Genomic DNA, 1009210 nt, shown 5'->3' on the forward strand with positions numbered 1-1009210 from the left:
TTGAAGATGGCAATCGCCAGTGATGTCAGCAACTTGGAGCAGTTTGTTTATAACCATGACTCTGCCCTTGGTGTGGAGGGAGTTGCCATAGGAACCCAGCTGTGTGAGCAGGAAGCAGAGAGACAAAAGCTAACCTGCCCACTCCAGTTGTGTGGAGGCCAGAACACCACACAATTTCCACAGAAATTGTGAAGACGCCAGTGAAGTAAGCAATTTGAAGCAGTTTGTTTTTAACCGCTCTTCTCTGCCATATTTGAAATCTAATTCTTATTCTTATTATAGCCATATTTGCCACGCTAACTCCTCCCACAGTTTTTACACTACAAAGACAAGTAATATATCAAAACGTGCGCATTGATCCCGATCGGATTGCTATTACTTTGTAGAACGTTTCGCCGAATCGTTCAAGAAATATCGCGGTTTTTGCGGCAAAATTTTCCCATAGGAATGCATTGAGCAGCACAGCACAGCTAGAGTGTGCAAAGGAAAAATCAGAAAAATCAGAACATGATTTGTAAACTGCCATCACTCTGCCATTTTCAAGCCCACCTACACATATCTTATATCAAAACGTTCAGCTAACCCTGCTGTCACTAAAAATGTTCACGAATACCAGTAGTGTACCGCGCTCCAATATATTCTACCTTATGTGATATAATGAATTCATAAGTGTACCACCGATAATCAAATAATTACATCAATTAATTATACTTAAATATATGATTTGTGTAAATATATAAAATAAATTAATTTATCAATGTGAAAAAACAAAAACTATGAATGAAAAATATAAATAAAAAATAAAAAATATTTGCAGTGGGAATGACAGTTCCTTCTGTATAAATGAGATGGTGTTATTATTCAGTCTGGATAAAAATAAAAATAAAATTAAATTAAAATAAAAATAAAATTAAAAATTAAAATTAAAACAAAATAAAAATTAAAAATAAAATAAATATTAAATAAAAATTAAAATAAATAAAAAATATTTGCAGTGGGAATGACAGTTCCTTCTGTATAAATGAGATGGTATTATTATTCAGTCTGGATAAAAATAAAAATAAAATAAAAATTTAATTAAAATAAAAAAAAAATAAAATTTAAATTAAAATAAAATTAAAAATAAAATAAAAATAAAAATTAAAATAAAAATAAAATTAAAATTAAAAAAAAATTAAAATAAATAAAAAATATTTGCAGTGGGAATGACAGTTCCTTCTGTATAAATGAGATGGTATTATTATTCAGTCTGGATAAAAATAAAAATAAAATAAAAATTTAATTAAAATAAAAAAAAATAAAATTAAAATTAAAATAAAATTAAAAATAAAATAAAAATAAAAATTAAAATAAAAATAAAATTAAAATAAAAATTAACATAAAATTAAAATTAACATAAAATTAAAATAAAAATAAAATTAAAATTAAAATTAAAATAAAAATAAAAATAAAATTAAAAATAAAAATTAAAATAAAATTAAAAATAAAATTAAAATAAAATTAAAATTAAAATTAACATAAAATTAAAATTAACATAAAATTAAAATAAAAATAAAATTAAAATAAAATTAAAATTAAAATAAAATTAAAATTAAAATAAAATAAAAATAAAAATAAAATTAAAAATAAAATAAAATAAAATAAAATAATAAAAATTAAAATTAAAATAAAATTAAAATAAAAAAAAAATTAAAATAAAAATAAATAATTGATATCCCGGATAAGACACTATGTTTCTTTTCTTTAATATTTAATTAATACTAATTTTAGCACACAATTGAACTTGGCAAGTTTAAAAAGCCTGTTTAGAACACACATGCTGACATTCCTCTCAGAGTGAGTTGTCATAGCAACCCAGCTGTCTCAGCACAGTGAGCCTACTCCGCCCTCTCCAGGTGCAGCAACCAAAGGTCACTCAAGAGGCAGATGACTCACCAGGCTGGACTGTGAGCTTCAAAATACAAGCTGAAATGCATTTCTCACTATCAGGCTTGCAATGTGCACTGCTTACATTTCATCAATCATTTGGTAAAGGTTGCGGCAAGAACACTTTACACAATTTCCCCAGAAATTGTAGATTGTCTAGTTCTTATTCTTATTATTATAGCCAAATTTGCCACGCTAACTCCTCCCACAGTTTTTACACTACAAAGACAAGTAATATATCAAAACGTGCGGATTGTTCCCGATCGGATTGCTATTACTTTGTAGAACGTTTCGCCGAATCGTTCAAGAAATATCGCGGTTTTTGTGGCGAAATTTTCCCATAGGAATGAATGGTGCATCTAGAGTGGCAGCAGAGCACAGCTAGAGTGTGCAAAGGAAAAATCAGAACATGATTTGTAAACTGCCATCACTCTGCCATTTTCAAGCCCACCTACACATATCTTATATCAAAACGTTCAGCTAACCCTGCTGTCACTAAAAATGTTCACGGCTAGAACATACTCCTGATAGTTTTCAGAATATGACCATTTGTTTGGACCTCATCCCTCCCATTGACTTTCATTGAAACTCCACTTTAGACACAAGAAATTTTAAGGGACGTTTTTAAACTGCGACTGTGCCTTCATTTGTTATCTTTCAGAGACATACTATACATCAAACTGTAGGTCTTTTTCTTGTGATTGTCACAATATAAACCTTTTCACGGTAGCATTTATACTTTTAAAACTACAAGCGTTTGAAAATGGCAATCGCCAGTGAACTTGGCAAGTTTAAACAGCCTGTTTAGAGCACAGCTCCTCACACACCTGTGACTGACTGAGGTAACAGGTGCAAGCAAAGGTCACTCAGGGGGCAGCTGAGTCACATTAGAGTGAGAAAGCTGCAGTGTGAAAGGAAAAATCAGAACATGATTTGTAAACTGCCATAACTATGTCATTTTCAAGCCCACCTACACATATCTTATATCAAAACGTTCAGCTAACCCTGCTGTCACTAAAAATGTTCACGGCTAGGACATACTCCTGATAGTTTTCAGAATATGACCATGTGTTTGCACCTCACTCCTCCCATTGACTTTCATTGAAACTCCACTTTAGACACAAGAAATTTTAAGGGACGTTTTTAAACTGCGACTGTGCCTTCATTTTTAATATTGCAGAGACATACTATATATCAAAATTTAGGTCTGTTTCTTGTGATTGTCACAATATAAGCCTTTTCACGGTAGCATTTATACTTTTAAAACTACAACCGTTTGAAGATGGCAATCGCCAGTGATGTCAGCAACTTGGAGCAGTTTGTTTATAACCATGACTCTGCCCTTGGTGTGGAGGGAGTTGCCATAGGAACCCAGCTGTGTGAGCAGGAAGCAGAGAGACAAAAGCTAACCTGCCCACTCCAGTTGTGTGGAGGCCAGAACACCACACAATTTCCACAGAAATTGTGAAGACGCCAGTGAAGTAAGCAATTTGAAGCAGTTTGTTTTTAACCGCTCTTCTCTGCCATATTTGAAATCTAATTCTTATTCTTATTATAGCCATATTTGCCACGCTAACTCCTCCCACAGTTTTTACACTACAAAGACAAGTAATATATCAAAACGTGCGCATTGATCCCGATCGGATTGCTATTACTTTGTAGAACGTTTCGCCGAATCGTTCAAGAAATATCGCGGTTTTTGCGGCGAAATTTTCCCATAGGAATGCATTGAGCAGCACAGCACAGATAGAGTGTGCAAAGGAAAAATCAGAAAAATCAGAACATGATTTGTAAACTGCCATCACTCTTTCATTTTCAAGCCCACCTACACATATCTTATATCAAAACGTTCAGCTAACCCTGCTGTCACTAAAAATGTTCACGAATGCCAGTAGTGTACCGCGCTCCAATATATTCTACCTTATGTGATATAATGAATTCATAAGTGTACCACCGATAATCAAATAATTACATCAATTAATTATACTTAAATATATGATTTGTGTAAATATATAAAATAAATTAATTTATCAATGTGAAAAAACAAAAACTATGAATGAAAAATATAAATAAAAAATAAAAAATATTTGCAGTGGGAATGACAGTTCCTTCTGTATAAATGAGATGGTGTTATTATTCAGTCTGGATAAAAATAAAAATAAAATAAAATTAAAATAAAAATAAAATTAAAAATTAACATTAAAACAAAATAAAAATTAAAAATAAAATAAAAATTTAATTAAAATAAAAAAAAAATAAAATTAAAATTAAAATAAAATTAAAAATAAAATAAAAATAAAAATTAAAATAAAAATAAAATTAAAATTAAAAAAAAATTAAAATCAAAATAAAATTAACATAAAATTAAAATAAAAATAAAATTAAAATAAAAATTAAAATAAAATAAAAATAAAAATAAAATTAAAAATAAAATAAAATAAAATAAAATAATAAAAATTAAAATTAAAATAAAATTAAAATAAAATAAAAATTAAAATTAAAATAAAAATAAATAATTGATATCCCGGATAAGACACTATGTTTCTTTTCTTTAATATTTAATTAATACTAATTTTAGCACGCAATTGAACTTGGCAAGTTTAAAAAGCCTGTTTAGAACAGGCATGCTGACATTCCTCTCAGAGTGAGTTGTCATAGCAACCCAGCTGTCTCAGCACAGTGAGCCTGCTCCGCCCTCTCCAGGTGCAGCAACCAAAGGTCACTCAAGAGGCAGATGACTCACGAGGCTGGACTGTGAGCTTCAAAATACAAGCTGAAATGCATTTCTCACTATCAGGCTTGCAATGTGCACTGCTTACATTTCATCAATCATTTGGTAAAGGTTGCGGCAAGAACACTTTACACAATTTCCCCAGAAATTGTAGATTGTCTAGTTCTTATTTTTATTCCGTTTCTTATTATAGCCATATTTGCCACGCTAACTCCTCCCACAGTTTTTACACTACAAAGACAAGTAATATATCAAAACGTGCGGATTGTTCCCGATCGGATTGCTATTACTTTGTGGAACGTTTCGCCAAATCGTTCACGAAATATCGCGGTTTTTGTGGCGACATTTTCCCATAGGAATGCATTGAGCAACTAGAGTGAGAAGTGACAAATCTAGAGTGTAGAAGGAAAAATCAGGACATGATTTGTAAACTGCCATCACTCTGCCATTTTCAAGCCCACCTACACATATCTTATATCAAAACGTTCAGCTAACCCTGCTGTCACTAAAAATGTTCACGGCTAGGACATACTCCTGATAGTTTTCACAATATGACCATTTGTTTGGACCTCACCCCTCCCATTGACTTTCATTGAAACTCCACTTTAGACACAATAAATTTTAAGGGACGTTTTTAAACTGCGACTGTGCCTTCATTTTTAATATTGCAGAGACATACTATATACCAAAATTTAGGTCTGTTTCTTGTGATTGTCACAGTATAAACCTTTTCACGGTAGCATTTATACTTTTAAAACTACAAGCGTTTGAAGATGGCAATCGCCAGTGATGTCAGCAACTTGGAGCAGTTTGTTTATAACCATGACTCTGCCCTTGGTGTGGAGGGAGTTGCCATAGGAACCCAGCTGTGTGAGCAGGAAGCAGAGAGACAAAAGCTAACCTGCCCACTCCAGTGTGTGGAGGCCAGAACACCACACAATTTCCACAGAAATTGTGAAGACGCCAGTGAAGTGAGCAATTTTAAGCAGTTTGTTTTTACCGCTCTTCTCTGCCATATTTGAAATCTAATTTTGAATTCGGGACAGTTTTCCCGGCTTCTGGTTAAAGGTTGGGAAATAAGTTTTCTATAGTAGAGAGTATTTGAGGTGTTTCAACTAGCTACATTTCTGAAAAGAAATTAGAGCTGTGTGAATATCATCATGCCATCTAAAGGAAAGAGATCTAAAGCTGCAAAGATACGCTGGGCTAAACTTAACCTTTCAGACCCATGCTTTCGGGATCTGGAGCCCCACAGCAGCATAGTGGAAATGGAGGTTTGTGACATTCTGGATCCAGAACCCCACAGCAGCATAGTGGAAATGGAGGTTTGTGACATTCTGGATCCAGAGCCCCACAGCAGCATAGTGGAAATGGAGGTTTGTGACAGTGAATGTGCCCTCGAGGTATATAGTGAACCTGTGGTGTCATTCCCATGTTCAACTCAGTGTCAAGTTCAAGAGCACAGTGACAGTGTGATGGGCACTTCTGAAAACCATGGCATGCAAGAACCATGTGTACCAAGTGAGATATCTGTGCAGGCATCATTTCATCAGGGTCATCATGGCTATGGAAGGTTAAGGAACAAACAGTGTACATGCATGGCTCTGACATTTTTGGCATACCACAGTGAGCTTAATGATGTGAGGAAGGATGATCTTGATCAAATACTGAAGAAGGGCAATAGCTTGTATGGCACAACAATAAAACAGCTAAAAAGAAGAAATGTCTATCAGCACCAACACTTGACAATGGAAGAAGTGCCCCTCAGAGTCAACACTGACAAATATGAGTATAATGTTGTTAAATCTACAGTGTTATCGGGATGTGTGAGAGCCACGGTCGACAGTGACAACCAAGGTTGGTTTGTTGACCTCTCAACAAGACTTCAGTGCCTCAATGCAGATGTTACACATGCACTTTTTATAGTAACGCCATTTTGTATTGCATTGTTCAGAGACAAGTCTGGGAGATATGGACTGTTTGATTCTCATAGTCGAAATAAAGATGGACTTCCTGCCACTGGAAAAGGAAAAGCTGTTATGATCACTTTTACACATTTGAGTGATATGGGAGCAAGGATTTATAAGTTGTATGAATTGCTCCTTACAGACACCAGAGGCCCTATTGATGGACTGCAGTATGACTTCATGCCAGTCTCATTTCATTGTGCAAGACGTCTGGCAGATGGTTTGCTGTCCCCACCGGTGCAATCTGACAAACCACATAATGGAAAGCATGTGGAGAACAAAGTTACACAGATGACCAAAGATGCAACACACACTGGATTCCCAGCCAACAAGCATTCTACATGGTCACTTGATGCAAAATCCTCACAGGGCATATGGAAGGACAGTAAGGCATTTTCCAAATTAAATGTACAGCAGCGACAAAAACTGAACACAAGACACAGAAATGAAAGAAGGCGTGATTTCAAGGCTACAAAGATGTCTGTCACCAATAAGAAGAGGACTTACATCATCAGCCGATACAGAGCAGATGCTGATTTCAAGTTGAAACAGAAGGAATACATCACCAGAAAATATGCAACAGATGCATGTTTCAAGTTAAAGAAGAAGCAATACACAACCAGCAAATATGCGACAGATGCCAATTTTAACTTGAAGAAGAAGCAATACATCACCAGAAAATATGCAACAGATGCATGTTTCAAGTTAAAGCAGAAGCAATACACAACCAGCAAATATGCGACAGATGCCAATTTTAACTTGAAGAAGAAGCAATACATCACGAGAAAATATGCAACAGATGCATGTTTCAAGCTAAAGCAGAAGCAATACACAACCAGCAAATATGCGACAGATGCCAATTTTAACTTGAAGAAGAAGCAATACATCACCAGAAAATATGCAACAGATGCATGTTTCAAGTTAAAGCAGAAGCAATACACAACCAGCAAATATGCGACAGATGCCAATTTTAACTTGAAGAAGAAGCAATACATCACCAGAAAATATGCAACAGATGCATGTTTCAAGTTAAAGCAGAAGCAATACACAACCAGCAAATATGCGACAGATGCCAATTTTACCTTGAAGAAGAAGCAATACATCACCAGAAAATATCATAATGATCCTGCTTTCAGAAAACATCACTTGCAACAGTGCATTAGTTACATGAAAATGAAGCGTCACACTCAAGCAGATTTTCACATAATCCATAAGATGCAATGTGCCTTCAAAATAAGAATGAAATACAGACGATGGACTCGTGTCATGCAGGAATGCTGTCAACCAGTGGACAACAGCCTAATGCAGACAGCTATATCCACTTTCCATAAATGCATTAAAGCTGGGCCAACTTTTGTGTGCACGATGTGTCATCGTACCCTTTTCCCTAACCAAGTGAAACATTGCATTCACAGCAATTACAAGAAGAATCTACATATTGTTGCTGCCTGTTTGACAGGGAAATATGTCCATGTGTGCAACAATCACTGTCAAGGCCCTGAACAATGCACCATACCAGATGAAAGGACCAAAGAATGGATTTGTCACAACTGTGATTCACATTTAAAAGCAGGACACAAATCATCCATCGCTGTGGCTAACAACATGGAGCTGGCGCCCATTCCCCCAGAACTCTGCGATTTGAATGTGCTGGAAAGACAACTTTTGGCCAAAATACTGCCATTTGCCAAGATCATCACACTTCCCAAAGGTCGACAGGCAGCTATACATGGCGCTGTAGTGTGTGTGCCATCCGAGGTGGAAACCACGGTCAATACTCTACCAAGATCACACAGCACATCCCAGTTACACAGAGTGAAGCTGAAAAGACGTCTGACTTACAAAGGCCACCAGCTGTTTCACAATGTCAACATGAGAAATGTAGTAGTAGGTCTGTCAAAACTCATTGACACACACCCCGACTACAGGGACATTTCAATCAGAGTGGATGAGCCAATCGCTGATGATGATGCTGATAATGATGATGGGATGCAACTCGACAGTTGTGATGAAACTGAAATGATGGAGATACTTGAATGCATCGAAAATTGTGATCCATCAGAGGTACAGTCTGCAGGTTTACCGGCTGCTTCTGAGCAACAGGAAGGCCATAACCAACAACCTCCCAATGCAGAGGATGAGAAGGGTGCACTAAGACCTGGAATTGGACTAGACAGTTGTTTACAGCCATCTGACCTTGGAGAGGAAGCACTGACACATGGTGATGGAATATTCAGCATTGCACCTGCACAAGGAAACACACCTGTCAGCTTCTTTAAAGTTCCAAGGCTTGAGGCAATGGCTTTCCCTGTTCAGTTCCCTACTGGACAGAATACATTGGACCAGGCAAGACAAGTCAAACTGTCCCCGAGCATGTATTTCAATGCAAGGCTTTTTTGTGTTGATACTCGTTTTGCAAGAGACACAAGCTACCTCTTCTTTGCGCAGTTTGTCACAGAGACACACATGGCCAAAAGCAGCATGTCCATCCAGTTAAGAAAAGGAAAACCAAATACCAGGGATGGACGGAATTATCCAACAAGTTGCTACAGGACAAGCGTGAGGTTGAGAGGTTGGTGCGAAACCGAGATGCCACTAGGTTCATGCAACCACTGAGAGGGAGTCCAGCTTACTGGGATAAAAATCTGAAGAATTTGCTAGCCATGGTCAGACAATTGGGTAAGCCAACTTTTTTTCTTACCTTCTCTGCTGCAGAATTCAGATGGCCAGAGGTAATAACGGCAATAAAGGCGCAACAGGGTCAAAAGGTGGATTTTGCAGAGCTAGACTGGGCTGAAAAGTGTGACATTCTTCGAGGAAACCCAGTGACCACCATGCGCATGTTTGACAAACGGGTTGATGCTCTGATGCGAGAGCTGCTGTTGGGTCCTGCACAGCCAATCGGTGAAGTTATCGACTACTTTTACCGGGTTGAATTTCAGGCGAGAGGGAGCCCTCATATACATTGTCTCTGTTGGGTAGCAGGAGCTCCTATATTTGGACAACACAGTGATGACAAGGTGTGTGCCTTTATAGATCATAACATCTCATGCCAGCTGCCTGATGAAGGCAAACAGGCCTTACTTCACAGATTTGTAACAGAACTTCAAATGCACAGCAGATCTCATTCAAAATCGTGCAAGAAAGGTAACAGAGTATGCAGATTTGGATTTCCAAAGCCACCGGTTAGAAAAACGAGGATAACTTATCCGATGCCAGAAGAACAAGGAGATTGTGCAATGAAACCACAAGCAGCCAAAAACAAACTGAAACCAGTCTGGGATTTGCTTAATAACCCGAAAGTGCAGCTTGAAGACATGTCACAGCTACTGGCACAGTGTGATATGACTTTCAATCAGTACAACTCATACACTGAGGCATTGACCTCCTCAAGCGTTATTCTAATGAAGCGTGATGTCAAGGACTGCTGGGTGAACAACTACAATCCCCATTTGCTGATGGCCTGGAATGCCAACATGGACATCCAGTACATTCTTGATGAGTATGGTTGCATCATGTACATGTTGTCCTACATATCCAAACCAGAACGCGAGCTTAGTGACTATCTCAAAACAATAGTCAAAGAAATGAGCCCAGAAACAGAGACAGAACGAGAAGAAATGAAAGAAGTTCTTCAGGCTTATTCAAAACACAGAGAGGTCAGCGCCCAGGAGTCTGTGGCCCGTACGTGCAGCCTGAAAATGAAGTCTTGCTCACGTGAGGTTGTTTTTCTGCCAACTGCTGACAACACACTGAAAATGAGTCTCCCGCTCAGTGCGTTGCAGAACAAACCAGCCGATTCTCTTAATGTGTGGATGACGAGTTTTGTCGACAAATACAGAGCCAGACCCGAAACACCAGAGTTTGAGTCCATGTGTCTGGCAGACTTTGCATCCCATTACAGGGTTGTCTATGGCAAGCAAAAGGAAGATGGCAAGCAAAAGGAAGACGGCAAGCGTGTCAGCCTATTGAATGAAATGGGAATGATTCAAAAACGCACGAGAGGGAATCCTGCAATCATCAGGTACGCACGCTTCTCAGAGAAGAAGGACCCCGAGAACTACTACGGCAGACTGCTTAAACTCTACCTCCCCCACCGTTCAGAGTCATCACTGAAAACTGTAAGGTTGCCAACATACCAGGCGTTTTACCAAGGCGCCTGTGTAAGCTTACCAGGAGAAGAAGCAATCCGAGCAGTGTCTGCAATTGTTACCAGCAACCAAAAAAAGTTCGAACAACACAACAAAATTGTGGAACAAGTCTTGGATGACTTTGTAAAAAACGGCCCTGTTGAAGATGCTTGGAACACCTTTGCCCCAGAAGCCGAGTTGGATAGGTTGGAATGTATAGAGGAACGCAAAGAAGGGGAGCCACTTCATGAGAATGAACAAGATGATGTTCCGGAGTATACACGTCACAAACAAACAGGTGGAATTTCGCTTACTGTGAAGGCCCCACAAATGTGCCCTGATTTCCTTAGGAAAATGTACAGAAACCTTAACCGGACGCAAGCTCAGACATTCTACTCAGTTTGTGACTGGTGCACTAACCGCGTGAGTGGCCTAAATCCTGACCCATTCTATTACTTTGTCACTGGTGGCGCAGGGACAGGCAAATCACACCTGATAAAGTGCATCTATGCTGAGGCAACAAAGATACTCAGTAAACGTCCCAGACTACGTGAGGAAGCAGACATATCCATGCCCAGCGTTTTACTAACTGCATTTACAGGAACAGCAGCTTTCAACATTTCAGGCAACACTTTGCATTCTCTGCTGAAGTTGCCAAGAAGCTTGAAGCCACCCTACCAAGGACTTGGAAATCTCATAGATGAAGTGAGGGCACAGCTGTCAAATGCGGAGATCATTGTTATTGATGAGGTGTCAATGATTTCAAAGCCCCTGTTTGCCTACATCAACTGGAGATTACAGCAAATCAAAGGCAGTAAGAAACCTTTTGGTGGTATGTCAGTACTAGCAGGAGACTTTTACCAGGTCCCACCACTGGGAAAAAGTAAGCCACTCTGCGTGTTTGAGGAAAATAGCTATGACGTCTGGAAAGACTACTTTCAGATGATCACGCTGACAGAAATCATGCGACAGAAGGATGACATTTCATTTGCTGAGCTTTTGAATAGAATCAGAGTGAAGCAGACGACTGGCACCTTAAGCAATGATGACAAAGCTCTGCTTGCTCAGGCTTTGACAGATCCCACCCACTACCCTAATGATGTGCTGCACATCTTTGCCACCAACAAAGAGGTTCACAAACATAATGCCGCAACTGTGTCTGTTCTCCATTCAAACGTCACCAACATATATGCCGAAGATTACAAAAAAGACCCTAAAACAGGAGTGATGCAAAGGCAAGACCAACCCTTCAAAGGACACAAAGACAATCTGATTGACACACTGCAAGCAGCTGAAGGTGCCCGTATCATGATCACAAGAAACATTGATGTTGAAGACGGGCTTGTTAACGGGACATTTGGCAAGATTGCAAGAATAATCATCCAGACTGAGAATGGTGCTACTACGGTAAACAAGCTTGGCCTTGTGCTGGACAATCCAAATGCAGGACAGAGATACCGTAACAAGTCGTCTGGTGATGCTGACAACTTGGTGTACTTGGAAAGGGTAGAGGAAAACCTGAGACAGAAAGGAGTTGTTCGCAGGCAGTTCCCCCTGAAGTTGGCTTTTGCATGTACGATTCATAAGTGTCAGGGGATGTCGATACAGTCAGCAGTGGTCTCATTGAAACGGGTCTTCCAACCGGGAATGGCCTATGTTGCTCTGAGTAGAACGACTACACTGCAAGGACTGCACATAACCGACTTTGATGAGAAGAAGATCTTTGCTGATCCTGAAATCACAGCCTCCCTGGACTCAATGAAGAATGCATCACTGGAAAGTGTTATGCCCCTCTTAAAGTTTCTACAGACAACAGACAAACAGCAAACATTAACAATTATCCATCACAACACGGAAGGATTACCAGCTCACATTGAAGATATCAAATCTCACCACGAGTTGATACTTGGAGATGTTTTATGTTTCACTGAAACTCATCTCTCAGGCTCTTCTGTTGCTAAAAGTCTCAAGCTGGAGGGCTACAACCTGTTCAAACGCAACAGACACCTCTCGTACACAAACGTTCCTGACATTGCAAGTAAAAGTGGCGGAGGTGTCGCCATGTATGTCAGAAATCATTTCAAGGCCTTTGAAAAGCAGTATCATCACAATGTGACTGACTTGGAGTTCTTGGTTGTCAAACTGGAGTCCCCTGTACAAGCTTTGATCGCCACTGTTTACAGGCCACCGGATTACAGTATTGGCCAATTCCTTACTAACCTGCTGGGACTCTTGGAATCTTTGGAAAGAATGGATTGCCAACCTATAGTACTCTGTGGAGATTTCAATGAAGATTTTCTGTCCAGAGCAAAGAAGCCAATATCTGACTTTCTTCACTCAAGAGGATATACCCAACTGGTCTGGGCAGCCACCACAGAAAAAAACACACTGTTGGATCACATTTACATCTCCAGGGTGCAGCACTGTCTCCAGTCAGGAGTACTGCACAGTTATTACAGCTATCATGATCCTGTGTATTGTGTTTTGAGCAGTGGTTGTGAACATGCTTAGAGCCTGTTAATGTTTTTATAAATCTATGTTTTAATGTAACTGTGAAGCCCTTTGGGCAACAAAATTGCAATTAAATTTGCTATATAAATAAATAAAAGTTGAAATGCATTACTCACTCTATCAAGCTTGCCATGTGTACTTTTTAAATTTGATCAATCAATTGGGTAATGTAATGTTTACTATCTTTACTCACTCCAAACACTCCATAAAGTTACTCTGCCCAGTCCAACCTTTTTACACTTACTCCAGCCACTCCAACCACACAACAGTTACTCCGCCCACTCCACCCAGTTACTCCACCCACTCCACCCAGTTACTCCGCCCACTCCAATTGTAGACTACTGGTGGAGGCAAGAACACTTTACACAATTTCCCCAGAAATTGTAGATTTTCTAGTTCTTATTCTTATTAAGTGTTCTTGCATAGCAAGGAACACTTATTGTTATCTCACAAGTATATTCTTATTCTTATTCTTATTCTTATTATTATAGCCAAATTTGCCACGCTAACTCCTCCCACAGTTTTTACACTACAAAGACAAGTAATATATCAAAACGTGCGGATTGTTCCCGATCGGATTGCTATTACTTTGTGGAACGTTTCGCCGAATCGTTCAAGAAATATCGCGGTTTTTGTGGCGAAATTTTCCCATAGGAATGAATGGTGCATGTAGAGTGGGAGCAGAGCACAGCTAGAGTGTGCAAAGGAAAAATCAGAACATGATTTGTAAACTGCCATCACTCTGCCATTTTCAAGCCCACCTACACATATCTTATATCAAAACGTTCAGCTAACCCTGCTGTCACTAAAAATGTTCACGGCTAGGACATACTCCTGATAGTTTTCAGAATATGACCATTTGTTTGGACCTCACACCTCCCATTGACTTTCATTGAAACTCCACTTTAGACACAAGAAATTTTAAGGGACGTTTTTAAACTGCGACTGTGCCTTCATTTTTTATCTTTCAGAGACATACTATACATCAAAATTTAGGTCTGTTTCTTGTGATTGTCCCAATATAAGCCTTTTCATGGTAGCATTTATACTTTTAAAACTACAAGCGTTTGAAAATGGCAATCGCCAGTGAACTTGGCAAGTTTAAACAGCCTGTTTAGAGCAGACCTTCTCACACACCTGTGACTGACTGAGGTAACAGGTGCAAGCAAAGGTCACTCAGGGGGCAGCTGAGTCACATTAGAGTGATAAAGCTGCAGTGTGAAAGGAAAAATCAGAACATGATTTGTAAACTGCCATAACTATGTCATTTTCAAGCCCACCTACACATATCTTATATCAAAACGTTCAGCTAACCCTGCTGTCACTAAAAATGTTCACGGCTAAGACATACTACTGATAGTTTTCAGAATATGACCATGTGTTTTCACCTCACCCCTCCCATTGACTTTCATTGAAACTCCACTCTAGATACCTGACATTTTAAGGGACGTTTTTAAACTGCGACTGTGCCTTCATTTTTAATATTGCAGAGATATACTATATATCAAAATTTAGGTCTTTTTCTTGTGATTGTCACAATATAAACCTTTTCACGGTAGCATTTATACTTTTAAAACTACAAGCGTTTGAAAATGGCAATCGCCAGTGAACTTGGCAAGTTTAAACAGCCTGTTTAGAGCAGAGCTTCTCACACACCTGTGACTGACTGAGTCACAGGTGCAAGCAGAGGTCACTCAGGGGGCAGCTGAGTCACATTAGAGTGAGAAGTGAGAAAGCTGCAGTGTGAAAGGAAAAATCAGAACATGATTTGTAAACTGCCATAACTGTGTCATTTTCAAGCCCACCTACACATATCTTATATCAAAACGTTCAGCTAACCCTGCTGTCACTAAAAATGTTCACGAATGCCAGTAGTGTACCGCGCTCCAATATATTCTACCTTATGTGATATAATGAATTCATAAGTGTACCACCGATAATCAAATAATTACATCAATTAATTATACTTAAATATATGATTTGTGTTAATATATAAAATAAATTAATTTATCAATGTAAAAAAACAAAAACTATGAATGAAAAATATAAATAAAAAATAAAAAATATTTGCAGTGGGAATGACAGTTCCTTCTGTATAAATGAGATGGTAATATTATTCAGTCTGGATAAAAATAAAAATAAAAATAAAATTTAAAATAAAAATAAAATAAAATTAAAATTAAAATAAAATTAAAAATAAAAATAAAAATAAAATTAAAATTAAAAAAAAAAATTAAATAAAAATAAAATTAAAAAACATAAAATAAAAATAAAAATAAAATTAAAAATAAAATAAAATTAAAATAAAATTAAAATAAAATAAAATAAAAATAAAATTAAAAATAAAATAAAATTAAAATAAAATTAAAATAAAATTAAAATAAAATAAAATAAAAATAAAATTAAAAATAAAATAAAATTAAAATAAAATTAAAATAAAATTAAAATAAAATTAAAATAAAAATAAAATTAAATTAAAATAAAAAAAAAATTAAAATAAAAATAAAAATAAATAATTGATATCCCGGATAAGACACTATGTTTCTTTTCTTTAATATTTAATTAATACTAATTTTAGCACGCAATTGAACTTGGCAAGTTTAAAAAGCCTGTTTAGAACAGGCATGCTGACATTCCTCTCAGAGTGAGTTGTCATAGCAACCCAGCTGTCTCAGCACAGTGAGCCTACTCCGCCCTCTCCAGGTGCAGCAACCAAAGGTCACTCAAGAGGCAGATGACTCACGAGGCTGGACTGTGAGCTTCAAAATACAAGCTGAAATGCATTTCTCACTATCAGGCTTGCAGTGTGCACTGCTTACATTTCATCAATCATTTGGTAAAGGTTGCGGCAAGAACACTTTACACAATTTCCCCAGAAATTGTAGATTGTCTAGTTTTTATTCTTATTATTATAGCCAAATTTGCCACGCTAACTCCTCCCACAGTTTTTACACTACAAAGACAAGTAATATATCAAAATGTGCGGATTGTTCCCGATCGGATTGCTATTACTTTGTGGAACGTTTCGCCGAATCGTTCAAGAAATATCGCGGTTTTTGTGGCGAAATTTTCCCATAGGAATGAATGGTGCATCTAGAGTGGCAGCAGAGCACAGCTAGAGTGTGCAAAGGAAAAATCAGAACATGATTTGTAAACTGCCATCACTCTGCCATTTTCAAGCCCACCTACACATATCTTATATCAAAACGTTCAGCTAACCCTGCTGTCACTAAAAATGTTCACGGCTAGGACATACTCCTGATAGTTTTCAGAATATGACCATTTGTTTGCACATCACCCCTCCCATTGACTTTCATTGAAACTCCACTCTAGACACCAGACATTTTAAGGGACGTTTTTAAACTGCGACTGTGCCTTCATTTGTTATCTTTCAGAGACATACTATACATCAAACTGTAGGTCTTTTTCTTGTGATTGTCACAATATAAACCTTTTCACGGTAGCATTTATACTTTTAAAACTACAAGCGTTTGAAGATGGCAATCGCCAGTGAATTTGGCAAGTTTAAACAGCCTGTTTTCAGCAGAGCTTCTCACACACCTGTGACTGACTGAGGTAACAGGTGCAAGCAAAGGTCACTCAGGGGGCAGCTGAGTCACATTAGAGTGAGAAAGCTGCAGTGTGAAAGGAAAAATCAGAACATGATTTGTAAACTGCCATAACTATGTCATTATCAAGCCCACCTACACATATCTTATATCAAAACGTTCAGCTAACCCTGCTGTCACTAAAAATGTTCACGGCTAGGACATACTCCTGATAGTTTTCAGAATATGACCATTTGTTTGCACCTCACTCCTCCCATTGACTTTCATTGAAACTCCACTTTAGACACAAGAAATTTTAAGGGACGTTTTTAAACTGCGACTGTGCCTTCATTGTTAATATTGCAGAGACATACTATATATCAAAATTTAGGTCTGTTTCTTGTGATTGTCACAATATAAGCCTTTTCACGGTAGCATTTATACTTTTAAAACTACAACCGTTTGAAGATGGCAATCGCCAGTGATGTCAGCAACTTGGAGCAGTTTGTTTATAACCATGACTCTGCCCTTGGTGTGGAGGGAGTTGCCATAGGAACCCAGCTGTGTGAGCAGGAAGCAGAGAGACAAAAGCTAACCTGCCCACTCCAGTTGTGTGGAGGCCAGAACACCACACAATTTCCACAGAAATTGTGAAGACGCCAGTGAAGTAAGCAATTTGAAGCAGTTTGTTTTTAACCGCTCTTCTCTGCCATATTTGAAATCTAATTCTTATTCTTATTATAGCCATATTTGCCACGCTAACTCCTCCCACAGTTTTTACACTACAAAGACAAGTAATATATCAAAACGTGCGCATTGATCCCGATCGGATTGCTATTACTTTGTAGAACGTTTCGCCAAATCGTTCAAGAAATATCGCGGTTTTTGCGGCGAAATTTTCCCATAGGAACGCATTGAGCAGCACAGCACAGCTAGAGTGTGCAAAGGAAAAATCAGAAAAATCAGAACATGATTTGTAAACTGCCATCACTCTTTCATTTTCAAGCCCACCTACACATATCTTATATCAAAACGTTCACCTAACCCTGCTGTCACTAAAAATGTTCACGAATACCAGTAGTGTACCGCGCTCCAATATATTCTACCTTATGTGATATAATGAATTCATAAGTGTACCACCGATAATCAAATAATTACATCAATTAATTATACTTAAATATATGATTTGTGTAAATATATAAAATAAATTAATTTATCAATGTGAAAAAACAAAAACTATGAATGAAAAATATAAATAAAAAATAAAAAATATTTGCAGTGGGAATGACAGTTCCTTCTGTATAAATGAGATGGTGTTATTATTCAGTCTGGATAAAAATAAAAATAAAATAAAATTAAAATAAAAATAAAAATTAAAAATAAAATAAATATTAAATAAAAATTAAAATAAATAAAAAATATTTGCAGTGGGAATGACAGTTCCTTCTGTATAAATGAGATGGTATTATTATTCAGTCTGGATAAAAATAAAAATAAAATAAAAATTTAATTAAAATAAAAAAAAAATAAAATTAAAATTAAAATAAAATTAAAAATAAAATAAAAATTAAAATAAAAATAAAATTAAAATTAAAAAAAAATTAAAATAAATAAAAAATATTTGCAGTGGGAATGACAGTTCCTTCTGTATAAATGAGATGGTATTATTATTCAGTCTGGATAAAAATAAAAATAAAATAAAAATTAAATTAAAATAAAAAAAAATAAAATTAAAATTAAAATAAAATTAAAAATAAAAATAAAATTAAAATTAAAAAAAAAATAAAAATAAAATTAAAATAACATAAAATAAAAATAAAATTAAAATTAAAATAAAATTAAAAATAAAATAAAATTAAAATAAAATTAACATAAAATTAAAATTAAAATTAACATAAAATTAAAATTAACATAAAATTAAAATTAGCATAAAATTAAAATAAAAATAAAATTAAAATAAAAATAAAATTAAAATAAAAATAAAAATAAAATTAAAATTAACATAAAATTAAAATTAAATTAAAATAAAAATAAAATAAAAATTAAAATTAAAATAAAAAAAAAATTAAAATAAAAATAAAAATAAATAATTGATATCCCGGATAAGACACTATGTTTCTTTTCTTTAATATTTAATTAATACTAATTTTAGCACGCAATTGAACTTGGCAAGTTTAAAAAGCCTGTTTAGAACAGGCATGCTGACATTCCTCTCAGAGTGAGTTGTCATAGCAACCCAGCTGTCTCAGCACAGTGAGCCTACTCCACCCTCTCCAGGTGCAGCAACCAAAGGTCACTCAAGAGGCAGATGACTCACGAGGCTGGACTGTGAGCTTCAAAATACAAGCTGAAATGCATTTCTCACTATCAGGCTTGCAATGTGCACTGCTTACATTTCATCAATCATTTGGTAAAGGTTGCGGCAAGAACACTTTACACAATTTCCCCAGAAATTGTAGATTGTCTAGTTTTATTCTTATTCTTATTATTATAGCCAAATTTGCCACGCTAACTCCTCCCACAGTTTTTACACTACAAAGACAAGTAATATATCAAAACGTGCGGATTGTTCCCGATCGGATTGCTATTACTTTGTGGAACGTTTCGCCAAATCGTTCAAGAAATATCGCGGTTTTTGTGGCGAAATTTTCCCATAGGAATGAATGGTGCATCTAGAGTGGCAGCAGAGCACAGCTAGAGTGTGCAAAGGAAAAATCAGAACATGATTTGTAAACTGCCATAACTCGGCCATTTTCAAGCCCACCTACACTTATATCTTATATCAAAACGTTCAGCTAACCCTGCTGTCACTAAAAATGTTCACGGCTAGGACATACTCCTGATAGTTTCACAATATGACCATTTGTTTGGACCTCACCCCTCCCATTGACTTTCATTGAAACTCCACTTTAGACACAAGAAATTTTAAGGGACGTTTTTAAACTGCGACTGTGCCTTCATTTTTTTATCTTTCAGAGACATACTATACATCACAATTTAGGTCTGTTTCTTGTGATTGTCACAATATAAACCTTTTCACGGTAGCATTTATACTTTTAAAACTACAAGCGTTTGAAGATGGCAATCGCCAGTGAACTTGGCAAGTTTAAACAGCCTGTTTAGAGCAGAGCTTCTCACACACCTGTGACTGACTGAGGTAACAGGTGCAACCAAAGGTCACTCAGGGGGCAGCTGAGTCACATTAGAGTGAGAAAGCTACAGTGTGAAAGGAAAAATCAGAACATGATTTGTAAACTGTCATCACTCTTTCATTTTCAAGCCCACCTACACATATCTTATATCAAAACGTTCAGCTAACCCTGTTGTCACTAAAAATGTTCACGGCTAGGACATACTTCTGATAGTTTTCAGAATATGACCATGTGTTTGCAACTCACCCCTCCCATTGACTTTCATTGAAACTCCACTCTAGATACCTGACATTTTAAGGGACGTTTTTAAACTGCGACTGTGCCTTCATTTTTAATATTGCAGAGACATACTATATATCAAAATTTAGGTCTGTTTCTTGTGATTGTCACAATATAAACCTTTTCACAGTAGCATTTATACTTTTAAAACTACAAGCGTTTGAAGATGGCAATCGCCAGTGAATTTGGCAAGTTTAAACAGCCTGTTTAGAGCAGAGCTTGTCACACACCTGTGACTGACTGAGGTAACAGGTGCAAGCAAAGGTCACTCAGGGGGCAGCTGAGTCACATTAGAGTGAGAAAGCTACAGTGTGAAAGGAAAAATCAGAACATGATTTGTAAACTGCCATCACTCTGCCATTTTCAAGCCCACCTACACATATCTTATATCAAAACGTTCAGCTAACCCTGCTGTCACTAAAAATGTTCACGAATGCCAGTAGTGTACCGCGCTCCAATATATTCTACCTTATGTGATATAATGAATTCATAAGTGTACCACCGATAATCAAATAATTACATCAATTAATTATACTTAAATATATGATTTGTGTAAATATATAAAATAAATTAATTTATCAATGTGAAAAAACAAAAACTATGAATGAAAAATATAAATAAAAAATAAAAAATATTTGCAGTGGGAATGACAGTTCCTTCTGTATAAATGAGATGGTGTTATTATTCAGTCTGGATAAAATTAAAAATAAAATAAAAATAAAAATAAAATTAAAAATAAAATAAAAATAAAAATAAAATAAAAATAAAATAAAAATAAAATAAAAATAAAATAAAAATAAAAATAAAATAAAAATAAAAATAAACATAAAATTAAAATAAAAATAAAAATAAAAATAAAAATAAACATAAAAATAAAATTAAAATTAAAATTAAAATAAAATAGAAATAAACATAAACATAAAAATAAAATTAAAATTAAAAATAAAATTAAAATTAAAATAAAATTTAAATAAAAATAAACATAAACATTAAAAAAAAAAAATTAAAATTAAAATTAAAATAAACATAAAAATAAACACAAAATAAAAATAAAAATAAAAATAAAATTAAAATTAAAATAAAAATAAAATTAAAATAAAATTAAAATAAACAAACATAAACATAAAAATAAAAAAAAATTTAAATTAAAATAAACATAAACATAAAATAAAAATAAAATTAAAATTAAAATAAAAATAAATAATTGATATCCCCCGGATAAGACACTATGTTTCTTTTCCTTTCTCTGTATGTTCCATATATGGAGGACTAAGCCAAGCAGCCAGTGGAGAAAGTCTCACTGAGAAGGCTGTGCTGAGGAGAGGGGAGAGAGAGGTTCACGCAGTGGACACAGACTCATCACACTATCCAGACTGAATAATAACACCATCTCATTTATACAGAAGGAACTGTCATTCCCACTGCAAATATTTTTTATTTTTTATTTATATTTTTCATTCATAGTTTTTGTTTTTCACATTGATAAATTAATTTATTTTATATATTTACACAAATCATATTTAAGTATAATTAATTGATGTAATTATTTGATTATCGGTGGTACACTTATGAATTCATTATATCACATAAGGTAGAATATATTGGAGCGCGGTACACTACTGGCATTTATGATTAATATTTATACACCTAGAGAGGGTGCGATTAATACCTGGCGATCTAATATTTAATTAATACTAATTTTAGCACGCAATTAATTAATTAATTCGTAATTAATTTGTAATATTTTATTATTTATATATTTTTCACATATTTTTTTTATAATTTTTTATGTATGATATCAATTAACAATAGAGTTTATATATAGAAAGAAAACTCCTAGTGGCTCACAAGTAACTATCCAACTTTTTATAAAAATGTTCACGGCTAGGACATACTCCTGATAGTTTTCACAATATGACCATTTGTTTGCACCTCGCCCCTCCCATTGACTTTCATTGAAACTCCACTCTAGACACCAGAAATTTTAAGGAACGTTTTTAAACTGCGACTGTCCCTACCTTTTCGCAGTAGCATTTATACTTTTAAAACTACAAGCGTTTGAAGATGGCAATCACTAGTGAAGATGGCAAGTTTAAAAAGCCTGTTTAGAACAGGCATGCTGACATTCCTCTCAGAGTGAGTTGTCATAGCAACCCAGCTGTCTCAGCACAGTGAGCCTACTCCGCCCACTCCAGGTGCAGCAACCAAAGGTCACTCAAGAGGCAGATGACTCACCAGGCTGGACTGTGAGCTTCAAAATACAAGCTGAAATGCATTTCTCACTATCAGGCTTGCAATGTGCACTGCTTACATTTCATCAATCATTTGGTAAAGGTTGCGGCAAGAACACTTTACACAATTTCACCAGAAATTGTAGATTTTCTTGTTCTTATTAAGTGTTCTTGCATAGCAAGGAACACTTATTGTTATCTCACATATATATTCTTATTAAGTGTTCTTGCATAGCAAGGAACACTTATTGTTATCTCACAAATATATTCTTATTAAGTGTTCTTGCATAGCAAGGAACACTTATTGTTATCTCACATATATATTCTTATTCTTATTCCGTTTCTTATTATAGCCATATTTGCCACGCTAACTCCTCCCACAGTTTTTACACTACAAATACAAGTAATATATCAAAACGTGCGGATTGTTCCCGATCGGATTGCTATTACTTTGTGGAACGTTTCGCCGAATCGTTCAAGAAATATCGCGGTTTTTGCGGCAAAATTTTCCCATAGGAATGCATTGAGCAGCACAGCACAGCTAGAGTGTGCAAAGGAAAAATCAGAAAAATCAGAACATGATTTGTAAACTGCCATCACTCTTTCATTTTCAAGCCCACCTACACATATCTTATATCAAAACGTTCAGCTAACCCTGCTGTCACTAAAAATGTTCACGGCTAGGACATATTCCTGATAGTTTTCAGAATATGACCATTTGTTTGGACCTCATCCCTCCCATTGACTTTCATTGAAACTCCACTTTAGACACAAGAAATTTTAAGGGACGTTTTTAAACTGCGACTGTGCCTTCATTTGTTATCTTTCAGAGACATACTATACATCAAACTGTAGGTCTTTTTCTTGTGATTATCACAATATAAAGCTTTTCACGGTAGCATTTATACTTTTAAAACTACAAGCGTTTGAAGATGGCAATCGCCAGTGAATTTGGCAAGTTTAAATAGCCTGTTTAGAGCAGAGCCTGTCACACACCTGTGACTGACTGAGGTAACAGGTGCAAGCAAAGGTCACTCAGGGGGCAGCTGAGTCACATTAGAGTGAGAAAGCTACAGTGTGAAAGGAAAAATCAGAACATGATTTGTAAACTGCCATCACTCTGCCATTTTCAAGCCCACCTACACATATCTTATATCAAAACGTTCAGCTAACCCTGCTGTCACTAAAAATGTTCACGGCTAGGACATACTCCTGATAGTTTTCACAATATGACCATTTGTTTGCAAATAACCCCTCCCATTGACTTTCATTGAAAATCCACTCAGAGCCACCTGAAATGTTAAGGGACGTTTTTAAACTGCGACTGTGCCTTCATTTTTAATATTGCAGAGACATACTATACATCAAAATTTAGGTCTGTTTCTTGTGATTGTCACATTATAAACCTTTTCACGGTAGCATTTATACTTTTAAAACTACAAGCGTTTGAAGATGGCAATCGCCAGTGATGTCGGCAAGTTTGAGCACTGTGTTTATAACCATGACTCTGCCCTTGGTGTGGAGGGAGTTGCCATAGGAACCCAGCTGTGTGAGCAGGAAGCAGAGAGACAAAAGCTACTCCACCCACTCCAGTGCGTGGAGGCCAGAACACCACACAATTTCCACAGAAATTGTGAAGACGCCAGTGAAGTGAGCAATTTTAAGCAGTTTGTTTTTACCGCTCTTCTCTGCCATATTTGAAATCTAATTCTTATTCCGTTTCTTATTATAGCCATATTTGCCACGCTAACTCCTCCCACAGTTTTTACACTACAAATACAAGTAATATATCAAAACGTGCGGATTATTCCCGATCGGATTGCTGTTACTTTGTGGAACGTTTCGCCAAATCGTTCAAGAAATATCGCGGTTTTTGCGGCGAAATTTTCCCATAGGAATGCATTGAGCAGCAGAGCACAGCTAGAGTGTGCAAAGGAAAAATCAGAAAAATCAGAACATGATTTGTAAACTGCCATCACTCTTCCATTTTCAAGCCCACCTACACATATCTTATATCAAAACGTTCAGCTAACCCTGCTGTCACTAAAAATGTCCACGAATGCCAGTAGTGTACCGCGCTCCAATATATTCTACCTTATGTGATATAATGAATTCATAAGTGTACCACCGATAATCAAATAATTACATCAATTAAATATACTTAAATATATGATTTGTGTAAATATATAAAATAAATTAATTTATCAATGTGAAAAAACAAAAACTATGAATGAAAAATATAAATAAAAAATAAAAAATATTTGCAGTGGGAATGAGTTCCTTCTGTATAAATGAGATGGTGTTATTATTCAGTCTGGATAAAAATAAAAAAAAATTAAAATTAAAATAAAAAAATAAAATAAAATTAAAATAAAAATAAAATTAAAATTAAAATAAAAATAAAATTAAAAATAAAATAAAAATTAAATTAAAATTAAAATAAATAAAAAATATTTGCAGTGGGAATGACAGTTCCTTCTGTATAAATGAGATGGTATTATTATTCAGTCTGGATAAAAATAAAAATAAAATAAAAATTAAATTAAAATAAAAAAAAAATTAAATTAAAATTAAAATAAAATTAAAAATAAAATAAAAATAAAAATTAAAATAAAATTAAATTTAAAAAAAAAATAAAATAAAAATAAAATTAACATAAAATTAAAATAAAAATAAAATTAAAATAAAAATAAAAATAAAATTAAAATTAACATAAAATTAAAATAAAAATAAAAATAAAATTAAAATAAAATAAAAATAAAATTAAAAATAAAATAAAATAAAATAAAAATAAAATTAAAAATAAAATAAAATAAAATTAAAATTAAAATAAAAAAAAAATTAAAATAAAAATAAATAATTGATATCCCGGATAAGACACTATGTTTCTTTTCTTTAATATTTAATTAATACTAATTTTAGCACGCAATTGAACTTGGCAAGTTTAAAAAGCCTGTTTAGAACAGGCATGCTGACATTCCTCTCAGAGTGAGTTGTCATAGCAACCCAGCTGTCTCAGCACAGTGAGCCTACTCCGCCCTCTCCAGGTGCAGCAACCAAAGGTCACTCAAGAGGCAGATGACTCACGAGGCTGGACTGTGAGCTTCAAAATACAAGCTGAAATGCATTTCTCACTATCAGGCTTGCAATGTGCACTGCTTACATTTCATCAATCATTTGGTAAAGGTTGCGGCAAGAACACTTTACACAATTTCCCCAGAAATTGTAGATTGTCTTGTTCTTATTCCGTTTCTTATTATAGCCATATTTGCCACGCTAACTCCTCCCACAGTTTTTACACTACAAATACAAGTAATATATCAAAACGTGCGGATTGTTCCCGATCGGATTGCTATTACTTTGTGGAACGTTTCGCCGAATCGTTCAAGAAATATCGCGGTTTTTGCGGCGAAATTTTCCCATAGGAATGCATTGAGCAGCAGAGCACAGCTAGAGTGTGTAAAGGAAAAATCAGAAAAATCAGAACATGATTTGTAAACTGCCATCACTCTTTCATTTTCAAGCCCACCTACACATATCTTATATCAAAACGTTCAGCTAACCCTGCTGTCACTAAACATGTTCACAGCTAAGCCATATTCCTGATAGTTTTCAGAATATGACCATTTGTTTGGACCTCATCCCTCCCATTGACTTTCATTGAAACTCCACTTTAGACACAAGACATTTTAAGGGACGTTTTTAAACTGCGACTGTGCCTTCATTTTTTATCTTTCAGAGACATACTATACATCAAAATTTAGGTCTGTTTCTTGTGATTGTCACAGTATAAACCTTTTCACAGTAGCATTTATACTTTTAAAACTACAAGCGTTTGAAAATGGCAATAGCCAGTGAACTTGGCAAGTTTAAATAGCCTGTTTAGAGCAGAGCTGTCACACACCTGTGACTGACTGAGGTAACAGGTGCAAGCAAAGGTCACTCAGGGGGCAGCTGAGTCACATTAGAGTGAGAAAGCTGCAGTGTGGAAGGAAAAATCAGAACATGATTTGTAAACTGCCATAACTATGTCATTTTCAAGCCCACCTACACATATCTTATATCAAAACGTTCAGCTAACCCTGCTGTCACTAAAAATGTTCACGGCTCCTGATAGTTTTCAGAATATGACCATTTGTTTGCAAATAACCCCTCCCATTGACTTTCATTGAAACTTCACTCACAGCCACCTGAAATGTTAAGGGACGTTTTTAAACTGCGACTGTGCCTTCATTTTTAATATTGCAGAGACATACTATACATCAAAATTTAGGTCTGTTTCTTGTGATTGTCACAGTATAAACCTTTTCACGGTAGCATTTATACTTTTAAAACTACAAGCGTTTGAAGATGGCAATCGCCAGTGAATTTGGCAAGTTTGAGCACTGTGTTTAGAGCAGAGCTTGTCACACACCTGTGACTGACTGAGTCACAGGTGCACCAAAGGTCACTCAGGGGGCAGCTGAGTCACATTAGAGTGAGAAGTGAGAAAGCTGCAGTGTGGAAGGAAAAATCAGAACATGATTTGTAAACTGCCATCACTCTTTCATTTTCAAGCCCACTGTTAGGAATGGACTGGCCAGCAATGGTGGGACTCACCTGCCTTTTGATCTGCAGTACCAGGGCTGGCCAGCGGGTGCTCCCAGCAATCAGAGACTCAACCTTTCAGCCAGCTAACACCTGGAACTGATGATACTGGTGTATTTAAGGGATGGCCAGACTTGCAGACTCTGCCTTGGTGTTGTGTTTGTCCTGGGCCCTGTATCTGTCCTGCATCCTGTTTCTGTTCCTTTGCTGACTTCTCCTGCTCTGATCCTGGCTTGTGACCCTGACCATCCCTCTGTCTGACCCTCTGTACTACGCTGCTTGCTACCTGTTCTGATCCCTGGCTTGTGACCCGGACCATCCCTCTGCTTGACCCTCTGTACTATGCTGCTTGCTACCTGCTGAACCTGGCCTGTGACCCCGACCATTCTCCGCTTGCTCCCCCTGTACCTACCTGCCCAATTGATATTGACCCGGCCTGCCTGACGACGCTTGCTTGTATATACTGTTATCTGTGGGTGGTTTGGTTGGGTTTGTTTGCACTGTATTATGTTTAGTATTGCACTGCGTTTATGTTTGTATTGTTAGTGTTAATAAATTATATTGTTTATAACATATCTGAGGTCTGCGTTTCCCTGCTTCAGTCACACACCTCTGGTCATACCTGGGAGCCCTGACATTACACCAAGGCCAATCCTGACCAGAAGTGGCTGCACAGGGAAGCCATCTTGGCTTGTTGATGGGAAGGATGGATCTTGAGGAGGTTGAGTATTTATATCTGCTAGTGTTTGATGACAGGGAGTATGCTTATCAAACTCTGAAGGAGTATACCCGGGATGAACTGCTAGAATGTATACGGCTCGCTCATGTTCTAGTAGATCAGGGCACAGTGTTCTCTGAGGTGCAGCCATTGATTGAGGTTTGTGCAGAGTTGGTTTCATCTGGTTCCCCCGAATGCAGGGATGAATTTTTGCCACCATTTAGTGCAGACCAGGTAGAGTCCCTGGTGTGGTTATTAGAGGATGATGTGGGTTACTTTCTGGAGCGTTATTCCACATGTTCACCACAGACACTGAGAGATTGTATAAACGCAGTGCAGTCATTGACCAGACAGGCTTTGTGTAAGCTCAGCTTTGTTCAACCCCTACTGCAGACATGGACAGATTTGTTGCACCCAGCCTCAGTCAGCTTACAAAGACCCAGTCCTGCTTCTAACTCTTCTCCTGTATTCCCAACAGCTCCTCCAGTTACAGCCCAGTATACTTGGCTATCTACCGCATGTCAGTACCCTGTTCCCACTCGCTGCACCTATCCTGCCTTTAACCCTGTAAAAAAGCCCTCTGTAGCAACTGCTCCCTCTCCTGTTCCATCCTCCAGTTCTTCTCTGTCTCCAGCTGCTCCATTCGTTTGCAGACCTGCGTTTACTTGCAGTGCTCCAGTAGTTAAAACCAGAAAAAAGCGAAAATTCTTTCCAACCAATACCATCCTGCCAGTATCCAAACCGGTGAGCCTGCCTTCCGTGGTTCAGACTGATGCCTGTACGCAGCCTGATGCCTCTACTCGGCCTGAAGCCTCTACTCGGCCTGAAGCCTCTACGCGGCCTGAAGCCTCTCCTCGGCCTGAAGCCTCTCCTCGGCCTGAAGCCTCTCCTCGGCCTGATGCCTGTACTCGGCCTGATGCCTGTACTCGGCCTGATGCCTGTACGCGGCCTGATGCCTGTACGCGGCCTGATGCCTGTACGCGGCCTGATGCCTGTACGCGGCCTGAAGCCTCTACGCGGCCTGATGCCTCTCTTCAGCCTGAAGCCTCTACTCGGCCTGAAGCCTCTACTCGGCCTGAAGCCTCTACTCGGCCTGATGCCTCTACTCGGCCTGATGCCTCTACTCGGCCTGAAGCCTCTACTCGGCCTAATGCCTCTACCCAGCATGATGAACTGATCCAGCCTGACGATCCTATTAGGCCAGTTGACCCGATGCCCGCTGTTGATCCAGATGATCCGGTACCTGATCCGGTGCCCGCTGTCGTGCCAATTGACTCAGAGCCCGCTGTCGTACCTGGTGACTCGGTGCCCACTGCCTTGCCAGATGACGCGGTGCCCGCTGGCAAGCCAAATGACCTGATGCCTGGTGACCTAGTGTCCGCTGTCATACCTGATGACCCGATGCCCGCTGTCGAGCCAGACAATCCGGTACCTGATGACCCGGTGCCCACTGTCGTGCCTGTTGACTCGGAGACCACTGCCTTGCCAGATGACGCGGTGCCCGCTGTCGAGCCAAATGACCTGATGCCTGGTGACCCGATGCCCGCTGTCCAGCCAGACGATTCAATGTCTGCCCCGGTGCCCGCGGTCATGCCAGTTGACTCGGAGCCCACTGCCTTGCCAGATGACGCGGTGCTCGCTGTCGAGCCAAATGACTTGATGCCTGGTGACCCGATGCCCCCTGTCCAGTCAGACGATCCAATGTCTGACCCAGTGCCCGCGGTCATACCAGTTGACTCGGAGCCCACTGCCTTGCCAGATGACGCGGTGCTCGCTGTCGAGCCAAATGACTTGATGCCTGGTGACCCGATGCCCGCTGTCCGGTCAGACGATCCAGTGTCTGACCCAGTGCCCGCGGTCATACCAGTTGACTCGGAGCCCACTGCCTTGCCAGATGACGCGGTGCCCGCTGTCGAGCCAAATGACCTGATGCCTGGTGACCCGATGCCCGCTGTCCAGCCAGACCATCCAATGTCTGACCCAGTGCCTGCGGTCATACCAGTTGACTCGGAGCCCACTGTCGTGCCTGGTGTCTCGGTGCCCGCCGGTCCACCTGGGGGCCCGAGACCTGTTGCTCCGCTTGGGGGTCCAGCGCCCGCCGCTCCGCCTGGGGATCCGGCGCCCGCCGCCCCGCCTGGGGGCCCGAGACCTGTCGCTCCGCCTGAGGGCCCGAGACCTGTCGCTCCGCCTGGGGGTCCGGCACCTGCCACTCCGCTTGAGGGCCCGAGACCTGTCGCTCCTCCTGGGGGTCCGGCGCCCGCCGCTCCGCCTGAGGGCCCGAGACCTGTCGCTCCACCTGGGGGTCCGGCGCCCGCCGCTCCGCCTGAGGGCCCGAGACCTGTCGCTCCACCTGGGGGTCCGGCGCCCGCCGCTCTGCCTGAGGGCCCGAGACCTGTCGCTCCACCTGGGGGTCCAGCGCCCGCCGCTCCGCCTGAGGGCCCGAGACCTGTCGCTCCACCTGGGGGTCCGGAGCCCGCATCTCCGCCTGAGGGCCCGAGACCTGTCGCTCCACCTGGGGGTCCGGCGCCCGCCGCTCCGCCTGAGGGCCCGAGACCTGTCGCTCCATCTGGAGGTCCGGCGCCCGCCGCTCCGCCTGAGGGCCCGAGACCTGTCGCTCCGCCTGGGGGTCCGGCGCCCGCCGCTCCGCCTGGGGGCACGATGCCTGTCGCCCCGCCTGGGGGCACGATGCCTGTCGCCCCGCCTGGGGGCCCGATGCCTGTCGCCCCTCCTGGGGGCCCGATGCCTGTCGCCCCTCCTGGGGGCCCGGTGCCTGTCGCCCCTCCTGGGGGCCCGGTGCCTGTCGCCCCTCCTGGGGGCCCGGTGCCTGTCGCCCCTCCTGGGAGCCCGGTGCCTGTCGCCCCGCCTGGGGGCCCGGTGCCTGTCGCCCCGCCTGGGGGCCCGGTGCCTGTCGCCCCGCCGGGGGGCCCGGTGCCTGCCGCTCCGCCCGGGGGCCCGGTGCCTGCCGCCCCGCCCGGGGGCCCGGTGCCTGTCGCCCCGCCCGGGGGCCCGGTGCCTGTCGCCCCGCCCGGGGGCCCGGTGCCTGTCGCCCCGCCCGGGGGCCCGGTGCCTGCCGCCCCGCCCGGGGGCCCGGTGCCTGCCGCTCCGCCCGGGGGCCCGCTGCCTGCTGCTTCGCCTGGTAATCCGATGTGCCTCTGCCCGGAGTCCTGCCCGATGTGCCTCTGCCCGGAATCCTGCCCGATGTGCCTCTGCCCGGAATCCTGCCCGATGTGCCTCTGCCCGGAGTCCTGCCCGATGTGCCTCTGCCTGGAGTCCTGCCCGATGTGCCTCTGCCCGGTGTGCCTCTGCCCGGAGTCCTGCCCGATGTGCCTCTGCCCGGAGTCCTGACCGATGTGCCGCTGCCCGGAGTCCTGCCCGGTGTGCCAGTCTTTGATATCCCGCCAGTTGCCAGACCCGGGCGGTGGAACATTTTGCCCAGCTAGGACTGTTTGGAGCGTCCTGAGGCCGCTCCTTGAGGGGGGGTACTGTTAGGAATGGACTGGCCAGCAATGGTGGGACTCACCTGCCTTTTGATCTGCAGTACCAGGGCTGGCCAGCGGGTGCTCCCAGCAATCAGAGACTCAACCTTTCAGCCAGCTAACACCTGGAACTGATGATACTGGTGTATTTAAGGGATGGCCAGACTTGCAGACTCTGCCTTGGTGTTGTGTTTGTCCTGGGCCCTGTATCTGTCCTGCATCCTGTTTCTGTTCCTTTGCTGACTTCTCCTGCTCTGATCCTGGCTTGTGACCCTGACCATCCCTCTGTCTGACCCTCTGTACTACGCTGCTTGCTACCTGTTCTGATCCCTGGCTTGTGACCCGGACCATCCCTCTGCTTGACCCTCTGTACTATGCTGCTTGCTACCTGCTGAACCTGGCCTGTGACCCCGACCATTCTCCGCTTGCTCCCCCTGTACCTACCTGCCCAATTGATATTGACCCGGCCTGCCTGACGACGCTTGCTTGTATATACTGTTATCTGTGGGTGGTTTGGTTGGGTTTGTTTGCACTGTATTATGTTTAGTATTGCACTGCGTTTATGTTTGTATTGTTAGTGTTAATAAATTATATTGTTTATAACATATCTGAGGTCTGCGTTTCCCTGCTTCAGTCACACACCTCTGGTCATACCTGGGAGCCCTGACACCCACCTACACATATCTTATATCAAAACGTTCAGCTAACCCTGCTGTCACTAAAAATGTTCACGAATGCCAGTAGTGTACCGCGCTCCAATATATTCTACCTTATGTGATATAATGAATTCATAAGTGTACCACCGATAATCAAATAATTACATCAATTAATTATACTTAAATATATGATTTGTGTAAATATATAAAATAAATTAATTTATCAATGTGAAAAAACAAAAACTATGAATGAAAAATATAAATAAAAAATAAAAAATATTTGCAGTGGGAATGACAGTTCCTTCTGTATAAATGAGATGGTGTTATTATTCAGTCTGGATAAAAATAAAATAAAATTAAAATTAAAAAAAAAAAATAAAATAAAATTAAAATAAAAATAAAATTAAAATTAAAATAAATAAAAAATATTTGCAGTGGGAATGACAGTTCCTTCTGTATAAATGAGATGGTATTATTATTCAGTCTGGATAAAAATAAAAATTAAATTAAAATTAAAATAAAATTAAAAATAAAATAAAAATAAAAATTAAAATAAAAATAAAATTAAATTAAAAAAAAAAATTAAAATAAAATTAACATAAAAATAAAATTAAAAAAAAAATAAAAATAAAATTAAAATTAACATAAAATTAAAATAAAAATAAAAATTAAATTAAAAATAAAATTAAATTAAAATTAAAATAAAATTAAAATTAACATAAAATTAAAATAAAAATAAAATTAAAATAAAATAAAAATAAAATTAAAATTAACATAAAATTAAAATAAAAATAAAATGAAAAATAAAATGAAAAATAAAATAAAATAAAAATTAAAATTAAAATAAAAAAAAAATTAAAATAAAAATAAAAATAAATAATTGATATCCCGGATAAGACACTATGTTTCTTTTCTTTAATATTTAATTAATACTAATTTTAGCACGCAATTGAACTTGGCAAGTTTAAAAAGCCTGTTTAGAACAGGCATGCTGACATTCCTCTCAGAGTGAGTTGTCATAGCAACCCAGCTGTCTCAGCACAGTTAGCCTACTCCGCCCTCTCCAGGTGCAGCAACCAAAGGTCACTCAAGAGGCAGATGACTCACGAGGCTGGACTGTGAGCTTCAAAATACAAGCTGAAATGCATTTCTCACTATAAGGCTTGCAATGTGCACTGCTTACATTTCATCAATCATTTGGTAAAGGTTGCGGCAAGAACACTTTACACAATTTCCCCAGAAATTGTAGATTGTCTAGTTCTTATTTTTATTCTTATTCTTATTATTATAGCCAAATTTGCCACGCTAACTCCTCCCACAGTTTTTACACTAGAAAGACAAGTAATATATCAAAACGTGCGGATTGTTCCCGATCGGATTGCTATTACTTTGTGGAACGTTTCACCGAATCGTTCAAGAAATATCGCGGTTTTTGTGGCGAAATTTTCCCTCAGGAATGAATGGTGCATCTAGAGTGGCAGCAGAGCACAGCTAGAGTGTGCAAAGGAAAAATCAGAACATGATTTGTAAACTGCCATCACTCTTTCATTTTCAAGCCCACCTACACATATCTTATATCAAAACGTTCAGCTAACCCTGCTGTCACTAAAAATGTTCACGGCTAGGACATACTCCTGATAGTTTTCACAATATGACCATTTGTTTGGACCTCACCCCTCCCATTGACTTTCATTGAAACTCCACTTTAGACACAAGAAATTTTAAGGGACGTTTTTAAACTGCGACTGTGCCTTCATTTTTAATATTGCAGAGACATACTATATATCAAAATTTAGGTCTGTTTCTTGTGATTGTCACAGTATAAACCTTTTCACGGTAGCATTTATACTTTTAAAACTACAAGCGTTTGAAAATGGCAATCGCCAGTGAACTTGGCAAGTTTAAACAGCCTGTTTAGAGCAGAGCTTCTCACACACCTGTGACTGACTGAGGTAACAGGTGCAACCAAAGGTCACTCAGGGGGCATCTGAGTCACATTAGAGTGAGAAAGCTACAGTGTGAAAGGAAAAATCAGAACATGATTTGTAAACTGCCATAACTATGTCATTTTCAAGCCCACCTACACATATCTTATATCAAAACGTTCAGCTAACCCTGCTGTCACTAAAAATGTTCACAGCTAGGACATACTCCTGATAGTTTTCAGAATATGACCATTTGTTTGCACCTCAACCCTCCCATTGACTTTCATTGAAACTCCACTCTAGATACCTGACATTTTAAGGGACGTTTTTAAACTGCAACTGTGCCTTCATTTTTAATATTGCAGAGACATACTATATATCAAAATTTAGGTCTGTTTCTTGTGATTGTCACAATATAAACCTTTTCACGGTAGCATTTATACTTTTAAAACTACAAGCTTTTGAAGATGGCAATCGCCAGTGAATTTGGCAAGTTTGAGCACTGTGTTTAGAGCAGAGCTTGTCACACACCTGTGACTGACTGAGGTAACAGGTGCAACCAAAGGTCACTCAGGGGGCAGCTGAGTCACATTACAGTGAGAATTGAGAAAGCTACAGTGTGGAAGGAAAAATCAGAACATGAATTGTAAACTGCCATCACTGTGTCATTTTCAAGCCCACCTACACATATCTTATATCAAAACGTTCAGCTAACCCTGCTGTCACTAAAAATGTTCACGAATGCCAGTACTGTACCGCGCCCCAATATATTCTACCTTATGTGATATAATGAATTCATAGGTGTACCACCGATAATCAAATAATTACATCAATTCATTATACTTAAATATATGATTTGTGTAAATATATAAAATAAATTAATTTATCAATGTGAAAAAACAAAAACTATGAATGAAAAATATAAATAAAAAATAAAAAATATTTGCAGTGGGAATGACAGTTCCTTCTGTATAAATGAGATGGTGTTATTATTCAGTCTGGATAAAAATAAAATAAAATTAAAATTAAAATAAAAAAATAAAATTAAATTAAAATAAAAATAAAATTAAAAATTAAAATAAAAATAAAATTAAAAATAAAATAAAAATTAAATTAAAATTAAAATTAAAATAAATAAAAAATATTTGCAGTGGGAATGACAGTTCCTTCTGTATAAATGAGATGGTATTATTATTCAGTCTGGATAAAAATAAAAATAAAATAAAAATTAAATTAAAATAAAAAAAAATAAAATTAAAATTAAAATAAAATTAAAAATTAAAATTAAAATAAAAATAAAATTAACATAAAATTAAAATAAAAATAAAATTAAAATAACATAAAATAAAAATAAAAATAAAATTAAAATTAAAATAAAATAAAATTAAAATAAAATAAAATAAAATTAAAATAAAATTAAAATAAAATTAAAATTAACATAAAATTAAAATTAAAATAAAATTAAAATTAACATAAAATTAAAATTAACATAAAATTGAAATTAACATAAAATTAAAATTAACATAAATAATTGATATCCCGGATAAGACACTATGTTTCTTTTCTTTAATATTTAATTAATACTAATTTTAGCACGCAATTGAACTTGGCAAGTTTAAAAAGCCTGTTTAGAACAGGCATGCTGACATTCCTCTCAGAGTGAGTTGTCATAGCAACCCAGCTGTCTCAGCACAGTGAGCCTACTCCGCCCTCTCCAGGTGCAGCAACCAAAGGTCACTCAAGAGGCAGATGACTCACGAGGCTGGACTGTGAGCTTCAAAATACAAGCTGAAATGCATTTCTCACTATCAGGCTTGCAATGAGCCCTGCTTACATTTCATCAATCATTTGGTAAAGGTTGCGGCAAGAACACTTTACACAATTTCCCCAGAAATTGTAGATTGTCTAGTTCTTATTTTTATTCCGTTTCTTATTATAGCCATATTTGCCACGCTAACTCCTCCCACAGTTTTTACACTACAAAGACAAGTAATATATCAAAACGTGCGGATTGTTCCCGATCGGATTGCTATTACTTTGTGGAACGTTTCGCCGAATCGTTCAAGAAATATCGCGGTTTTTGTGGCGAAATTTTCCCATAGGAATGAATGGTGCATCTAGAGTGGCAGCAGAGCACAGCTAGAGTGTGCAAAGGAAAAATCAGAACATGATTTGTAAACTGCCATCACTCTGCCATTTTCAAACCCACCTACACATATCTTATATCAAAACGTTCAGCTAACCCTGCTGTCACTAAAAATGTTCACGGCTAGGACATACTCCTGATAGTTTTCAGAATATGACCATGTGTTTGCACCTCACCCCTCCCATTGACTTTCATTGAAACTCCACTCTAGATACCTGACATTTTAAGGGACGTTTTTAAACTGCGACTGTGCCTTCATTTTTAATATTGCAGAGACATACTATATATCAAAATTTAGGTCTTTTTCTTGTGATTGTCACAATATAAACCTTTTCACGGTAGCATTTATACTTTTAAAACTACAAGCGTTTGAAGATGGCAATCGCCAGTGAACTTGGCAAGTTTAAACAGCCTGTTTAGAACAGAGCTTCTCACACACCTGTGACTGACTGAGGCAACAGGTGCAACCAAAGGTCACTCAGGGGGCAGCTGAGTCACATTAGAGTGAGAAGTGAGAAAGCTGCAGTGTGGAAGGAAAAATCAGAACATGATTTGTAAACTGCCATCACTCTTTCATTTTCAAGCCCACCTACACATATCTTATATCAAAACGTTCAGCTAACCCTGCTGTCACTAAAAATGTTCATGAATGCCAGTAGTGTACCGCGCTCCAATATATTCTACCTTATGTGATATAATGAATTCATAAGTGTACCACCGATAATCAAATAATTACATCAATTAATTATACTTAAATATATGATTTGTGTAAATATATAAAATAAATTAATTTATCAATGTGAAAAAACAAAAACTATGAATGAAAAATATAATTAAAAAATAAAAAATATTTGCAGTGGGAATGACAGTTCCTTCTGTATAAATGAGATGGTGTTATTATTCAGTCTGGATAAAAATAAAAATAAAATAAAAATAAAATTAAAATAAAAATAAAAAAAAAATAAAATTGAAATAAAAATAAAATTAAAAATTAAAATTAAAATAAAAATAAAATTAAAAATAAAATAAAAATAAAATTAAAATTAAAATTAAAATAAATAAAAAATATTTGCAGTGGGAATGACAGTTCCTTCTGTATAAATGAGATGGTATTGTTATTCAGTCTGGATAAAAATAAAAATAAAATAAAAATTAAATTAAAATAAAAAAAAAATAAAATTAAAATTAAAATAAAATTAAAAATAAAAATTAAAATAAAAATAAAATTAAAATAAAAAAAAAAATAAAATAAAAATAAAATTAACATAAAATTAAAAAAAAAAAAAAATTAAAATAACATAAAATAAAAATAAAAATAAAATTAAAAATAAAATAAAATTAAAATAAAATAAAAATAAAATTAAAATTAACATAAAATAAAAATAAAATTAAAATAAAAATAAAATTAAAATAAAAATAAAATTAAAATTAACATAAAATTAAAATTAAATTAAAATAAAAATAAAAATAAAATTAAAAATAAAATAAAATAAAAATTAAAATTAAAATAAAAAAAAAATTAAAATAAAAATAAATAATTGATATCCCGGATAAGACACTATGTTTCTTTTCTTTAATATTTAATTAATACTAATTTTAGCACGCAATTGAACTTGGCAAGTTTAAAAAGCCTGTTTAGAACAGGCATGCTGACATTCCTCTCAGAGTGAGTTGTCATAGCAACCCAGCTGTCTCAGCACAGTGAGCCTACTCCGCCCTCTCCAGGTGCAGCAACCAAAGGTCACTCAAGAGGCAGATGACTCACGAGGCTGGACTGTGAGCTTCAAAATACAAGCTGAAATGCATTTCTCACTATCAGGCTTGCAATGTGCCCTGCTTACATTTCATCAATCATTTGGTAAAGGTTGCGGCAAGAACACTTTACACAATTTCCCCAGAAATTGTAGATTGTCTAGTTCTTATTTTTATTCCGTTTCTTATTATAGCCATATTTGCCACGCTAACTCCTCCCACAGTTTTTACACTACAAAGACAAGTAATATATCAAAACGTGCGGATTGTTCCCGATCGGATTGCTATTACTTTGTGGAACGTTTCGCCGAATCGTTCACGAAATATCGCGGTTTTTGTGGCGACATTTTCCCATAGGAATGCATTGAGCAACTAGAGTGAGAAGTGACAAATCTAGAGTGTAGAAGGAAAAATCAGAACATGATTTGTAAACTGCCATCACTCTGCCATTTTCAAGCCCACCTACACATATCTTATATCAAAACGTTCAGCTAACCCTGCTGTCACTAAAAATGTTCACGGCTAGGACATATTCCTGATAGTTTTCAGAATATGACCATTTGTTTGGACCTCATCCCTCCCATTGACTTTCATTGAAACTCCACTTTAGACACAAGAAATTTTAAGGGACGTTTTTAAACTGCGACTGTGCCTTCATTTTTTATCTTTCAGAGACATACTATACATCAAAATTTAGGTCTGTTTCTTGTGATTGTCACAATATAAACCTTTTCACGGTAGCATTTATACTTTTAAAACTACAAGCGTTTGAAAATGGCAATCGCCAGTGAACTTGGCAAGTTTAAATAGCCTGTTTAGAGCAGAGCACCTCACACACCTGTGACTGACTGAGGTAACAGGTGCAACCAAAGGTCACTCAGGGGGCAGCTGAGTCACATTAGAGTGAGAAAGCTGCAGTGTGAAAGGAAAAATCAGAACATGATTTGTAAACTGCCATAACTATGTCATTTTCAAGCCCACCTACACATATCTTATATCAAAACGTTCAGCTAACCCTGCTGTCACTAAAAATGTTCACGGCTAGGACATACTCCTGATAGTTTTCAGAATATGACCATTTGTTTGCACCTCATCCCTCCCATTGACTTTCATTGAAACTTCACTCACAGCCACCTGAAATGTTAAGGGACGTTTTTAAACTGCGACTGTGCCTTCATTTTTAACCGCTTGCCGCCCTGCCACTGTGTTTATACGTGTGCAGGGCGGCAGTGGAGCGCAAAACCACGTTTAAAAACGGGTTCCGCGCTCCCGACACTTTCGCGGGCAGAGGGCGCGCGCGCGCGCGCCCGCCGACCCGCGGGTGATCCGATTCGATCCAGGAGGGATCAATCATTAGATTTCAGCCAGTGATTTCTGGCTGAAATCGGATGATCGGTCCCTGTCCTATCCTGTCCTGTGTTGATATTTACACAGGGCAGGATATGATGTCATTCTTCTCTGCCTGGACACATTCCGTTCCAGACAGAGAAGAAGAGACATTTAAACGTGAGTAAAACACTACACTAACAGTTAGAACACACTCTAGGACACATTTAACCCCCTGATTGCCCCCCCCCAGTTAACCCTTCACTGCCCTGTCACCAGTGTACCTGATCAGTGAAGCGATTTTTATTGATCACTGTATCAGTGTCGCTGGCGACTTCCAATAGTGCTAGCGCCCCTCCCAGATAGCGCCAGTTTGTCCCCCAGTACACCAATAAAGCCATTTAACCCCTTAATTTCCCCCCCCACCCCCCCCGTTTACTCCTTAACTGCCCTCTCACCAGTGTCACTGATCAGTGAAGCGATTTTTACTGATCACTGTATCAGTGTCGCTGGCGACTTCCGATAGTGTTAGCGCCCCTCCCAGATAGCGCCAGATTGCCCACTAATACACCAGTAGTCCCGTCTAACCCCTTGATCGCCCCCCCCCCCTGAGTTGACCCCTTCACTGCCCTCTCACCAGTGTCACTGATCAGTGAACCAATTTTTACTGATCACTGTATCAGTGTCGCTGGCGACTTCCGTTAGTGTTAGCGCCCCTCCCAGATAGCGCCAGATTGCCCGCTAATACACCAGTAGTCCCGTCTAACCCCTTGATCGCCCCCCCCCTCCCCGAGTTGACCCCTTCACTGCCCTGTCACCAGTGTCACTGATCAGTGAACCAATTTTTACTGATCACTGTATCAGTGTCGCTGGCGACTTCCGTTAGTGTTAGCGCCCCTCCCAGATAGCGCCAGATTGCCCGCTAATACACCAGTGATCCCGTCTAACCCCTTGATCGCCCCCCCCCCTCCCCCCTGAGTTGACCCCTTCACTGCCCTGTCACCAGTGTCACTGCTCAGTGAACCAATTTTTACTGATCACTGTATCAGTGTCGCTAGCGACTTCCAATAGTGTTAGCGCCCCTCCCAGATAGCACCAGTTTGCCCGCTAGTACACAGATAATCACATTTGACCCCTTGATTGCCAGGAACACGCTTACTTGCACGCTAAACCTTCATTGCTAGTATAGTGTCTGATTGGATCAATATCTTTGATCAGATCAGCGCTATACCAGCATTCACATTACTTTAGTATCCCCAAAAACGCAGTGTTAGCGGGATCAGCCCCAACACCTGCCAGCACCTGCGTTTAGCCCCTACGCCCCCCCCTTCTCCCCCGGCAAGTGCAGTGTCAGTAGATAACTGTCACTTGATACATATTACACACAAAACCGCAGTGTTCACAGAATCAGGCCTGATATCTGTTAGCACTTGTCGGTAAATTTTTTGTAGCGGTTCAAGCAGTCCCTGACAGCCAGGCGCTCTTTTTCCCGTGAGTCGCACTAGGTACCTGTAAATTTAGTGGCCAAAATGTCTAAGCAAAGGTACACTAGTGAAGAGGCCTATAGGATTCTGAGCATGTCAAGTGAGAGCGAAGGGGAAGACTCACTGGCAGAATCAGGCTCAGAATACGAACCTATAGACAGCAGCGGCACCCTGACAGCTAGCTCAGGCGACGAGGAAGTGGTCCCTGCTAAGGTCAGGCGTACCCGATCCCATTCACAGGTTGCTGAGGTGGTACAAATGCATGATGACTCTCATATGCAGCAGAGTGCCAGTACTAGTGCCGCAGTATCTTTTGGTGAACTGGAGAGCACCAGCGGCCTAGTACGTCCTGGTCGTAGGCATACCAGCACTGCAGTATCACTTGGTGACGTGGCGAGTCCCATAAGTGCAGTACAAGCTGGTGCGGTGGCGAGCACAAGTAGTGTCCCGCGGCCACCAAGAATTCGCAGACAGGCCCGTAGAGCCCCTAGTGTCCTTCCGGATGTGCTTGCAAATCCCGATTGGCAGCCCACAAATTCTGCAGCACCCGTACTTCCCCCATTCACTGCCCAACCCGGAATTCAGGTGGAAACAGCAAATTTAAATACTCCCCTTAATTTTTTTGAGCTGTTTTTCACAGAAGATCTTTATGCATTGATTGTGGATCAAAGCAATTTATATGCACGCCAATTTATCGCCGCCAACCCAAATTCAAACCTTGCCAGACCATTCGCATGGAAACCCATTACGGTTTCCGAATTTAAAGTTTTTTTGGGCCTAACCCTCAACATGGGCATTAATGATAAAAATCAATTGCGGTTGTATTGGTCCACCGACCCTCTTGTTCACATGCCCGTGTTCTCTGCTGCCATGGCCAGGCATAGATATGAGAGTATAATGCGTTTTATGCACTTCTACGACAACTCACTCAGTCTTCCTCGGGGTGACCCTGAATTTGACCGGCTCCACAAAATTCGGCCCCTCGTAAATCACTTTAACCAAAAATTTGCAGATGTGTATACTCCCCAGAAAAACATCTGCATCGATGAGTCCCTCATTCAATATTCTGGCCGCCTTGTAATCAAACAATATCTCCCCAGCAAGCGTGCCAGATATGGGATCAAGATGTATAAGACCTGTGAGAGGGCAACAGGCTATACATGTAAGTTTCGGATTTACGAGGGAAAAGATAGTTACTTGGAGCCCCCCGGATGCCCAGACTACATGGGGAGCAGTGGCAAGATAGTTTGGGACTTGGCGTCATCCTATTTCCACATGGGGTACCACTTATACGTGGACAATTTTTATTCAAGCGTGCCACTATTTAGACATTTGTTCAATTTGGGAATTTGCACATGTGGCACTGTGCGATCTAATCGCCGAGGCTTCCCCCAACGGCTTGTAAATACCCGTCTTAAAAAGGGGGAAAAAGCCTGCTTGAGAAATGAAGAATTGCTCGCAGTGAAGTGGAAGGACAAACGGGATGTTTACCTCCTGTCTTCCATTCATGCAGATACGACCGTCCAAATTACCACGGCAACTGGTGTTGTTGAGAAGCCCCTCTGTGTCCACGATTATAACCTTAACATGGGAGGGGTGGACTTCAATGACCAGATGATGCAGCCGTATTTAGTTTCCCGAAAATCCAAACGCTGGTACATAAAAGTGTCAGTTTATTTATTTCAATTGGCTCTATATAATGCTTTTGTTCTCTATAAAGCAACTGGACATAGTGGATCATACCTAAATTTCCAGTTAGAGAACATCAGGGCCCTTTTGTATCCAGAAGGTGCTGTGCCCCAAATCCCTCTCCCAGATGCAGTTAGCCGTCTGCATGAGAGACATTTTCTCGATACCATTCCTGGTACCCCAACCCAAAGAAGACCCCAAAAAAGATGTCGTGTCTGCAGCAAACGTGGAATTAGGCGTGACAGCCGCTATTGTTGTCCCTCCTGTCCTGGCCAACCTGGCCTCTGCATCAAGCCCTGCTTCCGCCTCTACCATACACTAGTGAACTATTAGTATAGGGTACAGCACGGCACAGATCAGGGCACATTTACACAGGGTCTCAAAAGATGTTCGGTAGTCAGGAAACTGGCTATCGCATTTGGAGAGACCCTACCAGCTGTTTAAATGTTTGAAGTTTGGAAAAAAAAGTTAAAAAAAATAAAAAAAATAAATAAAAGTACAAATACCCCCCAAAAAAATAAAAAAATGTAAAAACCAAAAATAGTTATAGTTTTTTTTGTTGTTGTCATTTTTGCGATTGTTCGACTTTCACTGGTTTATTGTTGTTTTATTGTTAACCATTTCTGTTTGCAGGAATGCTTTCAGCTGCAGCGCTGACCTGTTTATTCTGACAGCAACAGGAACTTGCTCTCAGAATAGACATAAGTCAGCGTGAGCAGCGCTGTTGGATGAGATTTTTCATCCGCAGTTATAAAAAACAGAATATATGCCAAAGCATGGGGGCCTGGGGTGGCCTGTGGGTGGATGGCCCCTATGCTTCGGCATATATATTTTATATTTGTTGGCACATTTCATGTGTGCCCACCATTAGAAGTGGGTGGATTGAGGGAGGTTTCTAATGGTGGGCATACCACCACACACTTTTCCTTATAAAGTTGTTTTATTGAGTTTATGTTTTATTGTTAACCATTGTTGATTTTTTTGCAGGAACGTCAAACTGCAGCACTGACCTGTTTATTCTGACAGCAACAGGGTCTTGCTTTCAGAATAGACATAAGTAGGTGTGTGCAGTGCTGTCGGATGAGATTTTTCATCCGCAGTTAAAAAAAAGAAAATATATGCCAAAGCATGGGGGCCTGGGGTGGCCAGTGGGTGGATGGCCCCCATGCTTCGGCATATATATTTTATATTTGTTGGCACATTTCATATGTGCCCACCATTAGAAGTGGGTGGATTGAGGGAGGTTTCTAATGGTGGGCATACCACACACTTTTTCTGGCAGAGATTTCTTCTCTTTTTTTTCATTCAGCCCACAGGCTGCATAAAGAAAAAAAGAACATAGCATATACACCCAACAAGGACCAGTGACGTACTGGTACATCACTGGACTTTGAATGGTTATACCAGGGTGATGCCTGCAGCTGCAGGCATCATCCTGGTTTTATTTTTTTCAGCCGGAAATGGGCTTTCATGTAAAAGCATTCCTAGTGGTTAATTAGCTGCAGAATTGCCTTTACAAGCAGCGGGAGAAAATGGCCCCCCCTCCCCCTCCCTGAGATTTGCTTTCCAAAAAGGGGTCATTTGGGGGTGTTTGTTCTATCCTGGTATTTTAGCACCTCAAGAGATGTGATGGGCGGTCAGAAAGTAAAAGCTGTGTAAATTTCAAATTATCTATACCATAGTTTGTAGACGCTATAACTTTCACACAAAGCAATCAATATACACTTATTGGGATTTTTTTTACCAAAAACATGTAGCAGAATACATTTTGGCTGAAATTTATGACTAACTTTGAGTTTACGATATATTTTTTATAGCTGAAAGTAGAAAAAATTGTTTTTTTTTCAAGATTTTCGTGTTTTTTTGTTTATAGCGCCAAAAATAAAAAGCGCACAGGTGATCAAATACCACCAAAAGAAAGCTCTATTTGTGTGAAAAAAAGGACGTAAATTTCGATTGGGTACAGCATTGCATGACCGCGCAATTATCATTTGAATTAGTGCAGCGCTGTATAGCAAAAAAAGGCATAAATTACAGTATCTATACCATAGTTTGTAGACGCTATAACGTTCACACAAAGCAATCAATATACACTTATTGGGATTTTTTTTACCAAAAACATGTAGCAGAATACATTTTGGCTTAAATTTATGACTAACTTTGAGTTTACGATATATTTTTTATAGCTGAAAGTAGAAAAAATTGTTTTTTTTTCAAGATTTTCGTGTTTTTTTGTTTATAGCGCCAAAAATAAAAAGCGCACAGGTGATCAAATACCACCAAAAGAAAGCTCTATTTGTGTGAAAAAAAGGACGTAAATTTCGATTGGGTACAGCATTGCATGACCGCGCAATTATCATTTGAATTAGTGCAGCGCTGTATAGCAAAAAAAGGCATAAATTACAGTATCTATACCATAGTTTGTAGACGCTATAACGTTCACACAAAGCAATCAATATACACTTATTGGGATTTTTTTTACCAAAAACATGTAGCAGAATACATTTTGGCTGAAATTTATGACTAACTTTGAGTTTACGATATATTTTTTATAGCTGAAAGTAGAAAAAATTGTTTTTTTTTCAAGATTTTCGTGTTTTTTTGTTTATAGCGCCAAAAATAAAAAGCACACAGGTGATCAAATACCACCAAAAGAAAGCTCTATTTGTGTGAAAAAAAGGACGTAAATTTCGATTGGGTACAGCATTGCATGACCGCGCAATTATCATTTGAATTAGTGCAGCGCTGTATAGCAAAAAAAGGCATAAATTACAGTATCTATACCATAGTTTGTAGACGCTATAACGTTCACACAAAGCAATCAATATACACTTATTGGGATTTTTTTTACCAAAAACATGTAGCAGAATACATTTTGGCTGAAATTTATGACTAACTTTGAGTTTACGATATATTTTTTATAGCTGAAAGTAGAAAAAATTGTTTTTTTTTCAAGATTTTCGTGTTTTTTTGTCTATAGCGCCAAAAATAAAAAGCGCACAGGTGATCAAATACCACCAAAAGAAAGCTCTATTTGTGTGAAAAAAAGGACGTAAATTTCGATTGGTTACAGCATTGCATGACCGCGCAATTATCATTTGAATTAGTGCAGCGCTGTATAGCAAAAAAAGGCATAAATTACAGTATCTATACCATAGTTTGTAGACGCTATAACGTTCACACAAAGCAATCAATATACACTTCTTGGGATTTTTTTTACCAAAAACATGTAGCAGAATACATTTTGGCTTAAATTTATGACTAACTTTGAGTTTACGATATATTTTTTATAGCTGAAAGTAGAAAAAATTGGTTTTTTTTCAAGATTTTCGTGTTTTTTTTGTTTATAGCGCCGAAAATAAAAAGCGCACAGGTGATCAAATACCACCAAAAGAAAGCTCCATTTGTGTGAAGAAAAGGACGTAAATTTTGTTTGGGTACAGCATTGCATGACCGCGCAATTATCATTTGAATTAGTGCAGCGCCAAACAGCAAAAAAAGGCCTGGTCATTAAGGGGGGTAAATCCTCTGGGGCTCAAGTGGTTAATATTGCAGAGACATACTATACATCAAAATTTAGGTCTGTTTCTTGTGATTGTCACAGTATAAACCTTTTCACGGTAGCATTTATACTTTTAAAACTACAAGCGTTTGAAGATGGCAATCGCCAGTGAATTTGGCAAGTTTGAGCACTGTGTTTAGAGCAGAGCTGTCACACACCTGTGACTGACTGAGGTAACAGGTGCAACCAAAGGTCACTCAGGGGGCAGCTGAGTCACATTAGAGTGAGAAGTGAGAAAGCTGCAGTGTGGAAGGAAAAATCAGAACATGATTTGTAAACTGCCATCACTCTTTCATTTTCAAGCCCACCTACACATATCTTATATCAAAACGTTCAGCTAACCCTGCTGTCACTAAAAATGTTCACGAATGCCAGTAGTGTACCGCGCTCCAATATATTCTACCTTATGTGATATAATGAATTCATAAGTGTACCACCGATAATCAAATAATTACATCAATTAATTATACTTAAATATATGATTTGTGTAAATATATAAAATAAATTAATTTATCAATGTGAAAAAACAAAAACTATGAATGAAAACTATAAATAAAAAATAAAAAATATTTGCAGTGGGAATGACAGTTCCTTCTGTATAAATGAGATGGTGTTATTATTCAGTCTGGATAAAAATAAAATAAAATTAAAATTAAAATAAAAAAATAAAATAAAATTAAAATAAAAATAAAAATTAAAATTAAAATAAAAATAAAATGAAAAATAAAAATAAAAATTAAATTAAAATTAAAATTAAAATAAATAAAAAATATTTGCAGTGGGAATGACAGTTCCTTCTGTATAAATGAGATGGTATTGTTATTCAGTCTGGATAAAAATAAAAATAAAATAAAAATTAAATTAAAATAAAAAAAAAATAAAATTAAAATTAAAATAAAATTAAAAATAAAAATTAAAATTAAAATAAAAATAAAATTAACATAAAATTAAAAAAAAAATAAAATTAAAATAACATAAAATAAAAATAAAAATAAAATTAAAATAAAAATAAAAATAAAATTAAAAATAAAATAAAATTAAAATAAAATAAAATTAAAATTAACATAAAATTAAAATAAAAATAAAATAAAAATAAAATTAAAATTAACATAAAATTAAAATTAAATTAAAATAAAAATAAAAATTAAAAATAAAATAAAATAAAAATTAAAATTAAAATAAAAAAAAAATTAAAATAAAAATAAATAATTGATATCCCGGATAAGACACTATGTTTCTTTTCTTTAATATTTAATTAATACTAATTTTAGCACGCAATTGAACTTGGCAAGTTTAAAAAGCCTGTTTAGAACAGGCATGCTGACATTCCTCTCAGAGTGAGTTGTCATAGCAACCCAGCTGTCTCAGCACAGTGAGCCTACTCCGCCCTCTCCAGGTGCAGCAACCAAAGGTCACTCAAGAGGCAGATGACTCACGAGGCTGGACTGTGAGCTTCAAAATACAAGCTGAAATGCATTTCTCACTATCAGGCTTGCAATGTGCACTGCTTACATTTCATCAATCATTTGGTAAAGGTTGCGGCAAGAACACTTTACACAATTTCCCCAGAAATTGTAGATTGTCTAGTTCCGTTTCTTATTATAGCCATATTTGCCACGCTAACTCCTCCCACAGTTTTTACACTACAAAGACAAGTAATATATCAAAACGTGCGGATTGTTCCCGATCGGATTGCTATTACTTTGTGGAACGTTTCGCCAAATCGTTCACGAAATATCGCGGTTTTTGTGGCGACATTTTCCCATAGGAATGCATTGAGCAACTAGAGTGAGAAGTGACAAATCTAGAGTGTAGAAGGAAAAATCAGGACATGATTTGTAAACTGCCATCACTCTGCCATTTTCAAGCCCACCTACACATATCTTATATCAAAACGTTCAGCTAACCCTGCTGTCACTAAAAATGTTCACGGCTAGGACATACTCCTGATAGTTTTCACAATATGACCATTTGTTTGGACCTCACCCCTCCCATTGACTTTCATTGAAACTCCACTTTAGACACAATAAATTTTAAGGGACGTTTTTAAACTGCGACTGTGCCTTCATTTTTAATATTGCAGAGACATACTATATACCAAAATTTAGGTCTGTTTCTTGTGATTGTCACAGTATAAACCTTTTCACGGTAGCATTTATACTTTTAAAACTACAAGCGTTTGAAAATGGCAATCGCCAGTGAACTTGGCAAGTTTAAATAGCCTGTTTAGAGCAGAGCTTGTCGCACACCTGTGACTGACTGAGGTAACAGGTGCAAGCAAAGGTCACTCAGGGGGCAGCTGAGTCACATTAGAGTGAGAAAGCTACAGTGTGAAAGGAAAAATCAGAACATGATTTGTAAACTGCCATAACTATGTCATTTTCAAGCCCACCTACACATATCTTATATCAAAACGTTCAGCTAACCCTGCTGTCACTAAAAATGGTCACGGCTAGGACATACTCCTGATAGTTTTCAGAATATGACCATTTGTTTGCACCTCAACCCTCCCATTAACTTTCATTGAAATTCCACTCTAGATACCTGACATTTTAAGGGACGTTTTTAAACTGCGACTGTGCCTTCATTTTTAATATTGCAGAGACATACTATATATCAAAATTTAGGTCTGTTTCTTGTGATTGTCACAATATAAACCTTTTCACGGTAGCATTTATACTTTTAAAACTACAAGCGTTTGAAGATGGCAATCGCCAGTGATGTCAGCAACTTGGAGCAGTTTGTTTATAACCATGACTCTGCCCTTGGTGTGGAGGGAGTTGCCATAGGAACCCAGCTGTGTGAGCAGGAAGCAGAGAGACAAAAGCTAACCTGCCCACTCCAGTGTGTGGAGGCCAGAACACCACACAATTTCCACAGAAATTGTGAAGACGCCAGTGAAGTGAGCAATTTTAAGCAGTTTGTTTTTACCTCTCTTCTCTGCCATATTTGAAATCTAATTTTGAATTCGGGACAGTTTTCCCGGCTTCTGGTTAAAGGTTGGGAAATAAGTTTTCTATAGTAGAGAGTATTTGAGGTGTTTCAACTAGCTACATTTCTGAAAAGAAATTAGAGCTGTGTGAATATCATCATGCCATCTAAAGGAAAGAGATCTAAAGCTGCAAAGATACGCTGGGCAAAACTTAACCTTTCAGACCCATGCTTTCGGGATCTGGAGCCCCACAGCAGCATAGTGGAAATGGAGGTTTGTGACATTCTGGATCCAGAACCCCACAGCAGCATAGTGGAAATGGAGGTTTGTGACATTCTGGATCCAGAGCCCCACAGCAGCATAGTGGAAATGGAGGTTTGTGACAGTGAATGTGCCCTCGAGGTATATAGGGAACCTGTGGTGTCATTCCCATGTTCAACTCAGTGTCAAGTTCAAGAGCACAGTGACAGTGTGATGGGCACTTCTGAAAACCATGGCATGCAAGAACCATGTGTACCAAGTGAGATATCTGTGCAGGCATCATTTCATCAGGGTCATCATGGCTATGGAAGGTTAAGGAACAAACAGTGTACATGCATGGCTCTGACATTTTTGGCATACCACAGTGAGCTTAATGATGTGAGGAAGGATGATCTTGATCAAATACTGAAGAAGGGCAATAGCTTGTATGGCACAACAATAAAACAGCTAAAAAGAAGAAATGTCTATCAGCACCAACACTTGACAATGGAAGAAGTGCCCCTCAGAGTCAACACTGACAAATATGAGTATAATGTTGTTAAATCTACAGTGTTATCGGGATGTGTGAGAGCCACGGTCGACAGTGACAACCAAGGTTGGTTTGTTGACCTCTCAACAAGACTTCAGTGCCTCAATGCAGATGTTACACATGCACTTTTTATAGTAACGCCATTTTGTATTGCATTGTTCAGAGACAAGTCTGGGAGATATGGACTGTTTGATTCTCATAGTCGAAATAAAGATGGACTTCCTGCCACTGGAAAAGGAAAAGCTGTTATGATCACTTTTACACATTTGAGTGATATGGGAGCAAGGATTTATAAGTTGTATGAATTGCTCCTTACAGACACCAGAGGCCCTATTGATGGACTGCAGTATGACTTCATGCCAGTCTCATTTCATTGTGCAAGACGTCTGGCAGATGGTTTGCTGTCCCCACCGGTGCAATCTGACAAACCACATAATGGAAAGCATGTGGAGAACAAAGTTACACAGATGACCAAAGATGCAACACACACTGGATTCCCAGCCAACAAGCATTCTACATGGTCACTTGATGCAAAATCCTCACAGGGCATATGGAAGGACAGTAAGGCATTTTCCAAATTAAATGTACAGCAGCGACAAAAACTGAACACAAGACACAGAAATGAAAGAAGGCGTGATTTCAAGGCTACAAAGATGTCTGTCACCAATAAGAAGAGGACTTACATCATCAGCCGATACAGAGCAGATGCTGATTTCAAGTTGAAACAGAAGGAATACATCACCAGAAAATATGCAACAGATGCATGTTTCAAGTTAAAGAAGAAGCAATACACAACCAGCAAATATGCGACAGATGCCAATTTTAACTTGAAGAAGAAGCAACACATCAACAGAAAATATGCAACAGATGCATGTTTCAAGTTAAAGCAGAAGCAATACACAACCAGCAAATATGCGACAGATGCCAATTTTAACTTGAAGAAGAAGCAATACATCACGAGAAAATATGCAACAGATGCATGTTTCAAGCTAAAGCAGAAGCAATACACAACCAGCAAATATGCGACAGATGCCAATTTTAACTTGAAGAAGAAGCAATACATCACCAGAAAATATGCAACAGATGCATGTTTCAAGTTAAAGCAGAAGCAATACACAACCAGCAAATATGCGACAGATGCCAATTTTAACTTGAAGAAGAAGCAATACATCACCAGAAAATATGCAACAGATGCATGTTTCAAGTTAAAGCAGAAGCAATACACAACCAGCAAATATGCGACAGATGCCAATTTTACCTTGAAGAAGAAGCAATACATCACCAGAAAATATCATAATGATCCTGCTTTCAGAAAACATCACTTGCAACAGTGCATTAGTTACATGAAAATGAAGCGTCACACTCAAGCAGATTTTCACATAATCCATAAGATGCAATGTGCCTTCAAAATAAGAATGAAATACAGACGATGGACTCGTGTCATGCAGGAATGCTGTCAACCAGTGGACAACAGCCTAATGCAGACAGCTATATCCACTTTCCATAAATGCATTAAAGCTGGGCCAACTTTTGTGTGCACGATGTGTCATCGTACCCTTTTCCCTAACCAAGTGAAACATTGCATTCACAGCAATTACAAGAAGAATCTACATATTGTTGCTGCCTGTTTGACAGGGAAATATGTCCATGTGTGCAACAATCACTGTCAAGGCCCTGAACAATGCACCATACCAGATGAAAGGACCAAAGAATGGATTTGTCACAACTGTGATTCACATTTAAAAGCAGGACACAAATCATCCATCGCTGTGGCTAACAACATGGAGCTGGCGCCCATTCCCCCAGAACTCTGCGATTTGAATGTGCTGGAAAGACAACTTTTGGCCAAAATACTGCCATTTGCCAAGATCATCACACTTCCCAAAGGTCGACAGGCAGCTATACATGGCGCTGTAGTGTGTGTGCCATCCGAGGTGGAAACCACGGTCAATACTCTACCAAGATCACACAGCACATCCCAGTTACACAGAGTGAAGCTGAAAAGACGTCTGACTTACAAAGGCCACCAGCTGTTTCACAATGTCAACATGAGAAATGTAGTAGTAGGTCTGTCAAAACTCATTGACACACACCCCGACTACAGGGACATTTCAATCAGAGTGGATGAGCCAATCGCTGATGATGATGCTGATAATGATGATGGGATGCAACTCGACAGTTGTGATGAAACTGAAATGATGGAGATACTTGAATGCATCGAAAATTGTGATCCATCAGAGGTACAGTCTGCAGGTTTACCGGCTGCTTCTGAGCAACAGGAAGGCCATAACCAACAACCTCCCAATGCAGAGGATGAGAAGGGTGCACTAAGACCTGGAATTGGACTAGACAGTTGTTTACAGCCATCTGACCTTGGAGAGGAAGCACTGACACATGGTGATGGAATATTCAGCATTGCACCTGCACAAGGAAACACACCTGTCAGCTTCTTTAAAGTTCCAAGGCTTGAGGCAATGGCTTTCCCTGTTCAGTTCCCTACTGGACAGAATACATTGGACCAGGCAAGACAAGTCAAACTGTCCCCGAGCATGTATTTCAATGCAAGGCTTTTTTGTGTTGATACTCGTTTTGCAAGAGACACAAGCTACCTCTTCTTTGCGCAGTTTGTCACAGAGACACACATGGCCAAAAGCAGCATGTCCATCCAGTTAAGAAAAGGAAAACCAAATACCAGGGATGGACGGAAAATATCCAACAAGTTGCTACAGGACAAGCGTGAGGTTGAGAGGTTGGTGCGAAACCGAGATGCCACTAGGTTCATGCAACCACTGAGAGGGAGTCCAGCTTACTGGGATAAAAATCTGAAGAATTTGCTAGCCATGGTCAGACAATTGGGTAAGCCAACTTTTTTTCTTACCTTCTCTGCTGCAGAATTCAGATGGCCAGAGGTAATAACGGCAATAAAGGCGCAACAGGGTCAAAAGGTGGATTTTGCAGAGCTAGACTGGGCTGAAAAGTGTGACATTCTTCGAGGAAACCCAGTGACCACCATGCGCATGTTTGACAAACGGGTTGATGCTCTGATGCGAGAGCTGCTGTTGGGTCCTGCACAGCCAATCGGTGAAGTTATCGACTACTTTTACCGGGTTGAATTTCAGGCGAGAGGGAAATTCAACCCGATACATTGTCTCTGTTGGGTAGCAGGAGCTCCTATATTTGGACAACACAGTGATGACAAGGTGTGTGCCTTTATAGATCATAACATCTCATGCCAGCTGCCTGATGAAGGCAAACAGGCCTTACTTCACAGATTTGTAACAGAACTTCAAATGCACAGCAGATCTCATTCAAAATCGTGCAAGAAAGGTAACAGAGTATGCAGATTTGGATTTCCAAAGCCACCGGTTAGAAAAACGAGGATAACTTATCCGATGCCAGAAGAACAAGGAGATTGTGCAATGAAACCACAAGCAGCCAAAAACAAACTGAAACCAGTCTGGGATTTGCTTAATAACCCGAAAGTGCAGCTTGAAGACATGTCACAGCTACTGGCACAGTGTGATATGACTTTCAATCAGTACAACTCATACACTGAGGCATTGACCTCCTCAAGCGTTATTCTAATGAAGCGTGATGTCAAGGACTGCTGGGTGAACAACTACAATCCACATTTGCTGATGGCCTGGAATGCCAACATGGACATCCAGTACATTCTTGATGAGTATGGTTGCATCATGTACATGTTGTCCTACATATCCAAACCAGAACGCGAGCTTAGTGACTATCTCAAAACAATAGTCAAAGAAATGAGCCCAGAAACAGAGACAGAACGAGAAGAAATGAAAGAAGTTCTTCAGGCTTATTCAAAACACAGAGAGGTCAGCGCCCAGGAGTCTGTGGCCCGTACGTGCAGCCTGAAAATGAAGTCTTGCTCACGTGAGGTTGTTTTTCTGCCAACTGCTGACAACACACTGAAAATGAGTCTCCCGCTCAGTGCATTGCAGAACAAACAAGCCGATTCTCTTAATGTGTGGATGACGAGTTTTGTCGACAAATACAGAGCCAGACCCGAAACACCAGAGTTTGAGTCCATGTGTCTGGCAGACTTTGCATCCCATTACAGGGTTGTCTATGCCAAGCAAAAGGAAGATGGCAAGCAAAAGGAAGACGGCAAGCGTGTCAGCCTATTGAATGAAATGGGAATGATTCAAAAACGCACGAGAGGGAATCCTGCAATCATCAGGTACGCACGCTTCTCAGAGAAGAAGGACCCCGAGAACTACTACGGCAGACTGCTTAAACTCTACCTCCCCCACCGATCAGAGTCATCACTGAAAACTGTAAGGTTCCCAACATACCAGGAGTTTTACCAAGGCGCCTGTGTAAGCTTACCAGGAGAAGAAGCAATCCGAGCAGTGTCTGCAATTGTTACCAGCAACCAAAAGAAGTTCGAACAACACAACAAAATTGTGGAACAAGTCTTGGATGACTTTGTAAAAAACGGCCCTGTTGAAGATGCTTGGAACACCTTTGCCCCAGAAGCCGAGTTGGATAGGTTGGAATGTATAGAGGAACGCAAAGAAGGGGAGCCACTTCATGAGAATGAACAAGATGATGTTCCGGAGTATACACGTCACAAACAAACAGGTGGAATTTCGCTTACTGTGAAGGCCCCACAAATGTGCCCTGATTTCCTTAGGAAAATGTACAGAAACCTTAACCGGACGCAAGCTCAGACATTCTACTCAGTTTGTGACTGGTGCACTAACCGTGTGCGTGGCCTAAATCCTGACCCATTCTATTACTTTGTCACTGGTGGCGCAGGGACAGGCAAATCACACCTGATAAAATGCATCTATGCTGAGGCAACAAAGATACTCAGTAAACTTCCCAGACTACGTGAGGAAGCAGACATATCCATGCCCAGCGTTTTACTAACTGCATTTACAGGAACAGCAGCTTTCAACATTTCAGGCAACACTTTACATTCTCTGCTGAAGTTGCCAAGAAGCTTGAAGCCACCCTACCAAGGACTTGGAAATCTCATAGATGAAGTGAGGGCACAGCTGTCAAATGCGGAGATCATTGTTATTGATGAGGTGTCAATGATTTCAAAGCCCCTGTTTGCCTACATCAACTGGAGATTACAGCAAATCAAAGGCAGTAAGAAACCTTTTGGTGGTATGTCAGTACTAGCAGTAGGAGACTTTTACCAGGTCCCCCCACTGGGAAAAAGTAAGCCACTCTGCGTGTTTGAGGAAAATAACTATGACGTCTGGAAAGACTACTTTCAGATGATCACGCTGACAGAAATCATGCGACAGAAGGATGACATTTCATTTGCTGAGCTTTTGAATAGAATCAGAGTGAAGCAGACGACTGGCACCTTAAGCAATGATGACAAAGCTCTGCTTGCTCAGGCTTTGACAGATCCCACCCACTGCCCTAATGATGTGCTGCACATCTTTGCCACCAACAAAGAGGTTCACAAACATAATGCCGCAACTGTGTCTGTTCTCCATTCAAACGTCACCAACATATATGCCGATGATTACAAAAAAGACCCTAAAACAGGTGTGATGCAGAGGCAAGATCAACCCTTCAAAGGACACAAAGACAATCTGATTGACACACTGCAAGCAGCTGAAGGTGCCCGTATCATGATCACAAGAAACATTGATGTTGAAGATGGGCTTGTTAACGGGACATTTGGCAAGATTGCAAGAATAATCATCCAGACTGAGAATGGTGCTACTACGGTAAACAAGCTTGGCCTTGTGCTGGACAATCCAAATGCAGGAAAGAGATACCGTAACAAGTTGTCTGGTGATGCTGACAACTTGGTGTACTTGGAAAGGGTAGAGGAAAACCTGAGACAGAAAGGAGTTGTTCGCAGGCAGTTCCCCCTGAAGTTGGCTTTTGCATGTACGATTCATAAGTGTCAGGGGGATGTCGATACAGTCGGCAGTGGTCTCATTGAAACGGGTCTTCCAACCGGGAATGGCCTATGTTGCTCTGAGTAGAACGACTACACTGCAAGGACTGCACATAACCGACTTTGATGAGAAGAAGATCTTTGCTGATCCTGAAATCACAGCCTCCCTGGACTCAATGAAGAATGCATCACTGGAAAGTGTTATGCCCCTCTTAAAGTTTCTACAGACAACAGACAAACAGCAAACATTAACAATTATCCATCACAACACGGAAGGATTACCAGCTCACATTGAAGATATCAAATCTCACCACGAGTTGATACTTGGAGATGTTTTATGTTTCACTGAAACTCATCTCTCAGGCTCTTCTGTTGCTAAAAGTCTCCAGCTGGAGGGCTACAACCTGTTCAAACGCAACAGACACCTCTCGTACACAAACGTTCCTGACATTGCAAGTAAAAGTGGTGGAGGTGTCGCCATGTATGTCAGAAACCATTTCAAGGCCTTTGAAAAGCAGTATCATCACAATGTGACTGACTTGGAGTTCTTGGTTGTCAAACTGGAGTCCCCTGTACAAGCTTTGATCGCCACTGTTTACAGGCCACCGGATTACAGTATTGGTCAATTCCTTACTAACCTGCTGGGACTCTTGGAATCTTTGGAAAGAATGGATTGCCAACCTATAGTACTCTGTGGAGATTTCAATGAAGATTTTCTGTCCAGAGCAAAGAAGCCAATATCTGACCTTCTTCACTCAAGAGGATATACCCAACTGGTCTGGGCAGCCACCACAGAAAAAAACACACTGTTGGATCACATTTACATCTCCAGGGTGCAGCACTGTCTCCAGTCAGGAGTACTGCACAGTTATTACAGCTATCATGATCCTGTGTATTGTGTTTTGAGCAGTGGTTGTGAACATGCTTAGAGCCTGCATAAACGGGGCATGAGCGTTGCATGGAAACAGTGGTTGTGAATACTGATTATTAGAGATGAGCGAATCGAACCAGGCGAACCGGAATTCGAGTCGAATTTCAGGAAATATTCGATTCGCGTCGAATCCAAAATTTTGACTACTTCGGGTGCGCGAATCGAATATTTCCCGATCAGCCGGCAAAAGTGTCCCTGCAGTGAGCTCCGCTATTTCTGACAGTTCTCTGACAGAAGGAACACATGTTTAGCGGTTGAAACATTGTATCTATTAGTTTCCATTTAGGATACAGATGTTTCAACCGCTGTACGTGTGAAGAAGCTGTCAGAGAACTGTCAGAAATAGAGGAACTCTGCACATACACTTTTTTCCGGCTTGGAATTATTCTTATTTTCATCCTACTTCTTCTTCTTCTTCTTCTTCTTCATCCTCATCCTCATCCTCTTCTTCTTCTGAGGATGAGGATGAAGAAGAAGAAGAAGAAGAAGTAGGATGAAAATAAGAATAATTCCAAGCCGGCAAAAAGTGTATGTGCAGAGTTCCTCTATTCTGCAGATACACTTAGAGGAGCTCTGCAGATACACTTAGAGGAGCTCTGCACATACACTTTTTGCCGGCTTGGAATTAATCTTATTTTCATCCTACTTCTTCTTCTTCATCCTCATCCTCATCCTCAGAAGAAGAAGAAGAAGAGGATGAGGATGAAGAAGAAGAAGAAGAAGAAGAAGAAGAAGAAGAAGTAGGATGAAAATAAGAATAATTCCAAGCCGGCAAAAAGTGTATGTGCAGAGTTCCTCTATTCTGCAGATACACTTAGAGGAGCTCTGCAGATACACTTAGAGGAGCTCTGCACATACACTTTTTGCCGGCTTGGAATTAATCTTATTTTCATCCTACTTCTTCTTCTTCTTCTTCTTCATCCTCATCCTCAGAAGAAGAAGAAGAGGATGAGGATGAAGAAGAAGAAGAAGAAGTAGGATGAAAATAAGAATAATTCCAAGCCGGCAAAAAGTGTATGTGCAGAGCTCCTCTAAGTGTATCTGCAGAGCTCCTCTAAGTGTATCTGCAGAATAGAGGAACTCTGCACATACACTTTTTGCCGGAAACCGCTGTATGGAGTGAATGTCCCAGAACTGTCAGAAATAGACTATTTCTGACAGTTCTGGGACATTCCTTCCATACAGCGGTTGAAACATTGTATCTATTTGTTTCCATAAATGGATCCATTTATGGAAACAAATAGATACAATGTTTCAACCGCTGTATGGAGTGAGTGTCCCAGAACTGTTAGAAATAGTCTATTTCTGACAGTTCTATGACATTCCCTCCATACAGCGGTTGAAACCGCTTTATGGAGTGAATGTCCCAGAACTGTCAGAAATAGTCTATTTCTGACAGTTATGGGACATTCACTCCATACAGCGGTTTAAACATTGTATCTATTTTTTTCCATAAATGACATTCTGCAAATACACTTAGAGGAGCGCTGCAGATACACATTTTGCCGGCTTGGAATTAATCTTATTTTCATCCTACTTCTTCTTCTTCTTCTTCATCCTCATCCTTATAAGAAGAAGAAGAGGATGAGGATGAAGAAGAAGAAGAAGTAGGATGAAAATAAGAATAATTCCAAGCCGGCAAAAAGTGTATCTGCAGCGCTCCTCTAAGTGTATCTGCAGAATGTCATTTATGGAAAAAAATAGATACAATGTTTCAACCGCTGTATGGAGTGAATGTCCCATAACTGTCAGAAATACACTATTTCTGACAGTTCTGGGACATTCACTCCATACAGCGGTTGAAACCGCTGTATGGAGGGAATGTCCCAGAACTGTCAGAAATAGACTATTTATGACAGTTCTGGGACATTCCTTCCATACAGCGGTTGAAACATTGTATCTATTTGTTTCCATAAATGGATCCATTTATGGAAACAAATAGATACAATGTTTCAACCGCTGTATGGAGTGAGTGTCCCAGAACTGTTAGAAATAGTCTATTTCAGACAGTTCTATGACATTCCCTCCATACAGCGGTTGAAACCGCTGTATGGAGTGAATGTCCCATAACTGTCAGAAATAGACTATTTCTGACAGTTCTGGGACATTCACTCCATACAGCGGTTTCAAGCGCTGTATGGAGGGAATGTCATAGAACTGTCAGAAATAGACTATTTATGACAGTTCTGGGACATTCCTTCCATACAGCGGTTGAAACATTGTATCTATTTGTTTCCATAAATGGATCCATTTATGGAAACAAATAGATACAATGTTTCAACCGCTGTATGGAGTGAGTGTCCCAGAACTGTTAGAAATAGTCTATTTCAGACAGTTCTATGACATTCCCTCCATACAGCGGTTGAAACCGCTGTATGGAGTGAATGTCCCAGAACTGTCAGAAATAGACAGAAACTGTCACAGAACTGTCCTTCTTCTCATCCTTCTCCTTCTTCTCATCCTTATTCTCATCCTTCTCCTTCTTCTCATCCTTCTCCTTCTTCTCATCCTTCTCCTTCTTCTCATCCTTCTTCTCATCCTTCTTCTCATCCTTCTCCTTCTCCTTCTTCTCATCCTTCTTCTCATCCTTCTCCTTCTTCTCATCCTTTTCCTTCTCCTTCTTCTCATCCTTCTCCTTCTCCTTCTTCTCATCCTTCTCCTTCTCCATCTTCTCATCCTTCTCCTTCTTCTCATCCTTCTCCTTCTGCTTCTCCTTCTCCTTCTTCTCATCCTTCTTTTTCTTCTCATCCTTCTCCTTCTTCTCATCCTTCTCCTTCTCCTTCTTCTCATCCTTCTCCTTCTGCTCATCCTTCTCCTTCTTCTCATCCTTCTCCTTCTCCTTCTTCTCATCCTTCTCCTTCTCCTTCTTCTCATCCTTCTCCTTCTTCTCATCCTTCTCCTTCTCCATCTTCTCATCCTTCTCCTTCTCCTTCTTCTCATCCTTCTCCTTCTCCTTCTCCTTCTTCTCATCCTTCTCCTTCTCCTTCTTCTCATCCTTCTCCTTCTTCTTCTTATCCTTCTCCTTCTTCTCATCCTTCTCCTTCTCCTTCTCCTTCTTCTCATCCTTCTCCTTCTTCTCATCCTTCTCCTTCTTCTCATCCTTCTCCTTCTTCTCATCCTTCTCCTTCTCCTTCTTCTCATCCTTCTCCTTCTTCTCATCCTTCTCCTTCTTCTCATCCTTCTCCTTCTCCATCTTCTCATCCTTCTCCTTCTTCTCATCCTTCTCCTTCTTCTCATTCTTCTCCTTCTCCTTCTCCTTCTTCTCATCCTTCTCCTTCTTCTCATCCTTCTCCTTCTCCTTCTTCTTATCCTTCTCCTTCTTCTCATCCTTCTCCTTCTTCTCATCCTTCTCCTTCTTCTCATCCTTCTCCTTCTTCTCATCCTTCTCCTTCTCCTTCTTCTCATCCTTCTCCTTCTTCTCATCCTTCTCCTTCTTCTCATCCTTCTCCTTCTCCTTCTTCTCATCCTTCTCCTTCTTCTCATCCTTCTCCTTCTTCTCATCCTTCTCCTTCTCCTTCTCCTTCTCCTTCCTCATCTCCAAGGGCATTTAAATTAAAGGTACAGTGTTCTGCACTAATTTAAAGGCTCTCTGAAGCCTAGAAACCCTTTTTATAAGTCATCTTCGTAGCGGATAAATTCGCATCGAATCGAATTTCATACTGGAATTCGCCGAATCAGCCGAATCGAATTTTTCAATACTTCGCTCATCTCTACTGATTATCATCAAACTGTCATGGAAATTTTGTATTTACAGGTTGAACTTTAAATGTGTCATATATGAGTGTTATTCATAAGTCTCTCGTGTGGCTTAATTAAAGCTCTGAAGGCTGCAATTGGGCCATGCGCATGTACAATGTATGTATTCCAGTACTCAGCTCGGTAATGGATGAGATGGCAGATCTGCGCTTATAGACCGGCGTGTATACCACCACGGCATTCGATGCACATATCAGCAGCATAGTACCACATGGACTTCATAACGCAAGGCGCCAAGCGGTGTGAACTCTGTGTGTAGGCTCATGTATATCTTACAACCCATTACCGACCTGAAACTGTATCTGGATGGATGTGTTTTAATAAAGATCGTATCGGGCCCATCCAGGTACAGACTGGTGTTTCTAGGGAATGCTTGTACAGAGAATTTACATACCAATATGTCAGAGCCTGGGATCAAACCTGGTCCTTCTGCAGTGAGAGGCAATGTCTCTTCTCACTGAGCTATCTGGAATGCTGGACAGCTCCCTTGACAATTCTTGGATAATCCTGCCTTGTGCCTTGAAAACTCTTGAACCTTGAACTCCTTGCTCCTCCCATGAACTTCCTTATAAAAGCCATGTCCATGCACTTCCTCCTTGCCAGATTATTGTGCCTTTCCAGCCAATATCCCGCTACTGTTCCTGCTGCTGTCTACGCCTCCGCTACTGATCTTTGGCTTGTTCCTGACCACGATTTCGTCTCATCCTAACGTACTACGATTGATCTGCTACCATTTGTGACCGACCCTTGGCTTGTGACCGACTCTGCTTTCGTCTGATCCCTAACCTGTTGATCCACTATTGGTTCCCAGTCTGCTCATTCCCTGGTGGGGTGATCCTGAGATCTGCGACCTGGTATTAACACGCAGCCCAATCCATCTCCACCATTAGGAGCTCTGGTGAATACCGGTTAATACTTAGACCCCGCACCTCAGGTGAGCCTGCGTCATTCCCAGGGGGATCCGCTGGTGTACCTATCCTGCTGGTTCCAGGTAAGCCTTTTACTGCTATAGCAACTGGTCTCTGAACCTGACCTTACACCGTGACACAATAGGAGCTAGTAGGACAGGAAGTATGCTCTCCATAGAGGGCTCATGGGGGGAAGGGGAGGAAGTCTGCTGACCTCAGAGGGCTCATGAGGGTGGACCAGTGATAGATAATAGGAAAGGCTATGCTCCAATCGGAATGTACATCCTGTGTATAGGCACTCCCCATTGCATTGTTCTGTGGGAGGGGATTGACCTTATTCATGTGGGGGGGCGTGTGTCTGCTTGTAAATAAAAATCCGAGGCTGGAGTTGGACCCGGCTCTTGGTGCATTCGAACAGCAACCTGAGAGTGTCACCTGATCATTCTTGGGTAACGGAGCTCTATTCCCCACATTTCAACAGAGCTAACCCAGTTGGATGGGCAGGAATCGTGAAGTTTAGCTGCAGCCGTGGTAAGCGAGATTCGCACAGCTTTATGGGGGATTTCTGCGCATCCAACTGCGAGTACTCACGGTAAGGAGAAATTCGTTAAAAGCGAATTTCAAAGACAGTTTGGCGAGCCAGTGGATACTAACGCGAATTCTGCGATAGCTAACCGAGCACGAGGGGGGAATGAGCCATCATGAACTAGCAAAAAGTATGCCGGCACATTTCAGGTCTCTCTGCCATTAAGAGGATCGCTTTTTGCACGTTCGTGTGGCTGATTTTGCTCTCTGTTAGCTAACGTGATTTCCACTTAGCAAGGACCTAGTTGTCCTAAAATCTTGATTTGTGGGTGAAAGACAAGGGTTTTTCTCTGCTGAGAGCAGCAGAGGGGTGAGTTTGGTTGGCTGGATTTGGTCAAGTTTAAAAATCTTTCAACCAAAAATTAAACGGGTATATGTTTTAGTGGGTAAAAGTTGTTGCATAGTTTAGGTAAGTATTTGTGGGTTGTAGGTACTGGGGTGATTGCTCTACCCCCTCCACGTGAGGTAATTATTACAGTGCTGAAAGGTTTAGGTTAATTGTTAACTGTTGTAAGATCTTTGTGTGTATATAGTCTGTGCAATGTTTTGTCAGTACTACTGCTCCCAGCAAGCATGCAGCAGGGGGTCCTTTCTGTTACATGTGCATGTTAGTGTGATATGTTGGTGTTTTATGTCTGTTCTGTGATTGTGCCAAATTGTGTTGTATGTGTACTGTATATTGTTGTGTAATTGTCCAGTGTATGTTCTGTCCAAAAGTCTGTTTTATGTAAGAGGTTAGAGGCAATTTTGAGGCTAGTGTCTGCTGCCATGTGCTTCTCTGTGGGGGGCCATTTTCTTGACTAACCACATGTGCTACTTTGTTTGGTAACCAGTTGTGACTGCCATGCGGCTTCTCCACCATTCCTTTTTCCAAGTTTCGCTTTGAGTTTCAATGATCTCTATGCAATGTGTATGCAGCTTTCTATATGCATTTGACCCATATTGTGTTTTTAATCCACATTTTTTACAGTTTCATTTGTTTGCTTTTAGCTTTAAATTTGCGTATTGCCGGCCAATTTAAAGTGTGTTAAGCGAGTTTTTCCCTCACGTGTTCCACATTTAGTGAGCGCGTTGAAGTCTGGGTTTTTGCACATAGATTTCTTGTATAGTGATTATGTTTTTCTTGTGTTTTTCTTGTTAAAAGTAGTTCCTTATTGTAAAGCGGGTTTGTTTTAAAGCTGCTGCGTTGCGTGTTTCGCGTCCAGCAGACTTTTTGTGTAAACGCTTTTAGGCGGTTGCAGCGAAGATCGCAGGTGTAGTGCAGATCATTTAGCAGCGCTGGTAGGAGCGATTTTCGCGTCTGCAACGGGTTATTTTTGGTGCAGTTTTACGGTTTACCTCTGTGTAATTGTTTTACTGCGAAACGTACCGTGTTTTCCATAAGGTTCCACTTTGTCCTTTTTTTACGGTTTTTCTAGTTGAAAAGGGGTTTTTCTGTGTGTATTAGAGAAGTTTTTTCTTTACACGATCTTTCCTAAAGGTCAGTTAGCAGGTTTCCGGGCAACCAGTGACCCCTAAGTAACATCCAAGAACCCCTCCTTTTGGTTTGACTTGTGTTAGCTACTGTGTGCAGGGAGAGAAAAGCCACTTTCATCATTGTGCGGTGTGGCCTGCCAAACACAGTGGGTGATGAGAACCACATAAATTGCGCTGTGCGAGTGGGCGGTCCAGGGAAGTGTAACGCTTAGCCTGGTTACCACAAACACTTCGGGTGGTCAGGATCACATAAATTGCACTGTGGGAGTGGGAGGTGTGCTCTCAGTCTGACCGCCACTTGATGCGCTTCGGGTGATCGATAAGATTCACATAAATTACGCTGTGCTGGGAAAGTGGTGGAATCAGGCCTCTCGGTAGGATCCCACCGAGTGCTTCAGGGGGTAAACAGGTACCCGGATGCGGGATATATACCAGTGACTAGTCACGATGGGCAGTAGTCAGTCCATGAAGAGAGAGGGGGAACCAGCCTTCTTCAGGGTAAGGACAGCTGCACAACTGATGAAGGTGAGTTTGGGGGGGAAGTCTACAGAACCCCTCAAAAGGTGGAATAAATGGTCGAAGGGTACCAGATGGGAAATTCCCCGGGAAGGTACATTTGACGCATGGAGGTGGGAAACATTCATCTCTGAATTTGGACCACGGATGCAGGCGTCAGAACTAGAGATCGCACAGCTATGGCTTCACAGGTCAATCCGATTAGGGAAGCAGGGCATACATAAACTGGTGTCTGTCCGGAAGAACCAGGTGATGTATACCTGGCCTCCAGAGGGAATAAAACAGGAGGATCCAGTGTCAGAGGTGGAGGAAGCTCTTTCAGGGCTGACTCTACTAAGGCAGGCAGGATCAGGGTCTGCTGGGGTTCCCAAACAACCAACAGTGGCTGAGATAAGTATAACTGCACCTGTCTCTTCTGCTAGTGACATCACTCTTGGCGTTCCTTTCGTGTCTTCTATATCTATGCCTCAGCCTCTGCCTCTACCTCTCCCTTCTCCCTGCTTCACCCCAGCTCCTTCTGTTTCCAACTACGAAGTCTTCTCAACAACCGATTTGCAGACTATCTGCGAATTAAGGGGAATAGACACCCGGTTATTGCAGGGTGCTCTATAACCACTCATGAGGAGATGACTTCAGGGGGCAAAGAGTTTTGTGCACAGCTAAAGGCAAAGCTTCCAGAAATGTATGGTGCTACCTCTACTACGGACATGATGAAACTCACCCAGGGTCCTAATAAGGAAAGCGCCTGCTTCTGGCGCCGTCTCAAGCAGACAGCACTGGATGCGGATCTGGAAGGTGGACCTGATGCTCCAACTGAAGGGGTAAAGGTGACCGCGACGCACATTCTGTTGTGGGCCAAATTTTTGGAAGGCATCGATACCAAAATTCGGGAAAGGCTGGTTCTAGCCCGACCCGAATATAATGAGATGTCTATCCCTGCTATCCTTTCCACTCTTGCGGCAATAGAGAAGGAAATGGATAGGAGAAAACAGGACAAGGCCAAAGTTCTTATGTCCCAGACCCCACATGAAAAACCAAGGGATCTGGGTCACAGGAAGGATAGGCCCCCACCTAGGTGCTTCCAGTGCCACCAAACGGGGCACATAAGGAGGAGCTGTCCCTAATTACCTAAAGGTCGGTGGCAGTTCATTCCTGATGAGTCCTCCGCCCCTGTGACCACCATGGTAAGTAACTCCTATGAATCCTCATAGGAAGTTGACAAATCGGTGTCGGCCCCGGTCCATCTTTTTCTAGAGGAATTAAAACATCCCCTCCCTTGCCTCACCGACACCAGTGCAGCAAGAATGGTCTTGTAAAAACAGGACATCCAAGGCAAGGTACCCCTCTCAGGGGAAAGCCCTCTTAACCCCTACTAACCTCACTATCAAACGATGCACTATTCTTAACCCAGCTTCTCTTCTTCCTGTATTGGAAGATGAGAAGGGGGGGGAGGACAGCAATGACAGTGCTGAATTTTGCAACCCAACTAACAACACTAACACCTCTTCTGCTAACATGTCTTCTTTGTCCACTACTAACCTCTCTTCCAAAGGACACAACTGCATTTCTTTGGTGGAACTGGAGTCAGCGGCGATCAGCCCGGTGAAGGAAACGCCACTACCGGAAGCGAAAAATCTTTTTGTCGATGGGTCCAGGTACTACACCCAAGACGGTAAGCCACACACTGGTTGCTCTTTGAAAGCACATATGTCAGCTCAGGAAGCTGAGCTGTGGGCACTGGCCAGGGCATGTGAGTTGCGTGGCCCGTTACGTGTACCATGGCGAAGAAAATCCTGTCTGAGGTTGTGTGCCGCTGTGGTCTACCTGAAACCATCGAGTCCGATAGGGGGGTCACACTTCACTGAGCAGATCTTTACAGAGGTATGTAAAGCCCTTCACATCAACCATGGGCTACACACCCCGTATCACCCCGAGAGTAGCGGTAAGGTTGAACGTCTCAACGGAATCCTTAAAAACAGGATCTCCAAATCATAGCCAATACCCAAAAACCTTGGCCTGAGTGTCTCCCCATTGCCCTCTATTCCATCTGGAATGCCCCTTGGCTGTCACCCTGCGAGGTGTTGTTTGGGGGACCTCCCAAAACAGGGTTGTACTTTCCTCAACAGTTGTCATCTTCGCATTCACAGCTTACAGGTTACGTGCAATCTCTGCAATGGGAGCTGCAGAAGATACACCACCGGGTTCGTAAATCGCTCCCGGATCCAAATGCATTAACAGGTGTTCTTTCTATTGAGCTAGGTGATTGGGTCGTCCTAAAGAAACATCAAAGAACCGGACTCGAGCCACGGATCACCGGACCATACCAAGTCCAGCTGACGACACCTACCTCACTCAAGCTCGAGGGACGAGACAACTGGGTGCACGCAAGCCACTGCAAGAAGCTTTACAGCTACACCAGAGAATGAGGGGTGTCATTTTCCTTTTTCTTTTTGTTTGTATGTCTTACATGTGTGTGAACGGAGGAAAAGACGGCAGATACCCCAACCTTTTATTTAAAATGCATCTGCGTTTAGCCAGAACCGCCAACAAAACCAACTGTTGGGTATGCTCTAAGCCCCCACCCAGTCATCACATGTCCGCAATGGCCGCTGTTCATGCCCTATATGACATCCGTGTTGGCATGAAAAAGCAAGGGACCCCTGGTCAGCCCCCACGTAGACATTTGTCGGTAGAACTTAATGACACATTTTTAGCAGGTAACACCAGTTTCAGTACCAACATTAGCTCTAGCTCCTGTAGGGCCCTTGTCAGTCCATTATGGGTAACTGGACAGCTAGGCAGCACTCAGGTGTGGTTTAACATCAGCTTTGGCACAGGTAACAAGTTTGTTGGGACTATCACCTGTGAGGGATGACAAGGTCCAGGCCCATATGGACAAAGTTAGTGAACTACAGGGAAAAGCTAGAGCTATAGCTAGTGAGGGTTGGAATCCATTCAAGGGTTTGGGAGGATTGGGAGATTTCCTGTTCTCCATCGGATTTTGGTTGAAGGAAGTGGGAGTGTATGTCCTGATGCTTCTCTTTTTCCTCTGCCTTTTATATGCCGCGGTGAGATGTTCCTGTTGCCTCATCGACCGTGTAAACCAAGCTCGGGCAGACGACCACATCTCCATGCCTGCTCCTGGGATCCCACTCCAACCACTGATCGGAGGAAGGCCTCACCAACCAACCACCTTCTCTGCAGATTACGTCCTGGCTTCCCTCTAATTTATCTCCCTGAAGACCACATTCTCCAAGACCTCCAAGCAAGCTTCAAGCCTCATCATGGTTTGTGTCTGCGATTTGGAAAACTGTCTGGGTCGAGACCAGCCTTGTGTGGCCCCGTCTGCAGGGGCAATTTGAGAATCTGCTGCTGGATCTCCCCAGACCACCGTGGGATCACAAGCCTTATTCATACCACAAGTCTGTTTGTGGTTTTTGCAAGAGCCTTCCTGTAGTGAAGGTTCCAACGCTCTTGAGGATCATCGCTTCAATCAAGACTGTTTGCGTCGAGTCTGCGTCGGGTCTTGTTGTTTCAGGTACCCCGTGGAGCTTTATTCTCAGGGACAACTACAGGAACTCTGGTCTAAGACCAACTCTTTGAGGTTTTGAGACTACACCCATCAAGCTGAAGAAGATCAAGAAGGAACACGAGGAGAATATGATAAAACAGGAGGGAATGTCATGGAAATTTTGTATTTACAGGTTGAACTTTAAATGTGTCATATATGAGTGTTATTCATATGTGTCTCGTGTGGCTTAATTAAAGCTCTGAAGGCTGCAATTGGGCCATGCGCAAGTACAATGTATGTATTACAGTACTCAGCTCGGTAATGGATGAGATGGCAGATCTGCGCTTATAGACCGGCGTGTATACCACCACGGCATTCGATGCGAATGCCGCTGGCGGTAGGCCGCGGGCCTGTATCCACATATCAGCAGCATAGTACCACATGGACTTTATAACGCAAGGCGCCAAGCGGTGTGAACTCCGCGTGTAGGCTCATGTATATCTTACAACCCATTACTGACCTGAAACTGTATCTGGATGGATGTGTTTTAATAAAGATCGTATCGGGCCCATCCAGGTACAGACTGGTGTTTCTAGGGAATGCTTGTACAGAGAATGTACATACCAATAGGAGCTAGTAGGACAGGAAGTATGCTCTCCATAGAGGGCTCATGGGGGGAAGGGGAGGAAGTCTGCTGACCTCAGAGGGCTCATAAGGGAGGACCAGTGATAGATAATAGGAAAGGCTATGCTCCAATCGAAATGTACATCCTGTGTATAGGCACTCCCCATTGCATTGTTCTGTGGGAGGGGATTGACCTTATTCATGTAGGGGGCGTGTGTCTGCTTGTAAATAAAAATCTGAGGCTGGAGTTGGACCCTGCTCTTGGTGCATTCGAACAGCAACCTGAGAGTGTCGCCTGATCATTCTTGGGTAACGGAGCTCCATTCCCCACATCTCAACAGAGCTAACCCAGTTGGATGGGCAGGAATCATGTAGTTTAGCTGCAGCCGTGGTAAGCGAGATTCGCACAGCTTTATGGGGGATTTCTGTGCATCCAACTGCGAGTACTCACGGTAAGGAGAAATTTGTTAAAAGCGAATTTCCAAGACAAAACAGATAGCACACCTTCACCTCCATTCTACGTCAAGATGCTGAGACCCCCCAAATGCATGTGGTCATACCTTCATCTGCTAGACTTGATAATGCTGTTAATGTTTTTATAAACGTATGTTTTAATGTAACTGTGAAGCACTTTGGGCAACAAAATTGCAATTGAATTTGCTATATAAATAATTAAAAGTTGAAATGCATTACTCACTCTATCAAGCTTGTCATGTGCACTTTTTAAATTTGATCAATCAATGGGTAATGTAATGTTTACTATCTTTACTCACTCCAAACACTCCATAAAGTTACTCTACCCAGTCCAACCTTTTTACACTTACTCCAGACACTCCAACAACACAACAGTTACTCCGCCCACTCCACCCAGTTACTCCGCCCACTCCACCCAGTTACTCCGCCCACTCCAATTGTAGACTACTGGTGGAGGCAAGAACACTTTACACAATTTCACCAGAAATTGTAGATTTTCTAGTTAAGTGTTCTTGCATAGCAAGGAACACTTATTGTTATCTCACATATATATTCTTATTCTTATTAAGTGTTCTTGCATAGCAAGGAACACTTATTGTTATCTCACATATATATTCTTATTCTTATTAAGTGTTCTTGCATAGCAAGGAACACTTATTGTTATCTCACATATATATTCTTATTCTTATTAAGTGTTCTTGCATAGCAAGGAACACTTATTGTTATCTCACATATATATTCTTATTCTTATTAAGTGTTCTTGCATAGCAAGGAACACTTATTGTTATCTCACATATATATTCTTATTAAGTGTTCTTGCATAGCAAGGAACACTTATTGTTATCTCACATATATATTCTTATTCTTATTCTTATTATAGCCATATTTGCCACGCTAACTCCTCCCACAGTTTTTACACTACAAATACAAGTAATATATCAAAACGTGCGCATTGTTCCCGATCGGATTGCTATTACTTTGTGGAACGTTTCGCCGAATCGTTCAAGAAATATCGCGGTTTTTGCGGCGAAATTTTCCCATAGGAATGCATTGAGAAGCAGAGCACAGCTAGAGTGTGTAAAGGAAAAATCAGAAAAATCAGAACATGATTTGTAAACTGCCATCACTCTTTCATTTTCAAGCCCACCTACACATATCTTATATCAAAACGTTCAGCTAACCCTGCTGTCACTAAAAATGTTCACAGCTAAGCCATATTCCTGATAGTTTTCAGAATATGACCATTTGTTTGGACCTCATCCCTCCCATTGACTTTCATTGAAACTCCACTCTAGACACCAGACATTTTAAGGGACGTTTTTAAACTGCGACTGTGCCTTCATTTTTTATCTTTCAGAGACATACTATACATCAAACTGTAGGTCTTTTTCTTGTGATTGTCACAATATAAACATTTTCACGGTAGCATTTATACTTTTAAAACTACAAGCGTTTGAAAATGGCAATCGCCAGTGAACTTGGCAAGTTTAAATAGCCTGTTTAGAGCAGAACTTGTCACACACCTGTGACTGACTGAGGTAACAGGTGCAAGCAAAGGTCACTCAGGGGGCAGCTGAGTCACATTAGAGTGAGAAAGCTGCAGTGTGGAAGGAAAAATCAGAACATAATTTGTAAACTGCCATAACTATGTCATTTTCAAGCCCACCTACACATATCTTATATCAAAACGTTCAGCTAACCCTGCTGTCACTAAAAATGTTCACGGCTAGGACATACTCCTGATAGTTTTCAGAATATGACCATGTGTTTGCACCTCACCCCTCCCATTGACTTTCATTGAAACTCCACTCTAGATACCTGACATTTTAAGGGACGTTTTTAAACTGCGACTGTGCCTTCATTTTTAATATTGCAGAGACATACTATATATCAAAATTTAGGTCTTTTTCTTGTGATTGTCACAATATAAACCTTTTCACGGTAGCATTTATACTTTTAAAACTACAAGCGTTTGAAAATGGCAATCGCCAGTGAACTTGGCAAGTTTAAACAGCCTGTTTAGAACAGAGCTTCTCACACACCTGTGACTGACTGAGGCAACAGGTGCAACCAAAGGTCACTCAGGGGGCAGCTGAGTCACATTAGAGTGAGAAGTGAGAAAGCTGCAGTGTGGAAGGAAAAATCAGAACATGATTTGTAAACTGCCATCACTCTTTCATTTTCAAGCCCACCTACACATATCTTATATCAAAACGTTCAGCTAACCCTGCTGTCACTAAAAATGTTCACGAATGCCAGTAGTGTACCGCGCTCCAATATATTCTACCTTATGTGATATAATGAATTCATAAGTGTACCACCGATAATCAAATAATTACATCAATTAATTATACTTAAATATATGATTTGTGTAAATATATAAAATAAATTAATTTATCAATGTGAAAAAACAAAAACTATGAATGCAAAATATAAATAAAAAATAAAAAATATTTGCAGTGGGAATGACAGTTCCTTCTGTATAAATGAGATGGTGTTATTATTCAGTCTGGATAAAAATAAAATAAAATTAAAATTAAAATAAAAAAATTAAAATTAAAATAAAAAATTAAATAAAAATAAAATTAAAAATAAAATTAAATTAAAATAAAATAAAAATAAAATTAAAATTAACATAAAATTAAAATTAACATAAAATTAAAATAAAAATAAAATAAAAATAAAATTAAAATAAAAATAAAAATAAAATTATAAATAAAATAAAATAAAATAATAAAAATTAAAATTAAAATAAAATTAAAAAAAAAAAAATTAAAATAAAAATAAAAATAAATAATTGATATCCCGGATAAGACACTATGTTTCTTTTCTTTAATATTTAATTAATACTAATGAGTGAGAAGTGACAAATCTAGAGTGTAGAAGGAAAAATCAGAACATGATTTGTAAACTGCCATCACTCTGCCATTTTCAAGCCCACCTACACATATCTTATATCAAAACGTTCAGCTAACCCTGCTGTCACTAAAAATGTTCACGGCTAGGACATATTCCTGATAGTTTTCAGAATATGACCATTTGTTTGGACCTCATCCCTCCCATTGACTTTCATTGAAACTCCACTTTAGACACAAGAAATTTTAAGGGACGTTTTTAAACTGCGACTGTGCCTTCATTTTTTATCTTTCAGAGACATACTATACATCAAAATTTAGGTCTGTTTCTTGTGATTGTCACAATATAAACCTTTTCACGGTAGCATTTATACTTTTAAAACTACAAGCGTTTGAAAATGGAAATCGCCAGTGAACTTGGCAAGTTTAAATAGCCTGTTTAGAGCAGAGCACCTCACACACCTGTGACTGACTGAGGTAACAGGTGCAAGCAAAGGTCACTCAGGGGGCAGCTGAGTCACATTAGAGTGAGAAAGCTGCAGTGTGAAAGGAAAAATCAGAACATGATTTGTAAACTGCCATAACTATGTCATTTTCAAGCCCACCTACACATATCTTATATCAAAACGTTCAGCTAACCCTGCTGTCACTAAAAATGTTCACGGCTAGGACATACTCCTGATAGTTTTCAGAATATGACCATTTGTTTGCACCTCATCCCTCCCATTGACTTTCATTGAAACTTCACTCACAGCCACCTGAAATGTTAAGGGACGTTTTTAAACTGCGACTGTCCCTTCATTTTTAATATTGCAGAGACATACTATACATCAAACTTTAGGTCTGTTTCTTGTGATTGTCACAGTATAAACCTTTTCACGGTAGCATTTATACTTTTAAAACTACAAGCGTTTGAAGATGGCAATCGCCAGTGAATTTGGCAAGTTTGAGCACTGTGTTTAGAGCAGAGCTGTCACACACCTGTGACTGACTGAGGTAACAGGTGCAAGCAAAGGTCACTCAGGGGGCAGCTGAGTCACATTAGAGTGAGAAGTGAGAAAGCTGCAGTGTGGAAGGAAAAATCAGAACATGATTTGTAAACTGCCATCACTCTTTCATTTTCAAGCCCACCTACACATATCTTATATCAAAACGTTCAGCTAACCCTGCTGTCACTAAAAATGTTCACGAATGCCAGTAGTGTACCGCGCTCCAATATATTCTACCTTATGTGATATAATGAATTCATAAGTGTACCACCGATAATCAAATAATTACATCAATTAATTATACTTAAATATATGATTTGTGTAAATATATAAAATAAATTAATTTATCAATGTGAAAAAACAAAAACTATGAATGAAAAATATAAATAAAAAATAAAAAATATTTGCAGTGGGAATGACAGTTCCTTCTGTATAAATGAGATGGTGTTATTATTCAGTCTGGATAAAAATAAAATAAAATTAAAATTAAAATAAAAAAATTAATTTAAATTAAAATAAAAATAAAATTAAAAATTAAAATTAAAATAAAAATAAAATGAAAAATAAAATAAAAATTAAATTAAAATTAAAATTAAAATAAATAAAAAATATTTGCAGTGGGAATGACAGTTCCTTCTGTATAAATGAGATGGTATTGTTATTCAGTCTGGATAAAAATAAAAATAAAATAAAAATTAAATTAAAATAAAAAAAAATAAAATTAAAATTAAAATAAAATTAAAAATAAAAATTAAAATTAAAATAAAAATAAAATTAAAATAAAAAAAAAATTAAATAAAAATAATATTAACATAAAATTAAAAAAAAAAATAAAATTAAAATAACATAAAATAAAAATAAAAATAAAATTAAAATAAAAATAAAAATAAAAATAAAATTAAAAATAAAATTAAAAATAAAATTAAAATAAAAATAAAAATAAAAATAAAATTAAAAATAAAATTAAAATTAAAATAAAAATAAAATTAAAATTAACATAAAATTAAAATTAAATTAAAATAAAAATAAAAATAAAATTTAAAATAAAATAAAAATAAAAATTAAAATAAAATTAAAATAAAATTAAAATAAAATAAAAATAAAATTAAAATTAACATAAAATTAAAATAAAAATAAAATTAAAATAAAAATAAAATTAAAATTAACATAAAATTAAAATTAAATTAAAATAAAAATAAAAATAAAATTTAAAATAAAATAAAAATTAAAATTAAAATAAAAAAAAAATTAAAATAAAAATAAATAATTGATATCCCGGATAAGACACTATGTTTCTTTTCTTTAATATTTAATTAATACTAATTTTAGCACGCAATTGAACTTGGCAAGTTTAAAAAGCCTGTTTAGAACAGGCATGCTGACATTCCTCTCAGAGTGAGTTGTCATAGCAACCCAGCTGTCTCAGCACAGTGAGCCTACTCCGCCCTCTCCAGGTGCAGCAACCAAAGGTCACTCAAGAGGCAGATGACTCACGAGGCTGGACTGTGAGCTTCAAAATACAAGCTGAAATGCATTTCTCACTATCAGGCTTGCAATGTGCACTGCTTACATTTCATCAATCATTTGGTAAAGGTTGCGGCAAGAACACTTTACACAATTTCCCCAGAAATTGTAGATTGTCTAGTTAAGTGTTCTTGCATAGCAAGGAACACTTATTGTTATCTCACATATATATTCTTATTCTTATTCTTATTATAGCCATATTTGCCACGCTAACTCCTCCCACAGTTTTTACACTACAAAGACAAGTAATATATCAAAACGTGCGCATTGATCCCGATCGGATTGCTATTACTTTGTAGAACGTTTCGCCGAATCGTTCAAGAAATATCGCGGTTTTTGCGGCGAAATTTTCCCATAGGAATGCATTGAGCAGCACAGCACAGCTAGAGTGTGCAAAGGAAAAATCAGAAAAATCAGAACATGATTTGTAAACTGCCATCACTCTTTCATTTTCAAGCTCACCTACACATATCTTATATCAAAACGTTCAGCTAACCCTGCTGTCACTAAAAATGTTCACGGCTAAGCCATACTCCTGATAGTTTTCAGAATATGACCATTTGTTTGCACATCACCCCTCCCATTGACTTTCATTGAAACTCCACTCTAGACACCAGACATTTTAAGGGACGTTTTTAAACTGCGACTGTGCCTTCATTTTTAATATTGCAGAGACATACTATACATCAAAATTTAGGCCTTTTTCTTGTGATTGTCGCAATATAAACCTTTTCACGGTAGCATTTATACTTTTAAAACTACAAGCGTTTGAAAATGGCAATCGCCAGTGAACTTGGCAAGTTTAAACAGCCTGTTTAGAGCAGACCTTCTCACACACCTGTGACTGACTGAGGTAACAGGTGCAAGCAAAGGTCACTCAGGGGGCAGCTGAGTCACATTAGAGTGAGAAAGCTGCAGTGTGAAAGGAAAAATCAGAACATGATTTGTAAACTGCCATAACTATGTCATTTTCAAGCCCACCTACACATATCTTATATCAAAACGTTCAGCTAACCCTGCTGTCACTAAAAATGTTCACGGATGCCAGTAGTGTACCGCGCTCCAATATATTCTACCTTATGTGATATAATGAATTCATAAGTGTACCACCGATAATCAAATAATTACATCAATTAATTATACTTAAATATATGATTTGTGTAAATATATAAAATAAATTAATTTATCAATGTGAAAAAACAAAAACTATGAATGCAAAATATAAATAAAAAATAAAAAATATTTGCAGTGGGAATGACAGTTCCTTCTGTATAAATGAGATGGTGTTATTATTCAGTCTGGATAAAAATAAAAATAAAATAAAATTAAAATAAAAATAAAATTAAAAATTAAAATTAAAACAAAATAAAAATTAAAAATAAAATAAAAATAAAATAAAAATTAAAATAAATAAAAAATATTTGCAGTGGGAATGACAGTTCCTTCTGTATAAATGAGATGGTATTATTATTCAGTCTGGATAAAAATAAAAATAAAATAAAAATTTAATTAAAATTAAAAAAAAATAAAATTAAAATAAAATTAAAAATAAAAATAAAAATTAAAATAAAAATAAACTTAACATAAAATTAAAATTAAAATAAAATTAAAATAAAAATTAAAATAAAATTAAAATTAACATAAAATTAAAATAAAAATAAAATTAAAATAAAAATAAAAATAAAATTAAAAATAAAATAAAATTAAAATTAAAATAAAAATAAAATTAAAATTAACATAAAATTAAAATAAAAATAAAATTAAAATAAAATTAAAATTAAATAAAAATTAAAATAAATAAAAAATATTTGCAGTGGGAATGACAGTTCCTTCTGTATAAATGAGATGGTATTATTATTCAGTCTGGATAAAAATAAAAATAAAATAAAAATTTAATTAAAATAAAAAAAAAATAAAATTAAAATTAAAATAAAATTAAAAATAAAATAAAAATAAAAATTAAAATAAAAATAAAATTAAAATAAAAATTAAAATAAAATTAAAATTAACATAAAATTAAAATTAAAATAAAATTAAATTAAAATTAAAATTAACATAAAATTAAAATTAAAATAAAATAAAAATAAAATTAAAAATAAAATAAAATAAAATAATAAAAATTACAATTAAAATAAAATTAAAATAAAAAAAAAATTAAAATAAAAATAAATAATTGATATCCCGGATAAGACACTATGTTTCTTTTCTTTAATATTTAATTAATACTAATTTTAGCACGCAATTGAACTTGGCAAGTTTAAAAAGCCTGTTTAGAACAGGCATGCTGACATTCCTCTCAGAGTGAGTTGTCATAGCAACCCAGCTGTCTCAGCACAGTGAGCCTACTCCGCCCTCTCCAGGTGCAGCAACCAAAGGTCACTCAAGAGGCAGATGACTCACGAGGCTGGACTGTGAGCTTCAAAATACAAGCTGAAATGCATTTCTCACTATCAGGCTTGCAATGTGCACTGCTTACATTTCATCAATCATTTGGTAAAGGTTGCGGCAAGAACACTTTACACAATTTCCCCAGAAATTGTAGATTTTCTAGTTCTTATTTTTATTCAGTTTCTTATTATAGCCATATTTGCCACGCTAACTCCTCCCACAGTTTTTACACTACAAAGACAAGTAATATATCAAAACGTGCGGATTGTTCCCGATCGGATTGCTATTACTTTGTGGAACGTTTCGCCAAATCGTTCACGAAATATCGCGGTTTTTGTGGCGACATTTTCCCATAGGAATGCATTGAGCAACTAGAGTGAGAAGTGACAAATCTAGAGTGTAGAAGGAAAAATCAGGACATGATTTGTAAACTGCCATCACTCTGCCATTTTCAAGACCACCTACACATATCTTATATCAAAACGTTCAGCTAACCCTGCTGTCACTAAAAATGTTCACGGCTAGGACATACTCTTGATAGTTTTCAGAATATGACCATTTGTTTGCACATCACCCATCCCATTGACTTTCATTGAAACTCCACTGTAGACACCAGATATTTTAAGGGACGTTTTTAAACTGCGACTGTGCCTTCATTTTTTATCTTTCAGAGACATACTATACATCAAACTGTAGGTATTTTTCTTGTGTTTCTTGTATTTTTCTTGTGTTTTCTTTTCACGGTAGCTTTTATACTTTTAAAACTACAAGCGTTTGAAGATGGCAATCGCCAGTGAACTTGCCAAGTTTAAAAAGCCTGTTCAGAGCACAGCTAATCACATTCCTGACAGAGTGAGTTTCTATAGCAACCAAACATGACTCACACGCAGCTGAGTCACACAGGCTGGACTGTGAGATGGTAAATACAAGCTGAAATGCATTTCTCCCTCTGTCAGGCTTGCAATGTGCACTGCTTACATGTCATCATTACTTGGTAAAGGATGCGGCAAGAACACTTTAAACAATTTCCCCAGAAATTGTAGATTTTCTAGTTCTTATTTTTATTCCGTTTCTTATTATAGCCATATTTGCCATGCTAACTCCTCCCACAGTTTTTACACTACAAAGACAAGTAATATATCAAAACGTGCGGATTGTTCCCGATCGGATTGCTATTACTTTGTGGAACGTTTCGCCGAATCGTTCACGAAATATCGCGGTTTTTGTGGCGACATTTTCCCATAGGAATGCATTGAGCAACTAGAGTGAGAAGTGACAAATCTAGAGTGTAGAAGGAAAAATCAGAACATGATTTGTAAACTGCCATCACTCTGCCATTTTCAAGCCCACCTACACATATCTTATATCAAAACGTTCAGCTAACCCTGCTGTCACTAAAAATGTTCACGGCTAGGACATACTCCTAAAAGTTTTCACAATATGACCATTTGTTTGGACCTCACCCCTCCTATTGACTTTCATTGAAACTCCACTTTAGACACAAGAAATTTTAAGGGACGTTTTTAAACTGCGACTGTGCCTTCATTTTTTATCTTTCAGAGACATACTATACATCAAAATTTAGGTCTGTTTCTTGTGATTGTCACAATATAAACCTTTTCACAGTAGCATTTATACTTTTAAAACTACAAGCATTTGAAAATGGCAATCGCCAGTGAACTTGGCAAGTTTAAACAGCCTGTTTAGAGCAGAGCTTCTCACACACCTGTGACTGACTGAGGTAACAGGTGCAAGCAAAGGTCACTCAGGGGGCAGCTGAGTCACATTAGAGTGAGAAAGCTACAGTGTGAAAGGAAAAATCAGAACATGATTTGTAAACTGCCATAACTATGTCATTATCAAGTCCACCTACACATATCTTCCCTTAACTAAATAAAAATAAAAATAAAATTAAAAATTAAAATTAAAATAAAAATAAAATTAAAAATAAAATAAAAATAAAATTAAAATAAAAATAAAATTAAATTAAAATTAAAATAAAATTAAAATTAAAATAAAAATAAAATTAAAATAAAAATTAAAATTAAAATAAAAATAAAATTAACATAAAATTAAAATAAAAATAAAATTAAAATAACATAAAATAAAAATAAAAATAAAATTAAAATAAAATTAAAATTAACATAAAATTAAAATAAAAAAAAAAAAAATAAAAATAAAAATAAAATTAAAATTAACATAAAATTAAAAAAAAAATAAAATTAAAATTAAAATAAAAATAAAATTAAAATTAAAATAAAAAAAATTAAAAAAAAAAAAAAAAATTAAAATAAAAATAAAATTAAAAATAAAATAAAAATAAACATAGACATAAACATAAACATAAACATAAAAAAAAATTAAAATAAAAATAAATAATTGATATCCCGGATAAGACACTATGTTTCTTTTCCCTTCTCTGTATGTTCCATATATGGAGGACTAAGCCAAGCAGCCAGTGGAGAAAGTCTCACTGAGAAGGCTGTGCTGAGGAGAGAGGAGAGAGAGGTTCACGCAGTGGGCACAGACTCATCACACTATCCAGACTGAATAATAACACCATCTCATTTATACAGAAGGAACTGTCATTCCCACTGCAAATATTTTTTATTTATATTTTTCATTCATAGTTTTTGTTTTTTCACATTGATAAATTAATTTATTTTATATATTTACACAAATCATATATTTAAGTATAATTAATTGATGTAATTATTTGATTATCGGTGGTACACTTATGAATTCATTATATCACATAAGGTAGAATATATTGGAGCGCGGTACACTACTGGCATTTATGATTAATATTTATACACCTAGAGAGGGTGCGATTAGTACCTGGCAATCTAATATTTAATTAATACTAATTTTAGCACGCAATTAATTAATTAATTCGTAATATTTTATTATTTATATATTTTTCACATATATTTTTTTATAATTTTTTATGTATGATATCAATTAACAATAGAGTTTATATATAGAAAGAAAACTCCTAGTGGCTCACAAGTAACTATCCAACTTTTTATAAAAATGTTCACGGCTAGGACATACTCCTGATAGTTTTCACAATATGACCATTTGTTTGCACCTCACCCCTCCCATTGACTTTCATTGAAACTCCACTCTAGATACCTGACATTTTAAGGGACGTTTTTAAACTGCGACTGTGCCTTCATTTTTAATATTGCAGAGACATACTATACATCAAAATTTAGGTCTGTTTCTTGTGATTGTCACATTATAAACCTTTTCACGGTAGCATTTATACTTTTAAAACTACAAGCGTTTGAAGATGGCAATCGCCAGTGATGTCGGCAAGTTTGAGCACTGTGTTTATAACCATGACTCTGCCCTTGGTGTGGAGGGAGTTGCCATAGGAACCCAGCTGTGTGAGCAGGAAGCAGAGAGACAAAAGCTACTCCACCCACTCCAGTGCGTGGAGGCCAGAACACCACACAATTTCCACAGAAATTGTGAAGACGCCAGTGAAGTGAGCAATTTTAAGCAGTTTGTTTTTACCGCTCTTCTCTGCCATATTTGAAATCTAATTCTTATTCCGTTTCTTATTATAGCCATATTTGCCACGCTAACTCCTCCCACAGTTTTTACACTACAAATACAAGTAATATATCAAAACGTGCGGATTGTTCCCGATCGGATTGCTATTACTTTGTGGAACGTTTCGCCAAATCGTTCAAGAAATATCGCGGTTTTTGCGGTGAAATTTTCCCATAGGAATGCATTGAGCAGCAGAGCACAGCTAGAGTGTGCAAAGGAAAAATCAGAAAAATCAGAACATGATTTGTAAACTGCCATCACTCTTCCATTTTCAAGCCCACCTACACATATCTTATATCAAAACGTTCAGCTAACCCTGCTGTCACTAAAAATGCCCACGAATGCCAGTAGTGTACCGCGCTCCAATATATTCTACCTTATGTGATATAATGAATTCATAAGTGTACCACCGATAATCAAATAATTACATCAATTAAATATACTTAAATATATGATTTGTGTAAATATATAAAATAAATTAATTTATCAATGTGAAAAAACAAAAACTATGAATGAAAAATATAAATAAAAAATAAAAAATATTTGCAGTGGGAATGAGTTCCTTCTGTATAAATGAGATGGTGTTATTATTCAGTCTGGATAAAAATAAAAAAAAATTAAAATTAAAATAAAAATAAAATTAAAAATAAAATAAAAATTAAATTAAAATTAAAATAAATAAAAAATATTTGCAGTGGGAATGACAGTTCCTTCTGTATAAATGAGATGGTATTATTATTCAGTCTGGATAAAAATAAAAATAAAATAAAAATTAAATTAAAATAAAAAAAAAATTAAATTAAAATAAAATTAAAAATAAAATAAAAATTAAAATAAAATTAAATTTAAAAAAAAATAAAATAAAAATAAAATTAACATAAAATTAAAATAAAAATAAAATTAAAATAAAAATAAAAATAAAATTAAAATTAACATAAAATTAAAATAAAAATAAAAATAAAATTAAAATAAAATAAAAATAAAATTAAAATTAACATAAAATTAAAATAAAATTAAAATTAAAATAAAATTAAAAATTAAATAAAAATAAAAATTAAAATAAAAATAAAATTAAATTTAAAAAAAAAATAAAATAAAAATAAAATTAACATAAATTAAAATAAAAATAAAATTAAAATAAAAATAAAAATAAAATTAAAATTAACATAAAATTAAAATTAAAATAAAAATTAAAAATAAAATAAAATAAAATAAAAATTAAAATTAAAATAAAAAAAAAAATTAAAATAAAAATAAATAATTGATATCCCGGATAAGACACTATGTTTCTTTTCTTTAATATTTAATTAATACTAATTTTAGCACGCAATTGAACTTTGCAAGTTTAAAAAGCCTGTTTAGAACAGGCATGCTGACATTCCTCTCAGAGTGAGTTGTCATAGCAACCCAGCTGTCTCAGCACAGTGAGCCTACTCCGCCCACTCCAGGTGCAGCAACCAAAGGTCACTCAAGAGGCAGATGACTCACGAGGCTGGACTGTGAGCTTCAAAATACAAGCTGAAATGCATTTCTCACTATCAGGCTTGCAATGTGCACTGCTTACATTTCATCAATCATTTGGTAAAGGTTGCGGCAAGAACACTTTACACAATTTCCCCAGAAATTGTAGATTGTCTAGTTCTTATTTTTATTCCGTTTCTTATTATAGCCATATTTGCCACGCTAACTCCTCCCACAGTTTTTACACTACAAAGACAAGTAATATATCAAAACGTGCGGATTGTTCCCGATCGGATTGCTATTACTTTGTGGAACGTTTCGCCAAATCGTTCACGAAATATCGCGGTTTTTGTGGCGACATTTTCCCATAGGAATGCATTGAGCAACTAGAGTGAGAAGTGACAAATCTAGAGTGTAGAAGGAAAAATCAGGACATGATTTGTAAACTGCCATCACTCTGCCATTTTCAAGCCCACCTACACATATCTTATATCAAAACGTTCAGCTAACCCTGCTGTCACTAAAAATGTTCACGGCTAGGACATACTCCTGATAGTTTTCACAATATGACCATTTGTTTGGACCTCACCCCTCCCATTGACTTTCATTGAAACTCCACTTTAGACACAAGAAATTTTAAGGGACGTTTTTAAACTGCGACTGTGCCTTCATTTTTAATATTGCAGAGACATACTATATACCAAAATTTAGGTCTGTTTCTTGTGATTGTCACAGTATAAACCTTTTCATGGTAGCATTTATACTTTTAAAACTACAAGCGTTTGAAAATGGCAATCGCCAGTGAACTTGGCAAGTTTAAATAGCCTGTTTAGAGCAGAGCTGTCACACACCTGTGACTGACTGAGGTAACAGGTGCAAGCAAAGGTCACTCAGGGGGCAGCTGAGTCACATTAGAGTGAGAAAGCTACAGTGTGAAAGGAAAAATCAGAACATGATTTGTAAACTGCCATAACTATGTCATTTTCAAGCCCAGCTACACATATCTTATATCAAAACGTTCAGCTAACCCTGCTGTCACTAAAAATGTTCACGGCTAGGACATACTCCTGATAGTTTTCAGAATATGACCATTTGTTTGCACCTCAACCCTCCCATTGACTTTCATTACTACAAGCGTTTGAAGATGGCAATCGCCAGTGATGTCAGCAACTTGGAGCAGTTTGTTTATAACCATGACTCTGCCCTTGGTGTGGAGGGAGTTGCCATAGGAACCCAGCTGTGTGAGCAGGAAGCAGAGAGACAAAAGCTAACCTGCCCACTCCAGTGTGTGGAGGCCAGAACACCACACAATTTCCACAGAAATTGTGAAGACGCCAGTGAAGTGAGCAATTTTAAGCAGTTTGTTTTTACCGCTCTTCTCTGCCATATTTGAAATCTAATTTTGAATTCGGGACAGTTTTCCCGGCTTCTGGTTAAAGGTTGGGAAATAAGTTTTCTATAGTAGAGAGTATTTGAGGTGTTTCAACTAGCTACATTTCTGAAAAGAAATTAGAGCTGTGTGAATATCATCATGCCATCTAAAGGAAAGAGATCTAAAGCTGCAAAGATACGCTGGGCTAAACTTAACCTTTCAGACCCATGCTTTCGGGATCTGGAGCCCCACAGCAGCATAGTGGAAATGGAGGTTTGTGACATTCTGGATCCAGAACCCCACAGCAGCATAGTGGAAATGGAGGTTTGTGACATTCTGGATCCAGAGCCCCACAGCAGCATAGTGGAAATGGAGGTTTGTGACAGTGAATGTGCCCTCGAGGTATATAGTGAACCTGTGGTGTCATTCCCATGTTCAACTCAGTGTCAAGTTCAAGAGCACAGTGACAGTGTGATGGGCACTTCTGAAAACCATGGCATGCAAGAACCATGTGTACCAAGTGAGATATCTGTGCAGGCATCATTTCATCAGGGTCATCATGGCTATGGAAGGTTAAGGAACAAACAGTGTACATGCATGGCTCTGACATTTTTGGCATACCACAGTGAGCTTAATGATGTGAGGAAGGATGATCTTGATCAAATACTGAAGAAGGGCAATAGCTTGTATGGCACAACAATAAAACAGCTAAAAAGAAGAAATGTCTATCAGCACCAACACTTGACAATGGAAGAAGTGCCCCTCAGAGTCAACACTGACAAATATGAGTATAATGTTGTTAAATCTACAGTGTTATCGGGATGTGTGAGAGCCACGGTCGACAGTGACAACCAAGGTTGGTTTGTTGACCTCTCAACAAGACTTCAGTGCCTCAATGCAGATGTTACACATGCACTTTTTATAGTAACGCCATTTTGTATTGCATTGTTCAGAGACAAGTCTGGGAGATATGGACTGTTTGATTCTCATAGTCGAAATAAAGATGGACTTCCTGCCACTGGAAAAGGAAAAGCTGTTATGATCACTTTTACACATTTGAGTGATATGGGAGCAAGGATTTATAAGTTGTATGAATTGCTCCTTACAGACACCAGAGGCCCTATTGATGGACTGCAGTATGACTTCATGCCAGTCTCATTTCATTGTGCAAGACGTCTGGCAGATGGTTTGCTGTCCCCACCGGTGCAATCTGACAAACCACATAATGGAAAGCATGTGGAGAACAAAGTTACACAGATGACCAAAGAGGCAACACACACTGGATTCCCAGCCAACAAGCATTCTACATGGTCACTTGATGCAAAATCCTCACAGGGCATATGGAAGGACAGTAAGGCATTTTCCAAATTAAATGTACAGCAGCGACAAAAACTGAACACAAGACACAGAAATGAAAGAAGGCGTGATTTCAAGGCTACAAAGATGTCTGTCACCAATAAGAAGAGGACTTACATCATCAGCCGATACAGAGCAGATGCTGATTTCAAGTTGAAACAGAAGGAATACATCACCAGAAAATATGCAACAGATGCATGTTTCAAGTTAAAGAAGAAGCAATACACAACCAGCAAATATGCGACAGATGCCAATTTTAACTTGAAGAAGAAGCAACACATCAACAGAAAATATGCAACAGATGCATGTTTCAAGTTAAAGAAGAAGCAATACACAACCAGCAAATATGCGACAGATGCCAATTTTAACTTGAAGAAGAAGCAATACATCACCAGAAAATATGCAACAGATGCATGTTTCAAGTTAAAGCAGAAGCAATACACAACCAGCAAATATGCGACAGATGCCAATTTTAACTTGAAGAAGAAGCAATACATCACCAGAAAATATGCAACAGATGCATGTTTCAAGTTAAAGCAGAAGCAATACACAACCAGCAAATATGCGACAGATGCCAATTTTAACTTGAAGAAGAAGCAATACATCACCAGAAAATATCATAATGATCCTGCTTTCAGAAAACATCACTTGCAACAGTGCATGAGTTACATGAAAATGAAGCGTCACACTCAAGCAGATTTTCACATAATCTATAAGATGCAATGTGCCTTCAAAATAAGAATGAAATACAGACGATGGACTCATGTCATGCAGGAATGCTGTCAACCAGTGGACAACAGCCTAATGCAGACAGCTATATCCACTTTCCATAAATGCATTAAAGCTGGGCCAACTTTTGTGTGCACGATGTGTCATCGTACCCTTTTCCCTAACCAAGTGAAACATTGCATTCACAGCAATTACAAGAAGAATCTACATATTGTTGCTGCCTGTTTGACAGGGAAATATGTCCATGTGTGCAACAATCACTGTCAAGGCCCTGAACAATGCACCATACCAGATGAAAGGACCAAAGAATGGATTTGTCACAACTGTGATTCACATTTAAAAGCAGGACACAAATCATCCATCGCTGTGGCTAACAACATGGAGCTGGCGCCCATTCCCCCAGAACTCTGCGATTTGAATGTGCTGGAAAGACAACTTTTGGCCAAAATACTGCCATTTGCCAAGATCATCACACTTCCCAAAGGTCAACAGGCAGCTATACACGGCGCTGTACTGTGTGTGCCATCCGAGGTGGAAACCACGGTCAATACTCTACCAAGATCACACAGCACATCCCAGTTACACAGAGTGAAGCTGAAAAGACGTCTGACTTACAAAGGCCACCAGCTGTTTCACAATGTCAACATGAGAAATGTAGTAGTAGGTCTGTCAAAACTCATTGACACACACCCCGACTACAGTGACATTTCAATCAGAGTGGATGAGCCAATCGCTGATGATGATGCTGATAATGATGATGGCATGCAACTCGACAGTTGTGATGAAACTGAAATGATGGAGATACTTGAATGCATCAAAAATTGTGATCCATCAGAGGTACAGCCTGCATGTTTACCGGCTGCTTCTGAGCAACAGGAAGGCCATAACCAACAACCTCCCAATGCAGAGGATGAGAAGGATGCACTAAGACCTGGAATTGGACTAGACAGTTGTTTACAGCCATCTGACCTTGGAGAGGAAGCACTGACACATGGTGATGGAATATTCAGCATTGCACCTGCACAAGGAAACACACCTGTCAGCTTCTTTAAAGTTCCAAGGCTTGAGGCAATGGCTTTCCCTGTTCAGTTCTCTACTGGACAGAATACATTGGACCAGGCAAGACAAGTCAAACTGTCCCCGAGCATGTATTTCAATGCAAGGCTTTTTTGTGTTGATACTCGTTTTGCAAGAGACACAAGCTACCTCTTCTTTGCGCAGTTTGTCACAGAGACACACATGGCCAAAAGCAGCATGTCCATCCAGTTAAGAAAAGGAAAACCAAATACCAGGGATGGACGGAAAATATCCAACAAGTTGCTACAGGACAAGCGTGAGGTTGAGAGGTTGGTGCGAAACCGAGATGCCACTAGGTTCATGCAACCACTGAGAGGGAGTCCAGCTTACTGGGATAAAAATCTAAAGAATTTGCTAGCCATGGTCAGACAATTGGGTAAGCCAACTTTTTTTCTTACCTTCTCTGCTGCAGAATTCAGATGGCCAGAGGTAATAACGGCAATAAAGGCACAACAAGCTCAAAAGGTGGATTTTGCAGAGCTAGACTGGGCTGAAAAGTGTGACATTCTTCGAGGAAACCCAGTGACCACCATGCGCATGTTTGACAAACGGGTTGATGCTCTGATGCGAGAGCTGCTGTTGGGTCCTGCACAGCCAATCGGTGAAGTTATCGACTACTTTTACCGGGTTGAATTTCAGGCGAGAGGGAGCCCTCATATACATTGTCTCTGTTGGGTAGCAGGAGCTCCTATATTTGGACAACACAGTGATGACAAGGTGTGTGCCTTTATAGATTATAACATCTCATGCCAGCTGCCTGATGAAGGCAAACAGGCCTTACTTCACAGATTTGTAACAGAACTTCAAATGCACAGCAGATCTCATTCAAAATCATGCAAGAAAGGTAACAGAGTATGCAGATTTGGATTTCCAAAGCCACCGGTTAGAAAAACCAGGATAACTTATCCGATGCCAGAAGAACAAGGAGATTGTGCAATGAAACCACAAGCAGCCAAAAACAAACTGAAACTAGTCTGGGATTTGCTTAATAACCCGGAAGTGCAGCTTGAAGACATGTCACAGCTACTGGCACAGTGTGATATGACTTTAAATAAGTACAACTCATACATTGAGGCATTGACCTCCTCAAGCGTTATTCTAATGAAGCGTGATGTCAAGGACTGCTGGGTGAACAACTACAATCCACATTTGCTGATGGCCTGGAATGCCAACATGGACATCCAGTACATTCTTGATGAGTATGGTTGCATCATGTACATGTTGTCCTACATATCCAAACCAGAACGCGAGCTTAGTGACTATCTCAAAACAATAGTCAAAGAAATGAGCCCAGAAACAGAGACAGAACGAGAAGAAATGAAAGAAGTTCTTCAGGCTTATTCAAAACACAGAGAGGTCAGCGCCCAGGAGTCTGTGGCCCGTACGTGCAGCCTGAAAATGAAGTCTTGCTCACGTGAGGTTGTTTTTCTGCCAACTGCTGACAACACACTGAAAATGAGTCTCCCGCTCAGTGCGTTGCAGAACAAACCAGCCGATTCTCTTAATGTGTGGATGACGAGTTTTGTCGACAAATACAGAGCCAGACCCGAAACACCAGAGTTTGAGTCCATGTGTCTGGCAGACTTTGCATCCCATTACAGGGTTGTCTATGGCAAGCAAAAGGAAGATGGCAAGCAAAAGGAAGACGGCAAGCGTGTCAGCCTATTGAATGAAATGGGAATGATTCAAAAACGCACGAGAGGGAATCCTGCAATCATCAGGTACGCACGCTTCTCAGAGAAGAAGGGCCCCGAGAACTACTACGGCAGACTGCTTAAACTCTACCTCCCCCACCGATCAGAGTCATCACTGAAAACTGTAAGGTTGCCAACATACCAGGCGTTTTACCAAGGCGCCTGTGTAAGCTTACCAGGAGAAGAAGCAATCCGAGCAGTGTCTGCAATTGTTACCAGCAACCAAAAAAAGTTCGAACAACACAACAAAATTGTGGAACAAGTCTTGGATGACTTTGTAAAAAACGGCCCTGTTGAAGATGCTTGGAACACCTTTGCCCCAGAAGCCGAGTTGGATAGGTTGGAATGTATAGAGGAACGCAAAGAAGGGGAGCCACTTCATGAGAATGAACAAGATGATGTTCCGGAGTATACACGTCACAAACAAACAGGTGGAATTTCGCTTACTGTGAAGGCCCCACAAATGTGCCCTGATTTCCTTAGGAAAATGTACAGAAACCTTAACCGGACGCAAGCTCAGACATTCTACTCAGTTTGTGACTGGTGCACTAACCGCGTGAGTGGCCTAAATCCTGACCCATTCTATTACTTTGTCACTGGTGGCGCAGGGACAGGCAAATCACACCTGATAAAGTGCATCTATGCTGAGGCAACAAAGATACTCAGTAAACGTCCCAGACTACGTGAGGAAGCAGACATATCCATGCCCAGCGTTTTACTAACTGCATTTACAGGAACAGCAGCTTTCAACATTTCAGGCAACACTTTGCATTCTCTGCTGAAGTTGCCAAGAAGCTTGAAGCCACCCTACCAAGGACTTGGAAATCTCATAGATGAAGTGAGGGCACAGCTGTCAAATGCAGAGATCATTGTTATTGATGAGGTGTCAATGATTTCAAAGCCCCTGTTTGCCTACATCAACTGGAGATTACAGCAAATCAAAGGCAGTAAGAAACCTTTTGGTGGTATGTCAGTACTAGCAGTAGGAGACTTTTACCAGGTCCCACCACTGGGAAAAAGTAAGCCACTCTGCGTGTTTGAGGAAAATAGCTATGACGTCTGGAAAGACTACATTCAGATGATCACGCTGACAGAAATCATGCGACAGAAGGATGACATTTCATTTGCTGAGCTTTTGAATAGAATCAGAGTGAAGCAGACGACTGGCACCTTAAGCAATGATGACAAAGCTCTGCTTGCTCAGGCTTTGACAGATCCCACCCACTACCCTAATGATGTGCTGCACATCTTTGCCACCAACAAAGAGGTTCACAAACATAATGCCGCAACTGTGTCTGTTCTCCATTCAAACGTCACCAACATATATGCCGACGATTACAAAAAAGACCCTAAAACAGGAGTGATGCAAAGGCAAGACCAACCCTTCAAAGGACACAAAGACAATCTGATTGACACACTGCAAGCAGCTGAAGGTGCCCGTATCATGATCACAAGAAACATTGATGTTGAAGACGGGCTTGTTAACGGGACATTTGGCAAGATTGCAAGAATAATCATCCAGACTGAGAATGGTGCTACTACGGTAAACAAGCTTGGCCTTGTGCTGGACAATCCAAATGCAGGACAGAGATACCGTAACAAGTTGTCTGGTGATGCTGACAACTTGGTGTACTTGGAAAGGGTAGAGGAAAACCTGAGACAGAAAGGAGTTGTTCGCAGGCAGTTCCCCCTGAAGTTGGCTTTTGCATGTACGATTCATAAGTGTCAGGGGATGTCGATACAGTCAGCAGTGGTCTCATTGAAACGGGTCTTCCAACCGGGAATGGCCTATGTTGCTCTGAGTAGAACGACTACACTGCAAGGACTGCACATAACCGACTTTGATGAGAAGAAGATCTTTGCTGTTCCTGAAATCACAGCCTCCCTGGACTCAATGAAGAATGCATCACTGGAAAGTGTTATGCCCCTCTTAAAGTTTCTACAGACAACAGACAAACAGCAAACATTAACAATTATCCATCACAACACGGAAGGATTACCAGCTCACATTGAAGATATCAAATCTCACCACGAGTTGATACTTGGAGATGTTTTATGTTTCACTGAAACTCATCTCTCAGGCTCTTCTGTTGCTAAAAGTCTCAAGTTGGAGGGCTACAACCTGTTCAAACGCAACAGACACCTCTCGTACACAAACGTTCCTGACATTGCAAGTAAAAGTGGCGGAGGTGTCGCCATGTATGTCAGAAATCATTTCAAGGCCTTTGAAAAGCAGTATCATCACAATGTGACTGACTTGGAGTTCTTGGTTGTCAAACTGGAGTCCCCTGTACAAGCTTTGATCGCCACTGTTTACAGGCCACCGGATTACAGTATTGGCCAATTCCTTACTAACCTGCTGGGACTCTTGGAATCTTTGGAAAGAATGGATTGCCAACCTATAGTACTCTGTGGAGATTTCAATGAAGATTTTCTGTCCAGAGCAAAGAAGCCAATATCTGACCTTCTTCACTCAAGAGGATATACCCAACTGGTCTGGGCAGCCACCACAGAAAAAAACACACTGTTGGATCACATTTACATCTCCAGGGTGCAGCACTGTCTCCAGTCAGGAGTACTGCACAGTTATTACAGCTATCATGATCCTGTGTATTGTGTTTTGAGCAGTGGTTGTGAACATGCTTAGAGCATGTTAATGTTTTTATAAATCTATGTTTTAATGTAACTGTGAAGCCCTTTGGGCAACAAAATTGCAATTAAATTTGCTATATAAATAAATAAAAGTTGAAATGCATTACTCACTCTATCAAGCTTGCCATGTGTACTTTTTAAATTTGATCAATCAATTGGGTAATGTAATGTTTACTATCTTTACTCACTCCAAACACTCCATAAAGTTACTCTGCCCAGTCCAACCTTTTTACACTTACTCCAGCCACTCCAACCACACAACAGTTACTCCGCCCACTCCACCCAGTTACTCCACCCACTCCACCCAGTTACTCCGCCCACTCCAATTGTAGACTACTGGTGGAGGCAAGAACACTTTACACAATTTCCCCAGAAATTGTAGATTTTCTAGTTAATCATACAACTCACTCCCTCGTACTTAAATGTACAAAGGAGGGCTCATTTCTTTATTTTCAGTATTCTTAACTTTTTTATCACACACTAGTTTATAACAATACAAGCAAATAAGAGACATGTAGTCCAGCTGATTCACACATGACCATCAGAAAGGCTGCAGAGAACATCAGGGTTCCCTACATTCTTCTTTTGACCACCCATCAATCACTAGACCCATCTCCCTTTATCATTCACTGGTTATGAAACCCAGTAGCATGACACTCAGAGGCGACGAGCCCTGTAATAGTTCACTTGTCTCTTACAGGTATGGCTCTTCACCTTCTGCGTCCTTTTGCCGCTAGGCTCTTCCCAGTGGATGTTACAAAGCTTCCTTACTAACTTGCCTATAGATAGACAACATCCCATCCCTGTCCTTTACCGGGAAATATAGGTAGGCTAAACCCACCTGTATGTCGGAGGAATGCCTCCAACCGAGGCAGGTACTGTCAGGGATCTCCTCGATCCCCGCCGTGATGGTCCCGGCGCAGGCGCAGTGCGCCGCCCTGTGCAGGGACACGGGCACTAGGTCCGGGCCGGCCGCGGCGTTCGAGTTCGCGCATGTGCAGTAGAAGCCGCGGCCGCCCGCTGGGCACCAATGGCAGCGCAGGGCGGGATATTTAAATGGCCCTGAGCTGTCATTCAGTGCCTTCTGGTCTCCCCTGTATCCTGTACCTGTGAACCTGTGAACTGTAAGTTGCTGACCCGGATTGTGCTCTGACCTTGTTATATTCTCCTGCCCAGACCCTTGCTTTGCCTGACCTCTCTCTTGAATGCCCCCTATTGGATCTGACCTGCTGTTGCTGACTTGGCGTGTGACCCGACTATTCTCTGCCTTGTACCGTACCGTCCTCTCTGTTACCGACCCGGCTTGTCTGACTTTGCACCTGCTCAGCCATCCATCCATCCGTCCCTCCCAGTGGGGTCTTCAGACCTTCTCATATCAGGCTCCTCCCCGTGGGAGCCCTCGACGTATACCACTACCACTGATGGGTTTACCCAGTAGCCACGACCTGGTCTCGGGGTGCTCCAAGTCCATCCCCACCATCAGGGTCCCTGGTGAACAAGCACCCTGGGACTTAGATTCCGTGCTCTGGGAACGCCTATTCAGTGGAGTGCTAGTGGTACCGCCGGGTGGTCCCTTACAGTACCAGAAGGCCATGACGGAGCCTCGAGGAGGACCCTCCCCGCTGGAGGAAGTCTGCAGGCACCTGGCTACCCTGACACAAGCCGTAAACTTATTACAGGACAGATGTTTATAGATTTAAAATCGGTTCCAGGCCTGCACTATATCTGTCCCTGCACCAAAGGCCTCGGTCCCCGCACCCCCGCCCGTAGCGGCCCATGAGCCCGCTTCAGGGGCTCCCGCACCACTTCCTATGGCAGAACCCCGAGTACCCTTACCAGAGCGTTTTCACGGGGACCGCACACGCTTCAGGTCATTCCGTGACTCCTGCCTTCTCTATTTCGAGTTGCAACCTCGTACCTTTTTGACAGAATCAGTGAAGGTGGGGTTTGTCATCTCCCTCCTGCAGGGTGAACCCCAAGACTGGGCCCACCGACTGAGAGGGAACAACGACCCCCACCTAGGCTCAGTTAACGTTTTTTTTGATACAATGGCCATCTTATACGATGACCCACAGCAGGCAGCCTCGGCCGAAGCGACCTTGTACATGCTCCGGCAGGGCCGACGAGCGGCAGAGGAATACGCCTCCGATTTTAGGCGTTGGATGGGGGACACTCGCTGGAACGAGTTTGCTCTAGTGCATCAGTTCCGTATGGGCCTGTCAGAGGCCCTGAAAGACGAGCTTGCCCGGGTAGAAATGCCTGAGGCACTAGAAGACTTAATTGCACTAACCATCAAGATTGACCGTAGACTGCGGGAACGCAGGTTTGAGAGGCCCGGTCAGGGTCGTGGAAGTACCTGGGGGTCTTTCCAGGGTCCCAGCCAATCCACTAGGTCACATTTCCAGAACCCGCCGCCTGAAGATACTCCTGAACCCATGCAGCTAGACCTGGCACGACCTAAGTTATCTCCAGAGGAACGCCAGCGCAGACGCTCCCAGAACCTGTGCCTCTACTGTGGTGAAGCTGGTCACATAGTACGATCCTGCCCGCAGAAACTGAGTAAGTGCACCTCTTCTTCCTTGACTGTTGGCGATGTAAATTCTTCCCAATACTTAGTTGTGCCCCTCTCCTTTCAGCTTCCAGAAAGGACCGTGGAAGTGACAGCCATAATTGACTCGGGGGCATGCAGCTGTTTTTTAGATATTAACTTTGCTCACCAGCAGGGTATTCCCCTCCAACCAAAAGAAAAAGGGTTCAACATATTTTTGGCCGATGGGTCCCGGATAAGATCAGGGGTGGTTAACCAGGAGACCCCTTCCATTAGCACTACCATTGCCAGCCAACACCAGGAACTCCTCCGCCTGGATGCCATCGCATCACCCCTTTTCCCAGTCATTCTGGGGCTCCCGTGGCTACGGGCTCATAACTCCCAGATTGACTGGGGAACCAGGGTAGTCTCGTTTCCCTCCCCATACTGTCAGGAACACTGCCGCACTTCGGGCCCGGGGGTCCCCCAGGTCCTCGTGTGCTCGGAAGGGGATGCCGACTTAAGGCAGGTCATTCCTGCAGCCTATCATGGGTTCCTAGATGTTTTCAGTAAACGGGGAGCAGATACTCTACCCCCCCCCCACCGCCCGTATGACTGTCCTATTGACCTGTTACCTGGCTCAGAGATTCCTTTTGGGCGGATCTTCCCCCTCTCGGAGCTCGAATTGGGGGCCCTGAAGGAATACATTGAGGACAGCCTCCAGAAGGGATTCATCTGCCCCTCTACCTCTCCGGCAGGGGCGGGCATTTTCTTTGTAGAAAAAAAGGACAAGGCCTTGAGACCGTGTATTGATTACCGGGAGTTGAATAGAGTCACAATCAAAAATCGTTACCCCCTGCCATTGGTACCAGAGTTATTCCAGAGTTTAAAGGCTGCAGTGGTATTCACAAAGCTGGATCTAAGGGGAGCATACAATCTGGTTCGCATAAGGAAGGGGGATGAGTGGAAAACGGCGTTCCGCACCCGTTTTGGCCACTTTGAATATCTGGTCATGCCGTTCGGTCTGTGCAATGCACCGACCACTTTTCAACACTTTGTGAACGACATTTTTAGGGACTTCCTGGATGTCTTTGTTATCGTCTACTTAGATGATATTTTGATTTTTTCACCTTCTCTGGGGGAGCACAGAGTACATGTAGCAAGGGTATTGGGGCGGTTGCGGCAGCACGGGTTGTACGCCAAGGCTGACAAATGTTGCTTTGAATAATCCAGCATTACTTTCCTGGGTCTGATTATCTCCACCGCGGGGGTCGCGATGGACCCCCAGAAAGTCTCTGCAATATTGGATTGGCCTGAACCCACAGACAGGAAAGGCGTCCAACGGTTTGTCGGGTTCGCAAACTTTTACCGCAAGTTCATCAAGAACTTCTCGGGTCTGGTCTCCCCCATTACTCAGCTAACCAAGCTTGGACGTTGGTTCAGATGGACGCCAGAGGAGCAGGAAGCTTTTGAAGCTTTGAAGAAGCTATTCACCTCGGCACCCATCCTGGGCCACCCAGATGCCGCCCTACCCTACATCTTGGAGGTGGATGCATCAGAGAATGCAGTGGGTTCCATTCTATCCAGCGAAAGGGCACCAGGGAATTACTCCATCTGGTAGCATTCTTCTCCCGGAAACTCACCCCGGCGGAAAGGAACTACGATATCGGCGATCGTGAACTTCTGGCTATCAAGACAGCGTTACAGGAATGGAGGTACCTGCTGGAAGGTGCCTCACACCCAATCTTAATATTTACAGATCACAAGAATCTGGAGTACCTGAGGACCGCCAAACGCTTACGCCCACGACAGGCGAGATGGGCATTATTCTTCTCAAGATTTAATTTCCACATTACGTATAGGCCTGGATCTAAGAATACGAAGCCAGATGCATTATCACGCATGTACGAGGACGCCAAGGAGGTCCCAGTGCCCGACACTATCCTGTCTTCGGGAAACTTCTTGGCGCTCCAGACGGACCTTCGTTCCCAGATAATGGAGGCATCCACGGCCATATCCATCCCAGCCGGGGTGCCCCTCCAGAACAAGGGGGGACTCCTATGGAAGGAAGATCGGATTATGGTGCCAGAGGAAACCCGAACCCTGGTCTTAGGACATTGCCATGACCACCCGATGGCAGGGCACTTTGGCCCAGCCAAGACCCTAGAGCTCCTCCGACGCTCCTTCTGGTGGCCCGACATGGCTAAAGATTGCAAGCACTATGTAAAATCCTGCATCACCTGCCAGAGGAACAAACCATCAAGGAACAAAGCTTGGGGTCTACTGCGGCCTTTACCGATTCCCGAACAGCCTTGGCAGAAAATCTCAATGGATTTTATAGTCGAGCTTCCACCGTCACTAGACCACACAGCAATCCTTGTGGTCGTGGACCGTTTATCTAAGATGGCCCACTTCATTCCATTAAGGAAGACCCCGTCGGCAGCCGAAACTGCGTGAGTATTCATTCAAGAGATTGTAAGACTGCACGGGGTTCCTGAAGACATTGTCTCAGACCGAGGGGTTCAGTTTACCTCAAGATTTTGGAGGGCTCTGTGTAAAGCCCTGGACATCCAATTGTCCCTCTCTTCTGCATTCCACCCTCAGTCCAACGGACAGACCGAAAGAACCAACCAGACTCTGGAGCAATACCTGCGCTGCTATACATCCTTTGCTCAGGATGACTGGATACCATTTCTACCCTTGGCGGAATTCACGTACAACAACGCATGCCATTCAGCAACGGGGCAGTCCCCGTTCTTTTCCAATTATGGGTTTCACCCTATCTTCCTCCCGGACTTGGTCCCTGAATGCCCAGTTCCAGCAACACAGGATACATTGACATTCTTCTCCTCGAACAACAAGAAGCTACAGGAAGCCATCGTTCGGGCCCAAGAAGACTACAAGAAGGCATTTAACAAGAAACGAAGAGGAGATCTGGTGTTGCGGCCCGGAGAGAAGGTTTGGTTGTCTACATCCAACTTAAAGATGCTTTGCCCCTCAAAGAAATTGGGACCTAAATTTATAGGCCCCTTTTGCGTGAAGCGGATGGTCAATGAGGTGGCTTACGAACTTGTCCTCCCTGACACATTCAAGATCCACCCAGTCTTCCATGTGTCCCTGCTGAAGCCAGTGATCCCAGATGCCTTCCCTGAACAAGAATCTAGACCTCCGGAGGCCATAACGGTCGAAGGAGAAGAAGAATTTGAGGTAGAAACAATCCTGAAGTGCCGAAGGAGGGGGGGCCAGACCCAATTCCTAATCAAATGGAAGGGCTATGGCCCTGAGGACAATTCTTGGGAACCAGCCCATAATGTCCATGCACCCAGACTTGTCCAGAGGTTTTTTCGCGATCACCCGTGGTGGAGAGATCGGGTGGGCATCCGGAGGTTGCCCGTAGGGGGGGGGGCAATGTCATGGATCTCCTCGATCCCCGCCGTGATGGTCCCGGCGCAGGCGCAGTGTGCCGCCCTGTGCAGGGACACGGGCACTAGGTCCGGGCCGGCCGCGGCGTTCGAGTTCGCGCATGCGCAGTAGAAGACGCGGCCGCCCGCTGGGCACCAATAACAGCACAGGGCGGGATATTTAAATGGCCCTGAGCTGTCATTCAGTGCCTTCTGGTCTCCCCTGTATCCTGTACCTGTGAACCTGTGAACTGTAAGTTGCTGACCCGGATTGTGCTCTGACCTTGTTATATTCTCCTGCCCAGACCCTTGCTTTGCCTGACCTCTCTCTTGAATGCCCCCTATTGGATCTGACCTGCTGTTGCTGACTTGGCGTGTGACCCGACTATTCTCTGCCTTGTACCGTACCGTCCTCTCTGTTACCGACCCGGCTTGTCTGACTTTGCACCTGCTCAGCCATTCATCCATCCCTCCCAGTGGGTCTTCAGACCTCCTCATATCAGGCTCTTCCCCGTGGGAGCCCTTGACATATACCACTACCACTGACGGGTTTACCCAGTAGCCACGACCTGGTCTCGGGGTGCTCCAAGTCCATCCCCACCATCAGGGGCCCTGGTGAACAAGCACCCTGGGACTTAGATTCCGTGCTCTGGGAACGCCTATTCAGTGGAGTGCTAGTGGTACCGCCGGGTGGTCCCTTACAGGTACACAACAGAAGGATGCCGTCCTTATGCAATCACACCAGCAAGCACTCATCTTTATTTGCATTTTCACTCTCAAATTGCAAAGCTTCCACACGCTAGCTTGAAAGAACATCTTAAAATTTTTTATTTCCTTAGGTTACCCCTTCTTTCTCAGGCACATGATCACTACCTTATACAACTCCTGCAGGAAGATGTTATTACCCCCGCTGTTCAGGTGTACTCTGTCAAACCCAAACAGACTTCGGTCCTGTTCACTTCCTATGGCAAGTATGGCGTGTCCTCCAATCATATTCATTGCTCTGATACACTCCCCATTGAATACATGAGCTTTCTCAGTTCGCACTTTCCTCCACATGGGTCTGATAATAATTAATGACGTAACAATGTGGGTCTTAGGGAATCTTCTCCTTAGCCAATGCATATCCTCCATCATTCTCCTCACAAGGCCCCCCACTGGAGCTCGGCCATCTCTTAAATCATTACCCTCCAGGTGAATAATCACAGCATAGGGGTGTGGTTGATGTTGGAGTACTGCTCCATTAATGAGATCACGTAATCCTCCCCACCGTAACCCTGGCCTCCCTTCCCATTTTATTTTAACTCCTTCCTGATCACACCACAAGTTTTCTTGGTCTATCCATAGAGCCCTAGAATATGCTCTATTAACATATGAATGTCCGGCAAATCAAATAGTCTTTTCATTTCCTTGTGGTCTTTGAGGCCATAGGTTAGGATTCTGGCTCCATCCACCGGTAGTTGCTGGTAGATTCGTTGATGCAGGTTGCCTCCATTCCATACACATCTGGTAAGGCGCTGTGATTGGAGGTCCTTGGGCACCATCAGCCTGAGGATGTTCGATCTCCATTTCGTTATATTTAGGGTTGGCTCCTTCCCTTCTCATATTAGGGGACACTGGTGTCCGAAGAGGTGGTTTGAGGAGTGCACCGATTGACTGGTCAGGGCCTGGCTCATGGACGGGTGACAACTTAGGCATCTCAATTTCTTCTATACTGCTGTCCATTGTTCCTTTGAATGGGAGCAACAAACAAATCTGAGTTTTTCTTAAATTTCAATTGCTTATACACCCTTTTGCAAGCGCATATACTTAACTTATAACATAGGACTAAGCTTATCATCACTCACCTATTTTTGATAATCCTATCAAAAATGTCTTGAACAATGTACCAATCTCCTTAAACCAGTTCAAGGGGTTCAACCATGATATCCATGAAAACACTCCTTCACCCCACTCAGATAAATCTAAATTCTGATATTATGGACATCATCCTGCAATTCTTCTGCTGCAGCCAAGTGGGCATTTATGTCATAGGTTTTGTCAACCATATAGGTGCAGCACTCCTGTTTTATGGCTAAACACAATCCTCCTTGAGATGCGAAAAGAATGTCTAGACCCATATGGTTGGCAATTACCTGTCTTCTCATTTCTATTAATTCTTCTGCTTCATCCTTTAATGCTGCTAAAACATGACCCAGCATAATATTTGTTACATTTGCATAAATATTTATTCTAGTTACCATCCCCTGTCCCCACCCTGTCCAGGATGGAGCATAGGTCCATGCCTTAAATGCATCCCCAAATACTGATATGTTATATTTTTGTGCAATGTTAGGCATGGCGTCTGAAGCAGCTTCTATAGAATAGACCTAACTTTCTGTAGATCTCTTCTGTCTATGTCCTTTTTGTTCTTATAACAAAACAGACATATTCACTGGTCTTGTGGCATAAATCAGTTCTGCTATGACACAGGTACCATTAGCTTTTATGGGCAAACTCTTCCTTGCCTTCCGTCCATACACAAAATAATATGGGTTAGGTAGGACTCTTGCGCCAACGTTTTTCAATTCTGACATTGCTAACTCCTTTAACCACCTTCCGCCCGCCATATAGTACAATGACGGGTGCAAGGTGGTTCTCTCGTTCTGATAGGACGTCATATGACATCCTTCCATTCTCACCACGCATGCGTGGCTCAGGGAGCGTGCAGCGCGGCGATCGCCGGTGCGCTGTGTGCCTCGGACACAGCGGATGATGGAAAGAGCCGAAGATGTCAGCTCGGTCATGTGATCAGCTGTGTCCAATCACAACTGATCACATGTACACACAAAAATGCCGGTTATCACGCTGACAGCTCGAGAGGTGAGGAGAGTCGGTAATCGGCTTTCCGCAGAGGGGACATGTACACTGATCATCAGGGCACTGATGATCAGTGTGCCTGGATGATCAGTGTGGCCCCAGAAGTGCCACCTGTCAGTGTCCAGCAGTACCAGCAGTCAGTGCTCATCAGTGCCACGTGCCAGTGCCCATCAGTGCCACATCAATGCCACATATCAGTGCATACCACATACCAGTGCACATCAATGCCACATATCAGTGCTCATCTGAGCTGCCGTTCAATGTCACCCATCAGTGCCAGTCAGTGCCACCTATCAATGCCAATCAGTGCCACCTATCAGTGCTGCCAATCAGTGCTACCTATCAGTGCCAGTCAGTGCCGCCTATCAGTGCCAGTCAGTGCTGCCTATCAGTGCCAGTTAGTGCCACCTAACAGTGCCAGTCAGTGCTGCCTAACAGTGCCAGTCAGTGACGCCTAACAGTGCCAGTCAGTGCCACCTATCAGTGCCACCTATCAGCGCCATATATCAGTGTCATGTATCAGTGCTGCCTTACAGTGCCCATCAGTGATGCCTGTCAATGCCCATCAGTGCAACCTACCAGTGCCTCCTCATCAGTGCCCATCAGTGTCCATCAGTGCAGCCTATCAGTGCCCATCACTGCAGCCTCATTAGCGCACATCAGTGAAGGAGAAAAATCACTTATTTACAAAATAGTATAACAAAAACTAAGAAAAAACGTTTTGTTTTTTTTCAAAATTTTCAGTGGTTTTTGGTTTGTTTAAGAAAAAATAAAAATCCCAGAGGTGATTAATTACTACCAAAAGAAAGCTCTGTCTCAAAAAAATGATAAAAATTTCATATGGGTACAGTGTTGCATGACCGCGCAATTGTCATTCAAAGTGTGACAGCGCTGAAAGCTGGAAATTGGCCTGGGCAGGAAGGGGGTATAAGTGCCCTGTAGGCTAGTGGTTAAAGATCTATTGTATTTATTTACATCAGTATCTATATATGTTTCATTACACTCGTCTGGTAAATCCAAAGCCTTTAATGATTGCTTCAAGGTTTTATTAAAACAGTTGGAGGAATCATTCTTACACCGACACATAGTCTGATTCAATATACCATAACACCCGTTTATTACAACTTGGACCTCACCTGGCTCTTGGTAATAATCTGTGATACCTACCCTTATTGTTCCATTTAAAGTGATACCTATCCATTTTCCTGATATACCCTGGATCAGAAAATCTACTTCCATGACAGCCTTCCCTTGCTGTGCACTCAAACTATTTGTAGACAGATTTACTAACAAAGCATGATATAAATCAGGACTTGTCACTGCCATAGCAATTATGGGCTTGTGACGTACACTAGGGGGAATTATAGTACATATCCAACAGTCTGAGAGATTAAATTGGTTAGAGATCACCTCATGCATTTGAATCATCCTATTCAGAAAGGGTTGGCTTTCCACATTCATCAGGCCTAGGCCTAGTACCATCAGGACACCCTGCCATGCTCTCATCTTCCTTCTCCACAGATTACTTTATTCTGAAACTGAAAAGGGACACAAATAAATATTTTTCCTAAGCACCGCCTGCCAAGATTAGGGGCCCCCTCCGAGGCCTCATCCCTTAAGCTAGCCTGATTGCTCAGGTACCACGGCCTTATGCACGTGTTTGCAGTGTGATGCATGCACCCAAGCCTCCTTCCCCTCAAGCTTTACAGCTGTTGGGGTCACCAGTACCACTTGATGGGGTCCTGTCCACCTGGGCTCAAGATCTCTCCTCTGGTGCTTTTTAAGCATCACCCAGTCACCTGGTTGCAACTTATGTGTCCCTTCAAGATCATCTGGATCTGGAAGTGAGGCATAGATTTTATTATGCAAATGATTAAGGTGTTTCTGTAATCTTATTACATACTCTGTGAGTGTACCATAGGATTTGTTTGGTGCCTGTAGGTAATACAAACCTGTCTTTGGCACTGATCCAAAAAGTATCTCATAAGGAGATAACTTTCCCCTCTGTTTAGGAGTAGTTCTGAGGGAGAATAATGCAATTGGTAATCCTTGTAACCAATTCAATCCTCTCTCTGCCTTAATTTATCTCAGCTTTGCCTTTAACAACCCATTATATTTTTCTATTTTACCACTTGCAGCAGGGTTGTATGATGTATGCAAGCGTTGTTCAATGTTAAAAGTTGTCAGTATTTCTTTCATTACCTGACCTATGAAGTGTTTCCCTCTGTCACTATTGTCTCTGGGATTCCATACCTACATACCACTTCCTGTATCAGTTTCTTGGCTGTTGCTGTTGCCTTTCCTACTGGGAAAGCTTCCAGCCATCCTGGAAAAACGTCTACAACTGTTAAACAGAATTCCTACCTTTGGCAGCTGTATGTAATCTATCTGTACTCTCTTGGTATAACAGTATTGGGATATGACCAGACGGTGTCTGTACCTTTTTTCCTGGATTGAACTGTGCACAAATTAAACATGCTTGACAAACTTGTTTTGCCATTGTTTCAATACCTGGTGCATACCATGTTTTCAAAATTGTATCCACCATCCCTCCTTTGGCAACATGAGAGCGGAGGTGTGCCCAAGAGCATAAAGCAGGATACATAGAATGAGGGGCACACTGTCTCCCATCTTCAAGATGCCAAATACCTTTTTCATCCTGGATGCACTTGACTTTTTTCCATTTATTTATCTCTTTTTGAGAAGCTGCACTTTGCAGCTTTCCTAATGTTTCCTCATCAGGTGTGTCTTTCAAAAAACACACTTTGTCACTTTTCCTCTCACTCAAGGGAACCAGAGCAGCTTCTTTCGCAGCTTTATCTGCTCCTTGGTTTCCCATAGTGATGGGATCATCTCCTCTTGTGTGAGCTTTCACCTTTATTATAGCAACAGCAACTGGTAAGGTGACAGCTTCCAACAAGGCCATTACCTGAGCAGCATTTTTGATTGGCTTACCTTGAGAAGTTAAGTAATTCCTACTTTTTGCACAATGCTGTATAATCATGGACTACTCCAAACGCTTAAAAATTTTGGTATATCGATGTATTAAATTTATTTAAATACATCTATATTTATATTCACATCTGTGCTCCACAATATGTCTATATATTCTGTGATTGGACATCCATTTATTTTTTTACATCTGGAAGTCACCCACTTTCACATGGGAGCAACTGGAATAGGATATAATGTGATCTTTTCAGTAACTATATATGCATCATTTGTGCTGTATCCAAAATTGGCTCTGAGGAAGAAGGGATCCCCCCTCGAAACGCGTCAGTATTTTGGATAATCTTTTCGCACTTGGGACTTGTCTACTAGACCAGGCTGCTTCAAGTACACTGTGGATTGATGTGCATTCATTTTAATGTTGCCTGTGGGAGCACCGCTGCACTTGCATGAAATCTCTGCTTCCTTTTCTGCTTTCATCTGTATTTTCTTGTGTGCCGCTTCTGTGGCATCAGCTTCCATTTCTGTTTATTTTGGGCTGAATTTTAGAAGCTTCAGCATTGACACTGGGTTTAGTAATTTGCTGGCTGAGAATGGAAGATTTTAATTGTAGAGACTTGGTGGATCTTGAGGACTGTCTCATAGATGCAGAGAGATGAGATTTAGATTAATTTCATTGTGTGGTTCTCATTTCTGTCTTTGGATTTGTTAGTAGTAATCAACTGCCTCTATCTAGATTAAACTCACCAAATTCTTTTTAATTCTTCTGTGTGTAGGGGATACCAAATCCAGTAGATATGTGTGATTCATTTCATTCCAAATTGAAATTCGGACTAAAATTTCATTTTTCAGAGATGCAGATGTGTCTAAATTTCAGAATTACAATAGTAATGACAAAATAAACAATAAACTCCTGCCCTAACTCAATGTGATAATAAATAATACAGTTGCAAGAAAAAGTATGTGAACCCCTTGGGATTACGTGGAGCTTTGCATGAATTGGGCATAAAATGTGCTCTGAACGTCATCTAAGTCACAACAATAGAAGAACACAGTCTGCTGAATATAATACTACACAAACATTAGATGTTGCCATGGTTTAATTGCACATAACATGTAAACATTCACAATGCAGGGAGGAAAAAGTATGTGAACCTTTGGACTTAATAACTGGTTGACACTCCTTTGGCAGCAATAACCTCAACCAAATGTTTCCTGTAGTTACAGATCAGACCTGCACAACGATCTGGAGTAATTTTGGACCACTCCTCTTCACAAAACTGTTTCAGTGTAGCAATATTCTTGGGATGTCTGGTGTGAATCGCTCTCTTAAGGTCGTGCCACAGCATTTCAATCGGGTTGAGGCCAGGACTCTGACTGGGCCACTACAGAAGGCGTATTCTGTGCTGTTGCAGCCATTGTTTTGTTGAATTACTTGTATGCTTTGGGTCATTGTCCTGTTGCATCACCCATCCTCTGCGGAGCTTCAGTTGGCGGACAGATGGTCGTACGTTTTCATGCAAAATGTCTTGATAAACTCTGGAATTCATTTTCCCATCAATGACAACAATTCGTCCAGGCCCTGAGGCAGCAAAGCAGCTCCAAACCATGATGCTCCCTCCACCATGTTTTACAGTGGGGATGAGGTTTTGATGTTGGTGTGCTGTGCCTTTTTTTCTCCACACATAGTGTTGTGTGTTCTTCCCAAACAACTCAGTCTTGGTTTCATCTGTCCACAGTATATTTTGCCAGTAGTGCTGTGGAACATCCAGGTGCTCTTTTGCAAACTTCAAACGTGCTGCAATATTCTTTTTGGACAGCAATGGCTTCCTCCGTGGTGTCCTCCCATGTACTCCATTCTTGTTTAATGTTTTCCTTATTGTAGATGTGTCAAGAAAAATGTTAGCATGTGCCAGAGATTTCTGTAGGTCTTTAGCGGACACTCTGGGATTCTTTTTTACCTGATTCAGCATTCTGCGCTGTGCTCTTGCAGTCATTTTTACAGGACGACCACGCCTAGGGAGAGTAGCAATAGTGCTAAACTTTCTCCATTTGTAGACAGTCTGTATTACCGTGGACACATGAACATCAAGGCTTTTGGAGATACTTTTGTAACCCTTTCCAGCTTCATGCAAGTCAACAATTCTTGATCGTAGGTCTTCTGTGAGCTCTTTTCTGCGAGGCATGGTTCACATCAGACAGTGCTTCTTGAAACCAGTAAACCCAAAACAGGTGTGTGTTTTTTAAGGGCAGGACAGCTGTCAGCAACACATCCAATATCATCACACTGATTGGAGTCAAGGTTGGTTCACTCCTGGCTCCAATTAGCTTTGGGAGAAGTCATTAAGCTAGGGCCTCACATACTTTTTCCTCCCTGCACTGTGAATGTTTACATGTTATGTGCAATTAAACCATGGCAACATCTAATGTTTGTGTAGTATTATGTTCAGCAGACTGTGTTCTTCTATTGTTGTGACTTAGATGATGTTCAGAGCACATTTTATGCCCAATTCATGCAAAACTCCACATAATCCCAAGGGGTTCACATACTTTTTCTTGCAACTCTACCTTCTTGCCTCTAGCTCTATTACAGCAGATGTGTGCATCATATAACCTGTTAACCCCCACTATTCTTTCTTTTATATTCTCTAACACTCCAATGGACAGTAGACAGTGACAACATAACATATGACCACCAATCAGTACAGTTAGATTAAGGGGAGTAAAATGGGTACTCTTTGTCCCGAAAATGCTTCACTGATCAAGGAATTCTGATTTCTCAGAATGAAAGCAAAGGGCTTACCTCAGCCAGCTGATTATCAGAAATTCCCAGATCATCTCAGGCTCCTCTTCCTCATTTCGGATTCTCAGGGTCACCTGTAAATCCCCTCCAAGGCAAAGCTTGCCATCTGTTCTGGACATTAATATTGAGATTTTATAGATAAGCAACTCCATATCCATATTGTCTCATGGTTCCAAACACCTGCGCTGCCATTTGCGGCCTCAGCTGTCAATCTCTGGGTAACGGCCAGTGATTCCCCACCAGCTCCCGGCGATCTCCGAGTATTACTGACGGGGGAGAGCCCTGTATGTAAACAATACAGATCTCTCCCCTGTCAGCTCCTGCACACTGCTTTGCATGGCTCTCAATAGCAGAGCCATACAAACCAGTGTGCTTACAGAGTAAAGCACACACAGCCCACATAGTAAAACAGCATGCAGCACACAGTTAACCCTTTGATCGCCCCACATGTTAACCCCTTCCTGCCCAGTGCCATTAGTACAGTGTCAGTGCTTTTTATTAGCACTGATCACTGTATTGGTGTTACTGGGGATGTCAGTGACACCAAGTCTGTTCCCCCCACCAGTGTCAGAATGTCCGCTGCACTCCCGCTATAAGTCGCTGATCGCCGCCATTACTAGTAAAAAAAAGTTTTAAAATTTTCGATCTTTTTTTGTCTATAGCACAAAAAATAAAAACCGCACAGGCGATCAAATACCACCAAAATAAAGCTTTATTTGTGGGGGAAAAAAGACATAAATTTAATTTGCAAGCCAGCTTTGCATGACTGCGCAATTGTCAGTTAAAGTAATGCAGCACCGTATCACAAAAAATGGCCTGGTCAGGAAGGGGGGTAAATCCTCTGGAGGGAAAGTGGTTAAAGAAAGTTTATTACCATAAATAACACCCTTCCAACATCAACAAACCTTAAACAATGCAAAAGTGAAAAATAATTTGAGAGTGCAGCAAATCCAGAACAACCTAACAGACGCTATGTATTGTACAAACTGGAGAGAGTTCACGTGAACAAGGTTGGGACAGGAAACAAGGGGAACGTGGTACAGGGTACTGGATGCAGCAAACAGTATATTGGATACTGGGTGCTGGGTACAGGATACTGGAAGCAGGTCACAGGATATGAGGCACAGGACTGGGCAGGGACATGTAGTCAACAACTCACCCAAGCTGTGCTGCTCATCAAAGGAATGTGAGTGGGGCGCTGGTGCTCAAGCTGGTTTTTAGATCCAAGATACATGACAGAATAGCCGGAAACTCATATCCTTATCATATATGCTTTATTGGCACACAGTAGAGGATATGGAATCCATAAAAGCTGACACGTTTCAGCCGCAGCCTTTGTCAAAGCTTACATCAAAAAGACTTAAAATTCAGACTTACATAACATAACAGCCCACAAAATTAGGGGTGGTACATACTTAATTAAAATAATTGTTCAGTCTAAATGATTGCAGGTAAAAGTGAAGCAATAGGATTTCAGAGAAAAGGAAGAAAAAGAGAAAACTTCATCTAGTGATATTAGTGCTCCACCTCAAGCTCGAAAGAGCAGGGCCCTCCATCCCCTCATGTTTTGCATTGTATTGTTGTTGTTCTGTCACATGTTCTGTCCCCCTTTGTAATGTACAGCGCTGAGCGAACTATTGGCGCTTTATAAATACTGTATAATAATAATAATTAGATTGCATGTGCTCTTCCCTCTTACCTCTTTCCGTCTGCCTTCCTTTGTAATCTCTCCTCTCTCCAGCATGCTCTTGCTAACTCTCTTTGTTGCTATAATGCCCTCTCTTCTCAAACTCTCTCTTGTTTACCCCTCCTCCCCACCACACAACCTGTACATATCATCCTCACTTCTGCCCTCTCAATATCACTGCACTTATCTCCTGCTCTCTCTTGGTCCACATAATGTCACCGCTACAAAAGCACTGCGGCATTTGCCCTCATATAAATCTCGCTCCCACCTCACCTCCCTCACTCTCCTATTACTACTAACTTCTAGAGACATTGCCCCAAACCCTGGCCCTCCACCATCAAACTCCAACCCACAGAAGCAGCAGCCTCCCCTCTCTGGCCACAGCCACAACCCTCACTCTCTCATCTCAAATCCCCTGCTTCCACGCACCAACCCCTCCCTCCTATGTGCCCTCTGGAATGCCCGCTTAGCCTCTAACAAACTCTCTACTATCAATGACCTCTTCCTCTCCCACTTCCTCCACCTTCATGCTATTACTGAAACCTGGCTCCAGGATTCCAATTCTGTCTCCTCAGCTGGCGGCCTCCTCTGGACTCACTCGCCCAGGCCCAGAGGACGAAAAGGGGCAAAGTCGGACTTCTTCTTTCCCCACAAAGCACTTTCCAGGTTCTTCCTGCCCCTCCGTCTCTGTGCCTCCGCTCTTTTGAAGTGCACTGTATTTGTCTCTTTTCCCGTTTGTCTGAGGATCGCTGTCATCTACTGACCCCCGGGCCCAGTTTCATGCTTTCTCGATGACTTTTCAGCATGGCTACCATACTTTCTCTCCTCTGAGGTGCCTGCCATCATCCTCAGTAACTTTAACATCCCAGTCAATGTTCACACCCCTGCCACCTCTCAACTACTCAACCTGACTGTTGTCTTGGAAATTCGCTTTGAACGAATTTTTCCTTACCGTGAGTACTCACAGTTGGATGCGCAGAAATCCCCCATAAAGCTGTGCGAATCTCGCTGCAGCCGTATTACGCCTACAACTTCAGCTAAACGTCATGATTCCTGCGCCTCCAACTGGTTTAGCTCTTTTGAGATGTGGAGAGAAAAGGAGCTCCTGTTACCTAAAAATAATCGGGCGACACTCTCAGGTTGCTGTTGGAATTCACATAGCAACCGATCCAACCCCAGCCTCCGATTTTTATTTACAAGCAGACACACGCCCCCCACATGAATAAGGTCAATCCTCTCCCACAGAACAATGCATGGGGAATGCCTATACACAGGATGTACATTCCGATTGGAGCGTAGCCTTTCCTCTTATCTATCACCGGTCCTCCCCCCATGAGCCCTCTGAGGTCAGCAGACTTCCTGTCCTAGCTCCTAGTGCTATGTAAATTCTCTGTACAAGCATCCCTTAGATTAAACAGTGTCTGTATCTGAATGGGCCCGATACGATCTTTATTAAAACACATCCATCCAGATACAGTTTCAGGTTGGTAATGGCTTGTAAGATATACATGAGCCTACACGCGGAGTTCGCACTGCTAGGCGTCTTGCGGTACGGAGTCCATGTGGTACTATGCTGCTGATATGTGGATACAGGCCCGCGGCCTACCGCTGGCGGCATTCGCATCGAATGCCAGGGTGGTATACACACCGGTCTATAAGCGCAGATCTGCCATCTCATCCATTACCGAGCTGAGTACTGTAATACATACATTGTACATGCGCATGGCCCAATTGCAGCCTTCAGAGCTTTAATTAAGCCACACGAGAGACATATGAATAACACCAATATATGACACTGTAACGGAACCGGAACCCAGACCGCACTGAGTTTTTCCGTTATACCACAGCTTCCCCTGTCCGAACACCATCCACGAACCACACCCTTGAAATCCCTCAGGAAAAAGACAGCACCCAGCTCTTCTTAAACAGGAAGCCAACTCTACTTTATTTTACACAAACAACATGTTTTATACAGAGGGTGGGGAAAGACAACCAGGAACAGGAAATACATCATCACCCCTCCCCATCCCACCAAGACACAGAACAATGGGATGAAGCACATGGCAAAGGACATTGACCAATCCCCACACCAATACACAAACAGTACATCCCATAATAGTTGGCTGGCCAGCAAGGCACAGCACAATGGGGGATAGCACATGGCAAACAGACAATGGACAGCCATGTGGCCTAGACAAAGGACAATGCACAATACTGGGACATTCACATGTACACCCTGTACCCTTAAACAGGCACAGGGTGGGTTAAACATAATGATTTGGGGAGATGATACAGAGGCCCCCCCACCCCCAAAAGTCACTCCCGTCACAGACTCAATTAAAGTTCAACCAAAAATACAAAATTTCCATGACATTCCCTCCTGTTTTATCATATTCTCCTCGTGTCCCTTCTTGATCTTCTTCAGCTTGATGGGTGTAGTCTCAAAACCTCAAAGAGTTGGTCTTAGACCAGAGTTCCTGTAGTTGTCCCTGAGAATAAAGCTCCACGGGGTACCTGAAACAACAAGACCCGACGCAGACTCGACGCAAACAGGCTTGATTGAAGCAATGATCCTCAAGAGCGTTAGAACCTTCACTACAGGAAGGCTCTTGCAAAAACCACAAACAGACTTGTGGTATGAATAAGGCTTGTGATCCCATGGTGGTCTGGGGAGATCCAGCAGCAGATTCTCAAATTGCCCCTGCAGACGGGGCCACACAAGGCTGGTCTCGACCCAGACAGTTTTCCAAATCGCAGACACAAACCATGATGAGGCTTGAAGCTTGCTTGGAGGTCTTGGAGAATGTGGTCTTCAGGGAGATAAATTAGAGGGAAGCCAGGACGTAATCTGCAGAGAAGGTGGTTGGTTGGTGAGGTCTTCCTCCGATCAGTGGTTGGAGTGGGATCCCAGGAGCGGGCATGGAGATGTGGTCGTCTGCCCGAGCTTGGCTTACACGGTCGATGAGGCAACAGGACCATCTCACCGCGGCATATAAGAGGCAGAGGAAAAAGAGAAGCATCAGGACATACACTCCCACTTCCTTCAACCAAGATCCGATGGAGAACAGGAAATCTCCCAATCCTCCCAAACCCTTGAACGGATTCCAACCCTCACTAGCTATAGCTCTAGCTTTTCCCTGTAGTTCACTAACTTTGTCCATATGGGCCTGGACCTTGTCATCGGTGTCTTCTATCCAAGTACAACAATCCTCTCCGATGAACTCACAGAACCCCCCTTTGGTGGCTAAAAGGTAATCAAGGGCCATCTTCTCCTGAAGCACTAAAATTCCCATCTGCCGTTGTTCTTGGGCAATTTCTCTGACAGCCTCTACGGTCTCGTTAAACATACTATCCACGATGACAGAAACATTGTTCAGGCGCTTCATAAGTTCTATTCCCCAACCTGTCCATGAGGGGAACCAAGCCCATGCTTGGTCGCCCTCAGAGAACAGCTCCCTGCGAACTCTCCCTGCCATCCTTACCTTCTTGTGGACCATCAACTCTTCATGATCCATCACTACATAGGATGCGGGGACTAGCTTTATGAGGGCACACAAACCTTTTGCGTTCTGGGGAAATGTTCTATAGGCTGCCGAACCACACAGAAAATAGTATGGACCTGTCAGAGCAGAGCAGGAGGAGTTCCTCGTTCGGCCTCTTGCACTGAGCAACAGTTGCACAGACTGGGGGATTGCTCCCTCAGTCTGCACATCACATCCGTCCTTCCAACAAATGTGGTCTGGTCGGTCAGTGTGGTTACTCAGAAGGGAAGTCTGGTTAGTCAGATTGACATTTATACCTCCCTCACAGGTGGTAGTCCAAACAAACTTGTTACCTTTGCCAAAGCTGATGTTAAAGCACACCTGAGGGCTGCCTAGCTGTCCAGTTACCCATAATGGACTGACGAGGGCCCTACAGGAGCTAGAGCTAATGTTGGTGCTAAAACTGATGTTACCTGCTAAAAATGTGTCATTAAGATCTACAGACAAATGTCTACGTGGGGGCTGACCAGGGGTCCCTTGCTTTTTCATGCCGACGCAGATGTCATATAGGGCATGAACAGCGGCCATTGCGGACATGTGATGACTGGGTGGGGGCATAGAGCATACCCAACAGTAGGTTTTGTTGGCGGTTCTGGCTAAACGCAGATGCATTTTAAATAAAAGGTTGGGGTATCTGCCGTATTTTCCTCCGTTCACACACATGTAAGACATACAAACAAAAAGAAAAAGGAAAATGACACCCCTCATTCTCTGGTGTAGCTGAAAAGCTTCTTGCAGTGGCTTGTGTGCACCCAGTTGTCTCGTCCCTCGAGCTTGAGTGAGGTAGGTGTCGTCAGCTGGACTTGGTATGGTCCGGTGAATCGTGGCTCGAGTCCGGTTCTTTGATGTTTCTTTAGGATGACCTAATCACCTGGCTCAATAGAAAGAACACCCGTTATTGCATTTGGATCCAGGAGCGATTCGCGAACCCGGTGGTGTATCTTCTGCAGCTCCCGTTGCAGAGATTGCACGTAACCTATAAGCTGTGAATGCAAAGACGACAACTGTTGAGGAAAGAACAACCCTGTTTTGGGAGGTCCCCCAAACAACACCTCGTAGGGTGACAGCCCATGTGGTTGCCGAGGGGCATTCCGGATGGAATAGAGGGCAATGGGGAGACACTCAGGCCAAGGTTTTTGGGTATCGGCCATGATTTTGGAGATCCTGTTTTTAAGGATTCCGTTAAGACGTTCAACCTTACCGCTACTCTCGGGGTGATACGGGGTGTGTAGCCCTTGGTTGATGTGAAGGGCTATACATACCTCTGCAAAGATCTGTCCAGTGAAGTGTGACCCCCCCTATCGGACTCGATGGTTTCAGGTAGACCCCAGCGGCACACAACCTCAGACAGGATTTTCTTTGCTGTGGTACTAGCGTTGTCACACGTAACGGGCCACGCAACTCACATGCCCTGGCCAGTGCCCACAGCTCAGCTTCCTGAGCTGACATATGTGCGTTCAAAGAGCCCTTTTCCACAACCAGTGTGTGGCTTACCGTCTTGGGTGTAGTACCTGGACCCATTGACAAAAAGATTTTTTCGCTTCCGGTAGTGGCGCTTCCTTCACCGGGCTGATCGCCGCTGACTCCAGTTCCATCAAAGAAATGCAGTCGTGTCCTTTGGAAGAGAGGTTACTAGTGGCAAAGAAGACATGTTAGCAGAAGAGGTGTTAGTATCGTTAGTCGGGTTGTAAAATTCAGCACTGTCGTTGCTGTCCTCCCCCCGCTTCTCATCTTCCAACACAGGAAGAAGAGAAGCTGGGTTAAGAATAGTGCATCGTTTGATAGTGAGGTTAGTAGGGGTTAGGAGGGCTTTCCCCTGAGAGGGGTACCTTGCCTTGGATGTCCTGTTTTCGCAAGACCGTTCTTGCTGCACTGGTGTCGGTGAAGCAAGGGAGGGGATATTTTAATTCCTCTAGAAAAAGATGGACCTGGGCCGACACCGATTTGCCAACTTCCTATGAGAATTCATAGGAGTTACTTACCATGGTGGTGACTGGGGCGGAGGACTCATCAGGAATGAACTGCCACCGACCTTTAGGTAATTGGGGACAGCTCCTCTTCATGTGCCCCGTTTGGTCCAGATCCCTTGGTTTTTCGTGTGGGGTCTGGGACATAAGAACTTTGGCCTTGTCCTGTTTTCTTCTATCCATTTCCCTCTCTATTGCCGCAAGAGTGGAAAGGATAGCAGGGATAGACATCTAATTATATTCGGGTCGGGCCAGAACCAGCCTTTCCCGAATTTTAATATTGATGCCTTCCAAAAATTTGGCCCGCAACAGAATGTGCGTCGCGGTCACCTTTACCCCTTCAGTTGGAGCATCAGGCCCAACTTCCAGATCCGCATCCAGTGCCGTCTGCTTGAGACGGCACCAGAAGCAGGCGCTTTCCTCATCAGGACCCTGGGTGAGCTTCATCATGTCCGTAGTAGAGGTAGCACCATACATTTCTGGAAGCTTTGCCTTTAGCTGTGCACAAAACTCTTTACCCCCTGAAGTCATCTCATGAGTGGTTATAGAGCACCCTGTAATCACTGCACTGGCCACTTCCATGCCCACCTTTGCCCGCAGGATCTGCTCACAATCTGACCCGCTCATACCATAGCTGAACTGGTTTTGTCCAAACATTCGAGCAAATCCTCTCGGATTGACTCGATAGTCCAGGAGCTCAGCCAGAATAGTGTGGATCTCTGCCGGGGTGAAGGGGACATGCCAAACTACCCGTTCCCCTAAGGTCCGCTCCCCCTGTGCATTGGGAGGACCTTCAAATTGCTGCACCCTGACTGGATAGGCCTCGGTCCGGGAAGAGTGCAAGGGCTGGCCCAGCTTCATCAGTGGGCTTAGATTAACCACCTTGCTTACTGCACCTTCAGGTTTGAGGTCCCTCAGATCAGGGTATAGCTGGGGGGCAGGGGTCTGATCAGTGGTTCGTAGCACTTTGATGCAATCCGCCCTGTTTCTTAACCGGGTGTCTATTCCCCTTGATTCACAGATAGTTTGCAAATCGGTTGTTGAGAAGACTTCGTAGTTGGAAACAGAAGGAGCTGGGGTGAAGCAGGGAGAAGGGAGAGGTAGAGGCTGAGGCATAGATATAGAAGACACGAAAGGTACGTCAAGAGTGACGCCACTAGCAGAAGAGATAGGTGCAGTTATACTTCTCTCACCCACTGTTGGTTGTTCGGGAACCCCAGCAGACCCTGATCCTGCCTGCCTTAGTAGAGTCAGCCCTGAAAGAGCTTCCTCCACCTCTGACACTGGATCCTCCTGTTTTATTCCCTCTGGAGGCCAGATATACATCACCTGGTTCTTCCGGACAGACACCAGTTTATGTATGCCCTGCTTCCCTAATCAGATTGACCTGTGAAGCCATAGCTGTGCGATCTCTAGTTCTGACGCCTGCATCCGTGGTTCAAATTCAGAGATGAATTTTTCCCACCTCCATGCGTCAAATGTACCTTCCCGGGGAATTTCCCATCTGGTACCTTTCGACCATTTATTCCACCTTTTGAGGGGTTCTGTAGACTTCCCCCCCAAACTCACCTTCATCAGTTGTGCAGCTGTCCTTACCCTGAAGAGGGCTGGTTCCCCCTCTCTCTTCATGGACTGACTACTGCCCAATGTGACTAGTCACTGGTATATATCCCGCGTCCGGGTACCTGTTTACCCCCGGGAGCACTCGGTGGGATCCTACCGAGAGGCCTGATTTCCACCACTTTCCCAGCACAGCGTAATTTATGTGGTTCTCATCACCCACTGTGTTTGGCAGGCCACACCGCACAATGATGAAAGTGGCTTTTCTCTCCCTGCACACAGTAGCTAACACAAGTCAAAACAAAAAGAGGGGTTCTTGGATGGTACTTAGGGGTCACTGGTTGGCCGGAAACCTGCTAACTGACCTTTAGGAAAAATTGTGTAAAGAAAAAAACTTCCCTAATACACACAGAAAAAACCCTTTTCAACCTGAAAAACCGTTAAAAAGGACAAAGTGGATCCTTATGAAAAACACGGGACGTTTCGCAGGAAAACAATTACACAGAGGTAAACTGAAAAACTGCGCCAAAAATAACCCCGGTTGCTGACGCGAAAATCGCTCCTACCAGCACCGCTAAACTATCTGCACTACACCTGCGATCTTCACTGCAACCACCTAAAAGCGTTTACACAAAAAGTCTGCTGGACGCGAAACACGTGACGCAGCAGCTTAAAACAAACCCGCTTTACAATAAGGAACTACTTTTAACAAGAAAAACACAAGAAAAACATAATCACTATACAAGAAATCTATGTGCAAAAACCCAGACTTCACCGCGCTCACTAAATGTGGAACACGTGAGGGAAAAACTCGCTTAACACACTTTAAATTGGCTGGCAATACGCAAATTTAAAGCTAAAAGCAAACAAATTAAACTGTAAAAAATTTGGATTAAAAACACAATATGGGTCAAATGCATATAGAAAGCTGCATACACATTGCACAGAGATCATTGAAACTCAAAGCGAAACTTGTAAAAAGGAATGGTGGAGAAACCACATGGCAGTCACAAATGGTTGCCAAACAAAGGAGCACATGTGGTTAGTCAAGAAAATGGCCCCCCACAGAGAAGCACATGGCAGTCACTAGCCTCAAAATTGCCTCTAACCTCTTACATAAAACAGACTTTGACAAAACATACACTGGACAATTACACAACAATATACAGTACACACAACACAATTTGGCACAATCACAGAACAGACAGAAAACACCAACATATCACACTAACATGCACATGTAACAGAAAAGACCCACTGCTGCATGCTTGCTGGGAGCAGTAGTACAGACAAAACACTGCACAGACTACATACACACAAAGATCTTACAACAGTTAACAATTAACCTAAACCTTTCAGCACTGTAATAATTACCTCACGTGGAGGAGGTAAAGCAATTACCACAGTACCTACAACCCGCAAATACTTACCTAAACTATGCAAAAAGTTTTACCCGCTAAAACATATACCCGTTTAATTTTTGGTTGAAAGATTTCTAAACTTGACCAAATCCAGCCAACCAAACCCACCCCTCTGCTGCTCTTAGCAGAGAAAAACCCTTGTCTTTCTCCCACAAATCAAAATTTTGGGACAAAGGTCCTTGCTAAGCGGAATTCACGTTAGCTAACAGAGAGCGAAATCAGCCACACGAACGCGCAAAAAGTGATCCTCTTAACGGCAGAGAGACCTGAAATGTGCCGGCATACTTTTTGCTAGTTCATGATGGTTCATTCCCCCCTTGTGCTCGGTTAGCTATCGTAGAATTCGCGTTAGAATCCAATGGCTCGCCAAACTGTCTTGGAAATTCGCTTTGAACGAATTTTTCCTTACCGTGAGTACTCGCAGTTGGATGCGCAGAAATCCCCCATAAAGCTGTGCGAATCTCGCTGCAGCCGTATTACGCCTTCCACTTACCACAACTTCAGCTAAACATCATGATTCCTGCGCCTCCAACTGGTTTAGCTCTTTTGAGATGAGGAGAGAAAAGGAGCTCCTGTTACCTAAAAATAATTGGGCGACACTCTCAGGTTGCTGTTGGAATTCACATAGCGACCGATCCAACCCCAGCCTCCGATTTTTATTTACAAGCAGACACACGCCCCCCACATGAATACGGTCAATCCCCTCCCACAGAACAATGCATGGAGAATGCCTATACACAGGATGTACATTCCGATTGGAGCGTAGCCTTTCCTCTTATCTATCACTGGTCCTCCCCCCATGAGCCCTCTGAGGTCAGCAGACTTCCTGTCCTAGCTCCTAGTGCTATGTAAATTCTCTGTACAAGCATCCCTTAGATTAAACAGTGTCTGTATCTGAATGGGCCCGATACGATCTTTATTAAAACACATCCATCCAGATACAGTTTCAGGTTGGTAATGGCTTGTAAGATATACATGAGCCTACACGCGGAGTTCGCACTGCTTGGCGCCTTGCGGTACGGAGTCCATGTGGTACTATGCTGCTGATATGTGGATATAGGCCCGCGGCCTACCGCCGGCGGCATTCGCATCGAATGCCGTGGTGGTATACACACCGGTCTATAAGCGCAGATCAGCCATCTCATCCATTACCGAGCTGAGTACTGTAATACATACATTGTACATGTGCATGGCCCAATTGCAGCCTTCAGAGCTTTAATTAAGCCACACGAGAGACATATGAATAACACGAAAATATATGACACATTTAAAGTTCAACCAAAAATACAAAATTTCCATGACACTGTTAGGGATCCGGGTATGACCAGAAATGTGTGGACTGACACAGGCTCCAGGTATAGTATAAACAATACAATTTATTAAAGACTAAACAATACATAAACGCAGTGCAAGACAAAGCATAAACACAGTGCAACCAAACCTCCAACAGATAACAATAAGAACAATACTAAACGTAGTCGGGCAGGCCGGGTCGGTAGCAAACGGACAGGCAAGGTACAAGGAGCAGGCGGAAGCATAGTCAGGAATAGCCGAGGTCAGGACAGGCAGAGTTCATGCAGAGTCAGGATTAAAGCAGAATCAGGATCAGGCAGGAAGCAGACAGGATGCAGGTACAGGGGCTCATGGGAAACATACACCAAGGCCCTGATCACAGGCCTGGCCATTCCTTAAATACACCTGCTGTAATCAGCCTCAGGTGATGGCTCATTGCAGGAGTGAGCCTCTGGTTGCTGAGAGCACCCGCTGGCCAGCCCTGGTACTGCAGCCCACAAGGCAGGTGAGTCCCACCACCACTGGCAAGTCCATTCCTGACACTGACTTCCTCTTTTAACCTAACACAATGGTCACAATCCACCACCCACTCCAATGGCAACACCTTTGACCTTGTATTCACCCACCTATGCACTCCCTGTAACCTCTCTAACACCCCTTTTCCTCTCTCTGATCACAACTTCACACTCTCCCTGCCTCCTACCTCCCATGCCTCCAACCAGCAAACCGTTACCTGTAGAAACCTCCATCACCTCAGCCCTGACCTTCTCCACTCCACTACTGAGCGCCTCTATGATGAAATTGCACCCCTGTCCTGCCCAGAGCTGACCACATCTGCCTACAACAACTATCTATCATTCTCCCTGGACGCTCTTGCTCCTCTTTCTACACGCAGAACCAGGCCTCGCCTGTCACAACCCTGGCAAACAGATGACACCAGAAGTCTCAAAAGACGCAGCCGCAATCTTGAGCGAGCATGGCGTAAAAATAAATCCCTGGAAAACTTTACCCTCTACAAATCCGCTCTTCTCAAATACAATTCCAGCCTCCAGGCTGCTAAGCAAACCTACTATAACACTCTCATCAAGACACTCTGTTATGGACCGACCGGTGGTAGCCTCTAGCATTCCACAGACCGGGATTCCCCAGGGTGCGGAATCTAAGTCCCGAACTGCTTGTTCACCAGAGCCCCTGGTGGTGGGGATGGACTTGGAGCAAGCCGAAACCAGGTCGCGGCCCCTGGGTGCAACCAGCTGTGGTAGAAGCACTTGTCGGTGGTACGTAGCAGGTGAGAGCCTGATGTGAGGAGGCAGAGTGAGCGAAGTCAGACAGGCCAGGTCGGTAACGGTGGAGGCAGGACGGTACAAGCGGCAGGCAGAAGAATAAATGGGTCACGGTCCAGGTTCGGTAACAGGAGATCAAACGTACAGGATTAGACAGGAGAATAGTCAGACAAGCCAGGGATCAGAGCAGGAGACAGTCAACGAATCAGAGTCAGACAGGGTCGGGAACAAGGCAATCTCTCAGGACACAGGATACAGGAAAAGACCATACGGCAACTTGAGCATATTTAGTGTCTGTTTAAATAGGGCACCCTGCACTCTCATTGGTGCCAGGCGAGCGTCCGCGATCGCGAGTGCACATGCACGACCGCCGTTGCCGTCGCGGGCGCCCAGGTCCTAGTGCCCGCACGCTAGTGTGCCCCGGCATACCGCACATGCGCAGATTCACGTGCTGTGGTACAGCCCGGGGTCCCTGACACACTCTCATCCAATCCTCGTCATCTCTTCTCTACCCTTATCTCCTTACTCCACCCCCCACTGCCTCCACCCAACAACTTACTTACTGCACAGGAGATTGCCAGTCACTTCAAGAAGAAGATCAACACAATTTGTGATGAGATCTGCAGTGTCAAGCTTCCTCCTCTAACCAACATACCTGCCCCAACGCCAAACTCTACACTCTCCTCCTTCAACCCTGTTACCACCAAGGAAGTTACCGAACTCCTTTCCAAGGCCCACTTCACCACCTGTCCCCTGAATCCTGTCCCCTCACGACTGTTGCAGCCTCCTTCCTGCTCTATCCTAAACTCTCTAACCCACATCTTCAACCTCTCACTTTCCATGGGCACCTTTCCCTCCCCACTAAAACATGCACTGGTTACCCCCATCCTCAAAAACCCCTCGCTGGACCCCAGCTGTTTGAATAACATAAGACCCATCTCCCTGCTCCCATTTGCCTCCAAGCTTCTTGAGCGCCTTGTTCACAACCGTATGAACTGCTACCTCACCGACAACAACCTTCTTGATCGCCGACAGTCTGGCTTCCGCCCACAACATTCCACAGAAACTGCCCTACTAAAACTCACTAATGACCTACTAACTGCTAAAACCAACAGCCATTACTCCATACACATACTCCTTGACCTTTCCGCTGCCATTGAGACAGTCGACCACCCGCTCCTCCTCAGTAAACTCCACTCAGTCGGCCTCCGTGACTATGCTCTCTCCTGGTTCTCCTCTTACTTTTCTCAGCGCACTTTCAGTGTCACATACAACTCCTCCTCCTCCGCTCTGCTTCCTCTTTCTGTTGGGGTACCCCAAGGTTCTGTTCTTGGGCCCCTCCTTTTCTCTCTCTATACCTCCTCCCTGGGCCAACTGATAATTTCCCATGGCTTCCAATACCACCTCTATGCTGATGACACCCAGATCTATCTCTCCACTCCCCAGCTCACCCCCTCAATCTCCTCACGTATCACAAATCTACTAAACAACATATCAGCATGGATGTCACATCACTACTAGAGATGAGCGAATCGAACATGACGAAGTGGAATTCGTTCCGAAGATTTGGAAAAATTCTATTCGCGACGAATCCGAAGATTAGCAAACTTAGGATGCACGAATCGAATTTTCCCAAAAATTGCGGCGACATGTGTGGCCACGGAGAAAATGGACAGAGAAGATGGGGCGGGGATCTCTGGGAAGGCGCGCAGACAAGGCGCGCTGACCCATAATGCATTCATGACATGTGATCGCATTAGCCAATCAGCAGCCAGCCAGCACTATAAATGGCGGCCATCTTAGAATTCTCCATTAGCCTCCGGTCATTCAAGAGAGACAGACCTGTGTGTATTAAGGGACAGAGTTAGGGCCACAGAGACTTTAGGGCCACAGAATCGTTACTCAGGGACACAGAATCGTTACTCAAGGACACAGAATCGTTACTTAGGGCCACAGCTATCAAAGAATTGAAAATTTAAAGTGACATACACCCTTTTTTTTTTTGGTGGCTGTCGTGCACAGTTGGTGCTGCAGTTTGCCGATTGTGCAAAATAAACTGACTTTCTGCTTCACAACCACTATTGTACGTTCAAAGAGTTAAATCCATTTACACGCCGGCTGGCGGTAATATTTTTTGGGTGATTAGTGCATTCCAGTGACACAAATGTAAAGTTTCCAGCCAACGGCAAGCTGCAATTGACCGATTGTGCTAAATAAACTGACTTTCTGCTTCACAACCACTATTGTACGTTCAAAGAGTTAGATCCATTTACACGCCGGGTGGCGGTAATATTTTTTGGGTGATTAGTGCATTCCAGTGACATAAACGTACAGTTTCCAGCCAACGGCAAGCTGCAATTGACCGATTGTGCTAAATAAACTGACTTTCTGCTTCACAACCACTATTGTACGTTCAAAGAGTTAAATCCATTTACACGCCGGCTGGCGGTAATATTTTTAGGGTGATTAGTGCATTCCAGTGACACAAACGTACAGTTTCCAGCCAACGGCAAGCTGCAATTGACCGATTGTGTACAATAAACTGACTTTCTGCTTCACAACCACTATTGTACATTCAAAGAGTTAGATCCATTTACACGCCGGGTGGCGGTAATATTTTTTGGGTGATTAGTGCATTCCAGTGACATAAATGTACAGTTTCCAGCCAACGGCAAGCTGCAATTGACCGATTGGGCTAAATAAACTGACTTTCTGCTTCACAACCACTATTGTACGTTCAAAGAGTTAAATCCATATACACGCCGGGTGGCGGTAATATTTTTTGGGTGATTAGTGCATTCCAGTGACATAAACGTACAGTTTCCAGCCAACGGCAAGCTGCAATTGACCGATTGTGCTAAATAAACTGACTTTCTGCTTCACAACCACTATTGTACGTTCAAAGAGTTAAATCCATATACACGCCGGCTGGCGGTAATATTTTTTGGGTGATTAGTGCATTCCAGTGACATAAACTTACAGTTTCCAGCCAACGGCAAGCTGCAATTGACCGATTGTGCTAAATAAACTGACTTTCTGCTTCACAACCACTATTGTACGTTCAAAGAGTTAAATCCATTTACACGCCGGCTGGCGGTAATATTTTTTGGGTGATTAGTGCATTCCAGTGACAGAAACGTACAGTTTCCAGCCAACGGCAAGCTGCAATTGACCGATTGTGTACAATAAACTGACTTTCTGCTTCACAACCACTATTGTACGTTCAAAGAGTTAAATCCATTTAAACGCCGGCTGGCGGTAATATTTTTTGGGTGATTAGTGCATTCCAGTGACATAAACGTACAGTTTACAGCCAACGGCAAGCTGCAATTGACCGATTGTGTACAATAAACTGACTTTCTGCTTCACAACCACTATTGTACGTTCAAAGAGTTAAATCCATTTACACGCCGGCTGGCGGTAATATTTTTTGGGTGATTAGTGCATTCCAGTGACCTAAACGTACAGTTTCCAGCGAACGGCAAGCTGCAATTGACCGATTGTGCTAAATAAACTGACTTTCTGCTTCACAACCACTATTGTACGTTCAAAGAGTTAGATCCATTTACACGCCGGGTGGCGGTAATATTTTTTGGGTGATTAGTGCATTCCAGTGACATAAACGTACAGTTTCCAGCCAACGGCAAGCTGCAATTGACCGATTGGGCTAAATAAACTGACTTTCTGCTTCACAACCACTATTGTACGTTCAAAGAGTTAAATCCATATACACGCCGGGTGGCGGTAATATTTTTTGGGTGATTAGTGCATTCCAGTGACATAAACGTACAGTTTCCAGCCAACGGCAAGCTGCAATTGACCGATTGTGCTAAATAAACTGACTTTCTGCTTCACAACCACTATTGTACGTTCAAAGAGTTAAATCCATATACACGCCGGGTGGCGGTAATATTTTTTGGGTGATTAGTGCATTCCAGTGACATAAACTTACAGTTTCCAGCCAACGGCAAGCTGCAATTGACCGATTGTGCTAAATAAACTGACTTTCTGCTTCACAACCACTATTGTACGTTCAAAGAGTTAAATCCATTTACACGCCGGCTGGCGGTAATATTTTTTGGGTGATTAGTGCATTCCAGTGACAGAAACGTACAGTTTCCAGCCAACGGCAAGCTGCAATTGACCGATTGTGTACAATAAACTGACTTTCTGCTTCACAACCACTATTGTACGTTCAAAGAGTTAAATCCATTTACACGCCGGCTGGCGGTAATATTTTTTGGGTGATTAGTGCATTCCAGTGACATAAACGTACAGTTTACAGCCAACGGCAAGCTGCAATTGACCGATTGTGTACAATAAACTGACTTTCTGCTTCACAACCACTATTGTACGTTCAAAGAGTTAAATCCATTTACACGCCGGCTGGCGGTAATATTTTTTGGGTGATTAGTGCATTCCAGTGACATAAACGTACAGTTTCCAGCCAACGGCAAGCTGCAATTGACCGATTGTGCTAAATAAACTGACTTTCTGCTTCACAACCACTATTGTACGTTCAAAGAGTTAGATCCATTTACACGCCGGGTGGCGGTAATATTTTTTGGGTGATTAGTGCATTCCAGTGACATAAACGTACAGTTTCCAGCCAACGGCAAGCTGCAATTGACCGATTGGGCTAAATAAACTGACTTTCTGCTTCACAACCACTATTGTACGTTCAAAGAGTTAAATCCATATACACGCCGGGTGGCGGTAATATTTTTTGGGTGATTAGTGCATTCCAGTGACATAAACGTACAGTTTCCAGCCAACGGCAAGCTGCAATTGACCGATTGTGCTAAATAAACTGACTTTCTGCTTCACAACCACTATTGTACGTTCAAAGAGTTAAATCCATATACACGCCGGGTGGCGGTAATATTTTTTGGGTGATTAGTGCATTCCAGTGACATAAACTTACAGTTTCCAGCCAACGGCAAGCTGCAATTGACCGATTGTGCTAAATAAACTGACTTTCTGCTTCACAACCACTATTGTACGTTCAAAGAGTTAAATCCATTTACACGCCGGCTGGCGGTAATATTTTTTGGGTGATTAGTGCATTCCAGTGACAGAAACGTACAGTTTCCAGCCAACGGCAAGCTGCAATTGACCGATTGTGTACAATAAACTGACTTTCTGCTTCACAACCACTATTGTACGTTCAAAGAGTTAAATCCATTTACACGCCGGCTGGCGGTAATATTTTTTGGGTGATTAGTGCATTCCAGTGACATAAACGTACAGTTTACAGCCAACGGCAAGCTGCAATTGACCGATTGTGTACAATAAACTGACTTTCTGCTTCACAACCACTATTGTACGTTCAAAGAGTTAAATCCATTTACACGCCGGCTGGCGGTAATATTTTTTGGGTGATTAGTGCATTCCAGTGACCTAAACGTACAGTTTCCAGCGAACGGCAAGCTGCAATTGACCGATTGTGCTAAATAAACTGACTTTCTGCTTCACAACCACTATTGTACGTTCAAAGAGTTAAATCCATATACACGCCGGGTGGCGGTAATATTTTTTGGGTGATTAGTGCATTCCAGTGACATAAACGTACAGTTTCCAGCCAACGGCAAGCTGCAATTGACCGATTGTGCTAAATAAACTGACTTTCTGCTTCACAACCACTATTGTACGTTCAAAGAGTTAGATCCATTTACACGCCGGGTGGCGGTAATATTTTTTGGGTGATTAGTGCATTTCAGTGACATAAACGTACAGTTTCCAGCCAACGGCAAGCTGCAATTGACCGATTGTGCTAAATAAACTGACTTTCTGCTTCACAACCACTATTGTACGTTCAAAGAGTTAGATCCATTTACACGCCGGGTGGCGGTAATATTTTTTGGGTGATTAGTGCATTCCAGTGACATAAACGTACAGTTTCCAGCCAACGGCAAGCTGCAATTGACCGATTGTGCTAAATAAACGGACTTTCTGCTTCACAACCACTATTGTACGTTCAAAGAGTTAAATCCATTTACACGCCGGCTGGCGGTAATATTTTTTGGGTGATTAGTGCATTCCAGTGACATAAACGTACAGTTTACAGCCAACGGCAAGCTGCAATTGACCGATTGTGCTAAATAAACTGACTTTCTGCTTCATAACCACTATTGTACGTTCAAAGAGTTAAATCCATATACACGCCGGCTGGCGGTAATATTTTTTGGGTGATTAGTGCATTCCAGTGACATAAACGTACAGTTTCCAGCCAACGGCAAGCTGCAATTGACCGATTGTGCTAAATAAACTGACTTTCTGCTTCACAACCACTATTGTACATTCAAAGAGATAGATCCATTTACACGCCGGGTGGCGGTAATATTTTTTGGGTGATTAGTGCATTCCAGTGACATAAACGTACAGTTTCCAGCCAACGGCAAGCTGCAATTGACCGATTGTGCTAAATAAACTGACTTTCTGCTTCACAACCACTATTGTACGTTCAAAGAGTTAAATCCATTTACACGCCGGCTGACGGTAATATTTTTTCGGTGATTAGTGCATTCCAGTGACACAAACGTACAATTTCAAGCCAACGGCAAGCTGCAATTGACCGATTGTGCTAAATAAACTGACTTTCTGCTTCACAACCACTATTGTACGTTCAAAGAGTTAAATCCATATACACGCCGGGTGGCGGTAATATTTTTTGGGTGATTAGTGCATTCCAGTGACATAAACGTACAGTTTCCAGCCAACGGCAAGCTGCAATTGACCGATTGTGCTAAATAAACTGACTTTCTGCTTCACAACCACTATTGTACGTTCAAAGAGTTAAATCCATTTACACGCCGGCTGGCGGTAATATTTTTTGGGTGATTAGTGCATTCCAGTGACCTAAACGTACAGTTTCCAGCGAACGGCAAGCTGCAATTGACCGATTGTGCTAAATAAACTGACTTTCTGCTTCACAACCACTATTGTACGTTCAAAGAGTTAAATCCATATACACGCCGGGTGGCGGTAATATTTTTTGGGTGATTAGTGCATTCCAGTGACATAAACGTACAGTTTACAGCCAACGGCAAGCTGCAATTGACCGATTGTGCTAAATAAACTGACTTTCTGCTTCACAACCACTATTGCACGTTCAAAGAGATAGATCCATTTACACGCCGGGTGGCGGTAATATTTTTTGGGTGATTAATGCATTCCAGTGACATAAACGTACAGTTTCCAGCCAACGGCAAGCTGCAATTGACCGATTGTGCTAAATAAACTGACTTTCTGCTTCACAACCACTATTGTACGTTCAAAGAGTTAGATCCATTTACACGCCGGGTGGCGGTAATATTTTTTGGGTGATTAGTGCATTCCAGTGAAATAAACGTACAGTTTACAGCCAACGGCAAGCTGCAATTGACCGATTGTGTACAATAAACTGACTGTCTGCTTCACAACCACTATTGTACGTTCAAAGAGTTAAATCCATTTACACGCCGGCTGGCGGTAATATTTTTTGGGTGATTAGTGCATTCCAGTGACCTAAACGTACAGTTTCCAGCCAACGGCAAGCTGCAATTGACCGATTGTGCTAAATAAACTGACTTTCTGCTTCACAACCACTATTGTACGTTCAAAGAGTTAGATCCATTTACACGCTGGGTGGCGGTAATATTTTTTGGGTGATTAGTGCATTCCAGTGACATAAACGTACAGTTTCCAGCCAACGGCAAGCTGCAATTGACCGATTGTGCTAAATAAACTGACTTTCTGCTTCACAACCACTATTGTACGTTCAAAGAGTTAAATCCATTTACACGCCGGCTGGCGGTAATATTTTTTGGGTGATTAGTGCATTCCAGTGACATAAACGTACAGTTTCCAGCCAACGGCAAGCTGCAATTGACCGATTGTGCTAAATAAACTGACTTTCTGCTTCACAACCACTATTGTACGTTCAAAGAGTTAGATCCATTTACACGCCGGCTGGCGGTAATATTTTTTGGGTGATTAGTGCATTCCAGTGACAAACGTACAGTTTCCAGCCAACGGCAAGCTGCAATTGACCGATTGTGCTAAATAAACTGACTTTCTGCTTCACAACCACTATTGTACGTTCAAAGAGTTAAATCCATTTACACGCCGGCTGGCGGTAATATTTTTTGGGTGATTAGTGCATTCCAGTGACAGAAACGTACAGTTTCTAGCCAACGACAAGCTGCAATTGACCGATTGTGTACAATAAACTGACTTTCTGCTTCACAACCACTATTGTACGTTCAAAGAGTTAGATCCATTTACACGCCGGGTGGCGGTAATATTTTTTGGGTGATTAGTGCATTCCAGTGACATAAACGTACAGTTTCCAGCCAACGGCAAGCTGCAATTGACCGATTGTGCTAAATAAACTGACTTTCTGCTTCACAACCACTATTGTACGTTCAAAGAGTTAAATCCATATACACGCCGGGTGGCGGTAATATTTTTTGGGTGATTAGTGCATTCCAGTGACATAAACGTACAGTTTCCAGCCAACGGCAAGCTGCAATTGACTGATTGTGCTAAATAAACTGACTTTCTGCTTCACAACCACTATTGTACGTTCAAAGAGTTAAATCCATATACACGCCGGGTGGCGGTAATATTTTTTGGGTGATTAGTGCATTCCAGTGACATAAACTTACAGTTTCCAGCCAACGGCAAGCTGCAATTGACCGATTGTGCTAAATAAACTGACTTTCTGCTTCACAACCACTATTGTACGTTCAAAGAGTTAGATCCATTTACACGCCGGCTGGCGGTAATATTTTTTGGGTGATTAGTGCATTCCAGTGACCTAAACGTACAGTTTCCAGCGAACGGCAAGCTGCAATTGACCGATTGTGCTAAATAAACTGACTTTCTGCTTCACAACCACTATTGTACGTTCAAAGAGTTAAATCCATATACACGCCGGGTGGCGGTAATATTTTTTGGGTGATTAGTGCATTCCAGTGACATAAACGTACAGTTTCCAGCCAACGGCAAGCTGCAATTGACCGATTGTGCTAAATAAACTGACTTTCTGCTTCACAACCACTATTGTACGTTCAAAGAGTTAGATCCATTTACACGCCGGGTGGCGGTAATATTTTTTGGGTGATTAGTGCATTCCAGTGACATAAACGTACAGTTTCCAGCCAACGGCAAGCTGCAATTGACCGATTGTGCTAAATAAACTGACTTTCTGCTTCACAACCACTATTGTACGTTCAAAGAGTTAAATCCATTTACACGCCGGCTGACGGTAATATTTTTTCGGTGATTAGTGCATTCCAGTGACACAAACGTACAATTTCAAGCCAACGGCAAGCTGCAATTGACCGATTGTGCTAAATAAACTGACTTTCTGCTTCACAACCACTATTGTACGTTCAAAGAGTTAAATCCATATACACGCCGGGTGGCGGTAATATTTTTTGGGTGATTAGTGCATTCCAGTGACATAAACGTACAGTTTCCAGCCAACGGCAAGCTGCAATTGACCGATTGTGCTAAATAAACTGACTTTCTGCTTCACAACCACTATTGTACGTTCAAAGAGTTAAATCCATTTACACGCCGGCTGGCGGTAATATTTTTTGGGTGATTAGTGCATTCCAGTGACCTAAACGTACAGTTTCCAGCCAACGGCAAGCTGCAATTGACCGATTGTGCTAAATAAACTGACTTTCTGCTTCACAACCACTATTGTACGTTCAAAGAGTTAAATCCATATACACGCCGGGTGGCGGTAATATTTTTTGGGTGATTAGTGCATTCCAGTGACATAAACGTACAGTTTCCAGCCAACGGCAAGCTGCAATTGACCGATTGTGCTAAATAAACTGACTTTCTGCTTCACAACCACTATTGTACGTTCAAAGAGATAGATCCATTTACACGCCGGGTGGCGGTAATATTTTTTGGGTGATTAATGCATTCCAGTGACATAAACGTACAGTTTCCAGCCAACGGCAAGCTGCAATTGACCGATTGTGCTAAATAAACTGACTTTCTGCTTCACAACCACTATTGTACGTTCAAAGAGTTAGATCCATTTACACGCCGGGTGGCGGTAATATTTTTTGGGTGATTAGTGCATTCCAGTGAAATAAACGTACAGTTTACAGCCAACGGCAAGCTGCAATTGACCGATTGTGTACAATAAACTGACTGTCTGCTTCACAACCACTATTGTACGTTCAAAGAGTTAAATCCATTTACACGCCGGCTGGCGTTAATATTTTTTGGGTGATTAGTGCATTCCAGTGACCTAAACGTACAATTTCCAGCCAACGGCAAGCTGCAATTGACCGATTGTGCTAAATAAACTGACTTTCTGCTTCACAACCACTATTGTACGTTCAAAGAGTTAGATCCATTTACACGCTGGGTGGCGGTAATATTTTTTGGGTGATTAGTGCATTCCAGTGACATAAACGTACAGTTTCCAGCCAACGGCAAGCTGCAATTGACCGATTGTGCTAAATAAACTGACTTTCTGCTTCACAACCACTATTGTACGTTCAAAGAGTTAAATCCATTTACACGCCGGCTGGCGGTAATATTTTTTGGGTGATTAGTGCATTCCAGTGACATAAACGTACAGTTTCCAGCCAACGGCAAGCTGCAATTGACCGATTGTGCTAAATAAACTGACTTTCTGCTTCACAACCACTATTGTACGTTCAAAGAGTTAGATCCATTTACACGCCGGCTGGCGGTAATATTTTTTGGGTGATTAGTGCATTCCAGTGACAAACGTACAGTTTCCAGCCAACGGCAAGCTGCAATTGACCGATTGTGCTAAATAAACTGACTTTCTGCTTCACAACCACTATTGTACGTTCAAAGAGTTAAATCCATTTACACGCCGGCTGGCGGTAATATTTTTTGGGTGATTAGTGCATTCCAGTGACAGAAACGTACAGTTTCTAGCCAACGACAAGCTGCAATTGACCGATTGTGTACAATAAACTGACTTTCTGCTTCACAACCACTATTGTACGTTCAAAGAGTTAAATCCATTTACACGCCGGGTGGCGGTAATATTTTTTGGGTGATTAGTGCATTCCAGTGACATAAACGTACAGTTTCCAGCCAACGGCAAGCTGCAATTGACCGATTGTGCTAAATAAACTGACTTTCTGCTTCACAACCACTATTGTACGTTCAAAGAGTTAAATCCATATACACGCCGGGTGGCGGTAATATTTTTTGGGTGATTAGTGCATTCCAGTGACATAAACGTACAGTTTCCAGCCAACGGCAAGCTGCAATTGACTGATTGTGCTAAATAAACTGACTTTCTGCTTCACAACCACTATTGTACGTTCAAAGAGTTAAATCCATATACACGCCGGGTGGCGGTAATATTTTTTGGGTGATTAGTGCATTCCAGTGACATAAACTTACAGTTTCCAGCCAACGGCAAGCTGCAATTGACCGATTGTGCTAAATAAACTGACTTTCTGCTTCACAACCACTATTGTACGTTCAAAGAGTTAGATCCATTTACACGCCGGGTGGCGGTAATATTTTTTGGGTGATTAGTGCATTCCAGTGACCTAAACGTACAGTTTCCAGCGAACGGCAAGCTGCAATTGACCGATTGTGCTAAATAAACTGACTTTCTGCTTCACAACCACTATTGTACGTTCAAAGAGTTAAATCCATATACACGCCGGGTGGCGGTAATATTTTTTGGGTGATTAGTGCATTCCAGTGACATAAACGTACAGTTTCCAGCCAACGGCAAGCTGCAATTGACCGATTGTGCTAAATAAACTGACTTTCTGCTTCACAACCACTATTGTACGTTCAAAGAGTTAGATCCATTTACACGCCGGGTGGCGGTAATATTTTTTGGGTGATTAGTGCATTCCAGTGACATAAACGTACAGTTTCCAGCCAACGGCAAGCTGCAATTGACCGATTGTGCTAAATAAACTGACTTTCTGCTTCACAACCACTATTGTACGTTCAAAGAGTTAGATCCATTTACACGCCGGGTGGCGGTAATATTTTTTGGGTGATTAGTGCATTCCAGTGACATAAACGTACAGTTTCCAGCCAACGGCAAGCTGCAATTGACCGATTGTGCTAAATAAACTGACTTTCTGCTTCACAACCACTATTGTACGTTCAAAGAGTTAAATCCATTTACACGCCGGCTGGCGGTAATATTTTTTGGGTGATTAGTGCATTCCAGTGACATAAACGTACAGTTTCCAGCCAACGGCAAGCTGCAATTGACCGATTGTGCTAAATAAACTGACTTTCTGCTTCACAACCACTATTGTACGTTTAAAGAGTTAGATCCATTTACACGCCGGCTGGCGGTAATATTTTTTGGGTGATTAGTGCATTCCAGTGACAAACGTACAGTTTCCAGCCAACGGCAAGCTGCAATTGACCGATTGTGCTAAATAAACTGACTTTCTGCTTCACAACCACTATTGTACGTTCAAAGAGTTAAATCCATTTACACGCCAGCTGGCGGTAATATTTTTTGGGTGATTAGTGCATTCCAGTGACAGAAACGTACAGTTTCTAGCCAACGACAAGCTGCAATTGACCGATTGTGTACAATAAACTGACTTTCTGCTTCACAACCACTATTGTACGTTCAAAGAGTTAGATCCATTTACACGCCGGGTGGCGGTAATATTTTTTGGGTGATTAGTGCATTCCAGTGACATAAACGTACAGTTTCCAGCCAACGGCAAGCTGCAATTGACCGATTGTGCTAAATAAACTGACTTTCTGCTTCACAACCACTATTGTACGTTCAAAGAGTTAAATCCATATACACGCCGGGTGGCGGTAATATTTTTTGGGTGATTAGTGCATTCCAGTGACATAAACGTACAGTTTCCAGCCAACGGCAAGCTGCAATTGACTGATTGTGCTAAATAAACTGACTTTCTGCTTCACAACCACTATTGTACGTTCAAAGAGTTAAATCCATATACACGCCGGGTGGCGGTAATATTTTTTGGGTGATTAGTGCATTCCAGTGACATAAACTTACAGTTTCCAGCCAACGGCAAGCTGCAATTGACCGATTGTGCTAAATAAACTGACTTTCTGCTTCACAACCACTATTGTACGTTCAAAGAGTTAGATCCATTTACACGCCGGCTGGCGGTAATATTTTTTGGGTGATTAGTGCATTCCAGTGACATAAACGTACAGTTTCCAGCCAACGGCAAGCTGCAATTGACCGATTGTGCTAAATAAACTGACTTTCTGCTTCACAACCACTATTGTACGTTCAAAGAGTTAAATCCATATACACGCCGGGTGGCGGTAATATTTTTTGGGTGATTAGTGCATTCCAGTGACATAAACGTACAGTTTCCAGCCAACGGCAAGCTGCAATTGACCGATTGTGCTAAATAAACTGACTTTCTGCTTCACAACCACTATTGTACGTTCAAAGAGTTAGATCCATTTACACGCCGGGTGGCGGTAATATTTTTTGGGTGATTAGTGCATTCCAGTGACATAAACGTACAGTTTCCAGCCAACGGCAAGCTGCAATTGACCGATTGTGCTAAATAAACTGACTTTCTGCTTCACAACCACTATTGTACGTTCAAAGAGTTAAATCCATTTACACGCCGGCTGACGGTAATATTTTTTCGGTGATTAGTGCATTCCAGTGACACAAACGTACAATTTCAAGCCAACGGCAAGCTGCAATTGACCGATTGTGCTAAATAAACTGACTTTCTGCTTCACAACCACTATTGTACGTTCAAAGAGTTAAATCCATATACACGCCGGGTGGCGGTAATATTTTTTGGGTGATTAGTGCATTCCAGTGACATAAACGTACAGTTTCCAGCCAACGGCAAGCTGCAATTGACCGATTGTGCTAAATAAACTGACTTTCTGCTTCACAACCACTATTGTACGTTCAAAGAGTTAAATCCATTTACACGCCGGCTGGCGGTAATATTTTTTGGGTGATTAGTGCATTCCAGTGACCTAAACGTACAGTTTCCAGCCAACGGCAAGCTGCAATTGACCGATTGTGCTAAATAAACTGACTTTCTGCTTCACAACCACTATTGTACGTTCAAAGAGTTAAATCCATATACACGCCGGGTGGCGGTAATATTTTTTGGGTGATTAGTGCATTCCAGTGACATAAACGTACAGTTTCCAGCCAACGGCAAGCTGCAATTGACTGATTGTGCTAAATAAACTGACTTTCTGCTTCACAACCACTATTGTACGTTCAAAGAGTTAAATCCATATACACGCCGGGTGGCGGTAATATTTTTTGGGTGATTAGTGCATTCCAGTGACATAAACTTACAGTTTCCAGCCAACGGCAAGCTGCAATTGACCGATTGTGCTAAATAAACTGACTTTCTGCTTCACAACCACTATTGTACGTTCAAAGAGTTAGATCCATTTACACGCCGGCTGGCGGTAATATTTTTTGGGTGATTAGTGCATTCCAGTGACATAAACGTACAGTTTCCAGCCAACGGCAAGCTGCAATTGACCGATTGTGCTAAATAAACTGACTTTCTGCTTCACAACCACTATTGTACGTTCAAAGAGTTAAATCCATATACACGCCGGGTGGCGGTAATATTTTTTGGGTGATTAGTGCATTCCAGTGACATAAACGTACAGTTTCCAGCCAACGGCAAGCTGCAATTGACCGATTGTGCTAAATAAACTGACTTTCTGCTTCACAACCACTATTGTACGTTCAAAGAGTTAGATCCATTTACACGCCGGGTGGCGGTAATATTTTTTGGGTGATTAGTGCATTCCAGTGACATAAACGTACAGTTTCCAGCCAACGGCAAGCTGCAATTGACCGATTGTGCTAAATAAACTGACTTTCTGCTTCACAACCACTATTGTACGTTCAAAGAGTTAAATCCATTTACACGCCGGCTGACGGTAATATTTTTTCGGTGATTAGTGCATTCCAGTGACACAAACGTACAATTTCAAGCCAACGGCAAGCTGCAATTGACCGATTGTGCTAAATAAACTGACTTTCTGCTTCACAACCACTATTGTACGTTCAAAGAGTTAAATCCATATACACGCCGGGTGGCGGTAATATTTTTTGGGTGATTAGTGCATTCCAGTGACATAAACGTACAGTTTCCAGCCAACGGCAAGCTGCAATTGACCGATTGTGCTAAATAAACTGACTTTCTGCTTCACAACCACTATTGTACGTTCAAAGAGTTAAATCCATTTACACGCCGGCTGGCGGTAATATTTTTTGGGTGATTAGTGCATTCCAGTGACCTAAACGTACAGTTTCCAGCCAACGGCAAGCTGCAATTGACCGATTGTGCTAAATAAACTGACTTTCTGCTTCACAACCACTATTGTACGTTCAAAGAGTTAAATCCATATACACGCCGGGTGGCGGTAATATTTTTTGGGTGATTAGTGCATTCCAGTGACATAAACGTACAGTTTCCAGCCAACGGCAAGCTGCAATTGACCGATTGTGCTAAATAAACTGACTTTCTGCTTCACAACCACTATTGTACGTTCAAAGAGATAGATCCATTTACACGCCGGGTGGCGGTAATATTTTTTGGGTGATTAATGCATTCCAGTGACATAAACGTACAGTTTCCAGCCAACGGCAAGCTGCAATTGACCGATTGTGCTAAATAAACTGACTTTCTGCTTCACAACCACTATTGTACGTTCAAAGAGTTAGATCCATTTACACGCCGGGTGGCGGTAATATTTTTTGGGTGATTAGTGCATTCCAGTGAAATAAACGTACAGTTTACAGCCAACGGCAAGCTGCAATTGACCGATTGTGTACAATAAACTGACTGTCTGCTTCACAACCACTATTGTACGTTCAAAGAGTTAAATCCATTTACACGCCGGCTGGCGGTAATATTTTTTGGGTGATTAGTGCATTCCAGTGACCTAAACGTACAATTTCCAGCCAACGGCAAGCTGCAATTGACCGATTGTGCTAAATAAACTGACTTTCTGCTTCACAACCACTATTGTACGTTCAAAGAGTTAGATCCATTTACACGCTGGGTGGCGGTAATATTTTTTGGGTGATTAGTGCATTCCAGTGACATAAACGTACAGTTTCCAGCCAACGGCAAGCTGCAATTGACCGATTGTGCTAAATAAACTGACTTTCTGCTTCACAACCACTATTGTACGTTCAAAGAGTTAAATCCATTTACACGCCGGCTGGCGGTAATATTTTTTGGGTGATTAGTGCATTCCAGTGACATAAACGTACAGTTTCCAGCCAACGGCAAGCTGCAATTGACCGATTGTGCTAAATAAACTGACTTTCTGCTTCACAACCACTATTGTACGTTCAAAGAGTTAGATCCATTTACACGCCGGCTGGCGGTAATATTTTTTGGGTGATTAGTGCATTCCAGTGACAAACGTACAGTTTCCAGCCAACGGCAAGCTGCAATTGACCGATTGTGCTAAATAAACTGACTTTCTGCTTCACAACCACTATTGTACGTTCAAAGAGTTAAATCCATTTACACGCCGGCTGGCGGTAATATTTTTTGGGTGATTAGTGCATTCCAGTGACAGAAACGTACAGTTTCTAGCCAACGACAAGCTGCAATTGACCGATTGTGTACAATAAACTGACTTTCTGCTTCACAACCACTATTGTACGTTCAAAGAGTTAGATCCATTTACACGCCGGGTGGCGGTAATATTTTTTGGGTGATTAGTGCATTCCAGTGACATAAACGTACAGTTTCCAGCCAACGGCAAGCTGCAATTGACCGATTGTGCTAAATAAACTGACTTTCTGCTTCACAACCACTATTGTACGTTCAAAGAGTTAAATCCATATACACGCCGGGTGGCGGTAATATTTTTTGGGTGATTAGTGCATTCCAGTGACATAAACGTACAGTTTCCAGCCAACGGCAAGCTGCAATTGACTGATTGTGCTAAATAAACTGACTTTCTGCTTCACAACCACTATTGTACGTTCAAAGAGTTAAATCCATATACACGCCGGGTGGCGGTAATGTTTTTTGGGTGATTAGTGCATTCCAGTGACATAAACTTACAGTTTCCAGCCAACGGCAAGCTGCAATTGACCGATTGTGCTAAATAAACTGACTTTCTGCTTCACAACCACTATTGTACGTTCAAAGAGTTAGATCCATTTACACGCCGGCTGGCGGTAATATTTTTTGGGTGATTAGTGCATTCCAGTGACCTAAACGTACAGTTTCCAGCGAACGGCAAGCTGCAATTGACCGATTGTGCTAAATAAACTGACTTTCTGCTTCACAACCACTATTGTACGTTCAAAGAGTTAAATCCATATACACGCCGGGTGGCGGTAATATTTTTTGGGTGATTAGTGCATTCCAGTGACATAAACGTACAGTTTCCAGCCAACGGCAAGCTGCAATTGACCGATTGTGCTAAATAAACTGACTTTCTGCTTCACAACCACTATTGTACGTTCAAAGAGTTAGATCCATTTACACGCCGGGTGGCGGTAATATTTTTTGGGTGATTAGTGCATTCCAGTGACATAAACGTACAGTTTCCAGCCAACGGCAAGCTGCAATTGACCGATTGTGCTAAATAAACTGACTTTCTGCTTCACAACCACTATTGTACGTTCAAAGAGTTAGATCCATTTACACGCCGGGTGGCGGTAATATTTTTTGGGTGATTAGTGCATTCCAGTGACATAAACGTACAGTTTCCAGCCAACGGCAAGCTGCAATTGACCGATTGTGCTAAATAAACTGACTTTCTGCTTCACAACCACTATTGTACGTTCAAAGAGTTAAATCCATTTACACGCCGGCTGGCGGTAATATTTTTTGGGTGATTAGTGCATTCCAGTGACATAAACGTACAGTTTCCAGCCAACGGCAAGCTGCAATTGACCGATTGTGCTAAATAAACTGACTTTCTGCTTCACAACCACTATTGTACGTTCAAAGAGTTAGATCCATTTACACGCCGGCTGGCGGTAATATTTTTTGGGTGATTAGTGCATTCCAGTGACAAACGTACAGTTTCCAGCCAACGGCAAGCTGCAATTGACCGATTGTGCTAAATAAACTGACTTTCTGCTTCACAACCACTATTGTACGTTCAAAGAGTTAAATCCATTTACACGCCGGCTGGCGGTAATATTTTTTGGGTGATTAGTGCATTCCAGTGACAGAAACGTACAGTTTCTAGCCAACGACAAGCTGCAATTGACCGATTGTGTACAATAAACTGACTTTCTGCTTCACAACCACTATTGTACGTTCAAAGAGTTAGATCCATTTACACGCCGGGTGGCGGTAATATTTTTTGGGTGATTAGTGCATTCCAGTGACATAAACGTACAGTTTCCAGCCAACGGCAAGCTGCAATTGACCGATTGTGCTAAATAAACTGACTTTCTGCTTCACAACCACTATTGTACGTTCAAAGAGTTAAATCCATATACACGCCGGGTGGCGGTAATATTTTTTGGGTGATTAGTGCATTCCAGTGACATAAACGTACAGTTTCCAGCCAACGGCAAGCTGCAATTGACTGATTGTGCTAAATAAACTGACTTTCTGCTTCACAACCACTATTGTACGTTCAAAGAGTTAAATCCATATACACGCCGGGTGGCGGTAATATTTTTTGGGTGATTAGTGCATTCCAGTGACATAAACTTACAGTTTCCAGCCAACGGCAAGCTGCAATTGACCGATTGTGCTAAATAAACTGACTTTCTGCTTCACAACCACTATTGTACGTTCAAAGAGTTAGATCCATTTACACGCCGGCTGGCGGTAATATTTTTTGGGTGATTAGTGCATTCCAGTGACCTAAACGTACAGTTTCCAGCGAACGGCAAGCTGCAATTGACCGATTGTGCTAAATAAACTGACTTTCTGCTTCACAACCACTATTGTACGTTCAAAGAGTTAAATCCATATACACGCCGGGTGGCGGTAATATTTTTTGGGTGATTAGTGCATTCCAGTGACATAAACGTACAGTTTCCAGCCAACGGCAAGCTGCAATTGACCGATTGTGCTAAATAAACTGACTTTCTGCTTCACAACCACTATTGTACGTTCAAAGAGTTAGATCCATTTACACGCCGGGTGGCGGTAATATTTTTTGGGTGATTAGTGCATTCCAGTGACATAAACGTACAGTTTCCAGCCAACGGCAAGCTGCAATTGACCGATTGTGCTAAATAAACTGACTTTCTGCTTCACAACCACTATTGTACGTTCAAAGAGTTAGATCCATTTACACGCCGGGTGGCGGTAATATTTTTTGGGTGATTAGTGCATTCCAGTGACATAAACGTACAGTTTCCAGCCAACGGCAAGCTGCAATTGACCGATTGTGCTAAATAAACTGACTTTCTGCTTCACAACCACTATTGTACGTTCAAAGAGTTAAATCCATTTACACGCCGGCTGGCGGTAATATTTTTTGGGTGATTAGTGCATTCCAGTGACCTAAACGTACAGTTTCCAGCCAACGGCAAGCTGCAATTGACCGATTGTGCTAAATAAACTGACTTTCTGCTTCACAACCACTATTGTACGTTCAAAGAGTTAAATCCATATACACGCCGGGTGGCGGTAATATTTTTTGGGTGATTAGTGCATTCCAGTGACATAAACGTACAGTTTCCAGCCAACGGCAAGCTGCAATTGACCGATTGTGCTAAATAAACTGACTTTCTGCTTCACAACCACTATTGTACATTCAAAGAGTTAGATCCATTTACACGCCGGGTGGCGGTAATATTTTTTGGGTGATTAGTGCATTCCAGTGACATAAACGTACAGTTTCCAGCCAACGGCAAGCTGCAATTGACCGATTGTGCTAAATAAACTGACTTTCTGCTTCACAACCACTATTGTACGTTCAAAGAGTTAAATCCATTTACACGCCGGCTGGCGGTAATATTTTTTCGGTGATTAGTGCATTCCAGTGACACAAACGTACAGTTTCAAGCCAGCGGCAAGCTGCAATTGACCGATTGTGCTAAATAAACTGACTTTCTGCTTCACAACCACTATTGTACGTTCAAACAGTTAGATCCATTTACACGCCGGGTGGCAGTAATATTTTTTGGGTGATTAGTGCATTCCAGTGACATAAACGTACAGTTTCCAACCAACGGCAAGCTGCAATTGACAGATTCTGCTAAATAAACTGACTTTATGCTTCACAACCACTATTGTACGTTCAAAGAGTTAAATCCATTTACACGCCGGCTGGCGGTAATATTTTTTGGGTGATTAGTGCATTCCAGTGACCTAAACGTACAATTTCCAGCCAACGGCAAGCTGCAATTGACCGATTGTGCTAAATAAACTGACTTTCTGCTTCACAACCACTATTGTACGTTCAAAGAGTTTAATCCATATACACGCCGGGTGGCGGTAATATTTTTTGGGTGATTAGTGCATTCCAGTGACATAAACGTACAGTTTCCAGCCAACGGCAAGCTGCAATTGACCGATTGTGCTAAATAAACTGACTTTCTGCTTCACAACCACTATTGTACGTTCAAAGAGTTAGATCCATTTACACGCTGGGTGGCGGTAATATTTTTTGGGTGATTAGTGCATTCCAGTGACATAAACGTACAGTTTCCAGCCAACGGCAAGCTGCAATTGACCGATTGTGCTAAATAAACTGACTTTCTGCTTCACAACCACTATTGTACGTTCAAAGAGTTAAATCCATTTACACGCCGGCTGGCGGAAATATTTTTTGGGTGATTAGTGCATTCCAGTGACATAAACGTACACTTTCCAGCCAACGGCAAGCTGCAATTGACCGATCGTGCTAAATAAACTGACTTTCTGCTTCACAACCACTATTGTACGTTCAAAGAGTAAGATCCATTTACACGCCGGGTGGCGGTAATATTTTTTGGGTGATTAGTGCATTCCAGTGACATAAACGTACAGTTTACAGCCAACGGCAAGCTGCAATTGACCGATTGTGCTAAATAAACTGACTTTCTGCTTCACAACCACTATTGTACGTTCAAAGAGTTAAATCCATATACACGCCGGGTGGCGGTAATATTTTTTGGGTGATTAGTGCATTCCAGTGACATAAACGTACAGTTTCCAGCCAACGGCAAGCTGCAATTGACCGATTGTGCTAAATAAACTGACTTTCTGCTTCACAACCACTATTGTACGTTCAAAGAGTTAGATCCATTTACACGCCGGGTGGCGGTAATATTTTTTGGGTGATTAGTGCATTCCAGTGACATAAACGTACAGTTTCCAGCCAACGGCAAGCTGCAATTGACCGATTGTGCTAAATAAACTGACTTTCTGCTTCACAACCACTATTGTACGTTCAAAGAGTTAAATCCATATACACGCCGGGTGGCGGTAATATTTTTTGGGTGATTAGTGCATTCCAGTGACATAAACGTACAGTTTCCAGCCAACGGCAAGCTGCAATTGACCGATTGTGCTAAATAAACTGACTTTCTGCTTCACAACCACTATTGTACGTTCAAAGAGATAGATCCATTTACACGCCGGGTGGCGGTAATATTTTTTGGGTGATTAATGCATTCCAGTGACATAAACGTACAGTTTCCAGCCAACGGCAAGCTGCAATTGACCGATTGTGCTAAATAAACTGACTTTCTGCTTCACAACCACTATTGTACGTTCAAAGAGTTAGATCCATTTACACGCCGGGTGGCGGTAATATTTTTTGGGTGATTAGTGCATTCCAGTGAAATAAACGTACAGTTTACAGCCAACGGCAAGCTGCAATTGACCGATTGTGTACAATAAACTGACTGTCTGCTTCACAACCACTATTGTACGTTCAAAGAGTTAAATCCATTTACACGCCGGCTGGCGGTAATATTTTTTGGGTGATTAGTGCATTCCAGTGACCTTAAAGTACAATTTCCAGCCAACGGCAAGCTGCAATTGACCGATTGTGCTAAATAAACTGACTTTCTGCTTCACAACCACTATTGTACGTTCAAAGAGTTAAATCCATATACACGCCGGGTGGCGGTAATATTTTTTGGGTGATTAGTGCATTCCAGTGACATAAACGTACAGTTTCCAGCCAACGGCAAGCTGCAATTGACCGATTGTGCTAAATAAACTGACTTTCTGCTTCACAACCACTATTGTACGTTCAAAGAGTTAAATCTATTTACACGCCGGCTGGCGGTAATATTTTTTGGGTGATTAGTGCATTCCAGTGACATAAACGTACAGTTTACAGCCAACGGCAAGCTGCAATTGACCGATTGTGCTAAATAAACTGACTTTCTGCTTCATAACCACTATTGTACGTTCAAAGAGTTAAATCCATATACACGCCGGCTGGCGGTAATATTTTTTGGGTGATTAGTGCATTCCAGTGACATAAACGTACAGTTTCCAGCCAACGGCAAGCTGCAATTGACCGATTGTGCTAAATAAACTGACTTTCTGCTTCACAACCACTATTGTACATTCAAAGAGATAGATCCATTTACACGCCGGGTGGCGGTAATATTTTTTGGGTGATTAGTGCATTCCAGTGACATAAACGTACAGTTTCCAGCCAACGGCAAGCTGCAATTGACCGATTGTGCTAAATAAACTGACTTTCTGCTTCACAACCACTATTGTACGTTCAAAGAGTTAAATCCATTTACACGCCGGCTGACGGTAATATTTTTTCGGTGATTAGTGCATTCCAGTGACACAAACGTACAATTTCAAGCCAACGGCAAGCTGCAATTGACCGATTGTGCTAAATAAACTGACTTTCTGCTTCACAACCACTATTGTACGTTCAAACAGTTAGATCCATTTACACGCCGGGTGGCAGTAATATTTTTTGGGTGATTAGTGCATTCCAGTGACATAAACGTACAGTTTCCAGCCAACGGCAAGCTGCAATTGACCGATTGTGCTAAATAAACTGACTTTCTGCTTCACAACCACTATTGTACGTTCAAAGAGTTAAATCCATTTACACGCCGGCTGGCGGTAATATTTTTTGGGTGATTAGTGCATTCCAGTGACAGAAACGTACAGTTTCCAGCCAACGGCAAGCTGCAATTGACCGATTGTGCTAAATAAACTGACTTTCTGCTTCACAACCACTATTGTACGTTCAAAGAGTTAAATCCATATACACGCCGGGTGGCGGTAATATTTTTTGGGTGATTAGTGCATTCCAGTGACATAAACGTACAGTTTCCAGCCAACGGCAAGCTGCAATTGACCGATTGTGCTAAATAAACTGACTTTCTGCTTCACAACCACTATTGTACGTTCAAAGAGATAGATCCATTTACACGCCGGGTGGCGGTAATATTTTTTGGGTGATTAATGCATTCCAGTGACATAAACGTACAGTTTCCAGCCAACGGCAAGCTGCAATTGACCGATTGTGCTAAATAAACTGACTTTCTGCTTCACAACCACTATTGTACGTTCAAAGAGTTAGATCCATTTACACGCCGGGTGGCGGTAATATTTTTTGGGTGATTAGTGCATTCCAGTGAAATAAACGTACAGTTTACAGCCAACGGCAAGCTGCAATTGACCGATTGTGTACAATAAACTGACTGTCTGCTTCACAACCACTATTGTACGTTCAAAGAGTTAAATCCATTTACACGCCGGCTGGCGGTAATATTTTTTGGGTGATTAGTGCATTCCAGTGACCTTAAAGTACAATTTCCAGCCAACGGCAAGCTGCAATTGACCGATTGTGCTAAATAAACTGACTTTCTGCTTCACAACCACTATTGTACGTTCAAAGAGTTAAATCCATATACACGCCGGGTGGCGGTAATATTTTTTGGGTGATTAGTGCATTCCAGTGACATAAACGTACAGTTTCCAGCCAACGGCAAGCTGCAATTGACCGATTGTGCTAAATAAACTGACTTTCTGCTTCACAACCACTATTGTACGTTCAAAGAGTTAGATCCATTTACACGCCGGCTGGCGGTAATATTTTTTGGGTGATTAGTGCATTCCAGTGACAAACGTACAGTTTACAGCCAACGGCAAGCTGCAATTGACCGATTGTGCTAAATAAACTGACTTTCTGCTTCACAACCACTATTGTACGTTCAAAGAGTTAAATCCATTTACACGCCGGCTGGCGGTAATATTTTTTGGGTGATTAGTGCATTCCAGTGACAGAAACGTACAGTTTCTAGCCAACGACAAGCTGCAATTGACCGATTGTGTACAATAAACTGACTTTCTGCTTCACAACCACTATTGTACGTTCAAAGAGTTAGATCCATTTACACGCCGGGTGGCGGTAATATTTTTTGGGTGATTAGTGCATTCCAGTGACATAAACGTACAGTTTCCAGCCAACGGCAAGCTGCAATTGACCGATTGTGCTAAATAAACTGACTTTCTGCTTCACAACCACTATTGTACGTTCAAAGAGTTAAATCCATATACACGCCGGGTGGCGGTAATATTTTTTGGGTGATTAGTGCATTCCAGTGACATAAACGTACAGTTTCCAGCCAACGGCAAGCTGCAATTGACTGATTGTGCTAAATAAACTGACTTTCTGCTTCACAACCACTATTGTACGTTCAAAGAGTTAAATCCATATACACGCCGGGTGGCGGTAATATTTTTTGGGTGATTAGTGCATTCCAGTGACATAAACTTACAGTTTCCAGCCAACGGCAAGCTGCAATTGACCGATTGTGCTAAATAAACTGACTTTCTGCTTCACAACCACTATTGTACGTTCAAAGAGTTAAATCCATTTACACGCCGGCTGGCGGTAATATTTTTTGGGTGATTAGTGCATTCCAGTGACCTAAACGTACAGTTTCCAGCCAACGGCAAGCTGCAATTGACCGATTGTGCTAAATAAACTGACTTTCTGCTTCACAACCACTATTGTACGTTCAAAGAGTTAAATCCATATACACGCCGGGTGGCGGTAATATTTTTTGGGTGATTAGTGCATTCCAGTGACATAAACGTACAGTTTCCAGCCAACGGCAAGCTGCAATTGACCGATTGTGCTAAATAAACTGACTTTCTGCTTCACAACCACTATTGTACATTCAAAGAGTTAGATCCATTTACACGCCGGGTGGCGGTAATATTTTTTGGGTGATTAGTGCATTCCAGTGACATAAACGTACAGTTTCCAGCCAACGGCAAGCTGCAATTGACCGATTGTGCTAAATAAACTGACTTTCTGCTTCACAACCACTATTGTACGTTCAAAGAGTTAAATCCATTTACACGCCGGCTGGCGGTAATATTTTTTCGGTGATTAGTGCATTCCAGTGACACAAACGTACAGTTTCAAGCTAGCGGCAAGCTGCAATTGACCGATTGTGCTAAATAAACTGACTTTCTGCTTCACAACCACTATTGTACGTTCAAACAGTTAGATCCATTTACACGCCGGGTGGCAGTAATATTTTTTGGGTGATTAGTGCAATCCAGTGACATAAACGTACAGTTTCCAGCCAACGGCAAGCTGCAATTGACCGATTGTGCTAAATAAACTGACTTTCTGCTTCACAACCACTATTGTACGTTCAAAGAGTTAAATCCATTTACACGCCGGCTGGCGGTAATATTTTTTGGGTGATTAGTGCATTCCAGTGACCTAAACGTACAATTTCCAGCCAACGGCAAGCTGCAATTGACCGATTGTGCTAAATAAACTGACTTTCTGCTTCACAACCACTATTGTACGTTCAAAGAGTTTAATCCATATACACGCCGGGTGGCGGTAATATTTTTTGGGTGATTAGTGCATTCCAGTGACATAAACGTACAGTTTCCAGCCAACGGCAAGCTGCAATTGACCGATTGTGCTAAATAAACTGACTTTCTGCTTCACAACCACTATTGTACGTTCAAAGAGTTAGATCCATTTACACGCTGGGTGGCGGTAATATTTTTTGGGTGATTAGTGCATTCCAGTGACATAAACGTACAGTTTCCAGCCAACGGCAAGCTGCAATTGACCGATTGTGCTAAATAAACTGACTTTCTGCTTCACAACCACTATTGTACGTTCAAAGAGTTAAATCCATTTACATGCCGGCTGGCGGTAATATTTTTTGGGTGATTAGTGCATTCCAGTGACATAAACGTACACTTTCCAGCCAACGGCAAGCTGCAATTGACCGATCGTGCTAAATAAACTGACTTTCTGCTTCACAACCACTATTGTACGTTCAAAGAGTAAGATCCATTTACACGCCGGGTGGCGGTAATATTTTTTGGGTGATTAGTGCATTCCAGTGACATAAACGTACAGTTTACAGCCAACGGCAAGCTGCAATTGACCGATTGTGCTAAATAAACTGACTTTCTGCTTCACAACCACTATTGTACGTTCAAAGAGTTAAATCCATATACACGCCGGGTGGCGGTAATATTTTTTGGGTGATTAGTGCATTCCAGTGACATAAACGTACAGTTTCCAGCCAACGGCAAGCTGCAATTGACGATTGTGCTAAATAAACTGACTTTCTGCTTCACAACCACTATTGTACGTTCAAAGAGTTAGATCCATTTACACGCCGGGTGGCGGTAATATTTTTTGGGTGATTAGTGCATTCCAGTGACATAAACGTACAGTTTCCAGCCAACGGCAAGCTGCAATTGACCGATTGTGCTAAATAAACTGACTTTCTGCTTCACAACCACTATTGTACGTTCAAAGAGTTAAATCCATTTACACGCCGGCTGGCGGTAATATTTTTTGGGTGATTAGTGCATTCCAGTGACATAAACGTACAGTTTCCAGCCAACGGCAAGCTGCAATTGACCGATTGTGCTAAATAAACTGACTTTCTGCTTCACAACCACTATTGTACGTTCAAAGAATTAAATCCATTTACACGCCGGCTGGCGGTAATATTTTTTGGGTGATTAGTGCATTCCAGTGACAGAAACGTACAGTTTCCAGCCAACGGCAAGCTGCAATTGACCGATTGTGCTAAATAAACTGACTTTCTGCTTCACAACCACTATTGTACGTTCAAAGAGTTAAATCCATTTACACGCCGCCTGGCGGTAATATTTTTTGGGTGATTAGTGCATTCCAGTGACCTAAACGTACAGTTTCCAGCCAACGGCAAGCTGCAATTGACCGATTGTGCTAAATAAACTGACTTTCTGCTTCACAACCACTATTGTACGTTCAAAGAGTTAAATCCATATACACGCCGGGTGGCGGTAATATTTTTTGGGTGATTAGTGCATTCCAGTGACATAAACGTACAGTTTACAGCCAACGGCAAGCTGCAATTGACCGATTGTGCTAAATAAACTGACTTTCTGCTTCACAACCACTATTGTACGTTCAAAGAGTTAGATCCATTTACACGCCGGGTGGCGGTAATATTTTTTGGGTGATTAGTGCATTCCAGTGACATAAACGTACAGTTTCCAGCCAACGGCAAGCTGCAATTGACCGATTGTGCTAAATAAACTGACTTTCTGCTTCACAACCACTATTGTACGTTCAAACAGTTAGATCCATTTACACGCCGGGTGGCGGTAATATTTTTTGGGTGATTAGTGCATTCCAGTGACATAAACGTACAGTTTCCAGCCAACGGCAAGCTGCAATTGACCGATTGTGCTAAATAAACTGACTTTCTGCTTCACAACCACTATTGTACCTTCAAAGAGTTAAATCCATTTACACGCCGGCTGGCGGTAATATTTTTTGGGTGATTAGTGCATTCCAGTGACCTAAACGTACAGTTTCCAGCCAACGGCAAGCTGCAATTGACCGATTGTGCTAAATAAACTGACTTTCTGCTTCACAACCACTATTGTACGTTCAAAGAGTTAAATCCATATACACGCCGGGTGGCGGTAATATTTTTTGGGTGATTAGTGCATTCCAGTGAAATAAACGTACAGTTTCCAGCCAACGGCAAGCTGCAATTGACCGATTGTGCTAAATAAACTGACTTTCTGCTTCACAACCACTATTGTACATTCAAAGAGTTAGATCCATTTACACGCCGGGTGGCGGTAATATTTTTTGGGTGATTAGTGCATTCCAGTGACATAAACGTACAGTTTCCAGCCAACGGCAAGCTGCAATTGACCGATTGTGCTAAATAAACTGACTTTCTGCTTCACAACCACTATTGTACGTTCAAAGAGTTAAATCCATTTACACGCCGGCTGGCGGTAATATTTTTTCGGTGATTAGTGCATTCCAGTGACACAAACGTACAGTTTCAAGCCAGCGGCAAGCTGCAATTGACCGATTGTGCTAAATAAACTGACTTTCTGCTTCACAACCACTATTGTACGTTCAAACAGTTAGATCCATTTACACGCCGGGTGGCAGTAATATTTTTTGGGTGATTAGTGCATTCCAGTGACATAAACGTACAGTTTCCAGCCAACGGCAAGCTGCAATTGACCGATTGTGCTAAATAAACTGACTTTCTGCTTCACAACCACTATTGTACGTTCAAAGAGTTAAATCCATTTACACGCCGGCTGGCGGTAATATTTTTTGGGTGATTAGTGCATTCCAGTGACCTAAACGTACAATTTCCAGCCAACGGCAAGCTGCAATTGACCGATTGTGCTAAATAAACTGACTTTCTGCTTCACAACCACTATTGTACGTTCAAAGAGTTAAATCCATATACACGCCGGGTGGCGGTAATATTTTTTGGGTGATTAGTGCATTCCAGTGACATAAACGTACAGTTTCCAGCCAACGGCAAGCTGCAATTGACCGATTGTCCTAAATAAACTGACTTTCTGCTTCACAACCACTATTGTACGTTCAAAGAGTTAAATCCATTTACACGCCGGCTGGCGGTAATATTTTTTCGGTGATTAGTGCATTCCAGTGACACAAACGTACAGTTTCAAGCCAGCGGCAAGCTGCAATTGACCGATTGTGCTAAATAAACTGACTTTCTGCTTCACAACCACTATTGTACGTTCAAAGAGTTAAATCCATTTACACGCCGGCTGGCGGTAATATTTTTTCGGTGATTAGTGCATTCCAGTGACACAAACGTACAGTTTCAAGCCAGCGGCAAGCTGCAATTGACCGATTGTGCTAAATAAACTGACTTTCTGCTTCACAACCACTATTGTACGTTCAAACAGTTAGATCCATTTACACGCCGGGTGGCGGTAATATTTTTTGGGTGATTAGTGCATTCCAGTGACATAAACGTACAGTTTCCAGCCAACGGCAAGCTGCAATTGACCGATTGTGCTAAATAAACTGACTTTCTGCTTCACAACCACTATTGTACGTTCAAAGAGTTAAATCCATTTACACGCCGGCTGGCGGTAATATTTTTTCGGTGATTAGTGCATTCCAGTGACACAAACGTACAGTTTCAAGCCAGCGGCAAGCTGCAATTGACCGATTGTGCTAAATAAACTGACTTTCTGCTTCACAACCACTATTGTACGTTCAAAGAGATAGATCCATTTACACGCCGGGTGGCGGTAATATTTTTTGGGTGATTAATGCATTCCAGTGACATAAACGTACAGTTTCCAGCCAACGGCAAGCTGCAATTGACCGATTGTGCTAAATAAACTGACTTTCTGCTTCACAACCACTATTGTACGTTCAAAGAGTTAGATCCATTTACACGCCGGGTGGCGGTAATATTTTTTGGGTGATTAGTGCATTCCAGTGAAATAAACGTACAGTTTACAGCCAACGGCAAGCTGCAATTGACCGATTGTGTACAATAAACTGACTGTCTGCTTCACAACCACTATTGTACGTTCAAAGAGTTAAATCCATTTACACGCCGGCTGGCGGTAATATTTTTTGGGTGATTAGTGCATTCCAGTGACCTTAAAGTACAATTTCCAGCCAACGGCAAGCTGCAATTGACCGATTGTGCTAAATAAACTGACTTTCTGCTTCACAACCACTATTGTACGTTCAAAGAGTTAAATCCATATACACGCCGGGTGGCGGTAATATTTTTTGGGTGATTAGTGCATTCCAGTGACATAAACGTACAGTTTACAGCCAACGGCAAGCTGCAATTGACCGATTGTGCTAAATAAACTGACTTTCTGCTTCATAACCACTATTGTACGTTCAAAGAGTTAAATCCATATACACGCCGGCTGGCGGTAATATTTTTTGGGTGATTAGTGCATTCCAGTGACATAAACGTACAGTTTCCAGCCAACGGCAAGCTGCAATTGACCGATTGTGCTAAATAAACTGACTTTCTGCTTCACAACCACTATTGTACATTCAAAGAGATAGATCCATTTACACGCCGGGTGGCGGTAATATTTTTTGGGTGATTAGTGCATTCCAGTGACATAAACGTACAGTTTCCAGCCAACGGCAAGCTGCAATTGACCGATTGTGCTAAATAAACTGACTTTCTGCTTCACAACCACTATTGTACGTTCAAAGAGTTAAATCCATTTACACGCCGGCTGACGGTAATATTTTTTCGGTGATTAGTGCATTCCAGTGACACAAACGTACAATTTCAAGCCAACGGCAAGCTGCAATTGACCGATTGTGCTAAATAAACTGACTTTCTGCTTCACAACCACTATTGTACGTTCAAACAGTTAGATCCATTTACACGCCGGGTGGCAGTAATATTTTTTGGGTGATTAGTGCATTCCAGTGACATAAACGTACAGTTTCCAGCCAACGGCAAGCTGCAATTGACCGATTGTGCTAAATAAACTGACTTTCTGCTTCACAACCACTATTGTACGTTCAAAGAGTTAAATCCATTTACACGCCGGCTGGCGGTAATATTTTTTGGGTGATTAGTGCATTCCAGTGACAGAAACGTACAGTTTCCAGCCAACGGCAAGCTGCAATTGACCGATTGTGCTAAATAAACTGACTTTCTGCTTCACAACCACTATTGTACGTTCAAAGAGTTAAATCCATATACACGCCGGGTGGCGGTAATATTTTTTGGGTGATTAGTGCATTCCAGTGACATAAACGTACAGTTTCCAGCCAACGGCAAGCTGCAATTGACCGATTGTGCTAAATAAACTGACTTTCTGCTTCACAACCACTATTGTACGTTCAAAGAGATAGATCCATTTACACGCCGGGTGGCGGTAATATTTTTTGGGTGATTAATGCATTCCAGTGACATAAACGTACAGTTTCCAGCCAACGGCAAGCTGCAATTGACCGATTGTGCTAAATAAACTGACTTTCTGCTTCACAACCACTATTGTACGTTCAAAGAGTTAGATCCATTTACACGCCGGGTGGCGGTAATATTTTTTGGGTGATTAGTGCATTCCAGTGAAATAAACGTACAGTTTACAGCCAACGGCAAGCTGCAATTGACCGATTGTGTACAATAAACTGACTGTCTGCTTCACAACCACTATTGTACGTTCAAAGAGTTAAATCCATTTACACGCCGGCTGGCGGTAATATTTTTTGGGTGATTAGTGCATTCCAGTGACCTTAAAGTACAATTTCCAGCCAACGGCAAGCTGCAATTGACCGATTGTGCTAAATAAACTGACTTTCTGCTTCACAACCACTATTGTACGTTCAAAGAGTTAAATCCATATACACGCCGGGTGGCGGTAATATTTTTTGGGTGATTAGTGCATTCCAGTGACATAAACGTACAGTTTCCAGCCAACGGCAAGCTGCAATTGACCGATTGTGCTAAATAAACTGACTTTCTGCTTCACAACCACTATTGTACGTTCAAAGAGTTAGATCCATTTACACGCCGGCTGGCGGTAATATTTTTTGGGTGATTAGTGCATTCCAGTGACAAACGTACAGTTTACAGCCAACGGCAAGCTGCAATTGACCGATTGTGCTAAATAAACTGACTTTCTGCTTCACAACCACTATTGTACGTTCAAAGAGTTAAATCCATTTACACGCCGGCTGGCGGTAATATTTTTTGGGTGATTAGTGCATTCCAGTGACAGAAACGTACAGTTTCTAGCCAACGACAAGCTGCAATTGACCGATTGTGTACAATAAACTGACTTTCTGCTTCACAACCACTATTGTACGTTCAAAGAGTTAGATCCATTTACACGCCGGGTGGCGGTAATATTTTTTGGGTGATTAGTGCATTCCAGTGACATAAACGTACAGTTTCCAGCCAACGGCAAGCTGCAATTGACCGATTGTGCTAAATAAACTGACTTTCTGCTTCACAACCACTATTGTACGTTCAAAGAGTTAAATCCATATACACGCCGGGTGGCGGTAATATTTTTTGGGTGATTAGTGCATTCCAGTGACATAAACGTACAGTTTCCAGCCAACGGCAAGCTGCAATTGACTGATTGTGCTAAATAAACTGACTTTCTGCTTCACAACCACTATTGTACGTTCAAAGAGTTAAATCCATATACACGCCGGGTGGCGGTAATATTTTTTGGGTGATTAGTGCATTCCAGTGACATAAACTTACAGTTTCCAGCCAACGGCAAGCTGCAATTGACCGATTGTGCTAAATAAACTGACTTTCTGCTTCACAACCACTATTGTACGTTCAAAGAGTTAGATCCATTTACACGCCGGCTGGCGGTAATATTTTTTGGGTGATTAGTGCATTCCAGTGACCTAAACGTACAGTTTCCAGCGAACGGCAAGCTGCAATTGACCGATTGTGCTAAATAAACTGACTTTCTGCTTCACAACCACTATTGTACGTTCAAAGAGTTAAATCCATATACACGCCGGGTGGCGGTAATATTTTTTGGGTGATTAGTGCATTCCAGTGACATAAACGTACAGTTTCCAGCCAACTGCAAGCTGCAATTGACCGATTGTGCTAAATAAACTGACTTTCTGCTTCACAACCACTATTGTACGTTCAAAGAGTTAGATCCATTTACACGCCGGGTGGCGGTAATATTTTTTGGGTGATTAGTGCATTCCAGTGACATAAACGTACAGTTTCCAGCCAACGGCAAGCTGCAATTGACCGATTGTGCTAAATAAACTGACTTTCTGCTTCACAACCACTATTGTACGTTCAAAGAGTTAGATCCATTTACACGCCGGGTGGCGGTAATATTTTTTGGGTGATTAGTGCATTCCAGTGACATAAACGTACAGTTTCCAGCCAACGGCAAGCTGCAATTGACCGATTGTGCTAAATAAACTGACTTTCTGCTTCACAACCACTATTGTACGTTCAAAGAGTTAAATCCATTTACACGCCGGCTGGCGGTAATATTTTTTGGGTGATTAGTGCATTCCAGTGACCTAAACGTACAGTTTCCAGCCAACGGCAAGCTGCAATTGACCGATTGTGCTAAATAAACTGACTTTCTGCTTCACAACCACTATTGTATGTTCAAAGAGTTAAATCCATATACACGCCGGGTGGCGGTAATATTTTTTGGGTGATTAGTGCATTCCAGTGACATAAACGTACAGTTTCCAGCCAACGGCAAGCTGCAATTGACCGATTGTGCTAAATAAACTGACTTTCTGCTTCACAACCACTATTGTACATTCAAAGAGTTAGATCCATTTACACGCCGGGTGGCGGTAATATTTTTTGGGTGATTAGTGCATTCCAGTGACATAAACGTACAGTTTCCAGCCAACGGCAAGCTGCAATTGACCGATTGTGCTAAATAAACTGACTTTCTGCTTCACAACCACTATTGTACGTTCAAAGAGTTAAATCCATTTACACGCCGGCTGGCGGTAATATTTTTTCGGTGATTAGTGCATTCCAGTGACACAAACGTACAGTTTCAAGCTAGCGGCAAGCTGCAATTGACCGATTGTGCTAAATAAACTGACTTTCTGCTTCACAACCACTATTGTACGTTCAAACAGTTAGATCCATTTACACGCCGGGTGGCAGTAATATTTTTTGGGTGATTAGTGCATTCCAGTGACATAAACGTACAGTTTCCAGCCAACGGCAAGCTGCAATTGACCGATTCTGCTAAATAAACTGACTTTCTGCTTCACAACCACTATTGTACGTTCAAAGAGTTAAATCCATTTACACGCCGGCTGGCGGTAATATTTTTTGGGTGATTAGTGCATTCCAGTGACACAAACGTACAATTTCCAGCCAACGGCAAGCTGCAATTGACCGATTGTGCTAAATAAACTGACTTTCTGCTTCACAACCACTATTGTACGTTCAAAGAGTTTAATCCATATACACGCCGGGTGGCGGTAATATTTTTTGGGTGATTAGTGCATTCCAGTGACATAAACGTACACTTTCCAGCCAACGGCAAGCTGCAATTGACCGATTGTGCTAAATAAACTGACTTTCTGCTTCACAACCACTATTGTACGTTCAAAGAGTTAAATCCATTTACATGCCGGCTGGCGGTAATATTTTTTGGGTGATTAGTGCATTCCAGTGACATAAACGTACACTTTCCAGCCAACGGCAAGCTGCAATTGACCGATTGTGCTAAATAAACTGATTTTCTGCTTCACAACCACTATTGTACGTTCAAAGAGTTAAATCCATTTACACGCCGGCTGGCGGTAATATTTTTTGGGTGATTAGTGCATTCCAGTGACCTAAACGTACAGTTTCCAGCCAACGGCAAGCTGCAATTGACCGATTGTGCTAAATAAACTGACTTTCTGCTTCACAACCACTATTGTACGTTCAAAGAGTTAAATCCATATACACGCCGGGTGGCGGTAATATTTTTTGGGTGATTAGTGCATTCCAGTGACATAAACGTACAGTTTCCAGCCAACGGCAAGCTGCAATTGACCGATTGTGCTAAATAAACTGACTTTCTGCTTCACAACCACTATTGTACGTTCAAAGAGTTAGATCCATTTACACGCCGGGTGGCGGTAATATTTTTTGGGTGATTAGTGCATTCCAGTGACATAAACGTACAGTTTCCAGCCAACGGCAAGCTGCAATTGACCGATTGTGCTAAATAAACTGACTTTCTGCTTCACAACCACTATTGTACGTTCAAACAGTTAGATCCATTTACACGCCGGGTGGCGGTAATATTTTTTGGGTGATTAATGCATTCCAGTGACATAAACGTACAGTTTCCAGCCAACGGCAAGCTGCAATTGACCGATTGTGCTAAATAAACTGACTTTCTGCTTCACAACCACTATTGTACCTTCAAAGAGTTAAATCCATTTACACGCCGGCTGGCGGTAATATTTTTTGGGTGATTAGTGCATTCCAGTGACCTAAACGTACAGTTTCCAGCCAACGGCAAGCTGCAATTGACCGATTGTGCTAAATAAACTGACTTTCTGCTTCACAACCACTATTGTACGTTCAAAGAGTTAAATCCATATACACGCCGGGTGGCGGTAATATTTTTTGGGTGATTAGTGCATTCCAGTGAAATAAACGTACAGTTTCCAGCCAACGGCAAGCTGCAATTGACCGATTGTGCTAAATAAACTGACTTTCTGCTTCACAACCACTATTGTACATTCAAAGAGTTAGATCCATTTACACGCCGGGTGGCGGTAATATTTTTTGGGTGATTAGTGCATTCCAGTGACATAAACGTACAGTTTCCAGCCAACGGCAAGCTGCAATTGACCGATTGTGCTAAATAAACTGACTTTCTGCTTCACAACCACTATTGTACGTTCAAAGAGTTAAATCCATTTACACGCCGGCTGGCGGTAATATTTTTTCGGTGATTAGTGCATTCCAGTGACACAAACGTACAGTTTCAAGCCAGCGGCAAGCTGCAATTGACCGATTGTGCTAAATAAACTGACTTTCTGCTTCACAACCACTATTGTACGTTCAAACAGTTAGATCCATTTACACGCCGGGTGGCAGTAATATTTTTTGGGTGATTAGTGCATTCCAGTGACATAAACGTACAGTTTCCAGCCAACGGCAAGCTGCAATTGACCGATTGTGCTAAATAAACTGACTTTCTGCTTCACAACCACTATTGTACGTTCAAAGAGTTAAATCCATTTACACGCCGGCTGGCGGTAATATTTTTTGGGTGATTAGTGCATTCCAGTGACCTAAACGTACAATTTCCAGCCAACGGCAAGCTGCAATTGACCGATTGTGCTAAATAAACTGACTTTCTGCTTCACAACCACTATTGTACGTTCAAAGAGTTAAATCCATATACACGCCGGGTGGCGGTAATATTTTTTGGGTGATTAGTGCATTCCAGTGACATAAACGTACAGTTTCCAGCCAACGGCAAGCTGCAATTGACCGATTGTCCTAAATAAACTGACTTTCTGCTTCACAACCACTATTGTACGTTCAAAGAGTTAAATCCATTTACACGCCGGCTGGCGGTAATATTTTTTCGGTGATTAGTGCATTCCAGTGACACAAACGTACAGTTTCAAGCCAGCGGCAAGCTGCAATTGACCGATTGTGCTAAATAAACTGACTTTCTGCTTCACAACCACTATTGTACGTTCAAAGAGTTAAATCCATTTACACGCCGGCTGGCGGTAATATTTTTTCGGTGATTAGTGCATTCCAGTGACACAAACGTACAGTTTCAAGCCAGCGGCAAGCTGCAATTGACCGATTGTGCTAAATAAACTGACTTTCTGCTTCACAACCACTATTGTACGTTCAAACAGTTAGATCCATTTACACGCCGGGTGGCGGTAATATTTTTTGGGTGATTAGTGCATTCCAGTGACATAAACGTACAGTTTCCAGCCAACGGCAAGCTGCAATTGACCGATTGTGCTAAATAAACTGACTTTCTGCTTCACAACCACTATTGTACGTTCAAAGAGTTAAATCCATTTACACGCCGGCTGGCGGTAATATTTTTTCGGTGATTAGTGCATTCCAGTGACACAAACGTACAGTTTCAAGCCAGCGGCAAGCTGCAATTGACCGATTGTGCTAAATAAACTGACTTTCTGCTTCACAACCACTATTGTACGTTCAAACAGTTAGATCCATTTACACGCCGGGTGGCAGTAATATTTTTTGGGTGATTAGTGCATTCCAGTGACATAAACGTACAGTTTCCAGCCAACGGCAAGCTGCAATTGACCGATTGTGCTAAATAAACTGACTTTCTGCTTCACAACCACTATTGTACGTTCAAAGAGTTAAATCCATTTACACGCCGGCTGGCGGTAATATTTTTTGGGTGATTAGTGCATTCCAGTGACCTAAACGTACAATTTCCAGCCAACGGCAAGCTGCAATTGACCGATTGTGCTAAATAAACTGACTTTCTGCTTCACAACCACTATTGTACGTTCAAAGAGTTAAATCCATATACACGCCGGGTGGCGGTAATATTTTTTGGGTGATTAGTGCATTCCAGTGACATAAACGTACAGTTTCCAGCCAACGGCAAGCTGCAATTGACCGATTGTGCTAAATAAACTGACTTTCTGCTTCACAACCACTATTGTACGTTCAAAGAGTTAGATCCATTTACACGCCGGGTGGCGGTAATATTTTTTGGGTGATTAGTGCATTCCAGTGACATAAACGTACAGTTTCCAGCCAACGGCAAGCTGCAATTGACCGATTGTGCTAAATAAACTGACTTTCTGCTTCACAACCACTATTGTACGTTCAAAGAGTTAAATCCATTTACACGCCGGCTGGCGGTAATATTTTTTGGGTGATTAGTGCATTCCAGTGACCTAAACGTACAGTTTCCAGCCAACGGCAAGCTGCAATTGACCGATTGTGCTAAATAAACTGACTTTCTGCTTCACAACCACTATTGTACGTTCAAAGAGTTAAATCCATATACACGCCGGGTGGCGGTAATATTTTTTGGGTGATTAGTGCATTCCAGTGAAATAAACGTACAGTTTCCAGCCAACGGCAAGCTGCAATTGACCGATTGTGCTAAATAAACTGACTTTCTGCTTCACAACCACTATTGTACATTCAAAGAGTTAGATCCATTTACACGCCGGGTGGCGGTAATATTTTTTGGGTGATTAGTGCATTCCAGTGACATAAACGTACAGTTTCCAGCCAACGGCAAGCTGCAATTGACCGATTGTGCTAAATAAACTGACTTTCTGCTTCACAACCACTATTGTACGTTCAAAGAGTTAAATCCATTTACACGCCGGCTGGCGGTAATATTTTTTCGGTGATTAGTGCATTCCAGTGACACAAACGTACAGTTTCAAGCCAGCGGCAAGCTGCAATTGACCGATTGTGCTAAATAAACTGACTTTCTGCTTCACAACCACTATTGTACGTTCAAAGAGTTAGATCCATTTACACGCCGGGTGGCAGTAATATTTTTTGGGTGATTAGTGCATTCCAGTGACATAAACGTACAGTTTCCAGCCAACGGCAAGCTGCAATTGACCGATTGTGCTAAATAAACTGACTTTCTGCTTCACAACCACTATTGTACGTTCAAAGAGTTAAATCCATTTACACGCCGGCTGGCGGTAATATTTTTTGGGTGATTAGTGCATTCCAGTGACCTAAACGTACAATTTCCAGCCAACGGCAAGCTGCAATTGACCGATTGTGCTAAATAAACTGACTTTCTGCTTCACAACCACTATTGTACGTTCAAAGAGTTAAATCCATATACACGCCGGGTGGCGGTAATATTTTTTGGGTGATTAGTGCATTCCAGTGACATAAACGTACAGTTTCCAGCCAACGGCAAGCTGCAATTGACAGATTATCCTAAATAAACTGACTTTCTGCTTCACAACCACTATTGTACGTTCAAAGAGTTAGATCCATTTACACGTTGGGTGGCGGTAATATTTTTTGGGTGATTAGTGCATTCCAGTGACATAAACGTACAGTTTACAGCCAACGGCAAGCTGCAATTGACCGATTGTGCTAAATAAACTGACTTTCTGCTTCACAACCACTATTGTACGTTCAAAGAGTTAAATCCATTTACACGCCGGCTGGCGGTAATATTTTTTGGGTGATTAGTGCATTCCAGTGACATAAACGTACACTTTCCAGCCAACGGCAAGCTGCAATTGACCGATCGTGCTAAATAAACTGACTTTCTGCTTCACAACCACTATTGTACGTTCAAAGAGTAAGATCCATTTACACGCCGGGTGGCGGTAATATTTTTTGGGTGATTAGTGCATTGCAGTGACATAAACGTACAGTTTACAGCCAACGGCAAGCTGCAATTGACCGATTGTGCTAAATAAACTGACTTTCTGCTTCACAACCACTATTGTACGTTCAAAGAGTTAAATCCATATACACGCCGGGTGGCGGTAATATTTTTTGGGTGATTAGTGCATTCCAGTGACATAAACGTACAGTTTCCAGCCAACGGCAAGCTGCAATTGACCGATTGTGCTAAATAAACTGACTTTCTGCTTCACAACCACTATTGTACGTTCAAAGAGTTAGATCCATTTACACGCCGGGTGGCGGTAATATTTTTTGGGTGATTAGTGCATTCCAGTGACATAAACGTACAGTTTCCAGCCAACGGCAAGCTGCAATTGACCGATTGTGCTAAATAAACTGACTTTCTGCTTCACAACCACTATTGTACGTTCAAAGAGTTAAATCCATTTACACGCCGGCTGGCGGTAATATTTTTTGGGTGATTAGTGCATTCCAGTGACCTAAACGTACAGTTTCCAGCCAACGGCAAGCTGCAATTGACCGATTGTGCTAAATAAACTGACTTTCTGCTTCACAACCACTATTGTACGTTCAAAGAGTTAAATCCATATACACGCCGGGTGGCGGTAATATTTTTTGGGTGATTAGTGCATTCCAGTGAAATAAACGTACAGTTTCCAGCCAACGGCAAGCTGCAATTGACCGATTGTGCTAAATAAACTGACTTTCTGCTTCACAACCACTATTGTACATTCAAAGAGTTAGATCCATTTACACGCCGGGTGGCGGTAATATTTTTTGGGTGATTAGTGCATTCCAGTGACATAAACGTACAGTTTCCAGCCAACGGCAAGCTGCAATTGACCGATTGTGCTAAATAAACTGACTTTCTGCTTCACAACCACTATTGTACGTTCAAAGAGTTAAATCCATTTACACGCCGGCTGGCGGTAATATTTTTTGGGTGATTAGTGCATTCCAGTGACACAAACGTACAGTTTCAAGCCAGCGGCAAGCTGCAATTGACCGATTGTGCTAAATAAACTGACTTTCTGCTTCACAACCACTATTGTACGTTCAAACAGTTAGATCCATTTACACGCCGGGTGGCAGTAATATTTTTTGGGTGATTAGTGCATTCCAGTGACATAAACGTACAGTTTCCAGCCAACGGCAAGCTGCAATTGACCGATTGTGCTAAATAAACTGACTTTCTGCTTCACAACCACTATTGTACGTTCAAAGAGTTAAATCCATTTACACGCCGGGTGGCGGTAATATTTTTTGGGTGATTAGTGCATTCCAGTGACCTAAACGTACAATTTCCAGCCAACGGCAAGCTGCAATTGACCGATTGTGCTAAATAAACTGACTTTCTGCTTCACAACCACTATTGTACGTTCAAAGAGTTAAATCCATATACACGCCGGGTGGCGGTAATATTTTTTGGGTGATTAGTGCATTCCAGTGACATAAACGTACAGTTTCCAGCCAACGGCAAGCTGCAATTGACCGATTGTCCTAAATAAACTGACTTTCTGCTTCACAACCACTATTGTACGTTCAAAGAGTTAAATCCATTTACACGCCGGCTGGCGGTAATATTTTTTCGGTGATTAGTGCATTCCAGTGACACAAACGTACAGTTTCAAGCCAGCGGCAAGCTGCAATTGACCGATTGTGCTAAATAAACTGACTTTCTGCTTCACAACCACTATTGTACGTTCAAAGAGTTAAATCCATTTACACGCCAGCTGGCGGTAATATTTTTTCGGTGATTAGTGCATTCCAGTGACACAAACGTACAGTTTCAATCCAGCGGCAAGCTGCAATTGACCGATTGTGCTAAATAAACTGACTTTCTGCTTCACAACCACTATTGTACGTTCAAAGAGTTAGATCCATTTACACGTTGGGTGGCGGTAATATTTTTTGGGTGATTAGTGCATTCCAGTGACATAAACGTACAGTTTCCAGCCAACGGCAAGCTGCAATTGACCGATTGTGCTAAATAAACTGACTTTCTGCTTCACAACCACTATTGTACGTTCAAAGAGTTAAATCCATTTACACGCCGGCTGGCGGTAATATTTTTTGGGTGATTAGTGCATTCCAGTGACATAAACGTACACTTTCCAGCCAACGGCAAGCTGCAATTGACCGATCGTGCTAAATAAACTGACTTTCTGCTTCACAACCACTATTGTACGTTCAAAGAGTAAGATCCATTTACACGCCGGGTGGCGGTAATATTTTTTGGGTGATTAGTGCATTGCAGTGACATAAACGTACAGTTTACAGCCAACGGCAAGCTGCAATTGACCGATTGTGCTAAATAAACTGACTTTCTGCTTCACAACCACTATTGTACGTTCAAAGAGTTAAATCCATATACACGCCGGGTGGCGGTAATATTTTTTGGGTGATTAGTGCATTCCAGTGACATAAACGTACAGTTTCCAGCCAACGGCAAGCTGCAATTGACCGATTGTGCTAAATAAACTGACTTTCTGCTTCACAACCACTATTGTACGTTCAAAGAGTTAGATCCATTTACACGCCGGGTGGCGGTAATATTTTTTGGGTGATTAGTGCATTCCAGTGACATAAACGTACAGTTTCCAGCCAACGGCAAGCTGCAATTGACCGATTGTGCTAAATAAACTGACTTTCTGCTTCACAACCACTATTGTACGTTCAAAGAGTTAAATCCATTTACACGCCGGCTGGCGGTAATATTTTTTGGGTGATTAGTGCATTCCAGTGACCTAAACGTACAGTTTCCAGCCAACGGCAAGCTGCAATTGACCGATTGTGCTAAATAAACTGACTTTCTGCTTCACAACCACTATTGTACGTTCAAAGAGTTAAATCCATATACACGCCGGGTGGCGGTAATATTTTTTGGGTGATTAGTGCATTCCAGTGAAATAAACGTACAGTTTCCAGCCAACGGCAAGCTGCAATTGACCGATTGTGCTAAATAAACTGACTTTCTGCTTCACAACCACTATTGTACATTCAAAGAGTTAGATCCATTTACACGCCGGGTGGCGGTAATATTTTTTGGGTGATTAGTGCATTCCAGTGACATAAACGTACAGTTTCCAGCCAACGGCAAGCTGCAATTGACCGATTGTGCTAAATAAACTGACTTTCTGCTTCACAACCACTATTGTACGTTCAAAGAGTTAAATCCATTTACACGCCGGCTGGCGGTAATATTTTTTGGGTGATTAGTGCATTCCAGTGACACAAACGTACAGTTTCAAGCCAGCGGCAAGCTGCAATTGACCGATTGTGCTAAATAAACTGACTTTCTGCTTCACAACCACTATTGTACGTTCAAACAGTTAGATCCATTTACACGCCGGGTGGCAGTAATATTTTTTGGGTGATTAGTGCATTCCAGTGACATAAACGTACAGTTTCCAGCCAACGGCAAGCTGCAATTGACCGATTGTGCTAAATAAACTGACTTTCTGCTTCACAACCACTATTGTACGTTCAAAGAGTTAAATCCATTTACACGCCGGGTGGCGGTAATATTTTTTGGGTGATTAGTGCATTCCAGTGACCTAAACGTACAATTTCCAGCCAACGGCAAGCTGCAATTGACCGATTGTGCTAAATAAACTGACTTTCTGCTTCACAACCACTATTGTACGTTCAAAGAGTTAAATCCATATACACGCCGGGTGGCGGTAATATTTTTTGGGTGATTAGTGCATTCCAGTGACATAAACGTACAGTTTCCAGCCAACGGCAAGCTGCAATTGACCGATTGTGCTAAATAAACTGACTTTCTGCTTCACAACCACTATTGTACGTTCAAAGAGTTAGATCCATTTACACGCCGGGTGGCGGTAATATTTTTTGGGTGATTAGTGCATTCCAGTGACATAAACGTACAGTTTCCAGCCAACGGCAAGCTGCAATTGACCGATTGTGCTAAATAAACTGACTTTCTGCTTCACAACCACTATTGTACGTTCAAAGAGTTAAATCCATTTACACGCCGGCTGGCGGTAATATTTTTTGGGTGATTAGTGCATTCCAGTGACCTAAACGTACAGTTTCCAGCCAACGGCAAGCTGCAATTGACCGATTGTGCTAAATAAACTGACTTTCTGCTTCACAACCACTATTGTACGTTCAAAGAGTTAAATCCATATACACGCCGGGTGGCGGTAATATTTTTTGGGTGATTAGTGCATTCCAGTGAAATAAACGTACAGTTTCCAGCCAACGGCAAGCTGCAATTGACCGATTGTGCTAAATAAACTGACTTTCTGCTTCACAACCACTATTGTACATTCAAAGAGTTAGATCCATTTACACGCCGGGTGGCGGTAATATTTTTTGGGTGATTAGTGCATTCCAGTGACATAAACGTACAGTTTCCAGCCAACGGCAAGCTGCAATTGACCGATTGTGCTAAATAAACTGACTTTCTGCTTCACAACCACTATTGTACGTTCAAAGAGTTAAATCCATTTACACGCCGGCTGGCGGTAATATTTTTTGGGTGATTAGTGCATTCCAGTGACACAAACGTACAGTTTCAAGCCAGCGGCAAGCTGCAATTGACCGATTGTGCTAAATAAACTGACTTTCTGCTTCACAACCACTATTGTACGTTCAAACAGTTAGATCCATTTACACGCCGGGTGGCAGTAATATTTTTTGGGTGATTAGTGCATTCCAGTGACATAAACGTACAGTTTCCAGCCAACGGCAAGCTGCAATTGACCGATTGTGCTAAATAAACTGACTTTCTGCTTCACAACCACTATTGTACGTTCAAAGAGTTAAATCCATTTACACGCCGGGTGGCGGTAATATTTTTTGGGTGATTAGTGCATTCCAGTGACCTAAACGTACAATTTCCAGCCAACGGCAAGCTGCAATTGACCGATTGTGCTAAATAAACTGACTTTCTGCTTCACAACCACTATTGTACGTTCAAAGAGTTAAATCCATATACACGCCGGGTGGCGGTAATATTTTTTGGGTGATTAGTGCATTCCAGTGACATAAACGTACAGTTTCCAGCCAACGGCAAGCTGCAATTGACCGATTGTCCTAAATAAACTGACTTTCTGCTTCACAACCACTATTGTACGTTCAAAGAGTTAAATCCATTTACACGCCGGCTGGCGGTAATATTTTTTCGGTGATTAGTGCATTCCAGTGACACAAACGTACAGTTTCAAGCCAGCGGCAAGCTGCAATTGACCGATTGTGCTAAATAAACTGACTTTCTGCTTCACAACCACTATTGTACGTTCAAAGAGTTAAATCCATTTACACGCCAGCTGGCGGTAATATTTTTTCGGTGATTAGTGCATTCCAGTGACACAAACGTACAGTTTCAATCCAGCGGCAAGCTGCAATTGACCGATTGTGCTAAATAAACTGACTTTCTGCTTCACAACCACTATTGTACGTTCAAAGAGTTAGATCCATTTACACGTTGGGTGGCGGTAATATTTTTTGGGTGATTAGTGCATTCCAGTGACATAAACGTACAGTTTCCAGCCAACGGCAAGCTGCAATTGACCGATTGTGCTAAATAAACTGACTTTCTGCTTCACAACCACTATTGTACGTTCAAAGAGTTAAATCCATTTACACGCCGGCTGGCGGTAATATTTTTTGGGTGATTAGTGCATTCCAGTGACATAAACGTACACTTTCCAGCCAACGGCAAGCTGCAATTGACCGATCGTGCTAAATAAACTGACTTTCTGCTTCACAACCACTATTGTACGTTCAAAGAGTAAGATCCATTTACACGCCGGGTGGCGGTAATATTTTTTGGGTGATTAGTGCATTGCAGTGACATAAACGTACAGTTTACAGCCAACGGCAAGCTGCAATTGACCGATTGTGCTAAATAAACTGACTTTCTGCTTCACAACCACTATTGTACGTTCAAAGAGTTAAATCCATATACACGCCGGGTGGCGGTAATATTTTTTGGGTGATTAGTGCATTCCAGTGACATAAACGTACAGTTTCCAGCCAACGGCAAGCTGCAATTGACCGATTGTGCTAAATAAACTGACTTTCTGCTTCACAACCACTATTGTACGTTCAAAGAGTTAGATCCATTTACACGCCGGGTGGCGGTAATATTTTTTGGGTGATTAGTGCATTCCAGTGACATAAACGTACAGTTTCCAGCCAACGGCAAGCTGCAATTGACCGATTGTGCTAAATAAACTGACTTTCTGCTTCACAACCACTATTGTACGTTCAAAGAGTTAAATCCATTTACACGCCGGCTGGCGGTAATATTTTTTGGGTGATTAGTGCATTCCAGTGACCTAAACGTACAGTTTCCAGCCAACGGCAAGCTGCAATTGACCGATTGTGCTAAATAAACTGACTTTCTGCTTCACAACCACTATTGTACGTTCAAAGAGTTAAATCCATATACACGCCGGGTGGCGGTAATATTTTTTGGGTGATTAGTGCATTCCAGTGAAATAAACGTACAGTTTCCAGCCAACGGCAAGCTGCAATTGACCGATTGTGCTAAATAAACTGACTTTCTGCTTCACAACCACTATTGTACATTCAAAGAGTTAGATCCATTTACACGCCGGGTGGCGGTAATATTTTTTGGGTGATTAGTGCATTCCAGTGACATAAACGTACAGTTTCCAGCCAACGGCAAGCTGCAATTGACCGATTGTGCTAAATAAACTGACTTTCTGCTTCACAACCACTATTGTACGTTCAAAGAGTTAAATCCATTTACACGCCGGCTGGCGGTAATATTTTTTGGGTGATTAGTGCATTCCAGTGACACAAACGTACAGTTTCAAGCCAGCGGCAAGCTGCAATTGACCGATTGTGCTAAATAAACTGACTTTCTGCTTCACAACCACTATTGTACGTTCAAACAGTTAGATCCATTTACACGCCGGGTGGCAGTAATATTTTTTGGGTGATTAGTGCATTCCAGTGACATAAACGTACAGTTTCCAGCCAACGGCAAGCTGCAATTGACCGATTGTGCTAAATAAACTGACTTTCTGCTTCACAACCACTATTGTACGTTCAAAGAGTTAAATCCATTTACACGCCGGGTGGCGGTAATATTTTTTGGGTGATTAGTGCATTCCAGTGACCTAAACGTACAATTTCCAGCCAACGGCAAGCTGCAATTGACCGATTGTGCTAAATAAACTGACTTTCTGCTTCACAACCACTATTGTACGTTCAAAGAGTTAAATCCATATACACGCCGGGTGGCGGTAATATTTTTTGGGTGATTAGTGCATTCCAGTGACATAAACGTACAGTTTCCAGCCAACGGCAAGCTGCAATTGACCGATTGTCCTAAATAAACTGACTTTCTGCTTCACAACCACTATTGTACGTTCAAAGAGTTAAATCCATTTACACGCCGGCTGGCGGTAATATTTTTTCGGTGATTAGTGCATTCCAGTGACACAAACGTACAGTTTCAAGCCAGCGGCAAGCTGCAATTGACCGATTGTGCTAAATAAACTGACTTTCTGCTTCACAACCACTATTGTACGTTCAAAGAGTTAAATCCATTTACACGCCAGCTGGCGGTAATATTTTTTCGGTGATTAGTGCATTCCAGTGACACAAACGTACAGTTTCAAGCCAGCGGCAAGCTGCAATTGACCGATTGTGCTAAATAAACTGACTTTCTGCTTCACAACCACTATTGTACGTTCAAACAGTTAGATCCATTTACACGCCGGGTGGCGGTAATATTTTTTGGGTGATTAGTGCATTCCAGTGACATAAACGTACAGTTTCCAGCCAACGGCAAGCTGCAATTGACCGATTGTGCTAAATAAACTGACTTTCTGCTTCACAACCACTATTGTACGTTCAAAGAGTTAAATCCATTTACACGCCGGCTGGCGGTAATATTTTTTCGGTGATTAGTGCATTCCAGTGACACAAACGTACAGTTTCAAGCCAGCGGCAAGCTGCAATTGACCGATTGTGCTAAATAAACTGACTTTCTGCTTCACAACCACTATTGTACGTTCAAACAGTTAGATCCATTTACACGCCGGGTGGCAGTAATATTTTTTGGGTGATTAGTGCATTCCAGTGACATAAACGTACAGTTTCCAGCCAACGGCAAGCTGCAATTGACCGATTGTGCTAAATAAACTGACTTTCTGCTTCACAACCACTATTGTACGTTCAAAGAGTTAAATCCATTTACACGCCGGCTGGCGGTAATATTTTTTGGGTGATTAGTGCATTCCAGTGACCTAAACGTACAATTTCCAGCCAACGGCAAGCTGCAATTGACCGATTGTGCTAAATAAACTGACTTTCTGCTTCACAACCACTATTGTACGTTCAAAGAGTTAAATCCATATACACGCCGGGTGGCGGTAATATTTTTTGGGTGATTAGTGCATTCCAGTGACATAAACGTACAGTTTCCAGCCAACGGCAAGCTGCAATTGACCGATTGTGCTAAATAAACTGACTTTCTGCTTCACAACCACTATTGTACGTTCAAAGAGTTAGATCCATTTACACGCCGGGTGGGGGTAATATTTTTTGGGTGATTAGTGCATTCCAGTGACATAAACGTACAGTTTCCAGCCAACGGCAAGCTGCAATTGACCGATTGTGCTAAATAAACTGACTTTCTACTTCACAACCACTATTGTACGTTCAAAGAGTTAAATCCATTTACACGCCGGCTGGCGGTAATATTTTTTGGGTGATTAGTGCATTCCAGTGACCTAAACGTACAGTTTCCAGCCAACGGCAAGCTGCAATTGACCGATTGTGCTAAATAAACTGACTTTCTGCTTCACAACCACTATTGTACGTTCAAAGAGTTAAATCCATATACACGCCGGGTGGCGGTAATATTTTTTGGGTGATTAGTGCATTCCAGTGAAATAAACGTACAGTTTCCAGCCAACGGCAAGCTGCAATTGACCGATTGTGCTAAATAAACTGACTTTCTGCTTCACAACCACTATTGTACATTCAAAGAGTTAGATCCATTTACACGCCGGGTGGCGGTAATATTTTTTGGGTGATTAGTGCATTCCAGTGACATAAACGTACAGTTTCCAGCCAACGGCAAGCTGCAATTGACCGATTGTGCTAAATAAACTGACTTTCTGCTTCACAACCACTATTGTACGTTCAAAGAGTTAAATCCATTTACACGCCGGCTGGCGGTAATATTTTTTCGGTGATTAGTGCATTCCAGTGACACAAACGTACAGTTTCAAGCCAGCGGCAAGCTGCAATTGACCGATTGTGCTAAATAAACTGACTTTCTGCTTCACAACCACTATTGTACGTTCAAACAGTTAGATCCATTTACACGCCGGGTGGCAGTAATATTTTTTGGGTGATTAGTGCATTCCAGTGACATAAACGTACAGTTTCCAGCCAACGGCAAGCTGCAATTGACCGATTGTGCTAAATAAACTGACTTTCTGCTTCACAACCACTATTGTACGTTCAAAGAGTTAAATCCATTTACACGCCGGCTGGCGGTAATATTTTTTGGGTGATTAGTGCATTCCAGTGACCTAAACGTACAATTTCCAGCCAACGGCAAGCTGCAATTGACCGATTGTGCTAAATAAACTGACTTTCTGCTTCACAACCACAATTGTACGTTCAAAGAGTTAAATCCATATACACGCCGGGTGGCGGTAATATTTTTTGGGTGATTAGTGCATTCCAGTGACATAAACGTACAGTTTCCAGCCAACGGCAAGCTGCAATTGACCGATTATCCTAAATAAACTGACTTTCTGCTTCACAACCACTATTGTACGTTCAAAGAGTTAGATCCATTTACACGTTGGGTGGCGGTAATATTTTTTGGGTGATTAGTGCATTCCAGTGACATAAACGTACAGTTTCCAGCCAACGGCAAGCTGCAATTGACCGATTGTGCTAAATAAACTGACTTTCTGCTTCACAACCACTATTGTACGTTCAAAGAGTTAGATCCATTTACACGCCGGGTGGCGGTAATATTTTTTGGGTGATTAGTGCATTCCAGTGACATAAACGTACAGTTTCCAGCCAACGGCAAGCTGCAATTGACCGATTGTGCTAAATAAACTGACTTTCTGCTTCACAACCACTATTGTACGTTCAAAGAGTTAAATCCATTTACACGCCGGCTGGCGGTAATATTTTTTGGGTGATTAGTGCATTCCAGTGACATAAACGTACAGTTTACAGCCAACGGCAAGCTGCAATTGACCGATTGTGCTAAATAAACTGACTTTCTGCTTCATAACCACTATTGTACGTTCAAAGAGTTAAATCCATATACACGCCGGCTGGCGGTAATATTTTTTGGGTGATTAGTGCATTCCAGTGACATAAACGTACAGTTTCCAGCCAACGGCAAGCTGCAATTGACCGATTGTGCTAAATAAACTGACTTTCTGCTTCACAACCACTATTGTACATTCAAAGAGATAGATCCATTTACACGCCGGGTGGCGGTAATATTTTTTGGGTGATTAGTGCATTCCAGTGACATAAACGTACAGTTTCCAGCCAACGGCAAGCTGCAATTGACCGATTGTGCTAAATAAACTGACTTTCTGCTTCACAACCACTATTGTACGTTCAAAGAGTTAAATCCATTTACACGCCGGCTGACGGTAATATTTTTTCGGTGATTAGTGCATTCCAGTGACACAAACGTACAATTTCAAGCCAACGGCAAGCTGCAATTGACCGATTGTGCTAAATAAACTGACTTTCTGCTTCACAACCACTATTGTACGTTCAAACAGTTAGATCCATTTACACGCCGGGTGGCAGTAATATTTTTTGGGTGATTAGTGCATTCCAGTGACATAAACGTACAGTTTCCAGCCAACGGCAAGCTGCAATTGACCGATTGTGCTAAATAAACTGACTTTCTGCTTCACAACCACTATTGTACGTTCAAAGAGTTAAATCCATTTACACGCCGGCTGGCGGTAATATTTTTTGGGTGATTAGTGCATTCCAGTGACAGAAACGTACAGTTTCCAGCCAACGGCAAGCTGCAATTGACCGATTGTGCTAAATAAACTGACTTTCTGCTTCACAACCACTATTGTACGTTCAAAGAGTTAAATCCATATACACGCCGGGTGGCGGTAATATTTTTTGGGTGATTAGTGCATTCCAGTGACATAAACGTACAGTTTACAGCCAACGGCAAGCTGCAATTGACCGATTGTGCTAAATAAACTGACTTTCTGCTTCACAACCACTATTGTACGTTCAAAGAGATAGATCCATTTACACGCCGGGTGGCGGTAATATTTTTTGGGTGATTAATGCATTCCAGTGACATAAACGTACAGTTTCCAGCCAACGGCAAGCTGCAATTGACCGATTGTGCTAAATAAACTGACTTTCTGCTTCACAACCACTATTGTACGTTCAAAGAGTTAGATCCATTTACACGCCGGGTGGCGGTAATATTTTTTGGGTGATTAGTGCATTCCAGTGAAATAAACGTACAGTTTACAGCCAACGGCAAGCTGCAATTGACCGATTGTGTACAATAAACTGACTGTCTGCTTCACAACCACTATTGTACGTTCAAAGAGTTAAATCCATTTACACGCCGGCTGGCGGTAATATTTTTTGGGTGATTAGTGCATTCCAGTGACCTTAAAGTACAATTTCCAGCCAACGGCAAGCTGCAATTGACCGATTGTGCTAAATAAACTGACTTTCTGCTTCACAACCACTATTGTACGTTCAAAGAGTTAAATCCATATACACGCCGGGTGGCGGTAATATTTTTTGGGTGATTAGTGCATTCCAGTGACATAAACGTACAGTTTCCAGCCAACGGCAAGCTGCAATTGACCGATTGTGCTAAATAAACTGACTTTCTGCTTCACAACCACTATTGTACGTTCAAAGAGTTAGATCCATTTACACGCCGGCTGGCGGTAATATTTTTTGGGTGATTAGTGCATTCCAGTGACAAACGTACAGTTTCCAGCCAACGGCAAGCTGCAATTGACCGATTGTGCTAAATAAACTGACTTTCTGCTTCACAACCACTATTGTACGTTCAAAGAGTTAAATCCATTTACACGCCGGCTGGCGGTAATATTTTTTGGGTGATTAGTGCATTCCAGTGACAGAAACGTACAGTTTCTAGCCAACGACAAGCTGCAATTGACCGATTGTGTACAATAAACTGACTTTCTGCTTCACAACCACTATTGTACGTTCAAAGAGTTAGATCCATTTACACGCCGGGTGGCGGTAATATTTTTTGGGTGATTAGTGCATTCCAGTGACATAAACGTACAGTTTCCAGCCAACGGCAAGCTGCAATTGACCGATTGTGCTAAATAAACTGACTTTCTGCTTCACAACCACTATTGTACGTTCAAAGAGTTAAATCCATATACACGCCGGGTGGCGGTAATATTTTTTGGGTGATTAGTGCATTCCAGTGACATAAACGTACAGTTTCCAGCCAACGGCAAGCTGCAATTGACTGATTGTGCTAAATAAACTGACTTTCTGCTTCACAACCACTATTGTACGTTCAAAGAGTTAAATCCATATACACGCCGGGTGGCGGTAATATTTTTTGGGTGATTAGTGCATTCCAGTGACATAAACTTACAGTTTCCAGCCAACGGCAAGCTGCAATTGACCGATTGTGCTAAATAAACTGACTTTCTGCTTCACAACCACTATTGTACGTTGAAAGAGTTAGATCCATTTACACGCCGGCTGGCGGTAATATTTTTTGGGTGATTAGTGCATTCCAGTGACCTAAACGTACAGTTTCCAGCGAACGGCAAGCTGCAATTGACCGATTGTGCTAAATAAACTGACTTTCTGCTTCACAACCACTATTGTACGTTCAAAGAGTTAAATCCATATACACGCCGGGTGGCGGTAATATTTTTTGGGTGATTAGTGCATTCCAGTGACATAAACGTACAGTTTCCAGCCAACGGCAAGCTGCAATTGACCGATTGTGCTAAATAAACTGACTTTCTGCTTCACAACCACTATTGTACGTTCAAAGAGTTAGATCCATTTACACGCCGGGTGGCGGTAATATTTTTTGGGTGATTAGTGCATTCCAGTGACATAAACGTACAGTTTCCAGCCAACGGCAAGCTGCAATTGACCGATTGTGCTAAATAAACTGACTTTCTGCTTCACAACCACTATTGTACGTTCAAACAGTTAGATCCATTTACACGCCGGGTGGCGGTAATATTTTTTGGGTGATTAGTGCATTCCAGTGACATAAACGTACAGTTTCCAGCCAACGGCAAGCTGCAATTGACCGATTGTGCTAAATAAACTGACTTTCTGCTTCACAACCACTATTGTACGTTCAAAGAGTTAAATCCATTTACACGCCGGCTGGCGGTAATATTTTTTGGGTGATTAGTGCATTCCAGTGACCTAAACGTACAGTTTCCAGCCAACGGCAAGCTGCAATTGACCGATTGTGCTAAATAAACTGACTTTCTGCTTCACAACCACTATTGTACGTTCAAAGAGTTAAATCCATATACACGCTGGGTGGCGGTAATATTTTTTGGGTGATTAGTGCATTCCAGTGACATAAACGTACAGTTTCCAGCCAACGGCAAGCTGCAATTGACCGATTGTGCTAAATAAACTGACTTTCTGCTTCACAACCACTATTGTACGTTCAAAGAGTTAAATCCATATACACGCCGGGTGGCGGTAATATTTTTTGGGTGATTAGTGCATTCCAGTGACATAAACGTACAGTTTCCAGCCAACGGCAAGCTGCAATTGACCGATTGTCCTAAATAAACTGACTTTCTGCTTCACAACCACTATTGTACGTTCAAAGAGTTAAATCCATTTACACGCCGGCTGGCGGTAATATTTTTTCGGTGATTAGTGCATTCCAGTGACACAAACGTACAGTTTCAAGCCAGCGGCAAGCTGCAATTGACCGATTGTGCTAAATAAACTGACTTTCTGCTTCACAACCACTATTGTACGTTCAAAGAGTTAAATCCATTTACACGCCGGCTGGCGGTAATATTTTTTCGGTGATTAGTGCATTCCAGTGACACAAACGTACAGTTTCAAGCCAGCGGCAAGCTGCAATTGACCGATTGTGCTAAATAAACTGACTTTCTGCTTCACAACCACTATTGTACGTTCAAACAGTTAGATCCATTTACACGCCGGGTGGCGGTAATATTTTTTGGGTGATTAGTGCATTCCAGTGACATAAACGTACAGTTTCCAGCCAACGGCAAGCTGCAATTGACCGATTGTGCTAAATAAACTGACTTTCTGCTTCACAACCACTATTGTACGTTCAAAGAGTTAAATCCATTTACACGCCGGCTGGCGGTAATATTTTTTCGGTGATTAGTGCATTCCAGTGACACAAACGTACAGTTTCAAGCCAGCGGCAAGCTGCAATTGACCGATTGTGCTAAATAAACTGACTTTCTGCTTCACAACCACTATTGTACGTTCAAACAGTTAGATCCATTTACACGCCGGGTGGCAGTAATATTTTTTGGGTGATTAGTGCATTCCAGTGACATAAACGTACAGTTTCCAGCCAACGGCAAGCTGCAATTGACCGATTGTGCTAAATAAACTGACTTTCTGCTTCACAACCACTATTGTACGTTCAAAGAGTTAAATCCATTTACACGCCGGCTGGCGGTAATATTTTTTGGGTGATTAGTGCATTCCAGTGACCTAAACGTACAATTTCCAGCCAACGGCAAGCTGCAATTGACCGATTGTGCTAAATAAACTGACTTTCTGCTTCACAACCACTATTGTACGTTCAAAGAGTTAAATCCATATACACGCCGGGTGGCGGTAATATTTTTTGGGTGATTAGTGCATTCCAGTGACATAAACGTACAGTTTCCAGCCAACGGCAAGCTGCAATTGACCGATTGTGCTAAATAAACTGACTTTCTGCTTCACAACCACTATTGTACGTTCAAAGAGTTAGATCCATTTACACGCCGGGTGGCGGTAATATTTTTTGGGTGATTAGTGCATTCCAGTGACATAAACGTACAGTTTCCAGCCAACGGCAAGCTGCAATTGACCGATTGTGCTAAATAAACTGACTTTCTGCTTCACAACCACTATTGTACGTTCAAAGAGTTAAATCCATTTACACGCCGGGTGGCGGTAATATTTTTTGGGTGATTAGTGCATTCCAGTGACCTAAACGTACAGTTTCCAGCCAACGGCAAGCTGCAATTGACCGATTGTGCTAAATAAACTGACTTTCTGCTTCACAACCACTATTGTACGTTCAAAGAGTTAAATCCATATACACGCCGGGTGGCGGTAATATTTTTTGGGTGATTAGTGCATTCCAGTGAAATAAACGTACAGTTTCCAGCCAACGGCAAGCTGCAATTGACCGATTGTGCTAAATAAACTGACTTTCTGCTTCACAACCACTATTGTACGTTCAAAGAGTTAAATCCATTTACACGCCGGCTGGCGGTAATATTTTTTGGGTGATTAGTGCATTCCAGTGACATAAACGTACACTTTCCAGCCAACGGCAAGCTGCAATTGACCGATCGTGCTAAATAAACTGACTTTCTGCTTCACAACCACTATTGTACGTTCAAAGAGTAAGATCCATTTACACGCCGGGTGGCGGTAATATTTTTTGGGTGATTAGTGCATTGCAGTGACATAAACGTACAGTTTACAGCCAACGGCAAGCTGCAATTGACCGATTGTGCTAAATAAACTGACTTTCTGCTTCACAACCACTATTGTACGTTCAAAGAGTTAAATCCATATACACGCCGGGTGGCGGTAATATTTTTTGGGTGATTAGTGCATTCCAGTGACATAAACGTACAGTTTCCAGCCAACGGCAAGCTGCAATTGACCGATTGTGCTAAATAAACTGACTTTCTGCTTCACAACCACTATTGTACGTTCAAACAGTTAGATCCATTTACACGCCGGGTGGCGGTAATATTTTTTGGGTGATTAGTGCATTCCAGTGACATAAACGTACAGTTTCCAGCCAACGGCAAGCTGCAATTGACTGATTGTGCTAAATAAACTGACTTTCTGCTTCACAACCACTATTGTACGTTCAAAGAGTTAAATCCATATATACGCCGGGTGGCGGTAATATTTTTTGGGTGATTAGTGCATTCCAGTGACATAAACGTACAGTTTACAGTCAACGGCAAGCTGCAATTGACCGATTGTGTACAATAAACTGACTTTCTGCTTCACAACCACTATTGTACGTTCAAAGAGTTAAATCCATTTACACGCCGGCTGGCGGTAATATTTTTTGGGCGATTAGTGCATTCCAGTGACCTAAACGTACAGTTTCCAGCCAACGGCAAGCTGCAATTGACCGATTGTGCTAAATAAACTGACTTTCTGCTTCACAACCACTATTGTACGTTCAAAGAGTTAAATCCATATACACGCCGGGTGGCGGTAATATTTTTTGGGTGATTAGTGCATTCCAGTGACATAAACGTACAGTTTACAGCCAACGGCAAGCTGCAATTGACCGATTGTGCTAAATAAACTGACTTTCTGCTTCACAACCACTATTGTACGTTCAAAGAGTTAAATCCGTTTTTATTTTTGGGGTGCTTATTGAATTAAAGAGTATGTCAGACAACACGCAGAGGAGTGGCAGAGGAGGCAATGTTTCAGGAGCGAGCAGACGTGGCAGCAGAGGAAGGGGTCGAGGCAGCACTAGTCGCAGCCAGAGGCCAGTGCTCCCGGTGTCATCCAGCGGTCGTGTCTCCACCGACAACCCTGCCGTCATCGATTGGTTGACTCGGTCGTCCTCCTCTTCCCAGGTCACCTCTGACAACTACAGCCAACGGTCGGTGGGTACGTCAGACACAACCGTTAGTTGGCATGGCCCGGGAGCAAGCCCACTGAAATCACGTGTCCTCGACCTGCCCCTGTCCTTTGGTGTTCCCTCACCAAGCGACGTATCGCATGCTGTGGGCTCAGCCCCACTGTACAGTGAGGAAGAGCTAACAGAGGGCGGTCAGGAACGGGGGGAGACATCCGCCTCTTCAGCAGCCAGGCAAAGAAGTACTGGCGAGGAGAGTGGCTCGGTAGCCGGTCTAGAGACAGGTCTGTCTCCTGACCCACACGCAGCCGAGGGGGCTAGTAGTGACGCAGAGACCCTAATTGATGATGATGAGGCTGATCGCACTTGGCAGCCTCGTCGTCATCAGGCTATTGCTTCCGCATCATCAGGAGAAGAGGGTGCCAGCTTGCCAGCGAGCAAAACAGTCGGTGGGTTGCCCAGGAGGCAGCAGGGTCGCAGCAGTGTCAGTGGAGCCAAACGGCCACGGAGTAGAGCACCAGCTCCACTGCAGCCTACCACCACGGCCAGTAGTGGTGCCGGTGTGCACGGAGGAAGTAGCAGTCAGCCAGTGAGGAGTAGCGGGGGCAAAGTTTCCTACTCGGCGGTGTGGCAATTTTTCGTCAAGCCGCCCGAGGAAGTAAACGTAGCCGTATGTCGACTATGTGGCCAGAAAGTCAAGTGTGGCCAGGGGGCCAATGTTGGGACTACAGCGTTGCGTCAGCATATGCAGCGTCGCCATTCGGTCGCCTGGGAAAACCGTGATAAAGATACGGCGGTTCTGCCTGCCCCAGCCCCCGCTCCATCACCCGCTCCGTTACTTGCTCCGTCACCCGACGTCAATCGCCCTCTATCAGCCAGTCAAGGCTCCAACACCTCTGCTGAGGGGAGTTGTCGCTCGTTGGCATCTTCAGCTCGTTCAGATGCTCCTTCTCCTGCTACTCCTCTTCACGGATTCCGTCAGCAGTCTTTCTTGGAATCCGTTTCCAAGAGACAACAGTTTGCGAGCACGCACCCGACGGTGCAGAAGCTGAACGTCCTCCTGTCCAAGTTGCTGGTGCTGCAGTCCCTCCCTTTCCAAGTGGTGGACTCAGCACCTTTCCGAGAAATGATGGCTTGTGCCGAGCCGCGGTGGAGAGTGCCAAGCCGGCATTTCTTCGCCAAAAAGGCAGTGCCAGCCCTGCATTCACATGTAGAAGAGATGGTGGGCCAGTCTTTGAGCATGTCGGTCTCTGCCAAAGTGCACGGCAGCGCCGACGTGTGGAGCTGTAACTACGGTCAGGGACAGTACATGTCATTTACGGCCCACTGGGTGAACGTGGTGCCGGCACAGCCGCACCAGCAACTTGGACAGGTCACGCCGCTTTTGCCTCCACGTTTGCACGTCCTTGGTCCAGCAAAGATGTCCGCCTCTACCACCTCTTCTTCCGCCGTGTCCTCAGCCGCCACCCCCGTGCCAAGTCCCATTACCCGACCGGCATATCACATGTGCAGGGCGCAACGGTGTCACGCTGTGCTGCACCTGGTATGCCTTGGCGAACGTAGTCACACAGGGGAGGAACTTCTGAGTGTAATGAACAGAGAAATCGACAGATGGCTGTCTCCGCGCAAACTGAAAATCGGAACCATGTTGACCGACAACGGAAAGAACATGGTGTCTGCTCTGCGTCAAGGAAGGTTGTGCCATGCGCCATGCATGGCTCACGTGTTCAATCTGGTTGTCAAGCGGTTCCTAAAATCCACCATCCCACTGCAAGACATCCTTAAAATGTCACGTAAACTTTGCATGCATTTCAGCCATTCCTACACCGCAAAGCACACCCTCCTTGAGCTGCAGCGGCAGAACGGAATTCCACAGCATCGCCTGATCTGCGACGTTGCAACAAGGTGGAATTCAACCCTACATATGTTAGACCGCCTTTACAAACAGCGAAAGGCCATCACCGATTTCCTGATGTTACAAGCGGATAAAGGTACTCCCCTGTGTAACTTAGATGTCAGCCATTGGCAGCTCATGCGTGACACCTGCCGCTTGCTCAGGCCCTTTGAGGAGGCCACGCTATTCGTGAGTTGGCAGGACTATGGGATGAACGACGTCATTCCTCTGTTGCACGTCCTGGAACAAATGCTGTTAACAATGGCTGGTCAGGGTGCGGTAGACGTGGCGCACAGATCTCAACGCCACATGACCCCTGTGGGGGCAGGACAGGAAGAAGAGGAGGAGGTAGAGGAGGACATTGGTGCTCAGGAATTATTGAGTGAAATGGGTGGTTTTTCCACTCAGCGGATAGGAGTGGAGGAGCAGGAGCATCTGGTAGAGGAGGAGGAGGAGACAGAGGACCCAGACTCACCGTGGCAGTATGCTGTGGAGATGGAGGCAGGGAGTCCCTCGCATTCCTTGGCACAAATGGCCCATAGCATGCTCGCTTGCTTGCGTAGCGACAGCCGAATAATAACCATCAGACAGAGGGATGACTTTTGGCTGTCCACCTTGTTGGACCCTCGCTACTAGAGATGAGCGAATCGAACTTCGCGAAGTGGAATTCGTTTTGAATATTAGGAAAAATTCGATTCGCACCGAATCCGAATTTTAGCAAACTTCGGATGCACGAATCGAATTTTCCCCGATCAGCCGGCAAAAAGTGTCACTGCAGAGAGCTCCGCTATTTCTGACAGTTCTCTGACAGTTCCTTCACATTTACAGCGGTTGAAACATTGTATGTATTTGTTTCCATTTAGGATACAGATGCTTTTATTCGGAAACAAATAGATACAATGTTTCAACCGCTGTAAATGTGAAGGAACTGTCAGAGAACTGTCAGAAATAGCGGAGCTCTCTGCAGATACACTTTTTGCTGTACTGGAATTATTCTTCTTTTCATTCTTCTTCTTCTTTTCATTCTTCTTCTTCTTCTTCTTCTTCTTTTCATTCTTCTTCTTCTTTTCATTCTTCTTTTCATTCTTCTTCTTTTCATTCTTCTTCTTTTTCTTTTCATTCTTCTTCTTCTTCTTCTTCTTTTCATTCTTCTTTTCATTCTTCTTCTTCTTCTTTTCATTCTTCTTCTTTTCATTCTTCTTTTTCTTCTTTTCATTCTTCTTTTCATTCTTCTCATTCTTCTTTTCATTCTTCTTTTCATTCTTCTTCTTCTTCTTCTTTTCATTCTTCTTCTTCTTTTCATTCTTCTTCTTTTCATTCTTCTTCTTCTTTTCATTCTTCTTCTTCTTCTTTTCATTCTTCTTTTCATTCTTCTTTCCATTCTTCTCATTCTTCTTTTCATTCTTCTTTTCATTATTCTTTTCATTCTTCTTCTTCTTCTTTTCATTCTTCTTCTTCTTTTCATTCTTCTTCTTCTTCTTTTCATTCTTCTTTTCATTCTTCTTCTTCTTCTTTTCATTCTTCTTCTTCTTCTTTTCACTCTTCTTCTTCTTCTTTTCATTCTTCTTTTCATTCTTCTTCTTCTTCTTTTCATTCTTCTTTTCATTCTTCTTCTTTTCATTCTTCTTCTTCTTTTCATTCTTCTTTTCATTCTTCTTTTCATTCTTCTTTTCATTCTTCTTCTCATTCTCTTTTCATTCTTCTTCTTCTTTTCATTCTTCTTCTTCTTTTCATTCTTCTTTTCATTCTTCTTCTTCTTCTTTTCATTCTTCTTCTTCTTTTCATTCTTCTTCTTCTTCTTTTCATTCTTCTTTTCATTCTTCTTCTTTTCATTCTTCTTTTCATTCTTCTTTTCATTCTTCTTTTCATTCTTCTTCTCATTCTTTTCATTCTTCTTTTCATTCTTCTCATTCTTCTTTTCATTATTCTTTTCATTATTCTTCTCATTCTTCTTCTCATTCTTCTTCTCATTCTTCTTCTTCTTCTTTTCATTCTTCTTCTTTTCATTCTTCTTCTTCTTCTTTTCATTCTTCTTTTCATTCTTCTTCTTCTTCTTTTCATTCTTCTTCTTCTTCTTTTCATTCTTCTTTTCATTCTTCTTCTTCTTCTTTTCATTCTTCTTCTTCTTCTTTTCATTCTTCTTTTCATTCTTCTTCTCATTCTTCTTTTCATTCTTTTTCTCATTCTTCTTTTCATTCTTCTTCTCATTCTTTTCATTCTTCTTCTTCTTCTTTTCATTCTTCTTTTCATTCTTCTTCTTCTTCTTTTCATTCTTCTTTTCATTCTTCTTCTTCTTCTTTTCATTCTTCTTCTTCTTCTTTTCATTCTTCTTTTCATTCTTCTTCTTCTTCTTCGTCGTGCCCCGTGACTGCCCAAATGAGTGAAGTGTGCGGTGATTCTAAGATCGACGGCACTCATCTGCATGTCATACTGACTGACAGTATTATTTCTCTTCCCCAGCAGACTCCAAGGGCATTTAAATTAAAGGTACAGTGTTCTGCACTAATATAAAGGCTCTCTGAAGCCTAGAAACCCTTTTAATAAGTTAAATTTGCAGCGAATAAATTCGCATCGAATCGAATTTCTCCCGCAAATTCGGCGAATCAGCCGAATCGAATTTTTGAATAATTCGCTCATCTCTACTCGCTACCATTCAAAAATGGTGTCCTTTTTCACACCTGCTGAGAGGGAGGCCAAAATAAAGTACTATAAAAACCACCTATGTAGTCAGTTGGTCTCTGCCTTTCTGCGCCAACGTCCATCCTCAGACACTGTGGGCCCTGTGCGCTTGCGGGAATTGCTTTGTATATCTGTCGCCTTAGGGGCCGCTGTCTCGCGACATAATTTTTTGTCACTGTGTAGACATCTATTTATAGGCCGATGTTTGGCCACAAAAATATATTTAGTAATAACCTAGCCGTTCAGGCCGCTCCCTGAACACCTCGGGAATTGCTTTGTATATCTGTCGCCTTAGAGGCCGCTGTCTGAACAGCTCATGAATTGCTTTCTTTATGTGTCGCCTTTGAGGCCGCTGGCTGGACAGCTGATGAATTGATTTGTATATATATACAGTTGTGGCCAAAATTATTCAACCCCCAATGCTGTAAAGGGGTTTAGGGACTATAGTGTACATTTGGAATTGTATTCAGAATCAAATCCTACAAGGACGTTGTAACTACCCAAATGCAACTAAAATGACATCAATTGTTTATGTAATACAGTAGTAAATGGTTCTTATGTGGTTTCTTCATTGCCACAATTATTCAACCCCTTAAAGACTACCACTCTGAAGAACAGAGGTTCATACAGGTGCTTTCCATCAGGTATTGAAAACACCTGTGGATGTCACCGAGCAGCAATCAAGCATAATAAGCACCAATTAGGCAGCTTTAAAATGACTGTGATACTCAGCTCCTTCTAGACATTTACTGGTGTGGTTACAAACATGGTGAAGGCAAGAGAATGGTCCAGGAAGACAAGAGAAGAGGTGATTTCTCTTCACAGGAAGGGCAATGGCTATAAGAAGATTGCAAAGATGTTAAACATACCAAGAGACACCTTAGGAAGCATCATTCGCAAATTCAAGGCAAAGGGCACTGTTGAAACGCTACCTGGTCGTGGCAGAAAGAAGATGCTGACTTCGACTGCTGTGCGCTACCTGAAGCGTAGAGTGGAGAGAAGTCCCCGTGTGACTGCTGAGGAACTGAGAAAAGATTTGTCAGATGTGGGTACAGAAGTTTCAGCCCAGACAATAAGACGCACACTGCGTAATGAAGGCCTCCGTGCCAGAACTCCCAGGCGTACCCCCTTGCTGTCTCCAAAGAATAAGAAGAGTCGACTGCAGTATGCCAAAAGCCATGTGGACAAACCACAAAAGTTGTGGGATAGTGTTCTGTGGACTGATGAAACAAAATTAGAACTGTTTGGGCCCATGGATCAACGCTATGTTTGGAGGAGGAAGAACAAGGCCTATGATGAAAAGAACACCTTGCCTACTGTGAAGCATGGTGGAGGGTCAATCATGCTTTGGGGCTGTTTTGCTTCTGCAGGTACAGGGAAGCTTCAGCGTGTGCAAGGTACCATGAATTCTCTTCAGTACCAGGAGATATTGGATGGAAACGTGATGCAGTCCGTCACACACCTGAGGCTTGGGAGACGTTGGACCTTTCAACAGGACAATGATCCCAAGCATACCTCCAAGTCCACTAGAGCATGGTTGCAGAGGAAAGGCTGGAACATTTTGGAGTGGCCATCGCAGTCACCAGACTTAAATCCGATTGAGAACCTCTGGTGGGACTTAAAGAAAGCAGTTGCAGTGCGCAAGCCTAAGAATGTGACTGAACTGGAGGCCTTTGCCCATGAAGAATGGGCGAAGATACCCGTAGATCGCTGCAAGACACTTGTGTCAAGCTATGCTTCACGTTTAAAAGCTGTTATAACTGTAAAAGGATGCTGTACTAAGTACTAAGATTGAATGTCACTTGGGGGTTGAATAAAACTGATAATGCTGTGAGCACAGAAAAGACATTTGTGGTTATTTCATTATAACTGTTATGTTATATTTGTCTGACCTACAAGTGCCTCTTTAATGTAAATGTAAGCAAGATGACTGAATGATCAAAAGCAATGTCAAACTGGCCAAAACACTCAATTTCAGTGGGGGTTGAATAATTTTGGCCACAACTGTACTTATTGTCCGCTGTCCGGACAGCTCATGAATTACTTTTTGTATATAGCCTTCCAAACCACTCTCAGAATAAGTCATGATATTCATGCTGTGTATAGCCTTAAAGGCCAATGGTCAATCAAGTCATGATTGTTATAGTGTGTATAGCCTTATAGGCCGCTGTCTTTACAACTTTATAATTCCATGCAGTATATAGCCCTATCGGCCACTTTCTGGCATCCAGTTGCTGTAGCCCCCATCACCACACTGTGCCACGGGCCCCTGTATCGCCTTCTCATACTGCTGCCAGATCCATCCTCTGCCATGTGCGTCTTTGTCGTCTGCTCACGCTGCTGGGTTCCAGTTTTCAAACCTAGGCCTGTGTATGGCTTCCGAATACTGCTGCCTCCACCGCCACCCTGCGCCATGTGCCTCTGTCGTCTGCTCACGCTGCTGACGGCTTCCGCTTTTTAACCTAGGCCTGTGTATGGCTTCCGAATACTGCTGCCTCCACCACCACCCTGCGCCATGTGCCTCTGTCGTCTGCTCACGCTGCTGACGGCTTCCGCTTTTTAAACTAGTCCTGTGTATGTCTTCCGAATACTGCTGCCTCCACCGCCACCCTGCGCCATGTGCCACTTTCGGGTCTCCTCACACTGCTGCCAGGTCCATACTGATTCATGGCCCCCTGTACCGGCTCCTCATGAACGTGGTTCAGCGGGTTTGCATCACTTAACGGCAAATCGTTGACAAATGCTGAGACGTTCAGTGTTGTGCGCATTAAGCCAGACACCAAAGGGCAGCACAGACCTGTTATTACTCGCTCAAGCATGGCTGAACAAAACCAGTCTCTACCACAAATTGGACCCAGACCTGCCCAGGGTCTCGTCACTAGATTGCACGGAGGAGTAGAGTCCGTTATCGGAATTAAATAGACAAAACGCCACACCAAAAAGAGTGGCCATTTCCAACACTTATTCCAGAAAGAGGAACAACCCGTTTCATATACGGCCCGTAGACGTTTCACGTCTGCCACATTCAGTCGATTTAAGACGCAAGCTCCACTTCCTGTGGTCTCTGACCATCGATATACCTTTAAGTGTCAGCTTTGAAGCTATATTCCCTCTGGAGCACTGACACTGGTGCCCTTCCGTCAACATGCCTTTAAGTTTCAGTTTTCAACCATATTCCCCACAGAAGCCAAACTCTTGGGTATCCCAGAAGCTGCTCAGCGGGTCAGGGCAATAAAGCTCCCGGTTCGCAGGTTGTTCCGTCTTATGGATGGAAGTACGACGGTATATGATCTTCTTCGCACCCACGGCATCACCTCATAGAATCTCTGCATTGCATCTGCAATCACAACGCTGACTTCCCGGATCGCCACTCAGCCATTGGACTCTTGATAGTCGTCTCCCCACACTGCTGCTGGGGGGACTTTTTAACCTAGGCCTGTGTATGGCCTTCAATTGAAGCTGCTTCCGCTCCGCCACTCTGCCATTGGACTCTTGATAGTCGTCTCCCCACGCTGCTGCTGGGGGGACTTTTTAACCTAGGCCTGTGTATGGCCTTCAATTGAAGCTGCTTCTGCTCCGCCACTCTGCCATTGGACTCTTGATAGTCGTCTCCCCACACTGCTGCTGGGGGGACTTTTTAACATAGGCCTCTGTATGGCCTTCAATTTAAGCTGCTTACGCTTCGCCACTCTGCCATGGGCCCCTGTACCGCCTCTTCTTGCTGCTGCCAGGTCCAGAGTGTGTCATGGGTCCCTGTATGGCCTCCCATTGCTGCTGACTTCATCGCCAGACTCTGCCATGTGCCACTTTCAGGTCTCCTTACACTGTTGGTGGGTTCCATTTTGTGATAGGGTGCTGTATGGCCTTCCATTGCTGCTGCCTCCACTGCCACCCTGCGCCATGTGCCTCTGTCGTCTGCTCACGCTGCTGACGGCTTCCGCTTTTTAACCGAGGCCTGTGTTTGGCTTCCGAATACTGCTGCATCCACCGCCACCCTGCGCCATGTGTCTCTGTCGTCTGCTCACGCTGCTGACGGCTTCCGCTTTTTAACCTAGGCCTGTGTATGGCTTCAGAATAATGCTGCCTACACCGCCACCCTGCGCCACGTGCCTCTGTTGTCTGCTCACGCTGCTGCCAGGTCCATACTGATTAATGGCCCCCTGTACCGGCTCCTCATGAACGTGGTTCAGCGGGTTTGCATCACTTAACGGCAAATCGTTGACAAACGCTGGGACGTTCAGTGTTGTGCGCATTAAGCCAGACACCAAAGGGCAGCACAGACCTGTTATTACTCGCTCAAGCATGGCTGAACAAAACCAGTCTCTACCACAAATTGGACCCAGACCTGCCCAGGGTCTCGTAAGTAGATTGCACGGAGGAGTAGAGTTCGTTATTGGAATTAACTGTGAGGGACTTTTAAACCTAGGCCTGTGTATGGCCTTCAATTGAAGCTGCTTCTGCTCCTCCACTCTGCCATTGGACTCTTGATAGTCGTCTCCCCACGCTGCTGCTGGGGGGACTTTTTAACATAGGCCTCTGTATGGCCTTCAATTTTAGCTGCTTACGCTCCGCCACTCTGCCATGGGCCCCTGTACCGCCTCCTCATGCTGCTGCCAGGCCCGTAATCTGCCATGGGCCCCCGTACCGACTCCTCATGCTGCTGCCAGGCCCGTAATCTGTCATGGGCCCCTGTACCGCCTCCTCATGCTGCTGCCAGGTCCAGAGTCTGTCATGGGTCCCTGTACGGCCTCCCATTGCTGCTGTCTCCATCGCCACACTCTGCCATGTGCCACTTTCAGGTCTCCTCACACTGCTGGTGGGTTCCATTTTGTCATAGGGTGCTGTATGGCCTCCCATTGCTGCTGCCTCCACCGCCACACTGTGGCTCCACACTCTGGTTTTGGCCCCGTGACTGCCCAAATGAGTGAAGTGCGCGGTGATTCTAAGATCGACGGCACTCATCTGCATGTCATACTGACTGACAGTATTATTTCTCTTCCCCAGCAGACTCCAAGGGCATTTAAATTAAAGGTACAGTGTTCTGCACTAATATAAAGGCTCTCTGAAGCCTAGAAACACCCTTTTTATAAGTTAAATTCGCAGCGAATATATTCGGCTCGAAGCGAATTTATTCGGCGAATTTGGCGAATCAGCCGAACCGAATTTTTGAATAATTCGCTCATCTCTAATCACTACCTTAAACTCAATCTTTCAAAAACTGAGCTTGAAATATTTCCTCCTCCCCGATCCCCCACTCACAACCTTACCATTAAGATCAACAGCACAACCATTGGTCCTTCCCCTCATGCCAAGGTGCTAGGCCTAATCCTAAACTCTGACCTCTCCTTTGGGCCCCACATCCACTCACTGGCTAAATCCTGCTGTCTCAACCTCCGGAACATTTCCAAAATCCGCCCCTTCCTGACCAATGACACCACAAAACAACTTATCCATGCCTTGGTTATAACCTTGCCTCAATTAATGCAACTCCCTCCTCACTGGTCTACCGCTACACAGGCTATCCCCCCTTCAGTCTATTATGAATGCTGCTGCTAGACTCTTACACCTTACCAACCGATCAGCGACTGCTGCCCCTCTCTGCCAATCCCTCCACTGGCTTCTACTAACCCAACGTATAAAATTCAAAATACTAACCACAGCTTACAAAGCCATCCACAACACTGCCCCTAGCTACATCACCAACTTCATCCACAGATACCGCCCAAATCGCCCACTCCGCTCCTCCCATGATATCCTCCTCTCTAGCTCCCTCATCACCTCCTCCCACGCTCGCCTCCAGGACTTCTCCAGAGCCTCTCCCATCCTCTGGAACTCCCTACCACTGCATGTCCGGTCAGTCCCCACCCTGTCTGCCTTTAGGCAATCTTTGAAAACTCACTTCTTCAGGGAAGTCTACCCCACCTCCACCTAAGAACTGTATTTGAATCACCTCCGCCAGATCATCCCCCGCAGCTATCACGTTTTGTATCATCTCCCCTTTCCTTTAGATTGTAAGCTCCACGAGCAGGGCCTTCCTATTCCTTCTGTACTGAAATGTATTGTAATTGTACTGTCACCCTTATATTGTAAAGCGCTGCGCAAACTGTTGGCGCTATATAAATCCTGTATAATAATAATAATAATCTACTGCATATAACTGCAAGCATCCTAATGCAAGAGCAGCACAATAAAATAAAACTGCCCTCAACATAGATGCCTGCAATTTGAACATGAGAATAATAAGGGTCATATTTCAATTATTTCAGAAAAAGATTAGCATCCATTCTTTTATTTAAACCAAAAGGGACCCCAGTATTGAGTGTATTGTCTACATGTGTGGTATGGTACCGAGAGGCTTAAGGATTAAAACATTTCCATCAAAGGTATATTCTTATTCCTTTCTTAAGGAATGGAATGATATCCTTTCCCAATGTTCTACAAACCTCATGCAACTCATTCTGACATAAGAAGAGAAGTTATTGCTTGAGGTGAATCAGAACACAACACAATTGAAGAAATCGGTTGCACAACATCGCATGCTTGCTGTGTCTGGGGATCTAACGAGGACCTTATATCCAACATCAAAAATCTGGAATTAGAGATAATGGAAAAAAAGGTCTAAATATCTACGGGATTTAAATGATTATGAAGAAAGAACCATATATGTGTTTAAAAATAGAAGATTTCCACACTCAATATTGAAGAAAAAGACTTTAGGATCAACATCTGACAAAAGGGTTAATTTCAGTTCACCTGAAGCCTCGGACACCCAATCTGAACTGTCGGATACAGCTGAATCAAGGTCTCCTTATACCTCCAGGAGTTTGGTGGGGTCTGTTTTTTCCAGAGAAGTTTCTCCAGAGCCACCCGGCCAGCTTTCTTAAACAAAGTCCAGAAAGCAATTGGAAAAGGAAACAAAAGGACAAGACAGGGGAGAACATGCTGGCAAAACAGGATACAGAAAATACCCGAAACGCAAAAAGAAAACCAAGGAATAGGTACTACCAATGTTGTTAATTTATCATCTACACCATTATCTGATCATGAACTTTCCCTTTTGTCTAAAGGACTATCCTTTGCGCCAACGTGTCAATTTGATGTCTTTTCTACTTTGTTAGATATCAATCGGTTCGTGAGAATACTTATGTTGAGAAAACATTTTAATGAAACCGAAATCAATACAGATAACACACCACATACTGTGCAGTCTGAAGACACTGTACTATCATCTTTTTCTTTTGAGCATTTGTTCATGGTTTCCACTTTGGATAGCCTTCAGTCAGAGGTCTGGTATAGGTCAATGTGGCATTGACAAAAGCACTGTTGCTACAGGAGATAGATATTTCTATCCTGTCCAGGCTCGGAGTGAGGCAGTGGATTAATTCCAACATATTTTAGAAGTGGAAATGAACACATTGAAGAAGTCCCTGAAATCAATAAACCATCATGGTAAATTGAATTTAAATAAAGATGAATATATAGCTCTTAAGAAATTAAAATCAAGAACTTAGAAGCTTTAAAGCAGCTCAATGACACAAGCACTTATCTGTCCTTGATAGTAATCTTACCCTCCTTTTTAAAGAGAAATTGCAACATCTACTGGACACAGGTAAAGAAATGGAAGTTTTACCAAAAAAATGATGGACTTTTTGATGGTTGATAATCCAATCACTCCAATTTTCCACCATCTCCCAAAGATACACAAATACTTACCCTTGTCCAGGAACGTCCTATAGTGGCAGGTAGAGATGAGCGAATTTCTCAAAAATTCGATTCGGCTGATTCGGCGAATTCCAGTGTGAAATTCGATTCGATGCGAATTTCTTCGCTACGAAGATGACTTATAAAAAGGGTTTCTAGGCTTCAGAGAGCCTTTAAATTAGTGCAGAACACTGTACCTTTAATTTAAATGCCCTTGGAGATGAGGAAGGAGAAGGAGAAGGAGAAGGATGAGAAGAAGGAGAAGGAGAAGGATGAGAAGAAGGAGAAGGAGAAGGATGAGAAGAAGGAGAAGGAGAAGGATGAGAAGAAGGAGAAGGATGAGAAGAAGGAGGAGAAGAAGGAGAAGGATGAGAAGAAGGAGAAGGATGAGAAGAAGGAGAAGGATGAGAAGAAGGAGAAGGATGAGAAGATGGAGAAGGATGAGAAGAAGGAGAAGGAGAAGGAGAAGGATGAAAAGAAGGAGAAGGAGAAGGATGAGAAGAAGGAGAAGGAGAAGGATGAGAAGAAGGAGAAGGATGAGAAGAAGGAGAAGGATGAGAAGAAGGAGAAGGATGAGAAGAAGGAGAAGGATGAGAAGAAGGAGAAGGATGAGAAGAAGGAGAAGGAGAAGGATGAGAAAAAGGAGAAGGAGAAGGATGAGAAGAAGGAGAAGGATGAGAAGAAGGAGAAGGATGAGAAGAAGGAGAAGGAGAAGGATGAGAAGAAGGAGAAGGAGAAGGATGAGAAGATGGAGAAGGAGAAGGATGAGAAGAAGGAGAAGGAGAAGGATGAGAAGAAGGAGAAGGAGAAGGATGAGAAGATGGAGAAGGATGAGAAGAAGAAGGAGAAGGATGAGAAGAAGGAGAAGGAGAAGGATGAGAAGAAGGAGAAGGAGAAGGATGAGGAGAAGGAGAAGGATGAGGAGAAGGAGAAGGATGAGAAGAAGGAGAAGGATGAGAAGAAGGAGAAGGATGAGAAGAAGGAGAAGGATGAGAAGAAGGAGAAGGATGAGAAGAAGGAGAAGGAGAAGGAGAAGCAGAAGGAGAAGGATGAGAAGAAGGAAAAGGAGAAGGATGAGAAGATGGAGAAGGAGAAGGATGAGAAGAAGGAGAAGGAGAAGGATGAGAAGAAGGAGAAGGAGAAGGATGAGAAGAAGGAGAAGGATGAGAAGAAGGATGAGAAGAAGGAGAAGGATGAGAAGAAGGAGAAGGAGAAGGATGAGAAGAAGGAGAAGGATGAGAAGAAGGAGAAGGATGAGAAGAAGGATGAGAAGAAGGATGAGAAGAAGGAGAAGGATGAGAAGAAGGACAGTTCTGTGACAGTTTCTGTCTATTTCTGACAGTTCTGGGACATTCACTCCATACAGCGGTTTCAACCGCTGTATGGAGGGAATGTCATAGAACTGTCAGAAATAGACTATTTATGACAGTTCTGGGACATTCCTTCCATACAGCGGTTGAAACATTGTATCTATTTGTTTCCATAAATGGATCCATTTATGGAAACAAATAGATACAATGTTTCAACCGCTGTATGGAAGGACAGTCCCAGAACTGTCATTAATAGTCTATTTCTGACAGTTCTATGACATTCCCTCCATACAGCGGTTGAAACAGCTGTATGGAGTGAATGTCCCAGAACTGTCAGAAATAGACTATTTATGACAGTTCTGGGACATTCACTCCATACAGCGGTTGAAACATTGTATCTATTTTTTTCCATAAATGACATTCTGCAAATACACTTAGAGGAGCGCTGCAGATACACTTTTTGCCGGCTTGGAATTAATCTTATTTTCATCCTACTTCTTCTTCTTCATCCTCATCCTCATAAGAAGAAAAAGAAGAAGTAGGATGAAAATAAGAATAATTCCAAGCCGGCAAAAAGTGTATCTGCAGCGCTCCTCTAAGTGTATTTGCAGAATGTCATTTATGGAAAAAAATAGATACAATGTTTCAACCGCTGTATGGAAGGACAGTCCCAGAACTGTCAGAAATAGTCTATTTCTGACAGTTCTGGGACATTCACTCCATACAGCTGTTTCAACCGCTGTATGGAGGGAATGTCATAGAACTGTCAAAAATAGACTATTAATGACAGTTCTGGGACTGTCCTTCCATACAGCGGTTGAAACATTGTATCTATTTGTTTCCATAAATGGATCCATTTATGGAAACAAATAGATACAATGTTTCAACCGCTGTATGGAAGGACAGTCCCAGAACTGTCATTAATAGTCTATTTCTGACAGTTCTATGACATTCCCTCCATACAGCGGTTGAAACAGCTGTATGGAGTGAATGTCCCAGAACTGTCAGAAATAGTCTATTTCTGACAGTTCTGGGACATTCCCTCCATACAGCGGTTTCCGGCAAAAAGTGTATGTGCAGAGTTCCTCTATTCTGCAGATACATTTAGAGGAGCTCTGCAGATACACTTAGAGGAGCTCTGCACATACACTTTTTGCCGGCTTGGAATTATTCTTATTTTCATCCTACTTCTTCTTCTTCTTCTTCTTCATCCTCATCCTCTTCTTCTTCTGAGGATGAGGATGAGGATGAAGAAGAAGAAGAAGAAGAAGAAGAAGAAGTAGGATGAAAATAAGATTAATTCCAAGCCGGCAAAAAGTGTATGTGCAGAGCTCCTCTAAGTGTATCTGCAGAGCTCCTCTAAGTGTATCTGCAGAATAGAGGAACTCTGCACATACACTTTTTGCCGGCTTGCAATTATTCTTATTTTCATCCTACTTCTTCTTCTTCTTCTTCTTCATCCTCATCCTCTTCTTCTTCTTCTGAGGATGAGGATGAAGAAGAAGAAGTAGGATGAAAATAAGATTAATTCCAAGCCGGCAAAAAGTGTATGTGCAGAGCTCCTCTAAGTGTATCTGCAGAGCTCCTCTAAGTGTATCTGCAGAATAGAGGAACTCTGCACATACACTTTTTGCCGGCTTGCAATTATTCTTATTTTCATCCTACTTCTTCTTCTTCTTCTTCTTCTTCTTCATCCTCTTCTTCTTCTTCTGAGGATGAGGATGAGGATGAAGAAGAAGAAGAAGAAGAAGTAGGATGAAAATAAGATTAATTCCAAACAGGCAAAAAGTGTATGTGCAGAGCTCCTCTAAGTGTATCTGCAGAGCTCCTCTAAGTGTATCTGCAGAATAGAGGAACTCTGCACATACACTTTTTGCCGGCTTGGAATTATTCTTCTTTTCATCCTACTTCTTCTTCTTCTTCATCCTCATCCTCATCCTCAGAAGAAGAGGATGAGGATGAGGATGAAGAAGAAGAAGAAGAAGAAGAAGAAGTAGGATGAAAAGAAGAATAATTCCAAGCCGGCAAAAAGTGTATGTGCAGAGTTCCTCTATTTCTGACAGTTCTCTGACAGCTTCTTCACATGTACAGCGGTTGAAACATCTGTATCCTAAATGGAAACTAATAGATACAAATTGTATCTATTAGTTTCCAAACAGTGAATCACCACACATGACCAAATTAACAATAAGTAAGACCATACTTGTAAGTCTGAGAAGATTAAACAAAACCTTGGGGAGAGTGATAAGCCAACAGACTTCTCAAACGAAGGCTACAAGGATCCCTCCCCAGCAGTCAGTATCCAGAGGAGTCTAATTACTAAAATAAACTGGCTGCTGGGAGACACGAATCCTGACAGTGCAACTTCCTTGAGAAGCTGCCTTTGGATGCTTCACCTTGCTTTAAACCTGAAAGTCCATGTGGGTGCAAGGTAAGTCCAAAAAGGTTTCCTCCCATCAGTGTCTGGGAACTCTTTTGATCGCTATAGGCTATAATCCATTAACCTGCTAGGTGGCATGCCCCCCCATCAGGTTTGGTAACTGGCTATGGGCCCCACTGCCAGGATCTGAAAGCTGACTGGGTACCCCACCACCGGGGTCTGAAAGCTGGCTGGGTTAATCGACGGCCAGCTCCCTGAAGAGGCACAACATTTGGAGCTTTCAATTCCCTAATGCAGCACGTGTTCCAGCACTAGGATTCCAAAGGCCACCTGAGAACTTAACCCTGGAATCTCTAGTCCATACAGGCACCCTGATGCTAGGGTGTCCCATTGCAACTTGACCTTTCACCTCTGGGTTGCTAGAAACTGCTTTGAACTGTGTAGTGACTTTTGGGGGACTAGTTATCAAAAACATAATTTCATTCCAACAGCAACAAGCCCAGCCGTATGTTAAGGGTTAACCTTTCTTGGTTAGAATTCAAATGACCTTCTAGTGAAATTACACCCACACAATGAGTGGAGGGAACCTGTTCCCGAGACAATAGGTCATTTGAATTTCTACAGGTTGTTAAACAAGCCAAAAGACAGACAATCGTGAGAGCTTATGTTGGTGACTCTAATACTGGCAAAAGTATATATTATCAACAAGTGCTATTTGTCTATTGGAGTTGAGGAGATTACACCTACAAAAAGTTAATTAGAAAGTCAAATACAACGTTGGACTTCCAAACAGTGAATCACCACACATGACCAAATTAACAATAAGTAAGACCATACTTGTAAGTCTGAGAAGATTAAACAAAACCTTGGGGAGAGTGATAAGCCAACAGACTTCTCAAACGAAGGCTACAAGGATCCCTCCCCAGCAGTCAGTATCCAGAGGAGTCTAATTACTAAAATAAACTGGCTGCTGGGAGACACGAATCCTGACAGTGCAACTTCCTTGAGAATCTGCCTTTGGATGCTTCACCTTGCTTTAAACCTGAAAGTCCATGTGGGTGCAAGGTAAGTCCAAAAAGGTTTCCTCCCATCAGTGTCTGGGAACTCTTTTGATCGCTATAGGCTATAATCCATTAACCTGCTAGGTGGAATGCCCCCCCATCAGGTTTGGTAACTGGCTATGGGCCCCACTGCCAGGATCTGAAAGCTGACTGGGTACCCCACCACCGGGGTCTGAAAGCTGGCTGGGTTAATCGACGGCCAGCTCCCTGAAGAGGCACAACATTTGGAGCTTTCAATTCCCTAATGCAGCACGTGTTCCAGCACTAGGATTCCAAAGGCCACCTGAGAACTTAACCCTGGAATCTCTAGTCCATACAGGCACCCTGATGCTAGGGTGTCCCATTGCAACTTGACCTTTCACCTCTGGGTTGCTAGAAACTGCTTTGAACTGTGTAGTGACTTTTGGGGGACTAGTTATCAAAAACATAATTTCATTCCAACAGCAACAAGCCCAGCCGTATGTTAAGGGTTAACCTTTCTTGGTTAGAATTCAAATGACCTTCTAGTGAAATTACACCCACACAATGAGTGGAGGGAACCTGTTCCCGAGACAATAGGTCATTTGAATTTCTACAGGTTGTTAAACAAGCCAAAAGACAGACAATCGTGAGAGCTTATGTTGGTGACTCTAATACTGGCAAAAGTATATATTATCAACAAGTGCTATTTGTCTATTGGAGTTGAGGAGATTACACCTACAAAAAGTTAATTAGAAAGTCAAATACAACGTTGGACTTCCAAACAGTGAATCACCACACATGACCAAATTAACAATAAGTAAGACCATACTTGTAAGTCTGAGAAGATTAAACAAAACCTTGGGGAGAGTGATAAGCCAACAGACTTCTCAAACGAAGGCTACAAGGATCCCTCCCCAGCAGTCAGTATCCAGAGGAGTCTAATTACTAAAATAAACTGGCTGCTGGGAGACACGAATCCTGACAGTGCAACTTCCTTGAGAAGCTGCCTTTGGATGCTTCACCTTGCTTTAAACCTGAAAGTCCATGTGGGTGCAAGGTAAGTCCAAAAAGGTTTCCTCCCATCAGTGTCTGGGAACTCTTTTGATCGCTATAGGCTATAATCCATTAACCTGCTAGGTGGAATGCCCCCCCATCAGGTTTGGTAACTGGCTATGGGCCCCACTGCCAGGATCTGAAAGCTGACTGGGTACCCCACCACCGGGGTCTGAAAGCTGGCTGGGTTAATCGACGGCCAGCTCCCTGAAGAGGCACAACATTTGGAGCTTTCAATTCCCTAATGCAGCACGTGTTCCAACACTAGGATTCCAAAGGCCACCTGAGAACTTAACCCTGGAATCTCTAGTCCATACAGGCACCCTGATGCTAGGGTGTCCCATTGCAACTTGACCTTTCACCTCTGGGTTGCTAGAAACTGCTTTGAACTGTGTAGTGACTTTTGGGGGACTAGTTATCAAAAACATAATTTCATTCCAACAGCAACAAGCCCAGCCGTATGTTAAGGGTTAACCTTTCTTGGTTAGAATTCAAATGACCTTCTAGTGAAATTACACCCACACAATGAGTGGAGGGAACCTGTTCCCGAGACAATAGGTCATTTGAATTTCTACAGGTTGTTAAACAAGCCAAAAGACAGACAATCGTGAGAGCTTATGTTGGTGACTCTAATACTGGCAAAAGTATATATTATCAACAAGTGCTATTTGTCTATTGGAGTTGAGGAGATTACACCTACAAAAAGTTAATTAGAAAGTCAAATACAACGTTGGACTTCCAAACAGTGAATCACCACACATGACCAAATTAACAATAAGTAAGACCATACTTGTAAGTCTGAGAAGATTAAACAAAACCTTGGGGAGAGTGATAAGCCAACAGACTTCTCAAACGAAGGCTACAAGGATAACTGTTTTTTTACCCTATTATCTTAACAATGGACAAGTAAACAGAGGTTTCCTGTGTCATTCCTAAGACCAAAAGGTGAAACTCCGAACTTATATTTCTACCCACAAAGACATTAAAGAAGAGACACATTATTCACACTCTTTTTCAAACAAAAATATATTCAGCAGAGTTGGGGATTGTATACCACTAAATTGAGTATGAAATGGTGAAAAGTAAGATATTTTGTGAATTGGTATCAGTTGTATGTTTCCATCAGAAAGCAAATGTTCACACAAGTTTGAATCTCAGGGAAATTAAAAACTGAATGCACACATATCTTTCTATGATTCCGATCTGAAACATTAGAGGTAGAATCAAAAATATTTTTTTTGGATAAGATATATATTTAATACCTAAAATCACCTTGGGTTCCACCCGAGGTATGAGTCATCATAAATACTCAAATTGTTTTGTGATCCCTGACTGCCCCCCAGTGGACAGGTGAGAGATATCTTAGGTACATACACTTCTCGACCGGCCAATCAAAAAGCCTGTTGGGAGGGTCTTTTAGAACAATGGTTTGGATAGTATAAAAAAGCCATGCACCTCTTTTAAAAAAAACAAGCTGAGAAAAAAAAACAAGCTGAGAGAAAACCAAGCTAACAAAAACAACACAGAAAAACCCAAGGAAACCGACAAGCTGAAGAAATCTGACGAGGCTGAAATCTATCCTATCTGAAGAACTACTACTTAATCCTTTCAAACTTTTAAAAAACTTTTACTAAACTTCTAAATCTCTGTACTTCTACCATCCTACATTTTTCCAACTTTACCACCTATTGCACTATCTCTCACTTGCCCCCTGCGGTCATCCCTGAAGGCGTTTCAATTGCCAGCTGAATCCACTGGGGAGGCGTCATAATCCAGGTTCTGGGTGTGGTGAGACCATTTAGATCTAATATTGTATTGTATATTTCCTCTGTTGCTTAGAGTGATAATAATTACATTAGACTGATAATAACTGCATTGGGTGTTCATATATAGATAGAGAGATCCATATTATTACTGCTAGAAATTGTTTGGTGTCATATTAAAAATTTACATATTGCATAAATAATTAATTTTTATTGGTTAGAGTACAATTTATCAGGGAATATTTTCTCCCATTCCTATGGCCACGCTTTGGGAGAAAATGACCTCTGAAGTACTCTAAATTACCATTTCTTACTAAATTTAATTGTAATCTTTATTATCTTTATTTAGAATATTGTTTGGTGTATAATATTGGTATAGTACAGGGGTGGCCAACCTGCGGCTCTCCAGCTGCTGCAGGACTACAAGTTCCATCATGCCTCTGCAAGTCAGTAACTTCCCATCTTTGCAATGCCTCATGGGAAATGTAGTTCCACAACAGCTGGAGAGCCACAGGTTAGCCACCCCTGGTATAGTATATCTTTGATCGTGTGCACCAGTATCCATTCATCACCAGTCTTTTGCGTTTTGTGTTAATATATATATAATTTTTGTACATAAATAAATTTATCTATTTATTTATTATAAGGCAATTCTTGTGTATATGGTACGAAATCATACTGGCTAAAAGGACTCAAGGTATAATAATAAGTGGTGATCAAATTATTAAGGTGTCCAAATTATTGGTTCATTAAATATTTGCCGTATTTTAATGGCTGGAGGCACTGTAATATTTTGTTTAAGGGAAAAGGACATCGCCCTTCATAAATAGAATAAATTCTTACATAAACCACCACAACTGTAGCAGCTACACAGGTCTACCTAAGACATCGGTCACCCAACCCAAATCCCAAATGCACCTGGAATTACAGAGATACCACCTAAGTCAGGACAAGGTTCAGATAAAACTCTGCCCTTCACCAGATTATCGCTGCTACTGTGGCTGAACTGGTGAAAGCAGCTCTTTCATCCAAAGTGTGTATCCACACACCAAGTCTTGGTTCAACAGAAACAAATAGCTGCAAAAGAAACTCATGATGGGCAGCAATAAGGATCTTGACCAAATGGGTAACCCATGCCAGGCATGCAACAAACATTGAGGCACAACAATATCAGACCCAACAACTGATAATGCCCAAATCCTGATACTGAAACTAGCTGGGTACCAGGCACCAGACCATCAAAGGCAGGCTGAGCATCAGGCACCAGACAGGGGCAAGCTGGGCATCGAGCACCAGAGGCAGGCTGGGCAATTGGGCACCTGACCATCAGGAGCAGGCTGGGCATCAAGCACAGAACATTAGGTTGCACATTGGGCACAGAATCATCAGACTGGGCATCGGACAGAGTGAAGTCAGAAAGAGGATCAATGAAGTCAAACTGGACATTAAACAGGGGATCAGTGGCATTAGCCTGGATATGGGTAGCAGGTTGATGCTCAGTAGAGTCAGATTAGGAGGATGGAACATGGGCTTGATGCATAGTGATTTTGGGAAGTGGTTGAGGACCCTACTTGGCCAAATGAATCAGTCTGTCTCAAGGATGGATAGAATTTCTTAGACAGGCTTGAGCAGATATAATTGCGGCAGGGTGAGGCCAGTTTACTGAGAGCATCAAATATGAGAATTCAGAAGGCAGAGCAGAGGATGCGTCAGAAGTAAACTGACCCATAGTTGAGGCAGTCAGGTCTAATAGGGAAGGCTTGGTTGACATGGGTTGGACCAGAATAAATTGGCATGGTGGCAGGCTTTACCGGAGCAACTGGCATAAAGGCAAACGTGACCGAAACAACTGGTGTGGAAGCACATCTGCAGATGTGGAAGTGGACTGGACCTCATTCTCAGGCGTGCAAGCAGGCTGGAGTCCATCAGCAGGCATGGAAGATAACTTGGCCTAATCAGCAGGCATGAAAGCAGACTGGACCCCATCAGCAGGTGTGGAGGTGGACTGGCCCCCATCAGCAGCCATTCAGGTAGACTGGACTCCATCAGCAGGCATAGAGGTAGACTAGACTCCATCAGCAGACATGGAGGCAGGAACTGCCCTAGGATCTGACCTCACAATGGCCGTGATAGGAGTGGATAGTGACAGAATTGTATAGGTTGGGAAAAACTTTTCTTTTTATATTTGTTGCTGATGGAGGACTACTAACAGTACTGACAGATGATGAAAAGGGGTTTGCAGTTGCAAAAGAGGATTTCTGAGGAGTTACCAAGGGCAAAGGAGCACTAGAGGGAGTCTTCAATGGATTAAAGTTATTCTAAAGGCTTTTTTTTTTAAATAACAAACATGTCTACAGGTGAAACTCAAAAAAATAGAATATTGTGCAAAAGTTCATTTATTTCAGTAATGCAAATTAAAAAGTGAAACTAATATATGAGATAGACTCATTACATGCAAAGCAAGATAGTTCAAGCCGTGATTTGTCATAATTGTGATGATTATGGCTTACAGCTCATGAAAACCCCAAATCCACAATCTCAGAAAATTAGAATATTGCGAAAAGGTGCAATATTCTAGGCTCAAAGTGTCCCACTCTAATCAGCTAATTAAGCCATAACACCTGCAAAGGGTTCCTGAGCCTTTAAATGGTCTCTCAGTCTGGTTCAATAGGAATCACAATCATGGGAAAGACTGGTGACCTGACAGTTGTGCAGAAAACCATCATTGACACCCTCCATAAGGAGGGAAAGCCTCAAAAGGTAATTGCAAAAGACGTTGGATGTTCCCAAAGTGCTGTATCAAAGCACATTAATAGAAAGTTATGTGGAAGGGAAAAGTGTGGAAGAAAAAGGTGCACAAGCAGCAGGGATGACCTCAGCCTGGAGAGGATTGTCAGGAAAAGACCATTCAAAAGTGTTGGGGACTTTCATAAGGAGTGGACTGAGGCTGGAGTCAGTGCATCAAGAGCTACCACACACAGATGGATCCTGGACATGGGCTTCAAATGTCGTATTCCTCTTGTCAAGCCGATCCTGAACAACAAACGTCAGAAGCGTCTTACCTGGGCTAAATAAAAACAGACCTGGTCTGTTGCTCAGTGATCCAAAGTCCTCTTTTCTGATGAGAGCAACTTTTGCATCTCATTTGGAAACCAAGGACCCAGAGTATGGAGGAAGAATGGAGAGGCACACACTGCAAGATGCTTGAATTCCAGTGTGAAATTTCCACAGTCTGTGTTGATTTGGGGAGCCATGTCATCTGCTGGTGTTGGTCCACTGTGCTTCATTAAGTCCAGGGTCAACGCAGCCGTCTACCAGGAGATTTTGGAGCACTTCATGCTTCCTTCCGCAGACGAGCTTTATGGGGATTCTGACTTCATTTTTCAGCAGGACTTGACACCTGCCCACACTGCCAAAAGCACCAAAACCTGGTTCAATGACCATGGGATTGCTGTGCTTGATTGGCCAGCAAACTCGCCTGACCTGAACCCCATAGAGAATCTATGGGGCATTGCCAAGAGAAAGATGAGAGACATGAGATTGAACAATGCAGAAGAGCTGAAGGCCGCTATTGAAGCATTCTGGTCTTCCATAACACCTCAGCAGTGCCACAGGCTGATAGCTTACATGCCACGCCGCATTGAGGCAGTAATTGCTGCAAAAGGGGCCCAAACCAAGTACTGAGTACATATGCAGGCTTATACTTTTCAGAGGTCTGATATTGTTCTATGTACAATCCTTGTTTTATTGATTGCATGTAATAGTCTAATTTTCTGAGATTGTTTATTTGGGGTTTTCATTAGCTGTAAGCCATAATCATCACAATTATAACAAATCACGGCTTGAACTATCTTGCTTTTCATGTAATGAGTCTATCTCATATATTAGTTTCACCTTTTAAGTTGCATTACTGAAATAAATGAACTTTTGCACGCTATTCTAATTTTTCGAGTTTCACCTGTATATGTACCTGCTCTGTGCAATGATTTTGCACAGAGAAGCCCGGGTCATCCTCTTTTAGGGTCCCCCCATTGGCTCTCCTGGCCCCTCCCTCTTGTCTGGTGCCTCCACAGCAAGTAGCTTGCTATGGGGGCACCCAAGCATGCGCACTCCCCAGCTGCTGCTCTGTATGTCCATTCACACATGAAGCCATGGCTCGGCCCCGCCCCCTCTATCTTCTCATTGGCTCACTGGCTGTGAGGAGAGGGAGTCCCAGGATAGCTGAGACTCCAGTGCCCTGGCCCCTTCCTCTTGTCTGGTGCCTCCACAGCAAGTAGCTTGCTATGGGGGCACCCAAGCATGCGCACTCCCCAGCTGCTGCTCTGTATGTCTATTCACACAGGAAGCCATGGCTCGGCCCCGCCCCCTTTATATTCTCATTGGCTCACTGGCTGTGAGGAGAGGGAGTCCCGGGATAGCTGAGACTCCAGTGCACATTGCTGGATCGAGAGGGGGCTTAGGTGTGTATTTGGGGGAATGTTTCTTTACGTTCATGCATAGAATACATGAAGGTAAAAAACCTTGAGCCTTTACAACTACTTTAATTTCAGTGAAAGTGCAGTTAGTGGAGACAGGGCACTGATGTATAGTTGGAAGCAAAGTATACTGAACTGCAGCTGTGGCTCTTTCAAGTTGGTTTAACCAAGAATATACCATGTCTGCTTTGTTCCTGATCTGGAATGAATTCTAGTTCTTGCTGTGTTTCAGTTTGCACAGAAAGTGTGATGCTTAGCTGAGACATTGTGCTGAAAGTGAAAGAGTCTAGAGGTTGTTTGTGAAACAGGTTGCTTTCAGATAATGCAGGCAGCTTCTATTGTATATATGTATGATGTACAAACTGACTTGTATTAACATAACTCTATTACACAAACATTGCAGTGCTGCTGTCTTGTAAGCTGTAGGATGGTGTACTGTGATTAGCTTGCGTGTACAGAGTTGTGTAACAATGGCTGCACTATCCTAAGTTGCTGTATATCCAGGGTCCATATCACATCTAACAGTACAGTATATTCCAGAGCTATAAATATCTTTTGACTGTTTTGCTTCCCCAGTCTAAGCATTGAATGTGTGATCTCCATAATTTATCCATTTGTGGTAAGATAGCAATAACTTACAATTTGAGGTAATAATGACTCAATCTGAATGACACCTTGCAGATCATAGAAAGCATTAATCCAAATTTGTGCAGATCTTAACAAAATGAACATCCAGATAGTTCAAAAGATCATACATATGATCAGAATAGACACTAAAGACTTCCGGTTCCGGAGGTGAGCTAGTTTCCTATGCGTTCTCACGTATTGACAATTTTTTTGCTTTCCTCAACTTCTTCCCCTAGTGACTGCTTCTGACTTTTATGACATAGTGGTATCGGACCTCAAGCCCTCACCCTGGAGGACCTTTGACCCCCAATCTACTTCCGACCCTTGGAGGCTCCCCTCCTATCTGCTAGATTATAAGGATTTTAGACATACGGTATACACTCAGGTCCACCCCCATGTCAATATTTTCAGAGACATGGTGATTAAAGATTTGGAGTCCCTACACATTAAGAACCCCAACAACCAGGTCTATTGATGCTGTGATCAGATCGCTTCTAGATAATAAAGACCTGGTTATCCGGCCGGCAGATAAAGGAGGGGGAGTAGTTATCCTCAACAAAATGGACTATATGGCAGAGATAGATAGAATTTTAGGGGACATAGAAACTTACTGTGTTCTACCCAAAGACCCGTTGGTGTCCTATAAACGTATCCTAAAGACCATTATTAAACCCTTCACGCCTAACGGTAAAACAAATCTAAATTCCTAAACACCGTACATATCATCACAACTTTGTACATCCAGGTGGATTATACCTTGATTTTTTCAGGACAAATTTGGCTTTCATTTGGTGGTAAATGGTAATGGAAAGCTCCTGATTTTTTTTATTATCAAAAGAAAACTGGCCCAAAATAGTAAAAAAAATATATTTTTTTATTTAGCTGTGTGTTTCTTGTTACGACCATAAGCTACCACCAAAAAACAACCCAAAATAAATTTTCCAGCTCTTGACGATCGCAGCAATACCACATATGTGTATGCTATTTGTTGTTTGTACCCGTAGTACAGCCCAGAAACAATAGTGCGCATTTTGTTTTTGTCTTTTTTTTCTGAGAAACAAAATAGCACCGAATGTCATAGACCCTCCAAATACTACCTCCTTCTTCTCACATATGAAAGGATTTTATTCATGTAATAAATGCATTATCTGTAAGTGTGATGGGACACGCAAAAGGATGCAAGACACCTTTGAGTCCCATTCCACAGGTAGAAGATATAATATGAATTAATTTATTACCTGTAATAGCAAACATGTTGTGTACCTCCTTGAGTGTCCCTACAAAAAACAATACAATGGCAGAACTACTAGGAGACTAAGGGATAGATTAAGAGAGCATGTTTATAACATCAAAAAAGGCTTCAAGAAGCACTCTCTTTCAAAACATTTTAGATATCACCATCATAGGGACCCATCTCTTTTGAAGTTCATGAGAATCAATCTCATTCACTCTCATTGGAGAGGCAGTAACAAGCGCATGGCTGTATCTAGATTAGAAACACAATGGATATTTGAGATGCAGACCCTTGATCCTTTGAGGCACAACATTGATATTGATATCAATTGCTTTATTGACAATAGTTGACCTGTTTTTATATTAATTGCTTTATTTACAATAGTTGACCTGTTTTTATTCTCCTTGTTCATTTTTTATGTATTTTTAGTTGTCTTAGACTATATTTCCTTCTATCCTAGTCTATTCATTTACATTTGCCTTAGTTTGTTCTGGTCCCTCACCTTCCACACCTCTGTCCCCTGTGTGGTTATCACCTTCTTATCCCTCTGGGATTGAGGTCATTCCATTTTTTAGCCATTCTATTCATAGGAGCAATTTTTCATATCCTAATGAATACATCTATATTACGATCCATGTATCATATTTTATCACGAGATTGGCTTACATTCTATTTGTTGATCCTCATTCTCATTTCATTTATATAATGGTCTTATTCTTATTATGTTCAGAGTAGTTTTATATTTTATAGTACTGTTATATCACCCAGCGCTAACCACTCAGTGTCACAGATGCCATTTAGCGCTGATCAGAGCACCTCACTGTGTCTGCCTTTTAGTACTGCTTCTATTCGTTTTATTGCTGCTTCTATTCACCTTATTATTTATTTATGTATATGCACATGTTTTAGAAGTATATTTGATTCATTCATTACTTTAGCGCTGCACCTTTTATATTTCATTCACTAGTGAGGATACCAAGGGCGGTCCTTTAGTGCCAGCAGCTTATACCTTTCTACACGCCCATAGCGCTCACTGACATTACATATACATACAGTATACACTGCTTGGAAAGATTATGTTTATTCCAAAGCCGAACATGTAATAGACTCAAACCTTTTTTGGGAAGCTGCGTTGATCCACCAGCGCTCTGTAGGAAAACAGATGCGAATGGCACACTGCCAAGCACCAATTTGATTTATGGGCAGATCAACAAGAGATTCTTCCTATCAGTCACAACGATCTCTGCAGCACTCCATCAATCAGGCCTGTATGGTAGAGTGGCCAGACGAAAGCCACTCCTCAGTAAAAGGCAAATGGCAGCCCACCTGGAGTTTGCCAAAAGGCACCTGAGGGACTCTAAGAACATGAGAAATAAAACTCTCTGGTCTAATGAAACAAAGATTGAGCCCTTTGGCCTGAATGCCAAGCATCATGTCTGGAGGAAACTAGGCACTGCTCACCACCTGGCCAATACCATCCCTACAGTGAAGCATTGTGGTGAGATCATCATGCTGTGGGGATGCTTTTCAGCAGCAGGAACTGGGAGACTAGTCAGGTTTGAAGGAAAGATGAATGCAGCAATGAACAGAGACATCCTTGATGAAAACCTGTTCCAGAGCGCTCTGGACCTTAGACTGGGCCGACGGATCATCTTTAAACAGGACAATGACCATAAGCACACATCCCACATAACAAAGGACTGGCTATGGGCCAACTCTGTGAATGTCCTGGAGTGGTCCAGCCAGAGCTCAGATTTGAACCCGATTGAACATCTCTGAAGAGATCTGAAAATGGATGTGCACTGACGCTCCCCATCCAATCTGATGGCGCTTGTGAGGTACTGCAAAGAAGAATGGGAGAAATTGCCCAAAAGGGTGCTAAAGGTGCTTCAACAAAGTATTGAACAAAGGCTGTGAATACTTATGTAAATGTTACATAGTTAGTCTGGCTGAAAAAAGACAAAAGTTTATCTAGTTCAACCATTAAAAAAAAGTTATAATCCTATACCCACAGTTGATTCAGAGGAAGGTAAAAAAAAACCCCAGCAAAACATGATCCAATTTGCTCCTGCAGGTTAAAAAAATCTTTCCTGATTACCGAGAGGCAATCGGATATTCCCTTGATCAACTTTACCTATAAATGTTAGTAACCAGTAATATTCTGTGTATCCAAGAAAGAATCCAGGCTTTTTTTAAAGAAATCCACTGAGCTGTCCAGAACCAACTCTTGAGGAAGTCTAATCCACATTTTCACAGCTTACACTGTGAAGAAACCTTTCCGTGTTTGGAGATTAAATTTCTTTTCCACCGGAAGAAAACAGTGTCGCCTTATCCTCTGTGATGACCTCAGGCTGTAATCAACGTTTTTTGGCTTGGCCTTTTTTTGGCTGGAAAAAAAAACAAAACTAGTGGGTTTCTAGGAGGAGTTTTTCAGCTGTAAAAACGCTGAAACGTGGTAAAATGTTTGATTTTTAGCATTTTAAAGTGACAATTTTTTTTTAAATTGGATTTTTTGTTAAAGGAAAATTATTACTGCGTTTCCAGGTTATGTTTGGGATGCTCTTGCTTCTACATGTAACCAGATCATACCAAAGTTTATTTGCAGCTCTTTTGGCTTTGTTCTATTTGTTTGGCTTTGTTGACATACTGCATGCTTCTGCAGAGTCATTTCCCATTGTCATTTGCATTTCTATTGTCTCAGATTACAGCACTGTGTGCAAAACAGGAAGTGCCACAGTGCCCTCCTGCTGAGTCATTTCCATTGTCCTTTGCAGTCCTAGTGTCTCAGAATACAGCACTGAGTGCAAACAGTTCCACAGTGTCCTTTGTTTGTTCAGGGCTCATCTCCATTTTGTTTTCAGTTCTTGGACAGAGAAGGATGGCTACCTACTTCTCTCAGACTAAGCTCATATGTGCTGTACAAGCACATGAGGAATTATGGGATGTGTCAAAGGCCAACTGCATAACTGAGCTATATGTAGAGAAAAGTGAACATGTGGCCACCTGCGTGTAGCTCCAGTATGTAATTTGCATGGCCAAATGCCTAACTGAGTCACATGCAGATGCTAAGTGAACATGTGGCCACCTGGGTGTAGCTCCGTTATACAGTTTGCATGGCCACATGCATAACTGGGCCACTTGCAAATGCTAAGTGAACATGTGGCCATTTTTCAAAGGCTAACTGCATAATTGAGCTATATGTAGATGCAAAGTGAACACGTGGCCACCTGTGTTTTGCTGAGGTATGCAGTTGTCATGGGCAACTGCATGTCTGAGCTACCCTCAGATACAAAGTTAACAATGTTCCTTTGGAGTTTGCTACCACAATTCACCCCTTGATATTTAAAAAAAAATGTAGAGAGAGAGAAAGAAAAATGTCACAGAAGATAAGTTATAACATTTTTACGGTACCTAAAAGTGAAAACCAAAGAAATATCTAAATACCGTATTTTCCGGCGTATAAGACGACTTTTCAACCCCTGAAAATCTTCTGAAAAGTCGGGGGTCGTCTTATACGCCGGTGCGAGCCATGTCAGGGCGGCACTTTTTCGAGGGGCAGCGCGGCACCACCCCCCCTCCTCCTCCAACGGACACTAAGTACAGGGGTGGGCAGAGGGGCTGCTGTACCTTACCTGGCTCCGGTCCCACGACGATCCGGTCCAGGAATCACGGCTGCTCCTTCTTTCAGTTCGGCCGCTCGATGGTCACGCGGCCGCTCGGCTCCGCCTCCTCACCGGTGATTGGGCGCCAGCACTGGAAAGGCACACAGGCGACCAATCACCGGTGAGGAGGCGGAGCCGAGCGGCCCCGCGAAAATCGAGCGGCCGAACTGCAGCCGCTTCTCTCCCCCACTGACACTAACGATGGGGCACTATTCCTCCTCCACACTGACATCAACGATGAGACACTGTTCCTCCCCCACTGACACCAACGATGAGGCACTGTTCTCCCCACTGATACCAACGATGGGACACTATTCCTCCCCCACTGACACCAACGATGGGGCACTATTCCTCCCACTGACACCAACGATAGGGCACTATTCCTCCCACTGACACCAACGATGGGGCACTATTCCTCCCACTGATACCAATGATGGGGCACTATTCCTCCCACTGATACCAACGATGGGGCACTATTCTCCCCACTGATACCAACGATGGGGCACTATTCTCCCCACTGATACCAATGATGGGGCACTATTCCTCCCACTGATACCAACGATGGGGCACTATTCTCCCCACTGATACCAATGATGGGGCACTATTCCTCCCCCACTGACACCAACGATGGGGCACTATTCCTCCTCCCCACTGACACCAACGATGGGGCACTATTCTCCCCACTGACACCAATGATGGGGCACTATTCTCCCTACTGATACCAATGATAGGGCGCAATTCCTCCCACTGACACCAATGATGGGGCGCAATTCCTCCCACTGACACCAATGATGGGGCGCAATTCCTCCCACTGACTCCAATGATGGGGCGCAATTCCTGCCACTGACACCAATGATGGGGCGCAATTCCTCCCACTGACACCAATGATGGGGCGCAATTCCTCCCACTGACTCCAATGATGGGGCGCAATTCCTGCCACTGACACCAATGATGGGGCGCAATTCCTGCCACTGATACCAATGATGGGGCGCTATTCCTCCCACTGACACTAATGATGGGACACTATTCCTCCCACTGACACCAATGATGGGGCACGATTCTTCCCACTGACACCAATGATGGGGCACTATTCCTCCCACTGACTAATGATGGGGCACTATTCCTCACACACTGACACTAATGATGGGGCACCATCATTGGTGTCAGTGGGAGGAATAGTGTCCCATCATTGGTATCAATGGGAGGAATAGTACCCCATCATTGGTGTCAGTGGATGAAATAGTGCCCCATCATTGATGTCAGTGGGAGGAGTAGTGCCTCATCATTGGTGTCAGTGGGAGGAATAGCACCCCATCATTGGAATACCATACTGAAATAGCATACCATATTGAAATCAAATCTGATGTTTTTTCATTTTTATTTGGTGTGTGTTGGAACAGGGTTAGTCTTATACGGCGAGTATAGCTCAAACCCTATATTTTAACAGGAAAAGTAGGGGTCGTCTTATACGCCGGAAAATACGGTATACTGATCCTGCCATGACACTTCACCATCAGTTGAAACAAAAAATTCAGCAAACTGGTTGCGAATAGTCCTGACCCATCCACTTGCTCGTAAGTCCATGAACTGTTTCACTCTGACTTGGATTTGCTGGTGTTGGATCTCCAGTGCTTGCCTCCTCTTCCCTAAGAAAATTGTGAAGAACAAAGCATGCAAGTACCACTGTAATGGCATTATCGACGTCCATCTGCATACATAAGAGAAGTACTCTCCACTTAGCTGTAAGGATGCCAAAGGCACATTCTACCACACGCCGCGCACGGCTGAGACGATAATTAAATATTCTCTGTATGTAACTGAGTCCAAAAACTACTGTATGGCCGCATTAAATTCTCAGCTAATCCAAAAGCCTCATCCGCACCAATTACCATTGGCAGACTTGGCTCCAGTGTGCTTGGTAGAGGCCTACTTCCCAGAATGTTGAGGCATCCTGCGTGCAGGTGACGTCCAAAGGAATACTCTCTGAAGATGCGTGCATCTGCTTGGCTACCATATGCACAACATCCACACGCACAAAGTGTAAACTTGCATCAGACAATGCCAGGAGAACTACAGAAAAATATTTTTTATAATTAAAATACAGAGAGCCAGAATGCAGAGGCCTTTTTACCCTCACATGCTTCCCATCGAGTGCTCCGATGCAATTTGGGAACTGTGTCTTCTGCCAGAACTCATCCGCAATATTCTCCCACAACTCTTCAGTTGGCACAGGCATCATGGCTCCATGAAGTTCCTCCCACAGTGCCAAACATGTTTCTCGCACAATTGTATACACGGTGGAGACACCCATCAGAAAATAATGGTGCAACAATACAAACGTTTGTCCAGCTGCAAGAAACCTAGAATATAATATAATAAAAAATGTGCTACAGCAATTATGTGTAAAATAAAATTTAATTGCCAAAAAAAAAGAAGATGACATGACATACCGAATTGTCACGAGGAGACTTTCCTCTGGTGAAATGCTCATTTTCATCCAGGTGTCCATTCTTGTTAATCTGGGTGTCATCCTCCCCAGAAGGTCGTCAAAAGATGTGATGGACATACGTGTAAAGTTATAAAATTTCTCTGGATAATCACGCAGCCCAGCATACATGTTTGTAAAATATCCAGAAGATATTCGACGGAATATCAATGGATGGGTCCAGAATCGTCGTCGACATCTACTTCTCTCTTCCCACTGTCTCTGTCTCCTCACCATCCTTAACAGAAGCAGTAGTGTAAGCTCATCAACTTTTTGTAAAACAGGAGCCATATATGGATGCAAAAAAGGCTATTACAGCTTCTCTGTATGCTCTTTTGCTCTCAAAATGGTGGCAATGATGCATTCTGGGAAAGTGGGAGGCAACAAATAGCAAAGTGAGATGTTTCAGCTGAAAAACGCTAAAAAAGCCTAACGCAGATAAATGCTATGCAAAAACACTGAAAAACGAGCATTTTTAATGCAGCTATCAGCAGTGTGAGGGAAATGTCAAGTGTGCATGAGGACTAATCTTTCCTCATAGCTGAGATCCTCCATGCCTCTTATCAATTTGGTTGCTCTTCTCTGTACTTTCTCCAGTTCCCCAATGTTGTTTTTGAGAATTGGTGCCCAAAACTGAACTGCATATTCCAGATGAGGTGTTACTAATGATTTGTACAGGGGTAATATGATATCTCTCTCTCTCTGGAGTCTATACCTCTTTTAATACAAGAGAGGATTTTGCTCCCTTCAGAAACCGCAGCTTGGCATTGCATGCCATTATTAAGCTTGTGATCTACCAGACCCCCAGATCCTTCTCCACCATTGATTCCCCAAATTGTACACCCCCTAGTATGTACGATGCATGCATATTCCCCCAAGTGCATAACCTTACATTTATCAACATTAAACCTCATTTGCCACATAGTTGTCCAATTAAACAGTGCATTGAGGTCAGCTTGTAAGTTGAAGACATCCTGTAAGGATGTTATTCCACTGCACAGCTTGGTGTCATCTGCAAAGACTGAAATGGGATTTTTAATATCATTTATAAGTATATTGAAAAGTAAGGGTCCCAACACTGAACCTTGGGGTACACCACTGATAACCCTTGACCATTCAGAGTATGAATCATTAACCACTATTTTTTGAATACGATCTTTTAGCCAGCTTTCTATCTATTTACATACAGATTTTTCCACTCCCGTAGACTTTTCCTTACACATTAGCCGTGTGTGGGGAACTGTGGCAAACGCTTTTGCAAAATCCAAGTATACCACGTCCACCGCCACCCCTCTGTCCAAGGTTTTGCTCACCTCCTCATAAAAAGAAATCAGATTTGTTTTTATTAAACTCTCCAGTATCTCCCCAACCATAGAAGTTAAACTAACAGGTCTATAATTACTTGGTAAAGATTTTGACCCCTTTTTAAATATTGGCACCACATTGACCTTACGCCAATCCAGTGGTACTATGCCAGTCATTAGAGAGTCCCTAAAAATTAGAAACAATGGCTTTTAAATGACAGAGCTCAATTCTTTAAAGACCTGTGGGTGTATGCCATCTGGTCCAGGTGCTTTATTCACCTTTATTCTAAGTATTTTTGGATTATATAAATTGTGAGCCAATGTGGATCATCTGGAGCTGTGCTAATACTATGCCCATTATGGACAAGAGCTCTCCCATGCCCCTTTGTATACACAAAGCTGAAGAAGGTATTTAGTAAATTTGCCTTCTCTGTGTCCCCAGTCATCCATTCTAGATTATTTTGTAAAGAGCCTACATGCTCGGACCAGACCTTTTTACTATTAATATATTTGAAGAATTTTTTTGGAGTTTGCCCTGCTATCTTTTGCAATCTTTATTTCCTTTTTGCATATTCTTTTTTTTTTGTTATAAATATTTTATTAGATTTCATTTTGAATTATTACATACTCTTAAAAAAAGACATGAAAAAAGTACTATTTTGTCTATAAAACTATTATTTGACATACATATATATAATCAAATATACTATACTATACTTTTCCCAACTCTATACACATCCCGTTCTTTCTAACCAATTTCCCCCCTCCCCCCAAACCACCCGCTTCCCCCTCCCTTCATCTCTTCCGCTACTGCATTCTCCATCTCTCCTGGAAATTCTGAGAATACATTTCTACTTTCCCTCTTTTCCTAGTTTATATATTTCCTCCCATCTCTCTTTCTAAGTTTCTATATATTGATTTAATCTCTTAAACTCCTCCCATTTTCCCATCTCTTGCGAAAGATCTTCATTTTATCTTCGTCTACAGTGAGGAACAGAAGTATTTGAACACCCTGCGATTTTGCAAGTTCTCCCACTTAGAAATCATGGAGGGGTCTGAAATTCACATTGTAGGTGCATTCCCACTCTGAGAGACAGAATTTAAAAAGAAATTCAGGAAATCACATTGTATGATTTTTAAAGAGTTTATTTGTCTTGCACTGCTGAACATAAGTATTTGAACACCTGAGAAAATCAGTGTTAATATTTGATAAAGAAGCTTTTGTTTGCAATTACAGAGGTCAAACGTTTCTAGTAGTTCTTGACCATGTTTGCACACACTGCAACAAGGATTTTGGCCCACTCCTCCACACAGATCTCCTCTAGATCTTTCAGGTTTCAGGGATGTTGCTGAGCAACACGGAGTTTCAGCTCCCTCCAAAGATGTTCTATTGGATTTAGGTCTGGAGACTGGCTAGGTCACTCCAGAACCTTGATATGCTTCTTACGAAGCCACTCCTTGGTTATCCTGGCTGTGTGCTTCGGGTCGTTGTCATGTTGGAAGACCCAGCCATGACCCATCTTCAATGCTCTGACTGAGGGAAGGAAGTTGTTGCTCAAAATCTCACAATAAATGGCCCCATTCATCCTCTCCTTAATACAGTGCAGTCGTCCTGTCCCCTTCGCAGAAAAGCACCCCCAAAGCATGATGTTACCACCCCCATGCTTCACAGTAGGGATGGTGTTCTTGGGATGCAACTCATCCTTCTTTTTCCTCCAAACACGACGAATGAAGTTTAGACCAAAAAATTCTTCTTTGGTCTCATCTGACCACATGACTTTCTCCCATGCCTCTTCTGGATCATCCAGATGGTCATTGGCAAACTTCAGACGGGCCTGGACATGTGATGACTTGAGCAGAGGAACCTTCTGTGCAATGCATGATTTGAAACCATGACGGCGTAGTGTTCTACCAACAGTGACCTTTGAAACTGTGGTCCCAGCTCTCTTCATGTCATTGACCAGCTCCTCCCTTGTAGTTCTGGGCTGATTGCTCACCTTTCTTATCATCAGTGAGGTGAGATCTTGCATGGAGCCCCAGTCCGAGGGAGACTGACAGTCGTCTTTAGCCTCTTCCATTTTCTAACAATTGCTCCAACAGTTGATCTATTTTCACCAAGCTGCTTGGCGATTGCCCCATAGCCCTTTCCAGTCTTGTGGAGGTCCACAATTTTGTCTCTGGTGTCTTTTGACAGCTCTTTGGTCTTGCCCATGGTAGTAGTTGGCGTCTGACTGACTGTGGGGTGGACAGGTGTCTTTAAAGAGCTCAGACAGGTGCTACTAAGTTAGATTAATGAGTGGAGTAGAGGTGGACTTTTTAAAGGCACAGTTACAGGTCTTTGAGAGACAGAATTCTTGCTGTTTCTTAGGTGTTAAAATACTTATGTTCAGCAGTACAAGACAAATACATTCTTTAAAAATCATACAATGTGATTTCCTGATTTTTTTTTTATTCTGTCTCTCAGAGTGGGAATGCACCTACAATGTGAATTTCAGACTCCTCCATGATTTCTAAGTGGGAAAACTTACAAAATCGCAGGGTGTTCAAATACTTCTGTTCCTCACTGTATATGATAAAGTTCCTCTATCCTATATACATGATCCACCCTTCTTATCCAGTCTTTTATTTTAGGTGCTTCTTGTTCCTTCCAAAAATTGGGTATCAGACCTTTTGCTGCATTTAAATAATACAGTAAACCTGAATTTTTGTATTTTTTTGTAACATTTTTTTATCTTTATTTAGAAGGTTTATATTCAAGATCTCCGTTTTAGTTGGATTAATTTTTAAGTTTGACATTTCCCCATATTCCTTCAGTGTTTTCATTAGGTTTAGCAATGTTATCCTAGGATTAACCACATAGAACAGCATGTCATCCGCATATGCTGCCACTTTATGTTCTGTCTCTCCTATTTTAATTCCTTTTATATCTGTTTTTCCTAGGAACAAGACAAATAGCAATGGTGACAATGGGCATCCTTGTCTTGTCCCATTATGCATCCTAAAGTACTCTGATAATTCTCCATTGACCATTATTGCTGCCGAGGGTTGACTATATAATTTCTTTATCCATTCTCTCATTCTTGAACCTATCCCCAAGACTTCTAATGTATCTAACATATATCCCCAATCTAATCTATCAAAAGCTTTTTTAGGATCGACCGAGAGTGACAACACGGGAATTTTTCCTTTCCTTCATTTTTGTATAAGAAGTAGAGATCTTAGTCCATTATCTCTACCCCCCTCCCAGGGACAAAGCCCACCTGATCCAAATGGATCAATTCTGGCATTAGGTCTTTTAACCTGTTTGCCAGAACTTTTGCATATAGTTTAGTATCTATATTCAATAGGGATATCGGTCTATAACTGGAGCACTGAGTATCATCTTTTCCTTCTTTATGTATTATTACAACATGAGCTTGCAAGGATTCAACCCTCATTTCCATCTCTCCTCCCAAAGCATTCATGTATATCCTCAGTTTAGGTATTAATTGATCTTTATATTTCTTATAATATCTCACCGTAAACCCATCTGGTCCTGGAAGTTTCCTTGCTGTAGTACTCTTCAGTGCTAGATAAATTTCTTCCTGCGTTATTTCCTCTTCAAGGGATTTTAATTGTTCTTCCTTAATTTCGGTAACCTCACCTTTTTTAAATATGCCTGCCTTTTTTTTTCCTTTCTTCTTCTTCCTGTATGGATCCATGGGGAATTATGTTATATAATTTGTTGTAATATTCTTTAAATACTTTTGCTATATCTTTAGTTGAATGCCTTAATTCTCCATTACTGTTTCTTATTTTCTCTATATAGTCCTAGATTTTTTTTTTTTTTTGAGCTCTCATTAGGTATTTTCCTCGCCTATCTCCCCATCTATATCTCTCACTTATTATTTTATTAAACACTCTCCTCTTTTCTTCCTCCATATAATTATTTAGTTCTTCTCTTTTTTTTATTTCACTCTGTTTAATTTCTTTTGATACTCTATTTTTATGTTTCAGTTCTAATTCATGTAATTCTCTAAGAAGCGTGTTTATTTTTTCTCTTCTCTTTTTTTTTTCTCTTCATCCCTATCGCTATTAGAATTCCTCTAATATAGGCCTTATGAGCTTGTTCACCAGAGCCTCTGATGGTGGGGATGGGCTTGGAGCAGACAGTGACCAGGTCGTGGCACCTGAGTACACCTGTTAGGAATGGACTGGCCAGCAATGGTGGGACTCTCCTGCCTTTTGATCTGCAGTACCAGGGCTGGCCAGCGGGTGCTCCCAGCAATCAGAGACTCAACCTTTCAGCCAGCTAACACCTGGAACTGATGATACTGGGGTATTTAAGGGATGGCCAGACTTGCAGACTCTGCCTTGGTGTTGTGTTTGTCCTGGGCCCTGTATCTGTCCTGCATCCTGTTTCTGTTCCTTTGCTGACCCTGATCTGAACTGCTGCTGACTTCTCCTGCTCTGATCCTGGCTTGTGACCCTGACCACCCCTCTGTCTGACCCTCTGTACCTCGCTGCTTGCTACCTGCTGAACCTGGCCTGTGACCCCGACCATTCTCCGCTTGCTCCCCCCGTACCTACCTGCCCAATTGATATTGACCCGGCCTGCCTGACGACGCTTGCTTGTATGTACTGTTATCTGTGGGTGGTTGGTTTGGTTTGTTTGCACTGTATTATGTTTAGTATTGCCCTGCGTTTATGTTTGTATGGTTAGTGTTAATAAATTATATTGTTTATCACATTTCTGAAGTCTGCGTTTCCCTGCATCAGTCACACATCTCTGGTCATACCTGGGAGCCCTGACATTACACCAAGGCCAATCCTGACCAGAAGTGGCTGCACAGGGAAGCCATCTTGGCTTGTTGATGGGAAGGATGGATCTTGATGAGGTTGAGTATTTATATCTGCTAGTGTTTGATGACAGGGAGTATGCTTATCAAACTCTGAAGGAGTATACCCGGGATGAATTGCTAGAATGTATACGGCTCGCTCATGTTCTAGTAGATCAGGGCACAGTGTTCTCTGAGGTGCAGCCATTGATTGAGGTTTGTGCAGAGTTGGTTTCATCTGGTTCCCCCGAATGCAGGGATGAATTTTTGCCACCATTTAGTGCAGACCAGGTAGAGTCCCTGGTGTGGTTATTAGAGGATGATGTGGGTTACCTTTTGGAGCGTTACTCCACATGTTCACCACAGACACTAAGAGATTGTATCAACGCAGTGCAGTCATTGACCAGACAGACTTTGTGTAAGCTCAGCTTTGTTCAACCCCTACTGCAGACATGGACAGATTTGTTGCACCCAGCCTCAGTCAGCTTACAAAGACCCAGTCCTGCTTCTAACTCTACTCCTGTATTCCCACCAGCTCCTCCTGCCCTGCTATCTACCGCATGTCAGTACCCTGTTCCCACTCGCTGCACCTATCCTGCCTTTAACCCTGTAAAAGAGCCCTCTGTAGCAACTGCTCCCTCTCCTGTTCCATCCTCCAGTTTTTCTCTGTCTCCAGCTGCTCCATTCGTTTGCAGACCTGCGTTTACTTGCAGTGCTCCAGTAGTTAAAACCAGAAAAAAGCGAAAATTCTTTCCAACCAATACCATCCTGCCAGTATCCAAACCGGTGAGCCTGCCTTCCGTGACTCGGCCTGAAGCCTCTACTCAGCCTGAAGCCTCTACTCGGCCTGATGCCTCTCTTCAGCCGGATGCCTCTCTTCAGCCGGATGCCTCTCTTCAGCCGGATGCCTCTCTTCAGCCGGATGCCTCTCTTCAGCCGGATGCCTCTCTTCAGCCTGAAGCCTCTCTTCAGCCTGAAGCCTCTCCTCAGCCTGAAGCCTCTCCTCAGCCTGATGCCTGCATTCAGCCTGATGCCGCTACTCAGCATGATGAACTGATCCAGCCCGACGATCCTATTAGGCCAGTTGACTCGATGCCCGCTGTTGATCCAGATGATCCGGTACCTGATCCAGTGCCCGCTGTTGTGCCAATTGACTCAGAGCCCGCTGTCATACCTGGTGACCCGGTGCCCACTGCCTTGCCAGATGACGCGGTGCCCGCTGGCAAGCCAAATGACCTGATGCCTGGTGACCCAGTGCCCGCTGTCATACCTGGTGACCCGATGCGCGCTGTCGAGCCAGACGATCCAATGCCTGGTGACCCGGTGCCCACTGCCTTGCCAGATGACGCGGTGCCCGCTGACAAGCCAAATGACCTGATGCCTGGTGACCCAGTGCCCGCTGTTCAGTCAGACGATCCAATGTCTGACCCAGTGCCCGCGGTCATACCAGTTGACTCGGAGCCCACTGCCTTGCCGGATGACGCGGTGCCCGCTGTCAAGCCAAATGACCTGATGCCTGGTGACCCAGTGCCCGCTGTCCAGTCAGACGATCCAATGTCTGACCCAGTGCCCGCGGTCATACCAGTTGACTTGGAGCCCACTGCCTTGCCAGATGACGCGGTGCCCGCTGTCGAGCCAAATGACCTGATGCCTGGTGACCCGATGCCCGCTGTCCAGCCAGACCGTACAATGTCTGACCCAGTGCCTGCGGTCATACCAGTTGACTCGGAGCCCACTGCCTTGCCAGATGACGCGGTGCCCGCGGTCGAGCCAAATGACCTGATGCCTGGTGACCCGATGCCCGCTGTCCGGTCAGACGATCCAATGTCTGACCCAGTGCCCGCGGTCATACCAGTTGACTCGGAGCCCACTGCCTTGCCAGATGACGCGGTGCCCGCTGTCGAGCCAAATGACCTGATGCCTGGTGACCCGATGCCCGCTGTCCAGCCAGACCATACAATGTCTGACCCAGTGCCTGCGGTCATACCAGTTGACTCGGAGCCCACTGTCGTGCCTGGTGACTCGGTGCCCGCCGCTCCGCCTGGGGGCCCGAGACCTGTTGCTCCGCTCGGGGGTCCAGCGCCCGCCGCTCCGCCTGAGGGCCCGAGACCTGTCGCTCCATCTGGGGGTCCGGCGCCCGCCGCTCCGCCTGAGGGCCCGAGACCTGTCGCTCCTCCTGGGGGTCCGGCGCCCGCCGCTCCGCCTGGGGATCCGGCGCCCGCCGCCCCGCCTGGGGGCCCGAGACCTGTCGCTCCGCCTGAGGGCCCGAGACCTGTCGCTCCACCTGGGGGTCCGGCGCCCGCCGCTCCGCCTGAGGGCCCGAGACCTGTCGCTCCGCCTGGGGGTCCGGCGCCCGCCGCTCCGCCTGAGGGCCCGAGACCTGCCGCTCCGCCTGAGGGCCCGAGACCTGTCGCTCCTCCTGGGGGTCCGGCGCCCGCCACTCCGCCTGAGGGCCCGAGACCTGTCGCTCCGCCTGGGGGTCCGGCGCCCGCCACTCCGCCTGAGGGTCCGGCGCCCGCCGCTCCGCCTGGGGGCACGATGCCTGTCGCCCCGCCTGGGGGCACGATGCCTGTCACCCCGCCCGGGGGCCCGGTGCCTGCTGCTCCGCCCGGGGGCCCGGTGCCTGCTGCTCCGCCCGGGGGCCCGGTGCCTGCTGCTCCGCCCGGGGGCCCGGTGCCTGCTGCCCAGCCCGGGGGCCCGGTGCCTGCTGCCCCGCCCGGGGGCCCGGTGCCTGCTGCTCCGCCCGGGGGCCCGGTGCCTGCTGCTCCGCCCGGGGGCCCGGTGCCTGCTGCTCCGCCCGGGGGCCCGGTGCCTGCTGCCCAGCCCGGGGGCCCGGTGCCTGCTGCCCCGCCCGGGGGCCCGGTGCCTGCTGCCCCGCCCGGGGGCCCGGTGCCTGCTGCCCCGCCCGGGGGCCCGGTGCCTGCTGCCCCGCCCGGGGGCCCGGTGCCTGCTGCCCCGCCCGGGGGCCCGGTGCCTGCTGCTCCGCCCGGGGGCCCGGTGCCTGCTGCTCCGCCTGGTGGCCCGCTGCCTGCTGCTTCGCCTGGTAATCCGATGTGCCTCTGCCCAGAGTCCTGCCCGATGTGCCTCTGCCCGGAATCCTGCCCGATGTGCCTCTGCCCGGAGTCCTGCCCGATGTGCCTCTGCCCGGAGTCCTGCCCGATGTGCCTCTGCCCGGTGTGCCTCTGCCCGGAGTCCTGCCCGATGTGCCTCTGCCCGATGTGCCTCTGCCCGGAGTCCTGCCCGATGTGCCTCTGCCCGGTGTGCCTCTGCCCGGAGTGCCTCTGCTCGGTGTGCCGCTGCCCGGAGTCCAGCCCGGTGTGCCGCTGCCCGGAGTCCTGCCCGGTGTGCCAGTCTTTGCTATCCCGCCAGTTGCCAGACCCGGGCGGTGGAACATTTTGCCCAGCTAGGACTGTTTGGAGCGTCCTGAGGCCGCTCCTTGAGGGGGGGGTACTGTTAGGAATGGACTGGCCAGCAATGGTGGGACTCACCTGCCTTTTGATCTGCAGTACCAGGGCTGGCCAGCGGGTGCTCCCAGCAATCAGAGACTCAACCTTTCAGCCAGCTAACACCTGGAACTGATGATACTGGGGTATTTAAGGGATGGCCAGACTTGCAGACTCTGCCTTGGTGTTGTGTTTGTCCTGGGCCCTGTATCTGTCCTGCATCCTGTTTCTGTTCCTTTGCTGACCCTGATCTGAACTGCTGCTGACTTCTCCTGCTCTGATCCTGGCTTGTGACCCTGACCACCCCTCTGTCTGACCCTCTGTACCTCGCTGCTTGCTACCTGCTGAACCTGGCCTGTGACCCCGACCATTCTCCGCTTGCTCCCCCCGTACCTACCTGCCCAATTGATATTGACCCGGCCTGCCTGACGACGCTTGCTTGTATGTACTGTTATCTGTGGGTGGTTGGTTTGGTTTGTTTGCACTGTATTATGTTTAGTATTGCCCTGCGTTTATGTTTGTATGGTTAGTGTTAATAAATTATATTGTTTATCACATTTCTGAAGTCTGCGTTTCCCTGCATCAGTCACACATCTCTGGTCATACCTGGGAGCCCTGACAACACCCACCTGAGGTAGAGGAATCACCGGAGGTAATGACAGGTGGAGAGCCTTGTGTGAAGAGGCAGACAGGTCTGGAGAATAGCAGCTAATCCGTGTGGGTCGGATGGATGACTGAGCAATAGCGTGGTCAGACGAGCCGGGTCTGTAATGGGCGGACAGCGTGGTACAAGACAGCAGGCACAGAGGAATCAGATCACTCGCCGGCTCTGGTAACAGAAGTTCAGATCAGAAGTGATATCCAGAAGAGTAGTCAAACGAGCCAGAGGGTCAGGGCAGGAGAATATCAGCAAGGTCAGGTTCAAGCAAAGGTCAGCAACAGTCAGGAATCAACTCACAGATCACAGGAGCAAGATCAGACCATATGGCAACTTGGGTCTGTGCAGGGCTGGTTTAGGTAGCCTGTCCTGTGCCTGACAGGTGCAGCCTAGGTCCTAGTGCCTGCCCAGCGCTGTCATAGGTAACGGGTGTGCCTGGATCCTAGTGCCCTGCTGCCTGCATGTCTTGACAGACACCTACGCATGTGCAGACCCATGTGTCGCGATGGTCCCTGACATTGCCCCCCCATGGGCATCCTCCGGGTGCCCAACTGATCTCTCCTCCGTGGGTGGCTACGATGGAATTCTCGGACAAGTCTAGGGGCGTGAACATTTTGAGCCAGCTCAGAGGAATTTTCCTCAGGGCCGTAGCCCTTCCATTTTATCAGGAACTGTGTCTGGCCGCCCCTCTTCCTGCAATCCAAGATTGATTCTACCTCAAATTCCTCCTGTTCGTTGATGGTTATGGCTTCCGGGGGTTTGAATCTTCGATCAGGGAAAGGATCCGGTACTGCTGGCTTTAGTAGCGAGACATGAAACACTAGGTGAATCTTCCAGGTCCCTGGTAACGAAAGTTCATATGCCACCTCGTTAATCTTTCGTTTGACCTGAAATGGACCCATAAACTTGGGCCCCAATTTCCTTTAAGGACAAGACAATTTTAAGTTGGTTGTTGCCAGCCAGACCTGATCCCCTGGTTTCAAGATCAGTTCCCCTCTTCTTTTCTTGTCAAAAGCCCTCTTACTGTCTTCTTGGGCCTTCATGATTGCTTCTTGACGCACCTTGTTATTGGCAGAAAAAAAACTCAGCATATCCTGCGTGGCAGGAACTGAACCTTCAGGAATCAGGTCGGGCAAGAATGTGGGGTGGAACCCATAATTCGCAGAGAATAGGGATTGCCCCGTCGCGGAGTGATTCGCGTTGTTTTACGCGAATTCGGCCAATGGCAAGAGCGTCAACCAATCGTCCTGTAGGAAGGATGTATAACATCTCAAGTACTGTTCAACTGTCTGACTTGTCCTCTCTGTCTGCCCATTGGTCTGTGGGTGGTAGGCAGACAAAAATGATAGTTGAATACCCAAAGTCTTGCATAACGCCTTCCAAAACTTCAAGGTAAACTGGACCCCACGGTCAGAAACGATGTCTTCTGGAATCCCGTGAAGCCTTACTATTTCCTTCATGTAAATCTTCACTGTTTCCAGGGCCGAGGGCATGCCCCTCAGTGGCAAGAAATGTGCCATTTTTGATAGACGATCAAAAACCATGAAAATCGCTGAATGGTTTTGAGAAGGGGGAAGCTCCACTATGAAATCCATAGATATCATCTGCCACGGCCGACTCGGTATAGGTAAAGGTCGTAGTAAACCCCAGGCCTTGCTTCTGGTGGGCCTGTTCCTCTGACAGATGGCGCAAGACTTCACATACTGGTCACAATCTTCGACCATGCTCGGCCACCAGAAGGTGCGCTGGAGCAACTCTAGGGTCAAGGTGATTCCAAAATGGCCCGCTAATGGGTGATCATGACAATATCCTAGAACTGAAGTTCAGACTTCCTTGGGTACCACAACTCGCCCTTCCTTCCAAAGGAAACCCTCCTTGTTCTGTAGAGAATCCCCAGGTGGGCTTGCCATTTCCACGGTTGCAGACTGAAGCCTAGAGCGGAGCTCCGTTTGCAGGGCAAGAAAGTTCCCAGTGGACAGAATTGTGTCGGGTTTAGTGGTTTCTTCTGGATCCTCAGACATTCAGGAGAGGGCGTCCGGTTTGGTGTTCTTGGACCCAGGCCTATACGTGATGTGGAACACGAATCGGGAAAAGAAAAGTGCCCATCTAGCTTGGCGTGGTCTCAGGCGTTTGGCTGTCCTCAAGTATTCTAAACTCGTGTGGTCCGTAAAGATTAGGATTGGATGTGTGGCCCCCTCCAGCAGATACCTCCGTTCCTCTAGTGCCGTTTTAATAGCCAAGAGTTCCCGGTCGCCGATATCGTAATTTCTTTCGGCGGATGTAAGTTTCCTAGAAAAGAATGCCACTGGGTGCATGAGCTCCTTGGTCCCTTTCCTCTGGGACAGGATGGCCCCTACTGCGTTCTCAGACGCATCGACCTCTAGGATGTAGGGAAGCGAGGAATCTGGATGACTCAGAATGGGGGCCGTAGTAAACAGTTTCTTCAGGGTCTCAAATGCGGACTGTGCCTCAGACGTCCACCGAAAACGTACCCCTTGTTTGGAAAGCTGGGTGATGGGGGACACAAGGCCTGAGAAGTTCCTGATAAATTTCTGATAGAAATTCGCAAACCCAATGAAGCGTTGTACGCCCTTTTTGTCCCTGTGCACCGGCCATTCAAGAATTGCCGAAACTCTTTGAGGATCCATCGCAACTCCCGTGGTGGAGATAATCAGCCCCAGAAATGCAATACTTTGCTGCTCAAAACTGCATTTGTCCGCCTTAGCGTACAACCCATGTTGGCGTAGACGCTCCAACACACTTCTAACATGACCCCTATGGGACTCCAGGGAAGGCAAGAAAATTAGAATATCGTCTAAGTAGACGACAACAAAAATGTCCAGGTAGTTTCTAAACATGTCATTGATGAAGTGCTGGAACGTGGCTGGGGCATTACAAAGTCCGAAGGGCATAACGAGGTACTCGAAGTGCCCAAATCGAGTACGAAACGCGGTCTTCCACTCATCCCCCTCTCTTATGCGGACCAGGTTATACACGCCCCTCAAGTCTAACTTAGTAAACAGTACCGCTGACTTTAATCTCTGGAAAAGCTCTGGGACCAAAGGGAGGGGATAGCGGTTCTTAACCGTAATTTTATTTAAGTCCCGGTAGTCTATGCATGGTCTTAAGGACTTGTCTTTCTTCTCCACGAAAAAGATTCCAGCACCGGCTGGCGAAGTGGAGGGCCGAATGTACCCCTTCTGTAGGTTTTCATCTATGTACTCCTTGAGTACCCCCAGTTCCCATTCTGATAGAGGGAATATCCGTCCAAACAGAATCTCAGATCCGGGAAGAAGGTCAATGGGGCAGTCATAGGAGAAGAATGTCTACTCCCCGCTTACTAAAGACATCTAAGAAGTCATGATAGGCCGGGGGAATAATTTGGACTAACTCGGCGTCTCCATCTAAACATAGAAGGGGCTTGAGAGCCGAGGAAGTTGGGGCGTGACAGTGTTCCTAGCAGTAAGGTGACCGGAACTGGATGGTCCAGGTTTTCCAATCAATCTGGGGGTTGTGGGCCCGCAGCAACGGAAGTCCCAGAATGATTGGAAATAATGGGGACGCAATGGCGTCCAGTCGGAGAAACTCCTGATGATGATTGGTCACTGTGGTGCAAATAGGCAGGGTTTGCCGGTCTACTACCCCTGACTTAATGCGTGACCCATCGGCTAAGAAGCTATTTAACCCTGATTCCCTGGTCTGGAGGGGGATTCTCTGCTGCGTGGCAAAATCCAAATCAATAAAACAACTACATGCCCCAGAGCTGCAAGGAAACAGGCAACGCTAAGTAACTTGAATGACTAGCATGTGAAGCAGATACAGAGGAAAAACAGTGTGGCACTTACTCATTTTCGCTGGGCAAGAACATACCATGTGACCAGCTTCCCCGCAATAGAGACACAGGTTATTCACCCATCGTCTCTGGCGTTCTTCCGCTGACAGAGATGGTCGTGTCATACTGAGCTGCATGGGTTCAGGGGTGTCATCATGTTCCATGCTCCGGTTCCCTCCAGGTGGGGGGTTGAAGAGGAGCGTGAAGAAGTACCCATGCAGGCCTCTGACCCTGGTTGGACCTTTCTGCCCTGCGCTCACGTAGTCTGCGGTCAATTTGAATGGACAGGGTGATGAGGTTCTCCAATGAATCAGGAAGGCCCACCCTGGCCAACTCTTCTTTAAGGGACTCAGATAGACCCATCCGAAATTGGTGACGTAAAGCAGCGTCATTCCATTGGGTGTCCCCCATCCAGCATCTGAACTCAGCGGCGAATTCCTCCGCTGCCCGGCGGCCCTGCCTGAGGGCGTACAATGCTGTTTCTGCGGAGGCAGTGCGATGTGAGTCGTCATATAAGACTGCCATCGCATTGAAAAACCCTGTGACCATTTTCAGCTGGGGGTCCTGGGTTTCCATTAGTCAGTGGGCCCAGCCCTGGGGTTCATCCTGGAGCAGCGAGATGATGAACCCCACCTTCACTGACTCGGATGAAAATGTCCGCGGCTGTAACGTGAAGTACAGCAGACATGCGTTCTGGAAGGCCCTGAATTTGGGCCGATTCCCATTAAAGCGTTCCAGCAGAGGCACACGGGGCTCCAGAAGGGGCAGAGAGACCGTTGCCCCGGAAGGAGGTCCTGAAGGTTCTTCTGTTGCCGCAGGAGAGACTGGATTCTGGACCGCGGTGGCTGGTGCGGCCAGCATATGGACACGGCCCTCAAGGTGCGTGTACCCTTCTTGTAATACCTTGACGGCTTGAGATAGAGCTGACAGGTGCTAACAGATTTCCTCCAGCGGGGCCAATCCTCTTTCAGGCTCCGTCATGGCCATATGGTTCTGTTATGGACCACCTGGTGTACTCTAGCAGTCCATAGGACAGGATTCCCCAGGGCGCGGAGTCTAAGCTCCAGTCCGCTTGTTCACCAGAGCCCCTGATGGTGGGGATGGGCGTGGAGCGGACAGTGACCAGGTCGCGGCCCCTGAGTACACCCACCTGAGGTAGAGGAATCACCAGAGGTATTGACAGGTGGAGAGCCTGGTGTGAACAGGCAGACAGATCTGGAGAATAGCAGCTAATCCGTGTGGGTCGGATGGATGGCTGAGCAATAGTGTGGTCAGACGGGCCGAGTCGGTAACGGGCGGACAGCGTGGTACAAGACAGCAGGCACAGAGGAATCAGGTCACTCACCAGGTCTGGTAACAGAAGTTCAGATCAGAAGGGATATCCAGAAGAGTAGTCAAATGAGCCAGAGGGTCAGGGCAGGAGACTATCAGCAAGTCAGGTTCAAGCAAAGGTCAGCAACAGTCAGGAATCAACTCACAGATCACAGGAACAAGATCAGACCATATGGCAACTTGTGTCTGTGCAGGGCTGGTTTAAGTAGCCCGCCCTGCACCTGACAGGCGCAGCCTAGGTCCTAGTGCCTGCCCAGCGCCGTCATAGGTGATGGGTGCGCCTGGGTCCTAGTGCCCTGCTGCCTGCATGTCTTGGCAGACACCTACGCATGTGCAGACCCATGCGTCGCGATGGTCCCTGACAATACGATTGTGCGATAACCTTACAACCTGGTGCCACTCCTCCGTGTGGCAGGGTGTGTCCTCTTTCAGTTGCGGAGAATCAGGCCATGGAGGAGTACAAAAACTATGAATGGGGTATGTAGCGCTAGAGAACAGATAATAAACACGGGACTGTTTATGATATGAAGTACCAATGCAGCAGTTCATATAATAGTTCATATATTCCAGCCTGAAAAAATGGAAATGATCCAATGATGTTCCAGATCACAAACGATGAAATAAGAGAAATTAGTGAGGTTGTGCGCTTACCACAAATACACACAATATGAGCATTGTATGTAATTAACAGCAACCGGGCATCATGGTCTGGTCAACAGCCTGGGCACCATCTGGTCATATATGGACATCCGGGTCACAGGTACAACGCTATCCAGGCCCCTTCTGGCTTTCAAATCCAAAACGCCACCTTGCATAAGCTCATTACAAACGAGCCGGGAGGCAAGAAAGCGCTAATAGTAAAGTACGTTTATTTAAGAACACAAGACAAAAACCAAGCAACCAGGACTCACATTGATATAATATAAATCCAGGCCCACATAAATCAGCTCCCTGATGGTCAGTGGTTCACTCAACATGCAACGCATACAGATCAAAGTCCAATAGATAGGACCCTGGTGGCCAGTGGTATCACAAATACAAAGCCATAGAGTATAGTGAGTATTATTAGAAATATACTCATCCAGGTCAGGTGAGGTAGTTCCCTGGTGGCTAGTGGATCCCTAGTAGCAAAGGCGTCAATAGGGTGGATCCCCTAACATGTTTCGACCTAAAGCTCGTTTTCAAAGGGGATCCCCTTTGAAAACGAGCTTTAGGTCGAAACATGTTAGGGGATCCACCCTATTGACGCCTTTGCTACTAGGGATCCATTAGCCACCAGGGAACTACCTCACCTGACCTGGATGAGTATATTTCTAATAATACTCACTATACTCTATGGCTTTGTATTTGTGATACCACTGGCCACCAGGGTCCTATCTATTGGACTTTGATCTGTATGCGTTGCATGTTGAGTGAACCACTGACCATCAGGGAGCTGATTTATGTGGGCCTGGATTTATATTATATCAATGTGAGTCCTGGTTGCTTGGTTTTTGTCTTGTGTTCTTAAATAAACGTACTTTACTATTAGCGCTTTCTTGCCTCCCGGCTCGTTTGTAATGAGCTTATGAAAGGTGGCGTTTTGGATTTGAAAGCCAGAAGGGGCCTGGATAGCGTTGTACCTGTGACCCGGATGTCCATATATGACCAGATGGTGCCCAGGCTGTTGACCAGACCATGATGCCCGGTTGCTGTTAATTACATACAATGCTCATATTGTGTGTATTTGTGGTAAGCGCACAACCTCACTAATTTCTCTTATTTCATCGTTTGTGATCTGGAACATCATTGGATCATTTCCATTTTTTCAGGCTGGAATATATGAACTATTATATGAACTGCTGCATTGGTACTTCATATCATAAACAGTCCCGTGTTTATTATCTGTTCTCTAGCGCTACATACCCCATTCATAGTTTATGTTCCAAGGTATTGAGGATTACCCTGTATGTTAGCTGCTTACCTGATCTGTTTGCGCTCACTTACCCACCTTTGATATCTGTGCCATGGAGGAGTACGTTGCGGATGCGCTTTCCCGGGGGCACATTCGCAAGTCTACTTCTCCAGCAGGAGCTGGCTTTTTCTTCGTGAAAAAGAAGGGCGTGAATTGAGGCCTTGCATTGATTTTAGGGGTCTCAATCGAATCATGATTAAGAATGCTTACCCAATTCCGTTGATTACCGAGTTGTTCAACCACCTCAAGGGAGCAACGGTCTTTACTAAACTCGAACTTAGGGCTGCGTACAATCGTACGGATCAAGGAGGGCGACGAGTGGAAGACCGCGTTCAACACCAGAACCGGCCACTATGAATCCCTGGTTATGCCCTTCGGGTTGTGTAACACGCCTGCGGTCTTTCAGGAGTTCATTAATGATGTCTTTCGTGACTTGCTGCAGCAGTGCGTGGTGGTTTACTTGGACGACATCCTGGTTTACTCTGCATCTATGGAGTCTCATATCCAGGATGTTAAATGGGTGCTGCAACGGTTACGTGAGAACGAGCTTTTCTGTAAGCTCGAAAAATGTGAATTTCACCGATCCCAGGTTGACTTTTTGGGCTACATAATTTACGCTGTGGGATTTTCCATGGACCCTCAGAAGGTTTCGGCGGTTCTGCAGTGGCCTCGTCCCAGTGGTTTTCGGTCCATTCAGCGCTTTTTGGGATTCACCAACTATTATCGGAAGTTTATCAGGAACTTCCCCACGCTGGCCAAGCCTCTCTCAGATCTGACCAAGAAGGGCAGTAATCCCCACGAGTGGTCATCCGAGGCCATCTTAGCTTTTGAAGCTCTGAAATCCACCTTCGCTTCAGCTCCGATACTGTCTCATCCCAATCCTGGATTGCCTTTTGTCCTCAAGGTTGATGCATCTGAGACGGGAGTAGGCGCCCTCCTGTCTCAGCGTTGGTCGCCCGAGGGATCCCTAATTCCCTGTGGGTTCTACTCCAGGAAGCTTTCCTCCGCAGAATGCAACTACCAGATTGGAGACAGGAAGTTGTTGGCCATTATTCAGGCTCTCAAGGAATGGAGGCACCTGCTCGAGGGTTCTGCGGTTCCGGTCCTAATTCTCACTGACCACAAGAACCTGACGTATCTCTCGGAAGAGGTTGATGCCCCGTCAGGCCAGATGGGCTCTGTTCTTGTTGCGTTTTAACTATGTGGTCTCCTATTTGCCTGGCTCCAAGAATGTCAGGGCTGATACCTTGTCTCGGCAATACTCTGAGCTGTCTATGGAGGACTCTGAGCTGACCTCGGTCATACCTCCGGATCAGATCCTGGCTGCCATTCGTACCAGCCTGACTTCTCCCCTTGGGGAGCAGATTTTGGCGGCTCAAACTGATGCTCCCTCTGAGAGATCGGCTGGTAGATGTTTCCTACCTGAGGGATTGCGCACCCGCTTGCTGCGTACCTACCATAATTCCAAGACTGCCAGTCATCCAGGGAGGAACAAGTTGTCCTGGGTCATTTCTCGTTTATTCTGGTGACCATCTCTCCGTTCCGACATCGCCTCATATGTAGCGGCATGTTCTGTCTGTGCCCAGAATAAATCTCCTCAACATCTTCCATTGGGCCTTCTGCAACCCATTCCCAATGGGAGCGTCCCTGGTCACAAATGGGCATGAATTTTATTGTAGACCTCCCTGCGTCTCGAGGCCATACGGTCATTCTTATGGTCATTAATCGTTTCTCCAAGATGTGCCATTGTGTTCCGTTCAAGAAATTGCCGACTGCACAAGAACTGGCTACGGTTTTCGCCAGGGAGATCTTTCGCTTGCATGGGTTACCTAAGGTGATTGTCTCGGACTGTGGGAGCCAGTTTGTGTCCAGGTTCTGGCATGCCTTCTGCTCCAAGTTGGGTATCAAGCTCTCCTTCTCTTTGGCCTACCACCCGCAGTCCAATGGGGCTGCGGAGCGTTCCAACCAGGCCCTGGAACAATTCCTTCGCTGCTATATCTCAGACCATCAAGACAATTGGGTCGATCTCCTGCCATGGGCAGAGTTTGTGAGGAACTCGGCTGTCAACTCCTCCTCCGGGATGTCTCCCTTCATGGCCAACTATGGGTTCCAACCCGCTGTATTGCCTGAGCTGTTCTTGCCACAGGACATTCCGGCTGTGGATAACCATCTTGCTGTCCTGCTTTCCTCGTGGGGGCAGATCCAGAGGTCCTTGAAGGACTCAGCTCAGCGCCAGAAGCTCTAGGCTGTAGACGGTTGCCCGCTCCTTCATACCAGGTTGGAGATCGGGTGTAGTTGTCCACTCGTAACCTCAATCTTCAGGTGCCCGCACTGAAACTGGCTCCCCATTTTGTTGGTCCTTTCCGCATCCTTCACAGGGTGAACCCGGTTGCCTATGCCCTTGCTCTTCCTCCTGGGATGCGTATCTCCAATGTCTTCCACGTATCCCTGTTGAAGCCTCTGGTCTGTAATCACTTTACTGCCTCTACGCTTCGGCCTCGTCCTATCCGGGTTGATGGTCATGAGGAGTATGAGGTGAACCGCATCCTGGACTCTCAGTTGGTCCACGGTTGGGTGCAGTTCCTGGTCCATTGGCGTGGTTATGGTCCCGAGCAGCGTTCCTGGGTTCCTTCCATGGATGTTCATGCTCCTGCCCTCCTCCGCGCTTTTCACGCCCGCTTTCCCCAAAAGCCTTATGTTGAGCCGCGGAGGGGGAGGGGGCCTTGAGGAGGAGGTACTGTCAAGGTCCTACCTTTCCTCAGGGCTTGTGCTGCTCCATGTGCTGGCATCCATCTTAGGTGTCTGCAAAGCATTGTGGGATCCTTTATGCTTTCAGCCTTCTGTGGCTCCTCCCCCAGGAGGTGGCGGCTTATCACATATAAATCTGCTGTTTGTAGCTGTCCATTGCATTCATGTCCTGTCTGTTGCACAGCAGAAAGCTCCTGTTTAGTTTCTCATTGCTTCCTGGATACCGACTCGGCTTTGGCAAGACTCCTTCCTGGCTTCTGACCCCGGCTCTGGCGACCATCCTTCCTGGCTTCTGACCCCAGCTCTGGCGATCATCCTTCCTGGCTACTGTTCTACCAAGTCATCCGCTGTTGCTGTTGGACTTGCATAGACTGTCTTGTTTTTGTATAATAAACCTACCTTTAATTGCACCTCCTTGTGTGTCTGGCTCCTCGCTCAATGACAACTTCCCACACCATTGCTACTGACACTTCTTCAGTCTCATTGCTTTCAAAATATTGCTCTATTTCTTTTTTAATCTTCTGATCAGTCTCGAGATCCTGAAGAAGTGACTCATTTAATTTCCAAGAATTTCCCTTATTATATTCTCTTCCCCATAGTAACTTCATTGTGACAGGTGCATGGTCCGAAATTGTTATGACTTCTATATTTACTTTAACCAAGGACTCAATGACCCTGATTTACTAATGTGCCTAGGTGCATTTCTGTGGGCTAACGTCTACTTTTTAATAGCGACCGTCTACTTTTAGATGGCAAAGACATTTTCTAAAGAAAGCGTCAACAAGTAGACGCGAAATCGAATTTACTAACCAGGCACACTCCAGGAATCAGTCTCAAAAAGCAGACTTGCTAAGAAGCATGTCTAACACCACAAAAAAATCAATGCAGAGACATGTTCACATTGAAATTTGCTTTCCCAAATATCGAGACTTCACTTTAAACAATATCTTACATTTCAAAAAAAATTTTAAAATGTGTAAAAAATAGTTTTTTAGAGGAAGTCATGACAGTGAAGAACTAGACGCTTTTCCAGCGTCTATGGATGGATATAAATGCGCATGTGCAGAACACATTTTAGCCGTCTGCTGTGGGCACTTTCTTTTTAGACGCTGTTTAATAGTAAATCTCAGTGTGGAGTCCTCTGACAGACGGCACTCGATCACGGCTACTGTGTTAAACAAACAGCACTATTTGTAGCTAGGCATATCTTTATGTATTCCAATTTGATTTCCTTAGTTCTATTGATTCTGTTTTTGTTTGTTATCCTTTATAATTATTTCTGTAATGATTTTACATATTTCGAAGGTCTAGATCAGGGGTGGGCAAACTTTTTGACTTGAGGGCTGCAATGGGTTCATATATTGGACCCGGGGGCCGGACCAAGAGTAGATGAATGATGTGTATGTGTCATCCATAGTAAGTATAGTAATATTCCCCCATAGTAAGCATAGTAATTAATCCCCCATATAGTAATTCATCCCCCATAATAATTCATCCCCCATAGTAATTCATCCCCCATAGTAATTCATCCCCCATATAGTAATTCATCCCCCATAGTAATTCATCCCCCATATAGTAATTCATCCCCCATAGTAATTCATCCCCCATAGTAATTCATCCCCCATAGTAATTCATCCCCCATATAGTAATTCATCACCCATAGTAATTCATCCCCCATAGTAATTCATCCCCCATATAGTAATTCATCCCCCATATAGTAATTCATCCCCCATAGTAATTCATCCCCCATATAGTAATTCATCCCCCCTATAGTAATTCATCCCCCATAGTAATTCATCCCCCATATAGTAATTCATCCCCCCTATAGTAATTCATTCCCCATATTAATTCATCCCCCATATTAAGTCCCCAAGTCTCCCCTGTGTCAATTCACTTACCTTTGCTCCGCGCGTTCCTCTCGCCGTGTTCCCGCGCCGTTCCGGTGTAGCATGAAAACCTGTCTCCTATGAGGATCTGTCCCCCTCAACGTATCTGCGCATGTGCCAGTTTCAGGCATTAGCAGCCGATCGGCGATCTCCGGCACATGCGCAGATACGTCGAGGGGGACAGATCCTCATAGGAGACAGATTTTCATGCTACACCGGTCTTCAGGGCGGACTGTGAGAGGAGCCTAGTGGGAGCCTAGCTCTGCGGGCCGGATTAAAAGGTCCGCCGGGCCGTAGTTTGCCCATTGCTGGTCTAGATAGTATATATTTTGACAGCTGAATCTAAAAATAAAGGTTGGCAATTAAAAAAAATTTTAAAAAACGGTGTGAGGTCCCCCCTCCCATCCATACCAAGCCCTTCGGGTCTGGTATGGACCTTAAGGGGTAACTCCAGGCCAAAATTTTTTTAAAAATGTGCGGTCCCCCCAAAATCCATACCAGACCCTTATCCGAGCATGCAGCCCGGCAGGTCAGGAAAGGGGGGGGGATGAGCAAGCGTCCCCCCCTCCTGAACCAAACCAGGCACCATGCCCTCAACATGGGGGGGTGCTTTCGGGCAGGGGGGCTCCCCCCCAAAGCACCTTGCCCCCATGTTGATGGGGACAAGGGCCTCATCCCCACAACCCTGGCCGGTGTGCGGGTGGGGGGCTCATAAGAATCTGGAAGCCCCCTTTAACAAGGGGGCCCCCAGATCTCGGCCCCCCCTACATGAATGAGTATGGGGTACATGGTACCGCTACTAATTCACAAAAAAACCCAAAGTGTAGTGTAAAAAAACACAGGACACAGTCTTTGACAAGTCCGTTAACCAGTTTAAACAGCTCGTCCCTCTGGGTGGATGCCATATGGCATCCTTTCAGGCATGTGCAGTGCGCCTGCCCGCAGGGCCGTTCTGCGGCACGATTTGTCACCAGCCGTTTACCTCGGACACGGCCGATGACAGATCTGTGTACCGGCTCCGTTGCCAGTATCATGTGACCTGCCTTGACCAATCACAGCAGGTCACATGACAGTTGTATACAATGGATGTCTTCCTTTCATGCCATCCATTGTATACAAGTGTGTCTAGCTGTGAATGGTCACAGCGATCACATGCACAAACTGGGCCAATCACAGCCCAGCTGTGTCATGTGATTAGCCATGGCCAAATCACAGCTAAGCACAAAAAAACCCCTAAATGAATTGATTTCATTCAGGTAAATGCTTGCTTATAGGAAAGTAATTCTTTGCTATAAGCAAATTGTGTAAAAAAAAAAAAATACTGATCACTTCCCCAAAGTAGTACAGTGTTACTATGGTAAAATACTACTTTGGTCATAGTGAAATATGAAAAAAAAATCTTAAAAAAAGAGAAAAAAATTAATTTAAACTAATAAAAATTTTTTAAAAAATTATCAATTTTTTTTTTCGTACTGTTACCAGTCAGTGTCCCTGATCACTACCATGCCAGTTATATGATGACGCTGTACTGCACTGGTGACAGTATGTAAAAAAAAAAATAGTGAAAATAATTTTTTTAATTTCTTCATTTTCCGAAAAATTATGACAAAAATTTACAACTTAAAAAAACTCACCATGCCTCTTATGAAATACGTCGGACTGTCTGCTTTGCAAAAAGTGGTCATTTGGGGGATATCTGTACTGTTCTGACATTCTTGGACCTCAAGAAATTAGATTGGCCATCAGTACTTCAGGACTGATCAATTTTCAGATATATACCATAGTTTGTGAACTCTATAACTTTCCTATAAACTAAATAATACATTCTAATTTGGGTTATTTTCACCAAAGAAATATAGCAGAATACATCTTGGCCTAAATGTATGAAGAACAAATATTTATTTGCAACCTTTTATAACAGAAACAAAGAAAAACGTGTTTTTTTTCAAAATTTTTGGTCTTTTTTTGTTAATTTAGCAAAAAATATAAACCCCAGTGTTGATTAAATACCACCAAAAGAAAGTTCTAGTTGTGTGAAGAAAATCATCAGAAGCGGAACCTTTTTTTTTTTTTTCTTCTTCTGTTCTTCGGGGGACATTCTTTGAGATTTTTCTTTTATTAAAGGACTTGTCAAAGACCATGTCCTGTGTTTTTTTACACTACACTTTGGGTTTTTTTGTGAATTAGTAGCGGTACCATGTACCCCATACTCGTTCACGTAGGGGGAGCGGGATCTGGGGGTCCCTTTGTTAAAGGGGGCTTCCAGATTTGGATAAGCCCCCGCCCACAGACCCCCACAACCACCGGCCAGGGTTGTGGGGATGAGGCCCTTGTTGCCATCAACATGGGGACAAGGTGCTTTGGGGGGGAGCCCCCCTGCCCCAAAGCACCCCCCATGTTGAGGGCATGTGGCCTGGTATTGTTCAGGAGGGGGGCGCTCGCTCGTCCCCCCCCCTTTCCTGATCTGCCGGGCTGCATGCTCGGATAACAGTTTGGTATGGATTTTGAGGTCCAAGAATGTCAGAACAGTACAGATGTTTTTCATATTTCACTATGACCAAAGTAGTATAATGTTACCATAGTAACCAAGTAGTGTACTACTTTGGGGAAGTGATCAGTATTTTTTTTTTCTACACAATTTGCTTATAGCAAAGAATAACTTTCCTATAAGCAAGCATTTCCCTGAATGAAATCAATTCATTCAGGGTTTTTTTTTGTGCTTAGCTGTTATTTGGCAACGGCTAATCACATGACACAGCTGGGCTGTGATTGGCCCAGCTTGTGCATGTGATCGCTGTGACCATTCACAGCTAGACACACTTGTATACAATGGATGGCATGAAAGGAAGCCATCCATTGTATACAACTGTCATGTGACCTGCTGTGATTGGTCACAGCAGGTCACATGGTACTGGCAACGGGGCCGGTACACAAATCTGTCATCGGCCGTGCCTGAAAGGACACCATATGGCGTCCACCCAGAGATCGAGCTGTTTAAACTGGTTGAAGGACTTGTCAAAGACCATGTCCTGTGTTTTTTTTACACTACACTTTGGGTTTTTTTGTGAATTAGTAGCGGTACCATGGACCCCATACTCATTCACGTGGGGGGGGCCGGGATCTGGGGGCCCCCCTGTTAAAGGATTTTTCCAGATTCTGATAAGCCCCCCACCCGCAGGCCCCCACAACCACTGGCCAGGGTTGTGGGGATGAGGCCCTTGTCCCCATCAACATAAGGACAAGGTGCTTTGGGGGGAGCCTCCCTGTCCCAAAGCATCCCCCCATGTTGAGGGCATGTGGCCTGGTATGGTTCAGGAGGGGGGGGCACTCGCTCATCCCCCCCCCTCCTGACCTGCCGGGCTGCATGCTCAGATAAGGGTCTGGTATGGATTTTTGGGGGACCCTACGCCGTTTTATTTTTCATTTTGGCATGGAGTTACCCCATAAGATCCATACCAGACCCGAAGGGCTTGGTATGGATGGGAGGGGGGACCCCACGCCTTTTTTATTTATTATTGTGCTGGTTTTTAAATGTAATTCTGGCTTTTTTTTTTCTTCACTATAGCTCAGAAATTCAGTTGTCACTTCCCCCAGCTAAAAGAGAACGTTTTCTTTGAGTTTATTTCCCTAAAGGAAACAATGTTTACTTTTAGTTTATTAAAAGATACAAAGTTTTCTTTAACTTCGGGGAAAGTGATAGATAAGCTTGTGAACTATAGTGAAGAAAAAAAAAGCTGGCATTTGCATTTAAAAATCAGCATCGACATACACTTCGTATTGTGAAAAAAATTATGAAAAAATTTGTAAACCGAGGAATTATTTTCAATGGATTTTCCTTCGTAAACTGAAAATTCTGTTAACCAAGGCATTGGTAAACCAAGGTACGCCTGTAATACAATACTAAATTGCAATCCTTTGTATTGGGATACATAGAACCAACATACATCTGAATTGGCAACATAGCACAAAATTTGTGTCACATCTGAGATATCTGGCTAATTACACTGACCTTGCCCAGGGACTTAGGGTTGATTCAACCACAGAAATACAGGCTGGATTAGTGTTCAACAACTCCGTGGATTAGTGGTTAGCACTGCTGCCTCACAGCGCTAGGGTTGTCAGTTTAAATCCCAACCACAGCAATGAAGTTGCATGATCTCCCTGGGTGGCTACCCTAACGTAGATGTGCTGGTGGCAGCATCTTTGCTTTCTGTCTAAATGATCCCTAGAATGTGAATTAGAATGAGGCCTTGTCTGTTCAAACACCTTCAATGCTGCACCTTATGTGAATGTCAAATGATGAGATAAGAGCCTGGACTAATGATTGATTTGATAATGCTGGTTTGCACTCCACCCCCTTTTGGGAAGGGTTTGTCAAGCCAAGAGCTGAGAGAGAGAGAAAAGGATTAAAAAAAAAATAATAATAAAATATAGGCATGGCGTCCCCCCCCAAATCCAAAACAGATCCTTATCCGAGCATGCAGATACTGCATGCATTCAAAGATTTATTTCCTTTGTTGAATTGCCTACTTGCTTCACACTAGATGCAATTTAAAATTGTGCTTTTTGTTGGCAATTTCACCGTGTTTTCTGAAGATTTACCAATGAGTTATTGCGTTTTCAATTGTGTTTTGAATTGCGATTTCTACTGTAGTCTATATGTGAAATCGCTACAAAAAGCAGAAAAAGTTAGACAAGAACTACTTTGGAAATTGTGCTGCAGCAAACTGGGAGTCACCCCGGTCACATCAAAGCGGAGTTTGAAGTGGTGCGACTTACACTACGGTCACATCATGTGACTTACAGTGAAGTCGCATGATTTCAAAGTTGGGAGACATGCTGATTTAAAGTGTGATTTGCAAGACATCTGACACAGATCTCTCTGCAAAGCACATGAAAAGTAGTGTATTCATTACTTTAGAAATTGTTGGGGCTCCGACCAAGTTTGAACCACACCAATATGAACGCTATAAAAGCGGTCACATTGAGTGTGACTTGGCATGTGATTTGCATGACATGCGACTTGCAAATCGTATGCCAAGTCGCACCCTATTGTCTGTTATTAGAGCGGTCACATGGGTGCGTTTCCGACACTGATTTCTAAAGTAGTACATGTACTACTTTTGTGGCAATTTGCATAGATATCTGTGTCAGGTGTATTTCAAATTGCAAGGAAATCAGCATCTTCACTGTAAGTCACACGATTTCTAAATCGGCTTTGATGTGACCGGGGTGTAAGGCCTTTTTATGTTTGATTTCCTGAGTGTTTTTCTGATTTATGGGAAATCCCACATACTAGCAAAAGTGAATTGACATTTTCAGTATTGCATGCAAGATGTGGTCATGTGACTGCCTTAACTCATGCGATAATCTGGAGTGAATTGTGCCCATAATGCCAATAAATATTGCCAATGGGGTCCCCCTTCACATCCCTGTTCAATGTTGTGTTGTATGCTGCACAGGTACACTTCACTGTGGCTTTCTTTCTTTCTGACTCTGATTTGTGGGGCCTGTATACCAAGGGTTAACGCAGGTGGGAAGAGGATTAATTAGGTGCAAACACTTTCTCTGACCAAATGAATGACAGTGGTGGATGTGGCCTATGTTATATAAAAAGTTGCAGTAGTTGGTGATTTTTGCTTGGAAGAGGCCAGGTTATTTTCTGCAAGTCTGTGCCTGTGGTGTTTTGGGGAGGAAGAGATATTGTGGTGAATTGCCCCAGACCATACTCTGTGTTTTGATGTGGGCTGTAAATGTTTTGCTTTTTTTTCCTTCTAAGGTGTGTTTGTGTGTTATTGTACAATGATTGTGTGTTTATTATCTTTACATTGAAATTTTAACAAATGTCAATTACTCTGCTCTTCCAAATCGGCACTTGGCTATAGTTTGCTTGCTTATTTAGACTTAAATGCAGTTTTCGGACAAACCTGATGAGAAACGTATGCGTGGGGGATTTGGGGAGGTGGGAGGTGTTTTATTTTGGCACATATGTATTTTTATATTGATATTTTGATTTGCAGCCTGTTTTATGGATAAGCCTACTAAGTGATTCATATTAACCATTTGTTTCCTGCTGTAACCTGTGAAAGCACAGTTCATTAAAAGTATAATCTTTCAGATTGTAAACTCTTATGAGCAGGACCATTCTATTTTAGCAACATCAATCCTGCTTTTTTTTCCCACCTAATAGACTACCTACTTGTTGCTGCTGTCCAATAAATGTGGAATATGTATTTGATCAATAAACTTTTGGATTATGTATATTTTTTGTTATTTCATGTTCGAGTTCAATATACTAGCACCTCTAACACTTATATTTTGCAAGCTCTATTATATGCCCAAATCTAGCTTGTTAGAGCGCACATATGCAAGTATGTCCAAACTAACAAACCAAAAGCCCCCTATTGCACCACAAGACCATGTTATGTACCAATGAATAGGTCGTGTTCAATGTGCAGCTAGCTTTTCTTTTTCTACAATCCTCTTAACAGTAATAAATTAGACCCCCAATTTATGTTGACTTTGGGCCTTTACCTGCAAACATATATTCACCAATGTCATATACACAGTAGAGCTGCAAACATATGTTCGCCAATGTCATATACACAGAACTGCAAACATATATTCACCAATGTCATATAAACAGTAGAGCTGCAAACATATATTCACCAATGTCATATACACAGTAGAGCTGCAAACATATGTTCGCCAATGTCATATACACAGAACTGCAAACATATATTCACCAATGTCATATAAACAGTAGAGCTGCAAACATATATTCACCAATGTCATATAAACAGTAGAGCTGCAAACATATATTCACCAATGTCATATACACAGTAGAGCTGCAAACATATGTTCGCCAATGTCATATACACAGAACTGCAAACATATATTCACCAATGTCATATAAACAGTAGAGCTGCAAACATATATTCACCAATGCCAAATCCACAATAGAACTGCAAACATATATTTGCGAATGTCATATACACAATGGAGCAGCGTGGAAAATTGCTATGGTGCACAAATAAATGCCAAGACGGATGTTGGAGGAGGCGCTAGAACAGCTGTCATACCAGAAATACGTCATCACGTTTGTGGAAGGACAATTGCACACACCCAGAAGTGGTAGTGGGGAGTGTTAGTAGATGGGAGTGTAGTTAGGAGAGTTTAGTGGTAATTTGCAAGTCTATTTTTAGCTTTGTGAATTGTTCTTTTGTGGAATTCCAGACCACATCTGGACATGGCGAGATCGCTGTTCTCGACCAAGGAGCTGATCCTCATTTGCAGGGGAAACATTACTAATAATTGTTGTATTTTCAGTTGAAAACATGTCCAATTCCTAGATACATTGAGGTACATAGCAGAGGTTCAAGGTATTCCATAGAAGAAGTTATTGTCCTAATTTGACAAGCATATGGGTGCAGGTGTACAGCCCTGAACACAGACAGTGAGCATTCAGGGCCACTTCCCCACGCCTTCACACCTGTCATATTAAAACCTGTGTTCATACAGTTGCTGTGTTCCCATAGTGTAACAGGTGGCTCCAGCCACAAGAACAACCCACTCATTCATGCTGTACAGGCCAGAGGACCTGTGTGAATGTTGCATTTTTTACTTTTTTTTCCTCAGCTCATTAATTTCAATGGGTTGCCCAATATGTGGAAACATGCAAAAATACTGCAGGCATATTATTTTAAAAGTGTGTTGCACCTAACCGCACAGTAGTGTGTTGCCATGCATTTTGGTGGCTGTGAATACGTCTGTGTTTACTAGACGTGTAGAGGTGCAATTAAGTTTTCATCATGGTACCTGCAAACATCTGCAGAGGGCATTGCATTTCTTTGCTGTGCTGGAAAAAATGTGCTCTTGCATGCGTTTTTGCACCATAAATTGTGTGAACAAGTCCTAAGGGCCAGTTCACACTATAGAAACACAGTTTAGATGTGTTCCAGTTGCATTTTTGCATGCACTTTTTTGATGCATGTTTAGCATGTTCCAGAGCATTTTGGATGCATTTTTGATGTGTTCCAGTGCATTTTAGATGTGTTTTTGACGTGTTCCATTGCATTTTGGATGCTTTTTTGGTGTGTTCCAGTGCATTTTGGATGCATTTTTGACGTGTTCCAGTGCATTTTGGATGTGTTTTTTACGCGTTCCAGTGCATTTTGGATGCGTTTTTGGTGTGTTCCAGTGCATTTGGATGCGTTTTTGAAATGTTCCAGTGCATTTTGGATGCATTTTTTACGTGTTCCAGTGCATTTTGGATGCGTTTTTGGTGTGTTCCAGTGCATTTTTTCATGCATTCCGGTTAATTTTTTTCCCCTCTCTTTTTCTTCAATTTAATTAGGAACATATGTGTTTTAGTGCGCTTCAGTGCGTTTTACCGCGTTCCAGTACAGTTCTATGCATAAACAATGCAGCCTGTTTTTTGGCAGCACCTGCAACGCACTTGAACTGCAAGAGCTGATGTGAACTATGACATTTACAACCATATAACCTTCTTTCTGTGCATTTTGGATGCAAAAAAAGCAACTGAAACACATGTAGTGTGAACTGGCCCTGAAGGTTATTATAGGTAAGGGAACTGGACTGACCAGGAATTGTGACTTCAATCAGACTAGTGGTGAGATACAATCAGGAATCATATAATAATGCGAGATCTGAGCTGTAGGTGATAGAAAATGAGACACATTAACTTGATCAGTAAATAGTTAAATAAAAAGAGTGGGATGGTGATACATAGATTTGCAGATGGAACAGGTGATGGCAGGGGGGGGTGGGGGAGGGGGCCAAGTTGTACAAGGAGAGAGGTTTAAGGGCTTGTTCACACTTGACTTTATTTCTAACTCTTGCCAAACAGCCATATAGGGTTTCACAGGTGTTTGGGAAACGTTTTTAACGCTCCTCAAATGCTCCCCAAACACCCTATGAGCGGTTTTGAGGCATTTCATAAGCGTTTGCCAAGCTTTAAAACTGCACCACAAATGCCTGTAATGAAGTTAAATGGTATTAACGCTCCGAAAACGCCTCGCATCCACGTCGTAACCGCACCGCAAACGTCTGCCAGGAGTTTGAGGAGCGTCACCATAGACTTGAATGGGAGGCTTCAACTCCTCCTGACTCGACATGAGGTGCCAGTTTTGCCATAACGCAATGCTAACACTTCAGTGTGAACAGCACTGTGTGCTTGTCAAGGTCCTACCTTTCCTCAGGGCTTGTGCTGCTCCATGTGCTGGCATCCATCTTAGGTGTCTGCAAAGCATTGTGGGATCCTTTATGCTTTCAGCCCTCTGTGGCTCCTCCCCCAGGAGGTGGCAGCTTATCACATATAAGTCTGCTGTTTGTAGCTGTCCATTGCATTCGTGTCCTGTCTCTTGCACAGCAGCAAGCTCCTGTTTAGCTACTCATTGCTTTCCTGGATACCGACTCGGCTTTGGCTAAGACTCCTCCTGGCTCCTGATCCCGCCTCCATTGACGATTCTTCCTGGCTCCTGATCCCGGCTCTGGCGACGATTCGTCCTGGCTCTTGATCCCGGCTTTGGCTATGATTTCCGCTGTTGGACTTGCATAGACTCTTGACTTATTTTGATATTAATAAACCTACCTTTAATTGCACCTCCTTGTGTGTCTGGCTCCTCGCTCCCTGACACTACACGAATGCCATGAATCCTGACGGTGCAGGTACGCCCTCGCTCCCTATGTTGGTTGCCAGACTTGATCAGCAGGATCTCTTGTTGGATCAGTTTGCTCAGGAGTTGCAGATGCTGCTTGCATGCACAGCGCACCTTACTCCTGGTGCTATTAGGCCGGTTGTCACTCCTGTGGTCACTCTCGCTGTTGCTCCGGTTGTTGTGCTTACCTCCGCATCTGCTGCCGCACATGCTTTGCCCAGAGGTATGACTGGTTCAGCCCCCCTTCCACAGCACTTTGGGGGTGAGCCGAGTCAGTGTCGGTGTTTCCTTAACCAAGTGGGCATATATTTTGAATTGATACCCCACGCTTTTCCTACGGAGAGGTCAAAGGTGGGCTTCCTAATATCGCTGCTCTTGGACAAGGCCTTGGCCTGGGCAAATCCCTTATGGGAGAACGATAACCCTGTGATTCACGAGTTTGACGATTTTGTTGCCTCCTTCCGTGCGGTATTTGATGTGCCTGCTTGCTCCGCCTATGCTGATAAGCTGCTCATGTCCATGCATCAGGGTTCATGAACCGTTGCCGAGTACGCCATAGAATTTCGTACCCTGGTGGCAGAGGTGGGTTGGAACAATGAGGCTCTGGTGGCTGCTTTCTCTCATGGTCTCTCAGATGCGTTGAAGGACGAGATTGCAGCCAAAGAACTGCCTGTGGAGCTCGAAGCACTCATTTCCTTCCTAATCCTGATTGACACCAGGCTCAGGGAGAGGCCTTCACTTAAGGAGCATCTGCGGAGGCCTCTAAACCGATTGGCACCTACGTTTTCTGTCCCACCCGTTCCTCCCTCTCCTCCCACGAATCCTGGGGATGGCTTGTCTGGCGGTGAGCCCATGCAGCTGGGGTTTGCTTGCCTTTCCGAGGGGGAGCGGGCCTCTCGGCATCGGTAGGGTCGCTGCCTGTACTGTGGTCTCGGTGGGCATTTTCAGCAGTCCTGTCCGGTCCGTCCTGGAAACGTTCGCACCTGAGATCCTGTCGGGGCAGATCTTGGGTGGAGTTTCCTGGTCCCCGATTTCCCGCAAAGATAAACCGCTAATCACCGTTGTCCTCTCTTGGGCGGAAGGCTCGGTGACGGCCCAGGCGTTGGTAGACTCTGGTGCTGGCGGGTTGTTTATGGACAGTTCGTTTGCTGCCCAGTACTCCATTCCTCTGCAGGCTCGAGTTACTCCATTGGTCCTCGAGGCGATAGATGACAGGCCCCTGCACCCGCCGCAGGTTACCCACGAGACCCTGCTGGTTGAAGTAGCTATTGGGCCTGTTCACAGGGAGTTGGCCTATTTCCAGGTAATTTCTTCCCTGCACTACTCCGTGGTTTTGGGATATCCCTGGCTTCAGAAGCACAATCCGACCTTTGACTGGCGGTCGGCCGAGATTCTCTCGTGGTCTCCACAGTGTGGGGCCGGTTGCATCCGTGGACCTGTTAAGGTGTTGTGTGCCTCCTCAGACTCTGTGTTGCCTACTGACTATGGGGAGTACCTGGACGTGTTTGACAAGGTGCGTGCCAGTGCTCTGCCTCATCATCGTCCATACGATTGTGCCATAACCTTACAACCCGGTGCCACTCCTCCACGTGGCAGGGTGTATCCTCTTTTGGTTGCGGAGAATCAGGCCATGGAGGAGTACATTGTGGATGCGCTTTCCCGGGGGCACATTCGCAAGTCTACTTCTCCAGCAGGAGCTGGCTTTTTCTTTGTGAAAAAGAAGGGCGTGAATTGAGGCCTTGCATTGATTTTAGGGGTCTCAATCGAATCATGATTAAGAATGCTTACCCAATTCCATTGATTACCGAGTTGTTCGACCGCCTCAAGGGAGCAACGGTCTTTACTAAACTCGACCTTAGGGCTGCGCACAACCTCGTACGGATCAAGGAGGGCGACGAGTGGAAGACCGCGTTCAACACCAGAACCGGCCACTATGAATCCCTGGTTAGTCCCTTCGGGTTGTGTAACGCGCCCGCAGTCTTTCAGGAGTTCATTAATGATGTCTTTTGTGACTTGTTGCAGCAGTGCGTGGTGGTTTACTTGGACGACATCCTGGTTTACTCTACGTCTATGGAGTCTCATATCCAGGATGTTAAGCGGGTGCTGCAACAGTTACGTGAGAACGAGCTTTTCTGTAAGCTTGACAAGTGTGAATTTCACCAATCCCAAGTTGCCTTTTTGGGCTACATCATTTACGCTGTGGGATTTTCCATGGACACTCAGAAGGTTTCGGCGGTTCTGCAGTGGTCTCGTCCCAGTGGTCTTCGGTCCATTCAGCGCTTTTTGGGATTCGCCAGCTATTATCTGAAGTTTATCAGGAACTTCTCCATGCTGGCCAAGCCTCTCTCAGATCTGACCAAGAAGGGCAGTAATCCCCACGAGTGGTCAGCCGAGGCCATCTTAGCTTTCGAAGATCTGAAATCCGCCTTCGCTTCAGCTCCAATACTGTCTCATCCCAATCCTGGGTTGCCTTTTGTTCTCGAGGTTGATGCATCTGAGACGGGAGTAGGCACCCTCCTGTCTCAGCGTCGGTCTCCCGAGGGACCCCTACTTCCCTGTGGGTTCTACTCCAGGAAGCTTTCCTCCGCAGAATGCAACTACCAGATTGGAGACAGGGAGTTGTTGGCCATTATTCAGGCTCTCAAGGAATGGAGGCACCTGCTCGAGGGTTCTGCGGTTCCGGTCCTCATTCTCGCTGACCACAAGAACCTGACATATCTCTCGGAAGCAAAGAGGTTAACGCCCCGTCAGGCCAGATGGGCTCTGTTCTTGTCGTGTTTTAACTATGTGGTCTCCTATTTGCCTGGCTCCAAGAATGTCAGGGCTGATGCCTTGTCGCAGCAATACTGTGACCTGTCCAGTGAGGACTCTGAGCCGACCTCGGTCATACCTCCGGATCAGATCCTGGCTGCCATTCGTACCAGCCTGACGTCTCCCCTTGGGGAGCAGATTTTGGCGGCTCAAACTGATGCTCCCTCTGAGAGACCGGCTGGTAGATGTTTCCTACCTGAGGGATTGCGCACCCGCTTGCTGCGTACCTACCATAATTCCAAGACTGCCAGTCATCCAGGGAGGAACCAGTTGTCCTGGGTCATTTCTCGTTTATTATGGTGACCATCTCTCCATTCCAACATCGCCTCGTATGTAGCGGCATGTTCTGTCTGTGCCCAGAATAAATCTCCTCGACATCTTCCATTGGGCCTTCTGCAACCCATTCCCAATGAGGAGCGTCCCTGGTCACACCTGGGCATGAATTTTATTGTAGACCTCCCTGCATCTCGAGGCCATACGGTCATTCTTATGGTCATTGATTGTTTCTCCAAGATGTGCCATTGTGTTCCGTTCAAGAAATTGCCAACTGCGCAAGAACTTACTATGGTTTTCACCAGGAAGATCTTTCGCTTGCATGGGTTACCTAAGGTGATTGTCTCGGACCGTGGGAACCAGTTTGTGTCCAGGTTCTGGCGCGCCTTCTGCTCCCAGTTGGGTATCAAGCTCTCCTTCTCTTCGGCCTACCACCCGCAGTCCAATGGGGCTGCGGAGCGTTCCAACCAGGCCCTGGAACAATTCCTTTGCTGCTTTATCTCAGACCATCAAGACAATTGGGTCGATCTCCTGCCATGGGCAGAGTTTGCAAGGAACTCGGCTGTCAACTCCTCCTCCGGGATGTCTCCCTTCATGGCCAACTATGGGTTCCAACCCGCTGTATTGCCTGAGTTGTTCTCACCACAGGACATTCCAGCTGTGGATAACTATCTTGCTGCTCTGCGTTCCTCGTGGGGGCAGATCCAGAGGTCCTTGAGGGACTCAGCTCAGCGCCAGAAGCTCCAGGCTGATCGTAGACGGTTGCCCGCTCCTTCATACCAGGTCAGAGATCGGGTGTGGTTGTCCACTCATAACCTCAATCTTCAGGTGCCCGCACTGAAACTGGCTCCCCGTTTTGTTGGTCCTTTCCGCATCCTCCGTAGGGTAAACCTGGTTGCCTATGCCCTTGCTCTTCCTCCTGGGATGCGTATCTCCAATGTCTTCCACGTATCCCTGTTGAAGCCTCTGGTCTGTAATCGCTTTACTGCCTCTCCACCTCGGCCTCGTCCTATCCGGGTTGACGGTCATGAGGAGTATGAGGTAAGCTGCATCCTGGACTCTCGGTTGGTCTGCGGTCGGGTGCAGTTCCTGGTCCATTGGAGTGGTTATAGTCCCGAGGAGCGTTCCTGGGTTCCTTCGGTGGATGTTCATGCTCCTGCCCTCCTCCGCGCTTTTCACGCCTGCTTTCCCCAGAAGCCTTATGTTGAGCCGCGGATGGGGAGGGGTCCTTGAGGAAGAGGTACTGTCAAGGTCCTACCTTTCCTCAGGGCATGTGCTGCTCCATGTGCTGGCATCCATCTTAGGTGTCTGCAAAGAATTGTGGGATCCTTTATGCTTTCAGCCCTCTGTGGCTCCTCCCCCAGGAGGTGGCGGCTTATCACATATAAGTCTGCTGTTTGTAGCTGTCCATTGCATTTGTGTCCTGTCTCTTGCACAGCAGCAAGCTCCTGTTTAGCTACTCATTGCTTTCCTGGATACCGACTCGTTTCTTCCTGGCTCCTGATCCTGGCTCTGGTGACGATTCTTCCTGGCTCCTGATCCCAGCTCTGGCGACGATTCTTCCTGGCTCTTGATCCCAGCTTTGGCTACGATTTCCGCTGTTGGACTTGCATAGACTCTTGTCTTATTTTGATATTAATAAACCTACCTTTAATTGCACCTCCTTGTGTGTCTGGCTTCTCGCTCCCTGACAGTGCTGCCATGTGCCATGTGCAGAATTTTCACAGGCGTTTGAGAAGCGTAAAAAAACGCTTCCCAAACGCCTGACGCCTGCTGACAAAGCTAGTGTGAATGTAGCCTTAGAGAAGATAAGCAACGTTTTAATGAAATATAAACAGAAGGAAAATTGAAAGTTTCAAACTTGTCAGAAGAACAGGGCGTAGGTAAGATTCACTCCCTTTCCACTTTCTAGTCAGTAGCCAAAATCTTAATTGATTGATCAATATTCCTGGCACTGACAGAACCCTGGAAATTGATCTCCATATTTTGGGCATTCACAAATGTCAAGGAGCTTACAATCTAAGACCAGAAACTCAGACATATACTAGGCCCAAATAACCTAACAGCATGTCTTTGGAGTGTTGGCAGAAACACACCCATGCAGAGAAAGCATGCAAACTGGGATGCAGACAGGTGCAGCCATGACTGGGAATAGAACCCATGACCCAAGTGCTGTAAGTTCTGAGTTCTAACCACTAAGCCACTATAGGAGACAGAGTTTGAACTGCAAAGTAGAATAGTTACATTATTTAAAAATAATGATAAGCGAGCACCGGTAAAATTATATAGACTACTAAAATGGTATTACACAAGATAAATATAAATCTAGGTATAGATATGAAGGTAGCAGCTAGCACTCAGGGTATTGGCAACAGTCCCAGAATAGAAATACGTTAAAGTAATAGTGCAGCGCTATAAATGCATGTTATCAATCATAAACACATGTAAAATCAAAAAAGTGCAAATAAGTGCAATAATGATGTAAACTGGTAAATGGTGCTAAAAAAAAGTTCACATAATCATTCCTGAATAATGGAATGTCCTTCATCATGGATAAACCACACGTGCCATTCATTGGCATTCTCTGAGTTGGTACTCTCACACGAACTGTAGTGCATGAACTCGTGAAAGGTAATCCACCCTTGGGACGGGTGTACACTCACCAGAACTAAAGTATTAATGCGCATGGGTTATATATATCACACATCTGGGGGTGCAGCGGTATGCTGGCAGCTATGGGTTAGTCATCCAGCTCCATCCATCCATCAGGGTGGGTGCCAAAATGTTCCTAGGGAGGAATTAGCGCAGCCACTGGAGCCAGAAAGGTACTTAATAGGGTAGTACTTTCTTATAACGGTCACGAGTAACAATTTAAAATATCCACGTGGAGTAATAAAAATAATAGCAAAGTGACTACCAAGATGGCCACCGATCCTCAATGGCGTCAGCGTAGCTTCAGCAATAGGGCTCCACCCAATGCGTTTCGTGTACTAACACGTCCTATTGGTGTGCCCCCTCCCCATCCCCTTTTAGGCCTTTAGTTTGCCTATGAATCATTTCTGATCTAAATCCCACCTCTGATTCAACCTTAAAGTGGAGCTCTGACCATGTACACCTCACCGGTGAGGAGCGGACTAAGAGAAGGAAGAAAAAAAACCTTTTTTTTCTTCCCCCTCCTCCTTTTAATAAAAATTCTTAAATTACTACTCTCTATTCCTCCTTCTTTCCCATTAACACAAGGAAAGTGGAGGGGTATCAATAAAAAAAAAAAATTCACTCCTCTGCCCGAAGGAGGGCAGAGGAGTGAATTTTTTTTTTTTATTGATACCCCTCCACTTTGCATAAAGATCTCGGGCACCCCTCCAGCCCGAGATCTCTATGCAATTTTGCCATTTCTTGTCTTATGGACTTTTCTAGTCCTGTAAACATTTCTGCTATTTCTATTTTAGTGGGCAACTGTGAGCTCCTTTCTGCTTGTTCTCCTGTGCTCTCCCACACCTCTGTTTTTTCCGTATCTTCATCTTCTGTAATTTGGCTAATATTAACCATTCCTAGGGATAGTCTAAAGCACTCTCCAATATTATTTTCAGTCTCACCACTTCCATTTATTCCTGTTTGTCTCTCCGGTGTCCATTTTTCTTGCGAAGGTATATATTTTTTTGATTGAACTTGATTGGGAGACCTTTAACAGACCCCCTTTTGTCATTATTTTTCATCTTTTTTTTTCTCTTTCTTTCTTTTCCTTTTTTAAAGTTATTTTGTTTTGTTTTTTCTTTTTTTTCTCTTCCTTTCTCCTTCCCCTTTCCTTCTTCCGTTGTTTTCTCTTTTAGAACCTAGGGGGTTAACACTTGAAAATTCAGCTCCTCCAGAAAAATGTCCTTTGAACTTTCTTTTCTCTTTCCCCCACTGTGAAAATCCACAGCTCATTCAGACCTTATCTTCTTGTTTTAACCTCCAACCACTTCCTCACCTAATAAGATCTTTTTCATGGGAACCTCCTGAATGCAAACCCCCCTTCTAATTATTACACAGTTCCATTCATTCTTAAATGCGATTATGACAATACAGTTCTCCTGCCGCTCTCACTCACCCTCTTTGCTTCTTCTTCTTCCACTTCGGGTGCGGCGGCTTCCAGTATTCTCTCCTTGGGGGGGTTGTGGAGTTCAGTGTTCCCTCCACATGATGGTCATTTTCAAGGGGGAAACTTCTCCTAAAGGTATCCACTTGGTCCCAGCTACAGCTACAGCCACAGCAATCCGATGGATAGGAGGGGAGAGCCGGGGCCTCTCTCAGACCTGCACGCTGGCCGGCTTCTCCTTTCCTCCCTGCATTCCCCTGTGCTGGATCACGTGACCGCTCGGCTTTCTCTGCCTCTCCGGCCTTCAGTGATCTCCTCTCTCCTCCTCCAGCCCGGATCCATCTCCCTCCTCCTACCGACACCTTGTGGGTACTTGCACCGGGCACACACTCCCTCGAGCCGACTCACCCACAGGCAAGCCATGACAAAAGCTCCTCGGCATACCTTCCTCCTATGGCAGGACACGGAGGTGCCTGGTGCCAGGAGATCTTCACATTGATCTGCCGTTTGGCGCCATGCTCCCTTTTTGCAAATTCTATTATATTCTTTGTAATTGTAATAAAAGATGTTATAGTGAGCGCGACTTAAATACAAAAAGTGTATCGATGTGTATACACAAAAACGTTAGTGAGCAGCTGATACACCGAAAAGGTAACCAAGTAAAACCTCCAAATCGAACATATATTAAATAAATGGTGCAGCGCTAAATACTAGAGCACAGTTTATACACACAATATATAAACATGCATGATATCACTCTAAGGGTGATCAATAAATACAAAAGTTCAATGTAATAGTGCGGATCATGGAGAGATCCCAATTCAAGGTGAGTGGACGTCCTGATCCAAGGTGTGATGGTGGGTGTGATCACACAAATAGGTGAAAAACGCACTCACCAGATGTGCGTTTAATATACGCAATATGCAATCCTGCGTCACCAGGCCATAAAACGATCATCAGATCCCAGATCAGATTGTACCCAGATCACCATCCCGGTTCCACAGAAGTGAAGTCATCTGAAACCGCTACCAGGTATCACCACCAGGGTCCTGAGTCCTCCAGATGGCCATTTTGTCGTGGATCGCGGATGCGATCTACAGCAGGAGGTCTCCTACAGTGCGGCGCCATTTTGTTGGCAGTGTAAAGGGATAAAGGAGCAGTATTAACTGCTCAGGATTTATACAGTCAAAAAGCCATTACAAAAGCATCCCTGTGCAAACTGAGAAGAGAGATTGCTCACACTCCTAGGCTCAGATTCAGTGCACAGGGGATATTCTTTAGGAACCAATTATAAATTAGAAGACCTGGAAGTCGCTCAGGATTATATATATATATATATAAATATATATATAAAAAACCTATATAATATTACATAAACTCCATTCTATTTTGCTGAAATCAAATCAGGTAAGGGATTAAATCAGCATAAATATTCTCTATTAGTATACAAATATAAATAGCACTAAAATATATGGTCAGACAGAAATACATAAATACAATATATGTGTACAATTTAAATTAGCAGTTAATGTATATAAATATATATGAAAACATATGGTCAAAAACTTCAATACAATCCAAAATCTCATGATTACATAATAAAAACACATGATTAAAATAATATGGTACTAAATCCAAATATCACAATGAATATTTCATATTGAATATTAAAAATTAGTTATTTTAGTTTTTAATAATTAATTTTTAATATTCAATATGAAATATTCATTGTGATATATGGATTTAGTACCATATTATTTTAATCATGTGTTTTTATTATGTAATCATGAGATTTTGGATTGTATTGAAGTTTTTGACCATATGTTTTCATATATATTTATATACATTAACTGCTAATTTAAATTGTACACATATATTGTATTTATGTATTTCTGTCTGACCATATATTTTAGTGCTATTTATATTTGTATACTAATAGAGAATATTTATGCTGATTTAATCCCTTACCTGATTTGATTTCAGCAAAATAGAATGGAGTTTATGTAATATTATATAGGTTTTTTATATATATATTTATATATATATATAATCCTGAGCGACTTCCAGGTCTTCTAATTTATAATTGGTTCCTAAAGAATATCCCCTGTGCACTGAATATGAGCCTAGGAGTGTGAGCAATCTCTCTTCTCAGTTTGCACAGGGATGCTTTTGTAATGGCTTTTTGGCTGTATAAATCCTGAGCAGTTAATACTGCTCGTTTATCCCTTTACACTGCCAACAAAATGGCGCCGCACTGTAGGAGACTTCCTGCTGTAGATCGCATCCGCGATCCACGACAAAATGGCGTCGATCGCTCGTGCATGCGCAGTAGCGCGGGAAGATGACGCCAGCATTCTGCGCATGCGCGGATAGCCGAGAAAATGGCGGCCGTATTAGGCAAATTTGCCATTTACATTTATAAATAGCACTGATGAGGATGTCCTGGCTAGCCCTGGACCCTATGAATATGTGCATTGCACGAAACGCGTCAGTGGGGGCAGCAGCAGCAGCAGGACACCTAACCACCTAGGAATGCATATGGTCAGTAAACCTTTTGGTTAATCTTTTTATGTACCCCACACCAACCAACCCTGAATAAAAGCATCTAAAGCAGTATCACGCTATGAGGTCTCTTATTGGGCACTCTGTGTGAGTGCTATCATTCGCAGTGCCCATCTGGAGGACTCAGGACCCTGGTGGTGATACCTGGTAGCGGTTTCAGATGACTTCACTTCTGTGGAACCGGGATGGTGATCTGGGTACAATCTGATCTGGGATCTGATGATCGTTTTATGGCCTGGTGACGCAGGATTGCATATTGCGTATATTAAACGCACATCTGGTGAGTGCGTTTTTCACCTATTTGTGTGATCACACCCACCATCACACCTTGGATCAGGACGTCCACTCACCTTGAATTGGGATCTCTCCATGATCCGCACTATTACATTGAACTTTTGTATTTATTGATCACCCTTAGAGTGATATCATGCATGTTTATATATTGTGTGTATAAACTGTGCTCTGGTATTTAGCGCTGCACCATATATTCTTTGTAATGTTTAAACAATGATAGTGTTCCTTCATTTTTATATTTAATAAAAGCTCTTTTCCTAATATCTAAGCCACATAGGTTTGATTTTTAGCCTTTTAAACTTGTTGCCCATGGGAATATATTTTGCAGTGTGTTCACATACAGTCTTTTTGAAGAACTCCCATTTCTGTGTTGTGTTCATTGATGCCAATATTCCCTCCCAGGCTAAGTCTTGGAGAGCATATCTCAGCCTTGGAAAATTAGGTCTCTTAAAATTGAGCGGTTTTATTTTTCGCCGTATGTGCTTGCACATATGTAAACATACAGCTAACAATAAATGAAATCATGTTATGGTCACTGCTACCCAGATGTTTTTTTATATGGACATTCGTAATAAGCTCTGCATGGTTTGAGATTACCAGGTCCAGCAGAGCATCATTCCTAGTTGGGGCCTCTATGAACTGTACCATAAAATTTTCCTGTAGTAGGTTTAAAAATGTTTGCCCTTTAACTGTTCCTGCAGTACCATCACTCCAGTCAATTTCCAGATAATTAAAATCCCCCATTATTATCACTGTCCCAGCCCTTTTGATCTGTGCAAGGAGCTGAGTCTCCACCTCCTCATTAACATTGGGAGGCCTATAACAAACTCCAATGATTACCTTTGTAGTACACACCCCCATGTGCAGTTCCAGCCATAATACTTCAGCCTCATCACACACTCCATCAACTAGGTCCTCTTTCACACTCACTCTGAGATCACTTCTCACATACAGACAGACACCACCACCTTTCCTATTTACCCTGTCTCTCCGAAAGAGAACATAGCCAGGAATATTAATGGCCCAGTAATGTGAAGAATGAAGCCAAGATTCAGCAATACCAATAAAATCATAGTTCTCTTCATGCACAAAAGCTTACAACTCACCTAATTTGCTTGGCAGACTTCTGGCATTGGTGAACAAACACTTTAGTTCATTGTTCACACGTATTTTGCATATTTTTTATTTTCATACAAATGGTACCAAATGCACTGGTTGTTTGTAACATGGGAACCTTCTTATTATCTGCCATAGCCTTTCCCTCATCTTTCCCCATTCCACCCACCAATAAGTACTGACCCCTGTCATATCTGTCTACCCTGTTATAATCTAATTCTCCCTTCCCCCTTGATCCTAGTTTAAGTACTCCTGCAGCCTCCCCATAAACCTCTCCCCCAGCACAGCAGACCCCCTTCCATTTAGGTTCAAACCATCTCTAGCATATAGGCTGCACTCCAACAAAAAGTCAGCCCAGTGCTCTAGAAACCCAAATCCTTGCCTCTTACACCAGGTCTTTAGCCATGCATTCAGTTCTCCAATCTCCCCCTGTCTTTCCTGAGTTGTGCATTGGACCAGATAATATTTCAGAGAATATCACCTCGGAGGTCCTTTCCTTCAACTTGCAGCCTAGTTCTTTAGATTGATTCTTAAGGAGCCTCCACCTTCCATGTATTCTGTCACTGGTTCCAACATGGACCAAGACAGCTGTGTCATGCCCAGCCCCTCCCAGTAATTTATCAACCTGGTCCACCACATGCCAAACCCAGGCACCAGGGAGACAGCAAACCATTTGGTTGAGGCGATCCTGACGACAAATTATTCTATCAGTCCTAATTATAGAATCCTCTACTACCACCAGCTGTCTAGGCCTTCCTGCACTACCCTCACCACCCCTCCCAGATGGTCTGCCCTCCCAGCTCTCAGCTGATAGGGATAGCAGTGACATTCAGGGCTGCCACCCCTGAACTTGCCACCCCCACATCTTCACCCAACTGGCAAAACTTCTTACCTGATAATCCTGATTAGCCCCTCTGCCCTCCACATCAATCCCATTAGCTACCTGCTCATGGAGCAGAAGACCCCTTTCAAGGTTGTCGGTTCTGCCCAGTGTTGCAACTTGCTCCTCCAGATTTTTACCGCGAGTTTCCACAAGGGCGACCCGCTCACATCTATCACAGTGGTATCCTTCCTGGAGCTGTTGCTCCATTGCTGCATACATGCGGCACACTGTGCACTACACAAAACCTTCCACCCTGCTACCACACACCTGTTTTTTTTAGTTTTTTATTTTGAATAAATTGCAAAGATTTCAAAATGAACTTCTTTCACGTTGTCATTATAGGGTATTGTTTGTAGAATGTTGAGGAAAAAAATGAATTTAACCCATTTTGGAATAAGGCTGTAACATAACAAAATGTGACAAAAGTTAAGCGCTGTGAATACTTTCTGGATGCACTGTATACAAGCACATAATGCATTCTCACATACATACATACATAAACTCTCACACATACATACGCACTCACATACATAGCCATTTGAAAAACCACAGCTTACTGTACCTAGCTAACCAGCGTTTGGCACCCGCACTACAAAGTAAGATGGCTGTGTACACAGTACTGCATAGAAGGGAGGTTAGGCAGGTTGGGACTTAGGAAGCAGCTTTCCCCATGCACAACTCTGCCCATTACACACTGCTCCAGCTCTGCAGTTCAGTGTTTTTTTTTTTTAATAAGGTAAGTTTTTAATAAACAATCTACCATAAAGTACAAACAGTCGAAAAACAGACCCCATAAACAGTAAGCAATACATCACAAACTGTACTTGTCATATAATATCAAGGGGTACATATGTCTCACCAGTAACAGTTTACATAAGTGAAAATGTAGAAAACATAACAAAAATACAATAGAACCTAAACAGCTTGGAATGAGCAATTCTATACCAGACCTATCAAGCCCCTGTAAGAAAAAGAAAGACTCTTGCACTGGTGTTCAGAAAGAGTCAGGGATAACATATTGTACCAGCCCCCCTTTTTAATTGCACTAGGCTGCTACACCAGTCACAGTGACCCTCCAAAATATTAGTAATTGAAAGTTGTAACAATCTGTTAAGGATAAGTGGGGGGGGGGGAGCTACTCGCAGAGAATCTAACCAGCAGTGCCAAATATTCATCCCAAATAAGGATCGGGGGGCATAGTCACAGATGGGGGGGCATAGTCACAGATGGGGTGCTGTTTTTGCGTGAGTGCTGTTTTTGATGGAGTGCTAAGAAGCAGTTGAACACAGCAGTTTAACTAAAGCAGGATAACTCAAGCAGCAGGAAGATACAACAACAGCAAGAAACTCTACTGCACGTTGGACAGACTGCAAGCAAACACCCTGGGAAACATCTCTTACAAGTCTGAGTCCCACTCCGTGTACCTTTTAATATGTCCCCTCCACTCCTTCTTTTCATATTACTATCCTGCGTTCCCAAAATCTCACTTCTTTACCCCTCTGCTCCACCCCAAAACTTGTACATCTCACCCTCACTGCTACCATCTCCCTACTACTGCTCTCATCACCTCCTGCTGATACCTCACTCTCCTGCTAACCCAAACACCAGGACTGGAAGGCATGTACACTCATGTACATCCCGCTCCCATGTTCCTTTCCTCACCCTTCTTTTTCTCCTAACCTCTGGGGATATTTCCCCAAACCCTGGTCCTCCAGTATCTCACCCCCACACCAGGCATCCTCTTTCTTCCGGGAACAGCCGCAATCCCATCAATTTAATAGCAGTCCCCGTGCTCCCAAAAACCACCCTCCCTTTTTCATGTGCACTATGGAATGCCCACTCTGTCTGTAATAAGCTCATCTTTGTCCATGACCTTTTTGTCTCCCGCTCCCTTAACCTACTAGCAATTACAGAACCTGGCTTCAAGCAGCAGATTCTCCTTCTCCAGCAGCACTTTCCTATGGAGACCTTCTCTGGACCCACTCACCCAGACCCAGTAGTTGGAAAGGTGGTGGAGTTGGTTTGCTTCTATCCCACCGAGCACCTTTCAAGTCCTTCCTAACCCTCCCTCTCTATCCTTCTCTTCTTTCGAGACTCACTGCATCTGGCTGTTTTCTCCCATTTCTCTGAGGATTGCAGTGATCTATGGGCCTCCTGGACTGGTGTCCCGCTTTCTTGATGATTTCTCCGCCTGGCTACCCTACTTTCTCTCCTCTGAACTACCCACTATCATTCTCGGAGATTTTAACATCCCTATTAATGTCAACAACCCAGCTACATCCCAGCTCTTCAACCAAACCTCATCTTTTGCTTTAGCACAATGTATACAGTCCTCCATTCACTCTGATGGGAATACATTAGACCTTGTTTTCTCCCATCTTTGCACTCCCTACAACCTCACAAACACCCCCTTTCCTCTCTCTAATCACAATCTCATCACCTTCACAGTGTCCTCGTCTTCAAACACCTATCCCTCTAAGCAGCAAACAATTACCCGCAGAAACATTCACAACTTGAACCCTGCTCTTTTCCACTCTGCAACTGACCAACTCTACGACAGAATCTCTCCCCTGTCCTGCCCTGACCTGGCCACTGCTGTCTACAAAAGTTCGCTTTCATCCACATTAGACTCACTTGCTCCTCTAACAACACGAAGCATCAGGCCCCGACCATTACAACCTTGGCAGACTGACGACACCAGAAATCATAAACGACATAGTCGTGCGCTGGAGCGGTTGTGGCGTAAAACCAAATCTCAACAAGCATTCACCCTATATAAATCTGCTTTCTTAACATACAATTCCTCCCTTCATGATGCCAAACAAGCCTACTTTGTCACTCTTATTAATACCTTGTCATCCAGTCCTCGTCGTCTCTTCTCTACTTTTAACGCTCTACTTTCTGCACCTCCACCCAGTACCTCACTCACTGCTCACGAGATTGCAAATCATTTCAAAAACAAGATTGAAGCAATTCGTAGGGGCATCGCCACTGCACAGACATCCATCCCACTTAGCATACCTTATACTAAACTTCCCTCAACACTTTCCTCTTTTGACCTTGCTACTACCAAAGAGGTCACTAAGGTTTTCTCAGAAGCCCGTTTCACTACCTGCCCCCTGGATCCTGTCCCCTCACAACTACTACGGTCACCCTCTTCTTCCATCCTATGCTCCCTCACTCACATCTCCAATCCTTCCCTCTTTACTGGTGCCTTCCCCTCCCCTCTAAAGCATGCGCACATCACTCCCATACTTAAAAAGCCCTCCCTGGACCCCACCAACCTGAACAACTTAAGACCCATCTCCCTGCTGCCATTTACCTCTAAACTACTAGAACGCTTAGTCTACAATCGCCTGAGCTCCCACCTCACCGACAACCTTCTTGACCCTTTACAGTCCTGCTTTTGCTCACTACACTCCCCTGAATCTGCCCTACTAAAACTCACTAATGATCTACTAACTGCTAAAACCAATGGCTACTGCTCCATACTCTTACTACTTGACCTCTCTGCGGCTTTAGATAAGGTTGACCATCCCTTCCTACTCAAAAACCTCCACTCTCTTGGCCTCAGAGACTCTGCTCTCTCCTGGTTCTCCTCCTACCTATTGCAGCACTCCTTCAGCGTTACCTATAACGCTGCCTCCTCCTCTTCACTCCCTCTTTCTGTAGGGGTCCCTCAAGGTTCTGTCCTTGGACCCCATCTCTTTTCCATCTACACCTCCTTCCTTGGTCACTTGATAAACTCCCATGGCTTTAAGTACCATCTCTATGCTGATGACACACAAATCTATCTTTCTACCCCTCACCTCACCCCTTCAGTCTCCTCTCGCATTACTAACCTACTAAGTGACATATCAGCATGGATGTCACTCCACTTCCTCAAACTCAATCTTTCCAAAACTGAGCTCTTAGTATTCCCCCCAGCCCATGCCCCCCCCCGACTTCTCCATCAAGATCAATAACACAATCATCAGTCCCTCCCCTCATGCCAGGGTACTAGGTGTAATCCTAGACTCCCATCTGTCCTTTCAGCCCCAAATCCAATCACTGTCCAAATCTTGTAGACTTCACCTCCGCAACATCTCCAAGATATACCCGTTCCTAACCTCAGAAATCACTAAGCAACTTATTCACTCCCTTGTTATATCTCGCCTTGACTATTGTAACTCCCTCCTCATTGGCCTACCTAATCGCAGGCTATCCACTCTTCAGTCTATCATGAATGCTGCTGCCAGACTCATCCACCTTACTAACCGTTCTATATCTGCCACCCCTCTATGCCAATCCCTCCACTGGAATCCCATTGCCCAACGGATAAAATTCAAAACATTAACAATAACGTATAAAGCCATTTATAACTCTGCCCCAAAGTACATCACCGATCTTGTCTATAAATATCACCCAAACCATACTCTCCACTCCTCGCAAGACCTCCTACTCTCTAGCTCCCTTGTCTCCTCCTCCCATGCTCGTCTCCAGGACTTCTCCAGAGCTTCCCCCATCCTCTGGAATGCTCTACCACAATTTATCAGACTATCGCCTACTCTGCTCACTTTTAGGTGATCTCTGAAAACCTGTCTCTTCAGGGAAGCCTATCCTGCCCTCAGCTAATAATGGAATCTTCTACTCTTCCAACCAGTCCATCCCCCACAGTTACTACCTTTTGTACCACTAGCCCTCCCTCCTAGATTGTAAGCTCCAAGGAGCAGGGACCTCCTATCCCTCTTGTATTGAACTGTATTGTTTATATTGTAAAGCGCTGAGCAAACTGTGGGCGCTGTATAAATCCTGTATAATAATATAATAATATTAACCTGTTGGTTCCATTGTGACATGTTGGCGCCTGAGGACACAGCCAATGTTGTGCTATCAATTTTGTAGCCAAGTACAGTAGTCTAAGTAGGGCTACATTTGTAGGAGGAGGATACAGTTCCTCTGCTAAACCACCAAGCAGGCAGGTTAGCGGATGTAAGTTAAATTGTACTTGATATACTTGGTTAATAACCTGAACCACATTATGCCAATATCACACCAATTTAGGGCATTTCCATAGCATATGCAATAAATCACCAGAATAAGCCTGGCATTTAGGAAATATAGGGGTGTCATGCCTACCCCAAGCATGGAGCTGTACCAGTGTCCCATAGACACAATGAAGTATAAACAAATGCGATAATTTGTGAGTTGCTGACACTGAGACCAAAATGTCCAGTTGTTAGTATCTGTTCCCAGCTTTCCCCATCAATTGGTCCAATGTCTGCTCCCCATTTTCCTTGGCAAGGTAAAAGAGCAGGCGCTTGTATACAAGCTAGTAGCTGTGTATATAAATGGGAAATAATAAATTTTTTATCAGTTTCAGTGAAGAGAGATTGAAAGAATTTAGAATTGGCCATCCGCAAGACAGAACACCTACCCTGGATTCAAAGAGCATCGCATAATTGCTAATATTGAACCTATTTTCACAATGAAACACAACAACATGGTAGGGGGGAGTGTTTGTAGTTGGGAAAAAGATTTTAACTCAGCCTTCAAACAGCTGTGATCCATAGGGAAGAGTTAGAAAGCTTCTCAACCTCACTATAAAATCTATTTCGCAAAACAGGTGTATAGGCAACAAAGCATGTAATGCTCAACCTATTTTTGACTTTACTCCAGAGTTTTGTTAGCATTCAGATCATAGGGCATTAAGGAAGAGCAGTGCAGTTCAGTGTTTAAAGACAGTTAGCTGTCTACTACAAATATATAGCAGCTGTCTTCCCCTGTCTGGCTGCACTTTTCAAGACTAGGTGGCATAGCTGTGCTTCTTCTCTTCCCTGCTGACAGCCATGAGTGACACTGCTATCACATTTCCTACCAGCCTATAGTGGCAGAGCCTAATGCAAGATTATCATAAGGCCCCCATGAATCTGGGTCAGTGCATTAAGACAGTCCTGGCTGGTACATAGTTACATACTAGGAAATGTACTGTATTTGTTATGTATACTAATGCTGGCATTGTTTTCAAGATAATAGGATAGGCTTGCATGACTTAGGGCCTGAAGAGAAAAGGATCTTTTCCACTGTCCTGTGACTTGTTTTGTATTTGCTTTGAAGACTGGATTCAATACTCTTGTGAACTTTCTATTTAGTTTTCCTGTGACACAAAGCAGAAAGAAACATACCAAAAGTGCAATCTTGTAACTATTGCTTGAAGGATGCATGGTGGTTCATACTAAATCTGGCACCTGCAACAGGGATTACATCAATGGTTACACCAATTATACATCTCAAATAGAACCTCCAATTTTCAGAATCCCAGGTGTGTTAGAAAAATATTGGTTTTATTTTCCTAAAAAGTCCTATATTCAAAATGTACAATATTCTGTATTTTCATTATCTGATTTACTTTTTTAGTCAAATATTATACATTACAATGTGTCTATACAAAATTGTTTACATAATAAGTTTATTACAAAGAGTTACACTGTTGAAGAGTTTTGTGTGTTTACAAAGATTCTAAATGATTACCCAATGTGTTTCTGAGACCGTAGCTCCTTTTTCAGGGATAACTTTGCAAACAGTACAATGTAATCTATAATAATATATATTTTTTAGAACATACAACATATACACTGCATGTTAAACAATTCCAAATATAGAGTCATATGATACTTACATATCAATAAAAAGCACAAACCTTAAAATGAAAGTACATTGGAAAAATCATAATCAAGGTGCTGTCACATCAAAACAACCCTCTAACATATGAGCAGGGGCGGACTGACCATTCGAGCACTCGGGTCAGTAGGGGGCCCCATGAAATGCCCCTAGTACCTTTTTTTATAGGCTTTTTTGGGTGTGCTTTGAGTTTGGGCAAGGACACAGGGGCCCCATGATCCCCTATTGCCCGGGGGCCCCATGAATTGTCAGTCTGTCCCTGCATATGAGCATTACATTACAGACCATCTAAAGCAGACACTGGGTTTGCCTGGGTACCAGAAAGAAAAGGAAAGAAGTTAAGTGTGCATGTGTACCAAAAGTATAAATATATGAAAGATTGTGAGGGGAAAAAAATGGGAAAGCAAAATAAAATATGTATTGTATACACATATGTACATAAAGCCCTGCACAAACACATGCATATATATGCACATACACATATATCAAAAGATATACATATACAGTGGATATAAAAAGTCTACATACCCCTCTTAAAATGTCAGGTTTCTGTGATGTAAAAAAAGAGACAAAGAGACCTTTAATGTGACCTATAAACTGTACAATTCAATTGAAAAACAAACTGAAATTGTTGGGGGGGGGGGGGGGGGGGTAAACATAAAAAACTAAAATAATGTGGTTGCATAAGTGTGCACACCCTCTTATAACTGAGAATTTAGCTGTGTTCAGAATTAAGCAATCACATTCAAAATCATGTTAAATAGGAGTCAGTACACACCTGCCATCATTGCCTCTAATTAACCCAAAACAAAATTCAGCTGTTCTAATAGATCTTTCCAGACATTTTCTTAGTCACATCCTACAACAAAAGCCATGGTCCTCAGACAGCTTCCAAAGCATCAGAGGGATCTCAATATTAAAAGGTATCAGTCAGGAGAAGGGAACAAAAGAATTTCCAAGGCATTAGATATACCATGGAACACAGTGAAGACTGTCATCATCAAGTGGAGAAAATATGGCACAGCAGTGACATTACCAAGAACTGGACATCCCTCCAAAATTGATGAGAAGACGAGAAGAAAACTGGTCTGGGAGGCTGCCAAGAGGCCTACAGCAACATAAAAGGAGCTGCAGGAATATCTGGCAAGTACTGGCTGTTTGGTACATGTGACAACAATCTCCCGTATTCTTCATATGTCTGGGCTATGAGGTAGAGTGGCAAGATGGAAGCCTTTTCTTATGAATAAAAATATCCAAGCCCAGCTAAATTTAGCAAAAACACATCTGAAGTCTCCCAAAAGCATGTGGGAAAATGTGTTATGGTCTGATAAAACCAAGGTTGAACATTTTGGTCATAATTCCAAAATATATGTTTGGCGAAAAAACAACACTGCACATCACCAAAAGAACTCCATACCCATAGTAAAGCATGGTGGTGGCAGCATCATGCTTTGGGGCTGTTTTTCTTCAGCTGGAACTGGGGCCTTAGTCAAGGTAGAGGGATTTATGAACAGTTACAAATACCAATCAATATTGGTACAAAACTTTTAGGCTTCTGCTAGAAAGCTGAACATGAAGAGGAACTTTATCGTTCAGCATGACAATGACCCAAAGCATACATCCAAATCAACAAAGGAATGGCTTCACCAGAAGATGATTAAAGTTTTGGAATGGCCCAGCTAGAGCACAGACCTGAATCCGATCAAAAATCTGTGGGGTGATCAGAAGAGGGCTGTGCACAGGAATTGCCCTTGCAATCTGACAGATTTGGAGTGTTTTTGCAAAGAAGAGTGGGCAAATATTGCCAAGTCAAGATGTGCCATGCTGATAGACTCATACCCAAAAAGACTGAGTGCTGGAATAAAATCAAAAGGTGCTTCAACAAAGTATTAGTTTAAGGGTGTGCACACTTGTGCAACCATATTATTTTAGTTTTTTTATTTTTACTTCCCTCCACCTATAATATTTCAGTTTGTTGTTCAACTGAGTTGTACAGTTTATAGGTTACGTTAAAGGTGGAAAATCTTTGCCTCATTTTTTTACATCACAGAAACCTGACATTTTACAGGGGTGTGTAGACTTTTTATATCCTCTGTTTTTTATATGAGAAGAAAAGGGATTTTTTAGGTGCTCAACAAATTTGACACTTAATAAGTACTAAAATCAATACAAAGCTTTATTCCATATTAACATAGAAAAAAACTACATCACAGTAGTTTTGAAACATATAAAACCAACATGATACTTCATATGTCTTCACAATGCAACAGTTCCAACTCAACGTGTTTCGCCAAAGTACTGGCTTCTTCAGATTTACAGGTAGCTGCATGTAATTGCCACTAGAAAACTAAAATACAACAATAAACAGTTTTAACTTTACAAAATTACAAAAAATAGTAACAGAATCATCAATACAATACATACAAAACCAATATCCACTAAATAAGGGTTTTTGTGGGGTTAACCCACAGAGGCTGTTCTGACCAGGTGTGTCTTGATATATGGAAATCCCAGCAAACAAGCATCCACTTCTATATCCTCACAAGAGTCCAAGATGATCCAAAAGAAGAAAAAAGCTGCGACCCACCAATGCAGACTTCCCTACTAACAAACATATTGACATCTCAGAAAAAATAAATATATATATATATACACACACATGCACACACATACTATACATGCACACACACAATACTATTTGTAAAAAAGAATGCTTTTACCATATAAGATTGTGATGATGTGACTCTCAGACACATATTTAAACTTCCTTCCCCCATATTTGTCTTGATTTATCATTTTTTTTGTTCCAGAAGGCCTGGTCTTTGTCTATGTATTCAATAGCAAACTGTAGTCTTTAATGTTATTTCTGAACTGCAAAACTTTTTCATGGCACACTTCCTATGCAGGTCAATATGTGCAAACACTTTCTGATTGTAGATACTGTATATGCACTTTGACACCAACTATTGCTTAGGACTGACACTAGCATTACCCTGAGTCACACAAGGGAGAATACTTTTATATCTCAAGCTTCGTTATTTGTTCCGTTTGGCATCCCTCCTTAGATGAGCCTAATTCGTTTACTTCTATGGATCTACAACAAAATGGCCACCGCAGGTGCTCAATGCGCATGCGTGATAGGCCTATACTTGCTCCTATGTGAGCTTTTGGAAAATGGCCACCGTTAATGACTACTGCGCGAACTGTGTATGATGACGCGGTCACGCAATACTGCGCAGGCACGCCGATTACTATAGTGAGGTTTTAATGGGCACATTCCCTCTGATGAAGTGTTTGGACACGATACGCGTCAGGGAAGTGCCCCATACCACTGTACATGTACTACAAGGCCAGCTGTGGACCAGCGGCCTAGCTACATTCATGAAACTGATGTAAGCTGCAGTTGATGTAAGTGAATAAAAACGTATTACACTATTGGAGACCTTCTCTGCGGGCTCATTATTCCTTTGGGAGCCTGTGTCTTGAAGGTGTTTCACTGTGGCTTGGAACTGTGCACGAAAACTTCCCTGGTGGCTATGACTGATATCTCTGGAGCCTGGATGGTTCACCTAGATGGATGACAGCTAGTGGTTACTACATTGATGACACCACTCTTTTCCAGTATTATACATCCTGAGCACCAGCAGCAGGTCTTAAATGCTCTATGCGCATTATTTTGCGCTGTCTGGTTAGTGCAATATTTGTCTTTTTTCACTACCACGAAAGCCACAAACCTATGATAATGTGTACACTGTGACTATGTGCACGCATCACCGTAATCACCTCAGCTCATAGAGACTCAGCACTTTATAAAGTTCATAGTGTTTTTTCTGATCGTATTGGGTTTACTACCCATCTTCACCATCACGAAAGTTACTAGCTTATTTGATTACGTACCTTTTGGCTATATGCACATAGTATGGAAGCATTCCAGTTCATAAGCATTCAGCACTTTATTCAGTGTGATATATTGTGATTTTAATGTGTTTTTATGCTTTTTATGTCATTAGCGCTGCATATCTATTTTATTTACTTATCCTATTGGTTCTTGAGGTACCTTTTTATGCCAGCAGCTATTATATATTTAGACCTAGCGCTCGATTACTCATTTTTTAACATTATTGCAGGAATCACCTGCAGACCCCTCTATGAAATTGTGGGGTTCTTGGAGACTTCTTTTTGCATCAGTCAGCTCCTGGGCTAAATTTAACCAATCCTTGACAAATTAGTAGTCATTTGAAAACTAGGCCACTAGATTATTTTCCTTACTGTGGAATGATTCACTTGGCAATAATTTTAAATCCCTTGACAGACTCCTAGGCATCCACAACCATCTTTTTGAGGGTTTTAGGGAGCTTTTTATCCTGGCATGACATCACATGTCACTAGCAAATAGAACCAGATCCTAGATACCAAAGGTTTAAACAGGTCAAATTCCATATGTATCAAGATGCTACTTACTGCAGGCTTACCAACCCTCTACAAATTAGCTCAGGATGAAGAGCGCTAGGGGCTGTGGGATAGCTGGATTGGCTTGTGCTTGAAAGACTTCTAAAAATGTACACAAGATTCTTAATGAAGAGCAGCTTCTTTTTTTGCATTTGAAAGTCAAATTTCACTTGCACACTCCCCAAGGAGATACATTGCCATGTAATCTTGATCACCTACATTTTAATTTATATATCTGTAGTAGTGGTAAATGCAGAGGTGTACATATTTTTACATATTTTCCAACAAATTGGTTGTAAACCTAAAATACAAAAAAAACAAATCATGGTCCTGTCCTGTTAAAGTGGGAGTAAATTTCCAAAATGTTGCTTACATGCAGGGTACTTTTGACAGAAAAGACCCTATTGGTCTCTTCTGCCATAAATGCATCCTCCTGCCTGTCAGCTGTCATGTACAATGAGCCGCACATGAGCAACTCAGTGAACATTTACAGCCCTGCTCCGTGCGGCAGCGATGTGACTCCCGTGTGCATGTGCGGGAGTGACGTCATCGCGACCCAGCCTACTGCAATGCCCAAGGCAAGGGACCCAAAAGGAAGACTGGGCAAAGATGGAAGCGCCGGAGGCACTCCAGATCAATCCAACCACAGTGTTAGAGCGCACCGTTTGACAAGTAAGTTTGGTAAGTCTGCCATAATGTACTAATATGCCATGCATACTAGCACATTATGGCATAATCCACCTGGGGGGCCCCAAAATAAAAATTTGACAGCACAGTTTACTACCTCTTGAAGGCATGATATACTGTATAGTGTTTTTGCAATGTTATGATGCACCCCTTTCTATGTACAGTGGGGCAAAAAAGTATTTAGTCAGCCACCAATTGTGCAAGTTCTCCCACTTAAAAAGATGAGAGAGGCCTGTAATTGGCATCATAGGTAGACCTCAACTATTAGAGACAAAATGAGAAAACAAATTCAGACAATCACATTGGCTGATTTGGAAAGAATTTATTTGCAAATTATGGTGGAAAATAAGTATTTGGTCAATATCAAAAGTTCATCTCAATACTTTGTCATATATCCTTTGTTGGCAATGACAGAGGTCAAACGTTTGCTGTAAGTCTTCACAAGGTTGGCACACACTGTTGCTGGTATGTTGGCCCATTCCTCCATGCAGATCTCCTCTGGAGCATTGATGTTTTGGGGCTGTCGCTGGGCAACACGGACTTTCAACTCCCTCCAAAGGTTTTCTATGGGGTTCAGATCTGGAGACTGGCTAGGCCACTCCAGGATCTTGAAATGCTTCTTACGAAGCCACTCCTTCATTGCCCGGGCGGTATGTTTGGGATCATTGTCATGTTGGAAGACCCAGCCACATTTCATCTTCCATGCCCTTGCTGATGGAAGGAGGTTTGCACGCAAAATCTCACGATACATGGCCCCATTCATTCTGTCCTGTACATGGATCAGTCGTCCTGGTCCCTTTGCGGAGAAACAGCCCCAAAGCATGATGTTGCCACCCCCATGCTTCACAGTAGGTATGGTGTTCTTTGGATGCAACTCAGCATTCTCTCTCCTCCAAACACGACGAGTTGTGTTTCTACCAAACAGTTCTATTTTGGTTTCATCTGACCATATGACATTCTCCCAATCCTCTTCTGGATCATCCAAATGCTCTCTAGCAAACTTCAGATGGGCCCAGACATGTACTGGGTTAAGCAGGGGGACACGTCTGGCACTGCAGGATCTGAGTCCCTGGCGGCGTAGTGTGTTACTGATGGTAGCCTTTGTTACGTTGGTCCCAGCTCTCTGCAGGTCATTCACTAGGTCCCCCCGTGTGGTCCTTGGATTTTTGCTCACCGTTCTTGTGATCATTTTGACCCCACGGGGTGAGATCTTGCTTGGAGCCCCAGATCGAAGGAGATTATCAGGGGTCTTGTATGTCTTCCATTTTCTAATTATTGCTCCCACAGTTGATTTGTTCACATCAAGCTGCTTGCCTATTGCAGATTCAGTCTTCCCAGCCTGGTGCAGGTCTACAATTTTGTTTCTGGTGTCCTTCGACAGCTCTTTGGTCTTCACCATAGTGGAGTTTGGAGTGTGACTGTTTGAGGTTGTGGACAGGTGTCTTTTATACTGATAACAAGTTCAAACAGGTGCCATTGATACAGGTAATGAGTGCAGGACAGAGGAGCCTCTTAAAGAAGAAGGTACAGGTCTGTGAGAGCCAGAAATCTTGCTTGTTTGTAGGTGACCAAATACTTATTTTTCACCATAATTTGCAAATAAATTCTTTCCAAATAATCCATTGTGATTGTCTGGATTTTTTTTCTCATTTTGTCTCTCATAGTTGAGGTCTACCATTGATGCCAATTACAGGCCTCTCTCATCTTTTTAAGTGGGAGAACTTGCACAATTGGTGGCTGACTAAATACTTTTTTGCCCCACTGTATATGTATAATACTTGGTTGATCCTGCCTGTTTCTGTGAATAAACTGGCCATGCTAATTATGGCTGCCGACCCATGCAAGCATTGTCAGTTTACGTTTTTCCATCATCCTGCTCTCTCTGCAGCATCTGTATCTTCCTGTCTCCCTCTCCTACCCTTTCTGTCATATCAGTGGTCTGTGTAAAGCCGATCCTCTCCCCACCCCTCTTCTCCCACCTTGATTGACTTATTCCTCTACAGCTTCTCCTCCTCTCCTCTTTGTTAAGGATGCAAAGGAAAAGAAACTGAAACTAAATTTTGTGTAAACAACATGAGGTGATTGTAGCCGTATTAGTGCATTTGCAACAGGAACAATTGAGTACTGTCCGTGATACTTTTTTTTATTTGCACTAACATACAATTTTGAGGACAAGCTTTCGGGGAATGTCCCCTTCTTCAGGTCTAAGCAGTACTGAAACAAAGATTTAGCAGAATGTTAGAAGAGATGTAGGGGACGGGAGGAAAAAAAAAAACAGAGATAAGACACAGCAAAAGCAAAGTCTTGGGGGGGGGGGGGGGGTAGACAACACTAGCAGAGGCAGTCATACTTGAGCTGATAGTCATAAAACTGTTGGATAATGATTGAGGAATCCCATGTCCAAATTCAGGCCGTTATCTCTTGTGTCAAATAGAATTATCATTCTTAGTTCAAACGTTTTTCTTTCCTGAATGGATTTGAAATTTCATTTAAGAAATATTTTATATATTCAATATTTTAGTTCTTAAAGGAAATTTCAAATCCATTCAGGAAAGAAAAACGTTTGAACTAAGAATGATATTTGACACAAGAGATAACGGCCTGAATTTGGACATGGGATTCCTCAATCATTATCCAACAGTTTTATGACTATCAGCTCAAGCATGACTGCCTCTGCTAGTTTTGTCTTCCCCCCCCCCCCCCAGACTTTGCTTTGTCTTACCTCTGTTTTTTTTCCCATCCCCTACATCTCTTCTAACATTCTGCTAAATCTTTGTTTCAGTACTGCTTAGACCTGAAGAAGGGGACATTCCCCGAAAGCTTGTCCTCAAAATTGTATGTTAGTGCAAGTAAAAAAAAGTATCACGGACAGTACTCAATTGTTCCTGTGTAAACAACATGAAAGCATGGATCCATCCTGTCTTGTATTAATGGTTCAGGCTGCTGCTGGTGGTGTAATGGTGTAAGGGATATTTACTTGGCACACTTTGGGCCCCTTAATACCAACTGAGCATCCTAAATATAAAGAAGAGGGGTGTAGCGAGCACTTGTAAACCAGAGAGCTGCAAGCACAAAAGGTGGACCAACCCGATAGCAAAATAAATAACAAACAGTGCAGCGCTACAGTACACAAATTAAAATTAATTCCTATATATGTAAACTTCTAAATATAAATCATTCAGTGAAAAAATATGCTTAATTGTAAGAACAGCACCAAATTCCCGTAGAGCATTAATAGGCAAAAAAACTTAATACCTTATATATATATATCAATATATATATATATATATATATATATCAATATATATATACACACACGCACAGTATCTCACAGAAGTGAGTACACCCCTCACATTTTTTAAATATTTTATTATATCTTTTCATGTGACAACACTGAAGAAATGACACTTTGCTACAATGTAAAGTAGTGAGTGTACAGCTTGTATAACAGTGTAAATTTGCTGTCCCCTCAAAATAACTCAACACACAGCCATTAATGTCAAAACCACTGGCAACAAAAGTGAGTACATCCCTAAGTGCAAATGTCCAGATTGGGCCCAAAGTGTAAATATTTTGTGTGGCTTCAATTATTTTCCAGCTCTGCCTTAACCCTCTTAGGCATGGAGTTCACCAGAGCTTCACAGGTTGCCACTGGAGTCCTCTTCCACTCCTCCATCACTTTTGTTGCTAGCGGTTCAGACATTATTGGCTGTGTGTTGAGTTATTTTGATGGGACAGCACATTTACACTGTTATACAAGCTGTACACTCACTACTTTACATTGAAGCAAAGTGTAATCTTCCGTGTTGTCACATGAAAAGATATAATAAAATATTTACAAAAATGTGAGGGGTGTACTCACTTCTGTGAGATACTGTATATATAAGGCGTGTATATAACAAACACCAAATAAAGTGCCAAAAAGTGCTTAGTGACAAAATATAGAGTAGTTTGTGTAAATTTGACTAGTCTATAATCTTCAGTGGATGTGCAAACCAGTGACATGCATCCAGCTGTGACAAATCTTCCGTGAAATTCCTTCAACCATATGAGCTCACCAGAACTCTAGTAAAACAAGCCTGTAGTATCACTACAAGCAGTAACAGCACCCTTCACTCGTTCCTCATCAAGGGCCACCAGAACGTACCTTAACAGAGACAGCTCAAAGGGATTTAAATTGAAATAGGGGGATCCAGGCCTGGTCAGTCTCTCAATTTGCTGCTATTGTAAGTAGAGGCCCCCTTCTCAATCCGTTTAACCTTGGTGTGAAATGTAGAGAAAGCATCTTCTGCCAGATGTTTCCACCTAGGTAAGTAAATCATAGTTCACCCAGGTCTCATGCTACATTTATGATTGGGTGCATTTATTCCTATCTCAAATTCTTATGCCTCTCAAAAACTCCAGAGACAAAATGTCACAAATGTGTGCTTAACATTCAGTTTTTCTGCAGACTGTATAAGAATCTTAGAGCTTAAGGGAGGGTGATCTCTCTAATGGAATCTATAAAAATATTTAAAGGGTAAAGGTTAATTCTTTATTAAAGATAGTATGTCAGGAAACTGATAAAACTGCTGCAGATATAAACAGCAGGCACCTGCCAAATCTTACCTATCAGTACCTATCAGCCAGGATTTTGTAATCATGGTGGGATTGGGGTTGGGGTCCCCTAGGTACTTGCACTTTATATATGCAATAGTTTTTCTTTTTATTGCCACGACAGTGTCCCCTTAACCAACCCCTTCTAAAACTATTTTGCAATATAAGATGACCAGTATTATAAAAAAAATATTTTGAAGAAAGGATGAAAACGTTCATTTTATTGTATTTGTGGTCATAGCAGTACTCTACATCAATAGCTAGCTGTATTTTTCCAGTAACCATGGTTATTAGAATAATTCTGTCACACTGATTTCAGTTCAGCAAATCAAGGAGATAAGGCTATTATTGAAATATTTTATTATAACAGTGGAAATGTATTGTCTGATTCAATTACAGCTTTAGGTCATTGTTTCCAAGAGATGCAAAACAGCTGTCCAGATATTCATTTGTCACGTCTTCCAACCGTTCTGGCTTCCACTTTGGATTCTGGTCTTTATCAATAAGAACTGTCAGGTTCAAAATAAAACATAATTAGTCAACCATATAATTCCTCTACAATTTAATCAAAATGACTCTTGTATTACAATGCTAGAGACATGCACAGTATATGTGATATTGCATTACACAAATAAAATAAGTCTGTAATACATTATAGTAGGTGATAATACTTTCAGTTTAAAGCAAACCTGTGGCTTATTCCTACATGATAAACTGGATTCTAGACTGAAAAGCTGTCACCTTCAGATAGATTGCATTATGCCAATTACGACTAGAACTAAGGATACATTCTGTCACACCTACTATTGCCCTGTCCTGTAAGGCTCCATGCACACTGGGTGTTTTGATCTTTTTTTTTTCAAAAATAATTTTATTGGGAAAGTTAAGGTAGATCAATGTACATACAAATATGGATTACAGTCCGAACATAGACACAATATGCAGCATCCCATTTCACAGACGGGCTATGGGTTTGAATTGTAGTACAAATCGAGGTGAGATATATCTTTATATCAAAGGTGTATAGCAAACCAGCAGATACAAAAAGTGTAATAGATAAATCGTTATAGGTATATTAATTACTGACCTATCTACTTGTATGCCCTTATGTTGAGGGAATGTGAAGTGTTGGGAAAGAATAGCACATGATGATGTGTGTGTTATGATTTGTGTGCCCATTTTGGAAGCGTGTGATCCACGTGAAATTAGTCACACCTGTATGAGAGATTAAATGCTATATTTTGTTGGGGATATATGAATGATGAAAGCGTACAAAAGGTGTGAGATAAAGAGAAGTCAGAGAGGTGAATAGATAGAAGAAGAGATGTAGAGTGAGGTAGTAGGGGGGAATAAAAAGGGGGGGAGGGATGGGGGAGGGGGAGAATGGGTAAGGAGTAGAGGAGATGTTAGAATAGGTAGCTGCAGATAGAATAAATCACATTGTTTTATACGAGCCAGAAAGATAACTATATAGCTTAGGATTTAATATGTGCAAGAGCATTTAATGGGGCAATATGTGGGTCAAGAACCTGAAAGGTAGGTTATGATGTTGAGTCTCAATCCATCTAAATGTGCATTAAATGCGTCACTGGTGGATAGGGTGTCTTTTGAAATAACATTGTGTCCAATTATTTAGTCAGGGGGTGTAGGCTGTTCATGCAATAATAGGTGATAGGTAGTGTTGGTTTTGAAATGACTCCAACAAGCCCATGTCTTCCTGAATCTCTCGGGATGGTCTTTTGCTACAGAAATCAATTTCTCCATTTCCTCAATTTTGTTGATCCTAGCAAACCATTCTCGAATAGTGGGAACATGTGCTGAGCGGCAGTGGACTGGGATACATTGTTTTGCCGCGTTTACCATGTGCATGGCGAGTGATTTACCGTATGTCCTAAATGAAAGTGTGGAATGGTGGAGCAAGAATTTTGCGAGGGAGAGGTCTAGAGAGCACGTAGTTACTTGCGTGATTATGGGTTGGATTTTCTCCCAGAAAGGCTGCAGCAATGGGCAGTCCCACTAGATATGCAAGAGTGTACCTGTCGTCTGGTGACATCAAACACAAATCTGAGATGTTAGGGTCAAATTTGTGAAGCAGGGACAGAACTCTGTACCATCTAGAATATAGTTAAAAATTGTTTTCTTGTGTGGAGACACATATGGACCCTTTGTGTATATGTTCGTAAATGTGATCCCAGTCTTCTGGCGATAGTTGAAGCTGTAAGTCAGAGCTCCAGGCCTTGCAAGCTTTCCTAGATGGAAGGTCAATGGTGTTTTCGAGGCATATGGAGAGCTTAGATATAACATGTCTCTGGGGAGAGTCTGTTGAGCAAAGTTTTTCAAATGGGGTGAGTGGTCTAGTATAATCTTTTAGATGTGAGGAGCTATGTATAAAGTGGTGGAGATGTCTGTATATCCACGGCGTCAGGGTTAGGGATGGCCATTTGTTCAAAAGGTGGTCTCTCAGTAAGAATGTCCCATCTTTGAAGAGTTGATGCAGAGTCAAATTGTCTGGGGGGTTAGACCCGGCAAGAAAGGCACGAGACATTCCAGGGGGGAAGTCTGGGTTCATTTTGAAAGGAGTGAGTGGACCAGGGGTTGAAGAAAAACCTGTTTTCTGACTTATCAGATGATAACACGATAGAGTAGGGCCTATAAGAAGGTGTTCCCTGAACTCAGACGAGATGTAGGACTTTTTCAGCCAAGGGGAAGTGGCAAGCGGGGTCCCTGAAAATGCAGCTTCTAGAATAACCCAAGCATTACGGTTGCAGTTCGTAGACCAACCTACTATTCTTGCCATGTGACAGGCTCTATAGTAGTGGGTGATATCAGGCAGTCCAATACCTCTGCCCGTCTTAGGCATGGTAAGTTGTTCAAAACCGATTCTGGGGTGTTTATTACACCACAGAAACGAGGTACATAATGTTTTATAGGACTTAAAGAAGGAATTGGGCAGTTTAATTGGCATTGTTTGCATCAGGTATAGTAGTCTGGGAAGCACGTTCATCTTAAGAATAGCTGCTCTGCCAAACCAAGAGAAAAATAGTTTGTCCCATGTCTGTAAATCTTTGGTGCTGCTACGTAAAATGGGTGAAAAGTTTTTGGCATAGAGTTCTAAAAGGTGAGTCGGTAATTGGATTCCTAAGTATGTAATGGCCACGGACTGCCATGCGAAAGGAAAGTTCATTTTCGCCTGTCTGATCATATCTTGGGTTAGAGAAACATTGAGGGCCTGGGATTCATTGAAGTTAATTTTAAAATTGGCCAAATACTGGAATAATTTGAAATTGTGCAGTAAGTTAGGTAGCGTAATATGTGGTTCTGTCAGGAAAAGTAAGATGTCGTCGGCAAAGGCAGCTATTTTGTGGATTTTGCCCTTGATTAAAATTCCATTGATGTTATTCTGTTTAATGCAGTTCAAAAAAGGTTCCAAAGTAAGAATGAATAGAAGGTGGGATAATGGACATCCCTGTCTGGAACCATTGCTTATCAAGAAGGTGTCTGAAAGGAGGCCATTGAAACTAACTTTAGCAGTTGGTGTTGTATATAAAGATATGATAAAGTTCAAGAGACGTGGAGGAAGCCCTGGGGTATCTAGTGAAATGAAATCCTTTAGGAATGGGTGTGCGAGGATGTCTATGAAGGATTTGTAATATGTGGTTATAAGTCCGTCTGGGCCTAGGCTGTTACCTGGTTTTAATTGTGCGATAGCCTGTTGTAGTTCTGTCAGTGTCAAAGCTCCATCTAGTTCTCTTGCTTGTGATTGGGAGATAGGTTTAGGAAGATATTGGGAGAGAAAAGTCTGGATAATGACCTTACATGGTCTAATATCCCCTGTCGGTTTTGGGGCTAAGGGTAGGTTGTAGAGGGTAGTATAATATTTCTCAAATTCGGCTGCGATATCCGCAGAAGTTTTAAGTAAGTGACCTTGTTGGGAGCTGAGTTGATGAATGGTGCGAGACACTTTTTTTAGATTGCAAGGCCCTTGGCTAAAAATTTGCCGCTCTTATTTCCATGTTCATAAAAGAGCTTCTGAGATAAAGTAAAGTTACGCTTGGTTTTCTTTTCCACTATGTCTCGAAGTTGTTTGTGTGCCTGGTCAAGTTCGGTCGCAGAGTTTACAGCCTTGGAGCGTTTATGTGAGCATTGAAGTTTACGTACTTTATGAAGTATAGAAGTAAAAGATGCCTGAGCTATGCGTTTGAGAAGCAGTGATTAAAAGGAGCCCACGTATCACACATTTGTGTGCTTCCCATTGAATGAGAGGTGTCATTTCCGGGGACGTATTTTCCTTAAAATAATTGGTCAGAGATTCACGAATTTGGAGGGTAACGAATGAGTCCGTAAGGAGAAAGGGATCTAGTCTCCATGTTTTGGACGTGGGTGGGGCATCGGGAAGATGTACGGTCATCATGGCTGACTTTAATGTGTGTAAGTCTTTTTGTGAAAGAAAGAGATAGTCGATTCTGGAATAACGCTTGTGAGGTACAGAGAAAAAAGTGTAGTCTTTGTCAGAGGGGTGTAGGGTACACCATGTGTCATGGAGAAGAAGGTAATTCAGTTCAATTTTAATCTAAGTGCTCGGAAGGGTTTCGATGAAGAGCCTGTCGAAGTGTCTTCCAGCGGATTCAGTGCTACATTAAAATCGCCCCCAAGAATCAGGATACCTTATTGAAATGATGCAAGTGTTTTAGAAATTTTACGGAAAAAGCTCACTTGTATTGGGGCTGTAAATGTTGGCTAAAGTAAGCGGTTTGTTGTAGAGGGTGCCTTTAAGGAAGAGGAACCTTCCCTCTGGATCCTCCAGAGAATCAGTAATTGTGAGCGGGAGTGTTTTGGAGATCACAATGGACACACCTTTTGCTTTCACCTCTGTGTTAACCACTTGCCGTCCACCTGCTGTTTATAAACGGCAGGACGGTGGCACTCCAGGGGCGGGTTGCCGTTCATAAACGGCACCTGCAATTTCTAGCTGTGCGCGCTCCCTGGGAGCGCGCAGCACCGCAAACCGGTGCCCGCTGTGTCCTCCGGACACAGTGAAACACTGATCGTCGGACGGGACCTCTGTACAAGGTCCCGATCATGTGATCACTGATTGGCCAATCAGTGATCACATGCAAAGTAGTAAGCAAGATGTCAGTTGTAACATCATTGCTTACTACGTGTGTAATCTGTGAATGATCACAGAGGTCACATGGTACAAGGCTATTCACAACAGCCTTGTACCATGTGACAAGCTGTGACCAATCACAGCTCACTCAGTATTTCTCAATGGCTGAAAGAATGCAGACAGAGAGAAAGTGAAATGATTGCTTTTACATCCTATTGGGTGTAAAAGCAATCACTGTAAAAAAAAAAAAAAAAATCTTTATCACCCCCCACAAGTAGTACAGTGTCACCATGGTAGGGTGACAGTATGTAAAAAAAAAAAAAAAAACATAAATAATAATATAAAAAAATTAAATAAAAATGTAAAAAAAGTTTAGAAATTATAATTTTTGGTTATAAACTAATTTGGCTTTTTTTTTTTTACTAAAAATATAACGAAATACATTTTGGCCAAGATTTATGATGAAAGATTTATTTGCAAAATTTTATAAAAAAAACACTTTTTTTCAAAATTTTTGGACTTTTCATTTACATAGCAAAAAAAATAAAAATCCCAGTGGTGAATAAATACCACCAAAATAAAGCTTTATCTGTCTCAAAACAATGGTAGAAAAATTCATATAGGTACAGTGTTGCATGACCGCACAATTGTCATTCAAAGTGTGATAGCGCTGAAAGCTGAAAATTGCCCTGGACAGGAAGAGGGTAAAAGTGTCCGGACAGGAAGTGGTTAACTGAATGGTAGACTGTCGGGTAATTAGCATTGGAGAATTTAGGGATATGATCAGCACGAAAGTGAGCTTCTTGGATGAAGAGCACGTCTGCTCGCAAGCTTTTCATGTAAGTCAGGAATTGTGAGCGTTTCTCAGGTATATTTAGACCTCTTGCATTAAGAGATGCCACAGAAAGTGTATGGTGGGCTCGTACGGATGTGGGTTTAGTAGACATTGTCTTGGATGGCAGAAAAAGTACTACTCAAGGTCTATAATGTGCAGCAGATGGGTGTGAGAAAAGGGGGGGGGTGAATGAGAGGAGAAGGGAGGGGGGGAGGAAAGAAAAGAAAAAAAAACAAAAACACCAAACAGCCCCCCCCCCCCCAGAGTGCAGAGAAAATGAAAAGTAGAAATAGGAGTTAACAAAATAAAGAGGAAGAGTCAAGAAATCAGAAAATAGCAGAGGTGAAAAGTGTTAGGCGTCCACAATAGAAACCATACAAATGTGATGTTATGTGGTCCTAAAACTTCTCTTACGAAACAAAATCCGGAGACAGTGTAGTCCGGCTATGCCGTCCTGTATTGAGAATCGTATGTGTTGGTGAGGTACTTAATGTATTGTGGGTGGATGTGGAATTCAAATCGGAGATGTTTAGTCGGACCCAGTGTCGTCCGCTGTGGGGGGTCGCGGGAGAGTCCCAGGAAGACCGTCTAGGACCTACTAGGTATATTAAGTCCGAAAAGTGTGTATAAGATAGCGTCCAATGGAAGGTAGCAGTGACACACGGAGATAGGTAGATGTCAGCAAATTTTTGTAGGGAGAGGTATTCATTTTGTAATAAGGGGGAACGGGTAGGAGATGTTATATGTAGAGGTGTGTTGGGTATAATAGTGTGAGTAATCGTGTGTAAATCTAGGGATGCTCACTAATAAGTATGAAGGTATGGTATTCTGTAGGACGTTTCCTATGTGTCTAGTTGTATGTAAAACTGTCTTGGGAGGGCATCAAGGTGGGGCTTTGTAGCAGGATGTGGCATAGTCATACATTTACATTACTATAGTATCACAAGATAAACAGTATACTCTAGTAGTAAGTTCCGTTCTGTAGTTGCCCATGAGCCATAAAGTGCGATCACAAAAGACAATGCGAAAAGGTCTCCTTATACTGTGTCAGTTCAGACTTAAGATATCAATCTTATATGAAACCTTGCAGGGAAACATCAATTACATAACGTAGTAAGATTCAGGGAAGCAGGCCGAGGGCAAACAATCTGGTTAAACTGCATCCCTGAATCCTTGACAGAAGAGAAATATTGGCCCCAACTGAGGCGTTCCACGCAGTGCAGCAGGCCGTTACCACGGGTGCAAGCCAACCTCAGAATTAGCGAGGTTGTGATAAACCGCTTGAGTGGCATCGTGATTCTGTGGCCTGTTGAGAGCGTGGTCCATAATAATCTATGTACACGTATCAGAAACTTGCATAACCATAGAGTGAACCAGTTGTATGCATAACAGTTAAAGAAATCCTATGCCTTAGAAATATCTTGGCCAAGGGCAGTTAGGAGGTTTATGTTTGAAGATGGCTTGGAACCTGGGTATCGAAGGTTATCACACTATATACTGGGAAGAATGTGAAGGCAGCCAAAATATGGGGGGGAGGGAGACAATGTACGGAGGATGGCGGGGGAAGGAGGAAAAGTGTATGAGTGCATTGCATATGGTATCTCAGATGTTCGTGTATAAATCTGGGGATGATCACGAACGTGTAGATAAGTATGGTATTCGGAAGGAGGTTCCTATGAGATCATCTGTAGTTAAGAAGCTTGTGAAGAGACACTATGGGCAGGATGTGTATCAAGGTATGGCATGGTCACACAATAACAGCACCACAGAACCACAATATAAACATTGAATAAGAGTGAGAAGGCTTATTCTGGGATTGTTCATGGACCATAAAATGTGTTCCTAAAGGGCAATGCGAGAAGGCCTTAATAAACCGTAGTAGTTCAGACTCAAAATCTCAATCATATAAAATTCCCTGTATAGAGACATCAATTGCAAAATGCATTGAGATTCAGGGATGTAATCCCATGTCGAGGCAACTGAGCAGTCTGCATCTCTGGATCCTGAAAAAAGAGAAACTCCGGTCTCAACCGAGGCTACCAGTACAATCCAGTAGGCCATTACTGTCCAGACAAAAAAACTCCAGAACCAGTAAGATTATGAACCGTGGTAGCACCGTTACCATGCAGTCTGCAGAGAGCAAGAACTACTATAATCTGAGTATATACATTCGAAATCGGCATAAACATAGAATGAACAGATAGTATACATGAGAGTTAGAACAATCTAATGTGATACACATACCCTAGCATTTTAGCCAAGGGCAGATAGAAGGTTTTCAATTGACGGTGAAAAGGAACCAGGGTTTAGGAGAGAATCACACGATATATTAGGTCGGGTGTGGAAGTAACCATAGGATGGGGAAAGGGTGATGCACGGGTGGGTGGGGGAGGGGGAAAGGAGAAGTGTCATTCGTGACGTGCCTTGCGATGAGCTGGTGAAGCTGGTAAACTGTCCCCAATGATGAGCTTTCGTCGTACAGGAGAGGACAAGGTGTGTTGGGATGGTCTGCGTCGCCTTGCTCCTCCAAGGTGTCCAGCAGATTGGGCCTCCATTGGGTCTTCATCCGTCTGAGATGGGAGGTGGGATTCACCGGACCAGTTGGGCAGGTCCACTATTAGGATATCTAGGACCTCGCAGAATGGTGCAATAGCTTCCGGGAATCTCAGGATAGCTGTTCACCCCATGTGCGTTGCCGAAAGGCCAGACGGGAATCTCCAGCGATATGCTATACCCCTGGAACGTAGTAGATCCAGTAGAGGGCGTAAATCCTTCCTGCGTTGTAGGGTGAGATGGGAGAGATCTTGAAATAATTTGATTTCTGTTCTGTTATATATCACGCAGTTTCGATCTCGCGCTCTGCGTAATATTTCTTCCTTGAGTCGTTAGTCGACTAAGCAGCAAATTATATCTCTCGGGGGATCAGTGTCCCTACCTCTAGGACGTAGAGCCCTATGGAGGCGTTCAATCTCAATAGGAGACCCCTGTGTTCTTTCCAAAAGATCATTAAAAATGGTTAAGAGCGTTTGGGTGAGTTGGTCCAATTCAATTGCTTCAGGGACACCACGTACCCTTAGATTATGTCGTCTTCCCCTGTTGTCCAGGTCCTCGATATGACGATCAAGCTCTCTTAGGTGCATAGTGTGAGTATCTACCAGTTTGTGTATATCATGGATTGCAAGGTCTTGCATGATAACTTTATCCTCCACTGCTTCTAGCCTTTGGGCCACTGCCCGCATATCGATATGTAACTCTGCAATTGCTGCAGAGAGGGTCTCTTTAATATCTGATGCTACTGCTTTCAAATCCCCTATAGTGAGAGGGGAGACTGCAGAATGGTAGGCTGTGGGTGCTGCGGCTGGACTCCTGCTCCGCGAGCGGGACGCTCTGTGAAGCAAGTGGGAGGAGGCAGCATGGGAGGAGGCCTCAATGTGCTCTGGGGTCTGGGTCCGGAATAAATCCGGAATGCTGGGTGGGTCTCCTATCCGCTTTCCCCATGTCAGCGGTATCTCTCCCTGCTGTGGTCACGCGTTCCTACCTCCATGTGTCGGAGCTCTGGGAACTAAGCTGTCATCTTCTCCGGGCTAAAGCCACGCCTCGTCCTGGGTGTTTTGATAATGCTGCCAACATTAGCTGTTTAAAGTCACGTTAAAAACTTGAGTTTTTCAGCTTTTTTAGCGTTTTTGCATTAGTGTTTAGCGGCGTTTTGCCACGTTTAGCGGCATTTTCCAGTGGTTTTTTTTACCAAAAAAAGACCAAAAACATCGGTTTGTGGCATTTTACCACATTTTGCCACGTTTTTCAGCATTAGAGCATTTTTACAGCTAAAAAACCCAGTCCTGGGGTTTTTTTCCAGCCAAAAAACGTCCCTGCCAAAAAACTTTGATTACAGTCTATCTGTGCATGGACACATAGGATAACATGCTGGGGGATTTACTAGCTGTAGAAAAAAAAAACGTCACAAGCCAAAAACAACAGTTGTAAAAATGTCCATTGTGCATGAAGACTAATGCTTAGTAAGTTCAGCATTCATTTGTCACATTTATTAAAGACAAGGTCAGCCAGAGTGGGGCTATACAAGCTCTGGTCCCAATCTGCCAAATGTAAAACCTCTATAAGTACACAAAGGCACTTGGAGGTGCCTTATTTATATTCCAGCAGCCATTTCACCATATGTCAGTCAACAGTAAATGAATTTAACCACTAGCCTACAGGGCACATATACCCCCTTCCTTCCCAGGCCAATTTCCAGCTTAAAGCGCTGTCACACTTTGAATGACAATTGCGCGGTAAAGCAACACTGTACCCATATGAAATTTTTATCATTTTTTTGTGACAGATAGAGCTTTATTTTGGTGGTATTTAATCACCTCTGGGTTTTTTATTTTTTTCTTAAACAAACCAAAAACCACTGAAAATTTTGGGAACAAAAACGTTTTTTCTTAGTTTTTGTTATAAAATTTTGTAAATAAGTGATTTTTCTCTGATGTGCGCTAATAAGGCTGTAGTGATGGGCACTGATGGACACTGATAGGTGGCACTGATGGGCACTGATGAGGAGGCACTGGTAGGTGGCACTGATGGGCATTGACAGGCATCACTGATGGGCACTGAAAGGCAGCACTCATATATGGCACTGATAGGTGGCACTGACTGGCACTGTTAGGTGGCACTGACTGGCAATGATAGGCGGCACTGATGCACACTGATAGGTGGCACTGATGCCCACTGATAGGCAGCACTGACTGGCACTGATAGGTGGCACTGATTGGTACTGATGGGTGAAACTGAAAGGCAGCTCAGAAGGGGACTGATATGTGGCACTGATGGGCATTGAAATGTGGCACTGATGGGCACTGGCAGGTGGCATGGATGAGCACTGACAGCTGGCACTGATGGACACTGACAGGTGGCACTGCTGGGGCTACACAGATCATCAGAGCACACTGATCATCAGTGCCCTGATGATCTGTGTACATGTCCCCTCCGAGGAATGCTGATTACCGGCTCTCCTCTCCTCATGAGCTGTCAGCGTGACAGCTCGTGAGGAGAGAAATGCCGATAACCGGCATTTCCCTGTTTACATGTGATCAGCTGTGATTGGACACAGGTGATCACATGACCGAGCCAACATCTTCGGCTCTTTCCGTTGATCAGTGATCCGCTGTGTCCGAGGGACACAGCGCACTGCCGATCGCCGCGCTGCAAGCTCCCGGAGCCGATACGCAGTTAGAATGGGAGGACGTCATATGATGTCCTCCCAGAACGAGAGAACCGCCTTGCGCCCCGTCATTGTACTATATGGCAGGCGGGAGGAGGTTGAACATGCTTAGAACAAACACAGATCAGGACAAAAAGGTTAAAACAATGAACAAAAAACACAAATATTTGAACAGTGGTAGACTTGATGGACTGCTTGGTCTTTCTGTCATCACTATTTTATGTTTCTATATTAAAATAGGCCAAAGACATACTGTTACAGTGCATGTAAGAAAAAGAAAGCCGGAAAAAAGCTGTTACGAGTGTTTTAGGAAGCGTTTAGTAGCGTTCAATGTTTTTTTTCTGCCTCAAAAATGCTCCCAAAAACTCAACAAAAAACATTTTTTTCCTGCTCCTAAAAGCTGAAGCTTGAAAAACGCTACTAGCCTAAAATAGTGTTCATGGACACATAGGATAAGACTATTTAGCTTCTAGGAGCTTAAAAAACCTCTAGTGTGCATGGGGCCTTAAAGTAGAACTAAAGGCATTTTTTTCATTTTGGATAGAGAAAGGAAGGGTTATAACTCCCAGCAGTTTTTCTGCTTTCTGCTTCCCATTGAGTTTATTTCTGGTCAATTCCTGTCCAGTAGCCAAAAGAGGAAGTAAGAGGAATTCCCTTCCCTCTATTTTTCATCTGCCAATTTTGTAATGAAGTGGAGCTATAATATGGTGATAAAAAATTAACACTTGAAATTCATTTGCACTGTTCTCTAGCAGCCTTTGTTTTATTAGCACCTTGGGAAAGAGTGAAAGATACAACTGTTTTTGCTGTCTTTTCAGCTTACAGCATGACGAGGACACTGCTTTTCTGGCAAGATCAACAGTATTTTTCTGTACTTGCAAAAAATTTTACTAACCTTAGGCCCCACCCGCACTTCAGATGACGGAAACTCCCATTCGCAATTTTTTATGGGCGTTTTTCATAAGAATCTGCATGTTGCGCATAGGGCAGCCCTTTCATTTTAACCAGTTCCCGACCACGCTATGGCTACAGAACGATTGGCTAGTTCTGGGAGGGCATTCATGGACGTCCTGCCAGAACAGCGCCTCCCGCACAACCCCTGGGGCACACACTGCACGCGATCTGTGATTGCTGTGTCCTTTGGACACAGCTAATCACATGGCTACGGATTGGGCCAATCACAGCCACTTTTACCATGTGACCAGCTGTGTCCAATCACAGCTGATCACCAGGTAAATAGGAAATGCCGGTTATCGGCAGTCCTCTCCTCACAATGACAGCGTGTGAGGAGAGCTGGTAAGCGGTATTTTGCATTGGGGCATTTACACTGATCATCAGTGCCCTGATGATCAGTGTATTATTATTATTATACAGTATTTATAAAGTGCCAATAGTTTGCTCAGCACTGTACATTACAAAAGGGGGACAGAACATGTGACAGAACAATACCAATATAATGCAAAACATGAGGGGATTGAGGGCCCTGCTCTTTCAAGCTTACAATCTAGGAGGGAGGGGATGGTGGCACAGGAGGAGATAGCTGTGGGGGATGGAGTGGTAGGAAGAGTGGAGGAGGTCGGTCAAGTTAGCAGGAGGATGGGTAGGCTTCCCTGAAGAGATGGGTTTTCAGGGTGCGCCTAAAGGAGAGGAGAGTAGGTGATAATCTGATGGGTTGGGGCAGGGAGTTCCAGAGGATGGGTGACACCCTGGAGAAGTCCTGGAGGCGGGCATGGGAGGAGGAGGTGGTGTAGGTGTAGCCCCATCAGTGTGGCCAATAGTGCCCATCAGTGCTGGCAACCAGTGCTGACAATTAGTACCCATCAGTTAATCAGTGCTACCCATCAGTGCCGCCTAACGGTGCCCATCAGTGCTGACTAGCAGTGCCCATCAGTGACACCTATTAGTGCAGCCTCATCAGTGCTGACTAGCAGTGTCCATCAGTGAAGGAGAAAATTACTTATTTAAAAAACTTTATAACAGAAACTAAGAAAAACTTTTTTTTCTCAAAATTTTTGGTCTTTTTTTAGTTTGTTTAGCAAAAAATAAAAACCCAGTGGTGATCAAATACCACCAAAAGAAAGCTCTATTTGTCTCACAAAATTTATAAAAATTTTGTTTGGATAGTGATGCATGACCACGCAATTGTCATTCAAAGTATGAGAGCTGAAAGCTGAAAATTGGCATTGGCAGGAAGGGGGTAAAAGTGCCCGGTAGGCAAGTGGTTATTGGGATGCCCTATTCATGTTTGCTGCCCAAAAGAAGCTCTGGCTCCTTTTTGGGCGACAAGTTTCATGTGATGTTTAAAGGTGCAGTTTGCTGTGCAATTCTTAGAAAAATTGACATTCTCCCAGTCCTGTCTGTGTTGTGAACATGTGTGAGATGGCCTCAGCCTTACACCACTCCACAATCCATGCCCTCTGACATGTTTCCCACCACCCACTGGGACTTGGTCATAGACCTCTATGACCAAACTCCAGTGGGTGGGGCAAAACATGTCAGATGGCATGGACTGTGGAGTGGTGTAAGGCTGAGGCCATCTCACACATGTTAACAACACAGACAGGACTGGGAGATCAGTGATATTTTGAAGTATACAATACAATACTGGAAGGTGAGCACCAGCAAGACAATATACATCTTCCTTTTTGGCTTAGAGCGGCACCACAAATGTAAGCAGGTTGCTGCGCAATTCTGTCACAAGCGCAGCAAAACTGCATCGCGTTTGGGGTGCCATTTAGAATGAGTTGCACCCAAACGCACAATGCATCACAGGCAGAATTGCGATTGCCAAATATGAATGGGGCATAAAAATTTGTCTGCTCCCACACTGCAACAGTTAATTGCCTGTTTTATTCACCTCATCCTCCCCTCCCAACAGATGTCGCTTCCCCACGCTCTGGGCAGTTGACTGTCTCTTGACATTAACACATCCACTGCAGGGTTATGGATCCTGCTTTGGTCTTGAGGACATCAGGATCCCAGACTGCTGGCACCTGGCAGGGGGGAGACTGTGCAGGGACCAGTCTAGCTACAGAGGAGTAGCAGAAGATTAAGTAAATATTCTTTTATTGTTCCCCTAGACCTTAAGCAGTTTTAGTTGTCTGGAGCTGTACACAGAACATGGAAGTGTAATTATTAGTAGTTAGTAAAGTAGTAAGAATAGGTCTTCTACATGTTATGACTCAGAAAGGAAATTGAATTTGTTATGGGATGACCACCTTCAATTTACCTTGTGTATAAAGTGACACAAAAATAATAAAATATGAAGAAAGATAAAATGTATTAATTGTTTGCTGTGGATTACAATGCAGCCAGCCTCATCCCACTGTTTCCAGTTAATCCTAGTTTTGCTGGGGAGAAAGAAGCATTATACCTGTATTGATCACCAGCTGCTAGTATTATCAGGCTTCCTGCTCATATTATGTGAGATCATAAAACTAGATGTCATCTCAAGCTGTGTTTGAATAGTAAGATTTATATTTGTACAGATGGTATTTTTCATGATTATTCTGTTTATTTCTTGCACAAGCTAATCCTTGCTTCTGGAGATATTTAATTTAAGTGTGGGGGAAACTCCTGCTTCAACAGTTTATCTATGAACAAGAGGATGTACAGTGTGGTGCCCGATGTAATGCAATGTTGAGCCTATGCTTGGGTTGTCAGACATTATAATACACTAAGGTGAGCAACAGAAAAGTACCAAACTGAAATGTTAGTGCCTACAGACACTGAAGTTCATGTTTAGTTTAAAATGGCACAACATAAAGTGAAGTGAATGCTTCATTCCTGAGATCAGAAGGTATATTGAGCTAGATAGGTCAATACGCTGGAATGAAGCCTTCGTTTTAGTTTAGGAAACTTTAACATTGAACTCCAAACAATTAAACATATGGTTCAGATCCATACATGGAAGCTGATTTGCTTGCCAAAAAAGTCCTGAGACTTACATGGCCAGCTGGTGACTTGAATCTTCTCTGTTGCAGGTAAGTAACACAGCTAGGTCATCTTCCTGTCCCCTCGCCTGTGACTGAACTGTATTCCTTGTCAGCAAAAGCTGATTGGTTACCATGAACAGTTGCTCCAAATTTGGTCTGCTGTTGCTTTAATAAATCACTACAGTTTCTGAATTCTTTATTTTTTTAAATAAATACATAACTGCATTCACTGGTGTGTTAAGATCTGCCTGGATTCTAATTGAATCCCCAATTCCAGACAAAAACCTTCTTATGTAGTAAGGCAATCATATATACAGTTGTTCTCAAAAGTTTGAATACCCTGTCAGAAATGGTGACATTTTGGCATTGATATTGAAAATATGACTAATCATGCCAAAATGTCTTTTATTTAAGGATAGTGATCATATGAAGCCATGTAGTTCTTTTTTAAATCATAATGATAACAGAAATCACCCAAATGGCCCTGATCAAAAGTGTACATACCCTGGAATATTTGGCTTTTGTACAGACACACAAGGATACACACAGGTTGAAATGGCATTCGGGATTAATTTCCCATATCTGTGGCTTTTCAGTTTGCAATTAGTGTCTGTGTATAAATTGTCAATGAGTTTGTTAGAATGTTAGCTCTCACGTGGATGCACTGAGCAGGCTAGATACTGAGCAATTGAGAGCAGAAAAGAATTGTCAAAAGACCTGCATAACAAGGTAATGAAACTTTATAAAGATGGTAAAGGATATAAAAAAAGATATCAAAAGCCCTGAATACTGTTCAATCAACTATTAAGAGATTGAAAATTCAGGGATCTCTTGATACCAAGACAAGGTAGACCAAGAAAGATTGTAACTGCCAGAAGACTTGTTACGGTTACAAAGAAAAACCCACAGCTAAGCTCAGGAGAAATGCAGGCTGCTCTGGAAAAAGATGGTGTGGTTGGTATTTAAGGAGCACAATACGATAACACTTGAACAAAAATGAGCTGCATGGTTGAGTAGCCAGAAACAAATTTCTATTGTGCCAATGCCACAAAAAAGCCTGGTGAGGCATGTCAAGGTTCTTGTTGAGCATACTGTATATTGGCTTTTTGTGGCATTTGTGCAGTAAAGGCTTCTGGCAACTCGACCATGCAGCTCATTTTTGTTCAAGTAGTGTCATATTGTGCTCCTTAAAAACAATCACACCATCTTTTTCCAGAGCAGCCTGTATTTCTCCTGAGGTTACCTGTAGGGTTTTCTTTGAATCTCAAACAATTCTTCTGGCAGTTGTGTCTGCAATCTTTTTAGGTCTACCTGACCTTGGCTTGGTATCAAGAGATCCCTGAATTTTCCACTTCTTAATAACTGATTGAACAGTACTGATTGGCATATTCAAGACTTTGGATATCTTTTATATTCTTTTTCCATCTTTATAAAGTTCCATTACCTTTTTACGCAGGTCTTTTGACAGTTCTTTTCTGCTACCCATGGCTCAGTGTGTAGCCTGCTCAATGCATCCACGTGAGAGCTAACAAACTCATTGACTATTTATACACAGACACTAATTGTAATTTTAAAAAATTGTACCAAGGCCAATCATTGTGAGTATCTGTACCAAGGCCAGTCACTCCAGGGTATGTAAACTTTTGATCAGGGCCATTTAGGTGATTTCTGTTATTATGTTTTAAAAAGGAGCCAAACAACTATGTAATAATAAATGGCTTCATATGAAATCTATCATTAAATAAAAGGCAGTTTTTTGGCATGATCAGTCATATTTTCAATATCAATGCCAAAGTTGTTTACGATTTCTGCTAGGGTATACAAGCTTTTGAGCACACCTGTATTCTATGATATGTCTTATACAGTCAGGTCCATAAATATTGGGACATCGACACAATTCTAACATTTTTGGCTCTATACACCACCACAATGGATTTGAAATAAAACAAACAAGATGTGCTTTAACTGCAGACTGTCAGCTTTAATGTGAGGGTATTTACATCCAAATCAGGTGAACGGTGTAGGAATTACAACAGTTTGCATATGTGCCTCCCACTTGTTAAGGGACCAAAAGTAATGGGACAATTGGCTTCTCAGCTGTTCCATGGCCAGGTGTATGTTATTCCCTCATTATCCCAATTACAATGAGCAGATAATAGGTCCAGAGTTCATTTCAAGTGTGCTATTTGCATTTGGAATCTGTTGCTCTCAACTCTCAAGATGAGATTCAAAGAGCTGTCACTATCAGTGAAGCAAGCCATCATTAGGCTGAAAAAACAAAACAAACCCATCAGAGAGATAGCAAAAACATTAGGCGTGGCCAAAACAACTGTTTGGAACATTCTTAAAAAGAAGGAACGCACCGGTGGGCTCAGCAACACCAAAAGACCCGGAAGACCACGGAAAACAACTGTGGAGGATGACCGAAGAATTCTTTCCCTGGTGAAGAAAACACCCTTCACAACAGTTGGCCAGATCAAGAACACTCTCCAGGAGGTAGGTGTACGTGTGTCAAAGTCAACAATCAAGAAAAGACTTCAGCAGAGTGAATACAGAGGGTTCACCACAAGATGTAAACCATTGGTGAGCCTCAAAAACAGGAAGGCCAGATTAGAGTATGCCAAACGACATCTAAAAAAGCCTTCACAGTTCTGGAACAACATCCTATGGACAGATGAGACCAAGATCAACTTGTACCAGAGTGATTGGAAGAGAAGAGTATGGAGAAGGAAAGGAACTGCTCATGATCCTAAGCATACCACCTCATCAGTGAAGCATGGTGGTGGTAGTGTCATGGCCATGTATGGCTGCCAATGGAACTGGTTCTCTTGTATTTATTGATGATGTGACTGCTCACAAAAGCAGCAGGATGAATTCTGAAGTGTTTCGGGCAATATTTCTGCTCATATTCAGCCAAATGCTTCAGAACTCATTGGACGCCGCTTCACAGTGCAAATGGACAATGACCCAAAGCATACTGCAAAAGCAACCAAAGAGTTTTTTAAGGGAAAGAAGTGGAATGTTATGCAATGGCCAAGTCAATCACCTGACCTGAATCCGATTGAGCATGCATTTCACTTGCTGAAGACAAAACTGAAGCGAAAATGACCCAAGAACAAGAAGAAGAAGAAGGGACCATTACTTTTGGTCCCTTAACAAGTGGGAGGCACATATGCAAACTGTTGTAATTCCTACACCGTTCACCTGAATTGGATGTAAATACCCTCAAATTAAAGCTGACAGTCTGCAGTTAAAGCACATCTTGTTCGTTTCATTTAAAATCCATTGTGGTGGTGTATAGAGCCAAAAATGTTAGAATTGTGTCGATGTCCCAATATTTATGGACCTGACTGTATATTCTTTTCTTCAAAGAATCTGTGAAATGGGAACAGAACATCATCATTTTGTGATCAAGAGGTGATTCGTTTATTTTAGGATATTTATGCGATGGATTCAGTGTGGATTTAACATTTTTTCGATCACATAACAGTATATTATTATTATTATTATACAGGATTTATATAGCACCAACAGTTTGCTCAGCACTTTACAATATAACGGGAGACAATACCGTAACAATACAGTTCAATACAAGAGGGTTAAGAAGGCCCTGCTCCTTGGAGCTTACAATCAAAGAGGGAGTGGCTAGTGGTACAAAAGATAGTAACTGTGGGGGATGGACTGATAAGGAATAGAAGATTCCATTATTAGCAGGCTAGGCTAACCCGAAGAGATAGTTTTTCAGAGATCGCCTAAAAGTGAGCAGAGTAGGCGATAGTCTGATAAATTAGGGTAGAGAGTTCCAGAGGATGGGGGAAGCTCTGGAGAAGTCCTGGAGACGGACATGAGGGGAGGAGACAAGGGAGCTAGAAAGCAGGAGGTCGTGCGAGGAGCGGAAAGTACGGTTTGGGTGATATTTGGAGACAAGATTGGTGATGTAATTTGTTAGAAATGGCTATTTATGTTATTGTTAATGTTTTGAATTTTATCCGTTGGGCAATGGGAAGCCAGTGGAGGGATTGGCAGAGAGGGGTGGCAGATACAGAACGGTTAGTAAAGTGGATGAGTCTGGCAGCAGCATTCATGATAGACTGAAATAGCCTGCGATGAGGTAGGCCAATGAGGAGGGAGTTACAATAGTCAAAGTGAGAGATAACAAGGGAATGAATATGTTGCTTAGTAGTTTCCAAGGTTAAGAACGGGTGTATCTTGGAGATGTTGCAGAGGTGAAGTCTACAAGATTTGGACAGTGATTGGATTTGGGGCTGAAAGGACAGATGGGAGTCTAGGATTACACCTAGCATCCTGGCATGGGGAGGAACTCATGGTTGTGTTATTGATCTTGATGGAGAGGTCAGGGGAGGGGGCACAGGCTGGAGGGAATACTAAGAGCTCAGTTTTGTAAAGATTGAGTTTGAGGAAGTGGAGTGACATCCATGCTGATATGTCGCTTAGTAGGTTAGCAATGCGAGAGGAGACTGAAGGGGTGAGGTGAGGAGTAGAAAGATAGATGTGTGTGTCATCAGCATAGAGATGGTACTTAAAGCCATGGGAGTTTATCAAGTGACCAAGGGAGGAGGTGTAGATGGAGAAGAGTAGGGGTCCAAGAACAGAACCTTGAGGGACCCCTACAGAAAGAGGGAGTAGAGAGGAGGAGCCAGAGTTATAAGTAACACTGAAGGAGTGCTGCAATAAGTAGGAGGAGAACCAGGAGAGAGCAGAGTCTCGGAGGCCAAGAGAGTGGAGTTTTTTGAGGAGGAGGGGATGGTCAACAGTATCAAAAGCCGCGGAGAGGTCAAGTAGTAAGAGTATGGAGTAGTGGCCATTGGTTTTAGCAGTTAGTAGATCATTAGTGAGTTTTAGTAGGGCAGTTTCAATGGAGTGTAGTGAGCGAAAGCCAGACTGTAAAGGGTCAAGAAGGTTGTTGTCAGTGAGGTAGGAGCTCATTCGATCGTAGACTAAGCGTTCTAAGAGTTTAGAGGTAAACGGGAGCAGGGAGATGGGTCTTAAGTTGTTCAGGTTGGTGGGGTCCAGAAAGGGCTTTTAAAGTATGGGAGTGATGTGTGCATGCTTTAGAGGGGAGGGGAAAACCTTAGTGACCTCTTCAGTAGTAGCAAGGTCAAAAGAGGAAAGTGTTGAGGGAGGTTTAGTATAAGGTATGCTAAGCAGGATGGATGTCTGTGCAGTGGAGATGCCCCTACGAATTGCATCAATCTCGTTTTTGAAATGATTTTCAAGCTCATAAGCAGTGAGTGAGGTACTGGGTGAGGGTGAAGGTGGAGGTGGAGAAGTAGAGAGTTAAAAGTGGAGAAGAGACGACGAGGACTGGATGACAAGCTATTGATGAGAGTGACAAAGTAGGCTTGTTTGGCAGCATGGAGGGAGGAACTGTATGTTAAGAAAGCAGATTTATACAGGGTGAAAGCTTGGTGAGATTTGGTTTTACGCCACAACTGCTCTAGCGCACGACTATGTTGTTTAAGATTTCTGGTGTTGTCAGTCTGCCAAGGTTGTAATGGTCGGGGGCCTGTATATGAAATGGAAATAAGCAGACTTTGGGGTTGATTTAGTAAAGGAGTACAGCATGTTCATACTGCAGAGTAAATTTTTACTTAGTTTTGTGAATAAAGTGGAATTTCATTACTCAAAAAGTATCTATTCAGGAAAAACAAAAGAAAAATGAATTTTTGCTGGCGTATGACTGGATTATTGAAGTCCTTGCAACTTCACCTCTATAACTTAACTAACTGAAAATCCACTTTGCAACATGCTCTACTCCTTTGGTAAATAGACATAGAGTGGTGGATTTGTTGCTGAAATAAATATTTTCTAACATGTCAGTGTACATCATCAGATTTTGAATTAGGCAATATATATTTTAGAACAACTGTGGAGACTTGATAGACTGTCATTTGGGGTAGCACTGTGGCTAAGTGGTTAGCATTTCCGCCTGGCAACACTAGGGTCGTTGGTTCAAATACCAACCACAGCACTATTTGCACGGAGTTTGCATGTTCTCCCTGTGCCTGTGTGGATTTCCTGCCACATTCCAAAGACATTCTAGTAGGTTATTTGGCTCCTGTCTAAATTGATCCTAGTATGTGTATGTATGAATGGGAGTTAGGGACCTTAGACTGTATGCTCCTTGAGGGTAAGGGACTGATGTGAATGTACAATATACTGTATATGTAAAGTGCTGTGCAAAATTGACAGTGCTATATAAGTACCTGTAATAAATAAAAACATTTGTAATAGTATCTTTTGCTTTTCTTGCAGGGTAGCGTGCCTGTGTACATTAAGACTTCCTTATTTCCCAATTGTTTTCTCTTGGAAACAGCTCACTGTGCTTCACTGCTACTGTATATCTGTCCAGGACAGCTCTTCACAATCATTTTTTTAGGCCCTGAAGGGGCAGCTCCAAAGAAAAAAAGCGGGAAACAACATCAACCAGTACATGATCCGACCTAAGCAGACAGTAGACAACACAAGAACAATACAGACAATGCAAACTTGAACATTTTAAACCTCTGATCACATGTTCTAACGCAGGCAGAAATGGAAGTCCTCAGTCTTGGCTTAACGTTTTGCCCCGTACAAGAAATAGATTGTTTCAAGTTGTGAAATATCTAAATCTCTTTGCTCACAAACTTACGTATAAGTTTCTATTCGATAAGGATAGAAACAAGAAAAAGAGTGATAAGATGATAATGGACCAATGGAAGTTTTTCCGTAAAGGATTTTCGTGCACTAAGGGATTTGATGGAACTTTTAGACGAAAATGAGAAATTTGCTCCCATTGGGGGCAATACACAAGAAGGAGCATCCACTGGCCCAAATTTAGTGGATCTAGAAGGTCCTAGAACTCCTCGGCCTATGAGAAAGAAATAAATATCCAGGCTTTTGTAACACAAGTTGTAAAGGAGATTGAAAATTTGCAGGTACACAATTCTAATATAAGTAACCTCACAAGTTCAGGCTCTTAGGGATCTATGTACCGATAAAGGGATTATTATTAAACCCTCTGACAAAGGGGAAATATTGTTTTGATGGATGTATCCCAATACACTGAAATGTGCCAAAAGATCCTGGAAAATGAAGCCTGGTACAGACAGGTATCTGAGGTCTTGGAGAAATTTCAGAAAGATTTTTCAACGTTTTTGTTGGAAGCATTACAACAGGGTATTTTGGATAAGGATACATACCCTATATTGCCAAAAGTATTGACATACCCCTCCAAATCATTGGATTCAGGTGTTCTAATCACCTCCATTGCCACAGGTGTATAAAATCAAGCACCTAGGCATGCAGACTACTTCTACTAACATTTGTGAAAGAATGGGTCACTCTCAGGAGCTCAGTGAATTCAAGCGTGGTACCGTGATAGGTTGTCACCTGTGCAATTAGCCCATCCATGAAATTTCCTTGCTACTATTCCATGGTCAACTGTTAGTGGAACTATAACAAAGTGGAAGCAACTGGGAACAACAGGCCATGTAAAATGACAGAGCGGGGTCAGCGCATACTGAAGCGCACAGTGCGCAGAAGTCGCCAACTGTCTGCAAAGTTAATAGCTAAAGACCTCCAAACTTCGTGTGGCCTTCAGATTACTGCTCAGCCATGGAAACCCATTCCATGAAGCCCCTTCGTTCCAGTGAAGGGAACTCCTAAGGTGTCAGCATACCAAGACATTTTGGACAATTTCATGCTCCCAACTTTGTGGGAACAGTCTGGGGATGGCCCCTTCCTCTTCCAACATGACTGCACACCAGTTCCTCCATCCCAATCTCGATCATCCATGTCCATAAAGACATGGATGAGCGAGGTTGGGGTGGAGGAACTTGACTGGCCGGCACAGACCCAATTCTGTGGCCTTATAGCACAATGGGGCAAGTTTCCTCTGTCCCCCTTGTTCTCATGCGCTTTATGTGCAGTCCACACTATTTCTTGTCGGAGGTGGACTCCAACATGGCACTCATCTGGTCTCCGGGGCTGGATGTGACGTCAATGCGCATTATGCGTTAGTGCTTGCGCAGTTGAGATTAACACCGGGGACCACACGATGGGCAACATCTTCCTCTCCAGCGGACATGATCCGCACTTGGGAGGAAACATATACGTCACATCCACTTTGGAATCTATAACAGGCCATAATTAGCATTATCAGATATAGCTTTCAGCATCTAGTTTGATCCTGGGACAAACCACATATATTGTGCCCGACGCTGACCCCTTGGAGAGTTTTGCTCTGAACAAGACAAGCTTTCAATATTCAATTTGAACACTACTACATTACTATGCAGTTCATAGTGAGTTATAAAAGATGATTATCTTTGATACTTATGTCAAAAAGAATTTTTAAGCTATATAGCCCAAATTATTAACCACACTTTGTGATAAATAAATAAATAAAAACCACAAATAATAGCGCAACCCACACCTCAAAAATTTAATTAAATAAATTAATGAATTGAATAAATAAATATCATAATTAAATTAATCCACCACCGTGCGTGTGCATTGTATAAACCCTCATAAAGTCCATTCACAAAAGTCCATATATATTCCAATATGATCCTCAATAAATGAAGTTATGGTATCTTCCTTCACCAATGTGACTGTAAGGGACCACCCGGCGGTACCACTAGCACTCCACTAAATAGGCGTTTCCAGAGCACGGAGTCTAAGTCCCAGGGTGCTTGTTCACCAGGGCCCCTGATGGTGGGGATGGACTTGGAGCCCCCCGAGACCAGGTCGTGACTACTGGGCAAACCCGTTAGTGGTAGTGGTATTCGCCGAGGGCTCCTGCGGGGAAGAGCCTGATATGAGGAGGTCAGGAGACCCCACTGGGAGGGATGGACGGATGGATGGATGGATGGCTGAGCAGGTGCGGGGTCAGACAAGCCGGGTCAGTAACAGGGAGGACGGTACGGTACAAGGCAGCGGGCAGAGAATAGTCGGGTCACACGCCAGGTCAGCAACAGCAGGTCAGATCCAATAGGGGGCATTCAAGAGAGAGGTCAGGCGAAGCAAGGGTCAGGGCAGGAGAAATACAGCAAGGTCAAAGCACAATCCGGGTCAGCAACTTACAATTCACAGGTTCGCAGATACAGGATACAGGTAAGACCAGAAGGCACTGAATGACAGCTCAGGGCCATTTAAATATCCCGCCCTGCGCTGCCATTGGTGCCCAGCGGGCGGCCGCGGCTTCTACTGCGCATGCGCGAACTCGAACGCCGCGGCTGGCCCGGACCTAATGCTCGAGTCCCTGCACAGGGCGGCACACTGCGCCTGCGCCGGGACCATCGCGGCGGGGACCGAGGGGATCCCTGACATTGCCCCCCCCCCTACGGGCAACCTCCGGATGCCCACCCGATCTCTCCACCACGGGTGATCGCGAAAGAACCTCCGGACAAGTCTAGGTGCATGGACATTATGGGCTGGTTCCCAAGAATTGTCCTCAGGGCCATAGCCCTTCCATTTGATTAGGAATTGGGTCTGGCCCCCCCTCCTTCGGCACTTCAAGATTGATTCCACCTCAAATTCTTCTTCCCCTTCTACCGATATGGCCTGCGGAGGTCTAGATTCTCGTTCAGGGAAGGTATCTGGGACCACTGGCTTCAGCAGGGACACATGGAAGACTGGGTGGATTTTGAGTGTGTCAGGGAGGACAAGTTCGTAGGCCACCTCGTTGACCATCCGCTTAACGCAAAAGGGTCCTATAAATTTAGGGCCTAATTTCTTTGAGGGGCAAAGCATCTTTAAGTTGGAAGTAGACAACCAAACCTTCTCACCGGGTCCCAACACCAGATCTCCCCTTCGTCTCTTGTTAAATGCCCTCTTGTAGTCATCTTGGGCCCGAATTAGGGCTTCCTGTAGCTTCTTGTTGTTCGAGGAGAAGAACGTCAATGTATCCTGTGTTGCTGGAATTGGGCATTCAGGGACCAAGTCCGGGAGGAAGGTAGGGTGAAACCCATAATTGGAAAAGAACGGGGACTGCCCCGTTGCCGAATGGCACGCGTTGTTGTACGCGAATTCCGCCAAGGGTAGAAGTGGTATCCAGTCATCCTGGGCAAAAGATGTATAGCAGCGCAGGTACTGCTCCAGAGTCTGGTTGGTTCTCTCGGTCTGTCCGTTGGACTGAGGGTGGAATGCAGAAGAGAGGGACAGTTGGATGTTCAGAGCTTTACACAGAGCCCTCCAAAATCTTGAGGTAAACTGAACCCCTCGGTCAGAGACGATGTCTTCAGGGACCCCGTGCAGTCTTACAATCTCTCGAATGAATACTCGCGCAGTTTCGGCTGCCGACGGAGTCTTCCTTAATGGTATAAAGTGGGCCATCTTAGATAAACGGTCCACGGCCACAAGAATTGCTGTGTGGTCTCGTGAAGGTGGGAGCTCGACTATGAAATCCATTGAAATTTTCTGCCAAGGCCGTTCGGGAATCGGTAAAGGCCGCAGAAGACCCCAAGCCTTGCACCTTGATGGTTTGTTCCTCTGGCAGGTGATGCAGGAGTTAACGTAGTGTTTGCAGTCTTTTGCCATGTCAGGCCACCAGAAGGAGCGTCGGAGGAGCTCTAAGGTCTTGGCCGACCCAAAGTGCCCTGCCATCGGGTGGTCATGGCAATGGCCCAAGACCAGAGTTCGGATTTCCTCTGGCACCACAATCCGATCTTCCTTCCACAGGAGTCCCCCCTTGTTCTGGAGGGGCACCCCGGCTGGGATGGATATGGCCGTGGACGCCTCCATTATCTTGGAACGAAGGTCCGTCTGGAGCGCCAAGAAGTTTCCCGAAGACAGGATAGTGTCGGGCGCTGGGACCTCCTTGGCGTCCTCGTACATGCGTGACAACGCATCTGGCTTTGTATTCTTTGATCCCGACCTGTATGTAATGTGGAAATTGAATCTTGAGAAGAACAGTGCCCATCTTGCCTGTCGTGGGCGTAAGCGTTTGGCGGTCCTCAGGTACTCCAGATTCTTATGATCCGTAAATATTAAGATGGGGTGTGAGGCACCTTCCAGCAGGTACCTCCATTCCTCTAACGCTCTCTTAATCGCCAGAAGTTCACGATCGCCGATATCGTAGTTCCTTTCCGCCGGGGTGAGTTTCCGTGAGAAGAATGCCACAGGGTGGAGCAATTCCCTGGTGCCCTTTCGCTGGGATAGGATGGAACCTACCGCATTCTCTGATGCATCTACCTCCAAGATGTAGGGTAAGGCGGCATCGGGGTGACCCAGGATGGGTGCCGAAGTGAATAGCTTCTTCAAAGCTTCAAAAGCTTCCTGCGCCTCTGGCGTCCACCTGAATCGAGTTCCAAGCTTGGTTAGCTGAGTAATGGGGGAGACCAGACCCGAGAAGTTCTTGATGAACTTGCGGTAAAAGTTTGTGAACCCGACAAACCGTTGGACGCCCTTCCTGTCTGTGGGTTCAGGCCAATCCAGTATTGCAGAGACTTTCTGAGGGTCCATCGCGACCCCCGCGGTGGAGATAATCAGACCCAGAAAAGTAATACTAGACTGTTCAAAGCAACATTTGTCAGCTTTGGCGTATAAGCCGTGCTGCCGCAACCGCCCTAATACCTTTGCTACGTGAACCCTGTGCTCCCCCAGAGAAGGTGAAAAAATCAAAATATCGTCTAAGTAGACTATAACAAAGACATCCAGGAAATCCCTAAAAATGTCGTTCACAAAGTGTTGGAAGGTGGCCGGTGCATTGCACAGACCGAACGGCATGACCAGATATTCGAAGTGGCCGAAGCGGGTGCGGAATGCCGTTTCCACTCGTCCCCCTCCCTTATGCGAACCAGGTTGTATGCTCCCCTTAAGTCCAGTTTTGTGAACACCACTGCCGCCTTTAAACTCTGAAATAACTCTGGTACCAACGGCAGGGGGTAACGGTTTTTGATTGTAACTCTATTCAATTCCCGGTAATCAATACACGGTCTCAAGGTCTTGTCCTTTTTTTCTACAAAGAAAATCCCTGCCCCTGCCGGAGAGGTAGAGGGGCGGATGAATCCCTTCTGCAGGCTGTCCTCAATGTATTCCCTCAGGGCCCCCAATTCGAGCTCCGAAAGGGGGAAGATCCGCCCAAAAGGGATCTCTGAGCCAGGTAACAGGTCGATAGGACAGTCATACGGGCGGTGGGGGGGTAGAGTATCTGCTCCCCATTTACTGAATACATCAAGGAATTCATGGTAGGCTGCAGGAATGACCTGCCTTAAGTCGGCATCCCCCTCTGAGCACACAAGGACCTGGGGAACCCCCGGGCCCGAAGTGCGGCAGTGTTCCCGACAGTATGAGGAAGGGAACGAGACTACCCTGGTTTCCCAGTCAATCTGGGGGTTATGAGCCCGTAACCACGGAAGCCCCAGAATGACTGGAAAAAGGGGTGATGCGATGGCATCCAAGCGGAGGAGTTCCTGGTGTTGGCTGGCAATGGTGGTAGAAATGGAAGGGGTCTCCTGGTTAACCACCCCTGATCTTATCCGGGACCCATCGGCCAGAAATATGTTGAACCCCTTTTCTTTTGGTTGGAGGGGAATACCCTGCTGGTGAGCAAAATTAATATCTACAAAACAGCTGCATGCCCCCGAGTCAATTATGGCTGTCACTTCCACGGTCCTTTCTGGCAGCTGAAAGGAGAGGGGTACAACTAAGTATTGGGAAGAATGAACATCGCCAACAGATAAGGAAGAAGAGGTGCACTTACTCAGTTTCTGCGGGCAGGATCGTACCATGTGACCAGCTTCACCACAGTAGAGGCATAGGTTCTGGGAGCGTCTGCGCTGGCGTTCCTCTGGAGATAGCTTAGGTCGCGCCAGGCCTAGCTGCATGGGTTCAGGAGTATCCTCCGGTGGTGGGTTCAGGAACTGTGGCCTAGTGGATTGGCTGTGACCCTGGAAAGACCCCCAGGTACCTCCTCGACCCTGACCGGACCTCTCAAACCTGCGTTCCCGCAGTCTTCGGTCAATCTTGATGGTTAGTGCAATTAAGTCTTCAAGCGCCTCAGGCATTTCTACCCGGGCGAGCTCGTCTTTCAGGGCCTCTGACAGGCCCATACGGAACTGGTGCACAAGGGCAAACTCGTTCCAGCGTGTGTCCCCCATCCAAACCCTAAAGTCAGAGGCGTACTCCTCCGCCGCCCGTCGGCCCTGCCGGAGTGTGTAAATGATTGCTTCGGCCGAAGCTGCCCGCTGTGGGTCATCATATAAGATGGCCATTGCGTCAAAAAAAACGTTAACTGAGCCTAGGTGGGGGTCATTGTTCCCTCTCAGTCGGTGGGCCCAGTCTTGGGGTTCACCCTACAGGAGGGAGATGACAAACCCCACCTTTACTGATTCCGTCAAAAAGGTACGAGGTTGCAACTCAAAATAGAGAAGGCAGGATTCACGGAACGACCTGAAGCGTGTGCGGGCCCCGTGAAAACGCTCCGGTAGGGGTACCTGGGGTTCGGCCATAGGAAGTGATGCGGGGGCCCCTGAAGCAGGCCCAGGGGCCGCTACGGGCGGAGGTGCAGGGGTCGGGGCCTGTGGTGCAGGGGCAGATATCGTGCAGGCCTGGAACCGATTTTCAATCTGTAAACACCTGTCCTGTAATACGTTTACAGCTTGCGTCAAGGAAGCCAGGTGCCTACAAACTTCCTCCAGCGGAGAGGGTCCTCCTCGAGGCTCCGTCATGGCCTTCTGGTACTGTAAGGGACCACCCGGCGGTACCACTAGCACTCCACTAAATAGGCGTTTCCAGAGCACGGAGTCTAAGTCCCAGGGTGCTTGTTCACCAGGCCCCTGATGGTGGGGATGGACTTGGAGCCCCCCGAGACCAGGTCGTGACTACTGGGCAAACCCGTTAGTGGTAGTGGTATTCGCCGAGGGCTCCTGCGGGGAAGAGCCTGATATGAGGAGGTCAGGAGACCCCACTGGGAGGGATGGACGGATGGATGGATGGATGGCTGAGCAGGTGCGGGGTCAGACAAGCCGGGTCGGTAACAGGGAGGACGGTACGGTACAAGGCAGCGGGCAGAGAATAGTCGGGTCACACGCCAGGTCAGCAACAGCAGGTCAGATCCAATAGGGGGCATTCAAGAGAGAGGTCAGGCGAAGCAAGGGTCAGGGCAGGAGAAATACAGCAAGGTCAAAGCACAATCCGGGTCAGCAACTTACAATTCACAGGTTCGCAGATACAGGATACAGGTAAGACCAGAAGGCACTGAATGACAGCTCAGGGCCATTTAAAATCCCGCCCTGCGCTGCCATTGGTGCCCAGCGTGCCGCCGCGGCTTCTACTGCGCATGCGCGAACTCGAACGCCGCGGCCGGCCCGGACCTAATGCTCGAGTCCCTGCACAGGGCGGCACACTGCGCCTGCGCCGGGACCATCGCGGCGGGGACCGAGGGGATCCCTGACAGTGACATAGTGCAAATAACGTTTTCAGATTTTTTCCAATTAATTCCCCCCTTAAAACCGCACTAAAGGGTGTGGCTACCCGGTGATGTCACCACGCACGCCGACTCTCGGCTCCGGACCACGTGATCGCAACAACGCCATCTTGGTTGCAGGCAGGCTGGTGAGACGCTGGATAGAGAGCTCTGTACTCTTGTGTAAAAAATGCTGTTTGGTTTTAAGGGGGGAATTAATTGGAATAAATCTGAAAACGTTATTTGCACTATGGCAATATTTTTTTACCTACATGGTTACTGTGGAGTATTATGGATGTCCATAAGCTTGTTACATACAGATATGATTGTTTTTCACCAGTATCTGGTGAGTGTGTATTTTGATGGGGTGTTAAAGCACTGAATGTCACATTGGTTAAGGAAGATACCATAACTTCATTTATTGAGGATCATATTGGAATATATATGGACTTTTGTGAATGGACTTTATGAGGGTTTATACAATTATTTAATTAATGATATATTATTTGTGAACATGCACGGTGGGTGGTGGATTAATTTAATTAATTATATTTATTTATTCAATTCATTATTTATTTATTTAATTTAATTATTTTTTGAGGTGTGGGTTGCGCTATTATTTGTGTTTTTTATTTATTTATTTATCACAAAGTGTGGTTATTAATTTAGTGGATATATAATAGCAGCACCTATCTTAATACCAACATTTATATACATAGGCGTAAGGATTTAATCTGGATGGTGGTTTTGGAACATTCAGACACCATTTAAAGGTTGAATTATAAGGTTTATATAGCCCAAATATTTAGCATATTGTATTGCTGTTATTGGCAATATAATATTAATTATGAGGAACTATGGAATTTACCTAGGTATCCCCTTTAGTTTATGTGACCATTAAAAGGATACATATCACCGTGATCTTTATAACTTTTGGTCCCCACCATTATTGGATAAGGGGATATGCAGTTTTACAAACTCATACATTTGATGCTTTGTTGTACTTCTAAGATATTATCATACACAGTATTACATCTATATATATTATGTTCTGACAGTGTTTGTGATGTGACACCCATGGTCCTTGCACGTCAAATGATGGCCTCAGTTATGGGGGAGACTTACCTTCTAAACACAGTGAAACATCTTCTTTTGACTATTTGTGGTGGATATGTAAGTCATGCATCTTATATGGTTGGCTTACCATTACATAATTATAAAGATATTTATTAATAATTGATTATTGACAATTATTGTTATAGAGTGGTATCCTTTCCATGAGGAATAATCTATGCTAACGTATTTGAAACGCATTGAATCCCAGGCTGAATATATCTGCAGTCAAATTTTGAGGTTGCAAGATGGAAATCAGCTTTGGGGGATACCACTGGATACATATGGCAATAACTACAATTTTGCAAAGTGAATGAGTTGTCTAAAACTGTTGTGTTTTATATTCGCTAATATGTATTGTTTACCGGATATGTGTAAATTTGCCAAACAAAAGAAATCTGTTCATTTAAAATGTTGATCTTTTAAACAATTGGTTTCTTTGTATATACTCTAAGGTTGCCTTAAAAATTCCATAAAATGTAAGGTGCAACTCTCTCTATTATGGAAATAGAGATTATGGAAACCACACCCTAAGCTACACTGAATGACTTTTTACTGAGGCACTATATAGTATTATTCCCCACATGTCCGTTTTATCAGTGGTGCAAAGTTTCATAATGGAGAAGGAACAGAACTCTTGGCCATTTAGCCAATTTATTCTCAAACTATTGGAATATATACTTATACGGAATGTGTTTACATTCGATTGCTTTCATTATCTCCAGGTGCAGGGGGTTGAGATGGAGACTTGTTGTGCCCCATCATATGCCAACCTGTACCTGGGGGGATGGGAGCGTACGCTATTCTCCGAGGAGAAATGTAAGAGAATCTGGGACTACATATTGATGTGGAGTTGCTACATTGATGATATCCTAATGTTATGGACAGGTACAATTGAAGAACTGATGGAATTCATTCAGGCCCTCGAGGAGAATTTATTCAACTTGAGGTTTACCACGCAATATGATTGCCAGCAGATATCCTTTTTGGATATTCAAATTTTGATTCAACAAGATGGTTTATTGGAAACTACTTTATTCCATAAAGACACTGCTGTCAATACCATTTTGCATGCCACAAGTTCGCATCCCAAACCTTTGATTAACAGTATTCCATATAGCCAGTATTTGAGATTGCAGATAATTTGCTCAAATGAGACCTTCTTTAAGAGGGAGGCTGACCTCCTTAGAGAAAGACTCTTGGTTCAGGGCTACTCAAAAACTATCCTAAAGAAAGCCTATAAAAGGGCATTATGACAAACAGAGGAGGATGGACTGAAGGGGACATGGAAATGTGAGTCATGTGACTACTGCAAATGGAGTTTTGAAAACCGCACTATGTATTTGCTCAATGGGAAACTACACTCACTGTCACATTATGTGGAGTGTCAGACTATTGGCGTGGTTTACATCTTGTTTTATGGGTGTGGTGCCTTCTATGCAGGCAAAATTAAACGCCTCTTCTGGTATAGACCACATAAGATCACATCTATTACATTAGTAACAATTTATTTTCTACTCCAATAGGATGCCAAGTGGGATTACATCATGCGTGGGACACTACTGTTGTGAAATTTGTAGTTTTGGATTGGATTTTGGAGGATCCCGGGGGGGTAATTTTGACAAAAGAATTCTCCAACACGAGATGGGTTGGATTCATTCCTTAAGAGCTACATCACTGCCCCCCCCCCAGGATTAAAACAATGTGCTAATTTTCAAGCTCAGTCTTTTGTCCCTTTCTCCCCCCCCGCTGTCCTCCAATCTCCTCTCCACCTCCCCCCCCTCAATTTTGGTTTATTTTGTTAAATTATTTTGATTTTGTTCATCTTCTATGTCTTCCCTTTCTTTGCCAATACCCCCATTCCCTGTACTGGAATATGTCACCCATGTATCTGTGCCATTGATTGTCTAGAACGGGATAAAATGCATATTTGTGATACTGTACATTATTGTAATTTACCAAAAGGTGAAGTCTAGCCCATAAGTATTGGGTTTGGACAGTTTTAGATGGTTGGTCTTATGGGTGGATGTATGCAGGCCACATATCATTCGCCATGTCTTTTGTTGGCGGGGATGGGTTCTACATTGGACAGCTCTTTTATGGAGCTTGCCCGTTTGCATGGGTTTCTGTTCTGGCTTTGACCGATTTTACCTGGGGTAGCTGGGATGTGAGCCTGGCAATTGGGGAACTGTTGAGCACTACTGCGCATGTACGACGGTGTCATGCACATGATGTCATGATATCACCACCGCGGCGCCATTTTGGCACAGAGCGGTTTTCTGAATGGCGTCATGGGGGGTATATAAGGAGGACTGCCACTGCCTATAATTTGTCCCCACGGCAGATATACTGTATATCTTGCAATAACTAAGGTGAGAATATTGGACCTTTGGCCCCGAGCTCATTAGCTATATTATGCTGCTGGAAAGCTGTTGAGGTGCTCTTGTTACCTAACATTTTTTGAATTGATAGGTTTTTGTGGCAGAAGATACAGCTTGGCTTACTACCTGGGGCGTTTCGAGCACTTTAAAGGGACATTACTTTTGAACCATAGAGATATAAGGTTGGTATGGTGATTATGTAGGCTTATGAGATGTTTTCAATGATGAGGATAGGGGATGAGTGGTATTCATGTGGTATTCATCTCTTTCTGCTTCACTTTATAATAAACTTTGGAAACTTTAGTCCATATTTCCAAGTATAATAATAAATAATTTCTGAGGTTAATACAAAGGCAGCTGGTAGAAAGTAATGAATGGTATAATATGGTGATCCCCCCCTCTGAGCTCATCTGGATCCTTGAAATCTATCGATCTTATACTACCATACAGTGGATATAAAAAGTCTACAACACCCCTGTTAAACATTTTGGGTTTCTATGAAAAAATAAGGCAAAGATAAATCATTTTGGAACTTTTTCCACCTTTAATGAGACATAAACTGTACAACTCAATTGAAAAACAAACTGAAATCTTTTAGGGTGGCGAAGTAAAAAACTAAAATCATGTGGTTGCATAAATGTTCACACTGTCTAATAATTGGGGATGTAGCTGTGTTCAGAATTTAAAAAATCACATTCAAAATCATGTTAAATAGGAGTCGGTACACACCTGCCATCATTTAACGTGCCTCTGATTAACCCCAAATAACGTTAAGCTGTTCTAGTAGTTCTTTCCTGACATTTTCTTACTCGCATCCTACAGCAAAAGTCATGGCCCACAGAGAGCTACCAAAGCATCAGAGGGATCTCATTGTTAAAAGGTATCAGTCAGGAGAAGGGTACAAAAGAATTTCCAAGGCATTAGATATACCATGGAACACAGTGAAGACAGTCATCAAGTGGAGAAAATATGGTGCAACAGTGACAATACCAAGAACTGGATGTCCCTCCAAAATTGATGAAAAGACTAGAAGGAAACTGGTCTGGGAGGCTGCCAAGAGGCCTACAGCAACATTAAAAGAGCTGCAGGAAATATCTGGCAAGTACTGTACTGGCTGTGTGGCACATGTGACAACAATCTCCCATATTCTTCATATGTCTGGGCTATGGGGTAGAGTGGCAAGATGGAAGCCTTTTCTTACGAAGAAAAACATCCAAGCCTTGCTAAATTTTGCAAAAACACATATGATGTCTCCCAAAAGCATGTGGGAAAATGTGTTATGGTCTGATGAAACCAGGGTTGAACTTTTTGGCCATGATTCCAAAAGATATGTGTGGCACAAAAACAACACTGCACATCACCAAAAGAACACCATACCCACAGTGAAGCATGGTGGTGGCAGCATCATGCTTTGGTGCTGTTTTTCATCAGCTGGAACTGGGGCTTTAGTCAAGGTAGAGGGCATTATGAACAGTTCCAAATACCAGTTAATATTGGCACAAAACCTTCAGGCTTCTGCTAGAAAGCTGAACATGAAGAGGAACTTCATCTTACAGCATGACAACAACCCAAAGGATACATTCAAATCAACAAAGGAATGGCTTCACCAGAAGAAGATTAGACTTTTTATATCCACTCTACATATGTGGTAAGTTGTATATCCTTGATAGTTGCTGAAACACATATAAAACAAGAAATACACCTAATGCCATGTTACCTACATTTTTATTTGTTAGTTATTCTTTTTAGTTGGGCCTATGATAACTGTATCCTTAACTACTTGCCAACCACAGATAGCCGATTGACGGCTACACTGCGGCCGGCCAGTTCTGGGACGGCGTCATATGACGTCCTCCCAGAAAGCGTTCTCCTGCACGCACCCGGCGATCTGCGTGATCGCTGTGTCCTACGGGCACAGCTGATCACGTGATGTGGTAAAAGGCCAATCACAGCAGCCTTTTACCACGTGATCAGCCGTGTCCAATGACACGCTGATCACTGGGAAATGCATTTGCCAGTTCTCGGCTGCACTTTCCTAACGCTGTCAGAGCATGAGGAAAGTACTGCTGAGAACCGGCAGTTGTCAGAGCAGGGATCGGCACCGATCAACAGGGCACTGATGATCAGTGCCCTGATGATTGGTGCCCAGCAGTGCCACCCACCAGTTCCGCCCACCTGTGCCCAGCAATGCGTCCACCTGTGCCCAGCAGTGAGCCCACCTGTGCCCAGCAGTGCACCCTCCTGTGCCACCCAGCAGTGCACCCTCCTGTGCCACCCAGCAGTGCCACACACCTGTGCCCAGCAGTGCCACCCACCTGTGCCCACCAATTCCACCCACCAGTGCCCATCAGTGCAGCCCAGCAGTGCTGCCAGTCACTGCCACCAGTCAGTGCCCAGCGGTTGTGTAAGTCAGTGCCCAGCACTTGCGCCAGTCAATGCCTAGCAGTGCCGCCAGTCAGTGCCCAGCAGTGATGCCAGTCTGTGCCACCTATCAGTGCTGTCTATCAGTACCACCTATCTGTGCCACCTCATTAGTGCTGCCTATCAGTGCCGTCTAATTAGTACCGCCTATCAGTGCCGTCTAATTAGTACCGCCTATCAGTGCTGCCTATCAGTGCCCATCAGTACCCATCAGTGCTGCCTCATCAACGCACATCAGTGAAGGAGAAAAATTACCTGTTTGAAAAATTGTATAATAGAAACAAACTTTTTTTTTTCAAATTTTTTGCATTTTTTGTTTATAGCGCAAAAAGTAAAGTGCCCAGTGGCGATTAAATACCACCAAAAGAAAGCTCTATTTGTGAGAAAAAAATGATAAAAATTTCATATGGGTACAATCTTGCATGACCGCGCAATTGTCAATCAAAGTGTGACAGTGCTGAAAGCTGAAAATTGGCCTGGTAAAGAAGGGGGTATAAGTGCATGGTAGGCAAGTGGTTAAATTGTTAAGGGCCTAAGAGTCCATTGGGGATGTGTCCCATGGGATGGTTTGTCCTTCTTGTACGCTCCTGCATCCGCCCCCAAGACTTTTAACCATCTATTTTCTACATATGCCCTTAGCATGCATCCTTTTTTCACTACATATGTAATATTATATAGTTTTTTTTATTCATATATTTACACTTGTGCTATACTCTACAGTTTACGGCCACACCTACCCAACCTTTCCGGAGGAAAGTTTTCAAAAAGCATTGACAATTTGATCATGGAGATGCTGATGGTACTATCCAGAGAAATCTAATCATGATTACAATTAGAGATGAGCGAATCGAAGTAGGCGAAGTGGAATTCGTTTTGAATATTAGGAAAATTTCGATTCGCGTCGAATCCGAAAATAAGCAGACTTCGGATGCGCGAATCGAAATTTTTCCTAAAATGGCGGCGACATGTGCGGCGACGGAGCGGGGATGTCTGGGAAGGCGCGCTGACCCATAATGCATTCATTCATGACATATGATCGCATTAGCCAATAAGCAGCCAGCCAGCCAGCACAGTGTAATGGTCGAGCTATAAATGGCGGCCATTTTAGAATTCTCCATTTGCCTCCAGTCATTCAACAGAGGCAGACCTGGCTGTATGCAGGGAGAGAGTTAGGGACAGAGAAACGTTACTTAGGGACACAGAAACGTTAGTTAGGGCCACAGAATCGTTACTTAGGGCCATAGAAACGTTACATAGGGCCACAGAAACGTTACTTAGGGCCACAGAAACGTTACTTAGGGACACAGAATTGTTACTCAGGGACAGACAGAATTGTTACTGAGGGATACAGAATTGTTACTGAGGGCCACAGAATCGTTATTTAGGGCCACAGAATTGTTACTTAGGGACAGACACAGAATTGTTAGTGAGGGACACAGATTTGTTACTGAGGGCCACAGAATCGTTACTTAGGGCCACAGAAACGTTACTTAGGGCCACAGAATTGTTACTTAGGGACAGACACAGAATTGTTATTGAGGGACACAGATTTGTTACTGAGGGCCACAGAATCATTACTTAGGGCCACAGAATTGTTACTTAGGGACAGACACAGAATTGTTACTGAGGGACACAGATTTGTTACTGAGGGCCACAGAATCGTTACTTAGGGCCACAGAAACGTTACTTAGGGCCACAGAATTGTTACTTAGGGACAGACACAGAATTGTTATTGAGGGACACAGAATTGTTACTGAGGGCCACAGAAACGTTACTTAGGGCCACAGAAATGTTACTTAGGGCCACAGAATCGTTACTTAGGGCCACAGAAACGTTACTTAGGGACACAGAATTGTTACTCAGGGACAGACAGAATTGTTACTGAGGGATACAGAATTGTTACTGAGGGCCACAGAATCGTTACTTAGGGCCACAGAAACGTTACTTAGGGCCACAGAATTGTTACTTAGGGACAGACACAGAATTGTTACTGAGGGACACAGATTTGTTACTGAGGGCCACAGAATCGTTACTTAGGGCCACAGAATTGTTACTTAGGGACAGACACAGAATTGTTAGTGAGGGACACAGATTTGTTACTGAGGGCCACAGAATCGTTACTTAGGGCCACAGAAACGTTACTTAGGGCCACAGAATTGTTACTTAGGGACAGACACAGAATTGTTATTGAGGGACACAGAATTGTTACTGAGGGCCACAGAAACGTTACTTAGGGCCACAGAAATGTTACTTAGGGCCACAGAATCGTTACTTAGGGCCACAGAAACGTTACTTAGGGACACAGAATTGTTACTCAGGGACAGACAGAATTGTTACTGAGGGATACAGAATTGTTACTGAGGGCCACAGAATCGTTACTTAGGGCCACAGAAACGTTACTTAGGGCCACAGAATTGTTACTTAGGGACAGACACAGAATTGTTACTGAGGGACACAGATTTGTTACTGAGGGCCACAGAATCGTTACTTAGGGCCACAGAATTGTTACTTAGGGACAGACACAGAATTGTTAGTGAGGGACACAGATTTGTTACTGAGGGCCACAGAATCGTTACTTAGGGCCACAGAAACGTTACTTAGGGCCACAGAATTGTTACTTAGGGACAGACACAGAATTGTTATTGAGGGACACAGAATTGTTACTGAGGGCCACAGAAACGTTACTTAGGGCCACAGAATCGTTACTTAGGGCCACAGAAACGTTACTTAGGGCCACAGAAACGTTACTTAGGGACACAGAATTGTTACTCAGGGACAGACAGAATTGTTACTGAGGGATACAGAATTGTTACTGAGGGCCACAGAAACGTTACTTAGGGCCACAGAAACGTTACTTAGGGCCACAGAATTGTTACTTAGGGACAGACACAGAATTGTTACTGAGGGACACAGATTTGTTACTGAGGGCCACAGAATCGTTACTTAGGGCCACAGAATTGTTACTTAGGGACAGACACAGAATTGTTACTGAGGGACACAGATTTGTTACTGAGGGCCACAGAATCGTTACTTAGGGCCACAGAATTGTTACTTAGGGACAGACACAGAATTGTTATTGAGGGACACAGAATTGTTACTGAGGGCCACAGAAACGTTACTTAGGGCCACAGAAACGTTACTTAGGGCCACAGAATCGTTACTTAGGGCCACAGAAACGTTACTTAGGGACACAGAATTGTTACTCAGGGACAGACACAGAATTGTTACTGAGGGATACAGAATTGTTACTGAGGGCCACAGAAACGTTACTTAGGGCCACAGAAACGTTACTTAGGGCCACAGAAACGTTACTTAGGGCCACAGAAACGTTACTTAGGGACAGACACAGAATTGTTACTGAGGGACACAGAATTGTTACTGAGGGCCACAGAACCGTTACTTAGGGCCACAGAAACGTTACTTAGGGACACAGAATTGTTACTCAGGGAAAGACACAGAATTGTTACTGAGGGACACAGAATTGTTACTGAGGGCCACAGAACTGTTGCTGAGGGCCACAGAACTGTTACTTAGGGCCACAGAAACGTTACTTAGGGCCACAGAAACGTTACTTAGGGCTACAGAAACGTTACTTAGGGCCACAGAATCGTTACTTAGGGCCACAGAAACGTTACTTAGGGACACAGAAACGTTACTTAGGGACACAGAATTGTTACTCAGGGACAGACACAGAATTGTTACTGAGGGACACAGATTTGTTACTGAGGGCCACAGAACCGTTACTTAGGGCCACAGAAACTTTACTTAGGGACACAGAATTGTTACTCAGGGAAAGACACAGAATTGTTACTCAGGGACACAGAATTGTTACTGAGGGACACAGAATTGTTACTGAGGGACACAGAATTGTTACTCAGGGACACAGAATTGTTACTCAGGGACACAGAATTGTTACTCAGGGACAGACACAGAATTGTTACTGAGGGACACAGAATTGTTACTCAGGGACAGACACAGAATTGTTACTGAGGGACACAGAATTGTTACTGAGGGCCACAGAACTGTTACTTAGGGCCAGAGAAACGTTACTCAGGGACACAGAATTGTTACTCAGGGACAGACACAGAATTGTTACTCAGGGACAGACACAGAATTGTTACTGAGGGACACAGAATTGTTACTGAGGGACACAGAATTGTTACTGAGGGCCACAGAACTGTTACTTAGGGCCACAGAAACGTTACTCAGGGACACAGAATTGTTACTCAGGGACAGACACAGAATTGTTACTCAGGGACACAGAATCGTTTAATTAAAGAGTATGTCAGACAACATGCAGAGGAGTGGCAGAGGAGGCAATGTTTTAGGAGCGAGCAGACGTGGCAGCAGAGGAAGGGGTCGAGGCAGCACTATTCGCAGCCAGAGGCCAGTGCTCCCGGTGTCATCCAGCGGTCGTGTCTCCACCGACAACCCTGCCGTCATCGATTGGTTGGCTCGGTCGTCTTCCTCTTCCCAGGTCACCTCTGACACCTACAGCCAACGGTCGGTGGGTACGTCAGACACAACCGTTAGTTGGCATGGCCCGGGAGCAAGCCCACTGAAATCACGTGTCCTCTACCTGCCCCTGTCCTTTGGTGTTCCCTCACCAAGCGAAGTATCGCATGCTGTGGGCTCAGCCCCACTGTACAGTGAGGAAGAGCTAACAGAGGGCGGTCAGGAACGGGGGGAGACATCCGCCTCTTCAGCAGCCAGGCGAAGAAGTACTGGCGAGGAGAGTGGCTCGGTAGCCGGTCTAGAGACAGGTCTGTCTCCTGACCCACACGCAGCCGAGGGGGCTAGTAGTGAGGCGGAGACCCTAATTGATGATGATGAGGCTGATCGCACTTGGCAGCCTCGTCGTCATCAGGCTATTGCTTCCGCGTCATCAGGAGAAGAGGGTGGCAGCTTGGCAGCGAGCAAAACAGTCGGTGGGTTGCCCAGGAGGCAGCAGGGTCGCAGCAGTGTCAGTGGAGGCAAACGGCCACGGAGTACAGCACCAGCTCCACTGCGGTCTACCACCACGGCCAGTAGTGGTGCCGGTGTGCACGGAGGAAGCAGCAGTCAGCCAGTGAGGAGTATCGGGGGCAAAGTTTCCTACTCGGCGGTGTGGCAATTTTTTGTCAAGCCGCCCGAGGAAGTAAACGTAGCCGTATGTCGACTATGTGGCCAGAAAGTCAAGTGTGGCCAGGGGGCCCATGTTGGGACTACAGCGTTGCGGCAGCATATGCAGCGTCGCCATTTGGTGGCCTGGGAAAACCGTGACAAAGATACGGCGGTTCTGCCCGCCCCAGCCCCCGCTCCATCACCCGCTCCGTTACTTGCTCCGTCACCCGACGTCAATCGCCCTCTATCAGCCAGTCAAGGCTCCAACACCTCTGCTGAGGGGAGTTGTCGCTCGTTGCCATCTTCCGCTCGTTCAGATGCTCCTTCTCCTGCTACTCCTCTTCACGGATTCCGTCAGCAGTCTTTCTTGGAATCCGTTTCCAAGAGACAACAGTTTGCGAGCACGCACCCGACGGTGCAAAAGCTGATCGTCCTCCTGTCCAAGTTGCTGGTGCTGCAGTCCCTCCCTTTCCAAGTGGTGGACTCAGCAACTTTCCGAGAAATGATGGCTTGTGCCACGCCGCGGTGGAGAGTGCCAAGCCGTCATTTCTTTGCCAAAAAGGCACTGCCAGCCCTGCATTCACATGTAGAAGAGATGGTGGGCCAGTCTTTGAGCATGTCGGTCTCTGCCAAAGTGCACGGCAGCGCCGACGTGTGGAGCTGTAACTACGGTCAGGGACAGTACATGTCATTTACGGCCCACTGGGTGAACGTGGTGCCGTCACAGCCGCACCAGCAACTTGGACAGGTCACGCCGCTTTTGCCTCCACGTTTGCACGTCCTTGGTCCACAAAAGATGTCCGCCTCTACCACCTGTTCTTCCTTCGTGTCCTCAGCCGCCACCCCCGTGCCAAGTCCCATTACCCGACCGGCATATCACATGTGCAGGGCGCAACGGTGTCACGCTGTGCTGCACCTGGTATGCCTTGGCGAACGTAGTCACACAGGGGAGGAACTTCTCAGTGTAATGAACAGAGAAATCGACAGATGGCTGTCTCCGCGCAAACTCAAAATCGGAACCATGTTGACCGACAACGGAAAGAACATGGTGTCTGCTCTGCGTCAAGGAAGGTTGTGCCATGCGCCATGCATGGCTCACGTGTTCAATCTGGTTGTCAAGCGGTTCCTAAAATCCACCATCCCACTGCAAGACATCCTTAAAATGTCACGTAAACTTTGCATGCATTTCAGCCATTCCTACACCGCAAAGCACACCCTCCTTGAGCTGCAGCGGCAGAACGGAATTCCACAGCATCGCCTGATCTGCGATGTTGCAACAAGGTGGAATTCAACCCTACACATGTTAGACCGCCTTTACGAACAGCGAAAGGCCATCACCGATTTCCTGATGTTACAAGCGGATAAAGGTACTCCCTTGTGTAACTTCGATGTCAGCCATTGGCAGCTCATGCGTGACACCTGCCGCTTGCTCAGGCCCTTTGAGGAGGCCACGCTATTCGTGAGTCGGCAGGACTATGGGATGAACGACGTCATTCCTCTGTTGCACGTCCTGGAACAAATGCTGTTAACAATGGCTGGTCAGGGTGCGGTAGACGTGGCGCACAGATCTCAACGCCACATGACCCCTGTGGGGGCAGGACAGGAAGAAGAGGAGGAGGTAGAGGAGGACATTTGTGCTCAGGAATTTTTGAGTGAAATGGGTGGTTTTCCACTCAGCGGACAGGAGTGGAGGAGCAGGAGCATCTGGTAGAGGAGGAGGAGGAGGAGACAGAGGACCCAGACGCACCGTGGCAGTATGCTGTGGAGATGGAGGCAGGGAGTCCCTCGCATTCTTTGGCACAAATGGCCCATAGCATGCTCGCTTGCTTGCGTACCGACAGCCGAATAATAACCATCAGACAGAGGGATGACTTTTGGCTGTCCACCTTGTTGGACCCTCGCTACCGTTCAAAAATGGTGGCCTTTTTCACACCTGCTGAGAGGGAGGCCAAAATAACGTACTATAAAAACCACCTATGTAGTCAGTTGGTCTCTGCCTTTGTGCGCCAACGTCCATCCTCAGACACTGTGGGCCCTGTGCGCTCGCGTTCCGCTGCCATGGCAGCAGGGGAGGGGTGGAGTGGTAGGAGCAGTGGTAGCTCCACCAGCAGCGGCTGCCTCAGTCTGCAGTCGATGATGAGTAGCTTTCTTCACCAGCGCAGTGAGGAAACTACTAACCAGCCGCAGCAGCAGCAGCATCAGGTGGACCTGGAGCAGGACCTCAAACAACAGGCTTGGGCCTACTTGGACAGCACCCTGCCAACCGAGGTAGACAATCCCCTTGACTACTGGGCAACGAAACTTGACCTTTGGCCCCAACTAGCTGAATTTGCCCTTGAAAGGCTGTCATGCCCGGCCAGTAGCGTGGCATCGGAGCGCGTGTTTAGTGCGGCAGGAGGTATTGTAACTCCGCGGAGGACACGACTGTCCACCCAAAGTGTGGAGAGACTCACGTTTGTGAAAATGAATCAGGCGTGGATTAGTCTGGATTTCAAACCACCAGTTCCTGACACAACTGACTAAATCCGCCATGAATCATGCCCCTGCCATGTGCCACTTTCAGGTCTACTCACACTGCTGGTGTGTTCCATTTTTTGTCATAGAGTGCTGGCAGATTACGGGCCTCCCATAGCTGCTGCCAGGCCCCTAATCTGCCATGGGCCCCTGTACCGCCTCCTCATGCTGCTGCCAGGTCCACAGTGTCTCATGCCATGTGCCACTTTCAGGTCTCCTCACACTGCTGGTGTGTTCAATTTTTTGACATAGGGTGCTGGCAGATTACGGGCCTCCCATAGCTGCTGCCAGGCCCCTAATCTGCCATGGGCCCCTATACCGCCTCCTCATGCTGCTGCCAGGTCCAGAGTCTCTCATGGGTCCCTGTACGGCCTCCCATTGCTGCTGTCTCCATCGCCACACTCTGCCATGTGCCACTTTCAGGTCTCCTCACATACTGCTGGTGTGTTCAATTTTTTGACATAGGGTGCTGGCAGATTACGGGCCTCCCATAGCTGCTGCCAGGCCCCTAATCTGCCATGGGCCCCTGTACCGCCTCCTCATGCTGCTGCCAGGTCCACAGTGTCTCATGCCATGTGCCACTTTCAGGTCTCCTCACACTGCTGGTGTGTTCAATTTTTTGACATAGGGTGCTGGCAGATTACGGGCCTCCCATAGCTGCTGCCAGGCCCCTAATCTGCCATGGGCCCCTATACTGCCTCCTCATGCTGCTGCCAAGTCCAGAGTCTCTCATGGGTCCCTGTACGGCCTCCCATTGCTGCTGTCTCCATCGCCACACTCTGCCATGTGCCACTTTCAGGTCTCCTCACACACTGCTGGTGTGTTCAATTTTTTTACATAGGGTGCTGGCAGATTATGGGCCTCCCATAGCTGCTGCCAGGCCCCTAATCTGCCATGGGCCCCTATACCGCCTCCTCATGCTGCTGCCAAGTCCAGAATCTGTCATGGGTCCCTGTACGGCCTCCCATTGCTGCTGTCTCCATCGCCACACTCTACCATGTGCCACTTTCAGGTCTCCTCACACACTGCTGGTGTGTTCAATTTTTTGACATAGGGTGCTGGCAGATTACGGGCCTCCCATAGCTGCTGCCAGGCCCCTAATCTGCCATGGGCCCCTGTACCGCCTCCTCATGCTGCTGCCAGGTCCACAGTGTCTCATGCCATGTGCCACTTTCAGGTCTCCTCACACTGCTGGTGTGTTCAATTTTTTGACATAGGGTGCTGGCAGATTACGGGCCTCCCATAGCTGCTGCCAGGCCCCTAATCTGCCATGGGCCCCTATACCGCCTCCTCATGCTGCTGCCAGGTCCAGAGTCTCTCATGGGTCCCTGTACGGCCTCCCATTGCTGCTGTCTCCATCGCCACACTCTGCCATGTGCCACTTTCAGGTCTCCTCACACACTGCTGGTGTGTTCAATTTTTTGACATAGGGTGCTGGCAGATTACGGGCCTCCCATAGCTGCTGCCAAGCCCCTAATCTGCCATGGGCCCCTGTACCGCCTCCTCATGCTGCTGCCAGGTCCACAGTGTCTCATGCCATGTGCCACTTTCAGGTCTCCTCACACTGCTGGTGTGTTCCATTTTTTGTCATAGGGTGCTGGCAGATTACGGGCCTCCTATAGCTGCTGCCAGGCCCCTAATCTGCCATGGGCCCCTATACCGCCTCCTCATGCTGCTGCCAAGTCCAGAGTCTGTCATGGGTCCCTGTACGGCCTCCCATTGCTGCTGTCTCCATCGCCACACTCTGCCATGTGCCACTTTCAGGTCTCCTCACACACTGCTGGTGTGTTCAATTTTTTGACATAGGGTGCTGGCAGATTACGGGCCTCCCATAGCTGCTGCCAGGCCCCTAATCTGCCATGGGCCCCTATACCGCCTCCTCATGCTGCTGCCAAGTCCAGAGTCTGTCATGGGTCCCTGTACGGCCTCCCATTGCTGCTGTCTCCATCGCCACACTCTGCCATGTGCCACTTTCAGGTCTCCTCACATACTGCTGGTGTGTTCAATTTTTTGACATAGGGTGCTGGCAGATTACGGGCCTCCCATAGCTGCTGCCAGGCCCCTAATCTGCCATGGGCCCCTATACCGCCTCCTCATGCTGCTGCCAAGTCCAGAGTCTGTCATGGGTCCCTGTACGGCCTCCCATTGCTGCTGTCTCCATCGCCACACTCTGCCATGTGCCACTTTCAGGTCTCCTCACACACTGCTGGTGTGTTCAATTTTTTGACATAGGGTGCTGGCAGATTACGGGCCTCCCATAGCTGCTGCCAGGCCCCTAATCTGCCATGGGCCCCTGTACCGCCTCCTCATGCTGCTGCCAGGTCCACAGTGTCTCATGCCATGTGCCACTTTCAGGTCTCCTCACACTGCTGGTGTGTTCAATTTTTTGACATAGGGTGCTGGCAGATTACGGGCCTCCCATAGCTGCTGCCAGGCCCCTAATCTGCCATGGGCCCCTATACCGCCTCCTCATGCTGCTGCCAAGTCTAGAGTCTGTCATGGGTCCCTGTACGGCCTCCCATTGCTGCTGTCTCCATCGCCACACTCTACCATGTGCCACTTTCAGGTCTCCTCACACACTGCTGGTGTGTTCAATTTTTTGACATAGGGTGCTGGCAGATTACGGGCCTCCCATAGCTGCTGCCGGGCCCCTAATCTGCCATGGGCCCCTGTACCGCCTCCTCATGCTGCTGCCAGGTCCACAGTGTCTCATGCCATGTGCCACTTTCAGGTCTCCTCACACTGCTGGTGTGTTCAATTTTTTGACATAGGGTGCTGGCAGATTACGGGCCTCCCATAGCTGCTGCCAGGCCCCTAATCTGCCATGGGCCCCTATACCGCCTCCTCATGCTGCTGCCAAGTCCAGAGTCTCTCATGGGTCCCTGTACGGCCTCCCATTGCTGCTGTCTCCATCGCCACACTCTGCCATGTGCCACTTTCAGGTCTCCTCACACACTGCTGGTGTGTTCAATTTTTTGACATAGGGTGCTGGCAGATTACGGGCCTCCCATAGCTGCTGCCGGGCCCCTAATCTGCCATGGGCCCCTGTACCGCCTCCTCATGCTGCTGCCAGGTCCACAGTGTCTCATGCCATGTGCCACTTTCAGGTCTCCTCACACTGCTGGTGTGTTCAATTTTTTGACATAGGGTGCTGGCAGATTACGGGCCTCCCATAGCTGCTGCCAGGCCCCTAATCTGCCATGGGCCCCTATACCGCCTCCTCATGCTGCTGCCAAGTCCAGAGTCTCTCATGGGTCCCTGTACGGCCTCCCATTGCTGCTGTCTCCATCGCCACACTCTGCCATGTGCCACTTTCAGGTCTCCTCACACACTGCTGGTGTGTTCCATTTTTTGTCATAGGGTGCTGGCAGATTACGGGCCTCCCATTGCTGCTGCCAGGCCCGTAATCTGCCATGGGCCCCTGTACCGCCTCTTCATGCTGCTGCCAGGTCCAGAGTGTGTCATGGGTCCCTGTACGGCCTCCCATTGCTGCTGTCTCCATCGCCACACTCTGCCATGTGCCACTTTCAGATCTCCTCACACTGCTGGTGTGTTACATTTTTTGTCATAGGGTGCTGGCAGATTACGGGCCTCCCATTGCTGCTGCCAGGCCCGTAATCTGTCATGGGCCCCCGTACCGACTCCTCATGCTGTGACGTTGCAACAAGGTGGAATTCAACCCTACATATGTTAGACCGCCTTTACGAACAGCAAAAGGCCATCACAGATTTCCTGATGTTAAAAGCGGATAAAGGTACTCCCTGTGTAACTTAGATGTCAGCCATTGGCAGATCATGCGTGACACCTGCGCTTGCTCAGGCCCTTTGAGGAGGCCACGCTATTCGTGAGTCGGCAGGACTATGGGATGAACGACGTCATTCCTCTGTTGCACGTCCTGGAACAAATGCTGTTAACAATGGCTGGTCAGGGTGCGGTAGACGTGGCGCACAGATCTCAACGCCACATGACCCCTGTGGGGGCAGGACAGGAAGAAGAGGAGGAGGTAGAGGAGGACATTGGTGCTCAGGAATTATTGAGTGAAATGGGTGGTTTTTCCACTCAGCGGACAGGAGTGGAGGAGCAGGAGCATCTGGTAGAGGAGGAGGAAGAGGAGACAGAGGACCCAGACGCACCGTGGCAGTATGCTGTGGAGATGGAGGCAGGGAGTCCCTCGCATTCCTTGGCACAAATGGCCCATAGCATGCTCGCTTGCTTGCGTACCGACAGCCGAATAATAACCATCAGACAGAGGGCTGACTTTTGGCTGTCCACCTTGTTGGACCCTCGCTACCGTTCAAAAATGGTGGCCTTTTTCACACCTGCTGAGAGGGAGGCCAAAATAACGTACTATAAAAACCACCTATGTAGTCAGCTGGTCTCTGCCTGTCTGCGCCAACGTCCATCCTCAGACACTGTTGGCCCTGTGCGCTCGCGTTCCGCTGCCATGGCAGCAGGGGAGGGGTGGGGTGGTAGGAGCAGTGGCAGCTCCACCAGCAGCAGCTGCCTCAGTCTGCAGTCGATGATGAGTAGCTTTCTTCACCAGCGCAGTGAGGAAACTACTAACCAGCCGCAGCAGCAGCAGCAGCAGCATCAGGTGGACCTGGAGCAGGACCTCAAACAACAGGCTTAGGCCTACTTGGACAGCACCCTGCCAACCGAGGTAGACAATCCCCTTGACTACTGGGCAACGAAACTTGACCTTTGGCCCCAACTAGCTGAATTTGCCCTTGAAAGGCTGTCATGCCCGGCCAGTAGCGTGGCATCGGAGCGCGTGTTTAGTGCGGCAGGAGGTATTGCAACTCCGTGGAGGACACGACTGTCCACCCAAAGTGTGGAGAGACTCACGTTTGTGAAAATGAATCAGGCGTGGATTAGTCTGGATTTCAAACCACCAGTTCCTGACACAACTGACTAAATCCGCCATGAATCATGCCCCAAACATGTGCCACTTTCAGGTCTCCTCACACTGCTGGTGTGTTCCATTTTTTGTCATAGGGTGCTGGCAGATTACGGGCCTCCCATAGCTGCTGCCAGGCCCCTAATCTGCCATGGGCCCCTATACCACCTCCTCATGCTGCTGCCAAGTCCAGAGTCTCTCATGGGTCCCTGTACGGCCTCCCATTGCTGCTGTCTCCATCGCCACACTCTGCCATGTGCCACTTTCAGGTCTCCTCACACACTGCTGGTGTGTTCAATTTTTTGACATAGGGTGCTGGCAGATTACGGGCCTCCCATAGCTGCTGCCGGGCCCCTAATCTGCCATGGGCCCCTGTACCGCCTCCTCATGCTGCTGCCAGGTCCACAGTGTCTCATGCCATGTGCCACTTTCAGGTCTCCTCACACTGCTGGTGTGTTCAATTTTTTGACATAGGGTGCTGGCAGATTACGGGCCTCCCATAGCTGCTGCCAGGCCCCTAATCTGCCATGGGCCCCTATACCGCCTCCTCATGCTGCTGCCAAGTCCAGAGTCTCTCATGGGTCCCTGTACGGCCTCCCATTGCTGCTGTCTCCATCGCCACACTCTGCCATGTGCCACTTTCAGGTCTCCTCACACACTGCTGGTGTGTTCCATTTTTTGTCATAGGGTGCTGGCAGATTACGGGCCTCCCATTGCTGCTGCCAGGCCCGTAATCTGCCATGGGCCCCTGTACCGCCTCTTCATGCTGCTGCCAGGTCCAGAGTGTGTCATGGGTCCCTGTACGGCCTCCCATTGCTGCTGTCTCCATCGCCACACTCTGCCATGTGCCACTTTCAGATCTCCTCACACTGCTGGTGTGTTACATTTTTTGTCATAGGGTGCTGGCAGATTACGGGCCTCCCATTGCTGCTGCCAGGCCCGTAATCTGTCATGGGCCCCCGTACCGACTCCTCATGCTGTGATGTTGCAACAAGGTGGAATTCAACCCTACATATGTTAGACCGCCTTTACGAACAGCAAAAGGCCATCACAGATTTCCTGATGTTAAAAGCGGATAAAGGTACTCCCTGTGTAACTTAGATGTCAGCCATTGGCAGATCATGCGTGACACCTGCGCTTGCTCAGGCCCTTTGAGGAGGCCACGCTATTCGTGAGTCGGCAGGACTATGGGATGAACGACGTCATTCCTCTGTTGCACGTCCTGGAACAAATGCTGTTAACAATGGCTGGTCCGGGGGTCGGTAGACGTGGCGCACAGATCTCAACGCCACATGACCCCTGTGGGGGCAGGACAGGAAGAAGAGGAGGAGGTAGAGGAGGACATTGGTGCTCAGGAATTACTGAGTGAAATGGGTGGTTTTTCCACTCAGCGGACAGGAGTGGAGGAGCAGGAGCATCTGGTAGAGGAGGAGGAAGAGGAGACAGAGGACCCAGACGCACCGTGGCAGTATGCTGTGGAGATGGAGGCAGGGAGTCCCTCGCATTCCTTGGCACAAATGGCCCATAGCATGCTCGCTTGCTTGCGTACCGACAGCCGAATAATAACCATCAGACAGAGGGATGACTTTTGGCTGTCCACCTTGTTGGACCCTCGCTACCGTTCAAAAATGGTGGCCTTTTTCACACCTGCTGAGAGGGAGGCCAAAATAACGTACTATAAAAACCACCTATGTAGTCAGCTGGTCTGCCTGTCTGCGCCAACGTCCATCCTCAGACACTGTGGGCCCTGTGCGCTCGCGTTACGCTGCCATGGCAGCAGGGGAGGGGTGGGGTGGTAGGAGCAGTGGTAGCTCCACCAGCAGCAGCTGCCTCAGTCTGCAGTCGATGATGAGTAGCTTTCTTCACCAGCGCAGTGAGGAAACTAATAACCAGCCGCAGCAGCAGCAGCAGCAGCATCAGGTGGACCTGGAGCAGGACCTCAAACAACAGGCTTAGGCCTACTTGGACAGCACCCTGCCAACCGAGGTAGACAATCCCCTTGACTACTGGGCAACGAAACTTGACCTTTGGCCCCAACTAGCTGAATTTGCCCTTGAAAGGCTGTCATGCCCAGCCAGTAGCGTGGCATCGGAGCGCGTGTTTAGTGCGGCAGGAGGTATTGCAACTCCGTGGAGGACACAACTGTCCACCCAAAGTGTGGAGAGACTCACGTTTGTGAAAATGAATCAGGCGTGGATTAGTCTGGATTTCAAACCACCAGTTCCTGACACAACTGACTAAATCCGCCATGAATCATGCCCCAAACATGTGCCACTTTCAGGTCTCCTCACACTGCTGGTGTGTTCCATTTTTTGTCATAGGGTGCTGGCAGATTACGGGCCTCCCATTGCTGCTGCCAGGCCCCTAATCTGCCATGGGCCCCTATACCGCCTCCTCATGCTGCTGCCAGGTCCAGAGTGTGTCATGGGTCCCTGTACGGCCTCCCATTGCTGCTGTCTCCATCGCCACACTCTGCCATGTGCCACTTTCAGGTCTCCTCACACTGCTGGTGGTTTCCATTTTTGTCATAGGGTGCTGTATGGCCTCCCATTGCTGCTGCCTCCACCGCCACACTGTGGCTCCACACTCTGGTTTTGGCCCCGTGACTGCCCAAATGAGTGAAGTGTGCGGTGATTCTAAGATCGACTACACTCATCTGCATGTCATACTGACTGTCAGTATTATTTCTCTTCCCCAGCAGACTCCAAGGGCATTTAAATTAAAGGTACAGTGTTCTGCACTAATATAAAGGCTCTCTGAAGCCTAGAAACACCCTTTTATAAGTTAAATTCGCAGCGAATATATTCGACTCGAATCGAAATTTTTCCACGAATTCGCCGAATCAGTCGAATCGAATTTTTGAATACTTCGCTCATCTCTAATTACAATCATCAATTGACACTATGACGTTATGTTTGGTATATGACATATGTATGCCTAATTCCAGTACTCCATCTCAGGGTTGGGTGTTTTGCTATACCACACTGTGGGAGATTTACTAAAACTGTTGCACAGAATCTGGTGCAGCTATGCAGACTAACCAATCAGCTTCAAGCTTCAGCTTGTTCAATTAAGCTTTGACAAAAAACCTAGAAGTTGATTGGTTACTATGCACAGCTGCACCAGATTCTGTGTGCATCAGTTTTATTAAATCACTCTACTGTGTATTTGTCCAACATGAAAAGACTGATATGCAGCACAAACACCAACCAGCCATAATATTATGGTCACTGTCAAGTAAAGTACATAATATTGTGTATCTTACTACAATGGCATCAAAAGTGTGTGGGATATATTAAGCAGTGAACATATTGTCCCTGAAGTTGAAATTTGAGAAAAATTTATACTGTACTTGCACTATGTAAAGATCATTATAAATGGCAGATAGGAACCAGATGCAGGTTAATGTACCTGTACATCTGCTGTCACCTTTACTGGGCTCTCCTAAATGATCAGAAAGTCTGGTAAGGAAACATCTGGCTCTGGGCACACAGTGAGAGGAACTGATGTTTTACCTCCTACTGTGTGATGTCCAAAACCAAAAATGAGGATTTTGTCACTACCAGTTTCAGTTCTTTGTTTACCTGGCTGTCATTGGCCAGGGAAGCAGCCAATCAGACCGTTCTGTGTCTGATCAGCTAACACAGGGGGGTGTTGTGCACTAGTATAGTGTGTGTACGGATCAATATATTAATCATGAACAGAATTATACTAGTGCCCCCTTAGTATAGTGTCACCAAAAATGCAGTGTTACCAGGATCAGCCCCATTCGCTGCCATCACTAGCATTTAGCCCCTCAGCTGTTTTTCATGGAAAGTTTTAATTGGGCCCCCTATCCCCAGACACCAGTTCTAGAGACTGGGGATTTGATAGACTTCTCTGCTGAGGAAAAACAACCTGGTGAGCCTCCAGCAGAAAAGCTGGCAACAGGGCCAAACATTGCTGAACTCTGCCCAGCACTGGTAACATCTTCTGGGTTCCACGGACAGGAGATGGTGAACCCCTATCCCCAGACACCAGTTCCAGAGACTGGGGATTTGATTGACTTTTCTGCTGAGGAGGAATCAGCCAGTGCGCCTCCAGCAGAAGAGCTGGCTTCAGGGCATGTTGTTGTTGACCTCTGCCCACAACAATCAGCACCGCAGGAGCTACAGGAACAGGATGCAATCAGCACCTCACAACTGCAGCTTGAGCTGATGTCCATGGATGGAACCTTGGTCTCCACTGATACAACCCCAGAAAATGGTCTGGCATTGGGACAGGAGGATGTCAGCCTTACTTTGCAAACACTGGGGGATGTCCATCAAGTCAAAGTGGATGAGACTACTGTCACCACCTGGATACCCCAGGGATGCTGGGCAGTCGGCCCAGATCCCCAACAACATGATGGAGTCTGCCCAGCCACCCTGTCTTCTCTTCAGCGGCCTAGAGGACTTCAGGGAGGACAAGTCTGTACTTCTCCCCAGCAACAGGTATGTTCTACAAGAGAGGCAGAGGGTGGCTGGGTGAGTAATGCTATGTTTGGGGAACTGTGTGGATGCTGGCACTGGGGGACTGGAAGTACAGACTAACTTTGAAGTCCACCCATCTAGGGTTTCCTCCTGTGTTAGTCTCCTGCCGAAAGGGGAGATATGTGACGGGAGTCACTTTGGGTGGGGGGCCCATGGAACACAGCTCACTTTGGAGAGGTTGGGAGACTCCTGTCTCAGCTCCCCATGTCCCTCTTATGTGTAAGTCACCCTGTGCCTGTTAACGGTACAGGGTGATCTGTCCTAATATTGGGGTGGGAGGTTGTCGATTGTTTAATGCCATGTGGTTGAATCCCATTGTTCTATAGTGTGTCTTGCTTGGGAGCAAACTATTTGCTCCCAATTTTGGATTGTTTTTTTCTCAAAATTGTCAGTCTTTTTTTTTTCATAGCGCAAAAAATAAAAACCGCACAGGTAATCAAATACCACCGAAAGAAAGCTCAATTCGTGGGGAAAAAAAAGGACGTAAATTTAATTTGTGTGCAGCATTGCATGACCACGCAATTGTCAGTTAAAGTAACGCAGCCCCGTAACGCAAACTGTTTCTTTAACTGCTTCCTTACTGCCCTATAGCAGAAATACTGCTACAGGGTGGCACAGGTGCACAAAATCACGTATATACAGTGGGGCAAAAAAGTATTTAGTCAGCCACCAATTGTGCAAGTTCTCCCACTTTAAAATATGAGAGACGCCTGTAATTGGCATCATAGGTAGACCTCAACTATGAGAGACAAAATGAGAAAAAAAATCCAGACAATCACATTGGCTGATTTGGAAGGAATTTATTTGCAAATTATGGTGGAAAATAAGTATTTGGTCACCTACAAACAAGCAAGATTTCTGGCTCTCACAGACCTGTACCTTCTTCTTTAACAGGCTCCTCTGTCCTGCACTCATTACCTGTATCAATGGCACCTGTTTGAACTTGTTATCAGTATAAAAGACACCTGTCCACAACCTCAAACAGTCACACTCCAAACTCCACTATGGTGAAGACCAAAGAGCTGTCGAAGGACACCAGAAACAAAATTGTAGACCTGCCCCAGGCTGGGAAGACTGAATCTGCAATAAGCAAGCAGCTTGGTGTGAACAAATTAACTGTGGGAGTAATAATTAGAAAATGGAAGACATACAAGACCACTGATAATCTCCCTCGATCTGGGGCTCCATGCAAGATCTCACCCCGTGGGGTCAAAATGATCACAAGAACGGTGATCAAAAATCCCAGGACCACACGGGGGGACCTAGTGAATGACCTGCAGAGAGCTGGGACCAACGTAACAAAGGCTACCATCAGTAACACACTACGCCGCCAGGGACTCAGATCCTGCAGTGCCAGACGTGTCCCCCTGCTTAAGCCAGTACATGTCCGGACCCACCTGAAGTTTGCTAGAGAGCATTTGGATGATCCAGAAGAGGATTGGGAGAATGTCATATGGTCAGAAGAAACCAAAATAGAACAGTTTGGTAGAAACGCAACTCGTCGTGTTTGGAGGAGAGAGAATGCTGAGTTGCATCCAAAGAACACCATACCTACTGTGAAGCATGGGGGTGGCAACATCATGCTTTGGGGCTGTTTCTCCGCAAAGGGACCAGGACGACTGATCCATGTACAGGACAGAATGAATGGGGCCATGTATCGTGAGATTTTGAGTGCAAACCTCCCATCAGCAAAGGCATTGAAGATGAAACGTGGCTGGGTCTTCCAACATGACAATGATCCCAAACATACCGCCCGGGCAACGAAGGAGTGGCTTCGTAAGAAGAATTTCAAGATCCTGGAGTGGCCTAGCCAGTCTCCGGATTTCAACCCCATAGAAAACCTTTGGAGGGAGTTGAAAGTCCGTGTTGCCCAGGGACAACCCCAAAACATCACTGCTCTAGAGGAGATCTGCATGGAGGAATGGGCCAACATACCAGCAACAGTGTGTGCCAACCTTGTGAAGACTTACAGGAAACGTTTGACCTCTGTCATTGCCAACAAAGGATATATAACAAAGTATTGAGATGAACTTTTGATATTGACCAAATACTTATTTTCCACCATAATTTGCAAATAAATTCTTTCCAAATCAGCCAATGTGATTGTCTGGATTTTTTTTCTCATTTTGTCTCTCATAGTTGAGGTCTACCTATGATGCCAATTACAGGCCTCTCTCATCTTTTTAAGTGGGAGAAGTTTCACAATTGGTGGCTGACTAAATACTTTTTTGCCCCACTGTATACGCTATTCACGCTCCCGTGGTTTTCACGCCACTCCCAGATAGCGTCAGATTGCCGGTCAGTACACCAGTAATCACATTTAACCCATCTTGCCCCCCTTTGGGAGTCATGCTTGTAACTGTCAACCTTGCAATGCTTCGTGGGACTTGAAGTTTGGCAACAACGGGAGGGCCGCCAGTTTGACCCCCCTGCTCTAGGGCCTATGCTTTTAAAAATATATAATGTTTGGAAGTTCAAAGTAATTTTCTAGCAAAAAAAATGTTTTTTTCATGTAAACAAAAAGTGTCAGAAAAGGCTTGGTCTTAAAGTATTTAGAAGAATGAGTGATGTGTGGCACAAGCCAATTAATATACACGTATTGGGATTTTTTTTTGTTACCAAAGACATGTAGCAGAATACATTGTGGCCTAAATGCATGACTATATATGAGTTTATTGGATATTTTTCATAACAGATAGTAGAAAATATTGTTTTTTAAAATAAAAAACCCAATGGTGATCAAATACCACCAAAAGAAAGCTCTATTTGTGTGAAAAAAGGACATAAATTTCGTTTGGATACAGCATTGCATGATTATTAGCTGAAATACCACAGTGCTGAATAGCAAAAAATGGCCTGGTTAGGAATGGGGTAAACCTTCTGGGACTGAAGTGCTTAAAGCATGGAGGTGGTAATATCCCATTATGTGGGTATTTCTTTGCAGCAGGGACTGGACAACTTGTCAGGATAGAAGGAAAAATGTATGGGGAAAAATACAGTCAAATTCTTGAGAAAATCTGCTGCCCAGAAAGTTGTCAATGGGAAGAAGGTTTACCTTTCAAAATGACAATGACCCAAAGCACACAGCAAAAACGACCACACAGTGGTTGAAGGAGAAAAATGTGAATGTCCTTGCATGGCATAGTCAGAGCCCAGACTTAAACCCCATTTAAAATATGTGGAATGACTTGAAGACTGGAGTCAACAAACGTTCACCATCAAATTTAACTGAACTTGAGCAGGTCTGCAAAGAAGAGTGGGCAAATATTGAAAAGTCTAGATATGCAAAGTTAGTAGAGAGATGTCCCATTAGACTAAAGGCTGTAATTAAAGCAAAAGGTGGTTCAATAAAATAGTGACACAAGGGGGTGATCTTTTTTCCAACTCATTGATTCTGTTTTTGAATTTTTCAAAATTTTTTAACATGTTGGTGTTATAACTTTTACTTGGATGTTATAAGTTGCACTATAACAAATACAGCTGGATAAAACAAAAACTGTGTCTGTCTTCATTTTAAGCGGCAAAGCAACAAAAATGTGATTATTTTAAAGGGGGATGATTATCTTCTATATCCACTATATGTATTAGACTCTATAACTGTCAGAAAGACTAAACAATATACAATGTTTTGGGTTATTTTTACTTAAAAAATGTAGTTGAATATATTTTGGGCTAATTGTATGAAGAAAGATTATTGTTTGCAAAATGTTATAACAAAAACTAAAAAAAAATTTTTAAAACAAAAATTTCTATATTTTTTTGTATATATGTATATTAAATAATAAAAAACCCATTGGTGAATAAATACTATCAAAAAAAGCTCTATCTGTCCAAAAAAAGTATAAAAAAATTTATTTGGTGCAGTGTTTCATGTCTGAGTAATTATCACTCAAAGTGAGAGCACTGAAAGCTGCAGATTGGCCTGGACTGGAATGGGGTGAAAATGTCTGGACTCTGGTTAAAGAGGCATGGTACTATGACAAAGACAGTTTGAAACAGTGATATAACAAGGCAGCACAGTGGCCAAATGGTTAGCACGTCCACCTGGCAGTACTAGGGCATTTGGTTCGAATCCCAACCATGGTACCATTTGCCTGGAGTTTGCATGTAATCCCTGTGCCTGCGTGGGTTTCCTCCAGGTACTCCGGTTTCCTCCCACACTCCAAAGACATGCTGGGAGGTTAATTGGCTCCTGTCTAAATTGGCCCTAGCATATGAATGTAAGTTAGGGACCTTAGACTGTACGCCCCTTGAGGGTTAGGGACTGATGCGAATGTACAATATATATGTAAAGCGCTGAATTAATTGACAGAGCTATATAAGTACCTGTAATAAATAAAACAAATAATTAAATAAATATAAATGTAGTGTTAGTTACCTTGCAAAATTGTCTTACCTGCTCTTACTCCTTCAAAAAAATCATGTCCCCTCTGCAAAATAAAAAAAAAAATGTTTCATAAATCTTGCTTAACAGGCAGATAAATGATGGGAGACCAAAATCAAAGCATCATATAATTTGTCTGTTTCTGTCCCATACCATATTCACTATCAAGTTTTTTTCACCTTCTTTATACATGGCTGATCCGGGTTCAGATTTATGTACCTTGCTAATTTGGTTGTTTCGAATCACGTGCTTAAATAAAAGAACATACAAACAAATCTTGCTTTTAGAAAAAGTGCTATCTAGAATGGCAATTAAGGGAAACTTTTGGAATTTTTCCTTTGAGAGGAGGAGAAACACTGGAAAGTCTAGGATTCTTTCAGTACAAGCAGAGCTGGATTTCCACTCCTGGAGTCTTCTTTGGAATCCAAGCGACCTGCTGTTAGAATCACTTTTTTTAATACAGAACATTGTTTTGCTTAGAATATTGCAACAATGCATAAACAAACTATGCATTTCTACTGACAATGGGAGAAAAATATGGCCAATAACTCTACATGGAAAAGCCACCTTTAGCACTGGCCTACTATGCCTAATGGTCAATCTGACCCTGAAAACAAGTATAGGTTCTTATATCAGGAAAATAGCTGTTTACATTTTTTTTTAACCAGACAAACTATACCAGGAATTATAGTGGTAAATACAAAAGATACTGATGTTAAATAAAAATGTTAATTAATATTGCTGAAAGGGATTCAACAGTTTGCCTGATAGGTGCAAAGGTACATGACAGGTTCTCTTTTTTTTTTTTTTTTAATTTAAATATTTATTAAATTTTTCATATTAATACAAAAGTCCCAAAACAGGGAAAAAATTCTCAATACAAATAAACATTTATAACATTTCTATCTTTCCCTTATAAAAAAAAAAAAAAAACTCTTTTCTTTCCCATCCCACTATCTCCCCTTCCCGCCCCTCATCCCCCCTCTTCCCTCTGCAGACTCCAATCCATTCTGATCTAATAAGGCTTATCCATTTTATTGTTAACCTCTTAGTTTATATTTTCTTATATTTCTCCTTCAATCTTGCTCTTTCCCACTTTTCCCATCTCCTAGAATACACTCCCATCCTATCTTCATGCATATGGTATGATTTTTCCATTCTACCAATCTGATTCACTCTGTTAATCCAGTCTTCCTCCTTCGGTACCTCGGCTCTTCTCCAAAACTTGGGTATCAGCCCTTTCGCTGCATTCAAGAAGTACCAAATACCTGAATCTTTATATTTATTTACAGATGTCTCTACCTTGTGTAGGAGGCACGTCGTTGGGTCTAACCCTATGTCAATTTCGGTTATTTCCTCAATCAGTTTAACTATTATCTTCCAAAAGGCCTGAATTTTCGGACATTCCCACCATATGTGAAACACCATGCCAATCTCTCCACATCCTCTCCAACACTTATTTGAGTTTTCCCCATTCATCTTATGCTCTACACTCGGTGTAATGTGCCATCGTGTCATACACTTGTAATTAACCTCAACCTCTCTCATACTAACATTATCGTGTATCAATCTAAACATCTTTCTCTGTCTATCTTCATCAAACTCAACTCCCATATCCCTTTCCCATTTTGTAATAAAAGTTGACTTTGTGTTTGTGTCTAATTCTGTGAGTATTCTATACACTTTTGAAATACCGTGTTTCCCATCACCTCGTGTCCCCAACAACCTTTCAAACATATTCCACTCCTGTTTTATTCTCAGGGGTTTCGGTAGATTTCCAATAAAACATTTCAATTGATGATACTTCCACTCATCTATTCTAATAAAAATATCTCCCTTCTTCTCTATTAAATCTTTAAGTGATCTCAGTTCCCCTTCCACCAAGACATCACTCAGTTGGGTGTCCTCCTTTCTAAACCATCTCCCTGATATCTTATTCTTTCCCGGGGGGAAATACTCAGTATTTGTGAGAGGCATTAATATAGAATTAAATTCCCATTTCATGTTTTTGTGTAAAGTGTCCCATACCCTAAAAACATTTAATGTGTACATACTTGTGCTTTCTTTAATTCCCCTAAATTGTGTTGGGACCCATATCATCTGACTCAATCTAGTGCCACTAAGATCATTTTCAATTGTTACCCAACTTTTCCCCTTATGGTTAAATGTCCAGTCATATATTCTTGCCAAAACCACTGCTTTATAATATCTCTTGACATCTGGTAGACCCATTCCCCCTTTCTCTTTAGTCCTACTCAATGTTTCATATGCTATTCTGGGTTTCTTATTCCTCCATATATATTTTGTTAACATTCTTTTCATTATCTTAAAGAAGGCCTCTGGAATTTTAATTGGTACCATTTGAAATCTATACAGTATTTTAGGCATAATTACCGTTTTGACTAGGTTTATACGTCCTATCCAGGCTGGGTTTCCTCCTTCTAATCTTTTTAAATCTTCCCTGATCTCATTTATCAAAGATATATAGTTTAATCTATACAAGTTCTTAAGTGAGGCAGTAAGCTTTATTCCTAGATACTTTATCTCTTTTTCTCTCCATATAAAGGGGAATTCTTTTTGTAGTTTTTCTTTTTCATTCTTTGATATATTAATATTCAGGATCTCTGTTTTCGTTGGATTAATTTTTAAGTTTGAAAGTTCACCGTACTCCTTCAGAATCTTCATTATATTTGGGAGAGTTATTCGAGGATTCCCCACATAGAACAATAAGTCGTCCGCAAAGGCCGCTACTCTATGTTCTATGGATTCTATCTGTATTCCCTTTACCGATCCACTATTTCTTATTGTTGACAACAGAGGTTCTAGTGACAATACATATAACAGAGGGGACAGTGGACAGCCCTGTCTTGTCCCATTAGACATTCCGATGGGTTCTGATCTCTCCCCGTTTACCGTGATGATTGCAGTAGGCTCACTATATAATTTGCTTATCCACTCTCGCATTCTATCGCCTATCCCCAGCACTTTTAAATTATCCATCATGAAGCCCCAGTCCACTCTATCGAATGCCTTCTCTGCGTCAATCGACAAGAGCACCACCGGGGCTTTCCCTTTTCTACTCTTCTGAATAAGCATCAGGGTTCTCAAGCCGTTATCTCTACCTTCTCTCCCTGGTACGAAGCCCACCTGATCTCCATGGATCCATTCAGGCATCAGATCCCTCAACCTGTTTGCTAACACCTTTGCATACAGTTTAGTGTCAGTGTTCAGTAATGAAATAGGTCTATAGCTGGAGCACTGAGATGGATCTTTTCCTTCCTTATGAATAAGTACTACATGGGCCTGTAGGGATTCTCTCCTCACTTCCGTCCCACCTCCCAGAGCATTCATATATTTCTCCAGCTTGGGTAGCAATACCTCACTGAATTTCTTATAGTACCTAACTGTATAACCATCCGGGCCTGGGCTTTTTCCCCCCCCTGTGCTTTTCAATGCTCTTTTAATTTCTTCCTGGGAGATTTCTGCATCTAAGGATTTCAACTGTACTTCACTTAGTTTTGGTAATCCCGCATTTTTTAAGTATGTCATCTTTTTTTTATTAATTTCCTCTTGGGCTTCTTTTAGAGGGCCTTGGGTACTGATATTATATAATTTCTTATAATACTCCGTAAACACTTTAATAATCTCTTTATTTGAGTGGACCAACTCGCCCTTTGAACTTTTTATCTTTTCTATGTAGTTCCTATTTTTCTTTTTATTCAAGGCTCTCATTAAATATCTTCCTGGTCTGTCTCCCCATCTATATCTTTCGTTCAAAACCCTGTTGTATACTCTTCTCTTCTCCTCCTCCATCAACCTCTCTAGCTCATCTTTTTTATCCACTAGCTTCTGTCTCGTATCTTTTGTTATTTTCTTCTTATGGATCTGCTCCAGTTCCAATATTTCTTTTAAGAGCCTACTGACCCTCTCTCTTCTTTCCTTTTTTTTCCTTGCACCTGCCGCGATCAAGATTCCTCTTATAAATACCTTGTGGCTTTCCCAAACTGTAGCTATCGATACTCCCTCTGTTTCGTTCTCCTTAAAATATACCTTAATCTCTTTCTCGATTTTTTGAACTATATCCTCATCCAGAAGAAGAGCCTCGTTTAACCTCCACCCCAATCCTCCAGTCCACCTTCCTCCCCATCTCATTTTCATCACAACCGGAGCATGATCCGAGAACGTCCTTGTTTCTATGTCGATTTTAACCAGATGATCTATCAGTTGGTGGTCTATTAAGATGTAGTCTAATCTCGAGTATATCTCATGTGCATTCGAGAAGAAGGAATAGTCTCTGTCTTTCATATGCGTTATTCTCCAGGTGTCCACTAGTTGGTATTCATGCATCGCTTTTTTCAAAGCTCTCAGAGACCTACTCCCCTCTCTTTGCACAGAAGAGGTATTATCCTTTTGTGGGTCCATACAGAAATTTAGGTCTCCAGCTACTATCAAACGCCCTTTTTTAAATTCCATTAATTTTTTTAACAGACCCTTCATATATATCTCCGGATTTTTATTAGGGCAGTATATATTGGCTAAAGTGCACTCAATCCCCTGAAGTTTACCTTTTAAGAATAAAAACCTCCCCTCCGGGTCGGTTCTTCTATCCTCCAGCTCAAATCTCATATTCTTTGCCAAACCTATTGCAACCCCTTTTGCTCTTTTAATTGGAGAATCTGCATAGTACCATGTTGGATAGTATTTGGATCTCAATTTTACATTTGCCTCTATCTCAAAGTGTGTCTCCTGTAAAAATACCACTGACGTCGCCCTATGATGTAACTCATTAAACAACCTAAATCTCTTCCCTGGGCAACTCAGCCCGTTCACATTATATGTTATAAACTGTATTTCTTCCATCGTTCCCAATTGGCTCCATCTCTCTTCCTGATTGCCTTTTCCTCTTTATCTCTTCTGTCTTGCAGAGTATTGACCCCGTACCTCCTCCCCTCCCTCCCTCCCCTTCCTCCCTCCCACCCAGCTTCCATCCCTCCCAACTTCCCTCCCCTCCCTCCCACCCCCCCCCCTCTTTTTAGGCCTACTATTTGCCTACTAATCATTTGTGGAGATACAATCCACCTTTGATTTAATCTCAGGGCAAAAAAAAATAAAGAACTCCACCCATGGACAACTTTTCCCCCTTCTCCAACCTCCCCCTCAACCCCTAACTCCTCCCTAAATATCTCAATAATAGTGGTTAGGAGACGGTTGGGAGAAGGCAGAAAAAGACAGGAGGGAGAGAGAGAGGAGAAAAAAAAAAAAAAAAAAAAAAAAAAAAAACCCACGTTATCTCTCTCCCTCTCCCCCTCCCCCCCCCTCCCCCCGCCTCCTCCCTCCAACAGGCTGCCAGCACTCCTTTCCTTTTATTCTAATTTCCCAGTGTTCTTCTTCCCAACCAGGGATCTCCAGTCTTTGTAGTTTAAGTCTATCACAAAAATACTGCAAATCTTCTGGGAACCTGAGATATGCTGTAGTTCCATTTCTCCACCCTATTAGGCACTCAGGGGTCCCCCATCTATATTGGACGTTCTGTTCTTTCAATCTTTCCAATAGAGGTCTCAGGATTCTCCTTCTCCACAGAGTCTCTGATGACAAATCCGCATATATCTGTATTTCTTTTCCTTCGTACATGATTACTGATTTTCCCTTAATCCTTTTCCAAATTTTATCTTTATCTAGGAAGTCACAAAATTTAACAAGTATATCTCTTGGCCTTTCCTTTCCCGAATTTCCTTGGAATTTTCCTTGTCTAAAGATTCCTTCCATTTTAATCCTTTCCATATCAGTATTGTCCATTATGGAGTTTAATATTTTACAGACCACCTCTTGCAAATTTTCTCCTTTTGAATTCTCTGGGACTCCTCGTATCCTAATGTTTCTCCTCCTATTCCTATTTTCTTGTATCTCAGTCTTATAGCGCAGTTTTTCTTGGGCTTTCCCTATATTGATTATTTCTTTTTCTAATTCAGAGATAATTTGGGATTGTTTTTTAACTTTTTCCTCCGTTTCTTCCACTCTCACCAAGAGATGTCCCAGGTCATTTCGAATATTTACAATTTCTTGTTTTATTGTTTTTTCCAGACCTTTAAACATTTCTGCCATTTCCTTTTTATTTGGTATTTGTAACTCTGTCTCCATCACTGTATTAGCTGATATTTGTTGGCTACTAATGTCAAGGCCTAGTGATAGTCTAGGGCTACATTCCAGACTTAGGTCTACTTCTCCTTTTCCACTATTACCCTGAGATCTTTCTGGAGTTATGTTTCCCTGGGAGGTATATTTTTTAATCAACAGCTGTGGTCAGCAGAGGGGCGGAGCCTAACCATGGCGGCTGAGGAGAGCCCCATGTAGGAGCTCTCGGACAATCTCCTCCACCCGACCTCCCCAAACCCCTACCTGTGACGAGGAAATGTGGTGAAAGGGGTTGCTGCGGCAGGGTGGTCCCCGCTGGATGGACGGAAGAGCTGTGGGAGAGCTGGTCTGGGAAACGGGGTTCGGATGCGGTGCTTGGTGGCGAGGGCGTGTCTGGTTGCTCAGAGACGTGGAGGAGCGGTGCGGCCACGCGGTCAGCCGCTAAGCAGTGCTGGGAGACCAGGAAGCCGGCCGGTGTTCGGAGCGGAGGGAGAGCAGCTGCCCGGCTTACGGGCTCACTAAATGAAGTCCTGTTGCGGGTCAAATAACCGGACTTTTGTCTGCCGGCAGACTATCTGGTGCCCAGCTAGCTAGCCCTCGATCTGCAGTCCCCTATGTTAAACCTAGAACCCGGAGCCCTGGTGGTCGGTCCTTACCCGGAGAGCTGCCTGCCGGCTTATTAGCCGAAGACCTGACCGCTGGCCAACTACATGGAGGCATATTTGGTGGTCTACTGTTCGGGGTCCTGCTGATTGGCCCACTGTTCAGAGCCCTGTCTGTGAAGGAAAGGCACTGGGGATTGGAGAGACAAAGGTGGAAGATACACTTGGGAGCCCCCTAAATACACACATTGCCCAGCCGAACAACAGTGGAAGAGAGCTCCTAGCCGGGTCACGAGAGGAAGAGTGACACGAGGAGGGTGAGTGACTTTGGTCGACACTTGATAAGTATGGTCCCCTGTTGTAAACTGTTTAGGGGAAGAAGTGTATGAGAGTAAAAAGGGGACCCCCCTTGACTGGGGAATGTAAAGGAGTGGAAAAGAGAAGAGGGTAAACGAAAGAAAAGTGTGAAAACCAAGTGAGTGGATAAGGTGCGATTTGTTTATTAATTGTCTCTCCATAACCTCGAGCCTATAAAGAAGAATAAGATTCATAGAAGAATGAAAAATAAAAATGCAAAAGGAAGTGGGCCTAAAGGGACTCAGACCGGTACCATTAAAAAATGACAGGTTCTCTTGAAAGCTCTTTTTCTATACACGATACTCACTACCATCATGCTCCCCTACAGCTCCATATCTCTGGAGGAACCGAGGATCTAAACATTGTGTAAGCTTGGGCTTACAAGTCGGACAATGTCAGGGCCTACACAGGGTTAATATGGCTAATGACAAAGTCTCCTACCCAATGTGAAATTGTTTAGTCATCATGATTGACTACTTAGGACTTCATACTGCATAGCATTAAAGAAGCGCAGCGGGTCTTATGTTCCCTCATACCCAGGAATGCCAGGTATTTCCAAGGGCTTAAACGGAGGCATGCAACTGTGGGGGAGCACAGGGAAGGAGGGTATCAGTGGGTATGGGAGGCCTTAAAGAGCACTGAATTGGGCACATTTGCTATAATGAATACTATATGGCTGTAATGTTTAGGTTTAAATGAAAAACATGTCTTACCATACAAGCTTGACTTAGTCTGTACTCCATTGTTAGTACCTCTTGTAGTGTTAAGGAAGAGCCATTTTTAAGTTGTCTGAATGTAATTTTTAGAGATGTTGGAGACATTTTAGAAAGTGTCTGTAATAATAAATATAAATGTAAAATGAAAGTTAGGATACAATAACAAAAAACAACAGAGTACCTTACAAAATGCACTAGAATTACACACAAAAGTCTATGTTATTGTTTTCCTTGACAATAACTGCTAAGTTCACAATTTTTGTGCATAAGAATGATAATTTGAAATGGTTGAGCAATTATCTCCACCAGCCATGAGCTAGAGGGCATGACATAAAAGATAACTGAAATCTCGAGTTTTGATATAATGCTTGCCAACTTTTCAATTTGCTGGGAAGCCTGTCTTCACAAAACAATCTGAAGTTTGAAGTCAATCACACACCTTGTAGGCAAATTGAAGGCTTCACTCTAATGTAAACAAAAGTATGTTGAACAAAGAACACCTTTACAAAGATGGAAAATAGAAATTTTTTAACCCCATGTAGGGTTACTTTTGCATTCACTATGGCAGCCATAAGTTGTTGTAAGAGAGAGTACAGAAGAGCTCAGATGAATAAAGAATCAAAAGCATGTACAGTAATTTTTTAATTCACATGTCAGCATGTACAGTAGACTGGAGTATTGAAAGTCCTCATCAGAAGAGCCTGAACTTTTATGCATAAGGCTGATTAAAGCAGAAGTACAGCCAAATCTCTTTTGGCTGTACTTGGCCTGTGGATCACAGGAGTGCAGTTCGTTCTGCACTTCTGTGACCCGTTTTCAGCTGACAGCAGGCCAAAGCCCACTTTGTCACTCAGTCGGTCCATGCTGGGGAAAGATCCAGACTTTAAAGTAGGGATCCATCCCAGAGTCTGGAGTGACACCTGACTCAGCCTCTCAGCGAGCCGCAGAGAGCCTGAGCCGGCCACTCCCTCCCCCTCCATAGCCCAGCACTCAAGCGAGCGTGTGGGGGGGGGAAGAGCAGACAGAGGAGATTGACAGTCACTACTCTCTGCACAGAGCCACTGTGAGAACTCAGCGGTCATGTGATCACTGAGTTCTCACCCTTAGAGTCAGTGGGGGACAGATGCAGCATTGGACCGATGCTGCATCCACCTAGGAAAGTATGATTTTTTTTTTAAAATAAATTCCCATACTTCTTTTTTTAAGCTTTGATTGACAAAAAAAACTTTAAGGATAGGTTCACATCTATGCGAGTGGTGCTGCTGTGGGACCCGCATAAATACCTGCAGCCGCACCATCCACACAGAGGAATGAGGAACCTACAGGCGGGTGCCAATAATTCTAATGGTACGCCGTCCGTACTGGAAATTGAAACCGTACTCAGTTGCTGTGCAGGCTGCGATTTCCCAAGTAGTGCAAGGATTTCTTCCCTGTGTGTCCTGGGTTACGGGAGTCCATTCAAATGAATGGGCTCTCGTGCCCGTGCAAATCATGGCCCACATGGCCACACATATGTGAACCTAGCCTTAACCCATAATTCAAACACCAGTACATACCTGTTCAATCATCTTTAATGTTCAGCTTTTAAAAATAAACATGGAGATGCTAGCTTATGCACTTCCAGTTATGGGTTGACAACTCTGTGTTTGTCTTCCAAATGCTCTCCTGCAGGTTCAAACTCAAACTCTCCACAGGATTGAATACAGAGTCCAATACGTGTGGGTAGTCTGGCAGAGAAGATTTTGACAAGTGGCTGTGTGGCACAAAAAAGGCTGTGCAGCTGAGAACGTGATGGATTGGAGACAGGTGAGTATAAGACTGGCGAGGGATTTACAATTTAAAGAGGGTCTATCTAATATTTACATAGGGTACGTACAGTATGTGTTGTTTAAAAAATATATGGAGGAGTCATAATAGTTATGCCTTCCTATCTGTAATAAATGTGACAGCATTTATCAATACTTTTCCTTTAAAGTGTTACTAAACCCACAACAGTAAAATCAGTCTGTATATGCAGTAAAGCATGCTTGTTATACTCACTGTAGAACCTGGGGGGTTAATCCTCTGCATTCTGTAAAGATGCTGTTTGATCCTGATTTCTCTTTCCTCCCCTTCTTTTCCTCCTGATAAGACATATCATGTGGAGACACTCTGCATATGCACAGTTTAGATTGCGCTATAGAGGTTTTTTTTTTCTTGGGAGAGTGCATGTGATCAGCACAGGGCGAATCAGCACTGTCCAGACAGAGGTCAGGGGTTTTGCTTCCTAGAGCAGAAAGAAACTCCTCCTACAAGCTTTACCAGTGCTCTGCTGGACACTGATAGAAGTCACAAGACTGTTCTAACTGCTGATGAGAAAAGGTATTTAGCAGTTTATATTTACAAAAATAACTGCATTTCCATGTTCTGTGTACTGTGGGAGAGCAGATATAGTGAATGCCGGGTCCTGGGTTTAGTAACACTTTAAGAAGGCAGCACTGTATGTCATAGTATTTTAAAGAGAGGATTTTGGGAGCTTTTGATATACCACAACATAACCATAGTGGTTTTATAGATTCATGAAAACATTTTTTTCATAGCCGACCTTACCTAGTTCACATGGTATAGCAGTATAGCACATGCATACAAAAGTAACTTCACAGCAACTGTGTGCACCACTGCTTAAAACATTATATAAAGAAGATTTGTCACTTCGTAAATAGCTTATTTATTCATTTTGATAAGTCACAGAATTTTCCAATGTACTTTGACAGAATTTCGATAGCTACATCTTTTCCTAGAAACAGCTTGACCCTGAACTGAGAGTGCCAATTTTAGGATGTTTCTCCCAACTACCCATGTTATAATAACTTATAACCCAACCACTTTCCTCTTACTACTGTTCTCAAGCACAGCCTCTCCACTTTTACCCTTCCAGACAGCATTAAAAAAATCAATGTATTGCTGAAGGAGTGACAAATATCATGTAGAAGAAATGAACACCACATGTCATCATCAGTCTGCTGCAGCCAGGAGGAAGCATTTCTCCAGTTTTTCCCTCCCTCCCAGACAGGATAGAAGGAGCAAAACAGTTTTAAAAAAATCACAACTTGTTTTTTCTTTAAAAGAAGTACATACTATGCAGGGCTTTTTTCTCAGAGAAAAGGTACAGGAACTCTCCCCCCTCCCCTAGTTCCCATATCCAGCAAGAGACATCCCCATATCCAGAAAAGGGACGTCCCCATATCCAGCAAGAGACATCTCCATATCCAGCAAAGATGTCCAGCAAGAGACATCCACAATATCCAGCAAAGCTTTCCACCAAGAAACATCCCCCATACCCAGCAAGAGACATCTCCATATCCAGCAAAGATATCCAGCAAGAGACATCTCCAATATCCAGCAAAGCTTTCCACCAAGAAACATCCCCCATACCCAGCAAGAGACATCTCCCATAACCAGCAAGAGAGATCCCCCATATCAGCAAGAGATGTCCCCCATATCCAGTGAGAAAGTCCCCATATCCAGCAAGAGCTAATGTCCCGCCTACGTCCATATCTCCATAAATGGAGTACCCGGGCATTGGGACATTGTAATTCGTATGGAGCTGGTTCGATCGACCAACGGTATGCTATTTTTCCCTGACTTGCTCCAGTCCCAGGATAGATCTTGGTAAAAGTTTTATCTCTGTTTTTTATTCACTTTTATTTTATAGTGAATAGTCATTTGTGTGTCTTCTTGTATTTTTTGTATTTCTGTAACTTTTTATATTTTGTACATATTTTATGCACTGCCCACTTTTGGGAATATAAATCTTAAAATTAATTAGTGACTTCTGTGTATTTAAGCACGGGCTCCTATCTTCGGAGAGATTAGATTGTATTGTATTGTATTTTAGTGCCTTTAAATGCTCGGTCAAGCTCATTGCCAATCTGAATGCAATTGCACTGCGTGTGGGCAAATTGCATGCAGATTGTAAAAGGTAAGAGATCTGCCAGACGGAGATCTGTGTGTGTGGGGTGTCTCAGCAGACCATTCTGCGGATAAACTGCTGGGTGGTGGCAGGCTACCTTTTGTAGTGTGTGTGGTGTGGGGGTGTGTGGACAGTGGGAGAGTGATTAACACCAGGATTCTGGCTTGTAGGATAGCTGGAGGAATCCTAGAAAGGTGTGTAATTGCTAGGCTGCTCCTCAATTCTAGTCAGTGCACCAGATTGTATATAAGATTTGTATCTGCCAGTGTGTGTGGTCGACCAGCTGGATTGGAGTGGAGTCTCCCTCTGGTGGTGGCCAAAAGGTAGTGCGGGCTGTGGAAGTACATCATGGCTGGTCTTATATATGGTTTTATATATTCAAAGTTAAGTCCCCTTTATTCCCTCTTACCCCAAGTCACGGCCGCACGTGCACGCCTTGGTTAGCTAGTCGCTGTAGGCGTGGCGTGTGGGGGATCTGTGACAGTCAGGATCAAGGGAAATAGGGGGGATCTCAAAATCTTGGGAATGACTCTAGTTCCTCTAAAGCCTGAATGAGCTCTTTATCTTCATCTTGAAAAGAAGAATTTATAGGTGGAGTGTGTAATTCAGTAGCTAGCTGGGGATCATTAGAATAATGTTGTTTAATTGTAAGGGATCAAATAAGCCGATTTAAGTCTTGGAACAATTTAAATTTATTAGGGCCTGTCACAGTTGTGCATACAAGAGCCAGGCACGGCTCTCACTGCATTAAGAAGTCTTACTGTTATCCCCTTATTCCCCTTCCCTCAGGAATGCGTTCAGCGTATCTTGCTAAGGGGCTGTCTGTACAATCCTCTTGCCAAGGATAAGGTAATTGGCTTGTCCGTTGTAGGAAAATACCAGTTGATTTTGTGTAGAAAAACAAGCTGTTATGCTTTGTGTGGAGTCAGAGAAGTGCGGACCATCTGCCTTTGAACATCTAGCAGACCGAGAGAAAGGGGAATCGCGCTGTACCAACGAAACTAAGTGCGAGACCAGAAATCCCTTTTTAGCTCATCAGACTTGAAACTGCTTAACCCCAGGCATTTATTTGGCAAGTACTTATTTACCTAAACTTCTTTCTGTTATCTGTTTGCTGTGCTGTTGTGCTCTGTATATTTATATATATATATTGGTTACATCTTTTTCTGTAAATATTTCTACTGCACCCTTTTTGACCTTTTAGTAATAAATCTTACTTTCTGAAAGTGTTGAACGGCTTCTATAGTTCTTGAATGTAACTTACGAATCCCTGCCGCTGACGAGCACTACTATGAGTGTTTAACCTCTGTATAACCGGTCTGTAGAGATAGCGGTATACTGTCAATTAACCAATCATCCTAGTGTATTGCTGAGTTTCCTCTTTCTCTGTATAAAAAGGAGGTGGTGGCAGTGTGAAGGGTTCATTGCGTAATTAACCTGAACCAGTAACAATTGCATTCAGGCTGCCGGTACGTCGATTGTGGTCCAATTAGCTGGAAAATCGGTGTGCAGGGTGCAGCTGGGTGTGGCATTGTTACTGTCAGGGATCCCGGGTCCTCGGCGGCGTGCGCATGCGCAGACTGCTGATTCGTCCCAGCCGGCGAGCGCAGAGTCCTCGGTGATTGCGGCGGCGGCCGCGCATGCGCAGTATCGATCGCGGCCGCACCAATGGGAGAGCAGGGCGCTCTATTTAAAGCTGCCCTGTGCATCTCACGTTGCCGCAAGGTCTTGTTTCCTGTCCTGTAAGTACGTTTCCTTGTTGCCAAACTCTGCCTGTTCTGTTTTACGCTGACCTTCTCCTGCTCTGACCCCGGCTCGTTCCTGACCATACTTCTGCCTGACCCTCGGTACCACGCTGCCCGCTACCTGCTGAACCTGGCTTGTGACCCCGACCATTCTCCGCTTACTCCCCCTGTACCACGCTGCCCGCACAATACCGACCCGGCTAGTCTGACCTCGCCTACTCCTGACAGTCGCCCATCCATCCCGCTCGGATCGGGATCTGTCATCCCATCCATCCCGCTCGGACCGGGATCTGTCGTCCCATCCATCCCGCTCGGATCGGGATCTGTCGTCCCCTTCACAGCAGGCTCAACCCGGGCACATACCCTCAGCGGGACCCCTCTGCCACCACCGGGGGTGCCCAGGAACGCGACCTGGTTTCAGTCTTGTACCAAGTCCATCCCCACCATCAGGGGCCCTGGTGAAAAGGCAGACTGGGACTTAGACTCCGTGCCCTGGGAAACCCCGTGCCGTGGACCACTAGAGATCCCGTTGGGCGGAGCCTGACAGTACCTTGCGGCCATGACTGAGCCTGGAAGGGGAACTTCCCCTCTGGACGACATCTGCCAACAGATGGAGACCCTTACACTGGGACTTAGGGGCCTACAGGAGGGTTATACGGAATTGGACAGTCGCATGCAGACCTTAGCTACCTCTACCAGGGGGTCTGGGGAACCCACTAGGGAGACACGGGGGTTGTTAGCCGCACCAGAACCCCGTGTCCCCACACCGGAACGTTTTTCTGGAGACCGAAGTAGATTCAGGGCCTTTCGTAACTCCTGTCAGCTATACTTTGACCTCCAGCCTCGGACCTTTTTCTCCGAATCGGTGAGGGTAGGGTTCATTATTTCCCTACTAGAGGGGGGACCCCAAGACTGGGCCCACCAGCTCCGAGAGAATCGAGACCCACTATTGAAGTCAGTGACAGTATTTTTTGAGGCTATGGCCCTCTTGTATGACGACCCGCTGCGCACCGCAACGGCCGAGAGGGCCCTATATACACTCAGGCAGGGTCACCGGACAGTGGAGGACTATGCCGCCGAATTCAGGCGTTGGCGTAGTGACAGCCAATGGAACGAGGCGGCTCTGTACCACCAGTTCCGCGTAGGGTTAGCTGAATCCCTGAAGGACGAATTGGCCCGAATAGACATACCTAGCACTTTGGAGGCCTTAATAGCTTTGACTATTCGAATTGACCGCCGGTTGCGGGAGCGCAGGCAGGAAAGGTGCAACCAAGGACAAGGACCAACTGGAACACCCCCTCAGGCTTCAACCCAGTTGCAGCCAGCAAGCCAGAATCAGGATGCTATGGATACACCCGAGACCGGGCCATCGGGAAGGATACGGCCGACACTTACACCTGAGGAACGCCAGAGGCGTCTTACCAACCATCTCTGCCTCTACTGTGGGGGAGCAGGCCATGTGGTACGTACCTGTCCAGCCAAGAGGGGTAAGTGTTCCGCTGTTTTCTCTACGGTCACTTCTAACAGTGTGGGCAACACTAGTTATCTAGCGGTACCTGTGTCACTTCAGCTGCCGGGGAGAACAGTGGTGACCACGGCAATTGTGGATTCTGGGGCGTGTAGTTGCTTCATAGATTTAGACTTTGCAGTTCAGCAACAAATTCCCCTACAAACCAAGGAGGTGGGATTGAATATTTTTCTAGCAGATGGATCACGTATTAAGTCAGGGGTGGTGGACCACGAGACCCCACCTATCCGTACTACCGTATCGACCCATCATGAAGAACTCCTTCGTTTGGACGCCATAGCATCCCCATTATTTCCAATTATTTTGGGGCTCCCATGGTTACGAGCCCATAATCCCCAGATGGACTGGAAGGCGGGTTCTATCCAGTTCCTCTCCACATACTGCCAGCAGCATTGCCTCCCTAAGATCTCCCCGACTCCGCCGACTTTGTTGTGTCTAGAGACAGATGCGGAGCTGGCGCAAGTCATTCCTTCAGTCTACCATAGTTTTCTGGATGTGTTTAGCAAACGGGGGGCGGACACTCTCCCCCCGCACCGAGCTTATGACTGCCCAATTGATCTCCTCCCAGGGTCGGAAATCCCATTTGGGCGGATATTCCCCTTATCCGAACGGGAGTTAGGGGTACTAAAAGAATATATTGATGAAAACCTCCATAAGGGGTTTATTAGACCCTCCACGTCACCAGCCGGGGCGGGCATTTTCTTTGTGGAAAAAAAGGACAAGTCCCTCCGGCCCTGCGTAGATTACCGGGACTTGAATAAAGTCACAGTAAAGAACCGTTACCCGCTACCACTAGTCCCCGAACTTTTTCAGAGGCTGAAGTCAGCATCTGTCTTCACTAAACTAGACTTGAGAGGGGCCTATAATTTAGTTCGTATCAGAGAGGGGGACGAGTGGAAGACAGCATTCCGTACCAGATTCGGACACTTTGAATATTTGGTTATGCCCTTCGGCCTATGCAACGCCCCTGCCACCTTCCAGCATTTCATAAACGATGTGTTCAGGGACTACCTGGATATCTTCGTCATCGTATACCTAGACGATATCCTTATCTTTTCCCCAACCTTGGAGGACCATAGGGGTCACGTGAGGCGCGTGTTAGAACGGCTCCGCCAACACAGCTTATATGCCAAGGCAGACAAGTGCTGTTTTGAACAGAGTAGTATTTCGTTTCTGGGTCTAACCATCTCTCCCACGGGAATAGCCATGGATCCCCAAAAGGTTTCAGCCATCTTAGATTGGGCAGCCCCCACCGATAAGAAAGCGGTCCAACGCTTTATCGGCTTCGCGAACTTTTACAGAAAGTTCATTAAGAACTTTTCGGGCCTAGTGTCCCCTATCACCCAGCTGACCAGGCAGGGGGTTCGCTTCCAGTGGACACCTGAGGCACAGAGGGCTTTCGAAGCCTTAAAGGAATTGTTTACGGCAGCTCCTATTTTGAGCTACCCTGATTCGTCCTTGCCATATATCTTGGAGGTGGACGCATCCGAGAATGCGGTCGGGGCGATCCTGTCCCAGAGGAAGGGCATCAAAGAGCTCAGGCACCCGGTGGCTTTCTTCTCCAGGAAACTAACTCCTGCGGAAAGGAATTATGATATCGGGGATCGGGAGCTCTTGGCGATCAAGGTGGCACTAGAGGAATGGAGATACTTGTTAGAAGGGGCGGTACACCCAATATTGATTTTTACGGATCATAAGAACCTAGAATATCTGAGGACAGCTAAACGTCTGAGGCCACGTCAAGCCAGGTGGGCGCTGTTCTTTTCACGGTTCTTTTTCCATATAACCTATAGGCCAGGGTCTAAGAACACAAAACCAGACGCGCTCTCCCGCATCTTTGGGGATCCCGAAGGGAATCCCAAGCCAGACACTATCCTGTCCCCAGGAAATTTCCTAGTCCTCCAATCGGTGCTCCATTCCCAACTGCAGACCGCGTCCGTAGGAATGCAAGGTCCACCCGGTGTCCCCTTACTAAATAGGGAGGGACTTTTCTGGAAGGAGGATCAGATTGTGGTCCCTGAGGAGGCCCGTACATTGGTATTAGGATACTGCCACGATCACCCGCTGGCCGGGCACTTTGGGGTACGTAAGACCTTGGAGCTGCTGCAGCGTACTTTCTGGTGGCCTAATATGGCCAGAGAGTGCGAAACCTATATAAAGACCTGTCCCATTTGTCAGAGAAACAAACCCACTAGGAATAAAGCTTGGGGTCTCTTGCGCCCATTACCCATACCCGACAGGCCATGGACCATGATTTCCATTGACTTTATCGTGGAACTTCCACCCTCTCAGGACCACACAACAATCTTCGTGATTGTAGACCGCCTGTCCAAAATGGCCCATTTTGTACCTCTAAAGGACACACCTACAGCTCTTGAGACAGCACGTGTGTTTATTAAGGAAGTGGTAAGACTCCACGGAATTCCCAGGGATATTGTATCTGACAGAGGGGTTCAGTTTACGTCCAGGTTCTGGAAAGCTCTATGTGAAACCCTGGGAATTAAGTTATCGTTCTCCTCAGCTTATCACCCACAGACCAATGGCCAGGCGAAGCGTACAAACCAGACCCTAGAGCAGTACCTCAGGTGCTATACCACCTTCCTCCAAGATGACTGGTTTACTCTCCTGCCGCTTGCGGAATTCGCATACAACAATGCAAGTCACTCTGCTACTAGACAGTCCCCGTTTTTCGCGAACTATGGGTTCCACCCTGTATTCCTGCCAGATCTGATTCCGGAGGTCGCAGTCCCAGCCACGCAGGATATGTTGACCTTTTTGTCAACCAATAGCAAGGTATTGCAGGAAGCAATGGCAAAGGCCCAGGGTGACAATAAGAGGGCATTTGATAGGAAAAGAAGAGGGGAATTGAGTTTGCGGCCAGAGGACCAGGTTTGGTTGTCCACCGCAAATTTAAAAATGTCCTGCCCTTCGAAGAAATTGGCTCCCAAATTCTTGGGGCCTTTTCGGGTCAAACGTAAGATCAACGAGGTAGCATACGAGCTGGCACTGCCCGAGTCTATGAAGGTTCATCCGGTCTTCCATGTGTCCCTGTTGAAACCAGCAACTCCAGACCCCTTCCCGGATCGAAGGTCTAAACCACCGGAGGCAGTAAACGTGGATGGGGAGGAGGAATTTGAAGTTGAAGCTATCTTAGATTGTAGGAAGAGGGGAGGCCAAACTCAGTTTCTGGTTAAATGGAAAGGATATGGGGCGGAGGAAAATTCATGGGAGCCGGCCCAAAATGTGCACGCCCCAAGGCTTGTGCGGGAATTTTTTCAGAACCAGCCGTTGAGTAGGGGTCGGTTGGGCATCCGGAGGTTGCCCGTAGGGGGGGGGGCAATGTCAGGGATCCCGGGTCCTCGGCGGCGCGCGCATGCGCAGACTGCCGATCCGTCCCAGCACAGTAGCGATCGCGGCCGCACCAATGGGAGAGCAGAGTGCTCTATTTAAAGCTGCCCTGTGCATCTCAAGTTGCCGCAAGGTCTTGTTTCCTGTCCTGTAAGTACGTTTCCTTGTTGCCAAACTCTGCCTGTTCTGTTTTACGCTGACCTTCTCCTGCTCTGACCCCGGCTCGTTCCTGACCATACTTCTGCCTGACCCTCGGTACCACGCTGCCCGCTACCTGCTGAACCTGGCTTGTGACCCCGACCATTCTCAGCTTACTCCCCCTGTACCACGCTGCCCGCACAATACCGACCCGCCTAGTCTGACCTCGCTTACTCCTGACAGTCGCCCATCCATCCCGCTCGGATCGGGATCTGTCATCCAATCCATCCCGCTCGGATCGGGATCTGTCGTCCCATCCATCCCGCTCGGATCGGGATCTGTCGTCCCCTTCACAGCAGGCTCAACCCGGGCACATACCCTCAGCGGGACCCCTCTGCCACCGCCGGGGGTGCCCAGGAACGCGACCTGGTTTCAGTCTTGCACCAAGTCCATCCCCACCATCAGGGGCCCTGGTGAAAAGGCAGACTGGGACTTAGACTCCGCGTCCTGGGAAACCCCGTGCCGTGGACCACTAGAGATCCCGTTGGGCGGAGCCTGACAGTTACGCATGTGACATCGCGGTTTTAGATTGGCTAGTCCTTTGGTCACGAGTTTGGTGAGAAGGGCTGGGGTCTGACGCCGCGCCCATCACAGGGCCTATTGCAGATGAAAAACTTAGACCCTTTTGAAGTAAGGATAACTTGACATCAGAATAGATGTAAGAGGAGAGATTAAAATTTTTTAATCTCTCCTCTTACATCTCTTACAGAATATCACAGACCGATCTGGTAACCTTTTCCATACCTACTCATAATCGCTACAGCCCACTCGCTAAAGATTTGGATTCCATTATGATAAGTGGTACCACAATTCCAACATCCATTGATAATAACATCAGCACCCCATCCCCTGTTTTTTTAGAGACCCTCCCAATGGGAACTCCAAAAGAAAAAAGAAAGCTAGACGAGGCAGACGTAGCGGCAAACGACATCAGGCAAAAAAAGAAAGAGAGAATAGAACAACTGAACCTGCCAGCACAATAAATATTTTTAATCTCTCCTCTTACATCTGTTCTGATGTTGAATATAATCCTGACACTATACACACCATTTTAGACCAAAATCTACGTTTTACCCAGTACAATCTAAGGGACCCTATATTGAAACTTTCTACCAGGTATTTTGTAGGGATCTCCTTACTTAATGTGATGTCCCTTCAGCCAGCTGGAACTTGACCAGTTCAGAACAAAAAGCCCTGAAAAACTTAGAGCTCAATAAAAGCATTACTATTAGACAAGCGGACAAGGGTGGCAGCCTAGTGGTTCAACAAACCTCAGACTACATAAAAGAGTCCGCTCGTCTCCTGTCTGACTCAAGTACTTATCATATATTGAAAGAAGACCCTCTACCTGTTTACCAAAAAGCACTCAAAACATTGGTCGACACTGCCTTTACCATTGGGCTTCACTGGATGTGTCCTCACTTTACAAGTCCACCCCCCACAAAGTGGGCCTGTCTGCCCTTCAGCACTTTTTATTATCAGATGCCCACATGAATTCTGTTCAAGCTGGTTTTATTATTGATTGCACAGATTTTTGTTTACATCACAACTATTTTACGTTTTTAGATCAATTTTATTTGCAGATTAATGGCACAGCAATGGGGGTAAATTTTGCTCCCTGCTATGCCAACCTAACGATGGGCCTTTGGGAGAAAGAATTTATATGGTCCAACAACCCTTTTGCCCAACATATCGTCTTCTTTGGAAGATATATGGATGGCATCATTTTACTGTGATGGTGCTCTTGATACTTTTTTTTACCTTTTGTAGTACATTGTAATTCCATCACGTTTGGATTATCATTTACTCACGTGTTTGATCCAAATAATATAATCTTTTTAGATTTAGTTTTATCATTTGATGGTGATATTATCCATACCACCAACTACACTAAACACACTAGTGGTAACTCATACTTTCATTATTCAAGTTGTCACCACCTGGCGTGGAAAAACAACATCCCGAGTGGCAAATTCCAACGATTAAAAAGAAATTGTTCAAAACCCAGTGATTACAAAGAATTGGGCACCTGTTTGTCCACCAAGTTCTGGGAAAAAGGCTACCCCCCGACACTCATTAATGAGGCTTTCACTAAACACGGCAAGAACGCAGTTACCACAAAAACACGTGCCCAGGACCAGTCAAACTCTATTAGGTTTGTCACTGGCTATAATATGGCACACCGCAACATCACCAAGATAATACACAAACATTGGCACATATTGCAACTGGATTCCCGCTTGGCACCTAGTCTTCCATATGCTCCACAAGTGACATTTAGAAAAGCCTGTACTCTTAAGAACATTTTAGCCCCCAGCAAACTCTCCACGTCTTCTCATAATAAACATAATATTTGCTCCTATTTTGGCAGCAGAGTTGCTATTTACAAAAGTAAAAAGAAGGGTTGCTTTACATGTCAATTTATTACTCATGGAAAATCACATATCATTGATTCTAAAGGTACCACTTATGATATTTGTCATTTTATCACTTGCGCCACAGACCATGTGGTCTATGTATTAACATGTCCATGCAAATTGCTGTATGTGGGCCGCACAATACGTCCTCTACGCAAACGTATTGGTGAACCTAGAATGCTCATAAAAGATGGATGTGATAAACATAGTGTTCCAAGGCATTTCCTATACCATCATAACAAGAATTTTAGTGTCTTAGAAGTGATGGCCATAGAACATATTCCTAAGGGTATATACCGACAATCAGAGGCTAGCCCGCCTATGTAAAAGGGAAACCTTTTGGATTTATAAATGTAGTTCTATGGTACCAAATGGCCTTAATGAAGACTTAGAAGTACATAGCATCATCTAAGAGGAATTACAGATGTCGTCTGCAGCATACAACCCCCCCCCCCCAGTATTTATAAGATATATCTATATGAGGCTTTGATTTTATTTGGATTATATTTTTATCATAATGTGGCCTCCATTTAAAATGGTAATATAAATATAATTTTAATTTTATTACTGTTATTATGTTATTATTATAAATATCATTTCATTTCTTATTTTATATACATTTACCTTGTTTTATATTTGGTCTATATAAATTATAGTTGTCTGGTATTTATATACATTTTTTTATTATCGCAATTATTTGCATAAGATTTTTTTAGGTGGGATTTTTCTATGTGTATTCATATTATTAATTATTAAAAAATGTTTAAAAATTTTTTTACATATCATCTATGGTTATTTAACAACAATTTCATTTATTTATGGGATATTATTATTATTAATGTTTTCCCTAATATCCCAGTATTTTGCTGTTTTAAGTAATTTTTTGAAGTTTTCTTTATCTTTACCCCCTTGGTAATTGAAGTATTATTGATTATTATTCAATTTATTCCGTTCTTGTAATTTCTTAATCTTTCCCCCTCCCTCCTCCTGTTTTGAGAGTGTTTCTTTACTTGCATATACCATTTTAGTCAAATCTAGCATTTAAAGCTTTTTACTGTGTTTATATCCATGTTATTAATGATATTCCAATCCTGTGTGTAAATTTATGAGATGAGCCGTCCGCTCCAAACCATTCCCCCTGGGTGATAAGCTGGCCTCCTTGCCATGCAGGTCTCCTATAAAATGGCCGCTTGCCAGACTGTTAACCGACTTGATAAAGCGCATGTCCGCAAAACATGTTATCCCGGCAACCGGCCTCCTCATCCCAAGCTACGGCTCCAGCATGGGTTCCTCCCCTCCGTCTCCTTGACATCACGGTGACGTCACCCAGGATGCCGGGACATTGTGACCACGTGGTCCCTGCTCTGACAGGCGTTCATCTCCTCCACTGCTCCCCTCTGAGTGGACGGGCCATCCATCTGGCAACCTGGCATCTTAAAGCCACAAAGAACCAGCAAACACAAATGCTCCTGCGCTTGGGGATGGTCTCGATGCAGGCTACAACCACATTAAGAATGTCCTGGAACATGCACACTTTGTTGGCCTCAAATAGACCAGGGGAATCCAAATATACTGAATGAGGAAAGAACAGAGGGCACACAGGCCTAGTACATTGCCATAAAAAATGTTTAATAAAAAATAAAGTAGGTGTTGTACTCACAAACGACAATATAGTCAAGGCACATCATAAAGAACAGCTGGGTCAACACCGCGCTGAGTAACAGTCCACAATAGAGAGTGTAGACATCCAATAGGCTGACGCGTTTCGAGGGCTTGCCTCTTCCACAGAGCCCACTGACTGTTAATCAGCACGGTGTTGACCCAGTCAATACTTCTTTATACATTTATGTGTTTTACTATGGCAGCAGTGAGTTTATACCATTTATGACAGTTGACATTATTCACCTTTTCCTTTGGGACACATCTGTGTGCTCATGTGTACAGTGTATATCCAGAAAGAGACAGCCCCATATCTAGCAAGAGACATCCCCATATCCAGCAAGAGACAGCCCCAATATTCCTCAAGAGACTTCCCTAATATCCAGCAAGGGACATCCCCAATATTCGGGCAACAGCAGTAACAGACAGCCAGGCAGCCCCTATATCCCTCCAGCAGCAACACTGACAATTAAACAATAACAAAAGCAATGTACTTGTTATACAGCAAGCAGTCATGATTCTCAGGACAGGACAGGACATTGTATCGCAGCTCTTCCTCACAGCTGATACTGGCACCAAAGCAGGAACATCTGGTTTGCTACAGGAAGAGGCGGAGTGCAGCTGATATCACTTCGCCTTCCACTGTCTTAAAGCTGTAGCTGGAACTAAAGGAGCTGTGTCAGCTTATGTGGCCGCCGGCTCAGTCAGCGGGCTGGCTGCAGTATTAAACATATATTAAAAAAAAAAAGAGAAAAGAAAAAAGTTCTGCCCCCCAGGAGGTGCTGGAACACTGTTCTGGCAGAAATAAAAGCCCTGAATCTATGTATTGCTGCCTACTAAGTTCTGCTGGAAAAACACAGGGGTTGATTTACTAAAGGCAAACATACTGTGCACTGCAAGCGCAGTTGCTCCAGAGCTTAGTAAAGCTTCTTTTGCAAAGAATAACCATCCACATGCAAAGCTTTCCTTCATTTCAGAACTTCCCCTCAGATCTAGAGCAATTGCACTTGAAGTGCACTTGCAAGTGCACAGATTATTTTGCCTTTGGTAAATCAACCCCCATAGTGTTTTCTGTTAGACAAATTAGATGCTCAATTTATAATCATTTATGCTTGCTTATAAAAGATTACTTAAGAAACTGTATTTTTGAAATATATGCAAACTGCAAGGCAGGCAAAAACATTTCCTTGTATAAAACTGCAAGCTTGCTAAAATACTTCCTTGTATGAAAATGCAAAGTCACTTCCTTATTTGAGTCTGTAAGACTTAGCTACACCTTCTTCTAGGATTTGAACAATAAAGGTAAAGCCCAGACGTAAGTCAACCAATCATATCCAGAAGAGGTGGCTAAATCAGCATTTTTTATATAAATCAGGAAATAAAGAGTCTATAAAAATGTAGATTAATTATTGTCAGACAGACAAGTCAGGATAAATGTCTATCAGGCTAATCATTCTGTAAGCAGCCCTATTGCATGGGTCAGAATGATCAGAACCAGTAGGCTAATCTATCAGGCTAATTGCTGTGTAATCTCTATTACATGAGTCATAGCAGTTAGTACCTGTGCATAAATGTCCTTGTGCTGTAGTGGGTCTCCTCGTATGAGTAAATAAACTCCTTAACTTAATCCTGAGTGCGGTCTTAAGTGGATTTCCCTCACAAACTTTGGTCCTTCGAGCCGGAACCCAAGATCCTGTGACGGGACCAGAACACCGGTGACCGTTACCGATATGTGTGAAGCAAGATGTGATGAATGATGATACTAAATATATGTTTGAATTAGAAAAGAATAATGTGAAATATCTTAGAAAATGGATGAAGTGTTATGATTTTGATGCATCATTAGATAAGGATTCTTGTGTTAAGCTATGTAGAAGAATTAAAACTGAAGCCGGCACTAAAATCCAGAAACAAAAGAAACTTGGATTACCCCAAGCAAAAAAATGGCTTGAGGAATCCAATCGAAGAATAAATTGTCAAAAAGATAAAAAAGCAATGTTTGTAGATAAAGAACAAGGTAATGACTCTGTGATATTGCAAAGTCTTACAAATGTTGCCCAGCAGACTTTGCAAAATCCCACAGTACCCACCTCACCCCCACTCGAGGTAACCGCACCCCTTCCAGCCCAATCAATTATGCCAACGGTGCCCCCTCCCCCATCAGCATATCAAATCTATCCCAATGTTCCAGTGGAATTTAAAACACCTCTGAGACACTACACTGTCTGTCAGCAAGACTAGACAAGGTACACCTTATAGTGCTACTGTACAGTGCTACTGTACTATAGTGCTACTGAGATCTCGGATCAGATCTCAGGACTTCTGCACCCCTTTAGGGAACTCCTCTCCCCACAACCATACCAGGGAGAGGTAGAAGAATATCTTATGATTCAAGTTCCCAATCCCAGAGCGGGACAAAATGTGGGTAACAATGGCGATGGCCAGCCTATCATTTTACCTGATACACTCATGGTCTATCGACCATGGACTCCCGAGGATGTTAAAAAGGCCACTGAAGGAATCCCTCACCCTAAGATAAATACGGGACAGTTCAGAAAAGGGGTAAGGGGAATGATAGCTAGTTATAACCCAAATGGTAGAGAAGTAGAGCAACTTATAAGAGAGATACTGGGACCAGATTGGCATCATATATCAGGGGATTGGTCTACCATAAACAATGACGGTCAGGTACTACCTTACAATGCGGCCCAATTACGGGTAAATACAGATAATCTGATAAGAAGAGTAGAACAGCGATGGATACAAAAGGCCGACTGGGCAGCCATTAACCAATGTATACAAGGGGAGGATGAGACAGTAGATAATTTCATCATAAGAATGAGAGAAGTGTTTAATAATCATTCTGGGATTACAGACCCCCAAACCAAAGAGATGATACTCCATAAGAACAGCAGCTAAAAACCGCTATTTTAAAGGGACTACTAACCCCAATTTCCAGCTCTGTGACTAAACACATGGTGAACCATAGAACCTGCAGACTCCAAGACTTCATTGAATATGCACGCCATGCCCAGCGACATTTTCAGTCAATAAAGAAAGCAAAAAAAGGAAAGGTATTTACTGTAGAGGATGAAACGGATTTGTATGTTGTTGAGAAAGATACAGGGAAGACAAGAAATCCCCAGCGAAAGCCTCACATCGAGGATTATGAGGGCAAGAGGGAAAGGGGTGAATGTTTCTTGTGTGGCAAAAAGGGCCACTTGGCAAGGGACTGCAAGTTGAGGAAAAATGAAGAAGCATGACTGGGAGGAAATGAGATGAATGATATAGAATGTATGGAAAGTGAAAATGAACCAGGTTCAGAGGAACCTGAAATGTTGGATATATGCAATGTTGAAATGTATTTACAAAGTGAGATAAAACCTGAAATAACACTCACTGTGAAGGGGAAACAAGTCACATTTCTGTGTGACATAGGGGCATGCAGAACCTTGGTACATCCCCAGGACATGCCTGGAGGAGTTAAGAAAAAAGGTACAATTTTGTTTAAATCACGAAACGGGTTATGTGTGAAGAGTAGTTCTCAGAAAACCTTCCAATAGAAGACCCACAGATGGGTAAAAAAACTGAATGTAAAATTGTGATGTCTAAAAGATGTCTGGTTAATCTGTTAGGCAGGGACTTGCTGCATGCACTTGATATTTCAGTTGTAGCAACTGAAGGGGGTTTAACCATTTGCCACCCGCCCTATGGCCGAATGGCGGCCGGCAAATGTCATCAGCATTCCGGGTGGACGCCATATGGCGTCCTCCCGCACATGCGCAGTTTGCGTTCCTGCAGAGCCACGCAGCGGCGCGATCTGTCACCGGCCATGTACCTCGAACACGGCCGATGACAGATCTGAGTATCGGCCCCCGTTGCCGGTACCATGTGACCTGCTGTGACCAATCACAGCAGGTCACATGACAGTTGTATACAATGGATGGCTTCATTCATGCCATCCATTGTATACTAGTGTCTAGCTGTGAATGGTCACAGCTAATCACATGCACTTGTCATGTGATTAGCTGTGGCCAAATCACAGCTAAGCACAAAAAAAAAAAACATGAATGAATTGATGTCATTCAGGTAAATGCTTGCTTATAGCAAGGTAATTCTTTGCTATAAGCAAATTGTGTAAAAAAAAAATAAATAAAAAATAAATAAAAAAATACTGATCACTTCCCCAAAGTAGTACAATGTTACTATGGTAACATTGTACTACTTTGGTCATAGTGAAATATGAAAAGAAAATCTTAAAAAAAAGAAAAAAAATGTAATAAAAAATAATAAAAAAAATAAAAATAAAATATATATATTTTTTTTCATACTGTCACCAGTCAGTGTCCCTGATCACCGCCATGCCAGTTATATGATGACACTGTACTACATTGGTGACAGTATGTAAAAAAAATAGTGAAACTAATTTTTTTAATTTTTTAATTTTCCGAAAAATTATGACAAAAAAAACTTCAAAAAACTCGCCATGCCTCTTATGAAGTACGCCGGACTGTCTACTCTGCAAAAAGGGGTCATTTGGGGGATATCTGTACTGTTTTGACATTCTTGGACCTCAAGAAATTAGATTGGCTGTCAGTACTTCAGGATTGATCAATATTCAGATCTATATCATAGTTTGTGAACTCTATAACTTTCCTACAAACTAAAAAATACACCCTAATTTGGGTTATTTTCACCAAAGATATGTAGCAGAATAGATCTTGGCCTAAATTTATGAAGAACAATTATTTATTTGCAAACTTTTAAAACAGAGACAAAGAAAAACGTGTTTTTTTCAAAATTTTTGGTCTTTTTTTGTTAATTTAGCAAAAAATACAAACCCCAGCGGTGATTAAATACCACCAAAAGAAAGCTCTAGTTGTGTGAAGAAAATGATAAAATTTTAGTTTGGGTACAATGTTGTATGATCGCGCAATTGTCATTCAAAGTGTGAGAGCGCTGAAACCTGAAAACTGGCCTGGGCAGGAAGGGGTAAAATTGCCCGGTATTGAATTGGTTAGGAGCCTACCATGCTTGTGAAACACATGTAGTGGAGGCTGACATTGAGCCTTATTATTGGTATAGCCTTTATCTATGTTCTACGGGTCCAGGATGCATGCAGTAACCAGTCCTTAAAAAGGTGGAAAAAAAAGTTAAAGGGAAAAATTACAAGGTTCAACATCATTCCCATTGTACAATGTATTTCAAACATTCCCTGGGACCTGATACTAATTATGAGAAAAACGTAACTAAATTTTCAAGTGTCAGAATTACCCTAAAAACCTTGTATTGGGATCAGGAAGGAAATAGTATGGCCACCTGTCTCCGTCCTGATGAAACATTCAAACTTTACAGAGAAAGAACTGTACCCCATGTATCAATCACTCAAAATGCTTCAGTGGAGTAGTATGGGCTGGGGAATATTTTAACTGACTGGGTACACATGACACCTGAAAAAAAAAGCAAAGGAAATTCAGTCTTGTAACCTTAACTGGGTCACACAATGTACACCAGGAGTACATCTTTCAGGAGGGTACCATGAAAAAGAATAATTGGTCCTCTTGACCCAGGAGGAAGAGGATGCACTAAAAGACATCCCCGACCACCTTTGGTCAAAAGTAAAAGGTGATGTATAACTAATTAAAACAGCAAATGAAGTACAAATCACCCCCAAAAGTACTATGAGACCACATCAAAACAGTATCCTTTAAGGATAAATATACAGCAAACCCCAGCGCACAGGAATACCTCCAAAGCTTACACCCAGGTTAGATTGCTGCTATGCACAAGTAAAATAAACCAAAATAATGAAAAAACAAAAAAACAGCGCATATCAACACCCTGCCTAAATCAATACTTTACACACTTTACAGTGTAAAAATCAATAAAAATATAAATAAAAAATATATTTTACTAAAAAATAATGTGACCCCCAAAAAATATTTGTCCATTCATTTAAAGTGTCCGAATCAATAAAAATAAATATAAAGAAAAGTCCTTTCTCCCTAAATAAGTTGTGAAAAAATCAGACATACACGAAATAGTGCTTCCACCAATCACCAGTGAAAAACCAACATCAGCCGCACTCACCAGATGATGGTGAGTAATACGCCTTTTAGGATGTATTAGGGATCCTAAGCCCCCTCTAAAGCCTTTAGGACTCCTTTCCACCATATAGGATTTAGGGTATTTCTTACACTCGCTCCTGCCTTATCCTCTCACCAAACTCCACAGCAGTGCAAGGGAAAGAAGTATATAATAGTGTAATACTGCTATTGAATGATGAAATAATAGAAAAATATTGCCAGACCACTCACATTTGTAAGATGAATAAAAATCATCTATTTTATTGCCTCCATAGGCTAACAGATTCCACTGCTTCCACACCTCATAGCAGAGACCTCACAGCCTGGTTCAGCAAGGGATGACAGGATACAGCTCCAAACAATAATCAAGATGGTCGCTTGGAATGCACCGCTCGGCATGCGTTTTACTCAGCGGAAATGATGCAGGACATCAGGACGGCAGACCGGAAGTGCGTTGATGCGTTTCGCCCCACCCACAGGGTGTTCTCAAGACACACACCTCCAGTCTAAAGCTGCTTAAAAAACAATACAGGGTTCCTCCCCTTCTCTCCCACAGGTCAATAAAGACCAAGAGGTAAATTAACTGGCTGTCATCCTTTGCTCCCACCACGCGAGATTCCTTAACAGAATCAAATAGCTCAGATCTCTATCTAGTCGTTAGTTCACCACAAAAACTTTATTAGTATCTAGAACTGACCATATCACATCCCTAAACTCCTTATGAGGTCTGAGACATACAATAAAACAAAAAACACCATGAAAATAAAATTATCAAACCATTAATTTTATATATATATATATATATATATATATATATATATATATATATATATATATATATATATATATCAAAAGGATATAGACATTAAAAAAGAGGAAAGTCAAAAATAAATAATATATATATTATATGTGTATGTATATATACATATCTTGAGGAAACAAATATATGAAAAAATATAAATAAAAATATAAATATATAACAAAATTTAAAGAAATAGAAATAAAAATAAATTAAAATAAACAGAAAATAATAAACAAAAAATACAACAAATATACATGAAAAAAATAAAAAATATATAGAAAAAATAAAATAAAAATAAATATAAAAATAAAAGTAAAAATCAAAATAAATAAAATAAAAAAAATATATTGTTTCATCCATATATATATATACATACCCATACCAATTGCACACGGATAAAGCTACCAATTAGATAAAAAACAGTTGATGTCAATTTCTTTTGGGATCATTGTCCTCATTTGATAAATCCATTTTGTTTCATTTTGAGAAATACTCTTAACCATATCCCCCCCCTCTCCAAGGGGCATCAATCCTATCTATCCCACAGAATTTAAAGATGTTGGATCCCTGTTATGATAAATTCTGAAATGATGTGACAAGCTATGATATTTAAATCCTTTCCTTATATTCCTAATGTGTTCCCACAGTCTCACTGAAAGTTTCCTAGTTGTTCTATCTATATACTGGAGGTTGCAAGAACACTCCAGCATATAGGTGATATGGGAACTGTCACACGAAATGAACTTCCTGATTTTATATGATGAACTATTGGCACATGATTGAGAACTATCATAATATCTTTTGTTATCAACTTTAAGGTTTCTACACGCTATACACCTCCTACACTTGAAGAAACCTACCCTATCAAGGAAGGTTACCACCTTCCTAGGTGCGTCAGGGACATTTGTAACTAAAGCTACCAATTAGATAAAAAACAGTTGATGGGGCATTAGGTACCAAATATTTACCCTCTTTTTTATTTAGTAATCCTTCTTTTTCACCTTCTTTGACATGTTTTATTAGTAAAGCTTTATATTTTCTTGTGGGGATACCCCTTAAAACTTCATATGTGCTAGCATCATCAACTAATCTATTCAACTCTGTATAGTAATCTTCTTTGTTTAATACCACAACCCCTCCCCCCTTATCAGCTGGCCTGATTACAATATTTCTATTTTCTTTAAATTTCTTAAGGCCCCTTATTAGATCCTGTTTCCTTCTCATCCATGGGATAGACAAATTCTCCAAGTCATGTTCTACCAACTTTTTGACTGTTTCAACACAACAATTATTCCCTATTTTAGGGTTAAATACGGACTTATTTCTCAATTTAGTATGTAAAAAGGAACTCCTACTTTCTTCCTATCATCACTGATATTAGGGTATGGTTCATCCCTCTCCCTCTTTTTGCTATGACCGACATTTTCACTAAGCTAACTCATTCTATTTACCGTATTTTCCGACGTATAAGACGACTGGGCGTATAAGACGACCCCCTACTTTTCCTGTTAAAATATAGGGTTTGAGCTATACTCGCCGTATAAGACTACCCCTCTTCCAACGCACACCAAATAAAAATGAAAAAACATCAGATTTGATTTCAATATGGTATGCTATTTCACTATGGTATTCCAATGATGGGGTGCTATTCCTCCCACTGACACCAATGATGGGGCAGGATTCCTCCCACTGATACCAATGATGAGGCACTACTCCTCCCACTGACACCAATGATGGGGCACTATTTCATCCACTGACACCAATGATGGGGCACTATTCCTCCCACTGATACCAATGATGGGACACTATTCCTCCCACTGACACCAATGATAGTGCCCCATCATTAGTGTCAGTGGGAGGAATAGTGCCCCATCATTGGTGTCAGTGGGAAGAATCGTGCCCCATCATTGGTGTCAGTGGGAGGAATAGTGTCCCATCATTAGTGTCAGTGGGAGGAATAGTGCCCCATCATTGGTGTCAGTGGGAGGAATAGTGCTCCATCATTGGTGTCAGTGGGAGAAATAGCACCCCATCACTGGTATCAGTGGCAGGAATTGCGCCCCATCATTGGTGTCAGTAGGAGGAATTGCGCCCCATCATTGATGTCAGTGGGAGGAATAGCACCCCATCATTGGTATCAGTGGAAGGAATAGTGCCCCATCATTGGTATCAGTGGGGAGAATAGTGCCCCATCATTGGTGTCAGTGGGGAGGAGGAATAGTGCCCCATCGTTGGTGTCAGTGGGGAGGAGGAATAGTGCCCCATCGTTGGTGTCAGTGGGGGATGAATAGTGCCCCATCATTGGTATCAGTGGGGAGAATAGTGCCCCATCATTGGTGTCAGTGGGGAGGAGGAATAGTGCCCCATCGTTGGTGTCAGTGGGGGGGAGGAATAGTGCCCCATCGTTGGTGTCAGTGGGGAGGAGGAATAGTGCCCCATCGTTGGTGTCAGTGGGGGAGGAACAGTGCCTCATCGTTGGTGTCAGTGGGGGAGAGGAGCGGCTGCTCCTTCTTTCAGTTCGGCCGCTCGATTTTTGCGGGGCCGCTCGGCTCCACCTCCTCGCAGGAATTGCGCCCCATCATTGGTGTCAGTAGGAGGAATTGCGCCCCATCATTGATGTCAGTGGGAGGAATAGCGCCCCATCATTGGTATCAGTGGAAGGAATAGTGCCCCATCATTGGTATCAGTGGGGAGAATAGTGCCCCATCATTGGTGTCAGTGGGGAGGAGGAATAGTGCCCCATCGTTGGTGTCAGTGGGGAGGAGGAATAGTGCCCCATCGTTGGTGTCAGTGGGGGATGAATAGTGCCCCATCATTGGTATCAGTGGGGAGAATAGTGCCCCATCATTGGTGTCAGTGGGGAGGAGGAATAGTGCCCCATCGTTGGTGTCAGTGGGGAGGAGGAATAGTGCCCCATCGTTGGTGTCAGTGGGGGAGGAACAGTGCCTCATCGTTGGTGTCAGTGGGGGAGAGGAGCGGCTGCTCCTTCTTTCAGTTCGGCCGCTCGATTTTCGCGGGGCCGCTCGGCTCCGCCTCCTCGCCGGTGATTGGTCGCCTGTGTGCCTTTCCAGTGCTGGCGCCCAATCACCGGTGAGGAGGCGGAGCCGAGCGGCCGCGCGACCATCGAGCGGCCGAACTGAAAGGAGCAGCCGCGCTTCCTGGACCGGATCGTCGTGGGACTGGGACCGGAGCCAGGTAAGGTACAGCAGCCACTCTGCCCACCCCTGTACTTAGTGTCCATTGGAGGAGGAGGAGGGGGGCGCCGCCGCGCCGCCCCTCGAAAAAGTGCCGCCCTGACACCGGCTCACCGTATACCGGCGTATAAGACGACCCCCGACTTTTCAGAAGATTTTCACCAGCGCAAACCCACAAAACAATATTTTTGTGTCACAGAGTTTTTTAAGTTTGTGATATTTAGTAATTATTATTTATGGGTTGGGTGATGTAATTTATTGTTTTGTGGGTTTGCGCTGGTATAAGTTGAAATAAGTTTTTTGGTTTTGCACCTGTGTACAGCAGCATCTCACGGGGAATAGTGTGTGGAATAAGAGAATCCTGGGCGCTGAGGTTTTTTTCTTACTCATTCTATTATTTTTTTTAAGGTTTAGTTTTCTAATAAACTTATGTAAATCAAGATATGTTTAAAGTTTATTAAGCTTTTTATCCGGTGCAAATTTCAAACCCAATGATAAAACTTTCATTTCCTCATCATTTAAGACACAGTTACTCAGATTAAAAATTCCTTGATTTACATCGACCTTTTTCTTTTTCCTCTGCCCCCCTCTGCATCCCCTCCTTCTACTTCTCGTCAGTAGGGGTCTTGATGAACCACAGGCGGTCGCCATCCTCCCCTCCCTCTCCTGGGAGGATAATGTGATCCCCCTCTTCCCCTTGTCTGAAATAATCCCCTTGCTCCTCCCCCTCTCCAAGGGGTCCCCCATGCCCTCCTCTTGGAAAATCCTCTCTTTCTGTCTGGTAACCATAATCTCGGGGGGATGGTGTACCCCAGTTTCTAAAAGGTTTGAACCTATTACTCGTAGGTACTTTATAGAGAGGTGTATTATTCCCCCTATAATCCCTACTTTTTCCAATAGGGGAGGAGTTGATATGCCTGTTTTGGGAGTGATTATTAAATTGTTGCTTCTTTTTAGATGGGAATGATCTTTGCATGGGACCATCACTTCCTCCTTCAATTGAGGAGTTTCTGGATACGCTCGTGCTCCTATTATCGTCCTCTTGCCATTTATAGACATTGTTGGATTTGTAATCCTGGATATCCCTACATTATTTTTTTATTTTTATCTTTTGTGTATCCTCATCTACCTTTTTAATGTAGTCATGCATTTGTTTGACCCTTTCCTTAAAATCACTGTACTCACAAAAAGGTGACATTTTATCTCTCAGGTTATGAATCTTATCCTCCAAAAATTTTAATTTCCTTTTCCTCCTTTGAACAATCAGTTCCATTAATTTCTTTTCCACATGATTAAAAAAAGGAAAACCACTCTTCATCTAACTCTTACAAAGATTAGTCAAGCGTAAAAGGTTTCTATATTACCAGGCTAGCAGAATGTAAGTCATCGTATTTCATGATGTGTACCTTATCCAGTGCAGAAAATGTAACAAAGGATCTTACGCTGGCGAAACAGGACAGAAGTTGCAAACAAGGATGAATTTGCACAGACATACCATCAAGGAACATAAAGAAGATAACTTTTGCACACCTGTGGGACACCTGTGGGACACCATTTCGCACAACCAGACCACACTTTGGGAGACCTAAATATTTTAGTTCTTACAGGAAATTTCAAATCCATTCAGGAAAGAAAAACTTTTGAACTAAGAATGATAATTCTATTTGACACAAGAGATAACGGCCTGAATTTGGACATGGGATTCCTCAATCATTATCCAACAGTTTTATCACCACAAGCATGACTGCCTCTGTGAGAATTGTCTTCCCCCCCCCAGACTTTGCTTTTGCTGTGTCTTATCTCTGTTCTTTTTTTTTCCCATCCCCTACATCTCTTCTAACATTCTGCTCTACCTTTGTGATCAGTACTGCTTGAACCTGAAGAAGGGGGCACTACCCGAAAGCTTGTCCTCAAAATTGTTTGTTAGTGCAAATAAAAAAAAGTATCACGGACAGTACTCAAGTGTTTCTTCCGCAAATGCACTAATACGGCTACAATCACCTCAAGCATGATGTTAGAGGAAAGTAATAATTATAAATCAGCAGCAGAGGGGGATCTCGTGCTTAATGCCATATATGGCTACTTGCAGTTCCTGTGTGTGGAACGCACGCCAATACAGCATGACTATTACTTTCCTCTAACATTATGAAATACGATGACTTACATTCTGCTAGCCTGGTAATATAGAAACCTTTTACGCTTGACTAATCTTTTGTATAATAGATAGATGGATCCATGTAATAACAATAGCACTGCAATTGTATTTATTTCTATACATACTGATTTACCATATACCAATGAATTAGTGATGAACTATTAATTAACTAATTTGCTATCACATCTTTATCACATCATATCAGTCATCTAGTTCACTTTCCTTCCAAAGATATGTTTCACAAAAGAACATAAGTTATACTACATTTATTTACTATTTAATCATAATTAGCATACTGATTATATTTAATTTATATAATTTTAAACACTAACCCATGTATCTATATGGATATAAAAATATAGAGATAAAATATAGAGATATACTGTATATATCTAAATTTTTAACAATTTGAATCGGTCATTTTTTACATCTGGGCATGTTTGTTTATTTATATTTATTTGTATCAAGGTTTTTAAACTTGAATGGATCATGCTTTTTATTATTCTTATCATTTGTTATATGTAAAGTTTTATTCAATCGCGATTGTTGTTTTATCAAGCTTTGAAATGTACTATTATGTCTTTTCTATCACCAGCATGTTTTACTGAGACATTTTTTGACACATTAGTTCCTCCTCCCAATTGGAGATGACCCATCCCAAACAGGGTGGACCCAATTTTATTTCTAGAGTATATATAGGCGTGATCACTCATTGTTCAGTCAAGCTCTGATGAAGAAGGTTCGTCCTTCGAAACGTGTCAGCTGTTCCCTGAGTGTCTACTCCTCTGATGGGACTCGCGCAGGCTGCTTTTATTCTTAGTCCCTTTGAGGACTTACATGCATGATATACTTCAGTGTTTGTGAGTAGTATTCTGTAATTAATAAATTTTGGCTTACTGAGGTAATGCGCAAGGTTGGTGCACTCTTTGTTTTCGCTTCACAGTAATCATAGAATGTCCAGATTCACCCTGCAATACACCTTTGTTTCCTGTAAAAAAAACCACAAGGAGGCTGGAGACTCGTTCAGGATCTGCAGGCAATAAATAAAGCAGTGGTGCCACGGGCTCCAGTAGTGCCTGACCCCCATGTCCTCCTGAACGATCTTCAGCCTGAAAACAAGGTAATCTCTGTCATTGATATAAGCAATGCTTTCTTTTCTATACCTGTGCATAAGGATAGCCATTTTTCTCACAAGAAATGTCAAACAATTTGTCCAGGTTTGCACCCCCATGTGGCAGCTAAATACTTCTGTATGTGGATGACATACTGGTGGCATCCCCCACAGAATTAGGCTGCAGGAAAGACACACTGGCCCTACTGTCCTTCCTGGCTGAGCAGGGACATAAGGTCAGTAAAAATAAACTGCAAATATGAAAGGAACAGGTCAAATACCTGGGATATACCCTTTCACAGGAGGGTAGACACCTGGACAAGGCTCGCAAAGCAGCTATACTTCAGTCCCCAAAATCACGCACCAAAAAGAAAATTATGTCTTTCCGCGGGATGGCTAACTTTTGCCGGTCTTGGATAGCAAATTATGCAACAGAAACAGCTCCACTAGCAGAACTGATTTATAGCACCCCTATGTTGGCCACAGACAAAATACAATGGACATCTGAAGCCGAGGAGACCTTTGTTAGAATGAAACAATTGATTGTGGGCTCAGCAGTCCTGGGGTTTCCTAATTACAGAAAAGTTTTCTATCAAACTGTAGACTGCAAGAATGGGTACATGACATCAGTCCTCACTCAGATATACAGTGACAAATACAAACCAATTGCATTCTATTCTACCAAATTGGATCCGGTAGCACATTGTTTGCCCCATTGTGTTCAAGCCGTAGTAGCTGCTTCAATGACCATTAAGTCCTCTGCATTGATAGTTCTCTTTCACCCTCTTGTTCTAAAGGTCCCACATGCCATTTCAGTAATCTTGCTTCAGGACAAAATTTCCTTTTTGTCCCCAGCAAGAAATCTGTCATGTATGACCACCCTCTTAGGACAACCACACATCACCATCGAAAGGTGTACTACCCTTAATCCTTTCACACTCATGCCTACACCCATTGAAGGGGATCCACATGACTGTATAGCCCAAATTGATGAAAGAATACTTCCTAGAAAAGATCTCACAGATGTGCCACTTAACAATGCTGATATTACCTACTTTGTTGATGGATCGTGTAAAAAGAATAATACAGGCACAAAGCAAACAGGGTATGCCATTGTAACACATGATCAGGTTCTTGAGGCAGAAAAACTACCTAGTTCTTACTCAGCCCAACAAGCAGAGATCATAGCTTTAACAAGAGCATGTGACCTAGGTAAAGGAAAAAAGGTGAACATATACACAGACAGCCAATATGCCTTTTCCACCATACATGTGTTTGCACAACAATGGAAAAATAGATATATGGTCACATCAACAGGTAAACCCATTTTACACAGAGATCTCATTTTGGCCCTGTTAGACAGTGTACAAAAGCCAACTCAAGTAGCTATATACAAATGTGCAGCACATAAGAAAGGTACAGACCCAATCACATTAGGAAATGCTCTGGCAGACAGAGCAGCAAAAGAGGCAGCTGAAGGCAAACAAGAAATACACTCCTATCTTGTAAAATCAGCAGAAATGCAGAAAGCAATAGATGAAACATGGTTGATGAAAATGCAAGGGTCAGCACCCGAAAATGAGAAACAAAAATGATTATCAAAAGGGGCAATACAGGTAAAAGGTATCTATACAAGCACAGATGGTAAAGCTATCTTGCCTACTTCATTGTTTAGATATGCAGCCTTATTGAGCCATGGGCAGAGCTATGTCTCAAAAGGGGGGATGGTACAGATGATTAACAGAGTGTTTACAACATACAGGTTCACAAATTACTCAAAAAATTGTTGTCTGACCTGTGTAACTTGCAACAAATATGCGCAAGGGGCGCTAAGGCCTCTAAGAGGCCAATTCCCTAAGCCTCCCTACCCCTTTCACACGATATGTATGGATTTCATTGAACTAAACAAATGTGAAAATAAGAAATATTGCCTGACAATTGTCGATATCCACACAAAATGGGTGGAAGCTTTCCCACTGATACACCCTGATGGGCAGTCAGTTGCCAAGGTAATTATAAAGGAAATAGTTCCAAGATTTGGGATCCTTTATCATTTACAGTGATAATGGTTCACATTTTGTAAACCAAACAATACAGCAAATTGGCAAATGGTATAATATTGACCTAAGGAATCACTGTGTCTATCACCCACAGTATGCAGGCACTGTGGAAAGACATAACGGTAGTATAAAAAGTAAACTGAGAAAGCTAATGGAGGAGACTGGAATAAACTGGGTTCAGTGTCTGCCAATAGCTTTATTGAGCATGAGAATAACCCCCACAGCAAAAGGGTTAACACCTTATGAGGTACTGTATGGTAGACCATACTACATTCCACAGCTCAAGCCATTTGCTAGGGAAGATGTAGAAATGGATTGCAAGCTAGCAAACTACATGAAAAAATTACTGACGTCTAAGGAATTTTTGTCTCCAAACTCTCTTACAGGTTAAGAAACTCCAGCAAAGCAGGACACACTTGTCCAACCAGAGGATTGGGTTTGGATCAAAATAATCAAGAGAAAGCAGTGGTCAGATCCAAGGTGGGAAGGGACCTATCAGGTACTATTGTCCACACCCACAGCAGTCAAAATAGCAGAAAGAGTATCTTGGATACACCTTTCACATTGCAAAAGGGCAAGGAACTTAGGGTCAGATTAGGGAACGCCCACGGAGCCTTGAGTGTAAGTCCGGCTACAAAGGGGGGTGATTCCAATAGGGACCACCCGTCTCAACCCCGGTGAAGAAACATGGCACAATATAGGCTCATAGGGGCGGTAAAACAGCTTAGGGAAACACAAATACTAGAACCAGGGTACTTTACCAAAACATGGACAGGCCGATTCCTAATAGGGATGATGATAGTGGGAAGCACTGTAACATTAGTACTAATACTCTTGGATCTAAACCTTAAGGCCCAAAAACAGGATAAAAGAATACACCAAAGGGAATTGACAAAAGGCCCAAACAGTGACCTAATCATCACCATAAACGAAGGACCCATCATAGTAGTCACATTTGAAGCATGCCAAGTGAAAGAATGCCCACGCAATTGGATACTTACATATAGCAAATACAAAAAGTATATGTGTGGAACTGCCACCTATTCTTCATGGTCTGAAGTATGGTGGACTACAGATTTAGATGATTACCTAACCTCTTCAGCTCAGGTACCCCCACAAAAAGGTCTTAAAAGTCTAGTGCAAAGGTTAAGCTTACATATGCTACCACCATGAGGGAATGACTATAATCGATTGGTATTAGTCTTAAAACATGCAACAAGGGAGGATTCTGGAACTTATAAGTTAGATATACACATACCCCTGGGGAAAGATGCAATGGGAACAATACAGATTCAAGTACTTGGGAAAGGACAAGTTGCACCCCCAGTCACCAGCATGCCACTATTAAAACTTTGCCCAGACCTGTTCAAAACTAACTTTACTTACAAAGAATGGTTAAGTATAAAAACAGGGTTTGGGGATAAGAATGAGTGGATAGAATGGGTCAGATGGACAATCAAGACCAAAGGGCTGGGAAACTGTGCCAACTCACGGCCTCAGCTAGCGACTGTCCCTTTCCTGACTGACGAAACAAACCTGACATGTATAATAAGGATGTTTAAGGAAAACATCACACATACTGAGTGCAAAGAGGAGCGGAAATTGTATTTAACCACCAGGATGCGGAGCATTCCTCCCTCTGTTAGAGTGATCCCAGGAAATTTCACCTGCTTTGTCAACACAGAAGGTAATGGACAGCAAGTAGGAGACTTACCCCCGACCTATTGCATAAAAAATATATCAACCAGTGACCCACCTTACCAGCAGGATTGGTTTCATGACCAAAAGAAACAATTAGCTGATGTTTGGTGGCTGTGGGGGATATGAAACTTAGGACCAAACTCCCTCCCAAGCGGAAGAGGAGCTGTGCCTTAACCCATTTCCTTCTTCCTTTTTATATGATACCTGTAGGTGATAATATAAAGATACCACCATTGAAGAAACAATATTCTTGAATGAAGAGAGAAGCACCACAAGGATTGTTCGACAATCGAGTCTACATCGATTCCATCAGAGTACCACGAGTAGTCCCAGATTAATTCAAAGCACAAGATCAGATCTCAGCCGGATTCACCTCCATCTTTTTGTGGATTCGACCTAACAAGAATGTTGACTGGATAAACTACATCTACTATAACCAGCAAATGTTTGTAAACTATACCAGAGATGCCCTTAAAGGAGTGGCCAGCCAACTGGATGCAACCTCATTGACAGCCTGGCAGAATCGTATTGCTCTCGATATGTTGCTAGCAGAGAAAGGTGTCTGCAAGATGTTCGAAGCTTCCTGTTGCACCTTCATTCCTAACAATACAGCCCCCTATGGTAGCATAACGAAAGCCCTGCAAGGATTGCAGATGCTGTCTGAAGAACTGGCGGAAAATTCTGGAGTGGAAAACCCTCTGGCTGGACTTTTTGAAACCCGGTTTGGTAAGTGGGGTGAACTGGTAAGAAATAAGTTGATCTCAATAGTAATGGCCACTACAGTGTTGACTCGGTTGTGCGGTTGCTGTTGCATTCCCTGTGTCTGAGGACTCCTTCAACGGTTCATTGATACAACCTTGACAAAGACTATGTTCCTCCAAAAAGACATATTTCGGACTCCATTCTGAACCAGATGAGGATGAGTACAAGAACTATGCCCCTAACTCTCGTGTGTGAACTATATGATGGACCTTGGTGAAATCCTGGAAGCCGAGGTGCTGAAAGAACTGTTATAAATGAGTATAAACAGGGGGGAAAATGTTAGAAAAATTAGATGCTCAATTTATAATCATTTATGCTTGCTTATAAAAGATTATTTAAGAAACTGTAATTTTGAAATATATGCAAACTGCAAGGCTGGCAAAAACATTTCCTTGCATAAAACTGCAAGCTTGCAGCACAGTGGCTTAGTGGTTAGCACGTCTGCCTTGCAGGAAAAAAAAATGGGTCATGGGTTCGTTTCCCGACCATGGTGTCTCCTGCATGGAGTTTGCATGTTCTCCCTGTGCTTGCATGGGTTTCCACCGGGTGCTCCGGTTTCCTCCCACACTCCAAAGACATGCTGGTAGGTTAATTGGATCCTGTCTAAATTGTCCCGTGTATGTATGAATGTAAGTTAGGGACCGTAGATTGTACACCCCTTTAGGGTTAGGGACTGATGTGAATGTACAATATATATATGTAAAGCGCTGCGTAAATTGCCAGCGCTATATAAGTACCTGAAATATATAAATAAATAAAATACTTCCTTGTATAAAAATGCAAAGTCACTTCCTTATTTGAGTCTGTAAGACTTAGCTACACCTTCTTCTAGGATTTGAACAATAAAGGTAAAGCCCAGACGTAAGTCAACCAATCACATCCAGAAGAGGTGGCTAAGTCAGCATTTTTTATATAAATCAGGAAATAAACAGTCTATAAAAATGTAAATTAATTATTGTCAGACAGACAAGTCAGGATAAATGTATACCAGGCTAATCATTCTGTAAGCAGCCCTAATGCATGGGTCAGAATGATCAGAACCAGTAGGCTAATCTATCAGGCTAATTGCTGTGTAATCTCTACTACATGAGTCATAGCAGTTAGTACCTGTGGATAAATGTCCTTGTGCTGTATCTTGTCTCCTCGTACGAGTAAATAAACTCCTTAACTTGATCCTGAGTGTGGTCTGAAGTGGATTTCCCTCACATTTTCTAGCTAACCTTGATATTAGCTCCAGGAAACAACTCATTTTGGTTCTCCTAACTGCAGACTGCCCAGTGGTTGTACTGTTGCTGTCAATGTCCAACACATTCTTCTTAGCTATGCAGCTGCAGTGGATATCGACTATAGTTAAAGCACAACTGCTAGACAGGCGAGTTAGAAAACATTATGCGCTTTTTGCTCAGGAAAGATTATATTTGAGAGGGGTGGAGTCTAAAACTCTCAAAGCTTGGATATACTTTATCAGCACTTGAATTAACACAGTTCCATCAAAAATTCAGTGTGTGAGACATTTATTAAGTGTTATTGCATGGCAAGACCACCTAGAAAAGGTACAATTTCTGGGGAAATTGTGTGAAGTGTTCTTGCATCCAACGTAACCAAATGATTGATGAAATGTAAGCAGTGCACATGGCCAGCCTGATAGAGGGAGAAATGCATTTCAACTTGGTGACTCAGCTGCCTCGTGAGTCATGTTTGGTTGCTATAGCAACTCACTCAGTCAGTCACAGGAAGCTGACAGGCTTTTCTAAACACACTGCTGCAACTTGCCAACTTAACTGGCGATTGCCATCTTCAAACACTTGTAGTTTTAAAAGTATAAATGCTACTGCGAAGAGCTACAGCAAGGGTAGAGAAGAGCGGTTAAAAACAAACTGCTCCAACTTGAAGAGCTTTATATTATGAGAATCACAAGAAACAGAGCTAAATTTTGATGTATAGTATGTCTCTGAAATAATAAAAATGAAGGCACAGTCGCAGTTTAAAAATGTCCCTTCAAATTTCAGGTGGCTGTGTGTGAAGTTTCAATGAAAGTCAATGGGAGTGGTGAGTTGCAAAACAAATGGTCATATTGTGAAAACTATCAGGAGTATGGCTTAGCCGTGAACATTGTTACTGTTCTGTTTCATGTATTGTCCCCCCCTATTGTACAGCGCTGAGCAAACCCTTTGGCGCTATATAAAAACGATAAATAAATAAATAAATAAATACATTTTTAGTGACAGCAGGGATAGCTGAACATTTTGATATAAGATATGTGTAGGTGGGCTTGAAAATGACAGAGTGATGGCAGTTTAGAAATCATGTTCTGATTTTTCCTTCCACACTAGCTTTTCTCTGCTGCCACTGTAGTTGCTCTATTCATTCCTATGGGAAAATTTCACCACAAAAACCGCGATATTTCGTGAACGATTCAGCGAAACGTTCCACAATGTAACAGCAATCCGATCGGGAACAATCCGCACGTTTTGATTTATTACTTGTCTTTGTAGTGTAAAAACTGTGGGAGGAGTTAGCGTGGCAAATTTGGCTATAATAAGAAACGGAATAAGAATAAGAATATATTTGTGAGATAACAATAAGTGTTCCTGCTATGCAAGAACACTTAATAAGAATATATTTGTGAGATAACAATAAGTGTTCTTGCAAGAACACTTAATTACTGTTATCTCACATATATATTCTTATTATCATAGCCAAATTTACCACCCTAACGCCTCCCACAGTTTTTACGCTACTTAGACAGTAATATACCAAAACGTGTGGATTGTTCCCGATTGGTGTGCTATTACTTTGTGGAACGTTTCGCCGAATGGTTCACAAAATATCGGCGTTTTTGTGGTGAAATTGGTCCCATAGGAATGAATGGCGAAATGTTCAAAACTAGAGTGGGAGCTGACAAAAGCTAGAGTGTGAGCAGAAAAATCAGGACGTGATATCTAACTTGCCATCACTCCCTCATTTTCAAGCCCACCTACACAAATCTTATATCAAAACGTTCAGCTATCCCTGCGGCCACTAAAAATGTCCACGGCTAAGCCATAGTCCTGATAGTTTTCACAATATGACCATTTGTTTGCAACTCACGCCGCCCATTGACATTCATTGAAACTGCACTCTAGCCACCTCAAACTTGAAGGGCAATTTCAAACTGCGACTGTGCCTTTATTTTTAATATTTCAGAGACATACTATGCATCAAAATGTAGGTCTGGGTCTTGTGATTCTCATAATATAAAGCTCTTCAAGTTGGAGCAGTTTGTTTTTAACCGCTCTTCTCTGCCCTTGCTGTAGAGTGAGTTGCCATAGGAACCCAGGTGTGTGAGCAGGCAGCAGAGTGACAAGCCACTCCACCCAGTTACTCTGCCCACTCCAGTTGTAGACTACTGGTGGAGGCAAGAACACGTCACACAATTTCCCAGAAATTGTAGCTTTTCTAGTTTCTATTATTATTTAAGATGCTATTTTCATGGTAAAACCTAAGTCAACCTAAAAAAATACAAAAGAGGCACAAGAAACATTACTTACTTTCAGTATATTTGTCCCTTGTGCTTCTGTATTTTAGTTTAGTAGTAATCTTCCTTCTCTGGTGACCCCCCCCTCCACCCCACCTACTGTAATGTTCTGGTGAGGTAAAGGTTATCACAGGCACTCATAATATGCCCACCCTTTCCTCCCCAGCACCTCCATACATAAAAGTTGGTATGTATTCCAGTTTCTATGACTGAAACATGATCTATAAATGGAGAGGGCGGACCTTTTAATCATTCATCCATCCTGCATTCATAGATTGTGTTTAATTGACTGAAATTGTAGCATGGCTTCTATGAATGGATGAACTGGGGGAAAGGGTGGGCATAGTTAGGCACTTTTTATGATTGCCTGTGACAGCTCCTCAGTTCTAATAACCTCTTCCACACCAGATGATTATGGAGGTGGAGGTGTGGGGGGTTGGGCATTGGGGGAGGAAGTGTATTACTGAAGTAGAAGACAATAGCACAAGGGACACAATACACTGACGGTAAGTAATGCCCCTTGTGCTTATTTTGTGGCTTTTTTTAGGTAAACGTAGGCTTTAATACAATCTTTTTTAATGCTGTGGTCGTTTTATTTGTATATGTGCCTGGAAAAGTATCTTTATTTTCAGGCCACAGAGAATAAAAAAATACAGTCGAATGGCTGAAAAACAAGATCCTTATCTTTGTGTTACAGGCTTACTCAATCTTTTACAAAAAAATAGTCAATGCAGCAACATCTCAATGTGACTAATTTTTTTGTACTGAGACCACATGCACAGAGTTTTTTCAATGTTTTTCCCACAGCCTCAAGTCCATATGTCATTATGTATGTTGGTACATACAAAAAGTTACTGTTTAACAGGGTGCTGGTAGAACAATGTACAGCTGGGATAAATTCAAATCATCACAGCATTCTGCCAAAAAAAAAAGCCTCACAATCAGGTGGGGGAATGGGGGTGGACAGGACCATGCTCTATGCTACACCCTAAACATGGATATAAATGTTGACTTTAGCGTTTATAGCTTTGTAAACTGAGCCTATGGTACTATATGTTGTATCAGTAAAAGTTAAATATTCATATATAAAACTTTAGGTAAATGTTAATACGGCTTTATACTTTTGCACAAGCAATTGGGTCATTGCTATTTGGTCAAAGCTGCTACAGTTTTGTTATTTACCTTACGGTTCTGATTCTAAACAGTAACTTAAGTAAGTGTGAGTACAATCTACTCTGTATCCAGTGGCACCAAGTAATTGGATCAATACATTTCGCCAGGAAATAGCACTAAAAAAATAAATAAAACAAACAGATATTCGTGACTATCTGCTAAAACTATAACTCTTTAGTTAAAATACTGAATACTGTATAACAAAGCGGAGCTCTACCCAAAACGGGAAGTTCCGCTGTAAGGACTGCTCCCCCGCTCCCCATTAAAGATTGGCACCTTTGGGGGGCGGGGGGGAGCGGGTACCCGAATTTGACATGTATCCGCTCCCATTTTCTGTCCAATCACCTAGGTGATCGGTAACGGAAAGTGTCCGCCCTCCCTCCCTTCCTGTAGTCTTTGGGGACATGTGACAGGTCCCAGAAGACTACAGGACCATTCATAAAGTGCAGCGCTACTCGTGCATACGCAGAGGGTACCCGGCTGTAAAGACGCAATCTATCACAGCCGGGTGCCCACACTGAAGATGCCGGCCTCCTGGAATCCAGGCTGAGGGACACCACGGGACCGAGGGACAGGTAAGTGGCTGTTTTTTAAAAGTCAGCAGCTACAGTTTTTGTAACTGCTGACATTTATTTTTTGACAGGTGAGTGGAACTCCACTTTAATGCAAATCTATTTGTAATTCATTGCAGTTGAGAAGCTTTTGCAAACTCCAAGCAGGCTTTCATTTGTTTTGCCATCAAGCTACTCTACCATAAAGCTCAGATCGGTGAAGGGCTGCAGTGATGGTTGTCATTCTGGAACTTTGTCCCATCTCCACACAGGATCTCTGGAGGTCAGTCACAGTGAACATCGGTTCTTCTTCACCTCACTTACTAATGCCCTTCTACTCAGATTGCTCAGTTTTTCTGGGCGATCAGCTCTTGGAAGAGTCCTGGCTGTGTCAAACTTATGGAGGCCACTGTTCTCTTGGGAACCTTCAGTGCAGAATTGTTTTGTAGCTTTCCCCAGATCTGTGCTTTGCATCTCTGAGCTCTGCAGGAGTTCCTTTGACTTCATGGCTTTTCTGCTTATACAGTATGCATTGTCAGCTATGAGGCCTTTTATACAGAGATATGTGCCTTTCCAAATCCTATCCAATCAATTTAATTTACCAAAGGCGGACTCCAGTCAAGGTGTAGAAACATCTCAGCAAGGATCAAGAGAAACTGGAAGCACCTGAGCTAAATTTCAAGTGTTGCTGCAAAGGGTCTGAATACTAATGCCAAATGTGATATTTCAGTTTTTCCTTTTTCATACATTTGTAAACATTTCGAAAATTCTGTTTTCATTTTGTCATTATGGATTAGAGATACGATAGTGACAAATGAGAAAAAAAATGTATTTAAACAGCTATAGTAACATGAAATTGAGAAAGTGAAGGGGGGCTGAATACTGTATGGCTGCACAGTGCTACAGCTAAAAATACAATCCACATAGAAAGGTTAGCCTCACAGGGCTCATTGGTAAGGTCAAGACAAAAGGGAAAACATACTTCAAAATACAAAAAAACTGAACAAAAAAGAAGAAAAGCAACTACCCTGCAATCCCACCCACCTCCAAGCAATTAGGCAATTGTGTAAAGGATGGAATCCTAATATTTATACTATGGACCAGCTTTTCAGGGTCATTTATATAACTGTGCTAGTATCCCACAGCTAGGTGTTCAGGAGAACTTGAACAAATAAATCATCCATTTAAAAGTTGGAGACATGACAAGTCCTATTTACTAATAGACAAAGGGGCCTGGGGTGAAAGAGGCTAAATTGTTTACCAGGCTATAGAAGCTCAAAATTGACTACCATTTGGTTATAGCTATATTAGGATAGTAGTATTAGAACATAGAAATGGCTAGGCATTGATGGAAGGGCTGGAGAGCCAGGGCTGCAAACCTTGTCAAATTGTTCTTGAACATCTACTGAAATAAGTTGCTTTGTAAAATGGTATCATCCTATTAACCAAACCCTTCCAAAAGGATAAGGTGGGTACAGTCATATTTTTCAGTTGAAGAATTATGGTTATGCAAGCACAGAATAGAATACTTAGTAGGGTTCTCAACGCTCTAGTTAGAGCCACCCCCTCCACCAACCCCAGAAGGCATACTGACACAGTTAATGGGACTGGGAAAACTTTGACAGTAGCAACAGAATCAGGGACACCTCGGCCTAGAACCCCTGGATCATTAAACAATACCAGAAGATATATTTGAAAGCAACTGGGGCTTGTGAACACCGCCAGCACTCTGCAAAGACTGATGAGTATATGTTAAACAATTTATCTGGAATAAAGCAAATCCTGTGCAGAAACTTAAAATGTATAAGCCTATCCCTAGCAGTTACCAGATGGACAAAAGGGTATTCCCACATATGTTCCCAGTCTTCACCCTGTATATCTGAATCATCTTCAAAAGTCTCGCCATTTCCTAAATGTCTCTCAGGACAACTTCATGTGTCAATTGGTGGATGCACCAACTAGAAATAATGCTCTGCTATATCTACTAATTAAAAATAACACTGATATGATTGCAGATGTGGAAATACAGGATAACTTAGGAAACAGCGATCACAGGGTAATTACATTTAACGCAAATCATAGGAAAAGGTGGCACGAGGGTAGTTCAAGAACACCAACTTTTAAAGAAGCCAACCTTTGTAAACTGTGCTCCATACTACAAAATATTAAATGAGATCATATTCTGGAAACATTGAAAACCAAGGAAAAATGGGAGTGCTTTAAGAACATATTAAATAAAAGGTATTAGCCAGTGCATTCCAATAGGTAACACATATCAAACAGCCAAGGTTAAATCTGGGTGGCTAAACTACAAGGATTGCAAAAAGATGTGTAAGCGCAATCAGGGCGGTTAAAATAGACCATGAGAGACACGTAGCGAAGGAGAGTAAAAAACATTTTCTTTAAATATATTAATAGTAAGAAAGTGAGGTCAGAGCATATAAGTCCCATAAAAGATGATCATGGGAAGTTGGTTACTAATGACAAGAAAACAACTGTACTAAATACATTCTTCTTCTCAGCTTTTACAAAGGAAAAGGAGGGGTATAACAATCAAGACAGTATTGTTAGTACCCTTGTGTCTAACAGAAGCCACGGTCTAAAAAGGACTTAGAAAAAAGTAACATAAATACATCACCAGGACCATATGGCTTACACCTGAGCATCCTCAAAGAACTGAGACAGGTAATCGCCAGACCCTTATTCCTAATTTTTAACCACTTGCCTAACGGGCACTTTCACCCCCTTCCTGCCCAGGCCAATTTTCAGCTTTCAGCGCTGTCACACTTTGAATGACAATTGCACGGTCATGCAACACTGTACCCATATGAAATTTTATCATTTTTTTGAGACAGATAGAGCTTTATTTTGGTGGTATTTAATCACCACTAGGTTTTTGATTTTTTGATAAATCAAAAACAACTGAAAATTTTGAAAAAAGAAAGTTTTTTTCTTTGTTTCTGTTATAAAATTTTGTAAATGAGTCATTTTTCTCCTTTGCTGATGTGCACTAATGAGGCTGCAGTGATGGACACTGATAGGCGGCACTGATGAGGCACTGGTAGGTGGCACTGATGGGCATTGACAGGCATCACTGGTGGGCATTCAGAGACATCTTTGATGGGCAATGAAAGGCAGCACTGATAGGCGGAAATGATTGGCAGCACTCATAGGCGGCACTGATAGGTGGCACTGATAGTTGCCACTGAAAGGCAGCTCAGATGGGCACTGATATGTGGCATTGATGTGCACTGGTAGGCACTGATATGTGGCATTGATGTGCACTGACGGGCACTGACAGGTGGCATTGATGGGCAATGACAGGTGGCATTGATGGGGCTACACTGATCATCAGAGCATCAGTGATGATCGGTGTAGATGTCCCCTCTGAGGAATGCTGATTACCGGCTCTCCTCTCCTCACGAGCTGTCAGCATGATAACGGCATTTCCTTATTTACATGCGATCAGCTGTGATTGGACACAGCTGATCACATGACAAAGCCGAAGTCATAGGCTCTTTCCGCTGATCCGCTGTGTCCCAGGGACTACCGTTTGCCACACTGCGCACCCCCAGGGGCGTGCACACGTGGTTAGAGTGGGAGTTTCTCCCAGAACGAGAGAATGACCGCGCTCCTGTAATTTCCTTATATGGCGGGTGGGAGGCGGTTAACCATTAGCCACCCGGCCTATAGCCGTTTGGCGGCCGCAAAAAAGCTTCGGATTTCTGGGTGCACGCCATTTGGCGTCCTCCCGCACATGCACAGTTTTTGAGCTTGCAGAGCCACGCAGCGGCGCGATCTGTCACCGGCCGTGTACCTCGGACACGGCCGATGACAGATCTGAGTATCGGCCCCCGTTGCCGGTACCATGTGACCTGCTGTGACCAATCACAGCAGGTCACATGACAGTTGTATACAATGGATGGCTTCATTCATGCCATCCATTGTATACTAGTGCCTAGTTGTGAATGGTCACAGCAGGTCACATGCACATGTCATGTGATTAGCTGTGGCCAAATCACAGCTAAGCACAAAAAAAAAAAAAAAACCTGAATGAATCGATGTCATTCAGGTAAATGCTTGCTTATAGCAAAGTAATTCTTTGCTATAAGCAAATTGTGTAAAAAAAAAAAAAAAATACTGATCACTTCCCCAAAGTAGTACAATGTATGGTAACATTGTACTACTTTGGTCATAGTAAAATATGAAAAAAAAATCTTTTTTTTTCATACTGTCACCAGTCAGTGTCCCTGTTCACTGCCATGCCAGTTATATGATGATGCTGTACTGCACTGGTGACAGTATGTAAAAAAAAAATTGTGAAATTTATTTTTTTCATTTTTTCATTTTCCGAAAAATTATGGAAAAAAAAATACAACTTCAAAAAACTCGCCATTCCTCTTATGAAGTACATCAGACTGTCTACTCTGCAAAAAGGGGTCATTTGGGGGATATCTGTACTATTCTGACATTCTTGGACCTCAAGAAATTAGATTGGCTGTCAGTACTTCAGGATTGATCAATATTCAGATCTATACCATAGTTTCTGAACTCTATACCTTTCCTACAAACTAAAAAATACATCCTAATTTGGGTTATTTTCACCAAAGACATGTAGCAGAATACATCTTGGCCTAAATTTATGAAGAACAATTATTTATTTGTAAACTTTTATAACAGAAACAAAGAAAAACGTGTTTTATTTTCAAACTTTTGGTCTTTTTTTGTTAATTTAGCAAAAAAGAAAAACCCCAGCGGTGATTAAATACCACCAAAAGAAAGCTCTAGTTATGTGAAGAAAATGATAAAATTTTAGTTTGGGTACAATGTTGTATGACCGCGCAATTGTCATTCAAAGTGTGAGAGTGCTGAAATGTGAAAACTGGCCTGGGCAGGAAGGTGTAAAATTGCCCGGTATTGAAATGGTTAAGGACAGTTTAGTGACTGGAATAGTACCAGCTGATTGGTGAAAAGCCAATGTGATACCAATATTTAAAAAAGGCCCATGATATATATTTGGAAACTACAGGCTAGTCAGCTTAAAATCAGTAGTATGTAAACGTTTGGAAGAAATGTTAATGCACTATATCCAAGAATTTGAAAATGGTATCATTAGTAGTAACCAGCATGGATTTAAGAATGATTATTCTTGCTAGATCAACCTAGTAAAATTCTATGAGAAAGTGAGCTGTCATCTACTTTAGATAGAGGAAGGCCTGTGGACTTGCTGTATCTGGACTTTGCCAAAGCATTCAATACAATTCCCCATAAATGCTTAATTTACAAATTGAAGTCTATTGACACTGACAATGATGTATGTTCCTGGAAAGAAAACTGGTTACGGGGATGTGTCCAAAGAGTGGTGATAAATAGCAGGCACTCAGAATGGTCTGAAGTTGTGAGAAGGGTACCCCAAGGCTCTGTTCTGGGATCAATTTTGTTTAATTCTCCTGAGCTTTTACAAAAGATAAGGAGAGGTAAAACTGACAAGACTGTATTGTTAGTAACACATTACAGAATGTACCCTTGTGACGTACAGAAGTCAGTGTCTTAAAAGGACTTAAAAAACGCAAATAAATCAGCAGCACCAGACAGCTTACATTTAAGAGTCCTCAAAGAACCAGGTACTAGCCAGATTGTTTATCCTAATTTTTATGGACAGCTAAATGACTGGAATGGTACCAGCTGATTGGTGAAAACCAATGTGGTGCCAATATTTAAAAAAGGGATGATATATATACCAGGAAACTATAGACCAGTCAGTCAAATACTGATAGTATGTAAACTAATGGAGGGAATGATAAGTGAGATCATCCCAAAATTTGCATATGAAAACAGTATCATTAGTAGCAATCAGTATGAATTTATGAAAGATCGTTCTTGCCAGACCAATCTGCTAACATTCGATGAGGAAGTGAGCTGCCATCTAGATAAAGTTAGGGCTGTGGACGAGGTATATATGGATTTTGCAAAAGCATTCAATACAGTTCCCATAAATGTTTACTTTACAAATTGAGGCCAGTTGGCATAGACCATAGGGTATTGACAATGGCCTGGACCAATTTCTGTTTAATTTATTCATAAATGATATAAAGGTTGGCATAAATAGCTCAATCTCAGTGTTTGCTGATGATACAAAGTTCTCATGAAAAGGCTCCATACCAGAAACCCCCCCCCCCCCCGGCTTTCTCTTCTTTCAGTGCAAAGATAACAGTACAGGCTAGACAGCTTTTGATAGGTCACCACTGTCATGCTGGCTGACAGGCCTTGTGCCTAGGGTGCCAGGATGGGGGGGGGGGGTGTGAGTGTGTAAAATCAGAATCCCCAACCACAGGGAGGTTTCCCACATCGCTCCTGTGTGGAGTAAGGTTATGACAAGAGCAGATAGCCACCATCCGGAATCGCTATTATATTAAAAGGCATCCTGGTGGTCAGTTATCAGAGGATAAGGAATTTAGAGGAGAAGCAGCAAAAATGTATGACAGATTCAGAGAAAGAGGCTATTCACATAAAGTGATTAGAAGAGCAAAAAGGAAAGCATGGCTAAAAAGAAGAGACAGCTTGATTATCACTAGGTTTGGAGCACAATGGGAAAAAGTAAGGGGCATTCTCACTAGGCATTGGAATGTACATACTAAGTCCCCGAGCATTGCTGAGATAGTTGGCACACACCATCAGTCAGCTGGCAGCACGACGAGCAAACAATCTATGGGACTCCTTGGTTCATTCAGAGTTTAGTAAGCAACCTATAAATACCTGGCTTAATGGGCTTCCCCTCCAAAGGGTATGTACGCATGTGGTCACTGCCAAATCTGTAAATTTATAGAAAAGACAGATGTGTTCACCAATTGGGATCAATCAAGAGACTATAAGATTAAAGTATTTATAATTTGCTTGACAACGCACCTGATACAGTTGCAAGAAAAAGTATGTGAACCCCTTGGGATTACGTGGAGTTTTGCATGAATTGGGCATAAAATGTGCTCTGAACGTCATCTAAGTCACAACAATAGAAGAACACAGTCTGCTGAACATAATACTACACAAACATTAGATGTTGCCATGGTTTAATTGCACATAACATGCAAACATTCACAGTGCAGGGAGGAAAAAGTATGTGAGGCCCTAGCTTCATGACTTCTCCCAGAGCTAATTGGAGCCAGGAGTGAGCCAACCCTGACTCCAATCAGCGTGATGATATTGGATGTGTTGCTGACAGTTGTCTTGCCCTTAAAAACACACACCTGTTTTGGGTTTACTGGTTTCAAGAAGCACTGTCTGATGTGAACCATGTCTCGCAGAAAAGAGCTCTCAGAAGACTTACGATCAAGAATTGTTGACTTGCATGAAGCTGGAAAGGGTTACAAAAGTATGTCCAAAAGCCTTGATGTTCATGTGTCCACGGTAATACAGACTGTCTACAAATGGAGAAAGTTTAGCACTGTTGCTACTCTCCCTAGGCGTGGTCGTCCTGTAAAAATGACTGCAAGAGCACAGCGCAGAATGCCGCATGAGGTAAAGAAGAATCCCAGAGTGTCAGCTAAAGACCTACAGAAATCTCTGGCACATTTTTGTTGACACATCTACAATAAGGAAAACATTAAACAAGAATGGAGTACATGGGAGGACACCACGGAGGAAGCCATTGCTGTCCAAAAAGAATATTGCAGCACGTTTGAAGTTTGCAAAAGAGCACCTGGATGTTCCACAGCACTACTGGCAAAATATACTGTGGACAGATGAAACCAAGATATGAAACCAAGTATGGCCATCTGTCCGCCAACTGAAGCTCCGCAGAGGATGGGTGATGCAACAGGACAATGACCCAAAGCATACAAGTAATTCAACAAAACAATGGCTGCAACAGCACAGAATACGCCTTCTGGAGTGGCCCAGTCAGAGTCCTGACCTCAACCCAATTGAAATGCTGTGGCATGACCTTAAGAGAGCGATTCACACCAGACATCCCAAGAATATTGCTAGACTGAAACAGTTTTGTGAAGAGGAGTGGTCCAAAATGACTCCAGATCGTTGTGCAGGTCTGATCTGCAACTACAGGAAATGTTTGGTTGAGGTTATTGCTGCCAAAAGAGGGTCTACCAGTTATTAAGTCCAAAGGTTCACATACTTTTTCCTCCCTGCACTGTGAATTTTTACATGTTATGTGCAATTAAACCATGGCAACATCTAATGTTTGTGTAGTATTATGTTCAGCAGACTGTGTTCTTCTATTGTTGTGACTTAGATGACGTTCAGAACACATTTTATGCCCAATTCATGCAAAACTCCACGGAATCCCAAGGGGTTCACATACTTTTTCTTGCAACTGTATATACTGTATGCTGGAATGCCCATGCAAAAAGTATTATATCGGAAAGACTAAGTGACAGTTTTGAACATGTATTGGTGAACACATCTGATGACACACTTTGCTGAGTGCCATGATGGAAATTCAAATGGCCTAAAAGTGAAGGGAATCTTTGTACTCCATTTATCACAAAGATGTGGGGAATTCAAAACAGTCCTCCTGCAGAAAGAAAAGAGAAAGGTTTTCCTAGAACCCTAAATTTCTATGGACTGCCAAGGAACTGATTAATCCTTCACTAAGCTAAATCTATACAGTGAGGAACAGAAGTATTTGAACACCCTGCAATTTTACAAGTTCTCCCTTTTAGAAATCATGGAGGGGTCTGAAATTCACATTGTAGGTGCATTCCCACTCTGAGAGACAGAATTTTTTTAAAATATTCAGGAAATCACATTGTATGATTTTTAAAGAATTTATTTGTCTTGCACTGCTGAACATAAGTATTTGAACACCTAAGAAACAGCAAGAACTCTGGTTCTCAAAGACCTGTTACTGTGCCTTTAAAAAGCCCACCTCAACTCCACTCATTAATCTAACTTAGCAGCACCTGTCTGAGCTCTTTAAAGACACCTGTCCACCCCACAGTCAGTCAGACGCCAACTATTACCATGGGCAAGACCAAAGAGCTGTCAAAAGACAGCAGAGACAAAATTGTGGACCTCCACAAGGCTGGAAAGGGCTACGGGGCAATTGCCAAGTAGCTTGGTGAAAATAGATCAACTGTTGCAGCAATTGTTAAAAAATGGAAGAGGCTAAAGACAACTGTCAGTCTCCCTCGGACTGGGGCTCCATGCAAGATCTCACCTCGTGTCAGGGATCCTGGCCGCTCAGCGTTGTGCGCATACGCAGATCGCTGATTCTTCCTAGCCGGCGAACACAGAGATTGCGGCGGCCGCGCATGCGCACTAGCGATCGCGGCCGCACCAATGAGAACACAGGGCGCCCTATTTAAACCTGCCCTGTGCATCTCCAAATTGCCGCAAGGTCTTGTTCCTGTTCCCGTGTTCCTGCTAGTACGTTTCCTTGTTGCCAAACTCTGCCTGTTCTGATTTATTTATAAAGAAGTTGTGAGCGCTATGAGAACAAAAAGCAGCCACAGCATCAAAAAGGATACCAAAAAGCCTTACAAACCATACAATATAAAAGATGCGGCGCTATAGATAAAATGTCCAAAATATCAATATATGGTGGTTAGGTGATTAATGTGATCACAAAAGAGTTATATCACAAGCAAAGTGACATGCGGTGCAAAACCAGTCTTTGTGACAATTATTTTTCTTCAAAGTGCTGCTTCCATGCAGTAAAACGTGAAAAGGATAAGGCTGTGCACTCACCAGATGCACAGTGTAACTGCGCATTTAGAGATATATTATCTCCACTAAATCCACAAATGGCTTCAAAAGGTCAGGTCAGGCCGGATATTCCTCCATCCGCTGAATGTTGCTAGTAATCCACGGTCTCTCTCTTAGGTGGCTCTATAGGTGATGAGTGACTCACCAAGGGCCACAAAGAAAGGAGACCAATAGCGTGATACCGTTTAAGGAATATTTATTTCATATACAGTATGATATAGGAAAACAAACAATCACTGACCATGAGGTGAATAGAAAGGTGGACGCCGGGACCTCCGTGGTGCCGGCGGCAGAGAGATAGTGACGCTGTAGCTCCTACTTTGACGCGTTTCGTGCTAACCGCACATCATCAAAGGGGATAAGCTTCAGCGTCTGCTCCCGACTGTATCCATTAAATAACGTGAATGGCGCATGCGCATTACGAACGCGCCATTTTCTATAAGAGATATGTCTCCATATCGGGCGCCATTTTGCCGGAGACCGACCTGATCTCACATGCGCGGGTGCCATTTTTAAAAACCATAGGTGTGTGTCACTAAATCACCAGGGAAACCAAATTTAAATGGGAAATAAACACAGAAAATTTATATAAAAAACAGATGAGCAATGCCAGGACTCGATCAATAATAAAACCCACACATGAGAATGGGATTGACGAGTACCGTCGCAAAACGCACCACTGCGCATGTGCAAGCTCATACTGGTATATATATATATATATATATATATATAGATATAGAAAGCTGATAATTTCTTGTACAAATATGAAATCATGATAAAACCCGATAATCACAGTGGCACACACATTTCAATAAGACGAATACAGTCAAAACATGAATATAAATCATAAATATAGATAAAAACAATAATATCTGTAAAACACATCATAATACATATAATCATATACACATATTGTCCCTAAATATTTTTTAAAAAATACAAAATACCACCACAGTATATCAAATATCATGAAACACCCAATATTTAAAAAATCTTAAAATCATTCTAAAAATCGCAATGACCAAAAACGCATCAATGTATGTATTTTTATATATATACATCTAGGTATATATATATATATATATATAAGAAAATTAAATCACTTGGGGCGACTATATAAAAAAAGGCACAGAAATAAAATGTAAAGACATATAAATCCATATAAATTACATATGAAGACCAAAATTAGGGATAAAACCTGGAATCAAAAGCGTAATTCAGAAGTTTTAACTGTTATCTATAAAACAGTTGATATCTATATCAACATTTAATCCTCTGGGGTACATAGATCCCATCTCAAATATCCACTTTGTTTCCAATTGAGAAACAACCATTTTGTTATTAGTACCTCTCCAATGATGATGTACAACATCTATAGCTGTAAATTTAAGTGACGATGGGTCCTTATTATGGCAAAGCCTATAATGTTTTGAAAGGGAATGTTCTTTAAATCCACGTTTTATGTTATATACGTGTTCACGTAGACGATCTCGCAGTCTCCTGGTAGTGCGACCTGTATATTGCTTAGAACACGGACATTGGAGTAAATATACAACGTATCTGGTATTACATGATATAAAGCTCTTAATATCATATTGCTTATTGGTAGAGGTAGAGGTAAATTGATCAATTTTCCTCTTACGATGGTTGATACAAGTACAGATAACGCATTTATTACATGGAAAGAAACCCACTAGGTCATTAAAAAACTGAATCTTGGGGGGAGGGTCTATTACATTAGGCGCTATTCTGTTTCTCAAAGGAATAGCTCTTCTGAATGTGATTTCCGATCTTTGTGGTAAGATTTTAGCAAGCGTTTGGTCTGCCATAGGAATTTTCCAATTATTCCCAATAATTTTTGTAACACTTTTATATTGGGACGAGAAGGTTGTTACAAAAGGGCATACTTTGACAGATTTGTGTCTCGTGTTGTTACTGAGCATCATATCCCTGTCCATATTAGCAACCGATGTTAAAGTAAATGAAAGTGAGGATTCATCATAACCTTTTTCGATGAATCTCTCTTTTAGTGTGTCCGCTTGAGAAAAATATGTCTCAAGATCCGTGCAATTACGACGGATCCTCAAGAACTGGCCTTTAGGAATGTTTGAAAGCCATGCCGGATGGTGGCAACTATTGACAGGAATATAGCCATTACGGTCCGTTTGCTTAAAGAAGGATTTGGTATTAATGGTCCCTTCATGATTCATTAACGTGAGATCTAAAAAGTTAATACTCACTGTACTGTATTCATATGTCAATGTAATATTTTTCGTATTATTATTCAAGGTAATAAAAAAATTTATAAGTGCCTGTTCGTCCCCTTTCCAAATCAATAAAATGTCATCAATGTACCTTTTATGAAAATACAATTCAGGCCAGTCTCCTGAATTTTTATAAAAGGTACATTGATGACATTTTATTGATTTGGAAAGGGGACGAGCAGGCACTTATAAATTTTTTTATTACCTTGAATAATAATACGAAAAATATTACATTGACATATGAATACAGTACAGTGAGTATTAACTTTTTAGATCTCACGTTAATGAATCATGAAGGGACCATTAATACCAAATCCTTCTTTAAGCAAACGGACCGTAATGGCTATATTCCTGTCAATAGTTGCCACCATCCGGCATGGCTTTCAAACATTCCTAAAGGCCAGTTCTTGAGGATCCGTCGTAATTGCACAGATCTTGAGACATATTTTTCTCAAGCGGACACACTAAAAGAGAGATTCATCGAAAAAGGTTATGATGAATCCTTACTTTCATGTACTTTAACATCGGTTGCTAATATGGACAGGGATATGATGCTCAGTAACAACACGAGACACAAATCTGTCAAAGTATGCCCTTTTGTAACAACCTTCTCGTCCCAATATAAAAGTGTTACAAAAATTATTGGGAATAATTGGAAAATTCTTATGGCAGACCAAACGCTTGCTAAAATCTTACCACAAAGACCGGAAATCACATTCAGAAGAGCTATTCCTTTGAGAAACAGAATAGCGCCTAATGTAATAGACCCTCCCCCCAAGATTCAGTTTTTTAATGACCTAGTGGGTTTCTTTCCATGTAATAAATGCGTTATCTGTACTTGTAGCAACCATCGTAAGAGGAAAATTGATCAATTTACCTCTACCTCTACCAATAAGCAATATGATATTAAGAGCTTTATATCATGTAATACTAGATAAGTTGTATATTTACTCCAATGTCCGTGTTCTAAGCAATATATAGGTCGCACTACCAGGAGACTGCGAGATCGTCTACGTGAACACGTATATAACATAAAACGTGGATTTAAAGAACATTCCCTTTCAAAACATTATAGGCTTTGCCATAATAGGGACCCATCGTCACTTAAATTTACAGCTATAGATGTTGTACATCATCATTGGAGAGGTACTAATAAGAAAAGGGTTGTTTCTCAATTGGAAACAAAGTGGATATTTGAGATGGGATCTATGCACCCCAGAGGATTAAATGTTGATATAGATATCAACTGTTTTATAGATAACAGTTGAAACTTCTGAATTATGCTTTTGATTCCAGGTTTTATCCCTAATTTTGGTCTTCATATGTAATTTATATGGATTTATATGTCTTTACATTTTATTTCTGTGCCTTTTTTATATAGTCGCCCCAAGTGATTTAATTTTCTTATATATATATATATATATATATATACCTAGATGTATATATATAAAAATACATACATTGATGCGTTTTTGGTCATTGCGATTTTTAGAATGATTTTAAGATTTTTTAAATATTGGGTGTTTCATGATATTTGATATACTGTGGTGGTATTTTGTATTTTTTAAAAAATATTTAGGGACAATATGTGTATATGATTATATGTATTATGATGTGTTTTACAGATATTATTGTTTTTATCTATATTTATGATTTATATTCATGTTTTGACTGTATTCGTCTTATTGAAATGTGTGTGCCACTGTGATTATCGGGTTTTATCATGATTTCATATTTGTACAAGAAATTATCAGCTTTCTATATCTATATATATATATACCAGTATGAGCTTGCACATGCGCAGTGGTGCGTTTTGCGACGGTACTCGTCAATCCCATTCTCATGTGTGGGTTTTATTATTGATCGAGTCCTGGCATTGCTCATCTGTTTTTTATATAAATTTTCAGTGTTTATTTCCCATTTAAATTTGGTTTCCCTGGTGATTTAGTGACACACACCTATGGTTTTTAAAAATGGCGCCCGCGCATGTGAGATCAGGTCGGTCTCCGTCACTATCTCTCTGCCGCCGGCACCACGGAGGTCCCGGCGTCCACCTTTCTATTCACCTCATGGTCAGTGATTGTTTGTTTTCCTATATCATACTGTATATGAAATAAATATTCCTTAAACGGTATCACGCTATTGGTCTCCTTTCTTTGTGGCCCTTGGTGAGTCACTCATCACCTATAGAGCCACCTAAGAGAGAGACCGTGGATTACTAGCAACATTCAGCGGATGGAGGAATATCCGGCCTGACCTGACCTTTTGAAGCCATTTGTGGATTTAGTGGAGATAATATATCTCTAAATGCGCAGTTACACTGTGCATCTGGTGAGTGCACAGCCTTATCCTTTTCACGTTTTACTGCATGGAAGCAGCACTTTGAAGAAAAATAATTGTCACAAAGACTGGTTTTGCACCGCATGTCACTTTGCTTGTGATATAACTCTTTTGTGATCACATTAATCACCTAACCACCATATATTGATATTTTGGACATTTTATCTATAGCGCCGCATCTTTTATATTGTACTGTTCTGATTTATGCTGACCCTCTCCTGCTCTGACCCCGGCTCGTTCCTGACTATTCTTTGCCTATTGTTACTACTATTTGGACCCTCTGTTACGGAACCCGGCGTGTGACTTGACTACTCTTTTGTCTGCTGCTTGGTACCGCATCTGTCTCCACTGTTACCGACCCGGCTAGTCTGACCACGCTCACTCCTGGCAGTCATCCATCCATCCTGCTCGGACTTGGACCTGTCATCCCCTTTACAGCAGGTTCATCCCGGGCACATACCCTCAGCGGGACCCTCTACCATAGTTGGGTGCACCCAGGGGTCGGGAACCTGGTTCCAGTCGTGCATCAAGTCCATCCCCACCATCTGGGGCTCTGGTGAAAAGGCAGACTGGGACTTAGACTCCGCGCCCTGGGGAATCCCGTTCTGTGGACCACTAGAGATCCCGTTGGGCGGAGCCTGACACCTCGTGGGGTATCACTGATGATAAGAAAGGTGAGGAATCAGCTCAGAGCTACAAGGGAAGAGCTGGTCAATGACATGAAGAGAGCTGGGACCACAGTTTCAAAGGTCACTGTCGGTAGAACACTACGCCGTCATGGTTTCAAATCATGCATTGCACAGAAGGTTCCCCTGCTCAAGTCATCACATGTCCAGGCCCGTCTGAAGTTTGCCAATGACCATCTGGATGATCCAGAGGAGGCATGGGAGAAAGTCATGTGGTCAGATGAGACCAAAGTAGAACTTTTTGGTCTAAACTTCACTCGTCGTGTTTGGAGGAAAAAGAAGGAGGAGTTGCATCCCAAGAACACCATCCCTACTGTGAAGCATGGGGGTGGTAACATCATGCTTTGGGGGTGCTTTTCTGCAAACGGGACAGGACGACTGCACTGTATAAAGGAGAGGATGAATGGGACCATTTATTGTGGGATTTTGAGCAACAACCTCCTTCCCTCAGTCAGAGCATTGAAAATGGGTCGTGGCTGGGTCTTCCAACATGACAGCGACCCGAAGCACACAGCCAGAATAACCAAGAAGTGGCTCCATAAGAAGCATATCAAGGTTCTGGAGTGGCCTAGCCAGTCTCTAGACCTAAATCCAATAGAACATCTTTGGAGGGAGCTGAAACTTCATGTTGCTCAGGGACAGCCCCGAAACCTGACAGATCTAGAGGAGATCTGTGTGGAGGAGTGGGTCAAAATCCCTGTTGCAGTGTGTGCAAACTTGGTCAAGAACTACAGGAAACGTTTGACCTCTGTAATTGCAAACAAAGGCTTCTGTACCAAATATTAACACTGATTTTCTCAGGTGTTCAAATACTTATGTTCAGCAGTGCAAGACAAATAAATTCTTTAAAAATCAGACAATGATTTCCTGAATTTTTTTTTTAATTCTGTCTCTCAGAGTGGGAATGCACCTACAATGTTAATTTCAGACCCCTCCATGATTTCTAAGTGGGAGAACTTGCAAAATCGCAGGGTGTTCAAATACTTCTGTTCCTCACTGTATATTGAAAAGTATCTTGATTCTATATCTTTTTCTTTGATTTTCTTGATTCTGTATATATCTTTCTAGGCTTTGATGCCAGATTATTAAATATTCTTCACCTCCAGCCAAAACATCTATTGTTCTGTGAAATATGTAGTGGCCCCTTTAATAGGAGATGAAAGAACATAAATATTTTCTATTTATGAATCTCTAATAGATGATTTCAAATTTTGCAGTTTTTATCTTGGCTCAAAGCACTGTGCAGTGACAACTGTGTGAGCATGGGTGATTAGGCGGATGGGTGACATCTTGTGGCTAAGTAAGTTATTTACAGTCCACAGGGTATAAATAAATTTAATACACTGGCCCTGCCTATCCCTGAAGAAGCCCAAGCGCATTGGGCAAAACATGTAGGATTTCACGTCCTCACGTACTTGACGTCATCACGCACAGCAGCTGTTTCGCCTCGACCACCATTCAATTCATGGGCTAGTATGCCAACCAAGCCTCATGTTACCTCGGATCAGCCATATATCTATTTGATGTGGACATCGTACCAGCGGGAATGGCCAAACATGTTGCCATCTGGCGAGTGGCGGTAATATTGCAACACTGCGAAGGACTGCTGACACAGATGAGGAATACACATGTCTCTGAAGTCTGGGTGAGCTGAGCTCAATGACCTGCTTGTATTGATGTTGTTAAAGCCCTATTATGCCTTATATTGAAGGTCACTGAGGCCTTTTGACTTTGGTAATCTACTGTGTGATATTATCACTCCTATACCATTCTGTATCCAGACTGCTGTCTATTTCAACAAACTATCTGTTCATCAACAGCATTAATGCGGGCCACACATCCAGGGGATATCTATGACTGTAATTACTCTACATGCCTATAAACTATGATGTGCCTCGCATTATCTCTATACCAGTAATCCACATCTCAAGGATACGGTACATTGGTAGAAGTCTTTACACACACATATATATATATATTAATTACTTTGGACATTATCCACTATCCACCGTATTGTCTTCTTAGGCCTCTTGCAGCTCTACTATGTTTTATTCTATGATATACTACCTCTCATGTATGAATGTGGCCGAGTGAGCAGCTGCTTGGGTGACAAGACAACTTTGTCTTTTTAATTTTAGTGTGGTGGCAGTTAGCAGTGTTAGCTCATCTTTGTATATAATTTTATAATTTTTCAATAAAGCCATTTTGTATTAAGCTGCATAGTCCCTTTTGAAATTTCCTTCCAGGAATAATCTATCACTTTTGATTGTTGCAGGATTTATTGATGAGTTTTGGTAACTGCCCCAATCTATTTTAGGGTGGAGTCAGCAGAAATTTGGCATTTGATATGATTGCAGTTACACTTGCATCTGTCAACTTTTTATACTGGCTATAGAGGCCATCAGCGTATCCTTTATAAATTCTTCTTTTGCTATCAAGAGATCCCTGAACTATCCACTTCCCTAATAAGTGATTCAACAGTACTGACTGGCATATTTAAGGTTTTGGATATCCTTTTATTGTCTTTATAAAGTTCTATTACCTTGTTACACAGGTCTTTTGACAGTTGTTTTCTGCTCCCCATGGCTCAGTATGTAGCCTGCTCAGTGCATCCATGTGAGAGCTAACAAACTCATTGACTATTTATACACAGACACTAATTTCAATTTAAAAAGCTTAGATGTGAGAAATGAACCTTTAACTGCCATTTTAACTCATGTGTGCCACCTTGTGCATCTGTACCAAGACCAAACATTCCAGGGTATGTAAACTTTTAATCAGGGCTATTTTGGTTATTTCTGTTATAATTTAAAAAGGAGCCAAACTATGTGATAATAAATGGCTTCAAATGATCAATATCCTTAAATTAAAGACAGTATTTTGGCATGATCAGTCATATGTTCAATATAAATGCCAAAACGTCATGATTTCTGCCAGGAAATGCAAACTTTTGAGCATAACTGTACATACTGTCACCAGTCAGTGTCCCTGATCACCGCCACACCAGTTATATAGTGACGCTACACTGCACTCGTGACAGTATGCAATTTTTTTTTTAAATTGTGAAAAACACTTTTTTATTTCTTTATTTTTCAAAAACTTGAGGCAAAAAATTACATCTTCAAAAAACATGCCATTTACTTTCCGAAAAGGGGACATTTGGGGGATATTTGTACTGTCCTTGCATTTTCGGACCTCAAGAAATGAGATAGGCCATCAGTACATAGCGACTGATCAATTTTCAGATATAGAGCATATACCATAGTTTGTGGACTCCATAACTTTCCTACAGACTAAATAATATACACTGATTTGGGTTATTTTCAACAAAGAAATGTAGCAGTATACATTTTGGCCTAAATGTATGAAGAACAATTATTTATTTGCAAAATGTTATAACATTTATTTAGCAAAAAATTAAAACAACAGTGGTGATTAAATACCACCAAAAGAAAGCTAGGTGTGTGAAAAAAATTACAAACATTTTGCATGGGTACAGTGTTGCATGATCAAGCAATTGTCATTCAAATTCCGACAGCACTGAAAGCTGAAAATTGGCCTGGGCAGGAAGGGGTAAAAGTGTCCGGTGTTGAAGCGGTTAAAGTCTTTTGCAATTTTACATTGAGGAACATTATTCTGAAATACTAAATACAAATATGCTCGGTGATCACCAATAAAAATACTTTTCCTTATATAATCTCAAATCTGTAAATAAAGTCCAATTTTTAAATTAAAGTCCAATAAAGCAAATACGTGTAGTCCAAAAAATTGCTTCCAGTGTAAACCAACGAAAACTCTCCACTGCTTGTAAACCTTGATTACCTCAAAAAAACAAAAAAATTCACATAGTGCATTATCCTTTATAGAAATCTCATTAACCTATAAGGTTAATACAATCTTATTCACCCAAGTGAAAACACGTGTATATATCCAAAACGCATACACATGTGATATACTGTGCAAAACCATGCATGTGAAACACTCTGCTGTGCTACAAACTCATAACACAGTGCACACTTCTATTGGGGTAAGGAATAAATACCCTTACCAATATTCAAGACAATATATGTTTTATGATCTTAATCCACAGAAAATTTCTCTGGTAGTATAGATCTTTATATGGATATCCTCAGGGTTAGCTTTATATGGATCCTTCCACCCTAGTAGCTTGGAAGTGCTTCCACCAAATACGTCAGCCCGATTTCCATATACAAGGAACAGATCATAGCGTAATACTGCCACATACTTTGATCAAAAGCTTTTAATTATCTTGCTTACATTAAAAACATCTTTTAATCGCACATAGTAAAAAAGACCTGTCTGCCATCCGGAATCCAGGAGAGTCCCAATCGCAACTCACAGCCGAGATTTTGCCCTCTCCAAGATGGCCGCCACTCTACTTCCGGAATTTTCGTATGCGTCTGACGTCACCTCCCTTTGACGCGTTTCGTCATTGGACGTAATCATAAAGGGTACGTGCGCCAGACAAGGAAGTTCTATTTATGTTCCTCCCTCGTAAGGTGATGTCGCCACAATCTCCATCTTTCTAAGGGGCGATGCCCTCACCTTCCGGGATACGAAACAGTGTACAAATGCCGGAAAAGTCGTATCTAATACAGTCTTGGCGCCACAATCTCCATCTTAAGGAGGGGCAATGCCAACACTATCTAGCAGGTTCTCAACTAATATATAGCAACAGCACAATTAAATATATATCTATATCTATCATCCTAAGTCACCAATTCTATTCAGCAATTCTCAATTAAGTGAAATATTTATAAATTTATGATTATATATAATATACGATCTTAGAGGAGAATAGATTTTAGTGTTTCAATTCCGCTTTTATTCCAGAACTAATAAGTTCTGAAATTTATTTATTGTATTTATTTCATTTATTATATTATGATGTTCCAATACTAATAGGGTTACAAACAGTGGAGTATTGGAGAAAATAACTAGCTGAGTATATTATGTTATTTTACAAGTAGGAACTGATGGTTTTATATTTTGACTTTTAATGAGAATTGCTGAATAGAATTGGTGACTTAGGATGATAGATATAGATATATATTTAATTGTGCTGTTGCTATATATTAGTTGAGAACCTGCTAGATAGTGTTGGCATTGCCCCTCCTTAAGATGGAGATTGTGGCGCCAAGACTATATTAGATACGACTTTTCCGGCATTTGTACACTGTTTCGTATCCCGGAAGGTGAGGGCATCGCCCCTTAGAAAGATGGAGATTGTGGCGACATCACCTTACGAGGGAGGAACATAAATAGAACTTCCTTGTCTGGCGTACGTACCCTTTATGATTACGTCCAATGACGAAACGCGTCAAAGGGAGGTGACGTCAGACGCATACGAAAATTCCAGAAGTAGAGTGGCGGCCATCTTGGAGAGGGCAAAATCTCGGCTGTGAGTTGCGATTGGGACTCTCCTGGATTCCGGATGGCAGACAGGTCTTTTTTACTATGTGCGATTAAAAGATGTTTTTAATGTAAGCAAGATAATTAAAAGCTTTTGATCAAAGTATGTGGCAGTATTACGCTATGATCTGTTCCTTGTATATGGAAATCGGGCTGACGTATTTGGTGGAAGCACTTCCAAGCTACTAGGGTGGAAGGATCCATATAAAGCTAACCCTGAGGATATCCATATAAAGATCTATACTACCAGAGAAATTTTCTGTGGATTAAGATCATAAAACATATATTGTCTTGAATATTGGTAAGGGTATTTATTCCTTACCCCAATAGAAGTGTGCACTGTGTTATGAGTTTGTAGCACAGCAGAGTGTTTCACATGCATGGTTTTGCACAGTATATCACATGTGTATGCGTTTTGGATATATACACGTGTTTTCACTTGGGTGAATAAGATTGTATTAACCTTATAGGTTAATGAGATTTCTATAAAGGATAATGCACTATGTGAATTTTTTTGTTTTTTTGAGGTAATCAAGGTTTACAAGCAGTGGAGAGTTTTCGTTGGTTTACACTGGAAGCAATTTTTTGGACTACACGTATTTGCTTTATTGGACTTTAATTTAAAAATTGGACTTTATTTACAGATTTGAGATTATATAAGGAAAAGTATTTTTATTGGTGATCACCGAGCATATTTGTATTTAGAATTGTACACCTCTAAGGGTAGAGGTGAAGTGTGCTTATAAAATAGTTGGGAATAGTAGTGTTTACACATATATTATTCTGAAATAGTTTGGCAATTTTTAGATGCAGCTTTTCACAGATTGGAGAACCTCTGCGCACCTTTACTTCTGAGACACTCTGACTCTCTAAGATGCTCTTTTTATACAAAATCATGTTACTGACCTGTTGCCAATTAACCCAATTGGTTGAAAAATGTTCTTATAGCTCTTTTTTATTAGTACCACTTACTTTGCCAGCTTTTTGATGTCATGTCCCAAATTTTTTGAGTTCTCTTGCTGCCATCAATTTCAACATTACCTTATTTTTTTCTTAAAATGGTATTTTCTAATTTTTACAGTTGATATGTTTTCTATTTTCTACTGTGAATAAAATATGGGTTTATAAAATTTGCAAATCATTGCATTCTATTTTTTTGTAGATTTTACACAGCGTCTCAATTTTTTTTGGAATTGGGGTTGTGTAACTAATGGCAAATCATATTTTACAGAGTGGAGAGAGATTAGAACACCTGTCAGGTTTTTATTGCTGTTTGTGCCCCCATTCAGGAGATTCGTCCTATTTGTCATGTTTACCATTATCATCTATAAAGTATAAGTAAGTGAAAGTAAGAGAAAACCCCAAATTTTGGATTGTCCCTAGAACAATAATAGAGGAGAAATCTTCCAATGGGGACCCAAGTTTTGGTGACCCTGGTGTCAACCAGGAATTTCTCCACTTTGGGGGATTTTATCTCACTTCCTGTTTTGGCTATGAGTCAGGAAGTAAAATGGAAATGTTTTCCAATGAGACGCAGATGAGAAAAAACACTTGACAGGGGTTATAACTCTCCCTTACTTTATCCAAAATGAAAAAAAAAAGTTTTGCCTTTAGTTCTACTTTAAGGCCTCATGCACACGGGGTGTTAACCATTAGCCGCCCAGCCTATAGCCATTTGGTGGCCGCAAAAATGCTGTAGCTTTCCTCCCGCACATGCGCAGTTCGGGCGGTTGCAGAGCCGCGCAGCGGCGCGATCTGTCACCGGCTGTGTACCTCGGACATGGCCGATGACAGATCTGAGTACCGGCCCCCGTTGCCGGTACCATGTGACCTGCTGCAAAAATGCCACAAAAATGCTGTAGCTTTCCGGGGTGTACGCCATTTGGCGTCCTCCCGCACATGCACAATTCACGCGGTTGCAGAGCCACGCAGCGGCGCGATCTGTCACCGGCCGTGTACCTCGAACACGGCCGATGACAGATCTGAGTACCGGCCCCCGTTGCCGGTACCATGTGACCTGCTGTGACCAATCACAGCAGGTCACATGACAGTTGTATACAATGGATGGCTTCATTCATGCCATCCATTGTATACTAATGCCTAGCTGTGAATGGTCACAGCAGGTCACATGACATGTCATGTGATTAGCTGTGGCCAAAATCACAGCTAAGCACAAAAAAAACAAAAAAAAAAAAAAACCTGAATGAATCGATGTCATTCAGGTAAATGCTTGCTTATAGCAAAGTAATCCTTTGCTATAAGCAAATTGTGTAAAAAAAAAAAAAAATACTGATCACTTCCCCAAAGTAGTACAATGTTACTATGGTAACATTGTACTACTTTGGTCATAGTAAAATATGAAAAAAAATCTTAAAAAAAATTAAAAAAAATGTAATAAGAAATTAAAAATAATAAAAAAATAAACAAAAATAAAAAAAAATATATTTTTTTTTCATACTGTCACCAGTCAGTGTCCCTGTTCACCACCATGCCAGTTATATGATAACGCTGTACTGCACTGGTGACAGTATGTAAAAAAAAAATAGTGAAAATAATTTTTTTAATTTTTTCATTTTCCGAAAAATTATGATAAAAAAAATACAACTTCAAAAAACTCACCATTCCTCTTATAAAGTACGTCGGACTGTCTACTCTGCAAAAATGGTCATTTGGGGATATCTGTACTGTTCTGACATTCTTGGACCTCAAGAAATTAGATTGGCTGTCAGTACTTCAGGATTGATCAATTTTCAGATCTATACCATAGTTTGTGAACTCTATAACTTTCCTACAAACTAAATAATACATCCTAATTTGGGTTATTTTCACCAAAGACATGTAGCAGAATACATCTTGGCCTAAATTTATGAAGAACAATTATTTATTTGTAAACTTTTATAACAGAAACAAAGAAAAACTTGGGTTTTTTTCAAAATTTTTGGTCTTTTGTTGTTAATTTAGCAAAAAATAAAAACACCAGCGGTGATTACATACCACCAAAAGAAAGCTCTAGTTGTGTGAAGAAAATGATAAAATTTTAGTTTGGGTACAATGTTGTATGACCGCGCAATTGTCATTCAAAGTGTGAGAGCGCTGAAACGTAAAAACTGGCCTGGGCAGGAAGGTGTAAAATTACCCGGTATTGAAATGGTTAAACATGCGGCTGTTAGAAGTGTTGATGTTTTTTTTCTGTTTCTAAATGCTTCTGCTTCTTTATGTTAGCCTATGTGTCCATGCACACATAGGCATTTAGAGGCAGAAAAAAAAATCACTTGAGTGTTCAGGAGCGGAGTGTTTTGGCATTAAAAAAGATGTACCTAAACGCATGTAACACTAGGTACATTTAGCACTTGAGTGTTCATTCATTCCAATGGCCAAAATACCAAAATAAATGTATATTTTGTTCAATGGAATGAACACCCAAACACTTGAGCCTAAATGTGCATCCAAAATGCAGCTTTAAGTGCATTTTTTATGCTGCTTTCATCCCCTGGAGGTGTCCAAGGGAGGAAAAAACATCCTCTGTGCATGAGGCATAAAGGTATTTCTTTAAAATCACACCTGGCACAGTATATGCTAAAGTATCATTTAAACCTAAATCTCAAAAGCCTCCAACTCTAAACGGTGGTACTAAAAGTACTAAAATACTATGAGCCTATTGGTCTTGCAGTAAATAAAATTCACTGATTAAACAAGACTGTCAGACTGTCACAATGCCATCCTATTTTAATTGAAAAAAAAATTATTATGTTAAGGATTTACCAGTACAAGTTGGTGCATTACAGGAGTTTCACTGCGTTTTGCATGGAGCAAGGAATAATACCCAGCTGATACAAAGAGTGATTAGAATGTTTCAGTATGCACATCAGTACAAACATGCCCTTCATAGAGTGCTATATTTAGCTCAACCTCTCTAAGGGCTGGAAACACATACAAGCTGTTTGTTCCAGAGACATTGTTAAGGCTGCACTGCCATCTATTAAAACGCCCATATAGTACATGAAGGTCGTAGAAAAATCCAACTTCTCTAGACACTCTTAGTAATCATTTCAATGTAAAAGCAGTACGTCTGATGAATAAAGTTCACATTCACATAGCTCAATAAAACAGTCACCATAAAAATACCCTGGAAACCTTGAACCCTGCCAGTGTTGAACAGTCACATACTCATATACTACATCATTTAAAGGAATACAAAAAATGTTACTTGTTGCCACAAAATAGTATACCTTAATTGTCTGTTTTTCTAAATACATCTTGTAAACAACAACAACAATAAAGAACGCAGCCTAACTGCTATATTTAAAAGTTATGGATTACTATCTACAGTATATTAGACATTTGGATATTTTACTACCCTTCATGAAGCAATAACCTTTTTGGTCAAATGCAATATTAACCAGTTTAAGTTTGTCAACATCTAATAATGATACAACATGAGTAAACTATGAAATGTATGTTACATTAACTATCACATAAAAAACTATCACTATCGCATCTATTCAGATACCTAGTTATTAGGTTGCTCTTTTTTGGGGGGAGGAGGGGGTTGCTTGAATTGTCTGTGTTCCTGCCCCTTTTTTATTTTTGCGTAGCTTTATAAGAAAGCCTGTCAATCCTTTAATTACTTTATTTACAACTAAAAGCCCTTCTTAAAAACATTATTCCCTTTGTTAGCCAGTAAATGTACCTCTTTAAGCTCCACCTACCTGTCAATTCCTTGTCTAATAAGTGAGTGTCAGTGGGCATTAAAGACACTCTCACTAACAGAGTGCAGGCAGGTTAGAAGGGCTTAGCCCACATGTCCCAAAAGTCAAGCTCATAATTAATTTAAAAAAAAAGAAAAAAGAGAAACAATCACAAGAGTACCAGGTACTAGCACGAAAATTCTGGTGCCTGATCTTGGGCAGCACTTTCAGTTTGTGGCCTACCTGCTCATTGTGTATGATTATGCTGCTGTTACATGTTTTATTATATTGAACTACTTGTACACTCACATCTATAGTGAAAAAGGGCAAAAATCTGAAGTAATCTGACAAAATAAATGCCATATGTTGCCACTTGCTTTGTAAATATCTGTTTGGCTTTTATGAAACCTGTTTTGCTGTGGTGCTGAATACAGCCCTGTTGCCAACAGATAGTCCCCCGGAGTCTACTTGAGAAACCAATGCTTCCAGGGGTGTCAGTCTCCTAAGTCCCTCCTTCTGACCTTCACATCATTACTGTGTCCTGTAATTGGTGGAGGTCAACAGGAGAAATCCGTGACAGCTGTAGGGGACACAGGGGACTGATATCTCTGGATGTGTCAGTTCCCAGAGGATTTCAGAGGAACATTTTGCAGCATTGCAACAGCATTTAGCAGCACTGGCAGCAGGACAGGTAAGTATGTATGCTCCTATTTTACAGGTATGCCTTTTCTTGCAAAACTTACTATAGCAACAGGTTTCTTTACATGCTTGTTTACATCTCTGCTCTTCAGGCACATTTTAAACTTTGCTCAATAAATGTTAAATATTAAATATTGGGCCAACAGGCGTGTTGGTCATTTAGCTTATCCTCAAATTCAGATGGATGTCCCCACTACATATATTATTCAAAAATGATAAAATTGTAGAACCCGACATCTCACATGCTACAAGCCCATATGTACACACACTCACCATGCTCTTTATTAGGTACACCTGTTCAATTGTTTGGTAACACAAATTGCTAATCAGCCAATCACATGGCAGCAACTCAATGCATTTAAGCATCTAGACGTGGTGAAGGCGACTTGCTGAAGTTCAAAATGCATCAGAATGGGGACGAAAGGGAATTTAAGTGACTTTGAACATAGCACGGTTGTTGGTGCCAGATGGGTTGGTCTGAGTAGTTTAACTGATCTACTGGGATTTTCATGCACAACCATCTCTAGAGGTTACAGAGAATGGTCTAAAAAGACAAAATATCTGGTGAGCCTTGTTGGTATCAGAGGATGGGCAGACTGGTTTGAGATGATAGAAAGGCAACAGTAACTCAAATAACCACTCAGTATAACCAAGGTATGTAAAATACCACCTCTGAATGCACAACAAGTCAAACGTTGAAGCAGATGGGCTACAGCAGCAGAAGACCACACCAGTCAGCTAAGAATAAAAAACGGCAGCTACAATTCGCACAAGCTCACCAAAATTGGACAAAAAAAAAAAAAGAGTGGAAAATTGTTGGCTGGTCTGATGAGTCTTGATTTCAGCTGTGACATTCAGATGGTAGGGTCAGAATTTAGTGTAAACAACATGAAAACATGGATCCATCCTGCCTTGTATCAATGGTTCAGGCTGCTAGTGGTAGTGTAATGGTGTGGGGGATATTTTCTTGCACACTTTGGCACACTTTGGATCCCTTAGTACCAACTGAGCATCATTTAAATGCCACGGCGTACCTGAGCATTGTTGCTGACCATGTCCATCCCTTTATGACTACAGTGTACCCATCTTCTGATGGCTACTTCCAGCAGGATAATGCAGCATGTCACAAAGCTCAAATCATCTCAAACTGATTTCTTGAACATGACAATGAGTTTACTGTACTCAAATGGCCTCCACAGTAACCAAATCTCAATTCAAGAGAGTTGTGGAACAGGAGATTTGCATCATTGATGCTATCATGTCAATATGAACCAAAATCTCTGAGGAATGTTTCCAACACCTTGTTAAATCTATGCCAATGCCACAAAATATTAAGGAAGTTCTGAAAGCAAAAGAGGGTCCAACCCGGTACTACGAAGTTGTACCTAATAAAGCATACCCAATCTTAAACCAGAATAAAACAAAAAATAAAATAATAGAAAATAATAAAACTTTATCTAAAGCACAAGACGAGCACTGCATCATTCATTAAGGCTGTGTATTTTGTTTTTTAATTTTGATTGCTGCTGCTATTTGCAGTTTTCAGAAAGTGTATCTTCCAATAAAAGGTATTGCATGAAAAAAATGTTGCACATATACTGTACGTATACTTTAATGTATATAGCTGAATAGAAATGCTCCCTACCCCTGGAAAACACATACAGAAAATGCATGTTAAAAGATTCAATAAATGCACCACAGCACATTATAATGTGTAAATAAAAACAGAAAATTGAATATCAAATTCTTAGCAGCACAGCTAGCTCCCACCCTCCCCCTGCATAATCAGGATCATAGCTCATAAATTTGAGTTCACCTGCAGTGCGGCATTCCATAAGTAGTCCTGCTAAACTGGGTGAGAAATTACGCTGCTGTGGAGCTCGTTAGGAAAGGAAAATTGTGGTATTTGATAATCAATTTTACGTTTTCTCTGACGGCTGCATGTCAGCACACCTGAGCACAAGCTGCCTTACAGATTGTTTCTGAAGATACCTAGCTTGCCACTACCCATGAAGTCAAGACAATTCTAGTGGAGTCTGCTGTGACCCCCCTCTGACACAGGCATATCTTTGGCCTGTAGGTCAAAGAAATTATCTTTCCCAACCACGCGACAATAATCCTGCTGAAAGCTTTCAGGCCTTTACATGCTCCGTTCGGAATGATAAACAGCTGATCCATTTTCCTGATATTGGCAGTTGTATCGATATAGGTTTTCAATGTATGCCCGACATTCAGCAGGCTCACTTCCTGGGTGTTTTCTCAAAAAGAACATAGGAATAATAATCTCCTGTGTGGAATCTGGAAGCAAATTTCAGCAGAAAGCCGAACATTGGTCAAACCTATTCGGGAAAAATGTGAGGAAGGGTTCTTTGAACCTTAGGGCTGCTAGCTCTGACACCCTTCTGATTGATTGCCATCAAGAACGCTGCCTTCAAACAGAGATGCCACAGAGAGACAGGCTGAGTGAAAGTGTCTGACCAGGGGATGGTCCAATTTTAAAAATATTAACGGTCTAGGCGGCTTCAGATGAATTTCAGTTTAAATAAATTGCCCATGGTGTCCTGGTAAATGTGTAGATGGCTGAAACACTGGTGTCAGGACTTGTGTTATTACCTGGGTCACCTGCTGGTGGCACTGTTATTTCCAAAGTAAAATGGTGAAGTTTCGGTGGTCACCAGCGGGTGTCTCCCAGCAGCTGGGCTGTCCAAGTAATTAGGCTGCACTTGACATGGGCTGCTGGAAGGTATATAATCCAGCCCTGTCCACTTCGCTGTCAGTTCATCTATCCCCATTTCTTGCGGGTGATGGGTCTTGGAATTAAACTGTGGATGTCTGGTGTTGTACGGAGGGGCAAGCAGGTGCACCTCTGGGATAAATGCCCAGGCTACCAGATCTCAAAACACCTGAGGTAATAGTGACCACTCGTTGCTGTCCATGATCATTCTGGAAAGGTAGTCTACCTGCATATTCAACATGCTGTACACAGACTGCTGTTAGCAGCTGTAAAGTGGATTAGGCCCACGCAACAATTAGAGCAACCTCCTTCAGGAGGGAAATACTGTGGGTGCCTCCTTGCTTGTAAATATAGGCCACCGCTGTCGTATTGTCCAGTTTCATGAACCCTGGATCAGACGTTTGGAGGCCAGGAGAGCCTGGAAGGCTGCCCTCAACTTCAGAATGTTGGAGAATATGTCAGAAGCATGAAAAGGCCATTGGCTCTGAGCCTATTGGTCTTGGCATAGGACTCCCAAGCTGCTTTGCTGGCATCTGATTGAACTCCCAGCCACTGCATCATCAACAAGGAATGGCATAGTAGATTCCGGCTCCTCGACCACCAGCCTAAACTAATTCTCATACTTTGTGTGATTTGGTTATTCTGACCAAGATCCTCTGCCCTCCATTGCTCCAGAAACCTCATCTGAAAGGGACGTGAATTCCCTTGAGCCCATTTGACTGCTGGGATGGTCATGATACTGTGGAGACACATGAACTCCACCTCCAGGAGATGGGTACTCCTTTGGGCTGTTGCCATCGTCTTCAGGAAGACAGAAAACTTGTCCTCCGGTACAGCCACCATTGCTGCTTAAGTGTCTCTTTTTGCTCCTAGACCAGAGTCTGGGTTGGCATGACTCTTTTACCGGTTCATCAACCAACTAAGCTTCTCCAGTGCTGAGATTATTATCTCCTTGTGCATCAGCAACGTGTCCCTGTCCTGACTCAAGAGAAGGATTTCGCCAAACTAATGGTAAATTTGAATGCCCTGCATCCTCAGCTGTGCGAGAACTTATGTAAAAAATGTGGTCAACCTGAAGGGTAGACATACAGTACAAATTGGTAGTGTAGCTATCTCACAGCAAACCATAGAAACCTCAGACAGACAGGGGCCACCAGGATGTGGGAATATGCATCATTGAGATCCACAGAAAGGAAGCAGTATTCTGGTTGTATGATTTTCAAGATCATCTGGAGCAGCTCCATCTTGAAACAATATTTTCTGATATAATTGTTGAGACCCCTGAGATTCATAATGGGTATCCATGACCCTGAATTTTTCTGCACCAAGAACAGAGGAGAGTAGATTCCAGGGATTGGGGAACTGTGATTATCGCTCCCTGCCTCGACAAGGTTTCTTTGTATGCCCAAAGCACATCCTGTTTTTTTCTGGACTGGGGAATGTTTGACAGAATAAAGAGTCTGTGAGGCCATTTGAGGAATCTCCAGACGTGCCCATACAAGATAGTAGACAGCACCCAAGACTCTTTTATATTTCTGGCCCGCACCTGCTAGAACTTGAATAATCTGGCCCCTACCTGGCAAGAGTGAACCGATGAGTTGTCAAAAGGATTTTTCAGACTCTTGTCCCAGGGAAGAAGAGGGCTTCTTTGACCTACAGCCTGCTAAGGAATTCGGCCACTGCTGATGAATTTCCCTTGCCGGCCAGTAACATTTGGCTTCTCTGTCTCTGTCCCTTGCTGAATTCCTGTAAACCTGCTCCTCTTATAGAGCAATCTCTGGTCCTGGGGAATTACCCCCAACTTTCTGCCTGTGGCTTTCGCAATGGTGGCATCCAATTTGTTTTCCGGACAAGGACTGCCCCTAAAATCGAATTTTACACCATAACTTAATTTTGGCCAGCAATTTAATCAAATCAATCAACACCTTGGCCATAAAAGAAGCTATAGCTTCAAGTCTGTCACATGCCTGGCAAGGTGCATAAGAGCTGCGTCCACTACCTTCTTTAAATACTTTACCTTTTTCCTTTGCCGCTCTTCCGCTGAATCCTCCCACAGTAGGGCTTGCCTGATCTTCCTAATGAAGGGTTGTACCAAGTTGAAAATGAATTCGCCTTAATGGCTATCCTCCTCATCTTAGAAAGCTCATAAGGAGTTGAGGGTTTGTGGACTTCTGGGCCTTCTCTTGCAGCTGGAGGCAACTCACGTGGCAAATAGTGTGAAATTGGCTGCACTGGGGCAGCTGAGGGCTTCGTCTGCTTAGTATACGCTTTTAGCATGTCTTTAAATGCCTGTTTCATCAAAGAGACCATCTCTCTCTCATTGGACTCCCTGCACCTGGCTGCTTCTTTAAAGCAGACATCACAGGTCGTCTTGGCTGGCATGGCCCTATTCTCCAATCCTTACTGTGGGACTCGTGTTCCCCTCCTATAGGACCACACGCACCAAAGTTCCCTTGTATCCTTTTCCACTCTTTACGCCTCCATACCACTGAAAAATATGTAGAAGGAACCAGCTCTCTGGTACAACATTGGTGGAGTGCATACATTTGGAGGAGAGCGGTGTTGATAAATACATAAATTAATTGTTCATATGTATGTTCATATGGTATATATGCAGGTAATGGGGGAGGGGTTTCATACTCCTCACTGGCAATATAATAGTAAAGCACAAGGAGTATAACCAGAATATACACACTGTAACGGAACCGGTACCCGACCGCACTTGGGTATATTCCGTTATACCGCAGCTTCCCCTGTCTGAACACCATCCACGGACCACACCCTGAAATCCCTCAGGAAAAAGACAACACCCAGCTCTTCTTAAGACAGAAAGCCAACAACTTGTATTGTACACAAACAACATGTTTTATACAGAGGGCGGGGAAAGACAACCAGGGATAGGAAACACATCATCAGCCCACCCTATCAGTGGGAAGGGCTACAGTATAGGCAGGAAACATCTCATCACCCCTCCCCATCCAACCAAGACACAGAACAATGGGATGCAGCCATGCGGCAAAGGACATTGACCAACCCCCACACCAATACACAAACAGTACATCCCATAATAGTTTGCTGGACAGGAAGGCACAGCTCCATGGGGGGGAGCACATGGCAAACAAACAATGGACAGCCATGTGGCCTAGACAAAGGACAACACACAAATGCACAATACTGGGACATTCACATGTACACCCTGTACCCTTAAACAGGCACAGGGTGGGTTAAACATAATGATTTGGGGAGATGATACAGAGGTCCCCCCACCCCCAAAAGTCACTCCCGTCACATATCTCCCCTTTCGGCAGGAGACTAACACAGGAGTAGATCCCAGACGGATGTACTCTGAAGTTAGTCTGCACCTCCAGTCCCCCAATGCCAGCACCCACACAGTACCCCATGCAAATTGTCCCACACCAAGCGTTACTCACCCAGCCAACCTCTGCCTCTCCCGTAGAACATACCCGCCGCTGTGGAGAAGTACGGACTGGTCCTTCTCCCTGAAGTCCTCTCAGCCGCTGGGGAGAAGACAGGGTGGCTGGGCCAGCTCCATCATGCTGTGGGGGATATGGGCCGACTGCCCAGCATCCCTGAGGTATCCAGGTGGTGACTGTAGTTGCTAGGCAGAGGCCAGCGGCGCTCTGCCCTGGTGCCAGCACTTCTGCTGGGGACCCCACATCTGCTCCGGCTAACCATAGGGGAGGGAGGCTGGCTTCCTCCACTCCCAGACTGTGGATCTGCTGCTGGGATGGCATTCCTCTGTCACTGTCCCCCTGGTGCACAGATCCTGGCTTGGGAGGGAAAACAGTTTCCTCCACTCTGGCTGACTGTGGGGTAGAGAGGACAACAACCTCCTCTCCCTTCTCACCCTGGGCCTCTGAAACTACCACAGGTGTGGGGCAGAGGTCCTGGACCCTCTGTCTGGTTGTCAGCGCTTCAGCTGGTGGCTCCCCGGCTGGTTCCTCCTCAGAAAAAAAATCAATCAAATCCCCAGCCTCTGGAACTGGGGTTTGGGGATCGGGGCTCACCATCTCCTGTCCGTGTAACTCAGGAGACATTACCAGTGCTGGGCAGAGTTCAGTACTGTTTGGCCCTGTTGCCAGGTCTACTGCTGGTTCCTCCTCAGCTGAGAGGTCTATCAGATCCCCAGTCTCTGGAATTTCCACTGCTGATTCTTGGGCATGCTGCCGAACATGTCCTAGGAGTTGCCTGTATGCCCTTTCTAGATCCAGTTCTTCCTTCAGCAGGTATTCCAGATCTGGTTTAAGTTCTGAGACCCCTGTGAGACCGAACATAGCCTCTCTGCCTTCTCGTAACTCCTTCAGAGTAGGTTCTCCTCTATCGCCAAACACAAAAAGATCTGTAAGGCTCTCCCGCAGCAATCCAGGCCCACTAAAGTCATGTCCCTCAGGAGAGCACTCTGTTGCCTCCCCTAAATACTCCTGCTCTGCGCACCACCGCAGAGCCCGATATCTATTATCCAGTTGTATCTCCTGCTGGACCAGCCTGTCCAACTCAGCCAACAAATGCTCCTGAGGTTGCTCTCCCAGGAATGGCATCCGTAACTTCCGATGGTCCCTGACCCGTTCCCCTGGGGTTGGATAGCACTTGCCTTTGTCCATACCAGCAGCCTGGACCACTCCTCTCCAAAGCACCTCCCAAATCCGCTGCCTGAGCTCCAGGTACTGATACGTAGACACAGTCCTGGGGTATGTTGCAAGGATGATCTGCAGCAGCCCTGGGAACTCTGATGCCAGGTCCATATCTCCACTGGGGTGACTGACGTCTCCTTTCCTGATCTTGAATCCCGGTGGTGGTTTGGATGTGTTTACAGCTGGAAGCACAATCCCAACGCTTGCCACCAATGTAACGGAACCGGAACCCAGACCGCACTGAGTTTTTCCGTTATACCACAGCTTCCCCTGTCTGAACACCATCCACGGACCACACTCTGAAATCCCTCAGGAAAAAGACAACACCCAGCTCTTCTTAAGACAGAAAGCCAACAACTTTTATTGTACACAAACAACATGTTTTATACAGAGGGCGGGGAAAGACAACCAGGGACAGGAAACACATCATCAGCCCACTCTATCAGTGGGAAGGGCTACAGTATAGGCAGGAAACACCTCATCACCCCTCCCCATCCAATCAAGACACAGAACAATGGGATGCAGCCATGCGGCAAAGGACATTGACCAACCCCCACACCAATACACAAACAGTACATCCCATAATAGTTTGCTGGACAGGAAGGCACAGCACCATGGGGGGAGCACATGGCAAACAAAAAATGGACAGCCATGTGGCCTAGACAAAGGACAACACACAAATGCACAATACTGGGAGATTCACATGTACACCCTGTACCCTTAAACAGGCACAGGGTGGGTTAAACATAATGATTTAGGGAGATGATACAGAGGTCCCCCCACCCCCAAAAGTCACTCCTGTCACACACACAATTAAGAAAGAATTTGGGAACCATTGAAAAGGGAGAGAGGTGTATTGAAGACCTACACCAAAAGATAATATATAGGATGCCATCAGCAAGTAAATTGACACAGCAGGCAGCACAGGGCCAACTTGCACAGTTTCAAGGTGTTACCTGTAGAGGGTGAAATAATAAGCATTAGCCAGCTGCAGAGGGGGAGCCACACATACCTCCTGGCAGGGCAGGAAGTGCATCTTGCACAGGAGCATCTTTAAATTTGGACCCCTAAAGGCTGGTCCCTCTCCTCCTCTCTACATGCTCAGTACAGGCACACATCGTGCGCTCCATGCGGGCTCACACCTCCATCTAGCTCTGTGCTGTATACTAGGCAGAGCAAGTGCGCCCACCCCTAGCAGCAGCCATAGTGTAGACCATCCATGCTGCTGCACAGCATATCCTCAAAGACAGGCAGTTGGCAGGCAAGAAGCCGCTCCCTATACACTCGTGCTGTTAGCAGAAAACTGTTGGAACTGCGCCAGCATGACAATCGGATTTGGACGGACTGCCAGCCATGTAGACTGGCTAGGTGGGGACGCCTCAATCCTGAATGCAGGAGGAAAGGAAAACTATTTTGTTGAACTACCTTTTGCGTTAATTACAGCCTTTAGTCTGTTGGCATCTGTCTCTAATAACTTTGCACATCTAGACTTTGCAATATTTTCCCACTCTTCTTTGCAGAACTGCCCAAGTTCAGTTAAATTTGATGGTGACTGTTTGTGCACTTCAGTCTTCAAGTCATGCCACAAATTTTCAATGGGGTTTGACACTAGGTTCACACCCAAGCGTTTTCCAGAGCGTTGTGCACAAACGCACTACAGTCAATTTAACATGATTTCCTATGGGACACGTTCACATCTCTGCTTTTCACCCAGTGCGTTTTTTGGAAAGGGTCAGTGACTTTTTTGAACGCAAAAAGTTGTGTTTTTGGTTCTATAGACTTCAATGGAAACGCTGCAGAAAATCATGTAGTGCGTTTTTGCTGTGTTTTTGCCATGCATTTTAAATCTGCCTAGCAACAAGAAAACAAAATTTAAAAAAACGCAAAATGCATAAAAAAAACGCAGCAAAAATGCATGTGCAAAAACACAACACTAAATGCACTGCAGAAACGGATCAAACGCAAACTACATACAGTTGCATGAAAAAGTATGTGAACCCCTTGGGATTCCGTGGAGTTTTGCATGAATTGGGCATAAAATGTGCTCTGAACGTCATCTAAGTCACAACAATAGAAGAACACAGTCTGCTGAACATAATACTACACAAACATTAGATGTTGCCATGGTTTAATTGCACATAACATGTAAACATTCACAGTGCAGGGAGGAAAAAGTATGTGAACCTTTGGACTTAATAACTGGTTGACCCTCCTTTGGCAGCAATAACCTCAACCAAACGTTTCCTGTAGTTGCAGATCAGACCTGCACAACGATCTGGAGTAATTTTGGACCACTCCTTTTCACAAAACTGTTTCAGTCTAGCAATATTCTTGGGATGTCTGGTGTAAATCACTCTCTTAAGGTCATGCCACAGCACTTCAATCGGGTTGAGGTCAGGACTCTGACTGGGCCACTCCAGAAGGCGTATTCTGTGCTGTTGCAGCCATTGTTTTGTTGAATTACTTGTATGCTTTGGATCATTGTCCTGTTGCATCACCCATCCTCTGCGAAGCTTCAGTTGGCGGACAGATGGTCGCACGTTTTCCTGTAAAATGTCTTGATAAACTCTGGAATTAATTTTCCCATCAATGATAACAATCCGTCCAGGCCCTGAGGCAGCAAAGCAGCCCCAAACCATGATGCTCCCTCCGCCATGTTTTACAGTGGGGATGAGGTTTTGATGTTGGTGTGCTGTGCCTTTTTTTCTCCACACATAGTGTTGTGTGTTCTTCCAAAACAACTCAATCTTGGTTTCATCTGTCCACAGTATATTTTGCCAGTAGTGCTGTGGAACATCCAGGTGTTCTTTTGCAAACTTCAAACGTGCTGCAATATTCTTTTTGGACAGCAATGGCTTCCTCCGTGGTGTCCTCCCATGTACTCCATTTTTGTTTAATGTTTTCCTTATTGTAGATGTGTCAACAAAAATGTTAGCATGTCCCAGAGATTTTTGTAGGTCTGTAGCTGACACTCTGGGATTCTTCTTTACCTCATGCAGCATTCTGCGCTGTGCTCTTGCAGTCATTTTTACAGGATGACCACGCCTAGGGAGAGTAGTAACAGTGCTAACCTTTCTCCATTTGTAGGCAGTCTGTCTTACCGTGGACACATGAACATCAAGGCTTTTGGAGATACTTTTGTAACCCTTTCCAGCTTCATGCAAGTCAACCATTCTTGATCGTAGGTCTTCTGAGAGCTCTTTTCTGCGAGGCATGGTTCACATCAGACAGTGCTTCTTGAAACCAGTAAACCCAAAACAGGTGTGTGTTTTTTAAGGGCAGGACAGCTGTCAGCAACACATCCAATATCATCACACTGATTGGAGTCAAGGTTGGCTCACTCCTGGCTCCAATTAGCTCTGGGAGAAGTCATGAAGCTAGGGCCTCACATACTTTTTCCTCCCTGCACTGTGAATGTTTACATGTTATGTGCAATTAAACCATGGCAACATCTAATGTTTGTGTAGTATTATGTTCAGCAGACTGTGTTCTTCTATTGTGACTTAGATGACGTTCAGAGCACATTTTATGCCCAATTCATGCAAAACTCCAGGTAATCTCAAGGGGCTCACATACTTTTTCTTGCAACTGTAGGTGTGAACCTAGCCTTAGTCTGGGCTCTGACTAGGCCATGCATGGACATTCACCTTCTCCTTCAACCACTGTGTTGTTGTTTTTGCTGTGTGCTTTGGGTCATTGTCATGTTGGAACAAAAACTGTGTTTGTCTTCATTTCAGGCCGCAAAGCAACAAAATGTGATTATTTTAAAGGGGGTGATTCTTTTCTATACCCACTGTAGGGAAAGGCTGACAGGCTGTAGTGACCCCAGTGGTGGACATCTTCTTCTCATGCTGTGTGTCCTGAGGAATGGGAGCTTACTACGTTGGGATTTGTAATGCCAGAGAGTCCCTCTCTCCTCTCTCTCTCCTTGCTCTTCCTCTTTCTCTCCCCCTCTCTGTCTCTCCCCCTCTCTGTCTCTCTCTGCTCTCCCCCTCTTTGACTCTCTCTCTGCTCTCCCTCTCTCCCCTTCTCTCTCATTAAAGCACATTTTAAGGTGTGGGAAAGCACCATGTAATTTCCTGGCCACTGCGGTTCAAAATGTTTTATTACTCAGATAGGTACGCTATCTATATCAGTGATCTGCCCAACTTTTCCTGCTCATCAACTATCCTTATTGTTAGTGTATTTTATGTGCAGCCCAAAACAATTCCTCTTTTCCAATGTGGCCCCGGAAGGCCAAAAGGTTGGACACCCCAGGGCTAGATGATCCTGGACATACTCCAGCCAGTAAATGAAGTTGGCTATATCCGATTGCTGCAACTTCTAATGTACACTGTGAGAAGGTTAGTGTGTAGTGAAATCAGAGCAAGAAATTACAAAAGAGGAGATTCTGTAAGATGAAAAGTAAGGCTAGTCCAGATTTAATACAACTGGGGCAATCCATTCAAGAAGAGTGGGACAAATTATTGACAAGATGAGAAGTGTAGAAGTCTTACTACAGCCTACAGGAAGTGGTTGACTGCCATTATTTCCTCAAAAGAGTGTGCTATAAATGATCAGGTTAAGGGTTCCAAAAATTATATAAATGCCATTTTAATGTTAACCTCCCTAGCGGTCTGATTATGTCCATATTTCTGTGCTCAAAGCGGTACATTTTTTTGCATGGAAATATGTATTTTTTTTTATTGTAGGCCTGTAATTTTTAGGAATAACTCACTGAAACCTGTTCAAACAAGGAGTAAACATCCCGGGTAGGATAAAACTTGAAACATGAAATCATATATTATAATTTAATAAATAATCATAAAAAATAATAATATAATAATAAATTTAATTCAATAATATAATCAAACCAAAAACACTGAAATTTGAAATATAGCGCCAAGTTCGCACATCACTGAGCAAAGTTGCAAAATCGTTTTCAGTGTCTGATGACGAATTTCCCCACGAATCATTATCACTCAATTCTGCAAGTAGTTCTAATTTACTATCACTGTTCTCTAGCTAGTCTAAAACTGATTTTGACCTAAAGGGACGCTTTTTGGACGCCATGGACATTTCTCAGTTTCCAGGCAGAAAGAACAGTAAAATGCAGGCAGGGCACAGGACAAAATGTATGTGAAATGCTTTGATACAGTAATGTTTTACTATGTGATTTTAGTGAATGTCACTTTTTGTCATTTTCAAATTTCTTGCCGTTCCGTCCCCCGTACGTTCTGACTCTCGCAGAGAACGGAACCCAGATGACAGATGCCGGATTACATTGCCGGGGACACTGCAGGAGAGACATCGCGGAAGTGCAGGACAAGGTAAGTGATTGAGGGATCCCGGAGCAGCGCCGCATGGTAAGCCCGAGTGTAGCTTGGGGTTACCGTTTGTGGTACTGAAACTTTACCCCGAGCTACACTCGGGAATACCGCCAGGGAGGTTAAAGTCACAAAGCAAAAGGTCTGCTGGAATAAACAATGGGGGATGTGGTGTACTTTTTGTCTGTTTCAACTTATTTCATAGCAAATTGGGATTTTTTTGGATAAAGGTGCAGGAGAACTAAAACTTTTGGTCACAATTGTACAACCAGGTTTACAAAATAACAGAAGGAAAAGAAAACACTTCAGATTTACCTGCAGCTGTTGTTGAGCAAAAGAGGAACCATCTTTCTTTAAATTTTCAAATATTTTTTCAACGCTGTTTGCTGTAAACAGACTAGGTAAAATAAATTTGATTAGAAATTTCTTTTACTAGGAGATCATTTTAGTAGATGTAAGGACATATACAGCCAAATGTTTTATTTAATTTTGAAAAGAGTGAGAGGGTTGAGCCTCTGTGAAATTTGTCCAAAGGTTACAAAAAAAAATTTAGTCAAGTGAGGATGGGTTAGAATTTAGAACAATATTTTTATTGCAGCCCATGTCTTCCTGTCCTGGTGACAACCATACCACCACACAATAATAAGTAAAGGAAAAGCTTCTCAAAATTACAAACAGAAATAAAAGAACACGCTCAACATTTCTTACACTACTTTAGTAGTATTTTATTTACTTTGAAGAAATAACTGAAATTTATCAAATCTGTAGACTAGTTGATTATTAAGTTAATAAGTGAATAGTGATAGTAACATAGTATGATATAGACAATACTAAATATACAATTGAACTCAAAAGTTTGCATACCTTTGGAGAACTGGTAATATACAGTATGAACGTTTTTTAAAGAAAACATGAGTAAGTAGGTAAAAAACACATTCCTTTTACTTTTTATGGGATTCATATTCAACTGTAGATCATACCAGAATGGCACAATCATAAAACAACCAATAATACCCATGGGCTATCACCCCTCTAACAAATATTGTACTAACGTGAATTATGTGAAATTATGTACCACTGCTTGAACTCATCTGTTCCCACAAGATAAATGATATACAGTTAAGTCCATATATATTAGGACACAGGCACAATTTTCATACTTTTTGGCTCTGTATGCCACCAGAATAAATTAAAACAAAACAATCCAAATGAATTTGAAGTGCAGACTTTCAGGTTTAACTCAAGGGGTCGAACATAAATATCAAGTACAAAATTTAGGAAATGCCACCATTTTTATACACAGTTCCTCCATTTTTCAGGGGCTTAAATGTAATTGGACAAATTAATATAATCATAAATAAAAGGATCATTTTTAATATTTTGTTGAGAATCCTTTACTGGTAATGACTGCCTGAAGTCTGGATCCCATGGACATTACCAAAGACTGGGTTTCCTCCTTTCTGATGCTTTGCCAGGCTCTAACTGCAGCTATCTTCAGTTCATTTGTGGGTCTTTCTGCCCTTAGTTTTGCCTTCGGCAAATGAAATGCATGCTCAATTGAGTTGAGATCAGGTGATTGACTCGGCCATTGTAGAATATTCCACTTCTTTTCCTTCATAAGCTCCTGGGTTGCTTTTGCAGCAGTGAGTATTGGATCATTGTCCATCTGTACTGTGAAGCTCCGTCCAATCAACTTTGTTGCCGCATTTGGCTTAATCTGGGCTGACAGTATATCTCTAAACACTGCAGAATTCATCTAGCTGCTTCTGTCTTCTGTCACATCATCAACAGACATCAATGACCCAGTGCCACTGGAAGCCATGAACCAGCAAACACAAATGCTCCTGCGCTTGGGGATGGACTCGATGCAGGCTGCAACCACATTAAGAATGTCCTGGAACATGCACACCTTGCTGCTCTCAACAGACCGGGGGAATCCAAATATACTGAATGAGGAAAGAACAAAGAAAGGGCGCACAGGCCTAGTGCATTACCATAAAAAATGTTTAATAAGAAATAAAATAGGTGTTGTACTCACAAACGAGAATAAAGTCAAGGCACATCATAAAAGAACAGCTGGGTCAACACCGCGCTGAGTAACAGTCCGTAATGGGGAATGTAGACATCCAATAGGCTGACGCGTTTCCAGGATTTGCCTCTTCCGCATATGCATATGCTTTTTAACCTATGGCAAAATGGCGTCTATGGAGTCGCGCATGCGCACTCCATAGACTTCGGCAAAATGGCGGCGCCGCACTGCGCATGCGCGAATGCCGCGATTCAGAATAAATCAGATGGACGTCTGTCATGCTCTGGTTGGTATCCCCTCTGATGATGTGCTTGGGCACGAAAGGCCTTAGGAGGAACCGACAGAGCATGACGTCATCTTCTGCCCGGAGCCACGAGACAGCCCCGCGGCCATTTTAACTCAGGGGATGGAGCTTTTGGAGTCTGGCTGATAATCATACCAACCTTAAGGGGACCTCCGGATCTCTGATATATCTTCCCAGGCTGACTGATCCACATATTGGAATTCACCCTCTCCATCTACTCTAGGATTCCAGGAGTTATTCATTTATGCGCATTTTCCATGCGCGTCCGGTGAGTGCACACTCTTTCCATTGCTTCCTGGTCTTCATCAGCTTTTTCTTGGGACTATATATTTATATGTAGTTAATAACCATGGACTATTTGCTTTTTACACTTATTTCTCAGCGCTGCACTTTGTTATTACTATTCTGTTGTTTACGGGTACACTGTGATTACCTCTAGTGCTAGCTGCTTGGTTAGGAGCGCTCACTTTATACCATCCTTAACAGTTTAATATTAGTTTCATCCATCCAAAGAATGCTTTTCCAGAACTGGTCTGGCTTTTTTGGATGTTTTTTGGCAAAGTCTAATTTGGCTTTTCTATTCTTCAGGCTTAGAAATGGTTTGCGCCCTCTGTATTTGCTCTTGTGAAGAAGTCTTGATTGTAGACTTTGACAATGATCCGCCCACCTCCTGGAGAGTGTCCTTCACTTGTCAGAATGTTGTGAATGGGGTTTTCTTTACCATAGAGAGGATCCTGCGATCATCCACCACTGTTTTCCTCCGTGGACATCCATGCCTTTTTATGTTGCTGAGTGCACTAGTGCCTTCTTCTTTCCTCAGAATGTACCAAACTGTTTATTCGGCCAATCCTAATGTTGCTGCTATCTCTCTGATGCATTTGTTTCATTTTTGAAGCCTTACAATGGCCTGTTTCACTTGCATGAACAGCTACTTTGAACGCATGATGTAGGTTCACAGCAATAGATTCCAAATGCAAATACCACACTTAGAATCAACTCCATACCTTTTACCTGCTTAATTGAAGAAATAATGAAGGGGTAGTCCACACCTGGCCATGAAACAGCTTTTGATTCAATTGTCCAATTACTGTTGGTCCCTTGAAAAAGGGGGATGGCTACTAGGGAGCTGTGATTCCTAAACCTTTCTTCCAATTTGGATGTACAGTGGGGATCGAAAGTTTGGGCACCCCAGCTAAAAATTTGTATTAATGTGCATAAAGAAGCCAAGGAAAGATGAAAAAATCTCCAAAAGGCATCAAATTACAGATTAGACATTCTTATAATATGTCAACAAAAGTTAGATTTTATTTCCATCATTTACACTTTCAAAATAACAGAAAACAAAAAAAATGGCGTCTGCAAAAGTTTGGGCACCCTGCAGAGTTAATATCTTGTACTGCCCCCTTTGGCAAGTATCACAGCTTGTAAACGCTTTTTGTAGCCAGCCAAGAGTCTTTCAATTCTTGTTTGAGGTATCTTTGCCCATTCTTCCTTACAAAAGTCTTCCAGTTCTTTGAGATTTCTGGGCTGTCTGTCACGCACTGCTCTTTTAAGGTCTATCCATAGATTTTCAATTATGTTGAGGTCAGGAGATTGTGAAGGCCATGGCAAAACCTTCAGTTTACGCCTCTTGATGTAATCCCCCATGGATTTCGAGGTGTGTTTAGGATCATTATCCATTTGTAGAAGCCATCCTCTCTTTAACTTCAGCTTTTTCACAGATGGCATCAAGTTACCATCCAAAATTTGCTGAAATTTTATTGAATCCATTTTTCCTTTTACTCTTGAGAGGTTCCCTGTGCCACTGGCTGCAACACAACCCCAAAGCATGATTGATCCAACCCCATGCTTAACAGTTGGACAGAGGTTCTTTTCATTAAATTCTGTGCCCCTTCTTCTCCAAACGTACCTTTGCTCATTCCGGCCAAAAAGTTCAATTTTAACCTCATCAGTCCACAGAACTTGTTTCCAAAATGCATCAGGCTTGTCTATATGTTCATTTGCAAAGTTAAAACGATGATTTTTGTGGTGAGGACGTAGAAGAGGTTTTCTTCTGATGACTCTTCCATGAAGACCATATTTGTACAAGTAACTCTTTATAGTGGAATAGTGTACCACAACTCCAGTGTCTGCCAGATCTTTCTGGAGGGATCGTGCAGTCAAACGTGGGTTTTGAATTGTTTTTCTCACAATCCTGCAAGCTGTTCTGTCTGATATTTTTCTTGGTCTTCCAGATCTTGCTTTAACTTCCACTGTTCCTGATGACTGCCATTTCTTAATTACATTCCGAACAGAGGATAATGACATCTGAAAACGCTTTGCTATCTTCTTAAAGCCTTCTCCAGCTTTGTGAGCGTCAACTATTTTCAGTTTCAGTTTTCTAGACAACTGCTTAGAAGAACCCATGGTGCTGATTGTTGGGGCAAGGTCAGATGAGTCTGGGCATTTAAAACCTTTGAGATTGACATAACCTGGTCTTCCCAGATGATGATTGAGAACAATCCATGACACTGGCAGGTCTCAGCTTTGCAAAGGGGGCAGTGCATGCTATAAATTCTGCAGGGTGCCCAAACTTTTGCAGACGCCATTTTTTTGTTTTCTGTTATTTTGAAAGTGTAAATGATGGAAATAAAATCTAACTTTTGTTGACATAAGAATGTCTAATCTGTAATTTGATGCCTTTTGGAGATTTTTCCATCTTTCCTTGGCTTCTTTATGCACATTAATACAAATTTTTAGCTGGGGTGCCCAAACTTTCGATCCCCACTGTACATACCCTCAAGAGAGTATGCACTTTCAGCCTACATCCATTATATAACTATAGCTTGAATATGTTTTGGTAAATACCTGAAACAATCTAAAATTGTGTCTGTATCCAAATATATATGGACCTAACTGTAAATATACATAAACAGTGCCACATACATATACATATAGTGAAAAAATATAGAAACAAAACTGGCCGTGTAGATACTCCTCCAAATGTTTACCGTGTCTTTAAAGCGGAGTTCCAGTGAAAATAAAAAAAATAAAAGTCAGCAGCTACAAAAACTGTAGCTGCTGACTTTTAAAAAATGGATGCTAACCTGTCCCTCGATTCCGCAGTGTTCCCCCCCCCACAGCCCGTTTTACAGGCCGCCCTGTGTTCCTGGTACTGGAACAGCTTGTGGCTTCCCAGCCGGGTGCTCACTGCTCATAAGTGAGTAGTGCTGCAGTTTCTGAATGGTCCCGTAGTCTTCTAGGACCTGTCATATGTCCCAGAAGACTATGGGAAGGGAGGGGGGAGAACAACTTTTGCTTCCAATCGCCTAGGTCCAAAGCACTTTGGAGGATGGAACTGGATTGTGAAACTTCTGAAGGCTGGAGTGGAGATCGGTGTTGTGGCTTATAAGAACCCAATTTAAAGAAGCAGGCGTATATGACCTAATATATGTTAGATCTAGTCATTAGGTAAGAATATAGGCATTGTGGTGATGGAATATGCACTTTGGATGAACTATATATCATAAAACACTGGTGGAAATATAAAGTGTTGATGAATGAAGTTTTGTGATGCAATCTTGATAACGCATTTAAGTAAGAGATACTTAAAGTGGTACACATGGACAAATTGGGTGCACATGGCCATTACTCCATTTTTTTTTTTACCAATAAGATGTTTTGAAGGACTGTTGCTGTATCTTGAGAACAAGTTTAATATAGATTTAAAGTGGTACACAAGGACAAATTGGGTACACATTGACATTGTGTTTTTTCTATTTATTTAAAGACACGGTGTATATTTAGAGTCGTATCTACATGGCCAATTTTGTTTCTATATTTTTTCACTTTATGTATGATTGTTATATGCTTTACATTTTTTGCACATTGGTAAAGTACTACACGGCACTGTTTATGTATATTTATAAAACAAAACATAGCAACAAGTAAACAAATGAGTTTCAAAAATCTGCATACCCTTAGTTCTTAATATGGTGTATTGCCCCTTTTAGCATCAATGACAGCATGAAGTCTTTTGTAATAGTAGTTTATGAGGCCCTGAATTCTTGCAGGTGGTATAGCTGCCCATTCGTCTTGGCAAAATGCCTCCAGGTCATGCAAAGTCTTTGGTCGTCTTGCATGAACTGCACATTTGAGATCTCTCCAGAGTAGGTGGCTTGATGATATTAAGGTCAGGAGACTGTGAGGGCCACTCCAGAACCTTCAACTTTTTCTGCTGTAACCACTGGAGGGTCAATTTGGCCTTGTGTTTAGGGTCAATGTTGTGCTGGAGAGTCCAAGAGTGTCCCAGGCGTAGCTTTCGTGTAAAAGAATGCAAATTGTCTGTCAGTATTTTCTGATAACATGCTGAATTTATCTTGTAATTGATTTGCACAAGATTCCTTGTGTCTTTAGAGTTCACATACCCTCAAAACATCAGTGAGCCACCACCATGCTTCATAGTGGGGATGGTATTCTTGTCGCTATAGGCCTTGTTGATCCCCTTCCAAACATAGCGCTTATAGTTGTGACCATAAAGCTCTAGTTTGGTCTTGTCACTCTAGATTACAGTTTGCTAGAAGCTGTGAGGCATGTCAAGGTGTTGTCGGGCATATTGTAACTGGGCTTTTTTGTGGCATTGGTGTAGTAATGGCTTCTTTCTGGCAACTCAACCATGCATCTAATTTTTGTTCAAGTATTATTGTATTGTGCTCCTTGAAACAACCACACTGTCTTTCTCTAGAGTAGCCTGTAACTCTCCTGAGGTTACCTGTTTGGTTTTTCTTTGTATCCTGAACAAATCTTCCGGTAGTTGTGGCTGCAATCTTTCTTGGTCTATCTGACCTTGGCTTAGAATGAAGAGATCCATGAATTTTCCACTTTTTAATAAATGATTGAACAGTATTGACTGGCATATTCAAGGCTTTGGATATCTTTCTATATCCTTTTTCATCATAATATAGTTCCATTACATTGTTACACAGGTCTTTTGATAGTTGTTTTCTGCTCCCCATGGATCAGTAACTAGCCTACTCACTTCATCCACGTGAGTGCCAACAAACTCATTGGCTATTTATACACAAACACTAATTGCAATTTAAAAAGCCTCAGATGTGGGAAATTAACCTTTAATTGCCATTTTAACCTGTGTGTGTGTCACTTTGTGTGTTTGTACCAAAGCCAAAAATTCCATGCTGTGAAAACGTTTGATCACGGCCATTTGGGTTATTTCTGTTATCATTATGATTTAAAAAGGAACAACTATGGGATAATAAATGGCTTCAAATGATCACTATCCTTAAAGTGATATTAAAGGCAATTAAAAAAAACAAAACAATCATGTTACCAGTGGTTCTGCACAGAGCAGCCCCGATCATCCTCTTCTCAGGTCCACCGCCATCACTTCTGGCCACTCCCTCTGCCAAGTGCCCCTAGCCTAGAGCAAGCAGCTTGCTATGGGGGCACCCAAGCAGGCTCTCCCCTGAGCCATGGCTCAATACGCTCTCTCTCCTCATTGGCTCACTGTCTGTAACTGACAGCAGTGAGAGCCAATGGCTCCTTCATGAGTAGGGATTTTCCCCGGAGGACTGAGGCTCTCATGCACATCGCTGGATTGCAATGGGGCTCAGGCAAGTATTAGGAGAGCTGGGGGAATTGTTGCAGACAAAAGGTTTTTTACCTTCATGCATAGAAAATTTGAATGGGTATTAGGAGCTGCTGGTTAACTGTAAAGTTTAGAGTGCTGCTAGATATTGCCATGAAACATTTTAATTGCAGCTAGTGGAAGTCTTAAAAGTAACTGTCTGTTACCACTACACAACTAGCAAATCTTATAATAAAATAGATATGCAGACATGGCAAAACAAACTTTATGCTGCTTATATACTACATATCATATAAAGCAGGTAAAATAAGTATTGAACACGTCACAATTTTTCTCAGTAAATATATTTCTAAAGGTGCTATTGCCATGAAATTTTCACCACATGTCGGCAACAACTCATGCAATCCATACATACAAAGAAACCAAAACAAATAAGTTCAGAAGTTAAGTTATGTGTAATAAAATGGAATGACACAGGGAAAAAGTATTGAACACGGTAACTGAAATGTAATACTTCGTACAAAATCCTTTGTTGGTAATGACAGCTTCAAGATGCCTCCTGTATGGAGAAACCAGTTGCCTGCATTGCTTAGGTGTGATTTTGGCCCATTCTTCCACACAGTCTTCAAATCTTGAAGGTTCTGTAGGCCTCTTCTATGAACGCTGATCTTTAGTTCTTTCCATAGAGTTTCTATTGGATTCAGGTCAGGTGATTGGCTGGGCCATTCGCACAGAATTATTTTCTTTCTTTGAAACCAATTGAGAGTTTCCATGGCTTTCTGTTTGAGATCATTGTCTTGCTGAAAAGTCTTCCCTCATTTCGTCTTCATCATTCTGGTAGGTGGCAGCAGATTTTAATGAAGACTGTCTCGGTACATTTTTCCATTCATCGTTCTTTCAATGATATGAAGTTTGCCAATACTGTATGCTGAAAAAAAGCCCCACACCACAATGTTCCCTCCTCTAAACTGCACTGCTGGTATGGTGTTTTTGGTGTGTACAATAAATAAAACTGGATTTTTTCTACATATTTACCTGTAATATCCATTTTTTGGAGAACATCACAGAGCAGCCCATAACAATGAGTATGTGGGTTATATGCCACCTATAGGTGAATGGACACCGGCAGACCAATCAGAGAGGAAGTCCCCCCCATATAACCCCTCTTACACAGGAAGTACTTCAGTTTTTGTAGCAAGCAATGACATTCCAGAAAGAGGGGTGGGACCTCTGTGTCCCATGATGTACTCCAAGAAATGGATTTTACAGGTACGTATGTAGAAAAAATCCAGTTTTCTTTATCATACAACACAGGACACAGAGCAGGCCATAATAATGACTATGTGGTCCCAAAGCAATAAAAAATTGAGGGGTGGGTGACATCACAATAACCACCGCCAACATCCCAAAAGGAGCTACTCAGCTGTTCGCAAAACACTGTGGCAAGAGGCAGAATCCTCCGTGGCACTGACATCCACCTGGTAAAACTTTGTGAATGTATGAACCAAATGAACCAAAGACCATGTATCAGTCTTGCAAATCTGAGCAACTGACACCTGGTGACAGATAGCCCAAGGTACCCCCACACTCCTGGTATTGTGTGCTCTCACCCAAAAGGGTGGGACTTTAACCTTCAAACCATAGGCTTGAATGATTAACTAGCGGATCCAGTGCAAAAAAGTTGACCTGGATGCTGCCTGCCCTTTCTGGACCCTTCTGGCAGCACAAACCAGGATTTATGACCTGTGCCGCCAACTCACGTAAATCCTGACTACTGTGGACTAGGAAAAAATAAAGGCAAGACACTGTCCTGATTAAGTGAAAACCAAAAAAGCATTTTAGGCAGGAAGATGGATGAGGACGCAACATCACCCTATCATGATGCCAAGAACGGCTCCTTACATGAAAGGGCTGCCAGCTTTGACAATCTTCCTGTCGAAGTAATAGTAATCAAAGAAGCCACCTTCCAAAACAAAGGATTAGGTTTCTTTATTGGTTCCGAAGACAGCCTCTGCAAGGACAGCAAAAGTCACAAGGACACAAGGGCAGCCTGACAGATGGGATCATCCGTGTTACACCCTGCACGAAGTTCCAATCAAGGAGTAAGAACAACGGTCTCTGGGAAAAAATAGATAGAGATGAAATCTGACCTTAAATGGTACTCAAGGTAAATTTAATTTCAAATTGGAAAAAGGATGAAAAAAAACCTTACAATCACCCAATTCTGCGGGCGCCACTTCCAGACCTCCCACCAGGCAAATAAGCTTTCCAGGTCCTGTAATGGAAGCGCCCTGATGCCGGCTTTCTGGCACTCAAAAACGCAGAAAAAACAGGACCCAAGACCCCCCCGATCTTACCAGAATTGGGCTTAAAAAGTCAAGCCTTCAATCCTAACAATCATATACAGGATACATTATTGGACCCAAGACAATAGGTCTGGGCGGACTGGAGTGTCCAAGGTGTGTCCCCTGCCAGATACACTATGTAGATGTATCAAGCCCTCCTGGGCTGTGCCGGGCTACCATTATTATTAGTGTTACCTCCTCCCAGACCCTGCACAAAAGAGATGGCAATAATTGAATCGAGGAAAAGCATAGATTCAGGGGAAATGGTCCCTAAGGTGTCACCAGTGCATCTACTCCTATTGCCAGTGGGACTCTCGACATCAGCCCCCCAACCAGAGAGACTGGCATCAATGGTTACTATCTACCAAACCACATCGGACTCTGCAATACCCCAGGGACAAAGCCTTCCAGCAATCCAATGCTTGGATCTTCATGATCCAGACAGATAAAATGTTCCTCTACAAAAGACCTGGAGTGGAACCACACAAAGGAACCAGCTTCAGTGTAGATATCATTTCCTCATGCAGAGATGTACCGAAGGATACCTATTGCTTCTTACATTTCACATTAAACTTGAAACCGACTGCTCCCCGAGCAAAGGAACATTAAGGTATTATGAGATTGACACCACCCAGCTGTCCTCAGCAAGCCAAGCACCAGGGCTAGGGGCTTTGCAAACACTTGGAGAGCTGTGGCCAGCCCAAAGGGCAGTGCCCCATAACAATAAAATGGCAATTCTCTATTGCAATCACAGAACCCCCGATAAGCCAAAAAAATTGGCACAGGAAGATATGCGTTATTAAGAACTATGGACACCTGCAATTGGTCTCTTGCAGAGCAGCCACCACTAATTGGACTGATCCTATCCGAAACAGAAGGGCGTCTAGACTTATATCTAGTGCCTTGATATCTAAGATAGACCTCACACCCCTGTTTGGGTAAGTGTCTCAAATCACCTCAGAGACTGCCCTAGCATCCTCTGCCCAAGATAATTCTCAAAACACAGCCGTCTCAGACTCTGGAGGGGAAAAGCTTACAACACCTGGTATACCCAAGCAGTCTCCACTCCAAGTAGTAAACAGGGCTTGACCCTTATTAGATTCCGAGTTCAAATGAGATCAGATGCGTACAGGGTAATGCAACCGTAGTCCATTGCAGCTCTGCCACCAGGAATAGCTGCAATGCCAGACAAACACAGTGGCCCAGATACCCGTGACACCACTGGTATATCGTGAAATGCGAACACCACCAGATTACCCCCCTGGAGTCTACTGGACCCGAGGATGGTGTACCTGCCTCTCTGCTGGCTACCTCTTTTGAGATCCTTTAAGTAAAAAAAGACAGCAACTATATTGTCACTAGTGGTGCTCCGAAATGAAAATTCTGGTGCCGAAACCGAAAATTCAAAATGCACTTGGCGGAAAACCGAAACCGAAATGCACAGTTTTTAAAAATAAATATATATTTTTTGAAAAAAAAACACTTTGGTTAAAAAAAACAAAGGATGTTACGGTAAGTAAATAGATGCCCAACATGTCATGCTTTAAAATTGTGCACGCTCATGGAATGGCGTGAAACTGCAGTACTTAAAAATCTTCATGGGTGATGCTTTAAAAATTTCTACAGGTTAGCAGTGTAAAGTTACAGAGGAGGTCTAGTGTGAGAATTATTGCTCTTGCTCTGACGTTCGTGGCGATACCTTATGTGTGTGGTCTGAACACCATTTACATATGTGGGCATGGCCTAAGTAAGCATTCACCACTATGTGCGAAAACGGGGGGATGGGGGCACTTTAAACTGTTTTTTTTATTATTTATTTAATGCTTCTTCTTCTTTTTTTTGCACTGTCCCTTTAAAATGTTTTCATCATTTTATTCTTATCACAAGAAATGCATGCATCCCTTGCGATAGAAATAATTAGTGAGATGTCCTTTTTATGGAGAGATATGGGGTCAATAAGACCCCACATAGAGATGCAATGCAAAGCATTGGATCAAAAAAAAGAATTGATCTAGTGCTTAAAAAAAAAAAATGTCCGGAACTGGAAATGACAACGCTCCGGTCCTCCAAGGGCATAGAGATAAGTGGAGGCCATCTTTCCTTCACTAATCTTTATGCCCAGCACTGGGATCGTTCAATGGTTTCCTCAGGTAAGGCTGGGAACTACTGAACGGAGGCCAGGCGGCGGGGTTATTTCGGCACCTGTATCGGTGCTTCTTTTCATATATGCAGGCGGCCGAAAGAGGTGTTTTTGGCTGAATAATTTCTGCCACGCAAATTTTGGTGCATCCCTAATTGTCACCTAACGCATGAACATATGTCCATAGATATCTTGGTCTAAAGTTATGCGATTGGACAGACAAGCAAGCATGCAGCTATGCAGGCACATAGGCATGCAAGTATGTAAATTATACCGGTACCCAGTTCACACAAGTATGCATGTAAGTATGCAATTTTTTGCAGCACATGCAAGTGTAGGTATGCAGTCTATGTTAGTATGTATTTAAGCATGCATGTACAGATGCAGAATAAGCATCAGGCACGCATGTACAGATGCAGCCTAAGCATCAAGCACGCATGCCTGGATGCAGCCTAAGCATCAAGCATGCATGCACAGATGAAGTCTAAGCATCAGGCACGCATGCAAGGATGCAGCCTAAGCATCAGGTACGCATGTACGGATGTGACCCAAGCACCAGGTACGTATGCACGAATGTAGCCTAGGCATCATGTACGCATATATGAATGCGGCTCCAGCATCCAGTACGCATGCAAGAATGTGGCCTATGCATCAAGTATGATTGCATGCCTGCAGCCCATGCATCAAGTACGCATGTACGAATGTGGCCTAGTGTACAAATGCAGTTTATTCAATATACACTTCAAAAAACTCTGCAGGTATACAGTACATGCAATAATGTAATACAATGCTGCAACTGTCCCACTTTCTAGAAGCATATTGTTTCAAAGAACTGCGTCAAAATTAAATGCACTTGGTTCCATGCTAGGCAACACATATGTATCATACACAGCCTGAATGCAGCCTCCATGCTGCTTCAGTGCAGCTGCATAGTTACATAGTTAGCCTGGCTGAAAAAGACAAAAGTCCATCCAGTTCAACCATTAACCACTTAAGGACTGCCCTATAGCAGATATACTGCTACAAGGCGGCACCTGTGCGCAGAATCATGTACAGTCAGGTCCATAAATATTGGGACATCGACACAATTCTAACATTTTTGGCTCTATACACCACCACAATGGATTTGAAATGAAATGAACAAGATGTGCTTTAACTGCAGACTGTCAGCTTTAATTTGAGTGTATTTACATAAAAATCAGGTGAACGGTGTAGGAATTGCAACAGTTTGCATATGTGCCTCCCACTTATTAAGGGACCAAAAGTAATGGGACAGAATATTAATCATAAATCAAATTTTCACTTTTTAATACTTGGTTGCAAATCCTTTGCAGTCAATTACAGCCTGAAGTCTGGAACGCATAGACATCACCAGATGCTGGGTTTCATCCCTGGTGATGCTCTGCCAGGCCTCTCCTGCAACTGTCTTCAGTTCCTGCTTGTTCTTGGGGCATTTTCCCTTCAGTTTTATCTTCAGCAAGTGAAATGCATGCTCAATCGGATTCAGGTCAGGTGATTGACTTAGCCATTGCATAACATTCCACTTCTTTCCCTTAAAAAACTCTTTGGTTGCTTTTGCAGTATGCTTTGGGTCATTGTCCATCTGCACTGTGAAGCGGCGTCCAATGAGTTGTGAAGCATTTGGCTGAATATGAGCAGATAATATTGCCCGAAACACTTCAGAATTCATCCTGCTGCTTTTGTCAGCAGTCACATCATCAATAAATTCAAGAGAACCAGTTCCATTGGCAGCCATACATGCCCACGCCATGACACTACCACCACCATGCTTCACTGATGAGGTGGTATGCTTAGGATCATGAGCAGTTCCTTTCCTTCTCCATACTCTTCTCTTCCCATCACTCTGGTACAAGTTGATCTTGGTCTCATCTGTCCATAGGATGTTGTTCCAGAACTGTGAAGGCTTTTTTAGATGTCGTTTGGCAAACTCTAATCTGGCCTTCCTGTTTTTGAGGCTCACCAATGGTTTACATCTTGTGGTGAACCCTCTGTATTCACTCTGGTGAAGTGTTCTCTTGATTGTTGACTTTGACACACATACACCTACCTCCTGGAGAGTGTTCTTGATCTGGCCAACTGTTGTGAAGGGTGTTTTTCTTCACCAGGGAAAGAATTCTTCAGTCATCCACCACAATTGTTTTCCGTGGTCTTTCGGGTCTTTTGGTGTTGCTGAGCTCACCGGTGCGTTCGTTCTTTTTAAGGATGTTCCAAACAGTTGTTTTGGCCATGCCTAATGTTTTTGCTATCTCTCTGATGGGTTTGTTTTGTTTTTTCAGCCTAATGATAGCTTACTTCACTGATAGTGACAGCTCTTTGGATCTCATCTTGAGAGTTGACAGCAACAGATTCCAAATGCAAATAGCACACTTGAAATGAACTCTGGACCTTTTATCTGCCCATTGTAATTGGTATAATGAGGGAATAACACACCTGGCCATGGAACAGCTGAGAAGCCAATTGTCCCATTACTTTTGGTCCCTTAATAAGTGGGAGGCACATATGCAAACTGTTGTAATTCCTACACCGTTCACCTGATTTGGATGTAAATACCCTCAAATTAAAGCTGACAGTCTGCAGTTAAAGCACATCTTGTTCGTTTCATTTCAAATCCATTGTGGTGGTGTATAGAGCCAAAAATGTTAGAATTGTGTCAATGTCCCAATATTTATGGACCTGACTGTATATACACGTCATTTTGCATTTCTGGGTAAGGGGGTGTGTGCAAACCGTACGCGCGCCCTACCCATGTTGCCATTCGTGGATGTCAATCACAGGGTCCCGGCCGGTAGTTACCCGCTGGCGCCCAGTGCTTACCGAGCATCTCCGACGGGGAGGAAGATTGTTTAGTTTACAAACAATCTTCTTCCCTGTCAGCTTGAGTACACTGCTCGGATGGCTGTGCACAGTACAGTCATCCCGAACAGTGTGCTTACAGTGAAGAGCACACCCCCGCCCCCCTAGGAAAACACTCCCAGCACACAGTTAACCCTATGATCGCCCCTCACATTAACCCCTTCCTGCCCAGTGCCATTAGTACAGTGTCAGTGCTTTTTTTTAGCACTGATCACTGTATTTGTGTCACTAGGGTGTCAGTGACACCAAGTTAGTCCCCCCCCAGTGTCAGAATGTCCACTGCAGTCCTGTTAAAAGTCATTGATCGCTGCCACTACTAGTAGAAGAAAAAAAACGCTATAACTTTCACATAAACCAATTAATTTACACGTATTGGGTTTTTTTTTTAGCAAAGACATGTCACAGAATACATTTTGGCCTAAATTTATGATTAGATTTGATTTTTTGTTACTGAAATTTTGTTACTGGACATGTTTAATAGCAAAAAGTAAAAAAAATTTTTTTTTTTAATCAAAAAATTGTAGGTCTTTTTTTGCTTATAGCACACAAAAAAAAAAAAAGACACAGGCGATCAAATACCACTGAAAGAAAGCTCAACTTGTGCGAAAAAAGGACGTAAATTGTATTTAGGTGCATCGCTGCATGACCGCACAATTGTCAGTTAAAGTAACGTAGTGACGTAATGCAAAAAATGGCCTGGTCATGAAGGGGGGGCAAATCCTCAGGAGGGCAAGTGATTAAAAAAAAAGAAATTTATGATCCTACACCCACAGTTGATCCAGAGGAAAGCAAAAACCCAGCAAAGCATGATCCAATTTGCTCCTGCAGGGGAACAAATTCCTTCCTGATCCCCCCGAGAGGCAATCAGATATTCCCTGGATCAACCTTACCTATAAATGTTAGTATCCAGTTATATTCTGTGTATCCAAGAATGAGTCCAGGCCTTTTTTAACACAATCCACTGAGCTGGCCAGAACCCACTTCTGAGGGAGTCTATTCCACATTTTCACAGCTCTTACTGTGAATAAATCTTTCCATACTTAAAACATATAGATAAGCGAGCGCCTTCCAAAACAACAGCAGCTGTACACCAAAGGCACCATATAAGACCTCCCAACAGACAGTATATAAAAAGGTGCAGCGCTAATATACAGATAGATAAAAGTACGTATTAAATATGCAAACTCATATAAAAGTTCAAAGTGACATAGTGCATACACATATAAGCCACTACGTTGTGTCTGGTAGAACGTGAGGAAAGGATTGTTACATCCAAAGGAAAGTTCAGTGTGAGGATGTGGATATATTCTCAAACGATCTATTGCTTTCCAGGCAACACCGACTGTGTGCACGGTGAAACAATGGGGGTACAAATTACGCACTCACCAGATGCGCAACCTTTGTGCGCTTTTCTATAACATAAAAGACCTCCAATCCCTCAGCCAGGGTCTGGTCAGATCTGGTCAGGTCCCCTTCTTTGTCCAACACCTTGCGATCGGCCTTCTCCTTAAATGATCACCACTCTCCAAGACAACCTGGCTCCCACAGGAGCTCAGAAAAAAGCAAAGGAGGCCAATAGTGCAGTAAGTCTTACGGGTACATTTATTCCCACATACAGACAATGAATACAAGGTATGGAATAAATAAAATAGAGATACTGACCCTATATGAAGTTGCCGCCGGGACCCCTCGTGCTGCCGGCGGTATAAGCGTCAAACAGCTGAAGCCTGACCCAGACGCGTTTCGAGCGATAGCTCTTTGTCAAAGGGTTTTCGGCTATCCAATATAACAATCCTTTCCTCACGTTCTACCAGACACAACGTAGTGGCTTATATGTGTATGCACTATGTCACTTTGAACTTTTATATGAGTTTGCATATTTAATACGTACTTTTATCTATCTGTATATTAGCGCTGCACCTTTTTAATAAATCTTTCCATGTTTGGGGATTAAATTTCTTTTCCTCCAGACGTAAAGAGTTCCCCCTTGTCCTCTGTGTTGACCTCAGGGTGAATAGCTCTACACTGAGTTCACTGTATGAACCACTGATGTATTTATACATGTTGATCATATCCCCCCTTAATCTCCTCTTCTCAATAGAGAATAAATTCAGTTCCTCTAATCTTTCCTCATAGCTGAGCTCCTCCATGCCCCTTATCAGTTTGGTTGCCCTTCTCTGTGCTTTCTCCAGTTTCCCAATGTTCTTTTTGTGAATTGGTGCCCAAAACTGAACTGCATATTCCAGATGAGGTTTTACTAATGATTTGTACAGGGATAAAATGATATCTCTTTCTCTGGAGTCTATACCTCTTTTAATATAAGAGAGGATTTTGCTCGCTTTAGAAACCGCAGCTTGGCATTGCATGCCATTATTAAGCTTGTGATCTACCAGAACTCCCATATCCTTCGATTGATTCCCCCAGTTGTACTCCCCCTAGTACGTATGATGCATGCATATTCTTAGCCCCCAAGTGCATAACCTTACATTTATCACCATTAAACCTCATTTGCCACATAAATGCCCAATTAAACAGTGCATTGAGGTCAGCTTGTAGGTTGGAGACATCCTGTAAGGACGTTATTCCACTGCACAGCTTGGTGTCATCTGCAAAGACTGAAATGTTTTTTTTAATCCCAGACCCTATATCATTTATAAATATATTAAAAGTAAGGTTCTCAACACTGAACCTTGGAGCACACCACTGACAACCCTAGACCATTCAGAGTATGAATCATTAACCACTACTCTCTGAATATGATCCTTTAGCTAGTTTTCTATCCATTTACATATGGATTCTTCCAAGCCTGTAGACTTTAACTTACATATAAACCGTGTATAACTCAGCTAAAATGTAAGCTCCTGCAGATCAAATGCAAGCTACTCTGGAGACTCAACTAATTTAAGTGCACAGATACCCCTGCAGGGGTGTATCAAAAAACAGTTTTACAAGCTCCCCAGGATTATGCAGGCTAATGCAGTGTATAATCATGTCCTGTCTGGCCATGCAACTCCCCCAAAGGAAATACTCACACACCATCATCCAGCCATAGACTGCTCGGTGTCTCTGCTACCTCTCAGGAACCTCACAAACCACCAGCCACATGGGATTACAAAAACAAGCTAAAATGGCCACCCTTCTACTGCCTGCCTCCACTGCACCAGTGTAGGCTGTAGAGAGTGGTCCCTTGACCTCCAGTGGCTGGAGAAGAAACTGCAGCCCGATACTCCTTAAGATACACACACACAGCATAGCCTGGGAACAGAAAACTGTTCCCAGTGGCCACCGGGAGAATGTCCAAATAGTCCGATTTTTCAAAGAAATAGTGCAAATGTAAACTTACTATTCTCGCAGCAGGACCCTGAATCATAACAGGAGTCCAAACTTCACCCATCACAATGGGTTTGTCATACAGACCTTCACAGCTTTGGTCATCATAATGTGGGGCCACTGCCTCGGACCTGTACAGCACCCCGCTGGAAAGTGCCTTGGTCAGTATTATGCTGCAAAGGGCTCCATTATGCAGGGTCCAGCACCAAAAGGCTGCATTACAGGCAAAACCCTGAGGATTCTTCTCCGTATCCAGCGAGGCTAGGGTACCATCCATTTTGGCTAACAGCTTTCCGAATGGATCCGATTAAAGTCCCTGATTTTACAATGAAATCGTTCTGAACATTCAGGTAGGAGGGGTTATATAGGGGGGGACTTCCTTTCTGATAAGTCAACACACATAGTCATTATTAAGGCCTGCTCTGTGTCCCGTGATGTACGGTAAAGAAACTTTATTTTTTTTCCAACAGAAATACTGTACATTAATGGTATATTGGTATATTAAAAAAAATAAATTTAGTCTTTAAGTGGAGCCTCGATGGAAATAAAATGTTGTTATGATCTCCATATTTAAGCACACACACAACCATCCTTACACCATTGTATGCAATATAAAAATATTTACTAAAGAAGGCATTCACAAACTACCTAACAACACATTCAAAGGACACAAAACAAGCAATATCTTATATAGTTGTAAGGGCATTGATTGTTTCCTAAGTTTCATCAATTACCCTGCCATCCTATTAAAATGCATGATACCAAAATGTATAAAGTTATATTCATGCACTTAACCAAAATTCTTGCTACTGTATTGTTACTGTTTTTTTTTTTTTAAATCAAAATACTTGGACAGTTGACCAACACCAGATAATTATGGATTAATCATCTATGAACCTTCAGATGGGAATGAGAGGAACAAGTCATTTCTGTGATTTGTTGCAGTATTTATGCTTACAGGAAAGAAAATTGCAAAGAAAAAAAGTGGACGAATTTGACAGCTCATTCATTCTCTCCAGCAGACAAAGTCAAGTTTCTTGCCTAGATGCTTAATAAAGCTAAACAATAACCAAGTTAACACTACTTTTCTGTGTACAGGACATCCCATCAGTAAGTAATGCGCCAGCTGTTCTCACAAAATATATTAAGATATAATAAGACAATGTCATGATAAGTTATATTAGAAAGGGTATGTTACTCAATGACTATGCCCAGCTAGAGCTTTGTACCAGAAACTCCAAAGTGCTCTGCACATTTAAGGAAAGCTTATAGAAGCTTGCTAAAATCAAAGATACTTGAATCATAAGAAAAATTGTTTGATTAGATATTCTCCTATACCCAGGTGGCTTTTCATGTAGCAACCCCATAAAACAGTGACTCATTTCCGAGTGAGATTAGTAGCTCTTTTACAGGTAAATTGTATTTTACTAATTTAGTGTTAAAATCTTTCCACAAAATACAGTACAACACATGCTTTCATACCATTCTACCTATCTGTATAATATAACGATTTTTATTTTTAAAAAAATCCTAAATATCAGATATATAAACCCCGAAAAGGCCCAATTTAAGGCCCACAACATCTTGTCCTTTTTGGTAGCTGAAAGGTTCATCTATACACCTACACAAGTCAAAAGAAGTTTCCATTTGGCGGTGCTTTACAGCAGTATGAAACCAGTCAAAAGAAAACTTCCATAAAAAAGTCCAAAAAATATTTTTTTCTTTTTTGAGGTAGACAAACAGTAAATAATTATATAATGTACCTGTTTATTGTGTCCAAGTGTTCGGCAAGAGTAAAGGGCTTCTCTTCACCTGTTGCACTCTGGTTAACAGAAGTTGAGGGGACATATCAGTGATTGAAGTATTTCTGAATATTAGTGTTCATTCATAGTGTATTTATAGCTAAAACTTTTTTTTATTATTCCATTTTTTACAGGACAACGAGGAAAAGAACCTATGTCTGTTTTTATTGCTGTCCCTGTTTTTGCTGGGGAGATTCACCCTTGCTTGGTGGTCATGGTCATCAATAATAAGAAATCCAAAATGTTAAAGTGTTACTAAATCCACAACAGTAAAATCAGTCTGTACATTCAGTAAAGCAGGCTTGTTATGCTCATTGTGGAGCCTAAGAGGTTAATCCTCTGCATTGTGTAAAAAGGATATTTGGTCCTGTCTTCTCTGATCCTCCCCCTCTTGCACAGTCCTCAATCCACCTGCTGATAGAACAGAGCTTTGGGGGCAAGCTGCACATGCTCAATTTGGTGTGTATTGCTAGAGAATTTTTTTTCTTGGGAGAGTGCATGTGATTAGCACAGGACCAATCAACACTGTCCAGGCAGAGGGTCAATGGTCCTGCAGCATCATAGGACAATCAAGGGAGAATGAAAACTAGCTATATTGAGTGCTCTGCTGGACACTAATATAAATCACAAGACTGCTCTAACTGCTGATGAGAAAAGGTATTTATCAGTTTATATTTAATAAAATAATTATCTCCATGTTCTGTGTACTGTGGGACCAAATATAGTGAATACAAGGTCATGGGTTAGTATCACCTCAAGGCTTTCACCAGAAAGGGGGTTGAAGGAAAACGTCCCAATAAGGACACATGTTCTGGTGACAACTGCCTCAGAAGGGATTTTCATGAACTTTGGAAAGATTTCTTTTCACTTGCTGTAATGACTCTGGAACAGAAAGTTAAGGAAAATATCCCCAAATGATGCACAAACAGCAAAAAACCCCACAAAAATAACAAAAAGGGGTTTTAGCTAAACTTAACTTAAAAACATAATCTTTGCCATAGATACAATGTAAAACTGGACTCCATGCACATACTAAAAACACAAATACTGTATGTTGTACAGTTATGTATACTAAAGGCACTTTATTTTGTTTTTTATACAGTTAAGTAGTGTTAGACCCCTGTTCCACTATTTGCAACGTGACCATTGTTACTGAGAGAAAGTGATGCACAATCCACAATTTTAGATTTGTCACCAGAGCGAGAGGTGAAAAGAAATCTTCAAAGTAGGACACCTGTTCCTATGACAACTCTATAAGACAGGAATTAGGTTCACTTTACAGCGATTTCCTTTCATAATCTGTTGCATCTTCAGAACAGGAAATTAATGGAAATCTCCTTAGTGGGAAACAAATAACCCGATTGGTGTTTACCCCTTCCTATTCTATCTAAAACAAAAAAAAATGGCTTTACATAGATTTTGAAAATAATTGTAATCCCCTGAATAGCAGCACTCGCACTGGAAGTAGGAGGGCAGTTGCTCTGAGCCCGTCAGTCTCTACTTTATGTACTTGTGCTGTCAAGGAATATGCTGACAGAAGAGTGTTATGAGGGCAGTTGGAGGATTCATCAATCTTCTGCAGATTCTTCTTTATACAATCACCACAGGCTGGGTGCAGAAAGGTGATCAAACTGTAATGCTTTACTGTAGTTAAGAAATCAGGTCTCAAACTTTGCTGTGTTGCCTGACAGTTGTGTAAATCTCAGGATGGGAGAAAAAGAAATACAAATAATTTGACAGGTAAAACAGCTTCCACATATGTAATATATCTGGGTATTTAGCTGTTTCCAGAAGTTCAGCTTTAAAATTAAAAGTTAACACATTCCAGGGAATTAACGAAGCTTTCTGTGCCAGAAAACTAGTGAAGGAATCTGGAGAGGCGTGCACCACTTTAACTAAGCAGATAAATTTGTTTTAGCCCTATATGAGTCACCCATGCCAGTTTCTATTTTTGAGTGAAATAGAAACTGGAGTGGGCTTTGTGACTAATTAACCACTTGTCTATTGAACACTTTTACCCCCTTCCTGTCCAGGCCAATTTTCCGCTTGCACTTTGAATGACAATTGCGAGGTCATGCAACACTGTATTCATAAGAAATATTTTAATTTTTATAATTTTCTTTCACACAAATATAGCTTTCTTTTGGTGGTTAAAATGTCTGTAGGTTATAAGTAAAATATCATCCAGTCCTCTCTGTCAACATCACTTAAACACAGCACAAGAAGGGCGTGCTATTTCTCTCTTTTAACATCTAAGCTGTAATGTTCATAAAAATGCTTTGTTACAAAATTTGCATGTCAGAATGTATCTGTCAAGAAAACCTCAGTTTCTTCAGGATATGTATGTATATCTCTAGGGAAACATCTAGCAGACTTTTAAGCTAAACATTCTTTAGTCATACCTTTACCACAATTAAACAGGTCGCCACTAAGCTAAGGTATGAAAAACACCTTCTCTAAGGTTTGAAGCCTAACTGAACCTTCAGTGTAAATCAGCTAAATACATTTCAGGTGCATCAAAACGTGGGTTAATGCCTTTGGGAGGCCATACATGAATCGAAATTCAACCAGTTCAGCATGGAGCAGTCGAACTTTGATCCATGTATGGGCAGGCTGGTTGTACATAAGTCAACCCACTGATCGACTTCTGCACAACCTGCCTGTTGGGTTTTTCCCAATCAGAGCTGATGGCTATAGCTGACGGTGTGATGGATTTGGTAAAATGCCTATTTAGTTTCCTATTGAATATATATATATATATACGCTATTTCTATAAGTTTTATAAATATTTACTTTTATACTTTAATACATATGTTGTGTGAATATTTTCTGCCTGCTGGGCTTTGTGGTACTATAAGAAATCCTTGCTTAAGAAATGTCTGCTCACACACACAGACCCCCTCCCACCGTGTGATTTGGGAAACAAAGGAATGTTTTTCTTCTCTATAAGATAAGATGGAAGAAGATCACACCTATACCATGACGGAGATTGTTTTCGTGTGGAAATGACCAATCAAAGACTAATATAATGCTTATGCTGTTATCACGTGATGTTCGCATCATTTTTCATATATAAACTCACGGTTTCATTTCAATAAATTAGAGAGAAGTTTTCACAGACCAAACGTGTCAGTGTGAGTTTCTTCATGTGCGCACATTCCAGAAGCTGGCCAGCATCATAAATTAGGACAGGAACAGATAAGCACTGGACGATTAGGTCCACAACTAAATCAACGGTACTGATCATTGTATTCTGGCAGAGCAGAAGTCTCCGTGCCATCAGATCATAATACACAGTGGGAGTGATTCCCCCCATCACCTCAAATATGTAGATGGGGGAATTGGATAATTTGTTTCATTCAATCAGCTAGTTGAACAAATAAAATTAGTTATTGTAGAAAAAAACTTTCCCCTGCTAGCAGCTGCAGAGAACATTTGCTTTTGGTGGGGAAGTAGAGGTCTTGCTGCACCCCTTACTGAGTCAGACCTATAGTTCTTCAATCAGCAAAGCTCATACCTTCTTCTGATTGGACAGCTCTGGCTCTGTCCAAGCAGGTGGTGTGTAGGACCTTTGTCAGGAGTTCAATGCTTCTCCAGGGAGAAAGGGTCCCACTTTGCTCCATGCTCAAGCTGTAGCTGATTTGTAAAGAAAATAAACTGTAAGACTTTGCACACTTCTTGTTTTTGTGAACCCTGAACATACGTTGTATTTAGACAATTTAAACTGAAAATGGTTTTAAAGGTAAAAAAAATGTAACTTTTAAAGTATTTCTGTAGTCTGAAGGTTTTTACCTTAATGCATAGAATGCATTAAATTAAAAAATACAAGAAACCTACTGCCTTTAGGTCTACTGAATTAACAAAAGGACATGGGTTGGTCTGAAGCTGGCATTGATTGCCGATTCATTTGAGTAGTTTCTGAATAATTGGACTAAATGGCCTTAGTGACTTTTCCACAGGGCACAGGCTGGCCCAAGCACTTGCTATAATGTGATATTGTTAAAATTAAATTTATTCTTTAAAATAGGCTGTCTACCCTTCCCTTTAGTAACTCCTCAACTTTCTACATACACCTTCTCTTTTTAAAGGAGAGTTATAGCCAAAGATTTTTTTTGGCTATACTTCACTGAGAGCTGACAGTCACTGCTCTCTGCTCAGAGTGGAGGGGGAGAACTGTGCAATAAGTGGTGCTTGATCATTCAGTTCTCAGTGTAGTGCAGAGCCAATGAGGGAGAAATGCAGCACCAAATTGAGATGAGTATAATGTTTCTTTGTTTTTTAAAAAACCCCATACTTCTTTTCTAAGCCTGTTTATACTTTTGCTACTTTTCTCTCATTCCCTTGGACTTTGATGTTGAATGAGTAGATTTCATTCCTCCTTTCCATTTTTATTTTTCATTTCATTTAACCACTTGACCTCCAGAAGATTTACTGTAGCTCCTTCATGACCAGGCCGTTTTTTCCTTCACTTTACTCTTTCCGTTACTTTAACTGACAATTGCGCGGTCATGCAACACTCTACATAAATTAAATTTATATTATTCCTCCCCCCCCCCACATATAGAGCTTTCTTTGATTATCACTGGGTTTTTTTATTTGTTGCGCTATAAATGAAAAATAGACTGCAATTAAAAACCAAACAAAAAAAACAATATTTTTGACTATAAAATATATCCAATAAAAAAATCTAATTTTTTTTATAAATTTAGGTCAAAAGGTATTCTGCTACATATGTTTGGTAAAAAAAAAATCCCAAAAAGCGTATATTGATTGGTTTGAGCAAAAAGGTGGAACATCTACAAACTATGGTATATGTACAGTATATACTGGAATTTTTATTTTTTTTAATACTAGTAATGGCAGCAATCAGTGACTTATAGTGGGATTGCGATATTGCAGCGGACAGTCTGACACAAACTGACACTTTGTGGGAACCAGTGACACTAATACAGTGATCAGCGGCTAAAAATATACACTGCCACTGTATTAAAGACACTGGCTGGGAAGGGGTTAAGCATCTAGAGCGATCAAAGGGTTAACCATGTGCCTGGCTATGTGTTTTGTGTACTGTGTTAGGGGTTTTTTACTAGGCAATATGATTTTCTTTCCCTACTGTACTCATTGTTTACATAGGCAGAGCTGTGTCCTGTCACTCTCCTCGATGATTAACGGGTGCCAGCGCTCATCCATTGGCCAGCACCTGTCGATCAGTTTCTCTTGTGTCCAATCACAGCAGAAGTGACACTCCAGTGGTGCACCCATGCCTCTACAGCAAAAGTGCAAACTCACGTTTATATACGCAATTTTGCACAGAATATCCGCCCTATAGCACTAAATCTGCTATAGAGTGGGCGGAAAGTGGTTAAAATATTAATTTGCATTTTGATTGAGACTAGCCACTAGATCAGATAAATACATATAGAGGTATTCAAATACCTTTGTCTGATAGGTATCAAGAACTTCAGCAACATCTTTTTTGGATGGTCTCTTCAAAGATGTAAGGTCTTTTTCAAGGTAAGGAATCTAATAAAGGAAATGAATAAATGAATACACATACATAAAAAAACATCTGACCACATGAAACACAAAATTCTGTTAGGCTTCTGTGGCTACAATGCAACTACAACGTTTCTACACAGCAGAAATATAGGAAATCCTGATAACACCATAGATTCAGTTCACAATGCTTTATCACAAATACAAGGTTTTTTATTTTTACTATGTGATTGTTATTTTTTCAAAATCTCATTGGACTCAGCTGAAAATAACTTATTCTGAATTGTTAGTATTGTGAGCTGAGCCTTATGGCTAATATCATTAAGATTTTGTGTGAGCACTAATAGCCATGAAGGAGGAAGGCAGATCTGAACTCTTTATTGCTTCTCTCTGCAGCAGAGGATCCCTGCAATTACAGGATTTTAAGACACATTTGGACTACACTGCTGCCTATAGGAGAATTTGGACACGGGCAAACAAAAAACAGTGACCAGCCTGTTATAACCTCTTCCACTTTGAACATGCCTCAGGTTTTGTAGCAAACAAGTGCCAAGGGCAAGACCATAAACAAAGAGGGTTGGAACCTATGTCCTGCAATTAATTAAAAGAAAAAGATTTTATGGTGAGTACAAAAGTCCTTGTTTCTCTTTTTCAAGTCCCAGTGGCCTCTTTTTGGAAGTTTAGTAGCTGGGTGGGCCTTCCCCTTTGATTTTCTGCAGGTGCTAGGATGGTGGGGGAGGGAGTGGTGGTTTGTTTTTCTGGGTTTTTTTTTCTCTCTCTACTCAGATCAAATCCCACAATTGGGTTGGTTCGGGTGATGTTATACCAGTTTATTTGTTTTGGGGGCCTCCGAGTTGATAGTCGCATTGAGCCCAATTGGGTATGCGTCAGTTGACTTTTGGCCTCCTGTGTCCTTCTCTAGGTGGGGCGGAGGGCTTGTGGTCTCAGCCTGGAAAAATAGTTGGTTCTCTGTCTCTAGTGTTACGTGAGGCCAACTCATGGGGGCGGGCGACCCTTCCAGATCATTACTGAGATATGGTGTGTTGTTCTGCCCATTCATTTGCTCACTGTTTGCCATGTGTGTTTGTGACTGGGCGATATTGTCTGACCCCCTGTTGACGTCATGTCTCCCCTTGAAAAGATGTTGCCATTATTATTGCCATTATTATTGTTATTGTGTCTTTTTATTTCATCCTCATGTGTCTGGTTTCCCTATATGTGGCTGTTTTCCTCTTCCTTTGAGAGTTATGTATATAGTTTGATATGTGCAGGGGGGGGAGCCTGTCTGGGATTCTACATGCCACCCTCTCTTGTTCCCTGATGTGGGGTATGTTTTTTTGTGCCCTGTGGGTTCCATTGGATACACGTTGTGCATCGCTCTTACTCTTTGTGGCATTCAATGAGTGTTTCTGTTTTTTTCTTTTTCTCCCATTAGTGTACAAAGTTATCTCTCTTCTTCTCTGGTTCCCTCCGTCTTGGTGGTAGCCCTTTTTCTAGCTTTCTTTTTTTCTCTTTTTTCTGTTCGCCTTGGGGGGAGTAGAGGATATGTTTTCGGGGCGTCCCCATGGTCGAGTGATTTTTGTCTGTTGCAATGATTCTCACTTGGTTGTCACTTAATGTTCAAGGTTTGAACTCACCGCAGAAACGGACTAAAGTTTTTAAGTATCTTGGTTCCTCCAAAGTCGATATAGCTTCCCTGCAGGAGACTCACCTGGCTTCCTCTTATACCCCGCGTTTTTTTAGATGGTCATTATGCCCAGGTCTTTTTCACCTCGGCTCCGGTCAAGAAGCAGGGGGTCCTTTTGGCGATTCCTTGCCTTTCCAAGAGCACAAAGTAGTTGCGGACCCCCAGGGCCCTTATTTATAATTGTAGGTATTCTACTAGATAAATCTCCTGTGGGCTCAGCGGCCTCCTCTCCTCTCTCTGTGGAGTTTGGGCATATTCCTAGGTCCCATAGTCTGTTTGATGCCTAGAGGGAATTACATCCCACTTCTAGAGATTACACCTGTTTCTCCAACCCTCATTCTAGCCATTCTCGTATTGACATTTTTCTGACCCCTTCTTTTCTCCTGCATTTATTCTTGACAAGGATTCTTACGGTTCCTGGTCTGACCATGATCCCATTATCACGCAGTGTTCAGTTTCCTCTCAGTGTCCACGAGCTCCCTCCTGGTATCGTAATGATTCCCTCTTTTTCCTCTGTAGTTGAGGATGTTCTGATCCATTCCTTGGATTACTTTTGGAATAATTTGGGAATGGTCTCTTTGTCAGTTACTCTTTGAGAAGCATATAAAGCGGTTATTAGAGGCCATATCATACAATTGGCTTCCAGGCAGCATAAGGAATGGGATCATCATTGACAGCTTTGGACCGTGAGCTTGAAAGGGTTACCGTGCTGTTTAAGTGGTCCCCAATGGCTGAACTCCCATGGAAGGTGGATTGTCTCCGCACAGATCTCAATCTTTGTCTGACTGATGAGGCTGAGCACCATTTGCGATGGTCTCATCAGAAGTTTTATGCGAATGGCAACAAGATAGGGACTATGTCAGCTAATAAGTGGCGATCAGTCGCCCCTCCATGACATCACTATACTTTGAAAACTAAGAAGTGTCTGAGAACTTCTAATCCCAGGCATATAGTGGATGAGTTTTCTGATCATCTTTCAAAACTTTATGCTGGCTCGGGGGATGCCCCAGCAGATGTCATTGACACATTCTTTGGGAAGACTCCTTTACCTCATATAACAGACGATCAAAGAGACATGCTGGGCACTGATATTACACAGGACAAACTTCAGCAGACCATTCACTCTTTGAAGGTGCATAAGCGTGCTGGCATAGATGGTTTTACGGCTCTCTTTTATAAAAAATTTAGCGATGTTGTAGTTCCTGTTTTGGCCCAGGTATTCAATCAGCTTAAGTGGGATGGTCAGCTGGCCCCGGAAATGCTGAAGGTTCAGATTGTGATGATTCATAAACCGGGGAGAGATCAGCGATCATGGTTGAAATACCACCCTATTTCTCTGTTAAATGTGGACATTAAAATTCTGACTAAAACTCTGGCCAATAGATTGAATGTGGTAATCCCTACCTTAATTGCTAAAGATCAAGTGGGTTTCCACCTTCAACTCTCTACTCTCTCCACCCCCACCTCCACCCAGCACTTCACTCACCGCCCTTGAGATTGCCAATCACTTCAAAAACAAGATTGACACAATTCGCAAGGACATCGCCGCAACTCACACTCCCTCTCAACCCGCCCCCTCTCACACAGCTACCCCCTCACCCCCCTCTCCCTCGACATAACCCGCAGGGACTTTGTCACTGCTCAAACTCCCTCCAACCCTGTTCCCCCTCACTCAGCTACCCCCTCATCACCCCTGTCCCACGGCCCCACCACTGCTCTGACCTCCACTTCCACCCCACCCTACATTCCTCATACTGAAGCCCCCTCAACACTCCACACCTTTGACCTTACTACCATCGAGGAAGTCTCCAAGGTCCTCTCTGATGCCCGCCTCACCACCTGCCCCCTCGACCCTATCCCCTCACAACTCCTACAACCTCCTTCCCCCTCCATCCTATGCTCCCTCACCCACATCTTTAATCTCTCCCTCTCCTCCGGCACTTTCCCCTCCCTTCTGAAGCATGCACACATCACCCCTACACTTAAAAAGCCCTCCCTGGACTCCAATGACCCGAGCAACCTCAGACCCATCTCCCAGCTCCCATTCACATCCAAACTCCTCGAGCGCCTAGTCTACACCCGCCTAAGCTCTCACCTCAATGACAACAACCTCCTCGATCCCCTACATTCCAGCTTCCGTCCCCTACACTCCACCGAAACTGCCTTACTCAAACTCTCCAACGACCTGCTAACCACCAAAGCTAATGGCCACTATTCAGTGCTCCTACTCCTTGACCTCTCCGTGGCCTTCGACATAGTCGACCACCCCCTCCTCAAAAAAAAACTACACTCCCTCGGCCTCAGAGATTCTGCTCTCTCCTGGCTCTCATCCTACCTGTCACAACGCTCTTTCAGCATTACCTATAATGCTACCACCTCCCCCTCACTCCCCCTCTCTGTTGGGGTCCCTCAAGGCTCCGTCCTCGGGCCCCTTCTCTTCTCCATCTACACCTCCTCCCTTGGCCAACTCATACACTCTCACGGCTTCAACTACCACCTATATGCCGACGACACACAAATCTCTCTCTCAACCCCACACCTCACCCCCTCAGTCTCCGCCCGAATCACACATCTACTGAGCGACATATCACACTGGATGTCGTTCCACTTCCTTAAACTGAACCTCTCCAAAACCTAGTTTCTTGTCTTCCCCCCAGCCCGGACCCCACCCCCCATTCACTTCTCCATCATGTCCAACAACACCACCATCAAACCCGCCCCGCAGGCCAGAGTACTTGGTGTCATTCTGGACTCCAACCTATCCTACCAGCCCCAAGTCCAATCTTTAACAAACTCATGCAGACTCCACCTCCGCAACATCGCCAAAATACGCACATTCCTAACCCCAGAAACCACTAAACAGCTCATCCAGTTCTTCATCATATCACGACTTGATTACTGAAACTCCCTCCTTACTGGCCTGCCTCGCCGCTGGCTATCCCCGCTTCAGTCGATCCTGAATACGGCTTCCAGACTCATTCACCTTTCCAACCACTCCATTTCCGCCACCCCCCTCTGCCAATCCCTCCACTGGCTTCCGATTGCGCAACGGATCAAATTCAAAATCCTAACACTGACGTACAAAGCTGTCCACCATACTGCTCCGAACTACATCACCGACTTAATATCCAAGTACCACCCAGCACGCACACTCCGTTCCTCACAAGACCTCCTTCTCTCTAGCTCCCTGGTCTCCTCCTCCCATGCCCGCCTCCAGGACTTCTCCATGGTGTCACCCATCCTCTGGAAGTCCCTGCCACAACCCATCAGATTATCACCTACTCTCCTCTCCTTTAGGCACACCCTGAAAACCCACCTCTTCAGGGAAGCCTACCCAACCCCCTGCTAACTTGCTGACCTCCTCCACTCTTCCTACCACTCTGTCCCCCACAGCTTTCTCCTCCTGTGCCACCATCCCCTCCCTCATAGATTGTAAGCTCGAAAGAGCAGGGCCCTCGATCCCCTCATGTTTTGCATTGTATTGTTATTGTTCTGTCACATGTTCTGTCCCCCTTTGTAATGTACAGCGCTGAGCGAACTATTGGCGCTTTATAAATACTGTATAATAATAATAATAATAATTTCAATTTCAATGGACCTCCTCTCTTCCTTATTTGGGAGTTAAACTTACACCTTCTTATGATTTGTTGTATCAGGCGAATATTCCTCCTCTGCTTTCCCAGCTAACCCAGTTGCTCTCTTCTTGGCAATCCATGTCCTTATCCTGGTTTAGTAGGGCTCAAGCGATTAAAATGACCTTCCCAAGCTACTTTATCCTTTTCGAGTGCTCCCTGTTCGGATTCCACTTTATATACTCCGTATTTTACAATTCCAAGTCTTGGGGTTTGTATGGGCTTCGGGACATCCTCGTTTGTCTAAACTTTTTACTTCCACTGCACAAAATCAAGTATACAGTGAAGGAAATAAGTATTTGATCCCCTACTGATTTTGAATGTTTGCCCACTCATAAAGAAATGATCAGTCTAAAAATCGAATGGTAGGTGTATTGTAACACTGAGAGACAGAATAGCAACAAACAATTCAAAGGAAATGCATGTCTAACAAATGATGCACTGATTTGCATGTTCATGAGGGAAATAAGTTTTTGATCCCCTTCACAAAACATGACTTAGTACTTGGTGGAAAATCCCTTGCTGGTAATCACAGAGGTCAGATGTTTTCTGTAGTTGGCCACCAGGTTTGCATACATCTCAGGAGGGATTTTGGCCCACTCCTCTTGGCAGATGTTCTCCAAGTCATTAAGGTTTGGTGGCTGACGTTTGGCAACTCGAACTTTCAGCTTCCTTCATAGATTTTCAATTGGATTAAGGTCTGGAGACTAGCTAGGCCACTCCAGAACCTTAATGTGCTTCTTCTTGAACCACTCCTTTGTTGCCTTGGCCATGTGTTTTGGGTCATTGTCATGCTGGAACACCCACCCACGACCCATTTTCAATGCCCTAGTTGAGGGAAGAAGGTTCTCACCCAAGATTTGATGGTACATTGCCCCGTCCATCGTCCCTTTTGATGTGGTGCAGTTGTCCTGTTCCCTTTGCATAAAAACACCCCCAAAGCAGAATGTTTACACCACCATGTTTGACAGTAGGGATGGTGTTCTTGGGGTTATAGGCAGCATTCCTCCCCCTCCAAACACGGAGAGTTGAGTTGATGCCAAAGAGCTTGATTTTGGTCTCATCTGACCACAACACTTTCAACTAGTCTTCCTCTGCATCATTCAGATGTTCAGTGGCACTCTTCAGATGAGCCTGGACATGTGCTTTCTTGAGCAGAGGGACCTTATGAGCACTGCAGAATTTCAATCCTTGTCGGCGTAGTGTGTTACCAATTGTTTTCTTGGTGACTGTGGTCCCAGCTGCCTGGAGATCATTGACAAGAACCTCACGTGTAGTTCTGGGATGATTCCTCACTGTTCTCATAATCATTGAAACGCCACAAGGTGAGATCTTGCATGGTGCACCAGACCTAGAGTTGTTTTGTGTTTCTTCCATTTGCGAATAATTGCACCAACTGTTGTCACCTTCTCACCAAGCTGGTTGGCAATAGTTTAGTATCCCAGACCAGCCTTGTTGAGGTCTACAATCTTGTCCCTGACATCCTTGGACAGCTCTTTGGTCTTTGCCATGGTGGAGAGTTTGGAATCTGATTGTTTGATTGCTCCTGTGGACAGGTGTATTTTATACAGGTAACAAAATGAGATTAGCAGCACTCCCTTTAAGAGACTGCTTTTTACCTGTATGAAAGACACCTGGTAGCCAGAAATCCTGCTGAATGATAGGGGATCAAATACTAATTTTCCTCATGAACATGAAAAACAGTGCATAATTTGTTAGACATGCATTTCTTTTGAATTTTTTGTTGCTCTTCAGTCTCTCAGTGTTACAGTACACCTACCATTCAGTTTTTAGACTGATCATTTCTTTGTGAGTGGGCAAACATTCAAAATCAGCAGGGGAACAAATACTTATTTCCTTCACTGTATATACTTGATCTGTGCTCCCTTGGCGTTCATGGGTAGGGGGCGCTGGCGTCTGCCGGTCCGGGGGTTCTGTGATTCTGTACAGCACCAGTCACACACCAAATTCAGGCCTATGATCTGTGCCACTATTTAGACATTTGTACAATCTTGGAATTGGCACATGTGGCACAGTGTGACCTAATCGTAGCGGCTTCCCCAAACGGCTTGTAAATACCCATATTAGAAAGGGGGATAAAGCCTGCTTGAAAAATGATGAATTGCTCGCAGTGAAGTGAACGGACAAAAGGGACGTTTTTGTCCTGTCTTCTATTCACGAAGACACGACCATCAAAGTAGATAAGAAGTGTCTGTGATATTGAACTTGTTTGTGACATTTAGAAATTATATATTAGACTGCTTTTTTTACCGCCCACGTTGTCGGGGTGGTTTTGGTCTCCCGAACGTTCATCACTACTATATTGCGGCCCAAGTTACTCCTCTTATTCAGCTTTTTTCTCTCAAGGACTTACCCTTGTGGGTTTTGATAGATACTTTGGACACACATCCCCTTTTGCCTTTAGCCTTGCCCTAGCTTCCTCTGTCCTTACGGCCTAAACTGTTGAATCCTGTCCTGGCTCATTCTTTGAAAATTTGGGACTCATGTAAGTATTCGGCGGGTCTACGTTTTGTAGCAAACAAGTGCCAAGGGCAAGACCATAAACAAAGAGGGTTGGAACCTATGTCCTGCAATTAATTAAAAGAAAAAGATTTTATGGTGAGTACAAAAGTCCTTGTTTCTCTTTTTCAAGTCCCAGTGGCCTCTTTTTGGAAGTTTAGTAGCTGGGTGGGCCTTCCCCTTTGATTTTCTGCAGGTGCTAGGATGGTGGGGGAGGGAGTGGTGGTTTGTTTTTCTGGGTTTTTTTTTCTCTCTCTACTCAGATCAAATCCCACAATTGGGTTGGTTCGGGTGATGTTATACCAGTTTATTTGTTTTGGGGGCCTCCGAGTTGATAGTCGCATTGAGCCCAATTGGGTATGCGTCAGTTGACTTTTGGCCTCCTGTGTCCTTCTCTAGGTGGGGCGGAGGGCTTGTGGTCTCAGCCTGGAAAAATAGTTGGTTCTCTGTCTCTAGTGTTACGTGAGGCCAACTCATGGGGGCGGGCGACCCTTCCAGATCATTACTGAGATATGGTGTGTTGTTCTGCCCATTCATTTGCTCACTGTTTGCCATGTGTGTTTGTGACTGGGCGATATTGTCTGACCCCCTGTTGACGTCATGTCTCCCCTTGAAAAGATGTTGCCATTATTATTGCCATTATTATTGTTATTGTGTCTTTTTATTTCATCCTCATGTGTCTGGTTTCCCTATATGTGGCTGTTTTCCTCTTCCTTTGAGAGTTATGTATATAGTTTGATATGTGCAGGGGGGGGAGCCTGTCTGGGATTCTACATGCCACCCTCTCTTGTTCCCTGATGTGGGGTATGTTTTTTTGTGCCCTGTGGGTTCCATTGGATACACGTTGTGCATCGCTCTTACTCTTTGTGGCATTCAATGAGTGTTTCTGTTTTTTTCTTTTTCTCCCATTAGTGTACAAAGTTATCTCTCTTCTTCTCTGGTTCCCTCCGTCTTGGTGGTAGCCCTTTTTCTAGCTTTCTTTTTTTCTCTTTTTTCTGTTCGCCTTGGGGGGAGTAGAGGATATGTTTTCGGGGCGTCCCCATGGTCGAGTGATTTTTGTCTGTTGCAATGATTCTCACTTGGTTGTCACTTAATGTTCAAGGTTTGAACTCACCGCAGAAACGGACTAAAGTTTTTAAGTATCTTGGTTCCTCCAAAGTCGATATAGCTTCCCTGCAGGAGACTCACCTGGCTTCCTCTTATACCCCGCGTTTTTTTAGATGGTCATTATGCCCAGGTCTTTTTCACCTCGGCTCCGGTCAAGAAGCAGGGGGTCCTTTTGGCGATTCCTTGCCTTTCCAAGAGCACAAAGTAGTTGCGGACCCCCAGGGCCCTTATTTATAATTGTAGGTATTCTACTAGATAAATCTCCTGTGGGCTCAGCGGCCTCCTCTCCTCTCTCTGTGGAGTTTGGGCATATTCCTAGGTCCCATAGTCTGTTTGATGCCTAGAGGGAATTACATCCCACTTCTAGAGATTACACCTGTTTCTCCAACCCTCATTCTAGCCATTCTCGTATTGACATTTTTCTGACCCCTTCTTTTCTCCTGCATTTATTCTTGACAAGGATTCTTACGGTTCCTGGTCTGACCATGATCCCATTATCACGCAGTGTTCAGTTTCCTCTCAGTGTCCACGAGCTCCCTCCTGGTATCGTAATGATTCCCTCTTTTTCCTCTGTAGTTGAGGATGTTCTGATCCATTCCTTGGATTACTTTTGGAATAATTTGGGAATGGTCTCTTTGTCAGTTACTCTTTGAGAAGCATATAAAGCGGTTATTAGAGGCCATATCATACAATTGGCTTCCAGGCAGCATAAGGAATGGGATCATCATTGACAGCTTTGGACCGTGAGCTTGAAAGGGTTACCGTGCTGTTTAAGTGGTCCCCAATGGCTGAACTCCCATGGAAGGTGGATTGTCTCCGCACAGATCTCAATCTTTGTCTGACTGATGAGGCTGAGCACCATTTGCGATGGTCTCATCAGAAGTTTTATGCGAATGGCAACAAGATAGGGACTATGTCAGCTAATAAGTGGCGATCAGTCGCCCCTCCATGACATCACTATACTTTGAAAACTAAGAAGTGTCTGAGAACTTCTAATCCCAGGCATATAGTGGATGAGTTTTCTGATCATCTTTCAAAACTTTATGCTGGCTCGGGGGATGCCCCAGCAGATGTCATTGACACATTCTTTGGGAAGACTCCTTTACCTCATATAACAGACGATCAAAGAGACATGCTGGGCACTGATATTACACAGGACAAACTTCAGCAGACCATTCACTCTTTGAAGGTGCATAAGCGTGCTGGCATAGATGGTTTTACGGCTCTCTTTTATAAAAAATTTAGCGATGTTGTAGTTTCTGTTTTGGCCCAGGTATTCAATCAGCTTAAGTGGGATGGTCAGCTGGCCCCGGAAATGCTGAAGGTTCAGATTGTGATGATTCATAAACCGGGGAGAGATCAGCGATCATGGTTGAAATACCACCCTATTTCTCTGTTAAATGTGGACATTAAAATTCTGACTAAAACTCTGGCCAATAGATTGAATGTGGTAATCCCTACCTTAATTGCTAAAGATCAAGTGGGTTTCCACCTTCAACTCTCTACTCTCTCCACCCCCACCTCCACCCAGCACTTCACTCACCGCCCTTGAGATTGCCAATCACTTCAAAAACAAGATTGACACAATTCGCAAGGACATCGCCGCAACTCACACTCCCTCTCAACCCGCCCCCTCTCACACAGCTACCCCCTCACCCCCCTCTCCCTCGACATAACCCGCAGGGACTTTGTCACTGCTCAAACTCCCTCCAACCCTGTTCCCCCTCACTCAGCTACCCCCTCATCACCCCTGTCCCACGGCCCCACCACTGCTCTGACCTCCACTTCCACCCCACCCTACATTCCTCATACTGAAGCCCCCTCAACACTCCACACCTTTGACCTTACTACCATCGAGGAAGTCTCCAAGGTCCTCTCTGATGCCCGCCTCACCACCTGCCCCCTCGACCCTATCCCCTCACAACTCCTACAACCTCCTTCCCCCTCCATCCTATGCTCCCTCACCCACATCTTTAATCTCTCCCTCTCCTCCGGCACTTTCCCCTCCCTTCTGAAGCATGCACACATCACCCCTACACTTAAAAAGCCCTCCCTGGACTCCAATGACCCGAGCAACCTCAGACCCATCTCCCTGCTCCCATTCACATCCAAACTCCTCGAGCGCCTAGTCTACACCCGCCTAAGCTCTCACCTCAATGACAACAACCTCCTCGATCCCCTACATTCCAGCTTCCGTCCCCTACACTCCACCGAAACTGCCTTACTCAAACTCTCCAACGACCTGCTAACCACCAAAGCTAATGGCCACTATTCAGTGCTCCTACTCCTTGACCTCTCCGTGGCCTTCGACATAGTCGACCACCCCCTCCTCAAAAAAAAACTACACTCCCTCGGCCTCAGAGATTCTGCTCTCTCCTGGCTCTCATCCTACCTGTCACAACGCTCTTTCAGCATTACCTATAATGCTACCACCTCCCCCTCACTCCCCCTCTCTGTTGGGGTCCCTCAAGGCTCCGTCCTCGGGCCCCTTCTCTTCTCCATCTACACCTCCTCCCTTGGCCAACTCATACACTCTCACGGCTTCAACTACCACCTATATGCCGACGACACACAAATCTCTCTCTCAACCCCACACCTCACCCCCTCAGTCTCCGCCCGAATCACACATCTACTGAGCGACATATCACACTGGATGTCGTTCCACTTCCTTAAACTGAACCTCTCCAAAACCTAGTTTCTTGTCTTCCCCCCAGCCCGGACCCCACCCCCCATTCACTTCTCCATCATGTCCAACAACACCACCATCAAACCCGCCCCGCAGGCCAGAGTACTTGGTGTCATTCTGGACTCCAACCTATCCTACCAGCCCCAAGTCCAATCTTTAACAAACTCATGCAGACTCCACCTCCGCAACATCGCCAAAATACGCACATTCCTAACCCCAGAAACCACTAAACAGCTCATCCAGTTCTTCATCATATCACGACTTGATTACTGAAACTCCCTCCTTACTGGCCTGCCTCGCCGCTGGCTATCCCCGCTTCAGTCGATCCTGAATACGGCTTCCAGACTCATTCACCTTTCCAACCACTCCATTTCCGCCACCCCCCTCTGCCAATCCCTCCACTGGCTTCCGATTGCGCAACGGATCAAATTCAAAATCCTAACACTGACGTACAAAGCTGTCCACCATACTGCTCCGAACTACATCACCGACTTAATATCCAAGTACCACCCAGCACGCACACTCCGTTCCTCACAAGACCTCCTTCTCTCTAGCTCCCTGGTCTCCTCCTCCCATGCCCGCCTCCAGGACTTCTCCATGGTGTCACCCATCCTCTGGAAGTCCCTGCCACAACCCATCAGATTATCACCTACTCTCCTCTCCTTTAGGCACACCCTGAAAACCCACCTCTTCAGGGAAGCCTACCCAACCCCCTGCTAACTTGCTGACCTCCTCCACTCTTCCTACCACTCTGTCCCCCACAGCTTTCTCCTCCTGTGCCACCATCCCCTCCCTCATAGATTGTAAGCTCGAAAGAGCAGGGCCCTCGATCCCCTCATGTTTTGCATTGTATTGTTATTGTTCTGTCACATGTTCTGTCCCCCTTTGTAATGTACAGCGCTGAGCGAACTATTGGCGCTTTATAAATACTGTATAATAATAATAATAATAATTTCAATTTCAATGGACCTCCTCTCTTCCTTATTTGGGAGTTAAACTTACACCTTCTTATGATTTGTTGTATCAGGCGAATATTCCTCCTCTGCTTTCCCAGCTAACCCAGTTGCTCTCTTCTTGGCAATCCATGTCCTTATCCTGGTTTAGTAGGGCTCAAGCGATTAAAATGACCTTCCCAAGCTACTTTATCCTTTTCGAGTGCTCCCTGTTCGGATTCCACTTTATATACTCCGTATTTTACAATTCCAAGTCTTGGGGTTTGTATGGGCTTCGGGACATCCTCGTTTGTCTAAACTTTTTACTTCCACTGCACAAAATCAAGTATACAGTGAAGGAAATAAGTATTTGATCCCCTACTGATTTTGAATGTTTGCCCACTCATAAAGAAATGATCAGTCTAAAAATCGAATGGTAGGTGTATTGTAACACTGAGAGACAGAATAGCAACAAACAATTCAAAGGAAATGCATGTCTAACAAATGATGCACTGATTTGCATGTTCATGAGGGAAATAAGTTTTTGATCCCCTTCACAAAACATGACTTAGTACTTGGTGGAAAATCCCTTGCTGGTAATCACAGAGGTCAGATGTTTTCTGTAGTTGGCCACCAGGTTTGCATACATCTCAGGAGGGATTTTGGCCCACTCCTCTTGGCAGATGTTCTCCAAGTCATTAAGGTTTGGTGGCTGACGTTTGGCAACTCGAACTTTCAGCTTCCTTCATAGATTTTCAATTGGATTAAGGTCTGGAGACTAGCTAGGCCACTCCAGAACCTTAATGTGCTTCTTCTTGAACCACTCCTTTGTTGCCTTGGCCATGTGTTTTGGGTCATTGTCATGCTGGAACACCCACCCACGACCCATTTTCAATGCCCTAGTTGAGGGAAGAAGGTTCTCACCCAAGATTTGATGGTACATTGCCCCGTCCATCGTCCCTTTTGATGTGGTGCAGTTGTCCTGTTCCCTTTGCATAAAAACACCCCCAAAGCAGAATGTTTACACCACCATGTTTGACAGTAGGGATGGTGTTCTTGGGGTTATAGGCAGCATTCCTCCCCCTCCAAACACGGAGAGTTGAGTTGATGCCAAAGAGCTTGATTTTGGTCTCATCTGACCACAACACTTTCAACTAGTCTTCCTCTGCATCATTCAGATGTTCAGTGGCACTCTTCAGATGAGCCTGGACATGTGCTTTCTTGAGCAGAGGGACCTTATGAGCACTGCAGAATTTCAATCCTTGTCGGCGTAGTGTGTTACCAATTGTTTTCTTGGTGACTGTGGTCCCAGCTGCCTGGAGATCATTGACAAGAACCTCACGTGTAGTTCTGGGATGATTCCTCACTGTTCTCATAATCATTGAAACGCCACAAGGTGAGATCTTGCATGGTGCACCAGACCTAGAGTTGTTTTGTGTTTCTTCCATTTGCGAATAATTGCACCAACTGTTGTCACCTTCTCACCAAGCTGGTTGGCAATAGTTTAGTATCCCAGACCAGCCTTGTTGAGGTCTACAATCTTGTCCCTGACATCCTTGGACAGCTCTTTGGTCTTTGCCATGGTGGAGAGTTTGGAATCTGATTGTTTGATTGCTCCTGTGGACAGGTGTATTTTATACAGGTAACAAAATGAGATTAGCAGCACTCCCTTTAAGAGACTGCTTTTTACCTGTATGAAAGACACCTGGTAGCCAGAAATCCTGCTGAATGATAGGGGATCAAATACTAATTTTCCTCATGAACATGAAAAACAGTGCATAATTTGTTAGACATGCATTTCTTTTGAATTTTTTGTTGCTCTTCAGTCTCTCAGTGTTACAGTACACCTACCATTCAGTTTTTAGACTGATCATTTCTTTGTGAGTGGGCAAACATTCAAAATCAGCAGGGGAACAAATACTTATTTCCTTCACTGTATATACTTGATCTGTGCTCCCTTGGCGTTCATGGGTAGGGGGCGCTGGCGTCTGCCGGTCCGGGGGTTCTGTGATTCTGTACAGCACCAGTCACACACCAAATTCAGGCCTATGATCTGTGCCACTATTTAGACATTTGTACAATCTTGGAATTGGCACATGTGGCACAGTGTGACCTAATCGTAGCGGCTTCCCCAAACGGCTTGTAAATACCCATATTAGAAAGGGGGATAAAGCCTGCTTGAAAAATGATGAATTGCTCGCAGTGAAGTGAACGGACAAAAGGGACGTTTTTGTCCTGTCTTCTATTCACGAAGACACGACCATCAAAGTAGATAAGAAGTGTCTGTGATATTGAACTTGTTTGTGACATTTAGAAATTATATATTAGACTGCTTTTTTTACCGCCCACGTTGTCGGGGTGGTTTTGGTCTCCCGAACGTTCATCACTACTATATTGCGGCCCAAGTTACTCCTCTTATTCAGCTTTTTTCTCTCAAGGACTTACCCTTGTGGGTTTTGATAGATACTTTGGACACACATCCCCTTTTGCCTTTAGCCTTGCCCTAGCTTCCTCTGTCCTTACGGCCTAAACTGTTGAATCCTGTCCTGGCTCATTCTTTGAAAATTTGGGACTCATGTAAGTATTCGGCGGGTCTACTTTCCCTGCATTTACCTCTTTTGCAATTATTTGACTGTCCGCTTTTTTCCCTAGCGGACTCTGATAAGATGGCCTTTCGTTGGCGGATAACTCATGGTTTTACGACGGTTCACTCGTTAATCATGGGTTGGGGTATGCATACGTTTGCGCAGCTTCGAGAGAGTCATGCTATTCCTCCCTCAGAGTTATTTTGTTATTTGTAATTATGCAATTTTGTTGTACCTTTGATTCGTAGACGGGATTCCCCCCGCACTTGTTCTGGTTTTGAATCGCTTTGTAAGGCATTGGCTTCCACTAAAGGTGCCCTATCTCAAATGTTTTTATCAATCCGGAATCAAATGGCTGAACCTCTACTTGCTTACTGTGTGCAACGGAATGTGGAGCTTCAGACAGAAATTTCTGCTGAAGATTGGGGGTCTATGTGGCAAGGGATTTCCTGATGCTCGCGTAACATACCGGCATTGGAGAACTCCTATAAAGTAATTTCGAGATGGTATTTTACCCCAATTCGATTAGCTAAATTTATACCAGATTATGACTCTCGGGACTGCCCTCTAGAGGTTACGATGCTCCATATTTGGTGGACCTGTCCAGTGGCCCTCTGCTTGTGAACTAGGGTTTATAATCTTATTTATTCAGTTACGTCCATCAACCTTAGAAAAGATCCTATTGAGGCCTTACTATTTAATCCACTTCGTGGCCTACCTCGTTGACCCCGCTCACTGGTCAATTTTTTTTGTATGGCTACTAAGCAGACTATTGCCAGTTCTTGGAAGTCTCCCACTTTACAATTTGAGGAGGTCAGGTCCAGGATCCAAGGCTCCTTTATCAATGAAAAATTGATGGCGGTGTTGGTGGATAAGCATGATAAGTTTCTCTACATTTGGCAACCATGGGTGAATTACCATCCAGTTTCTTGTTTTACCATGAAGCTCACTAATCTATGATATTTTCTTTTTTGCCTTTTCAATCCCCCAATGTGGGGATCGTGTCTCCCGACTCTCCCCCCCCCCCCAAGCAAACTTCTTTTCTTTGCCGACCTGTCTCTTTCTTCTCTCTGTTCTTTTCCTTCTCTTTTGTTTTTCTGTTTTCTATGGATTGGGGGGGGGGGGTCTGGGTTTTTTTTTACCCCTTGGCCCTTTCTAGATCTACTCAACTCTTTTTTCTTCTCTCTTCTTTCATATGGTTTGTTTATATTAGACCAATTGTCTATCATTTGCTATTGTTATATAAAAAATCTCTGATTCTCAGGAACAATATTGCCTCAAGAGGGCAAGGCTCTCTGTGTTTTTTTTTGCTGCCTTTATTGAATGTAGCTTTTATATTTCTGAATGTGATTGTGGGTCTCGCGGCCCTCTGTCTTACACAGTGTTATCTAGACCCCGGCGTGGGTCAGACGTAAGACGTAAACCGGAAGTAGCGGAGCGGCCATCTTGAGAGAGGTTCTGTATACCCTGTGCTCTACTGGATGGATATTACACTGTTTCTCACTGAGAATACATACGATTTTAGAGTTTTTTTTCTTGTAAGTACAATTTTAATAAAATAGACCATTTATACAATTTACTGCACTATATGGTCTTTCTCTCTTTTTTGAACTATGATATGATGCTTATTGCTATTGGAGATTGGATCAGTGTGGATTAAGAGGAGTCATCTCACATCTATTTATGCTATTGGACATTTGTAGTTCAGTAAGGTGCATGGTTTGGAAGGTGGTGGAGAGTGTTTTTTTTCGTTTCACTAAGTGGTGTTGAAGAGGGGAGCACTTATTACATGTCCAAAGGATAATACACTATGATGCATTTTTCTTTGGAGGTATCTCTAAGGATGATGATGCATCTATAGGATCAGCCGTGACTGGATTCCTATGGGGAATGAGATGTAAAGCTATATAAAGTATTTTTTAGGGTAAGAGTATTTAATTCAACCACATTCAGCGGACACTGGGTGATTTTTTATACATTTTGAACACAAGTACACATTTATAATTGATTTTGCTATATATTTTTGAGGCTAATGCACTATATATAGTGATTTGTTTTTTTTTTTTTGAGGTACACATGGACACAAAAAAATTGATTTTGTAGATGGATCAAGTTTAAATATTATATTTTGAAGATTCACAGACGCTGAGGAGGTTTTTCTGACTTTGGACTTCCTGGGGAGAAAGTGTGACTTTTTGTGCGTCATGGGGATTTATTTGATTTGATTTTGATAACAATTTTGTGGGTACACCGATTTTGGTATTCATAGAAAATTCTGGATATATAGGTGGAACTCATGCAGAACACAGTATGCATATTAATGCCACTCCAGCCAATCACAGGGAGTGCAGCCCTGAGGAATGCTGGGAGAACGTATTTATTCTTGGGGCGGTCACTAGTAGAAATAGAGAGGGTAAGATTTAGGTCATTTTCATTTTGTTCTCCAGTAACCCCTTTTTTTCCCAGAATATAAGCCATAGAATGTAAAATATGGCATCTGTAATCCATTTATTCTCTCTATATATATTCTGGATGTCCCTGCATGTTTCTTTTTAAAACAGCAGCAACCCCTAAAAGCTATTTTCCCCTACCTGTTTAGTCTAGCTCTGCTTTTGTATGTAGCCAGGTTTCTGCTGCATATATGTTCTAATCTGTTTGAAAGTAATTCTATATATCTGAATTTCAGATTTTTGTGACAAAATCCTAGGTTCCATAGCTGTATTTAGAGAAAAAGAACATCTTTCTCAAGCACCTACTCTTTAATAACCTTTTTTGGGCCACAAAGTTAACTTCCTTCATCCATAGCCTTGGTAGCACAATTATTTTCACTGTTCCATATCTTTATTGGGGCATAAATCCCTTGTGTTTAATATCCTTATATTGAACAAGTAAGAGCACATACTCAGTACTTACAAAAATTAAAATGATTACAATGTTGTTTACCCCCAAAAAATAAGATCTTGAAACACCAATATAGCTTCCTTTTTTAAGGAATTTAATAAAATCATAGTATTTACTAAAATATTTATTACTTTAAAAAAAACCAACTCTTTAATTTACTTAAAAGGCCGGGTCTTCTTACACTTCTGTACAGTTATATGAAAGTCTACCTTTTCTGATTCAACAAAGTGAGTAGCAATTCCAGCTTTCTGCACATCTGTCCCCTTTAGCCGGAATCCAGTAAGAGCAATATATAAGCCAAGTTTGCCAGGAAGCCGTGGTAAGAAATACCCTCCTCCAACATCAGGAAATAGTCCTTTAATGGGAGAAAAAAATGAAAGAAGAAGTTACTGCAGATTAGCATATATGCTACATAACAGTCAAAACACCAGACAGATAGTATTATTTTCAAATAATTATAGGATAAGAGGACCCGAGGGATCACCTACTATTGAAGTCTGACATATATTAACACTAAAAATATAGAACAAATACCTAGTAACTCAACAGTATAATCTACTAAATACTGTATATATGCTTCATTATAAACCAAACACAAAATAGTATTCCACTGCAGTAAACCAGTATTAGAAACTAATTATACAAGAATGATATACTATGTCAAACTCAACGCATCATCAAAAACTAATGATGTCATCAAAGAAAACTTGTCATCAAAGAAAACAATTACTCAAGAATTATAGTGCAATTAGAAAACCTGTAGTTAATTAATATGGAGACTGCCATTTATTAGATTTAGTGTTTTTAGCCTTTGTGATTTTGCATCAATAAAGAGAATTATATGTTGTGAATGCCCTTGAAAGTTCTTTTATGGGGTACATTTGCTATTGAACTGTGATAAGTGAGCACTGAGACCCGCTTCCATCTATTATATGGGGAAATTCATGGCGGAATCCCATGCAGCAAGTTTTCTTGAATAGAGAACTCTTGGAGAGTTGCTTCTCCATCCAAGAGTTTACCTGGGAGTGCCATGAAATTGTTTTGTTACAAGGCTACAAATCACCCCTGGTATCTCTGCAGGAAGACTAGAAACTTTTCATTGTTTCATAAGTACCATTACTTTAACCATTCATACAAGGTGCATATATTTTATTTTGGGAATGTCAAAAAACTTATTTTTTTAAGCTAAAGATCACTTTTAATGCCTGACTTGCTCCATACACTTGTGATTTACTGTTCACAGCTAATAAAGAAAATGTTATTAAATAACAGCTAATAAAACAGATAACAGCTAATAAAAATGTATCATAATAAAAACCACAAGAGCTTGTGTTTGGTAAAAACACAATACACACTACCTAGTACTTAACTGACCAAAAGAAAGTGGGGAAAAATGCAAACTTTCTCTTGCACCAAAACCCAATATCATGTAATGTCCACAGTTCATGTATATTTTCCTTAAAAAAAAGTAATGCTTTATTATCTTCCATGGTAACCGTGTACCATATCCTATAATGTCGTGAACCATCTCCTATAACGTTGTGAGCATGCACACCATGTATCCACCACCATTCAATCCTGTGCTCACCTCCATTTTTTGACCTGTCCTCTTACAGGTCAAAAATGCTTGTTTCCCTTTTATGGGAGTCCTTAAATCACCTCCTTTCCTCCTTATGGGCTCCCCTCAATTGTGATTTTCTATCCAAGGACCATTCGCTTATATACTCTGTCCTGGTATCTGGCCTTTTAAAAATGTGCTCCCCGTCCTGCAGCAAACTCACATATAGACAAGTATCTCCATAGTGCAGTACGTATTAAAAAAATAGGTTTATTTAAAATAAATTGCACTCACATAAGTGTAAATTTGGCAAACATAAACATATACAGCGGGGCCGCGGCTCCTGCATCACTTCAGGTTCAGGCTCTCCCAGCGCCCTGGCTTAACCTACATGAGTATTGTCATGGTCACGTGACTTCCTCAGTAGTACGTAGTCAGGAAACAAGCGTTTTTGACCTGTAAGAGGCCAGGTCAAAAAGTGGAGGTGAGCTCAGGATTGAATGGTGTTGGATACACGGTGTGCATGCTCTCAACATTATAGGAGTTAGTTCACAACATTGTAGGAGATGGTACATGGTTATCACGGAAGATAATAAAGCAGCACATTTTTTTGAAGGAAAATATATATGGACTGTGGACATTATATGATATTGGGTTTTGGTGCAAGAGAAAGTTTGCATATTGCTGATAATTAATTCAATGTATGATGTGATGTTTTTGCTATGAAATTCTATTATAGGAAGGCACAGCATTACACGTGACTAATAATTGGATTATTAATTTATTGTGGGAACACTTTATTGTTTGCAGCCACCCTCAATATAGGTTTTCATACTGGTGAATATTATTTTTTGTAGCATATTGGTTCACTAATATGCTTTACACATAGGTGGCACGGGATATATCCTTTTTTATTTTTGAAGTGGGGAAATAACAAGGCTTTTACTGTAAATAATAATTAGAGTCGAATGAATGCTTTTACAAAATCTTCAGCTTGTGATGCAGTAAACAGTTTCAGAATGAGTATAATGAAAGAATTCAGCCCAAGTAGACCAAAAAGCATTCCCTGGATTTAATGTGGAGGGTCAAACAGGGACAATTAGAAAGGGTAAAGCAGGATTCCTCAGCTAACAATTTATCTGTCAAGTAAAATAAGCCTTTTTATCTTCTGGCAAGAATAAGAGTGTCAGGGACCATCGCGACGCATGGGTCTGCACACACGTAGGTGTCTGTCAAGACATGCAGGCAGCAGGGCACTAGGACCCAGGCGCACCCGTCGTCTATGACAGTGCTAGGCAGGCACTAGGACCTAGGCTGCGCCTGTCAGGTGCAGGGCGGGCTACTTAAACCAGCCCTGCACAGACACTTGTTGCCGAATGGTCTTTCTGCATATCCTGTTACCTGTGTTGTGAGTACTTTGATCTGGATTGTCTGACCTAGCTGCCTTCTCCTGTCCTGACCCCTTGGCTTGCCCCTTGATGCGTCTTGCCAAAATTGCAAGACGCATCAAGGACATTGCCTTCCTTGCCAGGGGTATCATTCTCAAACGAGGGAGGTCTGATACGGAAGGAAGGATTGATCGTAGTGCCAGAGGAGGTACAGACGCAGGTCTTGGGGCATTGTCACGACCACCCAATGGCAGGACATTTTGGATTGGCGTAGACGCTGGAGTTGCTTAGACGCACCTTCTGGTGGCCTAACATGGCTGGAGATTGTGAGCGATACGTCATGTCCTGCACCATCTGCCAAAGAAACAAGCCACCCAGAAAAAAAGGCCTGGGGTTTGTTACGTTCTTTTCCCATACCTGTTCGTTCCTGGCAAATGATTGCCATGGATTTTATAGTTGAGCTTCCCCCGTCCCAGGGCCATACCACAATCTTTGTTATTGTTGACCGCCTGTCAAAGATGGCTCATTTTGTGCATTTGAAAAGCACCCCATCGGCTGTGGAGACTGCTCAGATTTTTATCAGAGAGGTGATCAGATTACATGGCGTCCCGGAAGACGTGGTGTCCGATCGAGGAGTGCAATTTACTTCCAAATTTTGGAGGGCTTTATGCAAGGCACTTGGCATTAAACTGTCGCTCTCCTCTGCGTTTCATCCCCAGACCAACGGACAGAGGGAAAGGACCAACCAGACCCTGGAACAATATTTGAGGTGCTATACGTCCTTTCTGCAAGACGATTGGCTGACACTCCTGCCCTTGGCGGAATTTGCTTATAATAATGCAAACCACTCAGCCACGGGACAATCACCATTTTTTGCAAACTATGGGTTTCTCCCCACCTTCTTGCCTGACTTGATTGCTGAGAGCGCAGTTCCAGCCACCCAAAGTATGATCAATTTTTTTTCTAATGTAGCACTGCCCCTTGGGACAAGCTGGAATATATTATGGGTCCTGCGCTTAATAGATCCAACCCTAAGCAAACCCAATCCCTCTGGCACAACTGGTAATGAATAGCAAATACCCCGCCAAGAAATTTGCTGACACAGGGTTAAATGAAACAAGAACAATTTTATGGAGAATGAAATGCAGTGTAGAGGGGTGGGGTCCCCCTTTCAACTTCTTAACTCACTTTTCTTCTTTTATGCAATGCAGTAAATTTGGTCTGCCACTAGAGGGCTTCACAGCCAAGAGTCTCCGGATGGCAGAGCCGTAATTTAAGCAGAATACAACTGATATCAAACAAATAAACTTACTTATGCTCTATCAATGAAATGTATTACCCACACCGGTGTATGATTCTGCTTCTGAGGGGCGTTAGCCAAAAATCACCTCAGAGTCAGAACAGAATGCAATAAAGAGGTACCTCTAATAAACCTTAGTAGCTATTATAATAACATACACTATTTTATACCACACAGAATAAAATGAACGTATTCTGTTTTTAAATTTTAAATATCACTTGTGCTTTTGCATTTACACGCATATATATGTATACACGTTTATTCTGTGGATTCTCTCTCTCTCTGTGTGTGTGTATATGTATATATATATATATATATATATATATATATATATATATATATATGTATATGGAAAGGTGGTTTTTTTTTTTTTTTGTACGTTTTGTATATATACACTTTTTCTGTATGTGACTTTTTACATTATGATTACTATTATTACTATACATATTACCATGAGTATTTTCATGTGCATTGCTACGCTCAGTTAACAGTATCACCACCTGTTATACCATCATGATTTATGTAATTAGTTTGAGGGGAATTTGTATTTGTATATGCATTTGTTTTTTACCAGCTCTGATGAAGAAGGGAGCACCCTTCGAAACGAGTTAGATTTATACCCCCCCCCTTTTTGATTTACCTGTAACCCTGTTTGGATTATGGTTACTTATGCCTGTTATACAATCATTTTGTGAGTATATTTCCTTATTAATAAAATTAGTCACTATTTATTGAGGTAATGCGCAAGGTTTGTGCGCTCTTTCTTTCATCTTCCTCTACAGCAGTAAAAGCAACCTGTTACATGCTTTTTATATACACGCGGAGAGAAAGCAAAGTTAGTACACACAGGAAATTAAATTATTCACACTTGCATAAGAATCTGGCAGAGGAACCTCCCACCATGTAGCAAAGTGAGGGTTGTCCTGCCCATAGGCCACACTAATGGGAATGGCCCAACCAGATGTGCCAGGGGGTGAGTTAGGGCTGTCACCTACCGAAACTGCGGTAGGAGAACCAGGCGTCACGAGAGTCCTTTGAGAAGCATGTACTACTTCTTCAGAGTTTTCACCCAACACATCATATGTCAGTCTTTTTGGGGGTTGAATAACTCTACGCTATCTCTGTTCCCTGGGCTCTAGCAATGGTTCTGGTGTTGCTTCCGATGTTGGTTCTGATACTACTGACTCTTCAACCCTCGCTTCTTGCTCGACGCTCTCTGTCTCTCCCAGTTCAGCTTCCTCCACGTCTTCTCCCTCATCAACAATGGACCACCAGTCTTCAGGTTCTTGCAAGTCTTCTGCAGGTTGGGCCTGAGGCACAAATTCAGGAGCCTCTGGCCTAAGAGGAACTACATCAGTCACTCCAGTGGAAGAAGGAATGGTGGGTTCGGAAATGTCAGATGGCCACAGCAAATCTATCCCTACCTCCTCACTCTCACTGTCCTCTTCATCTGCAGGAGGAGGTGTGGGTTGAGACCTGGTCACAGGTCTAGTCCTCTGAGAAGTTGAGGGGGTAGACTGTGGATCGGATTGTGATGGTAGACGGACTGCATCTGACAAAGGCAAAAGGTGGTTGCGGTGCCAGGTTTTGAGTGGGCCAACACCCTTTTCCGGTCGAATCTGGTAAACTGGCAATCCAGGCAATTGTTTGCAGATGACATAGGGCTCTGATCGCCACCTATCCGCCAAGTTGTGTTTTCCAGGGATACCCAGATTTCTCAGTAAGACTCTGTCTCCAGATTGTAAGTCCTGTACTCGCACTCTGAGATCAAAGTTCTCTTTGTTTCTCTGTCCCCTGGCGTCTGAGGTGGCTTGTGCCTTCTCATAAGCAATCTTCAGGCTTTTCCTTAGGCGGTCCACATATCCTCTATGGGAAGCTGCAGAGATATGGTCTACAGACGTTCCAAAAGCCAAGTCTACTGGCAGTCGGGCATCCCGGACGAGCCCCCACATGTAGCACTGCCCCTTGGGACAAGCTGGAATATATTATGGGTCCTGCGCTCAATAGATCCAACCCTAAGCAAACCCAATCCCTCTGGCACAACTGGTAATGAATAGCAAATACCCCGCCAAGAAATTTGCTGACACAGGGTTAAATGAAACAAGAACAATTTTATGGAGAATGAAATGCAGTGTAGAGGGGTGGGGTTCCCCTTTCAACTTCTTAACTTACTCTTCTTCTTTTATGCAATGCAGTAAATTTGGTCTGCCACTAGAGGGCTTCACAGCCAAGAGTCTCCGGATGGCAGAGCCGCCCTAAAAGCAGAATACAACTGATATCAAACAAATAAACTTACTTATGCTCTATCAATGAAATGTATTACCCACACCGGTGTATGATTCTGCTTCTGAGGGGCGTTAGCCAAAAATCACCTCAGAGTCAGAACAGAATGCAATAAAGAGGTACCTCTAATAAAGCTACTAAGCCAGATTCCCCCACTTCAGTCCTTGTAACGGTGAAGCTCTAGCTGGTGCACGTTTAGTCCTTATAATGAAGTAAATAGCAGCTGAAGGCTTCTTTGGAGTTTCAGCTGGTGTGGGTTACATCAGATTTCACTAGGTTTCTGGGCTGAGAGGGTCCAACCTCAGTGTCTAAAGGCAACACAAAGCACCCCAAGACCAGGGGCAGTCACAGGATGCAATCTCCCAGTATATGTCAGTCCCCGGGGCAGACAGTCTCAATTACACTGGTGGTGAGGGGCAAAGCAGGCAGGTGGATATGTGGCTTGCACAGGGCCATCGGATGGGTGAGATCCCAGCAGTGGGGTGTGGATGTCCCAGTCTGTATGCAAAGTGTAAATGGTGTGTCTTGAACCAGACTCTGAACACACAGCAGGGTCCCTCTATCCGCGCTGAGTGCTGTAGTGCCGCCTCCTCTCCTTGGACGGGCTCCACGTGTCCCTGTCTTTTCTCCAGCCTCGTGTGTCTCTCCCTTCTCCCCTTCACTTCCTGCTTCCTCCCCTCCCCAGCATCCTTTGCTGTGTAGTGGATGAGTCATGAACTTGGCAGAATGCCCAGGTTTTACAAATAGGGGAGGGAGAGGAAGGACCGACTGCTGAACGTGTGATTCCTTCTGAATCCTCTTGTACAAGGAGCCTGCTACACTAATAATAATAAATTACTGCAGGAAGCCATGGCTAAGGCCCAGGAGGATAACAAGAGGATTTTTGACAAGAAGCGAAGGGGGGGACTGGTGCTGCAACCAGGGGAGAGAGTCTGGTTGGCAACAACAAATCTGAAGCTACTATGTCCCTCGAAGAAGCTAGGACCAAAATTTTTGGGGCCTTTTCATGTTAACCGCATGATTAATAAGGTAGCTTATGAGCTTGTCCTTCCAGAAACCTTTAAGATTCACCCAGTGTTTCACGTCTCGTTGCTAAAACCAGTTGTTGCAGATCCATTCCCAGACCGGGAATACAGACCCCCTGAAGCCATTACTGTTGAGGAACAAGAGGAATTTGAAGTGGAAACAATTCTAAATTGTCGAAGGAGGGGAGGCCAGACCCAGTTCTTGATTAAGTGGAAAGGCTATGGTCCTGAGGAGAACTCTTGGGAACCTGCTCAAAATGTCCATGCCCCTAGACTCATCCGGGGGTTCCATCGTAGCCACCCACGGTGGAGAGATCAGTTGGGCACCCGGTGGATGCTCATGGGGGGGGCAATGTCAGGGACCATCGCGACACATGGGTCTGCACACACGTAGGTGTCTGTCAAGACATGCAGGCAGCAGGGCACTAGGACCCAGGCGCACCCGTCGTCTATGACAGTGCTGGGCAGGCACTAGGACCTATGCTGCACCTGTCAGGTGCAGGGTGGGCTACTTGAACCAGCCCTGCACAGACATTTGTTGCCGAATGGTCTTTCTGCATATCCTGTTACCTGTGTTGTGAGTACTTTGATCCGGATTGTCTGACCTAGCTGCCTTCTCCTGTCCTGACCACTTGGCTTGCCTGACTCTGCTCCTGGATGTTCCCCTTTAGATTTGATCTCCTGTTATTGACCCAGCGTGTGACCCGACCATTCTTTGCCTACTGTTTTGTACCGCACCGACCCCCCGGCTACCGACATGGCTTGTTTGACTCTGCCCTTGCTCATTCCTCCATCCATTCCTCAGGGATCCCCGGGTCCCCTCACATCAGACTCTCACCCTGCAGGAGCCTCCGGCAGACTCCTCTACCACTGATAGAGATATCTGGTAGCTGCGACCTGGTTCCCGGGGTGCTCCAAGTCCATCCCCACCATCAGGGGCCCTGGTGAACAAGTGCTCCAGAACTTAGACTCCGCACTCTGGAGAGGCTCTATCAGGGGACTGATAGAGGTGCTGTCGGGTGGTCCGTTACAAAGAGAATTCTCTTACCCGAAGGACGCAGAGCACAAACTGCTATTGTTAACATAAACTCTTTCATATTCTAGTTAAGCATCAAGAATTGCAGAAACAGAAGAGGTTTTTTTTGCATTCTAATTAAAAGAAATACACAATCAACATCATAGCTCCACCTCTCAATGTATTAGGTAAAATGGAATTTTAAAAAGAAATTAAAGGATACGTTCACCTTTCCAAAAAATAATGTGCATTTGTAATTTTTTTTATTAAAAGCCTGTACAGCATTGCACCCATGACCAGCAGATTGCGTACAATCCCAGGCTCCTGCAGACTGTCAGTGTATCTGTCTGTCCATACCTCATACAGGGAGGCAGCAACTGAATGACAGGGTGGATCACCTAACTACCTAGAACACTCATCAGCGCCCTGGTAGTTCATTAAGAACTACAAGCAATCTGCCACAATGGCTAATGTTATTTGTAGTTCTCCCATTCACAGAACTCTTTGAGTGAATTATGTGGCCAGGTGGGCAGAGCCCCACGTGGCCACATTTTTTCTAAAATTGTGACAGTGGGTGTGGGGAAAAGATTTCCATGCCACTGTCAAAACAGGGACTCTGGGGGAAGGGGGTTGGTCGGGTTTCAGGTAACTGTTCAGTTAATAACATGTTACATGTGACACCCTAAATATGGGTGTGACATGTAACATGTTACTAAAGGTGAACCTATCCATTAAGGTGGTTCAGCAACATATTAATGTAGAAAAATCATGCAGATATCTGAAGGTGGTTCATTAATTAAAGTGGTATTAACCCGAAAACCAAATATGGCAGCTTACCAATCATTAAATGTGGTGGCTGCATCACTTTTCTTTCCTAAGGCTTTTCTCCCACTGTTTTCACCTGGACATCTGGCCAGTAACACATCTACAGTATTATAGTGCCCCTACTCTGGATGAATAAACACAGGGGGTACCTTTGGACAGCAGCATTGTCAGGGGGTGAGGGGAGAGTTAGATGTACCAGCAGACTTAAATACACTAACAAACTGAAGCCAAACACCAGCTAATATTTAATAAGCAGTTACAGCAAACAGTTTTAGGTAAATAAATAAAATCTGATCATTGTAAGAACCCCTGTCAGTGTTAAATTGTTTGTCTCATCTCTGTAATTGATACAATCTGCTGGAGAGCTTGTACTTTTGAAAAACAGCAGACATACTGGCAGGATCACCAACTGAAAACAGAGAAAAGCCTAAAAAGGAATGCAGCCATCATAGCTAAGAATTAGTAAGTTGCAGTATAATAAATGTCTGCTTTTTGGGTGTAATAAAACTTTAATACTAGAGCTTGAGAGAACTTGAAAGTTATAATATCTTTCAATAATGTGTATTGAATACAAAATAGAATGTACAGATTTACAGTACTGTATATATTTAGCTGGTACAATAATATGCATTGATACAATCATTATTGAGTGATATTGCGTCTTTTGTGCCAGACTAGATTAGTTGCCTAAGGACAGATCAATAGCAGAACGAAAGTGTACAATGGATTATGTTACTGACCAGACAGTCAGGAGCTAACGTTTGAAATGAGAAAAAGGTAAGGGAGAGTATAGGAAAGGAAGGGTGGTGGGGTTGAGTGTCTCAAGGCAATGCTGGATACTTGTAAATTGTGTAGGCAGAATAAATATGATCATCAGAGATCTCAATCATTTGTGAAAGTCTGTCATTAGAATCAGTGAGTTTAGCTGTCAACTTTTCATTTCAACAGCCTTCGACGCTGTGTTGAAACAGGGTGCATTTTGACTTTCAGGGTCTGTGATGCATCAAGATAAAGTGTAGAACTTATATACCTTATACTAACAGTGCTGTCCCTCTTAATCAATTAATGTACAAGACCCAAACATCAATAAAAGCAAAAAAATTATATCTTTACAAAGGAACAAAGTACTCCAGTGTCCTGTGCACTATATGTTATATTTCATTGCAATCTTCCATCCAATGTGAATCATGCAACCAGTCCTGCCCTCCCTACACTCCCACACTCACCAGAGAATATTGACCCTTTGCTATACAGCATAAGAGTCAGCCTCACTTGTGGATATCACCCTCCTGGGTTACCCCAGTGTCCTCCATGGTCCTCTTGTATTTGTGTGCTGGTTTCTCCTTCAAATTCCACCACCAGTCAGTATAGCACACAAATAGCTTGAACCCTCAAATAAACAGTAGGGTGGTGGTAGTGGAAATTCCACAATAAAAGCCATAGCAATCATTTTCCAGGGTCTATCAGGAATCGGAAAGAGTAACCCCCAAACTTGAATTAACTCTTGAGCAGGTATGTTGGAATCTGGTTCCCAAGAATTCTCTTCCGCCCCATACCCCTTGCACTTAATCAAGTACTGCAACTGACTCCTCATTCGCCTGCAATCCAGGATGGTCTCTACCTCATATTCTATTTCCCCATCAATAATTACAGGTTCTGGGGGGCACACATTGTGATCTGGAAAGGGATCAGGGGTCATGGGCTTCAGTAATAACACATGAAATACCGGATGTATTTTAAAAGAATCAGGTAAGGTTAGTTCGTAATACACATTATTAATCTTCCTCTTTACAGGAAAAGGACCCACAAACCTAGGACCCAATTTTGTCATGGGGCATGCCAATCTTAGGTTAGCAGTAGAAAGCCATACATGTCCACTGGGATTCAGGATTATTTTGTCCCTCCGCTTCTTGTTGAAGATGTTTTTACTATCCTCTTGCGCTTTGGCTATTGTTTCCTGCAGGACCTTGTTGTTTTGCTGGAAGAAGTTCAAGGTGTCTTGGACAGTTAGAATAGAAGATTCAGGTAAGTCACTGGATAAAAATGATGGATGGAACCTATAATTCGCAAAGAAAGGAGACTGTATGGTAGCGGAATATGTTGATTTGTTATATGCAAATTCAGCTAGAGGCAATAATGGTACCCAATCATCTTGGGAAAACGATGTAAAGCAATGGATGTATTGCTCTAGAGTCTGATACGTTCTCCGCGTTTGCCCATTAATCTGCAGGCAGATGATGAAGAAGCAAAAGAAAGTTACATTTTCAAGATTTCACAGAGTGCTTTCCAGAAACTGGATGTGAACTGGACTCCACGGTCTGAGACAATGTTGGCAGGGGTGCTGTGAAGCCTTACAATTTCTTTCACAAAGACTTACCCTGTTTCCAATGCAGAGGGAGTAGCTTTCATAGACAGAAAGTGAGCCATTTTGGAAAATCAATCCACCACGACATAGATAGCCGAGTATCTTTCAAATGGTGGAAGTTTCACAATAAAATCCATGGCAATCATTTTCCACGGTCTATCAGGAATTGTAAGGGGTCTGAGTAACCCCCCAAGCTTTATTCCTGCTGCTCTTGCTGCGATTGCAGGTGACACATGGGTTAACATAAGCCTTGCAGTCTTTGTCCATGTCAGGCCACCAGAACAGACGCTGTATTAAATCAGAGGTCTTGTGGATCCCAAAATGACCTACTAGCAGGTGATCATGACACAGTTCAAACACAGCCACTTGGGCGCAAAGATCTTATCTGCAGACCACAGTAACATTTCTCTTGCCATCAGAGAGACTCCTGGAGGAGAAGACATTCCAGATGAAGTTTGCTTAATGTAAGACAAGAAATCTGCCTGTAATAGTAAAAAGTTGGCAAAACTGTATCAGAAGGAGATTGTTTAGGGTCATTAAACATTTGCAACAAAGCATCTGGTTTGACATGTTTGGACCTGGGGCTGTACGTTATATGAAATACAAATCTTGAAAAGAAAACTGCCCACCTGACTTGACGTGGCTTCAATCGCTTGGCTGTCTTCAAATATTCCATATTCTTATGATATGTGAAAATCAGAATAGGATGTTCAGACCCTTCCAAGAGATATCTCCACTCTTCCAGGACTGACTTGATCACCAACAATTCGTGGTCTCCCACATTATAGTTTTTCTCAGTGGGGAAAGTTTGCAGGAGAAGAATCCTACTGGGTGAAGAACAGTCTTTAGCCCTTGACGCTGTGATAGAACTTCCCCTACTGCGTTCACAGAGGCATCAACCTTCAATATGTAGGGGAGTGCAGGATCAGGATGATTCAGTATGGATGCTGATGTGAACAGTCTCTGTAAGGTTCTAAATGTGGCTTGGGCTTCTGGGGTCCAGCAGAAACAGATACCCTGCTTGGTTAGCTGAGTAGCGGGTGCAATGATTGCAGAAAATCCTTTAATAAACTTCCATTAGAGGTATGCAAATCCTATGAAGCTCTGTATTCGTTTTTTATCAGTCAGTGCAGGCCACTCCAAAATGGGAAAAACTTTTTGTGGATCCATCTTGATGCCTTCTGGGGAGATAATTAAGCCTAGGAATTAAAGGTATCGCTGTTCCAATTCACACTTCTGTACAGTCCATGTTCCATGAGCCGCTCAAGAGCCTTTTGAATGTGTACGGTGGAGTTCCATAGAAACAGAAAAAATTAAGATGTCATCTAGGTATACGATAACAAAAATGTATTTAAAGATATAATTGACAAAATATTGAAACGTTGCTAGTGCACTACATAACCCGAAAGGCATTCCCAGATATTCGAAGTGGCCAAAGCATGTACGGAACACTTTCTTCCATTCATTCCCTTCCCGGATTCGCACCAGATTGTAGGCTCCCGTAAGTCCAGTTTGGTAAAGGTTGTGGCAGATCTGAGTTTTTGGAATAGCTCGGGAAATAATGGAAGGGGTGTAATATTAATTTTTAATATCCAAACTTTAATTCGGTCTTTAGTAGTTCTGAAATATATGCTGGCAGAAAATACCCTCTTAATTGGATGTGAATGTGAGGTTTTGCATTTCAGTGGTCAGATGTGAATTATTTGTGTCTGAGCTAAGGGTAATCAGCAGAGGTTTAAATTCATGTTTTCTTTTAAAATACTCTATGTAACAGTATACCATATTGTGAATTCTTATGATGAGTCTGAGAGTTTAAATTGTAGTCATAAATCATGGATTTTGACAGTTGTATGTAACATAAGAACTTCAGAAACCTTTTTCATAGTCTGCATGTCAATCATGATAATGACTTGGTGGTTTGAATAGGAACACATGTCTTTAGTTAAGCTAGGAGTGACTATGGGAGTAGTTTTAGGAGCCCGCGAATTTGAAACAAAGCTTAATGGGAGGACCTAATTTCTCATGCATTTTAAGTATGCAGTTTTTCAAAGAACGAGGCTCAGAAGCTTCTCAGATACACTACACTTCACTTCATTCACTCACACACAGAGACATTTTTGCACACATTCTTACTCAAAGCACGTGTTTGAACAAAGAACAAAGGAAGCACGTTTTTAAGCTAGGCCTGGAAAACCTATATTTAAGCTATTCAAAGGAACTACATTTTCTTCTAATATTCAAGGAACAAGCAACTTATATTCTTTATTTTATTTCATTTTAAGCTACATATATCTGAATTTACTGTTTTTTATTGACTTTGTATTTTTGGTGTGTGATCAAATAAAGTCACACTGCTTATACTGACCTGGCTTCCATAAGGATTTCTTCCCACAACCATCTACAAGAACCTAGAAATACTAATAGAGTTTTTTCATAACTCTGGAAATCTAACATTATTGGCGAGTGCCAGCCATTCGATTTTTCCACGTTTTTTCCATTTATCCTCGCTTCTTCAGAGGGGATTGAGATGAACTATTTCTATTGATTAAGCTTCGGAAAGATTGCAGAACCTGGAACGGAAAACGTTGGTTGTGGAGATCTGAGGATTCAAGTGGTGACCAGAAAAGTCCCTAAGCCAGGACAACAGAGGACACTTACTAAATTCGGTGAGTAGAAAAATGGAATTTATTGATTCATTAGCTAATGAAAGTAAATTGGAATTTCAAGGTTTAGCTAGCCATGCTTCTGATACTGGTTTATGGAAAGCTATGTATGATCAATGTATGCAGGCTAATGTTGATATTGATAGCTCTAGATTTACGTTTAATAAGATGAAAAGAAAATTGCGTAACATTGTGAAGCTAGTTAGAGTTTTCAATTCTATGGTGTTTGAATTGCCAGAGAAAAATGTGGTTTGTGTTGTTAAGACAGATAGCAAAAATGTCTTACAGAGTACAGACATGCAGGATACTGTTGAATCCAATTGTGCAAACTGTGAAACTTTTTGTACCTATATTGAACATCTTGAGCAAGAAATTGAATCTCAAAATGTTGCAATATTAAAAAATAAGCAAATAGCTGTGGTATCTAGGAAAAAGCAATCAGAAACTGCCCAGGCCTCATATATCCCAGACTCACCCAGGGGTGATGAAGTAGGCAGTGAGGCTAATGTACAGAGAGAGAAATTACTTGCTAGAGCATCTAAGTTGAAGTTACAGATTCAGGATCAGTTAATGAAAATATTGAAGGATATACCAGCATATAACATGAGAGAAAATTATTTCCATAATTCCGATGTTTTTGAGAATTTTTGTGATAGGTTTCAATTAACTGATGAGCAAAGAAATCGCATTTTTGGGTTGTGGATCCCCAGTTTTATGGCTCGTAGGTTAGTCAAGACTCCTTTCATGAATGAGGATGATATGGAAATTCATAGCAATGCTACTGATAGATTACGACAGTTACTACTGTTCACAACAGGAGAGGAGACACCTAGTTTGGAAATTTTAGACTCCTTAAGAGCTACTATTAATGATGACCCTTATGACTTCAGACTTAAATTTTCTAAAGCATACAGGATGATTTTTAATTTACAAGATGAGACCCCTGCTATGGTCAAGGATTTTGTAAAAAAATTTAAGTACCTTGATCCAGCATCTTTATTGATTGCTAATGAAAAGGATAATTTGGATGATGTAGCCTATATTATTGACAAAGTCAGAAGACAATTAAAGCAAAATAATGTAAGACCAAAAATTGCTTTAATTGAGCATAATTATCCTAAGAATGACAGTCAGGATAAATTCAAGACAGGAAATGCTGCCCCCCGCAGGAATGACAGAGTAAGACAAGGGAATCAAAGACCACTCACTTGTTACTATTGTGCAAAACTAGGGCATTTGAAATGGCAGTGTAGGAAGTTTTTGAAAGATATTCAGATGAGAAATTTGGGTAAAGAAAATGGACTTATTTCTCCTGAACCGTCAGCTCCAATTCGTTCTCAGGAAGTTAAGTCATCTTCACCCTACGCTCCTCTGATCAGAGAGATTAGTGAAATGTCAATTAGTAATGGAGGAAATGTGAACAACTCACAGTCATCCAATACTTCAAGACAGCCACTATTACCTTCACCATGACTAGCAAAAGAAAAGGAAGTTGAACTCCATTGTCTGGAATATGTAGCTCCAATTTTCTTAGATAAGTGTGGGCGCCCTTATGTAAAAGCTAAAATTAATGGACAGAAATCTTCAATTTTGTTGGATAGTGGAGCCCAAATAAGTGTTTTAGGTATGAAAATACCAATTACATCTAATGCAACAGTATGCACAGTTGTAGGTTTCAATGGAAAAGGTGATGTTCAAGCTAAAAAATGTAAAAATGTGTCTTTTGCAATACCAGGATGTTCGCAAACGGAAATAGACTTTTGGTATTGTCAAGGATCAGAGAACATTATTGGTGCTGATGTTTTGTCTCAAAGAGGGTGGATACTTGATTTAGCCAATGGCATTGTTTGGCAAGGCTCTGCTAATCGTAAGCCTATGGTAATTGACCCAGCAGATTATTGTGAAGTCGGTAGCATCTGTTTGACAGAAGCAATTGATGCTGACTATAAATGGCCAGATACTGGAGATAATTTGGAATTGAAACAGTTAGTACAACTACACAAAAAACTGTGGAGTCAAGGTAAAAATGAAGCTGGACTGTTCAAAAATATTGAAGTTAATATTCAAGGCAAAGACCATCCCCCATTAAAACAATACAAGTTGCCGCCAGAATCTGATGAACCTGTATCAGTAATCATACAAGAATTTTTGGAACAGGGTATCATCAGGAAAGCCAATTCAGTTACTAATAATCCTTTGTGGGTAGTGGCAAAGCGTGATGACCCTAGTGCATATAGATTATTGATAGATCTAAGAATGCTAAACAAATACACTCCAAGTTGTACACCCATTGTGGCAGAAACTCCAGACATCATGTCACAAATAAATGCCAATGCAAAAGTGTTCTCTGTTCTTGACATTGCAAATGGATATTTTAGTATTAAATTGGCTGAGAGTTGCCAATACAAGTTTTCATTTGTCCACAGAAATGTGCAATATTGTCTCAAACGTCTTCCAAAAGGATATCATTCTGCTAAGTATATATTACATCAGGCATTAGCAAAAGTTTTGTCTAAATTTTCTAGACCTGATTGTTTAATACAATATGTGGATAATATCTTGCTTATGACGGATTCTGAAACTGAACACAGGACTCTCTTAGCAGAATTGTTTACACTTCTGCAAGATGAAGGTCTCAAGCTGAATACACGCAAAGTTCAGCTCATGAAAAATGAAGTAAAATTTCTTGGAGTTCTGATTGGTCCAGGAAAGAGACAGCCTTTACAGGAAAGAATTGAGTCTATTGCGTCACTTCCTGTACCAACAACATTCAAAGCACTGAGACAGTTTTTGGGTTTGGTAAATTTCTCTAGAGATTTTATCGAATCATTTGCAGAAAAAGCCAAACCATTGTATGATTTGTTGAAGTACAATGAGGAAAATGTATTTGGTCCCTGGACAGAAATACAGCAAAAAGCTTTTGAGATGTTGAAAAATGATTTGCAAACAGCTCCAGCTTTGGCTACTGTTGATAAGCAAGCACCATTTGCTTTGCAAGTGCATGCTTCAGAAACTGCAATCTCAGCTGTCTTGATTCAGAAACAGGGAGGAGTCTGGAGAAGTCTTGGATACTTCTCACGTCTTCTTACCCCAGTAGAGAGAGGTTTTGATGATTGTGTCAGACAACTTGTGGGAGTACATTATGCAGTAAAAGCAACAGAGCATATTGTAGGATTCAATAAAATTATTCTACAAACTCCACATAGCACTTTGAAGTTTCTTTTTGAGAAAAATGTTCCGGGAGTTTCCAACCAAAGATTTTCTCAATGGTTGTTGGCTTTATCACCTAAGCAAATACAGGTTGAACATAATGCCAAGTATGTCCTACCTCAGTTGATGGAATACAACGGGTTAGAACATGAATGTTTATGTGAAGTCCAAGAAACTACCTCTCCTCTTTTCCGTAGAGAGGCAGAGAAAATTGATGAACCTGTATTTGTTGATGGTTCTAGATACTGTATGTCAGGTAATTATTACAGTGGATATTCAATTTGGTATCCAGAGCGTAATTATTCCATACAGCACAAATTGCCAGGACATTTTTCAGCTCAAAGGGCAGAACTTGAAGCAGTAAAAACTGTGTTGACATTAGACAAGGAAGAGAACAGAAGTCCATTAGTGATCTACAGTGACAGTTCATATGTTGTATGTTCCCTGACAGATTATTTACCAATTTGGAAACGTAGAGGTTTTGTAGATGCATCTAACAAAGTCCTAGTGCACAAAGAGACACTTGAATCAATTTTCAAGCTAGCAGAGGAAAATCCTGTTGCCTATGCAATTGTAAAAATTCCATCTCATAGGAAGGACAATGATGAGATGAGTGTAGGCAATAGAACAGCTGATCTCTTAGCAAAGGAAGCAGCTTTACACGGAGTACCAGTGATTCAGTCTGAACCAGTCTCAGTTAATGTTGTTAGGAAGACAGACACACAGATTCCCTCCTTTGCAGAAGAACAGAAAAGGGATCCATCTCTTTCTGCTTCTCAGGTTGATCCAAAATTTTCCTTTATATGTGAATATGGAATTTTGTATCATGACTTAAACGGGTTTCTGCGTCCTGTTATACCGCAGCATCTACAGGTAGAATTTACAAAATACAATCACGAAAGCCTAGGTCACATAGGTAAACAAAGATTGCTTGAAATACTCAAGGAAAAATTTTACTGGGACAAAATGGAAGAAACAGTAGACAGTGTAGTTCAATCTTGTCTAATCTGTGCTCAAGTGAATCCTCGACCAAAGGGTCAAAAACCTCCATTACAAAGAACTCCTCCAGCAGATGGACCATGGTCCACATTACAACTAGACTATATAGGACCGTTACCTACAGGTAAAAATGGGTACAGGTATGCTTTAGTTGTAGTTGATGTTTTTTCAAAATGGATTGAAATCTTGCCTGTTCGCAAAGATGATGCATTAACAACTGCTAAAATGCTAATTAATCATGTTTTTCCAGTCTGGGGTATACCAACAAACCTCAGTAGTGACAGAGGAACCCACTTCACAGGTAAAATAATGCAGGCAATGTGTAAAATCTTGGGTATACAACAGAGATTTCATGTGCCCTATCATCCACAATCTGCAGGTATTGTGGAAAGAATGAATAGGACTGTTAAGTCAAGGATTGCAAAAATGTTATCAGACAGAGGAAATACTTGGGTTGATGCTGTACCATTGGTTCTGATGAGTGTCAGAAGTACAACATCTTCTGCAACACAGTATTCTCCTTTTGAGTTAATGACAGGAAGGAAAATGCGTATTGTTTTTCCCCATGAACCGTTCTTGTCAACGCCGCAAAAAGAGGCAATAGAAAAAACAAAGTGGTTACAGATGTTGCAAGACAATCTGAACACTATTGTACCACATGCAGCTACTCGCATGCAAAAAATGGTTCCTCCACATTCTTCTAAGTTCGAAAAAGGAGGACAAGTAATGGTAAAAACTTTCAGAAAAACTGGACCATGGCAAAGCAACTGGGAAGGGCCATTTGATATTTTGGATGTTCAAGGAGTAATGGTACAAGTGCAAAGACCTCTTAATTCAGTAAAAAATGCGCGCAGACAACAAACAATGTGGGTGCACAGTGACCAATGCAAATTGTTTATACCGAGATAATGATACTGCATTTCTTTTGCAGACATGGATTTCAATAATCCGGAAGAAACAAAGCATCGCAGATTCCAAAGAAAAATAAACATTGCAACAAAAGAACATAAGGAAAATCAAAGCAGTAGAAAGAAAAGACTTATCACAGGATTGATCTTTTTCTTAGTGACAATGACAATATTAGTAATCTACAACATAAACTTTTCCAGCAATGCAGAAGTTAACAAGACTGAAGCCCTACATAATAAAGACACTACACTTATTAGGAACAAAAGATTTTTTCCTAAAGACAGTAACATTAATACAGCTGAAGACTTGCTAGGATATATGTGCATAGGTTATGGTAGAACTTGTTGTTCGGAATTGTATTTCGTTCATAATAATGATATTGAAGTTAGAGCTAAAATAGAGTCTAAATCAAAATTTGTTAAAATGCAAGGATCTTATAGGATCAATAACGAAACTAGTAACTTTGAATGTAATTTATCAGATATGGGATACTGGTTAATAGTTTTAAAGGGAAATGAACCTACTATTTGGTCAGGAGATATTTCCATAGACATGTTAAATACTGGAAAAATAGGAAGTTCTAAAACAGATATTTGGTATCAATTACAAAGTTATTCACACTTTCTTGATCCTGAACATTTGAATATAAATGGTAATGAAAAAGAGGACATAGTGAAAATATGGGATTTCCAAGTGACAAGAGCTTTGGTTCAAACTAAAGTCAAAGTAATTGTTACTGTGGTAGATTTGATTGTCCCAGAGATAAAAATATCTCCTCAATCATTAAGACTTGTAGAAGGAAAGGATAATCTGAATTTGATGTGTAGTATACAAATACACCTACCTCAAAATTCATTATTAACTTGGAAAAGGAATGGTGAATTTTTGGGAAGTTTTCTTCATGATAAAACTGATGTTATCCATAAAAGTATTTTTGGTAATTTGAACTGGGATAATGATAACTTTGTGTATCATCAAAATACTATATCTATTAATGATACAGGTATATATGAATGCTGCATATCAATAGAAAATTATCCAAAGAAATGTGTAAATACAAATGTAATTGTACTATCCCCTAAAAGAACACAGTGTACGGATAAGAAATTTATTCCAGCCAGTCCCTTCCAAATTAACCATTTCCAAACCAGACTTCTGTTGAGAGAAGGAAAGTTTGTTATTATATTGTGGAACTTTAACATTTCAGAATGGAAAATCTCAACAAGGTTTCCACAATGTAAAGAACATCTGGTTAACATGGAATTAGGTATTGAAAGATGGTTTGGTACTGATATTAGGAATCCTCACAGGAATAAACGTGGTATAGTTGAAGGTATTTTAGGAGGAATAGGTACTATTGGTAGTATTACAAATAGTATGGACATTAATACATTAAAGTCTGATCTCGAGACAGCCGGTTTAGTGGGAAGCAATAGTATTAAAGTACAAAGAAACTTGAATCAAATATTGGAAAATATGGTGATTAAAACAGCCAATATTATGGGTCCATCTATATTACATTCAGAGAATATTACTCTTAATTTAATGTCAAGTGAACAGCATTCTCATATAGCCAGAGCATTTTTAGAAGTTCAGATGGAATATTCCACAAATTTTAAAATAATAGCTCAAGCTTTTCAAAGTGGAATAACTCCTATAGGTATTGTACAATATTTACCAAGAGAGTATGCATATGCCATAAACCATACTGATCTGTGGGTAAATAAGTGGATTGGATGTTATCAGAACATATGCTATAGTTCTTCAATGATTCCTGTAGCAGGAAAAGAACAAATGTTGGTTCCAATCCAGTCTTGGGATTACCAGTTAGCAACACACAGTTACTATATTATCATCTGCAATATACAGATTTTGCATTTACTGATAATAATTTTGAGTTAGAACAATTAGATCTGTCTTCATGTTTACAATTTCAGTCTAAAGTTATTTGTCTACCTAATCAAGACAAAGGTATATTTCATTCTTGTTACCATAACCATACTCTATGTTCAGCAAGGATAGAAAAGGTTAAAACCACTTCTGAGTTAATCTCAATTGTAGATAAAAAGAAAGTTTGTTTTCAAGTTATGTCTAACTCAGAAAGGGTTCAATCCTTTTTCTCTTCTTGTACACATACAGAAAACTTAAGTCGAGGTTTGTTCTGTATAGAAGGAGATATTTCAGCAATAAGTGTTAATGGGATGAGAATGAATTTAACAAACATGCTTATGAAAAATATAAGTGCTCTTCCCATACAGTACAATATATCTCAAGTGGATGAATTCCCATGGAGAGATTGGGCAAATGTTATAGCTTTATCAGATGAACTCCAAAAAGCAGAAATATTATTTAAACATGAACAAGGGAGTTTAAAAGATATAGAACATGAATGGTCTCAATTTTCAGGTCATTCTTGGTGGTCAAAATTTAAACGTACTGTATCAATGTTGGGAAAAACTTCAATTGCATCTGCAGCAGGAAATATTTTATTACATCCTGTAATAATTATTTTTATTATTATCATATTATGTATTATATTTCAATTATGTTTGATGTGTAAAATGAACAGTTTCTATAAGCGAATTAGAAGTGAAATTAGGAAAGGAGATAATCTATTACAAAATATACTTCAGAGAAAAATACTTTCTGGTTATGCTGACTCAGTTACAAATAATGATACATTTGAGATTACTAAATCAAAACCTGAGTGTTTGTGATATAAATGATGTGTGCTTGTTATAAATTAATATGAATTTCATATTTCAGAGGGGAATGTAATATTAATTTTTAATATCCAAACTTTAATTCGGTCTTTAGTAGTTCTGAAATATATGCTGGCAGAAAATACCCTCTTAATTGGATGTGGATGTGAGGTTTTGCATTTCAGTGGTCAGATGTGAATTATTTGTGTCTGAGCTAAGGGTAATCAGCAGAGGTTTAAATTCATGTTTTCTTTTAAAATACTCTATGTAACAGTATACCATATTGTGAATTCTTATGATGAGTCTGAGAGTTTAAATTGTAGTCATAAATCATGGATTTTGACAGTTGTATGTAACATAAGAACTTCAGAAACCTTTTTCATAGTCTGCATGTCAATCATGATAATGACTTGGTGGTTTGAATAGGAACACATGTCTTTAGTTAAGCTAGGAGTGACTATGGGAGTAGTTTTAGGAGCCCGCGAAGTTGAAACAAAGCTTAATGGGAGGACCTAATTTCTCATGCATTTTAAGTATGCAGTTTTTCAAAGAACGAGGCTCAGAAGCTTCTCAGATACACTACACTTCACTTCATTCACTCACACACAGAGACATTTTTGCACACATTCTTACTCAAAGCACGTGCTTGAACAAAGAACAAAGGAAGCACGTTTTTAAGCTAGGCCTGGAAAACCTATATTTAAGCTATTCAAAGGAACTACATTTTCTTCTAATATTCAAGGAACAAGCAACTTATATTCTTTATTTTATTTCATTTTAAGCTACATATATCTGAATTTACTGTTTTTTATTGACTTTGTATTTTTGGTGTGAGATCAAATAAAGTCACACTGCTTATACTGACCTGGCTTCCATAAGGATTTCTTCCCACAACCATCTACAAGAACCTAGAAATACTAATAGAGTTTTTTCATAACTCTGGAAATCTAACAAGGGGATATTAGTTTTTCACAGTAATTTTGTTTAACTCACCATAATCCATGCAAGGCTGGAGGGAATGTCTTTTTTCTCCACAAAGAAAATTCAGGCCCCTACTGGAGAGGTAGAAGGTCAGATGAATCTCTTGCTAAAACTGTCATCCAGATATTCATTCAATGCTTCAAGTTCACATTCAGACAGGGGGAAAATTTATCTGAATGATATTTCGGACCCAGGCAGCAACTCAATAGGAAAGTCATAGGGCCTGTGCAGTGGTGTGTCAGCCCCTCGTTTGTCCATACATAGCAAAGTGCAGGCCCAGATCCAGGTCTTGGGAAAACAATGTTCCCGACAATAGGAGGATTAAAAATTCACCTCTCCAGTGGCCCAGTAAATGCGGGGGTTATGGGTCTGCAGTCATGGCAACCCCAAGATGACAGGGTAAAGCAGGGAAGAGACACAACAGTTCCTTGCGATTAGAAAAGGAAGTAGATACTGGCAAAGGATTGTTTCATGAGTAACAGTCCCAGATTTCATACTGGACCCATCCACCAGGTATACAGAACTTCCTTGAGCCTTGGGTTGTAAAGGAATCTGGTGTTGTGCAGCAAAAGATAGGTCAATAAAACAACTGCAGGCTCCAGAGCCAATTATGGCAAGCACCGGAATAGCCCTTCCCGAGACCTGAAATGAAATGGGAAGAGCTTCTTTTTTGGAGGCCAACACTTCTGGAGGCTTATTGATAGAGGAAATGGACAGGCACTTACGGAGCTTTGCCGGGCAGTTGTGTACATAGTGACCTTCTTCACCACAGTAGAGACACAGATTATGCCGATGACGTCGTTGCCAATCTTCTGGTGTTAGTGAGGTGCGTAGAAGACCCAAATGTATGGGTTCTGACTCATCAACTGCAGGTGAAACTGGACTAGAGGAGGCAGGAGCAACTGGAGATGACACCTTAGGCAACATCCATACACGGCGAGCTAGACCAGTAGATTTCTCTAGCCACCGGTAGTCGGTGGTCAATATGAATGAATAAGTCAGTCAGTTCTTCCAGAGAATTGGTACCCCAGGCCAAGGCAAAATTGGTAGGGCAAGGCAGAGTCATTCCAGGTAGTATCGGAACTCCAGCGCCTGAATTCAGTCACATATTTCTCAACCGCTCTGTAGCTTTGCTAGAGGGAATGGAGGGCTACCTTAGCAGAAGCAGAGTGCTGAGGGTCATCATATAGGAGTGCCATAGTGTCAAAGAAAGAGTTGAGGGTGGAGAGCATGGCATCTTCTTTTTCCAGAAGGTGCTGGGCCCATGTATATGGTTCTCCTTGTGGCAGCTAGATGACGAAGCCAACTTTTGTTGCTTTGAGCGAGAAGGTGTGAGACTACAACGCATGTAGTTGCCATGCATTGCAAAACCCGCAAAACTTCGGTCAACGGAAAAAGGTGTGGGTACTCTTGGCTCTGGAGGAAGCATCATCACTGTAGGAGGAGCAGCTGCCTAGGCTGTTGCTGGAGCCGACTGGACAGAAGGAGTAGCTGTTGTAGAGGTCACAGTCGTAGACAGGCCCTAATTATGACTCTCGACATGTGTATACCCCTCTTGCAGGCTTTTAATGGCTTGAGTCAGTGCCGCGATGTGTTGATAAATCTTGTCCAATAGAGAAATCTATCTCTCAGGTTTCAATATGGCCGTTTGGTACTGTAACGTACCTGGTGGTGGAGCCTGACATGAGGCAGTAGGCTTCTCTTACACCTCCAGCTTAGGAGCCCTGGTAAAGTGACAGGAGCGCCTGAGCATAGTGGGCACGAGTGCCTGACTGGTCTTCCATTGCAGGATGCTGTTGCTGAAGAGCAGGCTGTGCGTTGCTCAAGACAGGGACAGGAGGCAGGCACAGGTCAGCAGGTTCAGAGCAATTGAGCTGCGTCAAGCAGTCCAGGTTGGCAACTAAAAGGCAGATCAAGGTACAACATGGCAGGCAGAAGAATAGTCAAAGTCAGCAGGCAGATGGGCAGATAAGCAGAAAGAGCAGACAGAGACTAAATCCAAAGACAAGCAAGGGGTCGGTGCAGGCAGTGTTTAGGCAGGGTCAGGAGAAGATCAATTCGGTATCAAGAAGTCAACACAGAAACAGGTATCAGATACTTCAGGAAACGTAATAAACCAAACGGCAAGAACCCAAGCCCATAGTGCAGCTTAACTACTAGGGGACCGCCCGCAGTATATATACTGCTACAAGGCGGCCCCTGTGCGCAGGATCACGTATATAAACATGATTCACGCTCCCGCTATTTTTGCGGCCTGGCCCCCCCCCCGACCCGCGGTGTCACGTTTTGATCCCCGAGGGATCAATCATTCGGTTTCAGCCAGTGATGTCCGGCTGAAGTCAGATGATCAGTCCCTGTCCTATCCTGTCGTATGTTGACAGTTACACAGGACAGGATTTGATGTCATTCTTCTCTGCCTGGGCACATTCCGTCCCAGAGAGAGAAGAAGACACAGTAAACGTGAGTAAAACACTACACATTTACAGTTAGAACACACCTAAGTCACATTTAACCCCCTGATCGCCGCTCCAGTTAACCCCTTCACTGCCCTGTCACCAGTGTCATTATTTACAGTGTACAGATTTTTTACTGATCACTGTATTAGTGTCGCTGGCAACTTCCGATAGCGTTAGCGCCCCTCCCAGATAGCGCCAGTTTGCCCGCTAGTGCACCAGTAATCCCCTTCAACCCCTTGATTCCCCCCCCCCCATTTAACCCCTTCACTGCCCTGTCACCAGTGTCATTATTTACAGTGTACAGATTTTTTTACTAATCACTGTATTAGTGTCGCTTGCGACTTCCGATAGCGTTAGCGGCCCTCCCAGATAGCACCAGTTTGCCCGCTAGTACACCAGTAATCCCATTTAACCCCTTGATCGCCCCCCCATTTAACTCCTTCACTGCCCTGTCACCAGTCTCATTATTTACAGTGTACAGAGTTTTTACTGATCACTGTATTAGTGTCGCTTGCGACTTCCGATAGCATTAGCGCCCCTCCCAGATAGTGCCAGATTGCCCGCTACTACATGAATAATCACATTTAACCCCTTGATTGCCCCCCCATTTAACCCCTTCACTGCCCTGTCACCAGTGTCATTAGTACAGTGTACAGATTTTTTTGCTGATCACTGTATTAGTGTCACTGGCGACTTCAGATAAGGTTAGCTTCAGTTAGCGTCCCTCCCAGATAGTGTCAGATTGCCCGCTAGTACACCAGTACTCACATTTAACCCCTTGATTGCCAGGAACACGCTCACTTGCACACTAAATCTCCATTGCTATTATAGTGTCTGAACGGATCAATATATTTGATCTATATATATATATATATATATATATAATGCAGCGCTGTAAAATTATCAAATCATGCAAATCAACACAATAATAGTCCTGAAAAGGTGCTCATTAATTCCCAGTGTCAATGGAAAGAATGCAAACTAACCAGAAGTGCATTTGAAGTACGCATGTGTGTAAGAAATCCTGGAGATTCCCCTCTCTCCCTCTGGTCAGAAAATGGATATGTGCTGAAATGGATGATGATAACGCCCTCTTGTGGAAACGCGAAATCCTGCAGGCCAGGAAGCTCCCAGGATAGGATATTCCTCTTCAATGGAACCAAGGTTGGGATTGAAATCACTCTGTGGCTGTGAAATTGGGAGAGAGACCCCTCACAGAGAACACAGAGAGATACTCATAGTGTAGTATATTACTTCAATTTATTTAACCACTTGCCTACCAGGCACTTATACCCCCTTATTTACCAGGCCAATTTTCAGCTTTCAGCGCTGCCGCACTTTGATTGACAATTGCGCGGTCATGCAACATTGTACCCATATGAAATTTTGATCATTTTGTTCTCACAAATAGAGCTTTCTTTTGGTGGTATTTATTCGCCACTGGGCGCTTTACTTTTTGCGCTATAAATAAAAAAGTGCAAAAAGTTGAAAAAAAAAAAAGTTTCTTTGTTTCTATTATAAAATTTTTCAAACAGGCATTTTTTCTCCTTCACTGATGTGCGTTGATGAGGCAGCACTGATGGGCACTGATAGGCGGCACTGATAGGCAGCACTAAAGGGCACTGATAGGCAGTACTAATGAGGTGGCACGGATAGGCGGCACTGATAGACAGCACTAATGAGGTGTAACGGATAGGCGGCACTAATATGCGACACTGATAGGTGACACTGATGATGGGTACTGATAGACGGCACTGACTGGCATCACTGCTGGGCACTGACTGGCGGCACTGACTGGCACAACCCCTGGGCACTGACTGGTGGCACTGACTGGCAGCACTGCTGGGCTGCACTGGTGGGTGGCACTGGTGGGCAGCACTGGTGGGTGGGCACAGGTGGGTGGCACTGGTGGGCACAGGTGGGTGGGCACAGGTGGGTGGCACTGCTGGGCACAGGTAGGTGGCACTTCTGGGCACAGGTGTGTGACACTGCAGAGTGGCACAGGTGGGTGCACTGCTGGGCACAGGTGGGTGATCTGCTGGGCACAGGTGGGCGGAGCTAGTGGGTGCACTGCTGGGCACAGATGGGCGGAACTTGCGGGTGGCACTGCTGGGCACCGATCATCAGGGCACTGATCATCAGTGCCCTGATGATCGGTGCCGAACCCCGCTCTGACAACTGCCAGTTCTCGGCAGTACTTTCCTCACGATCTGACAGCGTGAGGAAAGTGCAGCCGAGAACCGGCACTTGCATTTCCCTCTGATCAGCGTGTTATTGGACACCGCTGATCACGTGGTAAAAGGCCGCTGTGATTGGCCTTTTACCACATCACGTGATCAGCTGTGTCCGTAGGACACAGCGATCACGGAGATCGCCTGGGGCGCGCAGGAGAGCGCGTTCTGGGAGGACGTCATATGACGTCCACTCAGAACTGGCCGGCCGCAGTGCAGCCGTCATTCGGCTATCTGCGGTCGGCAGGTAGTTAAAAAAACCAAGTAAAAAACATGTAATCAGGTGGCAAGTGAAGGTGACCCACTGACCCTCTTAAAATTAAAGGTGGCCGTCGGGCATTACGGCGGCCATTTGTGGCATACGTTTTGATGCGGATGATACCTGCATTTTTGAAAATACCCTTGTTTATGGCTGTGCATATAAAGTTGCTCAATTCCCCTCTCTTGGGCAACAAAAACAGGGATTATGTCCAGACATATCGTAGATTAATCACGTTTACAGCATTATATGCTGTAGCTTGATATACCCGATTTCGGGTGAGCATTTCAATATACTGCAGGAGATTTGCCATTGCCTGTCATTATAATGTTGATTGCAATTTGCCCCTGGTAAAATGGCGCCGCACATGTGCACTTCACAATCGCAGACATGCGGGCTACGGCAAAATGGCCGCCGTAATGCACATGGGCCAGATACTATATAAATTAAACGGCGCTGCTGTCATGATGGTCCTTGCTCTACCTCAGAAGAAGTGCGTGCGCACGAAACGCGTCAGGAGGAGCCTGTGGACGTCGTTAACACTACGCCGTGTGTGCCATGTGGAGGCCCGGCAGCCACCTTTAATTTTAAGAGGGTCACTTTCACTTGCCACCTGATTACATGTTTTTTACTTGTTTTTTTAAAATAAATTGAAGTAATATACTACACTATGAGTATCTCTCTGTGTTCTCTGTGAGGGGTCTCTCTCCCAATTTCACAGCCACAGAGTGATTTCAATCCCATCCTTGGTTCCATTGAAGAGGAATATCCTATCCTGGGAGCTTCCTGGCCTGCAGGATTTCGCTTTTCCACAAGAGGGCGTTATCATCATCCATTTCAGCACATATCCATTTTCTGACCAGAGGGAGAGAGGGGAATCTCCAGGATTTCTTACACACATGCGTACTTCAAATGCACTTCTGGTTAGTTTGCATTCTTTCCATTGACACTGGGAATTAATGAGCACCTTTTCAGGACTATTATTGTGTTGATTTGCATGATTTGATAATTTTACAGCGCTGCATTTTATATATATATGTTTTACTGAAGATTTTTATATAAGTTTATCCTGGATGTTCAGCTGCTGTTTCTTTGAGAGAGCTCACTGTGTGTCTTTTACCAATATCTTTGATCTGATCAGCACTATACCAGCGTTCACATTAGTATAGCGCCCCCAAAAATGCAGCGTTAGCGGGATCAGCCCCGATACCTGCCAGCACCTGCATTTAGCCCCTACATTTACCCCCCCCCCTTCTCCCCCAGCAAGTGCAGTGTCAGTAGATGTCACTGTCACTTGATACATTACACACAAAACCGCGGTGTTCTCAGAATCAGGCCTGATCTCTGTTAGCACTTGTCAGTAAATTTGTTTGTAGCGGCTCAGGCAGTCTCTGACAACCAGGTGCTCTTTTTCCCGTGAGTCGCACTAGGTATCTGTAAATTTAGTGGCCAAATTGTCCAACCAAAGGTACACTAGTGAAGAGGCCTACAGGATTCAGAGCATGTCAGGTGAGAGCGAAGGAGAAGACTCACTGACAGAATCAGCCTCAAAATGCGAACCTGTAGACAGCAGCGGCACCCTGACAGATAGCTCAGATGACAGAGAAGAGGTCCTTGCTAAGGTCAAGCGTACCCGACCCCATTTCCAGGTTGCTGAGATGTTACAAATGCATCATGACGCTCATATGCAGCAGAGTGTCAGTACTAGTGCCGCTCTACCTTTTGGTGAACTGGCGAGCACCAGTAGCCTAGTAAATCCTGGTCTTTTTTATACCAGCACTACAGTATCAATTGGTGACGTGGCGAGTCCCATAAGTGCAGTACGAGCTGGTGTGGTGGCGAGCACAAGTAGTGTCCTGCAGCCACCAAGAATTCGCACACAGGCCCGTAGAGCCCATAGTGTCCTTCCAGAGATGCGATTGGCAGCCCACAGAATCTGCAGCACCTGTACTTCCCCCATTCATTGTCCAACCCGGAATTCAGGTGAAACAGCAAATTTAAATACTCCCCTTGATTTTATGGAGCTGTTTTTCACAGAAGATCTGTATGCATAGATTGTGGATCAAAGCAATTTATATGCAAAACAGTTTATTGCCGCCAACCCAAATTCAAATCTTGCCAGACCATTCGTATGGAAACCCATTACGGTTTCCGATTTTAACTTTTTTTGGGCCTAACCCTAACATGGCATTACTAAAAAAAGTCAATTGCGGTTGTATTGGTCCACAGACCCAATTCATCATATGCCTGTGTTCTCTGCTGCCATGGCCAGGACTAGATATGAGAATAAAATGCATTTTATGCATTTCAGCGACAACACACTCAGTCGTTCTCGGGGTGACCCTGAATATGACAGTCTCCACAAAAATCAGCACCCTAACCAGAAATTTGCAGATGTCTATACTCCCCAGCAAAACATCTGCGTTGATGAGTCCCTGATTCATTTTTCTGGCCGCCTTACATTTAAACAGTTTATCCCCAGCAAGCGTGCCAGATATAGGGTCAAGGTGTATAAGACCTGTGAGAGGGCAACAGGCTACACATATAAGTTTTGGATTTACGAGGGAAAAGATAGTTACGTGGAGCCCCCCGGATGCCCAGACTACATGGGGAGCAGTGGCAAGATAGTTTGGGACTTGGTGTCACCCTTTTTCCATATGGGGTACCACTTATACGTGGACAATTTTTATTCAAGCGTGCCACTATTTAGACATTTGTACAATTGTGGAATTGGAGCATGTGGCACTGTGCGACCTAATCGCCGGGGCTTCCCCCAACGGCTTGTAAATACCTGTCTTAGAAAGGGGGAAAATGTCTGCTTGAGAAATGAGGAATTGCTTGCAGTGAAGTGGAAGGACAACTGGGATGTTTTCGTCCTGTCTTCCATTCTCGCAAATACGGACATCCAAATTACCAGGGCAGCTGGTGTTGTTGAGAAGCCCCTCTGTGTCCAAGATTTTAACCTTAACATGGGAGGGGTGGACTTCAACGACCAGATGATGAAGCAATACTTTGTTTCCCGAAAAGCCAGACACTGGTACAAAAAAGTGTCTGTTTATTTATTTCATCTGGCTATATATAATGCTTTTGATATTTACAAAGCAACTGGACATAGTGAATCCTAAAATTCCAGGAAGAGATCATCACGGCCCTTTTGTATCCAGAAGGTGCTGTGGCCCAAATCCCCAACCCAGATGCAGTTAGCCGGCTGCATGAGAGGCATTTTCCCAATGCCATTCCTGGTACCCCAACCCAGAGGACCCCCCAAAAAAGATGTTGTGTCTGTAGCAGACATGGAATTAGGCATGACAGCCGCTTTTTTTGTCCCTCCTGTCCTGGCCAACCTGGCCTCTGCATCAAGGACTGCTTCCATCTCTACCATACACAAGTGCAGTATTAGTATAGGGTACAGCACGGCACAGTTCAGGGTACATAAATACAGAGGGTCTTGAAAGATGATAGGTAGTCAGGAAACTGGCTATCGCATTTGGAGAGTTAAAGTTTAAAAAAAAAAAGTAAAAAAAAAAATAAAAAGTTCAAATTCCATAAAAAATTAAAAACCAAAGATAGTTGTAGTTTTTTTTGTTGTTGTCTTTGTTACTGTTCTACTTTTACTGTTTTATTGTTACTGTTTTATTGTTAACCATTGCTGTTTTCTTTGCAGGAATGCTTTCAGCTGCAGCACTGACTTGTTTATTCTGACAGCAACAGGAACTTGCTCTCAGAATATACATAAATCAGTGTGGGCAGCGCTGTTGGATGAGATTTTTCATCCGCAGTTAAAAAAGAGCATATATGCCGAAGTATGGGGGCCTGGGGTGGCAAGTGGGTGGATGGCCCCTATGCTTCGGCATATATATTTTATATTATTTGTTGGCACATTTCATGTGTGCCCACCATTAGAAGAGGGTGGATGAAGGGAGGTTTTCTAATGGTGGGCATACCACCACACACTTTTTTCTAGCAGAGATATTTCAATGAAAGTTGCTTTATTGAGTTACTCTTATTGTTAACCATTGCTGTTTTCTTTGCAGGAATGTCATTCAACTGCAGCGCCGACTTGTTTATTCTGACAGCAACAGGGTCTTGCTCTCAGAATAGACATAAGTAGGTGTGTGCAGTGCTGTCGGATGAGATTTTTCATTCACAGTTAAAAAAGCGCATATATGCCGAAGCACAGGGGCCTGGGGTGGCCAGTGGGTGGATGGCCCCTATGCTTCGGCATATATATTTTATATTTGTTGGCACATTTCATGTGTGCCCACCATTAGAAGTGGGTGGATGCAGGGAGGTATTCTAATGGTGGGCATACCACACCCTTTTTCTGGCAGAGATTTCTTCTCTTTTTTTCATTCAGCCCACAGGCAAAAAAAAGAACATGGCATATACAGTGGGGATCGAAAGTTTGGGCACCCCAGCTAAAAATTTGTATTAATGTGCATAAAGAAGCCAAGGAAAGATGGAAAAATCTCCTAAAGGCATCAAATTACAGATTAGACAGTCTTATAATATGTCAACAAAAGTTAAGATTTTATTTCCATCATTTACACTTTCAAAATAACAGAAAACACAAAAAACTGCGTCTGCAAAAGTTTGGGTACCCTGCAGAGTTAATATCTTGCACTGCCCCCTTTGGCAAGTATCACAGCTTGTAAACGCTTTTTGTAGCCAGCCAAGAGTCTTTCAATTCTTGTTTGAGGTATCTTTGCCCATTCTTCCTTACAAAAGTCTTCCAGTTCTTTGAGATTTCTGGGCTGTCTGTCACGCACTGCTCTTTTAAGGTCTATCCATAGATTTTCAATTATGTTGAGGTCAGGAGATTGTGAAGGCCATGGCAAAACTTTCAGTTTACGCCTCTTGATGTAATCCCCCATGGATTTCGAGGTGTGTTTAGGATCATTATCCATTTGTAGAAGCCATCCTCTCTTTAACTTCAGCTTTTTCACAGATGGCATCAAGTTACCATCCAAAATTTGCTAAAATTTTATTGAATCCATTTTTCCTTCTACTCGTGAGATGTTCCCTGTGCCACTGGCTGCAACACAACCCCAAAGCATGATTGATCCAACCCCATGCTTAACAGTTGGACAGAGGTTCTTTTCATTAAATTCTGTGCCCCTTCTTCTCCAAACGTACCTTTGCTCATTCCGGCCAAAAAGTTCAATTTTAACCTCATCGGTCCACAGAACTTATTTCCAAAATGCATCAGTCTTGTCTATATGTTCATTTGCAAAGTTCAAACGATGATTTTTGTGGTGAGGACGTAGAAGAGGTTTTCTTCTGATGACTCTTCCATGAAGACCATATTTGTACAAGTATCTCTTTGTAGTGGAATAGTGTACTACAACTCCAGTGTCTGCCAGATCTTTCTGGAGGGATCGTGCAGTCAAACGTGGGTTTTGAATTGTTTTCCTCACAATCCTGCGAGCTGTTCTGTCTGATATTTTTCTTGGTCTTCCAGATCTTGCTTTAACTTCCACTGTTCCTGATGACTGCCATTTCTTAATTCCATTCCGAACAGAGGATATTGACATCTGAAAACGCTTTGCTATCTTCTTATAGCCTTCTCCAGCTTTGTGAGCGTCAACTATTTTCAGTTTCAGTTTTCTAGACAACTGCTTAGAAGAACCCATGGTGCTGATTGTTGGGGCAAGGTCAGATGAGTCTGGGCATTTAAAACCTTTGAGATTCACATAACCTGGTCTTCCCAGACGATGATTGAGAACAATCCATGACACTGGCAGGTCTCAGCTTGGCAAAGGGGGCAGTGCATGCTATAAATTCTGCAGGGTGCCCAAACATTTGCAGACGCCATTTTTTTGTTTTCTGTTATTTTGAAAGTGTAAATGATGGAAATAAAATCTAACTTTTGTTGACATATTATAAGAATGTCTAATCTGTAATTTGATGCCATTTGGAGATTTTTCCATCTTTCCTTGGCTTCTTTATGCACATTAATACAAATTTTTAGCTGGGGTGCCCAAACTTTCGATCCCCACTGTATACCCAACAAGGATCAGCGATGTACTGGTACATCACCGGAATTTGAGTGGTTATACCAGGATGATGCTTGCAGCTGCAGACATCATCCTGGTATCGTTTTTTTCAGCCGGCGATGGGCTTTCATGTAAAAGCAATCCTAGTGGCTAATTAGCTACAGAATTGCTTTTACAAGCAGCGGGAGAAGATGCCCCCCCTCCTCCGCTGCCTTCCATGGCCTTCTCGGGCAGTCCCATGCCATCGGGGGAACCTGAGAATGCAGCCTGTGTTTCTGCCAGCTGACGATAGAGCTGATTGGAGACCACAATGGTGCCAATCATCTCTATAGTCTAAGAAATCGGAAGCTACAAGCATTTTATCACTTCAGTTTCGCAGGATATAAACAGCGCCATTTGTAAATTGGGAAAGCATCTGAATAAACCAATCTTGGTTTGATTAGATAATGTAAGGGCAGATGAGATATCTAGAGTCTGATAGACCCCAGATTACTCAAAAAAGAATATATGACAATGCCCATTGAAGTTACAGGGGATATTTGAATTCCCTGAGATAGCATTAAAAGTGATCTAAAAAAAAAAATGAAAAGGGAAAGTGTACAAATAATTAAAAAAATCAAAATAACTTAAAAAAAAAAAAGTATCCTCACCCATCATGCGCGCGTGCACCTGCTTGCGCAAGAGTTGACCCTGTGCCAGTATGTAAACAGCGATTGCACCATGCATGTGAGGTATCGCCGTGAAAGGGACAGTGTACAAATAATTTAAAAAATCAAAATAACTTTAAAAAAAAAAAAAGTATCCTCGCCCCTCACGTGCGCGTGCACCTGCTTGTGCAAGAGTTGACCCTGTGCCAGTATATAAACAGGGGTTGCACCATGCATGTGAGGTATCGCCGCAAACTTCAGATCAAGGGCAGTAATTCTAGCACTAGACCTCCTCTGTAAATCTAAAATGGTAGCTTGTAAAGGCTTTTAAAGCGTTGCCTATGGATATTAAAAATGTCTGCAGTTTGTTGCCATTGCACGGGGCATGTGCAGTTTTAAAGCATGTCATGTTTGGTATCTATTTACTAAGCATAGCATCATCTTTTATGAGTTACCAAATAATTTGCCAATATATTGTGTCTTTGTGCATTAAAATTACAAAAAGTGTTTTTGTTTTTTTTTAAAAAAAAATTTGCGTTTTAAAAAACATTGCGCGAGTACTATGTGAGATATAAATTTCAGCACCCACCATTTTATTCACTAGGGTGACTTATTTAAAAAATATATAATGTTTGAGGGTTCAGAGTAATTTCCTAGCAAAAATACAGATTTTTTTCATTTGAACAAAAAGTGTCAGAAAAGGCTTGGTCTTCAGGTGTTTAGAAGAGTGATGAGTGGCATAAACTTCTAATGCTGGGCATAAAATTCCCCCACCCCCCAAAATGACCCCTTTTTGGAAAGTAGATACCCCAAGCTTTTTGCTGAGAGGCATGTTGATTCAATAGAATATTTTATTTTTTACCAAACGTTTTTGGAAAATGACAAAAAAAGTTTTGTTTTTATGTTTACACAAAATTGTCACTTAAATAATTTATTGCTCAAAGATGCCATGGGTATATGTGGAATTACTCCCCAAAATACATTCTGCTACTTCTCCCGAGTATGGGGGTACCACATGTGTGAGACTTTTTGGGAGCCTAGCCACATACAGGAGCCTGAAATCCAATGACCACTTTGAAAGCCTGAAGGTACGTAACTTCCTAATTTCACTTCCTCACTACCTATCACAGTTTCGGAGGCCCTGAAATGCCAGGATAGCACCAAACTCCCCCAAATTACCCCTTTTTGGAAAGTAGACACCCCAAGGAATTTGATAAAAAGCATTGTGAGTATTTTTCAGATCACAAGTTTTTGGAAAATGAAGAAAGAAAACAAAAACATATTTTTTCTTTTCTTTTTTTATTTTTCGAAACCTTGTGAGAAGAAATGGGATCTGCAAAATACTCACCATGCCTCTTTTTAAATTCCTTGGGGTTTCTACTTTCTAAAAAGTGATCTGGTGTTATCCTGGCATTTCAGGGCCTCTGAAACTGTGATAGGTAATGAGGAAGTGAAATGAGGAAGTTACGCACCTTCAGGCTTTCAAAGTGGTCATTGGATTTCAGGCTCCTGTATGTGGCTAGGCTCCCAAAAAGTCTCACACGTGTGGTATCCTCATACTCAGTAGAAGTAGCAGAATGTATTTTGGGGTGTAATTCCATATATACCCATGGCTTGTGTGAGCAATATATCATTTAAGTGACAACTTTGTGTAAAAAAAAAAAGTTTGTCATTTTCAAAAACTTGTGGAAAAAAATAAATCTTCCATGGACTCAATATGCCTCTCATCAGATAGCTTAGGGTGTCTACTTTCCAAAAAGGGGTCATTTTGGGGGGTGTTTGTACTACCCTGGTATTTTAGCACCTCAAGAAATGTGATAGGCAGTCAGAAAGTAAAAGCTGTGTAAATTCCATTATCTATACCATAGTTTGTAGATGCTATAACTTTCACAAAAAGCAATCAATATACACTTATTGGGATTTTTTTTTACCAAAGACATGTAGCAGAATACATTTTGTCCACCAAAAGAAAGCTCTATTTGTGTGAAAAAAAGGATATAAATTTCATTTATGTACAGCACTGCATGACTGCACAATTGTCAGATAACTAGCACAGCGCTGTATAGCAAAAAATGGCGTAAATTGCAGTATCTGTACCAGTTTGTAGACACCATAACTTTCATACAAAGCAATCAATATACACTTATTGTGATTTTGTTTTTTTACCAAAGACATGTAGCAGAATACATTTTGTCCTAAATTTATGACAAACTTTGAGTTTACTATATTTTTTTATAGCTGAAAGTAAAAAATATTGTTTTTTTTTAACATTTTTGATATTTTTTTGTTTATAGCGCCAAAAATAAAAAGCGCACAGGTGATCAAATACCACCAAAAGAAAGCTCTATTTGTGTGAAAAAAAGGAAGTACATTTTCGTTTGTGTACAACATTGTATGACTGCACAATTACCAGTTGAAATAGTGCAATGCAGAATAGCAAAAAAAGGCCTGGTCATTAAGGGGGGTAAATCCTCTAGAGGGCAAGTGGTTAAATAGCATGCATGGTGTTTATGTGCGTTTCTGAACACATGCGCGCACCTGCAAATTGGCTGTGAACTTCACTGGAATGCGTCATTCCTGACAATAACAAAATAATATAAAAATATATACAAATGTGTCTCATCATTATATTGAATCGATATAAACAGAACAATGTTAAAAACAAACTACGTTATAAAACATTCAAACTCCTATATTCCCTGATACTCATCTGGTGCCCCCTAATGTTACAACAGTTAATTACAATGATATTCTCATATGCAGACAAAGTAAACAAAATCCTTGTCATTTCTAGTTTTTGCCATCACACAGTGGGAGAAATAACCATGTCCCGCCCCTTCAGTGCAACAGAAACTTTTTGTAGCCTTCCCCAGATCTGTGCCTTGCAATATTCCTGTCTCTGAGCTCTGCAGGCAGTTCCTGTGTGCCTTTCCAAATCATGTCCAATCAATTTAATTTACCACAGGTGGACTGTGCTGTAGAAAAATCTCAGCAATGATCAGGAGAAACGAGAGGCACCTGCACTAAATTTAAAGTGTTGTTGCAAAGGGTCTGAATACTTATGTAATATTTCAGTTTTTCCTTTTTCATAAATTTGCAAACATCTCTAAAATTCTTCATATACATTGTCATTGTGGAGTACTGAGTGTAGATTAATGAGGGGGGAAAAAATGAATTTCAACAACTGTAGTATCAGGCTGCAAAATACCAAAATTGAAAAAAGTAAAGGTGGTCTTAATACCTTTCCGAAGGCACTGTATGCTTGGGCACGTAACTGAGACCTCTTCTTTTATTCCAGATCTTGAAAGCTGCCTAAAGTTAGGATCTATAGCTGGCTACCCGAATTGAGGGCTAGGGAATAATTGGACTAATTTGCTGCTAGGGAATAATGGAAAATCTTGCTACAGACTGCCTTTACCATTTGAAGTTTTCCCTGTTCTAATTACAAACCTGAGTGGCTGTCATATTTTTAACCTTCCAAACAAGAGATAAATATAGCTATTATAGTACATCCATCCTAATCCCAATAAAGCAGAACAAATCAATACAAATAGGAATGGCCAGACTTCAAGGTTAATTAAAATACATCTAATATGATACTGTATATCTAATTTTTAGAAACCCGATCCCCCCCCCCAAAAAAAAATACCACTAGTTATCTGGCACATCAGCAGTTATTTTTTATATCTGCATAATGTTTAATATATTCATAAATGATATAGAGATGGCATAAATAGCTCAATTGCAGTGTTTTGCTAACTTTACAGCAAGATATAGAAACTATACAACTACAATTGCAAAATGCAACTACATGGCAAATAAGGTTTAATATTGAAAAATGTAAAATAAAATATATAAATGTATGTTACTCACTAGGGGGAGACCATTTGGGGGAATCCAGAATGGAAAAAGATCTCAGAGTCCTAGTAGATCACAGACTCAGCAATAGCCTGCAAAACCAAGCTGCAGCGAGTAAAGCTAGCAGAATGTTAGCATGCATTAAACACTTGCCAACAGCGCTATAGCCGAATGATGGCTACAGCACGGTTGTCCAGTTCTGGAAGGGAGTTATATGACGTCCTCCCAGAACGCGCACTCCGCACTCCCCAAGGGATGTGCACTCGGCGATGTCCGTAAAGTAAAAGGCCAATCACAGTGGCCTTTTACCATGTGATTAGCTGTGTCCAATGACACAGCAGATCACAGAGTAAATACAGTTGCCGGTTATTGACTGCACTTTCCTCATGCTGTCACAGTGTGAGGAAAGTACTGCCAATAACCGGAAACTGTCACAGACCAGATTGGCACTGATCATCAGTGCCCAGCAGTGCCACCCAGCAGTGCCCCCAGTCAGTGCTGTCAGTCAGCGCCGCCCATCTGTGCCACCTCATCAGTGCCCATCAGTTTTGCCTATCAGTGCCCCCCAATGCTGCGTATCAGTACAGCCTCATCAACGTGCATTAATGAAGGAGAAAAATTACCCGTTTGCAAACTTTTATAATAGAAACAAAGAAAAACTTTTTTTTTCAAAATTTTTGCTCTTTTTTGTTAATAGTGCAAAAAATAAAACACCCAGCAGTGATTAATTACCACCAAAATAAAGCTCTATTTGTGTGAAAAAAATTATAAAATTTTCATATGGGTACAATGTTGCATGACAGCGCAATTGTCATTCAAAGTGTGAGAGTGCGTAAAGGTAAAAATTGGCCTGGGCACAAAGGGGGTAAAAGTGCCAGGTAAGCAAGTGGTTAAAAAAGGTATTTACTCAATGCCATGGGACCAGTGAGCAATACAGGAAGAGAGGTCGCCGGGGGTTGGTGTGTGATCAGTGAATGGAGGCAAAGGAGAAGACAAAAGTGGCCTTGTGATCAGTAAGGCAGGAGCAGGATAAGTGGACACCAGAGGTCGTGATATCTGAGAGAAAGAGAACCCAAACAAGTTAACAAAACAGATATTGCCCAGACTAGGTTAAAGTAAGAAGGAAGCTTAACAGCAAAGTATATAGAATAATTCCTGATTTTTTCTGGATTATGCCTATTAGGATACGAGTAAAATGTCCAGCAGGAGTGGTGATGCGACCCAATGCACATTTTGCTCCATGTATACATTCCTTGAAGAGCCATTTGACGGTGGATACTGCTGTGTGTGATGTGAGCTAGTTGTTTCTTTGGAAGCCCAGATCCTGGATCTAAAGAATCAACTGGCAGCATTGCGATGCATAAACAACCTGGAAAGGAATTTTGACCTTACCCCTCACGTGCTGGATGGGGCCAATATACAAGGGGGTGGAGATATGGAGGTGCAGGAGCCAGAGGTAGGTACCTGGATGACAGTTAGAAGGAGGGGTAGAGGGAAGAGCCTTAGAGACGCTAGTCTTGAGTTGGTACATCCCAATAAATATGCCAAGTTACATGATGTTGGGGATATCAGATCAGGGGTGGCATTGCTGGAGCAGAATTCCTCAACTAGCTGCCAGGGGAATGACTGCTCTGGTATGGTTGGGGGCATAGATACAGGCAAAGTTATGCAGATATTGGTGGTAGGGGACTCAATTATTAGGATATAGCAATTTGTCACAAAGATCATGATTGCTGAACGGTAGGTTGTTTACCAGGCGCTCAGGTATGGCACACCATGGATTGAATGGATAGATTGTTGGGAGGGGCTGGGGAGGACCCAGCTGTCATGGTACATATTAGTACCAATGGCAATGTCAAAGGAAGATGGAGTGTCCTAAAAAATAATTTCAGGGACTTAGGAGCTATACTGAAGAAAAGGATTTCCAAAGTGGTATTCTCAGAAATACTGCCTGTACCTCAAGCCACACCAGAAAGATAGCAGCAACTCAGAGAACGTAACAAATGGCCGAGGAATTGGTGCAAGAAGGAAAATGTTGGGTTCCTGGAGAACTGGGCTGACTTTTTAGTCTGTTACCGACTCTATGGATGGACTGCACCTAAATGGGGAGAGTGGCCAAAAAGTTAGAGGACCTTTCAAACTAGGTGGGGGGGATCAGAGGAAGGTTTTCCAGCTAGTGAACAAAGGGCAGAAAGTGCTAACATGGTCAAAGTATCCCGAATACCTAAGATCAAAACATATGGGCTGGCAGTATCCTATTGCAGCCATGGGACTAACAGGGATACAATAATATGCGGCCATACAAACTGGAACTACTGATGCATGAGAAGGATTTCAACTTCGTGGGAGTGACAGAGACATGGTTTGACAGCACACATGACTGGCTTGTGACTGGGGTATGCATGTACGTCAGAATGATTTACTGATGAACATGTGGGATGATATTGCTACAGAGCAATGGAAATTCTTGTGGCTAGAACTCCAAAGGGAAGGAGCAAAAGGGAAATAGTGGGGGTATGCTACAGACCCCCTACCCTAAAAGGATGAAGAGGAAATAGATCTCCTTTCACAGAAATGGCAGCAAGACAGGGCAATGGTATTGCCATGGGGTACTTTAATTATCCAGATATTGCCTGGGCAGAGGGAACTCTAAGACTCAACACTTTTTAAATGTCTTGCGGACAATTTTATGTGTCAGTTGATGGATACTCCAACTAGAAACAAGGCTCTGCTTGATCTAATAGTTACAAACAAGTCAGAGCTGATAGCAGATGTGGAACTAAGGGATATCTAGTAAATCGCTATCACAGGGCAATTACGTTGATTGTAAATCATAGGAAAAGCAGACATGAGGGTAGGATATGTACAGTACATTAAACTTCAAGAGAGACAATTTTAACAATCTGTGCTCCATCTTTTATGACGTTAAATGAGAAGATTTTCTAGAAACAAAAAAAAGATGAAGGAAAAGTGTGAATGCTTTAAGCACATTTAAATTAATGGCATCACCAATGTATTACATTGGGCAAAAAATATAACTGAACTAAGGTTAAACCTAGGTGGCTAAATTTGAGCATAAATAAAGCACATTAAAGAAAAAAGTGTCCTTTAAAAAATATAAGGCCAAGGGGACATCATCAGCATTCCAACACTACAATGTGTTAGGAAATGTAAGAGTGCGATCAGGGCAGCGAAAATAGACTATGAGAGACACATAGTGGAGGAGAATAAAAAGAATCCCAAAAGGTTTTATTAAATATATACATAGTAAAAAGGCAATGTCAGAGCATACTGGCCCCATAAAGCATGGTCAGGGTAACTTGGTTACTAGTGACAAGGAGAAGGCAAGTGTATTGAATACGTTCTTTTCCTCAATTTTCACTAAGGAAAAAGTGGGGTCTAACAGACAAAACGATAGTGTTAGCAACACAGCAAGGAGTGTACCCTTGTAGCTAACAGAAGCCAGAGTTCTTAAAGACTTAAAACACTGTGAACAATCCACCAAGGCCAGATGATTTACACGAGAGTCCTCAAAGAACTTAGCCAGGTCATGACAACTTACTGACTGGAACTGTACTAGCAAACTGGCGGAAAGCTAACGTGGTGCCAATTTTCAAAAAAAGACCGAGATACATACCAGGAAACTACAGGCCAGCCAGCCAGCCTTACATCTATAGTTTGTAAACTGTTGGAGGGGAAGATAAGGGACCATATCCAAGAATTTGATAATGAAAATAGTATAATTAGTAGTAATCAACATGGGTTTATGAAAGATCATTCTTGCATGACCAACCGGTTAACATTCTATGAGGAAGTGAGCTGTAATGTGGATAGAGAATGGCCTGTGGATGTAGTGTATCTAGAATTCACCAAAGCATTTGACATGGTACCCTATAAACACTTAATTTACAAATTAAGGTCGGTTGGCATCAATGATAGTGTATATACCTGGATAGAAATTGGCTACAGAGGCACGTTGAAAGGGTGGTGATAAATAATGTAGCTTCTTACTGGTCTGGAGTTGCAAGTCGGGTGCCCCAAGGCTTTGTCCTTGGACCAGTTCTGTTTTACTTATGATACTATAAATGATATAGAGGTCAGTATAAATAGTTCAATCTCGGTATTTGCAGATGATACGAAGCTAACCAGGGCAATAACTTCACAACTGGATATTGAAACATTACAAGAAGTTCTCAATAAAATAGAGGATGGGCAATTACATGGCAAATGAGGTTCAATGTAGGGAAACAAAGTTATGCACTTGGGGGCTAAAATATGAATGCAGGCTACACGCTAAGGGGGAACCTCTGGAGGAATCAAGGATAGAAAAATATTTGGGGGTCCTAGTTATTGATAGGCTCAGCAATAGCATGCAATGCCAAGCTGCAGCAATTAAGACCAACAGAATATCAGCATGCATTAAAAAATGGGATATATTCAAGAGATGAATCTATAATTCTACCACTTTACAAAACTGTTCGACAGCATCTTGATTATGCTGCTCAGTTCTGGTCACCAGTCCTCAAGAAGGATGTGCTGGAATTGAAAAGAGTCCAGAGAAGGGCAACTAAACTAATAAGGGGGCTGGAGGACCTACAAACATTAAACTTATTCTCCCTGGAAATGAGACGTTTAAGAGGGGATATATGACTGCGATATAACAAAATCTTAATGGCAATTCTAACAGAGAGAGGGAACTCTTCAGTCTCAGGTCGCTCAAGAGGACATGTGGTGACTCAATGAATTTGGATGATGCACATACTCACACAGGTTGAACTGGATGAACAGATGTCTTTTTCCAACCTTACCAACTATATACTGTACGTAACTAGAAACACACACACATCCACACCCACACAGGTTGATCTGGATGGCCTGATGTCTTTATTCAAATTTACAAAATATATACTTTTACCACACTGCCGTAAAGTTTACAGCAGTGGCAGTGGGGGGGCCTGAATTAACCCAGAAGGTAAAACGTCTGATGTCTCATTAACCACTTGCCATTCAGTGTAAGTATACATACGTCCTTTATAGCATCCTGGTATTCTTTTTTGTAGCCGCGATTGGCTTATGTTGATCTTGCCATGCACCTATGGGGGGGGGTGCCTACTTATGAAAACGTTGCCTGCAATACACATTACATACCATGTTTCCCCGAAAATAAGACACTGTCTTATATTAATTTTAGGTTAAAAAATGCAATAGTGGTTATTTCCGTGTAGGTCTTATTTTTATTGACACCCCCTCCAACGATCCCCGCAGGATGGATCAGATCTGCGGATTGAGAATAATGGATCGGAGTCCGATCCATTATCCTCCCCAATCTGCAGATCCGATCCATCCTGCGGGGATCGTCGGCTTGCAACCTAACTGATCTCTCCACCAGCTCCACAAAAAGTTATGTTTTAAAGCAACCCCCTCCCCTCTCTGTGTCTTCTCTCTCTCTCTGCCCTCTCTCTCTCTCTGCCTTCTCTCTCTCTGCCCTCTCTCTCTCCCCCCTCTATCTCTGCCCTCTCTCTCTCCGCATTTTCTCTTTCTGCCCTCTCTCTCTCCTCTCTTTCTCTCTGCCTTCTCTCTCTTCTCTTTCTCTGCCCTCTTTCTCCCCCCCTCCTCCTACATGAAGCTGCAATACTGTCAGGGGTCAGGGGATTATACTGACCTGCTGCATACTCTGCCCACCCCTCCAGCACTCCATCTTCAGCACCGTGGCAGGGATGTGGACCCACCCCTCTGCTGAAACTCCGAGGAGGAGAGGTGTCTGCAGTGCCTGCCTCACTGTCCGTCCCCTCAATGCCTGCTTATTTCAGAAGCGGCACATACAGGAACGGACTGAGCCTCTCATGGGGCCCTGCAGTGACCCCGGGTCTTCAGGCAGTGCCCGAATGGTCAGTTCTCCCCTGGTGCAGGTAGGTCTCATTTTCGGGGGAGGGCTTATATTAGCGGTATGTCAAAAAGTACCGCTAGGGCTTACTTTTGGGGTAGATCTTATTTTCGGGGAAACAGGGTATCGCCATGCAAGCCAGAGTGACAGCAATATTCCTAGGGCCACTATTCCTGGTTAACTCTAAACAGATGACCTGTAGGGCCATCTAAAGTATCACCTATGGCAAATATAGGCTACTGAAGTTCGTCAGCATTTTATGGACACACGCAAATTTACCATTGGTCATGTTGTGTATCTGTTTATTCAGAGCAACCTTATGTTTTATAATTTACAACAAAATTGGGTAATATATTCCAATTGTGTGCTCTGAAATTAACTTAAGGGTATTTTGTAACTGAAATGTAACATAAACCACTTTACAAATACCATGATACATAAAAAACTGGAACTACAGCTATTTTATTCTCTGGGGTCTCTGCTTTCAGAAAACATATAATGTTTGGGGGGTTCAACTACTCTTCTGGCCTAAAACTATCTTTTAAACGAAAGCGCAAAAAATGCAAAAACTCAGGCTCTGGCATTGAAAGGGTTAATGTCTTACTAAACCCAGGACCCTGCATTCACTATATCTGGTCTCCCACAGTACACTGAACACGGAAATGCAATTGTGTTAGTAAATATAAACTTCTAAATATCTTTTCTCATCAGCAGTTGGAGCAGTCTTGTGACTTCTATTAGTGTCCAGCAGAGCACTTGTTAAAGTTTGTAGGTGGATTTTTCATTTTGCTCTAGGAGAATGCAGAACCCCTGACCTCTTTCTGGACAGTGCTGATTGGGCCTGTGCTGATCACATGCACTCTCCCAAGAAAAAAAAAAACCCTCTATAGCAATACACACTAAACTGAGCATGTGCATTTGGCTATGGGTTCAGTCTGTCTTATCAGGAGATAAGACGTGGACATTTGAACAAGAGGAGGGGCAGAGAAAACTGTAGCAAATGGCCTTTTTACACAATGCAGAGGATTAACCCCTTAGGTTCCATAGTGAGTATAACAAGCATGCTTAACTGCATATGACTGATTTTACTGTTGTGGGTTTAGTAACACTTGAACACCACATTTAACTGTAGGATGTTGTTTTATTTTCCTTTTATACAGTATATGCATACTCAGAGCTTTCTCTTTCCACTATGGGAGCTTGCTGCTGTGTAAAAAGGCTGAGTGGTGATAGAATACTAAAAAAGGTACAAGTGTTATTGCAAGGGGGCACCGTGTTAGAAACTAACCTGAATTTAGTATCTAGCTTGGAGGAGCAGATGTTCGGCTTGTTTTATGTTAAGGAATTGCCATACAAAGCTCCCCTATGTTGAAATTGTGTGTGATAGCTGCTGAACAAACCTGATTGTACTGTTTCTGGGTGTTCATGATAAATTAAGCTGTGTCCCTGTCTCATACTAGTTGAGCGTGTATCTATTACAATATATACATCTTTATGCTTATTTGATTGACTATAGATTGGTATAGGAACCCCAAATTATGTGGGAACCTTAGATGGATTGTGCAACTTTACATTTACTTACAAATGAACAGAACTTCTGATTTTAATTGAAATATCTGAAATAGTTTATAGTTAAAGTACTGTATTTGTATAACCAAACCTTCATAGGGTAGGTATGAGTTTAAACCCCTGTCAGTTTATTTTTTTGCTGGGTCCTATTGGGCTGATTTCCTTTTATTTCCTGTACTAACGATACAATAGGAAATGAGAAATTCTCTAAAAAGTGAGTTCACGTCTTAGACAGCTGTCATCAAAACAGATGTGCCTATTGGAATATTTCCACTCACCTTCTGTTCTAGTGACTAATGCAACAATTCAGATTTCCCATCACTTTCTGCCTTTTGACAATGGTCATCATGATAGTTAGAGAGGATGGGTCTGGATAGATACACTGGATAGTGTGGACACAGACAGCAATAAAAACTTGGCAAGGATTCCAATTCTTGCCTTCTCTATCCAAGACATAAAAAAATCTGCCTATACATACACTCTAGGTTCTTTTTGGTGGCTGGCATGACTGAGAGCTGGGGAGGTTTAGTAATGTTTAATTGCTAAAAACACCTGAAATAGAAAATGGGATACTTATTGACCTCAACAAAGTCATATTTAATTTCTTTTCTATTTTTCTTTTTGACAATGACCATTTCAGGTATACTTACAAAATCACAAAAGTTCAGCAATGCAAAAGCAGATAAAGCTGTATAAATTACTATTAAAGTAACAGCTAAAAACAGTACAAATACATCCTCTATGAGTTAAGAGATATGTCTACCGCAGTCATCAAATGATTTCCATATGATGCTCTATTATACAAAAAGTACAATGTGATTACTTTATTGCTAAACAAAATAATATATGTAGGTAATAGATCAGGCAATATCATCTCAGCAGAAAAACATAAGTTGATCTCTTTCTATTACAAACCTGTTTTTTTCATGAGTAGTTTAACCATGTATCAGATGAAATATTCATGCTAAAGCTACTACTAAAGATTAGGTGACAGATAATGCGAGATTCTGTGAAATCCTTAAAGCTACAGATCAGACAGGCCATGCAGAGAGGATCTCATTCTCCTGGTGTGGATTTAAAGACCTTCAGGGATCGCAGCTGGAGAGACATGCTTGACACAGATTTTCTCAGATACAGCACTACAGACTTTGCTGTGTTGCACTGCTGGATGTGACCTAATTAATTTCTGCTTTCCCTAAGCTTGTATGGCACAGATGTCCTGAGCATCTCACTGGAGCAATAGACTTTAGCTGATGTAAAAGACAGGTAAAGCTAAGCAAATGTTACTCTGATATTCATGGCTTTAACATACTTTATAGTTACCATACAGAATTTACAGTAATTTAGACATATGTCATCACTGATAAACCGGCCACACATTGTTAGTTTTTTCCATTCAGCTGCAGTCTGTACAAAAAAGAAAAAAACAAAAAAAAAAACAGATTTCTCCATCCACACAAATATTGCATTTTGACAGCTGCACCTGCTATCAGAATAAACTGAGCAGCAGCTGCAACTGAATGAAGCAAGGGCCAGGTCACACTACATGCGTTTCAGTGTGCTTTTTTTTTCCTGCATCAAAAACGCACAGAAAGTAGGTTTTATGGTTCTCAATGTCATAGTTCACATCAGTGCTCGCAGTTTCAGTGTTTTCCGGATGCAGAAAAAAAGTAGAACATTGTTCCTGCACATAGCTGTACTGGAACGCAGTAAAACCCATGAAAACGCACAGGAACGCATATATCCCTATTTAAAGTAAAAAAAAAGAGAGGGGAAAATATGAACTGGAACGCATCAAAAACGCACCATAATGCACCAAAACGCCCCGGAACATGCAAAAAACATGTCAAAAATGTGCATGCAAAAACGCATCCAGAAAACATCTGGACTGCATTTCTATAGTGCGAACCAGCAATAAAAGTTTCCAACTTGTCCCTTTGACAGAAGTCAATCAAAGGAGCTGGGATTATTGTATAACCATTTTTACTCTCGCCAATGATCACTACATTTTGAGGCATCGCTTTATCTTTCTAAGGCCTAGTTCACACTGGCATTGAAAGCGGGCGTTTGAGGGGCTTTTTTAACGCTCTTCAAACGCTTATGCAAATGATACTATGGACAGCACACAGTGCTGATCACATTATCAATGCATGAAGCAATGGTGCTTCCTGCGGCAGCACGTATACTACAAATAAAAACATGAAGCATTAGCGTTGGTTCAAAATTGAAGCCTCATGACGAGTCTGGAGGAGTTTGAAGCCTTTCAATGCCTCCCATTCAAGTCTATGGTGATGCTCAGAAACAAGCTGGCAGGCATTTACCATACGGTTGCAGTGCATTAATAACCTTACAGTTTATTATAGGTGTTTGTGGTAGTTTTTTTTTTAATAATTATTTTATTTGTGGAGTTAGCATACAGTAAAAAACAGGAGAAATGTTCACCAGAATACAAAGAACGGTACTAATGTCTAAACAACACTTTATCCTTATGGGTCATAAAGTTAGTATGTGAGGTCGATGGACCATGAGCAAATAAAACAATGCATATATGATGAGATAGTAGGACCAGAACAAATCATTATGTAATAGTTTAAAATAACATCCTAAGGAAAGGGGGATTATGCCAGAGCATACAGAAAGTGGACCGACTGTAGGGTTACAAAAATGTGAAAGGTAACATAAAGGAAATTGAACCTACATAGCAAGAACTATACCATTATCAAAAATGACATGTTAAAATAAAGAGGGAAAGTAAGGAGGGAAACCCCGCAGTAAAACACTGTAGGGGCCAGAGCGAAACAGAAAAAGGAAAAAAGATTATGATAGCGCAGAGGGAGTTAAATGAAAAAGGAAGGAGCAGAGGGAGGGAAAAGATGGGGTATAGGAGAAACAGAGCAAGATCCCTTGGGATTTCCATCCCCTCCCGGAGTGAGAAATCAAGGCAGGCAGAGGCGGGACTTCAGTGAGGGTGAGTAGATTCGGTCAGGTAAGCACCTGTAAATACAAAGTATTGCCAAAGGTGCCAGGTGTCCCAAAATACCTCCTCCTTATTATACAACGTGGCAGTAAGATCCTCCATGTCCCGAAGCTCATTCACCTTGGAGAACCACAATGAAATGGTAGGAGTGTGGTTCTCTTTCCACCGAAGAGGAATGCAAGCCTTGGCCGTATTAAGTAGCTGAATAGTGAGAGAGGCCTTATATTTTTTGACGGGTCTCCCTAGAAGATGCAATAGGCAGCCCGCTGGATCATCTTGCAGGTTCACAGTGGAAAGTTGTTTAATATTATCAGTCACTCCTCGCCAAAAGGGTTGAAGCCTCAGGCACTGCCAGAAGACATAGAGAAGAGTGCCGCCGTTGGCACAGCGCCAACATACATCCAGAAGCTGTGGCAAAATACTTTGAAGTTTAGACGGCACCGGTACCAACGCGTAAGGAGTTTATAATTGGTTTCCTGTACTTTGGTGGCCAAAGAAGACGTTTGGGCAAAGTGCAATATCTTTTCCCATTGTGATGTGGTAAAGGAGACACCCAGATCAGACCTCCATTTAGATAGGAAAGGAAGGACAAAATTGGGTTCCGGGTGAGAGAAGAGTAGATGGTGGGAAAGCTATAGCAAATTGGTTCTCCCTTGTAACATAGCGCTTCAAAGGCAGTAAAATGCACCAACTTTGTGTTCCCCCGATTGTTTATGGAAACCAGAAATATTACAATCGGCTCGGATTGTACACAGAAAGGGCTCCAGCGTCAAAATAAAGATCAGAGAGGAGAGAGGGCATCCCTGATACGTTCCATTGTTGACAGATGCTGAAGGTTGAGAGTATAGGGAGGTGATCCAACCTGGTCGAACACCTTCTCTGTGAAAGTGAAAGTAAGATAAGCAGGGTTGTAGCAGTTCTAGCAGCATGAATCCCGGAGCAGGGCAAAACCTGCCTGGTCCCTGTGCATGAGATTAGGGATGTGAGGCAACAGCCTGTTGGCTAAGATTTTTGCGAACAGATTCAAGTCAGTATTTAGAAGTGCGATAGGGAAGTAGCTACTGCAATGTGATGGGTCTTTGCCTTCCTTCGGTATCAGGGAGATGTAGGCCCTGAGTGCATCCAGAGGTATAGGTTGTCCCTTGGCCAGGGAATTATATGCTGCCACCATATGAGGGGAAAAGCAGGTCAAAGAAGGTCTTATAGTACAATGCTGTCAGGACGTCCGGCCTTGAGCTTTCTTGGGTTAAGAAAGGGAAAGCGCCACCCCCAGTTCCTAAAGAGAAAGAGACAAAGAGAGAAAGAGAAAGAGAGAAAAAGAGAAAGAGAAAAAGAGAGAGAGAGAAAAAGAGAGAGAGAAACAGAGAGAGAGAAAAGAGAGAGAGAGAGGAAAGAAAGAAAGAGAGAGAGAGAGAGAAAAAGAAAGAAAGAAAGAAAGAAAGAAAGAAAGAAAGAAAGGAGTTTGGGGTCCTGTCACCTACCCAAACCAATTCAAATGGGACTCTAGCCCGCCAGAAATATTTCATCTGGAATTCTGCAAGCTCCTCCTTCAAGTCCATTGGAGCACCTCCAATAGTGCTTGCCAATCTGAGCTTGGCAGATTTCCCTTGCTTCTCGCAGTACAGAAGAGGGTGCTGTCATACTGGGGCCATCTACAAAATAGCAGTCGTAACTCATGCCACCATAAAGCCCTACTGACCAATAAGGACCAGTCAAAGCCATGGGGCCTGCAACAACTCATCAGCACCTTATCCATCTCAAACACCCAAAAATCTGGCTTGACTAAATCTCAAATAAAACACATAATGAATTATTCCCAAGAAAAATATGTTGAGGAATGGAGAAATTAAATAAACTCAAAAACGCTTTACCGGTCACTGCAGAGAGACTAAAACTACAAATGTACTACAAGACTCCAAACATAGACAGACTCTAAGCTGGTACAGGCTGAGTGCCCACGGCCTGGAAATCGAATCAGGATGGCACAGGCAGACCTACAAACCCTTGGAGAGTAGACTGTGCCAGCAATGTGACCAGGAGGATGAGGAACACTTCCTGCTACACTGTCCAAAGTACTCATCAGTGAGAGACACTCACTTCCAGAGACTCTCTGCTCTCATCCCGGACTTCATTTCTATAGACGAGGAGAGGAAATTCCAAATTCTACTGGGAGAAGAGGAACCGATGGTGAAAATAACTGCACAATATGTGACAGCATGCCACAGAAAAACTGAGGACTTAAAAATCCCTTACATGGAGTCTTCACCTTACCCTCTCCCCCTTTTCTCATACAAATTGCTTTGGCAATGCTAAAATGTTATTTGGTCCTGCCAATAAAGCTCATTTGAATTGAATTGAGAGAGAGAGCGAGAGAGAGAGAGAGCGTGCGCGCAGGAGTACCAGTCATGCAGTAATGCAGACATTCATGGACATGACTAAAGAAATCCTCAACAGCCTGCCTAATCCAAGTGAAGCAGGGTGTGTCTGTGTCAGTGTCACACACTTCCAGACTCAGCAGGAGGTTCCTCTTCCGCCACCTGACTTCAGAGACTCCAGCCAGCCACTTCCTCCGTTCCTCTGTGCCTCTCTCCTGCTCTGCACAGCCCCACCCTCAGAATTTACGAGCACAGCACTGCAAGCTTCCAGGCAGATCACTCCACCAGGCAATAGCTGTAATGGCTGTAGGTGGTGATGGCTGATCCTATAGACTAGGCATCAGCAAAAATACGGCCACCGCTGCCGCTCTTCTTGTCAAAAAAGCGAAAAAAGTACCAAAGCTGCTGGCCTGTAGCGCCACTTGGAAGTCAGGACCCTGAAAAATGTGCACATATTTTAATGTGTTCTTAATCCATGTGTGCAGCAGAGTGTGACAGGGCACCGTGGGCCTGGATGATATGGATGATACGTCACTGCTGCTGGGTTTCTCCCACAGCTCTGCACTCTGTCTGGGCCATGTGGACCACAGTGATGATGTCATCACGACTTTTAAAGGTAATAATTAGGTTTTTAAAGGCATCTGGTTCACACAAAGTAGATGTATATCTCATGCAGTTATTGAGGAATATACAGTATTTAAATGAAAACGCGTGTGCCTTGAGTTCATCTTTAAATATAAAAGATGAGACTGTGCATCATTTATAAATAAAATTAAGCTTAAAATCTAATACCTAAAATTGCTATTCCTCAGTTTATAGCAAAACTGAAAATGTGATCCTAAAATTATTCCTCTGTCTCTAACTTGTATAGAGTGTGATATATGGGGCGAGCCTGGGATCACCAGCCAGCCAACTGGGTAAAGCAGAAGTACACTGCATCTGAGCACAACAAACCAAAAACACTATTTAATTAATTTGTAATATTGAAATCAGACTCATCCTTTTATCCATGTCTCCATGCTATATTTTGTGGAAAAATAACTTTGAAAACACCTCCAAGCATTTCTGGCAGTAGGCAGGAGAGTGTGCTTAGCTGAGAAAACCCCTCCTACCCCATGAAGACTCCTGGGATGTATGGCATCACTTGCATAAGCCTAAAAACCAGGAAGCAACTAAAGAAATGTTAAAAAAGAGAGTTTAAAACAAGTAAATATAATATACTTTCCTAATTATTTACAATTAACAGCATAAGGAATAGAAATACAGTAGTTAATGTTGATTGAGAGAGTGAAGTTCCACTTTAAGTTGCCCTACCTGCAATATTAAATGTAGCCACTGGATGGAGCCCGGAATAAATTTACTATTTAGCCAAAGACTGTTTAACTTTTAAAAACTACCATCATCCTTTCTTTTGAGAAAAGGAAACAAGTGCATCCTGGGAGCTCAAACTACATCTTGAGGTAGTGAGGGAGAGGAAACCAGCCATCACCAATAGCAAATGTTGTGGACTAAGATGCCAACACATCAACTGTATAAAACGTAGTAAACTTGTGCACAGATGACCAGGTTGCCGATTTCAAACTTGAGAAACAGACGCTTGATGCCAGAATGCCCAGGAGGTGCTAACTGTCTTGGTGGAGTGTGCCGTAACAGGGAAGGGAAGGTTCCCGCCTCTGAATGACATACGCCTGCACAATCATCTGCAAAATTCAACAGGAAATAGCAGCAGAAGAAGCTGTCAAGCCTTTCTTCTAACTGACCAAAAGCACAAGCAGAGAATTAGAGCTCCAAAAAAGCATCCTTCACAGAAAAGTAAGCGCGAACCACACACAGAGCCTCCTCCTTAGGGAGCGGCCTATGACACAGAGAAGGAAGGACAATGACCACATGCAAGTGAAAATCTGACGCCACCTCCAGCAGAAAGGAAGGGGAACATTGAAGCACAATGTAAAACCAGATAAGGCAGCTTACAGGCCAAAGCCACCACTCCCAACACCCACCGAGCCAAGTGACAGCAACCAGGATGGCAGCTTTCTGCAAAAGCGTAAGTAAAGGTAGATCCCGAATGCTCCCAAAAGAAGGCTTCTGAAAGGGCTGACAGCACCAAATTCAGGTCCCACAGTGGCCACAGGGAGCACACAGGGGACCCCACATGACAAACCCCCTGAATGAAAATGCGAACCAAGGAATGCGTGGCCAAGAGATGCTGAAAGAAAACAGCCAGAACAGAGCTTGGATCCTTGATCAAGCAAGCGAGGATGGAACCCAAGGCTCTGCACCAACCAATATAAACTCTCCAGATGCGAAGATAAATATTCCAGGAGGTAGATCTATGAGCCTTTAATACACTCACTGGCCACTTTATTAGGTACACCTGTTCAATTGCTTGGTAAAACAAATTGCTAATCAGCCATTTACAAGGCAGCAACTCAATGCATTTAGGCATCTAGACGTGGTGAAGACAACTTGCTGAAGTTCAAACTGAGCATCAGAATGGGCAAGAAAGGGGATTTAAGTGACTTTGAACGTGGCATGGTTATTAGTGCCAGATGGGCTGGTCTGAGTATTTCAAAAACTGCTGATCTACTGGGATTTTCACACAAAACCATTTCTAGGGTTTACAGAGAATGGTCCGAAAAAGAGAAAATATCCAGTAAACGGCAGTTGTGTGGACGAAAATGCCTTGCTGATGTCAGAGGAGAATGGGCAGACTGGTTCGAGATGATAGAAAGGCAACAGTAACTCGTGTCAATATGGACCAAAATCTCTGAGGAATGTTTCTAACACCTTGTTGAATCTATGCCATGAAGATTTAAGACAGTTCTGAAGGCAAAAGGGGGTCCAACCCAATACTAGCAAGGTGTACCTAATAAAGTGGCCCGTGAGTGTATAGTTGGAATCACTGAGGCAAACAACACCATGGCCCACAGAACCAGGTTTGCAATATCCCCCACCAAAGCCAGTGACAACAAGGCAGGATGGAACACTGGCACCTGAGATAGAGCGTCCACGCGAAGAGTGCAAGAATGCAGGGAGCATCCACCCCCAACGGCACCACATCGGCGTACCTTGGACAATGAGTCCAGTCCGGAGCCATCAGGATGACCAGACTCCTTTAGGCCTCTATCCCACGTAGTAGACGCAGAATCAGTTGGAGAGGCAGAAAGGTGTAGATGAGATTATACTGATCCCACGGCGCCACTAGTACATTCTTCGCATCCACCAAAGGATCCAACAATCTTGCCACTAACCTAGGTACGTTCCGGTTGAGGCGGGATGCTAGAAGATCTATGTTTGGCGTCTCCCAGCAAAGACAAAGCTTATGGAACACCTCCGGGTGCAAGGATCACTCCCCTTGATTCACCGTCTGACAGTGAAGCCAAACTGTCTGTCAGTTTACAACACCTGGACTGTGTACAGCAGACAGGGCCGGAACAAACCTTTCCGCCCATTGTAAGATGTGAGATGCCTCCAATACTGCTACTGCACATCTCGTAACTCCCTGGTAATTGACATAAGCCACCGCAGTGGCAACATCCGACTGAATCCCAATTGGCAGACCCCGTAAGCAATCAGTACAATACGTCAGAGACAAGTGGATGGCTTGAAGCTCCATGACAGTAATGAACAGCTGATCTTCCATCAGAGTTCAGCAACCCAAGTCAAGTCCGATCCCAGAACTTCTCCTCAGCCTGACAAGCTGGCCTCTGTCATGACCACTTTCCTGTGAAAGGAAGGACTCCTTGGGCCATAGGGACTGGTGCCAGCTACTAGAGAAGAGATGCCCTTGTCAACTCCAGACAAATCTGGCTGCTCATGGAAGCTGTTGCTTCATCCCACACAGACAAAATCTCCTCCCAGAAAACATGCGTATGGAGCTGCAACAAAGTAGGCATGCTAAGACCAGAGCCCACATGCAAGACCGCAGAGAGGACAACTTGTGGGATAATGTCAGACAGATCGCCACCCAAGGCTTCTGAAGCATGTCCGGCCTGCTCCGAGTCGAGAATGAGGCTAAGATACTCTAGGCACCTAGTTGGGGCAGATGTCTCGATAACCAAAACTCGTCTGCAGTCCTGTAGGAGTGCATCACGATCTCCATGGTTTCCGTCAGCATGACCTGGGATCCACCCACAGGAGCAGGGCATCTAAATAACCAGACCAGGCTATCCCCTGTTGTCACAACAATGCTAGAACAGGAGCCAGCACTAGAAAGCACCCAGGGAGACAGAGGAGCCCCACAAAACAAAAATGTGAACCCTCAACCACAAGGAGCACCAGCCCCTCACACAAGGTAATGGGCAGGTACACAGCCCAAATGTCCATGGCCACCAGCAACTACCCCCAGGAAGAAGAGACCCCTAACTATCGGCTGGATGCCAGCAGGAACAGCTGTGCCATCACAAGGTAACATAGGGCCAGCAGACCAAGGGGTAGAAAGACCTTAACCAGGTGTGGGATCGGAAACCGATAGGGAGAAAAAACACAGAACTGCTCCAGCGCATCACTGGAATATGTATGCCCTGGTGGGCAGCTCCCACACCAGATCTCTCAAGACACAAAGGTGGAAGAGGAAAAAAGGAAAAAATGGAGGGCAAGAGGTTCTTAGGTGGATAATACTGAAATTCCATGCTTTGGCTTGACACCTTCAAAGTCTCTTTGTGCAGTGAAAGAAAAAACCCTGACTCCCGATGCAATGCCTTCCCCAACTTGCCAGCAGGAGGAAGGTCCATGCCATCTGTGAGGAGCTAAGTGTTGTCCAAGGCAGCACCTAAGAGACAGTACCTCAGGAAGAGCAGTGTGGTCAGGGTCTCACAGGAGTCTGGCACCACAGGCATCAGTCAATGATGGGTGTGACACCCCACCTGGGAGCCCGAGGACACGAGAACAGGGCAGGGAATGACCCCACTATCTCTCACAGGCCTGCAGGGGGACCCAAGATAACCAGAACCACTTACCAACAGCACAAGCTACCACAGTTGTCATCAGTGGCTTGTCCACTTCTGTCTCACAACCAAAGCTCTCGCTGGTAATTGCCACATTATTCGCCGGCCAGCCCCAGGAATATGTCCTCCATCTGAGGCCACACCAAGCGAAATGGAAGCCAATCATGGCAAGAACCCCCACTGTGGGCTGCACATCAGTCCTGCTCGCAGACGTATGAACCCAGGCTGCCCACACAGCTACCCTGCTGGGCAAACACTGGAGCGATCGTGCTGAAGAGCAGAAAGGGGAAACCCCCATAACAGAAATGGTAGCGTGAGGACTTCTGGCCAGCCGTCCTATCCAGCTCAGTGAAGTACTACTCCATCCCTCCAGGCCAGAGCACTGCGCTGCTCCATGAACTGCCCACAGCTCGGATACAGTATGAAGAGGGGCCCTGCCCCCAGTTAATATGGTGGTTGCTATTCCCTGATGGGACATACCGCAAAGCCTTGACCTAAATTTTCCACCCGCCCGACCGTGTGGTGCAGGTTCCGCAGGCAGGGGGGCATGTTACACAGTGCCAGCCATATTGGGGGGGGGGCTATAACATGCTCCAGCCACAACATCAGTGTAAACAACAGCAACATCACATCCCCCACCGGCCCCAGGGCGGGTTCCCCCCTTCAACACGCAGGCCACCTGACTAAGGGAGAGTAGGGAGGCAAGGGACTGCCATGGCACAACACCTGGTAAACCACCAGACACCCACAGGCTGTGACCAGGAGGCCTCTCGCCCCACTGGTATAGCTACTGGGAGGGGGGGGAGGAGGGGGCTAGTACTGCGTTCCCCTAAGAAACGCCCCATTCACGGCATTGACACTCAGTGTCCACAGCGTCAGGGGAAGGGAGGGTAGGATCCTAGTCCTGTAGGGGGAGAGGAGAACCCTTAGGGACCGACTACCCCAGGGAGTACCCACTTCTCATATGGCAATCCAGGAAGGTAAGGGAGAGTACTTTCTACTTACCAATTCAGTGGAGCATGCGGGTAAAGCTCCCATGACAGATCCCCCACTCCACCGAAGTGCGGTAGGCTGTCGGCCAGTGGTAACACTGTGACACAGACTATAGGCGTCCAGTCATATGTGTCCCTGCAAGATGTTGAAATCGCTGATCACCCTGGTCCAGGATGAGGCATAGTCACAGGTGACCCAAGCGCGGGGCTAGCAGTCTGTGCGCGCTCACTGGTAAGAAAGGGGTGACCACTGGATCCAGATTATCCAGCCCGACACCCAGCTGACTGTTGATAAAAGATCTCTGCGGGAAAAAAAGGAAGAGTCCAGGGAAAAATAAAAAGGAAAAAATAAAAAAAAAGCCATGGGACCACATGTCGTAGCAAAAAAAGTGCATCCATACTCCTGAGGCACTAGGCAGAAATGATAGGAGGCCTATAGCAGATAGGGGGTTTTATGCCAAAAAAGGACTGCCCATTAGAGATGCCGAGTTTTTTTCTGCCTAGTGTCCTACTCCTGTAGGTGGGTCTATAAAATCCTATCAGTCGTGAATATGAAGAGAAGGGAGCTGTGTCCGTCAATGAACGAAAGAGAAATTAATATTTTTAGTTTGTAAAGGCCATGAGCATCTGTTGCAACATCTGAATGAAAAAATATATAAAACTATTGACAACTTTTAACCTGACATTATCTAAAGAGGATACCAAACAAATACACTGTAATATCTTCACTGCACATAAAGATACCACACACTGTATAAAAAGCTGGGTTGGGCAGGGACATAATTGTTATCACAACCATGGTCAGGGCTGGCGGTGTTTTAGCAGGATCACATCAAACAAGCAATCAAATCCAAGGGTTCCAAAGAGGTCACATGTATTAGCAGCAGACTAAGACCAGACAGAAACCAGGAATGAAAAACTAAGGGTCAAAGCCAAAAATACAGGAACATAAACTGCAGAAGTAGGAGTACTTAATGGGCAAAATAACAAAAGCAAGAAATAAGAACAGGATACAGTGGGGCAAAAAAGTATTTAGTCAGCCACCAACTGTGCAAGTTATCCCACTTATAAAGATGAGAGAGGCCTGTAATTGGCATCATAGGTGGACCTCAACTATGAGAGACAAAATGAGAAAAAAAATCAAGACAATCACATTGGCTGATTTGGAAAGAATTTATTTGCAAATTATGGTGGAAAATAAGTATTTGGTCACCTACAAACAAGCAAGATTTCTGGCTCTCACAGACCTGTGCCTTCTTCTTTAAGAGGCTCCTCTGTCCTGCACTCATTACCTGTATCAATGGCACCTGTTTGAACTTGCTATCAGTATAAAAGACACCTGTCCACATCCTTAAACAGTCACACTCCAAACTCCACTATGGTGAAGACCAAAGAGTGGTCGAAGGACACCAGAAACAAAATTGTAGACCTGCACCAGGCTGGGAAGACTGAATCTGCAATAGGCAATCAGCTTGGTGTGAACAAATCACCTGTGGGAGCAATAATTAGAAAATGGAAGACATACAAGACCACTGATAATCTCACTCGATCTGGGGCTCCACGCAAGATCTCACCCCGTGGGGTCAAAATGATCACAAGAACGGTGAGCAAAAATCCCAGGACCACACGGGGGGACCTAGTGAATGACCTGCAGAGAGCTGGGACCAACGTAACAAAGGCTACCATCAGTAACACACTATGCCGTCAGGGACTCAGATCCTGCAGTGCCAGACTTGTCCCCCTGCTTAAGCCAGTACATGTCCAGGCCCGTCTGAAGTTTGCTAGAGAGCATTTGGATGATCCAGAAGAGGACTGGGAGAATGTCATATGGTCAGATGAAACCAAAATAGAACTGTTTGGTAGAAACACAACTCGTCGTGTTTGGAGGAGAGAGAATGCTGAGTTGCATCCAAAGAACACCATACCTACTGTGAAGCATGGGGGTGGCAACATCATGCTTTGGGGCTGTTTCTCCGCAAAGGGACCAGGACGACTGATCCATGTACAGGACAGAATGAATGGGGCCATGTATCGTGAGATTTTGAGTGCAAACCTCCTTCCATCAGCAAGGGCATTGAAGATGAAACTTGGCTGGGTCTTCCAACATGACAATGATCCCAAACATACCACCCGGGCAATGAAGGAGTGGCTTCGTAGGAAGCATTTCAAGGTCCTGGAGTGGCCTAGCCAGTCTCCAGATCTCAACCCCATAGAAAACCTTTGGAGGGAGTTGAAAGTCCGTGTTGCCCAGCGACAGCCCCAAAACATCACTGCTCTAGAGGAGATCTGCATGGAGGAATGGGCCAACATACCAGCAACAGTGTGTGCCAACCTTGTGAAGACTTACAGGAAACGTCTGACCTCTGTCATTGCCAACAAAGGATATATAACAAAGTATTGAGATGAACTTTTGATATTGACCAAATACTTATTTTCCACCATAATTTGCAAATAAATTCTTTCCAAATCAGCCAATGTGATTGTCTGGATTTTTTTTCTCATTTTGTCTCTCATAGTTGAGGTCTACTTATGATGCCAATTACAGGCCTCTCTCATCTTTTTAAGTGGGAGAACTTGCACAATTGGTGGCTGACTAAATACATTTTTGCCCCACTGTACAAGATATAGAAAACGAGCAAACACAAATGAACATCCCAACGAATAACCCCAAAACACATCCCTAAATTTGTCTGTGGTGCCCCTTCTGCCTGCTTTTAAAACTGTGGAGAGCTTGGTACTCTAATACACAAATGGCAGCATTACCCTAAAGCTTATGGGTTTTGGATCCGCATATACAATATGATCGGGTCAGCTCTGAACTGTAAATTCATTCAGAATTGCTTAGAAGCTTTGTTGCATTTGCAAAATAAAGCTAGTGGATGTCATACTTCTTGCTGCTAGGCTAACGCTGAACAAAGCTAGGATGCAAACGACCCTCAACTTTGTGAAGGTGAAATAGAGAGCAAGAGGCACTACGGTACATGAGAAGCTTATGGCAATTCTTTATGACACCCACCCTAAATTTCTAAAAACATAGTCCCTGTGGCTAAAACATAATCACCCCCCTAACTCTTTATTCATTCCTTCCATTTAAATCTAATAAAACTATTTGTGAAAGACAATCCTAATGACAGCAAACTGAACACTTTAACATTCTACTATAGTATAGGTGTTTGTGTCCTTTAAAGCTGTATAGCAAAATCAGGAGGTGTGTCATAGTGTATATCTAACTTGAAAACATAACTAGTGCCTACATGTGCCTGGACATAGGAAAGACAGAAAAGAAATGAAGAATATGGAGCAAATGCAGAAGGGGAAACTGTCAGGTAGCAAGATCCAGGAAGGACAGGAGGAACTACAGCTGGAAATAAAAGCCCAAACAAAAGGACGTGGCAAGCTTGGCATAGCTAGGTTTCTGACAAATGACATGTTAAGAAAATGGAACAAAACAGCAGCACATTTTCTGTCATGTGCACTTTTCAAATTCTTACTCCCTTCATTCACAGACATGGTATACACCTAGGCTCTAAGTCAGTGGTTCTCAACCTGTGGGTCGTGACCCCTTTGGGGGTCGAACGACCCTTTCACAGGGGTCGCCTAAGACCATCGGAAAACACATACAGTTGCAAGAAAAAGTATGTGAACCCCTTGGGATTATGTGGAGTTTTGCATGAATTGGGCATAAAATGTGCTCTGTACGTCATCTAAGTCACAACAATAGAAGAACACAGTCTGCTGAACATAATACTACACAAACATTAGATGTTGCCATGGTTTAATTGCACATAACATGTAAACATTCACAGTGCAGGGAGGAAAAAGTATGTGAACCTTTGGACTTAATAACTGGTTGACCCTCCTTTGGCAGCAATAACCTCAACCAAACGTTTCCTGTAGTTGCAGATCAGACCTGCACAACGATCTGAAGTAATTTTGGACCACTCCTCTTCACAAAACTGTTTCAGTGTAGCAATATTCTTGGGATGTCTGGTGTGAATCGCTCTCTTAAGGTCATGCCACAGCATTTCAATCCAGTTGAGGTCAGGACTCTGACTGGGCCACTCCAGAATGCGTATTCTGTGCTGTTGCAGCCATTGTTTTGTTGAATTACTTGTATGCTTTGGTTCATTGTCCTGTTGCATCATCCATCCTCTGCGGAGCTTCAGTTGGCGGACAGATGGTTGTACGTTTTCCTGCAAAATGTCTTGATAAACTCTGGAATTCATTTTCCCATCAATGACAACAATCCGTCTAGGCCCTGAGGCAGCAAAGCAGCCCCAAACCATGATGCTCCCTCCGCCATGTTTTACAGTGGAGATGAGGTTTTGATGTTGGTGTGCTGTGCCTTTTTTTCTCCACACATAGTGTTGTGTGTTCTTCCCAAACAACTCAATCTTGGTTTCATCTGTCCACAGTATATTTTGCCAGTAGTGCTGTGGAACATCCAGGTGCTCTTTTGCAAACTTCAAACGTGCTGCAATATTCGTTTTGGACAGCAATGGCTTCCTCCGTGGTGTCCTCCCATGTACTCCATTCTTGTTTAATGTTTTCCTTTTTGTGGATGTGCCAACAAAAATGTTAGCATGTGCCAGAGATTTCTGTAGGTCTTTAGCTGACACTCTGGGATTCTTCTTTACCTCATGCAGCATTCTGTGCTGTGCTCTTGCAGTCATTTTTACAGGATGACCACGCCTAGGGAGAGTAGCAGCAGTGCTAAACTTTCTCCATTTGTAGACAGTCTGTCTTACTGTGAACACATGAACATCAAGGCTTTTGGAGATACTTTTGTAACCCTTTCCAGCTTCATGCAAGTCAACAATTCTTGATCGTAGGTCTTCTGAGAGCTTTTTTCTGCGAGGCATGGTTCACATCAGACAGGGCTTCTTGAAACCAGTAAACCCAAAACAGGTGTGTGTTTTTTAAGGGCAGGACAGCTGTCAGCAACACATCCAATATCATCACACTGATTGGAGTCAAGGTTGGCTCACTCCTGGCTCCAATTAGCTCTGGGATAAGTCATTAAGCTAGGGCCTCACATACTTTTTCCTCCCTGGACTGTGAATGTTTACATGTTATGTGCAATTAAACCATGGCAACATCTAATGTTTGTGTAATATTATGTTCAGCAGACTGTGTTCTTCTATTGTTGTGATTTAGATGACGTTCAGAGCACATTTTATGCCCAATTCATGCAAAACTCCACGTAATCCCAAGGGGTTCACATACTTTTTCTTGCAACTGTATTTCTGATGTGTAAAGAGCAGCTACTGTGCTGAAAGCAGCTATTGTGTAGAAAGCAGCTACTGTGTAGGAAGCAGCCACTGTGTAGAAAGCAGCAGTATTGGAGGTAAAACGACACTTCATGAATTATAATTACTGAGTAAATAATTTTATGGTTGGGGGGTCACCACAACATGAGGAACTGTATAAAAGGGTCGCGACATTAGGAAGGTTGAGAACCACTGCTCTAAGTAATGATACTTAAAACACACACACACACATATATATATCCGCCAGGGCTATATTAATATTTCCTGCACCCCTAGTCCAACTGGTTTGTGTTACCATCTACCCCAGTCGATTAACTAGTCTTAGCATCATATAATTAAGATCAAATTTATTAGCCATAAAAGGATTGCTGAACCTTGGAGCAAGGAGGCTGGAAAATACCAAGAGGTGTCAGTATGGCTAGAATAGATATGTAGAAGAGTAAGGCTAATCGTACTCTGACACTACATTACTCCTTCAATAAAGACACACAAATTATGCAGAGTCAACTACACCAAGAATCCAGGGCCACAGTTTGGAATGTTTTACTGTACACAGGAATGTGATTCTTTAGCAAAATTATGCGTCTGTGGCTGTGTGCCGCCCCTGGCAGCCTTTCAGCCCTAAGCCAATGTACATGTTGGCTATGCCAAAATTCAGCCCTGTTTAACACAACATGTAAATTCAGCACTAAATTTTACTCATACAACATAGGTATCAGGTGAAAATAACCCTACATGTCTACACTTATACTCTTAAAGTATGTTAGTATACCACATGTGGACAGTCCTTTAGCACGGTGAAGACGTATTACAGAATATTTCAGTTTGCAGGCAATTTCCTTTTAGCTGGTTTTATCTAAATAATCCACTCTTGTGGTATATTTGGCTACAAGTCCCCAAAAAGTAATATTATGGCTTAATAGGGAAATCTGGCATATTTGTAGGGCTTATTTGTAGACAGGCATTCCTGGGCATTACATTTTGATATTCCAAAATATAATGCATTAAACATGTGACAGACTGAACTGGGACAAGGGCTTTGGAGGCGAATAGGGACTAGCATTCTACCCACTGATTAAAGCTCATGGAGAGAACAGATCATTCTCTAATGATGGACAAAAACGTGATGAACACTGAGTGCGAAGCTTGGATTGATTCTCTACATAAAGACAATACATCTTCCCTTCTGGAATGGATGGAAAGATGTAATAATAATTTTGTACAGGTTATCGGTAAGAGAAAATATGGTGGCCCTCATGCGGACTGAGTTGGCAAAGCTCCTCTATTTGGGACAGAAATATTTATCAACAATCTTCCTCAAGAAATGTATGAATCCCCTCATGTTTTGCATTGTATTGGTATTGTTCTGTCACATGTTCTGTCCCTCTTTGTAATGTACAGCGCTGAGCGAAGTATTGGCGCTTTATAAAGACTGTATAATAATAATAATAATATGAAGATAAATTAATTCCACTGTTCAGACTGTTGGAATATTGAATGAGTTTTGTCTTATGAATGACAGATTATACAAGTGAAAGCATACACTTAATAGACAGCATGTGTACTGGACTTTGTGTATTCAGGGGTGGGTTTGTTGCTGGTCTGTCTGCAGTGTGCTCCCTGATTAAACAAGGCATTGTCTGGGTGCTTGGCTGCTGATTAGCTTACTGTTAATTACTCCCAGACTCCTTCACTCCCAGCTTCTCCATGCCTGATGAAAGAGCACACCTGGACTCATCTCGTCCTGCACATGCTCAGAAACGCGCCACATTTTGATGACGTCAGACACCACATGTGCTGATTATTATTATTATTATTATTATACAGTATTTATAAAGCGCCAATAGTTCACTCAGCGCTGTACATTACAAAGGGGGACAGAACATGTGACAGAACAATACCAATACAATGCAAAACATGAGGGGATCGAGGGCCCTGCTCTTTCGAGCTTACAATCTAGAAGGGATGGGATAGTGGTACAGGAGGAGATAGCTGTGGGGGATGGAGTGGTAGGAAGAGTGGAGGAGGTCAGCAAGTTAGCAGGGGGTGAGGTAGGCTTCCCTGAAGAGATGGGTTTTCAGGGTGTGCCTAAAGGAGAGGAGAGTAGGTGATAATCTGATGGGTTGGGGCAGGGAGTTCCAGAGGATGGGTGACACCCTGGAGAAGTCCTGGAGGCGGGCATGGGAGGAGGAGACCAGGGAACTAGAGAGAAGGAGGTCTTGTGAGGAGCGGAGTGTGCGTGTTGGGCGGTACTTGGATATTAGGTCAGTGATGTAGTTCGGGGCAGTATGGTGGACAGCTTTGTACGTCAGTGTTAGGATTTTAAATTTGATCCGTTGCGCAATCGGAAGCCAGTGGAGGGATTGGCAGAGGGGGGTGGCGGAAATGGAGCGGTTGGAAAGGTGAATGAGTCTGGCAGCCGTATTCAGGATCGACTGAAGCGGGGATAGCCAGCGGCGAGGCAGGCCAGTGAGGAGGGAGTTGCAGTAGTCAAGTCGTGATATGATGAGGGAGTGGATGAGCTGTTTAGTGGTTTCTGGGGTTAGGAACGTGCGGATTTTGGCGATGTTGCGGAGGTGGAGTCTGCACGAGTTTGTTAAAGATTGGACTTGGGGCTGGAAGGATAGGTTGGAGTCCAGAATGACACCAAGTACTCTGGCCTGCAGAGCGGGTTTGATATTGGCGTTGTTGGATGTGATGTAGAAGTCAATGGGGGGTGGGGTTCGGGCTGGGGGGAAGACAAGGAGCTCGGTTTTGGAGAGATTCAGTTTAAGGAAGTGGAGCGACATCCAATCTGATATGTCGCTCAGTAGGTGTGTGATTTGGGCAGAGACCGAAGGGGTGAGGTGGGGGGTTGAGAGATAGATTTGTGTGTCGTCGGCATAGAGGTGGTAGTTGAAGCCGTGAGAGTGTATGAGTTGGCCAAGGGAGGAGGTGTAGATGGAGAAGAGAAGGGGCCCAAGGACAGAGCCTTGAGGGACCCCAACAGAGAGGGGGAGTGAGGGGGAGGTGGTAGCATTATAGGTAACGCTGAAAGAGCGTTGTGACAGGTAGGATGAGAGCCAGGAGAGAGCAGAATCTCTGAGGCCGAGGGAGTGTAGTATTTTGAGGAGGAGGGGGTGGTCAACTGTGTCGAAGGCCGCAGAGAGGTCAAGGAGTAGGAGCACTGAATAGTGGCCATTAGCTTTGGCGGTTAGAAGGTCGTTGGAGAGTTTGAGTAAGGCGGTTTCGGTGGAGTGTAGGGGGCGGAAGCCAGACTGTAGGGGATCGAGGAGGTTGTTGTCGTTGAGGTGAGAGCATAGGCGGGTGTAGACGAGACGCTCGAGGAGTTTAGATGTAAGTGGGAGCAGGGAGATGGGTCTGAGGTTGTTCGGGTCATTGGGGTCCAGGGAGGGCTTTTTAAGTATGGGGGTGATGTGTGCATGCTTCAGTGGGGAGGGGAAAGTGCCGGAGGAGAGGGAGAGATTAAAGATGTGGGTGAGGGAGCGTAGGATGGAGGGGGAGGGAGGTCGTAGGAATTGTGAGGGGATAGGGTCGAGGGGGCAGGTGGTGAGGCGGGCATCAGAGAGGATCTTGGAGACTTCCTCAATGGTAGTAAGGTCAAAGGTGTGGAGTGTTGGGGGAGCTTCAGTATGAGGAATGTAGGGTGGGGTGGGAGTGGAGGTCAGAGCAGTGGTGGGGCCGTGGGAGAGGGGTGATGAGGGGGTAGCTGAGTGAGGGGGAACGGGGTCGGAGGGAGTTTGAGCAGTGACGAAGTCCCTGCGGGTAATGTCGAGGGGGAGGGGGGATGAGGGGGTAGCTGTGTGAGAGGGGACGGGTTGAGAGGGCGTGTGAGTTGCGGCAATGTCCTTGCGAATTGTGTCAATCTTGTTTTTGAAGTGATTGGCAATCTCAAGGGCGGTGAGCGAGGTGCTGGGTGGAGGTGGGGGTGGAGAGAGTAGAGAGTTGAAGGTGGAGAAGAGTCGGCGAGGATTGGAGGAGAGGGCCTTGATGAGGGTCAGGAAGTAGGCTTGTTTGGCTGCGTGGAGGGAGGAGGTGTAGGTGCGGAAGGCAGATTTGTAGCAGGTGAAAGCTTGTTGGGATTTTGTTTTGCGCCATAGTCGCTCCAGGGCACGACTGCGTCGTTTGAGGGTTTTGGTGTGATCAGTCTGCCAGGGCTGGAGCGGTCGGAGTCTGATGTTGCGTGTGGTTAAAGGCGCTAGTGAGTCAAGGGCTGCTGACAGCGCGTTGTTGTAGGCAGTCATAGCCAAGTCGGGGCAGGACAGGGGGAGGATGCGGTCGTGGAGTTGATCAGCTGCAGAGTGGAGGGGGGCAGGGTTAAGGTTGTGGAGGTTACGGCTGGTAGTAGTGTGACATTTGGAGGGGTAGGCGTTGGAGGACGAGGAGATAGAGAAGGTGATCAGGTTGTGGTCAGAGAGAGGGAAGGGGGTGTTAGTGAGGTTGTGGGGAGCGCAGCGGTTGGAGAAGACAAGATCAAGGATATTACCGTTGGAGTGGGTGGTGGATTGTATGCACTGTGCAAGTGCAAAGGAGGAGGTTAAGTGGAGGAGACGGGCTGTGTCCGGGTTGTCAAGGTTGACAGGGATGTTGAAATCCCCAAGAATGATGGTGGGTAGCTCAGAGGAGAGGAAGAAGGGTAGCCAGGAGGAGAAGTCTTCCAGGAAGCGGGGTATGGATCCAGGAGGCCGGTATATCACAGCAATCTTCAGGGGGGTTGGGGAGAATAGTCGGACGCAGTGGGCCTCGAAGGAGGAGAAGGATAGGGAGGGGGGGTTTGGGAGGACTCGGAAGGTGCTCCGCGGTGACAGGAGCAGACCAACCCCACCACCTTTACGACCGTTAGGTCTGGGTGAGTGGGTCCAGGTGAGACCTCCATAGGAGAGTGCAGCAGGGGAGGTAGAGTCAGTGGGCTGGATCCAGGTTTCCGTGATCGCCAGGAGGTTGAGGGAGCGGGAAACAAAGAGGTCGTGGATGGCGGTAAGCTTGTTGCACACCGATCGGGCGTTCAGGAGTGCACATGAAAACGGGGGGGAGATTTTAGGGAGCAGGGGGACAGATACTAGGTTGCGGTAGGACATGGCGGCGGGAGGGTGTTGTGCGGGTGAGGGAGGTGGTGGAGGGCCAGGATTCGGGGAGATGTCTCCTGCGGCTAGGAGGAGGAGAAGGGTGAGAAAGGTGGCATGGGAACGGGATGTGCAGGAGCGTGAGAAACTCCTAGTGGAGGTGTTGGGGTCAGTGGGAGAGTGGAATAATAGGAGGAGGTGGTGGGTGCCATAGAGGGGCGAAGGAAGCAGTGAGGACACAATGTACAAATGTTTAGGAGGAGCAGAGGGATATAGTGAATGGATTTTGGGAATGGAGGAGAGGAAAATGAGAAGGAGTAGAAGAGGCATTGTGGGGGGTGATGAGAGCAGTAGTAGGGAGATGATAGCAATGAGGGGGAGATGTGCAAGTTTTGGGGTGGAGCAGAGGGGTAAAGAAATGAGATTTGGGAACAGAGGATAGTAGTATGAAGAGGAGGAGTGTATTATATAAAAGTACATAGAGTGGGAGTCAGGCATGTAAGAGATGTTTCCCAGGGTGTTTGCTTGCAGTCTGTCCAGCATGCAGTAGAGTTTCTTGCTGTTGTTGTGTCTTTCTCCTGCTTTAGTTCAACTGCTGTGTTTAACTGCTTCGCACTCTTTCAAAACCGCACTCCGTCAGAAGCAGCACCCCCATCAGAGACTGTGCCCCCCATCAGAGATCTCCCCCATGAGCTGATCTGAATTTATAGGGAGATGCTCAAATGAGCATTCAACTCCACCCCAATTAGAAGCTGATAAGGCTCACATGAATGTTGGGGGATGTCTCATAGGAACCAGGCTACAGTCGTAAACTGGGAGCAACTGAAGGTGAGGACTGCTCAACATACACACAAATATAAAATACACCATTTGTTCTGAATATAACAGGAGTGAAAGCGATTTTGAGTTAGGAGCAGAGGCAGGAGAGGTGCATTTACCCAGGGGGAAAACAGCAGGAGTCAATGCGTTTGAGTTAGGAGCAGAGGCAGGAGAGGTGCATTTACCCAGGGGGAAAACAGCAGGAGTCAATGCGTTTGAGTTAGGAGCAGAGGCAGGAGAGGTGCATTTACCCAGGGGGAAAACAGCAGGAGTCAATGCGTTTGAGTTAGGAGCAGAGGCAGGAGAGGTGCATTTACCCAGGGGGAAAACAGCAGGAGTCAATGCGTTTGAGTTAGGAGCAGAGGCAGGAGAGGTGCATTTACCCAGGGGGAAAACAGCAGGAGTCAATGCGTTTGAGTTAGGAGCAGAGGCAGGAGAGGTGCATTTACCTGTGAAAGTAGAGAAGGCATAATTAGACTGCTGTGTTTAACTGCTTCGCACTCTTTCAAAACCGCACTCCGTCAGAAGCAGCACCCCCATCAGAGACTGTGCCCTCCATCTTGGACTCTTCCAGGCTCCACAATCCATGCTGCACATGCACAGCACCATCTGCTGACAGACACCTTGGAGATTCCACCAGGTTTACCATCCATGTTGCACATGCACAGCACCACCTGCTGACGGACTCAATCAATCTCCTCTCTGGATCAGACACACAACAACATCTGGCTACAGACATCTCGCCCTCTTACCCATGAGCCTGTTTTTATATTCTAAGATGTGAGTTACTACTTATCTTTCTATTAAATACCTTCACAGTACACACTTAGAGGCACTGTGTTTCTTTGTTTCCCTTCTGCAGAGTTATGCTTCGCTCCTACGCAGCTTTCCCTTAGTGCCTACTGGACTACCTTCACCCCTGCCCATTTGGAACTCATCAAACATACATGGACTGCCAGAGCATGAGCCTGTTATCCCTTTTGTAGGGATTTTTTACTCACTTTGCGCCTAAACGCCACCTCAACCCAGGAGACGAAGGATTCCAGGACCGCCAACAGAGCATCCAAGGGGATAGAGGATCCAGAGGGACTAGCACCTGTCACAAGGGGGTCTGGGGGTGGGGCACATGCTTCATGGGAAGCTCCCAAGCTCGATCAGGAACCACCAGGAACAGAACACCCATGAGGGAGGGAAGCAAACATCTAACTGCTGCTTCAGAATCCAGTAGGACTCACTACCACTGACCCAGAGAGCTGAGGAGCATTGATGTGCTTTGTCTGTCCAACAGGTGAGGGGAGACTCCATGCCGGGAGATGCTGCTCTGCCCACCAGCCCAGCCCAGCACCAGAGGGGAAAAGAAAATCCCACCAAACCACTCCCCTCACCGTTCTTAGAATGGGAGGGGGAGGTATGTACAGTTGTGTTCAAAATAATAGCAGTCAGACATCACTAACCTGATCAATCAATGTTTTTGGTAGAAACAATATTTCTACATGGAAAATAATTTACTAGCAGGTGTAGTAGAGTAATAGAAATCCAACAGACCCAACAGTCGTGACATGCATGCTGCTGATTCTGTGTAATTGAATCACTAATTGAAAGGGGCATGTTCAAAATAATAGCAGTGTGGAGTTCTATTAGTGAGGTCATTCATTCTTTGAAAAACAGGTGGCAATTATTGCCCTTATTTAAGGAAGGAAGGCAGCAAATGTTTTACATGCTGGTTACAGTACATTTCTCTCTGAAATTCTGAGGAAAATGGGTCATTCCAGACATTGTTCAGAAGAACAGCGAACCTTGATTAAAAAGTTGATTGGAGAGAGGAAAACATATAAAAAAGTGCAGAAAACGATAGGCTGCTCAGCTAAAATGATCGCAAATCCTTTAAAATGGCAACCAAAACCTGAAAGACGTGTAAGAAAGCGAAAAACTACCATTCGAATGGATAGAAGAATAGCCAAAATGGCAAGGACTCAGTCAACAATCAGCTCCAGGAAGATCAAAGAAGCTCTAAAGTTACCTGTGAGTACTGTTACAATTAGAAGATGCCTATGTGAAGCCAAGCTATCTGCAAAAAGCCCCCGCAAAGTCCCACTGTTGAAAAAAAGACATGTGCTGAAGAGGTTACAATTACCCAAAGAGCACATTGACTAGCCTAAAGAGAAATGGCGCAACATTTTGTGGACTGATGAAAGTAAGATTGTTCTATTTGGGTCTAATGGCCGGAGACAGTTTGTCAGATGACCCCTAAACACTGAATTCAAGCCACAGTACACTGTGAAGACAGTGAAGCATGGTTGCGCAAGCATCATGATATGGGGATGTTTCTCATACTACGGTGTTGGGCCTATTTACCGCATACCAGGATCATGGATCAGTTTGAATACATCAGAATACTTGAAAAGGTCATGCTGCCTTATGCTGAAGAGGAAATGCCCTTGAAATGGGTGTTCCAACAAGACAACGACCCCAAACACACCAGTAAACGTGCAACATCTTGGTTCCAGACCAACAAGATTGACGTTATGGAGTGGCCAGCCCAATACCCGGATCTTAATCCAATAGAAAACTTGTGGGGTGACATCAAAAATGCAGTTTCTGAGGCAAAATCAAGAAATAGAGAAGAACTATGGAATGCAGTCCAATCATCCTGGGCTGGAATACCTGTTCACAGGTGCCAGAAGTTGGTTGACTCCATGCAATACAGATGTACAGCAGTTCTCAGAAACAGTGCTTATACAACTAAATATTAATTGATTCAAAGGAAAGCAAAATCTTCAAACATTTTTCAGTTTATATACTGAATGTTTGAGTTTGTAAAGAATACAAACACTGCTATTTTTTTGAACTGTCTAATATTCACTTTTCTTCAATTTTTTTAGAGGAACAACACAAATTTGATATATTTTTCTTCATGTTTTGATTTGGAATAGAATGTGTAGTGTTCCCAATGCATTTGTGTGTATGGAAATAAAAGCTATTAGAAAGATTTTGAGCTTTATTCACTTTTTTCAACACACTGCTATTATTTTGAACACAACTGTATTTACGGACCCAGCAGGAATTGAAAGTAATGCCCAAGACAGATCCACCTCCCACCGAGGTGGGGGGCTTTCAGCCATGGCGACACTGACACAGACGTCAGGTGCTTGGTCATATGTGTCCCTGCGAGACGTTAACTTGCCGGCTGCTCTGGTCCCAGATGATGTTCGTCAAGGCTGAACCAGCGCTGAGCTAAGGTCTGCACGTGTTCATTGGCCAAGCTGGGGAGACTACAAGGATCTATAATATCGAGCCTGTTGCCCAGCCTGACATATATCCAACGGTATCTGGGCTTTGTCAGAGAGGCTGTGGGCAGAAAGGTACCTTCCTGTACCTTTTGTGGGAATGTCACCTTCTTCGACCCTTTGGGGTAGAAGTCCGCAACCTAATTATTAAAGTTACTCAACACCAAATAGCGGATGACACTATGTATGATACACATTTGTCTGTAGGGACTTATAAACGTTCGTTGATGCCTCACCTCCTTAATGCAGGCAAAAGCCTCATTCCGAATCACTGGATGTCCTTGGTAGTCCCTACAGATAGAGAAAGGCTACTGAAGGTACAGGACATAATGGAGTGGGGGCACAAATGTTCTGATAACTATACCAAGTTTTATAATATTTGGGCTTTGTGGATAGATTTCACCTCCTCTGACATATATAGACAATTGACGCAGTGATTATCTGACCTTGCTTGGACAAGTGTAGATCTTATAGCTTTTGTGTGTTTGGGCGACCAGGGAATGGCTACGATGTGCATTGGTCCTTCTTTTTACTGGCTTTTCTTGGAAGCCAGGGGAGATTTCACTCTCGCTTACTCCCCTGGGTTATCTATCCTCCTTACTACCATTTCCCTCTCCTTTTCTCTGGTTCATTATCCCCTCTTCCCTCACCCCTTCCCTTTATATTTCATTCCCAATGGCTATTAATTTGAAGTGTGCTTTCAGTATTGTATTTCAATTTTAGTGTGTGCACCCTTTTATATAGATTGCATGCTTTTGGACGTATTCTGTAACGTATGGTTCCAAAGTCTTCTATTGGGAATGTTGTATTGTCTTTTCTTTTTGAAAAAGTGAAAATGAAGAAAAAAAAATAATCATCCACTCACAAGGCTTCACTTGGTTTTCATTTTAATGGACAATTTTATTACGATAAATGTATGCCAATGAGGATCCAACTATATTGTTACTACTTTGGATGACTTTCTTTTTGTTGGTCCAGCTGGTTTTTTTTCTACTTTTTTTGTAATTGACTCTGATGTCATGGAGTTTAGATTGCCCCTCTTCAAATTATTTAAAATCAAGTCTTTAATATCCACCTTCTATAAACCTTTCTTAAGGGCATCCAATCATTACTTACCTTTTTACCTTTGCTGCTAGTTAGTCCTATTGCTAGGATTTTCTCCCACAGATTTGCCAATGTAAACCATCCAAAGTTGCATGAAAGTTACACCTGAATTATATATGTGTGACTTGTGTACAACTTTGTGGGGTACAGACAATCACATGGTCTGCTCTATGACTCCTGTCCCAGCCCATTCAAAGTCACATCAAAGTCGCGCAGTAAAGTCGCAATGGAAATTGCATGGGTGTGAATGGAGCCTTAAAGAACCCCTGTTCCCATGTTACTATTTCTAAGGCCATTAAAGAGGATATGAAGGTTTGGGATGAGTTATTGCTAATGGTTCTACTGACTGGCAACAAGATTTTATAGATTTTGCTCTTAGCCCGTTTGGTTTGGTGCCTTTCGGTCTGACCACTGGTGTGCATCAGCATGGCATTCGTCCTGGAAAATTCCAGAAACTTTCTATAATTTAGTTTTGCTAAGAGTTGTTCCCAGTACTGGTATCAGTAGTTATTTGGTGTATTTAGAGATATTTCAGAATTGTAGAGTTTTTATTCACACTGACAATAAAGGCGTTCTCTTCGCTGTTAATTGTCTGTCTTCTAAGTCAGAATTTGTTGTTAAATTACTTCACTTTTTAGTCCTGCATTGCATGAAATTTAATATATGGCTGAAAGCTAAATATTAACCAGGTGTAACTACCGTATTTGCCGGCGTATAAGACGACTGGGCGTATAAGACGACCCCCTATTTTTCCCGTTAAAATATAGGGTTTGAGCTATACTCGCCGTATAAGACTACCCCTCTTCCAACGCACACCAAATAAAAATGAAAAAACATCAGATTTGATTTCAATATGGTATGCTATTTCAGTATGGTATTCCAATGATGGGGTGCTATTCCTCCCACTGACACCAATGATGGGACACGATTCCTCGCTCTGACACCAATGATGGGGCACTATTCCTCCCACTGATACCAATGATGAGCCACTACCCCTCCCACTGACACCAATGATGGGGCACTATTTCATCCACTGACACCAATGATGGGGCACTATTCCTCCCACTGATACCAATGATGGTGCCCCATCATTAGTGTCAGTGTGTGAGGAATAGTGTCCCATCATTAGTGTCAGTGGGAGGAATAGTGCCCCATCACTGGTGTCAGTGGATGAAATAGTGCCCCATCATTGGTGTCAGTGGGAGGAATAGTGTCCCATCATTGGTGTCAGTGGGAGGAATAGCGCCCCATCATTGGTGTCAGTGGGCGGAATAGCGCCCCATCATTGGTATCAGTGGCAGGAATTGCGCCCCATCATTGGTGTCAGTGGGAGGAATAGCACCCCATCATTGGTATCAGTGGAAGGAATAGCGCCCCATCGTTGGTATCAGTGGCGGGAAAAGTGCCCCATCATTGGTGTCAGTGGGGAGAATAGGGCCCCATCGTTGGTGTCAGTGGGGGGAATAGTGCCCCATCGTTGGTGTCAGTGGGGAGGAGGAATAGTGCCCCATCGTTGGTGTCAGTGGGGAGGAGGAATAGTGCCCCATCGTTGGTGTCAGTGGGGGAGGAACAGTGCCTCATCGATGGTGTCAGTGTGGAGGAGTAATAGTGCCTCATCGTTGGTGTCAGTGGGGGGAGGAATAGTGCCTCATCGTTGGTGTCAGTGGGGGGAGGAATAGTGCCCCATCATTGGTGTCATTGGGGGGGAGGAATAGTGCCCCATCGTTGGTGTCAGTGGGGGAGGAATAGTGCCCCATCGTTGGTGTCAGTGGGGGAGGAACAGTGCCTCATCGTTGGTGTCAGTGGGGGAGGAACAGTGTCCCATCGTTAGTGTCAGTGGGGGAGAGGAATAGTGCAAAGAGTGTCACAGCATGGTGCTGCTGCACACTTACTGGCCGCTCCCTCACTCGATTTTCGCGGGGCCGCTCGGCTCCGCCTCCTCGCCGGTGATTGGTCGCCTGTGTGCCTTTCCAGTGCTGGCGCCCAATCACCGGTGAGGAGCCGGAGCCGAGCGGCCGCACGACCATCGAGCGCCCGAACTGAAAGAAGGAGCAGCCGCGCTTCCTGGACCGGATCGTCGTGGGACCGGGACCAGAGCCAGGTAAGGTACAGCAGCCACCTGCCCGCCCCTGTACTTAGTGTCCCTTCCGCCACCGCGCTGCCCCTCGAAAAAGTGCCGCCCTGACACCGGCTCGCCGTATACCGGCGTATAAGACGACCCCCGACTTTTAAGAAGATTTTCATGGGTTAAAAAGTCGTCTTATACGCCGGCAAATACGGTAATATTATTGCAAACTCGTTGTCTCATTTACTGTTTTTTAGATTCTGAGACTTGGCACCAGAAACAGACCTTATGGCATCCTAATGCACAGATTTCTTCAGGGCTTGATTTTGGGATTAATCACTGCCAATCTGAAGAATTCGGTCTCATCTAAAACGAAGGAGAAATACATTCAGGCCTAGTCAAAATGGTTTAACTTCTGTTTTGTGTACAATTTAAAATGTGCCATTGTCAATTATATGGCTCAGTCCTTTATTTCTTTTTTAATGCACTCTAATCTGAGTGCTTCTTCTGTTCATAAAGTTTTGGCTGGTGTTTCGTTTTTTCTAAAGTTTTTCAACCTTCCCACTTTCTCTTCCTATTTTCAGGTTAGACAGGTTCTGAACGTATTTAAGCATTTCCACTTGGCTAGGGATGGCTGGATACCTATTTCTATTAATCTATTAGACAAATTATTATCTTTCGTAGAATATGTATTTTCCCCCCTATGAAATTTTATTAAATCAGCTTTTTCTGTTGCCTTTTTTAGTGCCTTAAGGGTTAGTGAATTATCTGCCCCTAACAAGACTGCCACTTCTAGTTTGGTGGACAGCGACATGTCAGTTTTCTGTGACTCAGTTACTGTCTATGTTTGCAGATCAAAAGCTGACCAGTCTGGGTATGGTTGCATAACCTTGTATAGAACTGTTCAGGTTTTTTAGACCTTCCTTTTGTGGCTCATCCTTTATTCATTATGATTTACCTCCACTGACTCAATATCAGTTTTCTGTTGTTCTGTCTTCTTGTCTCAAATATCTTGGGTTTTCTGGCTTTAATTTCTACTCCAATTCTTTTAAGATTGGGATTGCCACAGTGGCAAGCTCTATGGGTTTTGTTCCCTGAAGAAGTTATGAGGTTGGAACGGTGGGTCAGTAACAGGTTTAAGAGTTACATTCATGCAGATTTAGCTATTAATTCATTTTCTTTTTCAGATTCTCAAGTTCAGGGTCTGGATTGCGGGCCATTCATTTATTCACTGGGCCCAAAGGAGAGTCGAATCAAGGAATTATTCAGAGAGTTTGGGTTTGTGTCTTAATGAATTTTAAATTTTTTTGGAAAGGTATTGGAGGTTTAAGATGGAGGAATTTGAGACTAGAACTGATTCATTTATCTGGTATTTGGCCCAGCCCTGACTTATCAATAATACATGCAGGGGCTAAAGACATTGGCATAGTTAAAACATGGTATCTTCTCTGTGACATGAAGCAACACATATTTTAGTTTAAAGTGCTTTTTCCATTTACCATTGTTGCTTTTTCTGAGGTGATTCCCAAGTTACTTTTGTCTCCTTCAGGTAATTTGTTCTATTTGGACAAGATTCAGAGATGTCGAAATAGAACAATTCATAATTTTATGGTTTCTTTCAATGGGTTATTGTTTCGTCACTTTGACTTGGAAGGTTTCATCCCAGGTCTCCATAGGGAAGATTCAATACATTTATCTAAAATAGGTTTAGAAATTTTCAGTTTAGGATTACAGAATATTATTGAGCAGGCCACGGTGTTGGGGGCCTCAGCCAACCGTTATGTGCTTGGCTTCATCTGGTGGGGTTAGTCTTCCAGTCTAAAGTCTGCAAGGACATGATTATCGAGATCTTGTATTTCATAATTCTGTTGAGTTTAAAGTAATACTTATTTGAATTGTTTATTTTGACCCAGGGGTCCACATGGAATAGTCTAAGGGGCAGTTTCCTTGCTCTGCTCTCTCCTTTTCTCTTGGCAGGTTGCCTTTGGAGATATCTCCCCCAGCAATAGGCTGCCCATTGGCTATTGTTGGAGGTTCTGCAGTTCCCACCCCACCTCCCATATTTATTGCTGATTTGTTTGTATTGTCACAGTGTTATTTAGTCAGGGTTAGTCTTCCAGTCTAAAGTCTGGAAGGACATGGTTATCGAGAACTTGTATTTCATCATTCTGTTGAGTTTAAAATTATGCTGAAAGCTGGATTTTGGTTATTTGAATTGTTAATTTTGGGTTAGCCCTTAAATAAACACCGTGGACATATTATCCCATTTAAAACATATATCTGGTGTCTGTCTCATTATTATTGTATTTGCTACTTTGTACTATCCCATGCATAGTCTGTAAATATCCCCAAACCAACAGTTCATTCACGGATACAGAAGATATTTTACAGGGCTCACAATTTTTTAAAACAACAGGGGGGGTCAAAATCTTTACCAAGTAATTACAGACCTGTTAGTTTAACTTCTATAGTTGGGAAGATACTGGAGAGTTTATTAAAAGACCACATAGATGAGTTCTTGCTGGAAAAAAAATATTTTAAGCAACAGACAGCATGGATTCATTAAAGACAGAAGTTGTCAAACAAATCTGATTTCTTTTTACGAAGGGGTGAGCAAAACCTTGGCAGAGGGGTGGAGGTGGACGTGGTATACTTGGATTTTGCAAAAGCATTTGACACAGTTCCCCGCACACGGCTAATTTGTAAGATAAAGTCTATGGGCTTGGAAAAATTCATATGTAAATGGTGGAAAACTGGCTAAAAGATCGTATTCAGAGAGTAGTGGTTAATGATTCATACTCTGAATGACATCAGTGGTGTACCCCAGGATTCAGTGTTGGGACCCTTACTTTGAATATATTTATAAACGATATGGGGTCTGAGATTAAAAATCCCATTTCAGTCTTTGCAGATGACACCAAGCTGTGCAATGGAATAAAGTCCTTACAGGATGTCTTCAACTTACAAGCTGACCTCAATGCTCTGTTTAATTGGGCAACTATGTGGCAAATGAGATTTAATATTGATAAATGCAAGGTTATGCACTTGGGGGTTAAGAATATGCATGCATCATACATACTAGGAGGGTACAACTGGGGGAATCAATGATGGGGAAGGATCTGGAGGTTCTGGTAGATCACAAGCTTAACAATGGCATGGAATGCCAAGCTGCGGCTTCTAAAGCAAGCAAAATCCTCTCTTGTATTAAAAGAGGTATAGACTCCAGAGAGAGAGAGAGAGATCATATTACCCCTGTACAAATCATTAGTAAGACCTCACCTGGAATATGCAGTTCAGTTTTGGGCACCAATTCACAAAAAGAACATTGGGGAACTTGAGAAAGTACAGAGAAGGGCACCTAAACTGATACGAGGCATGGAGGAGCTCAGCTATGAGGAAAGCTTAGAGGAACTAAATGTATTCTTTCTTGAGAAGAGGAGATTAAGCAAGGGGTATGATCAACATGTATAAATACATTAGTGGTTCATATAGTGAACTTGGTGTAGAGCTATTCACCCTGAGGTCAACATTGAGGACAAGGGGGTACTCTTTACGTCTGAAGGAAAATAAATTTAATCTCCAAACACAGAAAGGTTTCTTCACAGTGAGAGCTGTGAAAATGAGGAATAGACTCCCTCAAGAGTTGGTTCTGGCCAGCTCAGTGGATTGCTTCAAAAAAGGACTGGATTATTTCTTAGATACACAGAATATAACTGGATACTAACATTTATAGGTAAAGTTGATCCAAGGAATATCCGATTGCCTCTCAGGGGATCAGGAAGGAATTTTTTTCCCAGCAGGTGCAAATTGGATCATGCTTTGCTGGGTTTTTTGCCTTCCTCTGGATCAACTGTGGGTATAGGATTATAACTTTTTTTTTTTTATGGTTGAACTGGATAGACTTTTGTCTTTTTTCAGCCAGACTAACTATGTAACTATGTAACACAAATTATCAAAGTCATACTGGTCCACAGACCCAATTAACACTTCGCTATGATGCCTAAGGCCAACAACATGTAACAACATTCTTCACTTCTCACAAGTGCTCAGGTACCCCATATATGTTAAATCTATTGTTTACTTTTGTACATGCAAATCATATGCTAAAACTATGAAAACCTTTTCAGATGCCATTCATTAACACCCCTATATGCAAAACCTAACAGGACCATAATTTTTTCATCAGTGATTCAGTGAAGAGTTGGAACATATGTGTTGTTGGACATCCAAGACTAGGCAGACAACTCCCTTAAATATTTCTGGGCAGATAGTGACAGCAAAGCACATAAAACAGAGATGCCCAGATTATTTAGTGACCCCTGCATTCCCATCATACTAATTCAGCGTAACTGTACAGTACATGTACCATATGAAGTAGAAAAATCTTTTAAATCTTGTACGCATGACGTCAGTAAGCCATATTGATAACTAGTTTGCTTTTCCTTTTTAGTTTTTGGAACTTTCAAAATAGTGGCTTTTATGTAAAAGAACAAATCTTTGAATAAACTCAAAAGCAAACATTTAATATATTGAAGTTAAACAATTCTTAGCTGTGATGGCTGCATTCATTTTCTTTTTCAGGTTCTCTCTAATTTTTTTCAGATGGTGATCTGACCAATAAATCTGTTGTTTATCAATAGACAAGAATACCAGGGGGCACCAAGTAAGCGCAGCATGAATAAACCTTAGAATGATTGTAAAGGTTCTGTTCTTTTAAATAACAAATTTGTCATACCTGATTTGTGCAATGGTTTTGCACAGAGCAGCCCTGATCCTCCTCTTCCTGGGTCTCCCAACAGCGCTACAGACACCTCCCCCTGCTGAGTGCCCCCACTTGCTCTGGGGGTACTCGTGCGTGCTAGCTCCCGAGCCACCTCTGTGTGTCTATGAAACAGCCTATGTGTCAGCTGTTGTGTTTTAGCCAATGAGGAGGCAGAGACCAGGGAGAGCTTCTGCTCTCCTGCACATTTTTGGATGAAGATTGGGATCACATGAGTATAAGGGCGGAGGGCTGAAGAGGGAACTGCACACTGAAGGTTTAGTACCTTCATGCATAGAATGCATGAAGGTGAAAAACCTTCATGCTTTAGAACCATGGTAAAGACAACTGGCAACTCACATCTTAGCGTATGCAATCTGCTTATCAGTAGGACAGAAGCAGGTGAGAGGACCCTCATGCACAAAAGGTGTATGGTGTAACTCCAGCCTGTGACCATCATTAAGGAAGCAGAGCTGCTCAGTGGCTGGACCAGGAAGTCAAATGAAACCACACCGTAGTGCATCTCTGGTTATTTATTTGGACTTTTAATATGGACTTCTATGCTTGCTTACTGCTGACAATTTTTATGGTTAGTCTATGTTCATATTTATTATTTTTTATTTTTATTGATCTATTCAGTACAGCAGTAATTGCTAGGTAGAAGCTCATTTGATTCTCAGTTTGTGCAATATATACTGTACATATATATTTTTCTGTTTATCAACAGAACAAGTATTCCTGCAAATGTATCAGTTACTATGTTGAAACAAACCATTTACTACTGACAGGAATGCTTACAATGATCAGCTTTTATTTATTTATGTAAAACCTTTTCTCAAAAGGAACAAGACTGTTGCTGTAACTGCTCGTGTAACTACAGTGTAAGATGGAGTTTGGCATCAATTTGGAAGCTGCTAGTACATCTACCACTCCCCCCCCCAACCCAGACTGAGAATGCTACTGTCCAAAGGTGCTCATTCATCCAGAGTGGGGGCACTCTAATACAGGTGTATTACTGGCCAGATCAACAGGTAAGAACAGAAGGGAAAAAAAGAAAAGAAAACGAATGCAGCCACCACATCTAAAGATTGGTAAGCTGCAGTAAGTTACAGTTTTGGTGTGGGGTTTAATCCCGTCTTAAAGTATAACTGAAGGCAAGTCTTCCCATTTCTTCTGGAGACCATTACCATCAAGCATGAAAGTGAAGGAAAATCCCAAATTTTGGGTTGTCATCACAGCAGGAATACAAGGGACATCTTCCAATGGGGACACTAGTTCTGGTGTCAACCAGGGATTCCCTGGTTTTTCCTCTCACTTTCTGTTGTGGCAATAGGATGGGAGTTAAAGGAAATTCCCCCCAATGAGACACAGATGGCAAAAAAAAAACAAAACAAAAACAGAGTGGATATAACCCTCTCTTACTCTATCCAAAATGAAAAAAATATGTCTTTAGTTGTATTTTTATTGCAAAACAAAACATTTACATTTGTTACTACCAACATTTTAATGATATCTGAAAAGCAACTCAAGCTACTGAAAGTAAGCAAACTGCCATACAGTTGACAGTCTTTACTATGAAATGTGTAAAAAGGGCAAAGTGAGAGTGTGTATTCTTACCTATTGCAGTTTCTGGCATGGCAAACAGAGTATTTTCAGATGCCACTCTAAAATGTCCATGAACAGAAAGACCGACACCCTGAAAGAAGAAAATAGGTTATTTTGCTTCCAATGTAATGTATACTATACCACTAAATACATGACACAAAAGTATATGGAGTACCTTGCTCACAAGCTCTTGCAGTGTAAAGCCAGCCACACATGGTTAGAATCTGGGCTGGTTCATGGGCAGACTGATTGTGCCCAAGTCGACTGTTGTACGACTTGGGTACAACCAGCATGTTGAATTTTACATGCAATTATTGCTAGTGGCTATCATAGGCACCAGCATTAATCACTGTGTTCTCCTGGCGGGGACGACTTCTCCTGCCCCCCCGCCATGAGAACACAATAGCTCCGCAGGAGGGATTTCCCAATCAACAATGACTGTGTTTTTGGGGGGGAATCAAATGATTTTCTTTCCTGCAACCCATGATTGCAGGAAAGAAAATTGCATCATGTATAGTCCAGGCTCCAATTGACAGTAGTCCCAAAAAATGCATAAGCTGGAACTTCAAAACACAGACCCAAAACCTTTCCTTTCCTGGCAATTCCAGGCAACACGTAATGTGATGGATTTGGTAAAATGCCTATTTCGTTCCCTATTGTATATATATATACGCTATTTCTATAAGTTTTATAAATATTTACTTTTATACTTTAATACATATGTTGTGTGAATATTTTTTGCCTGCTGGGCTTTGTGGTACTATAAGAAATCCTTGCTTAAGAAATGTCTGCTCACACACACAGACCCCCTCCCACCGTGTGATTTGGGAAACAAAGGAATGTTTTTCTTCTCTATGAGATAAGGACTGGAAGAAGATCACACCTATACCATGACAGAGATTGTTTTCGTGTGGAAATGACCAATCAAAGACTAATATAATGCTTATGCTGTTGTCACATGACTCTTGCATCATTCTGCATATATAAGTCCACTTTCTCATTATAATAAACTAGAAGTATTCATAGACTGAACTTGTGTGTCAGCGTGAGTCCCTTCCAATGTGCGCACATTTCAAAGCTAGCGTCATAAATTAGGACAGGAACAGATAAGCACTGGACGATTTCAGTCCATGACTAAAGCAATTGGTGCCAAGAAACCCGGGAACTGAGTAATGAACCTGCAGCCAGCCGACATGAAAAGGGCATTAGCTGTCAGTCAAACTGGACAGGCCGGGGATTGATCGCCTCTGGAGCATGGTAAGATATATTTTGCTATCTTACCATTGCTTATCCTGTCTTTGTTGTTGATTCATACCTGTGCCTAGTACGGCTGCTAAAGGTCACTAAAAGCAGGTAACCTTGCTTGCCCGGAGTTTATTTAAATATACCTGCATGTGCTTATCTGTTACCTGGGTCTCTGTTGTGTGTTTTTATGTATCAGTCTTGAGAGGGAAGAGGAGTGGACCTACTGAGGGTTTTGACACATAATTTCTCTTGGGTGTGTGGTAACCTTGTGTGTTGACCACAAGAGAGGAGGTGTCGGGTTACGCGTCACTGTAGTGTGACAGCGTGGTGCCGTAACTGTTTGTGTGGGTTACGATGATTTACTCAGTGATCTGTACTCATAGCCCACCAAGATAGACTGATATGTCATGTCCTAAATGTGTGTCTGTGAGTTAATGTTTGCCATTCATAACAGAAGGTTGGGGTTTGTTAAGGGTTAAGGAAAGTCTGGACAGCAGCCTGTGAAGTGTCTTAGATTTCTGTTAGGAAGGACCAGAGACAGGAGGAGATGGGTCAGACGCTGATAAGACCCCTAGAAAGGAATGTTAGCATGTGACCTGGTTGCACAGAGGGAGGGGGAGCAGTATGTGAAGGGATTAGTTAAGTTAGTGAAAGTATGTTGAATCACAGATAAGGGAGGTCGTTTACATCCAAAAGAATGGCGAAGAAAAAAAAAAAGGAGAAGAAAGATGTCTTAGTTGACAAAGAATTGTGCTGAAGACAGCAAGAAGCTTGGTAAAAAAAACTGCAAAAGCGTTGCATAAAGAAGGATGGTTGGAAGAAATTCAATAAAATGGCGATTGTATAATGTATCATAAAAGTGAAATTGAAAGTGTGCTAAAACCACCGCCCTATGTTGGAATGTGGGGTGGAGGAGGGGAGGGACAGCCCTGCCCTTTGTCTAATACCTACTTTATGCCCACCACCCCAGCCCTGCCCAGTACACTTCCTGCTAGCAGCCATCTTGCTACACCTGTGTTGTCATTTCCTGCCCTGCCCAGTACACTTCCTGCTAGCAGCCATCTTGCTGCTCCTGCTTTGTCCCTTCCTGCCCAGTCCAGTACACTTCCTGGAGGCGGCCATATTGGTACACCAAATTAGACAAATGGAAGGCCAACGCCTTGAGTGAGCCGCCTCTACCCAGTGTGTCCGGTCTTACAAGTCAATGGTACATTCTACGTAGCACCGGATTTGCTGAGCAGAATCCCAAGTTGTCTATGGTCCATAGGACCCGAAGATATTGGACGTTTAAAAAGGTACCCCCAATTATGGTGGAACTGAAGCCTGGAGCTCCCCTACCCAGGAAACCACAGTACCCACTGAAACCAGCGCAATCCAAGGCCATTTCGAAGTAGGTCAAGTCCCTTGTGGCAAATGGTGCACTCATACCTTGTACCTCTCCATGCAACACACTTTTGTTTCCGGTGAAAAAGAAGACACCTAAGGGGGAACCAGAGAAGTACAGGATGGTACAGGACCTCCGAGCAGTGAATGAAGCCACCATCTTGAAGACACCTATTGTTCCAAATCCCCACACTGTACTCACAGGGGTACCGCCAACAGCAAAGTATTTCACCGTGGTGGACCTGGCAAATGCATTCTTCAGCATTCCCTTGCATCCTTCCTGCAGATACTTCTTCGCTTTTACCCATGAGGGGAAGCAATACACCTGGGCAGTTATGCCACAAGGGGGCGAAAAATTCCCTGAGCCAGTTTGCCAAAGCCATGACCACCATACTGGGCACGTGGCAAAAGGAACATTCGGCAGTGGTCCTTCTTCAATATGTGGATGACTTTTCCTCTGTGCTGATGACCTGCCCACGGCTGAAGAAGCCTCAGAGAGTTTACACAGTCGTGTTCTTGGGCCACTGCCTCTCACATGGAACAAGGCATCTTACGGAGGAAAGAGTTAAGGCCATCCAGAACTTGCCACTGCCGTTAGGCCAGAAGCCACTCCACGCCTTTCTTGGCCTCATATCCTACTGTAGGTCATGGATTCCTGATGTTTCTTGGTTTATGCAACCACTCTACGATGCTCTCAAGTCTGAGCCCTTCCATCTGTCCGAAGAGGCCGACTCCAACTTTTTTGGCTCTAAAACGCTTATTTTCTTCAGCCCCAGCCCTGGTTCTACCAGACTACGAGAAACCTTTCAAACTGTTCATGTCTGAACGCCAAGGCCATGGCACAGGAGTATTGGCCCAGTCCCACGGAGACTGCCTACGATCCGTAGGCTACTACTCATGCCGTTTAGACCCAGTGGCTAGAGGAGCACCCTTGTGTCTGCGTGCAGTTTTCGCTGCTCAAGCTCTGCTGGATAAGACCTCTGATATCGTACTGGGACATGAACTTGTTCTTCTGGCGCCGTATGACATTGCTGCCATTTTAAACCAAGTCCAACCTAAACGTTTGTCCACAGCGAGGCATCTTAGACTACAATGTTCCCTCCAACTTCCTGATAACGTCACTCTCCTACGTTGCCAAACCCTGAATCCGGCCACTCTCCTCCCAATTGCTGAGGGGGGTAATGAAGGTAATGCAGAAAGTGGAGAGGATGATGGAGCCACTGAGCCTCATAATTGTCTTGAAGTGATGAAAATGGAAATCTTCCATCTCCCCACAGTGAGTGAAACACCTCTGCAGGATCCAGACTTCACCTTTTTTGTTGATGGTTCCAGATATGCAGACGATGGAGGCAAATATTATACAGGATTTGCGGTCACTACTGCAGGCACAGTCCTACAGGCAAGAGCCCTATCGCCAGCAATATCTGCACAAGGAGCAGAACTCCAAGCACTTACAACAGCATGCCAGATGGCGGAAGGAAAAAGGGCCAATATCTACACAGACTCCAGATACGCCTTTGGGATGGCCCATGACTTTGGACCCACATGGAAGGCAAGAGGATTTATGACTGCGGCAGATACGTCCATAAGACATGGAGCAGCCATTGGACGATTGCTGGAAGCACTCCTTCTACCCATTCAAGTGGCTATTCTGAAGGTAAAGCTCATGGGAAATTAAACTCCTCAGAAGCCAAAGGCAATAATCTGGCAGAATTGGCGGTAAAATGAGCGGCCATGGGATCACCAGAAATGGAAGGAGAGGTGACCGGAGAGTGGGAACCAATATTCACTTTACAGACTTTACCTGTGGACAGAAATTATTTCAAGGAACTCCAAGAAGCAGCAAGTCCAGAAGAAAAAGAAAGCTTGAGACGCAGAGGAGCTATTTTCAAAGACGGTCTGTTTGAGTGCAACAAGAGGCTTTGTTTACCCAAGAATATGTGTCCAGCTGTAGTCCAGTGGGCACACGGAGCAGCCCATCTGTCAAAGAGCCTCATGAACTCTCTCTTCAACAAGTACTATGTAGCGCCTGGAATCACCACATTGACGAACAATTTTTTGCAGAACATGTGCCATCTGTGCAAAAATGCAATACGGGACGCACAGAGAAGACACCACAGAAACACTTGGCCAAACCCCTATACCCTTTTCATAGGATACAAATTGATCATATCAAGATGCCAAAGAGTGGGCGGTTGAGTACACCCTAGTGGTGTTGGACATGTTTTCCAGTTGGCCAGAGGCCTTTGCTGTAACTAACATGACTGCTAAAACAACTGCGAAGAAACTCCTCACTGAGGTTGTATGCAGATATGGGCTTCCAGAGGTGATAGAGAGTGACCAGGGCCCCGCTTTCACAGCTTCAGTAACCAAAGAAATATGGGCGGCATTAGGAGTCACTCTGGCGTTCCATACCCCCTATCACCTCCAAAGTAGTGGGAAAATAGAAAGAATGCTAAAAAATGGCCCAAGAGACTGGCATGAGTTGGCCAGACAGTCTGTTTATTGCCCTATTTAGTGTCAGATACACACCAAGAGAGAACACTCCCTATCCCCTTATGAGATTTTGTTTAGCTCAGCCCCCAGATTTGGTTGTTATTTTCCACAACAGTTGCAATTACAATCTGATGTGTTAACTGATTATGTGACTGTATTATCACGTGAATTAACCCGTATCCATGTCCAAGTGTTTTCTCCATTCCAGATTCTGAGTCAGATACAGGAACTCACAGCCTATTACCTGGAGATTGGGTATTAGTAAAGAAATTTATGAGGAAACATTCCCTTGAGCCAAGATATGATGGTCCCTTCCAAGTTCTGCTGACCACAGCCCCTTCTGACAAGGTGGCTGGGAAGAACACTTGGATACACGCCTCCCACTGCAAGAAAGTCCCAACCCCTGAGGAAAAGGCGTCATCTACACCATGACAACTATGTTGTATATCCTTTTTCTAATGAGTCTGACAGAGGCTCAACAGGTGGATATCACCGAAATAGGTGACACCACTATATTTTGGTACAACTCATCCAACACTCATGTAGCTATTTTCACCTTTGATTTCTGTAGTATAGATCCCATGTGGTGCTATGACCATAATCTATATGATCTTGACACAACGAGCATGTTCCGATAGCAGTGACCAGGTATACATATATGTCATGGATGAATACTGGGGACCAAAAGATTAGAATCAGATTGGAAGGGATTTGGACTGGTGAGTGTGCCCTTGCAAAGGTCATTATGCCTCTCCACATCCTAGCAGAAAATACCCCTGACCCAACGCCTGGCTGTAGGAGGAAACGAAAAGCTCCTTCTGGTAGTTTTGACCCACATGTGTATATAGATGCTATTGGAGTCCCAAGGGGGGTGCCTAATAAATTTAAAGCCAGAGACCAAGTAAAGCAGGCTTTGAAGCCCTGATTCCCATGATAACTGTTAATAAAAATGTAGATTAGATAAATTACATATACTACAACCAACAGAGGTTTGTGAATTACACCAGGGATGCCCTCCAAGGAATCGTTGACCAGCTAGCCCCTACATCCTACATGACATTCCAGAATAGGATGGCTCTGGACATGATTTTAGCAGACAAAGGTGTCTGTAAAATGATAGAAGGAACCAGAACATGTTGTACATATATTCCTGACAATACTGGCCCGAATGGTAAGGTTACTCTGTCTATAAAGAAATTGGAAGATCTGTCAGTTGAGTTGAAAAAGAATTCAGGGATCACAGACCCGTGGGATCAATATTTCAGTTGGATGAGTGGGTGGCAAAAGATACTTGTCCAAATAGGGGTAACTGTATTAATAATTCTGATTCTCCTGTCCCTGGTTGTATGCTGTGTTATACCATGTGTGAGGAAATTGATGAGCAAAGCTGTAGACAACAAAACACCTACCTTCCTGAACCAGGAGCAAGAGGATCCCCACATGATAGATGAAGAAAAACCTTATACCCCATTACAGTCCCTCTCCGCCAACAGTAATCTCACAATTTTGTAGGGATATCATCTGACTTCCTTATGTACAAAGTCTGTGGCAAGGGAGGTGATGAAATAGTCATCACTTGTCTAACGTACAGCATAAAAGAGTTCCAAGGTACATAAGGACAGATGAGCTAGGTTTTATAGGGACAGAGTAAAATAGTCATTTTAAGGGGGGACTGTGATGGATTTGGTAAAATGCCTATTTCGTTTCCTATTGTATATATATATATACGCTATTTCTATAAGTTTTATAAATATTTACTTTTATACTTTAATACATATGTTGTGTGAATATTTTCTGCCTGCTGGGCTTTGTGGTACTATAAGAAATTCTTGCTTAAGAAATGTCTGCTCACACACACAGACCCCCTCCCACCGTGTGATTTGGGAAACAAAGGAATGTTTTTCTTCTCTATGAGATAAGGACTGGAAGAAGATCACACCTATACCATGACGGAGATTGTTTTCGTGTGGAAATGACCAATCAAAGACTAATATAATGCTTATGCTGTTGTCACATGACTCTTGCATCATTCTGCATATATAAGTCCACTTTCTCATTATAATAAACTAGAAGTATTCATAGACTGAACTTGTGTGTCAGCGTGATTCCCTTCCAATGTGCGCACATTTCAAAGCTAGCGTCATAAATTAGGACAGGAACAGATAAGCACTGGACGATTTCAGTCCATGACTAAAGCAGTAAGTCATAAAATTCCCAAACTATTCTAGCAAACGAAAACTTTGCTAAAAAAAGAAACTCCTCTCAATTTACCTTGATCTGAGTTCTCGCTAATCAATTGCATTCCCATACCACTTTGCAGGATCAGTATCCCTCTCTGCTTCCTAAATTATTAAACACACACAAAGCTCCAAGACTGATTTGATATGTGAGAGGCAGGAAGGAGGGTATTTTATCATCTCAAGCAGGTATTTCACTCTCACCAGATTGTCGACAAAAGGGAAATAATGGAGCAAGTCGCACACATGCACAACAGATGCGAGACTTTTTTAAGCAAAGGCTGTGCAGTGCTGGATAGAGTCACACAGTGAAGTTCTCCAGAGTGGAGCTGAAGGAAAGTAGTTAGCTAAGTGGCTTATATTTGTGAAGATGGGGGGGGATGACTAGTTTTACTTCAGAAAATAAATTATGGTCACTTCAAAAAGATTGAACGCCAGACTAAATAAGTCATATAAAAATACTGATTATTCCTGAGATAGGGCACAACTCTGAATGTTGGCAAAATAATGGAAATGCCACAGTAATCGCACCACAGTTGCAGATACTGCTGCATAGGTATGTTCTTAAAGGAACATATGGAACCTAACAGAGTTCTATACTGAATAACGTCAAAATAAGTTTTTGTGAATTTGAGAATGTCAGACTTTGTTTGTGGCTTTCCCAGTCATCAGAACTAAATGTCACTAAACTTTCAACCTGTTCCTGAAACAAATATATTTGAAGAAAAGTGAAAAATCACTTTAAATTTAGAACCTGTATGGCAACATTTCAAGAAGGGCAGAAATTGTTCTGAAGATACAGGGTGAATTGATCTACTAAGTAAAAAAATTACATTAAACCAAAACTGGATAACAGAGTAAATATTGAGTTAAAGGGAAAAAAAGAAGCCTGATAAAAAAAATCTTGCAAAAACAGTAGAAATTAGACTAGATATTGAACAAGTGGAAAATATGTTTAGCAAATAAATAAAATGTTCTTAACTTCATCAAAAATATAAAATCATGATCAATAATAGATAGTACTGTCTTGTAGAGAATCATATTAATAGCCAATATGGCTAGTAAAGAATAACGCTCTGAAATGTAAACAAAATCATACAATGTCATATTCTCCCATGAGAAATATAAAGATCTATAGTCATGGTCAAAAATATCGGCACCCCTACATTTCTGGAAAACAATGCACTACTATGCCCAGAAAATTGTTGCAATTACAAATGTTTAGGCATTTTCATGTTTATTTCTTTTGTTTGTATTGGTATGACAGGAAAAAAGTGGATAAATAAAAGGCAAATCTGACACATTCCACTCAAAACTTCAAAAATGGACTGGGCAAAATTATTGGCACCCTCAATTTATTATCTGGTAACACACCTCTTGCAAAAAATAACAGATCAATCCCTTTCGTTCACCTCTCTACTGGAATTTTGGACCACTCTTCTTTCACCAACTGCTCCAGATCTCTCATAATGGGAGTGTTCCTTTTCCTAACTGCTGTTTTGGGATCTCTCCACAGGTGCTCTGAGATCTGGACTCATTGCTGGCCAGATCAGTACTCTCCAGCACTTTGTCTTAAACCTTTTCTGGGTGCTTTCTGACGTGTGCTTAGGGTTATTGTCCTGCTGTAAGACCCATGACATCTTACGGAGAGTCAAATTTCTGACACTGGGCCCTACATTGCACCCCAGAATTCTTTGGTAGTCTTCAGATTTCATAACGCCATGCACACGGTCAAGACATCCAATGCCCAAAGCAAGCCTAAAACATCAGTAAACCTCCATGTTTGACTGTAGGGACTCTACAGTCTTCTTTAAAGGCCTCATTTCTTTTTCAGAAAACAGTAGCATAATGGGCTTTACCAAAAAGCTGTAATTGTGTTTAGTTGGTCCACAGCACATTCTTCCAAAAGCATTTTGGCTTCCTCAGGTAAGTTTTGGCAAAGTCTAATCTGGCTTATTTATGTTTCTGTGTCAGCAATGGGATTTTCCTGGGTCTCCTACCATAGCGTCCCTTTTCATTCTGATGGTGATGTATAGTGGGAGCTCACAAAGTTGTACCCTGAAGGTCAGTTTGAATTTGTCTGGAAGTTGAACAATCCTTAGTTTCAAATCTTTGACCATTTTTTTTTTATTTTGTTCACATCCAGGGAGATTAGCTACAATGCCATGGGCTGTAAACATCTTGACACTGTTGAGCACAGTGAACACAGGAACATTAAGATCTCTGGAGATGGACTTGTAACCTTCAGATTGTCCATGCTTTTCCAAAATTATTGTTCTCAAAACATCAGACAATTCTTTGCTGCTCTTTCTCTTCTCCATGCTTCATGTGGCACACAGAGACACACAACAGAAAGGTAAATTTTTCACCATTTTAACTGGTTGCAGGTGTGATTTCTTTATTGTCAGCACCTTTTAATTGATACAGGTGAGTTTAAATACAAGTTACAAGAGCATTAAAAACTTGGAAATGCACTTATTTCTTACAATTTTGAGAAGGTGCCAATAATTTTGTCCAGTCCATTTTTGGAGTTTTGCGTGGAATGTGTCAGATTTGGCTTTTTGTTTCTCTACCTTTTTGTGTCATACCAATACAAACAAAATAAATAAACATGAGAATGCCTAAACATTTTTAATTGCAAAAATTTTCTTGGCGAAGTGGCGCATAATCTGACAGAAATGCAGGGTGCCAATATTTTTGGCTATGACTAACTGCACTTATTCTCTCATTACATATTCTAAAAGAATGTAAATGGCTATTCCACAACATCTAGATATAATCCTGAGGCCTAGGATACAACCCTGATAACATCAAATACAGTATGTGACAATGGCTGATAAATGTCCAGTAATAAATCACTCAATATCGAACAATTTCCAAATAATCTACATAATGTTATACTTCCTCATATTTAATATTTGTTCATAATAATCAACACGGTCAGCTCTACTCAGTCAAGAGCTACAAGAATATCGGATGAGATGCTTAAGGCAGTACTATTCCCTGGACCTTGAAGAAGGGGGACATACCCCGAAAGCTTATCTTCAAAATTGTATGTTAGTGCAAATAAAATAAATATCACGTCAGTACTCAATTGTTTCTGTGGCAAGTGCACTAATACGGCTACAATCACCTTAGAAAAGTATCAAGACATTTACAAGTCCAAAAGTCAAGATCAGTATGTCCCAGAGCAAAGCCTGGGACACACTGCATGCCTTGCCAAGCACGTTGTCAACTTTTTGCATAATGAAGGATACAGTCAATATTGTTGTATAAATGTAAATTTCAGTAAGAATAATTTTCTCTTTTTATATGGCTGAACACACAAAATCATCAGTTGACACTGTTAAAGATAAAGAATCACACTATAATATGCGCTCAACTGCAATTTGAATTGTTTACAAACAACTAAAATACATTTAAAATTGTGAAATTTTTTAAAATGTTTTCCGGAATGAAATTTAAAACTACTATTGAAGTTAGTGGAATCATGTGAAAAATCTGCTGTTTTAGCTAGTTAATCCATGCATTTTACTCTGCTAAAAGCACAGCTGATCTTCAAGATAAATACAGATATTCAATGTACTAATAAGATTTTGCATAATGTATGAGCAAATCAAAATCTCCTTCCAGGAACAAGGTTTACAAAATGTTTCCCATAAGCGCCCACAAAATGCCTTTGGTCAAACCACAGTCTCTTCTCGAAACAGTTTATAGTACTCGTCTGTAAACTCGGGTATAATAAGACATCTGCTTGCAAACTAGATTTTATTCTTCTACGTACTGTACATGTTAAAGTAATCATCTTAACCACTAGGGGACCGCCCACAGTACATATACTGCTACAAGGCGGCCCCTGTGTGCAGAATCACGTATATAAAAGTGATCCTGCATTTCAGGGTAGGGGGTGTGCGCGACGCGCGCGACTGTCCTACACGTGGCACCGATCACGGCCACGGGTGTCAATCACCGGGTCCCGGATGGTGATTACCCACCGGAGCCTGGCGATTGCCGGCAAACACTGACGGGGAGGAAGGCTGCATTGTTTTCAATGGAGGTCTCCTCCCTGTCAGTTTTCTGCACACTGTTCCGGATTGCTAAGCAGAGCTTTCCGGATCAGTGTGTAACAGTGAAGGACACACCCCCGCCCCTTAGTAAAACACTCCCCTCACACAGTTAACCCTTTGATTGCCTTTTAATGTTAACCCCTTCCTTCCCAGTGCCGTTAGTACAGTGTCAGTGTTTTTTTTTTGCACTGATCACTGTATTGGTGTCACTGGGGATGTCAGTGACCCTAAGTCAGTTCCCACCCAGTGTCAGAATGTCCGCCGCAGTCCCGTAATAAGTCGCTGATCACCGCCATAAGTCGCTGATCGCACTATTATTAGTATTAACAAAAAAAAAATGCAGTATCTATACCACCATTTGTAAACGCTATAACTTTCACGTAAATCAATTAATTTACACGTATTGGGATATTTTTTAGCAAAGACATGTCGCAGAGTACATTTTGGCCTAAATTTATGATGAAATTTGATTTTTACATTTTTTACTGGATATGTTTTACAGCAAAAAGTCCAAAATATAGTTTTTTTCTCAAAATTGTCGGTCTTTTTTCTTTTAGCGCAAAATATAAAAACCGCACAGGCGATCAAATACCATGGAAAGAAAGCCCAATTTGTGGGGAAAAAAGGACATAGATTTAATTTTGGTGCAGCGTTGTATGACCGCACAATTGTCAGTTAAAGTAATGCAGCGCCGTAACACAAACCGCTTCTGTAACTGCTTCCTGACCGCCCTATAGCAGAAATACTGCTACAGGGCGGCACAGGTGCGCAAAATCACATATATATATATACATACACACACACGTGATTCGCGCTCCAATGGTTTTCACCCCCCTCCCAGATAGCGTCAGTACGCCCGTCAGTACACCAGTAATCACATTTAACACCTTGATTGCCAGGAACATACACAATAAACCTCCATTGCTAGTATAGTGGCTGAGCAGATCAATATCTTTGATCAGATTAGCACTATACCAGTGTTCACATTAGTATAGCGTCCCCAGAAACGCGTTAGCGGAATCAGCCCCAGCACCTGTCAGCACCTGCGTTTAGCCCCTACGCTCACCCCCCCCCCCTTCCACCCCAGCAAGTGCAGTGTCAGTAGGTCACTGTCACTTGATACATTGCACATAAAACTGCAGTGTTGGCAGAATCAAGCCTGATCTCTGTTAGTACTTGCCAGTAAATTTTGATGACTCTCATATGCAGCGTGCCAGAACTAGTGACACGCTACCTTTTGTGAACTGGCGAGCACCAGCAGCCTAGTACATCCTGGTCTTTCACATACCAGCACTGCAGTATCACTTGGTGACGTGGCTAGTCCCATAAGTGCATTACAAGCTGGTGCAGTGGCGAGCACAAGTATTGTCCCACAAACACCAAGAATTTGCACACAGACCTGTAGAGCCCCTAGTATCCTTCCGGATGTGCTTGCAAATCCCGATTGGCAGCCCACAAATTCTGCAATACCCGTATTTCACCCATTCACTGCCCAACCCAGAATTCAGGTGGAAACAGCAAATTTAACTTAATTTTTTGGAGCTGTTTTTCACGGAATATCTGAATGCATTGATTGTGGATCAAAGCAATTTATATGCACAACAATTTATCACTGCCAACCCAAATTCAAAACTTGCCAGACCATTCCCATGGAAACTCATTACGGTTTCCGAATTAAAATTTTTTTTGGGCCTAACCCTCAACATGGGCATTACTAAAAAAATGAATTGCGGTTGTATTGATCCACAGACCCGATTCATCATATGCCCGTGTTCTCTGCTCCCATGGCCAGGCATAGATATGAGAGCATAATGTGTTTTATGCATTTCAACGACAATACACTCTGTCGTTCTCGGGGTGACCATGAATTTGACAGGCTCCACAAAATTCAGCCCCCCCGTAAAACACCTTAACCAAAAATTTGCAGATGTCTATACTCCGCAGCAAAAAATCTGCGTTGATGAGTCCCTCGTTCATTTTTCTGGCTGCCTTGCATTCAAACAATTTCTCCCCAGCAAGCGTGCCTGATATGGGGTCAAGATGTAGAAGACCTGTTAGAGGGCAACATGCTATACTTATAATTTTCGGATTTACAAGGGAAAAGATAGTCACGTGGAGCCCCCTGGATGCTCAGACTACATGGGGACCAGTGGCAAGATAGTTTGGGACTTGGTGTCATCCTTTTTCCATATGGAGTACCACTTATACGTGGACAATTTTTATTCAAGCGTGCCACTGTTTAGACATTTGTACAATCTTGGAACTGGCGCATATGGCACTGTGTGACCTAATATGTGTCTATCATTAGAAGTGGGTGAATGCAGGGCAGTATATTCTAATGGTGGGCATACCACAATTTTCTGGCAGAAATTTCTTCTCTTTTTTTCATTCAGCCCACAGGCTGCATACAAACTTTTTTTCAGCCGGCGATCAGCTTTCATGTAAAAGGAATCCTACTGGCTAATTAGCTGCAGGATTGCTATAACAAGAATCGGAAGATGATGCCCCCCCTCCCCCTGCTGCCTTCCACGCCCTTCTTGGGCAGTCCCATGCCATCGGGGGAACCTGAGAATGTAGCCGGTGTTTCTGCCAGCTGACCATAGAGCTAATTGGAGACCAAAATTGTGCCAATCATCTCTACAGTCTAAGAAATCTAAATCTACGAGCATTTCATCACTTCAGTTTCGCAGGATATAAACAGCGCCATTTGTAAATTGGGAAAGCATCTGATCACACTGATTTTGGTTTGATTAGATAATGTAAAGGCAGAAGAGATAACTAGAGTTTGATAGACCCCAGATTTCTCAAAAAAGAATATATGACAATGCCAATTGAAGTTGTAGGGGATATTTGCATTCACTGTGATAGCAATAAAAGTGATAAAAAAAATTAAAGGGACAGTGTAAAAATAATAAAAAAATCAAAATAACAAAAAAAATCACCCTCGCCCCCCGCATGCGCACACACTATGCGACATAAAAAAAATTGCAGCACCCACCATTTTATTCACTAGGGTGTTTGCTTTAAAAAATATATAATGTTTGTGGGTTTAAATTAATTACCTAGCAAAAAAATACTGATTTTTTTTCATGTGAACAAAAAGTGTCAAAAAATGCTTGGTCTTCAGGTGGTTTAAAGAGTGAGTGATGTGTGGCATAACTTCTAATGCTGGGCATAAAATGCCCCCACCCCCAAAACGACCCCTTTTTGGAAAGCAGACACCCCAAACTATTTGCTGAGAGGCATGTTGAATCAATAGAAGAATTTATTTTTTTACCAAAAGTTTTTGGAAAATTACAAAAAAAATTTTAGTTTTTTTTTTTTTACACAAAATTGTCAGTTAAATGATTTATTGCTCACACATGCCATGGGTATATGTGGAATTACTCCCTAAAATATATAAACAAAATGATATGAAGTAATAGTGAAACACAGTCCAATGAAAAAGTGCTCCTTGATTCCCAGTGCAAACGGTAGAAATACACACTAACCAGAAAGCGTATAAGCAATACGCATGTGAACATATATCCTGAAGACTCCCCTCTCCTTTCTGGTCTGGTCATAGGAATAGCTGGGAAAGATGGAAATCCTACACCCTCATGTGGTGAAAGAATGGTCCAGCAGGTCAGAGAAGGATCAATCTGGATGAGCCTCCCCCTTCACAGGAGCTGACACAGGGATCACTTAGGGCTGTAAGGGTTGAAGAAGCTCCTCACAGGAGACATAGGGAAGCACTCATAGTATAGTAGGTAAAGATTTTATTAAGAAAACATAGGTGCATGGTAAACATAATAGTGCCAAGTATGGATTAACACACTGACCCCTTAAGAAATCAAGATGGCCGCCGGGCCTCCACGTGGTGCCGGCGGCTTAATGTCAACGACGTCCTGGGCTCCATCTGACGCGTTTCGTGCGCACGCACTTCTTCATAGGTAGAGCATAGGACTGCCGTGACCGTCTCCTCATGTATATATATCGTATCCGGCGCATGCGCACTGATGCGGCGCCATCTTGCTAGAGTACGGGCGTCCGCATTAACCAAGTGCGTTTGCGTGGGTGCCATTTTACCATGGGCATGTAATGCAAATAGATAACTCTGGTACGGCTCCATTTTGCTGGAGCCAGGGCGTCCGTATTACGCAAGTGCGCATGCACGGGCGCCATTTTACCGTGTGCCTATAATACGATTAGCCAGCACTGTCAGAAACTAAGTTACTGGTGCCAAATTTCTTTGATGCTATGGAGCGACTATGTAATATAAGATGCCATGAGGATAACACCACTCAGGGGTATCCAATGCAAATATAGTGCACAAGAGAGGGGAATTTTAGGAGTGACGGGGAAACCCAAAACTCATGGGTTTCAGTAACATTTTGACTGCTGAAGCCAGATTGAAAAGTAGATGTTTATTATACAAGCATGTAGCTAGACCTCCATGCAGGGAGAGCAGAACAATACATGGTGTTGGATTCAAAGTAATGCTCTATCTAACTAGGGCTTTCTAATACAATTTATATGCTCTACAGTGGGTGGTACCTAGCTATCTGATCTTTCTTTGAAGAGTCATCTGTGTCTTTGGTGTAACTCATTGAGATGCGAATAGTTGTCCACATGTTATTGTTACTTCCAGTGTCCTTTGGTGTAACTCATTGAGATGCGAATAGTTGTTCACATGTTATTGTTACTTCCAGTGTCCTTTGGGTTTAACAGGTCTTCAAAGGCTGTGACAATAATCTTGTAGACAATAGGTGGTGTGAATGCTGCCTTATAGTAACTAAGAAGTAGAAGTGAAGTGCCAAATGTTGAGCCAGCAGGAGAGGGAAATAGGTTGTTAGGCCATCTAATTCAATACCAATATATTTCATATTTATATCTAGAAATGGCTGTTCCATTTTCCCTTACAGGAATATGCACTAAATAATATAAAGTAACCAGATCAAGGGTTAACCTAAGTGCTGATAAGTATACTTGTATCATGAATAGGGAGCCATAGAAACCATAAGCCCCGGTGCATGAAATAAAAATTATGGTTAAAATTAAAATCAATATACTGGTCAAATTAAATATCAAGCCATATATATAAGAAATATTCCCATACATAGGGCAAAAAGCAACATGGTAAAACAGCATAAGTAGGTCCTTAAAATACATACCCCATAGAAATTAATCAAAGTAAAACCATATGAGGTGATTAAAACCGTAAATGTTTAAAAGCGAAATAGTAAACACATATATTATAAACATATTGTCAGGAATGGACTGGCCAGCAATGGTGGGACTCACCTGCCTTTTGATCTGCAGTACCAGGGCTGGCCAGCGGGTGCTCCCAGCAATCAGAGACTCAACCTTTCAGCCAGCTAACACCTGGAACTGATGATACTGGTGTATTTAAGGGATGGCCAGACTTGCAGACTCTGCCTTGGTGTTGTGTTTGTCCTGGGCCCTGTATCTGTCCTGCATCCTGTTTCTGTTCCTTTGCTGACCCTGCCTGATCTGAACCGCTGCTGACTTCTCCTGCTCTGATCCCGGCTCGCTCCTGACCATCCCTCTGCCTGACCCTCTGTACCACGCTGCTTGCTACCTGTTCTGATCCCTGGCTTGTGACCCTGACCATCCCTCTGCCTGACCCTCTGTACCACGCTGCTTGCTACCTGTTCTGATCCCTGGCTTGTGACCCTGACCATCCCTCTGCCTGACCCTCTGTACTACGCTGCTAGCTACCTGCTGAACCTGGCCTGTGACCCCGACCCATCTCCGCTTGCTCCCCCTGTACCTACCTGCCCTATTGATATTGACCCGGCCTGCCTGACGACGCTTGCATGTATGTACTGTTATCTGTGGGTGGTTGGTTTGGTTTGTTTGCACTGTATTATGTTTTAGTATTGCACTGCGTTTATGTTTGTATGGTTAGTGTTAATAAATTATATTGTTTATCACATATCTGAAGTCTGCGTTTCCCTGCGTCAGTCACACACCTCTGGTCACACCTGGGAGCCCTGACATTACACCAAGGCCAATCCTGACCAGAAGTGGCTGCACAGGGAAGCCATCTTGGCTTGTTGCTGGGAAGGATGGATCTGGATGAGGTTGAGTATTTATCTCTGCTAGTGCTTGATGACAGAAAATATGCTTATCAGACTCTGAAGGAGTATACCCGGGATGAACTGCTAGAATGTATACGGCTCGCTCATGTTCTAGTAGATCAGGGCACAGATTCCTCTATGGTGCAGCCATTGATTAAGGTTTGTGTTGAGTTGGTTTCATCTGGTTTCCCCGAATGCAGGGATGAATTTTTGCCACCATTTAGTGCAGACCAGGTAGAGTCCCTGGTGTGGTTATTAGAGGATGATGTGGGTTACTTTCTGGAACGTTATTCCACATGTTCACCACAGATACTAAGAGATTGTATAAACGCAGTGCAGTCTTTGGTCAGACAGGCTTTGTGTAAGCTCAGCTTTGTTCAACCCATACTGCAGACATGGACAGACTTGTTGCACCCAGCCTCAGTCAGCTTACAAAGACCCAGTCCTGCTTCTAATCTATTTCCTCAAAGCTCTACTCCTGTATTCCCAACAACTCCCCCAGTTACAGCCCAGTATACTTGGCTATCTACCGCATGTCAGTACCCTGTTCCCACTCGCTGCACCTATCCTGCCTTTAACCCTGTAAAAAAGCCCTCTGTAGCAACTGCTCCCTCTCCTGTTCCATCCTCCAGTTCTTCTCTGTCTCCAGTTGCTCCATTCGTTTGCAGACCTGCGTTTACTTGCAGTGCTCCAGTAGTTAAAACCAGAAAAAAGCGAAAATTCTTTCCAACCAATACCATCCTGCCAGTATCCAAACCGGTGAACCTGCCTTCCGTGGTTCAGCCTGAATCCTCTACTCGGCCTAAAGCCTCTACTCGGCCTGAAGCCTCTACTCGGCCTGAAGCCTCTACTCGGCCTGAAGCCTCTACTCGGCCTGATGCCTCTACTCGGCCTGAAGCCTCTACTCGGCCTGATGCCTCTACTCGGCCTGAAGCCTCTACTCGGCCTGAAGCCTCTACTCGGCCTGAAGCCTCTACTCGGCCTGATGCCTCTACTCGGCTTGAAGCCTCTACTCGGCCTGAAGCCTCTACTCAGCCGGACGCCGGCATTCAGCCTGATGCCTCTACCCAGCATGATGAACTGATCCAGCCTGACGATCCTATTAGGCCAGTTGACTCGATGCCCGCTGTTGATCCAGATGATCCGGTACCTGATCCGGTGCCCGCTATCGTGCCAATTGACTCAGAGCCCGCTGTCGTACCTGGTGACCCGATGCCCGCTGTCGAGCCAGACGATCCAATGCCTGGTGACCCGGTGCCCACTGTCGTGCCTGTTGACTCGGAGCCCACTGCCTTGCCAGATGACGCGGTGCCCGCTGTCGAGCCAAATGACCTGATGCCTGGTGACCCAGTGCCCGCTGTCATACCTGGTGACCCGATGCCCGCTGTCGAGCCAGACAATCCGGTACCTGATGACCCGGTGCCCACTGTCGTGCCTGTTGACTCGGAGCCCACTGCCTTGCCAGATGACGCAGTGCTCACTGTCGAGCCAAATGACTTGATGCCTGGTGACCCGATGCCCGCTGTCCAGTCAGACGATCCAATGTCTGACCCAGTGCCCGCGGTCATACCAGTTGACTCGGAGCCCACTGCCTTGCCAGATGACGCGGTGCCCGCTGTCGAGCCAAATGACCTGATGCCTGGTGACCCGATGCCCGCTGTCCAGCCAGACGATCCAATGTCTGACCCAGTGCCAGCGGTCATGCCAGTTGACTCGGAGCCCACTGTCGTGCCTGGTGACTCGGTGCCCGCCGCTTCGCCTGGGGGCCCGAGACATGTCGCTCCGCCTGGGGGTCCGGCGCCTGCCGCCCCGCCTGGGGGCCCGAGACCTGTCGCACCGCCTGAAGGCCCGAGACCTGTCGCTCCGCCTGGGGGTCCGGCGCCCGCCGCTCCGCCTGAGGGCCCGAGACCTGTCGCTCCGCCGGGGGGTCCGGCGCCCGCCACTCCGCCTGAGGGCCCGAGACCTGTCGCTCCACCTGGGGGTCCGGCGCCCGCCGCTCCGCCTGAGGGCCCGAGACCTGTCGCTCCACCTGGGGGTCTGGCGCCCGCCGCTCCGCCTGAGGGCCCGAGACCTGTCGCTCCATCTGGGGGTCCGGCGCCCGCCGCTCCGCCTGAGGGCCCGAGACCTGTCGCTCCATCTGGGGGTCCGGCGCCCGCCGCTCCGCCTGAGGGCCCGAGACCTGTCGCTCCATCTGGGGGTCCGGCGCCCGCTGCTCCGCCTGGGGGCCCGGCGCCCACCGCTCCACCTGGGGGCCCGATGCCTGTCGCCCCGCCCGGGGGCCCGATGCCGGTCGCCCCGCCCGGGGACCCGATGCCTGTCGCCCCGCCCGGGGGCCCGCTGCCTGTCGCCCCGCCCAAGGCCCGGTGCCCGCTGCTCCGCCCGGGGGCCCGGTGCCCGCTGCTCCGCCTGGTGGCCCGCTGCCTGCTGCTTCGCCTGGTAATCCGATGTGCCTCTGCCCGGAGTCCTGCCCGATGTGCCTCTGCCCGGAGTCCTGCCCGATGTGCCTCTGCCCGGAGTCCAGCCCGATGTGCCTCTGCCCGGAGTCCAGCCCAATGTGCCTCTGCCCGGAGTCCAGCCCGATGTGCCTCTGCCCGGAGTCCAGCCCGGTGTGCCGCTGCCCGGAGTCCTGCCCGCTGTGCCAGTCTTTGATATCCCGCCAGTTACCAGACCCGGGCGGTGGAACATTTTGCCCAGCTAGGACTGTTTGGAGCGTCCTGAGGCCGCTCCTTGAGGGGGGGTACTGTCAGGAATGGACTGGCCAGCAATGGTGGGACTCACCTGCCTTTTGATCTGCAGTACCAGGGCTGGCCAGCGGGTGCTCCCAGCAATCAGAGACTCAACCTTTCAGCCAGCTAACACCTGGAACTGATGATACTGGTGTATTTAAGGGATGGCCAGACTTGCAGACTCTGCCTTGGTGTTGTGTTTGTCCTGGGCCCTGTATCTGTCCTGCATCCTGTTTCTGTAACTTTGCTGACCCTGCCTGATCTGAACCTCTGCTGACTTCTCCTGCTCTGATCCCGGCTCGCTCCTGACCATCCCTCTGCCTGACCCTCTGTACCACCCTGCTTGCTACCTGTTCTGATCCCTGGCTTGTGACCCTGACCATCCCTCTGCCTGACCCTCTGTACCACGCTGCTTGCTACCTGTTCTGATCCCTGGCTTGTGACCCTGACCATCCCTCTGCCTGACCCTCTGTACTACGCTGCTAGCTACCTGCTGAACCTGGCCTGTGACCCCGACCCATCTCCGCTTGCTCCCCCTGTACCTACCTGCCCTATTGATATTGACCCGGCCTGCCTGACGACGCTTGCTTGTATGTACTGTTATCTGTGGGTGGTTGGTTTGGTTTGTTTGCACTGTATTATGTTTTAGTATTGCACTGCGTTTATGTTTGTATGGTTAGTGTTAATAAATTATATTGTTTATCACATATCTGAAGTCTGCGTTTCCCTGCGTCAATCACACACCTCTGGTCACACCTGGGAGCCCTGACACATATATCATAAAAAGCAAAAGGAATCATAATACATTTTGCACTAACCCACTGAGTATGGAAAGGCCTACCTGAGGCCTAGTCCAGTATCAATAAAACGCATGTATCAAATGACAAAGATGTATGTAACACTATCTCAATGAATGTAGAGAAGCTGGAAATAAGGTCTAATCAAGTCCTCTTAACCCTTCCTAGGTATGTGTGTGAATAATAAAAGCTGAATTGATGTATACATATATAGGAAATAGAGTAAAATTATAACCAATACCCAGCTAATATGTGGAGATGATTCTCATGATGAAAATATTATAAGCATAGTTAGCTGAGCATCGCGGACTCAACTGTTGTCAATATAACAGTTGACATCCAGTTCGATGTTCAGGCCTGCAGGGTATAAAGTATCCAATTCGTAAATATGTTTTGTCTCTAATTGTGAAACGGCTCTGGTTTTAAAAGTTCCTCTCCAGTGTGAAGTTACTATATCTATGCCCACAAATCTCAGGCTAGTGGGATCACTGTGGTGGTATTTCCTATAATGGAGGGACAAGGAATGTTCCTTGTACCCCTTCTTTATGTTACTGACATGCTCACGAAGGCGGTCCCTGAGCCTCCTGGTTGTCCTCCCAACCGCTTAAGGCAGGGGCATTCTAGTAAATAAACAACATATCTGCTATTACAGCAAATAAATTTGTCAATATTATACGATTTCTTTGTTTGGTTAGAGGTGAAGGTATCTATCCTTCTTTTCCTCACACCATTACACTTGCAGGCAATACATTTATTACATGGGTAAAAACCTGTGTAACTGAACAGAGTGGGAGGTGGTGTGGGCATAGTAACAACATTGGGAGCTATTTTATCCCTCAAGGTGGTCGATTTGCGGAAAACGACCTCAGGTTTCTCCGGAAGTATCTTAGCCAGAGTGGAATCTGCCTTCAAGATCCCCCAATTTTTATTAATTATGTGTCTGATAGATCTGTGTTGGACCGAAAATGTCGTGATAAATGGGCAGACCAGATTTTTAGGCGGTTTAGTTTGAGTACTTAATAACTCTTGTCTGTCCGTATTAGCTATTAGTTCCATAATATCGTTCAGATTCTCTCTATCATAACCTTTTTCAAGGAATCTTTTTTTGAGAATGTTGGCCTGTATTTGGTAAGTTTCAATACTGGTGCAGTTTCTCCTGAGTCTGAGGAATTGTCCTTTCGGTATACCTGCCAGCCAACTAGGATGATGGCAGCTTCCAAGGGGGATAAAACTATTACGATCGGTGGGTTTAAAAAAGGATTTGGTAGTAATGTGTCCATTAAAATTTAATAAAGTAAGATCTAAAAAGTCAATTTCAATATTACTGTAGTTATATGACAATTTAATATTCACTGTATTGTTATTGAGAGTGGTAAAAAAATTAATAAGGGACTGCTCCGTGCCATTCCAAAATAGAAGCACGTCATCTATGTACCGCTTGTAAAAGAGTAATTCGGGCCAATCCATAGCGTAAATATTATCCTCCTCCCAGTAGGACATGAACAGATTGGCCAGGCTGGGGGCAAACTTTGCCCCCATGGCAACCCCCTTAACCTGCAAATAGTAATTGTTATCAAACCACATGTAATTTTTAGACATGGCAAAGTTTAAAAGTTATAATATAAAATCAATATGTGGGGAGAGTAATTAACTCTCGTGAGTAAGATAATATTTGGCAACTGTCATCCCATCCCTATGGTTAATGTTACTATACAACGCCTCAACGTCCGCTGTCACCAGAAAAACAGATGGAGGGATGGAAATGTCCTTGATAGAGTTAAGGACATGCTTAGTGTCTCTTAAATAAGATGGGGTATGAAGTACTAGTGGTTGTAGATGCTGATCAATGTAAGCACCTATTCTCGAACAGAGTGAGTCGATGCCACTCACTATCGGCCTGCCCGGGGGTTTTAATGGATTCTTGTGCACTTTTGGCAGGATGTATAAGACCAGCAAGTGAGGGGCCTTGGGGCACAGGAATTCCTTCTCTTTTTTGTTTACAATTAATCTGTCATATCCATTTTTAATAATAGTCTTAAGAGTGCGTTTATATTCAAGTAAGGGATCTTTATGAAGTAATTGATATGTTGACGTATCCTCAAGGATGTTATATACTTCTGCTGTATAATCACTCTTATTTAGGATCACTACCCCACCACCCTTATCCGCTGGTCTCACTACAAGATCTTTTTTTCTCCAGTAGGGATTTAATGGCTGCGTCCGTTTTAGGATCCTTATATATTCTCTTAATAGGAAGGTTTTTTAAATCCTTAAGTACTTGGTCTTTAAATAGACCAACAGCTGAGTTATTCTGTGGTGGGGGATTGAAGGTGGATGCATTGGAAAGAGAAGTATATTGGCCAGAAGGATGTTTAATGATAGGATTATTCACAAAATACCTTTTAATAGATAATTTTCTTGTGAATTTTTGAATGTCAATAAAGGCCTGAAATTTTTTTTTTAGAAATATATGAATTGTGCTCAATCCCAAAAGAAACGTGCTCACACCATCCGTGATTAATGCTCTATCCCCACTCACCAGATGGAATGGACTCTTTGCTAGTATGGCAAAAGAGTCAAACAAGCTTAAAGTGACTGGGCATGTCCTCCCAGATAACTTTGTGCTCAATATCCTCCAGAAACGACTCCCACGATTGGATGACAAGGGAAAACAAAACAAAAACAACAAATAGTGCAATACTGTAAAAAATCTTTAATTTTTTAAAAAGGCTGCCTTATATGCACTCACATGTTTAAAAATGTACTCAGGCTTTCATAATAGGCACAAAAGGCTCATATTATAAGGCTTATTTAATTTGTAGAAGTGGACTGGCAAAGATAAATCAAAATCCCTTCCCGACCCAGAATTAGTAAACATATTTTATTTGCTCGTAAGACCGAGGGTGGGTTATCTGTCCCAAATCTTCAGTCCTACTATCTGGCGGCCAATATTGCCCCCTTAGCCCATCTCCATGCATCTCACCATTTCCCCTTGTGGGCTACTGTAGACCTGATGGACTCCCACCCGATACCACTCTCTTCTTTGCCGTGGCTTCCTTTTACTCATCGACCTTCATCTCTTAGTCCAACGCTGACGCTAACGCTTCGTCTTTGGGATTCTATCAAATAATCCGCTGGCCTCATCTCTGCCCACCTACCGTTACTACGTTTGCTACATAACCCATTATTCCCCCCAGGGCGTGATAATCCTGGACAGTTTGCCTGGTGGCAAGCAAATGGCTTCCAGGATGTACATTTGATGCTATCTCCCACTCGAATACTCACCTTTGAAACTCTGCGCTCCTCTCATGATATTCCATTGCGGGAACATTTTGGCAACCTTCAACTCCACCACTTTATTAATACACTAAAACAGACACACTCGGGACCCTACAGGTTGTCCCCCTTTGAAAGTCACTGTAGACATAGACCCCATGCTCCGGGCCTAATCTCTCTGGTCTACTCTTCCATTATCTCTTATAGAACTCCTCCGGTCCTTTCCTATCATCAGCGTTGGCAGTCGGAACTCGGGGGGCACTTTGGATCAACAGGATTGGCAGACCATGACCCAAGCCTTATCTAAATGTTCTAGGAATGTTATCATTCTAGGAAATGCCTATAAGGTTCTTTATCGATGGTATTACACGCCTGCTCGTCTAGCTCGTTTTATCCCTACGTATTCTCTGACTTGTTTTTGGGGCTGTCAACAGATGGGTACTATGGTTCACATCTGGTGGACTTGCCCTAAGGTTTGTAGATTGTGGATCAGAGTTTATGCCCTTCTCCGCACTGTGTTTCACACAGACATTAAGCGCAACCCGTATGAAGTGCTTTTATTTAAACTATTTGTGGGTCTACTCCGTCCCGAACGGCAGCTGGCATCACACCTATTTATGGCTACCAAGCTGACAATCGCGAGGGCTTGGAAGACTCCCCTCCTCAGCTTCGAGGCTATCAAAAACTAGATAAACTTCATAATGGTTAACGAAAAACTGACAGCTATACTGTTGGATACCCACACAAAATTCCTGCAGACATGGTGTCCCTGGTTTGATATTGCCCAAATTGCGAAATTTGACCAGTCCCTTCTGTCGATATAAAATTTACGTATTAGTTTATTTTTCTTCTTTTTTTTCTGTTGCGATCGCCCTGGAGCCCTTTTTGTTTTTGTTTTTGACCTCATCTCCTTACTCTTCGTCCCTCTCTTTTCTCTTGTCTAACCTGTTTTTATACTATTTGTACTGACTGTGATTATTGCTTTGAGTGCCGCACCCGCAATACTAAATCCTCATGCTGGACTCCATCGAGAGTCCTGCGTGTGGAATACCTATCTACATTTGGAGAGGCTCCATTTTATATCTTCTCCGCTTTCTGTATGCTGATATAGTGACAATTTTTCCTCAGAGTTCATATTGTCATTGGTCTCTAATTGTTTACTCATTGTTTTCTCCCCTTTTTTTTTTTTGGCACTTAAGTATACAGTTTATTTCTATATCTCTACACCAGTACATATTCTATAATATTCATCGAATACCTTGTATGTCTTATTCCTGTTGGTCAATGCATCTGTTTTTGACTGATTCTTTGCTCCTATCTATTGTATAATAAAATTCTTTGCTAGGGCGTTATCCAAGACATCATTTTCCAGCTCCCAGCATGTTTTATACCTCTCCACTACTCCTGCCCTTTCCCCATTAAGCCAAATCCATCTCATTGACCCTCTAACACCTCATCCCTCCAATCCACTTCCCAATTACAATCTCCAAGCCAATATACACATAACAATATTGATATTTCAAACACCAAACACTTAATTACCACTCTATTTATTTTAATAACAAAAATTACTCCATACTAATTAATCTAATACAAAGAATATAAAATTAAAACAAATATAACAAAAATAAGAAAAAACTAAAACCAAAAAATAATAAAAATTCAAATTAAAAATAAATATAAGAAATAAAAAAAATAAAATAAAAATATAACTAAATGTAAATAAAAATAAAAAATAATAAAAAATAAATATAAAAAATAAAAAATAATAAACATAAAAATAATAAAACATAAAATGTAACAAAAATAAAATAATGAAAAGAAAAACCCAAAATTCTACAATAAACAATCAAGGATTTAATATCTACTAGACACTACCAACTGGACAAGAAACAATTAAGATCAACATCTATATTCAACCCCTTTGGAGATAAAGTATTCAATTTTAGGATCCATCTTGTCTCATTCTGTGAAATCGACCTAGTCAGATTGCCACCACGCCAATGAGGCTCAACTTTGTCGATCCCACAGAACCTGAGCAAACATGGATCCCTATTGTGGCACTTCCTAAAATGGTAGGACAAACTGTGATGCCTAAAACCTTTTTTAATGTTTCTAATATGCTCACCCATTCTTACAGATAATGTTCTAGTTGTTCTTCCCACATATTGAAGGTGACAGGGACATTCCAACAAATACGTAACATGATGACGATCACATGAAACAAATTTCTTAATGTTATATAATTCCCCTTTAGCCTGTGACTGAAATTGTAAGATTTTCCTATTCCTGTCACCCTTCATCACTTTACTAGCCATACGCCTCCCACATTTGAAAAATCCCACCTGATCCAAAAAAGTAATTTTCTTGGAAGGTGGGTCTGGGACTTTTTTCACAAGTTTATTCCTAATATTTGGTGGTCTCCTATAAATGAATTTAGGGTGCCTCGGTAAAAGCCTTCCCAACACCTCATCTTGTAGTAATATTGGCCAGCGGTCTCTAAAAATATTCTCAACCAATTTATGCGGTTTTGAAAAACCTGAAATGAATTCCAAATCAAATTTCCCTCTTTCTCTAACCTTTTCCCTCAAAAGATCTTCCCTATCCATATCCATCACTCTATCCCTAGTATCCAACAACTCCTTGCTTTTATATCCTTTATCCTCAAACCTTTTTATCAAAATGTCAGTTTGTTCCAAAAAAATCTCTTTCTCCAAATCACAGTTGCGTTTCATCCGTATTATCTGGCTCTTAGGTATAGCTTTGAGCCAACCATAATAGTGACAGCTATGCATCGGAATGTACCCATACATATCCACTTCCTTGAAGTATGTACGCATATACAGCCTATCATCTTTCCTAAAAATGGTGAGATCAAGAAAATTGATGGAGTCTGTACTCACACTCTCTTAAAAAGTTATATGGTATTTATTCATTCCCATATATTTAACCACTTGAGCCCCAGAGGATTTACCCCCCTTAATGACCAGGCCTTTTTTTGCCGTTTGGCGCTGCACTAATTCAAATGATAATTGCGCAGTCATGCAATGCTGTACCCAAACAAAATTTACGTTCTTTTTTTCACACAAATAGAGCTTTCTTTTGGTGGTATTTCATCACCTGTGCGCTTTTTATTTTTTGCGCTATAAACAAAAAAAACCACGAAACTTTTGAAAAAAAACAATATTTTCTAATTTCAGCTATAAAAAATATATCGTAAACTCAAAGTTAGTCATAAATTTAAGCCAAAATGTATTCTGCTACATGTTTTTGGTAAATAAAATCCCAATAAGTGTATATTGATTGCTTTGTGTGAAAGTTATAGCGTCTACAAACTGGTATATATACAGTAATTTATGCCTTTTTTTTGCTATACAGCGCTGCACTAATTCAAATGATAATTGCGCAGTCATGCAATGCTGTACCCAAACAAAATTTACGTTCTTTTTTTCACACAAATAGAGCTTTCTTTTGGTGGTATTTCATCACCTGTGCGCTTTTTATTTTTTGCGCTATAAACAAAAAAAACCACGAAACTTTTGAAAAAAAACAATATTTTCTAATTTCAGCTATAAAAAATATATCGTAAACTCAAAGTTAGTCATAAATTTAAGCCAAAATGTATTCTGCTACATGTTTTTGGTAAATAAAATCCCAATAAGTGTATATTGATTGCTTTGTGTGAAAGTTATAGCGTCTACAAACTACAGTTGTGGCCAAAATTATTCAACCCCCAATGCTGTAAAGGGGTTTAGGGACTATAGTGTACATTTGGAATTGTATTCAGAATCAAATCCTACAAGGACGTTGTAACTACCCAAATGCAACTAAAATGACATCAATTGTTTATGTAATACAGTAGTAAATGGTTCTTATGTGGTTTCTTCATTGCCACAATTATTCAACCCCTTAAAGACTACCACTCTGAAGAACAGAGGTTCATACAGGTGCTTTCCATCAGGTATTGAAAACACCTGTGGATGTCACCGAGCAGCAATCAAGCATAATAAGCACCAATTAGGCAGCTTTAAAATGACTGTGATACTCAGCTCCTTCTAGACATTTACTGGTGTGGTTACAAACATGGTGAAGGCAAGAGAATGGTCCAGGAAGACAAGAGAAGAGGTGATTTCTCTTCACAGGAAGGGCAATGGCTATAAGAAGATTGCAAAGATGTTAAACATACCAAGAGACACCTTAGGAAGCATCATTCGCAAATTCAAGGCAAAGGGCACTGTTGAAACGCTACCTGGTCGTGGCAGAAAGAAGATGCTGACTTCGACTGCTGTGCGCTACCTGAAGCGTAGAGTGGAGAGAAGTCCCCGTGTGACTGCTGAGGAACTGAGAAAAGATTTGTCAGATGTGGGTACAGAAGTTTCAGCCCAGACAATAAGACGCACACTGCGTAATGAAGGCCTCCGTGCCAGAACTCCCAGGCGTACCCCCTTGCTGTCTCCAAAGAATAAGAAGAGTCGACTGCAGTATGCCAAAAGCCATGTGGACAAACCACAAAAGTTGTGGGATAGTGTTCTGTGGACTGATGAAACAAAATTAGAACTGTTTGGGCCCATGGATCAACGCTATGTTTGGAGGAGGAAGAACAAGGCCTATGATGAAAAGAACACCTTGCCTACTGTGAAGCATGGTGGAGGGTCAATCATGCTTTGGGGCTGTTTTGCTTCTGCAGGTACAGGGAAGCTTCAGCGTGTGCAAGGTACCATGAATTCTCTTCAGTACCAGGAGATATTGGATGGAAACGTGATGCAGTCCGTCACACACCTGAGGCTTGGGAGACGTTGGACCTTTCAACAGGACAATGATCCCAAGCATACCTCCAAGTCCACTAGAGCATGGTTGCAGAGGAAAGGCTGGAACATTTTGGAGTGGCCATCGCAGTCACCAGACTTAAATCCGATTGAGAACCTCTGGTGGGACTTAAAGAAAGCAGTTGCAGTGCGCAAGCCTAAGAATGTGACTGAACTGGAGGCCTTTGCCCATGAAGAATGGGCGAAGATACCCGTAGATCGCTGCAAGACACTTGTGTCAAGCTATGCTTCACGTTTAAAAGCTGTTATAACTGTAAAAGGATGCTGTACTAAGTACTAAGATTGAATGTCACTTGGGGGTTGAATAAAACTGATAATGCTGTGAGCACAGAAAAGACATTTGTGGTTATTTCATTATAACTGTTATGTTATATTTGTCTGACCTACAAGTGCCTCTTTAATGTAAATGTAAGCAAGATGACTGAATGATCAAAAGCAATGTCAAACTGGCCAAAACACTCAATTTCAGTGGGGGTTGAATAATTTTGGCCACAACTGTATGGTATATATACAGTAATTTATGCCTTTTTTTGCTATACAGCGCTGCACTAACTCAAATGATAATTGCGCGGTCATGCAATGCTGTACCCAAACAAAATTTAGGTCCTTTTTTTCACACAAATAGAGCTTTCTTTTGGTAGTATTTGATCACCTGTGCGCTTTTTATTTTTTGCGCTATAAACAAAAAAAAACACGAAAATTTTGAAAAAAAAACAATATTTTCTACTTTCAGCTATAAAAAATATATCGTAAACTCAAAGCTAGTCATAAATGTAAGCCAAAATGTATTCTGCTACATGTTTTTGGTAAAAAAAAATCCCAATAAGTGTAAATTGATTGCTTTGTGTGAAAGTTATAGCGTCTACAAACTATGGTATAGATACTGTAATTTATGCCTTTTTTTGCTATACAGCGCTGCACTAACTCAAATGATAATTGCGCGGTCATGCAATGCTGTACCCAAACAAAATTTACGTCCTTTTTTTCACACAATTAGAGCTTTCTTCTGGTGGTATTTGATCACCTGTGCGCTTTTTATTTTTTGCGCTATAAACAAAAAAACCACAAAAATTTTGAAAAAAAACAATATTTTCTACTTTCAGCTATAAAAAATATATCGTAAACTCAAAGCTAGTCTTAAATTTAAGCCAAAATGTATTCTGTTACATGTTTTTGGTAAAAAAAATCCCAATAAGTGTAAATTGATTGCTTTGTGTGAAAGTTATAGCGTCTACAAACTATGGTATAGATACTGTAATTTATGACTTTTTTTGCTATACAGCGCTGCCCTAACTCAAATGATAATTGCGCGGTCATGCAATGCTGTACCCAAACGAAATTTACATCCTTTTTTTCACACAAATAGAGCTTTCTTTTGGTGGTATTTGATCACCTGTGCGCTTTTTATTTTTTGCGCTATAATAAAAAACACGAAAATTTTTAAAAAACACAATATTTTCTACTTTAAGCTATAAAAAATATATCATAAACTCAAAGTTAGTCATAAATTTAAGCCAAAATGTATTCTGCTACATGTTTTTGGTAATAAAAAATCCCGTGCATTAGCGGGCAAACTGGCGCTATCTAGGAAGGGCGCTAACACTATCGGAAGTCACCAATGACACTAATACAGTGATCAGTAAAAATCTGTTCACTGTAATCAATGACACTGGTGACAGGGCAGTGAAGGGGTTAACTGGGGGGGAGATTAAGGGGTTAAATGGGATTACTGGTGTACTAACGGGCAATCTGGCGCTATCTGGGAGGGGCGCTAACACTATCGGAAGTCGCCAGCGACACTGATACAGTGATCGGTAAAAATTGGTTCACTGATCAGTGACAATGGTGACAGGGCAGTGAAGGGGTTAACTGGGGGGGGCGGTCAAGGGGTTAAACGGGATTACTGGTGTACTGGCGGGCAATCTGGCGCTATCTGGGAGGGGCGCTAACACTATCGTAAGTCGCCAGCGACACTGATACAGTGATCAGTAAAAATCGCTTCACTGATCAGTGACACTGGTGACAGGGCAGTGAAGGGGTTAACTGGGGGGGGGAGATTAAGGGGTAAATGGGATTACTGGTGTACTAGTGGGCAATCTGGCGCTATCTGTGAGGGGCGCTAACACTATCGGAAGTCGCCAGCGACACTGATACAGTGTTCAGTAAAAATTGGTTCACTGATCAGTGACACTTGTGACAGGGCAGTGAAGGGGTTAACTGGGGGGGGTGATCAAGGGGTTAAACGGGATTACTGGTGTACTGGCGGGCAAACTGGCGCTATCTGAGAGGGCCGCTAACACTATCGGAAGTCGCCAGCGACACTGATACAGTGATCAGTAAAAATTGGTTCACTGATCAGTGACACTGGTGACAGAGCAGTGAGGGGGTTAACTGGGGGGGGGGCAATCAAGGGGTTAAACGGGATTAGTGGTGTACTGGCGGGCAATCTGGCGCTATCTGGGAGGGGCGCTAACACTATCAGAAGTCACCAGCGACACTGATACAGTGATCAGTAAAAATTGGTTCACTGATCAGTGACACTGCTGACAGGGCAGTGAAGGGGTTAACTGGGGGGGATCAAGGGGTTAAACGGGATTACTGGTGTACTGGCGGGCAATCTGGCGCTATCTGGGAGGGGCGCTAACACTATCGGAAGTCGCCAGCGACACTGATACAGTGATCAGTAAAAATTGGTTCACTGATCAGTGACACTGGTGACAGGGCAGTGAAGGGGTTAACTGGGGGGGGCGATCAAGGGGTTAAACGGGATTACTGGTGTACTGGCAGGCAAACTGGCGCTATCTGGGAGGGGCGCTAACACTATCGGAAGTCGCCAGCGACACTGATACAGTGATCAGTAAAAATTGGTTCACTGATCAGGTACACTGGTGACAGGGCAGTGAAGGGGTTAACTGGGGGGGGTCAAGGGGTTAATTGGGATTACTGGTGTACTGGCGGGCAAACTGGCGCTATCTGGGAGGGGCGCTAACACTATCAGAAGTCGCCAGCGACACTGATACAGTGATCAGTACAAATTGGTTCACTGATCAGTGACACTGGTGACAAGGCAGTGAAGGGGTTAACTGGGGGGGGGGGATCAAGGGGTTAAACGGGATTACTGGTGTACTGGCGGGCAATCTGGCGCTATCTGGGAGGGGCGCTAACACTATCGGAAGTCGCCAGCGACACTGATACAGTGATCAGTAAAAATTGGTTCACTGATCAGTGACACTGGTGACAGGGCAGAGAAGGGGTTAACTGGGGGGGGCGATCAAGGGGTTAAACGGGATTACTGGTGTACTGGCGGGCAATCTGGCGCTATCTGGGAGGGGCGCTAACACTATCGGAAGTCGCCAGCGACACTGATACAGTGATCAGTAAAAATTGGTTCACTGATCAGTGACACTGGTGACAGGGCAGTGAAGGGGTTAACTGGGGGGGATCAAGGGGTTAAACGGGATTACTGGTGTACTGGCGGGCAATCTGGCGCTATCTGGGAGGGGCGCTAACACTATCGGAAGTCGCCAGCGACACTGATACAGTGATCAGTAAAAATTGGTTCACTGATCAGGTACACTGGTGACAGGGCAGTGAAGGGGTTAACTGGGGGGGGCGATCAAGGGGTTAATTGGGATTACTGGTGTACTGGCGGGCAAACTGGCGCTATCTGGGAGGGGCGCTAACACTATCGGAAGTCGCCAGCGACACTGATACAGTGATCAGTACAAATTGGTTCACTGATCAGTGACACTGGTGACAGGGCAGTGAAGGGGTTAACTGGGGGGGGGATCAAGGGGTTAAACGGGATTACTGGTGTACTGGCGGGCAATCTGGCGCTATCTGGGAGGGGCGCTAACACTATCGGAAGTCGCCAGCGACACTGATACAGTAATCAGTAAAAATTGGTTCGCTGATCAGTGACACTGGTGACAGGGCAGTGAAGGGGTTAACTGGGGGGGGGGGCGATCAAGGGGTTAAACGGGATTACTGGTGTACTGGCGGGCAAACTGGCGCTATCTGGGAGGGGCGCTAACACTATCGGAAGTCGCCAGCGACACTGATACAGTGATCAGTAAAAATTGGTTCACTGATCAGTGACACTGGTGACAGGGCAGTGAAGGGGTTAACTGGGGGGGGGATCAAGGGGTTAAACGGGATTACTGGTGTACTGGCGGGCAATCTGGCGCTATCTGGGAGGGGCGCTAACACTATCGGAAGTCGCCAGCGACACTGATACAGTGATCAGTAAAAATTGGTTCACTGATCTGTGACACTGGTGACAGGGCAGTGAAGGGGTTAACGGGGGGGGGGGCGATCAAGGGGTTAGACGGGACTACTGGTGTATTAGTAGGCAAACTGGCGCTATCTGGGAGGGGCGCTAACTCTATCGGAAGTCGCCAGCGACACTGATCAGTAAAAATCGCTTCACTGATCAGTGACACTGGTGACAGGGCAGTGAAGGGGTTAACTGGGGGGGGGGGGCAATCAGGGGGTTAAATGTGTCCTAGAGTGTTCTAACTGTAGTGTAGTGCTTGTGTACTCACTTTTTGGATGTCTTCTTCTCTGTCTGGAACGGAATGTGTCCAGGCAGAGAAGAATGACATCATATCCTGCCCTGTGTAAATATCAACACAGGACAGGATAGGACAGGGACCGATCATGTGATTTCAGCCAGAAATCACTGGCTGAAATCTAATGATTGATCCCTCCTGGATCGAATCGTATCACCCGCGGGTCGGCGGGAGCGCGCGCGCGCCCCCTACCCGCGAATGCGTCGGGAGCGCGGAGCACGTTTTAAAACGTGCTTTTGCGCTCCACTGCCGCCCTGCACACGTATATACACAGTGGCAGGGCGGCAAGCGGTTAATAAAACTGGTCAGAGAGTCCCTTGTACCATCCCAGATAATGCAAATATCGTCAATGAATCTTTTACACAATATAAGCTCAGGCTTTCTATTCATATATAAATCGATTCATGCTCCCATTTATTCATGAAGAGATTGGCCACTGCAGGTGCGTACTTAGCTCCCATGGCTACTCCTGTCTTTTGCCTATAATAGTGCCCCTTATGCCAAAAAAAATTATGACTCATTGCCAAGTCTAAACTTTCCAGCAAAAATTCTTTCTGCTTAACTTTCATATCTGTGGCGTTCTGTATGGACCACCTTATGGCTTCTAATGCATCTTCCTGCTTAATATTTGTGTATAGCGAGTTGACATCTATGCTTGCCATAATGCAGGTACCCCCCACCCGTATCCCCCTCAGAATATTAATCAAATTACCACTATCTTTCAAATAGGCTGGTGACTTCTGAACCAATGGTTGCATGAACTTATTCAAGTAATCTCCTATTCTTGTGAACAAGGAATCAACCCCGCTTACTATCAGTCTCCCTGGTGGTTTTACAAGACTCTTATGTATGTTAGGTAACTGGTACATCACTGGAGTAATGGGAGCATCAGGAATAAGGTATCTACTCTCTTTCTTATACAAAATACTCTCCTTTTCCCCCCTATTAATACGTTTTCTCAATTTTACCTTATGTTTAACAGTGGGATTCCCCTTTAATACCTCATAAGTACTTTGATCACTCACCAATCTTTCCAATTCCTCATCATAATCCTTTTTATTTAAAATAACAACCCCCCCTCCATTATCCGCTGGCCTAATTACAATATTTTTGTTCTTTTCCAATAAATCCAGACCATTCAAAATATCTTTTTTATTTTTACTACGAGGGACAGTGAGAACCTCCAGATCACTTTCCACCATTTTTTTTAAACGTGTCGACACAAAAATTATTATTATTTTTGGGATTGAATACTGAATGATTCCTCAAATTCGTATGCATATATATATCCCTGCTTCCTATTTCTCATAAGGTCCTTTTTTCCCCAAAACTTCTTCACATAGGCTTTCTGATAAATTTCTGTACATCCACATAGGTTTCTATCTTATCCAATTGTTTGTCTGGTGCAAATTTAAGTCCAAAATTGAGTACCCTCAATTCTTCCTCACTGAATTGTTGGTCACTTAGATTGAAAATCTCTTGTTTTAAACCTCTCTTTTCCTTTTTTCCCTTACCCCCTCTACAACCCCTCCTTCTCTTTCTCCATAATAAGGGTTTATCTTTGGTCTCGGAGGACCTGGTCTCCAACCCCTCCTTCCCCTCAATGGAGGAAAATAGGGACCACCTCTCCCTCTGGGTGTAAAATCCCCCCTTCCCCTCCATGGGGGACCCCCATAATCCCTCCTCCGAAAATCCCCTCCATGGGAGTATTGATAGGGTTGTGATGATATTTGATCCCAATCCGTCAAAGGTTCAAATCTATTCTGAACCAGTACTCTATAATAAGGTCCATGATCTTGATTGTTAACCTCTTTAAATTTAGGCTTAAATGGTGATTTTCTCTTGCTATTAGGGGATTCCTTATCTCTAGAGGGAAAAGGAATGCCCATAGTTTGAACATCCCTTTCCTCCGTAGAGGCTCTAGAATCCATGTTACCTTTTGCACTCTCTTCCTGCCACTTATAAACCAACTTATTTTTATAGTCCTGTGTATCCCTACAGTATTTCTTAATTTTTTTTTGTGTATCCTAATCAACTTTTTTAACATATTCCATTCATTCTCTCTTTATAATCCTTGGTATCCTCAAATCTCATCATTCTCTCTTTTAATACTTGAATTTTTTCTTCTAGAAATCTTAGTTTCTTTTTTCTCCTTGATATGATGAGCTCCAAACGTTTTTCCTCAACATGGTTAACCACTTGCACTCTGAGGACTTACCCCCCTTAATGACCAGGCCTCTTTTTGCTACTCGGCGCTGCACTAATTCAACTGATAATTGCACGATCATACAATGCTGCACCCAAACAAAATTTACGTCCTTTTTTTCACACAAATAGAGCTTTCTTTTGGTGGTATTTGATCACCTGTGCACTTTTTATTTTTGGCGCTATAAACAAAAATTTTTTTTAAGAAAACATTTTTTTTTTAAATATTTTCTCATTTCGGTCATAACAAATATCCAAAAAAACCTAAAATTTTGTCAAAAATTTAGGCCAAAATGTATTCTGCTAAATGTTTTTGGTTAAAAAAATCCCAGTAAGTGTATATGAATATCAATCAAGTGCCAATAATTACTTGTGAGCTAATATGGTGAAATTCAAAAAGTATTATAAACAAAATCTAACAAAAAAAACAACCTCCTAACTATGCACAAATTGGTTCGCTAACACCCTACACCAACTCATGAATAGTGTTAATAGCTATATATGATCAAACAATGGTACTGCGCTCTTGTGCTAATTAATTATTGTACTAAAAATATGTGAATCCATAAAATTATACACCATACAATTGTGTCAAAAAAACTGGGATTATTTAAAATAATCCCCCTAAAATAAAATTAAATAAATTAGTGACCAAAAACAATATCTATGAACAATATCCCATCAACAAGTGTCCAAAAACATATATTAAAGAAAAGTCCTCCTTTCATGAAATATTATTAAGACAAAAAATGGATTTATTCCAACACATGGATGGCTGCGGGAAGAATAATGCTCTATTATGCGCTCACCTCCTTTTCTAGCCCAATATGTAGGCTAAAATAGCTGTTTATCCTAAAAGGATAGATGTATATACTGTTGCTCCTCAATTGCTTTGGATGGTTCCACGCTGTAACCTGCCAATCCTCCACCTGGTGTCTCTCCACTGTATAATATCCTATGGTAGTCTGAGGATGAATGCATGGATGGATTTTCCTCCTTCTCAACTCCAGGGGTCTATTCCTCCTTATATCCACTCCAAAAACTCCACATATATGGTGCCAAAAAGAAAGCAAGAGATAGTGCCTTATCCTTTGAAACACTTTATTACAAAGCCAGTAATCCCACTCACATGGAAAACAATTAAAATCAGCCTTGGTAAACAACTCCTTGTGTGCTCTGCACACTTGCTGTACTCGCCGTGACAAGCCGACTAGGCGTAGTGACGTCAGAGCCCCCCCCCCTACCCGTTACGCCACCGGTCTTGTGGCTTCATCAGGGGGAAAGTGTATATGTATTTCTTTGTGTGAAAGTTATAGCGTCTACAAACTATGGTATAGATAATGGAATTTAAACAGCTTTTACTTTCTGACTGCTCATCACATTTCTTGAGGTGTTAAAATACCAGAATAGTACAAACACCCCAAATGACCCCTTTTCTGAAAGTAGACACCCTAAGCTATCTGCTGAGAGGCATATTGAGTCCATGTAAGATTTATTTTTTTTCCAAACGTTTCTGGAAAATGACAAAAACATTTTTTTTTTTACACAAAGTTGTCATTTAAATGATTTATTTCTTGCACAAGCCATGGGTATACAGTTGCAAGAAAAAGTATGTGAACCCCTTGGGATTACGTGGAGTTTTGCATGAATTGGGCATAAAATGTGCTCTGAACGTCATCTAAGTCACAACAATAGAAGAACACAGTCTGCTGAACATAATACTACACAAACATTAGATGTTGCCATGGTTTAATTGCACATAACATGTAAACATTCACAGTGCAGGGAAGAAAAAGTATGTGAACCTTTGGACTTAATAACTGGTTGACCCTCCTTTGGCAGCAATAACCTCAATCAAACGTTTCCTGTAGTTTCAGATCAGACCTGCACAACAATCTGGAGTAATTTTGGACCACTCCTCTTCACAAAACTGTTTCAGTGTAGCAATATTCTTGGGATGTCTGGTGTGAATCGCTCTCTTGAGGTCATGCCACAGCATTTCAAGCAGATTGAGGTCAGGACTCTGACTGGGCCACTCCAGAAAGCGTATTCTGTGCTGTTGCAGCCATTGTTTTGTTGAATTACTTGTATGCTTTGGGTCATTGTCCTGTTGCATCACCCATCCTCTGCGGAGCTTCAGTTGGCGGACAGATGGTCGTACATTTTCCTGCAAAATGTCTTGATAAACTCTGGAATTCATTTTCCCATTAATGACAACAATCCGTCCTGGCCCTGAGGCAGCAAAGCAGCCCCAAACCATGATGCTCCCTCCACCATGTTTTACAGTGGGGATGAGGTTTTGATGTTGGTGTGCTGTGCCTTTTTTTCTTCACGCACAACTCAATCGTGGTTTCATCTGTCCACAGTATATTTTGCCAGTAGTGCTGTGGAACATCCAGGTGCTCTTTTGCAAACTTCAAACGTGCTGAAAAATTCTTTTTGGACAGCAATGGCTTCCTCCGTGGTGTCCTCCCATGTACTCCATTCTTGTTTAATGTTTTCCTTATTGTAGATGTGTCAACAAAAATGTTAGCATGTGCCAGAGATTTCTGTAGGTCTTTAGCTGACACTCTGGGATTCTTCTTTACCTCATGCAGCATTCTGCGCTGTGCTCTTGCAGTCATTTTTACAGGACGATCACGCCTAGGGAGAGTAGCAACAGTGCTAAACTTTCTCCATTTGTAGACAGTCTGTCTTACCGTGGACACATGAACATCAAGGCTTTTGGAGATACTTTTGTAACCCTTTCCAGCTTCATGCAAGTCAACAATTCTTGATCGTAGGTCTTCTGAGAGCTCTTTTCTGCGAGGCATGGTTCACATCAGACAGTGCTTCTTGAAACCAGTAAACCCAAAACAGGTGTGTGTTTTTTAAGGGCAGGACAGCTGTCAGCAACTGTCAGGGCTCCAGGTATGACCAGAAGTGTGTGGACTGACACAGGGAAACGTGGGCTTCAGGTATAGTGTAAACAAGACAATTTATTGAAGACTAAACAACACAAATGCAGTGCAAGGTAAACATAACACAGTGCAAACAACCCACACCCAACAGATAACCATATATACAATCAAACGTAGTCGGGCAGGCCGGGTTGGTAGCAAACGGGCAAACAGGGTACCAGGAGCGAGCGGAAGAGTGGTCAGGAATAGCCGATGTCAGGACAGGCGGAGTTCGTTCAGAGTCAGGATCAAAGCAGAGTCAGGATCAGGCAGGAAGCAGACAGGATGCAGGTACAGGGGCTCATAAGAAACATACACCAAGGCACTGACTGCAGGTCTGGCCATTCCTTAAATACACCTCCTGCAATCTGCCTCAGGTGATGGCAGATTGCAGGAGTGAGCTTCTGGTTGTTGAGAGCACCCGCTGGCCAGCCCTGGTACTGCAGCCCACACGGCAGATGAGTCCCACCACTAATGGTGAGTCCATTCCTGACAGTACCCCCCCTCAAGGAGCGGCCTCAGGACGCTCCAAACAGTCCTTAGTAGGCAAAATGTTCCACCGCCCGGGTCAGGTAACTGGCTGGATAGCCTACTGCCAGAGTCAACCGGCTGGCTGAGTTTCCTGCTGGTAGACTTCTCCTTGTGTAGGAGAACCCAGGAAGGCAGGTTACTGGACACAGGATCTCCCAGAGCAGGCTGGGAATCAGTTATTGGCCAGTTTAGCTGGACATCAGGGGTTGGCACATCAGGCTAGGCAGCGGACGGAGGCACATCAGGCTGGGCAGCGGACGGAGGCACATCAGGCTGGGCAGCGAACGGAGGAAAATCAGGCTGGGCAGCGGATGGAGGCACATCAGGCTGGGCAGCGGACAGAGGCACATCAGGCTGGGCAGCGGACAGAGGCACATCAGGCTGGGCAGCAGGCACGGGCCACATCAGGCTGGGCAGCAGGCACCGGTCCGTCAGGTGGAGCAGCGGGCAACGGTCCGTCAGGCGAGGCAGCGGCTCATCAGGCGAGGCAGTGGGCACCAGGCCATCTAGCAGAACAGCGAGCACCGAGTCATCTGGCATGACAGCGGGCACTGAGTCATCTGGCACGACAGCGGGCACCGAGTCACCAAGCTCGACAGCGGGCACCGAGTCACCAAGCTCGACAGCGGGCACCGAGCCATCTAGCAGAACCGCGGGCACCGGGTCACCAAGCTCGACTGCGGGCACCGAGTCATCTGGAACGACAGCGGGGACCGAGTCATCTGGCACGACAGCGGGCACCCAGTCATCTGGTACGACAGCGGGCACCCAGTCATCTGGCACGACAGCGGGCACCCAGTCATCTGGCACGACAGCGGGCACCCAGTCATCTGGCACGACAGCGAGCACCGAGTCATCTGGCATGACAGCGGGCACCGAGTCATCTGGCACGATCGGGTCATCAAGCTGGATCGGGTCATCAGGCTGGATCACGAACACCGGGTCATCAGGCTGGATCGGGTCATCAGGCTGGATGGGGTCATCAGGCTGGGTAGCGTATACTGGGTCATCAGGCTGAACAACGGAAGGTGGGTTCTAAGACGGCAGGCTGACCGGTTTGGATACTGGTAGGATGGTACTGGTTGGAAAGAATTTTCGCTTCTTCTTGGGTTTAGTTACTGGGGCACTGCAAGTAAATGCAGGTCTGTAAATGGATGGAGTAGCTGGGGACAGAGAAGAGCTGGAGGGTGGAACAGAGGAGGGAATAGTTGTTACAGCAGCCTTTTTTACAGGGTTAAAGGCAGGATAGGTGCAGGGAGTGGGAACAGGGTACTGACATGTGGTAGATAGCAGGGTATATTGGGCTGTAACTGGGGGTACTGTCGGGAATGCAGGATTAGAGCTTTGAGCAGAGGAATGATGAGAAGCAGGACGGGTTTGTTGCAAGCTGACTGAGGCTGGGTGTAACAAGTCTGACCAGGACTGTAGTATTGGTTGAACAAAACTCAGCTTACACATAGCCTGTTTGACCAAAGACTGCACTGCGTTTATACACTCCACTAGCACATGTGGTGAACATGCGGAATAATGTTCCCAGAAGCAATCCGGATCATCCTCCAACAACCATACCAGTGATTCTATTTGATCCACACTGAATGGTGGAAGAAAGTCATCCCTGCTTTCAGGGGTACTAGATGAAGCCAACTCAACACAAGCCTGAATCAATGGTTGCACCTTAGAGAACTCCATGCCCTGATCTACTAGGGAATGAGCGACCCGTATGCATTCTAGCAGCTGATCCCTGGCATACTCCTGCAGAGTCTGATAGGCATATTCTCTGTCATCTAAGACTAGCAGATACAAGTATATAACCTCCTCAGGATGCATCCTTCCCAACAACAAGCCAAGATGGCTTCCCTGTGCAGCCACTTCTGGTCAGGAATGGCCTTGGTGTAATGTCAGGGCTCCAGGTATGACCAGAGGTGTGTGGACTGACACAGGGAAACGCGGGCTTCAGGTATAGTGTAAACAAGACAATTTATTGAAGACTAAACAACACAAACGCAGTGCAAGGTAAACATAACACAGTGCAAACAACCCACACCCAACAGATAACCATATATACAATCAAATGTAGTCAGGCAGGCCGGGTCAGTAGCAAAGGGGCAAACAGGGTACCAGGAGCGAGCGGAAGAGTGGTCAGGAATAGCCGAGGTCAGGACAGGCAGAGTTCGTTCAGAGTCAGGATCAGGCAGGAAGCAGACAGGATGCAGGTACAGGGGCTCATGGGAAACATACACCAAGGCACTGACTGCAGGTCTGGCCATTCCTTAAATACACCTCCTGCAATCATCCTCAGGTGATGGCTGATTGCAGGAGTGAGCTTCTGGTTGCTGAGAGCACCCGCTGGCCAGCCCTGGTACTGCAGCCCACACGGCAGATGAGTCCCACCACTAATGGTGAGTCCATTCCTGACAGCATCACATCCAATATCATCACACTGATTGGAGTCAAGGTTGGCTCACTTCTGGCTCCAATTAGCTCTGGGAGAATTCATTAAGCTAGGGCCTCACATACTTTTTCCTCCTTGCACTGTGAATGTTTACATGTTATGTGCAATTAAACCATGGCAACATCTAATGTTTGTGTAGTATTATGTTCAGCAGACTGTGTTCTTCTATTGTTGTGACTTAGATGACGTTCAGAGCACATTTTATGCCCAATTCATGCAAAACTCCACGTAATCCCAAGGGGTTCACATACTTTTTCTTGCAACTGTATGTGGAATTACACCCCAAAATACATTCTGCTACTTCTACCGAGTATGGGGATACCACATGTGTGGGACTTTTTGGGAGCCTAGCCACATACAGGAGCCTGAAATCCAATCACCACTTTGAAAGCCTGAAATACCTATCACAGTTTCGACGGGCCTGAATTGCCAGGATAGCACCAACCCCCCCCCCCCCAAATGACCCCTTTCTGGAAAGTAGACACCCCAAGGAATTTAAAATGAGGCATGGTGAGTATTTTGCAGATCTCATTTTTTCTCACAAGGTTTTGAAATATTAAAAAAGAATAGAAAAAAAATATGTTTTTGTTTTTTTTCTTTATTTTCCAAAAACGTGTGGCAACAAATGAGATCTGCAAAATACTTACCATACTTATCAAATTCCTTGGGGTGTCTACTTTCCAAAAAGGGGACATTTTGGGGGGGGGGGGTTGGTGCTATCCTGGCATTTCAGGGCCTCTGAAACTGTGATAGGTAGTCAGGAAGTGTAATGAGGAAGTAAAGCCCTTTAAAAGCCTGAAGGTGCTTATTGGCTGTACTTGGATAGACTGCCAAAACGTCTCTCACATGTGGTACCCCCATACTCGGGAGAAGTAGCAGAATGTATTTTGGGGAGTAATTCCACATATACCCATGGCATGTGTGACTAATAAAACATTTAATTGACAATTTTGTGTAAAAAAAAAAAATACTAATTTTTCGTCATCTTCCAAAAACTTGTGGTAAAAAAATAAATTCTTCTATTGATTCAACATGCCTCTCAGCAATTAGTTTGGGGTGTCTACTTTCCAAAAATGGATCGTTTTGGGGGGGTGGGGGCGTTTTATGCCCAGCATTAGAAGTTTATGCCACATATCACTCACTCTTCTAACCACCTGAAGATCAAGCCTTCTCTGACACTTTTTGTTCACATGAAAAAAATCTGTATTTTTTGCTAGGAAATTAATTTAAACCCCCAAACATATATTTTATTAAAGCAGACACCCTAGTGAATAAAATTGTGGGTACTACAATTTTTTATGGCACATAGTACTCGCGCAGTGATTTTTTCAAAAGCTATTTTTTTTTTTAAAAAATACACTTTTTTTTACTTTTAATGCAGTAAAACACAATTATTTGGTACGATATAAAAGATGATGGTATGCCGAGTAAATAGATACCAAACATGACATGCTTTAAAACTGTGCATGCCCCGTGAAATGGTCAAGTATTAGAATTACTGCCCTTGATCTGACGTTCACGGCGATACCTCACATGTATGGTGCATCCGCTGTTTACATACCGCCACAGGGTCAATGCTTGTGCACACAGGTGTGTGTGCATGGGAGGGGCAAGGTTTTTTTTTTTTTTTAAGTCATTTTGATTTTTTTAATTATTTTTACACTGTACCTTTCATTTTTTTTTTGATCACTGTTAATGCTATCACAGGGAATGCAAATATCCCCTATAACTTTAATGGGCATTGTCATATATTCTTTTTTGAGAAATCTGGGGTCTATCAGACTCTAGATATCTCCTCTGCCCTTACATTATCTCATCAAACCAAAATTGGTGTGATCAGATACTTTCCCAATTTATAAATGGCGCTATTTATATCCTACGAAACCGTAGCTTCCGAATTGTTAGACTATAGAGATGATTGGCACCACTCTGGTCTCCAATCAGCTCTATGGTCAGCTGGCAGAAACCCTGGCTGCATTCTCAGGTTCCCCCAATGGCACGAGACTGCCCGAGAAGGGCGTGGAAGGCAGAGGGGGAGGGGGGTATCATCTCCCGCTGCTTGTAAAAGCAATCCTGCAGCTATTTAGCCACTAAGATTGCTTTTATATGAAAGCCGATTGCCGGCTGAAAAAAAACGATACCAGGATGATGCCTGCAGCTGTGGGCATCATCCTGGTATAACCATTCAAATTCCAGTGATGTACCAGTACGTCGCTGGTCCTTGTTGGGTGTATATGCTATGTTCTTTTTTTTGTATGCAGCCTGTGGGCTGAATGAAAAAAAGAGAAGAAATTTCTGCCAGAAAAAGTGTGTGGTATGCCCACCATTAGAATATACTGCCCTGCATCCACCCACTTCTAATGGTGGGCACACATTAGATCACACTTTGCCACATGCGCCAATTCCAAGATTGTACAAATGTCTCAATAGTGGCACGCTTGAATAAAAATTGTCCACGTACAGTTGTGTTCAAAATAATAGCAGTGTGTTGAAAAAAGTGAATAAAGCTCAAAATCCTTCTAACAGATTTTATTTCCATACACGCAAATGCATTGGGAACACTACACATTCAATTCCAAATCAAAACATGAAGAAAAATATATCAAATTTGTGTTGTTCCTATAAAAATATTGAAGAAAAGTGAATATTAGACAGTTCAAAATATAGCAGTGTTTGTATTCATCTTTACAAACTCAAACATTCGCTATATAAACTGAAAAATGTTTGAAGATTTTGCTTTCCTTTGAATCTCTTAATATTTAGTTGTATAAGCACTGTTTCTGAGAATGCTGTACATCTGTGTTGCAAGGAGTCAACCAACTTCTGGCACCTGTGAACAGGTATTCCAGCCCAGGATGATTGGACTGCATTCCATAGTTCTTCTCTATTTCTTGGTTTTGCCTCAGAAACTGCATTTTTGATGTCACCCCACAAGTTTTCTATTGGATTAAGATCCGGGGATTGGGCTGGCCACTCCATAACATCAATCTTGTTGGTCTGGAACCAAGATGTTGCACGTTTACTGGTGTGTTTGGGGTCGTTGTCTTGTTGGAACATCCATTTCAAGGGCATTTCCTCTTCAGCATAAGGCAGCATGACCTCTTCAAGTATTCTGATGTATTCAAACTGAACCATGATCCCTGGTATGCAATAAATAGGCCCAACACCGTAGTATGAGAAACATCCCCATATCATAATGCTTGCACAACCATGCTTCACTGTCTTCACAGTGTACTGTGGCTTGAATTCAGTGTTTGGGGGTTGTCTGACAAACTGCCTCCGGCCACTAGACCCAAAAAGAACAATCTTACTTTCATCAGTCCACAAAATGTTGCGCCATTTCTCTTTAGGCCAGTCAATGTGCTCTTTGGCAAATTGTAACCTCTTCAGCACGTCTTTTTTTCAACAGTGGGACTTTGCGGGGGCTTCTTGTAGATAGCTTGGCTTCACATAGGCATCTTCTAATTGTAACAGTTGTCACAGGCAACTTTAGAGCTTCTTTGATCTTCCTGGAGCTGATTGTTGGCTGAGTCCTTGCCATTTTGGCTATTCTTCTATCCATTCGAATGGTAGTTTTTCGCTTTCTTCCACGTCTTTCAGGTTTTGGTTGCCATTTTAAAGCATTTGCGATCATTTTATCAACTTTTTAATCAAGGTACGCTGTTCTTCTGAACAATGTCTGGAACAACCCATTTTCCTCAGAATTTCAGAGAGAAATGCACTGTAACCAGCATGTACAACATTTGCTGCCTTCCTTCCTTAAATAAGGGCAATAATTGCCACCTGTTTTTCAAAGAATGAATGACCTCACTAACAGAACTCCACACTGCTATTATTTTGAACATGCCACTTTAAATTAGTGATTCAATTACACAGAATCAGCAGCATGCATGTCATGACTGTTGGGTCTGTTGGATTTCTATTACTCTACTACACCTGCTAGTAAATTATTTGCCATGTAGAAATACAATTTCTACCAAAAACAGTGATTGATCAGCTTAGAGATGTCTGACTGCTATTATTTTGAACACAACTGTATAAGTGGTACCCCATATGGAAAAAGGATGACACCAAGTCCCAAACTATCTTGCCACTGCTCCCCATGTACTCTGGGCATCCGGGGGGCTCCACGTGACTATCTTTTCCCTCGTAAATCTGAAACTTATAAGTATAGCCTGTTGTCCTCTCACAGGTCTTCTACATCTTGACCCATAACTGGCACGCTTACTGGGGAGAAATTGTTTGAATGCAAGGTGGCTAGAAAAATTAATGAGGGACTCATCAATGCAGATGTTTTGCTGTGGAGTATAGACATCTGCAAATTTTTGGCTAAGGTGATTTGCGAGGGGCTGAATTTTGTGGAGCCGGTCAAATTCAGGGTCACCCCGAGGATGACAGAGTGTATTGACGTTGAAATGCATAAAACATATTATACTCTCATATCTATGCCTGGCCATGGCAGCAGAGAACACAGCATTTGATGAATTGGGTCTGTGGACCAATACAACTGGAATTCATTTCTTTTAGTAATGCTAATGTTGAGGGTTAGGCCCAAAAAAAATGTAAATTCGAAAACCGTAATGAGTTTCCTTGGGACTGGTCTGGCAAAGTTTGAATTTTGGTTGGCGGTGATAAAATGTTGTGCATATAAATTGCTTTGATCCACAATCAACGTATACAGATATTATGTGAAAAACAGCTCCAAAAATCAAGGGGAGGAGTTAAATTTGCTATTTCCACCTGATGTCCAGGTTGGGCAGTGAATGGGGGAAGTAAGGGTGCTGCAGAATTTGTGGGCTGCCAATCGGGATTTGCAAGCACATCCGGAAGGATACTAGGAGCTCTAGGGCCTGTGTACGAATTCTTGGTGGCTGCGGGACAATACTTGTGCTCGCCACCGCACTGGCTTGTACTGGACTTATGGGACTCGACACGTCACCAAGTCATACTGCAGTGCTGGTATTATTATTATTATTATAATACAGGGTTTATATAGCGCCAACAGTTTGCTCAGCACTTTACAATATAATGGGAGACAATACAGAACAATACAGTTCAATACAAGAGGGTTAGGAGGGCCTGATCCTGGGAGCTTACAATCTAAGAGATATGTGAAAGACCAAGATGTACTAGACCGCTGGTGCTCACCAGTTCACCAAAAGGTAGCATGGCACTAGTACTGGCATTCTGCTGCATATGAGAGTCATCAAAATTTACTGACAAGTGCTAACAGAGATTAGGCCTGATTCTGAGAACACTGCGGTTTTGTGTGCAACGTATCAAGTGATAGGAACCTACTGACACTGCACTTGCTGGGGGAGAAGGGGGGGTAAGCGTAGGGGCTAAACGCAGGTGCCGGGACTGATCCTGCTAACGCTGCATTTTTGGGGATGCTATATTAATGTGAACGCTGGTATAGTGCTGACCTGATCAAAGATATTGATCCGTTCAGACGCTATACTAGCAATGGAGGACTATTGTGCATGAGCGTGTTCCTGGCAATCATGGGGTTAAATGTGATGACTGGTGTACTGACAGGCAATCTGACGCTATCTGGGAGGGGTGTGAAAGCCATGGGAGCGCAAATAATGTATATATATATATATATATATATATGTAATTTTGCGCACCCATACTGCCCTGTAGCAGTATTTCTGCTGTAGGGTGGTCAGGAAGCGGTTACAGAAGAGGTTTGTGTTACGGCGCTGCGTTACTTTAACTGACAATTGTGCGGTCATGCAACACTACACCCAAATTAAATTTACGTCATTTTTTCCCCACAAATTGAGCTTTCTTTCAGTGGTATTTGATCACCTGTGCGGTTTTTATTTTTTGCGCTATAAAAAAAAAGGCTGACAATTTTGAGAAAAAAAAACAATATTTTGGACTTTTTGCTATAAAACATGTCCAGTAAAAAAATTTAAAAAACAAATTTCATCATAAATTTTGGCCAAAATGCATTCTGCAACATGTCTTTGCTAAACAAAAACCCCAATACGTGTAAATTAATTGGTTTACGAGAAAGTTATAGCGTTTACAAATGGCGGGAAAGATACTGGGACTTTTAATTTTTTTTTATACTAATAATGGCGGCGATCAGCGACTTATGGCGGCGATCAGTGACTTATGGCGGCAATCAGCGATGTATGGCAGGACTGCGGCAGACATTCTGACACTGGGGGGGAATTGACTTGGGGTCACTGACATCCCCAGTGACACCAATACGGTGATCAGTGCAAAAAAAAAAAAAACACTGACACTGTACTAATGACACTGAGGAGGAAGGGGTTAACTTTTTTATTCAATGAAAGGGTTAACTGTGTGAGGGGAGTGTTTTACTAGGGACCAGTGGTGTGTACTGCACGGGAACACACTGATCCGGAGAGATAAACTCTTCTCTCCGGATCAGCATGTCAGGAGCTGACAGGGAACTGACAGAAAGCAGAACTGCAGTGTAAACAGACGTGGAACTCTCTGTCAGTGATTGCCGGTAATCGCCGGGACACGGTCGTGACCCGGAGACTGACAACCACAACCGCGATCGGCGGCGCAGGTAGGGCGGTGGCGCCCCTCGCGCGTGCCACCTACCTGTTTTGCAAAATCACGTTTTAAAACGTGGTTTTGCGCAGCCGTGCCGCCCTGACACCGTATTTCTACAGTGGCTGGTCGGCAAGTGGTTAAAAAAAGAGAACCATTCCTCATCCAACTCTTTGCTCCTTAGACCATCATTAGGAGCCACCTCCCACCTTAATTTCCTAGGTGTAATTCCTTCTTTTGTGTATTTCTCAAGTGTTACAATATCCCTCCATGCTCTAATCTGTTTATCTAAATTGTTTCTCAAATGTCTAAAATCTTTCCTGAGATCTGTGTGTTCAATTGTTTGTGAAAATATTTCATCAACATTAATCCTTTTCTGCTGAACAAAATCAAACACTTCCATGGCTGCTAAGTGCACTCAATCAAATAAAACAACATTTTAGATTTGTTATTATTAAAATAAATAGAGAGGTAAGTGTTTGGTGTTAAGTGTTTGAAAATATTGATATTGTTATGTGTTTATTGGCTTGGAGATTGTAATTGGGAAGTGGATTTGAGGGATGAGCTGTTAGAGGGTTAATGAGATGGATCTGGCTTAATGGGGAAAGAGGAGGAGTAGTGGAGAGGTATAAAAGATGCTGGGAGCTGGAAAATGATGTCTTGGATAATGCCCTGGAGGAGGGCGAAACGCGTCGACATATTTCCGGTTTCGGTAGGAGCGTGGTGACATCACTTCCGGTGAGTGGAACGCACGCTGGTTTGCTGCGTTCCAGACTAATTTCTTGCTATTTGGAAGGGATTTCGATTTATCTTTTGCCAGTCCATTTATACAAATGAAATAAGCCTTATAATATGAGCCTTTTGTGCCTATTATGAAAGCCTGAGTACATTTTTAAACGTGAGTGCATATAAGACAGCCTTTTTTTAAATTTTTTTAAGATTTTTTACAGTATTGCACTATTTGTTGTTTTTGTTTGTTTTCCATTGTCATCCAATCGTGGGAGTCGTTTCTGGAGGATATTGAGTAAGGAGTTATCTGGGAGGACATGTCCAGTCACTTTAAGCTTGTTTGACTCTTTTGCCATACCAGCAAAGAGTCCATTCCATCTGGTGAGTGGGGATAGAGCATTAATCACGGATGGTGTGAGCACATTTGTTTGAAGAATTTTGGAGCACGTTTCTTTTGGGATTGAGCACAATTCATATATTTGTGTGGACTTTATTTTTTTGGACTTTTATTTATAGTATTTTAATTTTTATATATAATTTATTTGCGCTGTGGAGTGTTTATAACATTCAGGCTTTTAAAGGGCTTTATTTCCTCATTACACTTCCTGACTACCTATCACAGTTTTGTAGGCCCTGAAATGCCAGGATAGCACCTAACCCGCCCAAATGACCACTTTTTGGAAAGTAGACACCCCAAGGAATTTCATAAGAAGCATGTTGGATATTTTACAGATCACGTTTATTGCCACAAGTTTTTGGAAAATGTAGAAAATAAACAAAAACATTTTTTCTTTTCTTTTTTTATATTACAAAACCTTGTGAGAAAAAATGAGATCTGCAAGATACTCCCCATGCCCCTTTTTAAATTCCTTGGGGTATCTACTTTCCAAAAAGGGGTCATTTGGGGGAATTTGGTGCTATCCTGGCATTTCAGGGCCTTCGAAACTGTGATAGGTAGTGAGGAAGTGAAAGGAGGAAGTTACGCACCTTCAGGCTTTCAAAGTGGTCATTGAGTTTCAGGCTCCTGTATGTGGCTAGGCTCCCAAAAAGTCTCACACATGTGGTATCCCCGTACTCGTTAGAATTAGCAGAATGTATTTTGGGGTGTAATGCCACATATACCCATGGCTTGTGCAAGAAATATATCATTAAATGACAACTTTGTGTAAAAAAAAAAAAAATGTTTTTGTCATTTTCCAGAAACTTGTGGAAAAAAAAAAATCTTCCATGGACTCAATATGCTCTCAGCAGATAGCTTAGGGTGTCTACTTTCCGAAAAGGGGTCATTTGGGGGTGTTTGTAGTATCCTGGTAGTTTAGCACCTCAAGGAATGTGATGGGCAGTCAGTAAGTAAAAGCTGTGTAAATTTCATTATCTACAGTATACCATAGTTTGTAGATGCTATAACTTTCACACAAAGCAATCACTTATTGGAATTTTTTTAACCAAAAACATGTAGCAGAATACATTTTGGCCTAAATTTATGATGAAATTTTAGTTTTTTTGGATATTTATGACAGAAATGAGAAAATATTGCTTTTTTAAAAAAAAATGTATTTCTCAAATCTTTTTTTGTTTATAGCGCCAAAAATAAAAAGCACACAGGTGATCAAATACCACCAAAAGAAAGCTCTATTTGTGTAAAAAAAGGACATAAATTTAATTTATGTACCATATTGCATGACCGCGCAATTGTCAGTTAAACTAATGCAGCACTGTATAGCAAAAAATGGCGTAAATTGCAGTATCTATACCATAGTTTGTAGATACTATAACTTTCACACAAGGCAATCAATATACACCTATTGGAATTTTATTTACCCAAAAACATGTAGCAGAATACATTTTGGCCTAAATTTATAACTATCTTTGAGTCTACTATATATATTTTTTATAGCCAAAAGTAAAAAATATTGTATTTCTTCAAAATTTTTGGTCTTTTTTTGTTCATGAAAAATAAAAAGCGCACAGGTGATCAAATACCACCCAAAGAAAGCTCTATTTGTGTGAAAAAAAGGATGTGAATTTCGTATGGCTACAGCATTGCATGATCGCGCAATTATCAGTTGAATTAGTGCAGCGCCGAGTCATTAAGAGGCCTGGTCATTAAGGGGGGTAAATCCTCTAGAGGGCAAGTGGTTAATGTGTAACTTTACTTATTATTATTATATTATTATACAGGATTTATATAGTGCCAACAGTTTGCTCAGCGCTTTACAATATAACGGGAGACAATACAGCAACAATACAGTTCAATACAAGAGGGATTTGAGGGCCCTGCTCCTTGGAGCTAACAATCTAGAAGGGAGGGGCTAGTGGTACTTATATTTTCATAGAACTGTTTGTTTAGTTAAAGCTGAACTCTTTTGCCTGCCATAGATAAATGGAAAATTGTCGGGTTCAGCAGGGGCTGGACGAATTTTTGATCCATCTATGGGCAGGTTGGTTGATCAGCCCGTTGCAAAATTTTTGCTCGATCAGTGCCGCCAGTTATAGCTGACAGTGCTGATGAATGTATTCTGACAACAGGGAAGTCTCCCCACTGTCAGAAAACAATAGTTAAGTGGGAGAGATTTCCTCATCCACATCGACCTGCTGGTTTAATGAAAGAAGATGATAATGTATGGCCTGCCTAAGGAAATGCCAAAACTACAGTTGCAGTGGCTGCTCCTATTGCACTGCAACGGTTAAATTCTAGTTTTGTCTAGGGTGCCCTTAAAAAGCAGTTTTACTTACCATATTACTCCCCTCAAAGATGACACTCTTTTCTTCCCTCTGACATTCTAGGTTGCGAATGGGATCTCACTGTCCTGCATTGTATGTGATGACGTCAGAGCACAGCCAACAAGGAAGGGTCGCACAAAACAATGAAAGCATGCGTAAGTGAGGGTTAGGCAAGTAAAAATACTTTTTAATGGTACCCTAGGCAAACCCCCTTATGCCCAGAACATTTTTTTGCTATTCAGCACTGTGCAACTTTAACTGGCAATTGTTTGGTCATGTAACACTGTACGTAAATTACATTTTTATTTTTTTATACAAATAGATTTTTCTTTTGGTGGTATTTAATCACCACTGGGTTTTTTTCTATATAAATGAAAAAATACTAAAAATTTTGAAAAAAAAACAAACAGTTTTTGTTTCTGTTAAAAATCAGTGTATATTTAGCCTGTGTGAAAGCTATAGAGCCGACAAATTATGGTATACATATTTAGAAACTGATCAATCCTAATGTACTGATGGCCTATCTAATATTTTAAGGTCCTAAAATGCCAGGACAGTACAAATACCCCTCAATGACCCCTTTTTGAAAAGTAGACAGCCCAAGTTATTTAGTAAGAGGCATTTCAAGTTTTTTAAACTTGTAATTTTTTGTCACAATTTAAAAAAAAAATTAAAAATTAAATAAAATGTGTTTTTTTTTTCCACAGTTCTTTTTTTACATACTGTCACCAGTGTAGTATAGTGCCATCATATGACTGGTGTGGCAGTGACAGTATGTAAAAAAAAAGAAGAAAAAAATGTTTGTAATTTTTTGTGATAATCACTATTATGAGCACTAGTTAACTGTCATAAATGGCTTTCCATTCATGACAGTTTGCTTACTGTTGACATGCTGTGATTGGCTACAGGTAATCAATGCACAGGGTGCCAGGTACTATGTGACAGCTGTGGGTCAATCACAGCCTCACAACAGTAAGCAAGCAGTCATGAATGGAAGATAGATAAATTATAGGAATGTGCTAATAAATAAAAAATATCATAAAAAATATATGGTGTTCATAAATCAATATGTGAAAAAATCAGACCATTATGAACTAATCACAAAAAATCAGATAAAAATAAACAATTAAAGTGTCCACAAAACAATATGTGAAAGTCCAAACACTTTTAGGAAGTCCCAAAGGATAAAAGCAAAATGGAAACACCGTGCACAATCCACCACCGAATAAATTAAATCACTCACCGGAGCTACATGCTGATCAATTCATAGACCAGCATCAGCGCTATTGCTCTGGGAGCAATAAGTATTCAATTCCAGGTACTGGGTGCAATACTCCGCAGTATTGAATCACTTTGGATGTAAAAGAAACGCCACTCTATCATGGACTGATTCCAGATACTCTACAACCACTCTCTCCTAGGTGAGTATTCGATTCTCCATAGGCATTAGGACCATATTCAAAGGCAAAGAAAAGGCATAATAGTGCAGCGTGTTTTAAAATCAAAACATACTTTAATGTAGTAACACTTACAAAGAAGGTGTCTAGACCGACACCAGCATCAAAGGCATAGGCATAAATCACTGGCACTGATCACCGCAGATCCCGTCCGACAGACACAGGAGGAGTGTCAGAACGTCAGCATCCAACTGGCCCCTCCCTACATGTTTTGTCACCACGACGTCCTCACGGGGCAGTCTCACGGTCAGACCACCCCGTGAGGACATCGTGGTGACGACCATATATTTTTTATGATATTTTTTATTTATGAGCGCATTCCTATAATTTATCTAATTTGGACCAAGATATATGTTTTGGGTTTGGAGTTGCTGCTATATTAATTAAGGGTGTGGCGGTTTTCTAGATAACACTATGAATGGAAGATAACTGAACTTTTTATTTTCTCCATCAGCTCAACCTCCACAGCTATTACGTTTTGTATTATTTGACCCTCTCTCTTAGAGTGTAAGTTGTAACGAGCAGGGCCCTCTGATTCCTCCTGTATTAAATTGTATTGTAACTGTACTGTCTGCTCTCATGTTGTAATGCACTGCACTACATAAATCCTGTATAATAATAATAATAATTATGATCATGTGATCGCTATGATTGATACTGAGCACCATGATCCCCTTGATACAGCAATCACAGGATCATACCGCTGCTGCCTAGCACACGCAGTTCATTACTCCTGGATGAAGGGACCAGTACTAGTAGAGGGGTATCACATCATCCACCAACAATTAGGGCTCATGCAAGTCTGGGAAAAGACACTTACAAATCTGGTATGGCTTCTCTCCAACTTGGAATCAGGTAGTATCCCCCACACAGCCAGGTATGCAGGCCAACACTTAACAGTTTTCACCAACTGATTTTTTATAAAATTTATTCTTTAACAATTTGTGATGGACCGCCTGGGTGCCTCCATCAAAGAGCTGCTTCCTCACCACTGGAACACAGGAACAAGGTATTATAACTGAAAAATTCTCCCAAGAACTAGATGACACTAGCTTAAGAGCAAACAGGAATTGTCTTCATTGAACAGAAATACAGGTTTTATACACTTAAAAAATAGGGGCAGTCCCCACATGAACAATAAAAATAAATATTGGACATTGGGATAAATATCCCACACTGATTAGGAAACAGGGTAAAATTGACACAAGACTAATCCCATCATGTAGGAATCTCAAGGAGGATTAGCTAACAAACAGAAACAATAGGTGACTCTAACTCAGTTAACAATGGGAGAAAGACACAACAGTAAACACATAACACCTTAATAAACAGGAGGGGTTTGACACAGTCAATGTTAGTTTGGGCTGTCTATACCCCAACAAAACACAGAGGCCCCAAATCTGTATATGGATCCTCCAGTTCAGAGTCTGTGTGTTTGGGGAGACACGGACTTGAATCCGAAGTAAAACTACTCCAAAGATCCCCCAGGCACACACCAACCAAAGAATAGAGCCCCAACAAATGCCAGGTCCCATGGTCAGTAAGCAAAAGTCTAACCTGCAGTCCCCTCCAATAGCTTCTGTCCCGGTTGGGTCTGTCACAGGTGTTACGGCAGCCACAAATAATTAGGGACCATACAAGTCTCCCAGAGCCACTTGCGAATCCGGTATGGCTTCCATCCAAGTCCAGATCAGCTAGCATCCCCCACACAGCCAGGTGTTCAGGCCAACAAAAAACATTTTTTTTTTTATGTATTCTTCACCAACAATTTATTCCAATTTATTGTGGACCAACCAAACCAATCTTTGTGCCCAGCAATACATCACAAATAACCCAAATTCATCTTGTGTCCATTCAGTTGAATGGAGACCTGTCACAGTGAGGAATTCAAAATATTTGTAGGCCTCTTAAAGTGGAACTGAACTGCATCTGAACACCACAAACCAAAAATGCTATAGAATTCATTTTTAATATTCAAAACGAACTCCTCCACCCATCCATGTCTCCATGCTTTATTTTGCTGAGAAATCATTTTGAAAAACACCTCCTGGCATTTCTGGCAGTGGCCATCTTGAGTAGGAGGAGATGATTCATGTAGCAGTTATTTCCTGGAATCCATCTGTCCTTAGCTCAGGCATTGGCTGAGCTGAGAACCCTCTTTCCCTCCTGAAGACTCCTGGGATGTACAATATCATTTCCCAAGGCATGGAAATCAGGAAGTAAATGCAGGAATGCAAAAAAAGGTTTAAGACAAGTAAGTATGATATACTTTCCTATCTATTTACTAATGCTAGCGGCACGAGGATTAAAAATAGTCCATGTTGATCGAGAAAGTGAAGTTCCATTTTAACATCGGAGTTACAAAAAACCTAATGACATGCTTACTGGTCCACTCATCCCCATTCATCACATGGCACTGTATTCATCTGTTATATCAAAGTCACGCTGTGAAATGATCATGCGCTTCCTCCATTTTAAAGTAGAACTACAGGCAAAACTTTTTTTTTTAAATTTTGGACAGAGCAAGGGAAGGTTATAACCCTTGTCAGATTTTTTCACACCATTGGTGTCCCGTTGCAAAGATTTTCCTTCACGTCCTCTCCCATAATCAAACAGGAAGTGAGAGGAAATCCCTGCATAGCAAGGGAATTCCTTGGGGACCCCCAGGTCACCAATGTCCCCATTGGAAGATTTCCCCTCTATTACTTTTCTGAGGACAACCCAAAATTAGGGATTTTCTTTTACTTTCAATGATAATGATAAACCTGACAGGCGTTCTAATCCCTCTGCACTCTATCCAAAATTGAAAAAAAAAAAAGTCTTGCCTTTAGTTATACTTTAACGACATTACACTCTGATTTCCATAAAATCAGTCTGGATATGATAAGCTTTACAAAATTGCACTACACTACAAAGACCACAAGTAACATTTGTTTATCTTTTTTTCAGCCTCCTGTACTTCCTGGCCAGTGAACATAGCATTGTGCTATGGGGGCAACCATGTACCAGTATGTTAGACCCGATTGGCTTTTAGGAACAGGAACTGATGTAGGTAAAGCTACACTATACTATAATCAGTCATCAGTGATCAGTCACACTTACAGAAGCAACCATTACAGTACATTGTTTTATATACAGTGTTGGTTGATTTTTGAGTTACACAGGTTGCAGTGTTAGGTATATAATCTGTCCAGACATTAAAAAGGTCTTACACACTGGGTATCCCAATACTTGGGAGGTGTAGCAAAATGTATTTTGGGGTGTAATTCTAAGTATGTCCATGTTTTGTGTTAGAAAGATCTTATAGATTGACAACTTTGTGTTAAAAAAATACATTTTCATTTTCTTTCCACATTTTCCAAAAACATGCGGCAAAAAATTACATGTTTAAAAGACTCATTATGCCTTGCAGAAAATATGTTAGGATGTTTGCTTTCCAAAATGTGGTCCTTTTGTGGGTGTTTTCATTGTCCTGGGTCTTCAAAATTATGATCAGTAGTAAGAAAATTAGATGTGTAATTTATGCCCCTAGAACGCCTGCCGGTGCTCCTCAGCCTCTCTATGTGACTAGGCTGTAAAAAAGTCTCACACATGTGGTATTGTCATACTTAGGAGGATAAGAAGAATGTATTTTTGGGTGTAATTATTGGTATGTCCATACTCTGTGAGTTAGACCCAACCGGGACAGGGGCTTTTGGAGGGGGCTGCAGGCTAGCCTCTTGCTTACTGACCATGGGCCCTGACATTTGAGGGGGCTCTATTCTTTGGGAAGTGTGTGCCTGGGGGGGACATTTGTAGTAGTTTTTCAGATTAAAGTCCATGTCTGCCCGAAACACACAGACTCTGAGAACTGGAGGAACCAGATACAGATTTGGGGTCTGTATGTCCAAACCAGCATTGACTGCTTCAATTCCCTCCTAGACTCAGAGCAGGTGTTAACCGCTTCCGCGCCGCTCTATAGCAGAAATACTGCTACAGGGCGTCACGGGTGTGCAAAATCACGTATATATACATGATTTAGCAGTTCCGGGTAGGGGGGCGCGCGTGCACCCTATCTGCAGAGCCATACAAAGCAGTGCTTACAGTGTAAAGCATACACAGCACACAGTAAAACAGAACACAGTACACAGTTAACCCTTTAAACATCCCACATGTTAACCCCTTTCTGCCCAGTGCCATTAGTACAGAGTCAGTGCTTTTTATTAGCACTGATCACCGTATTGGTGTCACTGAGGATGTCGGTGACACCAAGTAAGATCCCCCCAGTGTCACAATGCTATAACTTTCATGTAAACCAATTAATTTACACGTATTGGTATTTTTTTTAGCAAAGACATGTAGTAGATTACATTTTGGCCTAAATTTTTGATGAAATTTGATTATTTAAATTTTTTTACTGGAAATGTTTAATAGCAAAAAGTCAAAAATATCATTTTTTTTCAAAATTGTTGGTATTTTTTTGTTTATAGCGCAAAAAATGAAAAATGCAGAGGCGATCAAATACCCCCTAAAGAAAGCTCTATTTGTGGGGAAAAAAGTTTGAAAATTTCATTTGGGTGCAGCTTGTCAGTTAAAGTAACGCAGCGCCGTATTGCAAAAAATGGCCTGATCAGGAAGGGGGGTGAATCCTCTGGAAGGTAAGTGGTTAATATAATCAGCTCAAAACAACCTGATGCTGATGTCTCCTGTTGTAATCTGTTTATTAAGGTGTTATGTGTTTACTGTTGTGTCCTTCTTCCATTGTTAATTGCGTTCATTGAGTCACCTATTGTTTCTGTCTGTTGGCTAATCCTCCTGGAGGTTCCTACATGATGGGGTTAGTCTTGTGTCAACTTTACCTTGTTACCTAATCATTGTGGGATGGTTATCCCAATGTGTAATAGAAAAAACTTTCTGTGCTGCTATAGGTATAGATAGGACTATTGAAAAAAGCTGCAAACACCTAGACCTAGACACCACTAGCACAAGGAAACAAAACAAATAAAATGGTGTTGCACTAATATCAATAGTACAAAGGACACAATAATTTGAAGAGTGGGGAGATAGAAAAAATATTTCTATCCCAATGTGTAATATTTGTTTTTATTGTTCATGTGGAGAATGCCCCTATATCTGAAGTGTATAAAAACCCGTATTTCTCTTCAATAAAGTAGTTCCTGTTTGCACCTAAGCTAATGTTGTCTAGTTCTTGGGTGCAATTCCCAACTATAATATCTTTTTCCGTGTTCCAGCAGCGAGGAAGCAGCTCTCTGACGGAAGCACCCAGGTGGGGTGCCAGGTGGGCAGTCACATTGTGTGTTAGAAATATCTTATAAATTGACAAATCTGTGTAAAAAAATACATTTTTGTTTTCTTTCTATGTTTTGCAAAAAATTTACAAGTGCAAAGGACTCATTATTGCTTTAAAAAATGTGGTCATTTTGTGGGAGTTTCCATTGTCCTGGTGCTCCATGGCCTTCAAAAATGTGATAGGTACTTAAATGCATAATTTATGTATAATTTGTGCTCCTCGAAACCCCAAAGAGGGTTTGGATTTTGGGCCTCTCTATGTGGCTAGGCTGTGAAAAAGTTTCACAATGTGGTATCCCCTTTCTTGGGAGGAGTATCAGAATGATTTTTGGTGTGTAATTGCAGGTATGTCGTGTATGAGAAATAACTTGTTAAAAGGACAATGTTGTGAAAAAAAGTAAATTTTATTTAACTTCTTCATTTTCAAATTGTGGGAAAAAATTTGAAAAAATCCCCATGCCTCTTACTAAATCCCTCAGGGTGTCTACTTTCCAAAAAAGGGTCATTTGGGAGGTATTTGTACTTTCATGACATTTTAGGGCATCAGGAAATGAGATAAGCTGTAAGTACATCACGATAGATAAATTTTTTGAATTACATGTACCATAGCTTGTAGACTCTAACACACAGACTTGAGACATACCCTAAAAGACTTGCAGGTGTAATTGCAACGAAAGGTGGTTCTACAAAGTATTGACTCAAGGGGGCTGAACACAAATGCACGTCACACTTTTCAGATATTAATAAAAACATTTTTAAAACCATTTATCATTTTCCTTCCATGTCACAATTAAGTGCCACTTTGTGTTGGTTTATCAGATAAAATCTCAATAAAATACATTTACGTTTTTGGTTATAACATGACAAAACATGGAAAATTTCAAAGGGGTATGAAAAGTTTTTACTAAGTATTCATACTAAGGCACTGTATCCTGTAGACTCAACATAAAGGGAAAGGATATCTTTCCAGTGTGAGGGATATCCTATTTTAGACAGTTTTCACAGGAGCAAGTATCATCATAGGAAAATGTCTTCTCTCATCCTGTTCTGGTAGTAACTCAAAATTCTGTATTTACCTTTATTTTCTTTGCCAATGATATATGTAACAAGGACAGGTAGAGAGAATAAATCTCTGAAACAGCGACACACACAGAAATAAAAGCCTTAGAAATATAGAAAGGAACATCAGACCAAAACCAGATGAAAGGGTCCAAAGTAAGTTTTAATTACTGGTAAAAAAAAAAGTATATAAAAACAACCAACAGGTTTTGTGGGCAACACCATTCCCCCTCAACACAGGATAAAACATTGACTTCACAGGTCTATATTTTAGAACTAGTAATGGACTCTCCAGTAAAAAGTTTACAGCAGTTGCTGATACATCTAATATACAGTGCAGTAGTTAGTCATGTTCAGCTGGACTTGTTCTGTAATGTTGAAGATGTGTCACCACACATTCAAATAGCTTTCTCATTTCAAATCGCTGTTTTTTGCAATACTATTGCAATGATGAAGTCTGGGACAAGTAGGAATTGTTTCCCAGTTTGAAAGGCTGAAGGCTTAAAATGTTGCAATACTGACAGGGTAAGGATGTTAAAGCATCATTATATGTGGGTGAGAGGTGATAATAAAACACCCTGCCCCATGTTTTTTCCCCTATTTTGCTCCTACCATGTCCATAGCAAAACTGATGCATTTTTCTCTCCTTAGTTTTTTGTAAGTTGTTGTTCAATACTTATTTTTTGGGTTCAGACATGTACCAATAGGATTATGAATTTTGACAATCACACGATTAGCATCATTGTATTCATAAAGTACACTGTATATGGATGCAAAAATGAACATTAAAATTGTGATATTCTGTTTGTTACTTTTGTACAGGTATCTAAACAGGAACATTTATTTATTATTTGTATGTAGTTATATTGATACTCCTAACAAGATCATAAGAGGTTATTGAGCACAGACATGGATCTTAGGTTCTTGGAGGGAATGCTCACATTAATATGTTTTTTTCAAACTATTATTTAATAAAAGTGAAATGTATATGCCATAGTATTTGTTTAGTGTGGACTGCCTTGTGTCTTTAAACACGAATTTTAGAAATTTATGTAGTGTATTTTTGTTTTTCTTATTTTCAAATTGTTTTTTATTAGAGAGACATTGGTGTCAGTGCCAACTTATTCTAAGGGTGTACAGTGTTATTTTTTAAAAACCTACAAGCTTCATTGATTATTTTGCAGGATTCAGTGTCCATTAAATACACCAAATAACAACATTTTTATCTCTTCAGCACCACCGACTTAATCTTAATCTTTAGAAAAAGAAAATGAAACAAGCTTAGTGTGGTAACAGCTGGTACATATTGACAGAGGTGGGTCAATCAGATTAGCCTTCCACATCCAAAAAGTATTTATTTGTCCTACAATCTGCTGCATGTAGCATTTCTTTATTTCAGTCAAGGTTCACCAAAGTCAGCATTCATCAATCCTTAAAGTCTAAAAATGGGCTGAATAAAAATTACATACAGTATATGATGCAGACATATACAGTCAGGTCCATAAATATTGGGACATGGACACAATTCTAACATTTTTGGCTCTATACACCACCACAATGGATTAGAAATGAAACAAACAAGATGTGCTTTAACTGCAGACTGTCAGCTTTAATTTGAGGGTATTTACATCCAAATCAGGTGAACGGTGTAGGAATTACAACAGTTTGCATATGTCCCTCCCACTTGTTAAGGGACCAAAAGTAATGGGACAGAATAATAATCATAAATCAAACTTTCACTTTTTAATACTTGGTTGCAAATCCTTTGCAGTCAATTACAGCCTGAAGTCTGGAACACATAGACATGACCAGACGCTGGGTTTCATCCCTGGTGATGCTCTGCCAGGCCTCTGCTGCAACTGTCTTAAGTTCCTGCCTGTTCTTGGGGCATTTTCCCTTCAGTTTTGTCTTCAGCAAGTGAAATGCATGCTCAATCGGATTCAGGTCAAGTGATTGACTTGGCCATTGCATAACATTCCACTTCTTTCCCTAAAAAACTCTTTGGTTGCTTTTGCAGTATGCTTTGGGTCATTGTCCATCTGCACTGTGAAGAGGCGTCCAATGAGTTCTGAAGCATTTGGCTGAATATGAGCAGATAATATTCCCCGAAACACTTCAGAATTCATCCTGCTGCTTTTGTCAGCAGTCACATCATCAATAAATACAAGAGAAGCAGTTCCATTGGCAGCCATACATGCCCACGCCATGACACTACCACCACCATGCTTCACTGATGAGGTGGTATGCTTAGGATCATGAGCAGTTCCTTTCCTTCTCCATACTCTTCTCTTCCCATCACTCTGGTACAAGTTGATCTCGGTCTCATCTGTCCATAGGATGTTGTTCCAGAAGTGTTAAGGCTTTTTTAGATGTCGTTTGGCAAACTCTAATCTGGCCTTCCTGTTTTTGAGGCTCACCAATGGTTTACATCTTGTGGTAAACCCTCTGTATTCACTCTGGTGAAGTCTTCTCTTGATTGTTGACTTTGACACACATACACCTACCTCCTGGAGAGTGTTCTTGATCTGGCCAACTGTTGTGAAGGGTGTTTTCTTCACCAGGGAAAGAATTCTTCGGTCATCCACCACAGTTGTTTTCTGTGGTCTTCCGGGTCTTTTGGTGTTGCTGAGCTCACTGGTGCGTTCTTTCTTTTTAAGAATGTTCAAAACAGTTGTTTTGGCCACGCCTAATGTTTTTGCTATCTCTCTGATGGGTTTGTTTTGTTTTTTTCAGCCTAATGATGGCTTGCTTCACTGATAGTGACAGCTCTTTGGATCTCATCTTGAGAGTTAACAGCAAAAGATTCCAAATGCAAATAGCACACTTGAAATGAACTCTGGACCTTTTATCTGCTCACTGTAACTGGGATAGTGAGAGAATAACACATACCTGGCCATGGAACAGCTGAGAAGCCAATTGTCCCATTACTTTTGGTCCCTTAACAAGTGGGAGGCACATATGCAAACTGTTGTAATTCCTACACCGTTCACCTGATTTGGATGTAAATACCCTCAAATTAAAGCTGACAGTCTGCAGTTAAAGTACATTTTGTTCGTTTCATTTCAAATCCATTGTGGTGGTGTATAGAGCCAAAAATGTTAGAATTGTGTCGATGTCCCAATATTTATGGACCTGACTGTATGTTATTTTTATTTTGCCCATAGTTACACATTAAAGTAATCACAAATAGCATAAGGTAGTAAGATGTGAGGACAGTATTGCAGGGTCTTTATGTAGCAAGTTTAATTTATGGAGCAGGTGAGGGAGGGGTGTTATAGACAGCTCTGGCAGGAGGCAAGCAATAGTGATCACATAAGCTTTTCCAACTTATATTATCTGAAAAAATGCCTCTGATGATGGTGTCTGCAGTTGTTTCTTAGAAATTAGATAATATAAAATTAAAGGCAGACTTGATCCACCTGCTGGTCTGTATACAATATGTGGGCAATATTTAGGCATTTTGCCAAAGCACTCCTGAAGACACCTGAAGGCACCCTGGTTGAAAAAGGCTGTCTTAAACTGCTGCTTTGTGGACGTAAAATTAAAGTAATATATACAGTGTATAGATAGATAGATAGATAGATAGATAGATAGATCATACATGCAGCTTAAAAGCAGGAATATATCTAAACAAAAAAAATAATGGCAGATGTTCTCATTATTACTTCAGGCAACAAAGGCATGCTAGTAAACAGGTTGCCATAGGCTGCTTGAAAATGGCCTGTGCACAAGTTTTGGAAAATCACTGGGATACCTAAAGTGTATCTTATAGCCATAACATTTTTTTTAGTTCTGAATAAAATGGGGAAGGGTTGGACACGTCAGGTTTTGCTGCTATCTTGGGCTCTGTTAGATATATTTTCTATCACTTTCTGTGCTAGGAACAACTTTTTATCACGCTGAAGGAAGAAAGAAGAAAGCGAGGGAAAAACTGCAACAAAAGTTAGCAGATTTTAACATTGCCCTACCTAAGTTTAAAAAGCATTTTTAATTCTGCCTACCTTGCCATTGGAGAGCATCTTTCAATTCCTGTCCAGAGAAAAAGGTTGCATCCTGGATAGTGTTTAAGTAGTAGTAGTAGTGAAACCTGACAGGATTCTAATCCTTCATCACAAAAAAATTAATATATTGCCCATCAGTGCCACATCAATGCCCCATATCAGTGCCCATCTGAGCTGCCTTTCAGTGTCACCTATCAGGGCCAGTCAGTGCCACCTATTGGTGCCAGTCAGTGCCATCTATCAGTGCCGCCAAACAGCGCCAGTCAGTGCCACCTAACAATGCCAGTAAGTGCCACCTATCTGTGCCTCTTATCAGTGCCATATATGAGTGCTTCCTTTCAGTGCCCATCAGTGATGCCTGTCAATGCCCATCAGTGCCTCCTCATTAGTGCCCATCAGTGCCACCTATCAGTGCCCATCACTGCAGCCTCATTAGCGCATATCAATGAAGGAGAAAAATCACTTATTTACAAAATTTTATAACAAAAACTAAGAAAAACTTTTTTTTTTTCAAAATTTTCTGTTGTTTTTGGTTTGTTTAGCAAAACATACAAAAACCCAGAGGTGATTAAATACCACCAAGAGAAAGCTATGTCTCAAAAAAGTGATAAAAATTTCATATGGGTACAGTGTTGCATGTCCGCGCAATTGTCATTCAAAGTACAATAGCGCTGAAAGCTGATAACTGGCCTGGGCAGGAAGGGGGTATACGTGCTCTCTAAGCAAGTAGTTAAAAAAATAAAATAAAAAAAATTTGTACTTAACTTTTTTTTTATCACATAGGGGACAAAAAGTCCCCTATGTAATGATTTTTGGTGACAGGTTTTTTTTTAGACATCCAGGGTCTAAAAGACCCTGAATTTCTCCCCTGTGCACCACTGAATGTAATGCAGTGCACATCGCAACGCATTACATTCTTTCTCGGCCTCGATGGCCAGGAATCTGTCAAAGGGGACAGGATAGTCAGGACAAGAAGGGTAGGGGAGCGGATGTGTTCTCTCCTCCCTCCCCTATACCAGCTGGCAGCCACTGAACTGGTCCCGGGCCCGCAGATGGGCAAGCAAAGCCCGGAAGACACAGTGGGCAGGGGGCGGAGGCTGGCACCATAGTGGGCTGTGTGGAAGCAATCGGGCTGCAGCGCTGCTTCCACCTGACAGGTGAACCCTGCTGCTTGCCCACAGCAGGGCTAAAGGTAAAAAAAAAATACCTGCTCGGTGCCTGGAACTATATGTCCAGGGCGTCGGGAGTTATGAATTGAACATCCCTGAGTACTGTAACAGGGTGACAGCACTGCTCCTCCATAGATAAATTACAAAGTGAGTGTGTCACTCAAGGACAGAACGTGTGTCACTGGCAGGAACACCAGGTAAAAATAAAGGAAAAAAAAATTAAAAAAACTAACGCTTACACCACATTCAAAGACAGGCAAACTGCAATATATACATTTCTTATCAGATTTTTAGATTCGTTTTTAGATATACTTTAAGTGTATCATAGGAAGGCTGCATTAGTGTGATAGACTTGTCATGAGAAACTGTGCTTTCTAACCACTAGCGAGAGGTGCAAGCAGTTTTAGAGCATGTGTGTTGCAATCAGCAGCAAGATCTACAATCACCACCAGGGCCAGAGCGAATTCAGTAAATTTAAAAGACACAAATATAAATTAATTTGTTAGGATAAGCCACAGATCGATACAGGGGAGATATTATGCTTTTTTTATAAAAAAAAACATAATTACATTTATTGAACATTGAATATATTTTGTATTTAAAAGGAAGAATGATGTAGGAACATATATTTTTTAATGTAATTGTGTATGTAACAAGTGTACAACATTTTATTAAATATTAGTCATGGCCAAAAATATTGGCACCCCTGCATTTATTTCAGATGATGCACCACTTTGCCCAGAAAAATTTTGTAATTGGAAATGTTTAGGCATTCTCAGGTTTATTTCTTTTGTTTATATTAGTATGACAAAAAAAGTGGAGTAACAAAAAGCCAAATCTGACACATTCCACGCAAAACTTCAAAAATAGACTGGACAAAATTATTACTGTATGTCTGTTCAGTTTTTATTGCTTACTATGCTTGATTTATTTCATAATGTAAAAACACAGGCATATACTGTATGTAATTTAACCACTGCCATATGGGACTATTGGCACTACATTCTCTTAATGTGCACCAAAGCTCCATAGCACATTAGAGAAGCAGATGGAAATCCCTCCCTGTGCTTTCCTCAGAGCAGCTCATTGTTATTAATTTTTGATCCTGAACTAATGCCCTGCCCAGTGCAATACATCTGGTTATGTAATACAGCAGCAGACTTTTTGCCTAAAAGGATAGATTTTAGCTTTTGGATTGGTAAACATAGTGACATTATTTATTAAGTGCTGGAGAATATTTCACTGCAGTTATGAAGCACATTCGCTTTCCTAATACAGTTACACATTTGCTAGATTGAGCCAAATTTGCTGACATAAATCAAATAAAACAGGGTGCAGTGCTAAAATAATCCGCTAAATCTCACTATGTTAGGATATATTTATATATGATTTAGAATGCAATAAAATAAATCACATAAAATAAGTGACAAAGTGCAAATGAAAATGTCACTAAATAGTGACTAGTGATGTAAATGAGTGTTACACACTAAAGCAAATACAGTCCATAGTGTAAGTGCAGATGAGATCCCAAAAGATCTTCAAAAAGCCAGTGGCTGGATCCGTGGATGAGGTGATATAGTATGTAAAGATTGCGAACTCACCAGATACGCAATCACAATGCGCATATAAAGTTGGTAACCACAGGACATCAAGGATCCTATATGGGTCTGGTCAGATACCCCTCACTGCTTGGAAGTGCTGCCACACTTGGAAAAGGCTTTTCAGCTCCTTTGATACACCTTGCTGCCTGTTTCGGAGTTTCCAAACTGTGTTGTAATGAGGCAGGTGTGCCTGTTTCTGAAGGCATCGATTTAGCTGGATTGGTCAGTTCATATTTTATTTCCTCAATTACATTTATTGCTGATGAAGTAGTAGGATCCCCATTGAGTGTGTGGTTCATTCGGATAAGATGATACTTTCCACTAGCTGGGTGGAAATAGCAATTTGACAATTATCTGTGCATAGGCGCAGGATGTCTCCAGTGAGATTTGAAATCAGCATCCTAGGATCCTTGATGTCCTGTGGTTACCAACTTTATATGCGCATTGTGATTGCGTATCTGGTGGGTGCGCAATCTTTACATACTATATCACCTCATCCACGGATCCAGCCACTGGCTTTTTGAAGATCTTTTGGGATCTCATCTGCCCTTACACTATGGACTGTATTTGCTTTAGTGTGTAACACTCATTCACGTCACTATTTAGTGACATTTTTATTTGCACTTTGTCACTTATTTTATGTGATTTATTTTATTGCATTTTACATCATATATGTATATATCCTAACATAGTGAGATTTAGCGGATTATTTTAGCGCTGCACCCTGTTTTATTTGATTACTTGGAAGGTTTTATATGGTGCCTTTTGGTGTTCAGCTGCTAGCTTCATTTTATTATTTGGCTTCAGCGCTCACTCACCTTGTTGTTTTATTGCTGACATAAATATCTGGATAGTGCCATTGCTCTACCACAGGTGCAAATGTAAAAACAATGCTTAGTTAATAAAGGACATGTTAATTGAGAAAGACCGAGCATGTGCAGCCAGAAACCAATACCAGTAACTACAGGCCAGTATATGTACTGAATTTTCACTCCATAAGATGCACCTGACCATAAGACGCACCTAGATTTTAGAGGAGGAAAACAGGAAAAATATATTCTGCACCAATGGACTGCAGACATAGTAGAGGAGATGACCAGAGACTGCAGACATAGTACAGGAGATGACCAGAGACTGCAGAAAAAACTACAGATGACCAGAGACTGCTGACATACTACAGGAGATGGCCAGAGACTGTGGATATAGTACAAGAAATGACCAGAGACTGCGGACATACTACAGGAGATGACCAAAGACTGCGGACATACTACAGGAGATGACCAAAGACTGCAGACATAGTACAAGAGATGACCAGAGACTGCGGACACACTACAGGAGATGACCAGAGACTGCGGACACAGTACAGGAGATGACCAGAGAATGCGGACAAACTACAGGAGATGACCAGAGACTGCGGACACAGTACAGGAGATTACCAGAGACTGCAGACATAGAACAGAAAATCAGAGACTGCGGACATATTACAGGAGATGACCAGAGACTTCGGACATAGTACAGATGACCAGAGACTGCGGACACATTACAGAAGACCAGAGACTTTGGACACAGTACAGGAGATGACCAGAGAATGCGGACACACTACAGGAGATGACCAGAGACTGCGGACACACTACAGGAGATGACCAGAGACTGCGGACACAGTACAGGAGATGATCAGAGACTGCGGACATAGTACAGAAGATCAGAGACTGCGGACATAGTACAGGAGATGACCAGAGACTGCGGACATAGTACATATGACCAGAGACTGCGGACACAGTACAGAAGACCAGAGACTTCGGACACAGTACAGAAGACCAGAGACTGCGGACATAGTACAGAAGACCAGAGACTGCGGACATAGTACAAGAGATCAATGAACCAGCAAACACAAATGCTCCTGCACTTGGGGATGGACTCGATGCAGGCTACAACCACATTAAGAATGTCCTGGAACATGCACACCTTGCTGCCCTCAAATGGACCGGGGGAATCCAAATATACTATGAGGAAAGAACAAAGAGAGGGCGCACAGGCCTAGTGCATTACCATAAAAAATGTTTAATAAGAAATAAAATAGGTGTTGTACTCACAAAGGAGAATAAAGTCAAGGCACATCATAAAAGAACAGCTGGGTCAACACCGTGCTGAGTAACAGTCTGCAATGGGGAGTGTAGACATCCAATAGGCTGACGCGTTTTGAGGACTTGCCTCTTCCTTTAGAGCCAACTGACCAAATGTCTGCTCCCTCTTTTATATGCTCACTACTAGTTGAACCAAAGGTCACATGGGCCGTCCTACACTCCCCTATGCAGGTGGAGGAATCATAGGGGCAATTGACATAGTATAAGTAAACACAAAAGATCTATAAAAATATATAAATATATATGTCTGAAATTATATTGAAATTAGTGACAATCATAAAATCATATGAACCATAAGAAGTGTGACAGTGAAAAATAAATAAGTAGAAAGTTACACGTATATATATTAAAAATCCTTCCCTGGTGATGCACAGCACTGCTCGCATTTAAATAAATAGATGGATGGATGCATGAGCAACGCTACGAAGCTGCCTAGTGCTCTGCTTGCCATAGACAACCATGGGACATGGATATAATGAAGAGAGTAGATCTGAAATCCAGCAGAGACACTTACAGGTGAAACTCGAAAAACTAGAATATCGTGCAAAAGTTCATTTATTTCAGTAATGCAACTTAAAAGGTGAAACTAATATATCAGATAGACTCATTACATGCAAATCAAGATAGTTCAAGCCGTGATTTGCCATTATTGTGATGATTATGGCTTACAGCTCATGAAAACCCCAAATCCACAATCTCAGAAAATTAGAATATTACATGCAATCAATAAAACAAGGATTGTACACAGAACAATATCGGACCTCTGAAAAGTATAATCATGCATATGTAGTGCTTGGTTTGGGCCCCTTTTGCAGCAATTACTGCCTCAATGCGGCGTGGCATGGAAGATAACAGCCTGTGGCACTGCTGAGGTGTTATGGAAGACCAGGATGCTTCAATAGCGGCCTTCAGCTCTTCTGCATTGTTCAATCTCATGTCTCTCATCTTTCTCTTGGCAATGCCCCATAGATTCTCTATGGGGTTCAGGTCAGGAGAGTTTGCTGGCCAATCAATCACAGTAATCCCATGGTCATTGAACCAGGTTTTGGTGCTTTTGGCAGTGTGGGCAGGTGCCGAGTCCTGCTGGAAAATGAAGTCAGAATCCCCATAAAGCTCGTCTGCGGAAGGAAGCATGAAGTGCTCCAAAATCTCCTGGTAGATGGCTGCGTTGACCCTGGACTTAATGAAGCACAGTGGACCAACACCAGCAGATGACATGGCTCCCCAAATCTACACAGACTGTGGAAACTTCACACTGGACTTCAAGCATCTTGCAGTGTGTGCCTCTCCATTCTTCCTCCATACTCTGGGTCCTTGGTTTCCAAATGAGATGCAAAAGTTTCTCTCATCAGAAAAAAGGACTTTGGACCATTGAGCAACAGAGCAGGTCTGTTTTTCTTTAGCCCAGGTAAGACGCTTCTGACGTTGTTGTTCAGGAGTGGCTTGACAAGAGGAATACGACATTTGAATCCCATGTCCAGGATCCGTCTGTGTGTGGTGGCTTTTGATGCACTGACTCCAGCCTCAGTCCACTCCTTGTGAAAGTCCCCAACACTTTTGAATGGCCTTTTCCTGACAATCCTCTCCAGGCTGCGGTCATCCCTGCTGCTTGTGCACCTTTTTCTTCCACACTTTTCCCTTCCACATAACTTTCTATTATGCATACACACGTATACCATACACTATACCGATTTTACCAGATATTATACTATATGGTAACGATACTTATTTCATTTTATTTATACTTTGTAAACCATATTAAGAAGTTTTTTGTAAGATTTTATATTAACATTTATGTTTATACTAGTGATTTATCTCCTTTTTCCCCGTATATAGTATTGCATATGCATATCCATCCATGGTGCACTGCATTGCCACACATGCCTAAGTTTCATCACATATAACTATACTAGAATAATAGTGCACACCCTGTAGGCTGCATTTCTATGCATTAATAAGTGTCTCTGCTGGGTTTCAGATCTACTCTCTTCATTACATCCATGTCCCATGGTTGTCTATGGCAAGCAGAGCAACAGTGTTGACCCAGCTGTTCTTTTATGAGGTGCCTTGACTTTATTCTTGTTTTTGAGTACAACACCTATTTTATTTCTTATTAAACATTTTTTATGGTAATGCACTAGGCCTGTGCGCCCTCTCTTTGTTCTTATAGAATAGTATATACTATAAGATAGTACAGGAGATGACCAGAGACTGCGGACATAGTACAGATGACCAGAGACTGTGGACATAGTACAGAAGACCAGAGACTGCAGACATAGTACAGAAGATCAGAGACTGCGGACATAGTACAGAAGACCAGAGACTGCGGACATAGTACAGAAGACCAGAGATTGTGGACACAGTACAGAAGATCAGAGACTGCGGACATACAGTAGTACAGAAGACCAGAGACTGCGGACCTTTGGGGAGCGGAGGGGGAAGGAGTGGGTACCTGTCAACTTCCACAGAGTTGTCTTTCCCCCTCCCTCCCCGTAATCTTCTGGGACACGTGACAGGTCCCAGGAGATTAAAGGGCCATTCACAAAGCGCGGCGCTTTTCGCCCATGCGCAGTGGGCACCCGGCTGTGAAGCCGCAAGCTGTGACAGCCGGATGCCGGGGAAAGAAGACTGAGGACACTGCTGGACTGAGGAACAGGTAGGACCGCATGAGGTCTGCAGAGAAGAGCAGAGCAGCCGGCCCGGTATTCTATGGAATATCGGGCCGGCTGCTCCATTTTTGCTCCATAGGACGCACAGACATTTTTTTGGGGGGAAAAAGTGCGTCATATGGAGCAAAAAATACGCTACCTGGATTTATCAGAATTCCTACAGGATTAGGTAAAACATACATCACTTGTCTTGCACAGTGTCTTGAACAGTGAGGGAGATTTACTATTTACAATTAGCTTCTACTTTCAGCTTGTCCAATTAAGCTTTGACAATAAAACCTGGAAGCTGACTGATTTCTATGCAGAGTTGCACTAGATTTTGCACACCTCAGTTTTAGTATATCTCCCCCAGTGTGTAATAAGCAGCTCTTGTAAGAAATGGATCTAAAATCACATTTTGTAAAATCCCTTTGCAACCGATACGCAACTGATCCATTTTACATGAAGAAAAATAATTAAACAAACCGTTTGCCCTGCATTCCTCTGTACATTTAAATATTAGCACTGGGTAATAAAATGGAATGAAACAGGGAAAAACTATTAAACATGCTAACTGAAATTTATTTGATATTTCATACAAAATTCTTTGTTGGTAATGACAGCTTCAAGACGCCTTCTATATGGAAAAACTAGTCACATGAATTGCTCAGGTGTGATTTTGGCCCATTCTTCCACAGTTTTCAAATCTTGAAGGTTCCGTGGGCCTCTTCTGTGAACTCTGATCTTTAGGTATTTCCATAGATCTTCTATTGGATTCATGTCAGGTGATTGGCTGGGCCATTCTAACAGCTTTATTTTCTTTCTTTGAAACCAATTGCCCACTGATTATCAGTGCAGATGTCTTCTTTGACAGTTGCCAGCTATCAGCAGTACTCTCCTCATGCTGTGACAGCATGAGGAAAGTACTGCCGATAACTGGCAAGTGATTGGACACAGCTGATCACGTGGTAAAAGACCGCTGTGATTGGTCTTTTACCATGTCATGTGATCAGCTGTGTCCAAAGGACGCAGCAATCCCAGACAGCGTCGAGTGTGCACCACTGGAGGTGGTTCTTGGAGGACGTCATATGGACTAAGTAAGTGGTTAAAGGTGTGCATCAAAATACAGGAACAAACTGACTGCAAAAGAAAGACAATATATTGTACATAATAAATTCAGTCAATAACAGAAAGGTACACCCGAGTAAAGCAAAATAGGCAGGTTTTTACAAATTGTCACTGTACAACTCTCGTAGTAGGACAAAAAAAGGTTTTGTGTAATATATCTTCCCAATAATGTGCAAAATGGTTGTGTATCAATAACACAAAAGTGTAACTTTAACAAGGTTGAGTCAGAACTTTTTAGTCTAAATTATTATGTTGTGGCATGTAGTCCGGTATACAATACAGGGCATGTGCGCACCACAGTTTTTAGAAAGAGACTCATTTTTAGAAAAGAAGGGAAGAATGGGAATAGGGTTTGGAATGGGATAGGGAGGGGGAAGAAAAGAGAAAAAAAATGGGGGGAGGAAAGGAAGGGGGAAGCAACAGAGGAAGTGATTGGGACTGAAGCCCAATGAATCATTGCAATGGGAAAATTGGAAGAATGGTTCATACGTATTGGAGGTATTCATCAGAAAAGTGGAATAAGTCCCAGTAAAACCACCTGCTGATATGTTCCCTAGATTTGTCTTGGAGGGAAGAGGTCAGGTTTCAATGTATTGTATGTCATTTACCCTGGAAAGCCATAGGAATACAAGTGTTTCAGCAGGGATTAGTGGTAACATTTTCTGAAAAGGGGCATTAGGTTTAGAAGGACTGCTGCTGGGATATCGAACAGGGAGATATCCATATATTTATGAATACGTTGGAGGACTTGTTGCCAGGACATTTACAAGGACAGTCCCAGAAAATGTGCCTGTATGGGTCCCACATCTCCAGCAGTCGCTTTTTGTGGGAACAGTTTAATAACTGGTGGGGTCCTATTATTAACAAGTCAGCATCTTGTAGGTGGTTTCTTGAAATTTGCTGCAAAGTGATGATTTGTGTGCAAAAAAGTACAGTTAGGTTCATATATATTTGGACACAGGCACAATTGTCATACTTTTGGCTCTGTATGCCACCAGAATAAATTGAAACAAAACAATCCAAAATAATTTGAAGTGCAGACTTTCAGCTTTAATTCAAGGGGTTGAACATAAATATCAAGTACAAATTTCAGAAGCTACAACCATTTTTATATACAGTCCCTCCATTTTCAGGGGCTCAAATGTAATTGGACAAATGATTATAAGTATAAATAAAATGTTCATTTTTAATATTTTGTTGAGAATCCTTTACTGGCAATGACTGCCTGAAGTCTGGAACCCATGGATATTACCAAAGACTGGGTTTCCTCTTGTCTGATGCTTTGTCAGGCTCTAACTGCAGCTGTCTTCAGTTCTTTGTCTGTGGGTCTTTCTCCCTTTTGTTTTTCCTTCAGCAAGTGAAATGCATGCTCAATTGGGTGGAGATCAGGTGATTGACTTGGCCATTGCAGAATATACCACTTCTTTTCCTTCATAAGCTCCTGGGTTGCTTTTGCAGTGTGTTTTGGATCAATGTCCATCTGTACTGTGAAGCGTCGTCCAATCAATTTTGCTGCATTTGGCTGAATCTGGGCTGACAGTATCTCTTTAAACACTGCATAATTCATCCAGCTGCTTCTGTCACATCATCAATAAACACTAATAACCCAGTGCCACTGGAAGCCATGCATGCCCATGCGATCACACTGCCTCCACTATGTTTTACAGATGACATTGTGTGCTTTGGATCATGAGCTGTTTCAAGCCTTCTCCACACTTTTTTCTTCCCGTCATTCTGGTACAGATTAATCTTAGTTTCATTCATCCAAAGAAAGCTTTTCTAGAACTGGCCTGGCTTTTTTAAATATTTTTTTGGCAGTCTAATCTGGCTTTTCTATTCTTCAGGCTTAGGAATGGTTTGCACCTTGTGGTGAACCCTCTGTATTTGCTCTCGTGAAGTATTCTCTTGATTGTAGACTTTGACAATGATACGCCCACCTCCTGCAGAGTGTCCTTCACTTGTCTGGATGTTGTGAATGGGTTTTTCTTTACCATAGAAAGGATCCTGCGATCATCCACCACTGCTGTCTTCCAAAGACATCCATGCCTTTTTATGTTACTGAGCTCACCAGTGTGTTCTTCTTTCCTCAGAATGTACCAAACTATTGATTTGGCTACACCTAATGTTGCTGCTATCTCTCTGATGGATTTGTTTCATTTTTGAAGCCTTGCAATGGCCTGTTTTACATGCATGCACAGCTCCTTTGAACGCATGATGTAGGTTCACAGCAGTAGATTCCAAATGCAAATACCACACTTAGAATCAACTCCAGACCTTTTACCTGCTTAACTGATTAAGAAATAATGGAGTAGCCCACACCTGGCCATGAAACAGCTTTTGATTCAATTATCCAATTACTTTGGTCCCTTGAAAAAGGGGGGATGGCTACTCTTAAGGACTGTAATTCCTAAACCCTTCCTCCAATTTGGATGTACATACCCTCAAATTAAACCTAAGAGTGTGCATGTTCAGCTCATATCCATTATATAACTACAGCTTGAATATGTTTTAGTAAATACCTGAAAAAAACTAAAATTGTGCCTGTGTCCAAATATACAGATGTGTTCAAAATAATAGCAGTGTGTTGAAAAAAGTGAATAAAGCTCAAAATCCTTCTAATAGCTTTTATTTCCATACACACAAATGCATTGGGAATACTACACATTCTATTCCAAATCAAAACATGAAGAAAAATATATCAAATTTGTGTTGTTCCTCTAAAAATATTGAAGAAAAGTGAATATTAGACTGTTCAAAAAAATAGCAGTGTTTGTATTCTTCTTTACAAACTCAAACATTCACTATATAAACTGAAAAATGTTTGAAGATTTTGCTTTCCTTTGAATCACTTAATTAATATTTAGTTGTATAACCACTGTTTCGGAGAACTGCTGTACATCTGTGTTGCATGGAGTCAACCAACTTCTGGCACCTGTGAACAGGTATTCCAGCCTAGGATGATTGGACTACATTCCACAGTTCTTCTCTATTTCTTGGTTTTGCCTCAGAAACTGCATTTTTGATGTCACCCCAAAGTTTTCTATTGGATTAAGATCCGGGGATTGGGCTGGCCACTCCATAACGTCAATCTTGTTGGTCTGGAACCAAGATGTTGCACGTTTACTGGTGTGTTTGGGGTCGTTGTCTTGTTGGAACATCCATTTCAAGGGCATTTCCTCTTCAGCATAAGGCAGCATGACCTCTTCAAGTATTCTGATGTATTCAAACTGATCCATGATCCCTGGTATGCGATAAATAGGCCCAACACCGTAGTATGAGAAACATCCCCATATCATGATGCTTGTGCAACCATGCTTCACTGTCTTCACAGTGTACTGTGGCTTGAATTCAGTGTTTGGGGGTCGTCTGACAAACTGTCTCCGGCCACTAGACCCAAAAAGAACAATCTTACTTTCATCAGTCCACAAAATGTTGCACCATTTCTCTTTAGGCCAGTCAATGTGCTCTTTGGCAAATTGTAACCTCTTCAGCACATGTCTTTTTTTCAACAGTGGGGCTTTGCAGGGACTTCTTGCAGATAGCTTGGCTTCACATAGGCGTATTCTAATTGTAACAGTACTCACAGGTAACTTTCGACCTTCTTTGAGTCCTTGCCATTTTGGCTATTCTTCTATCCATTCGAATGGTAGTTTTTCGCTTTCTTCCACGTCTTTCAGATTTTGGTTGCCATTTTAAAGCATTTGCGATCATTTTAGCTGAGCAGCCTATCATTTTCTGCACTTCTTTTTATGTTTTCCCCTCTCCAATCAACTTTTGAATCAAGGTACGCTGTTCTTCTGAACAATGTCTGGACCGACCCATTTTCCTCAGAATTTCAGAAAGAAATGCACTGTAACCAGCATGTACAACATTTGTTGCCTTCCTTCCTTAAATAAGGGCAAGAATTGCCACCTGTTTTTCAAAGAATGAATTACCTCACTAATAGAACTCCACACTGCTATTATTTTGAACATGCCCCTTTCAATTAGTGATTCAATTACACAGAATCAGCAGCATACATGTCATGACTGTTGGGTCTGTTGGATTTCTATTACTCTACTACACCTGCTAGTAAATTATTTGCCATGTAGAAATATCATTTCTGCCAAAAACAGTGATTGATCAGGTTAGTGATGTCTGACTGCTATTATTTTGAACACAACTGTATATGGACCTAACTGTATACAGTCTTTTTGGCGGTCGGTAAAATGAGGTCTCTTTCCCATACAGCGAGATGGGGTAGGGATCCGTCTGAGCGCGTAGGTCGAATAGGAACTGGTATGATATAGATAAGGATTTTTGTGTCGGGTCATCTCCTGGACATAATTATTCAAACGGAGCGAGATGTCTACGGAAAAGAGACGATTTAGGTAAAGTACTCAGGAAGCTTGAAAGTTGGAGAGCCCTCCAACTGTACAAGGAAGGGATGTAGAGTTGGAGCGCAAGGTCCTGATGGGGACCCAGCCATTTGGGTGTAAGAAAAGTCCTTGTCTGAGAGTCCCGGAACAAAATCAGGGTGTTAAATTATGGGTGTCATAGAAGAGGGGAAACTCTGTATGAAAGTCAATTTGTAGTATCTGTCAATATTTTTCAGAGTAGGTCTGATCAAGGGATGAGTGTGGAGATTCGAGGTATGTTGTTTATCCACCCAAGGCAGAACTCAGACAAAATGTGGATTCCTGTTCTAGAGACACCTTGCCAGGAAATTAATACAGCTAATGCTCATTCTTGTGCAGCTAATTCTCATTCCCATGCACATATACCAGTACCCAGATAAGCTTGGGCTAGTATGCAGCATGCACTAACACGTTGGTGCATCTGTGTGCACCAGCGCACATGAGCACCAAGCTGCCTATTTAAAGGAGACCCTGTCATGTGCTAATCACTTGCTGCTCATTAGCTTCCCCATAGAGTGGTAAGCGGTGGATCTGAGAGATGCTGAGTGCCTCTGATTTTTGTAGGTTTACCTTGAAATTGGATAGGGATCTGTAAGTTCATAGTTTTTTCAACAATATTGGCAGGGAGGTGAGAGGGTTGGTAATGTAGAAAAGAAGATCATCAGCGTAAGCTGCTACTTTTTCACCTGGTACTTACTGTAATCTGAAAGCACAAACACAGGCCATGCTTTGTCCACAGGAATATATTAGTTCATTAGGCCCCATGCACACTGGGCGCTTAGTCCCGGTGCATGAGGCTCTGGCATTTAGTAGCTGGCAGATTGTGCACAGGTGTCCCATTCAGCTCTTCAGCATGTCAAACTGTGAGACCGACAGTTGCTGCGGCTGGACAGAGGTGGATGATACAGTATGAACATTTAGAGCAGTATATGCTGATAGATGAATGTCCAGAAAGCATTTCTGTGTTTCGTTTAGTTGCCCCTGGGTGCATACCGCCCCGAAACATTTGTACCGCTAGGTGCACTGTCCAGCCACAGCTGTGGTCAGCCTCTTAGAGTTTGAAAGGCCGCCAGCATCGAGGCTGGATGGGGCACCTGTACCCTCCGTCTCCAGCTAAATGCCAGACCCACATACAGCAGGGCTTAACGCTACGTATGCATAGGGCCTTAACAAATCTATTGGTGTACAAAACTAAAACAACGTACATCAATAATGACTGGCAATAATGAGAAAATTCACCAGATGAATACCTCTAATATTTACAGTGAATCTAAAACAAAAAACAATAATTTAAAATAGTACAGCCTACCAGTCCTGAGATGTGGTGGCTGCATTCGTTTTCTATTTTCAGGCTTTATCCATTTAGTTCACCTGCTGATTCTGACAGTAACATGCTTCCTGTCTATCTCCCTCTCTCATTGTCCCCAGAACAATAGATAGAAGTGTGGCTGGAAGTAATGCATCGCATTAGGGCCCATTCACAATACAACGCACATAGAAATGCACTTCAGTACATTGCATTTTGGCACATTTATGTGCATTTTTGTGCACGCATATGTATGATTCCTTGGGTTTTTATAAATATTTTTGTTTAACGATGTGTTTCCTCTGGCCTTTTGGTGTCGGTGAGAGGTGCGTTGCAGTGCAATATCATGCAAACATGTTGTACAAAATTGCACTGCTATAGAATGCAGAGAAAGACAGCATTCTGGTGTGAACATGACACATTACAGAAAATTGTTATCAAATACTTACCATCATTTTCCTCAGCTCCTCCCCCTTTGACTTCAGAAAGACCACCTACATAGCACATAAAACAGAGTAACTGTCCCTTACCCAACATTTTATCTTTAGTCTTGCGAAAGGACACTGGGTAAGGAGCATGCTGCCATGAGGAGGAAAAAATAGAAAAGGAAAATTATGGTAAGTATTTGATAACAACTTTCTGTATTCCTGGGTCTCCTCATGAAAGCATACCTCAGGATGTAATTAGCAATACAAAACAAGTGAGGAAAAACTACAATCGTAAAACTGAATGCTGTATAACCATTGTTTACTTATAGAAACAACAGAGGAAATACCAGTCTTGCCAAAATGGCAAAGAAAGGCAGATATTACATCCAGGTTATAATGCTTAATAAACTTATTCGGTGAGCCCCAGCTAGCTGCCTTGCATATAATCTCAATACTTGTGGTGGTGGCAAGCCTTTAGTAGAGTACCAGAAGCGTATTGTATTTCGTATCCAAGTAGTGATGACCCTTGACGAGACTGATTTCCCTTTCCTTGATCCTTTTGGATAGACAAAGGGATTTTTATCAATTTAGAATTCCTTGGTCTTCAGGAGGTAGGTTTTGATCAAGGTAACCATATCCAGGCTAGAGAAATCTTCTGAACCCTGAGGCTCTGCTGGTAGCGAGGGTAGAACTGCTTTCCAGTTGTAATGAAAAGAGGAAATGACTTTGGGTGCGAATTCTGGAGAAGGACTTTGTCTGAATGGAAGATGCAGTGTGGTTCTTCTGACGAAAGCGCACTAAGCTCAGAAGCCCTTCGAGAAGTTATAGCGGTTAGGAAGACTACCTTCCAAGTGAGCTGTTTTATGGAGCAAGATTCAATAGGGTGGAATGAAGGTTTTCTGAGAACTTCTAATACCAAAGTTAAATCCCAAGAGGGGAAGAGCGTTTGTAATGGTGGTCTTAGTTTCATGGCTGCTTGAAGAAATTGCTGCACCAATGTTTCTGCAGCCCACTTCTTTCCAAACAGAGCTGACAAAGCCAAGATTTGGGCTTTTAAGCTGTTGTAACTTAGTCCTATATCTAGACCCGACTGAAGAGAGGATAAAACCTCCACTGTTTTGGGGACCATAGGATCAAAACTCTCTGGTCTTGCCAAGGAAAAGAACGTCTTCCAGAAGTGATGGTAAGTAATATTAGTGGAGGATTTTCTTGCTTGAAGCATAGTATGCATGACAGACAGGGGAAGACCATGAGCTAATAATCTCTGCCTTTCAATAAGAACACTCAGCCTCTGTGGGTTGGGATGCTGACAATGCTTTTGGAGTAACCGGTCCCTCCTGCAAGGTAGATGATAAGGAGGGGATATCATCATCTGGGTTAGAGGCGGAAACCATGGCATCCTCAGCCAGAAGGGTGCCACAAAGATTGCTCTGTTTGTTTCCCTGTTGATCTTCAGGAGAATTTTGAGAATTAAGGCTGTTGGAGGGAACTGAAGTTCCAGCAGATTGAGAAGGCATCTTGAGCTATTGCTAGTCGACTGAAGAATTGGGAGCACAAGTGAGGAAAACGAGCATTCTGGGGGGTGGCCATCAGGTCTACTTGAGGAATCCCCCAGTTGTTGAAGACTGGTCTGAGATACATGGCATTCAAAGACCATTCATTCTTGTCTGGAAATTCCCGGTTCAGTATGTCTGATAGAGTGTTCTCCCTGCCTGGAAGATAGGACGCAGTCAAGGCTTGCAGATGGTCCTTTGCCCAAATAAAAATCTTGGCCGCTATATTCAAAAGGGGAAGGCTCCTTGTACCGCCCTGATTTGCTATATAAGCTACAGCTGTCTTGTTGTTCATCAGGAACCCTGACACAGGCTCCGTCCAGAAGACTTGAGAATGCCTTCAGTGCATATGCTGCCACCATGAGCGCCAGAATATTGGATTGTGAAAGAAGAGCTGTTTGCCATCACCCTTGAGCTTCGTAACCTAGGTAATGCGCCCCCCAACCCTGGAGACTGGCATCTGAAGTAACAAGGATCCAATCTCCAAGATTGAAGGGAACCCCCTGAGCCAACTTGTCCCGTGTTGACCACTAGATCAGGTCTTGGTGAAGAGAATGGGGGATGAGGATCCTTTGGACTGGATATGAACAATCCCATTGTCGAAGGAAATAATTCTGAAGGCGTCTCATATGCCATAGGGCCCATGGAACCACCAATATAGCTGCTGTCATCATAACCAGTAAGACCATAAAGTCCTCTGCACTCAGAGATGGGGACTTCATGACCATCTGGGCACAGGTCGTTAACTGCCCAATCTTCCACTGGGGCAGAAACACCCTCTGCCTTACTGTACCAAAGATGAGGCCCAGATATTCCATTGACGTTCAAGGAGACATTTGGCTTTTTTGCTAATTGATTAGCCACCCAAACCTCACTAGGGTACGTTACCAAGATTCTGTGTGATCTTAGGGTCTGTGGAGAGTCCGCCAAGATAAGCACATCGTCCAGATAATGGTACGCTCTCATATTGCGTAGACACAGAAGGGCTATCACCGACACAAAAACTTTTGAAAAGGTACGAGGAGCTGTGGACAAGCCGAATGGGAGATAGGTAAATTGGTAATGCTGATTGGCAATGACAAACCATAGAAACTTCTGATGACTGCTTGCTATAGGAAAATGGAGATAAGCATTGGAAATATCTATAGAGATCATCCAGTCATTTCTCTTTACAACCGACATTGTCTGCAAAGACTATGCGGAAATTACTGACTTTGATAAACCAGTTCTGATGTGTAAACTCATGAGGCTTTTTTTCATCAAAAATTTTCTTTAATAGAAACTGGAGGCCCCCTCACCCGGAACAGGAACAATGGCTTTTTCTTCCAATAATTCTTTGACATGAAATTTGGGGACCTTCTTTTTTGGGTGCCCGGACACCGAGGTTTCCACAATGTGATCTTGGTGTGGGGGATAGGAGAATTCTATCCTGTAGCCTCGTCTTATTATTGAAACCACCTGAGAGTCCAAAAACCTCCTTGCTCCAAATGTCCAAAACAGACAGCCTGACACCTACTGGGGATGCTTGGGTGGACACTCCATCAGAAAGATTTTTCTGCGGGCTTGGCAGCTTGTGCCGCGTTTGATTTATCAATGCGCAGGAAAGAGGACTGTGTTCCCCTCCACTGAAGGCAAGAGAAATCACGTCCACTAAAGGCTCTGGATTCATGAAAACCTTCCCTAATTCTTCAGTAAGATCGAAAAAGCTGATGTTGACATCTAAGCTTATCTTGAGGAATGAGCTCAGACTTTCCTCCAGTGACCCTACTAATGGCTTCTTCCAGAGACTTTCCGAACAGGCTTTTCCCATTAAACAGTACCGAACAAAGGGCTTGCTTAGAAGAAGAGTCTGCGGCCCAATTTCTCAGCCACAGTGCCCTCTTTGACATTATACAATGCCTCATCATCCTAGCCGAGAGACAGACCATATCTACCGAGGATTCGGCTAGTTAATTTGATCTCCTCCAACGTCTACACCTAATCTGATGGCCTGCTCCAAATTTTCTGTCCAACACTTGAAGGTTCTAGAGATAGAGGTCAGTGCTATCGCCGGGCGATAGAGCAATCCTGCCATAATATAGGCTTTCTTGAGGTCTCCGTCTGTTCGACGGTCCATAGGATCCTTAAAGGCGAGAGAATTTTCCATGGGCAGAGCCATGTGCCTTGCTAGCCTTTGAAGAGTGCGTCTACTCTGGGAAGTGTTTCCCATAGTTAAGCATCCGAAGGCTGAAAGGGATACATTTTAGCAAAATGATTCTGAACCGAGGACATCTTATCTGACCTTTCTCATACTTCTTTGATTAGATCTTTATTTTCCTCCATTAGAGAAAAATAGGGGACTTCATTGCTCATTTTCTTGGGGGGGTCTAGGATCTTCCTCCTTCCATTAAATCGCCTCTTGTACCGCTTCTACAAATGGAGAGGCTAATGCAAAATCAAATGAGTGAAGAACCACCTCTTCCAAGTCTTCCTGGGAAGATTCTCCCTCCTGATTTGGTCGGATGGAAGGTCCAGGATCCTCATCCAAGACTTCTCTGTGCCAGCGAGGTTTTAAGAAATTTCTGTACACCCTCTGCAATGGCCTGGTCAATGAAGGCCTTGACTTCTCTGGATTCGGTCTCCTCTCTTGCTGACTCTTTCAGGCAAGCTGTGCATAAAAGTTTCCCCACAAGGGCCACCACCCCACAAATCCAGCAGAAACCGTCAGAAGGGCAGGCCGTAACAGGACCATCTTGAGAGGAAGTCAACAAAGGTCTGTGCGGTGACCCTGCATAACCGTGATGCGAGCCAGGTGAGGGCGCATGACTATGGGAAAGAACGGAGAGCTATGGTGCTCTCTCCTCCCAAATGCCAAATCATGAGAATTTTTTCCTGTGCTTCCTTTCAGGACTTTTATTCCTGAAAAACAGAGGAAAGCACAAAAAGCACTCTTTTTTTTCAAAATAAAAAATTCTTTCTCTAATCAAAAATGATTTTTTCGTACCTATGCCACATCTTGGGTGCTTCCAACGAGGGACCAGGAGAGCTCATGCTGCAAGAAAAGAAAGGGTTAACCTAAATAGAAAATATTTCTTTTTTGCAGTTATAAAAATCGGCCACCAGAAGGAGCTCCTGTTGCCGACATACCTGACGAATTTTCTTTGTCAGAGAAAGGGGAATCAAGCCGAGCATCCAGCTCCTTTGAGGCAAAGGAGATTTTACGTCTTCCCGGGCGATGTGCGGAAGTGATGACGTCACACGTCAGCACTGCCCTACTCTGGGAAAGGCCGATCCAGAAGAGAAGCCGCCGTCTGTACTTGCATGCTTACTTACATTCGTTCCCCACGTCTCTGGCTGCAGAAGAGGAAAGGGGGACTACAAAAGCCAGCAGACAAGAGGGAAACGATCAGCATAGCCATACTTACCTAGAGTTCTCCCACCTAGAAGGGCAATTTATTCCCCAAACTTGAAGGAAGCCTGAGAACAACCGATACACTGGATTTACTGGACACATGGATGTCTGCCACCCCGAAGAGACTGAGCAAGCGTGGGAACAAGCAGCAGCATAAAAAAACAAGGAAAAAAAGGTGGATCCGGAGCGAGGACGAAAAAAGAATGCCAGGTTCATACATTTACTCTGTTTTATGTGCTAAAAACAGTTGCAAGAAAAAGTATGTGAACCCCTTGGGATTATGTGGAGTTTTGCATGAATTGGGCATATAATGTGCTCTGAACATCATCTAAGTCACAACAATAGAAGAACACAGTCTGCTGAACATAATACTACACAAACATTAGATGTTGCATGTAAACATTCACAGTGTAGGGAGGAAAAAGTATGTGAGGCCCTAGCTTAATGACTTCTCCCAGAGCTAATTGGAGCCAGGAGTGAGCCAACCTTGACTCTAATCAGTGTGATGATATTGGATGTGTTGCTGACAGCTGTCCTGCTCTTAAAAAACACACACCTGTTTTGGGTTTACTGGTTTCAAGAAGCACTGTCTGATGTGAACCATGCCTCGCAGAAAAGAGCTCTCAGAAGACCTACGATCAAGAATTGTTGACTTGCATGAAGCTGGAAAGGGTTACAGAAGTATCTCCAAAAGCCTTGATGTTTATGTGTCCACGGTAAGACAGACTGTCTACAAAAGGAGAAAGTTTAGCACTGTTGCTACTCTCCCTAGGCATGGTCGTCCTGTAAAAATGACTGCAAGAGCACAGCGCAGAATGCTGCATGAGGTAAAGAAGAATCCCAGAGTGTCAGTTAAAGACCTACAGAAATCTCTGGCACATGCTAACATTTTTGTTGACACATATACAATAAGGAAAACATTAAACAAGAATGGAGTACATGGGAGGACACCACGGAGGAAGCCATTGCTGTCCAAAAAGAATATTGCAGCACGTTTGAAGTTTGCAAAAGAGCACCTGGATGTTCCACAGCACTAATGGCAAAATATACTGTGGACAGATGAAACCAAGATTGAGTTGTTTGGGAAGAACACACAACACTGTGTGGAGAAAAAAAAGGCACAGCACACCAACATCAAAACCTCATCCCCACTGAAAAACATGGCGGAGGGAGCATCATGGTTTTGGCTGCTTTGCTGCCTCAGGGCCTGGACGGATTGTTGTCATTGATGGGAAAATAAATTCCAGAGTTTATCAAGACATTTTGCAGGAAAACGTACGACCATCTGTCCGCCAACTGAAGCTCTGCAGAGTACAATGACCCAAAGCATACAAGTAATTCAACAAAACAATGGCTGCAACAGCACAGAATACACCTTCTGGAGTGGCCCAGTGAGAGTCCTGACCTCAACCCGATTGAAATGCTGTGGCATGACCTTAAAAGAGCGATTCACACCAGACATCCCATCCCAAAAATATTGCTACACTGAAACAGTTTTGTGAAGAGGAGTGGTCCAAAATTACTCCAGATCGTTGTGCAGGTCTGATCTGTAACTACAGGAAACGTTTGGTTGAGGTTATTGCTGCCAAAGGAGGACCAACCGGTTATTAAGTCCAAAGGTTCACATACTTTTTCCTCCCTGCACTGTGAATGTTTACATGTTATGTGCAATTAAACCATGGCAACATCTAATGTTTGTGTAGTATTATGTTCAGCAGACTGTGTTCTTCTATTGTTGTGACTTAGATGACGTTCAGAGCACATTTTATGCCCAATTCATGCAAAACTCCACGTAATCCCAAGGGGTTAACATACTTTTTCTTGCAACTGTAGGTGGTCCTTCTGGCGTCAAAGGGAGCAGAGCTGAACCGAGGTATGCTGTCATGAAGAGACCCAGGAAATAAAATTATTGTTTTCTATGTCATTACAGTTACCTGCATTTTTCCACACAGGTAACTGAACATAGTGTGAATGGGCCCTAAGATTCAGCAGAGGCATAGCTGAGGAAACGATCCCATCACCAGATTTCTGCACTTATCAAAATGATATAATAAATCCCTTTCAACTGTATTTTCAAACAAACTAAAAGAGAGAAAAAAGAAGGTCATTGTTTTCATACACTATAACGGTTATTGCCCTTTAGAAGGACAAAAGAACAATCACGAAAAAAGAGAAGTAACCAAGTGTATATTGTACCAACCCACAGATAAATATGATAAATGAACCATAAAGACAAGTAGTAAGTGATGAAAACAGCAAAGTGAAACATCACATAGTTGATGAATGTTCGTAGTCCTCACTGATCCACTGAATCTTTTCTGAGACTGGAAACTCCTACAGTATGTGTATTGACAGAATTATTTGTGTAAGATTCAGAAGACACTGTTAAATCGGATGGGCAATTCTTTGATAAACATATTTTAAAGCTATTGTTCAATAAAATTAAAGGGCAACAACTTATACCATATGCCAAAATGACTAAAATGTAATGCGTAGGGTGGTAACAAAGTGAAATTACAAGGAGATGTAAAATGAATTAAGACGGACATTTAATCAACTTCAGTACAACCAGCCTGTCCATTTCTTTTTCCTGAAATTGCTGCCGCTAGCTATAGCCAGCAGCAGCAGCAATCATTATATTCAGATGGCGAGGAATTTTCCCACTGTCTGAATACAATAGAACAGTGGAAGGGATTCCCCCGTCAACATCTATGGTAGAAGGAAAGAAAATGTCTTAATGTATGGCCAACCTTACACATTTGAACACTGTTCTCCGCAGTTCTGGGACCTGACCATTTTTTCTCATATCTCCTTTGTCCAGGCAGCAAGTTAAAGAAAATATTAGAAGTCACCCCAACTACGAAGTAGTAGTAGTAAAAAAAAAAAACAGTTATGTATTTTCAATAGCCAGACATCTACGTGTTCATAAAAAACAGAGAATGGGGTGGTCTTTAAACAAAGATAAACCATACAATGCTGGCCTTAATGATATAGCCACCAGAAGCATTGATAAGAGCTGAACTACTCACTGTATTACTGGGCGGCTGTCTTGGTAATGGTGCAATGGTGGTTCTCCCAGCCCCAGGATAACACAGCAGTGATTCTGGAGGCTGTATTTCTGGGTTTGTATGCTGAGCTCAATAATTTGGCATACAGGGGCCCAAACTCAAACCCAGCCATTACCACCCCATTGCAGGCGACTTGAAAAGTTTGGGGGTCAGGCTAGAGCTCAGTATTGAGGATACTTACTCTCCTTTTTCCCCACTATGGGGTAACCCCTTGTTCCCCACTTGACCACTGTGCCACGGGGTACCCCCTTCTGTCCTTTGACGAGCTACGTACAGACTGACCAGTCAGATGTTTTTCAGGTTTTTACAGTTGTGGCACCCATTGGGTGCTCAGTTTCCAATTACACCTACCTTACAAACTGACCCCCTGGAGAGTTTATTACTGGTGGAAATTCTCCATGGACCTTTTTGCCTCTTTGTATTACCAACTCTGCCCACTGTCCACGGAGGATTGACTCTTACTATGATCTCCGCTAGGGATCGCTTCTTCCAGTTAAAATTCATCCACAGGGTGTATTATACCTCACAAAGGCTAGCTGCAATTTATCCTGGCAGATCTGCTGTCTGTCCACACTGTGACCTTGACAATGGTTCCAACAATCATGTTTTGTCATGCTCAAAGCTCCCACCCTTTTGGACAGGGGTTTTCGACACTATTAATAGGGCCGGTAATCTGTATATGTCAATGGACCCTTTCATCTTGTAGTTGGGCTTAATGACCCAGTGGAGACTACTAAACATACTAAGTTGTTTGTCTTTTTCACTATATATTGTGCCAGATGTGAAATTTTACTTAGATGAGCCCATCAACTCCTCCTACGGTGTCTAGATGGAAGGCAGCTATCAATGGATCTCTCCCCCTCTATAAGCTTACCTATGGAAAAGGGAATTGTCCTGCAGAATTCGACATTTGGAACTGCTGGATAGATGCACAAGGCCTAACCATATGATGGATATATTTCCCCCTTTTACATTGTTTATACTTAATTACTTACTATGCCCTCCCTGCTCCCCTGCTTTCCTTCTCCCTCTTTCCCAGTCCCCACCCCCCCTTCCTTTTCCTTATACTCTTCACTTCCGCACCCTTCAATTTTCCTTTTCCATTCTTGACCTTCTCGTCCCTTTCCCGTACCCTCCTGATCTCTTCCTGTCAGTTCCCTTCTTCATTGTTATACTCCGGATGCTATGCCACTGGATATTGTTGTAGGTCAATTTTCCATTTTTTATATTACTTCTGTAACCTGCTGGATTTACCTGATTTTTCTGTAACAGCTACGGTATGAACTATGCATATGTTTGTTCTATTGAACATATTCTTCCAAGCTGATCACTTGTTTGGCTTGTAATGTACACTATTGTGCTAATTCAATAAAATGCTACTGATAAAAAAAATAAGAATTGGATTTATTTTTTGGTATATAATCCCTGCAGGAATGAATTATGCATGAATACATGCTTCTTGCAGGAACTGGCACCTTCTTTTATTTATGCTTTCTTTTGTCTTACTAAAACTACAATTGTAAATAAAGCAAACAATTTGGTGCCTTGTTTTTGAAGTGGTCTGCAAAGCAATTGGATATATTTATTTGTTTAGAAGACACATCCTCTAATACTGTAAATATACAGTATCACACAAGTATTCCTCTAGCTCAGTCATCTCCAAACTGAAGCCGTTGGGTGAAATGTGGCCCTTTGCTTGCTTTCATCTGGTCCTTGGGGCACTATTCATTCCACTGACACCAGAGATGGGGAAGTAATTCACTGATACCAATGATGGGGCACTATTCCTCCCACTGACACCAATGATGTAATTTTTTTACTCTCACTGACCACAAAGCCATACCACCACTATGGCACTGTTTACTCCCACTGATGCCAGGGCATTTTCTACTCTCAGTGGCCACAGTCTGGCCCCCTAAAGTTTGAAGGGCAGTAAACTACCCAAAAAACTGCCATTAACTGCTAAGGACTTATTTACATCAGATGCCTTGGGCTGGTCTATATTGTGTTGGTGCACACTGACAAAAAATGAGACAAGCAGAATTTTATTGAATAGCAGTGCATTGTGCTGCTGAACATCACAAATCACTGCAGTGTGCTTTGTGAAAAAACAAAGTGTCTCTTAAAAAAATAACACCATAATGTACAAAAAAACACATCAGTGCCTGCACAAATGCACAGCAACACGCATCAAAAGGCAGCACACACACAAATACACTGCAATGCACATCAATGCACTGACACACGTTTTGGTGAAAACCCACCTGTACATGGGTTATTAGATGTTTTCAGTGTTTGAGTAGAAGAGGCTTTCCCAAGGGCCAAGGATAGGTAGGACATAATGCAGAAGACACAATCACTGCTGGCTTTGAATACCTTATATCAACTTCTGTTGTTCAACAGTTTCAAGAACAGCTGTACTTAAAATACTGCAAACAAATTACTGCTAAAATAACTGCCTTTTACAACTTACAGATCCAGCATCATGTTTTGTTGTATTGTAGTAAGTTATATTAACATATTTAGATCTACACATGAAACTCACTCAGTCCCCATACCCAGGACAAATTGTGTGGCTGTGCATAGTATTATTTCCAGGAAAAAAAATACTAACATACAATTTAATCTGGCAACTATTAATGTTTCTTGCTGGACTGTCACTCTAACATGAATTAAGATGAGGTGAAGGCATGCCATCTGCTGGTGAATGTGATATATTATACTGGGTGAAAAAAAATGTACTCCCATTATATTGAATAAATATGTACACAGTATTTAGGACACTGCGAAGGTGTCCTGGACAGCAGGTATGTTTCCTCATTATTTGGGTTGTGGACCCTTTACGGGAGAGTTCAAAGGACAACACTGAGTGTTTAGGGGCTCTCAACCATGCAGGGTGAGGGGTTCAAAAGTAGTGCAGAGTTTAAGAGAAGAGGACTGATTTACAGTTCTTTCAGGATTAGTAAGTCCTCATTTGGGACCTGGAATTTGGAGGTTCAGAGAAACTTTGGTTGAGAAAGAATGTAGCAAATAGTAGAAGTGAGACTGACAAAGAAAAATGATTATATCAGGGGGTCACCAACCCACAAAAATCAAACAACACAAAGAAAATAGAAAAAAAGAGTGGTCAAGGGTGCCCCACTGGTATTTATATAATAAATCAAGATGCTGTGATGAATCTTTAAAACCAACATATGGAATTTTATTAAACATATATTAAAAACATAAGTACACGAAATTGATCCATAAAAAGTCACATATACGATTTACTGCCCATAGTATAGTGTCAAAGTTGTGAAGCATTTTGCGGTCAACATCGCTTCTTCAAAACATTATAATCATACATGACAAGTATCCATTAGATATCTGGAATCGGAAAAGACATATAAAACAAGCATACAGGCAAAGGGAAAAAAATTCCGATAAAATAAACAGATACATAACATGACCCCTATGGAGAGAAGAGGGTAAATGGAGAATGCGTGGAAGGATAAGAAAGCAAAAAAAACAAAAACACATGTATATCCACTTACAAAAGAACACAAAGTGTGCCGAGATGCAGTCACATCCATCCAGACTGCAGGGAGGTATGAAGAGGGAACCATTAATAGGAAGGAAATGAGCCCAATCACGCGGTCCTCTAAAACTAAAAACATAAAATACATAAGCTCAGCAAGGCCTTATAACGAATCCTGGCTATATAATAAGGTATGCTCCCTATATTGAGTATCCCAGAATAGTAATACAAAGGCATAAATTAAAGGGAACACCACAACCAGTACTTACTAAGGGACAAAACACTGCTAAGATCGAATATCCTGAAACTAGTGGTACAGTATAAGGAATAGTAGCATCTTTCCAGGTCCACTTTCATTTTTGACTCTAAGGAACAATAGGCAAATCCTAAATCAAGCACTGATGTAGATCATTATAATCAAGGAGCAGGCCCCAAATCTGTATCCAGGTTCTCCAGTTCTCAGAGTGCCCCAACTCCCTGGAGCTGTGAAGATAGGGTAGGTGCTAGGGAGAGGCCAGTGGTGCCCTGTTGACAGCGCTTCAGCTGGGAGGTCTTTACCATTCCTGGACTCCAACTCCCTGGAGCTGTGAAGACACGATAGGTGCTGGAGGGAGGCCAGCGGCGCTCTGCCCTGCTGCCAGTGCTTCAGCTGGGAATCTTGCATCCTCTGCTCTGATTGACTGTTGGGGAGGGAGGAAGACCACCTCCTGTACCGGACTGTGTATCTGCTGCTAAGGAGCTAGGATGACCACCTCCTCTCCCACACTGTGGATCTGCCATTGGGGAAGGAGGACAACCACCGCCTCTGCCGGACTGTGGATCTGCTGCCGGGGAGAAGGATGACCACCTCCTCTCCCGGACTGTGGAACTGCTGTTGGGGAGATGAGCCGGTTGCTCCATCTCCTGAACTCCCGCTGTGGTGCGAGGACAACTTCCTGAGCCCCCGAGTCACTACACTGACGCTGGAGAGGGAGGACGACCACCTCCTCTCCTAGACTGTGGATCTGCTGCTGAGGAGGGAGGATGACCACTCTCTCTCCCACACTGTGGATCTGCCACTGGGGAGGGAGGACGACCACCTCCTCTCCTGCACTGTGTATCTGCCACTGGGGAGGGAGGACAACCATCTCCTTTGGCAGACTGTAGAACTATCGCAGGGGAGATGAAACACTGACTACTTCTCCCTGAGGTTCCTGTGTCACTATAGGTGTTGGCCTGCTGCTGGGGAGAGAGGCTGTCTGCCCCAGCCTCCCTGGAGCTCCAGAAGTGCTGTTGGTACTGGACAGAGGTCAGTGGTGCACTGCCCTGTCAGCTCTTCCGCTGGGAAACAAAATGAAAATTTGGTGGCCTTGCACAATTCCTTCAGGGCCACTGATTGTTGTTTGCAGAAGTCAGCAGCACTCTGCCTTGATGCCATCTGTTCTGCTGGAGGCTCACTGGGTTGTTTAAATCCCCAGTCTCTCGAACTGCTGAAAATCCGGGGCATGGTCTGGAAGCACTTGGGCCCAGTGCCCACGCTTCGGCAGGTGACTCAAAATCCATAAAATCTATGGATGGTGGGGCATACTGTTGAGCTTCATTGAACAGTCTTTTATATGTTTGCTGCAGTTCCCATTCCTGAATGGAAAGAACCTCCAAATCTTTCTGTGCCCAGAGTACTTCCGAGATGTTCAGAATATGGTCTCCATGAAATCCATGATTTCCTCCAAATACCACCCCAGATCACTCCAGAAACCTGGGTCCTCTGACAGCTTCCAGTACAGTGTTTCTCAATAATTTTTCAAGGCACCCTTTAAAATTACAGAGTCCCAAGGCACCCTATTCTAAAATGTAACAAATATTCTAATAGTTTTAACTAATGCAGCACCACCCACACATGTTGGACACCCAATGTTAGAGGGGATTTATTCTTCCAAAGCAAATACACTTTTGCACACTGATACTGAATAGTATTCCAATGTTTCTCTTCTGCATGAGTTTCTCTCTATCACTCAGCTAATTTGACCCTATTACTGACAGAGAGGGGCAGGGGAGGGTCAAACAAGGATGCTACTTAGGCGACCGACATCCTCCATATCAACTGATGGCGTCTTTGGTTGTTAGGACACCTGGGGTTAGAAGGTTGTAATGGTGCACAATGAAAACCTGTGGCTATGTGTAATTAAAAGGCAGGCTTGATCCAACTGCTGGCTTGCATACAATTTTTTTTGACAACTTTTAGGCATTTTCCCAAGGCACACCTGAAAAAAACTTTATGGCACTCCAGGGTGTCTGGTTGAAAAAGGCTGCCCCAGTATAACAGCCCCAAGACACCATAGCCAAAGCCTTCCGTTGGACTACATGCCAACAGAGGGATCTGTAGCTCTCATCCAGCTGACCAGACTAGCCTGCTTAACTGAGCAGTCCTCTCCTTGTGTGGTTGTTCCCGCAAAAACAGCACCCGCTCTTCGTACTGCAACCAGTAACTTACCTGGATGGAGAAAATAATTTTTCCCTGGAGGAGCTGCTTGTGGTCTAGTGCTTCCTTCCAGAGTTGCTAGCGGACAGAATCATATCATCCCAGCAAGACCTGCTCTGACACTGGTCCTCTGTTCTGCATCCAAATCTCTCACAGTCTCCTTTCAAATTCCTCTTTCATAGTGGCTGGTATCTGTACCTCTCCTTTTCTGCAAACCGGTCCTCAGATCTCGGTGGTGGTTTGGATGACCCAGACTGTAGGAAGCATCCCTGTCATGTACCTGATGGGAGACTGAATTGACGAGGTCGGCCTCACTTGTGTCACTAGCCCTGACCCCGGTGAGGTTGGAACAGAGGAAGTCTAGGGACCAGGGGGACAAGAGCCCCAGTGGTTGTTGTTTGCAGCCCTTGCAGATGATGACCTTGGAAGACAGATGATCCTCTGATTTAGGCACCGTAATAACAGACAGAGCAGGTTCTGTGGATTGCCAGACATGCAGCAGAGCAAGGTAGGTAGCAAGGATAAGAGACTGGAGCAGGGTCATAGGATAGCCAGGGTCATCAACAGTCGGGCAGCGCGGTACAGAATCAGAAGGAAAAGCCAAAGTCAGGAGCAGAGCCGAAGTCAGGAACCGGTAGCAGGAGGGTGATCAAAGTCGGGTCAGGAACAAGCCGGGTTGGTAACGGAGGAATCGTACAGGAACAAGCAGGACACGGGGGAGCTGAAAGACCAGTCAGCACTGAACCTGAGCAGAGGCACTCCTTAAATGGGCCATCTGACGCCAATCTTCGCCGTGCATGTGCACGTGCGCGATCGCATGTTCCTGCGCGCATGTGCACAACCGGCAATTCTTCTGTGGGAATTCCTATGCGCATGCACGTTCCCGATCGAGATTCTTCTTGCCGGAAATCCCTTACATTGCCTCCCCCCCTTAGGGGCAGCCTCCGGATGCCCACTAGGGCTCGTTTCTCAGGGTGAAGATGGAGATAGGCTTAAACTATCCGTGGGGCATGGACATTAGTGGATGGTTCCCAGGAGTTATCCTCTGGTCCATAACCTTTGCATTTAATGAGGAACTGGGTCTGTTCGCCCCTCTTCCTACAATTCAAGATAGCCTCAACCTCGTACTCTTCATTTCCCTCAACCAGCAGTGGAGAAGGCGCCTCCGAATCTCGGTTGGGAAACCCACTTGGGAAATGCGGTTTTAACAAGGAGCAATGGAATACCGGGTGAATCTTCATGTTAGCAGGTAGTTCCAATTCAAAAGCCACAGGGTTCACCTTTCTTTTGATAGTAAATGGTCCCAGGTATCTTGGACCAAGCTTTCTTGACGGACAACTTAATTTTAGATTAGCCGTGGACAACCAGACTTTATCCCCTTGTTTCAGTTTTAAGTTGCTCCTTCTTCTGTTGAAAAATTTTTTGTTACTCGCCTGAGCTTCAGAAATCGTCTTCTGAAATACTTCGCCGTTCCTCCTGAGGAACTCCATTCTTTCTTATACTGCCGGGACAGCGGCTTCCACTGGTATTTCCGGAAGAAAGGAGGGATGATATCCGTAGTTAGAATAAAAGGGAGATTGCTTGGTGGCGGAATGAATGAAATTATTGTATGCGAACTCCGCTAATGGAAGGAGAGATACCCAGTCATCCTATGAATATGAGGAGAAGCATCGGAGGTATTGCTCCAGAGTTTAGTTCGTTCTTTCCGTTTGTCCATTCGTTTGTGGGTGATAAGCAGAAAAAAAGCGTAACTCGATCTCTAATGTCTCACACAGAGCTTTCCAAAATTTGGATGTGAATTGCACTCCTCGATCAGACACAATATTAAGAGGAACACCATGTAGTCTTACGATCTCCTTGATAAAAGCGGAGGCAGTTTCTGTGGCAGAAGGAGTTCCTTTCAAGGGAATGAAGTGAGCCATCTTTGACAGGCGATCAACCACTACAAAAATAGTGGTGAATCACTCTGATGGCGGAAGTTCAACAATAAAGTCCATGGAGATCATACTCCAGAGTTTTTCTGGTACGGGCAAAGATTCCAACATGCCCTAAGTCTTGGCTTTGTCAGACTTGTTCCTAAGGCAGACTGCACAAGATCTCAGATACTCCTGACAATCCTTTATTGCGTTTGGCCACCAGAAAGAATGAGAGACCAGATCTAAAGTCTTATGAATTCCAAAGTGACCTGCTAAGGGATGGTCATGACATCTCTTGAGAATAAGGGTCCTGAGTTCTTCAGGCACAAAAATTTGTTCCTTGTGGAAGTACAGACCGTCCTTTAGCTGCAGATGCATATCTATGGGAGGTGGCTAATTTTCCACTACTTCTCTTATCTGCATTACGAGGTCCTTCTGGAGATGTAAGAAATTCTTGGCAGGCAAAATCGTGTCAGGTTCAGATTGCACAATTGGTTCAGGAAACATACGGGAGAGTGCGTCAGGTTTACCATTTTTTGATCCAGGACGGTACGTCAGATGGAAAACAAAGCGGGAGAAAAATAGTGCCCATCTTGCTTGTCGTGACCTGAGGCCGTTTTGCCGTTTTCAGGTACTCCAAGTTTTTATGATCTGTGAAGATGAGAATAGGGTGGGATTCTCCCTCCAGTAAGTAGCGCCATTCTTCCAATGCTACAGATATCAAAAGTGGGTAAGTGAGCGCAAACAGAACAAGTAAGCAGCTAACATACAGGGTAATCCTCAATACCTTGGAACATAAGCTATAAATGGGGTATGCAGCGCTAGAGAACAGATAATAACAGATAATAAACACGGGACTGTTTATGATATGAAGTACCAATACAGCAGTTCATATAATAGTTCATATATTCCAGCCTGAAAAGATGGAAATGATCCAATGATGTTCCAGATCACAAACGATGCAATAAGAGAAATTAGTGAGGTTGTGCGCTTACCACAAGTACACACAATATGAGCATTGTATGTAATTAGCAGCAACCGGGCATCAAGGTCTGGTCAACCGTATCCTGGGCACCATCTGGCCATGTATGGACATCCGGGTCACAGGTACAACGATATCCAGGCCCCTTCTGGCTTTCAAATCCAAAACGCCACCTTGCATAAGCTCATTAAAAAACGAGCCGGGAGGCAAGAAAGCGCTAATAGTAAAGTACGTTTATTAAGAACATAAAATAAAAACCAAGCAGCCAGGACTCACATTGATAGAATATAAATCCAGGCCCACATCAATCAGCTCCCTGATGGTCAGTGGTACACTCAACATGCAGCGCATACAGATCAAAGTTCAATTGATAGAACCCTGGTGGTCAGTGGTATCACAAATACATAGCCATAGAGTATAATGAGTATTAACAGAAATATACTCATCCAGGTCAGGTGAGGTGGTACCCTGGTGGCTAGTGGATCTCTAGTATCAAAGGCGTCAACAGGGTGGATCCACCCTGTTGACGCCTTTGATACTAGAGATCCACTAGCCACCAGGGTACCACCTCACCTGACCTGGATGAGTATATTTCTGTTAATACTCATTATACTCTATGGCTATGTATTTGTGATACCACTGACCACCAGGGTTCTATCAATTGAACTTTGATCTGTATGCGCTGCATGTTGAGTGTACCACTGACCATCAGGGAGCTGATTGATGTGGGCCTGGATTTATATTCTATCAATGTGAGTCCTGGCTGCTTGGTTTTTATTTTATGTTCTTAATAAACGTACTTTACTATTAGCGCTTTCTTGCCTCCCGGCTCGTTTTTTAATGAGCTTATGCAAGGTGGCGTTTTGGATTTGAAAGCCAGAAGGGGCCTGGATATCGTTGTACCTGTGACCCGGATGTCCATACATGGCCAGATGGTGCCCAGGATACGGTTGACCAGACCTTGATGCCCGGTTGCTGCTAATTACATACAATGCTCATATTGTGTGTACTTGTGGTAAGCGCACAACCTCACTAATTTCTCTTATTGCATCGTTTGTGATCTGGAACATCATTGGATCATTTCCATCTTTTCAGGCTGGAATATATGAACTATTATATGAACTGCTGTATTGGTACTTCATATCATAAACAGTCCCGTGTTTATTATCTGTTATTATCTGTTCTCTAGCGCTGCATACCCCATTTATATTCTTCCAATGCTGCCTTGATGGTTAGTAACTCTCTGTCTCCCACATCACAATTTCTTTCGGAGACATTTAATTTCCTGGAGAAAAATGCAACAGGGTGCAGAAGAGATCTGAGTCCCTGTCTTTGTGACAATATGGCTCCTATAGCGTTCTCTGAAGCGTCCACTTCAAGGACAAAGGCTAGAGCAGGGTCTGGATGCTTCAGGATAGGTGTGGAGGTGAACAGGGTCTTTAATTGCTCTAAGGATGCTTGGGCTTCAGGAGTCCACTTGAAGGGAATATGCTGCCTGGTGAGCTGTGTTACAGGTGCGATGATTCCAGAGAAGTTTTTGATAAATTTCCAATAGAAATTTGCAAACCCTATAAAGCGCTGCACTGCTTTCCTGTCTCCTGGAATGAGCCATTCTAAGACGGAGGACACCGTTTGGGTGTCCATAGAGATGCCTTCAGAAGTGATCACAAGCCCAAGGAATTGGACAGATTGTTTCTCGAATTCACATTTCTCGGCCTTTGCGTAAAGGCGATGCTGGCGTAGTCTATTCAGGGTCTTCTTTACGTGATCCCGATGACTTTCTATAAAACTGGAGAAAACCAGGATGTCATCCAGATAAACGATTAGGAATAGATCCAGATAGTCCCGAAATATATAATTTACTAGGTGTTGGAAAGTTGCTGGGGCATTACAGAGACCGCAAGGAATTACCAGATATTCAAAATGCCCAAATTGGGTTTGAAAGGCCGTCTTCCATTCGTCACCTTCACGAATTCTCACTAGATTCTCAACAAAGAAGATGCCGGCTCCTGCGGGTGATGTAGAAGGCCGAATAAACCCTTTTTCCAGACTTTCGTCAATATACATCCCGGAGGACCTCTAATTCGACTTCGGATAAGGGGTAAATTCGACTGAAAGGAATTTCGGCACCGGGCAGGAGCTCAATCGGGCAGTCATAGGAGTGATGAGGAGGAAGGGTATTGGCACTCTTTTTATTGAAAACGTCCAGAAAATCGTTATACACCACAGGAATGAGTTTCATGGTCTCGGGATCAGAGTGAATACTGAGAAGAGGAGTTGCTACATTTGTTTCTTTAGGAGTACAGTGATTCAGACAATACTCCGAAGGGAAGAAGATCTCTCCAGACAACCAATTGATGGTTGGGTTGTGTGCTCTTAGCCAAGTTATGCCGAGAATAACTGGAAAAATCGGGGAGGTGATGATATCCAGACATAGAAATTCCTGGTGTCCTGAAGGGGAGTAGCAGAATATTGGCATGGTTTCTTTTGTTACAGGGCCAGAACTGATACCGGATCCTTCTGCCAGATGAACTGCAAGTTTTTGTGCCTTGGTACGGAGCGGAATCTTATCCTGAGTAGCGAAGTTAGCATCCATAAAACAACCTCAAACACCTGAGTCTATGATGGCTGGTACCGTGATTGTCCTTTCGGTCAGTTGTAGTTGAAGATGAAAATATAGATGCGTTCGGCTTGTCCCTTGGGGGTGCATCATATAAAAACAGTTGGGAGAGGATTTACGAGGTTTTAATCGGGCATGTCGCCACATAATGACCTGCATCACCACAGTAGAGGCAGAGGTTGGACTTCTGCCGTCAAAGGCGTTCTGCTGCAGACAACTGTGGTCTCCAAAAGCTTCTCCTAGCTGGCTTAGTGGGCGAATCTGACGGAACAACATTCGTAGAGGGCATGGAGGACCCAATTTCTGAGCAAATCAGAATCTTCCCGTTAGTCCTCTCATCCTGTTTTTCCCGAATCCGACGGTCAATGTGGATCATCAGGTCTATCAGGCTCTCCAATCTGGCCACTCGGGCCAGCTCATCCTTCAGGGTATCAGAAAGACCAAGACAGAACTGGTAGCGGAGAGCAGACTCGTTCCACTAAGTATCAGAACTCTAGATGCAGAAGCCAGTGACATATTGTTCCACAGGTCTTTGGCCTTGCTGTAGCTGACTAAGCATAGATTCAGCGGTTTGGCACAGGAAAGGATCAGCATAGATTTGTGCCATTGCTGTAAAAAACGAGTCCACTGAAGTTAGGGCCGGATCATGTTGTTCACGGAGGTGGTATGCCCAGGATTGAGGTTCATTCCTGAGAAGCGTGATGATAAACCCCACTTTAGTATTTGGTGAAGAGAAGGTCCTTGGAAGCAGGGTAAAATATAACTCGCAGGAGTTATGAAAAGTCCTGAACTTCCAGCGGTCTCCTGTAAAAAACTCAGGTGTAGGCACCCGGGGTTTCGGTAGGGCAGGAGTTCCAAAGATCATACTGGTCTCCGTTTGAGTGGCTGCATCAAAGACTGCCGTGAGATCCGTGTCTGCAAGGACATTAGAGTCAGTTAGCAGTTTACTCTCCAGATACTCAAAGTTTTTCTGCAAGTCTTGTATCAAGTTAAATAAGGTAGCCACTGATTGGCACGTCCCCCAGTTGCGAGGCCTCCCTTTTAGACTCCATCATTGGCTGACTGGTACTGTAACGTACCTGATGGGAGACTAAATTGACGAGGTCAGCCTCACTTGTGTCACTAGCCCTGACCCCGGTGAGGTTGGAACACAGGGAGTCTAGGGACCAGGGGGACAAGAGCGCCAGTGGTTGTTGTTTGCAGCTCTTGCAGATGATGATTGGAAGACAGATGATCCTCTGATGTAGGCACCGTAATAACAGACAGAGCAGGTTCTGTGGATTGCCAGACATGCAGCAGAGCAAGGTAGGTAGCAAGGACAAGAGACTGGAGCAGGGTCATAGGATAGCCAGGGTCATCAACAGTTGGGCAGCGCGGTACAGAATCAGAAGGAAAAGCCAAAGTCAGGAGCAGAGCCCAAGTCAGGGACCGGTAGCAGGAGAGTAATCGAAGTCGGGTCCGGAACAAGCCGGGTTGGTAACGGAGGAATCGTACAGGAACAAGCAGGACACAGGAGGAACTGAAGACCAGTCAGCACTAAACCTGAGCAGAGGCACTCCTTAAATGGGCCGTCTGGCGCCAATCTTCACCGTGCATGTGCATGTGCACGTGTGTGTGCGCGATCGCGCGTTCCTGCGCGCATGCGCACAACCGGCAATTCTTCCGCGGGAATTCCTATGCGCATTCCCGATTCTTCTTGACGGAAATCCCTTACAATCCCGCTTTTGACAACCAAATGTGATGGACCGCCTGGCACCCCTAGAAAACCAGGAAGCCATGGGGGACAGCCACTACCTTCAGAAACAATCTCCTAGTGATGACGTGGAGAAATTCCTGTCCACTTATGAGAGAACAGCCGAGAGAGAGGGTTGGCTCCAAGACCAGTGGGCTAGCCTTATCACTCCTTTTCTCGCTGGGAATCCACAAAAAGACTATTTTGGCCTACCGTCTGATGGTGTCAAGAGCTATGAATTACCGAAGGTGGAAACCCTAGCCTGCCTTGGGATGACTACCACTGTGTGCACCCAAAAGGTACACCACTGGAGGTACCATCCAGACCAGCCACCCAGGTCTCAGATGTATGACCTGGCTCAGTTGGTCAAAAAACTGGCTGCAGCCAGAGGTGTTGTTTGGTCCTCAGATGGTGGAGTGATGGAGTGAAAACCCTGCCAATGACCTTCAGGGCTGGGTGAGCCATGGACCCCAAGACAGCAGGCCAACTTGTAAAAATGGTCTTATGAGAGATACACTGTGGTGGAGGATGTGCCAGGTCCCGAGGAACCCTGACTGTGGACAGCAAAGCCGATGCCAAACCCTAGAACTACCACTCAGGAAAGCAAGGGAGTGATCACCCCAGTGTCCCAGAGTTATGCTCCAGCACAAAGGTATGAGAACCTGCTGTGCTGGCAGTGTAAATCCTGGGGCCATATCCATGCTCATTGTTCCCTGCACGAGGAGCCCACGGAGTGCGCAGCTACATAGAGGATTTCCTGCACTTAGAGGGTCTGTGTTGTCCACCTGTATCTAAACTAGGGGTGCTTCAAATGTGGCATTTGGGTGAACTAGCTTCATGCCTGGATCTTACTTGAGTAACTGGGAAAATTGGCCCCATACATAAAACCCTCAATGTACTATGCATACACAAGGACACTAAAAAGTACCCACTGGTGCTGGAAACAATAACTTGTGGAATGGTACCAAAAAAGTCAAACTGGTACCCCACCTTATACATGACATCATAGTGGGACAGGATTTTCCTCTCTTTGTGGAACTGTGGGACTATGTGATGGAAGGACTTCCTGGGAAGTGTGATTGATCTTCTCCCTTTGAGGTTCTGCTGGGTTAGCAGACAATCTACAGGCTAAGGAGACTTCTAGGGGATAGAATCTCCTCTTATGTATGTCATGGTTGGAGAGAACATAGTGGAAACCTCCTCATTACAGGTTATGTCCAAGGAGGATGAGGTGAAAGGTTCCTCTAATTGCACACATCCTGACCTGGAAGTGTCACGGTGTGCATTTAGTGCTTCCCAAATGCGGGACCCCACATTAAAAAAATGCCAGGAACAGGCCACAGTGATTAATGGGAGTATTTCAAGTGTACGAGGCCGAAATAGGTTTCCCCACTTTATGGTCAATGGTGAGTTACTATACAGAGTCACCAAAGTCCGGTGTCAGCCGGATGGCCAGTTACTGGCCCCCCAGCCCTGAGGCACATGGTACTCAACTTGGCTTACAATGACACTTGGGAGGTAACCTGGAGATTGAGAAAACGGAGGCACAGATAACAGATTGGTTCTACTGCCCAGGAGTTACTGCTGGTGGAAGATGGAAAGGTAGTGTGGTACTTGTCAGCTTAGTGTCAGCAAAATGCTGCAGCACTGCATTTTAGGAACCCCTTGGTGCCTCTGTCTATTATCAAAGTACTGTTTCAGCATATTGCAATGGATCTAGTGGGCACCTTGGTGAATTCAGCCTAGGGCCACCAGTATGTCCTTTTGGCACTCAGTTAGGCAACCAGGTATCCAGAGGCAATCCCTCTGAGGAAAACCTCCTCAAAAGTGACTGCAAGAGTTATTAAACATGATCTCAAGGACTGGGTCCCCCAAAGAGATTTTGACCAAGGCACTCCACTCATATCCAAGGAGTTGGAAGATCCATGCAAATTGTTCAAGAATAAACAATTGCTTGCATCGGTCTACCACCCAGAGATGGATGAGCTGGTCAAAAAGTTTAACAAAACCTAAAAATCTATGCTTAAAATGGCTGTACAGAGAGATGGAAAACATTGGGACTGTTTACTTCAAGCGCTTATGTTTGTTATTACAGAGGTACCTCAAGCATCTACTGCGTTTTCTCCATTTGTGTTGGTGTATGGGCAAAGATCAAGAGGGCTGCTTGACTTGGTAAAAGAATCATGGAAAAGCAAAGCAAATCAACTTCACATAGGACGGTGGTGTTGCATATAACCCAAATGAGAGAGAATTTCTAAAGTGATGCCTCTGATAAAGGAGCATTTGTAGAATTTAAAAAAAGCACAGTGAAGAGTGTACAACCAGTATGTCAAGCTGAAAGAGTTCCAAGTTGGGAACCGGGTGACTATGCTTATACCCACAGTAGACAGTAAGTTCCTGGCCAAGTGGAAGGGGCCATTTGAGGTGGTAAAAACGGTTGGTGAAGTAAATTATAAAGAAAAAGAGAGGAAGGCGCCTCTAAGTGCAGTATTAACAATTTATTTAGTAAACAATAGATAAATTGCACTTACAAGATAAATAGTTAAAAAGACTCATTGTTTGATGTAATAAGATCCAGGTGGGACATCCAGCCGTCCAGCAGCAAACTCTGTCTATTTTCTTATTACATCACACGATGAGTCTTTTTTACTATTTATCTTGTAAGTGCAATTTATCTATTGTTTACTAAATAAATTGTCAATACTGCAATTAGAGGTGCCTTCCTCTCTTTTTCTTGTTACTGCATTAGAGCCTTGCTTCCACTCTAAGAGCTGCCTCAGTGTTACTGCTCCCATCCATCCATCCATATCTGATATCCATCTGGCACCTTTATCCTACAGCTACAGAGATTGGGCTCCAACAAGCGCGCCCTACAGTTGCAAGAAAAGGTATGTGAACCCTTTGGGATTACGTGCAGTTTTGCATGAATTGGGCATAAAATGTGCTCTGAACGTCATCTAAGTCACAACAATAGAAGAACACAGTCTGCTGAACATAATACTACACAAACATTAGATATTGCCATGGTTTAATTGCACATAACATGTAAACATTCACAGTGCAGGGAGGAAAAAGTATGTGAGGTCCTAGCTTAATGACTTCTCCCAGAGCTAATTGGAGCCAGGAGTGAGCCAACCTTGACTCCAATCAGTGTGATGATATTGGATGTGTTGCTGACAGCTGTCCTGCTCTTAAAAAACACACACCTGTTTTGGGTTTGCTGGTTTCAAGAAGCACTGTCTGATGTGAACCATGCCTCGCAGAAAAGAGCTCTCAGAAGACCTACGATCAAGAATTGTTGACTTGCATGAAGCTGGAAAGGGTTACAAAAGTATCTCCAAAAGCCTTGATGTTCATGTGTCCACGGTAAGACAGACTGTCTACAAATGGAGAAAGTTTAGCACTGTTGCTACTCTCCCTAGGCATGGTCGTCCTGTAAAAATGACTGCAAGAGCCCAGCGCAGAATGCTGCATGAGGTAAAGAAGAATCCCAGTGTCAGCTAAAGACCTACAGAAATCTCTGGCACATGCTAACAATTTTGTTGACACATATACAATAAGGAAAACATTAAACAAAAATGGAGTACATGGGAGGACACCACGGAGGAAGCCATTGCTGTCCAAAAAGAATATTGCAGCACGTTTGAAGTTTGCAAAAGAGCACCTGGATGTTCCACAGCACTACTGGCAAAATATACTGTGGACAGATGAAACCAAGATTGAGTTGTTTGGGAAGAACACACAACACAATGTGTGGAGAAAAAAAGGCACAGCACATCAACATCAATACCTCATCCCCACTGTAAAACATGGTGGAGGGAGCATCATGGTTTGGGGCTGCTTTGCTGCCTCAGGGCCTGGACGGATTGTTGTCATTGATGGGAAAATGAATTCCAGAGTTTATCAAGACATTTTGCAGGAAAACGTACGACCATCTGTCCGCCAACTGAAGCTCCGCAGAGGATGGGTGATGCAACAGGACAATGACCCAAAGCATACAAGTAATTCAACAAAACAATGGCTGCAACAGCACAGAATACGCCTTCTGGAGTGGCCCAGTCAGAGTCCTGACCTCAACCCGATTGAAATGCTGTGGCATGACCTTAAGAGAGCAATTCACAACAGACATCCCAAGAATATTGCTACACTGAAACAGTTTTGTGAAGAGGAGTGGTCCAAAATTACTCCAGATCGTTGTGCAGGTCTGATCTGCAACTACAGGAAACGTTTGGTTGAGGTTATTGCTGCCAAAGGAGGGTCAACCAGTTATTAAGTCCAAAGGTTCACATACTTTTTCCTCCCTGCACTGTGGATGTTTACATGTTATGTGCAATTAAACCATGGCAACATCTAATGTTTGTGTAGTATTATGTTCAGCAGACTGTGTTCTTCTATTGTTGTGACTTAGATGACGTTCAGAGTACATTTTATGCCCAATTCATGCAAAACTCCACGTAATCCCAAGGGGTTCATATACTTTTTCTTGCAACTGTATATAATATACATTTTGAGGTAAATTATAAAGTACACCAATCTACGGAGTGAAAACCTCACCAAATCTACAACATGAATCTGTGAAAACCCTTGAAAGACCGAGAGCAGGTCAGGCTGAACATAGTCCCAGTTACCACCATCCTATATAAGCCACAGATGCAGCAAGTAAAGTGTTTTTACAGAGGAATAGGGAGATGGTTTTGGAGTTACAAAACCCTATTGCATTCCTGAAGCACAAAGGAAATCAGTAGTAGAGGAAGTTCGGAAAATGCTTGAACTCTATGTCATTGAGGAATCACAGAGCAAATGGTTGAGCCTGATTGTGTTGGTCCCAAAGCCCAATGGAACTCTGGGGTTTTGTAATGATTTCAGAAAGCTCAATGAGGTATCAAAGTTTGATGTATATCTGATGCCCTGAATATCAAGCCAGCCCCTTATATTACTATCCTAGACCTTACCGAGGAGTACTGGCATATCCATTTAACCAAGGAAGTCAGAGAAAAGACCAATTTTTCCACTCTGAAGGGTAATTTCCAATATAAAAGAATGCTGCTTCTATCACATTCTGGTCCAGCTATTTTATCAGAGGGTGATAGATAAAACCCTTCACCCACATTGGAAATACACCTCTGTGTATTTGGACAACATTGGCATTTTTACTACAGACTAGGAGTCCTATCTTCCTCAAGTCCAGGCTTTGTTGAACTCTCTAAAGAAGGAGAGGTTTACTGTTAATCCTAAAAAGAGTGCTAAGAGATACATGGTAAGCAGGGGTTTGCCAAAACCTCAGATGAATAAGGTAGAAGCTATTCAGGCCTGGCCCTGCCTGGTATGCCGGGAGTGTGACTTGAATGGTAGGTTTGAGTAGTCCAGTTAGAGAGGAGTTATTTACAGTTCTCTCGGGATCGGTAAGTCCTCATTTGAGACCTGGAATTCGGAGGTTCAGACAGACTTTCAGTGGGAAAGGTCCTAGAGGGGTTAAACCACCTGCAAGGTAGTCTTGAAAGGCAGCAGGAAGCAGTAAGTAGGTATCTGTAAAGTGGAGTATGAACCAGAAGACGCTTAGGCCTCTTTTCCACAGGCAATCTGATCAGGTCTGCTTGTCAGTTTTCAGGCTGATTAAAAGGTCCATTTATTCTTATGGACAGGCAGGTCTTAAATGACTTGTGTTCGTTCACACCCTCCTACCTCCAGGTCCAATCTGGAATGCTAAAAAACAATGAAAGGGGATCTGCCATCTTGCGTTTAGGTGGATAGGAGGCTAGTGGGTGTCTCCTGCTGATCGGAACGAAATCCACCCCATGTGAAAGGGGCCTTGGGAGCATAAGTGATAGACTGCTTGAGGCTGAAACATGGTTAAGCTGCTGCTGACCTGACCTTTGGGACCCCTGAGGCAAGCAGGGATATAGTCATGGCCGAAATTGTTGGCACCCTTGATATTTTTCCTGAAAATCAAGTATTTCACACAAAAAAGGTATTGCATTAACACATGTTTTGCTATACACATGTTTATTCCCTTTGTATGTATTGGAACAAATATAAAACAGAGGCAGAAAAGCAAATATGACATAATGTCACACAAAACCCCAAAAATGGGCTGGACAAAAGTATTGGCACCCTTAACTTAATATTTGGTTGCACACCCTTTGGAAAACATAACTGAAATCAGTCGCTTCCTATAACCATCAATAAGCTTCTGACACCTCTCACCCGGAATTTTGGACCACTCTTCCTTTGCAAACAGCTCCAGGTCTCTCTTATTGGAAGGACACCTTTTCCCAACAGCAATTTTAAGATCTCTCCACAGGTGTTCAATGGGATTTAGATCTGGGCTCATTGCTGGCCACTTCAGAACTCTCCAGCGCTTCTTTGCCATCCATTTCTGAGTGCTTTTTGACGTATGTTTGGGGTCATTGTCCTGCTGGAAGACCCAGGATCTTGGACGCAAACCCAGCTTTCTGACACTGGGCCCTACAGTGCGACCCAAAATCCTTTGGTAATCCTCAGATTTCATGATGCCTTGCACACAGTCAAGGCACCCAGTGCCAGAGGCAGCAAAACAACCCCAAAACATCATTGAACCTCCACCATATTTTACCGTAGGTACTGTGTTTTGTTCTTTGTAGGCCTCATTCCGTTTTCGGTAAACAGTAGAATGATGTGCTTTACCGAAAAGCTCTATCTTGGTCTCATCTGTCCACAAGACGTTTTCCCAGAAGGCTTTTGGCTTACTCAAGTACATTTTGGCAAACTGTAGTCTTGCTTTTTTATGTCTCTGTGTCAGCAGTGGGGTCCTCCTGGGTCTCCTGCCATAGCGTTTCATTTCATTTAAATGTCGACGGATAGTTCGCGCTGACACTGATGCTCCCTGAGCCTGCAGGACAGCTTGAATGTCTTTGGAACATGTTTGGGGCTGCTTATCCACCATCCGGACTATTCTGCGTTGCAATCTTTCATCAATTTTCCTCATCCGTCCACGACCAGGGAGATTAGCTACAGTGCCATGGGTTGCAAACTTCTTGATAATGTTGCGCACTGTGGACAAAGGCAAATCTAGTTCTCTGGAGATGGACTTGTAACCTTGAGATTGTTGATATTTTGCCACAATTTTGGTTCTCAGGTCCTCAGACAGTTCTCGTCTCCTCTTTCTGTTGTCCATGCTTAGTGTGGCACAGACAGACACACAATGCAAAGGTTAAGTGAACGTCTCTCCTTTTTATCTGCTTTCAGGTGTGATTTCTATATTGCCCACACCTGTTACTTGCCCCAGGTGAGTTTACAGGAGCATCACATGCTTGTAACATTCTTATTTATCCGCAGTTGTGAAAGGGTGCCAATACTTTTGTCCAGCCCATTTTTGGAGGTTTGTGTGACATTATGTCGAATTTGCTTTCTTTCCTCCCTTTTTTTGTTTTGTCCCAATACACACAAAGGGAATAAACATGTGTATAGCAAAACATGTGTTAATGCAATACGTTTCGTGAGAAATACATGATTTCCTGGAGAAATATCAAGGGTGCCAACAATTTCGGCCATGACTGTATATCCCTGTTAAGGGACAAGTTTTTTGGGCAGTGAGCCAAGAAGTTTGATTTGTACCAGAAGTGCAGACTATTTTGTTCATTTTTCTGCTGCTGTTTTGTTTTACTTTGAGCAATAAAAAACGACTTTGCTTTTACCAACATGCTTGGCTGATGATTTGGGGCTCCTCAAGAAGTTATTGGAATGTAAGTGAAAAACATTTATGGCCACTCCTTTTAACAAGCAGATTTTCACATGTTCAAATTCCACAAAATATATATTGTTTGCTGTGACTACTTGCAGTTACCTCTTTATCTTATTAGCACAATTCAATAATTGCTTACTAGTAACAGTAGCATATATAAAACTAAGCCAACAACTACACCAAGAATCTATGCAGGACTTGGGGTCCCTAACGTCAGCTCTATTACAAAGCGGCACTTCTTGATCAAGCCAAATATTGGTGGACTCCTGACCCTACCATTCCTTGGCTACAAATTGAAACAGCAGAACTCCCATAAGCTCCGAATATATTGCTCTCAGCAATCTGGCTAAACTATCACTCACCTTGCTCCTTCTTAAAATGAATTAAATAGTTTTTTGGTTTGTGGTGCTTAGATACAGTTTGGTTCTGCTTTAAGGATTGTACTTGGATGAAATGCACTTGGTGCAAAGCAGTAACATTCAAATATAATGACGACTGATATACAAATATACATATTGTATAAATGCCTTGTTTTTCTGCTACCTAGAATATTAGTTCAATTTTGGGCACCAGTCAACAGAATGGATTCTGGACAACTGCAGAAAAGGAAGAGAAGGGCAACCAATTGGTAAGGAACAGGGAGGAGCTCACCAATGAGGCAAGATTACCTGAAAAACATTTTTTTTTCTCTCTTAAGAGGCGAATAAGGGGGATATGATCACCACATACAAATACATATTGTAAGTGGTCCACATAGTGAACTTGGTGTAGAGTCATTCACTGCCAGGTCATTACAAAGAAAAAGGGGACACTATTTTCGACTAGAGAAAAAGAGATTTAACCTCCACATGCAGAACGGCTTCTTCATAGTAAGAGCTGTAAAAATGTGGAATAGACTTTCCAAAAAGTAGTGCTGGCCAGTTCAGTGGATTGTTTTAACCGCTTTTCACATGGCCATTGTACATAAATGGCCAGGCGGGACAAGCGTTGATCTGGGAAGATGTACCTGAATGTCTTCCCAGGTCTGTCTCATGCGTGCCCCCGGGGGCACGGAGCAGCACGATCTTGTGACCGCTGTGTCTGGTGGACACAATGGATCACTGATCCGAGTACCGAGCAGCGGTGCTCTGCCCTGGTACCATGTGATCACTGTGCCCAATCACAGTGATCAAATGTCCAGCAGTAAACATGGCTGCCATTCATACAGCTATTTGGAACTACTTTGATCTCTGTGATTGGTCACAGTGATCACATAGTACAGGGTCAAACACCACCTCCCTGTACCATGTAGTATCAGTGACCAATCGCAGCTTTCACAGTTGTTCTCAATGGATGCATGAATGCAGCTGAGAACTGACAGAAATGATTTCTTATGCAGCCACAAAGGCTGTATCATACTGAAAAAAATAAATAACTAAAATAGCACTGCACTCTTGTAGTAAAAGGATGTAATACAAACAAAGCACAACATTTATATAAATATATATATATATATATATATATATATACACATACATACATACATATATATATATATATATATATATATATATATATATATATATATAGGCAGTCCCTGGGTTACAAACAAGATAGGTTCTGTAGGTTTGTTCTTAAGTTGAATTTGTATGTAAGTTGGAACAGCTACATTTTTTAAATGTAACTCCAGCCAAAAATAAGTGAACGTTTTTTGGATAGCATAGGGAAGGGTTAACACACCTGTAATGTTTGTTTTGCTGTCTGTGCCTCTGTTGAGAAGATTTCACCTCACTTTCTGTCCCTGTGCCAATTGGGTCTTGAACATTTTTGATTGTTGTGGAAAAAAGGATTGGTGATAAAGCTTCAGTAGAGACACCTTTTTCCCCATGATAACTCTTACAGGAGTGAATTTCCCAGGAGTAGAGAATCACTTCCTGTTGCCTCCCTCAGTTTGTAAGTATGAATCGTATGCAAGTTTGATGTAAGTAACTCTGGGACTGCCTGTGTGTGTATATGTATATATATATATATATATATATATATATATATATACATACACACACACACACACATATACAGTATATATACACTGCTCAAAAAAATTAAAGGAACAGTTTGAAAACACATCAGATCTTAATGGGGAAAAATATCATGCTGGATATCTATCCTGGAATGGACTAGCTAATGTGTTAGGAACGTAAGGATGCCCCATCGTTTATTGGAAATTAAAACCTACAGGGGACTCAATTCAAAGACACCCCAAAAATCCAGGCTAGTCCATTTTGCTGAAATTTCATTACAGCAACTCAAAATGGTACTCAGTAGTTTGCATGGCCCCCACGTGCTTGTATACATGCTTGACAACTTCGGGGCATGCTGCTAATGAGACGACGGATGGTGTCCTGGGGTATTTCCTCCCAGATCTGGACCAGGGCATCAATGAGCTCCTGGACAATCTGAGGTGCAACCTGGCAGCGTCGGATGGACTGAAACATGATATCCCAGAGGTATTCTATTGGATTTAGGTCAGGCGAGTGTGGGGGCCATTCAATGGTATCAATTCCTTCATCCTCCAGGAACTGCCTGCATACTCTCGCCACATGAGGCTGGGCATTGTTGTGCACTAGGAGGAACCCAGGACCCACTGCATCAGCGTAGGGTCAGACAATGGGTCCAAGGTTTTCATCCCGATACCTAATGGCAGTCAAAGTGCCATTGTCTAGCCTGTAGAGGTCTGTGCATCCCTCTATGGATATGCCTCCCCAGACCATCACAGGCCCACCACCAAAACCATCATGCTGAACGATGTTGCAGGCAGACTAACGTTCTCCACGGCTGGAGATAAGTTCTGTAGGTTTGCCCATCACCATAGGGCTCGATTGGCATTTTCCAGTGAACACCAGATTTGGCAGGTCCGCCACTGGCACCGTGCTTTTCACAGATGAGAGCAGGTGCACCCTGAGCACATGTGACAGACGTGAAAGGTCACATCTGTCACATGTGCTAAGGGTGAACCTGCTCTCATCTGTGAAAAGCAAAGGGCGCCAGTGGCGGACCTGCCAATTCTGGTGTTCAATGGAAAATGCCAATCGAGCTGTATGGTGCCGGACAGTGAGCACAGGGACCACTAGAGGATGTCAAGCCCTCAGGCCACCCTCATGAAGTCTGTTTCTGATTGTTTGGTCAGAGACATTCGCACCAGTGACCTGATAGAGGTCATTTTGTGGGGCTCTGGCTGTGCTCGTCCTGTATCTTTTCATCCCATGATGCTTTTGCGTCCTGGGCCGGAGTCTTTTGCTCGCTGTTGCCACTGGATTTCTTGATTGATTTTTTACAGTTCCTTATTCAATCTTATGGATAAACATTTTTCATTTTACTTGTTTAATGATTATGTATGTGACTATTTTGGCTGTTGTCTTTCTTACCACTTGTGGTTTTTTTTTTTATAAAAATATAATAATATATGTTCCATTTTATCTAGTGTTTCCATGTTGCGCATTTCTATACTTTCATATGGTATGGTGCCTTTAAAAGTCCCATTAGTTTTTCCTCTGTTATGGTCTTTGCTTTTTTCTGATTAAATAGGGGTGTGGCACCCATAAAACCACTACACAAGGACAGGTGAGATTGAATGTCTCTCTAACTCCCATCCAATTTTCCTATCTAACAATTTCAAGCAAAAGATTGAAAGCTGCATTCAAGAAGATGGTCGTCATCTAAATTACATTATTTTTCATAACTGAATAAGTTACTCAAATGGTATGTCTTAACCTCTGTTTTTGTAAAAATAAGTACATTTCAAGTCGAAAATCTACAGGGTACTGTTTTTTTCAACACCAGCCGACTCCTGTTGGTCGCCCTGTATATATATATATATATATATATATATATTTATACACACAGTATTTCACAGATGTGAGTACACCCCTCACATTTTTGTAAATATTTTATTGTATCTTTTCATGTGACAACACTAAAAAAATGACACTTTGCTACAATGTAAAGTAGTGAATGTACAGCTTATATAACAGTGTAAATTTGCTGTCCCCTCAAAATAATTCAACACACAGCCATTAATGTCAAAACCGCTGGCAACAAAAGTTAGTACACCCCTAAATGAAAATGTCCAAATTGGGCACAAAGTGTCAATATTTTGTGTGGACACCATTATTTTCCAGCACTACCTTAACTGCTCTTGGGCGTGGAGTTCACCAGAGCTTTACAGGCCACTGGAGTCCTCTTCCACTCCTTCATGACAAAATCACTGAGCTGGAGGATGTTAGAGACCTTGCGCTCCTCCACCTTCCATTTGAGGATGCTCCACAGATGCTCAATAGGGTTTAGGTCTGGAAACATGATTGGCCAGTCCATCACCTTTACCCTCAGCTTCTTTAGCAAGGCAGTGGTTGTCTTGGAGGTGTGTTTGGGGTTGTTATCATGTTGGAATACTGCCCTGTGGCCCAGTCTCCGAAGGGAGGGGATCATGCTCTGCTTCAGTATGTCACAGTACATGTTGGCATTCATGGTTCCCTCAATGCCCGCCCCAGTGCCGGCAGCACTCATGCAGCCCCAGACCACGACACTCCTACCACCATGCTTGACTGTACAAACTATATATATATATATCTATATATATTCAATTAAAAAAGTGAAACTCATATATTATATAGATTCATTGCACATAAAGTGATATATTTCAAGCATTTCTTTCTGTTAATTTTGATGATTATGGCTTAAATCTAGTGAAAATCCATGATTCAGTATCTCAGAAAATTAGAATATCACATAAGACCAATAAAGAAAGGATTTTTAATACATAAATGTTGGATTACTGAAAAGTATGTCAATGTACAGTATAGTATGCACTCAATACTTGGTTGGGGCTCCTTTTACATTAATTACTGCATCAATGCGGTGTGGTATGGAGGCAATCAGCCTGTGGCACTGCTAAAGTGTTATGGAAGTTCAGGTTGCTTTGATAGAGGCCTTCAGCTCGTCTGCATTGTTGGGTCTGGTGTCTCTCATCTTCCTCTTGACAATAGCCCCCAGATTCTCTTTGGGGTTTAGGTCAGGAGAGTTTGCTGGCCAATCAAGCACAGTGATACCATGATCATTAAACCAGGTATTGGTACTTTTGGCAGTGTGGCAGGTGCCAAGTCCTACAGGAAAAGGAAATCAGCACCTCCATAAAGCTGGTTAGCAGAAGGAAGTATGAAGAATTTGCTGGTAGAGGGCTGCGCTGACTTTGGACTTAATAAAACACAGTGGACCAACACCAAGAGATGACATGGACCTGCAAATCATCACTGACTGCGGACATTTCACACTGGACCTCATATAACTTAGACTCTGTGCCTCTCTTCACTCTTCCTCCAGACTCTGGGACCTTGATTTCCAATTGAAATGCAAAATATGCTATCATCCGAAAAGAGGATTTTTGACACACGAGCAAGTCCAGTCCTTTTTCTCCTTAGCCCAGGTAAGACTCTTCTGATGTTGTCTCTGGTTCAGAAGTGTCTGGACACAAAGAATGCGACAGTTGTAGCCCATGTCCTGGATACATCTGGGTGTGGTGGCTCTTGAAGCACTGAAGCACCAGCCATAGTCCACTCCTTGTGAATTTCCCCCAAATTTTTGAACGGCCTTTGCTTCACAATCCTCTCAAGGCTGTGGTTATCCCTGTTGCTTGTGCACCTTTTTCTACCACACTTTTTCCTTCCACTCAACTTTCCATTAATATGCTTGGATACAGCACTCTGTAAACAGCCAGCTTCTTTAGCAATGACCTTTTGTGACTTACCCTCCCTGTGGAGGGTGTAACCTACTGAACCAGACTGAGAGACCATTTACAGGTATTATATGTTAATGGGCTGATTAGTGTGTGACACCATGGCCCTGATTTACTAATGTGCCTAGACATATTTCCGTGAGATAAAGTCTACTTTTCAATAGAGTCTGTCTACTTTTAGAGGGCAAAGACATTTACTAAAGAAAGAGTCTAATTTACTAACTAGGCACAATCTAGGAATCAGTCTAAGAAAGCAGACGTCCTAGAAGCACATCTAACACAAAGAAAAATTACTGCAGACACATGTTCACATTGAAATTTGCTTTCCCAAATATCTGGACTTCACTTTAAACAATATCTTACATTTCCCAAAAACATTTTCAATGGGTAAAAAATAGTATCATGACAGTCAAGAACTAGACGCTTTTCCAACGTCTATGCAGGGATAGAAATGAGCATGTGCAGAACACATTTTAGCTGTCTGCTGTGGGCGCTTTCTTTTTAGACGCGGTTTAATAGTAAATCTCTGTGTGGAGTCCTCTGCAAGTCAGCACTCGATTACTTCTACTGTGTTTAACAAACAGCACTATTTGTAGCTAGGCATATCTTTATGTATTTTAATTTGATTTCCTTAGTTCGATTGATTCTGTTTTTGTTTCTTATCCTTTATAATTATTTCTGTAATAGTTTTACATATTTCGAAGGTCTAGATAATATATATTTTGACATATTTGGTACCACTACTCATTCACAAAAAACAAAAAGTGTAGCGTAAAAAAAGACAGGACATGGTATTTGACAAGTCCTTTTAATAGAAGAAAAATCTAAAAGAATGCCCCCGAAGTAGATCCAACGTCAATCACGATGTAAGCTGCTAGCGACCCGAAAAAAGAAAAAAAAAAGTTCTGTTCTGGAAGATGGCCTACAGCCCTCTGCTGTGAGCTTGGTTTACAGCTCTTAAATATGTAAGGGGCGGGGCCACCCAGGGACATTATCCGAGTGACCCCACCATTGATGTCACATGGGGTAGGGTCACTCGGATAATGTCCCCGGGTGGCCCCGCCCCTTACATATTTAAGAGCGGTCAACCCAGCTCACAGAAGAGGGCTGGATGCCATCGTCGGGAACAGAACCTTTTTTTTTTTCTATCTTTTTTTGGATCGCTGGCAGCTTGCATTGTGATTGACGTTGGATCTACTTTGGGGGACATTCTTTTAGAGTTTTCTTTAATTAAAGGACTTGTCAAAGACCGTGTCCTGTCTTTTTTTACATTAACTTATTGTTTTTTGTGAATGAGTAGCAGTACCATGTACCCCATACTCATTCACATGGGGGGCGGGATCTGGGGGCTTCCAGATTCTGATAAGCTCCAAGCCCGCAGACCCCCACAACCACCGGCCAGGGCTGTGGCGAAGAGGCTCTTGTCCCCATCAACATGGGGACAAGATGCTTTGGGGGGGAGACCCCCTGCCCCAAAGCACCACCCCATATTGAGGGCATGTGGTCTGGTATGGTTCAGGAGGGGGCGTTCGTTCGTCTCCCCCTTTCCTGACCTGCCGGGCCGCATGCTCGGATAAGGGTCCGGTATGGATTTTGGGGGGTGACCCCACACCATTGTTTTTTTTATTTTGGGGTGGGGATTCCCCTCAAGATCCATACCAGACCGGAAGGGCTTGGTATGGATGGGAGGGGGGACCCCACGCCTTTTTTTTTTATTTATTATGGTGCTGGTTTTTAAATGTAATCCTGCCCTTTTTTTTTTTCTTCACTATAGCTCAGAAATTCAGTTGTCACTTCCCCCAGCTAAAAGAGAAAGTTTTCTTTATTTCCCTAAAGTAAACAATGTTTACTTTTAGTTTATTAAAAGAAAGTTTCCTGTAACTCCGGGGAAAGTGATAGCTAACCTTGTGACTATAGTGAAGAAAATTACATTAACCGAGGCGTTCGTAAACCGAGGTACGCCTGTATTAGTATTGCAATCCTTTGTATTGGGATACATAGAAACAAAATACATCTGAATTGGCAACATAGCACAACATTTGTGTCACATTTGAGATATCTGCTAGTTACAATGACCTTGCCCAGGGATTTAGGGTTGATTCACACCACAGAAATACAGGCTGGGTTGGTGTCACAGCTCTGTGGATAAGTGGTTAGCACTGCTGCCTCAGAGCACTAGGGTCGTCGGTTTAAATCCCAACCATGGCAATGAAGTTGCATGTTCTCCCTGGGCAGCTGCCCTAACATAGATGTGCTGGCAGCATCTTTGCTTTCTGTCTAAATGATCCCTAGAATGTGAATTAGAATGAGGCCTTGTCTGTTCAAACACCTTCAAAGCTGCACCTTATATGAATGTCAAACGATGGGGAGAGATAAGGGCCTGGACTAATGATTGATTTGATAATGCTGGTTTGCACTCCACCCCCTTTTGGGAAGGGTTTCTCAAGCCAAGAGCTGAGAGAGAGAGAAGAGCGAGCGAGAGACAGAGAGAGAGAAGGGCGAGTGAGAGAAAGAAAAGGATTTAAAAAAAAATTAAATAATGGCATGGAGTCCCCCCCCCCCCCCCCAGATCCATAACAGACCCTTATCCGAGCATGCAGATACCGCATGCCTTCAAAGATGTATTTCCTTTGTTGAATTGCCTGCTTGGTTCACACTAGATGCGATATAAAATTGTGCTTTTTGTAGACAATTTCACTGTGTTTTCTGTAGATTTACCAACAAGTTATTGCGTTTTGAATTGTGTTTTGCATTGCGATTTCTATTGTAGTCTATATGCGAAATCACTACAAAATGCAGAAAGTTAGACAAGAACTACTTTTGAAATTGTGCTGCAGCAAATCAAGTGTTAAGACACTCACATTCACATTCATTAGATCCAATATCAGGTATGATTTCAATTCCCAAATCACACCTGAAATCGTGCATCCTATATGCAACTTGGCATGTAATTTGCATACCATGCGACTTGCAAATCGCATGCCAAATTGCACCCGATGTGACCGGGGGCTAACACCACAGTCACATCTAATCCGATTTAGAAATCGGGCAACTTACAGTGAAGTCGCATGATTTCAAAATCAGATTGGATGTGAACGGATCCTATAGTGGACAATAGGGTGCGACTTGGCCTACAATTTGCAAGTCGCCTGTCATGCAAATCGCATGCCAAATCACACCCGATTTGTGACTGGGGCCACCCCGGTCACATCAAAGCGGATTTTGAAGTGGTGCGACTTACACTACAGTCACATCAAGTGACTTACAGTGAAGTCGCATGATTTCAAAGTCGGGGGACATGCTGATTTAAAGTGCGATTTGCAAGACATCTGACACAGATCTTTCTGCAAATCGCCTGAAAAGTAGCGTATTCATTACTTTATAAATGGTTGTGGCTCCGACCAAGTTTGAACCACACCAATATGAAAGCTCTAACAGCGGTCACATTGATTTGTATGACATGCGACTTGCAAATCGTATGCCAAGTCGCACCCTATTGTCCGCTATTAGAGCGGTCACATGGGTGCGTTTCCAACACTGATTTCTAAAGTAGTACATGTACTACTTTTGTGGCGATTTTCACAGATATCTGTGTCAGATGTCTTGTAAATCGCAAGGACATCGGCAACTTCACTATAAGTCGCATGATTTCTAAATCGGCTTTGATGTGACGAGGTGTAAGGTCTTTTTATGTTTGATTTCCGGTGAGTTTTTCTGATTTATGGGAAATCCCGCATACTAGCAAAAGTGAATTGACATTTTCAGTATTGCATGCGAGATGTGGTCATGTGACTGCCTTAACTCATGAGATAATTTGGAGTGAATTGTGCCCATAGTGCCAATAAATGTTGCCATGGGGTTCCCTTTCATATCCCTGTTCAATTTTCTGTTGTATGCTGCACAGGTACACTTCACTGTGGATTTCTTTCTGACTCTGATTAGTGGGGCCTGTATACCAAGGGTTAAAGCAGGTGGGAAGAGGAATAATCAGGTGCAAACACTTTCTCTGACCAAATGAATGACAGTGGTGGGTGTGGACTTCATTGGGGGTGGGGCCTAGTTTGGCATGCTCCAAATGCAACCTATGTTTTATAAATACCTGCAGTAGTGGGTGATTTTCCTGTTACTAGGCCAGGTTATATTCAGCAAGTCAGTGCTTGTGGAGGTTTGGGGAGGAAGAGATATTGTGCTGAATTGCCCCAGACCCCATTCAGGCTGTGTTTTTATGTGGGCTGTAAATGTTTTGCATTTTTTTCCTTCTAAAGTGTGTTTGTGTATTATTGTATAATGATTGTGTGTTTATTATCTTTGCATTGTAATCCTAACACATGCCAATTGCTCTGCTCTTCCAAATCTGCACTTGGCTATAGTTTGCTTATTTAAACTGAAATGCAGTTTTAGGACAAACCTGATGAGAAATGTATGTGTGGGAGATTTGGGGAGGTAGGAGTCATTTGGTATTTGATACTTTCCGTATTTTTTTATTGATATTTTGATCTGCAGCCTGTTTTGTGGATAGATAATCTTACTAAGTGATGATGTGTGTTAATTTTATGGCCCTGAAAATGTTGTTTGATTCATATTAACCGTTTGTTTCCTGCTGTAACCTGTGAAAGCACAGTTCATTAGAAGTATAATCTTTAGATTGTAAGCTCTTATGAGCAGGACCATTCTATTTTAGCAACATCAATCCTGCTTTTCTTTTTTCCCACCAAGAAGTTGACTGTGCCTACTTGTTGCTGCTGTCCAAATAAATGTGGAATATATATTTGATCAATAAATGTTTGGACTATGTATTTTTGGGGGGGGTAATTTCATGTTCAATATACCAGCACCGCTAACACTTATATTTTGTGAGCTATATAATATGCCCAAATCTAGCTTGTTTGAGCGCACATATGCAAGTATGTCCAAACTAACAAACCAAAAGCCCCCTATTGCACAAGACCATGTTATGTACCAATGAATAGGTAGTGTTCCATGTGCAGCTATTCTTTTTCTACAATCCTCTTAACAGTAATAAATTAGGCCCACAATTTATGTTGACTTTGGCCTTTATCGGCAAACATATATTCACCAATGCCAAATACACAATAGAACTGCAAACATATTTTCGACAATGCCAAATACACAATAGAGCTGCAAACATATATTCGTGAATTTCATATACACAATGGAGCAGCGTGGAAAAATGCTATGGTGTAAAATAAATGCCAAGATGGCTGTTGGAGGAGGCACTAGAACAGCTGTCATACCGGAAATACATCATCACGTTTGCGGAAGGACGTTCGCGCGCACCCGGAAGTGGTAGTGGGGAGTGATAGTGGATGAGAGTGTAGTTAGGAGAGTTTAGTGGTAATTTGCAAATCTATTTTTTGGCTTTGTGAATTGTTCTTTTGTGGAATTCCAGACCACATCTGGACATGGCAAGATGGCTGTTCTCGACCGAGGAGCTGATCCTCATTTGCAGGGAAAACATTACTAATAATTGTTGTATTTTCAGTTGAAAACATGATTGATTCCTAGATACATTGAGGTACATAGGAGGTTCAAGGTATTCCATAGAAGAAGTTATTGTTCTTCCTAACTATACAGGTGGCACAGACACAAGCATACACCCAGGGCCACTGTTAGATATCACAGGGCCCCGTACAGCATACCTGACAGCCTCCCACCACCAGAGAAAATATCTAAATTATATTTATGGTAAAAAATACACTACAAACATTATTAATGGACACAATCCCAACCAAATTCCTGTTAAATCTGAATGATAAAAGTGTACTGAGTTAATAAATAAAGCTGTGTGTGTAATTGAGGTCTTGGGGCTCATTCACATGGGTGCTGTGGCCTGTAGAGTGTGAATCAGTGGTTTGTTTTTGTGGCTGTCGCCGTTTGCAGGCAACCTATGTTAAACTATGTTAAACTATGGAAATGCTGCAGGTCCTAATTTGACAAGCATATGGGTGCAGGTGTACAGCTCTGAACACAGACAGTGAGCATTCAGGGCCACTTCCCCACGCCTGCACACCTGTCAGATTAAAACCTGTGTTCATACAGCTGCTGTGTCCCTATAGTGTAACAGGTGGCTCCAGCCACACAAACAACCCACTCATTCATGCTGTACAGGCCAGAGGACCTGTGTGAATGGGGCATTTTGGACTTTTTTTTTTCCTCAGCTCAATAATCTCAATGGGTTGCCTAACATGTGGGAACATGCAAAAATACTGCAGGCATATTATTGTAAAAGTGTGTTGCACCTAACCGCACAGTAGTGTGGTGACATGCATTTTGGTGGCTGTGAATGCGCCTGTGTTTATTAGACATGTGGAGGTGCAATTAAGTTTTCATCATGATACCTGCGCACATCTGCAAAGGGCATTGCATTTCTTTGCTGTGCAGGAAAATGGGTGCTCTTGCATGCGTTTCTGCACCACAAATGGTGTGAACAAGTCCTAAGAGCCTGTCCACACTATAGAAACACAGTCTAGATGTGTTCCAGATGCATTTTTGCATGCACTTTTTTGATGCATGTTTAGCATGTTCCAGTGCATTTTGGATGCATTTTTGAGGTGTTCCAGTGAATTTTTTATGCATTCCAGTTAATTTTCTCTCTCTTTTTCTTCAATTTAATTGGACATGTGCATTTTAGTGTGTTCCAGGGTGTTTTACCATGTTCCAGTATAGTTCTATGCATAAACAATGCAGCCTGTTCGACTTTTTTGGCAGCACCTGCAACGCACTGGAACTTCAAGCGCAGATGTGAACTAGGACATTAACAACCATATAACCTTCTGTGCGTTTTGGATGCAGAAAAAGCAACTGAAACGTAGTGTGAACTGACCCTAAAGGTTATTTTAGGTAAGGGAACGGGACTGACCAGGAATTGTGAATTCATTCAGACTAGTGTTGAGATACAATTAGGAATCTTATAATAATGCGAGATCTGAGCTGGAGGTGATAGGAAATGAGACACATTAACTTGATCAGTAAATAAATAGTTAAATAAAAAGAGTGGGGCGGTGATACATAGATTTGCAGATGGAATAGGTGATGACAGGGGGGTCAAGTTGTATAAGGAGAAAAGTATAAGGGCTCGTTCACACTTGACTTTATTTCTAACTCTTGCCAAATGACCCTATAGCGTTTGACAGGCATTTGGGAAGCGTTTTTAACGCTCCTCAAACGCTCCCCAAACACCCTATGCGCGGTTTTGAGGCGTTTGCCAAGCGTTAAAACTGCACGACTAACGCCTATAATGAAGTTAAATGGTATTAACGCTACGCAAACGCCTCACAACCACATCGCAAACGCCTGCCTGGTGTTTGAGAAGCAGCACCATAGACTTGAACGGGAGGCTTTCTCCTCCTGACTGGACATGAGGTGCCAGTTTTGCCGTGACGCAACACTAACGCTTCAGTGTGAACAGCACTGTGTGCTGCCATGTGCAGAATTTTCATAGGCTTCCCAAACACCTGTCTGATGCCTGCTGACAAAGCTAGTGTGAGCGTAGCCTAAGAAAATAGAAACAAAGTTGCTATGAAATATAAACAGAAGGAAAATTGAAAGTTTCAAACTGGTCAGAAGAACAGGACACAGGTAAGATTCACTCCCTTTCCACTTTCACTTTCTCCACTAGTCAGTAGCCAAAATCTTAATTGATTGATCAATATTCCTGGCACTGACAGAACATTGGAAATTGATCTCCAAATTTGGGGCATTCACAAATGTCAAGAAGCTTACAATCTAAGGCCAGAAACTCAGACATATACTAGGCCCAATTAACCGAACAGCATGTCTTTGGAGTGTTGGCTGATACACACCCGTACAGAGAAAGCTTGCAAACTCCAGACAGGTGCGGCCCTGACTGGGATTAGAACCCATGACCAAAGTGCTGTAAGTTCTGAGTTCTAACCACTAAGCCACTGTAGGAGACAGAGTTTGAGCTGGAATGTAGAATAGTTACATAATTAAAGAAAATGAAGATATATAATTATATTGGGAAATTAGAACTAGACATTCAAATTATTTGAGATATAAGTGTGAAATGTTTGACATTTGAAAATAAAATGTATGACATTCATTAAGAAATGCATTAGTTGGCCAATCATTTTTGGAGAAACAGCAAAAAAAAAATAATTATAATGTAGGTGTGCTTTTTATTTTAAATTATAAGTATTCTCATATGCAAACAGATAAACGCCAATGGGACAAAGCCCGTGGTTGTGCGCCATCTAGCGAGCATTGCATCTAGAAATGTGCCCAATGTCATTTCGTATTTATGAACAGGAAAGAGTCTAGAAAGACTCTTTTTAATCAGCTTGCTGGGCACTTTTCTGAAGACTGGCAGGTCTTGATTGAATTGAGTCTGCCTGAAGGTTCAGCGTCTGCTGGCAGACTCAATTCTTAGTAAATCAGGGCCCATGAGTCTACAATATTGAACTTTTTCTCAAAATTTTCACTAGCTGTAAGCCATAATCATCAAAATTAAAGGAAAAAAAATGCTTAAAATATAGCACTCTGTGTGTAGTGAACCTATATGAGTTCCACTTTATGAATGGAATTACTGAATTAAATTAACTGTTTGATGATATTCTAATTTATTGTGATGCACCTGTACAGCATATACAGTGCATATATATATATATATATATGACAGACCTGTACCTTCTTCTGTAAGAGGCTCCTCTGTCCTGCACTCATTACATGTATCAATGGCACCTGTTTGAACTTGTTATCAGTATAAAAGACACCTGTCCACAACATCAAACAGTCATACTCCAAACTCCACTATGGTGAAGACCAAAGAGCTGTCGAAGGACACCAGAAACAAAATTGTAGACCTGCACCAGGCTGGGAAGACTGAATCTGCAATAGGCAAGCAGCTTGGTGTGAACAAATCTCCTGTGGGAGCAATAATTATAAAATGGAAGACAAACAAGACCACTGATAATCTCCCTCGATCTGGGGCTCCACGCAAGATGATCACAAGAACGGTGAGCAAAAATCCCAGGACCACACGGGGGGACCTAGTGAATGACCTGCAGAGAGCTGGGACCAACGTAACAAAGGCTACCATCAGTAACACACTACGCCGCCAGGTACTCAGATCCTGCAATGCCAGATGTGCCCCCCTGCTTAAGCCAGTACATGTCCGGGCCCGTCTGAAGTTTGCTAGAGAGCATTTGGATGATCCAGAAGAGGATTGGGAGAATGTCATATGGTCAGATGAAACCAAAATAGAACTGTTTGGTAGAAACACAACTCGTCGTGTTTGGAGGAGAGAGAATGCTGAGTTGCATCCAAAGAACACCATACCTACTGTGAAGCATGGGGGTGGCAACATCATGCTTTGGGGCTGTTTCTCCGCAAAGGGACCAGGACGACTGATCCATGTACAGGACAGAATGAATGGGACCATGTATCATGAGATTTTGAGTGCAAACCTCTTTCCATCAGCAAGGGCATTGAAGGTGAAACGTGGCTGGGTCTTCCAACATGACAATGATCCCAAACATACCGCCGGGGAACGAAGGAGTGGCTTCGTAAGAAGCATTTCAAGGTCCTGGAGTGGCCTAGCCAGTCTCCAGATCTCAACCCCATAGAAAACCTTTGGAGGGAGTTGAAAGTCCGTGTTGCCCAGTGACAGCCCCAGAACATCACTGCTCTAGAGATCTGCATGGAGGAATGGGCCAACATACCAGCAACAGTGTGTGCCAACCTTGTGAAGACTTTCAGGAAACGTTTGACCTCTGTCATTGCCAACAAAGGATATATAACAAAGTATTGAGATGAACTTTTGATATTGACCAAATACTTATTTTCCACCATAATTTGCAAATAAATTCTTTCCAAATCAGCCAATGTGATTGTCTGGATTTTTTTTCTCATTTTGTCTTTCATAGTTGAGGTCTACCTATGATGCCATTTACAGGCCTCTCTCATCTTTTTAAGTGGGAGAACTTGCACAATTGGTGGCTGACTAAATACTTTTTTGCCCCACTGTATATATATATATATATATGGTTTTTTTACATACTTTCACAAGATCAAGTGCAGTGTCACTATGGTGGCTTAGTACAGCTGTGGCAGTGATCATGTACAATGGCTAGCAGAATTCTCTGCTATCACTGTATATGAAAGCCGCCAGCCATTATCTCTGATCAGTGTCACAGCAGTACAATCTCACCAGACCAGTGCTGCCAGTCAGTGTCCCTAATCACCACCGGACCAGAAAGTATACCCAGTTATCGCCACCCACTCACAGTGTCCCTGATCACTGCCACATCGATCATTTTTTTCCCTGCAACAATATTCCTGATCACCGCCACACTAGTGCAGTATTCCATCTGCCGGCCGCCTGTACTGACCTTGGCCTTTTTTTTTTTACGTATCTGCCTGTTGCCTGGACCATTCATTTGCCTGTGTGCTGACCATGTCTTTGCCCGTGGCCTGAACTATGTTCCTGTGAGACACTAGTCCCAGCCATTCACTGCAGGCAACTGCACCCCTGGAACCACAGAGACTCTTTTGTTCTTCCTTTCTTTAGCCTTCTGTACTTTCAGGACAGTGAACTTGACATTCCTGGGGGCATCTATATACCAGTAGACTACGCCTGTTTGGCTTATAGGAACTAGGACTGCCTTAGGTAAGGCTACACTAAGCTATATTCCCTGACCACTCATATAGAGGAGACCATTAAAATTAAGGAGGCACCAATACCGTTTTTTTTTTTATCGGCAAGTACAAGTACCGATACTTTCAGTCAACTACTTACCAACACTGAGTACCGATACTTTGTGATGCGATTTGAATTTGATTTCAATTACCCGCTGCTTTCTCTCCTCTCCTACCACTGACCCTCAGCATGAGATGCCTGTAGGGAGGTTTCCTGCACCGCTCATGTATGAACTCGGGCTATGACAAGCCTGGGTTCACACAGGAAAAGTGGAAACTGTATGTGATTTGGACAGGAATTGCATTCCTGCTCAAATCGCAAGCTAATCTTTGCGGTGCAATTTGTGCCCATTACCGCAAAGTATCGGTTAACGTATCAGTAGTATTTTCACTAGTACCAGTATATATGCTTTCCAAAATGTGGTCATTTTGTGGATGTTTCTACTGCCCTGGTGCTCCAGGGCCTCCAAAGAATGTGATTGGTAGTCAGGAAATTAGATGCGTAATTTATGCCCCTTGAATGCTTTAAGGTACTTTTATGGATTTTGGGCCCCTCTATGTGGCTAGGCTGTGAAAAAGTCTCACACTTGGTATCGCCATATATGGGAAGAGTAACAGAATGTGTTTTGGGGTTTAATTCTAAGTATAAATATGATGTGTGTTAGAAATATCTTAATAAACTAAAACTTTGAATTAAAAAAAAAAAGTTTATTTTTTCCTGAATTTTCCAAAAACTTTTGGCAAAAAATATTTTCAAGACTCAATGACTTTCAGAAAATACCTTTGAGTGTTTGCTTTCCAAAATTGTGTCATTTTGTAGGTGTTTCTACTGTTCTGGTGCTCACACATGTGTTTGGTAGTCAGGAAATTAGATGCGTAATTTATGCTTCTTGAAAGACCAAAGGTGCTCCTTGGATTTTGGGTTCCTCCATGCATCTAGACTGTGGTATCCACATACTCAGGAAACATAGCAGAATGCATTTTAGGATGTAATTATAAGTATGCCTATGCTGTGAGTGAGAAATAACTTGTTAAAATGACACTTTGTGAAAAGTACATTTAATTTATTCATTTTACCAAAAATTGTGCCAAAAAAATTACAACTTCAAAAAAAGCTCATCATGCCTCTTACTAAATACCTTGGCCTGTCTACTTTCTAAAAAGGGGCCACTTGGGGATTATTTGTACTGTCCTGGCATTTTAGGACTTCATGAAATGAGGCAGTCAATACACCAGGACTGATCAATTTTCAAATATATATATATCATACTTTGTAGACTCTATACCTTTAACACAGACTAAATAATATATACTGATTTGGGTTATCTTTTACCAAAGAAAGGTAGCAGAATACTTGTTGGCCTATAGTTATGAAGAAAGATTACCGTATTTTTCGCTCCATAAGACGCACTTTTTTTCCCCCAAAAAAGGGGGGAAAATATCAGTGCGTCTTATGGAGCGAATATAGAGCGGCCGGTCTGGTATTTCCACCGCCGCCGTGTCAGAATACCGGGCCGGCCGCTCAGCTCTGCAGTGGGACCTTACCTGTCCCTCTATCCAGCGGCGCGCTGTCTTCCCGGCTTCTGTAGTGTGCGTGACAGCCGGGTCCCAAGTGCGCATGCGGAAGAAGCAGTGCTCTTTGTGAATGGTAAGGCGGTACCTGGGACACATGACAGATCCCAGAAGCCGCCGGACCAATCACAAAGCGCAGCGCTTCTCGCGCATGCGCACTGGGCATCCGGCTGTCCGAAGAGCGCCCACACTACAGAAGCCGGGAAGACAGCGCGCGGCTGGATAGAGGAACAGGTAAGATAAAAAAAAAAAACTCTGCGGAAGAGCGGGTACCTGTCAAATTCAGGTACCCGCTCCCCCTCCCTCCCCAAAGGTCAGCAGTCATCTCCTGTACTGTCCGCAGTCTCTGGTCATCCCTGTACTGTCCACAGTCTCTGGTCATCCCTGTACTGTCCGCAGTCTCTGATCATCCCTGTACTGTCCGCAGTCTCTGATCATCCCTGTACTGTCCGCAGTCTCTGGTCATCCCTGTACTGTCCACAGTCTCTGGTCATCCCCTGTACTCTCCGCAGTCTCTGGTCATCCCTGTGCTGTCCGCAGTCTCTGGTCATCCCTGTGCTGTCCGCAGTCTCTGGTCATCCCTGTACTGTCCGCAGTCTCTGGTCATCTCCTCTACTATGTCTGCAGTCCATTAGTTCAGAATTTTTTTTTCCTGTTTTCTGCCTCTAAAACCTAGGGTGCGTCTTATGGTCAGGTGCGTCTTATGAAGCGAAAAATACGGTATTATTATTTTTGGAATTTTTTTGCTTATATAGCAAAAATTAAAAACTCAGTTCTGTCACAAAAAATGTATAAAAATTTCATATACAGCGTTGCATGACTGAACAATTGCCATTCAAAGTGTGAGAGCACTGAAAGCTGAAAATTGGACTGGGTAGGAAGGGGGTGAAAGTGTCCGGCATTGAAGTGGTTAAAAAAGAGCTGGATGCATTCCTTAATGAACAAATTATAATTTATTAGTAATTATATATAATAACACCAGGGATTGCTGATCCAGGGAATCCGATCACCTTGCGGGGATTAGGAACATTTTTTTACCCTGCTGGAGCAAATTGGACCCTGCTTTATAAGACTCTTTTTTTTCTTTTCTCTGGATCAACTGTGGGTATAGCATTAATAGTATATGTAGAGGTTTTCTATTAGTTTGTTTTTTTTCTATTGGTTGAACTAGATGGACTGGTCTCTTTTCTGCCTGACTATGCAACTATTTTAGTTTCCCTTCTGTGTTCATGGTTTTGTGTTCTACACTTTTGAATGGTTTATCTTGCAAAGTTATAAAAATATCAGAATGATCTATGTAATGGGGGTTTCAGAGATGTTTTGTGACAGGGCCAAATGTAGTTTCTAGGGGAATATCATGTTGTACATGCATTGTCTGTGTGTTTACCATTAAATAATTTTGTCCCTACCTCACTCTGTAACTAGGGCATGTTTTATGTAGTTAGCCCCTCCTTCTTCATGCTCAGTCTCCATTTTCATTCTCCATATGTACTGTATCTTGCTGTAGCTATACACACCATGATTTTTTACTTATCTGATGTTCATCTGTTTAATCTTCACAAGTCGGGATTAAAGCTTTCTATGATCTGCAGCTATTGAGGCTGTAAGTTAAGTGGGACACGTGAATGCGTCCTGGCTATGTGGCTGAGGGATGATCTGGGAGCTGACTCTCTACCATCCACTTTTGCCATTGAGAGAACACAAACGCACTCCACCACCCCCGTTACCACTGGGAGCCCCTCCACGACCTCTGATTGCACATATTCTTAATTTTCAAGACAAGGTCACTATCTTTAGAATTGCCAGGACAGCTGGGGAGCTCTGGTATAACGGCAATTTAATATCATCTACACTGACTTCTCAGTGGAAGTTCAAAAGCGGCATGTGTCCTTTCAAGATGTTAAGGCACGTCTATGAACCCAGGGCCTACAATACACCACATTGTACCCAGCCAAACTGAAAGTTGCTTTGGCAGGTAAAGCATATTTCTTTACTTCTCCCAGGGAAGCCACGGCCTGGTTGAATGACACCTATGGGCCTCCACCATGAGAGCATCGCCAGTGATGCCTTACTTTGATTTATTTGGGCCTAACTGTTTTGACTCAGTTGAATCTCTAAGCCCCTTAAGCTATGACCTGCGTGATCCCCCTGGCTCTTCCAACCCTTCTTAGTGATATTAGCCTTTTTCTGGTTGGAACACAATGCAGCTGATCTATGGGACAGTTGAGAGTCTTACTTATAGCTTCATTTTGTGTCTCTCCCTTATCTGACTGCATTTCTTTGCATAACCTGCAAGATCACTGCTTCAGAGTCACTGGACTTCTACTTAAAACATTTATCTCACCCTGCTATTCATCATCTGAGGAGACTGGGTTAAACCTTTCTGCTTTCTACACACCTCCCTACCTATTGGTGGTGTTACCACTGGAGGATTTTTTTTTCTCTCTCTTTGCTGTTTTTTGGGTAGCAGGCTCTCTGTGATTGGGATGGATGAGCGGGATGGATGAGCGGGATGGATAAGCAGGGTAGGTGGGGTTGGGGTTTTGCTGTTGGAGTTTGAATTTGTTATGGCATTTGTCTCTCATGCTCTCTATTGTACTTTTCTCACACCCTCCTTCACTAGGATGGCTTATGTATGGTGTCTTGAGAATATTTGCTATTTTGTTGCACTATACACTTTGTCATGTCATCTCCTTTGAAATTGTTGTCCTGGAACACCTTTATGTCCATTACTGGTGTTTTGCACAAAAATGTCCAAATACACACTGAGTCGGCTATGCTGCAAGCTAAGTGGATGACCCCTCGCCTTATAATCATGCTGTTTGGCTTCAACAATGCAGAGCATAAAACTCCAACTATAGGACCTCACTAAGAAAAACATGTTATTTACTACCTAAAAAGTCTTTGAGCATGACAATAAAGTCGGCCGCCTATTAGCGTACCAAGACACCCCAACTTCAATCCCCCATATTCAGACCTCTATAGACTCTGTTAGTGCCTCTCCTCATGGGGATTCTGGATGCTTTTCTCTCCTTTTATTCTAATTTGTATATCTCGACCATGCAAAATACTGAAGACCAGCTGTCTACTTACCCGAGGAATGTGTCCCTCCCCTTCTTGTCTCCTCAGCGAAGTTGCGAGTCGGATGCCTCTATCTGTACTGAGATTGATTTAGCTATTTTGCAGCTTCCAGCCCATAAAACTACTAGTTTGGATGGTTTCCCAGCTAAATGGTATGCTATATTTAAACACCTGTTGATCCCCTACCTTCTTAGAACCTCTACTGCTCCTCTAGAGGAGGGAATATAACAGTGGCACTTATCATCCTAATTTTAAAACCCCATTAAGATCCAATTAGATATGACTCCTATAGACCCATTTTCCTACTTAACGTGGACGTCAAAATACTGGTGAAGGTCCTGGCCTACCGTTTGGAGTGATTGCACATCTGGGGGTAAGTGACCAGGGTGGCTTTTTCCCCGGGAGGTCTACTAGAATGAACAAAGACTTTTTCAGAATTTACAATGCCCCCATGGTCACTCCCGCCCACGTGTAATTGTCTCATTGGAGTATTGTATGGCCTTTGATAGTATTAAGTGGTCCTATCTTAATCATATTTTACAGCTGTATGGCTTTGGCCCCCCAAATTATAGCCTAGATCCACCTTCTCTATACTGATTCAGTGACCAGGGTTTTAATGAATGCCCAAATTTCTTCACCCTTCCCAATGCCCTGTGGTACATATCAGGGATGCCCATTGTTTTATATGCCTTAGCTATTGAGCCTTTGGCTATCCTCATTCAAACTTCTCCCAACATACAAGGTCTCACCAATGGCACTATAGGGGAGCGTATTCCACTATACACAAACAACACATTAATTTATCTAGCTGGGAGGTGTGCATGCACAGGTGGCCAAAGCAGATGTCCCGGTGATCCACTCCGCACATCCAGCGCTCTATAGCGGGCACCAGACCTCGCCCGGGCTCTGCACAAGCTCCGGTCAGCTGCGGGCAATACAGAGTTCTCCCACATGCCAAGCTGTGTAGCTGGAAAGAGCCGATGTGGCTCACAGAATCCGATTCCCGTGGTGGGCAGGGGGGGCAAGATGGCGGCCGGCTCAGGTCCTTGCGGCTCTTCCCTACAAGGTAAGCCTCTTCCACAAAGGACCAAGGCAGGCACCTCCTGCACTGGAGACCACGTTCTGAGCACTACAGCTTCTACTAAGGGGGTGAGTGATCTTCTGCAATCCCTCCTCTAGTCCTGCAGCCTCTCCATCACAGGCTTCCGCCTGCTCCCTAGGCCATGATTCCCACACCTCCTCTGCCTTGGATAAGGAAATGGCTGATATTTTCCTCAGTCAAAATAGTGGTGTGGACCCTGATCTGGATAGCTCCCGCCTATCCCACCGCAGTATTCGGGGGAAACAGTCCTTATTGCCCATTCTGCCGATCTGTTACAATGGGAATTGGATAAGGCTACTACTAAATTAGCGGCGGATTTAAAGCAGGACTTCCAGGAATTGAGCCAACGTTTGGATAGTATTGAATCTAAAGTGGACGCAACCATCCATAATGTGTCATAAAATTCTAACATGATTGTTGAGCTACAGGACCGACTGGAAGAAGCTCACACTAAAATAGATGATCTGGAAAATCGTACCTGATGCTACAATTTTCGTATTCAGGGACTCCAGGAATCGGTGAAAGATCTTACCACCCTTACTCAGTCTCCTTTGCGATCTGCAGTGCCAGAAATAGATGATTTCCACATGGAAATTGACCACATCCACAGGGCCCTGATTCCCCCCAGACCGAAGGGGCCTCCTAGAGACGTTATCGTCAAACCACACTTTTTTTTTTTTAAGGAAGCGGTCAAGAAATATGCTAGAGAAAATCCAGATATGGAACTTGCTGGGTACAAAACTCAAATTTTTGCAGATATCTCTCCAACTACCATCCAGAAAAGATCCTTAAAACCACTACTTTCCTCCTTGGTACAGCGGGACATTCACTATCGTTGGGCTTATCCATTTTGGCTTCAATTTACCTACAACGGTAAACCCTACACTTTTTCCACGTTCCAAGGAGAAAAGATTTTGCTCCAACTGGGCTTCATTTCCCATAGTCCTTCCTCACACCCAATCAAGATCCAACGTTCTGCCTCAGCTGCTTTCGCCACTCTGGACTGCCTCACCATCAAAGAAGATGAGACCATCTCGTTGAGCTACTTGAGAATTCTTCCTTGACGTGCCTTGCCATGTGGTAGATTCTCTGTGGTTCTCTACTGGAACATAAGCTACCACTGTTCGCTCATTTGGGGGGTGTGTTCCTTTTTTTTTTCTCCCTCATTTTTTTAATTTTAGTTACTTACCCAGTGGGATTTTCTCCCCCCACCACACTTCAAACAAGTTGTCCATTAATAATTGATTAATTGAGGTTTTTATGTCCCTGTTGCTCTCTGTTTTTTGAAAGCTATTGATTAATGTTTTCTGCATTGTAATTTTCAATTTGACACTGGATTATAGGTAGCCCAAGTGTCTTTCTTCTCTAACTTCTTCTAACTCTTTTCTTTCCTTTCTCATAAGGGTTGGCCATCTTCTCCATTGGATACTCAAGATTTTTGCTACGTTGTGGAATGGGCGAGCTTATCTGTTTATCGGCATTTTGTGGCTAGTTATGTCTTCACGACGGTCTGATAAAGGTGTCATTCGATTGCTTTCTCATAATGTCCAGGGATTTGGCTCTCCTTCTAAACATATTAAAGCCTTCCATCATTATCGCTCCTTAGAAGTTGACGTTGTGGCACTTCAGGAGACGCACTTTCCCCCTTCTTTTATCCCACGATATGTGCATAAAGACTATCCTGTATGCTATTTTGCTAATGCTTCGGAGGGGAAGAGGGGGGGTTGAGCTTTGTCTGTCCCGGTGGTTATCTTTTATTGAGTCTAAGGTAATTAAAGATCGGGAGGGACGCTATCTTTTGGTGAAAGGGCATTTGGGAGAAAACGTGGTCCTTTCTGGTTTATTATGCACTGAATACTAATAAGGTGGGGTTTTTTCAATCCCTAATCTGCTCTTCGGCTCCGGATATTGAGGGCGATGTTGTATTAACTGGAGATTCTAACTTAGCATTGGACCAGATTTTGGATAGGTACTGCCATGTTTAGGTCCCCTTCTGGGCAGAGCCGCAAGTTTGCCCAGCTACTGTTTTGTTATGGTCGACCCCTGGAGGGAAACTAACCCATCCTCCCGAGACTATTCTAATTTCTCCAGAGCTCATAATTGTTATTACCACATATATTCCTCCTCTCGAGACTACTACCTAAATTAGTTACTGCTAAGATTGTCTCTACATCTCTGTCCTCTTAACGCTTTCTTCCTTGACAACTAAGACGGCAAACCCTCATTGGTGTCTTAATGAATCTCTCTTGAGTAATGAATCTTATTGTCTTGATATTTCAGCTCATCTGAAATTCTATTTTGATACTAATAAAAGCAGAGGACACGAATCCTGCTATAAATTGGATGGCTCATAAGGCCTCGGTTGGGGCTTCCTTATTCAGCTATCCTCCCGAATCAAGAAGGCTCGTGATAAATTGATCTCGGATAAATCCAAAGATTATAGCGTTCTTGCTGCCCAACATAAACGGACCCCCGACCCTGATTTATAAGCTGAACTCGATCAGGCCCACATGGAACTTAATTTATGCCTCACTACTACAGATACTACAGCAGTTACGGTGGGCTAATCACAAATTGTTCTTTTTGTGGCGTGATAGGCCGGGATCCCTGTTAGCAAGTAAATTATCTCCCAGACACTCTTATATAGCTCTCCCTAAAATTAGATTATCGACTGGTAATATGTCCCAGGACCCTGGTAAAATTCTACAAGAATTTCATTCTTTTTATATTGACCTCTATCGTCAACCCCGAGACAATGCCTCCCCGGCTATTAATCATTATCTGACATCTTTGACTCTGCCATCTCTCCAGGAGGCCCATAGAGACCTTTTGGATGAAACTATCACCTGTGAGGAAATCCAGAAAGCTGTTAAAACTTTAGCTCCCCATAAATAACCGAGACCTGATGGTCTTCCTCACGCTTATTATAAAACCTTCAGATCTCTTGGTCCCACATATAGCTCTTTATTTCAGTCACCTACGGGATGGGGGTGTAGTACCATACAATGAGAATAAAGGATATATTAGTGTAATTCCCAAGCCTAATAAAGATACCACTACTGTTCCTAACTACTGACCTATCTCTCAATTAATTGCGACCTAAAGATCCTTAGTAAGGTTTTGGCCTTGTGCCTCAATATGTTTTTGGCAAACTACATTCATGATGACCAATCAGGGTTTATTCGAGGAGGTCAAACACTTTACCAGATCCGTCGAACTTTAGCATTGATATCTGCAGTAAAATCTAATTGGGATAATTCCTTGCCAAGGATGTGATTGATGTGATTTTATTGTGTGCTCACCTATTCTTTATATATTTAAGGGAAATATTGCTGCTGCGGCCGCCGAGACCACAAATGTGCCTTGTTTGCTGACAATGTTCTCATGTATGTTTCCAACCCCCAAATGTCTTTGCCCAATTTGTGGACTTTACTTCACTAATTTTCTTGGGCTTCGGGACTCGTTAAATTCTTCTAAAACAACTGCTCTAAATATCACTTTATCCTCTTCGGAGGTTCAGAACCTTCGAGACAATTTTGATTTCCAGTGGGCTCCCCGCTCTCTTCCTTATCTGGAGATCCATCTTACACGCTCTATTGCGACATTTTATCGTGCCAATTATCCCCCACTTTTTAAATGACTTAAGGAAGATCTGCGTAGTTGGGCAGACTTCTATCTTGGTTCAGTAGAATCAACTCTATCAAAATGACCTTTTTACGAAGATCACTCTACTTATTTCAGACGTTACCAATTGTGATCCCCAGAGGAGAAATATTACGCTTACAATCAGAAATCTCTCTAGATGTGTGGGGTAATAAACGCCCACGAATTAATAACTCAACTCTATATTCCCAGAAAAAACATGGCGGTTTTGGGACTTCCCAACTTCTTGGCCTATTTTCATGTGGCCCAGATAATGCAGCTCTTACACAACAGCCAAAGGTTCTACACCCCAATGGGTTAGTATCGAAGCCTTATCTTGTCATCCTTATGCTATTGGCTCTCTTATGTGGCTTCCCAATCGATTGTGTCCTCCCATATTATGCTCTACATTATCTTATTCTTTAGCAGTATGGGATAGGTTGCGTATCTGTAAATCCTTATTTTCCCACCCATATCCCCTTGGCTCCAGTCTTTTGTAACCCCAAATTTGTACCTGGTTTATTTCAGTGGTGGACCAATAAGGGCTTTCTACATATTAGGGATTATTTGGATGGTGATCGCCCATACTCTGCACAATATTTTCAAGATAAGCACTAATTACCTCCTAGTGAAATCTTTTGGTGTAATCAAATTGTGTCCTTTATCCAATCTAAACTTAAATTATTAACGGAACCCCTAACACTCACCTGTCTCGAACTTTCTTGTGAGCTTCTGGTATGGTGAAAGGTCACATTTCTATTATATATACTTCCCTTATTGATCCAATAACTAAGCTTCTTTATATGATTCAGGGGGAAAGGGACTTCAATATCTCCTTAGATCTGATTGGCAGGACACGGCTTACGCTTTGTCCAATATTTCTATTAATACTACACTTATTGGGGGGCGTGGCCAGCTTTGCATGCAGTAGGAATTGTGCTCAGTGAGTTCTGCTCTGCATCCTGTTAATTATCCTGTTTGGCACCTCGTTCTCCAGCTACAATGGCATCTCGGGTGCCCCGATTGGTGCCCTGATTATCCTGATCTGAGATGGCTAAAAGGGGGAAAGAAACTCGGGCCTTGCCTGCGTCGGCTGGGCAAGATGGCAGTAACCCGATCCATGCATCCAAGGAGAAGCAGAGGGAGGCTGCTCAAAAGTTTTTTGCCTGGCCGCTCACCAGGAAATCTCCCCAGAAACTACTTTTGGACTCCGCTACTGATCCGGACTTAGACTGTACAGGCTGTACACAGATCCCTCTTGCACTGGCAGACCGAGAGATCCCATATTGCAGTGAGTATCCCTCCATCCCAGTCTCATGGGACACAGCCTGCTGTTTCCATTGCAGATCAGCCTGAACCCAACCTTAGAGAAATTCTCTCCGCAGTCACTACATGCACCTCATCTGTGGCGGTCTTTACTGGGGAGATGAAGGGGATGAGGATGAAATTGACCCTGGTGCATCAAGATATGCAGAAAATGTGGGATCGCACTGCAGCCATGGAGGGGAGAGCGAGTACCCTAGAAGATGACTGGCAACCATTACATAGGGACATGCGATATGTGCAATCGATCGCTTCTACTAATGCCTCTAGATTGGAAGATTTAGAAAATCGGTTACGCCGCAACAATGTGCGTGCAGTGGGTATCCCGGAGCGCACTGAGGGTAAAAATCCTGTAGCCTTTATTGAAGCTTGGCTGACATCTACCTTTGTCAGTAATGCATTCTCCCCCATGTTTGCAGTAGAACAAGCACACAGAGTTCCAGCACGTTTTCCTTCGGTCGGCGCTCCTCCTTGACCATTTTTGTTCAGACTCCTCAGTTATCGGGACAGAGATACTATTCTCTCCAGGGCCAGAAGCAAGGGTAACCTGTCAGTTGACAATGTTCAAGTATCCTTATTTCCAGATTTTTCCATGGAAGTTCAAAAGCAACGGGCACAATTCCTGGATGTCAAGAAACGTCTTCGGGCATTGGGCCTTCAATATGCCATGCTATATCCGGCTAAACTTTGCGTGCTTGCGGATGATGCTTCTCACTTTTTTGATAATCCTAATGCAGACTTGCAGTGGTTGGATGGAGTGGAACATCGCCTGGCAAACTCCCCTGGAACCTGACCTTGGGGACCTGATCAATCCTTAGTGCCATAAACTCAGCTTAGCAGAAAAGCTGCATATTGCTCTCACATTTTCTTCCCTTTTTGTATCTGAATTTTTTCCAGCTTAAGTTGGGGCTCCTCCCCTCTTGGGCTTTCCTAACATTTACCTGCTGTGTGCTTGTCCTCGAGACATTGTGCAAACCCCAACAAGTGTTTGGTCCTGAGGGGACCTTTTGGCTTCCTGCCAGTGTCTTCAGTTAATATTTTTATGGCTCTGTTGGCCTACATGTTGGTAATAATTTCAGTATTCCCCCTTGTTTTGTTAATGGATCAACTGGGATGTCTGTGTTTACTGGAATGCATGTTGCTGGGTTTATCTTCCCTGCTTCCTGCGGCTGTCCTCCTGGTCACCCGGACCCATGTGATCTGGGCCCCTCCTACTGCCAACCCGCTCATTGCTCCCTTCGGGGGGGGGGCATTATATCTGTCCACGATTGAGTTATCCTTCCCATTTTATACATATGTATTATGTCTGTCTCCCATAAAGAATTAATGTTTTTATCATGGAATGTTAAGGGCCTTGGAGATAAAACCAAACGGGGTGCTGTCTTCCATTTACTTAAACATTTAAAACCGTCTGTAGTATGTTTGCAGGAAACCCATTTGAAATCTGACAGTCGGTACCCTCCACTCATTTATTTCCCATACAATGCCATTCTTTCCACTCCACGTTTTCTACAGGTGTGTGTATCCTCATCTCTAACTCTATTACAATTTGTCGTGTGCAGGAGAGGATTGATGAGGAGGACAAGTATGTATTCCTACTGTGTACTTTGAATGGGTTTCGCTGCATAGTGGCTGCGGTATATACTGTATCCCTTCGCCCTATTCTTCAGAGGTCTTTAAACGCCTAGCTCAATTTATGGCCAATCATACTGATGTTCCCCTATTAGCTTTGGGCGATTATAACAATTGCTTACTCTCTAGCTTGGATAGATTGCCTTTGGGCAGTAGGGGCAGACAATTATCCTCTCAGCCTACCCCATTTGCTAATTTATTGGTGGAACTGGGCCTCCGGGATGTGTGGCGGATGAAGTATCCGCAAAATGTTATTCATGTTTTTCTGCTACTCATGATGGGCTTTCACGCATAGGTTTGGGCCTTGGGAACAGGACTATCCTGCCGAATGTGTTTGATGCTGTGTATGAACCCAGGGCTGTATTTGACTATTCCCCTTTCTGGGTCAAGCTAAAGGTGTGTTATACCCGCTCTCATCCACTGTGGAAGGTGAACCCATTTTGGCTGACACTGTTTCTGGAGTCCGAGTTGATTCCGGGAGAGTTGTCAGACTTTTTGCAATGGAAAGAAGGCTTGTCCCCACCAGGAATGGTTTGGGATGCGATGAAGGCTTGATTATCTGGGAGATTTCAGTGGTTAAGTGTAGATCCAGGGAGTGGGAGGAAAAGGTACGGTTAGATGTTCAACAGCGGGAGGTTCAGATGATCCAAGACCCAAGCCCCTGTAACCGCACCTCCTGGAACGAGGCTCAAGTCCTTTATTAATCAGTGCTTACTCAAGTGGCAGATAAAAAGCGATATTTTTTGCAACAAAAATATTTTGAGGAAGGGGAAAGTACAGGGCACCTTCTTGCTCTTGTGGGTAAGTCACAACAAAGGGTGTCCACTGTAGACAAGATTGAGAATTTTGATGGAGTGATCTGCAATAGTCATGCGGAAATCCTGAGAGTTTTTCATCACTTGTATGACGATCTGTATGCTTCTAAAACTATAACTACCCATTCTGAGCTTTTGCAGTTTCTAGACACCTGCTCTTTTCCTGTTTTATCGGAGACTGACCAGAGAGAACTGGAGATGCCAATTACTGTTGAGGAGTTATCTGAAGCTTTGGCGGGCACCCCCTGTAATAGATCTATCAGAAGGATTGCAATTCGAAATCTATAATAGATACGGTGCACAACTTCTCTCGGCATTACTCAATGCCCTGAATGCCGCCATAGATGGAAATGGTTTGCCCCCCTCCATGAATGAAGCTGTTATTAGAATTATTGAAGCCTGGAAAAGAACAATTAAAACCTGACTCCTACCGACCTATTTCCCTTCTGAATATGGATGCTAAATTGTTGGCCCGGGTTCTAGCTACTAGACTAGCGGGGATTATTGCTAATATCGTACATGAAGATCGGTCAGGGTATATTCCTTCTAGAGAGAGACGGCTAATAATATTCACAGACGTTTTTTGAATTTGCAAATTCTGGTGGACAATCCGGGGGGGAGGGCAATTTTTTCTTTGGATTCGGCCAAGGCATTTGATAGTGTGGAATAGCTTTACCTATGGGACGTATTGTCTAGATTCGGCTTTGGTCCCGAATTAGCTGGGTGCGCCTTCTCTATGCGGCCCCTAGTGCTCGAATCCGGGTTAACGGGGATTTGTCAGATTCGTTCAGGCTGCAGAGGGCATTGAGGAAGGGCTGTCCTCTTACCCCTTTTGTTCCTTTTGGAGTTAGAACCTTTAGTGATTTTGGTGCAACAATCTCTGGACATTGTCGGTTTTACAAGGGGTGTTCTTTTGGAAAAGATATCCCTTTATGCGGATGACACACTGTTATATTTGGGTGATGCTTTCACATCCTTAGATCCGGTTATGTCCCTTATTAAACACTTTGGTGGATTTTCTGGCTTTAAAATGGATTGACATAAATCGGTGTTGATGCCCGTGGATCCTGTAGAATTCCCCTTCCGGCCTGTGCACAACACATCCAAGTAGTGTCTACATTTAAATATTTGGGGGTGGTAGTCTCTCCTGATCCTAAGCAGTATATTTCTAACCTTTTACCTCTACTCCATCAGCAGAAATTGAAGTGTAACAGTTGGTGCAAACTCCCCCTGTCCATGGTGGGTAGGGTCAATTTAATTAAAATGATTTGGGCCCCGCAACTTCTTTATATTTTTCATAATTCTCCCATATGGACTCCTAAGAAATGGTTTCATCGCATAGAGACCTAGTTTAGGAGTCTTATTTGGAAAAAACAAGTAGTTAGGATAAAATTGTCCACATTGCAATATGGCAAGGAGTCGGAGGGGTTAGCAGTTCCTGAGCCCAGACTTTATTTTCTAGGGGCCCAATTGCAGCAAATGGTTGGCTGGGATTCACCTGATAATACTGATCTCAGATTAGATTTCCCTTACTAATTCTACCATTTCAGCTCTTTCTTATCTTGAGATGGCTCTACCGGTCTTTCCATCCATGGCTCCAAATGCCAACCTCTTGTTGCACGTCTGGAGTACGGTTAAAGCGTCCTTTCTTATTACCAGCTTTCTTTCCTGTACTCCCTTTTGAAATAATCCGCTTTATGTAGAACTGGCTAAACTGGAGGTTTTTCACGACTGGAGGGATCAAGGCCTGAAATTTGTATCTCAGCTGTTTGTTTTCGGGAGCAATTCTTAAGTCCTTTTCTCAACTGCAAATGGAATTTACATTTACACATAAGCATGGGGGCACTGGACCAAGAACTGTTCCAACCAGGAAGGTATATCATGGTATCTAGACTTTTATATCTGGCTAGGAAGTTGATAGCAAGGTACTGGTTATCATCAGCTCCTCCAACTAGTAAGCAAAGGATAGATTATGTAAATTCTTTACTCCCACGGGAGAAACTCACGTACCAACATCGCAATGCTTATCGAAAGTTCCAGCAGGTATGGCAGGGTTGGCTGGATACACCTGGGCTCGCCCCTCCTCAATTGATAGTGGACCGACTTCTGCAGGTGTGATATTTTATATTAGGTGTGTGGCTCCACTCTTCTCCCTGGGGGAGTTCATGTGCATCTCCTATTCTTTTTGATGAGACATCTCAGATGAACCAGAGGTTGTTGCTGATGGGGTTTTTGTTTTGTTTTTTATTGTTTGAAAACATGTTTTAGTTACATAGTTAGTCTGGCTGAAAAAAGACAAAAGTCCATCCAGTTCAACCACAGAAAAAAAAAAAAAAAGTTATAATCTTATACCCACAGTTGATCCAGAGGAAGGCAAAAAAAACCCAGCAAAGCATGATCCAATTTGCACCTGCTGGGAAAAAATGCCTTCCTGATCCCCCAAGAGGCAATCAGATATTCCCTGGATCAACTTTATCTATAAATGTTAGTATCCAGTTATATTCTGTGTATCTAAGAAATAATCCAGGCCTTTTTTGAAGCCTTGAGGGAGTCTATTCCACAATTTCACAGCTCTCACTGTGAAGAAACCTTTCCGTGTTTCGAGAATAAATTTATTTTCCTCCAGACGTAAAGAGTGCCCCCTTGTCCTCTGTGTTGACCTCAGGGTGAATAGCTCTACACCAAGTTCACTATATGAACCGACCGCTGATGTACTTATACATGTTGATCATATTCCCCCTTAATCTCCTCTTCTCAAGAGAGAATACATTCAGTTCCTCTAATCTTTCCTCATAGCTGAGATCCTCCATGCCTCGTATCAGTTTAGTTGCCCTTCTCTGTACTTTCTAAAGTTCCCCAATGTTCTTTTTGTGAATTGGTGCCCAAAACTGAACTGAATATTCCAGATGAGGTCTTACTAATGATTTGTACAGGGTAATATGATATCTCTCTCTGGAGTCTATACCTCGTTTAATACAAGAGAGGATTCTGCTCGCTTTAGAAGCCGCATCTTGGCATTGCATGCCATTATTAAGCTTGTGATCTACCAGAACCCCCAGATCCTTCACCATTGATTCCCCCAGTTGTACCCCCCCTAGTATGTATGATGCATGCATATTCTTAAACCCCAAGTGCATAACCTTACATTTATCAACATTAAATTTCATTTGCCACATAGTTGCCCAATTAAACAGTGTATTGAGGTTGGCTTGTAAGTTTAAGACATCCTGTAAGGACGTTATTCCACTGCACAGCTTGGTGTCATCTGCAAAGACTGAAATGGGATTTTTAATCTCAGACCCTATATCGTTTATAAATATATAAAAAAGGAAGGGTCCCAACACTGAACCCTGGGGTACACCACTGATGACCCCAGACCATTCAGAGTATGAATCATTAACCACTACTCTCTGAATACGATCTTTTAGCCAGTTTTTTTTTCCAAGCCCATAGACTTTACCTTACAAATTAGCCGTGTGTGGAGAACTGTGTCGCTTTTGCAAAATCCATGTATACCACGTCCACCGCCACCTCTCTGTCCAAGGTTTTGCTCACCCCCTCATAAAAAAAAATCAGATTTGTTTGGCAACTTCTGTTTTTCATGAATCCATGCTGTCTGTTGCTTAAAATATTTTTTTCCAGCAAGAACTCATCTATGTGGTCTTTTATTAAACTCTCCAGTATCTTCCCAACTATAGAAGTTAAACTATCAGGTCTGTAATTACTTGGTAAAGATTTTGACCCCTTTTAAAATATTGGCACCACATTGGCCTTATGCCAATCCAGTGGTACTATGCCGGTCATTAAAGAGTCCCTAAAAATTAGAAACAATGGCTTTGAAATGACAGAGCCCAATTCTTTAAGGACCCGTGGGTGTGTGCCATCTGGTCCAGGTGCTTTATTAACCTTTATTCTGTCTAATTATTTTTGGATCATATCAATTGTGAGCCAATGTGGATCATTTGGGGCTGTGTCAATACCATGCTTATTATGGACAAGAGCTACCCCATGCTCCTTAAGCCCTACATGCTCGGACTGAACCTTTTTACTATTAATATATTTGAAGAATTTTTTGGGGTTGGTCCTGCTATCTTTTGCAATCTGTCATTCGTTTTCCATTTTTGCAGCCTTTATTTCCTTTTTGCGTATTCTGTTATATTCTTTGTAATGTTTAAATGATGATAGTGTTCCTTCATTTTTATAATGAATAAACGCTCTTTTCTTATTATCTATAGCCTTTTTAACTTTGTCCTTAAGCCACATAGGTTTGATTTTTAGCCTTTTAAACTTGTTGCCCATGGGAATATATTTTGCAGTGTGTTCGCATACAGTCTTTTTGAAGAACTCCCATTTCTGTGTTGTGTTCATCAATGCCAATATTCCCTCCCAGTCTAAGTCTTGGAGAGCAGCTCTCAGCCTTGGAAAATTACCTCTCTTGAAATTGAGCGGTTTTATTTTTCTCGTATGTGCTTGCTGTTTACAGCTAACAATAAATAAAATCATGTTATGGTCACTGCTACCCAGATGTTCTTTTATATGGACATTTAGAGCATCATTCCTAGTAGGGGCCTCTATGTACTGTACCATAAAATTGCCCTGTAGTAGGTTTAAAAAATGTTGCCCTTTAACTGTTCCTGCAGTACCATTACTCCAGTCAATTTCCAGGTAGTTAAAATCCCCCATTATTATCACTGTCCCAGCCCTTGCAGCCCTTTAGATCTGTGCAAGGAGCTGAGTTTCCACCTCCTCATTAACACTGGGAGGCTTATAACAAACTTCAATGATTACCTTTGTAGTACACACACCCATAATACTTCAGCCTCATCACACTCTTCATCAACTAGGTCCTCTTTCACACTCGCTCTGAAATCACTTCTTACATAGAGACAGACATCACCACCTTTCTTATTTACTCTGTCTCTCCAAAAAAGAACATAGCCAGAAATATTAATGGCCCAGTCATGCGAAGAATAAAGCAAAGATTCAGCAATACCAATTAAATCATAGCTCTCTTTATGCAATAAAGCTTCCAACTCACCTATTTTGCTTGGCAGACTTTTGGCATTGGTGAACAAACACTTTAATTGATTGACAATTTGTTCACACGTATTTTGCATAGTTTTTATTGTCATACAAATGGTACCAATTCCACTGGTTGTTTGTAACATGGGAAACTTCTTATCATCTGCCATAGCCCCCCCCCCCATCTTTTCCCATTCCACCCACCAATAAGTACTGACCCGTCTGATCTGTCTGCCCCATTATAATCTAATTCTCCCTCCCCCCTCAATCCTAGTTTAAATACTCCTCCAGCCTTCCCATAAACCTCTTCCCCAGCACAGCAGACCCCCTTCCATTTAGGTGCAGACCATCTCTAGCATATAGGCTGCACCCCAATGAAAAGTCTGCCCAGTGCTCTAGAAACCCAAATCTTTCCCTCTTACACCAGGTCTTCAGCCATGCCTTGAGTTCTCTAATCTCCTCGTCTTTCCTGAGTTGTGCATGGCACAGGTAATATTTCAGAGAGTATCACCTTGGAGGTCCTTCCCTTCAACTTGCAGCCTAGTTTTTTAAATTGATTCTTAAGGAGCCTCCACCTTCCATGTACTCTGTCATTGGTTCCAACATGAACCAAAACAGCTGGGTCATGTCCAGACCCTCCCAGTAATTTATCAACCCGGTCCACCACATGCCGAACTCTGGCACCAGGGAGACAGCAAACCATTTGGTTGAGGCGATCCTGGCGACAATTTATTCTATCAGTCATTCTGATCATAGCATACCCTACTACAACCAGCAGTCTAGGCCTTCCTGCACTACCCTCACCACCCCTCCCAGATGGTCTGCCCTCCCGGCTGTTAGGGATAGCAGTGACATCCAGGGTTGCCACCCCTGAGCTTGCCACCCCCACATCTTCAGCCAACTTGGCAAATTTGTTTGGGTGCTCAAACCCAGGGCCAGCCTTCCTTTTCTGTGAGCCCCTACCACTCCCTCTCGTTACAGTAACCCATCTTCCTACCTGATAATCCTGATTAGCCCGTCTGCCCTCCACATCAATCCCATTAGCTACCTGCTCAGAGAGCAGAAGACCCCTTTCAAGGTTGATAGCTCTGCCCAGTGTTGCAACTTTCTCCTCCAGACCTCTAACGCGAGATTCCAGAAGGGCAAGCCGCTCACATCTGTCGCAGCGGTATCCATCCTGGAGCTGTTGCTCCATTGCTGCATACATGCGGCACACTGTGCACTGCACAAAACCTTCAACCCTGCTAGCACTCATATCCCAGTTACAATATTAACAGGAAAGATCAGTTGTCACTTACAGGTTAGTAGACTCCTGTTATAATCTCCTGTTTTCAACTCCGGTTTTTTAACTCCACTAATCAAAGGTCCACTTGGTCAAAGATCCAGCGAGAAAAATACAGGCAAGCTCAAAAATTAGTAAGCTCAGAGTGAGCTCTACAGCAATTTATATAGGACCTGTATCACCTGTGACCAATTAACCCCCAACCTTAATTAGTAGAAGTGAAGGAAGACAAGGAAGAAAAAAAAATGCTATTTAAAAAGTGACAGAAAAAGGGATTTAAAAAAGTAAAAGCTTTTAGCAAGACCCAAAGAAGAAAATAAAACAACTACAAACACCAGCAATCACCAGCAGTCAAAAGTAAAACTTTTTCAAATTTCCCACTCTTTTTAGTGATCAGCCTGCATAAAATGCCAGACCAAGGCTTAGCCTTTAGGTTTTGTTTCTTTCCCCCATTTCTGTTTACACCTGGTCGGGAAGGAATAAGACGTAAAAAGGAAAAAGCAAGATATTGTCAACAAAGTTTTGGATCCTTGTGGTCTCTGTTTTGTTTGATTACCATTTCTGTCATTCTGTTTATTACAGGATCTGTGTATCCAAGTTGTTCCATTTATGTGTAATTCTGCTGTTGCAGTAATTTCATTGTGGATTCTGTAAGTACTGTTCCATTTTCTCTATTATCTTGACAATAAAACTTGTTTGGATTAAAAAAAAAAAATACTACACTTAAGTCTAATTATAAAATGCTCCTACGTTGGTACCTGGTCCCTACACGTTGCTAAAATACACCCTACCACGTCACCTTCCTGTTTTCAGTGCTGCGGGTGGGAGGGCACTATGTGTCATACTTGGTGGCAATGTCCTGTGACTAGATTCTGGATCCGCTTATTCAATTTTCTTTATTCAGCGACAGGAGTGAATGTCCATAGGTCCCCAGAGGTGGCCCTTTTCCAGAAATTGCCCTCGGGTATTCCCAAGAAATCGGTCAAATTGATTCTTTACATTCTCCTGGCTGCAAGAATTACGAAAGTCAAATACTGGAAGCGATTCGTGATCCCACTTGATTATGTCAAAAATAAACTCAATTGGATCATAATTAATGATAAGCTCACCTGTATTCTTAATAATGCTTAAAAATTCGACAGTGCTTGAGATTCGATATCTCTCCGTACCTTAATGGATTCATGGCTGATCCTCCTTTACTTTACTCTTCCTTCTATGCTTTTCTTCTCTTTCTTCTTTACTATTGTTTCCTACATTTTTGACTCCAACATTCCATTTTGTTGTACTATATACTGGTATTTGACTACAGATTGATGGTGTCTAGAGTTACTTAATTCTCACCGTGCACTATATACCAGATCTTTGTTTCCTGTTATTGTTATCTATCTTGGTCTCTAGACTAGGGATTGCTAGATCTCATACCTAATTGCTCAGTCCATTTTCTCATTATTTTATTTAATGATTGTATCATCTATTTTTGCAAGGACTTGTTGTTTGAAATTTTGACATCTACATCTGTGGGTTTTGTTAATCTGTATGTTATTTCTTTGATAAATAAAAACATTGAAATATAATTTATCTAGCTGACCCCAGTGAGTCATTGTGCCACCTACTTCAGGAGGTGGCGGAGTTTGGAGACTACTCTGGATTCTGAGTTAATTGGGAGAAATCCAGTCTCCTCCCTATTAATCAGGCAGCTGTGCAGATGATCCATCCCACCTCCAGGATGTGCATTTCTTTAGGTTTCCGGTAGTCATAGTGTAAATGCCTTTAAGTTCTTACATTACGAATAAACAATCCCCTTTAATTTCCCAATTGAAATGGCAGACTATTAAATGGATGGCCCTTCTGTTGGATCTTTTTGGCAGAGTCAATATGCTCAAAATGATATATTTTCTAAAACTACTCTATGCCCTGGCTAACTTTCCCTGTAGGATATGATGACACTTTTTAAATAAATTGACATGATCTGTAGAGCATTTCTTTGATACCGAAGGACTCCCAGAATAGCGTTGGAAGTTCTAAAATTACCACCATATTTAGCAGGTGTTACCTTCCCACATTTGTTTTTTTTTTTCTTATATTTATTTAGAGATACTACATTTGTATTTTTATTATTTGGCATCCCAGCTTGTCTACATCCACAATTGTTTTCATCCCTCTTCAGACAATGCCTGCACTACTGCTGAGGCTGCCATAGTTTCATCTTTGGAATCCCTCCATAATATTTTTAGACATCAAGTATTGCCCCTGTAAGGGCATTACTATGCTGAAAACTTCCCTTACCCTGTTTCCCACCATACTGAAATATGTTTCTGAATGCTCATGGTCCAGGTCACCTAATAATCCTTTATAATCCAACCCCTCTCTGCATGAATTACGCACCATACCAGACCACACAGATATACCCCGCAAGGTTTTAAGTCCTTCTCGTACCTGCAAGATGAATTCACACTCCCCTCTATCCTTTGTTTTTATGATAACTCTGATACGCCATTAAAGCACAGTTTGGATCAGATAGCCCATCTTTGATTACTCCCCTTGAGAAATTGCTCCATAAACCTGATACAACTAGATTAATTTCAACCTATCATTCCATGCTGCTGGTGGACTCTAACCCCAGATTTAGTGCCGCTCAGGCTCGGTGGTCTTCTTTAGACTTGCAGTTCACTGACTCTGACTGGATTGAATTTACTGCTACCTATCACAAATCAGTAATCCCCCCCAAGGATAGGGCCATTCAAGTGAAAATCTTTCCTCACAGTCATCTTACACCTGCTTGGCTGCATACTATAAGTCTGCGTCCCACGGTTGTCTGTTTTCGAGGCTGTGCTACTGCAGCTGACTTTTTTACGTTAATTTTGGCCCTGTCCCATAATTTTTTCCTTATGGTCGGAAATGAATTCCTTTATATCATCTGTATTAGGTTTCACTAATATATTATATCCAAAGAACTGTTTATTGGGAGTGTTCAGTGACCATGTCCATGACCTATTTTCAAGCATGCTAAGCATCTATTGCATATATTGTGTATTTTTATGCAAACAAATGAATCCTATTATCCTGGAAAGGGACGTCCACCCCCACATTGAACTCTTGGCTTGAGTTGATTAATCAAACACTACCCTTAGGTAAACTTACTTTTGAACTTAGGAAGAAACCAAAATTCTTTGATAAGCTGTGGGGCACTTGGACTGACAACCCACTCACTTTAACCTCTCTAGAAACAGGATACTAGGACATGTATATATTACTGTTTATGTGTAATTGGCTTCCTTTCCTTTGTATTGCGGCACACGACATGAGAATTGCTATGAAGTTGATTTACTAAAACTAGAGAGTGCAAAATCTGGTGCAGCTAGCATGGTAGCCAATCATCTTCCAACTTCCACTTGTTCAAATAAGCTTTGACAAAAAAACTGGAAGCTGATTGGTTTCTATGCAGAGTTGCACGAGATTTTGAACTCTCCAGTTTTAGTAAATGAACCCATATGTGTTTTGTTCTGTACTTTTTTCTGTATTGAGAGTTTTTCCCTCTATTTTATGCACAGCCTTTATAAGAAAATTAATAAAACATATCTTTGAAAAAAGTTAACATCTTATACTGCAGTGCACAGGTGTGGAAACAGAACAATCAAAATTCATTTAGATTCAGCAATGATTCTTTATCGTCATCAAGAATATGGCTATATTTCTTGGAAAATGCTATGAAATATATCACCTTGGATATATAGTACTGTGCAAACATTTTAGGCAGGTGTGAAAAAATGCTGTAAATGAAGAAAGATTTCAGAAATAGACATGTTAATTTATTTTTTTTAACCGGTTGCTGACCAGCCACAGTACATATACTGTGGCAAGGCGGCACCGCTGTGCATTTCGGGTAGGGGGCGCGCGCGAGGTGCGTGACCGCCCCACCTGCGCCGCCGTGGCCATGGGTGTCAATCACCAGGTCCCGGTCGTCGATTACTTGCCAGAGCCCAGCAATTAACAGCAAAGAAAGACAGGGAGGACGGCTGCAGTGTTTACACTGCAGCTCTCCTCCCTGTCAGTTTGAGCACACTGATCCGGATAGGTGAGCACAGCTTTCCAGATCAGTGTGTTACTGTGAAGTAAACACATCCCACCCCCTAGTGAAACACTCCCCTTACACCAGTTAACCCTTTGATTACCTCCATATGTTAACCCCTTCCTCTCCAGTGCCATTATTACAGTGTCAGTGTTTTTTTTTTTTTGTACTGATCACTGTATTTGGCATGTCAGTGATCCCAAGTCAGTTCCCCCCAAGTGTCAGAATGTCCACCGCAGTCCTGCCATAAGTCGCTGATTGCTGCCATTATAGGTATATAAAAAAAAAATTCCAGTATATATACACCGCCATTTGTAGACCCTATAACTTTCACGAAAACGAATTAATTTACACGTATTGGGATTTTATTTATCAAAGCTATGTCGCAGAATACATTTTGGTTTAAATTTATGGCGAAATTTGATTTTTAATTTGTTTTTACTGGACATGTTTTATAGCAAAAAGTCCAAATATAGTTTTTTTTCTCAAAATTGTCGGCCTTTTTCTTTTGGTGCAACAAATTGAAAAACGCACAGGCGATCAAATGCCACCGAATTAAAGCTCAATTAGTGGGGAAAAAAGGACGTAAATTTCATTTTGGTGCAGAGCTGCATTACCTAGTAATTGTCAATTAAAGTAATGCAGCGTCATAACACAAACCGCTTCTGTAACATCACATTTAACCCCTTGATTGCCAGGAAGACGCTCATACACAATACACCTCCATTGCTAGTATAGTGTCTGAACGGATCAATATCTTTGATCAGATCACCACTATACCAGCATATAGCGTCCCCAAAAACGCAGCATTAGCGGGATCAGCACCGGCACCTGCTAGTACCTGCGTTTAGCCCCTACACTTATCCCCCCCTTCTCCCCCAGCAAGTGCAGTGTCAGTAGGTTACTATCACTTGATACATTGCACACAAAACCACAGTGTTCGCAGAATCAGGCCTGATCTCTGTTAGCACTTGCCAGTAAATTTTGATGACTCTCATATGCAGTAAAGTGCCAGTACTAGTGCCACACTACCTATTGGTGAACTGGCGAGCACTAGTGGCCTAGTACATCCTGGTCTTTCACATACCAGCACTGCAGTATCACTTGGTGATGTGGCTAGTCCCATAAGTGTAGTACAAGCTGGTGTGGTGGCGAGCACAAGTATTGTCCCGCAACCACCAAGAATTCGCACACAGGCCCGTAGAGCCTCTAGTATCCTTCTGGATGTGCTTGCAAATCCTAAATGGCAGCCCACAAATTCTGCAGAACCCGTACATCCCCCATTCACTGCCAAAGTTGAAATTCAGGTGGAAACAGCAAATGTAACTACTGATTTTTTGGAGCTGTTTTTCCCGGAATATCTGTATGCATTGATTGTGGATCAAAGCATTTTATATGCACAACAATTTATCGCCGCCAACCCAAATTCAAACCTTGCCAGACCATTCTCATGGAAACCCATTACGGTTTCCGAATTTACATTTTTTTTTTGGCCTAACCCTCAACATGGGTGTGACGATCACGCGTCAGACCCCAGCCCTTCTCACCAAACTCATGATCGAAGGACTAGCCAATCTAAAACCGCGATGTCACGTGCGTAACAATGCCACACCCAGCTGCACCCTGCACAACGATTTTCCAGCTAATGAACCACAAATCGATGTACCGGCAGCCTGAGTGCGATTGTTACTGGGTCAGGTTAATTACACAATTAACCCTTCACACTGCCACCACCTCCTTTTTGTACAGAGAAAGAGTAAACTCGGCAATATTAGCAATAACACTAGGATGATTGGATAATCGTCTGTATACCACTATCACTATCACGGCAGACAGGTTATACAGAGGGTTAAACACACATAGTAGCGTTCTTCAGCGGCAGGAATTCGTAAGTTGGATTAACGAGCTTTAGAAACAGTACACTTTCAGAAAGTAAGATTTATTACTAAAAGGTCAAAAGGGTGCATTAAAAATATTTACAGAGAAAAGATGTAACCAATGATTGTTATACTGTAGGTATATGAGTTTCACCTGTATATATAAATATACACAGAACAATAGCACAGCAAAGAGGTAACAGAAAGGTAACAGAAAAGGAGGCTAAAGGGTACTTGCCAATCAGCCTTGGGTTAAGCAGATCAAGTTTCAGAGCAAAAGGGCACTGTCTCCCAAGTTGGTTCTGATGTTAAACGGGAGAATTCTTCAACTCCCACTTTTAGGCCTGACAGCCTATTTTGTCGTCCCACAGCAGGGGGTGTCTCTGGAGCCAAGGACCAATGCCTTATTTGGGGAGGGGTGTATGGGCGGAGACCCAAACTAGAACCAAAATCTTTCCTAGCTCATATTTTGGCTCATAACTTTTCCTAGGCACAAGTAACATTCCACCCGCTGGTAGATTAATATGAAGACGCATCTGAGGAATGGTTAGATATGAAATACATACTTGAATGGTTCAAGAGATGTAATTTTCTGCTTTTCTATATATTCCAGCCAGGGAGTGTGACATATCAAACAATTTGTCTGATCGTGAGCAATCTGAAGATATGCCTGGTTTTTATGTAAGTCTCTCATATTCTAAGATATGAGACATAGGGGGAAAATGGATTTTAAAAGTGGTATCTAGTTTATAACTCCCCTGTAATGTCTTTAAACTCAGGGGAAGGCTTGGGTTATCCTTTTACGAGGTGCCAGATTTCTCAGTTTCTTAGACCGCTCGACACCCAGCTGTCAAGGTCCTACCTTTTCCCAGAGGTTATGCTGCTCCATGTGCTGGCATCCATTTTCATCCATTTCTGCAAGCATGGTGGGAGCCTTTTATGCTTTCAGGCCTCTGCGGTCCATCCCCCAGAGGGGTGTGGTTGAGCACATTTAAGCCTGTTGTCTGCACTTGCTTTTTGCATTCGTGTCCTGTTTGATAGTGTTGTTGCAGCTCTTATTCTACTCTCGTGGCTCTCCTGGAAACTGACTCGGCTTTGTATAGACTATTCTCAGCCTTATCCCTTTATCTGACCTCCCGTTGCTGAACCCGGCTTGTGACCTGTGTATTCTTGTCTACTGTTCTGTACTGTCTGCCCCGCTGTTATCGACCCGGCCTGTCCGACTACGCTATCGTTTTTATCTGGTTCATACCAGCTATACGCCATTGGCGGCGGCCATTACCGCAGCTGGGGTTTCTCGGGGGCCGCGACCTGGCCCCTGGCTGCGTCAAGTCCATCCCCACCATCAGGGGCCCTGGTGACGGGCAGCCTGGGGCTTAGACTCCGCGCCCTGAGGGACTCCGGTCTGTGGGTGGTGGTTGTCGTCAGTCGGTGCGTGAACCTGCCATTAGGCCTGCCTGTCCATTCCACAGCTCGTGCCCTGACATTACACGAATGCAAAGAGCAAGTGCAGACAACAGGCTTAAATGTGCTCAACCACACCCCTCTGGGGGATGGACCGCAGAGGCCTGAAGGCTCCCACCATGCTTGCAGAAACCCAAGATGGATGCCAGCACATGGAGCAGCATAACCTCTGGGAAAAGGTAGGACCTTGACACCAGCTCAGATGTTTTATAGCTCGGAGCTCCCTGCTGTGCTCTGGGCTGCCTGTAACACTTCCAACACACACACCGACCAAATGTCACTGTGGATCTCAGAGAGGGAGGGGGAGAATGAGGAAAGATATGTTTGTACAAGATGGATGATCCTTTGCCAAGATGGAGGTTGGAGCAAAATGGTTGAACCGCGTCCATCTCTGTGGGTACGATTGCTACAATGGGCATTGCTAAAAAAAATGAATTGCGGTTGTATTGATCCACAGACCCGATTCATCATATGCCCGTGTTCTCTGATGCCATGGCCAAGCATAGATATGAAAGTATAATGTGTTTTATGCATTACAACGACAAAACACTCTGCCATCCTCGGGGTGACCCTGAATTTGACTGGCTCCACAAAATTCATCACCTTAACAAATATTTGCACATGTCTATACTGCCCACCAAAAAATCTGCATTGATGAGTCCCTGATTAATTTTTCTGGCCGCCTTGCATTCAAATAATTTCTCCCCAGCAAGCGTGCCAGATATGAGGTCAAGATGTATAAGACCTGTGAGAGGGCAACAGGCTACACTTATAAGTTTTGGATTTACGAGGGAAAAGATAGCCACGTGGAGCCCCCCGGATGCCCAGACTACAAGGGGAGTAGTGGCAAGATAAATTGGGACTTGGTGTCATCTTTTTTCCATATGGGGTACTACTTATACGTGAACAATTTTTATTCAAGCGTGCCACTATTTAGACATTTGTACAATCTTGGAACTGGTGCATGTGGCACCGTGCAACCTAATGTGTGCCCACCATATTCTAATGGTGGGCATACCACACATTTTTTCTAGCAGAGGTTTCTTCACTTTTTCTAATTCAGTCCACAGGCTGCATACAAAAAAAAAAAAAAAAGGACATAGCATATATACCCAACAAGGATCAGCGACATACTGGTACATCCCTGGACTTTGAATGGTTATACCAGGAAAATGACAAAAAAAAAATTTATTTTTACACAAAATTGTCACTTGAATGATTCATTGCTCATACATGCCATGGGTATATGTAGAATTACTCCCCAAAGTACATTCTGCTACTTCTCCGGAGTATGGGGGTACCACACGTGAGAGACGTTTTGGCAGTCTAGCCAAGTACAGGACCCCAAAATCCAATAAGCACTTTCAGGCTTTTAAAGGGCTTTATTTTCTCATTACACTTCCTGACTACCTATCACAGTTTCGGAGACCCTGAAATGCCAGGATAGCACCAAACCCCCCCCAAATGACCACTTTTTGGAAAGTAGACACCCCAAGGAATTTGATAAGAAGCATGGTGAGTATTTTGCAGATCTCGTTTGTTGCCACAAGTTTTTGGAAAATGAAGAAAAAAAACAAAAAAAGGTTTTCTTTTTTTTATATTTCAAAACCTTGTAAGAAAAAATGAGATCTGCAAAATTCTCACCATGCCTCTTTTTAAATTCCTTGGGGTGTCTACTTTCCAGAAAGGGGTCATTTGGGTGGGGTTTGGTGCTATCCTGGTATTTCAGGGTCTTCGAAACTGTGATAGGTAGTGAGGAAGTGAAATGAGGAAGTTACGTACCTTCAGGTTTTCAAAGTGGTTATTGCATTTCAGGCTCCTGTATGTGGCTAGGCTCCCAAAAAGTCTCACACATGGGGTATCCCCATACTTGATAGAAGTAGCAGAATGTATTTTGGGGTGTAATTCCACATATACCCATGGCTTGAGTGAGAAATATATCATTTAAATGACAACTTTGTGTAAAAAAAAAAAAAAATGTTTTTGTCATATTCCAGAAACTTGTGAAAAAAAAATAAATTGCAGGCTGAAAAAAATTATACCAGGATGATGCCTGCAGCTGTAGGCATCATCCTGGTATAACCATTCAAAGTCCAGTGATGTACCAGTACATCGCTGGTCCTTGTTGGGTATATATGCTATGTTCTTTTTTTTTTTTGCATGCTGCCTGTGGGCTGAATGAAAAAAAAGAGAAGAAATCTCTGCCAGAAAAAGTGTGTAATATGCCCACCATTAGAATATATCGCCCTGCATCAACCCACTTCTAATGGTGGGCACACATTAGATCACACGGTGCGACATGCGCCAGTTCCAAGATTGTACAAATGTCTAAATAGTGGCACGCTTGAATAAAAATTGTCCACGTAAAGTGGTACCCCATATGGAAAAAGGATGACACCAAGTCCCAAACTATCTTGCCACTACTCTCTATGTAGTCTGGGCATCCGGTGGGCTCCACATGACTATCTTTTCCCTCCCAAATCTGAAACTTATAAGTTTAGCCCGTTGTCCTCTCACAGGTCTTACACATCTTGACCCCATATCTGGCACGCTTGCTGGGGAGAAATTGTTTGAATGCAAGGCAGCCAGAAAAATTAATCAGGGACTCATCAACAGATTTTTTGGTGGGGAGTATAGACATCTGCAAATTTTTGGTTAAGGTGATTTACGAGGGGCTGAATTTTGTGGAGCCGGTCAAATTCAGGGTCACCCCAAGGTTGACAGTGTATTGTCGTAATGCATAAAACACATTATACTCTCATATCTATGCTTGGCCATGGCAGCAGAGAACACGGGTATATGATGAATTGGGTCTGTGGACCAATACAACCGCAATTAATTTTTTTAAGTAATGCCCAAGTTGAAGGTTAGGGCCAAAAAAAACTTTAAATTCGGAAACCGCAATGGGTTTCCATGTGAATGGCCTGGCAAGGTTTGAATTTGGGTTGGCAGCGATAAATTGTTGTGCATATAAATTGCTTTGATCCACAATCAATGCATACAGATCTTCTGTGAAAAACAGCTCCAAAAAATCAAGGGGAGTAGTTAAATTCGCTGTTTCCACCTGAATTCCGGGTTGGGTAGTGAATGGGGGAAGCACGGGTGCCACAGAATTTGTGGGCTGCCAATCAGGATTTGGAAGCACATCTGGAAGGATACTAGGGGCTCTTTGGGCCTGTGTGCGAATTCTTGGTTGTTGTGGGACAATACTTGTGCTCGCCACCGCACCAGCTTGTACTGCACTTATGGGACTCGCTTCGTCACCAAGTGATACTGCAGTGCTGGTATGTGAAAGACCAGGATGTACTAGACCGCTGGTGCTCACCAGTTCACCAAAAGGTAGCGCGGCACTAGTACTGGAACTCTGCTGCACATGAGAGTCATCAAAATTTACCGGCAAGTGCTAACAGAGATCTGGCCTGATTCTGCGAACACTGTGAGTTTGTGTACAATGTGATTACTGGTGTACTGATGGGCAATCTGATGCTATCTGGGAGGGGCGTGAAAACCACGGGAGTGCAAATCATGTATATATATATATATGTGATTTTGCGCACCCATGCTGCCCTGTTGCAGTATTTCTGCTATAGGGCGGTCAGGAAGCGGTTATAGAAGTGGTTTGTGTAATAGCGCTGCGTTACTGTAACTGACTTTAATTGACCAAAATTAAATTTATGTCCTTTTTTCCCCACGACTTGAGCTTTCTTTAGGTGGTATTTGACCGCCTGTGCGGTTTTTATTTTTTGCACTATAAAAAATAAAAAGACCGATAATTTTGAGAAAAATTTTTGGACTTTTTGCTATAAAACATGTCCAGTAAAAAAATGTAAAAATTTAATTTCGGCATAAATTTAGGCCAAAATGTATTTTGAAACATTTCTTTGCTAAAAAAAAAAATCCCAATACGTGTAAATTAATTGGTTTACGTGAAAGTTATAGCGTTTACAAATGGCGGTATACATGCTGGATTTTTTTTTTTTTATACTAATAATAGCGGCGATCAGTGACTTATGGCGGCAATCAGCAACTTATGGCGGCTATCAGCAACTTATGGCAGCTATCATCAACTTATGGCGGGACTGCAGTGAACATTCTGACACTGGTGGAAAATGACTTGGGGTCACTGACATCCCCAGTGACACCAATACAGTGATCAGTGCAAAACAAAAAAAAAAAACACTGACACTGTACTAATGGCACTGGGAAGGAAGGGGTTAACATTGGGAGGCAATGAAAGAGTTAACTGTGTGAGGGGAGTGTTTTACTAGGGGGTGGGGGATGTGTTCTTCACTGTTACACACTGTTCCGGAAGGCTGTGCTCAGCGATCCGGAACAGTGTGCTGAAAACTGACAGGGAGGAGAGCTCCATTGAAAACAATGCAGCCTTCCTCCCAGTCAGTGTTTACCGGTAATCGCCAGGCTCAAGCGGGTACTCACCGGCTGGGACCCGGTGACTGACACCCGCGGCCTCGATCGGTGCTGCGGGTGGGGTGGTCATGCGCTTCGCATCTGCCCCCTACCCCGAAATGGAGCATCACGTTTATATATGTGATCCTGCGTACAGGGGCTGCCTTGTAGCAGTATATGTGCAGAATAAATTTAGGGTCAATCACACTCCTCCTTGATGGTATGGCATGATGGATAAGCATCTGCCTGTATTTCTCAACATTGAGACACCACTGACATTGACCTTATACATACAGCCAATGTAATTAAGAACTATCTTTAGCGTAAAGATCAAAGAGTCCTGGAAGTGATGGTTTGGTTCCCACAGGGGCCTGATCTCAACATCTAGTCTGTCTGGGATTAGATGAAGAGACAGAAGGATTTGAGGCAGCCTACATCCACAGAAGATCTGTGGTTAGTTCTCCAAGATGTTTGTAACAACCTACCAAGTGTGTGCAGCTGCAGCCATGGCCCAGGTATAACCATTCAAACTCAAGGACATACAGAGATATCCTTGGGTGGCAAGTGGTTAATCTAGAGAGAGACAGCTTAATGCTACAAAGACAAAGGCAGACGTGAGAAGCACATAAATTCATAAATCTAAATCTCATAACTCATCTACGAGACACTCCTCCAAGTCTCTACAATCAAGATTTTCCACTCTCAGCCAACAAATTATTAAAGCCTGTACCAAAACCGAAGATTCTAAAATTCCGGCAGCCTTTGCCCAAAGGAAAGCAGAGAAAAAGTAGAGGCTGCACCCAAGATAGCTGAGGTGGAAGCTGAGGTTGCATGCAAGAAATCAGAGGAGGAAGCAGAAGAGAGCAGAAATTGAAGCTTTGCCGAAACAATGAGTATGCCACAGCCATGGCAAGATTAAAGATTTTAGAGCAAACTGCTAGCAAAAGTGAGGTAACAGCAGCAGACAATCGGTTGTATGGTATGCATCATATTCTTCAGCTCCAAGCCACAGCAGCTGTCAACCTCAATAAAGGCCAGTACACTGCACCCACGACCTCTCAAGACAATTTCCCGACTCATCCTTCAGTACACCAGGTCTTTTAAAGACCTGGGGTCTCGCATTCATACCATTGAGACTAAATTTGATACCATAGTGAGCAGAACAAATCAAAATATGGACCAGATCTGCGATCTACAGGCTCAATTGGGATAAGCTTTGGCGAAAATTGGGGTTCTGGAGAACAGATCTCGCTGACACAATTTCCAAATTTGAGGGCTCCTAGAGTTTGTGACGGATGTCCAGAGTGTCACCACAGACCTCTTGACCGTACTGCTACCTGAGTTGCCTGAGCACAATTTGGAATTTGAACGTGCCCATAGAGCTCTTACTGATCCTCGCCCTAAAGGCCCTACAAGGGATATCAAGTAAAACCTCATTATTCAGGTGAAGGAGAGTATCATGCAAAAAGCGCAGGAACTTCCTTCTATTCAGCTCCATGGCCATGATATTTAAATTTTTGTGGATATTTCTCAGCTGCTGTTGAGAAACGCAAATCTTTTAAACGACTCCTACTACCATTGCAACACAAGGGGATCAAATATCAGCAGTTCTACCCATTTCGCTTAAGGTGGTTCTAAAGTCTAAACATTTTTTACGTTAAGTCATTCCTTGCCTTAGGGTAAAAATTGTTTGGGCACCAGCATCCCCACTCACCCCCCTTTTACTTACCTGAGCCCTCATTTGATCCAGTACCGTGCACGTTTGCAGCTCTTCTCTCCTCTCACTTCCGTGTCTCGCTGGCTTTGCTGGGGCACCGGGAGCCATTGGCTTCCAGTGCTGTCAATCAAGGCCAGTGACAAGGGAGCAGGCGGCGGGGCCGAGTCCCGCTATCCGTGGCAATGGATGCAGCAGCGGGGCTTGGGAGCGAGCACACGAGTACCCCCATGAGGGCATTGGACAGAGCGGAGGGGCCAGGAGCGCCAGCGTGGGACCTAAGAAGAGGAGGTTTGTGGCCACTCTATGCAATTCCATTGCACAGAGCAGACATGTTTGTTATACCTTTCTCCTACTCCTTTTCCATATTTCAGGATGGGGAAGCCTTGCTCAATCACCTGGGACTCATCTCTGCTTCACCTCCTACATCTCTGAGATCACACGCATCTTCTTCCTCCAGCCGGGGCAGAATGGAACCTGAACATCCTGTGTTTCCCCATTGGCAAGCTACTAGAAATACAAGAAGCTGATCTCGATTTTACCCAGACACTATGTGAGCTTTACAGTATTTGGCTGGAATCCTCTTTTCCCAAGGTCCCTCAAACATCATTCTTTTTGTTATACAGAAGTTTTTCCTGTTTTCCAAACTTGATGTTTCCCTGAGGTAGGTGTTCTCTTAGGTCACTAGGGGGCAATCATGCACCAGTTGCAGGATGTGCTATTGCACTAATTAGTTAAAGGATTGTTGATGTGCAGCACAGGCTGTTTCAGCAAGTCTTGAACCCTACACTGGCTCCATTCCTGCCTAGATATTTATTTGCTGTGGAAATTAACTCAGGATCTACTCAGTTTATCGCTGTTTTGGCAGTTTTTCTGCCAACAAGTTATGCACCTATTCAGTTTGTATGCATATTACGCTCACGGTATGTGGTGTTTACTCTTTTATCAGGAACCTGCCAACTCTCAGGCACTTAGTTTGTATCTCCTCTTCCTTTCCTTCTTTCTAAGCTTTGCTGCCTGCACAGGATCCCATGAGCAAGGGGGTACGTGCTCTTCTTTTTAAGCTTGACCATTGTTAATGCACCTGCTGTGTAGCCCGCTTCCTTTCTTACAAATAATACTCAAGGCTTAAACTCTCCAGCAAAGAAAAGTAAGGCCTTCAATTACTTCCATTCTGTGGGAGCAGAAATGCTCCTGTTCTCACAGGAAACCCACTTCCCAGCCTCATATAACCTCAATTTTTACATAAACACTACCCTACATTTTACCTGGCAAATGCCTCTGATAAAAGTTGGAAGATATCTCAGTGACACTCCTCACATAATATGCTCCAAATAAAGCACCAGTTCAGCTTTTTCAGACACTCCTTCAAACACTATGCCCTTGCTTTGAGGGCATACTTTTGATAGGAGGGGATTCTAATATTGCCTTAGATTCATCCCTCGATAGATTGCATCCACTGGATTCCCAGATCCAAAAACCCTCTTTGTTGGGTACTAAATTTGCCAAACTGCTGCACGATCATGGCCTAGTGGACATCTGGAGAAAATTTAACGCTACAAAACGGAACTATACTTTTTATTCTCATGTCTATTCCACATATTTGCGTATAGACCACGTTTTCGCATTCTCTACTACAATACCCTTATGCAATGTTTCAAGGATTCTGGAAACTCCCATGGTCTGACCACTCTCTTGTCTTAAAAAAAAAAAAAAAGTCTCTCACAGCGTCTTTAAACAAATATCTCTTCTTCATTCAAATTCCTTCTATGCACAGTTACTACCCCTTTATCTGCTTGTTACCCTAAAAAAAAAAAAAAAAAAAAAAAAAAAAGATATTACGTATATAGTGTATTATCCTCAATACACGTAAAATTGTGACTCCGAATCACACTTACAAAATTTGTGTAAAATGTGCTCCACACTCCAGACTTTTCTTCCATCCCACCTTTCCCAAGTAGTGAACTCTTTCGAAAAGATCAAAATACAATATGATGTCTTGATTCTTCAATATAGTGCTCTCTTGTGCTCCCTTCACTTCATCAATATTGCCCCCAGTGAAAAGTGAATCCACACTCCACCACCTCACAGACCATGCGCCGTACTGGACCAGGCTGAATCATCAGCAAGGGACAACACCGGCTCCTCCTGGCCACTATTGCTCTAAATACCATATAGCAATCAGGCTACACCAATTCTCCAATGCTGAATAACAAAGGTATAGCCAATAATACTTCCAATCCCAGATGTTAATTTATAATGGATCAAAACAAGAAGGCATTAATAGTGTAATAAAGTTTTAAAATCGGCTATTTTTTCAATAAAAAAGCGCTTACACACAAACATAGTTTAATAGCATTTTCTCCTTTAAAATCAGCATTTGCTCACTATAGATCTCATCCAAGATGGCCGCTTCGCAACGTCCGGTCTATGTCTGACGTTTCGTCATTTCCGACTTTATCAAAGGATGTGCTCGTCAGACCAGCAGCCACTTAAATACTCTCCTTCTGCCCTATTGTGGGCGGCGGTCACCATCTTGGAAGAGGGCACTTCTGTGTTTACTTCTATCTACAGCCCTAATGGTGACCCTGAATGCAAATAACAATAAATACATACAAAAATGCAATGACTATATGTATATATATATATATATATATATATATATATATATATATATATATGCAAGAACAGTATTATGGGGACATTATATAGAGTGAATGTATCGTATGATCCACATATATTAATGGCAGCAGGAACTGCACTGCCCTATAGTGCTGTTATAAATTAATGCAAACTCCCAATGGACCTAAGCAATGTATTACATCCTAAATTCAATCAACAGAAATAGTCATACATTAACTTATATGGACACACATTAGGTATACCCCATCTATAATACCCAGGGACACCAATTAACCTACTATGGACCTATTAGAATCTATAAACCTACCATAATATTAGACTACAAAGCATGCCCATAAATGAAAATAAATATAAAATTATTATTAAAATATTGCAGGAGCCATTTATCTCAATACATATAATTAACCCTACATATTACTTCACCCGGAGGTCCATCCATTAACTGACCATGCGATATATCATCACAGAGTCAGCCCATGCACTAGGACTATATCATAAAGTTAATAATATATGTGAAAGTGTTATCCAAAGAAACAAAAAATCAAACAACAATAGCGAAGTCTAATCATCAATTAGTCCATCATCTATTAACCCTAACTTCCCTATTTCTTCACAGTGAAAAATAATTCAGGCTGTAGAATATAATCAAAACAATTCTTCCAGCGATATCCCCAATGTATATACCTCAAAAAAAGAAAATATCATATAGTGCATTACCTTTTATAAACATAAATATTATTCCAATATATACACCATGCAATTTATGCAATGAATATTTGTGAAAAATAGTGAAAAAACGTGAAATAATCTGAAAACACTGTGTATGTGAATCACTCTTCAGTGCCACGCAAAAATGCAAACTGGTGTGCACTTCTATTTATAGTAAGGATACCCTTACCAACAATCCCAATAAAGCATGCCTTTAATATTCCAACAGCTGAACAGGATAGCTCTTCTGCAGATCTTCCCCAAGCATAAATGATCTCCATGATACTCCCTGGACAGTCACAGTACTCCAAGTATCTCCAAGCACTTCACTCCATCCAGAGACAAAACATGAGGGACAATAATAGTGTAATACCACCAATCACATGATAATATGACCTTTATTAAAACTGCTCACATCAAATAGCCTTTAAAATCGCTTAGTTAAAGTGAAGGAAACCTCACAGCCATCCAGGAAACCATCCAAGTAGTCACACTGCGATCGTTTCCCTTCTCCAAAATGGCCGCCAGTCAACTTCCGGTTCCGGTGTGCGTCTTGACGTCACATCCCTTGACGCGTTTCATCATGGACTTATTCATAAGGGGTATGGCCGTCAAGAAAGGAAGTTCTATTTATACCCCTCCTCTCACTGACGCCGAGATCCTCGCCGCCATATTAGAAGAGGGAACAATGCCAGTACTGTCCGGTATAGGCTTACAAACGTCTCACTGTCCGGTATAAGCTTACGAACGGCTCACAGTAGTAGACTTTCATGTATAAAACATGATTGTATACCACTGTTCCTAATAGCAATAACCTCTATCATATTTTTAAAGGGGAAACATCTACTGATATTATCCAATGTAAGCTTAAAAAAGGGGAAGAGAAATGACCACAATGGAACGCTTTCATGTATATACACAACTTAATTATAAACACTGTCACCATCTAGATTCTAATATATATTGCACATACAAGTGAAGCACTTTCATAAATATACAAGCTGATTATATACACTACCACTATTTAAACTATAACATATATAGCATATATGGCACATAATTCCCAAATAATCAACATATCTCTAAATATCTGAATATATACACATATGTATACAAAAGTATATATTAAACACATATATATATATATAAAAAGATATACTCATATATATGTAAAAAAGGCTGCACTAAAAGCTTTCTTGGTCACCAACCTTAAAGTTAATAATTAAAAAAATCACTATCAAAATAAAAAACTCTGTCTAATCCTTATTATAGTACATAAATACTCTGATAAAATATAAAAATACATAATGGAATATTAAACTAACCAAAAATATTCAATATTACCCTAATCATGATATTACAGAGGAAATTCACCTATTTTAAATTTTTTTAATAAAAATCATTTAATAATCTCTAAAAATGTATCCAAAACAGGGACTATCCCCATATATATCTAATCCTAAATACTGTTAAAATGTCATAAAACACAATAATTACATAATTTATATTCCCTATTTCATAATTATATATATATTATTTATAATATCGTTTTCATATAGTTAATCCCCTAACACTCCAAAGTTGTCCCCTATATTCCCAATTATAAATTATAAATAAAGCAATTAAGATCTAAATCTACATTTAGACCCCTAGGTTTTAAAGTCTGTAGCTCAAAAATCCAGAACATTTCATTCTTAGAAATAGCCTTAATTTTATCACCCCCTCTCCAATGTGTCTCAATCTTATCAATTCCACAGAACTTCAGACCACTAGGGTCACAATTATGATGATCCCTAAAGTGTCTTGATAAACAATGATCTTTTTTTCCTTTTTTAATATTAGTGACATGTTCATTCAACCTTTTGTATAGTGGCCTTGAAGTCCTTCCTACATATTGGAGCCGGCAAGGGCATTCCAATAAGTACATAACAAAGGCGGTAGTGCAAGCGATAAACTCCTTAATTTTAAAATCATAGCCTGTATTACATGAAGTAAAACCTGAAATCATTTTTGTTTTTATATTGCTGACTTTACAGATACTTCACTTCTTACACGGATAAAATCCAATAAAATCAAACATATATTTTTTCTTTTTTATGGGAGGAGATATAATATTTTTTACCAAAACATCCCTCAAATTTCTGGATTTCCTATAAACAAAAGGAGGCTTTACCGGAACCCTTGATCCTAAAATTGGGTCTTTTCTTAAAATAGGCCAGTATTTATGGAAAATCTCTTTAATATCTCTATATTGGCTACTATAAACAGAGATGAATGCATATTCCACCCTACTATTATTATTTTTATGCTTTTTGGGTAGGGGTTTACATTTTTTGTCTCCTATATAGTACTTACTTATTTCAAATCTTGTTTTCTCCAATGTCTCAGGATCATAACCTTTCTCAATAAATCTACCTTTAATCATCTCAGTTGTTCTATATATTCTTTTAATCTACTACAGTTCCGCAAAATTCTCAAAAACTGTCCTTTCGGGATTCCTTTTATCCAAGTGGGATGATGGCAGCTATGAGTAGGTATGTAGCCATTCCTATCTGTCTCTTTGAAATACGTCTTAGTATAAATAATATTATCCTCAATAAAAATATTCAAATCTAAGAAATTAACTGAATTATTATCCATATTGATAGTAAATCCCAAATCATGTTCATTATTATTTAATCTTTCAATAAAAGCTTTCTAAGAATCCATAGGGCCATCCCAAATTACCAGGATATCATCAATGTACCTTTTCCATAAGACCAACCCTTCCCACTTTTTATTAAAAATCATCTTCTCCTCCCATTTGCTTAAAAAAATATTTGCCAAACTGGGCGCGAATTTCGCACCCATTGCTACTCCTTTCTTTTGTTCATAAAAACTGCCTCCATACCAAAAATAATTTTTCTTCATACAAAAATCCAGTAATTTTAAAATAAATCTCCTCTGTTTTATGTGTAGATCCGTGAAATTCTTTAAACCCCATTTTATCGCTTTTAGTCCATCCTCGTGTTTAATATTCGTATATAAACAGTTTACGTCTATCGTCACCAATATAGTATCACTAGAAGTTGTTCTGAATTCAATCAGATCAATAACCTCTTGCGCATCCTTCAAATAAGATGGCATTTGTTTAACAATTGATTGAAGAAAAAAATCAATATATTCTCCAGTCCTAGAGTGTATTGATCAGATGCCATTAATAATAGGTCTACCCGGGGGATTACTTAGACTCTTATGTATCTTGGGCAGATAATAAATAATTGGCATTCTACAATGTTGTGGGACTAAGTATCTCGCTTCTTTCTCATCCAAAATCCCCTCTTTTTTAGCTACATTAATCAATTCCTGGAGTGTTTTCTTATAAGAAATTAGGGGATTATTCTTAATTTTCTGAAACCTTTCTGAAAACATAATTCCTCCTTAAATGTTTTAGTTTCTAAATTCCTAATATCCTCTGTAATCATATGTTTAAAAACTTCTATAAAATAATTCCCATTGTTCACTGGATTAAAAACAGAGTTATTCCGCAAACCATTATGTATAAATAGATCTGCATTGGATCTGCATCATAAAGTTACCAACCTTATATAACACCAGGGGGAAAAACCGAGCTCTAACCTCCTAGGTATCAACCTAAGTGATTGCCTGATGGCAATGTCCACACAGTTCCTCTGAATGTGACAAAATTGTCCTTTTGGAATGCCTTTAATCCACTGTGGATGATGACAGCTGGTAGTCGGAATGTAACCATTCCGATCTGTGGCCTTAAAGTACTTTTTAGTATATAATCTCCCACCTTCTCGAAAAATACAGAAATCCAGAAAGTTAATTGATTTTTCACTAGTATATTGAGAGAATCCCAAACCATGTGGGTTATTTTCTATGTCTCATAAATCTTTCCAAAGAATCCATGTCCCCCTCCCAGATGACTAGGATGGCGTCAATGAATCTTTTTCATACTTTTACCCCTTTCCACTCCTTTCCAAAAATCTCTACATGCTCCCATCTAGACATGAAAAGGTTAGCTAGACATTGCTACGCCTTTTCTTTGAATATAGAAATCTCCTCTGTACTGGAAATAATTATTATACATCCCAAATTCTAATAATTGAATTATAAATTTTCTGTTTTCTGTGTAGCTTAGTATATTCTTTGAGGGCCCATTTAACAGCACTCATCCTGTCTTCATGTTTAATACTGGTATACAAAGAATTTACATCTATGGTAGCCAATATAATAATCTGTGTGATCTCCGTACTTTCAACCATCTTAATTACTTCTTGTCCATCTTTAAGGTAAGCTGGCATTTGTCTGACCACTGGTTGTAAACATACAGTTGTGTTCAAAATAATAGCAGTCAGACATCACTAACCTGATCAATCACTGTTTTTGGTAGAAATGATATTTCTAAATGGCAAATAATTTACTAGCAGGTGTAGTAGAGTAATAGAAATCCAACAGACCTAACAGTAATGACATGCATGCTGCTGATTCTGTGTAATTGAATCACTAATTGAAAGGGGCATGTTCAAAATAATAGCAGTGTGGAGTTCTATTAGTGAGGTCATTCATTCTTTGAAAAACAGGTGGCAATTATTGCCCTTATTTAAGGAAGGAAGGCAGCAAATGTTGTACATGCTGGTTACAGTGCATATCTCTCTGAAATTCTGAGGAAAATGGGTCGTTCCAGTACATAGTGAAGCATGGTTGCGCAAGCTTCATGATATGGGGATGTTTCTCATACTACGGTGTTGGGCCTATTTATCGCATACCAGGGATCATGGATCAGTTTGAATACATCAGAATACTTGAAGAGGTCATGCTGCCTTATGCTGAAGAGGAAATGCCCTTGAAATGGGTGTTCCAACAAGACAACGACCCCAAACACACCAGTAAACGTGCAACGTCTTGGTTCCAGACCAACAAAATTGACGTTATGGAGTGGCCAGCCCAATCCCCGGATCTTAATCCAATAGAAAACTTGTGGGGTGACATCAAAAATGCAGTTTCTGAGGCAAAACCAAGAAATAGAGAAGAACTGCGGAATGTAGTCCAATCATCCTAGGCTGGAATACGTGTTCACAGGTGCCAGAAGTTGGTTGACTCCATGCAACACAGATGTAAGAAGTTCTCAGAAACAGTGGTTATACAACTAAATATTAATTAAGTGATTCAAAAGAAAGCAAAATCTTCAAACATTTTTCAGTTTATATAGTGAATGTTTGAGTTTGTAAAGAAGAATACAAACACTGCTATTTTTATGAAGTCTAATATTCACTTTTCTTCAATTTTTGTTGGAGGAACAACACACATTTGATATATTTTTCTTCATGTTTTGATTTGGAATAGAATGTTTAGTATTCCCAATGCATTTGTGTGTATGGAAATAAAAGCTATTAGAAGGATTTTGAGCTTTATTCACTTTTTTCAACACACTGCTATTATATTGAACACAACTATACTTCCCTAATTCTGGAGTGCACAGAACCTATCCCACTTACAAAAGGTCTCCAAGGAAACGTTTGTGGATTTTTGGCAACTAATAAAATAAAATATTGGAATCTTACAACTGGAGGGGATCAGATATTTAGCTTCTTTCTCGTTGATGATTTTCTTGTCCTTCCATAATAATATGATTGAATTGCTTTTTAAAATGTTTGGTAGGATTCCCTTTATTTTTCTCATATGTATCCCCATCATTCAGAATTCTCCTCATCTCTGTTTCATAATCCCCTCTATCTAAAATAATTCCTCCCCCTTCATCCGCAGGGCGGATAACAAAATTTTTCTTCTTTTCCATTTGCTCCAAACCTATATGGAAAATATCCTTGTCTCTCTGTCTTTTTATGTTCAACTCCCTCAGGTCATCATTAACCATCTGTTTAACCGCCTCCTGCCCGCCATATAGTACACGGAAAGAGCCGAAGTTGTCATGTAATCAGCTGTGTCCAATCACAGCTGATCACATATAAACAGGGAAATGCCGGTTAGCGGCATTTCTCTTCTCACGAGCTGTCACGCTGACAGCTCGAGAGGAGAGAAAAGCCAGTATTCGGCATTCCTCAGAGGGGACATGTACACTGATCATCAGGGCACTGATGATCAGTGTGCCCTGATGATCAGTGTAGCCCCAGCAGTGCCACCTGTCAGTGTCCATCAGTGCGAGCTGTCAGTGCTCATCTATGCCACCTGCCAGTGCCTAACAGTGCACATAAATGCCACATATCAGTGCACATAAATGCCACATATCGGTGCCCATCTGAGCAGCCTTTCAGTGTCACCAATCAGTGCTGCCAATCAGTGCCACCTATCAGTGCCAGTCATTGCCACATATCAGTGTGCATCAGTGCAGCCTATCAGTACCTGTCAGTGCCGTCTAACAGTGCCAGTCAGTGCCACCTAACAGTGCCGCCTATCAGTGCCATATATGAGTGCTGCCTTTCAGTGCCCATCAGTGATGCCTGTCAATGCCCGTCAGTGCCACCTACCAGTGCATCCTCATCAGTGCCACCTATCAGTGTCTATCAGTGCAGCCTATCAGAGCCCACCACTACAGACTCATTAGCGCACATCAGTGAAGGAGAAAAATCACTTATTTACAAAATTTATAACAAAAACCATGAAAAAAAGTTTTTGGTTTTTTTTAAATTTTCAATGGTTTTTGGTTTGTTCAAGAAAAAATAAAAAACCCAGAGGTTATTAAATACCACCAAAATAAAGCTCTATCTGTCTCAAAAAAATGATAAAAATTTCATTTGGGTACAGTGTTGCACCGCGCAATTGTCAAAGTGTGACAGCGCTGAAAGCTGGAAATTGGCCTGGGCAGGAAGGGGGTATAAGTGCCCTGTAGGCTAGTTGTTAAAGACCTCCACATACTTGTTTGATGAGATAGTAGGATTGAAAGTGGACCTATTTCTCAAGCCACTAGGTACAAAATCACGAGTTCCAGTTTTATTAGCAGAATTAGTCGGTCCTGGCAAAGATGCAAAATACTTTTTTATATTCAATGTCCTTACATATGTGTTTAAATCAATATAAACATGAAATTTACTCAGATTCTACATATTTCAGACCAAAATCCGACACCCCAATTTCTTCATCTGACTATAAGGCAGAGCTGAGATTGTATATTCCCTCACCTATATGTCTTTTCTCCTCCTATTGCTGTTTTTTTCCTTTCTCTTTTCTTTCCCTGATGTTCCCTGGGTCCTTCCATCCTGTATTGATATTGATAATACCTGGGGGACCCCTCCCCCATCCTGGCTGGTAATTTGGGGTTCTAGACAGAGGTCCTGGTGGTCTCCCCCTGTAGTCTCTTCTAAAATAAATTGTTGTTGCCACTCGTTCTAGGGCTTCTCCCATAATTAAAGGTTTTGTTCCTCCCACCTTCCAATGATTGAAATCTATTATGCACCGGAATATTGTATTGGTGCCTGAATTCTCCCTGTCCTTTAAACCCATTGGGGCTATAATAGGTTCTGTTGTCTCCCCTCTCCATGTTTCTGTAGGGTATTCCATTACTTCTCTGCCCCTGGTCATAGGGTTGAAGTCCTTTTTTATCCTCTCCGTTTTTTTATGTATTCGTATTATAATGTCCCACATCCTTTCCTTGATTAGGGGACCTGATCGGTGATGAATTGGTAGAAAGACAATTCATCATTGCGTTCTCTTGCCACTTGTAGATTTTATTATTCAGATAATCCCCCATGTCCCTCACATATTTCTTATGGGTTTTTTTTTAGCCTCCAGATCTTTTTTGGCTATCTGATCTTGCAATTGATGCATGAGGTCAGTATATTCTTTATTATCCTTAAATGTTTCTATTTTCCTTCTCAATTCAACTATTTTAGCTTCTACTATATGTAATTTCCTTTTTTTTCTCTCTATCAGCATGTTCAATAGCTGTATTTAACAGGTATGAAAAAATGTTTTCAATTCCCTCTCTGACTCCTCATCCTATAAGCCATCGGTAGGAGCCAGATCCCATCTAAGGCTCCTAGGGATAAGATTGTCTGTGAGGTATTTATCAAAAGTTACCACATCCCACCATAACTGTATCTGCTTTTCCATAGCATAACCCACTTTTCATCATGGCCTAGTGGACATCTGGAGAAAATGTAATGCTACAAAACGGAACTATACTTTTTATTCTCATGTCTACTCCACATATTTGCGTATAGACCACATTTTCGCATTCCCTACTACAATACCCTTATGCAATTTTTCAAGGATTCTGGAAACCCCCATGGTCTGACCACTCTCCTGTCTTAGTTATCATTTATTCACTATGCAGCCCTACTGCTTCCTATACCTGGTGTTTAAATTAATCTCATTTAAGCAAACCCACTACTTGTCTTGATACTGAACTCCAATAAAGGAATATTTCTCCTTGAATGACCCTGCTCAGACGTCTCCCATTTGCACTTGAGCTGATTCAGACAGCCGCCAGGTACAAGAAACACTATCAACCAGTACTCAAGTAGAAAGAACAGGAACGTCATACCCTGCTAAAGGGACACAAATGTAATACTCAGGCAGATTGGAGGGGTCAGATTGAGGATGCTAGATTGGCAGTGAATGTCTGTCTCCCCAACAAGACTGAAAAGCACTTGCGCTGGACTCAGGCTAAATTCTACTCGCAAGTGAATTAACCTGGCAAACTTTGGGCAACCAAATTGGCTCCTAGGTGCCCTGCTCTCCATATTCCTAATATTAGTAAATCTGACTGCTCATTCACTCAAACTGCTAAATCAGGCCTGCGGGAATTCCATACTTTCTTTCAACTGTATGTTGATATGAATCCATCTGGCCAGTGAGATTTTGACCAGTTCATTGCCCATCTCCCCATCCCAACCTTATTGGAGAAGCACAGGGAGCTTATGGAGAAAGATATATTAGTTGACAAAGTTCTGTCAGTTATCAAACAGGATGCGGTGGGCACCTGGCCCCAAAGGCTTCACAGCACTATATAACAAAAAGTTTTCAGCTCTCCAGGCTCCTCTTCTAAAGCAATATATTAATAATTCCATACAGAAGGAAGGTCTGGTAGATACTGACTCTAATAGAGCATTTATAACACTTTTCCCGAAGCCCCACAAAGACCCGAGTGATGTAGCTAATTATAGACCGATCTCGTTCATTAATAACATCTTGAAATTATTTACTAAAATACTTGCAAACAGATTGGATTTTTGACTCACTACATCCACACGGATCAAGTGGGATTCCTCTCGCAAGTGGCAGATCAGGTCCAACAGGAAATACATTTAATTTCCCTCTTGCATTCCTCTTGAGATGGAGAGGCTGCCAAATAGGGGATGCTACTGTCACTTGACCTTCGCAAGACTTTTGACTCCCTTTTCTGGCCCTATCTCTTTCGGATACTGGAGAAGTGGGACTAGTAAGCCTTCAGCACAGATAACTTTAAGAGGCCATAAGTTGGACCCATTTACCATTTCATCCGGTAGAAGACAGGGATTTCCGCTCTCTACTCTTCTATTTTATAATAGCTGTAGAGACTCTGGGCATTGTGATTTTTCAGGATCCAGATATTTTGGGAATAGTGAGTGGATACATAACTCACAAATGTGCATTACTTGCTACATCCCCTCATTCAACCCTGCTGAATCTGTTGTCCCACTTAGGCTGCTTCAGAGGAATCTCAAGGTTGGTAGTAACTGGGACAAGTCCGAAGCCCTAAATATCAGCATGCCAGCAACAGTATTACAGAGCATACAGTCTCAGTACTCACTTTTTTGGCAAAGTAGGTCACGCTCGCACCTGGGACTTAAGTTAACCCCCTATGTCTCGTCCCTTTATAAGGCTAACTATCTGACTCTGTTTAATAAATCACTGGAGGATGTGAGTACGTGGTCTGTCATGGTGGGGAGAATAGCGTCCATAAAGAAGGCGGTTCTACCTAAATTATTATACTATCTTGGAACCTTGCCCATTTCTGTGCCTCTGGAAGCGATTCGGAAGTTTCAAGCTAAAATATTTAAATATATATGGGGGATGAAGGGCAGTAAGCTTGCCCGAGCGACGATGTGCATCCCTAAGGACTTGTGTGGTTTGGGGGTCCCAGATTTCTGGAAGTACTATGTGACCGTGCAACTCACACAAATGTGTACCGTATTTTCCAGAGTATATGGATATAGTATGCCTCTTCCACCCCTCCTGGGGAATAAACCTCCTGAAGATTACTCCAGCAATCTCCACATGTATGGTAATAAAGGGAAACATAGAATAGTGCTGTATCCTTTGTAACATTGTAACAGATAAAAACAAGCCCATCAGTAAAAATAGCCATCAGTGTGTATCACACTCTCTCTCAGTACTCGCCGTATCACAGCAAAGCCGATCAAACGCGGTGACGTTACAATGTGAGTGTGGCAAACTTAGTTTTGCAATAAAGTGTTTTAAAAGGATAAAGCACTATTCTTTGTTTCCCTTTATTACCATACATGTGGAGATTGCTGGAGTAATCTTCAGGAGGTTCATTCCCCAGGAGGGGTGGAAGAGGCATACTATATCCATTTATCTGTATGTCCATAGAAGAGGATTAAGTGTCCAGGTGGTTAATCAGGAACACTGAAGTGTGGAGATCCAAAGAAGGTTGTGGTCATCCAAGGGATCCTTCATCCTCATGTGGGATAAACTGCGTTTATTAGCCTGACAGGCTATGAATTGAGGTGAGCGCATAATAGAGCAGCAGTGTTGCTATAAGGAACTTGGAAACCAGGAATTAATCCATTTGATTGAAGCTGATTTATGGGAAAGAGGACTTATGTTTATTATACTGTGATGATTTTTGATGCATGGGTGGGATAAACTGCGTTTATTAGCCTGATAGGCTGTGAATATAGGTGAGCACATAATAGAGCAGCAGTGTTGCTATAAGGAACTTGGAAACCTGGAATCAATCCATTTGATTGAAGCTGATTTATGGGAAAGAGGACTTTTGTTTATTACACTGGGATGTTTTTTGATGCATGGGTGATTTTTTTTTTTTTTTTGAGGATATTTTGTGTGTATTATATTGGGATGTTTTTGCTACATGGGTGGATTTTTAGTGGAACACAACTAAGAGGGTTATTGCATGTTTCTGAAAATTGATATATATGCACATGCTGTTTACGTCTTATACACCCAGTCGCCTTATATGCCGGAAACTACGGTAAATTACATTTTAGTCATTATTGGCCTGATTAGCTATCTCTGGAGGCTCAGGCTTGTTCCCCACTTCCCATAGAGCTATAATGTGTATCATGCTTTCCCACTCCATCTGCCTGTGGAACTCTCCCCATATGTCTGTGGCTCCTCTTTAATAACCTACTGTTCCCACCAGGCTTATGTTCCCTCCAATTTCGCTGGTGGCTGGAAAAAGGCCTTTATCGCATAGGACATTTCCATGATCTAAAAGGGGTTTGTCCCTCCTATTTTGTGCAAGATCTCGAGATGTCCCTATCTGAGAGTTTCCACTTACAACAAATTCATCCTTATTTACATTCTCTGCAGCAAAAGAATCCCAATTTAACAGTACGAACGATGTATGAAAATAGGTGCATGCAGGGCACTCTCTAAAGGAGATGTGTCTCAATGTTGTACAAATCATTTGTTACTCCATCTTCATAACTCTCCTATCAAATTACATTGGAAAAGGACCTGGGCATGGCCCCTGAGTGGAGGACTGGCAGGCCTGGAACATTTCCATCCATAAAGGCATTATGAATGTAGCCTTGGTGGAGGCAGGGTATAAGATATATGCTAGATGGTGCCAGAACACCTTGCTATAGTGTACCCAGGTGCTTCATCCTCCTGCTTCCTGCTGTGGCTAGGTGGGGATTTCCTTCCACACTTGGTGGACCTTTCCCAAGGTCAGATGCTTCTGGACATGGGTTCATTCCCTATTAAACTTCGTGACCATGGTCAACACTGCTAAAGATGCATGGATAGCATTATTAAACGAGCTGGTGGACAATATCCTGAGACACACTCAATCTCTGATATACTTCATGTTTTTAGTGGCCAAAATCTCAATCGCTACTGCCTAGAAAAGTCCAGTGATAGACCTGGTCTTGATGAAACGTACGTTGACCTGGATAATGATTAATGAAAAGATTGAGTGTTCTACGGGATAAAAAAAATAATTTTTTGACAAGATATGGAACGCTTGGCTTTTTTTTTTCTTACAATACAAAATGTTTATTGTAAAAAGGAATTGAAATAACAATACAGTTGAAAAGCCCTAAACCGTTTGACATCGTAATTATACAATATGGAGTACAATAGCTAGAAGCTGCAGTAGATCCAACATAAAGGAGGAGAAAAACAATCAGTAGTCATTATACAAAGTGAACAGTACTGTGTCCTATACAATTCCAGGGTGAATCCAGGTGTACACGGGGCCAACTAAAAAAGAAAAAGGATTGGTGGGGGGGGGGTAAAGGACAGCAAAGGTAATAGGGGTATGATATCCAGTCCACAAACCCTCAGCAGGACGTCCAGGGGAGCCACCTTATCACACTTCTAGGGACAGCCTCTATGATTATAGGTGAGCTTATACATGGGAAGAGCTGCATCAATGGCGGTCTCCCAGGATGACACCACAGGAGGGTCCCCCATATTCCACTTCAGCAGAATCTCTTTTTTGGCATAATATAGGAGATAAGATATCAGCAATTTCAAATGGTGGGACCATTGTACGTAATTATGAAACCCCAGTAAACCCATGTCAGGCAGGAGGGGCAGAAATAGCTGAAACAGTAGATTAATAAAAAAACTTCAGACCAAAAGGGAATGAGCCTGGAACATGTCTAAAACATGTGTATAAAAGAACCCGGATGTAACCTGCAATGGGGACAAGAAGGGTCTCGCTCCGGGAGAGCCTCAGAGGGGTATAGTAAACCCTATATAAAAACATAACCTGTACGAGTTTATCTCTGGAGAAGATAACCAACTTAGCTCCCTGTTCCAAAGCATCTTCCCAGTCCTACTCATCTAAAGAGAGAATATCCTCCTTTCAGTCACCCACAGCTTCTCAATCTTAGGGGAGTTAACACATAGCAACGTTCCATAAAGGGCAGATAATATATTTTGGATCTTCCTGGATCAGCAGCTCCTCAAAAGGGTTCACCTGGAGGATAGGAGATCGCAGAAATTGAGCCTAGGTTGTGTGTCTTGGCTGGAAATACCTGAACAGCATCCCTCACGGAAGGTGAAATTTCTGGGAGAGCTGCGGGAAAGGCAGCAACACCCCAGAGGACATAACATCAGACATGGTCTTGATGCCATATCTCACCTACAATTAGGGATCGGGAATGGAGCAAAAGCAGGGAAGCGTAGGATTCCCCAAAAGAGGTTCGGCTGGTGACAGATGATCAGGTTGCACAAACATCAAGAAATCAAGCCAACATACCATTCTTTTAATGTAGCTTGCGTTGGGTCTGCAACAGTGTCATACGTTCTATGCCCTCAATCTGGTATGTTATTGAGGTCAGCTAAGGAGCCCAAACAGGCTGCTTCTAAACAGACAACAGAATTAGATCTAAAGCCACCAGACCACAAAATAGACAATTACCAACATCGCTGCACAGTAGTATACTTAAAAGTTTGGAAGGGCCAGGCTCGCCATATTGCCGGGAAGTTGTAATATAGACTTTGCAAGATGGGGAAGGGCACCATTCCAGATACAATCTATCGTCCTAAAAAAGGAGACAGGAATCCATATTGGGCAATTATGGAAGATATAGTTAAACTGAGATAGTATAATTGTTTTCAATAAATTTACACATCCATTTAACTTTGGAGGAAGACCTGACCAGATCTGACACCGTTCTCACAGAAGGGACAGGAGAGGAAGATGGCTATGATCAAAAAAGTGGTTCATATCCTTGGTCACCTGAATTCGCAAGTAGCGGAATTCATCTACCCAACATATTGGAGAGGGGTTTGCCACTGCACAGGCGTTATCATCAAGAGAAAAAAGTAAGGACTTGCTCCAATTAATACGTATAACCCGAGAAAGAGCTGTAGGTATCAAACAGTTTCAAGGTTGACGAGAGCGATGGACCTGCATCATTAAGATATAAAAGGGCGTCATTTGTGTATAAGGACAGCTTCTCTTCAGGAGCGCCCTACCTCAATCCCCGTATTGACTGGGACTCCCTGACCAAAATAGCCAGGGGTTCCAGGGCAAGGGCAAATAGGCCAGGGGAAAGCAGACATCCCTAGCAGGTCCACCGATGCAAGGTAGAAGATTCTGTAAGCCAATCAATAGTGTGAACCCACACTTTGGGGGCCCCATAGAGAAGCTGAACCCAACGAAGATATTTGGCCCAATCCCAAACTGACGCAAAACCTCCCAAAGGTAGCACCATTCCCCTGAATCAAACAACTTCTCAACGGCAAAGAAAATTACTTGAGTACCCAGGTTATCGTGTGCAAGAGACAAATAAAGAAAAAGACTCTGCATATTGATGTCAGTACCCTTGCCCAGCATGAAACCCATCTGATCCATATGAATCAAGTCCTCAATAGCCTTGGATAATTGACTGGCTAGGATTTTTGCAAAAATCTTGGCATCAACATTTAGGAAAGAAATCGGCCTATAGAAGGTACATTTCATTGGGTCCTTGCCAGGTTTGGGTACTAACACAACAATAGCCTCCTCCATAGAAGCAGGGAACAAGTCAAGGGATAAAAATTTGTACGGTCATAAATACAGACATGAAACAGAATATACCTGCCCTATGGGTCAGTACATACATTCAGAGTTTGAAACAGAAGGCACTTGTAGACTAATATAGAAACCCATCAAGAATAATTGAAGTTGGTGGTATGATAGTGTAAACCAATCCAAGGCCTTCCCAAGCTGAGAATGTCTGAGCCTAGTAAGTAGGTTTCTTGTAAAACAGATATGGGGGGTGATAGCGCTGATAAAAAAAGAAATACTAAGGAGCGCTTGAGGGCACAGTTTATGCCTCAGACATTCCAAGATAGAATGGTTACCGGTTACCTTAGACATCTCAGAGCAGGAAGAGAACAGACCCACAGGGCAAACAAGCCACCCACCTCTCACTTTGAGTGCTATTAGGTGTCAGACATTCAATCAGTACATGCACCACGTCAAATTGTAGATACAAAGAAACATAGCTATAACTATACATACATAAAAACAAAAACACCCCATCCCTCCCTCCTAACTTAAAACCAAAAGCTGGACAACCTCCCTCCATCCCAGACATGGTGCGCTTAGGATCCCCAAATATGAACCAAGTAGTTTAGTAAGGCAGGGCGTGAGCTCAAGGGCTGGCTCACAAACAAAAGAAATTAACCATGATGTAGAGACACTGGACCAGTGAAGTAAATACAGCCCCTTGAAAAACTATGAATACCCATTAAAATTTTCCTAATTTTGCCATGTTACAACCAAAAATGTAAATGTATTTTATTGGGATTTTATGTGATAGACCAACACAAAGTGGCACATAAATGTGAAGTGGAAGAAAAATGGTAAATGGTTTTCAAAGTTTTTTTATAAATAAATATCTGAAAAGTGTGGCATGCATTTGTATTCAACCCCTTTACTCTGACACCCCTAACTAAAATCTAGTGGAACCAATTGCTTTCAAAAGTCACCTAATTAGTAACTAGAGTCCACCTGTGTAATTTAATCTCAGAATAAATACAGCTATTCTGTGAAGTTCTCAGAGTTTTGTTAAAGAACATTAGTGAACAAACAGCATCATGAAGACCAAGGAACACACCAGACAGGTCAGGGATAAAGTTGTGGATAAGTTTAAAGCAGGGTTAGGTTATAAAAAAAATCCCAAGCTTTGAACCATCTCACGGAGCACTGTTCAATCCACCATTCAAAAATGGAAAGAGTATGGCACAACTGCATATCTACCAAAACATGGCCGTCCACCTAAACTGACAAGTCGGGCAAGCAGAGCATTAATTAGAGAAGCAGCCAAGAGACCCATGGTAACTCTGGAGGAGCTGCAGAGATCCACAGCTCAGGTGGGAGAATCTGTCCACAGGACAACTATTAGTCGTGTACTCCACAAATCTGGCCTTTATGAAGGATGGCAAGAAGAAATCCAATTTTGAATGAAAGCCATGAGTCCCATTTGCAGTTTGCGAGAAGCCATGTGGGGGACACAGCAAACATGTGGAAGAAGATGCTTTGGTCAGATGAGACCAAAATTGAACTTTTTGGCCTAAAAGCAAAATGCTATGTGTGGTGAATAATTAACACTGCACATCACCCTGAACACACCATCCCCACCATGAAACATGGTGGTGGCAGCATCATGTTGAGGGAATGCTTTTCTTCAGCAGGGACAGGGATGCTGGTCAGAGTTAATGGGAAGATGGATGGAGCCAAATAAAGGGCAATCTTAGAAGAAAACCTGTCTGCAAAAGACTTGAGACTGGGGTGAAAGTTCACCTTCGAGCAGGACAATGACACTAAACATACAGCCAGAGCTACAATGGAATGGTTTCGATCAAGCATATTCATGTGTTAGAACGGCCCAATCAAAGTCCAGACCTAAATCCAACTGAGAATCTTTGGCAAGACCTGAAAATTGCTGTTCACAGACGCTCTCCATCCAATCTGACAGAGCTTCAGCTATTTTGCAAAGAAGAATGGGCAAAAATGTCCCTCTCTAGATGTGCAAAGCTTGTAGAGACATCCCCAAAAAGACTTGCAGCTGTAATTGCAGCAAAAGGTGGTTCTACGAAGTATTGACTCAGAGTGGCTGAATACAAATGCATGCCACACTTTTCAGATAATTATTTGTAAAAAATTTTGAAAACCATTTATCATTTAACTTCCACTTCACAATCATGTGCCACTTTGTGTTGGTCTATCACATAAAATCCCAATAAAAAACATTTACATTTTGGTTGTAACATGACAAAATGTGGAAAATTTCAAGGGGTATGAATACTTTTTCAAAGTGAGAAGGAGAAGATTTTTTTTCCTGATGATAAACTGGCGTCCTCTTGTAGTAGTAGAAGGCACATGTGGAGGAGGTAGATAACAGAATATGCAGACAGCCAGAAAAGGCCACATACTGAGCATGCTTGGAATAGTTTGGCAGTGATAGTGACAGGATCATGAGTGGGCCAGAAATCAGCTTAACTCCTAGTATAATGGTGGGGCTGTGGTAGCCCTAACAGGTATTGTATAGAGCAGTGATTATTATTATTATTACATCGAGTTTATATAGCGCCAAAGGGTTTGCTCAGCACTGTACAATATAGGGGGGACAATACATGGCACAGTACAACAATAACAAACAACGTACGAGGGGTAAGAGGGCCCTACTCTTTCAAGCTTACAATCTAGGAGATGGCGAACATTTTAGAAACCGAGTGCACAAACTGCAACCCAAAACCCGCTTATTTATTGCAAAGTGCCAACACTGCAATTAAACCTGAATACTCAGGTTTTAGTTTAGAAAAAAAATTACAGCTTCCACTGACCACCAGCACAAGGGGGTAAAGTTCCACTGAGCACCAGCACAAGGGGGCAAAGTTCCACTGACCACCAGAACAAGGGGGCAAAGTTCCACTGACCACCAGCACAAGAGGGCAAAGATCCACTGGCCACCAGCACAAGCTAAAATCTTGTGTTAATAAAAATGAATGTGTTAAAACGCACAGCCAGTCCAATATATATACTCTTGGCAGCGCACTGACTGGCCATGCGAAAGCTCAGATGAGTCAGGGCTAATGAGTCACGGCTCGTGACGTCATTGCCTGGCACTGCTACTCCGTTCCAAGCATGCACATGGCCGCTGTGTGCGCTGTTATCTGATGCTAGGTTGCTGGGGAGATGCTGGGGTGACTTGGCTCGCATGCCGACAGAGAGGGCTCTGCGTGCCCGCTACGGAACGTGTGCCATAGGCTTGTCACCACGGGTAATCGCTGCATTAAAACAGGAAAAAGTCACATTGCTGGTGTGCAGAAAAACACAGAAAATTCTCCAAAGAAAGAAAACAGTTCACCTGGTTAAATCAGGGGCACAATCTTGGACAGGTAACAAATGAGGAAACTAGTGTAAAACAAGGCACCAACTGGTAAGCTCTTGTAAAGAGATACCCACCAGAGAAGTCACAAGTTTCTGAATCAGAGACATAGGGCAAAAAAAGAAGTAAACTCACGGATCCAGTGATCAGCGATGAGGAAGTAGAGATTCCACCCAGGTGGTAGCTTCACATGGAGAGTTGAAGAAGCAGACCAATTCTCTGTCCTGGGCCCTCACGTGAGCCAGGAATAGGACACTGTAATGAATGTCATGGGTCCACAGCATTGCTTCCACAAAGAATTTCTGCAGATTCTGAATCTCCACGGCATAGTCAGGGAAGATGAGAAGCTTGCGATTTTGATAGGAGAGGTCCCCCTTAAGTCATGCAGCCTGAAGAACTTCACCCTGGTCCAGAAACTTCAGCAGCCTAAGGATGAAGGTGCGAGGCAGAGATGCAAGCGGCCCTGGCCTCGGAGGAACATGATGGGAGAAAAGTGGGCCGCAGGGAGTGCAACAGCTCCTACACAATAATGGTGTGAACCTCCTGCCCTCACTAGTGTTCAACTCTATATATAGAAGAGAAGCTGCTAACATTAAATCATATACCAATGATTACCATAAACATATAAATAAAAACAATGTAGCGCTACTCACATAATAAACAAGTGCATATAAATATATGTACAAAGTGTATCAATTTGTGAAAAAAAATACCAAATCAACTGTTAACCAAGTGATTTCATGCAAAAATTCCAAACAATTATATGTGAACACAAAAATACACTCAGACTGTGATGGTGATAATAATTGGAAACAATTACTGCTGGTTAAATACAACCTTCAAAAATAATTATAATGACCTAAATCATGTAAAAAGCATATATGTCTCTCTGTACATATCCATTCAGTGTAAATAATATATAAAACCACGCGTGCATATAGTGAACATACTATAGTGAAACCAAAATACAAAGACAACTTAATCAGTGCTCTTAAAGTCCAATATATGCCGATGGTAACATTTAGATGACATACACTTGTGCTGATATTTGTGTGCAAGTGGATATGACAATCCGACCACCGTCTGGATAAGAATCTCACCTTATAATTTCGACCCTTGCGGGTCAAAGCGCTTTACTGGATCCTTCTCACGGATCCTCCAAGCCTGCTATAATTCTAAATGGTCGCTCCTCGTCGCACCCAAATCCCTCAAGGGGTCAGCACTCCACTAATGGCTCCTCTCCAGGTAAGATCAAGTGTAGCACCAATCTCTCATATGAGACATAAAATAGATCCTCCCATAGTGTAGTAAGTTTATTTGTAAAGTAGGGACATTAACAAAAATAATAAAACTCACATAGCAGCAGTATCCAGTTCTAACCCCATGCTTTCGGATGAGGGAATGAATATATGGGAGTACAGCGGGTGTACAGGTGTACCAAGATGGCCGCTACGTCGGAAGTGCGTCACTACGTCAGGCTAATGCGTTGCATCACAATACCATGTGACTCCCTCAGGGCTGAGCTCCTACACAAATACTGTCGGGTTCGTGCCCTCCGCACCTTGGCCTCTTCCACTCTGTACTCCAGCTCCTGCATCTTTGTTTGCTGGGTATGTTCTCTAACTAAGGTCTGGCTCAACCGCTGTTCAGTGGCAGTTACCCGAGAGCGGATTTTGTCAATGTTTTGGCCCACTGTCAGAGACTGCGGGTCTCGTCGCGGCGCACAGGTCTGTGCATGCGCAGATTGCCTAGGTGCACTAATGTGCAGGAACTAGGACCTGGGCGGCGGCAGCGGCAATTGCGGCCGCGCATGCGCACTCAGGCGCGCGCCTGGCACCAATGACGGTGCAGGGCGCACTATTTAAACTGGCCAGGCGGTGATCAGGTTGCCGCAAGGTCTAGTCCCTGTACCTGTGTTTTTGAAGTGTGTTCCTGTTGCCGATCCTGCTTGTCCTGATTTGTGTTGACCTTCTCCTGCTCTGACCCCTGGCTCGTCCCTGACTACTCTTCTGCCTGTTGTTATATTACTATTGGACCTCCCGTTGCTGAACCTTGGCTCGTGACCTGGCTGCTCTCTGTCTACTGCTTGGTACCTACCTGCCTCCACCGTTACCGACCCGGCTAGTCTGACTACGCTCATTCCTGGCTATCATCCATGCCACTCAGGACCTGGACTTATCAGCCTCTTCACATCAGGCTCACCCCCGACACATACCCTAGGCGGGACCCCTCTACCACAGTTGGGTGCACTCAGGGGTCGCGACCTGGTTTCAGTCTTCCACCAAGTCCATCCCCACCATCAGGGGCTCTGGTGAAAAGTCAGACTGGGACTTAGAATCCGCGTCCTGGGGAATCCCATTCTGTGGATCACTAGAGATCCCGCCAGGCGGTGTCTGATAGTACCTTGCAGCCATGACTGTTAGCAAACGCCTGGCGGTACCTCTAGCAGCCCACAGGACAGGATTCCCCAGAGCATGGAGTCTAAGCCTCAGCCTGCTCGTTCACCAGGGCCCCTGATGGTGGGGATAGACTTGGAGCAGACTGGAACCAGGTCGCGGCCCCCGAGTACACCTTGTCATGGAAATTTTGTATTGTTGGTTGAACTTTAAATGTGTCATATATGAGTGTTATTCATATGTCGCTCGTGTGGCTTAATTAAAGCTCTGAAGGCTGCAATTGGGCCATGCGCATGTACAATGTATGTATTACAGTACTCAGCTCGGTAATGGATGAGATGGCAGATCTGCGCTTATAGACAGGCGTGTATACCACCACGGCATTCGATGCGAATGCCGCCGGCGGTAGGCCGCGGGCCTGTATCCACATATCAGCAGCATAGTACCACATGGACTCCGTACCGCAAGGCGCCAAGCAGTGCGAACTCCGCGTGTAGGCTCATGTATATCTTACAAGCCATTACCGACCTGAAACTGTATCTGGATGGATGTGTTTTAATAAAGATCGTATCGGGCCCATTCAGATACAGACACTGTTTAACCTAAGGGATGCTTGTACAGAGAATTTACATACCACTAGGAGCTAGGACAGGAAGTCTGCTCTCCATAGAGGGCTCATGGGGGGAGGGGAGGAAGTCTGCTGACCTCAGAGGGCTCATGGGGGAGGACCAGTGATAGATAAAAGGAAAGGCTATGCTCCAATCGGAATGTACATCCTGTGTATAGGCACTCCCCGTTGCATTGTTCTGTGGGAGGGGATTGACCTTATTCATGTGAGGGGCATGTGTGTGTTTGTAATAAAACCAGAGGCTGAGAATGAAAACTTCCTCTATGTGAATTCCAACAGCAACCTGAGAGTGTCGTGTGATCATTCCTGGGTATAGGGAGCTCCATTTCCTCACATCTCAACAGAGCTAAAGCAGTTGGAGGGGCAGGAACCGTGTAGTTTAGCTGCAGTCGTGGTAAACGAGATTCGCACAGCTTTATCGGGGATTTCTGCGCATCCAACTGCGAGTACTAACGGTAAGGAGAAATTCTTTAAAAGTGAATTTCCAAGACAGTTTGGCGAGCCAGGTAGGAGTGATTTTCACATCAGCAACAGGGTTATTTTTGGCGCAGTTTTTCGGTTCACCTCTGTGTAATTGTTTTACTGCGAAACGTCCAGTGTTTTTCATAAGGATCCACTTTGTCCTTTTTAACGGTTTTTCAGGTTGAAAAGGGGTTTTTCTGTGTGTATTAGGGAAGTTTTTTCTTTACACAATTTTCCTAAAGGTCAGTTAGCAGATTTCCGGCCAACCAGTGACCCCTAAGTAACATCCAAGAACCCCTCCTTTTGGTTTGACTTGTGTTAGCTACTGTGTGCAGGGAGAGAAAAGCCACTTTCATCATTGTGCGGTGTGGCGTGCCAAACACAGTGGGTGATGAGAACCACATAAATTATGCTGTGCGAGTGGGCGGTCCAGGGAAGTGTAATGCTTAGCCTGGTTACCACAAACACTTCGGGTGGTCAGGATCACATAAATTGCGCTGTGGGAGTGGGAGGTGTGCTCTCAGTCTGACCGCCACTTGATGCGCTTCGGGTGATCGATAAGAATCACATAAATTACGCTGTGCTGGGAAAGTGGTGGAATCAGGCCTCTCGGTAGGATCCCACCGAGTGCTCCAGGGGGTAAACAGGTACCCGGACGCGGGATATATACCAGTGACTAGTCACGATGGGCAGTAGTCAGTCCATGAAGAGAGAGGGGGAACCAGCCCTCTTCAGGGTAAGGACAGCTGCACAACTGATGAAGGTGAGTTTGGGGGGGAAGTCTACAGAACTCCTCAAAAGGTAGAATAAATGGTCGAAGGGTACCAGATGGGAAATTCCCCGGGAAGGTACATTTGACGCATGGAGGTGGGAAAAATTCATCTCTGAATTTGAACCACGGATGCAGACGTCAGAACTAGAGATCGCACAGCTATGGCTTCACAGGTCAATCCGATTAGAGAAGCAGGGCATACAGAAACTGGTGTCTGTCCGGAAGAACCAGGTGATGTATACCTGGCCTCCAGAGGGAATAAAATAGGAGGATCCGGTGTCAGAGGTGGAGAAAGCTCTTTCAGGGCTGACTCTACTATGGCAGGCAGGATCAGGGTCCGCTGGGGTTCCCGTACAACCAACAGTGGGTGAGAGAAGTATAACTACACCTGTCTCTTCTGCTAGTGACGTCACTCTTGACGTACCTTTCGTGTCTTCTATATCTATGCCTCAGCCTCTACCTCTACCTCTCCCTTCTTCTTGCTTCACCCCAGCTCCTTCTGTTTCCAACTACGAAGTCTTCTCAACAACCGATTTGCAGACTATCTGCGAATCAAGGGGAATAGACACCCGGTTACTGCAGGGTGCTCTATAACCACTCATGAGGAGATGACTTCAGGGGGCAAAGAGTTCTGTGCACAGCTAAAGGCAAAGCTTCCAGAAATGTATGGTGCTACCTCTACTACGGACATGATGAAGCTCACCCAGGTTCCTAATGAGGAAAGCGCCTGCTTCTGGCGCCGTCTCAAGCAGACGGCACTGGATGCGGATCTGGAAGTTGGACCTGATGCTCCAACTGAAGGGGTAAAGGTGACCGCGACGCACATTCTGTTGCGGGCCAAATTTTTGGAAGGCATCAATATTAAAATTCGGGAAAGGCTGGTTCTGGCCCGACCCGAATATAATGAGATGTCTATCCATGCTATCCTTTCCACTCTTGCGGCAATAGAGAGGGAAATGGATAGAAGAAAACAGGACAAGGCCAAAGTTCTTATGTCCCAGACCCCACACGAAAAACCAAGGGATCTGGGTCACAGGAAGGATAGGCCCCCACCCAGGTGCTTCCAGTGCCACCAAACGGGGCACATGAGGAGGAGCTGTCCCCAATTACCTAAAGGTCGGTGGCAGTTCATTCCTGATGAGTCCTCCGCCCCTGTGACCACCATGGTAAGTAACTCCTATGAATTCTCAGAGGAAGTTGACAAATCGGTGTCGGCCCAGATCCATCTTTTTCTAGAGGAATTAAAATATCCCCTCCCTTGCCTCACCGACACCAGTACAACAAGAATGGTCTTGCGAAAACAGGACATCCAAGGCAAGGTACCCCTCTCAGGGGAAAGCCCTCCTAACCCCTACTAACCTCACTATCAAACGATGCACTATTCTTAACCCAGCTTCTCTTCTTCCTGTGTCGGAAGATGAGAAGGGGGGAGGAGGACAGCAACGACAGTGCTGAATTTTGCAACCCGACTAACGATACGAACACCTCTTCTGCTAACATGTCTTCTTTGTCCACTACTAACCTCTCTTCCAAAGGACACGACTGCATTTCTTTGGTGGAACTGGAGTCAGCGGCGACACACCCCATATCACCCCGAGAGTAGCGGTAAGGTTGAACGTCTTAACGGAATCCTTAAAAACAGGATCTCCAACATCATGGCCGATACCCAAAAACCTCGGCCTGAGTGTCCCCCCATTGCCCCCTATTCCATCCGGAATGCCCCTCGGCAACCACAAGGGCTGTCACCCTACGAGGTGTTGTTTGGGGGACCTCCCAAAACAGGGTTGTACTTTCCTCAACAGTTGTCGTCTTTGCATTCACAGCTTACAGGTTACGTGCAATCTCTGCAACGGGAGCTGCAGAAGATACACCATCGGGTTCGCGAATCGCTCCCCGATCCAAATGCAATAACAGGTGTTCTTTCTATTGAGCCAGGTAATTGGGTCGTCCTAAAGAAACATCAAAGAACCGGACTCGAGCCACGGTTCACCGGACCATACCAAGTCCAGCTGACGACACCTACCTCACTCAAGCTCGAGGGACGAGACAACTGGGTGCACGCAAGCCACTGCAAGAAGCTTTTCAGCTACACCAGAGAATGAGGGGTGTCATTTTCCTTTTTCGTTTTGTTTGTATGTCTTACATGTGTGTGAACGGAGGAAAAGACGGCAGATACCCCAACCTTTTATTTAAAATGCATCTGCGTTTAGCCAGAACCGCCAACAAAACCTACTGTTGGGTATGCTCTAAGCCCCCACCCAGTCATCACATGTCCGCAACGGCCGCTGTTCATGCCCTATATGACATCCGCGTCGGCATGAAAAAGCAAGGGACCCCTGGTCAGCCCCCACGTAGACATTTGTCTGTAGAACTTAATGACACATTTTTAGCAGGTAACATCAGTTTTAGCACCAATTTTCTGTGTGGTTCGGCAGCCTATAGAACATTTCCCCAGAACGCGAAAGGTTCGTGTGCCCTCATAAAGCTAGTCCCCGCATCCTATGTAGTGATGGATCATGAAGAGTTGATGGTCCACAAGAAGGTAAGGATGGCAGGGAGAGTTCGCAGGGAGATGTTCTCTGAGGGCGACCAGGCATGGGCTTGGTTCCCCTCATGGACAGGATGGGGAATAGAACTTATGAAGCGCCTGAACAATTTTTCTGTCATCGTGGATAGTATGTTTAACGAGACCGTAGAGGCTGTCAGAGAAATTGCCCAAGAACAACGGCAGATGGGAATTTTAGTGCTTCAGGAAAAGATGGCCCTTGATTACCTTTTAGCCGCCAAAGAGGGGTTCTGTGAGTTCATCGGAGAAGATTGTTGTACTTGGATAGAAGACACCGATGACAAGGTCCAGGCCCATATGGACAAAGTTAGTGAACTACAGGGAAAAGCTAGAGCTATAGCTAGTGAGGGTTGGAATCCGTTCAAGGGTTTGGGAGGATTATGAGATTTCCTGTTCTCCATTGGATCTTGGTTGAAGGAAGTGGGAGTGTATATACTGATGCTTCTCTTTTTCCTCTGCCTCTTATATGCCGCGGTGAGATGTTCCTATTGCCTCATCGACCGTGTAAGCCAAGCTCGGGCAGACGACCACATCTCCATGCCCGCTCCTGGGATCCCACTCCAACCACTGATCGGAGGAAGACCTCACCAACCAACCACCTTCTCTACAGATTACATCCTGGCTTCCCTCTAATTTATCTCCCTGAAGACCACATTCTCCAAGACCTCCAAGCAAGCTTCAAGCCTCATCATGGTTTGTGTCTGCGATTTGGAAAACTGTCTGGGTCGAGACCAGCCTTGTGTGGCCCCGTCTGCAGGGGCAATTTGAGAATCTGTTGATGGATCTCCCCAGACCACCGTGGGATCACAAGCCTTATTCATACCACAAGTCTGTTTGTGGTTTTTGCAAGAGCTTTCCTGTAGTGAAGGTTCCAACGCTCTTGAGGATCATTGCTTCAATCAAGCCTGTTTGCGTCGAGTCTGCGTCGGGTCTTGTTGTTTCAGGTACCCCGTGGAGCTTTATTCTCAGGGACAACTACAGGAACTCTTTGAGGTTTTGAGACTACACCCATCAAGCTGAAGAAGATCAAGAAGGGACACGAGGAGAATATGATAAAACAGGAGGGAATGTCATGGAAATTTTGTATTGTTGGTTGAACTTTAAATGTGTCATATATGAGTGTTATTCATATGTCTCTCGTGTGGCTTAATTAAAGCTCTGAAGGCTGCAATTGGGCCATGCGCATGTACAATGTATGTATTAAAGTACTCAGCTCGGTAATGGATGAGATGGCGGATCTGCGCTTATAGACCGGCGTGTATACCACCACGGCATTCGATGCGAATCCCGCTGGCAGTAGACCGCGGGCCTGTATCCACATATCAGCAGCATAGTACCACATGGACTTCATAACGCAAGGCGCCAAGCGGTACGAACTCCGCGTGTAGGCTTATGCATATCTTACAACCCATTACCAATCTGAACTGTATCTGGATGGATGTGTTTTAATAAAGATCGTATCGGGCCCATCCAGGTACAGACTGATGTTCCTAGGGGATGCTTGTACAGGGAATGGACATACTGCTAGGAGCTGGGAAATATGCTCTCCATAGAGGGCTCATGGGGGGAAGGGGAGGAAGTCTGCTGACCTCAGAAGGCTCATGGGGGGAAGGGGAGGAAGTCTGCTGACCTCAGAAGGCTCATGGGGGAGGACCAGTGATAGATAATAGGAAAGGCTATGCTCCAATCGGAATGTACATCCTGTGTATAGGCACTCCCCATTGCATTGTTCTGTGGGAGGGGTTTGACCTTATTCATGTGGGGGGGCGTGTGTGTATTTGTAATAAAACCAAAGGGGAGAATGAAAACTTCCTCTATGTGAATTCCAACAGCAACCTGAAAATGTCGTGTGATCATTTCCAGGTATAGGGAGCTCCACCCCCCACATCTCAACAGAAGCTAAAAGTAGTTGGATGGGCAGGAATTGTGTAGTTTAGCTGCAGTCGTGGTAAGCGAGATTCGCACAGCTTTATGGGGGATTTCTGCGCATCCAACTGCGAGTACTCACGGTAAGGAGAAATTCGTTAAAGCGAATTTCCAAGACACCCCAGAACGCGAAAGGTTCATGTGCCCTCATAAAGCTAGTCCCCGCATCCTATGTAGTGATGGATCATGAAGAGTTGATGGTCCACAAGAAGGTAAGGATGGCAGGGAGAGTTCGCAGGGAGCTGTTCTCTGAGGGCGACCAAGCGTGGGCTTGGTTCCCCTCATGGACAGGTTGGGGAATAGAACTTATGAAGCGCCTGAACAATTTTTCTGTCATCGTGGATAGTATGTTTAACGAGACCGTAGAGGCTGTCAGAGAAATTGCCCAAGAACAACGGCAGATGGGAATTTTAGTGCTTCAGGCGAAGATGGCCCTTGATTACCTTTTAGCCGCCAAAGGGGGGTTCTGTGAGTTCATCGGAGAGGATTGTTGTACTTGGATAGAAGACACCGATGACAAGGTCCAGGCCCATATGGACAAAGTTAGTGAACTACAGGGAAAAGCTAGAGCTATAGCTAGTGAGGTTTGGAATCCGTTCAAGGGTTTGGGAGGGTTGGGAGATTTCCTGTTCTCCATCGGATCTTCGTTGAAGGAAGTGGGAGTGTATGTCCTGATGCTTCTCTTTTTCCTCTGCCTCTTATATGCCGCGGTAAGATGTTCCTGTTGCCTCATCGACCGTGTAAACCAAGCTCAGGCAGACAACCACATCTCCATGCCCGCTCCTGGGATCCCACTCCAACCACTGATCGGAGGAAGACCTCACCAACCAACCACCTTCTCTGCAGATTACGTCCTGGCTTCCCTCTAATTTATCTCCCTGAAGACCACATTCTCCAAGACCTCCAAGCAAGCTTCAAGCCTCATCATGGTTTGTGTCTGCGATTTGGAAAACTGTCTGGGTCGAGACCAGCCTTGTGTGGCCCCGTCTGCAGGGGCAATTTGAGAATCTGTTGCTGGATCTCCCCAGACCACCGTGGGATCACAAGCCTTATTCATACCACAAGTCTGTTTGTGGTTTTTGCAAGAGCTTTCCTGTAGTGAAGGTTCCAACGCTCTTGAGGATCATTGCTTCAATCAAGCCTGTTTGCGTCGAGTCTGCGTCGGGTCTTGTTGTTTCAGGTACCCCGTGGAGCTTTATTCTCAGGGACAACTACAGGAACTCTTTGAGGTTTTGAGACTACACCCATCAAGCTGAAGAAGATCAAGAAGGGACACGAGGAGAATTTGATAAAATAGGAGGGAATGTCATGGAAATTTTGTATTGTTGGTTGAACTTTAAATGTGTCATATATGAGTGTTATTCATATGTCTCTCATGTGGCTTAATTAAAGCTCTGAAGGCTGCAATTGGGCCATGCGCATGTACAATGTATGTATTACAGTACTCAGCTCGGTAATGGATGAGATGGCAGATCTGCGCTTATAGACCGGCATGTATACCACCACGGCATTCGATTCGAATGCCGCCGGTGGTAGGCCGCGGGCCTGTAACCACATATCAGCAGCATAGTACCACATGGACTCCGTACCGCAAGGCGCCAAGCAGTGCGAACTCCGCGTGTAGGCTCATGTATATCTTACAAGCCATTACCGACCTGAAACTGTATCTGGATGGATGTGTTTTAATAAAGATCGCATCGGGCCCATTCAGATACAGACACTGATTAACCTAAGGGATGCTTGTACAGAGAATTTACATACCACTAGGAGCTAGGACAGGAAGTCTGCTCTCCATAGAGGGCTCATGGGGGGAGGGGAGGAAGTCTGCTGACCTCAGAGGGCTCATGGGGGAGGACCAGTGATAGATAAAAGGAAAGGCTATGCTCCAATCGGAATGTACATCCTGTGTATAGGCACTCCCCGTTGCATTGTTCTGTGGGAGGGGATTGACCTTATTCATGTGAGGGGCATGTGTGTGTTTGTAATAAAACCAGAGGCTGAGAATGAAAACTTCCTCTATGTGAATTCCAACAGCAACCTGAGAGTGTCGTGTGATCATTCCTGGGTATAGGGAGCTCCATTTCCTCACATCTCAACAGAGCTAAAGCAGTTGGAGGAGCAGGAATCGTGTAGTTTAGCTGCAGTCGTGGTAAGCAAGATTCGCACAGCTTTATGGGGGATTTCTGCGCATCCAACTGCGAGTACTCACGGTAAGGAGAAATTCGTTTAAAAGCGAATTTCCAAGACAACCTGTCTGCGGTAGAGGAATCCGTCGGGGGTCTGTGCAGGTGGAGAGCCTGACGTGAAGAGGCAGAAGGCGGAAGCAGGGATGGCTGGATCCGTGCCGGATGGATGGATGAGCGTGGTCAAACGGGCCAGGTCGGTAACAGAGGGGTCAGCGTAGTACAAGGCAGCAGGCAGAAGAATAGTCAGGTCACTCGCCGGGGTTGGTACCAGTAGTTCAGATCAGGTAGGGATCAGGTAGGGATATCCAAAAGAGAGGTCAAACTTAGCCAGGGGTCAGAGCAGAGGTCAGGCCCAGGCAGGTCAGCAACGAATCTCAAACAACGGGAATACAGGAACACAGGAATAAGACCATACAGCAATGAGTGTAGGTGCAGGGCATGTTTAAATAGTGCGCCCTGCCCTGCCATTGGTTGGCCGCGATCGCGAGTGTGCATGCGTGGCCGCCGCCGTCCAGGTCCTGGTGTCCGCCGGCTAGAATGGATTGGCACTCTGCGCATGTGCAAAGCCATTCGTTGCCACGATCTCTGACATTGCCCCCCCCACGGGCATCCTCCGGATGCCCAACCGATCTGTCCCCCGTGGGTGGCTACGATAGAACTCCTGGACCAGTCTAGGGGCATGAACATTTTGGGCCGCTTCCCATGAGTTCTCTTCAGGACCATAGCCCTTCCACTTGATCAGGAACTGTGTCTGGCCGCCTCTTTTCCTGCAATCAATGATTGCCTCAACCTCGAATTCCTCTTGTTCGTTGATGGTTATAGGTTCCGGCGGCCTGGACCTTCGGTCCGGGAAGGGATCTGGCATTGCTGGCTTCAGTAGCGACACGTGAAACACTGGTGAATCTTGAAGGTTCCTGGGAGTACCAACTCATATGCCACCTCATTGATTCTCCGTTTCACCCGGAATGGGCCCATAAATTTCGGCCCCAGCTTTATCGAAGGACAAGACAACCTCAAATTGGTAGTGGCTAACCAGACCTGATCCCCTGGTTGCAAGCTTAGATCCCCTCTTCTCTTCCTGTCGAAGGCCCTCTTACTGTCCTCCTGGGTCTTCGTAATGGCTTCTTGAAGTACCTCGTTATTGGCTGAGAAAAAATCTAGCATATTCTCTGTAGCCGGAACCGGGCTTTCCGGAATCAGGTCAGGTAAAAACGTGGGATGAAACCTTTAATTGGAGAAGAATGGGGATTGCCCAGTAGCAGAATGATTCGCGTTATTATACGCGAACTCCGCCAATAGCAAGAGTGCCCGCCAGTCATTTTGAAGAAAAGACATGTAGCACCTCAAGTACTGCTCCAGCGTCTGGTTTGTCCTTTGTGTCTGCCCATTCGTCTGTGGGTGGTAGGCCGATGAAAGGGACAGCTTGATCCCCAGGACTTTGCATAATGCTCTCCAGACTTTTGAGGTAAATTGGACCCCCGGTTCGAGACAAGGTCTTCTGGAATCCCATGAAGCTTGACTACTTCTTTTACGAAGATCTGTGCCGTTTTCATAGCTGAAGGCGTACTCTTTAGTGGCAAAAAATGGGCCATTTTTGATAATCGATCAACGATTACAATAATCGCTGAATGGCCTTGGGATGGTGGGAGCTCCACAATAAAGTCCACCGAGATCATCTGCCATGGTCGATCCAGTATGGGTAATGGTCGTAATAAGCCCCAGGCCTTACTTCTGGTGGGCTTATTCTGCTGACACGTGGCACAGGTCTTTATGTAACGTTCACAATCTTTCGCCATGTTTGGCCACCAAAATGTCCGCTGGAGTAGTTCCAAGGTTTTTGCAGTTCCAAAATGGCCTGCCAGTGGGTGATCGTGACAATGCCCCAGAACTAGGGTTCGGACCTCCTCAGGTACCACAATTTGCCCTTCTTTCCAGAAGAGACCCTCCTTGCTCTGTAGAGATACCCCGAGCGTGTTTGGCATTCCCATTGATGCAGTCTGTAATCTAGAGCGTAGTTCTGTTTGGAGGGTGAGAAAGTTTCCCGTGGACAGGATAGTGTCGGGTTTGGGGATTCCTTCTGGGTTCTCAAACATACGTGATAGAGCGTCGGGCTTTGTATTCTTGGACCCGGGTCTGTACGTGATGTGGAACACAAATCTGGAAAAGAAGAGTGCCCATCTTGCTTGGCGTGGTCTCAAACGTTTGGCGGTCCTCAAGTATTCCAGATTCTTATGGTCCGTGAAAATCAGGATTGGATGTGTGGCGCCTTCCAGCAGATACCTCCACTCCTCCAGGGCTGTTTTAATAGCCAGGAGTTCCCGGTCTCCGATGTCACAGTTTCTCTCTACCGGCGTACGTTTCCTTGAGAAGAAGGCCACTGGGTGCATCAATTCCTTGGCACCTTTTCTCTGGGATAGAATGGCCCCTACTGCGTTCTCCGAAGCGTCCACCTCCAGGATATAAGGCAGAGAGGAGTCAGGATGACTAAGGATCGGGGCAGAAGTAAATAGTTCCTTTAAAGTCTCAAAGGCTGCTTGAGCCTCGGGCGTCCACCAGAAACGGGTCACCTGCTTGGTGAGCTGGGTAATGGGAGACACAAGGCCCGAGAAGTTCTTGATGAACTTCCTGTAAAAGTTCGCAAATCCAATAAAGCGTTGTATGCCTTTCTTGTCCGTAGGTACCGGCCATTCTAAAATTGCCGATACCTTTTGGGGATCCATCGCAACCCCCGTGGTGGAGAGAATCAGCCCCAAAAAGGTAATGCTGCGCTGCTCAAAGCTGCACTTGTCAGCTTTAGCATACAACCCATGTTGGCGCAACCGTTCCAATACACTTTTGACATGACCCCTATGGTCATCAAGAGAAGGGGAGAAAATCAGACTATCGTTCAAATAAATCACCACAAAGACATCCAGATAGTCTCGGAACACGGCATTAATAAAGTGTTGGAATGTTGCCGGGGCATTGCACAGTATGAAGGGCATGACAAGGTATTCGAAGTGCCCAAAACGCGTGCGGAAGGCGGTCTTCCACTCGTCTCCCTCCCTTATGCGAACCAAGTTATACGCGCCCCTCAAATCTAGCTTGGTAAATACGACTGCTGTCTTTAGTCTTTGGAGTAGTTCTGGAACCAAGGGAAGGGGGTAACGATTTTTTATGGTAATTTTATTTAGGTCCCGATAGTCCGATAGGCCTTAGAGACTTATCCTTTTTCTCCACGAAAAAGATTCCTGCTCCGGCCGGTGATGTGGAGGGGCGGATAAACCCCTTCTGGAGGTTATCGTCTAGGTATTCCTTGAGGACCCCCAATTCCCGCTCTGATAGGGGGAATATTCGTCCGAAAGGAATCTCAGATCCAGGTAGGAGGTCAATGGGGCAGTCATAGGTTCGGTGAGGAGGGAGAGTGTCAGTCCCCCATTTACTAAATACGTCCAAGTAGTCGTGGTAGGCCGGGGGAATGACCTGGATGAGCTCGGCGTCCCCATCAATACACAGGAGAGATTGAGGAGCCAGGGTGGTTGGGGCGTGACAATGATCCTGGCAGTAGGATGATGGGAACTGGATAGATCCAGTTTCCCAATCAATCTGGGGATTGTGTGCCCGTAACCAAGGGAGTTCCAGGATTACTGGGACCAGGGGGGATGCAATGGCATCCAAACGGAGGAACTCCCGATGATGGTTAGCCACCGTGGTACAGATAGGTGGGTTCCCCTGGTCCACTAGCCCTGACTTGATGCGTGACCCATCAGCCAAGAAGATATTAAGCCCCCATTCCTTAGTTTGGAGGGGGATCCTCTGTTGGCTGGAAAATTCTAAATCTACGAAACAACTACATGCCCCGGAGTCAATAATTGCCGTTGCCGTCACGGTCCTTCAGGCAGCTGAAAGGAGATGGGTACGGCTAGGTAATTAGCATGGGTACCACATCTAGAAGATACAGTGGAAAAGACAGCATCACACTTACCCCGTTTCGCTGGGCAAGATCGTACCATGTGACCTACCTCCCCGCAGTAGAGACATTAGTTGAGTGCCTGTCGCCTTTGGCGTTCCTCCACTGATAGTGCTGGTCGTGCCAACCCGAGCTGCGTTGGTTCAGGCATCTCCTCAGGTATCAAGTTCCGGCTTCCTCCTGGCGGAGTCTGGACGGGAGTACGGGGAGTACCCATGTGGGTCTCTGCCCTGGGTTAGACCTCTCTAATCTGCGTTCCCGCAGTCTGCGGTCAATCTGTATGGCCAGGGTGATGAGATCCTCCAAGGAGTCAGCTAGGCCCACCCTGGCTAGCTCATCCTTAAGGGACTCCGACAGACCCATGCAGAACTGGTGGCGTAATGCGGCATCATTCCATTCGGTGTCCCCCATCCAGCGTCTGAACTCGGCTGTGTACTCTTCCGCTGCCCGGCGGCCCTGCCGGAGGGAGTACAGGGCCGATTCTGCGGCTAAAGTACAGCTGACAGGCATTCCGGAAGGCCCTGAATTTAACTCGATTCCCGTTGAAGTGTTCCGGTAACGGCACACGAGGTTCCAGCGGGGGCAACGTAACTACTGCCCGGTCGGGCGGTTCGGAGCGTTCTCTGGTTGTCGAAGGAGCACCCGAGCCCTGGGATGGGGCTGCCGGTGCGGCCAATGTCTGGATCCGGTCCCCTAGATGTACGTAGCCCTCCTGCAGCGTTTTTACGGCTTGCGTAAGTGCCGTCAACTGCTGACATATGTCTCCAAGTGGGGATGGCCCTCTTCCAGGCTCCGTCATGGCCGTATGATCATGTTAGCAACCACCTGGCGGTACTTCTAGCAGCCCACAGGACAGGATTCCCCAGAGCGCGGAGTCTAAGCCCCAGCCTGCTTGTTCACCAGGGCCCCTGATGGTGGGGATGGACTTGGAGCAGACTGGAACCAGGTCACGGCCCCTGAGTACACCTGTCTGCGGTAGAGGAATCCGCCAGGGGTCTGTGCAGGTGGAGAGCCCGACGTGAAGAGGCAGAAGGCGGAAGCAGGGATGGCTGGATCCGTGCCGGATGGATGGATGAGCGTGGTCAAATGGGCCAGGTCGGTAACAGAGGGGTCAGCGTAGTACAAGGCAGAAGAATAGTCAGGTCACTCGCCGGGGTCGGTACCAGTAGTTCAGATCAGGTAGGGATATCCAAAAGAGAGGTCAAACTTAGCCAGGGGACAGAGCAGGAGAAGTCAGCAGAGGTCAGGTCCAGGCAGGTCAGCAACGAATCTCAAACAACGGGAATACAGGAACACAGGAATAAGACCATACGGCAATGAGTGTAGGTACAGGGCAGGTTTAAATAGTGCGCCCTGCCCTGCCATTGGTGTCAGGCAAGCGGCTGCGATCGCGAGTGCGCATGCGCGGCCGCCGCCATCCAGGTCCTGGTGTCCGCCGGCTAGAATGGATCGGCGCTCTGCGCATGCGCGGAGCCATTCGTTGCCGCGATCTCTGACACTGAGCCTGGAAGGGGAACTTCCCCTTTGGATGACATATGTCAACATTTGGCAACCCTCACAGAAGGGGTTATGGCCCTACAGGAGGGTTATACAGAATTGGGTGACCGCATACAGACTTTGGAACACTAGTTTCGATACCTGCACCGGAACCCCGTGTTCCCACACCGGAACGTTTTAACGGAGATCGAGGTAGATTCAGGAGTTTCCGTAATTCCTGTCAGCTATACTTCGACATCCAGCCTCGAACGTTTTCGTCAGAAACTGTGAGGGTCGGGTTCATTATTTCCTTAGTACAGGATGAACCCCAAAACTGGGCCCACCGATTACTAGAAATCCGAGACCCACAGTTAGAAACAGCAACGTCATTTTTTAAAGCGATGGCGCTTTTGTACGATTACCCACAGCAGGCCGCGACGGCCGAGATGACCCTACATATACTAAGGCAAGGTCACCGAGCAGTGGAGGACTACGCAGCCGAATTCAGGCATTGGGGTAGTGACACGCAATGGAATGAGGCGGCCCTGCATCACCAGTTTGGCATGGGTTTAGCTGAAACATTGAAGGACGAGCTGGCCCGAGTGGACATACCTGATACTCTTGAGGGCCTGATAACCTTATCCATTCAGATTGACCGCCGTTTGCGGGAGCGCAGGCGGGAAAGGTCCATCCAAGATCAGAGACCAACCTGGATATCACCTCATGCGGCAGCCCAATCTAAGTCCCCATGGGTCAACCTGAATCAGGAGTTCGCGGATACATCAGGACTCGGGTTATCGGGAAGTATTCGGCCTCCACTTACGCTTGAGGAACGCCAGAGGCGTCAGGTAAACCATCTTTGCCTCTATTGTGGGGAAGCAGGCCATGTAGTGCGTACTTGTCCAGCCAAGATGGGTAAGTGTTCTGCTGTGTTTTCTACGGTTACTTCTAAGAATGGAAGCAACATCAGTTATTTAGCAGTACCTATTTCACTTCAGCTGCCGGGGAAAACCGTGGTAACCACAGCAATTGTGGACTCTGGAGCATGTAGCTGCTTTATAGATCTGGACTTTGCAGCTCAGCAGCAGATCCCCTTACAGACGAAAGAGGTGGGTTTAAATATATTTTTAGCTGATGGGTCCCGTATCAGGTCAGGGATAGTGGACCGTGAAACCCTACCTATTTGCACTACAGTGGCAAACCATCACCAGGAATTCCTCCGCCTGGATGCCATTGCATCCCCTCTGTTCCCGGTTATCCTGGGACTCCCTTGGTTACAAGCCCACGATCCGCAGATTGATTTGAAGGCAGGATCAATTCACTTCCAGTCACCCTATTGCCAGCAGCATTGCCTCCCTAGGACTCCCCCCGGCGCCGCATGCCTTGCTATGTCTGGATGCGGATGCAGGACTGGCCCAAGTCATTCCTTCGGTCTACCATAGCTACTTGGACGTGTTTAGCAAGCGGAGGGCAGCTGTCCTGCCCCCGCCCCGAACATATGACTGCCCGATTGATCTTCTTCCAGGTTCGGAAATACCATTTGGGCGGATATTTCCTTTGTCCAAGCAGGAGTTAGGGGCTCCAAAGGAGTATATAGACTAGAGCCTCCGCAAGGGGTTTATTCGGCCCTCCACATCACCAGCTGGGGCTGGCATTTTCTTCGTGGAGAAGAAAGACAAATCCCTACGACCCTGTGTAGACTACCGAGACTTGAATAAAGTGACTGGCAAGAATCGTTACCCGCTACCTCTGGTCCCTGAACTTTTTCAAAGATTGAAGTCAGCTTCCGTCTTTGCTAAGCTAGATTTGAGGGGTGCATACAATCTAGTCCGTATCAGAGAGGGGGACGAATGGAAAACAGCATTCCGTACCAGGTTCAGACATTTTGAATATGTGGTCATGCCCTTCGGCCTATGTAACGCGCCTGCCACTTTCCAGCACTTCATAAACGACAAGTTCAGGGACTATCTGGACATCTTCGTTGTCGTCTACCTGGACGATATCCTGATCTTTTCCCCGTCATTGGAGATCCATAGAGGTCACGTGAGGTGTGTGTTGGAACAGCTCCGCCAACACGGCCTATATGCCAAGGCAGACAAGTGCTGTTTTGAAGAGCATAGCATCTCTTTTTTGGGTCTGACCATCTCCACCACAGGAATAGCCATGGATCCTCAAAAAGTCTCGGCTATCTTAGATTGGCCAGTACATACTGACAAAAAGGCGGTCCAACACTTCATTGGCTTCGCAAACTTCTATAGGAAGTTTATCAAGAACTTTTCAGGCCTGGTTTCCCCGATTACCCAGTTGACCAGACAGGGGCAGGAAGCATTCACGGCTTTAAAGAAGTTGTTCACTGAAGCCACTATTCTGAGCCATCCTGACCCATCATTACCCTATATCCTGGAGGTAGATGCGTCTGAGAACGCACATGGGGCAATTCTGTCGCAGAGGAAGGGCATTAAGGATGTAAGGGACCACCCAGCGGTACCACTAGCACTCCACTAAATAGGTGTTCCCAGAACACGGAGTCTAAGTCCCAGGGTGCTTGTTCACCAGGGCCCCTGATGGTGGGGATGGACTTGGAGCCCCCCGAGACCAGGTTGTGACTACTGGGCAAACCCGTTAGTGGTAGTGGTATTCGCCGAGGGCTCCCACGGGGAAGAGCCTGATATGAGGAGGTCAGAAGACCCCACTGGGAGGGATGGACGGATGGATGGATGGCTGAGCAGGTGCGAGGTCAGACAAGCCGGGTCGGTAACAGGGAGGACGGTATGGTACAAGGCAGCGGGCAGAGAATAGTCGGGTCACACGCCAGGTTAGCAACAGCAGGTCAGATCCAATAGGGGGCATTCAAGAGAGAGGTCAGGCAAAGCAAGGGTCAGGGCAGGAGAAATACAGCAAAGTCAGAGCACAATCCGGGTCAGCAACTTACAATTCACAGGTTCACAAGATACAGGATACAGGTAAGACCAGAAGGCACTGAATGACAGCTCAGGGCCATTTAAATATCCCTCCCTGCGCTGCCATTGGTGCCCAGCGGGCGGCCGCGACTTCTACTGCGCATGCGTGAACTCGAACGCCGCGGCCGGCCCGGACCTAGTGCCCGAGTCCCTGCAAAGGGCGGCGCACTGCGCCTGCGCCGGGACCATCGCGGTGGGGATCAAGGAGATCCCTGACATTGCCCCCCCCCACGGCAACCTCCGGATGCCCACCCGATCTCTCCACCACGGGTGATCGCGAAAAAACCTCCGGACAAGTCTGGGTGCATGGACATTATGGGCTGGTTCCCAAGAATTGTCCTCAGGGCCATAGCCCTTCCATATGATTAGGAATTGGGTCTGGCCCCCCCTCCTTCGGCACTTCAGGATTGTTTCCACCTCAAATTCTTCTTCCCCTTCGACCGTTATGGCCTCCGGAGGTCTAGATTCTCGTTCAGGGAAGGCATCTGGGACCACTGGCTTCAGCAGGGACACATGGAAGACTGGGTGGATTTTGAGTGTGTCAGGGAGGACGAAAGTTCGTAAGCCACCTCGTTGACCATCCGCTTAACGCAAAAGGGTCCTATAAATTTAGGGCCCAATTTCTTTGAGGGGCAAAGCATCTTTAAGTTGGATGTAGACAACCAAACCTTCTCTCCGGGTCGCAACACCAGATCTCCCCTTCGTCTCTTGTTAAATGCCCTCTTGTAGTCTTCTTGGCCCGAATGATGGCTTCCTGTAGCTTCTTGTTGTTTGAGGAGAAGAACGTCAATGTATCCTGTGTTGCTGGAATTGGGCATTCAGGGACCAAGTCCGGGAGGAAGATAGGGTGAAACCCATAATTGGAAAAGAACGGGGACTGCCCCGTTGCCGAATGGCACGCGTTGTTGTACGCGAATTCCGCCAAGGGTAGAAGTGGTATCCAGTCATCCTGAGCAAAAGATGTATAGCAGCGCAGGTATTGCTCCAGAGTCTGGTTGGTTCTTTCGGTCTGTCCGTTGGACTGAGGGTGGAATGCAGAAGAGAGGGACAGTTGGATGTTCAGAGCTTTACACAGAGCCCTCCAAAATCTTGAGGTGAACTGAACCCCTCGGTCTGAGACAATGTCTTCAGGGACCCCGTGCAGTCTTACAATCTCTTGAATGAATACTCGCGCAGTTTCGGCTGCCGACGGAGTTTTCCTTAATGGTATGAAGTGGGCCATCTTAGATAAACGGTCCACGGCCACAAGGATTGCTGTGTGGTCTAGTGAAGGTGGGAGCTCGACTATAAAATCCATCGAAATCTTCTGCCAAGGCCGCTCGGGAATCGGTAAAGGCCGCAGAAGACCCCAAGCCTTGCACCTTGATGGTTTGTTCCTCTGGCAGGTGATGCAGGAGTTAACGTAGTGTTTGCAATCTTTCGCCATGTCAGGCCACCAGAAGGAGCGTCGGAGGAGCTCTAGGGTCTTGGCCGAGCCAAAGTGCCCTGCCATCGGGTGGTCATGGCAATGGCCCAAGACCAGGGTTCGGATTTCCTCTGGCACCATAATCCGATCTTCCTTCCATAGGAGTCCCCCCTTGTTCTGGAGGGGCACCCCGGCTGGGATGGATATGGCCGTGGATGCCTCCATTATCTTGGAACGAAGGTCCGTCTGGAGCGCCAAGAAGTTTCCCGAAGACAGGATAGTGTCGGGCGCCGGGACCTCCTTGGCGTCCTCGTACATGCGTGACAACGCATCTGGCTTCGTATTTTTTGATCCCGGCCTGTATGTAATGTGGAAATTGAATCTTGAGAAGAACAATGCCCATCTCGCCTGTCGTGGGCGTAAGCGTTTGGCGGTCCTCAGGTACTCCAGATTCTTGTGATCCGTAAATATCAAGATGGGGTGTGAGGCACCTTCCAGCAGGTACCTCCATTCCTCTAACGCTGTCTTAATAGCCAGAAGTTCACAATCGCCGATATCGTAGTTCCTTTCCGCCGGGGTGAGTTTCCGTGAGAAGAATGCCACAGGATGGAGCAATTCCCTGGTGCCCTTTTGCTGGGATAGGATGGAACCTACCGCATTCTCTGATGCATCTACCTCCAAGATGTAGGGTAAGGCGGCATCGGGGTGACCCAGGATGGGTGCCGAAGTGAATAGCTTCTTCAAAGCTTCAAAAGCTTCCTGCACCTCCGGCGTCCACCTGAATCGAGTTCCAAGCTTGGTTAGCTGAGTAATGGGGGAGACCAGACCCGAGAAGTTCTTGATGAAGTTTGCGAACCCGACAAACCGCTGGACGCCCTTCCTGTCTGTGGGTTCAGGCCAATCCAGTATTGCAGAGACTTTCTGAGGGTCCATCGCGACCCCCGCGGTGGAGATAATCAGACCCAGAAAAGTAATGCTAGACTGTTCAAAGCAACATTTGTCAGCCTTGGCGTATAAGCCGTGCTGCCGCAACCGCCCTAATACCCTTGCTACATGAACTCTGTGCTCCCCCAGAGAAGGTGAAAAAATCAAAATATCGTCTAAGTAGACGATAACAAAGACATCCAGGAAGTCCCTAAAAATGTCGTTCACAAAGTGTTGGAAAGTGGTCGGTGCATTGCACAGACCGAACGGCATGACTAGATATTCAAAGTGGCCAAAGCGGGTGCGGAATGCCGTTTTCCACTCGTCCCCCTCCCTTATGCGAACCAGGTTGTATGCTCCCCTTAAATCCAGTTTCGTGAACACCACTGCAGCCTTTAAACTCTGTAATAACTCTGGTACCAATGACAGGGGGTAACGATTTTTGATTGTAACTCTATTCAATTCCCGGTAATCAATACACGGTCTCAAGGTCTTGTCCTTTTTTTCTACAAACAAAAATTCCCTGCCCCTGCCGGAGAGGTAGAGGGGCGGATGAATCCCTTCTGAAGGCTGTCCTCAATGTATTCCCTCAGGGCCCCCAATTCGAGCTCCGAAAGGGGGAAGATCTGCCCAAAAGGGATCTCTGAGCCAAGTAACAGGTCGATAGGACAGTCATACAGGCGGTGGGGGGGGGGTAGAGTATCTGCTCCCCGTTTACTGAATACATCAAGGAATTCATGGTAGGCTGCAGGAATGACCTGCCTTAAGTCGGCATCCCCTTCCGAGCACACGAGGACCTGGGGAACCCCCGGGCCCGAAGTGCGGCAGTGTTCCCGACAGTATGGGGAAGGGAACGAGACTACCCTGGTCTCCCAGTCAATCTGGGGGTTATGAGCCCGTAACCACGGAAGCCCCAGAATGACTGGAAAAAGGGGTGATGCGATGGCATCCAAGTGGAGGAGTTCCTGGTGTTAGCTGGCAATGGTGGTGGCAATGGAAGGGGTCTCCTGGTTAACCACCCCTGATCTTATCCGGGACCCATCGGCCAGAAATATGTTGAACCCCCTTTCTTTTGGTTGGAGGGGAATACCCTGCTGGTGAGCAAAATTAATATCTACAAAACAGCTGCATGCCCCCGAGTCAATTATGGCTGTCACTTCCACGGTCCTTTCTGGAAGCTGAAAGGAGAGGGGCACAACTAAGTATTGGGAAGAATTGACATCGCCAACAGATAAGGAAGAAGAGGTGCACTTACTCAGTTTCTGCGGGCAGGATCGTACCATGTGACCAGCTTCACCACAGTAGAGGCATAGGTTCTGGGAGCGTCTGCGCTGGCGTTCCTCTGGAGATAGCTTAGGTCGCACCAGGCCTAGCTGCATGGGTTCAGGAGTATCCTCCGGTGGTGGGTTCTGGAAATGTGGCCTAGTGGATTGGCTGGGACCCTGGAAAGACCCCCAGGTACTTCCGCGACCCTGACCGGACCTCTCAAACCTGCGTTCCCGCAGTCTATGGTCAATCTTGATGGTTAGTGCAATTAAGTCTTCTAGCGCCTCAGGCATTTCTACCCGGGCGAGCTCATCTTTCAGGGCCTCTGACAGGCCCATACGGAACTGGTGCACAAGGGCAAAGTCGTTCCAGCATGTGTCCCCCATCCAACGCCTAAAATCAGAGGCGTACTCCTCCGCCGCCCGTCGGCCCTGCTGGAGTGTGTACAAGGTTGCATCGGCCGAAGCTGCCCGCTGTGGGTCATCATATAAGATGGCCATTGCGTCCAAAAAAACGTTAACTGAGCCTAGGTGGGGGTCATTGTTCCCTCTCAGTCGGTGGGCCCAGTCTTGGGGCTCACCCTGCAGGAGGGAGATGACAAACCCCACCTTTACTGATTCCGTCAAAAAGGTACGAGGTTGTAACTCGAAATAGAGAAGGCAGGACTCACGGAACGACCTGAAGCGTGTGCGGTCCCCGTGAAAAAGCTCCGGTAGGGGTACCCGGGGTTCGGCCATAGGAAGTGGCGCGGGGGCCCCTGAAGCAGGCTCAGGGGCCGCTACGGGCGGAGGTGCAGGGACCGGGGCCTGTGGTGCAGGGACAGATATCGTGCAGGCCTAGAACCGATTTTCAATCTGTAAACACCTGTCCTGTAATACGTTTACAGCTTGCGTCAAGGTAGCCAGGTGCCTACAAACTTCCTCCAGCGGGGAGGGTCCTCCTCGAGGCTCCATCATGGCCTTCTGGTACTGTAAGGGACCACCCGGCGGTACCACTAGCACTCCACTAAATAGGCGTTCCCAGAGCACGGAGTCTAAGTCCCAGGGTGCTTGTTCACCAGGGCCCCTGATGGTGGGGATGGACTTGGAGCCCCCCGAGACCAGGTTGTGACTACTGGGCAAACCCGTTAGTGGTAGTGGTATTCGCCGAGGGCTCCCACGGGGAAGAGCCTGATATGAGGAGGTCAGAAGACCCCACTGGGAGGGATGGACGGATGGATGGTTGAGCAGGTGCGAGGTCAGACAAGCCGGGTCGGTAACAGGGAGGACGGTATGGTACAAGGCAGCGGGCAGAGAATAGTCGGGTCACACTCCAGGTCAGCAACAGCAGGTCAGATCCAATAGGGGGCATTCAAGAGAGAGGTCAGGCAAAGCAAGGGTCAGGGCAGGAGAAATACAGCAAGGTCAGAGCACAATCCGGGTCAGCAACTTACAATTCACAGGTTCACAGGATACAGGATACAGGTAAGACCAGAAGGCACTGAATGACAGCTCAGGTCCATTTAAATATCCCGCCCTGCGCTGCCAATGGTGCCCAGCGGGCGGCCGCGGCTTCTACTGCGCATGCGCGAACTCGAACGCCGCGGCCGGACCTAGTGCCCGAGTCCCTGCACAGGGCGGCACACTGCGCCTGCGCCGGGACCATCGCGGCGGGGATCGAGGAGATCCCTGACAAAGGAGCTCATGCACCCAGTGGCCTTTTTCTCTAGAAAACTGACTTCTGCAGAAAGGAATTATGATATCGGGGACCGGGAGCTTCTGGCGATCAAGGTAGCACTAGAGGAGTGGAGGCTTACTAGAGTGGGCCGTACACCCAATATTAATATTTACAGACCACAAAAATCTAGAATATTTGAGGACAGCAAAGCGCGTAAGACCACATCAGGCCAGGTGGGCACTCTTCTTTTCGCGATTTACCTTTCATATCACCTATAGGACAAGGTAAAAAAATACAAAGCCAGATGCGCTCTCCCGCATGTTCGGGGACCCTGAAGAGACTCCCAAACCTGACACCATCCTGTCCTCGGGAAATTTTCTGGTCCTACAAACCGAGCTCCGCTCGAAACTGCAGACCGCATCCATAGGTAGGCCAGGTCCACCCGGTGTTCCCTTATTGAATAGGGAGGGGCTTCTTTGGAAAGAGGATCAGATTGTGGTTCCCGAGGAAGCCCGTACTTTGGTACTTGGATACTGCCATGACCACCCGTTAGCAGGGCATTTTGGAGTACGCAAGACCCTGGAGCTGTTGCAGCGTACAATTCGGTGGCCCAATATGGCCAAGGATTGTGAGTCATATGTTAAGACTTGCACCATTTGCCAGAGGATTAAAGCTACTAGGAACAAGGCCTGGGGCCTATTACGCCTATCACCAATACCTGACAGACCATGGAGTATGATCTCCATCGATTTTATTGTGGAACTTCCACCCTCTCAGGACCACACAGCAATCTTTGTGATCGTAAACCATTTGTCCAAGATGGTCCATTTTGTACCTTTAAAAGACACACCTACAGCCCCTGAGACAGCACAGGTTTTTATCAGGGAGGTGGTGAGACTCCATGGGATTCCTAAGGATATTGTGTCAGACAGGGGGGTTCAGTTCACATCTAGATTTTGGAAGGCTCTATGTGAAATGCTTGGGATTAAGCTTTCGTTCTCCTCTGCATATCACCCACAAACCAATGGCCAGACGGAGCGAACGAATCAGACCCTGGAGCAGTACCTCAGGTGCTAAACCACCTTCCTCCAAGACGACTGGTTGACCCTCCTGCCACTAGCGGAGTTTGTGTATAACAATGCGAGTCATTCCGCTACAAAGCAGACTCCCTTTTTCGCGAATTATGGGTTCCACCCCGTATTCTTACCGGATCTGATTCCGGAAGTCACGGTCCCGGCCATGCAGGACATGTTAAGTTTTTTATCCTCTAACAGCAAGGTGCTGCAAGAGGCGATGCCAAAGGCCCAGGAGGACAATAAGAGGGATTTTCATAGGAGGAGATGGGAAGAATTAAGCTTGCACCCGGGGGACCAGGTCTGGTTAGCCACAACAAATCTTAAAATGTCCTGTCCATCAAAGAAACTGGCACCTAAGTTCCTGGGTCCATTTCGGGTAAAATGTAAAGTCAATGAGGTGGCGTACGAACTTACACTCCCCAAATCTTTTAGGAGTCATCCGGTCTTCCATGTGTCACTATTGAAGCCGGCGACACCAGACCCCTTTCCGGATCGGAGGTCTAAACCTCCAGAGGCGATAAACATCAACAGAGAAGAGGAGTTTGAGGTAGAGGCAATCCTAGATTGTAGGAAGAGGAGAGGCAAAACTCAGTTCTTGGTCAAATGGAAGGGGTACGGGGCTGAGGAGAATTCGTGGGAGCCGGCCCAAAATGTTCATGCCCCAAGATTCGTTCGGGAATTTTTTCAGAGCCAGCCATCTAGGAGGGGTCGGTTGGGCATCCGGAGGCTGCCCGTAGGGGGGGGCCATGTCAGGGACTGCGGGTCTCGCCGTGGCGCACAGGTCTGTGCATGTGCAGATTGCCTAGGCGCACTAATGTGCAGGCACTAGGACCTGGGCGGCGGCGGCAATTGCAGCCGCGCATGCACACTCGTGCGTGTGCGCCTGGCACCAATGACGGTGCAGGGCGCACTATTTAAACTGGCCCAGCGGTGATCAGGTCGCTGCAAGTTCTAGTTCCTGTACCTGTGTTTCTGAAGTGTGTTCCTGTTGCCGATCCTGCTTGTCCTGATTTGAGTTGACCTTCTCCTGCTCTGACCCCCGGCTTGTCCCTGACTACTCTTCTGCCTGTTGTTATATTACTATTGGACCTCACGTTGCTGAACCTTGGCTCGTGACCCGGCTGCTCTCTGTCTACTGCTTGGTACCTACCTGCCTCCACCGTTACCGACCCGGCTAGTCTGACTACGCTCATTCTTGACTGTCATCCATCCATCCCGCTCGGGACCTGGACTTGTCAGCCTTTTCACATCAGGCTCACCCCCGGCACATACACTTGGAGGGACCCCTCTACCACAGTTGGGTGCACTCAGGGGTCGCGACCTGGTTTCAGTCTTGCACCAAGTCCATCCCCACCATCAGGGGCTCTGGTGAAAAGGCAGACTGGGACTTAGACTCCGCGTCCTGGGGAATCCCGTTCTGTGGATCACTAGAGATCCCGCCGGGCGGTGTCTGACACCCACATTCAATTGCATTGCTTATATCTTGGTCACTAGGGTGGCCTGGCAAGCAGCAATACAGGCCATAACATCCGGCGGACCACGAGGTGGAGGACAGGCAGACTCTGCTAGGTCAATCTGAGACCCCATATTGTAGAAGGCCTCGCTGTGCACCTCCACAAGGCCCAATGGCACTGCGGAGAGCACCTCCGTCAGCAGGAATCGGAGCTTCTTCCCCTTGTTAGGTTTTGAGAGGGTTCTATTAGGCATCCGCAACGCAGAGAGACACCTCCTGACTTCGGCAGCACTTCATTTAGGAACTTTAGAAAAGGATTCCACTGCCTACAGAGCTCTGGCAGATGTGACTGCTGAGAGCGCCATCTTAGGCAAGCCACAACTCCTTGCTTTCTTACTTACAGGTGCCGGCTACCTATAGGTGATCTCTTGGTGAGATGGTGATGGATTCCTGGACGGACACACCCCTGATTCCCTATTCCCCATTCTCTTCCTGTCTTCCTTTTATCTCTCTTCCTTTTGTCATTCTCTATTTCTCTCTATTTGTTTAAGTGCTTAAGAAATTGCTGTTGGAACATACACCCCAGCTCTTGTTTTTTTTGTGTGACTTTCATATGTGATACAACGCAGTTTAGAAATGTTTAAGTTTCTTGAATTTGCAGACATCAACACCATGGAGGGGACTGCACTGGAAATGGTGTTTAGGGATCAATCACCAGTTTGGTATTTATCCTTAAATCAGGCTAATCCTCTAATGCACCTGCGGACTATTCTATGATTACCTTACTGCTAGTATCTATGATTTTGATGTTATTGTTGGTTTCTATTACAACCTAACAGCTTAGCCCCTTCACGCCTAAGGGTAGAATAAATCTTAATGTCTAATTTTGCAACTTTGACATGTGTTAGTAAAACCATACATATCACAACTACTTGTACATCCAGGTGGATTATACCTTGTTTTTTTCAGGACAAATTGGGCTTTCATTTGGTGGTAAATGGTAATGGATATCTCCTGCTTGTTTTTTTATTATCAAAGGAAAACTGGGCCAAAATAGCAAAAAAAATAATTTTTTTTAATTTAGCTGTGTGTTTCTTGTTATTACCATAACCTATCACCAAAGAACAACCCAAAATAATTTCTCCAGCTCCTGACGATCGCAGTGATACCACATATGTGTTCGTTATTTGTACCGTAGTACAGCCAAGAACAATGTATGCATTTTGTTTTTTTTTTGTCCTACCTAAAACACTGACATTAACTGACACGGATACTAACTAAAAAAAAAAAAAATCCTGACATTTGACCCTGGCCCAACCACTAACCCCGGCACTGACCTAGATCAAACCTTGATCTAGGTATTTTTTTTTTTTTTATAATTTCTTTTTTTTTTTTTTTTATACGCACAATTTATCTCTCTCCTCCATTCAGAGGATCACGTAATCATGTGTATAAAAAACGTCAAATGTGCCGAATAAACAGAACAGTGATTTGTAAAGATACTGAGTGTATCTTTTTGTGTCTGTTCCCTATTGCAGTAGTTACTATTAACTTGGAACCACTAATCAATATGCGCATAGTAGATGCCTATCTTCAAAATTCCGGTATTAATGTCCAAAACAAAAGATGGGGTATGCTTCACAGTGACTGATCACTGTAATAGCCAATCAGAGGCTATCACAGCAATCAGGTGACCCAGAATTGGGAGTTCCAGGTCCCGATCGTTAGTACAGGACTCGGGGCTCTTGGTTGACACCCGGTCTTTGTGCTGGGAACGAGCCGTGCGGCATGCCCCCAGCACAAAGACAGATATGCAAATAAGCAGCCCCATGGAAAAAAGCCAAAGTTCTGTAAAGCCGCATATCTGTGTGACATTGGCGCCAAGGGGTTAACATTGTACAAGCGAATTGCTTTGTATACCTTTTTTCAAAATGAATAGAAACGTTTGAAACAGAAAGGTTAAAGATCTATAAATCTGAAATAAATACATGTAAATAGTATAGTTGGTGTACTCTGACAGTTGTACATTTTAAAAATGTGTGACACAACATCATTAATATATTTTTGTATTGAGATGGGCCCTTCTCGCAGGGGGCCTAGGACAATCGTTCTCCCCCCCCGCTATAAATCTATCACTGGTTTCCAAAACATTTTATAGAGTTAAAATAGTTCTGTTATATGTTGTTAGCACTAGAGATTACAGTATAGTTTATTGTTTAACAGTAAAAATAAACATATAGGTCAAGTTAATATGGTTTATTATTCTTTGTTTTCAAGACCAATCCTTCAGTGTACTGTACATTACTGTGTTTTTCCAGTACTCTGATTATAAAATGTCAGAACAGTAACAATGCTGGCAACTGTTTACATAAATGATTACAGTTTGCTTAGGTATTACTGAGTAGTCTTCTTTTTACGTCTGTGTTTGAACTTCTCATGGAAGCAAATGTGCTTAGCAGAGTATGCAATCAGTTTCAAAGAAATCATTTTTAAAATGATCTTGAAACATTCTTGCAATCTCTTTTTACTGTGGGGCCCCTTCTTCCTAATGCACCTTTTATCTATACTGTTGGGTCTGATAGATGCAGTGGATATATGTTGGTGTAGCAGGACAGGGTGGAGATCTCTTTTTTGACACAGAGGAGTCTGAAAAAAAGATCTACCTTTCTTTGAAGCAGACTCGTTTAACACCTCAGCCATTTTAAAGCCAGCTTGCCACAAACAAACTATTTAAAGTGATAACAAAGCTGGAGTTAGGTTTTAAATATTTCAAATGTAACCTCCTACCATAGAACAGTCACCCAGAGTTGCCTACTATTACCTTTATTAGACAGAAAAGGCTCTTGAGTTCCTCACTGGTTTGTTTTACTTTATTACTGGGGTCTAAACTCTAGGTTAAGACTAGCAAATGATTCAGTAGTTTGACACCTAGGGGTCAGAATTTTGGTGCAGTCAATTTGTTTGGTTCTGTCTCAGAAGTAATATTTTTTGGTAACATTTTTTAGTTCATTCATTGCAATATTAGTTTTTGTATCCATTGCAGTGGTAATAATAAGGTAAGCAAGGTTATGAATTTAGTTGAGTTTAAAGGTTAGCATTAAGTGTAAGAATAAATTCATATTAAAGCCCAGCCATTTTTTTTTAAATATTGTGGATAGAGTGGGGAAGGGGGAGAATTTTTGTCTGATTTTTATAGCAGTCCCCTCACTTCTTGCTGGAACAGGAAGAAATGAGAAATCTATACTCACAAACATGTTGGCAGACAGGTTAGCTCTGATGAAGAGGGCATGTCCCTTGAGACATGTTAGATATCGCATCTACCGCACCAAGTGTCCCCTGAGTCTGTCGCTTCACCACTGTGTGTGTGTGGTCCACTACAAGACCGACCATTTGGTTGATATCTACACTCATGACCAAATTGGTTTGTAAGTATGTTTCTTATGTATATTCTTTGCAATAAATGGTATCTGAAATAATGCACAAGGCTGGTGCGCACTCTTTTTGCTTCTCCTGTCTAGTCTGAAAAATTTGCCTGATCTGAGGAGGGCAGCAAGGCCTAGAAGCTTCCCTGGCTATCTGTGGAAATATGAAGGCTTGTAAAAGAATGATCAAGACTGTTATGCGCGGGAATTGGGACCACACCCAGGAAGGAGCCTGACCATGGCTTGGAGCGGGAGCTCGATGTGAGAGCTCCTGGCTCCCAAGCACCTCCAGTGTCCTGCTGAGAAGGGGAGAGATGTGCGGGAAGCCCTGGAGAGACTAGCCGGGTAGAGGGGGGGCTTGCCTGGCGTGGACCGAGGACCTCCGGGAGTGGCGGCCATCGCGGCGGGTCTTCCTGTGCTCACGGCCCGACACTGTGTGTTCCCTGGAGCTCAGTGGACGCCGGGCGATCAGGTGATCTGCCGCAAGGGAGCTCTGGGAGGCAGAGGAGCTGGCCGGTGTTTCTTGGAGCAAGGGAGACGCCGGCTCTCTTCCTCCTGCACACAGGACCGTGGCAGCTGGAGACACGCCGAAACGGGCTGGGTGAACACCCCCTGCAATCCACTCATTGTGTGAGGGGAATGTCGAGTGCAATGTTCCCCAGAAGAAAGTACCTGGAGCTGCCTCACCCCTCACTTGAAGAAAAGGAAGAGATGTCCTAAAGTGCGGGAAAGTCTCTCAGAGAATTTCAATCTCTATAGAAACCAGAGATCTCACATGGGGGAGAAGTATTCCTGTTTCGAGTGCGGGAAATGTTTTTAATGTAAGTCCTATTTTTATATATACCAGTGATAATACAAGAGGGAGCAGCCATACCCTTGTTCAGAGTGTGGGAAATGCTTTTCATAGAAGTCCAGCCTGCATATAAATCAGAGACCTCACATGAGGAAGATGCTATATCCCTGTTCTAAGTGCGGGAAATGTTTTCTCAGATAAGTCTAGACTTACACGGAGGAGAAGTTGTATACCTATTCGGAGTGCGGGAAATATTTTTCAGAGAAGTCCCTTTCTTCATATATGACATAGATCTCAAACGGGGGAAAAGCCGTACTGGGGATAAGAGGGTGAGTGATAGCGACAAAAGTACTGAGATTAATATATTGCATGGGAACTGAACTGTATGTATTGAACTATAGGTTTAAACTGAGGAGGGGTTCTGTCAAGGTCCTACCTTTTCCCAGAGGTTATGTTACTCCATGTGCTAGCATCCATCTTGGATTTCTACTGAGCATAATGGGAATCTTTTATGCCTTCAGGTCTCTGAGGTCCATCCCCCAGAGGGGTGTGGCTGAGTACATATAAGCCTGGGATCTGCACATGCTCTTTGCACTTGTGCCTTGTGTCTTTGTCTTGCTACAGCTCTGTGTATACGCTCGTGACTCTTCTGGTATTCTGACTCGGCTTGTGACTAAGACCATTCTCTGTGTTTCCCTTTGATCTGACCTTCCGTTGCTGAACCCGGCCCGTGACCTGTGATTCTCTGTCTACTGTTCTGTACTGTTTTGTCCCGTTGTTATTGACCCGGCTTGCCTGACTACGCTATTGTCATTCTCACCAGCTACACGCCATTGGCGGCGGCCATTACCGCAGCTGGGGTGTCTCGGGGGCCGCGACCTGGTCCCTGGTTGCGTCAAGTCCATCCCCACCATCAGGGGCCCTGGTGAAGGGCAGCCTGGGACTTAGACTCCGTGCCCTGAGGGACTTCAGTCTGTTGGTGGTGGTTGTCGTCAGCCAGTGCGTTACCCTGCCACTAGGCCTACCTGTCCGTTCCACAGCCCTGCCCTGACAGGTTCTTAGAGGAAAATCAGAAGGAGGACAATGTAAAACAGACAAAGACCTAGAAGAAGAGGACCTGGGCAGATCAGTTCAGGAGTGGGGGGAGAGAAAAAGGAAGAAAAGAACTGAGAGGAGGATACTATGGAAGACAACAAATTTTGATATCAAATCAAAAATAGACCCCCCCCCCCCCCCCAAAACCACAACTGCGGAAAATTTAAATAGTCCATGACAGCATGAAAAACAAAGTATCACAGGGAGGAGGGCCTAAGGCTTCCCAAACAGGGTCAATTAAAAAATACATACCCTCACTGGAGAAACAGACTCCAGAGAGACAACAGGGAATGAGGGTAAGAGGGAAAACAGTGGGGAATGTTCCAGACTTTCCCTGGGAATAGCTAACAGTAGTCAACATATGGAAGAAGAAGTGGATATGGTAAAGTAGAAGAACAAGAGGAGAACTCACAGATGCCTACTAAAGCAGAAATAGCAGAAATGTTTAAAGGACTTTAAAGATCCCTAAAACAGGAACTGGCGAAATTACATAAATATCTTGGGCAAATATTATCAAGGGTGGAGGAGACGGAAGAAAAACTAGATAAACTTGCCCAAATTATACAGAAATTAGAAAAACGGACGATGGAACTGAGAAAAGAACAAAGAAATCTGTTATATAAATTGGAAGACCAGGAGAATAGGGATAGGAGATGCTATATAAGGATACAAGGCTTTCCAGAGATCTCCCAAGGAGAAGATTTGACAGGAATAATAATGAGAATGCTGAATACTATAATGGATAGAACTAAAACAGAGCCTCTCAAAATGGAGGGAGTATATAGAATAGGAAAATACATACAAGAAGATAGAAAGGAAAAGCCAAGAGATGTAATAGTGCAATTCCATAATTTTCGGGATAAACAAGAGCTTTGGAAGAAGATAAAAGGAAGAGCAATAATAAAATATGGAGAAATAAATCTACAGATCTTTGCTGATTTAGCAGTGGAAACATTAATAAGAAGGAGAACTTTGAAACCGTTACTGGAACAGATGAGAAAACAGAATGTTCGATATAGCTGGGGGTTTCCAGCATGTTTGATCGGTAGGAGAAATGGACGTTCAGCAAGACTGAGATTCCCCGAAGATCTGAGAGACTTTTGTGAGAGACTTGATATACAGAAAATAAATATTCCTGGTTAGGAGGAAGAGAAGGAGAAATGTGGGCTATGGAAAATGAGGGGAGGCAAGTAGCTCTAAGGAGAAGTAGAGAGTAGGAATAGTAAAGAGGAATAAGATGGGAGGGAAGGGCGGGTTCCTCTCCCCCTTTTTTTTTTTCTCTCTCTCTCTCTCTCCCTTAATTTCTGCCTCTCTCTTATGGTCTTTGAAGTTTACTAGAGTATGGCAGGACACGGAGGATGAGACACGCTTATTGGGGAAAAGTTCATGGTCAGAGCTTCACCTTAAAAGCTGAATCAAAGGTGGGGTTAGGACCACAAATGATTCATAGGCAAAAACTAAGCCTAAAGGGAGATGGGGGGGTGGGGGACAGGGGGAGGGGAGTGGGAGGGAGGAGGGATGGAGAAGAGACGTGAGGTTGGAGGGAGGGTATGGGGAGGGGATAGGTAGTTTAAGACTCTGCGAAATAGTGGGAGAAACATCAGTCTGGATAAATCCTAGAGATCAAAGGGGAAAATGTGGAGGAAAGAGGAAGAGAGACGAGATGGGGAAGATAGAGGTGTGGAGAGGAGAAGAATGGAAGAGATTCACTTTGTGACTTATAATGGTAAAGGGTTAAATAGCCCTGGGAAGAGATTTGGGATTTTTAAAGAAATTCGACATAGATTTTCTTCAGTGGTTTTTTTACAGGAGACACATTTGGTGCAAGAATCAAATGTGAAATTAAATCCCAGATATTATCCAATGTGGTTTTATGCAGATTCCCCAATTAAACGTGCCAAGGGAGTGGCAATAGGTTTTGCAAAAAATATAAGGTTTAAGCTGGAAGACAGATTGGTAGGGGAGGGGAGATTTCTGTTTCTGAAGGGAAAATTACAGGAAATAGACTGTACACTAGCAAATATTTATTGCCCGAATAAGAAACCGTAGGTATTCCTAAAAAATACTCTGAGGAAGTTAATGGATTTCAAAAAAGGCAATTTAATTGTGGCAGGTGATTTCAATCTCTGCATGGATCCCCAGATGGATATGACATCCCCTGTGCAGAGAGATGGTAGTAGGTCTCTGAAATCCTTGAAAAAAATGATATACCAATGTCAGCTTGTATATATGTGGAGAATTAAGCACATATATAAATAAAAAAAAAAGACTTATGTGCACGTTTTTTTCTTCTAGTCACAAACATGTATTAAAAGTAATCTATTAATTTTAATCAGTAGCTCCAAGTCCAAACTTTTAACACAATTTCCATTTTGTGTCCTTTATGTTATAACAGGTTTACATTTACTTACACCTCCCATTGTTATTCCATCAATGAAAGCGATATAGGGTTTTCTGCATGTTCCTGGCAAAAAAAAAAAAAAAGGTCAGAATTCAATTCTACAGCAAGGCAAAATTGTAGAAGGTAGCTGATACAAATATTTGAATGTTTCATTGACTAGCGCTATAGGGGCTTGTGGCAATGGCATCAGATTGACATTGGTTTTAGATGCTTCTGAGATTGTTCATAATTTATTGAAAAGTGCATTTGACCTGCATTAACATTTTTCAAGTGGGTTTTGCATTCCCATAAACTTGAAGGGAATGCAAAATCCATCGGAAGCTAACAAAAGTTCGTCAACACAGCTCCTAATGCCATAGTAACTGCATTTTTGGAAAGCAGTCGAGTTTGTAGCCGATGCCTGCTAGAAATATAATTATTACTCTTCTACTTTACAGCATGGCTCTATTTCATGGTAACAACATGTCCCTCTAAAGCTGAAGCACAGAACATGTATTAGATTCAGAAACCTTGATCTTACTCTACAACAAAACTAATAAAACAGAATAGTATTTGGGGATATAGATAGAATCAAACACTGGCTTTAACCACTTGCCTACAGGGCACATATACCCCCTTCCTGCCCAGACCAATTTTCAGCTTTCAGCATTGTCACACTTTGAATGACAATTGTGTGGTCATGCAACACTGTACAAATATAAAAATGTTATAATTTTTTTGAGACAGATAGAGCTTTCTTTTGGTGATATTTAATCACCTCTGTATTTTTTTATTTTTTGCTAAACAAACCAAAAACAACTGAAAATTTGGGGGGAAAAAAGTTTTCTTAGTTTTTGTTATAAAATTTTATAAATAAGTGACTTTTCTCCTTCACTGATGTGCACTAATGAGGCTGCAGTGATGGGCACTGATAGGCTGCACTGGTGGGCACTGATAGGTAGCACTGATGAGGAGGCACTGGTAGGTGGCACTGATGGGCATTGACAGGCATCACTGATGGGCACTAAAAGGCGGCACTGATAGGCAGCACAGACTGGCACTGTTAGGTGGCACTGACTGGCACTAAGTGACACTGAAAGGCAGCTTAGATGGGCACTGATATGTGGCATTGATGTGCACTGGTAGGCACTGATATGTGGCATTGATGTGGCACTGATGGGCACTGGCAGGTGGCATTGATGAGCACTGACAGCTGGCATTGATGGACACTGACAGGTGGCACTGATGGGGCTACACTGATCATCAGGGCACACTGATCATCAGGGCAATGTCCCCTCTGAGGGATGCCAATTACCATCTCTCCTCTCCTCTCGAGCTGTCAGAGTGACAGCTCGTGAGGAGAGAAATGCCGATAACTGGCATTTCCCTATTTACATGCGATCAGCTGTGATTGGAAAGAGCTCTTTCCGTTGATCGGTGATCCGCTGCATCTGAGGGACACAGCGCACCACCATTCACTGCACTGCATGCCCCCGGAGCAGCACATGAGCAGTTGGAATGAGAGGACATCATATGACGTTGTAAGGGATTTCCGGCAAGAAGAATCGTGATCGGAAATGCGCATGCGCGCAGGAATGCGCATGCGCGCAGGAATGCGCGATCGCGCACACATGGCGAAGATTGGCGCCAGACGACCTATTTAAGGAGTGCCTCTGCTCATGTTCAGTGTTGACTGGTCTTTAGCTCCCTCGTGTCCTGCTTGTTCCTGTATGATTCCTTTGTTGCTGACCCGGTTTGTTCCTCACCTGACTCTGATTGCTCTCCTGATTGATACTGGTTCCTAACTTCGGCTCTGCTCCTGACCTTGGCTTTTCCTTCTGATTCTGTACCGTGCTGCCCGACTGTTGATGACCCCGGCTATTCCATGACATTGCTCCTGTCTCTTGTGCTCACTACCTGCCTTGCTCTGGTGCACGCCTGACAATCTGCAAAACCTGCATTGCCTACTACTACTGTGCCAAAATCCGAGGATCATCAGCCTACCAAGGTCTTCATCAGCAAGAGCTGCAAACAACAACTACTGGCACTCTTGTTCCCCTGGGTCCTAGGCTCCCTCTGTTCCAACTCCAGTGGGGTCAGGGCTGGTGACACAAGTGAGGCCGACCTCGTCATTTCAGTCTCCCATCAAGTACGTGACAGACGTCCTCGCAGAACGAGAGAACCGCCTTGCGCCCATCATTACCTTATATGGCGGGCGGGAGGTGATTAAACAATCAATTAACATGTTGTAACTGCAGTCCTTGGCCATTCTAACTGCGTAACCCTTTGTCAAAGTGCATACACATATATGCATATGTGTGCTTGTGGTGAGGTCACAGTCACTGTACAGCCCGCCCAATTTATTTTCTCTGCTCTTGAATGGAGAAAAGATATTCTGCATCTTTTTCTCCTTGCTAGAGGAGAAACATGCAAACAAAGCAGTGTTTGTAAAAATAAATAAATATAATAAAATATATAAAAGGCTGCACTATTATTTCTACTAATAACAACAAATGTGGCATCACTGTGATTTGTTTTAACCCAATATGAAGGGGTTACAAATACATTTTTATTATATGACTACTTTTATGCTTTACTATTAAATCAAAATTCAGTCAAACAGCTAAACAAGGGTTTGAAGCAGGCCATAAACAATGGACACTTACTGTATACTAGCACTATGAAATGTATTACCATGTCAGAGACTTGTCCAGAGAACTAAATTAGAACTCTACTTATTAAACAATGAACTATATGCCACTATGCATCAATACAGAGATAAATCATGCAGACCTACTTGACAAATTTAGCATTAAAGCCCAATTAAATTCCACATCTTATATCTTTATATTTCACTACCCCAAACATTATAATTTGTAACTGATTTTTGCAGAGAAATGTCTCAAATACCATTCTTTCAGTGAAAATGTTGCTTCCTGCCCTAATACTGCAATGGTCTATGCAAACAGAATCAAATGTGTGGCCTGAAGCGCAGTAAAAGGGAAGAGGTGTTTCTGACCAGGTCTGTGTAAATTACAGAGAGCAGTGGCTCTTTTGTTATGCCTTTTAGACTCCACAGTCATATTTCACATCGCAGGAAAAGTAAAACAATAATGAAAATTGTAAGTACAATGTCTATCTGATTATACTTGTTTCTGTGTCTTCAATTGGGATTTATTACACAAAGGGAATGTATTATGTGTAAGCAGAACGCATCAATGTGCAATAATTCCACAATAATTTGGGTATTCCTCCCATGCATATTCAACTAGTTCCTAAATTTTTTTTTTCTTTGACACCCAAGCAGGACTGGCTTCAGAAATGGAAGATTATCTGCACTGTAAGGAGGAAATAACACATCTGATCAGGAATCATAATATTGGGGTTTCCATCTTCAACAAAAAATGAAAGCTAGTTCTTCAACCCACTTATTTCATTGTAATGGTATGACATCACGAATATGTTGAAACGGACATATTATTATTATACAGGATTTATATAGTGCCAACAGTTTGCTCAGTGCTTTACAATATAACAGGAGACAATACAGCAACAATACAGTTCAATACAAGAGGGTTAGGAGGGCCCTGCTCCTTGGAGCTTACAATCTAAGAGGGAGGGGTTAGTGGTACAAAAGGTAGCAACTGTGGGGGATGGACTGGTAGGAGGAGTAGAAGATTCCATTATTAGCTGAGGGTAGGATAGGCTTCCCTGAAGAGACAGGTTTTCAGAGATCGCCTAAAAGTGAGCAGAGTAGGCAATAGTCGTATAAGTTGGGGTAGAGAGTTCCAGAGGATGGGGGAAGCTCTGGAGAAGTCCTGGAGATGAGCATGGGAGGAGGAGACAAGGGAGCTAGAGAGCAGGAGGTCGTGCAAGGAGCGGAGAGTACGGTTTGGGTGATATTTGGAGACAAGATCGGTGATGTAATTTGGGGCAGAGTTATCAATGGCTTTATATGTTATTGTTAATGTTTTGAATTTTATCCATTGGGCACTGGGAAGCCAGTGGAGGGATTGGCAGAGAGGGGTGGCAGATATGGAACGGTTAGTAAGGTGGATGAGTCTGGCAGCAGCATTCATGAAAGACTGCAGAGGGGATAGCCAAATCTTCTCTTAGGTTGGACTCACACCTGAGTATAGTGGAAACACATGTTCCCACTCATGCTTTTTAGCACATTGAACACTTCGCATATAGGGCAGTTCATTCACTTGCATGGGCTGCCCTAAGCATGAAAACGCCTCAATGAAGTTCCAGAACGTAAAGGTTTTTTTCACAGCGCATTTTGGCACATTTGTACATTTGCCACATGATAAAACACGTCTGCTACCCAAGCTTGCAGCACCATTAACAAATATTGACATGACAAGAGTGATGTGTGTTTGTAGCACATTTCTGAAACATGTGGCAAAACATGCATTTTCTGTACGTTTTGTTGCTTGATCCAGAAATGCCAGGAGTGAATGCAGAAGAATATAACAGTAGCAAAGGGAATCTAATGTGGGGAAAAAGTGTGCAATTACAACATGGTAGAATGAGTCAAGGTTAAATTTTCACTTGGAAGTTAAAGAGTAACTCCACTTTTGTGGATAAAAAAAATACCCTCTGGGTAATCAATATACATTCCAAGGATTTTAACAAACTTTGTTGCAGATTCCTACCTTTTGTTGCTCTGATGAAATAGCTGTTTGTTTAGTTATGTTATGAGCAAAGTTAATCTGAATGGTAGTGACTTTCATTGTCAAGCAGCTGTTGCACTTGCAGGGCCGTAATGAGAAGAGGCAGGGTCTGAATCCCTTTAATGTGATTAACCGTTGGGGAATACCTCACCAGAAATTAAATGTTTTCTACAAAGGATGCCTAAAATCTGACTTGTATCTTGGTGCAGTCTTCTGAACAAAGCCTCGAAGCATGTAGCTGTGCCCACCATGACATCAGTGTGTGATGTCACCAGCCTGTGTGAGTCCGAGTCTTCCAGCTGCTTCACCGCATTTCTCTGCAGTCCACCATGGTTCTGCCTTAACCATGTGGTAACCATGTGCCCCCAAGGGGCAGTGACGTCACCACGCATCTGACCATCATTACGGCGAGTACTGACGGAGTGTGATAACACTCCCACGAGGCTGATCCTCACCGCAATCTGCGGTTTAATTGTATTACAAGCGTTTTTATAATTTGAATAATGTGAGTGCATTATGGGAGCATATTAAAGATTGTCTTTACATACCTTGGATAAGGCACCATATTCTCATTCCTTTTTCCTTATGGGTCATATGAGGATACATTGAGCATTGGAGTGAGGAGAGGTTCTAGGAGGGAGAAATCCTTATACCTACACAGGCTCAGAAGAGAAGCCACATGATCCCAGCTACACAACCACAAGCAGCTTGAAAGGAGAGTATATTATTATCACCATTTTTCTGCTGAACTTCATTTTTTTTTGCACAATTTGCACATTGGACTTTATGAATTTATTTTTAACTAGTTATTTATATTGCGAAATTATCACAATTGGATTCATTTAAATACTTATTTATATAAGGTTTTTTTTTAATTTTGATGACACATTGTGTGAATATAATTTGATTCATTATGGTGATGCAGTTTGCAAGTTGATATTCTCACAGCACATAATATTGAACAGTTTTACTTTCTATGCACGCTTTATTGGCACGATAGTATTAGAGCGCGGTAATTATTAAATAATAAGAATTGTTACTGTAAAATACCTTTCTCTGAGTTAATTGATGGACACAGCTCTTCTGAATCTTGACCACAAAGGTAAAGTGCCACCTACAGGAGCAGGACACTAGGCTGAAAAGAACACAGAACTGCCTATGGGTGTTCCTCTGGTATAAACCCCCACTCTGTTATAGGCAAGCCAGTTAGTCACAGAGCAGTGTCCGAAGTATAAACTCCAATAAAGGGGTGGGTGCTGTGTCCATCAATGAACTCAGAGACAGGGAATTTAAGGTGATGTAGTAGGATTTCATATTAACCCATGTATTTTATATTATTCACATTAATTTGCATGATAAGTATTATTTATATTATCATTATTATTGATTCAATAGTAAGCAATAGTTGTTAGCCTTTAGAAACTTGTATATTATTTCATAATAGCGAAAATGTGAATTTGAAGTTGATTTTGTGACTGGACTATATTTTCAAGGATAATGGCATTCTTGAGACTAGGAGATAAACCTTGATAAGAAATGAATTAAGCCTGACAAGTGTAGTGATTAGAGTAATATGTGTGAAAACTGTGTACTTAACCACTTCCCGTCCGGTCCATGTATATAAACGGCCAGACAGGAGCAGTGCAGGAGCGGCGCCCTCTGGACACAGCAAAACACTGATCGCTGTATGGGACCTCTGTGTGAGGTCCCGATCATGTGGTCCATGAATAGTAGTAAGCAAGATGTCACTTCTGACATCATTGCCTACTATGTGTGAAATCTGTGAATTATCACAGAGATCACATGATACAAGGCTATTCACGCAACCTTGTACCATGTGACAAGCTGTGACCAACCACAGCTCTCACAGTATTTCTCAATGGATGCAAGAATGCAGCCAGAGAGAAAGAGAAATTATTGCTTTTACTGCTAGGGTGACACTATGTTAAAAACAAAATACAAATATTATAAAAAAGTAAGAATATAAAAAAAATGTTTGAAAAATTATAATTTTTGGTTATAAACTAATTTGGGTTTTTTTTTTACTAAAAAGATAACTGAATAAATTTTGTCCAAGATTTACAAAGAAAGCTTATTTATTTGCAAAATGTTATAAGAAAAACACTCCTTTTCAAAATGTTTGGACTTTTTCATTTATATAGCAACACAAATAAAAATCCCAGTGGTGAATCAATACCACCTAAAATAAAGTTCTATCTGTCTCAAAAAAATGCTAAAAAATTCACATGGGTACAGTGTTGCATGACTGCGCAATTGTCAAAGTGTGAAAGCGCTGAAAGCTGAAAATTGGCCTGGACAGGAAGGAGGTAAAAGTGTCCAGACTTGAAGTGATTAATTAAGCTGACAGGTCCATACTGTAGATAAGGGTCTGCCTACAGTTGCAAGAAAAAGTATGTGAACCCCTTGGGATTACGTGGAGTTTTGCATGAATTGGGCATAAAATGTGTTCTGAACGTCATCTAATTCACAACAATAGAAGAACACAGTCTGCTGAACATAATACTACACAAACATTAGATGTTGCCATGGTTTAATTGCACATAACATGTAAACATTCACAGTGCAGGGAGGAAAAAGTATGTGAGGCCCTAGCTTAATTACTTCTCCCAGAGCTAATTGGAGCCAGGAGTAAGCCAACTTGACTCCAATCAGTGTGATGATATTGGATGTGTTGCTGACAGCTGTCCTGCCCTTAAAAAACACACACCTGTTTTGGGTTTACTGGTTTCAAGAAGCACTGTCTGATGTGAACCATGCCTCGCAGAAAAGAGCTCTCAGAAGTCCTACGATCAAGAATTGTTGACTTGCATGAAGCTGGAAAGGGTTACAAAAGTATCTCCAAAAGCCTTGATGTTCATGTGTCCACGGTAAGACAGACTGTCTACAAATGGAGAAAGTTTAGCACTGTTGCTACTCTCCCTAGGCATGGTCGTCCTGTAAAAATGACTGCAAGAGCACAGCACAGAATGCTGAATCAGGTAAAAAAGAATCCCAGAGTGTCAGCATTCTGCATTTTACAGGAAAACGTACGACCATCTGTCCGCCAACTGAAGCTCCGCAGAGGATGGGTGATGCAACAGGACAATGATCCAAAGCATACAAGTAATTCAACAAAACAATGGCTGCAACAGCACAGAATATGCCTTCTGAAGTGGCCCAGTCAGAGTCCTGACCTCAACCCGATTGAAATGCTGTGGCATGACCTTAAGAGAGCAATTCACAACAGACATCCCAAGAATATTGCTACACTGAAACAGTTTTGTGAAGAGGAGTGGTCCAAAATTACTCCAGATCGTTGTGCAGGTCTGATCTGCAACTACAGGAAACGATTGGTTGATGTTATTGCTGCCAAAGGAGGGTCAACCAGTTATTAAGTCCAAAGGTTCACATACTTTTTCCTCTCTGCACTGTGAATGTTTACATGTTATGTGCAATTAAACCATGGCAACATCTAATGTTTGTGTAGTATTATGTTCAGCAGACTGTGTTCTTCTATTGTGACTTAGATGACGTTCAGAGCACATTTTATGCCCAATTCATGCAAAACTCCATGTAATCCCAAGGGGTTCACATACTTTTTCTTGAAACTGTATGTCTTAACTAATACTTTGAAATATATTTACACCCTGTTCCAAATTATTCTGCAAATTCTATTTAAGTGTCACAAAGATTAAATATTTTGTTTTTCAGTTTAACTCATGGCTGGCATTGTGTCTCAGGGCTCTTTTGATCACTGAAAACAATCTCGGACATCTGTGATAATTAGATTGGCAGGTGAGCCCAATTTAAGGAAAAACTACTAAAGGAGGGTGTTCCACATTATTAAGCAGAGCACCATTTTCAAGCAATATGGGGATGAAAAAAGGATCTCTCTGCTGCCGAAAAGAGTGAAGTAGTTCAATGCCTTGGACGAGGTATGAAAACATTAGATATTTCACGAAAACTTAAGCGTGATCATCGCACTATTAAGAGATTTGTGGCTGATTCAGAGCACAGACGGGTTCGTGCAGATAAAGGCACATTGAGGAAGATTTCTGCAAGATCCATGCATCGGATCAAGAGAGCAGCTGCTAAAATACCAGCAAACAGATATTTGAAGCTGCTGGTGCCTCTGGAGTCCCACGGACATCAAGGTGTAGAGTCCTCCAGAGTCTTGCAACTGTGCATAAACCTTCTATTCGGCCACCACTAACCAATGCACACAAGCAGAAACGGCTGCATTGGGCAAAAAATACATGAAGACTAATTTTCAAACAGTCCTGTTCACTGATGAGTGCCATGCAACCCTGGATGGTCCAGATGGATGCAGTAGTGGATGGTTGGTGGACGGCAACCCTGTTCCAACAAGCCTGCGACGTCAGCAAGGCGGTGGTGGAATCATGTTTTGGGCTGGAATCATGGGAACAGAGCCGGTCGGCCCCTTTAGGGTCCCCGAAGGTGTAAAGATGACCTCTGCAAAGTATGTGGAGTTTATGACTGACCACTTTCTTCCCTGGTACAGAAGGAAGAACTATGCTTTCCGTAATAAAATCATCTTCATGCATGACAATGCACCATCTCATGCTGCAAAGAATACCTCTGTATTAATGGCTGCTATGGGGATAAAAGGAGAGAAAGTCATGGTGTGGCCTCCATCCTCCCCTGACCTCAATCCTATTGAGAACCTTTGGAGCATCCTCAAGCAAAAGATCTATAAGGGTGGGAGGCAGTTTACATCCAAACAGTAGCTCTGGGAGGCTATACTGACATCTTGCAAACAAATTCAAGTAGAAACTGTTCAAAAACCCACAAGTTCAATGGATGCAAGACTTGTGAAGCTGCTATCAAATAAGGGGTCCTATGTTAAAATGTAACGTGACCTGTTAAATAGTTAAAAAGTTAAAATGTTGTTAAAAGTTTGATTGAAATAGCTTTTGATTTCAGTAAATATGCTGCAGACACAACAAATGACAATTTTCAGTTCTTTACAACCTATAAAGTGTTTTGAATCTTACTGTATGTAATAATTTGGAACAGTGCATTGTAAGTTTATGTTTAAAAAAAATACTGTTATTAGGAGGTTTGTTCAATAAAATTTGAATTGTACTCTTAATAGTTGATAACATGAGAATTATGCTGACTTATTTACATCAATTATTTAGGTAAATGAGAAAAATATAATTTGCATAATAATTTGGAACAGGGTGTAAATATATGTATATTTAGAAAATATTAAATAAGAAAATAAAACAACTTTGTATCATTACATACATATATTTACTATAGTGCATATTTATGTAACAAATATATAAATACATAGATACAGTGCCTTGAAAAAGTGTTCATATCCCTTGAAATTTTCCACATTTTGTCATGTAAAAACTGAAAATGTATCCTATTTTTTCGCTCCATAAGACGCACCTGACCATAAGACACACCTAGATTTTAGAGGAGGAAATAAAGAAAAAAAAATTCTGAACCAATGGACTGCAGACATAGTACAGGAAATGACCAGATAGTGCGGACACAGTACAGGAGATGACCAGAGACTGCGGCCACAGTACAGGAGATGACCAGAGACTGTGGACACAGTACAGGAGATGACCAGAGACTGCAGACATACTACAGGAGATGACTGATGTGAATTTACAATATATATGTAAAACGCTGCGTAAATTGACGGCGCTATATAAGTACCTGAAATAAATAAATAAAAATACAATGACCAGAGACTGCAGACATACTACAGGAGATGACCAGAGGCTGCGGACATACTACAGGAGATGACCAGAGGCTGCGGACATACTACAGGAGATGACCAGAGGCTGCGGGCATACTACAGGGATGACCAGAGGCTGCGGACATACTACAGGAGATGACCAGAGGCTGCGGACATACTACAGGAGATGACCAGAGGCTGCGGACATACTACAGGAAATGACCACAGGCTGCGGACATAGTACAGGAGATGACCAGAGGCTGCGGACATAGTACAGGAGATGACCAGAGGATGCGGACATAGTACAAGAAATGGCCAGAGGCTGCAGACATAGTACAGGACATGACCAGAGACGAGACTGAGTACACAGTACAGGAGATGACCAGAGACTGCGGACACAGTACAGGAGATAAAGAGATAATATGCGAGCGCTATCCGGGGATCTGTAAAGGATAGCAGCTAGAACACCAGAAAAGGTAACCCAGAAAGAACCTTCCAGTAAAGTACATATATATATATATATATATATATATAAGGTGCAGCGCTAAAATAACATAAATATCATATTATAGCATAAAATCAAGTGCAAATATCAGATCACACTGAGGTGAAATTGAGGGTCCCCTTTTTTGAACAGGTTCTGCAACTGTGTTCTTCTCTCATTGAAGAGAGCCCAATAAAGGACACCACATAGCGTGATACCGTATACACTAAGTTTATTGAATCAGAAGGTAACACAACATGAATTGTAGAGGTAAAATGAAAGTAAACACTGACCAGATACTACTCAGGATGGCCACCAGTGATGGTCAGACGTCCGGATACTGTAGCCCCCCCCCCCGATGCGTTTCGTGCGATGCACATTATCAAAGGGTCCTGGGCTTACAGGCAGGGACGTCAAGAAACTGCTTATATTGATGAAATTCATGTGGAAAAGGCACCAGCGATTATCGCGGCTGCCATTTTCCCAGCTATCGGCGCATGCGCAGTGCGTCGGCGCCATTTTGTCATAGATATCCGGCTTACGATAGTGTCCTCTATAGGTCAGCGCCATTTTGTTGGCAGTATTCAGGCGCAAACCATTAGTGTAAGTCAGTGTGTATTACACTGTGACTTACAGAGATGTCTTCTACAGGTCGGCGCCATTTTATTGGTAGTGTTCAGACGCAGACAAGCAGTGTGAATCAGTAGAACAGGATTGTCCAGAGAGGACAGATTCTGTCTATAATTAGTGGAACACCAAGCTTTCTTGAGGTAAAAGGGCTTTGCAGCAGGCTTGGTGTACCCACAATAAAATATTATTGGTATATAAAATAGAGGCAATTAATAAAATATAACTAAAATAGCGTATCACAATAGGACTATCCTGAATAAAAAATGGTCAGATACATATAATGGATAAAACATAATTGAATACATATATCATCCAATTAATACAGAGAGTTTCTCATACACGATATCAATATATAAACATGTATAATAAGTACAATAGAAATAAACGAGCATAAAATTAGCAATAACAAATAAGGTCAAATGGCATAAAAATCGAACGACCTAAAAAAGGTCGAACGACCTAAAAAAAGTATAGAATGGGAATTATAATAGCATAGTAAAAACAGATTACAGTAAATTAGAGGCTAGTGGCGATATAAAGGGAAAAAAAGACAGACAGGACTAAGATATATAAATGGTTACTAATAAAAATACACAATACGTCCGAGGGGTATAACTCTCGGGACATAACTCTCGGAAAAAAATAGCAATGTATATATCAATATAAGTTAAATAACAATGTATATCAATGTAAAGTTAAAATTACCAAGAATATATGTGAAGGGATGTTTATCAAAAGCTCATAAATAATAGTATAGATTATAACCAATAAAAACACATAATCGGGAATAAAATCTAAAAATTAATGGTATATAACAAGGGTATATTTATATAGTTAAATTAAAACTGGACTAGATAATATATCAACTATTCTCTATAAAACAGTTCAAGTCAAAGTCGACATTGAGCCCATTGGGGTGCAGGGAGCCAAGTTCATATATCCATTTTGACTCCAACTGTGACACCATTCTCTTATTATTTGATCCCCTCCAGTGGGTATTAGCAACTCCAAAACCCATAAAGCTCAATAAAGATGGATCATTATTGTGTCGTTTTTTGAAGTGATGTGAAAGGGAATGTTCTTTAAACCCCTTTTTTATATTAGATACATGCTCCCTGAGTCTATCTTTTAAGCATCTAATGGTACGTCCCACGTACTGCAATTTGCATGGACATTGAAGGAGGTAGACAACGTTTTTACTGGAGCATGTGATAAAATCATCTATACAATATGTTGTCCCTTTTACAGTGGAACTGAAAGATAGATTTCTCTTGGTAAACTTGCTACATCTGCAAATAATGCATTTTTTACAGGGAAAAAAACCTTTTAGGTCAGAAAACAGTGTAATATTTTCAGGAGGGTCTACAATATTAGAAGATATAATATTTCTAAGTGAAGCGGCCCTTCTAAAGGTAATTTCTGGTTTCTCAGGTAGTAAACGATTTAACACAGGGTCCAATTTCAATATTTTCCAGTTCTTTTTGATAATTCGAGCTACAGCTTAGACTTGACTCTTATCAATCAAGAAGGTAGGATTATAACAGAAAATTACTTCAAACCTACAGACAGAAATGCACACCATACTTAGGACATATTTATTTGTAAAAAAAATTTGAAATCCATTTACAATTTTCCTTCCACTTCACAATTATGTACCAATTTGTGTTGGTCTATCACATAAAATCCCAATAAAATACATTTACGTTTTTAGTTGTACCATGAAAAAAGTTGGAAAGTTTCAAGGAGTATGAATACTTTTTCAATACTTTTTTATGGTTAAACACTTCTAAGATATTTTACACATACAGTGGGGTGAGCTGAGGTAAGTTTTTGTCCTTGGGATGAAGAAGTCTTATCAAGACACAAAGTTTGCCTGGTTGTATGACAGGTGTCAGATTTATGGTTAGTTACAATGACGTACATCTTGGCAACCAATCATATCATTTTGGGTGGTTGGCAAACGTGCCAAACACCCAAACAACCCATAAAAAATGCAAACAAGGAACCTTAAACAGCAGCTTGCAAAACATTTCCTCAATGGGGAAGGGAGGAACCCGCCCCTTAATAGTGTACTCAGGAATAGGTGTGGTAGAGGAGGCCACCAGGCCTTTCCTTGGGCTGTCAGTGAGCATAAAATGAATCTGACCTTTTACAGGAGGCTGCAGTGGACAGGTACACACAAAGTACCTGGACCACAACCATGGAGTGCAATGCAACTTCCTTAGGATGCGACACAAGGAATGCAGGACAATGTCCTCATTTAGGTGAAAATCCAAAACCAATGTCGGAAGAAAGGAGGGGGACAGACAAATAAAACCCTTACCCTTGTGCAGAACCAAATAGAGAGACTTACAAGATAAGGTTGCCAGCTCATAAATGATGGAGACCAGGAAGCAGGGCCAGATCTAGCCTGTTCGATGTGCGGATGCAGTAAAAAATGTCAGGGGGCAGAGGATGGGAGGTCAACAGGGCAGTGTATAGGGGGTCAGCAAGGCAGAGGATAGTGTCAACAGTTTGTAGGGCAGTGAACAGTTTGTAGGGCAGTGAACAGAGGTCATTAATTTGTAGGGCAGTGTACAGTGGTCAGCAAAGCTGAGGACAGGGGTCACTGCTGGAAAGGCAGAAAACAAGAGTCACTTTTGGCTTGGTAGAGGACAGGGGTCACTTTTGGCAGGGCAATCAGCAGAGCTCCTTCTTCCATTCCTGCACTGCACACAGCTTAGTCACAGGCAGCAGAGCTCCTCCTACGCACACAATGCATAGCTGAGATCAGTATGGTGTCAGACAAAGACAGTATAGTAGATGGTAAAGTATCAGATTAGGGCGGTATAGTGTCAGATTAAAGTAGTATGGTGTCAGGCTAAAGCAGCACAGTAACAGATTACGGCAGTTTATTGACAGATTAGGGTGGTATAGTGGTAGGTTAGTGCAGTAAAGTGGCAGGTTAGGGCAGTATATTGGCAGGTTAGGTTAGTAAAGTGTTAGGTTTGGCCAGTATAGTGGCAGGTTTGGCCAGCATAGTGGTAGCATAGTGGCAGGTTATTGCAGTAGAGTGGCAGGTTAGGGCAGCATAGTGGCAGGTCAAGGCAGTATAGTGGCAGGTTATTGCAGCATAGTGGCAGATTAGGACAGTATTGTGCCAGGTTATTGCAGTACAGTGGCAGGTTATTGCAGTATAGTGGCAGGTTAGGGCAGCATAGTGGCAGATCAGGGCAGTATAGTGGCAGGGTATTGCCATATAGTGGCAGGTTAGGGCAGAAGAGTGGCAGGTTATTGCAGTATAGAGGCAGGTTAAGGCAGTAAAGTGACAGGATAATGCAGCACAGTGGCAGGTTAGGGCAGTATAATGGCAGGTTAGGGCAATATAGTGGCAAATTATTGCAGTATAGTGGCAGGTTATGGCAGCATAATGACAGTATAGTGGCAGGTTAGGGCAGTATAGTGGCAGGTTATTACACTATAGTGGCAGGTTAGGGAAGTATAGTGGCAGGTTAGGGCTGACAGCGACAGTGTGATAGTGACAGTGTGCTCGGTCACTTACCTCATGGCTAGAGACAAAGACTCCCAGGCTGCTGTGCACACTCCGCCCCTTTGCTCTTCTTCAGCTTCAAGACCAGCCAGAGTGAAGGAGTCTGTGGGGAGAGTAGAGGATGCAGCCACACCCCTAGCCCCACCCACCAACTGGCCACCTCAGGAGATACTGAAGATCCCCTAGGGGTAATGTAAGCTACTTAGATGACAAGGGAGAGGTACAGGCAGCCTCCCCCACCTGCTTACATGATCATTGATTTACCTGGGCTGTACATTCACCAGTACACAGTTTACAAAGCTGCAAGGACAAGGAAAGTTCAGCAGTCTGCAGTATGATTTAGAAGGCAGGCAAAGTGTTCTGGGGGGGGGGGTGCAGTTGGCTTTCGGGGGGGGGGACAACTAAAATTTGGGGGGGGCATAGCCCTCCCCAGCACCCTCCTAGATCTGGCCATGCTAGGAAGGCAACTTTTGGAGAAAGAGTAAGCAGGGGAATATCCTGAATACTCCCCAAAGTAAGGCATCTGGAGAACTGAAAGAACTGAATTCAAGTTCCGCAGTGGTAATGGGGAGCACTGGGCGACGAACCCCTTGAATAAGGGTGCGAAGTAGGAAGTGCGCAGCCAAGGGATGCTGAAAAGGGACAGCAAGGGCAGAAACTTTTAAACCCTTCAAGGTACTCAAGACAAGTTTTTGTTGAATGCCCCATTGAAGAAAGGCCAATACCCAAGCCACCTAGAAGGGACATGGATGGACACCCAGAGCCTTGCACCCGGCAATATAAGCCTTCCAGGTGCATGGATATATCTTCTGAGATGTAGACTTGTGAGCCTTCAATGTTGTGGGCAACACCAAACCAGACAACTCCCTGTCCCTCACAATCTGTCTGTCAATAGCCATTCCATCAATGTCATATATGGTAATGCAGGGTGGTAGACCAGACCCTGAGACAAGTGGTCCTCCCATAGAGGCAACCGCCATGGAGCATCTGCAACCAGCTGCATCGCGTTGATGTACCACAGACCAGTCTGGACCTACCAGAATGACCGGAATCCCTTCAACAGCTATCCTGCGATCCCGCGTAGCAGGTGAGGGAGCAGCTTGAGAGGAAGCAAGGTGTAAATGAGACAATACTGGTCCCAAAACACCACCAGCACATCCACTGCATCTGCCAGGGAATCCTGCACTCTTGCCACCTCCCTATTGAGACAGATCCACGTTCGGGTTTCCCCAATGTAGGAAGATCTAACGAAATACGTTTGGGTGCAGAGACCACTCTCCCTGATCCAGAGCCTGACGTAATCCACCTGCCATTTACTCACCAGGAATGTGAAAATGTTGTCCGCCAACTGCAAAAAGCGGGAAGCCTACAGTGCCTATGCCACACTTCTTGTGCCACCCTGGTGGTTGACATAGGCCAGTGTGGTGGCACTGCCTGATTGGATCCTGACCAGGAGCCCCTGGATAAGGTTCGTCAAGTGTTCCAGAGACACCCTGAGAGCTCCTAACTCCAAGACATTGATGGGCAGGCGAGCCTCTTCCGGAGTCCAACGGCCTAATGCCTATCTGGAATTCAAGACTCCTCCTCAGCCGGGCAGGCTGGCATCCATCATGACGACCATCTAGTGCAGGGGAAGAAAGGACTTCCCAGTTTGCAGGGTAGGAGACCAGAACCACCATAGGAGGAAGTCCCTTGTCTACCATTCCAGACAAATCTGGTTGACTAGAGAGGCTGTAGAATCATCCCATTTGGACAATTTCCTTCTGCAGCACTCAGTATGGAACTGCGCATACAGGACCGCCACAAAGGTGGACACCAAAAGAACCAGAGCCTGCATGTAAGACTGCAAGGGGGACAGCTTATGAGACAAGATCAGAGAAGACGAAGTCTGAAGGTTCTGGAATTTTTCCCCCTGAAAAACACTTTGGCCTGCTCTGAGTCAAGAATCAGGCCCAAACACACTACTACTTCTTGAGGTTCAGGACCAATCCGAAGTCCTGCAGGGAATGCATTGTGATCTTCATGTTATCTATCAGCAGGACCTTGGAGTCCACCCGCAGGAGAAGGTCATCCAAATAACCAGTCATGGCAATCCCCTGTTGTCTCAGCAATGCTAGGAGCCAAGGAGCCAAAGATTGGAGAAGACCCAGGGAGTCGAGGTCAGCCCGAAAGGGGAGCGCCACAAATTGATAGTGTGCATCCCTAACCGCAAAGTGTAGGAGTCGTTGATGTCTCTCACAAATGGGAACATTCAGGCATGCATCCTTGATGTCTAAAAAAAAATTCCCCTGATGAAGAGAGGCCAACACTGAACGGATGGATTCCAACTTGAACCTCTGAACCAGCACAAAGCAATTCAGGGTCTTCAAGTCCAGGATCAGGCGAACCCCCGTCCTTTTTAAGGACTGTGAACAGATTGGAGTAAAACCCTCTGAACCGTTCCGGCTCGGTTACAGTGACGATTATACCCTTGCAAAGCAGGTCCTCCACGAGGCGAGATGACAGAAGATGAAAATTGGTGCGAAAGAATTTTTCTGGTGGAACGGAACAAAATTATAATTTCTAGCCGGACAAAATAACTTTACAGACCTACTTATTGGGAAAAAGGGAGATCCATGGGCTCGAGAACCAGCAAAGATAACCCCCTACCCTGGGAACATGTGGGGCAAACCTTCATGCTCAGGTGGACTTATCTGCGGGCTTGGTAGACATGTGGGTCCAGGACAGCTTGGCTTCCTCTGCGGGGGCCTTGAAGGACTTGGAGCCCTTGTCAGAGGAGTGAAAAAGTCTCTTGTGTTCAGTGAAGGAAGTCCCTTTCTTGGTCTGTGGAAGGAAGATATTCTTGCCACCCATGAGGTTCTCGATGCTGTCCAGGATGGCACCGAAGAGACAATCCCGCTGGAAGGGCAGGTCCATCAGGGCCTTTTCAGAAGTCTGGTTAGCAGCCCAGCATTTGAGCCAAAGCATGCACCGTAGCACCACTGCTGAGAAAGGGAGCTTGGAAAGGAGCAGCATCTCAGGATATATCATATACGTACTTCAGGCCCTGGGGATAAGGTGAGTTAGGGAAGCTTAGTTCGGGAGAACACCAGAGGCCAGGGAGAAGGAGAGGACCCCGTAAGACTTGCCACCCCAGGGAGTACCCGCGCCCCACACTGTGTCCGGGGGCGCATCTGCTTACCAGTCTAGCGGAGCATGAGGTAAGGTTCCCATGACAGATCCTCCTTTCCACTGAAGTGGGGGGCTATCAGCCAGGGTGATACTGTGACACGGACTCCGGCACCCAGTCATATGTGTCCTCACAAGATGTGTAACACACTGGCCACCCCGATCCATGATAGGACATGTCATAGCTGACCTAGCGCTTAGCTAAAGGTCTGCACATGCTCATTGCCCAGACTGGGGTAACCATTGTATAGATTATCCGATCCCTGCAGAGAACAAGGCAGAGAGGGGGCTATATACCAGAGGGACTGCCCACAGGCGGTGCTGTGCTCTTTTCTGCCTAATGTGCTACTCCTGTAACTGGCTTGATCCTATTGTTAAGATCCAGAAGAGCTGTGTTTGTCAATGAACATGAGAAAAAATAAAAATTGTAAAAAAAAAAAAAATCATAATTACTCACCAGTCAAGTCAGTGTCTAATCATCACCACCCACCCAGTGTCCCTAATCACCGCCGCACCAGTCGCAGTGTCCCTGATCTCCACCACACCAGTTAAGCCACTTTCACACGATCAGGTTTGTGTGGCCGCCAAATTCCTGTGGCAAGAATCTGCAGTTAGCTGCGGATAGGGATAGATGCCAGAGCCTGGATGCAGTCACCAGCATCCAAGCTCGGACATCTCTCCCAAACTGCAGCTAACCATTATGTATGTAGCTACATGCGAACAGCAGGGACTGCTGTCAGCCTACCATTAGTTTAAAAGGACTGGCTGCTCCTGATTGCAACTGCTCTACTAAAATCACAGGAACTCTATTGTTCTTCCTTTCTTTAGCCTCCTGAATTTCCTGGATAGTGAAGCATTCCTGGGGGCAGATACGTACCAGTAGGCTAGGCTTGCATGGCTTTTAGGATAGCTTGGATAGACAACCATTCAAGTACATTTGGTTTTGATACAATTGGTTGATTTGTGTGATACACAAGATACAATGTCCAGTGTGGTATCGCCATACTCAGACGGAGTAGCAGAATGTGTTTATTTCCATGATGTGTGTGGTGTGAGAAATATCCTATTAAATTGACAACTTTTTGTAAAAAAAATTTGCATTTTCTTTCTGCATTTTCCAAAATTGTGGTGTCTTCAAAAGACTTAGAAAATACCTAGTGGTGTTTGCTTTCCATAATGTGGTTAAAATGTGTGTATTTCCACTGTCCTGGTGCTTCAGTGCCTCCAAAAATGTAATAGGTAATCAGGAAATTAGAAGCATAAAGGTGCTCCTTGGATTTTGGGCCCCTCTATGCGGTTAGGCTCTCACACATTGTCAGAATTTGTGTCATTACCTGGGTAACCTGCTGGTGGCACTGTTGTTCCCGGAGTTGAAGGGCACAGTTCCGGTGGCCATCAGTGGGTGTCTCCCAGCAGCCCGGCTTTCTGGGTAATTAGGCTGCACCTGACATGGGCTGCTGGGAGGTATTTAAGCCTACCCATAACAGGTTCAGAGCTTCAGTGTTCTTCCTGCAAGCCGTGTCCTTGCCTGATTCTTGTTACTGTACTTGTACCTGGGCCAAAGCAATTTATACACACAATACATGGCCACCCACCCAAATTCAGCTCTTGCCAGACAATTCTCATGGAAACCTATCACGGTTTCTGAATGTAAAACTTTTGTGGGCCTAACCTTCAACATGGGCATTACAAAAAAGAATGAATTGTGGTCATATTGGTACACAGATACAGTTGTGTTCAAAATAAGTCAGACATCACTAACCTGATCAATCACTGCTTTTGGTAGAAATGATATTTCTACATGGCAAATAATTTACTAGCAGGTGTAGTAGAGTAATAGAAATCCAACAGACCCAACAGTCATGACATGCATGCTGCTGATTCTGTGTAATTGAATCACTAATTGAAAGGGGCATGTTCAAAATAATAGCAGTGTGGAGTTCTATTACTGAGGTCATTCATTCTTTGAAAAACAGGTGGCAATTATTGCCCTTATTTAAGGAAGGAAGGCAGCAAATGTTGTACATGCTGGTGCATTTCTCTCTGAAATTCTGAGGAAAATGGGTCATTCCAGACATTGTTCAGAAGAACAGCGTACCTTGATTAAAAAGTTGGATTGGAGAGGGGAAAACATATAAAGAAGTGCAGAAAATTATAGGCTGCTCAGCTAAAATGATCGCAAAACTACCATTTGAATGGAGAGAAGAATAGCCAAAATGGCAAGGACTCAGTCAACAATCAGCTCCAGGAAGATCAAAGAAGGTCTAAAGTTACCTGTGAGTACTGTTACAATTAGAAGATGCCTATGTGAAGCCAAGCTATCTGCAAGAAGCCCCCGCAAAGTCCCACTGTTGAAAAAAAGACATGTGCTGAAGAGGTTACAATTTGCCAAAGAGCACATTGACTGGCCTAAAGAGAAATGCCGCAACATTTTGTGGACTGATGAAAGTAAGATTGTTCTTCTTGGGTCTAGTGGCCGGAGACAGCTTGTCAGACGACCCCCAAACACTGAATTCAAGCCACAGTACACTGTTAAGACAGTGAAGCATGGTTGCGCAAGCATCATGATATGGGGATGTTTCTCATACTATGGTTTTGGGCCAATTTATCGCATACCAGGGATCATGGATCAGTTTGAATACATCAGAATACTTGAAGAGGTCATGCTGCCTTATGCTGAAGAGGAAATGCCCTTGAAATGGGTGTTCCAACAAGACAACGACCCCAAACACACCAATAAACGTGCAACATCTTGGTTCCAGACCAACAAGATTGACGTTATGGAGTGGCCAGCCCAATCCCCGGATCTTAATCCAATAGAAAACTTGTGGGGTGACATCAAAAATGCAGTTTCTGAGGCAAAACCAAGAAATAGAGAAGAACTGTGGAATGTGGTCCAATCATCCTAGGCTGGAATACCTGTTCACAGGTGCCAGAAGTTGGTTGACTCCATGCAACACAGATGTACAGTAGCTCTCAGAAACAGTGCTTATACAACTAAATATTAATTGATTCAAAGGAAAGCAAAATCTTCAAACATTTTTCAGTTTATATAGTGAATGTTTGAGTTTGTAAAGAATACAAACACTGCTATTTTTTTGAACAGTCTAATATTCACTTTTCTTCAATTTTTTTTTAGAGGAACACAAATTTGATATATTTTTCTTCATGTTTTGATTTGGAATAGAATGTGTAGTGTTTCCAATGCATTTGTGTGTATGGAAATAAAAGCTATTAGAAGGATTTTGAGCTTTATTCACTTTTTTCAACACACTGCTATTATATTGAACAACTGTACATTGATTCATCATATGCCCATGTTCTCTGCTGTTACATATATGCCCTGCAGCTGCAAGCATCAACCCGGTATCATTTTTTTTTCAGCTGGTGGTCAGCTTTCATGTAAAATCAATCCTAGAGGCTATTTAGTCGCCGGAACGCTTTTACAAGTAGCAGGAAGGGACATCCCCCCTGCTGCCTTCCACGGTTTTCTTGGGCTCTCCCGTCCCACCGGGGAACCCGAGAATACAGCTGGCAGTGCCGCAGGCAGACAATAGAGCTGACTGGAGACTGGAATGCCTCCAATCATCTCTAAGTTCTAAGAAAATGGAAGCTACGAGCATTTCATCATTTCCATTTTGCCGGATATATACAGCGCCATTTTAAAATTGGGAACGTATCTGATCACACCGATCTTGATGTGATCAGATGCTTTAACGGCAGAGCAGAGATCTAGAGTCTAACAGACCCCAGATTTCTCAGAAGAAAGTCACTCCCTATTGCTATCACAGGGGATATTTACATTCCCTGTGGTAACAATAAAAGTGATTAAAAAAATGAAAAGGACAGTGTAAAAATAAAAGCAGCAAAATAGATAATTGAAAAAAAAAAATTCACCCCCACTCTTGTTCAAAAGCAAACGCAAGTGGCTGTCCTGTTTCGGTATGTAAACAGAGATTGCCCCGTGTATGTGAGGTATCACCGCGAATGACAGATCGATGGCAATAAATCTAGCACTAGGCCTCCTGTGTAAATTTAAAGTGGTGACCTGTAAAGGCATTTAAATAATTGCTTATGGGTGTTAAAAGTGTACATAGTTTGTTGCTGTTGCACGGACATGCGCTATTTTAAAGCATTTCATGTTTGGTATCCATTTACTCAGTGTAACATTATCTTTTATATGTTATCAAACGATTGGGCAATATATTGTGTTTTTGTGCATTAAAATTCTAAAAAGTGTATTTTTTCCAAAACAATTGCGTTTGAAAAATCGCAGCACATATATTGTGTGACATAAAATTTTTTTAACACCCATTGTTTTATTTCACAGGTCTGCAAAAAATTTTTTTTCAAGAGCTGTTTTGGTTATTTCATGTAATCTTTGTTTTTTGGTGCGCTGAATCCGAAAATGACCTCCATTTTGTCATAAGACATCACTTTTCCTGACAATTTAGGTAACTATGTTAAATATTATTATTATTATTACATCGAGTTTATATAGCGCCAAAGGGTTTGCTCAGTGTTGTACAATAGGGGGGACAATACATGGCACAGTACAACAAAAACAGACAGCGTACGAGGGGTAAGAGGGCCCTACTCTTTCAAGCTTACAATCTAGGAGGGAGGGGGTAGTGGAACAATAGGAAGTTGCTGAGGGGAATGAAGTGGCTGAGGGGGATGAAGTGGTGGGAGGAATGAGGGAGGAATAAGGCAATACCTCAAAATAAATGGAAATAGACTTATAAAATTAAAGTTTTATTACAATTTTTTCATGAAAATCCTTTTTTGAACTGAAATGAGCTCACCTACACACATTAAACTCGATTCTTCTTCCCTGTGAGGCTCCTCTGGGTGCATTTACGCTTGTGAGTAGCATCTGGAATGTCTCTCTGAAGCATCCAACAGTAGTCTGCCATCATTGTAATGCTCCATTTTCCCTGGTATCTCCTTTCCATCTCTTTAATGTCTTGGTGAAATCATTCACCTCGTTCCTCACTCACAGCTCCCAAATTTTCAGGAAAGTAGTCAAGGTGGGACTGGAGGAAATGCACTTTCAAACTCATCAGGCAACCTAAAGCTTGAAATGCTTTCAGCATTCGTCTGACGATATTTTTGTAGTAAGGATCTTTGTTATTGCCTAAAAATTTCTGTACAACTACTTTAAATGCAATCCACCCTTTTTTTTGAGGATCTGTCATGGTATTGACAAACTCTTGATCAACTATAAGCCTTCTAATGTCTGGTCCAACGAACACACCTTCCTTCAATTTTGCCTCCGACAGGCCTGAAAACTTGGTGACCAAGTATTTGAAGCATTCTCCATCTCTTGGAAGTGATTTTACGAATTGCTTCATCAATCCCAATTTTATGTGGGGAGGTGGTAGAAGAATTTTATGGGAAGGTACCAAAGTTTCTCGGAGGACATTTTTTTCACTGTTAGCACCCTCGGCTGCCAACTTTTCTTGGACCAGTGATTTTGTCGGTCTCGACTGTCCCATAGACACAGAAAACAAGGGTATTTGGTATACCCAGCTTGTTGCCCGAGCAGCATGCACAAGACCTTCAAGTCCCCACACACTTGCCAACCATGGTCTTCATATTTAAGTTTACGAAGAACCAATTCCAAGTTCTCGTAGGTTTCCTTGAAGTGTACGGTATGACCTACAGGTATGGAAGAGTAAAAACCACCGTTGGAGTAAAACTGCTTTGAAACGTCTTTTTGAAGAATCTATAAAAAGACGCCATTGCTCTGAATCATATTGGATTTTAAATTGACCCATCAGACCTTCCACATCGCTGCAATAAACCAACTTGTCTTCCTGGGCGAAGTAAGGAACGAACTCCTTTTCACGATGTTTGAACCATGAAGATGACACTCCTGGCAACAATAAATTCCTGCTTTTCAGAATGATCCGAGTAACTCAGCGGCATCTTTGGGAAGATTCAAGTCTCTTACCATATCATTCATCTCCTCCTGAGAAAACAATTTTGGTCTTGTGTCATCTTCAAAGTCAGAACTTGATTTGTCATCTGGTTCAGTTATGACTTCACCTTCATCGGAGCTAGGTATCTCTTCCAAGGTAGCAGGGGGGCTTGGGTACTGGTATATCTGTGCCATGGGGGATGGGACGAATTGCTGAGTGAAGATTCGGGTATGAAATGGAATGCTTCCATTTGGAATTAAACCCTTTCACATCGCATGAACAAAAGTAACAGTCGTCACTATGGTTCTTTTGCTCTCGCCATACCATAGGAATCCCGTAAAGGAAAGATTTTTTCTTACCCTTGAACCAGTTTCGGAGTTCCTCAACACATCATTTGCATACTTTATGAGGCGCCCAAATGTAATCATCTGCTGTTGCTTTAACACTGTATATTCACCACAGATGAAACAGAAACTGTCTGGTCGAATTAATACACTTTCGCGGAGCCATAACATAACGGTTGAAGAATGATTAGCTAACACGAACAGCAATGAAAAAGTGTGAACTACCTAGAACCAAGAACCTGATGATGATTCGTGCACAAATGTGGACTGCATGAGAGAGCAGCTCTGTGTCTGTACACAAGATGTCACAGTGCTGGCCATGCCCCCCCGGAACTGACTGGAGCTGCTGCTATCTGCCCTGTGTCTCCCTCCCATTGGATTCTTCAGGAAAGATTAACCCCTTCTACCATTAGAAGCACAGACTCAGGGTTGAGGCTTACACATATAGCATGCTGCTGAGTATCCCAGTAGTCAGACATGTCACTCAGAGCAGCACTTCTATTCACCCCCTTTGCAGGGGGGGAGGAGCAGAGATTGTTGAGGAAATAGAATTTTTTTTTTCCTTAAAACTTGCTTAGCTACATATATATACAGTGGGGATCGAAAGTTTGGGCACCCCAGCTAAAAATTTGTATTAATGTGCATAAAGAAGCCAAGGAAAGATGGAAAAATCTCCAAAAGGCATCAAATTACAGATTAGACATTCTTATAATATGTCAACAAAAGTTAGATTTTATTTTCATCATTTACACTTTCAAAATAACAGAAAACAAAAAAATGGCGTCTGCAAAAGTTTGGGCACCCTGCAGAGTTAATATCTTGTACTGCCCCCTTTGGCTAGTATCACAGCTTGTAAACACTTTTTGTAGCCAGCCAAGAGTCTTTCAATTCTTGTTTGAGGTATCTTTGCCCATTCTTCCTTACAAAGGTCTTCCAGTTCTTTGAGATTTCTGGGCTGTCTGTCACGCACTGCTCTTTTAAGGTCTATCCATAGATTTTCAATTATGTTGAGGTCAGGAGATTGTGAAGGCCATGGCAAAACCTTCAGTTTACGCCTCTTGATGTAATCCCCCGTGGATTTCGAGGTGTGTTTAGGATCATTATCCATTTGTAGAAGCCATCCTCTCTTTAACTTGAGCTTTTTTACAGATGGCATCAAGTTACCATACAAAATTTGCTGAAATTTTATAGAATCCATTTTTCCTTCTACTCGTGAGATGTTCCCTGTGCCACTGGCTGCAACACAACCCCAAAGCATGATTGATCCAACCCCATGCTTAACAGTTGGACAGAGGTTCTTTTCATTAAATTCTGTGCCCCTTCTTCTCCAAACGTACCTTTGTTCATTCCAGCCAAAAAGTTCAATTTTAACCTCATCGGTCCACAGAACTTGTTTCCAAAATGCATTAGGCTTGTCTATATGTTCATTTGCAAAGTTCAAACGATGATTTTTGTGGTGAGGACGTAGAAGAGGTTTTCTTCTGATGACTCTTCCATGAAGACCATATTTGTACAAGTATCTCTTTATAGTGGAATAGTGTACCACAACTCCAGTGTCTGCCAGATATTTCTGGAGGGATCGTGCAGTCAAACGTGGGTTTTGAATTGTTTTTCTCACAATCCTGCGAGCTGTTCTATCTGATATTTTTCTTGGTCTTCCAGATCTTGCTTTAACTTCCACTGTTCCTGATGACTGCCATTTCTTAATTACATTCCGAACAGAGGATATTGACATCTGAAAACGCTTTGCTATCTTCTTATAGCCTTCTCCAGCTTTCTGAGCGTCAACTATTTTTTTTTTAGTTTTCTAGACAACTGCTTAGAAGAACCCATGGTGCTGATTGTTGGGGCAAGGTCAGATAAGTCTGGGCATTTAAAACCTTTGAGATTGACATCACCTGGTCTTCCCAGACGATGATTGAGAACAATCCATGACACTGGCAGGTCTCAGCTTTGCAAAGGGGGCAGTGCATGCTATAAATTCTGCAGGGTGCCCAAACTTTTGCAGATGCCATTTTTTTGTTTTCTGTTATTTTGAAAGTGTAAATGATGGAAATAAAATCTAACTTTTGTTGACATATTATAAGAATGTCTAATCTGTAATTTGATGCCTTTTGGAGATTTTTCCATCTTTCCTTGGCTTCTTTATGCACATTAATACAAATTTTTAGCTGGGGTGCCCAAACTTTCGATCCCCACTGTATGTACATATTGCTGACCATCAGATTTACAGTGCTATATTTTTTTTTACATAACACGGACAACCCCTTTAAGGTTTTTTTGGCATTTTATATCTTAAATGCACTTATGTGAATTAATTAATAGTCATTTGGACTTTAAATTTGGTTAAACACCAATATAAAAAAAAACCCCAAAAATTAAAAAAAATTTGATAAATTCGAAGACAATTTTGCATTTTGTGGCAAATCATGACGTCTAGGAGTTTTTTCAAAATTTTATGTTTTCAGCACACCAAAATACATGGAAATTAGATGAAAATAATCAAACAGCTTTTTAGTCGCAGACCTATTTTCTCTAGGGCCTCTGCTTTAAAAAATATAATGTTTGGGGGTTCAAAGTAATTTTCTAGCAAAAAAAAGTTTTTTGTAAACAAAAAGCGTCAGAAAAGGCTTGGTCTTCCAGTGGTTAGAAGAGTGGGTGGTGTGTGGCATAAGCTTCTAATGTTGGCCCTAGATAGTAGAAGCACCCCACAAATGACCCCTTTTTGGAAAGCAGACACTCCAAGGTATTAGCCAAGGGGCATGGTGAGTATTTTGCAGATCTCATTTGTTGCTCATTTGTTTGGAAAACGAACAAAGAAAACAAAAATCTATTTTTGCTTTTTTTCCTGTAACAAAAATAGTATCTGCAAAATACTCACCATGCTTCTTATCAAATTCCTTGGGTTGTCTACTTTCCAAAAAGGGGTAATTTGGGAGGTGTTCGTACTATCCTGGTATTTTAGGGCCTCCGAAACTGTGATAGGTAGTGAGGAAGTGACATAAGGAAATATGTCCTTTGAAAGCCTGGAGGTGGTCATTGGATTTTCAGGGCCTGTATGTAGCTAGGCTGCCAAAAAGTCTGTTACATGTGGTACCCCCATACTCAGGAGAAGTAGCAGAATGTGTTTTGGGGTGTTATTCAACATATACCCATGGCATTATTTAAGTGACAACTTTGTGTATAAAAAAAAAAAAAAAAAACTTTTGGCATCTTACAATTGTGGCAAAAAATAAAATCTTACATGGACTCAACATGCCTCTCAGCAAATTCCTTTGAGTGTATACTTTCTAAAAAGGTATCATTTGGTTTTTTTATACTGCCCTGGCATTTTAGCATTCAAGAAATGTGATAAGCAGTCAGAAAGTAATATCTGCATAAATTCCAATATATATATACCATTGTTTGTAGATGCTATAACTTTCACACAAGCCAATTAATATACATGTATTGGGATTTTATTTTACAAAAGACACGTAGCAGAATACATTTTGGCATAAATTTATGACTTTGAGTTTGCTGGATATTTTTTATAACCGAAAGTAGAAAATATCATTTTTTTTTCAAAATGTTCAGTCTTTTTACTTTATATCACAAAAAAAATTAAAGAAAAACAGTGGTGATCAAATACCAGCAAAAGAAAGCTTTATTTGTGTGAAAAAAGGACATTAATTTTGTTTGGGTACAGCACTGCATGACCGCAGAATTACCAGTTGAAACAGCGCAGTGCCGAATAACAAAAAAATGGCCTGGTCATTAAGGGGGGTAAATCTTCTGGAGGGCAAGTGTGACAGAAATGGGGTGAAAGGGTCCGGTATGGAGGTGGTTAAAAGGGAAAGCACTCCAAATTATTAATTTGCAAATGAAAAACAAGAACAGACAATATTATCAAATTCATAATACTCAAGAGAAAGAATGTGAGACCTAAATCTAGTCATCCAACTGCTTTATGAAAAAATAAACTTGGTGCCTGCATTGAAATCACCACAAAATACACTTCTCAAAAAAATTAAAGGAACACTTTGAGAACAGATCAGATCTCAATGGGAAAAAATATCATGCTGGATATCTATACTGATATGGACTGGGTAATGTGTTAGGAATGTAAGGATGCCTCATCGTTTGATGGAAATGAAACTGATCAACCTACAGAGGACTGAATTCAAAGACACCACGAAAATCAAAGTGAAAAAATGATGCAGCAGGATAGTCCATTTTGCTGAAATTTCATTTGCAGCAACTCAAAATGCTACTCAGTAGTTTGTATGGCCCCCACATGCTTGTAGGTATGCCTGACAATGTTGGGGCATGCTCCTAATGAGAAGACGGATGGTGTTCTGGAGTCTTTCCTCCCAGATCTGGACCAGGGCATCAATGAGCTCCTGGACAGTCTGAGGTGAAACCTGGTGGCGTCGGATGAACTGAAACATGATATCTCAGAGGTGTTCTATTAGATTTAGGTCAGGCGAGTGTGGGGGCCATTCAGTGGTATCAATTCCTTCATCCTCCAGGAACTGCCTGCATACTATCGCCACATGAGGCCAGTGTATTGTCGTGTGCTAGGAGGAACCCAAGACCCACTGCACCAGTGTAGGGTCTGACAATGGGTCCAAGGATTTCATCCCGATACCAAATGGCAGTCAGGGTGCCATTGTCTAGCCTGTAGAGGTCTGTGCATCCCTCCATGAATATGCTTCCCCAGACCATCACTGACCCACCACAAAAACAATCATGCTCCAGACCCTTTCACTTCTGTCACATGTGCTCAGGGTGAACCTGCTCTCATCTGTGAAAAGCACAGGATGCCAGTGGCGAATGTGCAAATTCTGGTGTTCAATGGAAAATGCCAATCAAGTTCTATGGTGCCGGGCAGTGAGCACAGGGACCACTAGAGGACGTTCGGTCCTCAGGCCACCCTCATGAAGTTTGTTTCTGATTGTTTCGTCATCGACATTCACACCAGTGGCCTGCTGAAGGTCATTTCGTAGGATTCTGGCAGTGATTATCCTGTTCCTTCTTGCACAAAGGAGCAGATATTCGGTCCTGCTGATGGGTTAAGGACCTCCTATGACCCTGTCCAGCTCTCCTAGATTAACTGCCTGTCTCCTGGAATCTCCTCCATGCTCTAGAGACTGTGCTGGGAAACCCAGCAACCCAGAAAGATGAGCAGGGATAAAAATGTCAGTGGCCTCCACCTGTAAAACCATTCTTGTTTTAGGGATCGTCTCATTGTTGCCCATCTAGTGCACCTGTTGTTAAATTCATTAACACCAAAGCAGATGAAACTGATTAACAACCCCCTCTGCTACTTAACTGCCCAGATCAATATCCCAGGAGTTTAGTTGACTTGATGCTATACTCTGATTAAAAAGTGTTCCTTTAATTTTTTTGAGCAGCGTATGTGTGAGCGGCAGACTGTTATCAATCCCATGTGCTAAATCTTAAGCTTTAGGGCTGTGTGGCAGTTCTGTACCTTCCCATGGTGTGAATTGAGGTTATAGCCCAGGATTCTCAACCAAGCAAGTTGAGGGGCACCAGGGGTTTCTCTTAATGCAGAGGAAACTGACTTTTAGGTTTCCTCATTTGTAGTATAGTCCGTTTTGGGACCTGGCGCTAAGAGATTTCAAAGTGATTCGGAAGGGATGAAATCTCCATTCCTGGGTCCAGGTTTTGTTAGTAGCCAGCACACTGTACTTTTTCCTCTCTGCACTGTGAATGTTTACATGTTATGTGCAATTAAACCATAGCAACATCTAATGTTTGTGTAGTATTATGTTCAGCAGACTGTGTTCTTCTATTGTTGTGACTTAGATGACGTTCAGAGCACATTTTATGCCCAATTCATGCAAAACTCCACGTAATCCCAAGGGGTTCACATACTTTTTCTTGCAACTGTAAGTGCCCTTTATCCCAGCCTACAGTACAAAGGGACACAGGAAGACAAAGATCTGTGTGTGCAATTGGGAAGCCTGCTCGGAGTGCCAGGTGTGAGCAACAGGCTGCCCAGAATTTTGAGAGGAGTGCGATTGCTTGAAGCAACAGCTGTAAGTCTGCAGGTCAAGTGAGAAAGGGATTGCCTACAGAGGATTGTGACAAGTTTAAAGCAACACAGCTACATGGAGAGAGAAGTCATCATGTTTGGGAGAGTCAACAAAGTGCAGCTGGGAAAGTGTAATCTCCCTTAGCAACAGGAGATAGAATTCCAAGCGGAAGGAGGAGCTACAGTGGAGATGTGGCTCAGCATCCCACTATAGAGATGTGTGGAACAGTACCCTGCCTGGTATGTGGTCAGTTGGGGCATGGTGTCTTTACCTGCCCCAGATTCTGGAATACCGCTGGTGATAGCACTACTGGGCAAGAGTCTTTATCCGCAAGCCCAGTTTCTTGCTTAAAAGTGTTTGCAGCAATGGAACCACTTGCTATAGCTCTCCGTTCCGACCCCACTATTTCTGGTATCCACTGTGGCCAACGAGATCATAAATGTGCCTTATTTGCTGATGATGTTCTCATGTATATATCTAACCCTTGAACATCTTTACCTAGTCTCCTCCTCCTGTTCTGTCATTTTTCTACGGTCTCTGGTCTCACTCCTAATCCCTCTAAAACGACTGCTTTAAACATTTCTCTGCCTGATTCAGAGGTTCAACATTTGCGGGATAATTTTGATTTTCAATGGGCCTCCAGCTCTCTCCCTTACTTGGGAATACACCTCACGAGCTCTATCTCGTCACTGTATAGGACTAATTATCCCCCGCTCTTCAAACGATTTAAAGCTGACTTACATGACTGGGAGGACCTTCCTCTATCCTGCTTTGGTAGAATTCATTCTATCAAGATGTCCTTTTTACCGAGACTCTTATACTACTTTAGGACTTTACCAATCATGGTACCCAAACGGGAACTTCTACTTTTACAAACAGCAGTCTCTAGATTTATATGGAAAAGAAAATGCCCTCGGGTTAACAAGTCAACTATATTCTTCCTAAAAAAGATTTACTTTCAGGTGGCTCAGATGGCACAGCTCTCTTGTACTACCGCTAGGGGCTATGTTCCCCAATGGGTTCATATTGAGGCTTCATCCTGTCATCCTCATGCTATTGGCGCTCTCAAGTGGCTTCCTAATCAGTTGCGTCCTCCTATCCTGTGTCCTACATTATCCTATTCCTTAACAGTCTGGGATAGATGGCGGGCGCATAAACTTCTCTGCTCTCCACATACCCCATTAGCTCCTGTCTTTTGTAACCCCGAGTTTATTCCTGGCCTATCGCCCTCTATATTCCAATGGTGGATAAATAAGGGTCTTTTGCGTATTGGAGATTACCTGGATGCTCTTCCTCCTCGTTCTCTCCAATACTTTTTGAAAACTTTTCAGATGCCCTCCTGTGAACGGTTCCATTATCATCAGCTTATGTCCTTTATTACCAGTAAACTCAAGCTACTCACAGAACCTTGCACACTCACCCCTCTAGAGATCTCCTGTGGGGCTATTGGGAGGATGTAGGGTCGATTATCCGCTATCTTTGCCTCCCTTGTTGATCCACTCACCAAGCTATCCTACATGATTCAATGGGAAAGGGATTTGAACAGCTCTTTAGATTTAGACACTTGGCGGACTACGGCTAATACCCTATCTAAAATTTTGATCAATACTACCCTTATCGAATCCAATTATAAAACATTTCTTCGTTGGTATCTAGTTCCCACATGTCTTGCCAAAATGTACCCATCCGTGTCACCCAATTGCTTTAGACGCTGTGGACAGGAGGGCACTATGCTCCATGTATGGTGAAAATGTCCGGTGGTCCATAGATTTTGGATCCAAATATTTAATTTTCTTTATTTAGTAACGGGAATTAATATTCACAGAACTGCAGAGGTAGCTATTTCATCTGTTGCCCACTGATATTCCCAAGAAATCAGTTAAATTAATTCTTTATATTTTGTTAGCAGCACAAATTACAATAGCTAGAAGTTGGAAACAGTCATCTATTCCGCTAGACTGGCTCAAACAAAAAATTAATTGGATCATGATAAATGATAAACTTCTGAGTATCGTTAACAATAATACCTCTATATTTGAGGTCCCATGGGAACCATGGATTAGGTATATCTCTATCACTTAATGGGAATGTGGCTGACCCTCTCTTTCCTCTCTTTTTTCCTTCTCTTTCTCTCCTCTTCCCCCCCCCCCTTCTTTTCTTCTGGTATGTTCTTGTTTATTTGTTTTTTTGTTACTAAACTGCCCATGTTACTGATCAATGGAACATTTACTTCCACATGGGGGCTGTATTTTCTTTGCTTACAATATTCTTGATTGATATTTACTACGTGCTTATATAGTTTTGAACCTGTTTATTTGCCTCTACTCACCCTGTAGGTGGACTAAGTCTTTATGTTCTTGTTTTTGTATATCTTTTTTCAATAAAAATATTGAAATATAAAAGTGTTTGCAGTTACCATTGGCAATAGTGTGGAAATTCCTGTTGTGACGGCAAGGGGTGCTAAAGAATCTGAGAAGCCTGTTGTAACTTTATCTCGTGGCCACCTGGGGGAGTTGACCAGTACAGATGCAGCAGAGGAAAGACAGTGCACTCAAATGAAGATAGCAACACCTTTTATGCAGATGTGTAAGACTGTTGCTGGTAAAGTCATGAGAAAGACTGACTGTGTGACTGCTCACACTGTTGTGGTAGTGACCCCCAACTGGGAGACCCACTGATTGTGTGAAAAAGGACTTGTCTCAATAGGGTGCCCTGTCCAGTGGGAGGCAAGTGTTAAAATTGAATGTGATGATGTGAAACGTAATAAAGGGTATGACAATACTGCTTGTTGATTCATTTTGATGGTTAAGTTGGTAATGTGCTAGCACAGCTTGCTAGAGATAAAAGCATTGATATGAATATGGTTAAAGATGTGCTATCTCCCCTATCAACAGAATATAAGGCAGCAGAGGTGTCCCTAGAAACCTCCAGGGAGCTCTGTGTGTTGGAGCTAGAGGTTGCCAGGGATAACTATGGTACCGCTCTGATGAACAAGAGGGTACTTGAACCTGGTGATGAGAATGTGTTAAATGCTAAAACTGAAATGTTTGAAAATACTCAGTGATAATGGATTAATGCAGTCTATCAATGCTGACAATGGAAGGTATGAAAGTGTTCCCGAGTTTAATGAAACACTACAAGAGCAGGGGGACGACTTTGTGGTATTGCAACCAGTTGTGGTTAAAAAAATGTTGAACAGTCTAGTTTAAACAAAAGTGATATGTGTAATGTGTATGTTACTGAGCAACTCCGTCCTGTGTCTCCTCCAGCAGTTGGTGCACTACTGCCTAGTACCTCTGATGGGAGTGCAGAGAAAGTAGACTGGGACAGATGGGCTAAAATCCTGTCAGCTTTAATGAGAGTCCTTTGTTTGTAACAGTAGAGTGGATATGGTTTCTGCTGTGCTAAATGGAGGGACTGCAGAGCAGCTTATAGTCCAGGGTGCACTTACTGCTGCTGCAGATGGTATCCCTCACAAGATGGAGTGGCTAAGTGAGACTGAGCACATAGCAGAGGACGTGCCCTCAATGGATCTAATCATGTGGTAATGAATAATGTGATGCCAAATGAGCTGGTCTTGGTGGAAGTGTCAGATGGCACTAATATAAATGAGATGTTTGGGGTCACCAACCCAAATGAGGAATTATGTAATGATGGTTGGTGTTGGGACAGTTGCTGGCAGAGTGTCTGGTGACAGTGGAGTTGGTGGATGGTGAAGTTGCCAATGGGAGTGTCAGGTACCTACCGGCGGTAGCTCTAGCGCTCCACAGACCGGATTTCCCCAGGGCGCGAGTCTAAGCCCCAATCTGCTTGTTCACCAGAGTCCCTGAAGGTGGGGATGGACTTGGAGCACACTGAGACCCGGTCGCGGTCCCTGGGTACACTCAGCTGTGGTAGAGGGAACCGCCAGTGGCACGTAGCAGGATGAGAGCCTGATGTGAAGAGGCAGAACAGGCCCAGACTGCAATGGATGGATCCGACCAGGATGGATGGATGGAACATACTGGAACAATAGCGGATTCAGACAGGCCGGGTCAGTAACAGTGGAGGCAGAGCGGTACAGAGCAGCAGGCAGAGAGTCGTCGGGTCACAGGCCAGGTTCAACAGCAGGATATCAGATAATCGGGAAAAGGCAGAAGAATGGTCAAACGAGCCAGAGGTCAGGGCAGGAGAAGGTCAGCGGTAATCAGGATCAAGCAGGGTTCGGCAACAACAGGATACGCTCACAGGAACAACAAGGAACAAGAGCATACGGCAATTTGAGCATTGCAAGAGCCAGTTTAAATAGTGCGCCCTGCGCTGTCATTGGTCCCAGGCGCTCGTCCACGTGCGCATGCGTGGCCGCAGTTGTTGCCGCTGGGGCCTATGTCCTAGTGCCCGCACGCTTGTCCGCATCGGGATTCCGCACATGTGCAGACCCGTGCACCGCGGCGAAACTCGGGATCCCTGACATTGCCCCCCCCTTATGGGCAGCCTCCGGATGCCCAACTGACTTCTCTTTTGTGGCTGGTTGCGGAAAAATTCTTAGATTAGCCTCGTAGCATGGACATTTTGGGCTGGCTCCCACAAATTTTCTTCTGGGCCATAGCCCTTCCACTTCATAAGGTACTGTGTTAGACCTCTCCTCTTTCTGCAGTCTAAGATTGCTTCAACCTCAAACTCTTCTTCTCCATCAATGTCTATGGCCTCCGGGGGTCTAGACCTACGATCTGGAAAAGAATCCGGTGCTGCAGGTTTTAACAGAGACACATGGAAGACAGGATGTATCTTGAAGGATTCAGAAAGCGCTAGCTCATAAGCAACCTCATTAATTTTATGTTTTACCCGGAATGTGCCCACGAACTTGGGTGCCAATTTCTTTGATGGACATGCCAACTTCAGATTGGTCGTTGCCAACCAGACTTGGTCTCCCAGGTGCAGAATCAATTCGCCTCTTCTCCTTCTATCAAAGGCTTTCTTATTGTCTTCCTGAGCCTTTGTGACTGCCTCCTGTAACACCTTGTTATTAGACGAAAAGAAATCCAGCGTATCCTGAGCAGCAGGGACCGAAGTTTCCGGAATCAGATCAGGCAGGAATGTAGGATGGAACCCATAATTGGCAAAGAACGGGGATTGCTTGGTGGCGGAGTGACTCGCATTATTGTAGGCGAATTCCGCTAAAGGCAGGAGTGCCAGCCAGTCATTCTGGAGGAAAGACGTGTAGCACCTGAGGTATTGCTCTAGGGTTTGGTTGGTCCGTTCGGTCTGCCCATTTGTTTGCGGATGGTATGCAGAAGAAACAGAAAGCTTGATTTCTAAGACTTCACACAGGGCTCTCCAAAACTTCGAGGTGAACTGAACCCCTCGGTCCGAGACAATGTCCCTAGGCACCCCATGGAGCCTTACAACTTCCTTAATAAAGATCTGTGTAGTTTCTGGCGCCGAAGGCGTATTCTTTAATGGTAGGAAGTGGGCCATCTTGGACAGACGATCCACTACTACGAAGATCGCAGTGTGATCTTGGGAGGGTGGATGTTCCACACTGAAGTCTATGGATATCATCTTTCACGGTCTATCAGGTACTGGCAAAGGTTGTAACAAGCCCCAGGCCTTGTTTCTGGTGGGCTTGTTTCTGTTGCAGATAGTACAAGTCTTCACATATGTCTCGCAGTCTTTAGCCATACTTGGCCACCAGAATGTGCTCTGCACCAGTTCTAGTGTTTTGAACACTCCAAAATGGCCTGCCAACGGATGGTCATGGCAGTAGCCCAGGACCTGGGTTCGAGCTTCCTCGGGTACCACAATCTGCTCCCTCTTCCACAAGAGTCCTTCTCTGTTCTGCACCGAAACTCCGAATGGACTGGGTATTCCCACAGATGCTGCTTGCCACTTGGACAGGAGTTCAGACTGTAGCAATAAAAAATTCCCTGCAGGCAGGATAGTGTCAGGTTTAGAGATTTCCTCCGGGTCCTCGAATATGCGAGAGAGCGCATCGGGCTTTGTGTTCTTAGACCCCGGTCTATAGGATATGTGAAAAACAAATCTTCAAAAGAAAAGCGCCCATCTGGCCTGGCGTGGTCTCAGGCACTTAGCTGTTCTCAAATACTCCAAATTCTTATGGTCTGTGTAGATTAAGATCAGATGCATGGCCCCCTCCAGCAGGTACCTCCATTCTTCCAGTGCCGTCTTGATTGCCAAGAGCTCTCGGTCTCCAGTATCATAATTTCTCTCCGCTGGTGTGAGTTTTCTGGAAAAGAAGGCTACGGGGTGCATAAACTCCTTAAGGCCCTTCCTTTGTGACAGGACCACCCCTAATGCGTTTTCCGACGCATCTACCTCCAGTATGTAGGGCAAGGAAGAATCCGGGTGACTAAGGATGGGAGCTGCTGTAAACAACTTTTTCAGGGTCTCAAAAGCCTTCTGTACCTCGGGAGTCCACTGGGACCGCACCCCTATCTTCGTGAGTTGGGTGATGGGAGACACGAGGCCTGAGAAGTTCTTGATAAACTTTCGATAATTGGCAAAGCCAATGAACCGCTGTATACTCTTCTTATCAGAGGGTAACGGCCATTCTAGGATTGCAGAAATCTTCTGAGGGTCCATGGCAATTCCTGTGGTGGAGATGATTAATCCCAGGAACGAAATGCTGTGCTGCTCGAAACTACACTTATCTGCCTTGGCATAGAGCCCGTGCTGGCGAAGTCGCTCCAACACGCTCCTGACATGACCCCGATGCGCTTCCAGGGATGGGGAAAAAAATCAAAATGTCATCTAAGTAAATAACAAAAACATCTAAATAGTCCTTGAATACATCATTAATGAAGTGCTGAAATGTGGCGGGTGCATTGCACAACCCGAACGGCATAACTAGATACTCGAAGTGGCCGAATTGGGTGCAGAATGCAGTCTTCCATTCATCCCCTTCTTGTATGCGGACCAAGTTATAGGCACCTCTCAGATCCAACTTGGTGAAGACAGATGCCGTCTTTAGCCTCTGGAGCAGCGCGGGGACTAAGGGAAGGGGATAGCGGTTTTTCACAGTTACTTTATACAACTCCCGATAGTCCACACAGGGTCTCAGAGACTTGTCCTTCTCCACAAAGAAAATTCCAGCTCCAGCTGGTGACGTGGAAGGACGGATTAAACCTTTTCGGAGATTCTCGTCTATGTAGTCCTTCAATACCCTCAACTCCTGCTCCGATAACGGAAAGATTCGCCCGAAGGGAATCTCAGACCCCGGGAGGAGGTCGATCGGGCAATCATATGCTCGATGCGGAGGAAAAACGTCTGCTCCCCGTTTGCTGAACACATCGAAGTAGCCATGGTAAACCGAAGGAATGGCTTGAGTTAGCTCTGCGTCAGCGTCCAAACATAATAGGGTCCGTGGGACCGAAGGCTTCTTGGAACAGCAATGTTCTTGACAGTAGGCTGAACAGAATTGGATCGACACTGTCTTCCAATTGATTTGGGGGTCATGCGCTTGTAACCAGGGAAGCCCCAAAATGACTGGGAATAAGGATGAGGCGATGGCATCCAAACGAAGGAGTTCCTGATGGTGGCCGGCAACCGTAGTGCAAATCGGTGGGGTCTCATGGTCTACCAACCCGGATTTGATACGGCACCAATCGGCCAGGAAGATGTTTAGACCGTGCTCCTTCGTCTGTAGGGGGATCTGCTGCTGGGCTGCAAAGTTCAGATGTATAAAACAGCTGCAAGCCCCTGAATCCATAACCACCGTCACCGATACGGTTCTTCCAGGGAGCTGGAACGAGATAGGCACGGCTAGATGATTTGAGTTGTGGAGACAGGCTGGAGACACAGCAGAAGAGATAGAGGCACACTTACTCAGCTTCGCCGGACAGGAACGCACGAAGTGGCCTGCTTCCCCACAGTAAAGGCAGAGGTTATTTGACCAACGTCTCTGGCGTTCCTCAAATGTCACTGACGGTCGAAGCAGTCCCAGTTGCATTGGCTCGGGTATGTTGGTAGTCTCAGGATTCTGGTTATTAACAAGGGGATTCGACTGGACCAGGAACCGAGGTAACACCCATGTCAGTCTCTGACCTTGGTTGGACCTTTCTAGCCTGCGTTCCCGCAGCCTGCGGTCGATCTGAATGGCCAGGGTTATCAGATCTTTCAAGGAGTCGGGTATGCCCACTCTGGCTAGCTCATCCTTAAGCGGTTCAGACAGGCCCAAGCGAAACTGATGGCACAGGGCTGCATCATTCCATCTGGTGTCGCCACTCCAAAGTCTAAATTCAGAGGCGTAGTCTTCCGCCACTCGGCGACCTTGTCGGAGCGAGTGCAGGGCCGCCTCAGCACAAGCTGCCTGCTGCAGATCGTCATAACTGCGCCATTGCCTCGAAGAACGCAGATACCGAATTCAGATGCAGATGGCAGGCTTCCAGCAGACTGTGGGCCCAACCCTGGGGTTCACCTTGCAGTAGGGATATGATGAACCCCACTGAGGAAATTGTCCACGGCTGCAGGTCGAAGTATAACTGGCACGAGTTCCAAAAAGCCCTGAACCTCCCTCGATCCCCATTGAAACGCTCCAGGGTCAGTATGTGGGGTTCAGGTGGGGGTAATGTGGAGTTCCTGGCTGGAGGTGGAGAAGCCGGATCCGGAGGTATGGATGCCGGTGAGGCTAGGGTCTGAATACATCCTTCCAGATGCGTATATCCCTCCTGTAGCATCTTGACTGCTTGGGTGAGTGCCGCCAGATGTTGGCAAATCTCATCCAGAGGGGATGGTCCTCTTCCAGGCTCAGACATGGCCAAAATGTGTCAGGGAGCGAGGAGCCAGACACACAAGGAGGTGCCATTAAAGGTAGGTTTATTTACACAGAAACAAGGCAAGAGTCTATGCAAGTCCGACAGCAACAGCGGATGACTTGGTAGGACAAAAGTTCTCCTGCCGGGGTCGTCTTCCAGGATAATCAAGTAGAGAACCAGCGGGAATCGTATCCAAAGCCGGGGTCAGAAGCCAGGAAGAATGGTCGCCAGAGCCGGGGTCAGAAGCCAGGAAGAATAGTCGCCAGAGCCGGGGTCAGAAGCCAGGAAGAATGGTTGCCAGAGCCGGGGTCAGAAGCCAGGAGGAGTCTTAGCCAAAGCCGAGTCGGTATCCAGGAGAGCAAAGAGTTAACTGAACAGGAGCTTGCTGCTGTGCAACAGACAGGACACGAATGCAATGGACAGCTGCAAACAGCAGACTTAAATGTGATAAGCCGCCACCTCCTGGGAGGAGCCGCAGAGGGCTGAAAGCATAAAGGATCCCACAATGCTTTTGCAGACCTAAGATGGATGCCAGCACATGAAGCAGCACAAGCCCTGAGGAAAGGTAGGACCTTGATAGTATGGTACTGTCAGGTACCTACTGGCAGTAGCTCTAGCGCTCCACAGACCGGATTTCCCCAGGGCGCGGAGTCTAAGCCCCAATTTGCTTGTTCACCAGAGCCCCTGATGGTGGGGATAGACTTGGAGCAGACTGAGACCCGGTCGCGGCCCCTGAGTACACCCAGCTGTGGTAGAGGGAACCGCCAGTGGCACGTAGCAGGATGAGAACCTGATGTGAAGAGGCAGAACAGGCCCAGACTGCAATGGATGGATCCGACTAGGATGGATGGACGGAACACACTGGAACAATAGCGGAGTCAGACAGGCCGGGTCGGTAACAGTGGAGGCAGAGCGGTATAGAGCAGCAGGCAGAGAGTCGTCGGGTCACAGGCCAGGTTCAGCAGCAGGAGATCAGATAATTGGGAACAGGAAGAAGAATGGTCAAACGAGCCAGAGGTCAGGGCAGGAGAAGGTCAGCGGTAATCAGGATCAAGCAGGGTTCGGCAACAACAGGATACTCTCACAGGAACAACAAGGAACAAGAGCATACGGCAATTTGAGCATTGCAAGAGCCAGTTTAAATAGTGCGCCCTGCGCTGTCATTGGTGCCAGGCGCTCGTCCGCGTGCGCGCATGTGCAGCCGCAGTTGTTGCCGCGGGCGCCTATGTCCTAGTGCCCGCACGCTTGTCCGCATCGGGATTCTCTCCATGCAGATGCTGTCAAATCTGTAAATTTGTGGAGAGATCTGACAAGTTTACCAAGGGGGACAACCAGAATATATATTACATCAGTTTATTAACTGTGGAAGAGTGCCCATGCAAGAAACTCTATGCTGGCAAAACAAAACACCAACTATGTGCCCGCATAGGGGAAAACTTGGGTAACATCAGGAATGCCAAGAACAGACAGGCCAGACAAATGCCCTATAGCAGAACACTTTGCGACTTTTCACGAAAAGTGGATCTTCAGGCTGGAGACCCAAGGGACCCAACATAGAGTTGAGTCTACAGATATTCCTAGATCACAAACATCCTCTTTCTCTCCTCCCCCAACTCAACCTATAGATATATAGGCCTTACTCCTTTTCTCCATCTCTTGCCTTTCCTTTCTTTTCCATCCCCCCCCTTTCCCTTTTTCCTTCCTCTTTAAACCTATATTTCTGAGGATTGTATTGCACTTTTTAACATGTGTATATTTGTCCATTGTTACTATGGACCCTATGGTGACAGATTCCGTCTCCTGTACATGTGTAGACATGTTGCAGTTTCAGGTCTTTAGGACTTGGCAGAGGTTTTCAGCATGTCTGTATATGCATGGAATCAAAACCAGGAAGATGATTTTCAAAATATTGATGTGAAAGTAGAGTAGCACTATAAAAAAAAACTAATGCAGCCACCATGTGGTGCTCTGGGCTTAGATACACTTTAACGCTCCCAAGCAATCTTTATTCATCCATTAGTAATTGTTTTGTTCCACAATTGCAACAACTGAATTTGACTTATAAAAATTGCCCATATTGAACCATAATCAATCATGTCATTCAAAATGTGAATTTGTGAATTACAATATGTGATAACTGTAAGCCATACCAATAGCATTGTTTAGGATGTACTCTTCTCTGAAGAAGTCTTGGGCAAGCCGGTCTCCTGATTTTCCAGCATTAGTAACAGCTAATTAAAAATAAATAAATAAATCAGAGAAAGTTCACATTTTAAAAAGATGCCAACACACTGCAGCACTTAAAACAGTTTATTTAGGAATTAAAATATAACTAAAGGCAAAACTTTTTTTTAAGTTTTGGACAGAGTGAAGATGGATTAGAACACCTGTCAGGTTTTTATTGCTGTCTGTGCTCCCGTTAAGGAGATTCAGCCTCTCTATTTGTCCTGTTTACCACTATCATCGAAAGTGAAAGTAGAAAAAAAATAAAACATTTTCCAATGGGGACACACGTTCTGGTGACTTGAGGGTCCCCAAAGAATTCGCTGAATTTGCAGGGATTTCCTGTCACTTTCTGTTTGGCTATAGGACAGGAAGTGAAGGTAAATCTTCCCAATGAGACAGATGGCGAAAAAAAAAATCTGACAGGGATCATAACCCTCTCTTGATCTATCCAAAATGAAAAAAAAAAAGTTTTGCCTATAGTTTAACTTTGAGACTTTTTCAAATACCTTTTTTTTGAGAGACTATTAGGAAAAAGCAGCAAACAATTGATTGTTCCCTAGACATCCTTTCCAAACCAACACTACATACAAAAAGTAAAAGAAAAATTAATCAATTTTTTTCAGCTTTTAAACCTTACATTCAGTCTTCATAGAATAACATTTAACCCCTTGACGCCAACGGCACACAAATATGCGGCCTCATGGAACTGGGCTTTTTTCCACGGGGCCGTATATTTGCGTACCTGTCTTTGTGCTGAGAGCACGCCACTCGGCGCGCTCCCAGCACAGAGACCGCAGTGTTACTGAGAGCCCCAGGTCCCATTCTAACGATCGGGACCCGGGACTCCCGATTCCGAGTCACGTGATCGCTGTGATAGCCTCTGATTGGCTATCACAGTGATCAGTCACTGTGCAGCCCGGCCCCCTTGTTTTTTCTCTCTCTATGAATGGAGAAGAGAGATTGTATCTCTCTAACTCCTGGCATAGAGAGAAAAAAAACAATTTTGTAAAAAAAAAAAGAAAAAGATAAATAAATATAAAAAAATAAAGAAAAATACCTAGATCAAGGTTTGATCTAGTTCACTGCCAGGGTTAGTGTTTGGGTCAGGGTCAAAGGTCAAGATAAAAAAAAAATTGTTGTCAGTTAGTGTTAATGTCAGTGTGTTTTAGGTAAAAAAAAAAAACAAAAACAAAATGCTGGGCTGTATACACATATATGGTATTGCTGTGATCATCAAGAGCTGGAAAATTTATTTTGGGTTGTTCTTTGGTGGTAGGTTATGGGCGTAACAAGAAACACACAGCTAAATTTAAAAAAATAATTTTTTTTTTACTATTTTGGTCCAGTTTTCCTTTGATAATAAAAAAAAAATTAGGAGCTATTCATTACCATTTACCACCAAATGAAAGCCCAATTTGTCCTGAAAAAAAAGTCACATGTCAACACATGTCAACGTTGCAGAATTGTGCTTAGGCATTTAGATTTGTTTTACCCTTAGGCGTGAAGGGGTTAATTTTACTATGCCTACCATTATTCTCAAAAAAAAAAGAAAAAAACAATAATGGTAAAGCCTTAAAGCAGGCCTAAAAACACTGATGTTAAGCCTGTTTGATTGCTGCACTGCTTCCATTAGAAAAAGAGCATCTAGGACCTTCATGGATGACTTGCTCCACAGTACCTGCAGGTCAGTAAGGACTTATTTTACAGCGCTTATATTTTTTGTGAACTGCTTCCCGTCCGCCCTATAGCAGAAGTACTGCTATAGGATGGCACGGGTGCACAAAAAATATACGTGATTTTGTATTTCCATTCGCGGCCTTGGCTGTCAATCAATCACTGGGTCCCTTGCTGGTGATTTGTCGCACGTGCCCAGTGATTGTCGAGCATCTCCGACGGGACACCAAGTCAGTTCCCCCCAGTGTCAGAATACCTGTCGCAGTTCCGCTATAAGTCGCTGATCGCCACCATTACTAGTAAAAAAAAAAAAAAAAATCCCAGTGTATATATACTGCCATTTGTAAATGCTATAACTTTCATGTAAACTAATTTATACGTATTGGGATTTTTTTTTAGCAAAAACATGTAGCAGAATACATTTTGGCCTAAATTTATGACAAAATTTGATTTTTTACATTTTTTTACTGGACATGTTTAATAGAAAAAAGTAAAAAAATATTGTTTTTTTCTCAAAACTGTAGGTCTTTTTTTTTTTATAGCGCAAAACATAAAAACCACACAGGTGATCAAATACCACAGAAAGAAAGCACTATTTGTGGGGAAAAAAAAGGACATACATTTCATTTGGGTGCAGCGTTGCATGACCACGCAATTGTCAGTTAAAATAACGCAGACCCGTAACGCAAAAAATAGCCTGGTCAGGAAGGGGGGTAAATCCTCTAGAGGGCAAGTGGTTAAGAATGTGTAGGTATTAAAGCCTCTTGGGGAACTTTGCAAACACTTAATGAACGTAGATATAACAACTACGGCCCATGCAAACCCACCCCGCTCCCTGTTATGTATGCCTAATGATCACAGATTGCACTCCACAATAACAGTGCAGTTTACCACATTCATGTAATGCTCTCAGGAACTCAGTGAATTCAAGCGTGGTGCCGCGATAGGTTGCCACCTGTTCAGTAAGTCCATACGTGAAATGTCCTTGCTACTAAAATATTCCACGGTCAACTGTTAGTGGTATTATAACAAAGTGGAAGCAACAGGGAACAACTCAGCCATGAAGTAGTAGGTCACATAAAATGACAGAGCGGGGTCAGCGCATGCTGAAGTGCACAGTGTGCAGAAGTCCCCAGCTGTCTGCACAGTCAATAGCTAAAGACCTCCAAACTTCATGTGGCCTTCAGATTTGCACAACAGTGCTTAGAGAGCTTCATGGAATGAGTTTCCATGGCCAAGCAGCTGAATCCAAGCCTTACATCACAAAGTGCAATGCAAACTGTTGGATGCAGTGGTGTAAAGCACACTGCCACTGGACTCCAGAGCAGTAGAGACGTGTTCTCTGGAGTGACGAATCACGCGTCTCTGTCTAGCAATCAGATGGATATGTCTGGGTTTGACAGTGCCAGGAGAATGGTATTTGCCTGACTGCATTGTGCCAAGTGTAAAGTTTGTTGGGGGGGAGGGGTTATGGTGCGGGGTTGTTTTTCAGGGGTTGGGCTTGGTCCCTTAGTTCCATTGAAGGGAAATCTTAAGGCATCAGCATACCAAAACATTTTGGACAATTTCATGCTCCCAACTTTGTGGGAACAGTTTGAGTATGGTCCCTTCCTGTTCCAACATGACTGTGCACCAGTGCACAAAGCAAAGTCCATAAAGACATGCATGAGCAAGTTTGGGGTGGAGGAACTTGACTGGCCTGCACAGAGTCTTGACCTCAACCCGATAGAACACCTTTGGGATGAATTAGAGCAGAGACTGTAAGCCAGCCCTTCACATCCGACATCAGTGCCTGACCTCATAAATGCGATTCTGGAAGAATAGTTAAACATTTCCATAGACATGCTCCTAAACTTTGTGGACAGCCTGCCCAGAAGAGTTGAAGCTGTTATAGCTGGAAAGGGTGGGCCAACTCAATATTGTAAAGGCAGGCGGTCCAATACTTTTGGCAATATAGTGCATACAGTGAAGGAAATAAGTATTTGATCCCCTGCTGATGTTGAATGTTTGCCCAATCACAAAGAAATGATCAGTCTAAAAATCGAATGGTAGGTGTATTGTAACACTGAGAGACAGAATAGCAACAAAAAATTCAAAAGAAATGCATGTCTAACAAATTATGCTCTGATTTGCATGTTCATGAGGGAAATAAGTATTTGATCCTCTATCATTCAGCAAGATTTCTGGCTACTAGGTGTCTTTCATACAAGTAACAAGCTGAGATTAGAAGCAGTCTCTTAAAGGGAGTGCTGCTAATCTCATTTTGTTACCTGTATAAAATACACCTGTCCACAGGAGCAATCAAGCAATCAGATTCCAAACTCTCCACCATGGCAAAGACCAAAGAGCTGTCCAAGGATGTCAGGGACAAGATTGTAGACCTATACAAGGCAGACACATACACACATATACACACACACACAGTATCTCACACATGTGAGTACACCCCTCACATTTTTGTAAATATATTATTTTATTATATCTTTTCATGTAACAACACTGAAGAAATTACACTTTGCTACAATGTAAAGTAGTAAGTGTACAGCTTGCATAACAGTGAAAATTTGCTATCCCCTCAAAGTAACTCAACACACAGCCATTACTGTCTAAACCACTGGCAACAGAAGTGAGTACACCCCTAAGTGAAAATGTCCAAATTGGGCCCAATTAGCCATTTTCCCTCCCCAGTGTCATGTGACTCATTAGTGTTACAAGGTCTCAGGTGTGAATGGGGAGCAGGTGTGTTAAATTTGGTGTTATCATTCTCACTCTCTCATACTGGTCACTGGAAGTTCAACATGGCACCTCATGGCAAAGAACTCTCTGAGGATCTGAAAAAAAGAATTGTTGCTCTACATAAAGATGGCCTAGGCTATAAGAAGATTGCCAAGACCCTGAAACTGAGCTGCAGCACGGTGGCTAAGACCATACAGCGGTTTAACAGGACAGGTTCCACTCAGAACAGGCCTCGCCATGGTCGCCCAAAGAAGCTGAGTGCACGTGTTCAGCGTCATTGTCAAGCACCTGTGGTAGTGAGTCCTTGTAGATAGTCAACTTGGGGTTCCCCAGAGCGCAGAGTCTAAGCCCCAGCCCACTTGATAGTGGGGATGGACTTGCAGCAAGCTGGGACCAGGTTGCGGCCCCCAGGTATGCCCAGCTGAGGATGTGGAGACCGCTCATGGGAGCAGAGTACAATGGGAGGAGAGAAACGAAAATCCAATAGACTAACCGAGGTCAGGACGGGTGGAAAACAAGCACAGCCAGTGAACGAAGCCAGGGTTGGTACACGAGTAGTCAAATGCAGGAAACAGGAGTTAGCAACACACAGGAGCTCAGACAACTAAGATGTTACTCAGGCAAAGTGGCCTAGACTGAGCATGTCTTATATAGGCAGGCCAGGAAGTGATGGAAGGGAAGGAAATAAAACCCAGAGAATGGCAGACGACGCCCATAGGCGAGCACAGACAAACCACACATGACAAAGGGATCAGGAACAGCACTGCAGCCCAGCTGAGGATGTGGAGACCGCTCACGGGAGCAGAGTACAATGGGAGGAGAGAAACAGAAATCTGATAGACTAGCCAAGGTCAGGACTGACAGAAAAACGAAGCCAGTGTTGGTACACGAGTAGTCAAATGCAGGAAACAGGAGTAGCAACACTCAAGAGCTCAGACAACTAAGAAGTTGATCAGGCAAAGTGGCCTAGACTGAGCATGTCTTATATAGGCAGGCAAACAAGGAGGCGGGCCAGGAAGTGATGGAAGGGAAGGGAAGAAAATAAAACCCAGAGAACAGCAGTCGACACCAATAGGTGAGCACAGACAAACCACACATGTGAAAGGGATCAGAAACATCACTGCAGCAAGGAGGTAAGAATACACAAACAAGAAACTGCAGGCTAACTTGTGACAGTACCCCCCCCCCCCCCCTTTACAAGGTCTCCTCACTTTTTTAGGGCCAGGCTTAAGGAGAAACTTCTGATGAAAAAATTCCACCAGACGGGGTGCAGAAACATCAGTAGAAGGAATCCAACACCTCTCCTCAGGACCATATCCCTTCCTGTCAATTACATACAAAAGCCTCCCTCTGATGAATTTGGAATCCAAGATTTGCTTGACTTTATACTGATCCAAAGTAATCACTATTGAGGAAGGGTGACGATGAGGACAGGAAAACCTGTTGATAATGTATGGTCTCAGAAGAGAAACATGGAAAACATTAGGGATTCTCAGATGTGAAGGGAGGCAAAGTTTAAAAGCAACAGCATTGACCTGGCGGAGGATGGTAAAAGGACCAATGAACTGCGGAGCAAATTTCATAGAGGGTACTCGTAGACAGATATTCTTGGTAGAAAGCCAAACCTTGTCACCAGGGAGAAATTTGGGACTCACGTGGCAGTGGCGAACTGCAGCTATTTTGTACCTGGGAGCTGCCAGACTTCTCAGAAACTTCTGCCCAGATGGAATTGAATGATCGTTGTTTGTCTGCAGCCGCAGGTACCGCAGAGGAGATGGGAACAGGAAATGGCACAGAATGATGATGACCATACACAGTGAAAAAGGGAGACTCACTAGTACTAACACTGGCATGGTTATTAAGGGCAAACTCTACCCAGGGTAGAAGGTCGACCCAATCATCCTGATGTGCTGAAATGAAGGCACGAATATAACATTCAAACGTTCTGGTTGACCCTTTCAGTTTGGCCATTAGACTGCGGATGAAAGCCTGAGAAGTCCAAATTGATTCTGAAGGATGTGGCCAGAGCTCTCCAGAAGTGAGCTGTAAATTGAACACCTCTATCAGAAACCATATGTGAGGGCATACCAAGAAGATGGAAGATTTCCTTAACGAAGTTGGAAGCCAAAGTGATGGCAGAAGGTAGTCCTGGAAGTGGAGTTAGGTGGCACATTTTAGAAAACCTGTCCACAACGACCCAGATAACGGTGGAACCTGCTGAAGGAGTAGTTCAGAAATAAAGTCCATAGAAATGCAACGCCAAGGTTCATCTGGAACACGCAGAGGTAAAAGGGTACCTGCTGGGGAAGACTTGGAGGACTTAGACTGCACACAAATGGAGCAAGCCTGAACATATTCTTCAACATCCTTCTGCAGTGAGGGCCACCAGTAATGACGCTGCAGGAAGGCACAGGGGCATTGCACACCAGGATGTCCTGGGAGTTTAGAGTTGTGTGCCCATTTGAGTAGCTTGGAGCAAAGGGTGGGGACCACAAAGGTCTTTCCGGGTGGGATGTGTTTATGCTGAAGATGAGTGGTGGCCAGGATACGATTGCCAGAAATGATAGGTTCCGGTTCAACATAACACTCAGAGTCAGCAACGTCAAATGATCTGGACAAGGCATCTGCACGGGCATTTTTGGAACCAGGCCGGAAGGTAATGTCGAAGTTAAATCTGGCAAAGAAGAGAGCCCTTCGTGGTTTGTCTGGAGTTCAAACGCCGGGAGATACTGGAGGTTCTTATGATCAGTATAACACAGGATACGATGTGCTCCCGCAACAGATGAAGTCCTGCCGGGCACATCGAAGGTTTTACAGAAAGCTTGCTGGAAGGCTGGGAGACTGGAAATAGTAGGATCTTGACGCTCCCATAGTGGCAAGGCCCAAGCCAAGTGCTTCACCAGAAAGAAGGGAAATCATGTATGCCACCTTGGAACGGTCAGTGGGAAAATGGTAGGCTGCTAGTTCAAAGTGAATTGAACACTGATTGATGAAGCCCAGACAAGCTTTGGGATCAAACAGAGAAGTGTGGCTGTGGAGGCAGCTGGAGTTTCGAAGGACTGTGTTCCACTGGGTGAACAGCGAAGGTTGGAGCAGCAGGAACCGGAACAGGAGCCGGGACAGGAGTCAAAACAGAGGGTGAGGAAGTGGATACAACCTGCAGCTGATCCACCTGGGAGGACAGTTCCTGCAGACAGTGCATAATTTGTTCTTGATAGGTGTGCTGGACATCGACTCTCTGCGTCAAACACTGACGTTGTTCCAGGAGAGGCTGCGGTGCCTCCAAGGAGCTCATGGCCTGAGCAAACTGTCAAGCACCTGTGATAGTGAGCCCTTGTAGATAGTCAACTTGGGGTTCCCCAAGGCATGGAGTCTAAGCCCCAGCTTGCTTCTTTACCAGAGCCCCTGATGGTGGGGATGAACTTGCAGCAAGCTGGGACCAGGTCGCGGCTTCCTGGTATGCCCAGCTGAGGATGTGGAGACCGCTCGCGGGAGCAGAGTACAATGGGAGGAGAGAAATGGAAATCCAATAGACTAACCGAGGTCAGGACGGGTGGAAAACAAGCACAGCCAGTGAACGAAGCCAGGGTTGGTACACGAGTAGTCAAATGCAGGAAACAGGAGTTAGCAACACACAGGAGCTCAGACAACTAAGAAGTTGCTCAGGCAAAGTGGCCGAGACTGAGCAGGTCTTATATAGGCAGGCAAACAAGGAGGTGGGCCAGGAAGTGATGGAAGGGAAGGAAATAAAACCCAGGGAACAGCAGACGACGCCCATAGGTGAGCACAGACAAACCACACATGACAAAGGGATCAGGAACAGCACTGCAGCAAGGAGGTAAGAATACACAAACAAGAAACTGCAGGCTAACTTGTGACAGTCATATCCAGAGGTTGTCTTTGGGAAATACACGTATGAGTGCTGCCAGCATTGCTGCAGAGGTTGAAGGAGTGGGGGGTCAGCCTGTCAGTGCTCAGACCATACGTCGCACACTGCATCAAATTGGTCTTCATTGCTGTCATCCCAGAAGGAAGCCTCTTCTAAAGATGATGCACAAGAAAGCCCACAAACAGTTTGCTGAAGACAAGCAGACTAAGGACTTGGATTACTGGAAACATGTCCTGTGGTTTGATGAGACCAAGACAAACTTATTTGGTTCAGATGGTGTCAAGTATGTGTAGTGGCAACCAGGTGAGGAGTATAAATACAAGTGTGTCTTGCCTACAGTCAAGCATGGTGGTGGGAGTGTCATGGTCTGGGGCTGCATAAGTGCTGCCGCCACTGGGGAGCTACAGTTCATTGAGGGAACCATGAATTCCAGAGCATGATCCCCTCCCTTCGGACACTGGGCCACAGGGCAGTATTCCAACATGATAACAACCCCAAACACACCTCCAATATGACCACTGCCTTGCTAATGAAGCTGAGGGTAAAGGTGATGGAGTGGCCAAGCATGTCTCCAGACCTAAACCCTATTGAGCATCTGTGGGGCATCCTCAAACAGAAGGTGGAGGAGCGCGAGGTCTCTAACATCCACCAGCTCCATGATGTCGTCATGGAGGAGTGGAAGAGGACTCCAGTGGCAACATGTGAAGCTCTGGTGAACTCCATGCCCAAGAGGGTAAAGGCAGAGCTGGAACATAATGGAAGCCACACAAAATATTTACACTTTGGGCCCAATCTGGACATTTTCACTTAGGGATGTACTCACTTTTGTTGCCTGCAGTTTAGACATTAATGGCTATGTGTTGAGTTATTTTGAGGGAACAGCAAATTTACACTGTTATACAAGCTGTACACTCACTACTTTACATTGTAGCAAAGTGTCATTTCTTCAGTGTTGTCACATGAAAAGATATAATAAAATATTTACAAAAATGTGAGGGGTGTACTCACCTCTGTGAGATACAGTATACACATTACATACACACACACAAACATACATACAGACAGACAGTCTGGCCAAAAATAAATAAATAAATAAATAAATAAAATGGCAAAAAACAGGCAGGGTTTATAAACCTCCCTTACTCAAAAAATGAAAGAAAAAAAAGGATTACCTATAGTTCTAGTTTAACCACTTGAGCTCCTGAGGATTTACCCCCCTTAATGACCAGGCCTCTTTTTGCTACTCGGAGCTGCACTAATTCAACTGATAATTGTGCGGTCATGCAATGCTGCACCTAAACGAAATTTACGTCCTTTTTTTCACACAAATAGAGCTTTCTTTCGATGGTATTTGATCGCCTGTGCTTTTTATTTTTCACGCTATAAACAAAGAAAGACCAAATATTTTGAAGAAAAACGATATTTTTTACTTTCAGCTATAAAAAATATATACTAAACTCAAAGTTAGTTATAAATTTAGGCCAAAATGTATTCTGCTACATGTTTTTGGTAAAAAAAATTCCAAGAAGTGTATATTGATTGCTTTGTGAGAAAGTTATAGCGTCTACAAACTATGGTATAGATACTGCAATTTACGCCATTTTTTTGCTATACAGCGCTGTGCTAGTTTAACGGACAATTGCGCGGTCATGCAATACGGTACATAAATGAAATGTATGTCCTTTTTTTAACACAAATAGAGCATTCTTTTGGTGGTATTTGATCACCTGTGCACTTTTTTTTTTTTGGCGCTATAACCAGAAAACTTTTTGAAGAAAAAAAATGTTTTTGAAAAAAACTATATTTTCTCATTTTGGTCATAAAAAATATCTAAAAAAACTAAAATTTCGTCATAAATTTAGGCCAAAATGTATTCTGCTACATGTTTTTGGTTAACAAAATCCCAATAAGTGTATATTGATTGCTTTTTGTGAACGTTATAGCATCTACAAACTATGGTATAGATAATGGAATTTACAGAGCTTTTACTTTCTGACTGCCTATCACATTTCTTGAGGTGCTAAAATACCAGGATAGTACAAACACCCTCAAATGACCCCATTTCGGAAATTAGACACCCTTAGCTATCTGCTGAGAGGCATATTGAGTCCATGGAAGATGTATTCTTTTTTCCACAAGTTTCTGGAAAATGACAAAAAACGTTTTTGTTTTTTTTTACACAAAGTTGTCATTTAAATGATTTATTTCTCGCACAAGCCATGGGTATATGTAGAGTTACACCCCAAAATACATTCTGCTACTTCTACTGAGTATGGGGAATACCACATGTGTGAGACTTTTCGGGAGCCTAGCCACATACAGGAGCCTGAAATCCAATGACCACTTTGAAAGCCTGAAGGTGCGTAACTTCCTCATTACACTTCCTCACTACCTATCACAGTTTCGAAGGCCCTGACATGCCAGGATAGCCCCAAACCCCCCCCCCCCAAATGACCCCTTTCTGGAAAGCAGACACCCCAAGGAATTTAAAAAGAGGCATGCTGAGTATTTTGCAGATCTCATTTTTTCTCACAAGGTTTTGAAATATAAAAAAAATAGAAAAATATGTTTTTGTTTTTTTTCTTCATTTTCCAAAAACTTGTGGCAACAAATGAGATCTGCAAAATACTTACTGTGCTTTTTATCAAATTCCTTGGGGCGTCTACTTTCCAAAAAGGGGTAATTTGGGGGGGTTAGGTGCTATCCTGGCATTTCAGGGCCTCCGAAACTGTGATAGGTAGTCTGGAAGTATAATGAGGAAATAAAGGCCTTTAAAAGCCTGAAGGTGCTTATTGGATTTGGGAGTCCTGTACTTGGCTAGACTGCCAAAAAGTCTCTCACATGTGGTACCCCATACTCGGGAGAAGTAGCAAAATGTATTTTGGGGAGTAATTCCACATATACCCATGGCATGTGTGAGCAGTAAATCATTTAAGTGACAATTTTGTGTAAAAAAAAAAAAATATATAAATTTTTGTCATTTTTCAAAAACTTGTGGCAAAAAAATAAATTCTTCTATTGATTCAACATTCCTCTCAGCAAATAGTTTGGGGTGACTACTTTCCAAAAAGGGGTCATTTTGGGGGGTGGGGGCGTTTTAGGCCCAGCATTAGAAGTTTATGCCACACATCATTCACTCTTCTAACCACCTGAAGACCAAGCCTTTTTGTTCACATGAAAAAAATCAGTATTTTTTGCTAAGAAATTAATTTAAACCCCCAAACATTATATATTTTTTTAAAGCAGGCACCCTAGTGAATAAAATGGTGGGTAATACAATTTTTTATGGCCCATAGTACTCGCGCAGCAATTTTTCAAAAGCTTACTTACTTTTAATGCACAAAAACACAATATATTGGCCAATTGTTTGGTAAAATATAAAAGATAATGGTATGCCGAGTAAATAGATACCAAACATGAGATGCTTTAAAACTGCGCATGCCCCGTGCAATGGCGACAAACTGCAAACATTTTTACTATCCATAGGCAGCGCTTTAAAAGCCTTTAAAAGCTACCATTTGAGATTTACAGAGGAGGTCTAGTGTTAGAATTACTGCCCTTGATCTGAAGTTCACGGCAATACCTCACATGCATGGTTCAACCGCTGTTTACATAACGGCACAGGGTCAAGGCTTGTGCACACAGGTGTGCGCGCATGGGAGGGGCAATTTTTATTTTTTTTTTTTAGTTATTTTGATTTTTTTTTAAATTATTTTTACATTGTACCTTTCATTTTTTTTTTATCACTTTTAATGCTATAACAGGGAATGCAAATAACCCTTATAACTTCAATGGGCATTGTCATATTCTTTTTTGAGAAATCTGGGGTCTATCAGACTCTGGATATCTCCTCTACCCTTACATTATCTAATCAAACCAAAATCGGTGTGATCAGATGCTTTCCCAATTTACAAATGGCGCTGTTTATATCCTGTGAAACTGAAGTGATGAAATAATGTATAGAAGGTAGTATAAGCGCCTTAGTCAGGATCAACAAGCTGCTATGCACAGAAAAGGTACCAATGACCTATGGAAAAGACAATATATATGGAGAGTGCAGCGCTTGTAAACAATTGGTGAACAAAAGAGTCCTTAGTAAACCAAATACTAGGTATAGACAATTTTTAAAATTAAACAATTTTAAAATTGAAGGATGTGGGATAGTCCAGCAAATATATAGGTGAATAAGAAAAAATAAGGTGACTTGAATATCCGTGTGGTAGTGGTAATGAAATGCGCACTCACTGGACGCGCATGTCAAGTGCGCCTTATATATAATAATCCTGATGTATGGTAATGAGTGGTCCCCCCTCTGTGAGGTCGGAGGTAAGTGGTCCTCTTCCTTTAAGGGGTCCCCCTGTATAATCCTGGTGGGTGTTATCCCTCCTGATGGCCTGGGTAGTATTCCGTCCTTGGAGTAGGTCTGCGGGTTAGAGCACTCCCCCAGGGGGCAACAAGAACACTCCCATAGTGTAGTATTGTTATAGAGATTTTATTAAAGTGCATCAGGGTAAAAGACAAGCATAAAACGTTGCAGACAGTAGTCTGAAAAAAGGAACTGACCAGCTGGTATGTTAAGATGGCCGCCGGAGCTCCACGTTGCTCCGGCGGCGTGACGTCACGGCATGGTGTGGCGATGAGGAGTCAGAAAGATGAGGAGCCAGAAAAATTAATGAGGGACTCCTCAACGCAGATGTTTTGCTGGGGAGTATAGACATCTGCAAATTTTAGGTTAAGGTGATTTGCGAGGCGCTGAATTTTGTGGAGCAGGACAAATTTAGGGTTACCCCGAGGATGACAGAGTGTATTGTCGCTGAAATACATAAAACACATTATACTCTCATATCTATGCCTGGCCATGGCAGCAGAGAACACGGCATATGATGAATCGGGTCTGCGGACCAATACAACCGCAATTGATTTCTTTTAGTAATGCCCATGTTGAGGGTTAGGCCCAAAAAAATGTAAATTTGAAAACCGTAATGTGTTTCCATGCGAATGGTCTGGCAAGGTTTGAATTTGGGTTGGCAGCAATAAATTGTTCTGCATATAAACTGCTTTGATCCACAATCAACGCATACAGATATTCCGTGAAAAACAGCTCCAAAAATCAAGGAGGTATGTGAAAGAACAGGATGTACTAGACCGCTGGTACTCGACAGTGCACCAAAAGGTAGAGCGGCATTAGTACTGGCACTCTGCAGCATATGAGAGTCATCAAAATTTACTGACAAGTGCTAACAGAGATCAGGCCTGATTCTGTGAACACTGCGGTTTTGTGTGCAATGTATCAAGTGACAGTGACCTACTGACACTGCACTTGCTGGGAGAGAAGGGGGGTAAGAGTAGGGGCTAAACGCAGGTGTTGGCAGGTGCCCGGGCTGATCCCGCTAACGCTGCGTTTTTGGGAACGCTATACTAATGTGAACGCTGGTATAGTGCTGACCTGATGAAAGATATTGACCCGTTCAGATACTATACTAGCAATGGAGGTTTATTGTACATGAGCATGCTCCTGGCAATCAAGGGGTTAAATGTGATGACTGGTGTACTGACGGGCAATCTGACGATATCTGGGAGGGGCGTGAAAACCACGGGAGTGCGAATCACATATATATATATATATATATATATATATATATATATGTGATTTTGCGTACCCATGCCGCCCTGTAGCAGTATTTCTGCTGTAGGGTGGTCAGGAAGCGGTTACAGAAGAGGTTTGTGTTACGGCGCTGCGTTACTTTAACTGACAATTGCGCGGTCATGCAACACTGCACCCAAATTAAATTTACATCCTTTTTTCCCACAAATTGAGCTTTCTTTTGGTGGTATTTGATCGCCTGTGCGTTTTTAATTTTTTGCGCTGTAAAAAAAAGGCTAACAATTTTGAGGAAAAAAAACAATATTTTGGACTTTTTGCTATAAAACATGTCCAGTAAAAAAAATTAAAAAATCTAATTTTGTCACAAATTTCATCCAAAATGCATTCTGCGACATGTCTTTGCTAAAAAAAAATCCCAATACGTGTAAATTAATTGGTTTACATGAAAGTTATAGCGTTTCCAAATGGCGGGAAAGATACTGGGATTTTTAACTTTTTTTTATACTAATAATGGCGGCGATCAACGACATATGGCGGCGATCAGCGACTTATTGCGGGACTGCGGCGGACATTTTGACACTGGGGGAGAACTGACTTGGGGGCACTGACATCTCCAGTGACACCAATACAGTGATCAGTGAAAAAAAAACCCACTGACACAGTACTAATGGCACTGGGGAGGAAGGGGTTAACGCTTTTTTTCACTGAAAGGGTTAGGTGAGTGTTTTACTAGGGGGCGGGGGTGTGTGCTGGACGGGGGCAGGCTGATCGGGAGAGAGAAACTCTTCTCTCCCTCTTCAGCTTGTCAGGGAACTGACAGATAGCAGGGCTGTGTGTAAACAATGCAGCCCTGCTCTCTGTCAGCGATCACCGCTAATCCCGGGGAAACAGCCGGTAATGACTGGCCGTGACCCGGCGGCTGACACCTGCTGCTGACACCCGCCTACCTGTTTTGCAAAACTACGTTTTAAAACGTGGTTTTGCCCAGCCGTGCTGCCCTGCAACCGTTTTAATGTGGTGGCTGGGCGGTAAGTGGTTAAGAGGATTGTAGAAAAAGAATAGCTAGCTGCACATTGAACACAATCTATTCAATGGTACTTAACATGGTCTTGTGGTTGCAATAGGGGGCTTTTGGTTTGTTAGTTTGGACATACTTGCATATGTGCGCTCTAACAAGCTAGATTTGGATATTTCATATAGCTCACAAAATATAAGTGTTAGGGGTGCTAGCATATTGAACGTGAAATAACCCCTCCAAAAAATACATAGTCCAAACATTTATTGATCAAATACATATTCCACATTTATTTGGACAGCAGAAACAAGTAGGTACAGACAACTTCTTGGAGGGTAAAAAAAAGAAAAGCAGGATTAATGTTGCTAAAATAGAACTGTCCTGCTCATAAGAGCTTACAATCTAAAGATTGTACTTCTAATGAACTGTGCTTTCACAGGTTACAGCAGAAGACAAATGGTTAATATGATTTGAGCAACATTTCAGGGCCATAAAATTAACACACACCATCACTTAGTAGGATTATCAATCCACAAAACAGGCTGCAGATCAAAATATCAATATAAAAATACATACGATAGTGCCAAAATACCAAACTCCTCCCACCTCCCCCACACATACATTTCTCATCGGGGTTGTCCTAAAACTGCATTTCAGTTTAAATAAGCAAACTATAGCCAAGTGCAGATTTGGAAGAGCAGAGCAATTGACATGTTAGGATTACAATGCAAAGATAAAAAACACAAACTCATTGTACAATAATACACAAACACACTTTAGAAGGAAAAAAATGCAAAACATTTACAGCCTACAGCCCACATCAAAACACAGCCTTAGTGGGTCTGGGGCAATTCAGCACAATATCTATTGCTCCCCAAACCACCACAAGCACGGACTTGCTGAATATAACCTGGCCTAGTAACAAGAAATCACTCACTACTCCAGGTCTTTATATAACATAGGTTGCAATTGGAGCCCGCCAAACAAGGCGCCACCCCCAATGAAGGCCACACCCACCACTGTCATTCATTTGGTCAGAGAAAGTGTTTGCACCTGATTATACAGCACCAATCCTCTGCTCACCTGCATTAACCCTTGGTATACAGGCTCCACAAATCAGAGTCAGAAAGAAATCCACAGTGAAGTGTACCTGTGCAGCATACAACAGAAATTTAAAAAGGGCTGTGAAGGGGAACCCCATGGCAACATTTATTGGCACTGTGGGCACAATTCACTCCAGCTTATCGCATGAGTTAAGGCAGTCACATGACCTCATCTCGCATTCAATACTGAAAATGTCAATTCACATTTACTAGTATGCAGGATTTCCCATAAATCGGAAAAACACTCAGGAAATCAAACATAAAAAGACCTTACACCCCGGTCACATCAAAGCCGATATAGAAATCGTGCGAATTACAGTGAAGTTGCCGTTGTCCTTGCGATTTGCTAAGACATCTGACACAGATATCTATGCAAATCGCCACAAAAGTAGTACATGTACTACTTTATAAATCAGTACCCATGTGGCCGCTCTAATAGCGGACAATAGGGTGTGACTTCGCATACAATTTACAAGTCGCATGTCATGCAAATCACATGCCAAGTCGCACTCAATGTGACCGCTATTAGAGCATTCATATTGGTGTGGTTCAAACTTGGTCAGAGCTGCAACGATTTATAAAGTAATGAATACACTACTTTTCATGCGATTTGCAGAGAGACCGTAGTGTAAGTCGCACAACTTCAAAATCCCCTTTGATGTGACCGGGTGGCCCCCAGTCACATTGGGTGTGATTTGGCATGCAATTTGCATGACAGGCGACTTGCAAAGTGTAGGCCAACTCGCACCCTATTGTCCACTATAGGCTCCGTTTACATCCAATCTGATTTTGAAATTGTGCGACTTCACTGTAAGTTGCCCGATTTCCAAATTGGATTAGATGTGACTGTGGTGTTAGGCCCCGCTCACATCGGGTGCAATTTGGCATGCGATTTGCAAGTCACAGGGCATGCAAATCACATGCCAAGTCGCATCCAGGGTGCACGATTTCAGGTGCAATTTGGGAATTGAAATCGTACCTATCAGATCTAATCAATGTGAATGTGAGTGTCTTAACATACGCGATTTTCTGCAGCACAATTTCAAAAGTAGTTCTTGTCTAACTTTTCCTGCATTTTGTAGCGATTTCACATATAGACTACATTAGAAATCACAAAGCAAAACACAATTGAAAACGCAATAACTTGTTGGTAAATCTACAGAAAACAGTGAAATTGCCAACAAAAAGCACAATTTTAAATCGCATCTAGTGTGAACCAAGCAGGCAATTCAACAAAGGAAATAAATCTTTGAAGGCATGCGGTATCTGCATGCTCGGATAAGGTCTGTTATGGATTTGGGGGGGGGGGGACTCCATGCCATTATTTTATTATTTAAAATTTTTTAATCCTTTTCTTGCTCTTCTCTCTCAACTCTTGGCTTGACAAACCCTTCAGACAAGGCCTCATTCTAATTCACATTCTAGGGATCATTTAGACAGCAAGCAAAAGATGCTGCCAGCACATCTATTTTAGGGCAGCCGTCCAGGGAGAACATGCAACTTCATTGTCGTGGTTGGGATTCAAACCGACGACCCAAGCGCTGTGAGGCAGCAGTGTTAACCACTTATCCACTGAGCTGTGACATGAATCCAACCTGTATTTCTGTGGTGGGAATCAACCCTAAGTTCCTGGGCAAGGTCAGTGTAACTAGCCAGATATCTCAAATGTGACACAAATGTGCTATGTTGCCAATTCAGATGTATGTTGGTTCTATGTATCCCAATACAAAGGATTGCAATACTAATATAAGCGTACCTCGGTTTACCAACGCCTCGGTAACGTAATTTTCGGTTTTCGAATGAAAATCCATTGAAAAGAATGCCTCAGTTTACACATTTTTGCATAATTTTTTTCGCAATACGAAGTGTATGTTGGTGCCGATTTTTAAATGCAAATGCCAGACTTTTTTTTTCTTCACTATAGTTCACAAGCTTAGCTATCACTTTTTATGGAGTTACATTGTTTCCTTTAGGGAAATAAACTCAAAGGAAACTCTCTTTTAGCTGGGAGAAAGTGACAACTGAATTTCTGAGCTATAGTGAAGAAAAAAAAAGCCAGAATTACATTTAAAAACCAGCACTATAATAAATAAAAAAAAAAGGTGTGGGGTCCTCCCTCCCATCCATACCAAGCCCTTCGGGTCTGGTATAGATTGAGGGGAAGCCCCACCGCAAAATAAAAAAAATGGCGTGGGGTCCCCCCCAAATCCATACCAGACCCTTATCCGAGCATGCAGCCCGGCATGTTGATGGGAACAAGGGCCTCTTCCCCACAACCCTGGCCGGTGGTTGTGGGGGTCTGCAGGCTGGGGGCCCCCAGATCCCGCCCCCTCCCATGTGAATGAATATTGGGTACATGGTACCGCTACTCATTCAAAACAAAAAGTGTAACTGAGAATCATTTTCTTCAAGAAGTCGGTGGGCCAGGACTATGGCTCACCTTGGAGTAATGAAATGAACCCAACCTTGGAGGATTCCAGAGAGAAAGTTTATGGTTGTAGAGAGAAGTATAATTGATATGCGTTTTGGAATGCCCGAAAATCTTTCTGGTGTGGGGACCCTGGGTTCAGGGGGTAGCATCACCACGGTGGGTGCAGGAGCAGATACTGTAGGAGCTGTGGCAGATGAGGAAGCTGGTGTTGTCACAGGACTAGCAGATGTAGCGAGAGATTTTACCCGCTCTTCCAACTGGACGTACCCCTCTTGAAGAGACTTAACAGCTTGACTCAGGGCAGCAAGAGGCTGGCAGATCTCATTCATTGGAGAGGATCCTCCTGCAGGCTCAGCCATGGCTGTCTGATACTGTCACGTACCTTACTTGTGAGCCTGATGGCAGGAGGAAGGCCTCTCGTACAGCTCCGGTTCAAGGGCCATTGAAGGTGGAACAGCAACCACAAGAGCACAGCGGGGTATGAGTGCCTGTTTGATCCAGTAGTCTGTGCAGGGATTGCTGGCACTTTGCTGGGAGATGGGATGGATGGACCGGCTGGTGGCAGCGCAGGCTGGCAGCAGAGCAGGCAGTGAAGCAGGCTGGTAGCAGGGTCAGACAAGCCGGGTCGGTAACAGAGAAGCAGAGCAGACATGAACAGTAAACAGGAGAATAGTCAGGTCACAAGCCAGGGTCAGTGTTGGTGGGAGCAGATCAGGCAGAATCAGAAGGCAGAGGCAGAGTCCAAGAAACAAGCTGGGGTCAATCACAGTTAATCAGTCACAGGAACAGAATCAGGCACAGGAACACAGGAGGGGTAGCTGCAGATCAGACAGCACAGGCTAATAGTGCTGCTGGGTTTAAATAGTCTGATTGGCGCCAACATTAGCAACGGGCTGTTGTGTGTGTGTGCGTATGCATGAATGCAAATGCACACGACTATGAGCAGCAGAACGGGCCCTCGCACATCTGCGCCTGTGCCGCTGTGCACTATGGCAAGCATCTTCCTGACATGTAGTGTAAAAAAAGACAGGACACGGTCTTTGACAAGTCCTTTATTAAAAAAAAAATTTCAAAGAATGTCCCCCAAAGTAGATCCAACGTCAATCACGATGTATGCCGCTGGCAAACCGTAAAAAAAAAAAGAGAAAAGGTTCCGTTCCCAAATATGGCATCCAGCCTTCTGCTGTTCACTGGGTTGACAGCTCTTAAATATGTAAGGAGCGGGGCCACCCGGGGACATCACGCATGTGACCTTACCCCATGTGACATCAATGATGTCACATGGGGCGGGGGTCACTCGGATGATGTCCCTGGGTGGCCCCGCCCCTTACATATTTAAGAGCTGTCAACCCAGCCAACAGCAGAAGGCTGGATGCCATAGTTGGGAACGGAAACTTTTCTTTTTTTTCTTTTTTCGGGTCGCCGGCAGCTTGCATCACGATTGATGTTGGATCTACTTCGGGGGGACATTCTTTTAGATTTTTCTTTTATTAAAGGATTTGTCAAAGACCGTGTCCTGTCTTTTTTACTCTACACTTTTTGTTTTTTTGTGAACGAGTAGCGGTACCATGTACCCCATACTCATTCATGTAGGAGGGGCCGGGATCTGGGGGCCCCCTTGTTAAAGGGGGCTTCCAGATTCTGATAAGTCCCCCGCCCGCAGACCCCCACAACCACCGGCCAGGGTTGTGGGGAAGAGGCCTTTGTCCCCATCAACATTGGGACAAGGTGTTTTGGGGGGGGGAAGCCCTCCCTACCCCAAAGCACCCCCCCATATTGACAGCATGTGGCCTGGTATGGTTCAGGAGGAGGGGGCGCTTGCTGGTCCCCCCCCCTTTCCTGACCTGTCGGGCTGCATGCTCGGAGGGTTTGGTATGGATTTGGGGGGGACCCCATGCCGTTTTTTTTTATAATTGCTGACATTTATTTTTAGATTCAGCTGTCAAAATATATATTAACTAGACCTTTGAAATATGTAAAACCATTACAGAAATAATTATAAAGGATAAGAAAAACAGAATCAATAGAACTAAGGAAATCAAATTAGAATACATAAAGCTATGTCTAGCTACAAATAGTGCTGTTTGTTAAACACAGTAGATGCGATCGAGTGCCGACTTGCAGAGGACTCCACACACACAGATTTACTATTAAATAGCGTCTAAAAAGAAAGCGCCCACATCAGACAGCTAAATTGTGTCCTGCAGATTCTCATTTCTATCCCTGCATAGACATTGTAAAAGCATCTAGGTCTTGACTGTCATGAATTCCCTTAAAAAACAATTTTTTACCCATTGAAAAAATTTTTGAAATATAAGATATTGTTTAAAGTGAAGTCCAGATATTTGTGAAAGCAAATTTCAATGTGAACATGTTTCTGCAGTGATTTTTCGTTGTGTTAGGAGGTGCTTCTAGCACGTCTGCTTTCTTAGACGGATTCCTGGATTGTGCCTAGTTCGTAAATTCGCTTTCGAGTCTACTTGTTAGACTCTTTCTTTAGTAAATGTCTTTGCCGTCTAAAAGTAGACGGATTCTATTGAAAAGCAGACTTTATCCCACGGAAATGTGTCTAAGCACATTAGTAAATCAGGGCCTCTGTCTCTAAGCATTTAAAATACACCTATGATAAAAAAAATTGCAGACCCTTCATTTTTTTGTAAGTGGGCAAACACACAAAATCTGCAGGGGATCAAATAATTATTTTCCCCACTGTAACTACATTGATTTCTTGGCTGTGTACTACTCCTGAGCGTCTATCAATCTCTGTTATATACAGTTGTGTTCAAAATAATAGCAGTGTTTTGAAAAAAGTGAATAAAGCTCAAAATCCTTCGAATAGCTTTTATTTCCATACACACAAATGCATTGGGAACCCTACACATTCTATTCCAAAACAAAACATGAAGAAAACTATATCAAATTTGTGTTGTTCTTCTAAAAAAATTGAAGAAAAGTGAATATTAGACTGTTCAAAAAAATAGCAGTGTTTGTATTCTTCTTTACAAACTCAAACATTCACTATATAAACTGAAAAATGTTTGAAGATTTTGCTTTCCTTTGAATCAATTAATATTTAGTTGTATAAGCACTGTTTCTGAGAGCTACTGTACATCTGTGTTGCATGGAGTCAACCAACTTCTGGCACCTGTGAACAGGTATTGCAGCCCAGAATGATTGGACTACATTCCACAGTTCTTCTCTATTTCTTGGTTTTGCCTCAGAAACTGCATTTTTGATGTCACCCCACAAGTTTTCTATTGGATTAAGATCCGGGGATTGGGCTGGCCACTCCATAACGTCAATCTTGTTGGTCTGGAACCAAGATGTTGCACATTTACTGGTATGTTTGGGGTCGTTGTCTTGTTGGAACACCCTTTTCAAGGGCATTTCCTCTTCAGCATAAGGCAGCATGACCTCTTCAAGTATTCTGATGTATTCAAACTGATCCATGATCCCTGATATGCGATAAATAGGCCCAACACCGTAGTATGAGAAACATCCCCATATCATGATGCTTGCAACCATTCTTCACTGTCTTCACAGTGTACTGTGGCTTGAATTCAGTGTTTGGGGGTCGTCTGACAAACTGTCTCTGGCCACTAGACCCCAAAAAGAACAATCTTACTTTCATCAGTCCACAAAATGTTGCGCCATTTCTGTTTAGGCCAGTCAAAGTGCTCTTTGGCAAATTGTAACCTCTTCACCACGTCTTTTTTATTAACAGTGGCACTTTGCAGGGGCTTCTTGCAGATACAGTTGCAAGAAAAAGTATGTGAACCCCTTGGGATTACGTGGAGCTTTGCATGAATTGGGCATAAAATGTGCTCTGAACGTCATCTAAGTCACAACAATAGAAGAACACAGTCTGCTGAACATAATACTACACAAACTAGATGTTGCCATGGTTTAATTGCACATAACATGTAAACATTCACAGTGCAGGGAGCAAAAAGTATGTGAACCTTTGGACTTAATAACTTTTTGACCCTCCTTTGGCAGCAATAACCTCAACCAAACGTTTCCTGTAGTTGCAGATCAGACCTGCACAACGATCTAGAGCAGCAATGGGCAAACTACGGCCCGCGGGCCGTATACGGCCCGGCGGACCTTTTAATCCGGCCCGCGGAGCTAGGCTCCCGCAAGGCCAGTGGTCGGCAAGCCGCGGCTCTTTACAAATTTAGATGCGGCTCTCCTGTGTGCCGGGCGCCCGCTCCCCTCCCTCCTCTCCTCCTCTCCCCTCCCTCCTCTCCTCCTCTCCCCTCCCCTCCTCTCCTCTCGGATGGCCGCCCCCCCTCTCGGATGGCCGCCCCCCTCCCTCCTCTCGGACGTCAGGACTCTGCAGCTGTCAGGACGAACTCCTCTCACAGTCCTCCCTGAAGACCAGAACGGCGCGGGAATACGAGAGGAACGCGCGGACCAAAGGTAAGTGAATTGACACAGGGGGGGGACTTACTATATGGGGGATGAATTACTATATGGAGGACTTACTATATGGGGAATGAATTACTATATGGAGGACTTACTATATGGGGAATGAATTACTATATGGGGGACTTACTATATGGGGGATGAATTACTATATGGGGGACTTACTATATGGGGAATGAATTACTATATGGAGGACTTACTATATGGGGAATGAATTACTATATGGGGGACTTACTATATGGGGAATTAATTACTATATGGAGGACTTACTATATGGGGAATGAATTACTATATGGGGGACTTACTATATGGGGAATGAATTACTATATGGGGGACTTACTATATGGGGAATGAATTACTATATGGGGGACTTACTATATGGGGAATGAATTACTATATGGAGGACTTACTATATGGGGGATGAATTACTATATGGAGGACTTACTATATGGGGAATGAATTACTATATGGAGGACTTACTATATGGGGAATGAATTACTATATGGGGGACTTACTATATGGGGAATGAATTACTATATGGAGGACTTACTATATGGGGAATGAATTACTATATGGGGGACTTACTATATGGGGGATGAATTACTATATGGGGGATGAATTAATATGGGGGATGAATTACTATGTGGGGGATGAATTACTATATGGGGGATGAATTACTATGGGGGATGAATTACTATATGGGGGATGAATTACTATGGGGGATGAATTACTATAGGGGGGATGAATTACTATGGGGGACGAATTACTATATGGGGGACGAATTACTATATGGGGGACGAATTACTATATGGGGGACGAATTACTATATGGGGGATGAATTACTATGGGGGATGAATTACTATATGGGGGATGAATTACTATGGGGGATGAATTACTATATGGGGGATTAATTACTATATGGGGGATTAATTACTATGCTTACTATGGGGGAATATTACTATACTTACTATGGATGACACATACACATCATTCATCTACTCTTGGTCCGGCCCCCGGGTCCAATATATGAACCCATTGCGGCCCTCAAGTCAAAAAGTTTGCCCACCCCTGATCTAGAGTAATTTTGGACCACTCCTCTTCACAAAACTGTTTCAGTGTAGCAATATTCTTGGGATGTCTGGTGTGAATCGCTCTCTTAAGGTCATGCCACAGCATTTCAATCGGGTTGAGGTCAGGACTCTGACTGGGCCACTCCAGAAGGTGTATTCTGTGCTGTTGCAGCCATTGTTTTGTTGAATTACTTGTATGCTTTGGATCATTGTCCTGTTGCATCACCCATCCTCTGCGGAGCTTCATTTGGCGGACAGATGGTCGTACGTTTTCCTGTCTTCATAAACTCTGGAATTCATTTTCCCATCAATGACAACAATCCGTCCAGGCCCTGAGGCAGCAAAGCAGCCCCAAACCATGATGCTCCCTCCGCCATGTGTTACAGTGGGGATGAGGTTTTGATGTTGGTGTGCTGTGCCTTTTTTTCTCCACACATAGTGTTGTGTGTTCTTCCCAAACAACTCAATCTTGGTTTCATCTGTCCACAGTATATTTTGCCAGTAGTGCTGTGGAACATCCAGGTGCTCTTTTGCAAACTTCAAACGTGCTGCAATATTCTTTTTGGATAGCAATGGCTTCCCTCCGTGGTGTCCTCCCATGTACTCCATTCTTGTTTAATGTTTTCCTTATTGTAGATGTGTCAACAAAAATGTTAGCATGTGCCAAAGATTTCTGTAGGTCTTTAGCTGACACTCTGGGATTCTTCTTTACTTCATGCAGCATTCTGTGCTGTGCTCTTGCAGTCATTTGTACAGGACGACCATGCCTAGGGAGAGTAGCAACAGTGCTAAACTTTCTCCATTTGTAGACAGTCTGTCTTACCGTGGACACATGAACATCAAGGCTCAAGGAGATACTTTTGTAACCCTTTCCAGCTTCATGCAAGTCAACAATTCTTGATCGTAGGACTTCTGAGAGCTCTTTTCTGCGAGGCATGGTTAACATCAGACAGTGCTTCTTGATACCAGTAAACCCAAAGCAGGTGTGTGTTTTTTAAGGGCAGGACAGCTGTCAGCAACACATCCAATATCATCACACTGATTGGAGTCAAGGTTGGCTCACTCCTGGCTCCAATTAGCTCTGGGAGAAGTCATTAAGCTAGGGCCTCACATACTTTTTCCTCCTTGCACTGTGTATGTTTACATGTTGTGTGCAATTAAACCATGGCAACATCTAATGTTTGTGTAGTATTATGTTCAGCAGACTGTGTTCTTCTATTGTTGTGACTTAGATGACGTTCAGAGCACATTTTATGCCCAATTCATGCAAAACTCCACGTAATCCCAAGGGGTTCACATACTTTTTCTTGCAACTGTAGCTTGGCTTCACATAGGCGTCTAATTGTAACAGTACTCACAGGTAACTTTAGACCTTCTTTGATATTCCTGGAGCTGATTGTTGGCTGTGTCCTTGCTATTTTGGCTATTCTTCTATCCATTTGAAAGGTAGTTTTTTGCTTTCTGCCACGTCTTTCAGGTTTTGGTTGCCATTTTAAAGCATTTGCGATCATTTTAGCTGAGCAGCCTATCATTTTCTGCACTTCTTCATATGTTTTCCCCTCTCCAATAAACATTTTAATCAAGGTACGCTGTTCTTCTGAACAATGTCTGGAATGACCCATTTTCCTCAGAATTTCAGAGAGAAATGCACTGTAACTAGTATGTACAACATTTGCTGCCTTCCTTCCTTAAATAAGGGCAATAATTTCCACCTGTTTTTCAAAGAACGAATGACCTCACAAAATAGAACTCCACACTGCTATTATTTTGAACATGCCCCTTTAAATTAGTGATTCAATTACACAGAATCAGCAGCATGCATGTCATGACTGTTGGGTCTGTTGGATTTCTATTACTCTACTACACCTGCTAGTAAATTATTTGCCATGTAGAAATATCATTTCTACCAAAAACCGTGAGTGATCAGGTTAGTGATGTCTGACTGCTATTATTTTGAACACAACTGTAAGTACCACACATAATGTAGAGAAGCATTTTGCTGACAAGTGTATTATGCAATGCCTTGGAATGGATATACAGTATATCCTTTTGTGTAAAGAGTTGCTCTTTCAAAATATGAATGCAAGTATTGAGTACCTGCAAGTAAATAAAAAAAAAAGAAGCAGCATCTAAAGCTGGCTTACGGCAATAGAAATAGCTTTGCACATTTCTGAAAAATCCTTTGTCAAAGCATTCAATCATGCCGTTATTTAGTCAACTAAATTGTTTAAAGCCCTTAAATTTTTTTTAACATAAACATGCTGCTTGGGGGAGGAGCCTGACCATGGCGGCGAGGGAGAGCTCAATGTGAGAGCTCTCCGCTAGTCAGCTGCCTGCACCTCAAAGTGTCCTGCCAATGCTGCCAAAGATGCACGCAAAACTCTAAAGAGACTCGCTGAAGGAGTAGGGGCTCAGGGAGAGTTGTGGAGTGCGGAGGCCACGGGACGGGACGGCTGGAGAGGTGGACAGAGCGTCTGACATCCACCGCAGCAGGACGGCTGTGATTCCCGTCCAGAGCGGTGGGTTGCTTGGAGCCCAGAGGACGCGGAGATGGCCACGTGACCTGCCGCAAGGGAGCACTGGGAGGAGGAGAATCCGGCCAGCGTTTCCAGGCAGAGGGAGACGCCGGATCTCCCCTCAAGCACACGGAACTTGCACGACCAGAGAAGTACAGAACCCAGCGGGGGGAATCTCCCCCTAAACAAGAAAAGCAGCATTCTAAGTGGAGGGGCTGTTGGGAATCACACCCCACAGAAGGAAGAGCCTGAAGCCACCCCACACAAGAGAGAAGACGACGGGAGGGTGAGTGAGAGCGGCAAGGCTTATTGCATTGTATGGAATGAACTGAACTCTATCAAGAAATTAAAGGGGGGAATCACCCAGGGGGTCTAAAAGAAAAGGAAGACAAAGAAATATAGCATAAGTCCCAGAAGAAATAGAATCTGGCAGAGGGGAGTTTAAAGTGATAAACGGGACAATAAAATAACCCCCCCCCCCCCCAAGAGCTTGGAAAGTGAATTAAATATTTGAGGCATGAAAAATAAAGTGGCCAAAGGAGGTGGGCCCAAAGGTTCCGTAACAGGTATGATTAAAAAATATATACCCCGACAGGGGAATTTGAGCCCAGAAAGACAACAAGGAATAAGTGAAAGGAGTGGGCTGGAAATCAGTATGGAAGATAGTCCTAGACTATCCCTGGGAATGGCTAATAGCAGTCAACAAATGAAAGAAAGAGTGGAGGTGGGAGAACAAAAAAAGGCCTTAAAAAACGCCAAATAAAAAAGAAAAAAGCCGAAATGTTTAAAAAGGTCTTGAAAAATCAATAAAACAAGAGATGGCAATAATACAGAAAGACCTGGGGCAAATGCTATCAAGAGTGTAAGGGACGGAGGGAAAAGTGAATAAACACGCCAAAATTATTCTGAAGTTGGAAAAAAACGGATAAAAATGAGAAAAGAACAAAGAAAGCTACTATATAAAATAGAGGATCAAAAAAATAGGGATAGGAGATGTAATCTAAGGATTCGAGGAGTGCCAGAGATTTCACACAGAGAAGACCTAATGGATATAATATGTAAAATGTTGAATACTATATTGGGCAGATCTGCATCAGAGACTCTTAAATTGGATGGTGTATACTGTATAGAATAGGAAAGCTCAAACAAGAAAAGGTGTAAAGAAAAATCGAAAGATGTAATTGTGCAATTTTATAATTATGGGGATAAAGAAGAGATATGGAAGAAGATCAAAAGAAGAAAAGCTATTAAATGTGGAGAAATAAATATCTAGCTTTTTGCAGATTTAGCAGCTGAGACATTGACAAGAAGGAGATCTTTGAAACCATTATTAGAGCAGATGAGGAAGCAAAATGTTCAATACAGATGGGGCTTCCCGGCATGTTTAATCAGATGGAAAAATGGGTGTACAGCAAGATTGAGATTTCCTGAAGATATAAGAGACTTTTGTGAGAGACTTGATTCGCAAAGAATGGAGATAGTTGGGTGGGAAGAAGAGGAAGGAGAGATATGGGCTATTGAAAAAGAGGATTGGCAGGTAGTTAGAAGGAGAAAGAGAGTAGAGAAGAGGAAAGAGAGTGGGAGAGGGGGAGGGGAGGAGGAAGAGGAGAGAGGGGTGTTTTTTTTTTCTCCCTCTCCCCTTTCTCTTTTCCTCCAACCCTTCTACTCAGACAGGTCGCTGGAGACTTATTATTGGATATAGAGAGTGGCACGACATGGAGGAGGATAGGTGGTTGGTGAATCGTACATGGTCGGAGCACCACCTTAAAGTCGAATCAAAAGTGGGATTAGGACCACAAATTATTTGTAGGCAAAAAAGGTAGCCTAAGGGATGGGGAGGGCAATGGGAGGGAAAAGGGAATTGGGGATGTGGGTTTGCGGGGGGGGGGGGGTAAGGGGTAAGGGCGACACTCAGCATAAAGGGAGGAGATAGGAGAAGTAGGGAAAAACCTAGGGAAAGAAAGAATGGAAAAATATATAGTAAAGGAGGAGGTTAATTTTATGATTTATAGGCCCTGATTTACTAAGAATTGAGTCTACCAGCAGAGGCTGACCATTCTGGCAGACTCAATTCAATCAATCAAGCCTGTCAGTCTTCAAAAAGGTGTCTAGCCAACTCTTTGAAAAGCATCTACTTTGTAGACTCTTTCCCTGTTAGTAAATCCTAACGCCTGGCACATTTCTAAATGCAATGCCGTATATGTTCGCTAGGCGGCGCACAACCGTAGGCGTTTTTCTGTTTGCATATGAGAATACTTATAATGTAAAATAAAAAGTACACCTATATTTATTTTTTTTTTTGGGTTGCTGTTTCTCCAAAATGATCAGACAACTAATGCATTTCCTAATGAATGTCATACATTCTATTTTCAAATGTCAAACATTTTCACACTTATATCTCAAATAATTGGGAATGTCTAGTTCTAAGTTCCCAATATAATGATATTGTCAGGAATGGACTTGCCAGTAATGGTGGGACTCACCTGCCTTGTGGGCTGCAGTACCAGGGCTGGCCAGCGGGTGCTCTCAACAATCAGAGACTCAACCCTGTAGTCAGCCAAACACCTGAAGCTGATTACGGAGGTGTATTTAAGGGATGGCCAGACCTGCAGTCTGTGCCTTGGTGTGTGTTTTTCTATGGGCCCCTGTATCTTGTTACCTGCATTCCTGTTCCAATGCCTGATGACCCAGTGCCCGCGGTCATGCCTGGTGACCCGATGCCCGCTGTCGAGCCAGACGATCCAGCGCCAGATGACCTGGTGCCTGCTGTCGAGCCAGACGATCCGGTACCTGATGACCCGATGCCCGCTGTCGAGCCAGACGATCCAATGCCTGATGACCCAGTGCCCGCTGTCATGCCTGGTGACCCGATGCCCGCTGTCGAGCCAGACGATCCAGCGCCAGATGACCCGGTGACTGCTGTCGAGCCAGACGATCCAGCGCTAGATGACCCGATGCCCGCTGTCGAGCCAGACGATCCAATGTCTGACCCAGTGCCCGCGGTCATGCCAGTTGACTCGGAACCCACTGTCGTGCCTGGTGACTCGGTGCCCACTGCCTTGCCAGTTGACGCGGTGCCCGCTGGCGAGCCAAATGACCTGATGCCTGGTGACCTGATGCCTGCTGTCGTGCCTGATGACCCGGTGCCCGCCGCTCTGCCTGGGGACCCTGTGCCTGTCGCTCCGCCTGGGGGCCCGGCGCCCGCCGCTCCGCCCGGGGGCCCGGCGCCCGCCGCTACGCCCGGAGGCCCGGTGCCTGCCGCTCCGCCTGGGGGCCCGGTGCCTGCCGCCCCGCCTGGGGGTCCTGTGCCTGTCGCTCTGCCCGGGGGCCCGGCTCTCCGCCCGGGGGCCCGGTGCCCGCCGCTCCGCCTGGCGGCCCGGCGCCCGGCGCTCCGCCTGGGGACCCGGCGCCCGCCGCCCTGCCTGGGGGCCCTGTGCCTGCCGCTCCTCCTGGGGGCCCTGTGCCTGTCGCTCCGCCTGGGGGCCCGGTGCCTGTCGCTCCGCCTGGGGGCCCGGTGCCTGCCGCCCCGCCTGGGGGCCCTGTGCCTGCAGCTCCTCCTGGGGGCCATGTGCCTCTGCCCGGAGTCCAGCCCGATGTGCCTCTGCCCGGAGTCCAGCCCGATGTGCCTCTGCCCGGAGTCCAGCCCGATGTGCCTCTGCCCGGAGTCCAGCCCGATGTGCCTCTGCCCGGAGTCCAGCCCGATGTGCCTCTGCCCGGAGTCCAGCCCGATGTGCCTCTGCCCAGAGTCCAGCCCGATGTGCCTCTGCCCAGAGTCCAGCCCGATATGCCAGTCTTTGATATCCCGCCAGTTACCAGACCCGGGCGGTAAAACATTTTGCCCAGCTAGGACTGTTTGGAGCGTCCTGAGGCTGCTCCTTGAGGGGGGGGGGTACTGTCAGGAATGGACTTGCCAGTAATGGTGGGACTCACCTGCCTTGTGGGCTGCAGTACCAGGGCTGGCCAGCGGGTGCTCTCAGCAATCAGACTCAACCCTGTAGTCAGCCAAACACCTGAAGCTGATTACGGAGGTGTATTTAAGGGATGGCCAGACCTGCAGTCTGTGCCTTGGTGTGTGTTTTTCTATGGGCCCCTGTATCTTGTTACCTGCATTCCTGTTCCTGCCTGACTGACTCGTTGCTGACCCTGCCTGATCCTGACCTCTGCTGACTTCTCCTGTTTGATCCCTGGCTTGTGACCCCGACCATTCTCTGCCTGACCCCCTGTACCTACCTGTCCGTTATTTGCTGTACCCGGCTGGTGACCTGACTACTCTCTGCCTGCTCCTCCTGTTCCTACCTGCCCGATTGTTATTGACCCGGCCTGCCTGACGACGCTTGCATTGTATGTATTGTTATCTGTGGGTGGTTTAGTTTGGTTTATTTGCACTGTGTTATGTTTTAGTATTGCACTGCGTTTATGTATTGTTAGTATTAATAAATTATATCATTTATAACATACCTGAAGCCTGCGTTTCCCTGCGTCAGTTCACATACCTCTGGTCATACCCGGAGCCCTGACAGATATATCTTCCTTCTCTTTAATCATGTAACTATTCTATGTTAAAGTAATAGTGCAGTGCTATAAATGCATGTGATCAATCATAAACGCATGTAAAATCAAAAAAGTACAAATAAGTGCAATAATGATGTAAACTGGTAAATGGTGCTAAAAAAAAAAGTTCATATAATCATTCATGAATAATGTTAAAGTAATATATTAAAGTAATAGTGCAGCGCTATAAATGCATGTTAACAATCATGTAAAGTCAACAAAGTGCAATGATCAACAAAATGATGTAAACTGGTAAATGGTGCTAAAAAAAGTTCATATAATCATTCCTGAATAATGGAATGTCCTTCGTGTGAGAGTACCAACTCAGAGAGTGCCTATGAATGGAACGTGTGGTTTATCCATGACGAACAGTAGTGCATGAACTCGTGAAAGGTAATCCACCCTTGGGACGGGTGTACACTCACCAGAACAAAAGTATTAATGTGCTTGGGTTATACACATTACACATCTGGGGGTGCAGCGGTATGCTGGCAGCTATGGGTTAGTCATCCAGCTCCATCCATCAGGATGGGTGTCAAAATGGTCCTGGGGAGGAATTAGCTCAGCCACAGGAGCCAGAAAGGTGCTTAATAGTGTAGTACTTTATTATAATGGTCACAAGTAACAATTTAAAATATCCACATGGAGTAATAAAAATAACAGCAAAGTGAGTATCAAGATGGTGGACGCTCCTCAATGGCGGTGGCGTGGCGTCAGCAATAGGGCTCCACCCAATGCGTTTTGTGTACCAACATGTCCTATTGGTGTTCCCCTGAAGCAACACACTTTTACAATAATATGCTTGCAGTATTTTTGCATGTTCCCACACGTTAGGCAGCCCATTGAAATTAATGAGCTGAGGAAAAAAAAGTAAAAAATGCCCCATTCACACAAGTCCTCTGGCCTATACAACATGAATGAGGGGGTTGGTCATGTGGCTGGAAACACCTGTCACACTATAGGGACACAGCAGCTGTATGAACACAGGTTTTAACCTCCTCGGCGGTATGATTCTTTCCGATTTTTTTGTGCTAAAAGCGGTACCATTTTTTTGCATGGAAATATGTAGTTTTTTATTGTAGGCTGTAATTTTTAGGAATAACTCACTGAAATCTGTCTGAACAAGAGTCTATTAAACATTCCGGATATGATAAAATTTGAAACACGAAATCATAAATTATAATTTAATAAATAATCATAAAAAATAATAATAATAATAATAATAATAAATTTAATTCAATAATATAATCAAACCAAAAACACTGAAATTTGAAATACAGAGGCAAATTTGCACATCGCTGAGCAAAGTCGCAAAATTGTTTTCAGTGTCTGATGACGAGTTTCCCCACAAATCATTATCACTCAATTCTGCAAGTGGTTCTGATTTACTATCGCTGTTCTAAAACCGCTTTTGACGTAAAGGGACGCTTTTTGGACGCCATGGACTTTTCTAAGTTTCCAGGCAGAAAGAACATTCAAAATGCAGGCAGGGCACAGGACAAAGCAGTAGGTACAAAATGTATGTGAAATGCATTGAAACAGCAATGACAGCAAAAATGAAATTTTTTTAAAAATTCAAATTTCCCGCCGGTTCCGGCGCCCGTACGTCCCGACGTCACAGGGACCGGAACACAGAAGTCGGATGCCGGCATCGGCCGGAGGAGATGGCCGGGGACGCTGGAGGGGACACATCGCGGGAGCGAAGGACAAGGTAAGTGCTACAGGGACCCCTAGAGCAGCGCCGCATGGTAAGCCCGAGTGTAGCTCGGGGTTACCGCTTTTGGTATAGAAATTTTACCCCGAGCTACACTCGGGAACACCGCTAAGGAGGTTAATCTGACAGGTGTGAAGGCGTGGGGAAGTGGCCCTGAATGCTCACTGTCTGCGTTCAGGGCTGTACAACTGCATCAATATGCTTTTCAAATTATGACCTTCTATTGTATATATGACATTAGCGAATATATGTTTGCAGATCAACTGTGTATATGACATTGGTGAATATATGTGCAGCTCTACTGTGTATATGACATTGGCAAATATATATTTGCTGATAAAAGGCCCAAAGTCAACATAAATTGGGGGCCTAATTTATTACTGTTAAGAGGATTGTAAAAAAAGAATACCTAGCTGCACATTGAACACGATCTATTCATTGGTACATAACATGGTCTTGTGGTGCAATAGGGGGCTTTTGGTTTGTTAGTTTGGACATACTTGCATAAGTGCACTCTAACAAGGAAGATTTGGGCACATTATATAGCTAGCAAAAATAAGTGTTAGGGGTGCTAGTACATTCAACTAGAACATGAAATAATCCCCCCAAAAAATACATAGTCCAAATGTTTATTGATCAAAAACACATTCCACATTTATTTGGACAGCAACAACAAGTACCGTATTTGCCGGCATATAAGACGACTGGGCGTATAAGACGACCCCCAACATTTCCACTCAAAATATAGAGTTTGCTATATACTCGCCGTATAAGACTACCCCCTCTTCCGCACACCTTCCACACACCAAATAAAACGTAAAAGAACATCAGATTTGATTTCAACATCTTAATTTATATTCGCAGTATACCCCTGTGTGCATTTATTGTTACCGGTTTCACATGAGTGCCATTAGTATTAGTGCCACTACAGTACCTGTCATTGTCACCATTGTACGCAACCGCAGCGCCTCCGGCCAGTCCCTGCATCTCCCTGTAATTGGCACTAGTGCGCATGTGTGAGCTCTGCATAGACAAGGGGCGGGCCGGAGCGCCGCTGCTTCCCGCCGAGCAGAAAAGGCTGGCACCCCTGTATCGCTGCTGATGCTCGCCGCAGCCACGCTGATGACCCGCTGCGGCCGCACTGGATGGTATGTAGAATGAGGTGGGCGGGCGGGCATCGGGAGGCCACTATGGCAGCTATATCTATCCCAACTGAAGTGCACCCGGCGTATAAGACGACCCCCCCACTTGGAGGCATGTTTTTCAGGGCAAAAAAGTCGTCTTATACGCCGGCAAATACGGTAGGTACATTCAATTTCTTGGTGAAAAAAAAAGCAGGATTGATGTTGCTAAAATAGAACGGTCCTGCTCATAAAAGCTTACAATTTAAAAAATTATATTTGTAATGAACTGTGCTTTCACAGGTTACAGCAGGAAACACACAGTTAATATGAATCACGTAATAGGCTTATCTATCCACAAAACAGGCTGCAGATCAAAATACATACCTGCCTAAATAAAACATCTCCCACCTCCCCAATCCCCCACACATACATTTCTCATCAGGTTTGTCTGAAAACTTAATTTCAGTCTAAATAAAGAAAACTTTAGCCAAGTGCAGATTTGGAAGAGCAGAGCAATTAACATGTGTTAGGATAACGAACACACAAACACACCTTAGTAGGAAAAAAATGCAAAACATTTACAGCCCACATCAAAACACAGCATGAGTGTGGCCTGGGGCAATTCACCACAATATATCTTACTCCCCAAGGACTTGCAGAAAATAACCTGGCCTGTACAAGGCAATATTACCCACTACTGCAACTCTTTATTTAGCATAGGCCACACCCACCACTGTCATTCATTTGGTCAGAGAAAGTGTTTCCGCCTGATTAATTCTCTTCCCACCTGCGTTAACCTTTGGTATACAGGCCCCACAAATCAGAGTCAGAAAGAAAGCCACAGTGAAGTGTACCTGTGCAGCATACAACAGAACATTGAACAGGGATGTGAAAGGGAACCCCATGGCAATATTTATTGGCACTATGGGCACAATTCACTCCAGATTATCGCATGAGTTAAGGCAGTCACATGACCACATCTCGCATGCAATACTGAAAATGTCAATTCACCTTTGCTAGTATGCGGGATTTCCATTCAAGAAATCAAACATAAAAATGCCTTACACCCCGGTCACATCAAAGCGATTTAGAAATTGTGCGACGTACAGTGAAGATGACGATTTCCTTGCGATTTGCAAAACATCTGACACAGATATCTATGCAAATTGCCACAAAAGTAGTACATGTACTACTTTAGAAATCAGTGTCGGAAACGCACCCATGTGACTGCTTTAATAGCAGACAATAGGGTGCGACTTGGAATACGATTTGCAAGTTGAATGTCATGAAAATCACATGCCAAGTCGCACTCAATGTGACTGCTATTAGAGCGTTCATATTGGTGTGGTTCAAACTTGGTCGGAGCCGCAACAATTTCTAAAGTAATGAATACACTACTTTTCATGCGATTTGCAGAGAGATCTGTGTCAGATGTCTTGCAAATCGCACTTTAAATCAGCATGTCCCCGACTTCGAAATCATGTGACTTCACTTTAAGTCGTATGATGTGACCGTAGTGTAAGTCGCACCACTTCAAAATCCGCTTTGATGTGACCGGGTGGCCCCCAGTCACATCGGGTGCAATTTGGCATGCGATTTGCATGATAGGCGACTTGCAAATCGTAGGCCAAGTCGCACCCTATTGTGCACTATAGGCTCCATTCACATCCAATCTGATTTTGAAATCGGGCAACTTCACTGTAAGTTGCCCAATTTCCAAATCAGATTAGATGTGACTGTGGTGTTAGCCCCCAGTCACATCGGGTGCAATTTGGTATGCGATTTGCAAGTAGCAGGGCATGCAAATTGCATGCCAAGTCGCATTCAGGGTGCACGATTTCAGGTGCGATTTGGGAATTGAAATTGTACCTGATATTGGATCTAATGAATGTGGATGTGAGTGTCTTAACGTAAGCGATTTGCTGCAGCACAATTTCAAAAGTAGTTCTTGTCTAACTTTTTCTGCATTTTGTAGCAATTTTACATATAGACTACAGTAGAAATCGCATTGCAAAACAATTGAAAAACGCAATAACTCATTGGTAAATCTATAGAAAACACGGTGAAATTGCCAACAAAAAGCGCAATTTTAAATCGCATCTAGTGTGAACCAAGCAGGCAACTCAACAAAGAAAATAAATCTTTGAAGGCATGCGGTATCTGCATGCTCAGATAAGAGTCTGTTATGGATTTTGGGGGGGGGGGGACTCCATGCCATTTTACACTCTCTCTCTCTCTCTCTCCCTCCCTCTCTCTCCCCTCGACAAACCTTCCCAAAAGGGGGTGGAATGCAAACCAGCAATATCAAATCAATCATTAGTCCAGGCCCTTATCTCATCCCATCTTTTGACATTCACATAAGGTGCAGCTTTAAAAGGTGTTTGAACAGACAAGGCCTCATTCTAATTCACATGTTGATGGGGACAAGGGCCTCTTCCCCACAACCCTGGCCAGTGGTTGTGGGGGTCTGCGGGCGGGAGGCTTATCAGAATTTAACAAGGGGGCCCCCAGATCCCGGCCCCCCACGTGAATGAGTATGGGGTACATGGTACCCCTTAATATCCATACCAGACCCGAAGGGCTTGGTATCGATGGGAGAGGGGACCCCACACCGTTTTGTTTTTTATTGCAGACGTTTATTTCTAATTCAGCTGTCAAAATATATATTATCTAGACCTTCGAAATAAGCAAAATCATTACAGAAATAATTTTAAAGGATAAGAAACAAAAACGGAATCAATAGAACTAAGGAAATCAAATTAGAATACATGCCTGGGTACAAATCGTGCTGTTTGTTAAACACAGTAGACGTGATCGAGTGCCGTCTGTCAGTGGGCTCCACATAGAGATTTACTATTGAACAGCGTCTAAAAAGAAAGCGCCCACGGCAGACGGCTAAAATGTGTTCTGCACATGCGCATTTATATCCGGCCATAGACGCTGGAAAAGCATCTAGTTCTTCACTATCATGACTTGCTTTATAAAACAATTTTTTACACATTTTAAAATTTTTTTGAAATGTCAGATATTGTTTAAAGTTAAGTCCTGATATTTGGCAAAGCAAATTTCAATGTGAATATGTCTTTGCAGTGTTTTTTCGTGGTGTTAGACATGCTTTTTAGCATGTCTGCTTTTTGAAACTGATTCCTGGACTACAGTCAGGTCCATAAATATTGGGACATCGACACAATTCTAAAATTTTTGGCTCTATACACCACCACAATGGATTTGAAATGAAACAAACAAGATGAGCTTTAACTGCAGACTGCCGGCTTTAATTTGTGGGTATTTACATCCAAATCAGGTGAACGGTGTAGGAATTACAACAGTTTGCATATGTGACTCCCACTTGTTAAGGGACCAAAAGTAATGGGACAGAATAATAGTCATAAATCAAACTTTCACTTTGTAATACTTGGTTGCAAATCCTTTGCAGTCAATTACAGCCTGAAGTCTGGAATGCATAGACATCACCAGACGCTGGGTTTCATCCCTGGTGATGCTCTGCCAGGCCTCTACTGCAACTGTCTTCAGTTCCTGCTTGTTCTTGGGGCATTTTCCCTTCAGTTTTGTCTTCAGCAAGTGAAATGCATGCTCAATAGGATTCAGGTCAGGTGATTGACTTGGCCATTGCATAACATTCCACTTCTTTCCCTTAAAAAACTCTTTGGTTGCTTTTGCAGTATGCTTTGGGTCATTGTCCATCTGCACTGTGAAGCGGCGTCCAATGAGTTCTGAAGCACTTGGCTGAATATGAGCAGATAATATTGCCCGAAACACTTCAGAATTCATCATGCTGCTTTTGTCAGCAGTCACATCATCAATAAATACAAGAGAACCAGTTCCATTGGCAGCCATACATGCCCACGCCATGACACTACCACCACCATGCTTCACTGATGAGGTAGTATGCTTAGGATCATGAGCAGTTCCTTTCCTTCTCCATACTCTTCTCTTCCCATCACTCTGGTACAAGTTGATCTTGGTCTCATCTGTCCATAGGATGTTGTTCCAGAACTGTGAAGGCTTTTTTAGATGTCGTTTGGCAAACTCTAATCTGGCCTTCCTGTTTTTGAGGCTCACCAATGGTTTACATCTTGTGGTGAACCCTCTGTATTCACTCTGGTGAAGTCTTCTCTTGATTGTTGACTTTGACACACATACACCTACCTCCTGGAGAGTGTTCTTGATCTGGCCAACTGTTGTGATGTTGTGGTGTTTTCTTCACCAGGGAAAGAATTCTTCGGTCATCCACCACAGTTGTTTTCCGTGGTCTTCTGGGTCTTTTGGTGTTGCTGAGCTCACCGGTGCGTTCCTTCTTTTTAAGAATGTTCCAAACAGTTGTTTTGGCCACGCCAAATATTTTTGCTATCTCTCTGATGGGTTTGTTTTGTTTTTTCAACCTAATGATGGCTTGCTTCACTGATAGTGACAGCTCTTTGGATCTCATCTTGAGAGTTGACAGCAACAGATTCCAAATGCAAATAGCACACTTGAAATGAACTCTGGACCTTTTATCTGCTCATTGTAATTGAGTTAATGAGGGAATAACACACACCTGGCCATGGAACAGCTGAGAAGCCAATTGTCCCATTACTTTTGGTCCCTTAACAAGTGGGAGGCACATATGCCAACTGTTGTAATTCCTACACCGTTCACCTGATTTGGATGTAAATACCCTCAAATTAAAGCTGACAGTCTGCAGTTAAAGCACATCTTGTTCCTTTCATTTCAAATCCATTGTGGTGGTGTATAGAGCCAAAAATGTTAGAATTGTGTTGATGTCCCAATATTTATGGACCTGACTGTATGTCTAGTTAGTAAATTCGCTTTCTCGTCTACGTGTTGACGCTTTCTTTAGTAAATGTCTTTGCCATCTAAAAGTAGGCCGCTATTAAAAAACAGACGTTAGCCCATGGAAATGCGCCTAGGCACAATAGTAAATCAGGGCCATAATGTCAAGGGGTTAAATAGTCCGGAGAAAAGATTCAAGATACTTAGAGAAATACAAAAAAGATTTATCGAGGTAATACAAGAAACAAATGTGAAATTATATTCAAAGCACTACCCGATATGGTGTTATGCAGACTCCCCAACTAAACGTGCGAAAGGTGTAGCAATTGGGTTTGCAAAAAATATAAGGTTTAGTTTGGAAGACAAAATGGAGGACCCGGAGGGGAGATTTTTTTTTTAAAGGGGAAATTGCAAGAAGTAGAATGTACACTGGCAAATATATACTGCCCTAATAAAAAACCTGAGGTCTATCTAAAGAACATATTGAAGAAGCTATTAGATTTTAAAAAAGGCAAACTAATTGTGGCAGGGGATTTTAACTGTTGCATGGAACCGCAGGTGGACACGACGTCACATGTGCTGAGAGACGGCAATAAATACTTGAAAGTAGGGAAAACAATACAACAATGTCAGTTGGTGGATAGTTGGAGAATTAAAAATCTGAATGATAGAGATTATACATTCTATTCTCATGCACATGAGACGTATTCAAGATTGGATTATATATTTTTGATCACAGACTTGAGGTTGATATGGGGAAGAGAACATAAAAAGATAAACACTTGGAGATTAAATGAGACACTTCTTCAGGATTAGGAGACGGAACAGATAATTAAAAGAGAAATAGAACAATATTTTGAAAGAAATGAGACTGAAGAGGTGTCTGTAGAGACAGTGTGGGAAGCCCATAAGGCCTATATTAAAAGAATCTTAATAGCGATTGGGGCGAAAAAGAAAAAGGAAAAAGGAGAGAACACACTTTTTAGAGAACTATTTGAACTAGAACAGGTACATAAAGAGAAAATAACAAAACAGATCAGAGTGTAATGGAAAAACGAGAAGAACTAAATTTAATGGAGGAAGAAAAAAAGAGAGTGTTTAATAAGATGATTAGTGAAAGATATCGGTGGGGAGATAGACCAGGAAAACAGTTAATGAGAGCTCAAAGAAAAAAGAAAGGTAAGAACTACATAGGGAAAGTAAGAGACAATAAAGGAGAACTAAAATATTCTACCAAAAGTATTGCAAAAGTATTTAAAGATTATTATAGTAAGTTATATATTATCAATCCTCAACGGTCCATAAGAGAAGAGGAAGAAAAAAGTAAAAAAAAAAAAAAAAAGACAGGCATACTTAAAAGAGGCGGGGTTACCAAAATTAAGAGAAGATCGGTTAATATCCCTTGAGAAATCAATATCAATAGAAGAAATTCAAAGTGCATTGAAGAATACTATGGCAGAGAAAAGTCCAGGACCGGATGGGTATACTGTGAGATACTATAAGAAATTCAAAGATCAATTGATACCTAAACTGAGTTTATATATGAATGCATTGGGAGGGGGGATGGAAATGAGAGAGGAATCCCGACAAGCTCATATTACAATAATACCAAAAGAAGGGAAAGATAGTACACAGTGTTCTAGCTATAGGCCGATATCCTTACTAAATATAGACACTAAACTATATGCAAAAGTTTTAGCAAATGTTAAAGGATTTAATGCCAGAGTGGATCCATATAGATCAAGTGGGGTTTGTCCCTGGGAGAGAGGGTAGGGATAAAGGACTAAGATCACTATTGCTTATACAAAAAAGTAAAAGAGAAAAATTCAGTTTTGTTATTGTCTGTAGACGCTGAGAAAGCATTTGACAGATTAGACTGGGGGTATATGTTGAATACATTGAAATCTCTGGGGATGGGCCCTAGAATGAGAATATGGATAAAGAAATTGTATAGCCAACCATCTGCTGCAATAAAGGTGAATGGGGAAATATCAGAGAGCTTTAAGATGTATAACGGGACCCGTCAGGGATGCCCATTGTCACCTTTGCTGTTCGTCCTGTCCTTAGAATCCTTCTTAGCAAAAATAAGGAAAAACATAGATATGAAGGGAATTTGGATAGGAGAGACAGAGCATAAAGTAGCGGTGTATGCCGACGATTTGCTGTTCTACATAGGTAACCCAAGGATAACATTACCCAACGGAACGAAAACACTGAAGTAATATGGGGAGCTGTCTAACCTAAAAATTAATCCAACTAAAACAGAAATCTTGAATATAAATCTTCCAAGAAGAGAGAAAAAGGCTTTACAAAAAGAATTTTCTTTCTCGTGGAAGGAAAAAGAACTAAAATATTTGGGAATAAATTTAACCGTATTCTCAAAGAATCTATATAAAGAAAATTCTATCCCATTATAAAATAAAATCAAGGATGAAATGAGAAAATTAGGGATAGGTGGTATATCTTGGATAGGACGAATAAACCTAATTAAAATGGTAATTGTTCCAAAAAGTTTATATACATTTCATATGATCCCAATAAAGCTACCAGGACTGTATTTTAGGATAATGAAAAAAATTATGATAACGTTTATATGGGGAAATAAAAAACCTAGAATAAGTTACGAAGTCCTAACCAGAGACAAAGAAAATGGGGGACTAGGTGTTCCTGATTTTAAGAGATATTATAATTCAGTATTGATAGCACGAATTTTTGACTAGACACACAATGCACAGGGAAAAAGTTGGATAAATGTAGAAAACACATTAAGTATAACACATTTGAGTAAGCTAATATGGTTACCACCTCACTGTCGTGGATGACAGATAGCACAAGTATATTTATACAAAAATTGTTTTGAAAGTTTGGGACACAATGCACAAACAGATGGGATGGGAATTTAACTCAATGTTGATGCCTATAGTAAGCACAGATTTATTCCCGCCGGGGAATGAAAACGTTGCAGGGAGATGGATAAAAAAAGGAGATGCACAATTAAGAGATTTAATGAAAGGTGAGGAAATTTGTCCCCTAGCAGAAATGAAAAAGAAGGAGTTGTTCACTAGAGTAGATGAGTGGCAGTATTTACAAATGAAACATTTTATAGAAAAACTCCCTAGGCCCTTAAGGAAGAAAGAAAAGTGGAACCCATTTGAACTTTTATTTAGTACACGGAACTTCGAAAATATATAAAATTCTTACTAAGTTAACAACAAACACGGTCCCTGCATATATGGAAAAATGGGAAAGAGAATTAGGATTAAGGATAGAGGAAGATAAGTAAACAAAGATTTATAAGTTAACACACGGTAATGTAAGTATGAAAGATGCAGAGATGAATTATAAATGTTTAGCGAGGTGGTACATGACACCAAACATAGTACACAAACAAAATAGGGATAAGTCACCTTTATGTTGGAGGGGATGTGGGGAACAGGACACAGTGGTTCATATTTAGTGGGAGTGTTATAAAATTCAGGAATATTGGGAAGAAATAATCTACCAGATACAGGAAATAACTGGGATAAAAATACGAAAGGACCCAGGAATATGTCTCCTACATGGAACAGAGTTAACGGTTGAAAAATACAAAAATTTGGTGTTATTGCAGTATATTAACACAGCAAAAAGTTTGATTCCTAAATTTTGGAGGGAACAAGAAGTACCAAAAACAACAGATTGGATAAGAAAAGGTAGATCAGATATATAGAATGGAGGAACTATACCATATAGATGAAGATAAAATGGAGTGTTTTCAGGAGAAATGGAAAAAATGGGAGGGGTTTAAGAAGGGTAAACTAATTGAAAGTATATAGGAAACAGGAATGGGTGAAAACCCTAGGACTCCCAAAGAGAGAGGAAGGATGCAGAGTGGAGGAGGAGGGAGGGTGGAGGTGGGGGTGGGGGAGGGAGGGGGATGTATTGTTTGGGATAGGGCGGGGGGAATGGGATGTTTTGTATTTTTGTATTATGGGCGAAAATAGTTGAATAACAGATATTGATTTTTTATTGATGGAATATTTATTTATTTCAGGTACTTGTATATAGATAAAATTTAAAACTTAATAAAATATTAATTTAAAAAAATAAATAAATAAACATGCTGCTTGAATGGAATACCATATGCATTTAACAAGCTTCTCTTGAATTTTCTCGACACTACAGTCATTTGGAACCCACTCCAGCTTTCAATCCAGCTAACTTACACTTACGAGGTGGCATCAAAAAGTTTCGAGACTAGCTGTTTACAAATAGTACTTTATTTTTTACATATGTTTACACACTATTACCTTCAAAATCGTTCCCTTCCACAGCAATACAGAGCTCCCAGCAATCTTGCCACTTCATCTTCCAGAGGGTGAAGTTCGCAGGAGCCAAATCTGGCGAGTAGGATGGGTGCGGAAGTGATATCATTGTAGCCTGGGGACAAACTTGGTAGCAACACAGCGCATGTTCCAATCACACCTGAGGATTACTTGGACTGTTCCGTAAGACACACTGATAATGGCATAAATGTTGTGGATTGTTCTCCGATGATCTTCATGCACAAGTTGCCGAATGGTTTCGACATTTTCGGGGGTTATGCTCGTTGAAGGTTTTCCTGATGTCTTGTCATCTTCCAGTGATATTCTTTCGCTCTTGAAGCGTGCGCGCCACTCAAAACACCTTGAACAATTCATTGCAATATCACCGTAAATGTGCTGAATCATGTCAAACGTCTCTGTGGCAGATTTGCCCCGTTTCACACAGAATTTCATGTTTACTCTTCGTTCTAACTTGCTGTTAATGATGAAATAGCAGACATGGTAACACATGTGGTCAGAATAGCATCAGTTGCACAGCTCCTGATGTACACAGGATGAAGTCTTTTGACACACTGACTTATGAAAGTCAGTGCTCCCTGGCATTTAGGCTTGTGCTGGCATCTGTTGGTGTGTTACAAAACTCTAAACTTTTTGATACCACCTCATACATGTAGTTCAGCTACAAAGCTTGGTTGTTGGAGTTCGCCACTCTGCTTGCTGGTGATTCTCATGATTTATATGTTTTATACAAGGAGTGAAGATCAAATGTAATGAATATGATTATTCTATATTTTCTTATCAATGCATTTTAGAAAGGGCCACAATCTATTTTTTTAAGATACTGACAACATACACTTACCAACCAATTTATTAGGGACACCTGTTCAATTGCTTGGTAACACAGATTGCTAATCAGTCAATCACATGGCAGCAACTCAATGCATTTAGGCACGTAGATGTGGTGAAGACAACTTGCTGAAGTTCAAACTGAGCATCAGAATGGGGAAAAAGGGGGATTTAAGTGACTTTGAACGTGGCAGGGTTGTTGGTGCCAGACATGCTGGTCTGAGTATTTCAAAAACTGATCTACTGGGATTTTCACGCACAACCATCTCTATGGTTTACAGTGAAAGTTCCGAAAAAGAAAATTTACGCTGAGCAGCATTTGTGTGGAGGAAAATGCCATGTTGATGTCAGAGATGAGAGGAGAATGGGCAGACTGGTTGGAGATGATGGAAAGGCAAAGTAAGTAACTCAAATAACCACTCCTTACAACCAAGGTATGCAGAATACCAACTCTGAACACACAACACATCGAACCTTGAAGCAGATTAGCTACAGCAGCAGAAGAGCACACTGGGTGTCACTCCTGTCAGCTAAGAATAAGAAACAGATGCTACAATTCGCACAGGCTCACCAAAATTGGGCAATAGAAGATTGGAAAAACGTTGTCTGGTCTGATGAGTCTCGATTTCAGCTGCAACATTCAGATGGTAGAGTCAGAATTTGGCATAAACAACATGAAAGCATGGATACTTCCTGCTTTGTACTAACGGTTCAGGCTGGTGGTGGTGTAATGATGTGAGGGATATTTTCTTGGCACACTTTAGGCTCCTTAGTACCAACTTAGCATTGTTTAAATGCAATTGCCTACTTGAGTATTGTTGCTGACCATGTCTATCCTTTTATGACTACAGTGTACCCATCTTCTGATGGCTACTTCCAGAAGGATATTGCACCATGTCACAAAGCTCAAATCATTTCAAACTGGTTTCTTGAACATGACAATGAGATCACTGTACTCCAATGGCCTCCACAGTCACCAGATCTCAATCCAAAGAGCACCTGTGGGATGCGGTAGAAGGGGAGATTTGTATCATGGATGTGCAGCCGACATATCTACAGCAACTGCATGATGCCATCATGTCAACATGAATCAAAATCTCTTAGGAATGTTTGCAACACCTTGTTGAATCAATGTCACGAAGAATTATGGCAGTCCTGAAGGCAAAAAGGGGCTATAACCCGGTACTAGCAAGGTGTTCCAGCCTGCAAGTAAGGATATACATTCAAAGCTGAACACCAAGGTAAGCTAATATTATCTATATGTAAGATGCATTCATATTCGTATTTCAATCTTGTTATGTTTTGTATATGTCTTCCAGATCTGTGCAGTAATCCAAAGCAAAACTTTGCCTTGTATTATTACTTGTAGTCTACAGATGTTTATGTATCTAGAAAAATGAATTTGTGCACATTACAAAGCACGTTGATCAGACAAAAAGGAAAAATCATATTAATACCAAGTAATGTTCACTATACAGTTGTGCTCAAAGGTTTGCATACCCTGGCAGAAATCGTGACATTTTGGTATTTATATTGAAAATATGACTGATTATGCCAAAAACTGCCTATTATTTAACCACTTGGCTACCGGGCACTTTCACCCCTTCCTGTGCAGGCCAATTTTCAGCTTTCAGCGCTGTCGCACTTTGAATGACAATTGCGCAGTCATGCAACACTGTACCCATATAAAATGTTTATCATTTTTTTGAGAAAGATAGAGCTTTCTTTTGGTGGTAATCACCAATGGGTTTTTTATTTTATTATAAACAAACCAAAAACAGAAAAAAACATTTTTTTCTTAGTTTCAGTTATAAAATTTTGTAAATTAGTAAGTTTTCTCCTTCACTGATGTGCGCTAATGAGGCTGCAGTGATGGGCACTGATAGGCGGCACTGATGGGCACTGATGAGGAGGCACTGGTAGGTGGCACCAGTGGTGGGCATTCACAGACATCACTTATGGGCACTGAAAGGCAGTACTCTTATATGGCACTGATAGGTGGCACTGACAGGCACTGATAGGCGGCACTTCTGGGCACTGATAGGCGGCACTGATTGGCAGCACTCATAGGCGGCACTGACAGGCAGCTCAGTTGGGCACTGATGTGTGGCATTGATGTGCACTAATGGGCACGGACAAGTGGCATTGATGGGCAATGACAGGTGGCATTGATGGACACTGACAGGTGGCATTGATGGGCACTGACAGGTGGCATTGATGGGCACTGACAGATGGCATTGATGGGCACTGACAGGTGGCACTGATAGGGCTACACTGATCATCAGGGCACTGATCATCAGTGCCCTGAATATCAGTGTAGATGTCCCCTCTGAGGAATGTCGCTTACCGGCTATCCTCTCCTCCGATAACCATCATTTCCTTATTTACATGCGATCAGCTGTGATTGGACACAGATGATCACATGACAGAGTCAAAGTCATCAGCTCTTTCCGCTGATCGGTGATCCACTGTGTCCCAGGGACACAGCGTACCACCGATCGCCCGGCTGCATGCCCCCAGGGGCGCGTACACGTGGTTAGAGTGGGAGGACATCACCAAACCAATGCACCAGTGATCAGCAGATCGCTGGTGCCATGCTGGTCTCATAAAAACCTGTCAGTATATCTGCTTGCCCATACAGGATGTACGGGCAAGCAGATATACTGACAGGAAGAATCAATGAACTACCACAGCACTCTACAGCGTAGTGGTAGTTCATTGAGAACTACAAGCCGTTCGCCACTAAAGCTGTAAGGATTTGTAGTTTCTCATTCAGAGGACTACGAATGAGTGACACAGCCGAGTAGAGTCCCGCACAGCCATTTTTTTTTTTTTTTGTTTTTTTTTTTTACAGCGGGAGGAGAGGATCTCCCACTAGCTGTCAAAGCAGAGGGGAGCGGAGGCTAGTCTATTACATGTTACACCTTGAATATGGGTGTAATATGTAACGTGTTATGAAAGGTGAACTTATCCTTCAAAGTGGTAGTAAAGTCTCATGACCAACTTTGTGCCATGTAAAGCAAAGTGAAATAACTTGCATATTAGGTGTTATTCCTGCTATCCCAACCTGCACTGTTTAGGAGACTTCACTGTCATCACTGGCGCATGCGCATTTTGTCCCCCTCAGTGTGCCATCACTCTCTTTATACAGGTGCCGTCCTCTGTCATTGGCATTGCACAGCATTGCATAGCAATCCCGTAAGAGTTCAGGGCCATTACTATTAATGTTCATTGCACATGTAGGGGATTATGTCTCCGACACATGAGGAAATGCGGAAGTATACCACTACACAGAAATCGGTAGACACCGCAAATATGGCTCCACCTTTGACTGAAAAACAGGAGAGGAAATAAAGCAGAAAAAAAAAAACAGTAAGAAACATGCAATGGGGATAACTAGAATGGAGATATGTGGGGAAATGTTTAGCATAGTGACCTTGCGAATTCTGAGGATTTCTGCACCCTGTTTGCTACAGCTTTAAGGATAGTGATCATATGAAGTCATTCATTAGTGACTTGGATCCTTTTTAAATCATAATAACAGAAATCACCCAAATAGCCCTGATCAAAAGTTTACATACCCCGGAATGTTTGGCCTTGGTACAGGCCACACAAGGTGACACACACACAGGTTAAAATGGCAATTAAAGATTAATTTACCACATCTGTGTCTTTTTAAATTGCAGTTAGTGTCTATGTATAAATAGTCAGTGAGTTAGTTCTCACATGGATGCACTGAGCAGGCTAGATAATGAGCCATAGGGAGCAGAAAAGAACTGTCAAAAGAGTGGCGCAACAAGTTAATAGAATTTTGTAGAGTTGGAAAGGGATATAAAAAGTTATCCAAATACTTGAATATGCCAGTCAATACTGTTCACTTATTAAGAAGTGGAAAGTTCAAGGATCTCTTGATACCAAGCCAAGGTCAGGTAGATCAAGAAAGATTGCAATCATAACTGCCAGAAAAATTGTTCAGGATGCAAAAAAAAAAAAAAAACCCCACAGGTAACCTCAGAAGAAATACAGGTTGCTCTGTAAAAGGATAGTGTGCTCCTTTAAACATGAAACACTGTCTTTTTTCAGAGCAGCCTGTATTTTTCCCTGAGGTTACCTATAGGTTTTTCTTTTTTTTCCTTTCCCGTCTCTCTACCTTCTCTCACACTGTACACCTTTTTTCTCTCTCTCTTATATAGAGTACTTACATATTGATGATCTCCAGGTGTCTATATACTGATTACAATAACTTCATCTGCCACTTTACAACCTACCACTTAGTTATGCTACATAGATAGCAGAATTGATACTTGCGCCATCCAGGATGCCCGTACATAAACCTGACCTAACTGAATACTGTTGCTAACATAAACCAAAATGCTTACATCATTACTAACTGACCATCCAGACTCCTGTGCAGGAGCACACAGGAGTATTATTCTATGCTCTAAGTCCCAGAATGTAATGCACCTGAGAAAACTTAGCAAACCAATTGGTGAAAAGGTAGACAAGTTGAACAGAGAGGTGACCAAGTGGTTGAAACTCAAAGTTTAACAAAATCTTGGTTGCTTACTGGTAGTGGAAGCTTCATTGAGTGCGTATCAGAGATGGGTGTATTGCCCTTCCGCTGATTGCTGCTGAGGTAGAATGCTAATGCGCATGAATGCAGCTAAATCATCTCATCATGTTCACCAATCAGCTAACAGGTGGATGGGACAAACAAAGTGGGAGTGGCCAGGAGCTTCTTTCATCAGGTTCCACAGGAGCCTTGGGGATCACTTAGTGATGATATAAACAGCCACCAATTTGGATGATTTTAACAAAAATATTAAAGCGGGACTAAAGGCAGAAAAAAAAGATACAAACAGGTTTTTTGTTGCAGAAGAGATATTAAATATTTCTGAATGTCCCTGTAGGTTGTGCAGGTCTATTGCAAACATATCCTATTTACTATGATATGCACAGCTCCATCTGCTACAGTCACTACAAGAAAACATCTACTACCAAGGTCAAACACTAAGGCTAGGTTCACATCTGTGCGGGTGGTGCCACTGCGGATCCGCATGAAAATCCGTGCAGCAGCACCACCAGCACAGAGGACTGCGGACCCGTGGGTGGGTATCTTTAGTTCTAATAGCACACCACCCACACTGGAAAACACAACTGTGCTGGGAACCTCGGTTCCCGTGCAGGCTGCGTTTTCCAAAGAAGTGCAGGGACCTATTCCATGCGTGTCACGGGGCACGGAGTCAATTCAAATGAATGGGCTCTCGTGCCCGCGCAAAACACGGCCCGCACGACCGCATATATGTGAACCAGGGCTAAAAGAAGAAGTGCAATCCTAGTCCTCTGCTTTATTTGTTATAACTTTGCATGCCTCATTCTGTACATCATGTCCTATTTTAGTTACTTTTGAAGGCCCCATTCTGCATGCTGTGTTGTAGTTATTACTTATGAACAACCCCTTTTAAAAGATTTACATACATCTGAATGACCCACTCGGTATGCTGTTCCGTAGATTGCATACAGAACATACTGTATTATTTGAAGTAGGCACACCCAATGTTTGTTGTGACACACCAAAGACATTGCTACTATGCTACTATGTCATCCTGTTAAAGTGTTACTAAACCCACAACAGTACAATCAGTCTGTATATGCAGTAAAGCATGCTTGTAATACTCACTGTGGAACCTAAGGGGTTAAATCTCTGCATTGTGTACAAAGGCCCTTTGATCCTTTTATCTCTGCCCCTCCTCTTGTTCAAATGTCCAAATATCTCCTGATAAGACAGACTGAACCCATAGCCACATGCACAGTTTGGTGTGTATTGCAAGAGAGGTTTTTTTTCTCTTGGGAGTGTGCATGTGATCAGCACAGGGCCAATCAGCACTGTCCAGACAGCAGGTCAAGGGTTTTGCATCCTCCTAGAGCAGAAAGAAAACTGCTCCTACAAGCTTTAACCAGTGCTCTGCTGAAGTCACAAGACTGGTCTAACTGCTGATGAGAAAAGGTATTTAGCAGTTTATATTTACTAAAATAATTGCAGTTCCATGATCTGTGTACTGTGGGACACCAGATATAGTGAATGTAGGCTCCTGGGTTTAGTAACACTTTAAGCTTCTCCCTGGATTGACAGCTCTATGAATCTTATAATTTTATGGTAGTACAAAAGAAAAAAACATTTAAAAGCAGAAACTTACAATACTCATCAAATCAAATAGCCCTTACCGAGGATGTCACCTCCAGCACAAAATGCCTTGCCTCCAGAACCTTTAATTATTACTAGAAATGTGTCTGGGTCTTCTTCCCAAAGCTAAAAAAAAAATAGCAAAGGAAGTTATTTAACCTCCGCAAAAAACATTGAATCAACAAATGGTGGATACAAAATTCAAAGAGAAATGCTAATAAGAAGGAATACATGCAAAAAAGTGGATTCAATATGCAATATATTTCACGGTTATGCTGACATGATATTTTTTGTTGTTAGCAATTTATGATTGTTTATGCTATAAATTAATTAATACATTGAACATTACCAACAAAGCGCACTGTAACGAAAGAAAAATATGCACCCAAGTTTATCACCTGCTAGTTACTTACTTTAAGTTGTTGATAAATATGGCGAGCCATGTTAAGGTTTAAGGCATTCAGAGCCTTTGGTCTGTTCATTGTGATCACTCCTGCACATCCACTCTTTGCTAGAAGGACCTCTGCTTCTGATGGAGAGTGGCTGGACATGGTCTAAACAAAAACAGAACAAACATTTCTGTTCAGAAAACCCAATATAATGAAGGCAAATATTAACCAAAAATGAAGCCTGTTAAAGACTTTACAGGTAACATGTGCAGAAAAAGGTATGGGAACTGCCACTGTTGAATTCACGTTTAAAGAAAAAAAACTCTACTGCTGTTATGCTGATACTGACATCATCACCTAGTGGTTCACTGACCTGAAACAAGCATGCAGAACTGTAATCCATGCTATTCTGACTTCACTGGCTGCATGCATCTTTCAGGTCACTAACTCACTGGGTAAAGAAGGTAGAAGTGGGACAACAGCCCAGGACCCTGCACAACTGAAAACAAACTGGAAATCTTAAATATCATCTATTTTTCTATTCCTGGCAAGCCATGCCCCTGCACAGAAAATGGAATAATAGCTGCAGCAGATTGCTCTCCAACCCTCAGTGCCCCCAACACCCTCCTCTACAACTCAAAAAGCAGTGGCAGAGAACAAAAAAGATATGTGGTACAGTGGGGCATGCAATCGTGTTGGGGTGTTTTTTTTTAACACCAAGCATTTAATACTAGTGCCAGCATTTACTGCCTGACACTTATGAGCTGATCGCTATTCGGTTCTCAAGATGTCTTGTTGTTTGCATTGGCTGCTAGTGTGGCATGGGGGACAGCCTTCCTTTTCTGTAGTCGATGTTTTGATAGTGCTATCATTTAATGTCACTTCTGATGGCTTGCTACCCCCATACCCAACTACCAGCCTCATCTCTACCCTTTGCTCTCCACGCACAATATTTATTACACTATTCTTAGCTTACTGTAGACAAGCTTTGCTTGATCTGGGAAGTCCACAAGGCCTGAATCCTTTCAGGAGGCATGACTTGCGATGTTCATTTATGTTCCAACATATGGCATTAAAGGATAAACACAAAAATGCAATAAAATGTAGCTTACAGTCCTTAGATGTGTTGGAAGCATTGGTTTTTTGTTTCTTTAGGCTAAGAACATTTTAGTAAATACAAAAAATACCTGTTGATCTTGCCAGAAATGCTATGTCCTTGTCACTTGCATATGCTGGAATGGTGTGAATAATGCAGGACCTAGAAATATACCCTTTTGATGGGTGTGAACCAAGAACCCCTTTGAATTATTTGAACATACAAGTTTTGACTGCCATACAATCTCAGTGATGAATCTCTTTATAATGCGTCTATATGGCTCCTTATTGGGAATTCGGTCCCCTTATCAAAGATTGTGTTTATGAGAGCTTTGGCTGTTTTTTGACCACATATGAATATCTTTACCTGAGAAGCAGTGGCTCACCATGATGCACACACATGGGAAACATTACATGTTGTGAACATCTAAGTGGAGAGGTTTTTTAACATGTTTTGTAAATGCTTTCAATGGAATAAAATAAAAACTCAGTTTCCTTATAACTTCCACATAAAGTCTATGACTACGTATGTCCCTAGTACTATATGATTTAGAAGGATGTGGACATATAGCACACACAGTCTGGGTTTTTCATCCATTCATCTGCGCCAAAGATTATCTTCCTTCCTAGCTATATTCTGTAAACTACCACTAGCCCCTCTACCCCCATGGAGAGATGAAGAGAAAGACATATCTGTAGTCCATGTCAAGTAAGCATTCTTGAACGCTGACAACAGTGGCTCCCCCCATAGATACAGTGGAAGAGTGACCTAGCCCCCCAGAACAGGAAGTTTGCTATTTACAGAATTACTAGGGAGAAAAAAAAAACAAACAAACAAACAAATGCAACCGCTACACCAAGGAATAGTAATCTGCAATATTTTACATTTTTGTTGTTGAGTTTAAATACATATTACTTTGTACAGTGGAAAAGTACATTTTAAAGTGCTTTTTCCTTTTACAGAAAAGCACAAGGTCGTTACAAGTGGAAAATGGTGCACAGAGGCTGGAGTCATATACCTTAGGATCCATTAATTCCACAAAATGCAATGCTACTCTGAATCCAAAAGTGCTGGCCTTTATTCATAAACTTTGACTAAAACACAAGCTTTAGGTCTGAAATGAAACAGTCTAGTTTGCTTACTGACTTTACAATAATTTATATGATGCTTTAAAAAAGATCACTAAAGCAGACTTTGTATTACTGGCATTATCTTGCCTGTGTCTTGGGCCTGGGTATGAATCCCGCAACGGAGTCAACATTGGCATGTCACTGACTGATGCGAATAGCTGGAAGTTGAAAGGATATTTTCGACTGCATGAAACCCAGTTCTGTATGCTTTTATTTGACCTTTATAGTCCAAGCAGAAGTATCCAGGCAACCTGTGCCTGCCACAAAATTGAATAATCAATTTTAGGTGGACTAATCCATTTATTTACAACAGAAAGAAACACACAAGCACCATATAGGTTTAGTGGATAGGATAAAACAGAATTTGTTGCGCTAAGTAAGCAACTCACAGCAGAAATGTGAAAATAAAGCTCATCTGTCCCCTGCTTTTCTGGTGTCTGGTTTGCTAGCTCCCTCCGTGAATGAAGAAAAGAACACTGGGGGTTCCTACAGAGTGTACCCAGCTGGGAACTGCTTTCTGGGCACAAGCGGACTTGACGTCACCAGTGATGCAGCATTGACTTGGCTATACGTTTGCGGAGCATGCCTGTTCTTTCCTCGGGTCATGTTTGAAGAGGTATTTAACCGTTTCAATACCGTGCAATTTTACACCTTCCTGCCCAGGCCATTTTTCAGGTTTCAGCGCTCTCACACTTTGAATGACAATTGCACGGTCATATAACACTGTACCCAAACTAAAATTTTATCATTTTCTTCACACAACTAGAGCTTTCTTTTGGTGGTATTTAATCACCGCTGGGGTTTTTATTTTTTGCTAAATTAACAAAAAAAGACCAAAAAGTTTGAAAAAAAACTCATTTTCTTTGTTTCTGTTATAAAAGTTTACAAATAAATAATTGTTCTTCATAAATTTAGGCCGAGATGTATTCTGCTACATGTCTTTGGTGAAAATAACCCAAATTAGGATGTATTTTTTAGTTTGTAGGAAAGTTATAGAGTTCACAAACTATGGTATAGATCTGAATATTGATCAATCCTGACAGCCAATCTAATTTCTTGAGGTCCAAGAATGTCAGAATAGTACAGATATCCCCAAATTACCCCTTTTTGCAGAGTAGACAGTCCGACGTACTTCATGAGACGCATGGCGAGTTTTTTGAAGTTGTATTTTTTTGTCATAATTTTTCGGAAAATTAAAATATTAAAAAAATAATTTTCACTATTTTTTTTTTACATACTGTCACCAGTGCAGTACAGCGTCATCATATAACTGGCATGGCGGTGAACAGGGACACTGACTGGTGACAGTATGAAAAAAATATATAATTTTTTTTTTTTTTTCTTATTATATTTAATTTTTTATTACATTTTTTTTATTTTTTTAAGATTTTTTTTTCATATTTTACTATGACCAAAGTAGTACAATGTTACCATAGTAACATTGTACTACTTTGGGGAAGTGATCAGTATTTTTTTTTTTTTTTTACACAATTTGCTTATAGCAAAGAATTACTTTGCTATAAGCAAGCATTTACCTGAATGAAATCGATTCATTCAGTTTTTTTTTTTGTTTTTTTTTTGTGCTTAGCTGTGATTTGGTCACAGCTAATCACATGACATGTGCATGTGATTAGCTGTGACCATTCACAGCTAGGCACTAGTATACAATGGATGGCATCATGAATGAAGCCATCCATTGTATACAACTGTCATGTGACCTGCTGTGATTGGTCACAGCAGGTCACATGGTACCAGCAACGGGAGCCGGTACTCGGATCTGTCATCGGCCGTGTCCGAGGTGCACGGCCGGTGACAGATCGCACTGCTGCGTCGCTCTGCATTAGCGCAAACGGCGCATGTGCGGGAGCACGCCAACTGGCGTGCACCCGGAGTGCAGAGACACTTCTGAAGCCGCCAAACGGCCATTGGCCGGGCGGCTAATGGTTAAGAGCGCCAGCGACCAGAGGACAAGCCCAGCGGGTTGGGAGCAAAGCAACAAAATGCCAAAACCAGGACATAGATGAGCAATTGTCAATATAAAGAGTATAAACTATTAAAACACTATTAGCAAAAAAAAAAAAAACTTAATACTTAAAATGGACAAATAATTAACTACCATTATCAAACGGCCCCCCTGGCAAAAACAGAAGTGTTGAGTACTTATATATAAAAGCATAATAAATGTAAAAATACACACAACGAAACTAGTCCTATACTGTCGTGATGTCTTCTAGCAATATTTGTTGGGGTTGCCATTGATACAGCCCCACCAGGTTTTTTGCAGCCTTTTAATTTTTTATTGTGTGTATTTTTACATTTATTATGTTTTTAAACGGGTAATTATTTGTCCACTGTACAGCGCTCAGCATAACTGAGTACACCCCTTTTAAAAAGTAAGATTTTAATCAATATCTCAATGAACACAAGAACAATTTCCAAAATGCTGACACTTTTTTTATAGAACATTTGTGTAGCTCATTGCATTAAAGTAAGGTTAATAATATAATTTAGATTACAAAATCTTCAGTTTTACTCAAATTAGTTGATGCAAAAATTAATGCACCCCAGAAACAAAAAATACTACATCTAGTATTTTGTATGATCTTCTTGATTTGTAAGGACAGCACCAAGTCTTCTAGGCATGGAATGAACAAGTTTGCAACATGCAACATCTATGCTTTGGATAACTGTCATGTTGAAAAAGTACATGATGACCAAGGGCACGGAGTAATGGTAGCATCTTCTCTTTCAATATAGAGAAGTACATCTGTGAATTCATGATACCATCAATGAAATGCAGCTCCTGGACACCAGCACCACTTATGCAGCCCCACAGAAGGACACTGCTACCACAATGTTTCACTGTAGGCACAATGCAATTTTCTTTGTACTGCTCACCTTTGTGATGACATACAGTTTTGAATCCATCAGTCCCAAAAACATATCTTGGTCCCAATAGTCTTCTTTTTTTTCAGCATGGGCCCTGGCAAATTCTAGGTGGGTTTTTTTGTGCATGGGCTTTAGGAGAGGCTTTCTTCATGGACGACACCCATGCATGCCATTCTTCTGCAGTGTATGCCGTCTTGTGTCATGGGAAACAATCATCCCAGTTTGGCTTTCTACTTCTTTAGATAGCTGCAGTTAACTTGCATGGTAACCTGCAGCTGTCGAGGTGCTAACATCCATGGACAGCCTGGGCGTCTCTGTAAGATGGTTGCAGTTCCATTTTTTTGTCACTTTTGCTACAGTATTCTGACTGATAAGTAAAGCTTTGCTGATCTTGTAGCCTTCACCTTTCTTGTGTAAAGAAATTATTTTCTTTCCCAGTCTTTGCCATTACTGACAGCATGAAATGGGAAAGGGTTTTCTTTAAGTAACTCTCTGCTGGACACCTGTTTAATGAATAATTAGACTCACCTTTAGTTGAATTCTTGTTAAATTAGGATCTTGTTTAAAATGTAGCTTTGCTCCTAGGAGTTTCATTGGGGTATATTCATTATTGCAACATGGTCTTGAATGAATTTGTTCAGAAAAATACTTTCAAATTGAAAATAAACAAATCTTGTTTGCAATCAATGGCCCGCATTTGTGGGAGTATTTTGTAATATAGTGTCCATAGAATATGTTGATTCTGAAAGGAAAGTACCGGTAAAGGTTTTCTGACAAATCTGTTGAGGTGTACTCATTTATACTGAGCACTGTGGATATAAAAAGTCTACACACCCCTGTCTAGTATATTGTATGACCTCCATGATTTGTACGGACAGTATCAAGTCTTCTAGGCATGGAATGAACACATTGGCGACAATTTGCAACATCTATCTTTTCCCATTCTTCAAGAATAACCTCTTTTAGAGCCTGGATGCTAGATGGAGAGTGATGCTCAACTTTTCTCTTCAGATTTCCCCATAGGTGTTCAATTGGGTTCAGCTCAGGAACCATACTTGGCCACTGAATCACTTTCACCCTGTTCTTCAGAAATGCAACAGTGGCCTTAGATGTGTGTTTTGGATCATTGTCATGTTGGAAAAGTGCATGATGACCAAGGGCATGGAGTAATGGCAGCATTTCTCTTTCAATATAGAGCAGTACATCTGTGAATTCAGGATACCATCAATGAAATTGCAGCTCCCCGACACCAGCAGCACTCATGCTGTCCCACAGACGGACACTGCCACCACCATGTTTCACTGTAGGCACCATGCATTTTTCTTTGTACTCCTCACCTTTGCAACACCATACAGTTTTGAAGCCATCAGTTTCAAAAACATATATCTTGGTCTCATCACTCCAGAGTAGAGTCCCAGTAGTCTTCTTTTTCAGCATGGGCCCTGGCAAATTCTAGGTAGGCTTTTTTGTGCATGGGCTTTAGGAGAGGCTTCCTTAGTGGATGGAACCTATGCATGCCATTCCTTTGCAGTGTACGCCATATTGTGTCACAGGAAACAATCACCCCAGTTTGGCTTTCTACTTCCTTAACTAACTGCAGTGACCTTGCATGGTCATTTTCTTCAACCCTTCTTATAAGAAGATGCTCCTATCGAGGTGTAAACTTCTGTTTTGACGGCCTGAATGTTCTTGTGAGATGGTTGCAGTTCTATCTTTATTAAATGTTTGTATCACTTTTGCTACAGTTTTCTGGCTGATAAGTAAAAAAGCCTTGCTGATTTTCTTGTAGCCTTCACCTTTCTTGTGTACAGAATTAATTTTCTGTCTCAGGCCTTGTGACATTTCTCTTCCATGTGGTGCCATTGCTGACAGCATGAAATGGGAAGGGGTTTTCTTCGTTAAGTAATGCCCTTTTATAATCAACTGTCTGCTGGACACCTGTTTAATCGTTGGCCGCCCGGCCAATGGCCGTTCGGCGGCCGGCAAAATCATTCAGCGTTCCGGGTGGACGCCATACGGCATCCTCCCAGGCATGCGCAGTTTGCGCGCCTGCAGAGCCGCGCAGTCTGTCACCGGCCGCGTACCTCGGACATGGCCGATGACAGATCTGAGTACCAGCCCCGTTGCTGGTACCATGTGACCAATCACAGCAAGTCACATGACAGGTGTATACAATGGATGGCTTCATTCATGCCATCCATTGTATACTAGTGTGCCTAGCTGTGAATGGTCACAGCGATCACATGCAGAAGCTGGGCCAATCACAGCCCAGCTGTGTCACGTGATTAGCCATTGCCAAATCACAGCTAAGCACAAAAAAAAAAAAAGCCCTGAATGAATTGATGTCATTCAGGTAAATGCTTACTTATAGCAAAGTAATTCTTTGCTATAAGCAAATTGTGTAAAAAAAAAAAAAAAACTAAACTACTGATCACTTCCCCAAAGTAGTACAATGTTACTATGGTAACATTGTACTACTTTGGTCAAAGTGAAATATGAAAAAAAATTCTTAAAGAAAAATTTTTTAAAAAAATTCATACTGTCACCAGTCAGTGTCCCATGCAAGTTATATGATGATGCTGCACTGGTGACAGTATGTAAAAAAAAAAAAAATTGTGAAAATATTACATTTTTTCATTTTCCGAAAAATTATGACAAAAAAAAACACAACTTCAAAAAACTCGCCATGCCTCTTATGAAGTACGTCGGACTGTCTACTTTGCAAAAAGGGGTCATTTGGGGGATATCTGTACTGTTCTAACATTCTTGGACCTTAAGAAATTAGATTGGTCGTCAGTACTTCAGGATTGATCAATTTTCAGATCTATACCATAGTTTGTGAACTCTATAACTTTCCTACAAACTAAAAAATACATCCTAATTTGGGTTATTTTCACCAAAGACATGTAGCAGAATACATTTTTGGCCTAAATTTATGAAGAACAATTATTTATTTGCAAACGTTTATAACAGAAACAAAGAAAAATGTGGGGTTTTTTTTTCAAAATTTTCTGTCTTTTTTTGATAATTTAGCAAAAAATAAAAACCCCAGTGGTGAGTAAATACCACCAAAAGAAAGCTCTAGTTGTGTGAAGAAAATGATAAAATTTAAGTTTGGGTACAGTGTTGTATGACGTGCAATTGTCATTCAAAGTGTGAGAGCGCTGAGACCTGAAAAATGGCCTGGGAGGGAAGGGGGTAAAAGTGCCCAGTATGGAAATGGTTAATGAAACATTAGACTCACCTATAGTTGAATTCTTGTTAATTAGGCTTTTGTTGTCTAACATTTAGCTTTGCTCCTAAGACTTTCATTGGGGTGTATTCATTTTTGCAACACAGTCTTGAATGAAGGTTAGGAAAAATACTTTTTTGTGTGTGTAAATTAACAACTCGTTTTCAATCAATGGCCCGCATTTATGGGAGTATTCTGTAGTATAGTGTCCCATAGAAAAGGTTGATTCTGAAAGGAAAGTAAAGGATTTCTGACAAATCTGTTGGGGTGTACTCATTTATGCTGAGCACTGTAAGATTAAGGTTTTTTTTTTATTGCTAACAGTATTTTATTAGTTTGTGTACACTGTATGAAATTCATATTTATATTTGTTGTCAATTGCTCATCCAAGTCCTGGCTTTTGGCATTTTGTTATTTTATGCCAGACACACTGGGCTTTGTTGTCCTTTGGCTGCTGGTGCCCTTAAATACCTCTTCAAACATGGATGCCGAATGGCATGAGGAAGGAACACACAAGTTCTGCAAACACATAGCAACTCCTATTCCACATCACTGGAGACGTAGCGCCAGCTTCCCCTTCTGTGCCCAGAAAACTTCAGTTCCCAGCTGGGGATGCACTGTAGGAACCCCTGGTGTTCTTTCCATCATTCACGGCGGAAGCTAGCAAACCAGACGCCCAGACAGCAGAGAACAGGTGAGCTTTATTTTCACATTTTTTCTGTGAGTTGCTTACTTAGCGCAATAAATTCTGTTTTATCCTAACCAGTACACTTAGATGGCGCTTGTGTGTTTCTGTTATTTTTTGTGCAGCATAAAGTTTGCTTCTGCCTTTAACCACTTCAAGTCCGGACACTTTTACCCCCTTCCTGTCCAGGCCAATTTTCAGCGCGATCACATTTTGAATGACAATTGCGCGGTCATGCAACACTGTACCCATATGAATTTTTTTGCATTTTTTTTAAACAGATAAAGGAAAGTCCAAACATTTTGAAAAAAAGTGTTATTCTTATAAAATTTTGCAAATAAATAATCTTTCTTCATAAATCTTGGCCAAAATGTATTCAGTTATCTTTTTAGTAAAAAAAAAAATCCAAATTAGTTTATAACCAAAAAGTATAATTTTGAAACATTTTTTTTTACAATTTTTTTATATTATTTATGGTTTTTTTTTTTACATAATGTCACCCTAGCAGTACAGGGACACCATTGTGACACTGTACTACTTGTGGGGGGTGATGAAGATTTTATTTTTCTTTCTTTTACACTGATTGCTTTTACACCCATAAAGGCTGTAAAAGCAATCATTTCTCCTCTCTGGCTGCATTCTTGCAGCCTTTGAGAAGTACTGCGTGAGCTGTGATTGGTCACAGTTTGTCACATGGTACAAGACTGTTGTGAATAGCCTTGTACCATGTGACCTCTGTGATCATTCACAGATTTCACACGTAGTAAGCAATGATGTCAGAAGTGACATCTTGCTCACTACTCTTCATGTGATCACTGATTGGCCAATCAATGATCACATGATCGGGACCTCGCACAGAGGTCCCATACAACGATTGATGTTCCACTGTGTCCAGGGAGCGTGCACAAGCAGGGGGCGGGGAGGCCGTTTATAAATGGCCACCCGCCCCTGCACTGCCACCGTCTGGCCGTTTATATACATAGGTTGGACAGGAAGTGGTTAAACAACAAGCTGCCTGAAGTGTTGGTTTTCTTATGGACGTCTAGATACTGTCAGGTTATGTTATTTCTGCTCTGCACCACACTTTTCTTTAACCCATTAATTTACATCTTTATACAGTAACACACAATGGCAGTCAGATCACAGTATCACCAACCTACATCTCACAAGTAGTTGGTGGACTTTTCTTTGTACCCAGTGTGCATCTCCACCCAGTGTCAGAATGGCAGGCAACCAACTTCTATGCTTTCAGAAAGAACCTAACATTTTCTAGGAAATAAATAAGGCAATTATGTACTTAACTCCTTTTTTATTACTTGCAACTTCTACATACCAGGGTACACTAGTAATGTGGGGATCTATTTTTACCTTCAACAACCATAGATTTCAGAGTTGTACTCACCAAATGTTGTGAAATATTGTGTAATCTGTTTAAGGACATCAGCCTGAAACACAAAAATATACACAGCAATTACTACTGATATATTTCATCTAATAAAAATGTTCTTTCTGTATTTAAAAAGGCATTCAAAACAAAAAAATAGATCAAATGTTTTAATGTTAGAATATTGTATAAATTGCAGTATGATTAATAACCGAAATAATACTATCCAAACGTTTACTTAGAAGCCTGCTTATTGTGTGCAGAATCTGTAGGGAGTGAGTAAATGTTTCAGACAGTTATGGTATCAGCTATACAACCTATAGGCACATGTTCCTCAGTTCCCTTTAGTATTCTATGAGAAACACACTTCCTATCCTAGGATAGCACGCTCACTTGCCGTACTGTATCTAGGAAGGAACAGTGTTGTCACCAAAGGACAGGAAGTGTGCTAGGACTACAGAACACCTCCCCCTCCATGAATCAAGTAAGGTGTTCTGTAGTCCACATAACTGAAGTATCAGCAGAGATGATAACACTGGCTGGGATTTTTGTGCATCATATGAAGTTAGGAACACACTTAAGTACCCGATCATACCGATGCAATTTCAGGTGTGATTTGGGAATTAAAATTGCATTTAATGAATGTGAATGTCAGCGTCTTAACATTTGCAATAACACGATTTGTAAAGTGGTTCTTGCATTTCTTTTTCTGCAGTTTTGTTACGATTTCACATACATAGAATACAATGGAAATCACACTGCAAATTGCAAGAAATTGTTGAAAATCTTCAAAACTAGCAAGCAAAAAAAATTGCGCAATCTTAAATCGCAGCAGTGTGACTGGTGACTAGTTCCTGGCAGGAATAACAGGTGTTTTTCTGTACTTTTACAATAAGAGAAAACATAAGAAATAATGCATTTTTCAGAGCTCTGTAACCTCATCACCAAATTGTATCTATGTACTTACATCGGTGGAATGTGTGACTTGCATTGAACCTTTCTTCATTTTATTTTATAACAAAAAACAAAGTTTGGACACATGATATAGTTAGAGATAAATAAATAAATAAAACCAGAGAAACGCACATGTATTGAGGAGATATACCTTTTATTTTGACAGATACTGAAATGTGAGCACATTATGTGATTAACATTCCTTGTGCTTCTAAAGTTTTAGAAAAGTGTCTTTTGCTTATTATTGACACTTATACAATCCATCTTTCATTAATTTGCCCTCCACAATGCACCAAGAACATACAGTAGGAGAACAATTCCTTCAGGTATACCAAAAACAAATTCTCCTAATGGTCTAGAACTTTAGGTGTTTCATAATATGGTTAACAGTCTAGTAGACATTTGACTCTTTGAATTAGCTAAAAATTTGACAGGGCTCGCAGAGGAGAAAATTTGGTGACCAATAACCAACGTCATTAGGGCGGTCTATCATGTATTAGGTCAAATAAGCCTACTTCAAATTAAGTTATAACTAAAGGAAAATTATTTTTCGTTTTGAATACAGTGCAGAGGGATGGGAACACCTATCAGGTTTTTGTTGCTGTCTGCGTCCCCGTCAAGGAGAGTTACCCTCTCTATTTGTCCTGTTTACCATTAGCATTAAAAGTGAAAGTAAAAGAAAACCCCAAATTTTGGGTTGTCTCCAGAAAAGTAATAGAGGGGAAATCTACCAATGGGGGCACTACTTTTGGTGACCTGCAGGTCCCCAAGGAATTTCCTTAACTTGCAGTTATTACCTCACTTCCTGTTTGGCTATGGGACAGGAGGTGAACGTTAACCTCCCCAAAAGGGACACAGATGGAAAAAAAAAAAAATCTGACAGATTATAACCCTCCCTTGATCTATCCAAAAAAATATTTTGCCTATAGTTCTACTTTGAAACTTTTTCATACATTTTTTGAGAGACTAGTGGGAAAAAGCAGCAGACATTTGATTGTTCCCTAGACATCCTTTCAACACCAACGCTACATACAAAAAGTAAAATTACAAATTTCAATCCTTACAGTCAGTCTTCATAGAATAACATTTAATTTTACAATTTCTACCATCATTCCCCCCCCAAAAAAAGCAAAAAACAACAATGGTAAAGCCTTAAAGCAGGCCTAAAAAACACTGACTTTAAGACTTTTTGATCTCTACAGTGCTCCCATTACAAAAAGAGCATATATATATACACAGTTAGGTCCATATATATTTGGACACAGGCACAATTTTAGTTTTTTTCAGGTATTTACAAAAACATATTTAAGCTATAGTTATATAATGGATATGGGCTGAAAGTGCACACTCTGAGGTTTAAGTTGTGGGTATGTACATCCAAATTGGAGGAAGGGTTTAGGAATTACAGCTCTTAAGAGTAGCCATCCTCCCTTTCTCAGGGGACCAAAAGTAATTGGACAATTGAATCAAAAGCTGTTTCATGGCCAGGTGTGAGCTACTCTCTTTATTTCTTCATCAATTAAGCAGGTAAAAGGTCTGGAGTTGATTCTAACTGTAGTATTTGCTTTTGGAATCTATTGCTGTGAACCTACATCATGCGTTCAAAGAATATGTCCATTCAAGTGAAACAGGCCATTGTAAGGCTTCAAAAACTAAACAAATCCATCAGAGAGATAGCAGCAACATTAGGAGTGGCCAAATCAACAGTCAGGTACATTCTGAGGAAAGAAGAATGCACTGGTGAGCTCAGCAACATAAAAAGGCATGGACGTCCAGGGAAGACAACAGTGGTGGATGATGGCAGGATCCTCTCTATGATAAAGAAAAACCCATTCACAACATCCAGACAAGTGAAGGACACTCTCCAGGAGGTGGGCGTATCATTGTCAAAGTCTACAATCAAGAGAAGACTTCAAGAGAACAAATACAGAGTGTTCACCACAAGGTGCAAACTATTCATAAGCTTGAACAATAAAAAAGCCTGATTAGACTTTGCAAAAAAAACATCTAAAAAAGCCAGACCAGTTCTGGAAAAGCATTCTTTGTATGGATAAATCTGTACCAGAATGGCGGGAAGAAAAAAATGTGGAGAGGGCTTGGAACAGCTCATGATCCAAAGCACACAATGTCATCTGTAAAACATGGTGGAGGTAGTGTGATGGCATGGGCATGCGTGGCTTCCAGTGGCACTGGGCTATTGGTGTTTATTGATGATGTGACAGAAGCAGCTGGATGAATTCTGCAGTGTTTAGAGATATAGACCCTGATTTACTAATGTGCCTAGACACATTTCCATGGGACAAAGTCTACTTTTCAATAGAGTCCGTCTAATTTTAGACGGCAAAGACATTTACTAAAGAAACAAAGTAGACTCGAAAGCGAATTTATTAACTAGGCACAATCCAGGAATCAGTCTAAAAAAGCAGTTGTGCTAGAAGCACGTCTACCACAATGAAAAATCACTGCAGAAACATGTTCACATTGAAATTTGCTTTCCCAAATATCTGGACTTCACTTTAAATAATATCTTACAAAATTTTTCAATGGGTAAAAAATAGTTTTTTAAGGGAATTCATGACAGTCAAGAACTAGGCGCTTTGCCAAGGTCTATGCAGGGATAGAAATGTCTATGCAGGGAAAGAAATGAGCATGTGCAGGACACAATTGTGTGGGCACTTTCTTTTTAGATGCTGTTTAATAGTAAATCTCTGTGTGGAGTACTCTGCAAGTCGGCACTATTGTGTTTGACAAACAGCACTATTTGCAGCTAGGCATATCTTTATGTATTGTAATTAGATTTTTTCAGTTCTATGGATTCTGTTTTTGTTTCTTATCCTTTAGAATTATTTCTGTAATGATTTTACATATTTCAAAAGGTCTAGATAATATGTATTTTGACAGCTATATCTAAAAATAAAAGGTCGGCAATTAAAAAAAACCGGCGTGGGGTCCCCCCTCCCATCCATACCAAGCCCTTCGGTTCTGGTATGGATCTTAAGGGGTAACCCCACACCAAAATAAAAAAAAAATGGCATGGGGACTCCCCCAAATCCATATCAAACCCTTATCCGAGCATCCAGCCCGGCAGGTCAGGAAATGGGGGGCGCCCCCCTAAACCATACCAAGCCACATGCCCTCAGCATTGGGGGGTGCTTTGGGGAAGGGGGGCTCCCCCCCAAAGCACCTTGTCCCCATGTTGATGGGGACAAGGGCCTCTTCCCCACAACCCTGGTCGGTGGTTGTGGGGGTCTGCGGGCAGGGGGCTTATCGGAATCTGGAAGAGGCCCTTGTCCACATCAACATGGGGACAAGGTGCTTTGGGGGGAGCCCCCCTGCCCCCAAAGCACCCCCCCTTGTTGAGGGCATGTGGCCTGGTGTGGTTCAGGAGGGGGGAGGGGTGCTCACTCGTCCCCCCCTTTCCTGACCTGCAGGGCTGCATGCTCGGATAAGGGTCTGGTATGGATTTAGGGGGGACCCCACGCCATTTTTTTTATTATGGTGCTGTTTTTTAAATGTATTTCTGGCTTTTTTTTTGTTTACTATAGCTCAGAAATTCAGTTGCCACTTTCCCCCAGCTAAAAGAGAAAGTTTTATTTGAGTTTATTTCCCTAAAGGAAACAAATGTTTACTTTCAGTTTATTAAAAGATACAAATTTTCCTGTAACTCCCGGGAAACTGACATCTAAGCTTGTGAACTATAGTGAATAAAAAAAAAAAAAAGGCTGGCAATTGCATTTAAAAATCAGCAGCAACATACACTTTGTATTGCGAAAATAATTATGAAAAAATTTGTAAACCAAGGCATTATTTTCAATTAAATCAATGGAAAAAAGTGAGCGATATCCAAACAACTGCTATGCACTCAAGGTACCAACACAAGTCTTAAATAACAGAAAGAATAAATAGTGCAGCGCTAAAATTGACAATATGTATTCACAGTGATTAAAGTATGATTCAATATGAACAGTCTATGCAGTTGTAAAAGTGCCAAGTGACTGGTAGACTCAATGGTGGTGCTCCGTGATTAATAGCTGAATTGCACACTCACCAGAAGTATAATAATAATAATAATATGTGTTATATATTATTATATCCAGAAGTAGCCTCATCAGGAAATGGTCTGGTCAAATTTGGTAGTCCTCCCTCAGGATGGTCATCATCAGGTGTCCAGAAGTCAGGATTAATCGGATCCAGATAGCCAGAGGTCCCTGGTTAGGGGATGGGTGGAGCTGTCTGCTAACAGCAAGTCTTCCTCCTCTTGGCAAGGGCTCTGTGAATAAATACTCCTCTCGGGGAGTTAGGGAAGGATGCCCATAGTGTAGTATTGAAAATAATATATTTATTGGTTAAGAGTATGTTTGCAAACAAGCAGGAGCTAAAAACAGCATCAGGGTGTAGAAGTGAAACTAACCCGTAGGAAATCAAAGATGGCCGCCGGGCCTCCACGTGGCTCCGGGGGTGTAGCGTCACGACGTCCTGGCCCCTCCTTATGCGTTACGTGCGCACGCACTTCAGAGGATGGAACCGATTGACGCCATGACGAGACTGACGGGTTTATATAGGCGCAATGGCGCATGCGCGTTGAGCCGGCGCAATTTTGTTGAAGCCTATGGTTGTTTAGTTAGCGCGCGCATAAGCGCCATTTTGCCAATGGTGTTTATACAAATCGGAAATATGTCTTTGCGCGATAGCACATATATGTTAATCGGCGCCATTTCACTGAAGCCTAGAAATGTATATTGGCATGCGCTCATGCGTCATCTTGCTACTAACTATATATGTACATAGATGATTTTCATTTACAAGCCTCGATTCTATGTCAGTACAGTTTCTTCTCAATCTTAGACAAATTTGTCTGTTGCAACAGCAAATTGTAGTATATTTATTAGAATGTAGTATAATTTGTAGTATATTTATTAGAATGCCCATGCTCTAGGCAATATGTGGGTCGAACTACAAGAAGGCTGAGAGATAGTCTCCGTGAGCATTTTTATAACATCAAAAAAGGCTAAGGAGCATTCCCTGTCCTTACACTATAGACAATACCACAATAGAGATCCTTCATCACTCAAATTTGTCGGATTAGATATTGTTACCCCACACTGGAGAGGGACACATAAAACCAGGGCAGTCTCTCAGTTGGAGACAAAATACATTTTTGAGTTAGGCACTTTACACCCTGCAGGACTCAACATTGAACTGGATCTGAATTGTTTTATAGACAATAGTTAGTTTATATACATTTTATGTGTCATATCATCTGGTTATTATTATATTTGTCTTATTTAACTTTACTGTTCGTCATAGTATACCATGGAATGAATTATGCTAGTATAGTCTGCCTTTCAAATGTATTACTTTTATGTTATTTGATATGTATGATTTTAGTATCTCCATTTTTTTCCTTTCCGTGCGGAATTTTGCCTAATAGCCGGATGTCTTATATACCTAATATGATTTATCATATATTTAATGTAATTTTATCTATCGCTTATTAGTGCTTGAGGAACAAGACAATAATCCTCTATATACACATTATGGCGATAATTGGTATTTTAATGTACCGTATTTTCCGGCGTATAAGACGACTTTTTATTTCAAATATTTTTTATTGAAAAAGTTTTTAACTTCAATACAGATATATAACCATTAGAAATGTCAGGTACACATATACAGATTGAAAACATGAGAAGGGTAGGAAGGGGTTGCCAGTCCCCACCAAACGGCCGGGGAACTTAATATCGTAGTCATATTTACATGAGATGTATGCTCATTATTATGTGAACCATGTTGGAGTATATGGGTCTTAAGTGTGGATATAAGGTTAAGTAGGGAGTAGAAAGAAAAAGGAAGAGAGGGGAGGAGGGGGGGGGGTAAGGCACCATTATTCTTATCTTAGAGGTATGTGTCCTATAAAAGTTAAAGTTAGTAATCAGGTAATTGAACAGGTGGGATGGTTTAACCATCGAGACCAGTGTAATGTAAATTTATGGTACGTGGAATTTCGAATGGCCGTTCTTCGTTCCATCTCACACTGCAAATTAAGGTCAGTCACCAGGCGTGACAGCAGGGGAGAGGACGAGGATCGCCAGAGTTTGGTGATGTTGATCTTAGTCGCCGCTAGGATGTGTAAGATAATAGTGCGTGAGCTTGTAGGGAATTTATCTATATTTATATGAAGGAGGGCTAGGGCAGGTAAAAGTAGATATTCCTTTCTTCGGATATATGGACCTATTTAAGAATTGATGTGCAGTAGCCGGGATTTCTATTTTGAGTGGTATGTTTGTTTTACAAAGAGAGTGGATTATTCGCATATAGGTGAATTGGTCTTTATCAAGGAGATGAAATTTCTTTTGGAGAGTCTGAAATGAGTCTGGGTTTTGGGTGCTGAAAAGGTCTTGGATATATTGAATACCAAGCATTTTCCATGAGACCAAGTTCAAGTGTGGGGATACGAAATGTAAGGATGAAAGCGGAGTAAGGATGTGAAGATTGTCCTTGTGAGAGCAAGTAAAGGTCAAAAAGTCGTGCCAAGCTAACAAAGAAGCTTGCACGCATGGGTGTGTATGTAAAGGTTTATGCCACTTTACACAAGGCACAAATAAGGCGTCTGTCAGTGAGCCTGGTGTGTGCATAGAAGCCTCCATGACAGTCCAAGTTTTATCTGGAGACGGGTGCCACCAGAAGAAAAGCTGGTCTAACAGTACGGCTTGATAGTACGATTTTATATGCGGGAGACCTGCTCCACCTCTGGTAGGTGGACGTATTAAGAGGTTTGTGGTGCATCTAGGGCGTTTGGAGTTCCATATGAAATTATTCAGGATTTTTTGGAGTTTGGAAAAGAAGGTGGAGGTGACTGGAATAGGTAGAGTGTGAAAAATATATAGTATTTTGGGCAGTATGCACATTTTTATAGTTGCTATTCTGCCTAGTATTGAAAGGGTATTTGTGCGAAAGCTTTTGAGCTCTTGTGGGATTGTGTCAAGTAATGGTTTGAAGTTAGTTGTATAGAGTTGGCTGAGTTTGGCAGTTAGCTTGATCCCCAAATAGGGTATGTTATATTTTTCCCATTTAAAAGGGAACCGTTTAGTAAGTAGTTTCTGGGTTGCAGCGGGTGTATAGAGGTTTAGAATAGAAGATTTGGGTTCGTTGAGTTTATAGTATGAGACTGCTGTGTAAGCTTGGATATGTGTGCGAATTGCTGTAAGCGATTTGTTGGGGTTTGTAATCATTAGGATAATGTCATCCGCAAAGAGGCTAATTTTATGTTCACTCTTAAGAAAATTGACTCCAGTGAAATTTGGATAGTTTCTGAGATTGGATGCTAGTGGTTCAATAAGTAACGCAAACATTATGGGCGAAAGAGGGCATCCTTGTCTGGTGCCATTCGATTTTGGGAAAGGTTGTGAAAGCGTGCCATTTGTAAGTACTCTAGCATAAGGTTTGGAGTATAGGGAAAGAATCGCTGACAATAACCAGTCTGTTATTCCGTATTTCTGTAGTGTATGTGTCATAAATTGCCAATGGATTCGATCAAATGCCTTTTCCGCGTCAAGCGAAAGTAGGAGTGATGGTTGTTTGTCAGATTCAAGGTGGTGAAGTAGTGATAGAATTCGTCGAGTCGCGTCGGGAGCCTGTCTCCCAGGGATGAATCCCACTTGGTCAGGATGGATTAAGGTAGGAAGGTATGGGAGTAATTGTTGAGCTATTATCTTGGCATATATTTTTAGGTCTGTATTAACCACTTGCCTACCAGGCACTTATACCCCCTTCCTTACCAGGCCAATTTTCAGCTTTCAGCGCTGCCGCACTTTGATTGACAATTGCGCGGTCATGCAACATTGCACCCATATGAAATTTTGATCATTTTTTTCTCACAAATAGAGCTTTCTTTTGGTGGTATTTAATCGCCACTGGGCGCTTTACTTTTTGCGCTATAAATTAAAAAAAGTGCAAAAAATTTGAAAAAAAAAGTTTATTTGTTTCTTTTATAAAATTTTTCAAACAGGTATTTTTTCTCCTTCACTGATTTGCGTTGATGAGGCGGCACTGATGGGCACTGATAGGCGGCACTGATGGGCACTGATAGGCAGCACTAAAGGGCACGGATAGGCAGTACTAATGAGGTGGCACGGATAGGCGGCACTGATAGACAGCACTAATTAGGGGTCCCGGATAGGCGGCACTGATATGCAGCACTGATAGGCGGCACTGATAGGTGACACTGATGATGGGTACTGATAGACGGCACTGACTGGCATCACTTCTGGGCACTGACTGGCGGCACTGACTGGCACAACCCCTGGGCACTGACTGGTGGCACTGACTGGCAGCACTGCTGGGCTGCACTGGTGGGCGGCACTGGTGGGCAGCACTGGTGGGTGGGCACAGGTGGGTGGCACAGGTGGGTGGCACTGGTGGGCACAGGTGGGTGGGCACAGGTGGGTGGCACTGCTGGGCACATGTAGGTGGCACTTCTGGGCACAGGTAGGTGGCACTGCAGAGTGGCACAGGTGGGGGCACTGCTGGGCACAGGTGGGGGCACTGCTGGGAATGGGTGGGCGGGGCTAGTGGGCGCACTGCTGGGCGGAACTTGCGGGTGTCACTGCTGGGCACCGATCATCAGGGCACTGATCATCAGTGCCCTGATGATCGGTGCCGATCCCCGCTCTGACAACTGCCGGTTCTCGGCAGTACTTTCCTCACGATCTGACAGCGTGAGGAAAGTGCAGCCGAGAACCGGCACTTGCATTTCCCTGTGATCAGCGTGTCATTGGACACCGCTGATCACGTGGTAAAAGGCCGGTGGGATCGGCCTTTCACCACATCACATGATCAGCTGTGTCCGTAGGACACAGCGATCACGGAGATCGCCGGGTGCACGCCCCCAGGAGAGCGCGTTCTGGGAGGACGTCATATGACGTCCACTCAGAACTGGCCGGCCGCGGTGAAGCCGTCATTCGGCTATGCGCGGTCGGCAAGAGGTTAAGTAAAGAGATCGGTCTATAATTCTGGACTAACTGGGGGTCTTTTCCTGGTTTCGGGATAGTGGTAATTATGGATTGTAGCATATCAGAGGGAAATCCTCCATTAGAAGCTACATGGTTATAAAGGGCGGAGAGATGTGTCTTAAGGTTGGGTGCGAACGATTTGTAATATTCATTAGTAAAACCGTCGTTTCCTGGTGATTTGTTCACGGGTAGACCGTTTATAATTTTCTCAATCTCTGCGGGTGAAATCGGTACAGAGAGGGAGTCTAGTTGGGAAGTGGAGAGTCGAGGAAGAGCTGTGTGACTTAGAAAATTTTTGATGGAGGGATTCGTTGGTTGTATCGTATCTGGGTCATCCTTTATGTTATATAACGTTTGGTAGTAGCATGCAAATGCGTTAGCTATGTCTTGTGGGTTCGACATTGGGGTTCTCGACTCTGGATGTTGGACTATGGAGATTTTATTTTTAAGTCTTTTTTGTTTGATGGTTTTGGCGAGAAGGGAGTTTGTTTTATTGCCAAGTGCATAGAATTGTGTTTTTGTTTTTTGAAGGTTCGTGTCATAGGAGTGTAGTAAAATGGCACGTAATTTATTTCTATCTCTATTTAGGACCGCGGATGAGGAAGGATTCGGATTCTGTTTGTTAATTTCTTCGTTTGCATGTATAGAGGTCAATAATTCATCTATTTGTTGGGATCTCTGTTTTTTAATACGGGAATTTAGTTGTATGAGGATACCTCTCATGTAGGCTTTGTATGTTAGCCAGAGCGTGGTGATAAGAGATATCTGGGGTGGCATTAGTTTCAAAAAAGAGATTATGGGCATCCATTATATACTTCTGGTTTTCTGGTGATTTCAAGAGTGCGGAATTAAGTCTCAATATGGGTGGGATTGCTGACCGTTGGCTGTCATCTAGGGAAATGCTGATCGGGGCATGGTCAGACCAGGTTATAATACCAATCGTAGAGGATGACACGTGTTGCAGTGTCCATTTATCAGTGATGAACATATCGATTCTTGAGTACGAAAGGTGTGGTGGTGAAAAATAGGTGTAGTCTCTTTCAGAGCCATGCTGGCATCTCCAGATGTCATATAGGTCGTAGTCATGTAAAACGTTGTTGAAAAAAAAATTATTGAGAACGTTAAGGCCCTTCCCCAATAATGAGTCTCCCTTGTTTGTGCTTGGAGACGAGGTTGAAGAGTTTGCGAAAAAATCTTAGTTGCTTGCTGTTTGGACCATATATATTCACCAGGGTATAGGTAATGTCGTTAATGTGGCATATCAATATAATGTATCTCCCTTGCGGGTCGACTATGGAAGAGGTGTAATTAAATGCTAGAGAGTCATTAACGGCAATAATTACTCCGTTTTTCTTCTTAGTATTATTTGCCATATATAGTTGAGAGAAGCTGTGAAGATATAGTTTAGGGGTCTTTTCCGTAGTGAAGTGGGATTCTTGTATAAAGAGTAAGTCAGTTTGAGATTTCCGAATTTCTCTAGATAGCATCGATCTCTTGAAGGGGGAGTTGAGGCCTCGGACGTTAAGTGAAGTGATCTTGATCATTGGACCTATTTCCTAGGTATAGAACTAGTTGGGTTGTTGTTTGGTAGATTATTTCAAGTTGTGTGTTCTTAGTATGTATTCGGTGGCGCCATGAGAGAGGAAAGATAGGAGAGGGAGAAACAACAGTAAAAAAAACTTGCAGATAACGCAAGTAACCATTGTAGCCTTGATTGCTACTTCAAAAAGGAGGAGTATGAACAAGTCTAGACCTCCAGGGGGGTCGAGTCTGATGCAAACTTGAAAAAGAGAAAACATGGAATATAGGCCGAGTGCCAGCAGTTGTAGGGCCTGTAGATGGCCTCCGGGGGGAAGATGTAATAGAATATAGGTGCAGCATGTGCCTTTGAGCCCTTCAGGTCGCCTTCATATTTTGAATGGAACCGGGCGTATTTTCCCGCAAATCAGAGGGCAAAATGCTCCAAGTTTTAAGGAGGTCCAGGCCGGCCTCCAGACTCCTGACAGTATAGGTTCTACCTTGGTTCCTCCGTACTAGTAGTTTAGTGGGGAAGCCCCATTGGTAGGCAATGCCATGATTTCTTAAGGCTTTAGTGATTGATATCATTTTTTTCCTGTTTGAGAGTGTGGCTTTGGATAGGTCATCGTATAAGCGTAGATTCGCATGAGACTGTGGGAGTGGTGGCGGATTTCTAGCCGCTAACATAATTTTCTCCTTGATATGATATAAGTGTATGCGGATAAGCACGTCTCTAGGTACAGAAGCCGATAGAAATGAGGGCTTAGGAAGTCGATGCGCTCGGTCGATCGTGGCCTCTACTTCGGAGAGTGCTGGTATTAGCAATTTGAGGAAGTGCTGTAGATACGGCAGCAGTGTCTCATTGGTAATTGTTTCGGGGATCCCTCTGATTTTTATATTATTACGGCGTAATCTATCTTCCAAGTCGGCTAGTTTTAGTTGAATTTGTTCGATATCGGACGCATGATCCGCATGGGCATCAATCAAATCATTGTGTGCCGCCACTATGTCTCCCATGTTGGTTTCAATATGGCGAATTCTACGATCTTGCTGCTGCACTAGGGTGGTAATCTGATTAAGAGGTGCAGATATGTCATTGTGTAGGGTTTGCCGCAAGGACGCAAGCATGTTTTTCATGCTTATCTCGATGAGTGGTTGATCGGACGCAGGGAATGCGTCTATGGTAGGCATGGCCATATGAGGTAACTGATGCGGGAGGTTTGGGGCCTGTATTATATTATCAGTGTCACAGTCCAGTCGTGGCCTAGATTTGGCCGGGCTCCTGGTCGTGGGAGATAAGGGAGGTGACAACTCACCAGGATCCCCAGGATAAAGCTGTTGCTGCAACCTAGGATCTGCACTCTGGGCTCTGTAGTCCGCCTCAGAAGGGCTGCTGCCTCCCTGTGTCCCTGCATTGCGGGCGCCATCTTGGTTTCCCGGCATGACGGCCGGGAAGAAATTAGTAAGCTTCCCTGGTTGCCCCGAGCTCTTTTTCCTGCGGGGCATGTCTAGTGGGCTGCGGGCACACTGCGGCTGTCAGCGTGTGCTGTTTATTTCCCCCGGAGTCGGTATGTGCCGCGTTGTTGCTGGCGGGTGGACGGAGCCGACACTACTGCACGTCCATCCCCGAGCCGGCCGCGCATGCGCCCCTAAGACGACTTTTTAACCCTTGAAAATCTTCTCAAAAGTCGGGGGTCGTCTTATACGCCGGTATACAGCATGCTGACACTTGGTGTCAGGGTGGCACTTAGTGTCCCTTCCAATGATGGGGCATGATTCTTCCCACTGACACCAATGATGGGGCACTATTTCTCCCACTGACACTGATGGAGTACTATTCCTCCCACTGACACTAATGATGGGACACTATTCCTCACACACTGACACTAATGATGGGGCACCATCATTGGTGTCAGTGGGAGGAATAGTGTCCCATCATTGGTGTCAGTGGGAGGAATAGTACTCCATCAGTGTCAGTGGGAGAAATAGTGCCCCATCATTGGTGTCAGAGCGAGGAATCGTGCCCCATCATTGGTGTCAGTGGGAAGAATAGTGCCCCATCATTAGTGTCAGTGGGAAGAATAGCACCCAATCATTGGAATACCATACTGAAATACCATACCATATTGAAATCAAATCTGATGTTTTTTTAATTTTTATTTGGTGTGCGTTGGAAGAGGGGTAGCCTTATACGGCGAGTATAGCCCAAACCCTATATTTTAACAGGAAAAGTAGGGGGTCGTCTTATACGCCCAGTCATCTTATATGCCGGAAAATACGGTATTAATTTTTGTCCGGATATTAACTTAACTAATTCAGATCTTTTTCCGAACAAGATTTTATATATAGTAATATTTTTATAACAATAATATTTTTATATTACTTGACACCAACACTTTATGGCAATTTATCGCACTAATGAATGTACATATATAGTTAGTAGCAAGATGACGCATGAGCGAATGCCAATATACATTTCTAGGCTTCAGTGAAATGGCGCCGATTAACATATCACGCCAAGATATATTTCCGATTTGTATAAACACCGTTGGCAAAATGGTGCTTATGCGCGTGCTAACTAAACAACCATAGGCTTCAACAAAATGGCGCCGGCTCAACGCGCATGTGCCTATATAAACCCGTCAGTCTCGTCATGGCGTCAAATCGTTTCCATCCTCTGATGAAGTGCGTGTGCACGTAACATGTAAGGAGGGGCCAGGACGTCGTGACGCTACGCCGCCAGAGCCACGTGGAGGCCCGACGGCCATCTTTGATTTTCTACGGGTTACTTTCACTTCTACACCCTGATGCCGTTTTTAGCTCCTGCTTGTTTGCAAACATACTCTTAACCAATAAATATATTATTTTCAATACTACACTATGGGCATCCTTCCCTAACTCCCCGAGAGGAGTATTTATTCACAGAGCCTTTGCCAAGAGGAGGAAGACTTGCTGTTAGCAGACAGCTCCACCCATCCCCTAACCAGGGACCTCTGGCTATCTGGATCCGATTAATCCTGACTTCTGGGCACCTGATGATGATCATCCGGAGGGAGGACTACCAAATTTGACCAGACCATTACCTGATGAGAATACTTCTGGATATAATAATATATAAGGCGTATTATTATTATACTTCTGGTGAGTGCGCAATTCAGCTATTAATCACGGAGCACCACCATTGAGTCTACCAGTCACTTGGCACTTTTACAACTGCATAGACTGTTTATACTGAATCATACTTTAATCACTGCGAATACATATTGTCAATTTTAGAGCTGCACTATTTATTATTTTCAATGGATTTTCATTTGTAAACTGAAAATTACGTTAACCGAGGCGTTGGTAAACCGAGGTACACCTGTATTAGTATTGCAATCCTTTGTATTGGGATACATAGAACCAATATACATCTGAATTGGCAAAATAGCACAACATTTGTGTCACATTTGAGATATCTGGCTAGTTACACTGACCTTGCCCAGGGACTTAGGATTGATTCACACCACAGAAATACAGGCTGGATTAGTGTCATCGCTCCGTGGATGAGTGGTTAGCACTGTTGCCTCACAGCGCTAGGGTCATCGGTTACAATCCCAGCCACGGCACAAAGTTGCATGTTCTCCCTGGGTGGCTGCCCTAAAATAGATGTGCTGGCAGCATCTTTGCTTTCTGTCTAAATGATCCCTAGAATGTGAATTAGAATGAGGCCTTGTCTGTTCAAACACCTTCAAAGCTGCACCTTATGTGAATGCCAAACGATGGGGTAAGATAAGGGCCTGGACCAATGATTGACTTGATATTGCTGGTTTGCACTCTGCTCCCTTTTGGGAAGGGTATGTCAAGCCAAGAGCTGAGAGAGAGAGAGAAGAGCGAGCGAGAGAGAAAAGGATTATAAAAAAAAAAAAATTAATAAACTAATGTCATGGAGTCCCCCCCAATCCATAACAGACCCTTATCTGAGCATGCAGATACCGCATGCCTTCAAAGACTTATTTCCTTTGTTGAATTGCCTGCTTGGTTCACACTAGATGCGATTTAAAATTGCGCTTTTTGTTGGCAATTTCATCGTGATTTCTGTAGATTTACCAACAAGTTATTGTGTTTTCAATTGTGTTTTGCATTGCGATTTCTAATATAGTCTATATGTGAAATCGCTACAAAATGCAGAAAAAGTTAGACAAACTACTTTTGAAATTGTGCTGCAGCAAATCGCATATATTAAGACATTCACATTCATTAGATCAGATATCAGGTATGATTTCAATTCCCAAATCGCACCTGAAATTGCGCACCCTGGATGCGACTTGGCATGTGATTTGCATGCCCTGCGACTTGCAAATCCCATGCCAAATTGCACCCAATGTGAGCGGGGGCTAACACCACAGTCACATCTAATCCGATTTGGAAATTGGGCAACTGACAGTGAAGTCGTATGATTTCAAAATCAGATTGGATGTGAACGGAGCCTATTGTGGACAATAGGGTGCGACTCGGCCTACACTTTGTAAGTCGCCTGTCATGCAAATGGCATGCCAAATCGCACCCAATGTGACTGGGGGCCACCCCGGTCACATCAAAGGGGATTTTGAAGTGGTGTGACTTACACTATGGTCACATCATGTGACTTACAGTGAAGTCGCATGATTTCAAAGTCGGGGGACATGCTGATTTAAAGTGCGATTTGCAAGACATCTGACACAGATCTCTCTACAAATCGCATGAAAAGTAGTGTATTCATTACTTTATAAATCGTTGCGGCTCTGACCAAGTTTGAACCACACCAATATGAACACTCTAATAGCGGTCACATTGAGTGCGACTTGGCATGTGATTTGCATGACATGCGACTTGTAAATCGTATGCCAAGCTGCACCCTATTGTTCGCTATTAAAGCGGTCACATGGGTGCTTTTCTGACACTGATTTCTAAAGTAGTACATGTACTACTTTTTTGGCGATTTGCATAGATATCTGTGTCAGATGTCTTGCAAATCACAAGGACAACAGCAACTTCACTGTAAGCCGCACGATTTCTAAATCGGCTTTGATGTGACAGGGGTGTAAGATCATTTTATGTTTGATTTCTGGAGTGTGAATTGACATTTTCAGTATTGCATGTGAAATGTGGTCATGTGACTGCCTTAACCCATGCAATAATCTGGAGTGAATTGTGCCTATAGTGCCAATAAATGTTGCCATGGGTTCCCCTTCACATCCCTGTTCAATTTTATGTTGTATGCTGCACAGGTACACTTCACTGTGGCTGTTGACGGAGGCGCTACACCATCACATTTGCGGAAGGTCGTTTGCCCACACCCGGAAGTGGTAGTGGGGAGTGTTAGTGGATGGGAGTGTAGTTAGGAGAGTTTAGTGGTAATTTTCAAATCTATTTTTTGGCTTTGTGAATTGTTCTTTTGTGGAATTCCAGACCACATCTGGACATGGCGAGTTCGCTGTTCTCGACCAAGGAGCTGATCCTCATTTGCAGGGGAAACATTACTAATAATTGTATTTTTCATTTGAAAACATGTCCGATTGTTAGATACATTGAGGTACATAGCAGAGGTTCAAAGTATCCATAGAAGAAGTTATTGTTCTTCCTAACTATACAGGTGGCACAGACACAAGCATACACCCAGGGCCACTGTTAGATTTCACGGGGCCCGTACAGCATACCTGACAGCCTCCCACCGCCAGAGAAAATATCAAAATTATATTTATGGTAAAAATACACTAAACATTATTAAATGGACACAATCCCAACCAAATTCCTGTTAAATCTAAATAATAAAACTGTTCTGAGTTAATAAATAAGGCTGTGTGTGTAATTGAGGTCTTGGGGCTCATTCACATGGGTGCTGTGGCCTGTAAAGTGTGAATCAGTGGTTTGTTTTTGTGGCTGTCACCGTTTGCAGGCAACCTATGTTACACTATGGAAATGCTGCAGGTCCTAATTTGACAAGCATATGGGTGCAGGTGTACAGCCCTGAAAATGTACATGTGAATGTACAGTGAGCATTCAGGGCCACTTCCCCACGCCTGTCAGATTAAAACCTGTGTTCGTACAGCTGCTGTGTCCCCATAGTGTAACAGGTGTCTCCAGCCATATGAACAACCCACTCAATCATGCTGTACAGGACAGAGGACCTGTGTGAATGTGGCATTTTGGACTTTTTTTTCTTCAGCTCATTAATTACAATGGGCTGCCAAACGTGTGGGAACATGCAAAAATACTGCAAGCATATTATTTTAAAAGTGTATTGCACCTAACAACACAGTAGTGTGGTGCCATGCATTTTGGTGGCTGTGAATGCGTCTGTGTTTACTACACGTGTGGAGGTGCAATTGAGTTTTCATTGTGTTACCTGCGCACATCTGCAAAGGGCATTGCATGTCTTTGCTGTGCAGGAAAATGAGTGCTCTTGCATGCGTTTCTGCACCACAAATGGTGTGAACAAGTCCTAAGGGCAAGTTCACACTATAGAAACACAGTCTACATGTGTTCCAGATGTGTTTTTGCATGCACTTTTTTGATGCATGTTTAGCATGTTCTAGTGCATTTTGCATGCGTTTTTGATGTGTTCCAGTGCATTTTTTTGTATTCCAGTTAATTTTTTCCCCTCTCTTTTTCTTCAATTTAATTAGGGACATGTGCATTTTAGTGCGTTCCAGTACAGTTCTATGCATAAACAATGCAGCCTGTTCGACTTTTTTGGCAGCACCTGCAACGCACTGGCACTGCAAGCGCTGATGTGAACTATGAATTTGACAACCATATAACCTTCTTTCTGTGCATTTTGGATGCAGAAAAAGCAACTGAAACACATGTAGTGTGAACTGGCCCTAAAGGTTATTATAAGTAAGGGAACGGGACTGACCAGGAATTGTGAATTCAATCAGACTAGTGGTGAGATACAATTAGGAATCTTATAATAATGCGAGATCTGAGCTGTAGCTGATAGGAAATGAGACACATTAACTTGATCAGTAAATAAAAAGAGTGGGGCGGTGATACACAGATTTGCAGATGGAACAGGTGATGACGGGGGGTCAAGTTGTATAAGGAGAGAGGTTTAAGGGTTCTTTCACACTTGACTTTATTTCTCGCCAAATGACCCTATAGCATTCGACAGGTGTTTGGGGAACATTTCAGGAGCGTTAAAAATGCTTCCCAAATGCCCTATACGCAGTTTTGAGGCATTTGATAGGCATTTGCCAAGCGTTAAAACTGCACCACAAATGCCTATAATGAAGATAAATGGTATTAACGCTTCGAAAACACCTCGCAACCGCATCGCAACTGCACCGCAAACACCTGCCAGGCGTTTGAGGAGTGGCACCATAGACTTGAATGGGAGACTTCAACTCCTCCTGACTCCACATGAGGCACCAGTTTTGCCGTGACGCAATGTTAACGCTTCAGTGTGAACAGCACTGTGTGCTGCCATGTGCAGAATTTTCATAGGCATTTGAGAAGCATTAAAAAAGCTTCCTAAACGCCTGTCTGACACCTGCTGACAAAGCTAGTGTGAACATAGCCTAAGATAAGAGAAACAAAGTTGCAATGAAATATAAACAGAAGGAAAATTGAAAGTTTCAAACTGGTCAGAAGAACAGGACACAGGTAAGATTCACTCCCTTTCCACTTTCTAGTCAGTAGCCAAAATCTTAATTGATTGATCAATATTCCTGGCACTGACAGAACCTTGGAAATTGATCTCCAAATTTGGGGCATTCACAAATGTCAAGAAGCTTACAATCTAAGGCCAGAAACTCAGACATATACTAGGCCCAATTAACCGAACAGCATGTCTTTGGAGTGTTAGCAGATACACACCCATACAGAGAAAGCTTGCAAACTCCAGACAGGTGCGGCCATGACTGGGATTAGAACGCATGACCAAAGTGCTGTAAGTTCTGAGTTCTAACCACTAAGCCACTGTAGGAGACAGAGTTTGAGCTGGAATGTAGAATAGTTACATGATTAAAGAAAATGAAGATATATAATTATATTGGGAAATTAGAACTAGACATTCAAATTATTTGAGATATAAGTGTGAAATGTTTGACATTTGAAAATAAAATGTATGACATTCATTAAGAAATGCATTAGTTGGCCGATCATTTTTGGAGAAACAGCAAAAAAAAAAAAAAAATCCACTTCCACTTTCTAGTCAGTAGCCAAAATCTTAATTGATTGAGCAATATTCCTGGCACTGACACAACCCGGCAAATTGATCACCATATTTTGGTACATTCATAAATGTCAAGGAGCTTACAATCTAAGGCCAGAAACTCAGACATACACTAAGCCCAATTAACCTACCAGCATGTCTTTGGACTGTTGGCAGAAACAGAGAGAAAGCATGCAAACTGGGATGCAGCCAGGTGCAGCCATGACTTGGATTAGAACCAATGACCCAAGTGCTGTAAATTCTGAGTTTTAACCAGTAAGCCACTGTAGGAGACAGAGTTTGAGCTGGAATGTAGAATAGTTACATGATTAAAGAGAAGGAAGATATATACTTGTATTGGGAACTTAGAACTAGACATTCCCAATTATTTGAGATATAAGTGTGAAAATTACATTGGAAAATAGAATGTATGACATTCATTAGGAAATGGATTAGTTGTCCGATCATTTTTGGAGAAACAGCAACAAAAAAAAAATAATATAGGTGTGCCTTTTTATTTTAAATTATAAGTATTCTCATATAAAAACAGATACATGCCAATGGGACAAAGCTCGCAGTTGTGCGCCATCTAGCGAATATATCCGGCATTGCATCTAGAAATGTGTCTGACGCGATTCCGTATTTACGAACAGAAAAAAGTCTACAAAAGTAGACTCTTTTCAATGAGCTTGCTAGACGCCTTTCTGAAGACTGACAGGTCTAGATTGATTGAATTGAGTCTGCCTGAATGTTCAGCGTCTGCTGGTAGACTCAATTCTTAGTAAATCAGGGCCATACTGTCAGCCCAGATTCAGCCAAATGCAGCAAAGTTGATTGGACGGCAATTCACAGTACACATGGACAATGATCCAAAACACACCGCAAAAGCAACCCAGGAGCTTTTGAAGGAAAAGAAGTGGAATATTCTGCAATGGCCAAGTCAATTCACCTGATCTCCACCCAATTGAGCATGCATTTCACTTGCTGAAGGCAAAACTAAAGGCAGAAAGACCCACAAAGAACAACTGACAATAGGTCCAGTTAGAGCCTGGTAAAGCATCAGAAAGGAGGAAACCCAGTCTTTGGTAATGTGCATGGGTTCCAGACTTCAGGCAGTCATTGCCAGTAAAGGATTCCCAACAAAATATTAAAAATGAACATTTTATTTATGATTATATTCAATTGTCCAATTACTTTTGGTCCCTTGAAAAAGGGGGGATGGCTGCTTTTAAGAGCTGTAATTCATGAACCCTTCCTCCAATTTGGATGTACATATCCTCAAATTAAAACGTGAGAGTGTGCACTTTCAGCCCATATCCATTATATAACTATAGCTTGAATATGTTTTGGTAAATACCTGAAAAAAAAACTAAAATTGTGCCTGGGTCCAAATATATATGGGCCTAAATGTGTACATATATTTGTAGCAGAGCGTCCCAAAGGAACCCTGGGAAAGTCCTGTTCGGGGTTTATAGATCTCCCAGGTTCCTTACCTATACCCTTTAGGGATCTTTGATATGAGGTCCAGTGCAGGCAGAGGTGTATTTACCACAAGGCAAACAAGGCAGGGGACCTTTCAGGGGGGCAGCACTGCCCCTCGGAAGAAGGGACAGAAGAAGGGACACACATGGCATGGGAACCTGGTGGGTATCGAGAGAGGCTGTGGGGTTCATGATGGCGTATGCACAGCCCGACTCTTGTTCCCGGGAATGTCCAGAGCTATGAAGGTGAGCGTCTTGCTCTCTCTCACCGTGGGCGATGGTGTATGGGGGGCAGTGGTAGTGAAAGGCTCTCTCGAGTGGGGGGCAGGGGTGTTGATCAATGTCAGGCTCTCTCTTTGGGGGGGGCACTGATTTTTGTGTTGCCTAGGGCAGCACAAAACGTAAATACACCACTGAGTGCAGGGTTTATCTCTCTCTCCATGGACAATTAAATCCACCTGGGACCTGTAGCCAGAGCTCTCGACCTGTGGATCAGACAAGTCCTGTATGGAGAGATGAAAGGTTGGTGGAAACTAACTAGCTGTAATATGCTGTGGCTGACAAGTGGTAGGCTTGATTAGTCTGGTAGTTAGGACCTGCATTACTGTGTAATGAGAGCCGAGACACGGCTAGGTTTTTTTTTTGTTTGATATTTTCCTGCCCTGTTTATTTTGGTTAAACACTGTACAGCACTTTGTATAGCGTCTTTTGTGAATAGCACTAATAAAAAAACTTCACTGTTTGCTACTAATCTCACTGGATTTGGTATCTGTGCCTGAAAGACTGCTTACCTCAGGAAGCATATATCCCGGCTGCCTATCCCCAGCTCACATATGGTAGAGGATTGCGTGTACTCATAGCAATGAACTGCTATTTAAAGGGCCAGTACCTAGAGTGGCTAAAACATGGAGGAAATCCTCAAACAGTTGGTGCTATCTAACGCTGCACAGCAGCAAGCAAACGCTGCACAACAGCAAGCCAACGCTATTGCGCAGGAGCAACAAAGGGTGCTCTGCAAACAGATTAGTGCTGGACGGGGCAAACGCAGAGGATGTTTGAACAGCCAACCACTGCTGCAGAAGCAGATAGGAAAACCTTGACTGAGGTCATGCAGACACTGGCACAGTGGTCACATGCCAAAAGTGAGGATGTTGGAGAAAGGCACTCAGCTATCCATGTGGGTCGCTTTCTTTCTAAGATGACTGCAGATGATGACCCAGAGGCCTTTTTGCTGTCGTTTGAAAGGACCGCTGAGAGGGAAGGTTGGCCAAACACCCAGTGGGCCGGATTGGTTGCCCCTCTACTTACTGGAGAATCGCAGAACGCCTACTATGATCTGGAGTCTGCAGAAGCAAGAGACTACGAGAAGGTCAAGCAGTAACCTTGGCCGTTCAAGCGCAACAAGTCAGCAGCTGGACCTTCCAAGATGAGAGGCCCTCAAGATCACAGATCTTTGACCTAATCTACCTGGTGCGAAAATGGCTGCAGCCGGAGTCCCTGTCCGGGCCACAAATAGTGGAGCGTGTGGTCATGGACTGATTCCTGAGGTCACTACCAGTTCCCCTGCAAAAGTGGGTGAGCCAAGGGAACCCCAAGTCAGTGGACAACCTGGTGGAGCTGCTTGAGAGGTACTTTGCTGCAGAGAGCCTGGTTACCACCCCTTCAACCACACTGAATTTCCGCCTAAAGCCACGGTCTCCCCAAGAAGCCAGTAAGACTGTTCCAGGGGAAGTGGGTGGTAAGCCTGGCAAGGAGACAGGGGGAAGGTTTGTTGGTGCCAGATCTGAAGTTTGGCATCCCAAACAAGGAAAGCCAGTGCCAATCAGCAAACCAAACTGAGGCAATATCAGGTGTTTCCATTGCCATGAACTGGGACATGTTGCAGCAAACTGTCCATTGACAGATGAGCCAATGCAGTGTGACTTATCTCTCAGAGGGCAGTCTATGTTTGCTGCTGTTTCATGCGTTGCAGAACCAAGTGTGGGAAGACACATGTGCCAAATGACTGCTAATAATAAGCCTATTATGGCTTTGCTGGACTCGGGAAGTCTGATTACTTCAGTTAAAGCTGAGATGATTGAAACTGTGAACTGGCATGATGGAAAAATTGCAGTGATTTGTGTAAATGGGGATACCCAGGAGTATCCTATAGCCACTGTTATACAGTTGCAAGAAAAAGTATGTGAACCCCTTGGGATTACGTGGTGTTTTGCATGAATTGGGCATAAAATGTGCTTTGAACGTCATCTAAGTCACAACAATAGAAGAACACAGTTTGCTGAACATAATACTACACAAACATTAGATGTTGCCATGGTTTAATTGCACATAACATGTAAACATTCACAGTGCAGGGAGGAAAAAGTATGTGAGGCCCTAGCTTAATGACTTCTCCCAGAGCTAATTGGAGCCAGGAGTGAGCCAACCTTGACTCCAATCAGTGTGATGATATTGGATGTGTTGCTGACAGCTGTCCTGCCCTTAAAAAACACACACCTGTTTTGGGTTTACTGGTTTCAAGAAGCACTGTCTGATGTGAACCATGCCTCGCAGAAAAGAGCTCTCAGAAGACCTACGATCAAGAATTGTTGACTTGCATGAAGCTTGAAAGGGTTACAAAAGTGGCTCCAAAAGCCTTGATGTTCATGTGTCCACGGTAAGACAGACTATCTACAAATGGAGAAAGTTTAGCACTGTTACTACTCTCCCTAGGCGTGGTCGTCCTGTAAAAATGACTGCAAGAGCACAGCGCAGAATGCTGCATGAGGTAAAGAAGAATCCCAGAGTGTCAGCTAAAGACCTACAGAAATCTCTGGCACATGCTAACATTTTTGTTGACACATCTACAATAAGGAAAACATTAAACAAGAATGGAGTACATGGGAGGACACCACGGAGGAAGCCATTGCTGTCCAAAAAGAATATTGCAGCATGTTTGAAGTTTGCAAAAGAGCAACTGGATGTTCCACAGCACTACTGGCAAAATATACTGTGGACAGATGAAACCAAGATTGAGTTGTTTGGGAAGAACACACAACACTATGTGTGGAGAAAAAAAGGCACAGCACACCAACATCAAAACCTCATCCCCACTGTAAAACATGGCGGAGGGAGCATCATGGTTTGGGGCTGCTTTGCTGCCTCAGGGCCTGAACGGATTGTTGTTATTGATGGGAAAATGAATTCCAGAGTTTATCAAGACATTTTGCAGGAAAACGTACGACCATCTGTCCGCCAACTGAAGCTCCGCAGAGGATGGGTGATGCAACAGGACAATGATCCAAAGCATACAAGTAATTCAACAAAACAATGGCTGCAACAGCACAGAATACGCCTTCTGAAGTGGCCCAGTCAGAGTCCTGACCTCAACCCGATTGAAATGCTGTGGCATGACCTTAAGAGAGCGATTCACACCAGACATCCCAAGAATATTGCTACACTGAAACAGTTTTGTGAAGAGGAGTGGTCCAAAATTACTCCAGATCGTTGTGCAGGTCTGATCTGCAACTACAGGAAACATTTGGTTGAGGTTATTGCTGCCAAAGGAGGGTCAACCGGTTATTAAGTCCAAAGGTTCACATACTTTTTCCTCCCTGCACTGTGAATGTTTACATGTTATGTGCAATTAAACCATGGCAACATCTAATGTTTGTGTAGTATTATGTTCAGCAGACTGTGTTCTTCTATTGTTGTGACTTAGATGACGTTCAGAGCACATTTTATGCCCAATTCATGCAAAACTCCACGTAATCCCAAGGGGTTCACATACTTTTTCTTGCAACTGTATTTGAAACTGACTTATGTACTGTGACTCATTGGGTTGGACTTGTACCCCACTTAGTGCACGAAGCCATCATTGGTTAGGACTTCCCTAAGTTTTGGGAACTGTGGGATCGTACCGACTCGGTCACAGTGACTGACTCAGTGGCAGAGCCTGAACCCTTGGCCAATGCTAACAATGTGGGTTCAGGGGACTCTTCTCAGGGTTCCCCAGGTTTTCCTTTTTTAGTAATGGCAGGAGAACTGGAGGAGCCTGAGGAAGTCCCCACAGCCAGTGGAAGTAGCCACCTTCTTCTGACACTAGAGTTTACTGGCCTTAAGGTGAACAAGGAAAACTTTGGTACAGAGCAGAGAAAAGACCCTACCCTTACCAGGGCCTGGGAAACTATAGTGATGATTAATGATGTACCTGTCGAACCAGAAGACAGGCCCTGTTTTCCTTATTTCAGCAGCAATGAAGGTTTATTGTATCGTGTATACACAAAGAATGAAGAAATTGTTGAGCAGGTGATGGTCCTTTAGCCATACAGAAGGGGGGTGTTGGAACTTGCCCATGGGCACTTACTGGGAGGTCATTTACGGGTAGAAAAAAAAACACTGAAAGGGTGGTGCGCAGGTTTTACTGGCCCAGGGTACAGAAAGACATTGAGAATTTTTGTCAATCCTGTCCTGTGTATCAAATCTCTGCACCCCTGCCCCACTTTCAAAGTCCTTACCCATTACTGAAGTGCCCTTTGAGAGGATTGCCATGGACCTTGTGGGTCCACTGCCCAAGTCTGCCCATGCCATCAATATATCCTCGCAATTATGGATTATGCTACCCATTACCCTAAGGCACTTCCTTTGCACACTGCGTCAGCTAAAAACATAGCTAAAGAGTTGTTCATGGTGTTCAGTTGTGTTGGGGTCCCTAAGAAGGTCCTTACACACCAAGGTACCCCATTCTTGTCACGGGTAACCAGAGAAATGTGCAAATTGTTTAAGGTGACTCAGTTGCAAACCTCTGTGTACCACCCGCAAATGGATGGCTTAGTGGAACGCTTTAATAAAATATTAAGACAGATTTTGAAAAAGGTTGTTAAGGATGGGAAAAACTGGGACTTTCTTCCATACTTAATGTTTACCATCCGGGAGGTTCTCCAGTCCTCTACGGGGTACTCTCCATTTGAGTTGCTCTATGTGAGAAACCCTAGGGGACTCTCAGACATTGCCAAGGAAACATAGGAGGGGGGCAAACACCCCACAAAAGTGTCACTGAGCATTTTGCGCAGATGCAGCACTGGATTGCAGCAATCATGCCTACGGTAAAACAACACTTACTTCAGGCCAAAGCAGCCCAGCAAAGAGTATAAAACAGGGGGGCTGTCTCCGTGTTTTCTCACCTGGTGACAGGGTCCTGGTGTTAGTTCCCACAGTTGAAAACAAGTTCCTGGCAAAGTGGCAGGGGCCCTTCAAAGTAATCAAAAGAGTTGGAGAGGTAAATTACAAGGTATATCAACGGGGTAAAAGAAGGCTGGAGCAGATATACCATATAAATCTGTTAAAACCCTGGAAAGGTAGACTGGCATTGAATACTGGGCCGTTCCTATAACTCCTAGGGGTACTGAGTTCCCTCAGGTCACTATTCCCGACACCCTGTCTCCTTCTCAAAAACAGGAAGCTAAAGCCTTCCTGATAAGAAACAGAAAGAAATTTTCAGAATTGCCTGGTACAACTTTAGCTGTTCGGCATGATATTGTTACTGAACCTGGGGTCCGTATCAAACTAAAGCCCTACCGAATTCCTGAAGCTAAGAGAAAGGACATCAGGGACTAAAACCCTACCAAATTCCTGAAGCTAGGAGAAAGGATAAAGTTCAAAGGATGCTGGAGTTAGACGACACTCCCCCCCCCCACGACTGCTGTGTCCAGCAGACACACCGGAATGAAGATCCCGGTGAGGGGAACCTGGTGATCACGTGATCACTATGCGATCAGGTGATCACATGATCACTACGTAAGCAAAGCTGTTCTGAATCACTCATTCATAACAGCTCTGCATCTCTTCCTACTGAGCTGTGATTGGTCCACAGCTTTTACATGATACATGGGGCCAATCACAGCACCCTGTAACATGTGACCAGCTCCAGCCAATCACAGATCACTATCTTGAGCTGTCAAAACTTAACTCATTCATGACAGTTCATAAATAAGTTAGGATTTGACAGCAAACTTTGCATTGCAGGAGAAATTATCTCTATTTCTCCTGCAAAGCAAAGTGTAAGAAAAAAAAAAAAAAAATCCCTGATCACCCCCCCCCCCCTTCAGTAGTACAATGTTACTATGGTAAAATTGTACTATTCTGATAAATTTAAAAAAAACAAAAAAAAAACAAACAAACATATAACTACTTGCTAACCGCTTACCCGCATTTTGCGGGCGAGCAACAGCTCTTGGGAAAGTGAAATAATCTTGCATCGCTTCCTATTTTGGGGTGTGAATGTACCTACCCCCCCCCCCCCCCCGCTGCACCCCCCCAACCGTCGATCTATGGTGAGAAGAGAGAACATGGAACCGAGTAAAAGCACCACTATATTTTATACACACACACTCGCTAGAGTAGTACATTTAACCCTTTGATCGCCCCTATTAACCCTTTGACCACCCCGTCACCCACCCAGTGCCATTAGTATAGTGTCTGTATATAGAATTTTGCAGTGATCACTGCATTCCTGCCACTAGCGACATCAGATAACATCAGGGTGAGTTAGCACCCCACACTGCCAGGGTCAGCTAGAGTTAGATTGCCTGCACACTATCGTACTCACGCTATAGGTCGCTGATCACCCCCATTACTGGTGTTTGTACAGATCAAGATATTGATCACATATAGAACTATACTAGTGCCTCCTTTGTATAGTGTCCCCAAAAACGCAGAGTTAGCAGGATCGGCCCTGCTCGCTGCCAACACTAGCGTTTAGCCCCTCCACTGTTTTTCAGAGAAGATTTGTACCAATTGATTGTGGGCCAAGGCAACTTATATGCACAATACATGGCCACCCACCCAAATTCAGCTTTTTCCAGACAATTCGCATGGAAACCTATCTGAATTTAAAACTTTTGGGCCTAACCCTCAACATGGGCATTACAGAAAAGAATGAATTGTCGTCATGTTGATCCACAGAGCCAATTCATCGTATGCCCGTGTTCTCTGCTGTTACATATATGCTTAACATGGACCAGCAATGTACTGGTACATCACTGGACTTTGAGAGGTTATACCAGGATGATGCCTGTTTTTTTTTTTTTTTTAGCTGGCGGTCGGCTTTCATGTAAAAACAATCCAAGTGGCCAATTAGCTGCTGAATTGTTTTTATGAGCAGCGGGAAGGAACACCCCCCCCCCCCCTACTGCCTTCCACAGTTTTCTTGGGCTCTCCTGTCCAACAGGGGAATCCAAGAATGCAGCCGGCAGTTCCGCTGGCTGACCATAGAGCTGATCAGAGACCAGAATGGCTCCAATCATCTCTATAGTCTAAGAGACCGGCAGCTACAAGCATTTCATCACTTCAGTTTCACAGGATATAAACAGCGCCATTTGTAAATTGGGAAAGCATGTGATCACACCAGATCTTGTTGAGATTAGATAATATAAGGGCAGAGGAGATATCTAGTCTGATAGACCCCAGATTTCTCAAAAAAATATATGACAATGCCCATTGAAGTTATAGGGGATATTTGCATTCCGTGTGATATAAAAAAAAAATGAAAGGGACAGTGTAAAAATAATTTAAAAAATCTAAATGACTATTAAAAAAAAAAAAAAGCACCCTTGCTTCCCTCTGCGCGCAAGCATTGAAAGCATTGACCCCGTGCTGGTATGTAAACAGGGGATGCGCCATGCATTTGAGGTATCGCCACGAACGTCAAATCGAGTGCAGTAATTCTAGCACTAGACCTCCTGTGTAAATACAAATTGTGACCTGTAAAGGCTTTTAAAGCATCGCCTATTGATAATAAAAATGTATGTACTTTGTCGCCATTGCATGTCATGTTTGGTATCTATTTATTCAGCGTAACATCATCTTTTAAATTTTATCAAACAATTGGGAAATATATTGTGTTATTGTGCATTAAAATTCTAAAAAGTGTATTTTTCCCAGAAGATTTGTGTTAAAAAAAATCACTGCGCAAATACTGTGTGACGTAAAAAAAATTTCAACGTCCACCGTTTTAATTCTCTAGGGCATCTGCTTTAAAAAATATATAATGTTGTCATTTTCTAGCTAAAAAACAGTTTTTTCATGTTATTATTAAACACGATTTATATAGTGCCAACAGTTTGCTCAGAGCTTTACAATATAATGGGAGACAATACAGCAAAAATACAGTTCAATACAAGAGGGTTAGGAGGGCTCCTTGGAGCTTACAATCTAAGAGGGAGGGGCTAGTGGTACAAAAAGGTAATAACTGTGGGGAATGGACTGGTAGGAGAAATAGAAGAAGATTACATTATTAGCGGAGGGCAGGACAGGCTTCCCTGAAGAGATAGGTTTTCAGAGATCACCTAAAAGTGGGCAGAGTAGGCGATAGTCTGATAAATTGGGGTAGAGAGTTCCAGAGGATGGGGGAAGCTCTGGAGAAGTCCTGGAGACGAGCATGGGAGGAGGAGACAAGGGAGCTAGAGAGCAGAAAGTACGGTTTGGGTGATATTTGGAGACAAGATTGGTCATGTAATTTGGGGCAGAGTTATCAATGGCTTTATATGTTATTGTTAATGTTTTGAGACGGTGGCAGATATGGAGCCGTTAGTAAGGTTGATGAGTCTGGCAGCAGCATTCATGATAGACTGAAGAGGGGATAGCCTGCGATGAGGTAGGCCAATGAGGAGGGAGTTACAATTGTCAAGGCGAGAGATAACCAGGGAGTGAATAAGTTGTTTAGTAGTTTCAGAGGTTAAGAACGGGCATATCTTGGAGATGTCGCAGAGGTGAATTCTGAATTTGGACAGTGATTGGATTTGGGGCTGAAAGGACAGATGGGAGTCTAGGATTACACCTAGCACCCTGGCATGAGGGGAGGGACTGATGGTTGTGTTATTGACCTTGATGGAGAAGTCAGGGGAGGAGGCACGGGCTGGAGGGAATAGTAAGAGCTCAGTTTTGGAAAGAAGGAGTTTGAGGAAGTAGAGTGACATCCATGCCGATATGTCACTTAGTATGTTAGTAATGCGAGAGGAGACTGAAGGGGTGAGGTGAGGAGTAGAAAGATAGATTTGTGTGTCATCAGCATAGAGATGGTACTTAAAGCCATGGGAGTTTATCAAGTGACCAAGGGAGGAGGTGTAGATAGAGAAGAGAAGGGGTCCAAGGACAGAGCCTTGAGGGACCCCTACAGAAAGAGGGGGTGGAGTGGAGGAGACAGAATTATAGGTAACACTGAAGGAGCGCTGCGATAGGTAGGAGGAGAACCAGGAGAGAGCAGAGTCTTGGAGGCCAAGAGTGGAGTTTTTTGAGGAGGAGGGGATGGTCAACAGTATCAAAAGCCGCAGAGAGGTCAAGTAGTAAGAGTATAGAGTAGTGGCCATTGGTTTTAGCAGTTAGTAGATCATTAGTGAGTTTTAGTACAGCAGTTTCAGTGGAGTGTAGTGAGCGAAAGCCAGATTGTAAAGGGTCAAGAAGGTTGTCAGTGAGGTAGGAGCGCAGGCGATTGTAGACTAAGCATTCTAAGAGATTAGAGGTAAACAGGTGCAGGGAGATGGGTCTTAAGTTGTTCAGGCTGGTGGGGTCCAAGAAGGGCTTTTTAAGTATGGGAGCGATGTATGCATAGAGGGGTGGGGAAGGCACCGTTAGAGAGGGAGAGATTGAAGATGTGAGTGAGGGAGCATAGAATAGAAGAAGAGGGTGACCGTAGTAGTTGTGAGGGGACAGGGGGCAGGTAGTGAGATGGGCTTCTGAGAAAACCTTAGTGACCTCTTTGATAGTAGCAAGGTAAAAAGAGGGAAGTGTTGAGGGAGGTTTAGTATAAGGTATGCTAAGTGGGATGGATGTCTGTGCAGTGGAGATGCCCTACGAATTGCATCAATCTTGTTTTTTAAATGATTTGCAATCTCTTAAGCAGTGAGTGAGGTACTGGGTGGAGAAAGTAGAGAGTTAACCTCCCTAGTGGTCTGATTATGTCCATATTTCTGTGCTCAAAGCGGCACATTTTTTTGCATGGAAATATGTTTTTTTTTTATTGTAGGCCTGTAATTTTTAGGAATAACTCACTGAAATCTGTCCGAACAAGAGTCTAGTAAACATCCCGGGTATGTTACAATTTAAAACACGAAATCATAAATTATAATTTAATAAATGTAATTCAATAATATAATCAAACCAAAAACACTGAAATTTTAAATATAGTGCCAAGTTCGCACATCACTGAGCAAAGTCGCAAAATCGTTTTCAGTGCCTGATGACGAATTTCCCCACGAATCATTATCACTCAATTCTGCAAGTGGTTCTCATTTACTATCGCTGTTCTCTAGCTGGTCTAAAACAGATTTTGACCTAAAGGGACGCTTTTTGGATGCCATGGACGTTTCTCAGTTTCCAGGCAGAAAGAACAGTAAAAATGCAGGCAGGGCACAGGACAAAGCACTAGGGACAAAATGTATGTGAAATGGTTTGATACAGTAATGTTTTACTATGTGATTTTAGTGTATTTAGTGAATGTCACTGTTTGTCATTTTCAAATTTCCCACCAGTTCCGTCCCCATACGTCCCGACGCTCGCAGGGGACGGAACCCAGATATCAGATGCCGGCATCCACCAGAGGACATTGCCGGGGATACTGCAGGAGGGACATCGTGGGAGCGCAGGACAAGGTAAAAGAAGAACAGATCCCGAAGCAGCGCCGCATGGTAAGCCCGAGTTTGCTTGTGGTACTGAAACTTTACCCCGAGCTACACTCGGGAATACCGCCAGGGAGGAGAAGAGACGAAGAGGACTGGATGACAAGCTATTGATAAGAGTGACAAAGTAGGCTTGTTTGGCAACATGGAGGGAGGAATTGTATGTTAAGAAAGCAGATTTATATAGGGTGAAAACTTGCTGAGATTTGGTTTTACGCCACAATCGCTCCAGCGCATGACTAGGTCGCTTAAGATTTCTGGTGTCGTCAGTCTGCCAAGGTTGTAATGGTCGGGGCCTGATGGTTCATGTAGTTAGAGGAGCAAGTGAATCAAATGTGGATGAAAGTGAACTGTTGTAGACAGCAGTGGCCAGGTCAGGGCAGGACAGGGGAGAGATTCTGTTATAGAGGCGGTCAGTTGCAGAGTGGAAGAGAGAAGGGTTAAAGTTGTAAAGTTTTCTGTGGGTAATTGTTTGCTGCTTGGAGGAATAGGTGTTTGAAGACGAAGAGACTGTGAAGGTGATGAGATTGTGATCAGAGAGAGGAAAGGGGGTGTTTGTGAGGTTATAGGGAGTGCAACGATGGGAGAAAACAAGGTCTAATGTATTCCCATCAGAGTGAGTGGAGGACTGTGTCCATTGTGTAATGTGAGCAAAAAGTGTCAGAAAAGGATTGGTTTTCAAGAGTGACACCTTTTTGGAAAGTAGACACGCCAAGGAATTTGGTAAGAGGCATGGTGAGTATTTTACAGACATCATTAACTGCCACGTTTTTGGAAAACGAAGAAAGAAAACAAAAAAAAATTCTCTTTTCTTTTTCAAAACCCTGCAACAAAAATGATATCTGTAAAATACTCACCATGCCTCTTATCAAATTCTTTGGCGTGTCTACTTTCGAAAAAGGGGTCATAGATAGTGGGGAAGTGATATGAGGAAATATGACCTTTGAAAGCCTGGAGGTGGTCATTGGATTTTGAGGGCTTGTATGTAGCTAGGTTGCCAAAGTCTCTCACATGTGGTATCCCCATACTCGGAACAAGTAGGAAAATGTGTTTTGGGGTTTTATTCCACATATACCCATGGCATGCATTAGCAATATATCATTAAAGTGAAGAAAAAAAAAAAAGTCATATTCAAAAAATTTGTGACAAAAAAATGTTTCATGGGCTCAACATGCCTCTCTGCAAAATCCTCGGGGTGTCTACTTTCCAAAAAGGGGTCATTTGGGAGGGGAGGGAATTGTACTACCATAGCATTTTAGTACCTCAAGAAATGTGATAGGCAGTCAGAAAGTAAAAGCTACATAAATTCCAATATATATACACCATAGTTTGTAGACGCTATAACTTTCACAAAAAACAATTAATATACATGTACTGAGATTTTTGTTTACCAAAGTCTTGTAGCAGAATACATTTTAGCCTAAATGTATGACTAACTTTGAGTTTATTGGATATTTTTTTATAATCAAAACTGAAAAATATTTTTTTTTTCAAAATTTGCGGTCTTTTTTTGTTTATAGTGCTAAAATTAAAACCCACAGAGATGATACCACCAAAATAAAGCTCTATTTGTTTGAAAAAAAGGACATAATTTTGTTTGAGTACAGCATTGCACGACCACACAATTACCAGTTGAAATAGCGCACTGCCGAACAGCAAAAAATGGCATGGTCAGGAAGGGGGGTGAATAGTCTGGAGGGCAAGTGGTTAAACACTGTACAGCAGTTTGTATATAGTCTTTTGTAAATAGCACTAATAAACACCTTCACTGCCACTAATCTCACTGGATTTGGTATCTGTGCAAAAAAGACTGCTTACCCCAGCAGGTGTGTGTGACCCCCTGGACGAGTTCACAACACAAAAAAAACAGGCACAGCAAAACAGCAGTGTAGGTGAAAAACAAAAAGGTGCGGTTTATTTACATTATTTACAAGAGAAACATCAAACCAAAAATTCCTTGGCCACTTACTATACAATAACTTCCCTAGCTATCCACTAGGTACAGCCTTATGCTACACCCAGTCCCTATCAGTTGGAGGCTAGCCACACAGCCCTTTGTCTCACTGCACAGATAAGTATTGCACTCGCCAGTCTACTCAGGCACAGATCTGGTTCCAGGATGGAGCAACTCCCTAAGCAGGCTGGGAAGTTTTATACAGGCCCTAATGAGCCCACTACCTTCAGCTGGTCTCATTACCTCCCTGCTGAAGGCTCAGCAGTTCCCCCATAGTGGAACATATCCACATAGAGCCTAATGAAGGCCATACACGGGGCCAACATCGGCTGATTTTTCGAACGATAAACGAAAAATCGGTCGTTCGTTCGGCCGACATTACCACCAACGATTAAAAAAATCGCCCGACTAAATCATAAAGTTCACCCCATAACTTCTGTCCCTTGCAGGTCACAGCTCATGCGCAGATTTATCGTTAAACGATCGTCCGATTTGGCCATCATTGCTGGGAAAATCGTCAGATCGTCCAAATCGGCCGCAAATTTCCCAACATAACCGATAATCTGAAAGTGCAAAATACACAAAAAATGGCCGACGAACTAATCCACTAACGGTACGAAAATTGGACAAAAAATCAGATTAACGACCCATCTATGGCCTGCATTAATCTCGGACAGATGTATATGCCGTCCTGGGCGCAACCAGGTGATTTTTACCTGCCAACTGTCACATACCCCCCCCCCCCTTGTTTCAACCTTGGGGTTGTAACACCAGTAGCCAGGCAGGCATGAACCCGGGATAAAGCATCCACAGTTCCCATCTGAACTCCAGGGCGATGCTTTACCGTGAAGTGGAATTCTTGTAGGGCCAGGAACCCTATTTACCTTCTATTGGTCTCTTTATTTTGAGCCATCCACTTCAAGGGAGCATGATCCGTGCCCAGGTCAAAATGTCTGCCTAGCAGATAGTACCGCAGGGAATCTAGAGCCCACTTTACTGCTAAACACTCCTTCTCAATCGTGGCGTAATTTTCCTTGTGAGACTTAAACTTTCTGCTCAGGTAGATTACCGGGTGCTCCTCCCCCTTCCAAACCTGGGACAACACTGCTCCTAAGCCCACATCGGATGCATCTGTCTGGACCACAAAGTCTTTTGAGAAGTCTGGTGAGTATAGAACTGGCTGGCTACATAAGGCCCTTTTTCAAGACTGAAATGCTGCTTCAGCCTCTATGGAGACCATTTAACCATGACCGACTCCTTCCCTTTTGTCAAGTTGGTTAGGGGCACTGATAGAGAAGCAAAATGGGGGATGAATCGCCGATAGTAGCCAGCAATTCCTAAAAAAGCCCGTACCTGCTTCTTGCTGTTTGGACGTGGCCAACTCTGTATCGCTTCAACTTTGTTAATTTGGGGTTTTATTAGTCCTCTCCCAATAGTGTACCCAAGGTACCTGGCCTCTTCCTGTCCAATAGTACACTTCTTTGGGTTGGCGGTAAACCCAGCTTTCTGTATCGAATCCAATACAGCCTGAACGTTTGGCAAATGTGAGGCCCAATCTCTGCTATGGGCAATCATATCGTCCAGGTAAGCTGCAGCATACTTCTGATGGGGGCGGAGAATCTGATCCATTTTCCGCTGAAAGGTGGCCGGTGCATTCTGTAACCCAAACAGCATTCTTTTATACTGGAATGACCCGTTCGGGGTTACAAATGCAGTCTTCTACTTCTGACTTAGCTAGGGGAATCTGCCAATAACCTTTTGTCTAATCGAGCGTTGTCATGTACCGGGCTGCTCCCAGTCAGTCGATTAATTCATCTATCCGTGGCATGGGGTAGGAGTCAAATTTTGTACCTTTAACTGTCGAAAGTTGTTACAAAATCACCAGCTCACATCCGGTTTGGGAACCAACACTGTGGGGCTGGGCCAGTCACTCTGGGACTCCACTATCACCCCTAAATCCAACATTCTCTGCACTTCCCCATGTATTGCCTCCTGATGGGCCTCTGGGATTCTATAGGGTTTTAGTTTTACCCTTTCACCCGGTGGGGTGATAATGTCATGCCCCACCCCAGAAGTTTGTCCCGGCAGCTCAGAAAAAACTTGTGTTGTAGAGCACAAACTCTTTAACTTCCTGTTGTTGGGTTTTAGATAAAGTGACTGCTATTCCAACCTCAGGAACTAAACGGTCAGATGGAGCTGGGGACAAAGCCTCTGCGACTAGGGATTCCCTGTCCCTCCAGGCCTTCAACAGATTAATGTGGTAGATAATTGTGCGGTCATGAAATGCTGTACCCACATGAAATTTACATCCTTTTTTTCACACAAATAGAGCTTTCTTTCAGTGGTATTTGAACACCTGTGCGCTTTTTATTTTTTGCACTATAAACAAAAAAATACCAAAAATTTTTAAGAACAATTATATTTTTTACTTTCAGCTATAAAAAATATATAGTAAACTCAAAGTTAGTCATACATTTAGGCCAAAATGTATTCTTCTACATGTTTTTGGTAAAAAAAATCCAAATAAGTGTATATTGATTGCTTTGTGTGAAAGTTATAGCGTCTACAAACTATGGTATAGATACTGCAATTTACACCATTTTTTTGCTATACAGCGCTGCGCTAGTTTAACTGAGAATTGCGCGGTCATGCAGTATGAAATTTATGTCCTTTTTTTCACACAAATAGTGCTTTCTTTTGGTGGTATTTGACCACCTGTGCGCTTTTTATTTTTGCCGCTATAAACAAAAAATATTAAAATAATTTTTAAAAAAAACGATATTTTCTCATTTCTGTCATAAAAAATATCCAAAAACTCAAATGTTGGCATAAATTTAAGCCAAAATGTATTCTGCTGCATGTTTTTGTTTAAAAAAATCCCAATAAGCGTATATTGATTGCTTTGTGTAAAGGTTATAGCATCTACAAACTATGGTATACACCCTGTTCCAAATTATTATGCAAATTCTATTTAAGTGTCACAAAGATTAAATATTTTGTTTTTCAGTTTAACTCATGGATGGCATTGTGTCTCAGGGCTCTTTTGATCACTGAAAACAATCTCGGACACCTGTGATAATTAGATTGGCAGGTGAGCCCAATTTAAGGAAAAACTACTAAAAGAGGTTGTTCCACATTATTAACCTCCCTAGCGGTATTCCCGAGTGTAGCTCGGGGTAAAATGTCAGTACCAAAAGCGGTAACCCCGAGCTACACTCGGGCTTACCATGCGGCGCTGCATAGGGATTCCCTGCAGAGCTTACCTTGTCCTTCGCTCCCGCGATGTGTCCCCTGCAGCGTCCCCGGCCATCTCCTCCGGCCGATGCCGGCATCCGGCTTCTGTGTTCCGGTCCCCGTGACGTCTGGACGTACGGGCGCTGCCGGCAGTGGGAAATTAGAACATTTTAAAAAATGTCATTTTTTTCCAAACAAATTTTACATAGTAAAACATTGCTGTTTCAACCCATTTCACATACATTTTGTCCCTACTGCTTTGTCCTGTGCCCTGCCTGCATTTTGTCTGTTCTTTCTGCCTGGAAACTGAGAAAAGTCCATGGCGTTCAAAAAGTGTCCTTTTAGGTCAAAAGCGGGTTTAGATCAGCTAGAGAACAGCGATAGTAAATCAGAACCACTTGCAGAATTGAGTGATAATGATTCGTGGGGAAATTCGTCATCAGACACTGAAAACGATTTTGCGACTTTTCTCAGCAGTGTGCGAACTTGGCGCTCTATTTCAAATTTCAGTGTTTTTGGTTTGAATATAATATTGAATTAAATGTATTATTATTATATTATTATTTTTTATGATTATTTATTAAAATTATAATTTATGATTTCGTGTTTCAAATTTTATCATACCCGGGATGTTTAATAGACTCTTGTTCGGACAGATTTCAGTGAGTTATTCCTAAAAATTACAGCCTACAATAAAAAAAACTAATTATTTCCATGCAAAATAATGGTACCGCTTTCAGCAGCAAAAATCTGAAATAATCATACCGCTAGGGAGGTTAAGCAGAGCACCACTTTCAAGCAATATGGAGAAGAAAAAAAGATCTCTCTGCTGCCGAAAAGAGTGAAATAGTTCAATGCCTTGGACGATGTATGAAAACATTAGATATTTCACGAAAACTTAAGCGTGATCATCGCACTATTAAGAGATTTGTGGCTGATTTAGGGCACAGACGGGTTCGTGCAGATAAAGGCACATTGAGGAAGATTTCTACAAGATCCATGCATCGGATCAAGAGAGCAGCTGCTAAAATACCATTACATAGCAGCAAACAGATATTTGAAGCTGCTGGTGCCTCTGGAGTCCCACGGACATCAAGGTGTAGAGTCCTCCAGAGTCTTGCAACTGTGCATAAACCTTCTATTCGGCCACCACTAACCAATGCTCACAAGCAGAAACGGTTGCATTGGGCAGAAAAATACATACAGACTAATTTTCAAACAGTCCTGTTCACTGATGAGTGTCGTGCAACCCTGGATGGTCCAGATGGATGGAGTAGTAAATGGTTGGTGGACGGCCACCCTGTTCCAACAAGGCTGCGACGTCAGCCTCTGGAGTCCCACGGACATCAAGGTGTAGAGTCCTCCAGAGTCTTGCAACTGTGCATAAACCTTCTATTCGGCCACCACTAACCAATGCTCACAAGCAGAAACGGTTGCATTGGGCAGAAAAATACATACAGACTAATTTTCAAACAGTCCTGTTCACTGATGAGTGTCGTGCAACCCTGGATGGTCCAGATGGATGGAGTAGTAAATGGTTGGTGGACGGCCACCCTGTTCCAACAAGGCTGCGACGTCAGCAAGGCGGTGGTGGAGTCATGTTTTGGGCCGGAATCATGGGAACAGAGCTGGTCGGCCCCTTTAGGGTCCCCGAAGGTGTAAAGATTACCTCTGCAAAGTATGTGGAGTTTATGACTGACCACTTTCTTCCCTGGTACAGAAGGAAGAACTATGCTTTCCGTAATAAAATCATCTTCATGCATGACAATGCACCATCTCATGCTGCAAAGAATACCTCTGCATCAATGGCTGCTATGGGGATAAAAGGAGAGAAAGTCATGGTGTGGCCTCCATCCCCCCCTGACCTCAATCCTATTGAGAATGTTTGGAGCATCCTCAAGCAAAAGATCTATGAGGGTGGGAGGCAGTTTACATCAAAACAGCAGCTCTGGGAGGCTATTCTGACATCTTGCAAACAAATTCAAGCAGAAACTGTCCAAAAACTTACAAGTTCAATGGATGCAAGACTTGTGAAGCTGCTATCAAATAAGGGGTCCTATGTTAAAATGTAACGTGAACTGTTAAAATGTTTAAAAAGTTAAAATGTTGTTAAAAGTTTGATTGAAATAGCTTTTGATTTCAGTAAATACGCTGCAAACACAACAAATGACAATTTTCAGTTCTTTACAACCTATAAAGTGTTTTGAAACTTACTGTGCGTAATAATTTGGAACAGTGCATTGTAAGTTTTTTATGTTTAAAAAAATACTGTTATCATTAGGAGGTTTGTTCAATAAAATTTGAATTGTACTCTTAATAGTTGATAACATGAGAATTATGCTGACTGATATTTACATCAATTATTTAGGTAAATGAGAAAAATATAATTTGCATAATAATTTGGAACAGGGTGTAGATAATGGAATTTACACAGCTTTTACTTTCTGACTGCCCATCACATTTCTTGAGGTGCTAAAATACCAGGACAGTACAAACACTCCCAAATTACCCCTTTTCGGAGAGTAGACACCCTAAGCTATCTGCTGAGAGGCATAGTTTCAGGGCTCCCGGGTATGACCAGAGGTGTGTGACTGACGCAGGGAAACGCAGACTTCAGATATGTTATAAATATAATTTATTAACACTAACAATACAAACATAAACGCAGTGCAATACTAAAACATAACACAGTGCAAACAAACCAAACCAACCACCCACAGATGACAGTACACACAATGCAAGCGTCGTCAGGCAGGCCGGGTCAATATCAATCGGGCAGGTAGGTACAGGGGGAGCAAGCGGAGAATGGTCGGGGTCACAAGCCAGGTTCAGCAGGTAGCGGGCAGCATGGTACAGAGGGTCAGGCAGAGGAGAATGGTCAGGAACGAACCGGGGTCAGAGCAGGAGAAGTCAGCAGAGGTCAGATCAGGCAGGGTCAGCAACAAGACAGGAACAGGAACCGGATGCAGGAACAGGATACAGGGCCCAGGAAAAACACACACCAAGGCAGAGTCTGCAGGTCTGGCCATCCCTTAAATACACCAGTATAAGCAGTTTCAGGTGTTTAGCTGGCTGCAAGGTTGAGTCTCTGATTGCTGGGAGCACCCGCTGGCCAGCCCTGGTACTGCAGCCCATAAGGCAGGCGAGTCCCACCATTGCTGGCCAGTCCATTCCTGACACATAGTGAGTCCATGGAATATTCATTTTTTTTCCACAAGTTTTTGGAAAATGGCAAAAACTTTTCTTTTTTTACACAAAGTTGTCATTTAAATTATATATTTCTCACACAAGCCATGGGTATATGTGGAATTAAACCCAAAAATACATTCTGCTACTTTTACCGAGTATGGGGATACCACATGTGAGAGAATTTTGGGAGCCTACCACATACAGGAGCCTGAAATCCAATGACCACTTTGAAAGCTTGAAGGTGCTTAACTTCCTCATTTCACTTCCTCACTACCCATCACAGTTTCAGAGGCCCTGAAATGCCAGGATAGCACCAAACCCCACCAAATGACCCCTTTTTGGAAAGTAGACACCCCAAGGAATTTAAAAAGAGGCACGGTGAGTATTTTTCAGATCTAATTTGTTCTCACAGGGCTATGAAATATAAAAAAATAAAAAATATGTTTTTGTTTTCTTTCTTCATTTTCCAAAAACTTGTAACAACAAACGAGATCTGCAAAATGCTCACCATGCTTCTTATCAAATTCTTTGGGGTGTCTACTTTCCAGAAAAGGGGTCATTTGGGGGGGGTTTGGTGCTATCCTGGCATTTCAGGGTATCCGAAACTGTGATAGGTAGTCAGGAAGTGGAATGAAGAAATAAAGCCCTTTAAAAGCCTGAAGGTGCTTATTGGATGGTGGGGTCCTGTACTTGGCTAGACTGCCAAAAAGTCTCTCACATGTGGCACACCCATACTTGGGAGAAGTAGAAAAATGTATTTTGGGGAGTAATTCCACATATACCCATGGCATGTGTGAACAATAAATCATTTAAGAGACAAATTGTGTAAAAAAATAATTTTTTTTCTTTGTCATTTTCCAAAAACTTCTGGTAAAAAATTTAATTCTTCTATTGACTCAACATGCCTCTCAGCAAATAGTTTGGGCTGTCTACTTTCCAAAAAGGGGTCGTTTTGGGGGGTTGGGGCATTTTAAGCCCAGCATTAGAAGTTTATGCCACACATCATTCACATTTCTAACCACCTGAAGACCAAGCCTTTTCTAACACTTTTTGTTCCCTTGAAAACAATCAGTATTTTTTGCTAGGAAATTACTTTGAACCCCCAAATATTATATTTTTTTTTAAAGCAGACACCCTAGTGAATAAAATGGTAGGTGCTGAAATGGTATGCCGAGTAAATGGATACCAAACATGACATGCTTTAAAGCTATGCATGCCCCGTGCAATGGCGACAAACTGCCCTTGATCTGACATTTGTGGTGCTACCTCACATGCATGGTGCAACCCCTGTTTACATACAGACAGAGGGTCAACGCTCGCGCACATGGAGGGGGGGGGGGCGAGGGTGCTTTTTTTTTTTTTTTTTTAAGTTATTTTGATTTTTTTAATTATTTTTACACTATCCCTTTCATGTTTTTTTTTAATAAGTTTTAATGCTATCACAAGAAATTCAAATATCCCCTATAACTTCAATGGGGTCTATTAGACTCTAGATATCTCCTCTGCCGTTACATTATCTAATCTCACCAAGATCGGTGTGATCAGAGTGATCAGATGCTTTCCCAAATAACAAATGGCGCTGTTTATATCCTGCGAAACTGAAGTGATGAAATGCTCATAGCTTCCGATTTCTTAGACTATAAAGATGATTGGCACCATTCCGGTCTCCAATCAGCTCTATGGTCAGCTGGCAGAAACACTGGCTGCATTCTCAGGTTCCCCGAAGGCACGGGACTGCCAGAGAAGGCCGTGGAAGGCAGCGGGGGAGGGGGGGCATAGTCTCCCGCTGCTTGTAAAAGAAATTATGCAGCTAATTTGCCACTAGGATTGCTTTTACATGAAAGCCGATCGCCGGCTGAAAAAACTATACCAGGATGATGCCTGCAGCTGTAGGCATCATCCTGGTATAACCATTCAAAGTCTAGTGATGTACCAGTACATCACTGGTCCTTGTTGGGTATATATGCTATGTTTTGTTTTTTGGTTTTCAGGGTCACCTCGAGGACGACAGAGGAGTTGAGGGTTAGGCCCAAAAAAAATTTGAATTCGGAAACCATAATGGGTTTCCATGGTCTAGCAAGGTTTGAATTTGGGTTGGCGGCGATAAATTTTTGTGCATATAAATTGCTTTGATCCACAATCATTGCATACAGATCTTCTGTGAAAAACAGCTCCAAAATATCAAGGGGAGTAGTTAAATTTGCTGTTTCCAACTGAATTCCGGGTTGGGCAGTGAATGGGGGATGAAAGGGTGCTGATTCTGCAAACACTGCGGTTTTGTCCGCAATGTATCAAGTGACAGTGACCTACTGACACTGCACTTGCTGGGGGAAAAGGGGGGGGTAAGCGTAGGGGTTAAACGCAGGTGCTGGGGCTGATCCTGCTAATGCTGCGCTTTTGGGGATGCTATACTAATGTGAACACTGGTATAGTACTGATTTGGTCAAATATATTGATCCGTTCAGACACTATACTAGTAATGGAGGTTTATTGTGTATGAACGTGTTCCTGACAATCTGGGGTTAAATGTGATTACTGGTGTACTGACAGGCAAACTGACGCTATCTGGGAGGGGCGTGAAAACCACGGGAACGCAAATCACGTATATATACGTGAATTTGTGCACCCGTGCCACCCTGTAGCAGTATTTCTGCTATAGGGCGGTCAGAAAGCGGTTACAGAAGCGGTTTGCATTACGGTGCTGCGTTACTTTAACTGACAATTGCGCGGTCATGCAACGCTGCACCCAAACAAAATTTACGTCCTTTTTTTCCTACGAATTGAGCTTTCTTTCGGTGGTATTTGATCGTCTGTGCATTTTTTTATTTTTTGCGCTATAAAAAAAAACAACCGACAATTTTGAGAAAAAAACAATATTTTGGACTTTTTGCTGTAAAACATGTCCAGTAAAAAAATATATACGTGATTGTGCACAGCGGTGCCACCCTGCCGCAGTATAACTACTGTGGGTGGTCAGCAAACAGTTAATAAATACCATATGTATGATTACACATTTACAATTCCTTTATTCATATACCTAGGTTTTTTCAATCTGTTTAACACATTCATTAGCATATTCTGTAACTTAGTATGATTTGTTGTTGAAGGTGTTGTATGCAACATCTCCTAAAGAAGCCTTAATCAGGCAAAACATGTTGAGAATTATTGCACCGATTATGTAAAACTGACTAAAATATCATCAAGTTTGGGATACTCAAATTGCATTTCTTTAATGAGATTTTTTTAAATGATTGTAATAAACGTTAGAATTTTTTGTTTTATTCTCATTTTTTTGGCACCTTTAACCATTTCCATACCGGGCACTTTAACCCCCTTCCTGCCCAGGCTATTTTTCAGGTTTCAGCGCTCTCACACTTTGAATGACAATTGCGCGGTCATACAATATTGTACCCAAACTAAAATTTTATCATTTTCTTCACACAACTAGAGCTTTCGTTTGGTGGTATTTAATCACCACTCGGGTTTTTATTTTTTGCTAAATTAACAAAAAAAAGACCAAAAATTTTGAAAAAAAAACAAGTTTTTCTTTTTTTCTGTTATAAAAGTTTGCAAATAATTGTTCTTCATACATTTAGGCCGAGATGTATTCTGCTACATGTCTTTGGTGAAAATAACCCAAATTAGGATGTATTTTTTAGTTTGTAGGAAAGTTATAGAGTTCACAAACTATGGTATAGATCTGAAAATTGATCAGTCCTGAAGTACTGACAGCCAATCTAATTTCTTGAGGTCGAAGAATGTCAGAACAGTACAGATATCCCCCAAATGACCCCTTTTTGCAAAGTAGACCCTGTCCCTCCAGCGGAGCCCCGGTGACTCGCGGCCTACCACGGCCCCTGAAGCCGTGGCCTTTCCTGCCGGCCGCGGTGAACCGCAGAGGACCGCGGCTGACCGGGATGCCCCGCTCGAGAGGGGACGCAACCCTGCTCCAAAGGGGACGCCACCACCGCCCCCGTTGGCACCCTCACCAGCCGCTCCGGAGGTCCTGCCATCACCCAGGAGGGGTACTGCACGTCCTGTCCCCTGCGGCCTACTGCTGCCTTCTAAGCCCCGCTGCTGCCCAACGCCTAAACCAGGATGCCGCCGTCCGCGCCAGCGAGAGGAGAGCTACCACCACTGCCTCCCCTACCTACAGCAGCCGCAGAGAGACGGGAAGCAGCAACCACCCCCACCGGCACCAAGAGGGTTGGCTGCCACCGTCTCCGAGAGGGTAAGCCACTGCCACCACATCTGCTTCCCACTGTGTACCTCACAGCCCTGTCCCTGCCACCGCACAACCCCGAGCCCCATCCAATCCGGCGGAGGCGAGCCTGCCACGCGGCCTCCAGCACCCCCTGACACCGGGCCATACAACACCTACGATCGCCGGACCCTACCGCTCCCACAGACGCTGGGCCCCTTAGCACCCTCATTCGCTGGCCCATAGCATCCACATGCACTGGCCACTGCACCCACTGACGCTGGGCCCTGCTGCGCCTGCCAACGCCTAGCCCACTCCACCTCTAGACATCGGCCTACACCACCTCCAGACGTTGGCCTACACCACCTCCAGATGTCGGCATGCGCCACCTCCTGACACCGGGCCTTCGGCACCTCCTGACACCGGGCCTTCGGCACCCCCTGACGCCGGGCCTTCGGCACCCCCTGACGCCGGACCCTCAGCACCCCCTGACACCGGGCCTTCGGCACCTCCTGACGCCGGGCCTTCGGCACCCCCTGACGCCGGGCCTTCGGCACCCCCTGACGCCGGACCCTCAGCACCCCCTGATGCCGGGCCTTCTGCACCTCTTGACGCAGGGCCTTCTGCACCTCCTGACGCCGGGCCTTCTGCACCTCCTGAGCCACTGTACCCACCGACGCCGTGCCACAGCACCCACGGACGCCAGCCTAAAGCACCCACAGACTTCAACTAGCCAGCTGCTGACCCTACCGCTCCCACAGACGCTGGGCCCCTTAGCACCCTCATTCGCTGGCCCACAGCATCCACACGCACTGGCCACTGCACCCACTGACGCTGGACCCTGCTGCACCTGCCAACGCCTAGCCCACTCCACCTCTAGACATCGGCCTACACCACCTCCAGACGTTGGCCTACACCACCTCCAGATGTCGGCATGCGCCACCTCCTGACACCGGGCCTTCGGCACCTCCTGACGCCGGGCCTTCGGCACCCCCTGACGCCGGGCCTTCGGCACCCCCTGACGCCGGGCCTTCGGCACCCCCTGACGCCGGACCCTCAGCACCCCCTGATGCCGGGCCTTCTGCACCTCCTGACGCAGGGCCTTCTGCACCTCCTGACGCCGGGCCTTCTGCACCTCCTGAGCCACTGTACCCACCGACGCCGTGCCACAGCACCCACGGACGCCAGCCTAAAGCACCCACAGACTGCAACTAGCCAGCTGCTGACCCAGCCGCCCACCACTCGCACTCTCCTCCTACAGATGGACACAGATGAACCCCGCCACGACGTGACAGACTCTCCGCATCATCACTCCCTGATATGAAACCTCTAACCTCCTCGATCTGACCAGCAGTCCGCTCACCCTAACATGCCAACTGCACTCCTCCTCCTCGTATTCCTCTCCTCCATTCCCAAAATCGCCTCCCTCTACCCCACTACTCCCCCAAAACAGCTCTACATTGCTCCTTCACTTCTTCCTTCTCCCCACTACGGCTCTCACCACCTCCTCCTAATACTCCACCCACACGCCACCACTAACAGATCCACACACTCCTGCACATCCCGTTCTCATGCCACCTTCCTCACCCTTCTCCTTCTCCTAACCGCCGGTGACATCTCCCCAAACCCTGGCCCCCTACCTCCCCACTCCTCCTCTAGGCACCCTCCTGCTCCCGCCAGCCGCCGCAACCCCCTCAACCTCATACCCGTCCCCCTCCTCCCCGCATCCACCCCTCCTCTCTCGGTTGCACACCTCAATCCCCGTTTGGTTTGCAACAAGCTCACCGCCATCCATGACCTCTTTGTCTCCCACTCCCTCAACCTCCTAGCGGTCACTGAAACCTGGATCCAAGCCACTGACTCCACCTCCCCTGCAGCACTCACCTATGGAGGCCTCGTCTGGACCCACTCACCCAGACCGAGTGGTCGCAGAGGCGGTGGGGTCGGCATGCTCCTGTCACCGCTGAGCACCTTCCAGGTCCTCCCTAACCCCTCCTCCCTATCCTTCTCCTCCTTCGAGGCCCACTGCATTCGGCTCTTCTCTCCCGCCCCCGAGGATTGCGGTGATCTATCGGCCTTCTGGATCCGTATCCCTCTTCCTAGATGACTTTGCCGCCTGGCTTCCCTTCTTCCTCTCCTCTGAGCTACCGACCATCATCCTTGGGGATTTCAATATCCCCATCAACGTCAACAACCCAGCTACTTCCCAACTCCTCCTCCTAACCTCCTCTTTCGCGCTCACATAGTGCACACAGTCCTCCACCCACACCGATGGGAACACCCTGGACCTCGTTTTCTCCTATCTCTGCACCCTCCACAACTTCACTAACACACCCTTCCCCCTCTCTGACCACCACCTCCTCATGTTTTCCATCTCCCCCTCCCCTAACTCCCCCCCCCCAAAGTGTCAAACCATCACCAGCCGTAACCTCCGCAACCTGAACCCGGTCCATCTCCACTCGGCAGCTGACCGTCTGTACGACAGTATCCTTCCACTGACATGCCCTGACCTGGCCACTACTGCATACAACGACTCACTGTCAGCTGCCCTAGACTCCCTGGCACCCCTAACCACGCATAACATCAGACCCTGACCGCTTCAACCATGGCACAATGACCATACAAAATGTCTCAAACGACGTAGTTGCGTGCTGGAGTGATTATGGCGCAAAACCAGATCCCCTCAAGCGTTCTCCCTCTACAAATCCGCCTTCCTCACCTATACCACCTCCCTCCACGCCGCCAAGCAAGCATATTTCGTAACCCTCATCAACACCCTCTCCACCTGTCCTCGCCGGCTCTTCTCCACTTTCAAATCCCTGCTCTCTCCCCCCCCACCTCCACTCAGTACCTCACTCACCGCCCACAAGATTGCCAACCATTTCCAAAACAAGATTGACGCAATCCGTAAGGACATTGTCAATTCGTAATCTACCTCTACACCTAGCCTCCCTCCCTCCATCACGCCCTCAACTCTCCCCTCCTCTGACGTTGCAACCGCACTGCAACCCACCATACCTAACGCCCCGCACACTATAACCTCCCCAACACTCCACTCCTTCAGCCCTGCTACCACTGAGGAGGTCACTAAGGTCTTCACTGAAGCCCGCCTCACCACTTGCCCCCTGGACCTTATCCCCTCACAACTCCTCCTCCAGTCACCCCCCTCCTCCATCATTTGCTCCCTCACCCACATCTTCAATCTCTCCCTCTCTACTGGCGCATTCCCCTTCCCCCTAAAGCACGCACACATCACCCCCATACTCAAAAAACCCTCCCTTGACCCCACTGACCTAAACAACCTTAGACCCATCTCCCTGCTGCCATTCACTTCCAAGCTCCTTGAGCGCTTAGCCTATAATCGCCTAAGCGTCCACCTCAATGATAACAACCTCCTTGATCCACTACAGTCTGGCTTCCATCCCCTACACTCCACCGAAACCGCCCTACTTAAAATCACTAACGACCTGCTAACCGCTAAAGCTAATGGCCACTACTCAGTCCTCCTGCTCCTCGACCTCTCCGCGGCCTTCGACACCGTCGACCACCCCCTCCTCCTTACTAAACTGCACTCCTTTGGCATCAGGGACGCTGCTCTCTCCTGGCTCTCTTCCTACCTATCCCAACGCTCCTTCAGCGGTACCTATAACGCTGCCACCTCCCCCTCTCTCTGTTGGAGTCCCCCAAGGCTCTGTCCTCGGACCCCTCCTCTTCTCCATCTACACCTCTTCCCTTGGCAAACTGATACACTCCCACGGCTTCAACTATCACCTCTATGCCGACGACAAACAAATTTACCTCTCCACTCCTCACCTCACCCCCTCTCTCTCCGCCCGCATCGCCCACCTCCTAAATGACATATCAGACTGGATGTCGCTCCATTTCCTCAAGTTAAACCTGTCCAAAACCGAGCTCCTAGTTTTCCCCCCAGCCCGCGCCCCCCCCCCCATCCTCTCCATCATGACTAGCAACGCCACCATCAATCCCACCCCACACGCCAAAGTCCTGGGTGTCACCCTGGACTCAAACCATTCCCTCCAACCTCATGTCCAATCACTATCAAAGTAATGCTGGCTCCACCTCCGCAACATCTCCAAGATACGTACGTTCCTCACCCTAGACACTACTAAACAATTCGTACACTCCCTCATCTCACGCCTGGACTACTGCAACTCCCTTCTTACTGGCCTACCCAAACAAATGCTATCCCCACTCCAGTCAATTTGAACTCAGCGGCTAGACTGATCCACCTCACCAACAGCTCCACATCTGCCACCCCCCCCCCCCTGCCAATCCCTTGACTGGCTCCCGATTGCCCAACGCATTAAATTCAAATTACTAACTCTGACATACAAAGCCATTCACAACGCTGCCCCAAACTACCTCACTGACCTGATATCCAAATACCACCCTACCCGTGCTCTTCGCTCCTCACAAGACCTCCTACTCTCTAGCTCCCTGGTCTCCTCCTCCCACGCCCGACTGCAGGACTTCCCCCATCCTCTGGAACGCCCTACCCCAATCCATCAGACTGTCACCTACCCTCCTCACCTTCAGGCGCACCCTGAAAACCCATCTCTTCAGGGAAGCCTACCCCACCTTCACCTAACAACCGATCTCCTCCACTCCTCCTACCACTCCATCCCCCACAGCCACTTCCTCCTGTACCACTATCCCCTCCCTCCTAGATTGTAAGCTCGAAACAGCAGGGCCCTCGAACCCCTCGTGTATTGTATTGTACTGTATTGTCTCATGTTCTGTCCCCCTCGCTAATGTACAGCGCTGAGCAAACCCTTTGGTGCTATATAAACACTGTATAATAACAATAATAATAAGTAGACAGTCCGACGTACTTCATAAGAGGAATGGCGAGTTTTTTTTAAGTTTTTTTTTTTGTCAGATTTTTTCGGAAAATGAAAAAATTAAAAAAATTATTTTCACTATTTCTTTTTATATACTGTCACCATTGCAGTACAGCGTCATCATATAACTGGCATGGCTTTGATCAGGGACACTGACTGGTGACAGTATGAAAAAAAAAATTTTTTTTTTTTTTTTTTTATTATTTTTTTTTTCATATTTCACTATGACCAAAGTAGTACAATGTTACCATAGTAACATTGTACTACGTTGGGGAAGTGATCAGTATTTTGTTTTTTTTACACAATTTGCTTACAGCAAAGAATTACTTTGCTATAAGCAAGCAGTTACCTAAATGACATCGATTCATTCAGGGTTTTTTTGTTTTGTTTTTTTTGTGCTTAGCTGTGATTTGGCCATGGCTAATCACATGACACAGCTGGGCTGTGATTGGCCCAACTTGTGCACGTGATCGCTGTGACCATTCACAGCTAGGCACACTAGTATACAATGTATGGCATGAATGAATCTATCCACTGTATTCAACTGTCATGTCATCTGCTGTGATTGGTCACAGCAGGTCACATGGCACTGGCAACGGGGCCGGGAAATCTGTCATCAGCCGTGTCCGAGGTACACAGCTGGTGTCAGATGGCGCCGCTGAGCGGCTCTGCAGGCGCACAGACTGCGCATGCCTGGAAGGACGCCATATGGCGTCCACCTGGAACGCTGAAGCATTTTGCCGGCCGCCATCTGGCCATAGGCAGGGAGGGAAATGGTTAAAGTCCCATTTACTCTTCTTTTCACCAGTGAGGAGTTTATTCTCCTCCTCTGTTTTCCCCTCTTTCTTTTTCTTGATATTGTGGTGCCTTTCAGCTCCCCTCTGAATTTCTAAATTCTTCACATGCTTGTAATCCATGCAATTTCTTGGACAGTGCATAATGCATACATCATCTACATAATCACCATACACAAGATGATTCTTTCATGATTTCTTTTTTTGTTTGGCATGCTCTTCAAACAATAAATTCAGTTAAAATATTAAAAAAATTAATTACATAGACTGTTTTTATTTGGATTCATTTGTTTCCATAGAACATACAATACCTAGTTATTCAAGTGACTCCTAATACCTTTCCAGCGGGTGGCAAGTCCCAAATTCACTCAAGAACCTTGGTGGCTGAATAACCTTCTGAATCCAACAAACTTTTGGGTGTGTCAGTGCCTAGTCCACCAGTGTGTGCTGGATTTCCTTCTGCTGTCTTTCACAGCACTAGCGTGTCCTATATTAATTTAGGAGATGGTGGATGGAACCACAGTGAGTGATGAAGCGAAGGCATCCAACACACCTGAAATTGTCAGATGTTGACAATTCTGCCAGAGATTGTAGCTCCTTATTAAAGCAAAGTTAAGACTCATCGCCTGCTAGAGAGGTAATGTTAAGGCTCCATGCACACTATCAGCTTGAAAACCGCAAAAAAACCCGCTGGATGTAAACCCGCTAATATTAGCGGGTTTTGTAGTGTTTAGGAGCCTTTGCAAAAAAGTGCTAGCATTTAAGTAGCGGCCCCCGCTGGCGTCCTTAACCACTTGCCCTCCAGAGGATTTACCCCCCCTTCCTGACTTGGCCATTTTTTTGTGTTACAGAGCTGCGTTATTTTAACGGACAATTGCGCGGTCATGCAACCCTACACCAAAATGAAATTTACGGCCTTTTTTTCCCAGGAGTAGAGTTTTCTTTTGGTGATATTTGATCACCCGTGTGTTTTTATTTTAGCGCTATAAAAAAAAAGACCGACAATTTTGAGCAAAAAACTATGTTTTTGAATTGTTGCTATTAAACATGTCCAGTAAAAAAAAAATAAAAAAATCAATTTTCATCATAAATTTAAGGTAAAATGTATTCTGCTACATGTCTTTACTAAAAAAAAATCCCAATACATGTAAATTAATTGGTTTACGTGAAAGTTATAGCGTTTACAAATGGATTTTTTTTTTTTACTAGTAATGGCGACGATCAGCGACTGTGGCGGGCATTCTAACACTGGGGGGAATTGACTTGGTATCACTGATATCCCCAGTAACACCAATACAGTGATCAGTGCTAGTAAAAAGCACTGACACTGTACTAATGGCACTGGGCAGGAAGGAGTTAACATGTGGGGCGATCAAAGGGTTGACTGTGCTGTTTTACTGTAAGCTGTGTGTGTGTTTTCAACTGTAAGCACACTGCTTTGTATGGCTCTGCTGTGCAGAGCCATACAAAACAGTGTGCAGGAGCTGACGGGAGAGAACTGTATTGTTTACATACAGTTCTCTCCCCACGTCGGTAATGCTCAGCAAACACCCCCCCTACCCGGAAATGCAAAATCACGTATAGCAGTATATCTGCTATAGGGCGGAGGGAAAGCGATTAACAATGGATGAGTTATCAGCTGTCAACAGGGGTTCCCTGCTGACAGCTGAATGTAAACAAAACAGTATCCAGCAATAAAAGAAAATTAAAAAAGCGTGGGGGTTCCCCCTCCAGTCCATTCCAGCCCAAAATTTTTAGGGTCCGGTATGCATTTTGAGGGGAAGCCCATGCCAAAATGTAAAAAAAAATATAAAAAAATAATCCAGAATCCATACCAGACCCTAATTCAAATATGCAGGAAAAGGGGGGACGAGCAAGCACGCCCACCCCAACCATACCAGGCCACATGCCCTCAACATCGGGGAATGGGTGCTTTGGGGTAGGGGGGCTTTCCCCCCCCCCCCCCAAATCACCTTATCCCTATATTAATAGGGACAAGGGCCTCTTCCCCATAATGCTTCAAGAGGGGGGTGCTCACTTCTCCCCCATCTTTCCTGGTCCGCCAGGCTACATATTTGGATAAGGGTCTGATATGGATTTTGGGGGGGATCCCCACACCATTTTTTTTTTACATTTTGGAGTGGGGTTCCCCTTAAAATCAGATAAGGGCCTGGTATGGATTGGGAGGGACCCCCCATGCTGTTTTTTTTTACTGGCAATTTTAATTACCAATTCTTTTGTTTACACTCAGCTGGCAGCGAGGAACCCCACTGACAGCTGATGAGTCATCCGTTGTAAAGGACACAGCAGCCAGTTTTCCGGCCCACTCCTTGGTGGTTCTAAAGCCTTAATGCATTCTATGCATTAAGGTGAAAAACCTTCCGTGCTGCAAAATCTCCCCCAGCCCCCTTTATATTTACCTGAGCCTGATCGGACCAGGTATGTGCACGAGTGTAGCAGCTCTCGCCGCTGTCTCCCTCCTCCCGGGGTAGACTGGTAGCAGCAGGAGCCGTGGGCTCCGGTTGCTCTCAATTAAATACTGTGCTGAGCTGCCTGCTCTGTGTCAATAGATGCAGGCCCGGCAGCTCGAGAACAAGCACGCACAGGTGCCCCCATGGAAAGTCACTTGCTGAAGAGGAGGAGCCTGGAGCACTGTCGGCGGACCCCAGAAGAGGATCGGGCTGCTCTGTGCAAATCCATTGTACAGAGCAGGTAAGCATGACATGTTTGTTATTTTATGAAAAAAAAAAAACAAAGCTTTAATGTCGGTTTACTAATCAGAAAAAAAAAAGGTTGGAACCAGCATTTAGCCTTTTTTTCTGCAAACAAATTACTCCCCCCAAAAAAAGAAGTGTTTTTTTCTGCTCGTAGAAGCTGAAGCTTGAAAATGCTTCTAGCCTACAACAGTGTGCATGGACACATAACACTATTTACTTCAAGGGACAGAAAAAAAAGTGATCAAGGAGCTGCTAGGAGCTTAAAATAAGCTAGTGAGCATGGAGTCTTAAGCTTAAGACTCACTCCATGCCAACTGGCTTAAAAAAATGCTGCTACCTAGAGGAGTACAGCGTTATGCCTGTAGAAGTACTGTAACTAATGTTATCCTATGAGTCCATGCATATTAGGTAGTCTAGAGGCATTTATTTAAGCTTAATGTTTGGAGGAAAAACAAAACCCCTTTTGTTTTGCATTTCTGAGGCATTTTTCTGGCAGAAAAAGACCACTAAATGCTCCTAAACACCAGTACACAATACATTCAATACTAGTGTTTTTTCTGCCCAGAGCACTGGTATTTATTTTAGCCCAATGTGCATAGAAAATAAATTTAGTTACATTTTTTATACTTTTTTAAAGCGGTAGTAAACCACAAAAAAAAGAACACAAAAATCTTCTCCCAGCAAGTTAAGCGTATAATGTACTAATATGCATTGCATACTAGCACATTATGAAAGACTTACCTTATAAAAACAAAGTCCTCCAGCAGTGCTTTGTCACTGCTGACAGGGCTTCCATCGTCAGACGGTCTTCCTTTCCGGGTTCGCAGGCTGTGGCTGTTTGACTGGCTGAGCCGTGATGATGCCATTTCTGCGCATGTGCATGGGAATCATGGCTGCAGCACGCCATCCATTGAGAGAGCAGTGTACTTGCACCAGTGACATTACCGGCACTACTAAAGTAAATATCCCCTAAACGCCCCTTTATGAGATATTTACAGTACCTACAGGTAAGCCTTACCATAGGCTTACCTGTAGGGATAAATCATTAAGAGCCCTTTAATACCACTTTAAATCAGCACAAAGGATGGTACTCACATGCACTGGTGGCTGCTGTTTTCATGTCACAGGTACTCTCAAAGGTTAAGACTATGCCTGTTATTTCTGTCCCCATGCTCCATTAAAACAAAGCTGTACTATTGCTTTTTCCAGCGAACAGTGCTCTGTGAATGAAGGAGGCAGAGCTTTCATTCATTCACTGGTCCTCCACTCATAGTGCACTTTTCATTGTGTAAGTGATAGCACAGCTTGTATGAATGGCGGGGGTGCAGAGTGCAGGCATAGCTGGCACTTCTGAAGAGTGTCTGTGACAGGCCTAGGAGCTTATGTAACAGGGGGCAGAGGAATGAAGATTTCACCACCACCCATCAGCACAAGGGACATTTTTCATTTAACGAAGACACCTGCTGGTGGCCACCGGAACTGCACCCTTCAGCTCTGGGAACCACAGTGCCACTAGAAGGTGATCCAGGTCCTTACATGTTCGTTTGAAGAATATCACACACTTCTGTGCAGACTGGACAAATATTCTTCATAATTACTGTAACAGAATAATTCCTATGATTGTCAGCTCCTTTTAGTAGCCAAAATGCAGTATAGTTTTCCAAACTATCTCAATAAAAAAATACTGCATTTTGGCCACTAGATGGAGCTTTCAATCAATGTCCAGCTTGCATGAATGTGTGTGCCATTCAGCCAAGGAATGTTTTATAAATAGACCCCAAAGTGTGGTGATGTAAACGCATTTGTGCTAGTCTTTTCATTCACAGGTTCTTGTGAATGAATGACACAGCTGTATAGGCAAAGCCACACATAGCTGCAATGAATGCAAATGATGACAAGAGATGGTAGGGAGAGGAATCCCTGATTCAGTGAGTGGGGATAGGGTGAAGAGGGGGGGCTCAATCGTCTGCCAAACTGCATAGGCATGATTTTTAATATCACACCAAACCACATGGTAGTGCCATGCTTTTTGGTAGCTGCAAACACACCCACATTTCCTATTTGCGTGGGGGTGCCATTTACAATTAATGACAGCTGTCTGCAGTTGGCAGCGTGTAAGTGGTGTGAACTGTGTCGTAGCCTCCCTAGCGGTCTGATTATGTCCATATTTCTGTGCTCAAAGCGGGACTTTTTTTGCATGGAAATATGTTGTTTTTTTATTGTAGGCCTGTAATTTTTAGGAATAACTCACTGAAATCTGTCCGAACAAGAGTCTAGTAAACATTCCGGGTATGTTAAAATTTGAAACACGAAATCATAAATTATAATTTAATAAATAATCATAAAAAATAATAATATAATAATAATACATTTAATTCAATAATATAATCAAACCAAAAACACTGAAATTTGAAATAGAGCGCCACGTTCGCACATCACTGAGCAAAGTCGCAAAATCGTTTTCAGTGTCTGATGACGAATTTCCCCACGAATCATTATCACTCAATTCTGCAAGTGGTTCTCATTTACTATCGCTGTTCTCTAGCTGGTCTAAAACCGCTTTTGACCTAAAGGGACGCTTTTTGGACGCCATGGACTTTTCTCAGTTTCAAGGAAGAAAGAACAGTAAAAATGCAGGCAGGGCACAGGACAAAGCACTCGGGACAAAATGTATGTGAAATGGCTTGAAACAGTAATGTTTTACTATGTGAATTTAGTGAATGTCACTTTTAACATTTTCAAATTTCCTGCCAATTCCACCCCCTTACGTCCTGACGTCGCAGGGAACTGAACACAGAAGACAGATGCCGGCCGGAGGACATTGCAGGGGACATTGCAGGAAGGACATCGCAGGAGTGAAGGACAAGGTAAGTGAAGAGATCCCAGAACAGCACTGCAAGGTATTCCCGAGTGTAGCTCAGGGTTACCGCTTGTGGTATTGAAACTTTACCCCGAGCTACACTTGGGAATACCTCCAGGGAGGTTAATATGGATGTAACGTGATACAGGGTCAGAATGATACTTACCTTTTAAAAAGATTATCCACACTACACTAAATTATTATTAAGCGGCACATAAATTACTTTTTTTTTGTTCAACCAGCAGGTTGCATGGGAAAAAAAGACTAAAAGCGGAGCTCCACCCAAAAGGACTGGATTGGCACCTTTGGTTAGCGGGTATCCAAAATTGACAGGTACCTGCTCCCACTTCTGCTGCGATCGTCTAGGTGATCAGAAGCAGATGTTGCCCCCCTTGTAGTCTTCTGGGACACGTGACAGGTCCCAGAAGACTATGGGATCATTTACAATGCACAGTGCTATTTGCACATGCGCAGGGCACCCAGCTGTGAAGCCACAAGCTGTCACAACCGATTGCCCACAGAGAAGATGCCGGCGCCAGGAACACAGGGCGGCTGGAAAAACAGGCTGCGGGGAAGTGGGGGGGGGGCATCGTGGGACCATGGGACAGGTAAGTGTCCTTTTCTTAAAAATCAGCAGCTACAATTTTTGTAGCTGCTGACTTTTGTTTTGTTTTTTTATTTTCACTGGAACTCCACTTTAATTTCCCCATCCACACATTCAAGGTGGGTGGGAAAATCCTTCCGCTGTGCCATTGTATTCAGACACTGATGGAGCACCAAAAACCTGACAGGACAGATGTCAGTCGGTAGTACAACTTCTGTACAAGCAGCCTACCCATACATGGGTTGAAATTCAGCCAATCCCTGTTGAATCCACTAAACTTCGATCCATGTAAGATTTGACTTCAGCTGTTAAAATCGGCCATAGGACTTTGGTTGTACAGAAGTCAACCTATCGATCAATTTCTGTACAACCACCCTGTCGGGGTTTCCCTGCTTGGTCAGTGCCACAGGCTATAGCCAATGGCACTAATCAGTGTATTATGAAGGCAGAGAAGTCTCAGCAGGGAGGATTCTCTCATCCACATCGAGTCTTTGGATGGGAGAATCGTTTAGTTATTTTCTGTTCAACCTGCTTCTTGAAGGGAAAAAAAACTCATCTATGGCTGTTTACAAGACATTTAATTATGAAACACCTTCAACTACAGCCATTTTAATCACAGCACACTAGGGACAATAAACTTCTGTGAACAATATAAAAATAATCCTTTATACACGTTCCTGAAATGAGTGGAAACGATGTAGTGCAGCGTACCTGGATCGGAACGTTAGCATCGTCGTCACTTGAGCTCCTGCAGCTGCCGAGCTCTACAAAGAGGCTGACATTGAGAGTCGCCAGCGCAGGAAGTCGCAGCCCAATGACGACACAGCTTCACTGCGCTCTATGCGGATTGTATTTTAAACGTTCTCACAAAACTTTATTGATGCCTCGCATAGCTTTATTGCACTGTGTATATCTGGTTGTAGTGTATCTACGCATAGCTGAGAACTTGTAATTGCGGTCGAACAGAAGGTGTACTAATCATAAACAGGTTTCAGAGAGAAGCTAGATGTACCAATAACAGCTGGTATTACGAATTTACTTTGTGTTGGGTGGTTACACAGGCCTTATTTCTCATCACAGATCACAGCCTGCCAGGGTTCCGGTGTAGCGATTAATCTCATCACTGGCTCCTGTGTTTGACCTGCACTGCTGAGTACATGGGGATTGTAGCTTTGCTCTGTTTGCATTGTTTTTCTTACACAGCTTGAAGCTTGGTGCCTGATCATACAAGCCCTAGTGCAGTGTTTCTCAACTCCAGTCCTCATTGACCCCCAACAGGTCATGTTTTCAGGATTTCCATTATTTTGCACAGGTGATTTGATCAGTTTCACTGCCTTAGTAATTACCACAGCTGTTTCATCTGAGGGAAATCCTGAAAACATGACCTGTTGGGGGTCCATGAGGACTGGAGTTGAGAAAGACTGCCCTAGTGTGTATTTCAGCCGCCGAATGTAGCACATAACATGGCGGTAGTGTGCATACTTAAAGCGGAGTTCCACTCAAATGTGGAAGCTCCACTTATTTCCCCCCCCTTTGCCATATTTAGCACGTTTTGGGGCTGAGCAGGTACCTGATTTTAACAGGTACCTGCTCCCACTTCCAGCTCAGTTCACCTCGGTGAAGTGATCCAGAAGTTCGTCCCCCTTCTTGCTCCCGCACTCTCCTGGGAACTTTCACAGGTCCAAGGAGACTTATGGACCAATCAGGAGGCGCAGCACGACTCGCACAGTGGGCACCAGGCTGTGAAGACGCAAGCTGTCACAGCAGAGATGCTGGTGCCGTGGAGGAGAGAAGGGACTGCGCGGGTGAGTACAGCGCTGGACCCTGGGACAGGTGTGTGTTTATTAAAAGTCAGCAGCTACAGTTTTTTTTTAATAAACACAAAAATGGTTGGAACTCCACTTTACTTCCTACCCAGGCCAATTTTCAGCTTTCAGCGCTGTTACACTTTGACAATTGTGTAACACTGTACCCATATGAATTTTTTTTCCACACAAATAGAACTTTCATAAGGTAGTATTTAATTACCACTTGGGTTTTTTAATTTTTTGTACTGTTAACAAAAAAAGCAAAACATTTTAAAAAGAAAAGTTTTTCTTTGTTTTTATTCTAAAATTTTGCATACAGATAAATTTTCTCCTTCATTGATGTGCGTTGATGAGGCTGCACTGATAGGCAGCACTGGTTCGAATTGATGAGGAGGCACTGATAGGCACTTTTGGGACTGCATTGATAATCCCCAAAAGTGCCCATCAGTGCCGCCAGTCACGCTGCGACAGCATGAGGAAAGTGCAGCCAATAACTGGCAACTGTATTTACTTTGTGATCAGCTGTGTCATTGGACACAGCTGATCACGTGGTAAAAGTCCGCTGTGATTGGTCTTTTACTTTTTCATGTGATCAGCTGTGTCTGTAGGACACAGCGATCACAGACAGCGCCGGCTGCATGCCACCGGGAGGCGCATTCTGGGAGGACATTATATGACGCTATCCCAGAACTGGAGAACCGTGCTGTAGCCGTCATTCGACTATAGCGCGGTTGTAAAGTGCTTAAAGACATAGAGGGTTATTTACTAAAACCGAAGAGTGCAAAATCCGGTGCAACTCTGCATAGAAACCAATCAGCTTCCATGTTTTATTGCCAAAGCTTGCTGATTGGCTACCATGCACAGCTGCAATAGATTCTGAGTGGACCAGTGTTAGTAAATCAACTCCAATGTCCTTTTTTATTGCATTGTTCTATATTTTGTCCGATTTTCCACGTGCTTTGGAAGGCTAGTTGCATGGTTAGACAGGACACCCCCATCCCTCCCAGGGCTGTGCAACAAAGCAGCTAGCAAGGAGAGGGCTGCATTGATAGCCAGCACACTTCTCTGTCTCCAAGCTCTTAACTGAGATGAGTGGCAGAAAGCGGAAAGCAGAGGGTGGTGGGGCGTGTCAGCCTCCTGTTCCTTTGCATTCCTCATGCTGAACCTTGTCTCAGGAAAGTGCTTGTTGATGGAGAGGAGCGCTATCTAACAGAGTAGCTGCCTTGTCAGATGATCATGGGGGAAGACAGGTGTTCGACCTGACTTCAGCTAGCCTTCCACATCACATAGGAAAATGAGACAAAATACTAAATGGTACTTCGCCCTTGGGTAACAGGACACTTAAAGTGTTACTAAAGTCATGGTATTGCACAGAGCAGCTAGATCCTCCTCTTCTCGGGCCCTCCGCCACCAATCTTGGCTCCTGTTCTTTGTGTGTCCTCGTAGTAAGCAGTTTGCTATGAGGAGACACAGTGTCTGCTCACTTCCAAGCTGTGTGTCTATGGAGCAGCACTCCTTAGAAACACACAGCGGGATATAGCCCTGCCCCCCACTTCTTCCTCACTGTATTTGACTGACAGCAGTCAATGGCTTCTGCTGTTCAAGTCCTGTGTGAAGAGGAAGAGAGGGGAGAAGAGATGCAGCCATACACTGCGCTGGGTCTCTTCTATCCTTTCTTCCCTTTCACACAAGGAAGAGGGAGGACAGAGGAATAGAAACCGTTTTTTACCTTATTGCAAGGAATGCATTAAAGAAAAGCTTTAGTATCACTTTAAATATAAAAAAAAGAGCATATACCAATGATCCCACTCCCATGCTCAAATGTATTCAGGCAAAAAACTCAAAGCCAGTAATATAGCAATATAGTAGTGAGACTTCTTTAACTCCTTGGCACACAAAGTACTCCTAGCACACAAATATGCAGTCTCTCAGCGGTTGGTCCTTGATGCCGAGAGGCCACATATTTACGTACCCAATGTAAACAAATGTGCTGAGAGCACGTGCCCTGCACACTCCTAGCATGTTTACCTCATGGACAGTTCCTGATTGCTACTTGTGAGCTTTTCAATCATGTCACATGACACTAAACCCTGCCCCGCTTCCTGGCGTCACAAACCCCCTTAAAGGGCCAGGAGGTGTTGGTGCCAAGGGGTTAAATACGTACCTGTGAACTTTCTGAGATTCAAAATGGACATCTTATAGCACCAAACTTGTTGGCAAATGGCATGCCCTCATTAAGCAGACCACAAATGCAGACTACAAGTTTTGTGCAGACTTTTCGAAATAAAAAATGCAACAATTTAGAGGCTGAATGAAGGGTTTATTGCAGTATAACACTTTTGATAAAGTGACACTAAATGATATTCTTATCCTTAAAAAAATATCCTTACACATCCATCACTTAATGGCCCTCTAATAATTTCTTATTGTATTTTTCTGCCTCCATGTAAAATCCTAATTTAGCTCCTTTTCCCTCTCACCTCTATTTGTTTGGAATGAGCAGTGCACATTAGTTGTTGTCATGTGCACTGCTCTATGCACACTACAAATCCTATAGTCCATAGTCACATCTCGGGAGTAAGCAAGAGAGGGTAGCTATGTTCCTACAAACAGTGAGACCATAGAGATTGAACGTAGTCACCCTGTAACAGAAAGTCAGATCACAGCAGCAAATAAAGATCTGTGTCCGTTTAGGAGCACTCCACTTGTACAAGTGAGGGGATTGTTACCCTCTTGCACAATGCTCCACTCCTGCCTGAAGGGCGTAATGTCAGTATTAGGACTTGAGCTGCCTCTTTAAGGCTGGGCAAATCTCACCTGAGATAACCCCTTCTTGAAAATGATGGTGATTGGCCAACTCTTTGCTGTCCATGTTTAACTGGTTCCCACCTGGCCTATAGTCAACTGATGGCCAGGTGGGACTTTCCTGCTTCTGGGTGGACATCATATGACATCCTCCCAGAATCGCCGCTCGTGTGCACCCCCATGGGTGCAAACACATGGATCAGTGAAGAGCTGTGACACAGTTCATCACCAATCAAAGTAAAAAGGGCCAATGGCAGTGGGTCTTTACCCTGTGATCGCTGTGTCCAATTACAGCTGAAAACAACTGTAAACAAAGACCAGCAACTCACTGTTACCAGCTTTTCCTTTTCACATACAGATCCTGTGTGAGGAGGAGAACCTTAGAACCGTGAGTTACCGATTAACCCCTTGTTTACTGTACAAAACACTGCCCTGATCAGCCCAGCAATGAAGAGTACCTGTCACAGCAGCAATCAGTACAGCTTAATAAGTGCACCTGTCACAGCAGCCATCAGTGCAGTCTAATCAGTGTGCCTGTCACAGCAACCATCAGTGCGGCCTAATCACCTGTCACAGCAGCCATCAGTGCAGGTTAATCCGTGTACCTGTCACAGCAGCCATCAGTGTAACCTAATCAGTGTACCTGTCATAGCAGTCATCAGTGCAGCCTAATCCATGTATCTGTCACACAGCAGCCATCAGTGCCACCTGTCAGCAGTGTACCCATCACAGAGCAGCCATCACTGATGCCCATCAGCAGTATACCTGTCACAGAGCCTCCATCACTGCTGCCCATCAGCATTGTACCTTTCACAGCCACCCATCAGCAGTGTATCTGTCATACAGCCGCCATCATCAGCATTTGTTTCCATGTATCACCAGAGCCACCATGTCCAAAAAACATTTATACTAGTGAGGAAGCATTTCAAATCCTTAATATGATGAATGAGAGCAGCAGGGAGCTCTCAGCATCAGATTCCGATTCAGAGTACGACCCTGTTGAAAGTAGTAGCTCAATGACTGTATGGGAGGAGGAAACAGTCTGTTCTAAAAGGATAAGATGCTCTTAAGAACAGGCAACCACCAGCAGCACTATACTCCTCAATGGTAACTCAGCAAACACCAAAGGCTCTAGACCCCTGGATGAAAGGCCCAGTGCTAGTACTGGAATATCACATCAGACCCCAAGAATTAAGGTCCATACATATTTCCCAAATGCACTTGTGAACCCATTATGGCTACCTTCTAACTTTTACTGCAGAGCCAGGTGTTCAGGCCAACACTAAAAAAATTTCATCAATTCATTTTTTTTTAAATTTAATGTAGCACTACCCCCTTAGGAATCACTGAATTTTTGGGTCCCCCTACAGTCCTGCATAGCCAGGCAAAAAGTATTTTCTATTCAGACGCATCCAGGAGACAGTAACCAGTCCTTTAGCTTGTTTTTTGGATTTTATTAGGGGAATTTAAACTTGGAGTAAGGGGTGTATAGGATGCCCAAGGGAATGGAAACAGAGGACAAACTTCCTGGAACTATATACAAGTCTTTACAGCAAAAAATTACCTTGCGGAGAGATAGCCAGCATCTCCTGTTTTACCACCCCAGACCCCAGATACTCCTCTATCCAGCAGTTCTGGGTCAATCCCTGGGGAGGGGATCCAGTGCCTGTCACTTTAAGTATAAGACAGTCCCGGGTAGCAGCTAATCCAGTTTCCCACCAGAGTGCTCCTTCTCCATACTGGCCCAGGGGGTGCAGGTCTACTCACTCAGTCCTCGTCCTATGAGCTGCTGGGTTGGTGGCTGCTCTCAGACCTTCTGCTGGGCCACTCCTTCCCTGCTGCATAGGTGATCCTCACTCTGGGGGCCAATGAGGTCCTCAGGATCCCCTGAGAGTGCAGAACAGCCACTCCCCACTCCCTCCTACTGCTTTTAGAATTTTCTCCTAAACTATAGAGCAGGGGGGAGTCCCAGAAAGCTGGTCTGCAGAGCTTCTCAGCTCTGACCTGAATTTGACCCCCCTCTGACTATTACCACAGGCTGCTACTCAGCCTCTTACTAACAATTTAGAATGTAGCTCCCCCATGCTATCTAGGAGGGTGCTACATTAATTGTTCACTGACAATTTATTTAATGTGATTGTGGACAAGACCAAACTTTTTGCCCATCATTATATTGAAAACAACCCCATTCCATCCTATGCCCGTCCGTGGAGTTCAGATTATTTTTGGGCCTCACAACTAACATTCGGCTTGAGAAAAAAAATATTACACACTTACTGGTTGACTCACCTCATCCATTACATGCCCATTTATTCAACTGTAATGTCCAGGTCACGCTATGACATGATCATTTGCTTCCTCCCTTTCAGTGATGATAAACTGCAAAAACGCCCTCTAATTAATTTTTTCCACAGAAATTTGCTGAATTGTATGTCCCTGACAAAGAAATCTGTGTGGAGTCCCTTGTCCACTTCACTGGCTAGCTGGGAATCAAGCAGCACATTCCCAGTAAAAGGGCCAGATATGTAGGAAAGCACAAGCCCTGTGAAAGAGCCACATGTTATGTGCATGCCTTACGAGTTCATGAAGCTAAACATTCCCAGCTCCAGCCTCCTGAGCGCCCAACCTACATCGGCACAAGAGGAAAAATTGGGACATGGCATTTCCTCTGTTCAAAAAGGGGTATCACATCTGCCTGGATAACTATTACACAAGTCTGACCCTTTTCTGCCACCTGTGCCTCAGAAAACCTTGGCCTGTGGTACCACCTGAACAAACAGGAAGGGCTTCCCACAAAGTCTGGTGACCACAAGGCTACAAAGGGTGAATCGGCAAGTCTGAGGAACGAAGTGATGGCCATGAAATGAAGGCATAAGAGAGATGTATACAACCTGTCCACCATCCAAAATGACACCTTGGTGGAAATTCACGTAAGACGGGCTCTCATTCAAAAGCCTGAGCGTATCCATGATTATAATCCGTTCATGGAGAAGGGGGTGGGGTTGATTAAAATTATCAGATGCTACAGCCCTATTTATCAACAAGAAAGTCCCTCTACTGCAGGGCTTACAATTTCGAGTCTAGGCCTACTAGCCAAACAAAAACCTTACTCTCCACCAGTTGCCCCACCCAACGTTGCCCAGGTCCACCTCCAACTCCATCCCCGGCCCATCCCCCAACCACGCCCCCTTAAAGCTTATGAAATTACATTTTTCTTTAGAATAGAGTCCAAAATATTAAAAAACTGCAATTATAACATAGCTTTATTATGTCAATTTAAACATAACAGTAATAGCTTAATAGCAATAGGGTGCAATAAAAAAAAAACCTGTAGTGAACATTTTGTATTTTTTTTGTTTATCTGCTGCATCTTTAAAAAGAGACTTTAGTAACTAAAGTCTGTTTTAAAATATGTAAGTTTAGTTTACAGAAGTATAGCATAAGAAAAAGTGCTTATTTTGATGCCAAAAAACATGGAATAATAGTTACTGTAAACATGTTGTATTTTTATCTCCAGCAGAGACCTTAGGGAAGTGTGGCATTAGAAAAAAATAAAAAAGTGCAAGAAACATTGCATAAAATAAATAACAATAGTAAACATTTTGCATTTTTTATCTCCAGCATCTTATTAAAAGAGAGCTTAGAGAAGTAGTGCATTAAGAAAAAACAAAAAAGTGCTTATTTAGATGCCAAAAAACATGGCATAACAATAGTAAACATTTTACCAAAGATGTGCTAATAGAGCAGCCATGGTTTGTGTTGTACAGCAGGGCCAAGACTTGTGTAATACCATTTTTCTGATGCAAAATACCACTTCAATGGCTGTGTGTGGATTGCATTCTATTCAATTAAGAATAAAAACACCAAAAAATCATTTTTTGGATGCCAAAAAGCAGTAGGAAGCCAGTTTCACATCAAGATTTGCTATGGTTTTCATTGTACAGCAGGACCAAGACTTGTGTAATACCCTTTTTCTGATGCAAAATACCATTTCAATGGCTGTGTGTGGATTGCATTCTATTCAATTAAGAAAAAAACCCACCAAAAATTCTTTTTTTGGATGCCAAAAAGCAGTAGGAAGCCAGTTTCACATCAAGATTTGCAATGGTTTTCGTTGTACAGCAGGACCAAGACTTGTGTAATACTCTTTTTCTGATGCAAAATACCACTTTAATGGCTGTGTGTGGATTGCAATCTATTACTTGGAGAAAAAACACACCAAAAATGATTTTTTTGGATGACAAAAAGCAGTAGGAAGCCAGTTTCACATCAAGATTTGCTATGATTTTCGTTGTACAGCAGGACCAACGTCCCCTTTCTGATAAAAAATACCACTTATCAATGGCCTTGTTTGGATTGTAATCTTTTAGTGGTGGTCCATTAACAGCAATCCTCAAAAGATCATCCAAAGTCTCCATTGTCAGTGATGAACGATAGACTGTCTTTATACTGTTTTGGTAGCTAAAGCCTCGTTCACATGAGACTGTTGTTGGGGGAAGTATGGCACAGAAATTGACCAGAGGGAGTATGTTGCTGAATCTTTCTTTCTGCTGATTCAATCTTTTCAGAGTCTCATTAAAAGAGAGTCCATTTTGAATGGAGAGTTTTAGGTCGGCCCACTCTGCTTCTAACAGGTCAATTTTGTCTTCAAACTGATTATCAAAAAACATGTTTTGCAATTCTGTGCAACTCAGTCAATCCAAAGTTGAGGATGTGTGCTTTGTCAGGCCAAGACACGCTGTTAAATATATTGAAAGATTGTACAATATCTGAGGAGAATGAGGAAAGCCTCAAAATTAAATATCTTTCTGCTTTAGCCAATACAGATTGGCGTATAGACTGAAATTCTCTGTCACCAACTTGAAGGTTGGTCAGCTGCAGCCCATGTAGTTTTCCATCTTCTGTAAACTTGCTAAGAAATTCAAGTTTGTTTTTTCCTTTCCCATCAAAAAGATCCTGAAGAGTTTTAACTGCATGCTCTAGTTTGTTTTTTACCTGACAGATCATAAGTTCCTTGTTCTGAAGACCCTCTGACAAAGGTTTCAGCTTGCTATAAAAATCGAATAGGAAATGTAAAAGTTTCACAAACTTCAGCTGTTTCAGGTCTTTCAGAACTTTAGCAGATTCAGATGATCCCTCAGTTGATATCTGCTCAAAATGGCTCACTACTGTCTTCCAGTTTTGCAGAAAAGCATGCAGGGCCTCAACTTTGCTGCATAACCAGCGCACTGTGTGTACATCTTTAATTTTCAAGATTTCCTCACTTAAAGTGTTTGCGCAATCTTTAACCACATGCCGCTCAGCCACTGTATAAATACGGCGGCACGGCGGCATGGCTGGGCAAAAGCATGTTTTAAAACGTGTGTTTTGTAAACAGGTAGGGGGCGCACGCACAAGGCGCGCCGCCGCCCTACCTGTCCCGCCGATCACAGCCGCGGATGTCTGTCGCCGGGTCACAGCCGGTCGCTACCGGCTATGTCCCGGTGATCGGTGGCAATCGCTGACAGAGAGCACAGCTGCAGTAGCTGTGCTTTCTGTCAGTTCCCTGACAGCTCCAGGACAAGCTGATTGGGACAGAAGAGTTTCTCTCTCCCGATCAGTGGTGTTCCCTGCAGTACACACCCCCGCCCCCTAGTAAAACACTCCCCTCACACAGTTAACCCTTTCCCTGAAAAATAATCTTAACCCCTTCCTCCCCAGTGCCATTAGTACAGTGTCAGTGTTTTTTTTTTTTGCACTGATCACTGTATTGGTGTCACTGGGGATGTCAATGACCCCAAGTCAGTACCCCCCAATGTCAGAATGTCCGCCGCAGTCCCGCCATAAGTCGCTGATCGCGGCCATAAGTCACTGATTGCCGCCATAAGTCGCTGATCGCCGCCATTATTAGTATAAAAAAACCCTAAAAATCCCAGTATCTTTCCCGCCATTTGTAAACGCTATAACTTTCACGTAAACCAATTAATTTACACGTATTGGGTTTTTTTTTTAGCAAAGACATGTCGCAGAATGCATTTTGGCAGAAATTTATGACTAAATTTGATTTTTACATTTTTTTTTACTGGACATGTTTTATAGCAAAAAAGTCCAAAATATTGTTTTTTTTCCTCAAAATTGTCAGCCTTTTTTTATAGCGCAAAAAATAAAAACCGCACAGGCGATCAAATACCACTGAAAGCTCAATTTGTGGGGAAAAAAAGGATGTAAATTTCATTTATGTACCGTATTGCATGACCGTGCAATTGTTCGTTAAACTAGCACAGCGCTGTATAGCAAAAAAATTTCGTAAATTGCAGTATCTATACCATAGTTTGTAGACGCTATAACTTTCACACAAAGCAATCAATATACACTTATTGGGATTTTTTTTACCAAAAACATGTAGCAGAATACATTTTGGCCTAAATTTATAACTAACTTTGAGTTTTTACTATATATTTTTTATAGCTGAAAGTAAAAAATATTGTTTTTCTTCAAAATGTTGGGCTTTTTTTGTTTATAGCGTGAAAAATAAAAAGCGCACAGGTGATCAAATAGCATCGAAAGAAAGCTCTATTTGTGTGAAAAAAAGGACGTAAATTTCGTTTGGGTGCAGCATTGCATGACCGCGCAATTATCAGTTGAATTAGTGCAGCGCCGAGTAGCAAAAAGAGGCCTGGTCATTAAGGGGGATAAATCGGTAAAGTTGCATAAGGCGTTTTGCTAAGCAATGATAATATTTGAAAACGCGACGCACCACCTCATCGAATGTTTGTAGGTATGGCATTTCCTTGCAAAAATCCAAGATTGGAAGCTGCAAGCGAAGAGCCACACAATGTATGCTGATCATCTGTGGGCAGACTTCTTTCATCTGGACTGCTAAACCTGACTTGTGGCCAAGCATGCTTGCAGCTCCATCCGTTACCAAGCCTGCAACCCATGAAGAGCCTCTGTAATTAAGATGCAAATTATCCATGAAGGCAGTCAATCCTTTGAAATAACCTTCGGCAGTAGCATTTTCTAGCGCAAATGTACCCAACAAATCTTCTTTGACGTCTTCTTCTAAAACATAACGGACATAAATGTTTGCATCTTCAATGTAGGTTCGATCTGTAGATCCGTCAATCATGATGCCAACAAAAGGTGACTTTTTAATGTTTGCCACAAGACTTTCTCTGATTATTCTTGCAATGAAATGAATGAATTGTTTGCATTAAACATTACTTCCATATTTCTGCAGAACTGGCACATCTAGTTTGGCACTCAATGTTTCTAAATCAGGGAAATCTAGAAATAGCTTTTCACATTTAGCTACGTAAAAAGTAATGTTAAACGTGTATGTCATGTGTTGAAACATTGCTGCGTCCATTTTTCTGATACACATAGCTAAAGGTCTTTCTTCGGGGTTGTCTCTAGCCTTTGCCTTATCAATATTCTCTTTGTGTTTATTACATTTGTCATGCCATACAAAAGTTTCCCTTTTAAATGGAGCTTTTACGCCATTTGCCCTTTTTTCATCTGAAATTTAGGGGAACCGACTGCAAACTTTACATATAACTGTATCATTTTCCTTGGAGTAAGCAAGCCACGAAAACTGATCCAGCCAATGTGTACTAAAACAGCGGTTTTTCACGGTCTTTGCAGTATTACCATCATTTGTCTTTTTAGTTATTACGGCAGTGGAAGTTTGTGGCAAACTACAACTAGCAACTGAATTAGCTATTGATTCATTCTCTTTTTCTATAGGGTTTGACTGGGACTCCACAATAGTAGGATGATCTTTTTCTGCAAAATAAATCTTAATTTGCTCAGTTTCATGTTGCAGTGTAAACAAGAAGACCAAAAAAAAATATGGAAAAACTCACAGGCATGTTGGGTTGAATACTTGAAATTAGGACCACTTTTTTGTATTACGTTTGGGCTGCCACAGATGACTCAGGCTGAGGAAGATCCTCCATGACATGTAATCATGCTAGTTGCACTGTCAAGGCCGGTCTTGGCTGCTTATAGGCCTTTCTGCTGGCTGAGCCTATTAAATGCTGGTCGGCTGGCTTGATTGATGGCTGGCTTGATTAATGGCTGGCTTGATTGATGGCTGGTCTGATTGATGACCTGATTAAAATCTGGTCTGCTGGCTGGTCTGATTGATGGCCTTCCTAAAAGGCTGGTCTGCTTGAAGGCAGATTAACGGCAGGTCATCTGAGCGGCAGGTCAGATTAACGGCAGTTCAGCTCAACGGCAGTTCAGCTCAACGGCAGTTCAGCTCAACGGCAGTTCAGCTCAACGGCAGTTCAGCTCAACGACAGTTCAGATTAAACAAGGCAGTTCAGATTAAACAAGGCTGTTCAGCTCAACATCAGTTCAGATCAAAGGCGGTTCAGATTAACGGCAGTTCAGATTAAACAAGGCAGTTCAGTTTAACGGCAGTTCAGCTCAACAGCAGTTCAGATTAAACAAGGCAGTTCAGATTAAACAAAGCAGTTCAGCTCAACGGCAGTTCAGATTAAACAAGACATTTCAGCGCAATGGCAGTTCAGATCAAAGGAAGTTCAGATTAACGGCAGTTCAGATTAACGGCAGTTCAGACTAAACAAGGCAGTTCAGCTTAACGATATAAGTAAGAGTCCTCCTGCGCTGCTATAAAAAGTCTATGTCAGAGCAGATAGCATCCAAACCTCCCCTTAAGATGGATATATACAACTTTACAATATAATGATGCACTAAGTGGATGTGACCACCCTATGCATAAGAATAAAACAGCAGTGAATAAGAACAGCATATATAGCAGTACGATGTAATAAATCCTATTATGGTGTTAGATCTGGCCTGATCTATAGAGTGATATACAAGTGGTTAACGGTGCAAATAAGAGGTTCAATTGAACCTAAACAGGTGGTATTGATTCTCCCCCATCTGGGGATTAACTCAAGCAGAGTATACGTGATAATTCAGACACAGTGAATCCCTATGCAGGGATAAATACTACCACATAAAGGTGATAAGTGCAATGACCCGTATCAGTTAACAAACCACAATAAGATAACAATGTCCATAACAAACTGACAAAGTGCTACATGGCCAAATTATTTGTCCATGCTTTTCCATGCGTGCTCCTGTGTTGGTGCAAGTGGTGAAATGAGAATCCTACATGGCAGGCATGCACGCTCACCTTCCCACTGCGACCCACAGGGGCCAAAACGCCTTTCGAATCACCCTGGATCCTGCACGCAATCTCCGGGTAGGATAGGTTCCACAGCCCCTACTGGTCTCTCCTTCACTCTCACTCCATCCACAGGTATCAGTGTATATGCCCATATATGCACATCATGTGGAACCATACAAAACAGAAAGACTCCATAGTGTAACACTGTAAATTTATTACTAAATAGGGTAATAAACGCCAATTGCCAACTCACATTACTGTAGATATAAACAGGCTTTTCACACCACTATACTACTATAGTACTACATGGGTGTACTGGATGCACCCTGGGGCACTAAGATGGCGCCCACCGGAAGTACTTCACCACGTCGCCTCTACACGTTACGCCATGCCCACGTGGCTTAATCAGGACCCTCCAGTACATCCAGTACAAAAGGCAGTTCAGCTCAACGGCAGTTCAGTTCAACGGCAGGTCAGCTCAACGGCAAGTCAGCTCAAAGGCAGGTCAGATTTAACAAGGCAGTTCAGCTCAATGGCAGTTCAGCTCAATGGCAGTTCAGTTCAACGGCAGTTTACATTAAAGGAAATTCAGATCAACGGCAGTTGTTCAGCCCAACGGCAGTTGTTCAGCTCAACGGCAGGTCATATTTAACAAGGCAGTTTAGCTCAATGGCAGTTCAGCTCAATGGCAGTTCAGCTCAACGGCAGTTCACATTAAAGGCAGTTCACATTAAAGGCAATTCAGCTCAACGGCAGTTGCTCAGCTCAACGGCAATTGTTCAGTCTGATTGAAGGCTGGTCTGCTTGAAGGCTCCTCTGGTGGCTCGGTGTGTTTGCTGGCTGCACTGCCGTTCAGGAACAGGGCGGAGCACAGCTACTTGCTTGGTGGGTCTGTCCACGCATTAAAATTGTGAGGGACCAATGGTGACCCTAGGAAAATAAACAGGGTGCATATAAGATACCACAGTCAAAACTGGGAGGGTACTGATAATTTTCACCACTACCATATGAGGATGTGTTCCTATGCATAGTCAGCTACCAATTTTATTTTTATTTTAAATTAAATTTGTAGCTGATTGTGCATAGGTGTGCTGTGCTTTTTCTTTTTTTTTTTTTTTTTTTTACTTTTTGAAATATCTAGGCCCCAGAGAGCAGCACTAAAATGGCGTGGTTGTTTTTTTTTAATGTTGGTGTTTTTTTTTTTACTCTTTTGGAAATCATTTTGCCCCCAGAGCACAGCACAAAAATTGTAATTTACCTTAAGCTGGCAGGTGTAGTGATGTGCACCGTTCACGGGTCTCTCCTTCACGTGTCCCCCACGCTGATGTAGAGCGGGCCTCTCCTTGTGTCCCCCAAGGTGGTGTAGAGCGGGCCTCTTCTCGTGTCCCCCAAGGCGGTGTAGAACGGGCCTCGTGTCCCCCAAGGTGGTGTAGAGCGGGCCTTGTGTCCGCCAAGGCGGTGTAGATTAGGCCTTGTGTCCCCCAAGGTGGTGTAGAGCGGGCCTCATGTCCCCCAAGGCGGTGGAGAGCGGGCCTCGTGTCCCCCAAGGAGGTGGAGAGTGGGCCTCTCCTCGTGTCCCCCAAAGCGGTGTAGAGCGGGCCTTGTGTCCCCCAAGGTGGTGTAGAACGGGCCTCTCCTCGTGTCCCCCAAGGCGGTGTAGAACGGGCCTCGTGTCCCCCAAGGTGGTGTAGGGCGGGCCTCGTGTCCGCCAAGGCGGTGTAGAGTAGGCCTTGTGTCCCCCAAGGTGGTGTAGAGCGGGCCTCATGTCCCCCAAGGCGGTGGAGAGCGGGCCTCTCCTCATGTCCCCCAAGGTGGTGTAGAGCGGGCCTCATGTCCCCCAAGGCGGTGGAGAGCGGGCCTCTCCTCATGTCCCCCAAGGCGGTGGAGAGCGGGCCTCTCCTCATGTCCCCCAAGGTGGTGTAGAGCAGGCCTCGTGTCCCCCAAGGTGGTGTAGAGCGGGCCTCGTGTACCCCAAGGTGGTGTAGAGCGGGCCTCATGTCCCCCAAGGCGGTGGAGAGCGGGCCTCTCCTCATGTCCCCCAAGGCGGTGGAGAGCGGGCCTCTTCTCATGTCCCCCAAGGCGGTGTAGAGCGGGCCTTGTGTCCCCCAAGGTGGTGTAGAGCAGGCCTCGTGTCCCCCAAGGTGGTGTAGAGTGGGCCTCGTGTACCCCAAGGTGGTAGAGAGCAGGCATCATGTCCCCCAAGGCGGTGGAGAGCGGGCCTCTCGTGTCCCCCAAGGCAGTGTAGAGCGGGCCTCGTGTCCCCCAAGGCAGTTGAGAACGGGCCTCGTGTCCCCCAAGGCAGTGGAGAGCGGGCCTCATGTCCCCCAAGGCAGTGAAGAGCGGGCCTCTCCTCGTGTCCCCGCGGCAGGGGAGAGCGGACCTCTCCTCAGGTCCCCCGTGGCAGTGGAGAGGGTGTCTCGTCTCAGCAAAGGAGAGCGGACCTCTCCTGCACCTGTCCCCTCAGCAGCGCTGCCAGTGTAATGGCGGTGCCGAAGAAGCTGGAAACCAGAAGTTGGAATCCGGAACTCAGCTTCACAATGAGGCTTGGAGCGCAGGTGCAGCCGCTCCATCATCTGTGCTCGCCGCTAGCCACACAAGAATTTCTCGCATTTGGCGAGCAGCTTTTTCAAGCCCTGCTTTATTGGTATAAAAAAAGTTGCAATTTACCTTTTCCATTTGGCCATTTATAATGCATGTGTCACCTATCACAAGATAACGGAAAGATCCACCACTTTTCTCAAATTTATAGAAGATGTCATCCCTGCCCTGATCTACCAGCAAGTAGACATGTGCTGTTCATTTTGTTCCAAATTGAAATTTGGATGAATCTTTCAATATTTAGAAATTCAGATGTATCTGAATTTCCGAATCACAATAGGAACAAATGTAAACGAATCCAAAATAAATTGTAATGAAAAAAATTTCATTCAGATTAAAAACAAATTCGAAACAAATTAAAAATGTAAACATATTGCTGGCTATTGCTGATTTCCTTCAAAAACTGTGTGCAAATGTACCTAAAAGAATGTGTGCTTTTTTTTAAGCCAAAGGGTATTCAAATATAGATTTCATTTAGATTTTTCTTCTGTTCACTCGCTCTGCATTTGTTATATTGATAAAAATAAACGAAGTAAAATATATAGTTTTGAAAACAATCTTAAGACGGCCATACATGGGTCAAATTCAGAAATAATTTTTACCAAAGATTTTATTAAGCATGTTGAAAGAAACATACAAAACATGACAAATTGTATGGTACAAAGCGACAACAAACAATAGAGCAGGGCTTAAAATTTCAAGGCCTGATCTACTAGCCTGGCCTTAAGAGTTACTCGCCACCAACAAACACACACAAGCAGAGACACCTGTACACACACACAGACATGTACATACACATACACACACACAGAAGCATGTACACACACACACACACACACACACAGAGACACATGTATACACACACAGGCACGTACAGACACGCATACACACAGATACATATACATACACAGAAATACACATCTTCCCTCTCTCTCTCTCTCTCTCTTCCCTCTCTCTCTGTCTCTCTTCCCTCTCTCTCTCTGTCTCTCTTCCCTCTCTATCTCTCTCTCTCTCTCTCTGTCTCTCTTCCCTCTCTATCTCTCTCTCTCTCCCCCCTCTCTCTCTTCCCGCTCTCTCTTCTCTCTCTCTCCCCTCTCTCCTCTCTCTCTTTCCTCTCTCTTCTCTCTCTCTCTCTTCCCCTTCTCTCTCTCTTCCTTTCTCACATCGTATGGGGCTGCACACAAACACCTTCTCCAGGGCTGCTGATCTCCAGGCAGCAGGAAGGGGGAGGGGGTGTTGCAGCCCCATACGATCCATCAGTGTGGGGAGGGAGGCAGGGAGATCCCACAGAATACAGCACAGCTCACCTGCTCCGGGCTTATTCCTCTCCGACACTTCTCCTCTCCCTGCTCCAGGCATTCCCCTGGTCCCGGCTCATCAGCTGCTGGAGGGAGAGGTACAGGAACATTGCTCTGCAACTGCCCTCCCCCGCATCAATTCTCCTGCTGTCCGGGCCACTGCAAGGGTACCGGTGCGACCCCTCTGCTGGCAGCCCTGCATGGCTCTGTCCGCTGCTGCTCAAGAGGTCCCTTCTTCCGGGGGGTGGTGCCGCCCCCCTACAAATTGACGCCCTAGGCAAACGCCTTGCTTGCCTCCCGGTAGATATGCCCCTGTCCTGGGGGACACACTCGCCCCCACCATAATTTCCACTCGCCATTGGCGAGCAGGCGAGTGGAAATTTCAAGCCCTGCAATAGAGGATAGGGAAACATCATACAACAAACACAGAAATACGCATATAAGACCCACGCCGGGGTATAGATAACACTGTGTAAGACAGAGGACCGCAAGGCCCATAACCACATTCAGAAATATAAAAGCTACATTCAGGAAAGGCAGCAAAAAAAAACACAGAGCCTCCCCCTCTTGAGGCAGTAAAAAAAGAGGAAAAAAGATTCAAGTAGATCCAGAGAGGGCCAAGGGGTCAAAAAAAACCCAGACCCCCCCAATCCAGAGAAAACAGAAAAAGAAAAAGAAGGAAAAGAACAGAGAGAAGAAAGAGACAGGCCAGCAAAGAAAAGAAGTTCGCCGGGGGGGAGAGCCGGGAGACACGATCCCCACATAGGAGGATTGAAGAAGCAAAACCCAACACATCATAGATTTGTAAGCTTCATGGTAAAATGAGAAACTAGTTGGTAATCCACCCACAGTTGCCAAACGTAGAGAAACTTATCATGGTTATCTTCCAACACCACCGTCAATTTTTCATTGATAAAGAAGTCTTAGATCCTGGACCTGACCTCCTCAAATTGTAAAGTAGGAGACTTCCAAGAACAGGCAATAGTCTGCTTAGTAGCCATAAAAAAAACATTGACCAGTGAGCGGGGACTGCGAGGTAGGCCACAAAGTGGCTTAGAAAGTAAGGCCTCAATAGGAACCCTTTTAAGGTTAATGGACGTAACTGAATAAATAAGATTAAAAACCCTAGTTCACAAGCTGTGGGCCACTGGATAGGTCTACCAAATGTGGAGCATTGAACCCTCTGGAGAGCAGCCCCGAAAACACAGAGAGTCATAATCTGGTATAAATTTAGCTAATCGAGATGGGGTAAAATACCATCTCGAAACCCCTTGCCACATAGACCCCCAATCCTCAGCAGAAATTTCCGTCTGAAGCTCCACATTCCATTGCACACAGTAAGCAGGTAGAGGTTCAGCCATATGATTCCGGATTGATAAATTTGAGATAGGTCACCTTTAGTGGAAGCCGATACCTTAAAAAACTATTCAAAACCAGAAAAGGTGCGGGGGGAATCCTGTCTATGAATCTAAGGTGCAACAAAATGACGTCACTGCAAATAACGAAATAGCTCCAAGGGAGGAATAGCATGACTCTCCTGAAGCTGTTCAAACGTACGCATACCTTGACCCGTGATTAATGAGTGAACCATCGTAAAACCATGAGTTATCCACCAACGAAAGGCCATCTTATCAGAGTCCCCTGGGGGAAAAAGCAGACGTAAAATAACTGTAAAAGAGGTAAATGCGAGGAAAGTAGACACGCCGAATACTTACTTGAGTCCCAAATTTTCAATAAATGAGCCAGGACAGGATTCAACAGTTTAGGCCACAAGGATGGGGAAAGCCAGGGCAAGGCTGAAGGAAAAAGGGGATGTGTGTCCAAAGTATCTATCAATGCCCACAAGGTTAAATCCTTGAGAGAAAAAAACTGAATAAGGGGAGTAACTTGGGCCTCAATATAGTAGTGATGAATGTTTGGGAGACCAAGACCACACCGAATCCATGTGCGGAAAAGCAACTGTTTAGGCAAACGAGGATGTCCTGAAGCCCATACAAACCGTAAAATTTGGTGTTGTAAGATACGTAGTATATGGGGTGGAATCCGAACAGGGAGCACCCGAAAAGGATAAAGTAGCTTGGGAAGGTAAGTAATTTTAATCGCTTGAGTCCTACCAAACCAGGTAAGGAAATGGACTGCCAAGAAGAAAGCAACTGGGTTAGCTGGGAAAGCAGAGGAGGAATATTCGCCTGATACAACAAATCATAAGAAGGTGTAAGTATAACTCTCAAATAAGGAAGAGAGGAGGTCCATTGAAATGGAAATTGCAATTGAAGGTGTGTCACAAGCGGTTGGGGAAGGGAAACGTTCATAGCCACTGACTTAGTAGGATTTACATGTAATCCTGAGAGCTGAGCGAAATCAGTCAGAAGTGACATGAGATTGGGAAGAGAAACAAGTGGAGACGAGAGATACATCAGAATATAGTCTGCAAAAAGGGCAATCTTATGATGCAATCCTGCCAACTCAAGACCCAAAATGTCCGGATGAAGTCAAATGCGAACAGCGAGCGTTCTAGGGCCATGATGAAAAGGAGAGGAGACAGGGGAAAACCCTGACGCGTACCACCCTTAATTGGAAACCGAGAGGATTCAACCCCATGATAACAGGCCGTAGCGGACGGAATACTATAAAGTCTATAAATCCACTGAAGAAAATCATCTCCCACACCCCATCTCTTCAAGGCCCTCTGTAAATAAGTCCAGGAAAAAGTATCAAAGGCTTTAGTCATATCCAAAGACAGGAACAAAAGATTGCGGGACTGCATTCAAGCGAAATGACTAATTAAAATAGAGCATTGAATATTATCGGCCGCCTGGCACCAAGCCACAAAACCCACTTAATCCTTATCAATTAAGGTAGGGATTAAGACATTCAATCTATTGGCCAGCATTTAATTTAATTTTTTTTATTTAACTTTTTATTTCGTAATTATACAAACAACATTAAAACATATTCCATCTTCCGAAATATACTTATCTCTTATTTTCCCTAAATAACTACATTCTATAACCCCCAATCTCCCACCCCTGCCCATCCCCACCCACCCCACCTACATTATCTCAATCTTTTCTCTATCTGTATCCATTTTTCCATAACTTGTTATTCCGACTAATATCACCATGAATTCTTAGGCTACCTCCTTTACTTTAATTAATTCTGTATAAGTTTCTGAGGTTTTATATTTCATCCAAACACTCCATATTCTTTTAAACATTCCCATCTTATCCTCTTCTAGACATCTCAGTTCTTCCATTCTGACAATACCTTCCACTCTATCTATCCAATCCACCACCTTCGGAACCTCTGCCACTAACCAAAATTTTGGTATCAAACCCTTTGCTGCACTGATTAAATGGTACAGTACTTTGTTCCTATATACTTCCAACTTGGGCTCAGAATAATAGAATAAGCATTTCAGTGGATCTCCTTGGATATTTACCCCAAATATTTCCTGGATATAATGAGCTATTTCTCTCCAATAAGCCTGTATCCTCGGGCAACTCCACCAGATGTGCTCCATATTACCCTTTTCTCCACATCCTCTCCAACACCATGGGGGGCATTCCCTTTGCTGCTTATGGGTTATACAGGGAGTTATATACCATCTTGCCAAGCATTTGTAGTTCATCTCTACCATGCGCATATTTATTACCTTATGTGTTAGGTTAAAAATACCTTCCTTTTGCTGAGGGTTGATTTTTATTCCTAGTTCCTTTTCCCATTTCCCAAGTATCCAGGGGGCTCTACATCCTCTAAATCCGTAAGGATCTTATATATCCTTGCGGTGATATATTTTGGGCTTAATTCAGCATTCATTAATTTTTCAAACGTGTTCATTTCTCCTACATCCCTCAATGGTTGTAGTAAATTTGCAACAAAATGTGATAACTGATTATACCTCCATTCTTCAAATCTAACAAACAAATCCTTATTTTTTTTTAAATTCTGAAACGTGCCTAATCTCCCCCCTTTTATAATATCTATCAAACGTGCATTTTTATCCTTTATCCATCTCCCACTTATTTTAACATTTCCTGGTGCAAAAAAATCTGTTCCCATCAATAGTGAATTAAATTCCCATTTTTCCTTGTTGTGTAATCTGTCCCATGTTTCCAATACTATCCAGGTCAATTTATTCGGGTCTACGTCTAATGTACTGAACCCATGAGGTATCCAAATCATTTTATCTAACTGTGATTTACTTAATTCCCCTTCTATTTTTACCCAACTTTTCCCTTGTGAGTTAAAAAACCAATCTATCACCCGTGACAAAATTACAGCTGTGTAATAATTCTTTATATTTGGTAACCCCAGTCCTCCATTTGCTTTTGCTCTGCATAACACTTTATAACTAATCCTAGGCCTCTTATTTGCCCATATAAACTTAGTAATCATCTTTCTACTTATTACAAAGAAAGCTCCGGGTAAAGATATCGGGAGCATCTGAAATTTATACAGAATTTTTGGGAGTATCACCATCTTAACTAAATTATTTCTTCCAATCCACGTGGCCCCCCCCCCTTTTACTAGTCTTTTCAGCTCGTCTTTTATTTCGTTTATCAGGGGAATATAGTTTGTTTGGTATATATTTTTTACCAATGTCGTTAATTTTATTCCAAGATATCCTATTTTGTTTTTCCTCCAGGAAAAAGGGAACACTTTTTGTAGTCTTTGCTTTTCTATGACTGTAAGATTGATGTTTAGGATTTCCGATTTTACCGGATTTATCTTCAAGTTTGATACTCCTCCATATTGTTTTAGTTCTTTCATTAAGTTGGGCAAAGTTATCCTAGGGTTAGCCACATAGAACAGCATATTGTCTGCATAAGCAGCTACTTCGTGTTCCCTGTCTCCTATTTTTATCCTCTTTATATCACTACTTTTCTTAACCCTCTCCAACAGTGGTTCTAATGACAATACAAACAACATGGAGGAGAGGGGGCAACCCTGCCTAGTTCCATTGTTCATCTTGAAAAACTGAGATAAAGTTCCATTTACCTTTACCTCCGCTGATGGGTTCTTATATAGTCCTTTTATCCAATTCAACATTTTAGGTCCCAACCCCAATTTTTCTAGCGTGTCAAATATACACCCCCAATTGACCCTGTCAAATGCCTTTTCCGCATCGATCGACAATAAGATCGCAGATGTTTTTTCTTTTTTAGCTTTTTGTACCAACATCAAGGATCTCAGACCGTTGTCCCTCCCCTCGCTCCCTGGTATAAAGACCACCTGATCTAAATGCACCCATTTGGGCATCAGGTCCTTCAACCTTGATGCCAGTACTTTTGCATACAGTTTAGTGTCTACATTTAACAGTGAAATCGGTCTATAGCTTGCACACTGAGAGCTATCCTTCCCCTCCTTCAAAATGAGGGTGATGTAAGCCTTGAGGGATTCTTCCCTCATTTCTAATCCCTCTCCTATTGCATTCGTGTATTTACATATTTTGGAAACCAATATCTCTTTAAATTTTTTCAGATATCTTACTGTATGCCCATCTGGCCCGGGACTTTTACCAACTTTCGTATTTTCCTGGTTTGTTCCCCCATTGATATCCCCCGTCACGACCAGGTTCCCCTTTTTAAACTCCATGAGTTTCCTTATAGTCCCTTCTAGGAATCCCGCTGGATTTTTATTTGAGTAATATATGTTAACAAGTGTACATTCCTTTCCTTGTAATTTTCCCCTGATAAACAAAAATCGACCTTCCAAATCTTCCATTCTATCCTCCAATTGGAAATCAACTTTTACTGAAAAACCAATTGCTACTCCTTTTGCTCCCTTTACAGGTGAATCAGCATATATCCATGTTTGGTAACGCTTCAAATATAATTTCACATTTATATTTCTAGTTAGGTGAGTCTCTTGGAGAAATATTATGTCTATTGAGTATTGTTGGACCTCCCTCAGTATCCTATGCCTTTTTCTAGGTGAATTTAGCCCTTTCACATTTTAGGTCATAAACTTAATCTCATTCATATCCTCTGATCTTATTTTGACCTATTCCCTTTGACTCCTTTCCATTTGAATACAGATAATTTCTACTAAACCCCTTCTCTACCCCATCCCTTCCCTCCCCTTTACCCCTCCCCCAACCCCCCTCCCTCTCCCCCTTCCCCATCCCTTATCTCCCCCCCCTCCCCCCACCCCCCTGGTTTACCTTAAGCCTAGGAATTTGGCTAGAATGGTCCCCCCCTAGCAATTCCTTGATTGGGGAGAAACTCACCGTATGACCACCTCCTATTCATCTGTACAGATGACATCTATAGTTATCAAGTAATCTAGTACTGGACCTACCGGAATTGCCAGCCTGCTCAACCCTCCTCAACCCCCCTGTTTATCTGTCTAAGGGGGTATAAACCAATGAGGGACTCCAAGATTCTGAGGCGACCCAGAGGGGCCACTGGAAAAGAAAAAAAAAAGGGAGAAGGCGGGGAGGGGGCAAACCAAAAAATAAGTAGCCCCTCCCCACTCCTCATCTCTATCCCGTGACCCCCCCCCCGTGCCCATCCTATGAAATCTACCTCCTATCTACCTGTTGCCCTCTACCTGCCACTCGGATGTCCCTTTCTCTGACCCCATCAAACCATCCCTCTATATTCACTTTTTGTAAATCTAATTTTCACAAAAGTCATTATAGTGGTTTAAGGGCTCTCCTTCTCACCAATGTCTCTGGGGAAATATCAGCAAAGATTTGTATGACAGAGTCTTCAAACTTTATTTCAGGAAGGTCCCGATCTCCGATCTCCTGAAATCTTGCTATCACGTCTCTGGGACTTTCTACTGATATATCCTTTGGCCTTCTGACCCTATACAATCTGTTTCTGGTCTTCCCATTATTAGATTGCAGATTCTTTCCATTTTCCCTATTATGTCTTCCTCCTGTCCTTTTTCTTCTAGCATGCCTCTAAACCTCAGATTGTTCCTTTTAGCACGGTTCTCCTGATCTTCCGCTTTAAATATTAGATCTCTCAATTCTACTTGCCTCTCTTCTATTTGCATTTCTAATTTCTCGATTTTTATTGTATGTTCCTCTACTTTTTTCTCTGACTCCTCCAATCGAGACAGGACATGACCCAGGTCACTTCGGAGGTTCCCGATCTCTTTCTTAACCACCATCTCCAATTTCGTAAACATTTCTACCAAATCCTTTTTTTGAAGGGTATGTACTAGGGGCCCTTCCTGCTCCCCTTTTCTTTGTTCCCCTCTACCTTCCAAGGTTGGGCTTACTTTTTCTTGCACTTCCTCCACATCACCAAATGACAATCTGGATTGTTCTGCCCCAGGACTAATAGAGCATTCACCCTGATTCTTTTGATTTTGCAGCTCTGGACTTTTTTTCCCTTGTGCCGGCATATATTTTTTTATCGTAAGGGCATTTACGCTTGCCTGGGGTGTTTTAGGGCCACCCCTTTAGATGGTTTACTTCTCATTTTCCTTGGGGGGGTTCCCGTTTCATGGCTTATCTGCTATATAGGACTGGTGTGGATCTGCTATATAGATCTGACGCGGGTCTGCTGTATAGTACTAACTTGGATCTGCTGTATAAGACTTGATAGGTCTGCTGTTTAAGACTGGTGCGTGGGTCAGCTTTATAAAACTTGGTGCAGGTCTACTGTAAAAGATTTAGTATGAGTTTGCTATTTAGAGCTTGGTGCGGCTCTGCTGAGTGTTTGCCGTGAGTCAGCTGTTTTGAACTTGATGCAGGTCTACTATGTCAAGTTTAGTTTGAGTCTGCTGTTTAGAGCTTGGTGCGGGTCTGCTGCATGGCGCTTGAGTCAGCTGAATAATACTTGGTGCCAGTCTGCTGTATAATATATTAGTATGAGTCTACTATTTAGAGCTTGGTGCGAGTCTGCTGTTTAGGCTTTAGTGCATGTCTGCTGTATCGGAGTTGGCACATGCCTGCTGTACAATATTTAATGTAGATCTGCAACCCAAACCCCAACGTAGTCCTGCTCATATCATGCTATAACATGCTATAGCCTTGCTTCCCATAAATTAGTGCTTTTTAACCAAACATAAGAAAAAGAAGGAAGAAATTTCCACTTCTCTGGCACAACTGTACTCACCCAGATCTTCACAAAACTGGGGAGACCATTCTTCTGGAGAGTTGAAACATATTTCAAGACCAGGTACTGAACTATAATGTCCCCTTGTGTTCACCAACATGGCCTGTCACAAGAACATTGCATCACATTCATTATCATTGTCTCTGCATTCAGTGTAAAACTAGTATCGCTGTGGTTCTGGCAATAGCCCATTTACAAATTTACCAAATGTATTCCTGTAGCACTTCGGCTTAGCTCCTGTGCTCTGGACCCCCTGCAGCTGCACACTTCCCCTCCTGACCTGTGTCTTCTGCTCCTCCAGTTTTCAGGCAGTATCCGTGGCAGCTACCGGTCCTTCCGCCACCACTTCCCTTCTCTTCTGGCTTGAGGCTCACGTGGGACCGGCCTCTCACTCCACTTATTAGCTAACATAGTCCCTAATTTATTACCATTCACATAAAACCTTTGAAGAGACCATCGCAAATGGCGCTCAGCCTCATCAGTCAGACAAAGATTGAGATCTATGCGAAGACGATCGACCCTCCATCGGAGCTCAGCCATTGGAGACTGCTTAAACAGCACTGTAACCCTTTCAAGCTCATGTTCCAAAGCCTGCCGATGATGGTCCCATTCCTTATGCCGCCTGGAAGCCAATTGTATGATATGGCCTCTAATAACTGCTTTATACTCTTCCCAAAGAGTAACAGACGAAGACACCGTACCCAAATTATTCCTAAAGTAATCCAAGGATTGGATCCGAACATTCTCAACTACAGAGGAAAAAGAGAGAAGGGAATCATTAAGATACCAGGAGGGAGCTCGTGGACACTGAGAGGGAACTGAACGCTGGTTGATAATGGGATCATGGTCAGACCAAGGAACTGCAGGAATCCTTATCGAGAGTAAATTAGTAATCCTTATCGAGAAATAAATGCAGAAGAAAAGAAGGGGCCACAAAAACGTGATCAATACGAGAATGGCTAGAATGAGGGTTGGAGAAAAAGGTATATACTCTAGAAATGGGATGTAATTACTGCCAGGCATCGACCATATTATGGGACCTGAGAATATGCCCAAGCTCCACAGAGAGCAGAGCGGAAGCCACTGAACCTGTGTTAGAATTATCTAGTTTAGGATTAAGGACTAAATTAGAATTGCCTGAGAGCATAAGATGACCTTTCTGATGAGCCCGACAAAAGATGCGCAAAAAACGGGTTTGTCTCTGGTTAGGTGCATAGTACATACAGATTGGAACCTCCACATCCTATAGAATCCATGCAACTATCAAGTAACGGCCCTGGGGGTCCGCAACTACTTTGTGCTCTTGGAAAGGCAAGGAAATGCGAATCGCCAAAAGAACCCCCCGCTTCTTAACTGAGGCCAAGGCTAAAAATGGGCATAACGACCATCTAAAAAACGTGGGGTATAAGAGGAGGTCAGGTGAGTCTCCTGCAGGCAAGCTATATCTACTTTGGAGGAACGAACATACTTCGAAACTTTAGTTCATTTCTGCGGTGAGTTCAAATCTTGAACATTAAGTGACAACCAAGTGAGAGTCATGACAACAGACAAAAATCACTCGACCACTCGAGCACTTGGTGCTCCAAAAGCGCATCCCCCACTCCCACGAACAGAAAAAAGAGAAAAAAACAGAGAAGAAGAGAGAGAACTTCGTATACTAACGGGAGTGTCACAAAGGAAAAAATGGAGACACCCATAGAATGCTACAAAGAGCAAGAGTGTGCAACTGAATGGCCGAAACAACATCCCATATCTTAAGTATTGAAATATATAGTGCAGCGCTGTATTGGAAGTCTATAAACAAATGTATAAACAAAGAAGCAAAAAATTCATAAATCCTCCATGAATGCGACAAGGGTTTTTTTGAAAGAAAACTTGCAGTGAGAATCCTCTCTATGTCAAAAATAGGTGACTGGAACCATATGGATAAAATGCGCACTCACCGACCGCACATTTAAAATGCGCATGTATGTGACCATCTGACAGGTGATCAGCCAGACCCACGGACCATCCCTCAAAGGTGGATCATCAGACTTGGGTGTAGTATTATATGGCCAGGACCAAGGAACACTTAGAGCCAGTAAGTGAGGGCGGATGAGCTCCTTCTTCTGGATGCAAGGTGCACAGGGAACCAGCTGCTAATGATCTGAAACCCTCGGAGAGAGGGTTGAAAACAGAGAGGGAGTGCCAATAGTGTAGTAGGTTTCAAATGGATTTATTAGGTCACAAGTAGGATAAACAGCCAGGGGTACATGTGTACATATATTGCCAATATGAAAGCAATGAAAGCAATAAAAAAGACATGCACTGACCTGGCACCATAAGAAACCGCTGGACCTCCTCGTGGTCACGGCGGTGCAGGAAAATCACACGTGCTGTTGGCTCCATCCCATATATTGGCAATGATCGGGAGGGGTCGCCCGCCCCCCTGAGGTGGCCTCATGTAACAACAGAGACAGAGAACCAACTATGTTTCTAGGCTGAGATCGTGAGCCCTCTGTCCCATCCAGAGAAGGACACAATCAGGAGGCCAAGAGTCAAGCGACACATATTCAATTGGGCTCAATGCAACCATCAACTCATAGGCCATACAATATCGAAACAAATATTTATCCAAACAAATAAACCAATATAGCATCACCCAAACCAACCCAATTGAGGGCTTTGACCTGAGTAGGGAGAAAGGGGAAAAAAAAAAAAAAAAACACAGAAAAACAAACCTCAACAAACCACCACTCCCTTCCCACCCTCCTAGCACCTGCACAAAATCAAAGGGGAAGGCCCACTTAACTGCTAAACTTCCAAAAAGAGGCCACTGGGATGGCAAAAAGAGAAACAAACCAACAACAAAAGGTCATGCAGGTCAGCCCATTCCAACTGGTTGGAAATTCTGAGAATGAAGCCGGGCCTTTGCTTTTGATCTTTTGTCAGCTTCTCGGTAGGAAGACTTTCTCGGGCTGCAAAGTAATCTAGGGAGATGTGCTGATGAATTCGTTGAAGAAGTCTGCAAAGTAGAGTTGGGATCCAGGAGATTAAGCAGATTAAAGGCATCATATTGAGACCCATTATACATAAAGGACAGTCTGAAGGGGAACCCCCAGCGATAACGAATATGACTGTCCTGAAGGATCTGGAGAAATGGCTTCTTAGATCTCCACTTCAAGATGTTAGTTTCAGAGAGTTCAGAGTAAATCTGATAGGAGTGACTCTGAAATGAAAGGGCCTTAATTTCTCTAGCCATTCACATCACCTGTTCCTTCGTTTTATAATAATGAAATCTCAAGATGATGTCCCGAGGTGGGCCTTCAGGTGGTCTGCGGCCTAAGACCCTATGTATCCTATTTATCTCCAAACAATCCACTGGAACATCAGTGATCAGTTCTTGCAATAAGGATAACACAGAGCCATGGAGAACTGTAATAGTCTCAGGCAGGCCCCTGATACGAATATTATTGCGACAAGCTCTATTCTCCGCCTCTTCCAGTTGATTCTTAAGAGAATGTAATTCTGCCTGTAGATTTTCTATATCAACCTCATGGTCATCCAGAACTGTAGTAACATCATCCATTCTGTGTTCTAGAAGAGCAGCCCTCTCACCCACATTTCTAAGTTCTTTGAGTAAATCTGCTGATAGTTTGTGAGAGATCTCTCCAAGTTCCTCCCGAACAATCCCTTGAATCTTACCCAACAGAACCAAATCTTGATCCATACGGGATGGCTGCAAGGCAGAGGGGAACTGTAAAGAGCTGTCAATGGAATCCTCTGAATCTCCTAATGAATGCCTTGTGGTCTCATCTGCAGGGGAGGCCAAGGCCATCTTGGATGGGAGCCGGCGCTGCGGTTTAGGATCAGCCTGTTGCTTGGACTGGACCCGATCTGGAGAAGCCATGGCCACCGTTCATTCCCCCACACACTCCGATACCCGCGGAGACCAGCGGGGACTTGATGGGCTCCCTTTAGCCGAAGGAGAGGAGGTCAAGTGTCCGTGTCAGGGCTCCCAGGTATGACCAGAGATGTGTGACTGACGCAGGGAAACGCAGACTTCAGATATGGGATAAACAATATAATTTATTAACACTAACAATACAAACATAAACGCAGTGCAATACTAAACATAATACAGTGCAAACAAACCAAACCAACCACCCACAGATAACAGTACATACAAGCAAGCGTCGTCAGGCAGGCCGGGTCAATATCAATTGGGCAGGTAGGTACAGGGGGAGCAAGCGGAGAATGGTCGGGGTCACAGGCCAGGTTCAGCAGGTAGCAAGCAGCGTAGTACAGAGGGTCAAGCAGAGGGATGGTCAGGGTCACAAGCCAGGGATCAGAACAGGTAGCAAGCAGCGTAGTACACAGGGTCAGTAAAGGAACAGAAACAGGATGCAGGACAGATACAGGGCCCAGGACAAACACACACCAAGGTCGAGTCTGTGGGTCTGGCCATCCCTTAAATACCCCAGCATAATCAGTTCCAGGTGTTAGCTGGCTGCAAAGTTGAGTCTCTGATTGCTGGGAGCACCCGCTGGCCAGCCCTGGTACTGCAGATCAAAAGGCAGGTGAGTCCCACCATTGCTGGCCAGTCCATTCCTGACAGTACCCCCCCCTCAAGGAGCGGCCTCAGGACGCTCCAAACAGTCCTAGCTGGGAAAAATGTTCCACCGCCCGGGTCTGGTAACTGGCGGGATATCAAAGACTGGCACACCTGGCAGGTCTCCGGGCAGCGGTACACCAGGCAGAGGCACATCGGGCTGGACACCGGGCAGAGGCACATTGGGCTGGACTCCGGGCAGAAGCACATCGGGCAGAGGCACACCGGGCTGGACCCCGGGCAGAGGCACATCGGGCAGGACTCCGGGCAGAGGCACATTGGGCAGGACTCCGGGCAGAGGCACATCGGGCAGGACTCCGGGCAGAGGCACATCGGGCAGGACTCCGGGCAGAGGCACATCGGGCTGGACTCCGGGCAGAGGCACATCGGGCTGGACTCCGGGCAGAGGCACATCGGGCTGGACTCCGGGCAGAGGCACATCGGATTACCAGGCGAAGCAGCAGGCAGCGGGTCACCGGGCGGAGCAGCAGGCACCGGGCCCCCGGGCGGAGCAGCAGGCACCGGGCCCCCAGGCGGAGCAGCAGGCTTTGGGCCCCCGGGCGGAGCAGCAGGCATCGGGCCCCCAGGCGGAGCAGCAGGCACCGGGCCCCCGGGTGGGGCGACCGGCATCGGGCCCCCAGGCGGGGCGACCGGCATCGGGCCCCCAGGCGGAGCGGTGGGCGCCGGGCCCCCAGGAGGGGCGACAGGCATCGGGCCCCCAGGCGGGGCGACAGGCATCGGGCCCCCAGGCGGGGCGACAGGCATCGGGCCCCCAGGTGGGGCGACAGGCATCGGGCCCCCAGGCGGAGCGGCGGGTGCCGGGCCCCCAGGAGGGGCGACAGGCATCGGGCCCCCAGGCGGGGCGACAGGCATCGGGCCCCCAGGCGGGGCGACAGGCATCGGGCCCCCAGGCGGGGCGACAGGTCTCGGGCCCTCAGGCGGAGCGGCGGGCGCCGGACCCCCAGGTGGAGCGACAGGTCTCGGGTCCTCAGGCGGAGCGGCGGGCGCCGGACCCCCAGGTGGAGCGACAGGTCTCGGGCCCTCAGGCGGAGCGGCGGGTGCCGGACCCCCAGGTGGAGCGACAGGTCTCGGGCCCCCAGGCGGAGCGACAGGTCTCGGGCCCTCAGGCGGAGCGGCGGAGCGGCGGGCGCCGGACCCCCAGGCGGAGCGACAGGTCTCGGGCCCTCAGGCGGAGCGGCGGGCGCCGGACCCCCAGATGGAGCGACAGGTCTCGGGCCCTCAGGCGGAGCGGCGGGCGCCGGACCCCCAGGTGGAGCGACAGGTCTCGGGCCCTCAGGCGGAGCGGCGGGCGCCGGACCCCCAGGTGGAGCGACAGGTCTCGGGCCCTCAGGCGGAGCGGCGGGCGCCGGATCCCCAGGTGGAGCGACAGGTCTCGGGCCCCCAGGCGGAGCGACAGGTCTCGGGCCCTCAGGCGGAGCGGCGGGCGCCGGACCCCCAGGTGGAGCGACAGGTCTCGGGCCCCCAGGCGGAGCGACAGGTCTCGGGCCCCCAGGCGGAGCGGCGGGCGCCGGACCCCCAGATGGAGCGACAGGTCTCGGGCCCTCAGGCGGAGCTGCGGGCGCCGGACCCCCAGGTGGAGCGACAGGTCTCGGGCCCTCAGGCGGAGCGGCGGGCGCCGGACCCCCAGGTGGAGCGACAGGTCTCGGGTCCTCAGGCGGAGCGGCGGGCGCCGGACCCCCAGGTGGAGCGACAGGTCTCGGGCCCTCAGGCGGAGCGGCGGGCGCCGGACCCCCAGGTGGAGCGACAGGTCTCGAGCCCCCAGGCGGAGCGACAGGTCTCGGGCCCTCAGGCAGAGCAGCGGGCGCCGAATCATCTGGCACGACAGTGGGCTCCGAGTCAACTGGCATGACCGCTGGCACTGGGTCAGACATTGGATCGTCTGGCTGGACAGCGGGCATCGGGTCACCCGGCATCAGGTCATTTGGCTCGACCGCGGGCACTGCATCATCTGGCAAGGCAGTGGGCTCCGAGTCAACTGGTATGACCGCGGGCACTGGGTCAGACATTGGATTGTCTGACTGGACAGCGGGCATCGGGTCACCAGGCATCAGGTCATTTGGCTCAACAGCGGGCACCGCGTCATCTGGCAAGGCAGTGGGCTCCGAATCAACAGGCACGACAGTGGGCACCGGGTCATCAGGTACCGGATTGTCTGGCTCGACAGCGGGCACTGGGTCACCAGGCATCAGGTCATTTGGCTTGCCAGCGGGCACCGCGTCATCTGGCAAGGCAGTGGGCACCGGGTCACCAGGCATTGGATCGTCTGGCTCGACAGCGGGCATCGGGTCACCAGGTATGACAGCGGGCACTGGGTCACCAGGCATCAGGTCATTTGGCTCGCCAGCGGGCACCGCGTCATCTGGCAAGGCAGTGGGCACCGAGTCACCAGGTACGACAGCGGGCTCTGAGTCAATTGGCACGACAGCGAGCACCGGATCAGGTACCGGATCATCTGGATCAACAGCGGGCATCGAGTCAACTGGCCTAATAGGATCATCAGGCTGGATCAGTTCATCATGCTGGGTAGAGGCATCAGGCTGAATGCCGGCGTCCGGCTGAGTAGAGGCTTCAGGCCGAGTAGAGGCTTCAGGCCGAGTAGAGGCTTCAGGCTGAGTAGAGGCTTCAGGCTGAACCACGGAAGGCAGGTTCACCAGTTTGGATACTGGCAGGATGGTATTGGTTGGAAAGAATTTTCGCTTTTTTCTGGTTTTAACTACTGGAGCACTGCAAGTAAACGCAGGTCTGCAAACGAATGGAGCAGCTGGAGACAGAGAAGAACTGGAGGATGGAACAGGAGAGAGAGCAGTTGCTACAGAGGGCTTTTTTACAGGGTTAAAGGCAGGATAGGTGCAGCGAGTGGGAACAGGGTACTGACATGCGGTAGATAGCCAAGTATACTGGGCTGTAACTGGAGGAGCTGTTGGGAATACAGGAGAAGAGTTAGAAGCAGGACTGGGTTTTTGTAAGCTGACTGAGGCTGGGTGCAACAAGTCTGTCCATGTCTGCAGTAGGGGTTGAACAAAGCTGAGCTTACACAAAGCCTGTCTGGTCAATGACTGCACTGCGTTTATACAAACTCTTAGTGTCTGTGGTGAACATGTGGAATAACGCTCCAGAAAGTAACCCACATCATCCTCTAATAACCACACCAGGGACTCTACCTGGTCTGCACTAAATGGTGGCAAAAATTCATCCCTGCATTCGGGGGAACCAGATGAAACCAACTCTGCACAAACCTCAATCAAAGGCTGCAGCTCAGAGAACTCTGTGCCCTGATCTACTAGAACATGAGCGAGCCGTATACATTCTAGCAGTTCATCCCGGGGATACTCCTTCAGAGTTTGATAAGCATACTCCCTGTCATCAAACACTAGCAGAGATAAATACTCAACCTCATCCAGATCCATCCTTCCCATCAACAAACCAAGATGGCTTCCCTGTGCAGCCACTTCTGGTCAGGATTGGCCTTGGTGTAATGTCAGGGCTCCCAGGTATGACCAGAGATGTGTGACTGACGCAGGGAAACGCAGACTTCAGATATGGGATAAACAATATAATTTATTAACACTAACAATACAAACATAAACGCAGTGCAATACTAAACATAATACAGTGCAAACAAACCAAACCAACCACCCACAGATAACAGTACATACAAGCAAGCGTCGTCAGGCAGGCCGGGTCAATATCAATTGGGCAGGTAGGTACAGGGGGAGCAAGCGGAGAATGGTCGGGGTCACAGGCCAGGTTCAGCAGGTAGCAAGCAGCGTAGTACAGAGGGTCAAGCAGAGGGATGGTCAGGGTCACAAGCCAGGGATCAGAACAGGTAGCAAGCAGCGTAGTACACAGGGTCAGCAAAGGAACAGAAACAGGATGCAGGACAGATACAGGGCCCAGGACAAACACACACCAAGGCCGAGTCTGTGGGTCTGGCCATCCCTTAAATACCCCAGCATAATCAGTTCCAGGTGTTAGCTGGCTGCAAAGTTGAGTCTCTGATTGCTGGGAGCACCCGCTGGCCAGCCCTGGTACTGCAGATCAAAAGGCAGGTGAGTCCCACCATTGCTGGCCAGTCCATTCCTGACAGTCCGGGGTGAGCGGAGCTAGCTCAGATTGTGGCTTTTTTGGGCCGCTCCACACATGCAGTAACCCATAAAGCATTTTCTTTAGAAAGCTGAAATTAAAGGCTTGGTTGTTCGAATTTTGAAATCAATGGTGGCACCATTAGATTGCAAAATGCACAAAATTTCTGATTTTCTAAAGAAAGTTTGTTCAGAATTCAACACATGTATGGCATGCATAAGGCAGATATTTATTCTGTAACTTAGAACACTTCACATGTTCTGAATAAACCTTATTGGTGTAGTGGTTTATGTAAGAATTTATTCTACTTATGAAGGGCGGTGTCCTTTCCCTTAAACAAAATATCGCAGTGCCTCCAGCCGTTAAAATATGGCAAATATTTACTAAACCAATAATTTGGACACCTTAATAATTTGATCACCACTTATTATTATACCTTGAGTCCTTTTAGCCAGTATGATTTCGTACCATATACACAAAAATTGCCTTTATAATAAATAAATAGATAAATTTATTTATGTACAAAAATTATATATATATTAAAACAAAACGCAAAAGACTGGTGATAAATGGATACTGGTACACACGATCAAAAATATACTATACCAATTCTATGCACCAAACAATTTTTCTAGATAATAATAAAGATTACAATTAAATTTAGTGATAAGTGGTAATTTATAGTACTTCAGAGATCATTTCTCCCAAAACGTGGCCATAGAAATGTGAGAAAATATTCCCTGATAAATCGTACTATAACCAACCACAAATTTATGAATTATGCAATATCTATAATTTCAATATTACACCAAACAATTCTTAGCAGTAATAATATGGATCTCTCTATATATATATGAACACCCAATGCAATTACTATCACCCCAATGCAATTACTATCACTCTATGCAAGAGAGGAAATATAAAATACAATATTAATTCTTAACAGTCTCACCACACCCAGAACCTGGATTATGACGCCTCCCCAGCGGATTCAGTTGGCAGTTAAAACTCCTCCAGAGGAATGGCCGCAGGGAGTAAGTGAGAGATAGTGCAATAGGTTATAGTGTTGAGAAAAAGTGTAGGATTGTAGAAGTTCAGAGATTTAGAAGTTTAGTAGAAGTTTTAGAAGTTTGAAAGGATTGAGTAGTAGTTCTTTAGATGGGATAGATTTCAGCCTCGTCAGATTTCTTCAGCTTGTCGGTTTCTTTTTAGCTTTCCTTTTTTTTCTTAGCTTGCTTTTTCTTTTAGATGAGGTGCATGGCTTTTTTATACCATCCAAACCATTGTTTTAAAAGACCCTCCCAACAGGCTTTTTGATTGGCCGGTCGAGAAGTGTATGTACCTAAGATATCTCTCACCTGTCCACTGGGGGGCAGTCAGGGATCACAAAACAATTTGAGTATTAATGATGACTCATGTCTCGGTTGGAAACCAAGGTAATTTTAGATATTAAATATACGTCTTATCCAAATATATTTGATTTTACCACTAATGTTTTGGATAGGAACCATAGAAAGATATATGTGCATTCAGTTTTTCATTTCCCTGAGATTCAAACTTGTGTGAAACATTTGCTTTCTGATGGAAACATACAACTGATACCAATTCACAAAATATCTTACTTTTCACCATTTCATACTTACTTTAGTGGTATGCAATCCCCAACTCTGCTGAGTATATTTTTGTTTGAAAAAGTGTTAATAATATGTCTCTTCTTTAATGTCTTTGTGGGTAGAAATATATGTCCCGAGTTTAACCTTTTGGTTTTAGGAATGACGTTTTCCTGAGCAGGAAAACAGAGTTTTTCCTCTGTTTACCTGTCCATTGTTAAGGTAAACAACCAGTTATACTTGTAACCTCAGGGGATAATAGGGACGGTTTGAGAAGTTTGTTGGCTTATCACACTCCAAGGTTTTATTTAATCTTCTCAGACCTACAAGTCTGGTCTCACCATTGTTATTTTGGTCAGGTGTGATGACTCACTGTTTGGAAGTCCAAGGGTGGTATTTGACTTTATAATCAACTTTCTTGAAGGTGAAATCCCCTCATTTTCAACAGACAATGGCAATTGTTGAGAAAACATACTTTTGCCATGTCTTAACTGACATCAACCTCAGATCCCACCATTATCTTTCCTGGGCCTTGTTTGACGACCTGTAGAAATTCAAATAACCTATTGTCTCTGGAACAAGTCTCTTCCACTCATTGTGTGTGTAATTTCACTAGAAGTTCATTTGAATTCTAAGCAAGAAAGGTTAACCCTTAACAGACGGCTGGGCTTCTTACTGTTGGAATGAAATCATATTTTTAATAAATAGTCCCCCAAAAGTCACTACATTGGTAAAAAGAAGATTAATGTGTCCTATGTCAAATTGCCAATATTTCTGGAGAATGAATACTTTTAGCATCATTTGTGTTCAGATGAACATATATGACTTTTGTAACCTAGGACCCTTCAATTTTTTTATTGTCTCAATCGTTTTTATTAAAGGTTTAAGCGGGCCATAGATGATGTGATTTTCTTTTATGCAACCATGGGTAGCAGAATAGAAAATCACTTGATTTCCCCATGAATACAGTCTGTGTTGATGGGAGAATCCCTCCCACAAAGCTTTTGTGTTCTCCCGGTGGGTGAGCGTGGGGAGCCATCCCCACAGAGAGAACTCAAAATGAATATTTTTAGCGTCTATAGCTGCTGGCAATAATCGCATAAAAATCTGACGTGCTAGTTGTACCTAAGTCAATTGATGGATCAACTTGGGTACAATCATCCTACGCATAGATGTTTTGAAATTTGGCAGGTCCCTACTGAATCAGCCAAAATTCAAACCATCTATGTCCAGTTTTACTGTAAGTGCAAATAGAGAACAGTACTGCCATAGAACTTTTATGGCAAATGTAGGTAGAACTAGTAAGCGATCTAGGTGAGATACAGTTTGAGCATAACAAACAACAGTGGCATACGTAGATAGTAGGTACAGTAAACTCTTAAGGATCAAATTAGACCATCAAAACCAACCAGGCATGATATAAAAAAAAATATTCGGAGACCTAATTCAAAGAGTGCTGGTCAAATAGGGTAGAACCTATTTTCTGCTCTATACTACTCCGTAGGATGACAGAAACAAGAAGATTAACATGTTGCTGCATGACTCTCATCACAATTATTTAAAGGACATTATGCCATACATATTGTCATATAAATATCTTTATTACTATGATGACTATGATATTTATTTCATGGTTACGGATGGCTGCATGTTCTTCTGGGTTGTAATTGTTTTTTTACGATCATGTGCACTATTTCTCATGATGTTTTATTGTACGAGACCAGTACAAATTACACAAAAATTGTTCTGTTCAGTAACGAGAAAAATTGTGCAGTGTGCTCCTTGAGTAATTTTCTTTTGGAAGGTCTGAATTGTTTCTTGAAAATTTTGTACACACATATACCGCTACCCCTACTGGGGCCGCTTGATAATGCTTGTCCCCAGTGGTTGCCCTGACTTTGCAAGCCTCCCAACACCTCTGCTACTCTGGGTTTAGACATACAGTATTTCAACAATATAGAATAATAATGCAAGAGACACTATTATTTGGTAACACCTCTATGTTAGACTTGTTCAAAAGAGTAGGCTATGGGAATAATGGGTTTGGGATATACAGCTCCAGTTAATGCCTAAAAGCAGAATATTGGTAAAATAGGAATAATCAACGTTTAACAGGTTATACAGTCATGAGTAGTAAGCTTCAACTATTTAATTGCAACACCAGAAAGGAAAGAAAAGGCTTGTTGACTTATCAGCACCCTCCCTGCCACTAGTGCCACAACAGGGCATGCAGAGAATTATGTAAATATATACTCTGGCATAAATAGATATAAATACCCTGAATTGAATAACAATGGCCTTAAAAGAGAAAAGGTTCCGGTTCCTTACGCGGGACAGGAATTCAAACTGAACCTTTTTGCGGATGATGCCCTCCTGACTCTTACTAACCCCCTGACGACGCTTCCTAATTTGCAACAGGTTCTTGAGCGCTTCTCCTTGATTTCGGGTCTCCGTATCAACTTGGATAAGACTGTCGCCCTCAATATTACTTTGGCTTCAGATTTGGTTTCGCGCCTACAATCCCACTTCCCTTACAAATGGGCTTCCTCTTCTCTTGAATACTTAGGCATTCGCTTGACCCCCACTTATGACTCCTTGTTTGCTGCGAATTACTATCCATTGCTTAGCTCTCTATCCTCTCTTATGCATTCTTGGCAATTTCCGCACCTGTCTTGGATAGGACGGGTTAATTCGGTGAAAATGACCATCTTGCCGAAATTGTTGTATTATTTTCGCACACTCCCGGTGCGGGTTCCCCCTCATTTTCTTCGGTTGCTTCAGGCGAAGTTAATGCGTTTTATCTGGGCCGATAAGCACCCCAGAGTATCCAAAAGTACGCTTTTTGCCCATAGACTTCAGGGTGGTCTTGGGGTGCCTAATGTGACTAAGTATTATCAAGCGAGCCAGATTGCCCCGCTGTCTATGTTGCACGCCTCTTCCGACGTCCCCCTCTGGGTCCTGTTGGAACTACCTAATTGTGCCCCTATCGCACTGTCGACGCTTCTATGGCTTCCCCCTGCCCTGCGCCCTATGGCACTGAGTCCGATGTTACTTCATGGCCTACAAGTTTGGGACTCGGTACGTTACTCTGGTGGTCTGATGTCACCTTTTCTGCCTTTGCTCCCAATTATTAACAACCCTCTTTTCCCGCCGGGTTTGGATCACCCAGGGGCGTTTTCTTGGTGGGTGACTAATGGTTTTTCGCAGGTGCGACACTTTTTGATTTTTCGGTCCTTTCCCACCTGGGACTCTCTTCAGGAATCCCGGAATATCCCCCCGGCGGAATTTTTTCGATATCTTCAATTGCGACACTGGCTGCTCTCGCTGCGGGGTACTTCTGTGTTCCCGTACCAGAAATCTGCCTTTGAACAGCTCTGCCAACTGCGTCCGGGCGCTCCGGGCCTTATATCCCTTCTTTATGCAGCTCTGAACAGACGCTCGTCGCATACTTCTCTTTCATATGTTGTTCAGTGGGAGCGCGACCTGGGAGCGGCTGTGGATCCGGAGGACTGGAATAAGGCCTGGTCACTCATAGCTAAATGCTCATTTAATACGACCACACTGGAGGCAGCCTATAAGGTATTGTTTCGTTGGTACTGGGTTCCGGCTCGGCTGGCCCGGGCTAACCCTGCCTGTAGTGATCAATGTTTTCGGGGTTGTGGTCATCGTGGTGATGTATTACATATCTGGTGGTCATGCCCGCGACTGTTTCGTTTTTGGTCTCGTGTATTTGGCCTCCTTTTCACCTTGTTCCATCTCTCCATACGCCGGGATGCTCGGTATGCCTTGCTTCATTGCCCCATACCGGGCCTCTTAGCTCACCAGCAGAAGTTGGCTTCCTATCTGTTTTTATCCGCCACTAGAACAATTGCTCAGGCCTGGAAGAGTCCGTTTGTCCCTCTTCAGGGGGTGCGGGATCGTATGACCACTATGATGCTCAACGAACAGATGTCGAGTATCCGCAACGACTCCCAACGTAAATTTTTGAAAATATGGGAGCCGTGGTTGCAATATGCCCTTCCCTCACTCCCCCCGGCTAGTCTGGGGATGTAATGGCGTTCGGTATTGGCGCTCTTGAATCCCTGCTCTTTGCCCCTCCCCCCCACCCCCTTTTTTCTTTTTTTCTTTCTCTCTTTTCTTTTTTCTCTCTCTCTCTGTTTTTGGTGTGACTGGACAGCTGCATTTAGTTGTTATAATCAGTTACATTACTGTTTTGTACCTTATGTGCCATTGATAGCCCCTGCGTGGGCGTACCTTTTGCCCTGTTGGCATTAGAGCATTGTTTTTCCTTTTCTTTTATTTTGCATTTTGTTTATCTGTGCAATTGATAGCCCCTGCGTGGGCGTGTTTTATTGCCTCTGTTTATACTGTTTAAAAAATTTAATAAAGACCATTGAAATAGAAAAGAGAAAAGGTTCCTTTAATTAGCAATTGCAACTTGAGTCCTGCAATGTTTAAAGTTCCTGATAAGGTGGTAGCTGCTGTCTTCTGCTGGCAATGGTGGGGCCCATAAGCATTAGTGAATACTGGTAATTCAATGAAGTTAAACAGATAAGTTTGAGGTAATTGAAGTGAAAAGGTGTCTGCATGCAGTGTCTCTAGAATGATGACAGAAAGAAATTGGGCATCCGCTCGCTCACCAATCATATAGATAGCACAGTCTCCTAGGAATGAAAGTTCTTGCCCTGACTCTTGCCCGCTTGCAGGGAAGTGCACAGTTACCACCTGACAGCCTGTCAGAACAGCGAGTAGAGATGTGTTTGTGAGGAACAGAAAGTGACAGTCCTGATGCAGAGAACCTGGTGTGAAACCGGTGTGGCAATCGGTGTCACCACTGTGCTGAACTGATGTGCAGAGTCTCACAGCAGTAGGCAGCGATCTGTCTCTGTAGAAGAACAGTAATCCCCCCATGTTCAGCTCTGAATCCTGCACCAAGATAGTGAGCTAGTCCCTTGCTGTAGAATATGTCTGCTTTCCCAGCATCCTTCTCATTCCCCAGCTCTCTGGTAGTTGCAGTTCAATCAGCACTCAGAAATACAGGATGTATTCGCTATAGAACTACAGATCCCAATGTCCTTTCCTGTCAGAAAAACTGAATCCACTCTGCTAACAGGAAGTGATGTAGCAGTCCCAGTACTGGGCACTAGGGGAAAACAAAGGATTAACCATAGTCTCCTCTGTAAATGTCTGTGAATGACATAATGGTATAGCCAGCACCTGACTACATCCTCCCTCTACTTGAAATCTTTGGTCCCCAAAAAGGTAGTGGAAACCACTGTAACACTAATTACTTAATGTGTAACGATAAATATGAATATTAACTGTAAACAAGAACTCAACCATAACTCATATTCACAAGTGATTTACAAACATCAGGGTTCATCTGTAACCACTTGCATAACTCACCAATTGGAGTGAGATTACTTTGTTGACAGGCTAGTGTGATGGCAGGGGCCCACCCAGCAGTGTCAGAGGGCAAGTCAAGGTCACCTTCTACCCAATAAACGGTAGTAGGATCTGGCATTTTACTTGAATACTGAGTAGTGGGTATAAGTTCATCTCCCGGTGTATCTCCCCACTTGGAGCTTTCTCCCAGTGTATTGTATGTCAGTCTCTTGTGTGGGTTAATGTTCTGTTGTAGTAAAGAATTTATAGAGTCTTCAGGCGTGGGCTGAGTTGAATCAGAGGTACCTGTGTTGAGCTGATGAGGCGAATCAGCAGCACGTAGGCTCTGACTCCAAAGTTGCAGGCTTGTGGACTCTTTTACAGATGCCTTGACAGGACTCCCAGCACCCAGGGCGAAGATGGCAAACTGCGCCCCCCCCCAGGTGGAGGGGACAGGGCTAATAGCGGTGCACGAAACAAGAGGCTCCATTCACACCTTTGCAGATGTGATGGAGTTTGTGTGTTTTTGCACAACACTTATAGGGCAGTCCATTTATTTCAATGGACTGCTCAACGCATAAAGAATGCACAAAAAAACTTTTTACAAATCACAGTGCACTAGCATGCATAGTACTTTATCATGCATTTTACTGGAGGCGAATGAGCGTAAAAGCAAAGTGTGTTTGGTGCTATTAACCTCCCTGGCGGTCTGATTATGTCAGTATTTTTGAATGTCAAAGCGGTACATTGTTTTGCATGGAAATTTGTTGTTGTTTTATATTGTAGGCCTGTAATTCTTAGGAATAACTTGCTTAAATCTGTCCAAACAAGAGTCTAGTAAACATCCCGGGTATGATAAAGTTTGAAGCACAAAATCATAAATTATAATATAAATCATTTTAAAAATAATATAATAATAATAAATTCAATCAATAATGTAATCAAACCAAAAACACTGAAATTTGTCCAAACAAGGGTGCAATATTACTACTAGAGATGAGCGAATTATTCAAAAATTCGATTCGGCTGATTCGCCGAATTCGCGGAATAAATTTGATTCGAGGCGAATATATTCGCTGCGAATTTAACTTATAAAAAGGGTGTTTCTAGGCTTCAGAGAGCCTTTATATTAGTGCAGAACACTGTACCTTTAATTTAAATGCCCTTGGAGTCTGCTGGGGAAGAGAACTAATACTGTCAGTCAGTATGACATGCAGATGAGTGCCGTCGATCTTAGAATCACCGCACACTTCACTCATTTGGGCAGTCACGGGGCCAAAACCAGAGTGTGGAGCCACAGTGTGGCGGTGGAGGCAGCAGCAATGGGAGGCCATACAGCACCCTATGACAAAATGGAACCCACCAGCAGTGTGAGGAGACCTGAAAGTGGCACATGGCAGAGTGTGGCGATGGAGACAGCAGCAATGGGAGTCCGTACAGGGACCCATGACACACTCTGGACCTGGCAGCAGCATGAGGAGGCGGTACAGGGGCCCATGACAGATTACGGGCCTGGCAGCAGCAGTGGGCGGGCGGTGGATGCAGCAGTATTCGGAAGCCATACACAGGCCTAGGTTAAAAAGCGGAAGCCATCAGCAGCGTGAGCAGACGACAGAGACACATGGCGCAGGGTGGGGGTGGATGCAGCAGTATTCGGAAGCCAAACACAGGCCTCGGTTAAAAAGCGGAAGCCGTCAGCAGCGTGAGCAGACGACAGAGGCACATGGCGCAGGGTGGCAGTGGAGGCAGCAGCAATGGAAGGCCATACAGCACCCTATCACAAAATGGAACCCACCAACAGTGTAAGGAGACCTGAAAGTGGCACATGGCGCAGGGTGGCGGTGGAGGCAGCAGTATTCGGAAGACATACACAGGACTAGTTTAAAAAGCGGAAGCCGTCAGCAGCGTGAGCAGACGACAGAGGCACATGGCGCAGGGTGGCGGTGGAGGCAGCAGTATTCGGAAGCCATACACAGGCCTAGGTTAAAAAGCGGAAGCCGTCAGCAGCGTGAGCAGACGACAGAGACACATGGCGCAGGGTGGCGGTGGAGGCAGCAGTATTCGGAAGCCATACACAGGCCTAGGTTAAAAAGCGGAAGCCGTCAGCAGCGTGAGCAGACGACAGAGACACATGGCGCAGGGTGGCGGTGGATGCAGCAGTATTCGGAAGCCAAACACAGGCCTCGGTTAAAAAGCGGAAGCCGTCAGCAGCGTGAGCAGACGACAGAGGCACATGGCACAGGGTGGCGATGGAGGCAGCAGCAATGGAAGGCCATACAGCACCCTATCACAAAATGGAACCCACCAACAGTGTAAGGAGACCTGAAAGTGGCACATGGCGCAGGGTGGCGGTGGAGGCAGCAGTATTCGGAAGACATACACAGGACTAGTTTAAAAAGCGGAAGCCGTCAGCAGCGTGAGCAGACGACAGAGGCACATGGCGCAGGGTGGCGGTGGAGGCAGCAGTATTCGGAAGCCATACACAGGCCTAGGTTAAAAAGCGGAAGCCGTCAGCAGCGTGAGCAGACGACAGAGACACATGGCGCAGGGTGGCGGTGGAGGCAGCAGTATTCGGAAGCCATACACAGGCCTAGGTTAAAAAGCGGAAGCCGTCAGCAGCGTGATCAGACGACAGAGACACATGGCGCAGGGTGGCGGTGGATGCAGCAGTATTCGGAAGCCAAACACAGGCCTCGGTTAAAAAGCGGAAGCCGTCAGCAGCGTGAGCAGACGACAGGCACATGGCGCAGGGTGGCGGTGGAGGCAGCAGCAATGGGAGGCCGTACAGGGACCCATGACACACTCTGGACCTGGCAGCAGCATGAGGAGGCGGTACAGGGGCCCATGACAGATTACGGGCCTGGCAGCAGCATGAGGAGTCGGTACGGGGGCCCATGGCAGATTACGGGCCTGGCAGCAGCATGAGGAGGCGGTACAGGGGTCCATGGCAGAGTGGCGGAGCGTAAGCAGCTAAAATTGAAGGCCATACACAGGCCTAGGTTTAAAAGTCCCTCACAGTTAATTCCAATAACGAACTCTACTCCTCCGTGCAATCTACTTACGAGACCCTGGGCAGGTCTGGGTCCAATTTGTGGTAGAGACTGGTTTTGTTCAGCCATGCTTGAGCGAGTAATAACAGGTCTGTGCTGCCCTTTGGTGTCTGGCTTAATGCGCACAACACTGAACGTCCCAGCGTATGTCAACGATTTGCCGTTAAGTGATGCAAACCCGCTGAACCACGTTCATGAGGAGCCGGTACAGGGGGCCATGAATCAGTATGGACCTGGCAGCAGCGTGAGCAGACGACAGAGGCACATGGCGCAGGGTGGCGGTGTAGGCAGCATTATTCTGAAGCCATACACAGGCCTAGGTTAAAAAACGGAAGCCGTCAGCAGCGTGAGCAGACGACAGAGACACATGGCGCAGGGTGGCGGTGGATGCAGCAGTATTCGGAAGCCAAACACAGGCCTCGGTTAGAAAGCAGAAGCCGTCAGCAGCATGAGCAGATGACAGAGGCACATGGCGCAGGGTGGCGGTGGAGGCAGCAGCAATGGAAGGCCATACAGCACCCTATCACAAAATGGAACCCACCAACAGTGTAAGGAGACCTGAAAGTGGCACATGGCAGAGTCTGGCGATGAAGTCAGCAGCAATGGGAGGCCGTACAAGGACCCATGACACACTCTGGACCTGGCAGCAGCAAAAGGAGGCGGTACAGGGGCCCATGGCAGAGTGGCGAAGCGTAAGCAGCTTAAATTGAAGGCCATACAGAGGCCTATGTTAAAAATAATAACATGTTTGGGGCATGATTCATGGCGGATTTAGTCAGTTGTGTCAGGAACTGGTGGTTTGAAATCCAGACTAATCCACGCCTGATTCATTTTCACAAACGTGAGTCTCTCCACACTTTGGGTGGACAGTCGTGTCCTCCGCGGAGTTACAATACCTCCTGCCGCACTAAACACGCGCTCCGATGCCACGCTACTGGCCGGGCATGACAGCCTTTCAAGGGCAAATTCAGCTAGTTGGGGCCAAAGGTCAAGTTTCGTTGCCCAGTAGTCAAGGGGATTGTCTACCTCGGTTGGCAGGGTGCTGTCCAAGTAGGCCCGAGCCTGTTGTTTGAGGTCCTGCTCCAGGTCCACCTGATGCTGCTGCTGCTGCGGCTGGTTAGTAGTTTCCTCACTGCGCTGGTGAAGAAAGCTACTCATCATCGACTGCAGACTGAGGCAGCCGCTGCTGGTGGAGCTGCCACTGCTCCTACCACCCCACCCCTCCCCTGCTGCCATGGCAGCGGAACGCGAGCGCACAGGGCCCACAGTGTCTGAGGATGGACGTTGGCGCAGAAAGGCAGAGACCAACTGACTACATAGGTGGTTTTTATAGTACTTTATTTTGGCCTCCCTCTCAGCAGGTGTGAAAAAGGCCACCATTTTTGAATGGTAGTGAGGGTCCAACAAGGTGGACAGCCAAAAGTCATCCCTCTGTCTGATGGTTATTATTCGGCTGTCGCTACGCAAGCAACTGAGTATGCTATGGGCCATTTGTGCCAAGGAATGCGAGGGACTCCCTGCCTCCATCTCCACAGCATACTGCCACGGTGCGTCTGGGTCCTCTGTCTCCTCCTCCTCTACCAGATGCTCCTGCTCCTCCACTCCTGTCCGCTGAGTGGAAAAACCACCCATTTCACTCAATAATTCCTGAGCACCAATGTCCTCCTCTACCTCCTCCTCTTCTTCCTGTCCTGCCCCCACAGGGGTCATGTGGCGTTGAGATCTGTGCGCCACGTCTACCGCACCCTGACCAGCCATTGTTAACAGCATTTGTTCCAGGACGTGCAACAGAGGAATGACGTCGTTCATCCCATAGTCCTGCCGACTCACGAATAGCGTGGCCTCCTCAAAGGGCCTGAGCAAGCGGCAGGTGTCACGCATGAGCTGCCAATGGCTGACATCTAATTACACAGGGGAGTACCTTTATCCGCTTGTAACATCAGGAAATCGGTGATGGCCTTTCGCTGTTCGTAAAGGCGGTCTAACATATGTAGAGTTGAATTCCACCTTGTTGCAACGTCGCAGATCAGGCGATGCTGTGGAATTCCGTTCTGCTCAAGGAGGGTGTGCTTTGCGGTGTAGGAATGGCTGAAATGCATGCAAAGTTTACGTGACATTTTAAGGATGTCTTGCAGTGGGATGGTGGATTTTAGGAACCGCTTGACAACCAGATTGAACACGTGAGCCATGCATGGCGCATGGCACAACCTTCCTTGATGAAGAGCAGACACCATGTTCTTTCCGTTGTCGGTCAACATGGTTCCGATTTTCAGTTTGCGCGGAGACAGCCATCTATCGATTTCTCTGTTCATTACACTCAGAAGTTCCTCCCCTGTGTGACTACGTTCGCCAAGGCATATCAGGTGCAGCACAGCGTGACACCGTTGCGCCCTGCACATGTGATATGCCGGTCGGGTAATGGGACTTGGCACGGGGGTGGCGGCTGAGGACACGGCGGAAGAAGAGGTGGTAGAGGCGGACATCTTTGCTGGACCAAGGACGTGCAAACGTGGAGGCAAAAGTGGAGTGACCTGTCCAAGTTGCTGGTGCGGCTGTGCATGACACGCTGGATGACACCGGGAGCACTGGCCTCTGGCTGCGACTAGTGCTGCCTCGACCCCTTCCTCTGCTGCCACGTCTGCTCGCTCCTAAAACATTGCCTCCTCTGCCACTCCTCTGCGTGTTGTCTGACATACTCTTTAATTCAATAGTGGTTGTTAAGCAGAAAGTAACGATTCTGTGTCCCTGAGTAACAATTCTGTGTCCCCGAGTAACGATTCTGTGTCCCTGAGTAACGATTCTGTGTCCCTGAGTAACGATTCTGTGTCCCTCAGTAACGATTCTGTGTCCCTGAGTAACAATTCTGTGTCCCTGAGTAACGATTCTGTGTCCCTGAGTAACGATTCTGTGTCCCTGAGTAACAATTCTGTGTCTGTCCCTGAGTAACGATTCTGTGTCCCTGAGTAACGATTCTGTGTCCCTGAGTAACGATTCTGTGGCCCTAAAGTCTCTGTGGCCCTAACTCTGTCCCTAATACAGACAGGTCTGTCTGTCTTGAATGACTGGAGGCTAATGGAGAATTCTAAGATGGCTGCGATTTATAGCTCCACCATTACACAGTGCTGGTTGGCTGGCTGCTGATTGGCTAATGCGATCACATGTCATGAATGAATGCATTATGGGTCAGCGCGCCTTGTCTGCGCGCCTTCCCAGAGATCCCCGCTCCGTCGCCACACATGTCGCCGCCATTTTTGGGAAAATTCGATTCGTGTATCCGAAGTTTGCTAATTTTCGGATTCGGCGCGAATCGAATTTTTCCTAATCTTCGAAACGAATTCCACTTCGCCATGTTCGATTCGCTCATCTCTAATTACTACACACTGCACAAAGTCCGACGTCACAATCAGGACAATGGAACTTGGTTTCCTTTCTGATTTTCTTTCCACTTTCATCTCGCTTCGAGCAACAAACCACGCACATTCTTGTAGGTGCTGACCTTTTCTCAGCTGGTGGGATGTAGTCCACGAAGTGACGACCGGTCAGGCATTCTGGTTTGACAACGCCAACAGCACGACAACCTCTATTCACAGCCATTTATGGTGTTTGGTGGTTCACAAAGATACGTTCGGCAATTTTCCAAATTAAGTCAGAATGAATCACAGGCTTCCACAAGCATTGCTCAAGAAGATGCCTGAAGATCTTCTTGTAGTACTTCTTTTGCTGTTTCCTCATTGCTGGGTAGAATGTCCTTGCTTGGTTGGCTCTGTCGACACCTCCCATGTTGTTATTGTAGTCTATCACTAACGGTTCCATAGGCATCTGTTTTGTTTTGCAGAAGAAACTCATAAAGTTCAGGAGACGTATAAAAGTTGTCAGTTGATACGCAACAGCCCTGATTTAGCAATGGCTCAATTAGTGAAAGAATGGAAGATGTTGCCATTCCATAGTTGCTGTATTTTGGATTGAATTGTGTTCCTTTTCCAGTGTATATGACCGAGTTCCAATTGTAGCCAGTTGACAATTCGCATAGCATGTAAAATTTTACACCAGATTGTGCTTTCTTTGATGCAATGTATTGTACCCAGCTGAGCCTTCCCTTGTAGACCATTAGACTTTCATCTATGCTGATATTTCTTTCTGGCACATAGCTCCATTAGAAATTCTTTAGAATCATTTGAGATACTTCCGAAATTTTCTTTAATTTTGGTGCAGGGTGAGCAGTTTCATCAAATTCTTTGTTGTTTTCGAAGTGTAAACATTTCATGATCATGGAAAATCTGTACTCTGACATGACCGTGACAAAGAATGGAGTGGCAAGTAATTTATTAGTTATCCAATACCACTTCTGCAGGGGTTCCCCCACCACTCCCTGAAGTATTGTTAGGCCCAGAAATTTCCAAATGTCATCTTTGATCACTGGTTCCCACTTTCTGCTTCTTGGAAACTTCTGATGCACAGTAGTCAATTGTTGCTCTTGGTACCGGTTTGTCTCAGTAACTATTTTTCAATAACCTCATCGGTCAGAAATAATTGTAAGTATGCCAAGGGGTTGTCGTGTTCAACATCTACTTTCATACCAGATGCTCCAGTAAATGGGAATCTTGAGGGTGCTGCCTGATCCGTACCACATTCAATAGAGCACCAAGTTTACACATCACTGAGCTCAGTCGCAGAATCGTCGCTGTTGTCACTTTCAGTGTCTGATGACACATTTCCCCACTAATCACTATCGCTCCATTCTACAAGTGATTCTACTTCACTGTTGTTGTCTTCTAGCTGGACTAAAACTGCTTTTGACCTAAAGGGACGCTTTTTGGATGCCATGGACGTTCTCAAGTTTCCAGGCAGAAAGAATGGTAAAAGTGCAGTCAGGGCACTAGACAAAGCACTAGGGACAAAACTGAGGTGCAATGGTTTGATACAGTAATGTAATCCTAACATTACAGTGTATTGTGTGTATGTCATATTTTAACTTTTTTTTAATCTCCCACCGGTTCTGCCCCCCTGCGTCGCAATGCTCACAGGGAAGGGAACTCGGAAGACAGATGCCAGCATCGTCTGGAGGACATGGCCAGAGGACACAGAGGGAGGACATTGGGGGATCGCAGGACAAGGTAAAGATGAGGGGATTGCAGGACAAGGAATACAGTGTAATCCCGTGTGTGGCTCGGGGTTACCACTTTTGGTACTGTAAATTAACCCCGAGTCACACTCGGGATTACCGCCAGGGAGGTTAAAAATTAATGTCTCCAATGCACACCTGTAAAAGGGCTGTGTGTGTTTGTGTACTGCAGGAATGCACACAATTTTACACACATTCCTGGAACACACAAATGTTTCCATAGGGTAGAGAGAATTAATTCAAAGACATCTGCTTGCTAAAATTTGCTGAATTCCAAATCTCTCTCTAATAAAACATTAAAGTAGGCCAATCAAATCCACATTTCAAGTTGGTGTACCAATCAGAGTGCCTCCTTACATCAGCGTTCCCCTATCGGTTTGCCTCCATATATCAGCTGCCCCATCAGAGTGCCCCTTTACATCAGTTGTCACCCCTTCCTTCCCCTTTGTATTCACTGGAATAAAGGCAGCTTCTCCTTCCTCTCTCCAGTCATGTGATAAGTCAGGACAATCTGCCTTCACTGAGATGAGTTCTCAGTCTCAACGCTGGCTATCTATTGCTCCCTGCAGGCTGGTAATCCTACCTCCAGCAAGTATTGGTAGCTGCTCCTTGTGCAGGAGTGAAAGCGCTATGACTCCTGTCAGTAAGGAGCGGCACCAGCAGTGCGCCCCTCCAACATAGCGCCTGGGGCAGCTGCCCGCTTGACCATGCCCTTGTACTGGCCCTGTCTCCAGCCCACTATCAGCACCAGCAAAAACCAAATGGGGCTCAGACTCAAAATTATTATCAGCTTCGGGCCTTGTCATCATTGGGCCTTCATCACTAGGGTCAGCCTGAATCTCGACACCCCTTGTAATGGGTGGACTAGCTGTTTGGGCTTTAACCTTGATAGTGTCCATGGCTGTGATTGAGATGGCCACTCCTGGCTCTGGGGCTTCTCCTCCTGTTGCCTCAACTGAGGGAGAGGTGTCATTATGCTCCTGAAACTGTGGTCACAACCAACAGGCACCATCTCTTCTCCATCACTTTCATCCTCTTCCTCTGTTTACGTAAATGTTAGTTTGAAATTGCCGACGTGATCTAGGTCTAAGGTTGCATGTTTCTACTGGTTTGGAGTCTGAAGGCTGAGGTACACTATTAGGATGACATCTGAAATGGGCAGAAAGTAATTTCGGTGATTTTCAGCAGCCCGTTTTCCCTTCAGGGCAGATTTGATAAACTGGCAACCCGGGAAGCTGCTTACAGATGATATATGATTGGGATCACCAATGGTCAACCAGCTTGTGTTTCCCAGGTACTCCCAAGTTTCTCAACAGCATACAATGCTCCTCTGGAAGATCTTGAACTTTCACTTTGAGGTCAAGGTTCCTTTTATCTCTTTGCTCTCATGAGATTGCAGTCTCTCTCACCTTCTCAAACGCTTGCTTAAAAATTTTTTCTGTAGTCGGTCAACATACCCCTTGTGTGAGGTTCCGAAAACCAGGTCAATCAGCAGTTGAGCTTCTCTCCCAAACATTAATCTGTAGGGAGAATACCAATGGCATCGTTAGTCGTGCTGTTGTAGGCATGAACTACAGCTGCAATATGATTTCCTCAATATTGTTTCTCCTCCAAGGGCAAAGTTTCTAGCATATTCAACAGTGTGGTTGAACAATTCAGGTTGAGGATCTCCCTGTGGATGATATGGAGAAGTTCAGGATTTTTGGATACCCAGCAGCTCTCATAACTTATGAGCAAGTTTGCTCTCAAAGTCCCTGCCATGGTCGGAATGTATTAATTTAATAGACCACAGTGCACGAAGAACTTTTCAAACTTTTCATAATCCGTGTCATTTTGGATAAATTCTTTATGTTAATAATTTTGTTTTTGTGGATTTGTTTCAGAATTCATTTAGTTTAGTTTCAATTATTTATTCATTTTCTAACGAATTCCATATTTTCCGAACTATTCAAATTCAAATCAGTCGAACATTTATTGACCGATCCAAATTCTGTGTGAATAATAACTGGTTGTTAGGGAACCTGGCCTCTGCATCCTTAACAACCGATGACTCATCAGCTGTCAGTGGTTTCCCCACTGACAGCTGAATGTAAAAAAAGAATTGCCGGTATTGAAAAATTAATTACTTAATTCCTACACCAACACTTCAGGGGAACCCCACGACAAAATTTCTTAAAAAACTGTTGTGGGGTCCCACCCAAAATCCTTACCAGACCCTTATCTGAGTACGCAGTCCAGCAGGTCAGGAAAGGGGGAGCCAAGCAAGCGCCCACCCCCCCAAACCATACCGGCCATATACACTCAACATGGGGGGGTCCCATGTTGATGGGGATAAGATTCTCTTTCCCACAATCCTGAGTGGTGGTTTCAACATGGGAACAAGGTGCTTTGGGGGGCCTCCCCTACCCCAAAGCACCCCAACATGTTGAGGGAATGTGGCCTGGTAAGGTTCAGAAGGAGGGGGCATTCGCTCACCCCCCCTTTCCTGACCTGCTGGGCTGCATACTTTGATAAGGGTCTGGTATGGATTTGGGGGGGGGAACCCCACGCCATTTTATGTTTAAATTTTGTCTCTTTGGGTCTGGTATGGATGGGAGGAGCGGACCCACACCATTTTTTTCTTAATTTTGCACTGCAGGCAATTCTTTTTACATTCACCTGTCAGTGGGATAACCACTTAAAGCCAATGATGTGGCGGCCGGCTTCCTGGCCTGCTCCTTAACAAACAACTATTCTTCACACAGAATTCAGGCCAATCGATAAATCTTCAACCAATTCGAATTCAAATAGTTCTGAAAATTTTTTAATTCGTTAGAAAACGAATAAACAAAACAAAACGAATTTTAACGAAATTCGTTACTATTGTTATTCGGAAATTTGGATATATTCCAATCTCCGAATAACAAAACATTTGTCTGAATTTAGAAAAGAATTGCACATGTCTAATCCAGGGCTTTATCCTGATAGGGTAGTCAGTAAAATTCTGGAGTTTAACCTCCCTAGCGATATGATTATGTCAATATTTCTGTGCGCAAAGCGATATTTTTTTTGCATGGAAATATGTTGTTTTTTTATTGTAGGCCTGTAATTTTTAGGAATAACTCACTGAAATCTGTCTGAACAAGAGTCTAGTAAACATCCCGGATATGATAAAATTTGAAACACGAAATCATAAATTATAATATAATAAATAATCATAAAAAATAATATAATAATAATAATAAATGTAATTCAATAATATAATCAAACCAAAAACACTGAAATTTGAAATATAGCGCCAAGTTCGCACATCACTGAGCTTAGTCACAAAATCGTTTTCAGTGTCTGATGACAAATTTCCCCACGAATCATTATCACTCAATTCTGCAATTGGTTCTAATTTACTATCGCTGTTCTCTAGCTGGTCTAAAACCGCTTTTGACCTAAAGGGACGCTTTTTGGACGCCAAGAACTTTTCTCAGTTTCCAGGCAGAAAGAACAGTAAAAATGCAGGCAAGGCACAGGACAAAGCACTAGGGACAGAATGTATGTGAAATGCTTTGATACAGTAATGTTTTACTATGTGATTTTAGTGTATTTGGTGAATGTCACTTTTAAAATTTTTGATTTTCCCACCAGTTCTGTCCCCCGTACGTCCCGTCGATCGCAGGGACCGGAACCCTGAAGACAGTTGCCAGGATGGGCTGGAGGAGATGGCTGGGGACACTGCATGGGGGGACATTGCGGGAGTGCAGGACAAGGTAAGTGAAACAGGGATCCCGGAGGACCACTGCAGGGTAATCTCGAGTGTAGCTTGGGGTTACCGCTTTTGGTACTGAAAGTTTACCCCGAGCTACACTCGAGAATACTGCCAGGGAGGTTAACTAGCACCTTCCCTTCATTCTGGGACAATATGCTGACTAACTTGTGTAAAAAAAAAAAAAGATGTACAGTATCTCACCGAAGTGAGTACACCCCTTACATTTTTGTAAATATTTTATTATATCTTTTCATGTGACAACACTGAGGAAATTACACTTTGCTACAATGTAGTGTACAGCTTGTATAACAGTGTAAATTTGCTGTCCCCTAATAATAACTCAACACACAGCCATTAATGTCTAAACGGCTGGCAACAAAAGTGAGTGCATCCCTAACTGATAATGTCCAAATTGGGCCCAAAGTGTCAATATTTTGTGTGGCCACCATTATTTTCCAGCACTGCCTTAACCCTCTTGGGCATGGAGTTCACCAGAGCTTCACAGTTTGCCACTGGAGTCCTCTTCCATGCTTGACTGTAGGCGCAAGACACACTTATCTTTGTACTCCTCACCTGGTTGCCGCCACACATGCTTGACACCATCTGAACCAAATAAGTTTATCTTGGTCTCATCAGACCACAGGACGTATTTCCAGTAATCCATGTCCTTAGTCTGCTTGTCTTTAGCAAACTGCAGGCTTTCTTGTGCATCATCTTTAGAAGAGGCTTCCTTCTGAGACAACAGCCATGCAGACCAATTTGATGCAGTGTGTGGCATATGGTCTGAGCACTGACAGGCTGACTCCCCACGCCTTCAACCTCTGCATCAATGCTGGCAGCACTCATACATCTATTTCCCAAAGACAATCTCTGGATATGACGCTGCGCACGTGCACTCAACGTCTTTGGTCGACCATGGCGAGGCCTGTTCTGAGTGGAACCTGTCCTGTTAAACCGCTGTATGGTCTTGACCACCGTGCTGCAGCTCAGTTTCAGGGTCTCGACAATCTTCTTATAGCCTAGGCCATCTTTATGTAGAGCAAGAATTATTTTTTTCAGATCCTCAGAGACTTCTTTGCCATGTGGTGCCATGTTGAGAGAGTGAGAGCGATAACACCAAATTTAAGAAACTTGCTCCCTATTCACACCTGAGACCTTGTAACACTAACGAGTCACATGACACCAGGGTGGGAAAATGGCTAAGTCCAATTTGGACATTTTCACTTAGGGTTTGTACTCACTTTTGTTGCCAGCGGTTTAGATTAATGGCTGTGCGTTGACTTATTTTGAGGGGACAGCAAATTTACACTGTTATACAAGCTGTACACTCACTACATTGTAGCAAAGTGTAATTTCTTCAGTGTTGTCACATGAAAAGATATAATACAATATTTACAAAAATGTGAGGGGTGTACTCACTTCTGTGAGATACTGTATGTTCTGTTAGGAATATCAATTTAGGGCCCTCTTCTCCATACAATAAACATACAGTTCAAAGTACTTTGGGAACAATGCAACTCAAATACGTAGATGTTGTCTTGGAAATTAGCTTTGAACGAATTTCTCCTTACCGTGAGTACTCGCAGTTGGATGCGTAGAAATCCCCCATAAAGCTGTGCGAATCTCGCTTACCACGACTGCAGCTAAACGCCACAATTCCTGCCCCTCCAACTGGGTTACTATCTTGAGATGTGGGGAAATAGAGTTTCAGTTACCCAGGAATGATCAGGCGACACTCTCAGGTTGCTGTTGGAATTCACAAAGAGGCGGATCCAACTCCAGCCTCCGATTTTTATTTACAAGCAGACACATGCCCCCCACATGAATAAGGTCAATCCCCTCCCACAGAACAATGCAATGGGGAGTGCCTATACACAGGATGTACATTCCAATTGGAGCATAGCCTTTCCTTTTATCTATCACCAGTCCTCCCCTCCTTCCCCCCATGCTCTGAGGAGAGCAGACTTCCTGTCCTACTAGCTCCTAGTGATATGTAAATTCTCTGTACAAGCATTCCCTAGAAACATCAGTCTGTATCTGGATGGGCCCGATACGATCTTTATTAAAACACATCCATCCAGATACAGTTTCAGGTTGGTAATGGTTTGTAAGATATACATGAGCCTACACGCGGAGTTCGCACTGCTTGGCGCCTTGCGGTACGGAGTCCATGTGGTACTATGCTGCTGATATGTGGGTACAGGCCCGCGGCCTACCGCCGGCGGCATTCGCATCGAATGCCGTGCTGGTATACACGCCGGTCTATAAGCGCAGATCTGCCATCTCATCCATTACCGAGCTGAGTACTGTAATACATACATTGTACATGCGCATGGCCCAATTGCAGCCTTCAGAGCTTTAATTAAGCCACACGAGAGACATATGAATAACACCAATATATGACACATTTAAAGTTCAACCAAAAATACAAAATTTCCATGACATTCCCTCGTGTCCCTTCTTGATCTTCTTCAGCTTGATGGGTGTAGTCTCAAAACCTCAAAGAGTTGGTCTTAGACCAGAGTTCCTGTAGTTGTCCCTGAGAATAAAGCTCCACGGGGTACCTGAAACAACAAGACCCGACGCAGACTCGACGCAAACAGGCTTGATTGAAGCAATGATCCTCAAGAGCGTTGGAACCTTCACTACAGGAAGGCTCTTGCAAAAACCACAAACAGACTTGTGGTATGAATAAGGCTTGTGATCCCATGGTGGTCTGGGGAGATCCAGCAGCAGATTCTCAAATTGCCCCTGCAGACAGGGCCACACAAGGCTGGTCTCGACCCAGACAGTTTTCCAAATCGCAGACACAAACCATGATGAGGCTTGAAGCTTGCTTGGAGATCTTGGAGAATGTGGTCTTCAGGGAGATAAATTAGAGGGAAGCCAGGACGTAATCTGCAGAGAAGGTGGTTGGTTGGTGAGGTCTTCCTCCGATCAGTGGTTGGAGTGGGATCCCAGGAGCGGGCATGGAGATGTGGTCGTCTGCCCGAGCTTGGCTTACACGGTCGATGAGGCAACAGGAACATCTCACCGTGGCATATAAGAGGCAGAGGAAAAAGAGAAGCATCAGGACATACACTCCCACTTCCTTCAACCAAGATCCGATGGAGAACAGGAAATCTCCCAATCCTCCCAAACCCTTGAACGGATTCCAACCCTCACTAGCTATAGCTCTAGCTTTTCCCTGTAGTTCACTAACTTTGTCCATATGGGCCTGGACCTTGTCATCGGTGTCTTCTATCCAAGTACAACAATCCTCTCCGATGAACTCACAGAACCCCCCTTTGGTGGCTAAAAGGTAATCAAGGGCCATCTTCTCCTGAAGCACTAAAATTCCCATCTGCCGTTGTTCTTGGGCAATTTCTCTGACAGCCTCTACGGTCTCGTTAAACATACTATCCACGATGACAGAAAAATTGTTCAGGCGCTTCATAAGTTCTATTCCCCAACCTGTCCATGAGGGGAACCAAGCCCACGCTTGGTCGCCCTCAGAGAACAGCTCCCTGCGAACTCTCCCTGCCATCCTTACCTTCTTGTGGACCATCAACTCTTCATGATCCATCACTACATAGGATGCGGGGACTAGCTTTATGAGGGCACATGAACCTTTCGCGTTCTGGGGAAATGTTCTATAGGCTGCCGAACCACACAGAAAATAGTATGGACCTGTCAGAGCAGAGTAGGAGGAGTTCCTCGTTCGGCCTCTGGCACTGAGCAACAGTTGCACAGACTGGGGGATTGCTCCCTCAGTCTGCACATCACATCCGTCCTTCCAACAAACGTGGTTTGGTCGGTCAGTGTGGTTACTCAGAAGGGAAGTCTGGTTAGTCAGATTGACAGTTATACCTCCCTCACAGGTGGTAGTCCCAACAAACTTGTTATCTGTGCCAAAGCTGATGTTAAAGCACACCTGAGGGCTGCCTAGCTGTCCAGTTACCCATAATGGACTGACGAGGGCCCTACAGGAGCTAGAGCTAATATTGGTGCTAAAACTGATGTTACCTGCTAAAAATGTGTCATTAAGTTCTACAGACAAATGTCTACGTGGGGGCTGACCAGGGGTCACTTGCTTTTTCATGCCGACGCGGATGTCATATAGGGCATGAACAGCGGCCATTGCGGACATGTTATGACTGGGTGGGGGCTTAGAGCATACCCAACAGTTGGTTTTGTTGGCGGTTCTGGCTAAACGCAGATGCATTTTAAATAAAAGGTTGGGGTATCTGCCGTCTTTTCCTCCGTTCACAAACATGTAAGACATACAAACAAAAAGAAAAAGGAAAATGACACCCCTCATTCTCTGGTGTAGCTTGAAAGCTTCTTGCAGTGGCTTGCGTGCACCCAGTTGTCTCGTCCCTCGAGCTTGAGTGAGGTAGGTGTCGTCAGCTGGACTTGGTATGGTCCGGTGAACCGTGGCTCGAGTCCGGTTCTTTGATGTTTCTTTAGGACGACCCAATCACCTGGCTCAATAGAAAGAACACCCGTTATTGCATTTGGATCCGGGAGCGATTTGAGAACCCGGTGGTGTTTCTTCTTCAGCTCCCGTTGCAGAGATTGCACGTAACCTGTAAGCTGTGAATGCAAAGACGACAACTGTTGAGGAAAGTACAACCCTGTTTTGGGAGGTCCCCCAAACAACACCTCGTAGGGTGACAGCCCATGTGGTTGCCGAGGGGCATTCCGGATGGAATAGAGGGCAATGGGGAGACACTCAGGTCAAGGTTTTTTGGTATCGGCCATGATTTTGGAGATCCTGTTTTTAAGGATTCCGTTGAGACGTTCAACCTTACCGCTACTCTCGGGGTGATATGAGGTGTGTAGCCCTTGGTTGATGTGAAGGGCTTTACATACCTCTGCAAAGATCTGTCCAGTGAAGTGTGACCCCCCTATCGGACTCGATGGTTTCAGGTATGTAACCAGCGGCACACAACCTCAGACAGGTATTTCTTCGCCGTGGTACTAGCGTTGGCACACGTCAACTCACATGCCCTGGCCAGTGCCCACAGCTCAGCCTCCTGAGCTGACATATGTGCGTTCAAAGAGCAACCAGTGTGTGGCTTACCGTCTTGGGTGTAGTACCTGGACCCATCGACAAAAAGATTTTTCTCTTCCGGTAGTGGAGCTTCCTTCACTGGGCTGATCGCCGCGGACTCCAGTTTCATCAGAGAAATGCAGTCGTGTCCTTTGGAAGAGAGGTTAGTAGTGGACAAAGAAGACATGTTAGCAGAAGAGGTGTTAGTATCGTTAGTCGGGTTGCAAAATTCAGCACTGTCGTTGCTGTCCCCCCCCTTCTCATCTTCCAACACAGGAAGAAGAGAAGCTGGGTTAAGAATAGTGCATCGTTTGATAGTGAGGTTAGTAGGGGTTAGGAGGGCTTTCCCCTGAGAGGGGTACCTTGCCTTGGATGTCCTGTTTTCGCAAGACCGTTCTTGCTGCACTGGAGTCGGTGAGGCAAGGGAGGGGATTTTTTAATTCCTCTAGAAAAAGATGGATCTGGGCCGACACCGATTTGTCAACTTCCTATGAGAACTCATAGGAGTTACTTACCATGGTGGTGACAGGGGCGGACGACTCATCAGGAATGAACTGCCACCGACCTTTAGGTAATTGGGGAAAGCTCCTCCTCATGTGCCCCGTTTGGTGGCACTGAAAACACCTGGGAGGGGGCCTATCCTTCCTGTGACCCAGATCCCTTGGTTTTTCGTGTGGGGTCTGGGACATAAGAACTTTGGCCTTGTCCTGTTTTCTCCTATCCATTTCCCTCTCTATTGCCGCAAGAGTGGAAAGGATAGCAGGGATAGACATCTCATTTATATTCGGGTCGGGCCAGAACCAGCCTTTCCCGAATTTTAGTATCGATGCCTTCCAAAAATTTGGCCCACAACAGAATGTGCGTCGCGGTCACCTTTACCCCTTCAGTTGGAGCATCAGGTCCAACTTCCAGATCCGCATCCAGTGCCGTCTGCTTGAGACGGCGCCAGAAGCAGGCGCTTTCCTCATTAGGACCCTGGGTGAGCTTCATCATGTCCGTAGTAGAGGTAGCACCATACATTTCTGGAAGCTTTGCCTTTAGCTGTGCACAGAACTCTTTGCCCCCTGAAGTCATCTTCTCATGAGTGGTTATAGAGCACCCTGCAATCACTGCACTGGCCACTTCCATGCCCACCTTTGCCCGCAGGATCTGCGCACAATCTGACCCGCTCATACAATAGCTGAACTGGTTTTGTCCAAACATTCGAGCAAATCCTCTTGGATTGACTCGATAGTCCGGGAGCTCAGCCAGAATAGTGCGGATCTCTGCCGGGGTGAAGGGGACATGCCAAACTACCCATTCCCCTAAGGTCCGCTCCCCCTGTGCATTGGGAGGACCTTCAAATTGCTGCACCCTGACTGGATAGGCCTCGGTCCGGGAAGAGTGCAAGGGCTGGCCCAGCTTCATCGGTGGGCTTAGATTAACCACCTCGCTTACTGCACCTTCAGGTTTGAGGTCCCTCAGATCAGGGTATAGCTGGGGGGCAGGGGTCTGATCAGTGGTTCGTAGCGCTTTGATGCAATCCGCCCTGTTTCTTAACCGGGTGTCTATTCCCCTTGATTCACAGATAGTCTGCAAATCGGTTGTTGAGAAGACTTCGTAGTTGGAAACAGAAGCAGCTGGGTGAAGCAGGGAGAAGGGAGAGGTAGAGGTAGAGGCTGAGGCATAGATATAGAAGACACGAAAGGTACATCAAGAGTGACGCCACTAGCAGAAGAGACAGGTGCAGTTATACTTATCTCAGCCACTGTTTGTTGTTCGGGAACCCCAGCAGACCCTGACCCTGCCTGCCTTAGTAGAGTCAGCCCTGAAAGAGCTTCCTCCACCTCTGACACCGGATCCTCCTGTTTTATTCCCTCTGGAGGCTAGGTATACATCACCTGGTTCTTCCGGACAGACACCAGTTTATGTATGCCCTGCTTCCCTAATCGGATTGACCTATGAAGCCATAGCTGTGCGATCTCTAGTTCTGACGCCTGCATTCATGGTTCAAATTCAGAGATGAATTTTTCCCACCTCCATGCGTCAAATGTACCTTCCCGGGGAATTTCCCATCTGGTACCCTTCGACCATTTATTCCATCTTTTGAGGGGTTCTGTAGACTTCCCCCCCAAACTCACCTTCATCAGTTGTGCAGCTGTCCTTACCCTGAAGAGGGCTGGTTCCCCCTCTCTCTTCATGGATTGACTACTGCCCATCGTGACTAGTCACTGGTATATATCCCACGTCCGGGTACCTGTTTACCCCCTGGTGGGATCCTACCGAGAGGCCTGATTCCACCACTTTCCCAGCACAGCGTAATTTATGTGATTCTTATCGATCACCCGAAGCGCATCAAGTGGCGGTCAGACTGAGAGTACCCCTCCCACTCCCACAGCGCAATTTATGTGATCCTGACCACCCAAAGTGTTTGTGATAACCAGGCTAAGCGTTACACTTCCCTGGACCGCCCACTCGCACAGCGCAATTTATGTGGTTCTCATCACCCACTGTGTTTGGCAGGCCACACCGCACAATGATGAAAGTGGCTTTTCTCTCCCTGCACACAGTAGCTAACACACGTCAAAACAAAACGAGGGGTTCTTGGATGTTACTTAGGGGTCACTGGTTGGCCGGAAACCTGCTAACTGACCTTTGGGAAAATTGTGTAAAGAAAAAACTTTCCTAATACACACAGAAAAACCCCTTTTCAACCTGAAAAACCGTTAAAAAGGACAAAGTGGATCCTTATGAAAAACACGGGACGTTTCGCAGTAAAACAATTACACAGAGGTAAACCGAAAAACTGCGCCAAAAATAACCCCGGTTGCTGACGCGAAAATCGCTCCTACCAGCACCGCTAAACGATCTGCACTACACCTGCGATCTTCGCTGCAACCACCTAAAAGCGTTTACACAAAAAGTCTGCTGGACGCGAAACACGTGACGCAGCAGCTTAAAACAAACCCACTTTACAAAAAGGAACTACTTTTAACAAGAAAAACACAAGAAAAACATAATCACTATACAAGAAATCTATGTGCAAAAACCCAGACTTCACCGCGCTCACTAAATGTGGAACACGTGAGGGAAAAACTCGCTTAACACACTTTAAATTGGCTGGCAATACGCAAATTTAAAGCTAAAAGCAAACAACTTAAACTGTAAAAATTTGGATTAAAAACACAAAATGGGTCAAATGCATATAGGAAACTACATGCACATTGCATAGAGATTACTGCACATGTGGTAGTCAACAAAATGGCCACCAGAGAAAGCACATGGCAGTCAGTAAAATGGCCACCAGAAAAAGCACATGGCAGACACTAGAATGGCCACCAACAGAGAAATCACATGTGGTAGTCAACAAAATGGCCACCAACAGGGAAAGCACATGGCAGACACTAGCCTCAAAATTGCCTCTAACCTCTTACATAAAACAGACTTTTGGACAAAACATACACTGGACAATTACACAACAATATACAGCACACATACAACACAATTTGGCACAATCACAGATCAGACATAAAACACCAACATATCGCACTAACATGCACATGTAACAGAAAGGACCCACTGCTGCATGCTTGCTGGGAGCAGTAGTACCGATAAAACCCTGCGCAGACTATATACACACAAAGATCTTACAACAGTTAACAATTAACCTAAACCTTTCAGCACTGTAATAATTACCTCACGTGGAGGGGGGTAAAGCAATTACCACAGTACCTACAACCCACAAATACTTATCTAAACTATGGAACAACTTTTAACCCGCTAAAACATATACCCGTTTAAATTTTGGTTGAAAGATTTTTAAACTTGACCAAATCCAGCCAACCCCACCCACCCCTCTGCTGCTCTCAGCAGAGAAAAACCTTTGTCTTTCACCCACAAATCAAGATTTTAGGACAAACTAGGTCCTTGCTAAGCGGAATTCACGTTAGCTAACAGAGAGCGAAATCAGCGACACGAACGTGTAAAAAGCGATCCTCTAAATGGCAGAGAGACCTGAAATGTGCCAGCATACTTTTTGCTAGTTCATGTTAGCTCATTCCCCCCTCGAACTTGGTTAGCTATCGCAGAATTCGCGTTAGTATCCACTGGCTCGCCAAACTGTCTTGGAAATTAGCTTTGAACGAATTTCTCCTTACCGTGAGTACTCGCAGTTGGATGCGTAGAAATCCCCCGTAAAGCTGTGCGAATCTCGCTTATCACGACTGCAGCTAAACGCCACGATTCCTGCCCCTCCAACTGGGTTACTATCTTGAGATGTGGGGAAATAGAGTTTTGGTTACCCAGGAATGATCAGGCGACACTCTCAGGTTGCTGTTGGAATTCACAAAGAGGCGGATCCAACTCCAGCCTCCGATTTTTATTTACAAGCAGACACACGCCCCCAACATGAATAAGGTCAATCCCCTCCCACAGAACAATGCAATGGGGAGTGCCTATACACAGGATGTACATTCCGATTGGAGCATAGCCTTTCCTTTTATCTATCACCAGTCCTCCCCTCCCTCCCCCCATGCTCTGAGGAGAGCAGACTTCCTGTCCTACTAGCTCCTAGTGATATGTAAATTCTCTGTACAAGCATTCCCTAAAAACATCAGTCTGTATCTGGATGGGCCCGATACGATCTTTATTAAAACACATCCATCCAGATACAGTTTCAGGTTGGTAATGGTTTGTAAGATATACATGAGCCTACACGCGGAGTTCGCACTGCTTGGCGCCTTGCGGTACGGAGTCCATGTGGTACTATGCTGCTGATATGTGGATACAGGCCCGCGGCCTACCGCCGGCGGCATTCGCATCGAATGCCGTGGTGGTATACACGCCGGTCTATAAGCGCAGATCTGCCATCTCATCCATTACCGAGCTGAGTACTGTAATTAGAGATGAGCGAATCGAAGTAGGCGAAGTGGAATTCGTTTCGAATATTGGAAAATTTTCGATTCGCGCCGAATCCGAAAAATAGCCTACTTTGGACGCGCAAATCGAAATTTTTCCTAAAATGGCGGCGGACATGTGCGGCGACGGAGCGGGGATGTCTGGGAAGGCGCGCAGACAAGGCGCGCTGACCCATAATGCATTCCTTAATGACATGTGATCGCATTAGCCAATCAGCAGCCAGCCAGCCAGCACTGTGTAATGGTCGAGCTATAAATGGCGGCCATTTTAGAATTCTTCATTTGCCTCCAGTCATTCAAGAGAGGCAGGCCGCTCTGTATTAGGGACAGAGTTAGGGCCACAGAAACGTTACTTGGGGACAGAGAAACGTTACTTAGGGACAGAGAAACATTACTTAGGGACAGAGAAACATTACTCAGGGACACAGAATTGTTAGTGAGGGCCACAGAATCGTTACTTAGGGCCACAGAAACGCTAGTTAGGGCCACAGAATTGTTACTCAGGGACAGACAGAATTGTTACTGAGGGCCACAGAATTGTTACTTAGGGCCACAGAAACGTTACTCAGGGCCACAGAATTGTTACTGAGGGCCACAGAACTGTTAGGGCCACAGAAACGTTAGTTAGGGCCACAAAATTGTTACTCAGGGACAGACACAGAATTGTTACTTAGGGCCACAGAAACGTTACTCAGGGACACAGAATTGTTACTGAGGGCCACAGAACTGTTACTTAGGGCCACAGAAACGTTAGTTAGGGCCACAGAATTGTTACTCAGGGACAGACACAGAATTGTTACTGAGGGACACAGAATTGTTACTGAGGGCCACAGAACTGTTACTTAGGGCCACAGAATTGTTACTCAGGGACACAGAATTGTTACTCAGGGACAGACACAGAATTGTTACTCAGGGACAGACACAGAATTGTTACTCAGGGACAGACACAGAATTGTTACTGAGGGCCACAGAACCGTTACTTAGGGCCACAGAATTGTTACTCAGGGACAGACACAGAATTGTTACTGAGGGCCACAGAATTGTTACTTAGGGCCACAGAAACGTTACTCAGGGACACAGAATTGTTACTGAGGGCCACAGAACTGTTACTTAGGGCCACAGAAACGTTACTTAGGGCCACAGAATTGTTACTCAGGGACAGACACAGAATTGTTACTCAGGGACACAGAATTGTTACTGAGGGCCACAGAACCGTTACTTAGGGCCACAGAAACGTTACTCAGGGACAGACACAGAATTCTTACTCAGGGACAGACACAGAATTGTTACTGAGGGACACAGAATTGTTACTGAGGGACACAGAATTGTTACTCAGGGACACAGAATTGTTACTGAGGGACACAGAATTGTTACTGAGGGACACAGAATTTTTACTGAGGGACACAGAATTGTTACTGAGGGACACAGAATTGTTACTCAGGGACAGACACAGAATTGTTACTCAGGGACAGACAGAATTGTTACTGAGGGCCACAGAAATGTTACTTAGGGCCACAGAAACGTTACTCAGGGACACAGAATTGTTACTCAGGGACAGACACAGAATTGTTACTCAGGGACAGACACAGAATTGTTACTGAGGGACACAGAATTGTTACTGAGGGACACAGAATTGTTACTGAGGGCCACAGAACTGTTACTTAGGGCCACAGAACTGTTACTTAGGGCCACAGAAACGTTACTCAGGGACACAGAATTGTTACTCAGGGACACAGAATCGTTTAATTAAAGAGTATGTCAGACAACATGCAGAGGAGTGGCAGAGGAGGCAATGTTTTAGGAGCGAGCAGACGTGGCAGCAGAGGAAGGGGTCGAGGCAGCACTATTCGCAGCCAGAGGCTAGTGCTCCCGGTGTCATCCAGTACAGTGAGGAAGAGCTAACAGAGGGCGGTCAGGAACGGGGGGAGACATCCGCCTCTTCAGCAGCCAGGCGAAGAAGTAGTGGCGAGGAGAGTGGCTCGGTAGCCGGTCCAGAGACAGGTCTGTCTCCTGACCCACACGCAGCCGAGGGGGCTAGTAGTGAGGCGGAGACCCTAATTGATGATGATGAGGCTGATCGCACTTGGCAGCCTCGTCGTCATCAGGCTATTGCTTCCGCATCATCAGGAGAAGAGGGTGGCAGTTTGGCAGCGAGCAAAACAGTCGGTGGGTTGTCTCCATCGCCACACTCTGCCATGTGCCACTTTCAGGTCTCCTCACACACTGCTGGTGTGTTCCATTTTTTGTCATAGGGTGCTGGCAGATTACGGGCCTCCCATAGCTGCTGCCAGGCCCCTAATCTGCCATGGGCCCCTATATACCGCCTCCTCATGCTGCTGCCAGGTCCAGAGTCTCTCATGGGTCCCTGTACGGCCTCCCATTGCTGCTGTCTCCATCGCCACACTCTGCCATGTGCCACATTCAGGTCTCTTCACACTGCTGGTGTGTTGAATTTTTTGACATAGGGTGCTGGCAGATTACGGGCCTCCCATAGCTGCTGCCAGGCCCCTAATCTGCCATGGGCCCCTGTACCGCCTCCTCATGCTGCTGCCAGGTCCACAGTCTCTCATGCCATGTGCCACTTTCAGGTCTCCTCACACTGCTGGTGTGTTGAATTTTTTGACATAGGGTGCTGGCAGATTACGGGCCTCCCATAGCTGCTGCCAGGCCCCTAATCTGCCATGGGCCCCTATATACCACCTCCTCATGCTGCTGCCAAGTCCAGAGTCTGTCATGGGTCCCTGTACGGCCTCCCATTGCTGCTGTCTCCATCGCCACACTCTGCCATGTGCCACTTTCAGGTCTCCTCACACACTGCTGGTGTGTTGAATTTTTTGACATAGGGTGCTGGCAGATTACGGGCCTCCCATTGCTGCTGCCAGGCCCGTAATCTGCCATGGGCCCCCGTACCGACTCCTCATGCTGTGACGTTGCAACAAGGTGGAATTCAACCCTACATATGTTAGACCGCCTTTACGAACAGCAAAAGGCCATCACAGATTTCCTGATGTTAAAAGCGGATAAAGGTACTCCCTGTGTAACTTAGATGTCAGCCATTGGCAGCTCATGCGTGACACCTGCGCTTGCTCAGGCCCTTTGAGGAGGCCACGCTATTCGTGAGTCGGCAGGACTATGGGATGAACGACGTCATTCCTCTGTTGCACGTCCTGGAACAAATGCTGTTAATAATGGCTGGTCAGGGTGCGGTAGACGTGGCGCACAGATCTCAACGCCACATGACCCCTGTGGGGGCAGGACAGGAAGAAGAGGAGGAGGTAGAGGATGACATTGGTGCTCAGGAATTATTGAGTGAAATGGGTGGTTTTTCCACTCAGCGGACAGGAGTGGAGGAGCAGGAGCATCTGGTAGAGGAGGAGGAGGAGGAGACAGAGGACCCAGACGCACCGTGGCAGTATGCTGTGGAGATGGAGGCAGGGAGTCCCTCGCATTCCTTGGCACAAATGGCCCATAGCATGCTCGCTTGCTTGCGTACCGACAGCCGAATAATAACCATCAGACAGAGGGATGACTTTTGGCTGTCCACCTTGTTGGACCCTCGCTACCGTTCCAAAATGGTGGCCTTTTTCACACCTGCTGAGAGGGAGGCCAAAATAACGTACTATAAAAACCACCTATGTAGTCAGCTGGTCTCTGCCTGTCTGCACCAACGTCCATCCTCAGACACTGTGGGCCCTGTGCGCTCGCGTTCCGCTGCCATGGCAGCAGGGGAGGGGTGGGGTGGTAGGAGCAGTGGCAGCTCCACCAGCAGCAGCTGCCTCAGTCTGCAGTCGATGATGAGTAGCTTTCTTCACCAGCGCAGTGAGGAAACTAATAACCAGCCGCAGCAGCAGCATCAGGTGGACCTGGAGCAGGACCTCAAACAACAGGCTTAGGCCTACTTGGACAGCACCCTGCCAACCGAGGTAGACAATCCCCTTGACTACTGGGCAACGAAACTTGACCTTTGGCCCCAACTAGCTGAATTTGCCCTTGAAAGGCTGTCATGCCCGGCCAGTAGCGTGGCATCGGAGCGCGTGTTTAGTGCGGCAGGAGGTATTGCAACTCCGCGGAGGACACGACTGTCCACCCAAAGTGTGGAGAGACTCACGTTTGTGAAAATGAATCAGGCGTGGATTAGTCTGGATTTCAAACCACCAGTTCCTGACACAACTGACTAAATCCGCCATGAATCATGCCCCAAACATGTGCCACTTTCAGGTCTCCTCACACTGCTGGTGTGTTCCATTTTTTGTCATAGGGTGCTGGCAGATTACGGGCCTCCCATAGCTGCTGCCAGGCCCCTAATCTGCCATGGGCCCCTATACCGCCTCCTCATGCTGCTGCCAAGTCCAGAGTCTCTCATGGGTCCCTGTACGGCCTCCCATTGCTGCTGTCTCCATCGCCACACTCTGCCATGTGCCACTTTCAGGTCTCCTCACACTGCTGGTGTGTTGAATTTTTTGACATAGGGTGCTGGCAGATTACGGGCCTCCCATAGCTGCTGCCAGGCCCCTAATCTGCCATGGGCCCCTATACCGCCTCCTCATGCTGCTGCCAAGTCCAGAGTCTGTCATGGGTCCCTGTACGGCCTCCCATTGCTGCTGTCTCCATCGCCACACTCTGCCATGTGCCACTTTCAGGTCTCCTCACACACTGCTGGTGTGTTGAATTTTTTGACATAGGGTGCTGGCAGATTACGGGCCTCCCATAGCTGCTGCCAGGCCCCTAATCTGCCATGGGCCCCTATATACCGCCTCCTCATGCTGCTGCCAGGTCCAGAGTCTGTCATGGGTCCCTGTACGGCCTCCCATTGCTGCTGTCTCCATCGCCACACTCTGCCATGTGCCACTTTCAGGTCTCCTCACACACTGCTGGTGTGTTGAATTTTTTGACATAGGGTGCTGGCAGATTACGGGCCTCCCATAGCTGCTGCCAGGCCCCTAATCTGCCATGGGCCCCTATATACCGCCTCCTCATGCTGCTGCCAGGTCCAGAGTCTGTCATGGGTCCCTGTACGGCCTCCCATTGCTGCTGTCTCCATCGCCACACTCTGCCATGTGCCACTTTCAGGTCTCCTCACACACTGCTGGTGTGTTGAATTTTTTGACATAGGGTGCTGGCAGATTACGGGCCTCCCATAGCTGCTGCCAGGCCCCTAATCTGCCATGGGCCCCTATATACCGCCTCCTCATGCTGCTGCCAGGTCCAGAGTCTGTCATGGGTCCCTGTACGGCCTCCCATTGCTGCTGTCTCCATCGCCACACTCTGCCATGTGCCACTTTCAGGTCTCCTCACACACTGCTGGTGTGTTGAATTTTTTGACATAGGGTGCTGGCAGATTACGGGCCTCCCATAGCTGCTGCCAGGCCCCTAATCTGCCATGGGCCCCTATATACCGCCTCCTCATGCTGCTGCCAGGTCCAGAGTCTGTCATGGGTCCCTGTACGGCCTCCCATTGCTGCTGTCTCCATCGCCACACTCTGCCATGTGCCACTTTCAGGTCTCCTCACACACTGCTGGTGTGTTGAATTTTTTGTCATAGGGTGCTGGCAGATTACGGGCCTCCTATAGCTGCTGCCAGGCCCCTAATCTGCCATGGGCCCCTATACCGCCTCCTCATGCTGCTGCCAGGTCCAGAGTCTCTCATGGGTCCCTGTACGGCCTCCCATTGCTGCTGTCTCCATCGCCACACTCTGCCATGTGCCACTTTCAGGTCTCCTCACACACTGCTGGTGTGTTCCATTTTTTGTCATAGGGTGCTGGCAGATTACGGGCCTCCCATTGCTGCTGCCAGGCCTGTAATCTGCCATGGGCCCCCGTACCGCCTGGTCACGCTGCTGCTGGGTCCACAGTGTGACATGGGTCCCTGTACCGCCTCCCATTGCTCCCACTCTGCCATGTGCCACTTTCAGGTCTCCTTACACTCCTGCTGGTTTCCATTTTGTCATAGGTTGCTGGCAGATTACAGGCCTCCCATAGGTGCTGCCAGGCCCCAAATCTGCCATGGGCCCCCGTACCGCCTCGTCACGCTGCTGCTGGGTCCACAGTGTGACATGGGTCCCTGTACCGCCTCCCATTGCTCCCACTCTGCCATGTGCCACTTTGAGGTCTCCTCACACTCCTGCTGGTTTCCATTTTGTCATAGGTTGCTGTATGGCCTCCCATTGCTGCTGCCTCCACCGCCACACTGTGGCTCCAAACACTGGTTTTGGCCCCGTGACTGGCCAAATGAGTGAAGTGTGTGGTGATTCTAAGATCGACGGCACTCATCTGCATGTCATACTGACTGACAGTATTATTTCTCTTCCCCAGCAGACTCCAAGGGCATTTAAATTAAAGGTACAGTGTTCTGCACTAATATTAAGTCTCTCTGAAGCCTAGAAACACCCTTTTTTAAGTTAAATTCACAGCGAATATATTCGACTCGAATCGAATATTGTCCACGAATTCGCCGAATCAGTCGAATCGAATTTTTGAATACTTCGCTCATCTCTAACTGTAATACATACATTGTACATGCGCATGGCCCAATTGCAGCCTTCAGAGCTTTAATTAAGCCACACGAGAGACATATGAATAACACCAATATATGACACATTTAAAGTTCAACCAAAAATACAAAATTTCCATGACAATGTGTAAGGCAGAATTCAACTTCTGTATTATTGATCAGGCCTTAAGTAATAAATGATAAGACTGCATAAAGCACCAATCAGAATACAAAAAAAATATTTCAGTAAACTACTCTATGGTCATAACAAAAAAACAGAGTAGTAACTTCTGCAATTTCTCAGAAAATAAGTGGGTGCATAGATAACAGCATTTCAATCCTAAGGGAACAACTTCTATGAAAAATAAACCAGTTAGTAGGCACAAAGCAAAAGTTAGTTAACTATTAACCCTTTCACAACCTCCCTTTTGTCACAAAAGTGTAATATCTGATATACATTCTTCTGATACAATCTTGGTATTCCTTCTTGATCTTAGATCCGTCTGCATAGCTTTAGGATGCTCAGGCAATATCATACTCAAAAGGCTTAAAGCACAAGGCCCTCCAGTAATATTGCCTGGAATATATGAATATGTGGTATTTCTACAAGAAAACAAGCATCCTAAAGGTATTTTGACATGCTTAATGTGGCTGGGCTGTAATAAAACATGATTACAGGTCATTGGGTTATGTACTGAAGTACATGTTCTATTAGAATTACATAAAATCCAATCCTGAGGAGATAGGGTTTTTTGATGTGGGCCATATGTAAATCTTAACTACATGCCACCCAGCCACTGTACATATACGGTGGCAGGGCGGCACTCACAGGCAAAACCACATTTTAAGACGTGTGTTTTGTAAACAAATAGGGGGCGCGCGTGAGGCGCGCCGCCGCCCTATCTGTCCTGCGAATCACCGCCGCAGATGTCAGTCGCCGGGTCACAGCCGCTCATTAGCGGCTATGTTCCGGCGATCGGCAGCAAACAGTGACAGACAGCACAGCTGCAGTAGCTGTGTTGTCTGTCACTTCCCTGTTAGCTCGAGGATGAGCTGATCGAGAAAGAAGAGTTTCTCTTTCTCGATCAGCCTTGTCCCGCCAGTACACACCCCCGCCCCCTAGTAAAACACTCCCCTCACTCCTATAACCCTTCCCTGCAAAATAAAGTTAACCCCTTCCTCCCCATTGCCATTACAGTGTCAGTTTTTTTTTTTTTGCACTGATCACTGTATTAGTGTTTTTGGGGATGTCAGTGACCCCAAGTCAGTACCCCCCAATGTCAGAATGTCCGCCGCAGTCCCGCCATAAGTTGCTGGTCGCTGCCATAAGTCCCTGATCGCCGCCATAATTCGCTGATCGCTGCCATTATTAGTATAAAAAAAAACTAAAAATCCCAGTATCTTTCCCGCCATTTGTAAACGCTATAACTTTCACATATACCAATTAATTTACACGTATTGGGTTTTTTTTTTATAGCAAAGACATATCGCAGAATGCATTTTGGCAGAAATTTATGACTAAATTTGATTTTTGCATTTTTTTTACTGGACATGTTTTATAGCAAAAAGTCCAAAATATTGTTTTTTTTCCCCTCAAAATTGTCAGCCTTTTTTTTCATAGCGCAAAAAATAAAAACCACACAGGCGATCAAATACCACCAAAAAAAAGCTCAATTTGTGGGGAAAAAAAGATGTAAATTTCATTTATGTACCGTATTGCATGACCGCGCAATTGTCCGTTAAACTAGCGCAGCGCTGTATAGCAGAAAAATGGCATAAGTTGCAGTATTTATACCATAGTTTGTAAACGCTATAACATCCACACAAAGCAATCAATATACACTCATTGGGATTTTTTTTACCAAAAACATGTAGCAGAATACATTTTGGCCTAAATTTATAACCAACTTTGAGTTTACTATATATTTTTTATAGCTGAAAGTAAAAAATATTGTTTTTCTTCAAAATTTTTGGCCTTTTTATGTTTATAGCGTGAAAAATAAAAAGCACACAGATGATCAAATACCACCGAAAGAAAGCTCTATTTGTGTGAAAAAAAGGACGTAAATTTCATTTGGGTGCAGCATTGCATGACCGCGCAATTATCAGTTGAATTAGTGCAGCGCCGAGTAGCAAAAAGAGGCCTGGTCATTAAGGGGGGTAAATCCTCTGGAGCTCAAGTGGTTAATAAGTAAAATAAACCTGCACCAAAAGAAAAAATTATATATATAATCTAAATATAAATGCTGCTGCTCATGAAAGCAAAAGCCAATCAAATATAAATGTAAACACTCTACAGTATTGCACTATTTGTGTTCTTTATTTGTTTTCCATTGCCATCTATACGTGGGGATCGCTTTTGAAGATATCAAGTACAGTTATATCTGGGGAGGATGCACCCTATCTTTCTAGCTTGTTTGACTCTTTAGCCATACCAGCACAGAGTCCACTCCATCTGGTGAGTGGGGATTGGATTGTCATTCACAGATGGTGTGAGCACTTTTGAAGATTTTGTTGACCACTATTTCTGTGATTGGCGCACACTTATAATTTTGGGAGTTTCTTTTTGGACTTTTTGCACATATGATTTTTTATTTAATTGTTTTATATAATAATAGATTTTTTTTGCACTGTGGAGTGTTTACATATGTAAATCTTAAATACCAACACAGGGGAATCTTTTCAGAATCACATGTCATAAATGAAACACACATCTCCTTGGGTAACATTCAACGTTTTTATACTAGTCATATTTTCCCAGCGTTTAAATAAACCTGGACAATTCCGACAATACTCATACAATGAAATAAATAGTACATCATCCATTCTTACATCAGTATCATTAGTCATTACTCTGAAAATATCCATCAAAACCGAAGTTGGAGTGGGATTGATCATCAAACATGTAGTTAATAGATCGGTAGGATTAAGCATATCTGACAGACATAAATTGGAAACATTCATCACTCTCCTTGCCATATAAACCCAGACATTTTCTGGTTGTTTTAACAGTTCACATGGATGTCTGTGTTGGAGCAAGGGGTCAGTCTTTTGGGGCTGCAGGCAAATGTTCATCAAGTCCTGCGGATGATTATAACTTGTACTAATCACCCAAATTGGGAGAAACACTATCACTGTAAAACAACCTATTAAAAGGAAGATTTTCCAAGAGGTTTGTGGATGTAAAAGTATGGACATCTTGATTGGTGACGGTCCGACTGTCTTCTAGTGGAACTACAGTCATGGCCGAAATTGTTGGCACCCTTGATATTTTTCCTGAAAATCAAGTATTTCACACAAAAAAGGTATTGCATTAACACATGTTTTGCTATACACATGTTTATTCCCTTTGTATGTATTGGAACAAATATAAAACAGAGGCAGAAAAGCAAATATGACATAATGTCACACAAAACCCCAAAAATGGGCTGGACAAAAGTATTGGCACCCTTAACTTAATATTTGGTTGCACACCCTTTGGAAAACATAACTGAAATCAGTCGCTTCCTATAACCATCAATAAGCTTCTGACACCTCTCACCCGGAATTTTGGACCACTCTTCCTTTGCAAACAGCTCCAGGTCTCTCTTATTGGAAGGACACCTTTTCCCAACAGCAATTTTAAGATCTCTCCACAGGTGTTCAATGGGATTTAGATCTGGGCTCATTGCTGGCCACTTCAGAACTCTCCAGCGCTTCTTTGCCATCCATTTCTGAGTGCTTTTTGACGTATGTTTGGGGTCATTGTCCTGCTGGAAGACCCAGGATCTTGGACGCAAACCCAGCTTTCTGACACTGGGCCCTACAGTGCGACCCAAAATCCTTTGGTAATCCTCAGATTTCATGATGCCTTGCACACAGTCAAGGCACCCAGTGCCAGAGGCAGCAAAACAACCCCAAAACATCATTGAACCTCCACCATATTTTACCGTAGGTACTGTGTTTTGTTCTTTGTAGGCCTCATTCCGTTTTCGGTAAACAGTAGAATGATGTGCTTTACCGAAAAGCTCTATCTTGGTCTCATCTGTCCACAAGACGTTTTCCCAGAAGGCTTTTGGCTTACTCAAGTACATTTTGGCAAACTGTAGTCTTGCTTTTTTATGTCTCTGTGTCAGCAGTGGGGTCCTCCTGGGTCTCCTGCCATAGCGTTTCATTTCATTTAAATGTCGACGGATAGTTCGCGCTGACACTGATGCTCCCTGAGCCTGCAGGACAGCTTGAATGTCTTTGGAACATGTTTGGGGCTGCTTATCCACCATCCGGACTATTCTGCGTTGCAATCTTTCATCAATTTTCCTCATCCGTCCACGACCAGGGAGATTAGCTACAGTGCCATGGGTTGCAAACTTCTTGATAATGTTGCGCACTGTGGACAAAGGCAAATCTAGTTCTCTGGAGATGGACTTGTAACCTTGAGATTGTTGATATTTTGCCACAATTTTGGTTCTCAGGTCCTCAGACAGTTCTCGTCTCCTCTTTCTGTTGTCCATGCTTAGTGTGGCACAGACAGACACACAATGCAAAGGTTAAGTGAACGTCTCTCCTTTTTATCTGCTTTCAGGTGTGATTTCTATATTGCCCACACCTGTTACTTGCCCCAGGTGAGTTTACAGGAGCATCACATGCTTGTAACATTCTTATTTATCCGCAGTTGTGAAAGGGTGCCAATACTTTTGTCCAGCCCATTTTTGGAGGTTTGTGTGACATTATGTCGAATTTGCTTTCTTTCCTCCCTTTTTTTGTTTTGTCCCAATACACACAAAGGGAATAAACATGTGTATAGCAAAACATGTGTTAATGCAATACGTTTCGTGAGAAATACATGATTTCCTGGAGAAATATCAAGGGTGCCAACAATTTCGGCCATGACTGTATATCACCTGCTTCTCTTTCTAACACGTCTGCTTCAGGATGTTTGACACCTGCTTCACCCTCTTTTGTAGTCAACACTTCAGGTGGAAGAGAACCCGGGACTTTCTTTACCCTTGACGCATGGATCCAAGCCTGAGTATCAGCAGTCAGAACTGCTGTACGTGTCACGGCTGATATCACTATGGGCTCCTCATAAGGTGGTTCCAGGACCTTGTGCTTATGTAGGGCTTTAACAACTACATGGTCTTCAGGCTTGAAGAAATGTGTTGGTTCCTGTGAGGGAAGCGGAAAAGAAAGAGATACAGTCATGGCCGAAATTGTTGGCACCCTTGATATTTCTCCAGGAAATCATGTATTTCTCACGAAACGTATTGCATTAACACATGTTTTGCTATACACATGTTTATTCCCTTTGTGTGTATTGGGACAAAACAAAAAAAGGGAGGAAAGAAAGCAAATTCGACATAATGTCACACAAACCTCCAAAAATGGGCTGGACAAAAGTATTGGCACCCTTTCACAACTGCGGATAAATAAGAATGTTACAAGCATGTGATGCTCCTGTAAACTCACCTGGGGCAAGTAACAGGTGTGGGCAATATAGAAATCACACCTGAAAGCAGATAAAAAGGAGAGACGTTCACTTAACCTTTGCATTGTGTGTCTGTCTGTGCCACACTAAGCATGGACAACAGAAAGAGGAGACGAGAACTGTCTGAGGACCTGAGAACCAAAATTGTGGCAAAATATCAACAATCTCAAGGTTACAAGTCCATCTCCAGAGAACTAGATTTGCCTTTGTCCACAGTGCGCAACATTATCAAGAAGTTTGCAACCCATGGCACTGTAGCTAATCTCCCTGGTCGTGGACGGATGAGGAAAATTGATGAAAGATTGCAACGCAGAATAGTCCGGATGGTGGATAAGCAGCCCCAAACATGTTCCAAAGACATTCAAGCTGTCCTGCAGGCTCAGGGAGCATCAGTGTCAGCGCGAACTATCCGTCGACATTTAAATGAAATGAAACGCTATGGCAGGAGACCCAGGAGGACCCCACTGCTGACACAGAGACATAAAAAAGCAAGACTACAGTTTGCCAAAATGTACTTGAGTAAGCCAAAAGCCTTCTGGGAAAACGTCTTGTGGACAGATGAGACCAAGATAGAGCTTTTCGGTAAAGCACATCATTCTACTGTTTACCGAAAACGGAATGAGGCCTACAAAGAACAAAACACAGTACCTACGGTAAAATATGGTGGAGGTTCAATGATGTTTTGGGGTTGTTTTGCTGCCTCTGGCACTGGGTGCCTTGACTGTGTGCAAGGCATCATGAAATCTGAGGATTACCAAAGGATTTTGGGTCGCACTGTAGGGCCCAGTGTCAGAAAGCTGGGTTTGCGTCCAAGATCCTGGGTCTTCCAGCAGGACAATGACCCCAAACATACGTCAAAAAGCACTCAGAAATGGATGGCAAAGAAGCGCTGGAGAGTTCTGAAGTGGCCAGCAATGAGCCCAGATCTAAATCCCATTGAACACCTGTGGAGAGATCTTAAAATTGCTGTTGGGAAAAGGTGTCCTTCCAATAAGAGAGACCTGGAGCTGTTTGCAAAGGAAGAGTGGTCCAAAATTCCGGGTGAGAGGTGTCAGAAGCTTATTGATGGTTATAGGAAGTGACTGATTTCAGTTATGTTTTCCAAAGGGTGTGCAACCAAATATTAAGTTAAGGGTGCCAATACTTTTGTCCAGCCCATTTTTGGGGTTTTGTGTGACATTATGTCATATTTGCTTTTCTGCCTCTGTTTTATATTTGTTCCAATACATACAAAGGGAATAAACATGTGTATAGCAAAACATGTGTTAATGCAATACCTTTTTTGTGTGAAATACTTGATTTTCAGGAAAAATATCAAGGGTGCCAACAATTTCGGCCATGACTGTATATCACCGTAGATGCCATTCAGCAGACCTTTGGTCCATGGGGTAGGAAATGATCTGCCCATTAAAATTTCAAAAGGTGACAATTAAGTTGTTTTGTTTGGTGGCATCCTGATTACAGCCAACACTGCGGGCAGATAAGTCTCCCACTTAACAAATGTACCTCCAGTAGCTTTTTTCAACTTCTCCTTAATCGTCCTGTTCATCCTCTGAAATATGTGAGGGATGTGAAATAACCATTAATTTGGCTACAAGAGGGCATCCTTATCTCAGAATGATTTCCTTGCACAAAATTTTGGCCACAGTGGAGGCATCCTCTTTGTTAGTGATAAAAACCTCCGGCCATTTTGAAAATGTATCCACTATAACCAGCAGATACCTCTCTTGTTGTTAGGTATGTGTGTAAAATCAATCTGTAATTCCTCAAAAGGACCCTGTGGTGGAGGAATACATTCATTTTGACCATACTGTTGTCCTATATTATTGTTCCTCAAACAAATAACACACCTTCCTAACTGATCTTGCACCCGTTGTGACAAATTCTGTATACAAAAACGCTTTTTAATTTCCTGCAAAGTCATCTGTCATCCTCTGTGCTCTATGCCATGAAACTGTGCTGTAAGAACCAGTGAACTGTGCTGTGGTATCCCAATGATCCCCTCTTTGGACATTAGCCCGTTCTGGTCCAATGTCAAACCTTTATCTTTCCAATATTCAATATCCTCTTTTGTGGCTATGTACTGTAATTATTTGAGTAACTGTTGTTCTGTGAGCGTGGGCAGCTCTAACATAGTCAAAACAAGACTGGCAGTCTCCTGTAAAGGCTGCAAAGCAGCTTCCTTGGCCGGCCAATGCATTTTCCTTGGTCAGCCAATGCATTACCCAGAGCTATGGGGTCATGTGAAGATGTGTGGGCTTTACATTTGATAACAGCAATACTACGGGGTTTGTGTATGGCTTCTAAAAGATCATTCACTAAAGATGCATGAGAAATACCTTTACCATCTGCTGTAACAAATCCCCTTCACTGCCAAATCTTGTCAAAATCATGCACTACAACAAATACATATTTGGAATCTGTGTAAATGTTAACATCTTTTCCTTCAAATAATTCACAAGCACGGGTCACGGCTTTAAGTTCTGCAGCCCGTGCTGAGAGATAAGGGAGGGGCTTTGCTTCCCAAACCTTATCTGGGAGTTGGACAACTGCATAACCTGACAAGTAGACATTATCATTAGGTCTTGTGCATGAACCATCTACAAAAATATCAACACTCCCTTTTACTGGCTCTTGCAACATGTCATATCTGGGAGTAGTGTTTTCATGTATAATTGAAACACAATCATGTTCCTCGGGAGTAATGTCAGATTCTGATTTCAAACCAAGCATGCCATTTAAACAGCAATATGTCCTGAACTTGGAGAGGAGTATTTAATAGATAAATTAACAGTGGAAGTGAGAATAACCTCCTAGATTGTAAGCTCGAAAGAGCAGGGCCCTCAATCCCCTCATGTTTTGCATTGTATTGGTATTGTTCTGTCACATGTTCTGTTCCCCTCTGTAATGTACAGCGCTGAGCGAACTATTGGCGCTTTATAAATACTGTATAATAATAATAATAAGAATAATACTCACTGGCTCTTTGAGCTGTCGTGTTGGGTAGTAAGATTCTTCAGAATTTGTAATATGTGATGTGTAGTATGTAACACTGTATTATGTCCTCTAAAGCTCTCAGACACGCCGGCGTGCCTTGCACAGGCACAGGGACTACTTTGGAAAAATAGGCTACTGGGCGCATGCCGCCCCCCCTATGTTCCTGAGTGACTACCACTGCCATGGTTTTACAATTGTCTCTAGCATACACATGAAAAAGAGCTTTGCAAGAAGGCAAGCCCAATGCAGGAGAGGAAACTAAAGAGGACTTCAAGGTTTTGTAGGCATCTTGTAAATCTTGGGTCTACTTTATTTGGTTGGGTGCTTGACCTTAGTACTTTTCCTCAGTATGTTGTCATAGTGTGAACAGTCAGTTATCCATTGCCTGCAGTTATTTACCATACCAAGAAAGGAAAGCATGTCTTTCTTAGTCACTGGGCAGGGCAGACCCAGAATTACTTGGATCCTTGACTTACTCACAGTGCGCATACCTTTTGTTAGAGTGAAACACAGATATTCAACAGACTGTTTGCAATATTGAATTTTATGCTTCGCTACCTTGTGTCCTTCATCACCCAAATAAGCTAACAGAGACAAACTATCCTGCCTACATGCCTCTCTGCTTGGAAGGCAAACCAAGATATCATCAACATACTGTAGGAGCACTGAACAATGACAGGGAATCCATCCCTTTAGGGACTCATGGAGTGCCATTGAATATACCGCCGGAGAATCGACATAGCCCATAGGCATACAACGCCAGGTTATTTGGCAATCACCAATAGTAATTGTGTCTCTTCATCAACTGGGATGGAAAAAAACGCATTACTTAGATCAAGGATGGTGTAATATTGCATTGTGCAGGGAATAGAGGTCACCAAGGACAATACATCTGGGACAATTGGGGCCACTGGTACTACAAGAGCATTTACTGCCCTCAAATCTTGAACAAATCTGTATGAACCATCGGGCTTTTTAACAGGATTAACTGGGGTATTCACAGGGGTCAAAATTCTCTATTTGAATGCCTACCAACTTTTCCTTGGCCAAAGGGTATTGCTTCTGAAAAACTGGGTGTGTGTTAGGCTTCAGTGTGGCTTCATATGGTATACACAATATAAATCCTACATCCAACTTATCCTTTGTCCACACTTTGGGATCTACCTCCTCCAATTCCTCTCTTGCAACAAATCAATATGGGGATTCCATGTGAACACCTCCTTCAGGGCTTACTGTAATGACACTTTCTAACTTTCCCAATAAATCTCTGCCTAACAAATTTACCGGACAATTTGGAATGGCCTTAAAAGAATGATTTACAATGTGACTTCACCCATAGGGATTGCTCACCTCTTACGGTAGAGTTCCCCAAGTTTTGGTTAAAATCCCAGTTATTCCCACAGAGGGTTCACACTCCAGTACGGCACCCTTGTAACATGAACGGGTAGCTCCCATATCAGTTACGAAAGATAACATCACACCTCCTACCAAGAGATATAGAGGGTTGTTCAGCGTATTTAGAAGAGAGGTGGGGGAGCATGAGGGGAACACCTTCTGGGCAGCCCTATTGTTGATTCTGCCATTGGAAGGGATATTTCACAGCAGGCTGTGCAGCGGGAATAAAGTGAGGTGCTTGTGGTGAAAGAGCTTGTGAAGACACACTTGATATTTACTGATTCTGTGGTGTCACATTTGGGCACTGATTTCTCCAATGTCTGGACTGGCCACAGGAAAAACAGTAGTCATTCCTGGGATTAAAAACTCTAACTCTCCCCCCTCTTCCCCTCCCCTTGGTGTTGCTCCTAAACTGTCCCATCTGATTCCATCGGTCTGGCATTTCTAGGATCAAAACAAATCAAACAGCCTGCTGAACCTTTCTCCATTACTCGGTTTCAACCCCAGGCATAACCACCTGTATACAGTGAGGAACAGAAGTATTTGAACACCCTGCGATTTTGCAAGTTCTCCCAGTTAGAAATCATGGAGGGGTCTGAAATTTACATTGTAGGTGCATTCCCACTCTGAGAGACAGAATTTAAAAAAAAAAAATCAGGAAATCACATTGTATGATTTGTAAAGAATTTATTTGTCTTGCACTGCTAAACATAAGTATTTGAACACCTGAGAAACAGCAAGAATTCTGGCTCTCAAAGACCTGTTACTGTGCCTTTAAAAAGTCCACCTCTACTCCACTCATTAATCTAACTTAGTAGCACCTGTCTGAGCTCTTTTAAAACACCTGTCCACCCCACAATCAGTCAGACACCAACTACTACCATGGGCAAGACCAAAGAGCTGTCAAAAGACACCAGAGACAAAATTGTGGACCTCCACAAGGCTGGAAAGGGCTACGGGGCAATTGCAAAGCAGCTTGGTGAAAGTAGATTAACTGTTGGTGCAATTGTTAGAAAATGGAAGAGGCTAAAGACGACTGTCAGTCTCCCTCGGACTGGGGCTCCATGCAAGATCTCACCTCGTGGGGTATCACTGATGATAAGAAAGGTGAGGAATCAGCCCAGAACTATAAGGGAGGAGCTGGTCAATGACATGAAGAGAGCTGGGACCACAGTTTCAAAGGTCACTGTTGGTAGAACACTACGCCGTCATGGTTTCAAATCATGCATTGCACGGAAGTGTTAGGATCCGCCCGGCAGTGTCTCTAGCAGCCCACAGCGCGGAGTTCCTCAGGGCGCGGGTCTAAGTCCCAATCTGCGATTCACCAGGGCCCCTGATGGTGGGGATGGACTTGGCACAGACTGAGAACAGGTCGCGACCCCTGAGTATGTCCGGAAATGGTAGAGAGCACCATCAGGGGTGTGCGAGAAACGGAGTCTGATGTGAAGAGGCTGGCAGACTTACTGACAGGGAGCGATCCGTGCGGGATAGATGGATGGATGATCTGGGTAGCGTGAGGCGTAGTCAGGCAGGCCAGGTCAGTAATGTGCGGGCAGCGAGGTACCAGAGGAGTAAGCAGAGAATGGTCGGAGTCACAAGCCAGGTTCAACAATTAGCGGGCAGCGCGGTACAAAGGATCAGGCAGAAGGATGGTCAGGCAAGCCATGGGTTAATCAGGAGAAATCAGCAGGGTCAGGTACAATGCAGAGGTCGGCAACAGAATAATCACAGGATCAGGAATCAGGAACAGAGCAGATAAGACCAAACGGCAAAATTTTGACATACCTCTGTTCTGTTTAAATAGCCCGCCCTGCACTGTTATTAGTGCCAGGCATGTGTCCGCGATCGCGAGTGCGCATGCGCGGCCATCGCCGCAGCCGCGCTCGCCCAGGTCCCGTCGCCCGCTGGCTAGAGCGTGTCGGTGTTCTGTGCATGCGCCACCCGGCGCGATGCTGCAGAACACCCACGCCCTGACATTGCCCCCCCCTACGGGCAGCTGCCGGATGCCAAATTGCTCTCTCTTGTGTTTGTGGTTATCGAAAAATTCCCGAATCAGTCTAGGGGCATGGACGTTCTGGGCTGGTTCCCATGAGTTTTCTTCCAGCCCGTACCCTTTCCAATTAATGAGGAATTGAGTCTGGCCTCTCCTTTTTCTGCAGTCTAGAATTTTTTCGACCTCAAATTCCTCTTCCCCATCAATGTTCATGGCCTCCGGAGGCCTAGATCTCCGGTTCGGGGATGGATCCGGTGCCGCGGGTTTCAACAAGGACACATGAAACACTGGGTGTATTTTAAAGGATTCAGGGAGTATGAGCTCATATGCCACCTCTTTAATCTTCCTTCTCACCTTGAATGGACCCATGAATTTTGGTCCCAATTTTCTTGACAGGCATCACATCTTTAGATTTGTTGTGGCTAGCCAGACCTGGTCCCCCGGATGCAGAACAAGCTCGCCTCTCCTTCTTTTATCGAAGGCCTTCTTACTATCTTCTTGGTCTTTTGTGATAGCCTCCTGTAGCACCCTGTTATTTGTTGAAAAGAACTGTAACATGTCTTGTGTAGCTGGTACTGGACTCTCTGGAATCGTGTCAGGTAGAAATGTCGGATGGAATCCGTAGTTGGCAAAAAACTGAGATTGTTGAGTAGCAGAGTGGTTCGCATTATTATAAGCGAACTCGGTCAGCGGCAAGAGAGTCAGCCAGTCATCCTAAAGGAACGAAGTGTAGCATCAGAAATACTGCTCCAGGGTCTGATTTGTACGTTCCTTCTGTCCGTTGGTCTGTGGGTGGTATGCTGAGGATAATGACAGTTTGATTCCCAGAGTCTCGCATAGTGCTCTTCAGAATTTAGAGGTGAACTGGACTCCTCTATCTGAAACAATGTCCTTTGAGACCCCATGAAGTCTTACCACCTCCTTTATGAATATTTGAGCTGTCTCTGCAGCGGATGGTGTGTTCTTTAGAGGCAGAAAATGGGCCATCTTAGATAGGCGGTCCACCACCACAAAGATGGCGGTATGGTCTTGGGATGGTGGGAGCTCTACAATGAAATCAATGGAGATCATCTCCCATGGCCTGTTAGGTATGGGTAAGGGTCGTAACAGACCCAAGCTTTGTTCCTGGAAGGCTTATTCTTCTGGCAGACCGCACAGGTTTTCACGTATGTTTCGCAATTGTTCGACATGCTGGGCCACCAGAACACACATTGCAGCAGTTCCAATGTTTTCCGGACCCCAAAGTGGCCAGCTAGAGGATGATCATGGTAGTGACCCAAGACTGCAGTGCGGGATTCTTCGGGTACCATGATCCGTCCCTCTTTCCACCAAAGTCCTTCCTTATTTTGCAACGGAACTCCTGGTAGGTTTGGCAGTTCTATGGACGCCGCCTGTAATTGGAACCGTAGCTCGGTTTTTAGCGCGAGGAAATTCCCAGAAGACAGGATGGTGACTGGTTTGTGGGGTTCTTCCGGATCTGCAAACATACGGGAGAGTGCATCGGGTTTTGTGTTCTTTGATCCGGGCCTATATGTGATGTGGAACACAAATCTAGAGAAAAAGAGTGCCCACCTAGCCTGACGTGGTCTCAAGCGCTACGCCATCCTCAGGTACTCAAGATTCTTATGGTCCGTGAAAATTAGTATTGGGTGCAAGGCTCCCTCCAGTAAATACCTCCACTCCTCCAATGCTGCCTTGCTGGCCAGAAGTTCCCGGTCCCCAATGTCGTAATTCCTCTCCGCAGATGACAGTTTCCTGGAGAAAAATGCCACGGGGTGCATCAGTTCCTTGACGCCCTTCCTTTGGGATAGTACAGCCCCTAACGTGTTTTCAGATGCATCTACCTCTAAGATGTAGGGTAGTGAGGAATCCGGATGGCTCAATATGGGGGCTTTGGTGAACAACCTCTTCAGAGACTCGAAAGCTATTTATGCCTCAGGTGTCCACCTGATATGCACTCCTTGTTTGGTGAGGGGGGACACAAAGCCTGAAAAGTTCTTGATAAATTTTCTGTAAAAATTGGCGAAGCCAATGAATCGCTGCACACCCTTTTTGTCCACCGGCACCGGCCATTCCAGAATCGCAGAGATCTTTTGGGGGTCCATGGCTACCCCGGTGGTGGAAATGATTAGACCTAAAAAGAGGATGCTGTGCTGCTCAAAACTGCACTTCTCTGCTTTTGCGTATAGGCCATGTAGACGGAGCGGTTCCAGCACACTTTTAACGTGACCTCTATGCTCTTCCAGGGATGCAGAGAAGATCAGAATGTCATCTAGATAGATGACCACAAAAACATCCAGGAAATCTCTGAACACATCATTAATGAAGTGTTGAAACGTTGCGGGGGCATTGCATAGACCGAAGGGCATTACCAAATATTCGAAGTGCCCAAACCTAGTACGGAAAGCAGTTTTCCACTCATCTCCCTCCCGAATACGGACCAGATTGTAAGCTCCCCTTAGATCCAGTTGCGTAAAAATGGACGCTGTCCTGAGCCTCTGAAATAATTCCGGTACCAAGGGAAGTGGGTAACGGTTCTTCACCGTGATCTTATTGAGTTCTCTGTAGTCCATACAGGGTCTCAAGGATTTATCTTTCTTCTCGACAAAGAAAATACCTGCCCCGGCCGGGGACGTGGAAGGACGTATGAACCCTTTCTGTAGATTCTCGTCTATATACTCCTTGAGTACTCCCAATTCTCTCTCAGATAAGGGAAAAATTTGCCCTAAAGGTACCTCGGATCCAGGAAGTAGGTCAATCGGGCAATCATAGGCCCTGTGTGGGGGAAGGTTGTCTGCTCCTCGTTTGCTAAACACGTCAAGGAATTTGTGGTAGGCCGGGGGAATGAGTTGCGTCAATTCTGCGTCAATATCCAAGCATAACAGTGAGCGTGGAGCCACCGGCTCCTGTGGACAACAGTGCTCCTGACAGTATGGGGAGCAGAACTGGAGGGTACCAGTTTTCCAATTAATCTGGGGGTCGTGGGCTTGTAGCCACAGAAGCCCCAGAATAATTAGAAACAGAGGGGATGCGATGGCATCCAAATGAAGGAATTCCCAATGGTGCCCGGCAACTGTAACACAGAGAGGTGGGGTCTCCCGGGCTACTACCCCTGACTTGATTCAGGACCCATCAGCCAGAAAGATGTTAAATCCACATTCCTTAGTTTGTAGGGGAATCTGAAACTGTGCTGCAAAACCCAGATCTAAAAAGCAGCTACAGGCCCCGGAATCAACGATCGCAGTTGCCGTCACAATCCTTCCGGGGAGCTGGAATGAGACAGGTACCGCTAAGTAACTAAAACCATTAACAGCAGTGGAAGATGTGGCAAAAAAAACAGTTGCACACTTACCCACTTTTGCTGGGCAGGAACGTACCATGTGGCCCGCTTCCCCACAGTACATGTACAGATTGTTGCGTCGACGTCTCTGGAGTTCCTCGGGTGTTAAGGAGGGACGAGTTAGCCCCACTTGCATCAGTTCAGGTGTGTCCGCTGTCTCCGTATTGCGATTCCCAGTAGGCAAAGTGGCCTGCCCCGGGGCATGGGGTAACATCCACGCAGGCCTCAGACCCTGGCCGGACCTCTCCACCCTGCGTTCTCGCAAGCGTCGGTCAATCTGGATAGCCAGAGTAATGAGATCTTCCAATGTGGCTGGTATGCCCACCCTGGCTAGTTCGTCCTTCAATGACTTGTACAGACCGATGCGGAACTGATGGCGCAGGGCCACATCGGTCCATTGCGTATCTTCCATCCAACGCCTGAACTCTGCTGCGTACTCCTCAGCCGCCCTACGACCCTGTCTGAGTGTTTGAAGGGCTGATTCGGCTGAAGCTGCTCATTCTGGGCTTTCGTACAGGAGAGCCATTGCTTCAAAGAAAGTTGACACTGACTCCAGCTGTGGTTGCTGGGTCTCCAGTAACCAGTGGGCCCAGACCTAGGGTTCGTCCTGCAACAGTGAGATAATAAACCTCACTTTCACGGATTCCGTGGCAAATATCCATGGCTGCAGCCTGAAGTACAGCTGGCAGGCATTGCAGAAGGCCCTGAACTTAGTGCGATTCCGATTGAATCGCTCTGGCATAGGGACATGAGGTTCCGGCATGGATGTAGAGGCCGCAGCTCCAGCAGGAGTTCCTGGAGTGCTGCCGACCGAAGATGAGGGACCCGGGTCTTGGGGTGCCGGGGTGGAAGTGGTCAATGTTTGGATCCGACCTTCCAAGGGGGTATAACCCTCCTGTAGTGTTTTTACCACCTGGGTTAGTGCCGCCAGGTGCTGACATATATCCTCCAGCGGGGATGGTCCTCTTCCAGGCTCCGACATTTTGGCTGTTTGGTACTGTTAGGATCCGCCCGGCGGTGTCTCTAGCAGCCCACAGCGCGGAGTTCCTCAGGGCGCGGGGTCTAAGTCCCAATCTGCTATTCACCAGGGCCCCTGATGGTGGGGATGGACTTAGCGCAGACTGAGACCAGGTCGCGACCCCTGAGTATGTCCGGAAATGGTAGAGAGCACCGTCAGGGGTGTGCGAGAAACGGAGTCTGATGTGAAGAGGCTGGCAGACTTACTGACAGGGAGCGATCCATGCGGGATGGATGGATGGCTCATCTGGGTAGCGTGAGGAGTAGTCAGGCAGGCCAGGTCAGTAATGTGCGGGCAGCGAGGTACCAGAGGAGTAAGCAGAGAATGGTCGGAGTCACAAGCCAGGTTCAGCAATTAGCGGGCAGCGCGGTACAAAGGATCAGGCAGAAGGATGGTCAGGCAAGCCAGGGGTTAATCAGGAGAAGTCAGCAGGGTCAGGTACAATGCAGAGGTCGGCAACGGAATAATCACAGGATCAGGAATCAGGAACAGAGCAGATAAGACCAAATGGCAATTTTGACATACCTCTGTTCTATTTAAATAGCATGCCCTGCGCTGTCATTGGTGCCAGGCGCGTGTCCACAATCGCGAGTGCGCATGCACGGCCATCGCCACAGCCGCGTTCGTCCAGGTCCCATCGCCTGCCGGCTAGAGCGTGTCGGTGTTCTGCGCATGCACAGCCCGGCGAGATGCTGCAGAACACCCACGCCCTGACAGGAAGGTTCCCCTGCTCAAGTCATCACATGTCCAGGCCCGTCTGAAGTTTGCCAATGACCATCTGGATGATCCAGAGGACGCATGGGAGAAAGTCATGTGGTCAGATGAGACCAAAGTATAACTTTTTGGTCTAAAATTCACTCGTCGTGTTTGGAGGAAAAAGAAGGATGAGTTGCATCCCAAGAACACCATCCCTACTGTGAAGCATGGGGGTGGTAACATCATGCTTTGGGGGGGCTTTTCTGCGAAGGGGACAGGACGACTGCACTGTATTAAGGAGAGGATGAATGGGGCCATTTATTGTGAGATTTTGAGCAACAACCTCCTTCCCTCAGTCAGAGCTTGAAGATGGGTCGTGGCTGGGTCTTCCAACATGACAACGACCCGAAGCACACAGCCAGGATAACCAAGGAGTGGCTCCGTAAGAAGCATATCAAGGTTCTGGAGTGGCCTAGCCAGTCTCCAGACCTAAATCCAATAGAACATCTTTGGAGGGAGCTGAAACTCCGTGTTGCTCAGCTACAGCCCCGAAACCTGACAGATCTAGAGGAGATCTGTGTGGAGGAGTGGGCCAAAATCCCTGTTGCAGTGTGTGCAAACCTGGTCAAGAATTACAGGAAACGTTTGACCTCTGTAATTGCAAACAAAGGCTTCTGTACCAAATATTAACACTGATTTTCTCAGGTGTTCAAATATTTATGTTCAGCAGTGCAAGACAAATAAATTCTTTAAAAATCATACAATGTGATTTCCTGAATTTTTTTTTTAATTCTGTCCCTCAGAGTGGAAATGCACCTACATCGTGAATTTCAGACCCCTCCATGATTTCTAAGTGGGAGAACTTGCAAAATCGCAGGGTGTTCAAATACTTCTGTTCCTCACTGTATATATAATTCCTAATTCCCTCGTTGTCAAATCTAATCCTGCATCTTCTTTCCAGACCTTCTTAAATATTTTTAGGAACTCCATAGTTGATTCCTTACTGCCCTGCTTACAAGCAACTGCTGTAGCTAGTGACTGTTTATCTTTCCATAACCTTCGCATCTCTTCAGCTAACTCCTTCCACATCTGTTCCTGTCCCGCGACAGAACTCCACTCGTAGTCTGCAGCCGGTTTAAGTGGTTCATGAAAATCAGAAATAGTAGGCACGTTGACCCAAATCCTACCTGATTCCATATCATATCCCAAAATTCCATTGATGATTATCCTCATGTTCTGTTGTGAACACTGTCGTCCCTTAGTTGCTCTATTCAAGTAGTTAACGGCAGCAATGAGTTTTTTCTGAGGATAAGGACAACCCTTTATAATGCCGTTAACTTCAGTCAATTCCATTGGCTTTATCACCACATCATTTCCCACAATGATGTAGGGGTAAGCTTGGGTGGCTCCCTCGTCATCTGCTGCGTCTTTTCTGGACCTCAAATGATACCTACCGAAATTCTTCTGAATTATCCTGCTCCTGCTGACTCACCTCTACATCTCCTTTTGAATCTTCTGACTCCTCACTTGCTTTGTCCCTCTTCTGTACTGTCTGCTTTCTTACCAATGATGTCTGTCTTCTTGATTTCATTGCCTTTTTTCCTACCTTGCCTTTTTTACCTTTTTTCCTTCTTGGCCCTGGGCGACAGAGCAGCCAGTTTGCTGCATCTGGTCAAATGTATTTTCCAATGTAACTTTTGTTTTGTTGTGGTGGTTTATGTAAGGATATATATTATTTATAAAGGGCGTGTCCCTTTCCCTTAGATGAAATATTACAGTGCCTCCAGCCGTTAAAATACGGCAAATATTTAGTAAACCAATAATTTGGACACCTTGATAATTTGATCACCACTTATTATTATACCTTGAATTCTTTTAGCCAATATGATTTCGTACCATACACACAAAATTTGCCTTATAATAGATAAATATAAAAATTTATTTATGTACAAAAATTATATATATATTAACACAAAACGCAAAAGACTGGTGATAAATGAATATTGGTACACACAATCAAAGATATATCCTACCAATGTAAGACACACTAATCAAGTTTCTAACTAATTACATCAATCACAAATTTTTTATGATATGATTATTTATTAAATTTATTAATAATTAATAATTTCGAATATCTCAAAGGTTATATTCTCACATGCCGTGGCCATAGGCTTGCAAGAAGTAAGCCCTTGATATGTGATACTCTGGTTATTAATATTCAATAAATTATGAAATATGGAAAAATTTATAATATGGCAATAAACAATTTTTAACAGTAACACAGTATCTGACTACATATATCTAACTATCCAATATTGTTGTAATACACTACGGTAATTTTTATGATTCTACACAACAGAGGAAATAATTAATACAACATCAAATAAACATCTCACCACACCCGGACGTCAGACTAGGCAACTCTCCCGTGGATTTAGCTGGCAGTGGAACGCCTTTAGACTGATATATAGGCAAGTGATAGATTCAATAGGGGAGAATGTAGGAAGTTATAAGATTAGAGGTTTAAAGTTTTAGGAAGTTTGAAAAGATGGAAGAGTAGTTATTCAGTAGAGATCTTCTTCAGATGTCAGGTCTTTCCATCAGGTCTTATGAGGGTTCTTCTTTTTCATGAGGTTTTTTTTTTTTTACAGCACATGGGCTTTTTATATCCACTAGTCCATTGTTCTAAGATACCTTCCCACCAGGCTTCCTGATTGGCTAGTTGAGAAATGTGTGTACATAAGCTATTTCTCACCTGCCCGCCAGGTGGCGGTCATGTATCACAGAACAATGTGAGCACTTGAGATGACTCATACCTTGGGTGAAATCTTCAGGTAATTTCAGGAATAAAATATACGGCTCTTTCCAGATATAGCAGTGATACCTATATTATTCTAAATAGGGACCATGGAATATAGGTGTATATTAGGTTATTCCTCCTTGAAGTACCATCCTGTTTGTTTCCTGATAAGACATGTAACTAATGCTAGTTTATAATACATCTTACTTCCCATCATCTCAATACTCAAGTTAGTGATATATAGTTCCCATTGCTGAGTATTTAGTGGTGTTTAAAGTCTATGACATCTTATTTATAATCTGTTTTTGTAATACATTTTTGTAATGATATACAGTGAACTTTTAGACTTAAATGTCCTGAATTTCACCCCTTTGTTTCAGAATCAACATTTTTCTCTGTGTAGGGAAAAAAACTCTCTATTTGCATGGCCCTTGTATTGGGCTCATAGTAAACAATTGTTAATGCTTTCACCCTTGGTGAACAATAGTATATGGTAATAGTTTCAGAGGTCTGTTGGTTCATCACACTCTACAAGGTTTGGGTAAGCTCTCAGACAATCAGTTTGGTTCCTCTATTGTCATGTCCAGACCTTGTATATGTTTACCTGCTTATTGAAGTCTGAATGATGGTGTTTGATCACCTGTAGAACTTTAAAATAGTATTGTCTCTAGGAGGAAAGAAAAACAATCCCTTTACCCATTACATTTCTCTAGCTAGATGGTTCAACCAAGACAAAATTAACTCTTAGCATCCGGCTATTGCTGAGCTGTTTGCCATATAATATTATGTCTTGATAAAAGTCATATTTTTGAGACATGATTCAAAAGCCCACAACAAAATCCCCCTTTGTTTGGGGTACAGGCACGTGTATAGGGGTGTCTGTGTCGCAAAGCATGAGTGGGGCTTTTGGCTAGAGTGATTGTTCGTCTTCTCCGGTGAAGGGAATGAAATAATAAAAAAAAATTTCCGATAACAAAATGGCAGCGGTAATGCTGGTTGTTCCTCAACTTGACTCGGCGTCTTTAGATGGACACTTCCGATGACGATCCTGGTCTTGTGATGAGGCCGGCCTGGCCTGGCACATCCACCTTGGGGTCCATGGGTCCTCCGCACGACAGGTCTCTTAGACGGTCTCCTAGGCGGGTCTTTTCCTCTGGACTGGCCCTTGGTGGCCTGGGACATCAGGTTATCGTCTCCGGATCGATCTCTGGCATCTGGTCTTTCCCACAGGACATTATAGCTTCCTTCTAGGGTCCGGTCATTGACACCTCCGATCGCCGGTCTGGTCATAGTCTGGGCCTTCCTTTCTAAATTATTAAAATGAACAGTTTAAGTAATGGATATACATAAAATTATGTTACTGGATCCTGTAAGGCAAAAGATGAATTATATGTTTAAAGGAAATTTAATAATGATCTCAATATCTCCAGATAGGAATTGGTGAGTTCAGTCTTCCAACAACTGCAATTGAGACTTCGGATGGCAAGCACGTAATTGGTTGATGTGCACCCATCTATCACTGATTTCACCATACCGGGTAACCTGCAATTTATATGCGACCGGAGAGATTTTATCAATGATAGAGAACGGACCTTTCCAAGATGGAAGGAATTTCCGTTCCTTGATCTGGTCTCTTGCAAAGTTGTATAGATAGATCTTGTCACCAATCTCATATTCCTTCTTGGAGGTTTTGAGATCATAGTATGTCTTAGCACTAGTTGCAGCTCTTTCCAAATTTCGCTGGGCAAAGGCAAAAGCATATTGCAGATGTTTACGTAAATCCTCTATGTACTGGTGTGTGGTGGTAGCATTGATCAAATTTTGATCTGTAGTGCGATACAATAAGTGCTGGGGCAGTACCATCCGTCTACCTGTCATCAGTTCAAAAGATGACATTTTTGTAACTGTATTCGGAGTAGCCCTCAACGCCATCAGGACCAGCGGAAGTTTAACATCCCAGTCCTTGCCTGTTTCCTTAACAAATTTCTTAAGGACGTTAACGATGGTCTGATTGTATCGTTCTACACCACCACTAGAGGCTGGCCGATAGGCGATATGCAATTTCCTTTTAACCCCCAAAATTTTCCACAGTTTGGCCATCACTTCGCTAGTGAAGTGCGATCCTCTATCAGACTCTATCCTCTGAGGTAAACCAAAACGTGAAAATACATGATTTATTAGCAATGCAGCACATGTTTCGGAGCTATTATTTGGTGCTGGTATACATTCGACATACTTGGTGAATAAACATGTAACTGTTAACATATACCGATTTCCTCGTGAAGATTTTGTTACTGGCCCAATAAAATCCATCTGAAGGTCTGACCAAGGCATACATATCCCCCTCTTTTGGAGAGGTGCTCTGTGAGTTGGCTTGGTAGGTTGAAATTGGGGACATATTAGGCAACCTTGGCAGTATTCCTTCACATCACGTAACATATGAGGCCAGTAGGCATAATCCCGCAGGATCTCATACGTGATCTTTTCCCCACGATGACCGGAAGTGGGAGCATCATGGGCATGCTGTAGCATCAAACCTCTAAATTTAAGTGGGACGACCCATTGTTGTACGCCACCCTTCGAGGTTCGTATCAACAATCCCTGGTATAAAGAGAATTGGGATTTGGATTTCATTAAGATACGTAAATCCTCCTTCCCACTACATACTTCCTTATTTATGGGATTTTGGTTGGGATCTTCTATATGACTATAAAACAAGCCAATTATTGGGTCTTCTTTTTGGGCAGTAATTAAATCCTCACTAGGAGAATCGTGACTCCACTGTAATGCATTTGGATCACCAGCTGTTCTGGCCTGTTGCCTGGTGACAGCTTCGACCTGTACGGTACCTAAAAATTGGTCAATGTCTAACAGTTCACCGGTGATTGCCCCTTCCTTGGCTAGAGAATCGGCCAGATCGTTCCCTTCTTTCTCGGCACCTAGAACCTTGGAGTGGCCTTTGGTCTTCTTGAAGTGCAGGGTGAGATCATTGGACCTTACCAGTTCATCGATGTGACAAAAGAGCTTACCATGTTTCACGGGTTTGTGATTACTCTTGTTCATGTTGTTTCGCTTCCACCTAGGAAAATACTCCACAAAACTATTCCTGACATAATTGGAATCGGTTATGATGGCACACTCTCTGATGTTGAACTCTATAGCCATCTCAACTGCTCTAAGAATTGCAGTAAGTTCAGCAACCTGACTGCTTTTTGGTCCAAGTTTGTATCCCACAGAAATTGGGGTGACACCTTGGGTCCAAACGATTCCAATACCTGCCACTAGTTGGAGCTGTTCCCCATCCTTGCGATGAAAAGCACAACCATCCACATATACACACGGCAGCTGTTTACAGTATTCTTCATCATAAACCTTGTAGGGAGAGAACAGTTGTTCTTCCAGAAAGTCAGTGTCCGGGGCCTCCATAGCAGGCGTAGTTGCGGAACAATCATGGAGCTCGGCTAGGCCCTGGGCTACTGGACTTTCCTTGTTCTGTTTGTACCGAATTTCAAGAGGCCACCCTTGCAAAGACAAAGTCCAAGCAGTGATGCGGCTATTAGACACATTTCCTCCCTTGATACGTTCACTCTTTAAATACTGTAAAGGCTGGTGTGCCGTTTCAACAATGATTCTCTCTCCCTGAATGTAACTGCGAAAATTCTGTAATGCCCACACGGTGGACAATAGAGCTTTTTCACAGTCACTGAACTTTACTTCAACCGGGGACAAAGTTTTACTGGCATAGGCAATCACCTTACTGACATCATCACGTTTCTGGTAAAGAACAGAACTCATACTTACCTGCGTAAACCCTGTCTCTAGATAGAAATTTTTACCCCCTTCGGGATATCCGAGACACGGAGCTTGTGTGAGACGTTCCTTTAACTCCTTCATGGCGTCCTCCTGTTTCTTACCCCACGACCATTCGACATCCTTCTTCAGTAGGTGAAGCAGTGGCTTGCTTATCTCGGCGTAATTATCAATAAACTTACGCGAGTAGTTTACCATACCTAGGAAGGATCTCAATTCTTTAAGGTTAGTAGGGACTTTACAATTCAGAACCGCCTCAACTTTCTTCTTTTGTGGGTTCAAACCTTCAGCAGTAACTTCATGGCCTAGGAAGTTTACCTTCGTGCGACACCACTGGGCTTTTTGTAAGGACAGTTTTACTCCTGCTGCTTTTAATTGGCCCAGGACATGCCGAAGTTCTGTAATGTGTTTGGCCATATCTGTACTTTTGATCAGGATATCGTCCACATATGCCAACGTCCCCCTTTCGAAGGCGTCTGGCATGGCCTTGTGCATGAACACAGCAAATTCATGTCCGGAATTTATGAATCCGAAAGGCATTCTCACCCAACAATATTGTCGATTCCCAAAACTGAAGGCCAGTTTGTATTGGTCTTCCTCACTCACCTTTATGGTCCAATACCCCTGTGCACAATCCAAAGCTGTGAAAACCTGGGATCCTTGGAGCTGGGCGAGACACTGGTCTATGTATGGGACCGGCCATCCTGACATGTACACACGTTTGTTCAGCTGACGGAGATCAGCGCATAAACGCCATTGTCCATTGGGTTTTAAAATACCCAGGATCGGGTGGTTGTAGGAGCTGTGGATGGGCCTAATTATACCCCTTTCATGTAACTTCCTGATAATCTCAGCTAGAGATTCATAGGAAGCTAATGGTAACCTATACTGTCTTACGAATACTGGTGGGGCATCTGGATCTGTTTGGATCCTAGCGATGTGTAGGTCAGTAGTCCCACAATCGTAAGAATCCTTGGCAAAGATCTCTTGGAATTCAAGGAGAAGCTCTCGGAGCAATTGTCGGTCGAGATCACTGGCACACGCGTCGGCGAGGGCCACCATCTCTTCCACTAACTCCTTGAATCCAGGAAAGCTTTCCGGCTGACCTATCTCATATGCCTCTTCAAGTTTCGTGGTGAGGTCATTGGGTATGTGATGTGTGTGTGTGTTCTCCTGCCATCCAGGTTCTTTGGGGTACTCTTGTTCTTTGATTGGGTGATCAAAGACAATTGATGTCTCTTCGATTCGACAGGTGCCATCTTTAGAATCGAATGGATAAATGGACTCTATGGTGAAAATACCCTCTGGTAATGAATGTAATGTTTGTTCAATTAATTGTTCCTCCGACAAATATTCATCGGGGATGAGTCCAATCACCTGGTTAGTGACCCCAAAGGTGTAATATTCAGTCTCTACCGCTAGACCAATAAGGGTCTCTTTGGGTAAGACGATGTCCTGATTGGACAGATTATGTACGTAAATGTACATCGGGGATTGATGTGTGTTGACTAGGGGCGTGTGTGTAATGTTCAGTCCCTCCCCCTGCATTTTATGGGAGAGGCATACTAATGCATCTGACCCCTTCAGTCTATGTCCCTTTTTAACTTGGATGGGGAGTATGAAATTATTTATGCCCTTAGGAATTGTAATCTTTTGGGCTACCTGGACTTCAACAGCATAAGGCATCTGTTGCTGGGATTTTAAAGCTAAGTCCAGATTTTGGTATTTTTCGGGGTCCCCCTTTAGTCGACTCCATAAACAGTCATTAATTAGGTCGACTTGCATTGCAAAGCGATGTAATATATCGTTGCCAAAATAAATTTTAGTTTGGGGATTATCCAAGACTAGGAACACATGGGTGGCTGTTTTGTTTCCTACAGTGATGTTTAATAGACACCTAGCCATTGAATTGTGATCATCAGAGTCATCAAGGGAGTCTGAAATCCAATGACGCTGAGGTGTGGAGAAACGGATCATTTCCATTTCGGTCAGGTGTTTTATCAACCCATGGCTTACAAAGCTGTGTTCCTGTCTCAAATCTAGTTTGGCATATTTTGACCTATTAAGACCATTTATCCGGATGGGGATAAACAAGTCGCTGTTAACCCTTTCAATACCTGTCAAGAATTGGGTGTGATCTCCCCCTTTTCTTGGTTTATCCTCCTGATGAAAAGATATCGTAAGGATGTCATCTTGGAGGGAAATATCTTTGATTTTATCTTGGGGAATTCTATAAATGTGTTCCTCATCTCTTCTGATAGGGTTACAGTCATCAGGTTTGATAACCGTTACATCAGGAAGTTGGCTGTTCCTGAAATGGATTTCTAATGATCCAGGCCTTTCTTCCACCAGGTGGCAGTGTTGTCGGGAATGGGGAGTTTTAAGTTTCCCATATTTAATCGGGGTATTTACCTGTGACCACAGGACTTGGTTCACACAGTCAACTATGGTGTTCAGCCTTTTTAGGAAGTCCATCCCAATTATCATGTGGTGCTGTGATATGCTAGCAATGATGATGGGGTGTCTCAGTTCCTTATTACCCAGTTTCAGTTTAAGCCAGGCGGTACCCATGACTTGTAAAGGGTCTCCACCTACACCAATCAATGAGCTGTCAAAACTTTTAAGTCTTGGCTTGGTGGGCATGACATTCGCCACTTTGTCAAAATGCTCCTGTGACATGATGGTTGCTTGGGATCCAGTGTCTATTAAGCCGACAATCGAAAGATCACTGGCATCCTGCACCTGCACCGTGGCATAATATCTCCCATCAGATTCAGTCAGCTCACACATGAAATTAGTGTGGTTGAAGATCTGTGGGCCCTTCAATAACATATGACTGGCTCTTATCTCACCGCATGTGGTGGACACATTACCCTTATCCTCCCTGGTGGGATTCTTGGACTGTCTCAAGACAGAAGCACAACTAGAAGTTGGTGCTCCGTCTGGCTTGTCAATCCCGACGACTTCCGATGCCGCGACTATATTAGGGGCAATAGATGGACACTGAAAAACAGGAGAATCATTAATAACCAACAACTGGTCCCCCTTTGCCTGAGAACTAGCTTCTCCATTAGTAGGCGTGTCAGGGACGGGGCACACATCTCCTGTCATTTGACTCAGTGTCCTCCCCTGTTGGTTTAAGGCTTGGTTGCCTGTTAATTCTGTGACCCTTGGTTGGTCACAGGAGCTGCTCCTAAAAAAGGATTGGATGGAAATTGAGTGACAAGCCTGTCCATCTGTTCAGCCATTTTGCTGACCTGTGCCTCTATTTGTCCAATACGCTCAGAGGAGTCATTCTGTTGATTCTCCCTCTTCTTATACTTGCGCTTGTATTTTGGACGAGACTGGTAATGAGACTCAGAGTCAGAACTACTGCTCTGGTCCCGACGCCTTTGTTCTCTCTGAGGTTTTGGGGTCTCCCTGTTATTAAAGGGAGCCTGGGGTACTGTATCCCCCCTTTGAGCTTGAGGGTGTTCTTGGCGTGGAGGAAATCTTTGGAAATCGGAGTTTTTATTAAAATTGGGATTCTTATTGTAATTATGGTTCCTGTTGAAATTGGGGTTCCCATAAAAATTCCCATGCTGGTTTTGGCGAGGATAATAGAACCTCTGAGGATACCATTGCCTCCTTTGATTTTCATCACTGTACTGGCCCTTACCATACTTTTTATTCTTCTCACTTCCACTACCGTAGTTCCCTGGCTTTTGTCTATCCTTTCTCACCCACTGGTTTTGGGGTGCAAAGTTATGGACCTCCTTCACTTGCTGGGCTTGAGGTACAAATCTAGGGGAACCATTGGTTTTACCCCCACGGACTACTTCCGCATATGATTTCTTCTCTGCCTGCACATTTGGATTTGGAGGGGAAACGGTAGTGGCTGCTACTATCTTGGGGCTATTTTTAGGTTCTCTTTTTATCCCGCCCTCACTGGACTGTTGGATTGAGAATAAATAGTCACTCTCTCTCACCAACCAGTCAAGAGAGCATCCCTTTCTGTAATCCTTTGCAAGTCCCAATTTTATGTAAGCAGGTAATGCTTCATAGAATAGTGTCTTGAATTCTGGCTGGTTAGGATTGGGATCCTTTTCAGCCAGGAAATAGGCATTTCTGAGGACAGCCAGAAATTCTGCAGGGCTTTGGTGAGGACCACACTTTAAATTGTAGGCCGCAGCCTTGGCAGAGGTTACAGTTTTATAAGGCCCAAATTCCATGTGGCACTTATGTTTAACCTCTCTCCAGGACTGATTGGAATAGGCCCTCAAGGTCTCAAAGAATTGCCGGTATTTCTCCTCAAACACCCATGGCAGCAATTCTATTTTGGTGTGGTCATCTCTAATGCCCAGAATCTCTAACGTCTGTTCATATGTTCTCATGTGTTCGGTGATCTCAAGGGACCCTTTCTTAGAAAACATAGGAACAGTGTCCTTCAGGAACTTAATGACCTTTGGGGTGTCATATCTCCTGAATGACCCCTGGGATTTCCCTTCCTGCCTATATGAAACCTCATATCTTTCTTCAGAGCGCTCTGGAGTGTATCTTGAAAGCTTAGGAGGTGACCTATATTCTGACCCTGACTCACTATCAGATACTTCGCTGTGATGCGGGTATCTCCGCTCATCAGCCTCTGGCTTGACTGGGTTGGTCCGTCTTTGGACCCCAGAATTTATTTGGGCCGTCAACCTTATAATCTGCTCCTCCAGAGTTTTCTGCTCAGATTTTATCAAGGTAAGTTCTGACTGGTCATGCTTATCCCCTGGGTGAACTTTAATTTTGACAGGAGATAACCTCTCTGATCTGAAGTACTCCACCTCATCTTTCAAGTCCTGATACTTCTTTTGAAGTTGTTTTAATTCCTGAAAGTTTCTTTCATATAGGTCCTGAGCACTTCGAAAGTCTCCGACCAATCTATCATAATGTTTCTCGGATTCGTCTAAACGAACACCGGCATGACCAAGCTTCCCTTTCAAAGACTCAATGTCCTGATTTTTGCTTTCTAACAAGAGGCGGGCCTCTGACAACTCTTCCCTTAGAGTCTTGGTCTGCTGGGCAGCTCCAGCGGTCATGAACCATAACATGGGCCAAGCTTCTAGGAGAAGTCTGTCACGGCCTCTATCACTTTCTGCTCCAGCAAATGCCATTAAAAACCCAACAACCTGGCCCTTTTGGTTGAACAGGTCCTCAAAGGTATTCATGGCCTGCTCCTTCTCTTCATCCACAAATTCATTATTGCTATCCCCCAAATTCAATCTCTTGCGGAGATAATTTATTACTTCATTTTCAACATACTTCTGCCAAGCACCGGCAGCTTTCCGAGCTGGCTTCATAACTTCCTGCTCAATGCCTTGAGCCGCCATATTTTCCTCGTTATGCTTGGAAGAGGTGGATCCGTGATTACTGGATGCCATTTTGATACAAAATATATGTTTGATAACGTGTACAAATATACAATCACCAGTGCGTCTGGTGTTATGGTACGATTTCTATGGATCTCAGCAGTGCCTCCAAATTTATGTTGTGGTGGTTTATGTAAGGATATATATTATTTATAAAGGGCGTGTCCCTTTCCCTTAGATGAAATATTACAGTGCCTCCAGCCGTTAAAATACGGCAAATATTTAGTAAACCAATAATTTGGACACCTTGATAATTTGATCACCACTTATTATTATACCTTGAATTCTTTTAGCCAATATGATTTCGTACCATACACACAAAATTTGCCTTATAATAGATAAATATAAAAATTTATTTATGTACAAAAATTATATATATATTAACACAAAACGCAAAAGACTGGTGATAAATGAATATTGGTACACACAATCAAAGATATATCCTACCAATGTAAGACACACTAATCAAGTTTCTAACTAATTACATCAATCACAAATTTTTTATGATATGATTATTTATTAAATTTATTAATAATTAATAATTTCGAATATCTCAAAGGTTATATTCTCACATGCCGTGGCCATAGGCTTGCAAGAAGTAAGCCCTTGATATGTGATACTCTGGTTATTAATATTCAATAAATTATGAAATATGGAAAAATTTATAATATGGCAATAAACAATTTTTAACAGTAACACAGTATCTGACTACATATATCTAACTATCCAATATTGTTGTAATACACTACGGTAATTTTTATGATTCTACACAACAGAGGAAATAATTAATACAACATCAAATAAACATCTCACCACACCCGGACGTCAGACTAGGCAACTCTCCCGTGGATTTAGCTGGCAGTGGAACGCCTTTAGACTGATATATAGGCAAGTGATAGATTCAATAGGGGAGAATGTAGGAAGTTATAAGATTAGAGGTTTAAAGTTTTAGGAAGTTTGAAAAGATGGAAGAGTAGTTATTCAGTAGAGATCTTCTTCAGATGTCAGGTCTTTCCATCAGGTCTTATGAGGGTTCTTCTTTTTCATGAGGTTTTTTTTTTTTTACAGCACATGGGCTTTTTATATCCACTAGTCCATTGTTCTAAGATACCTTCCCACCAGGCTTCCTGATTGGCTAGTTGAGAAATGTGTGTACATAAGCTATTTCTCACCTGCCCGCCAGGTGGCGGTCATGTATCACAGAACAATGTGAGCACTTGAGATGACTCATACCTTGGGTGAAATCTTCAGGTAATTTCAGGAATAAAATATACGGCTCTTTCCAGATATAGCAGTGATACCTATATTATTCTAAATAGGGACCATGGAATATAGGTGTATATTAGGTTATTCCTCCTTGAAGTACCATCCTGTTTGTTTCCTGATAAGACATGTAACTAATGCTAGTTTATAATACATCTTACTTCCCATCATCTCAATACTCAAGTTAGTGATATATAGTTCCCATTGCTGAGTATTTAGTGGTGTTTAAAGTCTATGACATCTTATTTATAATCTGTTTTTGTAATACATTTTTGTAATGATATACAGTGAACTTTTAGACTTAAATGTCCTGAATTTCACCCCTTTGTTTCAGAATCAACATTTTTCTCTGTGTAGGGAAAAAAACTCTCTATTTGCATGGCCCTTGTATTGGGCTCATAGTAAACAATTGTTAATGCTTTCACCCTTGGTGAACAATAGTATATGGTAATAGTTTCAGAGGTCTGTTGGTTCATCACACTCTACAAGGTTTGGGTAAGCTCTCAGACAATCAGTTTGGTTCCTCTATTGTCATGTCCAGACCTTGTATATGTTTACCTGCTTATTGAAGTCTGAATGATGGTGTTTGATCACCTGTAGAACTTTAAAATAGTATTGTCTCTAGGAGGAAAGAAAAACAATCCCTTTACCCATTACATTTCTCTAGCTAGATGGTTCAACCAAGACAAAATTAACTCTTAGCATCCGGCTATTGCTGAGCTGTTTGCCATATAATATTATGTCTTGATAAAAGTCATATTTTTGAGACATGATTCAAAAGCCCACAACAGTTTCTTTCCACTCTTTATTGCTTACATTGATAAACTTGAACCTGGCTCTTCTTCCGAAGAATCCTCCCCATCACCACCGATCACTGCCAAACGGCCTCCTTCATCGGTGGGAGACGGTGGGGACTCTTCGGCTAGGGCAGAGTGTAATGCATGTTTCCTCCGATTACGTGACAATAAATAATCCTGATCCTCATCATTAGGGAGCTGAGGATACAGCTGAATATAATCAGGAAGCGCAGTGGCAGGTGTCAAAAAAGTGTCACAAAAAGGATTACTACTCTGTTTAGTTTCTTGGGCAGAAGGGATTGGTGTTGGGCATTTATATCCTGGGGCATACTTCAGCAAATTCAATGCACCCCCTCTCATATATTTCATATCCCACTGTTATGATCCGCCGGTGGTGCCTCAGGCTGCCAACTGGCGGACCTACTCAGAGCGTGGGGTCTAAGCCCGGGCTGTGCTTTCACCAGGGCCCCTGATGGTGGGGATGGACTTAAAACAGTCCCGGGCCAGGTCACGACCTCCGAGCAGGCCCCCCAGTGGCCGAGGAGACCTTTGGGGACAGGTACCGGGAGAGCCAGATGTGAAGTGGCTAACGGCCCTAGCAGGGTAACAACTGATCGTGAGCCCGTGAGGGTAAGCGGGGTACAGAATCGGTAGGCCAAGAGTAGTCGGGTCACACGCCGGGTCAGCAGGGGGTATCAATCCGTAGAATGGTCAGGGCAATCCGGGTCAAACGCAGGAGCAGGCAGAATAGTCAGGGTCAATCCGGGTCAATCACAGGGGCAGGCAGCGTAGTCAGGGTCAATCAGGGTCTCAGGCAGGTACAGGAACTTCAGGATCACAGGAAGACCTTGCGGCAACTTGTGACAGTGCAGGGCATCTTTAAATAGTGCGCCCTGCACTGTCATTGGCCGGCTAGGACGCGCCCCCGGCTGTCATTGGACGCCTGAGGCGCGCCCGCGGCTCCTACTGCGCATGCGCGGCGTCCTGTCAGCCGCGGCTCGCCGGGCCCTGGTGCCTGTGTCCCGGCGCGATCTGCCGCCACCGCGCATGCGCGAGGGACGGAGCCGCGATCGCGGCTCCATGGGCCGTGATCCCTGACACCCACTCAGGATCTGGACCAAATTAGGGAAAGGGAGTTCTGTCCCCTAATCCTAGGCCATTTATCATATCCATGTGAAAAGCATCATTGTCCCCATCTCCGGGAAAAGGACTGGCACTACCTATGGTTGAACTCCACACGGCCAAGCTGTACACCCATGGGACAACATAATAATCACCCCAAGGTGACACTGTGGCAACGTATTCTTTACATGTCTCATTAGCTGGTACTTGGGATTTTTCTAGAGCTGATCCATCTTCCATAGTTAATTTTTTTAACAACTTTCTTTCTCATAATACTTTACGTGGTGGCTTAGGAGGGTCTGGGTACTTCCCCTTACCTTAGGAGTTTCCCATCATCACTGCAAAGCAAAGAAGCAATGTTATGTGAGCTGGCCTATGTGTTTCTCTCCCAGTGATTACTCCGACAAAATTCTTCCCAACTGCACAAGCGCTTAAACGCTTAAAATCACATTGACAGATGCACCCCTATTCTGACTCCTTCAGACTGTCACCATGCTTTCACCTATCCCAGGTCAACGGAGAAATCTCCTCGCTGAGTAGATGGTGCATCTCACAGTCCTACAGAGACTTATAATACATCTACTTAACAGTTTCTCTAGTTGCAAGCATACATAAGCACTTAACATACTATTCTGTATGATTGTATGGAGGACATACACAAATTTCTTAAAAATCAACCTTGGCTTTCTTTAACCCCGCAAGCTCCCAATGCTCCAGTGGACAACTGCTCGTGCTACGGTAGCACAGAGGCTTGATCGAGATAGGGGGCAATCAGAGCAAAGTAAGACAAGAAATGTTCACCTGCCTCCGATGGCTGCTCCTATCCCTCACTTCTGACACCAATTCTGTTAGGAATATCAATTTAGGGCCCTCTTTTCCAAACAATAAACATACAGTTCAAAGTACTTTGGGTACATTGCAACACAAATGCCTAGGTGTGTGAAGCAGAATTTAACTTCTGTATTATTGATCAGGCCTTAAGTAATAAACAATAAGACTGCATATTTCAGGCGTTTTCCATAATGCACCAATCAGAATACAGAAAAAATATTTCAGTAAACTACTCTATGGCTAGTCATAACAAAAATGCAATAGAGTAGTAATTTCTGCAATTTCTCAGAAAAGAAGTGTGTGCATAGATAACAGCATTTCAATCTCAAGGGAGCATTTTGTATGAAAAATAAACCAGTTAGTAGGCACAAAGCAAAAGTTAGTTAACTATTAACACTTTCATATACTTACCTATATTTTCAGCCCGCTCCCTTCCGGTTATGTGATCCAACTTCAGGGGAGAGTAGCAAGCGCTTGTAAAGCCTGGTATGTTGATGTTACCCATAGGTTTCCATGGCCCATCACTGTCAATGCTCCCTCCTCTCCCCTGCAGCCTCCTCTGCATGAGATCATGTTATTGGAGCAGGCTGAAAATAGATTAAGTATATACATCTTTTTTTTACACAGGTAAGTCATCAATAGGCATCATTCCTACAGGATGTCTTTTAACTTCTCTGACTGCCTGTGCTCTCCTTAAGCAAACATGTTTAGGTGTGTCATGCACTCAGGATTTCATTAATATTCCTTTCCAGAATACTAGTTTATTCTGTTCATCTAAAGTACATTTAGATGTGTTTACAAGTGTTTAAGCGTGTCAAGCATTTTTTAACGCTGAAATGCTCCTCTCTTGTATGAGCTGGCCCTGGGTTTTTTCTGCCTTGAAATGTCACTGACTCTAATTCTGGGTTCACACTGATGTGGTGCAGAATTTGCCCTGGTTTCTCTGTGATTTCTGCACCGCATCATGATCACACCCCATTCATGCGAACTGCTGCGGGTGTGTATGTTAAATTAACGACACCCCGAAATTGGTTCGCAAAACGTGGAGCAATGCGCAGAATCGGATCGCATGGGTGTGCATATCCATGCAATCTGATTCTGGTGCAGATAAAAAAAGGGTCCTGCACTATTTTGGTGCGAATACGGTGCGATCTGAGCCATACAAAATGCATGGCTCAAATTGCACTGCACAGAAATCGCATGTGATTTGCAAATGCAGTGTGGTTCCTGTGCGAATCAAATGCGATGTGCCGCACTGCATCAGTGTGAAACCAGGCTAAAAGCCATGTAAATGCCTATGTGTGCATAGAGACTTATGCTATTTTCACACGGCCATTCCATTTTTTTCATCAGTTCAGTCACATTTTTTCCAAGCAAAAACGATCAGTTTACATCCCTTTTTCATCAGTTTACATCCGGTTTTTCATCAGTTTACATCCGTTTATCACCAGTTTACATCAGTTTTTTTCATCCGTGTTTCATCTGTTTACATCCGTTTTTACATCCATTTACATCCGTTTTTTTTGTCTGTTTACATCCGTTTTCTGTCTGTTTACATCTTTTTTTTTGTCTGTTTACATCCGTTTTCATCCGTTTTTCCTCTGTTTACATCCATTTTTGTCCCTTTCCATCCATTTACTTCCATTTTTCATCCATTTACATCTGTTTTTTGTCCATTCCAATTTTTTACGGAAGAAAAAGAGTTTTCTTCTGTTCAAAAAAACAGATGTTAAACACTTGCCGACCAGTCACAGTACATGCACTGCGGCAGAGCAGCACCGCTGTGCAAAATCACATATATATATACGTGATTTTGCATTTTGGGTAGGAGGCGTGCCGTAACACCCCCCCCCCCCCGCCGATCGTGGCCACGGGTGTCAATCACCGGGTCCCGGCCAGTGATTACCCGCCGGAGCCCGGCGATTACTGGCAAATACTGACTGAGAGGAAGGCTGCATTCTTTTCAATGCAACTCTTCTCCCTGTCAGTTTGAGCACACTGATCCGAATGAATGAGCTCAACCTTCCGGATCAGTGTGTTACAGTGAAGCACCAACCCCTAGTGAAATACTCCCCTCACACAGTTAACCCTTTGATTGCCTCCAAATGTTAACCCGTTCCTCCCCAGTGCCATTAGTACAGTGTCAGTGGTTTTTTTTTTGCAGTGATCACTGTAACGGTTTCACTGGGGATGTCAGTGATCCCATGTCAGTTCCCCCACAGTGTCAGAATGTCCGCCGCAGTCCCGCTATAAGTCCCTGATCACTGCCATTATTAGTATTAACAAAACCAAATTACATTATCTATACCGCCATTTGTAGACGCTATAACTTTCACATAAACCAATTAATTTACACGTATTGGGATTTTTTTTAGCAAAGACATGTCGCAGAATACATTTTGGTCTAAATTTATGATGAAATTTGATTCTGAAATTTTTTTACTGGACATGTTTTATAGCAAAAAGTCCAAAATATTGTTTTTTTTCTCAAAATTGTCAGTCTTTTTTTTTTATAGTGCAAAAAATAAAAATGCACAAGCAATCAAATACCACCGAAAGAAAGCTCAAATTGTGGGGAAAAAAGGACGTTAATTTCATTTTGGTGCAGCGTTGCATGACCGTACAATTGTCAGTTAAAGTAACGCAGCGCTGTAACACAAACTGCTTCTGTAACCGCTTCCTGATCGCCCTATAACAGAAATACTGCTACAGGGCGACACGGGTTTACAAAATCACATATATATACATGGCTTGCGCTCCCATGGTTTTCAAGCCCCCAGATAGCATCAGATTGCCCCTCAATACACCAGTAATCACATTTAACCCCTTGATTGCCAGGAACACGCTCATACACAATAAACCTCCATTGCTAGTATATTGTCAGAACGGATCAATATCTTTGATCAGATCAGCACTATACCAACGTTCACATTAGTATAGCGTCCCCAAAAATGCAGCGTTAGCGGGATCAGCCCCGGCACCTGCCAGTACCTGCGTTTAGCCCCTACGCTTACCCCCCCCTTCTTCCCCAGCAAGTGCAGTGTCAGTAGGTCACTGTCACTTGATGCAGTTGCAAGAAAAAGTATGTGAACCCCTTGGGATTCCGTGGCGTTTTG

General features: G+C 43.3%; 1 protein-coding gene across 7 annotated transcripts; it reads right to left on the bottom strand.

The window, feature by feature from the left end:
• Positions 1-265779: 265779 nt before the first annotated feature.
• Positions 265780-904267, bottom strand: HIBCH (3-hydroxyisobutyryl-CoA hydrolase). 7 transcript variants are annotated; one of them, XM_089690212.1, is made up of 16 exons: positions 904134-904208; positions 884225-884338; positions 847234-847276; positions 836824-836964; positions 836452-836536; positions 786351-786431; positions 744964-745016; positions 531908-531986; positions 487861-487899; positions 450720-450865; positions 432401-432487; positions 426926-426984; positions 406872-406953; positions 330073-330192; positions 322281-322314; positions 265780-265945 (listed from the first exon to the last, which is right to left on the bottom strand). In XM_089690212.1, exons 1-16 carry the CDS (start codon positions 904151-904153, stop codon positions 265830-265832), a joined length of 1299 nt encoding a protein of 432 aa, XP_089546338.1. In that variant the 5' UTR covers positions 904154-904208; the 3' UTR covers positions 265780-265829. The 7 variants fall into 7 exon arrangements, with proteins under 7 accessions (XP_089546338.1, XP_089546342.1, XP_089546341.1 ...); XM_089690216.1 differs by lacking the exon at positions 884225-884338 and adding an exon at positions 873518-873584 and having other exon boundaries at positions 904134-904207; XM_089690215.1 differs by lacking the exon at positions 884225-884338 and having other exon boundaries at positions 904134-904267.
• Between the last annotated feature and the right edge of the window lie 104943 nt (positions 904268-1009210).

The sequence above is a fragment of the Staurois parvus genome, unplaced genomic scaffold (genome assembly GCF_062004578.1).
Source record: "Staurois parvus isolate SC_StPar_1 unplaced genomic scaffold, SC_StPar_1.0 ptg000522l, whole genome shotgun sequence".
Lineage (NCBI taxonomy): Eukaryota > Metazoa > Chordata > Amphibia > Anura > Ranidae > Staurois > Staurois parvus.

Bases quoted from the DNA above. Each gene is read 5' to 3' on its own strand.
- HIBCH (XM_089690212.1), bottom strand. From the start codon at position 904,153: ATGCTAACGTTCCGATCCAG. The intron at 745,017-786,350 runs GTATGGCTTACA...TTTTTTTGCCAG, and splicing joins CATCCTAAACAATGCTATTG to GAACATGCAGAAAACCCTAT. The intron at 487,900-531,907 runs GTAAGAATACAC...TGTTATTGTCAG, and splicing joins CATGCCAGAAACTGCAATAG to GAATGACGCATTCCAGTGAA.